General features: G+C 48.0%; 6 protein-coding genes and 1 long non-coding RNA gene across 18 annotated transcripts; 3 read left to right on the plus strand and 4 right to left on the minus strand.

The window, feature by feature from the left end:
* Nucleotides 1–71,034: 71,034 nt before the first annotated feature.
* Nucleotides 71,035–82,383, minus strand: TM4SF18 (transmembrane 4 L six family member 18). The gene is made up of 5 exons (XM_079100908.1): nt 81,784–82,383; nt 78,934–79,023; nt 75,163–75,305; nt 71,934–72,114; nt 71,035–71,218 (listed from the first exon to the last, which is right to left on the minus strand). Exons 1-5 carry the CDS (start codon nt 81,958–81,960, stop codon nt 71,204–71,206), a joined length of 606 nt encoding a protein of 201 aa, XP_078957034.1. The 5' UTR covers nt 81,961–82,383; the 3' UTR covers nt 71,035–71,203.
* A 48,562-nt stretch (nt 82,384–130,945) lies between these two features.
* On the minus strand, nt 130,946–138,588 carry TM4SF1 (transmembrane 4 L six family member 1). 2 transcript variants are annotated; one of them, XM_079100508.1, is made up of 5 exons: nt 138,289–138,588; nt 136,719–136,808; nt 136,492–136,637; nt 133,062–133,242; nt 130,946–131,282 (listed from the first exon to the last, which is right to left on the minus strand). In XM_079100508.1, exons 1-5 carry the CDS (start codon nt 138,463–138,465, stop codon nt 131,268–131,270), a joined length of 609 nt encoding a protein of 202 aa, XP_078956634.1. In that variant the 5' UTR covers nt 138,466–138,588; the 3' UTR covers nt 130,946–131,267. The 2 variants fall into 2 exon arrangements, with proteins under 2 accessions (XP_078956634.1, XP_078956633.1); XM_079100507.1 differs by having other exon boundaries at nt 130,946–131,243; nt 133,037–133,242; nt 138,289–138,587.
* An 83,852-nt stretch (nt 138,589–222,440) lies between these two features.
* Nucleotides 222,441–242,924, plus strand: TM4SF4 (transmembrane 4 L six family member 4). The gene is made up of 5 exons (XM_079100509.1): nt 222,441–222,881; nt 223,486–223,575; nt 232,853–232,989; nt 239,270–239,453; nt 242,309–242,924. Exons 1-5 carry the CDS (start codon nt 222,708–222,710, stop codon nt 242,324–242,326), a joined length of 603 nt encoding a protein of 200 aa, XP_078956635.1. The 5' UTR covers nt 222,441–222,707; the 3' UTR covers nt 242,327–242,924.
* Nucleotides 242,925–262,450: 19,526 nt separating this feature from the next.
* IL12A (interleukin 12A) lies at nt 262,451–268,646 on the minus strand. 2 transcript variants are annotated; one of them, XM_079100390.1, is made up of 7 exons: nt 268,489–268,646; nt 267,760–267,908; nt 265,102–265,215; nt 264,797–264,838; nt 264,682–264,723; nt 264,451–264,594; nt 262,451–263,008 (listed from the first exon to the last, which is right to left on the minus strand). In XM_079100390.1, the coding sequence occupies exons 1-7, from the start codon at nt 268,505–268,507 to the stop codon at nt 262,853–262,855; spliced, it is 666 nt and encodes a 221-aa protein (XP_078956516.1). In that variant the 5' UTR covers nt 268,508–268,646; the 3' UTR covers nt 262,451–262,852. The 2 variants fall into 2 exon arrangements, with proteins under 2 accessions (XP_078956516.1, XP_078956515.1); XM_079100389.1 differs by having other exon boundaries at nt 264,451–264,723.
* Nucleotides 268,647–305,426: 36,780 nt separating this feature from the next.
* On the minus strand, nt 305,427–900,635 carry LOC306638059 (schwannomin-interacting protein 1). Of its 8 annotated transcripts, XM_079101150.1 has the most exons (11): nt 899,694–900,635; nt 898,938–899,651; nt 718,070–718,134; nt 702,949–703,093; nt 394,167–394,856; nt 329,770–329,888; nt 313,270–313,387; nt 312,110–312,307; nt 311,355–311,478; nt 308,763–308,856; nt 305,427–306,047 (listed from the first exon to the last, which is right to left on the minus strand). In XM_079101150.1, the coding sequence occupies exons 1-11, from the start codon at nt 899,715–899,717 to the stop codon at nt 305,996–305,998; spliced, it is 2,343 nt and encodes a 780-aa protein (XP_078957276.1). In that variant the 5' UTR covers nt 899,718–900,635; the 3' UTR covers nt 305,427–305,995. The 8 variants fall into 8 exon arrangements, with proteins under 8 accessions (XP_078957276.1, XP_078957278.1, XP_078957280.1 ...); XM_079101152.1 differs by lacking the exons at nt 898,938–899,651; nt 899,694–900,635 and adding an exon at nt 824,056–824,079; XM_079101154.1 differs by lacking the exons at nt 702,949–703,093; nt 718,070–718,134; nt 898,938–899,651; nt 899,694–900,635 and adding exons at nt 395,949–396,012; nt 396,095–396,165.
* Nucleotides 395,892–403,214, plus strand: LOC306638061. Of its 3 annotated transcripts, XR_013757346.1 has the most exons (4): nt 395,892–396,028; nt 397,324–399,959; nt 400,055–400,114; nt 403,200–403,214. It is a non-coding gene; the product is annotated as an uncharacterized lncRNA (long non-coding RNA). The 3 variants fall into 3 exon arrangements; XR_013757345.1 differs by having other exon boundaries at nt 397,324–400,114; XR_013757347.1 differs by lacking the exon at nt 403,200–403,214 and having other exon boundaries at nt 400,055–400,159.
* LOC306670840 (uncharacterized protein) lies at nt 496,229–518,781 on the plus strand. The gene is made up of 5 exons (XM_079155829.1): nt 496,229–496,309; nt 504,869–504,998; nt 509,945–510,026; nt 518,016–518,111; nt 518,676–518,781. Exons 2-5 carry the CDS (start codon nt 504,883–504,885, stop codon nt 518,736–518,738), a joined length of 357 nt encoding a protein of 118 aa, XP_079011955.1. The 5' UTR covers nt 496,229–496,309; nt 504,869–504,882; the 3' UTR covers nt 518,739–518,781.
* Nucleotides 900,636–971,523: the final 70,888 nt, after the last annotated feature.

Raw genomic sequence — 971,523 nt, forward strand, 5'->3', positions numbered from 1 at the left:
GTCCCACTACATTCTAGCGTTAGACCCAAAGAAAACCTCTGGCTCTGTGATCAGTTCTGGTGTTAGCCCTGCTTCATCTTGTCCCGCAGAGTGCTCTGGATTTCAGAGAACACCCAGTCTCATAGATCCCTAAGGTTCTAATTGAAATAGTTCTAACTAGGGGCGTTGGTGATGTCATTTCTCAAGAGGCAGCTAATTAGGAAAACCATGGTGACAGAAAAGAGAGGAGGAGGGGAAGGGGAAGAGGCTCCAGAGCCCCCCAGCGTCTCCCCAGGCATGTCTGCCCCCTCAGGGGTTGGGCCTAAGGGATGAGTTCACTTAACAGCTAATTTTTCTCCTACATAGGAAACCAAATATTTAGGAAACAATTTCCAAATTACTTTGAGTTTGAGAGATGAAGCCCTGGGGCCTGGCCTGCAGAATTAGGAAGCAAGAGGCAGAAGAGTTACTCTGTAAAATAAAATGAGGGGCGTTATGTTTGGATTCCCCCAAGGCTAGGGTGTAGACAGCAGGTCCACAATGTAGCAAGATTCAGAGGTGAGGCATATTATAGGTAAGACTGGATCAGGAGGGCTCGGACACCATCAGCAGACCAGTCCATCAGACCGGTAGTCCACTGGTGGCTGATGGGCTACTGGGAGGTGGGATTTAGCTGGGAAAGTAGGCCACTGGGGGCATGCCCAGAAGGGTTTATGTCCCCCAGCTCCTTTCTCTCTTTCTCTGCTTCCCAGCTGCCCGGAGCTGCACAGCTGTCCTCTGCCACACCCTTCTGCCATGATGTACTGCCTCACCCCTGCCCAGAGCAAGGGGACCAGCCGACCATGGAGCCAAAATAAACCTTCCCTCCTCTAAGCTGACAAGTCAGGTGGGATGTAAAACTGATTGCCACAGAAGGCATTTGCAGGTTGGGGGTCAGTGGCGGGGAAGGGGTATAGATATTCAGAGACGGGTCTGCTGAGGGGGAGGACGCCGCCACCTACCCTACCTAGCCTTACCCAGCGCGCTTCCTCAGGCGTCGGAGATCCAGCTGTGAAGGCACGGATCTCATTTTATTTAGGGTTGCACAGGACATATATAGGCACATTATCCAATCAGGTAAACATGCTTGTTAAAGTATAACAGAGTCGCCTATAGGTGAACTAGACATCGAGGGTCGAGGTAGTGTAAACAAAGCATGCCTAAGCAATTCTGCCCAGCGACAGGCTGAGACAAAGGACTGGGGGAATGGCAAGCTCTAGCACACAGCATGAGGCAGGGCAGCGCGGGGAGCTCACATCACAATTTCTGTGATGCATGACAGAGCGAGGCCTCCCCTCAGTTCAAACTCAGCCTCAGCGACCGCAAAGACCTTCATTCCATGGCGAGTCTTTACCATTACCTCAATTTCTCTGTCCAGACTGTTTGGCTTACTTAGACCATGGTGTCAGTGACTGCTGTCAGATAAGCTTGAGGAATGTTCCCTACATAGGGGGGTTGAGGACTGTAGCTCAAAATGGAGTCTAGAATAGTTTGAGGACAGAAGAGGTGTCAGAGAAGTCTGGAGTGGAAGGATGTGGAGAAACAAGTGCTGGGGTTGGAGTGAAAAGTTGGGGAGCCAAGGCCTCTCAGGGATGTGTGGTCATTGAGAACAAGGGCATCCGGTGTCAAATAAGCGCTTTCAAAACCTTGCACGGACAAAAATTTCCTCATTTACCGCCTGCCCCTGCTCCAACTTTCGTTAAAAGTCTGTGACCCTCAGTGACCTTGATTTTGTGGTTGCTTAAGAGTGTCAAAGGAAATGGGGTGTGCTCCACTTTTGAAACTACAGAGAGATGAAAGAGGAGGGGAAAGACAAGAGGGAAAAGCAGACGCCGGAAATTAGAGCTGGGCGATTAGAAGAAATTTGTGCTCTCCAGATTCCCCGGAGGAGTGGACAGCAGACAAGAGGAGGTCTGGGTCATTCACTCCCAGGTGCAGGGTGGGTGCCCAAGCCACCACTGGTCAGCAAGATTGAATTTTTGCATCTAAGGTGAAAACAACATGCGATGCACTTTTAGGATATTGGAAAATATAGAGAACAATATGAACCATATTAACAATCAATTGACAATGTGAAAGTTGTCACAACTTGCAAGTTATCACTTGTGTCCACCCTAACAAAATAAATAAAGCCAGGTTAAAGGCCTAGTAGTAACCATCACAAAGACTCTGCCATAACCACAACCAAACAAAAAAATTCTCCCACAAGGTCATCTGCCCAGCAACTGTGTTCAATCTCAGATGGCCTCTTTCCTGTTAGGAATCCTGTGGCCAAGGATTCTTGTTTCAAAACATCTTATTATTCTCATTGTTGCCTTTGAAAACTTCCCCTTACCTCAACCTCTGAATACATTCCTAGCTTAGTATGTCACCTGGATCCCCCTGGCAATGTTTTGCTGTTCCCTCCAGAACATCATTATCCTTTGGATTGTCTCTTTCTAGTTGTTATTTTGATTGACAAAGTGCTTTGGCCAGCTTTTTCACTGCTGTGACTAAAAGACCCAACCAGAACAACTTTAGAGCAGGAACAGCTTCTTTGAGGGCTCACAGTTTCAGAGGTCTCAGTCCCTAGAAAGCTGGCTCCATTCCTCCAGTCTTCAGGTGAGGCAGAACATTCTGGCAAAAGCGTGTGGTGGAGGGAAGCAGCTCACATGTTGATCAGAAAGCAGAGAGAGAGAGAGAGACTCCACTCACTAGATACAAATCTGTACCCCAAAACCTCATCCCCAATGCCCAACTCCTCCAGCCAGACCCACCCGCCTCCAGCTACCACTCAGTTTATCCCATCAGGTGATTAATTCATTGATTGGGTTAAGACTCTTACAAACCAGTCATTTCCCCTCTGAACCCTCTTGTATTGTCTCACGTGTGAGCTTTTGGAGTCTCCTCACATCCAAACCATAACACAAAGATTTCTAATACACTAGTAAATGTGCAGTAAGTATCCAGAGCCCTGGAGTCCTCAGGGAAATGGTAGCTTTAGGGGACAAGCCCTGGCTGGCTTGTCCCAGAACCAGGTTAGGAAGCTCAGGGGCTGCTCTGCTATTCCCACACCCCATCCCTGCCCCTAGAGTTGCAGGGAGTAGAACCCAGAGGCCACATCTTACTGGAGTATGAAATTGAGCCTCAGGGTGGGAGCTTAGATGAGCTCACCAGCAATGGATTGAGAGTAAGTGACTTTTAAATTGAGAACTGGTGATACCAGACTCTGTGGTATAAATAGGTTTTTTTTTTTTTTTTTTTTTTTAAGGGAGGCAGTTTTGTGAAGCAATTAATAGTGAAAAGCAGCATGTCAATCCAACTTGTACCACTTCTTGGTCTTGTATACCTCTCGTTTCATTCTCCTGCAAGTTCCACATGACTTATGGTTCTAGGCATGTGAGGCCATTTGCTGAACTGACAATGTCAAATATGCTGTGACATCGATAACCAGATTTTAACCTGATTCTCTTTTCTCTCAACTTTTAGAGTCTTTAATATTACATTATGAATAATCCTCATATCTAGGCTTTTGCTTCAAAAATATGAGGAAAAGCATCAAGGGTCCATGGTGGTTGTAGCTGGGTCATGGACAGTGAGATTTCATCTTATTATTCAGTTTACTTTATTATATAAAATTTCCCACAAAAAGACAGGTTTTTATGCCAGAATGTTAAGTTTAGGAGGAACAAATTTCCTCATTAAAGGATGGGAAAGAAAGCAGAATGTCAATACAGCTTTGTGCAAGTCAAGTCGAGCGTGCTGATCTAATTTATTTCTACAATGGACACTGTACAGGAAGCAACTGTGAACACAGTACATCTGGAGTTCAGGAAGGATTGATGTGCCACTTTATCAGTGTGGAAGAAGAGGTGGATGGCAGTAATTTAGCAACTGGGTTAAATAGCAGAGGTATCAAATGCAAAGAACATAATTGGTTCTAAATTAAACACAGTCTATATAAAGAATTAAGATGGGGAAGTAAAAAAAAAAAATGTTCCCTAAGAAAATGAACACTAACTTGGGAACTAAAACTAGGAGAAAAAATTTTAAAGGAGAACACTGAGGATTCAGCCCAGAGGCACTTAACCACCGAACTATACTCCCAGCACTTTTTATTTTTTATTTTGAAGCAGAGCCTTGCAAAGTTGCCCAGGTTGGCCTTGAACTTGCAACCCCCTGCCACAGCCTCCCAAGTTGCTAGGCTTAGAGGTATGTGTCTGCATCCTGCTGAGATTTCAAATACTTATGTTCGGTTAGAGAAATGATAAGTGCGAGCAGAAGGCAGCGTGACTGTTGGGCTGAGGGGAGGAAGTTCAGGCTGGAGACATAAAGAGGCCAGAAGTCCAAAAAAACAGAGAAAAGAACTACGAAGCCAGCTGATGCCTATCCACCAGGCTGTTTGTTTTTAAACTACTGGGGAATGATGGAAAGTCATCATTTTAGAACGCTGCAATAGGAATCAAGTCTGGCAAGAATCATCAACGGATGCTTTGTAAAATGACCAGGTGTAAAATGACTGTTGAGAGTAAATGAATGAATAAATAAATACACACACGTCATGGATCGCTTGTTGATTCCGAGGGGAAGAAGGGAGGCAGAGAATCACCAATCACCTTAAGCAAGGTGGCTGGCTCAGCCTCACTGTGGCCATCGCACATCTCTGAATGTGCCGGTGGGAAGGAGAGGTCCCAGGCGGTGTTCTTGACAAATCTGCCACGGATCCGACCACAAGGGAATTAGCCTTCCAACGTAAAGTTACAGAACAGCCTGCAAATCTACCAGCCTGAACCCTTCCCAAATGAAATTTGATAAAAGAACAAGAAAAACCCTGGCAGGGGGCCCCTTTGTGATTTTAGAAAAGATGTGAAAGTGGCAATCAAATGCTGTCATGAATCTGTGTTAGATCCTGGATGGAGAACGAACATTGCTGTAGAACACACATGGCGGCCAACTGGAGATATTTCAATGGATTGCATGTTAGGGTGTATGATGGAAACAAGTTTAATCTGAGGGGTGTCATGTTATTATGTTGCCGCCTGCAGCAAGGAGACCGCGGGAAAGAATTGGAGGCAGACTGGGAATGAACAACTTCTTTATTTTTCTCTGAATGTACTTTCTTTTTTGTGGTGCTTTCTTGCTTCTTAGAGGAAGGTGCTTCTTTCAGAGGTGCTGCTTCTCAGAGGAAGAGACTGTCTTATATACACGAAGGCAGCCAATCAGCTTAGCATTAAGTGGCACATTTGGAGCACACGCCATGGTACCAAGTAAGAAAGAATGAGGAACATGTGTCGACCACAAGAGCAGAAGAGACATCAACCAATCAGGCAAAAGGTCATGAGATATCACGCCATGTTAACACTAATTATGCGCCACCTCTTGGCCCAACGCCAGCCGCCATCTTAGAGCTACTTCCTCAACCAGCTGTAAACATGTCTCTACATCTCCCCCTTTTCGTTGCAAAAGATGAAGAAAACTTTAATGGATGCGTGATAGCTATCACTACATCTGGATCAACTGTGACTGTCTTAGGCGTCCACATGTCTTACTGACATTCTTACCCATCATCGGATAACCAAGAAGCTTGATATTATTGTCTTGGCTCCTGTCTTAGGTTGATATGTCAGCCACACAAGACTTTCCCGTCTTTGACTACCAGTCGTCCATTTGAGACAGCCAAGCCTGAGAAGAAGTTCCCGCTTCTAAGTTGGCAAGTGCATTTCTTCCAATGATCTTATCCCTTTGTAGGCGTAGGCGCATCTTACACATGCAATAAAATGCTAACACAGACACATGAATACATCTAAATTTACCGAGACTGGGGTCATATGCAACATCCATTTGTCATAAATGATTAGGCAAAAGCCCTCTGGGGTTGATACCAACATGAGGGACTGGAGAGTGAGTTACACAGGACTGGCATCCTTTATTAATTGTTCTGGCTTGTTCTTTAGTTATTTTAAATCTGTGTTGCAAGGTAGTACTATTAACCTGAAATTGATCATGAAAACGAGTAGCTTGTCTTACTGAGGAAAAGATGAAAACCGTCTGAGTGGCTAAATCAGCTTTATGATTACCCTCATGTAAAGGACCAGGTAAGTTGGTGTGAGCTCTAATATGTCCAACGAACAAGGGTTCCTTACGTTCCCGTAAAAGTTTTTGTATTTGTAAAAATAACTTGAATGCTGGAGTATGAGGGGCTATAGGTCCAGCCAATTCTAATTTGGGAATCGCCTGAGCAATGTACTACTATCAGTAACGAGATTCATTTGTTGCTCCTTAAACTTTACAAGGGCTATGACAGCTGCTTCCATTTCCACCAATTGAGCTGATTTTTGAGATGTAATCTGAATGATAGTATCTTGGTGAGTAACTACTGCAGAAGTACCATTAGAAGATCCATCGGTAAAAACATTCAGAGCCTTATGAATAGGTTGTTTTTTAACTACTTGGGGCTTGAGGGGCCTTAGGTTTGTCGATAGCTGCTCCCTGACCCTTGTTAGGGCATTGTCTCTTCATGTGGCCTGGTTATCCACACAGGAAACAACCTTTAGGGCGAGCTCCTCCAGAGTTATTTAGAAGAGAGACATCTCTCATGGCTGCTGCAATTATGTTTCCTATAATCACTGCCTCATTGATATCTTTAGCTGGACAACCAAAGGTATAGCTGTCTCTACCTCTCCAAAAACTCTTCTTGCTGTCTGTAGGAAATGATCCACAAATTCTGCGTATGGTTCTTTGGGTCCCTGTATAACCTTGGACAGACTGCCTTGGAGATCACTGGTTCTCTGTAAAGTTTTCCAGGCCTTGATTGCCGCTGTATATATCTGCACACACACTCCAAGATCATATTGATTTTGTGTATCTATTGGAGCGTATTGGCCTTCTCTTGTTAGCATATCAACATTTCTACCAGCAGGAAACCCTGCTGCTGTGTTTCTGCGAGCAGTTTCAACAGAGATTTTTTGCCACTGAGCTCTCCAAATCAGATATTGTCCTCCAGATAACACTGCTCTGCATAGCTGTTTCCAATCAGTAGGAGTCAAATTTAAATTACTCAAAGACTCAAGCATACTTATGGTAAATGGTGCCTGAGGTCCATATGTCATAACTGCCTCTTTAAAGTTTTTAATGGTTTTAAAGTCTAATGGTTGATGGTATCTCCATTTCGGTCCTCAAATACGGGCAGGTCCCATGAATTTTGGGGTTCTTTGTATTCAAGGGCGTCTAAGCGCTTAGAAAGGTCCTGAATGGCCTTGGTCAGGGATCTTCCCATGGTGGTGCAGAAGGCTGAATAAGATTTAGCTCTCCTACCTTTTTCCCTTGTTTTTCTTAAATTATCCGAATAATTACTTTCTAAGTCACTACCACTCAATTCTTCCTCACCTTGTTCTCCCTGTTTAACAGATTCTCGCTCTTGTACTTCTAAGGCTTCTGCACTTTCAGTGACACTTTCCTGGACGCTAGGTTTAGAGGAAGTTGAACTTTCCCTAATTAGTTGCCACATAGGGAACGTTCCTTTAGGAAGAGGAACCCCCTGTTCTTCTGTCGCTATTAGATCCTGTTTACGAAGGTCCCCTTGTGGCACCTTGAGCAGCCCTTCCTCTATAAACCCTGGGCTTACTTTTGCTAGAGTTTGAACATATGACAAGGCAGTGGTTTCCTTCACTGCCGCGCCATTACTTTTTAATACATCTTTTTTGACCTTAGTCCTTTGGGTCTTTGAAATTTCCGACCCCATTTCTTCTTACTATCCCTCGCCCTTAAACGGCTCTGGCCAGAGACTCCCGCGAGGTTCCTGAGTGTTTCCCCGCCGTGCCGATAGGCTTCCCCGTACGGGCCACCACTTAGAGCTTCTTCCTCAAACAGCTGTAAACATGTCTCTACATTATTATTGTGGTTGGCATAGGGATCGTCCTTGTTCTTAGGATGTACGTACTTTAGTATTTAGGAGTAAACAGTCACGATATTTGCAATTAACTTTCAACTGGGTTCCAAAGAAATAAAAGAGAAAACAAAGGTGGTAAAAGGCATATTAGTGTTTAGTGTATTTTTCTGGTGTGTTACTGAGGGTTTGAAATTTTTTTTAAAGAGAAGAAAACTAGAGACAATGATAAACATCTTATTTTTTTAAAATATCTTGTTTTAGTTGTAGGCTGACACGATACCTTTATTTTATTTTATTTTTTGGTGCTAAGGATCAAACCCAGGGCCTCATGCATGCTAGGCTACCACTGAGCCACACCCCCAGCCCCATAAACATCTTATTTATCTGTTGAGCAACATCAGAGTAGAGTGGAAAGGCTCATTGTTCTTCCCCCAGCATTTATCAACTATCCATGGGAAATCAAGAGCGAGATGTGTAGGTGCTTCCTTGGAGTATGCAATGGGCATATTGAACTTCTAGAGTGGTTTCCCTTTCCTGTTATCTTGCCAAGCTCCCCCAGTAACTGGCCTCACAAGACACCATGGTGATGGGATGGGGCTACTGAGGGCTCTTGTGGGTATCAAAGCTGGGGCTTGAAAACAAATTGTGGGGCTGGGGAGATGGCTCAGTTGGTAGAGTGCTTGACTTGCAAGCACAAGGCCCTGGGTTCGATCCCCAACGCCGCAAAAAAAAAAGCAAAAACGAATTGTGTGCCGGTCCTTCTCCCTGCCCACGCCAGTCAGATCCAACCCATTCACCCCACATGCAACCACAGAACTTCATTATGTCCAAAAATGCTTCTGTTAATGCCGGGGAGAGATGCGGGTTATCATATTCAAGGATTTTAAAATAATGCATTTCTAAAAAACATCGTTCAGAAAATAAGGATGTTTTCAGAGGCTGTGAGGATTTTAAATCTAGCTCTAGGGAGCTGTTCAACATGACCAAGCCGTCCTTTCACCGATCAGCCCAGGTCCAGAGATTTTCCTCCCTGAGGAAATGAAGCGTGACTGTGTTGACATAATCAGGTTGGACATCACCATTTCACACTAAAGGGACTTAAGCTGGTGCATATTTACACGCATATATAGTTAAAGTAGATTTAAAATTGAGACAAGAATCTGAGAACATGAAGAATGTGTGTCTCCATTTAACTGTTCAAAGTCAGATCTCTGTGGCCCTTTGCCTGAGGTCCAGGCCCCCCTCTGAGTGACCGTAAACTGATCAGCTTGGTGAGAGGGACCCGATCTGGGTCATTGGTGAGGAGTAATCTGTGGGTTCCAAGGTGGTGAGTCACTGTGCAGTCAGTTGCCAAGGTCACCATCATCATCCTTCCTGTCTGTTACAGTTCCAGAAAACAGGTACTGATGCTTTCTTCCAAGTTCCAGATTTGTTCTTATTAAAAGTCACGAAGTGGAACCACCATTTGACCCAGCTATCCCACTCCTAGGCCTATACCCAAAGAACTTAAAATCAGCACACTACAGTGACACAGTTACATCAATGTTTATAGCTGCTCGATTCACAATAGCTAGATTGTGGAACCAACTAGATGCCCTTCAATTGATCAATGGATCAAGAAACTGTGGTATATATATACACAATGGAATATTACTCAGTCATAAAGAAGAATAAAATTATGGCATTTGCAGGTAAATTGATGGAACTGGAGAATATTATACTAAGTGAAATAAGCCAATCCCAAAAAAACCAAAGGCAGAATGATTTCTCTGATAAGTGGATGATGATCATAATGTGGGGGGGGTGGTAGATAGGCAATAATGGAGGAAAGATAGATTGTATAGAGGAAAATGAGGGGTGGGGAGGGGACGGGGGAAGGAAAGACAATAGAATGAGACAAACATCATTACCCTATGAACATGTATGATCACACAAACGGTGTGACTCTAGTATGTGTACAACCAGAGAAATGAAGGTCGTTCCCCATTTGTGTACAATGAATCTAAAAAAAAAAAGGAAAAGAAAAGAAAGTCACGAAGTGAGACCTGGCCGACTTCGCTGGCTCTGGTGGTCTTGCCACGGATGACCCGCGGGCCTACCAATCACAGTGTTAGATCCTGAAGGAGACAGCAAGATGGCCTTGTGGCCACCACTAAAAACATCTGCTGGACACCAACAAGACAGGATCAGGGTTTAGTTCCAGTGTGAAGAGCTCGCCCCCACCTGAGGAAACACGGGAGCTCACTCACCAGAGGTGAAGTCCCCAGGGACCGGTGAGCTCCTGGACAGCCTGCGGACACGTTTTCCAGTGGACTTGGCTCCAATTCCTCAATTCTAATTAAAAAACAGAACTCCAGTTTTAATTAGAATTCCCTGGTGTAGGAGCAGGGTGATGGGGACCAGGACGCGGTGTCCCCACAGTTACACCCTTGTCCGCAGCAGCCTTCAGCGGGGACCCTTGATTTATCTTCATCTTGTCTGGGGTTCGATCTCTGTGTGGATTCTTGTTCCGGCAGATGGTGGCCAGGATAAGTAAGAATTCAAAGAGGGAGCTATTTTTTTTTTTTTTTATTGGAAATAAAAACTCCAGAGTCAAAAATTTTTTTAGAAAAAGTATATATTTACTTCTTGTTAATCATAGACTATTTAAACTCTATGGTTTGTTTTCTGCAACCCAGATTCTTTCCAATGGAACAAAGTATAAGATTTTATTATGTAATCAATATATATTTCTCATTCACAGGGAAATTTTGGAAAATATCACAGTGTAAATAATCATCACCTAACAATTTTACTTTGCTCTTGAAAATGCAAACCCGTGTGGGTTTAAAAGTGAGTTGTGGGCTGGGGTTGTGGCTCAGTGGTAGAGCACTTGCCTAGCACGTGTGAGGCACTGGGTTAAATCCTCAGCACCACATAGGAGTAAATTGCTGTGTCCATCTACAGCTAAAAAAATATTTTTAAAAAGTGAGTTGTATTAATGTTACTGAAAGTTTACACAGAACTAAGTTGTATAAAAGGCATGATAACCCCCTCTCTTCGCCCTATAATTTCTAGGAGGAGATGTAGACAACTGTGACTGGATTCAAGTTCACCTTAACCTTTCCCACAATCGGACGGGAAAGTCACAGCACTTGAAGTCCCAGGAGCTAGGGCCAGGAGCTCTATGGGGGATATGTTTGAATCTCTCCTAAAAGTAGGCAAATAAAATAGGTTTCAACAGAGCCCTTCAATGGATGAGGGAACGACGGAAGCGTTAGGTCACCTTTCACTTCCAGCCTTGTGATCTTGGTCTATTTGTTTATATTTTCTGAGCTTCCATTTCCTGGACGCGTAGAATGGAGCGTTAGAGTTTACATGTTTGGCTGTATCTGAAGCTCTTGGTGTCACATTGCCTGGGCCACCAGGTGAGGCCAATGTCATAGCAATGTGGGCTGTTGGGTTTTCAGAGTTGCTGGATTACACCTGGTGTAATATATCCTGCCATTGAAAAATGCCTGTTGTTAAATATCTAACTTATTTTTCCAATGAACATTTATTTTAGTGAAAACAACTTGGATTTGCCACGTGACAAAGCCTGAATCCCAGCTCTGAACCTTCCGGCTTGTGGCTGGCAGGTGCTTCCTCCCTAGCCCACAGCTGTTAGCACTGGCTCTGCTAAACCCTTACTCTGTACTCTGCAGTGAAGACCTTGTGGGACGGCCCTATAATCCTACACCCACCCTTTCTGGAGGCTTATTTATTTGTCTTAAGATGACAGGGTCTTCTTTCTCCACTGCCCAGCCCTGGCCCCAGCCTTCCCCTTTCCAAATCTTCAACAACCAACTTGGTGCTAGCCCTCACCTTCCGGCACACACATGGCGTCTGGCACAGATCGGGTACTCAGAAGCATCTAGAACGTGTTCAGGAGGAGCTGTTTCTGGCTCATCGGAGTTGAATCCTAACTCGCTAACTGGCAGCTCCCTCGATGGGTGGCTCATGCTGAATTGTCTGTTTTTAAAAACAAAAGGAAACACTTCACCCACCATCCAAGCCTCTCTCCCCTCCCTCTGCTTCATGGGTCTTTTCTTTCTGAATCTGGCTCTTTCTTCGGTCCTCTTCATGCCCATGACAGCTTGCTCTGGTGGGCAGCTGTTCTCAGAGGTCCCCTTGGGAATGGAGGACTTGGTCCAGCAAGGCTCAGCCACCTTCAGAGGCAGCCTTGGCTGAAGAGCCACGTGGCCCAAGCTGGTGACCAGTGACCGAGGCGGGACATGAAGGCCTGGCTGTTACCCCTGCTGGGGACAGCTGAGGGTCGCTCCACCGTTAGGACTTCTCGTAGGGTGGGCTGTGACCCCTGATGAGGCCGGGTCACTGCTCCACCTCGCCCCTGCCCATTTCCTGCATGGTCGTTGACTCCAGGAGGACCGTCCGCACGCTCGGCTTCACTGCAGAGTCTGCTCCTGGGTGTTTTTAGTAACCACTGTGATTCTCTTGAGAGGAGCGTGCCCGGGGGCAGCGAGACCACAGCAATGTTCACACGCTGGCTCCCGTCCTTCCTCCTACCTGCTCAGCACCCTTGAGACCCAACTCCACCTCAGCTTCTGATTTGGGTGTGTTGCACAGTTAAGGATACTTGGCAGCCGGGTGGGTATGGAGCGGGAGGAATGGGTGGCCCCAGAGGAGAAATTGTATACAGAGGGGTGTGCCCCCAAGACCAAACACTCCCCCCACAGTCTCACCCTGGACACCCCCATGTGGAAGCAAGCTCCTCTGGGGAAAGGAACCCCCTTCCAAACCCTTCATGCCCTTCCTGGTAGATCTTAAAGGTCCTCTTTCAACTGGAACTGGGCCTATATTTCAGGAAGAACATCGGCCCCTGCTTCTCTGTACAGAAGCCCCTCCAGGGGGTCACACAGAGAAGTTCTTAAAGTGGATGGGGGCCAAGAAAAGTTCCTCCTTGCCAGCATGCAGATCCACCTTCCCAGGATCCCACATCAGAAAATAACCTCCCACGGCAGGATTCGAACAGGAAATGGGCATATGGAAATGTCACACCACCTCTGCACGTGTTATATGTGGATGACTGGAAGTGGCTGAGCGAATTCCTAGCTAATCCGTCAAGGGTGGAGGCAAGGCTTGGGCCTGGAATATCCCCACAAGCTCACTCACGTTAAGCAACCCAGGAATATTCGAAAATCAGAGGATTGGCTTGTGAGTATTTTGACGTCATCAGTGGATTAATCCATTTGATGGATTGATAATTTGGAAGTGTAAAAACTATAGGCAGGTGCAGCATGGCTGGAAGAAATAAGTCACTGGGGCGTGGCCTTGGGGACTATTCCTGTCCCGGGCCCCTCCTCTTTCTCTGCTTCCTGGTGCCAGAAGCTGACAGCTTTCCTCCACCAAACCTTCTCCCATGATGATCTTCCTCACCTCAGGCCCAGAACAATGGAGTCAGCCCACTGTGGACAGAAACCTCTGAAACTGTGAGCCAAAATAAATTGTTCTTTCCTTAAGTTGTTTTTCTCAGCATTTGTCGGTGATATAAAGTGAATACAAAAAGCATTGCAATTTCCCTTTCTTAGAAGATAAGGGGAGACATGTGCCTTTAACCACAGAAGTCTCTCTCCTCCTGGTGCAAGGACTCGCCGGGTTTATTTCTGTTCCACTTCCCAGGTGCATCCAGATCTAGGAATCTTGAATCCTGAGAGAAAGAAGCCACGAGTCTGAAACTGACCACATTGATTTTCTAGGGTCTCTGTATTTTAAGGAACCATTACTTGAATCCATTTTCTTTTCTTAGCTTTCTTTCTTTTTGCCTATTAGTGGACAAGCTAGGGTCTGAAGGATAGTTCCCGTCCTCCGTCAGGGTGGAGGCTGACAATAATCTCTAGGGCTGGGGACAGAGAAACACCTGAAAACCAACCTGTGGTGTGTTAATGCCTGTATATCCGAGACATTCGGGTGCAGCACGGTGGGACCAAGGATGGAAATGAAGGAAGCCCTGGGTGCAGCAGACCGTCCGCCTCTGCAGCACGGCGTGTCTCTCGCCTCTCACGCTTTACGACAAAACCTGTCACGAGAGCCTGATGAAGCCACAGAAGTAGAATGTTTGCACAAGATGAAATTGTTACTGAGGGAAAAACTAAATAAACCTCTGGTTTCACGGTCGTCCACTTAAGAAATCACTGATCTTGAAGCCACACAGCTGGGCATTAGTAGTTCCTGCCACAGACACCAATGACGGTGTCCCTCTTCAGGGACTTGGAGGCCACTTTGCTGAGAACACTGACTCTTCACTTGGCCTGCAGATGTCTGACGGACTGCTGGAATGGCATCCCTGTCTTTGGGGTGTGTCTGTCACCTTTGCTGCCGTCACTTTGGGGTCAGGGTCCACCCTGACCCGTGGGAGCTGGCCTGTGTTTCCTTCTTCCCACTCTTGTGCTTCCTAGTCACTGCACAATCCAAGAACTCAGAGGCCTTCCGCCCTCTCATGAGGCCTGGGTCGAGCCACAGGCCAGGTGTCTACACAGGATGACAGCAGCAGCTTCAGGAGTCAAGCAGCCGTCCCCAGGATGGGTTGACCATGACCCCTGATAGCGGAAGCGAGGGTCTCATGCAAGAAAGAAATATCTTTGGGAACCATGCCCCTCCAGGCCAGTAGGAACTTCTCAGCCTTGAGCTCATCCTAGCAAAACAACACAAGCAGGCATCTCTTTCGCTTGGGGTCCCTGGCCCGCGCTGTCTCCCAGCAGCTGGAGCCCCAGTTAGCGCCCCACACCCCTCAACTCCAGTTCTTCTCTGCCGTCACGATGGTTTTCACCTTCAATTTGTTTTTCTTGTCTAGCCTGTGAGTGTGTCATTGTAATATTAACAGTAGTTTCCTTGTATTTGCAGCCAAGAAATGTCCCATTTCTATCCAAATATGTGTGGGTGTTTGACTTTCAGAAAGTGAAAGCAAACACAAAGAAGCACAAAAAGTTAGTTCATATAACTATTTAATTAGATAAAGTACCCAAAGAACTTATGCCCCAAGGTTGTTTTACCTTGGGAACTAATTCATTTAAAAAAAAAAAAAAAAGTATTACTTTGGTAAAAACAGATGCATTCTGTATTTTAACATGTGTTTCCAGGATGAGATTTTAGTTTGGATACATGAATAAACAGTAAGACAGAAAACCAGGGAAAGAAATCAGATTCTACAAAGAGAGAAACCAATGTCTTCAATTTGAAGTTCCCAGAAGAATAGAGAGAGCAGAAGGCCAAAGGAAAATTCCCCTGACTCCCAGCGTGAACTGGAGCTGGCGTTAGATTTGCTTCTCCCGTGGCAGGACGTGCTCACGTGCACACGTAAAGAAAGGTGGCAGAAGAGAAGAGAGGCAGGACGCACAGGAATCAGCAGGGGAAGTGTGCAGAAGGGCTTGGGGCCATTTGCAATTCAAAGCGTTGCACACTCAATTTCTGAAACTCTTTATAATGCAAAGTATCCTGAACACAGCCGTATGCTCCCACACACCCGTCAGACAGCACACCTCCTACCAAACACACAAGGATATGCACACACACATGCACACACACGCACGCACACACACACACACACACACACACACACACACACACACAGGTACGCTCACAGAGGCTGGGAGAAAAGGGAGGGGGACTCAGGATGAGCCCCTGAGAGACGGGAGCCAAGGCCAGGCTGGACTCCTTGCAGGTGGTACATTTCCAGCTCCCACTTCCTGCTGAGAGGAGAATTCTGGAAGTTTCCTTGGATGCAGGGTAAACAATTTTCTCCTTTGTCTGTGTCTGATCAGGTTTGGGTTCGTTCGAGTCCTGCCTCTCTCAGGATTTCTGTATCAAGCCCCCGGGGCTGCACTCTGCTGTCACAGAGACTGCAGCAGAAATCCTGGGGACAAACAAAGACCTGCCCAAAGCCTGGCCTTCAGATTTCCTTCCTAGTAAAGCCACCATGAGACGCCCCCCTCAAGGACTAGAGGAAGGTATCCATTTGTTCCGTTCATTAATTCAAAAGCATACCGGGTGCTTTCTTTGGGCCAGACATATTTCGAGGTAGTTGGGAAGTGTCGGTGAACGAAACCGAAGAAGCCTAGACCTGAGGGGGTACATGGCGGGACACTGCGGAGAACGGCCGTGAACACTTTTGTTGGTGCATTATGGTTACACATGACCGAGGGCTTCCTTGGGCCACCTCGCAACACACAATCCCTCCTCCCCGTCCCCTCCCCTGATCTGCCTTCTCTGCTCGGCTCCTCTCCCGGTCCTGATTGACATTTTAGGAAAGGCATTTCAATCATGCACACGCAGGGCCCGTCGTGGTACGCTCCTGCTCCGACTCTGCGCAGCCTGGTAGAGCTCATTCTCCTGGCCCTCCCCCTGCCCTCCCGCTCTGTCCTTTTCTGTGGCTCTGTTGCTCTTCCTTCTGGACAGCAAACATATTTAGTAGCTCTTATGTATATATTGGAAGGTGATTCATACCATGAATCAAGGGACAAAACAGACCAGTGAAGGAGGAGTGTGGGTCTGGTTGCGGGGTGGCTCAAGGGAGCCATGAACAGTGCTTTGCAGGACAGTCGGTGTAGACCTTCCAGGAGGTGGAGCTGGAGCTGGAGGAGGAGCCGGGAGAGGACAGACAGCCGAGAGCCATGTCCAGGCCCTGCTCACTGTGTTTTAAGACCAACAAGAGACCCGTGTGACTGAAAGGAGAGTCAAGGGGACAGGATCAGTGGGGAGTGGAAGGCAGGGTCCTGGGGGTCCTAGTGGACCACTGAATAGATGGTGGCACTTCCTGAGTGACGTAGTAGAGCCACGGTGGACTGCCGAGGGGATAAAGGATAAAGGCCGCTCTGGCAGCAGTGCTGAGAACGGACGGGGTGAACGCCAGGGGAAGGAGAGCTGCTGAAAATGGGTAGAGGAGATGCTGCCTTGGATCAGAGTGGGGTCAGCATCGCCAGCAGGCAGTCAGTCCACCGCAGGGAAAACCCCAAACACAGACAGCACACAAACAAACTGTCACAGCAGGAGACTGCGGCCTGGCCAGACCAGCCAGGGCCTCCTGAATTTGGAGTTTTCTTTCCTTCTTTTTCCCTGGTAATTTTAGGCCCGCCAAGTACTGACGGTGCTTCTTAAAGTGGCCTTCTCTGGTGTTCACGCTCCTTCCAACTCCATGCATGTTTCAGTTGTGGCTGTTATTTTTTCTGGTATTGGGGATTGAACCCAGGTGCTCTACCTCTGAGCTACCCCATTTTAATTCTTTTATTTTTATTTATTTATTTATTTATTTATTTCGGTACTGGGGATTGAACTCAGGGGCACTTGGTCCCTGAGCCACGTCCCAACCCTATTTTATATTTTATTTAGAGACAGGGTCTTGTTATGGGGTGCAACTTAAGAACAGACCCATCACCACTGAGAAGTCCAAATTTGAGTCTTTATTAACCGGCTGGCTGACTGTTTCACACAACGCCCCAAAAATAGCTATTGGGAGAACAGCCCAGACCAGAGGGTTGCAGGGGTCTTTATACCATAAATCAGTACATCAATCATAAGTGACTGTTGTTGTGATTCAAAATTACAATCATGTGATCTGAAATCATCAGCAGAGGGGGAAATGGGTCAAAATTACCTTAAACTTGGGTACAAACTAAAGAATGGTTGTTAACATCTAGACAATTACTGTTGACATCACCATCAACATGGTACATTGTTTAGGAAAAATAAGAATCGAAAAGAGAACAAGTTTTCACGATATAGGAATTGTCATTTTGTATTGCCAAACAAGTCATGCTTGAGCAACTGTTGACAGGTACAGAGGCGGGGTGTTCCCATGGGAGGAGATTTCTTACATAACATGGAGTCTCAGAGCAAAATGGAGTCTGTTTAGTCATTGTCCATACAGCCTGGCCTGGAACATTTCCATGGCGCCAAATCTGTCAGCCCGTCACAGGTCTCACTGAGGTGCCTAGCGCCTCGCTGTTGCTGAGGCTGGCTTCGAACTGGCAATCCTCCTGCCTCAGCCTCCCGAGCCTCTGGGATTACAGGGTGTACCACTGCAGAGACAGGGTCTGGCTGAGTTGCTGAGGCTTCTGGCTGTTATTTTGTGGGGAGAGTAAGGTTCGAGAAGAAGGAAGGAGGCAAAACCCTCAGCCTCAGAGGGCCTGGGAAGGAGCATTAGCTTAGGAAGAAATGAGGTACAAGTAGGCTCTAGGGCAGCGCTTGACATGCTGTTCGCGTCTCTGCAGAGTTTGCTGCAGCTGATGTCACTTAGGAAAGAGGGCAAGAGAAGGAAGTTTCTAAGCCCAGTGAAGCACCGAGAGAGCACGGGAGAGGGAGAGGTGGGCAGGTTAGGAAGACCTGCGTGCCCTGCGTGAGCGCTCGTGCATCCTCTGAGAGAGGCCACTGGAGAAGGGTCTTCTTCCCCCTCTGAGTGCTCGCCGCTGCAGGTGTGTTTATTAGAAAATAAATGTTTTAAAAATTTGAAATGGACAAGTCAAAGGAATCTTCAGGATCTCAAAGAGTCAAGCACCAGTCCACGGTTCTTGTAGAACAGTGAACTCATTGCACAGCCAGTATCTGGCATCAGCAGTTTTTGATGAAAACAGGCAGATTTTGGGGTGGTGGGTGAGGGTGGATCTGCAGGGGTGAAGACAGAACTGACGTTTTTTGAAGGTCTAACGCATACCAGGCACTTCGGTCCCAGCAATGTCATGGGGACGTGGCCTCTTCCTTCCTGTGTGTGATGAAGTATTTACAAGGTGTCTTTCACAAATGAGGGGACAAGTCAGAGGGCAGACAGGTCCCCTCTGATCTCCAGACAGTCCCCTGGTGGGGGCACCGTTGCCGGCGAGGATCGGCCTCACCAAAGCTAAAACAGTTACCCAGAGAGCAGAGACACTCGGGAGAGGGTGGAGAGAGAAGGCAGAGGGAGAAGCCGGGAAAGGTAGAAGCGGGGAGATGGCCTGGGAGCCAGAGGACAGAAGAGCAGGGAGGGCGGTAATGAGGGAGAGGAACAAAGGAGAAGGCGTTGAAGCCAGAACTGGGGACAGTTAGTTCTACAGTTAGTGTAGAAATAGGGGATCGGGTCAAATCGAGGAAATGGAGGCCATGAAGCCATCTGCCTCTGGAATTTGGAGATTGCCCCTGGGAGAATGGAATGTCAAGGATCTCCGGAGCCCATTGATGACCACATTTACCTGTGCTTGTCAGGGACTGCAGGCAAGGAGCTGCTAATTAGCACCCCCTGGGCCCTTGCCTGGCTGAATCACTTTGGCCCTCCCCCTGCCCACCACCTTCTCTCTTTTTACATCTCACCTGCAAAACCAGGCCTAGTCACTAGGCAGGAAGGAGAGATAAGGGGGAGAGAACTGGAGAACAAGAGAGACCTTAACCTATAAAAGATGTAGGGTGCGCTCACTTCTTGGGACTCTAGAAATCAGCCATGGCCCCCTTCTCCCTCCAGGGAGAAGTCTGTATTATTACTTTTAAATAAAACCTGCTTCATATGCTTGCCTTGGTTGCTTCTCTAGTGTTCACACTTCAACATTAGAGGGAGCAGAACTCGTCACCGGTCAACCGCGGTATCAGCGTCAAGCACCTCAACTGCTTTGGAGGAGTCAGGGTCGATGGAGGGCTGGGGGGCCCAGGAAGAGCTCTGGGAGAGGCTGGGGGTTGGAGCAGAGAAATGGGTTCCGAAGCTCCTCCAGGTGGCGGAGCAGGCAAAGCTCTCCCAAGCCCTCTGTACTGGCGCTGTGGTCCTGTCCCGCACTGCACAAGTAGGACGAATCGGGCGCTGCTTCTGTGCACTCTGGACGCACCTCAGGTTGGAGGAGAGGATCACTGCTCACCTGTGAAATCAGGAGTCACAGGACGGACCTCACAGGTATCCTAGAGTGCTCTCCGCTCCGAGGGAAGTGAAGCATTTCCTGAACACAGCACCCCACGCTGATCTTCCTCTGACCCCATACGGAAGACCAGCCATGAAACCTTGTCTCCTAAGCACATGTGTCGTCCCGGCCGATTTCCAGATGTTTACCCATCTATGGTTGCAAGACATTTGTGACCAAGAAAAAATTTGATTTACTGGGACTTGTTACCTTTGAAGTGCCACACAGCACTAATTGTGAAACAATTAATTCAGGATTTGAAATGGACTGTTCAAAGTTTTTTTTTTTTTTTTTTTTTTTAAGCTTTATTTTGTAAAGTTGATTTTATAACTTTCCTCATATTTAGTCACTTCATAAAGGTTCCAGTGACACAGTGGAATTAGAGATGTCTGAACGAGGGGATGCTTTCTCCAGATCATCTAAGTCAATCTGGTCTATCAGAGATGAGGAAACCAGAGAAGCAGTGGTCTCCTGTCACTCAGCTAGTGAGTGAACAGCACTGTTAAGACTGTGTGAGTCCATGTGTCCAGATTCTAGACCCACCTTTTTCCTACCTTCTAGAGTCTTCAAAAACCAACCCACCCCACCTCATCTGGTAATGGAGAAATATGAGTTTTTCTGTTTCCTATTCAGTGATGAATCAAATGATGTGTTGTACCAAGAAGGTGTTGCAATTTATTTGGTAAACTAAGTTCAAGATAATTACTCTAGTAGACAACATTTTTATTCGGAAATTATATTTGAAGGAAACATGAAATGTATTAGCCAGTCACTGTGGGGAAATATAAATCTCTCCTAATCTGGAATACTTTAGACAAAATGAAATTAGATAAGAGCTTAATGCATTTATCCGGAAGCTAAGTTTCCCCTTATAGTACATCTTGTTAGAGTCTTGGAGGGCGGGAGCCTCTTTAGATGCATTTTCTGCTCTGTGGTTAATGTTCTGAAATTTTCACCCAAGAGATACCATTCGTCTTCCTCAAACATGGTGGCAAGAAGTTATGACTCCTGGTCTACTCCTTCCAGATGGGAATAGAAAAAAGAAGAGATATGAAGTATATGTAATCTGTATTCGAAATCCAGCCTAAGGGCCAATCTGCATCCAGGATGTCCCACATAAGGAGCTGCAGCCAGTGATTTCCCTACAGAAGACACTCCACAGAAAGGCAGGGATCAGTGAATGGGTTGTCCTGAACTAACAAGTTGGGAGAAATTGCCACTGCTTTTTTATACAAAGCTCTGACAACAGGGACCCCCATATCTAAATTCCATAAAACTAAGCCATATAATCACAGATGTTATAGTGGCTTTTCACATAGGATGCTTTGTGGAAAGTTGAAGTGTTTTCCATTCTAGAGACTCTGCATTCCTCGGGCTTATGAATAAATTTAACATATATAATCCTTATTTTTAGATAAAATATAGAAATTATATGTATTACAAGAGTGAGACCATTTATAACTTTTTATTATATAGATGAATATAAGTATATTCAGTTTTGAATGAAACATATTCAATTATACATATTTGTAGATTTATAAGACTTTATTACCTATGCATTTTAAAATATAACTGCAGAAGAGAATTTGAATATTTCACTTGCAAGTGAAAACAAAGAGAAACACACCCAGTTAAGCAGCAATTGAGCAACTACACGTTTTGGAGGGGTTTGGGTTTCTACAAAAAATTTAATAAAACCTTGTGTATGCTTTCAAGGAACTTACAGCTGAGTGGGAGTCAGGACCATAAAAATAATTGCCTGGGTAAGTGCTCTGACTGAAATAGTGCTAAGGAGCTTGAAGGAACTTCAGTTAGGGAGTATTGTCCCAACAAAGTACCCTCGGGCAGAGTTTTGAAATGTCTCCTCTTGGGGCAGATAAACCAGGAGAGAGCCAGGGAGATGGAGCCAAGAAGGGGAAAATCAAAGATGTGTAATGGGTTTTCCTTACCCAGGGCTTCCAGGCCAAGCAAGAAGGGCAGCATCCGGCAGCGCACATTCGCCAGCTCCGAGAGGCTGATTCTGCAGCTTAGGGAGGCAGGCGACATGGATCTGGAGGGACTGGCAGGTCCAATGTGTTGGCTTCTGAGCCAACTGCCTGTAGGTGACTTTTAGCGTGAGGAACGCCATAACCAGATTTGTCGGGAGGGGTGCGGAGCTGGATAGAAGGTGACTGGCGTGGGGACAGGAGGAGTGGGTTCAAGGAATTCAGGACGTGAGGGTGTCTAAAATAATCTCTGGTGATCAATATGGAGAGGAGAAGTCCCAGGTTTGGAGGGGGTGGGGAAGGAGGCCGACGTGGGTTGGGGAGGGATGGTAAGTGGCTTCTAGAAGGAAATTAGTGTTGAAATGATTTCGAGACGTCTGCGAGACCTGCCGGGGTGGTTGCCGGCTGTGGGTCTGGAGTTGAGGAAAGAATGGAGACATCAGCGCATAGAAGTTGAAGTGGGTGATCCCTGGGGCCCAGGGACATGGCCCTTCCTCTGCAGTCCTGCCTGGCCTGTCACCAAGTGTACCTGGACACAGGCCTCCTGGCGTACCTGTTAGCCAGCCTCTCCAGACTGCCGTTTCTGCACCCAGGAGAGGCCCTAAGGTCACTGCTGCTGCCTCCCGTTCCATTTATGGAGAAGGAGTAGGAGCAGGCAAGCAGTTGGGACCGTGGAGGCAGGACCACTTCTTGTGGACCTTTCCGTGTGTACAAAAGTGTACCAGGAGCTCTGTTGTCTGAGTGTGCCAGCGTATCCAGCAGGAAGTGAACACTGCAAAGTGAACCTAGGAGTTCATACCCTCGTCCCCACCGAGGTCTCCGAGGACAGTGCTGTGCTGTGCTCACTTTGAGCACCTTGGGCGGCAGTTTAACAGGGGCTGGAGGGGTGATTGCCACAACAGGCACACGGAGCTGTTCACTGTGAAATTAGGGCTCACAGCAACTTGAGGAGTTTTATTTTCCCACTGACACTATACCTCCCTGCAACCTCCCTAGCACGCTACCTAACTTCCTCCAGGCCTTTTGTAGAATGAACCCTCATTCCTTGGGTGCTGCAGTCTCTGAGGCTGAGTGATGAGTGGCAGGGAAGCACTGTTGAAAAAGCGACCTTGATGGAGCAGATGTAGTGGCTCACGCCTGTCATCCCAGCTGCTTGGGAGGCTGAGGCAGGAGGAGCTCAAATTCGAGGCCAGCCTCAGTTACTTAGTGAGACCCTGTCCAAAAATAAAATACGGAGAGGACCAGGAGTGTGGTTCAATGGTAAGCAAAGCACCCCTGGGTCCACGCCCCAGTACTGCAAAAATAAAAATTAAAAAAAGTTTTCATAAAGGAGGTGCCACGTGGCTCAGGTTCTTTCGAGAGGAAATTGTAAGGATGGTGCCTTGAACCAGCGCAGGGTCCACCTGCAAGAGGCCTGGATGGCTCAGGCCAGTTGGGGTCACATGAAGATTAATCTCATTGCATGTTTGGCGATGACAGAATATGGTTAAAACCATCCTGTGGGCCAATGTATTCTTTTCATAAAGTTATGAGATGTTATTACATCTCATATTACGAGTTATGTATGTTATTACAGCCTAAGGCCCCCCAACTGCGAGTTGATGAATATGGTTTCGATTGTGTAGAATACATATAGTTTTACCAGGGTTCCAAGGAATTCTCTCGGAATGAAGCATCTGTGTATTCCCAGTAAACTGGTTTTTTGTAAATTTCTCTAATTCTGGTTGAACTTTGTTCACTGCACGGGGAAAGCAGATACACGAAGTACTTCTATATTTACAGTGAACATGAGAACAGAGAGCAGAAATCTATAATTCTGTTTAAAAATACTTGTAATTTATTTTTGATTATAAAATAACAAATATTCATTATTAGAAAATTGGGAAAATATAACTCAGAAAATTAAATCTCCATAATCCCACCATCTGAATATGCCCTCCATCAACATTTTACCACTCCACTCTCTTGTCATATGTAATTGTCTGGGTATATCCACCTAATCATTTTTCTTTGAATTTTATTTTGGGATGAAAATTAAAAAGACCTTATGTTTGATTTTTCTCCCCCGCAAGTAGTAGCAATACTGCTTGGAAACAACTATATGCAGAAAAGCTGTAATGTGAAGAGGAGAAATATCATTTTCCCTTTTTCTATTACAGGCATCTGTGGAAATGTCACAATGAAACTCATTAATTTGTAAAAGCAATGTATGGTAATAATTAAGTTTAAAAATCTAAAAGTGTCAGTAGGAAAATGGTCAAATAAATCAGGATGTACCCAAACCATGGAAAACTACGCAATCATTAAGAAGAATGGAAAACTACTCAGCCATAAAGAAGAATGATTAGGCATGTAAGGAATGTCATGGAAGAGACTCTGAGACTTCGGCACGACGGAAGCCAGTCCTACCTATCATGTACGTGGTCTACGGTGTGATCTGCTTGCATAGAACAAAACAAAATAGTCGGGTATTTTTTGTTTCTCCTTGCTCACATATACTGTGTGAAAACGCATAGCAAGCAAGTTTGCAAGAGCTCACACCAAATGATGCCAGTGGCCACTCTCCAGAGGACACCTGGGCCAGGGCTGTGGCGGTGTTGGACTAAGGTGTCCTTCAAGCAGCTCTCCAAAAGCAAACACTCAGCATCTGATTTATGTGCTCATGTTTGTTGTGTCACACTGGCTCAGTGACCATTTGAAGCTCCCAACAGCTCCCAGCTGGATCATGTCCCCACCGGCGCTCCTGAGCCAGTGCCAAGTGGCTCCCAGCCATCTCAGCGGCTGCTTTCCCTTTCCCTGCCAGGCTCCCTCCATCTCTTCTTTCGCTCTTTCTCTCTCTCTCTCCTTCCCTCTTTCTCGGACTTCCTCCTTCCCTTCCTTCCCAGCAAAGGTCGATTCACATATTCTTATAATTACTACCAAAACCAAAAGACCGGAAATAAACAACAATAAAAACTGTGGAGGGACACAGGAAGAGAGGAAATATGGAGGAAGCTCGGTTCCACCAGCCAGGCAGCCTTGCCCTGCTTCTCCCGTGTCCAAGGCTGGCCTTCCTCTTTCTGTAGGGGAGGTGGGCAGACCTGGCCTGAGGCACCATCTGCAAACGAAGGGGTCTGAAGGGGTGGCTGGGCGAGGGCAAAGTTCAACAGGAAGCCAGGATTCCTCTCTAAGTGACACATTTTACTGTTACATTTAGTCTTTTATTTACAACAAGCAACTCTTTCCCACAGCTCAGGGAGAGACAGAGGATAGGAAACCCTGACAAATACTTGTTTAAATGATTGAAACATGATACTAACAAAAGTTTTGGATATACACGAAGAAAGGTTTTGATCATAGAAGTAATCTCCATTTTTGTGCTAAAAAAAAAAGTTACATTCTTCTGTTCTGATGGCAAGTCCGTTTTCTTGTTAAAAAATAAAACATTTATACAAACATATTTAGAATTTGGTCATATTCAAAGCTTGGAAAGATAACTTCATAACTGAACATCCTATCAATAAGTGGCACATGTCATTAGAGAGGGAAATAAAATAAATTAAGGAGTTTTACTGAATACTGGGCGAGAATTAATAGGTCCTGAATAATTCCTAGCTCTGCTTCTCACTGAGTTTGGGCAAGTGTTTTAATCTCTTGAAACTTGTTTCTTCAATTAGGAAAAAAAAAGAATGAAAACAAACAAACAAACAAACAAACAAACCCCTACCACACCACATCTGTAATGATACCTGCTCTCTCTGACATTCAGGGTTCTTGTGAGACTCACCAGCTCATACATATAAAAGTTTTTTTCTTTTGTCTTTTTGGCAACAACAACAACAAAATTCTAATACCTAACAGAGTTCATATACAGTGAAAGTTCCAGCCCTGTCTTCATCTCTGTTTCCAAAAGAAATGGGTTCACCTCCTGGGACATTGGTTTCTCTATTTTAAGATGAGACATTTGTAAGGAATTGTAACCTTGTCAATTCTCTGATCCCATATTATGCAAAAGTAACAGATCCTAACCATGCATCTGACAGCTCAGTATCCACTTCTGGGGATGTTTGGGCCCCATGAAGATATCTTTCCTAAAGGCAGGTGTCCTTTCTATGACTCTGAGAGATCAGTTTGTCTTTGTAGATAGATGGGGTGTCAGATGCACCATCCATGCCAAAAAATTCTGCTTGTTCCTGTCTTGGACACTCTTGGTGGATCAGGCTGATTTCCACACATGGATCTATTTGTTGTTGAAAATAAATGCATGTTAGCTGACCAAGCATGATTAAGCTGGCGGTAAGAACTCTAAGATTTCCTCCTTAAGTAAACAACATCGTCAACATCGTTCTCACGCACAGTCTACAATGTTTGATTTGCATGTCTTGGAAAAGAGATCATACGTGTTGCACATGGTTTGAAGTGAAGGAGCACAAAGGTTTAGAGGTAAGAGTGTTATGGGGCGGAACTTAAGAACAGACCGATCACCACTAAGAAGTCCAAATGAGAGTCTTTATTAAGCCGGCCGGCTGACTGTCTCACACAATGCCCCCAAAAATGGCTATTGGGAGAACAGCCCCAACCACAGGGTTGTAGGGGTCCTTATACCAAAAATCACATCAATCATAAGTGTCTGTTGCTATGATTTTAAATTACAAACTAATATCATGAGATCATTGACAGGGGGTGGGAAGTGAGTCACCTAGGTACAAACTAAAGAATGGTTACTAATCACACAATTACCGTTTACATGGTACATTGGTTAGGAGTAATAGGGATCAAAAGAGACCAATTTTTTATTACATTAGAATTGTCATTTTGTATTGCTAAACATATCACGCTAAGTAACTGATGATGGGTACAGAGGTGGGGTGTTCCCATGGGAGAAGCTTATTTCCTACATAACATGGAGTCTCAGAGCAAAATGGAGTCTGGTTAGTCATTTCCCTTAGAGTCTGGCCTAGAACATTCTCGTGGAGCCAGATCTGTCAGCCCCTCACAAGAGGAGGAAAACCAAATTGAGAAGTGGAAAGGGGAAGAAAAACTAAGTTTATGAAAAAAGAAAACAAGGATAAAAATGACTGAGATGATGAAACCATCTTTTCTAAAAAATATTCTATGTTGGATTAAGAACACATTTCCATAAAACATTTGGTTAGTTATGCCTTTGGTCTTCCCTAAGAGTGGAACTGGATTTCCAGCCTCTGCTGCTGTAGTGTTACAGCAGACCCCAGTCGCCTGCCAAGGCTTCTTTTCTGGGTTCTTGTCTCGTGATTGAAGAATGAAATCCACAGACAAGGAAGAGGGAGTATTAAAGAGTAGGATTTATTCCAGTGAGAAGAAAAAAGAGCTTCCACGGGGCAAGAGGGGACCCCAAAGGAGTTGCCACTTAAGTGTACTAGTCTACGGGTCTATACAGCTACCGACTGGGGGCATTGATCAACATCGATGCCAATCTGGTATTGGAAAAGTGCCAACGCTATTGTCAAAATCTATACTAAACAGTTATCAGGAAAGTATCAGGGTCATTGGATCTGCCTGTGACCTTCTAACTGGCTCTGCCCTTTTAGCCCTTAAACTTTCCAGTTACCTCCATTTGGATCCACCCCCACTTCCATTTTTTTCTCTGCTCCAGTACAAAGGCTTGCCTGGAAGGTTTGTGTCCAGAGCCGGCAGGTCACGGTCCTGCCTTGCCTCAAGGTCACGCGCCTTGACTCATGGTCACGCCCCCTGCCTCGCCTCATGCTGAGCTAAGATGGCGCCTGCCAGATGCTGGCGGGGCGTGCCTCTACCTGTTTACACACCTGTCAGACTATACCAGGTGCATCAGACTAGATTGCGTGGTGCTTCATGATTGGCCAACTACACTTCCTTATTCGAGTTCTGGCACGAGACTAGTCTTGCCTTCACGCGCTTTCCTCTGATTGGTTTTTGTACTTTATATTAACTGTGTTTATTCCCCAAATAAACGAGACTTGATCAGGCTTTTGTCTTGTCTCCATTTCCCGTGTCTCTTGTCTCTCTCAATCCCTGCACCACCCTCCAGGTTCCCGTTGAAGTCCTGCGGGTCGGGACAATTGGCGCCCAACGGTGTGGCGTGGGATACGGGGGAATTCACGAGGGAAGAGGCATCTAATTGTTCGGCCGAAGGAAAAAAAAAGTGAAAGTCAGTTCGACAAAGATCGCCGCGGGAGCCTGCAGCTCCATTCTTAAAGGTACAGTAGCGCCTAAGTATGGGACAAGAATTAAGCATAAAGTTTTTGTTAAGCAATTAAAAGAAGCTTTAAAGACACGGGGAGTAAAGGTTAAGAGTAATGATCTTTTTAAGTTTTTTGACCTTATTAAGGACACCTGTCCATGATTCTCACAAGAAGGAAGCATTAATATAAGAAGTTGGAATAGGGTGGGAGATGCTTTGGGAGATTTTCACAGAACGTTTGGCCCAGATAAAGTTCCTATTACAGCTTTTGCTTACTGGAGTCTCATAAAGGAACTTTTAGAACATACAACAAATGATTCTGATATAGCAGCAGCAGTTACTCAAACAGAGGACAATTTAAAAGCAGCATCAAAACAGGATCTTCAGGGAGAGCCCTCCGAGGAAAAGGGGGAGGGAGATCTTATTTCCCTTGAGAGTGAACATGAGGAAGTTACAAGTCCTTTTCCAGATGCAGGCAGCACAGATGTTAAAAAGGAAACTCAACATCAGAACGAAGCTCCACCTAAAATTTATCCTTCATTGACTCGTTCTAAAGACCCTTCAAATGAGAATAAAATAGATGATGAGGAAGTTGATTTGGACCTCATAAATGAGGAAGCCTCAAAATATCATAATCCCGACTGCCCGCTTAAACAAGGACAGTCCGTTTTCTCATATCCACCTCCCTATCACACACCCTCTGCTTCTATGGCAATGGCGGTGATAGATCCAAAGGAAGACCTTAAAGAAAAAAATCAAACATTTGGAGGAACAAATAAATCTAGAGGAACAATACCAAGCTCTGATTACCAGGTTACAAAAATTAAAGACAGGCAATGAGGCAGTGCCCAGTCCTGATGGATTTAAAAGGGATATTCGCCCTCAAATTCTACCTGGACAACAGTGTCCAAGAGGAGGAGTTCCCTTAATCAACAGAGATTTAAAGCCCCCTCCTCTAAGTGCTTTCCCTGTTACTGAGACAAGGGATAACCAGGGACAACCCTGGAGGCACCACACTGGCTTTGATTTTACGATCATAAAAGAATTAAAAACTGCTGTTTCTCAGTACGGAGCTACAGCGCCATACACCCTTGCTATTTTAGACTCCATAGCAGAAAATTGGTTAACACCACAGGATTGGAATACTTTAGTTAGAGCCACCCTGACTGGAGGTGACTTCTTGCTTTGGAAGTCTGAATATTTTGAAAATTGCAAAAAGACAGCTAAAAGAAATCAACAAGCAGGAAATGGGTGGACTTTTGATATGCTTACTGGAGCAGGTGATTATGAAACCACAGACAATCAGATGCAGTATGACCCTGGAGCGTATGCTCAGATACAGGCGGCAGCCACTAAGGCCTGGAGAAAATTGCCTGTTAAGGGAGACATCAGCATGTTTCTTACAGGAGTCAAACAAGGCCCCGATGAGCCCTTTGTTGACTTTGTTCACAGACTTATAACAACGGCTGGTCGTATTTTTGGCAGTTCTGCTGCAGGTCTTGACTATGTCAAGCAACTTGCTTATGAAAATGCCAATCCTTCATGCCAAGCCGCTATAAGACCTTACAGAAAGAAGACAGACTTAACAGGATATATTCGTCTGTGCTCAGATATAGGACCTTCTTATCAACAGGGCTTAGCAATGGCAGCTGCTTTTAGTGGACATACAGTGAGGGACTTTCTTAATAATAAAGACAAAAACAAAAGGGCCTGTTTTAAATGTAGCAAGGGTGGACACTTTGCCAAAGACTGCAGATCAGATTTACGAAAAACACTTGAGGCCAAAATACCTGGTCTCTGCCCTAGGTGCAAGAGAGGAAAACATTGGGCTAATGAATGCAAGTCCAAAAGAGACAGACAGTTTCCCTTCTGCCACATCAGGGAAACGGGAGGAAGGGCCTGCCTCAGGCCCCGAAACAAGCCTATGGGGCAATCAGTTTCATTCCAGCCAACAGCAGCAACAACAATCCATTTCAGACCTCAGTAGAGCTACCCCAGGGAGCGCAGGATTGGACCTCAGTTCCACTTCCCATGTCGTTTTAACTCCTGACATGGGCTCTCAAGCCTTGAATACTGGAATTTTTGGCCCATTGCCCTCAGGTTATTTTGGCTTAATTTTAGGAAGAAGTAGTTCTACCATGAAAGGTTTACAAGTATTCCCAGGAGTTGTAGATCAAGATTTCTTGGGAGAAATTAAGATCATGGCTAAAACAGAGAACAACATTATTACTGTTACTCAGGGAGAAAGAATAGCACAGCTGATACTGTTACCATTAGTTCCAACCAAACACCCAGTTCAAAATCCTAGGAGAGGATATGGAAGTTTTGGATCCTCTAATGTATATTGGGTACAACACATAACTGATCAAAAGCCTTCTTTGACCTTATGGCTAGATGGCAAGTCCTTTACAGGTCTAATAGGTACAGGAGCAGATGTGACCATAATTAAACAAGAGGATTGGCCTTCTTCTTGGCCTATCACGGAAACTATGACTAATCTTAGGGGTATTGGTCAAAGTACATATCCAAAGCAGAGTTCTAAATACCTCACTTGGAGAGACACAGAAAACAACACAGGTCTCATTAAGCCTTATATCATACCTCATTTGCCTGTTAATTTGTGGGGAAGAGACCTATTATCTCAGATGAAAGTAATCATGTGCAGCCCCAATGAAACGGTTGCTGCCCAAATGCTATCTCAGGGATATACACCAGGAAAAGGGCTAGGAAAGGCCGAAAATGGTATTTTACATCCCATTCCCAATGTAGGACAGATTGACAGAAAAGGCTTGGGAAATTTTTGATTTCAGTCATTGACATGCCTGCACCCCAACTGTGTGCAGATCCAATAACTTGGAAATCAGATGAACCAGTTTGGGTTGATCAATGGCCGTTAACTTCTGAAAAACTTGAAGCTGCTTGAATGTTAGTGCAGGAACAGCTAATAGCCGGACATATCATAGAGAGTAATTCTCCTTGGAATACTCCTATATTTGTAATTAAGAAAAAATTTGGTAAATGGAGATTACTACAGGACTTAAGGGCTGTCAATGTCACTATGGTGCTCATGGGAGCCCTACAACCAGGGCTGCCATCTCCTGTAGCCATCCCTCAAGGATATTTTAAGGTAATTATTGACCCCAAAGACTGTTTTTTTTACTATCCCTCTACATGTAGATGATCAAAAAAGATTTGCTTTTAGTCTACCATCAATAAATTTTAGAGAACCCATGAAAAGATATCAGTGGAAAGTATTGCCACAAGGAATGGCTAATAGTCCAACCTTATGACAAAAATTTGTCGCTTGTGCCTTACAGCCTATTAGAGATTCTTGGAAACAAATGTATATTATTCATTATATGGATAATATACTCATAGCAGGACAATCAGGAGAACAGGTATTACTATGTCTCACACAGCTTAAACAGCAGCTGACTACAGTAGGATTACAAATTGCTCCAGAAAAAGTTCAGCTACAAGACCCTTATACTTACCTAGGTTTCCTGCTCAATGGGCCTAGGATTATTAATCAAAAGGCAACAATCAGGAGAGATCGTTTAAATACACTTAATGACTTCCAGAAGCTTCTAGGCAATATAAATTGGCTTTGACCATATCTTAAATTAACCACAGGGGAGTTAAAACCATTGTTTGAGATATTAAAAGGAGACCCTAATCCACAATCATCCAAGACTATATCTCCTGACGCATTAGCTGCTCTTAAAAAGGTGGAGGATGCTATTGCAGGTCAATTTGTTACCAATATTGATTATTCTCATCCCTTAACGCTCATTATATTTAATACTTCCATCACTCCAACGGGTCTTTTCTGGCAAGATAATCCTATGATGTGGATTCATCTTCCTTCCTCACCCAAAAAAGTGCTATTGCCTTATTATGATGCAGTAGCTGATCTGATTATCATGGGGAGAGAAGATTCTAGAAAATATTTTGGAATAGAACCATATAAGATTATTCAACCCTACACCCGATCTCAGGTCAATTGGCTGTTACAAAATACTGACACCTGGCCTATAGCTTGTGCCTCATTCACAGGTGATATAGATAATCATTATCCACCAAATAAATTGGTTCAGTTTTGCAAACTACATCCTTTTGTGTTCCCTCGCATGGTTAGAAGGGAGCCCTTACACAACGCTCTTGTTGTCTTTACTGATGGGTCATCCACAGGAACAGCTGCTTACACCTTCCTTGATAGAACTGTCACTTTCCAGATGAAATGTACATCTGCCCAACTTGTTGAATTACAGGCTCTTATTGCAGTTTTATCTGCCTTTCCCAATCAACCCCTTAATATCTACACAGACAGTGCCTACTTAGCGCACTCGGTGCCACTCCTTGAAACTGTCTCTCAGATCAGACATGTTTCTAAAACAGCATCACTGTTCCTTCAATGTCAGACATTCATCCATAATAGAGGGGAGCCTTTGTTTATTGGACACATCAGAGCTCACTCTGGCCTTCCGGGGCCATTGGTTAAGGGCAACAGAATTGCTGACACAGCCACCAAAATGGTTGCAGTAGCTTTTTCAGATAATATTAAGCAAGCTCAAGACACTCATAACCTACATCATTTAAATGCCCGCTCTCTTAGGTTACTCTATAAAATCACTAGGGAACAAGCAAGGCAAATAGTAAAAGGCTGTACCACATGTGCTACTCATCTACCGGTTCCACATCTAGGAGTTAATCCTAAAGGCCTTGTTCCTAACATGGTGTGGCAAATGGACGTTACCCATTTTTTAGAGTTTGGTAATCTAAAATATATTCATGTTTGCATAGATACATTTAATGGATTTATATTGGCTACACTTCAGGCTGGAGAAGCAACGAAACACGTAATTGCCCGTCTATTACATTGTTTCTCAGTCTTGGGCATACCTAAACAGATTAAAACAGATAACAGCCCTGGATATGCAGCAAACACCCTCCAAACATTTTGTGAAAAATTACAAATTCAACATGTCACCAGAATTCCTTATAATCCTCAAGGCCAAAGGATGGTCGAGAGAGCACATCTCTCTCTTAAAACTACTATTGATAAAATAAAAAAGGGGGAATGGTACCCAATCAAGGGTTCTCTCCGTAATATACTCAATCATGCTTTACTCATTCTCAATTTTTAAAAAATGGATGATCATGGGAAATTTGCCGCTGATCATTTCTGGCACCCGGAATCTCAAAAGCATTTTGCCATGGTAAAATGGAAAGATCCACTGGATGGTTCATGGCATGGTCCAGACCCAGTCTTGATCTGGGGTCGAGGTTCAGTCTGCATCTTCTCTCAAAAAGCTGATGCAGCCAGATGGCTGCCAGAGCGCCTTGTACGCCAAGTTAATGAAGTTACCTCCTCCAGGGATAAAAATCATCCCTGAGAGTCTTTTCTTTTCCTTCCACAGGAATGAACAAAACATTGCTTCTCTGGATGATGGCTGCCTGTTCACTGCTCTCCTACAGCCATGCAGGGTTTGAGGACCCTGCTAAGGCTCGTGAGTATTTACTGGAGCTCAAAAACAAACATGTAAGTGTGAGGGAGGATTTATACTGAGTACTGATGAGGCAAGTTACAAGCCATCATACATCGGTAATCTCCCGAAAAAACGCATAGAGATAGATTGTGGCAGTCACATTGCATTTTGGACGACACATACACTGTGGTACTGTATCGAAAAACCACAGATTATTCCCTCAGTTAATGGCAAATATGCACCTTGTTCGTGCACGACCTTTCACGCTTCCGTCCATAGCTCTTGTTGTTCCTCAGCTCAGACCTGTTCTTCAGGGAACAAAACCTATTTTACTACTACCTTAATAAAGTCCCATCCAGGATCAACTGGAGGGGATTGGTCTAATGACCCTGGAAAATTAAGTGTTGCCTCATGTCCTGCAGACCTAGTGGGGAAAACAGTTTGCTGGTCTACTATGGCACCCCTACATGTGTCTGACGGAGGAGGCCCCCAAGATTCTAATAGAGCCAAGCAAGTCCATGAAAAAATTCAACAGATGTACGAGGAACTGCATCCCAGTCTGTTATATCACCCACTAGCATTACCCAACCACAGCCCTCTGAGATAGACCCTGCCACATATGATATCCTTGAGGCCACTCACGCCTTGCTTAATCGGTCCAACTCTCCCTTGACTGTAGATTGTTGGCTTTGCCTTCAGCAAGGATATCCTGTTCCACTAGCTATCCCAATTGATTATGGAAATAACTCTGCTACCAACCTCACAGTGATAAGTTATAAGACTATGACCAATCTTGATGCGTCTTGGTCCAGTTTTGTTGGTAGAAATTGCTTACCAACTCCACCATTTCTAGTACAGCCATTCATGTACTCCAATACTACTTGCTTTTTTTCACCTGGCTATAATAATACCTGGGATTTAGACGTAGGGACTATAACTTTTAGTGGTTGCTCTGAGACATTCAATCTTTCGCAGCCATTGTGCCCCCCCTAATGGCACTGTGTTTGTTTGTGGAGGTAATAAGGCTTTTACGCAACTGCCTATCAACTGGACTGGACTATGTGTCTTAGCTGCCTTACTCCCAGACGTAGACATTATTCCAGGAGATGAGCCTGTCCCCATACCAACAATTGACTACATTACAGGGTGACCTAAACGCACTGTCACTTTCATTCCTCTACTTGCAGGACTTGGAATAACTACAGCAGTGGCCTCAGGTACTGCTGGTTTGGGGGTCTCTCTTACTCAATATACTAAATTATCCAGACAATTGATTTCTGATGTACAGATACTCTCAAGCACCATACAAGATCTTCAAGATCAGGTAGATTCCTTGGCAGAAGTGGTCCTACAAAACAGAAGAGGTTTAGACCTTCTAACTGCTGAACAGGGAGGCATTTGTTTGGCTTTGCAGGAGAAGTGATGTTTCTATGCCAACAAGTCAGGAATCGTTAAGGACAAGATCAAACAGCTGCAAGAAGACCTAGAAAAACGCCGACGAGCACTGGCTGATAATCCACTGTGGACCGGATTCAGTGGACCCCTTTCCTATCTCCTTCCCTTCTTAGGTCCCCTCCTTTTCTTGCTGCTAGTCGTATCTATAGGTCCCTTGATATTCAACGAGATTATGGCTTTCATCAAAGCTCAAATTGAGGCTATACAGGCAAAACCTATTCAGGTTCATTACCATCGGCTGGAGATGATGGATTGTGATGGTGCAACATTTGATCAATATTAGATCCTAATAGACCATCACCCCTGTGCGCTGAACTGGTCAGCCAATGACGGGTAAGATTCGTGGGAGCGCATACCAACCTAAGACAGGAAATGAGGGCAAGAGCCTCATTATCCAATGATGGGTAAGGATGCTGCTCTGGCATGGACAACCTAAGACAGGCGCAGTTCCCGAGGGATTGTCACTCCAGCTCTATAAAATAAAAAAGGGGGACCTGTCCGGAGCCGGCAGGTCATGCGCCCTGCCTTGCCTCAAGGTCACGCGCCCTGCCTTGCCTCATGGTCATGCCCCTGCCTCGCCTCATGCTGAGCTAAGATGGCACCTGGCAGATGCTGGCGGGGCGTACCTCTACCTGTACACACAACTGTCAGACTATACCAGGTGCATCAGACTAGATTGCGTGGTGCTTCATGACTGGACAACTACACTTCCTTATTCAAGTTCTGGCGCGAGACTAGTCTTGCCTTCACGCTTTCCCCTGATTGGTTTTTGTACTTTATATTAACTGTGTTTATTCCCCTAATAAATGAGACTTGATCAGGCTTTTGTCTTGTCTCCATTTCCCGTGTCTCTTGTCTCTCCCAATCCTCGCTCCCCCCTCCAGGTTCCCGTTGAAGTCCTGCGGGTCGGGACAGGTTTGGAATATTTTTGACTGTTTTCCAGGTCCTTTATGTTTGAAAAAAGCCTTAATTAATTGGGCACATCATCCTGACTACCTAATCATTTTACTATCAATCCTAACCTAACCCTAACCCTAACCCTACCTTATTCAATATTTTTTTGACTTTAAAAACCCATTTGTAGAGCACTTGCCTAGTGTTTTCATCAGTTTTTTTCACTACTGTGACCAAAAAGACCTGACAAGAACAACTTCAGAGGAGGGAAAAGTTTATTTGGGGCTCTCCGTTTCAGAGGTCTCAGTCCACAGACAGCTGGCTCCATTCCTTGGGGCCTGAGGTGAGGCAGAACATCATGGCGGAAGAGGGTGGTTGAGGAAAGCAGCTCAGGACATCTACACCAGGAAGCAGAGAAAGTTCTGCTCACTAGTGACAAAACATAAGCCCCAAGGGCACACCCCCATGACACCCCTTCCTTCATCCACACCCCACCAGCCTTCAGTTACCCTTCATTAATCGCCTGTCAGGGGATTCACGCAAGGATTAGGTTAAGGCTCTCAGAACCCAAACACTTCACCTCTAAACTATCGGGCGCTGCCTCACACATGAGCTTTTGGGGGACTCCTCACATCTAAACCACAGTACCTAGCTTGCACAAGGTTGTGGGTTCAATCCCCAGCACGGAGAAAAAACAAGGAACAAAAAACCCGGCATGTTTCTTGTGTTCAGACTTCAGAAAACAAGGGTGTGCATCCAATTTCACTTACTATGAAACAGGAATGAGGAGGACTTACCGGAAGAGCTGCATGTCAACTAGTTGGTGTGCCCTTAAGGAAAATTGAAAGCCACTAAGGTCGACTAACCAACAAAGGGAACTAAGGGAAATGGCGAATAGGAGCCACCTTCGAGCATAAACTTCAAAGTAAAACCTTGCACCTGCGCGGAGGGGATGCAAGGCAGCATGCGGGGAACTCACCAGCGCCTCTGGCTTTCCTGTCCCTCCTGGCACTTGTCTGCAGGAGGGGAAGGTGGCCGAGATTTTGCCAGAGGGCCTCTAGGGTGAAGTTTCCTGGGCTTGACTGCCACCTCGTGGCCAGTCTGCATTACTGGCGGCGCCGAAGGTGGGGTTTGGGATTGAGCCCTAGTGCTGAGGCTGAGATGAGAGGTCCCTTCTCCGCTAGAGAGTCAAGGAGAAGGCAGCAAAACGGAGGTCTGTTTGCAGCAAAATTGCCCGGGAGAGTGGGGGAGAGTCCACTCGACTCTGCGGCCACAATGAGAGTTTTAAAATGCTCCCTCTTTTACAAGTAAGGATGGTCCACTAAGCCCCAAACTGACATCTTTCACGGTGTCCACGGGGAGCGGTAAGTACTGGTCATATGGTTCTGGTCACGAGGGCCTTCTGATTTTCTTCGGCATGCCCCTTGTAGACGTACCGCTTTCCTGGTTGCAGACGGTCAATTTCCCTTTGTCCCCCTGTGGGATATTGGGGAAGAGGACCTAGGGGACCCTGGCGCTACGGCTTGGGAAACCAGTGGACATGCTGTGTTCGGTGTGACACATGCTTTCTCCTTTGAGCCACGAGTGGATGCTGATTTGTATTTTAGGACAAAGTGCATTTCTCTTCACCTCTCCCCCACTTCCTGTCCCCCTAAATTCCCCTCAACTGAGGGTCCCTTGGTCCCAGCTGGGGCACAATTTCTGCATTTAATTGGGATGAGGCAGGCGGCACACTAACAATCACCTCCTTTACTGATAGATTCAACCAATCTTTACTGTTCACCTCCTATGTGTGTAGATTTCAGACACAGCAGTGGCCTCTGGACCCCGGAACCTCCTCCTCAGACTCAGGAGCCAGCATCAGGAGGCATCCGTGTCACCTCCACGGCCCTCAGTGGTCTGAAGACGGGCCTCGCACTTTGCATTAGTCTCGGTGTTCACTGCAGTTCTGATTTTGAGAACCTTCTCTCTTTTATTTCTTCTCTGGCTAGAATTCTCCTTCTCCTGACAATAGGTCAAATTCTTTTATTTACTAAAACCTGGAGGCATGAGCAGCCTACATTTTCTACCCATATTTCGGGACCCTCTTTCTCCAGGTTGAACAGGAAGCTCACTGACGACTTACGTATTCTCTCTCTGCTCACCTGCCCGTCTAGAGCTGCCCCCAGGACCTCCAGGATCTCCTGTGTCTGTCTCAGTCTAGGGAATTAATTCAGGGCCCGTTTCCTGCTTCCCCCTCATGCTCATCAAACCTCAGAGGAAGACTTGAGTGTTGGGTCAAAATCATTGACTATGAAAGCTGAAAACTCTTGCTAGCATTTATTCTCTTACGAGTCTAGGATACATGATATTTTAAGGGGCAGCAATCACTCAAGCAATCACTCAAGACTTAACATGGAAATAACTGTGTCAGACAAGTGGATGGATATGCTATTTTCTTTGCTCTGTATTTCCCTCACCTCTGTTGGGAGGCACGTCATCCTTGGTTGCTACTCCTATCAAGTTGGACTTGAGTTCTAATTGTCTAAAGGTTATGCCAGACTTTTATAAAAACACACTCCAACATGGGGACAAAATACCTCTGTTCCACACAGAGGAGTCCAAGCTCTCTTTCCCTAGCTTTCCAGGGTCTCCTGAAACCTCATAAACCCTATTGATTGGAGCCCTTGTCCCTTCCTGTTCCTGGCACCAGGAGAGAGGACTGCGTCTGGAAGGTAGTGATTTCTCTTGACACTGGTGTCTTCCAAGAGGCGAGCCTCCTCTATCAGGAAATAGAAGAGGTGGGGACAGAACAGGGTCCCTGCTGACTGAATAGTCCCCTACAAGAAACTTGACAACTTTAGTAAGTGAGGGAAAGGGGGACTTTCTTTCCTAGGATTGCAGAAGGGCCGTCGCTCATTCAAGATGGGATGCTGCAAAAGGACCCTCTTGGGTATAAATATTGAAGACATAGGAAGTGAGAGTGCATTCACCTCAATCTAGGTCTGGCACTTTGTTTTAAAAGACATACTGAATTATTTGGACTGACCGAAGGTGGGTTACTAGCCCCCCATTGGCTCACTTTGGCTCTCAAGCTTTAGATGGGCTCCCATGACTTAGGACTGTTCGCGCCGTTAGGTGGACTTGTGGGTTTATTGGTATAGTTGGGGCATTTTGCCCCAAACCTTGCTAAATCGAAATCCCACTCATAAGCTTGAGATTTCTCCCTCAATTATCAGAAGAGAAAAGTCAGGAAGATAAGCGCACTCGGATCAGAAGAGCCGTTGCTCAACACCATGCTGTTCTGTACCATGGGAACAGAATTGATGCTGGATGCAGAATTAGAGATCAGTGACATGACGAGTCAGGAGGGCCGGGGGCGAGAAGGGCAGGAGGGAGCAGCTTCTGACCGAGTCAGTATCTGTCTTCCACCGACGATGTCTAAACTTCTCCGCCAGCCGCGCTTTGTCAATGAGGATCGACGGCAGGGTTTTACCGCTGACAGCAACTTCCCAGCGCCAAGGTGTCTCGGATCTGAGCAAGGCTTTGCCAGGAGGACGTTCTCTGTGGCGCGTGGTTCCTAGGCTTCCTTTAATGCCTGTGTCCGGGAGCCTATCTTCTGCCCAACTGGGAGATCCCCCAAAAGCTAGGAGGCTCGGAGCTCAAAAGCCCTTCCCAGGGCTGCTGGTCTTTGAAAACAGTGCAGACTTCCTTCTTTTCCTTGTGCGTTTACAGGCATCAGGGCTGCGCAGAGCTCATCATCGCTCTTCATCTACATATGGGGTGAAAATCGAGACAGACTTTGCTGTGGGAGAGTGCCGGGGCCAAGGTCACGTCTGCAGAGACCTTCTGGGTCAGCGGGAGAGGCCTGCTTTCACCCTCAGGCAGCGTGTGTTCCCCTTTATGAGTGGACTGTAGTTTATTTTTTTAAATACACAAAATTGAAGTATGTTTTTCCTCTGGGTACCTAGAGAGATCTGTATACACTTAAGAAAAGGCCCAGAAGAATACACAGCACACTAAACACCATTTTGAAAGGAAGTCACCCAGCTAGGAAGGTGGGGCTGAGCTAGAGGTGGATCTGTTGGATCTGAACACCTTAGACCTACTTGCTCTGCCAGCCGCGGGACCCTCGATTATACACATTCCAGAGAACAATTAATGCTCCTATGAGGATCATTGCATTTTTAATTTTTACAAGAATGCAATCAAGTGAGAGATTGGTTTTAAAAAAACCAATGAGCTGTTTGCATTTTTCATTTTTGTGCTAAAAAAATAACTAGGCTCTAATTCTTCCTTATAAGCAGCAGTTACTAAATTCTACACAGTTTCAAAGCCCTAGTTACCATATCACGAAACTGCCTGTTTACAAATTATTTGGTGAGTTTTTATCGGAAATTGGGTGAACACCAAGGAGATTTTGCTTTGACAGATTTTAATGTAACCAAGAGATGTTGGAAGGAATTCAGAAAAGTAGGCCCAGAAAGACATTGGCATGTGGATAAAAGAGCCACAAGAGAACCAAGAGAAAGGGATCACATCCGGGCCTCTTAGGGAAACAGTGGAAAAGGTAGGGATGTGTCACGGGAGAAGGGATTAAGAGGGACGGCACCTGGAGGAGATGCAGTTGGACTGGCACAGCGGGAAGCCACAGGCCCACAGACCCAGCTCTCTGTATGGAAGGACCCATGGCCCAGTGGTCTGGACCAACAGCTGCAGAAGTACCCACCTATGCCACCCAAGGGCCGGGATTCCTTCAATGGGCTTCCAAATGCCCCTGCGTCCAGGGATCCTCATAGGAGCATTAATTGTTCTCTGGAATGTGTATAATCGAGGGTCCCACGGCTGGCAGAGCAAGTAGGTCTAAGGTGTTCACATCCAACAGATCCACCTCTAGCTCAGCCCCACCTTCCTAGCTGGGTGACTTGGAGTGAGTTGCATGATCATTCCCAACCCAAGTCTCCTTATCTGAGCACAAGGGTCCTCATAATTAAAGTTCAGGGTTCCCGTGAGGACCTGGCTTCCAGACAGAATGAGTGTGCAGAGAAAGTTAGTTCCCTGTCCCCAGATAAGGAAAATGGTTTTGGTAAATATTGTTTTCTTTTCAACAGGTGACTAGGAAAACTGGCTTCTATTTTTTTATTCTTGGGTGTGGGGAAGGAGCATTTTCTCTTAAGTGATGTCATATTTTATGGTTTGTGAGCATGGAAATAATTTTTGTAGCCCTGTCCTTCTCTTACTGTGTAGCCTTCCATAGACAGTCTTTTGTGATATTTAGGATTGAACTCAGGGCTCCTGCAAATGCCCTGCCACTGAGCTATACCCAGCCCAGTCAGCCTTGTGATACGGGGGTATTTAAAGCTGGTTACTATTCTTGGATTGTAGCCTAAGAACATAACTCTACCAACTTAGTTAAGCTTTGTTGAATTTGACCAGAAAGTGTGGACCCTAACACCTTGGAGGAAAATTTAGATTCCTTCCTGGTTTTCCATTCCAGGACTGTAAATATGTGTCACAAACAAATATAGCACATGAAATTGTGCATAAAGGTCTAATGATAATAGCATCTCGTGTCTGTAAAAAGCTTTACAAAATATAAAACACCTTGTAAATGAAACATATGATCCCATGTAATCTTTCCAACATTCTATCCCGAGACCCCTCCCCGACAACTGCTTTGTAGATGACAGATCTAAAGCTCAGAGGTCAAGGAACTTGCTGCAACGTACGCATTCCAAGTCATGGTGCCAGGAATGGAGTGTAAATTATTGGGTCCCAAGTCAAACCTTCCTCTGCCCTACTATGTTAATTGGCTTCAAGTTTAAATGTGTATACTTCTGCATTAGCAATGAATGCTAGCTTTTGCTGCAAACAAATGGCGGTAATTTTATCTTCCAACAAAGCAGAAAAATGGGATATAAATGTCATGGAGGGAGGTGAAGAACAACGTGGAAAATGTCAGTAACTGTTACATCTATTTCTATTCTTCCTAATACTTCCAAGAAGCACCATTTGTTGATATTCTTAGCTACTTCCAAAACAGTATCTCCAATGGTGTTGGTGACCCTGAAAGGGGTGTCTTATTGAGTTCTTTTTGTAGATGAGTGTTGTGGTTTGGATGTGAGGTGTCCCCCAAAAGCTCACGTGTGAGACAATACAAGAAGATTCAGAGGAGACATGGTTGGGTTATGAGAGTATTAACCTAATCAGTGAATTAATCCCCTGATAGGGATTAACTGGGTGGTAACTGAAGACAGGTAGGGTGTGGCTGGAGGAGGTGGGTCCCTGGGGGCATGGCTTTGGGGGTATGTTTTGTATCTGGAGAGCAGAGTTTCTCTCTCTGCTGCCTGATCGTCATGTGAGCTGCTTCCCTCTGCCACACTCTTCCACCCTGATGTCCTGGCCTCGCCTGGAGCCCCGAGGAATGGAGCCTGTTGTCTATGGATTGAGATTTCAAATAAACTTTTTTCTCCCCAACAATTATGCTGATTGGGTCCTTTAGTCACAGTGGCAAAAAGCTGACTAAAACAATGAGAAAGAACATGGAGTTTTTTTCTTTTTTATTATATCTTTTTTATTTGTTCTTTTTGTTATACAATGACAGTAGAATGCATTTTGACACATTGTCCACACATGGAATATAACTTCCCACTCTTGCGGCTGTACCTGATGTGGAGTTAGACTGGTCGTGTGTTCACACATGAGCATAGAAAAGTGATGTCCGGTTCATTCTGCTGCCTGTCCCATCCCCATCCCCCTCCCTTCCCATCATTCCCCTCTGTCTATCCCCACCCCCACCTTATTGTGTGTTAGTGTACACGTATCCAAAAGAATGTTTGGCCTTTGGTTTTTTGGGACTGGTTTATTTCACTTAGCATGATAGTCTCCAAGAACGTGGAATGTTTAAACAACTTGCCTGAGCGATTGAGTCTCATTGTCAGAATTTAAACTCTGGCGTTAAAGGCCGGCAGATGCTCTCACCATGAACTTGTAGTCTGGGCTTCTCTGTGGCAACCATCAACCAGATCAGAAGAGCTTAGGAGCTGCTGGTCGGTGCGGATGATAGGTCCACCTGGGCAGGTGCCACGTGGCCTTCACGGGCTGAGCTTATATGATGACAGTCTTTCACAATGTGGGGTAGATTCCGTGAAGGACTGGAACTGCCAAACAAAGTGCAGAAGGAAATGGCGGTAAGAGACTGAGGACCAATGAGAAAGAAAGGGCAGCACTGTCAGCCAGGCCTGGCACACGAGGAGCTGGCCCAGCCTCCTCCTCTTGCATGTCAACAGTTTCCCAGGATGTCAACATCTGATGACACCACTCTGCGACCACAACGGATCAGGAGCACTCCAGAACTGATCTGGATGCTCACAGAAACATGAATGAATCCGTTAGAAGTAGAAGCTTTAGTCTGGGCTGCGGGGAGAGCTCAGAGGAAGAGCACTTGCCTAGTGGACACAGGGCCCTGGTTCCATCCCAGCAGCAGCAATACCACAGAAAACCCTGATTTAGAGCATTAGACAAATTAAATTTAGCAGCATTTCATTGAGCAAAGAATAATTTCTTATCAAGCAGCCCTTAGAACCAGAATGTGTTCTGAAACTCTGGTCTGCATTGTGGCCAGGCAGCATTTGTGTCCAGAAAATGGAAACGGGGTGTAGAAAATGGAAGTGGGGGTGCAGAGGCAGCGTGAGAGGCGGCTGCTTGGCCTGAGCCTTAGGCAAACACAGTTTGAACTGTCAGTCTCCTGTGATTGACTGAAGCTCGGCTGCTGTGATTAGCAGAGACTCAGCAATTCATCACATGTACTCCTAAGTCAGAATTTAAATTAGTTCACTAAGTGAAGTTGCAGTGTGCTAACTAAGGATACCAAAGGACTTTGACGTCTCCAGCTCCTGTAGCTACAGCAAGCATTAAACGAAGCTCCAATTCTAGCCAGATTATCGTAAATCTTTACACTGAAGTTCTATTTACCTCAGTTCCTATTTCACCCAGTACAATATTTTAGCCTTAAAGAAACAAACAAAACATACAAGTCATGCCAAAAGGTCAAAAAAAAAAAAAAAAAAAAAAAAAAGTCTGAAAAGACAAAACAAGAATCAGACTTAGATATGACACAGATGTTGGAATTCTCAGACAGGAAATTCTAAATAACTCTCCTGGGAAAACAAGACAACCAAGAAGATCAGATGAGCAATGCAAGCAGAAAGAAGGATGTCCTAAAATAGAATCAAAAGGAAATGTTAGAAATTAAAAAAAAACAACAGCGAGATAGAAATGAAGAATGATTATAATGCAACCAATAGATCGGACACAAAGGATCAGGAAACTGGAAGACCAGGGAAGAGAAATTCCCCAAACTGCAATTCAAAGAGAAAAAAGCAAAGCAAAACAACGAAATAATATAACATACATGAACTTGGAATGCCAGAATAAAGAACTGAACTAAAATAAATATTTGGAGTAATAAATAACCATAACTTTCTAAAACTAATAACAGACTTTTGGCTACAGATCCGGGAGGCTCAGATAACACTAAATGGCAGTATCAACAGCAAACAAACAAACAAACAAAATCCCCAGACTGCACCTGGGCGTATTCTGTTCCGATTGCAGAAAGCCCAAGACAAGGAAAATCTCGAAAGAAGCCAGAGGCCAGAAGATGCCTGACCTAGAGGAACATCTTAGGTGAAGGATCTGATCTCTACAGCCTCCCCAACACCCTGGCCTCCACCTTCCTCCTTTCAGTTCATGGCAACTTCAGCCTTGCAGTCTGTCGGGCTCAAAACCCTCAGACCCTGCCTTTCTCATCCTTGATATCCACCTCGGTACCTGTTCAGAGTGCATCCACCTCGAGCCGCTAGCACGACCTTCGCCAGGGCTGCCCTGTGCAAGCCACCTTGGTGCCTCCCTGCACAACTGCATAGCCTCCAGTTCCCGTTCCTACCTCCTTTTGGTTTATTATCACAGTGCCCTGAGTCACCCTGAAAAATATCACTCCAATTAAGTCCTTCTTTTTCAAAGACTTGCTGCGGGCCCACATTTCACAGAGTAAAAGCCATGGCGTCCTCTCCGAGGCTTTCAGATCACCCCAGGGATCTCGTCTCCACCTCTTCTCTCACCTCTTCCTCGTCTCCATTTCACTCTTGTGCTCCAGCCAGGCAGCGATCCTTGCGGTCCCTTGAATAAGCCAGTCATTCTGGCACCCTCAGGCCCTGGTACCCACACTGCCCCTCGGCCTGAACTGCACTTCCCTCTACCTCCTTCCCCTCTTCCAGGTCTTAACTGGAATGTCCCCTTCTCAGTGAGGTCTACCTTCTCTCCCTCCCTCACTAAGGGTCCCAAATCCTCGGGATCCCCACCAAAGCTTCCCCCCCACCTTGCTGCATATCTTCTAATTTACTGTAAACTTCTTTTAGCTGTTGCTGGAAAAGGAAAATTATCCTTTCTGCACCTCAGGCATTTTTTCCTCTTTATTGCACTAGTGTCAGATTTTTTAAAGTTTCCGTTTAAGATCCACAAAATCGCATCCCTCTGCTTCACTGTTTCATGTGCTCTGCTGAAGCATGACAGACCAAGGAGAGAGAATGACTCCAGAAAGCGTGGAACTCTGGTTCTATGAACATAACGTGCCTCTTTCCTGTTTTTGTAAGCAAATGACACAACTGAACCTGAGAAACCCTTATTTGGGGGCAGGATGACAAAATACTCACAAATGTCATCTATCAAGGCTCCTCTTGTATCCTTAAGGATGGGAACATTGAGATTTTATACATCAACATTCTTTGAAGAAAGCAGAACTATTTTAAATTGACAAACTAATCAAAACTAGGCATAGCCCCAAGTCCTACTCTTAGGGTAGATCGGGACTCTTGGAGAGAGCCTCGGGGGTGGGAGACTGGTGCAGGCTGGTGATGTTCAAGTGCAAAAATTATTGGGATGAAATCAATTGTCAGGCTCAATAAAGAAAAGTGTATTAGAAAAAATTATCTTCTTTGTTCCCTTATCATGAGGCATTCCTACGTCACTGTACCTGCAGGTGATAGTCCTAGAGAGTCAGGTCTTCACTCATGTATTCAACACGTGTTCAGCGTTCAGTGGAAGCTTGAGAGTTTCCGTGTGTCCAGTCTTCTGCAACTGCTAAAGAAGGAATGAGGTTTACTTTTTGAAAAGGTGGTATAAGGACCGCAGGAGGCCTCAGCACAGTCACCAGTCAATATGGCCAGACAAGAACACTAATCTCCTTCTTGTCTGGACCTTCTTATGGCCCCGCTTGCTGACACGTGGATTTCTAAACCAACTCCATCTCCAGGGGATGAATATTTGCCATCTTGGAAGAGAGTAGAAAGAATGATTGCCCCAGAATTTCAGGGCAATTCCAGAGGGGACTCAGGTAGAGGCTACAACCCTGCAGCTAAAAGTCTGTGTGACCTCCCTGGAAGATGACTTTGGGGACTTCTACATTCACCTGCAGCGCTAATCCTGGTGCTTATTACTTCAACACTCATAGTATGTGACATAGTTGCAGCTCTCAGCACACAGGCAGCTTAAAAAAGAAAGTAGGTGAACTGTAAAACTTAATTTGCAATTCATCAATTCATCATTTGGAACTGAAATAACTTCTCCAGTGATGTCATGCTGCAGGAGATGGATTTTCCTCCCAATGCCAACACAGGTAAAATAACCAGAGATACAATTATTGGAAAAGAGTCACTTCAAGTGACTCCCTTTAAAATCAGAGACAAAGAAAAAGATTTTATTAGTATCTTATCATAAGAAGTAGAATCAAATTAAAAAAATAAGCCTATATTAGTTTAAACCTTATTTTTTAACTTACGAAAATGACAACTTTGCATGTTTCAACCTCATATTTAACAGGATTTTGACTAGGCTTGTGAGTCTGCACCAAATCTTAGAATGAATCAAGAATTAATCAAGTGCCATTTGGATTTGAAAGTTCCCTTTTTTTTTTTTTTTTTGCTGTGGGCAAAGCTTTAGGAGAACACAGTATGAAAATATGAGAACCTTCATTTCACTTTCAATTTTTGCAGCACCTTCATAAATAAGGTCATCTTGCCTAAACTTTAGATATTTTGCCTGAACTTCTGGGAGTGTCTCAAGCTATGACAGTTGGATTATCCTTTTGACACACAAAACTGCCAACATCCTGCTTCACTTTCTTTTCTTCAAATGTTTACTGGTCTAGCTAGATTCTTATTTGCCAAAACTTTGAGGAATTTGAGGACTTCCTCACTTTTGGTAACATGTAATAGACATTCTCTTTTACACCATGAGAATTAGAAACATATCAACACAATGAATAAGGGAAGATGTTTGTATGATGTGGAAGACATGTTCGAATGGGGACTAACGTCCTGAGAGGTCCCTTCAAACAAAAAACAGATCCTCGGCCATTTATAATTATAATAAAAGGGTAGAAGAAAATGCAGACTCTAATCCAAGATGGCGGGCTAGAGGGAGGCTGCGTTCCTTGTCACTCTGTAACTCTGGTTTCAAGCAGAGCATATCTGTTTCTTGGTGAGGAAGTTTTTGCTGCTTATCGATCCCCTGCTGTTTACCCCTTTTGTCTGCTGTGATCACCTGCAGTCTGCCAGCTTATCGACTCCTTTTTTGAGTGCAGATTGCTCACTGTCAGGCATCTATCATCTGCCATTTGCCTGCCTCTCGCCTGTCCATCGCCTGCCTTACACCTATCCATCACCCACCACCCAAGATTCACCTCCCGATTGTCCGACAACAGCAAATGATCGCCGGCTGCCAGTGGAGCACCAGCTGCCTGCTGTTGCCTGGAAGTTCACTGTGACAGTACCTGCAGGTTTGGTTACATGTGGCTACCACCATTTTGAGACAACAGCCAGGCCCAGTAGGACCCCTGGCAGGACTGACTGAGCCCGGTCTCCAGGATCCCTCAGCCCGACCGATCACTTCCTGCCTCTGGGGCCCTCACATCGACTGACTACTCCCTGCCACCAGGACCCCCAGACCAATTGACTGCACCCTATCACCAGGACCCCAGACCGACTGATTGCACCCAGCCTCCAGGATCCCGCAACCACACCAAACAGACCCGACCTCTAGGACCCCTGCTTGACTGACCGCACCCTGCCTCCAGGACCTCCAGCCGACCACGTCCACACCCCAAGCTGCAGCTCCCCATTTACTAACACATTTGGAAGCCAGAGTGGCCATCTTGGATAATCCTGGAAGCTATAGCTCCGATCTTTAGGTGGGGCAAATCCCATCCTGAGACGCCTGCTGGAGACCTGAAGCTCATTGTCAGGTACCTCTCATGCATCAGGCTACTGAAGACTGGGAGGTTTCATTACTATATGATTGTTATAGTGTAGATTTTCTTTTTTCTCCTTATTGGACAATTTTAAGTTTTTATTTGTTTACTTTTCTTGATCTCTTTTCCCTTTTGCATACCTGTTCCCTCAGAGTCTCTTTCTCCCTTTTTGCATGTTAACATCCAATTTCTTTTGATTACACTCTCACACTTTCTATTATCTAGAACTTCTATATATTCTTTTCTTATCCCATTAATAGCTACATTCTACATCCCTCTGCATCCTCTTTGTCTTCCATTAGAAACTGCAGACCTTATTGCAAACCTGTTTGTTTTACTGAAGATAATATTTGAACTCATTTTGCTTATTATGACAATTTTGTTATTGTCCCCATAGGGGCTATTTGGTCTAGGATTGCATAGTGTCTGATGTGGGCAGTGCTAATATTGATCTCTCCTTAAAGAAAGGGTTTTAGAAACCTATAGGGCCCCTATAAGCCTATAGGGGGAAATCTGCAATACCCCAGATCTGCACTGCTAGAGGGGAAGATACATGAATAACATGAAAAAACAAGGGGAGAAAATGATCCAAACAAATCTAGATTCTATAGTAATAGAATCCAATGAGAGTATGTTAGAAGAAATGCCAGAAAAGGACTTCAGATTACAAATGATTAAGATGATTTGTGAAGCAAAGGATGAGATAAGAGAGCAAATGCAGGCAATGAATGATAATAGCAGTAAGCTGAAAGAGCAAGTGCAGGAAGCAAAAGATCATTTCAACAAACAGAAATTCAAAAAAAAAATGGAAATCCTTGAAATGAAGGAAACAATAAACCAAATAAAAAACTCAATGGAAAGCATCACCAACAGACTAGACCACTTGGAAGACAGAACCTTAGACAATGAAGACAAAATTTTGAATCTTGAAAATAAAGTTGCCCAACAGAGAAGATGGTAAGAAATCATGAACAGAATCTCCAAGAACTATGGGACATCATGAAAAGACCAAGAATTATTGGGACTGAGGAAGGTACAGAGATACAAACCAAAGGAATGAACAACCTATTCAATGAAATAATATCAGAAAATTTCCCAAACCTGAAGAATGAAATGGAAAATCAAATACAAGAGGCTTACAGAACACCAAATGCACAGAATCACAACAGATCCACACCAAGGCATATTATAATGAAAATGCCTAACATTCAAAATAAAAATAGGATTTTGAAGGCTGCGAGAGAAAAGTATCAGATTACATATAGGGGGAAACCAATACGGATAGCAACAGAATTCTCAACCCAGACTCTAAAAGCTAGAAGGGCCTGGAACAACATATTTCAAGCTCTGAAAGAACATGGTTGCCAACCAAGAATCCTATACCCAGCAAAACTAACCTTCAGATTTGAAGATGAAATAAAATCCTTCCATGATAAACAAAAGTTAAAAGAATTTACAAATAGAAAGCCTGCACTACAGAATGTTCTCGACAAAATATTCCATGAACAGGAAATGAAAAACAACAATGTAGGTCAGCAAAGGGAGGAACTACCTTAGAGAAAATCCACTCAAAGGAGAAACCAAGCCAACTTAAAAACCAAAACTAAGCCAAATGACTGGGAATACAAATCGTATCTCAATAATAACCCTTAACATTAATGGCCTAAACTCATTAATCAAAAAACATAGACTGGCAGAATGGATTGAAAAGAAAGACCCAACAATATCCTGCCTGAAAGAGACTCATCTCATAGAAAAAGACATCCACAGACTAAAGGTGAAAAGATGGGAAAAAATCTAACACGCACATGGACTCAGTAAAAAACTGGGGGTATCCATCCTTATATCAGATAAAGTGGACTTCAAGCCAAAGTTAGTCAGACGGGATAAAGAAGGACATTTCATACTGCTTAAGGGAACCATAAATCAGGAAGACATAATGATAGTTAATATTTATGCCCCAAACAATGGTGCATCCCTGTACATCAAACAAATCCTTCTCAATTTCAGGAATCAAATAGACCACAACACAATAATTCTGGATGACTTTAATGCACCGCTGTCACCACTAGATAGATCTTCCAAACAAAAACCAATCAAAGAAACCATGGAACTCAACAACACAATCAATAACCTAGACTTAATAGACATACACAGAATATTCCATCCATCAACAAGCGAATTCACTTTCTTCTCAGCAGCACATGGAACCTTCTCGAAAATAGACCATATGTTATGCCACAAAGCAGCCCTTAGGAAATGCAAAAAAATAGAGATACTGCCTTGTGTTCTATCAGATCATAATGGACTGAGAGTAGAAATCAATGACAAAATAAAAAACAGAAATTACTCCAATACCTGGAGACTAAATAATATGCTATTGAATGAAACATGGATAACAGAAAACATCAGGGAGGAGATAAAAAAATTCTTAGAGGTCAATGAGAACGATGATACAACATATCAAAATCTCTAGGACACTATGAAAGTGGTACTAAGAGGAAAATTCATTTCATGGAGTGCATTTAAGAAAAGAATGAAAAGTCAACAACTAAATGACCTAACATTACAGCTTAAAGTCCTAGAAAAAGAAGAACAGAATAACAGCAAAAGTAGTAGAAGACAGGAAATAATTAAAATCAGAGCTGAAATCAATGAAATTGAAACAAAAGAAACAATTCAAAAAGTTGACAAAACCAAAAGTTGGTTCTTTGAGAAAGTAAACAAAATAGACAAACCCTCAACCACACTAACAAACAGAAGGAGTGAGAAAACTCAAATTACTAAAATTCGTGATGAAAAAGAAATATCACGACAGACACCACTGAGATACGTAACATAAAGAGAAGCTACTTTGAAAATCTGTATTCCAACAAAATAGAAACTACTGAAGACATTGACAAATTTCTAGAGACATATGCTCCTCCCAAACTGAACCAGGAGGACATACACGATTTAAACAGATCAATATCAAGCAATGAAGTAGAAGAAGCCATTAAAAACCTACCATCCAAGAAAAGCCTAGGACCAGATGGATTCTCAGCTGAGTTCTACAAGACCTTCAAAGAAGAAATCATTCCAATACTTCTCAAAGTATTCGAGGAAATAGAAAAGGAGGGTAACCTACCAAACTCATTCTATGAAGCTAATATCACCCTCATACCCAAACCAGGCAAAGACACATCAAGGAAAGAAAATTTTAGACCAATATCTTTGATGAATATAGATGCAAAGATCCTTAACAAAATATTGGCAAACCGTATCCAAAAATATATTAAGGGAATTGTGTACCATGATCAAGTGGGGTTCATCCCTGGAATGCAAGGATGGTTTAACATCTGTAAATCAATAAACATAATCCATCATGTCAATAGACTTAAGGGTAAGAATCATATGGTTATTTCCATTGACGCAGAAAAAACGTTTGACAAAATACAACACCCCTTCATGCTCAAAACACTAGAAAAAAATAGGGAGAGTAGGAACATACCTGAACATTGTAAAGGCTATTTATGCTAAGCCCATGGCCAACATCATTCTTAATGGAGAAAAACTGAAACCATTCCCTTTAAAAACAGGAACAAGACAGGGATGTCCTCTTTCACCACTTCTATTCAACATTGTCCTCAAAACTCTAGCCAGAGCAATTAGGCAGACTAAAGAAATTAAAGGGATACGAATAGGAAAAGAGGAACTTAAGCTGTCACTATTTGCTGGTGACATGATTCTATATTTAGAGGATCCAAAAACCTCCTCCAGAAAACTTCTAGACCTCATCAATGAATTCAGCAAAAGAGCAGGCTATAAAATCAACATGCATAAATCTAAAGGATTTTTATATGCAAGCAAAGAAACAGCTGAAAGGGAAATGAAGAAAACAACTCCATTTGCAATAGCCTCAAAAAAAAAAAAATAAAACACTTGGAAATCAATCTAAACAAAGAGGTAAAAGATCTCTACAATGAAAACTACAAAACATTGAAGAAAGAAATTGAGAAAGACCTTAGAAGATGGAAAGATCTCCCATGTTCTTGGATAGGCAGAATTAAATTTGTCAAAATGGCCATACTACCAAACATGCTATATAGATTCAATGCAATTCCAATTAAAATCCCAATGATGTACCTTACAGAAATAGAGCAAGCAATCATGAAATTCATCTTGAAGAATAAGAAACCCAGAGTAGACTAAGCAATCCTTAGCAGGAAGAGTGAAACATGGGGTATTGCAATACCAGATCTTCAACTATACTACAAAACAATAGTAACAAAAATGGCATGGTATTGTTACCAAAATAGACAGGTAGATCAATGGTACAGAATAGAGGACATGGACATAAACCCAAATAAATATAATTTTGTCATAGTAGACAAAGGGCCCAAAAATATGCAATGGAGAAAAGATAGACTCTTCAACAAATGGTGCTGGGAAAACTGGAAATATGTATGCAGCAGGATGAAACTAAACCTCTATCTCTCACCCTGCACAAAACTCAACTCACAATGGATCAAGGACTTTGGAATCAGACCAGAGACACTTCATCTTATAGAAGAAAAAGTAGGTCCAAATCTTCAACATGTCGGCTTAGGATCAGACTTCCTCAACAGGACTCCCATAGCACAAGAAATAAAAGCAAGAATCAATAACTGGGATAGAGTCAAACTAAAAAGCTTTCTCTCAGCAAAGGAAACTATCAGCAGTGTGAAGAGAGAACCCACAGAGTGGGAGAAAATCTTTGCCACTCATACTTCACATAGATCACTAATCTCCAGAATATATAAAGAACTCAAAAAACTCTACACCAAGAATACAAATAATCCAATCAACAAATGGGCTAAGGAAATGAACAGACACTTCACAGAAGAAGATCTACAAGCAGTCAACAAACATATGAAAAAATGTTCAACATCTCTAGTAATAAGAGAAATGCAAATCAAAACTACACTAAGATTCCATCTCACCCCAATTAGAGTGGCGATTTTCAAGAATACAAGAAACAATAGGTGTTGGCGAGGATGTGGGGAAAAAGGTACACTCATGCATTGCTGGTGGGGCTGCAAATTAGTGCAGCCACTCTGGAAAGCAGTGTGGAGATTCCTTAGAAAACTTGGACTGGAACCACCATTTGACCCAGCCATCCCACTCCTTGGCCTATACCCAAAGGACTTAAAATCAGCATACTACAGAGATACAGGCACATCAATGTTCATAGCTGCTCAATTCACAATAGCCAGACTGTGGAACCAACCTAGATGTCCTTCAATTGATGAATGGATAAAGAAACTGTGGTATATGTATACGATGGAATATTACTCAACTATAAAGAATAATAAAATTGTGGCATTTTCAGGCAAATGGATGAAATCGGAGAATATCATGCTAAGTGAGAAAAGCCAATCTCAAAAAACCAAAGGAAGAATGATCTCACTGATAAGCGGATGATGACACATAATGGGGGGAAGGAGGGGAGCAAGAATGGAGGAAGGAGGGACTCTATAGAGGGATAAGAGGGGTGGGAGGGGTGGGGGAGAAGGAAAAAATAACAGAATGAATCAAACACCATTACCCTGTGTAGATACATGATTACACAAGTGGCATGCCTTTACTTCATGTATAAACAGAAAAAAAGTGTATCCCATTTATTTACAATAAACATAAATTAAAAAAAAAGAAAATGCAGATTCAAATCTCACAACTAAAGAAGGTTTCGTTTAAAACACTTTTAGAAATTTCATCTTGAATATTGAAGCCTTTTTTTTTTTTTGAGTAATCTTTAATTAGAGACAGTTCAGCATAGGCGTGGAGATCCTGAAGGAGCTTTTTAAGGCCAGCTGGACGTTGACCTTAGAGGTTAATGAATCAATACTTTATTATGTGCAGTTCATTGAAAAACATGTTTTCTTCTTGGAAGTGCTTTTCTAATGTTTTGGTACTTAACCATGTCACTTCAGGACTGGGACGTGGCTCAGTGAGAGAGTGCTTGAGGAGCTCGCGTGAGACCCTGGGTTCCAACCCCCGCCACCCCAGCCTGAAAGGAAGAAAAGTTACTCCGCAGAGCCACTTGGGGCGTTTATGAGAGCAATTTCCAAAGCCACCTTGCCAATCCTCTTGATTTATATGCAGTCCATGCATTTTCGTATTTTAAAGATTCTTCTTTTGCCCCGTCGGACATTTTAGTTTGAAAGTTCAAAATGCTTACAGAAAATTAATACCATGAATGCTTGGATCCCCTTCGCTGTGTTTACCAATAAGTTTGCTGCATTTTCTTTGTCTCTACATATTCACCCTTTCCTCTGAATCATTTAAAAGTAAATTGTAAATATCTCCCTCCCAATGGGTCAGTATGCACCTCCTAATAAGGGTGTTCTCATACCTGACCATGATGTCATCATCACACCTAAGAAACTCAGCATCAACACTAAAAATTGTCTAAGTTATAGTCCATCATCAAATGTCAGCACTTATCTCAAGAATGTCCTCTATGGATGTTTCTTCTCTTCTCTGACCCCGGGTCCAATCAGAGAAGGTGCTTGCAGATACTCGCCGTCTCGTCTACTCCTTTCAGAACGTTTCTCCACCCTTTCTGATCTTCTATTGCATTTGCATTTTGAAGAGCACAGATCAAGCGTTTTGTGGAGTGTCGCACAATCTGGACCCATCCAGCCTCAGGGTAGACCTTCTTTGGCAAGAAAGCTGTGTGAATATTGGGTGTCCCTCTGCAGGGCATTCGGAGGCACTTGACACCAGAGCACAGCTGTGCTGGTGATGGTATGAGTCTTTGTTTCCCCTAAAGAGCAGACCCTGAGACAAAGCGTCTAGTACACGTGGTGTATTTGGGACACGATCTTAGGAAGCACGCGGGAGCGAGGAAGCAGGGTGGGAAGTGGGAAAGCCCACTAGAAAGGGGGTGACTGCTATGAGCACATGGGGCCAGCCAGCTGGGGACTCTGAGCAACTGAGCAACGCCACCCTCAGAGTGACCCTGCTAGAGATGACGATGTGGGACAGATGAGGCTGGCCACCCAAGGGATTAGCAGGAAGCAGGTTGATTGGCTACAGCGGTCCAGAGTGAGACTCATGCCTAATAATATCCTCTGGACCGCTGCAGCCAATGAGCCTGCTTCCTGCTAATCCCTCGGGTGTCCAGCCTCTTCTCTCCCACATGATTTCACAACCCAGATGGGACGGTGGTGGGGAAGACGGCTTTTCTGCCTCTTTTGTCTCTGGGTCTGGCTTCCCCGGGATGTTGGAGGACAACACTTCTCCTTGGTGCTCCACAGGAGACTCTTTGCCTGAAGACTGGACAACTCATCCAGTGCCCCAGAGCTGCCACCCCAAAGCACAATGGAACTTGGAGCACGGCCCGACTGAGCAGGTAGGACCCGGGTCCATGGGTGGTAGCCCACCTGACTTCCCCAGAGAGGCCTAAGCAGGTGGAGAGAGGCTGGATCAACCTCTGAGATCCTGAGTAACTTCCAAAGGAAGTGGAGCTGAAAAGGACCCAGGGAGTCACCTGAGTAGATTCTGTTCAGGGTCAGCAAGCAGAGGGGAATCCATGACTCCTTCTTTGGTTGTAGAATTTTGGGATTTGGGCGGTATAGAAATTTTGCTCTGACCACGTCTGGTGACAATGTGACAGTGTGTGAATGAGATGGACCAGGGAAGGGTTCTGACAGACCTATGGGCTGAGGCGAGTGCAGAGTCCTGATCCACGGTTCCTGGGTGCCTCATGCAGTTGGTGGCGGAAGTCCACCAGCTAATCTCCAGGTGGACACTCCAGGTTAGGGGTTGATACTGACCTGAAGGGTAAGAGGACCTAAGTCCTCACGAGGGAAATGGCTGGTGATGGACAAAGCGAGTCTTGTCCTAAGCGTGCGACACTGAGGCAGGGTGGAACATGGGAGGCACACAAAGAAATGGAGTCCCTTAAGCCCCTTGGATATATGTTGAGAAACTTTAAGAAATGTTTTAAGGGAGACTGTGGCATGGAACTCACTCCACAAAGCTTGCATCCTCTCTGTGAATTAGAATGGTCACCAGAAGGATCTTCAGGTTACAGTGGCATTGCTGAGGCCTTTTGAATAGTTGTCAGAATGCCTGGACACCCAAAACAGTTCCCTTAGATTGATTGCTGGCAAGAGATAGTACAGAAACAACCCCCTTGGGTGAGGGCTTGTCTAGGTGGACAATCCACGCTGATGTTAGCTCAGACTACAGCAGCCTCTAAGACCCAACAAAAGGGAGCTAAGCGGAGAAAACCTGACGAAGAAAAGACAGAAAAGGAGCCAGTTTTGCCCAGTGGCACCTTACATGACACTCTACCTGATCTTGCCAAGACCACCAAGACAACAGGCTGTCTCCTCAGCCCCCTCGGCCCCAGAGACAGCAGATGATGGCCCTTCAACATCAGCTACTCCTTCCTCTGTGAGATTCTCAGGGCCAGAGATTTCCCCAGGACCAAAGAATCCTCTTCCCCCCAGACCTAGATGGGAACCCATCCCAAGACCAGAGCCACAACCTAGATGAGCGCTCTCCAGATTCCCCTATGAGAAACTGGGGGACCTGCCAATGATGACCAGGAGAAAAAAGTCCCAGGGGGACGCTGTGTATCACCCTTTCACCACCACTGACCTCTTGAATTGGAAACATCATACTCCCTCCTACATGGAGAAGCCCCAGGCCGTGATTGATCTGATGCAATCCATTATCCAGACCCACCAGCCTACCGGGTGGACTGCCACCAGCTCCTTCCGACTCTATTCAATATGGAGGAGCGCAGATGGGTGACCCGAGAGCTTTAAAATGGCTAGAGAAACGTGTTCCAGAGGCACAAAACAACACCCAAGGCTATGCCCAGCCCAGTTCCCTGACACAGACCCAGGGTGGGACTCCAACAAAGAGGAAGACCTCCAAAAGATAGGCAGCCTAAAAGAAGGGGAAGGAGAGCCCTGAACAAGAACAGGATATCAGAAGTGCTCAAAAAGCCAGGTGAGAGCCCAGCCAGCTCTGTCGACGACTGTGCACGGCCTTCCAACTCTTCACTCCCTTTGATCCTGAGGCACCAGACAACCAGCAGACGGTCTAGGCAGCCTTTGTGGGGTAGGCCCAGGGTGACATTTGCTGAAAACTACAAAAACTAGAGCGTTTTGCTGGGAAGAATGCCAGTGAGCTGATTGAAGGGGCCACCTCAGTGTTTGTCCACCAAGACCAAGAGGCTCAATGAGAAGCAGACCCTAAGATGAAGAAGAAGATGGGTCTCCTTGCAGCTGCCCCTACTGCAAACCCAGACATCATTCAAGGAGGGTCCTGACAGGACAAGGCCAAAACAAATATCAAAATGGGGACCAGAGGCAGGGCCAGAGGAAGGTCTGGATGAAGCCACCACCTCACCCCAGGACTAGACTGAGACCAAACCAATATACCTACTGCCATCTAGAAGGCCACTAGAAAAATAAATGTCCCCAACTGAGGGAAGACAACTAGGCTACTGCTACTTCTTACCAGGATAAAGAGAGGCCAAGTCTTTCAAGGGTGATACCAGCCCTACAAATGGGTTCCTCATGATGCTCAATGCCACAGACACCCCAGTGATGCCCCTGAGAAAGGTTCTGTGGACTGGCAGCCGTGGAAAATTGTGGTGAGGGCCAGGACTGACCAGGCTCCATCCCGTTGGGCCCCCAGGAGCCTGTGGTCCATATGCTTATAGGGGCCAACCTACGGACTTATGGTGGACACTGGAACTCACCATTCAGTGGTGACCCAACCTGTGGGCCCACTTTTGTAGAAATAGACCACAACTGTGGGGGCCATAGGCAACAAAGCTTGGCCTCCTTTCCTGTTGCCCTGGCATTTCAAGTTAGCAGGCCACGCAGTGGTCCACGAGTTCCTGTACGCGCCAGAAGGCCCAGTGCCATCGATGGGTGGAGACCTTCCGAGAAAGCTCCAGGCCCAGATCACTTGTGATGCACAGGCCAGGCAGTCCTATCACTGGGAAAACCCAAAGCAAAGATTCTAACCCTCACAATTTCCCAGGAAGAGGAATGGCACCTCTTCAGCCTCGTAGAGACACCACAACTGGGACCAGAGCTCCCCGAGTACCAGGAGTAGGGGCAGAGGACAGTCTTTCGGGACTAGCCCACGACATTCCCCCAGTGGTGGTGGAATTAAGATCGGGAGCCATACTGGTACACCTGAGACAATACCATATTCCTCATAGGGCACAAGTTGGAATTCAAAAACATTTGGACAGACTTACAATATGGAATCCTCGGGCCTTGCGTCACCATGGAATACACCTCTTTTGCCTGTCCAGAAACCAGGAACTGATAGTTACCAGCCAGTCCAAGATTTACCTGCAGGAAATCAAACCATAGTCACCTTACATCCTGTGGTCCCCAATCCATGTACTCTCCTAAGTCTGCTCCTGGTTGAGGCAGCCTATTTTACATGCCCGGGCCTTAAAGATGCCTTCTTCTGCATTCGACTGGCACCACAGAGTCAGCCGCTTTTTGCCTTCCATTGGGGAGACTCCAATGGGAACAGAGGTCAGTTGACCTGAACTAGGTTACCACAAGCTTTCAAAGACTCACCGACCATCTCTGGGGCACTGCTGGCCTCTGTCTTAAAAGTCTTTCCTTCCAAACAATGTGGGTGTGCGTTGCTCCAATATGTAAATGATTGGTTGCTGGTTGGAGTCACCAGAGAAGACTGCATGAAAGGGACTCAGCTGCTTCTCACTCTCCTATGTAAGGCTGGCTACAAGGTTTCAAAGAAGAATGTCCAGGTCCATCAAGAAAGAGTCAAGTACCTTGGTTTCTGACTTAGGGACAACTGCAACTGGGCCCCGAGAGGAAACAGGAGATCTGCTCAATTTCGGCCACTTCAACCTGAGAGTTGAAGAGTTTTGGGGGCTGCTGGATTCAGCCATCCATAGATCCCCAACTTTCCAGTTATGGCAAAACCTCCCTATGAAGACATAAAATGAGGAGAACAGGATCCTTGGATATGGGGACCAGCACAACAAAGGGCCTTTGAGGACATTAAGCAAGCGCTCACCAGTGCGCCTGGACTAGAACTCCCTGACCTTGCAAACCTTTTCCATGAAATATCTGGGATAGCTGTAAGAGCCCTGACTCAAAGGCTGGGGCCATGGCACTGTCCAGTGGCCTATTTGTCTACACAGCTGCGCTCAGTAGCTCAAGGCCGGCCACCTTGTTTATGGGCCCTTGCAGCTATGGCCCTTCTGGTGTTGGAAGCTGATGAACTGACTCTGAGACAAGAAGTGGTCGTCAGAGTTCCTTGATCGATTTTGGCATTGTTAGAGCACAGAGGACAGCCTTGGCTGCCTAGCGAGAGGATGGTCAGATACCTGGGCATGCACGCAGCCATGTCGAAGTCGTCCAAACTCTAAACCCAGCAACCTGCTGCCCACTGGAACTGGAATAACTGAGGTCATGGACCCCAGCAGACCCGACCTGACAGACCAGTCCCTCCAGGACCCTGAGGTAGAGTACTTCCCAGGTGGAAGCAGTTGCATAAAGGATGGGATGCATCTTGCTGGATAGGCAGTGGTCACTCTGGACTCAGCTGTTGAGGCAGAGCCTCTGCCTCAGGGAACTTCAGCACAAAAGGCAGAACTTAGTGCTCTGACCCCAGCTCTCCATGGGCAGCAGGAATGTGTAAATATCCACAGACTTGAAGTGTGCTTCACCACTCTTCATGTCCATGGGCCCTATACAGGGACAAGGCGCTAATTAACTCAGGGGGAAAAGGTATAAAACACGGGCAGGACATTCTTAATCTTCTGGATGCAGTGTGCGCACCCAGAAAAGTTATGGCTATGTGTTGTTGGGGCCACCAAAGGGGAAGCACCGTGGTTGCTCAGGGTAACCAAAGAGCAGACAGAGGAGCAAGGTTAGCTGCCTGCAAGAAACAGGCAGTGCCAGGCTCGAATGCCACCTTCTGCCTGACCCTCCAGCAGAATGGGAGCCAAGCTATTCCCTACATGGATAATTGGTTTAAGACTGAAAACGGAAAGTGTCTCCCAGGCAGACGGTGGGGATTTTTTGGTGGTCCTATAGCCATCCCTGAGACTCCAGTCCCTGCCTTCATCAGACAGTCCCACGCGAGTACACACTGGCTGAAGGGCACTTGAGACTGTTCTGGGTCAGCATCTCTACATCCCCGGTTCACAAGCATCTCCCGGGTGATCTGTGAACAATGCAAGGTTCGTGCCCACAGCAATCCACGCCAGGGACCAGGGCTTCCACCAGGAATCCAAACTGTAGGAGGAGCACCTTTTGGGACTTGGAAGTAGACGTCACTGAACTATCACTCTCACAGGGCTAAAAACACTTTTTGGGTTTTGTGTGCTCTGACGCGGGCTGGGTGGAAGCCTTTCCAACCTGCATTGAGGAGGCTAGAGAGGTAGCCAGGATGCTCCTCCAGGAAATTATTTCCAGATTTGACATCCCAATAACCATTGGTTCAGACGATGGGCCAGCTTTTGTGGCAGAGGTGATACAATTATTGGCCGAGAGTTTAAATATCAGATGGAAATGACATACTGCCTATTTACCAGAGTTCTGGTAAAACTGAAAGGATGAATAGGACTTTAAAGACTCAGTCGGGTAAACTGTGTCCGGAGACTCGCCTGCATTGGGATGAACACCTATTGCACTGTTAAGGATTAGATCCACTCCCACTAGGAAGACTGGATTCTCTCCCTGTGATAATGTGCGGGCGGCCTCTCCCACTTATCAGGGGATCACAGGGAGGCTTAGGAGAAACAGGAGGATTAACAAAAAGGCAACAGCTTCAGGCTTTAGGGAAAACCTTACAGTCTCTCAAACAGAGGGGTCAGGGGAGAGTTGTTCATAAGTTTGACCACACATACACACTCCTTCAAGCCTGGAGATTCAGTCTGGCTCAAAGAATGGAATATTCGGCCCCTGCAGCCTCTTTGGAAGGGTCCTTTCCCTGTTATTTAATCCAGGCCAACTAAAGGGAAAGTTGCAGAGATAGGTCCTTGGGCTCACCACACCAGGCTCAACCCCGCGGCGGTGGACTGGGAGTGCACCCAGACCCCACTGCACCCCTTAAGCTGACCATCCAGAGGAAGGAAACACTGGAGAAGCTTGAAGATCAGAAGGACAGTAGCCTTGCTCTGGTCACTCAGGAAGCTGACTAGCCTGCACATGGCGGAAGCTTGAGGAAACAACAACCCTGCTTCAGCCACTGGGGGCTGGCTGATCAACACATGGCGGAAGATAAACTCCACCAGGACAGTGGACTCTTTCAGCCTCTGAGACAGTTCTTATACTCTAATGCATCGCTACTCCTTACTTCTACCCATATTTATAGTTTTCTGCTTGGTTTTTGCTACAGATTTGATAACAGTAACCCCTATTGACTAGATTCTTGGTAACGAGAATTCATTTATAGTTTTTTATCTTGCTTGTATAGGTTTTCTAGGTTTGTTTGGTGTTATTAGTTTGGGTTTGTTAACCTACACTGTTTAAACCTATGCGAACCAAAATGTAGGCCTATCATTTAGTTTGGTTTCCTTTGATAATCTTAGGGGGCTCTGTGGTACTCCTACCTCAATAGAGGAAATCATGTGAACCATGTGTCAAGCTAATCTATTATAATCAAGAGGTGATAGAAAATATATATTTAGGACCTGCCCTACCAGAGAGATGCTATAAGTGGGTGATTGTGTCTCTGAAGAAGAAAAAGTCTACACGGCTTGGACTGAATCCCGATATAAGGGGGCTATAACTTGCCCAGGGAATTTCCCCCCATACCAATGGAATTTGGTATTGCTGGCTGCTAGACCCTCCACCTCTGACATGGGGAAATTTTATAAAAAGTGATTCAAGATCAATTGCCCCAAGACCCCCCATAAGCCTCAGTGCTGCTGCTAAACTATATGAGGGGTTAAGCCCAAATATCATCCTTCTTTCTTTGGGAAAAAAAATCTCTTTCTGGACCTGGCAGAAAGAATAGCGGAAAGCATTGGGGTTCAAAACAGCTGGGTGTGTGCAGGGGCCTCTCGTGAGTGAAGAATGACCCTGGCCGGGAATAAGTCTAGATGCTATTCCCCACCACGGCGGAATAGGACCCACGTGGAACTAAGAATGGAAAGGCCCCAGGGCTGGGTCCTCACTTCAGAAGTATTTGGTAAGGAACGTATTGGCGGATTTGGACCCCATGATACCCAATGGGTCGGTGAAACCCCATGTAATAGGTTATTTTTTGAAGCGCCACCTGATAGCCAAAGAGACCTGCTTGGTTTTGGACAGATAACCTAGGTTGGCTGGGGGATTAGTGGTCTAATATGCAAAAAGCCCCAAAAGAAAAAGAGTTCTTTTTTTTTTTTAATTGGAAACAAATGTTGTTTCTCTGTTTGTACATGGAGTAAAGGCATACCATTTGTGTGTTCATAAATTTACATAGGGTAATGTTTGATTCATTCTGTTATTTTTTTCCCTTCGCCCCACCCCTCCCACCCCTCTTTTCCCTCTATACAGTCCTTCCTTCCTCCATTCTTGCCCCCCTCCCTAAGCCTAACACTAACCCTAACACTAACCCCTCCCACCTCCCATTATATGTCATCATCCATTTATCAGTGAGATCATTCGTCCTTTGGTTTTTTGAGATTGGCTTATCTCACTTAGCATGATATTCTCCAATTTCATCCATTTGCCTGCAAATGCCATAATTTTATCATTCCTTATGGCTGAGTAATATTCCACTGTATATATATATATACCACAGTTTCTTTATCCATTCATCAATTGAAGGGCATCTAGGTTGTTTCCATAGTCTGGCTATTGTGAATTGAGCAGCTATGAACATTGATGTGGCTGTATCACTGTATTATGCTGATTTTAAGTCCTTTGGGTATAGGCCGAGGAGTGGGATAGCTGGGTCAAATGGTGGTTCCATTCCAAGTTTTCTAAGGAATCTCCACACTGCTTTCCAGAGTGGCTGCACTAATTTGCAGCCCCACCAGCAATGTATGAGTGTACCTTTCTCCCCACATCCTCGCCAACACCTGTTGTTGCTGGTATTCTTGATAATTGCCATTCTAATTGGGGTGAGATGGAATCTTAGGGTGGTTTCGATTTGCATTTCTAGAAAAGAGTTCTTTTTAACTTTACCAGTCCAAACACTAACCAAATCAGTTCTTTTCAGGGAATCCCTGAGATCTATAACTTCTAGAGCAACCCAGCCCCTTTTAACTGGAAAGCACCTGATGGACTATTTTGGATTTGTGGGAAAAAGGCATATACCCACCTCCCCAAAAATTGGAGGGGAACCTGCACTATTGGTGCCATTAAACCTGGATTTTTTCCTACTGCCAAATACAACAGGAAAAGACCTATGGATCCCCTTGTATGAGGATCTATGGTCAAGGAAAAAGAGGCCCATTGAGAAAGGACTTGATGCAGGAGGTCAACAAACGTGGGGTGAAGATGACTGGCCACCCCAGAGGATTGTTGCCACTTATGGTCCTGCTACCTGGGCACAGGATGGCAGTTGGGGCTATAGAACTCCTGTTTAGATGCTAAACAGGATCATTCGCTTACAAGTTGTACTAGAAATTATTACTAATCAGACTCTGCCACAGCCTTTGACCACCTAGCCCCACAGCAGAGCCAGATGCGAGAGGCTAGCTATCAAAACTGCTTGGCACTAGATTACCTGCTGGTGGAGGAAGGCAAGTTCAACAGCTCAGGCTGTTGCATCCAGATAGATGACAATGGACAGGCGGTTAAAGACATAGCCCGCAATATCAGAAAACTAGCCCGTGTGCCAGTTCAAACCTGGAAGGGCACTGTAGCTTGGCATCCACACTCGCTCTTTGGAGGATGGTTTGGTGGACTTAAAAGCTTACTTGGCGTAGTAGGTGTTCTGCTGTTAACCTATTTGGTACTGCCATGTTTGGCTCCCCTGTGCATTAAAACTGTTGGGTCTACCATAGAAGCAGCTGTTGAAAGAAGGCAAACTACTGTTTTGGCATTATATAAGATTTTAGGCCAAGAAGGTGATAATTATGCTCTTTGATTTAAAAGATTTAATTGTGGGGAGCATCTTGAAAGGGAACATTATAGCGGCACCTCCTCCTCCACCAAAGCATCTTAATTAAGCTTCTCCAGAGGCCCTCCTCATAATTGTTCTTATTAACAGAATAGCAGCAAAAATTTCTGCAAAAACTCAATGTGGGTTAAGACTTCCTATGTTTTGTGAGGACCAAGTTGCTCTGTCTTGCAAAAGCTAAGTAAGGCTGCAGATTTGATGATGTTACTTTTGTGGTAAAACTTATATAACCTTTGACTAATCTAAGAAATGGGACAAAAACCTTCTGTGAACTAAAAAAAGAATACTTTGATGTAGACACCTACAAAAATGTAAACTCCCAGTGCCCCACCCCCACTTGGCGTAAAGTTCCAAGAATTTCCAGACTCAGAGCCCTGAGGATTTTTTTTGACACATGAGCGTGGTCCACTGCAGCCAATAAACCTGCTTCCTGCTCATTTCTCAGGCGTCCAGCCTCGTCTGTCCCACATCACCGAGAGGCATGGAAGTCATGGAGTTTACTCACCAGCGCTCACTGGTCAGAGGCCCCACCCTGCCATCTCCAGAGAGTATCTTCAGGAACAGAGATGCACAAGGGGTCTGCCTGCTCGAGCAGAGGTCTTACGTGGTGGAGCGAGGGGGCTCCGCGGAGGGGGCTCTGAGGAGCTGCTATGCCCAATGCTGCCACTTGGAAAAGATGGTGCCTGCCAGATCTCTGCTGCAGAGGGAACTTCCCCTTCGTGGTTAAGAAGTACTCTCAAAGGTGAAGCCTTGAGACCAAATGAGCATCTTGTTGTCCAAAGACGCTTTAAAAAAATGATTTAGTATTACTCACTCAGAACTCCTCTGAACATGAGGACTCTGCTGTGGTTTCCATAGTTGCAGAGTGTTCTCCGAGAGTTCAGGTCCTGGAAGTTCGATCCCAACGTGGTGATATTGTGGTGGGACCTTCAAGAGCTGGGACCTAATGGAAGATGATTAGGTCATTGGGGTGCTCTTAGAAGGGGTTCACACAGACATGGTTGTTATACAAAGACCAAGCCTCAACCTGAATCCTTTTGGCTTCCTGTGTCTACGTGTGATGTCCTGCTTTCATATGCGCCCCTACCTTGATGCCATCTGCCCTGCTGTGACGCATCCAAGGGGCCCTTGCCAGAGGCTAAGGTGATGGGGCCACCTGATCTTAGACTTTCAGCTTCCTAAACTGTGAGCTATTTAAATAAACTGCTTTTCTTTATAAAGTACCCAGCTCCCAATTGTTTTGTTTTAGCAACAGAAAATGGACTAATACAGGAGCAATCTCTATTTCTGGTGCCGGAGTTCCAGAAACCTATAATTAATGGCGTTTAATGATACCTGGCTCTTGAGTTCTCTGAGCCAGCCTCATTCTTCCCTTGGCTATCCTCTTATGTCTGCAGGTCACAGGGACTTATCTCTAGTGGTTTTCTGCTATAATGGAGTCTGACCCAAGACAGGAGTTGCTTCCAGGATTCTTGCAAATCCTTCCCTTCAATCTCCTCTCCTCTCCTCTCCTTTCCTCTTAGGGTTGTGTTTAACTGCCTCTCTGCCAAAATAGATGAAAAGGAGAGGCCCAGGGCTCAAAGTCAGAGCAAAGAGACTTTCCTCCTCAGCCAAGAACACCAAGAGCGTCATTTCCAGCTCAGGGGAGCCAAGAGACCCCTCCCTGAGAGGCAGGGTCTGCACTTACTGGAGATCCCACCTGCAGAGCCACGGCTTCCCAGACTATAGGACTCTGCCAGACCCATCCTCTCCCTGGTGTGGAAACTCCTGCGTCCCACTCATGTCCTAGGCTCCTCATTTCTAGGGTCTTTTTTCCCTAGATCCTTCAGGAATGGCTTCATCTGATGCCCAGAGACCAAGAGAGCCCAAGGCACCCATTCAGTAGGGTTGTGTGTCTGGGGTCTGCAGAGGAGACCACAGCTCCCATCCCAGAGAAGCTTAAGCAGCTCCCACGGCCTGATTCTCTTCCCTTCCATCCTACCCTGTTTTCTAACCTGAAACAATATATTATTTATTTTTGAAGAAAAAATGATTAGCAAGCATGAGCCTCTGTGCGAGCAAAGGGCAGCTTGCCGACGCGGAGGAAGCTTCGTGGGAGAGGGTGAGCGGAGCTGCCTCCAGGTCACCGTCTGCATCAGCTACTGGAGGTTCAGGAGTCTTCCTCCGGAAGTCAGGAGCCACTCCAGCTAAGCCCAGGGCGCAGAGTCAGGCAACTGGCCAGCCCGGCTGTGGCTGGCCAGGAAGTGGGCATCTGGCAAGGATGCTCAGGCAGAGAGCCACTTTGTCGATCCTGCTTCTAAGCTCCCAGGGCCACCCCTGCTCTCAGGAGTAGGCAGAGAAGCCCGGCTGTGACATGGGACAGGTGTCCTCCATGTCCCAACAGCTGGAAATGGAGAGGAAGGTGGGAGCATCATCAGGATGCTTACGTTGAGTCACGGAAGAGCCTCCCCCAGGCATCTTGTCCTGAAGTCTAAAAGGCCGTGTGCTGGCAGCGGGCTCCTGGTGCTGACTGTGCCTGGCCCGCCAGTCTCTAAGCCACTCGGCTCCTGTGGACCTTGCACCTGGTGAACAGCAGTGGCCCTGACACCTCTTCTTTCTCCCTGGGGATTCCCTCACCTACCTCCTCTTTCCCGAATCCCATTTCTCCCTCTTTTGGGAGGAAGACAAATTCTCTCGTTTTGAAGAAGTGCATTCTCCAATGGCTTCTGGGTAAAGGAGATTTTTTGGAAAACTTGCTCATTGGCAAATGTCAAGCATCCCGGAAACAATGTCCTTCAGAATTCTGAAGGTGCCGCTTCACAGTCTGTTGATTTAGCCCATCAGAAGTCTAAAGCCAAGTGAGTCCCTCTCCTTTCCATGTGACCTATTCTTCCCCCCTCCCCCCACTCTGGAAGTTTGTAGAATATTCTCTTTCACCCCAGGATTTTAAAGCAATGATTTGTTCTAATTCTCTGCTTTCTCTAGAAATTTCTGGTATTTGGGGGTTGGACTATTTGACTGTTTCTCTAGTTTTCTTAGACTTTTGGTCCACTTTTAAAAAGTTCTTATTCTTTTTGCTCTGGTCTCTGGGGGAGTCCTTGACTTTATTTTTCAAATCTCCTGTCAAGTTTTTGTTTATTTCAAAACATGAGTATATCAGCTTCTTATTGCTGGTATGACAAAACCCCACAAGATTAGAGACAAAACACAGCACAGGTGTCTTACGGTCCTTAAGAACAGGTGTGCAAAGCCTGGGCATCCTGGCAGGCCAGGGCTCCTTCCAGGCTGGGGAGACGCTGCTCGTTCTGGGGTCCACCTGCGGTCCCTGGTTTGTGCCCCCCATGTTAAAGCCAGCAGGGGGGTGGCCTTCCCCATCCCTGAGAGCTGCCTCTGTTCTTGCACGGGCTCGCTCTGCACCTCACACTCCTGCTTCCCTTTCTGGAGATGCTGGAGCTGCCCAGGGCTCTCCTGGGCCACCCAGCAGGGCTGTCTCCTCATCAGAACTCCACAGCTTATTCTTAAAGTGCTTTTCTAGGTCACTCGGGTATGGATTCCGGGCTTAGGACGTGGCCTTGGGGCAGGGTGGGGTGGGTATGGTTCTGCCTACCACGGTCAGTAAGGTCTTCCTCTGGGCCAGACTCCCTAGAGAGTCTCCAGCGGGGAGGTGACCGGCAGGCTGACCGCCAGCTTTCTGAGACGTGCGAGGGATGAGACTCGCAGGGAGGAGTGTCCGGCATCCAGGATTCAGGCCGTGGGGTCCTTTGGTCCCCGGGTGCAGTATTGGTGTCTAGTTTCTCCGACTGAGAGACCCTCTATTTTCCATTTCCAGAGAATAAGCTTCCAGACACCTGCCGCTTCCCAGTGGCACAGAGAGAAGGGAAACGGGGCTCACAAAATCCTTCTCCATCCAGTGGTGACTGGGAGTCTTTCTGAGGCCGGGGCCAAAGGACAGTCAGGGTAGGTACTGAGTGATGGGGTCAAGGAGATGGGAGCGCGTTCCAAAGGAAAAAAAATGCTCACAGCCCCCAGCACTCCCGCCTCCTCAACCTGTTGCCAAGGCCACCTGCCTGCAGGGACTTGTTCCTCTCGGCCAGGAGTGAATGAGGGGCCCCTGGGTGGCTCCCTTCCTGCCTTTCTGGGCAGCTCCTCTCTGGGCTTTTGGTCACTGGTCATATACGTAAGAGAAGAGGAGGATGGGGGCATGAGAAGAAAGGAGGCCTAAAGCGTATCAAAGGGGAGGACACCCGCTCCCTCGGGCACCAGCTCCGATCCCCTTCTCCCCCGGGAGAAGTCCGTCTCTGTTCTATCCTCTAAATAAAACTGCTTTTCTGCACCTTCGTCGGCATTGCTCATGTGTTCAGTCTTTGGCGCCAGGGGAGCGGGGACCTGGTCGATTTATCCTCGACACAGGACTCACCTGTGGTCTCCGTTTGAGGTTTCTGAGCTGCAAACCAGACTGGACCTCAGCGTCCCCACTGACAGCCAGAGCTGGCTCTGTTTCTTGAGTTGGCTCGTCAGTTACCTCTCAGCTTCCAAAATTTTATTGTGGTTGTCTTTTCCCGTAATCTCTCTACATTTGTGGTTTTGTGAATTTAAAAAAAAGGGTTATACTGGGCGTGGTGGCACATGCCTATAATCCCGGCGGCTCAGGAGGCAGAGACAGGAGGATTGTGAGTTCAAAGCCAGCCTCAGCAATTTAGCGAGGCCCTAAGCAACTCAGTGAGAACTTTTATAAATAAAATATACAAAGGGCTGGGGATGTGGCTCAGTGGTTAAGCATCCTGGGTTCAATCCCTGCTACCAAAAGAAAAAAAAAAAAAAAAAAAAAAAAAAAAAAAAAGAAAGGAAGAAAGAAAACTCCTATCATAAATTCAAAGTGATTTCAGGCAAGAGTGATATCACAGGGGTGGCTGTGCGTGTTTTTTTATCTCAATCCTTAAAAAGCATTTCCTTTGACTTGGCTAAGTTCTTTGGATCAGGCACCCTGTTATTTCTGACCCAAGTGACCCAGCACCAAGTCCAGCGCGCTCTCTAAAGTAAAAGGGTTTCCGTGGCAGGTCCGTGTGTCCTGCCGGCCGGCCCAGCTGCCCGTGCTGAAGCTCCACTCCGCGCCTTAGTGGCGGCCAGGAGCCTCAGCTCCTCCAGGACCACCTTGTCCTGATTCCGGCTCCAGCTCACGCAGCAGGAAGCAGCGCTGGCCGGCTTTCCCAATGTGACCTTGAATACCCACTACTTGGCTTCCCAGGGGTGGAAGTGTATGGGCCACGGGCAGGGCCTCCAGGAACCCAAGGATATGGCCACGAAGTGCATGGTCTCCGCTGGTGACGGGGACATAAAGGGAGTTGACCTTCTTGTTCTGATGGTCTTCCCTGTACTGTCAAGTCTGTACTGGGGATTCTACCCTAGCGCTGCCTGCTGCTCACCTCCTCCTTCTTTCTCTCCCAAATTTCTGATGTCATGTCCTCTCCACGTCCCTATTTCCTTCCTTCACCCTCTACCTTTTTTGTTGCTAGTGTAGCTTTTCCAGTTTAGGGTGTCCTGGATCTTGGGCTCCAAGTGCACCTTGGTTTGGATTTAAGTCACCCCATTTTTTAGAGCTTTACATGTACTAACCCACTTAATCTTCACTTATTAAGCAATGATTGTTTCTGTTTTACGGATTCAGAAATCGAGGTACAGAGATGTTAAGTAAACTTGCAAAGTCACACAGCTAAGGCAGAGCCCAGATTTGAACCTGAGCAATCTGACTCCAGAATACATCGTGTGTGTGTGTGTGTGTGTGTGTGTGTGTGTCTCGGAGCAGGTATTGACCATGTGCATGGAGGACAGCAGTGGGAAATGGCAGACGTATTGAAGCCCAGCAGTCTGTGATTGAGACGGTGCTCAGCAGAGCAACACGGAGAGCAGAAGGGCTGGCATGCATGTCCGCGTGGAGGGCCTGCAGACCCACTGTGTGCTAGGCCCCACAGATGATGTGAAATATAAGACATGGCTGTGCACCTCAAAGGTGTCATGGTGTGCTCAGGTGGAAAGCTTCTAAAAGTTCTACCTTCGATACTTTTGTTTTGAGCAACACAGACTTGTGGCAATTCCCCCAACACAGGCACCGACTGATCCACAGATTTCCTGCAGCCCAGTGAGAAGGTCCCCAGCTGCTCATTTATCTCACAGCTACTATTCTAGTCCACCACGCCCACCACCAGGAGCAAGAGAATAAAACCAAGAATCAGATTATGTGCGTTTATATAAAAAAAACCCTTCTTGGCGTATCTACATCACTATTTTCCTCATTGAAAGTTGAAGTGCTGTTCTGTGATTTTTTACAGATACTAATTGTTGGGAAATACTTGAAAAAAACATGTACTTTTAAAGGTTGAAGAAAAAGAGAAATTTAATAGTAAAAATATGTCATTAAAAATCTATAGTAAAACACATTTAATAATGAAAACTTCAAAAGCATGGAAGAGTAGGAAGAAAGATCATCTCTGACCCAAATCAATCACAGTTGATATTTTGTTGTTTCCTACTAGATTTAGTTCTTATCCTAAACTTTATTTGGTGGTTTGTTTTAAATAGTTATGCTAATGCTGTAAACAGAAATTTGTAACCTGTCTCTTCTATGTCGCATTATCCCTAACCTCTAAAACATCATTCATAATTAGCATATAATTTTACACTTAATGTACCACTCTGATTCTTCAGGGGAAGACTTTTTGGGCATTTCTAATATTCCAGAATATTAAGCCATGTTGCAATATGCACACTTGCATAGGATTTTCTCTTACATTCTTATTTGTTTCCATAGTACAGTTTCTTAGAAAAGGACTTTTTGGTTGAAGGGCATAACTATACATACTTGTGAAGTTCCTGACACATCGGTTTGAAAAAAGTTCTAAATGCAAAGTTGGCCTGATTGGCACTTCCAGCAAGGACTGTAAATTTCACAAATAGGCACAATGAACACCAAGGGCAGGAAATACCCTCATCCAGGGTCACCCTCAAGGTATCAGTGGGCCTGAGGTTTAGGTTGGCTGCTGTATCTTGGCAACAGAAATACTCTTGTCCATGTTCAAACGATTCCAGGCTATGGAAAAAAGAAAAACCAAAATAAGTCAAGTTATAAAATTGTCTTGATTAATAGTCCATCCCTCAGGTACTTAAACATAATTCCATCCTCCAGCAACTTAAACAAAATTCATATTCAAAACATGTTAGGATAGGAAAATATCTATCTGAGACTGCTCAGGGAGGTGTTAACATATTGCGTGTTGTTAAAATCTGAGATTCCTCCTTCATGATGTCTCCTCACTCTTGACTTGTTAAATAGGTTTAGCCATTGCAACCATAAGTAAATCATCATTATTTTAGCAGTTGAGGTTGAAATAGTTTCATTTCCCCTGTCTCAAACCACTTGTTAATGTCCTCAGTATAAAGACATCTTATTACTTGAAAGTAACAATAGTGAGATAAAGTCCTGAGCCCTCCATTATCCTATGTGCAGGAAAATTCCTAATAACAGTACAATATCTTCACGCTCTTGGTTATCTCTACATGGAGAAATGAAATGTCACTCATTCAAAACTCTTAGGCTGTTTTCACCGTACAAGATGGCGTGTGGATTCCACACTTGTTGACATGATTCATTCCATTGAGGCAAGTCAACAGATGCATTGGAACATCAGAACAAAATCGAGAATTTGGAGCTTGAGTAAATGCAGGGCAGTAGAAATGGGGGCAAGTGATGGAATGGCAGAGCCCACCCCCAGGGGTAAAGGGGAAGAGCCCAGGGCCAGCGCTACCTGGATGATGACCGAGTAGGTGCCACACAGGATCTTGGAAAGCTGCATGGCCACTCTGACCAGGCAGATGATCACCTGCAGCCCACTGAGGGCTATGAGAACGGAAAACAGAATCACGTTCCACTCCACCACACGCGCAGGCTCCAGGCACTGGGTCCACAGGCTGGAATCTGTCAGGAAACTGAGAGAGAAGAGGGCGTGGCCAACCAGACCCTGCAGGGGCTCACACAGGGTCCAAGGCGGAATCTACAGACACTTATACGTTTGGGAAATGAATACTTTATCATTAAAACCTAACCAATATTCGCATACCATCAGATTAGCATGTAGTAATATTAGACAGTAATATGAATTCACATATTTGAAGACTCCTTCAGATGCATCTGTTGAACACTGTATGCACAGCCCCTGAGCTAGACGCTTAGTTCAAACGTGCTGTCCACCTTGGAGGCAGCCTCAGTGATCAGGAGGCAAAACAAATCCCAGAAGGGTCAACAGCAGAGGAGGTCAGCAGTGTTGAGAGAATCCAAGACAGAGAGTTCAGAAGACAGGGCAGGAGACTTGTTCTGAACATAAAATCACAGATATGGCAAAATAAAAAAAGATTCCCCTAGAAATTCCTCAGCTCTGTCCAAGCCCTTTCGACAGCGTTTCTCACGGCAACCAAATGAGCCAGCATGGGGATGATGGGAAGGTTGGCGGGAACCCCAAATGTACCTGACTCAGCAGGTCTGGATGAGCAAGTTCCATTTCTCAGTCCCTCTAACCCTAACCCCCTCTCTTTCTTTATTTCCTCCTTTCCAATGCTCTGGAAACTCAGAAGCACTCTAAGAATTTCTGGATATTGCTAACCGTCTGCATCCCAAGCCATAAAGAGCACCGAATACTGAGTTGGCACTCCTGGGACTGCAGGGCCCTGGGCAAGGGACTTCACCCCTCTGACCTCCAGAGTCTTATCTGGATAATGGGGTTAATATATCCCGTGATTGTGACTATTTGGTGAGAAGCATGTAAAAATGTTTTGGAACCTGTAAGGCATGATACAGGCGTGATTTTCTGCTACCCTTGACCTTGACCCATCACAGACCTCCTCACGACCATGAGGGAGGCAGGTCCCTCCAGATCCCATTTCCAGACTCTTCCACATGCACATCATGCATAGATCATCTAGCACTTAAAACCCAGCTGGCTTGAGGGGAGTCTGGGTTTCCCAGGCTAGGGTACCGTTCCTCAAAAACAGCACCAACTGGGTGGGAAGGAATAGAGAAGCTGCCGTGGCATTGGCTTCATGTGTAGAACTCCACCCAGATCCTTATCTCTGTAGATCTACGTCTGCATCTGCGTCTGCATTGCTATCTGCATCTGCTTCTATTTCCTAACCAGACGGAAGGCTAAGGGCGCTGATTCTCTTTCATTTGTCTAAGGCCGAAGGCAGTGCCCAGTACAACGTAAAGATCAACAAATGTTCGCTGAATGAAAACTGATTCAGGATCCTCGCTAGTCATGGTACCAGTGGCTGGACCTGCTGGCCAGCTGGCAGATGGATAATTCAGGGGACATAAGGAGTCTGCAGGGTAATGATGTTGATAATAATGAAACCTGGCACACCTGAGCGTTTATCACACCTTATTTGTGTAACACATCCATTATGATTCTCCTTGCTCTGTGAGGCAGGTATGATTATTTTCCCCAAATTACAGAGGCTCAGAGAAAGCCATATATTTGCCTAAGATCATACAGCTTATAAAGAGGTGTTTGAAGACTTAAATCCAAACCTATAAGCATCAACGACCTGTGCTCCAAGGGCAGTATTTACCCTAAGGCTGCCCACCTCAGTAGACCCTCTATCAATTCTGTGAATTCCTGGACGGGAGGGAGCCTCTGTAAGTGAGCTCTGATTCTCTATCGCTGCAGTCAGCCCAAGTTCTGGACATGGTAGTGCTCAATAAACGTCTGTTGCATAAATGAATAACTAATATTCATCATTTTGATATTAATCCCTTGTCTTCCCTGCATTTGCCAAACCTTGGAAACTTCTGGGAGACCAGAGACTTAGCTTTCCTGCATGGCCTGTGAACAATGTTTCGCCTCCCAACATTTTTATGTAGTGAGAGGCAGGAGAAGACAGCTGAACGAAGTGATGGAGAGACTTGTGAAGGGGAAGGCTGCTTTGGTTTGGGGATAGGGAAACGTTGATTTAAAACAGGACTTTGCTCATGTGGGAATTTCTACAGTGAGGTCCTCTTTCCTGAGCCCCTTCAGTCCCATAGGAGTGTCATCTCCAATGCACTCGAAGGCCTGAGGTTCTTGTCTGGGTTCTCCCGACCCAAGGGGAGACCTGTCTACTAAGAGGTCAGCACGTGTGATGCCTTGCTGGACCTTCACAGTGAAGGCAGCGGTGCCGGGTGGGCCCAGGTTGCACGGGAGACCTCACGTCCACAAGGCCCTGGAGCAGAGAGAGCCATTCGCAGGGCCAGGAGAAGTAAACGGGATTCCCCGGGGATGGCAGAGGCTGCTGCTGTCATCCCACTGCATTCTGAGCACAGGATGAAGCCAGGGAGGTGCACTGGGCTTCCCTTGCAGCTCTTTCTGGGCTGTGCTTCCTCCTGAGCTGCCTCCGCAGGCCCTGGCAGTCCAGTAAGGCCAGCGCAAGGCCAGTGGAGGCATTCTGAGAGACAGGGTTGGGGTACTCGGGCCACCAGCCTTCTGAGCAAGGGCATCTCTCCGGACCCTTCTTCATTACAAGCTGAGGAAGCTTCTGGCTCCTTCCACAGTCATGTTCCTGGATCCGACTGCACCTCCCTGCTTGTCCCGCGTGGTTCTGCCTCTGTGTTCCCTACGGCTGCACCTCCATTCCTCCCTGCCGCTCTAACAGACCATATCCAAAATGGCCACAAAAGAAGATCGAGACACTGAAACCAGCCAGACCCCAGCTCCATCAGTCGCCAGATAACCACGAGGTTTTAATCTGAAATATGGGGAAAATGTAACTTTTCCTGAACAAATCATGACAGCCTCAAAATATTGAGTACATACATATTCAGAGCCCAGAGAAGACAACCAGGTAAACAAAGATGTGTGCGGGAATGAACACACTGATCCGGGGATCAGTGACAAGAAAACGCTGCACTAAGGTAGCCACGGGATCCCCGGAGCAAGCGTGGACAATGGGACAGGAGGACAGGGCTTCTGATTCCTGAGCTCCTTGGTTTGGGGCATCACTCCTTACCGTCCTGCGGTGTCTTCAAAGGCATATTCCCAGCCATGGAGGGTGCGGCAGTATGGGCCCTGGATGAGAGCCAGCGTGGATATGACCAGGCAGTATCCAGAGAAGGCAGTTCCCAGGGCGGAAAAGAGAACCGACAACATGGCCTAAATAGACACAGAAGAAGGGAGTGCCAGAGAACGAGGAAAACAGGAGACGGTCTGTCACGGCACCCCTTGGTACCCACCCGCTCATCGGTACCCACAGCAGCCCGGTAATACCACGTGCTTCTTAAAGACGGGAAAATTTGATCCCAACCTGCTTGATCATAAAAACACATTTCAAATGATTTTTGTTTGTTATCTATAGCGGGAATCAGATCATTTACAGTACGTCTTCTTTTTTTCTGGAAGTTCGTTATCAAAATAACAAAGACCTCTTACAGAATCTCAGGGAAGGGGTGCAATCAATCACTTGTAGCTAATTATTGAGACCTGTTATTTCCTAGGTAGGGCGACTTCTCTAAGAATAAGCTATGGCCTCTGTTTCCTTTGTGAAGATGGTATTTTAAAACCTTCACATATGAGAATGTAAGAGGGGGCGGAGGTGTTTGCTAGATGTTCACCGGGTCCACAAGATGGCAGTGACGGAGGGGCAGTGACGGGGAGCAGGAGCAAGGGCCCCGCAGAGATGCGAGAGAGGGGGCAGGTCGTTCTGACCCAAGAAGCATTCACTCAGAGGCGTGAGGGGGCAACTCTGAGGACCAGATGGCCCTGGGGTTCATGTTGGGGACACAGACTGGACAGATCTATTCAGGCCTCAAGGAGCTTCTGAAGCCGCTTGGTGATCCAGGCTAGAGACGGCTTGCATGCCCAATCAAGGAGTCTGGACTTCTTTGTTCTTGTCAGGGGGCGCACTCTGTCCCAACATTTTATTAAATAATATTTAAATCCACAGAAAAAGTTGAAAACATAAAACCACAAACCCCTGTACACTCTTTATCTAAACTCACCTATTAGAGCACCTTCCCGCGCAGGTGCCGTCTCCCTGTACGTATCTGCTTACACACACGTGGGTGTGTACAAGCTCCTATTCATACTATGTTGTTGTTGAACCATTTGAAAGTGGGTCTGCAGGTATCATGGCCTCTCACCTCTAAATACACAGCATGATCTTTCCTAAGGTTAAAACATTCCATTGTTTTGTAACTCTTTTATTGTAATGGATCCAGTGAAGGTCTATGTGCAAGGTTATTTCTCTCTCTACGCTAGTCTGACTTTGTTTTTCATAAGATCAGATTTTTTGAAGAATTTCATCAATTGTCTTTTGAAAGTTCCACTTTCTGGCTTTTCTGCCTGTTTCCTCACGTCGGGTGCAGACGTCCAGGCAAGAATACCTGAATGTGGGGCGCACCATGAGCCTCTCGTGCTACTGAGGCAGAGCATGTTCTCTTGGTTAAAGGTGCCCTCAGATCTCTCCCCCATGGAGGTTTATTTTTCATTTTGCAACTAGTAAATGACTGGTGAGGGAGTCCTTTGAGACAGGGTCAAAGTCTGCTTCCTAACATTTCAAGTGACGGACCTGGCATCCACTGATGACCTCACTGGTCACCAGTGACCACACAGGGCATTGCAATGTGCTGCTTTATTGATTTTATCATTTCTCTGAATTCCAGGTGACCAGTTTTCTGCACAGAAGGACTTCCGTTACCCATTTCTCCCTCTCTGCTTTTCTCTTTCAATATTGTCGTGGACTCATTGATTTTATAATCCAATGTGCAATGATCCACAGCTGCTACTCCTTTCTCAGGTGCCCAGATGGTCCAAATTTGGCCTTGGGGGCCCCTTGCGGCCAATTCCTTGGCGCGCCCCTGCCATTCTTGAGTACTTCCTTGCTTCCTGGTGCCCACCATGCACTTGGAACCAGCCCACCTGAGACCTAGAACAGGCTGTTTTTCCGACAAGCCATGGAAGTGACTTTTGAGCAAGGAAATGATGTGACCAAGATGTACTTCTCTGGCTGTGGAGGCACAGAGCTGGAAGTGAAGAGCCCATGGTTGAGGACCCCGCTGGAGACAACTAGGAGTTGAGGGGACCAGGACAGACATGGGAGGAAAACACATAGGGTCAGAAAAGAGGCTGGAGATGTAATGAAAAAAAAAATCCAGAGTTGGAACTTGGGAGGAAAGGAGACAGAAACAAGGATGCCCACAAGGGTAGTTGGATTTGGGAGAAAATTAATTTATTTTCAGAAATGTTGATTGGAGGGGGGAGAAAGACAGGAAAATAGGAACATGCAGATAAATCCAGCAGCCGAGACAAGAAAGCAGAGGACAAACCTGTAACTTTCGGGATAAAAACCATCTCAGCTTGCAATCCTTTGTTTAAATTAGTTCATTGACTGTAATGTCAGATGACTCCTAGCTGCCATTTGTGCTGGAGAGGCTAATAGGAAAAAGTTGAAAACATAAAACCACAAACCCCTGTATACTGTTTAAGGTGAAGTGAATGTGTTGATTTTGATTCTATACTTAATGATATGTTCATTTGTTTCCTAGAATTTCCCTGAGTATCACAGCTTAAATGTTTACCTGATCTACTGCTTCACCCAATTTTGAAAACTCTTCCATAATTATAATAAAATAGCTATGGGACAGGGATATCTGAGTGTATTGCTTGAGAGCACACACACAAGATGTATTTAGATTTTTTTGATTCTTTTTCACAAGAGGCATAGTGCTAAGTTTAAGCAATTAATCTTATTTTCCAAAGGCATTAGTCAAAGAAAGTTGGCCAAACCATCTTAAGCTACGCATTCAAATCTGCTGGGGAGATTTTTAAAGAAATCATGCCCAGGCTGTGTTCAAACCAACTAAGTGAGTGACCCCAGGGGTGGACTTCAGGTGCTAATATTTTTGCAAGTTCCTGGGTGGTCGCAAGGTGGAACCCCTGCTGCAGAATACCCAGCAGAGTCTGGTCAAGTTCCTCCCAGTCAATCAATCCCAAGTTCACTTGGATCCACAAGCCCCTCCTCTATAAAATAGGAGCAATGACAATTTAATCCACTGGGCAAATGTAAAGAACTATAAGTGTTATGCAAATGCGAAGAAAGGACCAGAAGGAGGGAGAGGAAGAGGACAGTGGTGGGAAAGTCAGATCCCAGGGGGCCTGCTGAGCTTGGGCTTAGAAAACAGGGTGGCACTTCTCTCCCTGGTTCTATTTTAATTATTTTTAAAGTTCCAATTTTTACAAAACTGTACATCATGTATACCCAGTCACATGGATGAATCTAAAAATCATTATGCAGGGGAAAGAAACCATATAAAAAGACAAATACTGTCAGATTCATTTTACTTAAAACACTAACCAATCTATAAGGACCGAGCAGATCTTTTGGGGGTAATGGGAATGTTCACATATTGATTATCGTAATAGCTTTTTGGAGCATCCAACAGCCAAAACTCATGGAATCGTGTACTTTCGATGGATGCCATTTATCATATGGAAATTAGTCCTCAGTGAAGTTGGCATGGGAAAAAACAGACTTCCAGAAACCCAATGAGAAAAAAGTATTGCTCTTTCCCAATTCCATGGGCCTTTCAATCCTGGGTTCCTAGAAAAGTACCATCAGAACAAAGGCAGAGGCTATAGGTAAGCAAAGTGGAAGACGTCTCTGGAGAACACTTGGTGTGAGCGAAGGGCCAAGAGGGTAAGATGGCGTCCGAGTTTTCATGCTACTGACTGAGAGGAAAGAAAGCTGGAATCTGCCCCACTATCCCCGAGCTGCCGCCCTTACCATGTACTTTTTTCCGCAGTTTTCACTCTGGCAACATTTATAGTTGCTACCATTGTCCAGGACCAGAAGAACTGCTGCTACTATAAGCATCTGTAGGAGGAGGAGAGAATGTCAGAAATGGAAGCTCATTTACCCTCAAGCTCCTGAGCACAGCCCTGGGATTTCAAGCACAGACTCTGGTGTCAGGTGGACTCAGGTTCAAATCCCAACTCTGCTGCTCTCTAGCTGTGTGAACTTGAGAGTCCTTCTCTAAAAAGTGGTGTTCAGAACTCACCCCGCTGAGTCGTGATGAGACAATACGTAACATTTTGAGTTTAGTGCTGGATTCGCAGTGATGGATCAATATTGGCTATCATTCTCGTGGTTTGCAATAATCAAAGGGAATGGGTGAGGAGGAGAGAGGGTATAGACATGAGCGTTCCACGGTAGCCAGCAACCTGCACTTCCCCTGCCTTGGTTGTGGAGGATGAAGGAAAATCATCCATCAGAGCTTGCCGTCTGCCAGTCTCTCCACCTACTGCCCTTGGGAATGGAGGTGGGAATGGTCAGTCTCAAACTTCATCTCTAAAGGAAGTTCAGTTTCCCCATGTAATCAAGAATTTCCAGTGTGTTCTGTCTGTATTAAGCCAGCTAATGGGGAGGATTCAATGCTTTCTACTTCTTTTCTTGGTATCTCAGGCAAAGGGCTCAAGCTCTGGAAAGAACGTGGACTTCTTTACTCTTTGAATTCTGGCTAAGACAAGTATGAACCAGGGCCCACAGGAAACCCTCCATCGGCCCTGTGCTCTCAGGGTCCGGCACGAATCCTGAGAAGGCGTCCACTGTCACTCAACATTTGCAGCCAGCATCTCCACTTTCCAAACACCTTGGGCTCTCTTTATCTGTCCCTTTACCTGTTTATCTACATTTCTTATCCTTCTCCTAAAATGGAATCAGAACTGCATGAAATCAGGACTTTACAATCACATATTGCAGTGATCCCTAGAAAATAAAAATTAGAAAATGTATTTTTCTCCCAGTTTTAAATGGTACCTGGAATACAAGTCCAGGAGTCCTGTATGTCTCTCCTTCCAACAATGTTAATTATTACAGATTCTCATAGATTCTGGTTTAATCTCATTTATGCCTATTCTTCCATTTGTTGCAATTACTTATTGATGGAAACAATGATAAGATAAAGCTGAAGTAACAGTAACCAGCATCATTATCATATTGGTAGGAATAATTAGCCCTGGACCCTGGAGTCCTGTTGCTTAGCTGTTGACTGTTGAAAGAGCCTGCCTTTGTTTTTTGTTTTAAAATGCTACAGCAATATGGAGGACTCAAAAATAATGGAGGAAAATTATCCACAATTCCACCACCTTCACATTTCAACCTATTTATTTCTAGAGTTTTCTCATTTCTGTATGTTTTCTATAGTTGCAATAATAAATTTATCATATTTTGTTGTATCTTTTTTCACTTCACATAAAATAATGTACATTTTCAATGCTGTTATATTTTCATAATTATGATTTTTATCACTGCATGAAGAGAGTGTATCCCAATTCATTTAGCCATTTCTTTGCTAGGATGCTTTTTAAAATAATGCTATAACAACCATTGTTCATAGAACTCTTTCCTTACTTTGTATTATTTCCTCAAAATGAATGATGGGATTTAGAATTATTGAGTCGAAAGACATAAGCATTTTCATGGACCTTAATATTCTGTGCCAATCTCTTCTCCAAAAGATTTACTTTTCTTCACTAACACTAGTTGTGTACCTATTATATGGCAACTTCAACAGCCATTGGGTATTGCTACTTAAAAGTCTGCTGAATTAATATGCAAAACCAAAATGAAATCAAAAGTAAATGAAAATTGCTTTCCAACATAGCTGTTCAAATGTCATAATAATTAAATACTCCCAAGAGCAGAGATAGATTATAATGAATTTTCTTCCACATTATTGGCAGTCTTGTGAGCTTACAGTGCACAGTGTCTTATTGTTTTCAGAAATGGGACCCCAGGAAAAGCGTCTTTTCCTCTGAGTTGCCAACGTGATTTACTATCAGCTCATTTATTTTTGAAGAACACAAAGCCATCAGGAAAACACTCATGGATTCTTACCAGTGACAAATTTTGAGTTCATATTCAAAAACATCCTCCACTTTAAGAGAGATAATATAGGACTATTTACTGATAACGTGGCCCATTCTTTGATGAATGTTTATAATTACAACAGTCACTGCAAACCCACTACCTGTCAGTCTCTGTCCAGGGCCCTTTATCGGATTTTATTTAATCCCTGCAATTATTCTGGAAAGTAAACGTCATTATTCACGTTTTAAAAAGGGGACATGGCAGCTTTGAGTTTGAGTATCTTGCCAAAGTTCTCCTGACACAAAGGACAGAGCTTATATCTGAAGGAAGGTTTGTCTGGATCTCCAAGTCCCCAATTTTTCTTGCTGTTTTACTACCCCTGCCCCAGGTTAAAGAAACCATGCGTGCAGACAGAAAAGCCGTTCTAGAAAAGAGTAATGCCACCGGAGATGAAATAGCTTAAATTGATATACTGGCTTCATGACTTTTTCAGCAAAATATTTTTATAGGCCAATGTCCCACAAACTTTATTTTTGGACTCGTTTCCTGCATGGTTAAAGCTACATTGCTGAATAGTTGGTAAAAAACAAAGCTATACCCCAAACCCTTAAGGACTAATGGCCCCTCTACCCTCCCATCTTCCAAATCCCAAAGCCAAGGTGAGTAGAATGCTTCCCTGGTGTTCAGTACTGTGACCTGGTACAAGGCCATCCTTACTAACAGGCCCCCATTCTGTAATCCCCAAATCTCCAAAGTCACACTTACCATGACACCTGAGAAACAAATTCCTTCAAAATACCACACGTAGTTGGTGAGCTTATTGCTGGCTGCATAGGAAACTTGCCCGTTGGGGAGATACAATAATATGTTCACAATGATGCTCCAAAGTGCCAGTGGAATCAGCAGACAGCTCAGGCAGCCTCCACACTTCCGAGACCCCATTGCGGCCTGCTCACAGCCTGCAGAGTCCAGGAGATAGCCACATACGCCGGTTCTTCTTCGTACCTGTCTTTGTCTTTCTTTTTTATTCTTTAATTACCTGTCACTTTCTGGGTCAGAAACCTTCACTTCATATTTATGAGGAGCCAGGGCTTGGACTACAACTGCAGCCCAGAACAATCTGGTGTGAAATACTGGTTTACTATTTGGAGAACAATAGACAATGATCGAGGGCTGAGGAGCTGAGCTGGTCTTCATCCTGTGCCAGAGGAATGCGCTGTTTGTCACTGCTCCTGAAAATAAGTCATTTTCCTCTGGATTCAAGTGCGACAGACAACCCTGAGCATGTTTGAAGAAGGAAGTTGGGGAGGGAACTGGATCGGAGTCTGGCGTTGAACGGAGGGTTCAAGAGAAACCTTCCCAGGAGGCTTGGGTTAGAGTGTGGCCTGTTCAGACCTTTTTCTCTCTCTCTTTCACCCAGTGTTCTTTATGATTTTCTGTAGCTATTATTAGGCACCATTCGTACTGGAAGGAGTACAGAGAGGACTAAGAAGGGATTGGTTACAAGCATCCCAATTGATGACTTGATGGTCCTCCCAGAGCCCCCGTCCATCACCTCAGCCTCTGAAGCAGTCACGCGGGCACCGTCACAAACCTTTCTTACTGTTAAGGAAAAGGAGATAAAAGAAGGCGGACTCGGGCTCTGTGACCCTAAATAAAGATCGGGGCTTCTCTCTTACCCAACGCTTGCCTTAACTGTAAAGAGCTGCAGATACCTTCTAGTCATGATGACGTCAGAACCATCACATTAAAGACCGCCTGGATGGGAATCCTACAATTGCTGAACCTCATTCCTCCCCTTTCTGCAGGACCTGCTTGACTTTTTTTAAGTCCCAATTTCTCAGCTGTGAAATGGGGACAAAATATAGTACCTTGCCCAGAAAGATAATGAGAAGATGTTTGAACAAGATTATTTGTACAAAACACAGTTTCAGTTGCACATAGAGACAGCCAGTCAGTCAGCAATAAATGGGAGCCATTAGAAATCATCTTTTTTTTTTTTTTTTTCCAGTGCTGGGGATTGAACACACTTGCTAGGCTGGTGCTTTAATCAGGGAGCTACATTTCCAGCCTCGGAGTCATCATTAATGATACAAAGGGCTATTATGGGAACCTAATTGTCAAAATGGTGCAGAGATTAGAAGAAAGTTGGCTTATTTACTCCTCTGTATACTCAGATTTCTGAATCATGGTCTTAAATCTAAACCCCCAAAGCATTTACATTTAATTATCTTATAGTCCTCCTGAAACTGTTAAGATGCTTCAACATATATGCTTTTAATTTGGGAAAACAAAAATCATTTTTATGAGAATCGTTTTCAGATGACATGATTATCATTGCGATACATTTTTAGAAAATTGGGATATGTGGAACCACTTTTGGATTCAAAGGAAACAAAAGTAGAAACTAGTGGCCTTGCGCTATGGTGGCCAGAGAGGTTTCTCAGCACCCCTCTGGGTGTGGGTATGTGTTTTTGGATGCACTTTGAGATCCAAGTGCATCTCAAAGTCTGGACGACAGACTGAAACCCCCCCACCCCCAAAAGATATCAAAGCACCTAAAGTCACATCTGCTGGAGGGCTTGCATGAGTGGAAAGAGCAGCATCATTTCTGGTTGAGTAGTTTGAACACCCACTATCTGCCAGGCACTGTGCTAAGAGCGGAGAAGAGATCTGCGAATTCGAGTGCCAATCCCTGCCTCCGTGGAGTGGACACTCAACACCACTAGCATGGGGCAGCTTAGATGGCGATACATGTGGCTCAGAGAAATCAGGGACAGGCACTCGAGGCCGGATGTAATTTCCAACAGGGTGGTCAGGGAAGGCCTTAGTGAGAACGTGACATCTGAGCACAGAGCTGAAGGAGGTTGAGGGTGGGAGCCACGCAGAGAACCAGGGGGAAAGCATCCCAGACGGTGAGAACAGGAAGCATCGGAGACCTGAGGCCGAAGTGAGCCACAGCCATGAGGTCACTGGGGCTGGAGCCAAGAGAGGGAGATAAGAGGAGTTAAATATGGAAGATTACTTCTGAGCAGAAGAATGCGTGGTCCTAACAGGTTGACTCTGGACGAAGGGTTGTGAACGGGTGATGATGGCTGTCCATCAAAGAAAGGAGAGGTGTTCAGACAGCATTCCAACCATCCAGGCAGGAGTGGACGGTGGCACACCACGAACCCAGCAGCGGGGATGTGAGGGGAGGCTGGAGTCCCCGTGCATTCTGAAGGTGAAGCTGACAGGATTTGGTAACTGACCGGATGCAGGGGTAAGAGAAAGACAGGCGTCAAAGATGACTGCCTGGTTGGGGCCTGAGCAACGGGAGCAATGAGGTTGTAATGAACTGAAATGAGCAAGAGAACCAGAGCAGGCCTGGGAGGGGAAGATGGCATGGTCCAGGTCAAACACTGGCGGAAATCCCAGTGCAGATGCCTTTTAGGCGGTTGGACACACAGAGGTGAGGTTCAGGGGAGGAGTCGGGCATGGAGCGTACACAGGACTGTCTCAGTGGGGTGAATGGGAGATGTGGACAGAAAAAAGGCCTCCAGACCAACTCCAGAGCTGAGCTAGAAACACAAGAGGAAGCCAGCAGAGAGCCTGAGAAGTGGCCAGTGAGTCACAAGAAACACCAGGAGCCCATTCTGGAAGCTGAGTTTCCTGGCAGAGGGAGAGGACCCACTGAGTTAAACGCTGCCAGTAAGACCATGATGTCGGTGGAGGAGAACTGGAGGGTCAGCGGTGGCCTTGGTAAGAGGAGCTTTCGTGGCTGGAGAGACGAGACTCCAGCCAGAGTGGGATCCTGGGGGAGTAGAGGACAGGAATTGGAACAGGAGGTGACTCTTGGAGAGATTCACTGCAAAGGGAGCAAGAGGAAGCTGGAGGGAATATATGGGAGACCAGGGAAAATTCACGGGAAGAATCACGGTGTGCCTGTGCTCTGTTGGGGGACGGTGGAGGGAGGAGAAGTGCCGAGAGCACCCTCCAGTCAGGGAGAAGCGGGCAGCTGGGCTCAGGTGGCAGCAGGTCCAGGTCCCCGCTACCAACAGAAAGGAAGACGGAGCACATGGGCCCAAAGGCGGCCAGTGGGGACTTCTGATGACTTCCGCTTCCTCGGTGCAGCAGCGGATCTGCTGAGGATGGGCGGTGGGTCAGCTTTGTCATCACTGTGACCAAAAGACCTGACAGAGTCACGTGGAGGAGAAAAGTTCATTTGGCTCATGTTTTTAGAGGTTCGGTGCATGGTTGGCCGGCTCCGTGGCCCTGGGCCTGAGGTGAGGCAGAGCTTCGTGGTGGAAGGGTGTGAGGGGGGAAGGCAGCTCAGGACATGGCACCAGGAAGCAGAGAGAGCGCCGCTCACCAGAGATAGGATGTAAACCCCAAAGGCAGGCCCCTGACCTCCTCTGGCCATACCCACCCGCCCACAGTTAATCCATATCAGTGGATTAATCCACAGATTAGGTTCCACCCTCATGATCTAGTCCCTTCACCTCTGAAAATACTTGCATCCTCTGAAACACGAGCTTCTGGGGGACAGGTCATATCTAAACCAGAACAGGAAGGATGTGGACAGCTCAGAGAGAGAAGTTCCAACTTGGCTTGGGAAGAAGGGTGACAAGTGGGCTAGGGAAGGGGCAGGCGCTGGAGTCCGTGACCATGAACTGGGGATGAGGCCGGGCGACCTGGCACTCTTCCCAGGGAGGCCCAGCAGCAAGGCACAGGCAGCAGGCAGAGGGGGGGAGAGCTGAACTTGACCAGGACTCGGGGGGGGGGGGGGGGGGGGCGTTGCCAGGCAGGAATCACGCAGACAGAGAGGGGCAGAGGATCAGGATCAGGGGCAAAGAGCGAGTCGAATGAGAGACTGGGAACACTTGAAAGAGTGGGAGGAGCAGGCAGGGCAGCTGGGTTTTTAACTCACATGTCCCCGTGTAATAGAGGGACCTTTGGTTTGGGGCAACAGAGCAAGAGTGAGCTCTAGAAAGACAGAGAGTGGGAAGCTGAATTTGAGGTCATAGAGTCGTTTTAGGAATGGGTGAAGAGGAGACCTAAGAGGGATGTCATGGACGGGGGCACGTCCTTGCCAAATCCCCACCAGGAATCCTGCGCTCATGGAGCTTCTAACCAGCACTGAAGGAAGGAGCGTGGAAGGAGAGACAGGACACACCCTGAGGAGGGTCAGTGGTCACCAAGATCCCAGGAGTTGCTGGGTTGTACCAGATGGGATTGCAGGGCTCTGAGAAGGTGTAATCAGATGAGATTCCTAAGAAGGGTTTAGTGCCAGCATTTGGTCCTTTGGAGAGGAGGCCTAAGAATCCGTTGTCTTAATGCTTATGGAGACTGGAGATCTGAGTTTTTCCACCGTGTAAAAAGGCCCCAGCTTCTAGAATTGTCCATGTCGGTGAGGTGAGCTGTCACTCTTAGTCAGGGGCTCCCTCAAAATAAGAATCTTCTAAGTGAGCGAGAAGCTTCCACAAGTATTAAAAACAACAACAAAAAATCCCCCATAAGAAAGTCTTACAACGTCAGTGAGGTGAGAACAGTTAGCCCCATCTTATGTGCGCACAGAAACATGGATCTAAGAAAAGTTTTAAAAGCTTGCTCAGAAAAAAAAAAAAGAAAAAACTTGCTCAGGAACTATAAATTAAGGCCAGACCTTCATACCGCTGGGACTCTTGCGTCGCGTCCACCCTTGCTTAATACATTCCTACCCACGGATCACTTCTTGCTTCATTGCAATTAGGTTTCAAGTGGGGGAGATTGTGAGTACGTAGCAGTGGCTGCCTGTGGCGCTGTTTTGAAGGGATGAGGACTTCGGTGGGAGGGACATGCAGGCCAGAGAAATCACCTAGATAGATTAGTGATGTCTGTGATGGAACCGGGGTTAGGGAAGGGCCTCGCGCATGGCCCGTCGCTCCCCAAACAGTGTCTAATGATGGTTTCAGGTCACCGGTAGCCATGAAGACTTCAGGGAACACGGATAACCAGTTGCCATTTGGAAGACCGTCCAGAAACAGCAGCAGAAGCAAACAAAGAAGGCATCGCTGGCTGGAAAATTTGATAAGATTGTGAAAAGAGGAAATTGAACAGGTTCCTTGTATTTGGTTATCCCATTAGTGAAATCTAATGAAATTTCCCCAGAGGACTAAAAAATGTACTCAATTTCATTTTTTAACTTGCCTCTGAAAGTATGTGTCTGATCATAAATGACATCCTTGAAGCTATTTGCCTCCAGTAAGCTCCTGATTTTCTTGCCAAGGAATTCTTCCTAAATCAGGATTTCTTGCTGATCCCCAGGAACAGGGAAGGGTCAGGGGGAGGCTGCGCTCATTGGCTGCTTCTAGTCTTGGCTTCCTGTTCTCCACAGCAGAGCTGAGGAAATCCGCAGGATGCCTGCTCCCTGGCTGGGTGACTCAGGAGGAAACACCCCACCTAAAATAGTCTTGGTACGCAATCTGGGAGTCACTTTGGAGTCAGAGTTAATGTGTGATCCTGGAATTTGTCCCACAGGTGATGGGAAGGCAGAATGGAGGAAGCATTGGAAGTAAATGTATCAAAAATAAAAGTTTGCCACAGAGACAAAATAGGTATTAGCAGAAAAGGTTACTATTCAGGGAGTAATTTCACCCTGAGAGTTCAAAATAAGTGAATTGTGATTTCCTACTTGGACCCAGGGCACAAAGTCCTGGTCAGGGCCCAATTTTGAGACCCACTGGGAGTGAATATTTGCTTAAAAACACATTAGAAAAACAGCAGAACAGCTGTGTAAACAGATGTGGGCCCTTTGGACGAAGCCTTCCTGACTTTTATGTTTACAATTCTTTCTCTAGAATTATCTGGCCCAAATACCGACAATGCCAGTAGACTCTAGGTTTATCTCTAACTAATGGTGAACATTGAGCTTTTTGGCCATGGAGAGAAGGAAATGCGTAAGCAATTCCTACCCAAAGCTCCCCAGCAGCCTTCTGCAGTGGGCACGTCTGGCCAGATCACTGTCATGCCCACCAGCCTCCCAGGGTCCATTTTTTAAATTTGAGCTTCTCACAGTGAGAACACGAGAAGCTGATCTCAGTCACTTATTCCTGAGGACGTGTATCGAGCGTCTACATGACTCTGGAGGAAAAGGACTCTGCGCCTTGTCTTTGGGATGCTCGAGAGTCGAGTCGGGGAAGTAAAGATGTTCAGCAGCAGATTTGCACTACAAAATGTTGAGCCTCCAATAGTTTTGACCTTGGCTTCTTGAAGTGGAGCAGGAGTCAGCGAGATTTCTTGCAGAATGGAGTCTTCGAGTTAAGGCGCTTGTAGCAGGGCAACCTGAGACTCGGTCAAGTGCAACGTGCCCCGGTAGCCGAATGCAGGGCGTGAAGCTGATTGGACCTGGGTTTGGAAACGACGACAGTGAAACACATTTTATGGACAACTGGAAAAACTGGAAAGAAAGTATTTGGTAGTGTTGAAAGTGGAAGAAGGACGTCTTGAATCGGGGTCTAACAATGGTGCTCTGAAGAAGATTGTTCTCATATTTAGGGGATGTGCACACCGTACTCTGAAATGGTTTAGCAAAATAAGAAGGAGGAAGGGAATAATGATAGATCCATGAATAAAGCAAATAGGACGAAATAGACATCATCGTGGAATTTGAATCTGGAGGTCTGTTGTACTCATTTCTTAAACTTTCTTGGATTTGGGAAATTCTTCATAAAATAGCACTGAAAAAAAAGGGCCTAGGTAGTCACGTGCATGAACAGCAATGCTCCCCAAAACTGGAAGGGTATTTTCACCCGGGGAATTCCAAGTGGGAGCTGAGGTCGGGCGAGGGCAGTGGATACCAAGGGGTGCCCGGAACCTTCAAGGAGGTAGAAACACTTCCCAGAGTGTTTTTATTGTGGTGTGGTTAAACAACTCTGTACAGTCAAAATGTGTGTGTGTGTGTGTGTGAGTTTGTGTAGAAATCATCTCTCAAGACACTTCAAAAAAGAAAAACAGATGGATAATAGGACTTGAGGACGGACGGGTGGGGAACAGGGCAGGAAAGGGAAAGCTATCTTAAGAATAAGAAGACACACATGCTCGTAAAATAAGCGGAGAGGTCCAAGGATTGCCCCCGATACGGCCAGACGGCTGCTGCTGGGTGAAGGAGGATCCAGCGGCCTCCACCAGGAGGCGTGTGGACAACCATGCTCCAGCCACGTGAATGTGACCGCTTTAGGGACGACCGTGACCTGAAAGCTAGTGTCACCCGAGGTCGCACAGTATCACCATGCAGGAGCTTTAGGAGGAAATGACATCATGAAGGCCCCGCTGTGGTGAAGGGGCTCAGCCTCCCAATGAGGAGGTCGAAGGCAGCTGCCTGGCCTTTCCGCTGTGTGAGGACACACAGAAGAAACATCCCTGGAGCAGAGAAAACCAGCCCTCGCCAGACAGAATCTGCTGGTGACTCGATGGTGAACTTCCAGCCTCTAGAACCAAGCGATGCATTTCTATTGGTCACGAATCACCCAACCTAAAGTCCTTTGTGACAGCAGCTGAGCGGGCAGAGGACAACTTGATACGAGTAGGAGGAAAATGTTGTTGACTTTAAAAATCATGTAAAGGATTCTTAAGAGAAATTCATGTTCTGGGAACATAGAGAAAGATTTGCATGGACACGCCTATATTCAAGAATCTAATGATAATCTTCCTTGGGATATAGTTTGCATTGATTTTTATATGTTCCTTAAGCAATTAAAATGTATGCAAAATGTTTTCTTAATTCTAATTTAGAAAAAAAAATTATACACTATTTTTTTTTTAAATTAAGAATTCCTATAATGTTGTGGCAGTGGGTGGAGAGATGGTCTAGAGAGAATCTAAGAGAGTAGAATTTTTTCTGGAAAGTGACTTTTTTTTATAAGATACGCTTATACATGGGCACACAGACCTATCAAGCAAAAAATTAACTGTAGCATTTGTGGAGAGAAAAGACTGAATATCTACTTCTCCTTGAATAAGAAACTGGTCAAACAGATTGTGGCATAAACTATAAAATGGAATACTATGCTGTTGTTAAAAACAAGATAAATCTATATATGCTGACATGCAGTGATAGCTGAAGTTTTAAAGACCACTGTATAGAATGTTGCCATTTATAAAGCAAACCAGTGTGACAGTGTGTTCGCATATTTGGTAGGCACAGCGTTTGTGGAGGAGTATGACAAGAAGCTGTTTTACTGATCAGAAATCATACAATAATTGGAATGGAGAAGGTTTGGTATAAAGAATGACTAGTTATTTACTGGAAATTCCTGAAGAGGGAATAAGAGTCCCCTAGGGCTCATGAACAACACCAAGGAAGGAGTGGCCTGGAAAGGGGGTGCCCCCCAGGCTGGAAGCAGACCTCGCCCTGGTGGTGAAGGATTTGACTGGGTTGTTGCAGGTCAGTGCCGATCAGTCAACAATCTGGGAGTCACAGGCCAGGGTGGGTGAGCTAGAAACTGTCCCTGGCACCCAGCAGGCTGAGGCTGCATTTTCTGGGTGGTGGACTTGGTGCAGAGGCCCTGGACTGCCGGGAAGCTGCCTGCAGGGATCCAGTCAGGGCACCCCAGAACCTGCTGGGGTGAACTTCACCTTCACAGCAGTCCAGGAGCAAGACAGGATAACCGGACTGAGCGTCCATCCAATCTCCCTGGACTGCCCTCTGCTGGCAAAGCTCGGCACTGCGCCCACTGAAAACAGCAGGATGGCGACTCATCATCACACAGAGGGTGGATTTGGCAGCAAAAGGCAGCAACTTCCTACACACCTCGGCTAACGCCAGTCGTATCCAGGGAGAACAGCTGGTGGATGAGGCTCAGATGTGAGTGAGAAACTTACTTCACTCTGTAACTCTTTGTGCCCTTTGATTTGAGGGAAGAACATTGGGAAATTTCCTTCACGTATCTTGGCCCACTTTGTGTTGCTCCAACAGAACACCACAGACAAGGTCGTTTATAAAGAAGAGAAATTAATTTGGCCTGTGGACCTGGCAGCTGGGAAGTCCAGGGGCACAGTGCTGGCCTCCTTTTGGTGACTGATGAGGGCCTCCTTGCTGTGACCTTCCATGGCAGAGGTGCAGGGCGAGAGAGCAGGCGTGTGCCAGTCAGCGAGGGATCCAACCCAACCCTGAAATGCAGACAGCATCAAACTTCACTGCAACCCTTCCCTGGGCATCTGCAGAGACCAGGAGCGGCCTTCTATAGGACCACACGGAAACGCTTGGCTCCTGATGCCTTAGCATATTTACTTCTATTTTATATGATGCACATAAATAGCTTTAGAAGGATAAGACTGATATTACCTTAATATTAATTAATCATAAACCTAAAGCTTAGATTTTTGACGCTCTCTTTTCTCTTTAGAGTGTACTGTGTTTGGTCCAGGGCTGGGGATGGAGCTGAGTGATAGCGTGTGCACTTTGCTTGTGTGAAGCTCTGGGTTTGATCCCAGCACCAAAACCAAACAGCAAATAGCCCAGCTCTGGTCACTTTGCACACAGAACTCTCCACGTCCCTGGTGAGTTGTGACCCAAGGACAAAAGGGCTGCCAGGAAATCTTGTAATAATTTGCTACACTCGCTCATTTCCTTTTAGATTCAATTTTAAAGTTTAATTCTAAAAACATCTATGACATTGCTAATGAATCGCTTTTTCTTGGTTCAAAAATCAAAGCAATAGCAAAAAGATAGATGGGAAGAATTGTTGCTCCTGTCCTTCATTTTCACCTACCTGCTCCATATGCAGGCGATACCTCTAACAATCATGATGAACAGCTCTGTACAGGTGATGTTTCCCACCTGTGGAGGTGTACCTTCAATGTCATGCCCCAGAAATGGTTTGTCTGGGTCAAAGGGTCGAGAACGTGACCGTAATTGTCAGATTTTACTGATTCTCTCCAGTAGGGTTTGTCCTGTTCTGCACCTCCATAGTGTGCTTGGTGGTTCTTGTTTCTCCCACAGACTTGCCAACAGCGTGATGTCAAGCTTTTGAATCATCGCCAGCCTGGTAGGTGAGAAATGATATCTCTGTGTGGATCGATCTTATTATGAGTCATGCTGAATATTGTTGTACATGACTAGGGGCCCCTCATGAATCTTTCTGCAATCTGTTTATGATTGGGACTACTGCCCTCTATCACTTAGATTTTTTGATTTTATTCTTTTTTATTTTTAGGGACTCTTTATATAATTTAAAGTGATCTGTTCTTTGTCCACAATATAAGTTGCAAATATTTTCCACTAGTTTGTATTGGTCTTTCGCCTTTATTTATGACATTCTGGGCCTTGCCCCCCCCAAAAAAATGCCTTTATTTTTATATTGTCAAAATTATTGGGATTTTCTATTATTGCTTTGGGAATCTTTCTTTATAATTTTAAAAATTCTTGTAAAATCCAGTTACTAAGAATTCATTTTTGTTTTCTTTTAGTACTCTTATGCCCTATTTATTTTTACATTTAGATTGCTGATTCACTTGGAATTTATTCTGAAATATGGTATCATATAGGGATCTAATATCATTTTTTACAGACTGTATTTTGATTCATTGTACACAAATGTTGTACATCATTTCATGTCTATGGTTGTACATGATGTAGATTCATACCATTTGTGTAATCATACACGTACATAGGGTAATGATGTCTGTCTCATTCCACCATTTTTCACACCCCTTCTCCCTCTCATTTCCTTCAACATAATCTAAAGTTCCTCTCTTCTTCTCTCACCCCTTACTCCCCTACCCTTATTATATATCATCATCCACTTATCAGGGAAAACGTTTGACTTTTGATTTTTGGAATTGGCTTATTTCACTTAGCATGATATTCTGTGTTACATCTATTTACCTGCAAATGCCATAATTTCATTCTTCTTTATGACTGAATAATGTTTCACTGTATATACACCACAGTTTCTTTATCCATTCATCTATTGAAGGGCATCTAGGTTGGTTCCACAATCTAGCTATTGTGAATTGAGCTGCTATAAACATTGATGTGGCTGTGATACTGTAGTATACTATTTTTAAGTCCTTTGGGTATAAACCAAGGAGTGGGGTAACTGGGTCAAACGGTGGGTCCATTCCAAGTTTTCTGAGGAATCTCCACACTGCTTTCTAGAGTGGCTGCACCAATTTGCAACCCAACCAGCAATGTATGAGTGTGCCTTTTTCCCCACATCCACACCAACATCTATTATTGCTTGTGTTCTTGATAATAGCCATTCTAACTGAAGTAAGATGAAATCTTAGAGTTGTTTTAATTTGCATTTCCTTAATGACTAGAAATGTTGAACACTTTTTCATATATTTATTAATCACCTGTAATATCTTTTTTGAAATGGCTACACCATGTCATTAAAGTTAATATTTTCCTAATGACCATTAAACTTCCACATGTCAAAAATAAAATCAGATCAAGTTAGACAAATTTAAAGAGTTTATTGCACATGCAGAAGAACAGTTCAACTAGGAGACTTGGAACAGAGCACGTAGGGATCTCGCCTTCCAGCACCCGTGGCCGTGTAGACAGCGTGAAGAAGGACGAGCGTCGACCTTCTTGTGATGGTGGTGATACATTAGCGCTCTCTTTTAGGGAAGTAGAGCCGTGTAAACTGTTTGACCCACAGCTGGTTGGTTTTTCACAGAATCACACTGAAGAGGACATAAAGCTTATGTCTCATGCAGAGATTAGTGTTGTAGGAACGTCAGGCTGGCTGAGTTTGGGCTCTGTGGTTATGGGCAGGTGCCCTTGGGATACTTCAAAATGGCAGCCTCCACTTTCATTTCTCTTCCACACTTAAACACTTGAAGGGTCTCACCTCTTCCACTTGTCTGTCTACTCCTGCTGCATAGTTTTAAATCACAAGCAAGCATTGCTTCTCCATTCCTCTTGAAAATAATTTTATAGCGTGCAGTGTCCTTGGGAGGCCGTCCTTGTGGAGGCTGGAAGGGTGGCAAATCAGGCAGGCTGCTTCCTGGACTTCTTTCCTAGATGCCCGGGGCGGAACAGAGGCTGTCTGTTGGAAGGCGCCAGGGACAGAGTGTAAGGAAGGCGCAGCACCAGAGTGTGCCCAGGAGGAAACCAGCAAAGGGCTGGGGGAGTCCCCAAGATGTGTACTGGCTTCTCACGGCTGCTGTAAGAAAGAGCACCAAGTAGGAGGCTCAGAACAACTCGCGGTTTAGGAGACGAGACGTCCAAGTGCAGGGCTGGCAGCCCTGGTTCTTCCTGGAGGCTCTGGAAGAGGCTCTATTCCACACCTGCCTCCTGGCCTGGGTGGCTGCCACAATCCTCAGCCTTCCTGGGCAGAAGCTGCATGGATTTGTCCCTGCTTCATCACCACGTGGCCTTCGTCTTCTCTGCATTGACCTTCTTAAAAAATATTTATTTACCAGCACACGCTGATTGCACAAATTAATGGGTTTCATGGGGACATTTCAACGCATGAATGGATTGTATCCATCCTCCTTCCTACCTCCTCTTACCTGCCCTCCCAGCTCCCCTTGGTCTCCTTCCCCTGCACTAAAAATTTCCCTTCTGCTTTTATGTCATCTTTTTGTTTAAAATTCTACAGATGAGAGAAAATACATGATACCAGTTTTTCTTATTTTGGCTCTTTTTGCTTTAACATCATGACCTCCAGTTCCATCCATTTATTGGCAAATGACGTAATTTTTTTAATGGCTGAGTAATATTCCATTGGGTACATATACCACATTTTCTTGATCCATTCATCTGCTGATGGGCACCTAAGCTGCTTCCATAACCTGGCTATTGTAAGTAAGGTCATGATAAACAGTATGTAGGTAACTCTATCATGTGTTGACAGACTCCTGCAGGGACATACCCAGGAGAAGAGTAGCTGGATCATTCTAGTTTTAGCTTTATGAAGAATCTCCAGATTGTTTTCCACAATGGCTGCACTAAGTTGTATTAGCAACAGTGGGTGAGAGTTCCTTTTTCTCCACATCCTCACCAGCATTTGCTATTTTTTATTTTCTTGATGAAAGCCACACAAACTGGGTGAGATGGAAACTCAATGGTTTTGATTTGCATTTCCCTGATGGCTAAAGATGTTGAACATTTTTCATGTACTTATTGGCCATTTGTACTTCTACCTTTGAAAAGTGTCTGTTCAGAGACACTTCACAGAAGAAATAAAGTCGATCAACAAACATATGAAAAAATGTTCAACATCTCTAGCAATTAGAGAAATGCAAATCAAAACTACTCTAAGATTCCATCTCACTCCAGTCAGAATGGCAATTATCAACAATATAAGCAATAGTAAGTGTCAGTGAGGGTGTGAGGAGAAAGGTTCACTCATACATTGCTGGTGGGACTGCAGATTGGTGCAACCACTCAGGAAAGCAGTGTGGAGATTCCTCAGAAAACTTGGAATGGAACCACCATTTGACCCAGCTATCCCCCTCCTCAGTTTATACCCAAAGGACTTAAAATCAGCATACTACAGTGACACAGCTACATCAATGTGTATAGCAGCTCGATTCACAATAGCTAAAATATGGAAACAACAACCTAGGTCCCCTCAACAGATGAATGGATAAATAAAATGTGGTACATATACACAATGGAATATTACTCAGCCTTAATGAAGAATGAAATTATGGCATTTGCAGGTAAATGGATGGAATAGAGAATATCATGCTAAGTGAAATAAGCCAAGCCTAAAAAAAACCAAAGGTTGAATATTTTTTCTGATAATCGAATGCTGATCCAACATGGGGGATTGGTAGGGGAAAATGAAGGAACTTTGGATGGTGTAGAGGGGAGTGAGGGAGGGGTGGAGCCCGGGGGGTGGGAAGGATGTAGAATGAGACAGACATTATCACCCGACATACATGTGTGATTACACTACTGGTGTGACTGCACCACGTGCAGCAGAGGAAGGAAAAGTTGTGCTCCATTTGTGTACAATGTGTCAAGAGGCATTCTACTGTCATGGATAACTAATTGGAACAAATTTAAAAATTAAAAAATAAAAATTTAAAATTTAAAAAGTGTTCAGGTCATTTGCCCATTTTCAATTGGATTACTTTTGGTGTTAACTTTTTCAAGTTCTCTATGTATTCTGGACATGACTCCTCTGTCAGATGAAGGGTGGGCAAAGCTTTCCTCCCTTTCTGCAGACTGTCTCTCACAGCAGGTTGCTTTCTGGCTATGGAGAAGCTTTTGAGTTGGTTACAGTCCCATCTGTTAGCTCCTGTTATTAATTCCTAAGCAATTGGAGTCCTACTTGGGAAATCATTGACAATACCAATGTCTTGAAGGGTTCCCCACTTTTTAATCCTCCGATAGTTCCAAAGCTTTCAGTTTTCTATTAAGGCCTTTGATTCATTTGGAGTTGATTTTTGTATAGAGTGACAGGTTCAATTCCAATTCCAATTCCAATTCCAATCTTCTACAGGTGGATGTCCAGTTTTCCCAGCGCCTTTTTTAAAGAGCCTATCTTTTTTCCAACATATGTTTTTGGTTCCGAGGTCAGGAATCAAGTGGCTTCCCATGCACGGGTTTCATCCCGGGTCCCCCGTTCTATTTAATTGTTCTTCATGTCTATTTTCATGCCGATACTGATACCACCATTTACCGGTGACGAGTCCTGCTTCCTCAGGTGTTGAAGTAAGACAACCAGAGAAGCACACCAAGGCGAGCATATGTTAAGCAGGTTTTATTTAAAATAGTAACACAGGCTTCTCCTGGGAAGGAGAAGGGGGCCATGGCTGATGTTCTAGAATCCCAAGAAGTGAGTGCACCCTGCATCTTTTATAAGTTAGGGTCTTCTTTGTTCTGTTCTCTCCCCGCTTATCTCTCCTTCCTGCCTACATGACTAGGCCCAGGACAGGTGAGAAGAAGATGGCGGGGAAAGGGCCAAGTGGAGACTCAGGTAGGGACCCAGGGCATTAATTACCAATTCCGCGCCTGCAGCGTTGTGGGGGTGGGGGGTAGTTAGGCAGGTAACCTTGGTGACCAAAAGGGCTCTGGAGACACTGACCTTCCAGTATCCAGGGGTGGTCTCCAACTTCCCAGACTCAGATGGCCTCTGTTCCTCGATTCGACCAGATTTCCTATTCTGCACTAACTGCCTGTCCTCAGTCCTAGCTTCAATACCATGATATTTGTGTTACAGTGTCTCTACAGGATATTCTGAAGTCAGGTATTGTGACGCTTCCAGCATTATTCTTTTTGTTCAGGATTGCTTTGGCTATTCAGGGTCTTCTCTGCTTCCGTATGAACTGTGGGATTGTTTATTACTTCTATGAAGAATGCCATTGGTATGAGAAGGGGATTTTGCACTGAATCTATGGGTCACTATCATCTGTAGGATGGCCATTTTAAACTAGGTCTTTCCATCTTATAGTGTCTTCTTCAGTTTCTTTCTTCAGTATTTTAAAATTTTCACTAGGCGTCTTCTGCCTCAGTGGTTGGGTCTACTCCTAGGTGTTCAACTTTCTTTAGAGGCTGCTGGGAAAGGAATGGCTTTTCTGATTTCCCTTTCTCTGAATTCATTATTGGTGTGTAGCTGCCAACTTTTGTAGGTTCGTTTTGCGTCCTGCTACTTTTCTGGGTTTGCTTATTAGCGCTTAAAGAATTTTGGTGGAATTTTTTAGGGATTTCTAGGCATGGAATCATGTTGTCTGCAGACAGGGATAATTCAGCTTCCTTCTCATTGGCGTCAGAACTGCTATTTTGCTGCTGCCATTATTCTCCCTTCCCCACACCACTTTGCAATCCAGATGGCCAGCCCGGACCCCCTTGCAGTCATTGGTTGCTGTTACTAGCCCACGAAATTCCACTACTTAGGAATAGCTCCCCGAAATTGGCTCTCTCTCCTCCTCACTTCTGCATTCTCTCTCTCTCTCTCTCTCTCTCTCTCTCTCTCTCTCTCTCTCTCTCTCTCTCTCTCTCTCTCTCTCTCCCCCTCTCACCCTGCAGGGAGACACTCGGCCTGTCCGCTTAATAAAACCTCTTGCGTGAGCTCATGCGTCCGGAGTGGTTTCTGGGTGCTCTCACCTCCTTCCCAGTCAAATCCCTTTTTATTTCCGTCTCTTGCCTGATTATTCTGGCTCAAGTTTTCAGCGCCACACTGAATTAGACTGGTGGGCGGGGACACCCTTGTCTCGTTCCTGACTTTAGAGAGCTGTTTTCCGTTTTCCCCATCTAGTGTGATCTTGGCTGTGGGTTTCTGGTAAGCAGCCTTTGTTGTGTTGAGGCACAATCCAACACCTCATTTATTCAGGGGTTGTTTCCATGAACTTTACCACAGGCTTTTTCTGCATCATGGAGATGCTCATGTGATTTTTACCCTTGATTCTGTTTCTGTGATGTAAACCATTTGTAGAGCTGCATATTCACATGACGCGTTCTTATAAGAACACCAGTCACTAGATTCAGGGCCTGTGTTAGCGGTCTTTTCTCAATGGTGACAAAATACCCTGGAAAATCAACTGAGAGGGAGGAAAGGTTTATTTAACTTGGTTTCAGAGTTGTGGTCTGTAGTTGGCTGCGTCCATTTCTTTGAACCTAGGTGAGGCAGAACATCATGGTAGAAGGGTGTAGAGGGGAAGCTGCCCAGCTGGTGGGGCAGCCCTGAAGCAGAGATAGATAGAGAGAGAGAGAGAGAGAGAGAGAGAGAGAGAGAGAGAGAGAAAGAGAGAAGGGCTGGGGACCAAGAATGCTCTTCAAGGGTCCAGCCCCAGGGGCCTCCCTCCAGCCTCCAGCCAGACTCCACCTCCTGTAGTTTCCGTCCACCTCCCAAAAATAACATCAAAATTTGGGGGTGGGGATGGGGAGGTACCAGGGATTGAACTCAGGGGCACTCAACCACTGAGCCACATCCCAGACCTATTTTGTATTTTATTTAGAGATAGGGTCTCACTGAGTTGCTTAGCCCCTTGCTTTTGCTGAGACTGGCTTTGAACTCACCATCCTCCTGCCTCAACCTGTTGGGGGCTATGCCATACGAACTACACCAAGATGGCACCTGGCAGCCAGCCAGAAGTTGTTTTGATCACATCAGCGGTGAGGTTGATTAACATAAGCATACCCAGGTGATTTATCATTGGCCATATTCAATTAAGTCCACGCACACAATGCATGCACAGGTGTTCCCGAGTGCTCCTGCTCGTGCCTGCTCGTATTGACCTTTACCGTGATTGGACAGCTAGCTCCTTGCCTGATCTTCACTTAACTAGCGTTGGCCCTACCCTTCGCCTCCTGGGGGGGATATAAGCTGGCTCTCCTTGAGCGCTGGGGTTCCCGGGTTTCTGAATCACCAATAAACCGTTTCGAATTCAAGAGTCTCACTACTGGTTTGTCTCCCACGCCAAATTGACTCCCCAGGATGGCGTCAAATGGTGGCCCATTCGGGGAACTCTGCATTCATCTCCCCCCTGCCCCGAGAACCCAAACGGTAAGTAGTGAGGTAAGCTGCAGCCCCTGTCTCCAAGGCAGTTAGGTGCTCAGGATAGCTGGCCAGGTAATGAAAGAGAAAAATAAATGGGATAGTGAATGAGCTCCGGAGTGCGTGTATTTTGTGTTGTTTGCGTGTCTGTACTACTGTTAGTGTGGTCTTTGTTCATCCTGTATCATCAAACTTATTTAGTAGTAAAAGATGGGTTCAGAAATATCATGAAATCAGTCTGAAAGGATAATTCAAAAAGGAGGCATGAAAAATATGTTACAAGAAGGAGAAGAAGTGCTAGAAGAGATTGAGGAGGAGGTTAGCTGGAGTAGCCAAGAATAGGAAGAAGGTTCTGAGGAGGAAGGAGACACTGGGGAGGAGCTAGAAAATAGGCAAATTGACATTGCAGAGTTGCTAAAGGGCAGGAAAGACCATGAGATAATTACCCCCTCAGCTCCCCCTTATGATAAAAGGTGGGAAGACCCAACATTTTGTAAGCACTCTTGTCGGCCATGTTGTAGTGGAGTCCCAAGTGATGAACAGACCGGGGATCGCTGGGACCCTGTGGAAGTCCCCTGTCCTGCCCAGTCCTGGCGGACAATCAGGGGCAGCGATTTCATCAGGCCCTAGAATTTAAAACAGTAAAAAATCTTAAAGAGGCAGTCGCTACTTATGGGCCCCAAGCTCCGTTTACCATGAGTATGGTGGAATCCATCGCAACACTTAATCTGACTTCTAGTGATTGGGTGAGTATGTGTCGAGCAGTTTTGCATGGTGGACAATATCTAATGTGGAAAGTAACCAGTCAAGAGCTCTGTGCAGAGATGGCTTGTAGAAACACAGCTGCAGGTTTCCATCAATGAAACCTAGATATGTTACTGGGACAAGGTCTATACGCTGAACCATAGCAACAAATTACGTATGATCCAGTGGTCTATCTTCAGATAGCTACCACTATCTGGTTAGAGCTTGGAAAACATTACAAGGTCTGGGGACTTGCAAGGGCAATTATCCAAAGTTATACAGGGCTCAAATGAACCATATGCAGCGTTTGTAGACTGTCTGTTACAAACAGCAGACAGAGTGTTTGGGGATTCAGAACAAGCAATGCCTTTAATAAAACAACATATGAACAAGCTAATAAATGGTGCAGGGAAGCAATTAGGCCATGGAAAAATAAGGATCTCAATACCTATTTAAAAATATGCAGAGATATTAATGAGTCAGCTATACAGGGTCAAGTACTAGCAGCTGCTGTCACCCAAGAAGTAGCTCAAGCTATGGGGGCCAAACCCAAAAGCTGTTTTTCATGTGGGCTTGTCAGCACCTAGGACCTGATAAAAAGGTCTCCAGTAATCTGGCTTTTGGACCTTGGTATTTACCTAATCAGATAAATATCACATCTCAAAGCACAGAAGATTTTATAGAAAATTTGGAATATAAAGGTAATTTCAAGCCCTTATCCATTTGGTCCTTATGCGGGCCTAAGGCATGCATGGATATAAGCCCCCTGGCTCTTGTAAAAGGAGGGTCTATAAGTAAAGGAAAGTGCACTGATCAAAAGGTTAATGGAGTTAATACTGAAATATAGAGAGTGAAACAATTACTTTTTCATATACTCCTGTGTGCCTAGCTCTCCCTTTCCTTTTTGTGACTTCTAATGAGAACTTCTCTAGGCAGTTATCTTCACAGATCGCACAACAACGGACAGACAGATTCGACAAGCTAGTAACAAGGCTTCGACAACAAATCCTCACCATAAACGCCACTAAGGTGGAAGTCAAACCAGGAGAACTTATCACAGAAGCATTAGATAAACTAACACAATTTGGCACCAAATTTGGGGGACTCTTAAGTCCCAAACTAATAAGCTTGGGTGTGCTTGTGTTAATCCTATTCTACATTTACAAATGCCTCAAAGCCAGTCAACAGGCTCATAATGTGATCATAAAACAGGCCATGGCCGCCCTTGAAGCGGGACAATCTCCCAGTATATGGCTTAGTATGCTGGGTCGGTAGTCAAAGACGGGTAACCATGGGAAAACACTGTACCAACCTAAGACAGAAGGGCCAACCCTGCTTTGGTATCCTTTGATGACGGGTAAGGACAGGATGTTGATTCCCGGGGCCTAAGACAGACACGACCCCTGCCAGCTTCATTTTCATTTCATATAAGGAAGGGGGAGATGTTGGGGGCTATGCCATACTGACTACACCAAGATGGCTCCTGGCAGCCAGCCAGAAGTTGTTTTGATCACATCAGTGGTGAGGTTGATTAACATAAGCACACCCAGGTGATTTATCATTGGCCATATTCAATTAAGTCCACGCACACAATGCATGCACAGGTGTTCCCGAGTGCTCCAGCTCATGCCTGCTCGTTTTGACCTTTACCGTGATTGGACAGCTAGCTCCTTGCCTGATCTTCACTTAACTAGCGTTGGCCCTACCCTTCGCCTCCTGGAGGGGATAAAAGCCGGCTCTCCTCCAGCGCCTGAGTTCCTGGGTTTCTGAATCACCAATAAACCGTTTCGAATTCAAGAGTCTTGCTACTCGTTTGTCTCCTGTACCAAATAGACTCTGCTGGACAGTGTCATTAGCCTCCTGAGTTGCAGGGCTTACAGGCGTGCAATGTCACACCAGCTGCCATCAGATTCGTCATGAATGGATTAATCCACTGATGAGTTCAGGGCTCTCAGGATCCAACCACTTCCCCAAGGCCCTGAAGCCAGAATGGAGAAGAGGCAGTTAGTGTAAAACAGGGAATCTGGTCAAACTGGGGAACGGAGGCCATCTGAGTCTGGGAAGTTGGAGACTGCCCCTGGGGGACTGGAATGTCACTGAATCCAGAGCCCTTTTGGTCACCAAGGTTAGCTGCCTAACTGCCCTCCCCGAGAAGCTGCAAGCAGGGAATTGCTAGTTAATGCCCCCTGGTTCCGTACCTGCCAGAATCCTCCCTGCATCCCTTCCCCCTGCCATAGCTGCTCACCTTTGTGCTGTGTCATGGCATCTCTTGGGCTTAGTCACTAGGCAGGAAGGAGAGAGATAAGCGGGGAGAGAACAGGAGAACAAAGGAGACCCAGATCTATAAAAGATGCATGGTGCGCTCACTTCTTGGGATTCTAGAATGTCAGCCATGGCCCCCTTCTCCGTTCCCGGTAAAGTCTGTATTATTACCTGTAAATAAAACCTGCTTAATATGCAGGCCTTGGCCTGCTTCTCTGATGTTCTACTTCAACACCTGAGGAAGCAGAACTCGTCACCGACAGACGGCTTATCAGCCCCACCTGTGGACATTGCGGTGCTGGGGACCAAGCCTTCAACACAGGAGCTTTCTCGGCATTCCAGGCCGGACCCCTAACATGGCCAACCGAAGCCGCCTGACTAATCATCTCAGCGAAGCGCACCTGAGAAGACCCTGTTGAACAAGCTCACATTCAGAGGTTCTAGCTAGAATGCATTTGGGGGGACACTCTTCAAACCTGTAAGATGGGGAAAAATCAAGAGGAGACTACTACAGGGTCAGCAGGTCCAGGCCTGCGCCTCGGAGAGGTCACGAGCTGCTGGAAAGCCATCCTTCCCTCTGCTGCTCGTGCCCCTCCCGCCCCCGGCTCCTTGTCCCTGCTGGGTCCTCTCCCCGTCTCGCTGGCTGGTGAGCAGCATCCGTTCCTCAGGTCTCATTCTGAAGCCTGCAGGGCAGCTTCCCATCCACTTTAGAACCTCTGGCCAGGCGTGCCACCTAGCAGTCCTATCTGTTGAATGAATGAAAGTATCTGAAGGTAAACAACACTGTGCAGCTATGTTATTCTATAAGTTCTTTTTTTTTTTTTTTCTGTTGTTCGTCATGCTTTCTTCTTAATAAGTCAACCTGTGCACTTCCTGGGCCCTTCCCGTGCACCTTTAGACAGTATGTGAAGTTTGTCTCTAAGCAACCCTGCAGGAATTTGGTATTTCAGTGTTACTTCCTCATCGCTAAGACGTATGTGAAAGTTCATTTACCCTCCCGTCGTCTGGCCTTTGGAGAAAATTACAGGTGATATAACTTTGAGCTAGAAAGTGTATTTTATTTAGTCCTGACCTGGTGTTACTATGTTCCAGCTTCTGTCTTCAGCATCCTACTAATAACTCATTGAGGCCTCACATCAACTTAATGAAGTAGGTACTATTATCACCCCCATTTGATGGGAAGGGAAACTGAGACGGAGAGATTAAATTGCTTGGCTGAAGTCATCGGCCTGGTTCGAGTAAGCTGGGACCCACACTTGGCACTGTGGCTCTGGATGGTGTCTGTGCTTGGGTCGCCTCTCAACAGGCTGTTGGCTTTTGGTGGAATGACTGGCCCTTTCCATGCCTGCTTCTGCTGTGGAGATGGAGAGATCCGCCTGCCTGCTTCTCCACGGTCCCCCCTGCAGCTCCATGGGTGCCTCAAGCTATTCACAGCACGACACGCTCTCCAGCGTTCAGTTCAAACTCAGAAACTCACAGCACGAGGGCTTTGTTTGGGCACTTGGGAACTGCAGTGCAGGAGACAGGTTCAGATAGCTCTGAGTCAGAGTCCCCAAGATGGCAGAGGACGTAGGAACACGACAGGGTCAGCTGTACAGAACAGTAAAGTTCCCTTGTGACCAATGTATTGAAATCAAGAAGGAACACTGCAATCCAGCAGGGGCTACACGACATGGGAACACAGAGACGAGAATGTACATGCTTAGTCAAAACGCACACAAACCTGAGTCTGATGACCTCTTGTGCGCCTCTCCAGTCTCTGGGCATAGTGTGTCTGTTCCAGGTGCTGCAGTCCTAGGTCACCAAAGTTCACCTTCCAGGCTGCAGTTGGAGTCACATGTAAGTCCTTCTCAAAAGTCCCATGTCAAAAGTCTTTCTTGGTGTGATTGGAATCCTAATTTCCTTTCCACGTTCACAGTACACAGCTCTATAAGCTGGCTTAATAACAGACCCCGCCAGTCCAAGTCAGAGCAGGAAAGCATTTCCTACAGTCGCCATAACCCAGAAGGGCATACTTCTGATTAAAATAGTAACCAGCTCTTTACGTCTGGTTAGGGAACCAGAACTCCTAATTGGAAGCCTGGTGACTTTTCATCTTTCTCCATAAAATTGTGTGGATGCTGTGATTTTCATTTATTTAACAAACCCTCATCACAACACTTGTTTCTCTTCAACTGAGGAGACATGGTGCCCTGCAGGCCCCACCGGAGATGGGTGTTTTCCCAGGGCTTGTCACAATAGGTCATTGGTTAGACACAAAATAGAGGGGACTGCAGAACTGTCTTTGTGAAAACGTGTATTCAGAATTTTTATAAAAATATAATAGGGTTTATAAACCTGAGTCACCGTGGTTTTGCAACAAGGTGGTGGAAAAATTAACACCAGACAGCAGAAACTACAATCCACAAAACAGCAGTTTTTATAGACTCTAAAGCATGGCGTCTCTTCTCCTCTGGGCATTGGGTTCTGTTGGTATATTATGGTTTACACAGTGCTTTGCCGACACGATCTCACCGATGGAACAACGCTGCAGTGGGTACGCAGGAAGGTCCTTCTCATCTCCAGGGACACACAACGGCCTCTGCAGCCCACTTCCTATCTCCAGCTCCCCAGGGTTCTCACAGCTGCGGGCCAAGGAACAGGAGCTGGTACAAAAAGGACCAGGGCATCTTGTGGGCTGGGAGGAGGCGCCTCAGCTGATTTTTAGCACTGCTTGGTGGAGGGGATGCCCCTTCCTCTGTGGTAGTTTCTAAGACAATGCTTCTAGCTCAGCATGTGGGTACAGAAGGGGCAACTTCCCCAGTCGCCTATGGCCCAAGCACACATCTGCTCGCCCTACAGAGCCAGCTGGTGTTCTGAGTGGCATGCTTTGTTTTACTTCGGCTACGTGGATCTTTACTATCTCACCTTGCTTTGTTGTATTTCACTATGTGGAACTTTACGAAAGGGAATATTATATGAAAATTGCAGTATTATGTGTGACTGTGCAAAAACCCAATGATGTAACCCTAAAAAAGGTGTAACCAGTGAGAGACCCCCAAAATGCAGTGTCACCAATCAGAAGGAGCTTAGAGCAACCACATCTGACCACCCCCAAGTGCCATCCATCTTATGGAGCCTGGACAGACACAAGAAGAACTATAAGAAGACAGGCCGGAAAGCAAGGGACGGGACAGGACAGGGGCTGGAAAGCTGAGACCAGGTTGGACCAGACATCAGAGGACACCAGAGATCACCAGATGTCACCAAAGAGCTGAGACCCGGGGCAAGCTAAGCTGAGGAGATGCCACCAGCCCGGCTTCCCCCCTGCTGTGAATCCTCCACATCCCTCTGGAGGTGGGATCAAATCCCAGAAGCTGGCCTTAAGACATGTCATGTGGTGAGCACGGGGATATTGGGTGTGAGGCTAGAGTTAGATCAAGTGAAGTGTGTGACTGTGTGCTGTGAACCAACCAGCATCCAGAAGCTACCTAACTCTCACGTCTCCTTCGTTAACCGCCAGGACACTGGGTCCCGGACACTGGGTCAGTGGGTCCCGATGCTGGCTGCACACTAGTTCCTGATTAAAAATCCTAAAGCCTGAGCTATACTTTGGGGCCTTGAACTTGCTAGGCAAGTACTCCACCTCTGAGCTACATCCTCAGCCCCTGGACGCAGCATTTTAAAACTAGTCAGCTGAGTCTAACATGCAGCCAAGGTTAAGATCCAGAGAATTAGAGAAGTACTGCAAATCTCATTTGCTCTAAGCCCGCAGCTCTTTATTAAAGGGGCCAGCTCCTGATTTGAACATAACAAAAATATATGGAGATCTGATGGATCTTCCAATTTGGGGCTTGTTATCATTTTTACAATAAAATTCAACTTATGAAACAGTTCTTCCCAGCATTGCACTTTGTCCGCGTTTTCTACCTTAAACCTCCCTGAGGATAGATATCCTCTCCAACTCAAGGTGAGGAAGTCAAGGCACCAGAGTGATGTCCAAGATCACACAGCTAAGTGGCAGAACTGGAATTCAAAGCCAAGTAGCCTCGACTCCAACACCTGAAACCCAATCTGCCTTCTGAGTGAACCACTGATTTGATGGGCTGGTTCCATGTTTGTGTTGGTATCTCTGCTTTTATTCCCCTCAGACTCAGTGGTGACAACAGACACTGGCTCAGATCTTCCTCCTCTCTACCCCTAAAGGAATCTTGCGATTTCTTTCTGTTCAAGTAGACTCCTGAGCGGAGAAGCCGGCTCTGCTGTCCACACGGTATTTTCCTCATCTAGAAAAATGCCGAACACTGGTGGCGCTCACTCCAAGCCACAAGAGCTACTAATTTACACGATGTTACTCAGATGTGTTAAAAAATGCTTCCAGAAATGGATTATGTCGTGTTCACCTAGGAATAAAACGTCATCAACTAGAAGTCCAGAGTGAGTGGCATGAAAAACTTTCCCAGGAGATCCTAAAATAATTAAACAGTTCCATAAAAAAAAAAAAAAAAAAAAAAAAAAACTTTAGACATTTGAGCTGAAATTTAGAGAGAAAGGACCCCAGGGTGGTCATATTTGAAATTCAAAACTTGGATGCTTCCCCTATTCCCTTTCTGCTTTTCAGAAAACACCTGGCATACCAGGCAGTAACAGAGGAAATGAAGCCAACCAAGCTCAGGATTGGTGGCCAGGAGTGGTGCCCTCCCACCAGCCTGCAAAAGATGACATGATGTACTTGCATCAGAAATGAAGTTGATTTTTAACATTTATTCTAGAATTTATCTGAGCAGCATGAACTTCTTCAACAAATCAAGGTACTGACACTGGGAAAAAAATACTGTAGCTCCACTTACCTAGAAACCGGGAGGTTAGGGCGACCCTGCTCACGACACTCCTAGGATGGCCCAGGTTTGGGTGAGAGGCTGGCGGGCATGTTCAACCCCAGGAGGGAGAGACGATCAGCCCAGCCTGTCTTTACTCCTCTCGGCCGCTTGGTGGCGCTGTTGAAGACCTGTTGTTCATGGTCAAATCCTCCCGTGCTCTGAGCAGCCCGGAGGCAAGGGGTCCTTCAGGGAAGACCGGGGCCTCCCTGTCAGCTCTCAGCGGCTCCAACGTGGCAGCCCTTTCAACCCAGCTCTGCCAATCTCTGCGCACCTGCAGCTGGCCCCAGAAGCTCTGGGCTGCAATGGCTTCTCCTGTTTACAGAACTGCCCCCATTCTCTTTCCAGTGATGACCCAGGGTGTGTTCCCCTTCCGCTCCCCAGCTCTCAAATCACCGCCTCCCCCTGCACGATCCAGGACCCTGTCCCTGTGGTCTGACTGATTTGCGTCCTCTGAAGGAAAAACACACATTGGTCTATGAAGGCTTTTTCCAGTCTGGCCTACGAGGAAAAGTGACTTAGCATTTCTCCCACTGAAAAGTGAAGAGTTCGAGAGAAGGTTCTCAAATCATGTAGAGCTAAGATAAAATAATGCCAAGTGTATTTTCATTCTATCATTTTTATTTTTCAGTCAAGTTTTAGATCCATAAGGTAGCACTTTTGAGATTGTAATACATCCAGTCCCCTTTGGAGTGTTTTATCCTCCGTTTCCCCCACCCAGGCCCTACCCATGTTTTCACCAAACTCTGCATAAATGTTGTCTGGTCTAGAGCCATGTTCACTGGGAAGGGGGTATACTCGACCCAGCCAGGGGAGACCTGGGACTGAGGGCCCTGACACCTAGTCTGTGCTCTTTTGTAGGATGATCCTGCACCTCCATTTCTTCCCACCAGGCTGGGAAGGGCACGGGTTACCCAGAGGCTGGGTGGGAGCTGGCATTGAGGGAGGTGGGTGTGGCCGAGCAGGTCTCTCAGCTCCGCTCTGGTTGTCTGCATTCCAACGCGGAAAACTGCGCGCCTTGACCAGGAATCGCTTAGTTCAAACTGCAGCTGGAACCACTTCATTCTTCTCCCTGTGTCTCCCTCTCTCCATCCCAGGAAGAAAGCATCCCCTCCTGGGGATCCCACTGAGCATGCTCACAGCAACCATGTATTACACTCAGAGCTACCCGAGATTGTTTTTCATTCCTCTGAGGAACCACCCTTCAGCTTCCCATGTGATCCTGCTGAGTTTGCCAATCATGGTGGCCTGTCCCTACCACCCACTGGAGGAGGCACGTGGACCATGCCAAAATATCAAAATATCCCAACGCCAAGGCCACATGAATTGGTCTTGTGATCTGTCTCAGTCCAGGTGTGCTGGTGTAATAACACCAGAGTGGGTAATTTACAAACAATAGAAATAGAATAGGCCTGGAAAGTTCAAGATCAAGGTTCTAGAATTTGTTGTCTGATGAGGGTCTTCTTGCTGCATTCTCACCTGGCAGAAGGGCAAAAAACGGCCCAAGCCAGCTCCTTCCTGCTTTCTTTCAAAAGAGACACTAGGACCCCAAGATTCTCCATCTTGCGTACAAGCCAGATGGGAAACTCTTCATCAGGCACCAGCCATGCAAAACAGTCAAGCACGAAAGATTCTCTTCAACATCCTTCCACTTTATTCCATTGCCACTCCAGCTCTACTGCTTCAGAGGCTAAAGCTGATGAGCTCGATGGTAGCACAAAGCCAAACACGGACCCGGTTTCTCCAGCAGCACCCATATCAGGGAAGAGGAAAGTGAAATTCATGGGAAAGAAACCAGCATTTGCTTCTTACGTTCTTTGCCTCACTCTGTGTGTTGGGTGCTGTAGTAGCCAGGCTCCAGGCTGGGGGCCTCCTGTGTAGTCCCCTCCTATCTTGCAGCAGGGTTAGTCTACGTGATAACCAAATATGGCAGAATGAATGATAGGTAACTTCCAGGGTGGTGTAGAAGACAGCAGCTTCCATCTTGGGCTGTGTCCCCACCCTCCTTTCTCTAGTCCAGGAGAGGCCAGGGGCCTTGTGAGAAGCCCTTCAGAGAGGCCCACAGTGCCCAGAACTGGGGTCTTCTGCCAACAGTCTTGCTAGTGATCTCAGAAGTGGATCCCAACGCCATCCAGGTTCAGAGGACCCAGTTGACACCTCTTGAGAGACCCTCAGCTGGAATCTGAGCTAAACTGCTCTTACTGTCTCACCCACACAAACTGTGAAGGAAAAAAGCAGGTTGCAGCTGGTCATGGTGGTGCACAGCTGTAATCCCAATGACTTGGGAGGTTGAGGCAGGAGGATCGCAAGTTCAAGGCCAGCCTCAGCAACTTAGGGAGACCCTGTCTCAAAATAAAAAATTAAAAAAAAAAATGAAAAAGTACCTCTGGTTTAAAAAATATATATAGCTTTCCACATTACAATGAATACACACACTTTTCCAATGTCCCCCTCAACAGCCCTGAGCGATAGTATTGCTCTATTTCCCCGAATCTAAGATGCTTCCATTTCAACATATCCATTTATTTTATGAACCATTGAAAAAGGAAAGAAAAATGCTGCCTACTTAAACCAGTACCGTATCTGCCTTCAATTTTAAGAGGTACTCTAATTTCAAGTGTGTCGTAGGCCAACTATAACATGCATCTTAGAAGAGATGAGACGAACTTCTGCAATTCCTAACAGGGTCTTCTTCTATGTGGGAAAAAGAAGCTTCCTTCTTTATTGCCACTGTTCAGCTTGGTGTGGATTCTGGAGACGTCTGTGTCTTATTTCAAAGAGAGAGGACTCACATCCAGGTGGCCAGATCTGACTTTCCCAGTACACCTGGCCTCAGCATACATCTTGATCTTAACTATAAACACAAACAGGAAAGTTTTCGAAGACACAGTTCTTGGAATTCTCACTTTGGTTAAAGGAGCTGCCTCCTGATTCTTCACCAGCTCTGGGCTCTGCGTTCCCTTTCTTAGGTGCTGATGAACTGCACGTGCGACTTGAAAACCAGCCCTGGGCGGCTCGCGGCCTCTGCATCGCTGCGTTCAAGGTGTCTGCTCCACAGTATCACTCCCACCAGGCAAATGAGGGAAGAGAAGCTGAAAGACATTAGGAAATCTGCTTAAGGGAACGAAACCAGAGCGTGGTGAAGGCTGACGTCCTCCCTGGCTGCTCTCACTGGGGCCTTGGGCCTTCTGTGGGGAGCGGTGGGGGGGCGGGCCCTCTAGGACTGTCCCTGCAGAGAAGGCGGCCGCGTCCTCTGAGAATTTTCAGAGACCTCTGAAGGTGCCTTTTCCATGACTAACGTGCTTTCAACAGGGAACACCGAGTGTTTTGTAAATATTATCTCATTAGTCCTCATAACGCCAGACATTTCAAACAAATGAGTTAATGTTTGCAGAAAGTTCTTGAGATCTGAAGATGATACACACGGTATGAACATACAGCATTGTCCTGAAGCCTGAGCAGCTATCATGGAGTCAGTCTGTGACAACATCAGACCTTCTATGTCGTGGAGGTGAGCAGGAATCAGGACTCAGCTCTGAGATGCAGCGGATCTGCAAACAGGAATGCCTGAGGGGCTTCCATTGGCAACTCTGATCAATTGCTGATACCTGCCTGGCTGATGGAGGAGAGAAGGTCCCAAGGTCAGAACTCCTGGGGAGGAGTTCTGGGAGTGACAAGTGATGGTTCCATCAGGTGCAGGACTGCAGAGTTGGAAGCATACGCTCTAGAAAGTTCCCATTCTTGAGATCAGCAATTCTCAGTGCTGGTTGTGTATTAGAATCATCAGAAGAGCTTTTAAAACTGAGAGAGAGCAGAAAACTGGATCAGAAGTTCAAACAACAGGGCCTGGTCAACTACATAAATTTTGAAAATGGACAGGTGATTTTCACTGGCAGTTCTGCTTCTAATCTTAATTTAACTGGTGATTCTCATCTAACTCATCGGATCCACTGCGATAAGAGTAGCACTGTCTCGGACATTAAGTTCTCAGCCTTGACTGTAATTGGGATTACATGGGGTATATTTAGCTGCCTGGTATTCAGGTCATACCCCATATATCCTGATTTAACTTATCTTAGGCATAGCCAAGGCATTGGAAATTTTCCTTGTTTTTTTTTAATGGGGTCTTGCTGTGTTGTCCAGTCTGGTCTCAAACTGGTTCAAACAATCCTCCTGCCTCAGCCTCCCAAGCAGCTGAAACTACATGACATTGTGCCAAGTTTGGTACCGGGGATTTTGAAAGCTACAGGGTGAGTTTTTAAATAGAAACTTTATTTTTTAGAACAGTTTTAGGCTCAGAGTAAAATAGAAAAAAAAGTACAAAGAGTTCAGTTCACACGCACTTCCTGTCCCCACACACACCGCCTCTCCCACTGCCTACTGGGAAACTTGCAAATATGTGGAAATTAAATAGCAAGCTCCTGAATAAAGCAAAAGGGAATTTTTTTTAAAAATCCCAAGACAAAAAATGGAAATTCAGCATATTCCAAGACCTATGGAATGCAGCAAAAGCAGTTCGAAGGGAGAAGTTCATGGCAAAAATGCCAATATTAAGAAAAAAGTTCTCAAATAAATCTAACTTTACACTTAAGGAAATAGAAAAATAATGAACCAAAACCCAAATTGCAGAAGAAAGGAAATAAAGATAGAACAGAAACAAATAAGAAAACTAAAAATACAATTGAAAAGATCTCTATGGAATTAAGAGTTGGTTTTTGAAAAAAATAAATACGATTGACAAAGCTTTAACTAGACTAACTAGGAAAAAGAGAGAGGAATCAAAAAAAAAAAAAAAAAACGGATAAATGAAGGAGGAAACATTACAACAGATACTACAGAAACATAAAGGATCATAAGCGATGACTATGGATACCAAAATATTGATTATAGGAAAATTAGATAAAATTCTAGAAACATCCAACCTACCAAAATTGAATCTCAAAGATATAGGAAATCTAGCTGGGTGCAGTGGCACATACCTGTAATCCCAGCTAATTGGAAGGCTGAGGAAGGAGGCTCACAAATTGGAGGCCAGCCTGGGTAACTTAGCAAGACCCTGTCTCAAAATAAAAATTTAAAAGTTCACTGGTACAGCAAATGCAGGACCCCTGGGTTTGATATCCAGTTCTGCAAATAAGTAAATGAATCCATGAATAAGCAAGAAAGGAAAAAATAGAAAATCTAAACAGAGCATTAATGAATAAGGAGATTGAATCAGTAATTAAAAACCCTTCCCTAAAGAAAAACCCAGAACTAGACAGCTTCACAGATGAAGTCTACTAAACATTTAAATAACTTATGTAAATACTCCTCAAACTCTTCCAAAAATTTTAAGAGGAAGAAGTACCACCAAACTCACATTATGAGACCAGCATTACCTTTATACTAAAGCCAGATATAGACACTGCAAGTAAAAAAATTATCAACCAAATCCTTGAAGAATATAAATGCAAAAATCCTTGACCAAATAACAGCAAAGCATATTCAATGGCACATGAGAAGGATCATGCATCCTGATTAAGTGAGCTTTATACCTGGAATGCAAGAATGATTCAGCATATGCAAATCAGCAAACGCACTGCACTGTGTTAAAGAGGGAAGGATAAAAACCCCCAGATGACCTCAATAGAGGCAGAAAAAGCACTTGACAAAATTCAATGCTCTTTCATGATTACAAACTCTCCACGAACTTATGTAGAAGATATTTCAAGATGTTAAAGTCAAGTATGACAAACTAAAATATTTAATGATGAGAAGCTAGAAACCTCTCCAAGGCCAGAAATAAGACAAGGCTGCTCATTCACGTCACTTCCATTCAATAAAGCTGGAAATCCTAGTTGGTGCATTTAGGCAAACATAAGAAATTGAAGGCATCCGAGCTGGGAAGGAAGAAGGTCAATTATCTTTGCAGATGACACGATCTTATATATAAACCCCAAATACTCCATCATAAAATTATTAGAACTAATAAATGAATTTGGCAAAGTTGCAGGACACAAATCAACGTATAAAAATCAGTTGCATTTCTAATCATAAATTATTGGAAAAAGAGATGGATAATCCCATTTATAAGAGCACCAAAAAGCACAAAATACTTAGGAGTGAATTTGTCCAAAGATGTGGAAGAGATGGTTCTTGTGAACGATGCTGCAATGGACATAAAGATGCAGGCACCTCTTTGAGATTTCATTTTGATTGAGTAAACACCCGGAAGCGGGATGCTGGATCCCACGGGTGGTAGTTCTACTTTTAATTTTTTGAGGAACCTCTGTGCTATTTTCCATAGTGGCCACACCAATTCACATGCCCTCTGGTGGTGGGCTCTTTTCCTTATGCCCTTGGCAGCACTTGTGACCTCCTGTTTTTTTTTTAACTTCCATAAAAGTTTATTAAAAGTAAAATAGAAAAACAGACCAAATTTAAAGCACACCAATAAAATGTACCCCTAAAACATATCAAAACCTAACTTACTCTTTTTTTTTAATTTATTTTTATTGTAAACAAATGGGATACATGTTGTTTCTGCTTGTACATGGAGTAACAGCATACCATTTGCATAATCATACATTTACATAGGATAATGATGTTTGATTCATTCTGTTATTTTTTCCTTCCCCGCCACTTCTCCCACCCCTCTTTTCCCTCTATACAGTCCCTCTTTCCTCCATTCTTGCCCCCTTCCCACCACCCATTATGTGTCATCATCCGCTTATCACATGTCCTTTGGTTTTTTGAGATTGGCTTATCTCACTAGCATGATATTCTCCAATTTCATCCATTTGCCTGCAAATGCTATAATTTTATTATTCTTTATAGCTGAGTAATATTCCATTGTATATATATATATATATATATATATATATATATCACAGTTTCTTTATCTATTCATCAATTGAAGGACATCTAGGTTGGTTCCACTGTCTGCCTATTGTGAATTGAGCAGCTATGAACATTGATGTGGCTGTATCTCTGTAGTATGCTGATTTTAAGTCCTTTGAGTATAGGCTGAGGAGTGGGAGAGCTGGGTCAAATGGTGGGTCCATTCCAAGTTTTCTAAGGAATCTCCACACTGCTTTCCAGAGTGGCTGCACTAATTTGCATCCCCACCAACAATGTATGAGTGTACCTTTTTCCCCACATTCTCTCCAACACCTATTGTTGCTTGTATTCTTGATAACCGCCATTCTAATTGGGGTGAGATGGAATATTAGGGTACTTTTGATTTGCATTTCTCTTATTACTAGAGATGTTGAACATTTTTTCATATATCTGTTGATTGCTTGTACATCTTCTTCTGTGAAGTGTCTGTTCATTTCTTTAGCCCATTTGTTGATTGGGTTATTTGTATTCTTCGTGTAGAGTTTTTTGAGTTCTTTATATATTCAGGAGATTAGTGCTCTTTCTGAAGTATGAGTGGCAAAGATTTTCTCCCACTCTGTAGGCTCTCTCTTTGCATTGCTGATAGTTTCCTTTGCTGAGAGGAAGCTATTTAGTTTGACTCTATCCCAGTTATTGATTCTTGCTTTTATTTCTTGTGCTATGGGAGTCCTGTTAAGGAAGTCTGATCCTAAGCCAACAAGTTGAAGATTTGGACCTACTTTTTCTTCTATAAGATGCAGGGTCTCTGGTCTGATTTCAAGGTCCTTGATTCATTGTGAGTTGATTTTTGTGCAGGTGAGAGAAAGGAGTTTAGTTTCATTCTGCTGCATATGTATTTCCAGTTTTCCCAGCACCATTTGTTGAAGAGTCTATCTTTTCTCCATTGCATATTTTTGGCACCTTTGTCTAGTATGAGAAAATTGTATTTATTTGGGTTTGTGTCCATGTCCTCTATTCTGTACCATTGATCTACCTGTCTATTTTGGTAACAATACCATGCCGTTTTTGTGACTACTGCTTTGTAGTATAGTTGAAGTTCTGGTATTGGGATACCCCCTACTTCATTCTTCCTGCTAAGGATTGCTTTAGCTATTCTGGGTTCCTTATTCTTCCAGATGAATTTCATGATGGCTTGCTCTATTTCTGTAAGGTACATCATTGGGATTTTAATGGGAATTGCATTGAATCTGTATAGCACTTTTGGTAGTATGGCCATTTTGACAATATTAATTCTGCCTATCCAAGAACATGGGAGATCTTTCCATCTTCTAAGGTCTTCCTCAATTTCTTTCTTCAATGTTTTGTAGTTTTAATTGTAGAGATCATTTACCTCTTTGGTTAGATTGATTCCCAAGTATTTTTTTTTAAGCTATTGCAAATGGAGTTGTTTTCCTCATTTCCCTTTTAGATGTTTCATCGCTTGTATATAAAAATGCTTTAGATTTATGTGTGTTGATTTTATAGCCTGATATTTTGCTGAATTCATTGATGAGGTCTAGAAGTTTTCTTGAGTTTTTGGATCCTCTAAATATAGAATCATGTCATCAGCAAATAGTGACAACTTAAGTTCCTCTTTTCCTATTCGTATCCCTTTAATTTCTTTAGTCTGTCTAATTGCTCTGGCTAGAGTTTCAAGGACAATGTTGTATAGAAGTGGTGAAAGAAGACATCCCTGTCTTGTTCCCATTTTTAAAGGGAATGGTTTCAGTTTTTCTCCATTAAGAATGATGTTGGCCATGGGCTTAGCATAAATAGCCTTTACAATGTTCAAGTATGTTCCTACTCTCCCTATTTTTTTGTAGTGTTTTGAGCATGAAGGGGTGTTGTATTTTGTCGAACTCTTTTTCTGCGTCAATGGAAATAACCATATGATTCTTACCCTTAAGTCTATTGACATGATGGATTATGTTTATTGATTTACAGATGTTAAACCATCCCTGCATTCCAGGGATGAACCCCACTTGATTGTGGTGCACGATTTTCTTAATATATTTTTGGATACGGTTTGCCAATATTTTGTTAAGGATCTTTGCATTTATATTCATCAAGGATATTGGTCTAAAATTTTCTTTCCTTGATGTGTCTTTTCCTGGTTTGGGTATGAGGGTGATATTAGCTTCATAGAATGAGTTTGGTAGGTTACCCTCATTTTCTATTTCCTCGAATACTTTGAGAAGTGTTGGAATGAGTTCTTCTTTGAAGGTCTTGTAGAACTCGGCTGAGAATCCGTCTGGTCCTGGGCTTTTCTTGGATGGTAGGTTTTTAATGGCTTCTTCTATTTCATTGCTTGATATTGATCTGTTTAAATTGTGTATGTCCTCCTGGTTCAGTTTGGGAGGAGCATATGTCTCTAGAAATTTGTCAATGTCTTTGGTAGATTCTATTTTGTTGGAATACAGATTTTCAAAGTAGCTTCTCATTATGTTCTGTATCTCAGTTGTGTCTGTCATGATATTTCCTTTTTCCTCACAAATTTTAGTAATTCGAGTTTTCTTTCTCCTTCTGTTTGTTAGTGTGGCTAAGGGTTTGTCTATTTTGTTTACTTTTTCAAAGAACCAACTTTTGGTTTTGTCATTTTTTTGAATTGTTTCTTTTGTTTCAATTTCATTGATTTCAGCTCTGATTTTAATTATTTCCTGTCTTCTACTACTTTTGCTGTTATTCTGTTCTTCTTTTTCTAGGGCTTTAAGCTGTAATGTTAGGTCATTTAGTTGTTGACTTTTCATTCTTTTCTGGAATGTGCTCCATGAAATGAATTTTCCTCTTAGTACCGCTTTCATAGTCTCTCAGAGATTTTGATATGTTGTATCGTCGTTCTCATTCACCTGTAAGAATTTTTTTATCTCCTCCCTGATGTTTTCTGTTATCCATGTTTCATTCAATGGCATATTATTTAGTCTCCAGGTGTTGGAGTAATTCCTGTTTTTTATTTTGTCATTGATTTCTACTCTCAGCCCATTATGATCTGATAGAACACAAGGCAGTATCTCTATTTTTTTGCATTTCCTAAGGGCTGCTTTGTGGCATAACATATGGTCTATTTTCGAGAAGGTTCCATGTGCTGCTGAGAAGAAAGTGAATCCGCTTGTTGATGAATGGAATATTCTATATATGTCTATTAAGTCTAGGTTATTGATTGTGTTATTGAGTTCTATGGTTTCTTTGGTTGGATTTTGTTTGGAAGATCTATCTAGTGGTGACAGCGGTGCATTAAAGTCATCCAGAATTATTGTGTTGTGGTCTATTTGATTCCTGAAATTGAGAAGGATTTGTTTGATGTACAGGGATGCACCATTGTTTGGGGCATAAATATTAACTATTGTTATGTCTTCCTGATTTATGGTTCCCTTAAGCAGTATGAAATGTCCTTCTTTATCCCTTCTGACTAATTTTGGCTTGAAGTCCACTTTATCTGATATAAGGATGGAAACCCCCACTTTTTTACTGAGTCCATGTGTGCAGTAGGTTTTTTCCCATCCTTTCACCTTTAGTCTGTGGATGTCTTTTTCTATGAGATGAGTCTCTTGCAGGCAGCATATTGTTGTGTCTTTCTTTTTAATCCATTCTGCCAATCTATGTCTTTTGATTGATGAGTTTAGGCCATTAACGTTCAGGGTTATTATTAAGATATGATTTGTATTCCCAGTCATTTGGCTTAGTTTTGGTTTTTAAGTTGGCTTGGTTTCTCCTTTGAGTGGTTTTTCTCTAAGGTAGTTTCTCCGTTTGCTGACCTATATTGTTGTTTTTCATTTCCTCCTCATGGAATATTTTGTTGAGAACATTCTGTAGTGCAGGCTTTCTATTTGTAAATTCTTTTAACTTTTGTTTATCATGGAAGGATTTTATTTCATCTTCAAATCTGAAGGTTAGTTTTGCTGGGTATAGGATTCTTGGTTGGCAACCATGTTGTTTCAGAGCTTGAAATATGTTGTTCTAGGCCCTTCTAGCTTTTAGATTCTGGGTTGAGAAGTCGGCTGCTATCTGTATTGGTATCCCCCTATATGTAATCTGATGCTTTTCTCTCGCAGCCTTCAAAATCCTATCTTTATTTTGAATGTTAGGCATTTTCATTATAATGTACCTTGGTGTGGATCTGTTGTGATTCTGTGCATTTGGTGTTCTGTAAACCTCTTGTATTTGATTTTCCATTTCATTCTTCAGGTTTGGGAAATTTTCTGATTTATTACATTGAATAGGTTGTTCATTCCTTTGGTTTGTATCTCTGTGCCTTCCTCAATCCCAATAATTCTTAAATTTGGTCTTTTCATGATGTCCCATAGTTCTTGGAGATTCTGTTCATGATTTCTTACCATCTTCTCTGTTTGGGCAACTTCATTTTCAAGATTAAATATTTTGTCTTCATTGTCTGAGGTTCTGTCTTCCAAGTGGTCTAGTCTTTTGGTGATGCTTTCCATTGAGTTTTTCATTTGGTTTATTGTTTTCTTCATTTCAAGGATTTCCATTTGTTTTTTTTTTTTTTTTTTTGAGAATCTCTATCTCTTTGTTGAAATGATCTTTTGCTTCCCTCAGTTGCTCTCTCAGCTTATTGGTATTACCATTCATTGCCTGCATTTGCTGTCTTATCTCATCCTTTGCTTCGCAAATCATCTTAATCATTTATAATCTGAAGTCCTTTTCTGACATTTCTTCTAACATACTGTCATTGGATTCTATTACTATAGAATCTAGATTTGTTTGGATCATTTTCTTCCCTTGTTTTTTCATGTTGTTCATGTATGTTCCCCTCTAGCAGTGCAGATCTGGGGTATTGCAGATTTCCCCCTATAGGCTTATAGTGGCTCTATAGGTTTCTAAAACCTTTTCTTTAAGGGGAGATCAATATTAGCAGTGCCAATTCAGACACTATGCAATCCTAGACCAAATAGCCCCTATGAGGACAATAACAATATTGTTATAATGAACAGAATGACTTCAAATATTATCTTTAGTAAAACAAACAGATTTGCAATAAGGTCTGCAGTTTCTAATGGGGGACAAAGAGGATGCAGAGGGATGTAGAATGTGGCTGTTTTGGGATAAGAAAAGAATATACAGAAGTTCTAGATAATAGAAAGGGTGAGAGTGTAGTCAAAAGAAATTGGATTTATTGGATGTTAGCATGCAAAAAAAGGAGATAGAGTCTCTGAGGGAACAGGTAAACAAAAGGAAAAGAAAGCAAGAAAAGTAAAGAAATAAAAAGTTAAAATCTTCAATAAGGAGAAAAAAAGAAAATCTACACTATAACAGTCATATAGTATTCAAACCTCCCAGAGTTCAGTAGCCTGATGCATGAGAGGTACCTGACAATGAGCTTCAGGTCTCCAGCAGGCATCTCAGGATGGGATTTGCCCCACCTAAAGATTGGAGTTCCGGCTTCCAAATGTGTTGGCAAATGGGGAGCTGCAGCTTAGGGTGTGGACGTGGTCAGCTGGAGGTTCTGGAGGCAGGGTGCAATCAATCGGTCTGGGGTCCCGGTGATAGGGTGCAGTCAGTTGGTCTGGGGGTCCTGGTGGCAGGGAGCAGTCAGTCGATGTGAGGGCCCCAGAGGTAGGGAGTGATGGGTTGGGCTGAGGGATCCTGGAGATGGGGCTCAGTCAGTCTGGCCAGGGGTCCTCCGGGGCCTGGCTGTTGTCTCAAAATGGCGGCAACCACATGTAATCAAACCTGCAGGTATTGTAACAGTATACTTCCAGGCAACAGCAGGCAGCTGGTGCTCCACTGGTGGTCCGCAATGAGTTTGCTGACTGTTGTCAGACAATCGGGAGGTGAACCTTGTGCGTTGGGTGATGGATAGGTGTAAGGCAGGAGATGGACAGGCAAGAGGCAGGCAAATGGCGGATGATAGACGCCTGAGAGTGAGCAATCTGCACTCAAAAAACGTGTCGCTATGCTGGCAGACTGCAGGTCATCACAGCAGACAAATGGGGTAAACAGCAAAGGATCGATAAGCAGCAAAAACTTCCTCACCAAGAAACAGATATGCTCTGCTTGAAACCGGAGTTATGGAGCGACAAGGAACGCAGCCTCCCTCTAGTCCGCCATCTTGGATCCCCTCCTCTTGTCTTTTTTATGACCGTCATTCTTGCTGGGTTGAGGCCATTCTCACTGTGTATTTCCCTAATGGTCAATGATGCTGAGGACCTTTTCACCTACCCTTGTGCCATCCATATGTCTCCTGTGGTAAAATGACTATTCAGGTCCATTTTCAAATCAGCTTCTTTATGGAAATGGCAACAATGGAAGTGTTCATTGATGGATAAATGGATAAAGACCTCTCTCTCTGTCTCTCTCTCTCTCTCTCGCGCTCTCGCACACACACACACACACACACACACACACACACAAACAATGGAATCTTAGCCACAGAAAGAAAAAAATCCTGCCATTTGCAATCATGTGAATGAATCTGGAGGACATCATGCTAAAATACAAAAGTCAAACACAGAAAGAGAAAATACAGTTGGATCTCACTTATATGTGGAATCTAAAATAGTTTAATTCAAAACCAGGCAAAGTCTCATGTGCCAGTGTCCCAGCTACTTGGGAGGCTGAGCCTAGAAGTTGGAGACCAGCCTGGGCAACCTGGTGAGACCTGGTCTCAAAAAAACAAAAAAATGAAAAAGAATAAATGAAGTAAAGAAATATCTAAAACTTAAAAAAATAAAAATATGGAATCCATAGAAGCAGAAACTAGAATGTTGGTTTCTAGGAATGAGATGGTAGGGAAAATTGGAAGACATTGGTCAAGGATTCAAACTCATAAGATAAATAAATTATGAGTGAGGGGGGGGCGTGGGGATGATAAAGAGGTAGAATGAGACAGACATTATTCCTCTATAAACAAGTATGATTACACTTCTGGTGTGACTCTGCACCATGCACAGTCAAAGGAATGAGAAGTTATGCTCCATTTGTGTACAATGTGTCAAAATGCATTCTACTGTTATGAATAACTAATTAGAACAAATTAAAAATAAAAAAGGATAAATTCTGAGGATCTAATTATGGTGTGGTGACTATAGTTATAAATATCATATATAACATATAATATATATTATAAATGTATAGTACTGGAAATTTGCCTAGAGTAGATCTTAAGTGCCTTTAGCCTTACACACACACACACACACACACACATACACACAGACACACACACAAATGGTAAACGATGTGTAGTAATGGATCTGTTAATTAACTTGATTATTATGCTCCAGTCACAATGTATACATTCATCAAATCATCACATGGTATGCCTTGAGTATATACAGTTTTTATTTGTCAGTTATACTGAATTAAGTTGGAAGGGGAGGAATACCAGATTTCACAACTTGGGTGAGGAAGGACCAAGCACCAAGGAGAGTGAAAATACAATTGAATTATCATTCTGGTGGTTTTTTTTTCTTCATGGCCAAAATAAATAATAGTAGTTGACAGAAAACTTCAGAGTTATAATAGACTTTCCTATGGGGTCTAATTTAACCACGGCAGGCAGCCAATATTATCCTCTTCACGTTACAGATGAGGAAACTGAGGCTCGGAGAGAAAATGGAACTTGCCCAAGATCAGTAACCATGACTCAAACCCAGAGCTCCTGAGTCCCAGAGTCCTTTGTGTTTCTTCGGCTATTCATACTTTCCAGGTTCTTCAGCTACTTAAATGTGCTTACCAAGTATGAGTTCAGTTGTCCTTTAATTCCCTGTGACACTAAAGGAGAAATAATTTCCAGAGAACAACAGAGGAGTCTTTAAAGGCAGAAGGAGAGAACCGTCCACTTCGGGTCTTTGGGGACGGTTAGCTCCCTCCACCTTCACAACTGCTTGGAGCCATGGAGAGGTGGTGTTCGAGGAAGGCCCACGGACACTCCACGGTCCTCCTCACTCTTTCTCCCTAATCTTGAGCCCCATTCTGCCACCTGACACGTCCCATCACCACCAACCCTGATGTTTTCAGATGCGTAAGGAGGCCTAACTAAAGGACATGAATACTTGTCCCCTTACTCAAGATGATACCTATCAATGCCTCCAGCATGATCCCTTTCTGGGCCAGAGGAGCACCGTCACTCCAGATGGCCTGACTCACAGGGCACATTGACCCGCTGACCAAGGACATTGAAGGCTGAGTCACTCCATTTGCATTTGCAGAAACTGGTTACTAACTTGTCATGTCATTTGACCCTTTCAACACTCAGCTTTGTCTGCCCCCCATCCACACCACCTCCTGACCCCCATCCTTCCACACCACACACAAGAGGATGTGTGGACAAATGTACAGGGAAGTTACTTTTCAGGCTTTGCAGGGATTTGTGGGTGACACATGCCCTAGCCCACACCTCCCACAAGCACACCCATAATGCACACACTGGGACTCAGAAATGAGGTTGGGTGGGAGGACTGTCTTGATCCTAAAGTATGGATGAGAGGTCTTATAATGAGATCATGTGCAGCTCTGAAATTCTGTCGTCTCTCCTACTCAGAAAAGTCTCTGTCTTGGAGACCGGGTCAGCTACAATAGAAAAATTTTCCCCCAAATCTGTGTCAGTGGAAGTCAGGATTTCCTCCAATCTGGCCAAACCTAGGGAGCATGGCAGTTTCCAGGGCACGTATCATCCCCTGGAGAACTGCAGACCCACTAGGGAGCACAAGGAGGGAGCAAGGTCCCTCCTGTCCACTGAGCAGGCAGCAGCCAACGCTGAAGAATTTTCCACTGTCCTTGTAAACTCTGGTTGTTGTCCAAGGACTCTGAACTCCCCCCTGGTGGCATTGAATGAGAGTTTACTGTGTCCCCACTCTGTGCTTCTCTCTTCGTCTCTGCTCTTCACGCTCTTTCCAAAGCTGCATCCTAGGGTCTGCCTGCAAATAACTTGCAAGTTTTGGTAGAACAGGTTTTGACAGCAATACTTTTCAGAATGAGTGAAATGTTAATTGTGGTGGATCTTGAGAACTTTTCCGATGCTCTACACTATTTCCTAGATTTTTTCAAGGGCATCTTTCAGGTCTTACATCTGATGAAGTTTCTGACAGAGACCACTGTGTCTTCCTAACAGTATCCCCTTCAAAAAAAAAAAAATAGGTTGAATTCCTAATCATTAGGGTGCATCCTAATCCAGTATAACTGGTGTCCTCCTAAGAAGTGGGAATTTGAACACAGAGACAGACCACACAGGAAGACAATGTGAAGAGACATGGGGAAGAGGTACCTGCAAGGCAAGAAGTGTCTGAGATCCCCAGAGGCCAGGGTAAGGGCTGCCATAGATCCTTCCTTAGATCTTTCCAAGGAGTATGGACCTGCCACCTTGGTTTTGGCTTTCTGGCCTCCAGAAGCACAAGACAATACATTTCTGTTGTCCTAACCTACCCTGTTTGTAGTGTTTTGTTATTGCAGCCCCAAGAAACTAATACATCCCTTCATATCCATTCTTCTAGCTGGGTGGTAGGCAAGTCAGATTCATGACTCTTCTCTCTATTGAAAAAAATATATAGAGATAGATAGATACCCACACACACACTCACACATATGCAAACAGATACATACACATGCATATTTGAAAATTTCCATAGCTTTAAACTAGCAAAACTACTTATTTTTCTCCTCCTCTATTGTACTAGAAGTAGCCATTTTTAGCTGGGCAAATGGCCAACTAGATTAGAAATCAATAAACATTTTCTGTAAAGGACCAGGGAATAAATATTTTAGCCTTTGTGAGACCATGTGCTCTCTCTTACAACTACCCACCGTTACAGCGTAGCAGAAAACCAAGATAGACAGTATGGAAGGAACTGACATGACCCTGTTCCCATAAAGCTTTATCAACGAAACAGGCAGCAGACAAGCGTTGGTCACAGGCCATACTTTGATGACCCCCATCGCTGAGTACCTACTGAATTCTGGTCACTATTTTAGAAGCTGGGCATGAAATAGTGAGCAACGTAGTCGGGACCTCTGCCCTCGCAGGGCTTGGGAAGTCTCCTGCGGAGTGTCTCAGCACAGTGTGCACGGATCCGATCGGCAGTAGAAAATCCACAACACGGAGTCAGCGTTGGTCACTAGTCCCTCCAGCGGGAAAAGAAGAGCCAAGCCTTGCGGTGTGGGGCTGGGGAACCTTCTGGGACCCTGGGAGGCTGACAGGAGCAACACAGAAGAAGCGCCCTTGACAGCTTTATTCCTTGTCAAGGCAAAACCAAGCATCATTTGCACCAGAAGATGTGTGTGAAATATCACAGACGCACACTTCCTATGCTCCCCAAACTGGAAACAACCCAAGCATCCATCAACAGAACAGGAGACAGCATGGATGAACCTCACGGAGAGCCAAAATCATCTGCTGCCCCCAGACACACACACACACACACACACACACACACACACACACACACCTTGGTCACCGAAGACCAAAATCAGCTTGCTTTCTCCATGAACTTGATTTTCTCAGTCCATTCTCTTCATTAGCATAGCTTTCTGTTCCAGCAGACTCTTGCCCCGGCAAATAACTTCATTATTCAGTATTGGAACTTTCTGAAAGAGCCATCATCTCTTCAACAGAGAACAGCAGAGTTTATATCTCAAGAGTTTTGAACCCCTTAGAAAAACAGACACAATAAAGAACCTACTTCCTGAATAAATTCATATGACGTTGATACTGCTGTTTGCCGGTAATGAGTTCTGCTCCCTCTAATGTTGAAGTGTGAACACTAGAGAAGCAGCCAAGGCTAGCATATGAAGCAGGTTTTATTTAAAAGTAATAATAATACAGACTTATCCCGAGGGGGAGAAGGGGCCATGGCTGATGTTCTAAAGTTCCAAGAAGTGAGCGCACCCTACATCTTTTATAGGTTAAGGTCTCTCTTGTTCTCCAGTTCTCTCCCCCTTATCTCTCCTTCCTGCCTATGTGACTAGGCCTGGTTTTGCAGGTGAAATGCGTAAAGTGTGGAGCGAATGGGCAGGGGGAGGGCCAAAGTGGATTCAGGCAGGTAAGGGCCCAGGGGGCATTCATTAGCAGCTCCTTGCTTGCAGTCCTTGATAAGGGCAGGAAATTTGGTAATCAATGGGCTCCAGAGATCCTTGACATTCCATTCTCCCAGGGGCAGTCTCCAACTTCCAGAGGCAGATGGCTTTCATGGCCTCCATTTCCTCGATTTGACCTATCCCCTATTTCTACACGAACTGCCCTTCCCCAATTCTGGCTTCAATGTTCAAGAACACATCTATGGAGATTGAAATCAGAGTTTTGTTCACTTGGGTTGTGTAGTGTTGTGTGGGAGCAACATGAGGTGTTGAGAACAAGGTGACATCTGTGCAGCCATGTTGTATGAACAAGCCATTTCGGGAACTGGCCCGTAAAACCTCCCCCCCAGGAAAGGGCGCACAGGTACTACCCTCAAGAGCCAATACAGGACAAACAGGACGTACTGGGCCCCCGGGGTTTATCAAGGCTGTTAAGAGATATCTGTCTGAGAAATGGGCAGCTGCCCAGAAACCTTATCTATCAAGGACAGGGGAGGGGGCCTAGCCCTGGCTCATTTCCTACATAGTTCACCCCCTCCCTCCTCCCTTCTTCCTCCAGGACCATTCAGTTTTGGCGGGACCCAATGAGATTCAAATAAATTGGCAGGACCCCACCAAAAGAGAACAAATGTTTAGTTGTTCCAATGTTAACCAATAACGTACAGGTCTTTGTATGTGAATGATTGGAAATTTCTTAAGTAGAGTGCTTTCTCACCCCTCTGGGCCGCTCCCCACTCAGCCATGGTAGTGGTCTGAGAGGCTGGTTGCGGCCCAGGCTGGAGCTTGCAATAAAATCTTGTGTGATTTGCATTGCCACGTGTGCACTTTGACTCTAGGGATCGGTCGATATTGAACCCCAATGAAGGGAGTCCTGAGGGACTAGAAAATATCCCAAATCTTGATTCGGATGGTGGCTACGTGGTGTAAAACATGCGTAAACATTCACCTGGCTGCATATTTTCGTGTGCATTTTATGGCCTGCAAAAAAAAAATAATAATAATAATTTATTAGGAAGGGTAAAATGCCATAGGTTCCAGCAGTTATTAGAGCCGTTCTGGTTTGAGGGCGCTCGTGAGCATGACTTCCTTGGAAGACATGCAGTTAGCTGCAGAAGCGACCCCAGACCCCTGCTCTGGTTTTGCTTTCAAACTCTTCTAGGCATGGTCTACTGTCTGAGATAGCAGGGGGCGTTGCAATTGGCCCTGAGCTCTGCACAGGGAGCAAGGCTGTCTGTGCACAGGTAACAGAGAGGGGAGTGGCGAGAGCTAGAAGGTATGCCAGAGCCTTCCAGCTGCAGGATCACCTAGCGAAGGCAGAGGCCTTCAAAGAGCGTGCTGGGGAATGAGCAGGGCTCCCGTGTGGCCTAAAGGAGCATCTCTCTATTCTGAGGATTTAGCTGCCCTAGTTGAGGTCACATCCAGAACTGTCCTCACAAATTGGGGGTGGTGTGGAGAGGTGGTTTGGGCCCTCAGAATTTGTAAAGTTCATCCAAGTTGTCTCATGTAGCAGCAATGTAGTAATTTGTTCTTTTTAATGGCTGAGTACTAGGAAAGTGTTTGGGTGGCCAGGGGGCACGGGCAGTGGGGAAAGGGAGATTGATTTCAGGGAAGTAAACCTGAACTTGAGCTCCAGAAAAATCTAGCAGTTTTCTTTAACTGCAGCAATTCAAATAAGTATCTAAGCTGACCAAAAACTCATGCACAAGACTAAATGTTGAAAGAGACGGAGCAATTTGTACCTGCATAGGGTGGGTGACTCAGTTTCTCTCCATGTGAAGGCACATGGGGTCTTTTCCCTAAAGAAACTGGACCAAATCCTGTATTTTTGCTTTAACTCTCCTCTCACCTCAGAAGATGACAACCAGGAAAATTCAGGCTGTGCTATCAAAAGCCCTGATAAAAGACCAAGGCACTAGGTAAAGATCTAAGTAAAAGTCACACATTGACTTTTCCCAAACCCCGATGGAAGTGTGGACCCTCGAATACTGTCAGCCTGGGGGACACCTGGTTCGCCTGCCCATCGCTCCACCTAATTGCAAGTGTAGCCCTCCAGTGTCCTGCAGGATGACTCTTCGAGAGCAGAGAACATTAGTTTCTCACACACCCGGGAGTGTCTCTAAAGACTGTGGACTGCTTCCTGAATGATCTGGGGCCTGCATCTGTTCTCATTTTCGTTTTCTTTACAAAAGTACTATGCCTTTGCTATGTAAACTTCAGAAAACACAGGCGAGAATCAAGATAAAAATCACCTAGAATCCACTCAGATCACTCTTTCCTATATATTCAGTGTATACATACAAATATGCATATGCACAGGGATCCCTTCTTCTCTCTATTTAAAAGCCTTATCTTTCAAGGAAGGTGTGGTCTCCGTTATTTACCCCCATCCCATAGCCCTGTGTCCTTCCATTGTACTGACTACCTTTTATCAAAACAATTCCTGTCAGACATTTTGGTCATTTTTCTTGGTATTAAAAACAATACGCCCACAATTATCCTAGAAGCTGAACTACTGGAATCATCCTTGATGATTCTCTTAAACTTCTAAAAATAAAAACACCAGGTTAAAACTGATGTATGGACTTTGTAGATTATTGATACAACAGCACCAAATTGTTATCCTGAAAAGTTACACCAAATTCCACAACTGTTCCCACCATGGGTAAAAATAATCAGAGGAATATAATCAGAGGAAACAGAATCCAGGAGACCTCACTGGCAGAGAAGAAATTCAAATGGCAATGAAGGTCATGTTCCATTGGTTTTCTTAGATTTCAAGAGATTCCCTTCATGCCGGTGGTTATCTGTAAATTTGGTAACTACGGTGAATAGACAATCAGAGGCCAAGAGTGCTATTGAAATGATTTAGATACTACAGCAATTTGTATTGATTTTATGTTGCTGCTTAATGGTGAGCTGTTTCACAACAATCCCGGAGGGAGTTTTCAGCCAGAGACCTAGAATATTTCAGACCAGGATATGGGCTATAAACAGAACTTTACAAGGCTACATGGTAACTTGTGCAAACTCTTTCCTCTGGGCAATGCAATGTCTACTATTAAAGAAGTTACAAACCAGGGGAAACTGTGAGTCACAGGCTCTGGGATAGGGTGATGAAGAGTCCCAGGGGCCTGTCACAGGCCCTAGTAGGTGGGTGGAGCAGCTAGTTTCAGTACTGGATCATGAGAAGAACCCTATTCATGGGTGGGGGTGGCAGAGGACGTGGAGGAGGTAGAGGGGAAGGTAGGAAGGGCACAGGTCTATGGTTAGACAATCTCAGATGCAAATCACAGTTTTTTCATTGGCTGAAGATGCTGTCTTGCCAAGCCTTTAGTCTCAGGATTTTATGTCAGTAATGTATTTGCCCTGTGAAATGGAGACAAAATCCATCTCCTAGGTTGTAGAGATTTTAGCAAAATAAAATATGTAAAAACTAATTACAATAACTGACCCATTGAAGGAATTCAATAAAGAGTTGCCATTATTACCATGATAGTTAAATAATTATTATTTCCATTTCCTTTAAGGATAGATTTAGGTAAAAATGGTCCTCAAAACTGGTTCTATGCCTTTTTTCTTCCTTTTGGGATTCTCTATTGCAGAACAGAGCTCTCTGGGAACCCACCCACAGATATCTTGCTGAGGGTGAGGAATAAAACCTGAATAGAAAAAGAATGTCATTAGTTGTTCCTACCTATAACCAGATTTGGGTATTTCCATTGATCATGATTTTATGCAACAAACCACAGTAGTATCAGCAATACTGATCAAACTATGATCTATAGTGTAAAATTTATGTGTGTATTTTATGTTTTCTTGGAAAAAAATGTTTTCATATCACACCATACTGCTGGTATTTCAAATTATCCTTTTAATTGCAATTGCATTTCAAAAGCACAGTGTGTTCTTAGATGAACTCATTAGACAGCAGCTATAACACACCCTGTCACTGTTCTGTCTACAAAGGTGAAGTGACAGAGCTGTCAGGATAACTACAGAATCATTATTCAAAAACGTTTTGATAGAATATCCCATATGTTGGTTTGCTTTGTAACCATATGTGCTTTATGTATTTATGAACATTATTCTTAGGGAAAGTCTGTAGGCTTCACCAGATTGCCAGAGGGACCCTAGCACATCAGGTTGGAAGCCTCTGTCAGGAGCCCCAGGGGCACATCGCTGACAGGAGGAACCGGCAGTTGAACAGCCGGAGAAGCTCTCTATTGACCAGTTGTCTGCTGCCCAGGACAGTGGACACCAAAAGCACACCATTCCAGTAGACAGGCCAGTGGATTCTGTCAATTCAGAAGAACTAACTCTGTACAGTAACAAAGAAAATGTCTGTTACCCTCCCCAGGAGTCTGAGGCCTGGAGCCTCTGGAGAAAAGAAAGTCATGTCACTGGGGTGGTGACCTCAAGGATGACTCAGAGATGACAATTTACAGGTGGTAGAGGAAGGCAGAAGAGAGGCCAAGGAGAGCACGTAGACTGGGACACCGGAGGGCAGGATGCCTTAGCAACAGGGACCCTGAGACCTGCAAAGTGGAAACTGATGGGGGGTGAGTGGTGGGAACGCAGGTTAGGGGGATAATTCTATAAACTGGGCATCCTGCTGACCCCCGCGCACTGTGTTTTCCACGAAGCAATATACCTGCAACCCTGCCTGGCTTAAATGGACGGGATGTGTCACATTCCTCAGCAAACTACCTATTAACTGCAGAAGGCAGGCCTGAGACCATGCTGGTAAGAGGAGCCCACGTTACCCTGAAGGGGGAAGATTTTGGTGACTGTTTTCACAGACCAGATCCTGGAACTCAGGGAAAAAGGCTAATTCCTCCCAACCAGAAAGTCTGTAAGGGTTTATGGTTAAGAATCCAAATTAGAACACGAGTGACCTAGAGTTGTCATGGCAATGGGGACTTGAAAGTCAGATGTCATCCTGCCACCAGTCAAAAGTCAAGAGGTGACTTGGGTGGGACTCTGGAAACGTCTCTGGGATCCACAGGAGTGCAGGCAGGCACGCTGTCCCTCTCCTCTCTGAGAGGACTCACTCTCTCCCTTGAAGAGTGTCCCCCTTCCCTTTCCTAGCCCTTCAGTCAACTCATGCCCATTACTCTGAGTGACGTGTCTGAAATCTCTCTGACTTGATCTCAAGAATTGGGGTTTGACTGGTGTCTGGGGGGAGTCTTCATGCTGCCTCAGTTTCCCAGAAAGCCCCAGCCCTGTAACAGAATCAAAAAACAGGAAGAAGAAAGGAGGAACTTTAAGGAACCACATGAAGCAGCAACAGCAAAATGGTAGCGAATACTTTATTTCATCAGGGGCTTGGGGAGAACTTCCTGTGGCTCTCAGCCAGCACTCCCCTCTCCCGTCTCCCGTGATGTGGGTCAGCTGCTTTATTCTGTTTCCCATCTTTCTTCTTGCCCTATTATCTCGGCCTTTCTCTCTTTAAACACAGGATCCCCAGTACTTGTCTTAAAAGACAGACGCTTTCCACACGTCGGAAAAGCCTAGCATGAGGCCCTCACAGAACCAGCAGTGCCACATGGGTTGGCTTACTCGTTGGGCTGCGACGTTCCTGATGGGCTCTTGGATTGGGCCAGTACTGTTCCCACGGAGCAGAAAGCAGTTCAAAAGGCCTCTTAGGAGAGATTTGGGCGTAGGAATGGGAAACACCATATAAACAGCGAAAAAATACATCTTTTCAGGTTGTTGGATTTCTTCTTCATCTTAAAAAAATCTAGACATCTTTCTTTACACACACACACACACACACACACACACACACACACACGTGCTTGTAATGTGATTTTCATCCTAAGCATTGCAGGTTTGACCTCAGATAGGCTGAGGACTGTCACTCAGTCTGTAAGTTTCCTCTGGACTTGTTTCCTCATTAAAAAAAAGTTTGAGTTCAAACACTGACATCACGTAAAGATGCCAGTCTTCATACACCTTTACAAAAGTAGAGATTGCAGAGTATGATACACTAGTACAAGTTTTACAATAATACAAGTAAAACGCATAAATTACAATGAGACAGAGGAAGCCTGGGGTTTGTCTTCTGGGGTTTGCTGAAGGTGATCCTTCAGCAGTCGTATTGCTGTAAAGAAAATGAAATACGCATTAGGCTATGATCAGGATGATGAACAATGGCGGGTCCCTCCTTTACATTCCCATTTGAGCAACAATGACCTGAACTTCAGCAGAGCTTTGGCCCACTACTGTTAGGGTGTAGACAATAGTTTCCTAAACAAACAGGACCCATTGTCTTCCCCAGTAAAGCTGCAGAAGAAACCCACCGGTTTCCACGGCTTTGAGTGTGTCTGCCCGGGGTTCTCGTCTTGGGGATTTAGAAGACAATGTCACAGGAGTTTCCCACTGGAAATTCAGTGTGAGTAAACTTTCAAATTATGCTACCAAGTTAGGGACCCACTGTCCTACACTAAAGCCTGGTCCTTTGATAGTGTCTTTTGTCTAATAACAAGCTAAGGGATCTTCCACAATGTCAGGGGAGCAGCCACCCTTACAGTGCAGGATGGGAACCCAGTGTCTGGCTTAGCTCAGGAGAAATAATCACTTCCTGCCAAATCAACCACTGACTGATTTCTTATGCCTGATCTCAGTGTCAGGACTCACTGACTTTAAACTCTGCTTCCCTGTGAAATTCAAGGCTAAAGATAGATCCAGGCAGAAGTCCCAAGAGGATTCTTTTCTGCAGCCCCCAACCCTGTGACCTGAAAACAGCCCCACCCCAAAGGGTTCCCACTTGGTTGTTTTCCTGGAAATTTGGCAGGATCTCAAAGAAATTTTTAATCCCACTGTGCTAGCCTGATAAGGAAAACTAGATTTTTATTTTAACTTCCCTTCAAAAATTATAGAAAGTTTCCATTTATTTACAACCAAGTTTTTCATGATTGCAAGGGACTTTTAGTTTCTGTTAGGTTTTTGTCTTATTTTAAAAGAAAGTTAAGAGAACTGGAAACAGAAGTGAATGCTTTGGAAAATATACATGAAATAAGTGTCAGTTTAACTAATCCCATTTCGTAGAATAAGACATAAAAGGAACTCCGTCCCAGAACTGGACGGACACTTGACTTCCATCAATTCAATGGTATGTATCTTTCAGGAGAATAGAGAAACAAGAACTTTCCCTGCTTCAAAGAAATGCATAGTTCTCTCCTAAATCATATCCTCAGGAAACAAGTGCTTCCTGGTGTTCTTTCATGGGGAAAGGTGTTTCAGAGTTGCTTTTCAAAGGCTGCTAGTGCTCAGCAGCTTAGGTGCATTTGTGACTCCTTATTAGGAAGGAATGATATAAAATCCAACAGGGCAGCGAGTGTAGTACCAGGTTAAGAGCAAGCGTTGTGGTTCAAGATGATCAAGGAATTGAAGCCTGTTGCTTCCTGACTAGGTCATCTCAGACACGTGACTTGATCTCTGAATCATAGTCTCATCTGAAAAATGGTTTGAGTAATGAATGTGGCCTCTTCCTTATGTGTAGCAGTTGGGAACATGAGAGCAAGCAAAGAGAGGGTAGCTCAGACATCTCTTCTGTGTCTGTGTAACCAGAGCAGGGTAAGTGAAGGGGGCAATGGATGTGACCCTAAAGTGGGCACTTTGTCTATGGACTGCATGCTCCTATGCCCCTGGAGCCGACTGCAGAGATCCAACATGACCCAGAGACCACAAGGGTCAAGAAAGACTGGGGTTGAGAGCAAAGCTGAATGTCCTGGGTGCATTGCCACAGAGACAGTGAGAACGAGTGCCAGCAGGCTGAGCAGAGTTGGGTTTGCCTTTTCTCTTTGATGAGAGAGAACGGTGCATGATGGGAACTGAAGACACTGGACACAGGACAGGACATATTTACCCGGGTTCTTACCTGTTGGCGGGAGCAGCAATACCCACAGATGCCTCCAAGCACTCCGTTTATTACTTGAATGAGACACAGGACGAATTCAATTCCACCAAGAGCCAAGAGGATAGAAAAGAGAGTTACATTCCACTCTACAATGTGCTTGGGCTCCTTGCACTGGGACCAGGTGGAGGTGTCCAGGAGGTACCTGTGGGCAAGAGGAGAAGCTCTCACGTGGGGCCACACCTAATGCGATGGCTCATGAGTGACTTTTTTGATGGTGGTTAGAAATCCACACTTTATAATGATGTTTATATTCTCTAACAGACATGAATTCTTGGAAACACAAACAAAAATGCAAAACTGTATCTACGCCATGCTTAGTGCTAAGTAAAATCCATGTATGTGTATGGGTGTGAACTAGCAGCAGATGTGGAAAAATGAAAACAATTCTCATATTAAGGTAGTAGAATTACAGAGAATTACTTTTTACTCAGCTTTCCAATGTATCGTTGCTTAATTGCTATCTCTATAAAAGGCAGTTGAATTAATATTTATTTAGTTATTGAGTTATCAGGTTTAGTAATGTAAAATATCAATATTAAGTTAATATTGACTTAGTTATAATTTCTTTACATTAGTTATTTGGAATTTTAAGATATTAATTTAGGTCATTTCATTAAAATACAATTTGTTCCTTCTGAAAATTATCCAAATTCTGCAAAGTTTGGAAATTTAATACGAAAGAGTTTTCAACTGAGACATTGTAAACAAAATTAGTTTTTGCTTTTTTTTCCCCAAAGGTAAAGATCCATTTTTTAAAGTATTTTTTTAGTTGTTGATGGACCTTTATTTTATTTATTTATTTATATGAGGTGCTGAGAATCAAACCCAATGCCTGACACATGCTAGGCAAGCGCTCTACCACTGAGCTACAATCCTAGCCTATATCTTTTGCTTTTAAGGAATAAGTTAATTTTCAACAGGAAACACAGGTATTAAATCTGACCAAACCAAAGCCTCGCCTTCAGTCTCATGATGCTGTGCCCACACACCTAGACCACATAGCACACTGCACTCACAGCATTAAGAATAGTGGAGCACCCGTTACAAATTGCACACCAAGCCAGATGTGGGGCTATGATGGGGAACTTATCATGGGCTCTGTCCTCTAAGAACCCAGTGTCTAGGGGAAGAGACAAGTACTAGCAATCTCAGTGCCAAGTGCATTGACTGGGTAACTCTAAGGCCAGAGAGGAAGGGCAACTAACCTAGTCCTGGAAGAGCACCTGAGGATGTACTTATTCAACAAGGCTAGCTCCATGAAGGTAGGAATCAGACCTATTCAGCTCTGTATACCTAGCTGCCAGAACAGTATCCGATACATAGTAGGTACCAAACACATTTTTAAAGTAGTTCAGTGATAAATAACCACCTGAAGTGACTTTGCGAAAAGTCAGCAAACCTTGCTGAGGGTGTGTGTGTGTGTGTGTGTGTGTGTGTGTGTGTGTGTGTATACACATATATATATATGATTTCAGGCATTATCTATGTACCTGAATATTCTTCATGTCTGAAAAACAAAACAAAGCAAAACAAAAAACTAAACTATAGCTCTGATTACTTTCCCAGAATTTTAGCCTTTGCTAGATCATAGAACATTTGGAGTCTTGATGAAGTAGGATTCAATCATGTGGGAAAATCAAGAATTGACTTAACTCCACAAAGAAGTCTGGTACAATTCTTTGCTTATCACTTCTTCCTGCCACAGCAGAACAAAGGAGCTTGAAACTCGAGACCTAACTTTGGAACAGTCCATTAAGCCAATCAGAGATTCAATTTGCTGGTTTTTAAAACAAAATTCTGTCCTAGCTCTGCCTTTCTACATCAGTGGAGCAAAAAAAAAAAAAAAAAAATCAATATTTTCAGGTCACAACATCAAAAATTCCTTGGCTCCAATCGGCTACTGGGAAACCAATCAGTGGTGTGGGACTTTTAGTTCCTACCTGTGGAAGTCCCTGGACGGGCTCAGAAGAGGAGGGACACAGAAGAGCTCCTTGCAGAACTAGGGCGGATAACGAGAGCAGCACACAAACAACTATAAAATACTCCCACCTCTCCCTGCATTCCAACTGCTTAAATCACAAGGATTTTAGAGGGCGTTTCGTGCTGTAGTTTTGTATGTTTACACAGACATGAGCGATCGTCTTCTAACAGTACTTTCTGAACAAAGATGAATCACATCAATGACCATTTTGAAACTAAAACTTAGAACTCCTGTAAGTGCCAATTTTACTTCAGAGGCTACCATTGCGTCACGTTGGTTGTAAGCTAGGCAAACAGCTCACAGAGAAGGTGCTCACTGTGCGTCAGCCTCTATGAGAGAATTGCATGTGTATTATCTCATTAATTCTCATACCAACTGCGACTGGTTTTATTTTTCAGATGGAGGAACTGAGATGCAGAAAGGTCAGTTCACTTTTTCCTGTTCTCAGAGAGGAAGTGGAACTAATTCTAAGTTCGTGATCTCACAGGGGTGGGTATATACACATACATAGATGTACCCACAGCATCACCAATTGCTGTACAATTCATGGAGGACAATACTCTTGCAGATAAAAGGGTAATTCAAATTCATTAATACTATTTGCATTCCCAAAGTTCAAAACCAAAACTTTCCAAATTCACCTTTAAGAAGCTGAGTCAGGAAAAGATTGACTCAGAATCAAATCCTGCTCAGAGAACTATGGGACTCATTCATTACTACACACCTCAGTTTCCTGTTTCTCTTTCTTTCTCCATAAATGATCAAAAGTAAGGGCAATGTAAAATAATGTGAGCTCTAAAATTATTCTGGTTTTAAGGTTATAAATAAGACCTTTTTATACAGCCTCATAATTTTAAATAAAGGGTAGATCATACATAGTTCCGATCTTGTGTCCGAGAATGTGTGGATATGGGAGTGGGTGTAGGATCTGTCCTGGGTTTTTGTTAAGGTCCTATAGCTGCCATTCTTATTATATGAGGATACAGTAACATTGTCTTATAAAATAGCCCAGCATCACATTTAATTGGCTGAGTATTCTGGAATAGCACAGGATCTGTGTGAGCACAAACCCTCCAGCTGGCCTGCCCAGGTTCAAATACTGACTACCACTTTTTAGCCCTGTCGCCTTGGGTCAGTTATCCGTCCCTCTCGGCCTCGTTTTTCTCATCTGTAAAATAGGATTAATAATGGAAGTAACTTCAAAGGGCTTACGAGGACAGAATCCAGGAATGTATTAAAGAGCGCGTGGGACGTGTCCGGGTCAGGCATGGCTGTCCACCCTGGCCACAGTCCCTGAAGTGCGCCTGTGTCATTGTGAATCAAGGCTGGCCGGGTGGATGGGTGAATGACCCCTTCGTGCCATGGGGCGGTGGGTCGGAACAGGTCGTCGCGAACAGAACCATTACGTACTGGCCCTCGGTGTTGGCAAAGGTGTAGTTCCACTGGTTGAAAAGATCACGACACAGGGGTCCTTCTGCGAGGCCCAGAGCGGCCACGATGACGCAGTAGCCAGACCCTGCGATTCCGATGAGGGCGGCCAGGACCGAGGAGAGCAGCTAGGGAAGAGAGAGGACGCGGTCAGCCTGCGGGACAGAGGGCGGCCGGGCCGGCGGCCTCGCCCCCAGCGGAGGACCTACCGCGCATCTCTTGCCGCAGTTCTGGTGGCCGCAGCAACCGCAGCAGTCCTCCTCTTCCAGCCCGATGAAGACGAACGCCGGCAGGAGAATCTGCTCGGGAAGCAAACCAAAGTCACGCTCCTCCCGGGGTCCTGGGGGCAGGCCCGGCAGCCTTTAGGAAAGTGGGTCTACTTCTGATGGTGTCAAGGGCTCAGGTGGAGGATCTCAAAGAATGAAAAAGCCGGAGGAGAAACAAACTAAATGGAACACCTGCTGGATCTCGTGATGTGTCAAAGCCTCTGCAGGGGCCCGGGTGATGCTCAGCTGCCTAGTGTGTGCACAGCGCATGCTCAGGACCTGGGTTCCTTCCCCAGGGGGTGGGGGCACTCAGCAAGCGGGACCACAGAAGGCAGGGGTGAAATATAACCTGTGCGCTTATTCCGCTAGATTCATAACTGTTCCAGACACAAACTCTGTTTTGGAACCATTAAACCCTATCTCGAAGTCTGACTTCTTTCCCTAGAAAACCATAATAGATACTCACAAATCCTTAATAGAATCACTGAAACTATTTTGTAAGTGGGACAGATGAAAGCCATCTATAACAAATAGGATCTACATCTTTGAAGATACAAATGTACTGTTTTAGCATAACAATAAACCTGTTTAACTAAATGGGGTTTGAAATATTTGCATTTTAAAGTCAAAAGAAACTTCAAGTGTAATGTTAACTTATAGATTATGATCATGTTAATTTATATTAATTACATTTGTATTAATGATTGCATGATAATAATGCTTAAACTCAAAGAAGATTTGCCTTGCCATAATTGACATGCTGGGTTTAAACGTTTTAGTGTCTTTTACTTGACTAAGAAAAATTATTCTGTATGGTATTAACACTTGCATAAAATTTCTACTTAAAATACTTAATCCCAGCATTTTGAAGCAACAAACTCCAGTTTGCCCACATTCTTTCAGGCTGAGGCTGAAGCTAATACTTTCAGCTCCCAGGTTGGCAGGCAAATTCCTCTCACTTCAATAAAAACAGACCTTGGAAAAAATCACATGCTCCACTATTAACTTCAGACTGATCTGCTAACTGTAGGATTTTTCCTAGACACCACGCCCCAGGAGAAAGCTTACATTCTTTCTAAATAGCACTGTACTGAATTCATTATTTTTCCCTGTCACAGATGCCTGAGAATAAACAGCAGAGAATTTGGATCCCAAACTGTGGATTTAGTACCTGCCAACCCCTCTCAGCTCCCCAGAGGAAATGTTGAACAACTAGCCATTCCAGGGCCAGAAACTCTGTGATCCCTCAAACCTGGTTTAACTGAATGTGTGTTTCCTAACTGGGGAGTCAGAGAGTTTAACAAAAAGTAGGTCGCTTTTAGCTAAGATTAGTGAAACAACATCTAACAAAATTAATAAAAAAGCCTAACACGATCTTTTGCAATCTGTTTTCAAAAGAAGGAGCAAAACAAATCACTAGACTTGGAAATATGCGTGGCAGGAAGCCTATGACAATGATGAACACTTCCCGTCAACAGAATTTTCTGAGCTTGTGATAGTCTGAAGGACTTACCAGCACGCCCCCTCCCGCGATGCCAGAAAAGAACCACACGAAGCGACTGAGGTGGTCCTCAGAGGCGTACTTTGTCTCCCCGTTGGGAAAATAAAGCAAAATATTAGCCACAATGCAGAGGATGGCGAGGCACACCAGGGAATGTCCGATGCATCGGGCGCACTTGCCGTAGCACATGGTGGTGGCTGGAGCCTGTGAGGTTTCTGTCCCCCTTCTCTCTGTCTTCAGTCTGTGCTACCCAAATCAGATGAGAGTGCCCGGGTATAGGAGAGCAAAAGCACTCCCAGCCCATTCCTGCTACCTCTTAAATACTGGGAGTTCTTAGTCACCGTGGATGAGGTCCTTTGCTTTCATTGGTCCTGACTGCAGGCTCCCGGCTGGGGTGGAGGATGTGGGGGAATGCCCCGCCCTTCAAATGAAATCTTGGGACAAGCGAAACCAGGGGCAGGACGTGAGAAAGAGCTCCTGTCATGGGCAACAGAGAAAATGATTAATTCTCCACCAGGAATTCGCTGTGCAACTCCTCCCCAGGATCAAGCATCGCGACTGGAAAGTCTAACTGAACTTTCCAGTAACTGCCAAATATCCACGGTGTGACTGCCTTGGCTGAGACTGAAAGGCAGCAGGCTGGGACCCTCCTCCTGGCAGCCATCTGGACGGCCTCCAGGCTGAGGGCTCTGTGCTCACTTCTACCTCTGCTGCTGATTTAATGTGTGACCCGGGGCAAGTTTCCTGAGCTCTGAGCTCCCTTCCTTGTCTGTTAAGAGGCAAAATGTCTTTAAAATTACAGAGTCGACTTCTTTCCTCTGTCCGCAGAGAGCTCTGCAAGAAGGATCCTCCTACAGCCCAATCTCCCTGGACATCTGCCTCCAGAAGAAATCTGCACCGCACAGAAGTGGCCTCCGTCGACACAGTGGGCTCTGGCACTTTTATTCCTGGGTGTTGCTGTCAGGCAAAGCCATGTCAGGAAGGGCCAAGGAAGGTACAACGCTGGGGGAGGATAAGAGGAGGGGAGGAGGGCAGGAAGAGAAGAAGGAGGGAGGGAAAGGATCAAACATAAGAAAAGGACTTGGCAACGCTGATAGAACCTGGGGTGAGAGAGTCAGAACACACCGACCTGGGCGTGGAAGAGAACAGTGACTCACCCAACTGGGTCCCAAGACGAGATTTCCCAGACTTCCCCCATGAGGGCAGAGACAGGCTGTCAGTCTCATGTTCTAGTGTGGCTCCTTGCAGAAGGAGGGGTTGAGCATGGATGAATTTGACCCTTAAAGAGCAGGTGGTGGGGTAGGAATGGTGACCCAGGTGTGGCCATGACTGGACAGGCCCCCTTACCAGGACAGGAAAGAATGTGGAAAAAAGATGAAAAAGGCCAAGGAGTCTCAGGAGACTCAGGGTAAGGCCAGAGTCTGAAGGAGGCCAGCTGGGGTTAGTGGGAGGGCCCGGGAGGAAGTGTGACCTGAGCATCCTGAGGGGGGAGATCACAATCTAGCCTGGCCTGAGGGAGCAAATCAGCTTTGTCCCCAAGAGCTTAAATCTGTATCCTTCTTTTCTCCACATCCCCTGAGTCAACAGGGCAGAGATAAGGAGAGAGCGAGGATCTCAGAAAGAGACCCCAGCTCTGCTGTTCCCCAAGTTTGTGGCCTCAGGTAAGTCACCTACAGTCTAGGACCGTTTCCTCATTCCCCAAAAAGAACAGGACTAGACAAGAGGCACCTTGCCACTTGTTAAGGGGTTCTTAACAAGTTGGTGAGACTCTTACAATATTGACCCTCTCCCCAGAGAAAGAAATGAACACATTTACAAACAAACACCTTTTCCGTTCTATTCTGGGGGTTCCCAGACTCCCTGAAGCACATTAGTGAAGTCTCTTCCACATTTCCTGAGGTGTGTCCTGTCTGGGGACCACAGGAACCACACATGCAGATTTGGGGCCCCACCCCTCAACATAATGAACAGGAATTTCTAGGTGGGGCCCGGTAATCTGCAATGTTAAACACTCTCAGTGAGTCATTTGTTCCCTGGGGTCTGGGATGGCCACCCCAGGTAAGTATTATTTGTACTAGATTCTCTCTGAGGCCCTGCACACCAATGGCTGCCCAGATCCTGTCAACATGTTGCAGGAATACAAACCGTGGGGGACACCTGTGATTTTAACTTGAGCTGACAGAATTTCACTTAAAATGAGGGGTCCCTTCCCCTCGCCCACCCGCCTGACCTTCCGGGCGGCACCCTTTGCCTCTGCCCTTGTAATGATCACCTGACCCTGGAAGAAGCAGGGTCTTTTCTGGTTTGGCTCCTTGCTTAAGGCCAGGTGTGCTTTTCTGGGACAATTTCTTTAGCCACTTGTCCATGGTCCTAGCCAGACCTTGCCCAAGAGATGATCTTGACCTTCCTCCTGGCCACAGACTCTTTCCTGTTCTGAACTGCCATCTCCACAGACGGGTGGGATTCGGTTCACTCCCAGCCCCTGGCCCTGGCCCCCACTTCTGTGTCCCTGTCTTCCCATGTTGACATTTTCTTCTTCTGGACCTTTATTAGCAGGATTCTGCTCATTTAGAATTTGACCATCCCTGAGCTGAGCATCTGAAATCTAAAACATTCCAAAATCTGAAACCTTCTGAACGTGGATGTGATGCTGCGAATGGAAAACCCCACACCTGCTCTCCTGTGACAGGTGCAGTCAGAACACAAGTACACAGAAAATATTGCATACAGTTGCCTGCAAGCTCCACGTATAAGTTATGTGGGAGACATAAATGAATTTTGTATTTCGACCTGGGTCCCATTCCCAGGATATTTTATCAAGTATATGCAAATATTCCAAAATTTTGAAAAAGTCCAGAATCCAAGTTACTTCTGGTCCCAAGTATTTTCGGATAGGAGATATTTGACTGTGTCACCTTCACAAAGACGCCCTCTCTGAAGACCTAAATGAGGCTCTGCCCCCACCAGTTACTCTCCAGTATATTGCCCTGGTCTGTAATTATCACAGAATTTATCATCCCCTGAAATTATTCTATGTATTCATTTGCTTCCTTTTCTATTTAGTCTCCCCTCCCTTCCCACAGAGTTCCAGAGTCTTCTGCCTTGTCCACCATTGTTTTCCCCACATAATGGGCACTCAGAAAACATTGTCGACTACTTGAGTGAATAATACCAGGGAATCGGTGTGTTGTGAAGCCTCTTCTTATGAGGTGAATGTCTCATTTCCTCCACCCTCAGTTCTTTCTTTTTTTAATATATATTTTTTAGTTTTATGTGGTGCTGAGGATCAAACCCAAGGCCTCACACATGCTAGGTGAGCACTCTACCACCTATTCACAACCCCAACCCCATGAACCACAACCCCAGCCCCCACCCTCAATTCTGTTAGGCCTCTCTGAGCTCAGGATCTCCTTACAAAGTCCCCAGGCTGTTTGTTTAGTTCAAATTCTTAACCACTCTCTGTTCCTCAGTTTCTATCAGTCATTTATTTGACAATATTTACTGAATTCCCATTAGTTTCATATTTTCTAAGTGCTGGGAATACAGCAATAAGCAAAACAAAACAAAAGAAAATCCCTACCCTTCAGGAATGTCCACTTATTATCATTTGACTCTGGGAATGTTCCCCAAGAACTCATGTATTGAAGGATGGTCACCAATGCAGCAATGTCCAGAGGTGGGACTTTGGGGACTGACTGGGTCATGAGGGCTCTAATTACATCAGTGGATTAATTCACTTGATGGATTAATAATTTGAGTGTACTACTGGGAGGAGGTGTAAATTATAGGAAAGTGGGTCATGGTAGGAGGAAGTAGTTCACCGGGGAGGTGCCCTTGGGGACTATATCTTGTCCCTGGTCCCTTCCCCCACCCCACTCCTCGGTTTCCCTCCACTTCCACCCCTTCTCTCAAGCAAGGTGTCTGTGCTACATTTATGATGCGTTTGACTTACTGTTCTGGAATTTCACCCTCCAATACATGTTAGATCCCCTTTTTATCTTTCCTGACAAAATGTAAATAGTAGAGTTCCTCCTCTGTCTCTCTGCTTCTCACCATGAGGGGAGATGCTTTCCTCCACCAGACGTGTCCGCCATGATGTTTTTGCCTTGGACCCAGCTGACCATCTACTGAAATGTATGAAACTGTGAGCCAAAATAAATGCTTCCTCCTCTAAGTTGTTTTTTTTCAGGTATTTGCCATAGTATGCTGAAAGGATGAACACACCATTCTATTGAAAGGAGAGAGATAATTTAAAAATAACCATAAATAAATAAAATTACAGAGTGTCTTAGATGGTGTTAACTGCAGAATAGGCAGAGGATGGAGGAGACCTTACGGGGAGAACCTCTCTGAGACAGAATAATAATAGAATCTACCTCACAGAGTTGTGATACACAGAAGTGAGTCAGCGTGTGTGAACTTGAAGCATGTCATTTAGCAATCACTCAACAAATGCTACTTACTATTTCCACCCGCCCTTTTTCTCAGGCAAGCTGTCTCTGCTCCGCTTATGATGCATTCTATTTACTTTTCTGGAATTCCTTCACTCCAGTACATGTTAGATCACTTTAGTATCTTTCCTGACAAATTTTTAAGTACTAAAGTTCCTACCTTTACAGAAAAACTCACTTCTATGTCTCTCAGCCCCAATGGAATCACCCTCTATCCCTGGCGACCTTTGGAAGAAGCGGGTTTTACTGTGCTACAGAACTGTCGGCCCCTAAGCACCGGTCGTGGGTTCTCCACCCCACGTTTTAGTGTCAGTCGCACTATGAGGAAGCCCTGTTCCTCATGCCCTGGTTCACCCCACCGACCCTGGTTCTCTGACTGAGCTCAGTACTTCTTTCAGGATACCTTCTGTCACATCCCTGCCTGCCTCCTGCCTCTGGTCACTCATGACTCCGCTTTGTCTTTGACACCTACCACACCCACAGGCAGCACCCATCAGACCATGATGCAGGAATATGTGTCCTCGGCCTCCCCAGCTGCACTGAGGTATCAGGGCGCAGGGACCTTCTGTTTTCTTCTTTGCGCACCCAACAGCACAGCGTGAGGCATTTAGCTGGCTCTCGTAAAAGTTGCCAAATGTTCAAATGAATAGCAAAGTAGAGTAGATTCATTTCTAAGGTTATGTACTACGGGGTCCTCTCTGCCACGTCCCACATGCAGGAGAAAGGGTTGACTGCCGGAGGAGGATGTTGGGGCTTTTTCTTTCTATTACCCAAAACACTTATCTAATCAATAAACACACAAGAGCCAATACTCTTTTCATGAGAGGGGGCGTGACGGGTCTGGTCATACAGCTCTGGGCTCTTACAAAAACAACTCTCCCAACTCTCCTTTAAGAGAGTTACAGGTAAGATACAGGTAAATGGGACAAGGACTGGGAGGAGCTTCCTCTGTGATGGACAGGATACGGTGGAGTTAGGGGAGCCATCCTCTTAGGGGGAACATTCCAGAAGGAGACAGGGAACCACTCCACGCAGCATCACATGCTTCCCGGCAGTTCCTAGAAGCCAGGCCTCTGCGTCATGGCTCAATCTGGTCTGAGTCTGCTAATTAAGGACGACCTCCCACAATGTATTTTTGTACAAAATCAAAATGTATTATGAAAACAGGCAAAATTGACATTTTTTGTATTTAAATTTGGAAATTTTAGTTTTATTCATTATTCACATAAGCAGCTGGTATAGGCTTTGTGTGTCTGTGGGTGTGTGTGCGTGGTGCTGGGGATTGAATCTACGGTCTCACGAACACTAGGCAAAGTGCTCTACCACTAGGCTACGTGTCCAGCCCTTTTAAAATTTTATTTTGAGTCAAGTATTGCTGAGTTGCCCAGGCCTACCAGGAACTTGGTCCTCTTGCCTCAGCCTTCTGAGTGACTGGGAGTTCAGGCATGCACTACCACACCAGATGGTCTGTATGGTTATCTCTGCTGTTCGTTTGATGTACAGAATGTGGCTTCAAGAATAATTCCAGGGGAGCCAGGGACAGTGACTTGTGCCTATATTCCCAGCAGCTTGGGAGGCTGAGGCAGGAGGATTGTGAGTTTAAAGCCAGACTCAGCAAAAGCAAGGTGCTAAGCAACTCAGTGAGACCCTGTCTCTAAATACAATACAAAATAGGGCTGGGGATTTGGCTCAGTGGTCAAGTAAGTGCCCCTGAGTTCAATCCCCAGTACCAAAAAAAAAAAAAATTCTCTTTGATAAGTATCGAGTATCATGTAAGCACAGGTTTTTATGTTGAAAGAAGCCTCAATGGAGCTCATAATTCAGCTCTCACCCCTGTATGGATCACTATGACCATCTTATAGTTAAGCCAAGAGAGTTAAAAACCCTTCCCAAAGTCATCTAGCTTGTTGGCAGTGGAATCAGTTTACCTTTCTGGTCTAACACCAATACTCTCCATGATTCTATGTGGTTGTGAGATTCTAAGAGAAAGATCTGAACCCAGATTTCCTGTCTCTTCGTTCCATTTCTTGCTCATTTAAATAAGACAGATGTTATGATTCATAGGTAATGATCATTTTTTTTTTTTTTTTGCGGTGCTGGGGATCGAACCCAGGGCCTTGTGCTTGCAAGGCAAGCACTCTACCAACTGAGCTATTTCCCCAGCCCCATGATCATTCTTATTAGAGCTTTTTGATTGCAACAGAAGCCACTTCAGCTACCTGAACCAAAGGCCTTCATATGATGCCCAAAGCTGAGAAGGCAGGTGGGGGTGGGACTCAGGGCTAAGGGTAATCCAAGGCTGCAGGAAATCTCCAACGCCCCTCTCACACTCCCTCTTGCATCTTTGACTCTTTCTGTCCATATGCTTTGTTCTTTGTGATGCAGACTCTGCTTCTCAGTTCACACAAAAAATATGGGTGCTCCTCAGTTTTCTCAGTTCGAGGCTGGATCCAAGCCCAGATTCTGATGGAGGGAAACTATGCGTGACAAGCCTGGGACGGGCCCACCAGTGGGATTGCATTAAGCATGGCTCCTGGAACCATCTCTGCAGCCAGTTCCTGTGCTCAGGAGCAGGGGAGTGTAAGGTCAGGCAGGAGAGCTAGTTGCTGTCCTTTATTGGACACTAATCAGGGCATACATCCACAGTCAAGGGAGGCAGGGGGAAGACGCAGTCTGAAGACATCTCACAGCCTCCTGACTTTCCCCTGGCTTTAGGCCATAGTTTGGTTTATTCTCCATGTAAAAATAAGCCTCTTGACCCAAGCTGAAACCAGAGTTAGTCTTTACTTTCGTCCCCTTACTCCTGGATTGGCCATTCCCCTGTGGTAGTTTTAGTTGGACATCTTTTGGCTGCCATCTTAGTTGATAGATCAAACCAGGAAAGCTCAGGCCTCATTTGCCTGTGGTCAAGATGTGCGTCTGGTACTCTTGTACTCTCTTCCTGGGACTGACAGTTCCAAAGGACTGGCCTGACTTCCTGTGGGATGGCTGAGATGAGGGCATCCAGAGTGAATCTAGCCCTAGGATTTCAGGGGAAAGGGCTCTCGTTTCTGAGTTGAGCGCCATTTGCTTGGGTTTTGTAATAACTAGAGACTGGCATGGGAGAGATGGATGTTTCAAAGACCATCTGAGTTCTACAGAGATTGGCCTGTGGCTTTCTAAAACTAATCTATATTTTAACCAGCCCTATCCCCAGCCACCAGCTGATTCTGCTGTACTGATGTAGATGGTCCAACTTTCAAGTTTTATAAATGAGGCTACTGAGGTCCAGAGAGGATCATTTCTGTTAAGAAGAAAAGCCAAACATAAAAATAAACAAAAACAAACCCTAAAGCATAAAAACTGATGAATTCATTCGTTTGTATGTTTTGAGCTTGGTTGACCAGGTGGCTGTCTTTGTGAGGCCGAAGGAACTGCAGATTCCTAACTTTCCTTCTACATACCGGAAACTAGGTCCTTTCCTGGAAAAGCGGAAGTCTTTCTCCTGCTGGCTTACCTCCCCAGGTCCCAGCTGCCCGCAGGGAGGGTGGTGGCTGTCCAGGGTTCCTGGGTAACACTTAACTGCTTCCTGTGCATTCAGGGACAGGAAGCAGGGAGCCGGAGAAGGGACAATGAATAGTGCATACCACAGACATGTTCCTGCAACTTCCTTGTTGTAGTTGAACTTTACAGCCCCCCTGTGTGAGGGGTGCTGTTCACAGGTGAGGAAACCAAGACCCATGGCGATTAAGAGTGCAGGCCAAGGTCACAGGGCTGGCCAGTGCATGGTCTGGATTCCTCTTATTCAGGTCCCCCTGATTGGGACATCCACATTCTGTCCTGCACACATTTGGCTCATCTTGACGACTTCTGTTAGGTAGCAGCTAGCAGTGAGCGGTGAGATGCACAGAAAGGTCACAGGTTTACTGGAAGTTACTCTTAAAGTTTTATTTAATTAACTGCCAAGGCAGATGAGTCAACAATTCATAGCAGAAATCTGAAGGAAAATATCAGTACATGAACTTGAGGATAAACAAAGTAAGAGATGTGATGGGGGGATGCCTAAAGAGAGAAGGATTTAGGGGATAACCGCTTGACAGGACCCATAAAGGTCAAGATAAAACTAGAAGTTACAGTGCTGACTGTCTCCTACTAGCTCAGAAGGAGAGATTCTTTAGTCACACAGGCACAGTACGGTAACTTCTGACCAGTTACTGACTCCAGTGCCCACGTTAACATTGGACTGAGTGACTTGTAGATGAAGTCCCCTGAACCGCATAGCTGCCATGACTGTTCTGGAAAGGACCAATTAGGGTCAAAAACTCCATCGCCTGAGGTGAAGGAGGAGTTGAATGCCTGATTGGCAAAGAGTGTAGAAGGTGGTCCCCAGTTCTCAAGGGGACATCACACGGTAATGAATTTGGAGACGGCATTGTCTCCTGTATCCTTCTCTGCATGGAGACAGTCCGCTCTCTCTTGAGAGTGCTCTCTGTTTGAACCTCACTTTGCTTTCACTTTGTTCTCACCTCACTTCTGTTCTACTGTCACTTGTGATAAAATTCTCTTGCATGGCTTTTGGAGTCTGGCTTTAAATTTTCTTTCAATGAAACACAAGAACCGAGGTTTGGAATTTCAGCTCTCTGCTCTCCTGTGACACTTCACAGCTCCCCCTTCTGAAGAAAAACATTGGTCAGACATAGGAGCCTCTTCTCTGCCACTTCTGAACATAATCTTGAGATTCATCACTTGGCTTCCACTTCCATAGGATAAATCATTAGGTTAACCTGGCATCATTCAAATAAGATGCTCCACCCATGTGGTGAGAACTCTGGTGGCCTGATCAGAGCTGAAGCATGGCTAGTGCTCAGTAAGCTTGGTTGTACTGTAACAAAATGGAAGAGACAAGAGATGTGCATAATTAAAAAAAATTTTAAGTGAATCTCCTGCAATAGAGGAGAGAGTTATTAAAGCCTATTTTCATGTCCTTGCCTGGTCTAACTAGTGAAAGGTGTCCCCACGCGTCCTGCCCTGATGTGAAAATGTGCTTGCCTTTTTTGGGGAAGGTTGGGGCCAGAGCTCGCTCCCTCTCCTGCTTTCATACCACTGAAAGTTCAGCTTTCCCTGCTGATGGGCTTCCATCAGCAGGGAGTGAAGCACAAATTGAGGGCGCGTGGTTCACAGCCGATCTTCATACACCCTTTTCCAGGGATCCCTGCTGACAGAGGAGCTTCTTAATGTGGTCAAGTCCTGGCTATAAAGGCGTCCTGCTGTATGCTTGCATCGTCGTTTCTATGACTCCAGCTCTCTCGCAGACTCAGAGGAAGCGTGAGTGAGAGGTAATGTGATCATTCTCCAGGTGTCACGTCGGTGAGTTCACACTCCGCTGAGACCTCGTGGCCCTGCTGCTCTCAGTCAAACTGGTTTTTGTGGCTCTCAGCCTCCAACATGGCAAACTTCCCACTGATACTGAACGAGCAGAAAACTCAGGTTACTGCTGATTTCACTGGAGGGAATTTTATCAAGAATAGTCTATAGTGATGGGGAGTTGAGAGGGTGTGTGTGTATGTGTGTGTGTGTGTGTGTGTGCGTGTGTGTGCGTGTGTGTGTTTTCCTGTCTTAGAAGCAGACACCAAGGAAGCATGACTTTGTGATTGGCCATGATTTTGCTGCTGGCCGAGGTGGACAGTTGACCTTCCTCCCTGCTTCCTGTCCACAGTCTCTGCCCGGCACTGATGCCGGAGGTCTGGGTTTGGAGTAAGCATTGCCCAGGCGTCTAGCATAAACACCATGCCTCAGATTTCTTCCCCAGAAAGGGAGTTCAGATTCTAAGTAGCTGAATCATCTGGGGACAACTCCCTTCATTGTGTAGGTTACAAAAACAGTTGCTTACTATGGGAACCCAGATGGGAAATCCATTCCACATTCAGGTTAGACCGTTAGCCTGGCCCGTTTCAAATGACTCAAAGATTCTGCCGGCCGTGATTTTTCCAAGAATGCCTTCACGGTGATTTGGAATTCCTTTTTGAGGAGCTGAGGAGAACTTGGGCAAGTGTTACCAAGGGATGGAAGGACAGATGTGCAACGTAAAAAATCAACTGAGGTATTTATCACATGTTTATTTTTTACTCGAAAGCAATCAAATAAGCTTCTCTGGTGAGACCCCCTCAGGGTAGCTGTCCCTGAGGGTATTAAATCAGGAGGTCGGGATGACTGGTGAGAGGTATGTGTATAACTAATTAGAGCAAATTAGAAAATTAAAAAAAAATAATAATAAACATCATCTTGGGGGGGGGAAGCAAACTCAGGTTGGAGTCCCCATGGTGCATAGGGGCCACTGTGGCAGGAGCAGGTCTGTGGCCCTCACGCCCCTTCATGGCACTGCAGGGGAGAAGGGCCACTGCAGGACCTTGCGCTTCTTTTTTTTTTTTTTTTTTTTTTTTCTTTTTTGCAGTTCTGGGACTGAACCCAGGGCCTTGTGCTCGTGAGGCAAGCACTCTACCAGCTGAGCTACACCCCAGCCCCCAACCCTGGGCTTCTTGACCTCCTCTCCTGACCTGATTGTCTTCTCAATGGCCCGGGGTCTTCGGTGATGACTTGAGGCTTTTAGGAGTCGAAGTGCCAGACAGAGAGTCACAACATCTAGATTTGGCACCTGGCTTATGTGAGCTCCATTCTGACTTTTTTTTTCCTCTAATGAAGAAAGAAGAGCAAAAACAAGTGAAGACCATTTTTTCCCCTTCTAGAGTCATGTATAGACGGTTGACAGGGATTTCTTCAAGCCTCACACAGAGCGAGCGTTGAACACAGTGAAAACGACAATGGGGGAGGAAGTCTCAAAGGGAAGTGTTCCCACAAGAGAATGAGCATCTCTGGCGAATCCACTTCTTATTTGCTTTCTTACATGGATGTGGAGCAGGCTCCCCGCCCCCACTTTCATTCTGCAGCCAGAGGCTCTGATTGACTTGAGGCTCGTTCAGTCAGCAAATATGTACTGAGCAGCCTTCGGGTGCCTGGCCTGAGCGGCTCACTAAGTCTCACAGCTGCTCTGGGGTGGTCACTCTCTGAAGGACCGCACGCAGGCCACAAAACTACAAGAGCTGAAGTGACTGTCCCAGGGCCTCGCAACTGGTGCAGGAGGACGGTCTTGACTGCTCACCGGCCAGGGATCACTGCTCCTACTGAAGAGCCAGGAGGAATTAGTCACCAAGCCTCGGCTTTTACTTCAAATCCCTGGCAGTGCTACAGACCCAAACAACGTGCTAAAAGATTACCTGTCATTTGCACTCTTTGCACCCATGTGACACTGGTGGTACTTATATGCCAGCGGTTTCCAAGTCCCCAGAGTTTCTAAAGTGACAAAGGGGCTCTTTAATTATTTCCAATACAATTTTAAAGGTGAAATCTAACAATGATTTTTTTTCTTTTGAAATAATTTCAAATTTACTGAAAAATTGTAAGAATAATACCAAAATCTCCCATATATCCTCCAGCCACATTTATAGATTTTCTTATTTCCCCATATTCACTTTTTCTCTTGCTATATAACCAATATGAGGATCAACGTCAGGAAATCTAACATTTACCCAATGACATTATCTCTCTTTTTTTTTTTTCGTTTTTCTTTCTTTTTTTTTTTTTTTTTTTTGTACTGGGTATTAAACTCAGGGACACTTGACCACTGAGCCACATCCCCAACCTTATTTTGTGTTTTATTTAAAGACAGGGTCTCACTCAGAGTTGCTTAGGCTGAGCCTGGCTTTGAACTTGTGATCCTCCTGCCTCAGCCTCCCAAGCTGCTGGGATTACAGGTGTGCGCCACCCAGGATATTATCTTAACCATGGTTCATACTCGAATTTCACTGGTTGTCCCAAACATGTTTTTCTCCCCCTGGGCCAGCATCCAATCCAAGAGCACATCTTCTGTTTAGTTGTCCTGTGCCCTTAGTCTTCTTCCACCTTGCACATTTCCCCCGTCTTTCCCTACAGCCGTGACCTGATACATCTGAAACTTGCAGGCAGCTTTGGCAAGAATATTACAGAAGAGCCTATATTCGTTCCCCATATGGCACAGATTTACCACAAATTCAGCAGCTTGAAATAGCTGACAGGTCAGTGGGTCAGGACACAGGACAGTTTAGCTGGGTACTCTGTATGGCTGCAATCGAGGTGCAAAGCAGAGCTGAGTCCTCATGCTGAGGCTCTACTGGAAAAGGAAATGCTTTGGAATTCGCCCAGGTTTTGGGAGGATTCATTTCCTGGGGTTTGTAGGGCTCATGCTTCTTCACAGTCAGCAGGAGACCAAGACCTAAACTAGAGAGTCCAGTATAATGTGAGATAATCACAGGAGGACAACCCATTGCCTTAGCCATACGCTGTTAATTAGAAGCCAGTCGCTCAGAGGAGGGGTTTGTGAATTCCAAGAGGCAGCATCATGGGGTACAGTCAAGACACCACAGCGAAGCTGCTTTCCAATGGTATCCCGGCCACAGCCATTGGTCTCTGCTGGTGATGTTGTCATGAGTCACCTAAGATAGCATCTGCCATCCTTCTCCAGGACAAAGCCACTCTCTTTTCAGGAGTAGCATTTATAGGGAGATACTTGGGGCAATGTCAATACTGAATTTTCATCAAACTTGTACTTAATTAGTATCTATGAATTCATCGACCCCTGATTTATCCAGTGAGTTACTGTCCGTGACCAATGTTCACATTATCCCAGACCTAGCTTGTGAGACCCTTAGAGCGTGCTCCTGGGTGCTGTTAGCAGGGACCTGTCATGCTCAGAGCACTTGTTATTTTCTGGCTGTGTTGTTTATATTTTTTATTTTCTGGTTATTATGGTGTTTTGATGTGTGAAAAACCTTTCTGACTGGGAGAGATGGTCCATTTCCAGGGTGGTCCGTTCTCCAGAGAAGGCAGAGGGCTCCACAGGGCTCATGCCTTCAATATGCCACCTAACCAACCAGACCCTGCCCCTCTATGTGGCCTGCACCCCAGGAGGCAACGTGTCCTGTGTCTAGTCACCCCAGAGCCAGGTACCAGGCAATCAGGACCACCCCACAGTTTAGAACCTGCTGAAATTCTCCAGCTACCCAACATCAACTTTACCTGCCCTGCTTCTTCTGTGAAACTTCAGTGGAGGCTGAGGTGAGGCTGTCCCTTGTTCGTGTCCCTCTGCCTCCTGACCACCCAAGCTTTGCCTCCGTCCTGCGTGTCTTGCTACCTCCTGTCTCTAGGACCCATGAGGGTACTAGTTGTCTTCCTATGCCTTTCTTTTGTTTCCTTTTAAGGCTTCCCCTGACTGATCAGCTCATAAAAGAATACACAACTTTAGCATAAAATATTCCAGAATCCTATTTTCTTTGCTTCAGCCCTGAAACCAACCATTGCTCCAGAGAGCCTTGGTCTCTTTTACTGGAGGATGGTATTTAGAACCAATATCTAAATGCCAGGTTGATTTTACGTCCACCCATGGTATTGACACCTGTGGTCAAGCTGGCTCCCATCAGACCCAGCCCAAGGCTGGAGACAAGATGGCATGAACTAAAATCCAGGCCACTGTGGATCAATTGTGAGGCCCTGGAAGAGTCACTTGAGCTCTTGTAGTTTTGTGGCCTGAGTGTGGTACTTCAGAGACCACCCCAGAGCTACTGTGAGAGTTAGTGAGCCGCTCAGGCCAGGCACACAGAGGCTGCTCAGTACATATTTGCTGACTGAATGAGCTTCAAGTTGATCGGAGCCTCTGGCTGCAGAATGAAAGTGGGGGTGGGGAGCCTGTTGCACATCCCTTTAAGAAAACAAATAAAATGTGGATTCGCCAGAGATCCTCATTCTCTTGTGGGAACATTTCCCTTTAAGAATTCCCCCCACTTAGAAGATGAAAAGATCCCCCAAGCTCTTGGATACGCAGAATTAATATTTTCAAAATGGCCACACTACCCAAAGTGCTATACAGATTAAATGCAATTCCAATTCAAATCTCAATGACATTTCTCATAGAAATAGAAAAATTAATCATGAAATTCATCTGGAAGAATAAAAGACCCAGAATAGGTAAAGCAATCCTGGGCAGGGAGAGTGATGCAGGAGGTATCACAATATCAGACCTTAAACTCTACTATAGAGCAATAGTCACAAAAACGGCATGGTATTGGCACCAAAACAGACAGGTAAACCAATGGTAAAGAATAAAAGACACAGAGGCAAACCCACATAAATACAGTCACCTCATACTAGACAAAGGCACCAAAACATACAATGGAGAAAAGATAGCCTCTTCAACACATGGTGCTGGGAAAACTGGAAATCCATATGCAGTAAAATGAAATTAAACTTCTATCTCTCATCCTGCACAAAACTCAATTCAAAATGGATCGAGGATCTGGGAATTAAACCCAAGACCCTTCACCAAATAGAAGGAAAAAGTAGGCCCAAATCTTCATGTTGGCTTAGAACCAGACTTCCTTAACAAGACTCCTAGAGCACAAGAAATAAAAGCAAGTATCAATAAATGGGATGGATTCAAACTAAAAAGCTTTTTCCCAGCAAAAGAAACAATCAATGATGTGAAAAGAGAGCCTACAGAGTGGGAGAAAATCTTTTCCACACGCACATTAGATATAGCACTTATCTCCAAAATTTATAAAGAACTTAAAAAACTTTACACCAAAAATTCAAAGGATCCAATCAATAAATGGGCTAAGGAAGTGGGCAGACACTTTACAGAAGAAGATATACAGGTGATCAACAGATATAGGAAAAAGTGCTCATCATCATTAATAATTAGAGAAATGCAAATCAAAATCACCCTAAGATTTTATCTAACTCCAATTAGAATGACTATTATCAAGAACACAAGCAATAATAACTGTTGGCGTGGATGTGGGGAAAAAGACACAATCATATATTGCTGGTGGAGTTGCGAATTGGTGTAGCCACTCTGGAAAGCAGTGTGGAGATTACTTAGAAAACTTGGAATGGACCCACCATTTGACCCAGCTATCCCACTCCTTGGTTTATAACCAAAGGACTTAAAGGCAGCATAATACAGAGATGCAGCCACATCAATGTTCATAGCAGCTCAATGCACAATAGCTAGATTGTGGAAGCTATCTATGTCCTTCAACAGATGAAAGGATAAAGGAACTGTGGGTACATATACATGATGGAATATTATTCAGCCATAAAGAATAAAATTATGGAATTTGCAGGTAAATGGATGGAGTTGAAGGATATCTTGCTAAGTAAAATAAGCCAATTCCCCAAAACCAAAGGTGGAATGTTTTCTCTGATAAGTGGATGATGATATATAATGGGAGGGTGGGGGTGGTGGGGATGGGTAAGAGAAGAATGGAGGAACTTTGGATTGTGTAAAGAGAAATGGGGTGGGAGGGAGTGGGGGAAGGAAAGATAGTGGTCTGAGTCAGACATCATTACCCTATGTACATGTATGATTACACGAATGGTGTGAATCTACATCATGTACAACCATGGAAATGAAAAGTTGTACCACATTTGTGTACAGTGAATCAAAATGCAGTCTGTAAAAATTTTAAAAAAATAAAAAAAGAAAGAAGAATTCCCCCCAATAATGTTTTTGAATGTCTTTGACGTACTGTGAAAAGCTTGAAGAAATCAATCGTCAACTGTCTCCTTGTGATTCTAGAAGGGAAAAAAAGAAAGTTTTCCACTTGTTTATGTTTTTCTTTCTTCATTCAAGAGAGAAAAAAACAAAAACAAAAACAAAAAATGTCAGAAAGGAGCTCCCATAAACCTGGTGCCAAACCTGGTGTTGTGAGATGTCAGGTCCTCATCCTGGGCACTGTGGTCACCGTCCCCATCTCCACTGCCACCTGCTAAAGGGATGCTGGGAGTGTCCACCAGCCACAGCCAGCTGTCCCTGGTGCTGCCCACAGCCTAAGGGGGCTGCCCCCTCCCCGAGGGCAGCCCACTTCTAAAATCTGAAAAGGAAATATACCTAGCCTGTGACCTCAGCGGGGACACAGCCTGGGAGCCTGAGAGCACCACCCCGGCTCCAGAGCTCCGGTGTGACCAGCCTGTGCAACATCACAATCCTCCCGCTGCCTCCCGCCGCCTGCCACCTGCCATGCAGTGACTCTGGGGTTCTCCCTGGGAACCTGCAAGCTCGTGACCCATGGATCCTCTTCCCAGGAAGCTGGTCTTCAGCGTGGGCCTCCTCCATACCCACTAGCCTCCTTGGAGCTCTGGGCTGCCTGACAACATGGCCGCTCCTTCCTGGGGAATGCAGGCAGGAGCATTTCTGATCCGTGAGGAACAAGGACTTTAAAATTTGGATTAAAAAAAAGAATGTAGCACTAGAAGCTCACAGAAACCAAGTGATTCTGCACCCCTCTGTTTCAGTCAGCTTTTGTGTCACTGTGACCAAGATGCCCAAGGAGGACAACAGAGAGGAGGGAAAGTCCATTGGTATCTATAGTTTCAGAGGCCTCAGTCCCTCAATGGCCCACTCCATTGCTCTGGGCCTGAGGTGAGGCGGCACATCATGGAGGAAGGGCTCATGAGGAGGAAGGCTGCTTGGTGCACGGTGGGACAAGAAGCAGAGAGCGGGGAAGGGGCTGCAGGGACCCACCTCCTCCCCCACGCCCCACCTGCCTACCGTTACCACCCATCCTTCAAACCCAGATGGACTGAGAGGTGACAGCCCCACAATCCAGTCCTCCACCTCTGCTCTTCCTGCATGAACAGGAGCTTTGGGTGATCCTTCCCATCTAATCCATCATACCCTCTCCTGCCACATGTCCTCATTCAGAACAAACCTTCCTTTTGCTTCATTTTTTAAAGATGTATACAAAATTAGAATAAGACATAAAGACCCACAGAACCCCCTTGCTACAGCTCCAAGAGAGGCCCCTCGCTCATCCTGAAACCTCAACACCTCAACTGCTCCGGATCATTTGGAACGCTTTGCAGACATCGCGTTTCATCTGCAAATTTTTTGGTGTGTCTCTCTAAGAGAATGGCTCTTTTTAAAAATGTGACCACCATAATGTTATGCAAAATATTTTTAGCAACAATACTGCCTGAACATCATCAAATATTCATTGGGTGTTCTAATTTCCAGTCATCTTGTGAATGCCGCAAAAGTCTTTCTGCTTCGTTTTTGTGGTTTGTATGTTTAAGTCAAGATGAGGACAAGGTCTGCACATTGTGATCTCGTAGCATGTCTCGGAGGCTCCCCCACCTCTCTTCACCCCTCCCTCTGAGTTAATCTGTTAGGAAAGTGCAGAGCCAGGTGCAGGGCACATGCCTGTAATTGCAGCAGCTCTGGAGGCTGAGACCAGGGAATCGCGAGTTCAAAGCCAGCCTCAGCAATTTAGCAAGGCCCTAAACAACTCAGTGATACCCCGTCTCTAAATAAAGTGTAAAATAGGGCTGGGGACGTGGCTCAGTGGTCCAATGCCCTTGAGTTCAATCCCCAGTACCACAGGGGTGGGGAAGGCTGCTGGAAACGTGGTGGTGTTTAGCATCCATGTTTGTATTTCCTGCGAATTGATAGTTGGTCCCGAAGCTTCATCAAATCCTAGTTTCCTTCTTGCTTTGCTCTCTCTCTTTTTCCCTTTTTGGCAAGACAGCTTTCGCCTGGGGTGGTGCTCTGTCGCTCCGAGGCACTTACACTGGTATTTGGCAGTGCTCACAGGTGTTGGTGACCAAGGCTTAGATACCATCACTTATTAGGAGTCACAAAATGGAACGTTTTATTCTTCCATCTTATTTTATTAGCTGGACTACTTTTTATAAGGAGAACCTTCTCTTCGTCTGTTATTTGGTGACCCAGAGACAGCATGGGTAAGAAAGTTTAAATGCTAGGTTAATTCTTTCTGTGGATTTACCAATGGGTTCCCCATTCTCTTCCCAGTATGGCCAGCTAATTTTCATTTTGTTCAGTATTATAATGACCTTTGCAAGTTTGTGAATGTGTTTCAGGCCATTGTTACGATGCTGAGGTGGCTGGGTCTTTGGTGAGTGGGAGCATCCCAAGTTGGAGTCCTCTCCTGATGTTCCCGTCGACAGATAACCTTACCACCTGGTATGACAAAGAAAACGTCATGGGTCATCTCACACAATTCCTGCCATCCGTCATTTCTCTAAGGAGCTCTGGCTCTTTCTAGTGGCAAAGAGTATTTCAAACCGCAATATAGGCTCAAGGAGAAGTGCCCAGTAATTTTTATAAAATTCCTACTTTGGGAAGAGGTAGAAAAAAGGGATTCTTGTACTACTGTTTTATACCCCTCTGTATTATCAAATTTTTATCATGCATATTTATTATTTTATTTACGGTGCACACATAGTTGAAAAAGACGAACGTAACACTTGCTTCCATGGTCTTCCAGACCACTTCCCTCGCCAGCGATAGCTACAGTTAATGATTTGCTCTGAATTCTTCCAATATTGTTACCTAAGTAGGACAAGTGAATTTAGTATTCCATACTCTATTTTAACCTACTCAAATGATTCAAAGAAACAGAAGTTTGACATAAAAATACAACAGAGAAGAGTTTAAGCCTTCACTGGGACCAACAGCTGCAACCCCAGGGGGCGCTGTTTGCACTGCAGCCTCAGGGACTAATGTCCCTGGCGCTGGCAACACACAGCAAACCTGCTGTGGAACCAAGGCACAAAGAACAAAGGGCATGAACTCACAGAAAAAAAAAAAAAATCTTTTTTTCTTCTTCTGTTTTTGGTACCAGGGATTGAACCCAGGGATGCTTAACCACTTAGTCATGTTCCTCACCCTTTTTATTTTTTATTTTGAGACAGGGTCTTGCCAAGTTGCTGAGGGCCTCTCTAAGTTGCTGAGGCCAGCCTCCAACTTGTGATCCTCCTTCCTCAGCCTCCCGAGTCGGTGGGATAATATGTGTGCACCACCATGTCCGGCTAAGACAATGGTTCTTAAATACATACAAAAATGTTCAAATGAGCTGGTCATGAGACAAATGCAAAATAAAACTAAACCAAAATAATATTTTTTTCACTTCTCAGATAGCCTAAGGTTAAAATACTTGCTAACACACCCTCGTTCAAAGCAGAAATCACTGTATTTCTGGCAGTTTCCCAATCGGCATTCAGTTATGAATGTATTCACAGTTGCTCATTCAAAACACTTCTAAGAGTGTACCCTACAACTATGCACAAACATTTGGGAAATACTGTACATATAAAGTAGTGTTTCTTGTCTCTAACTGAAATTTATCACTTCCTCTATTTATGAGACAGAAGGGTAACCACAAGAGTACCATCAGTTGTCTTTGTTACCAACAAAAATCACAGATACTTTATGTCATGTTGCAAGTGTGTCTGGGATTGTGAAATAACGTTTCGACTCATCTGTGCCCTGAAACTACAGTCATAATTCAGCTCACCACTAGACCTTGTTATTTAACTCATTAATGCATAAGTACATGTATTTCTAAATACAAATATTTTTTTGGGGGGTGCTGGGGATCAAACCCAGGGCCTTAGTGCTTACAAGGCAAGCACTCTACCAACTGAGCTATCTCCCCAGCCCCTACAAATATTTTTATAACTGTATTTCAGCACAAACAATTATCTTTGAGGCTCACATTGTCTATATTTTAAAACATTATTGTGAGAAGAAATTCATAAGCTTCACCGACGCCAAAAGGGTTCATGACGCAAAATAAGTTAGGTCTGGATGAGTCATAGCTTATCCGCCACCCCCAGATGTGAGCGAGAGAGGAAGGCAGAGCACAGGAGAACTGAGGTAGTGGGCTCAACCAGCAGAGAAAAAGGAAAGGAGGCTTATGTGTACGAGTGTCCCTTTGCTCCTGAGGCTTGAAGTTGCTCTGGGAGACACGCGGCAGCTGCGGATACCAGTGGCCTCCAGGCGTGTGAACTGGGTAGCCGGAGGCTGGAGTGCGGAGGAGAATTTTCCTTGATAAACCTGGTAGAACCGCTCATACTTTTGAACCTTGTGAATGCATAATCTTTTAGAAAGTTAAATAGATGAACTCTAACACTTAAAACTCCTGACTAGACTCTGCCAAGGGACCAATCTGCCGCCCACAGAGACCCCGACCCTCCAGTCTCCCCTCCTCTCTGGACCTCAGCGGCCTCTGCGGGGGAGCCCTGAAGGTTCTCTGCTGTCAGCTCCTTTGAATCCCAGAGAACACGCTCCACGACTTCCTCGGCTCCCACCTTCCCTCACACCCGCATTTTCCCCTTCAGGAGCAAGTTCCCCTTTTCTCAGGTGGGAAGCACACACTGCATCCTGTCCCTACCCTGGTTTCATCACAAGTTCTCACAAACCAAGCTGGCAACGCTGGCAGGCTCCTGACGGCACAGCAGGAATGCAGAGCGTGCCCGAGATAAGCAGTTTCTGGCCTTAAACATCAGTCATTCATGGTCTCATGCTATATTTATTTTGAAATGCAGTCTTGCTAGCGGGATGGGGACAGAGTTTTAGTTTTGTTAGTTACAAGCGGGGCCTAATTACTACTCTTGGCAAGAGGATGTAAATATTCATGGACTGGATCATTACAATATTTCTTCTTCCCAACCACCCCCCAGAAGTTTCCGACTTTTTCCAAAATGAACCCAGGTTACAGCATCATACAGTGATGACTGCCATGACCACCCCTGTCCAGTAAATCTCAGGAAACCCGGGGTACATTTATAACACCAAGAGAAAATATTTGGAAGAAAACATTCACGCTAAATCCTGAGTGATGATACTATCGTGAATAATGACCAGAATCATGCAAGTTGCCAAACAAGTTGTGGGCAGGATTTATAAATATTTGTCTGGAGTCTTCTATATAACGAAAGCAGACTCTACTTGAGATTTAGTTCAGCAGCAGGAAGCTCCCTTGCTTTATATTTTGGAAAATATTTTATTTAGAAGCAGACTTAATTTTCTTTGTACGATAAATAAAACTATAGCAGAGTCTTGCCACAAGAACTCACATGGGTAAATGATTTAAAATTAAAATGTAACCTTATTGTTTTTACAGCAGACTCTGGGAAAATATTTGAAGTCTCAACAGAAACCTCCAGCTTGTTTTTGAGTGAGAAATGTGTTGCTTTTGGAGTCGTGAACAGGATGAAGAAACCCGGGACAGCTGCCAAGACCCTGTGTCCTTGCGCTGCAGAGTGAACAGGGGCTGGTACATTAGGGAAGCCCAGGCCACCAGTAGATTGGAGAGGGGACAGGAAGAAAAGAAGGGACACATTATTCTGTTATTTCTGAAGAAAATGTGTAATAAAGTGAGTTATTAAGAAACCAGGAACTGATGTCTCCAGGTCCCTTGCCCACCCATGACATTCAGAACAAAAGACTGCCCAGATTGTGTTCCCTGAAGGAGGAGCGTAGAGGTTAGGACTCGGGAGGGTGGAGGTTAGGACTTGGGAACTGAAGACACAGACACTGCCTAATTGAGGAAGAAGTTTCCTTTCCTCAGCTACGACCTGGGGTGGACCCAGGAATCCCATGGGTTTCTGGAAGGGCCTGTGCTTCCTGGCCAGTAAGTGGCTGCCACCAATGACTTCCAGAGGTGTTTGAGAGACTCAGTGCTTCCCTCCAGGCCCATGTGTGGCCAGAGGAGTGGCCACCACAAGGGGCATCTCTGGTCTGGCTGGGTCATGTGATCCATCCAGTGCCTTGGAAACCTGTGAGCCACAGCAGATGGGACCCCACAAACTTCCAGCACCCCAGGTAAGGAGCACCTTGAATGAACTCTCAGTCTGCCAAAGATGACTGACATGGAATGTTGTGCTGTTATATGAATGAAAATGCAGAATTACTTTTCTAAGTTCTAGAAATGTAATACCATAAAATGGTAGATATTCATACTTCCTATACTAAAAGTATGTATATATGGGTATAAAGCTCACCCCCCCCCCCGTTTTACCACTTACCAACACACACACAAGCACACACACGCACACACACACACCCACACCTGTCACATCTTGCACTTGAGGCTGGTCAGGGCCAGCTGGAGTCCCACCTTGTCCTACACCTCTCAGTCTCCATGTTGGCTGACACGTCTCCTTGTCTTATGTGATAGCTTCATTCACTTTTCTTTCAATAAATTCTGCAGAAAACCTTGAGGACCTTGTTTTTGCCCACAACTCACAGGCACACTTTCAATATGCTCAGTCAAGAGTGCTAGGTTGAGCAGAGGGTGGAGGGACAGGTGCGGGTGGGTGGGGATGAGAACAGTTCCCGCCCCAGAAGAAGAAAGAGGGCTTCTGTAGTAGAAAAGCAGTTAGCTCAACCTGGGGCCAGGAGAGCAGCCACGGGGAAGTTTCTGCAAGGAACGGATGACATTGCAGCTGTTAGGTTGTAGAGAATAAATGGGCAGCAGAAGAGATGGATCAGTCAGGGAAAACACTTGGGGACATGAAATATATGATTGTCTCCACCACCTTGGCGTTTAGCATCATAAAAATAGGAGCTACCAGGGAATCCGTGCACGTCACACATGCTTTCTACCTAGTTCTGTGCCGTTTCTAAACATTTTGTTCTATGTACTCCCCTGACAGTTTTCAAACTCATTTCTCAAAGGTTCTGCCCTGTGGAGATATGTGTAAGACTCGATAGTCATCGAACAAAATGATTTCTAGCAGCAAAGTGGAAGACTGAACTGATAGGAGGGCTTTCCTTGAAAAACCCTGTGTAGAAACCCTGAAGTCCCCTAGTGCATAGGAATAATCAGTATGTATTAGTCAAATGCCTCGACTCTTGTTTCTGTGCTCATGTTAAGAATTGTCATAGAATGGTTTTCTAAAACAAGCACATAGCAGCAGATGTTACCACAACAAATATATTCTCTCATGTGAACGGATTTAATGCATAATTTAGTTCTTGCCAGTTGAAAAGGAAATTATGAAATTACTTCACGCACAATTTGATTACCTGTGGTTGAGAGAACACAGAAAGGTTGGTGCAGGTCATGGCTTTTCCCATAAAGGCAGATGTTGTTTTCGGACTCGAGACAGAACATCCTCTTCAAGGTAAAATCTCACCGGTGACTGGCTCCTCTGTGCCGATATTCCTTCCCTTTCCACTTTTATTCTCCATCTTAAACCTCTCCTTTTAGAAGTGCCACATGGACCAAATTTGGCGTGTTCTCAGCATTCTGCTCATCTTTCCAAGAATGGAAAGGGATATGATTTCTATGAATGTTTATTGAACTTGAGCTGCTTGTCAAGAGTTCCTTAGACCAAGTATATAGACAGAAGAGATGACGAGGTTAAGGAATTGTTCCAACTTCTCTCTTTCTTAAAAGAAATGTTTAAAAAATTTTGTTCCCAGTGAATAATATAATATGTCCAGTGATTGTCCCTTTAGAGCAAGTTTTTAGAACTTTTACTTGTACTGTGGAACCAGATGGCCACTGACTGATAACCTATATCCCTTCTCAGATTAATGTGTGTAAATGCATAAAGTAAAATACCCAAGATGATAATTGTAATGAAAAAATAATTATGTACAAGTACAGTGATCAAAGTGATCTTTAAAACTTTGTGGTAAAATAATGTGTCATGATTAAAACATTAAATAACAAGAGCCAGCTGCAAGTCTAATAATGGCCATAATTTGAAGTTGTGATAAGCATAAAGGATGTTTTCGAATTATCTACAATAATCATAATGTGACAGGAAACTCTCTTTCATCTCCCTTGGTGACAGACTCACAGGAACCACCCGTAACTGCTATGGTTTGGAGTCTAAATTCATAGCTGAGAGACTTGCTGGGGTTCAGGAGATCAAAACAAAGAGTTTTCTTCATCCAAGCCCATGACTGGCCTGCATGCTACCCGGGCCCCACAGGCCTCTGGCTGCTCAGGGGTCTGAGATCAACGCAGTGATTCCATTTCTACTATTAATATGGCGGCCATCCTAATGAATCCAAGAAGGCCAGGGACTTCATTCCTATCAGGAGATGGGAAAGGAGAGAAGTCTACCATCATGTTTCCCTCTAAGAAATTTCAAACTCATTCCCACTCCTACCTTAATCCTTTATAAAGATTTCAGAAGTTTTGAAAAAGTGCTTTCACCCAGAGGCAGCACAGAAGAATCAAACAGCCTCGGCTTGCCGGAGGACCCGGGGCCCAGCTTCATCTCCTGTCTGCTCGGTTAGTCTCTTAACTTTGATCCTCAGTGCCCTCACCATTACAGGCGCAATCTCACCTACCTAGTGTTGGCAGGATGCTTTTTAAACATGACAACATCTATGAACTTGAGGTGGAAACTACCAAGATCCACCATCCATTATAAAGGGCTGGGTGGGCCTCCTCCCCCCGTCTCCTTCTCTTACTGCAGGACCAGGGGACTGGGAAAGGGCAAAGCCAAGGTCAGACTGCTAGGAAGTGGCTGGGGCTAGAAGTGGCACAGAGCAGGAGAAAAGTGGACTGTCCCCTGCATGCCAGAGGATCCAGAACTGCTCTTCCCGCGCCTCTGTGGCTGCAGGAAACCAGCCTGCTCCCCGCCCCCCACAGAACACCAAAGCGCCCAAGTCCCCATTCATCTACCCAGTTACCAAAGGAAGTGAGGAATGGCCTTTGCGGGTGCCAACCAACTGGAACTGCGGACGCATCAGGGAGTACAATGGCCCTTCTGTTTAGAAAGAAATACTTAAATCTGCAAATATTTGTGGGCATAATCATTAGATCTCAGTGGACATTCCTTTCTCTTCTGCCTCTATCCTGCCAAACTCTTTTAACACTGAAATCACTGCGTATTTTCTGTGAGTGGTCGTTGTTTTAATCCTCACACATATCTATCAGGATACACAGAGGTATTTTGGGGTAAAGCGATATGAAGTATGGTTGAAATGAGGTTGGTTATGTGTTAATATGTGTTGAAGCTGAACACTGGAGGTATGAGATTGTATCATATTATTCTTTCTGCCTTTGGATATGTTTGAATTTTTTTCCCCCTTAAAGAATATTTACAGGTCTTACACGTCCAGAAGAAAAAACAAAGGTGTTCTATACCCATGTTAAACAAATGCAAATAAATAAAGTGAATGGTATTATCATTCAATTTAGATTCTATGAGGCTCATTGGAAGATAAATCCTAGTTAATCCTAAAATCTTTTTACCAGTGTCAATGCCTTTACATAGCAGAGAGAACAATAAACATGATGATAATCAAGAGAACATTTATTTTTCTGTACATCCACCTGCTTTCAGCTAGGTTGACTGCCAGTGAGGACACCCTCCAGGTATCCTTGTTCAAATATGCGTTGGCGTTTATGATAAAAGATGGAATACCTGTGTTATCCTACGCTGAGGATGCATGTGGCTGGTCAACAAGGCAGCATGTTTAAGAATCCTGTGTATGAAACGTGCAGTGTGTATTTAAAGTAGGATCACGATTTATAATGGACACACTGTGTGACCTATTGGGAGGTTCCAAGAGTCGTCCTGTCTCCAGTGCACATGAGGCAGCCCCGGAACCATCGAGATATCTGTGCACAGCAAGTTACAAGCAAGTCAAGATTGGAGATAACGTATCTCTACGTAAGTCATTCACCACTTTATCTTACAGCTAAGCCATAAGCCCTTTGTAAAAAGACTTATCTCATCAGGGCATGAAACCAGCGATTACAGTTTATTAAGGCAACGGGGTAAGATGGCCGTAAACATTCACACAGGATCTGAAAGATGAAAGTTGAAGAAATTTTAAAAATGCTCCTCTGGTGGTTTGTCTTTCTTTCTTTCTTTCTTTCTTTCTTTCTTTCTTTCTTTCTTTCTTTCTTTCTTTCTTTCTTTCTTTCTTTCTTTCTTTCTTTTTCTTTCTTTCTTTCCTTCCTTCCTTCCTTCCTTCCTTCCTTCCTTCCTTCCTTCCTTCCTTCCTTCCTTCCTTCCTTTCTTTCTTTCTTTCTTTCTTTCTTTCTTTCTTTCTTTCTTCCCCCCCCCCCTCTCTCTCTCTCTCTCTTTCTTTCTTTCTTTCTTTCCTTACCTCCTCTTCATTAAAATTTTACACTAGGAGAGACGTGGTGCATTCAGGAACGAACAATGGTGCAAATCAAAAGGAAATGAGAATTTCTCCATGTTTCTATTTATTCTAAAATAGGAATACTCATTCCTTCGGTTGCTTTTTATATCTCTTTAAATTCATATCTCTCCAATCTATATTTATATCTTTCCTATATTTCCGTGGAAACTGGTCTGAATATTATGGTTGTACCATACAATAAAAACAAAATAAAGGAATATTTTGTTATCTCTTCATCTTTATTCTTTGTCAAAACTCACAATGTCCGGTCACGTCGATAGTGACTCGCTGGCACTACAAAGATGGAGTCTTTGTCAATCTGTTTTCTCTGGGAATTGCAAAGTCTTCCTGCCCTACCCAGGGAGCTGGTTCACAGCAGAAAGAGACAAACCCTCATGCAGCCATTCTTTGTCCCATTCATAGTCCAATTAGTGCAAATTAGGTCAAGGGTAATTGCCCAAGTTCTAACTCCTTTAAGAAAATCTGGTAAGTCAGAAAGAAATAGCAAGTTCTATATATTTGTCCAATGTGACTTGATTCTGGTTTGGTTTTGGCTGCTATGATTTAGTTATCCCCCAAATGAATGGGCTTTGCCATGATTTAAATATTTCCTTCACACGTGTGTAGCATTCAAGGTCACATTTGCTTTAATCCTTAGAGAAGCAAAAAACTCAAAAGGAATATGGGGGCTATGTTCTTAATTAACAATAGCTCCATTAACATGGACATTTTTGGTCTTCTAGGCCCTTCTAAATTCATAACCAAAAAGTAGCGAAAAGAGCTATATGATTATTATACTTAGTGAACACAATTGAGCTATTCAATGTGATGCTAAAAACAATGTAAAAATGCAGGCAGAGAAGGCATTATTATTACTATTTTGTAGTTGGGAACAACAAAACTTAGAGAGGTCAAATGCCTTTCCCAGAGTCACAGAAAAAAGTGGCAAGACCAGAAGCAAACCTCTTTCTCCTGGATGCAAGTCCTTTCACCTTCCTGACATACTACACAATTTCTCAGGTGATTATGAGTGATTGACCTTAAATCATTTGTTTACCCTTGGAAAGCATTTTTCTCTCTGGATCTCCAGCTGCCTGGCACCAGCCCTCTGTCCAGGATCTTGGAGTCATGGTGAACAGGAGGGGAGCAGGTGGCAGCTTGGCCATCTGCCATGGAGAAAGCCTGGCTCACTTCCTCTGGGTAAAGTGTTCTGAAGCTCAGGTTTGTCAGGCATTCTAAAACAGAGGAAATCCAATCCACCTCTGGAGCTAGTGGAAAAATAAACACCAAAGTCAGTGTTTTCTGTTCCAAATGCAAACAACTCTCTAAAGGTAATTCGTCATTATTTTTAGAAAGAGAGAATAAAATTTCAGCTCTGTGTACCAAAACTATAGCCTCCTCCATTAGGGGCACTAATGCAGAAACCAGTAGAAACTATGCAAAGCCTGTAGTTCCTATATGACTAGGTAATGCTTAGATAAATAAATGGTTCCCATTGTACAACTCAATGTTTAGCCAAGTCCAAACATACTGCTGCCAACATTTTAAAGTCAACACTGATATCTAAAATAAACATAGGGCTGACTAACACACACTGGTACTTTAACAAAAATAAATTGTGCAATAACTCCTTGCAAGAAGAAGTTCTTGGGGTTTTTCTCTGGGTAACAGTTAATTATTTGGAAGAATATTAAGCCCCTAAATATTTTTTGATTCACCAATTCAATAATCTTGATTGTTTGGTTTTAGCTTTGAACACTTTCTTTCAACATCTCTGAAGGATCTGAGTGAGACCTTTTAGTCTGAAGCTAAATTAATCTGACAGTTTCACAGGAGCTGTTACAAGTCATGAAACTCCTGGGTCAGAGACAAAGAACTTCATAACCCACAGCGAGAGCAACAGCAGTGTCAGCGTTTGAGAGGGACTGAGAGAAAGCAGGCTTTTTTACACAGAGCAGCAACATGCCTGCTCATCGTTCTTGGGAGAAACTTTCTCACTCTTCCAAGGCAGTTTGCTATACAAACATACTTTAAAAGCCAGTCCAGAATAAACCAGTTAGTGCCTTTACTCACAAGACCTGAAGACCTGTGAGAAGACATGGAGAATCACCTCCTCCACTTACCTCCTACCAAACACTGCGATAGATGCTAAAGATAAGAGTAGTAAATGGAAGAACACGGTGTCTGCTGCTTGATAAAATGTGGCGGTCCTCATAAATTCAATCGTGACATCAAACTCACAAATCTTGTCTATAGGTATCATGGAGATTTCAGTTGGTGCACTATCCTTCTTCAACTTGATTCTTCTAATCAAGAAAGGCTCCGTCAGGCAGAAATCCTCTCTGTCCACTGCCAACGTATTTACTAGTGGAGTGTTAACGTGCTAAGTGCCGGCAAAATGGAACCAACGCATGGCGATTGCGCTAGAGTGCAATATTCCAGCATTTCCACAACATCCACCCTACCACATAATGGTCCAAATGACATAGAGCTAAAGGTCATTGGCCTGGGAAGTAGATAACAGTGTTTAAAGAAAGAAGTGAAAGCCGATAGAGAAATATCATGAGGGAGACTTCTCTTAATGGTATTGGTGGGACTTTGCTACAAAAGAAATTTTAATCAAACAACATCAAAATTCAGAGCAAAACAGCAAACTCTAGTCAATGAAGGACTTGGAGACACCTTTAGAATATCATTGAAAGGTAAGACTCTCCATGGAGACTGGAGCCCCATCATCACGGTGCATTAAAATTGCACCGAAAATGTGTGTTTGAGCCTCTGAAAAGGACATAGAATCGTGTCCAAATCCTGTCAACTCCAATCGATTATCTGTAATACCACTTCTTTTATTCTGATCCCTCAAGCTTTGTTCTGACTTTGTTCACAACACCTTCTCACCAATGGTAATTTCGCTTTCTTGGCAGATTTTCACATGCGAGAAAAAATTCTGACACAACATGAATATTCCAGATTCATTAATAGGACTATTTTTTTCCACTCCAAATTAGTTAATTGGCAAACTGGTTTACTGATACGGCTCTTAAGGATTTACTTAGCACAAGCCAGTTCCATCAGAGTCTGACTTCCCCTGAGAAAAATGAAAATAATGAGTGAGAATTTTTAAAATGTAAGCATACCATCAAGAAACACTAAATCCATCAGTGGGTTTGTCTGGGGCTCAACTGATGAATATAAGCCTTCTGAGGACTTGGAATGATTTACCAGCTGACTCTTCCCCCTTTGACATTTTTTCAATGTCATAATGATTCTGTCCTTTTCCTTTGACTTTTCCATAAAAGTTAAAAGTCAAGAACCTCATAGAGATCTATCCATAGTCTAGTACACAGCACAATTTCCTACCTTTGAATACTATATATCAGCAAATATTATATTCTTGGGCTATCTATGACAATTTACAAATTGTTTAGTATATATCATGCCTGTGATTCTTTGATTTAGCACAGACATATGTGTTTCTGCTAAGACTTTATATATATATATCTATATATATACATATATGTACAATTATATATATATAATGTGATATGTAAATATAAAACTGAAAAGAGCATATGCCATACTGGATCTTAGTGGCATGTATGTATATACACACACACACACCCCCATACACAGCTAGCCCTCTGCACGTACAGGTTCAACAGCTGTGACTTCAACCAACTACAAATTGAAAATGTTTTCTAGCAATTGCTCCTGTACTAAACACGTACACTTTTTTCTTGTCATTATTCCCTAAACAATACAGCATAACAACTATTTACATATCATGTACATTGTATTGTGTGTTGTCAGTATCTAGAGATGATTTAAAGAATACTCAGAGCACATGTGTGCATTATACGCAAATACCGCACTTTTTTATATAAGGACTTGTGCATCCATGGATTTTGGTATCTGAGGAATCCTGGAACCAATACCCCGTGTGAACTGAGAGGCAACTGCACACACACACACACACACACACACACACACACACACACACACACACAAGCTGGTCCCTGACTTGAGACTTAACAATGTTTCAACTTAAATTTTTTGCCTTTACAATGATAGGAAAGCAATAAACATTCAGAAATTATACCTCAAATTTTGATCTTTTTCCAGCTAGGGATTGTGGTAGGCTCTCTCTCATGATGCTGGGTAGTGATATTGAGTTGTAATTACCAGTCTTTCACTGGATCATGAGGGAAAATGACCAACATTCTACTGTGTCCCATGTTGATAAACTAAGATGTTCAGTAGACTATGTGTATTCAATGTATTTTCAATGTATGCTATTTTCAACTTATCATGGGTTTATTAGGACATAATCCCATTACATATAAAGAGGATTTGTGTATGTGTATAAACATACATATGTATATTTCCAGATGTAAATACCAGCATATATATGTAATATTTTTGAGATACAGTAGAATATTGGATAACAAAGCTCTAAATGGAAATACTGTATATATTTAGCCCATTTAAATCTATCTCATTTTAATAGAATGATGAGTCTATTGTTCCAAACTCTTGGACTCCCTCAACAGGAAGTTGATTCCAGTGTCTCAGGCTCTTGTCCTGGGGATATTGCCTCCTGTGTACTCGGTAGGAAAGAACTCTGGAGGGAGTTAGCATCTCCAGATTTACCTGCAGCTAATGTTCTGATGGCTCTTAGAAAAAAAAGAGCAGATTATAAAAGTCATGAAAATTACTATTGTGAAAAGCAGTAATTAAATACTATTTATGGTATCTACTGCCCAATGTCTAAGAAGTGGCTCAACTAAGCCTCCTGTGGGTGTGAGGCAGGGATTGGCAGGACAGGTGCAAGAGGCCCTGGTAGAAGTACCACCACAGCCTGCCCCATGACCTCACCTGCTTGCACACAGTGAGGGGAGACTTGCAGAGCAAGCGTTCCTGGGTGTGTTGGGAGGAGAGAAGGAAGGGACAGGGCACTGGCACCAAGCTTGCTTCTCTGAGCTGTGCTCTTGGGTCTCTATCAACCAGCAGCTGGGTGCTTTTCATGGTGGTCAGACCTCACACCACCCTGAGGAGCTGCAAAGCCACAAGCCACTTGACTGAGCAGGAGGAGTTCTGAGCACGCTATTTGGAGACAGATTAGACATGGGTATAGAAGGAGGCAGGTCTGGTAAGAATACCCTGAATGGAGTTTCCAAAATTTGTACATTTTAAAAACAAAATTCATACATCTCATAAAATCTAGTGTCTTTAAGGAATTACTTTGAAGGACTGCAGATGCAGCTCAGTGGTAGAGCACTTGCCTAGGATGCACGAGGCCCTGGGTTTGATCCTCAGCACTGCGAAATATAAAATGAAGGAAAGGAGTTGACTTGGTATTATAGTCGTGAAGGTTATAACGGAAAGACAAAACAGAAAGGAGCCCGGCCCTCCTGCAAAGGATGCACCCTCCCCTCCCGGCTGGCTCTCCACAACTGCTATGAGGCCTTGCTCACCAGCAGCCTGCCCCAGAGAATGCACTGTGTCGGTTAGAACTCACTTACGCCCCTGAGCAAGGGAACTGGAAAAAAGAGAGAAAAGAGGGAAGGCATGAAGGAAGGAGGAAAAAGCAAAGTGAAGCATGTTTACCTAAGTAAATCTTAGCTGTTCTTCTCTGCTGGACTCGGTTGCTTGACTGAGTCTCGGTTTCCTCACCTGTAAGTTGTCTTTAACATCCACCTTCCAGAGCATTGTGAAAATAACATAAGGTTTATATCTTACTGTGGATCCCCAGAGGGGACCTGAAACAAGAATTTGAGTGTAAGTAGCTCATTTCCCCCGAGGAGGGGGCACCCTAAGAAGGGGGCATGAAGACAGCAAAGACAGCAGCATTAGCCAGCCCCTGCCCCTGTGGCTCCTGCAGCTTAACAGGTCTCCATGTTAAAATGTTACACACACACACCACACACACACACACACACCACACAAATACACATGCGTATTTGTTCATGCAAAGTATACATTTAACTATGGAGGCTGCCTCTGGGAAGAAAATTGGAGAAAAGGAAAACATGTGCGGGAGACCTTTCATACCCTCCATGCACGTCACCTCTTTCCATTATTGTGTATATTTTTAAATAAAGGAAGTTTCAAAAATTTGCCAATTTTGATCTTTTTCCTATCTTACTCCCTTTCTTCATTGATCTTGAGGCTTATTGTCTAACAAACTCAGTGCAGCAAAATGATTTTCAGATTTCTACACAGGAAAGACCCCAATGCCCATCAGTGAATGGACTGTAGTATATGCAAAGCAATATTCTGGAGGAATGGAGCACATTCTAAGCATGAACTTCAAAAGCACATCAGGCCCAAAAGGCCACGTGGTGTATGTTTCTGTTTATAGAAAATAACCAGATTAGGTAAATCCCTAGAGTGGAAAGCAGATTTGTAGGTGCCAAGGGCCGGGAAGGAGAGAACAGAGACTGATGCTCAATGGATATGGGATGATAAACACGTTTCAGACCTAGATACAGATGTGGTGCACAATGCTGGGAATGCAGTAGAGAGAACCTAATTGTTCTTGTCAAAACATTTAGTTTTATGTTATGTGAATTTTACCCCAGAAATAAAATAAAATGTTCTTTAATCATGAGAGGGAATCAGTGCTTAGGTTTGGTTTAGAAAGCAGAGGTATAAAGAGAAAGAAAAGAAAGAAGGGAGGAAGGGAGGGAGACAGAGAAGGAGAAAGATAGTTTTGTTCCCTGCTCGGAGCAAATCCTCATTCATGTTTTGGGTTTATATTTTGGTATATTGGCATTACCTTGCAGCCTAATAATAATATTCAAATATATACCAGATCATAACGCATGGTATAACCTTCCAGTCTTTTTTACTTTGCATGACTATGCTTTCTTTAAAATCTAAAATGGAATTATGCCGTATGTTTCACCTGTTTTATTCCCTTCATAGGCTGCAATTTTTCATGTCATTAAATATTCATCTGCAGCATGATGTTTAATCCTGCATTGCATGCTAGAGCATGGAATGCTGTATATGATTTGCTCCGTGAATCCCTCAGCATGAGCTACTTAGGCAGCAGGGTTGGTGCTGAGAGATGAGAACCTGAGGCCTGGGGTCAGAAGACTGACCTGAGGAGCAGCCACCCCATCCGTGCGAGTGAGTGCTGCTCTGTCCCCCTTTCTCCAACCAAGACGCCTCCCTTCCCCAACATCATACCTGGAGTGCTTTAGTTATAAAGAAGCTTTGGTTACCAATGGGTAACTGAAAAAAATATTATGCATCCAAAGGACTCTTCAAATTATTTGCTCAGGATTATAGCACTGATTAGAACTAAAAAATTCTGCATATTTTAGGACCAAAGTAAAGAAATTATCTTTGTATATACGTTAGAGTGCATTATTGTCACATATAATAGTGGGGTTCATTTTGACATGTTCATAAATGCATATCACATAGTTTTCTCCATTTCAATCCCCAGAACTATTTCTCTCTTCCCTCCCCTATAAGGGATTATATGATCATATTTTAATTTCTTTTTTTTTTTTTTTCTTTTTTTTTTTTTTGGTACTGGGGATTGAACTAAGGGCGCTTGACCACTGAGCAACATTCCCAGCCCTATTTTATATCTAATTTAGAGACAGGGTCTCACAGAGTGGCTTAGGGCCTTGCTAAATTGCTCAGACTTCCTTTGAGCTCATCCTCCTTCTGTCTCGGCCTCCTGCGAGGCTAGGATATTAGGTGTGGGTCACCATACCTAGCTATATTTTAATTTACTTTTTAACTGATACATAAAAACATGAAAATTGGATATGCTAATGGAGTGCCACATGATGTTACTATACACATATATGTTGCATAACGTTTCAATCAGGTAGAGTCTATTTATCTTCTCAAACATTTATCACCATCTAGAAACTTTTGAAATCCTTCGCTTGAGATATGGGACTATCTTTTTAAATGTCAAGATACAAAGAGATGTTCATTTTATTTTACAGAACATATTGCAAGATTTGAGAACATTTATCCAGAAGCCAGGACATTTGCAGAACAGAAATGCAGGGAGAAAATGGAGCATGTTTATCAAATAATGTAAATAAAGTTATCAGTGGTTTGGCAGCTTATGAAAACAACAAACTCTTATATTTAACAAAGCAATTTCAACCATCTGTCCAAAAGCTACAGTTCCATTTGAGGTCAGTTTATAAAGGTACAGAACTGAAGGGAACTTTTCAAACACCCAGAGTCCCGCTGTGCTTCCACCCTCCAGGGCTTGGAGGGTCCTCTGTCTCCAACACCACTCAGGATGGGGGCACCTGCTCTCGTGTTCAGACTTGGAGGGTCTGGGTAGAGCCTCTGTAGTGGCTGTAGTTAGTGCCTCTCTGTAGTGGCAGAGAGGCACTAACTTGCTCAAAGTATAATGGAAACCATTATCAGAATAATACTTATTTTTAGAAAGTATGATATTACAATCAACATTTCCCTAGACATCAAACTTGGCCCAACTGTTCATAAGTTCTTCAAAATATATCTTGCACCTGAAACAATGTTAATACATGCTGGTCATTCATTCATTAAATATTTGTTTGGTACTTGGTGACAGATACCTTCCTCAGTTCTGGGGGTATGAAGGTAGAAAGGGTAGATGAAGCCCTTCTTTCTTGAGTCTTACGTTCTTATGAAAGGGACTGGCAATCAGATAAATGAGCCAACAAATAAATAAAATAATAGCAACAAATAGCATTAAGTGCAAAGAGGAAATAAACAGGGGTTGTGATTGACAGAAATCAAGGGAAATGTCCTGTAGGGAGTCAGCGGGGAGGAAATGTTTAATGACATGATGCTGGAGCTGAGGGCCAGCTCCAGGGGATGGTGCCAAGCCTGGGAGTAGGGGAGAAAGGACATTGCATCAGGAGGGAGCAGCCTCCGAGTCTCTGCAGACACATCAGATGTGGCAGATCTGTTAGGGTTAGGATGTGAGGCGTGCCCCCAAAGCTCTTGTTAACACAGGAATATTCAGAAGATTGTGAATGACTAGACTGTGAGAGCTGTCACCTCATCAGTCCATCATAGTTTGAATGGACCGACCGGGTGGTAACTGTAGGCAGGTGGAGAATGACTGGAGGAGGTAGATCACTTGGGGTGCACCCTGGCAGAATGCATCTCCCTGTGGCCCCTTCCCCCGTCTTCTGCTTCCTGACCCCACCATGTGCTGAGCAGCTTTCCTCATCATGGGTCCTTCCGCCATGATGTGCCAACTCACCTCAGGCCCAGAGCAATGGAGTGGGCCATCCATGAACTGAGACCTCTGAAACCAGCAGCCCCAAATAAACTTTCTCTCCTCAAGTTGTTTTTGTTGGGTATTTTGTCATAGAGACACAAAAGGTGGCTAAAACAATACCTGAGGAACTAAAGGAAGGTGAGCAGGCAGAGAGTGCAGTGACGAGGAGGTGAAGGAATAGTTGGAGGCCTCTTGAACGAGGCCTGGAAGCTGAAAAGGAGCCTGGGATTTTTTTTTTTTTTTTTTTTTTTTTAATGTGAGGCCAAATATAACATTTGTAATAATGCTTTCCTAAAAATCCTGTTTCAGAAGTTAAATAAACTTGAAGTCAATGAATTGTTTTACTATAATAATAGGAAGAGCATTCTTTTAAAGACAATTCAGGGAACTCACAACATCAGTTAGCTAAAACTAACCAGGAAAAGTGGACTGAAGGGTGGCCTACATCCCAGCGTGCTCTGAGAAGCCCCAGGTTAGGCCCACCTTCCCAGCAGGCCTTTAGTGTGCAGTATTTGTCCCAGATACTTCCTTTTTTAATGAAGTGTGTTTACTAGCAGTTGCATTAAGACCAGCTGAAATGGGTTGTGTAGACAGCCACTTTGTCCTTCCAGTTTCTCTTCTGACCTCTTGGAGTAGTGTGTGGCTCGCAGGCAGTGTTGTCTTCACTTTAGCATAAAGTCAGAGCCACGTCAGCAAGAGCCCCGTTCTCTCTTCTCAGCTCTTTCAGAGTGATGTTGCTAATGCTTCCTTTTCAGGAGCACGGCTCAGAGGTAGGTACCCTTGTTAAACTGAGGTTGCTCAGTCATGGACAGGTACTGACAGCTCCTTCCAATCTCATGTGGAGGTAGAAGAAATGCATGGTAATGAAACTGCAAGACCCTTTAGGTATCAGTTTGTGCCACAAAGTCATCAAGCGGCCAGGTAAGCAGAAAGCACTGGAAAGTACAGGTGAGGTGTATATAAAATATGTTCAGAGAGTCATGAACAGTCCTGCTGCCAAGTCATTGTACAGTGTTATTAATGCTACGGTGTCTTTGCCACTTATCAAATGGCAAAAGTCCATGACTATTTCTTTATTGGGCAATTTTTTTTTAAGTTTTATAATAAATTTTCATTAACAATGACTTCAAAGAAATGGAAAAATGAGTTTAATAAAAACTTAGCTACCGAATTTTCATTTCTCAAAAAAGTGAATGATGACAGTGAAACATATAAGATGTAGATATTTGCCATCCAGCACGGGAGACATGGGTAGCACTTGAAGTAAGGAGACAAGAACCTGCTGGAAAGTCATCAAGGTCCACATCAAAAGTTAATAGTTAACTCAGGAAACTGGGACGGAATATAACAGTAGTGCAGCCTTGGAACGTGCATGCACACGACCTTCTTTGAAGTAGAACTTGCCATTTACATCAAATGATCCCTTTTCTGTATGTTTTTGCAGTTATTATATGGTTACCAATTTTGGTGGTGTAGAGCATTGTGGAAAACACAATCCTCTTTTTAAAGTAAACCCTTGGAGCAGAAATTTACCTGGAACCTGCTGCCGTCAAAGGATGCACAGTTGTGTTTGCACAAGCTGCGATATTCTACCAATTGAAATAAAAGCTGTGTTGTCAAAATCCCACAAGTATTTTTTGCATATATGCAGATAAGCCTAGTGTGGTGTCTCAAGCCTGTAAGCCACTCAGCAGACAGAGGCAAGAGAATATCAAGTTCAAGGTCAGCCTCAGCCATTAAACAATTCAGCAACTTAGCGAGGCCCTAAGCAACTAGTGACATCCTGTCTCAAAATAAAACGTCAAAAGGGCTGGAGATGTGGCTTGGTGATAAACACCTTTGGGTTTAATCCCCAGTAAACAACAACAACAACAAAAAACCCAAACAAACAAAAAAATCGCCAACAAGAAAAGAAAGAAATGTACATATATATATATATTTGCAGATAAAATAACAGCTGCACAATTTTCATGGTGACACTGATATTGAAGTGAGAAAATACTGAGATATGGCAGAATATGAATTTATTCTGTGCTGTTTGTCATCAACTAGATACTGAAGCATTCAAGTCTTAGAAGAACAGATTTGTAACTCAGTCCAAGGGTCCTACAAGGGCACTAGATGCTTTTTGTAAATGTGTTCTTGAAATTTTGGTGTGTTTTATTTGAAATCAGGTGGAAATCCTTAAATGAAAGTATTCAATGAATGGAGTATTCCAAAACTTCAGCTCTTAAACTTATAACAAATTGCAATTATTGAAGACAAAGCTTGTAACCAAGAAGATATTGGAATCGCACCAAATAAAAGCAAGTAAAAAAAAAATAAGCAATAAGAATTTAAATGGATTATAAGATTTAATTGTGAAGTCTGTGTTTGCTTTTTGGGCTATTTTGACTTATATGAAAAAAATATTTGATAGATTCCTCATTTTTCATTGCATGAATTTGCATCCTATACCAGAATAATAAAATGAAATTGAAAACATATATTTTTGCAGCATCTGTATTTGTTTAAACATCTCATAGAATCATGTTATTGAGAATTTTTTGTTTCTCGCCTTTTAAAAATATTTGTCAAACAAAGGTACGACATTGATAGTCAAAAGAGAAAATACCTATGGAAATATATGAATCTAAACATGTACACATTTCAATACAAAAAAATAAATAAAATTAAAGCTGAAACTCTTTTCCTCTTAGAATTTTCTGTGAGCTTATCAAGTATTATAAGCTTAAAATCTTTGATTTTTCAATTTAAAATATAAAGAGAACAAAGTGCTAATAATTTCAAATTTATTAACCATGCAATACAAGTTTGAAGATGGTTTCAGGTAATTTTATTTAAAAATTATAAATAAAAAGACCTTGTTGAAAACATAATTTTCAGAAAAAATACCTGTGATGTTATTAGAGTTTAACTAAGAAACTTATTAAAGTATATTATTATGTACCAAAAATATTATCCTCCTTTGTCTTTTATGTTCAAAGAACATTTCTTTTTAATTATTTAAAATTTTACCTTACTGTATGTGAATATGCTACTTTTAGAGAAAAAAAAATTTACTGATTTATTTGTTTATTTGGTACTGCTGATTGAACCCAGGGTTACCACTGTGTTTCAACCCCCCGCTTTTTTTATTTCTGATTTGGAGACGGGGTCTCACCAAGTTGCGGAGATTAACCTCAAACTTGGACTCCTCCTGCCTCAGCCTCCCAAGTCAGTGGGATTATGGGTGTGCACCACCGCCACCACACCCCGCGCAAATTTTATTTTTTAAATAGCTTTGTTGAATAGAACTACCTTGTAAGTTCAATAACAATAAAACAAATCTGTCATTCAAATATATTTTAAAAGTGTGTACTGTGGTTCTAATTATTTTTGGCAGTTCCTTTGATTCTTAAGAGTGTCTGGTCTGCAGGATGATTTATGTGGTGTCCTTAGTTAGGCCTGGGTCTCAGACACCCATGTCCCCTCTCTTGCAGGAATAAGTCCAAAACACCGGGGCTGGGAAGTTGTGATGGAGCCGCCTGGGAGCCCCTCTGTTCATTTATGTTCAGGACACAATGCCTGGTCCCTGCTGGCCCTGAGGTCTCCTACATTTTAAAAGTAGATTTTAAAAGCTGCCCCAGTGCGTGTCTCTGCCATGAGAAGAGATGGAGAAACACTGATTCTCAGCCTTGGGTGTGTGTTGGTCACACGCCCCGAGTACCTTGTCAACTAAAGAGCAGGTGCTGGACAGACTCCCTTCCTGCGCTTGTTCTGGTGTGGCAGGTAAGGACCTAAAAGGTATTTTGAAAGAGCCAGCCTCCAGGGCTAGAGGGGAGGGAACAGATAAGTGTGGAAACCAGCAGATCCTCAGGGACAGCTTTTAAGCTGAGTTTGAAAACAGTCAAGAACAATTAAGGAGAGTTGGGAAAATTCACAATTTCCCTCATACGCCATTCAATTCCAAAGGTCTTGCTCCACGAATCACATGTGATTCCAGTGTTTTCTCAACTACAAAAAAAAAACTTGGAAAATTCTCCTTTCACTGTGTGGAATGGTGTGTCCTGCTCCACCCTGAAATAGCAAGAGTTCAAAGGTGTCTCAGCACTTTCCACTTATGGTTTCTGGCTCTCAGAAGTGGAAACTCTGGGGGCAGGTGGATTGGGATTTCTAATAAGGAAAAAACTCAGACATTTCAGCTAAAGCTAAAACCCCAGGAAGTTGGAGGAATCGCATACAATTCCTTTTGTAAAAGGAAAGAAAAAAAGCACACCCTTCATCATGTTACTTCAAAAACATGCGGGTTTCCTTTAGAATCTAACTTCTGAGACACTCTTTTTCTAACCTCTGCTCAATAACGGACATCTGCATTTTATGTTCCTCTAACTTTTGAACTTGAACTTTTTTTTCTCTCTCTCTGTACTAGGGATTGAACCCAGGGGTGCTTAACCACTGAGCCACATCCCCAGCCCTTTTTATTCTTCATTTTGAGACAAGTTTTTGCTGAGTTGCTTAGGGCCTCTCTAAATTGCTGAGGCTGGCCTTGAACTTGCCATCCTCCTGCCTCAGCCTCCAGAACTGCTGGGGTTATAGGCATGTGCCACCATACCAGGCTTGAGCTCCTCTCCTGTCCTCTGCCCCCCCCCAACAAGTTTGAGTCTGCTCGAAGACAACCCTTTCTTTCTATCAACTCCAGCCTCCCTCTGCCATGAAATCTAGGCCATCCATGGTCGTCTTTCATTTGGGGACTCTTTGCATCCTTAACAAGTCATTTCACCTTTGGGATGCTCCTCACCTGATCTGCCAGTGGTGACACCAGCTACCTAGAGTGAGTAGGGAGGGCTGGATAGATGCTACCGCCCCGTGACTGGTCACAGTAACTGCGCGTCAATGTCTGCCATTGCACTGGGGACTGAGCGCTCCTGTGGAAAGATGGAGTGGTACTCTGGAGACAGTCATTGGGCTCTGCCAGCATTGGGTTCCAGCATCACTTGGCTCCTGCTTACAAAATGGGGATAAAAATTCCAGTCTCATAGAATTGTGCGGGAGACCAGAGTAAGTGGAAGCCAGGTCTTCCTGGCCCTGGTGTATACAATTTGTTTGTTCCCTTCTGACTTCCTTGGTGGGAATCCATTCATTCACTCATTTCCTAGATATTTGTTAAGGACTTAGAATCTAATTGTGAATGAGACATCAACAGTCTCCTCTTCTGTGACTTGGTAGTGGTCCTGCTCCAATGAGGACAATGGGGGAGGACAGCTGGTCCAGACTTGGGAGGTCAGGGAAGCTGGGAGCTGAAGGAGGGTGGGGATGGGTGACTGGGAGAGAAGGCTATGGTGGTCATGCATCCCAGGCAGAGGCACGAAGCCATGCAGACACCTAGATGTGGAGGGTTCCAGCACCGTTGAGTTTGACATGACAAGACCCAACCTGGGCAAGACAGGGCAGGAGAGGTGATGTGCATGGAGCCATGTGATGCCCTTAAGCGTGTGTAAACACAATCTGCTCTGATCTTAAAACAACCCAAAGAGGTGGTCGAGGTGGGAAGAAGGGTCCTCATTTTAATGATGAGCACACAAAAGTTAAGAAGGATTAAATAACGAGGCCCAAGTCAAAAGTCAATTAAGGTGAGGTCTCGTGAAGTTCCTAGGCTACTATCAAGGATATCATTAAACTCTATTTCCTTAATTTTGAGGTAGGGGGTAAGACTGCTAAGACCAATCCCTGTTTTCAAATATTATTTTTGCAATCCTTAACAATGCAAGTCACGTAGTAGGTGTCCACTAAATGCGTGTAATGTTCACATGAATGAACTCACTTTCTCTACTTCATGAGGGAGCGACAATGAACCACAGCAGTATGAGAGCAGATACGGGATACTAGGAGCCACGGGGTAAAATTAAGTCCTATCCAAACCCATCACAATGTCTCTGCGTTATACGTAAATAACAGGCAAATAAACGATGTCACATCCATCCAGGGTTTTATGAGTAGCCTTTACTCTGACATGGGAGAGATGCGTGATATATCCAGTGGAAGGCACAAAACAGTGCTTTAGTATTTTAGAGCATAATTTATATTCAAAATGATGTGGCCAGGGGAAAATAGTCAACACACTGGTTTATGTACAGACTATCTCAGTGAAAATTCAACAACTGATAATGGAGTTTCTCCCAACGAAAGGAACTATGGGGTCTCCAGAGGCTGGTAGGAGGGAGATTTTCACTGTGTATCTTTTGAATCATTTTATTGTATTATCTATTTTTAATTGCATTAAATTTAAAATATCTTCTGTACATTTTATCAGCAACTCTAATTTCACTGTTTTATTTTTCCTGGGTGGTTTTGACTTCCTATGAAGCATAGACAGAAACTAGTCCTGTGGACATTAACAATCCTTACAGTTGTCTGGGGTTTTTATAATTTCAAAGGCCCGTTATCCTATTATCAGTAGATGTTAAACCCCGGCCCTCAAAGTAGTTTCACTGTGAATATTGGTTGATATTTTTGTTTATGTTAGCAAGTAAGGTGAAAGTAAAACAATAAAGATAAACATCGAAACCCAACTCACTCATCAAGGATGGGAGCAACTTTGCTGAATTATGCAATGGTTTTCAGATGCTGAAAGAATATTTTCTCAAGTTTTATGCTAGAGGCAGAACCCAGCAGTGCAGATACAACACATTTTAAAATTTAAGCTGCATTATCACCATCTTCTCCATCATGTTCTTAAGTCTAGACAATAAACAATAACAAATTCAACATTGATTTACGACGTTTGCAGTTTTGTGGTATAAATACTCCTGTCAAGGCTGATTTCAGGCTACCCACGTGACACTGCTGAATGTAGAACTGGGTAGGAACGTGCAGCAGGGACGGCAGGTGTACAAACCTCAGAAGCCCAGGTGACAGTAAAACGTAGCAACATGACTAGGAATCAAGGAGTTTTTGATTTTTTAACTTCATTTCAAATATATCTTTAACTGAAAATTTGTGTTTTTAATTTGTATAATATCTGCGCTTAGCTTCTAGAAGTGTCCTAGTCAGCTCCCAAGAGGCTGCTGAAGTTGGTTCCAGCATACCACCGCTCTGCAGGAACAGAGGCCCGCCTCGTTCCATGGCACCTCACAGGAAGCATACAGGAAGTAATGTCACTACAAAGGCAAAGCATTAAGCTGACAGAGAAGGACCTGCCGACTTTACCCTGAAATAACAGAAATGGCTAGCTCTGGAGGCTCACAATTCAAAGCTCAGCACTGAGCAGTTGAACATAGAAAAAAGGGAGAGAGAGAGAGAGAGAGAGAGGAGAGAGAGAGACCTAAAGTCCCTTTAGGCTCAAATGTTCTAATAATGGAAACTTCTACATTCCAGATGCTGTCTTTGTACCTTGGATAAGTTACTTGGCCTCTCTGAGTCTTGGTTTCATTATGAAGACTGTAAAATGAGAAGAAATAGTGACTTTCTGAGCAGATGGTTGTAAGGAGATAAACTACCATTGGTAATTCATCAGAAACAACCAGCGTGCACCAGCAGGTGACTGGATAAACAAACTGCTTGCCCTGTTGTGGATGGCTAGTCAGCAGCTGCAAGGACCAAAAAGGGTGTGTTCATGGGGGGATTCACAGGGAACACAGGCTTGGGGGAGGTCATGGGATGTTCATTTTCTTGATTCTAGTGAGGTTTCAAGGCAGGTGCATATGTCACATGCATCTAATTGTACCTTTTAAATACGTACAGTTTATCATATGTCAATTCTGCCTCAATGAACTCTAAAACAACATGAGACCCAAAAATGGTGTCTTCCTCCAGGACTTGAGTCCGTAGTGAATCCCTTCTTTCAAGGAGCTGCTGAGTGAGGAAGCTGTTTTGCTTGGCAGTATCTCCCCACCAGGAAGGAAATGATAGTCTGTCCCCTTACCATGTCCGTGGGATCCATCCGCACGACAGAGAATCACAAGCTAACAAGTTTCAAACACTCTAGTACTTACAAGAAGCTTGCACCGTGTCCTTCTTTCAATTTATGACTTTGAACTCAGTGAACGCCTTCCTTTACACGGCTGCCCACCCTTTACAGGGACACCAGTTTTGCAATTCCTGATGTACTACAGAGAGGATGGTACCTATGAGTCAGAAAGAGGGGTCTCAGGAGAAACCAGCCCTCCCTTGGTACCTTGATCTTGGACTTCCAGCCCCCAGAACTGTGAGAAAATAAATTTCCACTTTTTAGCCACCCAATCTGTGATTCTGTTACAGAAGCCCATGCAGACTAATCCTGTCCCCTCCAGTTTTGTCAGTTATAAAATGGGGATGTTTTTGTCAAATTTGTGAAATTTGTGTGTGCGTGCTGGGGATCGATCCCAGGGTCCTGAACATACACACAAGCGCACTACTACTGAACCACCCCCAGCCCTGTGCAAAATTCTTAAGGCTGGAATGACAAAAGTCTGACTCTGAGCTGGAAATGGGGATGAGGGACAGAGGAGAGGACAAATGAAGGGGAAAGATCCAGATAACATTTCAATTGGCCTTTCTACCTCATTTATTATTCATTTATTATTTTAAGCTATAGAACAGCTTAAGTCGCAATATATAAAAGTCATGAAATCCCACCTCTCATAGATATCCCTTGACATACTGAGGTATCGCTGAAGGCAGTGGGACTTTATTTAATATGTGTACATGCATAAATACAACATTTTTCTCAACACTGATCCTATTTCATCTATTTCATGTCCTTATTGTTTTTTTTTTTGTTTTTTTTTTTTTTTTTTTTTTTTTTTTACTAATAGCAAATCTAAATCATTTTCCCAATAAGAAAGAGGAAAGGTAGATCCAGTGGTCTGTGGTTACCAGGGGATGACACAAAGCTGAAGACCTGTCCTGAAGGCCCCCAGGAGATGGGAGGGGTCTGCAGCTGTCCCAACAGGCAGACAGCACTGAGCGAGCCCTTCCAAATGGAGGGGCAGCTGGTAACTCGGAAGTCAGTGGAGAGCGGCCTGACCCCAGCACATCCCTTCTTATTTTTTAGGACCTCTGTTGGTGACCCGTGGAGTTCAGGGCCTGGGTCCAGTTTCAAGAAGGGAGAGTGATCACAGTTAGGTAGGGGTACTTGTCCCAGGCCCCAAGGGCTACGGTATAAGGTGGTGCTTGTTTATGAGTGGGGTGGTTATGAGTAAAGGAGAGAGAAGAGAAAATCCTTGATAACCATGTCCAGTCACATGCAGGGGCGCCGGGCACCGTCCCCCGCATCCAGTAGTGCTAGGATTAACCCTAGGCGCAGGCTAGACCTCAGCCTAGATGGGGCTGCAGTGGGAGGGATGGGGTGGGCGGGGTAGACTCAGAAAACTTGGGTAGATGGAAGCCGTGCCAAGGGACTGCACGAGAAGGAAAGGGAGGGGAATGAAACGTTTCCCAGTCTTCTCTGCCAAGAATCCTCTGGAAGCCTTGCTAAACCTACAGAAGTCCAGCCCCCTTTCCTGGAGATTCTGCCTTAATAAGTCTGAGGGGAAGCCCTGGAATTCATATGTCATTTCTACTGTGGGAGCAATGACTTGCAGGTCCCTGGCTCAGGTGACTTGAGTGCAAGTAACATAATTGATTGCCTTCAGTTTTAAGTATGTTCAGCTTGAAATACCTCTGGAACATAAAAATGATGACGATTAATTCTGTTGAGCATTTACTCTACACCAGGGCTAATTTAATCTACACCCCATTCATCTAAGGGAACTGCCGTTATTCTAAACCACTTTGCAAGTGAGGAAGCTGAGCGGTGGAGACTTGAAGTCACTTCCTACCAATCACACAGCTAGCAAAGGGCAGCTTTGGATTTAACCTAGCCACATCTTCTTACTTCTAAGTCTTCATTCTTTGCCATGTGCTTTCCTAACTGCTAAGTGGATCTAGCCTTCAGAGGAACACGGAGCTCTGACCTGGAGATCATGATTTGAAAGTGAAATTTGTTTCAGCTTGTGCAAGGAAAATCTGTGGAGAAAGGCACTGAACAAAGATGGAGATGTGGTCCTCTTTGAACAGACTGGCAGAGGGTGAGAAAGCCTCGTGGGTCAGAGAATCCAAAGAGAGCGAGGGGGCCAGCGTTGTATATATGGAACAAGTGGAATGGCCAGAGAGTCCATCTCAATTCAGCAGAGAGTTCCAGTAAAGTGATTTTCCTTGGCTTGAGCAACAGGGATAATGTTCTATGTCCTGGAAGGTAGGGAGAGAAGCCAGTCTCTGTAGATTATGGATTGAGAAATGAGGAAATGAATTGTTGGAGAAAGAAACTGTTCAATGATACTCATTAGAGCACAGTGAAGTGGATTTTACTCGGGATCATTGTGACAAATACCACACACTGGGGTCTTGCCATGGGAAGGAACATTGAGCTCAACTCTGAATAAGGAAAGGGAAAGTGGGAATTTATAGCCAAGGAGCAGGGAAAGCATTTTCATGACAAAAAAACACCATTTCATATTGTGATTTTTTTCACTTAATATTATAGCATTTAATCATGTCCTTAAATATCATTTTAAAATATTTTATTATCTAGTGATTTCTTATGTGGGTGCTCTATTTTTAGGACGAATGAAACATTTTTAGATTACTTTCTAGAAAAATTAGATCTGTCTCTTTTCTATCAGAAATATATTAGTCCTACATTGCTGTACTTTACTGTGGGGCTATCAATTTTTTACATCATTGCCAATTTGACAGGGAAAATAGGGTGTAGAATTGTAGATTTTAATTTGCATTTCTTTATCTTCAAGGTTAGCCATTTTCATTAGTTAAATATATCCCTGTTTTGAAATGTCCACATCCTTTTACCTATAATGAGAGTCATGCTTTTATTAATTTAAAATAATTTTAATATCAAAGACATTAATACTTACCTGCCATCTTGATCATGTTTTTAAGAAAAAAATTTTTTTTTCTAGGTGTAGTCAGATCTCTAAATATGATGGTACAGATATGGCAAAATAATGGATGATAAAATTTGCAAATATTTGTGTATTTTCTTTCTGGATTATATGTTTTAAATACCAGGAAACATCTTCATTATCGTCATGAAAACCATCACAATGCTTTAGAATTTACTCCAGGTATTCTCTTCTTTATTCCTTACTGGAACTAAAGATTTTCCACTATTATTGTTGCATGAATTTTACTAATGCCAATAATAATTGGATTTCTTCGTGGAACACATAGGTTTGTAAAGCAGGCAGTAGATGAGCTGTTCCTTTTCAACGAAATGTCTAATTCTTTCTATGAATTCAAATGAAAGGAAAAGTAGGGCGTCATAGAATCAGGAGTGGCTGTGGGCTCTGGAGTCAGACAGCCTTTGTTTCCCCACTGACCAGCCAGAGCTGTAGCCACAGGCCACGTTTCCTCTGAGTTGGTTTCTTCTTTTGTAAAATGGAAATGATCTGTCTGGCAGGACTTCTTGTGAGATTTAAATGAATGGAAGGATGGAGACCAAGTGTTTGTTTCCTAGTCTGACACAGGGCAAGGACCCCATAAATGCTACCATTCTTGGCTAATGTGATGCGACTCCACGGCTTCGTTCAATGTGAGTCCGCTTTTCATGCATCTTTCTAAAGTCCCTCCACCACTGTCAGTCTAAAGTTCTGTTATTTATATACTTAATTTGATCTTCTTATGAAACTATGATAGAATAATACAAGGAGCACCTGATTATTATTTCCTGATCAACACAGTGGTCGTTTCTTTGTTATAAGGAACTTGGAAAGAGTGACTAGTGACCCATTGAACAACATCAAAATCGGATACTACTGTGATAAAATGTGCTCAGCAATTGCATGGAGAACTTCCAAATATTCAAAGATATCAAGGGAACTTAGGAATGGGAAGGGTAAAAATAAAAAAGGTGAACATAAAGCAGGATGGGCACTTCCACGTGAAAGAGAAGAACTGAGCCCGCGATCCCTGTAGCGAGGGCTGATGGATGGAGAAGCACCTGCTTCTGCGGAAGAACCCAGCCCCAGACCTCTCCTGGTCCATGGAAGTTACTTGAAATACAGAAAACAGGAGCCACATTTTGCTTAGTAGTTTGATTTATGTTCCTTCAATGAATCATAATGGTGCCAGTTGGAGGTTAGAATAATATTTACTCTCCCCCAAGTCAACTTTTCCAACTTCTAGACCAAGAACCACTTCCCTGTTGACTTGCTCTCAGAATCTAGGAAGTGGAAATAGGAGGCAAAATCTGGATCTTTTCGAAGAAACCAGAATCAATTCTAAACTGCACTTCAGTTCTTAGGCCAACGGTTCCTAGGTAAATGCCAACTTCATTTCCTTTAATTAACTGCCATCTCGCCTTGATGGGCTTGTCCCTGACTGCCTAAGTGGTTCCTAGGTGACATTTCTGTCCAAACACCTTGGACGGTGTTGCTTGGTTCCAAGCGTAACACCTTCTTAATACCCTGTTTGTGCTGTGCCCAGGTACCACCTTCCTCCCTGGAAGGGAGCTCCATGGGAGCAGCTGCCCCAGCACGTCCACCAGAACCCCCCGTGGGTCAGGCACAGTGCTCCGTCCATCTCCTCCACACACTGAAGGAGGTAGATACCTTCCAAGAAACCACAGCACTTCAAATACATCATCTCCACACCCACCCTCCTCTTGGCACTGGCTCCTCTTTGCATTCGACGGAGACATTTCTGAAATTTCTCCAGGCACATCAACTCAGTTCCTTATCTGCTCTCCCTTTGTTCATTTTGACTGGTCTCAGGGTGGCAAATGGAATCCCAGCGAGTGATTGGTTATATCCTCTCACCTCACCCCGTACTGGAATTTACTCAGAAGGTCAGTAAACCTCCTAGCTAAGCTGGGGACCCTTCATGCCTTCAGTTGTTCAATAAAGATAAAGCTAAAGATACCAAAACAAACAAGCCAACCCTCGCCCCCAACCCGTGCCCCTTGCCCCTTGTGAACACTGGAGATTGTCTTTATTCTGTGCCCCTAAGCTCCAGGCCAGCACTTGGGACAGAGCTCTTGAGAGCCTTTATTTTTGTTTTTCAGGTAACTTTGTTACAAAGTCATGGTTACACAGAAACACAGGCAGCACTTGGAAAAATACAGAAAACACCAGTCACTCCTATGAATGTTGAAATCACCACCAGCCCAGAGGGAGCAGATAACAGCCTTCTGGCTTATCCTTCCAGCAAATTTTTTTTCCTATGTATTATTTATATCTGTAGGTACAGAAATAGTGATGGTGCATTTTCAAAAGTAAACATCTTTTAGTCTGCCACAAACATTTACTTGCTAAAAAAGAGTGAAAGTTTTGTTGTAGTAGGAGAGAGATGATTTGTTAGCTATGGCTATAACCCAGCACTTGGAATAGTGCTTGACTCCATAAACTCTTGTTTGAACAAATGAGTAAATGAACAACTGAATGCCAATGACATCACTCTGTTGAACAGGAAAGGTTCTCCATATTGGGAAGGTCCATTTGTTTATGTATGTTTCCTTCCTGGGGTAACATTGCAATCCTCTGGCACTTCTTAAAAGCAAATTACAGGCTTCCTGTTCAGGGTGGTCTTTAAAAGTGCCTTTGAGGTCTTTATGGTGAATGTGTCCAGGGTCTTTAGCCAAAGTTTAAGGAGTTTAATTTTAAAAGTCAAGTCAGGAGAGTCTAGATCTTTATTTATTCATAAATAAGTAAAACTTGTGAATTTCTGGCCTGGTCAGAATATAACAGAATAAAAAAAGCTGCCATTTGAACTAGTAGGACAGAAACAATTTTGCCTTCTACCTTTTCAGGTACCTTATTGGGATCCCTGTAACAAAATACAGATTAAGACAAAACCAGAACTTTACTAACATGTAAATCTCACATATACGTAGGAGAAACCCAGCGGATGGATAACCCAAAGAAGTGGCTTGAAATCCAGGTTTAAATATCATCTTTTGCTAAAAATTAAAGAAGTAAGGGTATGGAGGATCCCAAAGACTTAGGCTCACAGCGACACTTGGGTGTGAGCTACGTGTTACGGTATGTGTCACGGGGTAGGGACTGGGGGAGGACAAAAAGGCATCCTGCCTCGACTAGCATGGCCAAACTGGTGGTTCCTGCGAGGGGCAATGGGGGATTAGAAAGATAAAGCTGGGATCAGGTGGAGTGTTGCTGTCTGATGGAGGGCAGGTCTAAAGAGTCATGCCAGCAGTCTTTATGTACATGTCTCATTATCTGGTTATAGACTATATAAGCATTATCCTTTGTACTCAGGAAAGTTACAGAAAGTAGAAACATCTAGGCAGCTTTTCCACAGATGCAATATGCAATGTTAGGAGCTTTGTAAGGGCTCAAGAAGGTCTATTGTGTAAAGTTATGGTTAAGCAGGCAGGCTCAGGAATAGCAGAGCTGGTGAAACATTGTGGAGGTCATGAAAATTCATTGTGGTTTGTCATTGCGGTGTTGAGCATGAGAATTCCTCTGTCCCCAGAAACTGTGTGCCTGAGATCAAGGTGAAGGTGATAAGACTTACACAGAGTCTCCTCAGGCAGGAGCATCCTGTGCCCTTGCACAGAAACTTCCCAGGCACCAGGCATGCCACGCCCATGAGGTCATCAGAGACCCCCAGTCTCAGTCGCTGCTCTCCCATCCTCTGTCACTGCTCTCCCATCCTCTGTCACTGCTCTCCACAGCACCCCGTGTCTCCAGCTCTCATCTAGGTAGAGTTTTTACCCAAAAATGTATAAACTAATTTTGGTATGCAATCACACAACTCCAGATTGGGAGTGGGGACAATCTGGGAGGGACTGAAAATGAGCCAGCTTGTTTACATGGACCACCAGAAACCACAGTAGAGTTTAGAAAAGACAGACTCTTCTCCTACGGCCTCCTGTTTCCACCATTAAGATTCTGAAAGTGAACAAGCCAGGAAACTGACTCTTGGGCTCTGGAAATTAATATAACTGAGCACAGCAAAATCCCATCCATCACCTGCGTCATTGCCTGGGCTAGAAGCCTGGAGAAGGCAGCATTCCTGGCACACACGTTTGTGAGTGAACAGAGAAAAAGCCAGATTCACACAGTGCCACTCAAAGTTCTCCCACTTGTCCTCCAGGATCACTGGTTCCCCACGCACTTGTTGCCTGACGCAAGAGACTGGCATCTCAGAATCAGCTCCATTCTGCAGCATGTTTCTAGCCACAGAATGAAGGCAACATCCACTTGGAGAGGAATGGAAACCTTGACTTATGTAAAGGAATGGAGGGGTCAGTATAAGTAATTCCCATCTACCCATTGCCAGCTGCCATCATGATGCATATATAACTAATCATTGGCCATTCACACCACATGCAGGCCCAGCTGAACCCCAGTAGATAATCTGGAACCAAATTCTAGACATCCATATTTTGTCTATTAATACTTCAACATATATTTCTAAAACATAAAAATCTCTTGCTTTTTCTTTAACTATAGTGAGAATTCTATCTGATATTTTTCATAATTCTTTAATATGTTAAAATAGCCACATAGTATGGCTTAAATATTTTAAAGCTTTTGATGTACATTATTAAACTGCTTTATAGGAAGTCTGAGCAAACTTATCACCAACCATATTTGAGACTGATTGCTTACCAAATCTTCATCAAAATTAAGTACTATTTTTCATACTGTGACCAATTTTAATAAGCAAAAAATGGAATCTTATTGATGTCTGAATTTATTCTTGTTGAATTGCCCATGCAGTTGGGTATTTTTCCATAAGCTTATGAATTATTTATATTTCCTCTTCTGTGCACTCTGTTTCTGGCCTTTACCTATGCCATGGGGCCATCTGGCTTCTGTTTGACATTTCTAGCAATAGAAACTTTACTACTTCAGGGTCAGTTGTTCTGAACAAGGGCTGTAATTGCTAGAAAATGCCTATCATTGAACTGAAATCTATAGACAAAACTTAGTAATGTCTACTTAGCTCTGTCAGGTAGAGCAATTCGAAATGTCTTTCTTAGCAGATGTCATTATTTAAGTGTCTGATGACAATTAGTATAGCCCCCTACATTCTCCAAGCCAGCCTCCAAGTTCCTTTACCTACTCAGTTACCGTGGTTTCTAAGTACCTCATTATTTGGGCCAATCCCCTCCTACACACCCAAGCTTAATGTCCCTAAGAGAACGTCTCCAGATTCTCGTTTCTCTTCCCACAAAATGACCTGCACAAAAGGATGATACTCAAATCCTTACCTTCCTGCCCTTTAAAACAGTGTAATTTGGTATTTAAAAAAATATCTTTAAACAGTCTGCAGATGTAATTTCAACCTTAACGTGGAATCACAATAATTGCATAGGCAATATTGAATCGCTTTATCTGATACTATTAGAATTAGAAAGGGACCATTATAAATCATCTTATTTTTAAACAAATATTATAGTGATAGTTTCTATCAAAATACAGTCCTACCAATTGTGCTTTACAAACCCAAGACCAGGTTAGGTTCTGTGGGGGTTTCTATGTTAGAATATATAAATGTCCGTATGTATTTTCCTAACCTTCAAGGATTCTGCAAAATATCAGATTAGGAAATACTAAACTTGTTTAGGGCAAAATGACTTTTTTTTTTTTTTATAAATGCATTGAATGTCAGATATGGAGATCACTTGGGGCCAGCCTCCTTCCCCAGTTTTATGGAGAAAAAAGTTGGAGTTCAGAGAGGATGGGAGATTTTCTCCAGGACAAACAAGTAATCACAGGCTGGCTTCAGAGGTCAAGTTCAGGAGGTCAGTCTCTTCTGTGAAGGTCCATCTGCATCCGAGATCGCTCACTGTGATACAGGGACTCAGGGCTTCATTTCATTCTCAGAATATTTCCCTCATCAAAGATGCAATAGGAGATGGAATCTGCCAAAATAACTAAGGTGAGACAACAGGAAAGGGGATCATAAGAAATAATACCTTTGAATATTAATTATCAAAAATCTAGAGAGAACTTGGCCGTATCTTTTCTAAAATTTGTTAGAAGTTCTTGCCACCATTGGGGCCACAGATCTGTGAGAAATAGTAAACTTTTAGTCTAAGCCATGAAAGTTTGAAGTAGTTTATTACATAGCAATAGGGTAACTAGAATGAAATTTCCAAATCACCCCCAATTCTTATCTCTCTTTTTTTATAAACTGTTTTCCCATAGATATAAGTCATTACCAGAATTTCTAGTGAATGGTGTCTTCGATTCCTAAATGCTAATTCTGAAAAGCATGGGTCCTCTTTCCCTGCCTTTGGTATTTAGGATTCTGGTGATAGTTTACCCTCTCAGAAAGACGCTCCCATTGCCACTTCACAGTCTGGGACTTCTAAACCTGACTTCAGAGGACTGGCAGCGGGGGTTTCTTCTCTCTTAAAAGGGTCTCTTTTGAAGTGCTTGAGAGCGCCTCGCTATGAGGAAACCCAGGTCTCGGGGGGAGAACCCGGGCACAATGGCCCACAGCTACAGTCAATCCTTGTCTCCCAGTTCACTTTGCTGCCCACTGAGTGCAGCTCAGGGGTAATCCAGGAGGGACCAGCAGAGCAACCGCCCCCCCAACACTCAGGACAGTGGTAAACAGTGATCCACTGTTGTTTTAAGCAACTGCCCTTTGGGGTGTTTTATTATCCAGCCGTAGATATTAATGCTCAATAGAAATACTACTTTGTTATTACTATCACTCAGAAGACTGCATAAAGCATAATGGCGTGTGTTTAGATAAAATTGCTGAAGGAAACCTGTTTGCAATGTGGGAAATGAGAACAAAGCTGAGTTGATAGAGAAAATCTTTAGTTCATGAATTTCCATTTCTGAGACGTAAAATAAAAGCTTCGATTTGTTTGAGAAAATCTTTAGTTCATGAATTTCCATTTCTGAGACGTAAAATAAAAGCTTCGATTTGTTCTGACCTGGGAAACCACCACCACTATGATTGTTAAAAACCCCAACTGACATCTGAGTCACTCCATCATTTTATTTTTCTCTTCAACCTGGAATCATGTGTCTATCAAATGCCTTTTAAATACATGCCTTGACACACTTTGCATCTTCCCCCCACCCCCGCCCACTAGCAACTTTGAAAACTGCTAAGAAGACATTGTAATAATTGTTTATCAGATTTCCAGATCCAAACCTGCCTTCCTGAGAAATATGAGCATCCCCTCTAGGTCAAAATGTGGACATCCAATTCTCTGCCACTCCCAGAGATCTGGAAGTTTCATTTTCCTTGTGCACTTTAAACAAGAGAGATGTTAGAGGAGACCTCTCTAGTTTAAAAAAAAAAAAAAAAAAATCCTTTTCTTCCTTTGAACAGCACTTAGCACCTTGGAAGAAATTTTCACTTTTTTCCCCCAAGAATAACATCTTGTTTCTCTAAGGAAATTCTGAGGAGAAGAGGTAGGGATTATGTTGGCACATAAGGATGTTAGCTCTGTAGACTTTTAGGAAAGTTGGCCAATGCTGCATCCAGAGTTGGTCACAGCTCCCTCCCAAATCTCCAGTTCCACAACTGGAAGGTGTTTTAAGGTATAAATCCATGAGGATGTGGAGATCAGGGGAGGAGATAAGAGTATCTCTGCAGCAGCTGAGTCTGCTGAGGAGAAAACTGAATGCTGGGGTATGTGTTTATCAGAGCTGCTGTAACAAAGAACCCCCAGTTGGGCAACTTAAACAACAGAAATGTGTTATCTCACAGCTCTGGAAGCCAGAGGCCAAGGTCAAAGTGCAGGTGTGCCTTGTTTCTTTCTGAGGCCATGAGGGGATCAGTTTCCTCCCTCTAGCCCGGCTGGTGTGGCTTGCTGGCAAGTCATGGTCCCTGGCTCACAGAGGCGTTGACCTCAGTCCTCACCATCATCCTCACAAATGGGGCACATTCCCTGTGAAACTACCTTTTGGGTCCAAACTTCCCTCTTTCTGTAAGGACACAAGTTGTGTTGGGTTAGGTCAGTCCTAAAGAATTCAATCTTAACTAATCACTGATGCAATGATCTACTTCCAAAGGAAGTCATGTTCTTAGGTATGGGGGGGTCAGGACTCAACCTATTAATTTTGCAGGGGACCCGGTTCAAACCATAACACTGAGCCTGCAGTGAAAGCTGAAAACCAAACCCAAGTTAAAATTAAATAAAATTAAATGTTCAGCCCACAGCTACTTTTCAAGTGCTCAATAGTCCATGTGACTAGTGGCTGCCTAATTGGAAGGTGCAGATATCGGACATTACCATCACTGCGGAGTATTCTCCTGGACAGCTCGGCTCTGGAGAAAACAAAGCAGAAGGGATCTGAACCCCGGGGGTGGCAGATGCAGTGAAGGTGCTAAAAAGAGGCCTGTGCTACTGGATGCTGAGAACCCCCAAATCTACTGCTCTCTTCTTCGCCTCATCCACCAGATCATGCCCTGAGAATAAAGTCATTCCTCTAGCCACGAAAAGAGAAAACCTGTGACTTCAGTGTTGTTCTCGTAGGAGGTAGGAGAGAAAGGAGAGCATGGTCAATAGCTTTTCAAATTTATTCAGGGGTGCATACCACACATGCCACATACATTATCTCATTTAATCTTCACAACTCAATCACACAACTCAATCAAACAATCTTCACAACTCAATCAAAGCAATGGGGGTGATTCTTATTTAGCAGATAAGAAAGCTAAGCATCAAGAGAGCTGAGAAATTTGTCCAAGTTGGCTTGCATTTAAAAGCAAACCCAGAATTCAAATGCAGGGCATTTTACTTCCATTACCTTCTACTACTTGCCTACATGATTCTCCCTCACTCATTGGGTAAGCACAACAGGTCTTTTAACTTCTCTGGGTCTAATTTTCCCCCAGAGCAAAATATGTCAAATAATACCCACTGTAAGAGACTACCTAAGAGAGGGTTGAAAGGTTTGAATGAGGGAACCTGTGAATGTTTATTTGAAGGTTTGCACCACTGTATGCAGAAATATCCTTTTATCCATGCAGGGTATCTATAGGAAAGATTCTGCATATGACCTTAAAAACATATTTGAGCTACTTTATACCAGCTCACCACTGTTGAACTATGGATGGACATTTGGTGGCTACAGGTGGATGTGTCTAGTCGCACCAAGAGTCAAAACTTCAGGTAATTCCATGACTTCAAAAAAAGTTTGCTTACCAGGTCTGGTACTTAACCCAGGGAAAGGCTCATGGCTGGTGCTCAATGAATGTTGAATAATGAATGAACCATTCAAGGGATAAATACATCAATCAATCAATTCTTTAATCTATTTTTTAGACTGTAGGAAACTGTGAGACTCTAACCAATGTGTGACATCCTCCTTTTGTATATACTAAAGTATATGGGACCATTAGGAGACCCAACACAGGCCCATGTGTCCTACAAGTGACTCATCAATAGCAAGAGACACTTGGTATTTTATTTCCACTGGAGATGGCTTGCACTGGGGCTCTGCCCACTGAAGGCCTGGGTGCACTTAAGTCTTCTGTGACTTCGCCTGTGCTAGATGGAATGAAGATAGTCACAGGAGTTCCTTGTAGTGCAAAGTTCCATCATGACTGCCAACAGGGAAAAGAGCACAGAGTTCCCAGCTGGCGCCTAGGAGCCTGGGAGTGGTCTCCTTGGCCAGGCTTATCCTTAACAGCAGGAGTCAGTTGTAGAAAGTCCCCAACTTCTTAAAGGTCAGTCACTTGACTCACTGTGAGTTCTGAGTTCTCTGGCACACCAATTTCCAAGTGGACGTGAATCTGTTGGGTGCCATCTTTGGTATTTGTTGGGTGCCATCTTTGGTATTTGTCAACATAGGGTTAACTCTTCTGAGCTGTAGCCTTGGTTTTTATATCAAAAAATTCAATGACATTTTGAAACACCATTTAGAAGCAAAGATTGCTTCCTAATTTTTCCCTTGGGCAGGATGTGGTTTCTAGAAAATTTGATTTTCTTTAGTTTGATATATCTTTTCTTAATTGAAAAATTTCTTGGGATGATTATAGATTCATGTGCAGTTGTAAAAAACAACAGAGGCATCCTGCAGCCCTTTTACCTGGCAGAAGCCTATCCTTGCCAGGGCTTGTGAGGTGCCATTCTTTCCATTAGTGACAGAATTAATTTTCTTCTCAGTATTGATGTTCGATAGCCCTATGAGACATCAACCTGGTCAGACAACTTGGCTAATTTTTTTGCAATCTCTTGTCCTCTTTTTTTTTTTTTTTTTTTCCAATGTTAAAAAGAAAGGAGTTGTTCTAATCTATTCCTGAGGTTTCATCCTGTTCTAATATTCTATCCAAAATTAAAGTCTCTGACAAATCAGGCCCACAAGCTAAGAATGGCTTTTACATTTTTGAAATGGTTGAAAGAGATTAAAGGGATAGTATGTGACATGTGAGAATGCACACGGTTCAGATTCAGGTTCATGATGAAGTCGTACTGGAATACAGGTGCACAAACTCACTTACCTGCTGTTTATGCTGCCACCTTATAATGACCGTGCAGGCCATCTGTCCCATAGAGCCTAACATATTCACTATTTAGTCCTGTACAGAAAATATATGGTGATTCCTTTTTTGAACCATTTCATGGCCTTTGACCCCTACAGTGTCACCTTTAGGAATGTATTATGGAGGAAAAGCAGAAATTCCCAACAGTAGGGGATTCATGACACAAAGTGTGTTACCTTCATCTGATAGAGACCAGGATTCACAAGGCAGCTCATGACATAGGAAATGCTCACAGTATATGTTCTATTGAAAATAGAGACAGATGCAAACAAACAAGCAAACAAAAACATGCCTATGGCACCCATTTGTGAGGATAAAAAGCTGAACCTCTCTACACATTCATATATCTGGGAAAAGAACCTACATGATGTTGTCCGTGCTGATCTTGGGGGAGGGCTTGTAGGTGATTCCCTTTTCTCTTCCTGACCTTCTGAATTTTCCAATGTTTCTAAAATGAACTTATTTTAATTTGCTTCATCTGTAAAAGCTCTTATATTTTATGCTAGATTGTTTACTTTCTACCTCTGCATAGTCACTTAGAAATGTGATTAGTTGAAAATTAATGTATTTCTTTGTAGTTGGGCAAAAATCATCAGAATGTGTAACAGGAAAATTGGAGCAAGAGGGAATTGAAATCAGAAGCATATTAGGAACTAACGTGGATAAAAGGGCGAAGCATTTAGCTGACAACGTGTAGTTATTATAGTGCCGATTGCATAATAGCTTCTGTTCACTTGAAAATGAAGGAAGTTTCTGAAATACCATTTTGCACCTATCAGATTGAAACGATCTTGAAAGTCTGAGTGTGGTGGAGACACGTGAATTTTTATACACTTCTGATGTGATTATAAATTAGATCACTTCCTTTGGAAAACAGTTTGCCAATTTCCAATAAGATTGAAGATGTAGATATCTTATTCCCCAGCATGTCTATTTCCAGGTGGATACTCCAGTATGCTCCTATTTTTTTTTTTTAAATCTTATGCATTTGTCCACAAGTGCATACAATTAAAGAAATCGGGGCAAAGATGATTATAAACATGATTTTAAAGACTTAGAAACATTCTACTGCATATGTTCAGGTTTAAGAAAACAAATTCATAGACTATGCTTTACCCATGTGATAGTTCCATTCTATAATTAATGTGAACAGATTATACATCTCATCTGTCTTGTAATCTAGAATGAAAAGTAAGTTATGTAAACATTCTGTAAGTGTTAAAAATCATAGGACATTATACATATTTTACATATGAAAATGAAAGACACAATTAAAAGATACATTTCAGATTTATGACATCCTTGACTCTGGAGAGGGAGGAAGAGAATTCAGACCAGGGAAAGGTAAAAAGGGGATTTTAATTTCTATTGTGAAGTTTTATTTCATTTCTAAACAAATTTGTAAAAACAAACATGAAAAACCATATATTAAAAATAAATAGATATGAAAACTCAAACAGATATGAAAATAAACATATGAAATCTTTTTTTTTTTTTTGGTTAAATGTCTGCTTATGTAATTATACTGTTTGCTTTTATTTTATAGATAGTACAATTTTAAAGCCCAAAAAGCTGAGGTGGGTGAGGTTCACCCCGGCAGGCAGGTGACATGCTTTCTCCGAGTGCACAATTATCCTAACTCTTCTGAAAGCCTATCTGTGAGGCTATTCTATCCAGGCCTCCTTCTGGACCTTATCACCCCGGAGGTCGCTGGCCTGTTTTGGTTTTGTATTGTGAAGAGGATCAGAGCCACCAAGTCAGGCAGGCTGCAGAATTCATTTACAGATCCTGACATTATCACCCTCTAAAATAGCTAGGGAGAGGGCAGGGGGCTTCATGTCAGAAGGTGAAGACAACTTCTCACACAGCAAGAATCACCAAGTTTCTGAGGTAGGAAAACAATAAGGAAAGAAGGGAGGGAGGGAAAAAAGGAGGATATTTGGTTTTGGAGGAGATAATTCTCAGGATTCTGTTCTCATAGCAATTACTAATTAATACCATCTCTCAGAATAGTTACCTATAGCTTATCAAATTCTGCACACCAAATTTTAAATGAATCTCTATCTGTATACATAATATTTTAAAAGGTATATATTTAGTATGTGTATTAAATATATAATTTATATATACTATATATATAATTTAAAATGTTTACACACACACACACACACACACATATACTAATCTAATATAATTGAGAGGCTAAGAGCACAAGGGTTGGAGTAAAATGATACCTGGCTTGAATCCAGATCACAAATTTGCTACTTACGCAACACGAGGGAAGGAATTCAGCCTCTTTGAGCAATTGAGTCATTTTAGTTATTTAGCCTTCAGTTATTTCAGCTTCCTTGTCAGTAAAATGAGGTTCTACCTCACGAGACAATTACATTGACTAGGTGAATAAACATGAAGTGTAAAACATACAAAGTGGGCTCTCTGTATATTCCTTCAATACATTCATTACAGGACGCTAAACGCAGCAAGGTTTCCCTAAATGTCATGCATGGAGTAGTCACGTGTTCACGAACAAGGAGCCACCTAAACTGGACGTGGAACCCAGTGAGTCGCCAGGAAAATCACTACCGGAGCTTTGTTTCTGCTCCCGCGTGTTAAGGCCTCTGTTCTCCATACTTCATGCCACAATGTGCTCCCTATCACATCTGCCTCCCTATGCCGTGGAGAAAGATGACATCTGAGCTTCGTTTCAGAAGACATCTAGTTCTGCAGAAATGGAGTACCCATCCCAAGTTTAGAGAACGACAAAATGGTAGATGCTTCATAATGGTGAGCTTCCTATTTAACCTTCTCATCTTGGAACCCAACTATCTTAACTCCTTTACTCTTAGATGCTGCCTACTCAATTAATTTTTTCTTTGGTTCTTCCTTCTCGTGGGTACTTTAAAGTGAAGAGAATCCCACATTGGACAGGGTACCAGCTGCTTCCCCACTCAAATCATACCTGGTCCTATCAGTACGGTACATATTCCAGCACCTTCCAAAATAAGAAAGCTATAGAAGTCACAAAGGCTTCGCCTCCAATGCACCAAATCTCCAGCTCAGCAATTATAGTTTAATTTTAGTTTATACACAGATACATGATTAGCATGCAGTAACCCTATGCTACATAAAAGTGAATCTGCCGTGCACAATACATTTTGTGAAGATATTGTGAACATATGGTACTAATTCCATATGCCTATTTTGATAAGTATAACCACGGTTTCCCTTATATTTTCAACTTTCCATAGATGTTTCTTTGGAAGCAACCCAGAAAAAATAATGACGATTCTATGATTGAAACATAAAGAATAATAAAGAGAAAAATCTTGTATCTTCATATTTTGATATGTGTACTTTGAGTTTATTGAACATCACATTCAACTTCTCCGCCAGAACTAAGAGAATCAAAGAAATGGCAGAGTTCTGTTTAAAGCAAAACCATCCAGGTCCTCCAGAGTTAAGACTTTAGCTTCTATAACTGAAGTAGGAAGCTCAATACGCTGGAGTCAGCCTGTGGAGCCCTTCAAGATCTGAAACCGTCAGTTGGGCTACCTGAGCTTCAGACACTTTCTCTCGAGTCTTAATTGGAAAGATTCCTCTTTTCAAACCACATTTATTCCATGTGGTACATTCTATTAGCTGAGCCCCAGTAACAGGCAAAAGCTAAAAAAAATAAATAAACAATTACAGAGAAGGAAGTAATTAACTTTTATTATGGTATTTTGATATGATTAGACTTCTTGGTTCCTAGTCATCTTGACTGGGCTTGCTCTACTTATTTTTAGCAGCAGTAAAACACGTATTTTTTCCTGTAGCCCTGCCCATGTGTTCATAGACCTGACTGGTACCTAAGGCATTTTCTACGTGGAGATTGCATGAGGGAAAGAATAGCGATGTAGCCTGAGGTTATTGGGCACATCAGAAAATGGAGATCTGTTCTATCTGTTTGTGTGTTTTTCCTCCAAAAGGGCATGTGATTGGAATCCGAGGTGTAATTTTTGATGAAGTCACCTTCCCCAACTCTCTTCCCCGGTTCTGGGTCTAAACCTTACTGTGAAATGACAAACCATGACTAGCATTCCAGTGTTTCTTTCCTTGTCTGATGCTGAGTGCTTCAAAGATAATCTCTTATGCTTCAAACCTTGAGGACAATGATCCTAGTTAAGCCACTAATCTCCAACTTCAAAATTTAAAGTTAGGTAGAAAACACCGACCCATTTTACCCTCCCCCTTTGAGAACCTAATATTGGTTTCTCATGGACTGAGTTCTTATTGATGGCATTGAAGTGTCCTTTTCAAAGGAGTTCTTTGCTTGTGAATACAGGAGTCAGAGGTTCTTATCAAGTTGAAAAAATAGAAAGCCTGTTCTAAATGTCAAGAAGGGAACAAAGGTTACAGGAAACATGATGTGATACAGAGCACTTAATTACCAAGTCAGGCCCCAGGACATGGTTGGGAGTGGTGACTAACAGGTAGTGCGACAGCTCTGCTCCAGGCACGGCAGGTCTCCCTGCTATTTTACAGGGGAGACTCCCAGGCACGACCAGCCCTCCTGCTTAGCCCTGATTTGGTACACTCCTTTCTTGGTCATTGGCCCCAGAAGAGGGACTCTACCTGCAGGTTCAAGAAGGGTAGGACTGGATGGGACCTGGATGCTGAGGTCAAGAAGAGCAATGAGATGCCAATGCTCTAAACTGGGATGTCATTCAAGCCATCATCTCGATAAGAAGTCAGTCAAGCCAGGGCTTTCGTTTCATAAGGCCTTTAAGAAGAGAGAGAGAGAGAGAGCCCTTGCACCAGCCGTCGGAGAGACAGCTGTAATTTCCTATGGAGTTCCCCAAAGGTCCACCCAGAATCCCACAGAATTCTGGAAGACCTGTGGCTAGATGTTCCTAGGGGTTACCAACTTGGGTCCAAGAGTGTTGCCAGGAACTATCTGGGGTAAGGTGAATACCACCCCCATTTCAAAAACTCATACACACACTAACATCAAGTCTCTTAAGGGATTCAGAATCAAAGCCACTGGATCTGATGTTGACATCTGGGAGCTGCAATCATTAGGAAAGGTGGCAAAGACAGACCACGACGGTTCAGTTGGCTCCTCTTACAACTTTCTGGTAGTTCTGATACACTTCTCATTTAAATATCACATGAAATGAGCACCCTATTGGTAGAGGAAACAAAGGGAAAAGAAAATTACTCATTTTCTGTAGACAGAGTACCACGTGTGTCTGGGCTGCAGCAATTCTTTGGAGACGAGGTCACTGCATTAAATTTTAATTTTTCTACTCTTTGTTCCCTAAGAGGGGACCTTTTCCACTGGAAACCCACAGCCAGATGAAATATTTTCAAGGAGACTTTAAAACATATGCAGGGTAAATGGAAACTTGGATTTTTCCACAGGAGCATCATTTTGTTTAAACATGAGCTTAAATGAATCAAAACTAAACTGTTGAATCTTTCAGGGGAGTTTGGAAAAACCACCTCCACCTCATTTTCTTCAGATAACTCTAAGGAAACAAAACTGTTATTGAAATCTCAATTCTGGCTCTAATGCTAAGTTGGCAATTGTATAAAATGCTAAATTGGAAATTGTATTAATTACAAAACCTGAGGAAGTCACAGAGTCACTATACTTGAAACTAAAATTATATTTTGGGTCCAGGAGCTCAACATATTTTTCCATTACATTTTTTCCTAATATTTTTTAATGTATTATTCCTATAATTTTACTTGAAACTACAGCAAATATTTAGTGATACTTTAGATGGTGCTTTATGGTTTGTAAAACGCAGTACATTACATCACCTCATTTAATCTTCCCAACTGACAGATGAGAAAATTGAGGACAAAAGAGGTGACTGATCCAGGACATCCGAACTGCTAAGGGTCCCGGGTGCAATTTAAACCAGATTGCAGACTCCAAAACCCAAGTGCCTTCTGCTGAACTCAGTATTTCTCATCCTCAGTCGTGTTTCTACGTGTTTCACTTTCAGATATTTTCCTGAAATCAGGGTTGACCACTGTCAGATGGAAACACACAGGGATGATCAAGGTCTACATCCTCATCTGAGTTCTTGGCAATTGGAGGCCACACATATTCAATTACGCCCCGCGAAGGGAGATGGTATTGGTGTAGGCTACAGCTCTGGGGACACGGACCACCTGACCCTGGATCCCGCCCACCACTTCCTTAAAGTGCAAGTTTGGGCAGCTCCCCTTCTTGCACTCACCCCTCTGCCTCAGGGGTCTAAGATTACCTAGCTCAAGGAGTTGTTATGGGAACTCGATGATGTGATTAATCTCAAGCACATAGAACAATGACTGGGACTTAGTAAGAACCAAATTAATATTATCCGGAGGGACAAAGATTTGTGGTGACGATAACTCCATAAATGACTATTTGACATGCATAAATAACTCCACCACCCACACCAGGCTGATTAGTGCCATGAAGCAGGTATTCGCTTGGTGTTATTGTGGCTGAGGAAGGCAGAAGCCCAAGGAGAGACTGTTGGAGATGGTCTGTGACCGTGGAGGATTCTAGATTCTGGGTTTTAAAAACAAAATGGCGACTAAAATGTGTGGTTGACTTAGTGGTTGTTTAAAGCGACCACAGGGCTGAGCTTCAGGAGTGGAACATAGAACATGGAAGGGTTTCCAGGTCCCTCTAGCCCCTCATCGCCAGCAAGCATCTGCTTGGAGAGCTGAGCTGCTCACCTGGCTGCCCTATGTTGACGTCATCAGGCTTCAAGAAGATTAGTGCAGCGTTCCTGCTAAGGACACTGGACGCCCTGGGGTGCAGCTCTGATTTGCCTCATTCTGACTCACCTACAGAAGATAGCTCCTTAGGGTCCCTCCCCCGCCCCTCCCATATTATTCTACTTAATGATGTTCTTGTGGAGGCTAAGACTCACACAATCACCCTGGAGAAATACAGAATGCCCTGTGGTTTAATGATGACTAAACAAGGAATAAAATTCAAACCAACATAGCATAGCATATCTTAATCTTCATGTGAACTACTCGCTCAGTGACTTCAGACAATTAATTTAATTGTGCTTCAGACCCTGAGGCTTGATACTGCTGTTTTACAGAGGAGTGAACTGTGACATAGAAGCAGTTTTCCTGCTAGAACTCATGAGTCAGCAGTAGGGTTGGTGAACGGACCAAGCCCTGGCCTCTGACTGAACTAGCAGCCCGAAGGTGACTTCCACTTACTTGCCTGACACCTTCCTCTGCGATGGCACTAGTGAATCAGGGAGCTGTGATCTGGGGCCTAGAACTAAACAAACACAGCCCAGAAAAGTCCTCCAGTCTTGGTGGTAGTGACTCTGCCATTCAAAATAGCTCAGACACACACACACACACACACACACACACACACTGTATGTACATGTATAGCCACTATATATCTACACTCGCCACTTACTTACATATGAATTGTACCTTAAATATACAAAGAATCTTTTCAGTTCAGTAATAAGAAGGTCACTGAGGGGCTGGGTTGTGGCTCAGTGGTAGAGTGCTTGCCTAGCATGCGTGAGGCACTGGGTTCAAGCCCCAGAACCACATAAAAAAAATAAAAAACTAAATAAACAAAATAAAGGTATTATGTTCATCTACAACAAAAAAATATTTTTTTAAAAAAGACCACTGAATAGAAAATGGGCGAAAGATTTGAAAAGATACTTCCCAAAAGAGAATACATATGAATGACCAATAAATGCATAAAAAATGTTCAGAATCACTAAGCATCAGAGAAAATGCAAACTAAAATCACAATATACCATTTCACATCCACTGAAATGGCTTAAATAAAAAAGGCTGAAAATGCACACTGTCCCTGACTTAACCACAGTTCAAGTCAGGATTTTTTGACTTCACAACAATGCAAAAGTGATAAACTTTCAGAAGACGCTATACAGCCATTCAGGTTTTTACTTTCAGTACAATATTCAATAAATTATTTGAGTTACTCAAGGATTTATTACAAATAAGCTTTATGTTAGATAAGCATCCCCAACTTAGACTAATGTAAGTGTTCTGAGCACATTTAAGGTAGTCTTGACTATAATGTGAAGATTACATGTATTAAATGCACTTTTGACTCACAATATTTTCATATGACAATGGGTTTATCAGGGCACAATTCTATCATAAGTTAAGGCAAATCTGCCCTGATCATCACCAAGTTTGTACAGCAACGGGGACTCTCTTACATTACTAGTGAGACTGAAATATGATACAACTCCTAGAGAAAATGATTTGACAATCTCTTATAAAGTATCATTTGAAAGGCTGGGGATGTAGCTCAGTGTTAGAGAGCTTGCTTAGCTTTCTTGAGGCCTCAGGTTGATCCCCAGTCCCACAATAAAAGAAGTAAAGTATTATATGACCTAGCATTTCCATTCCTAGATAAGAAATGACAACATGCTGTATTAGTCAGTTTTCTGTCACTATGACAAAATACCTGACATAATTAACTCATTAAAGAGTCTTTATGAGTTAGTTATGGTCGTCCGTCTGTTTGGGTTTTATTAGCCATGCTGGAGATCAAACTCAGGACTTCACACGTGCGAGGCAAGCACTGTACCACTGAGCTACACCTCAGCCCCAAAGCTTTGTTTTTGGCTCACAGTTCTAGAGGTTTCAGTCTAATGTCAGCAGCCCCATTTCTTTGGACCTCTGAAGAGTGTGGCATATCAAGGTGAGAATTCATGGTGGGAGCAAATTGCATGCTGGGTAAGCCAAGAAGCAAAGCCAGACAGGAAGAGAGAAGAGACCAGGTCCCACAATCCCCTCAGCGGGCACACCCCAAATGACCTCAGGACCTCCCACTAGGCCTGCCTTCCTAAAGTCTCCACCACCTCTCAGCACCACCCAGGGGACTAGGCCTTTCAACACATGGATCTTGGGAGCACACTTATCGGAACCATAGCACGCGTCCATGTGAATAACTGTACACAAGCATCATCCCTGACATGGTCTATGGTGGACAGCCTCTGAGAAGGATCCCAGTGGCCCCTGCTGCGGAGAATCCAAGCATTTGCATAAGACCCTCTCCTGAGTGTGCACTGAAGCTTAGCAAAGAGAACATGGCAAAAGGGAGGAGCTGTGACGTCTAAGTTTAAGTTACACCAAGCCTACCACCTCCACGTCGTTTGCTCTCTGGCTTGCTGGCTTTGAAGAAGCTGGAAATCCCCTTGACAAGGAACTGAGTAGTGCCTCCAACCAACAACCAGGAAGAAAAAGGAGGCCTCGGTTTCAAAAAAGTGCAGGCAACTGAGTCCTGCCAGTGGCTGCGGCGTCGGGTAAGCAGCCCCGCCAAGACTCCCTGCGCTGCTCTGTGAGACCGGGAGGCAGGAGCCCGCTAAGCGGTGCCCAAGTTCGGAGCACAGAGGATACGAGGTCATAAAGATTTGTTCAGAATCATAACCTGCAATTCCAGCTATGGGGGAGGCTGAGGCTGGAAAACCGGGCAAGTTTGAGGTCAAACAGGGCAACTTAGCAATTACAGAGGTCTAAGTCGCTGTGTGCTGTGTGTGGTGGGCTGTGTGGTGCTGCTGACAGCTCAGCATCAAACTGGGGGGACCATGGACCTGAACGAAGCCTGGAGGGTCTGCAGCTCACTGCCTCCGCTGCCTGGGAGTGCCGGAGAGGGGTTCCACGGCTGCTGCTTCCTGAAGAATGTGCCAGGTCAGTCCCTGGCCTGCCCTGTCTCACAACTGTGCCCCTTAATCTCCGAGATCTGGGTGTGTTCCAGGCCTTCCGACAGCTGGAGCCTCCTGCGCTCTGACCTGGTGCTGCCCAATGCCAGGGAGCAGTTCTTGGGATACAGGAGGCTTCCGCCCAAGGGCGTACCCGGCTCTTATCTGAGGGAGTATGAGTGAATTCTGGCATAGCCTTTCTCGTATCCCCCGCACCTCCCGATTCACTTCTTCCCTCCTCACACAAGGAAAAGCAAGCAGAGAGTCAGGTCAGCTCCAAGGGACAGCTGCTAAGAATCTGCCACTGCGACTAGGAACTTTTCAGTAATTTTCATGGGAGACCTGGGTGGAATTTCCTTCAGAAGGGGGTGCACATTTTAGGCAAGGTACCTGGCATCAAAATCAGACTCATTAACTGGGCCTAGCCGCTCAGCAAATTTGTAACCTTAGTTTTCTTATCTGTAAAATGGACATACTGAATTTCCTCTTTTCTATGGTTGTTTTGCAACTGAAACAAGATAGCATATGCCAAGTCACCCAGGACTGTCCCTGGCTCTTAATGGAGCCCCGACAAATATTTGTCTTCCCTTGGCCACTGTCCCTTCACACAGGCTGGCTTGGAGTGCAAGACAACCCACCCTATTCTGTTAAACTAATCTCTATACAGCCAGGTACCACTTATCTCCAGCACATAAATCTTCACTGGATGCTTCAACCACATTCTTTGAATGAATGAATTGTTCCTTCTCTCCAGAATCATTTCATGCTGACAGAAAGTAGACTCCACTAACATGGAAAGAATTTTTTAAAATCATTTTCACAATCAGGGTTTGATTTTCAAGTATCAGACCTTAGAAATCTTGATACTCAATTTGAGAAAAGGGAAATCACAACCAAAGGCATGAGCACACATTTTTTAAAAACATAGTCTGGGCAGTCTTCGTTGTCAGAAAGTTTCCGGGTCCTGACACGGGAAGGCTAGCTCTCCTCCCCACACACTTCACAAATGAACACACAGGTGCGCTCCCAAGGCAGAAACCTGTGTCTCTGAGGACGCCTTTATTGTCCCACGCGAGACATGAGACCAACACACAACTGGCTCTGCCGTCATCAGTGCTTTTCAAACAATGACCACCTGGAGCTGAACAGGGTGGGTTTTTACAGACTGCAGTGGGGGGAACTCACACCGGGGGTCAGGGAGCATCTCCCTGCGAGGTAACGGGAAAGGGCCATTTCATAGGACCTCAAGCTCATAGGACTTGAGCTCTGCTTGGGTAACTTTGGGGGGAACCTAAGGAGGCCGTGCTCACCCGAGGTTGGATGCCGTCGGACGCCGGAGGCAAGTGCCTGGTCTGGAGTCTCAGTGGGCCTCAGCTGTGAGGAGGAGCAGCGGGCGAGGTGAAGGCTGTTGCTGGTACAGGGCCTCTGCCACTCACTCAGCAAGGCGGGGGACTGTCTGGCGTTTCGTGGTGCACGGTGTCCTTCTTTCATCTCACTTTCTCAAGGGTTGAGAGTGACCTTGTCTGACAAAGACATTCTGTGAGACGGTTTTTGTCCAACGGGAGAATACAACCGGGCGAGGGGCGTCAAGCGACCCTGTGTCAGGGTTCCTCCTTTCCTTCACTCCCATCCTCCTGTAAGCAGTGCATGTGCTCAGTTAGAAGCACCCCGGACGCACACTCCTCTCCAAACTCCACACATTCATCCTGGCTGATGGCCAGGCACCCCCAGGGTTTGCTAATTTGTTCCATTTCATTTCAGTTTAAAAAGGACCTGCTGATTCAGTAGATTCCATGACCCCCGATGGACACTAACTTACAGTCTAAAACCTAAATTGGCACTGGGAAATTATTTTGTGCAGAATGAAATAGTTACGGGACACTTCGGTGAATTGCTATTGAGGCTACTGTTGTTTTTCTGAAACTGTGCTGGGTATTTTATAAGAGTGGTTTACAAATCTTTTTTTGGCTAACATGATGGCTGTCACCTTGAGTGACACAAATACAGTAAGTGGTGTGGAGGGGAGTGCTGGCCGGCTCTGTGTACTCGTGGTCACTCTCGTACAGAGGTGACCCACGTCGGGATGTGTCCAGCATGCACCAGGACGCGGACAACTGATTTAGACCACATCCGGCCCTTAGTCATCAGCGCAGAACCAACGGCACCAGAATGGCCTCTCTTCCACCTCACCAAGGTGTCCCCCCGCCAGAAGTGCCCGTGGCAGGGGGGCTTTGGGAGGGTCACGCCGAACCACGTCCCAACCCCGTCGTCATTCTCAGCATTGCTCTTCATCAGACGTAAAAAGGGAAGGACCAAATCCAGCCAGATAGAGTTAAATGGGATTCTGAGTGGAGTTCAAATTCACCGTCAAAAGAAGGAAACTTGGCTTTGAATATCAGGAGCCAGAGAAGTCAAGTCCTGGACGGGTCAGAGACCAAAGCAGAAGAGAGTAGCGGGGCCTGGCAGAGGACTGCGGGTGGGTGCTGGGAGTGGGTGGCTGGGCTTGGCTGGGGGTGGGATGGAGACTGGAACAGCGGGTGCATCGCCAGGGCAGAGGCTGGTGGAGGTCACGCTGGGGGGACCCGAACCGAGGGGATCCTGGGTAAGAGGGGAGCAGTGTCAGGGCTGCTCCGCCTGCCGGAGTGAGCACAGCCCTCGACTTCCGTCGCTCCTCACCCGAGGACAACCTTTCAAGGTTAACTGATCATCTCGCCGGGCCTAGTTGTTTTAGAGTGTGGGCCCTTAGAAAGGAAGGCCGTTCTGGCCCCTGAATGTGAAGGAACCTTGGAAACATGCTAGTTGACAGAAACCTGACACCAAAGCTAAATATGGTATGATTCTGCTCACAGGAAGGGCCTCCCACTGCAGTGGACGTGAACCCTGGCTTCGGCCTTCCTATGTGACCAGCATGGCTGGGCCCTTGGCCCTCGCAGCAACCTGCCAGCTCTGCCTTCACCTCTGCCCTGTGGCTCTGGGGCGAGGCTTTCCCACCCGAGGGCCTTCGCCCTCACGTCCCCTCTGCCCCGAGGGAGCTCAGCCCCCCTCTCCCCTGCAGGCTCATCCTCACTGCCCCTGAGCGTCTGGCCATGCTGGTCCCCTAGGGCCTCTATTCATTTGATCTCCACTTTAATTGATTTTCTCTGCCTCTGTCTACGTCCTCCAGTTCAGCCCCACAAAGGCGCGATGGACCAAGCCTGCAAACCCAGCATTGCTGGCCACAGAACTGGCCCTCGACAGGAGGACCATGGGACACACGAGTAAATGAACAGTGAGGTAGGAAGGAAGTGCCCGGAAAAGGAAAACTTGTGTTGTTCAGAGTCAAGAGCGACTACTCAAGTGCACCTGGAGGACTGTGAGTGGGGAGGAGAAAGATACAGGCAACCACACTTTTAAAACACGGTGATTCTGTACATTGCGTGTCAAGCACAAGCAGCTGTTTTACAGTTTGCACTTTTTGTTTATAAAACAATGTTTTAAATGTGAACACATTTTTTTTTCTGTGATGACCTAAATAAATCCGGCATTTTTCTCTTGATCTGCATTCCTATGGAGGTCCAAGGGAACATTGTCATTTAAAAAATACTTTTCAAACTTTGAGTGATTGTAAAATTCTGATATATGAGTCGGGAGAGATTAAGGAGTAGAGTCTCATGTGACCCCGGTGACCCAGGCATGAATTCAGAAGGCTGGAGTTCAAGACCTTGGGCCCTGTCTCCCCAGGCCCCCTCGTCTCGTCTAGAACAGGGCCAGTTTGCCCAGTTGACTTTCCAGCTAGATCAGTGTCTGACTCCAGACCATAAATTAGTCCTGTCCATTATATATATATATATATATATATATATATACACACATGTATTCTTTACCGTAGAATATATCTTATACACATGAAGTGGTCATTTTTATAACTGTATAATTTTTATACACATTAAGTGGCCATTTGATAATACGTATATACATATATATTTTATACATATACATATAACATGTACCATCTTCACTGCACCCATTACAGGCTTCCTTGGCCCGTAGCACTGTGGACCTGCACCCATCCACACCGAGGCAATTCTGAAGCAAAACCCAGGCATCAGATCTTGACATCTCCTTTTTCTTATGAAAGAAGAAAAGAAAAAGAAAGAAAGAAAGAAAGAAAGAAAGAAAGAAAGAAAGAAAGAAAGAAAGAAAGAAAGAAAGAAAGAAAGAAAGAAAGAAAGAGGGAGGGAGGATGGAGGGAGAGAGAAAGAAAGAAAGAAAGAAAGAAAGAAAGAAAGAAAGAAAGAAAGAAAGAAAGAAAGAGGGAAGGAGGGAGGATGGAGGGAGAGAGAGAGAAAGAAAGAAAGAAGAAAGAGAGAAAGAAAGAGAGAGAGAGAAAGAAAGAAAGAAAGAAAGAAAGAAAGAAAGAAAGAAAGACAGAAAGAAAGAAAGAAATCAAAAATTTTAAAAAGGCTAGTGCTCTAATTTGGTGGACTGCAATGTCACATTTACTGATGGAGATCTAGAGATAGAGTTTTTGTTGTTGCTGTTGTGATACACATAACAGTAGAGTGTATTTTGACATATTATACATATATAGGATAAGTATAACTTGTTCCAATTGGGATCCCATTATTGTGGTTGAATGTGATGTGCAGTTACATTGGTCATATACTCATATTTAAAGATAAGAAAGTTATGTACAACTCATTCTACTGTCTTTTCTATTCCTATCCCCGCTCCCTTCCCTTCAATTCCCCTTTGTCTAGTCTAAGGAACTTCTGATCTTCCTCTCCCTTGTTGTGGGTTAGCATCCATATATCAGAGAGAACATTCTGCCTTTGGTTTGGGACTGGCTTAGTTCACTTAACCTAAGAGTCTCCAGTTCCATCCATTTACTAGCAAATACCATAATTTCATTCTTATTTAAGGCTGAGTAATATTCCATTGTGCATATATACCATAATTTCTTTATCCATTCATCTGTTGAAGGGCACCTAGGTTGGTTCCGTAGCTTAGCTCTTGTGAATTGAGCTGCTATAAACATCGAAGTGGCTGGCATCACTGCAGTGTGCTGATTTGAAGTCCTTTGGGTATAAACCGAGGAGTGGGATGGCTGGGTCAAATGGTGGTTCCATTCTGAGTTTTCGAAGGATGCTCCACACTGCTTTCCAGAGTGGCTACACCAATTTGCAGTCCTACCCTCTATGTATTGTGTGACTGCAAACAGGCCACAGAAGTAATTTTAGGGGCACGATGACCAGTTTCACAGTAAAGAAAAAGTAAAAGTGAAGACATGCTTTTTCTCAGTGCCTTCCTGGCGTGGAGGCAGCTCTGATTGGAGCGGATCAGCTGAGCAGCGTGGGGGAACCAGCTAGTGTGTGGCTGCCCAGTCCAGGTGCAGCAGGTCAGCCGCAGTCTGCCACTGCCTGGGCCTCCGCTTCTGGAAGGCGAGGCCCAGGGATGGCAGGGTCATTTCTGGCCTGCTCAGCAGTGCCGTGAGCCACTGGCTTTGCCAGCATTTTCCACACAGCAGTCACTAACTGAGACAGAAGAAAACACAGAATCTTTACTCCTGAGGTTAGATACAATTTTCTCAGAAAAATGACCACTTAATATGTGAAGAATCGAGTCCCTCATAGACACTTCTTTAATTTGCCCCTCCCTGACCAGGGAAAGGAAATGGAGGCTGCGAACAGACTTGTCCACACGCGTTGAGAGTGGTGGCTGGGGTCACATGCCGGAAGGCTTTCCGACGTGGACACTCTGCTCTTCCCAGCCCGGGAGGAGGAGGATGTCACTCGTGCTCTGGTCCTGCCACTTGCTGGCCATGTGAACTCTGGAACTCTCTTTACTTCTGTGGCCTCAGTTTCCTCATCTGTTAGAAAAATGACTGTAATAACTGCTAACTGGCTGGACCACCTGCCAGCAGGGTTGAGTGACATGAACACTCAAGTCTGAAAGATGGTCACATCATACCCTGGCCTGAGGTGGCTGTAGCTGGGGCTTGGGGTCTCAGCGGGTCACACTGCAGTATTATCTGGATTATTGGAAATTCTGACAAGAACTGTTCAGTTGAAAGGAAATCTGTTTGGTCTGGTAGGATGCCAGACACCTGCATTTTTTCCTATAAAGTAAATAAAGCTTTTGTATAACAACATATGTAACCAAGGCTCTTAATTGATGAGTAACGGGCTAACTCTAGATTGCTCACTATTCTACTTCTGGGAGGAAGTGACTAAGGCTTGGAAGGCCACCCACTTTCTCACGGACCACAGGTGGCAGGGGCAGTACTTAGACTCAGGGACCCTCCCCATTCTCCCCCAGCAAGCTCTCTCCAAGAACTGAAGCAGGCTGGCTTTGAAGGCACACGCAGGTCAGGGGCCCCCAGAGGGCAGCTTCCTCGCCATCACGTCCAGGAGTCTCCACAAGAACAGAGCTGGAAATTCAGAGGCCGAATCCCTTCAGCCAGGGGCTCCGAGACCTTTTGATTTCTCTTCGTCGCTTGCTCCAGAGCTGGGGGACGCACCATGAGGCTCACAGCAGCTCTCAAAGGCGCCAGGAGCCCTGTGGACAGTAAGTGAACACTAGAGGTGCCCTGGGTCTGGGCAGAGGAGGCCTCAGGGTCACCGTGGCTACGAGATGATGTCCACTGGGACCTGTCACCTGGTAGGACGATAGCCCAAGTTTCCATGCCCCCTTCTGTCTGAAACATAATTGTCTCACCAGAGTGTGTTCCACAGTAAGTCTTTTTTCAGGTTTCTTTTTTTTCCTGATGAGGAGGGATATTGTGCTTGAATCGAGAAGAATAATCTTTCTTCCTATACCCCACTACTCCCCATCTTGCCAGTTGCGTTTGCACACTTGAATGTCTCCTGATTCAGTTGTGAGCAAGTGCCTTTTTGAGGTGTAATGACACAAGTTTTAATACAACCACCGATCGTCACGTGTTCACTATTTTGTACCTCAGCATTCTGCCCTGACGTCCCTGTGCCTCTACATAAGCACTTCATTCAAGTTCAGATGCTAAAAGCAGAGTAACTAAGCCCCTGCCTATACAAAGGCAAATGACACTGTCATGTGATTTTTCTTCTTGGATCATTTTTGCTGCACTCAAAGTCACAATTACATGTCAGTATGTTACTGATCTATAGGATGCAAGTTGAACTTGAGGTATGTCAGAGAGGGAGCTACTGTGTAAACCTGAATATTTTAATTTTAAGATTCCTGATCAACGGATTTTCTTTTCCTGGTCCTGGGGATCCCCAATCCAAGACCTCACACATGCTAGGCAAGTGCTCTATCACTGAGTAGCTATTCTTGTGTTAACTTAAATTTTACATTCAAAATGACACTAGAATCACAAAAGCATGCAGATTCCAGCCCCAGAAGTCAGGTAATTAGTTGCAAGGTTAATCCAAAAGGCAATCAAAACTAAGGGTTCAGGAGTAGATAAATGGTATCTTGTGTTTTCTGCAGTCCAGTGTATGTGGTGTGCCAGTGACAGTCACCATCTTCATCATTGTTATCAGTAGTATTTATGGTGTCTTGATTAAACAAAGGCACCATGCGAGGAGCAGTTAAGAACTTTACCTCTCCTGCAGAGATAGTCACCATCTTGAAGGAGTGTCCCCTCTCTATTCTAGGTCAGAGGTAAGATTAAAGATTTTGATGGGTGATAAGTTTGAAAAACAAATATAGCCCTGAAAATGCCAGAGTAAGCTTCAGAGTATTGACTTCCAAAGTCCTTCCATGGAGAGCCAGTGCTAATTCCTGCTGCTCAGAGAGAGGTCTCAGATACAGTGGAGCAGCTTCAAAGTCAAAAGGAATGGAGCCTCAGAAATGGCCACTGAATTCTCTAATGCATATGGCACTGATGAGTTTTCCATAGTGAGAATGGGACAGGAACCAGATGGCAAGAGGTCAGCAAATCTGAGTGGGCCAGGAACTGCAGAGAAGGCCTTGGCCACAGAAGGAATCCAGGATGTGAGGTGGTAGTCGAGAGCGGGAGCAGGGCCAAGGGAAGAGGTTTCCAAGAAAGGAAGCATTCCAAGATGGCGGACTTTAATAACAACTGAAGTTGGTTGGTAGATAAATGGGAATTCATTATATAGTTCTATTTGGCAGCATTTTTTTGTTACTTACTTAATAAAAATTTAGAAAAAGAGAACGGATTGAAGACGTGAGAAGAGGGAGCGTAAATGCATAAGACAGAAGAGCAGGGATTGGTGGCTTCATCTCAGAGGGCTGCAGAGAGGGAAACAAGGGCACAGGCTGGGGGCTAACCTTCTGACACAGGAAAGAGGATGAAAACAAAAACAAAACAGGGTTAAAGAGCGAGGTGGTGAAAGAAAAATATTGTAAGGTTAAAGGAAGATGGAAGAAAGAGGCAAGGTGGGACCTGCCAGGGTGGGGAGAGTGGAGGAGTGTGGAAAGAGCTGGAATAACCATCGGGGACTGCAGCAGGGGAGACAGCTCCCAGGTGGCTGTCTGCATGGGTGTTGAACCACTCGCTCTCAGAGGACCACAGACGAGAGCTGAAAGCTGGAGTCATGAGGGGCTCTTCCAGTACCGGAGCCTCTGGAGCCCCAGGGTGGCAGTGATGGCCCCAAGAACAGAAGCTTGCCAGAGTGAGGGCCAGCTCTCTGAAACACCCACAAGAGCAAAGTGGGAAGTCAAAGGGAGACTGTCTATTTGCCCCAAAGCAAATATATAGCAAATGCATGTGGCATCACAGTATGGTTCAAGGGCTGCCAGAATCACCCGGAAGCATTCCAGAAATGCACATTCTCAGACCCAGCCACAGACCTTCTACCTCAGGATACGCATTTTAACAAGATTGCAAGTAATTCATTTGGTAGTCAGCTTTCCATCACTATAACAAATACCCGAGATGAGCAACTTAATAAGAAGAAAGGTTTATTTGGCTCACAGTTTTGGAGGTTCCAGTCCAGGATCAGTTGGCTCTGCTGCTCTGTCCCCTGTGTGGATGCAGCACATTATGGCAAGAATGGGCTTCGGGGAGCAAAGCCACTCACCTTATGGCTGGGACATGCAAGGAGAGAGAGGAGGGAGCTGGGGTCCACTATCCCTTTCAAGAGCACAATGAGTCAATAACTTAAAACCTCCCACTAGGCACCACTTCTAGAAGTTTACACCACCACCCAATAGTACCTAACTAGGGGCCACACCTTTAGCATGTGAGCCTTTGAGGGACGTTTAAGATCTGAACTATACCAATTTATATGCACAGTAGAATTAGCAAAATCCTAATTTTCAACTTTTCTAGAAGCTATGATGAACACAAGTGGATCACATTAATGCTAATCTCAGTCAAAAACAATTAGGCCTCTACAGTGTGCCCCATCTGTCCTGGGGACCAGGAGGATGCCCAGGTCTCCCCGAGGTCTTCTCTGCTTCAGTCACAGTGATTCTTGCAGGGGCAACTTTATCGCAATGGTAGTTCCATCTTGAAAATCTGCTGAAGGAAAAGGTGGATCTTAACTTTCACTTCTGTGCATTGGAGTTGGCCGTTCACTTCCAAACAAGGATTATGGCCCAGCCTGGTCTCTGGTCTCTCCACCATGGTCAGTGGGAGTGTAGTGAGCCAGAATAGTCAAGTATCACACCAGGTTCCGACATCAAGCTACTTCCTTTTAGATTTGGTTTTAATGCTTTGACCACCTCAGAATTTGTCCTACCCACAATTTTGACTCTCATTGTTCTGTCCTTTTGCAACTGGGAATCAATCCTTAAAGTGAGTATGAGCATCTTTGGGCAGTGGGGCCACATGAGCCCTCATCTCCTGGCACTGCCATCTTCTTTCATGGGACAGAAATGAGTCTGGAGGGTGTGGAGGTGGGTCCAGGCACTGACTTGGTGTGTTCTAGCTCTGTGGTCTTGGGCTAGATCCTCACTCCTCTGAGTCTCAGTTTTCTTCCATGTAATAAAGAGGAAGGTATTCCACATCAGAACTCCCTTGTGAAAATAAAATAAGTTAATATCAAAAGACATTAAAATCATATCTAGAGAGCAACAAATTCATAGTAAGTATTAATTCATAATGTAATTTTCCAAAATTATATTCTTTGATAATACATAAATATTCACAGGAGACCTCTCAAGGGATCCTTTTCTGCCCCTGTTGAATCCCCCCGTTACCATTTACATGGCTCCCTCTATGGCATGGAACAGATCATAGTTTGTTATGTTTTTGAGATTATTTGATAAACAAGAGGCAATATAGTCTAGAGGTCATGAGTACAGAATTCGTGTCTCTTTAAACTAGAATGTTTGGGATCAAATACTACCTAATGGGTACAAACTGTGAGATCTTGGGCAAGTTACTTACTCTCTCTGTGCTTCAGTTTCCTTCTGAGTAAAATATAGATGTAACAGAATCGACTTCATACAACTGCGATGAGAATTAAAGTATATCACTTGGCATCTGTGTTGCTATAATAAATAAAACTGAGACCAGGTAATTTAGAAAGCATAGCCATGTATTTGCCTTGAAGTTCTGGAGGCCAGAATCCAGGAGCATGGTTTAGCACCTGCTCACCAGCTGCTGGGTGCCTCGTGCTGCATCACAACATGGTGGAGGGCGTCACATGGTGAGACAGAGAAGTGTGCTATTTCAGGTCTCTCTTCCTCTTTATGAAGTCACTAATGTGTTCCCAAAGGTCCCACCTTCAAAAACCATTTACATGCAAATTTCAGCCTTAAGTTTTCAACACAGAAACTTTTGAGGGACAGAAACCATAGCAGCATCTGATAAGTATCAGACATGTTTCTTGTAATTAGTTTCATTTGCATCTATTCTCCTTTTATGTTCTTTCCACTTAACACGTCTCCGATGCCTAACATAGAAAGACTCAATAAACATGCAAAAAGAATAAATGTATGGAAGCTAAAAATTGACTCCTGTGGAAGTTAATTGATATAATATTAAGCCAGTTTCTTTTGATATAATTTCTTTCTTAATTTTACAGCTGTCTTTTGCTGTGACCTGCATGGTGGTTAATTCGGGAAACTGGATGAAGGGTGATGGGGGATTAGAAAAGACAAACAGACACACAAATAGAGAAAAAGCTGGGGCCCAGTGGATCACTAAACCCTGGTAGGAGATAATGACCCAGAATAAGCTCAGCACATTTATTATATAGGTTTTATCATTAAAAAGCATTATTGTTGAGAAAGTTTCTCCAAAACAGGCAGAACCAATGTCATAGATATGAGCAGCCCAATTATGATTATCAACTTGCCCCCATAACTTTCTACCCCTGGGCAGCTAGTGTCTGAACCTCAGGGTCAAGGACTGATAGCTTCATGACTGGCACAGAACCTCCTATTGAATAGGACATTACCATAATAACTGGGCAATCTTTAATCACCACCTTTGCACTGAAAGTTCCAGGAGAGGCATCACCTCTGTCGCAGGGCTGTTCAAGTACCATAATTTGGTCACTGCTCCAACAGCCTTTATTTTATTATTGTTTTTGATGCTTTTCTAAAATTTTTAAAAGCAAAAGTGATTGGGAAAATAATAATAATTATAATAATGATAATAATGATTATGATTATAAACAATTGGGGAAACACCTAGGCAAAGGCACAGACCAAAAGAATAATACATAATCACACAAGGTCAGGTTTGAGGACGCAAAATAAAATTCAATGTGAAAATTCCTCTGCATGGAGATGGGTGGAGAGGGGGAGCCATGAGGGAGGGAGCCTGTGCAGAGGACTAAGGAAAATTTCTCTGCATTTTGAACCCATATGACTTTCTAAACTCAGTGTCCTTTAGAACTCCTGTGTGTCTTTAACTTTGAAACAGAGGCGGGGAACCTCGCTGAGTGATGTCTTGCTTCCTGGAGCGTGAACGGAGTGAGAGTTAACTTTTCACCTGTAACCATGGCAACATGGGAGCATGCTAAGAACAAATCGATATGTGGACAGGTCATGGGGTCAGATCTAGCAGCCAGTGTTCCTGCCTCTCTGAGAGGTCACAGCTGTGCCTCTTTGTACTGAGACCTTTCTTAGGGAGGAGAGCCACAGTGCCCTGGCCACCCTCCTCTGAGTCATGAGACAGGACTAGACTTGCACCTGTGCATTTGTGTTTTGAAACCAACTGGAGATACTGATTTTTAGGCATAGATGAGTCCTGCTGGATCCTCACTTCCAAATCCTAGCTCAGACGGTGGCCACCCACTCAAAAGGGAGGGAATTATCCAGATAATTGAACCTGTGACTGGAAAATACCTATGAGTTAAACCAAAACATATGTAGGCAGGTCCCTCTGTGTTGATCAAATGTTAGGTACTGGTTTGGGGACTTGGAAGCCTTATACTGTAGTGTTAGCACGAGCCCTGGAGACAGACTCCCTTGATTCAAATCCACTGCTACCCCTGTAGTGAATTAAATATGGCCTCAAATTCTCACTCCTCTCATGAGAGGTGAGGTCTATTCCCCTCCCCTACCTCTGAGATGACTCTGTGACTACCTTGACCAATAGAATATGGTAAAAGTGACCCAGCCCCAGTTTCTAGCCCAGGCCCTAGAAATTGGCTGTTTCCATTTCTTACCTCTTGAAGCCTTGAGCCACCATGTAAAAATCTGACTAGGCTGCAGAAAGTGTCACATGAAGATCCCTGAAACTAAACAGAGAGAGAAGAAGATCCAGCTGAGCCCAGTCCCATGGCCATTCCTGTTGAGGCACCTGACATGTGAGTGAAACCAACTTGGACCTGCAAACCAAGGCACCACTGGCTGAACCAGAGCAAACAACCCCAGTCAGGGTTGTCTAGGGCAGGAGAACCCCCCTGGGGATCTCTGGCATACAGAACCATGAGTTATGAAAACATGGTTAGAAAGTTCTGTGCATCAATCAATACCCAGAACAGCACTTAGCAGTTGTTTTGGTTTCCTTATCCCTAAAATATGAGCAGTAATGATAGAACATGCTGCCTCTCCTGTTCTGGGTGTTCCTAACACACCGCCATCAGACTAGGGTCCAACATACAGCAAGAGTTATGGGCCTGTTGGCTTTCGTTATCCCTGAATGACAGAGAGGAGTCTGTGGGCTGGTGAATCTCTGTGTGGGCCTCATGCTCTGCAGGCCAATGGGTTCTTTTGCAGTTTCACCTGTCCTAGGACAGTGGCTCCTTGGGGAATTTTCATGTTGAAAAGGCCTGGGCAGGTGGGAACTGGTCATGCCCCCTGGAGTTTCTTGTTCATCTGAAAGAATTCTTCTGTCTTCCCTCAAGCTGGATATTTCCCATCCTTGTGGTCAGTGGAGGCCAAGCTGGATCCTGACCCTGCTCCCAGCTCCCCACCCTAGGCAGGGATGCGCTGCTCAGTCTCTCCAAGTCACTCTTCATCCCCTCATCCACCTCCACTTGGGGTCTACTTCTGTCACCTCAAATGACCACTCGCCTTCTCTGCCAGCACAGACTCCAATACAAGCACTTAGAAAATGAGCCAGCTCCAAGGTTCCCAAAGAAGGTGCTGGAATCCTGGGTCCTGCAAACTGCCCTGCAACAGAAGAACTCCTCAGGCACTGAAGTTCGGACAGCACTGGTCACTGTGGTTCCCAACTCTCCTTGGACAATCACAAGTACCTTTGCAAAATTAAAATCTAGAAAGTTCTGCCACTTAGGAGTCACTCAGCTTTGCTTTGTCAAAATTTCCCATGCACATGTGGACCGTGAAATGCTCTTCTTGTAAAGCAAGGCCGGTTGGGAAAAGTGACGGCCAAGCTGAGTCCGGGGAGGGTAAGAGGGAAGCGGTGAAGGGGCAGAGGAGGAAGCGGGAGGGTGGGAGGCTTGACCTGGCAGGGAGGCAAATCAGGGAGGCTGGGTTGAGACCACAGGGCGGTGGGACCCTCCTGAAGCCTTTAAACCAAAGCACGGAAGACCGGTTTTGCATTTTCAAAGCTCACCGTGTCTCATTTCATAAATGTCACTAACTCACACTACCTGTTTTTTAATCTTTTTTTATTGGAAATTTATGATAAGGGAAACATGGCCCAATATCTATGAATACATTACAAAAGTTTCCTAAGATGGCTTCTGTTACATTCAGTACTCACTGATATTTTCTATCATTCTTTTTATTCTTGGAAAATCACTCATAACAATCTGTTCCAATAATCTGGGCAGGCCAAGGTGGGGCAAAGCCAAGGTGGGGCAAAGCCAGGGTGGGACCTGGACTTCATAACATCTGAATGCAAGTGTAGGGAGGCCCCCTCAGTCGCTCCCCAAGATTCTGAGTGAATAAAAGACAAGGAGAGGAAGCTATTCTTTGTTTTTCTGCTAAGAAGTAACTCACTCAGTCAACAAGGTGCAGGAACTTCCTTATCTCTTGGCGCAAGTAGGGGGAGTTTCTTGCGTTTGGTTCTCTAGGACGATACTCGGCATACTGAAGACACATGCCGGGCGCATTGAAGACGCTGAGTGACTGCCTTCCATTGAAGGATGACTTTTCACCCTTTGCTGGGCGAGGGAGCCCAGCAGGCTGAACAATGGGGAGTGTCACCTCAGTACTGTACCTGCCCTCAGCAAGCATCACAGGCACAGGGACATCTGCTGCTCCTGAGCAGGGTGGTTCAGGTCTGAGTGGCCGCAGACTACAACGAACCCTGGACACCCGTGGCACAAGCTGGGTGGGGTCTCTAGAGGGCGAGGCCATGCGGACAGACATCCTGTGCTCACATTCTTCTCCCTTTCTCCCCCAGGGTCCTACGGTCTCTCCATCTTCCAAAGCTGCTGCCATCTGTGCTGGTTTCCAAGGTCTTCCTCCCAGAGGACTGGCTGTGGAGAGAGGCTCGCTCCCTAGCCATCTCCTGACTGTCTGATGACGGCTCAGCCTTTGGGTTGAAGGGCTTCACTGCCAGACTCCCACAGGAGCAGAGAGCGAGCTATAAACGTCCAGCAGGGACATCACAAGGATGATTCCCGAACCTCACACGATTCTCTCCATGCCTCCAGAGTTTGTCAGGACCGCCACCTCCTGAGGCTGATTTCCACCAAGCCTCCCTTCCTCCCACCATCTCCTTTCCACTTCCTGCCTGAGGGTCTGAAGGCTCAATTAATAGTTGAACAATTAATGAGTTGGACATTAATTGTGTTTGGAGTCTCAAGTGGCCAAGGCATTCCAGAAAGATGACTGTCTTCAGGGTTTTTCCTTCACTACACAGGAAGTCAAACTTTTGGTCTCTTCCTCAAAGTTCCTCTTAAAAATTCTGGAAGAAAACTGGAGTGTGGTCTACCATCTCCCTTCCTTCCATCTGTTCACCCAGACAGTAGAGACAGGCTGCTCCAGTTGGTGGTCTGAAAAGTCTAGGACCTCCAGGCTATGCTGGCCAGCATTATCAAATGCCATGATGGAAACTTCTAGAAGAAAAAGGCATAGTCCATGGAGCAAGAAGAAAGCTGCCTGGTCCCCAAAGGGGCACTGCCTATCTCCAGGGTGGCGTACATTTGATTAGCCCGGCTTTTACCTTCCTAAAGTTTTCTTTGGTCTTCTTGCTCCCCAGGCTGCCTGTCAAATGCTAGTGGGTCCTGGGTCACGGCCTTTGCACCTGCTGAGGTGTTGTAATACAGCTGCCAGCAAAGTGCCACCAGCCTTCCCTGATGCTGGTAGGAACAACAACGCTTGCCTGTCCTTCCTCTTGCCCATCTGCACAGCTCATTTTTCTACCAAAAGAAAATCACATATTATTTTGTAATAAATTATAAAATCATGCCAGGTGCAGTGGTGCATGCCTGAAATCCCAGTGGCGAGGGAGGCTGAGGTATGAGGATCAAGAGTTCAAAGCCAGCCTGAGCAACTATCAAGGCCCTAAGAAACTCAGTGAGACCCTGTCTCTAAGTTAAAAAAATAAAAAGGACTGGGGATGTGGCTCAGTGGTTAAGGGCCCCTGGGTTCAATCCCCAGGACCAAAAACCAAACCGAGAAACCATCAGGATTTTGTGGCTCAGAAGGACACATCTCTCATTCCACACACAGTGTTCGTGTTGACAAGGCGAATTTGCTTGCTTATTTCTAAAAGGGAAAAGCTGTTAGAGACCACGGCCTGGGTTTTGGTGACCCAGAGGCTTGATTTAAAATCTTGGCTCCTCCTCTTCTGCCGGGAAGACCTTACTAAAGAGCAGCCCCTGTGACCGGAGCGGCCTCGAGTGCAGGACTGCCGTTGCTTTCCTTATGGACCATGAGGGGGCTGGCCGGGCCATGCTGGGTTTGCTCCATGAGCTCTCCTGCTTCCCTTCCTCTTTCCGGCTCTGCCCCTGAATCTCTGGGTGTCTGCACACTTCACAGAATGGTTAGGAGGAACCTCGGGGTCCCTCCAGCCTCACGTCTCTGAGGTCCTTCCCCAAACTTGCCTAGCCCAGGTCCTGGGGCGTGGGCAGAGCACAGTCCACTGCTCTCCCGGGAGCGAGTGGCCATTCCCACGGTAGGACAGGCTTTGCCACGACTGCAAGTCATTTGCTTTTTATTCAGCAAAGCTTGGCTCCCTAGAGAACCGACCTGTTACTCTGAATTCTGACCTTTCACCCTCAGGGAAGAGCCAGCGAGTGGGCCTGCTCCACCCTCTTGTCCTTCTGCTCTGACAGCACACGGTACCAGGTAGTGACGTCGCATAATGGAGAGCTGGGTCTGGGTGTGGCAAAGACCTCCTAAGTGACACAAAGCAAGCTGGCAGCTGAATCACCCTCCTGGAAGTTGGCAAAACTTGCAGTGGGAGAGCCCCCTCCCCTGCCACGCACTCTGCCCTCTGCCCTGTGGAAGCATTGGTGTCTTGCCCCTCTATCCAGGCTCACCTGGGCTCCTGGGTGTTTTTTTGAGTTTGTTTTCTTTTCCTATAACAAGCTCATTAAACCGCATTTTGCTAATTCCATGACATCATGCAGGGAGAAACACAGAATTACCCGAGTAACTAAGAAAGACAGCCAACAGGCAATAAAACAGTTATTCTGATTTTACCCTTTCAGAAATCCTGTGGGCCTGAGCTCAACGATATCCAATTAGACTGTCATATTAGGTCCACACTGAGGAAAACAGTCATTATTTGGGGTCGATCCTGATTTCCAGGCTCTCAGTGGAAAAGACCAAAATGTACCCTGCAGACATTAAGTACTGGGAGATTGGAGTTTACCCAGGATGTAACTCGATTACGGAGTGATTTGCAGGGAGCTGGGGACTCTTCCTGTTTGGCGGGGGCACTGTCAGATGGAAGGCCCATTGGCTCTAAGTGCTGCTTGCTCCAGCCTCCCTCTGAGTACAGCCACCAGTGTCTTGTCTGCCTGGTGGATTATTAACAGAGGCTATTGGTCTCCATGGCAAAGCCATTGAACGATCGAGCTGGACGTAATCTCATTTATGGGGGTGCGGGAGGAAAGGACTTCAGGTCCTGGAGAATGCATAAATGCCCATCCTCATCAAGGGCCCGCTAGAGTTGAGAGGTTGAAGCAGATCCGCAGCTCGCCGAGATCTCAGTCCCAAAGTACTGGTGGCATCGGGGACAATCACTGGGATACCCTGTCCAAAAGCCGTGGAGAGACGGTGGGGGGAGCCGCGACGAGCCCTTATCTCTGAGCCTCAGTGGCCACCCCAGCATGTGCACCGGGAGCTGCGCCAAGTGCCTGGGGGGCACCCTCATTCCCCTGGCTCTGTTTGGCTTCCTGGCCAACGTCCTGCTGTTTTTCCCTGGAGGAAAAGTGATAGAGGACAATAACAACCTTTCTGCGGAGGTCTGGTATTTTGGAGGAATCCTGGGAAGCGGGGTCTTGGTGAGTAGGGAACCTTAACATCCCCCTGACGGAGACCCCTGCTCCTGTCCTTTACAGTCGGGTACTTATGAACAGGAAGCTGGTTAGCAGCTAATGGAAGTCCTCCCCTCTCCTAAGGGGCTGACCAGGACACTCCAGTTCCTAAGTGATCAGTCCCCAAGCTCGGGCTGGCAATTGCACGGGACATTTGAGTGCCATGGACCAAACTGCGGGCCACATAATTGCTTTATTCCAACTAGATGATGCCCAAAATAATTTAAGTCACAAACACAATGCTTTCTGGCAAGTGGATTGACACACGTCTGCGATGCTTTCCTTACCCTTCGTTTCTAGTAAATTTGGGGGTGGGGGGGTTCCCGTTTTACGCCGAGGCAAGCTTCTTAGGCTTGTCTTAGTCCCCCTTCTGGATAGAAGCTCGGGGTGCCAGATTTGGCAGTGCACCTCGTAGAAACTGAAGTCCTTCAGGCCACGTGGGACCTTGGACACAGGCCCCCAGCCCCACAGCCACACTGCTCCATCTGGGCCTGCCCAGAGCCTCCAGGCCCCTCCAGGCAGGCAGGGCGCTGCTGGGAGCCAGGTTCCCTGAGGTGCTTGTCTGCTGCAGATGATCTTCCCCGCGCTGGTGTTCCTGGGCCTGAAGAACAATGACTGCTGCGGCTGCTGTGGCAACGCGGGCTGCGGGAAGCGCTTCGCGGTGAGTGTCCAGAGCTGCCCTGGGCAGCGTTCCCTGTGCTGGGCAGTTCCCAGCCGCGGCCCTGGGGGCCGCCGGCCCAGTGGAGCTGTGCTCCTCCCAGAGGCCTACGCAGGGCAATAAGAACTGCGAACGGCCTCGGCCTGCGCAGAGGCGTGGATACCCCTCCGGGGTGACCCGGCAGGGATGGCAGAGCAGAGCAGGAGTGGAGCCATGTAAGAAGGCAGGCTGGAGGGCAGAGGGGTGTCGCTCTCCCTCTGCCACTGAGACCTTGGGCAGTGCACGTCCCTGCATCTGCAACAGGGACGTTTGGCAGGAGAAAAGGTGATGAAGTACTTCTCTGCACTGGCTCCCTGCGTCCCCCATCTTTGCCACTGCCAGGCTCACCGAAGCTGAGGCCCCTCTACCCCACCTCCCCCAGGGCTTCTGCTTGTTCTCTTGTTCTGTGAACACCCGTCTTGTAGTAGGTGAGCTAGTGCTATCAGGCACACAGCGACATTCCAGGGAGGAAGAGAAAGAAGCAGGGCTGTGGGGCCGGGCCCCTCCCTGCAGCTGACCAAGCCCCCCTACTGCCTTGCCCCGCCTTGCTCATCTGTGAAATGGGGAAGCTGGACTAGATCCGAACTCTCAAGTCTGGGGTCGATGCTGACCCTCCCAACCCCAGAGGATGTTATTCCCTTTGCACCTCTCCTGTGCCCTCTCGTCTCTGTAGGAAAAGAAAATCTCACTTTGATGGAAATAAGCCTTCCTTCGCTCTTTCTAACTCTCCACAACCTACCCTTAGAGCAAAGGAGGAACGGGCCTCAGGCGCCAAGCAGCAGCACTTACTGAACTAAAATGCAGTGAGGCTGGGTTTCTGCTTGCTGGCGAGTCTGGCTGTTCTTTCATGGAAGAAATGGCATAAGCGAAAGAAATAGAAGCTGGCTTAAAGAAACATATTAAGCCTTTGGGTACATGATTGGGGGAACACAGGAGGTGAAGCTTACAAAGAAGGTAAAAAGAGTCACAAATTATTGGATATAATTATATGATATTGCTGGGCTTGGTGGCACATGCCTGTAATCCCAGAAATTTAGGAGACTAAGGCAGGAGGATGGTAAATTCTAGTCCAGCCTTGGCAACTTAGTGAGACTTTGTCTCAAAATAAAATAATTAAAAGGGCTGGGGATGTAGCTCAGTGGTAAAGCAACCTGAGTTCAATCCCCAGTATCACACACAGACAAATTATGTAATAAATGTTATATATCATAGAGATATTTATGTGTAATTGATTATAAAGAAAAGAAAGCAATGTTTAACTTACTTTCCCCTTGAAATATAATCCCATTATAGCTTGAGAACTTTTGGAGGATAAGTTGGAGATGAGAAATAGAAAAAAAATTAGCAATTTATGAATTTGAATGGAAAGAAAGAAGAATCGTGACTTAGAAATCTAACATTTCATTCCTGGGCAGAAGGCTCAAGACTCACCAGTACAGAACAAAAGTATAACCACAGCAAGAAGTGAAATAGTGGTCAAATATTACACAAAACCCCAGGGTTTTACAATTAAATTTATGTGACGTCCAAGAGGAAGGCAGAAAAGTCATGTTTTACAAGAGGAGCTGAATCGATATGGTGTGAAATATTTGGTCTGGCCAATGCACACTCTCAGGGTTCCCTAGCCTGCCCTGGGGCTCACCCTTGGTGCAAGTTGAGGGTGCCACCCCTGAGTGACTGGGCAGCACCCCAAATGACCAGCTGTGCCAGACGTGAAGCAAAGTACACAGCACTGCCGCTCCAGACCCAGCTTCCTACATGCCAGAGAGCCGGCCCAGGGACCTCTTGTTTTGGGTTTGTATTTTAATGAACTACCAACTTAAAAAAATTGAGAGCTAGATGGCTTACTTTTGGTGTTTGAAAAATGAAAAATTAACCAGGCAAGCTAGCCCCGCTAAGGCCCAACGATGGCCCAGCAGGCGCTGGGCGGACTGCGCTACGCAGGCCCACCCTGCCTGCTGCAGTATGGGTCCTGCCCCAATCCTGGGCCGTGCCCAGGGCCCTGCTTTGGAGCTGTGCTTCCTTCGTGTTCCCAGGTTCCCGAGCACCAAGCAAAGATGTTTGCAGACAATCTGTCAGAAAAAAGACACAGCCTTATTTGGTCAGGAGTAGAAGACCAAAGGTGAGAAAGTGCTCAGGATGTTCCCCTCCAGGTGCTAAGTGGACCCTGTCTTTTGTGGAGGTTGGTTTAAGAAGTCCTGCCAGGTCTTTCTGGAAGTTTCCACAGAGGTTGATGGCACCATTCAGGAGTAGGAGATAGGAGAAGCAGGGTGTGGTGGCGTGGAGAGGAGGTGGGACCAGGGGCTGGAGAAGCTCCACCTCACCTCATCTACACTTCACGTGAAGCTGAGGGAAGGCCACAGGGTTCTGAGGGGAGTGACCTTAAGCCGGCCTCAGGGGTCTGCATTCTTTCAGCAGCCGCAGACTACAGGAGGATCAGGGGAAGTGAGAGAGGGTCACCTTCAAGGAGGGCCTGGACACCCTGCCTGGGTCTGTGTTCAGGACACAGCCTCCTCCCCCCAGGCAAGGGTCCTAGTGGCCTCCTGGAAGCTTGTTTGGCTGGCCTGTGCCCCCTGCACTCTATTCCTTTAAAAAATTTGCTCTCTCGGGGCCCAAAGGGACAGCTAATTAGTTTTATCAACCTGTTCATGTTTAAGTATGTGCTTCAAGCAGGGCCTTTTGGAGACCTTGGCCTTGACTCAAAGGAGTGCCTTTAAATGGGATGGAAAGTAGCTTGATAATGGAGATACACAGAGGCTGGCAGCATTTCCGCATCCTTAAACAGTGTGGGCAGATACAGACCCTCCCTGCCCTCACAGGCAGGGCTGGCTGGCTGACTGACCTATTCCTCAGGGAGGACTGGGTGGGTCCAGAGGCTGTCTGTGGCCATGGCCTGCGCCTCTTCCTGTGCATGGCTCCCCGGCGCCCCCTAGGGACACCTCGTGGGATTGCACACCTGGGGACTCCTACTGAGCCCAAATCCCTGACTTCCTCACCTACCTCCCCATTCCTTGGAGGGGGGTTTGGGAAAGGCCATGCTTTCGAAGGACAGATTATCTTGAAGAATAAATGATAGAACTATCCTTTCTTCTCCATCTCTTATGCTTTAAATCCCTCTGCTGCAAAATTGACGGTGTCAATTGGTGCCTTTCATAAGCTTGTTGCAAGGACGGGGGACATTGCCAGCATTAGTGTGAAGGTGGGGTGTACCAACTGAGTGCCAAGGACATGCAGGTCCTCCGTGAACTCTTGGGTGACTGAAGGGCTGAACACTCAGGAGAGGTTTCAAGGGACTTCCACACTTTATCAGGCTCAGCCCTGCCTTGACCCTTTAAGTTAGGCAATAAATTCCCTGATTCATAAACGAGGAAACTGAAGTTCATGAGAGTTAAGTTCCTGACTGCCACTCCCCACCCCTTAGCACACCTAACTGAGGCAGCAAATGCAGGACATTGATGTATAAAGAAGAAGAAGAAGAAGACGACTTCAGGGGGTCTCTATATAGCTCTTAGAACACTTTCCAAGAAGCGAAGTCCATGCTCACCAGAGAGGTTTCCCCACCACGTCGCCACGGCCCAAGTCTCCAAATACCACGTCCCCAGACCACCCACTTTTCTTCCCTTCCTTGACCTCACTGTCCCCTCCATTCATTTGGCCAACGTAATCACAGAGATGGCCAAAGACACAGTGGTAGCAGGGACAGAGCTCAGATCCAGTGCCTTGGAGCCAGGCGGACAGGGAGGTCCTGGGGCTGGCAAGGGTGAATTGGAAGCCAGGACCTTCTGCTGGACACCTGTGTCTTCCACAGTGTGAGCAGAACGTGTGTACTGAGTGGCCATTGGAGAACTAGACTGCTTACCTTTATTTTTCTCCCAGATTTTTGCTCTCTGTATTTGTGAAAAGTTAGAGATGTGAGAATTGGACTATAAAAATAGTATGATATGATAAGGACGTGAATTGAGTGCTTGCTAATGTCATGGGAAATTCTCCAAACCTTGGGAACAGGCCAAGGAGATTTCTGTGTCCAATCAGTGAAGTCCTGAACCCTACCTAGCAGCCCCATCCCATCCCAGGAGTATCTAGAGGTGTACCCTTGATTCCTGGTGACTGTGGATCAGGTCCTCTTGCATGTCGTGAGCTCTGTGAGGCACTATGAATTACTGAACCTCATTTTGCAGAAGAGGAAGTGGAGACAGATTAGCTTCCTAAGGTCATGAGGGAGGAGCCAGCTCTGTCACCCTGTCACCCATACTGGTGACAAGGATATAAGTGTTCATCTCCTCTTTTTATCCAAATAGGGAAAACAAGCCTGTAAAATTGTAGAGAAAGCTCCCATTTCTGACTCTAAATTCAGCAATCCCAGACGTCTCTCCTTCCAGTGATATCCCAAGTTCTTTGTCTACTTACTTAAAATAGTATCAGTTTTGGAGTGTCAATCCTAACATATTCTGTTGGAGTGCGATAACTCTTGACATAAGAAGTTTTTGCATGGAACTCATGATAAGTTGAAGTTATTTCATGCTGGTTTTAAGACTGACCTTATCTCTGAGTAGGGAATTTGGCAATTTTTAAACATTCTTCAAAGTGAAATAACGTAAAGGAACAAGATGTATTCTGTACCTGCTTCACACGGTTCTTCCATTTTGGAAAATTGAAAACTCTGTTTGCGCTGTTCATTTTGCTATTTTAAGGTGAGACTTCAAATTTGAATTTGAAAATAGAACATCCCACTTGTAGTATTATGGAATGGAAACCTACTGATTCATCTTCTAAGAAATAAAACAGTAATTCAGTTCCATATCTCCCTCTGGAGAGTAGCCACAGTCCTGAGTCAGTGCATACCATTTTAAAATTTTGTACTATTGAAAATAAACTTCTCAAATGTTCTAGACTATGCTGTCCAATACAGCAGCCACTATCCACATGTGGCTACTGAGTTCATGAAACGTGGCTGGTCTACATTGAGATAAGTTGTTTAAGTGAAATACCAGATTTCAAAGAAAGGGTACAAAAAGAAGTGTTAAAATATCTTGGTGATTTTTATGCTGATTGCAATGAAATGATGATGTATTAGAGGGGTGGAGTTAAATGAAATACAACATCCAGCTCAATTTCTCCTATTTCTTTTTACTTTCATGGTGGTACTAAAAAATGTGTAAATTGCCCATATGCTTAACACTGTTTGCCCTGGACAGTGCTGATCTGGAGGTGCTCATAATAAAGGGGAAACCATCTCCTCGTGGAGATTTTGTTACCCTGAGCTTCCTTTTTCAGACCTGCTGGGTTTCCCCATCCCCTAGCGAGCCCCTGCCAACATGTTTGGGAAGCGTTTTCTAAAGTCCTTGATGTAGCCCAAGTCAGAGTCTCCCTGCCAGCTGCAGAGGTGGAACTGGGCCCTTCAGCTCAAGGAACCTTCTAGATCCGCCCGTCCTTTCCTTGGTCACTGCATGATGCTGAGGTGCTGAACCAGGCCTCCTCGAGACACACTGCCTTCCTGGGAGTGGGCGTCCTTTTCCCTGTGGCAGTTAGACTCGCGCCTGGGTCCCCAGCCCTCATGGTGTCAGGTTTCTGCAGCAGCTGGAACCCAACCTGAGGGGGTCAGGTAGCCCCAGGTCGCACTTCTCTTTATATGTGTTTTATTTCTGTGGGAAAACTAGCGGCATTCACAGGGAACCTTGGAATAACAGCCAGTCTGTGTGTGTGTGTGTGTGTAATATGTGTGGTGTGTGTGTGTGTGTAATATGTGTGGTGTGTGTGTGGTGTGTATGTGGCGTGGTATGGTATGTGTTTGTGAGGTGTGTGTGATGTGTGGTGTGTGTGTGGTATGTGTGTGGTGTGTTTTTAAGTGATGTATATGTGGTGTGTGGTGTGTGTGTGTGTGTGTGTGGTATGGTGTGTGTGGTGTGTGTGTGTGTAATATGTGTGGTGTGCATGTGTGTGTGGTATGTGTATGTGTGGTGTGTGTGTGTGGTATGTGTATGTGTGGTGTGCATGTGTGTGTGGTATGTGTATGTGTGGTGTGTGTGTGTGTGTGTGGTGTGTGTGTAGGGGGGTATGTGTATGTGTGGTGTGTGATGTGTGTGTGTGTGTGTGTGTGTGTGTGTAGTGTGTGTGGTGTGGTGTGTGTGTGTGAAGGGGCAGAGGTGAGAGGGCCCTGGCTGGGAGGAGTTCTGAGTTCTTAATCTGACTCAGTGCCTCCTGGACGTGACTGGAGAAAGCCACAAATCAGGGGTGCGACCTTGGGAAGCCAGGGGCCTGGTGCCCATTCTGCCACTTTGCTGTGGTCTCAGTTTCTCGTCTGCAGAGCGTAGACGATGACACCCCTACAGGTGTGCCGGGACCCCAGCTGCCATGGGACGGAGCTATTCTTATCAGCTGGGCCGTCGGATGGTTGTGCTGGATGGCTTGTTAGGTCCACTCTTATTAAAATACCACGTTAAGTTTATTTGACAATCTGTTTAGTGGGGATGCTGGCTTTTGAATACTGTCAGCCAGTTTCAAGATGTGAGGGCGCCTCCTTCATGGAATCTCGTTTTCTGTGAGACAATCAGGTCTGTCAGGAAGGCAGCCCAGCCTACCACACACAGTTGGCCCTGTTTCTAGACCTCTCAAGCCGTGCGCTGAGCCTGGATTGCGGAGCCTTCTGGTCTGCCCCGCAGTCGTACCAGCTGTGATCTAACTGCAGAGCCACTTGGTTGGAACAGGAGGTGATTCAAAGACGGAAACCCATCCAGATGAGCTCTCGTTAGGACCCTGGCCACGTTTCTCAAAGTGTGTTCTCCCAGGTACTCACAGAGAAGCTTCCAGGACTCCATGAGACTGGAGAACTCTGCAAATGTCCATGAACACCTTCATGGATGGCAAAACTGAGTATAAAATCACCCCTTGTTTTTCCATAAAGAACTTCCTTCCCGCAGAGAAGTTTTCAAAAAGCTGTTTACCAACGTTCATATGTAAACGTTCAGCGACATTTATTTTAAATCACATGCTTAAAAAATTCAAAGCAATTTTAGTATATCAATCTCGGACTCTGAAGTGTTTCCCACTCAGTTATTTTTAAGTGCTTTCATGTTTCTTTGACATTGACTTTTGTTAGTACTAAAGATACCCTTGGGGCCATGGAGAAATTTCAACATCACTTCTCTTCCATTTAAGTTCGGACGTGTTGTTTTTCCACCCATGTACCAAGCTGTCATTGGAAATTCTATCATAAACATCAATTCCCTAAAGACAAAGGCAGCGTTCCAGCATTCCTCTTGCAGGGGAATAATAATTATTGTTAATAATCCCCCAAATTTTAAACAGTAAGCATGCTCATTTTAGAATGCTGTGTGTGTGTGTCTGTGTGTGTGTAACTTTATTTAAGCAGAATAATCATCACCCCAATCACCCTAGGTAATAGAAGTCCTCAGGGAAAAAAAATGGAGTGACAATCTTTCGAAGAAAATCAAGTCTATATGTGGAATATATTATAGAAGAGAAAATTATAGTTAAAATCCTATGGAAAGAAGTTTTGAAAGAAAATAGAATTACCAAGAAAGCTACAAAAGCAGTATCTGAAAGAATGCCAAAAAAAGAAAAAAAAAAAAAAAAAACCCAAAAAAAACAAACTTTAACTAAAGTCCTGAACTAGGAATTGCAGGAGCAAACTTCCCAGAATATTGAACAAATGTGCTAAGAAAAAAATTTCAACAATGTTGCCACCTAACACTGAGTTTCTGACTCATGTCTTCTCCATGTCCTATTTGTTTAAAAATGAAGTATCTGAGGTGGGGCCCCAATGCCCCCAGATGGAAAAAGGACTCAAGCTACTCCTCCTTCCGCAGGATCGCGCAGAGCTGGGGACTTTCCTTAACCTCCCTTGGAGGTCACATACCTTAGCACATAAACACCCTCAAAATCCAACAGGAATGAAACCTGTTTTACTGTACGTCATCTGGAAAGCTCCCCAAATGATTTCTTTGGGAAAGAGGATGTCTAGTCTACCATGAATGGACCAAAAGTTTTGCTTACTTGTAACCTAGATAAAGCTCACAGCTGTTTGGGGTGGTGAGAGGGGATTTAAGATGCCCTAGATGTAAAAACTAAGGAGGAAATCTTGTTACGTGAGTCATGTGAAGTCTTGGTCATTGAAAAGGTCTACGTTCTCCAGGGCTGTCAGGATGAGCTGTCAGGAAGAAAACCCTGGCCCGGGCAGTGGAGTGGGAATGTCCTCCACTTGACTCTCCAAGGGCCTGCGCTCTGAGGAAGACAAGCATGAAAAGCCGCCCATTCGTGTTCTCTAGGCCTGCCTTCTGACCCGAGTTTGCACTGGGCAGAATGGTCAGTTCTGCAGGAGCCAGACGAGGCTTCACAAGGCAGAGCTGAGGCTTGCCAAGCGGCATCCAAAATGCGTCCATGTAGGACATGGAGTTCTGCTGCCATGAAATCCCAACGGCCCAGACACAGTCGGTTTCCCTCCATCACCCCCACACCCCAGTCCCCGCAACAGAGACCGTAACGCCAATATCAATAATACACAGACCGGGGAAGGGAGAGGGCCGGCATTTAACTCAACTGCAACTAGTGCTCACAATAGAACTTTCTAGTTGACTCTAACACGCTCGTTTTATGGATGAGGAAGTAAAACTCCAGGATACCCTTCATCTCACAGTCTTCACACAGAAAAAAGGAGCAAAGCTGAGATCTGAGTCTCAGTCTCCTGACGTTCAAACCCTTGTGCTTTGTTCCCAAAGCAATAGAGCTGATCATTTTCTTCCTTCATTTCCAAAATTGTAAGTGTTTCCAAACTACCACTAATTACTGTTTAGAATGGACGTCACCAACGTTCTTAACATCTCTGGGCCTGAGATTTTTCATCTGTAAGTGGGAGTTAGCCTGAATGGGCTCCAGGATTGCTTCAGCCATTCACGTTCTGGAATTTCATTTGGATTTTATCTTTGAAAAAGAAAAGATTGGGGGGCTGGGGCTGTGGCTCCGTGGTAGAGTGCTTACCTCACATACCTGAGGCACTGGGTTTGATCCTCAGCATCACATAAAAAATAAATGAATAAATAAATAAAAAATATTTAAAAAAAGAAAAGATGCTAATGTAGTCTAGCCTAACTAATCTCTGATGTATAAAAATGTTTAGAAGACCATAGAAGCCATAGCTTCTATCATGCTTGGCAGGCGGGGCGGATTTGCTGAGTGTCATCTCTGGACCCCTGAGAGCTTGGCTGTGTCTCTTCTTCTCTTCCAGATGTTCACCTCCACCATATTTGCTGTGATTGGATTCTTGGGTGCTGGCTACTCATTTGTCATCTCAGCCATCTCGATCAACAAGGGTCCTAACTGTCTCATGGCCAATCACACATGGGGCTACCCCTTCCACAATGGGTAAGGCTCACCGGGCAATGCCCACAGGTCAGTTCAAAGGCTGGGGCAGGTGGATGGCCGATGGGGAGAGATGGCACACCAGGCCATGTGGCCCTCCTTCACCAGGTGTTGGGTGGTGGCACTGTGATGTGGGGAGAGGCTGCACCAGTTATCACCTGTAATTGCTTTTCTGACAGACACAGGGAGAGATAACTGGAAGAGGACACCTTAGTTGGCCTGAGGGGAGGAGATCTGTGGTGTCACTACTTGTTCCCAAATAGTGAAGAGCAGTACCACCAGGCAATGAATAATATGAACACACAGAGTAATGACCTCCATTGACAGACCTTATAATAGAGAATAAGGAGTTGCCACCAACGGGGCTCAAAGGCTTTTGCCGACACACCAACTGCCTTCAACTGAGCGGTCTGTTTGAAGTATGTGTCCCTATGTGGGCACATGTGGGAAGGGAACCAGGCACTGTGACCTTGCCTCCCAGGCCCTGCCTTCTGAGACGCGGATGCACGTTCCCTTTAGATTTAATGTCACGGCTGGCTCCACGTCTTCCCTCTGACTGCACAAGCTCCTCTGGAGCTTCTTCTCAGAGGAAGTGGTCTTCTGCTGCTTGCTGGTGTTTAGCAAAGTGGAATCATCCACAATGTTTCGTTTGATCCTCATCAAAACCCGTGTGAGATGTTTAGCTCTCTCTCAGAGGAAGGTGGCTGAGGCCGGGTGACTTGCCCCAGGGAACTCGCAGTCTAAATGGCTGCGGCTGGACTCCCAGTCTTCTCACTCTGGGTCACCTGGCTTTTTCTAAAACCGACTTAGCCGCTCGTGCTGTCTGTCTTTGCTGAGAGTCCCTCTGGCAACGCTCATGGGCTCCGGTTCTGCTTTTCCTGGTCCAACTAGACTCTTGCCCGCTTCAGATCCCCAGCACGGGAGCGCTGCGGGCGTGGTTAGAGCTGCTGAGCTAACCACACGCACACCTGCTCAGTGAGCAGAAAGGGCCAGTCCCTTCCAGAGAAGACCGTTGTCTTTCCTGCCACACCCCAGATGGCAGCCACGGGGTGACTGCTCCACCTATTCTCCTTCCTCTTCCTCTCCGTCTCATTCTTCCCCTCTTCCTCCTCCTTTTCTTCCCAAGGATAGTTGCTAGGCACGTGTGCATCATCTCAACCTTCCTAATACACCTGACGATTCTTATCCCTGGAGGAGAAAATGGAGTTCAAAGAGGTCAATCTGCCCAGGGCCCCCCAGCTGGGAACTGGGAGAAGAAACGTTTTAGCCGCACAGCACCAGGTCCCTGCTTAGTGCTGAAGTCCACCAGAACGCGGAAGGACAGAAGAGGCTGCTGTCCCAGGAGCACAGCGTTAGTTACAGGGACAACAGGGGACAGAGCTTCTCAGTGTGGAAAGTCGTGGAACCCTGAGGAGGGGACTGGCTTGGGAGGATGAGCGGGAGTTTGTCCTCCTCACAGGGAGGGGAGACAGGCGTGGAGGCCTCAGGGCGCAGGGGACCGGGTGTCGGGACACTGTGGTCTGAAGCTCAGGGAGATGTGGGGGACAGGAGCAAAAGGGTCACCATGTAATGGACTTGGGACTGAGGCAGGCTGCAGCTTTGGGACATCAGAGGAGCGCAGAGGATGTGAGAAGGATGTGACATGGCTACTTTGGAGTTTGGGATAAAGACATTGGTGACGTTGACGTGGAGGACAAATGGAAGGAGGAGGAGAGGAGACGGTGAGAAGCAGGGGCCTGGAGTGATGACCGGGTGAGAGTCTGAGCATCTCCAAGGCTACGGGATGGGGCCAGTCTCAGAGCCCGCGGGAGGTGGGCTTGCCCAGCGTGGGTGCGAGGACGGGGGAAGGTTCTCCAGGCAAACTTGGAGCTCTCCACCTCGGGACCAAAGCCAGGGTTCTTCAGTGCCATGGCGTTTAGCGCTTCTTTCCTCAGAAATGTGTGTTGGTGAGAACATTAAAGAAGCAGAGGTAATTGACTATCCACGGTGAGAACCATATTAAGATGCATCCTAGGCCAGCACGGTCAATCCCAGCAACTCGGGAGGCTGAAGCAAGAGGATCACGAGTTCAAAGCCAGCCTCAGAAACTTAGGGAGGCCCTAAGCAACTCAGTGAGACCGTGTCTCTAAATAAAAGATGAAAAGATCTGGGTGTAGCTCAAAGGTAGAGCATCCTTGGGTTCAACCCCCTGTACTACAAAAAAAAAAAAAAAAAAAAAAAAAAAAAAGTATTCTAGAAGGAAAAAAATCTTGGGGCATTTTGAGGCAAGCTCTTGGTTTCCTTTGGAGTCGAGCCTCCTCCCACCCAAAGGCTTTGGTGCTGAGACAGTTGCCACCCCACCCCTGACCCTGAGCTGCTGGGAGGACAGCACCTTGCCCAGGGTGTTGGGCCAGCCAGGGCTAGGAGCCAAGGAAGTTCAGTGGTGGGGGAGGGGAGTGGTCAGCATGCCACCTACTGCTCCCTGGGCAAGAGCTGACCCTTGAGAAGCCACCTGCCCAGGAGTGACTGGGCCATAGCATCCAGAACTGAGAACAATTAAACGCTCTGCCTGGACTCCCAGCCAGGACCATCTGCATTTGCACTTCAAGAGGACTTACTAGCAAGTTGTCCCATAAATTTCTCGAGAAGACATTGCCGAGGGCTGAAACCCTCACGGCTAGGGTGTGATTGCATTGCAAGAGTGCACAACTTTCATGCAGCAGAAATGATATCACAAATGTTCGCAGCCTGTTTTGTCCTTGGCCAACTTAAGATCCAGTCACAAGTCTGCCACACACCAGCCGTGGGATCTTGGGTAGTGCAGACTCAGGCTCCTCAATAGTGAGATAGCGGTGACAGTAGCATCTGATACCTCCCAACTTCAGGTGGAAATAAAATAGCATGAGGCTTGTAAAAGCACCCAGCACAATTCCTGCTGCAAACTTGACATACAACTTGTAATTCATATTTATGAATATTTGGAATGGAATTCATTAATATGCCTTTGAAATTTCTAAAATGTTACACTTTTATAATGATTTTGTGACTCAATATCAATCCTTTCAACCCCAAACAAGAAAGTTTGAAGAGACTAATCTCTATGAAGATATGGTCAACCTTAATTGGCATATTGTTACAGATAGCACAAAGTAAATTTCATAAAGAAATCATATTTCAAATGTTCTAAAGGTATATAACTACTCCATTTGTGTAAGAGCATTGGCTTTGAAGTTAGACCTCAGATCAAATCCAGCCACTTCCAGTTACAAGTTTCAACTTCTTAATTTGCAAAATGGGTATACGTCCATTCACTCGGGAAATATTTACTAAGGGCTGCTCTGTGCCAGGCGTTGTTCCACAAGCCCATCTTGGTAGTGTTTGGAAAGATGATTAAAGCAGCCGGCCCAGTGCTTAGTACCTGGTCAGGACCCGATGAAAGAGGGCTGCTGTGTATTGGACGTTCACTGTGATGGACCTGGGGACAGAGTTGGGGGGACCTGGTCTCTGTCTTTGTGAGTTTCTAGTCCTAGTGCGAAGTGTCTTATGAAATCTGTAGCTTTCTGCTCCCAAGTTGGTGGGATTACTGTGGTTCAGGTGGGAATGCCCCTCCTGATAACCAGGTGCTTTAAAACACCAGTTAAGCTGGGCACAGTGGCGTATGCCTGTAATCCTCAGCTCAGGAGGCAGAGGCAGGAGGATCGCCAGTTCAAAGCCAGCCTCAGCAATTTAGCAAGGCCCTAAGCAACTTAGCGAGCGAGACCCTGTCTCTAAATAAACAAAGAAAGAAATAAAAAGGGCTGGGGATGTGGCTCAGTGGTTAAGCACCCCAGGATTCAATTCCTGGTACCAAAATAACACAAAACAAAAAGCACCAGTTAAGTGAATTGACACTGCCTCAGCTCTCCCTGCCTCTCAGGAAGTGGAAACGTGTCAACCATCAGGTAGGTGAATAATCCAGGCCCGTCGCCCTGGGCTGGGGGCACACTGGGTGTGCACAGAGCCTTCTTAGATCAGGGACTCCTGCACCCTCAGATCCGAGGGTTGTGAGGGGAGAAGGGCCTGAGAATGGTTACCAGTGGCTATTTGGGAGCCGCCTGAGTGGAACTGGACTCCCCCAGGCATCAGATCCATCCTGGTTTCCAAGTTCCTCACCCCCGGAGCATTTCACCAATCTCACCACCAGGAGGCGCTGTCGCCCCATGTCTATATAAACTGCATCTTGGTTTTTTTTTTTTTTTATATAAATCAATGTGTCTGAAAAATAACATATCTGTACAACCTCTTATAATCATCAAGCTCAGAGCTGTAAGATAGAAATAACTGGGTGTAAAAACAAGTGACACAGAAAGATGGATGTTTGAGGTAAAACAACAGCAAAGCTCCAAAACGCAGTCTTCCCCAATGTGAAAGGTGTCCTCTCAGTGAATTCTCTCAACTGTGAGTGGCTTTCAGCCACTTTATAGGTGACGAAGCTGATGCTACGGGAGGGGGTAATCTGTAGTAGATGCACAGCTAGAGGGAGGAAAGCTTGGATTCAAACTTCATCTGAGTCGAAAACGCAGCCTCTTTTCATTAGGCTGACTGCGTGACTGTAGTGAGATCATGACAGTACAGGTATCCAGCAAGCACTTACTCTATGCATGTCCTGAGCACACTATTGGTTTAGCTCATGTAATACAGTAACACTAACAGGTGGTAGACAAAGTTGTTCCCGTTTTACAGGTAAGCACAAGGTCCCATGGTAGGCTACCTGCTAGGATCGGCCACTTAGGGGAACTGATTTGAGGGTATAAACAGCTTTGCTTCCAAATCAACAGCGAAGTGATTGTTCCTTCCTTCTTTTCTTCAACTCTATTCAACCCGAGGGCATCCCCTATCATTTTGAAAAGTTTCTAAAATTTTAATGTATTTAAATAAATGTGTGCTGGTGCACTTTGAGAATTCCTAAGAAACAGAGGTCATCATAGAGATCGAAGGTAGCTGGGCACGGTGGCACCTGTAATCCCAGCCACTTGGGAGTCTGAGGCAGGAGGACCAAAAACTCAAGGCTAGCCTCCCTCCGCAGCTTAGTGAGACCCTGTCCCAAAATACAAAATAAAAAGTGCAGAGAATGAGCTCAGTGGGAGAGAACCAAAACCAAAAACAATAACGATAAAGCTCTGAAACAATGAGTGAGTGCTAACTTGGTAGCTAGAGAGTTTCCCACAGAGGCCCAGAGGGTAGAGGAAATAGAAAGGAAGAGGGAGGGTGGATTTGTGGCTCTAGAGATGTAAGAGGGAACCTTAATAATCTGAAAGGACCTGCCCACTTTGCTCTCTTACCTGTCTCCTGGAGAGCAAGGCAGACTTCACCTCACCCCTGAAAGGCACAAGGCCCTGCGTAAGGCGGTGAACCAGCTCCCCGCCCTTTGTGTGTGTGTGTGTGTGTGTGTGTGTGTATATATATATATATATATACACACATACATATACACATGTAATACGGATATGGACATGAGAAATTGCATGCATATATAGCAGTTTCTCTTCATTCAAAGTTCATGTAAATTATATGTATTAAGGGAGTAGAATACTTCCTTTTAAAGAAAATTAATTGTTTTTTCATGGAATTCCTACATGTTGAGTCAAATTTGCAGTTTGGTCAAAATCAGCCTCTTCCTTTAGTTGATATGACAATTATATTTCACATGGTTTTAGATGGCCACTGATTTAGATAGATAATTTCTTAAACATCAAGATGGCCTCTAATGATGGGAGGATAAAGGCCATGAATTACATTTGTACAATTTTAACTCTGACATGTCTTTGTTTTCCTGCCCTGTCACTGACAGCAAATCTACCTACCCTCTGTGTCAGCTCACAAGTATTGCTCTCTTGCTTAGTAGCTGTGTGACCTGGGACAATCCACTGAACTTCTCTGTGCCTCAATTTCCTTATATGTGGACTGGAAGAAAAGAACCATAGGTTTCTGAGAGGAATAAATGACAGAATATGTGCAAGACATCTAGAACGTGATCTGGCACATAGGATGTACTCACAGTGTTAGTTTGGGGTTGTTTCATTCTTTTATTAGAGTGTTTTCTAATGGAGCTTGCTTCGCATGGAAAGGTTTTGTCTTGTCTTATTTTTGTGGTGCTGGGCTGGAACCATGGCCTTGTGCATGCTAGGTAAGTAAGTGCTCTATCGCGGGGCCACACTCCTAGCTCCAGGTGGAAAGTATCACACAAGAAAAATCTCTGGGTAGACTCCCAGCCCAGGGGATTGCTTGGAGTTTGCAATGTCTCCTCCCCGACCTTCACCTGCAGGGATTATCTCAGCGACCAAGCCCTGTGGAGCAAGTGCCTGGAGCCCACGGATGTGGTCCCCTGGAATCTGACCCTCTTCTCCATCCTGCTGGTGATAGGAGGAATCCAGATGGTTCTCTGCGCCATCCAGGTGGTCAACGGCCTCTTGGGGACACTCTGTGGAGACTGTCAGTGCTGTGGTGGGGTGAGTCCAGTCTCTCTCTCCACTTCTTGGCTTGCAGGGGGCCCAGCCGGGCACCAGGGCCATCAGGATGAGGGATGGTGAGTGTGGGCCGCCCAGGTAGATCCAGGTAAGTCTGCATCAGCTCCCGGAAGCGGGGATGGTGGGTCTCCCAGTTGACAAGCCTGGGCTCAGTGGCCACGCTCCCATCCAGTCGGCCTGGAGACCAGGGACCCCATCCACATGGGAACGGCACAGCGACGGTCACGTGAGGGCCCACTGGGAATGGGCACTGGTCCTGCCGGCACGTTGCGGGCAGTGGTAGTTCATGGTCCAGCCCCAAGTGCCCTCAGATCCCCGGGGCACTACCTGTCTTCCATGGGATTTCTGGTTTAGAAAAGAGAAACGGTTCCCAGAGAAGAAGAAAAACATGGAAATTGCTCAAATTTAGTCTAAATAGCCTCATAAATATCAATCACAAAATATAACAGTAAACTTGTGGACCTTAAGACAGTCTGTTCAATTCGTGATCCAATCAGATCAGGCAATTACTCACACACAAACACGAATTCACTAAACCACACAGATCAATGCATGAGAAAAAAAATTAAATAAAACTGGAGAGCTCCCTCATTGCAGAATTCTATAATATGCCAAAGCTTTATTCAAATCACTTTATTTACATTTTAATAAGCATTATATGCCTATAGTTCAAAATTAAATGTGCATATACACATACCCACATTCACAGAACTATATAAATATGCTGGGTAGGAAAGTCCCTCCCAGCTTCTGTCTTCTGTGCCCCTGTCATCTCCAGTCCCCCATCACGAGTCCACAGGATTTCTTATATTCTCCTGTGTCTTTATTGTTGCTTTTTTTTAAATTTCCACATCATAAAAGAACCTTTTCCCTGAAACTTTAATAATGCTGAAAATTTTTATAAGGTAGTGTTATTTGAAAAAAGCAGGATACAAAAATTGTACATAGAATAAAATTAAAAAATAAGAAAACAAAACACAAAGTTAGACCAAAAGAGAAATGCCCAGAGGAAATGCAATCAAAATGTTGAGTACCAGCTCCTCTGGTACGAAGGCAGATATTTTTTTTTTCTTCCCTCTAGCCTATAATAATCAAAAAATTTCAATAATCATCTATTTCTTTTAAAATATAAAAAATATAGCTTCCGAAACCAAAGTAAACTGCATGTATTACAAGTGAATTTCACTGGCTATTGAATTTTTGTTCTATCAATTTTCAATTGTGTTGCATTTAATTTTTTATCTTCAAACGTAATTGGGAATGAGGGGATCATTAGCTGGTAACCGTCGCTAGTATTTTGATGATAGAAATTAGGTATATTGAACTTGTAAGTATTATAATCTATCAAAAATGAGTCAATGTTTGCCAAATGAGCTAACAGTCGTATCTCTTAGCTAGGCAGCAAATTTTCTTTGGAAGATTTATCCAAACTATCATTTCTTTCTGAGTGGATGGTGGGACTTTGTAATCTAAGATCTCCTGTTCATGTAACGACATACCCGCGGGTGCCGGGACATTGACCTCTTCAGTGAGTTTCAGCACCACGTTCTGCTGCTGTAACTACCGGTCACCTGATGGTTGAAAGACAGGCTGTGGCTCTGGGGCCGTGCGTGCAGGGACACCGTGGAGGTCCTGGGAGGAGGCGCACATCAGAATTTCCTTCTTTTCTTCCTTAACTTCCTCTCACTCTACCCCTGCTCCAAACTTTCACTTAAAAACTTCAAGTCTCCATACAAGTTGAAGGAAGAGCCAGGCAGGGTGGTGCAGGCCTGTAATCCCAACTACTGGGGAGGCTGAGGCAGGAGATCCCACGTTCAAGGCCAGCCTCAGCAACTCGGTGAGACCCTGTCTCATCATGGAAAGGGCAGCAGGTGGGCTCAGCGGTGGAGACCCCTGTGCAGTCTCCAGCATAGTGCAGTCTGGACACCTCACCTCCACCCTCCCTGGCTGGCATTTGCTCACCCTCTGCCTCTCTGGCCTCCTGGAAAGTAATCTGCAGGCACCACGGAACTTCAGCAGCTGCAGAGTTTAAAATCCCGTTGATGGGGATTCCCTGTCTGCACCCGCCTCTGGTCCAAGCGCCCAGTGGCATAGCGTGGATAGTTCTGCTCGGGGCCCAGTGCCACACTTACCACTCGAGCGGCCTGAGCAAGCCGACTGATTTCTCAGGGTCTCAGCCACCCCAACTGCCTCTTGCCCAACTCACGACGAAGGCATGGCCGATCCTCCTCCGTCCAGTCGGGCAGGAAAGATCTAGCCAGAGCTTCCTGAGTCTACCCAGACCCTTGACACGCTGACAAATGGGTACCTGCCTTAAAACACATGCTCTGAGACCCAATAGCATGCCAGCTGCACGGTCCCAGCCAAGTCAGCTGCCCTCAGTTTGTCTGTAAAACGTGGGCATCAGCACCTACCTCCTAAATCTGCTGTGTGCCCACCACACGGTGATCCCTACACATCGATGACTGTCATTGGCTAACAGGAGATCAGGAGGGCCACTGAGCGTCCAGGAAGGGAATGCAGTCTCTGGGTTCCACCTCTGGGTTCAAATCCCAGCCCTTCCTGGGAGCCCTTGCGATTTCCAACACAGCACTTTTCTCTGTGTCTTCTACAAAATTATGCCTAACGATGCAAAATCAAATGAATTTCCCATTCCTATCATCTAAATCCAGGTAAGACTCTAAAGCAAAGGAAAGCTCTAAAACAAAGGGAAGTCCAGAAAGCATTCACTAGGCACCAAACAGGGCAGAAGGGACCTAGGAAGAGGGCAGGGGCGCAAAAGAGAGGGAAGACTTTTAAGATGATGTCATAACCGGTTCACTTTTTCTGTCCTCTAGGGAGATGGACCAGTTTAGTGCGCCTGACTCCCGCCCTGCCCTGCAGCAGGTGGAAGATCCGTTGGCCTCCTTAGCGTCGTCTTGCCTGCGTGGGTCACTCCTTGCCCTCCGCTTCCTCCACCAAAGCCTAGGGAAGGCAGGTGACCCCGTCCCCTTTCCAGCCAGCTTTTGTTCAAGGCCGAATTTTGTTATTTTCAAATAAAAAAAAAATGGTTTGGTCACTTAACAAATTCTATTTATAAGTCTTTCAAATTAGTTCCTCTTGGATTAAGAACAGGATCAAAGCACATTTTCCAGATTCTTTCCTGAAGACTGTGTAAAACGTGCCTAGGTGCATGTCTGCCACGTGGCCTCTCTGTCCAGAAAATGTTTGTATGTTTGAAAGCTTTCCTTAATTCAAAGGAGGAAAGAACATTAAATACGGGGAGCCGAATTTTTGTTTTCAAGGTTTACGGGGGAAATGAAAGTGATTGATGTATCATAAATGATTTTTTTGATGCCTTTTGCTGAGTTGTTTGAGTCTTTTGAGCCTGTTATTTGACAGGGTTTCCTTATGTGTATTAAATTAAAATTGGAATTTAGAGGTAATATAATAAAGACTGTGTTTTTAAAAGGAGTTGTAAAAGGCTAAATGAATAATGCCTTCTCCACTTGTTTACAAAATCTTTCTTTGAACAAACTGAAAATGTTTTTAAAAATTGACAGGGATGATAATTTAGCAGTCTGTTGCCCAGGATTAAGATAACAGGTAGGATTAATCTTTTGTGTCGCGTTAAGACATTGACTCTGGTTTTAGAAATCAGGCACTAACATGAAGTCCAGTCTGTTCCGTTGACTTGGGTCCAAACCTCAAATCCACAACATACAGCCGGGGGTGCTGGAAAGGTGATTTTTTTCTAAGTTTCAGTTTTCTCACCTGTGAAAGGACCATCACTCCAGAAATCATGAAGTAAGGGTGAAACTAAGACCTGTGGTATTGTCCACCTGGTGAACGAGCAGGAGGGTCTGTAAGGGGTCATGAGCCAGTGCCTCCCTTCTGAGCCGTCAAGCCCACAGGCTGCCCGTGTTGATTGGGCTTGCAGAAACCCACACTCCTATCATCCATAGACAGAGCAATTAAAAATCTCCTGTGGGCTGGGGCTGCGGCTCAGTGGTAGAGTGCTTGCCTAGCATGTGTAAGGCCCTGGGTTCGATTCTCAGCACCACATATAAATGAATGAATGCAAAGAAAGGCCTATCAACATCTAAAAAATATTAAAAAAAAAAAATCTGTGTGTTGGCCACCACGGTGCCACATGGTGAGGCCACAAAGAGTACACTATGATCCTGCCCTCACCGCGACACATAAGATGACCTCTGTGAGGTCAGAGATCACACCTGGCACCTGAAGTCCAATGGGCAGAGGGAAGATAAACAGGCAGAAAGGCAACAAGACCCTTCTGATCTCACTGGGGACACTATCAACACACACGCACACACAGGTGCACATGCACACACACATGCACACACACAGGAGTGCTTCAACTCAGTTAGACCATTGGTTGTCCAATGTGACCACTGATCACCATTACAGATTCCCGGGCCCCAGCCGGCCCTGCTGTCCCTGATCCCTGAGTGTGCAGTCTGTTTTGTTTTGTCAGTTACTTAGTTTTTAAAGGTCACTGGGGAAGCTGAGAAGCAGCCACCTGACCCAGGATCAATGTGGATCACGGACTGGCAGGCATTGAGGGTGAGGACCAGGGTGAGGAGCTGGACCCCATCACCCGGGTCAGACGAAGGCTATACGAGATCCTTGGGCACTGGAGTCACCTGTGAATCCTTGGAGACACCCTAATGCCTGGGTCTGGTTCCACGGAGTCGAGCGCTGGGGATGCGGCTCTAGACGTCCGGGTTTTGAACACTCTGATATGACACCGCCACCTGGGAAGCCCTGGATCAATCCTTCACTCTCCTAGATTGGGGTGGGGAGACCACACAGCGTGGACTGGATGAAAGCTGTAGTCCGTCTTCGGGACACTTTCATTTAGATACAAAGCCCAGAAGAGAATGTGGGGACTCGCAGGTCCTAGAAGCAAGTGAGGGCAGCCCCCGGGGTCTCATGGTTTCCGGGAGGAAATTCCCAGGAGAGGATTTGGACAGTCCTGTCCAAGGTGGCAGGAGCTCCCTGACCCGCGCCTTCCTCCGTCTGTGGCATGAAGGAAACACCTGAGAGCCGGCAATCGACCACGGAAGTGCACTTCCCAGGGGCTGAGAAGTCAGGATGGAGGCAAGTTATGGGTGTCCTCCCATGGCGGAAGGCCGGGCCGAGACCAAGGGCCCTCTGCAGCCTTCCGCAAGGACACTGATCCACTCAGAGAGCTCAGCACGCAGGCCGGACCACGCCCGAAGGCCCCATGTCTGCTGCTGCTGTCTGGGGAGGGGCTTTCGCTCTGGCTGTGGAGGGACTCACACACTCAGACCATAGCGCCCCTCCACTTCAGAGAGGCTGTGGCATTGGTTAGGGCTGCTGAGCCAGGACCTCGCAGGTAGAGGACCTGGGCAAGCATGCGTCCCCGGCAATGTGGGCAGGCGCCTGGCAGGTGACTGGCCAGTGCCAGGGCGTAGGCGGCCCTCGTGTGTGCTTTCCTCTGCACCCTCACCGGGACGGCCAAGGTTTGCCAGTCCCTGCCCAGGCAGTGGGGTCTCCTCTGGCTCAGGCTCTACCGCAGACACCAGGCATGACTAGGGTACAGCACCTGTGCTTCTGGGAGGCTCCAGGGAGACCAGGAGGAAAGAGATCCTTGGGAACCGCAAAGGACTGTCTGCAAATAGTTCAGGAAGGTTGTACAGACAGCCAGCAACCGCAGGGTGGGCCCCGTGACACAACCCCACTCCACATGGAGTACTGCAGTAGCGTGCTCTCTCCTCACGTTTAATTAAATCCAAACATGTTCACAATGTTTCATAAACCAAAAAACAAACATAAAAAGATTCCAAAAAGGAATTGCCACATAGACTTCCAGGCTAGATAAGTTGTGGTACAGATTCAAAGAAACCACAATTCTCAAATGTCCTGGTGTGGACAGCAAATAAGAGCAAACCTAAAGACAGTCTCTTCCCCTCAGCTATTTCTATCAGTCAGGTTTGCACTACTGTAATGAAATGCCAGAGACAGGCTAACTTTACAAGAGAAGAGGTTTATTTAGCTTATAGTTTGGAGATTTGAGGGCACGGTATCAGCATCCTCTCAGCTCTGCTGAGACCCTCACGGTGGGTACTGGAGTGCAAGAGAGCAAGAGGTCAGCATCGAAGGGGGAACCGGACCAAGGTTCAAGGCCAGGCCAGGCTTGTAACAACTGACCCCCAGAACTCTGGACAAGGTCCGTGGGGGCCTGAGCATCTCCCACTAGCCCACCTGTTAAAGTTCCCACCACCTCTCACATTGCTGCCCTGAAGATCAAACCCCCAATTCCTGAACCTCCAGGGAACAGACCACAGCCAAGTCACAGAATTAATTTTCAAATAAATTCCAGGAGGAAAAGCCCAATACCTCTGGTTAGCCATTCCTTCCCATTAACTTATCTATGCATTCAACGTAGTGTCTATTAAACTTCCTGATTCTGTTGATATTAACATTGCTTGAAAAAGTTGATAAAAATTCAAGAGAATGTTAACAGTTTTAAATTCAAATTAGGCTTTTTAATCGCTGGGCTGGTATTGAACCCGGGACCTTGCATGTGCTGAGCACATGCTCTACCACTGAACCACACCCCCAGTCTTTGACTTTTGACTAAAACTCATTAAGTAATACTAACTTTGTGCAAATTATACTTTAGGTGGGATTATTTTTAGACCATTTTGAGAACAGAGATTGCTAACTGAAAATATGATGTTTAATGATACCGTAGGAAGTACATTTTACCTTCTTGAGAAAGTGAAAATCTATGATTTAACAAAATATTTTAACTTCACATCCATTGGGAATTAAAATAAGTATAGGTTACTTGTAAAGAAGTGGAAATATTACAACCTAAAAATTTTGGCATCAGTTCTGTAATTCAGTAATTCATTAACGAAGACAAGAAATGACAGAAAAATAATGCTTATTTTTAACTTCAGCCAAACGCTACTTTCAGCCATGGTTTCGTCTGTCTCTGCTGCTTGTGTGAGTTCTGCATCCAGCTCTGTGCTGACCACTGGGCCTGGGCGGGGGTGGGGTGTGAATGGTGAGCAGCGAGCGCTGTTCTGACTTGCGCAGGCGTGTCAATGGACTGCAGTGCAGCTTCATCCCAAGCTCCAGAAAACCAGTTCCCTTGTGAGAGGAGCACCCCCCAGCCACACTGCCCTGCGCAAGGCCCTGTGCAAGGTATACATTCTTTGCTGCCTTAAAACCCAGGCTGTTGGGCCGTGAACCCCAGGACAATGTCCACCCTTGCTCTGAAATTATGGGCGGGGAAGCCCATGTTCTCTGAGAAGCTCGAGGATAAGATGAGACCTCGATTCACCCCACTCCGCCCCAGTGAATTGTACATCCTTGCTTTTCAAGCCCTGACGTGCACAGGGGTCCCCTGGAAATCCCGCCCAGTGCAGGTTCTGGGCACTGGGGGCCCGATGTGGTCACTGGTACTGTGGTCCTCAAATCATATTTTGAATAGCAGGATGGAGGGAAGTAGAGGGTCTTGGCTGTGCACATGACAACCGTCTCCCAGAGCAGACCTGCGTGTCCTGGCACCCCCACCTCTGGACGGCTGTCCCCTCCCTCCCTTCAGGGGCCGAATGCAGCTTCATGCCAGAGAAGACATCCACAGAGCAGCAACAGGCAGGCTCCGGATCAAAAAACCCACCAGACGCAGTCACCCTCTCAATGGGCTGCGGCAGGCTCACCCTGCCCGTCCAGAGAGAAGTCAGTGAACCTGAACTTGAGCTTAATGGTGACAATCTGACCCAGCATGCTGCCATCGCTAAAATCACTCTGTCCTGGAAGAATGAGATAGAGATGGAAAAAGAACATGGAAAACAAGACAACGTCCTGCCCAGGAGCTGAGACCGCACTGTGCCTCAGACGTCTCTCTCCTGTGCTTCAAGGTCTATGTGCTGAGACGTACGACCTCGGCCTGTGGCCAACTTGTGCACCTCAGGGTTCTTTTTATGAGATCTACCTGGAACCTCAGTCACATGCTGCTGCCACCAGGTCTTTGTAGACTGAAGGATTGTGATGCCTGCCCGGGTCAGTCCATTGACCATTTGTTTGCTGCCCAGCTGGGGTCCCCCCAGGCCCCTGTCTTCCTGAAGCTGCTCAGAGCACAGATGCCCTCAACCCCTGGGCCGACCTTGCGGTTTGACCGGTGGAGGCAGGGGCTCCACGTCATTTCCTTGGCTGTGACCGTGTGTGGCTGGTGTGTTCCGTCTCCCCCATCATCACTAATGACCCTGGTCTGTCTGCATATTATGTATATGTAGCTGGGGAATATTTTATTTTTTGATGTAAAATCACACATTTATTATGATTCCTGTGGGTCAAGAATCTGGGCACACCTTAGCTGGAGAATATTTTGAGATAATATCTTTTCAAAAAAAATTTCTTCCCAGGATTTTGCCTTCTCTCTTCCCTGGTTCAAGTAGTATTTGGGCGCTGGGCTCATGGGCCCCTGTAGGAGGCTGAGGCAGAGCAGAGGCCCCAAGAAGGACCCACCTTGAAGAGGACTGCGAAGGCCTTCAGAGCTGGGAACGTGACATGGTTGGAGAATCCAGTTTTAACGTTATCCTCGTGATGTGCGTACTGGCAGGGGGCAGCCCCAAGTTCAGCTGGCCGCCCAGGGCCACCTTCCTGCTGGGTTCCCCGGGGATCTTTGAAGTCTGCCTACAGTGTATTTCAGGTCCACAACGTCAGTAGAGGAGAGTGAGAGAGAGGTGCCAGGGCCCCTGTTTCCACAAATTCACCAACTGCCCGCTGTGTGCCAGGCCCCTGCGGGGCACTGGGGGTGCAGGCTTGATCAGCTGCTGTCCCTCCACAGACTGCACTCAGAGTCCAGGGGAGGGGCGGTCCCAGGCTCGGGTGGGGAACACCAAGTTGCTGCCCCCCAGGAGGAAGTTTCTGGAGTCTAATGACCAACCATGTGCGTGGAGGAGAAAGATCTCATCCGGGAGATTCTCATCTTCACGCCTTTTTTCCTGTCTCTTCCTTCCAAGTTCTCTTGCCCCTAATAAGCTATTTCCTCTAATCTTATGGAAACTGGATTGGAAAAATAGATTTTTGTATGAGAACTTGTCAAAGGCGTTTTTCACTACTTCACGGATAAAATGGAGAACAGATGTGGGGGTGACCACAATGCCTCTTTATCATCCCCCCAAATTCTGAATCAGTGAAAACCTCTAAACAAGGAACACGTGCCTCTTTCCCAACTCCTATGTCCTCACAAAGAACTCGGTGACTCATCCTGGTGGCCTCACATCTCTGCACTCCTGACACCGTCACCGGGGTCACACTTAGATCTGGCATGTGCCTGCTCGTGCCAAAACGAAGAGAGAAGGATTTGTCAGGGAAGGCGGAACTTGGTGGGGAGGGCAGACGAACCCCTAGCCAGCTCTGCAGACGCTGAACCAAACCCAGGGTGGAGAGCGAGCTCAGCAGAAGGTGGAGGAGAGCCCTCTCACCTGGCGGGCCTAGAGGTCTTCGGCTGGCAGCACCTGCCCTGCGTGGCTGCAGCATTGGTGCGGGACACTTCCCCGCCGTGGAAAGCCCACTGGTGACCACCCTGGAACACCCTTCCCTGTCACGGTGGACAGGAGGGGCTGCAGCCCACGGGCCCCTCCGGAAGGAGCGGATGAGGCCGCAGGCGCCCATACTCCTCCACTGCTCAGAGATGGGCCTGGGATTCCATGAAGGAGTTTCAGACGAGCAGCCGTGCGTAGTAGTGACATTTGGGGCCCTAAAGTGGGCAGTAGCTGTGAGTCGGAGGTGAAGCCACCTGGGCTCAGTTGCAGCCCTGGGGTTACAGTTTCCAGCAGGAGCCTGGGCCAGTCTCTCGGCCGTCTCTCCACCCGCGTGGGCCTGCAGTGTCCTCACCACAAGTTTGTAGTAGAGGTAATTTCTGCATCATTTACTTTTGGATTTTATTTTAACCCTTTCTCAGTGTCACACATAATCCAGGACTGACCATGGTGCCATCCCAAGTAGCAGCACAGGGGTTGGAAGCTGGACACCGCGGGCACGATAGCCGTCTCCTTTCCCTTCCTCCCGGACAGGATCCGCTAAGCACATATGTCTCTATTGCTTGAACATTTTTGAATCCCTTTCCGCCTGTTTCCCTGTGTCTGTTGGGTTCTATGAGGACAGATAGATTGGGCAACCAGCCCTGATGACTAGAATGAGTGGCATGTGCTGGTGGCACAGACATCTCCTGTCTCAGGTGCAGATGGCTGTCCCCTGGAGTCTGTTTCCAGTATGTCTCCATCACAGAAAGGAAACCTGACCTCTCAGACCTGGTGGCCCATTGAGCCTCACTCCCACCCTGCAACCAGCCCTCAGAAACAGGCCCGTCTCTCCAGGCTAAAGTACCCATAAATAATTCAATTTCTAGGGGATTGGATAGTTCTTCTTGGTATCTGTTTGTTTTTTTTTTTAAATTTTTATTGTAAACAAATAGGATACATGTTGTTTCTGTTTGTACATGGAGTAAGGGCATACCATTTGCGTAATCATACATTTACATAGGGCAATGATGTTTGATTCATTCTGTTATTCCCCCCCACCCCTTCCACACCTTTTCCCTCTATAAGTCCCTCCTTCCTCCATTCTTGCCCCCCTCCCACCCCCAAGTATGTGTCATCATCCGCTTATCAGTGAGATCATTCTTCCTTTGATTTTTTGAGATTGGCTTATCTCACTTAGCATGATATTCTCCAATTTCATCCATTTGCCTGCAAATGCCATAATTTTATTATTCTTTATGGCTGAGTAATATTCCATTGTGTATATATACCACAGTTTTTTTTATCCATTCATCAATTGAAGGACATCTAGGTTGGTTCCACAATCTGGCTATTGTGAATTGAGTAGCTATGAATATTAATGTGGCTGTATCTCTGTAGTATGCTGATTTTAAGTTCTTTGGGTATAGGCCAAGGAGTGGGATAGCTGGGTCAAATGGTGGGTCCATTCCAAGTTTCCTAAGGAATCTCCACACTGCTTTCCAGAGTGGCTGCACTAATTTGCAGCCCCACCAGCAGTGTATGAGTGTTCCTTTTTCCCCACATCCTCGCCAACACCTATTGTTGCTTGTGTTCTTGATAATCGCCATTCTAATTGGGGTGAGATGGAATCTTAGGGTAGTTTTGATTTGTATTTCTCTTATTACTAAAGATGGTGAACATTTTTTCATATGTTTGTTGATTGCTTGTAGATCTTCTTCCATGAAGTGTCTGTTCATATCCTTAGCCCATTTGTTGATTGGGTTATTTGTATTCTACATGTAGAGTTTTTTGAGTTCTTCATATATTCTGGAAATTAGTACTCTATCTGAAATATGAGTGGCAAAGATTTTCTCCCACTCTGTAGGCTCTCTCTTTGCATTGCTGATAGCTTCCTTTGCTGAGAGAAAGCTATTTAGTTTGAACCTGTCCCAGTTATTGATTCTTGCTTTTATTTCTTATGCTATGGGAGTCCTGTTAAGGAAGTCTGTTCCTAAGCCAACAAGTTGAAGATTTGGACCTACTTTTTCTTATAAGATTCAGGGTCTCTGGTCTGATTTCAAGGTCCTTGATCCATTGTGAGTTGATTTTTGTGCGGGGTGAGAGATAGGGGTTTAGTTTCATTCTGTTGCATATGGATTTCCAGTTTTCCCAGCACCATTTGTTGAAGAGGCTATCTTTACTCCATTGCATAATTTTGGCACCTTTGTCTAGTATGAGAAAATTGTATTTGTTTGGGTTTGTGTCTGCGTCCTCTATTCTGTACCATTGATCTGTCTATTTTTGTGCCAATACCATGCCGTTTTTGTTACTATTGCTTTGTAGTATAGTTGAAGTTCTGGTATTGTGATACCCTGTTTCATTCTTCCTGCTAAGGATTGCTTTAGCTATTCTGGGTTTCTTATTCTTCCAGATGAATTTCTTGATTGCTTGCTCTATTTCTGTAAGGTACATTATTGGGATTTTAATTGGAATTGCATTGAATCTGTATAGCACTTTAGGTAGTATGGCCATTTTGACAATATTAATTCTGCCTATCCAAGAACATGGGAGATGTTTCCATCTTCTAAGGTCTTCCTCAATTTCTTTCTTTAATGTTTTGTAGTTTTCATTGTAGAGATCTTTTACCTCTTTGGTTAGATTGATTCCCAAGTATTTTATTTTATTTTTTTGAGGCTATTGCAAATGGAGTTGTTTTCCTCATTTCCCTTTCAGCTGTTTAGTTGCTTGTGTATAAAAATGCTTTAGATTTATGCGTGTTGATTTTATAGCCTGACATTTTGCTGAATTCATTCATGAGGTCTAGAAGTTTTCTGGAGGAGTTTTTTGGCTCCTCTAAATATAGCATCATGTCATCAGCAAATAGTGACAGCTTAAGTTTCTCTTTTCCTATTTGTATCCCTTTAATTTCCTTAGTCTGTCTAATTGCTCTGGCTAGAGTTTCGAGGACAATGTTGAATAGAAGTGGTGAAAGAGGACATCCCTGTCTTGTTCCGGTTTTTAAAGGGAATGCTTTTAGTTTTTCTCCATTAAGAATGATGTTGGCCATGGGCTTAGCATAAATAGCCTTTACAATGTTCAGGTATGTTCCTACTATCCCTATTTTTTCTAGTGTTTTGAGCATGAAGGGATGTTGTATTTTGTCGAACACTTTTTCTGCATCAATGGAAATAACCATATGATTCTTATTCTTAAGTCTAGTGACATGATGGATTGCGTTTATTGATTTATGGATGTTAAACCATTCTTGCATTCCAGGGATGAACCCCACTTGATCATGGTGCACAATTTTCTTAATATGTTTTTGGATACGGTTTGCCAATATTTTGTTAAGGATCTTTGCATCTATATTCATCAAGGATATTGGTATAAATTTTCTTTCCTTGATTTGTCTTTGCCTGGTTTGGGTATGAGGGTGATATTAGCTTCATAGAATGAATTCGGTAGGGTACCCTCCTTTTCTATTTCCTGAAATACTTTGAGAAGTATTGGAATGAGTTCTTCTTTGAGGGTCTTGTAGAACTCAGCTGAGAATCCATCTGGTCCTAGGCTTTTCTTGGATGGTAGGTTTTTAATGGCTTCTTCTATTTCATTGCTTGGTATTGATCTGTTTAAATTGTGTATGTCATCCTGCTTCAGTTTGGGAGGAACGTATGTCTCTAGAAATTTGTCAATGTCTTTGGTAGATTCTATTTTGTTGGAATACAGATTTTCAAAGGAGCTTCTCATTATGTTCTGTATCTCAGTGGTGTCTGTCGTGATATTTCATTTTTCATCACAAATTTCAGTAATTTGAGTTTTCTCTCTCCTTCTCTTTGTTAGTGTGGCTAAGGGTTTGTCTATTTTGTTTCCTTTTACAAAGAACCAACTTTTTGTTTTGTCAATTTTTTGAATTGTTTCTTTTGTTTTAATTTCATTGATTTCAGCTCTGATTTTAACTATTTCCTGTCTTCTACTACTTTTGCTGTTATTCTGTTCTTCTTTTTCTAGGGCTTTGAGCTGTAATATTAGGTCGTTTAGTCGTTGACTTTTCATTCTTTTCTGGAATGCGCTCCATGCAATGAATTTTCCTCTTATTACCATTTTCATAGTGTCCCAGAGATTTTGATATGTTGTATTGTCATTCTCATTGACCGCTGAGAATTTTTTTTATCTCCTCCCTGATGTTTTCTGTTATCCATGTTTCATTCAATAGCATATTATTTAGTCTCCAGGTGTTGGAGTAATTCCTGTTTTTATTTTGTCATTGATTTCTACTCTCAGTCCATTATGATCTGATAGAAAACAAGGCAGTATCTCTATTTTTTTGCATTTCCTAAGGGCTGCTTTGTGGCATAACATATGGTCTATTTTGGAGAAGGTTCCATGTGCTGCTGAGAAGAAAGTGAATCTGCTCGTTGATGGATGGAATATTCTGTATATGTCTATTAAGACTAGGTTATTGATTGTGTTATTGAGTTCTATGGTTTCTTTGATTGCTTTTTGTTTGGAAGATCTATCTAGTGATGACAGTGGTGTGTTAAAGTCATCCAGAATTATTGTGTTGTGGTCTATTTGATTCCTGAAATTGAGAAGGATTTGTTTGATGTACAGGGATGCACCATTGTTTGGGGCATAAATATTTACTATCGTTATGTCTTCCTGATTTATGGTTCCCTTAAACAGTAAGAAATGTCCTTCTTTATACTTTCTGACTAACGTTGGCTTGAAGTCCACTTTATCTGCTATAAGGATGGAAACCCCCGCTTTTTTACTGAGTCCATGTGCATGGTAGTTTTTTTCCCATCCTTTCACCTTTAGTCATCCTGCTGTGCTAGCAAACACTGGAGTATTTCCTCCACCTTGTTAGTACCTGTTGTCCAAGCTCCTTCTCTCCTTCTCTCCCTCCCAGCCTCTAGCAGTCACGATCTGGGAGAGGGTGTGTGTGCACATGCCCATGCCTGTATGTACGTGCGTGTGTGCACATGGTTCTGAAGCTGGGACACACACATGATAGGCATGTGCTCTACCCCTAAGCTACAACCCTAGCCCTTCTTATTTTGAGACAGGGTCTCTCTGAAGTTTCCCAGTCTGGCCTCCAACTTGTGATCCTCCTGCCTCAGCCTCCTGAGTTGCTGGGATTACAGGTGTGGCCACCACTTGGGCTTACTCTCTTCTTTCTTGAGACCCACATTCACTACCAGGCATGATCGACAATATGCAACTTTGGTCTGTCTACGTCTGACTTAATTCACTTCTCAAGTTGTCCTCTAGTTCTGTCCATTTGCCACAGATGAGAAGGTCTCATTCTCTTCATGGCTGAATAGGCTTCTGTGTGTACATATGCCAAGTTTTCCTTCCCACCCATCTGCTGAAGGACACCCTGCTGCAGTGAATATGGGGTGCAGGCGTTTCTGACAGAGGGATTCCATTTCCTTCAGCTATATTCCCACAATGCCCTTCTCCACATCCTTGCCGGCATTTTTTACTTTTTGCCGTTTTGAGACTAGTTCCTCTGACTGGAGTGAGGTGATACGTCCCTGTGGTTTTGATTTGCAATTCCCTGATAACACTCTTCACATAGACATGTAGGTTTTGTCTATCTTTTTTTTTTTTTTTTTTTCCCCAGGAGAAGGGGCGACTCTAAAGTTCAAGCAATCCTGACTCAGCCTCTTGATTAGCCGGGACCATGGGCCTGCCCCACTGGGTCCAGCTGTACTTCATAGGGAAATGTCAATTCAGATCATCTGCCCGTTTTTCAATCAGACTATTTACTGTCTATTTCTGCAATATTCTTTGTGATATCCATTACTTCCGCTAATGCTTTCAGAATCAGCGTATCACTGTGGAGATTCTTAATATTGGTCAGGACTCTGTTAACAGAAGCACTTTGTGGGTTCAGAATCTGATAGGGGGCGTTTTGAAAAGACCCCTGGCAAGGCTTTCAATGGGACAGAAGTTCCAAGAACCAGGAACCATCCAACCACTAGGTGGCGCAGGCTGTCCTTAGCCCCCATCCTTCTATCTAGAAGTTCCCAAACAGCAGGCCCGCCAGGCAGGACGGTCCAAGCACAAACCTCAGGTGCTTATTGATACATTGTTATGGATGAAACGAGTAGGGGGAAGGGCAACAGGTACCCTGTCCCTCTCCCTTCTAAAGTCACCACCAGGATTTGCAAGGCCTTGACCTAAATTCTGCAATCAGTGAGCTTCCCTGTACCAGAGCACAACCAGCTCAAAAGCTGAAAGTAGAAAACTGAGCTTAATAGGAGGGCCATGTTTTCTATGGGGCCCGTGGTTTCCCTTGGTAGCCACCTGCCCTTCCAAATCTATGACGCGATTGCTAAGAAATGAACAGAGATTACAAACCAGCCATGAAATGGATGCTACCGTGTGTGTCATCCCTAATGAAAAGGGAGACTGTGAAACCTTGGGCCTGGGTGTCCCCTTCCTGTTCCCCGAAACATAGCCAAGTCAAGGGAATGAAGAAAGCGAGCTGGGCTGGAAAATCCAGCTAAGATCCTGCTGGAAGGATGCTGGCTTCTCCTGAGCACAGGGGAACCCAGGGCAAGTGGGCGTCAGCTGTAGAAAGCTATTTCCTTGCACGTACTCTGCCCAGCAGCCCCTCGGGAGGCTGGTCACATGAAGCAAACTCCTGCTGACGATGTCCTTGCTTCTGCAGCCTGTCATGAGCCCCTCTCTTAGTGGTGGGGGCACAGAACTGAGGACAATGCGGAAAGGAGATACATCACTTGTCTGACTGGCCACCACTGGACCAAGCACCTTGACGCAGAGGTGCTGTTTGGCTAAGTGCCGAGAGGCCAGTGGTGCTGCCTGGCAGCCTGTCGCCCCTGGACAGTCTCTGACCTCTCATAAGCTTTCCCAGTACACATGCTGCCTCTGGGCACTTTCCTGTCTGCCTTCTATTCCACTCCCCTGGCATGGTTGGACAGTGGGCAAGACACACTGCCCAGAACTTTCTGTAGGTCGTGCTCTGTCCCTAGTGCTAGAAATGGCATAACAGAGACCAGAGTTCAGGCCTATTCTGTCCTTAGTGTTGGCCTCAGAGGTGACGTCTCCGTGTTCTGCCGACACTGAGACAGAGACTTGTAGATAAGTCAGGATGACAATGAGTATTTTTCTTTTCAAGTGACTTAAATTGTTTTTGCTGATTTTTTATTCCAATGTAATTTGTCTTGCAAAACAGTCTCATCACCTGAATTATCATCGTGAACATTGTATCCTAACAATTCAATGCTGTAGGAAAGAATATTCTTCAGTCTTTGAAGTAGTTGAGAAAGCAGTGCACGTTCCTTGTCGATACACTTTTAAAGTGCCTAAAGTAATAGCCTAGTGTACATAGGAGAGTTTATTTTCACTATAAATGGCCATTAATGAGTGAAGGTTGAGAACTCCTGAATTCCTCACCTCTTTTTTTTTTTTTGGTAATTAAAATATTTTAATAATAAAAAGAAAATGGTAAAAACAGTGACCTACAATGATATAGATTTAATGGCAAACATATGTAATTATAAGTATTCTGCTAAAATTTAGTTTTATATATGTTTAAAGTACCAAAGGAAGAGCTTAAAATTATTTAAAAAATCATTTAAATTCTACATGTACTAGCCATAAAATTGACTTTAAGCAAGTTGAATTTCTGGTTATCACTACCATCCCTAGTTATGGGAAAAATAACATAGAAAGTATGTTTTGTGTTTGCTACATGTGTTTCATGTACACTACACACCTCTGGATTCCCTTCTAGTGACTGTGACTCTTATCCTTCATTCTATTTTTTTCTGCCTACAAAGAACATGGCCACTCTTTGGCAATAATGACTTCATGGTATAGCCACATAGGGCCCACCTTTCAGACCTCACCTCTTTTTAGATAGAGCAAAGACTAAAATCCCCTTAACCACCATGGCTGGAAATTCTGGGAAAGCAGGTGAAGCTGCTATTGCCAACTTGGAGTGGAAGTTGGCGGTACTGCCAATGCCAGGGAGAACGCAGGAAATGCAGCCATCTGTGCTTGGGTACCCAAAGGGAGAGCGACGTCACAGAACTGCTTACAGACGTCACCTCTGCTGAAGGCCAAGAGGGGCCGGCAGCTGAGCAGGGAAGAGCCTGGCTGAGCCGCCTACTTGGAACCAAGCCGAGCTGCTGGTGGCCAATCTCTACTATGGAAGTGTGGCTTGGTCATTTATGTGCTTCGAACCATAGCCAGAATTATTCACACGCAGCACGAAGGCCGGGGCTGCCAGGGACTTATTGAGACTCCTACAGGTGAGGAACCCGAAGGGCTGGAACTCCAGTTCAAGTGCAAGGAGCTTTGTGACCAGTAGTTCTTCCCCAATGTCAGACACCTCTGCAAAAGCCTCTGTCCTGGGCTTACGCTGAGAGTCGAAGGAGATAATGTGTGTCAAACAGCAGTCAGGCAGGGAGGCCTGACAAGTGGATTTGTCAACCTGGCCCTGAGACTGGGCTTCGGATTCAACTTTGCAGTGCTTGGGGTCGCCGCAGGCCGAGGGCGTGTTGCTGGCCTCTACCCAGAATCCCCAGGTGCTGGATGGTCTTTAGGCCTTCTGTGGCTGGACCTGCATCTGTCACACGGGTGCTTCCAACGATTCAAACCTCCAGGGGTCTCTGGCTGCCACAATGAACAACTGTAGTACTGCTTCTCAAAGTCTCTCAGAGCCTGTTGTTTGGAATTCGACTTCAACTTTTTCTGCCCTAAAGAATACAAAAGTGTATAAATGCTCCAGGGGGTGACATTGAAAGTCCAAGTGGACTGGGGGTGTAGTCCATGGTGGAGTGCCTGCCTAGCAGGCAGAGGCCCTGGTTCCATCTGCAGTACCCAAAAGAAAAGAAAGTGAAAGTCTGTCCCTCCCTGGATGCTCCCACAGCTTCCCAGGGCTCCTGAGGTTACTGCCTGCTCACATGCAGGAGCTGGTGACCAGAGAGGGTGCGGGCCACCCTGCTATTGCAGAGGTGTTCACTGCCTCTCAGAGTTCCTTCAAATAGCGTCCACCCTCGGAGACCACCAGGCCAAATGCTGCTTTCTTTGACTTTCAGCAGAGGACCTCTGACTTTGCAGGGAGGGGAGATTGCCAACGCTTATCAGAAACAGTTCTGGCAGAACTGCCAAGCTCTCCCTGGTGCTAGGGTAAACCCAGGTCCTGACACCTGCTCTGCCACTGATGCCTGCTCCCACTGTCCTTTTTTGAAGAAGGCTTGGTCAACAATAGACTGGCCGCATTCTTTGACTTGCTAACTGGTAAAATGTTCTCGGGGAAGCATACTGATGTATCTCCAGGCTTGATACTTGTGGTAGTTAATGTCTGGAGGTGTTTGTTTAACTTACTTAAAGAATCCTCAAATTATAGACGAAGAGAACGAAGAGAAATCTGTCCTATAGCGGTCATGTGCCTCCTTTGCACTGTTACAAGTCGCTGCGGTTTTGTTTTTGTGTTTTACAGTGCTGGAGATGGAGCCCAGGCCTCACGTATGCATGCTGGGAAAGTGCTCCCATTCCTCACTGAGCCACATCCTATCACCAAGTCAGTTTTTAAAGGATGCTACTCCATGACTGTCCCCCTTAGCTCTGTGGGCAATGGCTGCTTTGAGCTCAGCTCTCTGTGCTTGGACTGAGGCTGAGTGAGTACAAGCAGGGCCACTACGTCCCCCAAGTGTCCCACAGCCTGGGATACCCACATGTCTGCCTGGCCCTTCCTCACAGGGATGAGCAGAAATTCCCCCTCCAAGGAAATCTTACCTGTAACCTGCAGTGGGAAAGCACTGGAAAGTGGGGTTGCTGAGTCCCTGCTAGGCCTGGCCTTTCATGGACACTCTGGACACTAGTGTGAAATGATTGTCTGGGTCTCAGAAAACCGCTGTCTGGCAGTGTCTCTAAGACCTCTGCAGTGTCACAAGGAGGAACCCACTCTGCAGTGACCCGGAGTGGTACACTTTGGTAGCACATTGATTTGTTTTTTTACATTCAGTGTTGAGGACTGAATCCAAGACTTCCTGCAGGCTAAGGAATGCTCCTCCACTGAGCTACAGCCCCCACCCAGTCACTGATTTTCAAGAATGGTAACCCTAACCCCAAACCACAGGTATTTCATTGCTTTTGAATAAGTCAACAGGCTTATGCTCTGGATCTTTCCCTAGTTACAAGCGTGTATGATTATTTTGAACCAAACAGACATAAGCATTTTTTTCTTAATGGATTGAAATACTTTTGTTATTGATGATTTAGAAAATCTTTCGGTTTCCTCTCATTCTCAGTAATACATACAAATTTTTATTGGTGCATGCTAATTACACAGTGGCTTCTCTGGAGCGTGTGTGTGTGTGCACATCACAAATCTGACCAGGTCTACTCCCATGGCCTCCCCTTACCCGCCCTCCCCCCTCCTGCTTTCCCCCTTCCGCGAGCCCCATGTCCTGCCTTCCACTTTCACGAGATGAATGGATCAAGCACTGCGGTCTATATACACAATGGAGTTTTATTCAGCCATAAAGAAGAAGGAATTGATGCTGTTTGCAGGAACATCCAGTTAAGCAGAATAAGCCAGGCTTAGATGTTTAAAGCATGTATATTTTTAACCTTTTAAGGTTTTCTTTTTGAAATTCAGCATAATTTTCTTTTAAAAGCCTAAAGACTTTCATGTCTATTCTTTGGAAAAAGAAACGAGAAACACAAAGGAGAGTTCCTTCATGGCCCATTTCTGAGTGGCAGGGTGGTACCAAACTTCCTGTCCCTGAGTGTCTCACCGTGAAGTGAGGCAGAGGAGAGAACCTGGATCCCAGTGACGGCATCTGTGGTGCTGGTGTCCCTGACTTGTGGTGACCTGGACAAGATGCAAAGGGTGTGCTGGGGGCATGCTGGGCTGGGAAGAGCTACCTGGGTGCAAATTGTGGCAGTGCCACCTGCTCACCCTCTGCCCTCTCATCTGCGTGAGGAATCCTGGGCAGTGGCACACCAGGGTGGTCAACACTCGGAAACACGCCTGGCGTTCAGTAGGCACATGGTAACCCTTAGCGCCTCTTTCTTAAACAGTTTCCACGAACGTATGCCCTGGTATTACTTGAAGTCATAAATCATTCTCATACTCTTGTTCTGTGCGGTACCGGGGCTCCAACCCACGACCTCCAGCAGGCTGCGCAGGAACTACCAAGAGCTACACCTCGGCCTCACACTTCTGTTCTTAATACAAAATTTAAAGACACATAAATATAACCAAAGTTTCATGCTTGTTTTTACAAAATGCATTTCAACCAAAAAGTTGATACATGTTCAATTGAAACAACAAAAAATTGAGACTGGTTCTGTGTTGCCTAGGCTGGTCTCCAGTCCTGGGTTCAAGTGACCCACCCTCCATAGCCTCCCCAGTAGCTGGGATGGCAGAGATGCATCATTAAGTCAGGCCTAAAAATATTTTATTGCAATATATTTCAGGAACATGCAGTTGAATTTTGGGAAACTGACAGCAGCAGCTTCTCATTTTAAATATGATCTGAACAAAGAGGTCAAAGCTATGCCAGCTGGAAACAAGGGCATGCCCTGTCCCCAGCAACGGTGGCTAGGAGGACCGGGTCACACAGTCAAGAAGTCCTAAAGGCCACCCTGCTGGCCGCACCAGCACTGTTCCTCCCCGTTGACCCATGTTTCCTCTCCTCCTTGGGGTGTCCAGGTCCCTTGCAGCTTGGGTTTTCCAGCATCCCTTGGCCTGGTCAGACCACCCCGCAACCCTGGGCCCCAACGGGCAGCTGCCAGCTGGAGGCTTCCTCAAGGAGTCACCGGGGGGTGAGGAACACCTGCATGGTTTATGTCCCTGGCAATGCAGTAGCTCCTGGGCCAGGAGACTCTCCAGCCGGCCACACGGAGGGCTGGTGTGGGGGGCCCAGCCTTCCTAAGTCACATTGCTCCCCCGTTCGTGGGACTCTGCCTTTTCACTCTGTAACCCACTCCAGGCACCACAAGCCAACTGCCCTGGAGGAAAGGTCTTCAAGTGAAGGTGAGCAATTCAAGCCAACAGCCCCAGTCAGCTCCTGACCCGGAGCGCAGCTGCGCACCAGCACCTGTGCCTTCTCAGCTCAGCAACAGTGTGAAGTGGATCCTCAGCATTGCACCCACGAGCAGACGGCAGCAAAAAGGCTGAACAGATCTAGCCCCTCGCTAAGCTCAAGGCTGACAACATTCAAGACTTGCTGACGTTCCTTGGGCACCAACTGTGTTCCCGGCTCAGGCTGTTCCACCTAACCCCACTCTGATCCCGCAAGGCAGGCTCCAGCACAATCCTCATTTCTTACACAAGCACGCAGAAGGGCCCGTAAGCCGCTCATAAGCTACACAGCTGGTCGGATGCAGCCCCAGCCCTGAAGGAGAAGTGGAAAGCTCCCAGGTGTTAGGGCGGGTCCTGCTTTTGAAGCACATCTGGTGGAGTTCTCCAGAACCAAAGTCACACCACGTCCCTCTGCACATCCATCCATCCCCTTGCCCTCCCTGTGTGCAGCCAAGACAACCAGAAGGATCCAGCAGCAGCTCCACAGCATGAGGGTCTACGAAGGTCAAGGCTGCCGAACTGAGCTCACTCCAGGAAGGAAAGGACCCTGTGTGCAAGGTTGGAGGAAGGGGGTGCGTGAGGGGCTTGGCTTCCAGGGACTTCCATGGGATGAATCTGCAGTGAGAACCTGAACAGCCAGCCAGTTTGCCTGGGAGAGGCCCTGGCACGACACTCATGCCTGGCCTGGGTCACAGGGTTGAGGCTGGATCTGGTGGAAAACATTCATGAAATATTTCAGGTCTGTGACCTTTTCCTGAGAAGGAGCAACAGTTGCATTATCCCAGCACTAAGATGCCATGGCTTTCTGTCGGGAGAATCTTTTCAAATTCACATCGTTTCAAGAATCCAACGGATCACATTTAATATTTCCCTTGTGAAGAAGACAGTTCAGGCCAAATGAAGGGAATATCACTGTGCTTCCAGGAAAAGCTCTCTACGCTCTAAAGCAAATGTGGAGTATTTCTGGTTCTAATTCAAAAAGATGTCCCGAGAGCCCAGAGGGCCACACAAAGGAGAGTCATTTAATGTGAAGCCCTCTTAGCGGTATTTTCTCAATTGAGGATAGGATGGCGTACTTGCCCAAGGCAGTGTCAAGGGCCTGTGGGTAACAGGGAGAACATTTTGTGTGTTTTACTTTTAAGCCCAGATGTTGAACAATAGAGCAATTTTTAAAGTAATAAAGCAAGTTTTTAAAAAAAAAAAAATAACTGGCTCCAACCCTTCAGCACCAAAGCTGTCTGGTCTAACAGGATTCCTATGAAGTGAGATCCAGGGACCTGGGACGAGGACCCGTGCTCAATGGTCCTCACAGGGCCATTTTGTTCCAACTTTGCCAGAGTCCTCAGTTCTCCTGCAACGTGTATCCAGACCCTTGACGCAGATCAAATACTTCAAAAACACCAAGATTACTTTCACTCCACCACTTTATTACTGGAACATTCAGTTCAGATCTACTTGATTAGAAATACTTTAATAAATATAACATAAATAAGTATAAATTAGTTCACATGCTTTCATGAATATAAAATATATCAATAAATATCTTTAAATAAATGATGCTTGAGGGTTTCTATAAACACCTCGGTACAGAGATAGCTTATTAATTCTCGCTCTTCTAGGAAAGGGAAAGAAAAACCTGCAGAAAGGACTCAGTCCCTCCTTAGTAACTTGGTCAGCAGGGGTGGGGAAAGGAGCAGAGAGAAGATTCCTGAAGGAGCTTAGGTACAGCCAGGCCCCCTCCCTGGCTTGACCCATACCCGTTAAAAATTCTTCGGTTTAGACTTTTATGCAAAGGCACTAAGGCTGGGAGGCAGCTCAGCTTCCTAGGAAGAATTCAGATAGCTCATCACCCTGTCAATGGTCACCGCACGGATCCTCAGAGCGTGAAGAAGGACACAGAGCTTGGTTTTTGTTCTATAAAAATCCGGTGCTTCAAAGGAAGGTCTCTGAGGCACGGTCTCATGGTTGACATTCAGGGCCTAGAAGGATAAACACGGAGTATGACACACCGAGTTCCAGAATGGAAACATTCATCTATAAAAGTGGGTAAAGCAGTGCGTGTGTGCGAGCCTGCAGCAAGCTCCCCTCTCACACTCCATGCCTAACCGGACCAAGGGGCCAGGCAGGTCCCAGAGGAGACACACACCTGCTCCAGGCAATGCACTTTCAGTGAGCTCGGGAGAGTCCTCGTCACTGCTCAGAAAAGCGCCAGTGGTAGTTGTTCTAAATGGCCTGATTCTGTTAACGTAACATCTGCCACCATATCTAACTTTCAGAGATACGTGAAGAAGCCCCATCCTTTTTCCAACAGGGAGGATGGATTTCCACTGATCAGGACTCTATCAGTAACAGACCTGCTTCCTATAGGAACGCCATTCATGCAAGACACAGAAACGTGGCAATGCGTTTCCCTACTTAAACCCTTTGGTTTGCTGGCACAATACACGATCTTATTGCTTGAGGGCCAGTACTCCCATTCGTTTCTCATAAAAATCCTAAAAGAAAGGTAGGGTATGTACAGCCATCCACTTTTGACAGAGGAACAGCTGCCGTTCTCGGGGATTGGGTGGTCTCCCCCAAATCACCCAACTCGGTCCTGAAGTGAAAACATCAACCACAACTCTCTGTTGGTAATATTCTTCCATAGTTGCACAAAGTTCACTGCCTTTCAAACAGTAATCTGGCACACACACACACACACACACACACACACACACAATGAAATATACTATGGAGCCGGTGACCGCTTTTCAGAGGATGGTTTCTGCCGCCATGTCTGCACGCGTGGCCTGATGGGAAAGGCACTCTCCCCGTCTCTGATGTGCGAGTCTCTGTATTTCATGTTAACATCATGTGCTGCAGCAATCCAGGAAACTATGCAAGTCCTGCCTGAGTGCATTGGGATGTCTTCTATTTTGTTCACATTTGGTTCAAAATGGGACCGAGCCAGGCACCAGCTCTGCTTGCTTCCCGAGCTGTGTTTGCAGGTGTGCACGCAGCCCCCCGCCTCCCCATCCTGGATCCTCTAGAGGACAGTGAGAAGTGAGGTGCAGCAGAGCCCTCTGAAGGGACTCTGGCTCTGCCTCTCGCTCAGGCTGTTGACCTTGGACATGTGGTTTTGGCCTCTTCAGCTTCCTCCTTCCTACAGACCTCAGATGGCCATTGTGGGATGACAAGAAAATGCATGAAAACACTTGCAGAGAGCCTGGCTCCCCTTGTGGTGGACACGGAGGTTTCTTTTCTTAAGCGACTGCTCACACTGGCCCTCCCTGTGAGGACGCCCTGCAGATCATCTCCCTGGGGATGCACTCTGCAGGGGCCTTCAAAGCGGGGTGCGGGCCTCTCGCAGCTCTCTCCATCAAAGGCCCTGGCTGGCTGTGTTCGGCATGAAAGGCACTTCGCTGACTGGCTGGGGCCTTACCTGCATCAGCCCATCGACGGCTGCCAGCAAGTCTTCATCTAGAGAGATCTGCCTCTTAGGATCCATCAAAAGCTTTGCGTTGATGGTCTTGAGCTCCACCTGGTACATCTTCAAGTCCTCATAGATACTACTAAGGCACAGCGTCTGGGTGACGGCACAAAGGGGAAGATACCATTGAGATGGGCCGAAACCACTTCCTCCGGGGCACTTGGGAAGAGTGGCGAGTCTTACCATCATCCAGGAGGTCCTCCCGGAGGCCAGGCAGCTCCCATTCTAGGGGAAGAATACCCAAACGTCAGCACATGAATTCACCACCTGGGAGGAAACCTTTAATTTTTTTACTTACTATCATAAAAGAGGTCCCTCTGGAAGCCAGGCAACTTTCGTTCTAGAAGGAAAAAAGCACAAATCGAAATATGTCTGGTGTTTCACCTCAAACCTTCTCCTATTATGGCAACAAGGCATAACAAAATCTACCACCTTAACGATTTTAAGAGTGTATTTCAGGGGTGCTAAGCATATTGATGTGGTTGTAAAAACCATATTTGTTTTATAATTTTTTTTCCAAACATAATTTCTGATGACAACCAGAAACATGCAAGCTCGGGAAGCAGCGGGTGGCTGCCCTGCTCCAGGAGGTAGTCGCTGTACCTGGGCCAGCTCCCGGGGCAGGCAGGCCTGCACTGTGCTGCTTCTGTCCTTGGTGATGTCTTCATGATCGACCTCTTCAGCACTGCAGGAGTAAAACTCCAGGGTTTTTCTGGCCTGCGAAGAAAAGGAGAAGCTCAGCGGGGTCACTGAGAAGACCCCTGCTCCTGTGAGGCTGGCAGCCTGGGTGCCAGCAAAGCTCTGGCTGGCTGCCCTCCACCTGCTCCTGTCTGACCTGTGGGAGGTGCCTGTTCTTCACAGGGTGAAGAAAACAGGCAGCCAGCATCCCCCTTCCCTCCTTGTCCTTGGCTTGGGACAAGTCTCCCTGGGTCACATCTTTATTCATCACGTAAACACTGCAAGTCATTCCAACGGAGTGTGCTAATCAGCTGCCACACCACACGGTGACACTTGCTTCTGGCAAAAACTGTGTTTTCTCTTGCCAAAGTGCCTGTGTTCTGTGAGTATCTCCAACTCCCAAAGGGGGCTATTGAGGCCCCAGCTTGGCGGCTGCAGTGCACATGCAAGCCCTAAAGACGAGCTGAAACTTCACTTGTGGTCCACACAGATGGTATCCCACAGGCGTGTTGGAAAGCACCAGCGGAGGGAACCAGGCACTGTGTCCCCAGAAGGCAACAACTTTCTGATTGAAGGTTGACATCACTTTCCACAAATGAGCCTATGTACCAAGGCCAGGATAAAGAGGAGGATGGCACGTTCCCCTGGATTCCAAGTTCAGCTGCAGAGACAGGCAAGTGCTCAGATGACTAGGAGCAGGATCAGCAGATGAGAAGCACCATGGAGGGCGTGGAGGCTCTGGGGCAGAGGGAGCCGCACCAGCATGATCAAGGGCAGAGACAGCAGAACACACTTGGGAGCTCCCTCTCTGTAGCAGGTGGACTGACAACTCACCTCTCATCCTCTGGTATCCACCTCCCCACCCTGGAATCTGGGAAAACGCTTCATGTCGTGGTGATGGAAAGTAAGGCTGCCAATCAGCTGACCTTATGGCCCGGAGAGAATCCTGGATGATCTGGGTGGACCCAGGGTAAGCACAGGGTCCTCCCGGAGACAGAGAGGCAGCAATGTCAATCAGGAGTGGCGGCTTGAGGAAGGATGCGGCAGCCCTTGCCAGGTTCATTTTTTCTTTCTTGGCGGAGCTGGGGTTTGAACCCGAGCCCCACACCCCATACGAGGCACATGCTCTGCCACTGAGCTACAACCCAGGAGCCTGACTTGGAAGGTGGAAGGGAGCCCAGCCCAGGACCACAACAGCTTCTAGAAGCTGTGAAAGGCGAGAGGTCACATTCTCCCCTGGAGCCCCCAGAAAGGGATGCAAGCTCCAAAGAGGCACCCACTTTAGCCCCGGGGCTTCTGACCTTTCAGGCTGTAAGGTAACACATTTTCGTTGCTTAAAGTCACATTAGTGGTGATTCACCACCAAAAGCATGTGGAGGTGCCAGCAGCCCTGGGCCACACCGACTTGCGCAGACCATAAAGACACTGGCACAGGGGCCCGGAGTTGCAGTCTTTGGACTTTTCCAAGGCAAGCTGGAAGTTTAGATTCTTCTATGAGAAGTCCAATTTTTCAATGGCATCAAATTCACAAGTCAAAATAAAATGAAGACAATATGGGCCGAACTCTCCGAATTCAGAACAGGCTGTGATTCCCACGCGCCTGCCACCTCCGCGTTCCACAATGGCTGTTTGGTTGGTACTGGGAAATCTGACGAGGTATGGCACAAACGCTTCCCAGTGAATTCCACGGTGCTGCCACTTCAGCACTGCGTCTGGGAGTGGAAGAACTCGCTTCTTCACAGAAACATCCATTAAATCTCAGCTCCTACGTCCTGTCTTTGGGAAAAGAAGCTGTAGCTCCGCAGGTGTCACTTGGGGAACCCCTTTTTAATCTCTTCTGAAGTATGAGACGCAATTGGCAGTGCATTATAAAAGTTTGGAACAGAAGAAAAAGGACTTCTTTCAGGTCCTCAGGTTTTTTTACAAGTGCAGGGGTTCTAACTCACCTGTACCACTGAGCTACACTCCCAGCCCTGAGCATCTTTAAAAACATGGGTTTCTGCTTGGCTTTGCAGCAAAAGTAAGAGCCAATTGAAGCAGCTTTAAAAAGGAAAAGAATTTTTTGAATTAAAATACAACCCCTTCCAAAATGAAAGGTACAAAAAAACTCAGACAACCCTTCCTTATAACACGAAAGTGGGACACGGTGAATCGTCACCATCCTTGAGGTGTGTGGCTCCCACACAAAGCATGTCACCATACTGGACGTGGCGAGCAGCAGGTGGGACAATCTAGTTCATCATGTGGCCTAGGCCGCGCAGAGACCCACCCAACTGCTTCCAGGATTGACCTCACCTGCAAGGTCCTGGCAGGCCCACCTGTGCTGGCTTGGGGCAGGGACGCCGCACACACTGCCTTCCTGCTGGCAGGGCCCAACCAATGCCGCCATTGATCACCACTCTGCTTTCTCTGAGGACACCACTCCACTGAGCCCCTTCAGCTGGCAAGCCATTCGGGAAGTCCCTCCCCGCTCCTGACAGCTACTGATGAGTGGCAGCTTCCCTGCATCCCCAGGCACAGCAGCCACTCAGGCAAGCCCCTTCGGCAGACGCGCCAGGTGTGCAGAAGGCCACCGGCACTCACCTCCTGCAGGGCACTTCCCACGGCACTCAGCAGGGTCTGCGAGCGGTTGCGGCACTCCGGGGACGCTCCTGGGACTGGGGTGCTCCTGGGGAGGTACCTGGCAGAACCAAGGTGCTCCAGGAGGACAAGGGTGGCCAGGAGGAGGAGGCCTGGAAGTGAAGTGAGGGCAGCAGAGCTGTCGGTCTGGGCTGGCCATCGTGCCTATCCTTTCTTCTTGGTGCTGACCTCCCTCCGCCCATTACCACCCGTCCTTTCCACCTGAGAGACAGACGGAGCTATTGAAGGGCAGCTGTCCCTTCTAGGGCTGCTCTGAGGGCCTGCTCTCTGGAGTGCCCCAGACAAGGGGTTTGGGCTCAGGGCTCCTCCAGAGAAAGACTCCCATGTCCTGAATAGGGAAACTGAGCCCAGGAGCAGAAATGACTGGCTCAGACTCAGGACCCCAATCTTTTGGAATAGTGGGGAGTCAAAGCCTCCCTTTGCAGCCAGCTGAGATCTGCTCATGGCTGTGGCTGTAAGAAGTCCAGGCAAGAGACCTCCCGGCGGGGCATAATGACAGCTCCCGGGCTGTTCCTAAACGAGAAGCGACAGCGCTCCCTGAGCCGAGGGTAAGCGAGTGCCCGAGCGTCCTTTCCCGCTTCTTTCCTCTTTTCCCTTTGCCGAGAGGTCGGTCTCCGGACCGCCTGGGTCCTGCCCCTCTCCAGCCTCCCCACCCTGCGGGCGGCTACTCACTGCGCGAGGACGGCCACATGCTGGGCGGACGCTGAGCCGGAGCTGGACGCGGGCAGGTGGTCCCGGCAGGTGAGTGGCTTTGGGCACCCAGGAGGCCACATTTTTATAAGTCCTCGAGGCGCGGCAGGACTTTCCCGGGACCCAGGGCTCTTGCTTTCTCTCTCTGTCTTTCTCTACATCAGTTTCCCGGTGACACGTGCGGTCCTTCCTGCCGCGGGTTTGGCGGCGCTTTCGGATTAACTCTCGGAGTGCCCGGCGGTGTCTCGTGGCCTCCCCGCCGCCCGCGCGCGCAAAGTGAAAGTGAAATTGGCGCCGAGTCGCTGCGGGTCCTGGGCAAGTGGGGTCCGCCCCGCCACATCCCGGCCCGCCGGTCCCGAAGCCCCGCCAGCCCGCGCAGCGCGCCGCCCCAAGCGCGCACGAGTGGTGCCGCCCACTTTCCTTCTCCAGGATCGCCCACGCGCCCTAGCGGTGACATCACTCCTGGTTCTGGCTGGAGCGGACCATCCATTCCTTCAGATGACCCGCTGTGTGCCAGGCCGACGAGGGGCCAGGCACAGGACCCCGGGGTGAACAGGACCCTTTGGGAGCACCCCACCACCCCAAATCTGACTCAGTGTTTTGTTCACAGGTCCTCTCAAGCATGAGAAGGGCGAGACCGGATGGCTGCACAGCAGCTGCTCTCTTAGAGCGCCCAGGTTCTGGCAGCGACCAGAGAGAAATTAGGGTTTGGTGGGAGAAACACCAGGGGCCTGGAGGAAAGGCCCAGAGGGAGGACACTGCTCGGCAGGAGCAGCAGGGTCCAGGAGGCAGCAGAAGCTCCTGGGAGCAGGGTCCCAACCTCACAGGGGAAGGAAATGTGGGTACCAGAGTGCTTCCAGGGATGGCAGCAGGTTCCAGCTCCAGAAATAGGATCAGAGCAGTCAGGGAGGAGGGGACAAGTGGGTCTGGGGAGCCACAGGAGGGAGGTTGGGAGCAGGATTCGGGCTTTGCTGTGCGCCCCACGCCAAGGAGCACAGTTCTATTCTGAGGGGAGTGGGGACAGTCTACATTAGACAGGGAGGTGTGGTTGGATTTGCAGGGTGAAAACATTCCTTGGGCAGTACTGTGATCCCAGGGAGGGGAGCAGAGCTGGACAGAGAGCAGAGGGAGGGCAGAGGGATTCTCTGGGTGGTGACTTCACTGGCCACAGTCTCTGGCTACAGTCTGGTGACTTCACAGGTGCGAGGCATAGGAAGAGAATGTCAGAAGGGAGATTGTTCCAGCTCCTGCTGGGTCACTGTAAGAGGAGGGGAGTGGAGCAGAGAGAAGTTGTGCTTCGGAGGTGCTGGTGAGAGGTTCTTATTTCTCCCCTAAACAATAGTCACTCTGCCAGTGGAGAGAGGTGGTTTGGTCACCAACTTGGAGCTATTGCTTCTGATGCATCTGGCTGCCTGCAGGGCCTCAGACTTCCCACGTGGTGCTGCCAGGGTCTGCCTTTGTACAGACGCACCAATCTCCACAATGAGGAGCCTTTGGAGACACAGGAGAGAGGAGTGGGTGCCCTTCCTCCTCACCTCTGGTCTCCAATGAGGTCTGGAGGGTAAGCCTTGGCATGCTTCCAGCACCCCTCAGCAGGGCCAGCCTCTGCTGGAGGCCATGAAAAGGCAGATGGAGAGGAATCTGGGCTGATACAGACCCTGCTCAGCTCTGGCATCATCCGGCTTGGTGGATCATGTGCTTGAAGTCGATGAGGCCCCACCCTGGGGACTTTCAGATACATGTAAAGAAGGAGATGGCTGATCTCTAAGGCCCCTTCCAGTGCTGCCATCTGAAGTGTCCGTTGTGCACAAATGAATCCATTTTCAGACAATTGTATTTAGTAGTTTGTGGGAAGCCAGTGAGGGGTGCAGAGCACACAGGTTTAGAGTGGAGGTAAGTGTTTCATGTCAGAATGAAGTCAAGCTGGTTGCAGCTAAGCAGTTTCTTCCTGGAAGGGTTATCTCCTATGCTAACATAATTTCTTCTGCATAGATGAACATAGGACCTCTGTTCAAAATGGATTCTTGGCCACCAGATACAGTGTATGACCTAAAGTTTTGTGGAGCACATTTCTAATGTGCCCCTCATACTTGTAAGTAACATGAAACAAACTTCTCCTTCTGCACTAGCACTACTTTTCTATAGGAGGCATCTTTGTCCGTGTTGCTACTGCATAGTGTGGAGCTTTGCACTCAAGGTTTTGGCCAATGCAATATGAAAAGAAAAAGAAATGAGAGATTTATTGCAAAGGAAAAGCTAAAACTGTTATTTTTTTAAAATAATTGATCTGCAAAACAATAAAAATCCAGAATGAGTATACAAATCACTAGAACTAACAAGAGAATTCAATCACTTCCTTGGACAGGGACATCAACCTGAGAAAACCAGCCAGGCTAATGGTGGCTCAGGGTGAGGCACTCGCCTTACATTCATGAGGCCCTAGGCTCCAGCCTCAGCACCGAAAAAATATTTTTGTACAACTGAAACCATCAATTAGGAAACATTATAAAAGGACACCATTCGCAATATCAGCCAAACTAAAAAGTGCCTGGAGCTAGAGAGGACCATCAGTGGCTGGTAGCATGGACTGAATCCGGCTCTGCTCCTTACTTGTTGGGTGTTCTTCCTGAGCAAGTTATTTTTCTTGCTGGCCTCAGTTTCCTTATCTGAAAAACAATGGCAGTAAAAAGTCCTACAATAAATATAGGATTGTTGTGATTATTACATGAATTAGCATAACTATAGGAGAGCCTCTGGAGAAAAATGTAAGTCTCAGAACACAGTGTGATTTAATGAAATAACTTTGTACCCTTGAATCAGAAGTCTCAATATATAAAAAGCTGGTGTCTCTTCTAATTAATGCACATATTCAGTGGAATCACAATAGAAACTACGAGAAACCTTTCTGAGAAATACCTATTCCTATTTATATATACAGGCAAGCATGCGAGTGTGCGCACACACAGTTAATGTCCGTGCATATTCAAGCTAAACTTGTGAAGGAACAATGAACTCGGGAGCTAGTCTATCAGATAGGGACATTTTTCAAGTAGACGTATTCTGAAGCAACAGTAATAAAAATAGAGGTATTGGCAAGGGAACAGATGGGAACTAAGTGGACGGCGTAGAGACAGACTCATGTGTGGGTCTTAGCATGAGATGCAGATGACTTCCACTTGACGAGACACCCGTGGAGCCTGGAGCAGATGTGCTCCTGAGCCCTCCCCTTTTGCAGACGTTGCAAGACAAAGCTCAGCCCCTTCGCGACTTCTGACAGAAGCAAGAACCGTGAGGCCACTTCAGTGCCCCTTCCCACATCAGCAGGATTATGTCTTCCCCTTTCCAAAGGACTGAGACAGGGGTCTGATGCCCAGGCCATGCTCATCCCAAAGGGTGACGGAACACAGGTGGTGTGGGACGCTAATGGCCAGCGACTGGGTCCAGGTTTACAGGAAGGTGGCCTCTTCTCCACTGACATATGGCCAGCAAGGGCACAGCTGTCTGTGTGGGCACTGGCCCCAGCAAGGTGGCTGTCACCAGGTAAAATCTGGACAAAGGCTGTGAAGAGGTCCTTGGGTGGAAAGACACCTCACCCAGTAGGAAAGTCAAAGCTCTGACACCAGGGAGAAGCAGCGGGGAGAACAAGCATAGAGAAACCTCGTGCAGGACATTCGTGAAGGACTGCGAAGAACAGAAAGTGCTCGCTGCCCATGGAGGCCCACATCTGACCTCCAGCCCAATGCCTGCAGAGGTGGACAAGGGACAGTGGGCGTGTGACTGAATGTGGAGAGCACAGCATGGAGGATTGCCTCTGTCACCCAGGGTGGGAGGGCAGCTTGGAAACACCCCAAGCCCCAGTGATGAGGCACAGTCCCGTAGCTAGGACCGCATGAAAATCAGGCACTTCTGTTGAGTGGATTCCTGCTACCGGCGGTCTAGGCTAACAGACGGCTGACAGATGGGGAGAAGGTACTTTTCAACACGCGAAACTGGGAGGAGAATGTAGAAGGAACTTCTGTGTATTCGCAAGAAAAAAGTCTGAGATCTTAATGAAAGGGGGCTACTTATGGGGAAACCCCCAAAGGCTAATGAGCGTTATGAGGTGCTTGATATAATCAGAAAAATATAAGGATGAGATGTAACTTTACCTCCCTCAGGATCCCTACAGGCATTGAGGAAATGTGGGGCTCCGGGTGCCTCACGCGATGCAAGTGGTGGGCTTGCCTCAGGTGGGCATGCTGGCATCATGGGGTCAGCCTGAGCACACGTGACCCCGCAGCCCAGCTGCTCTGCCTTGGGCACATGTCTTCCATAGGGTAGGGAACAGGTGTGAGGGTGTGGGGCAGGGTACTGCTGCAGTGTGGGGGCTGGAGGTGGTCTGGCTGTCCCCCACTGCAGTGAGGGTCAGACCTGAGGGTCCACTGCACCGGGTTTCCACCGAGATAGAAGCAGTGGACGAGAGGATCGTGCAGCCACTTGGCTGCATCTTAAATATATAACCCTAGGTAAAAACGTCAGCATTCCATACTGTAGGCAGACAGCGTAAACTCCTAGGGTGAGGTTTGCTTTGGATTTAAAAAAGGTGGCTTTTAGAAAGAGAAGAGGCAGCCTCTCATGCTCAAGCACGATGCTTCTACAGTGAAGCGTGGGAGTGGTCACCGCCGCGTGGATAAAGAAGTACGATGACCTCATCTGGCTCCTTCAGATTTGCCGCGAGGTGAGTTTGAGAAAGACCTTTGGTGCCTGGAGCTGGTGGGCTGAAACAATCGTGGGACTCTGTCCGTTTTAGTGAGAAGACATCAAAGACATGCAGACGGCAGGATGCTTCAGGGTAGATGCGACAGGCAGATGGGCAGTGATGGTCTGAAATGAGGAGTGGGGTGGAGACGATCGCGTGCTGGAGTGCATGTAGGACAGGGGACCAACTGGGACCTGTGGATCGAGGACCAGGTCAGTTCAACCCTCTTGCTCAGAAGTCCTTCGTCTGCCAGGAGGACAGGTCAGTGAAGTGCCCTCCAGGCTGATCACAAGGCAGCCTGTGCCTGCCTCCCTTGCTGCTTTGAGCAATTGGCAGCTTCTCTTTCAGTCCTTCTGTCCTGCTGAGTGGGAGCAGTGGGCCAGTCAGGAGCAGCCTTTGCAGGAGTCCAGGGTCTTCTCAGGAACTTGGCAGAATGTACTCGGGTCTGTGTCCATGGGTGGTAGTTGCAGATGACCTTACTCCTCACCTTGCACCTCGGGGGCACGTGGTAGCATATGGAGACCATTCTGGTCATCAGGCCTGCAGAGGGGTAGAGGATGCTGCTGAGCAGCCTGCAGTGGGCAGGACAGCACTCACCTCCAGCAAGGCTGGTCTGGCCCAGAAGGTCACTGTGCTGGGAGAGAAAGACCGGCCAACATGAGACGTGGCTCCGTTTGCCTGCCTTCATCATTCTTCTTCCTGATGAGTAGGCAGGTTCGTGATCATTGGCCTGAACAGAGGATTTTGGACTGTATCTTTGGTGTCATAATTTAGGGTGGCAGCTCATCTGTGGAAGAAGTGAGATCCCAAAGAGCTTGTGCTCAGTTGAGATAGTGAATCTGCTCCCATCAGTCAGCACCGTGGACCTTAGGTCCGTGGTAACACAGCAAGGAGTTCACTATCAGTTTCCCTGCAGTCTAGCACCTATGTGTCATTGCACTTGAACTTCAATCAGCTGGCATCAGACAGCCTGGGTCTCGTGCAGCTGTAGTCCACAGGTGTTTTAACAGGGAGGTGGCCTCCTGCTGCTCCTTGCTGCTGAGCAGCCAGCTTGGTATGCTGGGATTCTGGCTATGGGTTGCTCTTTCTTTCTAGGTGAGGAAATGACTTTGCATCAGGGTTAGACAGTAAGTGAGCAAAGCCAAAAAGGCCATAGAGCTAGAGGGACTTTGGACCCTGACAGAAGGATGAGGTTCCAGCCCCTTTCTGCTACTGGCATTTGTGCTAGCCACTTCCTTTCCCGAGTTCATACTTGCAAAATGGAGGTGATCATCCTTGGTTGTTAACTAGCTTCGTCATGCAGATCAGGTTGCACAATGAACATAAGATTTCATGAAGTGGCAGGCTTGTATGTAGTTTATTCGAGCTACCCCTCTATAGTATGGATGTAACAAGGCTAACCATTGTTGGATTCGAGTCGACGGTGTGGGTGTAATAATAATGATTATCATTTTTGGATTGAGGTCCCTAGGAGCTATCACTGTACAGTGTGGGTGCAATCATGATAATCCTGGCTGTTGAATCCAGGTGCACACACCAGATTCTTCCTTAACTGCTCTTTTGCACTCTGAAATGTTGAAGTTGTTTTAGTGAGTTTTTTTTTGCTGCTGTGACTAAAAGACTCAATGAGAACAATTTTAGAGGAGAAAAAGTTTATTTGGGGGCTCACAGTTTCAGAGGTCTCAGTCCATAGACAGCTGGCTCCATTCCTCAGGTCTCGAGGTGAAGCAGAACAACATGGTGGAAGAGTGCGGCAGAGGGAAGCAGTTCACATGATGATCAGGAAGCAGAGAGAGACTCCACTCACCAGATACAAAATATATACTCCAGAGGTACGCCCCCAACACCCACCTCTTCCAGCCACACTCCACCCACCTCTAGTTCTACGTACTAATCCCATCAGGAGATCCATTCACTGATTGCATTAAGGATCTCACACCCCAATCCTTTCTCCTCTAAACCTTCATACGTTGTTTCACACATGGGCTTTTGGGGGACACTTTACATCCAAACCATAGTAGTGGGGGTTCTCCAGTGGGCAAGGAAGAGTCCTAAATATTCACAACAGTTTTTATAAGTCACATCCACATGCTACCTGTGCTGTCTTCAAGATATTAGAAAATATTGACAGTGGGTTTCAAGAAAAAGATCCAGGAAAGGCACTATTTGTTCATTATTAGTGCTCCAGAATAGAGATTTTGTGAATGTTATTGCTGAATTTTCTGCATCTTGAGATAGTTTAAAAAACGGTTTGAATATGGTGGGGCTCCTCAGCAGTACAACCTCATAAACATTTAAGATGACCTGAGGCCTGGACATCATAAACACAAGAACTGACCAATTTCATTTTATAAAAGTCAAACATTTCTGTGAGGAAAAAATACCATAAATAATCTTTAGAGACAACTGATAACACAGAAAAACATTTCACAACATAGAACAGATGAGGAGCTAATGTCCTTTGAATATAATACAAATATCAGTAAGAAAAAACCAACAACCCAATGCAAAATTAGACAAAGGACATGCTTAGACAATTCAAAGAAAGACAAATGCATATTACTTGTAGACATAAGAAAACTACCTGACTGCATTCAAAATTAAAGAAATGCATGTCAAGTTAAAAAATGCTTGTTGTAGTTTTGTCTTTTTTGCAGAACGGGGAATTGAACCCAGGGCCTTGTGCATGCTAAGCAAGCCCTCTACCACTGAGGTAATCCCCAGCCCACAGATATGATTTCAACCTATGATTACAAAGCTGGAAGGATTGATGGTTTGTAGAGGGTCTGTGGTTTTGTACAAAAAAGTTCCATTGTTCTCTTGGAGGGAGTGTGACCTGTACAATCAGTCTAGAGAACTGGTTGGCAATAGCTGTCATGATAAAAAAGGAACTTACACTTCTGTTCGCCAATTTTAATTCTATGAATTTCTCCTGTAAAATTATTTGCACAGTCTTCAAATAGTGATTTACCCTAAAACTACCATCTTTTCAATCAAGACATGAAACAATGGAAATGTCCATTAGTAGGGGAGGTTTAAATGAAACTGATGACTGATGCATCTTCTCAAGGGGCTACTATGCAACTATTTAAAGGACTAAAACAGATTTACACATGTGATAGAAAAAAAAAAAATCTTCATTCTGTGAAAAGCTTTGTGAAGAATAAAGGTTTAGACCAGCACATCACATCTCAGGCTTCCTTATGTGCAGGGAAGAAAGCATAGACATCTGAACGCACAGAGATGCGAGTGCATCTGACTGCTTTTATGGTTTGTTTGTTTGTTTGTGTCTTTTTCTATTCCTAGCAACTTAGGTACTAAATTCCTAGATTTGTTTTTCTTCATATTTATTCCTGTTGTGTTTTGTAGCACTTACTGAATCTATACCATGGTACTTTAACTGAGCTTTGGACAATTCTCTGTCTTTATCTCTTCAAATAATGTACCTGTTGTTCTCATTCATACTTTCTTACTCTTTGGGGGTCCCAATGACACAAATATCCGACTTTTCCAAATGTTCTACGTGTGTTTTGTGGTATTTTTCTTCCCTTTTGTGGTGGGGAGAGGTTTGGGTGCATCCATCTGTATATTTTTTACCAACCAATCTTATGAGTCCCTAACATTTTCTTCACCTATAGACATAGTTTAGACAATTATAAATTTTTCTGCAGCTCATTTGTTGACATTTTCAGTTACTGAACTCTGCAGTTTCAGAGTTTCCACTTATTTTTTTTTTTTTTTTAACACACAGTTCTCCGTTGTCTGGTGAAATTCTCCAGCTTTTCTGTTTTCTTGGTTGTGCTCCTCAGTCATTCTATATTTGGTGTCTGAGAATTCCAAATCCCAGATCACCCCTCGGTGGCCTTAGCTTCTGGCAGGCAGGCCGAGGAAAACTGGCATCCTAACCCTTCAGGGGCTGACTGATTTGAAGCCGCCCTTCAGTGCTGCCAGGCATTTTTTTTTTTTTTTTTTTTTCTGTTCACAAGTACCTCTAGCTATGGGACCAGGAGCTCCCACCAAAAGTCCTGGGCGCTCCCAGGGCCCTGCGGCAGTGGCTCTGAACCCCAGAGTGTAGTCTCCAGCCAGCCAGGTGGCACTGTGGGCAGCTGTCATCCTCCCTAACTCTTGTCCTGCCCTGCTTACTAAGTGGGAAATTGACAGAGACAAAAGGCAGTTCCTGACCTGAAGCCGTGCTCCGCATTACCCCAGGGTCTTGGCACCCCGAGTCCTGGTTACCCCGTGGCCCTGGACTTCAGTTTGTTCTTGCCAATAAACTTCCCATGGTCACTTGGCACATCTGCCCCTAAGGGCCACCTTCTGCTCAGCCTCTCAGTCCTTCCACCAAACATGTTATGCAGATGACTGGCTGGGGACTGTCAGGCCAGTCTGTCTCCAGAGTTTTCCTTCTTTCAGCAATCTTGACCTTCAAGCCCTGGCTACCCAGACAGCTCCTAGCATATTTGGAATTTTAAAAATTTTGGCTCTTCTGACTGCTCTCATGGGAAAATATTCTTACTACAAGCTTTCCTGTCATGGTCGATGCCAGGAATTGAATACAGGACCTTGTGCATGCTGGGCAAGCTCTCCGCCACTGCACCACATCCCAGCTCAGAGAAATAGCAATCATTTTAAATAGAGGGTCTGCTCAAAGTTCCAACTTCAGAATGACTATGACAACTGATGGTGACTTTTTTGTTTTAAATGACACACTGTCCTAGGTACTAGAAAATCTCTCGCAGAATAACAATAATAATTTAAGCCAGATATTGTTATCATTCCCATTTCTACATACGAGGAAACCGAGGAACAGGGCACCTGCCTCCAGCACGGGAAGCCGTACAACTGCGAGTAGCAGTGAGGGAACTGAAGTTCTGTGGAATGATGCCTGAGGCCACTCTCCTAACAGAAAGGGAGACCTTCAAACACTCTCCAGCGACACCCAAGAAGAGCGTTCCGCACCTGTCACCTCCCTTGGGAACTCACAGGAGCCTTCCTGTCCATCTGCGTCCTGCAGGTCTTATACAGAAACGAGCATGTGGAGATCGCCACCAACACTCTGATTTTCACCTGAGAGCTGAGGTCTGAGGTCTGAAGCTCTGTTTCACCTCTTGTTGCAGCTGCTCTTCTCGTGTTGCAACAGGCTTTTGGGGAAATGGAATTCAGGTTGCGGGGTGAGGGCGACAGGCGTCTGGGCAAGTCTAGCCTGTGCTTTGCTGTAGCAGCAAGGGAGGTGCACGTCTCTAAAATCGAGTTTTTACCTAATCCACCTCACTGGAGTAGCTGACCGGGTGGACAGCTAGACCCAGCGGCTGTTCATCATGCACCTCTGCCTACCTGGTGACCCGCTACATGGAAAATTTACAGAGCCTGATGATAATGATCTCAGAGAAAGGAGAAGGAAAGTAGGACAGGAAAACACTGGGTGTGTTTGTTCTTCAGAAAGGGAAGAATTGAATCAGTTTTCTGTTCCCAAATGCTTCCTTCAGTGTCAGAACAAAGCTTTTTATTTAGTACATTCCCAGAGAAGAAACTCTAGGTGAAAGAAACAGCCGGGACCTTTCTGACCTCCTGCATTCTCATCTTTACAGTGTGAAATGCCCCAGTGTTTCTCTGCTGAACAATGACACAAATTCACCCAGTGTCAGGGAACTCCAAAGCCTTTGCAGCACTTCTGTGCACTTATCACCTGGAAGCTGTGTCCTTCTAGACAGCCAGCAGGACAGAGCTTTGAGTAATTTCTAGAAGCTGAATACTAATGCTTCCATATCCAATAAATATGTCGCTCTGTGAAAAGATTAAGCAAATGTATTGTTGTAATGCAGTGGAAAATGATCCATTTTGTATTCAACTAGAACTACACTAGTTTCATGCAATCATTTCAGGGTAGTTATCTGACAAACGACTTTCTACATACAAGAGATTTTGTTTATCTGGGTATCATGTTAACCAAAATTTTGGAGACACACAAAAAATTCGCTGAATTCTACACAAAATTCCAACAAGACCTTCAAACTAATGGAAATGTTTTTTTCTCACTAAATTGCTCAGGGATCCTTTTTTTAAAAATATTTTTTTAGATGTTGATAGACCTTTATTTTATTCATTTATTTATTTTTTTACTATGTGATGCTGAGACTCGAACCCAGTATTTTTTTACTATGTGATGCTGAGACTTGAACCCAGTGCCTCATACATGCCAGGCAAGCGCTCTACCACGGAGCCACAACCCCAGCCCTCAGGGATTCTTTTTTAAGGTTCATAACACAGATCTCTTTTGGGGATCAGAGAACCAAAATGTAGCAGATAGATGCCTCTGAGAACCGTTTACGTTGATGAATTGTGAAAATTTATGTTGATTTAATGTCTTTTTGGAAGATATATTTTTCAAATTTGAGCCATTTCCCCTTTAAAAATCAGTTTCTCTTGGAATAATAAAGAAAAATATAAATAGACAATTATTAAATTAATGTATGGGACAGAAAACACCTATTCACAGATGCTCTTTATTTCCAGGGGTAAACAAATACAGAGCTGTCTAGAATACTGAGACCTGGTATGCGAATGAGACAGTGTGGCCTTTGTCTGTCGAGTAACTTTATTCAGTGGGGAAGCTTGGTACTTTTTTCAATCGTGTTAAGGGGATTTTGCACCCGGCGCTGCTCCCAACAGGAGCGATTTGGGAAAGAGAGACACTGTGGTTGCCAGTAGCAGTTGTGCACCTGGATGCTCCCAGTTTAGGCCACATTTCATGCTGTCCTTTTAAGCCCCGTAGGCTGGCTGCATGGCTGTCCTGTTTCACAAGTGAGAAAACAGCCTTCCTTAGTTTAAATGGCTTCTCGAAGATAGTAGACCTGGGATTTGAATCCTGCAGAGCTTCGCTGCTCTCTCAAATGTCGTGGGGTCCAAGGGATGCTTGAGGAGAGAAGTTGGAAAGCAGTTTTGAAGGGCTTATCAGAGGCCTTTAGAAATAGCATTTGTGTTTACCACCTAGTTCCCCAACTAGGCTCCAGTTCACAGCACTAACCAGAGACTTGGGTGACAATCTTGTGTAGGAATCCCTGTGTAGTGCTGCTTGCAGGACTGTCTAACAGGGAGTCAGGGCAGAGGAAAGCTGATGTCTTTGCTCTCCAACCTCACGCGGTTGGGGCCCTCCCTGAGCACCTTCTTTCTGGATGATTTTAAAGTTGCTGTCTTTGTCTCCAGTTTTCTATACTCCCACTATGCTGTGTCTAACATTTTCATCTGTGTCACTTTGGGATTAGACCCATTCTTGATTCAGTGGATTTGTATTTTTTACCAATTCTCAAATGTTCTCAGTCATTATCTCTTCAAATATTAGCTGTGCTCCATCATTGACTTCTGACACCAATGAACTGTATGGTAGAACTTCAAAGTCTTTCTTCCACGCTTCTTACCTTTTTCCTGTGATTTCGATTTTGTCTCTCTGTCACACTGTGTTTGCCTTTCTGACCTATTTTCCCGTTCACTAACTTTCTCTTCTGCTGTGTCAGGACAGTTGAAGCAAAGACTGGATACCATATGCAAGCTGGATGAGTTTGTATTTGTCCACAGAGTTTTTCATTGTTTTCCAGTTTTCTTTCACAGAAATTCTACTTTTTTTTCAAATACATTATGTTGATTTTTATGGTTTCTGTTCCCTGCATATACTTTTAAGATGCCTTTTAAAACTTTAACATCATAATCATACTTGTTTCATCGTCTTTATATGATAATTTCAATACCTAGGTCTAGTGTATGATTTTTGTTGTTGTTGTTGCTTATTCTGGTACTTATTGCTGTGGGAGTTGTTGGCTGTAACTACATGCTTGCACTGTGTTTGAAAAAAAAAATAGGAAACATAATTCAAGGTTTATGATGGATCTCCAGAGAGAATTTTCTTTGCTTCTGCTTGAGACCTTAGGCTACTAATGGTCCAGGGCCACATAATGTCGAAAGTAAGGACTGGGTGCCCAGGACGATCCAGCTCAGCTTCCTTCTGAGGGCTCACCCTTTGGTATCTGAGCTTGGTGGGGCTTCCTGGTGCGTCTCCTGATAGACCCTCCTTGTGTGGGTCTTGGGCTGATGCATCTTCCCATTGCCCCACGAGGACATCAGAACTGAAGTTTAAATCCTTCACAACGGGCAAGTCCTCCAGCATTCCTTGACCTTTGTAACCCACCAGGTTCTCATTTTCTCTGCATTTTTATAATTCCTTGTTGTATTCTCATCTTTCCTGAGATTTTAAAGAAGACTTAGAAATGAATTCAGCTCCTTTTAGTTGTTGTCAGTCGAATGTTATTCCAGTTACCCCATGATGTTAGCAGAAATAGGGAGCTGGAACTTTCTTTACATGAAGTGAGGACTCCAGGGAGAATGATAGGAAGTTTTCCTAGGAAGAAAAGACCATAGAGGAGGGAGGAGGAGGAAGCATCTCTAAGGAACGCAGAATTAAGAATATGTGAGGTGCTAGAAACCCAGAGAGGCTAGCACACTATTCAGAATGTGGTTTAAGGATCTGAGGAATAACAAGACGTTGACCTGTAGCTTCCAGAGAGCAGAGGAAAGACCCTGGATACCCATGAGACATGGAGATGGCAGCCGTGGCACCTGATTTCCCAGGAACATAGACAGGCATGGAGAAGGCGATGTTCCAGCGATCCTGGAGACCCCTCTCCCTGGCAGGTCGGGAAGGGAATCCTCTGTTCCAAGAATGCTCATCTCTTGAAAAAATTAGCATGGCGTTGAGAGGCTTGGAAGCCTCTGTTATTATCACAATTCTGGGTACTGTCTGCAGTAGGAGTCCTGAACATTACTCACTTTAAAAATTATTTTATAATTTAAGCTGGCCCGAGAAGTTTGTGGCAGGGTTCTATGTACATCATGGAAATCCAGCTCAGAAGGCAACTCCAATTATAGCATCGTTCCTACAGTAAAATAGACCACCGTTCCCACTGTTCGAATGACAGATTTACTCACAGATACACCAAAAAATCCCTAAAAAAACACACTGAATTTCGCAAGGGAAATTGTTTTTAAAAGCTGATACATGACATGAAAGTGGAGGAGGGGCTATTAGGGATGGGGAAGGGGCTGGAATTGGGGAGCAGAAAGGTGGACATGATCAAAGTATATTATACGTATCTATGATGGGCTTTGTATGACAAAGCCCAGACACTGGAGACCGAATGGGAGGCGTGGGGAGGAGGGATCTCGCGCCCTCAGGTTAGGAAAGGCGCTCTGTGGCTAGCAGCTCATGGGAGCATGGCTGCGGCCTGGTCCAGATAGGTCATCTGTTAACTCGAACTCCCTTTTTCTAGAATCCAGGAAGAGTGATGGCTTCACTCTGGCCCTCCAGGAGATTCTCCTGGAAAACAGCCTTGTATCAATCAGCAAGGAGTGTGTGTGTGTGAGGGAGAGAGGAGACGTCAGCCACTTCTGGATGCTTCCTGACTCAGCCTTGCTCACATTCCCTCTGAGGGAAACACCTGTTCATCAGGTGAAGGGTAAATAGTTTAACCCTCTAATCATTCATGGGTCTCACTCTATCACTGCTTTTGGCTTAACTTTTGGAAATAAAAAATTTCAAAATCTTATTAGTCAAGGGGTCCACTCTGATTTTCTCCAGCAACTCAGCAACTCAGTAAATAGTAGTGATGTTGGGGAACTTCGTTGTGGAAGGACATTGATAGATGTTTCCTCTGACCTGACGCAGCCCCAGTGACTCTGGGAAAGTCACCCTTCTTTGTTTTTTGGTACTGTGAGTTGAACCCCAGCATGCTCTACCTCTGAGCCACATCCCCAGTTCTTTTTATTTTGTATTTTGAGACAGGGTCTCACTATGTTGTCCAGGCTGATCTGACACCTGCAGTCCTCCTACCTCAGCCTCAGCCTCCCGGGTGCCTGGGATCACCGGTGTGCACCACCATGCCAGGCAAAGTTTGCCTTTCTCAATCTTCATTTCTGTTATCTGCTCCAAGAGCTCTGGACTCTTTCCTCCCATAATATCCCATCATCTCCCTCATGGTTCTTAACAGATGAAAGGCCGTCTGGTCAGTTAAAGCCTACTCTTGGGGACCACCAGGACCATGGGTTAGAGGTCACTCACCTTTGGTTTCTGTGCGCTTGGCTGAGAATCAGGAAGCTACTGTGCTGGAGAACACCTGCTTGGGACCCTGCTCTGAGGTCGGCCAAGGAAAACCTTGTGGCTTTGTGTTTTCAAGCTCTGACCACAGGCTATCCTGCTCCTGCCATTGCCGTTTCAAGGACCCTCAATGAAGTCAAGTTTAAAAGTGGTAGATAACTAAAATTGCTCTTTATAGTCCTGCCTAGAACAATCACGCCATTGGTCACTGTCCAGGTCACCAGGTGACCATGCATTCACCTGCAGATCTTGCAGTTGCTCACATCAGTGGGAAGGCATCTTTCCCAGCTGGCTTTTAACAAAGGTCTCTCCTCCACAGTCACGTGTTGGTTGAATTCTTGATACTTGGAAACAAAGCTTGATGGCCCGCCTAACTCACCACACTGAGCCCTTCCAATCCGTCTGCTTAGGAATCCACAGTGGTCTTTGCATCCAGCACGACAGCCTGGAACTGAGACCGACTCTTCTCCCTTCTCTCCTGTGGCTTCCCAGCACCACCTGCCCCACATCCTGCTACTGATCCTCTCCTTCAGTGACAAAACCTTGCTCTGAGGTTCACAGAGGATAGGGGTGGCTAAGAGACAGAAGTACAGCTGGACAGAGGACTGATCCTAATGTCCTGTGGCACAGTTGGGTAAGTGTGGTTGAATTAACTGCAGATTTCAGTTAGTTTTGTTTTAATTTGGATACATCTTATTAGCAAAATGTGTTGCTTTACTTTCACTTGAATTAGCTTAGTCATTTTACAAAAGAAATCTTACCCAGTTCACCCCAATTCATAGTTTAATAAAATTCACTAGGTGACCCAGCCCAAGCCTCAGTAAATTAGTGGGCTATCCCACATCCATGGTCACTGCATGCCTCGCCTCGGGTGCTGGAAACGTCCCGAGTGGATGTGTTGGTCCTGGGACCACCTGCCCCTTCCTGGCCTCGCATCTCGTGTCTTCTGTGAGGCCCTCTTTACCCTCCCGCCCACAGGGCTGCTCTGCTTCTCCTCCTTCCTTCACAACTCCTCTGAGAGCTGCTCCTGGGCCCTTGGACAGGGTGGCCCGGGTGATATGCTGTGTGGCAGCAATTGCACAAAGGCTGGTAGCTCCAAGGGTCTATGCCCTAACTCCTCTGGGGCTTCTGGTGTGGACCCTTCCAGTTTGCCCTGTGCATATTCTGTGGATCTGCAGTCCCAACCCCAGTGGGATTTCTTTCTCCAGTTTTGCTTGTTTTAAAAGGAGCATTTGCTACCGCGAGTTCAGGGCCCCAGGAAGCTCTGGTCTTAACCTTGGTTGCAATGTGGCGATGGGCTGGGCAGCTGCAGGTCTCTCCAGAAGCCCGACCCATGTTGATGCTTCCTCTTTCTCTGCAGTTGAGATCATCCTGTGAAGTCACTCTTAGTTAGAAACTGGGTGTAAAAAGTCAAGAAGTAGATCCTTTGACCGCGCTCACAGTAGCTTTTAGAGGGAGATCCTGCCAGCTGAGCTCATGCCTAATTTTAGCTGATGCTGCTGGAAGCCACTTGGCCTCTCTTCAACAGGTCAGTGATGGCAGATGAGCAAGGTACTTTTGGCATGTCCTTCCCCAAAAGGGGGAGGAACCTCAGAGAAACCCTGGCCTCAAGTCAAGGCAAGGTGAAAATCTCATTCTCTCGCACCCATAGACAACTCTTACCCTCCCTCAGGAGAAGCCTGTTGTTCCTGGTGATTCTTTGGGTAAGCCATTTGGTGTGAGCATGGCCATCTGGGTCACAGTCATGCATCCTGGGATGCTTTCTAAGAAGCCTTGTTCAGATGATTAAAAAGTCCAGGGGAAACCCTGCCCGAGTCCCTCCCAGAGGGAAGGAGTTTCAGCCCCAGAGATTAATTCCTTTTCATCTTGAAAGCCTTTCTGCTTTTTAGCACTTTTCTTAAAACAGATCTCCACCAGAGGTGGAGTTAGGGTCACAGGCTCGCTGGCCCTGCATGAGCCCTGTGGTCAAACCCCACGGTCGCAGGACCTACCATGTTGCCGTTTCCTGGCTGTGCCCCACCAGGTGGACAGGCGCCCCGGAGAGAGTAACTCCTCTCACCAGGCTCTCCACAGCACCTGCGCACGAAGGCTCCCGCGAGTATTTCTGAATGACCAACGTGGCCAGCTGTTTCCCAGGCGAGACCTGAGCTGAGCAGAGGAAAAAAGTGCTGATACTGGCCCAAGGGACCGTGGAGCGATGTTGTCCCTAAACAAAGAGAAAAGGGAACAAGACCGCAAACCATTCTCCTGGGCCACCCAGCACCCTAGGCCCCAGGAGAGCTGCCTCGGCAGGGCAGAAGCAGAAGTTCACAGGTGTTTTTTTAAACACTTAATTTCCCCATGCTGCTCTGCAGCCAAGGCACTGCCTCCTTCTGACACCCCTCAAGCTGAGCAGGAAAGCTCTCCCTGCTGGAGCGTTTGGGGTGGGAAGGTTAAAATGTAGCCTGGGAACTGCTCCTTTAAGGAACGGAGGGAGTCCATGCAGGCTTCAGGGTTGCCTGTGTCCCCCTGAAGGCAGCTTGATTTTCTCAGGTCTCATGTCCCCTTGCAAGGAGAAAGCATTTCCTTGCCTACCGCGTGCTGGCGAGGGTTGCAGCTGTGGTGTGGCTGGGTGGTGGCTCTCATGGTGCACATTGCAACAGACAAGAGGCCCCAATCCCTTCCCTGCCCGACTTTCTAGACACTGCACAGCGTGCTGTCCCTAAGCCAAGGTCATCTTCCCTGACACCTGTGAGTTCTTTCACGGGATCAAGGTATTTGTCTCTGGTGGTGTGTGAGTGCCTCTGGCCCCTCCCTTCTAGAAGCGCCAGCGCTTCTGTTCAGCCTTGGAAACAAGGGCCGTCCTGCCTCACCACGGGCTGGGCTGAGCTCCAGGGGCTCCTGCCCTGTGAATTTGCCCATCCTCAGGACAGCACGCTGGGATAGCCGCTGCTGGACCCTGTCCTGCAGACAGGAGGGGAACAGCTAGAGGCAGCCCTGGGGCAGTCCTCTGCCCACCTGAGGGTGGCACCCTGCCTCAGGGGGCCTCTGCTCTGCTCTCTCCTCTCTGGGGCCCCCTGTTTCCACGGCTCTGGCCTCTGGCTCCTGTGTGCCTGGACGGGACTCACAGCCACGCCCCAGCCCCTCACAGGCCTGGACACCCCCACCTGGGGTCAGATGGTGGTCCATGGGTCTGGAGGATGCGGCCTGGTGGGACTGGGCTCCTCTTGCCGAGCGCCAGGTGGGTGTCCACATGTACAAGAGGAGTCCTTGAAGGTTCACCTGGAGGTTCTCTCTGTCTTCTGGGCCTTTAGAGAGGAAGGTGGAGGACAGAGCAGTTATTTCTCTGAAACTCCGTGTTCAGCACTTAGAACAGCACTTGGAATTCAGCATGACGCTCCACAAGAGCCGCTCCCCACCTCTGTGCTGGCCACACACCTCCCCTCCGCCACCTCACCGCTGAGGGCTCCTGCCTGTGCTGCTTCTCCCTTCTGGGATACACTCCTTCCTTGCCTGGACTAGATCCTCGAAGACATCGACAGCTTCTGCTTTCCCAGCATCGAGCCCAGGGCCAAGCAGAAAATAGTCAGCTGTGGGCAAGTCTCTGCACAGGCCCTGCGTGGGGCCAGCGTGGGCCCCCAGCATTCTCCTGCGGGGTAGAGGCCTCCTTGAAAACCGCCTCCTCCCCTACTGCCTGCCTCTCCTCTACACCTGTGATGCCATTCTAACCTGCCGGCTTCTTTTACATTTTAATACTAAGAGCCGTTCTAGGTGTTTATTAGCATTTTTTTTTTTTTTTTTTTTTTTAGCACAGTTTATATTCACAGCAAAAAGGAGTGGAAAGTAGAGATTTCCCACGGCGAGCGGTGTGTGTGCTTTCCCTGCTGGGCTTCCGTTGACCCACCAGTATCACCTGAAGTTTCAGGTTGCGTTAGGGCTCGCCCTCATCCGTCACTTTATGGGTGCGAGACCTGAAGACAGGAGTGCACCCCCACAGGACCAGCAGAACCTCTCAGTGCCCTGGAATCCTGTGATCTGCCTGTTCACGCCTCTCCCAACCATTGACCACCACTGATTTTCCATGATAGCTCCAGTTCTGTCCTTTCCCTGATGCCGTAGAATTGGAACCCTGGAGGCAGCTTTTCCATCCTCAACCTCCTACTTTCCATCTTTCAATTGCCTCCTCATCTGAACCTCTTTCAGATCCAGCCTCTGGGTCCCTTGGGTGAGCACAGTCTGGAGGACATCTACCTAGAGAGAGCCCAGGGAGAGCCGCTCCCAGGGCCTCAGGCACTGAAAGTCCCTGGGTTAAGACTTCCCTTTAGTCTGACATCAAAGTTCCCTGTTAAAGCAAAAATGTACTCTCTGGAAGGATCTGACACACTATTAAATAATAACTTGCTGACTCAAATATGGCGAGCAGAATGTTGTAGTGGAAAGAAAACCTTTTGGGAGCCGAGGAACAGAATGAGACTTTAGCTGTCTATTGCTGGTATATTAGTGATCTTTGACTTGGTAGCAAATTTCCCCAAAACTTACTGGTTTCATCATCTTTATTTATTTATTTTGTGATACTTGGGAATGAACCCTGGGTGCTCTACCTCTGAGCCACACCCCAGCCCTTTTTATTTCTTATTTTGAGATCGGGTCTTGCTAAGTTGCCCAGCTGCCCTCAAATTTGCAATCCTCCTGCCTCAGTATCCCAAGTGTCTGGGATTATAGGCATGCATCAATGCACAGGGCTCCAAAACTTAATGGTTTTAAAGCAACAAATATGTGTGACCAGCTGCTCCATGTCATGGGGTTGGGAGCAGCTTGGCTGGGTGGTCCTGGCGCCCAGTCTCATGATGTTGTGGTTGAGATATTGCCGAGGCTGCAGAGTCACCCAAAGAACATCTCGAGCAGTCTGGACTCTGGGAAAGTGGAGGGAGAGACAGTGACTGTGTGATAGAAAGAACAACGTATTCGGCATCAGGGGATGTGAGTTGGTTGCCACTCATCAGCTGATGACCCTCGGTAAATCAAGCCTGCTCCGAACCTTAGTTTTCTTTATCAGAATCATACAATGTCTTCGCTGCAAACTGCAAGAGCCTTGTAGAGAGCTAAGTGTCATGTTTGTGAAAACCTATTTGCACATCACAAGATGCAGGGCACACGTAAGCGCTTTTATTTACTTAATCGGACTTTTTGTGTGCTGGAGGGAAATGTCCTCAGCAAGTCTCTCCAAGCACCTGGGGTAGTGCCTGGGCCCACCCTTTCTTCTCCTCCAGGGCAGGACACAAGTTCTGGACCAGGCTCCAGGCTCCAGGCTGAATTCGCAGGCTGATTCATGGCTCAGAGGCCTGGGTAGAACTTCCACAGGGGCCAGGTCCCTCAAGAGGGAGGCTGTCCACCTGGGGTCAGAGCGTGGCTTCTTTCTTTGTGCTCACCTACATTTCATGATCATCCCTAGCTCCCTGTCGTTAAGCTGCACTGATATTCTGTTTTATTCTCTTACATGGTGGCAAATCTCCAGCTTAAATGCCAAGATGGCTTAGACCAATTGTGTGTGCCTAGGACGCTGGGATTTCCCCCAGGGAAGCTCACCTCCAGGTCGTTGCGCTTTCGGTCTCAATTCTTCGCAACGAAGCCCACAAGCAGTGTAAGGTGGGCAACTTAGAAGCTCATGGTGAGCAGTTCCAAGGGGGTACTCGTCCCAGAGTAGAATGTCTTTGGAAGTGTGAAGAGAGTGATGGTGTGGCCTGGTCCCAGGCCCTCTAGCCTCCTCTGGGGGCAGAAGGTGAGCTGGGTCACTGGAAACAGGCTCATGGCCGGTTCATTCCCAGCCTTAATTTCTCAAGCACGGTTCTGCATGGCTTCCCGTGTGGAGCTTGATCAGGATGCTGCTTTTGTTGCTGAGTTCTTGGTCCGCCTGGCATTTCTGCTCTAGAACCTGATAGGACCTGGTAAGCTGAACCCAGATTACTAAGGACAAACATACCTTATCGCCCAGCCCAAAGATTCCTTCATGTGCCTCTAAAACTCCTACAGTGACCTCAGTCTGGTCTGCAGATATGCAATAAGAGGTGGTAGGTATCGGATGTTTTTAAAGTGCTGGGGAAGGAGAGGAACTGACTCCAGGCTGGCAATCGCTACCTTTCTCACAGCTTCCTTCGTCTCCATGGCTGGATGGCCACAGGTCCCCACATCAGGTCTCTTCTTCTAGACTCTGCCTGCCCCTAGCATCCCAGCTGAACGCACGTCCACCCAGCATCGCCCGCAGCGGGACTCGTGGTGGACCGAGGCTCTGGACTGCGGAAGCAGGTGGAAACCGGGCCGTCCTTCCTGGAGGCTTCCTTGCTCCTCCTTCCATCTTCCTGACGACCAGAGCACAGATGCCCCGGCTCACACTGGGGCAGCCCTCTTGACCGGAGACCACGCTGGGAGCGAGAGCCACACTCAGGGCAGCCACAGAAGGAAAGGCGCCTGGGCTAGCCCCACCGAGGTGATGCCAGCACTGGCCTGCCCCCAGCCCAGACGGCCACTGGAAGGTGACCCAGCCGCCCGCTCCAGCCCTGTCACCCCTGGTGCTGTGGCCACAGCAACAGCCTCCCGGGTGGTGAGGAGTGCTGCTGCCGGAGCGGGTGACCTGGGCCGATTGGCTCCACCACTCTAGCGATCCGCTCTTGGGCGGGCTGGGGACTTCCCCGTTAGACGGTCATGCCTTTCCACAGAGCGGATTGCCGCATGCTGCGTGTGCGTGAGCCCCAGGGTCGGACACTCAGTGAGGCAGAGCCTAGCAGTTTGTCCTGGAGCACAGCACTCAGGCCATCAGGGAGGCTAGGAGGCTGGAGGCTCCACCAACCCAATCTGCATGGCGCTGGCTGAGCTCGTAACCCTCTCAGCAGCTTCTTCCAGGTGGCGGGAAGTTCCCACAGGTAGGGCCACATCCTGCCCACTGAGGCAGCCACACCGTGGAGGGCAGACGCCAACGCTGGACAAAGGGCACCTTCTTTTTTTATTATTATTATTTTTATTTAACTTTTAATTCTTTACAGACTGAATTTTGATTCATTGTACACAAATGGGGTACATCATTTCGTTTCTATGGTTGTGCACAATGTAGATTCATACCATTCATGTAATCATACATGTACGTAGGGTAATGATGTCTGTCTCATTCCACAATTTTCATACCCCCCTCCCTCTCATTTTCTTCTACATATTCTAAAGTTCCCCCATTATTCTCTCGTTCCCCACTCCTACCCCCATTATATATCATCCTCCACTTATCAGGGAAAACATTCAGCCTTTGGTTTTTTGGGCTTGGCTTACTTCATTTAGCATGATATTCTCCAATTCCATCCATTTATTTGCAAATGCCATAATATTATTCTTCTTTATGGCTGAATAGTATTCCATTGTGTATATATACCAGAGTTTCTTTATCCATTCATCTGTTGAAGGGCATCTAGGTTGGTTCCACAATCTAGCTTTTGTGAACTGAGCTGCTGTAAACATCGATGTGGCGGTATTACTGTAGTTTGCTGATTTTAGATCCTTTGGGTATATACTGAGGAGCGGGATAACTGGGTCAAAAGGTGGGTCCATTCCAACTTTTCTTAGGATTCTCCATGCTGCTTTCCAGAGTGGCTGCACCAACTTGCAATTCTACCAGCAATGTAAAAGTGAAGGGCGCCTTCTTGAAGAGAATACACATCAGGAAAGATCGCTTCAGTTATGGAAAATAGAGCCCAGGCCCTCCGCAGTGCTGCTGGTCATCTGTGGATGACTGTGCCCACCCCTTGGGCAGCACCGGCCCTGGAGAGGCTCAGCGTGGACACTGACCAGTTCCCACAGTGCTGCACCAAGGCTCAGTCTTGGATCATGGACAGCCTGGAAGGAAGAGGCAGGGTGTGCCTGCAGGCCGGGCTGTCACCCAGGAACGCAGGCCTAGCCGACCCTTCGCAGCACTTCAGCAAATATCTGGAGAGCTGGCCGCTGTGGGCTGGCTGTCAGCTCTGCTCAGAGGATGCCCTGCGATCAGGTAAGACCGTGCACAGGAGGTTCTTGGTACTTGATCAATACAGAACAAATATCAGTTATTACTGTCATAGCTCTTTTTGGCAATGGTCTACCCTAACATGAAGTACAGAAAGTAAAGTTACCGAGGACATGAGGCCGGAGTGTTTTAACATGAGAACAGACGCCGCCTCCCAAGGGCAGATACACCATGAACTTTCAAAGCGTTTTTGTTTGTTTTGACTCAGTTCTGAGGAATCGAGACCACCGAGCTACATCCCGAGCTCCAAATATCTTTAACATAGCACATTGACAGCATTTCAATGGACAGGTTAATTTTAAGAAATAAGGAGTCTGGCTTTTCTCCCTCTAAGGGGAAAGCTGAGTTAACCACAGAGACTTAGGCTTTGGCTAAGTCTCTCCCAACAGTTACACAAAACTCATCAACTCCTAGCCTTGTGGTACAAGTTGTCAGGGGAGTGACGAGATAACACAGTAGAGACAGAAGAGGACCAGCAGAAGAGGACCCCCAAGCTCTCCTTTCACAGGGATTTCTGTGGCTTCCCCAAATAATGCCGTGCACCATGCAGCCCTACGGCCTGAGGTTAGAATGGGCCACCAGGGGCAGAGCCCGGGTCTGCAGTTCCTCAGCCGGCAGGAAAGCTCCCTCATAGTGAAATTGTGCGCCGGGGCCCTCTCACTATCACACTCCTGGACAGGAAGGCAGAGTCGCCAGGGTTGGGCCGGCCGACGTCTGGATTCTCTAGAAAACGCCTGATGTGGGCTGCAGGAACTTCCACGCTGGGGGGCGGCTATTCCTGCCACGGCTCATGAGCAGGGGAAGGTCACGGGGCTGCTAGTACAGTAATGGTGACAGGAACCGAAGCTGTGTTGAGCTTTGAGTGGTTTCCAGCCTTCTGGACGAGAGCAGGAGGGTTCTCCCGTCCTCAGAGTCTCTGAGGAGCTGCACTTCTAGCATTTTTGTGACTAATCTGGGCTCTGTCCTCAGTGTCTTCTGCTGGAGGGTCTGAACAGAGGCTGTTCAGAGTTCTCTTCCCCAGAGAGTAGCCCGCAGGCCCTGCGTGTCCCACCTTGCACTGAGCGGAGCCCACCCTCCTCTATCCCGTTACACCTCCAGGGCAGCACAGTGGCCTCAGTGTTGACCAGCCTTCTTGGAAGCCCTGCTTCTGAATTCCCTTGGTGCAAAACTGGGCGCAGCTGACAGACAGCAAGCCGATGGCCCCGGAGTCTCCTCGCAGCCTTCCCTCGGCTTCACTTTTGTGCATCGTCTCAGCTTCTTCCGCGTCCTAGGGCTCCCCTGACCCCAGTGGTCTGCCCAAGAAGCTGGCTTGACTCTGCCCCCTAACTCTCTGGTTCAGGAGTCCTTCTCTCAAAAGCAGTCCTTTTCCCTCTCTTGAGCGTTCTTGTGTTCTCAGGCGAAAAAGAAAACAAAAAATAGGCCTCTAGCAACTTACTGGAGGCCACCCACCTCCTGACTCCTCCGCAGAGACCTAGAAGCCTTTGTACAGTCCCAGCGATTGAAGGAAGAAGTACTCCAATTAGGTTCCAAGTCAGATTTTTACCATGCGAGGGGATCGCATTAGCCCATTGGTTAATGAACAGCCTTAGCAAATATAAATGTGGTACTAGCTGCTCTAAAATGATAGCTGATCTGCCCAATTTTAATTCACCAAACATTCAGGAAGTGCCTACTGTATACGAGCCAGAGATGGAAGGCACAGTTCTAAGAACAAGGGACTCAACCTGGGGGAAGCAATGCAGAGGCTGTGGCCACCGGAGTGGTCTCCTGCCATGGGAGTGCAGAGTAGGGCCACTACTTGGTCTGGGCTCACAACCAAGGTGCTCAGAAATGGAAGGTCTGCCACCTTCTCAGGTTGTTAAGAACAGCACAGGGTTCCTCTGCCTCTTTGATCCGGAATCAGAGGGGGCACTGGGTACAGTCTGCACTGCATCGGAACCTGAGAGGGTGCTCCGGACGTCCTCCTGAAAGCCACGCCAGGCCAACAGGAAGGGCACCTGAGGATCTTCCCACCTGGAGAGACTTTGCACTGCGGAGAGATGTTTCCACTTCAAAGATGAAGCCAATGCTCCCGAGTGCTTTTACACCGTGATCATGGTAAGAAATTCATGTCTGCTCGAGTTCTAGTAAACACACTAAGAACCACCCGGCTGAAGCGTTCCCTCAACAATGCTTCCTCACACCGTCCGTCCTGGCCTCCATTCACGCCTCCCTTCCCACCCTCTCTTCTTTTTCTGCTTCCGTCTCTCTGTCATGTTGTTCACTACCCACTAGCTGGATTTAACAGACTTCTTCTGAATAAAATGAAATGAAATGAAATGAAATAAAATAAAATAAAAAATAAAATAAAAAAATCAAAAAATAAAAAATAAAAAATAAAAAATAAAATTAAAAAATTAAAAAATTAAAAATTAAAAATAAAAAATAAAAAATAAAATAAAAAATAAAATAAAAAATAAAATAAATAAAATAAAAAAATAAAATAAAAAATAAAAAAATAAAATAAATAAAATTTTAAAAATAAAATAAAATAAGCAGTTCTAGAATACTGAGCCCAAAAGCTGGCTAAGTAACCAATTGCCCCCTCTAGCACGGAGCCCATGGTGGTTCCCCTGGAGGTTGAAGCTGTTTTCCAACCTCCAGCCCCGTCCTGAGAGCCTGAGGGTCAAGGGTAGGTCTCCCGGGGTAGGCAGGATAGGTGCAGCTCACCTGGGCCCCCTCCTGCTCTGCCTCTCGGGTGAACTCACTCTCCCCTGTGCTTGACAAAGCTTGCAGGGTGGGTGGATTTTCTTGATGCATGCAGTGTTCCGCAGCCCTCAGAGTGGCCTTGAACGTAATGAGCCCAAAGGCTCAGGACTACTTGAAAATGTTTTGGAGCTGTTGTTCTAGGAGAATGGGCACCAGAATGAATCCATGACCTCAGAGTGTCCTCAGTCAGGTGACTGGGCTTCTTCCTCTTCCTGCCTTTCCCTCCTTCCTTCCATTTTGGGGTGGAACCCAGGGCCTCACACATGCTGGGCAAGCCTCTGCTACCTAGCTACTTCCCTAGCCATTTAATTATTTTTTATTTCAAGACAGGATCTCTCTGAATTCCTTGAGGCTGGCCTCAAATTTGTGATCCTGCCTCAGCCTCCCCCGTGCTGGGATTTCAGGGGTGTGCCTCTGGCCAGCCATTTGCCTGTCTTAGCTTAGCTTTAGTGGTTGTTAGAAAAGCCCCTTCTCTGTGGTGCCACGTGGGGTCAATAAGCTGTGGAGTCAGACTTTGCAGGGACCTCACACAGGGCACGCCCACACCTGACGCAGGTGATCCCTAGATTAGCACAGGGACACAGTCACACAGGGCACGTCCATACCTGATGCAGGTGATCCCTAGATTAGCACGGGGACATAGTCACACAGGGCACACCCACACCTGATGCAGGTGATCTCTGGATTAGCATGGGGACACAGTCACACAGGGCATGCACACACCTGATGCAGGTGATCCCTAGATTAGAACAGGGACACAGTCACACACAGCATGCCCACACCTGATGCAGGTGATCTCTGGATTAGCATGGGGACACAGTCACACAGGGCATGCACACACCTGATGCAGGTGATCTGTGTCACATTGTGTACATTATATAAAGCTGTTCCTCTCCCTCTTTGTGCTTGTGTAATGAAGTGCTGACCATTATAGGTCCCCCTTGCCAACTGTCGAAGAGAAGCACAGGGCGGAACTCCCTCCGAGTCCAGGCCTCCCAGCCTCTGTCCTGTGTCCTCCTGTACACCCTGTACACCCTGTTTCCACTTCCTCTGAGGGCTTTACTTGTGGGCTCAAATGATATTATTTTCTGTTTAGGACCATGAGGGACAATGCCAGGATATACTGGAGGTGACCCAGGAGCAGCTGGGGTCTGGGAAACTTTTCACAGCAGTCCTGGCTGGACACCAGAACTCCACTGTGGTGTTAGCCCTTGGCCTTCCCAGAAAGGAGACGGTGCTGATTCACTGAGGCAATGGTGAGGGGCCGGGTGAGCCCTGGAGTCCTGTGGCAGAAGCGTGAGCCTGGGACACTTGGCCAGATGGTGTGTGCTGAGCTGGAGGAAGCAGGAAAGTAATTCAGGGACGAAGATCCTGGGAATGGGCCTGAGTTGTCCCTGGAGTTTGCCGGGGGAGCTTCTGGGGAGCGCGTGTGGGAGCTTGGTGTCTGGGGACCGCCGTGGGCCTGAAGGCACTGTGAAGTGCCTCTTTGTGGTCCTTTGGTCTCGGCTCTGAGTGTTTCCAGGGTGTCTTATTCGAAGGCCGTGAGCAGGATCGTCTCATACCTGTACCACACCAAGTACCACCGAAATGAAAAGTGAAACCCCCAGGACAAACAGAAACCAAGCAGACGCTCCTCTGGAGGCTTGTCCCCGTGTCCTCGCCCTGGGTCCCACTTGTTCCATTGTGGTGAAGCCTTTTTGTGTCACCGGGAACCTCTTTATGTGACCACAGGGACTTCCCTCTGGAGGAGCAGCAGTGGCCACAAGGACTTGTCTCAGAGACCACAGGACAGAGGCAAGGTCACCTCCAGGGGCTGTTGCTTCTCTGCCTAAGGGATCTTCCTGACAATCATCCTGCTAACAGCTTATGGGAAATTTGGCCTCTGGGCCAATTACAGAGATCAAATTCACAATGAAACTGGGCCATTCGTTCACCCTGCCCAGGCCGACAACTCAAAACTGCGTGTTGGGGTATAGACAAGATGGCTACTGCTTCCTGGGGAGTCCAAGGGACTCGGGAAGCAGCAGGAGAGAACGTTTTCTTCTTCACCTTTACACAGACTCTAAGGCTTCGCTGGGAGGTTGCCTGGGAATGGGGCAGGGACCTCCTCAGGGGCAACCGTCAAGCTGGGGCCATATGGGGTAGGCCAGCCCTGCATTGGCCTAGACTGCAGCATCTAGAGAAGTCCACTCTTCCTGGCGAGATTCCTGAACGTAGCAAATCACTTTATCTTTCCAGGCATAACTTTTCTTCTTTAAGAAAAGAGCCATGGCCTTGGGGGTGATTAATTTCCCTTTAGGATCCAAACAGGACACAATTTTATGAATGGCTTCATGGTAGTTCCCATTAAAAGGAGAACTGAAAGTGACGCTTCTGAGACACGAACATGGCTTTGGGGATTCGCCCCTTCCCTCGCTGAATCAGGTAAATACATAGGGAGCCTACTACGTGCTGCATGTTCTGCTTGGTGCAGGAACTTCCGGCCAAGTTCTGGGGACCCTGAGTTTGTAGGCCACAAGGGAGACAAGGCAGACATCTTCCAGGGACAGCAACCTATTCTTTCTGGACATGTCTGTAGTTTGCTGGGTGGAAATGGAGTCGAGTTCCAACAGAGGATCACCTGTCTCCTCGGCTTGTGTGGAGGACAGACGGGACTCCTATCCGGCGGCGGGGCTTGTCAGAGGCCCCTGGTGAGCTGTGTGACACCGTGGCAGGGCACACATTTGAAGAAAAACTGTGAAGGAGGGGAAGAAGGAGATGAAGAAAGGGCTTTGAACTGCAGGGCGCATGCTCCAAACCGCCTCACAGAGACTTTCCAAGGGTGCGTGGGTGCGGGCAGCTTTGCGGGGGTCAGAATCCAAATGGTTTCCCAGGGCTGGCTCCCTGGCGGTGCGTGCGCGTCCTGTCTTTCCTCTGCAATCATCTCCTCTGATCAGGTAGATGGCTTTGCTCTCCAGCCCGCCTCCATGCCCTCTCCCAGGTGGGAAAGAACAAGAGAGGAGGGTTCGGAGGTACAGCGCAGACTTGCGACCGGGAGTGGCTCAGATGATAGGCTGGGAGCTTTGCAGCTCTTGGGGCTTCCAGGCATTGGCATCCACAAAGTCCAAGTGCCATCTGCTAAGGTAGCTGACAGACCACCAGAAGGACATTTGCTGAGAGATCACAGAGTGGGTTTTGGCCTGTGATTCAGAAGGAACTCAGACTTCCCACCGACTTAGTCATGGATAGGTCTCGGGTTCACATCTATAAAAACAGCAGCATCCACGTGAAGGGATGGCCCAGAAGAGAAAGCTCTCCCAGACATGTTCCCTATTGAGTCTACCACCTGGTCCCAGAAACCGCTAACACATTTACGTTATTTTAATCAAGCGGTGAACAACAATTGCAATAGTAACTCGATACAGAACAATTTTACAGCTCAGAAGCTGGGTTCACGGGAAACTTCAGAAAAGGTAATTTGACATTTTCGTACCCAACTTTGTGCCAAGAAGTTTGATATGGTGCTGAACCATTTCTAAAATGAAATAAAATTACATGAGGGCTAAATTCTGAGGGGTGAGTAGAAGAGAAATAAATATAAATTTGAGAATAAAGTAACAATATAAAACTTCCAACAAATAATATTCAAAAAACTGCCTGCGTGTGTGTGTACGTGTGTGTGTATGTGTGTACATATATATACACTTTTAAAAAATCAGGATTTGGGATTCAACCCAGGGCCTTTTGCATGCTAAGGAAGACCTTACCACTGAGTTATACCCAGCCTATTTTTGCAACTGTTTAAGCACAGGAGGGACATTTGATAAGTGTGCGAGGAATACCTAGTTTAAAAGGTTGCAGGGATGGAGGGTGAGATCAAGCAGCAAGTTTGAGGACCGTCAGGACAATAACTCAAGTGTACCTCTCATCCTGACTCCACAGTTACCACTACGTTTTGGAAATGCCCTTCTTAACCCCTCTGCATCCATTTCCCTTTCAGCAAAATCAAAATCACAACAGCTTGTTTTTCCTTATTCTTAGGAAGATTATGAGATCATATGAGATAATGAAATAATGTGAAAAGGCCTGAATTATTTCCTGGAGTTAAACATCTCTGGGAAGTTTCAATAACTTTTTCAGACTAATAAAATGCTGGCTAGTTCCTCAAAAAGCACAAATGAAAGATAGTCTTATTACTGCCTCCAACAAACCTCAGCTTCTCAGTTCTACCAGCTTCCATGCAGCCACTGGAACTTCCTATACCCAATTCAACAAGAGGAGATTAGTCATCTCTACACGAAAGGAGGTACCGGGAGGATATGATGTATCCAGTCAGAAGCATCTAACCCTATCCAGGGCTAAGTCCAAGCTTGTCCGTAAGTGTCTGACTATCCACGGTTAATTCTGTGCTTGGTCAGAAGATCTGACTCTATCCAGGCCACCTCCAGGACTCCTTCCTAACATTCAGGTGATCCACAGGGGAACCCAGCAGGAGAGCCAGGAGTTTAACTCCCTGCCTGGTGTCGTGGGTGCTCACGCGGATCAGGCCCAGGTGTCTGCGGTCAGACCACCTACCATGGGTCTCATACTCAGATCCTTTCCTCGTAGAGAACCTATTATTTTGTAAATGAGTTATAAACACCCAGGGTTCTAAACTCCACCAAGCCTGATAGACTTCAGAATTGGCTTCGGCCTCACAGACCTCACGAGAACATTGACTCTAAGTGGTGAGCTGGAGACCGTCACAATCTGAGAAGTGGTCTTATCTCATTGTGAGTGGGAGGACTCACGGGGAAGAGGGTGAGGAAACGGGTGAGAAGCTAGGGGCGGGGTCTCTGCGAACATCCCTTCAATCCTTCATTCTCCCCGTCAATTTCCAGGTATTCAACCACGGCCAGGTGTTGTATCTTGGCTGGAAAGGAAGAAACAAAGAAAAGCGGCCTTCACTGCCCACTGGGAGCTTCCATTCTGACTGCGGGAAGGTGTGAGCAAAGGCGATGCTGTAGGACGGCTGGAAGGAAGGCCAGCGGAAGCAGCTTTGCCTGGGGAAGCCAGAAGGCTTCCCAGGGGCAATGGCACCTCGCTGAGCAGGGAGAGCTTTCCAGGAATGCAATGTCCCCTATGCAGGCCTGGAACCTGGGGACCACCTGGATCCACCCCTGAGTTTTAGCAACCTCAGGATCCATGTACCTCCTCCAGGGGAGCCTTGGATTGGCCCTGTGGGCTCCCATGCACGTTACCCGGCAATTATTAAGGAGGGTGAGGGGCAGGGTGCCATATCCTGCAGTCCCAAAGGGAACACAAAGAGCTGGGACGAGATCCCCAGGGAATGAGAAGAAGGGACGCATGCACCAGCCTAGCTCCCCATAGCTACTCTGACCACTGAGCTTGTCTGCAGGAGGATAATGGGAACGTGTCCCACAGAGAGGTTTGCTGAGGCCTCTTTGATCCGAGAACTTGGCCTTATTCACTTGATCTTCTAAAACAAACGGATTTCTACCTTTGGCAGCTCCCCGGATGCTGCTCTGGGAGATTTCGGATTATCGGTAGCCATAAGGGGTTAAATAAATACACCGAGATAAGTAGGTAAATAAAAACAAGAGAAGCAAAAACTAGATTGGCTTTTATTTCCTGGCTCTCCAGAAGAGTTCGCAGCAGCTTAGGGGACTAATACTGTAAGTGAGGGGTCACGTCACCCAACTCTCGACTCCTCGGTGGCAGGGGGACTGAAGCCCGGCTCCCTGGAAGAGGAGCTCAAGATGTTCGCAGGAGAGTCAAGATGTTCCGCAGAGGAACGGCCGGGGACGTCAGGAGGAGCATCTCCCAGAGCTCACCAAGCCGTGGCCGTGTGATGTGGAAACCACTGGGCTGTCCCAGACACGTATCTTAAAAAGCCTTTCAGCAGTGACCAGTGCCACCGAGATAAAACATCAGCCTCAGGAGAAAAGCAGTCTGAATAAGCAGCCCTGGATATTTGCAATCTTAGGACAGCCTGGCAGAAGCCAGCCCAGCCCACCAGGTGTGTGGCCAGCATTTTTGTGGCTTCGAGTCCCTCAATCACGGCTGAGCTCCTTGTCCTTCTTGAAGTCACACCCACCTGCTTTTCACTTGCTTATCGGCCTGGGCCCTCGGTGCATGTGCACTGGGGATCCTGGGATGCCATGCGTGGCCCAAGAGTCACCCTTTCTTTACCATCCAGCCTACATATTAACTGGTTTGATTCTTTTTTTTTCCCAGCGACCTCTGACAGGCGTGTGATGAGTATTTCTTCCCTTCTCTCTCAGTCCTCTTGGAGAAAGAAGTTCTCCAGCTCTTTCCTCTTCTGCTCTTGTTCAGGTCCTGGAAGGTACCGCTGCTGTCTTCCTACAGACACCGCGTGAAGGGGGCTGAGTGTGGCCCTGGTTTGTGGATGGTTTCCATGACTGGCCTGGAAACGGAAGCCAGAGGAATTCCCAGTGAACACGCTCTCATCCTCATTCAGGAAGCCAGGTAACTCTGACTTGGGAATGGCCATGACTATCTACCTCAGAAATCCAAAGTCTCCCTGAGGTTAGGCTTTCGTTTTCTGGGGTGATGTAAAAGCGAGGTTGCTTGTCCAGCCAGCTGGAGGAAGAGGGAAGTCCACGGGGCGTGGCAGGGTCACTTGTCTCTGAACCTCACGCTTCCTTTGAATCCAGAATTCTGAGAAGGAGGAGTGCATCTGGCCCGTTTCTAAGCACAGAGGCTCCTGCGGCCTGAGACCAAGGCACACTGGTGTTTCAGGGGCTCAGCTGCCTCAGACTGCGGCCTCCCCGACGAGTCTGTAGCCCTGAGTTCTTGATGAATCTGATGTGCGAAGTGATACGCCTGTGGGTACTTTAAAAGACAGGAAGTGGGCATTCTGGCTTTTGATTTCAGAGGGTTACGGAGGGCCTTCCTCGTATGGTACTGACAGAGCAGCTATGCAAATCAGGGGACTGAGCTGGTTATAAAAGAAACAAGACAGGCTGGGCGTGGTGGAGGAGGCTGAGGCAGGAGGATCATGAGTTCGAAGCCAGCTTCAGCAACTTAGCGAGGCCCCAAGCAACCTAGCAAGACCCTGTCTCAAAAAAATAAAAGGGGTGGTGATGTGGCTCCGGGGCTCAGTGCCCCTGGGCTCAATCCTGATACAAAAACAAAACAAAACAAAACAAAGATTACAAAGAAACAAGAGAGAGAAAATAGGACTTAAGCACAATTAGATTCAAAGCAAAGATGATCATCTCGGACTGTCTCCTGTAAGAGGCAAGCGCACAGTAAACGGACTTCAAGTGTGGCCAGGAGGGGGCGCTCTCAGTGTCCACGCTCACCCTGCCTCTAGGAGGAGCCCGGGGCTCAACTCGGGAAGCAGAACTCAATAGAGGTTTCCTTGGTTTTATTCCCCCAGACTCCCCACCCAGTGCTGGGGACAGAACCCAGGGCCTCAGGGCCTCCGCATGCTAGGCAGGTGCTCTACCCCTAGTTTCCACGTTGCTGAGAAGTGCACAGAACACCCATTATGTGCCTCGGGGCCTCAGCCCTGCGGGGGCTGCCCCTGGCCTGAGCTCCATTGGTCCCCCTGTGGGGGGTGAAGGCCGTGTTCCTGGCAACGGCAGGTGGAGCAGGCAGCCAGTCTGCTGGCTCTGAGTCCAGAGGCACACCCAGCAGGCCACACAGCAGGACACTGCTTGTGGGCCAGGCCGCCACCACCAACCCAGAGGAAGCGGCCATGACCAGGCCCTGCCTGAGGCCCGCAATGCCTCTATCCTCAGGCCTCATGCCCAGTGGCTCTTCCTTCCATCTCAGTCCCCACATCCTTAGGTCCCCAGGCCTGGTACTGAGCACCCCTCTGTCCTCCTCAGTCCCCACTTGGGCTGGGCCTCCTGTTGCTCTGGGGCAGGTCCAGGCAGTTGAAATGCTGTCCCCTGAAGTCGAGCGCTCGCTTGTGGGGTTGTGAGACCCCGGGGATTCCAGGGGCCCCTGTAGTTTCACTCCCGTTCTTGGTTTAGCCAGAATTACAAGGAGTTGATGCAGGACTTGAACAAACACCCCCACACCTGGTCGTCCCTCCTGAGGCTTCCGTACTGCTCTCAGGAAATGACGTAGCCCGCCGGGCTGCCTACAGTGCCACGGTCTGATTTGCATCTGAGACAGTGACACATTTTAACGCCAGCCTTTTTGGCAGCAGGGACGAACGTCCTCCAGCTCCCTGGAAAGAGGAAACAGATGCGTGGTGGTAAACAGGAAAGCCTCCTCTGCCCAGCGCCCATGCACTCGGCACTGCGTCCACCCCAACCTCACATCTGTGTGCTGTGGGTGATCATGGGCTCCGCCTCTTCCTAGGCCACTGTAATACAGGGAGCTCTGTGACCTCAAAGCCCCACACAAGGCAAGAGATGCGTCAGCATGGCCCATGATTCCTCCTGAGAACTAACACATGTATTAGGAGACAGAGAAACAAAGAACCCACTTCTGTGCCTCACCGGGGTCGGAGCAGACCCTGAGACGCTGAGAAGTCAATAGGGCGTCGTGGGAACATAAGAGAATCTCGTAGTAAATAATCAGCAGGAAGTCTGAACGTGTGGCCTGGAGGGTGGAAATGAAACCCGTCCCCTAGGTAGTGCTTCTGCACCACGGTGCAGGAAGTGGACTCAGCAGCCTTTAAACCAGGGCTGTGTTCCAACCACAGGGCAATGCAGGAAGGCAACTCTGCCACCGTGAACCGATTATTTCAGGCTAATTGTTATCATTTTACCAAAGTGACTGAATCAAAGGCCTTTTGGATTTTCACTCAGAAATCAGGATACTTTCATCGTCAAGTTACTTAGTATAATAATAATTTATACTACAACTGACTGCAAAAGTATCCCCCAAACTCTTCACCCATCAGCCTATCTCACAATAAATGTGTTAGAGAAAATAAGTGAACACCAGCGCAAAAGGCCTTTGCTCTTTGGAAGGTCAGAGCCCACCTGGGGTCGTAGTTCGGGGCGGTCTTGGGGGCCGTGGAAATCAAGGCTTTCATAGTCACATCCCAAAGCTCTCCTGTGGATACCTGACGACATCTGTGCTTCTGCTGCGTCTTGAAGTCCGTGACCTTGTTTAGGACAAGAACGGTTTACTCGTAAAAGATCCCACTTTGACCCTCTGGTTTCTGCCCCAGTGGCTAAAGGGAGAGGTAGAGAGGCAAACGAGATTTAAACTAAATGAAGCGGTCCATGAACTAAAAAAGTGTGGGTCACTGCCCTGGAGATTTTCTAGAAGGAAGAGACGTCATGGCATGTAGGTTGAGAACACAGGTTTGTCTCCAGACGCCGGGTCAGCGTCCCAGCTCTAGGGAATGAGGGTTGCCCCAGCTAAGGATGGTAACGTACTCCTGTAATGCCGGTTGGTGGGCTGGTGGAACAACTCCAGAGAGCTCAAGGGCTTGGAGGTCATCCCTGCCTATTCCTCACCCCTCCACTGGTCCCAGGAGGAGCTGCTGGACAGCAGGCGACTCTGCCGGTGCAGGCACGCAGGTGCAGGTCCTCCACCTGGTCCTCCTCCAGGTTCCTGTGGTTGCAGCAGAGGCAGACCCACTTGAAAGTGGGGCCTTGGCTGGAGTGGAGACCCCTCACACCCATGAACATTTCCTTGGTGACAATCAGTCCAGGGTTGCATAAGATGTAAGGGGACTGGGAATGTCCCTGCCCATTTAGTCACTTCCCACGGACCAGTCTGTAACCATGAATGTGTTAGTCAGTTTGCATCACTGTGACCAAAATACCTGGCAAGGACAACTGAAGAGGGGGCTGGGGCTCAGTGGTGGAGCACTTGCCTGGCAAGTGAGAGGCACTGGGTTCAACTCCCAGCACCACATATAAACAAAATGAAGGTCCATCAACGACCAAAATAAAAAAAAAAAAAAAAAGAACAACTTAGAGGAGGAAAAGCTTATTTGGGGCTCATGGTTTCAGGGACCTCAGCCCATAAATGGCTGACTCCATGGCTGTGGGCCCAAAGTGAGGCAGCACATCATGGCAGAAGGGTGCTGTGGAGGAAAGCAGCTCACTTCATGGCGACTGGGAAGCAGAAAGGAAGAGGAGGGGCTGCAGGGAAGACGAACCCTTCCAGGCATGCCCCCAGTGACCTGCCTTTCAGGCACACTCCACCTGTCTAAGGGGCATAGAAACAAGGACTGGGGCCAGCTCAAGACCTAAATCCAGTAGGGCAAACAGGTTTGTAACACCAGGGACAGCATCTAGGGACACATGGCTGTGAGGGGTGGGTTCCAAAGGGCTTGGGCAACCCCACCTCTTTGGTCTTCCAGTTGCAGACAACATGGGCTCTCTTTTAGACTGACTGTCTCCATAGTCAGTCTTTCTGGATAGACAGTCACATTACTGACATCTCTTAATTTCTGCAGTTTCCATTCCAGTTTCAGCTTCACAGCTTCAAGAATGGCCCTCTCAGGGGCAGCCTGCAGGGACTCTGACCCTGCTATACCTTGTGCACTGAAATCTCGGTGGAAACCTCCCTGACCCCTTAGCCCCATTCCTGCAGAACCAGCACCATATGGATGCTGCCAAGGTCTGCCATCAGCTCCCACAGCAGGTAAGCCACCTGGAATTGGAGCTGCAGCAACTTCTGAGTGCCTGAGTTGAGCATGATGCAACAACTTCCTAGGGCCCATGTGTGAACAGGTGCCCCCACAGCGGTCTCTTCTCAGAGGGATTTCCTATTATATATCCTTGAGCCTGCAGTGGGTGCGGTCTTGCAAATTCCTGAAGTGCCCTCAAGGAATCATTCCTGGTGTCTTTGTACGAAGTACTTAGCATTTCTTCAGTGGCTGTAATCTCTTTTCAAACACATCTTCCTTGTTCTCAGTCTAACACACACTTTTCTGGTCAAACCCCGAGTTTTTAAAGTCCTTCGGCTCTGTTTTCTGCTCCCAATTCTGAAAGTAAACCTGGGTAAAAGATGCCATCACTATCCCTGCCACTGACTGAATGCTGAACTGCCTTGAGATTTTCTCTGCCAAATTAGTTCACTTTTAAATTAAGCCTCCTGCTCAAACCATCACAATGAGCATGGTGGAGAGGCATGAGGTGCCCCCCCCCCCCCCAAAGCTCCTGGGTTAATGCTGGACTATACAGAGGTGAAATGATTGGATGGAGAGCGCTGTGACCTAATCAGCCCACCTTGCAATCGAAAGCTACTGGCTTTTATGGACTGTGGTCCCTGGGTGGAGTGTATGGTTGTGAAGGGGAGAAGAGAGAGACAAGCCAGCCGTGGTTAGTGAGCAAGAAGACATATCATATGAAACAAAGTTTGAATTTTATTTTACATATTTATACATAAAACTTTCAAGAAACCTTCTGAAGCCAACAGAATGTTAATAGCACATCTGAAAATGAACTTCAGGTAGTCAACATTCACAAAATGTTGAGAACTGATTAGGATACACGTTAAGGAGAGCTACGACTTCACTAGGAGGCAGGCATGTATTTTGGCTCGTATAGCACCATCATTTACAGTTCTTAAAACTACAGCGAAGGATGAAGTAGTCAATGCAAAATACCGCTCCAACCGAGAACCTCTAAACAAGTAAAAATAAAGTTAAAACCACCCTCTGATCAACCATGGTTTGTGATGGTGTAAGTACTGTACATTTTTTTGTAACAATATTTTATTAAAATGCCTGATATTAAGTGGCACAAGTAAAAAATTAAAATAAATTAAGAAGCAAAGGCCGATCACTGGACATGAAGCTTCAGACGTCATCCATGAATGACACGGCTGTTGGGCTATATCTGTGCCACCTTCAGCTACAGCACTTCAAACCACAGAGGCAAGGTCGACTCCGCGGGGCTCTGGCGGTGGCCCCTCACTTGGCAGGCATCTTCTCTGCCAGGTGCTTCTGCTGACTTTCAGCATGTCTGTGAAATGAACCACACAACTATTAAAGGAGAAAGACCCAACCGCTTTCCAAGCAACACTACGGCATCCTCCGAACTGAGCTTCAGAGTGCTCAAAGTGAGTCATGAGAATCAATCCACTTGACTTCTCTGACTTCATGCTCTGGACATAATTCCTTTCACTTTGGAAGCCAGTGATTAACCTGATGGATAAGCCACCTGATTATCCATGGGTGGATAGGACTACCCTTGAAAAGAAAAGGGCTGTGTTTGAAAATGAAGCGAGGGAAGTATCTGGGGTCCCTTTATCGACAGATCATTACAAAGTGCCTCCTACATGGCGCACACGACTCCTGGAGCTGGGATTTGCTGCGGAGCAGGAAGGGAGGTCTCTGTTCTCATGGGAATATGTTCCAGTGAAGAGACAGAAGAAAGGAACAACAGCAAACAAGGCAAAGGGAGATAGAGAATAAATGGCAAGCAAAGTCCCAATGAGGAGCTGTGAGCACACACGCTCCTAGACCCGGAACCCACGCTGAGGCCCTCATGCCCTCTCGCACAGCCAATGTCCCACCATGCCCAGCAGTTGGGCAGTAGGGACCAAGGGGAGGAGGTCACAGGCTGCCCCAGGGTGGGCGCATCCCATAGCATAGGGCTCTGGGACAAAGGTAGTGGTTTTGAAGGACGAGTTTAGAAAATGATAAGTTAACAAGAAAAGAAATAAAGCCCCAGACTGTGGTTTGCAGCTAGAACCAAGGTTCAGGGGCAGTGTATGTGTGCTGCCTGCAGCCAGGGAGGCGGCGACATCAGGCCTGGCTCTCGGGCTTTCTGCAGAACGTCGGGTGTCTCTGGGGCAGGGAAGACAAACCACAAATACTTTCAGAAACAGGGAAGTGACCAGAGCAGCCCTACACGCAGGAGCCCACAACAAACGTGATGTCCACTAAGAGGAAAGGAACTCAGGGAAGGCCGCCATCAGCTCTCCACTCTCTAGAAACACTGCCTGTTAGCAGACCCTCCACGGCCCTGGGTACGTGCGAGGAAGAACCACGGTCACTTTCTCAAAGTAGCTCACACCTGTTGCTCAAGCAAAGTCAGGGCAGGAAGTACGCCGAAGCCCAGTGAGCTGACGGGACTGGGGCGAATTAAACCCTGGTTCCCAGAGCAGTGCTGGAACACACACCCACACACGTGTGTGCACACGCACAAGCACACACTGGGGGTTTTCTGAGAAGGAAAACAGACAGTAACTGGTTTCAGAAGACATTACAGCCTCCGAGCTGGGAACTGGCACCCAATCTAGACGGAGGTGCCACAAGTCCTCAGGCACTGAGCATTCATCCCTAAGGAGGACCAGGCTGAGAAGCAAGCCTGGACTTGGGTTGGGAGGGTTCTCTCAAGAGGCCTGCACCATGGGGGTGCCAGCATCACCTGGGAGCTTAGAACTCCTGAAGCCCGGGCCCCACAGGACAACTGAGTCAGCCTGTGCCCAGGCCCCACAGGACAACTGAGTCAGAGCCTGTGCCCAGGCCCCACAGGACAACTGAGTCAGAGCCTCTGGGGGCCCCTGCAATCGGTTTTGTGAAGCTGCCTGGGCGGCTCTTGTGTGATGCTCACTGGCTTGAACTGACTCTAGAATAGCCAGTGGTGAGCAGTCAAGGGAGAGGTGAGCCTGTCACCCGCTCAGCCACGCTCCCAGCCTTCTGAGGCTGTGCGGCTCTGCGGTTGCCGCTGTCCACCTGTGTAAGATCCTCTGGGCTCCCTACAGGGGAAGGCCCAGGGGTGCCATGTCCCAGCCTCCTGCAGGGCTCCCCAACCTGAACGGCAGAGACACCTCTGTTCTTAACCCATGGCTCTGGACCAGCCCCCTGAGAGGTGTAACCAGGTACGCTGCCACCTAAGTATGAGCCAGATCCTGAGAGGCAGGAGCCCCGGGTGCCCCTTAGCATAGACGGGACAGAGAGAAGGGTGCTGGAGACATCTGCACCAGAGAAATCAGAGAGTGTGGAAGGTCGTGGGAGCATCAGAGAATGCAGGGCCTGGTCACATATGTCACCCGCTTCCTGTGGCCTTGCTATCGTATGTGAACTCTTGGGCTAACAAGAGGGGTCTGCAGTATAGCTGGTCTTTCTCAGGCCCCCACTCTCTGAACTGCATTTCTGGTACCAAGAGTAGTTATCGTCTCCTGGCTTGGGGACTTCATGTGCACCAGCTGGGGACAGGTGAATGGTCAATATGAAGTCACAGGAACACATGCACAGTTCACGTTCCTTATACACGTGATCCGTGCTGCACACGCATGATGCAGGATGTACTTTCATGACAGGTTTCTACAGGGAAACCACTAAGAAATGGAAGCCGCTGACCGCGCAGGCTGGCTTCCTCATCCCCCAGGAGGGACACCTTCTTCACAGAGAGGCAGAGAAGCAGAGACTCAAGTCCGAGAGCTTCCCCGTGGGAACGATCTGGGGCATGGGGCTGTGGACAGAGGCTGGAGTCCCGCCTCCTGGGCATGGCAGGGGCATACTGACCACCCAGCTGCCCACCCGGCTGCTCATGTGCTGTTGAACAAGACAGCATGGAAGGGCTGAGAGCCACCACCTGGGGGACAGTCTTCTAGGGTAAGCTTGAGCTGTCCCCCTGCTTCGAGGGCACTATGAGAAGTCAGAAGGCACCTATGGTCCTTCACGGGAGGAGGACATGCAGGGAGCGTTTCCTAAGGACGCCAAGACTCACCTGGTCAGGTCTTCGATGTCCACCAACATGGCATCCTGCTCTGTGTGCAGCTCGTCCCGGATGAGCAGCAGCTGCACCAGCTCTTCGTTCAAGCCTGGAGCGAAGAAAGACCACTCAGAAACGGGTGCAGCATGTCCAGGTCAGCACCCGTGCTGCCTGGCCTCCGTGCACACTCCAGACCCAGGACGCAGACAGCCAGCCTCGCGGCACACACCGCGGAAGTGCGCGTTCTCCTGCGGGCTTCTCCTAAGGCAGGAAGTCATCGAGGGGGAATGTGACCTGTCCCAGAGCTACAGAGGTGCTAGAGAAAGGAACGGAGTCGGGAGGAAGCTCTAGCCTCCCTTAATCCATTGCTCAGGACTACAAAAGTTTCGGATTTTTTCGCATTTTGGAATATTTGTGTGGACTTTACGGGTGGATCACCCCTAAGTTGAAAATCCTCAAATTGAAATGGTCCAAAATCTGAAGTCTTGGGGGCATTTTGGAGCACTGTGAGTTTCAGATACAGAGATGCTCAATCTACATTTTCAACTACAAGCATATCACAGTGGAAAAAGAAATTGTAACCAGGCACAGTGGCACACACCTGTAATCTCTGCGCCTCAGGAGGCTGAGGCAGGAGGATCGCAAATTCAAGGCCAGCCTCAGCAACTTAGTTAGGCCCTAAGCAACTTAGTGAGACCCCTGTCTCAAAATAAAAGGTAAAAAGGGCTGGGGATGTGTCTCAGTGGTTGAGTGCCACTTGGGTTCAATCCCAGGTACCAGAAAAAATCTGTTACTGGTAGAAAAATAAGTTGTTAGGGAAGGTGGATTCTGTTTTGAACGACACATCTGGGGCATATTAAATTCCATCCTTCACCTTCAGGACGCTCCTGGCGCACTAGAGTCAGAGGGGCCTCTGGGCGCCTGACAGGTATGTCAGATGCCCAGCCAGAGTGGCAGGCATGACGGGAGGGTGCAGAGCCTTCCCGGGGCCCCAGGGTCTAGGAGACGGAGGAAGGTCAGGTTTCTGGGACAGGCAGGTATGTAAGGCCTGAAGAAATCATCCCTGGAATCTTGGGACAACGGGGAAGACATGCCTCAGACAACACTGGGGTGACAACACGTGGAGGTGTAGTCACCGCGCACTGGGCCAGTGTGCTCCTGCCTCGGACAAGCTCAACAGCCCAGGCTCCCCCTGGCTTGGCCCTCAGAGAAGCCAGGAAGCAGGGCCACCAGGCCAGGTGTAGGGAGGGTGCTCACTGACCTCCAGCCCTGGGCAGGGAACAGGCCAGCGGAGGGTCCAGACGGGCCCGGAAGTGCTCTCAGAGCCCTGCTTCAAGTGAGGACCGCCTGCTCTTAGCTCAGGGGAGCTTTCAAATAAAAATGAGGGGAAGGAATCACACAAAGAGGTCAGAAAGTCCACCTCCCGAAAGGGACCGGATGGTCTATTATTACTTATGAATCTCAGGAGGATGACTCAGGATAAAACCTCTGAAATCCCCTCCAGTATTGAAAGAATAACTCCCCTCTGTAATTAATCCTCAACTGACATTAAAATGTAGCAAATCCTCAACTGAAATTAAAATGTAGCAAATCCTCAACTGATATTAAAATTTGTGTGTGTGTGTGTGTGTGTGTGTGTGTGTGTGTGTGTGTGTGTTCCTGGGAATCTATGGTTTCTCGATCAAAATCTTAAATCTTGTCTTTTGACTTGAAAACAATCCGGACTGTTTGAACGTGGTGCTGAATATGTTATTTATTATGTGGGCCTGGTGAAACATATTTTTTATTTTTTCCAGCGTGCTGGTGGGTAATTTTTTCTACTGTCACTCAACCAAGTCTGTACATCCAAACCTCTGGGGCACAGGACTTTTTTCCTAAAATGAAGATTTAAAACTTTTTATTATGGAAAATATAAAATTGACACAAAAGCAGAGAAAACAGTTCAGTGACTCCCAATGTGTCCAACCGGCTTCAGCAGCCCCTGCCAACTGCATCATCTGGAACACTCCTCTGCAGCCTTCAAAGCAGCTTCAGATGCTGCACCATTGCGTCCGTCAAGGCTTCGGGTTTTCTAATACTGAAAACAGGGGCAAGAGGGCTTCCCCCTGCCCGAAGCAGGGCGAGCAACTCCCGTCCCCATAAGACCAGTGGCTCCCCTCGCCCTGCAGGATGTGGCTGTTAGAGGGCCTCTGTCTTCTGGGGCACAGCCTGCACTCTGTCACACTGTGTTTTCACATGTTGGTAACAGACACTTTCAGTGCCTAGAATCCCACCAAAGAAGTCTAATTTGATTTGACTGAGACGATGCCTAAAACAAATGTCTACCAAGTGTGTCTAATTGTGTGATCAGTGACGTCACCCACTGCACTGCGTCTAGAGACGGATGCGAGTTTAAAGGTGATGCACTAGGGAGCTGGGCACCCTGCACACTTCTAGAAGCTTCTGACATCTTACAGTTATAAAAACAACCAGGGCCTTGGGTTCCCTTTGTTTCCCTGTAAACACAGGAGGCACCCCAAGAAACACCACGGGAAGGAACCAAAGCCCGCGAGGGGTGCTGACCACCTGGCTCGGGCTCCGTGTCCCCCCAAGGCCGCTGGCACTCACTTTCGATCTGAGAGTGGAGGTCGTTGACGATCACCTGCAGCTGGCCCAGCGTCATGCCACGAAGGTCGGTAGGCTTCAGGCTCCGCTTCATCAAGCACTCGCTGATGTGAGGCAGGTGAGGCAGCTGGAGACAGGGCGGGGAGAACCAGAGGTGTGAATGGGCACATAGGGCCGGCGCACCCCAAGCCAGGAGACCTGCCCTCACCACCATTCAGTGCAGCTCCTGGAGACCCACAGGCCACGCTCCCTGTAGGCAACCTGCCCAGGGCGCGAGGCTGCAGCACTGAAAGCCTTCAGCCTGGTCTTAACACAAAGGGATCAGCAGGGGCAGCAGGCCAACGTGGGCAGAATCGACATCAGCTGCTGCCTGGAGGCTCACCCCACGCCCTGTGCTCGGACGTCACCGCAGGGTCCCATCCTGCTCTGACCCAGAGGCTACCAGCCCCATTTCACTCCTGGGCCCCACGGCAGGGCTGCACCAAGTCAAGGTGGCCACTCCAGCAACAGTGACATGCAGACACTCCCAGTCACCCTGAGAAACAGCTCTGGCTCAAGAGCTTACTTTAGGAAAGCTGTTGTGCATGTCTTTCCGCGCCACCGAAGACAAAAAAGAAACGAGCTGAACTGTTTCTCGGTGACAGTCCTGCAAGCTGCCTGGGAGCAACCCAGGTTTGTGTCACTTGGGGAAAGGACAGGGACAGCACTGACCGCTTGCAGCCCCTCTGCACGCTGGCAGCCCAGCTGCTGCCACCTACCAGATCGGCCACGGGGGACTTCTTCCTGTTCTGCTTCTCCACCTCCACCTGCATTTTGGCCATGGGCTTGGCCATGGCGAGGGCCATCTTGGCTTCAGCCTGCAGCTTCTTCTGCCTTGTGAGGAAGTCCATGTCGTCCAAGGACTCGGACTCCTCCTCAGTAGTGTCTCTATCGGAATAGGAAGAGCTCTGTTTGCTCTGTGAGGGAAGAAAGAGCAGCCTGAGCTTCCCGGCCAGTCACGTCCCGCTGGTGAACCCAGCTTCCCGGAGCCCTCTCCCGGGCAGAGCGCCCTCTCCACCAGCTCTCTGCTCCATCCAACCTGTGCCCATCTCCTGTGGCAGGAAAAGGTCTGTTTTAAAACAGACTCTGACTTTAGCACACAGCCACATAATTAATAACAGGGAAGACACTAAGACCATCAGACTGTGCGAAGGCAGTGTGGGGGTCCTCGAGCAGACAGGACTCGGGTATCCAGTGATATCCTTGGTCACACTGTGCTCAGTGACCATCACCTAGGATGAGCAGCTTCACAGAGAGGAAGAGCTTCCAGCAACAAGAACACACCACTATTTAGCCAACTTAAACAGTCGTGGCAAAGGAACAAGTCCCAAGTCCAAAGGGGAAGGACTCTGAGCATATTTTCCCTTTACAATTTGAAGAGCAGATCTGACTTCTCTTTTCGTCTAATACGACAGTAGTCCTTAGCTTTAATAAAGTTTAAGAATCCTTATGGTGTCTCAATTTCTACTTTTCTGTCATTGACCAGTTTTAAAAGCATGGGATTCCAAGAGACTCTCCTTTTATCACTTCTAAGAGATGAAAGTCCAAGAGACTTTCCTGATTCAAGGTAGAAAAGCAGCCAAGTGACCAGAGACCCAAGGCCACCTCTGCTGGGAGCACCAGCTTGACACAGAGAGCGAAGTGGCGTCCAGGCTCTGCTGGGAAGGGGACGAGGGGGCACCCACGCTCGGCTGGGAGCACGGGCTTACCCTGGGGGATGAGCAGTGTCTACACTCGGCTGGGAGCACGGGCTTATCCTGGGGGATGAGCAGTGTCTACACTCGGCTGGGAGCACGGGCTTAGCATGGGAGTGAGGGGGGCCTATGCTTGGCTGGGAGGGGGACAGGGCATCTGTACTCTGCCTCGAGAACAGGCTTACCACGGGGGACGAGGGTGTGTCCAGGCTGGTCTCGGTCTTGCTGTCGTCAGCATCACTGTCCTTATCGCTGCCACTGTCATTGACGAAGCAAATCTGCAGGTTCATCCCACTCTGGAGTCTGGAAGGAAACAGGACACAACCCCACTCAGCTGTTTGCCACTGCAGGGGACAGCACCATCTGAGCTGCTGAGAGAAGTGGTTTCGCCTATTCTTCAAGTGGAGAAATGGCTGATAACGCTACCCTCCACCTACAGATGACTTGCCAGAGGCTTCCTGAGAGTCTATTCGTTATTCTACATCAGGTTCATGTTAAGTGAAAAATGATTTAAGGCCAGACAGCAAAACACCCAGTACAACACAAAAACATAGTTGGCACCCCATAAAAATGTTCCGCGCCACTGAGTGCGCCGGCCTGTCAATCAAGATGAATGGGGTCCTCAGCCAAACAGGGCCACCTGGGGACCATGCAGACACGCACTAGCCAGCATCCAAGGTCACAGTTCTCTGAAGAGACTCCTTTCTTGCCCGACAGAATAGGGTGGTCTAAAGGAAAGCTTTATTTATGGCAGTTTCCAAAAGCCAGTGTCAAATGGCTAAGAGAGAACACCCCAGGTTCACCCCAGAGACGCGCAAGGGAACCAGACTCAGTCCTCAGGCCTGGTCTCAGGGCAGCAAGTGCCACAGGCCGTCTCCTGCACAGGTCTCCAGGCAGAGACCCCTCAAAGCCCAGCCTGTGCACAGGGGCCCTGGAGCTGCAGACGAGTGAAGGGGAGCCAGCCCTGCTGGGACACTGCAGTTGTGACTGTCCTTTCCAAGTTGAACACCTTCCAGGACTGGCTGGTGACATTTTTAAAGAAGTGGTTTTCACAGCATCCCAAGCGGCCCCAGCTTCGTGTGAACTCGTGTGAGAGAAAAGACAGAAGGGGGTTCCTGGCAGGAAGGGAGCTGGAAGCACAGCTCAGCAGGGTCAGGGCAGAGGACTCTGAGTTTGCTCTGGCATCATTATTATTGTCACATGAGAAAGGCGGAGGGCAGCTTATCGGACTTGGGCACTTGTGTCTGATTTTTAAAATTCCAGTTGTAGGGATGCATCAGAAACAGTGCTCAGATGACACATTTAGGATGCTTCTGGGAAAACAACACGGAACCCAGAAAGCAAAAACAAAAACACAAGCACGCCAATCAGCAGAGGCACCGTTAGGATGGGTGGGTACTGCCACCTATTGTCCTATTCCGTAAGTACCGAAAGACTCAGCTTCTTTCCCCTTTAAGAAATCCAGCCTCTCCCAGGCAGCCAGGTAAGGAGGCCTGGTCCAGAGCTGCAGGGAGGAGGCCATAGGTTCCTGTGTGATCACCAAGGGTTGGAATCAGTGGAACCGAGGGTCCAAGTCCTCACTTCCTTCCCAGGCATGTCACACTTCTATGAACCTGTCTCCTCGGGGTGAACGACACGCACTTCACTGTTCTGCAGGAAGGACTTGGAGTCTTTCAGAATGTGGAACAGGCAGGAGCTCTGAATGTGTCGACTGTCCTCTCTTCTCTAGAGAGGCCTGGACCAAGGAACACAGGCTTTTTAGAAGAGATGTGACTTTCTAAAGGGGACCTCTCAAGCCACTTGCTCTGGTCATTCCTGCCCGTCTCCACAATCCCTGATGCAAAGTCAGCTTGAACAGAGCAGCCTCAGCTCAACCCCGGGCCAGCCGGCCTTCGGCTGTGTCAGGATTCACCTCCTTTTAACATTCTTCCACTGGAGCCGTTTCCTGGGGCAATCTAATATGGTCAGGTTTCCCTTCGATCTACATGAATTACATTTTAAAAATTTAGTATCTGTAGATGGCCTAAAACTAAAATAAATCCATTTTATATCATAAAACTCAAGGTCTATGGTTTGGAAGATGATAGAAAAGAAAACTTTTGCAAATTAAAAACACATCCATTTTATAGGCCAGTCTAATCCGAATATAGGATTATGCATTTTTTTTTCTAGAAATTTGTTGAATAAAGTCTTCCAAGGAAGAGTCAGGCCACTGCATATACAGATTATAAAACAAAACAAAACAGAACAAAACCAACCCACAAGATCATTCCAAAGCAAAGTCCAATTCTGAAGAAAGCTGGCTGTGAATTCTGCCATTCTGCACCACAGCGGGCCTTCTTGTAAGGCTCAGTCCAGACTCACATAAACCGTCCAGGCTGTTTCTAACTCAGGAAAGGAAAAGAGAAAGACCAGGGTCAGGTGAGTTGAGAGGTCCCTAGGGGAGCCGGAACACCACCCTGCCACCAGCTCATCACCCTGGGAAACAGCTGGGCTCCCTGCGGGGACACCCGAGGCTTGACCAGGAACTCACAGGAAAGGCTGCAGCCAGGGATCAGGGGATGTGGTGGCAACATTCTAAGACTGGCTCAGGGGGATTTGCGTGCTTGCAGCCTGCAAGTGGGCTTTAAGAGGAAGGTGTCTGGGTGAGACTCAACAGAAGCTCCCCCGGCAGAGGCCTGACCTCGAGGTTAGCTGGCCACCCGGCCCGCTGAAGGCCTGCCTGCCACAGAGCCAGCGAGCAGACAACCCTCGGGAAGCTCACTTCTAGCAGCATGGTTGCGGGCTGCAGAGCCCAGGCCGCGGTGGTCTGACCGGCCCGCCCCTCTTAAGCCGTCTACGGGGAAAACAGAACGAGCGCCTCGTCTCCTGGATTGGAGACGTCATTCAAGGTGGTTCCCTGGTGTTCCTAGTGGCCCTGGGCAGGCACAACTTGCGAACACACCTGGCCATCTGCCAGCTGGACGGTTTTACCTCAGGAAGGTCTGAGTCCCAGATGGCCCAGAACCCTCCTCTCCTCAGGCACCTTGAGGCGACTTGACAGCACCAGGGCCACTGGCAGGGGCACAGGAGCCCGGTGGAGGCTCAGAACTGGAGAAGATGAAGCCTGAGGATGTCCAGCAGGAGAGGGAGTGGCCTCCCACAGGAGGGCTGGCAGCACACTGGTGGGGCCATTCAGCACCCACGCCTGCTCGCACTGATGGTGAGCACAACCGCGGAGGTCCAGCCTGGCACAGTGGCCGTGCCAGAGGTCCCGGCACTCAGAAGCCGAGGCAGGAGGACAGCAAGCTCAGCACCAGCCTGGGCAACGTATCCAGGCCCTGCTCAACGTAAAACAAACAGGGCAGACGGCGCTCGAGGCCCTGGGCTCCACCCCAGCACTGCCAGATAAAAAGGAAACTCCCTGCTGACTCCCGCGACCGCGGCCAGGATGTCCTTCAAACACGAGGAACCGAGGACGGGTGAGAGCCACTTGGTGCCCAGGGACCTCAAAATGCAGCCAAGTGGCAGATGACTTGGTATCAAGACGTCACTCCCTTCAAAACGCAGGGACAAAAAGAAGAATGTGACCACGGACAACACTAAGCTGCAGAGGACATCCTGGGGAAGCAACCTCTGGGGGTCAGGCCTGTCTGTGGCCTTGGGTTGTGGTGACCGAGGGTGCTCGGTCCAGCTGGGCCAGCTCTGAAGCTCAGAACTGCTGGCTGCTTCCTGGTTTGGGAAATGGGGATCTGCCAGCAAGGTTTGGATCACGAGCTCTGAGGCCTACGGCTTCAGGTTCTTGGGTGGATTCGCCACCCTCCTGCCTCAGTTTACCTCCCTGGATCAGCTGTGTTGTGTGGTATGTTTACTTACACTCTCCCTGGGCCCTACTATCCCCCGTGTGCTCACTCAGAGGAGCCAAGGAGCCAGTTCTTCCCTCCCTGTCCCCAGCCCTTTTACAGTACGACCTGGCCACTTCTCCCCGTGCCCCACCCTGGGGACCTTGTGACTGGTTGACAAAAGGCAAAGGAAGTAAGCTGCTTCCAGCTCCAGGTCCTCAGGGACTCTGCCCTCCTTTGGACAGGTCCAGGCTGGCCAGGATTCCGGCACAGAGCTATATCCTGCAGGTGTCCCAGCTGAGGCCCCATACTGGTGAGGGCCAGCCAAGAGCAGCAAAGGCCCCAGCTGCCCTCAGGCTGACCACAGACCCACGAAAGAGCCTGCCCACACCCAGCTCAGGTCAGGTCCGCCCTGCTGACCTCAGCTCATTGCAGCGTGCTGTATGCTGCTCGAGGGGGTGGGTCCAAACCGTGCGCCCGCCCTGGAGCAAGAGGTAACCTGCACAGGGTCACGAGGCGTGAGTCTCAGGCTCCATGTGTGACTTCTGACCCAGAGGCCTTTCCCCCCTGCTCTCCCTGACCTCAGGGTTAGATTTGCTGGCGGTGTGACTTCAAAGGGCCTAACCACCTCCAGTTGTTCATGATTTCAAGACAATTCTAGGGCTCTCCTTAGGGAACTGAGTGGGAGGGAGCTTCCCCTGTGCCTGCAGATTTCAAGCATCCATTGCTCATCATCTGCCTACAACAGTGTGGCCTGAGAGCCATTTGTCACTCAATATTCCCAACTAGTCTATGACCAAGCCGTTCAAATCCATGACGCATTAGCCAAAGGTTTTATATATAAGGAATAATTGCTCATATTTTCATACCATATCTTTTTTCTGTTTCATGAGAAGTTCAAAGGAGAAAAAACATAAAATATGGTGTAAGTACCCAAGGGTGGGTCTAAACACATCGCGGCTCTCTGAGAATCTGTCAGGAAGGAAGAACGTGGGAAGCGCTGAGGTCTGGGGAAGCTTTAGACAGGGTGTGGAGGTGCTGCTGCAGAGCGCGGGGCAGATGGGACAGGTGCTGCCCCGCGTGGTAGGAGGCAGAACACGTTCCCTCCCCACGAGCTCTGCCTCGGCCTTTTGCTACTGACTTCTAGTGGACACTTCCCAGAGTCTCGGAAATACATGTGACTGTGTAAAAAAACGAGAAGGAGGGCAAAGCCAGCCTTCTGCTTGCCCATGCGTGTTGCTGAAAATGCACGCTGTGTGTCCCTTCTGCCGCCATGGCCTGTGCCGGGCTTCTCGCTTGGGCTGTGTGAGGCCGCAGGTGAAACCGTGCTGGGCTTCTGAAGAATGCTCTGTGCAGCTGTGAATGCTGCTGGTCCTACCTGCGCCACTGTCACCCAGCGTGCTGAGTTATCTTTACAACCATGGGAGCGAGAAAAGGCCTGCTTCACTGAGGCCCATCTACTTGTGCACCAGCAGATGGTCACAGGTCTGCGTCCCCCAGGCACCTGCCGGGCAGGGCTGAGTTGCAGCCATCCCCTGGCCAGGCCCCACAACTCCACCTGTTCTTATCTGGGCTGCTCTGCTGGTTTGTTCCTGTTGGTTCCTAAAGTCATTTTAGGCTCATGACACTCGGTAGTGGAATCAGAGCCAAACTTGGCCTTCTAACAAGTTTCGAGTGCTTGGACTGTGTATCGCGATGTAGGAGCAGAGATGTGGACTACTCACACACCCGCAGGGACTCACGTTCAGCAGACACGCCTGTCTTACCTAGGAGGACACAAACACTTGAGCTGCTTGGACACTATAAAGCAAGGTCCTGGGAGCCAAAGTGTCGGGGTGTGAGGGCAGACAATCGGGATGGCCCCCTGCAGCAGTTATGTGTCTAGAGAAGTTCGGGGTTACTCCAGTGTGACAAAGACAGGACTAGGTAGGTGGGACATTGCATCCCTTACGTCTTGTCCTGACCCCTCGTCCTTGATTTCTTCAGCAGAGCTGTGGGTAGCAGGCGTGTGGACAGCCCCCCTGGGTTTCCTCTTGTGGTCCCACACAGACTTCCCTCTTCTGAATCCTCTTCTAAGGTCATCGCTGGACCCTTCCACCTGTCCATGCTTGGAAGACGGCTTCCGAGCACCAGCCCCTCCTGCCACAGAACCGTCTCTGGCTTACGTGGTGCAGAGGAACGGGAATGGCCTCAGCCTGGGAGGAGCAGCGGCCGCATCCTGACCCGTCTCCAGAGAGCCCTAAGTGCTGGCGTTCCTCAGGCAGCTGGTGGTTCTCAATCCACATTAGTGTCCATTTCCTTCACTAATGACCACTTTCCTGTAATTGGATTTGGAATTATAGGACCTTAATGTTGGGAAAACACATTTCCAACAGGAATGTTCTCCGGCACCAATGGGAGGCTGAAATACGGTCTCTCCCTATCCTAAAACAGCCACTTCCCCTGGATGCCACTCGAAGTCTGCTTCCATCTTACAGCCAGACAATCTCCAAGAGGCCTAGATTCTGAAATAAGATGGTGCCATTTCTGAGCATCTCCTACGTGCCTGGCTCTCTATGTATCTGACCTCTGACCCCCTGATGTAAGCAGCAAGAGTCGTGAGTCCTGTTTCACACTTGAGAAAACAGAGACTGAGAGGGGCTGCACCGGGCAGGCCACGGCGCTGGTGCCCGAGACCAGACAGCGTCCTGAGGGGCCAGGGTACTTTGAGGAGGAGGAGCAAATTCACAAATGAAAGAAAAAGAGGCGAAGAAAGCAAACAAAACGAAAAGCTGGAAACAACTGCCATGCCTCACGAGAGGGATTCAGTAGGTCAGGGCGAGTGACGTCACACGCAATTTGCTACAGCGAGCAAAGATACAGGGCAGCTAGGAACACGGCCAAGTGCTCCTGACGAGCAGTGACGTCAAACGGGCTGTGAGGCAGCAGGAGGACGGCAGTCTCTAATGAAGGCAGAGGGCGTGGGTGGGGAAAGCGGCTGGGGATTCGCACGCTGAGCCTTTTGGTGGCAGAGACAGAGTTGGCATTGGATGTGTCTCCTGAGCGCCTCTGAGCTGCCACGTGTGAGCATTTAGCACGATTAAAAAGGGAAAAGGAGAGCAAATGAGAGCTGGTGATTGGCACTGCTTGCTGGGGGGGAGGTGAGAGGTTCAGTGTGGACAGCTGGCAGGGGGCTGGGGCTGGGGGCTGGTGCAGACTGCCCGTGGGGGCCGTGACTCACACGTGAGTCAGGAGGAGCTTTTGTTCTTGGCAGGGTGCTTGGTGGTGGGAGACCCGTGGGCGGCAGGAAACACATTTTCTTATAACAGTTCTGTGCTGGACTCTTCGTTCAATGGTTGGCGTGGCTCCTCAGCCTGGACCCCACTCCCTGGCTCTGCAGCCCATTGTGGGCCCTCAGGTAATGATACACATCAACTCTGTCTTTTCAAAGCGGCCCTGCCTAGGCATCATCCCCCAGCCTGGAGCTCCACCTTGTCTGTCCCGCCTGCGGCAGGGAGTTGTGGAGCCCCGGGGTCCCAGACCGAGGACAAGCTCCACCACTGAGTGGGGGCTCCAGCCCCTGGCCAAAGTCCCAGTTCCAGTTCTTCTCTTTTCAACACCACAGCACTGCTCCCAGCCCTTGTGATGTCCACGATGAGGAACTGTCGGGGCTGCCGATGAGGCTTGGTTCCTCTTCCATGACTCGAAATTCTAACCACTGAGTTCCAGGCGCTGGGTCCACGGAACGGCGCTGACTCTGTGAAGCATGGAAGCTCACACTTTGTCATCTTTAAAATCAGGGTGCATCACAGATGCTGGCCAGCAGCTCGAGGCCTGGCTGCACTTCCGAGTCAGGTGAGGATCCCCAAGGTGGCCGCTCTGCATGCTGTCCCTAGATAATAAGGGCAGTGATGCCCAGGAGGAGCAGGGACCTGACGACTGGGAAGCAACATCCGGTGAGAGGGCGGGCTGCTCCCCCTCCCCAGCACGCCTCGGCCTCCTCCAGTCCACAGAGATATGAAGAATGCACGCGTCCAAAAAGTCCAGAAGGGCTCCAACCACAGGAAGGACACTCCTGAGCTGAGGTGAGGGAAGCAGGCACTGGAAGTTGGGGGAAGATGTGAGCTTTGACTTTGTTTCAAAACTGCTGCTCAATTTTAAACCACACACAAATTCCCATCCACTTAAAATCAAGTCACCTCACCGTGGCCAGCACTGTGTGAGGGCTTCGGTCCTGAGTGAGATGTCTTCCTGGGTTTAATGCATCCACTGACCCAGATGAGAGGGACCTGAGGGCACAGAGAATTGGGTAGAAGCCTGAATGAAAGGGTGGCCCGGCTGGTTGGCCAGGGCACAGGGCTCCCTGCAGCAGATGTTCCCTGCACTCTCCACGGTGCCTGGTCATCACTGGGCTGCGTGTGTCCAGCACACACAAGCAATCACTTGTCCACAGGGAGTGAATCGCAGTGGTAAAGTCATGAGAACTGTCAAAGATGATGCTCCAGTGAAAAATAACTCCGGGAAGCTCTTTTAATTAAACACTCAGCTGTCCGCCAGAGCCGTTTTTAAATATAAAATGCAGCCCCGTGGCCTCTTCTCTCCCTGCCTCCCGCCCCGGTGCAATAGCTCAGGCAATTGAATTCTCATTGGTGATAAAAAAATATTCATAAGACAGGATACAGCTGGTCATGCCTCTAGCAAGATGACAGAGTCTGCCTCGCAAAATTAATTGCACCTAATTAAGCTGGGTCATTGGCAGGACTGTAAAGCCAGGCTACTTAGGAGACAAAGAAAATTTCACAAATACCAATTTGCTTTTGTTTCAGGTTTGTGAGACAGAAGAATTGTTTACATAATTTAATATGTTTTGTCATTTTAATCTTATTACTCTGCAAAAGATCCACTTTAAATCTTGCCTCGCCTTGAGAAATTATGCAATATTTTAGAATACTGGAGGTAATCCTTGGAGGAGGACATAAAAGAAGACAGGATTTCTGCAGATTGCCCAGCGACTTTCCGAAAACTACAAAGAAAGAATTGGTAAGCTACAACCGGCAATGACACGTACCCGGAGCTACTCACATGAAGTGTTTTCTAAGCAAAACCTTAGCATACATGAATGAGGCTGACACAAAGTTTTAAAGATATTCTGTGTGTGATAGACAAGAGGCATGAGTGAGCACTTGTTTCAAGATGCCCACCTCCTCTTCACCTGGGCGGGGAGGACCTGACCTCTCTGCTAACTCCTTCCGGTGCATGATACAACATCACTACTGTTAGAGACGAGAGGATGCGCTCCTTTCCTGGCAGAAGAGCTGGTCCCACGTGGGATTGTGTTGCATATTACAGGTGCAGTTCCCCCATTTGAAGCCCATGGACCCTGTTTCTTTAACACCCCTAGAGGTGGTGCTGTTGGCCTAGCTAGCAACACCTCCCTGGGCCTCAGCCCCTGCATCCAGTCCTGCTGCCCGAGGGCAGGAAGACAGCAGGTGTCTACAGCTGGACTTCTTCAGCCCTGCCCCCTTAACCCTAAGGCCAAGACAGCAATGTTTCAACGTGTGGGGATGTGGGGGCAGCTGCTTGGGGCTCCCTGGGAGCCTGCTTCTCATGTCCTCAGCATTGGAGGGAGGGGCACACCTGTGAAGGAGACCAGGCTGCACCACGTTCATGCACATAGGCGTGCAAGTAGCAGCTGTCTCTGGGTAAGGTACGAAGAGTGGGAACTGGAGCAAGGGTGCTGCTCGGAGGAAAGGAGAACACACAAGACAGGGCAGGTCTTCTCCAGGATGCCAGGCCAGGTCGCCACGTCTGAAAACGGAGGCTTCTCGGGTGTCTGTTACTAACGACCGGGTAGCTTTCTGCTCCCAGGGCAGCACGACTGCTTTCGAATCCGTCAATAACATCAAGCTGTGCAAACTCACTATCCAACAGAGAATGGTGTCTGATCATTAATTTGGCTGATAAAAAAATATTTACAGAAAAGTATGAAACCAGTAATAAGAAGGATATTTATTTTTTCAAGAACGTGATGAAACCTAGAACTTCTTAGAGACCTTATTTCTAAAATAGGTAACCTATTCTTCTCATTGCCTTTTAAGTTTCTCACATGCTTCTACTTCTGCTGTTGTTGATGTTGTTGAGACAGGGCCTGTGCAGGCTGGTCTGGAACTCGTGATCCTCATCTTGAGTGGCTGGGATTACAGGCATGCACCACCTCATCCGGCTGTTTGCTCTTTTTAAAGAAGGAAATGGCAAGATTACACAGGCTCAGCTTGAGAAGCCGATTCTGTATGGGTTAGCACACATAAAAAAAAGTATGACAAGATGACACCCCCTACATTTGCCACAGTTGAGTACAGCCAAATTTAATTAGCTGAGTTATGAAGCAGTACTGAACAGTTCCTTGCTGCGGCTGAAGGCATGAAATGTCTTTATGGGATTACTGTAAGCCGAGCTTACACTGAGCAGCTTGTCACTCTTAGAAAGTACTCGAGGAGAGAGCACCACCTGGAGAAGCCCAGTGCGCTGAGACCCCCACTCCACCTGTGCTTGGGGCGCTCCACGTCCTCCCAGCCCCCAGCTTCTCCTGAGTCCTCACGTGCTGAGTGTAAGGAGGGCTGAGCATGGGAAACCACAGTGAACCCCAGGTGCTGCAAGGATCCAGCTCACCTCAACGGGCCTGGCCTTAAAACGCAAGCCAAATTTCAGAATCCATTATGTGGCCAATTAATGAAGCCCCAGCTTCATTTAAAATTGCGTCCTGAGCTCTTCTGAGTTGTAAGCGAGTGTGGGATTTACCTGGTTCTGACTTGGAGCTGACTGAGCTCGGGTGCATTTAGCAGCAGCACCTGATGAGTTCTGCCACAGCACTGGACGCTCCCGGTGCTCTGGAGCAGGTGGCAAGGCACTGTCCACCCAGGGAGAGCCTCAGGCTGTAACTCACTAGCAGAAATAAAGGGACAGAGAGTGTGGGCTCTCTAAAGGCTAGGAGCCTTGCTGAGGGTTTTTCTGCTACATTATGATAGATGAGAGGACAATGTCTTTGCAGATTTTAAATTCACAAAAATAAAAAATAAGAAACCCTGAGGGGGATCTAAAAAGTCATGGTGTTCTCGCAGAGGATGAGCTCATCCCAGAAGGTGGAGATGAAAACCTCAGAAGGAACAGGATGTAAATAATCCTCCTTATGGCGAGTCCCCACACGGCTCATCCCGGCCACTGTGGGATACGTGTAGTGTTAGTGAGCTGTGTTTGCTGAGGGCAGATGACTCGGGTGTTCAGTGTGGCTCTGCCAGAAGCTCCAGTGGCTCTGGGGGCTTTTAGGGGAAGAGGGGGTGGCACAGGGAGAGGAAGGGGTGCGGAGACAGTGGGCAACCCAGGCACCCTGCCCCTCTTGGTCCTGCTGAGCCAGAGAGACACTCTGCTCACACTCAGGGTTTGCAGGGCCTTTACTTGAGATGATACTGAAGGTCTTCGTGAGACTGAACTGCAGCACGCTCAACACAGAAAACGGGGCCCTCTTCTGAACAACGTTAAAGGAAGACAGACGTGGACGAAGAGCCCATGCGGGTCAGAAAAACAAGGCAAGAGGCAGATGCATGAGCGGCATCTGACATGCGACCTCTGATGTCACTGTGCCCCCAGCAGGTTGGTGGAGCCGGCACTTGTGGTTTCCCTGGAACCCTGGAAATGCTCAGGTGCATCTGAACCAGGGGGACACCAAGCACAAGGAAGGGCTGCCCCTGGCCACCACGGAGAACTGCCACCTGCCCTGCCCTCCTGGGATGGGTGGAGTCAGGAGGTTCACTGTCCTGAGTGGTGAATCACAGAGGCCCTGGACTGGGCAAGCCTGAGCACAGCAGAGGTGGCAATGAGGTGCCTTAGTGACTTCGTGATAAGTATATGCACACTTGTCATAGACTATATGAAAGATGGCACCATTCTCAACCCATTTTTAAGCCAAGACACACTTACACTAAAATCAGACAAAAATGTTCTAAGAATACAAAAGACCCATGTAAATCATGAATATAAATGTAACAATCCTAAACAAAAAGTAAGTAAAATCCAATAGGTCTAAAAAAAGATAATTCTCCTTTAAACCAACTTAGGCTTACATTAGGTATGCAAGGATGATTTACTATTTTGAAAATATATATGTGTAATCTATTAATATTCAATAGAACTGAATGACAAAATCTCAACAGCTGATAAATATCCATTTCATAAAAATTCTTTGAAAATTGTTAATAGAAGGAAACATCATTAAGGAGAAACATTAAACATAAAACTAACATCATCCTAAGGTGAGAAACAGTAGAATTATTCCATTTAACATAAGAAATGAGCTAAGGATTCTATTTTAGTCAGCTTTTACATCTCTGAAATCAAAACACTTAACAAGAACAACTTAGAGGAGGAAAAGTTTACTTGGGACTCGTTTTTTTTGGAGGTTCAGTCCACAGATGGCCAACTCCATTGCTCTGGGCCCAAGAGACGCTCATCACTGGCGAAGGGGCCAGCATGGAGGTTGCTCAGCTTATGGCAACCAGGAAGCAAGAGAGCAAGAGGAATGGGCCACAGGAAAGGTGAACCTTTTCAAGGAAGTCCCCAGTGACCCACCTCCTTCAACCATACTCCACCTGCCTTTAGTAAGCACCCAGTCAGTCCATTCAAACCAAGAGGAACTGAGGGGTTTACAGCTGTAATAATCCAATCATTTCACCTCTATTCCTGCATCAACAGGAGCTTTTGGGGAGACCTCACATGCAAACCACAGCAGACTCCAACTACTACTATTTCTAGTGCTCACTGTATTAGAGTACCTACCAAGTGCAAAAGAAACAAAGAAGGGAGTCATAAGGCTGCCATGATGTACACGCAACATTATTGTTCTAAAAGTACAGACTCTACAGACAGCTTTATTAGAACTGACAGGAGAGTTAAGAAATAGAAGCAGGAACACAAAGTGACTGGGCTTGGGACTTCTGCAAACAGAGCTGTACTTCTGATACCAGCAGCAAGCAGTGAGGACACCTACGATATTGAGATCAAGTGTCTAGAAACAAATACAACAAAAGATGCCTACTATTTCCAAATGAAAAGTTATAAGACCTCATTAGGAAATATTCAAGAAGACGTAAATAAATGGACAATGTTCATGGATAGGAGAAGTGAATATTGTGAGAATATAATCCTTCCTAAATTGATCGTGGGCTCAAAAATCTGAAGAAAGTATTTTGCTCAACTTGATTAGATGATTTAGAACTTATATGGAGGAATGAAAAAACAGGATTAGGCACATACTTCTGAAGAAAAAGATCAAGGACAGGGACTGGCCCGTCCAGATGCTAGGACTTATTCTGAAGCTATGATGATTAAGAGTATAGATTTGATTTAGGAAAATAATAAATGAAATGGAATGTGTTCCCACTGATGACTAGTATTCATGGGAGTCATTGCTCAGACTGGTGAGCACAAATGGGACCTTTAGTGAGTCACGAAACGATGACCATATGAGGGAACAGGAGGGCTAGGCTTCTCTCCCACACACAGCAGGAGAGCAACTCCCCACGGGTCACAGAATTTTAAAGACCAGGTCTTCAGACCTTGGCAGAAAATCTAGTGAATATCTACTGAAACTTGGAGTAAAAGAAAATTTCTTGTACAAGATATTGCCAACATTGCCTGGAAAAAAATTCGGGGATCTAATTAACAATATTAAAATCAAGGATGGCTGAGTGTGCTGGTAAATGCCTGTGATTCCAGAGACTCGGGAGGCTGGGGCAGGAGGGTCACAAGTTCCAGGCCAGTCTCAGCAAATTAGTGAGAAATTTGTCTCAAAATAAAAATGACTGTGAATTTAGCTCAGTGGTAGAACACCCCTGGGTTTAATCCCCAGTATCCAATAAATAAATAAATAATCAAGAATTTATGATCAGAAAACACAGGAAGTGAAAAACAAATCACAACGTGGGAAGACTTTTGGAACAGGTAGAGTGTACTAAAGATGAACGTGATGAGTAAGACCTTCCATAAGTCAGTAAGAAAGCACAAAGAATACGACAGAAAACTGGATGTTTTCTGTCCAAGCAGACATTTCCCAGAAAACGAGATGCAGCTAATAAATGCAGTGACATACATTGATAGCTATCCAATCAATGGCAATCTAAGAGCAGCCGCAACACCTTTGTCGGAGGGCCCAGTGCATAGGCTCTCTGTATGCTGCTGGAAGAGGGTGACTCATGGTAGCCATGCTGGAAATGAACTCGGCCAGCCCTTTTCTAGCAGGTTCCCTCACAGGGCACACCAAGGAAATGCTGCACCCGAGGAGCAGGCCACGGCCAGGTGCTCAGCACGCTCACAAGAGCAGCCCTCACGCAGCCCAGTGCCAACCCCAGAGGAGCAGCTCCACCCACGGGCACGTGCCCTAGGTGAACACATCGGATGACCTGCGCAACAGGCAGCTCTAAAAGCAGATGGCCACTTAAGACAAAAACTAAGAAGCTTGGCATTTTCTATAGCAACACATAGGTTAACAGCATATGAAGCAGCCGAGGAGTTAAGTACTACTCCCAAAGAGGGGAGCAAGTGCCTGTGTGTGGTACTGTGTCACACATGCATCACATGTATGCACACCTCTAGATTTCTGTGTGTATACACTCTTGATTCTACAAACAATGGCTAAATGTTAAGGCGGGGCTTCCAGGTGAAGGCATTTCAGTACTTTGGGGAAAATCAGCGATAGCAGAGATCTATGAACAGCATACACTATGGTCCAACTCCCCTTTCACAAAAAAGAGGGAAGATGAGGTGTGGCAAATGGACATAAAGTGGCCTGGGACGGACCCACATGTCTCCAGGTGTCTAGGCTGGACACCTCCTGCCAAGTCCCACCTGCAGGGGAGAGGTACCCCAGGGCCAGGGGAAGGCTGAGGGCCCAGCTCTGCAGTGACACGTGGGACCAGTTAGGGCTGTCCCGAGCCTGGCTATGTGCTCCAGTGAGGGGAGACACCTGTGCACCACGAAGCCAGAGCTCCTGCCCGTGCTCAGTCACCTGCAGGGGTTGGACAGTGCGCACACCGTGAGCATGCTCACCTCCCGGTTCTGCTGGGTTCGATGGCTCTCTGAGGACCAGACATGCCTACTAAGAGCCAAATGAATAAACAGATGCAGACCAACATTAAGATGCCCAGTTCTGGCCTCACGTGAAGCAGACAGCAGAAATCTGTTGGCGAGGTGAAGGCATGAACACCCTCATTTATCTACAACCAGCTCTGGCTTCAGGTGGTACACGTCTGTGATGTTTACACAGGGTACATTTGCTTTTAGCCCAAAAGAAGACTGAGAGAAAGCACACACTGGGGGTGAGGATGGGAAAGGCTGGCAGGTCTTCAGTTACCATCACTTTCATGGAAACACACTCTAATGCTTCTACCCCTTGGAATATCTACATCTGGAATGGTTCTGTAGACTGTCCACTTGTTCATTAATCAAAGTAGACTACAGAATGGCACCATGGACCTTCACTGTGAATGTGTGAGCAATGCAGAATCATGGACCTTCACGGTGAATGTGTGAGCAATGCAGAATCATGAACCTTCACTGTGAATGTCTGAGCAATGCAGAATCATGGACCTTCACTGTGAATGTGTGAGCAATGCAGAACCATGGAGCTTCACTCTGAATGTCTGAGCAATGCAGAATCACGGACCTTCACTGTGAATGTCTAAGCAATGCATCATGGACCTTCACTGTGAATGTCTGAGCAATGCAGAATCATGGACCTTCACTGTGAATGTCTGAGCAATGCAGAATCATGGACCTTCACTGTGAATGTGTGAGCAATGCAGAACCATGGAGCTTCACTCTGAATGTCTGAGCAATGCAGAATCACGGACCTTCACTGTGAATGTCTAAGCAATGCATCATGGACCTTCACTGTGAATGTCTGAGCAATGCAGAATCATGGACCTTCACTGTGAATGTCTGAGCAATGCAGAATCATGGACCTTCACTGTGAATGTCTGAGCAATGCAGAATCACGGACCTTCACTGTGAATGTGTGAGCAATGCAGAACCACGGAGCTTCACTCTGAATGTCTGAGCAATGCAGAATCATGGACCTTCACTGTGAATGTGTGAGCAATGCAGAATCACGGACCTTCACTGTGAATGTCTGAGCAATGCAGAATCACGGACCTTCACTGTGAATGTCTGAGCAATGCAGAATCTTGGGCCCACTAACACCTACTGGATCAGTCTTCCCCCGACACAACCCCCCAGGACTCGTGAGCATGCTGCAGTGGGAGAGGCTCTGGTCCACAGCCCTATGGCCTGCGTAGAGCTGCAATCCACATGTACTTTACTTGGAATTAAAAGGTATGCAAGTTACCAGTTGTCTCCTGAAATAAATGATGAGAAGCAGGCAAGGCTATCATAACAGAGGAGAGCAGTCTGGAGGACAGGTTGAGATGGTAATGAACCCTGGATGATCAAAGCAGGAGCTGAGGGTCTGTCACCGGTGTTGGCTGCTATCACAGGTACTGGGTGCCTTGGGGCTGCATCCTGGGGCATCTGGTGCTCTGCCACACTGTGTCTTAGGCATTTGCCAGCATGCTTACGAGTGTGGCTTGACCCCCGCCCCCATCAGTCTGCAAGGTGAGCACTCACTGAAGAGAAGTGAAATAGTGAACGCTGACCTCATGCCACTGGGCAATGTGCCACGAGGAGCACCATCAAGAGTACCAACCACCAGGTGGGGAAGGTCTGCCTAGAACCGAAGGCAGCAGCACTGTGGGAAACAGCCGCCCAGATGAGGTGCTTCTGCCAGATGTGGAGCCAACGGAGACTCCGCGGTCCAGGTGGACCACCCAGGGCACTCACCGGGAGGAGAGGCTGGGCTTGCCGCTCCTGCTGCAGCTGGTGTAAATTCCCGGGCCGTCATCAAAGCAGCTTCCCAGTGCCAGCTTCTGTCTGATAGATTCTCTCTCATTTTTCTGTGCCTGAAATTTCAAAAGAATAAAAGATGCTGATCAGCGGGCAGAGACATTACAAGCTGGAGCCAAGCTCCTCTGAAACGTGCCATTAGAGCAGCAAAGGGCGGGGCTGCAGTTCTCGGGCACGGGAACTACTGGAAGCTGAAACCACGCCTGTGGCTCCAGGCTCCACTCCTAACAGCCCTTTGTGGTCATGGCTGGGAAACAGGGGTCTCCTGCTAAGTGCCCTTCACCAGGACAGAGCTAAGCTGGCTCTGTGATCTTTCTCCCCACGTGCTGGTGCAGGGCAAGCCATAGGCCAGTACTGTCTCCTAAATTTGATCATTTGATCTCCTCCCTTCCTCCCTTTCCCTTCAGCCCACACCTTCTAGGCACGAACATGGGTCAGCTCCTTGTCAGCACCCACTGGCCTTGTGAGCTGGTGGTCGCCACAGTGAGGGGTAACTCTGAGCCCAGGCTGAGGCAAACGGTGCCTGCCTGCAGCAAACCCAGGTCCACCTGGGGACCCTGGTCAGGCCTGCAGCATGAGAAGCCCCGGGAGGAATGTGTGGGATGCTGGAGAAGAGCAGTGGGGCCCATGTGCCCCATGTTAAGAGACAGGGCGGCCAGCGTGCGTGGGAGGAGCTGGTCAGTGCAGCCCTGGGATGCCCTGGGTGTGCTTCCAGCACTGGCTTTCAACCCTTTAACAACAGGGAAGAAGAGCAGAAGCTCTTTCCTTAGTTGGAAAACCGCTGCAAAAGCAAACATGGTGAGGTAGAGGCTCCGGGCCAGGGATGAGACTGGGTCTGTTCTGGGGTGGTGACATGTCCTAAGCTGGAGCTTGAGGCCACCTGAGCAACTCCTACCAAAACACGCCATCAGGGAGCCAGTGGGCTGCTGGGCTCACCGGGGAGACAGTGTGGGCAGCCAGGCGCTCTGACTCAGGTCACTCTGGTCACACGTGGCCATGTGCATTAAATCCAATGGTGAATCCATCACAATAAATTCCAGCTTCTCGTGACTGGGCTCATCTCAAGAGCTCAGCAGTCACCGGTGCTGGTGGGCCTGACACGGGACAGCACACAGAGAACAGACTGTGTGGCCCATGGAGGACAGGGTTCCAAGTTCCAGCTCCGACTGCTGGGCCGATCACTCTGTGGGCCTCTAAACCACGTCCCCAGCTCTGGCTCCGAGGGCCACTGGCTGAGGTCTGACTCAGAGAAGGCTCACCTCTCCTCTGCTTCTCTCCACCACTGTACAGTCCTGGGACATCAAGGGCACACTCTGAACGCTCATGCTTGGTGAGGACGCCTGTCTATGCAGAGGGTGGCATAACCCAGGAGCGCTCGTGTGTGTGACGAGCCAGAGGGAACAGCTGCTACAGATTGCTCCCAGTGATGCTGATTCACCTTGCTTGCTGAGCACAACACCCCTGAGCCTGGGAAGTGACCTAAGGATGCAAAGGGAAGTGAGATGCCCTCTGTCTCAGTGGCCACTTGCCACTGTACTGCTGGGAACCCTAATTAAAGCAAAGCACCTTCTGAGCACGTAGGGCTGGCCCTGGAGATTGTGGGCCCAAGAGAAAGCACAGCATCTTCATCGAACACAAACTACCTTCAGCAGCCAGTGAGTCTATTTCTTAACCCGTACAGCAGTCAGAGACCCAGACCCCGTGTTCTCACCGTCGGAAAACTGCAGAGAGAGCTGAACATCCGAACAAGAGATCAGGGGCGACCTGACTTGAGGACCACGTCACCAAGCTGTGGGCCAATGCTGACCAGGGCTAAGAGTGGCCACGCTTCAGGCAGCAGCTACCTGCTGTACCTATGTCTGTCTGTGCAGTTCACTTGGCCACCCAAGCTAGACACTGGGGAGGCCCAGGTATTCTGCTTAGCTTAGTTGCACCCGAGTGCTGGCAGCCTGGACAGGACATTAAGCACACTCTCCTTCCACTCTCTCTGGATCCCACCAAACAAATCAAGTGTGGAGAATACAAATGTCACCCGAGAGCCCATCACTAAGTGACACATCATGGCTAACATTTTGGTATTTCCTCCAACTTTTTATCTTATATGCTCATTTTTCCCACTTTAAAAAGTTGAGAGCACATTGTTTATTGTATTCGGAGGATATCCCTGAGACCACTTCACGTTCTTTAAAAACAGTCCTTAAGGATGGCCCATCTCTCTCCATCTGATGTGTTTCCTCCACAGTCAGTGATTTGGGCTGTGGAATGAACAACAGCTCAGAAGCGAGTGGCTGGTCCCTGCCACAGTCCCTGCCACATGCCTGGTAGCTTCATGGGGACAAGCCCTGGAAGTGACTTGCCAGGTTAGCTGTGTGTGAGCTCATGAGGGGCTGCTGGCCACGAGCAGGTGCCCATGGAGCACGTGGATGATGCTGCTGCGCCTGCCCCAACAGGCACAGGGAGGTGAGCTCTTTACTTCACGTTCCTTGATTCGTCACTGACAGGGAATTCCAGATTTTACCTCCTGCGCTTCTTTCCTCTGAGTCACTTACTCCTGGCTTTGCTTATTTTTCCACAAGGCCTGAAAGTTTAAAGTCTTTTGTATTAAGGGTGCTTGTTCTCTGAGTTTGGCCTGTCAGTGTTCCGTGGTCGCAGTGACACCTTGCCTCCTGTGTGATGTCACGGATGCCTTGTGCTCGGAAGGCGCCCTGGTCTGGTTATCAGACCTCACTGCACTGGAGGGTTAAGGAGGACCAGGAGCATGAGGAGCTGCAGCAGTAGCAGCTTTGTGACTCAACCCACAACTTCTGCTTTGAAGTCGTGGAGTCTGAGGGAGGCGAAGGGTAGCATTCCACTGGGCAGAAGGGGCAGAGCTCAAGTCCACACTTTCAGGTGCCACCTCTCTCTGCTCTTCCACATCAAAGAGGAAGGTGTTCAGGCTGAGGAGGTGGTGCACACCACACTGGAGAGGTAAGTGAGACCCAAGAGGCCACTCCTCCCTGGACATGATGCTTCCTCAGAGGCGGACAGAGGACCAGACTGCTAAGCAAACACCACAGGCTAAACATGGCCACGCACGTGACACCAGCTGTCCCCAAGCACCGCTGCCTGCTCTTTCTTTTGGAACAAATGAGATCCCTAATGTTCCAGGTAACTATGATTCAGTTCAATAGAAAAGTGCAGGTTTAAGATTCAACAGGTGGAACCTAATCTCTCAGCTGCCCACATGCATTTGTGCATGGCACGTGTATGTGTGTGCTCGTATGCAGTACATATGTGTGCAAGTACGTGTGTGCACGTGTGCAGGTGCATGCATATGTGTGTATGTGTGGTACGTGGGTGCAAGTGTGTGTGGATTCAAAACCCATTGCTCTCTAGAGAATTACACCTGCGGGGTGGTTCTGTCGCCCGCTCCAAAGCCCATAGGTGCTCTGGGGAGGCACAGCTGGCCTCAGGGAAAGGGAGATGCTGACTCTAAACAACAGTCCAGATGCACTCAGGGCAAGCACAGCCACGTCCACTCCTAAAACAGTCTTTGGAAATAGCCACATAAGACAGAAGTGAAGCACCTAGATTGACAGGTCACCAGAGAGCCAAAGGGCACCCGAGGAATGGCAGTTCCTCACCACAAGGCAGAAATGCCATGCAGGACCCAGAGGAGAGCTAGACTGCTTGGAAAGGGGCCCTCATCCCACCTGCATTCTGATCTGCCATCCTCCCTGCTGCCACCTGAGCCAAGCAAAAAGCTTAGGGTGACCCTGGAGGGCGCCCACGAGCTGGAGCTCAGGACAGGCCACGGGATAGTGACGCAGCCTTCCCAGGGCACCCCCTTCGCTGCAGCCGCCCAAACCTGGTAAGAACACAGGGGTGTTCGTAAAGAAATAAAGGCAAAACGCTTGCTTGGGTAGACGCTCCCCAGCTCCAATCCAATGCGTCCCCGAGTCCTTTCCCACGCTGTCTTCGGGACACAGCATGTGCCTATCCTTAACCACCAGCACTATCCTCTGTCCCTCCCAGGCCCCTCGGATCTGCACTGAAACCAACAAATGGAGGAACGGTCATTTTCTGTACTTCCAAAGCGTATTTGAGACACCTGCTTTGGGGGGTCACCTGTGGGTCCTCTAGGTTCTCAGGAACCACTGGGAACTGAAATCCTGGGTCCTACCTAAAGCCACCTGGTGCTCAGGACACAGGTCACAGCTCTCGCTCTTGAGCCCTGCACGTAAGAGGCAGCCGGAAGAGGGCTGCTGCGCCCCGAGGAAGGGCTCCTAAGCTGCGGGGGTGGGCACAGGAGGACCAGGGAGACCCAGAGCTGCCGTGGGATGCATCTGGAGCAGGGGTGGTCCAGGCAGGCCGGGAGAGGCAGGTCCTCCCTGATCTCCTGGTCCAGCCTCCCCTCCCAGTCCATCTGCTCCTTTGGCTGCCCGCTCACCATGGGAACTGACACCCTCCTTCCTATTGGATGTACCCGTTTCACGAAGCTGCCTTAGCACTCGATGCCCTGCGAGTCCCCTTGCCCGCACTTTGCTGCCTGGCTACGTTGTCCCCCAGTTCAGTGGCTTCAGGGGGCATATGAGCATGTCACCAGGGTGCAGACTTTGGCTCAGAGGCAGGGGCATGAGTAACACATGTTTATACAGAACCTCCCCAGGACCTCAGGTATGCACCGTCACAGACAGACAGACTTGACCCTCCACAGATCTGGGCATCTATCTGCAGGGCATCCTGGAACTAAGATCCCTGGATGCCACCCCTGGCAGAAGGGACACTGTCATTGAGAAAGAGCTAAGGACAGCAGGCTGCACTGGCCCAGGAGCCGACAAATATACCAGTCCCCCGTGGCCTGGAAAGGGCCTTGGTGGCTGGGACACCTGCACACAGGTGAAGGGGGCACACACACCCAGGCCCTCTCCACCGCCCATTTTCTAACCCACAGTTCTCAAACTTGACTGCACACCAATCATCAGAGGGCTCGTGAAATACAGGCATTCCGTTTGAGAAGGGCCAGGCTGGGCCGAGCACGCATTTCTTACACACTCCCCGGCGCTGCCTATGCAGCTGTTCAGGCACAGAGTGGGTTTCTCTTTGCTGAGCATGTGTCTGCTCTGCCTGGTGTTTGGCCTTGGAGCTGGGTGGAGCTCATCTGCCCAGGCCTTGTGGGATGTCTGTTTTGAAGCAATTGTTGATCCCCTGGCTCCAGCACAATCTACTGCCTGGTGACACGTGCATCATCACCATTAGCAGCACCCATGGGGGAGGCAGCGGGTGCTCTGGAGCTCTGCGGAAAATCGCTCCTCCCTTAGCCCCACGAGCACACCTGTCTCTTCCCTGGCCCAGGAGACGGCCTTGCTCCAGCCATCGCAGGTGGCATCCCGGAGCGGCGAGTTTGCGGCTTTCAAACATCAGGAGAACAGAAGTCAGTGTTCACACGGCAGATTTTACTTTCTTCCCAGTGGGAAAGCAAAGAGAAACTCAAAGATACCGATGGCGCTGCTTTCTCACCGAGATCAAGCACGGGCTCACCATGAAATTAAACGATGAAAACGGCGTTGTGTGAGGACATGGCGTGTGCGTGTCTGAATGTCAAGTGCACAGACACTTGCAGCAGGCAGGTCTCTCAGGTTGCTGCCTCCCACTCCATCCCAGGGGGTGCCTTTCCGCCATCAGTGGAAAGGAGAGTTCAAAGCCTCAGCACCTTCCCCTTGTGTCCCTGTGCCCGAGTCCGGGCTCGGTCCTCTCGTTCTGTGTTTGTTACACTTTCCATTCTAGACACACGCACCGGGGGCTCCAGAAAGGGCATGACACAAGGTCCCTGGAACAACGCTGAGATCCCCGACGTCTGCACCCTCTCGCCCACCTCCCCACAGCTGTCGGCCTGGGCTGGCCGTGGTGCTCAGCCTTCAGGGGCCACTAGCTCAGGGCCAGTGCTCCAGCCCAGGAGGGCCACCCAGGGTCAGGCCTCGGGCTCACTGCTCCACCTGGGAAGGTCCTCTGCACTCCTTCCCCATGCCGTGAGGGGGTGACACAAGCAGAAGGGAGGCTGTGTGCCTCCAGCACTGGCCTCACCTGGAAGCACTGGAGCAAGGTCTTGGAAACACCAGGCTGACACTCAGTAGCCACTGGGCACGGGAGCTTCAGTGAAGGTGAAGGAATGCAGAGCACACCCCTGGGGTGACCCCTGCTCTGGACATCGAGTCCTGAAGGGGCGTTGAAAACAGGCCTCTTCCTGTCCTGTGAGCAGCGTGCCCCAACAGAAACAGCTGGGAGCAGCCTCGGCCCACCTCTGGCTCCTGAGCCATGGTCTGAGGTGGCCAAGATACCAGGGGCAGTGCTATCTGCAGCTCTATTTTTACCAGGTGTCACTTTTGAAGCCTCTAAGCCCATGGCAGACACTGGTGTCACTGCCAGAAACACAAGAGCCCAGACACTGACCACGTGCTGGGCCACAGGGATATGGGTGTTCTCAACCTCCCACCTCTGGACGCACTTAGGATCTGGGAGAGCCGGACAGACACCTGACAGGAGGCAGGGTGGCTGGGTACGGAGCTGGGACAGCTCAGGTGACCCCAGACACTGGTGCAAGTCACGAAAACCCGCTGAGTCTGCTTTTTCAGAAAGGGACAGTGATGTCTGGCTGTCAGCTGCTCTAATGGCTAAATGAAATACTAGACAGAGAGCACCTGGCACGGAAAGGAAAGGTCCTCAGAGGGAGCCAGGGCTACGTGAAGAGGGAGGATGTGCAGAGAGGAGGGCAGGATGGATGGCCAGAAGTGACCACAGGGGCTGTCAGGGGCCAGCGGGAGGGACGGAGGCTGAGGGGGTGCCAAGGTGCAGCCTGGCCTGCGGGTGTAGTAAACCCGTCAGAGCACGTACTCCAAAATGTGAATTCCATCTCAGCTGAAACAATAAGCCACACAGGTACCTAAGAACAGGAGGGCTGGACGCCTGAAGAAACTGGCTAAGGAGGACGCAGACAGGGCCAGGAGAGGCTGGCAGGATCAGGGGTGCGAGCTGTGCATGGACGACATGGACAGACTTAAGTCCGGTTACCCGGACCAATCCAACCCATCCCTGACACTGGCTTGCTGGGGTGCAGGGGGTGAGATGGCCCTGACCTTTACACCGAAAATGCAGGCCAGGCCTCTGCTGCCCAGGAGAGGAGGCTGCCTGGGCAGGAGGCACCCTCCTAGCTGCCTAGGGCCCCCGGGTGCCGCACCTTCAATGGGTCCCTGGACGGGGAGGCTGGGGCTGATGGAGCAAATGCCGCTCCTCCTCCGGGACTGTGTGGGGAGGGTGGCACTGGGCAGGAAGGCAGCTGGTGCTCTGCTCCCATTCGCTGCAGTGTATTGCAAGCAGTCACTGCCGTTCACCTTTTTAAAAAAACATGAGGCGCAGCTGCGCTTCACTTTAAATATTGTTCCTTCCAGCCTTTTAGTTTTTTCACGGGGTCCTCCCCTGTCTTTCACTGTAATTGGATGTATGACACTGGAGACAGCACCCCTGAGGAGCAAGGCAGGCAGCAGGCTTGCCAGGCCAGGCTGCACGCCCTCCTGCTCTGAGAATGGAGGCCCGGGACGGGTGGAGGCCAGCCTTCTGCCACACGCTGAACTACATGTCCCGTCTTCTCTTTCTCTCCTTTCATGAAACTGGCATGTCCCCCACCCAGGAGGCCTGGGCTGCACACTCGAGGTGCATGCTGACCCTGAGCTCTCCCGGGCAGCCAGCTCAGGGCGGTGTGTGCCTGAAGCTGGGCCCACCTGCACCATCACCTCCTGGAGGGAAGGCCCAGCCTCCTGGGCTCCAGGCACTTCAGGGAGACTCTTGGTAAAGGACAATGGCCTGAAGCATGAGGGAGGGAACCTCGGGGCCAGGTATGGTTCTCTACCAGGGAACAGGGCAGCAAGGGGCCCCACACGCCTCTCAGACGTGCCAAGGCCTGCATCTTCCCTCCTAAGCACTAGGAACCGACTTCCACTGCAGGGACCAGAGGTCCTTCATGAAACCTCTTTCTTGCAAGCAGGACCTTCCCCGAGGAAAAGGGATGCGGAGCCTCATCTTTTCCTTCCTCTGCTTGTTGGAATCTAATTTTAGTCATCAGAGAGTGACCTTCCCCTGAAGGCTGTTTGTCTGACTTTCAAACAAAGCTGCAAAATAATCCCCACATGCGTGGTATTTATTAGTGAAACCCCTTCAGGGAATTCTGAGGTGCCTGGCAGGGAGCGGCCTCAGAGTGGGGTGACGGCACACAGGGCATGGAAGAGGAAAGCCAGGAACCGCCGCTGTTCACAAATCCTCGATTCACACCCATGTTGTGTGTTTACAGCGGAGAGCAAGCGTAACCTCTGAAAGCACGCATGTCAGAGGCATGGACTCACACATCCTATTGACGGGTGCACGGTCACCAGCCTGCAGATCCTGGCTTTATGGAATTTCATTTTATATTCTACTTAGACCACTAAAGAGCAAAGACACTGGAGGAAAAACTTGGGAAAGGAAGATTCCAATCAGGGAAAGTGATTTGTGCACCAGGTAACTCTTCCCTAATCTTCACATTTTTCTCTAAGAAGCCCAAGCTGCCCTGTTCCCTAGAAGCTCTTGATGAAATCACCCATGGTGTTTTCTCCAAGCACAAAGGAGCCTTCTTGTAACCAGAATGTGCATGAACTCTGAAGCGCTTGCCTGTGGAGAGCAGCGGAAGGCGGAAATGACAGAGCAGCCCTGGAGTCCAGGGTGGGACTCTGCAGCCTGCAGACCCTCCACATGCCCACAAGCTTCCCCTGGTGTCTGTGCCCATCAGGCACCCTTGCAGCAGAGCCATAGGTATCCTGCTGCCCTGCTAGGTAGGCTTCCCCATGCAACTGTGCTTGTCTGTGGCTCCGGCTGGCTGGCTCTGGCTGTGGCCACCATGGCTCTCCCACCGCAGGCCTGTGGCTTCTCCCCAGTCTAAGGGGGATGCTACTGCAGTGCTGGGGACCATCCTGAAGGGTCAGCAGCGGACCATCTTTTATATCTTCTCAGGGAGACCGCCCTGTGCTTTCCTGAGGAACAGGCTCACAAAGGAAGCCCAGCCAGCTCTCCGGGACTGAGAACAGAGGAAGCAGAGAACTTCCACCTGCTCCAAGGGTAAGCGATCTGACCCGCCGAGCACCCAAGTGTCCTCTGCCTGCCACTTCCGGGGCAGGGGACAGCTGAGCAGGGCTGGGGCATCAGGGCTCTGCAGACAGAGCACCCACACCCCCTCCTTTCCTGGAGATCACAGGTGATGGCCGTGCACAGGGCAGCAGGGCAGGCCACCCACACCTCCCCCATGTGGGAGTCCCCGCCCCAGAAGGCACATGCTGCCGTCCCTACTCTGAGATGAAGCACACACATTAAGGAGCCTGACACACACGCTCACACGCGAGACAGCTGCTCCCGGGCTTGATGTCACTGTGCGCAGGGGCCTATGGTGACAGAAGTGTCTTCCCATCTCACTCCAGGAGAACAACTAATGACATTTTCAGTCAAATTAAAAATTCAGCAGTGAGTTCTACTGTGCTATCAGGCTACAATGAACTGACACTTGCCTAGGAGAGAAGAAATCATCATTTCTTGGTCCCTGAGGGCAGGGCCCCAATTCTTCACCTTATGCTGCACTGGACTTTGGTAAACCCTAAGAGGGAAGGACACGGGGCACATTTGGCCCTTGTGGACAGAAAGCATATACTTGCAGTTTGACTTCATGACCTCACCCATGTAACTAAAGCTATTTTTAGTTGAGCCTGTTATTACTAGACAATTACCATCTACAACATTCCTAAAATACATTTACCAACTTTCAAAAGACAAGCAACGAATGAACAGATCTTGTATCAATTTTTACCAAACCCCAAACTTTTTGTCTAGAAAACTATATATTTTTCATTATTAAAAATATCAAACTTAGGCCAGCCATTCCAGTAATTATTTAAGTGAAATGTCAATATGTGTCAAAATTTAAAAAAAAAAAAAAAATCCACTGCCTTACACAAAAGACCCGCCTAGCACTGAAATGCACGATAGGATTTTTCCAAGTCCACAATACAGGCATGTGTATTTTGGTCCCTGCTAGAATATCTTAATGACAGAAGCTGGGGAAGCAGAAGGAAGCGCTCTCTTGGCTTAATGCGTTTGAAGGTGTTTGGGTCTGTGCATTTAGTGTTCCTGGCTATATTGTGGCAACGGCTTGAGAGTGGAATTTGGCCACTTCTCAAGGGCGCTCCTTCCCCCAGTTAGAAAAATGGTCTGATTGTTTACCAACAAAAGCGCTCTCCCTTACCTCCTTGTAACTCCCCTCCACGTCCAGAGGGCATGCTTGGCTGATGACGTCATCCGTCCCATCACCGTCCAGATCCATCCTTAACTCCTCAGGACCTCGCTTAGGAACAGCCTCCCACCAATCCCCACAGGCTCGAGTGCCACTTGCCAGGCCCCTGGCGACTGCTCATGCTGGCACGGAGCACGGCGGCCAGCGTCTCTGCCGGCTGTCCTGTCCTTGCCCCTCGGTCCCACAGACACGCCCCGCCGGCCCTGGCTCTGTCCTGCCTCTGCACAGGGCAGCTGCGGGCTAGGGCTCCCTGCTCCTGACACGGCTCTGTCTTCCCACCATCTGCTGTCACCTTCCCCGAGTGTCCCTGCCGAGCCCCTTCCGCAGCACCTTTCCAGTTCCCAAGAAAGGAAGAGGGCCACTCCGCGCCCAGGCGGGGCGGCTGGTGTGACCCAGAGCTCTGGGAGGCAAGCTGGAGCTCGCACTCCTGCTCCGAATGGGGTGGACTGCGGGATAAAAATAGACGCACAAACTCCCAGCTGCTCAGACTTCCCTGGTGAGTGGGAAGCCGGGTGTCCCACAGCAAAACGGCATTGACGGCCAGAGGCTCACCAGGGAGACAGGGTCTGCTCTTTTTTCCTCCCCCGATAACTCAACTATCTTAAATCATCAGATGTAAAAGTTTCATTTTCTGGTAGATGCCCCAGCACAAAACTGAAATTGATTCCAGCACAGAGAAGGACCCCTCTGTCCCAGGAGCAGCGCTTTGTTCTCCAACACAGGCCAGAGAAAAAGCCCCCTCGACCTTCCTTCACACTTCAGCCACTGGCGGCCCTTCCCACAAAAGCAACAGCTCTTTTCTGGGGCTCTCCTTACCCCTTTCCCAGGGCTTCTGTTTTGTTTGTGGCTTCACAGACCGAAAGGAAGAAGGGCCCACAGCTGGAGGATGTTTGCACCCAAGAAGCAGACAAACAAGTGCGCTCACACACACACGCACACACACACACTGCCATCCATCACTGCGGCCACAAACTAAAAATAACACCCCTTCCCTGCTTTCGAAAGAAGTCTGCAGGAGAAACAGGCCAGGGGAGAATTCAGGAGGCTCCACTTAGTGACACCCCGACATGCTCACAGAGAAAGCAGCGAGAGCGTAGGCAACCACTTTTCCAAACTGGAGGCTCTGCTTGCTGCTCTCTGCTTCTGCTGGAGATGGAATGCGGGGCTTGGAGCGTGTTAGGCAAGGGCTCTGCCTCGGACACCGCGCCAGCCCCTGAGCAGCTGCAACTCCCAAGGACAGAGTTCTGAGAGTCTGGTCCCATGGGGTCACCTTCCCTGGTCTCTGCATCTCTCCAGAAGTTTTCTGAGTTTCAGCCTGTGGAAGACTCCCCGCACAGGCGCGCCTCCGTTTCCACAGTTCATGGTAGCTCCGCTTTACACGACAGACACTCTTCTCTGCAGCCCTGATCCAAACCTAACCTCCTTTCCTGTCCCCCGGTTCCCTTCAGACAGGACAATGGGCAAGCACAGCTCGCTGGAGTCCCTTGTCTGTCATCTGAGGCCAGAGCAAAATGCCTTTCCTCTATGTGCTGGATGTGACACCTCGACCGTGCAGAAACATGGATGTTCCTCTGGGCGCTAAGGTTACGTCTCCAGGTGGCAGAAGGACGGAGTCACACCTGGCAAAGGTCAGTCCATCAGAGAGGGCAGCGTGGGGTGAGCACTCGCCCTGCTGGCCGCAGGTGGTGTGGAGCAGTGTTCTCCACCAGTGTCCATGGAGAGGGTGCCCCTCATTCTGTCACTTGTTCATGATGTGCCTTGTGTCCTGTTCTGTCCTAGCACCTGGAGCATTTGAAGTGCTGGCTCAGGGGCAGGTGCTGGCACTGTTGGGGTGGCCCTGCCAGCTCCAGAGGCAAAGCGCGGCCTGAGCTCTCGCTGGGCTCTAACAGCAGCCTGGATCCTTGGGGCGCAGCAGCAGCGCCCGCAAGAAGCCCCACTCAGTCCACCAGTTTTCGAACATCCACTCAGTGCGTGAGGCAGGGCTCACAGCGTTTAGGCAAGGCCTGTGTCTTCAGAAGCCCTGCCTGCTATAAACCGGGTGGGCAGAAGGAAATCTGTGTTCTGAGGAGCAATCTGACCAGGTGAGAGGGCAGGCCTTCCGCAGGAGGTGGCTCTGGGTTTGGAAGCGGCAGGACCCTGAATTGGTGGCAGCAGGTGGAGGCTTCCTGGCAGAGGCATCCAGCCAAGAATGGAACCTGCAACCGAGGCACCGAAGCCAGGGCTACAGAGCCCAGACCTCAGTGAGGCCAGAGGCCAAGCAGAGGGACCTGGAGTTGACCCTAAGAACACACAAGCACTCAGGCTTTCTGAGTGTAGCCTCATGACCAGGTGTGTGTGTGAGCAGTGGGGTCTGCACTTCCAGAGGAGGGAAGGCTGAGTCGTCCCCGCCCAGTCTCTGGGAACGTGAGGGGCGCCCATTCCCAGGGAGCTGCTTAGGCAGGACCGGGTGGGGCGTGCCCTGGTTTCCATGTCTGTGCTCCTCCCCACACACAACTGCTGGAGACGGGAAATGTGCTTGGGAGCTTTGAAGCAAAAGGGACCTACTGACCCAGACTTGTGCATACAAGTTAATGATACCTCCGAGCTGTCCGTCAGGGGTCATTGAGAGGAATCTGGCCTTTCCAAGGCTGCCAGGCCCTGAGGCTGTGGGCAAGGCTCTTCGCTAAGAGTCTGGAGAGCAGAGGCTGACGGCTCTCTCTTCTAATAGGGCTATAGCCAAAATGCCGGCACGCACCTAACACCTCTTGCTGAGGTGGCTCTGTGAGGGAGAGGCTGCAGGGACAACTCAAGGTGAGAGCCTTCACCGACAGCAGAATCACAAACCGACACCCCCGTGGGCATGGGGTCAGAGCGCCTGGGTCCACGCATGTGCACACAGGACCCTCCAGCACTTGGCAGCAGCAAAACCCCCCGTCCAACACGGCCATTTCTTGGAAGAGTAACGCACACGGATCGACTGTATTTCCACAAACGGGCAAGAAGCGACTGGGCAATGGTGGCACAGGGCTGGAGGGTGCTCCGAGCCCCGGATGTGCTCAGGAGGCCCAGCGGGAACCAGGAGCTTGTCATTCCTAACTGCCCGGCTTGCACAGAAAGGTGCTCTGCCAGGGGACCTGCCAACCCTCATTCCAGGATGATACAGAGGAGAAAACTAACAAGAAAAGGGGGTACTGCCCCCACCCCGCCCAGGAAACAGCACAGCTGATGGTGGGGGAGGCAGGGCGGCCTCAAGGTCAGGTGAGAAACCTGAGCCCTAGGCCTCCCTCCTGGCCAGTGTTATTACACAGGCAGGCACACCCGCCCTCACCCTCCATGACACAAGCCCTGGAGAAGCAAGAGAACAAAGAAGACCCCTGCCCTCGGGAAGCTTGCACAGAGCCAGGGAGAGGGAATCAGGCAGGCAAGCAAAATACGCTCCAGGATGGGCGATGGTAAGTGGTGAGTGAGAGAGGGCTGCGCTGGCCCGGTGGGGCCGAAGTTCACAGAGCAAGTCCAGAGGCCTCCCCAAGGAGTGGCACTGGAGTCAGGCCTGAAGATCGGGGTGGGCGGCCAGCAGAACGCAGGACAGTCAGCTGAATGGTGAACACGCTTCAGCACAAGTACTTGCCAGCCCTGTGGGGATCTGCTGCATTTGGTGGCCCTATATGGGCATAGCAGGCAGAAGGCCCAGGGAGGGCAGGGCTGACCCCGCAGGCCAGCGAGCTGCACAGGTGCCTGGGGACAGGCCCTGCAGCCCTGGAAGGTCTGGGCTTGGACTCCAAGTAGGAAAACTTTTGAAAAATTATGCCGTGTGGAACATGATCTGACTTAGGTCTTAAAGGCTTATTCTGGGTATTTGGTTGAAAACAGATTAGGGAGCTGGGGCAAGGCAGGGCAGGGGGCTGCTCGGGGGCAATGGCAGTAGTAAGGTCCCACCTCTGTACATATGTGCCAAAATGTGCATGTAAGTTGCGGGAGAATGCACTCCGAAGCTCCATTCAGGGCCCCTCCATCAAAGATTTCTCCAGAAATCCTAGTATGCATCACTTATGGAAGGAAGGGAATCAGTTCTCCAAATAGATTTTATTAACTTACAAAAAATGCCATGCTAAGGAATTTGCCTTAAGCCCTGCATTAACATGTTTAAAAAATAAATGAGCCCTCATCCCAAAAGGGGAAGTTTCTGACAAATCTCAAGCTGTCCCTATCACCAGAAAACCAAGACCAGATGGAGCTGAGGACTAGGGAATACACCTTTGCTGATCCAGAAGCATGGGCCAGCGGGGCTCCAGACCTGGGGCTTCTGGCTGGATGGGGACTTGGCTTCAAGGTTGTGTTTCTGCTTTTTCAGAGCAGGGTATCACGGAGGGCCTTTCAAAAGCACACACACCCGGCCATCTGCTGCAAACCTATGGTGACAGTCTATTCCCTACCATCACCTCCCCAGACCACTCAACTCTCCTACAGAAACCAGCAATAAAGACTTCAAAGAACCAACACACCACGTCATTGCCACATACTTCAGGTCATATAAAAAACAAAACCAATGTGTCTTCCTTTGTTAGAAGCAGCAGGCTAACATAACCCTCTCCAGATGACATTGATGACCCTTGACCAATGCTTCACCCTATAAAAACAATAATTTCACTTTCAGCTTAATGAAAAGATACAGGGAATAATCTCATATTAGCTTGGCCTGTGAAACATAAATTGTATCCCTTCTCTGAAAACACAGAAGAAAAGATACTTTAGTTGTTACAGCAGTTTAATAGCCAGCAATGGCGGACACACATCCATAGACAAGGCTCTATGTGGGAGACTGGCCTCCCACCCTCCAGGGCTAGACTATGTCTGTGTGGTTTGGGGGCTGTTTTCTCAGAATCTCTGTCCCCTTGGCATGGAAAAGAATTTCTGCAAACCACAAATCTTGAGTTCCTAGGTGTCTTATAAAACAAAGACACTATAAAACAAGCCAATAATTATAATTATTCCAATTATTAGGCAGAGAAAGAGTATGTAAGTATATTTCACAGGCATGCTTTGCTTAGGAACCCAGTCTTCAGCCTGGCCAGTGTGCTACTTGCCAGCATCAGTTTACTGCTGTGAAATCTGACCTCATGAGAAACACCTGCCTGTCTCAGGTGACCCACCTCACACAGGGAAGAGGCCGTGCTGGGTTAGGCACTGGTCTCTAGAGCTTCTGAACTTGATCAGCTGAGGCACACCAGCACTGACTCCCCAGGACCTGGCCCCATCTCCTGTGGCTGCAAAGGGCTGTTCCTCTGAGAACACCCTCTCTGTTTACAGCAAGCTGCCTACACAGTCCACCTAGCAGGAGGCAGAACCCTAGACTGATCCTTGGAAACTGTCTAGGTGTTTCATTCATAACTTCAGACAGCGAATCAGCAGAAAAGAGGGATGTGCATTAAAATTATTCTACGTGGAGTTTTAATGCACACTGCACCCTGATTCCCACTAGCCATTTAGGCCAATGCACTGGTAAAAATAAGTTTGTAAAGACACAAACAACCCAAACGCCAAGGGCTTGCTGGCTGATTTTTTAAAAATTTCTAAGATCATCGACGATGACTTTCTATTGGTGTAATTTTCTTAGAGAAAATTCTACACATTGAAGGAGAAATTCACATCCTACCTAATGAGCAAAATCACATTCTTCAATGTTATCGATGTGAAATTCGAACCCGATTTCCCTCTAAATCCCCTTAAATGCAATCGCAGCTCAAAGCGGTCCCTTATTTGCACAGACAGAACGTGCGCAGCACCGACACCTCGGAGGATGGATTCACTGTGCTTTGCAGGCCAAAGAAGCAGAGCTTTCTGCCCATCACTCCCCGGAAACCCCCACTGCGATTTGGATGCTGCCCGCGATGGAGGCCCAGACAGCGGAGGATGGCCAGCCCAGAATTCGGGCAGAGGCACCTGCTGCGCGGGAGGCGGGAGGAGGCCTCTGCAGAGGCCCAGGCCTCGGCTGAGGCTCGCGCTCACCTGGTACGCGCAGCTCTCCTGATGGACCATCTCGGCGCATCCTAGGGCGCAGACCCACAGCAGCGCGGCGCGGCGAGGCTGCGGGCAGGCGCGGGGCAGCGCGGGCAGCGCCCGGGAAGATGGATGCTGCCGCTGAGCAACCTGCGCAGCCGCCCAGTGCGGGCGGGGCCGGCGGGAGGGCGGGCGCAGCTCCGCGCCACCAGCCAATGGCACCGCGGCACGGAGGGCCGCCGGGCCGCGCGACCTGCGGGTGCCGGCGAAGGCGGTGACCGAGTGGGCAGGCCAGGCCGCGCCGAAAGCCAGGCCGCGGGAGGGGCGGCGGCCGATGATGCGTGGGGCGCTGGGGCCTGCGAGCCCGCCCGCTGCCGCCCTCCAGGACCGGAGAGCTGGAACTTTCAACAGGCTGAGGACCTGAGGACCGGGGAGGGTGCTTTCCGTGCTGGGCTTGGGAAATATTGGTCAACTTTGCAACTAAAGGGAGGGGCTTCGCTCTTTGTAAAACACTATTTCGTGACGTCTTAGAGACATTTATTTTTTATTTTTCTGCATTTAAGGCAAATAGAAATAAGTGGGATAATTCCTATATTTTTTGAGGGAGAACTTTTTAAAAATATTAGTATAATTTATTCATTCCATGCGAGTGTCTGTTAAAAAGCTTCTTAACCTATGTATTCTCAAGTTGACTCTAACATAGACACTCGGGACGCAGCAGCACGGCCCGGAAGGCCACCACCCCACCCGAGATGCGCCACGGAGACAGCTCTGGACTTGCAGACCACAATAAAGGAATACCGGGGGGCCATCTGTGTGTCTGGGAAAAACCCCAGGGTCAATTTCTGAGTGACTTCAAGGACCCTGTTAGGCCTTTAGGAAATGCAAATTCCTCACCATAACCTAATGACCGAAAATTAAGGGGCGAAAACATTTCCTTATCCACATTCCTCAGTCGCCACTGGCAGCTCATATAATTTCCCTAAGCACGTAAGTGACACTCAAAAAAAAAAAAAAAAAAGTGACTGAATTTAAGTCACCAAATTAAGCAAATTGGAAGGACTATTATTTTAAGGCGCTTTAATATCCTTCCATCTCCTCAAAAGTTCTTCCTCGCACCAATAACCAGCCTCCATTATGCTACGGATAGGGAAGACGACCCAGGTTTGCCTGGAACACAAAGCCAGCATGTTAGGTTCTCACATGGCGCACTCTCCTGAGGAATTCTGAGTTAGTTAGGGAGGTTTAGCAGCGGATTTTTAATTTAATAACAACTACTCTGTTTCTTGGAAAGAGGCAAAACTCCATTTTTATAAATACTTTTAATTTTTGTTATTTGAGGCTCAAATGGGAGAAAAGCTCGCTCCACTAATCCCATTCCACTATTGTTTGTATTACACACTCATCTGGGCCTTCCCAGTGGGAGTGGGAGAGGTGGCAGCAACACAGATCCAGGGAAAGCAGACCTGCCGAAGCTCCAGCCTCCTCCCAGGGAGCTAGAGAGAGAGGCAGGCCCGTACCAGGTGCAGGACCAAGTGACAGCTTGGTGTGTGAAGCAGAGCCAGGGCAGGCGCTGCGCCTTCGCCCTGCTGCAGGAAAGAGGACAGAAACATCCCAGGGAGAGAGACAACACCCCCCCCCCCCAGCACCATCCTGCCACTGGGCCTTCCACACGGCAAAGACACTCTCCCCCGTGCAGATCTTGGCTACTCAAGCAACAATGACAAAGATGTTGGGCCCTGGGTGTAGCGAGGGAGGTGGCCAAAGGGAAGGAGTCTGGAGACAGGACAGGTGGGCTGACCACCAGGCTCCTTCTGGGGACAGCCCTGCCTTCAAAGGTCCGGCACTTCACCCGCCAGCTCCTCCGGATCTGGGAACCTCTGAGCTCAGCAGCATGCTCCCAAGTGAAGGCCGCTTGCTGGTCTCTGCTCTCTCCTGGAAACATGAAGGGGCTGGATCTATTACATAAGCTCCCGGAGACATTTATCATGTGTGATTAAAAAAGTCCACACATGATCCTGATCTTCACAGTTGCTACTCCATAAATAGGGTTGGTGACTCAGAGTGGCTCTGGGGAGGGTGGATTTCTGACAACTACATCCAAATCCTGTCGAAAAACCTCCCGAGAGATACAAACAAGTCAGCAAAAGGAGCAGAGGAAGCAGGCGTCTCTGTACAGTCACTCACTGGAAAGGGACACTGTGTTATAATTTTAATGACAATTTGACAATTTGCTAGTGCAAAAAAAAAAAAAAAAAAAAAAACTTTAACAAACCCCAGCTGTCCCAAGAACATTTGAGCTAGAACAATTTGCCACCTGACATTAATATTTGTTGTTTTCGACTAAAACACATTGACGAACTTTCAATTTTAAGCAGTCTGCATAGCCCCAAGAGCCTTTTCTCTGGTCCTTACACTTCTCTTACCATTAAAGTACACTTTTCCTATTTAGATGGGACCTTGAGAGGCCTGAGAAAGTTGGCACCTGCCCACCACCAAGAGAACAGCATCCAACTACGGAAGACAAGCCGCAAATGTGATTTTCTGGGTTGGTGGCCAGCGAGTGGGCTCCACATCCGACAGCTCTGCCACAGCCTGCCAGGCCCCAGTGTGGCCACAGCAGGTGGGAGGACCCCAGGTCCTGAGGGTGGAGACTCAAGAGGGCAGGGCTGCCTGCAGAGCCGCCTGCCCCACCACCAGGGGAGGACCCAGGAAGCAGCCCTCCCAGCCACCCAGCCCGCCAGCCTCTGGAACCTGAGGGCGAACCTCTGCTGTCTATAAGCCACTCGGGTTCACAGCGTCTGGTGATGCAGCCTGTGCAGACATAGTCAAATGCAGAATGGGGCTCTCCAGACTTGGAGAAATAGCCCCCTTCCACAGAGCCAAGCAGGCGGCTTTGAAATCAACCTACCATAAAGTTAGGGGAGGCTGTAGTGCGCTTTTACCCAAATCCAGATTAGAGGCATGTTTTAAAGGAAGAGAGTATTTCTGCTGAGATATCCTTCCTGTTTCTACCACCAGACAAACGATTGTGTCTTTAACCCCCCATTTTTTTTTCAATTAGACAATTACTAGCAACAGAATAAAGGGGTTTTATTTGGACAGTAAATACAGGGTAAAAAACCACAGCAGAGGTCCTTCCGAGCATAGTTTCAGAAGTGAATTACTGGGGTCAGAAAGTGACCTAGAAGGGACATAGGAAGCTTCCTGGCACATGTGTTATGAGTTGATTAGTGGTATAAACCTGTCAAAACTCACTGAATAAGATATTTTAAATTTGTGGGTTTCATTATATATAAAATTTACCTTTCAAGGGTAGAAAGAGCCAGTTACCACAATCTGAACTCCCAATTAACAGTGTGCAGGCTGAAGTCTGTAGGGGACATTTGCTGGTGATTAAGCTCATCCTAAATTCATGAAATAAATAAGCGGAGCTGGTGGACAGCTGAGTGGCAGGCTGAGAGCCACAGCAGAGCGAGGCCACTGACCTCAGCGTGCAGTCCAGGGGGCACATGATGGGCACTTGCGAAACAATTTGTGCCTTAATACATCCACAAGGATATGCTGGGAAACACGATGTCCCTGACCCAGAGGACAAGATGGCGCCACCACCCTAACGCTCTGAGCTGCTCCTGAGAAGTGCGGAGAGCAGGAGAGGGTTTATGTGGCTCTACGTGGTGTTACTTTACAAAGCAGCAGGAAAAAAGAAGTAGTGGGCTATCAGGGAAGAGGGGTTCCTGGGACAGCCCCCCAAAGAAGAGAGAGCTGCAGCAGCGGCTGGAACACACATGGCGTGGCCTGATGGGGGCTCTGGCAGGGCTTCCTGCCCGGCGCATCCCCAGCGTCCCCCAGAGTCTCAGGACCCCAGGGTGGAAACGAGCTCTGGATGTGCCTGCAAGCTGCCCCTGCCCTCCCGGGTTGGGAGGGCACCGCAGGGCACAGTGGCTGCCAAGGGAGACTCGTGTCCCCAGGGTCCTGCGCTTGCTCAGGGGAGGCCCAAGAAGAGTACTGGGCCAACGAGCGAGGTGGTCGGCCCCCGGGCTGGCTTCCCTGGTGCTCTTGCTCTGTTTCCTGGGTGCTGTCCCCAATTCCTGACACATCGTGGGCCCCCAACCAACAATGGACGAAGCCACGCCCAGGGCCACCTGGCTTCTCCAGCCATGCTTCCCTGTCCTGCTGACCACAGGGCTACTCCTGGCTCCTGGGCTGACGGGGGGATGAAGTGGGGGCCCTCTGAGGCAGCTCACGGGTTCTCAGCAAGAGACAGAGGGTTTCTCCCTGTCCTGATTACAGGCAACGGCCACCACCCAAGGAATACAGAGGCCTGCAGGAGAGAGGAGACCACACGAGAGTGGGAAGAAGACACGGACACACTCCAAGATGTGGAGGAAAGAGCTGAGGCCCCGCTGGTCAGCGCCAGGGTGAACAGGAACAAGGTGGTAAGGTCTCGAGGCCATTGTGGGATGGAACTCATGCCCTGGAAAGAAATGAGGACATCAGGAGTGTGAGCCGGGCTGACGGAAGCGAAGGTCTTCTGCACAGGAAGGACCATGGAACCTGCAGAAGTGGACAGGTTGAGGGAGGAACGAGACAGCAGCAAGCCTGTCATTTGGGGCATGACCCCATCCCGCCTCCCCTGGCAAAGGCCCACACCACAGTCCCCACCTGGAACTGAGGTTGCTACGCTGCACACATTGAGATGAGGAGAGAACCCCAGCTCCCAGGGGCCCACAGGATGACTGCCTGGGTCTGCAGGGGGAAGAATCAGGCAGAGAAACACTGGTCCAATGCTGTCGGCTTTGAAGACGGGGAGAGGCTGCAGCCCAGGGAGGTGGGTTGCCCGTAGAGGGCGGAAAAGGCCAGGAAAGGGGTCTCCGTGGAGCCCCCTAAAGAATGTAGCCCAGGGAGACGCATGTCCAACTCCTGACTTTCAGAACTGCACAGCCATAAACTCGTGTTGAGTTCAACACGGGGCGGTCTGTTGCTGCCTAAATAGAACGCCAGCGTGGGTGGAGGCCACGGGCTGGGGACAGAGGGTGCAGAGGAAGCTGGAACTAGCACCCAGGGTCGGAGGGTGGGGCCTGGCGGAAGGCATGCTTCCATGGCTGTAGCAAGTGGAGGAGGCACACCAGAGCCAGGGCTGACTGTGCGGGAGTGCAAAGACCGGAGGGACCAACTTCAGAAGTGCACGCGGGGGAGGAAGCCCAGTGCGTGTGCTCAGAGGAGAGTGACTGAGCAGGGAGCACCTCACTGAGGGTGGGCCTGAGTGTGGCAGAAGCGGAGAGGCTACTGATGGGATGGTGTCCCTGGGAGACCCAAAGGCAAGGTAGGCAGCAGGGACAGAGCCTGCCGGGGGCGGGAAGGTGAGGATGGTGGACAGAAAATGACCACAAGGGCCGGTGTTGGAAGAGGTGGTCCAGGACCAGCCAGCAATGCTCACGATGCCTTGGAGCCGAAGATGCAGTGAGCCATGTCACAGAGAACGTGTGGTGCAATTGGGGACACGGAGCACACACCACGGCCAGCCTGGTCTGGGTCCTTGAAGGAGCTACTGGAAGGTAGGGCCGCCAGGCAGAGAGGCTGAGAGGGGGACCAGACAGGCCAGGAGGGTGCGGGGGAAGCCTTTCCATGAGATTCCTAAAATGTGCCAGGTATGGGTCAGGAGGAGGCAAGGGCTTACCCAACATAGCAGGAGAGCGTCAGAGGTGCTAGATTTAGAGAATGAGCAAGCAGAAGACAAGGCCAGAATCGTGGGCAGCTCAGCCTGGTGAAGTTAGTACCCTGGTGTCAGGCAGACGTCCACGTGTGTGCTAAGCAGAGGAAGGGATGCAAGCGCCAAGAAGCACGTGCGTGGGCCACACTCTGCTGACTCCGCGCTGGCCCTAGCCTCTGCCAAAGGCAAACCCAATCCCAGCTCTGTCAGGCAAGGCAGTGTACTCGCCATCTCTGACAGAGCTGGCGTGTGCCCCTGGAGACGCTTCTGCTTCACAGGGACCATTTCTCAACTGCACCCCCAGGTCATGACCACATCTGCAGTGAAGGTGGAGGCACAGGCTGGACGCATGCCCATAGGGACAACATGGTCCCCCCAGCCTAACCACAGCTCGTAAGTGCTTCAGCCCCTCCCATCCCACCTGGCTTCTGCTGTGTGCTTTAGGCAGACTTAATGAATGGTGCGATCTGACTTTGGGGACAGAATGCAGGGCAGAGGGTGGCAGGTGCTACTGCCTCGTTTCCACACTACAGACCTGGGCAGGAAGCCCCAAAAGAAGCTGGTACCCTAAGGCCAGGACAGGAAGCCAGGGAAAGGTAAGAACCAGCAGCTCGTATTCCCTCTCCTTGTATTTATGAATAAGAAACCTACTTGTGAATTTTATAAACTACATAAAATCATTTACTCAGAAGCTTGACTACTCATTACATTTATGTTTTATTACCTCAGGTAATAAATTTAAAAGTTTCCTAAGAAAATTATTAGTATGGTGTCACTTTTTTTTTAAGTATTCGAATCTGCTTTTAAAATGTAACCTCTATGCAAAATAATCAAAAATGTATTTATCAGGATAAAATTGTTCCTATTTCAAATTTACATTTACCTATTGTATCTCTTAATGACAATACAAGGCTTTTGTTATACACACGTATTTGGAAATGGAATTTAGAGGTGTCAGTACAGTCTTACTCCAATTGTAATTTGGGGTTTATTTCAGTATTTGGTTGGGTTGTGCCTTATCAAAAGAACCCTGTTTCATGCAGATAGGTCGCTGCAGATGGCCCTGTTCTTAGCGGGTGCAGCCGTCGGGGTGTCTTTGTTACACACATCCAGAGGTTGGAAAGCAAAGTAGTAAGAACTCTATTTCCAACTGATCTGCTGCCAACATGCAGCAAAGGCTCACGTCTCCCTACGCACAAGAGGAGGAGAGAGTGCCCGTACTCCCAGCAGTGCCCGTCACAAGCAAGATACCTTCCCCTGAGCGCTGACCGCTGCTGGGCTGGATGAGAGGTGGGGCCAGCGGAGTCCAGGCAGCTGGGATCCCCTCTCCTGCCTGCATGTGCACCAGCCTGCAGCTTTCTGGACAGCAGGGACAGGGCTGCACCTCAGTCGGGCCAATGATAGCGTCAATATTGTGAGGCTTGAAAGGTCACCTGGCAGGAAGAATTAAGTATGCAGCTCTTAAAAAAGGAGGTGGAGAGAACGACTTCACATGGCCGATAAGGAACGAAGTCACTCCGTGACAAGGGGAATGTCACGTTCTTCTTATACAGCCTCATGGGCCGGCTTTTCTCCCGTGGACAATCTCGCGTGGGGATGTATTCTGAATTACATTTGTGTTTTAGAACTCTAATTTCCAATTTTATTTTCTGGGGGTTGAGGATGAGGTGCTCAGCAACTCAGTAAAATGGGTGCAGATTAGTCTCTAAAAACTTGTGCAACCCGAGTTGCTACAGACGGTTTGTGGCCCACTGCGTCAAGCAGAGCTCCAGCAGCAGCCTTGCTCTGCCCGCAGGACAGACAGGCTGGACTCCACTGAGCTGCCTGGGGCCATGGACAGCACACACAGTCCTTCCCCTCCCCCACGCTGCTTCCTGCCCAGAGGCGACCAACATTCACGTGCCGCAGGAAATCGGCAACTGGGACACAGGTCAATCTGGGTGACGTCTACAGGGTCCCATCCCAAGTTTAGGTCACGTTTAAGGACCATTCCTTTTAGTCTCCACTTCCCAGCCTGGGAAGGCAGAGAAAGCAGTGATGAAAAAGTATAAATCTGCCAGAACAAACTCAAGACTTTTCCAATAGAGTTAATCTGGTTTTTCAAGAAGGGCCAAGCCACAGTCTGTGTGTGTGAGTGAGAAGGGGCAGGTGTCCCTGCAGGTAGCCAAGTGGCCCCAAATACTCAGTCCACTGCGACGAGTGCATCCAGCTAACGCAATTCACCAGTCCCCTGGCTTCTGGAAAGGGTGGCAGATCAGAGTTAGGTGGCAGGTGTGGGGAAAGGGACTGACCCTGCTATCGAGGAAGGTGACCTCTAGTGGACAACTGTGTTCCCAACTGGGTCCAGGGAGCAGGATAACAAAGGGAAAGATGTTAATGAGACCCACCATCTGACACTTCAGTGGCCTTTAAAATAACGATTGTGACTTAAGTACATAATTCAGTGACTTTAGTAAAGGCAAAGCTTGCACTAACGCTAGTATGTCTACAGTTACGGGCCAGACTGTCCTGGATGGTTCTGGACAGGTGGACTGGTGAATTGCGTTAGCTGGATGCACTCGTCGCAGTGGACTGAGTATTTGGGGCCACTTGGCTACCTGCAGGGACACCTGCCCCTTCTCACTCACACACACAGACTGTGGCTTGGCCCCTCTTGAAAAACCAGATTAACTCTATTGGAAGAGTCTTGAGTTTGTTCTGGCAGATTTATACTTTTTCATCACTGCTTTCTCTGCCTTCCCAGGCTGGGAAGTGGAGACTGAAAGGAATGGTCCTTAAACGTGACCTAAACTTGGGATGGGACCCTGTAGACGTCACCCAGATTGACCTGTGTCCCAGTTGCCGATTTCCTGCGGCACATGATTGTTGGTCGCCTCTGGGCAGGAAGCAGCGTGAGGGAGGGGAAGGACTGTGTGTGCTGTCCATGGCCCCAGGCAGCTCAGTGGAGTCCATTCCTGGACCAGGAATCAAGGAGCTGGTCTGGGCTTGGCTGTGCATCTCAACAGGCATGTTCCCTTGGAGCCACTTCATGCCTGTGGACCTTTCCTAATCTTATAAAAGGGCGAGTGTGTGTGTGTGGTACTGGGCTTGAAGCTGGGGCACTTTCCCACTGAGTGCATTGTAAGCCCTTTTTATATTATTGTGAGACAGTCTTGCTAAGCTGTCCAGATGGGCCCTGAACTCGTGATCCTCCTGCCTCAGCCTCCTGAGTAGCTTGTATTACAAGGGCACACAACTGCGCCTGGCTACAATGGGTTGATTTGTGAAGGCCCCACCCTTTTCAGGCCATTAGATGGTGTGGCAGTCACCTTTTCAACTCTATGGCCAAGCGCTGGACAAGAACAACTGAGAGCAGGAGAATTTTATTGGTGCTCACAGTTTCAGAGGGTCAGAACATGGCCAGCGCCCTGGACCAGAGCTGAGAGGGAACATCATGGAGGAAGGGCAGAGGAGGCAAGCTGCTCAGCTCATGGCAGCCAGGAAGCAGAGAGAGGGAGGAGCCAGGGACAGATGTAGTCCAATGCCGTCCCCAGTGACTGCTTCCTTCAGCAGCCCTACCTGCCTGCAGTAGCCACCCAGCAGCCCTTGCACGTGACCAGTCCATGATGGCCTAATCCACTGATAAGGTCACGCTCCCATAATCTAATCGTTTCATATCTAAACATCTGTATTGTCACATGGGCTTTTCGGGGACGCTTTATATACAAACTGTAACAGATGGCTGTCCTTTAAAGTTCAGTTCATTTTACACAATGAGTTTTCCAAATGAGCAACACAAAATTGATATCACAAATATAGTATGTTCAGCATTGGGTGAGTCAGCAAAGCAAGACCAGACTTCAATCCAAGGTCTTCTGGTTAGGGACATAAGGAAGGCAGAGGTAGGGCTGTGTCCTTTTGCACTGATCACAAAAACATTTCAAATGCTGGATCACTAGCTCATGAAAATTCAGTTTATTATGAAAGTCACTATTTTTAAAAAGCTTTACTTCTGATGGAAAAAGGGAATGGACTAGTGGAACACACCTTGTTCATCAACTGACGATGTTTTTTCCTGGTATGTCACTGGGATGTAGCACAGAAATCGGTGGAACTAGGGTAACTCATGGATGAACTGTGACGTAATCTCTAAGGAACTGTTAAAGCTCGCCAGTGTGTCCCGAATCTTCTTTCTTATACAGAAGCAGTGTCAGAAGCCTCTGGGTGACCACAGGGTCAGTTCTAAGAGCTGGGCTTCTCCAGCTCTAACAGGACAAGAGGCCAGAAACAGCACTATTTTACAATCTTTCCATCCCAGCTTCTTGAGGACATGTCCAGATTATTTTTATTGCTGAAAGAACAAATGCGAATCTAAAACATTTTCTGAAGTATAATAAAAGGGCCAGAAAAACAGTTAATGATCCTGTGAACTTGCTTTATCTTCAAGATACTGAACTAGAAAAGTTTCTCCTCTTTCAGAAGCAAATTCAATCAGAATATGAGCCACCGGTTAGGGTGCGATGCTGCCGCACGGTGGTGGGGGACTCCGGAGGGAGGCTGGCACCGCCTGGGCTGCTCCTGAACAGCGAGCTCAAGGCCCACGACCCTGTCTCCTGTACCCTCTAGCTCAAGCCAGTCTTTGTGGAGAGCACAGCCAGCCTTTCACCCATGGCAAATTCCTTGTGGAGAGCACTCGGGCTTTTTCACATTTACTATGATTGCCACCGGAGAAGTCGTGGTCCCCCGGGTCCCCGAGAAACCTGCTCTGACCCACTGTCTCCTCCATCACTCTAGGTGATGCCTGAGGACCAAGGGCTGGTTTATTTTCTCTCTTGAAATTCAAAGAAAAGCCCAGAAACGAGCAGATTCCTTACTGCAGGACACCCACACGTCTCCTCGGCTGTCCCTGGCTCTGCCCTGTGAGGACTGGGGGCTGGCCGAGCTCCGCAGAACGGGGAGCCCTGCACAGTCAGCGTAGGCTACTGTGCTTGTTCCGAGGCTTCTAAAGTCAAATTCACGGTCCAAAGCACCTTGTGATTCCCTTGGCAGGGCTGTCACTGCCACTGAGAGAAGGAGAAGGTGGCAAATTCACAGAATCCCCTTTGGAAAGAAACCCGGGCCGCTCACTCCCCTGGCTGCCCTGATGGAATGATGCTGGTGGCCTCCTGCTTCTTGATGATGTCCCCAAAGGGTCACAGGAGGCGAGGCCTAGTGGAAGGCCATGCTGTGAAGGGCACCTTCCCAGGCACCAGGAGGTGAGCAGCCTCCTCTGCCACAAGCTCCTGCCACAAGGAACTGTCAGGGCCAAGTGCTAGAAACTTCTGAAACCATGAGCCAGAATAACCCTTTCCACCAGGTAAGCTGATTTTCTCAGGAATTCTGTCACAGGGAAGGAAAGCTAACAGAGACGTCGCCAAGCTTGGGGTGCAAATGGCCTTAGAGCTTCCTGGGAATGCTGAGCTGCTGCCACTCAGGCCTTGGTACAAGCTGCTTCTCAGCTGGACGCTGTCCCCTTCACTGCAGTCGCTTGAGAGCCAGAGGCTTTCCTCAGTCTCCACGCCAGTAAGCTCTGCTCCCCTTCCTCTCAGTGCTCTGCACAACTGTGACTGCTAAGTTCCTCCTGGGATGTAGGACATTGGTGTCCTTCACAAGACGGGATGCTCCTGGGACAGGGGGATCCATCACATCCACTGCGATACCTGTGGCCCCCTGCACGCAGTGGGCATCTGAATGAGCGTCTAAGCAAATGTGTGTAGGAAGGAATGGACATTCTCTCACCTCAGGGCCTTGGGGCCTAGGGGAGGAGTGTGCCTGTGACCAGCCGTGACTAATGTGACTGACACTGTGGCCAAGCTGACCAAGTGGCAACTTAGGACAAGCAGAGCCCACCTGGGAGCCTGTGGCCTCTGAGGCTCCTCTCTCCTCCCTGTGAGTTGGCTGTGGAAGGCTCAGAGGGGCCGGCCAGGGACAGACTGACGTGCCAGTCAGCCCCGAGGGTCTAACTGTTGACGGCTCCCCAGGTAACCGTCACACTCCCTAAGCTCAGGAACCAGAGGACCATCCTGGTTCGACTCCAAATTAGCAAGAAGAAAAAAATAGCATAGTGTTTTGCTTCTCCCTTCTCAATTTACCATTTATGTGATGAAGTTTTAGTTCCGGGAGGTAGCTTGGCAAAATTAGCAAATGATTTGATGTTGCCAACTTGTGAATCCTAAAAAAGCCTAAGTGTAAAAAACCAGAATTCTTAAAGATGATAAAGTTTCCTTGCTATTTTTCTAATCAACAGAACAGGATGCCAAATGACCAGCAGGAAGACAAATGGGCTTGTAAAGGACGGGTATCTTTAAATTTGCCTGCCTACCATAATGTCGGCTGGAGAAAAAAGGGGGAAAAAAAAAAATGAAAAAGAGATGTTTCCTTAGAAGAAAGCAAGCAAATCAAAAATGATCAAAATAACAAGAAGTAACCTACAATTCAGCTGTGACTTTCCATGAAGTTCTGCAGCATCTGAAGAAGGCCCAGGAATGTGGCTAAGTCTCCCCTTCAAAGGTCCTGTCCTGCCTGCAGCAGCCCTGCCAGCCCACGCTGGCGACTCCTGTATGCAGCATGCCTGCCCTGCTCCCTGCGTGGGTGGCTGCAACTCCTGGCTCCCGCCCTGTGTGCAGCAATGGCAGGCCTGGCAGGGCTGGACAAGAAAGCCCCGTGCTGTCGTTCAGCAGTGGCCCCCAGGGGCTGGACAGTGACACCTGCCAGGGGACTGAGCTCTGCCCAGGGTGAGTGCAGTGAGGTCCACATGGAGGATGACCTGCCTGGTACACTCTGCCTGCCCTGTACACGTCACCTCCCTCTTGAGATGGATGTACACACCAGGGAAGTCAATGTCCCACGCAAAAGGAGGTAAGGTACAGCCTGGGGAAGAGGCCACCTCTGCCCAGCATGGATGCTCATCAGCCATCAACCACCCTACATATGAGGCTGGAGAGAGCTTTCAGATCCCAACTTACTAGTCAGGGGAGATGACCGCCAGAGGGGCACCTTCCTGAAAGTCATGCTGGCTCTTCATATGGAAACAATGTGACTGACAACCAGGAGCTGGTGAAGTTTTAGGTGCAATTAGCCTCTTGTTTACAAATGACGTGGTTGACCTGTTTTCCGTTATTTGCAATACACCTTTCCCTTTGAATGTTAATGCATGGATAGAACAATAAATCCCCTGATGGCCCCTTATTCAAAAAGTATTAAGAATCTCAGGAGGGGGCTGGGGTGCAGCTCAGAGATGAAGCACATGCAAGGTCTGGGTCTGATCCCCAGCTCTGAAAAAGCCAAATCAAGACAAACAAGAATTTCAGGCAGCCACAGCAGTGCATGAAGCAGCCCCCCCAGCTGCAGAGATCACCTGCCTGAAGCTGTCGGCTGATCTGGGCCTGCATCCCTTCTTCCTCCATTCTGACCTTTTTCCCTGCTCCCAGGACTAAATGGTGACTCGCCATCACCAACAATGCCCTCTGCAACCAACGTCACCCACGGCCTCTCATGCCCCAGCCACCGGTCCTGTGGTTCCACCCACTCTCTACATTAGGCAGTGCCGATGATCTAGCTGCACCGGGCTGTGTGTCCCAGGCACAGTGGCTTTCACACCCCACTGCCATTGTGCCTTCACTTTCTGCTCTAGGACCCATGAATGCAACAAACACCTCTCAACTCTCAAGCCAGCTCACCTGACCGCCCCCCACCCCAACTTCCTGTTTGCTTGGTTAAACCCCCTGGGGAGATTTGGCCCTGTGCCACTCTGTGCCACTCTGTGCCTGGAGAAAAATGTACAGCCACACTCCCTATCCCCAGGCCACTCAGCCCCCTGTTCCCCAGATGGCCAGGAAAGCCCTCCAAGAGCCAGACCTGTTGGCTGCGACTCCCTCTGCCCTTTGTCCTCCTGTTGTCTTTTCACAACTGAAGGGGCTGCACAGTCCCAGGTCCCAAGATCGGCCCCCACGGCCAGCTCCCAAGGCCTCTGGCTCCCACTGGCCCTCTTCCTGGCACAGCCTGTCCTTGCTGTCCTCCCCAGTCCTCCCACTTTACCTCCCAGAGCTGGCGTCCAGCGTGCCAGCCCCTTGCTGATGCAGCTGTCTAAATTAAATAAAGCCCAGACTGTTCCTCAGCCGCGCGGGTCACGTGCGTGCTCGACGCCTCTCAGGCTAGGGCTTCTGCACTGGACACAACACTGCCACGTCAGAAAGTCCTCCTGGCCAGCGCTCCACCAGAACGCCCAGGCCAGTCGCTAGAGGCCTGCAGCCAACCCTCAGTGCATCCAGCACAGGCCCTCAGCACCGGGCCGCTGCCTTCTGCTCGGATCCATCACCTCTCACCACAGAGGTTTCACCTCCCACCCTCCGCCTGGGTCTCTTCTCGACAAAGAGCCAGAGCAGTTCTGAAAGAGGGCGTGAGCCCACCACCCCTCAGGCCTGCTGGAACCCTGGGGTGGCCCCGTCTCAGAGCAGAAGGGAAGCTCAGCCAAGGGCCTGCAGGGACCAGCATTCACATGACCCGCCCTTCGGGTGCTCACCCCTGTCCCTGGAGGACGCCCTCTGCCCGTCTGAGCCCTCCCTCCCCAGGGCCCTGCCCTCTCTGCTCACTGCTGTGACTTGCTGGGCACGTCCCCAGATGCAGTGAGGTCTCCCCGATCACCGACCACCAGCGAGGCAGCATCCCTCCTCTACGCCTCCCCTGCCCCGAACTCACTTCTGTAGCACGTGCCACGTTCTAAACACCAGGGCAGCGTCTGTCTGCCGTTTAACTTGGAGCCACAGTAGCTCCAGAAGCACCTGCATGGCGCTCCCCAAGGCACGGGTGGCTCAGGCCCACGCTCTCCTCCTTGTCCTCAGGTCCAGTGACTTTGCCCCATAACCACCCATTGACACGGTGTAAACTTCTTTTTATTGCGACAGAATGAAAGTTCAAGATTTTTCAACATTGTCTACTGGTGAACTCATGGGAAGAAATGGCATTGCCTGGAGCTTATTCCTGGCATCCAAGGTAACTGCACGAGGGTCCCGTGATCACACTGATTCCAGACCTGGTTCTGCTCCTTCACAGGGGAAAGTCACCTTGAGCTACACAAATGACCTCAGGGCTGCCCTCCGAGGCCTATGAAGTCTTCTGAAAGAGTGCCCATCTGGAGTCTGGTCGGAGCGGGGAGTGGCCACACACAGAGTAGTTAGGAAGGTGACCCTGCAAACCAGGACAGCACCCTTCAAAGCTGTGTGGTCCCCTCCTGGAAATTCCAGAGCAGTCCTAACCCCTCAGTGGGCTCAGGGGGCGACACTCCCAGAACTGGACTCTGAGCCATCGCCGAGGTGGGAGCAGGGGTGCAGCCTCACCTGGGGAGCAGTCTGGAGACCCCCACAAGCCTGCAGTATAAAGCAGGGTCACATCCTGGACAAACTACAGGGGCCCCTGTGAGGCTCCATCAAGAGGCCCACTGATGATTACCACCAGGCTGCTCCAGGCCAGCAATCCCCTGCTGCAGACTGCTGTGCCAAAGCTTTCTCCTCCGGGAGCAGCCCAGGGGGAAGGGGTCTTCATGGAGCCCCTGGTGGCCAGAAAGCAAGAGGATGCTGAGCAGTAAGAGCCCTGCCTTTCACCTAGTGACGGTGGTTTGCTCTTTCCTCTGCTCTTTTGGTTTTTTGTCGGTCTGTTTGTTTGGTTTTTGCCTCAGAAAGTGGATGTAGATGGATTAGGAAGGGTGGAGGGTCTTTAAAATATGTCCATTAACTCTTTGACACTCCTCCCTTGAAGGGGTGGAGCCTAATCCCTTCCCTTTGAGTAAAAAGGGCTGGGTCTAGAGACCTCACAGAATAGAAATGAGAGGAAGTGACATGTCAGGACACATGAAGGCCTAAGGAGAGGGCGATGGAGAGGAGCTGAGGCCCCAGCCTGAGCCACAGGGGAGCATTCTCTGGGGAGGGGTCCTCCAGCCCCCAGCCTCCACATGACTGCAGCCTCCACAGACATGCTGCCTGGAGCCTCGAGAGGCCGGGAGCCAGAACCACCTGCTTCGCAGCCCTGGGATTCCTGACCATCAGAAACCGGAAGAGAAGAAAGTCTGCTGGGCGGAGCTGAAGCAATTAATAACAACGAGAGTGAGGACCTCACAGTTAAGCTTTCTTCATCTGAAGAAAGAACCTGGAACACATAATTCTGTTAATGTACAGATTCTAGGGTTGTCAGAGAGGAAAGGGGCCTGTGGTGTGACACAGATGGGAGGCCTCCCGTGGCCACAGCTGACCCCTCTGCAACGCCCAGCAGGCCGCTCGGCTTCTCCACGCCTGGTCTGCACGCATGTGCGGGAGGTGTGTGAGCAGGAGGGCAGGCCTGGCACACACACGTCATCCTGGCACAATGATGGCTGGCAGCACTGGGCAGCAGCAGAGCTCCCTGCCCAGGGCTGCCCAGGTCACCCCAAGGCCCTGCTGAGGCTGGTGGCTGCTGGCCCTGGGAGCCCCAGGCAGTGCTCTCCCAAAGCTCCAGGCCACCCTTCCTGGGGAAGAAACGGATCTGAGGCACTCAGCAACCTGCTGAGAGGCGGGGGAGAAACTGAGGGCAGAGGGTCAGGAGGCCCATGGTTTCAGAGGTTTCTGCCCTATCGAACATGCTTCCAGGTTAGTTTTGAATCTCAGAGGTTACTGTCCCCACGTTAAAGGAGACCAGCTGTCATTTCCAGCTTTTTGTCCCTAGAACGTCTCCCTAGAACATGAGTATGAGGCGTGGCATTCTGACAGGGGCTGGGTGACTAGAGCGTCTGTGAGGGACAGGACCCTCTTCGTTTGGAGGCACCCGATGATGGGGGCACCACAGGGCAGCTGCTCCTCAGGCCTGGACTGGCCTGCGTGGGCACAGTACGTGGGGCACTGCAAGCCCGCCTCTGCCAACCACTGTCCCAGGGCTGTCTGGCCTGGAGTTGACATTCAGCTGGGCTCAGCCACGGCTGCTGCAGGTCTGCCCCACCACAGGCCGCAGGCAGAGTCCTGGAAATGATTCCCGAGGTCACTCAAAACAGGCACAGAGAGCTGCGTGGCCCAAGTCTGCCATGCTCAGAACTGTGACAAAGCAGAAAGGGACTTACAGGAGGTGGCCTGTCACACTCCAATGGAAAGCAGCACGCACCCAGTTGCTACAGGGCACCTGGTTGACACACCCCATCAACCACTAGGAAGATCTATGAGGGAAACAGAGCCAACTGTGGGTGTTGAAAATGCTAGGCACAGAGGGACAGCCATGGATGAACACCCAGAACGGCCACACCAAACTGGGGGAGTGCCTGAAGCCGAAGAGCACGGGCACAGTGACTCTGGCTGGACTCAGGTTGCTCTGCACCGCACTGAGGTTCTGGGTGAGCATGGTGGCTTTCTCTTTGGACCTCAGCAGCTGGCATGGCCAGACTTTCTGGTGACGGCTGAGCAGAGTTCAGAGATGCCTAGGAGCTAAGTCGGCAGGCAAAGGACCAGGCAGAGAAAACCATCCAGGCAGGGCAGGTGACGCTGGCGACAGCGAGCATTGCATCCAGCAGATGGCGCTTGGCACCGCGCAAGGAAGTGGCAAGGGTGAGGCCAGAGGTCTCAGGCGGGATGCCAAACTGCGGAAGCCACCAAGAGGTCTGAGAAGGGAACATGTTGGACAGGTGGGGAGATGACCGGAGGATAAAGGGTGTGGACCCACAGAGCCGGGGTGGGAGGGGGTGAGAGCAGCGTCTCCACAGGGGCAGCACAGGAGGGAGGGAAGGCTTGAGACCTTGCTTGTAGCTGGTGACGCTGGCTTTGGGGAACGAGGGACCTTGCCTGGAGGTTGCGGCCGCTGGCAGGGATGGACCGTGTGGCCACAGATGCTCTGGAGTGAGTTTTGAACATGGCTGAGGCAGATAAAATAATTTATTTATTTTCCATAGTCTTCAAAAGCTAAAAAAGGATGTAAGCTGACTTTAACCACATTTGGAAATACAGGTGGAAATGCTGTTGGTAAACAGCAGCCCTGATCCACCTTGGCTTTGTTCTCAGTCAGCAATGGGGCAGCTTTTCACCACGGCTCCGTCCTTACCTGGTGGCCATTCATGTCCAATATGCCATGGCCTTGCCCAGCCAGATGCAGAGGGCAGGCATTGGACATCTGTGCTCCTCCCAAGTCTTAAAAGCTTGAGGTTTTCCTTGAAAGACACAGCCATGGACACCAGGTTTACAGGTATCTTTGAAGTAAATTACACAATCACACACTAGTTGATATCAGAGTAACTGAACCTCAGTCTATCTCTGAGCTGTTCTTAACTTAGCTTAAGGTCAGAACTATGTCAGGGTGACTGACGGCCATTTAATGTTTATTAGTGCCTATTATGTGATGGACCAGGGTTTCTCAGCATGGCTCCAACAGGACACAGGCCTATCAGATGCTCCTGTGGTGTCAGGAGGAGGGGAGATCTTCCTGATGGGCCAGGGTAAGATGATTTGAATTGTATCAAGTAAAGAAGTCCATCTGACTTATTTAGCCTCATGTAGCCCAGAGTTTTTTGACCATAGGGACCTCTTATCACAGGACCCTAGTGTTCAGTCTCTAAAATTAGGATGACTTCAGTCTTCAAAACAGCTGTCTTTCAAATGAAGCTCAAAAATCATAAAGTTGGCAAGGGGAACCTAAATCAGATCTCTCTGTGCAACTTCAGGGCCCCATCTGCTGGACCACAGATTAAGGGGGTAATGAACATTAAAGGCCAAGGCTGACATCCAGGAACATGCTCACGGAACATCATGGTCCTTACCTGTATTCCCACCAGCAGCGCACGGGGCCTGAGGCCGGCTAAGGCTTGCTGAGGTGTCCATCCCACCCCACTCTCAAAGACCCCCCTTTCTATCCTCCACAGAACATTCTTCCCACCAACAGGAGGAATTGTAGCCTCCAGGCCTTTGTTCATGGGATTTCTGCTGTCTAGAACCTTACAAGCCACAAGGGACAGGAAGCAGAAGCTCAGGTAGACTCGAAGGTGGGAAGTTTATTAACTCATAAAGTCCCAAGTATGTATCTGGAGGTCCCTATCACAGTGACATTAAAATGAGGGAACAAAGAAAGTGCAAGACTTGTACACAGAAAACTACGACTTCAGTTTCTCTCAGAGAAACTGAAGATCTGAAGAGATGGACTGGAGGACTTAAGGGAATTCTCCTCAGAGTGACCTATACATTCAACATGATTCCTATTACAACAGGCATTTGGGCAGAAGTTCAAATGGGCTCTAAAATATACATGAAAGTGTAAAGGGCCCAGGAAAACCAAAACTTTTGAAAAAAGAACTAAGGCAGGACAATTACACTTCCCAACCCCAAAATGTATCACTACAAAGTCACCTTTGTGAGGATAGCATAGGGTGAGCTTAGGTGGAGAGGGATCAGCCAACGGGACAGAGTTGAGAGCCCAGCGATAGACTTTACTTTTACAGTTCACTGATTTTGGCAAAGGTGCCAAGGTGGCCTGTAGAAACAGCACAATCCCCCAGTGGATGGGGCTGGGATAGCTGTGTACCTGCACAGGAAGGGGGAGATTAGGAACCTCACCATATGAACATGAACTCAAAAGGGGCCATGCACCCAAGACAAGGGTTAGTGCCATGAAACTTTTAAGAAGAGCAAGCAGGAGATATCTGCAACCTTGGATTAGAGAAGAGGGCTGAAACCCCAAAAACATGATCTCCCCCCCAAAAAAGGTTGAGAAAATGGACTTCATCAAAACATGTCTCAGAAAATATCGATAAGAAAATGTGAAGCAGGCAGGGTCTGGAGGACGTGCCCAGGAGCACGACCTCTGGATGAGGGCATGCACCAGGACCAAGGGCCACTCACAAATCAGGAGGAAGACGGAGAGCTCAGGGGCATCTGGGAAATGTAGTCCATCGCTGCCTACAGTCAAGTCAGGGTCTGTTCTGGGAGCAGAAGTGGAGCAGGGGACAGCAGAGCAGCCAATCTCTGGGATTAGAAACTACTTCTCAGTGTCAGAACTACATGCTGATCCAGCAGCGCTTGGTTATGAGGTGATTTGCCAGAATATGCTTATTAGTAATGGTCATATCACAATGAAGACAAAAGCAATTAGATTCCTGATGAAAACCCAAGGGCTCCAGAGGAGCTGTTGGGGAGGAATGGAACAAATGTTCACTGTTATTCATATTTTCAAGTCCAAGACAAAACTCTGAGACGGGGACATGTGGGATCGGAGGCAGAACAGGGCTCTTGAGCAAGAAAGGTCTGGATTTCAAAACCCGCCACTCCCTTTGGTAACTATGCCTTGGGCAGATGCTGTAATTTAGCTCATCCTCACCCCACCAAACACAGGGAGGGATACTGCCCACTGGCTGTGTGGGGGACTCAGGTGGCAGGTGCAGAGTCCTTGCCCACCTGCCCATTCCTAACTTAGTCTCATGCCTGCAGCCAAGGGAAGCCCTGGCTCTTTTCCTTGACAGAACTGAACAGCTGTCCAGCTGTGGTTTCCCAGCACTTCCAGGCTGATATTTCTGCAAGAAAGCTCTGTATCTCAAAGAAGAAGGACTCCAAAGCAAAACTGTGAAATGTGTGGACTCAAAGGTCGAATGAATGTTTAGCATCTGTCTTTACTGTCGACAAAATGTCAAAAGTGTATCAGTGGTCGTCTCCACGATAACCGCGTTTAATTGCCTAATTAAGCACGAGGGCAGGCTGTTGAAGGACAGGACCCAGTGCTGCAGGCGCAATGTCTCAGTTCAGCCCTTCTGCCTTTCTCAGTGATTTAAATTTCCTCCCATCCCATGACCCATCTGATCACTGCGGAACTTTTCTGCCTGCTTTCTCCTCCCCTGTGAAAAGGGAATGGGAAGAGGTCAGGCGAGGCGACTCTGCAGGGGCTGCCTCCCTGGGCAGCACACAGCACAGCCTTCGCCTGTCAGACGGAGCAGCTGCCGGGCTTGTACAGTGTGCTCCCAGAGCCCTCCCTCACCCCCAGATTGGGAAACCCTGTCCTTTGGTGCTCTCCACAGCTAATGACAGCTGACTTCTAATCCTGGGCTTTTGCTAAATCTCTCTGAGCCTCAGAACTGCCTCATTTCACACTTGAACTCGAAGTCAACTGAAAGCAAAACAGGGCCTTCTCTCTTCTTGAGTGATCTTATATTATAATGTCCAGGCTCCTGCCCTTCCTCTCTATTCTGAACCCAAACCATGGAGTACAGTCCCTGTGCTGTCACCCTGGCCATGGAAGGGCCCCATCCAACTCAGCCCGCAGCTGTGGCACATCTGCACTGTGCCCGTAGCTCACGGTGGTGACATGGTACAGCAAATCCTGCACAGAGGGTGCCCTCTACAATGTGGTCACACTGTGCCAACCCACAGCACAAAAGCAACTGCATGCTGTGCACCGGGGTAGCTGGAACACTGGGGGGGGGGGGTGCGGACAGGGCAGCAATCCCCACTGGGTGGGGGTGCGCAGAGTGAGGACATGAGTGTTTCCCACAGCCCCACATGGTGCTTACCCAGAGTAACTCTGGATAACTAACTTCAGATGCCAAGGGTCACAGGACGTGACGTGTGCATGGGATGTGGCTCTGCAAGGTCAGGGGAGGGCTGTCCGCTGGTCTCCGGAAGGCGTCCACTTAATCTCATTTAGTCGTGAAGTGCTTCTGGAGTGTTTGCTCAGCTCACAACCGCCTGTGTGTGGTGGTGGCTACTGGGATTCCCACAGAGAGGGAAGCCGGGAGATTATATTCAATGCTTCACTGGGACACTAGGGGTCAGCAGCCCTCCAGAAGTCCAGTGAAGCCAGGCCCCAGTGCTGGGGTGCTGACTCTCAAGGCAGGAACGGTCACTGCTGTCCTAACCCCACTCCCGCTCCTAAGTACAAACCTTCCCAGACTTCCGCCTGGGTATCCCTGCTCCTGCGAAGCCCAGGCTGGGCTTGTGGAGCAGCCTGAGTCAATCCACAGTACTCCAACCCTGGTGAAGGAAAAGCATGTGACCCCATCTGGGCAAATGAGATGGAGAAAGCTGCTAAGGATGACAGGCTTTTCTGAGAGGGCCGCTGGAAGTGACCAAGAAATTTCTTCCTTTCTGTCTTTCACCCCTGAATGGGGAAGAAGTAACTCAAAGCCCTGGAGACGCAGAGAGTTATCAGGCAATCGCCAGGTGTGTGGTGTGAGCAGCCAGACAATAACGCTGCCCACAGGGAGGGGAGCACAAAACAACAATAAGGAGGTTCCCGAGGGTCCTACTGCACCCCTTCGTGCTGAGGTTGAAACCCGGGGCCCTGCATATACCAAGCCCAGGCTCTGCGCCCCAGCCCCAAAGCCTGTTCCACCCAGAAAAGCTAAGCCAAGCATTTGGGTTTCTCCTGCTTGTGTTGAAGGCATCTGAAGTAGTACCCTAGAAGACAAGCAAGTCTTGGGGAATGAGGGGTAAGTGGCCTAGAGGCCAGTGCTGAGGAAGCCTCCTCCTCCCCCCGCCGCTGCAGGAGCCAAAGCTCTCAGCAGATGAGGGTGAGGTGTGCAGGTTCGGAGCTCCTGATGGGGAGGGCGAGGGTACAGACGTGCAGAGCGACCGTGAAGTCCTTCCCAGGAGCTGGCTCTGCCTCCTCCCCACGTCCTTAGTAATGAAGAAGAACTTTCTGGAAATGTTTTGATCAACACTGAATCCCCCTACATGGCAAGAACTCGTAAGCTGCCTGTGGAGCCTTTGAAAAGCCACATAGCCTGAGAGAAGGGGTGCCCACCCTGGCTGCAGACCACCAGCTTCCTCGCCTGCCCAGCCCTAAGCCATCCCTAAATCCCCACAACTCCAATGTAGGGGCACTTCCTTTAGTTCACTGGAAATGGAGTTTATCTGTAAGTCAGTGAAGAACCACTGAGAGGGTTAAGGGAGCCCCAACCCAGTCAGCCTCCACACCAGTGGGCTCTGCGCCCACAGACTCAAACCATCACAGAGCAAAATGTTTTGTTAAAACTTGCCTCTGAACTGAACATATGCAAACGTTTTTCTTGTCACTAGTATTAGGTCTTTAGGCCAAAGTAACTCCAGTTTGAAAATCAGCACCTGCCCACCCAGGCATGACCTTCCCAGTAGGCCCACCCTGAAAGAGTCCCAATAGCCAGAACCACAGCAAAGATGTCAAGTAACAGTCACAGGGCCAGACTGGTTATTGTCTAACTACTCCATGGAACATGACCATATAGTTGAGAAGTTTTTCCAGAGGTTGCTGCTCCTTGCAGAGGGGCAGCCTGGCAGACTCTCTCCGTCAATAAACCTTTGCTTGAACTCAGAGCTGGGTCTCTCGTGGATATCTGTGCCAGCTACCCTAACAACTATTCCCTACATAAAACAGTATGACAACTATTTTCAGAGCATTTGTACTGAGTTAGGAATTAAAAGTTCTCAAGAGGTGAGTTAAAGTATAGAGGAGGATTACAGAGGAAAAAATGTGAATTCTTCAGCCTTTTATCCAAGGGACTCCAGCATCCCAGGATCTCTGCATCCATGAGAAGTTCTGGTCAAGGGTCCCAAGGGATGACATGCAACTCCAGGGCCAGGACAAGCAGACCCCAATCTGTCTGCCCTGGTTATCACACAAAGAGAACACTGGGGAAGGTCCTGCGCTTCCTGTATTAGTGAAGTGTGATAAAGAACAGGGACCCTGCTGGTTGTGTGGCTTCATCCTGAGCCTCAGCATCTGCAGGGTGGGTGCTCTCAAGTTCAAGTGTAATAACACATGTCATGGTTGGTGGAAGAAAGCGAGAAACAGCCAGCTCCCTCAACATTTCCAGGGTCTCCAGGACAAGGCTCCAGGAGGCACACACTGCTGAGGATCTTGGAAATGTTTCCTTCTGCAGTCTTACCCACAGGGGGCGCTCAGGCTTTCAAAGGAAGCGCAAGTTGCGTAGGTATCTGCAGGCTGAGCTAGTGACTCATCAGTGATCTAATTCCTTAAGAAGGTCTCTTTTGCAGTAAAGCTATGTGAAAGAATAAAGGCTGCAGCCATCTTTGCTTTTCTTGTTAAGGACATAGGTTCCTTAGGAGTTTTGTCATTCACTCAAAAGCAGGTGCTTGGAGGAAAAGTCTGCGACCCACACTCCACCAGATTCAGGACTCCTGTCCAAGGAAAAGGGCGCAGGGCAACAGCACAGAGGCGGGAGAGGCGATCTCTCTAGGTTGTGCAGTTCACTTCTTTCCATTCCTTCCATGGCAAACTTCACTAGTCTCTCAACCCGCCACCCCAACACAAGCACCCCTTTTAGCTGGGCATGGGTGGGCCTGGGATGAGAACCTGGCTTCCAGACTCTTCTGGAACCAGGTTGGAGGGGTGTCGCAACTATGGAACTAAATTCCGGCCAGCTGAACCTAAGTGGGTGGTCACACGTGACGTGTGGAAAGTGTCCTTGAAGGAAGGGGATATGTTCTTCCTCTTCCCTTCCTCCTTCCCACAGGCTGGACTGCAGCAAGGCAGTAGGTGCTCAAGCAACCAGCTTGGGCCCTGAGGCAGAGTGCCCTGTGCAAGGACGAGAAGGAAAACAAACAGGACTTCAGTCATGTTGAAACTGCCTTGGATTCTGACCTTTACTTGCACACGAGGCGAAACCCTACCCTGTGGGAAGCAATGGCGTTTGGGTTTTCTGTCACTCATGGCTGAGCCTAGTCTGAACAGAGCCTTGGCTGGATACACTGTGGACACCCTCTCTGTCATCGGTGGTGCAGAACCAATTCTCATGGGACCTGCCGTTTAGGAAGGGGCGAGGATCACTGTCCACCTCCCACACCCCTGCAGCCCTCACTTTCCACCCAGGGCACAGCACCAGAAAGGTCACCTCCACACACGAAAAGGAAGCCGGCAGGAAAGCCCTTTGTTTATTTTATAGAAAACATTTTTCAAGACGACCCCTTTTTCCTACTTTGGCTGGCAATTTATATGAAAATTAAGAATAAATACTTTCTCTAGGTGCCAGGGACACAAACCTCCCCCCATGCGTCCTATCACTTAAAAAGAGAATGTTTGCGGCTTGCAGGAACCAGTGGACACAATGTGCACTACAGGAAGGTCAGGGGCATGGGGCGCAAGCCCAGGTGCACTTTCTGGCTTTGCTACTTAGTTGCCAGGGGGACCTTGGTGAGCAACTTTTTATCTCCAGGTTCTTCATCTGTAAGATGAAACCTCATACAGTACTTAAAAAAATAAATAAATGAACTAACGTGTGCATTGCTCTAATAACAAAAGGTCTTTCTGTTTGTTCTTTTTTTTTTTTTTTAATGGGTATAAATGAAAGGCTGTGGACTTCAGGTCAGTAGAACTGCATTTCAGCAAGTCTTAGTCTCTAAAACTTTTCTATTTTATAACCACGGTGACCTATAGTACCTAAGACTTGGTTTCCGCAACTGTCAATCAGACTTATAACAACAATGCTATTGATCGTAGTGATAACAACTGCTGGCATGTTTCAGATTATCAGGTGTCAGGCACTGTACCAAGTTCCTTGTGTTCATTATCTCATCAAAACCTTTCTTCCCCAGCCTTCTGGAGATGCTTTTAAGGATGTAAATAAAAATAAGAAAGCAGTAAGGATACCGTGGGTAAAGAAATTTACAGAATCATAAATATGTACAAACATGGACGTACTACTGATTGAATAGATAGCTTCTTTTGGAAGAAAATACCCCCAATGTTTCACTCTGTACTAAAATATAAAAAATAGGACTGGGGATGTGGCTTAGTGGTTGGGTGTCCCTGAGTTCTATCCCTGGTACCAAAAAAAGAAACAAGGAAAAAAAAAAGTGATAGGAAATGACCATGCAGAATATATTGATTTTCTTTCTTTTTTATTTTGCATAATTTTCATCATTTGATCCAGAAAAAAATAAGGATCTGACAATTCCTAGGAAAAATATCTTGAGTATTCACATGTGCTATGGAAATAGATATATAATGCACCTGTGTGTACTTACCCTCTTTTACTTATAGATAAATGTTTATGTTCCAGAATGTGTGTTTCTAAGTTGACTGGAATTCTGAAATTTCTCTCCTTGAAGATATATTTACAACAGTATCTCACTTAGAGTTACTCTATCATCCCCAACTGAAAATCTTTCCTTATACAAAATTCTTGGCTACAGAAAGCTCACTTTTGTACCTAACCTTTCCATAAATGCAAGGAAATTCAGACCCATTTTAATTCACTCCTCTTGGATATAATGAGGGACTCAAGGACCTAGAATGGGAAATGAATGGGGAAGAAAACAGATGCCAGCAGTGGGCTGTTTGCAGGGCAGACTTGACGAAGATAAGGGAGGAATAGAGTCCCCAGATGACTGAAAGCTTCAGATTCCAAAGGACAGGCTTAGCAGACCAGATTTCAGAATGAGGACTTTGACATAACAATCCACTGGTCTGCGCTTAGGGTACCGCAGGAGCCGGCCAAGGCCAGAGCTCTCCAGGTCCCTTAGGCTGAGCCCGCTCCGGCTCTCCACGGCCAGGACTCTAGAAATCTGCTTGGCCTGTGTATTGGGGTGTCAGCTTGAGCACAGGAATTTAAGGAACCGGAGCCTGCACACAGCTCTCCCTGGGTGAACGTGGAAGTCAGTACTATGATGGGTCAAGGGCCCACAGCAACAGAAGAGGTCTGGCAGGTCCAGCTGCCCTTCTGACACTGCGACCCTGACACCACTCCAGTCGGCAAAGACCATGAGAAGGAGAATTTCCGCCATTCAGCCAGAGCAGCGTTGCTGACGGAGGCCGGTGTTCCTCGGGCCCCGTGCCCTCACTGCCAAGCTCACCTGCCAGCACCAGGCACCATCTGAGAAATCGAAGACCGACAACGACACTGTCCCTTTGGGTATGTGATGTCCCTTTGGGTATGTGAGTTGTGTCCCTGGCTTTGAGCTTGGACTCGGTCCCTTTCCGGTACCATTGCTGGGGGAGGGTGGATCCCTAAGAGGAGATCCTGGGGCAGAACAGAGAATCTGCTTTGGGGACCCAGACGTGGAGTGATCCACTCAGGGATATGCCTGGGGCTCTGTACACTGGGGAAGAGGCCTGAGGACACCTGCTCAAGCACCCTTGACCTCTCACTGCAAAGGTGGGACCAGGGAGACGGGCGCCAGCTTGGCCTCCAGGGGGGCGTGGTATGTTTCATTGGCCTCTCTCATTCTACGTCCATCAACCACGTGGCTCATCCCGGCAGGGGCTGTGCTCACTGCTGCGTCCTCAGCAGCCACAGGGGCAGTGCCCTCAATGAGTGTGGGACAGCTTTCCACTGGTGTCCTCTTCCTGGAGGCCTCCAACACCCTCGCTGGACGTCCCAGCTGGACTGGAGTGGACAGCCGCAGTGTCCTCTTCCTGGACCACACCAGTGTCCCCTGCCATCAGCCTTGCTGGGGCATTCTGATGGCTCTCCCAGCTGGGCTGGACAGCACCGGCTGTGGTGTGGCTTCTTCTCAAATCCACTCTCTACGTTAGGTCATCTTTCTAGACTCCTACTCTATGGTACCACGTCACTCTAAAGGCTGCAACTATGTCTCGCTCTTCTCAGGATAAAGTCCAATTTTCCAGTGAGGCCGGAAGGCTCACTGCTCCGTCCCGTCCCAGCTGTCGCGCCCGTCGTCCTGAGGATGAGCTCTGGGGAGTGCGCTGCTCCTGTCTCCCTCCAGGTGTGTGCACAGGCCTGGGCCAGGTCTTCCAGGTGTCCTTGCCCCTTCCTCCCTCACGGGGCCCCATCGACAGTGAGGAAGCTGTCCCTGGATGAACCTTTTACTTGGTGCCAAGTTGGAGCCACTGCCAGTAAAAGCAGGCTCAGGGAGCCGAGGAAAGGAGCTCGTGACCACGTGCAGCTCAGCATCATTCTAGTCCCAAATTTCAGATTCATGAACTGGTTGACAAGCCAACCAGGTCAGAAGGCTGTGATAGGCCTGGGGAAATAGCCGTGACTGGTACGAAAACGGAGTGAATAATTATGATACTACAGGTGAGGAAAAGTAACTGTGGATTATGAGCCAGGTGCACATGTCCTGATCTTCCCCAGCGCCCCTGAGCCAGGTGCGTGTCATGCTTGCCCTCACAACAAGCCCACCGTCCTAACCCCCATTGAGGGGTGGAGAGCGGGACACAGCGAGGGACGTGGTTTGCTCGAGTCCAGGAAGCTCAGGGAAACCCACGAGCAACCCAGCTTCCTGGTCTGTGTGGTACCAACATAAGTGACATTTTTTGACATCTGCCTTACATCTTTCCAAGGAATTTACTTCAACATGCAACAGAATTAGTCTAGCGACATTTCAACACCAATTTGCATCTAGTCAACCTGTTGAAGAGACCTCACAATGCTGATATTATATTTGATTCCTCTAAAAGTAACAGTGAAAGGGAAGAAATTCTCTTGGAGGCAGAGTGTGAGGCAAGACTTAGGAATTACACAGGCAAGTTTTCTTGTGACCTGACCCATATTATTGTTAACAGTAAAAAAGAAAGAAAGAAAGACCACATTCAAGTTCAAAAGTACACAATGACTTTCTTACTTCCCAGCACAGGCTGCAGAAATGAAAGGTGCCTTTGCCTCCCACTGAGAGGAATTAAAAAAGCAGCCCTTCTTGTTAAGGATGAGTTTGAAGGTCTGAGGTTGAACAGGCAGGTAAAGTCATGGCAACAGGGAGCCCAAGATAAAACACAGCAGCAAGATCAGCCAGCTGCAGAAAGATGGCAGAACCTGGGGGCTGGCTGTCTGCCCCACCCTAACTGAACATCAGCTGGAAGAAGCACTGGGCTTGTCCGGAGTTCCAGCTACCTCCCTTGCTGACAACTAAAGGCAGTCACCATGATTTCTAACCTCAGCACTGACAGTGATCACGACTCTACTTCTTTGCTGTCCGATTCCTCATCACCAAAGTACTTGTGGATGCACACCTGCTTCGGGACCCTGCTCAGCCCCTTACTGCAGCACGCGGCTTCTGTCCTGAGCCAGAACTCCAGATCTGTGCTCTCCGTCAGCACCGCTGCCTGACAGTGCTGCGCAGGAGGACTGCAGCCAGCTCCTCCTTGTTCTGAGGGGTTGCAACAGTGCTGCTGTTCCCTTCTCTGGGGAATCTGAGGACAGGTGCAGGCCACTCTGTCCCCTGCGGACCTCCAGACAAGCAGATGAGCTCAGTTCCAGTCACTTCGTGCCAACCCCAATCCCAGACCCACTCCCATTTCTCAGGACTCCCCAACCACCCTGGCTGGGTCCTGATGGCTGCAGGCTGCTGCACTGTCTTCCAGGGTCACCCGTCTCCACTGGAGTGTCTTCACTCAGGACTCTTGTCTCCTGCTAGGGCACACCCACCACACCCTGGGGTTCACCTTCTGCACTGTCCACAGCAACCCTGCTGAAGGCCACCACACACACCTTCGCAGGACACGGGTCTCCACAGGCTCTTGTCATCTGCACATGCTCACGCGGCTTCCTTCACCCAGATGCAGATTTCCAGACTCAAACCAGCGATTCTGAGTCGTTAAACCAGGAGGGGCAAGTGTGGAATCTGCGTATCGAGTACTCCTAACTCACATGGCTACAGCACAGCCCTGGGAGACACGGCTCCCTCCAACCACATGCCCACGGGTCCCCCCACATCCTGCTCTTCCTGCCTCTGGAACCTGCTTCTGCTGTCCCCTCTGCTGGGAATGCCTTCTTCCACATCCTAATTATTTCTGAAGGTTCACTTCAAGATTCTCCTCCTCTGAGCTACTCAGTTCCTGTGCCTGCAGCATTTGCTCCCAAGACTGTCGCATGATAGGCACCCCTGTTTGGGAATCAAAAATTCAGTTTCAGTCCCCGCTCTGTCCTCTAGTTGGCTGTGATATCCAGGGCAAGTTCCATAGCATCTGAAAGTTTCACCTGTAAAAGGAGCCAGAGGAAGTATTTACCCACTCTGCTGTTGGTTCTATCCTAAGAAGCACCAGCATTAGTGGGGGAACTGAGACAGGGAGATTAGGTGACTTTCCAAAGGTCACACAGTCATTCTAGAAACACAAAACAGATAGGTTTGTTCCACGGTAAACACAAACACGCAGGGAACACTGCTGAGTCAGTCTTCTGGGTATTTGCTGCTGGGTATAAAAGTCATGGAATAAAAATAATTCAATGTTATAAGTAACCTCATTAACAAGGAAACATGAAATGAAATTATTTTCTTTTAAAAAGTAAGCAAAGCATCTGACTTCCCCATGGAGGTGACAACTAATGGTGCTTGTTAAACAGTCACTGTTCACATCAGCAGCAAAATCAAAGATGCATTCAGCAAAAACAGTGGGGAGATGTGCCGAGACTGGCCAGTCCCCTCCCAGAAGTGCCCCCTGTGATGTCAACTGCCCTGTTTCACATACAACACACAATGGTCCTCTGTAGGGTGCGAGTTCCTGGCACGGACAGCCCTCTTGCTTCTGCAAACAGCCTGTTGAGTGGGCACCCGGGTCTCCTGAGCTCTCTGGCAGATATTCTCTATGCAGATTCATTAGCAAAATGGGTCTTCCCCTCAACAAGGTCGGGGTGCTTTCTAAGGAAGCACTCGTTTCAAATCACACTCTTCATTGCAGTGCTTGAATTTGACACCTGCCCCATAACTCACCAATACCCAAAGGAAAGAAAGCCCTCCCTGCGGCTGGCTCGCAGCGACACCCAGCCTCCCACACCCACACGTGCCAGGTGGCGCCTGTCAACTGCTGGCCCTTAATCAGTATTTAATCACCGGCAAGGAAAAGCTCCCTCTCCCAATGATATGCCTCAGAAAGAAGCCCTGTGTCCCTCATGGACACACAGCTACACTTGGTAGAAAAGCTGTCACATTGAGAAGCTTCGCCTGCACTGTCCTCAGTAGGGATGAAAAAAAAATAATAATATTTAACAGGATTTTTTAAAAGTGTTATAGAACTTTGGGTTTGCCCTACAACCATTTTATGTTTATTTGTTTGCCTATTTATTTACTTATGAAGCAAGATGTTTGTTCTGTTCCTATCTCTGGCCCTGGTTACAAAAGCAAAGCAGACTACCAGGGAGAAAATCCAGATTGGTTTTACTTTAACTTAATATTAAAGCTTCCGCAATTTTATTTTTGACAGAAATTTGTATATGATTTTCTCGGGCCCAGCTCGCAGCTATGAAGCAGTTCACCTTCCATCTGTTCTGCAGACTAACTAGAACAGAGGCCATAGGTCAAAGGGAACAGCGAGGCTCATGGGAAGCCCTGGTGGGTTCAGGAGCCTGACAAACCCTGCCTGCTTCCAGCTGGCAGAAAGCTCTTCCCTGGAGCACAGGCCACTTGCAGGAGACCTGCAGGGTCCCCGGGAGGGCTCTGCTCTCCTGGCAGCGGCACCAGAATAGGAGAAGGCAGGGGTGATGGCTGGGAGGTGGCTCTGTGCAACAGGCTGCAAATGTTCAGCTCAAGGTCATTCCTGTCCGTCATTCCTCACCAGTGACCAGAGGAGCAGGTGAGGGCTTGCTCAGCAGGATGACATGTGACCGGGAACATTTTCACTTCAAGGCACAAACCATGTCTGACATTCGACAGCTTCTCCTTGCAGCTGGGTGAAGGGAGAACTCAGCTCTCCCCCAGGATTCTCGGCTCCTGCTCTGGCACTTCTAACCAAGTCAGTCACCACACAGCGGACACTGATGTGGGGCCCTCGGACTCCCCCGACCCCCGCAGCCTGCCTGCACAGCCTGGGGGTGCCAGGGGCCAGGATGAGGGGTGCTCTGGTGGCTGCTTCAGGATGTCCAACCTCGGCCCCACTCTGTGGGCACTTGGCACATCCTCACCTCTGCCTCATTCCAGGGTGACTGGGCTGGAGCCGCAGGAGGTCACTAATGCCAGGTGAGGAAGGCACTGAACCTGTTTTAACACGTTCTCAGCTCACTGCATCTGAAGAAAGACCCAGTAGAAAGACTCGGGAATATGCCAAGTCCTTTCAAACAAGGTACTCAAGAAGTTCCTGGAGCCTGGGAAGTTCACCATTAATCTCCCACAGTTTCTTCCCACTTGATTTCACAGAAGCTCAACCCACTTCTCTAGAAAAGGGAATGTCAAGAACCTTGCTTGAAGCATGAAAAGTTGTCCAGTGAACCACAGGGACGCTGCAAGGTTGGTTGTGCACTGATGGCCTTCGCAGGGGTGGGAAGTCCACAAGTGAGGTAGAGGCCCTGATCTCAGGGTGTGCTTGCTGGGAAAGAGCGAGCCCCGTCAGGGTCCTCTGGTTTCAGGGTCCACAAACCTTTGCAAAACCCTCTGCCCTGGCCCCTCCTGCACCCTCCTCAGTTGGTCTCCATTCAGGGGTCTCCCTTCAGCGCTGCCCCTGTGGGGCCCTGAGGCCTCCTTCACAACACCAACTCAGCTGCCTCTCCCCGCCAGAGTCAGCGCCATTTGGACAGAGAAGATGGGGAGCCGTCTCCCAAGGTTCCAGCACAGCGCGGCGAGTACAGGACCATTGGCGAACTGAACAGGGGACCACAGAGGCCAGCCTCTCCTGCAGCCTGAGTCCCAGCCTCATCCCAGCTGGACTCCTTCCCAGTCCTTGAAGCTTTTGGGGAACATGGTTTCCAGACTTCTGGAAGCAGGGCTCTCCAGGCCCGTTGCCACCAGGTGACCAGGGCTCCCTGGACTGCCCACCTACCCAGGCTGCCTGTGAGCCCCGGGATCCTCAGTCCCATTCTACATAAAGTCAAAGCACCCGAAGAAGCCAGTTCTGGCTGGGTGTCAAGACCGAAGGACCTCAGGACCACTCTGAGCGCACCGCTAACCTTCTGCACTAAAGGTCATTGTTATCCCTTCAAGTCAACAGAGAGCAAGGACCGACAGACACCTAAGGACTGGACAGATGTTAGAACTGGTGGGGATCTCCAAGCAAAGGGAAGAAGGTCCAGTCATGCACTTAGGTTCAAAGGAATTTTTAGCCAATTAAGAGTAAATCTCCATTTATGACAAGTTCTCAGCGGGAAGCACACGGGCACAAGAGGGTATCATATCAAGAGAGGAGGGATCTCTGACGTGGCTGTGAGCAGAGAAGAGGAGCTACTCATGATGAAGGCCAAGGAGCCCAAGCTCCCAGCTCCGTGCAGAGGATGGTCCCTGAACGTGATTTCCTTGTCTGTAAAGTGGACTCGACAGTATCTCCCGCCCTCTGTGAGCGTGGGCACAGTGAAAAGGGCCAGCTCCCTGCACGGCCACCCTCAGGGGGTGAGAGCAAGGCTGCGTTGCTACTTGACACCACTGAGGGTCTGTCACACGTGCTTGCTCTGTGACAGCTCTGCCAGTGCTTCAGAGGCTTGGAGGGAAGGGTGGGGAGGTGAACAGGCTGTGCCGCAGAGACTACCTTGGCAAGGGGTGACCACAGCTCCTCCTGAGGCAGTGCATGTTCCTTCTCTGCTCACAGAGGGTCACCCCCTCTGGCATCTGCACACTTCTGTGACTCACACCAGCTTCACTCCTGCCTGAAGCTCCCTGGGGGCCGTGCAGGGTGAGCTTCTGCCCCTCCGTCCCCACACCTGACACATGACAGGCACTGAGTGTGTATTTACAGAATATGGCTATGAAGAGAAATAATGGTTTACGTTACGGAAATTCCTGGCAGACATCATTTTGTGAATTATGCTTTGCTGCAAAGCTTCACATAAACTATTTTAAAGCAAAACTCTTGTTCCAAAATGGATTCATAACGGTTATCCCTTCGAAAATTGGAGACTTGCCACATTGAGAACACGCATGCACAAAACATGGTTTCTACAAAATAAAGAATGGTGAGCAAACAGCCTTTATTTCAGATTAAAAGTGAGGTGTTGCCAGGTGTGGTGGCACACGCCTATGAATTCCAGCAGCTCGGGAAGACGAGGCAGGAGGAGGGCAAGTTCAAAGCCGACCTCAGCAACTTAGTGAGGCCCAAAGGACTTGGTAAGACCCTGTCTCAAAATAAAATAAAAATAAAAAGAGCTGGGGATGTGGCTCAGTGGTTAAGCACCCCTGGATTCAATCCCTGGTACCAAAGAGAGAGAGAGAGAGAGAGAGAGAGAGAGAGAGAGAGAGAGAGAGAGAGAGAGAGAGAGAGAGAGTTGTTGACCATAATTATCCTCATCCCAATAATCATAGGAAGTGGCGCCTGTTCTAGAGCCACCTGAAAGCCACTTCCTTAAAGTCCCAGTCACATGGACAGGACCCAGCTGGACTAACAGAGCCCAGGGCTGCAACTGCAGACAGCCACCTGAGCCCAGACTCTGCTGAACTGATTAGCACAACCAAAGCCTCAGGATGAACCCTCAGGTGGTCCAGGTGTCCTCGAACCTTCCCAAGGTCACTGTCCCCTTACCATACGTGGGAGTCTGGGATCCTGGGCAAGGGGGTGTGGATGAGCAGTGTGGGGCAGGTGAGCCCTGAGGTCCCTGTGCAGGGTGCCAATGAAACGAGTCTTGATGAGGACACCCTCCACACCTCCTTCACCCGGAGGCCATTTCCTCACCTGCACCTGGGGACCAGGGTCATGCAATGTGGCTTCAGTCTCTGATGACTGGGGTCGGCTCTCACTCAGTACGCTGGGCTCTTGTGGCTGAGTGGGTCCTGTGTCAAAGGCCACCGGCCCTTACGAGTTAGGTTCAGAGCAGGACAGGGACAACACCTCAGAAACAAGCAGAACCAAGGGGAGGCGAGAGGGGAGCCACAGCTAGGGTCCTGCTGGCACTGGTCCAGCAGCTGCCACCAGCAGGGCCTCTGCTGCCCGAGGACCTTGCAGCCCGGGGTTCCAGACCTAAATTCAGGAGCCCTTCCATCCAAGGGACCCAAATCTCCTTCCACCCAAAGCACGCTCCAGGAAGAGGCCATCTCCAAAAGGACTCAAGTCATTAAACCGGGAAGGGAGGTTCCTCTGGCACCAAACCCACAGCATCCACGAGAGGAAGAGCCCAGAAGGGCAGAGACCAAGATGCAATCTGCCCTGGCCCCGAGCAGTGTCCACTGAGCTTCAGAAAACCTTTCTGCCTAGAAAACACTTGATTTTGCTGAAAGAAATGCTGGGATAGAACTGTGATAATCTGACACACTGCTCATGAAATTACAGGAAGAACTTTAACAAGCCTGAAGAGGAATGCAGGCTCCCATCAGCCATGATCAGGATGAGTAACCGGGAAGCCCTTAGGAGAGGTCACTGAGTCACAGGGAAAGCCTTTCATGGGTGACGAACTGTGCTGCTGCCCACTTGTGGTCCAGTTTTAAAATTCTGATCATTCCATCAGTCATTAAATGTTGAACAAGACCACAGGCCGGTTTCCCTCCCTCTCTCCCCTCCTGCAAGAGTCTTAAACCTGTCTACACCACTTCCAGCCAGTGAAACATCCCAAGCACATTCCTTACTGACCCCGCTCTTGCACGTGCTTGCACAAGTGAGTGACGTCTGTCCACAGCCTCCTCAGTCACCTGTGGCTGGCCCTCTACCAGACTCACCCCACCCACAGCCTCACAGTCCCACCAGAAACTCAGTTTTGAAGAAGTTCCCCAGTTGGAAACAAACAAAAGACCTGTCTGCTGGTGAGCCACGGAGCAATGGCAGGATGTGGCTGTCCTCGGCCCATGGAAGGCCAGAATGGGGGGGGGTCAGAGTCGCCCAGGGAGCCCCTGTGGCCTGCAGATGAATTTTAGGCCCTTCTTCCCATTGGAACCCTCAGCCTTCACTGCCTGTGACCCCACCAGAGCCCTGCAGAGCTCCCTGGAGGTGGGCAGAGGTGGTCTTCACGCCTTGCAAAGCGAGCCAGAACCCCTCACGCAGACCCAGGCATGGAAGGGCTTTGTGGGGAGGTGCAGTGCAGGGACCCAGGGGCCTTCCGCCCCCTTCCAGCCACAGCCTCTGGTGGGGGATTTAAGCTAACACAAATCCTAACCGTATCTGCATTCAGGTTATAACACTGCCCCCTGCCCCCTTCTCTGTCTGACAAACGTAACAGTTCTAAGCGGCTCACCGGAGGGCAAGCTCATGGAGGACACTGGGAACTTAATGCACCACCTTTGTGACTTCTGATCATTTAAAATAATTCTAAGATAAGAAGATTTTTCGAGAAAATGAACATGAAGAATATTCTTTTTTTTTAAGAAAGTGAATCAGCACCCCAACCTCATCTAGTCTCATATGTGAAACTGAGTGGCTGCCTGAAGCCAGCAGTTCTAATAGGGGAGGCCCACCATGGGCTTGGAGCAGGCCCTCCCCGGGACAGAGCAAGGGCTGCAGAAGCAGACCTCCAAGAGAGTCAGCACGAGGTCCTGTGGACAAGCAGCCTCAACGAGGCTCACCACCAGCCAGGTACAAACCATCCCAGGGAAGCTTGCTGCCAGCAGAGAACTGAGGCCCGAGCGAAGCGCCCTGCAGGTGCGTGCACACTGAAGGTGGGCTGATCTGGAGACTTCTTCCCTTCCACTACCCACAAATAATGAAAAGGAAAACGGGACTGTTTCCTTGAATCCAAACAACAAATCAATTTTCTGAACAGCTTTTTAGATGAACAAGAAAAGTAAGGCTAAGTAATGAGATGCTATAAAAATTAAATGGCGCAGGGTGAGAGGTATAGCACCTCTTGGCTTTGTTTCCTCTTGGTGTTATTACGTCTAATTAGCTTAACCACTGAAAGCGGGGAGTTACTCTGGAGTCTGTCAGTAAACAGGGATGGCGCTCATGCCTGGGTCTTCCTCCCCAGACCTGGCACTTCTAGAAGCTCACCAGGCCCCTCAGCAAAAGGCCTCACCTGCCAGCCTCGCCTTGCTTCTGGTGAGTCACCCACCTCTGGGGTCTGCCTTCTCATCTGTGAAGGGGGAGCTGGGTGAGGCCAGGAAGCTGAGTTTTGAACTACACGCCTGTTTTCCAGGCCCTAGGTACACGCGTGTGAAGCTGTTTGCCAGTACTTAACTGTCAAGATACTTCTCTTAAAGCCGGGCCTGGGCTTCTCACGACGTAGCAGAACACAGGGACCATGCTCTAGCTTGGCAGAGTCGGCCTGCAGGGCACAGCAGTGGTTCCTGTGCCCCTGAAGTGCTGGCCAGCTCACCAGTCCCACTGACCTGGGGGGCTCACCTGTACATCCCGGCCCCGGAAGCCCTGAGTTTGCTGCCCCTACCTGCAGTCCCCTCCAGATCTAACTCTGACTGATTACTGGTAGTTTTCTGTGCAGCTTCCAGCACAGACTTCTGTAGGGTTTCAGGTGTGTTCACACCTTCACATCTGCTTGATGGGGAGTCTCCGTAGGATATCAAGAAAACACTCCTGACATTGACTCCCCCTTCCAGAGTGGGGCAGGCTCCAGAGCCCTGAAGTCACTATGTCCAGAGCTGCTCAAGGAGGTTTTACTGGGAGAGCTATTTGGGTCAGACCACAGGGCCACTGCAGGCAGGATAACAACGGAACAGATCACCGTTACATAACTCAAGTGTTCAAAACTAAGACCCAGGAGTCTGCTCTTTACTCCTTACAGGACCAATTTTAGAGTAGAGAGAGAAGAAACAAGAAGAACAGGGCACTTAAGATGGAGTTGTTCATAGTAATGTCAGACTGGGTCAAAATGGACCCAAAATTACGTAAGACTGTACAAAGAACAAACCTATCTGCAATTTTCATAAGGAGGATAATTTTTAGCTACTGGAGCAATGAAGAGAAACACAGGGGACTAAATTGGTTTTGAAACTATTTGAAAACATGTTATTTTTAGAAGAGTGAAGATTGGCCTTCAGGTTCCTTTCTAACAAGATACCGCAGTGTCCCAGAAGTTCAGAGGCCTTTCATATTTTGAAAATAAGCTTAACGCTTCTCTTTCTCTCCTGTTGCCCATCTATCTCCCCCCGCCACTCCGGGTGGGAAAAGGAGGAAAAGCCACGGTGTTGCTGGACTTGAAATTGAAAATGCCCAGCATTTCACAACACAGCAGCTTTTCTGGTTCTGCTTCTACTTTTCATCACTCTAACTTCAAAGCAACAACCTTACCCTGCGGGGATCTCAGGACTGTGAGGAAACCACCTCCTGCCCTCTGAACTGCTCCAGAGCCAAGTTCCCTCCGTGGACGGCAACCCACGAAGGAAGCAGGACCAGCCCCCTCAGCCCAGCTGCTGCCAGCACCCACCTGTCATCTTGACTGGGAATACCTGCCCCCCCAACTATGAGCAAGCGGTCCTGGCCACAACTGCTGGCCAGGGGGAAGACCCATCCTCCTTGTCTCCAAGCAGCAAGGGAGCGCTGGACATGGTCCTGGCCACCAGAGGTGTCCTATCACATAAGCCTCTTCCTAAGGATTTCAGTTGGTTCTCTGCTGAGATAGTTAACCTGCTGTTTTAGTCAGCTTTTTTGTCATCACTGTGACCAAAAGACCTGATAAGAACAATTAGAGGAGGAAAAGTTTATCTGAGACTTACGGTTTCAGAGGTCTCAGTGCATAGATGGCTGACACTATTGCTCTGGGCCAGAATGGAGAGAGAACATCATGGCAGGAGAATGTGGCAGAGGAAAGCAGCTGGGAAGCAGAGAGACAGAGCTCTGCTCAACAAGGCTAAAACATAAACCCCAAAGGCACATCCTCAGGGACCTACCTCCTCCAGCCACACCCTCCCTGCCTACAGTTACCTCCCAGTTAATCCTCATTCGAGGATTAATGCCTTGCCTGGGTTAAGGCTCTCAAGAACCCAACCATTTCACCTCTAAGCCTTCTTGCCTTGTCTCACGCATAAGCTTTTGGGGGACACCTCACATCTAAACCATAATACCTGCATGGGGTGGAAAGGGAAATCGTGAGGCTGAGAACCACAGCAGGCTCCTGGAGGAAGAAGCAATGGGCATGTGCTCCTATGGCCCCTGGGCTGCTGGGTGCCTGGGAGGCGCTGCTGGGCAGTCCTGACCAGAGGCCAGTTGGCTATGCAGATGGCCCTTGGGTCTCCACCTTCCCCCAGCATCTTGGAAATCAGCTCCATCCTCTGAGCTAAGTGGGACTTCTCTGTGCCTGGAAAAGCCCAACCTGACGCTTTCTTGATAGGAGGTTTCTGTAGTGTTTAGTAGAAAACAACTCTCTGAAAAACTAAGGTATTTATTTCTACAAGGAAGAGTTTCAAAGGGATCAATCATCTCTATTAGAATGTGGGCAACAGAAACAGATTGAACAGATGAATTTGCAGAAATCATATCTACTCAATGTGCTGCTTCCCATAATCCATGTATTCCAGGCTAGTAACCCAAGGAAGAAGACTGACGACCACTTTCATGAACCTTAAACAGTAAGAAGAGACATGAGAAGTGGAAGAAATGAACGTGGTATTGCTGATGACAATTACTAAAAAGGTCATTTAACTGCAAATAAACAAAATATTTGGGCAGAGATGTGGGGTTATCAGTACAATGTACAGATAGATATGCAACTGCTGGCAAGTTTGGCATAGAAAAGCAGACGGCAGAAAGCCCGCGCCTCTTCAGCTTCCACCAAGTTATGCTTGAACAGACCCTCTGTCGGCGGCAACTAAAACGTGGGCTGCCAAGTACCTTAAGAAACTGTCAAGGCAGATGACGATGTTCAGTGATCGGCAAGCTCAACATAATTAGTTAACTATCTATAAGGAAACAGTGACTGTTCTCAAAAGGGAAGCAGGAGGCAAACCCCAAATGAACCTGCAAGGCTCAGGTGGACCAGCAAACTCCTGCAGCTTGGAAGGGCAACTTGGCCAGAGCAGGATGGGGTTGTCACGACCCCCTTGACCTGGCTTCCAGGAGGAGCTCTGTGGCCTGGGCTGACAGGTGAAGTGGGACGCAGAGCATCATGCAGGGAGCACAGGCCCTGACCGCCCCAAGTCACTCATCCCAGTTCTGACTATTTCCTGGGCTTCTCCTAAGCCCCAAAATGTATTTTTCTAGCCCTTCCTTGGTTTCCTTTTTCCTTTGTTTTTTTTTTTTAGCGTATAACAAAATATCCACTCAAAACTGTCTAAACAGAACAACTTGAATCTGTTCCTTTCCCAGTTTCTGAACCCAGGCATGCCAGTTCCTGCCCTGTTGGTCCCAAGACAGGCGGGTGAATGGAAGCATGGGTGACTCCATGCCTTAACAACCCCTGCTCAGCTTCCTGGATCTCAAGTGGCTTCCTGCAGAGGTCCCAGCCTCCACCAGGTGAGGGCTGTGCAGCACCAGAGGCAGGGTGGGAGGGAGGCAGAGCTGTCCCCAGCTGGCAGCAGCATGAGGGGAACAGCTAGGCCAGGATGGGCACTGGGTCAGCAGAAACACAGCCATGAGCGTGGCCTGAAGAAAGCCACCTCATAGCTGCTCTGACAACATGAGCTTAATGGGAGAAGCGAGAAATACTGGAAGGCTCTTCTCAACGAAGAGAGTTCAGAGTCTCTTTCTCTTCTGGAAGATCTTAAATGATGAGTTTCCGTCCGTCCTCCAAATTACCTTTGAGAGGCATTCTTTCATTTAAAAACAGTGGACACCAACTGAGTCGGGCAGAGGCCTCAAGAAGCTGCCCTTAGGAGATGGTGGCACTGTGTGACCTGAGGTCCCAGCAGGTAAAGATGGCAAGTCCCACAGCCTCAGTCTCTCCCTTGAGAATGACGAGGTCTGAGGACACAGCTCAGATTCTTTCACCTCTAATAGCACTTTTATTTTCCATTGAAAATGCTAAGTTTCACAAGCCACACTTGGTTTTCTGCAGAAAAGACACCCTGGGGACGATAAGGAGCGCCTTCTGTCCTAAGACCTCCCAAGCTCAAGGCACCTGGGTAAAGTACCTGCAAAAGCCCCTTCTGTTAAAACACTCAAAGTTACTCCATGTACAAACAGAAACAACATGTATCCCATTTGTTTATAATAAAAATAAATTAAAAAAAATAAATAAGAACACCAAACTACATTTATGGGGAAGGGGTGTCAGAGGGACACAGGAGCCACCTGAAGACCTCCTAATTACCAGAACTAGAACAATTGGAGCAACAAAATAAACTAGTATTGGATTATCCCCAGAATATGAAATAAATATCTATGAGTCTGCTGTGATATAAATAAATAATAAACTAAATAAACAAGTGGGCGAAAAGAGATAAATCTATCTTTCAGAAGAAATAAATAACTTATGGAGCTACTTTACCTTCAAGGGAGGGGAGCATAAATCCCAGTCCTTAAGTATGGGTTGACTATAATAGTGACTTTCTTCCAAAAGTATAGTATGGAAAAGGAGGGGGAAAACAGTAATTCTACAGAGGAGAAACCTGACCACTACTACCTCAGCCAGGTGACCAAGGCCAACATCAACACTGGGTTTCATATGAAGGGATGAAAATGGCACTTTGACTCTATAGTCTTCCTCCCAAAAGTCTAAGCATGAGGAAAACATCAGGAAAAGTCCAGTAGAGAGCCATCCTACAAAACATTTGACTAGTGCTCCTAGGGAATCCTGAGAAATTCACAGCTAAGAGGAACCGAAGGAGACATGATAACTAAATGTAACATGATATCTATGAGTGGGGCATTGGAACAGAAAAGAGACAGGAAAACTGATGAAAATTTGTGAACAATTGACTTCAGTTATTAATAATAATTATTAGTTAATAATAATATCGGTTCATTAATTGTGGCAAATTTCCCACACTACAATGTGAGATGTTAATAACGGGCACCTGGGTGTGGGATACCTTGGAACTCTCTACATTATCTTCTCCATTTTTCTGTAAATTTAAAATTGTTCTGAAAATAAAGTCCATTTAATTAAAAAAAAAAAAAAAAAAAAAAAAAAAAACCACACCCAAAAGAAAGAAGACAAAACCACTTAAGCCTTCAGGCCAAAGTTCCACAAATGAACTTCTATTTTAATATGCAAATATAAGATCCCAGAATTTGGATAAGCTTTTAAGAAAGGACCCGGATCTACTACTGTTAAGCACTAGTAAGAAGTTCACAGCGCAGCAGGTTTGAGTAAATTGAAGAACAGGACAGAAAGACTAAACCACTAGATAGCATGCATTCCTCAGATGTCTGCTCTTGAAGGAACAGGAGGGAGGGAGGAGGGAGCCGGCAGCACTATGTCTCAGGGAGGGAGGGAGAGGGACACTTAGCTGCACAGGGGAGAGACATCCCCAGGAGAAACCAGCATGGGACAATGAGTGGTCCTGATGTCACCCCGAGCCCCAGGGCCAGGGCAGTCGTGACAGGCCAACCTGACTTTTCCAGAGAGGGACTGCAGGCAGGTGCCCCACACTGCTGGGCTTCAGTTTCCTCCTCTAAAACGGGAACTGTAATCACCTTGCCCACTTCTCAGAATGATATGAATACCATCCAAAAACACAAGTGGTATGAGAATAAAATAAGAAGCTCAGGGGGACAGCGTTGCTCAGAGGTTAGAGCAATGGTCAGGCCAACTTCCCCAGGTGGGGGGTTCCTCAGTCCAGAAGAGGCCACGCTTCCCCAGGAGAAGGATCCTGAGCCCCCAAGAGGCCAGGTTTCCCTGGAGGGAGGCGGGTCCTGAGCCCAGAAGACATGGCCCTGGGGAAGCCCAAAAGGAGTCTGTAGACAGCAGCTGGGCCTGGAGCTGCAGAGGGTCCCCTGGGGCTTCCTAGCAGGAGTAAGGAATGCCAGCAGGAGCCAGAGTTGGAAGAACTCTGCAGGTCCCATCCAGGTAGGGCTGGAGGGAGGGGACAGGGCAGGGTGAGGCCTTTAGGAGCTCCAGGAGCATGAGGCTAGGACTCCTGCACTGCACTTTCAGATGTGCACCCTGAAGTTTTTCCTAGGGTGCTCAGCAAGCCCACTCTGTACAAACCAACTGCAACAATTCAAAACTATGATGCTATGCAACGACAGCTAACGTGCACACACATGGCCACGGAGTGGACACGCGCTCACGAAGCTTTAGGAGTTGTCCGCGGTTGGCCTGCAACCTACTTCTTTTTTTTTTTTCTTTCTTTTGCAACGCTGGGGATGGAACCCGGGTCCTTGAGGGTTGAACATGCTGGCAAGCGCTCACTCAGCTTCACCCCAGCTCCTGTGACCTCATTTTTTTCCAACCCGACCATTTTCTTTGAAGTCTTGAGTACATGCTGATACACGGAGCAACCTTTGCAGCTCTTAAAGAAAGATCAACAAACATTAGAAAAGCAGGCAAATAACTTTCCATTTTGGTGCTAGACGTTTCAAGATAAAAAGGCAAAGTACGGAGTACTGGTAATTTCTAGTTACAGCAAAAACGATGATTCCAGCATTACTGTCCAGCATAGGCTCAGAGGCCGACTTTGCACACCACACCATGTGTTTTCAAAGCTGCAGGCAGCAAAGCAGGTAATTTATTAAACTCACAAACCTTACTATGCTTTGTAGAAGCAATAAAGACATCTTAATTCAGTCTATAAAAACAAGAATTTATGTAATCTAACACAGCCCAAGTAACTAAGGAAACCATGCAAGAGACTTCAGTAGCATCATTAACGGGAAGGAGTAGCTTGGCTATAATTCTTACAGAATAATATGTTGAAAAAAAACCTGTAATTACCATTATCCTAGGAAGAGATATAGGTAATTTAAAGTTTGTAACTAGCTAATAGTACAAAACAAATAAAAAGACATTATTTTCAAGTGCTTTGAAATGACTTCATCAGGAGAATTTGTTTTCAATTAACATGTCCATTAAAATTATTCTTATTTTCTCTTTGAATGAGTAAAGTGTACTTGTCATGGGCACTAAAAAATAATAAAACTGTACTTCAATGTGTTGGGTCTACCACTAGAACTCTCTTCTAGTTTAAAAAATGACTCCTTTCCTTTTTGGAGTAATGGCGTAATGACTCGGTTGGATGCAATCGATCACTCCATTGCTTTTGGTCTTTTAAGAGGGGGAGGGGAGCAGCCCTTGGGGAACCTGAGTAGAGCTGTCCTGGGAAGCTGAGGATGCAGTGGGGTAGCCAGGGTTCGAGTTCATGCTGTGAATCATGGCAATGGCCCTGGGCGATGGCCACACACAAGGCACTTCTCTGGAAGACAGGCAGCTTTTTGCAAAGTTGAACCCATGATGTGGCCATTCTAGTGGTAGATCTTCACTCAAGAAAACCGAAAGCGTGCATCCTCACCAAATCCTGCATGTGACTGTTCACGGCACTTTTGTGTGTGACAGCCAAAAACTAGAAATAGCCTAAGTGCCCATCAGCAGGTGAACACGGCAGACCCGTAAAATCAAACATGCGGCGGCAACAGAAAGGAACAAGCTGCTGACTGGTGCGACAGCTCGGTGGATGTCAAAACAGTCCTGTGCAGGCACTCTGATGACAAGATGAGTACTCACTGCATGACTCCTCTCACGTAGAACGTGTAGGCTGATCTGCAGTGCAGCAGTTAGAGGCGGGTTGCCTGGGAAGCTACCACCAAGGGCCACAAGGACACTTTGGGGGAGAGAGACAGGCACTATCTTGATTTTGGTGATGGCTTCACGGATGTGTCAGAACCCATCCATATGTCATACATGTGACTCACAAGTCAGAATTCATCAGATGGTTCATTTGAAATATGAGTCGTTCACTGTATATCAATTATACCCCAATGAAGCTAATTTTAAAGAAAAGAGCTAAAAGGAAAAGAAAAGGGGCAGCATTTCCAGAGACAGACAGTACAGACTAAACTTACAGGACCACACTCCCTGGAGGAGGGAACCTTCATGGAAAACCAGGGAGAAAAGAGGTGAGATGACATCATCTCGAAAGGAGGACACTGAGGCGGTGAAGGCATAGGGGTCTGTCAGACAGGGGAAGCAGGCATGAACTGAGGTCCCGGGAGATGCAAAGGAGGAGAGCAACTGGCTGCTTGGGGGTCGCCCTCTTCCTGGAGAAGCTCCTGGAGGCTTCTCCATCCCCCTGAGATGGTCCCGCCAGCTCAGCAGAGCCGAGCAGACAGGCAGGCAGGAAGTGACCAGGAGCGCAGACTCACAGGAGCAGGCATCCTATGGGACATTGAAGGACCAGGAATGGCTCTGCCTTCTTTGTGGCCTTGAATTTACCAAGTACTCACACACAGGAGGGTCAGGGCCGAGCCAGGAGAAGGGCCAGCAGGGCTGTCCAGGGGAGCAGCCTTGGTTATGGGGCAGGGTGCTTCACACTTCCCCAGGTATGGTGCATCTGCAGGCACAGGGGACACACCATGCACTGGGCTGTGGAAGAGTAAACTTGCTGCCAGAATGGCAGGCCGGAAGCCACAGCCCTGTCACAGCAGTGTCCTGGCCACCAGTGTGTGCCCTTCAGGGCTTCTCAGGATTGATTATTTAGGGCTCCCTCTCCAGAGCACCCAGCAGCACAGGGCTGGTGCCCTCCCAGGGCACTGACTGAACCCGTCACAAAGCAAAGGTCAGTGTGAAGTCTGAAGTCCCTCCTAAACATGGCACGTTTAGAATTTGCCCCCCCCCCCCCCCCCCCAGTCTTCCCTACATCAAGGACAGCTATGGTCGGCGCAGTTCCCAGCCCTGGGTCTTCCTGAGGACATCACTGCAGCTGAGAGGAGGGAGGAGCCCTCTGTGAGAAGAGCCCAGGGAGTGAGGTTGGGTTGTCTGTTTCCTTCTGTCCTTAGCAGCAAGGATGTTAAGGAGGGAAAGCACCTTCAGAAAACCTTCAGGTTATGCCAGGAAACGGGGCACTGCTTTCTTTTCTTTCAAGCACTAAAAGAAGGGAGCCACTACTCCTGAATGAGGACCCAGACGGGACAAAACCCCTTAGGGGCGGGGCGGGGGTGGAGCTGTGGTGCAGCACGGGCGGGGCCGGGGCGGGGCAGGAGCCAAGGTGTGGGGCTGGGGTGGAGTAGGAATGGGGGCGGGCCGGGGGGAGGAGGAGGGCAGAGGAGGGGAGGGAGGGGGATGGGTGGGGCCAGGTGGAGCAGGGGTGGGGCCTGTTGCTTTGTTTTGTTGGGTGGTCAGAAGTGGCTTCTACAGCAAGTGAGAGCTGAGTCTGAGATCATCAGAGGAACTGGGTACTTGAGTCCAGGCAGACGTGGAGGTAACACGGGATCCCTGAGCAGGGTATAAGCTTCCAGGTGAAGAGAACCCACTGCCTCCTTTTCATCTCATTCTGGATCCACTCCCTCCTGGTGGTATGCATGGAAGCCCCAACACACTATGGGAAAATGTCCTTTAACAACCCCTCAAGACACACCTCTTCCACTGTGCTAATGCCAGGATCCTGTCCTCATGCTCGCAAAGTCTCCCATTTATTTAGGCAGTCCTGAACAGGGCTTAAGTCAGTGATTTAGCAACCCGTAATAAAAATAAACTTCATATTACATTGTAACCCAATGTATACACAAACCGAAACAAGTTTTAAAATCACCAAGCTTCCTGTGACTACTTCCCACACACTACAGTACAATCTATATTACGGAAATGCCAAGGTGACTTGGCAGATAACTTAAGAGTTTGAAAAACTGCATTCAAAGGCATCTGGGCCTAGTAATTTTAATCAAATGCAAATTGAAACATGAAAAAATTTTAATATTTCCTTTTTTTTTTCTATACAAATACTTGCTTTAAAACAGTGGAGTCTACATTTCTTTGTGTGACTTGTGGAGGAATTGCCTAGGAGGACATGTTCAGGAGAGCTGGGGGGTGGGGTAAGAAATAGTTCGGGAAGAACCCAAACGTTGTTTACTAGGGGAGGAGACACGTTTGGTTTCAAAGATGGCTCAATAATTTTCACAGTGCTCACAAAAACAAGAAAAGGCAGAAGCATCCTTGGGGAGGGCTGTTTGGAGTGCCTTTAAGTGTTAGAGGCTGGCTGCATTTGTCTCCCCACAAACGTGTTTGAGCCACATGTGGGCTGCACTGTGGCTGGGACCCAACCTGATGCATAGGGCAGGACACATTCTGCTCAGTACAGTTCTGCCTTGTAACTCTTGAGTAATGGAGCTCATTGTCACTGCCGAACCCCAACTTTGCATGTAGGCCCAATTATTAAATTTCTCCAAATGTAAGTGTCGAGCGATAATAAATGAACCTTCTGCTTATCTTCAAGTCATTGCTTAAATACATGGAATTTAATGAGGTATGCTCCCCCAACACTAAGGGAAAAGGATGGTTTCCATTGCAAGGTACAAGAAACAGTATTGGATCTAATGGAAAGATTCCATGTCTGTTAGCGGCCAGGGTAAACTCTAAAAACAGCTGGAATTAAAACGAGTGTGTTAATTTAATAGGTAGTCTCTCCAGGGACACTGGCCAGTGGGCTCTATCAGCCAAGGGCTCTCTAATAGAAGCTGTGCCAATTTCTCTGAGAAACAAAGTTTCATGCTCACCCCTAAGGTCAGAGGAGCATGCACCCAATTTCCAGTAGCCCCAGGACCTCAGAGTGAGAAATCACACCTGCAGGCAGCATTTCCACACTGCCACCAACACAGAACAGCTCATTTAAACTGGCCCTTCAGCCCTATTTAGGGGCATCATTAACGATTTCAAACTCCAGCTACTGCTTTACCTCATAACAGTGATAAATGGGGGAGGTGCATTCTTGATGCTTTTAAGTCATTTAACTGTTCTCCTCTGGGGGCAAAGGAGACGCACAAGTGGGAACCTGCGGACTTAAGAGGCGGCGGGTTCCCCCTCCCTGGCTGCTTTCCTGAATTGAGGCAGTAGCCTCCGGGAAACAGCTGTTAAGTGGTTCCTTTATCAAAACAAGGAGGGACTCACTGGAGAGGGCCGGTGTCAGACGACCAAGGCGAGAACCCCTCCCTCATCCTGGCAGTTCCATTCACCCGGTCCTCCCACCCACACCCCCAACCAACAACAGCTCGGGTTTCAGAAAGGAAGAAAGTCTGAAGGGGGGCGGTCAAGCATCCAAACGCAGGCGCCTCGGCTTAAGCTAGAAGGTGGTGTGGGCAGGAGACTGTGCGTGCGCACAGGGACAGCCCAGCCATGGGCGAGACAGCAGCGGCCACGGAGGGAGACCCACCACGATCGACAAAGCCTCAACTAGTACGATTTGAAAAATCCCCCGCAGGCACTGGCTTCGGTGCCAAAATCTCCCTGGATTTATTTTCAGGCAAGTGACTCACAGCCTCCTTTCCATAAGTAATTCCATCAAAATGAGTCGCCGGTTCCACTAGCCCGACTTTCCGCTGCCCTCCGGCTGCCCCTCCTTCCTCTCCGCCCATCCGGCAAACCAGACAGCTCCCAGACAGAACAGCGGTACCCCAGGGGAGCAGAGAGCAGGCTCCCGGCCCCGCCCCCGCCTCCGGAGCGATGAATGGGGCGCGGGCAGGCGCGAGCGCGAGGAGGGAGTGCGGGGTGTGTACGCGTGTGTGCGCGCGTGGGCACGCACCCGGCCAACTTACGGAGGTGGAGTTGGTCCTCGCCTGGCCCTGGTTTCGCACCTCCTGCTCCCGGAACTGCAGCCCGGCCAGATGCTTCTCCAGCGCCTCCCAGTCCATAGGGGGAACCGGGGGCTCTTCGGGGACGAACGTCCCGCCGTCCGGGGGCTGAAGACAGGGCCCCCCTGCCACCCGGCCCCTGGTGCTGCGCGGGCCCTCCGCCGGCTGGGGCTTCTGGATCGCCCGCCGGGGGCCGCGGGGGCCGCGGGGGCCGCTCGGCCGGCCGGCCACCACCACATTGCCATTGTGCCTGAGGTCCTGGGGTTCCTGGGGACGGAGGTTGCCGTTGGGCATTGGGGGCGGCGTGTCAGTGGTGGCGCTCCGGCCCCCGCCGCCGTCGCTGCGGGTCCTGGCGCTCAGGTCCCCCGGCTCCCGGACCGGACAGCGGTCATCCTGGTACCCTCGCTCGTTTTCCTCTTCCTCCTCCTCCCCGTCCTGCTCCGGCGCCCACTCATCAATCACCTTCTGGTAGACCGGGAAGGGCGCTTCATAGTCCTCCAAGGCAGATACCAGGTCCAGGCTGCCCCCCGGCGACGACGAGGATTTGCACTCCGAGCAAGGGGTCACTTTGGTGGAGTTGGACTGCGAACTGGAGCGGCTGCTGCTGCTGCTGCCGGCGTCACTGCCTAGATCCATCCCATCCTCTCGGTAGTCCTGGGGGAGGAGGCAGAGAGTGAGTCGCCGGGCCGAGCTGCTCGGCCGCCGGCGCCCCGCGCCCCGGACGGAGGAGCCCGTGGAGGCCCGGGGGGCAGGGGCCGGCCCGGCCCGAGGTGTCCCCTTCGCCCCGCTCCCGCGCACAGCCAGACTTCCCGCGGTTCACTAACCCTCAGATTCGCAAAGAGGCGCCCGGCCGCCAGCGCGCACACTTCACGCGAGGAGCCCCGGGGCGCGCGCCGACTTTGTTTTAACCATTTTGCGCCGGGCGGCCCCAGCACCCCGCCCCGGGGATCCTCGGAGGCCCGGACGCTTCCCACCGAATTCTGACTCCCCGGGGGCGGGAGCCGCGAGGGGGCGGGCGGCCGCCGATTTCGCACCTCGCGGGCGGCGAGACCACCCCCGCCCCGCCCCGCCCCGCCCCGCCCCTTCCCCGCCCGCCGCGCGGCGACGCCAGCCGGGGCCGCCGAGGGCCGACTGCACTTTCTAAGGAGCGGCGAGGTGCCGCCGCCGCCCCTCCTCCGGTTAGCGCAGGGTCGGGATCGGCGCGCTCTGCTCGCGCCGGGCAGCTTGGCCCCGGCTCCCCAAGGTGCGCCGGCCCGGGCGCGGCTCAGTCGCGGAGGCTGCGCGGGTCCCGCCACCGAGCATGCCCAGAGCAGCAGGCGCGCGGTCGACTCCCGCGTCCTCCGCGGCCGGCTGGAGCCAGAGGCCTGGGGCAGTCGGAGGAGCCCGGGCCCGGGCCGGGGCGTGACGGGCGCAGGCCTCCGGCGGGTGAGGACAACGCCCAGGGGTGCCGTGTGCCCACCCTCCAACACTCGCGCCTCCTGCGCGCGCTCCGGGCCTTCCCGCGCCGCTCGCCACCCGGTCCAAGCCTCCTGGCGCCGCCTAGTCCACGCGGAAGTCCCCGAGTGACCTGGGGAGGCCCTCCCTCCCCACGCACGCAAATTCACGAGCCCGCGCGGAACACGAGTGACGCGTGCTCGCCGGCCGGGCACCAGCGTCCCCTCCACCCTCTTCCCGCTTCCTGTCCCCGCGCCGCCCAGCGCCGGGCCTGACCGCCGCGTTCCCTCCCGAGCCCAGGCTGCGTGGAACCTGTTGCTGTGGCTCACGTTTCTCTCCCCTCCCGCCGCCGCTGAGGTGGCTCGGCGAGGCGTGCCTGTGGGAAATGAGGGGTAAGTGTAAGAGGGGTGCGTGTCATGGTGGTGGGTTTGGGGACATCCAGAAACCCCCTATCCCACCTCCTGGCAAGAAGACCTCGAAGGAAGGGCGAGGCCGTGTCCGGTGCGGTGCACCCACCACATTCGATGGCTTCACTTCCTTGAATTTCTCTGGAAATTAAATCCAAGAAACCTGTGCTGGGTTTTTTCAAATATGCTCGGGCCGCCTGGGGTTGGCAGCTCTCCTTAGGAGGAGGATTCAAGGAGTGAAAGGTACCAGCAGTTAGCTGGTCACAGAATGCCTTTTAAGGGCTAAGAATTTCCTGTGGAGGAACGAACCATCTGCCTGCAAGAATTGGAAACTAGGAAATGCCCTCCTCCCCGTGGTGATAATGAAAAGAGCACTAAGCCCTACCACAGATTGGGAAAGCCAAACCCTGGACTTCCAGATTTGGGCCTGTTACTAATTACGCCAGTGAATTCTGCCCAGGCCAGGCACAGTGCAGAAGAGGGACAGAGGATGCTTGGGATTCTTTAGCAGGGAGGGGCTGCCACCCTGACCCCTCTTCTGTGCCCTCCTGGGGACTGTGTGATCTCCATGAAGCAGGACTGCTTCCTCTTAGGTAGGCCTGAGTCCTGAGCAGGAGAACTAAAACTGACCTTGTAGCTTGTCTAGAAGAAGCAGTGGTATGAATAACAGGAACAGGGGCCCTCTGGTCTGGCCAGCTCTTCTGTAAAAAGCAGCTGATTGTGACTTAAAATATAATTGACGCCAACATCTGTAAACAGCTTGCCTTTGTACTCCAAATATGGTTTCATTTCAAGGTTGCTGCAGAGCCCCAGTGGCCTCCTGGGTGTGGAGGTGGCCCTGAGGTTGCAGAGATGAGGATGGACAGCTGGGAACTAGAGAGCTGTTCTTTGGTGCCCCTTGTGACCTGGTGAGACTTAGATCAGGAAAAGTGCCTGCTCTGTGGCAGAACACAGGGAGACCAGCAAGCATTGGTGGACTGGGGTGACAGGGAGAGTTCCATTTTTATGCCTTAGACCTCCCCATCTCCCACCCACTTTCCCTCTTGGGCACCCGCTTGTTCCCCTGCCGCCCAGATGGTCCGTGTTGTGTTCAGGAAATGCAAAATAAGGCCTAAGAAAAACATTTGGCAAGGTAAATCGATTGCCAAAAATGCATGGTATTTCAAAGCCAAATATAAATGTCTTTGAATTATCTGTACTTTCACATTATTATCTGACCTGATATTCCAGATCAGATGGGCAAGTAACCGGTTTCCCTTTTTCTCTTCTCCTCTTGCAAGGTGCTTGGCTAGCCCACTTTCTATTCTGTTTCCAGCTTTCCATCTCCTGCCAAGAACCCACCCACTTGGGAACAGGAAGCCCTGCCAGCTCCTAGGCCCACTACAGTCTGCAGCTCCGTCCAGCAGGATGGAGAGATGATTTGCAAAGTGATTGAAAGGTCCTGTCTTCCTGTTTACAGGAATATTTCCTCAACTTAGGGCTTGGAGCTTCCAGACTTAGATTTGACCCCTGAAACCTTTGCAAGTTGGACATCAGAGGTATGAGTCAAGTGGGAGTCATCCCAAACCTCTTCTGTTCCCGCGCCTTCCCCATCCATCACCAGGAACAGGGTCCCTCTTGAACATCCACTGATCCTGACCATTCTCCTCATGTGGCCTGAGTGGCCTTTCTAACATTGCAAATCTGCTTTGCCTCTCCCTTGCTCTGTTAAAACCCCACAGAGCTCCTGGTACCTTTCAGAGAACTATTGCCCACTACCACCTCCAGTTTCCTTTGGCAAATTTTAACTCAGCCAGAAAGCCTCAACATAAATGTCACTTCCTGCTGGGCAGCTCCTCTGGTTCCTGTTACCCCCTGGGTCAGGTGACCTTCCCAGGACCCAGTGCACTCAGCTGTCAAGGTACTGAGTAATCACTGGTCTGGTCTACTGGACTCTGGTAAGAAGTACACCTTACATTAAGACCTAGGCCATTCATATGTATAAAAATACACATATCTGAAAAAGGTTTCATAAAATTCTTATATCATAAAATCCTATTCTAATGTATTTAGAACAGAATATGCTCACACCTCACTGTGTATTTTCTAACCATCAGTGGGTCAGGGCTGTTAGAGTAAAAGATGCTCTGAATTCCACAAGGGCAGGGCTATGTTGTTTGTTGCTGGGTTTAGGAATAACATTTTTAATTCTCAAAAATCCCATGAGGAAGCCATTATCCTCCCCATTGCGGGTGAGAAGGCCAAGGACGGCGAGATCAGGTAACTTGCCAAAGTCACAAAGCTCGTAGAGTAACTGGCAGAGCCAGGACTGGAAGCTGGGCAGTCATGCAGCTTCCACTTTGTGTCCCTGGCCCTGCTGCATACAGATGTTTACCAAGAAAAGGTGTCAGGAGGCAGCACCTCAGACTGGGTCTCAGCTACCTGCCCTGCACCCTTGGGCAGCTCACACCTGTAGAGAGGAAGCACTGAGGGCACCTTCCTCCTCAGCTTGCCTATGTTCTGCCTCCTCCAGGGCCACCTAGCTCAGCAAGTGTCAGCAAAGAAGAGAGTTGGTCATGTCCAGAAAGGCTCCAGAACCCCAGAAGATGAAACCTCACTTTGTATGAACTATGTGCATTAAGTTCCCCCAAAACAAATCCTATGAAAAGGAAGTCATGGTGAGACTGGGTCTTCAGTAGGAAACAGTCCAGACTCATGCTCAAAGAGTAGGGACAAGATCACGTTTCTCAGTGTCAGTGCTGTTTATAGGATTTTAAATGTGTGAGTCATAGGAGTTTGAATAGGTAGGAAGAGATTTATTTGCAAAATTCCCAACCTGATTCTGAAGTCATCAGCCCTGACTTTGAGCTCCCCTACGCTGTGGCATTTAGAGTAATAAAGACATGGCTGGCAGAGGGCTTGCATCTCATCTTTATTACATGAACTGCATGCAGGTCATGCCACACACAGATGCTCGGAGTGGCTGGAGTGAACTGGATACGGGATGTCTGGAGCCCATCCTCCCCCATCCCCCGACTCTGACCCAGCCTAGGACCACCGCTTCCCATGAAAGAGGCCTGACTGCATGGCCGTGGTGTTTGGCACACTATAAGACTCCACTGGATGTCTCTGTAAGTGGATGGAATTAGGAAATACGGCATCAGAATGGCCCTGAATCTTTTCATCACCATCCTTGTTGAAAAGCACCTTGGGTCCCTCTGTTCACCCAAACCATGGTCTATCTGTTAGGTACGTGCATTCTGCATCCTTCATTTCTGCAGCTACCATGGCTTCATCTTCCCTTACTTGTCTATGTGTCTAGCTATTTGGGAGATGGAACCTAAGTACACCTAATTTGATTTTCTTCTTTATTTCATTTGGATAGAGCTATACTTTCATGGACACAATTCCCTTTAAAACACACTGGGCTGGGGTTGTGGCTCAGTGGTAGAGTGCTTGTGTAGCATGTGCAAGGCACTGGGTTCCATTCTTAGCACTGCATATAAAAATATAAAGGTCCATTGCCAACTTAAAAAAAAATAAAAACACATACATGCCTTAAAGGTTTTGATTCTGTCACAAACTATGAGATTGTATTTATTTCTTATGTTTTCCTCAATAAAAGCAAAATGGCGATTAAGAGATGGCTCCAGTGATTTCTTCCCCAAACCTGAAACCAGGACACCTAGCTAGAGGGACACTCCCCAGCTGAGGGAACTCATGAATGTGTTTAAGGTGAGGATCCCAAAGTACTCCCCAGGCACTGGGATGTCAGCAAAGTCAGAGTGCCGAGCAGGCCGTCAGCATTGGGCCACCAGACCTAACCTCTGCTGTGAACCCCACAACAGGACCTGCCCAGAGGGACCATCTGGCACCATCCACATGGGTGGTCATGTGTGTAGCACGCGACATGCACAGATGTGATATGGCTCCACCAGTAAGGAACCTGCTGTTCTTTTCCTGCTAGAGTCAGACCTCAGACGGATGGCAGGGACAAAAATCCAACGACACAAATGCCCTTTCTTCTTCCAGAAGTTTTCTGCCATGACCTACTTTCCTGAAGTTCCCAGCAGATCTTGAAAATGCAAGTGTGTAAGCACCCCTGGTCTGTTTTGGAGCTTCGTTGGTGGGTATATACTACATAAAAGGGCTTTTGGGAGGAGCTGGGAGCGCCTGGGTGCACCACGGCAGGAGAATGGAGAAGTATCCTAGCAGTAGCACAAGACCCCAGTGAAAAAGAGCCGCCCTGGGAATCTTGGGCCTTGTGTTCCTGTGTGCAATTCTTGTCTAAGAAGCGCATCTTGCAGGCTGCTCTGTGAAGTGAGGACTCTCCTGGTCCCTTCTTGGCATCACTTTGGAAATGTTGTGATGTGGGGAAATAACCTCTGACCTTGCCCCAAGGTGATGGAGGCAGTGTGGTGTGGAGGTGGCCCTCTGGAGACCTGGCCTGCAGTCAGGGCCGCTGGCCTCTGTAGACGTTGTCTCAACCTCAGAAGCTGCTGGAATTTCATGGGCCACGACTCAGATGCCTGAAGAGGTCAGACAGGTGAGAAGTGGACAGCAGGGGTGCAGGGCCAGGTTCCTGAGCTGCAGTGCAGGCACGGAGCCTTCCACATTAGAATTCAAGACACCAGGCATCTGCTGTCCCCCGTTATCTCGGCTGTCACCAGAACCCTGCTCTAGCTCCTGACCCCTGGGCAGGGTTCTCATCTGCTGGCAAACTGACACTAGAAACACCTTGGATCTTGGCATGGCAGGACCAGGGCCTGGCATCTCTACAATGCCCTGGCTCATGCCAAAAGTGTTCCCATGGGCATGAAGTCCCCCCCACCCCGCCCAGGCAATCACTAAACATCAACCTTGTGGGAGTGAGTCCCCTTATCCAAATCTTGAAATGAGGTTAACTAGGCTTGTTTTTTAAGTAGAAAGATAACCGACCTAAATAAACTTTCAGAATATCCCAATAAAAAACATTCTACCAAAGCAGTCTGACAAATTTAAAAATCACAAAGTACATAAGGAGCTCTCAGAAAGTAAAAATGGCCCAACTTCACTAGTAGTCAAAGAATACAATTTTAATAACAATGAGGTGACAGTTTTCCTGTCCAAGTATTAGAAATGACTGAAACTGTAACAGTATCAGGACACACATGGTCAAAGGACCACTCATACTCTGCTGCTGGGTTTCTAAACTGGTTGCTACAAACTCCCTGGAATGCTTTTTGATAACATGTCCTAAAAATCTCTAAGGTTATGCCCCGCCACCTGTTCCCAGCTCTGCGGGTGTTCGAGGAGTGCCTATTGCCTGCTGGGAGATGTGGCGTTGAAACAGCCCCCCAAAACTTGCCTCAAATGGAGCTTCACTCTAGTGGAGGAACAGACATTGCAGGGAGAAAACAGAACAATTTAGATTCAAGGACCCCAAAAGTGGGCTTGGGTGCTGTGGAGAGAGCAGCCATATCTTGGGGAAGCCAGTTGGCAGCTGGGACATCACAGGCCACAGGAAGGAGGCCCTGGATGGAGCAGGAGGGAGTGGCAGTGTCAGACCAGGTGAGGTGAGAGAGGTCGCCATGAAGATCTTCATCCCAAGAGCCACAGGTTGGTGCTTGGGGACCTGCTCCATGTGGCACTGGACTGGTGGGGACAGCCCTGTTAGGAGGCAGCCATACCAGGAAGAGGCTGTGATGGGTCCTGGGGAGACATCTAGGAAGCAGAGCCACAGGACCTGGTGGCTGGGGGTGGCAGTAAGAAGGAGACACAAGCAGCCTAGTGGAGGGGTGCAGCCACCACTGAAGGGGACCTAAGTGGGAGGAGGGTTAGGTAAGGGAGAGGAAAGGGAAGACAAGCAGCTATGGCAAGCAGACCATCTGACGTGGAGTCCGTAGACGGGAGCTCTGGGGCTGGAGACAAGGCATGGGGGTGTTGAAGCCGTGGGTAGAGTGACGTGGCCTGGAGACAGCGCGAGAGGAGGCCCAGCCTCCAGCCCAAGGGCCCCAACATCCACGGTTTGTAAGGAAGATGTGGAGGAGAGGGAGAGTCGCCACTTCCCAAACTCCTGGCTGAGGAGCCCACAGGGATCCTGATTCACATAGGAGGTGCCCAGTGCTGCGTTTATAATGGCACAAGTTAACTCCAACCTAGAACGTCAGAACCAGCAGGAAGATGCTCAGACTGTCATGTGGCCTTCTATGGCACAGATGTCAACCTTCCAAAGTTGCAGCACAGAGAAGAGAAGAGATAATATCAGGCTTACTACATGATTCACGTTTTCAAAAAATTAAATAGTTACACGTCTGAAAAAAAAAGAAAAACGTAGGTGGATGTTAATGGTGGTTAACTGTGGATGATGAGATCACAGGTGATGTTTTTTGCCTTTGTGTCTATTTGTATATTTCAATTTCTTTGTAAAAATCATAAGGTAGGTGTTACTATTTTATGAAACAGAACAAATTAAGCTTATTTATTTTATTTAAGATGCATGATTATGAAATTGGTTAAGGAATTCTATTAAAAATAATTGTCCAGAAGAGTTAGGATTAATTTATATAAAGTCTGTGATGAATCCTTTTAGAAAACAAATCATTTTTTGGTTCTGGAGATCACCTGCTAATGTGAAGTTTTTGGTATGCACTGAGCCTGCACACGTTTGCAAAGCAGTTTGGGATCCCAGTGAGCTAAGAAGAGTGGCAACTTATTTGTGAAGAGCTTGATAGTAACTATTTTCAGCTTTGTGGATCATACAGTCTCTGTTGCACATTCTTTTTTATTTTTTTAAGCAACCCCATGGAAATGCAGACTCTCTTGACTCCGAGGCCGGGCAGCAACAGAGAAGGAAAAGAGACTTAGCTGGGCCCCAGTGAGGCCTCTGCCCTGAAGGACAGACGTCAGGCAAGCAGGGAGCTTGGCTGCTTTTCATAGAAGCTCATGTAATGTTGGGACTGTAACCAGATGCGTCTTCAGTTACTAGAATAATGCCAGCAGTTCATGTCTGTTTTCCACAGGAGGCAGACCAAGGGAAAAGGTGAGAGAGCAATACTTTCAAAAACAGTGCACATGTTTTTTTATGGAAAATAAGCCTATGCAAATACGTCAAGGAGTTAGTATTTTTAACCTGAAAAGTAAAAGCTCAAGAAAGGTGTACTTGTAAAATAATCTTTTCTTATTCTATAATCTTAAGGTTTCTGTTCTGAGGGAGTGTTATGGGTGCATACAGCCGCCTGTCCAGGTGCTCATGCTGCAGACTTGGGAGTACCCGCATCCGCCCGGCTCGGACCCCCTCACCAAGTGTGGTCGGTGCTGTGGGCGCTCCAGGCAGATCCTGCTGCAGGTGGAGCGGTCCCAGCTGTCTCTGTGGAGAGCTGTTCCTCTGCCTTCCCCAGGTCACTCCCCTTGGCCCTTCCTCCCTCCCATCTGCTACTGTCTTGTCCTTGCAGGTTGCCTTCCCAGTACACCTGCACCCAATCCCCATCTCAGTCTCCTCTAGGGATCCTGACGTGAGATGCTGAATTCTGATGACTCTACCTTTCAGTGCATCTGAGTGGAGAAAGGGTACTGGACTGGGTACTCATCTCCTGTAATGACATTATAGAACAGAATGCTGTTCTGTGGATTAACTTCAAGCCTTGGTGATTCTTGTGAGTCTCAGGAAGTAGTTCTTTTAGAGTTGATCCACAGTGATCTGATAAACAAGAATGCCCATAAGGATGAACAGGTGGAAGAAGTTTAGCTATCAACTGATGCTTCTATGCAGGATCATGATTGGCATTATTAGCACTAATGAGTGGACATGTACAATACTGTTGGTGTTGCTAATTGTTTCTGATCATGTTTTTAAATCATGCTAATAACTAATAACCTATAAGTAATCTCCTGTTATAAGATCTTTCCATTTTATTAGGCTGTATTGGGTTCACTGGTGCTTAATATGATGTGAATATTTGCTGACTCCAAGAATACCTTTATTAGGATATGCATATGTATTCAGTTTATCTTCTCAATTACACCTGCATTAAACCTTCAAATTAGGTTTGTGAAACAGGTGATGTGCAATCTGTGGAGTCTGGACTTGCGACCTCCAGCTCTGTTACCTTCAAGAATGAGCATCCCGTGAAGCAGAGGGTGCTCTTGTCAAGTATGAGTGTCCTGTCCTGTAATCCCAGCGACTTGGCAGGCTGAGGCAGGAGGACTGCAAGTTCAATGCTAGGCTCAGCAGCAACTTAGTGAGGCCCTAAGAGACCTAGCAAGACCCTGTCTCAAAAAAAAAAAAAAAAAAAAAAAAAAAACAAAGAAAGAAAGAAAGAAAGAAAAATGAGCGCCCTGTGAAGCAGAGTGTGCTCCTGGCTCCCTAGGAAATGCTGCCCAGCACCCTGCAGTGCCAGGCCTTAGCCCAGGCAGGGCAGGAGCTGCAAATAGGAGGGACACAAATCCTCTCAGGGCCGGCGATTCCTGACTCCATCTAAAATGATTCCCTCTTCACTTTTTTTTACAATGGAAGTAGGAAATTAGCCCCTTCATGTATTTTCCCAATAAAATACACTTTACTCAAGTTACTCATAATTTTTTTTCCACTGGCAAATCTATTATAAAAAATAAAGTCAACCATCGTTTGGTTTGAGAATCAAGAAATGGAATGCCCAGCGTCCAGTTAGCCGTTGTTGGTAAGTAAATACCGACTGCAGAGACTCCGTGCGCTTTCTGCCGTGGAGAGTGGATTCAAAACAAACCAGAAATCTCCGCACACGTTGCTGCCTAAGCAGAGCACCTCCAAACAGTGCAGAGCCTCGAAGGCGTCCTTTTCCTAGGAATTCTTTCTTGTGAAACGGCTTTGGGAGTTGAAGCCCCACTGCTCAACCTGGTCTGGGTGCGACCGCCCACCCACCCCGCTCCCCTGCCCCGAGGAACCCGGCACAGTGCTGGGGGTGGATGGCTCCAGCTGGTGCAGGGCATCAGGAGACAGGACAAAGCCAGTGCAGCCAGGCCAAGCCATGAACACTGGGAAACGCCTCCAGGGGTTACCTCTCGTTACATTCCACCTCTCCTACTTAGATAAGGTTTTCTTTAAATCATTTTTAAATCAAATTCATTCAAAAAGGAGACTTTTAACACTACTATTAATGGAATGCAAGTATCATGTGCTAAAGTAGTTGTGGTATGCATATACTGTGTTTCACCAATTTTAAGATACTCCTAATCTTAGTATCTCTGAAATCAGGGTGTGTCTTGTGATCAGTGGCCTCTGACAAATACAGTTGACTATGTTCCTTTCCCCCCAGTGGTGGTGACCAACCCAGGCCTGGCTCATGGTAGGCAACTACTCTGCCACCAAACTAGGCACAGCTAATTTCTGTTGTTCTCGATGGCACATTAAACAGTGATGTGTTTTACACATTAGTGAAATTAGATTTGATGAAATATAATCAGTTCTCTAAAAGAACAGTATTAAACTTTATAAAACAAAAAGTAAAAATAGGAGGTAGAAAATGGAATCAGTTGAACTGACATTTCTGAAGTTGAGTTTCTCCCTGGAAGGATGAGCTTTGGATCGGGATAGCTGGATGTTTACTGTGTAATTCCAGAAAAGTTCAGGATCCCTATCAGTGGGGCACATCTGTCAGTTTTCATGTTAATCACACTAAAACTCCGAACTCATGACATGGTTGGACAGCTGGAAGGGTGGTCAGCTCTTAGCCTGGTGTCGTTAAGTGTCCTGTATGTACTTTGCGACAGCAGCCAGCCATGTTTCAACACACCACTGAGTGAAACGCGGGCCGCCTTGGGTGTCAGTGTCCAGGGGCTGCCCTGCCAAGGCCCCCTGGCATGGCAGGGCTCAGCTGCATGCCACACTCTGGGAAAAGCTGTCTGGGTGGAGCGCTAGGCAGAGGCAGGGTCAGGGGACCACAGCTAGAGCCAGGTGACTGGTGGTTGAGGCAGGCGGAGGAGGCTGAAACCCAGACCACGGGGAAAGACCCTCCCGAGGGAGCCGTCATCTGGAGCGCAGTGCTCACTCATGTTCTGTGCTCATTTGGTCACTAATCTACCCAAACACCTACTATATGCAAGAACCCTATTGGGTTCAGGGGGATTGAAAGAGGCCAAGAGCTCATGTCCTTAGAAGGGACCAGAGGGTGCTAGCAGTCACAGGGGTTCAGATTTCTAGGGTGGCATGGCCAGAAAGTGCTGGCAAAGTGCCCTGGAGCAGCCCTTCACAGGAGTGGCACTTGGATCTGTCCTGAGGGCCCAGCAAACGTCACTGGAGTCCCCAGAGGCTGGGGGACAGAGGAACCTGAGGTCTGAGGAGCTGTGTGGTCTAAAGCTTGGAGACCTAAGAAAGCCTCGTTTGTTGCCCGTGAGTGAAATAAGTTCCCTGTCCTAGTGAGGAGCGAATGCAGCGCAGGGGGTGGGGACAGTGGGAAAGCAGGCCGGGAGGAGGACGTGCAGCGTCAGTGTGAACTTGAAGTTGAGAGACCCGAGGGACTTTGGGACAGGAATGGCCGGATTATGTACACTTTGTGTGTTCAATGATGCACCTTTGGTGCATGTGGATCTGCGACATTTTAGATTTCAAGGGCTGGGGGTGCAAAAGTGCTGATGGTTAGTGTGGACACACCCCACTGGGCCATGTAATCTCCCTGGAGAACGGGAGTGTGGAAAGAGGAGGAAGGTAGGAAATGTAAAACCTGGCAGTGAACGCAGAGGGGTGGCCGGCCACCAGCAGGATGACAGACAGACCAGTAAGTGACTGGCGGTGGTGGGGGACTTCCCCTCCTAGAACTCTCTGGGAATGCGGAGGCAGCTTCGCCCTTCTCCACCATCCTGCCTCGAGGAAGCTCTCTTTACTTTTAACTCCTTTCATTGTGGTGGCACTCCAAGCATTTGCCTGATCACACACTGCACGGAACCACCAGGCACCTGCCACCCAGCGCCAGCAGCGCCAGCCAGTGACCTGCTACTGCTCTCACACCACTGGATCGCTTTGAAGCAATTCCCGATTATAATAGATTTTAAGACAACGGTCTTTGTCCTTCTCAGTTCAAACCTGTCAGCACCACAGGCAAGGACCAACCTCACACTGAGGCTGTGATAAAAACACTAGAGATTAACGAATGCTGGGGTGAGGCCTACTTTCTGATAAAGAGAACTAAAAATAAGAAAATATTAACATGATTGTTAGGTCGGAATTTAGGCGACTGTAGGGGGCAGAGCAGAGCAGCTGAGACAAAGGCCAGCCCGCCAAGGTGACCGATCAAGTGGGCTAGAAAATTTCACTGACCCTTCACATCCACCAGTTACTCAGCAGGACCCCCTCCCATTCCGGCCTATAAAAACCCTGGGCAGCTGGGGCCACGCGAGATTTTCTCTGGGTCCCTACTTGAGCTGTACCCCGGGGGTCTGGGAATTTCGCCTGAGAGCCAAATTCCAATAAAGCTTGCTTCGGCCACTTTCTGTCCAATTTTATTTGGCTGCTAACTGTGCCCCCTGAGCTTTCAATGATCATGAGTCATTTGCAGTAAGATAATATGGAATAACTGTATAACTCATGCTAATCTAGAAAATAAGATTACTAATAAACTATCACATGAATTAAATGAAGATGATTAAATATATAAGCAGGAAATAAAAGGGAAGTCAACTTAAAAAAATGTGTAAACTAAAACATCAGATAAATAAGCTATGAAATTACAAGCAGGCCAGGAAGAAACACCTGACAGCAGAAGGAGGCCTGGATGGGGAGGGGCCAGGGAGCCACCAGGAGCAGGCTGGGAAATGACCCCTCTGCAAGGAGGCCCTGAGTCTCTGTGGTGAGTCTTGCTGGGCACCCACACCGCTCTGGCTCTGGACCGTCCAGTGAGCCCTCTGCTTACAGAGGAGGCCACAGAGAGCACATGAGACCAGTGGGCAGTGCCTCCACCCCCTGACTCTGAAGGACCTCCTCAATTCCACAGCCCACCCCTGGATCCTTGGCCCCCACAACTGAAAGGTTCAAAGAAGTGGAGCAGGAATAATGGGAGGAAGAGATTGATTTTAGCAGAAAGACCCAGGGGCCAAATGCAGGGCACTAAGGGCTTGGGGAACTTGCTGAGGCCTGTAAGGAGTGGGAAACAGGAGCCCCGAGCTGTGCATGGGGGAGGGGTCCCATCTCCCCGCTCAATGCTCCTGAGTGCAGCTCTGTCCCCCGCCTCCTGCAGTCAGGTTCAAGACCTGGAGAGGCTCCCATGCAGAGCTGCCTTTGAGGCTCATCTGTTTGGCTGGCTGGCTGCGTTAAGCCAGCCTCCACCTGGAGGCCCCAGAGCGCCCCTCACGTCTCCCACCAGTGGTGAGCCCTGCAGGAGTGCAGAGGCCCGTCCAGCCAGGGGTGACATCCACACCACCGGGGCCTGCCCTCAGGGTCCCTCGTCCCCTCTCACGGCCCGCTGGCCCTCCCTTGCCCCTGGCAGAGCCACTCTGTTCTCCAACTCTGTGACTCCTCATTTCCAGCCGGTCATCTCAATGGAATCACCAGCTCGCAACATCGTGAGGCATCGTTGTCACAGTGTCACGCCCTGGAGGAGCGTCCACTCGTGTGTGTCTCAGGAGCTCGTCACTGTGAGCCACCGAGGTGCTCGTGTGTCCAGGGACAGCCGGGTCGGTCCTGCTTTCTGGTGGACTTCTTAGTCTTCACATATGGTGCTTTTAATGTGAATGGACATTTTTTATGTCTTAATGTCCTGTTTCTATTCCAGATTCAGAAAACGACCACAAAGAGCGACTGGCACTCCGCCCGGCTGAGGGGGAGCGGCCGCTGGGCTGCAGGAGAGGTCAGGGCTCCTGTCCGCTTTAGCAGCGGAGAGAATCTCAGGGGACTCAAGCTTACAAGTCCTCTACAGTGAGCCAGAACAGAGGCTGCTGCTGTCACTGACCGGGCTCTCGTCTGGAAGTCTCATGGCTCTCCCCGCCCAGGACAGACCAGGACGGCTCCAGCAGACCTGCCTCTTCATGGATGGGTGGGAAATGAACAGCTGAGCTCCTGGCACTGGCCACTCACAGTGCACTCAGGGCTTAGAAAATGGATGGGTGAGCCAGGCAGGGAGGAGAGTGGAGATGCCAGCTTCTGCCCCGTGCACAGTGGTCCCTAGGCATTGCTGTGGGGGTCCCCACACTTTGGGGGCAGTGCCTTCCAGGCAACCCCATTGTAACCCCCCCAGCATGCACTCGGCAGAGGGCTGAGTGAGGAAGAGGTTTTCCTTTCCCCGGAGGCTGCTATTGCTCCTGCACAGTCCTCCTCAACCTTTCTAAGACTCAGACACTGGCCGCTGCTCCCGAGTCCTGCCCCTGTACCAGTCACAGCCCCTTGAATCCCAGCCCCAGTAGCAGGATCAGGCAGGAGCCTCCCCTCTGCTGCCAGCCCAGTCCCTCCCCGGCCAGTGCCACACCAGCAAGGCTGGACAGCCCCAGGGGCCCTTCCCTGCAGTCTTTAGCAGTTCTAATTGTGAGGCCGTGCTCCAGGTGAGAGAAAGGAGCAAGGCTTATGCCAACAAGAGCAGCCTCAGGCTTCCTGGGTTGGGGTTTTTCCCAGGAAGAGCTAAAGAGGCTTGAAGCTGTGGAGCCGGGGGTCTGGGAACTTCCATCCAGGGATTCTGCACTAGCTCTCTATGAACTCAAGACATGCCACAAAGCCTGGGTAAAATGGCAGTATTTCTAAAGTCTTGGAAAACCAGGGCATCAGCAGAGCCAGAGGGCATTAGACATGTGCTGTCTCACAGTTATTGTTACAATATCTGACACTCACTTCCACCCCTCTAATTCTAAGAAGTCCAGGATCTCAAGGGCAGAATCCATGGCTCTAAGAAAAGAGCCACTCTTGAGCTGAGAACTGACTGGGCTCACTCTTCTTACACCCTCCCATCCGCTCGTCTGACAGCAAGCCTTTGCTGAGCATCTACAAAGTCCATCACGCAGCTCAGGAGAGTCAAAATACAGAAGCCCATGACACTGCTGGTCTCAACCCTGAGCAGAACTCAAGAGCCGTCCAGAGAGGGGGGCGCAAGGACAGAGGAAGTGGATGGTGCTCTAGGAGCAGACAGGAAACGCCAGTGACTGTGAAGAGGACTGTCACTCAGAGCTGGCGGGCAAGGGGGATGGTTTGGCCAGGTCTGCAAGTCTTTTGGGGGAGCCATGAAGATCTTGGGTGGAATTACAAATCAGCCTCAGGGCAACCTGGGGGCTGAACAAACTTCTCATGAACTCCTTCTTTCTTACCCACGAAGATGACCTTGTCCAAATTTTGTGTGGCTAGTTAGTAGGTAAGACAAGATTTCTGGATGCACAACTGTTGCTTTTTCCTTTCTAACAACACAATCCTGGTGCCCCCTGGGTGCTCAGCGTGAAGTGGGCTGCTCTTACAGGCCACAGCTGGGCCTAGAGAGGAAAGCTCCCCCCCCCCCCAGGGGGTTACAGCAAAGAAGGCCTCCTGCTGTTTTAATTCTGGAGCTTGCTTTATGTCAATGGTGATAGGTTTAAACTAAAGAAGCTTTAACCTAGGGAGGTGGGGGAGTGGTCCTTTCTCCTTCTGTTTCTCTTCCTCAGTTTTATCCAGAAATTGGAAGGCAGGATGTGGGTTGGTGAACACCTGGTTCCACCCACTCAGGTGGAAGCTGTGGCTTAGTCCCTCTGACATCTACCCCAGCTCTCAGGGCACAAGATTCTGGTGGGGAGGACCCGTGTCCTGATGGCAGAGGCAGGTGTCACTCAGCAGGACCGTTCACCAGTGTGGGATGGCCCAAACCAGTCACCATCTTCTCCTCTTCCTGACACCTTCAGCTCAGCCAGGACAAAGGTGCTTCTCCCCCAGAAGAGAAGGTTCTGCTGAAGGTGGACGGTGGGGTTGCTCAGCCAGGGACAATGGAGAGAATGGGTTGAGCTTCACTATTGCTTTGTGGATCTCTGCATGAGGGGACATTCCGAGGGCAGTCTGGGGGCTGCTTTGGGGGTGGCACAGAAAGAAGCAATGGTTTTGGGGAGAGAAGAGGACTGCCAAAAGGGATTCTGTGATGTCCTGGAAGCTGATCTGCTCTTGTGGTGGAAGAGCTGATGCACCTGGAAGCATCTGCAAGACTTTTATACCCAAGTAAATTGTGTATAAACGCCTACAGTCTCTTCCAGGGATTCTGATGTTTGCATAACGTTGCTCTTTCAGCAGAACAAACATAGACTTGGTCCCTGTGGTTCAAGGGATGGGCCGCTAGTTTTGTAAAATGATATGTGCAGGCTAATTCCTATTGACCTTTCAGAAAAAGAAATCACAAAATGGTATTCCAGAAGCACATGTAATTTTATCTCTTTTTACAAGCCCAAATCAAATAGATTACCTCCCCAGGCAATGAGCAACTTGAAATGCAGAGGGACCGGCAAGGTCAGAGCACAGGAGGATGAGGACTGACATGTGAAAGAGCAAGTTCTGCTGTAATTTGGTGCCACAGAATCCTCTCCTGGACCAGCTGATTCTGAGGTGGAAAAACCTTGTAAAGATGTCACAGGAAACAGCGCTTTATGTTTCCTGAGAGGCCTTCTCGGTCCCTCACCGCTACGCCTGTGTCCGGCTGCGACGCCCGCTCTGGTGGCTGCTCGCATGGCTCCTCCAGTTGCTCTACAGCTCACCCTCCACGCAGTGGTCGACCATCTACGAAGACCAGCTTCCCACTGCGGGAGGTTCACCTGAGCTTCTCACCCTGGCCCTCAAGGCCCTTCAGGACTTCTCCTTAGAGAAGATTTGCAGGACACCACCAGCAGGACAAAGCCTCTTGGGACTCTGAGCCTCCAGGTAGCGGAAAGGCTGAGCCCCCCAACCACCAGCAGCCAGCAGGGCTCTACATTCAGATGCCAGGGGCACCTCTGCAGAGGTGGAGCTCATTGCCCCTGCGAAACCCCACCAGCCTGCCCATCTGGCCACTGCCTGCCTTCACCCTCAGGACCTTTGCACTGCCAGTTTCTCTGCTTGGTGCACTTGACCCCCAACACCTACCTATGTGGCTTTTTCTCCCATTCAGAGGTGCCTCCTCAGAGATGCCTTCCCCGAACACTGCACTTAAAACAGCCCCCCCCCCCACACACACAGCCTCTCGGTGCACACTTACATTTGCACAATCTCCCCTCTGCTTCCTGTCCGCCTCTCTGCTCTAGAATGTAAGTTCCATAAGAACAATGTTTTATTTTCTGCTGTATCCTCAGTGCCTACAGATGCATTTTTATAAATATTTGTTGACTGAATAAAATAGAGGCCACTCTTATAGGTCATTTTACCTCATTCATCACAAATGCAAAGATGTAGGAAAGGCTGGTAAGACTTGTAAGCAACAGGTCCACACCGCATAGTAAATGCCGTTGCCTCCTTGGTAAGTCACAGCAATCAGGTCTGCGTGAGGCAGCCCCTCAGACATATGGTGTGGTCACATTGAAAAACACAGAGCACACACAGACCGTCCTGAATATCATCCTCTGGTCCCCCCTTCAGGACAGCGCCCAGGTCAGCTGTCATTGCTCAGGTGCCAGCGACATCCCATTTGCTTTTCAGTTGCCACGCCCCTTCTCAAGGCCAGGCCCCCGGACAGATTCACCCTCCAGAGGAAGGGAGGAAGAGGAAACTGGCGGCATTGTTTCCCAGGGAGGAATTTGAAAATGCATTTCTCCTCTGATTCAGGTCCTAACTGAACTGACCCAGAAGTAACAGAAAGGGGAGGGAGGGACACCTGGGGGATGGGACAGTGGGCACAGGTGCAGGCAGAGCTCCACATTCCAGAACCCCCTCCAGCCAAGCCCCTTCCACCTGAGATTCCAATCCAGTGCTCCAGGAAGCTGCTACTACACAGCTGGCTTCCACAAACGACCTAAAAATTTGCTTTCCAGCCCTGGAATAGTGGAATGAGCCAAAGCTTTCTGGATAAGTGTGAGTTTGAAAGCCATATCTTCCTCTGGTCACTGGGAGAGGTTGGTTACTTAACCTCTTTGTTTCATGATCCAAACATGTAGGGGCTGCTGGGTGACAAACATTGTGTGTAGAGTACTAGGACAGGCTGTGCCATCAGCACGCAGCGAACAGCCCCGTGCCCCTGTGGGGAGGAGAGGGCCTGGGAGCCCTGAGCTGAGGTTTGGTGCTGGACTAGAGAAGTGGTTCCCATACTGTGGCTCTGAGGCCACCTGCCCACTGGTCAGTTCTCCAAACCCGGAACTTCAGCTGAGAACTGAACGGGATGGGGCCCTGGGACCTGTGTTTTCAGGGAGCACAGTGTTCTCTGCACTGGGAACCTCTGCAATAGAGAGAAGGAGGCTGAGGTCAGGGGAGAAGGTCAGCTCTCTGCTGGCTGGTGCAGGACCTCAGAGGCCCCATGGGGACCCCTTTCTAGGCTGGAGACCAACATGCCACAAACAGACCAGGGCACAGCAGGAGGGTGTGGGGAGAGTCTCCCTGCAGCCCGGGAGCCCCGGACAGCCGACTGGACTTGAGTCTGCTTCCCTGAGGAGCCCAGACCACCCTGTTCTTGCATGATTCAAGAAGGCAGAGGCTGGCTCAGCTCCTGAAGCTTCCCTGGCTTCAGGGTGGCTTCCTGAGTGACGGGGGGCTGGGGCAGAGGGAGCAGGTGTGTCTGAGAGTCACTTCAAGCCCACCAGCATCTCTCCACTCCACCTGTTCACTGGGTACCACTGGCTTCCCTTCTGCCTGTTAACCAGAGACAGAAACATGTCCTATGGGGTTAAAAGTTCTTAAATATTTTTAAAGGATCTAATCGAAAGCCCTGTGAGATCCAGCAGCTTTTAAACCACATTTTCATGTGTCCGTAGTTTCTAGCTAACTCCTACTGCTCTTTGGTTCTATCTGGAAACGTAAATTTTTTTATTAATAATTGAATCCGCACAGGCCCATACTTGAAGATGGTGCTAGTGTGCACACAAAGTCTAGGGCCAGTACTGTCTTAGGAAGGTGCCAGGATTTTGCTAGAGACTATCAGGCACTCAGACCCAACATGACCATAGAGCACCTACCCTCCAGGTTCCCGCCTCCCCAGCCATGGGCGTGGGTGATGGCATCCCACGATGCAGACCACAGAACCGAGGTGCCCACACAAGAAGGAACTCTGAACACGGGTCCTTGACAGACCATGTCAGTCCACAGTTGGAAGATGGCTGGTCCCCCTGCCCTTGCTAAAGCTGGGAAAGGCAGCTCTGGGCTGTGTGCTTCCTGCCCTGTGCACTGGTACTGCAGTCCCGGAGTTCACTGCTGCCTCCCTAAGCTGGAGGGGGACCGTTTTAAGTTCCTCTCACACGGACCGAGTAAGGCAATCCTCTCTTAAAGGGGCCCAAATAGTGCAAAGGGTGAAAGTAGCAGTCATCTTCTTACAGACAGCTGTGAACATGTTAGGAGACTTCTAGAAACTAACTGTTGTTTACCACAGGAACCTCTGTAAGAGCCGTCTAGTAGTGGCAGAAACGTTCCCTTGAGATGCTTCCTAGATTTCAGGAGAAGACCACTTTTACAAGAGGCCAAACTGGTCTGCCATTGTGCTTAAAGTGCATGGAACGTTTTTGTGCTAGGGGAGGACGGCGACTGTCCTGCATGTCTCTGCAGGCAACAAGAGTGGAAGCAGGCTTGCTTCCTCTTCTCGAGGCTGGGCAGTGACTGGGAACGCGTTCCTAGGGAGCAGGGTGTCCTCCTCTGAAGGGCGTGGCAAGACGATCCACCCACAGTGGCTCTAAAGATGTGCCACCACGCTGGCCACTTGCAAACCTACCTCCTCCCCCAGGAAACAATGCTGTCCCCCGAGTGTCTTTTGTAGAGCTCCGCTGGATCAGGGCTCCTCTCATCCTGATAACCTTGCTAATTGTTTACTCTCTTACAAGTGAGCACATGGGGACAGACAGGTGAGGCAGAGTGACTTGTCCAAAGTGATGGAATAAGCACAGGGACTTGAAATGTAGCCCAGATCTGCTCAGCTCGGGCACTCTTGGTCCTTTACCTCATTGGAAAGCCCCCCGCAAAGGTCCACACCATTAGGAACCAAGGCTCGTTGAATGAAGGCCTGTGTGGTGGTGCAGCTGGTGGAGACTGGGTTCACGTGCAGGGACCAGGGGCTGCCGCCTTCTCCTTCTAAATGCCTAGATTTAGCTGATAAACCATCAGAGTATGTTAAAAGTTTTCTAGGATCTTATTCTCACGGGCCACGTTCGTGTTGAAAGCAGGATATTTGCCACTGCTTTCTGTAACTAGCTTGCTACAAAATGAAGCAGTCAGCCCCACCACTGTGCTCTCCTGTGTCCTGGACAGGAAGTTGACTCTGCTGGGACGCTGGTGTTTGTGAGTGGAGAAAACCCACACAGAGTCCTATATGGTTTCAGAGTCAAAAACAAACCTCCCCATTCTGCAGGCAGAAATTCCCACCCTGCCCACCCCTCAGCAGCCAGAAGTGAGACACCCTTGCACTAACAAATCCCTGTTGATACAACAAAAATCTCCATTCAAGAACATTCTGTCTTTGCAAAACACAAGTGCATCCCGCACTCGTGGCTCTTGCCCTTAATAATAAAGAGAATTCTTCAGTGACTACTAAGATGAATGGATATTTTTAAAAGGCATGGAGTATGAAAGGAATTTTAATCTGGACTCTGTTCCATCCCCCACACAAGGACTGTCCAGAAACCAGCAGTCTCTGAATGATGAATGTCCCCAGACTGCTAGGACGGGGAGTGACCCCGAGACCTCTAGTGCAGAATCTCTTTATAGATTCCCAGTGGACTTTTTTCTTGTCTGGCTGATGAAAGGGCTTTGGATAGGAGGTAAAATGACGGTCAAGTTTCTCCACCTACACAACACCACCTCTTTCTTTTTCTTTTCTTTCTTTTTTTTTGCTATCAATGAAATCCCAGCCCCAAATGTGTACATCTCAGTCTACCATAGACACAAGCTTCAGCTAGCAAATCTTTTGCTCTTAGGAAGTTTCATTCGTTAATTTCACATTAGTATCTTATGAAGCTCTGGGTCATGGGCAAGAACACCAGGAAGTTGAATTAAGAAATGATGGAGCCATAATCAGCTTAAAGAGATGTCTTCCATCCCCTTCTCGAGGATGCCACAGAGTTTCTGAGCTTAGAAAATCTCTTCTCTGCACGTGGTACCTTGGGGATAACCAGAGATGCTTCTCTGCAACTATAGTCCTACTCACTCAGCCTCTTACTGCAATGCTGCGCACACGCACACACATGCACACGCACACCCCCAGGCCCTGCTAGCCAGCCAGCTGCATGAGGTTAAGGCTGCAGCCTTCCACGCCTGTACTTTCTCCTCTGCAGTGAGTCCTGCAGCTTGGCTCCCACCAAGCACTCAGCTCTTGCAGAAGCTGCATTTCCTCCCAGCAATCTTTGCTTCAAACTTGCCTTTCACCAGGTAATACAGCTCAAGAGTCAAAACTTACGGTCACAGCACTGCCCAACTCTGTCCCGTTTCCTGCCGGATCTGTTGCCCCTGCAGGTCCTGGAGTACCTTGGCTTTCTTAACCTCGCTGTCGCTGCCCTTGGGAAACTGGCTGCATCCTCATTGACCAGGCTGTTTGGCTGCACATTTCCCTAGCAATCTCATTTTCTTCAGCTCAAACTTCTCCAAACAACACATCTCTGCTACTGGAATTCTCTCGCCCTTCTGTTCAGCACTGCCAGCCTACCCTAGGAGCGCCATAGAGGGCAAATTAGGGAGAGAAGGTCTGGGGACTCACCTGCAGAGCAGCAAGGCTCCGACAGGGAGGGGCTGCCTGCAAACTTCCCAGGGACTGTCTGCAGCCCAGTCCCCTGGCCTTAAAGGCACAGGGCGCTTTTCACCATATAAGGAAGACAGTTGGTCTGTCTGCTTCAGAATCTGTCTGCACGGCAGCTCCCTCTTCTGAAACCCAGGAGTCTTAAACCCTGGGGACATGAGCGGATCTGCACAGGTAGGCAGGTTAAAGACTCCTGGATGAGGCACAGGCATGAGGTTGGCAGGCCATCTTCAGGGCCAGAAAGCTTTCCCATGGAGCTCTTCTCCCTTGGAAGGACTTTTGGCAACAGGGAAGCCGTTCTCGTCTACAGGAAGGGTGTCTGCTTCTATTTCAGGTTTGGCTGTCTGTGGACAAACAACCCTGCTCACCTCAAGAAGGCCAGGCAGTCTGAACCCTTCTCTCCAGAGAGGGAGGATGGCAAGGCTTCTGGCCTCAGGTTCTGATGGCTTAAGACACATTAGCTGCAGGGTGTGGGAGGCTGAGGCAGGAGGATCGCAAATTCCAGGCCAGCCTCAGCAACTTAGCAACCTAACTTTCTGTCTCCAAATAAGAAAGAAGAAAGAGCTAGGGATGTAGCTCTGTGGTAGGGCGCCTCTGGGTTTAATCCCCAGTACCAAAAAAAAAAAAAGGCGCATTAGCCCTGCTCCCTGCGCATGAGTGAGATGGCTCCGCCCTCTTAGCCCTTGCTAAGCAGAGATTCATGGTCTGGGGCTGAGGCCTCAGTGCACCTCCACTCCTCCATCCCTGAGTGCCTCTCTGGCTCTCTTGGCTCCAGTTTTTGCAGCTGCAGAGAGGAGAACCTGTTTCAGCAAGAGCAAGCATTTCCTGGGGCTGATTCTTAAGTGCAAACTGTCCCTCTCATTTGGGGTGATTAAAAGCAATTGCAAGATGCCGCATTCTAAGAAGAAAGCAGAGCTGGACTTAGTCATCTTTCTTTGCTGCTAATGGGTCCTTTGGACGCTATCCTCAGTGTGCCGAGGGGTCCCCCAGCACCTCCCCTTTACTGCTCAGCCGTCTATGTCAGGGCGCTTTTTTTTTTTTTTTTTTTTTAATCTCTTTTTTATACCATCAAACTTTCTTCACGGGCAGAGATTTTTCTTTTTATTTTTTTGTATCAGAGATCGAATGCAGGGCCACTTAACCACTGAGCCATATCTCCAGCCCTTTTTATTTTTGTTTTGAGACCGGGTCTAGCTAAGTTGCTTAGCATCTCTCTAAGTCCTGAGGCTGGCCCCAAACTGCTGGGATTACAGGCATGCACCACTGTGCCCCGCAAGGCAGAGATTTTTAAAAGTTATCAAACTTACAACTTTTTGACCCAACAATCTGATTTCTAGACATTGAATCTAAGGCAATAAAGGAGCAGAAGTAAAACAATATATAAATAAAAAATGTTTATTGCATTTCTATCTGTAATAGCAAAAATGAGAAATGACTGCAGGCTTCCTCGGTCATTTTACACGTCAGTAGCAATAGCCCATGTTCACTGGTGGTTCACGATGTACCAGGCAGTGCCCTAAGAAAGTCACAGGGACTGACCTACTCAATCCTCAGCACAAACCTATGCGATAGACATGGGCATCTTCCCCATTGCCTAGGCTGGGAAACTAAGGAACGGAGGGTAAGAAACCTGTATTTGAATCAAGGTATTTTGACGCCAGCACCTAGAATCTTAGTGCATTAGCATGTCTTGCAGTGTCCAGTTCACCACACCTAAGTGTGTGGGCCTGGTAAGGACACCGCACACTGCAGAGGTATTCCAGAAAGGCTGGTCTCTGAAATGGTCTCTCCGTGGGTGGATTCCAACAGGAAGGTCTAAATCTGGAAATGTTCATCAGTAAACTAACGTGCATCTCAGAAGATGAAGTTGGTCTATGAAGAAAGGGCAAGACTTTGGTATAAATTAACTAGTAATTAAAATTGCATATAATGTTTAAAGCTGTTGTTAAGGATATAATGAATCAATGTGTCTATATATTGAGAAGCAAAGTCAAGAAGTTAAGCTATAAGAACAGAGTGGCATCGGGAGGTAGTAGGATATTCATAGCCTTTGACCTTAACCATTATACTTCCCTTTCTGAAATTGTTTCAGAGATTTCCTTTCATGGAAGGAGGTAGAAGAAAGGGAGAGAAAACTACCTGATTCCAGAGTAAATGGATTAAGATACTGAAAAAATGTAGTAACGTGCTTACAGGAAAGTGGTGTTTTTTCCTGATGTTAACAGTGTAAACTCTAGTTTGCACAGCAGAGATGCAGGTTGACCTAATTTGTTTAATATTCTTCTTAACTCAACATACGCCATGGGAGAGTATATTATCAACCTTGGGAATGAAAAGTGAGTCTGGTAAAACCCAGGTGGACAGTGGCTGGTCCTGGTGCCCAGGCCTCTGCCTGCCATGGAGAGAGTCGCCAGCTCAAGGGTAGGGGGCACTTTATAAGTTAAAGCCACGCTCAGGGCTAGGTGTATTCTTTGGTGTGTCACACCTACTTGTTTATGTGCACATTTATACTTGTTTTTATAGTTCTATAAGCTGTTTTCCCCAAAGTGTGCACACGCCAATTATACAGCATGCACAGTGGGGAGTGAGGTTCCTGCCCGAAGCCCTGGGGGCTCTGGCACTTTCCATGATACCCCTGCACACATTTTCTCCTATGGTGTCCTCACTTCGCACACCATGGCACAGACTGACCACCTTTAGCCTCTGTGCAGAATTCAGCTGTGCCAACCTTTATCAAGCATCCCCTGTGCTGATGGACATCTGCTTCCATTTTTTATTGTTGTCATTACAAATGTGAACACTGCAAGCAGTAGGTGCCATGGAGGAAGATAAGGTGATGGTTCTCTCCACACCACGCCTGTCTCCTCCTTCCACGCCTGTCTCCTCCTTGCCTCCTCCTGCACACCTGCAGAATTCTGTAGGGTGGGACCAGAAGTGGAATAGGGGAGTCTATGGGGTCCCATTTACATTTGAATAAACACTGCTATGGGAACAAGTGCTTTTAATAAGTCTATGCTTCTCATGCATTTTGTTGCTTAAAAACAACTATTTGTTTTTCTTTTGAAAAGCTAAGAAAATGCATAATAAAAACATAAATGTCAGAAAGAATATAAAGTAAAAGGCAAGTCTGTTTATATCGTACTGCGTGCCTTTCAAAATACGTGCATGAGTGTGTATGTACGTATAATTATAATATAGTCTATATTAGGTATATTACATTATTATACATAATTGCAATATACAATATGAATGGCATGATTGGCATCATAACTGAGCTCTACATACACACATGCATATAGATAATGATACATTATAATGTCAGGTGTCTACATCCATCATCTATCTATCTATCTATCTATCTATCTATCTATCTATCTACCTACCTATTTACCTCTTATATCTCTTGCTCTGCACCCTGATCTTTTCATTTAACAGTATCTTGGTGACTATTCCATGTCCAGGCTGGCTGGCAGATTTTCCTTTTTTTTTTTTAAATTTCTTTGTTTTGTTTTTGAGAGTCTTGTTAAGTTGCACAGATTGGCCCTGAAACTCACCATCCTCCTGAGCCTCAGAGCCTCACAGCTGTGCACCTCTGCACCAGGCTCGTTTTTTTTGTTTTTTTGTTTTATACCAGGAATTGAACCCAGGGGCGCTTACCACTAAGCAATATCCTCAGCCCCTTTTTATATTTTATGTTGAAACAGAGTCTTGCTGAATTGTTTAGGGTCTCACTAAACTGCTGAGACTGGCTTTGAACTCAAAATCCTCCTTCCTAGCCTCCCAACACTCTAGAATTACAGGTGTGGACCACCCTGCCCAAGAACTAGGCTCATTCTAAGTAGTAGGACCTTATAACTCTATCCTCTGGGAACACCCCAAAATTTAAACAGTTTCTGATTGATGTTCATTCAGATTGTTTCTAAGCTATCACAACTAAAATAACTGTGTAATGAATATTTTTATTTGTCAAGTGTGATTTCTACAATAACCAAAAAACTCACTGACAGTTTTATTGGTATTACATTCAATTAAAAATCTAACTTAGGGAAAGTGGGCTGTTAATAATATTTAACACAAGGAATTCCATTTCATTCTTTCACTGTTCAGTCATATATACCCTACCTGCTTATTATTTTTATTCTGATGGATTTTTATTCTGGAAGTGCTTTAAAACAGGAATTTTTATTTCTTTTTCTGACTTGTTCTTACATGCAATTGTTGGTTATCACATTTTATAGCCAGCTTTCCTATTAGATCTTCTTTCCATTTCCAAGTTTTCCATGTGACTCTTTGCTATGTGATTTTATTATTTGAAAGTCATTTTCATTTTTTTCTCATTCTTTTAAGTGTTTTGTACATCTTCTTTTTTGCTGTTCTTTTTAGTTATGTATGACCATAGAGTGTATGTTAACGTATTATACATACATAGAATATTCTTTCCCATTCTTGTGATCGTACATGATGTGGAGATTCACTGGTCATGTATTCATACATGAATGTAGGAAAGTTAAGTCCAATTCATTCCACTGTCTTTCTTATTCCCATTCTCTCTCCCTTCCCTTCATTTCCCTTTGTAGAATACAATGAACTTCTATTCTGACCCCTCCCTTATTGTGTGTTAGTATCTGCATATTCTGACTTTATTAGCTTATTCCATTTAGCATGATGTTCTCTAGTTCCATCCATTTACTGGCAAATGTTATAATTTCATTCTTCTTTATGACTGAATAACAGTCCATTTTGTATATATACCACAATTTCTTTATCCATTCATCCGTTGAAGGGCACCTAGTTTGGTTCCATTGCTTGGCTATTGTGAATTGAGCTGCTATAAACATCGATGTGGCTGCATCACTGTAATATACTGATTTTAAGTCCTTTGGGTATAAACTGAGGAGTGGGGTAGCTGGGCCAAATGGTGGGTCCATTCCAAGTTTTCTGGGGAATCTCCATACGGCTTTCTATAATGGTTGCACCAATATGCAGTCCCCCCAGCAATGTATGAGTGTACCTTTTTCCCCACATCCTCACCAACATTTATTGTTACTTATATTCTTGATAATTGCCATCCTGACTAGAGTGAGGTAAAATCTCAATGTAGTTTTAATTAGTATTTCTCTAATTGCTAGATGTTGAATATTTTTTCATGTATTTGTTGACCGTAGTATTTCTTCTTCTGTTAAAATGCCTGTTCAGTTCCTTTGCCCATATATTGATTGGGTTGGTTTTTTTTTTTTTTTTGCTGTTAAGTTTTTTTGAGTTCTTTATATATCCTGGAGATTAATGCTGTATCTGAGGTGAAGGTAACAAAGATTTTTTCCCATTCTCTAGGTTCTCTCTTCATGTTCTTGATTGTTTTCTTTGCTGTGAAGAAGCTCTTTAGATTGACACCATCCCATTTATTGAGTCCTGATTTGGTGGCACCCACGCTGTATTGGTTAAATCTGCTAAACAGTGCTGGTGTTCCCTCACCTTAATGAGAGCCTTTTTGTATTTCCCTGTTAATCAAGATGCTGCCCTAGAAAAAATTTAAATAAGGGAATAACTGCTTATTACGCTAGAAATAACTCGTGTATAAAATTTCAGTGCTATCAAGTGAGTTCACTGGGAACACGCCTGTTTTCAATGGTAAACTGGCCAGTCAGACACCAGGCCCCACTGCCAGGGATGCTTCTCCCCCTAGCTACCCCTGGTGTCCTGCACTGCTGCAGAGGTCACCCAGGACACTTGAGGCAGGCAGGGCGCCTTGTCGCTCTACTCTGCCATCACTACCGTGCCTGGCTTTCACAGAGGCTTTGGGGCCAGCAACCTCTGCTGGTGACCTGTGCCGCTGAGCCACTGGGGCGAGAGAAAGGGCAGCCCCTGCCTTTCCTGGCGGCACTCTGCACCTCCTAGGACCCGGCAGTGCTGACTGTGAGCCCAGAGAGGAGACAGAACCTCTGCCCCTGGGGTCGGGCCACCTCCTGAATCCTGCCTCCTTCCCAGGAGGATCAGCTCCCAGAAAGATCCATCTGTTTCTAGGAAGTGCTTGTCCACCCCCACGGCACACCTGTCCCGGGAGGACAATCACGGTGTGGCCGGACACCATGTAGGATACATATTCGGTTGTTTTGCTTTGCTTTGCTTCATCTTGGTGCTATGGATCGAACGCAGGACCTCACACAAGCCAGACCAGTGCCCTGCCACTGACCGCACCCCAGCCAGCCTCTTTAGGGCTGCCCTCTGTCTGCTGATGACCAGGGTACAGTGCACTGGAGGGAAGAACTGGCAACCAACCAAACACCCATTTTGGGGAGGGACTGACCAGTGCAGATGATGCTGGCCAGCTGTCCCGAGCAAAGACCTCCTAATCTGCTGACATCAGTCACTGACCAAGGCCATCGCCAGCGACCCTCTTCTCCTGTGAAGCTGTAGGGGTGGGGTCACGCCCTCCATGTTCCAAGTGTTTCTTTTCCACATCGTTCTTCTTGCCAGTCCCACCCTAGCACACAATCCAAGCCCAAGCTGACCACTTCCTGTGGTTGACTCATCTTTCCGTAAGGCCCTTCAGCTCGCCAAGCCCTTGTTACTTTTACTTTATAGACACCTGAGTGGACATTGCTGAGGATTCATTTCCGTCCCCTTATGGATCCACACCCTTCCTAGGGTGGGAATCATTCATCTACCAAAATGTGTTGGAAGTCTGGGACGCGCTGATTCTTCAGAATTTTGTCTGATATTGGACAAAACAGGCAAAAGCCCCACACTCGTGGAACTCAGGTTCTGTGGGGAGACAGAACAATGAAGAGTGAAGAAGAAGATGTCAGGTGGTGAAATTTCCATGGTGGGGAGAAGGTGAGGGGTGGCTGGGGGTTAGTCTGCCACGGTCTCTGGATTTCTGCCTGGTAGCCAGTCATGTCTTCTCATTCTGCCCCCATCGACCCATTCACCTTGAGAACGGTTGGGTAAGCACCTATTATGGAATCGTTTAAAATGTCCTCAGGCACCTGACTGGCTTTCTTCCTCATGACTTTTAGCATCATTGGCTGGTAGAGTGGAATACTTTTTGACCTCCCAGTCAGGTGGTGATTCATCTCCACGGACTCAACATGGGCTGCCTCTGGAGGTTTCCAGCATATAGCCAGTGCCATATACCAGTTTCAAAAGAGCAAATTCAAAAGGAAAGTGATCTCAAATTCCTGTCAAGAAACCCCTGCTAAACAGTTGGAATTATCCTTCCACAACTTTCTCTCCAAGCAATTTTGGAAATTCCCTGGTTGTACTTCTGTAAAGGCTTGCACCTGGGGAATGGCAGGGAGGTTTTTACGAGGAAGGCTATTACGGGCTCTCTGCAGGGAGTTGGGCTTTACGGTACAGTGAGGCTAGCCATTTACTGTGCCCATAAGCTTTTCCACTTGCAATAAAGGTCAATGGGCCTTTTTAAGGAGGAAAGCTAGACCCTGTCAAAAGCTGCTGTGTTTCACAGAGAGGCAGGCTGCTTTGGATTCTTCTGGAAAGAGGAAGGGTTGTTTACCTAGCTGGAGTATGGCCAGCCCATGAGCAAGGCCCTGGGAATCCAGACTTCAGGGTGCCGATGGAGTCTTGGGTCGCCTGATTGCAGGCTGAGGAGGTGTGCGGGCTGGGTCTGGCTGCTACCTGGGTGTGTGAACCGCCAAGAGAGGGTGCACACGTGTGCCCAGGACTCCTGTCCCTAGGCTTCCCAGCTAGCTGGAGCCCCCGAGGACCATGTTTTGCTGCCCACAGAAAGGCAAATCCAGTATAGCAGACCAGTCCCACTAACACTTGGTTTTTCTCTTTTTCTCCTTAGTTTTTAAATAATGAAATCAAACTGAGTGAGTGTTTTCCTAAAGACACTGGTGTTCAACATTTTTGTCCAGTATAACCTAAAGGGCTTTTGAGAACTACATATTTCCAGGTTTAGGTTGAGATCTAAAAAATAAAAACCATCAAAAGTTTACAGCGGGGAAGGGTATGAGTTATGTTGTATTGTAAATATTGGCTTTTAAAAGGAAGATGAATACCCAACACGTTACAATATATCCCGTGGAATACAGATGGCTGAGCGACTTGACACGGTTTAATCCACAGGTAGAAGTTAGGATGTTGTGTTCTTTCTCTTCTTTTTCTTCCCCTTGAGTTTTTTTCATTCCTTTACAGAATTTCATCCTAGGTAACATATATTTTGTGTTTAAGAGTATAGAATTATCTACCTTAGTAGAGTTTTCTATGATAAAAACAAAGTGAAATTACATGAATTGTCTCTCTTGTCTTCCCAGCTGGACACAAGGGAGTCTGCATAGGTGAGATGCAAGATGGAAGCAGGGCCACTTTGGGAGTCCTTGGGACAGAGCCCTGAGGAAGCCCTCATCCTCTCAGAGTGAGCCCTCATCCTCCTCAGAGTGAGAAGTGAATGAGTACTGAAGGTCTGCTGGGCTGGCTACAGGCTTTCAGGGTTAGTGGTTCCTGTAAGGTAGGCTTCACCGTCCTGAAGAATAGACGCTCTAACTGATCAAAGCAACATCCCTAGACAACTTTTGGAAAGTAATTATTAAGATTAAAAATTGTTTAATTCTTGAAAATGCATCTCAATACAAAACAAGAAATCTTGTTCATATACATGGGAAGGAAGGTGGACATAGCAGAGCCACTTCGTTCCCACCAAGTTACACACACACAGTGATCTATAATAAAAAAATATTAAACCATCTATCAACTGACAACTGAATTGAGTCCCATTGCAACATTATTGAAGGCAAAGATTTAGTCACCCCTTGACTTGCAAAGGAATTTGCTGCCCAAGCTTTTCTCATTTATTTTCTCAATGTCCTTACCAAGATTTCAAATTAATATTTCAAATTATTCTTTTTTTTTTTCTGGAGCTCTGGAGTTACACCCCGGTGTAGATCACTACAGCAAGATTCTGTAAGATGGAAGAAATTGCTGTTGGAAAAGGGAGATAGGGAAGGATCTCTCAGGCAGCCAATTTTAGGAACATGTCATATGAACTTTAAAAATCTGTGAGTTAATTTCCTTTAAAAATTGTGTCTATATATTTTTTGAAAGTCTCTATGAATGAATGCCCAATAATACTTGTACCCATGGAAGTCACCAGAGGGGGAAGAGGTTGGCACTTCCCAGCTGGATCCTTTCTCGGCTGCCGATGTCCTTTGAGCCCCTGGCCCATCCTCTCCTGCCCCACTCCTAACTCCCACAGAGAGCAAGTTCCTGATCAAGATTCAAATCTGTAATATATAGGCAGTTATTTTAAATCAATAAGAAATATGTGGTTATTCCCACAGAAAAAGGTAGTGAATGATACCAACAGGTGATTATCAAAAGAAGAAATGCAAATGGTCAATGCAAAAGGCCAATCCCCAAAGAAAATGTTAAAACACAGAAATCATAGATGTGCACTTTGGGGGAAATCAAATTGGAAAAATAAATAAGCTCTAGTGGTGGTTGGGAAGAAAATGAACTGGGTCAATGCTTCTCTAGGCAGGAGTAAACAATATGCATTAAATAGCTATAAAACATTATTAAGTTGACCTAAAAATCTAAGTATTATTCTAAAGAATCAGAATTCTAAAGAATCACGCATAAAGAAGAGTCAGTACCAAACTATCCCAGTGTACATTTTAGCTGAGATTCCTTGAACATCTTGTGTTTGAAACACCTCCTCTCAATGGTATTTTCTGGGTCTCTTGACTAAGATTCCTGATGGATTTGGAGCGATCAATTGCCCGTGGAGTGCCAGTGGACTAGCCTCTTGCAATTGGCTGCTGCTCATCTGCAGAAGTGCGATTCGAAGGGGGGGCGGGGCGTGCTTCCAACAGGGGCGCACGTGGGGTGGGGCGGGTTCTCTGCAGAAGGCAGGAGGTGAGTGAGCACAGCACATCTGTAATGGTGAGGCAGACCTGCTGTGAAGCCAGGCCAGCCTGGGACACGCCTTGGACCCTGCCACCATGCAATGAGAGCCACTAGCAAGGTTCTCCAGGGGACCATGACATGATGCCCACTTGGGATGCTTTTCTTATTCTAAACCAACCAACAAACAAAAACATTGTAAAAGAGAACGTGCAGTCTAATTTCATTTTTAAAATGTTCACCAAGAAACAAAGGACATGTAGCAATACTAGGTAATGAAATGGAGCAAATTATATTTTGTGCATGTATGAATATGTCACAATGAAGTCACTTGTGTGCATAATTAGAATACACCAATAAAAACAGATGCACTTGGGTGGAGGGATGATTGATGATATCTAACTTCTTATCTTTATGAAACCATTTTTGCCTAAATTAATTATAGTTGACATATAAAAACATTTGATAAGTTAAACATCAGAATTCAAGAGTTCCCTGATTTTTAAGAGGACTGAAAAGAAATAAAGTAGAATCCAAATTCTAGTAAAGATTGTAGTACAGACTCAGACAAAAATAGTGCCCCTACCTCCCCAGTCCCACACCTGGGTGCACTGCCTGGTGGCAGCCCAGAGCTAAAACGCTGTGGAAGGGGAAGACACCCTCCTCTGGGAGCTCAAGCCCCAGCTATATTGTATGATTTCCATAGGAGGATGTGTGTTATGGTTTGGATGTGAGGTGTCCCCCAAAAGCTCAGGTGTGAGACAATGCAAGAATGTTCAGAGGAGAAATGATTGGGTTATGAGAGCCTTAACCAATCAGTGGATTATCCCCTCATGGGATTAATAAGTGGTTGCTGAAGGAGGAATGGGTGTGGCTGGAAGAGGTGGGCATTGGGGGCATGGCTTTGGGGTACATATTTTGTATCTGGCCGGTAGAATCTCTCTCTGCTTCCTGATCATCATGTGAGCTTCTTTCCTCTGCCACATTCTTCCACCATAATGTTCAGCCTCACCTCTAGCTCTGAGGAATGGAGCTGGCTGTCTATGGACTGAGGCCTCTCAACCTGTGAGTCCCCAAATAAACTTTTCCTTCTCTACAATTGTTCTTGTCAGTTCTTTTAGTCACAGCAGCAAAAGAGCTGCCTAAAATGTGTCTTCTAGGGAGCAAGAACAGAACTCAGATGTAGAGGATCCAAATCTGGTTCTGACAGGTCACAAGTTGGGTTACCCTAATGAAGTCACTACATCTGTTCCAGACACAGTCGAATGGAGCTGATGACAGGTAACCTGTTTCCTCATGTGGTTGCCGTGACAGCTGAATGATGTCATATGAGAAAGTGCAGCACACGACGAACTCATGGTGCTCTTGAGATGGGCTCCATGTATGCATGGTCCTACAAATGTACAATCAAACAGCTGCAGAATTGAAGATGGACGCCTACATCTTGACATGGCCGAGGCCAGTGGAGCCCCTGGGCCTGGGGAGATGCCCAGAGATGGAAACGTCTGGCCCGCTCCAGTGCTTTGAGAGATACTGGTTGTTTGTCTTCTCCATAAACAGAGGTTAAAGAATATTTACTTTCCGGTAAAAACAGGAGCCAGTAAACAAGGAACACGGTTGAAAAACAGGCTATGAAAACAATGATCTTACTTAAATTTAAATATTTGCCTACAGTGTTTTAGAATATAATAAATTATAGCTCCTCTTTTTTAAATATTTACTGAGTAGAGGAGACATTCTCTAAGATATTTGAATATTAACAATAAATGTGACCGCTAACAGTCTGAGATTACCACAGAGCTTGTAAAACACATCTGATACAGGAAATTTTATTTACTTGGCTACAAAATGTAAGAAATTATGTTTCTTCCCAGGCTGAATACACTCTGCATTGGAGAGTCATCTTACTTGCCAACCAAATTAAACCCCCATCACGTGCATGGGTAGGTTTGCATAGGTCCAGTGCTTTACCCACCACATATACCATACGTATCGGAATACCCCATTGCTTTGGCTGGAGTATTTATATATAGGATGTATTATAGGAGGTATATATACACTTTATATATAGGATGGGTTCTCATTAGCTCACTACTTTGGCTCTAGGTTTCTCTTGATGGACCACCAGAAACAAAGTGTGTTTCTAACAGATTCCACTTCTAGCAGATTCACAATTAAACACAGTGAAGTATGATTAATATATTCCACAATGTCATTCAAGGTGGGGAGTGTCAGAGGGCTGTCAAAGATGAGAAACTGATTTTACTGAATGAACTGTGTGTTCTTGGAGTATTATTTTGTGAAGCGCTTACTGTGTTTGTAATAATACACACAAGCTTAAGTGCTTTGAGCGCAGTATGGTGGTATTGGAAGGTTCCTGGTGCACAGGGTTGGGAGCAGGACCTCATCTCTTCCTCCAGCCTCGGAAGTGAACCTAGAACCTGCCAGTTACTTGCTATGAAGATGAATTTGCTTGCAGATGTATTTTCTCAAATTCCACCTTGCTGGCCAGCCCATTATTAAATAAATAAATAAATGTCCAGTGCTATGCTTTGAATATGGCTTTTCCAGGCAAGTAGCCCTGACCGGATGCAGCCCCTCAACCCTGGCCCAGGACCAGGAGCCAAAATAAACCTCTTTTCTTCATAACCTAGCCAGTCTGTGGCATTGTGTTACTAGCAACAGGAAGTGGGCTAAGACAGCCTTAAATGGAACAGATGGTTCTTACATAAAAATCAACATAGTGGATAACAGGGCTTACCATTCTGCATGCATTCCATGTGTGGCCCTCCCTGCCAGCCCCAAGTGCTGGGCAGCTCAGCTGACCTGTGGGGTGAACTTGTGACTGAGCTGCAGCTCTGTCCCATCAGGGCACACAGGTGAGGTGTAAGAGGCGGTGGCCAGGCTGCTCAGGTGGCAGCAGGGTCAGTGTGAGGGCACCTTGGGTTTTGGAGCAGCAGTCCTGCCTGGGCTTTGCAGGTGGGACAGTGGTATCTGTTAGCTGTCATTGTTGTTTTGGTTGCTGGTGTGGGTGTGACAGGTGGTACTGGCTCTGGAGTCAGCAGCAGCAGCAGCAGCAGCAGCCTCAGATGCCCCTAGCACTTGCTTCCTGCCTCATCAGAGTCTCTCTTCTTTCCTCCGGACCCTGAGTCTGAGGAGGCCAGGTCTTTTTTGCTCCTTGGCATCTCCAAATCTGAAACTGGGCCTGACATGAGCAGGAATGTACCATAATGGTGGATTGGTTGAAGGAATCCTTTATCTTTATTTTAAGAATGAAGACTCAGAGTTGCCCCCACTTCTTGTGACCTCACTCACCCACCAGGAGTCCTTTGGCCCCATTATAACCAACTGGTCGACCCTCAGGTTTGAATGCTGTCTTCAGGCCGCAGCCGCTGGTGTTGGTCACTGGCCAGGGAAACATGCTGATGAGCTCGGCGCACCCTTCTCCTCCACCTGTCTCCTCAGGCTGTGTGTCAGTGCCCTGCGCCACCCTCAAAGAATCACCTGTGCGCGTTCTGAATGCAGACTCCTCAAGTTCAGTACTCGGGGACAGATCCAAAATGACCAGATCTAGTATTGGGTCCTGAACTCCGCCTACTGGTCTCCTCCACTCCAGGTGCCATAGCATCTCTACTGCTGGTCCCCACCACTGACTCCGGGGCTGTAGCCTCTCCACCTGCTGGTCCCCACCATTGACTCCGGGGCTGTAGCCTCTCCACCTGCTGGTCCCCACCACTGACTCCGGGTCTATAGCCTCTCTACTGCTGGTCCCCACCACTGACTCCAGGGCTGTAGCCTCTCTACTGCTGGTCCCCACCACTGACTCCGGGGCTGTAGCCTCTCCACCTGCTGGTCCCTGCCACTGACTCTGGGCCGTAGCCTCTCTGCTGCTGGCCCTCCTTGGCAGGGTTGGAAGCTGGCGGCTTTGTTCTTATGCAATCTTTTTTGATTTCTAAGTCATGATCTCTGGGCTTCCTCAGGATGTCTCTTTGATTTTCAAAAGCCTGCTCCCAACTCACCAAGTGGAAGATGCGCCACTTATTCTCTCATTCTCAATCTAACCATCCCACTGTCCTCGACCCAGCGAGTCACAGAAGGAAAGCTGGAGAATAATGAGCACACATTCAGCCTTGAAAGACATCCTCCTGGTGTGCTGTGTCACCGCTAAGCCCCGTGGGTACTGGTGCTGTTGATTCTTTTAACCTTAAGAAAAGGACCCACATGTTTTTGAGAGGAGATCTTTTAGTGAAGAGATTATTTTCTTTCGAGGACATTCTCATTTTAATTTTCAATGGAATTACTTATACAAGGAATAGGCTTGCATGAAAGAACTCATCCATTCATGGAATGTCTACTAAGTTACTCTAGGTGCCAGGATGCCTGCCTTTAGGCTGCCCTTGATGAAGGGGACATGCTTGGGAATCACAGGGATCCTGCAGCCCTTGCAGCATAGACTTTTGCGATTATTAAAATAATTTTGTGAAGAGTCTTGCCTTCAGACACACGGAGGGCTGAGGCACGGCCTGTGGGCTACACAGAAAACAACTTGCTTATTGTTATCTGGTCCAGGACAGGGGTGCCGGGTCTCCAGGTCTAAGCCACCAGGCAGACACCAGAACATGTGAGGCTGGGTGCAGACTGAGGACACGTGCCACCCTCAGAGAGCTGGGCTTCCAGTTCTATGGACGGTGGCCATGTAGGACTCTGCCTCCAGAATGCTCTATTGCCTGCACTCATGGACTCTTCCAGAAAACTCAGACTCATGGTTCTAATTGAATTCTCTGGATTAAAAATACACAAGCCCCATGGGCTAATAATGCCTGTGGGCCACCTATTTTCAGGCTCTGCTGTAAAGTTGTGTGAATTTATCACCTTGCTTGTCACTGCAGACCAGGGTTCCCCCCACTGTGGCCACGTCTGGCCTGTTTGGGTTTCCTCAGTTCTTAGAACAGGGCCTGGCACTTCATAGAGGCAGAAATCACTGCTACTCAACAGCTGATCTGCACAGATGAGCAGAGAAGGTTGTTATTTGAGCTAGGAGGTCCTCTTAGATCTTGCGAACACTTGGCAAGTTCATTGTTCATGACCATTATACACCGTGTCCCTTCCAGAGAGGTTGCCCCTTCCAGCCATTTGCAGATTGAAGCTCACGTTTCTCGATGTGTTTAGTCGGGAGAAGAAGATGCTTGACTTTATGAATTACATGGAAAAAGAGATGGACAAGGGGTCTTTTACTCCATAAAGAAGTCAGAGGAGCAGACATTCAGTGAAGGCCTATTACTCTTTGACTCATTAAGTTTCTTGGGACATTAGGAACGCTCTTATGACTGAATTAACAACTTACTTTGGTTTAGTTAGATTTTACTTAAAATGATAACTGAGAAAAGATTTCCTTTTAGCTCTGAATGTGTGACAAGGGGGTTTCTCCTCTGTCCCCAATTCTTCTAGGGCTTCTGAAAACTGGGCTAATGAGCAATGGCTCAGGAAGCCCCATCGCACACCATCACCTCCTGGGGTTGCAATTTTGCCGGAAAATGGTTTTCCATTCCCTTTCCACCTCTCCAAGTAGGTAAGCATGCCCACGAATTCATGTCAAGTTCATGAATTATTTAAAAATCAACATTGATATTTTTCCCTATTAGGACAGTCAGGAAATTTTCAGGATTCTGCAATGCCTGACTTTCACCCCAAAGCACCTCAAAGCATGGATGTGGATTGGAGTTTATGTTAATTATTATCATCATCCTCATTTTATAAGTAAGTTGAGGTTTAAGGATGACTAGTTTGAGAGCTTTAACTTTAATCTAAATGTGTCTTCAACCAAAGAATGTGCTGGTAACCACTGCCCCATCCTGACTCACCAGCTCAAAGTCTTCTAGTCTTGCCCGTTACTACCTTATGTAAATAGTTAATGTAAGAAAGTAGAATGCAAGGTGGAAAGAATCCATGATGACTGAGAGGGCCAGCATATAACCTTGAAAATAAAAGAAAATTATAGGAAAAAAATTACAAGAAGAGACAAACCCATAATTCTAACCAGATTTTTAACTATATAGTAAAAATGTTAAAATCACCTACTAGCTATTGTTTTGAGAGGATCTACATTGATGGTGGCTTTACGTGTGTGGATGGTTTTGTGGCAACTCTGCACACTCTGCTCAATTATGTATAAACAGAAAACTGCCCTAGAAACAATGCTTATTATTTTAAAAATGATGCTCACACATACTCTTAAAATGAAAATGACAAAAATTTTGGAGTGAATGATAGTCAGAGTCTCTTTAAAGCAGAAAGGGGGGAAAACACATCCACAGCTTCCTCTCTGGACAGCAGCTCCACTCTAGAAAGTCCCTGTATGTTCTGGGGGACCTTCTACAGGTTGCTTTGCCTGGCCTTGCACTTGCCTGGTTGTGTTCAATCTGAGAGCCACACTCACCCTCATCTGCAGAGGAGGAAAGTGAGCCTCAGAGAGCCTAACCTGCCTGAGATCCCACAGGGGGAAGGAGTTTTCACTTGGAATCCAGGGTTTGGGATGACTCTACTGCCCACAGCCTGTGCTTCCCTTTAACATTATTTTTCTGTCTTTCCACTGCATCTTTTCCAACGAATGCAAAGCATTTCACCACTGCAAACAGCAAAGGAGCAAATGGCCACACACCCCCATACTCTTTGTCTTACTGTTTAGAGAAGTTACTAGAATCTGCAATATTACCACCAGTGGCTTATTTTTAAATTAGTATGTTAAGTATCATGAATCCTGGAATCCACCTCTCTATATTTCATGATGTTAGTTTGCTGGAGAAAAGGGGGCCATTTCTGGTAAGAGAAGCTGCCTCTCTGGTCCTGAAGGAGGGGATGGTCCAGCTGACAGCTTCCCCTTGGCATCATCTATCTTGTCCCTCCCGGTAGTTAATACAGAAGCTCAATTTGATTTTCAGCAATCTTTGGTAAAGTCAACTGTGTCCAATGAAAGCAATCCACTTCCGATGTTTCAATGCTCCTTCATTAACTCAGAAACTTCCTTAGGTAGTGGGCCTGATTCTCTCTGAGAACCAGGTGGACTGACATGGTGGAACCTGACACCCTTACCCCTCTGGTGTCCGGCAGGTTGGCTCAGGACCATGAGCTGTCTTTCTAGTACCTGCTCCATCTCTTCTTTCCCATCTGCCTAACCAAAGCCACAGGGAGATGCTCCAGCATAAACACTGCCCATGGAGGCCAGGGACACATAGTCTTGGAGTGACACTAACTTCTCCTTACACCACCACTAGGCGCTGTGTGAGAGAGTAGTTGCTTGTTATCCTGTTGTGCCTGACCTTGGCGAGGAAGACCTGGAGAGAATTCCAGAAGGAGTCTACATGCTACCAGTGCCCCGCTCATCTTCCTACATCAGTCTTTCCTGTTTGACATGAAGTGTCATGCACCACACTCTGGTCAGAGCAGCTGTGCAGCACGGGAGAGCTTCTCCATTCTTGCTCTGCATGAACGTCCCTGATGGCGCTGTTCAACACTCACCCTGGCTGTTCCTGCTTCTACGGGGCTCACTCCAGCCCCCAGAGCAGGACCCAGAGGTCTGGATATGACATCTTGGTCAGGAGCACAGGCTCAGGAGGAGGCAGACCTGGAGCAGAAATCCCACCCATTACACCTCCAAGCTACCAGCTCACCAATTCATGCAAGTTCCAGTCTCATCTTTATAAAATGAGAATATTAATATTTACTACATGGGGTTCCTAAAGATTAAATGAAGGAGCCAATGCCTATGCCAATACTCAGGCCAGGTAAATGCCCTGAAGTGGAAGTAGTATTATGTTCCTGCCTTAAGGCTGCATCCCTGGCCCTTCAGTTTCCACAGGGAAGGAGACTTGGTATATCAAGATTTAGTATTTCATGGAGAAGAGTTATAATGAAACAATGAAGCAAAGTCAAGTTTAATGTAGTGACACAGTTAAAAGCAAGTGTTCCTGAAGGTAGACTCAAAATCAGAGCTGGAAGGGGTTTACAAGTACCAGTTCAGTCCCTCACTTCATGGATGCCACAGGTTGGGGGTCTCCTCTAGAAAGCTCCCTGCAGATCCCAGGTCTGGCTCTGGCCAGGATGGCCTCTAGGATCCACTGGTACTAAAGTCTCCCTCGAGTTGCATGGTTCAGCCAGACAGGATGACAGGTTCAAAAGGAGAAACTGAAGAAACTTCTGAGCTATACCTTGTGGATATTCCAGTAAATGGAAAGAATCAAGAAAAATTTAATCAAGAGTGGGAAAAAGAGACTGCCTAAAAATTATCCCGGTGCACAGTCTGCTTTGAGCATTGAGCCATGACTGTCCTGGTGGACCCTGGTCCCAGAGAATGTATTCCTGTGTTGCAATGTCATGTTCAATAAAGGAACAGAAAGACACAAAGAGTTCCCTTTGAAAATAATTACCAAGTTGACATATTAACATACATGATTGAGCTCTGCCAGGGTACATGGACATGGCGGGCCGCCGCCATGCCAGGTGAGCCGAGTGTGGGTGTGTGTCTTTTGCGTGTGGCTTCAGGTTGCTCCTCTTGGCTTTTCTTTAACTATCCTTTTAATCTCTTTGTCTCTGGCTAATTATTATGCACAGACTTAAAATTTGATAATCATGTTTGTCTGTGCATAACACGATTATCAAATTTTAATTGTGCTCTCACAGACACTACACAAGCCGTGTAATAAAATGGCATTTGTGATCTGCTTTGCTAGCTGTAGGACTTAACTATGCCCTAAGTTGTATGCATGAAATGCATTGACTTGTCTGCAAAGCAGTTATTTAGCTCAACTGTTTCTTTCTTAGATTATTCAGTCTAGTACTGCTTCTCTAAAAACGGTTGATGCATATCAATACCATAATGATTTTATCTTTCGATATTTTATATTCAGTCGCATTTCACATTTACTGATTCAGAGCACTGCTCTGTTGCAGGCCTATGTTACACCCTGGATATACAGAGATAACTGATGCATGTCCCATGCCTCATTAGACTTCAGTCTAGAGGGATATGTCCTTTCCTGTGGCCTTAATTACCATCTAAGTGATAATGACTTTCAGACTCCCAGGGCTGTTTCTCTCCTCTCCTTTGAACTCTGGATCCATGTGTATTCAGGAACCTACTGGATGATTCTACTTGTTTGTTTTAAAGGCCCTTCAGAATCAGCACATCCTAAACCAAGCTTATCATCTTTGTCTCAAAACTGCCTCTCTGTCCAAACATTCCCAGTGACAAGAACGTCGTGTACAACCCCAGACACCTCAAATCCTTCTTCTCCCTCAGGTCTCTTTTAATGAGTCCCTGAATCCTGCGGCCTTCCTCCCAGCCTCACTAGGACGTGGCCACGTTTCCTGGGTCCTCCTGGTGCTGTCTGGTCTGGCCCACTGTCATTCGTCCCTTGCCTGGTAAGACGGTCCCCTTTGGTTTCTGTGATTCATGATCAGCCGCAGTGGCCATGCCAGAGATGGACTGAGCTTGCCACTCCCTTTCAGACCATCAGGGGCCTCCTGCTGTCTTGAGCCTGGACATCTCCTTGGCCAGGGCTCCTGGGCTGGGACCCTGTGGCCTCTCCCTCTGGTGACCTACAGCACCTGCCTTTATCTACCCCCAGGGAGCTTCCCTCCACCTGAGGAGCCCAGCTATACTCTCATTTCCAGGCCTTCTGGGCCGCCTCCTCCCAGAATCTCCTCAGGTGAGGGGAAGGACAGCCCCGTGGGAGCCTTTGCTGACCTCCTGAGAGCATCGAGGGCCCTGCCACCACAGAACCCTCCACTTTGCCTCGCGCAGCAGCTACTCATGGTACTGCTCTTTCTCAGCTGTCCTTCCTTGCTGGCATGCAAGCTCTGGAGAGGGGACGCCCTAAGTTGCTCACTGTTGGAAGCATGCTGTGAAAGTATTTGTTGAATAAATACATAAGAGGCACAAGGTAAATACGCCATTTGTGATAGCTGCTCTAAGGGAGGTGTCCACAGAACAGCAGGCATGCCACACATATTTGTGGGATGTGCTAATAAATGAACTACCAGCATGCAAGAGTGAGTTCATTTAGGAGAAAATCTTGCCCCAGGGAACAGGGGAGCAAGAAGCCCTAGAGAGGGTGGACAGCACTTGCGGTTCATGGTGCGTGCAAGCCTTCCAGGTAGCTAGCCTGCTAATTGCACTACACAGCAGTCAGCCGGGCACTGAGGCCTGGTGTGACAGACACATTGAGAACAGCCAACCGATTTATCAAGGATCACAAGCAATTGAGAAGCTCATTTAAAAGAGACTGAACACTGCCGTGGGAGCCCCAGAGACCTGGTTTCAGGCAAATTGAGCTGAAATATCCCCTCATTCCGTTAACTCGAGTCCTGGAATTAGCGCTGAGTCCAAGAAAAGGCTTCTGTCTCTGGAATCAGTGACACGACAATTGCTCAGCTATAAACTTATGGGGTTTGGGTTGTTTCACTAGGTGATCATTCGCTTTTTTTAAAATATGTATTTGGTCATAATATTCATCACAAAAATATGTAGGATATTGGAAAGCCCTGAGACAGTCTCTGTTGGTTCCAAGCTTGAAGGTCAAGTAGAACGTGACAAAGGGGAGACCCCAATGCTCATGAAAAACACCCTATGTACACAGGTGTGTGACTCAGGTGTGTGACACAGGTGTGTGACCCAGGTATGTGACACAGGTGTGACATAGGTGTGTGAGTCTGTACTCACCTGTGTGCTCATCTGGGATGCACTTACCACCACAGGTTGAATAAGGAAATACCCCATGCACACAGGTGTGTGACTCTACGCTCACTCATGTGCTCACCTGGGCTGTATTTACCAGCACAGGCTGAAGGAGGCACAGAATGAGGATCGTCAGAGAGAGAGAGAGGGAAAACCACAGAGCCCACTGATCACTTTTGAAACTCTCTGAAACTTCTCAACTGAAATTTTAAAAAATGAAAAGTTTCTGTAGTTTTGTTCTGGTAAGTTCCAGCTCCAGGGGCATCTTCTTCTGCTCTCTTGAATCCTCCTGTAGCTGGGTTTTCAGACTTATTTGGGTTCAGTGCAGGTGTACAGGGCAATGCTGTTCCATGGGACTGATGTGGGCTCTCTCTGGCCACCATTGGGAACATGCAAACATGGTCATGGAGTCCCCCTACTTTCCCAACACTTTCTCCAGTGTGTGGGCATTTCAGTTTCTGCTGAAAGGGACACTGTTCCCCCATCCAAAGCATTAACAGCTGGCATACCCAAAGTGGCAGCTCAGTTGCAGATGGGTTGGGATCCAGGCAATCTTTTCTGATAACTTCATCTGCTTGGTCTTCATCCAAGACTGCTGGCAGGAAATCATCTCTGAATTTCTCCCCAAATACAAAGTTAGATGATTTCACCTACTCTCTTTATGTATATATTTTTTATCCTTGAAGGAAAGAGATCTTAGAATTTGCATTCTTCTGTATGAAAATAGTCTCTGCTTCAAAGAAACTCAAAGTACTTTAAAAAGTGTCTGACATAGTACTATTTTCAGGTGATGAGCAGAGTCATTTTTGAATAATCCTTTTATGACATCGGTTCTCGCCAAAGACAACACCTCTCTGTTGATATTCAAGGGTGACATAATCACTTCTGTGATATGAATATAGCACTCTTAATTCTGAGATTTAAAAAGTTTCATTCTACCTTCCTACCTACCAGCAAAACTACTGGAAGTCTTTGCTTCACAATTTCAGTGATTTGGATCTACATTTTAAGAAGAGTCCCCCGTCTGCTCTCAAAACTAATCAAATCATTACATAACAAAATTATATGGTCCCACATTTTTTTCCAGTCACAGATTAGAAGCATGTTTTATTTTTGTAGGAACTGGATACGAAATGATTTTGATGCAGCAAAATAATTTTTTTAAATTACTGAATGCATTTTTCTGTCTTAGTAATTTTCCTCTGCCCTCCAGCTTGAGAACAATACATGCAAAGCAGCTGGTGGGAAGAATCATGCTCTCAGCTTTGAGTTTCCAAAGCTGGTCTTCAAAGTCAGAACTTTCCACCCTGAGAACAAGGGTCGTGATAAGAGAGTTTTTTCCTGTTTCACTTTTTTTTTTTTTTCCTATTCTTCTATCTTTTTAAAAAAATTTAAAATTTTGTTCTAATAAGTGATACATGACCCAAAGCTTGATTATTATCAAGAGAAAGCCCAGAAGTCTCAGAACACAGAGTTTATACAATGAACATAAAGTAGGAAGGTAGGCAATAGAACCATTACTGGGATGAGTGCAGACCCTGATAGAGGGGCAGGAGAAAGAGCTCACTCCCCCATTTTAGCTGAGTCTCGGCAGGAGAGCAATGGGTGAGTTTGTGGTTCTGAGGGGATTCTGTGCTATTTCCTGTCAGGAAACTCCAGGTGCCGGAGGAGGTTTCAGGCAGAGACAGCCTGAGCAGTCTGATGGCAGCACGTGGCCCCAGGGGAAAGTCCTGTGGGTGGAGATGATCCATGCTCCCTAAGGCATGGATGGGGGCTAGGTGCAGGTGAGTGGGCCTAAAACCTCCATGCAGCTGGGATGACCAGGGTCACGAGTGACCACAGAAAGAAGTGTGGCACTTACATGTGGAGACAGTGAAGAAAAAGGCCAACAGAGACATAAGATCTGAGAACAGCAGGGTTAGGACAGAGGGCAGAGGACCTCACACACCAAACCCTGCCCTGAGGATATGCCAGGCTCCAGAACTTAGATCAGTTCTGAGTTACTGAGTACTAAGTATTATTTCCCCCAAAGAGGTTGAATTTAACCTGATGGTAAGCAAGTTATTTTTAGTGATGAATACATTCAAGATTTCCACCATTAACAGAGAGAGGCACTTGAGACCTGAGTTCAATTATGGAAATAAAAATATTTATGTTTTAATATTGATTATATTTTTAATTTCTGGAGATACTGTCTCTGAAAATTACTTTGACAATCCTTTTAAAGTCTTGCTCCTTTTTGCTATTTTTCAAGTTTTAAATTTAATATATATATCACACATTTTCCCTTAGTAATCTCTGTGGTAATTCCCTTATTGAAGCCTGTGAGTGTCCAATTCTTCCATCTATACTTTCTGCTGATTCTTGGTCATGGTGCCTTGTTTCTTTGTGTGCTTGGTTGTCTTTGATTCTATGCTACTCATAAATCTTGAATCAAGTATACCTGAGAATTACCAAGAGGAAGGGCCCTTACATGTGTTACCTTAGGAATTCAGGCAAGCTCTTCTTATAGGGACAGTGGAATTTCTTCTATTTAAGAAGAAAGTGTGAGAAAAATTTAATGGCATTATGTTCATTACAGAATTACAGTTATAAATCACTGTTTATTTTTTCCTTCTACAATTTTGTGTCTTTAATTTTAAAGAAATATGAAATACGAACAGGAAATGGGTAAAGAAACCATTTAGTAGCCAGTAAAATAAAAAAAAAATTATTTAGTGTTTTGAGAGTAGGACATATTTTTAGCTTTGTCATTAATTTTCTGTTTTCTATATGGATTTAATGAAATTATTTTTACTAAGTCCTGTGGAAGGATTCAAAGCAAAGAGAAATCCAGCTACCTGTTCTGGGATTTATCAATTCTTTGAGAGGCCATGCAAGGAAAATGCAGGTTCCTCAGAGGGCAGGGATTTGGTCTATTTTGTTCAGTTTCTTTCTAAGGCCCAAGGTAGGTCCTGATACATAGGTAGGGGTACATGAGTGTGTATTGAATAAGTAAAAGAAATGAGATAACCAAGGTGAGTATAACTTAACAACCAGAGAATGAAGCAGACACTCACGGCCGTGCACTCACCTGGGCTCAGGGTGTTAAAGACATCCCGAGACTGGAGGCTAGACAGGACCCACGGCATTCTGAGGAAGGTTTTGGAGTTTGATGGGCAGCCATGGATTGTTGAAGAGGAAGCCTCAAAGTGGAAGAGGGAAGGTTTTAAAATGTTCCCAAGAGTTATTTATGGAGGTGCTGTGAGTACAACGTGAAGAGGCCAAACCCACAGAAAGAAGAATCTGTCCTACCACACCTGGCCACAGGAAGGTGCCAGGGTCTTCAGGAGGCAGGAAGAAGCAGGGCAGGCTCTGCAGAGCCTCCGCTGGGGTTTGCTCAGGGCGGGCAGGTAGGCAGATGAATGGTTTAGGACTGGGTAGTCTGAACCAAATCTCAGGACTCTAAGGCTGTAGCGGTGGTGGCTCAGCTATCACGTGGGATAATTTAGGGCAGGGGAGAGAGTGGGGTGGGGCCTGGGGTCGTGGGCTCAGCAGTTGGCTGGCACCTGATCCTGAAGACAGTCCTAAAAGCCATGTCCTGAATGTCGAAATTCCAAAGAATTCTGAAGATCTTAATTCTGGACAATTAAAATTCCAAATATTGAGATCCTGAAAGCCCAACCCCCACCCCAATCTCCATGGGGAAGAAAGGGCCACAGGAGACAAAGGCCCTCGTGCTGGGGAACATTAGTGTAGTGCTCCTTGCTGCCTTGTCCTTCAGTGCTGCCACTCTGTCCTTACACAATGCCACCTTCACGTAGGAGCAGAAGAAGCACAGGATAGAAAGAAGAATCAGAGAATGGAAGTCAGAATCAGAATCAGAATCTGAGATTGGAAAGACTCCAGCTCAGTGGCCTCTGAACCCAGTACTCCTGATGTGGACTTTCCTCAGAGCTGCAACATACATTAAATGTCTCTGTCTCTGTCTCTGTCTCTATCTCTCCCCCCCCCCCCCCTCATTGTACTGGGGTTTGAACCCAGGGATGCTCTACCACTACTTCCTCAGCCCTTTTAAGATATTTTTCATTTTGACACAGGGTCTTGCCAAGTTACCGAGGGCTTTGCTAAGTAGCCCAGGCTGGCCTGGAACCTTCGTTCCTGCTACCTCAGCCTTCCAAGTTGCTGGAGCACAGGGAGGAACCACTGCACCTGGTGATGGCAAACCTTTCTATAGGGACGAGACTGTCGAAGAAGACAGACTTCTTATATTCACCACTAAGTCTCACAGAAAACTAGCACGTCTTCACTTTGGCTAATGGTTGGCATTTTCAAAACTGTGCTACTGCTTTTTTTTTATCAAACATACACAATCTATGCCCCCAGGGAATCTGACAATTTTAGAGCTTATCATTTCATATGTTAATGACTGGAAAAAGCAAAACACTGCATCTAAATGCTCATTTGGGGGCTGAGATTGTACGTAGCTCAGTGGTGGAGCATTTGCCTAGCATACATGAGGCATTGGGTTCGATTCTCTGCCCCACATATACATAAATGAAAAAAATAAAGGTCCATCAACATCTAAAAGAATATTTTTAAAAAAATGCTTATTTGAAGATTTGGTGGACTTTGCACATGAACATGGACTTCAGTTGAACCCTAAACCATAATAACAGATTTGGAATTAGGTGTGATCAAGGCTTCAGAAAGCGAAGTCATCAAATCAACTTGTTTTTCAAGGCATTTGGTAGAAACTTTAGGTGAGTGAATTGGCCAAGTGACTCAGCAGCAGCCTCCGCCTCAGTTCAAAGAGTGCTTTTTGTTAGCAGTAGCCATCCTTCCAGTTGACCAAATCCCAAGGTGGCTTTGTCTTGATTCACAAGCAAAAGGATTGAGACACCAGCAAAAGGATTACGTGCCAGAGGGTAAGAAGACTCTAGAAGGTAGCATGGTCCTGCAGTCACCAGCATCTCTTCATCAAGCTGTGGTCTGTGCAGAAGAGGTGCCCGTGCATCCAGACGACGCAGGAGCCTGGCGCAGACCATGGGAAGCCCACCAGGGAATGCTCACATCCGTGCAGCATGTCACAGAAGGCACTCCAAAGAGTTGGCACCATGTCCAAAGGAACCAGACCTACCCTCTGAGGAGAGTCGTGCCTCAAAGGAGGGAAAGAACTACGCGTCACAATGCAGCACCTCAAAATGGCAGTGGTGGGGAAAATCAGCTGTCCCTGCCACACACTGTTCCTCTGTGGTCCTAGGGGTGGAACCCAGGGCCCCATGCACAGTAGGAAAGTGCTCTACCACTGAGCTGCCTCCCTCACCCTGTTTTTACCTTTTTTATTTTGAGACAGGGTCTCACCAAGTTGCTGAGGCTGACCTGGAATTTGAGATCCTCCTGCCTCAGCCTCCCAACTTGCTGGCTTTACAGGTGGGCACCGTCACATAGACCATAATACACTTTTTGTATGTGAAATTTTCTTTAGTTTTTTTTTTTTTTTTTTCTCACTACATTAAATTGTCAGCACTACATTTTACAATCAGCAAAGCAGGGTATTTCATCTTCACATCGTATCTGATACTGGAGACGCGGATTGCGTAAGGACTTCTAGAGAGCTCTAACCTGCTTACATTCCTTGCTAATCTGACTCTGTGAAGGTGTGTTATCACAAGGTTGATTTTGTGTACAGACATCATGTGCAAATGCCCAATGTGAAACTTCCCCACTGAATGGAGAGATGTCCTTTTCGTACATCTGCATTTGTGGAAGATAAAGTTTCTCAAGATCTTTACTCATTGGCGACCGCAAACCCAGAGAGGGCTCGTGGAAGTTTCTGATCAGTGTTAGGCTGTCTGTCACAGTATTTCAGATGACTGCTGGTGCAAAACTGGTGTGCACAATCACTCACCAGGCTGAGAAGGCTTTACACAGTTTGCAGCTGACCTATTTCTTTAATGATGTGGTTCTTCTGCTCAGAGCCATTATACTTGTGTGGCTGTCATTAGGGTCTATTTGGCCTATGTTTGCAAAAATACATACGTTATTGCCTATTGTATTGTGTAAAGTGGTCTATGAAGTATTCTATCATTTTTGCATTTTCAAATAAATCCCCCTTTAAAAGTAAAAACTTTTTAAGAATGAGAATCAGGAGTCCTGGGTTGAGGTCACTGAGCTAGAGTCTTTCCAATGTCAGATTCTGATTCTGATTCTGACTTCCAGTCTCTGATTCTTCTTTCCATGCTCTGGTTCTTCTGCTCCTACGTGAAGGTGCATTTCCAGCAGGTCTCTAAGTAGGAAAAAGCCCCTAAAAATGCAACATTCTCATCCATGCCGATTGTGGCTATTTGAAAATTGGGAGTGTGTGTGAGCAGGAAGTGGAAGGAGACGCAATGAGGAAAATGTGTCTTTCTTAGGGTCATGGACTCACCAGAGCCATTACTGCTACTTGCGGTGGCATTAATTTTACAATAAAGAATTGTTGCCTGGTGATTTGATTCCCCCTCTTTTTCATTCAACTTACTTTTCTCTTCCTCCACCTCTGGGAACCCAAGCCTTTCGCAGGATAGCGAGGAGTCCCTTGCGCACTTCCCAGCCCCAGGGGGAGTTTCTAGATGCAGTGTGCACACCTCACGTGCTGCAGAGGGGAGTCCGCCCTACCTGCTCGACAACACGTGGTGCTAGATCGGCACCTGCATTCAGGAGCCCGGCAGTGGCCATTTTCCAATGCGCACAGTACTGTACTGCTTTCTTTCAGATATATTTAAGATAAGTGAATTACAAGGCCAAAATTCTAAGAATTAATATCTGAAACATGTAGCAATATACTGGACTTAGAATTTGTAGTCATAGTGGTATAATAATAAAAATAAAGCTTAAAGTGTGTATTTTTGGCTGAGAGTTCAGGAGAACAGTGAAGTGCCCCTTGGAGGTTGTGCTAACCACCCTCTTGTGTAAAACCCTGAGGAACACTAAGCACACAGTAGACAACTTTAACAATAGGTGCAAAGCATGTGCTAAATGTTTTACGTGTCTCTCTAAAAACATGTATTTCAAGCCTGCTGTGTGTCGGGCAGAGTTCACACCTAACAAGGAGATGGATCACAAGCTGGGTGAACAGAAACAGTGGAGTGTTCCGTTGTGACAAGTGCTGGGGAGAACAGCGTAGCTAAGAGGGAGATAGGCAGTGCCTCAGGAAGCCTCGCTCAGCAAGGCGACACTGGACGACAGCTGAAGGAGGGCTCGCAGACCCCAGTGGATCCCTGCAGGCAGAGGACCTGCAGGTGCACAGGCCTGGGCTGAGTGGCCTGGAGCGACCCGGGGGAGCTGGGTGGCAAGGCCAGGCTGGGTGGGTAAGGTGTGTGGTCAGGAGCCAGGGGAGAGGAGGACAGCAGGAGACACCATCCACTTCTGCAAGGGTGCTGGCAGGCAGGCCTCCCTGAGCTTGTGCTTCTGGAAACCGACAGTGAGGAGATCCTCCTCCCTGGTGTTCGGGAGGCAAGACTGGAAGCCCTCCCTTCTAGGCAGTGTAGGCAAGATGGCAGGCCACCTGGCCATCAGAGACACCGCCAGACACGCTCCTCCAAACTCCCCTCTTCGTTTCAGGAATGACGAGCTGAGCTGTGTGTCCCGCAAACCAGCTAGGCACAGAGGCCACACACATCCTGCTCTTGATGGAGGCTCCGATGACCCAAGCTCTTGTAACCTCAAGTCCATGACATGTCCCTTTGTCCCCGGGAAGCCTGAATGTCCCACTGGAGCATTCAGCAGAGACCCTCCAGGGTGCTCCAACCCCGATCTGGTGCTGCCTCAGTGGCCACCGGGAGGGCAGAGCCAGTGGCCTTGCTGTTCAATCTTTGTCTTTGAGAAGGTATCAGCTGCAAAGCTGGAGGAATCGGTTCCCTCTGCTGCATGCCTGCCAATCAACCCTCTTTATGTGTGAAGATGAGTGGGGTTAAAATACCCTTCGTGCAGGCTTGAACAGCAGGGAGAGTTAGGGTTCAAGGTAAATGGCTACATCCTGAAGCTGGACCCTGAGAAGTGAATTGGGAACGAGGGGAGCAACTCATCGCAGTCTCCTGAGCTTTGCTGGCTCTCGGGGGAGTTTCTTCTCTGCTTCACCAGCCAGTAGCACTGATCCAATAGGCAGCCAATTAAGTTTATTATTAGTGTGCTTTCTTTTGTTAGAATATTTTATCATATTGGCCATAATTTTAAGTAGATAAATTATAAATTTTAAAATGTTTTATTATTATCCAACAAATAAATTTTTAAATCAATAATAAAAGCAAAAAAAAAATTTCTTTTTCTTTTTTTTTTTTTAACCAAAATTGGTCTCTGATGGCTGGCAGATCAAGTGCTTTGGTCTTTGTTGAAGGAGAGCCTCGGGCAGTGGGCAGCTGCCCTTGACACCAAGGACAGCATCACTCCTTCATGCCACAGGGTGAGCTGGTCTCTGCTCACTGCGCCTCTTGCACTTGGAAGATGCCATCTGAAGTCACCTGGAGTGTGGGAGAGGGACCGTGGCAGGGCCGTGTGTGTCGGGAAGGACAGGACGCTTCACGGGGTCCAGGTTCTGGGAGAAGCCCCTGCGCAGCCGTGTTGGGTAGCTAGAGAAGAGCCTGGAAGCTGGGGTCACGGGGAGACCTACGTGGCACAGGCAGGATCCATTCAGAAATGTTCCTGGCTCAATCCCAGAGCTCTCACAGGCTCGAGGACAACCAGACGAGGAGGAACACCTCGGCGGAGGTCCCCCAGAGCCACGCTGCGCAGCCACAGCGCTCTGAGCTCAGAATGGCTGACGCTTGAGGCACATGCAGGAGGCAGCTTGGCCCTCGGGTGTTCCCCAACGGTGCTGCAGGAGGGTCCTAGCAGCATGGGGTTCCCTGGCCACCCTACTTCTCTTAACACGGGTGAACTAGGGCCAGGAGACAGAGGCCGCTTACCAAATGGCTAAGTATTTGGAAGTTGTCAGTTCACAGCTGGGGACACAGGCAAGACCTTCAGTTGTCAAAGCAACTCTGTGTGCTAAGGGGAACCACCCAAAGATCTGGAGTTCACGTGCTGAGGGGATTCTGCCTGAAGACCTGGAGTCCATGGGCTAAGAAGAGTCCACCCGAAGACCTGGAGTCCATGGGCTAAGTGGATTTCACCCAAAGACCTCAAGTGCAGGTGCTAAAGAGAGTCCTCCCAAAGACCTAGACTCCATGTACTAAGGACAGTCCACCAGAAATGGAGTCCATGTGCCAAGGCGAGTTCACCTGAGACCTCAAGTCCAGGTGCTAAGAAAGTTCATCCAAGACCTGGAGTCCTTATGTTAAATAAAGGGAGTCTACTTGGAGACTTGGCGTCCATGTGCTAAGGGGAGTCCACCAGAAGATCTCAAGTCCATGGGCTACGTGGGTATGTACCTGAAGTTCTAATTTTCGATGATGCTGTGTGTTGTTTGTGTTAAGGGATTAGGAAAAAAACATTTTTTGTCTTAATTCAGGTCAACTTGACAGTATTCTAGTAATGAAAAAAGAAAGCTCCTCACAGTGGGGGTTTGTTAAAAGCATCCATTCCGACAGTGAAATAGACTTTTCTGAAGTACTCAATGAGCTTAATTTGCTAAATAGCAATTAGCTGTGATTTAAATAAATTATTTCAAGAACTGAACATAATAACACTGTTTATCTGCCACATAATCTGAATAATTGACTTCTCTCTACCACTGATGCAGACCCAGGGTGCTGCCATCTGTTTCTTGGGAAGAGTATTTCCAGAGGCAGAACTGGAAAGGGTGAGGCTTCCTGGGAGACGGGACGTGGTCTGGAGACTGCCTAACAAACTAAACTGTGCTGTGGATCAGAGAGAGCTCCAAACTGAACATCAATCAGTCACACCCCAAATCTGTACTGTGTGCTGCTGGTGGTTTACAGGAGGCGGAGACTTGAAGGAGGGGGAAGAAGAGCTGGAGGGAGGTGCAGGAGGACTGGACCACAGGAAGGGACCTATGGCTCAGAAAGAGGGACCAATGAGGAAAAGAGGCCCAAACTGGCCCGGGCTCAGGGGTGGCTGAATCCCTGGGATCTCACGCTGGGGCCTTTCCTGAGGTTCCCCATCCCTGCAAGGCCCTCGCCCACCTTTCCTTAAGACCGAAGGAACAACTGAGCATGTGTAGAACTCATAGACCTTGGGAGAATGTACGGTGGATCCGGACGTGTGCTGCATGACTATATTCCCAGAGACTTGGGAGGCTGAGGCAGGAGGATGGCAGCTTCAGGTACAGCCTCGCCAACTTAGGGAGACATGTCTCCAAATAAAAAGGGCTGGGGTGTAGCCCAGTGGTAGAACTCCCCTGGGTTCAATCCCCAGTGCTGCAAAAATTGAAAAAAGTATGGCCAGCCTAGCTGGGGGATGGGAAGGTATGGAGGGCCAGTAGGGAAGGGCTTGGGGAAACAGGGAGGCTCATGCAGGGAGCAGTGGGCAAGGCCGGGCATGAGCTGGGCAGCTACAGGGGCCTTGGGCACAGCAGGGCTCCTGCAGCCTGCTCCTGTCCTCCTGGGCTTTTGAAGAAGGCTTTGTGTGCTCATGCTGCCTTGGGCTCTGTGAGTGATCAGCGGACCTGGTCAGTTGCTCTTCTCTGATGCTCCTCTGCTGTGGGCCTGTCTATGGCTCCAGGGCCAGGGAGGATGGGCTGTGGACTCAGGCTGTGCTGCAGATGTTGGAGTGGAGGTGTTTTGGGGAGGATGCGCAGGGCTCTAGTCCCCAGGGGCTGTCAATATGGCAGCCCCTGGCCACAGGAGCCTCTGTCTTCCATAGAAAAGCCAGCACACTACCTGCCTGTGTAGTATGCTCAACCTATAGTGACGTAAGAGACATCACACTGCGTAACAAAGAGAAAGCATGCCTCACATGTGCAGAAGCCGCTCTTGATGCTCACCAACCTCACGTGTCCATATCTGCCGCCCCCAGAGGACCTCCCACAGTGGAGGAGCACCTGCCCAGCACAAGGAAGGCCCTGGATGCGTCCCCAGCACTGCAGCAACAGTAAAGCAGCCAATAGCCTCTACTGCCCTCTTGGAGGAGCACACCTGATATGCTCTCTATCCTTTACATCAGTACAACCTTTTGAAAGGCCCCTAGTTTGTAAGGAGTAAAGGAGGGAGTGGAATTTCTGTATAACGCATGCTAGAATCGCGAGTGTGACATTGAGAGAAGGCGCATCAGGATAAGTAAGTGTAAAGTAGATGCAGGTCTCCGGCCTCTGCCCTGCAGCCAGACCTCTCTCCTAGTGACTGCCTCTGGGGTGAAGGCCTGGAGCCGGGTGGGAGGTTGGGGTCACCCTCTTCCTCCCACAGTTCCAACTGCCCCTTCTGGCTCCACTGCTCCACTAAAGCCCTCCTGGACCAAAGAGAGGAGAAGTAGTAACCCTCAAAGCACGGGGTGTGAGCCCCGGTGCACCTGAAAGAGTTCCTGATTTTAAAAGTAAGAAAAAATTAAAAGCTCTGTCAAAATCAAGGTCTAAAGCAATGAGTTTTTGCAACTCATATTCTACTATAGCTCATTGAAATGAATAATTTTGAAATGATATTTGTGAGTGAGGAATGCTGGAAAAATGTGGTTAAATCATCTATTTTCTTTCCATTTATCATCTATTATCTATCTATCTATCTATCTATCTATCTATCTATCTATCTAACATCAATGTGTCTGTCTACTTGGTATATTATATCTTTTGTTATAGTAAAACTAACTTCATTTTTTTAAGATTAAGATTTCTTTCCCAGATTTGTCCCTCTTAAAATTTTTTTTTGAAGTGGAGAATGAATATGTGAAAGACAAATAGCTGTCCAAAAAATGAAAATAGCTACTGCCTTTAGCAGTTATTAATGTCATAGCAGGTGCTCAAATAAAAATAAGCAAATATCATTTGACTATAAGCACAGTCCACTTTTAAACAATGTATAGAATGTTTAACAAAATTGATTCCTATGATGTGTATGCAGCTGTGATTGAGATAAAAAAAATAGTCATTTGTACCATTCCTTATTATGTGGAGCAATATGGAAAGTGTCTAGAAAACATGTAGAATATTTAGATCAGTTACAGAGTATAAAGAAGGAAACAATGTATTTTACTTCTTACAGGAAGAAGGTGCCTCTGGCTCTGCAGAGTCAGATCAGCTGGTTCTTGATAATGAGTGCTGCCCATCTCTGCACCTACCAGTTAGTGCCTACTCTGCCCTCCTTCTCTAGCTCAGCACACAGTAGCCAGTAGCTCACCCACAGGCTGAGAGCTGGCAAACTGAGGGGTTCTTGCCTTTATATCATACTTATAGCACATTGCACAGAACTTTATGTCAATGTACACTTGGCATATAAATGGATGTGCAGGTGAATGGGTGGATAGATAGGCAGTCAGATAGGTGGGAAGATGGATGGATGGATGGATGGATGGATGGATGGATGGATGGATGGGAGGATAGGCAGGTGGATGGATGGGTGAATGAATAAATGGTTGGATGGAGGGATGGGAGGATAGGCAGGTGGATGGATGGGTGAATGAATAAATGGTTGGATGGAGGGATAGATGGAAGGATGAATGGGTGGATGGAAGGACTGATGGATGGGTGGATGGGTGGATAGGTGAATGGAGGGCAGCAGGATGGGAGGATTGGTGGATGGATAGATAAGATGATTGCTCTTTCCCCTGCTCTGAACTGCTACCTGATCTTGTGAGCTGATTTCTCTACTTAGCCCTTTATTCTAATCCCTGTGGGCTAACTTTAAAAGACAGCCTGCAGCAGCTAATTTATGGATTGACTGAAGTGCCTATTGATTCATCTTCTGCTGAACCTCTGAAAAAGAGGTTTAAATTCACATCTTCCTGAGGTTAGTCTTGACCTAATCACTTAAATCCTGATTCTTCATTAATTTGAGCCTTGAGCACATTTACAGCAGTTTTCTTTCAAAACATTGTCCTATGCTGCTAAACGCATTCCCTGGGTGTATGTTATATGTGTGTAAGTGTGCGCACACACAGGTAGCGTCACACAACGTGAAATCTACAGACTGCAGCAGTATCCGTCACGCAGATCTGGCAGTAACCCAGGCTCATGCGTACACCAAGCCCATGACAAGCTGCACTCAGTTAAAAGAGACTCTGCTGTTCTTTGGTGCCTAATAGCTGTGTTCTCAAAAATAACTTAAGGGACAAGATGAGCATCAGGAGTGCTAATCCTAAAAGACAACTGTGTGGGTCCCTGGTGCTCATGCAGCCACCTGCCCTGGCCTCTCTGGCCAGCCCTCTCTCAGGACCTTCTGTCTCTAGTCCCCATTGTCCCTTGCCTGGTGGTGACAAGTCCAGAGTGCATGAGCCACCCCCTGTGCTGTTTCCTGCTGTCCTTTCCTTGTGGGGACTCTTCTTCAGAATTCAGAGATCTGAGCTCAAAACAGACTAGTGCACAGGGCATCAGGCATCAGTCTTAACTCTTGCCAGCGGCTGCCAGAACCAAGAGGAAGCAAATGTGGTGCCAGAAGGTTCTGACATAACCCTCAGGCTGCCTAGATGGACTCCTGAGTCGCTTGAACCTGATGAACCCTCTGAGAGCCAGGAGACGGCTGGACGGCAGGATGCAGGAGCCGTCTCTACAGAAGCTCTGCCACCTCTTTTCATGCTTCAGACTCTTGCAAGAAGGGGGAAAAATGGTGTCTTATTTGAATTATTCATGCCACTTTCTGTTCTGCCGATTCCAGTGCGCATTTGAGATCATTAATATATCATGAATGCTTCATCTGGCTCTCAGATTTTGAGAAGTGAAGCCCCACAGAAGGCATCACGATTCATTGACAAGGCCATTACCTGTAAGCTTTTAGCTCCTGGGGCTCCGTCGTATTTTGGAAGCACTGGCTGGCTGCTCCATGAGGTGGCGCTCGAATTGCACACCTTTAGGGGCCCAGGGGGCACTTGGAATGAAGGTGTGCGGTTTGGCCCTCATGGAGCTGAACAGTGCAGGTGAAGGCGCCCCCCATGCACTGGCCTCCCACAGGTGGGAAGGGCACCTCTTGGGGAGCCCAGGTGCAGCCCGGTGGCCTTCACTCTCACCAGACTGCAGGGAAGGCAGATGAGCCTGTCCGTGCCCCCTCCCACCAGGCAGTGGGCGGCAGGACAGAGCGGGCAGTGTGGCTTGCTTTGGTCCCCGCCAAGCTGCCAAAATCACCGTAGCATCGGGGTCCTGAGAACAAGCCAAGGATGTGCCACCCAGGAAAACAGCACATGGATCCCCGTGGCTGCTCAACAACATTCCAGAGGGAGTCTGATCAGCAAACTGCAGTTCCAATCCAGCCAATATTAATATCGAGCATGTGTCATCGTTCACCAGTACGACTCCCCGTGGTATCTTCTTATGGTTAAAGCACGACCGACAAGCGCACTTATGAGTGTCCATTAAGACGGAGAAGTGCATGCTGAGTGGGTCTGTTGCTGGGCCACAGAGGTGCGTGCTGGTAGAATTTGGAAACACAAACCTCCAGGGCACTTGTTGGATTAGACGTGGGTGTGAGAGTGGAGACTCCAGGACTTTGGCTCATACAACTGAAACGGGATTACTAGTGAGACGGAGAGAACTATGGGAAGAGCAGGGTCCTGATACGCCAGTGGGCATCCAAGTGGGGCTGTCAGGCCAGCAACTGGGTGTGTCTGGGAGGAGCACCCGTGGGATTGGTCCCACGTGGGTGGCTTTGGTGTTGAGAATGAGCACAGGGGCTGAGCAGGGGACAAGGTTGCAGAGGGAAGGAACCTGCAGGGCCACTAGGAGCAGAGCACCCTGGGAGCACCAGAGACGGTTGGTCCTCCCTGAGCTTCTGCAGATGTGAGCCCGTAAGAATGTCTGAGCCGAGTGTCAGACTGGTGCCGTCTCCTCCATCTGTCATGGGGCTTGTGCACCCTTTAGGGTAGCATCTGCCCTCCTTCCCTTTTCTCAGAGGCTTAAGACTCTGACCTCCACTCCTCAGCCTGCGTTTTGGAAACGACCCCTGACATGGTCATCTGGACCTCACAGCCGTCCACACGATTTCTGTGAACTAGGGAGAACGTCATACTAGGGAGAACGTCATACGGGAACCGTAGAGTCTGAAACACACTCACATAACTGCCTTGCGAGGTCAGGCTCTGCCACCTCCGCCCACATTTCCAGGGACCAACAGCGGGAGGAAGTGGGCCAGGCACCACTGCTGGAACTGCTACCAGACCTCAGGGCATGGGCCAGAGTCTGTGGCTCCAGCGTGGAAACAAATGGCCCCTAGTGGGACCCTGGGAGCTTTGCCACTGAGTGGAGGTGAAGGGAGGGAGGAAGCCACCAGGCCATGACGTCCTGGTTCCACTCTGTCCCATCACCATAGCAACTGCGTCGATGCTGTGCGCCGTGGGGCACCTCCAGCCTTTCTGGCGCCTCTCCCTGTGGATGGCCACATCAGACCTGCCCTTCATCTTGGCCTCAGGAGACTGGAACCTTTTATCCCCCGTGCAGCCCTGTGCCTGAAGTCCAGGGCCTCGTCACTCTGTCCTGAAGAGTTAAATGACATTCGGGCAGCGGAAACTTCAGCCAATAAAATAAAAATCCAAACCAGTTGCCTTTTATTATCACCTAAATTATTTTCTGCACTTGACATGGATTTATTGGTCAGTTTAGTCTCTGTGACAGATTCAGTCCTGGTCACACGGAGCATGACTAACTGCCTGAGCTACTGCATGTCAACGGGCATGATGCACATGTGATTCATCCCCATCCAATAGCCCCGTGGGCTGGAGCTGCTGAGCACAGCAGCCCTGCGACAGGAGCCCGAGACCAGGAGGGGCCAGCAGCCTACCGGTGCTCAGGGCAGCTGAGGGGCCACGGATCGGCTTGGCTGTTTCCTGTGCTGCCGCTTTATGAAGATGGTCACTGGCGTCTCCTTGGTGATTCTGTCTCAGGGAACATGTGATGTTGCTTGGGGGCTGTGGGAGGACATATGGGCACACATTGCCACTCGCTGGTGCACTGTGGAGGGGAGACATCTCTGCAGGCAGTGGCCAGGCCTACAGGCCTCTGCAGCTGTCTGAGGCCATGGCGGGGAGTTTACACACTGCCTGAGCCTCAGGTCCTCATCCGCAGCATGGCGTCAGTACTTAGCCACAAAGCCTCACTGAGCTAATGAAATCAAGGTCACTGAGCCACTGGCACCTGTGGCAGGTCCACAGCAGGTGCTTCCTCGGGCCCGACATGTACGACTTGGTTTTCCCTCATGGAAGCCATGAGCTGACTACCGGGGATCCGGATGAGGAAACCGAGCACAGAGTGGTTGGTTACTAGCCAGAGTCGCACCCTCGGTGCTTGGGAGTCCGCAGTGCTCACTGCTGTGTGGGGTCTTTAAGGCGGTCGGCTTCACTGATGTCGCCATCATGAGCTGGTGTCACCTTGCCAGGGCAGGAGCCAGGGCAGGAGGGTGAACCCAGGGACGCCTTCCTGAGGACTTCTCCAGGGCTCAGGAAAGGCAGCAGGGCAGCAGGAAGAACGTGGGTTCAGGAGTCAAGACACCAGGGCTCTAGCGCTAGCTTTGCACCTGCCAAGAGGCTGCGGGGACCTGGGAAGGTGGCCCCTGTGGAACCCAGTCTTCCCATCCGCAGAGGAGCGTCGATGTCTCTGCTGCATGGGATGCTGAGGCTCCAGGGATTTCGCGTGTGGAGGCTCAGAGCCCCCGGCAGACAGCAGGTGCCACTAATGCAAGTCCCACTGCCCTCCCCCTTGCTGAACAAGCAACAGCCCACCAGGCCTGTCCAGAGTCTCCCTGGTGCTGCACAGCGCAGGACCGCTGCTTCCCCGCAGGGCCAACCCTCTGCAGCCCGCTGGGGGCACGGTGCTCCGTTAGAGAGGCTCCCTCCCTTCCTTCTGGAAGACTCCTATTCATCCTCAAGGCCCAGTCCACCAAGTGTCTGCCCAGTGGCCACTGCCCTTGAGGGTCCAAGTCCTTTTCTCTTAGCAATGCACCTACCCCACATCCACAGACACCTCCCGAGAGGGGCCAGGAGCAAGTTCCTTTTCGGAAGGAACTGGGGGGCACCAGAGCTGATGCAAGGTGCCTGGTCCCGGTGGCATGGAATGAGTGGCAGCTGTAGTCACTGCAGTCACCACTACCACTCGAGTCAGGAGTCTCAGGAGCTCCCATTCTAAACTGTCTTTCCACCCATCTTAAAGTGACTTGTAGACTTCATTCAGAGGCGAGTTAATCACAGCAGAGTCCAACCACCTACACAACAACAGCGAGCAGCCGCTAATAGGCAGAAACTTTATATACCATTTCCATAAAACTTCTGAAACAGGCTCAGAGAGCTCAAGTGACTTGCTCAAGCTCACACAGCAGATGACTGGTAGGCAGGGTCCAAGCCCAGGGCGTCCTCCCCCTAGTTTTGTTCCCTGGAACAGGGACCTGGTACTGCAGCGAGCCTTCCTCTTCCACAGCAGGAGGTGGTCCTGGGCATCACCTGAAGTGGGGTCCTCCTGAGGCTGGCCAGCCCTGCTCACTGTCCCCTAGCTGGTGACAAATCAATATGCCACTTCAAACGTGTGCAGATTGTCTTTGTAAGATGTATGAGGAATTCTGCTATTTAAGGTCATGTTGTAAAGCAGTTCCATTACTCAGGGGACAGGAAAGGACACACGTGCCCTGCATCCCTGTCCAGGCTCACACTGACCCCACCTGGATTCTCACTTGCCCTCACCTCTGTGCACTCCCAGCCTCCTCTACATGCCTCTGTTCCCCTATGCAGATTGGGGTCCCAGAGCACAGTCATTGGCTCATACACACCCAAGCTCAGAAGGTCTCCTGGTTACTTATAAGTTAGTAGTTAAAGGCAAGTGTCTTTAATTTAAGAAGGGAAAAAATGAGAGATAGTGTCTGGCACTGAGTACTCAAACCAATTTCCCCAGAATGTCTGAGAGTGTATTACAGACTTCTCTAGCAAATTCAGAGAGCAGACTCTTAAATCCATCAACTTGGAGACGTGAGATGCTTCATGGAGGCTAAACCTAAAGAGCTACTTCAAGGTCACTTCATCTGCGCTTCCTCACAACTTCTCCGAAGCCTCCCCTCCCGTGGTCCCTGGTTGCTGCTCTGAAGTCTCGCTCTAGGCCTTTCCTCTGAGGGCTTCCCTGGCTGCTGCCTGGTGCACCCCTCCCCACCTGGGGTCACCTTGAGCCTGTCCTCATCATGGGCTGTACCTGTCCTGTCTCTGAATCTGTGACCTTGTGTCCCCCCATGAGCGCAGGTCAAGGCCCACCTGGGTTGACCCAGGCACATGTGGCTCCCCACTGGCTGGGGGAAAGCTGATCTTCTAGAACCTGAAAACTAGTGCAGACTGTAGATTTTACTCCCTTTTCAAGTTTATGTACTTCTCAGTGGCTCTACCACTACATTAAACACACTGAAACTCACAACAGCCGCATGAGCAAAAAGCAGTAAATGTGGCAAAAAATACCTTGCAAAAATAATAATTTCCCCCCAGATACTTGACAGGTGTCCTGAGGCCATTAGGGAAGACCCCAGGAAGGCCTAAGCCTGCACAAGGTATGAGTTGCTTCTAGACAGTGAGCAGGGCCAATACACAACCAAGTCAAGAAGGCACGGGTACTTACTGCTCCTCTCCAAGTTAAAGCCAATGTGTGTAATTTGCTACCCGTATGGTAATATTTTGCATAGTTTAGCAACAGGATGTCTTAGACTTTCATCTTTATGCTAGCATTCCAGTAAAATAAAAGTTTACAGACTTAAACATAATAGAAAATGATAAGAAAAATTGGCCTAATGCTTTTGTAATTATACAATTTTCCTTTTATTTTGCAATGTGTCTCTACAGAGGTGCTAATGGAAACTGTCAAATCTTCAGTGCATTATAGAAACAAGAAAGCACTTTAATGCAGTTGAAGCAATAACTGAACGACTGTTGGTGATAACGGCTGTGAACTACTCAAGGCTTCTCCTGCACAAGGGAGGAGAAACGTGGCCATAGACTTTGCATGAAACGGCCTCCAAAAGTTCCTGTTTGTACTGTTCGTCTGTGTGGTTCATGCCTGCACCTGCGCATTCGGATTTATCTGATACACTTGACTAAATACCTCTTCCTATTGTTTTAAAATTTCAGTCATCTGAATGGCAATGGTAGCACATGTTCGTTGCAAAAGTTCAAACTAAAATTAAGTATCTATGCAAATTTTGGTCTTTGCTTCCTAATTCTATTCTTTTCACATGACTGTTGCTAAATAGTTAGGTTATAAATTCTACCTCTTCTCTTTGCTTATATAAACATGCCCATTAAATATAATAATAAAAGTAATAGCAAAGAACACTTACAGAGTGATTAAGCTACGTCAGGTATTTTCTTAAAGGACAAGGCATATATTACACTATTCATAAAACCCTGTGAGATAAGTGCAAGTATTCATTTCATTTTACAGATTAGGAAGCTCGACACAGAGGAGTCAAGTAATTTGTCAAAGTCACACAGCTAGTGGGAAGCAGACATACACTCAAGCAGCAGGTAATCCCAATTACTAAGCCGCACTGTCTCTCACACTTAGCCTCTCTGGTTTGTTCACCTGAAGGGGATTGTACCATGCTGCCTACAATTTTATGGTATACTTAGCAAAACGTCATTGCTCTCCTTCCAGTGCTAGGTGGGCATCGGAGACACTCAGTTTACCATGAACATGCAGATTGTCTTCAGGCTTCTGCTCTCTCAGATGAGGTAGACGAAACCACCTTGCACACAGATCTCTATGTACTGGCCTTGTTGTTTCTCTCAGAATTGAGCTTTTGGGATCAAAGAATGTGTAGGTGTTAAATCCTAACAGATACTGCCAGCCCATCTTCCCCAGATGTTGTAAGAATCTGTAGCAGTACCAGGTAAGTCGGGTAATTCATATTCCTGCCCCTCCAGGTCTTCCCTTGCTGCCTATCATTTGTAATAAAGTCATTCTGTAAATAAATAATGGTCACAGCAACCCTTATTTTATAGTTTTTGATATTATAATCTATTCCTGAAAAAATATGTGTGGACTGGTCATAAGATGAATAAATACAAGTAAAATAATTTAACTGGAGACATTGCAAATAATAGTTCCCAACTTCAACATACAGTTAAGTTTTTCCCTGGCAACAGCATTCATTTAGTATTCATTTTCTCCCACCTTTTTCTTGCTCTGGGGAGGATGGAGAAGGGGCAGACCACCGTCTGTCCTGGGCAGTTTATACCAGACCATCTCCCCGGTCCCTTCCAGCTCAATGATTCCCAAAGAATGTGAATCTTAAAGAAAACCAGCAAGCTACAAATGCCGGGAAGCCTGCAGGTGACTTTATAGGGTGTGCACATGAATCTATCAAACCCTAGCCATGCCCCTGAAGCATGGGGATGTGAGAGGGACTCCCGGCAAGAGCAGCCAAGACCAGGACCAGGGAGGCTGTACCGCCAGGTGCCTGGGCTTGAGTGTGGGCTCCCTTGCTCCACGCTCATCCTCTTGGGACCCCAAGGACACCCTAAGCATACATGTTGTGATCAGAGCCAAAACAACACTAGCAAATTCACATGGGGAAGGCAGTCTCCTGACAGATTTCTTAAGGCGAGTGTAAATCCTGAGATCAGCTTTTCACGTGAGATACTCATGTCACATCTGATTTGACTGGTTAATTTTCTTCAATTGTTTTCTGATTTCTCTCTTTGAATTGATACCTGATAATGGCACACATTCATGGAGTACAGTATGGTCATTTGACACACACCTACATTGTGTAATGATCCCATGGAGCAAGTAGCATTTCCATCTCCTTAAACACCTGCCATTTCTTTGTGTTGGGAAACAGAACTGCTGTCTTCTAGTCCTTACGAAATGCACAGCAGACCCCCGTGTGCTAGGGTCACACTGGAGCTCATTCAGCTGTGCACTGTGCATTTGGCTCTTGCTGTCCAGCCAACTGGACCCTGCCCACAGCTAGTGACCACAGCTGTATTCTATACCAGTGTCCAGCTTTGAGTGAGGACACATGGTATGTGCCTCTGGGCTGAGCTTATTCCTCTTAATGGAAAGATTTTAGTGAGATTATTTGCATTGTGAACAATTCTTTTCCATTTAAGTCTTACAAATTCGATACGACAAATTAATTTTCTAGTATCTAAAATGGTGCTGATTTGAACTTCTGGCATTTTTGTTTTGAGGGTCATAGTCAGTTCATTTTTTTGAATCTACTTTTGAAGGTCTAACTGTTTTGATGATAATTTGTGGGGGTTTTTGGGGTGGTTTTTATTAATCTCACAGAGTACATTTTTAGCCATTGTATATTTTTAGTTAGTTTTGAATGGATTTTTCAACCATCGGAATTGAAACAGTGTTAATAAACAGTGTTTATTGTTAGGCTTGCATTTATTGCCTAACTAATGCATGATTACATTGTGAGCACTTTGGACGAAGAGAGCAAAGGAGAGCAGAGGCTGAGGGAGACAGACGCCAGGAGAGAGCACGGAGGAAGCCTCAGTGCATCTGATGGCACCGAGAGGGCCGGCACATTTGCAGGTGGGAAGCAACGGAGGCGAAAGCGCCCAGGTTAGAAATGACAGAACTGGAATCCCCAGTTTCCAGCAAATCACGGAGTCTGTCAACAGCAGAGGTGGGTCCTCTGGCCCTAGATCTCCGGGCCCCAAGGCTGCTGCTGGCCTCCGGCGCAAGAAGCCCTCCTTGCGTGGAAGGGCCACTGCGCCATCTCCTTGTGCCTCGGCTTCCTCTGAGCTTCAGCAGAGCATCGGGAGAATTCTGCACCAGGACTGTTTGCCAGGCCCCAGGCTGTGGGCTGTGGAGAAGGGCCCTGGAAGCCCCACGGCGGTGCCGCCGCCCACTCACTCAGAACCACCGGGGCAGGTGTCACACTGTCCTCCCGCTTGCACTTCTGAAAACACTGTGCTGTTTAGATCTCATTTCTCCGTAGGTTATGGGATGTGGTTGCCATTTTCCAATGAAGGATTGAAGGAAAAAAAGTGCAATTCATACCTAGCCGCTGGAAACCATTTAAACTCAACTCCATGAAACCGATGCTACAATGTAAGAGCGTAACTGCACTAACCCCCAAACAAATGAGAAAATAGTCAAGGAAGCTTTTGAGGAGCTAGATCTATGTAAGTGTGGCAAAGGTCATCATGATTAAATTCTGTGCACGGCGAACTCTTCAGAACCTATCTGAGATGCAGCAAAAATCACTAATGCTAGCTAATTAACCAACAGTACAAACCCAGATCAATCATAAATGTTTCTAAAAGCAGAACTTGAAATTTCAGTTACATTTCTAGGTTGGGGAGCTGGGAGAGACCTAGGAGTGTAAACCTAAGCCAGAAAGCATGTCACTTTTAGGAACCAGTGCTGGGAGGCATTTTTTCCAGTAAATCTATGAGGTTGGTATTATTTCCCACACTTTACATATGAGAAAGTTGGAACTTATAATTTAGGAATCCTTTTCAGGCTCACATAGGTAAATAAAAACAAAGAAACAAACCAACTAGGATTCTAACCCACGTCATCTGATTCCAAGTCAAAAATATCTGTCTATTCTGATTCACCACCTTCTCAACAGATTATGAAATTTAACCATAGTCTTCTAATGTAGCAAAAACTGCTTCAGAACTGATCAATTTTATGTGCATTTCTGCTCAGAGGAAATGAGTAGCATCCTGGCATGTGTCAATCACCACAGGGACTTGGGGCTGGGGTCTTCATGGCCATTAATGTGGGAAAACCAGAGGGGTTAGGCTGCCCGTCTCTCTGAGTTCTAATAGTGAGGCTGAACCTTCTCTTGGTCTGACATTTTTAAATAACCTGATTTCTTGTTTGTGGGCTAATGATTAAAATTCTGGCCCAGTTTTCTTATAAATTAAGCAGAGAATTCTGGAACTCATTTGACTATCTCTGCTTTTCTTTTGTGTACACGTAACACTGTTATACAGAAACTAATCTGGCCATCCATTTAAGGAGAGAAAAGCCAAGGGCCCTGCTTCCCTCCCAGGAATAAGATAAGGTTTATCCCCAGAGATGCAGACTGGAGGATTACCCAATCACCAAATAGAGGGGATTAGACTCGACCCCCAGAGCAGAGACCTGCATTGTGGAATTGACCCTGAGAAGGGATTTGTGGATCTCTGAGGCACAGCTGCTGGTGGATGGAGATAGCACAGCTCCTTGCTCCCGCACTGCAGAGCTCAGAGTGCGCACCTGGGAGTTGGTGCTCACCAGCACAGGGGTCCATGGCACTGCCCAGCACGCCATTAGTGGTTGCTATGTTGCTGGGGATCTTTAATCTCCAAAACGTAAGAACTGTCAGAGCATCTTCACTTCCATGGAGTTAAGTTATCAAACAGTAGGGGATTACCTGTGTTGGTCAATGGAAGAATGTTCCACTTTAGCTCCAGCTAAGAGTCTTGGTTGGCACTAAATGCAGGGGTGGGGGAGGACACAGACCACAGTCTTTAAGGGTTTATAAGAAGAGTAGAGTAGTAGCCACTGAGTGGCTCTGTCACGCTCTGGGCCCTGTACTAGCATCTCTGTGAAGACTCATCTCCCCATAAGGTTAATAGGCAGAGATGCCCTATTTTGCAGATAAGCAGCTGAGAGCTGGAGGTTAACTAACAATTCAGTTGTTCAAGGTCCCTCAGTCATTCATGATGGAGCAGACTCTGGTTTAAGGTCTGCTCGGCCCATACACCACATCGCCCCCAGCTTGGGTGGAGGATCTATGATGAGATGTCACGGGCTCACATGGTTTCTTTAGCGTGCACATTATTTGTTGCTGATTACTAAGATGCTGTCACTCTTTTTGGGACAGCCAGGAAACATTATTTTACAAAATCTTAGGGCAAATCTTTGCTTGTTTATCTTTAAACATACAACTCTTTTTGTATAGAAAAAATGTTTTGGAAGTGATCAAAATTATTAGTGGCTCAATCCAGTGAATGAAGTGTGATTGGGTGATAGAATTTTAAAAAAAGAAAAGCAAAAGGAAGTGTGAGCAACAAGTCATGAGGATGTGAGATGTACTGTCTGGGTGCTCCTTACTGACCCAGGGTCACTACCTTTTTGCCACCTCATCTGCATGAAGAAAAGAGGATTTTCCAGTAAGAAGGAAACCACAGTTGATATCCAATGAATGGGACAGAGAAATGAGTGCTGAGGGTGGAGTCTGGAGACCGGATGGGCGAAGGACCTTCACAGCGATGATTTGAACTTATGTAACATGCCTGGTAAACTTGACCCTCTTCTATTCGCTGAAAAGGCAAAACTGACTTCCTCTCACAAAAACATAAAAATTCAGGTACTTTCTTAAAAATCCAAATTTGAAGAATGTGAATAAACAGTCATGAAGAATTATGAAAGGTTAGAAAGGATGGGTCAATGATGTCAATGTCCAGGTCACTAGAAGAGTCAGCAGTGATCTCCAGGAAGGGCATGCAAGATGGTCCCAGGGGTTCAGAGAACATCACGCTCCATTTCTCTTTCTGCCTAACCTTATGCTCTTGGAGGTTCTGTTTATATGTTTCATGATCCACATGACCTGTTAATTGAATGTTGTTCATGAACATGCACACATGGTATAGCAATGTAAGAATGCAAGTCTTACAATTGCAAGTCTTACAAGAATGCAAGTCTTGCAATTGTTTATACTTAATCTATATGTTAATCAAAGAAGGGGACCACTGCTCTAGACCTATTCAGGAGAAGCTGAGAGGAGCCTGCTCAAGAGGAACAATTTAGTGCTATCAAAGAGCAGTGGTGAGGTGATAATTTTGTTCCATCAAAGGGCCATAGGAGATTGGAGAAAGCCTTCCAGTGATCTGTGTTTGCGCCTTGGATCTTTCCTAATCTCCCATGCGAGGACTACCCAGGCCTGAACAAGGGGAGATGAGACCAGTGCTTTTGGTGCACGTGGCTGTTGTCAGTCCTTCAGGCTTTCCGTGTGTCAACCTGGACTTTGGCTCCCTCTCATCTACAGTAAGCACATGGAGGTCCACGGAGTTAGAGGGAGCAGGGTCTCTAACACAGGACGCCAGTCAGCCCAGGTCCTCCGGGTGGGCCCAAGTCTTAGCTGGACTGGGAAGGAAGACTTAGTCAGTGAGAGGGTGGACCACCCTCCTTTGTGGGGCACATAGATTCCACAGACGTCTTGTGGGCCTCCTGCTCCTCCATCTGCATGGGAATGAGGCTGCGGGGAGACATTGAGGCCTGGGGATGCCCTACATGGAACTCTTCTAAACTTATCTTGATATGGAACAATGGCACTTGCTCTCAATTCTATAGGCATAAACATTTAATATTTTACTTACCCTCTGGAGACAGAAATTTTAAACATTATAGAAATATTTATAATTAAATATTATAATATTCCAGCTGATGCTGGAATTTTTTCAAATATTTTTATAGCTGATCCTTGGGAATTTTTCCACCTATATTTTTTATTGAAAGAAATTATAATATAATGAGAACTCTCAAAAGGAAAAAGTTAATTATTTTTACTCCCTGTGACTCTTTTCTAGAATTTTTTTTTTTTTGGTCTTTGTGTGCCCCAGTAATTTAAACCCTGGACTTCCTCCAGGAACTTCCGATCTGTGTTAGGCGTCAGCATCCCACACACATTTCCTGAGCTCCCACTTCCCACCAGGATGTCTGTCCCACCTGGCTGAGGGCTGTTTCCTTATGTGTGGCTCAGAAGAGAGTTTCTGGCTAAGGCTACTCCAGCTCCTACCCTTAGCGGAGAGAGTTGTTTTCTTTTTTTCTGTCTGGGAGGGACAAAGCACTTCTACCATAAAATTTCTCAGGCTTTACTGCAATTGTTTATGGACTTGTCTGTTCCCCAAATGAGGCTTTGGGTTCCAGAATGATAGAGATTGTGTCTCTTTATTTCTATATTTTCAGCATCTAACAATAGTCTAGCGCAAGGGAGCTCCTGAGCATGTTATCAGGGAACCAGACATTATTTTCAAAGTCTTATTAAAGAACCACTAAAAAATAATCCCAAAGTCTAATGTAGACTGGTTATGGTCATTTACGGTTTATTTCAAATGACCAATGTCTCTTCCGTTGCTTGGAACAAAGCACTCTACATTGATTCCTGCCAATAGTGTGGTATCGATAAACCCTCTCTACTTGGAGCTTCAGCTGGAGCCAAGAGAATTCTAGGTAATCATCTTTTGAGAACACACATAGCTAAAACTGCAACTCATAAAGTATTGGTGAGGCAAGACGATGCTTTAGCCTTGGTCGCTTCTTAGAAAATTGTTTGTTTTGGTCTGTTTCTACGATCTTACATTAATAGCCATAGTTCAAAAGGAATCATTACTTTAATATCCTGGAATTCTCTTTTTGTCTGCGCAGCCATGTGACACATGCTTTAAAAGTATTGTCCCTTGATAAATTTATTTCAGGCCAATTCACTCTGGATGAAAAATAAATGTCCTAACCCACGGATCCATGTTTCAGGTCCTGCTGGGTTGGCACCCACAGATGTCTCTCACTTCTACGTTTAAATTAGGGGAGGAAAACAGCTGTAAATTTTCTGACCTAGATAAAAATCATCTTCCTTTACAATCCGTTATCCTTCCAGCTTGCTAACTTCTAAGGAATTGATTTAAAAGAAACAATCTAATTTCCTCCTTGCTATTTATGGATTTCCCTCCTTTCTGTTCCTCAGTTCACATCAGCAGGGAAAGCAGAGCAGCCAGGGAGGTGCTTATGGCTTGATTAGCTTGTATTAATTTAAACCTAAAACATTGCAAAATTAAAACACCAAAGGTAAAGTCTTTATTTTTCTTCAAAAGAAGAAGCTTCTGCATGAGCTCTCTTCCACCGCGCTTGGTGTCCTCCTGTGGAACTCACAAACCACCATGCTTCGTCCTTCAATGCCCGTTTTGCCAAGGACTTCTCTCTGGAAAAGGGATAGTTGGAGACCCAGCCTGCTTATCTCTGAGTCTTTAGCCTCAGAAAGGACTTTATTTGTGATAATGAAAATTACTTCCCTCCCTAAACTTTGGTACATTTTCAAATGAGACTCAGGTGGAATATTGAAAGGAGGGTCAGTTGAACCATTGGGTTGTTTTCAAGTGAGGTGAGGAGCCAGATCTAGGAGCAGAAGCCTGTCTCTCACAGGCTACTTCCTATGCCCATCCAGAGCATACTGTCACGCAGAATCTGAGTCCTGGTCTCCCCCCAAGGAACGTGTAGGGCAAGAGGGAAGAGGACTTGTAACCATGTTGTGGACAGCACAGGGGTCGTGAGGGTGTGGTGCTCAGACACAAAAGTACTTATATCCGGCCAGGTGCAGCCAGGCCTCCCCGCATCCTGCTGGCCCCCAGTCCCTGGCCAGAGATCCTCTTCCTGACACATCTCCAGTGTCCGCCAACTAGGGCTGGCCAAGTTCTTGCTGGACACACATGGGCCCTTCTCTTTGGCCATTGCTGGGGCAGCTTTGGTTGGAAAATAGTTGGCATATCACTTTTGGACAGATGACACAAAAAGAACAGATTCCTAGGGAAACCAGTCTCTGACTGGATCTTGACTGCTTGAGAAGTTAGGATGTGATGCTCCGAGTAAGAGGAAGTAATTGAGGCTCCATTTTGAAGCTCTGGTTTGCACAGTGTGTTCAGAAGCTTCTGTTTCTTGTTGTAAAATGCGAAAGACCGAGTGGCATGCAGGGCTCACTGTCAACGCATGCGCCTTACAGACCAGGTGGGGCTCTCGGTGCGAGGAGGGGGGGCATTCAGCTGCTTTGTTTGCCATGCTCAATTTTCAGCTTTGTTGTCAGATTTGCATTTGAAGGCGCTATCAAAGCACGGCATCAAAATAATGATGACGGTTGTTGCATAATGTAAGAAAAGGCCCTCTGCAAAGCAAGCCTCCAAATGGGGTGCTTCTGCAGAGCGGGAGGAGCTCATTCACAACTTCGTGGAGGAAGCGCTGGGCCAACAGGCCCCAGGCCACCTGATTCTAAGCCGTCCAGGCACAGCCACTCAGAGGCCAGCAATCTGCTGCGGAAAGCTGCCTGGAAGTCACCACGGAAGGAAGACAAATTTGGTTTGTTTGTCTTTGTTAAACCAACTACTAAACTCAGAGTGAAGGGTCTCTAGCTGCTCACTATTTCCTGTTTGCTTTTTCTGACTGGAAAAACTGATTCTTGAGAATTTTGATGAAATCTGGTATACTGGTTTAAAAATAGGTGTCCTTCAAGCGAAGTGATGCACGGATGCAGCTTGTTTCTGTTCGCACTGTACTAAGCATTTCAGAGCCACATGTTTGCACCACCCTGGGGCAATCTAGACCATGCCTGTCACTGACTTGCTGCCGGGGAACAGACACACCGTCCACAGCCCACATCTCTAGCTAGCCTGTCGGAGTTGCTACTGCTTGTTCAGCATTCTGCACGTTCGTTCCTGTCAGGCTCTCCAGCCTACATGACGCTTAATAAACCACTATCCCCAGATATCCCCACGCCCAGCCTCTTCCCATTAGGGTGGTTGGTCAAATCTACAGTTAGTCCTTGTATTTTGTGACTAATAACGAGTTCAGCAGTATCCTAAGTGACAGATCCCCCAGGAGCCAATAACTGCCTCCTGCACCTTGTGCTCTGGTCCTGTAGCTGGTGCAGTTCTCTGAGTTGGAACTTTTGCATAGAAAGTACAGCAGATAGACCTTTGGGGACCGGGAGTGGCTCTCCTATAGTGGGCTCTTTGCACGCCAGCTTCTAGTCACAGAATGTGGGTGCAAATTTTCAACTAAAGGAAGGTACCGAAAGTCTGTTTGAAGTGCCTTGAGGTTACTGGTCGTGAGAGATACCTTAGCTTTTGCTTTCAGGGGCCTCCTTGTTGTAATGAGTGCTAGCTTTTCTCTGGGGCCACCTGGTTTCCAGAGACGGTCGTTCGCTCCCTCTGGTGGTGAACACCTGGTTACTGCCTCCTAGGAGCAGGGAGGGAAGAGGTGGGCTTGGGGGCCTGCTGTCAGGCCTGATTTTAAATTGAGCTTTCCCCCCAACCCCCAAACACACAAGCGAGCAACACGCTTGGTGAGTTCCATGGCTTGAATGCTCTTTGGGGCTGATTCCAGTGGGACCTGCATGTGTGAACAGGACTGGGAAGAGAGGTGTGCAGCTGGATCTTGCACATGCTTCTAAGCTGTGGCTGGCACACTTGGTACTGAGTCTGAAGAGTCTCCATCGGCCTCTCCCTGGAGAGAAGGCTTCGGACCACACTGTATGTGTGTGGGCAGTTCTGTCAGAGCCGGGTGTCTTCACACAGAGTGACCCGTGAGGAGGAGGTGACCCTCAGATCAGTTCTGAGTTCTTAGTGCTCAGAGTCCAAAAGCAAAAAGGAGATCCCAGGATGAAGCCACAACTTCCCTTGAAATTAGGAGGTGCCTGTTGTTACTCTCTGGACCATTCTGGGTGACAGAACTAAATCCAAGGTCAGTCCCAGAAGAAAAGGCCGCTTTCATCCTCAGCACCTGTGTGGCAGTCTCCACTGCCCATAGCACGGGAGGGGCCTTTCATGAAGGGTCCACGTCTCCCGCCTGGCAGCTCCCCCCTTCCCAGCAGTTCAAGGCCCCACCCTGAGCAGACGAGCAGCGTCCCAGAGGACCCTTCTCCATGCAGGGCTGGTTCCAAAGCCATTCGCTCCACGTTGATAGGCATGCCTACAGCAGTGTTTGTGTTTCTCTCTGACAGAGGGGAGGACGGCAGGGGCCAGAGGCCAGTTCAGAGAACACAATCGGCTTCTCCTTCCCTAAGGTGAAGGGGAGCCTCAGGCTCTGCAGCCAACACCTGTGGGCCAGGCAGAGGGAGCTGCAGGAAAAGCTGGCAGGTGTGTGCACCCCACCCCTGGATGGAGGGCTCTGCTCTGGCTCTTCTGCCTCTGTGGAGTCCGCTGGGACTGGACAGTTACGTTCTAAGGGACAGTGTCTCTTGGAAGTTGGAAACGGTGGATGTCTTGTCCTGCATGGGCCTTTGGCATTGCTCTGAGGCTTGGAGAAGGAGCAGAGTCATCAGGATTGGTGTATTCCTTCCCAGATTGAGCTCCTAGACCACGTTTTTGAGCCCTGCAAACAAGCCATTCACGAGGTTGGTAGCATGCAGATGGTCCCTGGTTCCCAGGGCACTGTGCACGCATGGAGAATAGACTCTCATCTTTCCAATGAGAGAGAAAATTTACAGCTTAAAAAAATTGTACAATACATATGCATTAAGGAAAACCATATATACTGAGAAAGGGAGAGAGATACTACTCAGAAAAAAATAACATTTAGAAATGTTGTTCCACTCACATTTTTTTCTTTAAAAAATTTATTTTATACATAAAAATAAAATTTGCCATTTTAACAATGTTGAAGCATAAAATTCAGTGGTGTTAAGAACATTCACAATTGTCTAACCATCACCACTAGAATTTTGTTTCAACATCCCAGATAGGAATTCAACAACCACTCAGCAATGATCCCCTCCCTGTCCTGCTCCCATTGGCTTTGGTGGCCTCCATTCTACTTTCTACCTCTCTGACTCTGCCTATTCCCCACAGCTCTCCAAGTGGCCTCAGAAGATATTTGTGTCTTTACAGCTGACTTTTTTCACTGAGCCTAATATATTCAGAGTTTGTCCACACTGAAGCACGCATCAGAACTGAGTCCCTTTTTACAGTTGAGTAGTATTCCACTGCGTGCATCTTCCACATTTGTTTATCCATTCACCTGCTGGTGGACACTTGAGTTTTTCCAGCTTTTGGCTATGAGAATCATGCTTCTATAAACAGTGATCTCCAAGTATCTGTTCTTGTTCCTTAAATTCATTTAGATATATACTTAGGAATGAAATGACTGGGTCACATGGTAATTCTATGTTTAACTTTTTGAGAAACCTCCAAACTATATTCCCACCAGTAGTGCATGCTGGTTCCTTTTTCCCATATCTCTGCTAACAGCTGCTTTTTTTTTTTTTTAAAGTAGCAGCCATCCCAGTGGGTGTGAAGAAGAGGTATTTCAATGTGGTTTTTATTTGCTTTCCCTATGAGGTTTAGCAACTTTTCACGTGCCTATTGACTATTTGTGCTTTTTTTCTTTGGAGAAATCAATTTAGGCCCTTTGGCCATTTTCAGTTGGGTAGTTTTTCTTTTGTTTTCAGTCACTTTTACAGTTGGCTTTTTAGAAAGTCCACACATGAGATCAGTCAGTGAGTAATTCCATCTCTTAATTCCCCGTGTAATCTTTGAGATCATGCGTGTTTTTCTCTTCCAACAGACTGAACCCATGGGATTTTGTGAGTATGCTAGCCTCGTTCTCAAATACTCTTGAAGTCCGGCTCATATTTGAGTCCAGGGGAGCGGAGGCTATGCAGTTTCTTGCAGGTACAATGCCGGCTTCTTTGCGCCTCTGGACCTTTGGCCATGGCCTCCCAAGTCTTCATTGCCAGATTCCTGCTCCTCTTCCCTGAGCTTCAAAGCCAATCTGGCAGTGTCCTGCCTGTCCACTGCTTATCACACTGTAGTTCAATGCTCCCCTATCATCTGTCTCCCCCAACCCTGGGCTGTGTGGTGCTGGAGGGCAGAAAGCATGCCTTACAGGTACCTGCCAGGAGCACAGCAGACATTTTTTTTTGGTGGGGATGGTACTTGGGATTGAACTCAGGGGCACTCGACCACAGAGCCACATCCCCAGTCCTATTTTATATTTTATTTAGAGACAGGGTCTCACTGAGTTGCTTATTGCCTTGCTTTTGCTGAGACTGGCTTTGAACTTGCCATCTTCCTGCCTCAACCTCCCAAGGCGTTGGGATTACAGCAGACATTTAATGCACATGTTAAATGAAAGAATTCAATGGGAGAAAGTGTTTTAAAAATACAGGTATTGTTTGGACACATAAATAAGACCCAATTTCCCCTTCCATACAGGAATAAAAACAGCAGCACATCCACCACGCCTCCCCTCTCACGGGCCTTGTTTCCTCAGGGATTTCCCAGACTCCAGTTTGGTTGGTTTCTACGACAGTTTTGGGAGGAGGCAAACTGGCCCCCTGGGAACTCGAGGCTCTGGGAGGTGACTGGCGACTGGGAGGCCCCCAGCTTGCAGGTGAGTCCTGCGCCAGAGCTGCCTCAGTGGATAGTAAGGTTTGTGGCTGACCGTGAGCAGACGTCCTTCAAACCACCACCTGGCCCTAAGCCATTGACCCAGTTGGACTACGTGACAAATCCAAAGCTCCAGGTACTTAGAGGTTTGTGCCAAATGGGTGGAGCAACTGGTGTCTGGAAAAGCAAATCCCAAATGAGCAACTAGAGAAGGTTCGCCTGGAGGGAGACACAGTGTCTTCAAGGAGAGTTTGCACACCACAACACCCAGGGCTGCTCTGTCGTCTGAGGCTTCAGACTTTTATACAGAGAAAATAGCTGTTAGTCCCTGCATGTTCCCATGTGCTGTGGGTTTCTCTGAATTCTGGGTTTGAATGAGTAGCTGCACCTTTGAGTTTCCATGACTTTTACTTTCTGTTCCTGTATTTTTCCATTTCTAGAATTTTCATATGTATTTTTTTTTAATAGATCCCAGTTCTCTAATGAGGTTCTACATCTTGCTCTGCATCTTTTATTTTTTTTCACTTTAAACTGTTTGGTTTTGGTCAAGTTACCTTACCCATGAGACTAAGCTGTATCATTCATTATCTGCTAAATAGTAAATAAATCTGAAATGTGTCACTGAAAGGTCAGAGGGCATGCAACCATTTCTCTTTAGAACCAGAAGGTGAATATTTAAACAGCAAAAGAATGAATCTTTCTTAAAATCAACTATGAACATTTACCCTAATAGAAATTTTAGTTGAATTTCAAATTATACCACGTTGATAAGCAATGACAGAAAAAGAGATGGTACAAAGTTCCAGAGTAAGATGAAGACAACATGGCTACCCAAGAAAAACAGATAAGACTCCAGACTTCAGTCTGTCTGGCTGTGAATTTTGAGTCCCTCCTCCAAATCACAGTGCAATTTCTTTAGTGGTTGATTTATTTCGTTCTATTTTTGAAGTACTGGGGATTGAATGCAGGGGTGTTCTACCACTGAGCTACAACCCTGTCCTGTTTTATTTTTATTTATTTTGAGTCAGTGTCTCCCAAAGTTGCCCGGCTGACTTTGAACTTGCCATCCTCCTGCCTCAGCCTCCCGAGCATCTGGGATTACCAGTGCAAGTCACATGCTTGGCTCTTAGTGGCTGATAACCAGAAAACTTAACCCAAGTGCAAATCTGTTAGTGTCCGTTCCTCTGTCTGTCCGTGGGGAGGTCTCCCCAGCTCTGTGGACCTGGGCCTGGGGGAGGGGCAGCGGTGGTGGGCTCTTCTGTGGCAGCTGCAGCATCATCTGCCTTGGACCTGGTGATTTGGCCCTTCCCTTCTGGTGGCCTTGACTGTCGGCAGCCCTCAGCCCCCAGGGCCTGCCCTGCTGTCTCTTCTGCTTCTTCTGTTGTGGGGTCCCTCTTGTCCTTTTCCTTGGTATTTTCTTAAGAGTCCTCTTTCATCTATCTTTTCTTCTTTCTTTTTTCTTTTCTTTTTCCTTCCTCCTCCTCCTCCTCCTCCTTCTTCTTCTTCAATATCTTCTTCCTTTCCTTCCACTTTTTCTTCTTGTGAGGGTCTGGCAACTTGTGACTTCTGCCACTGCATTCCCTTAATTACAAAGGCTCTGTGATTCTTCTTTTCCTTGGCTAAATGGTGATACAAAACACAATCTTCCTTTCCAGGTGGGATGCGATTAGTCCAAAGCTTTTCAGATACTGGATAAATGTGTGCTTCAGGACCTCCTTCTCGAGGTTGGTCCAAATCTTCACCAACTGCCTCTTTGTAAGCCTCCATGAGGTCCTCTGTAAGCCATTCGTGTTAATGAACTTGACCCATCAGACATCACAAATGGGATCCCAGGGCGGCCATATTAGTTTTTCTCCTTACTCTGCTCAGAGAGACCGTCCATAATTTCAGAAACCTCAGGCTTGCTCCTAGTGCTGGAGGCCACGAGGCCTGCTCTACTCTGCCCAGCATGCCAAGAGCTTTCCTGCTGTTCTCTTTGTGTTGGCTTCTGCAGACTGCTCCCCCAGCACACCCTTGTTTTGCCTTCTAGCCTTCCTCTGAGGATGCTCTCTCTTTGGTCCATTTCTTTCTCCCAGGTCTCTCTGAGCTCATCATAATGCTGGTGGGTTTGTTGTTACCTTTGTTTCTTGGATGATTTCTTCTTTTACAAAGTGAGTTTTCCCTTGTCACCTGCTTTGTCTTGGTCCTCTCACAGCACACCTTTGTATCTGATGGTGGTTAGAGAGTGGAAGTTCAACGTTTGGGCCAAGGCCTTCGAGAATTTTATGAGCTGCTTCATCTCTTTTCTGACTCTCATTATAAATCATTTGGACCGTTCTGTGGTGCTTCTGTGACACAGGAGAAGAGGGCCAGGCTTCTTGGCTTCTGGAGGATTAGCGACTGCTTCTTCCAGCGGTTGTTTCTTTCTCTGTTTGAGGATCTGCTGTTGTGCAGTTTCCGGAGCTGCACGGTACATCCTGGTGTTTAACTCTTCTTTCGAAAGCTTTGAAAGTGAAGCATTTTGATCATCCCACATGGTTGCCCAGAGATGGCGAAGGATGGGGCTTCACCTTTGCCTCCAAATACTGGATCCTTCTTGGCATCTGCAAAAGACCTCACTCCTCCTCCCGGCAGCGTGAACACCAAAGGAGAAATGGCCACATGGACATGCAGAAAATGGGAATCGGCAAATGGCACCAGATATGGCCACTTGGATTCCTGTGAATCAAGTTCCACCGGGGCCAGCCTGGGTAAAACTGTTCACATCTGGTTCTCCTTTCTCGAGTGTCAGAGCCCAGGTAGAATTCTGAGGTGAGGAAGGATGTCTTCCCAGTTGCTGCTCCTGCTTCCAGAGCTGTTGAGTTGGGGACCCACTCCTGCAGGTGGAGGGTGCTGGGAAACGCATGTGGACCCAGTGGGGAGAACAGCAACTGTTCTCTGCCCAATGCTCCTTGGTTGGGAGGATAGCCTAACCTTGATGTCATCAGTAAAGAAGTCCTCACAGGGCGCTGAGATCATCCAATAAATGGTCATGTTTCCCAGAAGCCGCCAGGAGCCTGTGGAGTGTGGGAGGAGCTCACCCCAGCTGCTGCTGCTGCTGCTGCTGCTTGGCTACCTCCTGGTTATGCATTTTCTGAACCTAAGCATCCTGCCATTTCGAAGTCTGTGTCTGGAGATTCTGGGACTTGCACTCCCTGGGCTACAGCTCCACTGCCTGTTCTCTTGCTCCTAGTTGCTGACATGTGTGGTAATCTTTGGATGCTAGACATTGTGGTACAAGGTACTTGGGAAGTCCTGGTGCTCTTCCTTCGTCCAATCCCTCTACTCTGAAGGCATGAGTGAGTCTCCACAATCCAGTCACTCAAGGCTGGCAGCAGATGTCCCGAGTGCTTCCTCTGGGTGCCTTCCTTCTTGAATGCAGCCCTCTAGTGTTGTTCTGGGTATTAAGTTGGGCTCCTGAACTTGGCACTAGATAGTCTGGCTGGTCCAAACAGGTCTCCTGGGAGGGAAGGGTGATTCTGAGAAGGGAAGAGGAAGGAGACCTGCCTTGAGCCAGTGATTCTTCTGCCCCAGGCACTGCACAGGCTGCATGCCAGGCACGCCTCTCAGCAGCCCAGGAGGCAGAACTAAGGCCTCGTCTTACAGGCGAGGAAATGCAGGTCTAAGGTTACAGATTGGGAAGTGGTGGGTTAAGGATGGAGACCTGGTCTCCCCAGCCCCAAGCCTGCTCTGGCCACATGGTCCTGAGGAGCCCTGCTGCCCTGTGACCAGCCTCGGTGCTCGGCTGGGTGGAGGACACCTTCCCCACCTTCTGCCTCCCCAACCTGCCGCCTCCTCTCCTGCAGGGCCTCCTTTCATTCCAAAGCCAACCATGAAGAGCTGGTTCAAGGGCACTGATGACTTTCCTTGCAGGGCAAGGGCGCTGGAGGGTCAGCCTCGCTGGAGGGAAGCTGTGATTGAAGCCGGGCCCAGTGGAGCTGCTGTTTAGAGCCAGCCCCTCAGGCGCGCAGCCACCCCTATCCCTCTGAAGGCTCTCGCAGCCCTTCTTGGGGCCCCGCTCCTCTGGATGACAGTTCTTAGAAGGTGCAAGCTTTCTCCCTGACTGACTGGAGCTGTGCCCTGCCTTCCACCTGGGGACTGGCCTCAAGTGAGTCCGCGGTCTGTGGATTTTCAGTGAAGCGCAGGCCTCTCTCGCCAGCTGCTTCTGCGCTTCCTCCGACGTCTTGTTCTCTGCCTGGGCCCTGCACCTCTGCATCTCCAGAGGCTTCTGTCTTGGATAGAAGCCTCCTTCGCCCTGGGAGGGTCTAAACTCTGTCTGCAGTGTCCTGAGCCCACGGTTCTTATTTTACTTTTGAGAGTTAAAAGAAATCACCTGCCAGTCTAGGGAAAGTTCGGTGGACTTCTGTGCTGTGAAAACCAAGAAGCCCCTGGCAGGCGGGGTCCCTCATGGCATGGCCCTGGACTGGCAGGGTCAGTCCCTTGGGGGTGGCTCTGGAGTCAGAGGCTGGTGCACTTTGGGTCCCTTTACCACCTGACTGCTCTTCGACTCTCTGGTTCTTCGTCTGGCTCAGGAGCCTGGAGTCCCTTTTAACAAGGTCATTCTGTGGCCAAGTGTGATAAGTCCAAGGCTTAGTGAGTCCGGTGAGTAGGCAGCAGTCCTTATGGTAACCACTTCTTAGGAGGGCACGCTGCATGTGTTGCCTGACCAGATGCCTTTGAGGGGGGTGTCGGGGTGGCAGGTGCTGCTCTTGGCTCGTTACACTAGAGGCATTAGGAGCAGCCTGCCCTGCCACATCCAGAGGGCTGGACATGGGCCGGGAAGGCGGAGGGGTGGGGGAAAGGCTTCTGGTCCTAGCCAAGCACTCCAGAGTTGTCCTGCCCTGTGTGAAAGGGGGTGAGGGCAGCTTGCGGATTCTTCAAAGTCAAGGCAGAGCTGACTATGTGCCGGGGGCTTCCCGGGGTACACTGTATTCCCTCTGCAGGAAACTTTGACCCCAGACCTTCCAAACTGCCCAAGCACCCTGCAGATGGCACCTGGCCACTTGTGTTTCCTGGAGACAGGTAGGAATAGCGGCCAGCAGGGAGGAGTGATGCTTTGCCTTCCCCTCCATGTTCCCCAAACGTGACACCCTAAACAAACGTGGGTCCCGGGTACCCAGACGCAAGCTTTCCTCTCTCTTCATGCATCCTCTCAGGATTCCCTAGACATTTAATTTTTCACAATTATCTCCACAGTGTAAATCCAGTTTCAAATTTTACTTTTAAAGTGTCACGAGTGTTTAAAAGTCTACGTAGCTTCAGGTGTGTCATTCCTAATGCCTGAAGATCATTCAAGGGGCTGGGGGCGGTCTGCTGTGACTCAGGGCCTTTCTAGCAGAGGCTGCAGGCTGAGCCAGCCTCCCAGGCCACGCCATCACAAGCACAGCTGAACGCACTCGCAAGCACACTAGCACAACACAGCTGATTCACACGCATGTGCACATATGAACGCATACATGTGTACATGTAATGCACATAGCTACGATTTCCTCCATGTGAACTGGTTCATAGTTGGGATCACTATGCCTGAGATGCCAGCTGCAGGTATAATCTGATTGCCCGGCCAATTCTTTGATTAGGTAGTATAAGTATTGCTAGGAAAAGAATAATTTTTTGTTTCTTTTACTTTTTTTCCTTCACATTTTTTAATAGGATATGTAGTTTCTTTATTAACATAGCAAAATCAATGAAATGTTAAATATTGCAAGTATTCTCTTTATACATATAATTTTTAAAATTTTTAATTGTTCTAATTAGTTATACATGACAGTAGAATGCATTTATGCATTTTGATTAATCATACCTAAATGGAGTATAATTTCTTATTTTTCTAATTGTACATATTGTAGGATCACATTGGTCATGCACTCATATATGTGCATGAGATAATAGGGTCTGTTTCACTCTCCTATCCTTCCTACCCCTATGCCCCTTCCCCTCTCTTCACTCCCCTCCACCTAAAGTAACTCTATTCTTCTCTAGTCCCCCCACATTGTGAATTAGCATCCACATATCAGAGAAAACATTTGGTCTTTGGAAATTTGGGTTTGGTTTATTTCGCTTGCATGATATTTTCCAACTCCATCCATTTACTGGCAAATACCATAATTTCATCATTCTTCTTTAAAACTGAGTAATATTCCATTGTGTGTGTGTGTCCACACACACACACACACACACGTATGCATTTTTTTATCCATTCATTTGTTGAAGGTTGGTTCCATAGTCTCACTACTGTGAGTTGAGTTGCTATGAACACTGATGTGGCTATGTCACTGTAGCATGCTGATTTTAAATCCTTGGAGTATAAACTGAGGAGTGGGATAGCTGGGTCAAAAGGTGGGTCCGTTCCCAGTTTTCTGAGGAATCTCCACACTGTGCATTATAGTCTTACACAATGGTGAGATTTGTTGTCACACGTTCACACTTGCACACAAGGTAACAATATGATTCAGTGAATGTCACTCCTGGCATTTCCCTTTTCCCTCCCCTGCCCTCCTGTGATCCCTTTCCTCTACTGATCTCCCTTTGACTCTCATGAGCCTCCCGCCACCTTTCTTTTCCATTTCCTCTCTAGCTTCCACATATAAGAGAAAACACACTACCTTTGACCTTCTGAATCAGGCTTATTCCACTTAACGTAATGGTCTCTAGTTCCATCCATTTTCCTGCAAATGACGTAATTTCATTCTTCCTTATGGCCAAATAAAGCTCCTTTGTGTAGACACACCACATTTTCTTTATCCATTCATCCACTGATGAATACCTAGGCTAGTTCCATAATTTGGCCATTGTGAATTGTGCTGCTATAAACACGGGCATGCATGTATCACTGCAGTATAATGACCTTCATTCTTCAAGATAAATACTGAGGACTGGTATCGCTGGGTCCTATGGTGGCTCCATGCCTAGCTTTTTGAGGAGCCTCCAAACTGATTTCCATAGTGGTTGTACTAATTTACAATCCTGCCAACAGTGTAAGAGTGTCCCTTTTCTCCACATCCTCTCCAGCATGTATTATTGTCTGTGTTCTCCATGGCTGCCATTCTGACTGGTGTGCGATGAGCTCTCGGTGGAGTTCTGCTTTGCATTTCCCTGAGTGCTAAGGATGCTGAATGATTTTTCACTTGTTGGCTATTTGCATCTCTTCCTTTGAGGAATGTGTTAATGCCTGAAGCTAATCAAGGAAGGGAGGCTTTGTTCCTGCTCCTTCCTGGCACTGCTGGCCGATCTGCAAGGGCACCACACCCATGGTCACAGGCCAGCTGCCAACACTGGGCCAGGTGAGGACAGATCTGAGCAGCACAATGCCCCTGCCTCAGCGGTCCTTGCTCAATGTCTTGCAAAGTGCACAGTTTCCCAGGATACAGGGTATTCACTGGTGGAGTCTGGGCGTGGAGGGAGAGAAGGGACATAGTTGCTGTCACTTTTACTGTGCATCTCTTCAGCTACCACAGCACTCAGAGGAACAGGACCACTTCCCTGTCCCTAGTTGAAGCTGGGCTGTATGCATGTCATGGTTTCCAGAAGAATTAAACCTTTGAAGCCACCTGCCAGGCCATGGGAGAAAGGGTGCCTGTCGGTGCCACTTTTCTTGCCCTCTCTGTTGCCTGTTCCCTATTTTGAACTAAAACAAAAGCTCTGGTAGATACGGACCACTCGGTGGAATCTGGGCTGAATTTGAATAGCGGTGAATCAACAAGGCTCTGCCACAGATCCTACAGCACCTTCCTGGCAGGCAGTGGACTGAAGGATTATGTCCAATACCAGCAGAGTGAGGGGTTGGGGCAGAGACAGGCCCCGGGCTCACCCACCTCCGGCCTTCTGTGACCCACTGTGAGTGGCCTGATCAGCACAGCCCTAGTAACATGGGGCACCGCCCCACGCTCACCCAGACGCGCGTGGCGAGCACGGTAAGTTTGCGTTCTTCAGTGCTCTTACTGCTTGACAAGAACCGATTCAACATCACGGACCCAGCATTTTAGTCCTGCCCTCCTTTAAGATTTCACTTGGCAGGTGATCAAGCCAACACCAGACACAGCAACCGCTCCTGTGCAGTGTTACACAAAGTACCGCTGTGTGTTTGCTTTTTCCAGGCCAGATAAAACTAGAAAGCAGAGGGATGCAGTTCACTCATGCCGCAAACTTTTGGACGGTGACCTAGATTAAAAGCAACAGTAACAACAAACAAAAAGGGCAGCGTCCCCAGCTACAGAAATTTGTTTTATGGGCTCCAATAAATTCTTGGCAAATAAAAAGTCTGAAGCAATCTGCAGCCTCCGTTTGGCTGAGGCCAGAGGGTACCCACTCAGGGGATGGAAGAGTTCCTGGAAAGAAAAGGAGCTGGGGTTCCAGGACTCTGCTGGTCCAGGGCCACAGGCAACTCAGCGGGTCTGTCTGGGACTCAGCTCACGCTGAGCTGCCGCCAGCAGCAGGAGACCCACCTGGCCCTCAAATGCCCAGGAGGTGAATGGGGCCAGGCTTCCATCTGCAGCTGAGGCATGGCCCTGGGGGATTGGCGGGCGACACGGAGGACTCCCCCTGTCCAGGTGTCACAGTCTACTGAGATGCTCCAGCTGTTGCTCTTCATTTTTTTTTTTTTTTTTTTTTTTTTTCCATTAAAGAAAAAAAGAAGAAAATGTACATTCACGGTTTTTTCATTGAAAGATAAATGCTGATGGAAACTCTAGTTACTGGATTTTATTTCTTCCTTTTTAACTGAAGGGCTTTCCATGGTTGACCTGGTATGAATTTACAGCCCAGCCTACCAGCCCTGAAGTAAATCCACATGCATATTTTATTGGAAATTGCCTTTAAAATTGCTGAAACGGCGCTGTTTACCCGCTGAAGAGTGAGGAGGGGCGAGCGGAGCCCAGGCTGACCTGCCACAGGACTATGCCACCGCAGGTCCCAGAAGACACAGCCCTCACCCAACTAGAGCCCAGGAGGCAAGGGGCATAGGATCAGGCTTCTGGCCAGCCTTGGGGCGGCAGGCCCCCACATCCACGTGGACCAGTACTGCAGCTCTGCATCTGAGAAGGTGGAGAGCTGGCACAGGGTCAGCTGAGAGACAGGTAGAACGAGAAGGGTCTGCACAGCAAGCACCTCCCCATCACAATGGAGCTCCTCATACAAGTCCATGCCCAGAGAGTTCCAGGGCTTCTGAGGGGCTCAGCCACACACATGTGGATTTCAAGGACACGCATGTGTATGTGTTTCCACAGATGCCACTTCCTACCTGTGTGCTCACAGCAGCCAAAAACACCCACCCAGCCTCTCTAAGACCTATCTCGGTCCATTTCCCGTTGCTAGTTACGCAACAACTTGGGCTGGCCAAGTTATAAGGGAAGAGGTTTATTTTGGCTCATGGTCCTGGTCCAAGGTTGAGGGGCCACATCTGGTGATGGCTTCTTTCTGGCAGAGTCGCAAGCCAGCGCAAGAGCCTGGCCAGACTGGCTTTCTAGCAGGCCAGTTCTGGAGTAACCCGTGAAACCATTAGCACCTCGCCTCCTCCTAGGCACGCCCGCACCTCCTCTTAGCATGGCAAACCATGAATTCCACTTCCTCACGGGATTCAGAGGGGTGAGTGCAGTCAACGCTGTGGAATTAGAAGCTAGAATTTGGGTGATATTATGGAACTGAAAGGCAAAAATGAAAGGCCTGGGAAGTAGTGTGTCCATCTCTGAATAAAGCTTTGGGGTCCAGCAGAATCTGTCGGGCAAATCCCTCGACCATTCAAAGCCTCAGGGTCCTCATACCTAGAGTGAGGATTGTGGTACCGCCACACAGCGTCGCTGGAAGAAGACACAAGGCACATAATGTGGAGGATCTCAGGGATACTTTAAGGCTGTTAGTTAATTGCTATTTTTAAAAATTTAATTTGAGCTCTCAGGCTTACTTGTGATATCCTAGATAAAAAACACTAAATTACTTGTTTCCACTCACTTAATTTTAGTTGTAGATGGATATAAAAACCTTTTATTTTATTTATTCATATTTTTATGTGGTGCTGAGGCTCAAACCCAGTGCCTCGCACGTGCTAGGCAAGCGCTCCACCACTGAGCCCCAGCCCGGGGTTCCCGTTCACTCTTTGCATGTCTAAACCAGGAGCTCTTCTTTCCCTGCCCACATCCTGGGCCATGTTAATGGAAAGGGGGCGTGGAGAGCTCCTTTGAGTCTCGAGTGGATGCTCACCAAAGCTGCAGGATCTGTTTCCTGACACAGGGAAGGACTGGACTGTAGGGCCCCCTGTGACCTTTACTTGTCCATGCAAGAACCCCAAGCCCAGCGCTCCGGCTCAGCATGTCTGGAGGAACTTCCTGCAGTGTGGAGGTGTCTTCATCTGTAGGCAGAGCAGCCACTGGGCACACGTGGCATGGGTACTTGAATGTGTCCAGCACAACCGAGAACTTTAACTGTTAGTTGTGTTGAATTTTAATAAAAATGCAAGTGTCTGGGGACCATGCTATTGGACAGCTAGCCCTAGCTGGTGGCTTCTTCATCAGCCCAAGTTCAGGAGGTCAGTGACAGTAGGGCAGAGTCCCAGCCAACCTGCCAGGACTTAGAGCAGGAGTAAGAAGCCTGTGGGTCACCTGAGCCCTGAGGTTTGGGTCTCTCGCTGCTGCAGCCCGGCCGAGCCTGTCCCACTGCTGAACCGTCTACTGGAGGGCAGGCTGCCCTCACCGCAGCCCTGTTGACCCGAGACAAACGCTCCTGAGCCTTCGCCTCTGCACATGGCACCATGTCTGGTCCTGGAGCTCCCGAGGGCAAGCCTCCTGGCCCCTGTCCTCACATGGCTGGTGGTGTCCTGGCTGGCTTCTAGTGTGGTTTTGTTGCTCTGTCAGAAGACAAACGGGGCCCGCCTCAGTCCGCATTGGATGCAAGGAAGAGTGTTGAAGATGCTGCCTCGCCTTGCGTGAGGAGTCCCAGGTGCCACTTGTCCTCTTCCAGGTCAGCTCTTGGGAAGCAGGGTCACACAGCCCGCTCTTTGAGGGGGCTTGTCCTCCTGCAGCCACATTCCCTCCACTGGGCACCCATGTTTGTGGGGGTGGGGCTGGGACACCGGCCGTGGAGATGCTGGCATGCTGGGGGTGAGGATCAGGGCCCAGAGCAAGTATGTCCCGGCAGAGTTGGGCACTGCTGGCCATCAGGGGGGCCTTCTGGACACACTATTAGGACTGAGTGAAAGTGTTCACTTTGACCTGGTTCTCTGTTCCTTTGGGCTATTTTCATTACTTTATCTTCTTTCTGGGTGAACAGTACCATCACTACCAGAGTCACCAGGTTAGTCCCAGGCCCCTCATTCCCTCAGTCTATCACCTTTAGCCCTTCCTCTTCACCCCACAACTCCCCAAGGCCTCTGCCTGCTGCATGTGCCCTGCAAGAGGTTTTGGGCTAAAGGCAGCGAGGTCACCTGCATCCAACCAGGGACTGCACAGCCTCCACGCCTTTCAGCTAGTAGTACACAGGCTTTTCTCCTCCTGTCCTGTCCTGTCCCATCCAAGCAGCAGCTGATGCAACTGCAGCCTGCTTGTTATCCTGCTGACTTTCCTCCGCCCCAGGAAGCACAAACTTTGGGTGTCCCACTGCCTGTGTGCTGGGCCCGGGCCCCCTCAGACTGCCCTCCCTGAACACGCTTCCCCACGCTGCCAACACTACCTGGACCCTGTGAAACCCCGCACAGGCCCTGTGGCTTTAAGCCTGGGGTCTTGGTGCCTCTGGACCTCCTGCCCGCCACTCCCCACCTGCACCCTCTTGCGCTGCTCTGGAAACTGTTCCTTTGAGACTCGGGGAGTCACTGCACCACAGCAAGGGGAGCTGACACTTCCTCTCTCACCCTTGATGGAACACCACTGCGGCTCCTGCTGAGCTTAATTCTCACATCTGTCTTCCTGCGGAGTCTCCCAGGTCCTGTGAGAACCCCTGGAGGGTCCGTCCTGCTGTGTTGCACCAGGTACCCAGAACCTGGAACAATGTCTGGCTCTTCTTAATGTCCGAGAAACCAACAGATGATAAAAGCCATTCCAATTGAGTTTTAGGGGTTAAATGCATAGCTTCCCCTTAAACCAACAGAAACTTGTCTTAATGGTAAGCTCTCTCCTCACCTGTTCACTTGAACACGCGGGTTAAACTGCACACTGCCTCTCCAGACCTGTTTATCTTCAGAGACGTGTCAGACTGGGAAGGGAGGAACCAGGAGGAGCGGGTGAGGGCCCCATCCTCCCAGAACGGGGAAAACAGCACGAGGTAAAGTTTAAAGAGATGAGGAAAGTGCAAGGAGGACGCTCACCAGGAACTCTTAAGGGACAACAACCTCCCAACAGCCATTTAATTGTCAGATAGAAAGGGAAACTAACGTGAGATTGAAGTCCATTGTGGGAAAGGAGACACTGTCGCCCGGTCAGAGAATGGCGGCCTTCCCACGAGGGGGTTGCCTTCCAACCTCCCAGAACACGTGTCTGAGGTCTCTCTGTCGCAGAAGAGGGGCTTAGATTCCCGCCTGCCATCCTCCTCCACCAAACCCTGCGATCCACGCTGGGCTGCACTGAGAGTCTGAACACGCTGGGTGTGAACGCAGGCAGGCCATGTGACCTCGGAGGGTGCAGGCCCCTCTCCTGTGCACACGGACTTGCTGGGTCTACCCCTAGGGCCTGGTGAGAGCCCGTATGTACAATATACCTAAGGCCTTGCCTCAGTCGCACGGTCTTCTCCATCACTGCATGAAGGCCACATGGCCAAGCCCAGGGAGGAGCAGAGTCTCGGTGGCCTCTGAGCCTTCCCTCCTGTCACAATTGCACCAGGAACCTGGGTTTTTGTTTGAATGCTTTGTTTTATATGATGTATCTACACAAAAATGGTCCAAATGGCCACATTTGCTCATTAACTTCGTTTCTCTGTTATATGTTGATAAATAAAACTGTGCACACTTGTGAGTTAGGAAGTGATGTTGTAATTTTGAATATGATGTGTAATGAGCAAATCAACCCTCCCTTTCTGGTGATTTAAAACTCATTCAGTCTGGGAATGGTAGGTTTGGCCAGTTGTCTAAACCAAGACCAGGGTCTCCCGGGGCAGATCTGTGGGCTGCTCTGCACAGACCATTGCAGGGCAGAGACTTGGGCCAGCCCACATGCTCCCTGGAGGGCTGTCAAGATACTCCCAGGGTCAGCCCATGGCTCATGACAATCTTGGAACAAGAAGTGGTAATTAGTGAAAATGACTTCCAACAGGAGAATCTTTACAATGTTTAATGTTGTAAGTGAAATCACGTTCATGTGCTGAAATTAGAGAACAGACTTGAAACAAAGTGAATTCATAAACCTACTGATTAATTAGCCCACTTTTATGCTGATCATCTTATTAGCAACTGTGAGTTGTATCCGAGAGCCTTTTATCCTGTGATTGCTGGGAACGAAGTGTGTAGTTCAATATTAAGTGAATGTAAGTGAATTGAGAGAATTTAAATATTTTCCCTGGCCAACAGTATAAAACATAGAAAAATAAAATTTTGAGGATTTTACCCTAAACTTGACTATTCAATAGACTCCACAGTGTCTCATATTCTCATATTCAGAATCTCAGAAATGAGAAATGGAGGTTTTTGTCTCACTTTAGAAGGTAAATTTTTTGTTCTTTGTCTAAGTGACAAAGTGTTTTCAGGGCTTCAACTCTGTCATTTATATGATGAATTATCTCAATCTTCATATCATGTGACCAGAAGGGATTCTCCCGGAGTTTATTTCTGATCTCTTTACATCCATACTGCCTTGGAAGATTACTTACCTGGATGAACAATACAATAAGATAAATAAGAGAAATTTATTCCAATATGTTCATCGGAAAGAGATGGAAACTATAGTGCAGAGAGAAGCTTTTCCTGGCTGAGAAAACCTGGTGAGTTTGGCTACCCAGGTCCACATGGAGGAGCGGTAGCGTCTACTGTGCTGACCTGTGTGTGGACTCTGAGGACAGTCACTACAAGCACCAAGTCAGAAGGGCATCGGCAGCTACTCGGCTCAGGGCAGGCCTCCTGGAGCGACCGCCTTGCCAGCTCAGCTCTAGATGAACTCTCAACAGGGTGCACGTCATGGTTTCTGATATTTTTCCATTTTCATTTTTATTCAACCAAAATTACTTTCACCAGGATCCACCCTCTTCACTGAAGGTTTATGTGAGCATTTATTTTTGTCTTCCTAAGTCGTTTTTAAAGCAGGACGATAGCTTTGGCCCTCAGTTTTTTTCTGACGGCCATTATTTCTACCGAGGGCGATTTTCTTGAGTCAGTGTTTTCCTAACCAGATTTTCTCAAGACTATTTCATATTTTCTCTAATTTTTAGTTGACAGATTTTATGGGTTGCAATTTTAGTGCTTGCAGAGTTTTGATTCTAAAAGTGGTATTAGTCATTTGTATCAGAAATAATTCACAATGAATTTTTAAAACATTTTAAAAAAATGGACACATGATCGTGGTACATACTTAAGGGACCCCCTGGGGTGTTGATACCTGTACGTACTGTGCAATAGTCAAATCGGGCTAAGGGTATCTACGTCCTGCAAGCTTCATCATCGAACGGTGAGAACACTGAACATCCTCTCTCGGAGCGCTTTGGACGCTCACGGTCTGTTCTTACCGAGTCGCCCTTCTGTGCGACAGCCCCCGGCACCCGCTCCCACGTTGTCATGACTTATGCCCACTGCCGCTTTCCGTGTTCACGAGGAACATTATGCATGGCTTGTGCTCACTTCTTAGCTAACCATGAGGAAGGCAGTAAGGGTTTTATGAGGGAAGGAGAGAAGGTGAGGAGAAGAGAGGAGGAGGAACAGAACACAGGGGCAGAGAGGAGGAGACGGGAGTGGGGTGCCAGAGCGGAGGCCCTTCTGCTGTGTGGACCGGCAGCCTCTTCAGGGTGCGGCCGGGGTCCCGGCGCTCACCTGTGGGAACCTGGAGTGGGGGTTCCCCGATGCTCCTGTGGCGAGGCGCTGGTCCTGCTTCCATCTGCCGCCCTGGTGGTCCCACGGGCCCTGGCGGAGCACCGGGTGCCCCAGACAGTGGAAATCCAAGGGTTGGCTGTGTCAGAGCTGGGCATGGGTGTCCTGCAGCTTCTCAGCTGTCACCACTGACTGCAGGTCCCAGGGGCCCATGTGCTCAAGGAGGTGGGCTCTTCCCTGATGCCGGGGAAGGATCCCGGGCCACACACACACCAGCCGAGTTACCTTTCAGAAGTTCATGAAATGATTGACATGACAACCCAATTCTCCTGTTGGGCTCAGCCCCAGGGAGCCCACGCCAGCCGCTGAGCTTCTTCCTTACGAACCGGCTCTGGGGGCGCTGAGTGGCCTCCTTTTCATCTGAAAAGTGCTTTCAGGCCCACGGAGCACCCTGCGGGTATCACAGGTGCTTTTACTTCTTTAGGAAAGATGGCTCTTTTTTTAGAACTATGTGAGGTTTTTGAAGAGGACAGAAGCGTGGAAGTGGAGACCCAGAAAACACAAGATTCTGTCTCTTTGCTGTCTGACATTGCCGCCTTTCACCGTGCTCTCATGTGGTTGTTGTAAAGGGAAGTCTTCACCCGGGGGAGCAGGGCCTTCTCTGAGTTCTCGGATGCCACTGGCCTCGGGAACCCGGACAAGCCACTGGCAGCTCGAGCCCTCTTCTCCTGTGGGTGGAGATGCTGTTTACCTCGACTGCTTCCTGCAGTTCTGCAGGGCATAACATGCCATGATAAACACGGAATTTCCAGCAGATCTGTGAGGAGCTGGAGAGAAGCAAGATGCCATCGTTCATGGAGACCAAGGGCCCCAGATGAACACACTGCCACGGGAGGACAAGCTGATTCCCACACTCTATCCGTCATCCAGTGCTCATGCTGAACAATGACAAGACTTCATACCTCAATGTTACAGCACTGCATGGAGCAAGGCTTCAGCTGCACCATCCGCCACGCAAGCAAGGAGCAGATTCGTAACACTGTTCCGTGCTGGCACCGGTCCAAGCCAGCTAATGATGGCTAAGAGCCATACAGACAGCCTCGGCTCCACAGAGCATCCGCCAGTGGATTCGCTTTCAAACTTCCAACTGGGATGTGTTAGATGTGGAAAGGAAGCAGGGTCGGTCTGATGGAGGCCAGTAGGGGAGGGCCCTTGGAGACAGCCATGCAGGTGTCCAGGGCCCGCGCTTGGGATTCAGAGTGTGCAAGCAGGTGGCTGGCAGCAGTAAGGAGCAGGGAAAGTAGTCCAAGCCCAACTTGGAGCAGAAGCGGGGCAGGCTGGTGACGGCCCCGTCCCCACCGGGGACCTGGGACCCGTGCTGGGTGCCTCGCCCACAGAGTAGGAACAGCACCGTCACCGAGAGCCCTTGCGAGCACAAGACCGTGGTTAGGCAGACAGCAGCCAGTCATGGAGCGTCACCATCCGGTCCCCATCCTGCCCTCCGCCTCAGCCCTTCTTCACCCACGCAGGCCGGGGAGGTCACTCCTGCCCCAGCTGATGCGTGTTGGAAGGGAAGACTCCAGGATGTGGTGGTGTTCGTTATCCCTCGGTGCTGTGAAGAAAAAGACTCGCTTGCAGAGGTCGGGACAGGATGGCATTCGTGGTCCGACGACACCCAGAGGTCCAGGCCAGCAGGTAACTCCAGCATCCCCAGGTTTAGCAACGGCTCCCGCTCCTTCCGTCCTCTGGCCAGTGGGAAGGGGCAGAACACACACCAGGCTCTCTCGGGCAAATGACGCCAGTGGCCTCATCATTCACAGTCTCGGGCGCGGAACTCAGTCGCGGGCCACACCGGGCTGCCAGAAAGACCCACAAGGAATGCAATCTTTGGCTCAGGTGAAACGTGCCGTTCGTTTATTTAAGGAGGGGACAACAGGTATTCATGGATCGTGAACAGCCTTGGCCAGCGACACACAGGGCTGCTCTGCCAGCCCTGTACCTCACGTTGCTTTCCCTACTTCATGGTGGTCGATTCATACGGGACTTGCTGCTGTTGCCCAAACGTACCAATGGCATGCCCACCGGAGCCCGTGCACAGGTGTGCCCTGCCTGCCTGGCAGGCTCCTACTCATCCCTGAAGGACCCGCTTCAACAACCTTTCCTCATGGAGGCTTCCTGAGGCCCCCAGCGTGCTGGGAACGTAACCGTTGTGCGTGCTTCTCCTGGGCTCCAGACATAAGTCCATCACTACCTTCCACTGTCTGGGGAGCCATGGCCTGGCTAGGTCCGAGGCCAGAGTTTGCCGGGCTCGTGTTGGACCTGGATGTGATGAATGGATGAAGTGGTAATGAAGAGGAAGAGAAAAGCCTGTGACTCCACCATGACGTCCCCAGAGGGGCAAGTGCTGCCCTTGGGGCTTCTGCTGTCGGGGCTGGTGACCTGGAGGAGTGAGCCCATGATGAAGGCAGAAGGAGAGATCATCGAGTGACCCACGGAGTTATTTAGACACCAGCTGCCTTTCCTCACAGAGTCCCGGAAAACCAAAATACTTCACCCATCCATGCAAGGATGGGGGCACTGAGGCCCGGAAAGGCCAGGGGCTTCCCAATAGCCACCAACCTTCTACGTCGGAGCAAGACTCTGGCTGCCATCGCTGGGCCCCTCTATCAAACCATTCCCATTGCATCTGTTGCTCAAAATCAAATTCTATATGTGATTTCAAATACCGACATTTGACAGGCAGGCACTGAGGTTGGAGGGGTTTGTTTAAATCTTGAGTGAGTCACTAAGACTCTCAAACTCAGCCACAGTCTGACGCTGCTGCTGGAAGGGGAGTCGGGAAGGGGCGGTGCCCTTGGGGAGCAGCAGGGGCTTAGACCCAGCTCTGCTGCAGGCGTGGGTCCTGCCTCAGTGAAGCCCCACCTGCTTCCTGCCATGCAGGACCACCTGGGCTTGACGGGTTTTGAGGCTAATTTCCTGCAAATATAAATACCGAGTGAGCGCGTGGACCCCCAGCTTGAGCCCTGCAGGACGCTGAACACCTGACCCACGAGTTCAGCTCTTCCCTCAGGTCCATAAAGGCGCCAAGTGGAATCACGAGGGGCAACCAGCAGCAGGTCCCTCTCAGTAACTTTCTGGAACTCAGTGCTTAAGTCTGAGGTTCAGCACGACGACTCTGTCCTGAGGTGTAGGTGAGGCTGGCCTCTGCCGCCTGCCTCTCTGAGGGAAGCCCAGGCTCCCCGGGGCTCTGTCCTCTCCTCCCAGGCTCCCTTGTCTGCACAGCTGGTTCTTGGAGACACCAGGCCATCCTCCCCACTACCGCCCTTGGCTTCATGCTGAGCCACGAGGGAAGCGCTGCTCTGATCTTCCCTGGGATCATCCCTGTCAGGCCTGGAAGTGTGTGTGGAGGAAGCAGCACGCCACTGGCTAGAACCACTGCATCAGCTTCTCTGACCACCCCCAGCACTTTGTCCCCACCCCAGTGGCCCCTGCTCCACACCGGCGCCAGGCTCCTTGCCTGTCCTCTTTTGCTCAGCTTCCGGCCTCTCCTTCCTCTGTTCCTGCCCCGCGAGCCCCTCTGGAGAGTGGTTTCTTCCTGTTCTTATGTGGAGTCATCTTGCCCTCCTTCTCTGTGACCTGGGTCTCTGCTTCAATTCCAAGGGACACCCTTATGTGCCAAGAGAAAGGGACTTGCCTTTGATCTGCAAGAACAGCTGGTAAAGGCTCTGACGGCTGAATGTCTCCTTTCTCCCTCTCCTACCAACCTCCGTTATGGTTTTAGAATTTAGTTTTCAATGGACCAAAAAAAATCATGTGACCTCCCTCTTCCTTAGAAGAAGCTAAAATCAAGTTCAGTTTTAAAATAAAACTTCCCCAGATTATATGATTTAAGAACAAAATCAAGAAGGCAAAGTGAGCATACAACTATTGGAACTAAATGGTTATAAGTCCCAAATATATTCAGGATGAGAAAGTTTTAGAGAACCGAGCAGATGTGTATCAAGGATTTAATTTGTGCATTGAAACCTTCAACAGAAAAAGGAGAGAGAAAAGAGTGAGATGAGAGCGGGAAGCTCGGAGAAGATTCTAGTGTCTACCTTTGCTATTTAGCTCATACGTAGGGTTTAAGTTTCCAGCAACTGCGGGTATTCAAAACCATAACAACGCCGGTCATTATTCTGGAAGGAGGGCCTGCGTCTGCCTTTCTCCACCCCACCGCTTCCTCCTGCTCCTTCTCCTCCGCTCTGCGTTGGTGGGGGAGGCTGACGTAGGCCGGTCATCTCACCAGGCTTCCTTGCCTCCAGCTCTCAGCTGTCCAGCACGGGGACAGCGTGCATGAGGACAGAGGTCCATACCTTCCCTGCTCTTCTCTTTTCTGGGTGGCACCTCCTGGAAGGGCCTGGGTCCCCACTGGCCCGGGGCCTGCAGGTGGCCCTGCTGCCTGGCCTCAGCTCTCCTGGGTGGTGCTCCTCCCTGGACGGCCCTCAGGTGGGATGGTGCCGGCTTCCTACTGTGCTCAGGTCACTTCTGTCTTGTCTCTTCAGCTCTGCCCACACCTCTCCAGTCGTCCCTTCCTTAAATCTCTCACTTGGAATCTGTTTCCTGCCAAAGTAGAAGTTCTGAATAGGTATTCGTGTCCGCAGAGGTCTTTCCTGATGGGGTAAGAGCACGGTTTCCAAATGCTCTCTGAGGGCTCTTTGTGGACGCCCACAACAAATTCCCCACTGGCCCTGCATGAGATTTTAGAAAGGGTCAGTGGTTAAATGAGCCTTCTTTTATGATGGACATATGTTTAAAATCTCCCTTACTTGGCAAGATAGGAAGTCACCAGTGACTGCCTGGATTTATTTAAAAGTGTGCCCGTCTATAAAATCCAAAAGCTGAAGGATCGGCGGACTCTGTGGTGTTCACGCATCGGTCCTCCCGGAAAGACATTTATGGGGACTGCCAATTTCACAGTATTCTGGGCAGAACCACTGGGGAGAGCCATGCAGACCCTCTCCCCAGGTGTCCCCGGATGTGTCCCCAGCACACCTGCCCTTGCCTCAGAGCTGGGTGCTTGCCCTGCCCGGCTGGGACTGGCATCTGGGGCTTCCCAGAGAAGAGCCCTGGAGGCCGAGGCTGCAGCCCAGCTCCCGCGCACCTGGGCTGTGGGATCCTGTCGCTGCCCCTCCCTGAAGACAGCTCCTTCGCACGCCCAGAGTGGACAAGGGCGGTTCTTAGCTCAAGGGTTCCAATGCATTGTTAGACTGAGCTGCACAAGTTTATTGGCATGGCCAGCTGCGCGCCTCGGGCCTTGGGATGGAGGTTATTGCTCTCTTTGCCCATACGACTGCAGAGCGGGCAAGTGGTCTCTGCCCCCTGTGCCCTGCCTCGTCAAGCTTTCAGGCCCCTCCTCAAGTGTGGACTGTCCCCTGGGCCTGCCCCGGTCCCTCGCCATTTGGGGACCCTGCCCCAGTCCCTCCTCCCAGAACGTGGTTCCCACCTGTACGGGTTCATGAATTGGGTCCTAAAGCTCTCTAAATTTCCTCCCAATTCTGACTCTCTGAACTGCCCAGTTCTGAGTTCTTTCAGGCCTTCAAACCAGTTCCAAGCCTGTAAATGCAGCACTGGGATTGAAGTCATCCTTGCCAGCAGTTTCATGCCTATTTGCACATTACTGTGACATTTAATTTGGCAGATCAGGGACAAAGCTGATGAGATTGTTGTCCTGAAGTCCCACATCCGTTGTCCCCCCACCTAATCTTGCCCCTTAGGTCAGCGTCTGGCTGTGGGACTGAAGACTTCAGCCTCATCCAAGCCCCATCTCTGCTGGCTGGTGCTACTGGGGATTGAACCCAGGGAAGCTCCACACTGAGCCACACTCCAGCCCTTTTTTTGGTTATTGTTCTTTGTTTTATGAGGCAGGGCCTCACTAAGTTACCCAGACTGGCCTTGCACCTTGATCCTCCTGCCTCAGCCTCCCAGATGCTGGGATCATGGGTGTGGCCGCCAAGGCCTGCTGTTAGAGTGCTTTGGAGTGGCCCTATCCTGTGCGTGTTTTGGGTAACCTGTGTCCTTTGGCTACTTTCTTCTGGCAGGAATTTCTTTTTTAATTAAATCAGAGGCTCTGTCACTGTCATTGAAAATGTCCTAGCTCAAAGAGTGCTTTATTCTCATTTTAAAATCGACTGTTTTAACAGTTTGTGATCATTGCTGATGGTCTCTGGGGCATTAGCTTTCTTGGGTTGTGTCTACACCATATCTGAAAATCTTGGAAAATCATCAAGTGAAAAAAGCTCTGGACTGGGATCCAGTCATGCCAAATGTTCTGAGGGTGACAGACACCTGGATCATCACCAGCACACAGACAGATGTGCCACAAAGCCCGGGATCTTTACCTTAAGTGGTGCCTGAGTGCCAACAAGACTCCAAAGTTAGATCTGATTTGTTTGCCCGGTTTTCCTGTCATGGAAAAATCGCAATGAAGCACAATTGCTGAAAGACCTGAACAGCCTCCTCCCTGTGCTGGGGGCCCTGGGCAGGGCTGGTCCTCTGCCTCCGCCTATCCTGGTGTCCCCAGCCTCAGTGCAGGGCCTGCCATGAAGGTGCTGCTGGGCACTGCTGGGCACAGAAGCAGCCTCACTGTCTCACTGCTACGGGACAGCTTACTGCACCCACCTGTGACTACGTCCTCAACACAAAGGGGCAGCAGGAGAGGGTGGTGCGAGCCCAGCTCACTGAGAGGATTTTCTTGGGTCCCCAGACTCTACCTGCTCAGAAGAAGATACTGCAGTCACCTCCAAAGGATGTGCCTGGTATTCTCGGGTACTGACCTCGGGGCAAAGACCTTCGCTCACGTTTCTTTAGGCCGGGACCCATGTCTGTCTTTCCATCTGACTTCTGGCACTCCTCCATCCAATGGAAGCGACCTTGGGGATGATACCTAGGCTGAGGCTGATGCCTCCCTCTCCAGGGTGCTGCTGATGGGGGCTCAGCTGGAGGAACTGCCCACCATTTCCTGCCTTAGGCCCCAGGGGTGTAGGACTCCCAAGAGGAGGGCCCTCTCCAGGGCCAGGCCTGTCTCTAGCCTGTGCCCTTGTCCCCCTCTGTCCTTTCTCGCCTCTGTGACCCCCGCCCTCCCTCCAGCCATCTCCTAAGACCTGCCTGCCTTCCTGTCCACCTTCAGGTGCCTGGGGCCTCGGTGGGCACTGATGCCAGTCACTCACTCACCCAGCACTTGCTCATTTCACCCAGTGGGCAGAGAGGACCTTGGAGCCCTACAATCATGAGTGTGGATCCTGGGCCTTGTCCTCCGTGAGTGTCAGATTCTTCCTCTGTGGAAGGGGGACAACCACCCCTCTGGGGCTATAGGACATCCTCCTTGCCCCTGGGATTCTGGTTGGATTGGCCAACAGGGAGCACCAGTGAGACTGGAGAATGGGAGGAGAGGGGTGGTCTTCCCACTCTGAGACAGTCGAGGGGGCTGCAGACCTCCACACCAGGCTGTGTCCCATCAGGCAGTGCCACCTATACCTCTGCCCCCTGGGTTCTGCGGGCCACCCTGAGCTCCTGCTGAGCAGGCCCAGGCCTGAGGGCCTCTGCTCTGGCCAGGCCAGGACACCGTGCTTCTTGGTCTTCCTGAGCAGATCCACGTATCAGTAGTAAGGTCTTTAGCAAGGTCTCCCCAGTCCTCTTTTAAGAATGTCATCTGTTTCCCCTGGAAGAGCAGCTGTGGCTGAGGACCCAAGATGTGGGTATAAGAGGCGGCACTGGACTACTGGGCAGGCCTCGGCGTCCGAGGTCCGCATCCGCTCTTCCCTCGCCCTCCTGACCTGAGCCTTCAGCCGCCAAGCCTGGCCCTGATGATCTTTCCTAAGTGTCTGGATTGAGCGAGTCAATGGCCCCTCTGGAGCTGAGCAGCCTCAGATGAGGCTCTGCAGCCGCTCACGGGGGTTCTGCCAGCCCAGCGGGAATCACCCTCACGGAGTGGCGGAAGCACACCCTGGACAGTTCACAGACCCTCCACTCCCTCAGATTGATGGCCCTGGACCTCTTCCCTGCCACTCTGGGGACAGTTGCCTGGTGGGACTCAGTAGGCGTGAGCCTGGGGTCTGCCCTCCTGGCCCAGCTGTGCAGATGCACTTGCTGCATGCAGAACAGTCAGCGACTACCTGGGAGCCACTTGTCCTAGGCTATCTGGAGAGGCCGAGTCCAGGGCTGTCCTTGTCCTGTGCTACCTGGAGAGGGCTGAGCCCAGGGCTGCCATTGCCAACCTCTTTCAATTAACCTGCTTCATCTGAGCAGACCAGCAAGTCCCTTGCTGCTCCGTGTCAGAAGGCAATTAACCCTGGGATGTAACACGAGGAAAAGCATTCGCGCACCAGCAAGCACCCGGATGAAGCACGGTTTGGTGATTTTCTCTTCTTCATTAGTTTCTGGCCACCAAGGCCTTCCCTGGCTGGCCTGGCGCCTTGCCCTGTGTCCAGCCCTGTGAGCACAGGAAGCCAGTGACTGTTGAACCCAAACCCCTGGAAACGTGTGGGCTCCTTTCCCCAAGGAAAGCGGCTCAGCAGAGCACAGTGCCTGGGGGCTGCAGGTGGGGGTATGCGGCAGGGGTGCCATGGAGGCAGGCAGGCGGGGACCCGGCAGCCGCTCTGAGCCCGCAGCCTCTGGGATGCCCGCACACAGCACCACCTCCCCGTTCTGACTCTCCGAGGGGTGGGGGTGTCCCCTCCCAAGCTCTCTCCTCAGATCTCATCGAGAAAGAGTGGGGGTGGAGTGGTCCCTCCTTCATTTGCGCTTTGCTCTGGGTCCCTGGGTCTGGGCTGGAGCAGCTTCTCGTGGCTCCACTCTCTCTCACAGGAAGGAGCCTCACAGATGAGCCCTGGGGACCCACCGAGGCCAGCTGCTTTCCAGGCCGCCCAGCCGTGGCGACTCCTGCAGGGTCCCCCTTGTCCAGGGACATTCTGGCTGGGGCAGTGGGCCCCCAGGGAGCAGGGCCTACGTCAGCTCAGTCCTCCCGCGGGCTGGGCGGGAAGGTGGCCTGCAGGCGGGGGCTGCTCCTCTGGGGTCCCCTCCCAGCTCCAGGGTCAGGCTGAGGGCCGTTCTGGACTGCAGCTGGGCACCTGTTGTGGCGTGTCCATTTGTCTGTTTCCTCCGACTGATTAAGGGCGACGTTCCCTCGTACTGCCCGTCTACGATGAGCCAGGATCCCTCCTAAGCACTCTAGAGTACTGTCCCTTAGTTACCACGAGAGACTTGTCCTCATCCTGTGGGCGAGGAAACGGCTCCAGGGCCCACGCCTGAACGGTGGCTGAGCTCGGCCCTCTCCCCACGTTCCAGGGCAGGGCCTTTTGCATAGTGGAGGCTTGTCAACTCTTAGCTGGCTTCAGCCATCACTGCTTTGCCAAGGTCAGGCAAGGTCATCGCTCTGAAGACAGAGGCTCCCGCAGAGACTGAGTTTGCCCCTTGGAGGAGCCCAATCAGGGCTCAGGCCCCAGCCCTTTCCTGGGTCTCCTCTGTCCCCTTATCTAGTGTGTCCTGAGTGTCACGCGGGGACAGCAGGACACCATGGGTCTGATGAGGCAGGTTTTGTAGAGTGTTAAGTAAATGAAGGACAGGGAGCCATGCACTGACTGGGAGCAGGGAGAGATCTCAGAAGAGAACTGGCCCTGAGCCCTGCGGGAGGAGAGGTGCCCTCCAGGGCCAGGCCTGGGCATGCAGAGGGGCAGCCTGGGCACAGGCACAGTGGCAGGAAGGGACCACTGTGTTCGTGGGAAGGAGAGACCTGGTGCTGCAGGATGGGGTGTGTGGAAGGTCGTGGGGACAAGGCAGGAAGGCGGGGCAGATCCCCTGGGAAAGGCCTTCACCTGGGTTGACGTCTGAGAGGTTCGCCAATCTATGATTTATACTGAATTAAGATTTCTTAATTATTCAAGGGGTTTTACAAAACCTAACAGCTGGAGGGCATTTGGATACAGCATAAAACCACTGAAACAGGGTATTTCTGAGTGGCTGCTAATGGCTTTCTCAATGCTAGGGTTCCCGCTGTCCTTTTCTGTTACAGCCTGGGGGTGGGGTCCGTGTCTCCAGGGCCACTAGTTAAGAGATCTCACCCATCCAGCAGAACACGGCCAGGCCCTGGCCTCTGCTGCCTTCTCTAACTTACATCCACTACCAAGGTAAGAAATGCTCTCGCTGTCCTGGCAGTGACCAAGTCAATACCATACCAAGGAGGGAGACTCCTTTGTGTGAAGTTGGCCTCATGAAATGAAAAGTCAAAGATGTTCTCAGAATTCTGCCCTCAGGGAGCATCCACGGCCCCCTCTCCAGACTTCCTGTTAAATGTCGCCCAGACGGGAAACGCCTCAGAGATGGAGACGCATCCTTTGCCCAAAGCTAGCATTATGTACTTGGCCCCAATCCCACCACGGGGCCCAGAGAGCTGTGCAGAACATTCGGGGGTTCCAGCCTCACACGCTCAAGCTCCAGGGAGCCCCGTCCACTCTCGAGACAGCTGGAATCAGACACACTGGCCTTTGGCTTGGATGGGAGTGGTCTACACCAATCCCCCGAGTAGGCAGCGGCCTTTCTACCTCTTAGAGGCAGCCAAGCAGACTCTCCATGGGGAGCAGGCAGACTGGGGTGGAAAGGAGGCGGAGCAGAGGGGGCAGGGGTGCTGCCAGGAGCTCAGTGGGGGTCACGGAATGTCATGCAGACCTTCTACTCAAAAGCCAAAGAAGTAAGAAGAAGGGGTAAGAGGTCTCATCTCAGCACAGCAGGTTGCCTGCGGGAGGAGGCTCTGCCTGACCACACCTCTGCTCCTGCTACAGAGGTGAGAAGAGATCTGACCCACCACAAGCAGAGAGCAAGCTGCACAGGAGCAGTCCACACATTATTTCTAGACACTAGATCAGGATCTAGAGAGTTCTAGAATACTGTCTGGGGTCAGTAGTAAGGTACAAAAAAGTAGTTAAGAAACTAGAGCAGAGAGCAGGAGGAGAGGCTTTGTTAAAAAGAAAACAGGATGATAGAATTCCCTCCTTTCCCTTTCTCTCTTCCCTGCCCTTATTTTGGACTAGCTCCTTCAAATCAAAGAAAACATCTGACCTTTGGTTTTCTGAGACTTGCTTCTTTCACTTAACATGATCATCTCCAGTTCCATCCATTTACCAGAAAAAGCAATAATGACATTCTTCTTCATGGCTGAGTAATACTCCACTGTGTATATACACCACATTTTCCTTATCCACTGACCTGTTGAAGGGCACCTAGGTTGGCTTCATAGTTTGGCTATTGTGAATTGTGCTTCTATAAACATTGAATTGGCTACATGATTGTAGTATCCTGATTTAAAATTCTTTGGCTATATATGGAGGAGTAGGATAGCTGGATGGTATGGTGGTTTCATTCCCAGATGAGGGGAACTGCTGGGGACGGAGCAGGGATGGGATAAGGGAAGAACAGCAGAATGAACCTGCACTCACCTTCCTATGTACAGGTGTGATCACACCACAGTGAATCTCACCATCACAGACATCCATAGGCACTAGCTAAAGCAAAGCACAACAAACTGCACTTCAGTAGCAGAAAGATCAGCAGAGTAGAGAGGAGGGAACGGGGGAGGGAGGAGGGAGGGAAGGGGAGGTACTGGGGACTGAACTGCAGCAAATCATATTCCATGCCTTTATAATTAGGTCAAAATGAATCTCAAAGTTACGTATAACTAAAAAGAATCAATAAAAATACCATTTGTCTCTAAAAAAGAAAAAGACAACAGGGTGAGATGAAAGGGCTGAAGGTCAGGGTCGCAAGGACAGGAAGACCGAGAAGGCGAAAGGAGCCACTGGGAACACGGGTTCCGAGTGGGAATGGTAAGGTCCGAACTAGGGCAAACTGGGGGCTCCCTCTGGACGCAGAGAGGAAGTGGGAGCTGCAGAGGCAGCGGATGGAGCTCCGCCTGAAGGCTGTTTTCTTGAGAATGAAATCATAGGAACTGGAAGTAGAGGAACAAGAAGAGGCACTGAGCTCTCCTGAGCTGCACAGAGATGAGGCCTGTGGCTGGGCAGGGTGCCCGCAGGGAGGCGTGGCCCATGAAAAGTGCGGGCGTGAGAGCAGGTGTGACCGCTTCCAGGGACTGGAGGCTCTGGCTGAGCCTGACGTGGGCCTGGGTAGGGGCGAGGGAGGGGCGTGCGTTCTAATGTGACCTGGCTGTGACAAGTCCTAAGACAGGTCAGAGGTCTTACACCTGGCGTCTGCCCACCTGCCACTTTCCGCTCCCACCATGGCCAGCTCCTCCAGGGTCGCCAGATTTAGCAAACAGAAACCAGGCTGGCTTCCTAGCTAACCCTGGATTTCAGATAAACCAGGCGGGACTTAGACGAAAAAATCATCTCTCTGAGGTTGGTGTTTACATTCTCCATTTTATCTGGGAATCCCGTCCTTCCACCTGCTTCCTTTAGTCCCCAACCCTTCCCTGGGTTGCTTCCTTCTGCCCTAATAGGCCCAAGTTCATATTCGAAGCCTTCGTGCTCACTTGCTGATATTTTTTCTAGCACTAACCTGAACAATTCTAACATGGAATGAGGCAGAAAATTACTCAGCAAACATTAATGCCCAACAGGTTTTATAGCAGGTCCCCCCTTTTTTTTAAGATGGGGATGGTGAGGCATGCCTGTAATCCCATTGACTCAGGAATTGTCTGAGGTCCTAGGCAGCCCTGATATTATTTCTAACTTTGCTATGCAATTTTGTGGCCTGGGGTTGTGGTTCAGTGGTAGAGCACTTGCCTGGCACGTCTGAAGCCCTGGGTTTGATCCTCAGTACTGCATATAAGTAAATAAATTTAAAAAAAGATCCATTGACAACTAAAAATATTTTTAAAAATTTTTAATGGAAGCCTGTTGTTAGAATACGTATTCTTAGTAGAATGACTATTGCATATGTATAAAGTTTATCTAAGGCTGCTGACACCTATTTAAAATTACATTCATTTGTATGACCAGCTGTTTGAAGAAAGCTCTGTCAACAGTGACTACCTCCATGTAATGAGAATTTTGGATGATAGTTTCTTATTTTTCTAGACTTTTGATGTGTTAACATGTAGCACTTTGTCATAAGTAATGAAGATGCTTTTTTTTAAGAAGTCTATTCTGTTTTAAGATAAAACCTGATTCAAAGTCTTGCTAGTAGCTCCTGGACTTGGTAGTACACGGGACTTGCCAGAGGAGCTCTTAAATATTACTGATTGTTTCCTGGGTTTCCTTTTTGCCTGATGAAATCGGAACCTCTACTACTGGACCCAGAAACGTGTGTTTTTGAAGAACCACTTGATGGTTCTGATGGAGACCAGCAGCGTCTGCCCTTGGACTGCCATGGAGGAGCCAGGGCCTAGAAGCCACGGCTGGTTCCTCCCTGCGGGGAGAGAAGCCCCGCCCTGACAGGCTGCGTCAGCCCTGATGAGATGAGTGGCCACTTTCTCAAGTTACCACTGCCAGAAATCTCCAAAGGCCTTGGAAGCCTGAGTCGGCTGCCGGGCTTTCCTTGACCAGAGTTGCTGACATCTTTTCAACTGCAGTTAGGAATGGGGGTGGAGGGACTGGGAGCCTCAGCACCCAGCTGAGGACAGCGGCTGTGGGGCTACCGGAAGGTCTTGGACCATCCTGAGACTCAGCATGAAACGGGACCGCTCCTTTTCCAGCCCCACCTGGAGCAGAGGCAGGAGGTGAGGTGGGAGGTGAAGCCATTCTCTTGAGAAGAAGGCTGAACCTCACAGCATCCTCAGGGATCTGCGGAGTTGCTATCCATGGAAGAACTCATCATTACACGTTAACAGTGCCCTCCCGGCATAGCACTGAACAGGTCTGGGCAGACGCAGGAGGGAAGGGCAGGGCGGAGGACTCCCAGGGACGCCCAAGCAGTGCGCGTTCCTCTGGAATCCTTTCACTGGGGCAGAACTTTCTTTATTTAATTTTACCACTGGGTCCTGATTGTGTATGGAAATTCGGGTCCAGTCCTTGAGGCTGAGGCAGCCCACACTTCGCTTCCACTTGGAGGAGAAGGGCCTGGGGCATCAGCCTTCTGCTTCCCCGGCTTCTGCTGCTCTTTATCTTTCCAGGGAGGGAGAGGGATGATTGGGACAGAGCCTATCCTCTGGCCAGAAGGACTGGAGACAAATGTCCTTATCATTCAGTTCCCTTTATCTGATCCCTTGTACACTTTTTCAATTACGAAATCTCAGGTCTATTTGACAGATTTAACTTAGGGAAAAAAATCCCAATCCCTTAATTCATTTCTGGAGTTTCAAGTTTAGTTATTTAGAGCTGAATGCAGCAGCTGGCATGAAACTTTTATCGTGATCCATCCAGCCATCCTTCCAGTCATCTGAACCAGCGTGCGCCTGGTTCAGGTGGTAGCATGGACACTGGTGAGCTGGTTATGAGTATGGGGACCCTGTGATAGGAGGTGGGCATGTCCTCTGGACAGGACTTCCCTCCCTGGAGGCCACGGGCTCCTGTGTGCGCATCACTTCATGATCACTTGGTGAGTTCCCACTCTGTGAACAAGAGCAGGACCAAGCACTTGCTGCCCCGTGGAGCTTCTGCTCCTGTGGGCAGGGGAAGCCGACGGCAGTAAGTGCACACACACGAGTGAGTTGTCCAGTAGATGAGGGACAGCATGTGCTTCAGAAAAATGAAAGGAGCTGGAGGAAGAGATCGGAGAGCTGCGTGGTGGACAGGATGGGGCCTGACTGAGATTGGGGGCTGGGGTGGAGTCTTCAGGGCAGCATCTGGCCAGGGGGCTGCATGAAAGGCCAGCACAAGAGCCCTAGCCAGGGCAGGGCACGCCAGGGCATGGCTGGAGTCAGGCAGGGACAGTGCTGGGGGCAGGTGCCCGCTGAGCTGGACTGGCCTCCTTTCCTTGGGGCCAAGGTTCCCAAAGCTGAGCCTGCATCAGGGATTCTGGAAAGGCAGCTCCCAGGCCCTGCCCTGAGCTTCTAGCTCTCTAACCTGTTCGGGGACCTTTCTGCATGGTGGGCCCACTCTGAGGTCCTCTTCTCTAGGGACCAGTTTCACTGTTCCAGGTGTATTTTCTTAGTGTTCCAGGCTCCTGTAGTCTGTTCCAGACCCCAGTGTGGGAGCCCTGGTTCTGGGGCAGGGCGATTAATCCTTGTGGCAGATCAACCCAGGGTGGTGCATCTCCCTCTTGCTTCTGACCGGGAGCCCAGGTTAGGCTGGAACAATTTCCAGTAAGGTGTCTGATTTAACTCTTGGCCACAGGTAGTTCTTTAGTCCCCCTACCAATGTTTTATTCCATTCACTGAGAATTTGTGGAGTCCAAGTTCAGAGTGGGGCCTCCTGAAGGAGCAGGCTGGGAGCACTACTGGTTCTTCCCGAGCAGGGCATGGCTTCTCCTCTGCGTCTACAGGGGAAGGGGAGGGACTGGAACCGCAGCCCTCACCCGGCTGTCACTCAGACGTCTCAAAGGAGGCAACGCACCCCTGGACTAGTATGGAATGAAGGTGTGCAAAGAGCTGAAGCAGCGCTTGACACTGAGCTCACTGTGGGTGTTGGCTTGGAAGGTGAAGAATATTAAGTGGAAAATGGAACGTGGGACGTGGGCAAGCAGGATCGGGGGACCTAATCACCCAAGCAGGAGGTCTGAACCGTGGGACATCCACTTTTTATTTACTTGCTTCTGCAAATTAAATTGGAGTTTGATCTGTAGGCTGGACGTGGGCAATTATGCATTCCTGGGACATCTCCAACAGTGCGTGCCTGGCAGGAGCATAAAGAAGCAGAGGCATGTGAAGAATGCAAACCGGGTGGGGTGGGGGGCCGTAGACAGCGCAGCCGGACATGCGGCTGGGCACCTCCTAGCCACAGGCACTCAGTGGGCGCGAGGCCTTCTGCACTATGCGGCTGCGCAGGGGGCCGGCTTCTCGGGTGGGGGAGGTGGGTTGCGCAGGGCTGAGCAAGGGGATCTGAAGGGCTAAGCCTTAGGCTCTTCAGATCGACCTGGCACGCACGCATACTGCTTTCTCTGCCTTGCTGTGCTCTATCTGGGGACAGTTCCTTCTCAGGTGAACAGGTGGCTCCACTCGGCCTTCTTAGCTGAGCCCAAGTCCGGAGCCTGAGTGCGCATATGAGCCAATGTCGCGCTAGGGAAACGGTGGACACCCCTTCATGCTGCTTGATCTCCGAAAGGCGCTGCCATGGGAATCTCAGCCCCCAGCTAGTGTTATTGATATTATAAAAATCACTCAGCACCCTGACCCACCCAGGGCTCTGAAGAATTCATGCACCAGAAGTCCTATTGGTGGCTGGGAAGCGCAGCTGAACCTGAGCAGTGACCATGGGCTCAAGACTCTGATGGGTTTCTTGCCTGGCAGCCGTGGGAAAGTGTCTTAAATCCCTGCAAATGTGCATGAAGATTCTAACTGAGCATTCAAAGATCAATTGAGCTGGCTCAGATAAATGGATTTTAGACATGAAAGTGCTGCACAAAAATTTGATAGTATGCTCTTTATTTGAGAATTAAAATTTACATTTTTTTTCAGAAATGTTGCTGGACCACGCAATAACTTTTAAATAGATGGATTGCATATCAACAAAACATTGTATTAAGAGTAAAAGTTCAGTTAACCAGATGCTTAGTGGTTACAATGGAATATGGGTCCCTGTATCAGAAAAGAATAATTACCAATTGTATTAATGAACACTGATTTGCATTTAGTGAGCTGTCCTGAATTAGAATTAGTTCCTGTGAGTTAAGAATAATGACTGAGGCAGTAGAATGAATTGGACATCGCTTTCCTATTTTAATATATGAATACACGACCAGTGAAATTCCACATCATGTACAACCTCAAGCATGGGACATTATACTCCATGTAGGTAGGATAAGTCAAAATACATTCTACTGTCATGTATAACTAAAAAGAACAAATAAAAAAACTCAAAAAAGAATAATGGCTGAAGTTTGAGAGTGTTTTGTTAAAAAGTGTGTGCCTTATATTATGTATATATATATATTTTTATATTTTATTTTATATGTAGGAATATGTATATAATATATGTATACACGCACACACACATATACATATATATATAATGCATATTTTACCACATAGCACTGGCCATGTCAATCCCATTATTTGTTGACATAAGTAACTCAGACTTAATGTCTGCTTAAATTAACACATGATTAAGTTTCAGAGGACAACTATACATATAACCGTTAATTCTCAATTCTATAATTTCTTATGTGATCATACTGATCCAGATTATCTAATATAGTTAAAAATATCTATATTGCAGACTGATTTATGGTTTTGCATCTGGATTTACAAATCACATTCAAACTGTTTTAAAATATGAGGTTAATTGTTATGTAAATATGACCCGCAATTTAAGTTACTTTATATACTAGAATATGATTTATCCAGCTTTGAAGAATTTTTAAGAAAACTGAACTCTTGCAATATTTTCTATATAAATACAGATTAGTAAAAGAAAATAAATGAACCATCTATGAGTAGAATGGTTGTAGCACATACAACTTTTTACAATTAGACGTTTTATTCTGAGATAACTGTAGGTTTTGTCTCCCTTCGCTACTGCATGGCCTGGTTTACAGGAGCCCTGTACTGTCTTGAAGTGGAGGAGACTTCCTTTTTCTTAAAAAGTGTCTAGACATTTGGGTTCCTTTCCCTTTGCATTTGAACTTTGGAGTCATCCTGCAGTGGGGGTGGGCGTCCAGGCCTCTGTAGTGGCCTCTGGTAGCTCAGGGATGGGCACTGGCCACTATGGGCAGGGAAGACAATTCCATGACTTGCTGGGCTCACTGGCACCCAGGAGGTGCTAGGCTGGCGGGGTGTGGGTCTGGACTGCTCACTCAGACTTCGCTGACTCAGGAGGGACTTCCGGGTGCCACCGCAGGATGATGGCCGTTGTCTGCTGGATGGTCTTGTAGGCCATGGCTTCTGGCTCTGAAACCTGCGCTTAGTGATGCTTAATTACCATGACAAAACAGAGCCCTGCATCCCCAGGTTGCACCCACAGACTCCGCAGGCTAGAGCCCTGTTGTAGCCCTCAGGATACCTTCGCCATGGAATAGATGGATGCGCAGACAGGAGCGTGCCATGGTCTGTGTTTAATTTATGAATATGAAAATTGTTGTATATTTAGACCATAGCAGAATCTTAAATGTTTTGAAATATATAATAAGTTAGACCATGTGCTGCCAATATTCCTAAAAGTCAGCCGGTTTCTGTTATTTTGACAAGCTGGTTTATGTTTGGATTTCTCAAGTCTAAGCACATGCCGTTTTGTATTGTGTACGGGAAGCATGTGGGGGAAACTGCAATCATTTCTATCACTTCTTCTTTCCCTTGCCCTCATTTCTGTGTCCTTCACTCCTTCCATGGGGGTTAAGGACCACCAAGGTTAATGTTTAAGACATAGGGGAAAAAAATAAAAAAGCAAAACTCAATGCAGTGTTCCCCGGTATCATATCTAAAAATGTGCCTCTTGAACAGAATAAAAGAGTCACGGACGGCTGGTCTTGGATGCTCAAGGTGTTCAGGCCCATTTCCTTTCTTAAGGACCAGGTCACAGTTTCATCTCCCAAGGCATTTTCCTCCATCATGTATCACGAGCATCTTATCTGCGTGGACTTGGTGGGCTGCAGTCCTTCCTTCCCTGGTTCCTCATGCCCAGCTGCATGGGAGGCATCTTCTACCCCTGGACATGTGCAGCAGGCTTTGCATCCTACTTCTCTGCAGGGTTGTGAGCTCCAAAGGGGCAGACTCACCCAGTCCTACTGCAAAGCCTAGCACCTGGGAGTGCTCCCAAATATTTGTTGAATGAATGTGTAAGTTTTAGAAGGCAAACCATCCCCCAAAGCCTTTTCGAGATATTACACCAGAACTGGACTTCAACTCATCTGCCTAGGCTGCATCCTGTCTATTCAGTAACACTTCATACACACTATGCTTCATCACTGAGACCACAAGAGACCTCTTGAATTAGCAGGAGAACCTGAGATTCTTGGTTATTTGCAATATTTACAACAACTAACCTCTCAATACTACATTGAATGTATGCAGAAATAAACATTTCACTCAAAAATGTTAGGTTTTTTTGACCTAAGGTTTGCATTGTGATACGAAATAATAAAATCATTTGCTTCTTATTCCTGAGTCCAATTGTGGAGGAGCACAGCTGGCTATGGTGTGATGAAAAACAAAGGAATTGTCTAGATCGGTGCCCTCCAGGGGCAACTGTGCTAGACAGAGTGCTCAGGAGATGTCCATGTCCTAATCTCTGAAGCCTGGGAACAGTGACTCTTTGCAGATGTGATGAAGTTAATGATTTTGAGGTGAGAAATTGATTATTTGGGTGGACAAAAAATAATCAAAAGCATCCTTATGAGGAGGGAAGTGGGGACAGAGCGAGAAGAGGAGACGACATGATAGAAGTAGAGGTGTGTGTGAGAGAGAGCGAGCGAAAGAGGAGGGGCCTTGAGGATGTTCTGCAGCTGATGCTGAGGTGGCAAGGCCATGGGCCCAGGCATGCAGTTGCCTCCAGAAGCTGGGCAAGGAGGGAGGTGAGGTCTGCCCCAGATTTCTTGATCTTGAAGGACTTAGAACAGGAAGGTGCTAAATTTGAGTTGTTCAATCTCTGTTTATGGTGGCTTGTTACAGCAACAATCGGAAACTACTCTGGAAACAGTGTGAGCCATGAATATAAGACAAATAGGAAATTTAAAATTTCCAGTAGTCACATTGAACAGAGTAAAAAATTGAGGATGGAATTAATTTTAATAATGCATTTTATTTAACCAATATGTCCAAGATATTCTTTCAGCATGTAATCAAATTTTAAGTTAGTGCTTCTATTTTTTTATCCTTTCCCCCTACAAGCTTTCAAAAGTCAGCATTTGGTATTCCACACACTTCCACTGGACCAGTCATTTAAGACTGGCGGCTACCATATTGGATCACCAGACATAGATGACCCAAGTACTACCTCTGGCTGCAGTCTTGCACTCTGTGACACTTGTGCTGTGAGTCTCACCCACTGCACTGGCCTCCCTGTGTGCTGGTCCGATGAAATCTCAGCCCTGTTATGGAAGCAGGTTTTGCATTTTAACAAAAATGTCAAGTAACACTCATGTCCTTAAATCTCGAAATGCACTGCTCTAGCTATTGAAAAAAATCCCATTTGACTTGAACAAATCATATGAAAGTTGCTTAAATATTTTGTTTCAATCACCTCTGTCCCAAATGCTCTGTAGTTTCTGGTGATTTATTTGCAAAACTTGAAGCACTGTTGAGAAAATCGAGGGTCTTCTGTGGAGAACCCTGTGGTACACGGGGTCCTTCCATAGGAAGCCCTCTAATGTGATAATTTGGTCCTCTTCCTTTCTAGCTGCCTTGAGATCTATGCACAAGGTGTTGCCACTTACTGAGTGGACCCACAGCCCCAGCAAATCACCTGTTTCCACGCTGGGGCGGATAGTCCATGAGGGACTGGCCCACATCACTCCAACAACCTGCAAGTAAAAGACTCGTCAATATTGTGAAGGCCACCAAGTTGTAACTTTAGGCTCCTCAAACAGCTTCTTTTTGGTGGAATTTTATAAGACGTGTGGCTCGCGAGCAAACTGAACACAGTACATTTGGGGGCTCATGAATGTTAGTGGATTATTTGACAAAATCAATGCCATTTAAAGCCTCAGGCGAACCTGAGCCACCCGGCAAGGTAAGGAGAGCAGCGTGCAGACTCACGAGGCGCCTGGTAGTTGGCCTGTTCATTTAGGTCTTTGGTTAAGGGGGCAAGTTGGGAAATAAATCCTCAACTGACAGGGGAGAAAAGCAAGTTCTGTAGTATTTTTAATGCGTGGAAAGCGCATCAGAAGAATGAAGACCGTGTTTGTTAAGGACGGGAGCAGGACAGCAGGAGGCCTGAGGCATTCTAAAATCAGGATGGAAACGCAATTCTGCGTTTGGCAACACTGCACTCTAGATCTCGACTGAGTTCCTTTTAGCTATGAAGCACTTACTCCTGCTGAAGAAAATCTGAGAAATTGTTTCTCAAGTGTGTGTCTGTGATCACAGGTATCTCAGGGGAACCCCAGGGCAAAACCAGAAACCAAAGGGCAAGCCGGAACAGAGTGAGTGGAGCGGCTCCGGGCAGCCCGCCCATTGGTGGAGAAGGACGCATGGGGGTGGGTGGTGGGCGGGGAGTCCACCCATTGGTGGAGGAGACTGCAAGGTGGGCCGGGCAGCCTCACAGAGCCCACCCATCCGGGTGGAGGAGAGCACATGCTTCCACCTACTTCATAAGAGACCAGGCTGTTGCAGTGCAAGGAGGCCAAGGACCCGCCCCAAAAGAAGGGTTGAAACTGAGCTCCCCGCCCCCACTGCCCACCAAAGGTAGAACCACAGGAGGTTCATGCTTCGGGAAAGGTAGATTAACACCTCTGTCTATGGGGAAAAGGAGGCAGCCCAGTGGGCCATTGGAGTGCGGGCTGGGGAGAATGCAGAGCATGGGGGAGAACTAACGCTTACAAAGATATTGGCTGACAGTTCTTCTGCACTGGTAGACAACTGGACCTTCAGCGTTAGCAAGTACAAGGCCTGGACAGATAAACAATGACCAGGCCACTCGCAGACACACTGCAGTATCTTCAGAACATAACGCCGAAAGCAAAGGCCAAATCCTGGAGCAGAGATGGGCTATTTAAAAGGAATAGGGGTGGAATGCCTGCCGATCATGCGCAAGGTCCTGGACTTGATCTCCAGCACCACAGAAAATGAAATGAAACAATAGAACTAAATTTAACTTGAAATAAGATAGAAAAGACCTAGCAGCAATTAGATTGTACAGAGTTCCTTGCAGTAAACATAGGATCTGTGAACCGTGCTGAATACTAAGAGAACATATCTGTCAACTTACCACTCAAAAAATGGTGTAATAGTCATTTTTATGGAAAGAGAAAACAGAAACCTACAAGTTTATCACTGCCAGAAATCACTTTGGACTAGAGTCCAAAGACTCTACCCTGCAAAACTTGACTTGAACCCAGAAGGGTCACGTGACTGCAGAAGGGCCAGTGAGCCAGGTAATTGGAAACGGAGCCTAGGTACAGGCAGGTGCTGACTGCATCATCAATAGCAACAGGGACATTGGTGACTGATCTGGGGCAGGAAAAGTAGTTGTAAATAATGAAAACCAATTAAGATATGCAAATGGGGGAGGATGATCAGAGTTGGTAATTGTTAGGAGCATAGAACTCTTATTCTGTTTAGACTTTAACAGAGAACATTTAAAAGGTAACTTTAAAAATAGAAGCAGTGTAGAGTTTCCAGGCAACTAGAGGGAAAGAAGGAAAAACAGAATAAAAATAACTCAGTATACATATCAAAGAAAGAGGGAGAAAAACAGAAAGATACAGGAAAATGACCATAAAACAGTTGGCAGGACTCAGGGTTAATGACAGATGCAGGGAAAGCTGTCATCAGATGGTAAGAGGTCCACCCTAGTTTGCTTTTGAGCCCCGCAAACACGTACTTAGGAAGGCTAAGAGGGACAGATGTGCAAGAATGCACTGGTAAATTCTAACCTCAAGGAGCCTGGTTGCATTAATATTAGCTATTAGGACAAAAGGCATTATCACAGTAAAGGAGAACCACAGCATGTAGAAAGATTTCATGCTGGAAAGATAAATTCACTCATCATTCTCTGTCTCTCTCTCCCTCCCTCCCTCCCTCCCTCCCTCCCTCCCTCCCTCCCTCCCTCTCTTCCTTCCTTCTTTCTTTACTTTGGATGCTGGGGAACCCAGGGCCTCATACATACTAGGCAAGAGCCCTACCACTGAGCTATATCCAACCCAAGATATATTTCCATCTATTACATGCCTAATAAAATATTCAGAGATAAAATTTGCATACTGATAGGGAAGACTGACAAATCTTCAATTGTTAAGGGAGATTGAATGTAATTGGTAGATGAAGAACACGAAAATCTGGCAATGATACAGAATATTTCAACAACATAACTACCAGCTTTGATCTGTGTGTGTGCTCAACAAATACAACACACATGCCTTTATTCTTCAAACAATGTGACATACTAAAAGAACCCACCCAAAGTGCTATCAATTCTAGCCAGTCATCATGAGGAGGGGCAGACCTGTTAGTGAAATCTACCTTAACACATCCAGGAGGGTCACACAGTGGTGCCACAATCGAGGCAAAACACACGTTTGAGAACACTGTACATCTTCAATGACAGTCATTCTTGGACCACATATTTCATTGGGTTATGAAAAATTTTCAAAAAACCTTCCATTGTCCTGCATAATGGAGAAATGTTAGACTTTCTCTTTTTAAAGTGAGGTGTAAGACAAAATGTCCCTGTTTCTACTTTAAGATTATGCCAAGCTGGGCACAGTGGCATATGCCTGTAATTGCAGTTAATTGGGAGACTGAGGCAGGAGGATTGAAAGTTTGAGGCCCAACTGGTAAATTTAGTGAGCCCCTGTCTCAGTGTAAAAAGGGCTGGGGACGCAGCTCAGGGGTAGAGCACCCTGGGTCCAATCTTATCACCACCCACTTTCCCCTCAAAGAACAAGAAACAGGAAAAACAATTCCTACCTCACACCATTCCAAAGAGATGTGACTCATGAGAACTAAAATTTCAGCCCATTAGGATGCATCCAGCAGAGATTGTGAATAGTCTGTGTACAGGAAAGGCAGCTTAAAGGAGAGTGAACCCAAAGGAAAAGACTGACACACTTGGCTCCACTGACGGTCAACACTTCTTTGCACCAACATGTGCCTTCAGAACAAAGCAGACATGTCACAGGTCTGAGAAATGCAGCAGCAGCGTGTTTATCCAACAGCGAATTACCAACCACAGCTTTCAAAGAACACCACCAAGAGAATAGCGAACAACGCACCAGAGAATGAGAATACGAGAAAATTGACGAAAGGAGAATCTGAAATGGCTAACAAACAGATGAAAAGATCTTCAAATTCACTTGCATTGGAGCAGGAAACACCAAAAATGCTCAACAGACAGCACCTGGGAGCACCCCTAATAGCCCCAAACTGCAGGAGATAGCATTTCATACCTGTCAGACAAAGATTTAAAAGTCTGCAAATATCAGGGTGGTGAAGGCATGGAATAATCGGAACTCAAAGCTCATGAAAGTGCAAAAATGAGAACTCACGAACAGGTTGGCAAAGTCTAGCAAAGCTGTAGCTGCTGCTATCTTGCAGCCCAGCAGCACCACCACTGTGTTGGGCCCTGAAGAAAATACACGTGCCCCCCAGGAGGCACAGCCCCTGCCCCTGTCCCACCTCCTCTCTTAGGCTGCTTTCTTCCCTTCTTCCCCTCACTGGGCTGCCTCAGCCACCCACAAATCTCTGCCCCAGGGCCTTGTCCTTTGCTGCTCTCTCTGCCTGGAATGCTTTTCCTCAATATCCCCCCCATGGCTCCTTCTTATTTCCTTTTGTGTTTTACTGGAACATCAACTGGCTATTGAGATTTCCCTGGCTTCACTATTTTCTATGCCCCTCTCAACTAAATATTTTATATTATACTATTGTAACCATAATATACCTCTTGTTTATTTAAGAATGGAAAATTCAGTGTCCCTAGGATCTAGAGTGGGCCTGGTGCATAGTAGATGCTTATTAAATGTCTGTTATATAAATAAATGTGCATAATTGTTTATTGCAGCATTGTTTGTAATCCTTCCATCACTTTTTGAAATGTAACGGGACAAATAACATTCCTATATGTACACAGAGACCTGAGACACAGGGGAAAAGGAACAAGCAGAAAGTCACAGCATAAGTGTCCACAGAAACTCAAGCACAGGAAGACACCCTCTCGGACTTGAAGTAATTCCACATTTCAATATATTCTAGTAAAAAAAGTGTTAGACTGACACATCAGTTTACACTCTTAAATGTCATATAATCTCCTAGAAAACATATTACTTTGGAAAGAATTTTTCTATTTATTTCATAAATAAGAGTTATTCTAAGCAAAATTGAATGCAAAAGCCTCTCAGTCATGCTTGTGCTGATGTATGGAGGGGAAGCAGTTACTCTGCTCCGAATTTTATTGGTGAGGATTTTAACAGTAAGATATTCATTATGTGAGACACGTGGAGAATACTAGGAATATAAATGTTGTACAGGACATGCATTTACAGAAATCACATTATACAGTACCATTTCCTCAAACAGGACTTTCTATTCTACTGTGTGTGAAGTCAAAAACGAAGGAAAGAAAAAGATCATTCTATGGAGGACACAATTGAGCTTTTCTCTACAAAATAGAGAAGATGCGTATACCATACAGACATCCATGGCTATTAGTGGAAGTTCTGCATTTGTAAAGAAGAAAAGATAGAAAAGTCCCTTTAGCATAGACATGTTTAAATGCAGTCCATCTGTATTCACAGCTCTTTTCTCTCCTTCTCCACAGGGAGAGAAAGAATTGGCGAGCAACTGCCAGGGCAGGAAATGGAAGCGTGGGCTGCCAGAAAGCAGAGGATCGCCAGCACCAGGTGAGTCCACCGTCTAGATTAGCTCCAGGTTGCAGTGTCTGGGGATGTGCTCCCCGTGAGTGGAGCCACGTTCTTGCTCTTGAGGGTTCAGGGACTGGAGACAGTACGTCGTGTGGACAAATAAACACTCCCTGCATCTTCATAGCTGGGACTAGGGAATGAAATGCACTATGCTGACCAGTTTTGGATGTGAGGCTAAGCTGGGAGTCAGGTGCACCTCCGTCACCAGGCTCTGCAGCAAGATTGCCGGCCCACCATGACTGACCACGGGTAGGGCGCTCCGGCCTGATGCAACTGCAGAGAGCAACACAGCATGTTGGGGGAAGGTGTGATGTAATCTGTTGCCACTGAGCCCACACGCACACAGGATCCTGCAATCCCACTCCTACCTCCATTTCCAGGAATTGTTCTATGTTCCATGAAAGATGTGTGGAGAAGCATGGTGTCAGTCCTCTTCGCAAGAGGCCAATCTGGATGTAAACCAAATGTCCATCAAAACCCAGGGGACAGGACTGGTGGAATACTGTACAGTGAACTGCTGCCCACGGAGCAGCTCCAGTTACTCTTAAAGCCGTGATACTGAGTGGAAGAAGCCAGGCGTAAAGGAGGCCACTACCTGACTTGTGGGGATGCTAAGTGGAGGGTGGCTCCTGCTGGATGGAGGAGCTAACTGGAATCCCTCCTGAGGATGCTGGACCTGCTCTCCACCTGTCTCCCTGTGCAGGTCGCCCAGCATACACAGAGGCCTCGGCAGCATGTGGGCAGTGCCAGTGGCGCGGAGGGCAAGCCTGGAGATACGATCTGGCTCAGGCTGGCAGCCAACACTGCTGAAGAAGGCCAGCCTTTGGGTGTCCACAGTAGGAAGGACATGCTGTGGGGAGTGTGAGCGGCTTAAGGAGACAGGAATGCATGAGTTGCATATTTGGAGGGGAAAACACGGGGCAGGCAGAGGGCTGGAAGTGTGTGGTGAGGGCATAAATCTGGTGAAGGCGATGCACAGAAGTTGCATGCGCTTGGTACCGCCTTGTGGTGCCCGAGGGAAGGAGCCGCCCTAAAGCCACTTTGAGCTTTAAAAAATAATCGTGCAGATCTTAGGTGCCAGCTGCATTTACATATAAATTTAAGTACAGTACTGTGAGTATTTACATATGGTTGTAGGCAGACGTGGGTATTTATATGTTATATTTGTATGTAAATACATGTCTAATTACATATAATAATACTTTTAAAATTGTACAGAGAAAAATCACTTGTAACTGCATTCCCCTGATAACTGGCAGCCACCAAGAGTCTATATTGAAAGCTGTGAAGATATAACTTGAGGATTAATGTGAATCACAGGCAGGTGTAACATCAAAGGAATGTAAGCAGTGAACTCAGAGGGTCAGCGGGTCTGGGACTCTGCCCACCTCTCTGCTGGCTTGCAGGGGTGCCCTGGCATGGTCTCTGGCGCAGCCTCGCTGACATGGGCCTTCTCCTCGTCTCCCTCTCAAGTGAGTTGAGATGTCTCTATTAGAACAAACCGGTCTAAGGATGTCTAACCCATGCCAACCTCCGCCTTCCCAACCGAGGGCACCCGGGAAGGGTGGAGAATGCGGGTCTTCCCTGCTGCGCTTCCTTGGGTCAGACATTTTGGGGGCGAATGGTCTGGCTGACACTTGCAAGAATGGTTGAGGTGTTGGAGCGGGCAGGAGAAGAAAGGTGAGGATCTCTGCAGCTGTGGCTCCAGGCTCAGCGGCTGTCCCTCCCAGTGTGAGTTCCTCATCTTCTGCCACCAGCTGCATTTGGTGGGAGAAAGTGGAAGACACCTTGTGAGGTCCCGCAAATTAGGAAGCTGCTCAGCTCTGGTCCAAGTCCCTCCTGGCTCCACCCTCAGGCTTCGCAGTAGGACTCCTGGCAGCCAACGGAACCTGCACACCTGGACCCTCAGGGTCTCCGTCTTGCTCTATTATTTGCAGAAACTGGAGAGCGAGGTGCCAGAGGGTCCTGGAGGCTGAGGCAGGCTTACCCCACTCTCAGCTGCTTCTGCACATGATGGTGGTGGCTTATGGCCCCCTCCCATCCTCAGGATCGGTAGCTCTGAAGTTCTGGGTTGGCTCCTTGGGGAGGACATTCACCTGCAGCGGATGCCCTGTGACTCTCTTGACATTGTCTGCTATACCTGATGCTTCCCTGCATAGGGAGCGTGTCAGATTTGCCCTCTCCTCTAGGTTGGCGACTGCTCATTGCATGATGCAGCTGAGCCTGGCGATAAGGGTGAGAAGAGAAGGGACATGAACTCCAGGCACGGTGCCTGTTGGCTCTAGAACTGAAATTGAAGCAAAGCATTGCGGAATTTGAGTTCATCCCAAGGACATGCATCAGTAGCCCTGAGGCGCAGAGGTACCGGTTGGTGCCCGCCCAGCAAGTGCAGGAAAGAACCTGCAAACTCAATTCAAGAGTATTGATGCTCCTGGGGTTTGTTAAGAAAGGAAGCTTTTCACAAATGGAAACTTGAGTTTACTCCAAGGAAACAATTACCAGGAAAGGTGAGACCGCAGGGAGCGGGGAAAGGACCTCCTATCTCATGCCATCTCACATTAAGAATAGCAGCAGAGAGCTGTCTTGCCAGAGGCCTAATTTGTCCCTGTGTTTCACTGAACAGTTCCTGGGGTCCCCAGGATACTTCGGACCACCTAAAGCCATTAAAACTGATGTCCTTTATGGTATGCAAATTCATGCCTAGAGCCCTAAATTGGCAAATTATGGATTCTTTTCATGATAAAAGGGTTCTTTGCACAAGGCTGAATTATGGGATCTCCTTAGGTAACCCACATCCCTGGAGTGTTTACAACACAGTTTCAGGTACAAGAGTTGGACCTGTGTGCAGGTTTCCTAGGCACCCGTCCTGAGGTCAGGAGTGGGATGTCCGCTACATGGAGAGGTCACTGTGCTAATGTCCCAGCTTGTGATGGACTAGAGTCAGATGACTGACTGGGCGTGGCCCTCCTTGACCAATATGGGGTGTTCGAGAAAGACCCCAGAAAGCTCTGCTCTCAACTGCTGCCCTGTTGGAGACCCACCAGGAAGACAAGGATGGAGCTGGCTTTGTGAGAAGAGCTGCTCTCCTGGTCGGCCCCCTGCTGACCCACTTCGCACAACTGCTCTGAGTCACTTGCTCCCTGTCATGCTCACAGACAACTTTGACTTAAGTGAAAAATAATGACTGGGGTTTCCATTAGATACAAACTGGACCACATGTGAGAATGTACTTTCCAGAGAACAGTGATGTACAAATGTGGGGGACCCTTGCTCCCCCCTCCCACTGTCAATCAGAGCAAAGAATGCTTGGCATGACATGTTAGGGAGCAAATATCAAGTTTGCTTCGGATTCCAAAAGTTGGCACCAAAAATAAGTCTTCAACAGAAAAGTATTTTTCAAAGTATGAAATGCCAAATTTTTTAAAAGGAAGAAAAGATGGGAAGCATGGAGGGCGGTTAGCCAGGACTCCCTCCTGGCAGAGCAGCTCTGTGAGGGCACTGCTGGGTCCTGCTCTCAGTGCCAGAGCACCTGCCATGCGACGGGCTGGGAAAGGACCTGCAGGGGCTGCAGCCTCCCAGTGCTGCACACAGGTCATTGCAGAAGAGCATCACGCGGCTGGAGAGAAGCAGACAGGACAGCAAGTGGAGGGTCTCAGGAGCGCAGCGGGGGAGAGGGAGGTGGGCTACCTGCGCAGCAAAACCTACCGTGGGAATAAAGCACCATGGACAGAGCAAGAGGTCACACTGGGAGGGAAGCAGGGAACTCAGTGAAGAGAGAGAGAAGTGACTCCATAGTTAAACAGGGAGAATGTCCGCTGGGGGAAAGCACGTGCAAGACCTGAGTTAGCTGCCAAGACGCCACGGGAGCCAGCACCCTCCATGTGGCTGGAGAGCAACAGACCAGAAGGCTACTTCCATGGGAAGCTGTCCTTTAGCAGTGGACATCACTCTCTGAGCCTTCAGTGATCCTGCTGAGCGCAGTGCGACAGTGAGCCCCACCCAACCCCAGCAGGAGGGCAAGTGCACCTGCCAGGGCGACATGCAGCTGGAATGGCTTATTGGGCGGTGAGGCGGAGTCGGCTTGCATTCTTCCTACGACACCACCTTGGTTTTGAGGAGAGCGTAATGGACTGGACCTCATGGAGCTTGTGATGCTGAGTTCTAGAACCAGCAGCATGTGGGGACGCTATTCTGAAGCTGAAGGTCCCTCTGGACCCACTGCCCCGAGACACATGAACTTGCAGATGAACTGAGTGGGACACGGTGGACATCGTTCTACTCGGCCCCTTAGCCAAGGATAGAGAAGAGGCAATGAGGACGCTGCTCCCTCCTCTCACTGATCTGCAACTGTCAGTCATTTGTAAAATGCTATTTTTTTCCTTGGGTTGAAGACAATGTTCCCAAAGTTTAAGATCATTGATGTTCAATCTAAAACCATTATTTGCAGGAGTCTCGGGAAAGCATGGAAATACTCTCATTTAAGAACAAAAGTCACAGGAGTTGATGATGTTGGTGAGACTGGAGGATGGGGATTGAGGGGAAGATGGTGGGGTGCCGGGGAGGGTGGCAATGTGGGGACTGTCTGAGAAGGTGTCGGGTCCCACAGACTCAGCAGATGAAAGAAACTTGGTGGGTTCACACTTAGGATCGGTGCACAGCCTCCTACGTGAGGTCTGCGACAATTACTGAGTTCCAGACGGTGATGTGCCTGCTGAAGTATTCGGCGGAGGTGTTTTGATGTTTGGGTTTTAAATTCATCAAACAGCCGTTGACTGATGGAAGAAGGAGGCACAGATGGATAGATTTGTGGATGCAAGCAGAGGAACAGATTAATGACATAATCCAGATGGCAGGTTAAGTGGGCATTCACTCTGAAATTCTTCTAGGTGTGTGATGTTTGAAAATCTCATAGTAAGATGTTGGGATGAAAAATATTAACACTTAAATTAAAAAACCTAAGGCAACTCTGAACTGTACTTGGAAAGGAATCTGAGCTCAGCCCCGGGCGTTGGGAGTTCGAGAGGCATGCAGAAGCTCTCATTAAGAACTGGGCCTCCTGCTCCTAGGAGCTTCTTCAGCCCGAGAGTCCCCTCTTTAAAAACGTGCAAGCATGTGCAGGTTCAATATGTCGTGCCCCTTGCAAGATCTGTTGCTTGAAGTTGGTCACACTCCGTTCCTCCTGGGAAAGGCTCGGATGTGAGTGGTCGGCCTCAGGTGTGGCAGTGTCGTGCAGGGTGTGGGGGCCGTGGTCGTAGACAGTGGAGGCTGAGGGAACCGAGGGGTGGGGTAGTGTCTGCTCTTGAGAGGACTGTAACAGGCCTGGGGAAGAGGAGCGGTCACGGGGTAGGATGATCTAATCACCAGCTCACTGTGGAGACTCTTGGTCACCCAGCAGTGACTGTTGTGCTTGCCTCTTAAATTTGGACGGTGACACCCCGGAGGCTGCTGGTGAGACTCCTGTTTGAGGAAGGGTGCCCCCGCCCCTGGCCTGCTTCCCCACCTCCTCGGCAGGCCTCTCGGCCCACGCCAAGACCGCTGCCTTTCCTGCCCCACCCGGAGCTCTTCTCCCCCGAGCTGGGACACCGGAGAAGAATCAGGATTTGCTTTCGAAGTGTTTGCTCTTGTATTTCAGCCAAGCTGGTGTGTGTGAATAGCAGGCACTGGGAAGATACTTATGATCTGTGATCACACAGCTCATCAATCCGCGTCACTGCTGGATATTTTCTGCCTCACTTTCTGGCTGGGTTCAGGAGCCAGGTTTGCCTCCAGAGTCATTCTCAAAGCATTTCTAACCTCCTCGTGGCTCCTGGTGCTTCTCCTGTGACGTGGACACCTGGCTCCAGGGCTCCTCCCCGCGAGCTCACAGAGGCCTCCCACGCTGGTGCTCGGGTCCCATGCAGGGTTAGTCGGGAGCACCCTAACCAGCCTTGCCTTCTCATCCGTCACCTCCTTGACCTTTTCGCTTGGGAACTCGTCTGCACAAAAGACCTGAGTTGGACTGGCCTTATCTCTCTATGGTGCCCTTGGCCTGGTTTGGGGAGGCGAGTCGGGGGAAGAGCTCGTTCCCCAGGGAAAAGGCCATGGGCTGTGATTTCTTTTCTTCTCTCCTCTGGCAGCAGGACCCTGCAGCTCAGAACATGGGGTAGCGACAGGGAACCGATCCTTAATCTACATGTGGCCTCGGGCTCTTCAACACCCACTAATCCAGAGTTGTAGCCAACAGATTGTACTGATTTCTGGAAAGCCAGTGAGCATTCTGTTCTGGCCCAGTCTCCGTGGACTAATAAATGAGAATAGCAAATGGGACCCATCCTTGGAAGGAGGAGAGGATATCCTGGGAGCCAATGCCACGGCTATTTGGGAAATAATTCATGCTACAAAAATGTTACTCTAACAAACGCAGTTGTGAAGTGTGCATTGGGCATGGCTGAGTTCTATGTCCTCATAACAACAATTGTATAAGCCAGACCTAAGGACACTCTGAAGGGAGTCGTTTGCCATGACATGTCTCAGATCTTGGTTGGAAAACTAGGTGGCCCTGGGGGTAGGAATGTGTGACCTGGTTGACAGCAGCATGTCCGTGGCTTTCTAGTTGGAGTCACAGTGAAGGCTAAGTGCGCTTTTCTTACCGTAAGGAAGGTTGTGAATTCCAGGTGGACTCGGTCCTTCAGTAGGGGATGGACTTTGGATTTAAAGCCAGACCTGGCTCCCACTCCAAGCACACACATACACACACACACTCATGCACACATGTGTGCACACTCACACACATTTCTACTCATGCGCACCCACACATGTATACAGGGATATTCACACACATAGGCACACTGACATGTACACAGACGTGCAACTCACACACACATGCACACTTACACACTGATGTGTCCAGAAGCATGTACACTTGCACACATATATCACATACATGCACACTCACACTCTGACACATATGTACATGTGCGCACATATGTGATTCGTTCAAGAGAAAGCAGTGGGACTGGTTATGTCACCCGTGTAACTTGGACACTTAGCCTTCAGAGTGTTCAGCTCCTACATCCTGTCACCGTTAGAACACCACTCAGTGGTGTTGGGGAGTGGATCCAGTACAACAAAAGCAAAAAGAAAACACACCGAGTGCTCAGCAGCAGAGGTCTCGTGACCACTGGGAAAGATCATCGGGAAGTGGGCGTAGGACACAGTTCGAGGGGCGCCTCAGGCTATCGACACACCCTGCCACCTCACGGGCCTCCTCAACACCAGGGCCGGGGCACGGGGATCCTGTGTCTCCTTGAGTCTTCCAGTAGTCAGAGGGAGGATTTGGCCCTGTCTCTGGGCCTCCACGGGAGAACAGAGGGACAGTGCTGTTCTGAATCGTCCACCTGGGCTTTTCACCTAAATTAGAGCTGGTGTCAGCAAAGACCAGTTAGGCAGAGAAGGTTAGATGACAATTTTTAATTAGAGTGTGTGTGTGTGTGTGGCTGTGTGTGTGTGTGTGTGCGCGCGTGTATGCATGCGTGTGTATTGTGCTGGTAAGTATCAGCTTTCCTTTCATTTTCCTTTTTCTAAAAAGTTCTACGTATCCATGTCGGTTTGGGTCCTTCCCTTCCCTCCCCCATCCTGGGATTGCAAACTCCTTTGGTTCAATAAAGCAGGGTATTGGGAGTGGGCCTGGGATTTGTCTCAGTAACTTGGGAAGTAACAGGAAGGGCCTGGCTGTAAAAGTCAACTGGATGCAGATTACTCGAGGTTGGGAGGGCGGGGGTGGCGGGGGGGCTGGACTTCTGGACTTGGTCGGTGCACATTCTGCAGGTGTTGAAGTAGCACCCTGAATCCCCTTCATACATACAGTTAATGCAGCTCCAGAGCAGCCGGAGCCGCCGAGCGGGCAGGGAGCAGGGGTAGACTCCAAGCACACTGAGAGGAGGTGAACCACCACGCTTCCTGCTTTCCCCTGTTCTTTTCTACTTCCAGGGTTCCCCAAGGCTAAACCTAGCTGGAAACCAGGTGGAAAGAGAGTTTTGTGGGAAGACCTCCCAGACTCAAGCTGGTACTACGGTGGTGATCCTTGTGGGTGGACTTTCCAAGCTCAACTTGCACCTTTCAGGGTGGTAAGCTGTGTGGGTAGACTTCCCAGGCTCAAGCTGGGCACCACAGGGAGATGAGTCTTGTGGGTAGACCTCTCAGGCTCAGCCTGGGCTAAACAGGGTGGTAAGCCTTGTGGGTGGACTTCCCAGACTTGAACTGGACACCTGTGGACAGGAGAGCAGAAAAGCACCAAGGGCAGGAGGCCAAGAAGCCCAGCAGCGCCGGCTCCCCCTTCTCTTTCCACTGCCCCCACTCAGAGCCCCAGGTGATACAAAACTCTTCCAACTGACACATCAGGGTGGTGGACAGGACATGCCTCGCTAGCATCGCCTGTAGTTCTGTGGCACGTGATTTGCATTCCAAAAAATCACCATCAGGACCCAGCAAATGGGATAAATTCTAAGGAGCAAGGAGCAAGGTGCTTTAGAACAGGAGCACAGTCATGCACAGCGGAGAGGAAGAGGAGGGTCTGAAAGACACACACAGTAAATTCTGTGCTTCAGAATAAAGGCAGCTGTGCGACCAGATTCCTGCTTTCTTTCCCAGGAAGAGTGGCTTAGTAATCCCACGCGTTGGAAACACCCTTCAGGGCCTGTGTGGAACATGTAGACGGTCATCAGTTCTCGCCCGGAAGAAACTCAAGTCGTCTCACGGGGAATCTGCCAACCTTGGCGGGGAGATTGGAGCAGAGAACAGAACCCTGTCTCTGGTCCCTCATCAACAGCAGGCTCCTTTCCTCCTTCTCCTTTTCTCCTTCTCCATTTGAAGGAGTTCTTTTTCTTCAATATTTCCACTGTTTCCTAACATTAATCGAGTTGCGTTTTTAAAATTTGGCTACAGCACATTGCCAAATAATTTCTATTTGTCTAAAAAAATGTCTGCAATCGGGCATGTTGGTTCATCAGAAAGGAAGATTGTTTCCCTCGCCCACAGTTAATGGGTGCCGCCAGCCACACGTCGCCTTTCAGCTTTCTAGTTTGTAATGTGATATGATGGCACTGTTTGACAGTAAGGAAAATGATCTATGGCCATAAAGATACAGTCTCGTGGTTATAAGAAAGATTTATGGTTCTGGTTATGAAAGGTATTTTACTCCTCAGCAACATCATAGGCATGGCTGAGAGCCTAACAAAATCGAAATAAATGTCCAGAGTGAGCAAGTTTGTCAAGCCATAAAGGAAGTTCTTCAGATCAATGGCGAGGTTCACCGGGCTGGGGTTGATTATAGGGATCATCTTAATGCTGTCTAGTAGTTTCAGCTCAAATATGTCTAGACCTGTGTCTATTTATATTTAGGAAAGTAATTTTCCCTTAGAAAGCAACTGGAGGGCAAGAGGGACGGACTCAATGCTTTCCAAATACTGAGCATATCATCCTATGGCTTTGGGCTGGTTTCAGGGACACACTGACTGTGTAGACTGTACACAACTGCCTCTGTGCAAAACCCTCACTATTTGGCAGAAAAGACCTCAACCTGAATGTACCATGGTTGCTCATGGAAGTGAAGTCAATTTCATCAGCTCCGAAACCTCCATTCACCTTTCGTTGACTCACCCACCACTGGGGATGAGGATGAGGACACTCGAGGTCAGCAGAGGTACCTCAGGGTGGTAAAATCAAATTGCAGTGCGGCAGCCTGAAGATTACCTGTTCACGTGGAGTGACCCTGTGGAAAGCAAGGGCGGATCAGGCCATCTCCCCGCTCCTCTTGTCCGCAGCACAAAACCTCCAGCCAACAGGTAGTTTTATAAACGGCTTTAGCACCAGGCAGCAGTAACATAAAGTGGGGGAACTCTTCCCCAATCTGAATGGTCGCATCTCCAGCAGAGCTTCTTGGACCAACAGAGCGCAACCATTTGAACTCATGATTCTTTCAGCCATTTTATGCACATTTGTCAAGTCTTGTTTTTAAATGGAAAAGAACAGACAACCACAAATAGCATTTTTTTTTTTTTAGTTGTAGATGGACACAATACCTTTATTTTATTCATTTACTTTATGTGGTGCTGAGGCTCGAACCCAGGGCCTCAGTGCTCTACCACTGAGCCACAACCCACCTACAAATAATATCTTAATAGGAATACAAAGATAAAAATCTCCAGGGTGGTAAAATTTAGCAAATGCCATAGTTGAAAAACATGTAAACCCTAAATTTTCTGTTGAGCAGCCTGTGGGATGTGAAATGGAACTGTCTATAGTTCATCATTATTTTAAGACGTAGCAGCAGAAGCTTGCTTTCTATACGTTTCAATTCTACCAGAGGAAATCTGCTTTTCCTCCACAATCCCTGTTGTGGTTTTCCCCAGTGCGGTGCAGGTTTGATATAAGGGAGGGAAAGGGCCACATTTATATCATGCTGCTGCACAGGGGCCGGTTGGGGTGGCTTGGCTGGCAGAATTTGGAGGGGACCTGGTGTGCTGCACGCCAGCATGACCCAGGCACACCTCGTCAAAACAGGTTCTGTGAAGGAGTCGCTCCCCTGAGCGTGCGCTCTGCATTCCAGTGCGGACGGATGGTCCCTAAGTCTCCACCTCTGCCGCATGTCCAGCCACACAGCCACACAGAACATGGCATCAAATTTCAACTGGCTCCAGCTACTGATGGGGTCTGACGACTTTATGGCTCTCCAACTTGGGACTTTTGTTATATTATGAACACAATAAATATTCTCATTGAGAATCAATAAATGTACTTTATAGACTAAATATAAAGTTATTCCCAATATGTAATAATTATTTATAAGAAGCAAATATTGCACATGTAATATATACGAATATATTGTACTGTGGGGTGATATTAATTTCTGATGATTGACTGGTCTGGCTCAGCTTTCTGGTTAATTGCTAAGTTTCGGCCTAACCTTAAAGGTGCCATGATCTGGTCATGCCACACGATAATGTACATTGGGTGCTGTTCCCAGTGACTTGGTGAAGCCTGCCTCTAGAGTGGACATTATTTATAGTTCATCCTAAATACAGAATTGGGTTCCATCCTAAATACAAATTACTGATTTTGTTTTAGCATTCCAGTTCTGAGCTGAAGATAGTGAGGTTAAATATGAATTTGGATACAAATACAAAAACCCAACTTCATCCTGCTTGTTTTAAAATGACTTAAAATATAATAGAACAGAAAGCTTTTACTTTCCCATGGAAAGGAAATGTAAAAATACCATGCAGAGCTAGGTCCAGGGAAGATGGGCCAGCTCCAGGAACACCAAACAACACATTCTCTAAAGCCAGAAGCATCAGTGATAGAGAGGAGCATCTAATACTAGCCAAAGGACTGTTCCCCAGAGTACAGAGCAATTAAAATCTAGAACAATTAAATTCAGAGATGCATACTGCAAGGATATGAAACAAAAACCATAAACAAAAACAAAGCAGAACTAAGAGAAGAAACCAACATTCCTAAACATAGTTTGAGACTTTACAAACTTCATTCAGAAAATAATAGAACGAGCTGTCAGAAAATTAATAAATTATGCAAATGATGAGAAAGGCACAATTAACATGATCGACACATTTAAAGGAAGGATGAACAGTCCATCAGACGTCTGGCCAGCACTGCAGAGGGCTCCACCCACACCAAGCTCACAAGACTGCCTTGGCCGTGTGCCAGAAAAGCACACAGGATCTGGTCTCTTCTTCCAAGGACACTAATCCTGCTGGACAAAAGCCTTGCACTCACAGTCTCATTTAACCCTACTGACTTCCCTGGAGGCCCCATTTCCAAAGCCACTACAAGGTTAGGGCTCTGGCAGATGAATTGACATCCAGTCCATAACAATGGAGCAGTATAATTTTAATAGAAAACACAGCTTTTTGCTTGAAAAATCAGAACAGAGTTCAGGACACCTGCCCTTACTGGACAATGAGTGGGCATCCCAGAAATGTCTGAGTGAGAAAGCCTTCAATTCTCTGTATGACCTTTGCCCAAGTTTCCAGCTGAGTGTGGAGCATGCTGGCCTGGGACAGTCTCCAGCTAGGCGGAAGGGTGTCCACTGAGCTGTGAGCTGCCGTCCTAAAGGAATTCATGCTTCAGTCCAACCAAGTGCTAAGACATCAGCTGTCCTAAGGAGCAGTCAGAATCTGGGTCTAATAACAAGTCCAGTGTCCAGGGTACAACTGAACACCCTTCAACATATCAAGAAACTGGACAAAGTGACCATTCTCAAGCAAAGCCTGACACACTCAGGTGTTGAAATTGGCCACACGTAATGCTAAAGCAGCTGTTATCTGTCCTCAAAGGTGAGAAGGACTCGTGCTCACAGTGAATGAAAGGATTAAAAAAAATCTGTGCAGAGAAATAGAAACTGCAAATAATCAGAGAGAATTCCAGAACAAAAAAAATACAACACCAAAATTTAAAAGATGGATGTACTTAACAGTAGAAGGGAAACAGCAGATAAATGAACTTAAAAATAATCCAACGTAAAGAACTTGAAAAAACTTGTAAGGAATACTAGCAGATCTTCAGAAACTGGTAAGACAATATAGGTCTCAGGTGCATGCCACCAGAGTGCCAGGGTGGGTGGGGGGAGGCAAGGAGGAGCCAGGGCGGGCACATGGGGGTGCTCACAGATCTATAGCCCTTGAGAGCAGATTAGTAGATGTGGCAAGTAGCACCTTGTCTGTGAGTTTGAAAACAAATTAAATGAAAAAGGCAAATTCCCTTTAGAAGTTTACTAAACCAACCCCAGAAGAAATAACGGATATCTATAACGTGTAACTACCAGAGAAATCAAATGTGTGAAATGTGTAAATAAAGAGCTTTAGAAAACTTCAGGCTATCAGATTCTCTAACGTTCTTCCAAAAGTTTCAGGGAGAAAAAAAACAATTTTTCACAAAAGGTTTTAGAGCACAGGAAAACAGGAATATGTCCCAATTCACTTTGTTTTTAAAAGCCAACTTAACTTTAATATTAACACCTTATGAAAATTTCACAACCACATCAAAACAGGTATTTGGGGCCAATCTTTTCATAAACTTACATGAAAAATCTCAAATCAAGTATTAGGACATCACAGAGTGATCTATACATTGGGCTTAGGTCACCATGGCAAAGACAAGTTCATTCAAGAACGTGTCAAGGTTGGTTTAATACCTGAAAATCACTATGACTCATCATTGTAACAAAGCCATCAGAAAACAATGATCCTCGCCATAGACAGATGACAGCATGTGTTTAAGTCCACATCCACTCATAATGAAAAATCTTAGCAAACTAGAAATAAAAGGAACTTTTTAGAGAAAACATCACAAGATATTATCAAATATCTTTGAAAAAAATGAGTAAGACTTAAATGGGGCCTATGCTCAGGCCATGGACAGGAAATTTTATTATTGTAAAGATGTTAATTGTTTCCAATCAATGTGGCCACACTCCACAGGTGCACACACATATGGACATTTGTGATGTGGGGCACCTCTTTGATGTGTAAGTCCAACTTAACCCATGGTGCTGGGCAATGGATACTTGTGTGAGGACTAACCACTTGGCCACCAAAATACCCATTCCAGGCTGACTGCTGGGTTAAAGTGAGCTGCTAAATCCTCCAGCAGCTAAGTGAGGAGAGCGTCCTCAAGGTGCTAAGTCTGTATGGAGCTAACTACATTGAAGTTGAGAGTTTTTTCACTAGGCATGCTTGCCAAGGAAAGAGGCAGTCTCCAGGATGGGGATGTGGACAGAACATGCAATGGATCCCCATATGCCAGTGAGGAAGAAGTGTAATTAAGTAATACTTAAACATGATCTGTGTAAAAGAGAGTACTCCAAGTGTATTATTCAGGGTTCTCTAGAAGAACAGAATCAACAGGAAGTATGATTATAAAAGGGGATTTATTAGATTGGCTTATACTACCAGAAGCTGGATAGTCCACAATGACTGTCTGCAGCTGGAAAGCTGGAAGAACCAGCAGCTGTGCAGTCCAAGAGGCAGAAACCCAGAAGAAGAAGGATCAACAGTGCTACCCTAGTCCAAGACCAAGGCTTCTGAAAACTACCTGAAGAATCACTGTCAGCATCCACTCTGGAAAAGTGAAGAAGCAAAAGTCCAATATCCTCAGAAGATGGAAGCAGCAATGAAGAACCCATTCAAGAAGAGCTGACCTTCATCTGCATCTGCTTCCTTGTTCTTCCAACTTTTATTCCATCCAAACCACCATCCTATTGGGGGGTACTGCCCACACTTAAGGGGTTCACTATCCCACATGCCAATCATTCCTAGACACACCTCATTGACACACCCAGAAATCTCTTAAACACCAGCATCTCTTAATCCAATGAAGTTGACAATTCAAATTAACCATTATACCTAGTAAGCTTGAAATGAGGCTCAGCTTCATCGATCATCAGAGAAGATAAGCAGTGTCATTACATGGCCACCTGAAAGCCTGAAGCTCACCAAGTTCACATGCAGGAAGGAGTTCATGTGCCAATGGCCAACCTGTAGGCTGGTATGACCCATGCTGGAAGACTTCCTGGATTCACCTACTCAAGTTGAGCCTGTGCATGCCCATTGCTCAGTGGTCCCCACTCAGGCATGAGTGGGGCATCTGCAAGCATGCCCCTGATCCACTGCCCACAATGCCCTGGTACTGGTAACACCCCAGACACATCATTATTAGCATGGATGAGTAAATTGCACTACACACAGTCAAGGGAACCTCATACAGCAATGAAAACGCGGACATTGCATGGAATAATCTCGCGGATATGATATAGACTCAAAGAGTGCACAAAAACACAGAGAAAACAATGCCTGATGGTATCAAAACCAATCTGTTGGGTTCAAGTCCAACCAGTGGTTACCTGTGGACAAAGCAGAGGTAACAGTTGGCAGCTGACCCAGAGGGTTCTCGAATGCTGGCCAGTGCGTTCTGTTTCCAGGCCTAATTGGTGGCTGATATTTACATCTGAACTCACTCTATTCCAAGCCATTCTTTTAGCATCTTGATTCCAAATGCTCAAAGTAATCCTCCAAGTATATTCAAATCAACAGAATTTGCAAATGGTCCCAAGACGCTTGGGCCAGTGGACTTTCTCAATTCTGTTCAGAAACAGCCACACTTTTTATCTATACTACTTTTGTTCCTCTCTATTTTAATCTCAGTGCTGAAAGATGCAACAGACCACTGGAGGGACGCAGCCATCTACCCCCTCAGTTGCAGGACTGAGTTGCTCAGTGGTACTGCAGCAGGCAGCACGTTCAATTCCCCTGTGGGAGCGTGTCACCCCTGAGCACTCCTCATACCTTGACCCAGGCACCCATAGGTGGCACGATTCCTGCTGCCACCAGCTCTATTTGCAGCCCCTATCCATGGAGGCCCAGGCACCTAGAGCAAAGCACATAGGTGCAAGACCAGCAGCCAGTGACTCTGGTGTCGCCCAACATAGGCTCTGCCTCCACTGCTGAGCTCAGAGACTCGGCTCCCTGGCCCAACAGAACTCTGGCACACTTGGCCTCCATTTATGAGGGAATTAGAAGGGAAGAAGAGGGATGAAGCCTCAACTATCTCCCCCCAAAGCTTCCTGGAAGCCATTGCATGCTGTTCTTTCACAAAGATCTGAACTTCATCCATAAACTGTAGCTGGGCAAAGCTGCAGCCTTCAAAATCTGTGCTCTACCTATTTCAAAGCAACTTTGCAGCTACTTTAAACTTTATTATTTCTGAATTTTTTCTCCCTGAATAAACTGTGAGGTTATTGGTTTAGGTAAAAGAGTACATTTTCCCACATAGAACATGAACCCCACAGAATATTTCAACATTCAGAGAGGTTTGGATTCTGTTTTATTTCTAAAACATTTGCAATCCAGAATTCACTGAAAGTGGCTGCCAAACAGGAGCAAGGCCTGCCTCGTTTCATTTAATTAAGTTAAGGAATGATATGAGTTTCACACATGCATTTTTCCCAGCCGCCCCCTGCTCTGCTTCCCCCTCATCCTCTTTTCCAGGCTGAGATTTGATGAGAGCTACCCAGGAGTCTGTCCGCTGTGGGGAACGCACCATCTTTTCATGGATTTTCTGCAGTGGACCTATGAAATCCCATTTAAGTAACTGCTCTCTGGAAGGTAAATTAACCAGACAGAAGAGAAAGCAAAACTAGCTATAACTCCACCACTTTTAATCCATTCCAAGACCGGAATGCGCAGCTCCCTCAAACAGCTTCCTGAAGACAGCGTTTCAGAATGTTTATGCCCCTCAGCCATCTGCTTGGACGTCTTGGTGTCATCTTGGTTTATGATCCTCCAAAGCACACATTACCTGTTTTCTGAGTGGGTTTGCTGACACTTTGAGCTGAGTCTCACCTAACCCCCGGTCCTCTGTGTTGGAGACGCATGAGGGCGACCGATGTGCCAGTCATTGGGAACTGCACCAACAACCAATCCTGAGGCTCACCTTTCTGTCCAGTGTCCTCCCTGCTCAGCTCCTCGGGAGCGTGGCAGAGAAGTGGGTGTGCTGGCTCATCTGTAGCCTGGTACACTAATGAGTTCCCAGGCAGTATTTTATCAAAGCAATGTGTCAGAGTCTTTCTGTTATTGCTTCTGGTTTTGATGGGTTAGTGTTGGTTATTAAAGGCGAACCACATTTTTTTCCTCCCCTTGACAGGCAAGTGGAGGGCTTTCAGTAATAGGTGCAGAACAGAAACATCTGGTGTACATTTAACGATGCATTGTTGCATGTTAACTTAAAGCTGTTACATGCCTTGATAAACACATAATGGGCCTCAAGAAATGCACAGAAAATTAAAATGTAAATGTTTACCCAAACTCTGTTTTCCTTTTCTTTTCATTTAGTCATCTGCACCCACACCTTATATGTAAGCAAAAGAAAGGGTTAGCACAAAAATTTTCTTGTCCCCTCTGTGGGTCATATGGCCAGAAACACAGAGAGGTTTCCTTTTCCTGTTCTGGATGGGCCTATGGCAGAGACCAATGGCACCATGGTGGTCTTGCTAAATCATGTGGGCACTGTGTTTTCCAAAGATAAGCTAGACCATTTAGAAAATCTGTTTCCCCTTGGCACAAAGGACCCAGGTGGAGTAAGTATACTGCAAATACGTAGAAGATATTTTTATCATATCTCCAGTTTGAGGCTCCAATTTTGCTCATGGTTAAATGTTGAAACATGGTGTCCTTTAGCTCCATTGTTGGAAAAGTGCACTGAATAGCCCTCCCTCCCACCAGTGAGAATTCACAGGTCCAGCAGCAAGCACAGGTGGGTCATCTAACCACTGGGACCCTCTGGGATGAATGAATCTCATAAACACCCTTCCTGGGCTTTGTACAAAAGGTCGACCCCTCCCCACTCTGAGGAAGGATGAGATGTAATTGCAGTGAGTCGACCAAATGGTCAGAGAGCTGTAAAAGGGAGAGAGGAAGAGAGAGTGGGCAGGTGTAAGGGGCAGAGAGAAAGGAGGAACACAGAGGTAAGGCAGGGGAGGAAGAAAGGGAAGAGCGGGGACAAAAATGATTTTAAAAGCTGCTCTGAATAGATAGCTCCTGAAAGAAGATCTTTGAATGCCCAAAAATATATGAAAAAGGGTCCACATCACTAATGACCAAGGAAATGCCCATCAAATGCACTGCAGTACCCCAGTTAGGATGTCCGTAGTGAAAGAGCAAAGAGTAAGTAGGCCAGGAAAGGGGGCTCCCACACAGGGCTGGTGAGGATGGACAGCAGCAGGGCCATGATGAAGACCAACATAGAGGTTCGTTTGAAGGCCAAAAGTAGATCTCCTGTTTCAGTCAGGTTTATCACTGCTATGACCACAGGATGACAAAAACAATTAGAGGAGGGAAGCTGAGCTCCATTAATGGTTTCAGAGGTCTCAGTCCAAGGGCAGCTGACTCCATAACTCTGGGCCCAAGGTGAGGCAGAACAGTATGGTGGAAGGGCGCTGGAGGAGAGCAGCTTAGGACCTGGCAATCAGAAAGCAGAGAGAGCTTCACTCTCCAGGGATGAAATATGTACTCCAAAGGCATCCCCCAGGGACCTGCCTTCTCTAGCCAGACTCCCCCTGCCTAGTTTCCACCCAGTTAATCCCTGGATCACTCCATTGATCAGGTTACTACTCTCATCATCTTTCACCTCTGGACACTCCTGCATGGTCTCACACATGGGCTTTATGGGGACCATGCTGTGTACCATGTGATGCAGCTAGCCTGCCTCTGGGTATATGTCCAAAGGCCAGTGAGTTCACTAGGTTAGGTTCACAGCGCCTGCTCATGTTTATCACCCCACTACTCACATTGGCCAAGGCGTGGAATCTCTGAGGTGTCCACTGATGGATGAATGGTAACGACAAGGTGGGGCACAGACACACAGACAGCATTCAGTCAGGAAATAACGGAAACCTGTCATTGGCAGCACCATGGATGGAACATGGTCATTTTCTGAAGTGAAATAAGCTGGACGCAGCAAGACAAGCACCCGAGATCTGCCTATGTGGGGAAGCTCAGGCTTCAAGGCGCGGAGCACAGAATGCTGGTTGCCGGAGGCTAGAACAGGTGGGGAGAGGGGAGGCAGAGGGAGGCTGTGCAGGAGGCCTGGACTCTCAGAGCACCGCAGGGAGGCTTAGCCCACAAAAATACACTAGGTGGTTTTAAAAGGACCGGGAGAGAGGTGTTAGGAAGTTCCCAATGCAAAAAATGTGTGGAAGGAGGTGGAAATCCCGATTGATCACCACACACAGACACGGGAATCAAGTCGTCAGGTTGGCGCACCAGTAAGAGGGACAGAAGAGCGCGATCTTCCCGAACAGAACACACTGAGGGGGTCTTAGCAAGGGCTCCAGCAGCTTCTGGGTAAAGACTGTGCCCTCGGAACTCGTGCCTGACAACCACCAAGTCTCCACTCCAGGCTAGTTACTTGGATAGAAATGCCTATCTGGTTGTTTGCATATTTCCAGGGTTTTCTCCTTATTAAGTTCTGGTCCACAGAGGTAGCCTGATAGGGTGCATTTTTTTTCCATCTTTCGTTTTTCTGCTCAAAGTTTCTTTTTTAAAATCCAAGAATACCATTTTAAGGGGCTCCATAGCTGAAGGGACCCAATGACTGCCTATCATACCATAAACAGTAAAGCACACAGGAAATCTTTGAAAAGATTGAATTTTAAAAGAGAATTCTACCCAGACTGTGAATTAAAGCAACGAGACCAGATTATAGAGGAAGGCACAGCTGGAATCACTTGGGGGCCTGCAGAAATCTTTTCTCAAGAAAGAGGAGAGAGCAGATAAAATGCCTTTTCTAGCTGAGCTCAGCATTATCTGTGGTCGGAAAGCTTGAAGTTGCTACACTCTGCTTCCTGGCTCCTAAAAGACCCCCCAGGCTCTCCCAAATGATCACCATCCCCAGGACAAGTGTTTCTCAACTGGGGTCACTGGCCCCTGCCCCTGCATGCCACTGTGAGTGGCCAGCCTCTCAGGAACTTCACTGAATGGACTCCAGGTGGCCTCCTGGGGGCAGAGTGGAGGAGACGCTAAGCGGCTGCGTGTGAATCCAATTTTCTGAGAGTTTAGAGATCCCCAAACGTGCTCCTAGGAGAGCCTACCCTTAATTACCTCATTTCTGGCAGGGAGACCCCTGTGGGAAGGAAGACTTCTCATGAATTCCTAAAGTCACTTCTAAAGTCATTCCTAACGTGAAAAATGGCCAAAGCACTGACAATTCTCCAGGAGATTGCGTGATCCTGTGCTCTCTTGAAAAACACCTATTTTATAGCAGAGACACCATTAAAATTCGAGAAATAGAAGCACTAGAGGTGACATTGGAAAAGGCTGAATACAATGCTCTTTTCTGAAATAGCATTCGATTTCTGTGCTTGAGAAATCCTGTTGGGGAAAGGAGAGAAGAGAAGACCCGGGGAAGGACAGGAAGACACACGTTGAGAAGTCAGGCTCCTGAGTCTCAGGGCCAGGCATGGAGACCCCCATGTCTTTCCTAACTTGAAGAAAACAAGACTCTTTAGAATAACACGTAGCAGGCCTGTTTCCTGAGAGGAGCCATCTCTTCAGAGTGCCCCAATACTCCACGTGAGATTGAAGTAAACACATGAGTCTGTTGCTTCCCTTTGGGTGCAGCATGCGGGGTAGATACTACTGTCTGGGTCCCCCTTTTATTATCTAGTGCACATAATGGTGACTAAGCAGGACCAGGGAGAGCAACTGGAGGAGACATGAAATAGCACCAGCGTGGAGAGCTGAGCCCTGTCACATTGTCACCGACTGGCCTGCACACGCTCCCAGACATCCTGCAGTCAGGGAGCACACGAGGGCCATGCGTCCAGCCTCAAGGACCTGCCGCTGCTGACAGGGTTAGGAAGAGCGAGGGCAGAGCCTGCAGTGCGGCCCAAACACGAAACAGCCACTGCCATGCTGCCAATCTCACTACACCTGCTCCATGCCAGGGTAAACTGACACACTGACCGGACTGTGACACACGACGCGTTCTCTCTGCTCTCTTTCATTTTCCACTTTCTTTCACTTGCTTTGTTCCAACCTTGTCGCTGTGCTCTATGCATTCTGAACGCCACTGGGAACCAGGAGGGCTGTACGTAAGTTTCATAACACTGAGTAATCGCTGATCTTTGGAAATTGATCTGTGTGATTATTACTAGAAAAGTCGGGGGGGGGAGTTTTCTTTAATCGAGTCAGACTCACAGGAGCTTTCATTTTCAGTGGGCACCCTGTTTTCTGATAAGCCATTGTGTGGCAGTATGGCACTGGAGTTAGGGAGTTATCCCCAAGCCAAGGCCCAGGCCCGGCTCAGCACAGGGTTAGTGGACACGCCGTCAGGGAGCACGCACCCACTTCTGTAAGTGCCACAGGTCCACTGAACATGCCAGATGGAAGGCAGAGGTTCTTGTCTGCTGGGTTACCTTGTTTGGATACAGAGGCGTGTCTGAGGAGCATCAGGTGTCTGTTCCAAGTCAGGCAAAGGGAACCTAACTCGGACGAAAATGACGTTGGCTTTTCATTGAACAGCCTGCTCAGTGAATTAAACTGTTGGCAGTTCCACCAAGAGTTACTTCCAGCACTTTGGCTTACACCAGTCCTTGAGGACAGAGCGCTGCCTGGGAGGTCAGACATCAACACAGCCCCCTGGGTGCAGCACCCTGATCTTCTCATGGCTGTGCTGCGTCACACTGAGCTTCTGGGTTGCCGGACACTGTGGCAAAGCAGGGTACTGTGACTGTCACAGAAGGTGCCCTGTGTTCAGGGACAACAGCCTCCCTCAAAAAGTCCAGGCCCAGCTCTGTGCATAAAAATGCCTTTCCTTCCTTCCTTCCTTCCTTCCTTCCTTCCTTCCTTCCTTCCTTCCTTCCTTCCTTCCTTCCTTCCTCTACCTTCTTTCCTTCTTTCCTTTTTGGCTAATTAGTATTTCAATAACATTTTGTAAGCAAGAAAAATAACAAGAGCATTAAGCCAATCCTAACTCATTCATGGAGAAGGATGGTAAACCCTGGGCACACATCACCCCTCCCACCAGACACTGCGACGCTGGCTTTGCTCCTCGAGCCCCCTGCGCCCATGTCCCAGGACGTCCACGTCTTTCCTCAGCAGTCTCTGCTAGCCCTGGAGGATCTCGATGGAGAAAGTGACTTCTTACATCACAGCCCGGGCTCCCTGGCTCCCGGAGCCACTCGTGTGAGGGACCAGCTGTGCCATTGGGCTGTCCAGGAGGGAGCGGCTGCTGTCCCCGCTGGCTGCGTGACTGGTCTCCCTCTGCTCTATGGTCACCCAGAGAGGATGCCCTTTAATAATTGCTACCGGGAGTTAGATGGGTGTGCCCGCTGGCTGGTGCGGGGCATCTCTATCTTCTGTGGAATGTCTTTAATACAATGCACACATTAATCTCCACGGCTTCGGACTACCCTGGGATTAGGTTGCTTAATACCTATCACAGTTAGTTTCTCATAAGCCCCTTGAAAAATCCCACCCAATTTTTATAAACGCTTTTGACAAATGCAAACGTGGCCATGAAAGTCATGCTCAGGCTAACACCCCATTCAGAATGGTCGCATGGGCCCCCTGTTGCGTCCTTCCAGGCAGCCCTGTGATGTCAGCTGTGGCTGCAAGACTGAGCTCTGGTAGTGAATGTGGCCACTCACCACCTGGCCTGGGCCTCAGGACCTGCTGTCCCCGCTCCTCTCTCTCCCCCATCTGCCGGTGGGCACGGACTCCTGGGCAACCCTGGGAGCAGTGTGCTAAGGATGGCAAAGCCTGGTCAGCGGGAGGAGATTCAGAAGCTCACCAGCAGGATGGTCTGGGCCTGGGGGGCAAGTGTGGAAACAGCCGAGACTTAATTTGGGTGAGAAAGTCTGCGAGGAGATCAAGCAGGGAGAAGCTAGAGGGAGGGAGCAGCAGCTGGGACTGAGCCGGTCCATGACCTGTGCTGTCTAAGCTGTGGCGGGCTGGGAATCCAGGAAGTCCTGATGGCAGGCTGCAGCAGAAGCCCCAAGGACAGGTGGCACTCAGGAGGCTGGCAGCAGCTCCCCTGGCCTTCTGGTGAAGGGCTGTGGGGGCAGGGCCTGCAGGCTCGTTCGGCCCTCACTGCTTCTGAGACCCAGGCCAGCTGGACCTCCAACATCCAGGTCTGAGGACCTCCATCCTGCCTTTCCCGGATGATGTCGGGCGACTCCCTCATACTGCGTTTCTTCTCTTCCGGCCTGCACAGGAGCTGCGGTATTCAGGTGAAGTTTCAGCAACTGGCTTTCTGGGTAAGAACGAAACAAGACGGATATGCCACCGTGGTTGATTTCAAGCTACCAAGAGGACATCCCTGAATGAGGACTTAGGAGGAGAGGTACAAAAACCATATGTGTTCCCTGGTGTATGTGCACCTCACACACAACCTTGAGAGCTGAGTGTCAGCCACAGGCAGCGAGTCACCAGGAAGAGATGATGAATGTGCTTTCTAATGTATTGTTCTAATGCAGTTCACTGAGAGTTTATATAATTTAGGTTAAAATAATGTCTGTTTAACAGCAGGCTCATGGAATTTTTGAAAGCACAGCAGTTGGCTCTGGCCTTCCAGCAGGAGTGGCCAGCTCACCTAGAGCCGCTGGATCTTGCCTCCGCCTCTCCTTGCTCCCGAGGGCATCTTGGCAGTGTCCTCTAATACCCTGCTTCCCAGCTCCCAGAGCTTCTGTGGTAGGGACGCAGCCAGATCTGACAGCGGACTTCCTTTTTCCTCCTGTCTGCAGTGGGGCACTGAGGATGCTCCAGCGCTTGGGGACACATTGGTGCTGGAATAGGAGCAGCATGGACAGAACTGAGAAGGACACAGCCTTGACCTACAGGGGACTTGAGGACCGATTGGCTAATTTCTCTCAAGAGTCCAGATTATCAGGAAAGGAATCCTTTGTAAGCAAAAGTCAAGTTTGCAAGCTTCCTGCTTCACTTTTCCTAATCATGGTGCCGTGATTTGCGAGGAAATGATGTGGATTGTTCAGGTGATAGGGTGGGTGATGTCCCTGGAAGGAGGAGGGAACAGATGTGGGAAAGGGACTGTAGTGTGGAAATGTATTTGTCAGAATAACATGCTACGGAATAACTACCACTTTGCACTGGTTTCTATGTCTGTGGTGACCAGCGGAATCTCCTGTGAGAGAACACAAGGTCTGCCTTTGCTATTCAGCTCGGCAGCAAATGGGGTTCCACATGACAATCGAGCACCTGGAATATGGCTGGTACATCTGGGAGCTGAGTTTTATGCAATTTCTAATAATTCAGTTTTGAACCTAAGTAGTTTTCTGTGGCTAGTGGCTTCCACGTGGGGTGGTGCAGCTCTGGGTCAGGGGTCAGCAAACCAGGCTGAGGTCAAATCTAGCCAGCACCTGCTTTGTGCAGCCCATGAGCTCAGAATGTTTTTTTCATTTTTAAGTGGCTGAAGAAAACATATATGCACAAAGAATATGAGAGAGATCCTGCATGTGACCTGCAAATCTCACTGGGCACCATGTGGTCCTTTATAAACAGTGAGTGCTGACCCTTCTTGAGACAGTCAATTAAATGCTTCTATAATGCAATGGTCAGGAAGAGGTCAGTACGCTATTCTTAGATTCCATAGTCCAGTCGTCTCTGTATTTTCTACATTACCCCAGGGTCACCAGGGAGACTGAAACTACTATAGGGAAGTCCTGGTACTGGTACCAGAAGACAGGAACTGAGCAGGAGGAAGCAGATACCAGACAACCCAACTGAGCAGGCACCAGAGAGCCAGGAGCAGGGGCGGAAGGATGTGAGGATGTGCCCCAGGGCTACTGCCAGGTCACTCTGAGCATGATGGCAGTGAGGCTGAGCACACAGACAGGAGCGTGCTGGCCTGCTTTTGGGGTTAAAGCAGTGACCTGAGAAGCCTCTGAGGTCATGGGCCCTGCTCCCAGCCTGCAGAGGAACATGGGGTTGGTGAGTGAGTTGAGAATCAAAATAAAACGGGAAGTCACAAAGATTTAGTGTCAGTCATAATGTGTGCTTAGCACTGCAGTGGGTGTTTGCAAAAATATTGTGCCTTCTGTTTACCTCTGTCATGAAACTATGCCACCATGGTCTCTCCCAAGACGTGGCACCTGAACAGTCCTACAGTCATAAAATGATGAATGATGTTAAATTCAATATTATGCTTATTTACAGTAAGGAACCTGGGGCTCACAACAGTGGACGGCAGTCCTGTTTGCTTCTGTTTGTGTCTGATGGGACATACTGTTAATAGGCTTCTTTCTGTGAAAAGGAGATTTGGGAAACCTGGAATGTTCATCAGATCCGGGGATAAGTGAATGGAGAAGCTTTGTAGAGATTCAAAGCTGGCCTGATGTCAAGGCATGGCCCACGTTCTCTCCCTATTCCAAATTGCCAGACTCCACATAGGTTTTAGGAAGGTCTGCACCTTCTGTGCAGACTTACTACTTGATTCCCAGCCCTTTCCTTCAGCCCCGTGACACCCAGGGACCTGTGACCACACAGGTTTAGCTGTGCCTGCGAGACTACTCTGGTGAGTGAATGTAGCCACTCACCACCCGGGCTGGCCCTCAGGACCCGCTGCCCCTGCTACTCTCTCTCCTCCATCTGCCAGTGGGGCTGACTCCTGGGCAACCGTGGGAGCACGTGCTAAAGATGGCAAACGTAGTGTACCTGCCACCATGCTGAGATGCAGCAGCAGGGAGCTGACCAGTGCAGAGCGAGAACACCGAGACTACAGGTGCTGTCACCGCAGCCAGCATCCCCAGCAAACCCAGGCCCGCACCCCAGCTTCCACATCAATGCCACAGATGCCAACAAAGGCTTGCTTCCTGCATCTGTGGGCATGACTGAATGCGGCTCTTTCATTCTGGAGGAAGTTGGTTTTGGAGAAGCATTTCATTTTCCAGACTATGCCTCCATGAGGCGGCCACGAGGGTAATTACCCACTACCCACTAATCTAACTGGCCAAGTGGTTACCTGGTGTCTTACTTTTTTACACCCTGTAGTGCTCGGTGTCGTGTTTTCAAGTTTACTTTATAGCATCCTCGTTAGTCACACTCGTAAATAACTAAGTGCCTCCGTGTTTGGGAGTTCGTCTTGGAACTTGGGGGTCACTCAACACCAATGCTGCTCGCTTTCTTTTGGTCAAGGCTTGGCAGGCCTTGACCAGTGTGGTAAGGAGAGTCAGACGCCCTGTCAGCCCCTGGGGCATTCCCCTAGGCAGTGTGGACAGAGGTGACTACCTGCTGGACTTTGATCTCATTGCGGGAACACTGCACCCCATCTCGGGAAAGCCTAAGGAATTGTTTTTCTGGTGCATCTCTTGCCTGGAGTTTCAGTTATCTTTCTTTTATGATACTCCATTACATTTACTTTGCTTCTGTGTTTCTCCCCATGATTGAACAAAGGAAAATTAAGAGAAGCAATAAAAACAAATTTTCAAATACCAACTATGTTTACAGCCTAGAATATTATGACAGAGTTCAGATAGCTCACTGCTTTGCATTTGCACTGTGCATATGAGTGAACCGAATGATGCTTAGGTTGTTTTCTTGGTTCTTTCTCCACAATGGGTCAGATAAATCACCATCTGATTGCCTATCACATTCTTGAGATGCACTGGGAATGGCTGACTGTAAAAGACCCTGGTTCAGACTCACTCGTGTGCAGACAATAAGCATTGTTTACCACTTTTATATTTATGCCAATGATTATAAAATAGCCAACAGCCAAAAGAGTCTTAGAAGAAGCAGCATCTTGCCTACAGAAGAAAATCTTTAACAAAAAAAACTCTCCATTTCTACTTGGTTATGCTGCTCCACAGCAAGGCGATGAAGGGAGAGATGTGACCATCCCCAGACCCCTAGCAGCTTTGCTATCAATTACCAAATAATAAGGCAGAGAATGCCAACATGCTTAATATTAAGAAAACATACTTGTGTTGGCTGCAAGTATTCTGTTGCTAAGTGCGTGTTTCAGAATCTGCAGGCTGACCCAGCTTCCTGCACAGATTCTCCTGTGTTTGATGTCCCCGCTTCACTGAAATACTGCTGGGGTCACTGATGTGTGCAGCACTTACCAGGCTTTTGCTCACTCGTCCCCTCATTGGATTTGGTATAATGCTTTCTTAAAAACTGAGGAAAATAATTTCTAAGACATGTAAAATAACTTGCTGATGTTTGGTTAAATAGCTAGAGCTTGAACTTCCATCTCATTTCTTCAAGTCTGAATCTTTACTTTTAGGCAACAATAATACTCTTCAGCAAATTCAAGCTTGGGGGCATGACTTTCTGGATCAAGGTTCTAATCTATGCATTTTTGCATGGCTTGATTGACTGATGGGTTGATTTTCTTTGTCATATGTGCACTGGCTGGCAGTTTGGTATCTTGAGTTCTGCAGGGTGTTTGATCTTTCATATGCAAGTTATTTTACGAAGCTCAATGAAGAAAACAAAGGAGGCCAGAGAGAGTGTTCCCCCAAACAGAACATAAGCAATGACAAAGCAGCCTCTGTGCGCATGGTAGCCAGGCTGTAAGAGGACTCTTGGGAACATGAAACCGGGGTCTTGTGGGGGTGTATGATGGATCCGCATTGCAGGGAACAGGCAGGCATCCCATGTGGTTGAGGCCTTGTGAGACTCTCTAGGAGTCACTTGATGGCTGCAGTGAGTAATTAACAGGGTTAGTCCCTGGAATGTCTGCACACTTTGCATTTTAAAATGATAATTTATCATTATAAGTAGTGTCTGATTCTCATGAGTGTTAGTTAAAATTTATTCCATACAAGTTTTATTAATTAAAAATGTCCAACTTCCATTGTAAGTTTAAACTCTTTTAGGGTCTCTTGGGGTAAAGACAAGTGCTGTGTGCTAGGAACCAATCTGTAGGTTCCATGCTGGTGAGGCCCAGGGGGAACCTGAGCCATCGGAAGAGGGCTTTACATCCGGGAATTTCTACAGGCAGAGGTGTGGCTGCTGGGGTGCGGCACTCCCTGGAAAGGAGATGGGGGAGCAGGATGCTCGGCGTGTGGGTTTCAGCCCCTGTTCTCTGGTCCTCTGCAAGTGAGGCTGATGACACGCGGGGCAGGGCAGTGCCTAAGAGGGACAGGGAGAGGCAGTGAGGCCCCCGTGAGGGTACATGCATGGAGGGCAGTAAGAGACGTCAGCTTTTTTTTATAAATAGGACTGCAGGAATCTGCAGGAGGAAGCAGCAACCTGGCTTCTCTCAACACCTGCTGCCAGTCAGGACTGTTACTTCACAGTAGAATGACGTCCAAAGCAAAACCCAGGGTGAACCTGCTGAGGACACACATGAGAAGACCGAATGGGCAGAGGGGATGGCAAGGCAGGGTGGGGAGGCTGTGGGGACAGGCTGGGTGGCACACGTCCATCTGCTCTTCCACAGGCCTGGCCCAGGGGTGGTGGGACAGCAGGCATGAGGCTGCTGCTCCTCAGTGCCTCCCCAGGACTGCCTGTGGGAGCTGCAGGTGGGTGGTGACCACAGGGTACAAATGCCACATCCTCAGGTGACCCCAGGGTGCAGACGCCTCCTTTCTAATTCATGCTTGGCCCTCCTGGCCAGAGACTGATCTTCCTTCAATCTCACACTTATTCCATATTTGTTCAGAATCTATCTAGCTAGGAGCAGAGGGCATGATTTTCTCTCAACACAGCATGTCATCTGATGAGGGACTGCTACACACCTGTAGCTACCACCTTTAATCCCTTGGATTCCCTTGGCTTCTCAGCTCTTCCCTCACACGTACCCACGCCTGGTGCGTGTTTGACATCCACACTCTCTGATAATGGCAACATGTGCACCCAGATGGTTACTGAGGCTCGCTATCAGCAAATAGGAACAGGCAGCTTCTGAATTTTAATGGACCTGGGTGGCTGAGGTCAGAGGCTGCCGGGTAACTGGTCTCTAGGTGGTCACCCTGGGCATAGAAATTTTCTTGTGCACACAGATTATCTGACAGTCAGAGTGTCTGGCAGAGGGTTTTTATTCAGTTCCAACTTCTCCTTTGAGGAGTCAGTTCTTTGGGAGCAGGGCCACATTAGATTTCGCATTCCCGGGAGCTGTGTGTGGAAACATGTCATGTGTGTTCCCAGGGTGACCTGTCCCCTCCCTTTGTGGCAGTGACCCAGCTTTCCCACCCTGCTGCAGCCTGGAGCATGGGGCATCCTGAGGCCAGTGTAGCCCACAAAACCACCTGTTCTCAAAAACATGGAAGGAGAACTGAACTTTGGGGGGTGGATTTCAAGAGATGTGCATGCGCCTGTGTGTGTGTGCATGCATGCACGTGTGCATACGTGTGCATATGCCTGTGTATGTCCATGTGTGTACACACGTGTGCATGTGCCTCTGTCTCTGTGTATGCACACGTGTGCATGCACCTATGGGTGTGCATGTGTGTGCGTGCGTGGTGGGGAAGTGAGTGTGAGGAAGGTGATGTGTGTAAATCAAGACTGGATAAAATGAAGGAGGCAGAAAGAATGGAGTGTGAGCAGAGCCCCAGCTGCCAGCGTCTCAGTCTGCCATCACTGACTGGCAGGTGGTACCTGGCATTTCTCCCAGGAGGGAACAGGGATCAGCACCAGCCCCTGGGTCATCCTCTCCCCTGGGTGGGAGGCCCCTGGTGGTCACAGCATCACTGATCTAGATTCATACAGCCTCAGCCAGGCTCTTTTACTACACTGATCTGCCCACGAATGCAAATGAGCTCATTTAAATATCGTGTGCTCAACAATTTCATGTCTTGTTCTAAGCTCAGAATAAAGCTATCCAGGTGCTCTTTTTTATAAATAGGACTGCAGGAATCTAAACAATCCTTTGCATTATTCATTGCAACAAAGGAAACAGTTACCTCTATAGATACAAATAATTATAACACTTTTTAAAGTAGGAAACTGCCAGAGGTAATTAGCACTTTAGAAACATTTTCTTTAGCAGATATATCAGCTTTGACTTGCAACCAGTTTCTTGGATGAAAGATTATTCTGAAACCCACTAAAAGTTATGTCGTTATTTTATGGCCATAGTGACTTTGTATTAACATGGATTGTTTTTAATTCAAATCTTTGGCAAACAATTTAAAAGGATTTGCAGCATACAGTGCTAATCTCATAGTTGAAATATTAAAACTCCATGCATGAAAGATTCATCCTTTTAATAAGATTGATCACACTAGACATTGCTTACCCTCCCCGATTAAAATTCACTTAGGTTGCAAACAATTTGTTAACAAATCTGTCTACGACAAATGCAAATTAGTATGCTAGATCTTCTGATCCAGTTAAAATGGGCAACAAAAAAATCAGTGGGAATTTCTGGTGCTAGGTCCACACCCTCCTGGCTGAAGGTTTGGTTGCTTGTTGCTTATCAGTGTTGCCTTGGGGAAGACACTGCTGGAGGAGCCCCCTAAGTGTCTTCTGAGTTCTGCATGAGGACAGCCGAACTGACACTGTCCTGGGAGCAGGTAGCTCATGTGAGTCGGCCATACGTGGTTCTGTTTCCCATGCTCCTCGGCTGTGACAATCCAGGGTTGCTGTCATGTGCAGGGGATCTTGTTGGGGAAGACTGAGATCCTGATGCCTTCTGCTGGGAGGTGCATTGTTTCCCTTGCTTGGAAGTTGCCTCCACAGAGGTCAAGTTTTGTCAGAACACAGAAAAATGTTAACAGCAATTCACCCTAAGATCGGGGGCATCTGGCGTGTTTTGCAGGCAGACCAAGGAACCAAGCACTGACTTTGGGTGTGATCGTGTTTTCCCAGTACTGGGTGGGGACATACGGCAATCAGGTTGAGGTTTAATGCTGTCTAGAAGAGCTCCCTCCACTCCTGCTGCTACCTGAGAAGCGACATACGGGGACAGCATCCTGCACAGCAGGGTCCACAGCAGTAGCAGCAGGGAGAGGGACGGAGTTCTTCAGATGTGGACTCCTCCACCGAGTGATTTCCACATGTCTTATGGCTCAACACCAGCAAGAGGCAACACCAACTGGAGACTCCCTCTCTTCAAAGGAGAGAAGGGGACGTGGCCCTCCACACAGGATACGTCTGCTCTGCCGGATGGAGGCCAGACTCCTTTGTAACCCTCACCAGCACGTGCCTTCCCAGGCAGAGGCTGGCGCTGCTGAAATGGAAACTAAGCAAAATCCCAGGGTCAAGCAACTTATTTCACTCCTTCAACTTTAAACTCTCTAATACCATCTCTCAGGAAGATATCTCATTTGAAAAAAATATGGCAAAGTCAAAGTACATCGGAAAATACATTGTCAACCCAAAGGCCAGAAGAAAAGACCATTCGAACATGTCCTGAACATACTCATTTAAGGGAAAGTCTATTTTCAGTGGGTTTGATGATGACGTCTAGTGACAGGTGGTGGAAAAACTGCAAAATGAGGCGATTCCAAATACATTTTAGAATCATGGTGTTATTATGAGAAACAAAACGAATACTTCAAATTTGCAATTTTTCTTAATAGAAAATATTTTTTCCACATACTCATTAAATGACTATTGAACAAATGTGAAAAATAAGTATTTAAGGGGATACCAGTTCACGAATGCATCTAGGTGGCTGCTGTCCCAGTGCCACCTGGGAAACCCATCAGAGAGTGCATTGTCCTACAACTGAGGTGGCCCTAACACCACTGCAGTCCACGTTTACTCTAAACCAAGCACAGCTGTGAATGCACGTAACTGCGCCCCTCCCTCTGGTGTCCTGTGGCTATGACCTGTGTCTGAGGACTCAGCACGCACGCCCAGTTCACCCAGCGCCTCCCCAGCCGGCACAACCGTCTCGTCCCCTGACTGTGCTAGATGTGTCTTTGCTGTCACCAGTTCCCCAAGGTCAGGAGTCATGTGTCACACAGAGGCTCTTTAATCTTTGGAAGGACTCCTTCCTGCACTCTGTCTTTCTGCAAAGTCCTTTAAGACACCTAGATGAGCCAGGGACTGCTCTAGACAGTAAGGACGCAGCAGTGGCCAGGGGGCAGGACACTTGTTCCTGTAGAACTTGCGTTTTATTGAGGGGGTGGATGACTGACAACAGACAGATGAATACGGAGAATGTGCTGCGTAGGAAACGAGAAAAGGGACCCAGGAAGCCAGGCTGAGACCACTGATGTTAGTGTACGTGTGCTGGAATTTTAGGCAGAGGACGGCGTCACCGACGGGGTGACTTTCAAGCAGCTGTCTGCAGGGAGTGGAGGGAGAGCACCAGGCACCTCAGGGAAGAGCTTTCCGGCAGAGGGAGAGCCTGACAGAGGCAGGAAGGCTGCGGAGCTCATGGGGAGAGGCCATGGTTGGGCGGGGTGCACGGTGGCCTGAGGAGCCGTGGTCGGGTTCCAGTCGCACTCTGCCGAAGGAGTCCCAGGATCTGATGAATTGTACATGGTGTGTGAGACGGAGCAGGGCTCTGTGCAGCCAGCTAGCTCACAGCTCACCAGCCTCTCTGCCCCTGTGCCTACCTTGACCACCATATCCACCTCTTCCCAAGTCACCATCAGAGACCAGCTCCTGCCTTGGGCTTGGCCTTCTGTCATTTACACAGCTCCTAAAATCACATTTCAGAGGCTTTTCCAGATAGACACTGATGGGTCTCTGGAGGGGTGTGCATATGCATTGGGACCTATGAGTTTTGGGATGTTTAAGCAGGGCCTGCAGAAGAATTTTAGCTGCCTGGAGACTCCCTGATTTGGAATAACACAGAAATCTGGTCAAGATAAAGTCTTAGCAAATACAAGAAGGAATCAAAACTTTTCGACTTGGACAGGTTAAAGTGTGAATTCGTAACGGGATTACACAGAGCTCTGGGATAGGCCCAGAAGGGAGGGAAGGCCTTCCAGTTTTTATGAGGATGTCTACTCTGTGAAACCAATCTCTGGGCATTTCTACATGATGCAGTGAACTGGATCCCAGTGGATGCTGGAGAAGTTTCAGAGTTCGCTGATGAGTGGCAGTGTATGCTGGGACACTCGGGGACTGGGATCAGTGCCTTTGGAGAACAGAAGTCGTATGATCTAGAGATGCTGAATAGCCACTGGAATTAATCCCCAAGGTACAGAATAGACCAGGAAGTTAGTTGGCCCAGATGATTAGGGAATTCAGCAATATAACCGATTCAGAAGTGTAGCATGAGGAGGCCATTCTTTCTTTCCTGGGTGATTGGACTGTAGGAGCGATTCTCACATCAAATTTGTGTCAAGTTCTGACTCTGAAATGAGCAAGGAACTTGGGCAGGGAGTGGTGTCTTATTTTACTTGGAGGGTCCTACTGAGTGGAGGAGCATTGGCATACAGAGTGGTCAGAGCGATAGTGGGCAGGTGGGTGGATGGAGGAGTGGGTGGACGGTGGGCTGGAGGAACGGATGGGGGATGGTACAGAGGAGCATGCCTGTAATCCCGGAGGCTGAGGCAGGGGAATCTCAAGTTCAAGACTCCTGGACAACTTAGTGAGACCCTGTCTTACAATAAAAAATGAAAAGGGCTGGGGTCAAGCTCAGTGGGGTTGTGCTTACCCAGCATGCAAGGGCACTGAGGTTGATCCCCAATAATGAAAGAAAGAGAGCCCCTAAATTTTACAGGTATGTTCTGCAGAACTTGCAGATGAAGAGTCATGTGTGGGTTTGCTTCACACCAACATGGAGGGAAGGAGGGGTATCATGCACCCGCCCTCACCAGTGTTTGGTGACTCTGGTTGCTAGGTGATGGGTGTGCCCATGTTTATATATGTTTGTCGTTTTCCTTGATAAATAAAGAAAGCATAAAAAACTGTAGTGGGCATTAAGATCAGAGAGCTGGCATAGCGACATGGTGTGATCTAAGTTAATCGCGTTAGGCTTGTTTCTAAATTCTTCATTCCTCTGATCTACGGCTCCCGGTGTGTGCCCCTTCACAGGGCAGGGGACAGCTTAGTGAAGGAAACATCTATTTTTACCTTAAACCTTATTTAAATAAAGGAAACCTTGAGCACATTCTTTTTCTTGCTTGCAGTAGAAATCTCTTTATATAAGACATCTTAAGCCTCATGCCTTGCACTTCAAAAGAACTCTGATTACTTGCAAACTTTAGTGTAAATCCTCTTGATGTGTTTAACTAAGATTTACTAAAATGAAACCGCAGGCCCCTTCCTTCCAACAAAAGGTGTGTCCCCAGCTTCTTATTTGTTCACCTTTCTGACAGAGCCTTGCTGTCTTCATTCTGCAGGACCCTGGTGTCTGTTTGGTGACTGAATGGGCTGCAGAATACCTGTTTCACGGGCTTTAATTCCTGCGTGGCCTCGCATGACTAGCCGCCTGCAGACTTCTGACTTCACACACAGAGATATGTCTAATTATGCTTTTGAACCTAATGCAATGTGTATAATTCTGTCCTCTGATTGCAAGCCAGATGCTTGAAATTTTTAATTGGCTATTATTCTTGCAAGTGAGCCTATTACAGTTTGAAGCTGAATGCAGCTGGAAGGTTTGTGTGAACACTAAAGGGAAGCACATTCCTGCCTGCTTCCAGGTGGCCTGGAGACTGTGTGATCAGTAGCTGTGATACTTCAGGCATGAATTGCATGCAGGTTTGTGTAAATGTATCATGGGAAAACTCCTACAATGCAGAACACATGGGACCCCAACTCGGAGCCCGAGCTGCTGACCCAGCTGGCTTTCCGTCCGAGGCTGTGGATTGATCTGGCTTAGTGGTCCAGGGTCTCTGCACATCCAGGGAAGACAGGTGGCCCCTTTGCAGACCCAGCCCAGCAGGGCAGGGCCTGGGCACGTCTCTCTGGAAGGCTGAGTCAGAACCACTTCCAGAGAGCGGTTTAGCAATATGTTCAAATTATTTTATTTTGACATGCTACCTTGAACACTTCTCTAAGTTTATTTTTAGGGGGGAATTGCTGGTCTAAATCACACTAAGCTGTATAGTTAGCGGACAGCTGTCCATTGTGTGGGATGCAGAGAACAGAAGCAATCAGGATAACGGGGTATCTTTGCACTAGGAGAAGGAGTCCAGTTCCGGTTCATCTAGGGTCAGCAGAAGCACAAGGAAGCGGCTGTGTTGGTTGGGTGGTTCCAAAGCCAGTAGGATCTGGTATTGTGGGCAGTCATAGGCTTGCTGCCACCCACGGGCCCTGGGCTGCTCACTGCTGCAGCTACCAAAGCAGGCATGCTGCATCTTGTCTCCAGTCCTGTCTCCACTGACCACCTGCTGGAGAATGCCTGCCCTGCCTTCTCCCCCTGAACTCAGGTTCAACTCAGGCAAAATCTCTTTGCCGCCCTGAGTTCCGTCCCAGGCTTCGGTCTCCTCTGCTTCCACCTCTGCCTCTAATCTCACCTTCCTTTGTAACTTTCTATTTATGCATCTGCCTTCTCCAATGATTTGCAGTTATTCTGCAAGGGTGACTGTGCCTTGCTCCTATGTGTGTGCTGCAGTAGTATAGTAGCCGGTGCCCAGGTCTCTGTAAATTGTGCTTCCTGGAGTTGTGCTGTGCCCCAACTGTGCAACCGTACGTAGTGGTCTAGAATCCCAGTGATCTTCACTTTCATCAGATGTTTGTCTTTTCTCCATGTCTGAAAATACCTCCAGGGCCTGTTCTGTTTTTAAATGCTCACCACCCTCTCCTAACACAACACCCAGTGCCCAAGATACTGTTCTGCACAATCTTAAGGCAACGTTTTTAAAAAGTAACTACGTATTTTTATTACATAAGCTCAAACTGTTTAATCTGGGGCACCAAAGGCCCTCATAATTTTACTTTAAAAGGGAAGGAAAAAGAGGGCTATTCATGGAAACACACTGGTAATTATTTCCAAGAAAATTATTATTTTCTGAAAATAGTTTCTTTTTATTATTTTATCTGCTGGAAGTGAGTCTCCTGTGATCTGTATCCCCAATAACTTGGAGATGACTAAAGCAATTTGGAAAGTGAAAATGAGTTTGTTGGGATCTTCTGAGTTTCTTATGTCGTGATCTTTTAGATGTTTAGGGTAAATTGGCATTTAAGAAATCAAGGACTAGTCTAGAAAAATGAAGTCACTTTCATTTTTCTTGATTCTCAAAGAAATCTTATTATGGTCATTTTACAGGTGTGCAAAGTAAAGCTATCAGAGTTACCCTGGGTCACAAATGCTCTCCTCTGCACCACGCCCCAGAGCTGCCTGTCTTGGCTGATCCTCTTGGCGACACAGTGCACTCCCCCATAGCCTCTGGACCCACCTGGCTGGTCTTCATTCTTCCACACCATCTTGAGGTTGGGCATCCAATGGAAAGCCTTTGGCTTGGGCTACTTCTGCTACATTGATACCATTAAATATTACCTTCTTAGGTCCAAAGACGTACATTATTAGTATTATAGAGTTTGGTTTCTTAAATAAAAGTCATTCATTAAATACATTAAAAAGAAGTATTTCCCTAACTTGAATAAAAATTTTTCAATATCTTGACATAGGCATATGGATGGCCTACCAACTTTTTACTTGAGTCTCTAGGAATAAATCTGATCTGAAATCAACCTTGACACAATTTAATGGGAATAGATTGCTTTGTCTCCATTAACACATTCTTGCATTTTTTTTTTTTTTTTTTTTTTTTTTTTTGGTGCACATGGGAGACACTGAATTTCTAGAAATTGTGGGAGGGACATAGAAAAATGATTACAGTCTGAAGTGGAAAGCACGGTGCAGCTTCCACCCCAACCTCACATTTCTCTTGCTATTCCATCCTGCTGTCATATCTATAGGTACTGGGCCACCCAGCATTTTGCATTAACACTCCAGAGGGTTTTTTGATGGTCAGAAGGACGTGAGAACACTTTCAGAAATCCGTAGCACTTCCACGCCAGCCTCCGAAAGCAACAGGCGTCTCAGAATATTTTCTCCAGAGGTGCAAGTCTGCAGCGCTGTCGTGATTTCCTCAAAGGGATTGTAAGAGAAAGCCATCTGCAGTTGCAGAGATATTTTATTGTGAACTATTTCGGGTTCACATACAAGTGAAGAGGATAATAGAAGGAAACCTGGAGTGGAAAGGGCCACTCAGCCCTTGGTGCCCTCGGATCCCACTCCACCCTGCTCCAGAAGTGCCACCCTCTGGGTTCCATGTCCCCTGCCTTGCTTCTCACTTTCATGCGATGACTCTAGAACAATGAACTGAGATGTCCATGTTCCCAAAGGACACATAAATGGCCCCAGCCCTTACAGATCTTCCTGTAGCTTGCTCTTTTGTTTCTGCTCAAAACTATTTTTGAAAGCCATCCCTATTATTAACGTAGCTCTGGGCTCTCATTTCTGCAGCTGCATGGCCTCGCGTGGTACCGATAAGCTGTGATCGTTTCGCTTCCACAGTGGTGGGTGTTTCGGCCCCCTCACCTGCTGGGCACTACCAGCCGCACCCAGTGAACATCTGCCCGACGTCCACGGCTCCGCGTGGAAAGGTGCGTGGAAAGCTGCACTGAGCCCTGCGTCCACCCCTCCTATGAGCCATGCTGACACTTCTGTTTTCAAAATGGATACCTTTCCTGGATGCGTACCTTCACTGAACGCCAATCAGCTCATTTTGGAAACCACGAAGAAGGTTTTGATGCACACTATAAATACAGAGAGGAATGAATTGATCTATTATATACATATGTTTATCTATGTACATACACATATATGTAAATGTATCTATCTATCTATCTATACATAATAGGTGCCCATGTATGTGTATATTGTGTAGATACACAAAATCTTTTAAACATATAGATTATACATCCATACATGCACACATATATGTGTAATAGATACCCACAAGTGGGTTCAAAAAAACCATTGAAATTGTATATTTAGGCAAGTTGGAAAGTTGAGCTCCAAGTTTTTAGGGGTACAGGTTGGTGGTTTCATAGGTACCAAACATCAAGTCATTAATAACATCTGTACCATTTCTGTAGTTGCATTACCAAATTACTCTCTCTGTAGCAAAATGTATTTGAACAGTTTTTCCTCTGTAATACAAATGTGATTTTTTTGAAGGTGTGTATTTATTTATTTATTTATTTATTTATTTATTTATTGTTTTGATACAGGGATTGAACTCAGGGGCACCCAACCACTGAGTCACATCCCCAGCCCTATTTTGTATTTTATTTAGAGACAGGGTCTGAGTTGCTTAGTGCCTCACTTTTGCTGAGGCTGGCTTTGAACTCGCCATCCTCCTGCCTCAGCCTCCCCAAGCTTCTGGGATTACAAGGTAGGCCACCATGTCCTCCCAAATATAAATTTGAGAAAACAAATTTAATAATGACATGAACATGTGATTATGAAGGGGAGAAAGAAATATAGAGAGCTGGGAGCTGGTCTCAAGTTTGCTTGGAATGAAGAAGCACCCACCTGTTTGTTCCAGTTACTTCCGGGCAGACATGGGGAGCAGACAGGTACAGACTTGAGTGTGTTGCTCCTCGCATCCTGTGTGCACATGTGTGTGTGGAGTGGCAGGGGACACTGCAAACCATGAGGCCACGGTGGCCTTTCTGACGTTTGCTTCTCAGTTAGACAGGTGCACTGCCCGGGGCAGGATTTCTGACCCACCGAAGGCTGCAGCCCAGGGGCTTGGCCCGGCAGGCCTGGTGAGCAGGTGGAAACCCAGCAGAGGGGCTGTGGAAGCAGACGCGAGCCAGGAGGGCTGCCCAGAGCTCGGCTGCCTCCTTCTCCAAACTCGCCGTGTGCATGAGGAGGCTGGGCAGCCGTCCGCCTCTCCTTCCTGAGGAGGGACCACCTCAAGGCTTTGCAGGGGCCTGCAGGAGCGGCACAGGCTAGGGGCTCCTCCTGAATTGTCACGCTTCAGGGCCAGGCAAGTGGCATTCCTGAGGGACAGGTGCCCCGTCCCCTCCCCCGTTAGTGCTGATGGAGGGCTCATCCCATCATCTGGGGCTGGGCGTTGGTGAGGCTGTAAGCAACTTAGTAAGACCCTGTCTCAAAATAATAAAAGGTGATGTGGCTCAGTGATTGAGTGCCCCAAGTTCAATACAAAAAAAAAAAAAAAAAAAATTAAATTTGTCACCTTTCTAGAAAAGTGGAATTAATCAGTGGAAGACAGAAGTTTGAAAAGCAATAGGGCCAGTTACCAGAGACCAGAGAGGAAACTTGCCTAGTGATTATGAACAGGGGGCAGTGCCCCAGGCCCTTGGCTACAGAAGGAGGAGCCACGTGGCCCACATGCCAGCTGACAGGTGTGTAGAGCCGAGAGGCACAAGTGAGAGGCATCAGGCCTTGTCACCAACCATACCAGGAGCTCTCCAAGGGAGTCCATGTGCCCCGTGGGCGTGGCAGGCAGGTCCCACGCCACTTTAGTTATATGTGATCATTACACCATAGAATTGTAGGGAAAGTCAAGGTACAGGGGAGAGAAATGGAAGAAACTGTTACGCGCAGCGATCAGCACTTCAGGATGAACTCCACTGCTGTGTATAACTAAAGTGTATCAACAAAAACATAAGAAGGGAAAAAACAAATTATAGAATTGCTATGTGTGGAATTGAGAAGATATCAGAATTTGAGAAGAAACTATTGCTTTGCTACAACATATGATTTACTAGTGGAAACTTCCAAGACCTGCCAGGAGTATATGGCCTTTGCATAGACTGAAAATACCACATGAATAATACATAAATGAAAATCATAGTCCTGAGCTGTACTTCTAATGCTGACAGTGTTTACCTGGCAATCCTGGTCAAGTGGTAATTACACAGTGGTCCGCACTCGTCTTAAAAATTAGTGGAACATATTATTTACACAGGATAGTAGGATTCATGGTGACACATTCAAACATGCACATGACATAATTCAATTTCACTCCTCAGCACCTCCCTTCCCTCCTCTCCTCCCTCCCAGAGCCCTTTCCTCCACTCTGCCACTCTGTTTCCCTTCTGCTTTCATGAGATTCCTGTTTTTTTTTTTTTTTTTTTTCCTCCTCTGACTTCCACATATGAAAGAAAACATACTCCCCACCCCCAGTACTAAGAAATGAACCCAGGGCTTTGCGCATGCTAGGAAAGTGCTCTACCACTGAGCTATACCCCCAGCCCTTTTTAAAATTTAAGACAGAGTTTTACTAAGTTGCTTAAGTCCTCATTAACTTGCTGAGGCTGACCTCAAACTTGCCCTCCTCCTGCCTCAGCCTCCATTGTGCTCTTTAACAGCAACAAAACATAAGTATGCTTCTTGGGCAAATATAAAATGTTTGAGGATGATGGGAAGCAAAAAGAAAGGGAATCTCTCCTAAACTAGAGAAGCCCACAGAATTTTCTTGATGTTCCAAACTTTAGTATCAGGCGACTTTCTGCCATTCTTTTGTAATGGTGAGAAACACAAGTCCCAGTTGGGACCCAGCAGGGCTGGGAGGAGCCCAGGGAGGGGCAGGAGCACAGCCAGAGTGGAGGCCTCAGCTCAGGAGGCTCTGGTTTCAGAGCTGAGCACGCCAGCTTCCCGAGCCCTGGCCGCCAGTGTGCTAGGCAGGTCATCCTAGTGAGCAAAGATTCCTATGACCCCCACGTGTTCTGTGTGAGAGCTGTCTGTGCGCCTCTGTCAAGACCAGCACTGACAACTCATTGATTAAAGCAAGCTATCAGGAAACTATAGCTGTAATTGTGGTTGGAACTGGGATAGTCTACACAGGTAACCAGCTGCTTTTCAATATGCAATTGACACACAAAGACAACCTCATAAAAATCATAAGAATAAGGGAGGGAACATCAAAGATGGCAATTTGGTTCTAAGGTAAATATTCTAAATGTTTGCTATGGTGCCAAAAGATTGCAACTTAGCAACAGATATCAGGGTCAATAGAATTTTTTTTTTTTTTTAAGGGCATGAAACATACAACTTGTTTTCAAGGAAACAAGGAAGTTCGGATACAGTAGCAAGGCTAATTACTTAAGGAACCTCAATAGCATAAGCCAAGAGATTGTCTGAAATGCCCTGCATGTATTGGAGGTCCATGAGTGTTTCCAAAGAAACCCTCCTTCCTCCAAGAAGAAGAAAAAATCATGAGAAGGGCATTTCATATCATTGTCACTTTAAAACCAGATTCTCAGATGGGACCAAGGGCAGTTGGTGTGGCAGAAATAGCTTCAAGTTTTCTTTTCTACGTCAGCCTCTTTTGTTTATTTTCGAGTCTTGGAAGGCACTTTCTGTCTATGGTAAGTGGGCAGCGGGCCTGTGGGATATTGGGACTAAGGGCTGTCACTGTGTGGCTGTCACCAAAGCTTTCCCCGTGCTCCACAGACTCCACTTGCTCCAAAGTCATGGGCGGGACGTGACCACCAAATTCCCAGGGGGAGGAGGCTGCTGGTCCAGCGCCGTGCTGAGGACACACCTCGCTGCAGAGAAGCTCACCAAGCTTGTGATGCCGATAGCGTGGTTTCAACAGAGCACTGGAGCCACACCCAGGCCCAGCAGCAGGGAAACGGGTGCTGTCACTCGTGGTGGAACAGTCATTAAGCTTAACTTTGTTAAAAGCCCAATGAGATTCCAGTACTGATATTTCTATTTCCTGAGAATTTTTTTCATTTTAATGTGTTTGAAGTTAAGGTCTGTGTAAGGGCCATGTCAAAGGAGTGCACAGGTCATGCAGGGGAGTCCCTGGGCAGGCGGAGCAGGACAGCACCACACCAAGACCCAGTGGTGGCGGCCTGAGGGTGGCGAGCACATCCTTGAGAGTCGATGGTATACACACACTTGAACTTCGTCAGTGTGGATTTCAGGGATTTCCTAATGACCGTACGCTGGGGCTTCGAGAGACGTCGTGGTGTGCTGAGGGACACCTGCCATGTCCCAACCAGAAGATTTAAAGATGGTAGAACCCATCATGGTCTTGGAGTTGGCCAGGGTATCTGCAAGGCCAGGAGAACAGACCTGACTGATCCTGCGTCATCAGGATCTAGCTCAGGCACTAAACCCTCCTGTCAAGCCTTCCAGATTGCAAAAGAGAGAAGCTATTTAATATATGGTGTGAGTGATTCAGTGGGAGAAAGAAGTAGTACAAGTTCAGCCACAGAGGAGATGCAAGCCAAAGCCCGACCTTCTCCCACGTGCTTAGGGTTTAACTGATCATCCAGCTATGAGTGAGGCAGAGCCGGCTGCTGAGGAGAATGGCATGCTTCTGCTGAGCTGCACACGCTGCCCAGGGTCCACGGGCTCCTGGAGACTGAGTCTAGAAGAGTAAGAAGCCCTCAGCCTCAACTGGAAGGAATGTGTGTGATTAAATAGATAAACGGTGTGTTGGGGAAAGAAGACCATTTGGTTAGTACTTGGAAATGGACTGTGCTTTTCCCCCAGAGAGTCTGTCAGGCAAAGTTGCCCCTTGCACTGGATGGCATCTGTTGACATCTACACCTCCAAGGGATGTGGCAGACCTTTGCCCCATCATCTGTCAGTCCCTCCTCAGTGATAACCATCCGTTGTGATTATAAATAGGTCTGCTGTGAACATCCTGACCTACATATCTTTCTGTAACTGATCATTTCTTTAGGCAAAATGTGACTGAGCTTGAGGAAGGAAGATTTTGAAAACATGCAGGCAGGAGCTCCACATGGCTCCTTTCCCTGTGTTTCGGAGGAAGGACGCTCCTGGATTTCCACATAAGGAATCTGCTCAGCTCTTTGGTTGATTGCTTGGGGAAGGAGAAAACAGACCAATTTCATTTCCTTTTCCTTTGACATTTATCCAAGTTCAACGATGAGATCATTTTAATCTCCCTAACCTTTTCGTTCCTTTGCAACCTGATGCAATTTTTCTCTCAGTACAAGGAAATATTGGGGATTCTTCTTTCACTTCTTTTTAGTGTTAATGGGTGGAACTGCTGCCCTTTGAATAAGACAATTATTCCCTAAAAGATAAAATGAGTTTACTTCCCCTGTGATTCTGCTAGTAATTATATAACAAAATTTTAGAATGCAAGGGAGATAGAAAATAGAAAGAGCTGTTGGCAGAGGTATTGGGTTGATCTTTTTATGTAGATCTAATTTGGGATGTCAATTGAATTTTTGGAAATCATTGCTTATTTCCCTTGAGAATTATTTATTGCTCTGTGTAATTTGAATATATAATACATAGTTTGTTCACTTCTGCATTATAGCTTGATTGAGAAAAACTATTTCTATCAGGCAAAGATTAAAAATATTTTTGAATCAGTTTTCTACCCTTCCAGTATTGCTATAGAGAAAATATACAGATGCAAAATGAGCACATAATGAATGTTAGATTTATTCTGGTTTAATTCTTTCCTGACATTGAAGAGCCAGCAGAGCCATCGTGGGAGGTACTTAGGGGGGTGAGCTTGCCGTGGCTTTGGCAAGCTCAACTAGTCTCTCCAGTACTCGGTTTTAAATGAATAAAATCATGTCATCAGCAAAAGTGACCTCCTTTCCCTCCCTCCCTCCCTCTCTCCCTCCGATTCTTGTCCTTCCCCTCCTCCCCTTCCTCCTGCTCTTCCTCCTCCTCTTCCTGCTCCTCCCCCTCTTCCTGTTCTTTTTCCTCCTCCTCTTCCTGCTCTTCTTCCTCCTCCTCTTCCTGCTCTTCTTCCTCCTCCTCTTCCTGCTCCTCCTCCCCCTCTTTCTGCTCCTCCTCCCCCTCTTCCTCCTCTGCTTGTCTTTTTCCTCCTGCTCCTCTTCCTCCTCCTGCTCCTGCCTCTTAGGAGACAGTACCTTGGCTTCACAATGAGACAAACATTGTCTGACACCCTCATTCTGCCATGTGGTGATGCTGGCAGCTTCCCTAAGCCTTCTGGCCCCTGTTTCCTCTGTGGTAATGTGGCAGTGATCCATACTTCCAGGGCGATTTTGAAGACAGGGACAGTGTCTGCAGAGCAGCTGGTGTGGCACGGGCACACGTTAGGCCCTCAGTTCATGTGAAGAGCAAGGTCGGAACACGAGAGAGCGGCATCGCCCTGAGCGCAGACGGAGAGCGCTGCACATCCTGTGGTCTGTCCTGACACTGACACTGCTCCCTTCCTGCTGCCAGGACTTGAAGACCGTTTGCCTCCAGACCTCCATGAATGGTAGTAAGTCCATTAACTTGCATTCCCATGAGACCTCCTATTAGGAATGGCTGTCTCAAAGTAGACTTAAGCCAGGGCCTTGTGGGTAAGCTGGCAAGTATCTTAAAGACCAGATTTGGACTCCTGGGCCACTCAATGGACTGTTGTCCCTCTCTCCCTGATCTCCAGCTTTACAAAGCAATCAGTTATAAATCTTTTGGTTGGGAAGCTAAAGATGGATTCCTCCCACCTCACCCTAGGACAACCCCTGGACAACCATCCTCCTGGGGAATATGCAGTTCAAGCCTTAGAACTCACCCCTTCACAAAGGCTCTGCTCTGTATTCTCAGCTTCAGCTTGTTCTTGGACCCATTTCCCCACTGTTTCCGTTTATATGGAAGCACTTATACAACTATCTTAGCACCTGACAAGTTGTCGTAGGCACAGGATAAATATCAGGTGCATAAGTGATTGCAATTGAATGGTGTGCATGTGCTCTTTGGTAAAAGCACACATAGCTATAAAAAGTCATTTAATTACCCATGTTTTCTCTCCCCGTATTTCTTCTTTGTACATCAACTCATGATACTCCCGGATGTTGATTAATTGAATGTAAAAATCCTGCGTACTATTATATTTTTAAATCCAAAGAGGTAATATAGAAGGTGTTTTAAAGGTAGGCACCATGGCACATGTCAGTGGTCTCAGCCTCTCAGGTGGCTGAAGCAGGAGAATGTCATGAGGCAGGAGGAAGATTCAAGATGGTAGGTGAGAGGAAGGCCAGATTCCTAGCATCTCCATGGCTTAGAATTCAACGGCAGGAGCACTGATTCTCAGTGACGTGGGTGAAAGAGGGATTTCAAAAAACTCAATATTGGACAGTCAGAGTGCCTGAGAGACTCAGAAGTTTGGATTTATCGAATGAAGAAGAAAGAGAACACTGGAGTCAAGCTGGTTGTGGCAGCAGTAGCCACACTGGTTCAGCCCAGAGAGAGGGAGAAAACAGAAAGAAACACAGATTTAGTAAAGAGAGACCTGCAAGCAGGAAAGCAGCCTGGACACAGCTGATCCAGAGGCCGCACTGCCCACTGGAGCTTGAAAAGCGCTCAGTTTACCAACTAGCTGTGGAGAGCTGAGGCGGAGCGTCTTGAGGCAGCCACACTGCAGCTCCTGCTGCAGAGCCAAGAGGGTCGCAGAACACATTGCCACACTGTCCTGGTAAAAGCCTATGATGTGCCTCTGGTGTACCTAGAAAAATTAGAGTGAAACAGACCAGAGAACATGGGAACCAGAGAGATTCAAGTCGGGAAAGTGAAGGGACATCCACCTCATTAGGTTTAAAGCTGCCAGAGTGGGTGTGAACACACTCAGGAACTGAGCCTGGGAAGGCTGTGTGTGTGGTCAGGTGGAAGAGACGGGCCCTCTTGTCCAAGGAATAGGGCGCTGGGGAGGCTTCTTGTGGGACGTCTGGGGTGGGTTGATCTAAGCTCTCCAGAGCAGACGCCACCCAAAACTCAGTCTCCCAAGGCCTAGGTTTTACCCGAGCCCCAGGCCACTGGAGCCCCCTCCTGGTACACTCGGGACAGGGTCCACCCCGGAGGTGCTATACGATCTGTCTATGTGGCTCAAAAACTCCAGTTCGACAAGTACTCCCACATCCATCACTACCTCACCCTGGGGAGAAGGAGGACTGCGACTATTTTCGACCAGCCTCAGTCTGAGGCCACGCCAACTGGCAGCTTCAGAGAGCAAACAAAAAAGAAGGGCTTAACCATACCCAGTCCGTGCTCTCACTCTCAGTCCGTAGCTCAAGAAGACAGGGAAGAAGACGTCGGGCAGAGACAGTCACCATCCATTCTCATGGACTATTTTAACCACCTCAATGGAGACAATTCCCTCATTTATCATTAAGAATCTTTATCTTTTTTTCCATTTGTTTGTTTGTGTGTGTGTTTGTATGTGCATGTGTGTGTGTGTTCTTACTGTGCCTATTGGTTCAGGGATACAGAGAGACCTCTGTGTGTGTGTGTGTATACATTTCAACATATATGTTTGTTTCTTTTTTTCCTCTCATGTTGATCTTTTTTTTTTTTTTTTGCGGTGCTGGGGATTGAACCCAGGGCCTTGTGCTTACGAGGCAAGCACTCTACCAACTGAGCTATCTCCCCTGCCCTGTTAATCATTTTTTAAGGTAGCTATTTTTCCTTGCATTTCTTCTGAGAGGTAGTATTTTATATTTTGATTTTTTTTGTATTGTTCATTTGTTTGTTTCTCTTGTTCCTCTTTTTTCTTGCTAACAGCCAAATTCCATTATTCTCTTTCTTTCTCCCTTTACTTTGTTCTCTTATTTTTTTCCTTCCTTCCTTTGAACCATCACCTGCTATACTTCTTTTCATTTTCTGTTCACTTTTTGAAATTGCAACTCTTCTATCTTTCTAGAACATATTCTTTTCTCTTAATTAACTCTATGTTTGCCATGTTTAGAATTAATTGGTTTATATACTTCTGTCCCCACCATTAATGCTGATGCAATTATCGCTATTGTGTTTAAAGGAAATAGTTGGCACCTGCTGTTTGCTTAAAGCCAGATCTAGTTCATGGCTATTATTTTTACTGATGACAATCACTGCTTATACCACTCCTGTTTTTGTGGTAGTTAATGAGGGTAGATGTCGTAGCAAGAACTGGTAATTTTTATTAAGCTCCGTACTGTTTGCATTGGTCGTTCTATTGTTTTTCCCTATTCTGTGAGGGGACTGGAAACCTCCAGGGACCTACAGATTCATTTGCTTGTTGGGCTAAAGTCATAGAAGACAATGCACCTTGCTCCAGACACACAATTAATGACACTCTTTAATACAAGAATAAAAGACAAAAACCCAAACTAACAACCAGACCCCAAGTGAAACAGCTAGAGGTGGGCCCCAGTCCCACTTATGGACACCCCCTGCTCTATCAAAACCAGAAATTAACACAAGGTTCTTGATACCGACGTCTGTGAGGGGGTTTCAATCTGAACACTTTGGCAAATGAAGACTGTGTTCTAAAAAGATCTACATATAAAAGTAGAAGAGAAATCCCTCCCAACAAATAAAATTCAACACAGGAACACAAGGAATGTGAAAAAACAAGCTAACACAACACTTTCTAAAGTCCATAATTCACCAGCAACTGATTCTAAAGATATTGAAGTGTAGGAAATATCAGATAAAGAATTCAAAAGAATCATTATAAAAATGGTCAATAAATTCCAAGAGAACACAGAAAAACAACTGAATAAATTAAGGAAGTTAGTATAGGATATGGACTAGAAATACAATAAGAAAATAGAAATATTGAAAAAGAACCAAACAGATCTTAGAAATGATAGACACAATAAATCAAATAAAATGTTCTGTCAAAAGTCTCTCTAATGGAGTAGAACATGCTGAAGACAGAATGTCAGAACTGGAAGACAAAGTATCCAGCCTTCAACATTCAAATAGCACTAAAAAAAAAAAAAAAAGAAGAAGAAGAAAAAAGAAAAAAGAAAAAAAGTAACCACAATCAGAATATACAAGAACTCTGAGACAACATTAAGAGAACAATTTTAAGAATCATTATAATTGAGGAGGGTTGTAAGGTTCAGGCTAAGGAATTGATAATCTCTTCAGGGAATTGATAACAGAAAATTTCCAAAATCTTGAGAATGAGATGGATATCCAGATGCAGGATGCATGCAGAACCCCAAATAGACAAGATCAAAAAGAGTCTCTCTACCACACATTATAAATAACATACCTAACATACAGAATGAGGGTAGAATTTTAAAAACCTTAAGAGAAAAATGTTGGGTCATGTTTACAGAGGTGTTTTAGTCAGAATTTTTTGCTGCTGTGACTAAAAGATCTGACAAGAACAATTGTAAGAGAGGAAAAGTTTTATTTGAAGCCTCACGGTTTCAGAAGTCTCTGTCCGTAGAAGGATGGCTCCATTCTCTGGGGCTCCAGCTGAGGCAGAACATCATGGCAGAAGAGTGTGGCAGAAGGAAAGAACTCACATGATGATCAGAAAGCAGAGAGAGAGAGAGGCTCCACTTGCCAGATACAAATAAATACCCCAAAGGCACACTCCTATTGACTCACCTCCTTAGTGGCTCGTGAAATCTTCTCAAAAACAGACAAGAATTTAGACCACAAAGCAACTCTCAGCAAATACAAAAAAAGGTTAATGTAATTCCTTGCCTCTTATCAGATGATAATGGAATGAAGTTAAACATTAACATGACCAAACACTACAGAAATTTATAAACACAGAGATTGAACAACACACCTTTGATGAGTGGATGATAGGAGAAATCAAGGGAGAAAATAAAACATTCCTAGACTGAAATGAGAAGAGTGATACAATATATCAGAACCTCTGGGACACTATAAAGGCATTTATTTCTTTTTTAAATACTTTTTTTAGTTGTCAATGGATCCTTTATTTTATTTATTTATTTACATGCGGTGCTGAGGATCGAACCCAGGACCTCGCACATGCCAGGCAAGCACTCCACCACTGAGCCACAACTCCAGCCCTATAAAGGCATTTCGAAGAGGAAAGTTTATCGCTATAAGTTGCCTACATAAGAAAATTAGAAAGATTCCAAATAAACAACCTAATGAGGTCTTTGAAAAAGAGCAACCTGATCTAAAGTATCAGGTTACAAAATCCACATACAAAAATCAGTAGCTTTCCTATATAACAACAAATCTGTTGAGAAAGAAATCAGAAAAACAATTCCATTCATGATAGCCTCCAAAAAAACAAAAACAAAAACAAGAACCAAACCAAAACAAAACCCTAGAAGTAACTCTGACCAGAGAGGTGAAAGACCTCTACAACGAAAACTGTAGAATGCTGAAGAAAGACATTGAGAAGACCTCAGAAAATGGAAAGCCCTCCAACGTTCCTGGATAGGCAGAATTAATATTGTTAAAATGACCATACTATCAAAAAAATACAGATTCAAAGCAATTGCCATCAAAACACCAATGCGCTCTTCACAGATCTGGAAAACAAACAGTCCTAAAATTTATTTGAAAGAATAAAAGACCCAGAATAAGCCAATGCAGTCCTAAACCAAAAAAGCAATCCTAGAGGCGTCACAATACCTGACTTCAAATTAAGCTATAGTGCTAAAGTAACAAAACTGCATGATACTGGCATAAAAACAGACATACTAACCAATGGTACAGAGTAGAAGACACAGAGACAAAACCACACATCCATAGTCATCTGATTCTAGACAAAGATGCCAAAACATCCACTGGAAAAAATATAACTTTCTTAACAAATGGTACTGAGAAAACTGGTTATCCATATGAAAAAGAATGAGACTTATCTCTCACCCTGCACAAAATAAACTCAAAATGGATCAAAGACCTTGGAATTAGATCAGAAATTACACAACTCCTAGAAGAAAACACAGTGTCAATACTCCAGCATATAGACACAGGTAATGAATTTCTCAGTAGGACACTTAAAGTTCAGGAAACAATGCCAAGAGTTAATAAATGGGATGGCATTAAATTTAAGAGCTTCTGCACAGCAAAGGAAACAATCAGGAATGTGAAGAGAGAACCTACAGAATGGGAGAAAAATCTTTGCTAGCTACTTTTCTGGCAGAGGGTTAATATCCAGAATACGTAAAGAACTAAAGAAAATCTTAACATCAAAAAAGTCTGATAACCCAAGCAATACATAGGCAAACAAACTAAACAGATACTTCTCAAAAGAAGAAATACAAATGGCCAACAACTACAAGACAAATTGTTCAGCATCATTAGCAATTAGGACAATGCAAATCAGAACTTCACTTCACTCCAGTCAGAATGGCAACTACCAAGAGTACAAATAATAACAAATGCTGGAGAGGATGTGGAGTAAAAGGAACACTTTTACACTGTTGGTTGGATCGTAAATTTGTACAACCACTATGGAAATCGATATGGAGGCTCCTCAAAAGACTAGGCAAGGAGCCACCATATGACCCAAATATACCACCCTCGGTATTTATCCTGAAGAATTAAAATCATCATACTACAGTGATACACAGATACCCATGGTTATAGCAGCACAATTCACAATAGCCAAGCTATGGAACCAGCCTAGGTACCAATCAATGGATGAATGGATAAAGGAAATGTTGTCTATATGCACAATGATGTTTTATTCAGTCATAAAGAAAAATGAAATCATGTCACTTGCAGGAAAATGGATGGAACTAGAGACCACTATGTTAAGTGAAATAAGTTAATCTTAGAAGGTCAAGGGCCATACGTTTTCTCTCATATGTGGAAACTAGGGAGGAAAAAGGAAAAGAAATGTGGGGGTGGATTTCTGGAAAGGACCCAGGGATTGGGAGGTGTGGTGGAATGGGGGAAGCAATGCTGGATACGCTATATTGTCCTATTATGTGCATGTACAAACGTGTAGCAACAAATCCCATCAGCATGTACAACTGTAATGCACCAATAAAAAGATGTGTGGGGAAAATGAATTTCATGTTCAAGGCCAACCTCAGCAAGAGCCTGTCTCAAAATGAAAATTCAAAAGGGCTGGGATGTAGCTCAGGGGCAGAGCAGTTGCCTAGCGTGTGTGAAGCCCTGGGTCAATCCCAGTACTGGGGGTGTAGGGAGCTAACAGACGCATAAATGCAGTCTCCTTGCAAAAGTTTTGATTTATATAATATCTCAGCAACATCCTCCAGATACTTTTCACGCTTAACCCCTCTGTTCTCCAAAAATCAGCAGGGTTGATAATGTGGTGAGCAGCTTTCCAATATCTTCCCTACAAAATTACCTACACATATAAACATATGCAGATGAACAGGTTTTTAAAGTAAAATGCACCTCACTGTATCTATTCACTGTTTCTCAAAACTCTTTCTCTATACACTATGACCACCTTTTTAAATGGCATAGACTAATCCAAAGTACAGCTCCCTGTAATTCACCCGATCACTTAACTCTTGGTAAGCACTTGTACTTTCCCCAGTATTAGCCCTATTGCAGTAGTAAGTGTCAGTGTTACTCATACGTGTGTTTCAGTAGGACATTCCCAGAGGGAAAGAGCACAGGCTGCAACTGTTTCCCGAAGTCGTCCCTCGTTGTCTGTGGTATTGCCCATGATGACCCAGGAAGCCCTAGGTAGGCTTTCTCCCTCTGAGGAGGATGATGGGCTTCATGTCCCTTCCCAAGGGTGACCGAGTACACGTGAGGAGTGAGGGGGGCTGCACAGGACATCAGCTCCTGTCCACCAGACTGACCCTGAGGGTCTCTGTGGCTACACTCCTGAGTCTGACTCGGTGGTCCCACGTAGGAAGACAGGTTCACAATGGCACAGGGACTGGCCTGGCGGAGGAGAGCTCCTGAGAATGTTCCACTGTTCATCAGGACACACTGAGCAGCTGGTGGTAAGCCAAAGTTCCAAAGAACATACCCTAAGAGTACTGCACCATTAAAACAGAACAGAAAGGGCCTCTACATCACTTGGTCAGGGGCGACCTGGGCCGGGGTTCTGCTGGCTTCTGACCCTGCACCCTGCGCAGCAGCCTCTGTTCCACACATCAGCTCCACCCCTAAGAACCCAGCAATGGCCGTGCCGAGGAAGGACCTGCAGGAAACCTGAGGCCCAGAGGGGTCTTCCTCCAACTTGTGCTCCACTCCCTCGGAGCGCCAGGAACGGGGGCAACGTGCCCACAGCTGGGCTACTTACTTTCATAGGCCCTCTTTGTTTAAAAATAAATTCAAAGCAGGCGTCAGAACTGGACCTGAACCCCATGCTGTCCTCTCAGCGTTTCGCATGGCACTACCCAGTTGGTTTCTGGTCTTACATTGGTGGGGCCCAGGGACAGCATGATTCTTGCCAAATGCCAGCTTCCCCCTCTTCTGTCCCCTCTCACCCCTTTCCTGCGCTGCCAGTGCCCTGTGCCCAGGAGAGCCACCTGCCTCTTGTCTCCTCCCTCTTGCTTCCATGTCCCATTCCCTCTGTCATCTCCTTGCTGACACCCACCCTGTGCCCATCATCGCACCCTTGATGCAGGAAGAAAGCACAATTCCTGCTCCTAGGAATTTCAACCAAGTGGAATTTTCTAGAATTTATTTGAGTAAGTTAGGCTTACTGTGGATCAAGTGATACGGAAAATAAAGTCTAATTAATTTGTCATGCATCCTATATAGTATCTGCAATGAAGCAGGATCTTTAAAGAACTAAGACATCAGCCACAGGGTCCAGGTTAGTGCAGGGCAACTCCTCTTGTCCTGGAGGTGAGGGGCACTTTTATACCAGGAAGACGACTCTACCCCACTGATGACCCCTGTAGGAAACACTAGTAGGCACTTTTCTTAGGTGGGCTCCTATCGCTATCACACTGGCCTGCATGGGACAGTAAACATGATCTTTTGTATTTACAGCTCCAATCTTGATTCCACGTGTTGATTTACCTTCCCCTCACACATGGAGAGTTCACAGCAGCAGCTGTGCGAAACAGGACACGCTCCTCAGAACAGGACTCAGGTCTCAGTCTCAGTCACACACCCCCTCTTCACACCCAAGGAAGAAGGCAGCACCGAGGGTGAGCCATGTGCTGTGGGGTTCTGCCTGACCTGCTCTGCCCTGCAGGATTTCCACTCTGTGCAGCAGAGAGCACCCTAGGTGGCTGTGCATGACCACTTTGTCCCTGGTCCACTCTTCAGGAGTCCAGACTGCTGTGGCCACAGTGCCAGCTGCCAAGAAGCAACTCCATGTCCCTTCGTCCTTGCCACTGGAATCTGATTCACTGGGGTTTCAATATGTCCGGTGAAACTTTTTCTCCTCCAGACTCCCTTGTAGCTGGGGTCACCATGTGACCCAGATCTGGCCTGTGAGATGCCAGAAGCCACTGTCATCACCTTCCCCAGCTGGAATCTCTACAGAAGCTGTGAAGACAAAGCCAGGCAGAGGAAGCAGCAGCAGGAGGAGAGGACCGTGCCTCTGCTGGGGCTGCTGAGCGGACGTTGGCTCCCTGCATCTGTATGACACAAACCCAGGTGTCCAATCTGCACTTCTGGCGCTTGCTGCAGAAAGCAGGTCTGACATAACCACGTTCCAAGCAGTGCCTTCTCTTGGCACTAGACAACTGTATTTCTGAGAGTTCAAATGTCACGAAACCCAAAGCCATGGAACTCACAGAAGAGAGCACAGGGCAGGGCTTCTTGCCCTTGCTTGGTCTTGGCAGTGATTTCTGGGTGTGACCCTAAAGCACAGGTGTAAAGGGCAAAGGCACATACGGGGACTGCGTCAAACTAGATGCTCCTATAACCAAGGAAACAACCCAACAAAATGGAAGACCACCTGCAGAGTGGGGGAGGCAGGTGCTAACCACATGCCTGGTCCAGTGAGCATGGGCAGCTCATATCACTCAACAGCAGAAAGCAAAATGACCAGATTAAAACTGAGCAAAGGATTTGGGTAGACACGTTCCCAAGAAGACAGGAATGGTGTGAAATGGTGCTCAGCTCACCCATGACCAAGGGAAGGCAGGGGAATGACCAGCAGTTGTGTGGAATGTCCTCAGACCACCAATGCCCAGGGAATTGGGTGTCAATCCACAGGGACAAATCACCTGCCCATCATTAAACCCAGAAGGTACATTTTGGTGAGAAGGTGAAGAAAACACAGGTCTCCCATACTATTTGAGGGACTATAGTACAGCTGTTAAAGAAGACAGTTTGGATTTCCCACCAAAATGAAAAACAGGACTACCATGGGATCCTCCAATCCACTTCTGGATATAAATCCAAAGACAGTGAATTTGGTGCCTCAGAGAGACATCCGCACCCCTGTGTTCATTGTGGCGCTTCTGGCAATAGCCAACATATGAAGACCCTAAGCGTCCTCATCAGGGGAGTGGACAAAGAGCTCCTTAGGTACACATGACGTGGACTCTCCATTCCATCTTAACAAAAAAGGAAGTCATGCTGTTTGCAGCCACATGGTTGAACCTGAAGGATGTTATGCTAAGCAGAAAGCTAAGCCAGGCACAGAAAGACAAACACTTCGTGATCCCTCTTACATGTGGAACCCAGAAAGCAAAATTCATGGAAGCAGGAAAAGAATGGGGTTGCCAGGGACACAGGGCTTGGGAGGTATGGGGAGCTGCTGAACAAAGGGCACGGGGTCTCCATCGTGTTGATTGAGAGCTAGAGACCTAATGCAGAGCTGGGGTCTGCAGCTAATGATTACATTGTATGCTTGCAACTTGCTGAGTGAGCCAGTCTTAAGTATTCTTAGCACACACTTAAAAGATAATTGTGTGAAGAATATGGAGGTGTTAATTATGTACCTGTGTATCAAACATCACCTTGTACATATAAATAAATATATTTTGATAAAATTAAAACAAATGACAAAAGTCAGGAGACCATTCATTTCTAGGTTTGCGGTTTGTGGCACCTGGCATCCCGGGAAGTAGTGACAGGCCCGGTTTCTGCAGACTGCACACAGGGGTTGAGACAGCTTACTGGTCCATTTTCCAAAAGAGCTTGCAAAATGTGAGGCGGGCTGGCAGCTGATGTCCAGCACAGGCAGGCCCAGCAGGCCTGCCCATGCCGCACCACCACACAGTGATTGTGCTATTTCTAGAAACAAGGAGATAGAAAAGAGCAACTGCCCAAGGCCCCTGAACACAGTGAAGAGCTGAGATTCAAATCCTCCACATGAGACCTAAGTCCCCGCACCTCCAAAACAGTTTTCCGTTAAGTGTGCTATTTATTTCCCCTTCGTGGCAAGCCCTGACGGGAATTACATTTGCCCTTAGCCTAGGAGAAAGCGAGCACTCAGAGGCGTTTGGTTAGTGGCCCAGTGTCTCCCAACCTGTTTCTTCAGGTTCAAAGGCGTTGCCTCTTTCTGCCGGCGTGCAGCCCGTCAGAGCTTTCCAGAAGCCCCATACTGTCAGTTGCATAAGTGTTTGCTAGGTGTCTGGTACTGTGTGGCTGGTCTTATTTTACAGACGAGGGACCTAAACCTCAGAGGAGTAGCTGTTCCAGAGACTCAGAAGAGTGAGCGAGTGCCCAGGACCTGACCAGCTAGCTGGCTCCTGGCCTGCCTCCCACCACAGGCCTGGCAGGTGCCCTGAAGCCCCTCGGAGACAGTGTGGGCAAAGGCTGAATACCCGGGAAGCACAACGGAGGAGGGTAGAGAGGGTTCCCCACAGTTTCTGGGAACTTAAAGTTGACTTTGAGGACTCTGCATCTTGGTCCTCACGTCAAGCACACAGGCTGGGACATAGTCTGTCCCAGGGGTAAAATGTCCATTTACTTTTTAAAAACAACAGGGAGAGGAGAAGCCAACCAGCAGAAAGCTAAAGGTACCGCCCTTAATAACCCAGTGTGGGAGTTAAGCACTGCAGGAACTGGAGGGTCGTCCTGCCCCGATCTGGCAGAGGACGATGGAGCTCTCTCCAGTGTGCCGTGGCACTCTGGGTGGTCCCTCCAACACCCGTGGCTTTAATTGCTATGGGATCATGGTTTCAACCACTGGGCGACTCACAGAAGCTGCGACATGGTGAGGTTGAAGTGGAGCCTTTCATCCGAGTTTTCAAATTAAATGCCTACACTTAAGAAAACAGACCTTTGGAGTGGGACATGTCAATGGCATAGCGGACTGCCCTGGAACCACACAGTGACACAGTGACACACCCACTCAACTCCGGATTAGAAAACCTTTCTCGTGTCAACTGGTCATTGCCCTTTATGCCACTGAGACTTTCCAATACATCAGGAGATTCCAAGAGTCATAAGAAAATCAGCTCCGCCATAATTACTGTCATGGTGGTTCCAATTACACTGACTTCCTGACAATACTGCTTTTCTTATAGGTGAAATCTTTACTTTTCATCCAGTTTTAGTGGTGTTGTTTTGATATTCTAATTTGTGCCGCTTAGGATATGCTTTCAATACAATTGTATAAATTTTGCATTGGTACTAAATGTTTGAGATATGAAGTAAACATTGGCACTAAATATTTGAGAGACAAAGTAATGGAACATAAATGTACTGAAAGAAGTAAATGTTTGATAAATGGTACTGTGTGAGAAATGACGCTGGGTGGTCTGGTCTCCCTTCTGACCTGTGACCTCTAGGAGTCATGATCCTCAGCGAATCAGAATGCGTTATAAATGTGATTATGCCTGCTCCAGGTGATGCAGCCGGCTCAGTCCTCCCCACCCTCAGGTTTAGGCTGAGGAGGGGGCTCTGCCTCTTTAGGACTGTCTCAGTCCTAAAGACTACATATAAAGTTTCCCTCTTTATATTTTATTCTATGAGCTTTCTGAGGATATTATAGATCTGATGAAAACATTGTTTTGCTTTTTTAATTCATTGCACAGCAAAGTGACCCCCTGTTAGGTTTCCTTGACCTCGACTTTCCACACCATGATGGGGTCCCACTGTGCTCAGAAACAATGACTGTCATTGCTGGCCAAGCAGCCACCACGTGACATGTGTGGTACTTCAAGGTCATCACCAATACGGAGGCAAACACATAAATGGCAAGATGCTATCAGTTCTACCATGAGTTTAATTTCCAATTCATTCTAATGCCAGGGAAACTTGATCTGGCAAACGCAAGAGGTTGAAAAGGGAAGTGGGCTTTCTCAGCTTTCTGGGGGATCCCAGAGGGCCTGTGGCGGGGCTCTTCTCGGCAGGGGGCAGCCCCAACCTGCTCACGTGCTGTGGAGACAGGCCAGGGATATCTGCAGAGTGGACACGCTCTGACCCTCAGATTGTTCTCACTGCTTTCCTGCAGATTACACTGAATTTATCTAGACCCAGTCAAGAAAATAGAACCATTATGTCAGGCAATCCTTTGTCTCTGAGTTAGAAATCATGAAAACAGCATCTTCGATGGGGAAGGGAAAACATCAAAGCAATTTGAGTGTCCATGAAAGTGATTCCTAAGTTTGAATTAGTTTGGAAAAAAGAAAACAATCACCCCAAACAGCTGTGTGGTTAATGACTGGAGAGAGAGAGACCAGGAGCTGTGTCAGCGATCCCCAAATTGCAGCTAAACTAATTGCTTGGGAAGCGGCTTTGAAGGCAGATAAAACATGCTGTTCACAATTCATGGAAGGTTGCGAGGGGTTTCAGGAGCCCACCTGGCCCTCTGTGAGCCAGAGCCAGGAGGTCCAGACCCAGGCAGAGATGCCCCTGCTTCTGTCTCTCTTTTCCCACCGCCCTGATCCCACTCCCTGGCCACTGGTAATTTGCCACTGAATAAAAATGCCAGGGGTGGGGGGGACCATCCGTCACTTCCAGGAATGTGCGGGGTCTCTTCCCCTCATGCCCGCCGGCAGTGTGCGCAGTGTGGGTGGACGGGAAGGCCCACTGGGGCTGTGGGTACTCATGAGTCTCTCGCAGCCTTAAATCCTCCAGCACCTCAGAGGTGGAGGACGCGCTGGGTACTTGGCAGTGCACGACTCACCAATCCTTAGAAGCTAAAGTGCACATGTGTCAGAAAAGCAAATTCAAACCATTGCGCATTTCTATCTCTCGCTAAGAACCTGTCTGTACGCAAGCCAGTTCATCTCAGGCACATTCGCTCATCCTCACTCTGTGGCATCATTAGTACCTGCCGCTCAGGGTACCCCATGAGATGACTGAATTCTTGCAGCACCTTCTGCTGAGTCCCCCCTGGACGCCCTGCTACATCTCATGGGGTCATTTGAAGCCTTAGAATGTGGTTAGGAGCCAGCGTGTCGGGGCAGCCTCAGAGGTTGGCCCTTGCAGTTTGGGACAGGCTTCCCCCTTTCTGAAGGTATCCACGTGTCTTTGCAGGAGAGCTCTGCGCAGTCCATCCGATGGGCGCATTCTACCAGGCAGGCAGGCGACACTCCTCCTCCACCGTGGGGCAGGTCTGTGGGGAGGGCGCCCCAGCCAGTCTTGGCAGTGTCCAGAGGTGGGCAGTCCTTTTTGTTGAATGAGGCATGAGCACATGCCAGGAGGTGGGAGCAGATACAGAGATGGGCAGACAGGAGGGGCCACTGGGAAGGACGATCCTGACATTAACGCTCCACGCATCCCAAGAACTGTGTTGCAAGCGGGGAGTGGTCACACATGCCAGTAATCCCAGCAGCTCAGGAGGCTGAGGCAGGAGGATAACGAGTTCAAAGCCAGCCTCAGCAATTTAGCGAGGCTGTAAGCCACATACTGAGACCCTGTCTCAAAATATATATATTTTTAAAAAGGACTGGGGATGTGGCTCAGTGGTTAAGCACCCCTGGGTGTTCAATCCCTGGTACAAAAAAAAAAAAAAAAAAAAAAAAAAAAAAAAAAAGAATGGCACCTCCATAGCACCGAGAAGTGTCTAATGCAAAGGGGTGTGTGATCCCCACACCAGGAGCCAGGGGCAGGTGCCCCTTGCATGGCTCCCCACCTCCCAGCATGCCCCTGTGGATGTGTCCTCCTCACACATGAACACCCCCTTACACACCCCAACTTGCTGGCTGCCCCTCTGCTCTTTAAAATCCACCTTCCCATCCCCGTCCTCCTTAGTCTCGCTCTGCTTGATTTTCTGGAATTCTCTGGAGGCACTAATAAGGAGGATGTCTCGTGCTTTCCTTAAGTTAAAGGGAGTAAACACTTTTTTTTTTCATGACATAAAATAAACAAGTAATGTTAAGTATAGTAATTGCTGTTTTTCCCAAATCACAGCATGTAGCAAAGTGTTTATAAAAAGGCAAAGACTTGTGTTACAGGGTGCTTTCTCCCCACACTCTGCTGCAAATGCAGAAGAGTGGCCACTGAGTTCCACCCCTCCCCCCCCAGAACTCACTGGGGAAGGGGTTGGTGGTGGGGTTGCCAGATTTAAAAAGCAAGAATCAGTGAATGACTTAAATTGGAATTTCGATCAGCAGCAGTTTTTGAGTATCTATAGGATACACTTTTACTGACATTTTATTTGTTGTTTATATTGGAAGTTCCAGTGGAACTGAGCATCTTAGATTTTATCTGCCAACCCTATTAAGTGAACATGCAAGAACTGGACTGCCAAGTCTCTGTCTTTTTAGAGCTTGGGCCTAAACCGCATCAAAATCTTTTGTTATTTAGGAAACAATTAGACATGTGAAGAGACAACCCACAGAAAGAGAGGAAATCTTTGCTAACTACTTTTATGAGGTTAATATCTAGAATATACAGAACTCAGAAGACTACAACATCAACCCCATTAATAAATGGGTGAATGAATTAAACAGACCCTTATCAAAAGAAGAAAATACAAACGGGTGACAAATATATGAAAAACATTCAACATCATTAGCAATTAGGGAAATATAATCAAAACTACACTGAGATTTCTTTCACCTCACACAGGTCAGAATGGCAGCCATCAAGAATACAAAAATGACAAATACTGGGAACGATGTGGAGAAGAAGGAGCTTTCACACTGTTGGTGGGATTGTAAGTTAGTACAACCACCATGGAATCAGTGTGGAGACACCTCAAAAGACTAGGCAAGGAACCACCCTGTGACCCAGCTATACCACTCCTCCGTATTTATCCTGAAAAATGAAAGTCATCATTACAGTGATACCTGCACACCCTTTTTTAGCAGCACAATTTATAATAGCCAAATTATGGAACCAGCTTAGGTGTCCGTCAACAAATGCATAAAGATAATGAGGTACACACACACACACACCTCAGAGTTTTATTCAGCCCATAAAAAAAAGAGTGAAATTTTGTTGTTTGCAGGAAAATGGATGGAAATCGAGAATATCATGTTAAGTGAAACAAGCCAAACTCAGAAGGGTTAGGGGTTGTATGTTTTTCTCTCCTTGAGGACGCTGAAGAGGGAAAAGAAAAAGAAAGGTGGGGTGGGGATCTCATGAAAATCCAAAGGAGATCAGCAGTGGAAAGGGATCCAAGGGAAGGAGCAGGAGAGGGAAAGGGGAAATACCGGGAGTGATACTGGCCAAATTACGTTGCTACATGGTGTGCATGCCGGAATGTGTAACAACAACTTCCATCAGTCTGTGCAATTATAATGAGCCAATAAAAATTGTGGAATGAGAAAAAACTTTTTGATTCAGTTTTTAAAGGAAATCAGATAAAAGTATCTTTCAAATTTAGTGTTGTGATTTAGATATGTGGTGTCCCCCAAAATCTCATGTGTGAGACAATGCAAGAATTTTCAGAGGTGAAGTGACCAGGTTATGAGCGGTGTGACCTTATCGGTGCTACAATACACTGACATGGACTAACTGGGAGGTAATCTTGGCAGGCAGTGTTGTGAGTGAGAAGGTAGGTCCCGGGGTGCCTTTGGAGTACTTGTTTTATTCCTGAGAAGAGGAACTCTCTCTACTTCCTGTTGTCATGCCCTTCTGCCATTACATTTCACCTCTTCCTGGACCCAGAGCTGTAGAGTTGGACTGTGGACTGAACTTCTGAAACCATGAACCACCTCTAAATATTCCACCTCTAAATATTCTTGACAGATCTTTTGGTTATAGCAATGAAAAAGCTGACTGAAACACAGCCTAGGTCAAAGTCACCTGCAGGACTTCTCAAACACAGTCAACTAGATCCACCTCTCCAGAGTTTCTCAATCAGGAGGTCTGGATTGGGCCCTGAAAACTGCAATTCAAACGGGACCTGAGGTATATTGTCAAAGGGGACATCCAGGTGGACGGAGCCAGGTCACCATGGCCAACGATTACTATGGTGATGTATGACCAGGGAAACTGAGTCAATTCTTAGGACCACACCCCAGTGAGCACATCTTCTGAGGGAGCCTTTTCTAGAAATCTTGGAGCAAAGTGGTATGAGAGGTGATTATACACACAGACACCATCTTTTTTCTTATCTCTTTCATAAGAATTCATTATTTCTAATGTAAAAGAAAAATGGATTTTGACCATGACTCTCCCAAGCAGCTCCAGGAGGACTGAGTGGCAAAATGTGCCACATGGTGGTGTCACAGTGGAAAGCCAGGAGCTTGGCCCCAGGCCCATCTCTCTGTTCAGAAGGGTGGTGGGCTTCAGAGTCACACGGTCTGTGTGAGAGTGTTCACGTGGCTGCTGCTGAGCTGGTGACTGAGATGTTCTCCAGCCCCAAGTCCTTCAACTCCCTGGCTCAGAGGTGTGGGTGGAAGTAGTCTTCCCTTCAGCCTGACCAAAGTTTTCACTGGGATCAGTGGGTCATTCCACGTGGACCACAGGGACAAACCCACTGGGAGCACTTTGAGTCCGCATCACAGAAGCCTGTGGTCACGTCAGTCTATATTGCTGAGTCTCCTCTCGCTTATTTTCCAACAAAAACACATGCCTGTTCATGTGTATTTTTTCTTTATTATCAGAAAACTGAACTTGACTTCAAGTAATCATCAATGAATAGGAAAGCTAATTTTCAAATTGTGTTCTTCATTTCGTATCTGCCGTCATCTTTTGCTTTCTAGATCCAACTATTTGCTAACTCAGGACTCCCGGGTCCTGGTTTTTATTCCGAATCAGATTTTGCTCTTGAGCCAATTTCCTAACTCCTTTGGGTCTCACGTTTCTCATTTGTAAAATTTGAAATGTGATTTTCCATTCAAGGATCTCCTTCTATTAAATTATGGTTCATGTGACTAAATTTCCAGCATAAAACAGAAATAATAATTATTATTATATTGTGGTACTGGGGATTAAATTCAGGGGTACTCTACCACTGAGCTAACGTTCCCAGATCTTTTAAAAAAAAAATACTTTAAGATAGGGTCTTTCTAAGTTGCTGAGGCTAGCCTCAAACTTGCAATCCTCCACCCTCAGCCTCCTAAGTAGCTGGGATTACTGACCTGTGCCACCATACCTGATATAAAATGGAACTGAATTAATAAAACAAACAACCAAAAAAGAAACAATAAAGCCATAGCCAACCAGTTTTCTGCTATTTAAAAAATAAATGACTTGTAAAACTAAAATGACTTATCTCCCCATACAAAGTTTCAGTCTTCCCATGTAGATGAAAACATGGCAGCCTTCTCACATCCGCATGCAGGACATACTGCATGGTCCCACTTGTGTATGTCCCATGTGGAGTGACATCTGGGACAATCAGCATGCTGAGACCCACCTTTTGGTTGTTGTGAACTTTGTTAAACATTTATTTTCTCAATTAAAAATATAAGACAAGAAAACTTGGAAAGTTTCAGAAATAGATAAATGGGAAGGAAACGGTCATTAGTAATCCCACTGTCTAGAAATAATCACTGCTAAAACATTTACATAAAATGTGTGTCTTTATTCTTAGGATTTTCTTATTAATATCACAAGATATAAAGAATTTGCCATTCTATTTTTCTACCTCAATATGATATTATATCAGTTGCCAAGAGCATTTGAAAATATTTGTAGACATCAGAACTGGGCAGGATGGTGCACACTTGTCATCGCAGGGACTTGGGAGGCTGAGGCAAGAGGACAGGGAATTCAAAGCCAGCCTCTGCAACTTAGACCAGGACATGGGATCCAAGCCGTCCATCTGTTGATACAGAAAACAATGTGGTATGCCCATACAGTTGAATACTACTCAGCCTTAAGAAAAAGAAGGAAACCCTACTATTTGAGAAAATGTGCATGAACTTGGAAGACATCACACTGAGTGAAATAAGCCAGGCACAGAAAGACCCGCACTGTGAATGCCTTCATATGTGGAATCTGAAAAGCTGAACCGACAGTGGCAGACAGGTCATGGAATGACAGTCTCCAGAGGCTGGCTGGGGAGGGAAGTACAGGAGTGGTTGGTCAAAGGCTCAGAGTTTCAGAGATTCAGGAGAAATGAGTTTTGAGATGTGCTATTCCACAGGGGGAGGATAGTCAATAAAAATATGTTGAATTTCATGATAGCTGAGAGAGTCAATTTCAAATGCCTCACCATAAAAAAAGGATAGCTAGGTTTGATTTAATCATTCCGCATTGTATTTATCAAAACATTGCCTTAGATACAACTATAGTTTGTAAATTAAAATAAATATCAACAAAAATAAAACAAAAGATTGCTGCACAACATCCAGTATAAAATTTATCATGACATGTATTTCTGGTTTTTAATAAACAGACCTAGTTTTGTTTTCTTTGCTTTGTTTTTGGTGGTCTGGTCTCTGCATAATAATGCATATTGGTTCCTTCAATTAAAAGCCTCTGAATCTGCTCTTGTAAAGCTTTGTTAGAACCAAGGAGTTTGAAGCTTTCAATCAAAGGCGGCAGTCCCCTTCCCAACCACCAGTGAAAATCCCTCTATGCTGGAATCTGCAGTTGAGGAATTTAAGGCGTTTTGAAAACCCAGGGCTGGAGGTGCGGACAAAAGCCATCAGTACTGAGGACAAGGAGCCACTTCACCCCTTCCTCCAGCGGTCACCCCATGTGCCGCCCCTTCAGCTTATCTAGGCGGCACAGAACGACCAGTTTTGACTGTCCAGTGCTTGGCTACCGTGCGATGTCTCAGATTCTTCCTGAAGTCTCTTTACGGAGCCTGAGAGTCATTTGGAATGGCCTCCAGCCCTGTGGTCCCCATGCTGAGCTCTCCCCTTCAGAGGCCTCGGTGTCCCACCAGAGCCCTGAATGGTGGACACCAGGCGGAGCTCCCGCCCTCTGGTGTGCACAGCTCAGTGTTTGCCTCCCGGGGCACGGCTGTGCTCAGGTCTCTTCCTTCTGCTTCCTCTTTCTCCCAACTTGTCACTATGTGACCGACCGCCAAGCCCTGGCAGGACTCTTGGCTCACTTCCTGATTCTTTGAGCCATGCTGCTGGGTGTGGAGGGTATCCCTTGTGGCCATGGCTTGCTTTTTAAGGTAATGGCCACAGACACCCCCATGTGGGCACAGGACACCCCCAGTTTGATTATGGGCACTGCAGTTCTCTGGTTCCTTTAGAGCCAGACGTGATCAGCAGGAGAGTCTAAATTGGCCATGAATTCTCCAGCTCCTCTGGTGCCTTGCGCCCACCCCTTCTGCTGTCTAGCACCCGGCTGGACTCACCGCCCTCGGTTCTGGCTCTCAAGTCCCTGAGTTTGTGACTCCTACCTAAACCTTCTATGCTGTATCTGAATGTCTCTATTCCACTACTATTGAAAACAAAGACTCTAGGCATAGCTTGGAAAGGCTTTGACATGCTGAGTTTGGGAGATTAAGGCTTCTGTAATGCAAAACTGAGCCAATTGCTGAGGCAGGGATCTGGAATGTTCCCCCACGGCACTGGCACTGGTGTTGAAGGCTTGGTCCTCAGCACAGCAAGGCTCAGAAGTGCAGTTTTTCAGGCAGTGATTAGATCAGAACTCGTGAGTGAATTAATACACTGATGGTGGGGTGACTACTGGCAGGTGGGTCCTGGTTGGGCGCCTCGATCCCTGTCTCTGCTTCCGCTGCCGGCTGCCCAGAGCTGAGCAGCTCTCCTCCCCTACGCTCTTCCACAGGGGGGCCCTGCCATACCTCAGGCCCAGAGGGATGGAGTTGGCCAACCAGGGACTGAGTCTGCTGAACCTGTGAGCCCAAATCTTTGCTCCTCTAAGTTGTTCTTGTCAGGAATTCTGGTCATAGGAAAAGTTGGCCAATATGACAATGGCTAATGGTACTGGATGTCCTCTTGAATCAGGACCTCAACGTTGCTTCTGCAATCACAGCAATCATTTTAGGGTTGCCAAAGCAACCCATGAGTCCCAGAAGCACACTTTGCGACACATGCCATTTGCCCTAGACATGTTGCTTTTAGAAAACTTGACATTTGCTTAAAGCCTCCATGGTCTGGTCTGACCAATTCTGTGAAAAGCTGAGAAATAGGTTTGGTTGAGATCACAGTCACAGGACCAAGCAACTATGCTGGCTTTAGAAGTCCTTTACAGATGGGGGTGTGTGGCTTTGCATCTGTGGCAGCAGGACTCTAAGACACTAGACAGTGCAGAATGACAATGGCTGACAGGGTTTTCAAGGATCAATGCATGCAACACAGAAAGGAGAAAGAGTCTGTTCTCAGAGTGGACCTGTGTCCCTTAGGGGCCAGACTATTAAGAGGCTGTTTCACCTTATTGTAGAATCATACTCCATCTATGTAAAGATTGAAAGACAGCAGAATAGGAGAGGGGGGAACCACATAGCCACACAAAAGAGGATTTTTCCACCCTGCACTTAAAACACTGACCATATCCGCATCTCCTTGATTTCAAAATTTTCTTCTAGTAATTCAGTATCTGGGTAATATTAAAGTATCTGCAAATCTGATGGTTTATCTATCCAGTGCTTTTGATCCAGTGCATAGGTGGTTTCGTGTGTATGTGTGTGATTTTGAGGCTTATTTTTTGTTCCTTCCACCTCCCCTCCTCCTTCTGTCCTTCTGTATGTCTTAGTCTGCCTGCACGTTTGGAATCCGCCGGTTGCCTTTTTTGTAGAACAGACTTTGAAGCAGTGGAAACCCCAGTTTCTCAGATTCAATGAAAATAAGTTTGAGCACAAACACTGCAATCGGACAGGGTGAAGCACCACGTGCTTTTAAGAATTAATAGGATTTCCCAAAGGAGGTATTTTCCTGTCAGAACTAATCCTCATGATCAACAACGATAGCTCCCAGTAATTCTTATGATTCATTTTATTCATGTTTTCTGAGCTTATTCGAACATATCCTCCAGGTAACTTTTATTACAGGAATGGCTGACTTTTCTGCCAAAAGAGAAGCCGGCTTTATATCGAGATGACAAGATAACAGTCTGCTTTTCTTCCTAGTGATACTTTTTAAATATGGCCAATTTTTGTAATTCTTATTTCCCTCAATTTGCAGCCTAAAGCATTGACATTGTCTCTTCATTTTCAATAACCAGAGGTAAATGGCAGGCGTTAATCAATACTGTTCCAACAGATATCATAAGCACCGGCCTATGGTTATGTAGCTATACGTGCAATGGCTACAGCTTTTCCTTTCCACCTGCGGCAATTTATTTTTATTGAATTCATTGAAAAAACAGAACAACATCCATTATTCTATTTTTATATAGAATGCAAAAATAATGGCTGTGTGCTGGGGCTAGTAATTCAGGGTTCTCGTACCTCTGGGTTGATAGAGCAGGGGAATCAGAGACCACTGCATTGCAACCGGCTGAGATTGCACAGCAAGCTCTGGACTGTTCACTGGCTTTTAGCTTCAGGGAAGGCCCAGAAAGAAGCAGGACCTCTCTCCCCTCCTGCAGCCTGAGGGCAGCACACAGCCATCTCCCTTTGGCATGAACCAGCGACCCTGATTTCTTCTTCTACACTCTCCATCCCTTCCCTGGACTGTTAAATGCCTCCCACCCAAACATTTTAATGTTCAATTAGAATATTAGGGAAAGATGCAAAATAAAAGCCAGGGGTAGTGTTGTCGCAGTCACCTCGTTTCTCCGTTTGGAGGTTTGCTGCGGCCATGCGGCACCCAATCCGGAGACTGGAGCCTTCCAGCACCAGGGGTTGCACCATGTGGCCGGGGGCCACTTGCTTGTGCTCCTCGAGTTTCTAACTGGTGAAATGAGGGCTGCGAGGTCACAAAGGCCCAGGGAGCTGAGGCCCAGAAAGGTCCTAGTGCAGCGCCTGGCACGGGATGCAAACCTTTGCTGTCAATCTTAGGCAGGATCTTCTTTCTTTCTCTATGCAGGACTCTAAAAATGCACTCGAGTAGGTAATATGCACACAAGTCTGTAACGTGCTCATTTCATCGGAGATAATAACAAGTGCTTGCAAGTCATTTTATGGTTTTTGCATAAGTAAAATTGTGATGACTGCGTACTACTCTGTGGAGTCCAGGAGTTACCGTTTTGGCTGATCTCGCTTTCCCTCTGCTGTAAGTAATGCTACAATCTTTATGCAAATATTATTTTCCTTCTATTTGAAATGACAAAGGTAAAAAAAAATGACCAGAGGTGAGGATACTTTGATTCTTCAGAGGTGTCTTTCTGAATAGAATGCACACATTTTGACTATTAGCAAGAAGAAAAGAACTCATCAATGTGCTTAAAAGGATGGAAAAGTACAGTAAGAACTGTGTGCACTGTTTGATTTCCATAAATCTTTCTTGCTAGTGATGTGATTGCTTTGCCCAATTATCAATTGCATGGATTTAATATTTTCTTAGTAATTGCATTTCACTGTAGGGTAGAGAATACAGAGCTCTTTCTGCTGCATTTACTGCAAATACCATCTTCATTGTTTTTCTTTCTCTTTCGATTTTATTTAGTGGGAATATATTATTAGGGAGTGGATCGACTGTTATAATCTACTTATAACAGTTCTAAATTTCTTAGGGACCTGGAAAATGGTTTACTTTTTAAGATTTTATACTGATTATCTGACCATCATATGAAATTAATTTCATTGTGTAGCATAAGAAAAATCTAAATGGAAAAACCATTCTCCACTGAGTATCCCATGACAGTTCCCTGGAGAGGCTTTCTTGTCCCTACTATTTTGGGAAGCCTCTGTGTCATGCCTTAGCTACTGGGGGACAGAGTACAGCACCCACAACTTCCATGCAGGGATTTGTCCACCCCACCCTTCAAAACACATTTGTGGGTCTAGAGCCAAGGACGTGCTCCAGCAGAGATCTCTAACCCTCCTTCTCTGGGGGCCTTTTGTTTGCTGTAAATTTGGACGTAGTTCACACAGGGCTCCCGCGTGAAAATCAGTTACATGTCTGATGGTTGCTCACTTACCTTTTGCTGTTTATCTGGTATTAAACTGCTAGTTATGTATCTTTGTCCTTTATTTGACACTACTTTGGAAATCTTACTCATTGCAATCACAATTACCATAATCATTTTTCATTCGATTTTGCTGAAAATGATTCTATAGATCATAAGTAAACATATTACTGACTGGTAGTTTGTAATAATACCATGTAAGTATTTTTTTTTATTACTCTTTTCCAATGTTTTTTGAAATCATGGTATTAAATTTGTATTAAGTTAATTTTTGTGTCTATCCATGCTTGGGTGGGTTTTCATATATAATGAGTTGATGCAGTATTATTTATAAACAGTTCATTATATTGACTTATCCTTGTCTCACTAGAATAAAAGCTACTTGGTCATATTTGGTTATTGTTTGACTGCATGTTGAATTCTTTTGGCCAGTGTTCAGTTTAACATTTGAACATTTCCATTAATGGGGGCCTAGACCCACACTGTGGTGGCTCATCTTTGGGTTATCCAGTTGCATTTGGCACTGGGTAACTTTTTTCATATGATCTGTTCTGGAACACTGCATGATAATGAAGGAACTACCTTTTGTCCTGATAAATGAAGTTCATCGGGAGCTCACTCCGGACATTTTCTGGACTGAGTGAGAGAGAGCTCTTTGCCTGATAAAGCTCCTAGTTCCTTGGGTCGTTGTTTCCTCACACAGGCCTTCCCCTCTGCTCACGCCCCCCACGCCCCTTGCTCCTGCACACTTCCATCCCAAGAAGGAAAGTGCTACCCATGGGTATCAATGACCTCATGTTCTCTCACTGCCTTGGGAGGAGACTGTCATTGGCACTTCCATGAGTTGGGGCTCTGAGAGGTTGGGGGGCTTCCCCTGTTGCTGGGAACCCTCTGGGCGCTGCCCTAGGCCAGACTCCAGGCCTGGCTTCAGCCGGCTGCCTCCATATTGGGCTTCCGAACCCATCGCCCTTCCCACCAGGCTATACATTGTGCTTCATATTTTCACATTTTGGGTTAATTTCCAATGTCTTTCCAGTAATACTGGTTTGCAGAGTCGTGAAGTCTCTACACTGGTCTTGCTTGTAAAAGGACAGAGCAGCCCTGTTGATAATTTTGCTTAATAAGAGTCTCAAGATCTCTCTGTTGTCTGGCAGCTCATGTTCATCAAGCAACCGCTGCAGCTGATCTAAAAGAACTTGCGTTGCCATTTTATTTTAAAGTAAGTTAAGCGTTCACTTTTCTTTAGAATCTGAGGTTGTTTAATCTTCCTGAACCTGTGCAGATGGGAGACTGGAGACCAGGTTAGGTCTGTGCTTGCTAGCCACTGGGTCCTTTATAAAGTGGTCAGGTTGGGTGTCAGGTTGGTGTGTTGGCAGGTGCAGGGAACAGTGCCAGCACGTGTGTGTGCTCATGCATGTCCCATGGCAAAATGCCTGCTGCCTTTCCCAGATCTCCCCATGGATATTCCTTCTGTAGCCCACACAATGTGGCATAAGTGGGGTCATAAGTACCTTGAAGACCAAACTTCGGGACATCATGGACCAGAGTTGTTCTAGTTCTAAAGCTGTTACAATGATACAATGAACTTACAGGGTTTAATGCCCTGTACTGATATATGTGGGGACTCACACTTCAACAGAGCAGAGTCTGACTTCAGTCTAGCAGGATTGCTGTGGCCCGGATGTGGGGTGTCCCCACAGGCTCCTGTGTTGATGCAGGCATGTTCAGAGGGGAAATGATGGGACAGTGAGCACTGTGACCTAAGCAATCTCCTAGTTTGAATGGACTGAGTGGGTGGTGACGAGACGAGGCAGGTGGGGTGTGGCTAGAGGCGGTGGGTCACTGGGGGCTGCCCTGGTCCTCCCCACATTGCCTGCCCCCGCCCGCCTCTCTAGGTTGGGTGATGATGTTACTTGTTATTTCTGGGTATAAATACCACAACTGCAAATATTTGTTTAGCCTCTCTATTCCACTTGTAGGAATTTTTAAGGGGATATTCAGAGTCCTAAAAGTGGACTGAAATGTATATGCAAATGAGGTCACTGTAGCACTATGACACCATTTTACAGAAAGACTAGAAACAAGCAATATGCCCAGTGAAGGGTTTATCAAGTTATGTTCATATTGAAAGCGATGCACCCACTTAAACACAATGAAGTCATTCTTTGACCTGGAAAGATATTTATGGTACTTACATATTTTTTGACTGAAAAAAATGAGCTCAGATGAGTGTGTGTGTATGAGCACCCATGTGCAGAGTGAGACAGAGACAGGGCAGTTTGCAGGCTCTGCCAGTGGAACACCAGAGGAGGGTTCCCTGTTAACCAGAAGGGGAAACGCTGGGTTATCACTTTTACTACTTTATTTTTTAATTTGTTCTGGTTAGTCATACATGACAGTGGAATGCATTTTGACACATCATATGCAAACAGAACATAACTTTTCATTCTTCTGGTTGTACACGACGGAGAATCTCACTGGTCATGCAATCACATATGTACACAGGGTAATAATGTCCCATTCATTCATTCTACTGTCCTTCCTCCCCTCCCTTCACTCCCTTCTGCCTAATCCAAAGTACCTCTATTCTTCCCTAACCCCCTACCCCTTATTGTGAATTAACATCTGCAAAAAATGGATTCAGATCAGAGAAAACATTCAGCCTTTGATTTTTTAGGATTGGCTTATTTCACTTAGCATATAGTTAATTTTCAAAAAGTGTTTATGCTTTTCTAAGACATTATTCCTATAAATCACCTCTCAAGCACTGTCTAACACTGAACGTGATTTGGTCATTGGTGAGGGAAGACAAGTAGCTCAATCACCAAGCAGGGCCATTGACGATTCCTGTTAGAGTTAATTGCTCATTTTATTTAAGTCAGGATTGCCTATTTTTTGGTGTATTTAAGTCTCTGATCTTTTCATAAATGAACTCTGCTCATCCATTTCTCAAGGACTCTGGCAGAGCCAGGCTTGTGCCAGCATCTACCGTCAGTTGAACAAGCAGTGACTGTCCCTTGCAGGTTAAGCAGGGAAGAAGCAGCCCCAGAATCAACTGCACTTCCTACTTGGCAAGGGGTGGCGTCTGATCATGAGCCATTGCCCTGGTCTTACTTCAGGGCACAGAAGTTTCTATTCAACTCAAAGGAAGCATAAACTGTGGCTCTGTCCCCATGAGCATTTCCCTAGAGTGGGCAGATTTCACATTTACCTGAGCAGAAGGGGAGAGATGTTTCCTAGGAACCTGGGACACCTCAGTCCTGCTGCAAACAGCCACATGCTGTCCAGGGAACAACATAACTCAGTCCAGATTGCTCACAGGCCTCCCACCCCACAATTCCTAACTGTGTCAAGAGAGGCACAGCAACATCCAGCCAGCAGTGCAGCGAGGAGCCTGAGGATGTGTGTCTGAAACACTGGTTGTCATCTGGCAACCAATGATGGACTTTATGGGCCACACCTGACATTTAGTCAGCTGTGCTCACTAATAACTTGGGGGTTGTTGTGGTTTTTTGTCATGTAATAACTCTGCCCATTTATGTGTGCAGGTTAATGATCTGATAAACGTGTAGGGTGTGTAATCAAAGCAAAGCCACGAGAGTTCCCTTTCCTCCAGTGTTTGCCTCTGCTTTCAGTTGGGAAGCTCAGACCTCCTGGCTTCTGGCTAGCCACAAAACACGTAATGAGCTCCTGTGAGCCAGAGTCTGCCAGGCTGCAGAACAGGACACCCTTTTCCTCCCATGTACGGTATCTTGGCACCTACTCTTCAGTCTCCCCTGTTCTCCTTCCCTTTCCTCTCTCCTTCCTGGCCTCCAGTGACCCCTGCTCAACTCTACTTCTGTGAAATCAACTTTGTTTCCTACCATGGACGGACATGTTTGTCTTTTTTTTTGGGGGGGGGGGGCGCTGGGGACTGAACTGTCTTTTTTTTTAATAAATCTTTCCATCTGTCTAATCTATGTTCCCCCCAATTAGGGGCAAGTACCTATAGTATCACCCTGGCAATGCATTTACTGAGAGGATGAGAATAAAATTAGCTAGAATGTTCTCCCTCTTTAGAAATGGTTTTTTTTTTTTTTTTTACACACTTTCTTTTGTCAGATTTTTAGTTTGATTTCTAACTAAAGAAACAGGTGTGTCTCTTAGAATGACAACCATCAAGAATACAAACAATAACAAATGCTGGAGGGATGTGGAGAAAAAGAAACACTTCTACTGCACTTCATGCAAATCAGTGTGGAAGCTCCTCAGAAGACTGGGCATGGGGCCTCCACATGACCCAACTCTGACCACCCAGTATGGACCCAAAAGAATGAAAAGACAGCATACTATAGAGATACCTGTGCACCATGTTTATAGCAGCACAGTCCACAGTAGCCAAACTATTGACTGGTATCCATCAACAGGTGAATGGATAAAAGAAAATGTGGTATATATACACAACAGAGTTTAATCAAGCCACAAAGAAAAAGGAAGTCATGTCATTTGCAGGCTGGAACTAGAGACCATCATGTTGAGCAAAATAAGTCAAGCTCAGCAGGTCAAGGGTCGTACGTTTTCTCTCATCTGTGGAAGCTAGAGAGGAAAAAGGAAAAGGGATCTTGTGGGAATAGGAGGGGGCCAGTAGAATGGAAGGCGACCTGGGGAGGGACGTGGAGAGGGAGAGAGGAGACCAAGGGATGAGACAGACCATGTGAACAGCTGCATCATGAACACATCATGGTGGACCCCATATTCTGTAAAACTGTCACACACCAACGAAGTGTTCATGGAAGAAGCAGGAGAGGGTCGGGAGAGCTTCGGACAGCATGCTTTCCAGGCGGAGGAACATCCCACTGCAGGACGCTGCCTGCACCCTGCACCGCGCCATTACCCAGGGGCCTGGGAGGAGGACGCGGCTCTGGTCTGGGAGGCTGCAGACGGTGCTTCAGGCCGCATTGTGTCTCACGGGAGATCCGGGCCTCAGATCACCCCTGCAGAGCCACCTGCAGTGAAAACACTGCCCCTCTATGCCAGCGTTTGCCACGTGCCTGCCCTGTACCAAGTGCTCAGGGGCAAGAGCAGCACCGGCGTCATTCAGCTGCTGCCCAAGCGCTTGTGCTCAAGCGTGAGCACAAGGTAAAGCCAACAGAGTTTGCAAAATGAGAGTCAATGCACTTGGCCTCCTGTGTGCGGCTGGCGGGGGTGACAGCACAGCAGGTGAGATGCCGCTCCTTCCCCTCTCCTGCACCTCAGCCATCTCCAGGCTTCTGGCTCTAGCCCCAGGGGCTTGGTCTCCTGGCCCATGGCGTTTGTGCCTCAGCACAGGTCACAACAGAAGTGCACAACCATCTTCTGTAAGTCATCAGATCCATGTGTGATCGTAGCTCGTAGGTACCAAAGTTTAGAATAACGACGAATGATACACTCACAGAAAGAGCAAAAAGCTACGTGAACATGCATTTTAAAAGGCTCTTACGCTCAGGAAAGCCCTGCACTCCTGGGAAAGTGCGGCTCCCAGGGATTGTGTTTTCTCATTCCCAAGCAGATAAAAAACTAAATTAAGAAAGCAGTTTTCTTTCCAGCTCCCCCAAGGGCATTGCACCTTCCTTTGTCCTGTTGAGGTGTGGCCAGCTGTGCTCAGTGTGAATTCCTGAGCTTTTCCAAGGGTAAGTCTGGCTTCCCTCCAGGAAACTCTCTTACTGTCTGTTTACCAGGAGCTTTACCCAGCCCACACCATTAACTTTCTAACAAAACAATTACAACACAGAACTCAACATTGGCATCTTGGTGATCATGGGTGCTAGGCCCAGAAGCCGGGGCACCCCGCACTCTGAATACCTTCTGATGCTCAGCCACCTGCCGGGACTGGCCTGGGCTCCAGGCGTGACCTTGGGGGATGTGGCTTCACACATTCTCCCAGGAGGGGCTCAGGACTCGGGGTTCCTGGGAGAAGGTGTGGAAGGCGTGCCTTTTCAGAAGGTTGTGGTAGGGCAAGTTTGACTGCCGGCTCCTGAGAAAGAACCACTGTGGGGAGGACAGGAGAGGCAAAACTGGGTCAGCACCCCAGAATCACGCCAAGTTATAACCTGGAAAGGCTTCCTATTATCTTTCCTTTAAAATTTCTTTTGGATTATTTCTTCAGAACTCTGCCAACATATGCATAATCAGCGCTTTAAATTCCCTGCCCAGAAGACATCCTTGGAAGGTTTTATTAATTGGTAAGCTGATTTTGAGTTTTGATGTAATTTAAGCATTCCTTTAACAACACGTATTTCTTCTGATGTGTCCTAAGTTAATGCTGAATCAACGTCTAATATATGATCCTGATATCTGACAAGTCAGATATTAATAAAGCAAAGGTTCTGCTTAGTATCTTGCTATCCCTTCATCAAAAGACACTGCATCCAGACCCTGTCCACACATGGTGTACTAAAAGTGTGGACCAGGTTTGCACCCTGCTCCCCAGATGTGATACGTATGATAAGAACTGCCATCTTTGAGGCCCTCAGTCTGCACACCCAGAACCTGTCCTCTCTTGGTATAAGAACATCCTGCATGAAAATATAACAAGGAAATAATGATACCTACATGCCATTTAATTTTGGACATTCTTATTTAAAATGATTCCAAATCGTAATTACATGGAGGGTTTTATTTTGCACTCTAATTACATCAAATCAGGTCAATATATGCGTGCTATGAGAAGATTGTTATTTTCCTAAATAACCCTTCCGGGTACTTCCGGCTGTGTGCTTCTATAATTTTGCTGTGAACATCTGCCATCTTTGAGGTTCTCTACTGATTTCTGAGCACACACACTTACTCAAGGTTACCGTGTGTGATTTGCCCATGCTTTGATACTTCCAAGGTCAGCCAGGATCACCAAGAGTTTTGGGATAGAAAAATTTCCTCGATATCTTAAGGAATCATGGAGGAATCATGGTATGAAGTGAACACCTACTGCCCATTGAACTCCAGTCTCATTCTAAACACCAGCTAAAACTTCCCTGCCCTGTCCTGAGCTCTGTTGCCCTCTCCCTCTCCAAATGACCTTGGTGACCCACCTGTTTACAGCCCAATCACACTCATGCTGCGATATGTGAGTACGAGCGTCTTCCCACAGTGGAAAGTCGAGTTTATTTTGTTAGATTTGTTTCTGCGGCATGGGGAGAAGGGGAGGTGTAGATTTTTATAAGACTGTTCTCCTGTGGAGGAAGCTCTCTTGCAGCATACAGCATTTATTTAGTAGGTTATGAAATTTGCTCATCTTTCCAAATTAAAGTATGAAAACTCCTAGTAGCCATACAAATGAAAAGATCAATTTATCTGATTTTCTTTAAAATGAAGTGCATCATTCCCTGTTCTACTTTCTCAGCATAGAGGAAAGACCCAGAAATACCACTGTTCTTTCTGCTGAACAACCTCTGGACATCTCACTACAGCGGAAACACCCGAGAGACAGCGCCACTCAAGTCCCATCACCAGGCCATCCTGCAAGCTCCAGCAGAGGGAGGCTGAGCAAGCCACAGAGGGAGTGAGACCCCTAGTCCTGAGCTGGGTCTGGAGCCATCTGACCAGAGAGAAAATGCCATGAAGTTATTTTATTAGGCTTCCTCTAGATCTAGGGGCCATTCCAGAGAGATGCTGCTGCCTGGCTGGGCCTATGCCTCCGGAGTGGGACAGGCTGGGCGGGCAGACAGCCCAGGGCTGCTTCTTACAGGGCAACTCTGCCCGCACCCTGCCTCTGCATCTCCCGCCTCCTCCATGTCTGACTCCTCACCAAATACTTTGAACATGGGAAGGCTAAGACTTCTAGGCCCAAAGCGAGTCCAGATTTATAGAGGTACATAAATAAATAAAAACCAAAAGCCAACTTTTGGGCCATAAAAATTCTAATTTTGTCTGCTGCAGGAAGCACCATGTCCACTGTGCTAGGGGCTCGGCCTTCTCCCAAGGGCCTACTGAGGGACTGGGATGTGGTCTCACCATAACCATTCCTGATGCCCGAGACCTGGTGACCCAGTGGATCAGGCTGCCCTTTCCATCAGTCTCCCTGGGATTTGGCTTCCAGATGGGCAACATGTAGCTGCTTAGGAATTGTTTCTGTTGTAGATCCAGGACACAGCATCCAGTGCAGGTGGGAGGGGGGTCGTCCTGTCCTCACCCCCATCCCAGGTCACGACGGCTGGGAATGACCGTGGCTACCTACTGGAATCACAGAGCAGCTTTGCAAACCCTGGTACTCAAACTCTATTCCAGACCCATTGAGTCAGACCCCGTGGGGGAAGCTGCACCTGCACCTGCTGTTTTATTCCAGTTTTAAATCCTTGGATAAGACAGGGATTCCAACATGCAGCCAATGTTGACGATCACATCCCAACAAGAATGAAGTGAAGGAACCCAGCTGGGAATTTTGAGTGTCTGAAAAATAGGAAGTTTTAGACCCAGGCAAAGAGACCTGGAATTGCCAAGTTCTGAAAATATCCTGAGCTTGGGGTTCAGGGCCAGGGCGATGGAGTAGAAGGAGCATGCTCCAGAAGCAACATTCAGGGTAGAACAGTGTTTTAGTCAGCTTTTTCACTGCTGGGACTAAATGACCCAACCAGCACAACTGTAGAGGAGGAAGAGTTTATTTGAGGACTCACAGTTTCAGAGGCCTCAGTCCATAGAGAGCTGGCTCCATTCCTCAGGGATCCAGATGAGACAGGACAACATGGCAGAAGAGTGTGGCAGAGGGAAGCAGGTTACGTGGTGATCAGGAAACAGAGGCTCCACTGGCCAGATACAAATACATGTCCCAAAGCCACACCCCAATTCCCAGTTCCTCCAGCCACACCCCACCTGCCTCCAGTAACCACTCAGTTAATCCCATCAGGGGATTAATTCACTGACTGGGTTAAGACTCTCACAACCCAATCATGTCTCCTCTGAACCTTCTTGCAGTGTCTCACAGGTGAGCTTTCGGGGGACACCTCACCTCCAAACCTTAACAAACAGGCACTGCAGAGTACAGACTGCACCCCCATGTGTACCATGGCTGCAATCATAGGAAAGCAAGACTTGGAGGACAAGCAGGGCCCTTGAAGGTCTAAGCAGGTGACAGGTCACGTCTGGTGAGTGGTAGGAAGAGCAGGAGTCAGTTCTCCTTACTTCGGGGCCTGGGGGAAACATGGGGAGCCCCTGCACGGGCTGATGGTATCCAGGAGGAACCAGGGAGAGCTACTACTCAGGAGGAGCCTGGGGGAGACCCCACGTGGGCTCCATGGTGCCTTGGAGGAGCCTGGGGGAGCCGAGCCCCTACACAGGCACCATGGTAGCCACGGGGAACCCTGAGGGAGACCCCACATGGGCACCACGGTACCCGGGAGGAGCTGGCATCAAGGAGCCGCGCGTGGGCACCGCAATGTCCACAGACACGTCACCTCTGTGATCAGCCTTCACATTCCTTCACCCCTTTGATCGTTTACTGCACCTCCAAATGGGCGTCCTGCACCATATGGCACTTGTTCTTGGGTGAGAGACGGAGGCTCAGTGGACAAGGGGACCCCCACAATCTAGCATCCTCCTCACCTCCTTTCCTGTGCTCTTTCCCTCTTGCATTGACAAGAGAGCAAATCTGTTGTAAGAGATGCTTTGAGGTTTCTGTTCCTGTTTTCCAGCTTTGTCATGATGGCTAAAGGAAGTGAGGGCATTGGGGAGAGACTGCTGCACACAGCTCAGGCCACTTGGCCTCTGGGACTCGTCTCTGTGATCCTCCTCCCTACAAGATTAGAGAGCAAGATTCCCTGGTGTGCAGGGAAACGAGGCCGCGTGTTTGGGTTGAAATCCGCCTCCTCAGTGCCAGTCGCGGTCCCGTGTGGCCCTCAGCCTTCTCTCTCCCCCTTTCCAGATCTGGCCACCTCCCTTCTGGGCCCTCAGAGTCCTCTCCTTAAGTCTTTCTTCCAGCACATTCTGGGAAGTTCTGCATTCATCACTTCCCCCTGTGGGCACCGCCTGCCTGGTCTAGCTTTGAGTCCCTGCCACGAATAGCAGGTGCAAACCAAGCAGTCCCCAGTGCAGGTAGCCTCGCTCCCCACGCCACCAGGCAGGTGGCTCGGGTTGAGTTGACAGAGCGACCCAACAACTAGAAGTGAGTTCAGACACCAAGCAGAAATCTGTGGACATGAATTTTAAGGGGAGCATTGATCGAAGCTTTTCACATGGATACAGCAGGAGCGTGTGACCTGATTCTCCCTGAAGGTGGGTTAGAGCACAGTCCATGTCTTCCTAATTGGCTGTTTAGCAAAAGCCCACATGATAAACAGCACCGTTAGGCAGTCCCGGTGGGAGCATGAGCTCTTGGAGGGAACCGGTGGGGCTCGGTGATGCCCACATGGCTATCACAGGACCCCCCCCCCCCTTTCATTTTGACCACAGTGGCTTTGTCCGACACTCTCTGGCACATGAATGCCAGACAAGAGTCCTCAGGGTTGAGCGAGGTGTGCAAGGCTGACTTAAAAAGGAACGGCCACCGTGAGAACCTGAACTCGCCCTCACCGGGAGAGCCTCCTTCCTGTTGCAAGCCCAGACAAAGCCCCTCATTCCAGCAAGCTAACAGGCAGTCTAAAACCTCACCTTCACACCAACTGTGCAAATTCGGTGTCTGGTACGTTTTCAAGGGAAATGATTTTATTCCGGTAAAGTCTCCAGGAGGAGTTTGGGGGAGGCCGATGCAGAGGGAAAGGCACGTGGCTTGAAGGTGCACCTGTGTAGGAGGCTGTGCTGCTGTGATGGCACCTCTAATGGAGGGGACCTGGGGACCGGCTGGAGGAGATGGTGCAAGCGTGCTCCATCATGGTGGAAATCTGAAACCCATGCATGGTGCAGAGGAGGTATGGACATGTCCTCCTCCACTGGCTCCACCTCCACGCTCTGAGCTCTTTGCCACAGCAGCGCTGGGAGTACTGGCCCGAGTGGTGCCATGGCCGGTTGAACTTGGAGGCATGCAGCTAATCCTCTGTCACCCTAAGCAGTGACTTTGGAAGCGCCCTGAAGGGAGGGCACTTTTTGACATTTAGGTGCCGGCAACAGAACTCACTGACAAAATGTGGCTCACTTCAGGAGCTCCTGGAGGCCCTTAACGGTGGATTTATGGAATGAATCCCTTGCTGTGACTTTACTGCCAAGCAAACCCACAGCCATGGGGCGCATTTTGAAGGAGGGCAGCGTGCTGGCTCCGAGTGAAACCCTGCGGGAACAGCGAGCCTGCTCAGGGGCCTTGGTCCTTCCACATCCCTGGAGGCCGCTCTTCCTGCCCCGCCCTTCCTGTCTCCCTCCTTCCCTCCCTTCCTCCCTCCCTGGCTGGCGCAGACTCCCTCACCATCTCCACTCCACAGGCAATGAATTATTTCCCAGACCAGGAAATGGAAGCTTAACCAGTTTCTGTAAGATTAGGCCACGGATTCCATTTCAGTTTTAAGCTAAGGATCCTGATGGGGTGAGACAAATCATTTTGACACAGGGACACTCTGAAAGATACCCACAACTTTAGGTTCTACATAATTAAGGAAGTATTTGACTTTACGTTTTATTTAATATCCCTGTGCTTATTTCTTACTTCATGATGTGGAAAAATTATATGCATAGGGCCTTTTCTCCTTCAAATAATGAAAATATCCTGTGAAGTATTATGATATACGACTAAGAACTCCTACTCATGTTATTAAAGAATTTCTCTTCATTATTGTTAAGTCTTGGGGCCAGCTGGAATACTGAGCCTTGTCTGCAGAGGCTCAATTAAATCACTATCGACTCCTTTTTCCATATTCCTAATGAAAAGGCGGAGGTAAGGCCATGCAGGGCCCCCTCCTTGCTGAGGACACCTCCCCTCCTCTGCTAGGGTGTCTCCTCCTCGAGTTCACAGCCTGGTAAGTGGGTCTGACTCGGTTCCTGGGCTTGTGTTCTATGCAAGATCTGCTCACCATTTTACAGATGGATCTGAGTGGTCCACGAGATTAAATATTGACTTAACTGAACTCCTCAACTCTTCCCACGCCCACAGTCCTTCAGGAGCCCCAACTTTATATGGGAATAGACAAAGAAGTTGACGGTCCCATGGGGAGGGGAACTCTGTCCCAATTGCTGGCTCTCCTGCTGACCAGGCAGGAACAGCTTCTTGGGGACAGCTGGCCCTCTGCACCACTTTGTACTGAGGACCCAGAGCTCAGGGGTGTTCAGAGGTTGGGAGATGCAGGATGGGGAGGAGAGCTCAGTGCTGGATGGCACACTTGACCTGCAAAAAAGAATCTCATGTCTTTGCTTTGTGGCTGCTCTTTGAGCTTATTAAATCCAAACATGGTTCTGGCCAGCAGAAGCTCTACGGTGTCCTGGACACCCTTTAAAAAACGTGTGGCAGATCTTACAATGATACAACTTGATCAGTGCACAGCAGGCCTGTCAGACGCATATGCCCACCCTACACTCATTTCCCAGACCCCACACAATTCTCTTGCAACTAGTGCATAAAAGGATTAGAAGGAATAATGTCAATGGTTTGCCAAATGGATACATGTTTATGAGCCTATCTGGTCCTCACAATGGCACTATCAAGTCACCAGGAAGGGTCAGTATCCTCTCTGGAAACAGGAAACTGGGATTTAGAGGAGGTAAGTTCCTCTTGCCAGTCAGCAAAGGAGCCTATAATTGGATTTCCAGCTCCCTAATTAACCCAAGTTCCCTGTCTGCTCTTTCTGGGATCCCTGTGCCCCTCCTTCCACAGGACTGTAAGACCTTGGCTCCCACAAGGGAAGCGTGACCTCATAGTCCCAAGACCTGAGTGAGCAAATTTGATATGTATTGGAAAATGAATGCAAGAGACAAGTGGGCAGTTGAATGTGGGCAGTTGGAGATTAGAGGGGCGGAGCCAAGAAACTGCGTGTGTGGACAGTAAGTACCCCGCTGCTCAGATGCTGATCCTGGGCAAAGCTGGTCAGAGCAAGCCTGCAGTGGGTCCATCTGAGCCTGGGAGAGGGTGCGGGCAGTCCACAAAGAATGGAGGCTCATGACAGAGGTAGAGGAGGAAGCTGAGGGTTCCACTCCGCCCTGTTCCTCTGTTTGAGTGCTGGTTTCTGTCAATCACGCCTTGCAGTGGAAGTTGAAATCCAGGGTCTGGCAGGGGTTTGGCCTGGAGGTCTGTTTTGTTTGGACAGCTCAGTGCTTTAGATATTTCTGAATTTGAAGATCTTTATACTCCCAGTCCCCACCACCTGTTTCTTGCTCTTGGACACCTGGAACTCGTACAGGCTCATTAGGCCATTCAGGTTGGTGATCAGGGGTGGGGCTGGGTCCTACTGGGCCGGGACACCTGCCACCCTTGCAGCCTTGTTTCCCATCAGCCCAGCACAGCAGGGCTGATCACTTCCTCTTCTAACCAACCATGACTCAGACGGTCCCTGACTTAGGGAGGACCTCCTAGGCTTTTCCACTTCAATATGGTGCAAGCACAGTGTGCCTTCAGTTGAAACCTTACATTGCATTTTTGTTCTGATCTTTCCCTGGGCTGCTAGAGGCAGTAGGAAGCTCCCCTAAGGCTCCTGGGAAGCCTTTGATCCCAGGGTGAAGGACCCCATCCAGGGTGTGCTGCTGAGCCAGGTGTTCAGTGTGTGGGGGGCTGGATTCCAGGCACTGTACATGTCAGAGGGGTCAACACGCAGACCCCACGGGGTCAAGCAGCGTCTCATTCATCAGCACAGTTAACCTCTGCTGCGCCACGCTGTTTGAGAGCGTGCCTCTTCGGGTATGAGTTATACATCCTCCTCCTTCCTCCTCTCCCTCACCATTCCTCCTTGCTCTCTCACGAACTGTTGCTTCCAAATTCTCTCCTTGGGGTCTGCAGTTGGGGAACCCAAACTAGGACAAATTCTGCCCTCCCTACATCTTCTGGTGGTTCCCAAGTGTTCTGGATTGGAACAGGGAAGCCGTGAACCTAGGAGAAGCTCCTTCAGGGAGGACTTGCAAAGCAGGGAAGAGGTTCTCAGAAGCCAGCAGAGATGGTGTGCCCATGGCCCAAGCTCGCCACAGAGACTTCCTCTTGAAATGGTGGCTGGTTCAGCATTAAGAAAACGGATCAGCTGTGCTGAATGGCTTGAAAAAAATATGCCTGTTGCTATTTGGATTACAAAATACAATAAACAAAATAAAATAGTTGTCATATATAGAGGGTTTTCAAACATACTTGCTTATAAGGCTGGGGATTACAGAGCTGAATCTCAGCTGGAGATTCAGTACCTGATCAGAAAGATTAATGTTCTTCGTAGTAATGACATTCTCACTGTTCAAAAAGACCAATTTGCTTTTCCAACTTCTCTTCTTCCTATCCTGGCCTGTCAGAGAAAAATCACAGTCTCACACATGAAATATTTCTAACTAAAGGAGCCAGGGTTATGGGAAATTGCTCTGGAAGCGCCCGGGCTCTGATCAGCCCTCCCACCCTGGTTCCTGAGGAGCGTGGCTTCTGAGCCATAGCCCTGCTGAATTTCCCTATTAATTGTTAATGCAAAAGCGGAGTCCCTGGAGAGTGTGCTACTTCCCCATTTACAAAATAATAAGCCTTGGGGTAATCCCTCATCCGATCAATAATGTTCTCAAGAACGAGTGTGGCACTGTCCGAGTGAGGGACGTCACCGCTGTGGCCAAGAGGGCTGCTGCCACCACTCTCTGAGTCCTCTCACCTGCACCTCCACATTCACTCCAGAGACATCCCTCCTCACCCGGACCAGGGCTGCAATCTGCAGCAGGCTCCGGCCCCCGCCTGTGTGGTCAGGGCATGGAGTGCAGAGAAGGGCTCATGGTCACACAGCCCGAAACCCTGCAGCTTCTGTGAGGGAATTTCCAGTCCAGCTGCATCCATGGCCCCTCCTAGCAGAGCAAGCCCCTCCTTTCTTACAAGGCTCTCCTGCAGCCGCCCCTCTCAGGCCCAGGGAGGCCAAGGGCCTTGGCCAGCTGGACTCTGGCTCTTTGGCTCTTCAGTCATGGGGGCCAGAAACTAAGGGTGGAGCTGGACCCTGACAGGTGCTTCCTGGGGACCTTTTCTGACATTCCTCTTTCCGTCCCCTGGAGGTGCTGCTTGAGCCCCTGTGAACTCCCGGAGGTTCCTTCAGCTCCATGCAGAGTCTGTTTCTGCCATGCAAGGAACCCCGGCTGCAGGAGCTCACTGTGGCCTGCAGGACGGGTCAGACAGTCACAGCTCCTGTGGACCCTGTCCTCGCTCTCCACCCCAGCCACACCAGCCTCCCCACCACCCCTGGACAGTTCATGCCATTCCTGACCAAGACCCGTCTTACCCTGGTTACCCTTGCCCTGCAGGCAAGGCCAGTGTCCAAGCCTTCCTCCAGGCAGATCCAAGCTTCCCGCGCAGGACCTGCCTTGGTCAGTATTGTGTGCACAAGGTTCCTAAGTGCAGGGTCTACGCATCTTCATCTTTGTCAGGAGGTACACTGCTCAGGGCTCCCTGTCCTGTGTGGTGGCCCAGAGGGCTCGTTTGGCTCCTCATGTCTGGGTCCGAGCCCCAGTGCTCCTCTCGCCTCCCTGCTGGACACAGGCTTGCCTTTGTGCTTCTCGTCTGAGAGGTGGGCGTCACAGCACCTGCTCTGTAGGGCATTCGGCCATGCAGAGCCCAGAGACCTACCCAGCACTGGCTAAGGAGTGTTGAGAGACAGCAATGGCCTTTACTTCCTCTGGGGTCCTGATAATGTCAAGCAATCCACGTGAGAAGCACCTGGAGTTGTTAAGTAAGAGAGCGGTGCCTATTCCAGAGAACAAGTGTGTGCACACGTGTGCATTGACTCAAGGCCTCTCTTTCGGTCAAAGTCTGGGAAAACAGACCAAGGGGAAAGAATGGCTTTCTGTGACACTCATCTGGTCTTGCATGCGACCAGGAAGCCGGAAGTGCCCACCCTCACACCTTGCGACTGTGGTTCTGCAGACTCAGTGACGCTCCCCAGCGTGCTGCGGCCAGAGGCAGTGCTACAGGAAATGGGCACATCCCTCCCACCACCGGTGCCTTCTCGGGCTGCATGGCCCCGCCCACCTGCTCTGAGCACCTTCGGCTGCGGCTGCGGCTGCGTCAGTCAAGTGAGCAGAGGGAATTCACCAGGGAGGCTGGGTCAGCTCACCAGTGTGTCTAATGACACAGTAAGACCGAAGTGCTAAGTTAATTACAGTGTCGACCTTCTGGCCACAGCTTCTTTGGGGATAGTTTCAAATGACAGCAAATTAGGAATAAAAAGTATTCTTGGTAATAAATTGAGGGCAGGAAATTCTTAAGATATTCAGCAAAAGAGTGAATCCCAGTTCAAATTTTACTGGAACAGGCAGGACAAGTCACATGGTAAAAAAAAGAAAAAAAAAAATCACCTTCACCTGTTGTCCCTCCAGCTTCAGACTCCGAGACAGAGGTCCTAGAGTCTGCAGTCACACTGTCTCACTGGACAGAGGACAAAGGGGTTCATCTTATCATCAAGCAGGATTTGAGGGGCCATTCAGAACTGACTACACAGGGGGTGCATGAACCCAGCTGCTCTCCATCCCCTGCTAGGGGAGGAGGTTCTGGAGGGAGATTGGTTTGGATTGAGATCAGGTGACCTGGGTAACAGTCCATCCTGATCCTGAGTCCTCTGCCAAAGGTGAAGGATTCTGAGGGGAGCTAGACCTGGGTTGAGATCGGCTGACCTGGGTCCTAGGGCATTCTTTCCTGCATGGTGGGGACACTCATGGGGCCTGGGGCAATCCAGGCCAGTGCTCAGTCTCGGTTCTCTTTCTAGAAGGCGGGGGGCTTGTGTTGTGATCAGAACTTCCGTAGCTCTCAGGGTTCTCAGGAACTCCTGGGGAGGGGTCAGGGAGGAGCTCTGGGTTTCATCCAGCCCGTTCCCCCAAAGACAGCTCTGCCTTTATAAGTATCACACATGGACCTCTCTGGAAGGCCACAGCTAGCTGTGTAGGAAGAACTTGTTCTAGACGGTTGTGATGAGAACGAGCAGTCGGACTTCTCACCAGACACGGGTCCTTCTCTAAATCCTTCACATGAATCTGGTCCCCATCCTGCAGCAACCCCTGAGGAGCAGGGCTGCTATCCCTCATTTCACAGCAGAAGAAACGGGGTGCTGAGCAGCTGACCCAGACTGATAGGACCTGCAGGGGACAAGTTGGGTCTCCAGTCATGGCCACCTGGTCCCTGTTCCGCCTCACTGGTGTCTTTCCTTCCCAAACACCCCATGATCCCAACATCGGAAACATGAACTCCTCTTAGATGTAAACCTGGTATCATAAAACCAACCTTGGCATTCACACTGGTTTCCCCTGCAAGGCTTTCTCTGGGTCAGAGTTTGAGCTTACTAACTTTCAGTCAAGGTGGGCAAGAGCAGGGCTGGATTTCCTCAGCAGAAACCAGGGTTCTGAACGACAGAGGGGGTTGATATTCTTCCATGCTTCCTCCCTTCCTTCCACATTCACTAACTGTCCTTGGCCAGGAACCAAACCAAGTAGACATGAGGGGGTGAGTGTCACCTTCCTAGACTCAAAGCCCCAGTGTCCAGAGTAGAAGGTATGTCTGTGCCATACAGACACATCCCCAGGTGGCCACAGGCAAGGGCAGCATGCCAATAAGGAATAGCCGAAAGGCCTTGGTGGTGAGAGACAAGGATCCCGGAGGCAGAATAGGACAGTTGGAGAAGAATGTCCCCAGATAGACAAGGCAGAGGGACCCTGGCAGAGGACAGGTACAGGTGAGTCAGCAGAATGACTAAGCTGGAGAGGCCACTTTGGTGACAGATGAGCATATTCCAAGGCATGTGGAGAGAGGCAGCCCAGGACTCTCGGGTCTTCAAGCAGCTGGCGTGGAGGGAAGCCAGGGAGTGTCTAGCATCCATGAAGATGGCTCAAGAGCAGAGTAAGCAAAGACTACATCCTGAGGAGCTCTGAGCTTCCCTCAGGACATCGGGAGTCTCATGGACCAAGCAAAGGACTGCAGGTGATAGTGTGATGGAAAAAACCAGCCCTGGTTGTAAAGTCCAATCATAAAAATGTTGTGGTAAGAAACCAGTGCCTGGGGAAGGGTCAGTTCCCCCGTCAGCCTCCTCCAAGAACGCTAGTTAACCAGGTGTCCCTACCTTTTGGATTGTAAATAACTGCCCCAGGAGTCGCACCAACTCAAGGCTGGAGAGTCAACAGACGCCTGTGAAAAGAGCCCTTTCTTCTCATCTGTTCCTGTGCGCATGCTTCGTGTTAGAGACCCCGCGGGAGGCCTTCAGCCACCTAGATTAGGAATTCTTTCAAAAGAAGAAAGAAGCCCCGGTGATAGGAGGAGTCTAAGAGGATGCCAAGTAACCTATAAATGTTGTGAGAGACCATGGACCAGGGCTCAGAATTCGGAGTTAGTTCTCTTCTCGGCCTGCCAGCATAAAATGAAATTCAGAGTTCTCCTCCTCTTCGAGTGCTGCTTGCTGCTTCTCGACTGTTCTGTTTCCTGCAACAACAGGAGCGTGGGCCTGAGCGGCATTCCGGCAACCACCAAGAACAGCCATCAGGACGCTGTCTGTGAAGGCTGAGCGGAGGGCAGTGGGTCATCCTCATCAGGACTCGGCACGACAGCTCCTCACACTGCCTAGAGGACAGGAGGGGATGGACGGCTCCCCCAGGGCAATGCTGGCACATGCCACCGAGCAGGAGGCAAGCACATCCAGGCAGGAAGCCCACTCTCACCGAGTTCACTTCCACCTGGCATAGGGGCACTGCTGCCCAGCTAGTGACAGCTTCACCTCTCAGCAAGGATTCCCTTTGTGAAACCATGTCTGTTAAACTCCAGTCTGGCCATTCTGCATCCAGGTGACACCAGCCAGGTAAGCTCCAGTCTGGGCATTCTATATCTTTCGTAATGTGGTCAGAATAGACTCCACCCTGAGCTCAATGGAGAATCTGGGATGCTCATCAGCTTTGCTAAATATTAGTTGTTGTAGCCATTAGTATTTGGAGAAATAAAGCAAGCATAGCCAAGAAAAGGTGCCGATCTCTTCTGGGCTGGGAGAGAAGGGAGAAGAGGGGACCAGCACTGGCCATCTGCCATGGAGACAGGGTTTGCCAGCATCTCTCTGCGAGTTAGTATCCCTCCACCCTCACAGCAGCTGGGCAAGCAAGGCAGGCATTGTTCTCATTATCGATGAGCAAAACAAGATGCAGACAGGAATACAGTGAGCCGTGGTGCTGGCAGATCCGGGCTCAGCCCTGCTTCGTGGCAAAGCCTAACTTCTACTCTCACACACAGCTCTTCTCCAAAGTGAGAAATGGTTAGAGAACCCCCGCGGCAGAGTGTGCCTGGCTGTGTGGAAAATCGTGGTGTGATTATGAGATGCCAGTGATGGTTAAAGTGCTGCTTAAGTGATGGTTAAAGAGCTTCCCTGTGGCAGGGCACCCTGGTGGCCTACCACAGAGCACGTTCAGCAGCTCATGGCTTACCATCCTCCAGGTCCCATCAGGTGTAACAGCACTCAGGAGCCTCTCATCCTGTGAACAGGGCCAATCTGTTCCCCTTCCCTCTGGCCTGTCTGTCTCTCCTGCTGGGCGATAGGATTTAATGAATTGGCTCTCAGAGATGTTGAGCTGGGTTTTAGCAAATTATCACACCCCCAGGCCCCTCAAATGCCTCTACAATGTGAGCTTGGCAGGAGAGAAACTCGCACCTGTTTGGTGTGAGGAGAGTCACACATTGGGTCTGGGGCACTTCCATAGCCTAACTGAACACAGACATGCCTTCTTACCCTGCGTCAAATGCTTACAAGATCAAAAGTACATTCACGTGCAGAATATCTGAAAGAAGAAACAGCCTTTATTGCGAATGGAGCTTGCAGTGTCAGGGCGCCTGGAGCAGGCTCTTCACTTCCTTTCCCAGTTCACGCCTAGTCATTCTGAAGACACCTAAAGTCCAAAGGGACATGCCAAAGCACTCATGCTAATGCCTGCCAGACACAGCTCTGCAGGGGATGCTCTCCCGTCATCCGGGGATCTGCATGGCTTGCCCCTGCAGGAGCAGGAGTATTGGGAGGTTTTGGAGTGTTGGGTGGCCTGGATCTGATTGTTCTGATACAGTCCCATGAAAAGGTAGCAATAGTAACACAGCTTACCAAGATCACCCCCTGCAGGGCTCTGTGACACCAGGTAGTCTACGACGACATGCAAACTGCACGGAAGATCTCACTTAGCTCCATGGCAATGCTGTTTCCGAGCTGAGTGTGATTGTCTCCTAACGATGAGAACACCGAGGCTTGGAGAGTGTGACTTGCCAAAACCCAGACCTGCAAACCCAGCTTCTCCCTTCCATGGAGAGCAAAGCGTGCTCCATCGCCGCCCCCTAGGGGTAACTCCGGGAAGGGCAAGCTGGTTGGGGTCAGGTCTTGCCACCTGCAGCCCTGATTAAGGACTCTAGGAGGCCAGAGCCAAGTGAATCTTTCACCACCCCTCTTCCTCCTCATCCCACAGGTGAGAACACAGCACAAAGCCACAGGAGGTCTGCTCTACTGTGCTGACAGTCATAAGGACGGCAGGACAGGCCAGAGTGGCACCAGCTGCAGTCTGACCCCAGAGGCCACTGCCACCACCACTCCTCTGCCTGCTTCTCACCCAGGCTGAGCCGACAGAAGCTCAGTCCTCAGCCCCCATGCAGGTAGGGTGCCCTGTGACCCCGTCTTGCACAGTGGCATGTAAGGGAAGATCTAAGCCAAGGAGGGGCACGAGGAAGTCCCTCACACCTCCTGCCTCAGGAGGAGATGGTGCAAGGTGCAGGAGCTTTGTTAGCCCTCTGGTCACCTGAGGGGAAGCCATGGATTTTCTATGCTCACCCATCACCCTGGCACCAGTGAACTGGTGAACGGTCTCCAAGACCCATCTACCTCCAGACTTGTGCTACTTGGACAACTGTACTCTTAACGTGTGAGTGATTGTGTTTTCTGACATCCAGACTGATTGGAGTAGTAACACAGCAGCAGCACACACACCTGCCTTCCCTCTCTGCCAGGTCCTGGGGACCCAGACTTGTGTGAACAGCTCTGCCAGATTGCTCCGTGAGAGCAAGGACCAAGTCTGTCTTGGTCCTGGCTGTATTCCTGCACCTAGTAGGTACTTAACACATGATTGCTGATGGATTTTAATTAGGTAATTAATCCAACACTCAATTCACACACACTGTGCACCCCTGGCATATGCCAGGCACTGAGACAGATGCTGGTGGAACAGAGATAAACAAGGGATGCCCCCACACATGGTGTGTCTCAGCTGGGGGCAAATCTCATAGCTACGAAGCAGTGTGAGAAGTACTGCTGAGCAGTGAGGTGTCACTAGAGAGTGGGAGAGAGAGAGAGAGAGAGAGAGAGAGAGAGAGAGAGAGAGAGAGAGAGAGAGAGTGAAAGAGAGAGAGAGAGAGAGAGAGAGAGGTTGCTAACACACAGCAGACCCAGGTAGGATGGAAAAGCACCCTTTCCCAAGGGACTGCGGTATGCTTATCAGGCTTGGTGCTCGTTTCCAGTGGTGTGTTTAGTCTGCACCAACTCTGTGCACTTTATTCCTGGTAATGATTAATGATCATCATAAATAGTTGACCTTTGCAGTGCTGATGATGCACACCCCAGTTCTGTGGCACAGGTACATACATTATGCACAAGAGCCCTTGGAAGTAGGAATTGTCATTGTCTCCACTCTATACATGGGAAATCTCTCTCCTTTTGGAGGTACTGGTGGTTGAACCCAGGTTCCCTCACATGCTGCACAAGAGCTCCAACCCTGAGCTGCATCCCCAGCCTGGATGGAAAACCGATGCTAATTCACTGAACTCTAGGAAGTGGCAGAAGCAGAGTAGGACCCAGACAATCTGGCTGCAAAGGCCATATTATAAGCAGTGTGTGGAGACATACTCACTGTTTTCTAGGTGTTTCTAGCTGTTGGAGGAGAATGTCATCGATGCTTTCATCACGCCCTGGTTCCTTTTGATCCGGACACAGACTTTGCTGGATTTAAACTCCAGCCAAAGACTGGCATAGCTCTGTTCTTCAAGCAGTCGCCCCCATTTGCACAGCATATGAAGAACCTCCATCATGACCACGCTGATTTCCACTTCATTTTTAATGAAGTCAACAAAAGACCAAGCCCCAGGTTGGGGCGAGGAAGTCTTACTGCCTGAGAAAAATGGGCTAGAGACACTGTCCTCTAAAAATCATGTTTTTACAAAATGAAAGAAATGTGGTCTAATTACTTAGCTGTGCCAGATATGCATTTTCTGCTTCTGCTAGGATTAGCACAACACAGGCTGGGCCTGCCCTGTGTGCACAATAGCCCTGTTAATTCCGCCTTCCTCCGAGCTCACTGGAGGATAGTGGTAATGGAGTGTGGGTGGGACGGGGCAGTTCACTTGATTTTAGTGAACCCATGCTAGAAGCTTCCCCTCAAATCTGGCTCTTTCCACTCTTCCAAGGGCTGCCCTGCCCTGAACAGCTAGATGAGGGAGGTTGGGATATATAGAAACCCCTGGAACGAAAGCTGCTTCTCCTGGGAAATGCTCCACCAAAGAGCACTGAGATCTGCAAAGAAACAGGGACACACAAGCCGTGAGCAGCCACCCTACCTCTCCTGGGGCTGTGGCAGCTCTGTCAGTCACCTGAACTATCTCAGGAGCCACAGCAGATACAGGCAGAGATGACATGCCAAAATTGCGCCTGCTTCTCAGGTCATTTACATGTATCAAACATCTCCAGTGTGAGACCCCAAACTTCCAGCTGTCACGGCAGTTTGAAAAGATGGCTCCTTAGACTCCTTCCCTTGAAAAGGCTGGCTGCCTTCCTCCTGAGAGTGGCCCTGCTCAGGGCCCTACTTCTAACTGACAGAATGTGGGGCAGTGAAGTCACTTGACTTCCAGACCAGGTTAAGAAAGGCCCCCTCTTGCTCCCTCTTCCTCTCTCATTCCCGCCTGCCTCCCTTCCCCTCCCACATCCCAGAGGCAGATGACCTAAATGGCAACAACTGACATCTCATCAGCTGTGGCACAAGGCAACAAGTAAAGCTGCTGAAACACCTGCCATGTTCTCCAGAGGGTCTCTGTGTGGTGAGAGGTGAAGTGTCCCCCCAGACTCCTGTGTGAGACGATGCACGAGAGTTGGGAGAGTTTACAGGTGAAACGATTGGGTAAGGGGAGACTTGCCCTAACCAGTGTTCACCCTGATGGGGATCACCTGGGTGGTGACTATGGGCAGGTAGGTCTGCTGGAGGAGGTGGGTCCCTGCAGGCGCCCTTTGGGTTGATGTTTTGTCCTTGTTGTGTACAGCTCTCTCTCTGCCTCCTGGTGCCATATCCTGAACTGCTTTCCCCCTCCTCGCCCTTCTGCCATGAGGTTCTGCCTCATCTTGTGCCCCAAGGAATGGATCCGCCTCTCTATGAACTGAGACCTCTGGAACTGTGAGCCCCAGGATGAACTTTCCCTCCTCTAAATTTGTTCTTGTCAGGTCTTTTGGTCACAGTGGTGAAAAAGCTGACAAAAACATCCTCTTGTGCCTCTTGGTTTTTGCTCCATTTGTTACTGCCATTTGCATTCCGAGACCTCTCCACCGTTATTTCTGTGTGTGTGTATGTGTGTTTGTTCACCTATAAAGATCCCTTCCATCCCCAGAGGCCACCCACCAACATATGACTCTTCATTTTGGCAACTCCCTCGGTTTCCTTTCTCCTCCCTTTCTCCCCCTCCAGCTAGGCTGTGTACATCAGGTGTTTTGGCAGGTTTCCTTGCTGTCGTGAACCACTCACAGCTGATGAGATGTCAGGTCCTCTGCTCTGTCCAGCAGCCACATTCCCCAGCCTCTCCAGCAGCCTGGTCCCTGCCCTGTACCCCGCTGCGCTCACCTTCAGCCTTGTCTGCTCTGCCCACGTCACCACTGCTGGCTCTTCTTCCTCCTGTGGCTCTGTCTGGTTTTGTTGCTCCTGAACTTGATGCTCTGCTACTTGAACCCTCCTAAAACCTACTGCTCTTCCACAGGAGCTGCTCTGGCCAGCTGCACACTGTGACTGAAGTCGGGCTCTGAGGGGGCTTTCCTCCCTTGGGCCCATGGCTGTAGCCCCGCTTCCTGCTTCAACCTGGCTCTCCCTCTTGGCTCCAGGGTCTTAGCACAGTCCTTGCTTGCCTGGAACCCTGCTCTGTGTTCCTGTGAAAGGTGCTGGCTATGTGCATGGGGACAGGATGCGGCAGCGGGCCACTGAGCTTCTTTTGGCCCATCTCCTGTGTAATTGTGAGCCTTCCTGACGCACCCCCCAGGCTGTGTTCTTAGAGGTTTCTCTGAGGGCTTCTCACCCCACAGGGCCCAGACGGACAGAAGAACATCATCACTTCTCCTTTGAACAAACTCATCCAACCTGACACCCACTGTGCCTTCCTCTTGCTCCCATCAGGACCCCATGGAGCTTCCAGGGCCTCAATAACACAAAATCCTTAGGGCTTGAGAGTTCAGGGAGCGCAGAACCAGAGCAGAACGTGGCCCCAGGAAGACTCTCTCATCGGGTGAGATCACTAGGTCCGATTCCTTTCCTGGTTCTCGGCTTTACAAATGTAGTTCGTATCTAAATTAGCACAGGTTGTATCTAACATTAAATCCATTTTGATAAACTGTAAATAGGAAATGATGGCAGTTTTCCACAGCCCTGGGCTTTCTCCCTTTAAAAGTGATAGTTCAAACCAAATGGTTGAGCGGTCGCCAGCTGACTAGACAACCAGGACTTACGTGGAACGTTGTCCCTTCCTAAAGCTGCAGGAGAAATCCATAACGGTTTCTGCTCACAGACACACGAGGGTGGGCACCTTACTGTCCCTGGGTCTGCCATCGTGCTTTCTCTTCTAAGCATATTCTTATAACTTCTTGGATGGGGTCAGGGTGCCCCGAGGAACCTCCTCGAGGGACTCACTGGGTCCCTTGACCCCACGTTTGGAAGTGCCATCATCTCTTCCTCTGGTACCTGCAGTGCTACCTGCTACCAGGAGCTGCCTGGTCGCTGATATCCAGGAGTCTCCCAGTCTTCCTGCCGATGTGACAATGTGACAATATGACGATGACAGCTCTTCAAGGCTTTGTTTATACGTGGTGATTTTATTTCACAAAGGCCTCAGGTGGCCTTTTGCAGCCCAGGACCTTATTGAGGATGTTTTTGTGTCTATCTTTCTGCAAGTGGCTGTGACATAAAATGGAGATGCCACCTTCTCCTGAGGTGGGAGGGCAGTAAGGAAGTGAGGATGATTAGTGGGTCTCCGCGAAGTGCTTTGTAGACGAGCGAGCGGAGCAGTGTGAGGCGCCAGCGGCCAGGGTCTTCCCTGTGTCTTTCCGCTCCCTGACCCCTGCTGGGAGCGCATCCAAACGACAATGGCTGGAGGGAAGCAGTGGTCCAGCTCCTCACTTGGCTGTTTTGGTCCTGGGGAGTTCAGTTTGTTGGAACGATGGGGATATTACTCCCCATGCCACTCTCCTGTGACGAGGACACAGGATGCCTCTTGGTGGCATCAGAGGCAGGGACACTGGGGAAGGCCTGTGGTCCCTTGGGACACCTGGGTTCTGCCGGCATCACACCTGCTCTGCCCCTCTGTGCCCAGGTGCGTTCTCCTTGCTGGAGAGCCGTGAGTTCGCAACCTCCTAGGTGTGCATCGACCGTTACCCACACATCCCCACAACACTCCATGCTCTGGAACATTCTGGCAGTGTCATTCACAATCAGACCACATGGAGGTGTCCCCATGCCCCTTGAGAAATGAAAGGGAAGTTGTGCAGTCACACAGTGGGACATTGCACAGCGGTGGGAAGGACTGATCCATGACCAAGTCCAGTGCAAAGGGCACGCCTCACAGATGAGAAACCGGAAGGCGGACAGGCAGGGAAGCGTGCGTACCGGCTGCCCCGATCACACCAAGAACAGAGAGGCCCAGGCACTATCTGTTAGTCGGGAGGGCAGCTGGGGCTGCAAGGGCTGGAGGGTTGCTGAGCCACGGTCCAGGCTGTGGGTGGTGACACAGGTGTCCTCGGGCTGTGGCTCTTCATTGGTCACTTATGGGCTTTTCAAATAGCAAATGCCATGAAAAGATTGGAGAAAACCAGCAGCAATGATATTCCCCAGTCAGAAACAATATAGGAATTGGGGCATTTTAGGTGAAATTCAAAGTCTTTTAAAGGACTTTGGGTCAAGATGAGGAGGCCTCACTCCCCCACATGTCCTCTGCTCCCCCACAGCTTGGGGGTAAAACACAGCATCCTCAGGGTCCTGCTGGGCCTGTTCCCACCACACATGCCTGAGGGACAGCCACACAGACAAGTCAGAGCCCCTTCTCCTGGGGAGGACATGCCTAGTGGCCCTTAGAGACGGAAATCAGCGACTCGGTAACAGACTACAGAACTCTGTGAGACTGGGCTTTCACTCTCAAGGGGATATTGGTAAGTCTTGTTGGTATTTAAGTCCTCACTCAACTCACTTTCTTACCCAGGCCTGTCTGAGTGCCATGGTACTGAAAAAATGGCAACACGACTTAGCAGTGTCCCTGAAGGGCTGGGGGAGAGGGTGGACTCACGAGAACACAACCAACAGGTGGGTGGTGGGGACACGGGACCCTCATGGAAGCTCAGGTGGTACCTGAACTGCATATCCGAATTCTAGCCCCAGTCCCGACTCCAGTGAAGAACAATGGACAGAGTCATTATCTGGCAAATCGGAGACACAGGAACACACTGGTCTCCTGCTGGCGTGACCTTCAGAGCCATGTCACCAATCACCCCAGCACAGAAACATTTCAATAAAGCTTTGTGATAACTGAACACATCTACTCGATTCCTGGGGTTATCAAATGGAACCAATTACATTTATGGAACATCTGCCAAAAACAATGCTTGTTTCCAGGGGTCGGTAATTATGCCATCATTTCCAATGACAGTCAGATAGCAGGACAGACTGTCTGGGAGACCTCTTCCTGTTCTGAACAGCCTGATCAGGTCATCCATGCAGAAAGCTCCCTCCTGTTCTCAGCGGCCTGCAGGACGATCATCCACGAGCATCCAGTGCTCAGTGATGAATTATAAGTAAAGAGGGACATGCATGTCGCTGCGAGGTCACATGCAGATTGCGCCTACCTCTCCTGCCCTGCTCACCACCTTCACCAGGTGGCCTGGTGCCAGTTTGCAGAGGCCACTTGTGGCTTCCTGTTCCTGTTAGCTGTCTTCCTGCTGCCCCTTGTTGTGTGATCCTATCCCAGAAAGGTGGCCCTTTCTTCCAAGCCATCTCCCTCCAAAGCCTCCCCAAGTCCTCACTCCCTCATGCATGCGGCCCTCCCAGCCGCTCCTCTTTCCTCCGCCTCCTGAAGCGTTTGCACCATTTATTGGAACCAGCTGCGGACAGCTCTGTATAATTGTCCTACTCCTCGGCCCAATTTCTCTGGGACTGTGGCAAGACCCAGTCTAAGGGGCCATCGCCTTAGAACTTAACTGATGGTAAAGAAGTGGCAGTGGAGGAAAGATCCAGTTCTAGACAACAAACAGGAGTCTCTTCTGTAAGTGGACCTCCAAAGGTCGGAGCATGGAGACCTCCAGGGGCCCGCTGTCCCTCCAGCACAGGCTGTGACCTGGCGCTATAGCTGCAGCCTGGCTACCGTGACTATGAGATGCACAATATCCCACTGGAGGCCACTTTCAGAGGTGTGGACTGTAGGGCAGATTGTGCCCCCTGAGTGGATACAATAATGTGGGAGGAAGCAGAGGGGCAAAAGGACAGCCACTCCTGTGCCCCAGAGCCACATGGTGCTGAGCACCTGCTGCCCTATACAGCACACCAGGCCATGGGCCAGGGGTTTCCCACATGGGGCCTGCAGTCTCCGCTGAGTTGTTTCCAAGGAATGGACCTGTGCAAAGTCCTGGGCCAGCAGGAGGCCTGGAGCGTGAGGTTCGGGGCTGTGGCCTCAGGCCTCTTCAGTATGGCTGGGCTAGATGTGCCTCGCCTCTGGCTGCCTCCTGCTTTTGTTTATCCACAGGTAGAAACAGCCTTGGGAGGTGAAGTGTATTTCAGCAGGTGATGAATAGCTAGGTAATCATGTCCCCTGCCACCTCCCCTACAGGCAGGAAACAGGCCCATGGATACATGGAGCACACCCGGGTTCACATAGCATGCCAGGGCACAACACGGGCACCTGACGTGCAGGAGTGTGGAAACCTCCTCCTTTCTGGCTGCCTAACCGTGGATAGCATTAGGAGGTCAGAGTGCCGGTGGCCACAGAGCCCCACCCATGCCCCTGAGCTCAAGCGAGCACTCAATCTAGACTTGAAGTCAAGGTTCCCAGCCCTTCAGGGGTTTGCCAGGGATCTGCTGAGCAAGTCTGACCCCTAACTCCTGTGTTTAAAAACAAACCAACAGCCGGGCACGGTGGCACAAGACTGTAATCCCAGTGACTCGGGAGGCTGAGGCAGGAGGATCACAAGCTCAAAGTAGCCAGGCCCTAAACAACTCAGTGAGACCCTGTCCATAATAAAACACGAAAAAGAGGCTGGTGGCTAGTGGTTAAGTGGCCCTATGTTCAATTCCTAGCACCAAAACCAAAACAAAACAACAATAAATATAAAGAAAACTTTACTTTCTGAAAGAGCCAATCAGATGATTTTCATCCCCAGGTGAAAAATGCCCCTCCTCCACCCCTCACCTGCCAGAACCTTCCCCGTGGCTCTGAAGCCTTCGTTCCCTTGCTCGGATCTGGAGCCTCCTCAGGAAGAGCCCGTAGGGCCGGTCTGGAGTCCCTGTGCCAGCTCGCCTATGCTGGGGCAGCGCCTTGGGCGCTAGGCTCCTGCAGGGCTGCTCCGTGAGGCTCTGCAGAGATGGCTTGCTGTGAGCCCTGCTGGGCAGCTGAGCAGGCCTTGAACATGTCTGTGAAGCTGCTAGGGGCGGAGGCGGCTAAGAAGAAAAACAGCTCTTTTGAGACCTCTCCTTCCCCAGGATGCAAGAAGACAAGCCCGGGACAGGTGGCCTTCTCTGCCTCAGGGGAGACACCAAAGGCCTCCCAGCCCAGTGGCAGGGCTGTGTTTACAGCAGGAAGGCCTGGCTCTGCCCTCCGCCTCAGGTCACTGCCTTGCGGCCACCTCAGCACCCAGCCTGGGGCAGTCTGTACCTGAAAAATAGTCATTGTCCCTGGTGGCTCTGGAGGTCCAGATGTTATTCCATGAACCTATGATTTAGGATGAATTGGGAAAGCAAAGGAAGGCCACCTTGGCTCTGGGCACCAGGGAATGGAGAGGGGGTGACATTTCTCATTCAGGAGAAACTTACTGTGTCACTGTGCCGTGAGTGGACTCAGGAACCGACCCGACCCAGAGGACGCCACACTGCAGAAGTGGCCTTTGACGATAACGGCACAGCTCCACAGCTGAGCCTCACACCTCAGACTGAGCCCCGACCTCTGCCGGTTCTCCTTCCGGAAGGCGTCCCACTTCTCTGCTCTCAGTGACGCAGCTCTACGTGAAAGCCCTGCCATAAAGCAGAAGAGGCCTGGCTGCCACCCTGAAACCCAACCTCTGGAAGTAACCGTCTGAATTCATGAGCACATCAGGATGGCTACCCACAGGACTGAGGCAGAGGACGGTCCCAGGGGAACAGAGCCCTGAAGAAGGATGCTCCGTTGGCAGCAGAAACACGTCCACCATAATGGGCCAATCTAAATGCGTAACTGTTAACACATTCTTCCCTGCCTGGGCTGACATCCATCATGTTGACTGGCGAGCCATCTATTTTTCATAAAATACTCTATAACCGAAAAGGAGACATTTAAAGGAGAGAAAAAAGTTAAACTTGCTGTTTCAGCTATGGTTCTGGAGATTCAGGGGCTTCCTGAGGGGCTCGCTGATGGTGTGGAAAGGACCAGGCGTCTCACCATTCCCTGCAGGTGGAACCCACTCTGGCCATCTCCCACCTATGTGCCTGGCCTCCCTCTAGGAGATGCCGCTTCAGGGACAGAAGCCACTGGCCGCTGACAGTCTACACTGCTGGACCCTGCTTCGGCCTCAATGGATGACCGTGTGGCAGCCCGCCTATGCTGAGGCACTGTAACTGGCACGACTGTTCCACTGAGAGGAAAGGCCTGTGACCCACTACCTCTTAGCAAAGGGGACAGAGGTGAGGAGGATGTCTTCACCCCTCACAGAATATTCCCAACATGCTGCTTTTCACAGAATCTGAAAGGGGTTTCGTTTGTTTCATTTTTTAAATGAGTTCACTAATTTAATGGTATCCTATTTTTGGTGTTGGCAATCCCTTCTCCGAGAGTGAAGATGTCGTCCTAAGTCTGTGCGGGAGGGTCTTCAGAGGGTGGCACCTCCAGTCCACTGGTTTCCCTGTGCCCCAGGCAAGACTCATCTGTCCCCCAAGACGGCACAGTGAAACTCATGAAGAAACTCAAGTTCCTGTGCGGCCACAGGAAAGCTCATTTTGATTCTGAATAAAACACAGGTTGAAGCCTTCCTAACTATACAATAAAAACGTCTTGTGTCCTAAAAACCACTTTAATACTAAGCTGATGCCTAATTTTCAAAACAGCACAATCTTGACGCAGGCAACTATAAAATGACCATGTCAAAGTGGTCTCAATTCATAAATTAATGAGGGAACCAGCAAACGTTGTAAGACCAGTTTGAAGTAGGACTCGAAAACAGGCATTACAAAGATAGGCAATCAGGAACAGTGCCACAAATTTGTTAAGATGAAAATTGGCTAATACTCCATGGGGCAATCAAACGTAAGATTGGAGGCTCTTTTTCTACTAGGTGGAAGTCAGTGGACATAATTCATTTGCTTTCCTATGGACAAGAATCATTTGCATTAATATTTATTTTCTACAACTTAACTTCTACCTTTTCAGCATTTTAAAAGAGTCGAGTCAATAGAAATACAAAGGTGCATGCCATACACCTTAGGAAACGAGAAGATCCAGATTCCACGACATTGTATGTATGTGACATTGAAAGAGTGCCCAGTAATCCCCTGGCCGTTTGCAACTCTGGGGAAGATGGTCAGAACACGAGGAGATGGAGAGGCTTCACATTCTCCTCTTCTGCGCTGGCCTCCTTTCAACTGCTTCCCTAAGGAGCAATGCACAGCTGAGCATCCGCTGTGTATGCCCAGATGTCCAGGTGGTACTCACACCAGTTTCCTGCTAGCGGGGTTGCTGTCAAAGGCATGGCCACTCCAAAGAGGGACCAGACAGCCCAGCCACCTCCAAAAATGCTGTGCTCGTTTTATCACCAGTAAAATGAAAGTGGGGGGACCATGTCCCCAGACTCAGCTGACAAAGTTATAAATACGTGACAATTTCATTGATCACATGGAGGGAAATGGTTGTCTTAGCCTGCCTTTCCATGATTATAGGAATGTTGGGAGAATATCAATATCTTTATCATAAATTTATTGTAAGGATTACACAGAGCTCCTAAAAATTGTCCGTGACAAGTAAACTCAATATATGTAGATTTGTTCATTTTCTTTTAAAATTATTTTTAAATTGTAGTTGATTTGAGCAGCACTTTCTATATTAGGAATAGGAAACCTTTGTGCAAAATATGTCCTGCCATATGTAACACATATGTAAAATATAACACATATGCACACACAGACACATACACACAATGTGCACACATACATGCATATACATCCATCCATACACACACACACATACAGGTCAAATATCTCAATATTTTCCTTCCTAGCTCCAGGGTTTTACGGTGTCTTGTGCGAGGTTATTTCTTAACGGAAGCTCATGAGAATACTTTAATGCTCTTAGTGCACTAGGAATCTATTTGGGCATGATGTGAGAAGGATGAACCGTGTCTGTGTGGTTTGGGATGGGTGAGTTGGGTGGCTTAGTGTTGGTCTGTCCCAACAATGTGCAATGCTTGCTCTGCTGCCTGGTTTGGCATGGTTCACCCTTGAAGTTACTTTCTGCCTAGAATCACGTCCCTGGCCCCATCTGTCCCCTGCACCCACAGAGCACTGTTCAATTCCCCAGGCTTTGTAGGAGTTCTGACCTATGCAGCGCCAAGTTGCTCTCGGGGCTCTTTTCCTCATCGCCTTAATTCACCTTGCCGTTGCACCTCGGCTGACTTTAACAGCACTTGCCTGGTTCCCCGCAAGGCCTGCAGGGACTTTGCACCTGCACACCCCCTACCTGAGGAGGGTTGCACTTTGAGCTTGGTGGGCCTCTCTAGAAGCTCGACCACCCTTTACTTTCTGCCCCTTAGAAAGCTGTGTGCCAGGCACTTCTCCAGCCCTCAAGGTGGTGACAAGGTTAGTTGTTCTCATGTGAGCTGCGAGCTAGCTGGAGACGTCACTGGGTGTGTGCAGCATACGGAGAGCGCAGGCTGGTGGGGCAGGTTGCAATATTCAGTGAGAAAGAGCCTTCCTGAGAAGGTGACATCCAGTCAAAGCTCGAAAGAGACACAGTCATTGGTAAAGCAGGCTTGGAGGGTCTTCTAGGCAACCATTGCAAAGACCCTGGGGTGCAGGTGCCTGGGGCACTCGGCAAACAGCAAGGGGGTGGTGGTGGAGGCAGGAGAAGGTGGGGGAGAGAAGGTTGAGGGGAGAAGTAAGGGAGAAGGAGAGGGAGGGCTGGGAGCCAGTGGACCCTCTGAGCAGGGAAAGACTCACTGATGGCTTGTAGGATCAATCTGGCTGCTGTGTTGAGGCTAGACGGTGGGGACAGAGGAGCAGAGAGATCAGGTCAGAGGCTGCTACAGGAACCCAGAGCAAACCAGGGAGGCGGAGTCCAGAGTATAGTTGCAGAGGTGGGACAAGTGTTCAGGATCTCATGTACCAGGGCCTCTGGGTGGGTCAGGCACAGGGGTGGGACAAGGGCCAGGGGTGACTCCAAGCTTTCTGGCCTACATTGTAAAAGAATTTTGGAAGAAAGCATCCCTATGGTAAGTGAGGTGCAATTCATACTTGCTGAAAGAGCTTCACATTCATGGGAAAGACAGCCCGTGCTGCTAGAGCTGGGCCTCAGACAGGAATCCAGCTCTCTGAAGTTCAAGGCCAACTCAGCACTGACGGCTGTCCACCGCGCGCCAGCACGATTTGCTTGAAATTCCAATTTGTATTCTATTAATCCACTCCCTGTGTAACTCTGAATACAAACTGCCCTAAGCGAACCCCTTCACACAAGCGCACTCATGAACAAACTAGTAAATTAAGCACCTCCTTGTAAATCTGGTTCATGGGGTCATTAAAATCTGCCCACATGAGGCTACATCATCTGGCATATTTATAGCACTCACAGAGACGACAGTAGCAACCGCTCTCGAAGCTCCATCAGAGGCTGCAGACCCTCTTCTCCCCAGACAGCACATCTTCAGAGTGGCCACTACTCACAAAAGGCGCAGGAAAGCTGCTTGGCTTTGGATTCAGACCAGACTGCACTTGTTGATGACGGCTCCATGTTCTCTTGCAAGGTCCTGTTTCAACACTGGCATCTGCATATTAATGCCTTCTACATGCTAATATGATCACAATGGTGAAATGACAAAAGGCAGATTCGGGGCAGAACTCATCACACTTATTAGAATAACTCTGATCAGCCACGGTGGTTCTGTAGTCTCGCCCCTGCTGCTTGCTGTCTTGGTGCAAAGGAGGCACCAACTGGAGGCACATCAGCCCTGGACATGTCAATAACGGGTGGCTGCCCTGACTGGGTGACACTGTGGGAGCCAGGAGAGGAGGGGCTGGTCCTGGCGAAGGAGCTCCTGGGCTGCCTCTCTTTAGGGAAGCCACACTGTTTTCAGCCAGAGAGCTTCGCAGATATTCTCAGGAAACCCTGAGGCCGAGGGCTGCGTCCCTCGGCATTTCCAACCAGATGTGGCACCCTTCGGCCCTGCCTTCCCTAACACTGGCTCCCTGCTGGAAGCCAAAGGAGATATTGGAGGTCAAAGGGCCTCCGCCCTTTGACGTCGGTCTGCGTCTCAGTTCTCTTGAGGAGATCAGGACGAGACAGACCCGCGCCGGCCAGGCCACAGCGTACAGAGGGGTCTGGCCTCCCAGACCAGGAACTGCACTCGGCATGTCAGTGGCCATCCCATCCATCTGGAGAGGCGGTGTCACAGTCCACAGGTGGGGAAACTGAGGCCGGGCGGGATCAGCACAAGCCCCAGGCCACCCGCGGGGCACATGGTGCAGCCGTGCAGTACTACAGAAGCACGCCTGGACCTTCAGAATGGCGGGAAAGCCCTGTGGGGGGAATTAAAACTAGTCATTTCCAGTAATTACAAATTATATCACCCTATTTTATGCATGAATGGTTAAAAAGCCACCACAGGCTATAAAATCTCTGGCTAATGAAAAGAATATCCGAGGTTTGATTCACAGACCTGCTATCAGAGGGGACCACAGCCACGCTGCGAACCTGCAAACAACCTCAGTGACGGCTTCGTGGGCTTCCTCACAGGCCGCCACCGTCTGCTGCCCTCGAGACGGGGCTCTCTGGTCCTGTGCACTGTGTAATTAAAACCCTTTCACTCCAAAGAGAAGTGGAGACAGTCATCAACTAATTTACGAAAGAGGAAGGAAGAATCCGGCGTCACCGTGAGTGGAGCTGGCGATTCTGCTTTGGGTGTGGATGTTAGTAATTGCCACTGTGACTTCACAGGCAGCCTCCACAGACACAAAGCTTTTGTCACAGCTGCGTCTGGTCTGCTGATGTCACCTGGGCGTGAACAGTTCCAGCCAGTGGGTTGCCTCAGTTTCCTGCTTTGTGTCTGGGGGTCCCTGAGCTGAAGATGGAGCCAGGAGCTCCGAGAGGGTGGTGAGCCATGACCGGGACCAAGCCGGCAGGCACAGGGCCGAGGGTGGTAGCACTGCCACCTCTTCATCCTCAGACAGCATCTGTCCTGCAGGACTCAGGGACAAGAGGTAACAGCTCCCAGGTGCTTTGAAAGTTAGAAACAAACTGAAGAACTAGGGACATCCCAAGAATCAAGGATCTGTTTGATGTTTTACCTCCAGGAAAGAAGCTTGAAAATCAACAGCCCAAGAGCAAACGATCCCTTTTCCAGACACCTGTGTGTACTGCCTTGCTGTGGCCAGAGCGGACGGTGATGCTGTGAACCTGAGCAGAGGCCCAGCTCTGCCCGGGAGCTGCTGAGGCCCATGGTCACTGGCTGACTAGGGCGCTGCCTAGGCCGGCCCTCCACCAAGAGGCAGGCAGCAAGACCGGGCTGCGGGGGGCTTCAGCCTGGAGGAGCTCTGCAGCTGAGAACGTGCTTCTGCACTTGGAGGGCCTTCCTTGTTAGGCACGGCTTCTGTTTTCAAGGGGTGTCAGTGACATGGTTGCTCTTAATCCTTCCAAAGCCCTGTCCGTCTTGCAGGGCATCCAGTGAGCCCACAGCCAGCAGCCTGTGGCCTTCCTCCATCAGTCCCTGCCACGCTCAGGTCCCGCAGCCCTTCCCTTGGTCTTTAAACTCCAAACCAGTTCAGTTTCACTTAGGAGGCAGCCTTGCTAATACTGTGCTTTTAAAAAAAAGTGTTTAAATAGCCCAGGATGATGAACGGCTAGTACACAGATGAAGTTGGCATTGTTTAGTTATAAATGGAAAAGGAAAATCACTCCACATAGGTTTGTGATTCCCCAGGAGAGCTACTTCTTCCCGTTACCTAAACCAGTCACCTTCTGAGCCAGTCAGGAAGTAGCGCAAATGACTGTCCTCTAGAGATACTGCCCACCAGCCCACTGGGACAAGCAGGGGGTTCACAGTTCTGAGATTACCCCAGGGCAATGTAGAAGGGAAGCAGACCCAGCGTTTGCCTGGGGTGAGCGCATGTGCAACCCAGGACATGCAGGAAGAAGGCAGTGGGGGACAGCCACCTGTCAGACTGTGCTCTGTGACTGAGGAGCAGGACTGGACCCTGGCTCTTTGGTGGCAGGATAATGTTGTCCACCAGGTTCCCAGGGAAACCAGCCCAGTAACTGGCGTGCATAGATGGGCTCTCTGTGTCTCAGGGATGCTTGGCTTTCAGAATCACGCACGCCGCTTTCACAGTCCAGCTAAGCAGTTAGTGGATGTACCTGCAAGTCCCAGCAGTTGAGGCCACTGCTGGTTCAAAAGAATTAAGGAATCAGAAAAGACCAAAGCAGGACTTGAGGAGTTGGGTGTTTGGAAGGTGCAGCTGCAGTGTCTCACGGTGGCATTGTTAGCCTGTGAGGAGACCATCCAGGTGCCACTTCTGCCTGATAGCGAGTGGCAGTGGAAGGTCGGTGCCCCTGATTCCAGCAGAGCACTCCTCTCAGCACGCATCTTCAGCGAGAATCTAAAACTGAGCGCTGGGCGCAGGGCAGCAGGTAACCAGGCCCCCGCACTGCACCACAAGCCCAGGGATGGTGCACGTCTCAGAATCAGGGCGTGCTCCCTGGGGTCAGGCTGCAGAGGCACAGCCTGGGGAGCTGGGAAGGTGGCGCAGCCTGGGATGGGTGGGGAGAATGGCAGGCACCTTCAGAGACCTGGGTCAGCACAGGCTCTGTCAGAGCCTAGCGACCAGACCTGGGGTCCAAGGAAAGAGCGAAAGTGGAGTGGTGCATGGCACGCAGCCAGAGGGGACTCAGGGGTCCTTACTAGGAGCCAGCTGGCCCGGGCGCAGGTGAAGCTGAGGTTTGGCCTGGAATCAGGTGCTGCGGGTGGCAGCTGGGTGGGCTGACTGCCAGGGCCCCTTTCTCTGCACAGTCCTCCCCCAGGGTCCTTTGTCTTCTCAGGAAGGGGGTGGAGCTTGCAGGTGCAGGAGCATCGCACCTGTTCTGCAGAGACACCGAACCTGGAGCCTGCATTTGCCTCCAGGCCCTGTGGCTTTTCCACACCAGCCCTGTACAGACGTACAGCATCTGTAATCTACGTGGCATACGGCAATGCCACTGACGCTCTCCCGTCCACTCGCCCGAGCCGCTGATTCGTGGAAGGATGCGGAGAGACAGCCAGTACCAATTCTAGAGCCCGCGCCAGGCCATTCTGGACGAAGTTCACGCTGAAGTTCGGAAGTGCTTCCTCGACATTACTGGAAGACAGCGTGTGTTTAGATGGGAGACGGCTGTAAATTCCTCCCGGCTTAAACGCCAGTTTCAAGTCCTTTGTCACTGGTCCCTGTCTGCCTCAGCTTATTTTCCCCTTTCATGCAAACCCACCTTAAGTTTGCATAGACAGACCTCTTAGTTTTCCAGCCGTTGTAAAGTATTCCAGACTGTCACATCACTGTGCACATGACATCCTCTCCCTAGCAGGCGCTCTGCCTGAAGAAAGGTGGTCTCCGGCGCGTCCACACAGACTCAGCCCCAGCATCTGCTCCCACCCAGCATCCTCTGATCCCTGGGCCCTCCCAGGGTCTTGCCTGGATGCTGCTGAAAGCGGCCCACACTTGTGGCTGCCATCTGTCCTTGCTACCTCACAGGTCTGTCTAAAACCCAAGACTTTAGAGGATACCTATTCTCCCTTCTACTCCAGTGCTGCCCAGTGGAAGTTTAATAGTAGCCATATGTATATTTTGAAAATTTTCAGTTCAAAAAATGAAAGACAAAAAGAAACTTTAATGACATTTATACAACCCAGGGTGGCATAATCTTTAAAATATTATTTTTGACATGTAAACAATGCAAAAATCTTATAGTTTGTAATAAAAAATTCTGCATTCTTAATTATTTTCAAAGACATCTTCAAAATCCAGTGTGTATTTTAAACTTAGAACACATGTTGGCTGAGACCAGCCACAGCTGAAGTGCTTGGCAGCCACAGGTGCCCAGGGGCCACCAGACTGGGCTATGTAGTGCTGTCCCCATTCGGCAGTCTGGCCACAAACGGAACCAAATAGGTGCTCAGTTAATGCTGCACCAAATCTTAACATGAGCCAGATCTAGCAACGCACCTCCAGTGCCATAAGATTGAAAGTTCCATGTGAGGTCATGATAGATAATTGTGAAATTAAACCTTTATCTCTGAATTCCTAATAATTCTTTGGTGTGTGCATTGATTTGGCCATATCTCACCATCAGGCAAGGATATGACCCATACTCTTACCCTGCTTCAACACATGGAAGACAAAGCTTTTCCTAGAGCTACGCTACTTCTCAGGGCCTGTCCCCTGCCACAAGGCGGAGAGAGACACAAGCCTCTCTCACCCTAGTCTCCTCATTTCTCTGTAAACCATTGACTCTCCCTCACTCTGCTCACCCCCGCCCACCCTTGCTGCTCTTTTCCTGTGCTCTTTCATGGACCCCCAACATTGCAGAGCCCTGGACACGAGTGGAGGGGAGACCCTCCCACCACGTGTCAAGATACATGAAGTTTTAAAGCCAGGTGCAGTGGTGCACGCCTGTAATCCCAGCCACTCAGGAGGCTGAGGTGTAAGGATCATGAGTTCAAGGCCAGCCTCTGTAACTTAGAGAAGCCCTAAGCAACTTAGTAATACCCTGTCTCAATATAAAAAAATTTAAAAAGCTAGGGATGTGGCTCAGTGGTTAACCACCCCTGGGTTCAATCTGAGGTACCAATGCATACAAACACACAAACATACGTAAATAGAGTTATGAATTAAGTCAATGTTGAATAGAACTTGCTCATCTCTCCCCCACTGACACACAATAAAAATAGTAAAAAAGTCTTAAAAATGTGCAAATTTATGATTTTAACTGTTTTGTTAATAGGTTAGTGATATATAGAAGAATAACAAAATTTAAAAATATTTTGGTGGGCATGTAAGTTAGCATGGCTATGATGGAAATTATATGTGGATTCTTTTAAACTAAAAATAGAATTACCACATGATCCCCCCAATCCCACTTCAAGATATTTGCCCCAAAGATTTGAAATTGACCAGTCAGAGACTGCTGCCCTCCCTGGATCCCAGCATCGCCAATCACAGAGCAGCAGTGTGAGGTCCCCACAGTGTCCTTGATGGAGGAGGGCATGAAGACAATGTGCAAGTCACACAGAAGACATACTCGGTCTTCCCAAGGAAACCAGGATGTGGATGGAAGCCACAGATATGGTGCCGAGTGAAGGAGCCAGCTGTGACAGGAGCTCATGTGTCACTCATGCATGGAGTCCAACAGCCACAGGAGCAGGGAGCAGAAGGTAAGAGGTGGGGCAGACAGGTGCGGGCCCCTGAGGGCCCAGAGCAGGAGCCGCGGACAGGAGCAAGCTCCTCTCAGCGAGACCCACTGCCCAGCGACAAATGACAACACACCACACCTGTCAAGATCCCCAGGAGGAATATTTCAAAGTCCTTGAAGCTGTGCACACAAGCATTTGAGGTGATGGATATGCAAAATAGACTGTTTAATTATTCCACATTATATTAATGAATCACAACATCACCTTGTGTCCTACAAATACACGCAATTACAACTCGCCAACCCACAGAAGTTTAAAAAGTCACAGAGAGGCTACTTAGAGGGTTTTAGCTGTTTTGTCTTTAGTATAGAAGAACCCAAGTCTATGCACAGCTGTATATTTTCCTTTTATTTCAAAATAACATGCTTCTGTGGTCTTGTGCTTTTCTGTTTCAGGGGTAAATAAACTATACCAAGTTTTTTTTGTTTTTTTTTTTTTTTTTAACCTAAAAATGTTAAAATCAAATTTAAATATATACTTGATAAATTATCATTTATTTGTAAAGTAAATGTTATTTTATCTCAGATATCTCAGATATATCAGTGTGATCTACTTTTTTTGTATGAATTTGTGTCCACTTGACAGTAATGATCTAAAGCAGAGGTCAGAGAACTCTTTCTGTTAAAAGACAAGCAGTGAATATTCTCAGCCTTGAGGGTAGTAAGATTTCTTTTGCCACTACCCAGTTCTACTGTTGTAACTTGAAAGAATTTTGAGAATGTATTATAAAAAAGAAAATCAAAGTAAATAAAAAATATAAAAATAACTTTAATGTCTTAAAATTATTTCATATTATATTCAAAATTTCCTACCAAAATAAAAAGTGAAAAATACCCATTTCAATCAATAAATATAAAGAGGTTAAATCAAAGTTACTTAAATATTTCAGAAAGTCTCCACTTTTCTTTTAGCCCCCGTAATTCTGAGCTCCTCATAAACACTAGTGCCAAACACAGTTCATTTTCACTTTTGATTTGAAACCAAAGGTCTTTATTTTAAGAACCCTTCTGTTCACTCTCCAATTATAATTAATAATTTGTACACTTGAGAAATATTGCATAATATTAATATTTTAAGACTAATTTTTTGGTGTCCTATTTAATTTGCACTCAGTCTGAGAAATTAAAGACAACAGCTCTTAATTACTGAAAAAACAGGTTTAAGAGATACTTAGGCATGCTAAATATTTCATATAGTTTTGACATATATATTCATTGACCAAAAGGAACGTATTGATTTTGATCATCTGTTCCAATAAAATTTAAATGCGCTTTTGCCATAAAGTGGTGTCATGGAATATCTTCTAGAAGATGCCAGGAAGGAGTTGATATGGGTGAGGATACTACAGATACTGCCTTACTTCATAAAGCAGCCATATACACTGTGTCTTGACTTTTGAAATTCTGAGGTGTAGGAAGTGCCCACTCACAATCTTTTCCTCTACCTGGTGCCTCTGCCTCACCCACCCAAGGAGGTTGCCCATAGCTGAGCCCCATATCCCTTCCTCTGGGAGAGTCCTGCACTTGACCAACATACCACACAACTGCCCATCTTGTTAGCCTGACCCGCCTGCTTTGGTGAGGCTGGCTCATCCCTGCAGACTGTGGCATGGCCTCCACAAGATTAGAACTGTGACTTTGTTCACCTCTGGACGCTCAGCAGTGGCAGGCCACATGGCCAACCACGTGGGCAAGAGGTGCGTGACTAACTTGCTCACCCAGGGAACACTGGCACAGCGCCTTTCCTGTTTCAGGTGTGGTTCTCGGTACTGGGATGAATAGTGACCAACACAGATAAGAATCCACGCCCTGTGGAGCTCTCGTTCTGCCCTGAGGAGATGGACAGTAGTCAAAATAAGTCAGTGGGTCAGTCAGGGGTAGCCAGAGAAACAGGACCACCAGGACACACAGAGCTGGGAAAGAGGAGATCTCTTATGAGGTCTGGCTGAGCAGTCCCACCACCTGCCACCTGAAGCTTCAGACCCAGAAACCAGGTGGTGTGGTTTAGACCACAGGCCCTAGGTCAGAGCAGCCGGCGGTGAGACTGACCCCTGGGGAGGTGACTGAAGGAAGTGCAAGAGGGCCCAAGAACCCAATGCTCCAAGGTCTGAAGCAGGAGGAGATGGAAGTCACCAGGTGGATTTGACAATGCACATCCACACTGGTGAGGGCGGACCACTTTGACTCTGTCTACTGGTAAGAAGGCTTTCTTCCAGAAGCAGCCTCACAGATACCCAGCAACAGCATGTCACAGGCTATCATGTGGCATGTCACGTGGACATCCTTTAGGTCAGTGGCATGACACAGAATTCTCTATCTTGGCCAGCAGAAGGTGCAGCATGTTTGATGATAATGAATGACAGAGACACACTGAATAAGGGAGGCTATGAGCGGAGTTGGGACGGGGTTGCCTCACTGAGAATGTGACATTTACATGTCTGAACAGTGAGGACAGGTGGAAGTGGGTCTCACCCGGGTTGCTGGAAGCGGGAATGTGTGTGCTGGGTCGGGGGCCGGTGTGGCATCTAATGAGCTACAGATGGAGAAGCTGAAGCAGGAAGAGGAAGGTGCTCACCAGGTCATCCAGCCTGCACTTGGCAAAGTACTGCTTTCCCTGTAGGCTGGACCCTTCTGACATCGCTCACCCGGACACCGGGCTCGGGGGCATGCACATGTTGAAAGGAATGATTCAGTTTCCTCGTAAATTACTCATGGATTATGTCTAAGATCAGTTGATTCCCTTCAAGAAAAATCCAAAGAAACTGATGGATCCTGATATTTTAACTGGAAAGCCAAAACATGTGTCTGTCATTGGATGAAATGGGGGGAGGAAGCTGCATCATTTGCTGTTCATTGGCTGCTACTGGGGTATTTATGGACCAAAATGTCTTCTTCAACTTTACTGATATTTACAACTATCACTTGGGATGGTCACCCATGAATTTGAAAGCTGTATGGCATTCCTTTCTTTCAAAATAAAACAGCCCAACAAATCTTTGCGAATAAGTAATATCAAACAAATTTGCTTTATCATCAGATTGAAATTCTGTAACTACAGATGTCAACCTGATGTTGAAATTAAATAGACACAACATCGTCTACCACTTGTCTCTGAAACATCATTCTCTTGCATGAAAGCGAGTATCTACCAAGTCATCTGACAGTATCCAAGACCCCCCAGATTTCACCAGCAGGCAACGTTGCTGAATAGCCACTGCTGCGATACAACCCCAGAGCAGCACACGGGTCTAATTACCATTCATTGGCCAAAAGGTATAATGGAAAATGGTCAAATAAACAATGTAAACAAAAGTGAAGCCAGACCAGGGTTCTGAACAGAGGAAGAGCTATGGATATTTAGCAAACCCATTGAAGACCCTGGACAAGGATACCTGGCAATTGGTTGTCCTTGACATCATAGAGCTTTTGAAACCAAAGATAAGCTTTCTATTTCTTTAGGTAAGAATACAAAACCCCAGGGAGGCAAAGCCCTTGGTGGCCATGACCTCTCCATCTGCAGACGCCCTGTGATCTGGCAGTGCCAGGTACCCAACAGCTGGGAACATCAGTGGGATTCACCAGCCAGGGAACAGAGGCTGTGCTGGCCGGTATGGAAAACTCAGTCCGCAAAGTGCAGTCACACATTTGTGGATGTTTGGGCTTGGTGACACTCAAGGGCTTCCCGGTTACCATGCCTACCCGCGGCTCTCCGGGACGCCCCCATAGGGGACCCTGGATGGAAAGTTCAGCCTCCTCTGACGAAAGCTGCACCGCAGTCTCCAGAGGGGCTCTGCAATCCTGTGAGCATGAGTAGACACGAGAAAGAAAGGAAGAACTCATGCAGGTGGGGAGGTGGGAAAGCAGAGACGGGGCCTGGCTGGCTGAGAAGTGTCAGTCAAAGAGGAAGACGACATGCGGAGGAAGCACAGACCAGTGAAGAAAGAGCCTGGAGCCCAAGGAGGCAGCGCTAGGGAGATTGTGGCCCTGGTGCGTGGGAGAGGCCCAGCAGTCTGTCAGGTGCGTCAGAGGGAGAAAGGACTCAGCACAGGAACAAAGGGAGACGCTGGCACTGGTTGGGAATCAGTCAGGCATTGGAAGGTTGGAGAGAAACAGGGAGCAAGTGAGAGAGGTGTAATGAGACACTGAACAACAACCTGGGCCAGCCTGGCCCTCCCTCTGGGCTGCCAATGCCCAGGCTGTCGATGGCAATTAATTTGGCAATTAATCATATGCTGTCCTTGACATTCTTTATTCTGCTATTTGAACAGTTACTGTCGCCTGCATTATTTAACTTTTTATCTGATTAGGTCTTATCCCAGGGAGAGCAAAGTTTTATGAAACCTGGTGCTTGGATGTTATCTGGAATTTCCAGGAGCGCCTGTGTGTCCTAGTTCTGCAGATTACATAAGCACATGTCCAACGTGCAGGCATCTGACTGGTGGTGAGGAGAGATTATGGTCTATTAGAACAAGTCACCAGCTAGACGGTCATGTCCTATGATCTCATGGGGGTTGAAGTCTCTGACAGTCGGCTGACCGTGAGGCAGACTGTTCAGAGGAGGCTGCGGACTCTGCCCAGCAGGATTTTAAGGAGCTAGCATGAGGTGACATAGGCATGGTGGGTTTTCAAAGCCTGTGCACCAGTTCAGTGCCGTTCTCACGGCCCCAGTGAGGTGAGCTAAACCCAGGCAGCAAAGCAGAGATTGGCTTGGATCCGCTGAGGGCCCTGCTCAGATATAGCTGCTTGGAGATCTCCCTGAGGAAGGCTGCTCATTCTGTATTCAGAATGGACACCTTTTCTAGTTAGAGGACATTGAACTATGTTTAATGAACTCACGATGATGGTAGAAATCGCTATTTTTAAAACGTTATTTGTTAAGTAAAGTTAACATCCCTGGGATGTAAGCCATCTCCCTATTGGAAGCGTTGCTAGGCCACACAAGCCTCCCTGGGCTGGTGGGCGTGGGGAAGGGGTGTCAGGACAGGCTGCAGCTTGCTCTCACCTGGTGACTCCTAACTTCAAATCCAATGGGGACTGAGAGGCGGGTCTTGAGAGGTGGCAGGGTAGACCCTGGAGAGATGCACCAAGGCCTGTCAGTAGCGTTTTAATAAGCAATGCATCCTGAATGCCTAGGCTGTGCCACTTCTGAGCTGGACGTGTTGTTCACTGATTTTACAAATGAGGGAGCTGAGCAGGAGCAAACTGAGAAGCTGCACGCGGACACAGGCCGTGTGACAGGAGGACTTGAACTCAGGTTTGCTTGAATTCCACATTCCTGTTCTTACTGTGCTGCCTGGGCTGTCACTCACGTGGAAGCACTGAGTGGGAAAGCCTGCCAAGAAGACCAGGGTGGAAGGCCAGACTCACAGCCAGGAGAGGGGAGCCTTGGCCGAGATCAGGAGGCAGCGAGATGCACCATCACTCCTTAGTCCTATGTGAGAGGTCGCCCAGGCAGAGGAGCTAGTGATTTTGGCCACCGTGAGGCATGGAAGGTGAGGGGGCTGAGCTCTCCATGGGACGGTTGGACTGGAAGATATGCAGGAGGAAGAGAGGGCTCCTGATCCACCCCTGACCACAGATGACCCCAGATCAGACAGCCAACCAACGACTGGAAGTGTAGCACAGGGAAAGAATGCAAGCAAACGGAAGGGCCGGCACGTACCATATGCCACGGTTCCAGACACCAGGGAGCACCGGGGAGCAGCAGGCAGGTGCCGCCAGCTTGGACCACAGTCCAGTGTGGGAAGGGAGGACAAACCTCATACATGCCGTATAGGTAAGATGGGAGATACGCAATGTGACATGATAGGAAAAGCAATAATGCCGTTAGGCTGCACTATACAGAATATAATGACATGAAATGACACCACCACAAGGAATTGACTGAGACAGAGGAGGGTGAGTGAGGTGCACCCCAGCCCCTGACCTGAACTCCCACTGCTGCCAGTGCCCAGGCATACAATTCCCATCATGGAATATTCTAAAACTGGAGTATCTGTCTACAGAGAAAGCTACCAGACAGGTCTACAGATGAGACTTCAGACCAGGGGCAGCCTGTTAAGGGCTGTCCCTACCCCATGCTCCTCCCTCTGGAGTGTGGGTGTGATAACTTCTGCTGGATACAGGCCCGACTGCAGGGCCTCACGTTCAGGCTCAGTTCTTGCCCTGAGACTGAAGGTCAGATTGGAGAGCCCAGGAGGGGAAGGCGCCTTAGCTCTGAGCCCGCTGCGTGCTTTGCTTTTCTCTGGAAAGGTTTGGGAGCATCATGGACAAGTTGGAGCATGGGAATGAGAGGGTGCCTCTCTGGTCCTGTGCGCCCACACCTGGCTGTGAATGTACGTTTGCCTGTGAACTTCACAAGCACTGTCTGAGCTTTCTTCCACCCGGAAGGGCCATGGCCACATTGACCTCTGCCCTGTGCAGGGGTGATGAGCCAGGAGGGTGATCCATGGTGAGCTCTGAGCCCAGAGGCGCTCTTCCCAACTCTTCATACTCCAGGGTCTCTCCTCTGGGCTGCCCAACTTGCAAAGGCGACATTCGATTTCTTTCCATTTCAAGCCACAAAGCGCTTCTAACTCTCTGGCGGCAGAGTTAAGTGATAGTGCCTCAGGGAAAGCCTCAGGGAGGTAATTGTAAACATTCTCTTCCATACATTCATTCAAGAAATGCTCATGGAGACCTACTGTGTGCTAGACGCAAGTTCCTCTGCAGTGCAAGGAGCAGAGACAGACCCCTTTCTCTGAGTCTTGATTTTAGTGCCGTAAGTTGTCGTTGGCTCTTTGCAGTACAAAATCCGTGGATATTTGTCACCGCTTGCAGCAACAACTTGCACGGGTCTTATGGGTGGTGGAGTGGAAACTGAGCTAGTTCTATCTTTCTCTTTAGTGCACTGCTTTTCTTGTTTGTTTGTTTATAGAGGAGAGAGGAAATGAGGTTTACTTGCTTTGAGAGGAGAGCGAGACTTTGCTTATCAGAGAGAAAGAGAGACTTTGCTTAAGAGAGACTTTGAGAGAAGGACAGGCTTTGCTTAGAGCTTAGAGGAAGAGAGACTTGCTACGCCTGCTAGCTGCCGCTGCTTTTCCCTACTAGCTGCCGTGTTTTCCCCTCTATCTGCTGCCATGCATCTTCTTCTACTAGCTGCTGCCGTGTGTTTTCTTCTAGCTGCTTTTCTGCTAATGGCTGCTGCTCTGTGTGTTTTGCTGCTTCCGTGCTGTCTCGTTCTGCTTACGCTTATATCACCTCCAGGAGGCGGAGAGCAGGGCCACGCCTCTTACGCAAAGATTAGCAAGATGCTAGATGGCTGAGCAGGCACAATTAGGAGTGCTCGAGAACACATGCGCATACATTGTGTGCGTGGACGATAAATCACCTGAGTGTGCTTATGTCAATTAACCTCCTCGCTGCCGGTGTGATCAGGCGCTGCGCCGTCAACATGGCACAGCCCCCAACAGTAAGTGACTTGATGGTCTCTATGCTGTTTTAATTTCTATACCAGTGATTCCAGAAAATCCATACATCAATGCCCCAGGGTCCTTCCTAATGAGTCAGAAGGTATTTTTTTAAACACTTTTTTTTTAGTTCTAAATGGACACAATATCTTATTATTTTTATGTGGTGCTGAGGATCGAACCCAGTGCCTCACATGTGAGGCAAGCACTCTACCACTGAGCTAGAACCCTCAATGGCAGAAGGTATTTTTATTGAGGTTCTACTAGGGGCTCAACTTCTGAGAGTCCCATTCTTGTGGATAATGATTTATTGGCCATTTAGTAGATTGCATCAAACTCCAAATCCCTGACTCCTGGCTTTACAGATGTGCAGGTGTTCTTCTCTGAGACTAGTGGAGAGCAGTCAGTGAGGATGGCAAGATGCGCTTTCCACAGAAAATGGGGAAGCCCCCTCCTTGGGAAGCCTGCTTCTGTATCATTCTGTTACTGTGCCTCAGGACCTGCAGCTACAGGTCAGGCCTGCAGTTTGTGGGAAAGCCCAGCAGATCTGGCACTTCTAGAATTGCTTGTCCAGAGAAGTCAGTGGCTTCCACAAGAGCACATTCAAGAGTTCCTGTACATTTTTCCTATTTTCATTGACTTTTTAATTATTTTCCTGGTGCCTAGTAAAAAATGGAACTCATCGTCAATGTCATTGACATCTGTTCACTTCTTTCTGTCAGAACATAGCTATAATAACTGAACAAATGACCTTCAAGAAGACACTGCTAATTGCCATCCCAAACACCTGCTTGCAATAAGCGTGTTTCTGACTAGTCACCAGGGACCAGGTGATCACCTGTTTTCACTTGAAAATGGTTGTGTTGGGTGATCAGCTGGTGGGTGTTTTGTTAGGGTCCTCATAGAAACCCGGATGACAAGGCACTGTAATTTCACCTGCAAAACCTGCCTAGTGGTTCCTTAGCTGAGAACCTGCCTGGCCGGGAGGTACAGCCACTGTATTTATTCAATACTCCGTTGCTGGGCCACCAGGGAAGGCCACATCCTTGGGTCCATTACTATCACATTGCTACTTTCAACCCCCCACGGAGGCTGCCGTACTGATCTGCCATCTCTATCCACACTGCACTCTGCTTTTTATGAAAGGGGACACTTTCTTACCATCTGAACAAAGGGCCTTGATTATTATTTTATCTTCTTAGGCACTACATAAAAACAACTCTCATTAATTCCAGTGATTTACTTATTAGTCCATTTTCTCTCAAGAAGATTCTTGATGCTACTCCTTTCACTTTTAATTAGCATAATTTTACTGCGGTTAGGCATTTTTCCAATTCTCCTCCTCAAGCCTTTGTCCCCAGGGAAGGTACACACTTCCTCACTCACACTGGAGATTGAGGAGAGGGTGTGAACTTATTCCAAAGGTCACCCTTGGGACTATTGGAAGAGAGACACCGTGAAGGATGGGACAGGCATATGAAGTCCCTGGGGCTCCTTGAGCTCTGCTTCTGCGCTTGTGGTGTCCCCAGAAGTGCCAGCTGCAGGAGAAGGTGTGAGGGTGTGGCATCTCCCCTCCAGCACTGGGGTGTGTCCTCTCAGGATGCCCAGCAGGAGCTGCTGGTCAAGACTGCAGCTGGAGAGAGAGGCTAGGGGCCAAGATGCCCCGCCGAGGACCTGTGCAGGGTTCGGACTGGCAGGCTCCTGCCAGGGAGGAAATCTGGGCTTCCTGCAGGGGCTGCTCCTGGGCCTGCCCAGGGTTCCCATGGGTGGCTGAGGCAGAGCAGAGAGGGTCAGCTGCCTGAGAATGGTGAACATAGAAACGTTTCCACACGATTCCCTTCTCCATGACAAGGCTGGTTTAGCAGGAGAAAAGCCAGGTGTCGGTGAAACATAAACCAATCCCTTATCACACCATGAAAGGTTGGCCTTATTCCTGAATCTAGGTTCTGCTGGGCAACTTCAATGGTCCAAAATGGAGAATTTGAAAATGCAAAGAAAAAAAGCAATTGTCCCTCCATGCCACACAAAAGTTCTTCAGTAAAACCCACCAGCTCCCTTCTCCCTCTTAGCTGAGACTAGAAAATTCTGCACCACCCATTTTAATAAAATTTGGAATTGGGGCCATATGTTTTAGGGATGAAAAAATAAAGCTGCTCATTTTAATTCCCAGGCTCCTATGTGTGAATAATTTAATATCATCTTCATTACTAACCACTCCTCATATATATTAGTGACTGATGAGTGTGTCATTGTAAGGATATGATTGAACTCAGCAGAAGTCTACCTCCCCTGTCCTCCTCCTTACTTTCTGCTCCCATCCTCTCCTTGAATGGAAGAAGTTGGTAGTGCTGATAAACAGCAAGGCCCAGAGGAAGGAAGAAAGGGAGTGGAGGTGGGAGGGAGGACCCCACGTGGAACTGCAGGAGGCCTTTAAGGCAGTAAGTACGGGCCTTCCCTGCTGCTCTTAGGCTTAGGCTAGGTAGCCATGAAACCCAAGGCAGCAGGACATGTGGAGCCTTCTCTGTCCATCACCGCCAAGGGCCAAAAGAAAATGTGGCCTCCAAATTGACAGGTAAGCAAATAAAAATATCAGGAAAATATACCTAAAGATGTTGACATAGAAACAAGATAGAGGGGAGCTCTGGCTCACCAAAGAAGAGTCTAGAAGGAGCACTTGCCTGCAAACCTTGAGTGCCCATCTCAAAGACTGTCTGCCTCAGAAGCAATCCTGCAAATCCTCCTTGGGGCGCCAGACATGCTTACAAAAGGCCTAATAGAGTCCATGAAAGAGCTGAAAAATAAGATAACCCCTGCTGCAGGTCCACGCTTTTCTTTTGAACTCTATAATAAATATCCACTTAAGGGAAAGTCACCTCAGCAGAGGGGAATCTGCATGTCCCTCTCCAGCCAGCAGGCCATCACCCTCCAGTGGGAAGCACCTCAGGCTGAGGAGAGTCAGGGAGTCACCTCTGCTTGAAGATGAGGAAAGAGATGTCAGGTCATTATATAAACAGCTGAAGGCCAGCTGGTGAGAAGATGAGCCTATGTGGACAGCAGAGAAGCAAAGGGGCCACTGTACCCATGGTCACAGTGGGCAGAGGGGGGAGAGGAGCAGTTCTGAACAGGATGATGAAGTGACCAGGTGAATATCACCCCGCTCTCCAAAACCTACTATCCCTCTGTCTACCTGTCCATCCATCCATCCATTCATCTATCCATCTATCCATCCATCCATCCATCCACTCTTCCTACCATCTATCCATCCATCCATCATCTGTCCACCCATTCATCTGTCCATCTTTCCACCTGTCCATCCATCCTTCTGTCCATCCACCCATCTGTCCATCTGTCTATCCATCCATTCATCCATCCATCCATCATCTGTCCACCTGTTCATCTGTCCATCTTTCTGCATATCCATCCATCCATCTGTCTATCCACCGTCCATGCATCCATCCATCCGTCCATCTGTCCATCCATCCATCCATCCATCCATCCATCCATCCATCCATCCATCATCTGTGCACCCATTCATCTGTCCATCTTTCCACCTGTCCATTCATCCATCTGTCTATCCACCGTCCATGCATCTATCCATCTGTCCACCTGTTTATCTGCTCCTGCACACATTTGACAGAGGCCTACTGAACACCTGTGGTATGCTTGGCCCTGCAGAGTTGGCGCAGGCCTTCGGTTGCTCTCTACTCCCTTTGAATATTTCCCTGCCAGTCAAGCTCTTTCTTGACTCAGTTCTCTCAGTGACCGGCTCTGCCCTTGCTCAGGTCTGTACTCAGGAGTGGACCCGAAGTCAGGACACTTGCCTTTTAGCCCCTCGCCGTCAGGTTTGGGGCATTTTCGGCCATGTTGGTTAACAGCTGGTGAGGCCAATTTAAAAAGAAGCCTCCCTGGAAAGCTTGAGAAGTTGGAAGTGCTCCCCGTTGGCTCAGGCTGGTCAGTAAAGCTTCTTGCAGGGACTGAGTGGTCAGGGTTAACAGTGAGCGCCAGGAAGCTGGTGGGGGAGAGATGATGGCCAACGGCCAGCTGCTGCTCCTTTCTCTGCTGCCCTTGGCAGTGGAAGTCCCTGAAAGTTGTCTGTGCCGTCTCTAAGTCCCCTTCCATTCTCTCTCAAACCCCCCCCCCCCATGCCCTTGCCTCCCTCCCTCCAGCAAAACCGCCTTTGCGGAACTTTCGGTCTTTTTCTGTCTCACTTGATGAGAATCCCAACGTTTTAGTTCCATGGGACAAAATGAATGAAGTATATTTGGGGGGGCTGGATTTTGGACAGGGTTCTACTATGTTGCCTGTGGACTCAAGTGAACCTCCCACCTCGGCCTCCTGAGTAGCTGGAACACCGACACATGCCACTCTGCCTGGATCCACTTGAAGTTATTTTTGGACACTCTGACCCAACCCACATTCACACTCTTGCAGAATCAGGTTATGTCTACTGTGAAAAATATACCCAGAGTCCAGTGTCCTCCCCTCCCGCATGAGCACTGGTCTGTCCCGCCAGCATCTCTGCCTGGATTAGCACCGTGAACACCTGCATCTCCACTGCCCCCAGAATCTTATCCTGACACGTGCTGGGAGCCTGCTGGAGTCTAGGTTGGATCAAGCAGTTCTCACCTCCTGTAACCTTGCACTACTCCCTTCTGTGCTCATCCAGGTTCTTTACAGTGGCCTGTGTGGTCCCTCGTGACCTTGACCCCCAGCTACATGTCTGATCCTGACCGCCTCTTGGCTCTTTGCTACAGCCACGCTCTCCACGGCTCCCACCTCAGGACCTCTGCACTGGCTGGGCCCTCTCCCTAGAGGAACTTCACGCCGGCCCTCCTCACCCCTGGGACAGCTTTGCTAAAATGACCCTCTCCCAAGATGCACCTGCCAATCATTCAGAATGGCAGCTAGCTCTCCAGCACATCCACGCTCACTACTTGTTTAGCATGTCATTCTGCACTTGCCGGTACACATGTGATTCACTTATTTATCATTTTATGATTTACTAGTTGTCTCCACCAACTGGACTCTTAAGTGCTGTGAAGACAAGAATTTGGGTTGCTTCATTCCCTGTGTTACCCCAAACATCAAGAAGGTTGTCTTGTAGCCAGGTACGGTGGGTGGCTCATACCCGCAATCCCAGCAACTCAGGAGGCTGAGGCAGGAGGATTGCAAGCTTGAGGTCAGCCTCAACAACTTAGCCAGGCCCTGAGCAGCTTAGTGAGACCCTGTCTCAAAAAATAAGAAGGGCTGGGGATGTAGCTCAACGGTAAAGGGCCTGAGTTCAACCCCTGGTACCAAAAAAAAAAAAAAAAAAAAACACAGAAAAAGGCATGAAAAGAAGGGAGGGAGGGAGGGAGGGAGGAAGGGAGGGAGAGAAAGGACAAGGACAGAAGAAGGGCACCCTGCCTGTCATCGTGCTCACATATTGAGTCACTAAGGTGAACACGCTGGGTGTGTGAGTCGAGAACTCCTTAGGTGCCACTGGCTGATGAAGATCTTGCCTCTTGAGAGAAGAAACCAAGGTCTTTTGCCCCCAAATCACCAGCCCTTGCACCACATCCTGACTTGGCAGCCAAGCTTGGCTCATGTGTGACAGAAGCTGCTGGAGCTCTTGGCAAGACAGGCCCGGGCAGCTCCGTGGGGACGGGATCCTGCCGACTCAGACCGCAGAGCCCGAGGACTCATGGGGCTCCTTGAGCTCGCGCTGTCCAGCCTGCGCCCGGCCCAGGGGCACTTCTACCAGGACGTACAGCGCGAGGCCCGAACCACAGGGTTCTGCCTCCCGAGCACTCGAGGCAGAGGGCAGGGCGTGGAGCAGGGGCCAGAGGTGGAAGAGTCTGGGGGCAGCAGGTCAGCTGAGACTCCAGGGCCTCCTGTTCACAGTGGTGGTTGAAGACTCGGTGCATGTGCTGGAACCTTAGAACTGTGCAGAGAAAAGTGAACCCCACTATGTGCAGATCTGATTAAACACACCCCCCATTTACCAGGCTCTGCTGATGTTCTGCTAAAATCTAAGCTCTAAGCACAAGCTCATACATTTGGAAGCTTCATGGTCCCTGGGCCCCTTAAGAGATCTGCACCGAGCAGCTTTGGACAGCCGAGGAGGACTCCTCTGGGCCCAGATGTCGCCATTTGTCCAGTCACGCACTGTTTGGCAGTGAAGTCCTGGCATGTGTTGCTCGGGATGGTATTTGTCAACCTGCCCTGCAGTCACCTCTATCTGTGCCATCTGCTAACACATTAGGGAGCTGGGTGCTCAGGAGTCCTACCAAGGGGCCTGGCCTTTGACAGCAGGCCTGCCGTTGACTCTGCTTTCCCTGGAGGCTTGCCTTCTCCTGATGGGTCGGCTGTCCTCACCCAGGAAGGTGCTGTGCTGAAGCAGTGCTCAGTTCCTTGGTGACTGGTGCTTTCCCAGGAGGGTGCTGTCCTGGAGTGATTCTTGGTTCTTTGGTACCTGGTCCTTTCCTAGGAGGGTGCTGTCCTGAAGTGGTGCTCAGTTCTTTGGTGACTGGTCTAAAACACAGCTTCCTTAGAAATAGGGCATTTTTTGTCCTCCTCTAATTCCTGGTTCATACAATGTATTACTCATTTTCAAATGAACTGCATCTTCGACATTCTTTAAAGTTATAATGTTAACGACTTTGATGATTCCTAGTTTTTAATATTCATCTTACATTTTACCCACTACTTTTATCTGTGTGGCATCGTTCATTCTCACAGTAAACAATTAAGTGGACATGCAGGTGGTGTCATCTCCATTGGACAAAGACTCAGAGACCCAAAGAGGGTGAATAATTTTCCCAAGGTCACGTGACCTGTCAAACAGGCAGGGCAAGACTTGATTCTGTTGATGTCAAAGATCAGTCGCCTTCACTTCCTTTATGCAAAATGAACCCTCTTGCCATTCCAAGTGCTCGGAAAGCTGTCAGCATAAAACTGGACTCTTCTCTGCCTCGTGCTTAAAAGACTAAAGAGGAGAGCGACACAGACATTGGGCTCAAATGCCACCTGAAGTGCCCTGTACACAGCAACTGGAAACGCGCTTGCTCTTTCGTCCCCTCTCCCAAGGGCCTCCTTGCAGGTGCGACCACAGCAGGCCCCGCTCACCCGGCTCGCCTCCTCCACAGGCTGCCTGCTGGGCTCTGGCACCACGTGAGCCTCCAATGACGTACCGGCTGAAGCTTAGTGCACGGATAGATACCTGGCTTGGCACACGTCTCTGACACTTTGCAAAGTCTTTGCTTAGGAAACTCAGAAGCCAACCAGGTTCTTCTCATGGGGTAGCTCTTCTGGGGAAGTGCAGACACTGTGTGAGGGCCCCTGCTGTGTGGACAGGGCCACCCCTGTCAGAGGCAGGCCTCGCACAGGGAGGACCCAGGTGGACATCTCACGCCCGCGCACACTCAAGCCACTTCCCAACGGCGTGCACAGTTCAGCCTCTGCTTAGGCTGTCCTCTGCCTGGTGCTCCCACCTGTCCTGGCCTTGAGGACTGTGGTAATGACTGCCCAGGTGCCAGGGATAGAAGGGCAGCCAGGCATGTCAGCAGGAGTTCCTGGCCTGGCCCTTTGCCTGCCCTGACCCCCCCCCCCGCCGACCTCTCTCCTGCTGGGCCCTGTGGCCGCGAGTCACAGCTGGCTCCTGGCTTTGCAGAGGCTCGGGTGCCTTCTCACTGTCACTTGGCTGCTGGGCATGTGGCAACAGGTAGAGTTTGGCTGAGCTCATCTTGCAGAAGGTCCCGCTCCCGTTGGAGCAGAGTCAGATGTCCCTTAACCCTGGCTCCGTGACCGTTGCCCCCACATCTATTCTGGCTGCTGGGAGTGGGACCCCAGGGCAGTGATGTTGGGCTGTTGGGTGACCTGCTACCATCAGGATCATACCTGGTCCCTGGAAAATTCTCAAGGAATGCTTCTTACTTCAGAAACAAATAAGTGCTACATTACTCCTTTTATGAGACCTTTATACACATTGATAGAGTGGAGGAAACCCTCCACTGAAGCAAACATGCTGGGTCCCACAACAGGAGGAACACATCATTTTTATTTCAGAAAATCCCCATCGGACACCATTCATAAACTTAGATTAGGTAGTTAGGTCACCTTGTCCACTCAGCAATTTCTCCCCTGAAGTGAATTAATCTGAAGGGACAGCAGTTCCTGTCCTCAACCCACCTGAGCCTAGGGACTGGCGTCCAGTTCATGTGTCTGCCCACACATGCTCACACATGTGGATTTTCTGGCAAGCCCATAATTTCAGTGATTATCAGCAAACTTGAAATACGTCAGAGAAGAGTGCTTTTGCTTAGTCGCTCCCAGGCCTTCACATAAGGGTTTCTCTATCTAGGGCTTCTCTCCTGAACTCAGACTATCTTAGATTCCATTTAATAACAAACCCACTCTGGCCAAACAGTGGAGCATCAAACACCAGGGACATTCTTTTGGGGAAGCTGTCTTTCCGTCCTGAATCAGGTCTCTGCCTCTCTTAGAAACTCATTCTCCTAATCTTATTTTATCCTAAATTTGATCTAACCCGATTCAAATAGTCGGAAGACAGTGAAATCACAGGAAAGGAACATGTGAAACTAGCTGGTCATTTGGATTTGTGTTTCCTCAGATGTTTAATTTGTGTAAAGCAACAGGATCCATCTGCGTGTCCTCTTAGGGAAGCAGTGTGTGGCATGCCCTTTAGGGCTGCTCTCTGGCACCATGGCCCCTGCAAGACAGAAAGGGACTGGAGACATGTGTCTGCCATCATGAAGCCTCTGCTCCATCCATCTGCCTCCTTTGGGCAGAAAGTGAAAAACTGTGATGAGTCTAATTTCTCCCCGGGCCTACACCAACCCTGGGGGGCACATTAGACATCTTTTCAAGCTTCCCTCTTTCAGACCCTAAGGCCCATTTTTAAAACTTGCTCATGATTCAAGAAACTTGATTGTATTCTCAAAGTTGTCTAATTAGCTAATGAGGAGCCGTAGATCTCAGGACCTCCCTAGGCTGTTTTTTGTTGTTGTTTTCTTACTAAAATGCCTAATTCAGATGCTAAAAACAAGGTCAAAATGTTTGCCAGGGACTTGCTAAATGGTAGACCTCTACCCTCTGAAACGAAACCAAAGCCCTCACCAAAGCCTGAACATGACCCGCCACCAGGGGAAACCTGTGCTCAGCAACGAGGGAAGAAATCCAGCAGGACCAGGGCCAAGGGCGTGCTCGGGGCTGTGGGAGCGAATTCGAGGTCCTGCAGGGGTTGAACCACACCACTCACCCTAAGACGACAGAACAGGCCTTGGGACAGATCACTCCTCCCAAAGTCTAATATAAAGTCATTTTAAAAAGAAAAGAAAAGAAAAGCCTGCCTGAAGCAGTAGTCAAAAGAGCATAACCCCGAAGAAATTCTAAATGAAATCATGCAGGTCAAATCCACCCTCATCAGAAAAACCTGGAAAGGTGAGAGGCAGCCCAGGTCTGCAACTGCGGGGCGGGGTCTGAGGGGGGTGGAGAGGTGCAAAGAGGGGGCTGGGGCAGGCAGGGACCAACAGGAACAGGATGCAAGTTTGCGCCCAGGGTGAGTACTGAGCACCAGAAGACGCAACAGATGCGTATCAAGCTTCCATTCTCTGTCCCCAAGGACGTCATCCTCAGATCTCGGGTTCACGGCTGTCTGATCTGCCACAGCATCACCTTCTTGTGCTCTAGTGGCTAAGATGAATGTGCTCAGCCCTGGTTGCTCTGATCCGCCTTTCCTAGGGGTCACCAGCCTCCTCTGCGTGCTCCTGGGGGACTTGTCCTGTCTCCCCGCCCTCTTCCCAGCATCTTTGGTGTTGGTGTGTGCACACAGAAGTGAGTGTGTGCGTGCAACCACGCCTGTGGGTGAGAAGCACGGGGCTGGGGAACTGTCCAGCTGGGTGCTGCGGTGCCTGTAGGCTGCACTCCCCAAGCTGCTGCCCGGCTCGGGTCTCTCTTACTGTAAGCTGGGCACAGTGCTGGCATACCTGGCAGCTATGCCGTCCATTTCCACAGAGTTTACCCACCCCAGGGAGACCATAGGTTCACCCTGGTCACTCCCTGAGCATCTTAGCAGGACAGGTAAGGCAAGAAATCCTTCCAGCAAGGCCCATTTCTTTTTGAGTTTCCTTTCTTTTAATACTGCCCTGAAAAGTTAAATTAGCATACTGTTTGTATTTTCCTACCTGACATGGTTCTGGTTCTAGACATGGAAACAAATGCAACACGTATTTTCCTTATCCATATTTATTGTACTTATCATGCAAACGTGTTTTAGAAATGCTAGCCCTATGGTTCTCTGGGCGTAGATGCCCTTGCGTGCACTGGCCAGGCCTGGAAGTAGGCACCATCAGTCCCTCCGTTGAGATAATTTTAAATCACCAAGAGGTCATTTTCATTCCTCTTTCTTTTCTTTTCGTTTTTGGTACCAGGGATTGAACCCAGGGGCTCTTAACCACTGAACCACACCCCCAGTCCTTTTATATTCTTTATTTTGTAACAGAGTCTGGCTAAGTTGCTGAGGGCCTTGATAAGTTGCTGAGGCTGGCTTTGAACTCTCGATCCTCCTGCCTCGAGTCACTGGGATTACAGGCGTGCACAACACGCCTGGTGTCACTCATACTCTTTCAAAGTTCCATTAGAATATTAAACAAATGTGGCTTACAAAATTTAGAACAGGAAGTGGAGATTTCTTCCATTCCAAAATAACCATTGAGAAGCTCCAGATACATCCTTGTGCAGGGCTGTTGTCCCGGGCAGGGGACTCCTGTGAATCAACAGAGGGATGGTTCCTGCAGCTACTGCCCTCTGCATACAGCACTGTGGCGCTTCCAACAGGGATGCAGCCAGATTCTCAAGCACGAGCTCCGAGCTCCGTTCAAGGCACCAGCTCCAGCCCAGCCCCTCCCGGTGGGCTCCTTCCGTGAGAGCTGGTCATGTCTACTTTTGAGAATGGAAGAAGTTATGGAGTGAATCAAGTAGAGAGGACAGACTTGTTCTCAGCATTGCCAGTCAGTGTAACATGAGTTTTCCTGTTTCTTTTTAGGACCTCCTGGGAGATGAAACACCAACGGAAGTTTAAAACAACTCCTTCAGGAACAGTGTGGTTTCATAAAATGCAATTTGCATCTCCCTGGGAAAGGAAATGATTTGTGACTTCCAGGTTCGCTGGTAAACCAGCAAAGGTTACCCTACACTAGATGAAAAAGTGGTCCCCACAAAGCTGCGGTGCCTTGCTGTGCCTGGGGCCACAGAGGTGGAGGTCAGTGTCGATGCTTCTGCTGGTCATCTTGGCTAAGACCTCCCCCATGTCCCTCACCAGGATCCTGGTTTGCCACTTAGAAAAAATGCATTTAGGGTAGAATGTCTACCCTTATTACCAAAGGCTTCGTTGATGGGAAAACTGTGAAACACAGGTACTTAAGCTTTTTTATTTGGGGGGGGGGTCCTGGGGATTGAACCCAGAGGCCCTCCACCACTGAGCCACATCCCCAGCCCTATTTTGTATTTTATTTAGAGACAGGGTCTCACTGAGTTGCTTGATACCTCACTTTTGCTGAGGCTGGCTTTGAACTTGTGATCCTTCTGCCTCTGCCTCCTGAGTCACTGGTAAGCACTTTTAAAAAAAAACATATTTCAGGAGGGAGGAAAGAATGGAGGAAGGAAGGACTGTATAGAGGGAAAAGAGGGGTGGGAGGGGTGGGGGGAAAGGGAAAAAATAACAGAATGAATCAAACAACATTACTCTATGTAAATTTATGATTACACAAATGGTATGCCTTTACTCCATGTACAGAGAAACAACATGTATCCCATTTGTTCACAATAAAAAAAAATATGAAAGCCTATATAAAAAAAATAAAATAAAAAGTCATATTTCCTTTCTCACCACATCAAGGAGAAGGATGAGCAGTACAGGGCTGGCAAAACTGCATCAAGTGGGTAGAGCAGGTCTTTGCTTCTCCTGGTTGAGATACCATTGTGCCGTATTTACGGAAAATGTCACCATTGCCGGGAACTAGGTAAAAGGCCTGCAGGATTTCTGTATTATTTTTGACAATTATTTGTGAATCTACAATTATGTTGAAATAAAAAAAGTTTAAAAGGAAAGGTTCCCAGTAAAATCTGAGTTTCAGATAAGAAATGAGCAGTGTTTCAGTATGTTCCATGCCATATCTGGGATATGCTTATTCCAAAGAGATATCTGTTTACCTAGATTCAAGTTTGGTTGCACATTGTACATTATGTAACCACTGTACATTTAACCTAAGAACTGAATTGCGAGAACGATCTAGCTGTGTAAGAGCAATGCAGGCAGAGAAAATCACATGTGCATAGGACCTGGGGCAAGAGGAACGCTTGGTGTGTTGGGGACCTGGGTGGAACCTTGCAAGCACATTGGAGAGCAGCAGGTAGGAGCTGTGAGCACTTGGGACCCCTTTGGCATGCCCCAGACAGGTCAGAGATCCAAACCCCATCATGTCTGCTCAGGCCCCAGTCCTGGAACGTAGAGTCCCTCCATGACCCTCAAAGCAGGATTGCTGTGCAGACTCAGATGAGGCACCACTTGGCCAACAACCCAAACCACCTGTTTCTCTTCCATGTCTTTCCCAATAGCAAGAATCAAAAACGAATAACCCCAAGAAATTCAAAAAATATTCTCAGTGCAGTAGCACCTGAACTAGCCAGGTGTTAGTAGTGGTCCGCATGCTTTTGCACTGCTGGGGACAACGAGGAGCCCTTGCCTCACTGTGCCCTAGAAGCTTCCTTTCACATCTGAGGTCAGTCCCCACTTTTGTAATGCAAAGGATTCGATAGACTCCAAAGTTCCTTCCAGCTCCCTTGGACTGTAACTCCTCTCTCCACTGTACTCTGCACCCAGTGTCCCACAGACCCGGGCCAAGCCACTTGCAGGTATTAGAGCACAGCAGTCTTATAACTAGTCACCATGGGAATATGGCAGCCCCTGCAGAGCAGCAGTGGGCCCTGCAGTTACTCTGGTAACCAGAGCTCTCAAGTACGTGCAGCGCTGACGATTTCCCTCCCCGCTCTGGAAATGCAAGACGGAAGTAACGTTGGATTACTGCAAGACCAAGAGGCATGTTGGAGTGGGATTCAGAAGACCTGGATCTGAATCTGGTCCTGTCACTTACAGCCCGGGGAATTCAGTGCTCACTCACCCCTCCTGACAATGCCTTCCCTGCCTGTCAAGTGGGTGTGGTCACCCCACAGTGCTGACGTGCTGGGACGCTGCAGTGTTGCCTGGAAATCACAACAAATGGGACACATGGCCGCCACAAACCCAGTGTCCCCAGCTCTGCGGGACCACAACAGGAAGCATGGACACCACAGACTTCGAGTTCCCAGCTCTACTGGACCTGAACACGAGAGGCCTCTGCATACGCTCAGCTCTGGGACCAGACCAGGAAGGCCTCAGGAGCTTTCCAGGCCAGGAACCAACACTCCATTTCTTCTGGTGGTCTCTGCACGTCCTTGTCAGGACTCGAGGGGACAAAACGTGACTGCACTGACCTGGAGAACTAAGTCTGGGGTAACCAACAGGTGTGTGTTTGAGTTGCTTGTATCTTTATATAAGGTAATTTCTCCAAATCACTATTAAGAGCAGTATCATTTATAAATTTTGTTTTTTTTTTTAAATGAGAAGCACCTTGAAAATATTTGTCTATATTTTAATTTTTTTCATTCATGTATATAGGGTAATAATGTCTGTCTCATTCTGCCGTCCTGCCCATCCCCATGGCCCCACCCCTCCCTTCACTCCCCTCCATACGATCCAAAGTTCCTTAACTCTTTCCTACCCACTCCTCCACTATGTATCAACATTCGCTTATCAGAGAAAACATTCAGCCTTTGTGTTTTGGGGATTGACTTATGTCACTTAGCATATTCTCTAGTTCCATCCATTTACCTGCAAATGCCATAATTTCATTCTTCTTTAAAGCTTAGTAATATTCCATCATGTACATGTACCACATTTTCTTTATCCATTCATATGTGAAGGGCATCTAAGTTGGTTTCATAGTTTAGCTATTGTGAATTGAGCTGATGGATTTGAACTAAAAAGCTTCTTCTCAGCAAAGGAAACAATAAATAACATAAAAAGAGAGCCTACAGAATGAGAGAAAATCTTTACCACATGCACCTAGATAGAGCACTAATTTCCACAATACAAAAAGAACTCAAAAAATTGAACACCAAAAAAATAAATAACCTGATCAGTAAGTGGACTAAGGAACTGAACAGACACTTCACAGAAGAAATACAATCAATCAACAAACATGAAAAATGTTCATCATCTCTAGCAATTAGAGAAATGCAAATAAAAACTACTAAGATTCCATCTCACTCCAGTCAGAATGGCAATTTTCAAGAATACAAGCAATAATAAATGTTGGTGAGGATGTGGGGGAAAAGGTACACTCATACATTGCTGGTGAGAATGTAAATTGGTGCAACCATTATGGAAAGCAGTATGGAGATTCCTTAGAAAACTTGGAATGGAACCACCACTTGACCCAGCTATCCTACTCCTCAGTTTATACCCAAAGGACTTAAAATCAACATCATTTACAGTGACAAAGCCACATCAATGTTTATAGCAGCTCAATTTACAATAGCTAAAATATAGAACCAATGATTACTTTTAAAAAATAAACATTAAAAATACTATGTTTGGCCAGGTGTGGTGGAGCACACCTGTAAACCCTCAGCTTGGGAGACTGAAGCCAGAGGATCACAAGTTTGAGGCCAGTGTCAGTGAGGCCCTAAGCAACTTAGCAAGACACCAACTCAAAATAAAAAAATAAAAAGGATGGGGGATGTGACTCAGTGGCTAAGTATCCCTGGGTTCAATCCTGGTGGCAAAACAAAAAACAAAAAACCAGTAAGTTCGTTGAAAACAATTATTTTCTCCAATTCCTATTTTTACCACTTCTAATTAAAAGTGAGAAAAAAATCAAAATATTGTCTAATGATTTTCAGACTATCAAGTTTAATAGCTCTATTTTCACATTTTAGGATAAATATTTGCAAAATAACCCGCTTTCACTGTATGATCATCTCTGATTTTTCACAAGAGTTCCACCTGTTGATCATAAAATGGCTCAATGGCACTTGCAGACTTTTGAATATTGTTAAATAATAAAAGTATATAAACTACAACTCTTATAAGCTCTATGCACAGCGATGGTACACAGTTGGTGATCAGTAAATGATAGCAGCATAATTTGCAGCAAAATCAGATCTCTCTGACTGTAAAAACTGTAAAAGTATTTGAACCAGCACAATGTAAATAATCGGTGAGGTGGATGACATGGTCTCATCCACGTGCATGTAACATCACAGCCCTGGGGTCTGTGACCAGGCGATTGGAAACCACCGTGGTAACAGGTGAATAAAAGAAGACCTGACTCTCTCCCTAGGACTCAGGGAGCGTCCTACTGGGGAACATGCGAGCTTCAGACAGCAGGGACCCTTCGCAGCCTGTGCCCGTACGGGTCAGCTGAGCGTGGAAATGGGCTCCTTGGTCCAGACTGCCAGGGTCTGAGGCCACGGCTGCTGGCAAGGAAAGCTGAAGCCACTCCACTTTTGATGCGAGAGCTTGTGTGTCTCTGCCCTTTAGGAAGTTAGCTCTCTCTCAGCCTCCGGGTGAGAAGAGAAGTCCCTGCTTCCTGAGCTCCTCTACTGAGTGCTGAGTATCACTCCCTGGACTCAGTCACACCGTCCAGGGGGCCAGGGGAAGCACCAGAGCTCATCACATCCAAAGAGGTGGCTGGCCCAACACTAGGGAGCAGGAGAGGCTGGGCTCCCACACCACCGCTCACCTGGGAGGAGCTGGCTCCGGGAGTCAGAACCAGAAGGAGCGCCTTCCGCCTCAGGCCTGGCCTCCTTTCACTATGAGGGAGGAGGTTCAGCCACCTGAATCCCCACTGGAGACCCACGACTGATGGGTCTGCACAGAACCCAGGCCCTGACTCCCGGGTTTCCCTGACTTTCTCTGTTAAATCCCATGCAGTGCCATTCGGGAGTTCAGGAGGATGGGCCCCAAGATGCATGTTTAGTAGTAATATCCTGTTTTCTGGACTTTCACCCGTGCCAGCCTGGGGTGACGCTTGATGTACATTATCTCCCTTAATTCACAGAAGAACCTAATGACTGGTTCTATTGCCACCACTCATAAGATGAGCAAAAGGATAAAAGTGTTTCAAGGAATTGGCCCAAGGTCACAGAATTAATAAGAGGCAGAGCCGGATGTGAATTCCTTCTATCTACCTCCAAGTGATGCATAGCCACCTGCTCACATGCAGGATGCTTGCAAAGTCCTCTCTCCTCTCCATCCCCACCCTCACCTGTAACAGCAAACCTGTGCCCAGAGTGCAGTGAAGACCTCCCTCCCTCTCTCCATCCCCCTGGAAGTTTGGTGGCATGCCAGCCATCCCCAACCCTGGAAACCCAGCTCTGAGGAGGAAGGCTGTCTCTGCACTAAAGAAGACAGCATCTGCTTTGTGAAATAGAAAGTTCTTACTTCAACGATTGCAATCCGCCACAGTCCCTGTCATTGACTCAGCTCCTAGCTCATTCCTTCAGGCTGGATAGGAAGCTGAAGAAGGCAGCCATGTCACTTAAGCGTTCACCCTTTGTGGATGGAGTGGGAGCTCATTGTTCCCACCACTCACTCCTCGGGGACAGCAGAGGTGAGAGCTGAGTGAAATGCATCCGAGGACGAGCGATTTCCCCAGGACACTTCAGGACAGGAGAGAGCACTATAGTGATTTCCTTGCAATTGCACAGTTCCCTTGCTTATTAAATTTTGAAGAGGTTATCAATTTGGAATATAACCTAAAGAGTTTATGCTTCATAATTTTACTTTATTGCTGAAATATTTATGCAAATATTCAGTGTGGGAAGATGCTGCCAGATGGAAATGCAATAGTTGTGGGATTCTTCCTGGCATTTCCGACGGAATGTATAATATCAAATCACTTTATGCTAATGTTTTGCAATGGGATACATATTTTATAGCTACTTTGAAATGCAAATTTGAAAGATCTGAACACTTTAGAAATCATGCCAATGCAAATAAACTAATATAAAAAGTAGGAGTCAGATAGATAAATTACAGCATGCCATATCACCTCATCCACCACATTCGAGCTGCGTCTTTATAACCTTTGTGTAAATACACTTTCATATTTAGAAGTAAAATGGTGTTGGCAAGATTAACATTAACTAACCTCAAGATGGATGTGACATCTGGCAAGCAGCTAACTCTCTTACTTCACTTCTTTAACCTAATTTTCAGCATTGATAAATTCTCTGATGTAGGGCAAGTGGTATTTTTGCTGCATCCAAATCTGAATGAAAAATCTGAGGTGTGTCACACATAAGCTTGAGTTACAAGAGGATCAAAATTGCATTATTATGAAAGATCGTCGGGTCTGAAATTTGTTCTTACATCTTATCAAGTCAACTTTATTTCCATGCATTAAAGTAACTCGAAGTATCCATACCATACCCCAACCCTGTCTTTCCTTAAACCCATGGTCAGAAGCTCAGCATTTAAACACTAAGACATTCTTAAGTGACACTAGAAAGCACAACCTTTTCACAGGGCTCACTGAGCTATTTCCTCTTTTTAAATTGGGATATATTTCATCCCAGGGTTCTGATTAAAATGGCACTGTGTTTTGAAAGGCATGATTGCTCTTGACAGTGCTTTCCATTTATATTCACATTTTTAGAGCTATTTTAATACCGATTATGACTCAGGGATTGGGTTTGGGCACCATCAAGGAAACAATAGGCTTCTGTGAATGGCTGGAAGTGTAACCTGAAAGCTGGTTGAAATGGCCATTCTGGTTTGGTAAAGGATCTGGAGCAGCGTTCGCTTGCCTCATTCCTCCTCAGGCTCAAAGAAGACATTAAAGAGAAGCAGAAACAACAAACACCACCAACGCCACTGGGTATTTTGCAGACAATAGAAGATTCAAACGCAGTAGAACTGATTGAAAAACAGTATGGCTGAATTTTCTATTAACAAAATAAATTGCTCACTAATAACGTGCCTTGCATTTTGACCGATGCTCCAGCAGCTGCTGCAGCAGGCCCGGGTTGTCCTCTCCTCCCCGGGGACAGTAGGTGCAGGGCGGCCAGGCGTCTTGCCCCAGTCCACATCCAGAGGGCACTGGTTCCCGTTAAGGTCTGGCTTAGGAGCAGGTCAGGGCTGTGACCAGAAGTCTCAGTGTCTGTGTCGTCCTCTGGCCCCTCTTTCTCTCGCTGTGGTCCATACACATCGGACCACACCAAGGAGCATGTGTGACGGCTCCCGCGCCCCCTCCACGGCCTGCAGCTGTGGAGAGCCGAGGCAGAGCCACTGTGCAGGGCAGAGTTTGTGGTCCTGAGGCCTGGGAGGTGTGCAGCTGCGGCAAAAGCAAGGTAGGACAGTGCAGTCCATTGTTGGAGGTCTTGACCTCCACTATGAGGGGCCCTGTCCAGCAGGACCTGTCCCCAGGCCCCTCCAACAAGCCTTATCCAGCCGGCCCCTCCAGTGGTACCATGGCTGTAAGTCCAGCACTCAGAGAAGTCCCTCACTGATGGACCTGAGCTGATGTCCCGAGGTGGTATTAACTGACACAGATGCACAAACCCTTTTCTGTTAAGAGGCCTGCATTAGAGTCCTACGCAGAGACCTCCTTCGTCCTGTTGGAACCGCTGGGGAACATCCCTGAGATACCCCCATGCGTGCCGACGACCCCACACCCTGCTTCCCTCACTAGAGGGACACTGTGGGTGACAATTCCTCATGATAAAGCCACCACTCTCTACACTGCACAAGCCCAGGCTCACCCAGGATGGATCATGTGGCTCCCATACATTCGAGGCAAATTAGGAACCTCCATCTGGCAGAGCGCGTCTCTTCTTAAAATTGTTCTCTCCTTTTTTAATTAAAACGTGTTTTAATTAAAAATAGACATGTCAAGAGGCTCTGTAAATCAATTACATGACTGACAATATGCTTCACTTTCTTCTGAAGCATACGAACCAGAAATGTGGCGTCAAGAAAAGCAGCAAGAAAGGAAGGGTTGCTCCTGGGAGCCATTTCAGCTCCGTCAAAACCCAACCAAACTTTTCTCTAATGCTTCATGGCTTTGAAAAACTTGAAAGGCTGTTCACACCTTTCTTTTTTTAATGCAGCTAATGGGATTTTCATTCATCCCCTACTTTCAATGGTTGAGGAAATTTCTCCACTGTTCCCAGCCAGTCTCCTCCTAGGACTGAGGTCTCCAAGCCTCACCCTCCCTGCCAGGCCCTCCTGAGAGCCCCTTCCTGTCCATGCTCCTGTCTCAGAAGCAACAGGGAGAACAGGACAGGGCGAAGGTGGGAGGAGTAGACAGCAGGACAAAACAAGAAGCCACAGTAAGGATGAGCGGCTCCTCAATGTGGTGACAGAGAGGGAGAGGGACCAAGGGGAAGGAGGGAGGGAGGGAGGAGCAGGAGAGAGTGTCGTGGAGGACACCAAGTCTCCCTTCCCTTAGGATCACATCTGAGCCTGCTGAGCGCCATCCTGGGCAGGCCCAGCTCAATCTTGCCAGGACTCCCAGCTCTAAATATCAAGAAGCCAAACAATGATCAGGATGAGACACATTGAGCGATAGTCACGGAGTTTTTGACTTGGTTTTCTCAGCTGCCACAAACATTTAGTATTACTGTGATGGCAAAACCAGGCCTGGTTGTGAAATGAAATTTAAAAAGCATCATGGTAAGAGACCAATGCCTGGGGAGGGGTCAGTTCCCCTGTGCTCTCTCTGCCTCTCTCCAGGAAGCCTAATTAACCATGGGCCCTACCTCTTGCCTTGTCAACCTAAGAGTCTGACTACTCCCTCCTGAAATGAAATAGATGTCTGTGAAAAGAACCTTTCTTCTTCTCTGTTCTGTGAGCATGCTTTAGGTCAGAGACCCTGCAAAGGCCGTCAGCTGCATAGATTAGAAATGTTTTTAAAAAAGAGGAAAAAGCCCCAGTGATAGGATGGGTCTAAGATGATGTCAAAACCTATAAATATTGTGAGAAGTTGTACATCAGGGCTCAGAATGTGAAGTCTTTGTTTTTCTCTGGGCCCGCTGGCATAAAAAAATTTGGAGTTCTCCTCTTGGAGTGCCGCTTGCTGCTTCTCGACCACCCTGCCGCCTGCAAACATAACCGCAATTTTCTTTCTTTAAAGTTTTTTTCCAGCCAGGCGTGGTGGTTCTCCCCCTGCCCCCAGCCCCGGCTACTAGGGAGACTGAGGCAGAGCAAGTGTGCCCGGGAGCTTGGGGGTCAACCTGGGCAACATACAGACCCAGGGTGAAAAAATTCCTAGCCACTTCCTTTTGTCTTCTAGTGTGTTTGAATCATGTCCCTTTGCTTTATATCACTGCACTATAACATTTTCTTCTAGTGCTAGATGACCCACTATCTACTGAGAATGTAGCACTGAGTTCCCATGGAGCCACACACCCAGCATTCCATGCTATTAATGTCTCCCCTTGGTGTGACACGTTCATCAGTCAATCAACCAAAACGGACGTCTGCTTTTTAGCTTCATCAGTGTTTTGCCCAGGACTTCCTAGTCCAGGTTCCGTTCAGGACGCAGTTCAACACTTCCTCTTTGGCTCCTCTAGGCTGTGCCAGTTTTCTCAGGCTTACCTGGCTTTCGATGACCTTGACGGTCCTGGGACATGCTGGCTTGGTTTCACGTGTCCCTCAGAGGCGACGTGTCAGGGCAGCATGTTTGGGGAGAACATCACGGACATAAAGTGCCACTTCCTCGTGTGGTGTCGCTGGGACATCCAAACGGTATGGCTTGTCCCTGAGCTCAGTCACGGCCCCCAGAGAATGCTGAAGACACGTGTATTCCCTTTCACGTTTTAGTGGGTGTCTAAATATTTCTGGCATAAGTTTAAGCAGTTCTAAAGGATAAAATTCTCAGCATAGGCTATATATTAATTTTAATGATCAAGTGAAGACATCATTTTTATGTAGAACAAATGACATGATTCCACAATCATTGATTTTAATGTATTTTTAAAATTTTTTTATTGTAAACAAATGGGGTACAACTTGTTTCTGTTTGTACATGAAGTAGGGGCACACCATTTGTGTGATCATACATTTACATAGGGTAATGGTGCTTGATTCATTCTGTTATTTTTTCCTTCCCCCCCACCTCTCCTACCCCTCTTTTCCCTCTATACAGTCCCTCCTTCCTCCATTCTTGCCTCCCTCACACCCCCCATTATGTATCATCATCCACTTTTCAGCGAGATCATTCGTCCTTTGGTTTTTTCAGATTGGCTCATCTCACTTAGCATGATATTCTCCAATTTCATCCATACCTGCAAATGCCGTAATTTTATCATTCTTCATGGCAGAGTAATATTCCATTGTATATATATGCCACAGTTTCTTTATCCATTCATCAATTGAGGGGCATCTAGGTTGGTTCCACAATCTGGCTATTGTGAATTGAGCAGCTATGAACATTGATGTGGCTGCATCTCTGTAGTATGTTGATTTTAAGTCCTTTGGGTATAGACGGAGGAGTGGGATAGCTGGGTCAAATGGTGGGTCCATTCCAAGCTTTCTAAGGAATCTCCACACTGCTTTCCAGAGTGGCTGCACTAATTTGCAGTCCCACCAGCAATGTATGAGTGTACCTTTTTCCCCACATCCTCGCCAACACCTATTGTTGCTTGTGTTCTTGATAATCGCCATTCTAATTGGTGTGAAATGGAATCTTAGGGTAGTTTTGATTTTTAAACAGGACTTTTGGGTTGAGTCTAGAAAGTCACAGAAGATGACCACCCTCACTCTTAAAAACAAAACTTCAGTTGAATAAATAAGCAATCTCCCAAAATAGAAGCTTTACAAGATGCCCAAATAAACTAAGCTCAGAAAGTGGCAAGTCCTTATGGGAAAGAAGAGATCCATGGCTGTTCTCATGAAGGGAAGCAAAGAAGCCAGCCCGGCACTGAGCACACATTGGTCAGCTGCATCAGTGCTGGCAGGATGGATATATGCTGAGGATCCCCACCAACCTGAGAACAGGCTTTCTCCTGTGCACGTCTACTCACAGGCCCTGACTGAGTACAGAGGAAAATATTCTCAAAATAAGGGGCCAGAGATGGAAAACGGAAACACATTTCCCTTTGAGGGACACAGAGATTCTCCCAAGGGCAAAGCCACTTGAAAGGTGGAAGGTGTTGGAGGAAACAGCAGAAGAGCTTGGAGAAATCCATCCAGAGTTTCCAGCACAAGCCAGGAGATATTGCCAAAGGTTCCAGAATTTGGCAGCTGAACCTTAAAGCTTAGGGAGGTTTCTGGAATCTTTTCAGTGCTTTGGTATAAGGTCCATGGGGAGGAAAGTCTGGGTCATGCCATTGAAGTATTTGAAGCCAATGGTGAACAAAAAGCCTACAGGTACACAAAGAACCCCACAGTTCAAACATGGCTCAGATTGACTGGGCCCCACTCTGGAAGCTAGGTGAAAAACAGGTCTAATCCTCAAGCATATATTACTTTGTCTAAGCTACTGATCTCTTAAAAATGGTCATCCTTTAAAAGGTTTCAATGCATGAAAAAGAACAAGAAATATGACTCATGATCAAGAGAGCAAATGGTCAACAGAAATAGACTCTAAGATGGCCAGCAGATGGAACTTTCCAAGAGGTGAAAATAACTGTGATAGAAATGCTAAGAGCTCTACAGTGAAGGTGGATACAGAGTGAAAGGGTGAGGAATCTGACATTCCATCTCACCTGCAAAGTACAATTTCAATTTCATGCAAACGCTGTGCTTACAAGTCCTTTATTAATTCCCTAGTCATATTTCATGTAAAATGTAGATCTATTTTACAATCCTATGATCGTAAAACTTTCAGAATTTTAAATTTCTTCTCATTTTTACCATTTAAATTATCATCATAATTATTGGTACTATGTAATTGATTAAAACAACATATACTACACATTTTGATGGATAATTATTAAAGTTTAAATAACTTTATTAGAATTACATCATTTAATGAGATAAATCAAGACATTTTTTCCATTAGTTCATCTAACCTTAAATAACTATTTCCTCTTAACAGAATGAGAGAGGGTTTTTTAATGATTGTATTCCTATCTATCTTTTTAAATAAACCTGAGAAAACTTAACATATAAATAAAATATTAAGAGTGCGTAAGATTTCAGTTGCTTCTCGAGTCTCTAGACTCCAGTTACACCCTCAAAATCACAATGTCCACGATCAAGCATTTTTTTTTTATTGTAAACAAATGGGATACATGTTGTTTGTATGTTTGTACATGGGTTAAAGGCATACCATTTGTATAATCATAAATTTACATATGGTAATGTTGTTTGATTCATTCTATTATTTTTTCCCTTCCCCCCCCACCCCTCCCACCCTTCTTTTCCCTCTAAACAGTCCTTTCTTCCTCCATTCTTGTCCCCCTCCCTAACTCTAACCCTAACCCTAACCCTAACACTAACTCCCCCCACCCTCCCCCTTATGTGTCATCATCCACTTATCAGCGAGATCATTCATCCTTTAGTTTTTTGAGATTGGCTTATCTCACTTAGCATGATGGTCTCCAATTTCATCCATTTGCCTGCAAATGCCATAATTTTATTGTTCTTTATGGCAGAGTAATATTCCATTGTATATATATACCACAGTTTCTTTATCCACTCATCAATTGAAGGACATCTAGGTTGGTTCCACAATCTGGCTATTGTGAATTGAGCAGCTATGAACATTGTTGTGGCTGTATCTCTGTAGTATGCTGATTTTAAGTCCTTTGGGTATAGACCAAGGAGTGGGATAGCTGGGTCAAATGGTGGTTCCATTCCAAGTTTTTGAAGGAATCTCCACACTGCTTTCCAGAGTGGCTGCTCTAATTTGCAGCCCCACCAGCAATGTATGAGTGTACCTTTCTCCCCACATCCTCTCCAACACCTGTTGCTTGTATTTTTGATAATCGCCATTCTAATTGGGGTGAGATGGAATCTTAGGGTGGTTTTGATTTGCATTTTCTCTTATTACTAGAGATGTTGAACATTTTTTCATATGTTTGTTGATTGCTTGTAGATCTTCTTCTGTGAAGTGTCTGTTCATTTCCTTAGCCCATTTGTCGATTGGATTATTTGTATTCTTCATGTAGAGTTTTTTGAGTTCTTTATAGATTCTGGAGATTAGTGCTCTATCTGAAGTATGATTGGCAAAGATATTCTCCCACTCTGTAGGCTCTTTCTTCGCATTGCTGATAGTTTCCTTTGCTGAGAGAAAGCTTTTTAGTTTGAATCTATCCCAGTTATTGATTCTTGCTTTTATTTCTTGTGCTATGGGAGTCCTGTTGAGGAAGTCTGGTCCTAGGCCGACATGTTGAAGATCTGGACCTACTTTTTCTTCCATAATCTGCAGTGTCTCTGGTCTGATTCCAAGGTCCTTAATCCATTTTGAGTTGAGTTTTGTGCAGGGTGAGAGATATGGGTTTAGTTTCATTCTGTTGCATATGGATTTCCAATTCTCCCAGCAGCATTTGTTGAAGAGGCTATCTTTTCTCCACTGCATATTTTTGGCACCTTTGTCTAGTATTAGAAAGTTGTATTTATTTGGGTTTGTGTCTGTGTCCTCTATTCTGTACCATTGATCTACCTGTCTATATTGGTACCAATACCATGCCTTCTTTGTTACTATTGCTTTGTAATAAAGTTGAAGTTCGGGTATTGCGATACCCCCTGCTTCATTTTTCCTGCGAAGGATTGCTTTAGCTATTCTGGGTTTCTTATTCTTCCAGATGAATTTCATGATTGCTTGCTCTATTTCTATAAGGTACATCATTGGGATTTTAATTGGAATTGCATTGAATCTGTATAGCACTTTTGGTAGTATGGCCATTTTGACAATATTAATTCTGCCTATCCAAGAACATGGGAGATCTTTCCATCTTCTAAGGTTTTCTTTAATTTCTTTCTTTAGTGTTCTGTAGTTCTCATTGTAGAGGTCTTTCACCTCTTTTGTGAGATTGATTCCCAAGTATTTTATTTTTTTCAATGCTATCGTGAATGGGGTAGTTTTCATAATTTCTCTTTCTGAGGATTCATCACTTATGTATAAAAATGCATTGGATTTATGAGCATTGATCTTGTAACCTGCTACTTTACTGAATTCACTTATGAGTTCTAAAAGTTTTCTGGTGGAATTTCCTGGTTCCTCTAAGTATATAATCATATCATCCGCAAATAGGGATAGTTTGAGTTCTTCTTTTCCTATTCGTATTCCTTTAATTTCCTTGGTCTGTCTAATTGCTCTGGCTAGAGTCTCAAGAACGATATTGAATAGGAGTGGTGAAAGAGGGCATCCCTGTCTTGTTCCAGTTTTTAGGGGGAATGCTTTCAGTTTTTCACCATTTAGAATGATATTAGCCATGGGCTTAGCATAGATGGCCTTTACAATGTTAAGGAATGTTCCCACTATCCCTATTTTTTCTAGTGTTTTGAGCATGAAGGGGTGCTGTATTTTATCAAATGCTTTTTCTGCATCTATTGAAATAATCATGTGATTCTTGACTTTAAGTCTATTGATATGGTGAATTACATTTATTGATTTCCGGATGTTGAACCAACCTTGCATCCCTGGGATGAAACCCACTTGATCATGGTGCACTATCTTTTTAATATATTTTTGTATGCGATTTGCTAAAATTTTATTGAGAATTTTTGTGTCAATGTTCATTAATGATATCGGTCTGAAATTTTCTTTCCTCGATTTGTCTCTGTCTGGTTTGGGTATCAGGGTAATATTGGCTTCATAGAATGAGTTTGGGAGGGTTCCCTCCTCTCCTATTTTATGGAATACTTTGAGAAGTATTGGAATGAGCTCTTCTTTAAAGGTTTTGTAGAACTCGGCTGAGAACCCATCTGGTCCTGGACTTTTCTTTGTTGGTAGGCTTTTGATGACCTCTTCTACTTCATTACTTGAAATTGTTCTATTTAAATTGTGTATGTCCTCCTCGTTCAATTTAGGCAATTCATATGTCTCTAGAAACCTGTTGATGTCTTCGAAATTTTCTATTTGGTTAGAATATAGATTTTCAAAATAGCTTCTAATTATGTTTTGCATTTCAATCGTGTCTGTTGTGATATTTCCTTGTTCATTCCGAATTTTGGTGATTTGTGTTTTCTCTCGTCTTCTCTTTGTTAGAGTGGCTAAGGGTTTATCAATTTTGTTTAGTTTTTCAAAGAACCAACTATTTATTTTGTCAATTTTTTGTATTGTTTCTTTTGTTTCAAGTTCGTTGATTTCAGCTCTGAGTTTAACTATTTCCTGTCTTCTACTACTTTTGGTGTTGGTCTGTTCTTCTTTTTCTAGGGCTTTGAGCTGTAGTGTTAGGTTGTTTATTTGTTTTACTTCTTTTATTGAATGCGCTCCATGAAATAAATTTCCCTCTAAGTACTGCTTTCATAGTGTCCCAAAGATTTTGATATGATGTTTCTTTGTTCTCATTTACCTCTAAGAATTTTTTAATTTCCTTCCTAATATCTTCTGTTATCCATTCATCATGTAATAGCATATTGTTTAATCTCCAGGTGTTGGAGTAGCTTCCGTTTTTTACTCTTTCATTTATTTCTAATTTCAATCCATTATGATCTGATAGAATACAAGGTAGTGTCTCTATCTTCTTGTATTTGCTTACATTACCTTTGTGGCATAATATATGGTCTATTTTAGAGAAGGATCCATGTGCTGCTGAGAAGAAAGTGTATTCGCTCTTGGTTGGACGGTATATTCTATAAATGTCCGTTAAGTCTAAATTATTGATTGTGTTATTGAGATCTATGGTTTCTTTGTTCAATTTTTGTCTGGAAGATCTGTCCAGTGGTGAGAAAGGTGTGTTAAAATCACCTAGTATTATTGTGTTATGGTCTATTTGGTTTCTGAAATTGAGAAGGATTTGTTTGACATACATGGGTGAGACAGTGTTTGGGGCATAGATGTTTATGATTGTTATGTCTTGCTGATTTATGGTTCTCTTAAGCAATATGTAATGTCCTTCTTTGTCCCTTCTGACTAACTTTGACTTGAAGTCCACATTATCTGAAATGAGGATGGATACCCCAGCTTTTTTGCTGAGTCCATGTGCATGATATGTTTTTCCCCATCCTTTCACCTTTAGTCTATGGGTATCTCTTTCTATGAGGTGAGTCTCTTGCAGGCAACATATTGTTGGATCTTTCTTTTTGATCCAATCTGCCAGTCTATGTCTTTTGATTGATGAGTTCAGGCCATTAATATTCAGGGTTATTATTGAGATATGATTAGTATTTCCGGTCATTTGGTTCATTTTATTTATTTATTCATTTTGACACGACTTGGTTCTTCCTTTATTTGACAATTCCTTTAGGATAGTTCCTCCCATTGCTGATTTGCTTCTTTGTTTTTCATCTCTTCCTCATGGAATATTTTGCTGAGAATGTTCTGTAATGCTGGCTTTCTTTTTGTAAATTTTTTAGCTTTTGTTTATCATGGAAGGATTTTATTTCATCATCAAATTTGAAGGTAAGTTTTGCTGGGTATAAGATTCTTGGTTGGCATCCATTTTCTTTCAGGGCTTGAAAAATGTTGTTCCAGGCCCTTCTAGCTTTTAGGGTCTGGACTGAAAAATCTGCTGATATCTGTATTGGTTTCCCCCTGAATGTAATTTGATTCCTCTTTCTTGTGGCTTTTAAAATTCTGTCTTTATTTTGTATGTTAGGTATTTTCATTATAATGTGCCTTGGTGTGGGTCTGTTGTAATTTTGTGTATTTGGAGTCCTATAAACCTCTTGTACTTGATATTCCATTTCATTCTTCAGATTTGGGAAATTTTCTGATAGTATTTCATTGAATAGATTTTTCATTCCTTTGGTCTGTTTCTCTAAGCCTTCCTCAATCCCAATAATTCTTAAATTTGGCCTTTACATGATATCCTATAATTCTTGGAGATTCTGTTCATGATTTCTTACCATCTTCTCTGTTTGGTCCACTTTGTTTTCAAGGTTAAATATTTTGTCTTCCATATCTGAGGTTCTGTCTTCCAGGTGTTCTATCCTATTGGTTATGCTTTCTATGGAGTTCTTAATTTGGTTTATTGTTCACTTCATTTCAAGGATTTCTGTTTGTTTTTTTTCAATATCTCTAACTCTTTATTGAAATGATCTTTTGCTTCCTGTATTTGCTCTTTTAACTGTCGATTCGTGCGATCATTCAGTGCCTGCATTTGCTCTTGCATCTTGTCATTTGCTTCCCTGATCATTTTAGTTATGTACATTCTGAACTCCCTTTCTGTCATTTCTTCTGCCATGCTGTTGTTGGGTTTCATTGATGTAACATCTAGATTTGTTTGCAGCATTTTCTTTCCTTGTTTTCTCATATTGTTCAGGTATCAGTTGACCGCTGTGATATTGCAGAATTCCTCTATTGACTTATAATATCCCTGAAGATTTCTAGTATATCCCCTCTTAGCCTTCAGTAGCCTGAAGTCTTGGAGGAAGTTGATAATGCGGTGCTCCACAAGGAAGCTGACTCCCTAAGGGTGGTGGCCTTCCAGTGGGGTATATTCCCTGCTAGTGGGCAGAGGTCCCTTCACTTGCTAAAGAATGGTCATCCAAAGGGGAAGTAGGATGTGGGCTGATGCAAGGACAGTTTGGGCCTGTGTCTCTGGTTTTATAGTCCTTTTGGGAGAACCTCACCCGGCAGGGAGGACTCACCTGGTGGGGAGGTCTCGCTGGTGAGTTCCCCTTCTAGAGGTTCCGTTCAATTCACAACTACCACCTGGGCTGGGCAGCCTTCTTCTGCAATGTTCCCAGGGACCCGGACCTACCTCCTGGGCCTGGAAGCCTCGCCCTTTGCAGATGAACCTCCTTAGGCTGCCTCTCCTCAGAGAAGCTGCCTGCAGTCCTGGAGCCTTCGCTCCGCCCCTCAGTTTGTCTGTGCGGCTCTTCCACCAAGAAGCCGCCTAGGCCCTGGGACCCTGCTCTGCACTTTTCGCCTGGCTATGTGGCCCCTCCTCTCAGCAGCCACCTGGAGCCCCTTACAGTCACTCCGAGTCCCAGTGACCCGCCACACGCCTTTTCCTCCGGCAGCCACCTGGTGTTCCGTGCGGTCGCTCTAAGTCCAAGTGACCCACTCCGCACCTCCTTCTCCACCAGGCAGTCACCCAGAGATCTGGTGCGTTCGTCACGAGTCCCAGGAACTCACTGTGCACCTCCTCGTCCCGACTTCCACCTGTAGCCCCGGTGCAGTCACTTCAAGCCCAAGCACCCCGCTGCACTCCTCCTCCTTCTCCAGACAACCCCCCTGTGTTTAGAAGCGGATGCTCTGGGTCCAAACCACTCACCATGCTGCTCCTCCCGATAGCCGCCCGGAGCCCTGGTGCAGCTGCTCCAAGTCCAAGTGACATGCTGAGCCCGTATTTCTCCTTCTCCTCTGGGCAGCCCCGTGTTCAGGGGTGGTCGCTTTCAGTCCAAACAGCTCACTGCGCACCCTCTCCTTTGGGCAGCCTCCCAGAGCCCGGGTGGGTTGCGCCGAGTCCAAGCGCTGTGCTGAGCGGCCTCCTCTCCGATGCTCCCAGTTGTCCGAGTTCACTGCTCCAGCGGGGGGAGGGGTGTCTCGCCAGCAGCTCTACTTCACAAAGTTCCCTGCGTTCGGGGCTACCGCCCCATCCGGGACGCCTCCCCAACGGGAGAGACTCACCCGGCTGCTTTGAGTTGGTCCCAAGTCTCTCAATATCTCCTCTTCTTGAGTCCTGAGTCCTGGAGCAACACGAAACGCAGACACCCTCTAGTCCGCCATCTTGAATCCTCCTCAAGCATGATTTTGACTGATCTATCATCTGACAGTTGGATTGAGTCCTCTTCAGTTTCATTGAAAACAAAGAACCATAAACTCTCTGATGTGCAGAACTACTTCTTGTCAAGTGATGAGAATCAGTTCCTTTCTCAAAATCAGCATCAGTATTTCCTGTCTTGGAGGTTTTCATAGACTGGCAAATACCACATACTAAATTTGGGTGGATAAGGAAATAGACCTTATTTTTCTAAGTAAGAAGGGTAATTGTGAGAGAGGAAGAGGGAAAGGAGAAATAACAGGACATGTGTTCTTAAGTCCACGGAGTTGGAATTCTGCAAACTTTTGTCCATAAATTCCATCCATGCCCTGGGACTCCACAGAAAGCCTTTGGTGCCCCCAGTTTGAATGCCACAAGGCTTGAAGCACAAATCATAGGCATCAGCACGTGGAGCACGGGGGACTTCATTCTTAGGTAACGAACCTGCTGCCTGAATTGCAATGCTGCATTCAAGACATTTGGTAGAAATCTATGCTTGGAGAAGGCTGCACCTTCTCTTCCCATTTCTTGATGAAATTTCTTGAAAAAGTGGCTCTGGAGAAGGAGGTGATGCTGTGACCTTGGGGAAGACTCTGAAGGGCCACAGCAGACAAGAACTTCAGGGCTTTCTGATATGGAAACAAGGAGTTTCTTTCTTTACCAAATAGCAACAAACAAATGTGTGACAGAGACCACAGTGCCTGAGCTCAGCTGCAAACCACAAGGGTTCCTTTCTTCCTTCTAGTCATGCTATGCTTGGCAGAGGTGGCTTCCAGCATCTTGAAGACATTGGAGGCCTTTGTACATTCTGAAGGGGCTCACCAAGGACATTTTGATGTGCTGTGCACGTGCAGAGCAGTTGAAACACTGGAGCCAGCTTTATTTGGGTGTTTCAGGCTGCCTGTGAATGGCTGTGGAATCTATGTAATATTGACACGACATGATGTGTCACGAGAGATGTTCTCAAGACCAGGGAGGGGCTGTGTCACTATACTTCAGGTCCCCTCCTCAGCTCCAAACTCTAGATGCTGCATTTTCCCAAGCATGTGGATTCTGTTGGGGTGCAGTTTCTTTTGCTTGAAATTGCAATACACTCTATATGGACTCTTCAAACACAGTCTTTTGCGCTGTGAAATAAAAATATTCATAATATCCCAGCAGATTGAAAATGAGCCCTAAAAATGGCCATTGCACCCAACATATTCAGAATGTTCAGGTAAACCGTGTTCCTTCACCTTGGCTGGACTCACATTCCCACTGGGTTACCACCCTGGCCAAGCTAATGACCACAATGGCCTCCCTCTAAATTGGTCTTTCTGCTTCCATTCCTGGCCCCAAGACATGCTCTTCATAGAAGACAGTAGCTCCTAATGTATCACTTCTCTGTTCAAAACCTTCCACTGGTTGACAACCCAGAAGAAAACCCAGAACCCTCACAGTGGCTTGGATGGCGCTACATAGTACAGTCCCCCATCACCTTCCTGACCTTACCTGGCACTAGCCACATGGATCATTACTGCTGCTGCTCATGCCATGCAGTCCCCTGCCCCAGAGTCACATACTCATTATGGAGGTACCTGCCAAATTACCTCACCTCAATCAAACATCTCCTTTTCACAGAAGCTTCCTGCCCCCTGCCATTCAGGACTACAACCTCCTTCCCTGATTTGTTTTTATGCACTTTGCACTTAAAATGTTACCTTTCCAATTATTCATTTTCTGTACCTGGCCCACCTGACCACTTCAGCAGTGTGTCTATCATGCTCATTCCTGTTCCCCAAAATCCAGCAATGTCTCTGGCACGGAGGGAACCCTGGGCATTTGTGGAATGCAAGGTTGCTAGGCAGGAAGCAACCATACCTTTGCTTCATCACCAGTGATAATGAAGTTAACACCCAAGGAGAGGTGACATTTACTGAGAACTTTTGACAGTTTTCAATCTAAACACATCAACCAGACACAATGGAATGAAGATCAGTGCCATATGGTAATAGCAGGGTGTGTTGAACCGCTAGCTATGAGAACTCAGCATGTCATGGGATGGAGATGATGTGATTTTACAGGCTTCATGGTGTTTAGATGTGTCTTGTGACACCAGATGCTATCTCGAGCTGAAATGTTGTTATGTTATGTTACATTATATTATATTATATTATGCTTATATTATAAATTAGCAGGTGGGTTCCAAGATTTCATGGCAGAATGATTTGTGCAGAAAGCTGACTGGTGGCCTCCATTGGTCCAAAGAACAGAAACAAGGTAATTTGAAGGCGGGCACCTTTCATGAGGGCTAAAGTGAATGTGACTGACTATACCAAGGTCAAGATATGGGGTGGGGGGGCATGAAATAGTACAGCCTCTCTGGAAAACCACCGGGTAATTTCTTATACTATTTAGCTCAGCAATCCCACTCCTAGTTCTTTACCCAAGGGAAATGCAAACTTACATTCACACAAAAACCTGTACATGGATATTTACGGTAGTGTTGTTATACATAAGTTGGAAGCAACGCAAACATTCTTCCACAGGAGGACAGATAAATACACAGAGGCACAACCACGCCCTGATGCTACTCAGCAACATGAAGGAACACACGGCTGACATTTGCAACAAGGCAAATGACTCTGGAAAGCACGGTAGTGAAAGAAGCTGGACTTCCACACGATGAACAGATGGAGAACAGATGAGCTGTTGCCATGGTCCCGGGGCTGCAGGGTGATCTGACTAGAAAGAACCAGCCTGAGAAAACTTTGGGGAGCCTGCAGGATTGTTTGCACCCTTATTGTGATGGTAGCTACCCAGATCTATGCACATCCAAGACTCACAGAAGTTCATAGAAAACTGAAACACCTTCATTTAACTTTAAAAACTCTTGAGCATTAAAAAGAAGAAAAGGCAGGATTTGCTAGCATGGGTGTTGGGGAGAGCCTGAGAGCCAGGGGTGTCTGTCAAACCCATGTACAGTGCCGTTGTAGACCTACGATGCTGCCCAGCCGTCCCGTCTTGGTTCTCTCTCCCTGCGCTGAGCGCAAAATTGACTGCAAGGGTGTCACCCAGAAAGTTTCATCATGTCCACATAGCTTAGAAGGCCAGTTTAGGAAGAGCGGCTACTACCCAACAGTAATTCCACGTGACAAAGTTCATTCTTCAGTGCAACCTCTTGTGGCCTTATAAGTTCAAGGGTGTGTAACCTGGTTTTAGTTTCCTCTCCTTAGAACATGATCCTTGTGATGTATTTGACTAAGCTGTTGAGCTGTGTGTTTCAAAACTGGAAGGTGTGTGTCTAATTGCTGCTTTCTTTTCTATTATTTTGTTTTGGCTCAACAGGGAGGAGTTCGTTCATTCCTGGAATTTGAAATTAAGTATTTGGATCATGAATACAGCCCCTCAGGACTGAAGGCCAATTATGCACTCCCTAGATCCTGAAGTTTACTTGAAAAAAGAAATCACATGAATAACAGTATCTCCTATCTCCAGTTTAATATGAAATATTTTTTCACAGAGGATCCTATTGTTTTGGTGATATCAGAGCTCACATAAAGGTGACTTCAAACAAGCATCTTTGAAACAGGGATTGCAAAGCCAGTGTATGAAGCAATGGGCTTTGATATCTTCTCTTTGATGGAATTGAAAACACCTGATATATTTGGAGTTTTAACTTCATTCTCATAGAAAGAGTGGGTGTGTGTATGGCAGGAGGCAGGGGATATTGCCAACAGCTGGATATCAATTAATTTCAACATGGAAGAAAAAGACCTGATTCAGGAATACTATTATCTTTTAAAAATATTAATGACAATCATAGAAAACATTTCTTGACTGTTTATTATATTCCAACTACTATTTTGATTTACATTCATTTTCTCATACACTCCTCCCCTAAATTCTCACACAATGCTGGATTTTTTTCCATCTTAACATTTTGCATCAGGGAGTCAACTATTCCAGAGCTTAAATGAATGTTAAAAAAAAAAGTTTCACCACTGTGTTTATAGACAATTTAGTAATCTTTGTACATAAGCAAGTTGATATTTTCTTTTAGGTTTCATAGCAGAAAAAGTAAAAGTAAAAGCAAATCCTTTGAGGCTGACGCAATTTTATCCTGGAAAATTGTTTCCTTGTAATTTCCGAGGGACACGCCCTTTTGCGGAAGTGGCACTTTTCGGGGCCCTGCCTTCTGTCTCCAGCGCGAGTGCAGAGGAGGCCGACATCTAGCACGGACTGCGCCTGCGCAGATGGGAAGTTCGACCCAGAAGGCACCCTGGGCGATGGGTCCACGGTCAGGATTGTATGGAGGCATTTCTTGTGCACCCATTTCCTCACCCCAGGCCTGTCTATAAACCCTCTTGGTCTTTCAGAGGGCACTTGTTTAAACTCCAGGAGCTCAGTCGCATCGCAGCCTGCCATGGACAGTCACCCCACACCAGGAAGTCCCTCTACACAGCCATCACTGCTCCAGCAAGCCCTGGCCCACCTCACAGACCTGGCTCCTGCACTCTGCTCCACTGTCCAGGACAAGCTACCTGTGAACATGCAAATGTGCCTATTTAAAACAGTGCTAAGAGTGGGGCCATTTCCTTTAATTCCATAAAGAATGAAGTGTTCAGTGTTTTACCAGGTCAAAACTCACAGACTGACAGGGAAGAACATGGCTGTGGAGACAGACTGGAGGTCAGACCCCTGCTTGATCACTGATTAGTTCTGTGGTCTTGAGCTTCCTTGAGCTCAACACTTTTGACCATGAAGATAAGAATACTTGTAAAACTGCTCGAAGGACTAAGGACGATACTGGACACACGTTAAATGAGCAGCCTTTAATGAGCAGCTGTTATGAATAGGAACTGGGCTAGGAGCGAGAGGTCCAGGCAGTCTCTGCCTTCAGACTCCTGCAGCTGAGTTGTGATAAACAAATAGGAGGCAACTTCACTAGAAGGTGCTGCGGAGAGGACTGCGCAGCCAGGGCAGTGCGCCGTCCTGCCAGGGGACATCTTGAGGAGGTGGGGCTATAGCTCAGGCCCAGGACCAGCAGAGCTTGTGCAAAGACTGGACTATTGGTGCGGTGGACAGTGAGGCAGGGACAGTGGCACAGGTCCCAAGTGCCACAGGGCTCCATGTGCAAGCCCCTTATAGCTGTGGGTGACTTAAGCAGAAAAGGTCATGGTCAGGTCTGTGTGCTGGAACACTCTGCAGGAGTCAGGTGAGGAGATGGATATGGGAACGTGTAGGGACAATAGAGAGTCAAAAGTAATGAGGTGCCCATGGTGGCCTTGGAGAAAGAAAAGCAGACAGAGTCAGGACCTATTGAGCAGGCAAAAGGGCAAGACTTGGTCCTGTGATGTGGGACTCCTGGGTCAATGTAGCTTCCCCCGGGATGTGGAGGGAGAGCACGTTAAGAAGCCAGGTTTGGACACGCAGACCTAGAAGGCTCTTTGAGATGTTGAATGGGTGCTGTAGGTGCCTTCTCCTGAGTCACCTGCTCAGAGCATGCACCTGAGGGCATATCCCTGCTCAGTGCACACACCTGTACAGTGTGCATGCCTGGGACTCACCCACTCAATGCCCTCACCTGGAACTCGACCACTCAGCATGCGCTCCTGTGACTTGCCCCTTAGTGCCTGATTAGTGCACACACCTGGGGCATTTTCTGCTCAGTGCATGTGCCTGGGACTTTTCCACCTTCACACTTATGACTTCTCTACCTGTGGGCTTTTGTGTCTCTTCACAAGGGACATCCAAAAGAAAGCAAAGGTGAGCTAACACCCTCAGAATCACCTTGGGCAGTAATGGATGGAGTTAAGGATAAACATTCCCATTTTTGTCCTTCTGGTGGGTTTCTGAGGGGGAGGACACGTCTCAGTTGTCTTCTTACTGTGCCCAGAGTTCCAGGCTGAAGCACGCCCCAGTGCCCACAGTGGAACTGTGCTTCGCAACACAACCTAAATCAACTGCTTCCGCTGCAGCCCTCGCCTCGGTCTGCTCAGCGAGATCACACCCAGGCTTCCCAGAGGGCTTTGCAGCACACTGCCCTCGGTCTTAGAGGGGGTGGGGGGAGTAAGTGCAGAAACTCCACCAATAGAAGGTAGTCAAAGACAGAGGAGGGGACAAGCCACCTGGAGAGGGGATGGAAGGGGAGTCACTGGGACAAAGTTAAAAGAAAAATAACTCAAGCTTAGTGTGGATACCAGTTCCAGATCCTTTTTACATGACAGTCTGTAACAGGAAAGTTACCAAAGTTGTCTAATTATCTTGTAGTTACATAATCAATTTAATTTATAGTTCTTCTGCAGTACCTTGAAAACCGAGTATTTACTGGTTCTTTATGAGCTATAACACTTTATGGCCTGTCAGGGTATTGATTGATAACAGTGCACTGAAAAATAATCATGTTAGATTACCTTAAAACACGAATCAGTATCTGTCATTTTGACAGTGGAATTGCAATACTATAAATCTACAAAGATTAAAAATTTTAAGTAGAATGCTCTAAGTTGAATATTTATTAAAATACCTCAATTGCACCAAAGGAAGAAACAGAGACAAAATATTAATTCAGATGAAGAAATTTAGCTCTGGGATTCCGGAACCACAGAAGGCCTTACGTTTTTCCAGACCTTGATCTACCATTCTTATGACAGATAATTTCCTCACTAGTGTGCGTCTTACAAGATGCCACCTCTCCAGTGACAGGTTCAGACAACATACAGAAAAGGGATTGCTGACCTGCACACCTAGCAACAGCCCACTCTATGGGCTGAGCTGACCCTTGGCACCCGAATGCTGGCTTTACACTGCCACGTGCCACTGAGGCACTGGCTCTGTCCCCTCTTCTTCCTGTGTCTCTTTCACTCTGCTCTTTAGACCAGGGCTGTTGAATATTCTGAGCACTGAGCACCCAGATTGACCATCTGTCTTTCCTGTTTCTCTAACAGAAATCCACAGATGCCCCTCAGTTTGGATGAACAGGACATAACTGTGCAGCACTGACTCCATGACTCGACTCTGGCCTGCTTTCTTTAATTCTGAGGATGCACGTGCCCCTCTTTTACTTCAGTTTTCAGCAGGAAATGTCCCAACAGAGTCCCAGGGAGCCCTGGAGTTCTAACACACTACCCTGATGCTACCATGATGTGCCGCTCCATTGTGAAGAGGAAGCAGGACGAGCTGCGACCTGAAAGTGGACGTGAGCTCCTGGCCACAGGTGTGGCGTGGGTCTCAACACAGAGGCACCTATACCAGTCCCCGGGATCCTAGCTCCAGAGCCAGGTCCTTCCCGTGCAGCAGTGCAGGAAGGCAGGAGGGAGCAGCTGGGATACAGAGGCTGTGCTGGCTGGCTTCCCTGTGGCACGCTGTCTCTCCTGTCCCTACAAGGGGACACAGATCTACTTTACAGATGAGGTCACATGAGTGGAAACGTAGCCAAGGACGTGCAGCCTTTGAAGCCACACATCCCCCCAACAGTGAAGGCCAACGCCCAGTCCACTCAGACTCCTGCCTAAGATCTTCACTGCTTCCCCACTCCTGGAAACAGAGCCTGCCCCTCCGTGTGTCCGGGCCTTGCAGTCTGGCCACAGCTGCCTGCCTGGGTCAGCTGGGGTGCACTCCAGCCACGGGCACCAGGGCACGCTGGCCAGGGCACACTGGACAGACCAGGCTGCTGCACCCCTGGGCTCCACCACTCTCACTGCTGCCTGAAGTCGCCATCCTCTCGCCTCCACATCTCAGGTCACATCCCCAGTGTCTGAGTAACACTTTCTGGAAAGCTGCCCTTCCTTGTCCTTGTATCTGAGCACCATCTCTCAGGAGCCTCCTCGCCCAGTCCCCGTCCCCATGTCAGCGTGTCCACACCTTCCTTCACACCCACAGTGACTAACTTATGCTTCTCACACTCCTGTCTTCCAAGACTACAAATTCCTCAGGGCTGGGTCTCCCATCTCACCACCCATACACCTCTAGGGCACCTCTGTCCACTAGAATGTTCTATAGTGAAGGAAATGCTGCTTTTTGCTGTCCAGTCCCATAAGCACTAGTCACACATCCTGTGGCTTGAGAAGCTGAGCTGTGACTAGCGTAACCAGGGAATCGGACTCTAGACTGCATTCGATCTTAAGTAGTTCAGACTAGAACAGGTTCCTGTGACCGGTGGTGCCATGTCGGCTGGTGGAGCTCCAGCGCTCCTGAGGTACAGCTCGTGCCGAACTGGACTCCTTCAGTCCAGCCCCAAGGCTCCCCAACCAGGAGTCTTTGTCTCACCTCCGCTGTGCCGGTCACCTCACAGGCAGACCCTCTGGTCACCTCTCCTCTTCCTCCTTGCTGGTAGAAAGTCCCTCTCTGACTTGGAACCCTTCTGACCACTAATATGCTTTTTTTCTGCTTTTCATTTCTACAGAGGCGATAAAACAGGATCATATTTGCACCAGAGTCTCATTCTACAATGTGTAGCCGTAAAACATAGAAGCAGAGTTATTAAAGCCTCAAGGGAAAATGTATGAACAAAATATCAGCCTGATTCATTATGGGCAGTTATTATAAACAACGGGTTTGCCAGCAAAGGACAGCAAAACTCATTTGCATTTGCAACGAAATTATGCCACACACACCCACTGCGACTCCCACCCCAGGACCATACCACTAGGACGCTTTGTAAGAAATCCTGCCAACTTGGACTGTGGCTCTGTGGCTTGCTTTCAGGAGGGCTTGACTGGGAATCCTTGCTGATGGTCCCAGGCAGGCCCAGAGTTCTAGGTGGGTAGAAAGCCCTCCAGACCCCAAGAGGAGGAACTGAGCCACAATCCCTGGGCCCTGGCAACAATTCAGGTGCCAGGAGCACCTGAGCATTCCAATATTTCCATCTGCCTGAGGAGCAAGAGGAAGAGGAGCAAGGCCCCTGCTCCCCATGGGCAGAACTGCAGAGCTGGGGACACAGCATGGCTGCCCTCTTCAAAACCCCACCCTCCACTCTGCCTGAGGTCTCCAGCCACCAGCTTCTGGTCAGCTGCCTCTGAAGCAGGTGTTTCTCTTTACTAGCAAAATTCTAAATGTAATAATTTTTCCTCCATAGAAAACCCTCTTTCACCATAAGTTGTGTTTCTAAAGCTGTCCTTCACGCACACATTAAATAATCTCAATCCTCTCGCTTCTCTTCAAGCCTCTCATATCGCAGATTTCTCCAGGGTCCCCACACCACCTCAGGGATGGCGCTTCATGGGAGAATGTGGTCAGGTCTGCCAGGTACACAGGGCCACCCACCCAGCCCAGCTCCACTGCTGCCCAGCACCTGGGGGAGGAGTTACCCTCACACACTCCCAGACTGCCACGCATACCCAGGGGTTAGCATGGCTTACTTTCCGAGTGCAAGTGTGTGCCTGAATGATCAAACTTGGGGATGTTGAAACAAGTATTTTCTGGACAGAACACCTTCAGAATGATCCAGGCAGAGTTTGGGAGACAGTACGGACTCTACTGAAGAATATTGTTAACATGAGAGTCTCAACAGTGAGGTGACTGGAAAGATAGTTTCATTTCTCTGTGAAGGCTGGCCCAGAGATGGCACATTCTGCACCACAGGGACACACTGAGTCGATAAACACCAGGTGACTCTCAAACCCCAGAGAACCTTAATCAGCAAACACCAAGTGCCCATGACCTTGTGAAGAGAGAAGCTTTTCCAAACACACACGCACTCGATCAGGAGTAGCTGAGATATATTGCAAGGATATTGTCCAGGACGATCTCCTCTGTTTCATTCTTTATTTCACCACTCAGGGAAGCTCTAGTTCTATTTCTTAGGTAATAGCTGGATTTCTCAAGCTGCTTTGGTTGGAAAGTAAACACAGAGATGAGCTGTGATTCCAACTTTAAACCCTTCCTCCATCACCTACACCTCTCCCCTCCATATCCGTCCTCTGAAGGCGGCTGGTGTAGTAGGAGAAATCTGGTAAAATACTAAGTGGCCTTTTCTAGACGGATGCTAATGGGAGATGGCTAGTTCTTTGGTTTCTCTCCAGTATTTCAGACATACCCCACCTGATTCTAGGTGGAGTTTTTAAGATAATAACACCAAATTTCAGAGGCCTACTCTCTGGTCAGAGTGTACACTTCCTGGGAGTTCGTAAAAATGCACTAATATCCAGAGCTTGAGCAGACACGAGAAGAAAAGATGTGGTTTCACACGCACAGAGCCCCCAATCACAAGTGCAAACTGAAGGACACTGAGATGCTAGTTTCTTACCTCGCAGACGGGCAAAGGTAGAAATGTTTGGTGATATACCCTGCTATATCCCACAAGGTCAGGGGGACTCTAAATTCATCAAACTTCGTGGAAAGAAATCTGGTAAAATACAAAATACTAAACGGCATATAACTTTGATGCATCAATTCCTCCTTGAGGAATTTATCATACAAATGTGCTCACATGCATGTGTTGAGAGACTAGAAATATAAGTGGGCAGTGCCTGGGAGCCACGGCCAGGAAACCAGGAGCTGAGAGCCAGGCTCACAGGAGCTGGACAGCTGCCCCAGGAAGTTAAGCAATGACTTCTGTCACATGGTCCCCAAAGGGCCAGGTATGATGAACTGCCAGCTTCCCTAGTTTTTGTCCCCTTTCTTCTTAGGACAAAAGAAAGCTAAATGTGCTGTCCTGAGCACTCCGATGGATGCCCCACTACCTACTCCAAGCCACGTGTGTTTAGAAACCAAATCTAAAACAGGCGCACAGCACTGTGAAGAGCAGACAACTATACCTGCCTAAATATCTCTAAGCTCACAGGAAATTATAAGAATGTTCTTCATGGGAGACGAACTGAAAGACTGAGAAATAAAGATGGGATACAAAATTGCTATGCCCAATAGCCTTTTGTTTCCTTGGAATTTTGTATTATGTATATAGTTATAGATTACTAAAAATAAGTAGTAAAAATTAGTAAAGCTGATTTTAAAAAAAAATTTAACTTTTGCAATAGCTGAGATAATGGGAGAGTGGCTGTTTTCCCCACTAAGACACTCAAGTCAGTATATAAGTTTTTGCCTTAAAAACATAGGAACATTACAAAAATAATTTTAACACTAATTCTTTCAGTGGGAAAACCAAGCTAATCAAACACAGCACATCTTCCAGCACTGAACCATCAGGAATGCAGCTCTTGCAACAGCAGTTCCAGCTGGAGCCGTGGGAAGCAAGGGGAATGCTGCCCAAATTGTCTCTGGTGGTCGCTATGTGCATGGGTCACAGATGAACCTTGGTACTTCCCATTTTCACATTCAGAACAGGTCCCAGGGTCTCACCTCTGCTCAGTAGCAACCACTGGGAAGAAATTGGTCACCTCCCAGCCTTCCCACCTCAGAGCAGAGCTCACCGTTGGGTGCCTGCATCCTGCATCGCTGGGGCTGGGGAAGGGTGTGCAGGGTGTCAGATGCCCAGATTCCTGCACAACTCTGCCTGTGTAACAATCCTCACACGGGACCCCACACACTCTTCAGTCCAAGTACCTAGAGGGGGTGAGCTCGGCTGTGTGGCCTGGAGCCTGTGTTCCTGTGACTGTGGCAGCGGTGACATTTCACACTAAGATGATTCCCTGGACTCATAGCAGAGTGGCATGCTGGACCAGTCTGCTGCTTCCTAGAAGTTTCAAGAATCCAGAAACCAATCTTATCAAGATGTCAAGGTCTGTTTCTGCCCAGAATCCTGGCTTTATGCTCACTGGAAGTTGCAACCTCTACTCCAGGACACAGGCTCTGTAGAGGAGGGGTTGGGGTCCACTTTGTTTGGGTTTGGGGTCCACTGAATAGCATCTGCCATGCTGAGAGTGCCCAACAGCAGTTAGACGAGCTACTTTTATGGACTGCTGGCCAAGATGTAGCCCATAATAATGCTTTCTACATAGATAAAATTGATTTAAAGCAAAAGATGTACTCTCTGACCAAAATGCTGCTTAGGAAAAAAAAAAAACCTCAAGAAATACATACCCCAACTGTCAGAGTTACAGGATATAATGTTGAATCACACCTCTGTGAGTCAAGAGGATTAGAAGAAGAAATTCCACAATCTTCATTAGATGATGACAATGTTTAAGATGCATGCCATTGTCTAGAAAGACTCAGAGATGTCCCTTTTATTTTACCAGAGCAGATGATGACTTAAATATTGCATGGCAGATACATGACAATCACATGATGGTTACAGAAGAGGGCAATCTTCCACCATGGGGCATCCTGGAAGCCAGAGGCCAACATGGGATGGGCGTTTTCAGAAAAAAGAGCAACAAATTCAAAGCACATAGAAAAGGAAGGCTTGTGTCAGAGAATATATTGGTTTATTTGACTCGACTTTAAATATTGACAGAGTGTCCAGGAACACTGCTCCCAGTGACCTTTGGTGGGACGTTGCCCTGCTCACTGGGTAAGGGCTCTGACCAGGTTCCAGTAAGAGTCTGTCTAACAGCTGACCCTAAGTAAGCTTGCAGATCACATGGAGGTTTGTAGCAGGTGTTAGTCACCCACACAAGGGAACATTTGCTGGGAGCTTTTAGGCCCAGAAAGCCATTTGTATCATGGTTAGCTCTCTCTTCTCAAAACCAAGAATGGAGCCTCTTGTGCCTCCACCTGCGTCACATGGCCCGTGTGACATGATGGGACACCAGCCTTGCCTCCAGGAAGGTGTCTGGCTCTCATGCCCCCTGCCACATTCAGACATGGACCAGTGTCCTGCCTCAGGACACCCGTACTCACTCCAGGGGTCCTGGGCAAGGGCCCAGGCTCAGGGCCTCCCAACCTCCGGCTTGTCTCAGGGTGTGTGGAGGCGACAGCAGTGCTTCGCTTGAAAGCCTGTGAGGAATCGTTGGGACTAACTAAGGAATCCCACTGGTTCCCTCCCTTTCCAGAGGAGTCCAGAGAGCACAGGGCTCCATGGAGGCCTCTCTTCCCCTCTGCCTTCCACGTCCATACCAATGGCAGTGTCGCGTGCCTGATGTGCGGCGAGTTGGAGTGGCTCCTGCCTTCTGCTTCATCTTTCTGCTCTGCTTCCCAAAGTCATTGCCCTCCTTAAAAACATGGTCTGCAGCTTCCCCACAGAAGCGCACCCTCGGGCTGAAGATCCCTCCCTTCTCCCCCTTGCTTTCAACTGCAGCAGAAAGGCCTTGTGTTTGCAGAAATATCGACTGTTCTCTGGTGATTTTCCAAGAGTTTCCATCCGGGCTATGAATCTAAAGTGATAGGAACACATAGAGATGGACTGCAAATGGCTGTAGGCATGAAGATAAGTACGTGGGCAAAGGCCCCAAGCGGCTGCGTGGTCCACTCTGCACACACACATACCAAGTGCCTCGACAGGAAGAGACCAGGCGATGCCAAGTGTTGGCAAGGATGTGGAGCAGCATAACCCTCACACATTTCTGGTATGAGCATGAGGTGATATAACCCCATTAGGAAAGCATTTGGTAGTGTCTACCAAAGTTGAATATGAACACAGCTTATAATTTAGCAATTTCACTCTTGGGTTTACACACAAAAGAAGTGTGGGCATAATCCCCCAGACATGTATTAGAATCTTCACAGCAACTCTGTTCCAAAAACCTAAACCTGGAAACAACTCAAATGTCATCAGCAACAGGATGATAAACAGATGGTAATAGATCTGCACAAAAATTGCACTTCCTTTAAAGTGGGTATCATCCGTTATAAGCCAGTGGATCCGAGTCATCGAAGCACCAGGCTCCAGTTGGTTTAAACAGTAAAGAAATTTGCTATTGCACAGAACAGAATGCTGCAGACAGGCTGAGTTCCAGAGCTGGCCAGACGGCGACTCAGCAATGCCACCAGGTGTCCAGGTTCTTCCAGGTATTCTTCTGTCTCTTTTATTTGGCTTCATCTCATGTTGGAGACTACATTTGCTGTAGACTTGGAGGGTATATCCAAGCATGGCCTGGTCCTCAGGAAGAAGGAGGTGGACTCTTTTACTTCCTTTCCCTCATTAGGGGAAAAGAGCTTTTGCTTGGGAGACAGTAGCACATAATGTTCTATCTCATTGACCAATAGTCAGTCGCCCCCCAACCTGTGTTCCCACTGGCGGGGGAAGCAGGATGCTGGCATCCCACCAAAGAGTGGCCTTCTGGATGGGATGGGAGGCTCCCTCCAGCCTCCCATACAGATGGGAGACGATGCTGTTCCACACAACCAAATGACTCGACAGAAAGTGACATCTTCTCTCACTCATCCAAGTCCCCTGCTGGCAGCACAACCAACTTCCAGAACCTAGGAAACCAGATGCTTCCCGCTGGAAGCCGAGATGCATGCACTGACCCAAGAGTGTCTTCCCCAAACATCTCTGAATCACAAAGATCAAGTCCATGCAGAGAACTTGCAGGTGATGCCTCGGCCAAGTGACCACAGGAACACCAGAGGACTGCTGGGTGCTCCTGTGGGAGGCAGCAAGGAGACACCACCCCTCTGGTGATCCTCCCCAGGACCACAAGCCCAGTCTCACCCTGGGACATTCCAGGCACAGCAGAACAGGGAGCACTCCACCAAATACTCAGCAACATCCATCCGAGGAGCCAAGGTGTGGCAGACGAGGAAACGACAGGGAGTGGCATGGCTACCAGGTCACTGTGGAACCCGGCTCAGTGGCCGGGGCCCAGAGAGGACATCAGCGGAAGGCAAGAGTCGAAGCCCTGGTCGGGCACAGCGTCGGGCACAGCGTGGCACCGTTGAGTGGCATTGCTCTTTGTTCCACTTTGGGTGTACCATGGGGAGACACTGGGGAAGGGCGGACAGGAGCACTGAGCTGTGACCAGCCAGGTCTGATCATTCCAGAGTAGCGATTTTAACATGCAGCTGCTAAGTCTGTCAGGACTTGAAATCTTCAATACGTTTTATCAAGCTTTTATGTATTTTTCTGGTTTTCTACAGCAGTGACCTTTATGCCACCAAAGGAAGTGGACACGGCCCCTGGACTCTAACTTCAAAACAGGCAAACAGGAGGCTCCCAGGTCAAGGGAGCAGAGGCAGGCACCAACGGAAATCTGAACAACTCTGAGACTCATAAGTCTTCTTCCATAATCCTCATAATCACTGATAAAGAAGCTCCTTTTTTGTTAACACCCTTATGTGCTTTACATAATAAGGACTGTAAAGGATTTTACTAAGTGGCTTTAAGGTTACTAAGCTGAGTTACAAGAGAGCAAATAGACTTAATAGGTTCTTAATATGATACAAATACTTTGGCAATTTCTCAAGAGGAATAGCAGCAGAAAGGAGAGATGACATTTGTGATTGAAGCTGAAGTATAATGCAGGTTTCTGCAAAAGCCAGGATAAGAAAAATGCTTCCTAGCTGACTGGTAATCGTCTGTTTTTCCCTGCAGAAAATGTCACCCATGGTGTTCATTCCTGTTCTGCCACGGCCTGCTGACGGTGTGGAGGAGGGTGCAGGGTTGCTAATCTGCCTTTCTAGCTCAGCAGATCACAAGGAGCCGCATCTGAGTGTGAGGACCAGGCACCGCCCAGAGGTCCTAGACTTTGAGGTTCATGAAGGGTCTCAGAGTCCCTTATTACATGTGTAGTGATCACTTGGTGACCCACAATGGAGGCAAGTGACGGATCGCCATGCATGCGTCAAACCTCACTTCTACGTCCTCTTGAGCGGACTGCCAGTGCCCTGTCTGCCTCACAGGTAGGGGAGGCCATGGAACTGCGTTTTGGCCTTGGAATATGCAAGAAAGCAACGCATCGACTTGCAGAAGTGGCACACGATCAATTCCGCAGCCTTTCTCCTCCATCTCCCACCTGGATGCTCTGCTGCAGGGTGCTGTGCTTGTCCCAAGTTCAGGAGAAGAGCACCTGGTCTGCCAAGGCATCTGAGTCACAGAGCATGGTCAGCACTCCCTGACTACCTGGGATGGATGTGATGGATGAGAAGCGAACACCTGTCATCTTGGACCACTGAGGGTTTGGAGTTCAGTGACACAGTGCTAGCTGACCCTGACTAGTGCAGTATCCTTAGGACTTAGGACATATGGAGAAGGGGGTTCCCACCTCTCAATCTGCTGAGTGACATGTGTCACTCATGAGTGCTGCATCTAGATAGGTCAAAGCCAGGGAGACGGGCTGGGATGTTTGTCTACCACCTCTCCCTTCTTTATCCTTTGGTCTCGTGTTGGTTAAGCTCTGGCTTTATGGAATTTGGGCTTTTGGTAAGTGGAGTGGCTGGGTGTTCTAGGCTTCCTAGGACAGAGCTTCTTGCCCCAATATAAGAATTGATACTAACCTTTCACTCCCAAAAGTTTGGGTGTTAAATTATATAGTTACCCTAATAGTAGGCCACTTATATTCTGGAGAGATATAAAAAAGGAATGAATAAAATAGATGTCATAAAGCACCACAGCTTATAAGCATTTGAAGTTGCCATTTTTCTCCCATTACATTTTTTAGATAGCCAAAAATGGTACTTCCTTTCTAGTGTATTGTACACGTATCATTTCTTTACAAGTATATCAATCACAATAATTAGAAAAAGATTAAATGAGACACCTATAAAATATAATGCTGAAAGTCTTTCAATGATTTAGAACAAATTGTTTTGATGTGTCTTATATGACATTCTTCCAAAATACAGAGTTATAAATCTGGTTATTAAATGCTATAGTTTAAAAATTGTGACCATAATAGTTTGGGGGAAAGAAAACCTATATACAAACTTGGAATTCTCAGGAGAAATATAACTAGAAAGAGATACAATTCACATATCACACTTGAGTAACTGGAATTTAAATCTACATTAGAGACTGTGCATAAAAATTAATTGCAAGTGAATCTGGTGCATTAAAAAGAATTTCAAATGATAAAAATAGACATTTTTGGCAAGCTAAGGCATTCCTGACTTGCCAAATTATTAATTGCAAACAGATATCTCCGCACACTCCCTAGGCAGTTTTAAGAAATCACTTCAGTTTAGATTATTTTTCCACAACAGGATAAAAAAAGAAACAATAGAAAGGAAGCACTAATGATTCTGGTTGTGTCAGGGGAACTGGACATTGACCTTAAAACAGCTTCTTTTGGGTTGATGTTGTGTCTCAATGGTAGAATGCTTGCCTACCACATGATGGGTACCGGGTTTGATGCTCAGAACCACATAAAATAGTAAAATAAGGTCAAAATAATTTTTTTTTTTTTTTTTTTTTTTTTTTTTTTACAAAAGGTACTTTAAATGATTCCAATGAAGAAACTCCCTGTCAGGAAGAGCCCATGGGAATGGGGGAACAAGAATCGGTGCATTTATTATGATGTCACAAACCCTCCTGCAGCACAGAGGGACCCTGCATAGGTATGTGGGTGACACCCGGCTGTCCACTGTGATCTGAGGACAGATCGCAACTCCACTTTAGTTCTGGTGTGCACATCTTACCAGTCTTACTCATGTGGCCCCCTGAATCTGCATTACTGGAATCTCCCTCAACTTAGTGCTAATTTACCATAAAAGATGTCATCAACCATTTATGAGAATCAATCACGAAGGATGCTGAGATTCATGTCACAGCTTGTACCTGCAAACCTGTTTGAAAGGTGCCCTCCACATTGAGTTTCTGTCTGAAACAGCTGATTTAAGCCCTTGATATAGTAGAGCCGGTCCCCATCCATTGTGTTATCATTTTATATAGTCTGTCCATAAAAACCCGAGTGAAGAATGCACTGTCTGTCCATGAAGAATAACCCACTGTCTGTGGCTTATGGAAACAGCCATAGAATCTTAAATACCTTGAAAGCCAGGCGTCGCCATCTGCATGACTTTTGCCGGTGCGTCCCTGGTCAAACGGCAACACACGCATACAACAGGCAGAGGAAAAGATTAAATATGCACCCTAATGAGGAAAGGGGAAGTGAGAGTCGTGTCATTTTTCAAAAAAAAAAAAAAAAAGGCTTCCAAAATTTAAAATAATGAAGCAGCATGTCTGCTGGAAGTGAGGGATGTGTTATAGACACAGCAGTAAATGTCAAACATGATCTACGACCACAGTATTCTCCAGCGTGACTAGGGCTCTTTTATTTCTCCTTCCCGTGTATCTCCTGCTGTTAAGCACTCATCTCTCATCCATTTTAGTCTCATCAGCAGTTTCCCTGGTCAGGCAAGACGACTATCTTGGCTCACTAAATGCCTCACTAAGAGAGGATACGAGTGGACGTGGCCTTCCCAGAGTGCCCTGTCACCTCTCAACAGGTGATGACAGGCCTTGGGCTTCCCCTGAACTCTGGGTTTTATGTCAGCTTGAACCAAAGACCCAGGAAACCATTCTTCTAAAAATGTCTCCAAGTCGTGAGAAGGAAAATAATGTACACCACGATGATCATTATTGATTCTCACTGCATGGAACTGTATCGTAATGACTTCAGATACAGTAAGTACCCAGCGGTTTTGCTTTCACGTAAGTCTGATCCCAACACTGCACTGTGGACTTCACCACGTGTTCGCCTGAATAACACTTCTAAGAACGAGGGGACCATGATGTGAGTGCTTCTAATTCATCTCTAGCAGTCTCAGTCTGATAAAGGGAAACTGAATCGGGGACAGACAGCCAGCAGCGTGTGGTCCGATGTCCAGGGTGGTTAAAGGGTGCTTTCCACACACGAGCAAAGATCAAAGGACCAAGCAAGAACACTGCCCCGGCACAGGCAGGACCCCAGGCACCTCGCCTATAAAAGACATAAAGGCAGGTCTTACTCCACAGCCCTGCTCTTGGAGACAGGCAAGTCTGTGGGTGGTGGTGGAGTTCAAGTTTTCATGGGCCACCAGAAGCAGAAGCCTGGGACCACCCTTGGGAACCTTGGTGCCCAGTAGTGCCCTCTCTGTGGTGGACTGGTGTCTGCCTAAACTAGAGCTCATTTGGAGGATATTGGGAAAGCACTGGTCATTTACTTCATGTACGCTGTACGATAGAGGCATCCATTGACTTTCTTGCTGAGCTTCTACCCAGCCTCGCCCTGTGCACACAACAGATCACTGTGTATATCTGGCCTTCTGACGTGGTCATTCCTCACATGTAGCTCCATGCTATACTGAACCCCGTCCACCTTGCTGGTCTAATCCCCACCATGGCTCTGAGTGTCCTGCCAGGCTGAAGGGGAGACCAAGGTAGGAAATTTAAGCAGCCTGCCTAAGGTTGCAAGACAAATGGAAAGATCCCAAAACTGAGCTGGTTGGTTCAAACCCAAAGTCTTCTCTCTTGGTGGCTCTGTATCAAGGTCCCTGTCTTATACCATCAAGTCATGCATGGACTTTTATATCCTGCTTTTATATTTTCATCTTGCTCAATGAACTCCTTACTTTTCTTATTGGCTCCTCAAAAATTCATTGGAAGGGGTGTGTGTGATGTAACTGTTCTACTGTTCTGGGAGATGTATGTACATCCCACCTCTCAGCTTCCTAGCTAGCCCTGAAATGAGTGTATTCTTGCAAAATCATTTGGTCTTTCTCCTTTAGAATTAGTTTCTAAGGATAAATTCCCAGAACTGGTATTATTTTGTTGAGGGTCATAAACAAATATTTAATGATTTTGAACATTTACATAGATCTTACAGGGGTTCCGAGGACTTTTAATAAAGTCCTGAGAATTACTATATTACATTCCTTAGATGTCCCTCAAAGCTTCTGCTATGAACTGGGCACTGAGCTAAACATTGGGTGAGCTAGCACACCAGAAGACCAGACATCTGCCTCCCTGGCACTCAGTTCCACTAAGGCAGGAAATTACTTATTTGAGTGTACATTTTCAGATCTGCCAAGCAATTTGTCTTTCAGATGTATTCGATTGAATCTGTCCCTGGATATTTGTACTAAAACCAAAAGTCAAAGCCTCATGTGAGTTAACAGGAAGTTGTTCTCGCGTATGCTGTAGATGGGAATTGAGAACCACATGTGGTAGCACGGCTGTAATCCCAGCTCCTGGGGAGGCTGAGGTAGGAGGATTGCAAGTTCAAGGCCACTTAGTGCCTGGGCCACTTAGCAAGACTTTGTCTCAAAACAAAAAATAAAAAGGGCTGGTAGAGCACCCCTAGGATCCCCCCAAAAAGGGGATCCTAATTAAAATTTAAAAAAATATAATTAAAAATTATAATTTATATAATTATAATTTAAAAAATTATCCTCAAATTGGTGATGTCATGTGACTTCAGCCAAATGTGAGTCAAGGGTATTGTGACAAACTCTCATGGTCACACTTCACTATATGTTTGCTCCAACAGGCTCCGTACTGGGGTTTACACACCCGGATGTGACAGGAGAGAGGGCCGGGGTCATGTGGCTCATCTGGGCAAGATAGAAACCCAGGAGAGGCTGAGAGTGATTCCACACAGCCTGTGGATCCTGGCGCCAGGCTGAACCATTTGCAAACCAGCTGACAAGATTTAGGGAGAATGGTTGCTATGATGTCCAAATACACAGCAGCTGGTTGAGGGGCAGGGTCTACAAGACCCAAATCCCCACATTTCCCGTGACGCACGGCTGCCATGACACTTAATTTTGTGGCTACAACAGTATTGGTCAACTCGCAAGTATTGACTCACAGGGGCAAATTATTCCAACCAGTCAGAGAATTTGACCCACAGGGACAAACTGTTCAGTTGATCCATATTTTCTTCCTAAGCGATATGATGACAAAATTCAAGCCAGACCCTTCTCAATTATTAGAAGTGGAAAGGGCCACAGGAGTGGCCTGTCTGTATATCTCTCTAGGAGGAAGGTAGCATTTTCCAGGCCTAGGCAATCCCGGCTCTCACACTTTGGGCATACCCTTGGGAGATTTGCCTAATGGCTGTCCCCTAGTCTGCAAAATGGAGAGGCACGTGTTACAGGCTGAGATGACAATTCTTAGTGCTCAGGATGACACCCAGCACCTGGCAAGGGCTCTATGACTGTTAGCTGATCCAACAGGGAGCAGCAGGCAGTTCAGAAAGAACCGTGACCTCCAAACTTCCGGGGCCTTTCAGTAGGGCCTGTGGACATCCTCACAGTGGGAGTTTCCACACCACACGACCCAGCAAACAGGTTCAGTGGAGGATCTGGTTCCAGCCGCTGTTCCGCTCGCCAGCGCGCCACCACCGGTCATCTCTCCTGTGTGCTTCATTACCGCCAATCCCGTGGAAGACGTCGCTGCATGCCGAGTGGGTGCTGCAGAACAGGGGCTGCTGGGTCCCTCTGCACGGCTGGAGGCCTGGCTGGCGGCCCAGCATGCTCTGGTCACATGGAAGCTGCTGCCTGCATCACCACAATCCCCACACAGGCTGCCAGTCAGCTGGCTGATGCGGAATTTCAGCAATTTGCTACTTGATTAAGAAATAATGCGTGAGAAGGGGAGGAGAAGGGACTGGGATGGGGCCTCACGGTACATCCATGGCTGTGTCACCAGACCAAGCCAACCTCAGTCACAGCTCTGCTGCATTCTAACTTACAACTTTAGTGCACTTTGCTTCTCTTTATTTTGGTTTTCTTACCTGAAAAAGATGGAATTATACCTAACTCCTAAAATGGTTATGAGGACTACGTCAGATACAGTGTTCTCAAGCAATCGACATAAAAAGGCACTTCCTACATTCTGTTTTGCTTTTCCCCTTGAGCCCAGAGTCTAAGGTGTGTCTCCATGTTGGAGGCAGGAACGAGTGGAATGAACAAGAACTCGTTAGTGATGGACATGGCTTCAGGGGTCTCCGGATGGGACGGTGTCAGGGCAAGGTGGACTGATTAGCTTTGAGCGTGAAGAAGAACAATGTCTCCTCTGAGAAAAGAGAGGAAGAGGTAAGACATGATTGAAACAAACATCCAGAAATGGAATGGGAAGGTCACCTTCTCACGTGACAGCCTCTGCTTCCCCAGATGCAATCGGAGCATTGTCTTGTAAGAGTCAGGAGTCGGGGAAAGGTGGGCATGGGATATGGGAGGCTGAGGGGGCCCCTGAAGGGAAGCGAGGACTACACGTGTCCTGTTGTCCATTAAGGAAGGAGCGTGGCAGGAGACAGGCAGGTTAGGAGGCGTGCAATCCTGTGGATGTGCAATCCTATGTGCAGTCCTGAAGACACAGCTGGCTGGGGATGTTCAGAAGGGACTGTGGAGCTCCCCCGAGGTAGTGACCGCCTGACCTTCACCTTCCATGAAGGTTTCACCACCTTTGGACTGTGGAGCTCCCCACGGTGGAGACCAACCTGACTTTAACCATCTGTGAAGGTTTAATCACTGGGTTAAACCATCTTTGGAAGGACCTTGGCACTCCCATGGTAGAGACCAGCCTGACCCTCACCTTCTATAACCATTTAGTCACCTTTAGGGAGAGGTAAACTTTAAAAGACCTCCTGACCAATCTCCGAATTCTAAACTCACAGAGTCCATCATAAGTGCCAGATTTCCTTCCCCCCTTTGCGGATGCCTAGATTTTAATGATCTCTGTAGTATGAGCTATTTCTGCTCGTGGAAAGCTGGTGCCTTCTGGTTGCTTGGAGCTGAGGATTCCTCCTCGGGAAGAACCCCGGCCCAGGGAACAAGGGACTGGAGCGGCTCCTCATCTCACGCGCCGGCATCCTCCTGCTCCTAGCAACTGCGGGAGCCCTGGCAACACAGCCGGCGCTCCGAATGGCATTGTTTAAAATAAACACTTCCCATTTGCATTTGCAAGTGATCTTTTCATTTCCACCATTTAAAATATAAGTGTGAACATATTTTAAGAAAATGCAAAACAAATGAAAATGAAAGCTACTTAGAAAGGTGTGCGAGGGAGAAGCAGCTGCGCGCAGAGCCGGCCTCCCCGGGTCCACGCTGTGCCCTTCGCCACCGCAACTCCACACTCCGTAATCATGGCCTCCCAGTGGTTAGAATCCCGTGACCCCTGGGGACAAGGGCCCCCCCATCACCTTGTCCTCAGTGCTTGGGGACGCCTGCCCCGTGCTAGCAGCCACCAGCGTGCCACATCAGGAGAAAATGGCACGAGAGAAGCACATCAAGAGCTACGAAGTATAAGGCACACAGAGAAGGCAGATGCCGTCACAGGACGTGGACAAGTCCTCCAGAACATGGCTTGGCCACAGGGGGTGGCGTGACTGGTGAGCCCTTTTGACTTTCACGTCCTCCTCTGTGAAATGGGGGTGATAGCAGCACCCCCTCCACAGGCTCCTGTGGGGCCCCAGTGAGCGAGTTCACACAGAAAACTTCAGACAGGGCCTTACACCCAGCGAGGACATCACATGTGTCCTGTCGCCCATTAAAGAAGGAGCGTGGCAGGAGACAGGCAGGTTAGGAGGCGTGCAATGCATAGGAAGGACGAGGAGGAAGAGGGCTCATCTCAGGAAGTCCGGGAAAACCCTGGCAGGAGGCAAGGATGACAAGGACCACTGGGGACACAGACCGAGGGCAGAAGCACTCACAGGGCAGAGGGGAACCCTGTGGCCTGTGGAGGAGCCACAGGGCATGGAGCAGCTGAGGCCCCAGGACTTCAGGCCAAGGGCTCTCTCAGCATCAGTGGGACTGGCCAGGCCCGAGAAAGGCTGCTGGCCACTGCAAACCTCTGGAGTCAGACACAACTCCGTGCCTGAGGAAATGGAAGGCTGCAGCGTCGCCAGATGGTATCTGCACGGGCTGAGAGGCATGGAGTGTGGGAAAGCAGAGGGGGCCGCTGCACCCCACCCCAGGAAGCCAGCACTGCTGAGGGGGCTGGAGTTCCTCCTGTGCGGCGTCACCTTCTCAGGTGGACCACACCGTGGGCCTTTCAAGGTGTAGTTTAAAATGTCCATTTCTTAGGTGGGTAGGATTTAGAGATTAAAGGGAGAGGAATACCCCAAGGAGGCCAAGAGAGCACCTGGGAGCCGCCCCGCGTGTCCTGCTGCCACCTCCGCCTCCCCTTCTCTGTGCAGGACTAGGGAACGGCATGGCCAGGTCGGTGGCAGTGCCTTACCACCGAGGCCCTGGAACGCGCACGTCGGTGTGAGAGCTCACCTCCACCAGGTAGCCTGGGCTCCAGGAGGAGTCAGCCGGTGGCCATCCATGGGCATCAGAAACTCATTGCAGAAGGCTCAGGGTGGCCGGCAAACATGCCTTGTGAGGCCCCCTGCTCCTCAAGGAGGGCCAGGCCCAGAGCCAGAAAGCGGCATGTCACACAGGCCACACTGCAGTGTAGACATCAGGTGCCCCAGCAGCACACATCTGGGCACCAGCGACTGGTGCACAGGACCCCTCTTCTTGGCACGGTGCGTGCTCCTGAGGGACTGCTACATGCTCTTCTGGGGATCTCTCCAGTTCCACTCTTTGTCTCAAATCTTTGTTATGTTTAAGACGGTCTGGATCTTTCCCTTAATTTGGCAGAGCAGAGGCTGGGTTCCTCGGGGATTCCTTCGCTCACAGCAGCACCTGCAGGGACTCCCCGTCCACAGGCAGGCGGGTAAAGATGGAGACAGACGGGTTAAGACACAGTTACAGGACCGCAGCAGGCAGGCCCAGGCAGCGCTGATGGTCAGTGACACTGGGTTGTTTACCTGAATCTAATGGAACAGGTAAGGTGTCCTGGTCATTAAGACACACGAGATGGTCCCTGAACTCGGTCATGGAGGTTTGGGATAATTTGTCTGTGGTGATCGACACACTACGGATGCCTATCAAGGCTCAAATGTGACAAGGCTTGGAGACTTTAACTAAAACTCTCCACAGATTCTGGAGAGCTGGGAAAGTAAATCAGAACAAATTCTCTAACATGGAGGATAGATATTCTCACTTCTATTTTTGTGTTGATAATATGAAATAATTTTAGTTCAAATTGTTTCAAAGATTTTTTTACCTCAGAGGGGAAAAAAAAAGAAAAAGAAAAGAGAAAAGGGCACCAAGAATAGTCACTGCCTCCAGGGTCTGGTTCCTCCTCCCTCCTCGCTCAGCAAAGGTATCAGCCATTGAAGCTGGATTTGGACAACAGAAGGTAAGGCCACGTGGCGTGAGGGCAGACACCCATGACGCTGCGTTTCTGCCCGTGGCCCCTCTGCACAGCTGACTTCACTCCACTTAACTGTGACTGACACACACAGACACAGCATCATTACAAATGAGGAAAGACTAAACATGAGTGAATTCCATCTGGACACAGGCGACACCCCCAGTATGCTTGGTTTTCGTGAGATGGCCAAGCTCGACCTCCCTGGCAAGCTTACGGTCCAGCTGGAGGCCGAAGCATGTGCAGTTCTGGCCCAGGGTGTGGCTGTGAACTGTCTGTACAGGAGATGCCACCGACGGCGAGGTCCGAGGATCTCTCAGATTCTGAGAAGCAGAACTGGAAGGGGCCCTGCTTGAAGCGGTGAGTCTCTTGGGTGGACACGCCAGCAGGGGAGAGAGGGTCCCTGCAGGAAGCAGAAACAAATCCCAAGCAGCCCAGGGAAGGATTTGAAGAGGGACAGAGGAGAGAGGGTGCTGAGGAGAGCGTTGCAGAATGGTTAAAGCCAACCAGCTGCTTTGCAATCAGAGACTGAACTGGACGAGAGTGGCTCCCAGTGAGGGTGGAAGCACCCTGGCTGACCTGTGCACATCAAGGAACTCGTGTTCACCTTGGCTCCTCTAAGGTCACGAGCTGTGGAGTTCACACGCATCTCTCTGTGGCGTCTCTATCTCATAACCCGACCTCGGATGGGCTGACAAAAGTCAAACTATAAACCAGGGACCCAGGAGCAAACTCTCCCCCTCTGCTAATGGTCTGCTTTCAGACCCACTCTAAGGTGCTTAGAAAGAGCATCCTAATGGCTCTGGGCCAGACGAGGGCATGGCATAGCCCTGAATAGATGTGCAGCCAGCTCGGCCTCCATGCAGCCTGAGACTCCAAGGCCAATTTGCCATTTCTCTGGAAAAAATGAACACTCAGCCTCTCTCGTTGACTTTCACTCTTCCCTGAGAAGTCAAGTCTTGATTCTGGCTGAAGACCTAAATGTTCTGAGGAGGGACTCTGGAAGACAACTGTAAACGCACTTGGCAGGATTTGAATATTTTTTCAACTTTCTGCAGCATGTGCAGACAACTGCCACATAAAATCATATATCCTGGTGTGACACTCGAGAGTTGTGTCTAAAAAGCACAAAAAACATGCCACCCAACATCCCAGCCGGAAGGTGGGCTGTGAATGAGTATGTAGGAATCCTCAAGTGGCATTTTCTGAAGTGGTCTCAGCATACAAAGGGGGATGTGTTTAAAGCACCTCATTAGCAGCTCCAGCTGTGAGCACTCACTGAAGACCCCGCATTAGCCCAGCGAGGTGTCACTTAATGTCAATGCAGAGACAGAACCGCGCAGACATTGACACTGATACCAATACACAATGCTAATCAGATGAAAGGGTTCCATGTTTTCCTCACTCTGCTGAAGCAAAGGTTGGAGGGTTTGCAAGCTTGCCACCTGCTGTCAAGGATGCTAGGGATCCAAACTCCTGGCAAACGGAAGTGGAGGCTGAGTCCTGAAGGGATCAGGCAGCTTTTCCATGCTTTAGTGGCAGGCAAGCCACATGGCGCCAGCAGAGTGGCAGCTCTGAGGAAGTCTAGGCCCACAGTCACCTCTCCCCGTAGTCTGGGGCCTGGCTTCTGAGCATGCGTCTACTAATAATTGCTGGGCCTCTTGGTCCTTGGGAATCATCTGTGCACCTTTTATTTTCCTCTAGAGAAAATAAGTATCTGAAAAAGAATAATTATCTCTATTTCTTTTACACTGTCCTCACTTCTTCCCTCTTAACCCCCTCAGAGAGAAATAGAATCATTTTCCACCCACCTATCGAGTTCGCTGGTGTGGAGGACATCCTGAGAAGAATGGGCTGTCAAGCCCCAGCAGCAAATTTGATACCAGGACAATAATAAACGGAGGCACAGGCGTGTTGGGGAGAGTGGCTCCCACTTTTCTGAGAGGCTTTCGCACGATCACCTGCTCTTTGTCTCACCTGTGATCCTCCCAGAGAGAGGGCTCCCTGACATTTCCATGATGGCCCGCCAGAACCACAGCCCTGCTCCAGACCAGAACAGGGAAGGAAAGAGGAACCAAGCTGGGCCCCCCTCCATCTTCTTGCTGCCCAAACGTTGCTCCCCAAGATGAGCAAATGGAGCAAGCCTGGCTGCCACATGAGCTCACAAGTCCCTGAGGACTCCTTCAGCTGCTCCAAAGACATGCTGGAGGCCCCATGTCCCCGGGAGCATGGCTGGACAGTTACCCAAGATCGTTTTCTCCATTAAAGTGTGTGCAGCAAATGCTCAAACAAGGGACTTCAAAGGTGGTGCTAGAATCTGTTCTACCTACAGGGACATCAACACAATAAACCAATCAATCAGAAGAAGTCATTTTAATCACTGGCCGTCACGTCGCTCTGGGAAAGACTGCTTAGTCACTTCGACTTCAGCCTTCATGAAGGGACATCTTTATCTCAGGGCGTTGAGCTGACCATCCAATGAGACGGTCATTTGGGACCTGCCCCTTGTTGTCCATCATCCCCAGAAACAATACAAGGGGGATGCTCCGGATGAATGAGGAAGTCAGCACAGCCTAAGAAGACTGCTACTCTTCCAGCGAGACCCTGTCACACCCCTGACTTCCCAGACAAGCTGAACTGGAACATAGTGCCAGTGCTCAAGACCCCTATGCACTGACCCACAATATGCACCTCAATGAACAAGATTAAGGATGAAGCAAAACCAAAAATATGCACGCTACAGTAGAGTAGTCAGCAGCATTAGAAAATGGTTGACTCCTCAGTCATTCACCAAGCACTGCTTGGGCATAGCAGTGCTGTGTGCACAGTCCTCTAGATATTCCCAGGTGTCATGCTGACTGAAGGCTGCATGATGCCCTCTGCCCCCTCCCTAGACCTCAGCAAAAAAATTCCTCCCTTTCTGGGTGGGGATTTCACTCTTTTTAAAGCACCACAGTCCTGATGTCTCTGTAGTGAGCGACTGGAAAATGCAAGGGGCCATATATCATCGTAATAAGGAATAAAATATTTTCTCGTTGACTAGCCTGCTAGCCCAGACGAGCTCACCAGGTTGTAAACTCAATACTTTTACTTTTCTAAAAAATTGTTTAACACGAAATCAGGGGGAATATCACAACAAGTCCCAATATATCCACCACCCGGATTAAACATATCTGCATTTTCCCACAGTTCACATCTCTTTTCCACCAGCCCCCTGCTCTCGTTCCCTGCTTCTCTCCCACCACCCCCACCAGATTATTTTATGATTAACCCCAGACGTCAAGTCATTTCTCCCCTAGAATTTTAACATCCATAGAATGTTAACATCCATCTCTAAAAGAACATGGAAATTTTTACCAATAATTATGGCCTAACCATAATATCATCATCAAACTAAGTAATAATATTTTAGTATCATCTAATCCCTGTGTATAGTCAAATTTTCCTGATTGCCTCAATTGGCTTATCTGAGTCTACAGTTAAACGAAGCCCACCCGTGGTATTTGGCTGTTCTGTTCTTTGAATCCCACTTCATGTGGAGTAGATCCTTTTTGTTTTGACTGACATCTTTTCTGGGCATTGATTTAGGAAGAGCCTGGTCTTGCTGAATGTCACACCCTTGAGTTTTTCTGTTGGTGGCTCCATTGAGGTCATTTAACTCAGTCCTTCGCACAAATTAGATCTGGACTTCACTCCCCTTCAGGGACAGGCCGTGGGTGGCACTGTGTACCCAGGTTGAGGGAAATCAGGAGGCCACAGTCCCAGGGTAGGGGCTGACTGATCTCACGTGACGCCTGGTGCCTCCTTGGATGACTTCCCATTGGCCTCTTGCTGCGGCTTTGCCCATACACCATGGCATTAGCTCATCGTCTGTTTCACTAAGGTTGCAAACTGTGGTGTTCTGACTCTATCATTCTCCCACACATATTACTCAGAATTTTGTAAAGAAATTTCCATCAATACCTAGGTTTATTTGATTGCCCCAAATGTGGTACCTACTAGAAAAAAACAGATTACTTGTTTAATTCTTTCATATTACCCAGTTTTAGAGTATGGAATTATTCCTCTCCTTAGTGGTATCCCACTGGTTTTTTCTCTTTTTCCAGCTTCCTTGTCAATTCAGAGGTATTTGCTCTGTTTCTAATAATTGCATTCAATATCTTTTCATTCCAAATTTTCTCATCTTTGGCCAGAGAAACCTTGAGTCTTCCATCTGACTCTTGCCCTGCGGTCACAGCAAGACCTTCCTTGTGTACTTTGCATCCTTTCTGCCTGGACCTGGACCAGCAACTCTCTCCCAAGTGACCTGGTCCTCTGAGTGTGGCTTGGTGTCTGGAAACCACCATCTATTTAGGTTTTATGGATTGGGATATTTATAATATGCTTTTTCACTGACTAGAACAAGGAAATACACTTTTTAAATAAAAATAAAATTTTTAAGTTATATTGCTGCTTTCATTTACACTTAATGATGTGAGAGTTCATCTCATTCACTTGGGTTCACACTGAATTCATTTTACCATATCTGAAATTCCCAGTTCCTTACACAGAGAGACAATGGCCTGCATACTATGAATAACGACCAAGCGAGAGACTGTGACATACCCCCAATGTAATAATGGCAGTATTATTACAGATGGTGAAGCTCAGTACATCTTTGGATCTCTTTTCATCCTTAGGTGTTTTTAAACATAAATGTCAGGTTCTAAAGTCACTTGAAATGATTATTTTCTCTTTGTGATTATGACATATGCAACTAGATTTGTTTCAGCTTTCTAGTTTTAGGGATTATGTTATTTTCTCTTTTATTTGAATTTATTCTCTGAACATATTTACATTATTCCAAGTTCAAGACTTTAAAATACGGTGTGCTCATGGAAGTTGATTTCATCACTACCCATTCCACCAACCTATGGAACCAGCCTAGGTGTCCATCAACAGATGAATGGATAAAGAAAACGTGGGGTATACACATGATGGATCTTTTATTCAGCAATAAAGAAAAATGAAATTATGCCATTTGCAGGAAAATGGGTGGAACTAGAGGCTATCATGTTAAATGAAATAAGTCAAACTCAAAAGGTTGAGGGTTGTATGTTTTATCTCCTATGTGAAAGAGGAAAATCAAACTTAATAATTGTTACTATAGTTATTATAATGAATCCTTAAAAAAGAAAAAGGTGATTCAGTTTACAGTAAAATTCAGCCACATACTGATTATTAAATGATCGCTAAAAACAATTCAAACATTGAGAAGAAATTTTATAACTTATCAGGGAAACACAAAAGTAAAGTAGGAACAAAACTATGAAATAATTCACTAAATATAACTCTTTGTACCCGAAAAATAAAGAGCACAGTTTCTTAAGTACTTACGGAATATTGGCAAAACAAAAACATTTACATATGACACCAAAAAATCACCCTGAGCGAATACCCCAAAGCAAAAACTGGAGGTTATACTTTATGGCCTCAATTTAACAAAGAAATCATTGCTTTAGTTGTCAACATGTTTAGAATTCTCAATACCTAAAACTTTTCAAGGGCTAGAGGTGAACAGTGTGTATTTAGCATGCTCACGGCCTGGGCTCAACCCCAGCATGAGGCATGAGGCTAGGGTTGTGGGTAGTGAGAGCACTCACCTAGCAAGTGTGAGGCCCTAGGTTCGATCCTCAGCACCACATAAAAATAAAATAAAGGTATTGTGTCCACCTACAACTAAAAAAATTATATATATATGTATATATATACACACACATATATGCATATGTATATATATATACATATATAAAAGCCACACTTATAATAATAATAACTTACAGTAATTGAATCCAGAGGAAAATATGCCACTACAAAATCTTTAGAAGATTAAGAAAATGAGGCTACATTAATGTTTGGCACATTAAGGATAAAGCAGAACCAGAAGTAGCTTCCAGACCCAAATCTTATTGTCAAAGAACTAGTTTATTAACATAAGCAAATGTAACTATATATTAAACTGAAGAAATAACAAGTGAACAACAAATACAATGAACTTAAAAATGAACTTAAAAAACAAAGGAAGTACTAACTATTAAGATATGTTAATGCTAATATTAATCTTAATATAAGTATTAAGATATGTTAATTAATGGAGCAGAACTGTTTAATACAGGAGATAATTGTTATAAAAAAATCAAACAAAATTATAGAATTAAATTCAATAAAGGAACATACGTAGAGGAAATTTTAGAATAAAATAATGACATGCTTGTTAACCTCAATGTATTTCCTGATACATCTTAGGAAAAAAGCACCAAAATTAACTTATGCTAATGTAAGAAACATGAGTATCTAATAATTATAGAAGAAATGAAATCTTACTTAAAACACCTGTGAGACTTTGTGGTTGAACAGTTTTATTGGAAGCATTTCAGACTTTGAAGAAACGCGGAATTAGCGAGCCATGTCCGAAGTTTGTGACGCTGGCTCTGCCTGGGGCGGAGCTTGAGAAAAATGGCACAAAGAGACTCATCACCAGACTCACTTGATTGTAAAAGCAGAGATAAGAAAACTCAAATGTAGAAAACTCAAGTAGTAAAGAACACACTAAGAAACTACCCATTAAACCAGGGAGCAATTTACTACCCTGCAAGACTATTGAGTGGCTGGGAGGTGACACACGCAAGTGGGGACAGAGGGCAGCCATGCTATCCACACTGGATGTCCCAGCAGGGCAGCAGGACCATTGGAAAGGAGCAGGCACCAGTATTGCTATCTGCAGTTGAAGAAATTACAATTCTAGACACCCAAGAGTCACCCAAAACACCTTAGGTGGCTGGAAGAGATTTGGATAAGGTGAAAAGGTACAAATCCACATGACACAGCCATGGCTTGCTATATCCTAATGATAGGCAGAGGCAGAAGAGGGAAATTGATCCACTTGCATAAGATTAACCTTAGTAAGAAAAGATACACATAAAAAATAAAGTTCAAAATATTTCCCAATGTCTATATCTATACCCATGCTGTTCTGTAGCTATCTGCCTATATACTATGTCCATAGATGGGAAGAAAAATATTGTAAAAATATCAATTCTTCTCCATTATGGATCTGGTCCAATTCCAATTAAAGTCTCCAAATTATTTCTTTAAAGTTTATTGGAAATAAGTGACTAATCAACATGAAAAGAAATGAAATGCAGAATTTCCCTGTCAGGTATTAAAATCCATCATAAAATGTGGACCTGAAGACAATGTGTTTTCGTCAGCTTTTTTGCTGTGGTGACTAAATGACCCAACCAGCACAACTGTGGAAGAGGAAGAGTTTATTTGAGGGCTCACAGTTTCAGAGGTGTTAGTCCATAGAAGGCTTGTCCATTCCTCAGGGCTGAGCTGAGGCTGAGCATCATGGTGGGAGAGTGTGGGGGTGGGAAGCAGCTCATGTCATGATCAGAAAGCAGAGAAACTCCTTGGGCCAGAAACAAATACACACCCAAAGCCACGCCCCCAATGTCCCACCTCCTCTAGCCACACCCTACCATCCTTCATTTACCACTCAGTTAATCCCTGTTAAGGGATTAAGTCACTGACTGGGTTAAGGCCTTTGTAACCCAGTCACTTCTCTGATCCTTCTTGCATTGTCTCACACGTGAGCTTTTGGGGGGCACAGTGAGATCTAGGGGTTGACAGGCAGCACTGGAGCCTGACTTCCAGGATGTTCTAGTGGACTTTTGATAAGTGACGAGCACCACGTCACAAACTGAAGACTAACAGAGTACTGGGCAGCACGTGGAACTTCAGGTGGCTGCTTCCCAGGATGAAATAAGACTGCTGCGTCTCATCATGCCATCCATCCAAATTCCAAACACATTTAAGGCAAATGTTAAAAATAAAGCCATCCAAAAGCCCACAAAAATATGTAGGTTAGAAGGCATGCTAAGAAGAGTTTATAAATACAATGATTTAAAATTCTATAGATTGTTGAATTACCATAATGTACTTCATAAGGACACAAATATTACATCTCATTAAAAAATAAAACAAAATCCTACCTTTTGAAATAGCATGAACATAAAATGCATGATCTAGGAAAATAGTACCCACAAATATGAAGGCAAAAGCTTAATATACATAATATTTAAAGAGCTCATACAAGTAATTGATAAACAACAAAACGGGACAATGTGGTCAGACAACTCACAAAATAAATTAAAATAGCCATAAAACCAGTAAAATAGTTAACTTTCAATAATTAAAAAATCATATTTAAAAACAGGCTACCCTCAATCTGACAAATTAATGGTACTGGTGGAATAGTTCCAGAGATACAGCCATGCGTACCAATATCCTTGCAAAACATCATAAAAATATTAATCTATGTACAGTGATCGCTTAAAGGAAACAGAAATGTAAAATTACGTAACCACCCCATGATGGTGACATTGAAAACACTAGTGGAGTAGTTCACTGGATTGGATCATATGTATCTGGGCAATCCATGTTACGCCATGATTCATATTAGACTATAGAACTGAGAAATTTGAACAACAGAAATTTAAAAATTGAGTTTTATTTTTTATAAATATTTTACTACTTTTTAAATTAATTTCTAAACTGATACATAAAAACATAAAATTGTCCATATTAGTAGGGTACCATGTGACGTCTGGAAACTTGCATACACTGGGTGTTATTTAAACCTTGAGGGAGTGAAGGTGTGCGCGAGTAAGTGGTACTAGGGGCTGAAGCTCAGATCACATGCTAGTGCCCCACCTGAGCCACATTCCCAGCTGTTTTTATCTTTTATTTTGCGACAAGTTCTCTCTAAACTGCCCATACTGGCCTTGAACTTACAATCCTTCCAAGTAGCTGGGCTAACAGGGATGTACCACCTGTAATCAGTGTAATCCAGCCTTAAATACTGAGTTTTTTTAAAGTAATGTTAAAAATACCGAAACATTTCTTCAGGGATAAGCATGTGGGTACGTACATACTTTTTCCTAATGTTTGTGTGTTTACGAGGAAATTCACTGAAGAATTAACAGCAGTGGTCTCTGTTGGATTAATGGTGAGATGAGACTTTTAAACTTTGTCCATATTTTCTAAAATGAACAAAGGTACATATTATAATAAAGAATAAACATTGTGTTAAAGTGACAAGAATTTAATAATCTAATTTAGAAATGGTGTTCGACTAGCATAAAAGTTATACAAGTGGTTTTTATAAATTGGAATAATGCCTCAGTTTTGAAGGTATGCACACTAACTTACGTGTGACAAATTAATTTGTGCAAACAGAACTCTTTGTGAGGTGGCTCACTGTGGGAAATCCTGTGGCTTCCCCTTTGAGCACAAGTGTCGCATGAACAACAGTTTGCTCTAAGAAACGTCCAGATTAGCCACCATTAGCATCTATATCTACTTTGTGTTTAAAAATCAACTAGTAATTCTGAAACACTAGGATTGATAAAAATCATTTTGTGGTCATTTGTTGAACTAGAGTATTTTCGCAGCATTCCTCATCATCAGAAACGTGGTTAAAGTTTAAAACTAGAAGGAGCAGAAAACGAGCTTTAAATATTTATCCATGTAGAGTGCTAGGCTGTCTTGGGGAAATAAACATTAAAACTTAAAGCAAAAAAAAAGAAAATGATGTTGGAACCGTGTTGAGGGAGAAGTGGCCACCGGTACCCAGGGGTCTTAGCTGTGTAGAAACCTCGTTTCCCAGCTCTGGTAGGTACATCTGTGATCACTAAACTTTGCTATAGAATATAAATGGCCCTTTCTCTGTCGACAAGTTCAAATTTGTGGGTCTTCACATTGGTGCAAGATGCACTGGTGTCAAAGCAAGTAGATCAAGACTGCTTCAGCTCCTGATGCTGAACAGTGCTGACCAAGCCCTTGGTCCTGACAGCCAGGATGAGCTACCGTCTTCTAACATGTGCATGTGAGTGTTTAGGCACAGCAGGAGTTGAAGCGTACCTGAAAATGAACCTCATCCAGGTGACATCGGGAGACACAGGTGAGCTGGGCAGAAAGGGAGATGGCTCCGGGGAACTTCCTGGGCAGTAGAGCACAAACAGAACCTGTAGATGTTTGCTGAGAAACTTACAGAAAGGCAATATTTAGATCAGGACCTACTGCCTGGGGTCCATGCAGCTCCAAAGAAGGAAAAATTCCTGAGGGACATTTTGATTAGACTGAAGGCTGTGTGAATACCTTGTGGACTCAGTGCCTTTCCCAGGATTGGGCAGGGGCTGACTTCCTTAAACCTATGGATCTACATAAACCCCTAGATGACAGCCACCCTCAGTATCCCTCTCTCGGGACCCTCCATCTTTGGGAGCTCTGCATTCTTTCTACTACTCAAAGAAATCCTGTAACTTTGCTCTCACCTTTGTTTCTGTGGATTTTATTCTTCCAAATTCATGACACAAAGAAACCAACGCCGTGTTCCAGGCTGCACAGGCAGAGGAAGCCATCGGGCCACTAGGGGAACAGACATTCCCCTGGCCCTGGAAACCCTCTTGCCTTTCTCCTAACTGGTCACAAAGGCATTTCCAAAGGGCGTGGGTCTCTTCTGCCTTCCAGTTAGCCCACTCTTCGGTTTCATCAGCAAAGGTGACATTTGAAAGGTCTTCAAGGTCCTGTGACCACCATAGGGTCCATCTGCCTACTCAGAAGCCACCCAGCCACTGATGCCCCATGTAGCACCACCCTAGCCAGGAACACAGATCCCAGCTTCCTGTTGTCCCTGACACACGTCGCAGGTGCCACAGACTGCACAGGGAGGGCCAAGCAACGGTCCCAGGGCCCTCATTTGTCTGTGTCTGCCATGGGTACTGGGGGACAGCTGGCACAGTGCAGACCTCACAAGGGTTAATGCTGTCCCCAGGGACAGAGAACAAGGCTTTTAGCTGCATGGTGCTGAAATTCTCAGGCAAAATTCCAAAAGCCCTCAAAGCTAATGTCAAATTGACAAAGTGCCAAAGCCTCTCTGGCTTTAAATTTCCACTCTTTATTTCCCCCTGTGGGTTAACAGCTGTGAAAATAATAAAGTGCTAATGCCACCCTGTGCCCCCGGTATCTCCGAGCGTCATCTTGGCAGGTCTTCTGAGATCGACACCAGAAGCACTGGCTCTCAATGAGCAGAGGAGCAACCCTGGGAGACGGGCCCAATGTCTGCGCTGTGCAAAGTGACCGGGCACCCAGGTCCCAGGTCTGAGGTACGCTCCCAAACAAGGCAAGTGTGTAGCGAAAGGCTGGAGGCAGACTCCCAGGACAAAGGGTGGCCTAGGGCGAGAAGCACTGAGAGTGGTCACACTGCTCAGGAGGGGAAGGCTTAGGGCAGCGTGACAGCAGGCCCTGGCTGGGCATGTGGCCGCTGGAAGCAGCGAGAGCCAGCACAGGGTGTGTGTGTGGGGGGGGTGCTTCTGAGCCCCTCCCCATAATCACCCAGCCAAGGACTAAGGCAGTCCCCAGGAGGAGCAGGACTCCAGGCCCTGACCAGGAGCAGCCTCCCCTCCCTGACCCCAGCAGTCACATGAGCACATGAGCCAGCCACTCAGGAAGATGGTGCAGCTCAGATCCTTTCCTCTGGAGGAAATGTCTCAGAGAAGCAGGGGCCATTTCAGAACCCTGTGGCCATTGCATCCAATATCCAGAGAGACCAGTGCAGTCCAGCAATGTGGTCCTTTACCTGGGATTCAGGCTAACCAATTTCTTAGTTCTTCCTTGATTTCTGAGATTGATTTCCTGGACTTCTGTCAACTTACTGACTAGTCAGTATGTTGCTAAAAAGTTATTTTTTAATCTGAAATTACTAGGGTCGGGTTCTATAGTTTGCACCCTGGAAGATTAAAATGAACTGAGGCGGAGGCTGCCGAGAACCAACACCAGGCAAGTTCAGGCATTTGTGACAGTTGGCTGGGACAAATTCCTCCAGGTGACCCGAGCCAGGTCATGGCAGAAAGCACTGGTGCTCTAGAATCCAGTCCCAGGTGTCCTTGCAGCTAAGTCAAAGGAATGCAAACTGAGTGACGTGGGCCTCTCAGACTGGCCTGCTCAGGCCTCCCACAGGTGCCACTCCAGCCCTGACCCCTCTGGTTTGCTGGAAGGGAGACAACACTCTCCTGGCTTTGGAAGCCATGTGTTGAGGACAGCATAACCCCGCCATCCTGAGTTCTCTGAACAGTTATGTAAAGAAAGACCCCCCCACACACTGAATGGCTCACCTGTCCAGTACTGACACCTAAGGAAGATAAACTTCTTCCTGCTGGTTTGAGCTGTCACACTTTGCTGTCTGTTGTAGCACAGGCACACGTGGTTAAAATCCAGCTGATGAGCAAAGATTCAGGTTCAAGGTGAGGTTGACTTGGGCTGAGCCCTCGAGGTGGCGGATGGTCCACCCCTTGGAATCCTGCTCCTCAGAACAATTGGGAGGCCCTCTGAGGTGTGCTGGTGAGGCCCAGCTGCAGAGCTGGAAGGATCAGACCCAAGCACAAACAGGCTCACTACAGGGTCACAACCCTGTGTAGCATCACGGACCTTCCTAGGAACTGATAAATTCTGCACTTTGGTGTCTTTCCATGCATTCTGCATCTCCATGCTAGAGATCATGACGAGATAACTGGTCTGCTTCCCCCTTCCATCTGTCTTTCCTCCTAAACAGCACCGAGTGCAGCATCTTACTTGCACTCCTGGGTTTGCACCTCCTAAGGTGTGATCTACAACCTCGAGGTCTCCCACTTTCTCTCTCCTTCTCAGGTTCTCAGGGGAGTGTTTTCCTGTGGGGCTCAGGAGGGACAGGGCAACCACATCCAGTGTTATATTCACACAGAGCCTGGGGCATGTGCCCAGCAGGGCTGGTGAATAAAGGTTTGTTTCTGCTTTCAGGAGATGGCACTGTACTGACACCTCCCCTCCCTGTTCAAGTTGGAGGAAGCCTCAGGAAGGGCTCAGCCCAGCTGCATGAGAACACGCATGTGCACACACGCACCCTAGGGTCCGCCCTCTGCTGGCCAACCCTGTCCTCCTGGGGTTGGAAAGTTCTGTTTTCTGAGGAAGCCTATAACATTGACTGGAAGCTCCAAGGGTTAAAAAGCTGTACTTCTGTTTTTAAGTTCCCATATATCTTGATGTTGGGGTCCCTTGGAGATCACACATCCCAGCAGAAACTCCCTTGCCTGGGAGTTGGTAAACACCTCTAGCTCCACCTCAGAAGTGGACAAGTCCTCTGCCCTTAAGGAAGTCACTTCTGTTCTGAAAAAGATTCTGCAGCTAGGATGTGAGAGGTTGGGGAAGATTGTTTAATATCTGATAAAGGTGTCTGTAATGAAGCCCTTACACACCTTGAGAGACTTTTCTCCAAGTGAACTCAAAGTCTTTGGTTCACACTATTTTGCTGAGGCTCTCTAGCCAGTCAAAGATGCAAAAATTTGTATTATTATTGCGTTCACAAAGGCATCAGGAAAATCCATCCCACCGACGTGCAGATACGATGCCTGCGTTTGTATCCCTAGTGATCCCAACAGCAATCAAACATGGATACATTAGTATTTCTTGTCAGTCGTGTGCGACATGGCGTGTCAAGCTCAGAAGAGCAGACATGAGGAACACTGCAGAACTCCAATAAGGAGAGATTTCAAATGGAAACAGCCCTTGTCTCTCTCCGTGGCTGGCTGCCTGGGCATGTGCCTGCACGTCCAGGCTCTGGTATGAGTTTATTCATGGGAGGAACCAGATTAACCTAGAGGTCCTAGGGCTGCAAAGACAAATGAAAATGCAAAGAATATGGTACCCAGAATCGTTGCTCCCACAGGTTGTTTCTGCTCTTTCAGCTGCGTGGATGTTGTGTGAACAAAGTCTCTAAGCACTTTCTAGGTCCTTCTTCCTAACAGTTCAGCCTCCTCTGCTCCTTCTAGTAACCTTTAATACAAGCCTGAAATGGGTCCAGTCATATTTGCACAGGCTCATCTGCATCATGAAGCAGGGATGCCTCAAGAGCATAACTGGGATAGGGAGGAACAGCCAGCAGTAAAAGATGGTAACCAAGAACAGAAGACTTGATACAACTTGAGCATCCACAATCCAAAACCCCAAAGTCCAAAAGGCCCTACATAGGAAATTTTTGGAGTGCTGATGCGATTCCACAAGTAGAAAATTTCACACCATGAAAATCTGTTTCAAGCACAAAATTGTAAATATATTATTTAAAAAAATACCTTCAGGCCCTGTGTATTTATATATATATAAAATGAATTTTGTGTTAAGAATCGAATCCCATCCCCAGGATATCTCATTATGTAGGTGCAAACATTCCAAAATTTAAAAAGTTCAAAAATCAAAACACTGCAGGTCCCAAGCATTTTAGATAACAGATTCCCATAGAAAGCAAGGCAGAAGCACCAACAGGAAACTAGAATACTGATGTAGACCTCTGCTGTCCTGTGAGCCAAACCCATCCTGTTGACACATTCTGAAAAAAACCTTGAACCCATTTGGAACCAGAGTGTCCTGTGGACTAAAGCAATCCCAGGAATCCATATCCCTCAAAAAAGACACCCTCTGGAAGTTTCTTGCAGCCCTGGCTACTCTCAGGACTTCCCTGCAGAAGCTGGCTCCAGGAAGACTGCAGCTGGAGTCACTGCCTTGGGAAGAAGCCGTGATGGAGGCCATGCAGCAGAGATATCTGACAGCAGCGTGGACGTTAAGAGCCATGTCCAAGGTCAACTGCTCTGGCTCCTGAAAAGGGCTGAGACCAGCAGCAGGAGCCACACCCACCATTTTGCTCCACGTTCACCCCCCACAAGGCCTGCTAACGGGGTGGATCTCACCAAGCAAATACACCCTAAGCCCTCTGTGCCAGCGGTGACAAAGACACGTGAGGGAGGGTGGACTGCAAGATCCCTGAGCATATTTTTACACTGGCAAGGAAACCAAAATGTCAGTCAACTAAATTTAAGATCGTTCTCACACATCTGCCACCACCAGAATGTTGCAAAAGAAAAAGAAAAAAGAAAAAGAAATGTGAGCAGCTCGTAATCTAATGAGCTCTGGATGTTCTCCTACTACTCAGGTGACTTGCACTCTGTCAATAATGATTGAAAGGCTACCAAAGCAGAAGCCGGCATGTTTGCGACTGGCCATAGAGCAACAATTTCTGGTTAAATAAATACATGGACAACCATATATCAAAATGTATATGGTTATAAATATATCACCAAAATATTTGCAAAAAACCCCAATGAATATAAAATGCTACACTTCTGACTTTACAGTAAGTGAGTCACATCCTTGAAAGACACATGCTGATAAAGAATAGCTTCCTGGTTCTGGCACAGCCTCCTCCTGCCTTCTAGCAGCACAGAACAGACCTCATGTCCTGACCCCAGTCTTAAATCTTCTGTAACAGACTGAAGGATCCAACCACCCGGAATGGCTAGTCCAGGTTCACTGCCAGGGAAGGACAGGGCACAGAGGAAGAAGTCATCCACATCTGTACCACCAAGGCACATTCATGGGAAAAACACTACATACCTGGAAAATCCAAGCAGAATCATCAAATTTAGGGAAATGAAGTTTAAAGAACCAGAATTATAAATCTACCCTTTACTCTTTTCAAAAAGTTGAGTTGTTTGAAATGTCGACAGCCACCAAGGAAATCATCGGAGGATCTATTAAGCAAAGCTGACAAAATGCATAACAACATCTCTTTAATATAAAACCAAGTCACAGCTTTAAAATTATGCATTATGCACACTGTTGAATATAACTTCTATTTATCCAAAAATCAAATGCCAAATGATAGAAGAGTTAAGAAGCAACAGCAATTCACATGAAAATTGCCCACATCAGAAAGCATTAGTTACATCTGAATTAGGGGTTTATCTAAGTCACTTACACTTACTACCAGTTTTTAAATCTGAAAACCATTGATGGAAATAAATTTTATACTATAAAAATATAGCTTTATTAGACCTTAAAATAAATGTTTCAGCATAAAGTAATGTTGCAAACTACACTTTGCCACTCTGAGAAAAGAGGGTTATTTGTTAAGTTACTTTTTATGGCATCAAGTTCTCTTAGACAAATTTGAAGAGTTAATTAAAATATCCATTAAGGTCATTCTTGGCAGTAACTCAAAATATGGTTTCTTCATGGGTTATATGATATCATAATGTCATAGTATCACACTTGGATGGTTTTAAGGGCAGTCAAAAGTGCTTTTAAAAACACACTTTTTTTGTTTCATTTGAACAGTTAAATTGGATTATTTTCAAAGTAATTAAAAATTTTTAACAATGCTAAAATACCTCTTCAAGGGCTCAAATCTACTCATTTTATGAAAAGATCTGTCCTTTCCACTTAAAATAGGTTTTCACTGTATATACTTGATTCTCATAAATCTGAAATTCTGTAAGTCATCAAACATCCATACGTCTCAACATTAGGACACTTAGACATTTGCTTTTTTGTACTCTACAATGGGAAGTTTAACTGTTCTTCCAAGCCAGTAGAAACCAGAGAGTACTTCACAGGGAATCTTGTATCCATACAGGACAACGAATTGTACATATGGAATTATTAATATGTGTGTATAAAATGCAACTTCCAAAGTAACTGATTTGTCCAGTTACAACACATTTAGTTTGCATTGGAGTTAAAAAAAGTAAGATTATCAAAATGCAGAATACCAAACACTCAAATATCAACTAATAAAATAATAAAGTCACTTTAAGTTGACACATTAACATTCTCTAAAATGACATTTAAATGGTTGATCCAGAATTTAAAATGTGCCACGTTTTACAGCTTACATTTCAGTTTCCTCCCTCCATATGTCCAGATTATGAGGGATCTAAAATAGACAACAGGTGTTCAGAAAACTTACAGTGTCAGAATGCTTGTCCTGCGCGCCATCCCATGGGGTCACTGGCTGCTCAAAGCTGTCCATGGTGCTGAAAAGCTGCTCTTGCCATTTGAAAGGAAAGTCATTTATGAAAACTGGCTTGGAAAGAAATCCGTGAAGGGCAACCCATGTTAGCAGGTAAAGCAACTGACAGCCTCTGCAGCTCACTCCAGCAGGGGCTTCCCCCTCAGTGGCTAGCCACGCACAGGAAGCTCAGAACATATTGGGGACCAGAAATCTTCGAATACTGACAAAAAAGGCATAGCTGTTTGGGAGAAGTTCACTGATTCAAATTGCAAAAAAGCCTTCACAGACAAGGCTATTCAGAGAGCAGAGAAAGGACTCCGGGAAAGTTCTTGATCTTGATGCAGAAAGCACACTCCCAAGTCCAAGTCGGCCAGCTCACTTCATCCTATCATTGCACCTATGTTTTTAATAATAAAGCAAAGCTGAGAATCCTGCCAGGTGCTGCACACTGAGGAAACCAGTCTGCCTCGCTCCACCCCAGCCTCCATCTGCCAAAGACCATCCCAGCAGAAACCACGCCTGTGCCTTCCACTGAGTGTCTCTTTAGAGGCTGAGACATGTGAAGAGCCACATGACACGAGATGATGTCATTCCAAGGCAGGTCACAGTCACTGCTGTGTGCAGATGAAGTCCCTCTTCCAAATACATAGCATAGTGACACTCTTGAAAATCCATCTGCACTAAACAGCCTGGCCTAATGTCAACATGCATAACCCTGGCCATGAAGAGCCGCCTCTGTGTAAGCATGGGACCGAGTCTGAGGCTGCTTTAGGAAACCAACCCTTGTGATCAACCTAGGGAGTGTGGCCAGGAGCGGCCTCCCCCACAAGCCACTGCCAAAGGTGAGGGAATCCACCTCTAAAACTCTCAGAATTGTTAGCATATTAAAAAAGTCAGTGTCTTGAGGATCAGCCCATGATGGTTGCAAAATAAAAATCAAGGCAAGAGTCTTCAACTCCTATCAACATTTATAGAATGGAATGAAAAAAAAGTTTGAGAACAAAAAAAAATTACTAACACGGTCTCTGAAAGGATTTTAATGTTTTCAAAAGTCATGGGAAACCTTTAAAATTTATTATTTTAGATTTATGCTCTGAGCAAAGTAGCAATTAGGATTTCAGCTACAACATAACCCACTACCTAACTGGAATAAGCAGTACACGGGCATCAGTATAAGAGCACATGGAGAGACACCTGCTTCCACTTGCAAGGTTTCTCTCCTGTGTCCCACACGCCCTAGCTTAAGGTTTTCAGCCACAACTGACCTTCCTGTCGGCTGGGGGCTAATTGTTTCTTCCTCTTCACGGCAACTAAGCGATTCTCATGGCCAACACCCAGAGCAGTCTGCAACTAATCTGTGCTTAATGCAGTCCCTCTTTTAATAAAACCACAAGGCACTCAGTTGTACCTCAAGGAACAGCCATCAGTCTGAGGGAACAGGGACCTGAAGGATGGAACCCTCTGGGAAAAACTCAACTACAGGTGGGGATGGTGGGTATTGGCTCCGGAAAGACCACCCCAGCACCCCCAGGCATACCGCACATGCCAAATAGCCAAAGAAAATTGAGGAAAAATATCAAGCACATAGGTGTTTTTAATCATGCAAGTTTCCTAAATAAAATTTACTTATTTTTTATTTTCTACAACTCAGTACTTTCCATACTTTAACAATGATGAAGGTTATCTCAGACATTTTTTAAATACAAGATCCCAGACCCCTTCTCTCAGATACTCTGACAGAATAGATCTACTGAGGTTCTGGAAACTCTAGTTTTTAAAAAGTACTTAGATTGATTCTTATTTTAAAAACACTGTAATAATTAGCATGATTACAAGCATACAATCAATACAATCACGTAAAAAAACAACATAAGTAAAATTCTAGGTCTGAATCAAAGACCCCACCCTCCATCTCCCCCAGGCTGCAGACCAAGGACAAAGTCACCTGGAGACAAAGGCCAAGCCTCTATGCCAGGTCAACCACCAAAAATGAGTTTTCCTCAAGGTGCTTATCAAGGTGGATGCTTGGTTCCTGGGCTCTGCTCTGATGTGCAATTCTGCAAGTTTTGAGCTCTCAAAGCAGGGTTTATTACACCAGGGGTGAGCAGGTCGGTGATGAACAGACTGTCCACTTTGCCGTCATATAGGCGATGCTCAGGGTTAGCATCCCTGAAACATTCAATCCCAAACCCAAAACCACATGCTCACCTTTAAACCTATCAAGAGAAAGCATCCTCAAAGCACAAATTGAAAAGATAATCAGGGGAAGGTATTTGCCAACCTATAGATCTAATCAACCAACATTCACAGGTGTGAAAGGGAAGGTGTAAAGGAATTGTTTTCATACAAAAATACAGGTTGCATGCCATCATCCATGCTTATAGATTAGTAATATCATTTCCAAAACTTGGGAAAAGAAAACAGGTATTTCCTAAGACTCAGATATGAAGAAAAGAGGAAGACATTTGCTGCTATGTAAATACAAAAAGTCTTTTTCATATGTGGTCACCATGTTCTCTGACCTGAGTTTTGGAACACATAGATAGACAAAGAATTTGTTCCCTTGGGGGATCTAAGAGGCAGGTTGGAAGACAGTCTGGACACTGAAACAGCAGAACTCAGGGGACCTAAACTGACAACAGCTGGACTAAGACTGTAACTTTCCCCTGACCTAGAAAATCTAGGCCATTCAATTATTAAGTAGCATGAGGCTTACAGACGTCATAATTTCCCAGCTCTCAGGAGCAGATTGGAAGGGTCCTGGAAATCCCCTTTTAGGACCCAGTTCCCCCCAAGCTGGGTATAATGTGACAAGGCTTCCTCTCACCAGATCCCCTGATCTCCTGTCCTGGAGGCTGGGGAGCTAAAAAGGGCCATGCAGCTTGGAGGTGTTGTGCACATGTTGCCTGGCTGCAGGGGCAGCACTGACTGGGCTTTGGAAAGCTTACCAGGTCACCTGGCCACCCATCAGCGATCACCCATTGGTGAACAACTGTCCACTCTTGTTTAACGCCAGGACCACTCAAACAGCACCATCAGTCTCGGGCTCCCAGCTTCTTTCCAGGACACTGAGGTCCCAGATCCTCAGCCCTCCCAGACCCCTGCTCTTGAACTGCTCAGAACTAATTCCTCCCACTGGAGGGGATGGGGCAGGCTGGGTGGGGCAGGTCCTGTTTCCCAGGATGCCAGGGGTCCTCCCATTTCTCTTCCCTGGGGTCTGGAAGGGAGTAGAGTGATTTAGCCTTGCCTTCATGACCCTGAGTGTGTGCCCTCTGAGAAGACCCCCTCACTCATTCAGAGGCAAAGGACTTAACCCTGGTTTCATCTTCAGAACTTGAAAACTCATCTTTAATTAGAGCAACACTAAAATAAATGTGAAATGCCTTGCTTTGCAGCTTACAGCTCCAGTCTCAGCTTAGGAATACAACTTGCAGGACACAAGTCAGTTTTCAGGGATTCACTTGGGGAGCAGGCACTGTGCCCCACAATCCATGTCACATCCATCTCTGATCTCCACACACTCCCACAACATTTTGAGTTTACATTGGATAAGATCAAGAGCAGATTCAACTAATACTTTCTGAGAGCCTTTGGGGTCCTAGGTTCTGTGACATTTTATACTCATTAGTGGTGTGGCCACAAGGAGGCCCAGGTGCTAGACCCCACCCAAACCAGTGAGACAACCTCTGCAGACCATTGCAAAGATCTTTCTGGATCTATTTGCAAGGTTAGGCAATAATGACTTGGAAAAGTTACCAGTCTCAGAGTTTGTGGTACACAGTCCATGGTTTCTTTCTATTACATCTGATTAGACAAATTATAGGCCTCTCAGAGCTAGGAACTGCGGTGGCATCTTAGCATGCAAAATTGATAAATACAAATTCAGGGAACATGTTCTGTTGTCCCTTGTGCAATGACTGATATTTTAAGGTAAGAAGTCAACTCTTGCTTTTCCATTGTGACGCCCACAATTCCCACTCCCCACTAACTGTGGCCATGCAAAATTTCTATTTCTAAAACAACTTTTTTTGTTTCCATATGCTACACTGTGGTACGAGAGCACTCACTGTGTAAATAGCCCATGTAACATAGTATCATGTTCCTTCCTGTTGTTCTTTAATTTGCTGCTGAACAGCTGAGGTGTGAGATTTGAACCAAAGAGCACTGATGAAGGCAATGTAGAAAATCAGGCAGAGTGTTTCTAGTGTCTCACTCACTGTTTATAGCTAGCAACTTGCAAAACAGCCTTAGAAATGCAACAACTGATGGCTATTGCGACCCCTTCACCAGGCCCAGATGCAGCAGAGTGACACTGGCCAGTTCCGCCCCACGTGCAGCCCAAGGCAGGTTGGTTATCTCTTCAAGTCTCATTTTCATTGTCTATAAAGTGGAGATAATAACAGAGCTGCCTTCACATGGTCATTGAGAGGATTAAATGAGATAATCCACAATAAGTATTGGCGGTGAGCCCAGCACCCGACGAGGGCTCAGCTCTTATTAAGATGATGAATCTGAAGCTCAGACTTAGTTCTGTCGTTACATATTTTATAGCAGACATATCCTGAGAGCTGTATTAACCACTATGTTCAACCACAAGGATTGGAGCAGAAGCACACAGCAGCACCCTGCTCGGCACAGGGACCCACTCAGATCAGGAAGTTGGTTTCCCATGGTACTGGTGCCTGGGGCAGACAGGGAAGACGGGCAGTGGTTACAGTGACTGCAGGCCTGGGGTGGTGGCACCGACCAGGCTCAGGACGTAGGCAAGGGCAGGCCTGCCTCTGGTGGAGGCTGTGGTGGAGGCTAGCTGAAGGAAGGCTGGGACTCAAGACAAGACAGCAGTTGGTCAGATTGGCAGGCTACGGCAACACTTTGGCCCAAAGAGGGCTGAGAGTCCTCAAGCTAGCAGAGATCAAGCCAGAGTCAGGCCAGGGGCTCCCCAGGGAGAGCCTCCTTGGCAGACAGCATTCACCTTACACCGGGGACTTAAGTTCACAGATAACACAGTGCGATTTCATTGTGGCCTAGTCAGGAGGGCCAGGGAGATCCTAGTCCCTCCGTAAACGAGGTCTACTCACTGGCGGGTGGAAAAAAACCCATCTTCCCGCCTGCTGCTCCTCTGGGTCAGGCAGGATTGCCTTCCCACCTCTTCTCCAGGAGTTAGGGCTGAGTCCCCTGCAGGGGCCCAGGCAGTGACGACTGTGGGAGAAAAGGGGTCAGAGCGGCGTCCACGGCACACAACTAGGAACAGGGTGTTTTAAAATTATGTCTTGGATATTTTACCTGCCTGACAAACAAGACGGGAAGCATCCTGACATCTTGAGCTCTTGCTTTACTTTATGTGTTGATGGCACCTCATAGCCATCAAGGTCATGGCGACAACTGGTCGCCGCCATTAGAATTCCAGGCAGGGTTTCCAATCACTCTCTGATAACTGGTTCTAATAATGCGTGGGAAATCCGCCTGGCTTATTTTCTGTAAGCGCTCAGGGTAGGCAGACTTCCACACCGCCCTGATCCTCATCCCGTGACCTCAGGACTGAAGGAAGGCGAGACAGGGGTCAGCTGGACACTGCGCCCACCCTCTGACACGCCTTACGCACACCCAGTTGTGGGACATTTGAGGAGGAAATCTCCTCTCCAGAAAGCAGCAGGGGCCGAGAAGCCAGAATGGATTAGAGAGGGTGGGGCTGCTGGCAATGGTGGGTGGAGGATTGAAAGCAGAGGCCAGGCAGGGGAAGAACAGGCTGTACACCCCTGAGCTGCAGGCACTGGTGGCGTGGCCTGTGAAGAGGCAAGGTGTGCTTTTCCAGGGTCCCCATCACCCAAAGGGTCAAGCGCCGAGCAACCTCATCCCACCCCACCCCTGGTCCAGCGGCCTTGCTCATCATCCTGAAGTGGGGACTCGAGAAGTCACAAAGGCAGGCAATCCAGACCCTGGGCCTGCGGCATCCCTTCTGATCAATCCCCATCACTGAAGTCCAATTGTCAAAACCACTGGACTTGCACTTCCCGCGGCCCTTACAGCCAAGGCCCCGGGACACTCACTTGGCACTCTATTTGTTATTCACAAATCACGTACCATCTGCAAACCTGAGGCCTGGCATTTCCCACTGTGGTCCACCTGCACCCTCTAGTGACAGTGAGCTCAGACAGAAGCCATCCCCAAGACACTGTCCTAAGAAATGAAGATTCACCAAACATTCCATTTCTGCTCTCAGTTAAAAGCAGATCTTCTGTCACTTTGATTTCATGGCTATGAAATCAACATATTCTCTCTCTTTAAAAGTTCATATCTTGATAAAACCATTTATTTACTAAAGAATGTGTAAAGTGGTCATCAGAACACATCTCAAAGTAACTTCAGCTTGATCCCAATGGGAATACACCATTCTGAGTCTTCAGAAAATTTTCCTCAGCTGAATAAACATTAAAGCAATGTAGCAGAGAAATATTTTTGAAAGTAATAAACTTTGTATACTTAGTCAATTTTTCTTCCTAATTTTTCAGCATTTCTGTGGCTAGATCCACGGCACCTGGTTTCTAGGCCCCCGACAAACACGTCTGCCTTTCTCTCAACACACAAAAATCAACAATTCCTTCACTTCTTAACCTACATCTGAGAGTCACATGCTGGTGTCCTGTGGCCCACCTGTGACCTCCAGCTTACTTTCCATGTCTTCTCCATGATGGCCACATTTCAAACTCTGGTTTTCTGGCATCTCCTGAAGCAAGAGCTGCATTTGACAGTGTCTGGCCTACATCCCTACATAGCAACTCCTTTCTGGGAACCCCATGGCTGCCCTCAGGTGGGGTCTGTGGCCCCATTGGACCTCAGCGACACAGCCTACACTTGTCACATGGGTGAGCCCGTGACTGCTTCCAGTTCTCTCCGTGAAAGTTGTTTCTCATCCTAACAGTCAAGCTAAGCTTCTGTCCCACGAGCATCACACAAAACTTCTAGAGGCACCAACTGAGACGCACCTCCCCAGAGAAAAGAGGAAGAAGCAATTCGCTGAAGCCGATTTCAAATGCCACCCTTTCTTCAGACAGAATAGTGCTCACTCCGAGCTGTGACTCGGTCTGTTCTGAGAGGACAAAACCCCATCACGGGTCACAGGTAACACCTAAACCACACAGCCTGGCTGTCAAAGCCCCTGCTCACGACCCACGACTTCCATCCTGGAACCAGAGCCCAGGTGACGCACAGCGGCGGTAAGTCAACCAGAAGGAAGGTGCACTCACAGGTGTGCTGCTGTCGGAGAAGGTGTTGGTGCTGCTGGAGCAGCTCAGCCCGCCCGGGGACACAGAGGACACCGAGGGTGGCGACGGGCTCCTCTTCTCCAGGGGCTCCTGCCGCTGCAGATGCTCCCGCCATGCCCGCTGGATGCTGTGGGGAAAACCACATGGTCACTACTGGGCCACCCCCTGCAGACCCAGAAAAGCCCAGGGAGCCCAGAGCCACTGGTTACAGGGACAGAGAAGTGTACCACATGGACAGTGCCTGAGGGATCAGAAGACCTGGGCTCTACCTCCACTCTGCACCTCGCTTTCACTGGATGGACTCACAGATCGGACTGGGACATCAGCCTACAAGAGCCACCTTAGAGAATGTTGTCAAAGCCCAACTGGTTTGTACACACGAATGTACCTTGACTTGTGGGACACAGAATCTTTCAATTTCTCACCCTCCATTTCAAATGAGAGCAATGCACAGGGTAACCACGAGGCTCATTCCACATGTGGTCACCCAGGTGTGTCCTATGCCAGGGTCGGCCCTGCTGCACACACCTCCAGGTGACGGGCAGGAGTCTGTGGCCCCAGGCAGAGCAGTGAGGGCACAAGACAGGCAGGAGTGAGGCCGTGTGGATTTCATGTGCATGGAAGGGGACAGGAGACTTGCCATAAATGAAGAAATATCTAAAAATGTTGCGGTTCCTTTAGAAAACTGAAACCAAATGCTATTAGGTGGCTACTTGAGTTGTCACCCCAGAAGTTTGTTACTTCCTGTGATTCATATCCAGAAAGTCCTCTTCTGCTCTGAGCAACAGGAACCCCTCCTGTGTGAAAGCTGGGTTGCTTTTCCTTGCCTCCTGGCTCCTGGTCTTCACGTTTAAGACCTGGGCTTTCACAGGTGATGGTGAACACCACCTAACCTTTCCTGGGGTCAGCTGGACATTCAAGACAATTGTCAGGACCATTGTATTAATTCCATCACTCTCTTCTAGACTCCTGGAAGCATCTATAACTTTAGTGATCTAAGTCACTAAAGTTATTTCTCTATAAACCAGCTGATATGCTTTCATGTAGCTGGAATGGTTCATAGATCAAGTCTTAAAGTCAAATTATATAAGAAACACAAAATGCTATGGCATTGTTGAATCTGTATGGCTTCTCTAATATACCATGGCTTTGTGATTTAGAGACCTGGAGGAAAATTCCAGAGGCTGCAGTGGAAACAAAGCCTTGGGGTCCCAGGCCAATTGTTGACTCTATGAACTTCAGGGTTTTACCCGGACCCAGGCACCTCTGCTGAGACCCGTGGGTCTTCTCCATGGTTTGTGTAGAATTGCAAAAGTAAGATTTGTAAGGGCCAAATCACATTCCTCAGGTCCTGGGAAAGAAGCTTCTGGCTCTGCTTGGAATTGCATGTGGGCTGCTTTATTATGTAGTGCTTGCTTATTCTCCTCTGAATTAAAGATTTTAAACAGAGTTTCAATTAATATCTTGTAAGATTACCTGCCTGGGGTCGGGAGCTGCACTGTTTTGCAGGACCTGTTTTGGTGACTGTGGGTAGTGCCCATGCCTGAGGCTTTGGGACTTCCCCAGGGCTCAGCTGAGGAGTCAGGAGTCAGCTTGAGGGCACTTCAAGTCAGTATACATTCCCACCAAGGACCCGAAGTGAGTGACATTCTAAATGTTGTAAAAACTAGAAAATATTGGCCACCCATATAAAATCTACAAGTTTATAAGATTTCAAAATATTCTGCAGTATCATTTTTTCTTTTTAAAAAAACATCACCTTGATGGTTCTGAAAATAAGTACAATGTAAGGGGCTGAGTCAGTGTTGCATCTTAGCAAGTTGAACACCAGGGGGCGGTGTGAGGCCTTGAAAGTCCACAGGGTCCTTGCAAACTGCGGGGAGGTTTTCCAGGGTGAGCTTGCTCAGGCAGCCTGTTTCCTGGCTGGCTTCCTGGAACCCAGAAAGTGACATGCCAGATTTTCTTAGATCAGAAATAACATTCCTTAGGCAAGAAAATAACATCCTTTTCTCCTAAGTGAATGGATAGCTTCTTGAAGTGATAAGAGAAGAAAACATTTAATACTTTTTAAAAAGTATATTTAAAACATTTCTATGCCCACTGACTTCCTTAATACAAGATTTCTTTCAGTTTTGGATATTAAATTCATGGTTATTGTCTACAGATATGGAAACAATTTAACTTAATTTAAAGCATGTTGAACTATCTCATTCCTTGTGAAACTTAATATGACAATATTACCCACCCTCTTGCTAGTCATAATTAGAGTTTCAAAGGTTGCAGGATAGGCTGGACGATGTCTTTAAACTACCAGCAGAAGTTAAAAGTACCAGGCCATTGGCTTCCTGTTAGGCCAGCGCCCTAAATTGCTGCATTGTTTTTAAATGGTTTTAGCCATGGTGTTAAGTCTCTGTATCCTAGAAAAGTTGATATCACTCACTGGGACTCCCCTTGGGCCACGACTGCAGTGTGACCTTCAAAGTCCTTCCACTGGAGACCAGGACTGCCTGTGGTGAGTGCCCAGGTGGTCATGAATGTGAGGAGCCACCCTCACCACAAAATGGACAGTGTCGTGGCGAGAAAGGGCAGAGGCGGGCACCAACACCATCTCCAAAATGAGCAAAGGGAGATAGTAGGAGAAACAGGAGGTCTGGGGTACATTTCCAAAATACAGCATTTAGCCTCAACGTAAAACTGGAATGTAAGAACGGCCGCCAGAGGGAAAGAGCAGAATGGAAAGTTGCAGCCAGTGAACTCACAAGTAGCACCATGGCCTACAAATGTGGCAGATCCTAAGTCCAGGCACCTGAGTAGCCCTTGATGAACAGGAGGTGGGGGAAGGGCACAGCCCGACCAACAGAGACTCTCTGTTGAGAAAGAGTAACTTAGGTAAAGAAGAGCGTGTGTGTCAGCAGCGTTCACCCCAAGAAGTCTTGCCCTGAGAGAACAGAAGGAGGTGGGGACAACTCAAGGTCATTTCTTTAAATAACCCAATAGGAGACAGTGAAACACAGGCAACGTTCAAGAAGACTGTGTGCCCCGTCGTACTCAACCGAGGAGGAACCAGGAGGGACCTTGCATCCTACTGGATAAAATCCTGACTGCAACCGGTCTGGGTGTGCCTGACCACCAGGCACCCCATCTTGCAAAACTATCACTGAAGTCTCTCTTCCTCTGAGCCTGCTGTCTCCTGTCCATTCTTCGGGTTTGGGCAGGTGAACGTGTTTCTCACCATAGGAACTGGCCCAGCCATAAAATTCTTGAAAAAGATACCTGACATCAATTTAGAAGTAAGCCCTATGCTTCCTTGATAATTCAAAATGTAGGAATAAACAAAATATGTTCATTTACTTCAACTGGCTTTTGAAGAATGGTATCAATGGTGTTAATTTAACAGTAGCAATATCAAGGCCACCTGTCATTCTAGTAGTAACCTCTCTCAGTGCTGTTTCGTAGTAAAAGAGAATCGAATCCCACCTTGTGGAAATCACTTTCCAGCCTTCTCCTCCTGGCTCCCTTTATGGCTGCAGAGTAAACCACAGGCTGCTGTTTCAGTCATCTCCCTGGCTTCTATGACTAGAGGACAGGACCAGAACAGAGGAGGAAAAGTATTTGAGGGCTTAAGGTTTCAGAGGTCTTAGTCCATCAATAACTGGCTCCATTCCTCAGGGCTCCAGGTGAGGCAGAGCATCATGGCGGAAGAGCGTGACAGAGGGAAGCAGCTCACATGGTGATCAGAAAGCAGAGACTGCGCTCCAGATAGGAAATATATACCCATAGCCACACCCCCCCCAGTGACCGGCCTCCTCCAGCCACAACCCACCTGCCTCCACTTACCACTCAGTTAAATCCCAACAGGGATTAATTCGCTGATTAGGTTAAGGCTATAACCCAGTCATTTCTCCTCCAAACCTCTTGCATTGTCTCACACGTGAGCTTTTGGGGGACACCTCATCTAAACCATAGCAACTGCCTTGACGGTGTTATTTTTAAATTAAGCAATGCTATGGACATCATTCTTTGAAGACTGGAGGAAATAAGGGAGCATATTTTGTTCCTACATCTTGAATTATAAAGGAAGCCTAGGTTTCTGAATAGATGCTAAATAGCTTTTCGATAACTTTTTGACGAGGCCAGTTGCTAGTTCCCTTCTCTCATACTGGAGATGGCGTTGTCACCCACCCCTGCCCTTCCTCTGCATGTCCCTGTTTTTCAGTGCAAGTGGCTCGTTGAGCTCATGACACCTGGGGGCTCATCGTGTGCAGTCCTGGTCACCCCCGAGTGTCCTGACACAGAGGAAGGAAGAGAGGGCACTCTGAGAGCCGGATGCTTGGAGGAAGCTCCAGAGAGTCCTGGTTCTTCAACTGGGCCTTGTAGGGTGGAGGAAGGGAGAAGGAAAGCGTCGGGGCAAAGGCTTGGACCTGAGGGCACGGGCAGGAGGTGGGAGGTCTGCAGAAGACAGGAAGAGGACCTCAGGAGCTGCCCGGGGCCAGGGGGGACCCACCGGCCAGAGGGTACTCTGTCCCAGAATTTCCAACTGCTCCTGAATGACCAGAAAGCTAGGTTTTCATGAGAAAGTTACTAGTTATTTTATGTTACTAAATAACTCTAAATTTTTTAACCAAATACATTATAACCCTGTACGCTGAATTCCAAACCAGCCAAAAGCAGGTGCCACCCTAAGGGGCCCGCCACACGCTGACTGAGGAGAAGCCCTGTTTAAGCCTTCATTGAATTCTCTACGTGCAGCTGTGCAGCGCGAGCTCTCCTGGCAGGTCTGGTGTCTGCCGATCCCTCATCCTGACGTGGTTTGCCAAGTGTGTGAAGGGCCGCAGGTCCGGGGGGCAGGCTTCCCACAGCGACCCACGTCCATGCCTGCCTCCCTCCCCGCCTGCCCTTGACTTCTCTCCAGCCAGGATTGGTGGAACTTCCAGCCCATCCTGAGCTCTTGCTCTTCCAGAACTTTCTGCAGGCTTCATCAACACTAAGACCACCTTGGTGGCAGCAACCCTGGCTCCCTCCCAGGTGAGCATCGGGTCCATGGTCCTGGATCTGTGACGCTCTGCGAGGATAAGAAGACACTTGAGAAACAGGACACGTAAGGAGATGACGAGCCTGAGAAAGAGAAGGGCAGCCGGATGGTGTGGAGCCCTCGGAGACAAGAGCACCCGAGGAGGCCAGGCACTGAGGCCGTGCAGCCCCAAAGCCGTGTCCAGGGGCGAGCATCGCCCTCTGCAAGTCAGGGGACCTGGAGGGAGCTGATGAACAAAACTGTTCTTCAGCCGCTTGTCCCACAAATAGCTTGGGAGCAGGTTTCTGCTCACGAGGAAGTGGCTGGGGACTTCTCACCAGCAGTGGCCTCAAGCCAGTGCCAGCCACACTGCTAGCATGTTGCTCCCCCAATGAAGGAGCTCAGCCACAACTTCCCCAAGACATGCAAGAAGTCAAGGGTCATGTGTGCAAGACCCTTGGTCCCCAAGACCACAAGAAGTCCTGGAGAGTTGACGACAATGGCCTAAGAGTGGACAGGTATAGTACTTCCAAGTATTTTGAAGTAATGTGCAAATCACATACACTGACAGGATGCCCTACATGCCTGAGTGTCCCTACTGGCAGCATTTTGTTACCCAAGTTCAGAGAAGTGTGTTGGGAAAAGATAGATTTAGATGGAAAAGACCCCGAGGCTTAATGTTTTTCCGGGTTTTTCTAATTGAAAGCTCAGTATAATCCTATATGACACAGTTACTGTTCTCATTTTACAGAGGAGTGCAAGCGAGGCCCAGAAAGGCCACCAGCGTTCTCAAGGTCACACAGTAGGTAAGGAGCAGAGCTGGGATTTGAACTTACATGGCTCAAATTGCAAAGTTTGCACTCTATCCACCTTCTCTTGCATCTTCTTTAAGTTAAACTTTTGGCTAAAGCAGGTAGTCATTGTTCTCAATCAAGTGCAATTTAATAAGGTTTGATTGAGAAAAATTTCAAAATTCTTTTGGGGATAGTCTTCCCTCTCCAAAGTGTCTGTCTTGCCCTTCATAGAGAATTTAAATATCATTTCATCACAAAATCAAATATATCAATAAAAAACAGGAGAGTTGAAATAGTTACTGAGTGGTCATTAAAAAGGTTGCTAGAACTCATGGGAAAAGATGGCGCTCAGCAACTGAGACTGCCAGTGACATTTGTATTGGGAAGACCTGCTGAGACCTTGCTGCAGCTAGCAGAGTGTGCAGGGACTCGTGGGACTGCTGTCGGTGCAGGTGGAGTCCCTTGCATGCTCACTCTGGCTCTTTGGCCTGTCCTCCCTCCCAGCTGGCCCCTGGCTCTCCAACGCACACTGGCCTTGGTCTAGGCTGCATGTAGCTCTAGCTGATTCTGTCTTCACTCACTAACTTTCTGACTTGTGGCGCTCGCCTTCGCCTGGTCTCCAGAGACCCTGCCTTCCACTGCCCAGAAGGCCTTTCCCCAGTGACTGTGCCATCTCGATCGCTTTTACCCTTTCCAGGCAGCCTTTGGTCCTCCAGGTCTAACGCTCAGAACTGCCTCTTAACACGCATGTCCGTGAGCGGGCACTGAGCCCTTGCAGACCCTGCCTCTAGGTCACAGCCCTGCACACTCACACACCTCTCACAGAGCCACCCCTTCCTGTGGCCTCAGATTCTCTGCCCCTCAGGTGTACACTTTGGGTGCTAGGGATGGAACCCAGGGCCTTGAGCATACTAGGCTGGCACTCCATCCAGTCATTTTATTTTACTTTGTGACAGGGTCTTTCTAGGTTGCTGAGTCTAGTTCTAGGAGGACCAGAACTTACAGTCCTCCTGTCTCAGCCTCCTGAGTTGCTGGAATCACAGGTGTACCCAAAGGCCCAGCTCAGGGTAGCTCACCAGATTCTGCCCCTTTCATGTCACCTGCAAATGAGGAACCCACTGAGGCTCTCCTTCCACCTACCCCCATCCTGGTTCCCGCACATGCAGGTGTGTGTCCAGCAGAGGTTGCTTGCACCTGATAGTTCCCATCTTGCCTTGTCTTTTCCAGGAGACTCCCTGCCTCCTGGTGTCATGGTTTCCACTGTCCCCCAGGCTGGCAGAGGCTGGGCTGTGCAGAAGTCCTGCCAGGACACCCATGTGCTTGCCTGTCAGTGGGGGGCAGGGTGGTTTCAGGAGAGCAGATTCCATGGTGCAGTGACCATCTCTTTTCTCTGTGCCTGGAGAAGGTAGACACCCATCTTGTCCCACCAGCAGAGGTCAAAGGCCCTTGGAGAAAGCTGTGGTGTTGCAGGGGAACCTGAGACCCGGGCCAGCTTCACATTGAGGTTCTGTGGGCCTGGAGAGCTCCCCTGGGGGAGCAGGGGTACCCTCCCCACTGAGGACTCCCAGGCTTGCAAAGACTCTCCTGGGGGTCACAGAAGACAGCCCAGCAGAGCAAGGAGCGCAAGCCCGTGAGGGGTGCAGCTATGCCTCTGGGGACTTGAGGCAGCCCCAGCGACCCTTCCTCCAGGCCTCAGCCACTTTAGGGCAACCCTGCCTGGAAGCCTAGGTGTGGACCACTGCTCACCAGGAAACTGGGCAGCCGTCTTCAGCTCGGCGGTGTTGTGGCAGGTGTCAGCACCAGCAGAGGAGGGAGGAGAGAGGGACGGCAGGGCAGGCCACATGGCTGCAGGAACGGGCTTGTTCCACCCGCCATGGGAGTTAAGAATTTAATAACCAGATTAGACAAAAGTCACTGAACTGCAGTAAATTCTCCAATGGGACTCAAATTCCATTATTGGGCAAGATTAAGTTTTCTCTCCCCTGCCCCCCTCCAGTGAGTGGAAATGGGGTCGAGTTATTAGAAGAGAGAAACCTATTCATCTGCACCTCACTGAGCTGAGACTCTGCCATCAAATCAGCAAACATAAATCATAGCGTCCGGCTCTGAGCTGGCTCCTGTGGCTGGTGCCTGCCCTCCACCTCCATGTGTTGAGGAGGATGAGCCGGAGCAGCTGGCAAGGATCCCAGCTTGATCCAGCACCCAAATTGGACGCTCTAGCTTTTCATGCAGCAACCTCCCCCCAGAACCTTTCCGTTTAGCAGGACCCTTGTCTTGATGAGGAAAGTTCTGCCACGGACAGCCAGTGCTTGCAGACCAGGGTCCTGCAGTGAGGACGCTCACTTCTATAAAGCAATTTGATAGCCAGATTTCCTCTGCTGGACAGTGTGACTCAGAGCCTTCCAGTAGGGCCCCGACTGGTTCAGGAGCCTGGCTGGGTTCGTGGTCACCCTGTGAGCCATGCTGGGCAAGCCTAGGATGATGACCAAGTGGACCCAGCCTTGCAGGACTGGGCACTCACATTTGCCTTCGTGCATCAGAATACCAGGTGTCTGTCATTTTTGCGCTAGTTCCTCAACTCGGCAAGGGCTTGTTCTTCAAGGTTGCACCCCCAAGGGTAACGTATTTTTTAAAAGATTCCTCTTTCTTCACCCCCAAATGACAAGTAGTTCTGGCCAAGCTCAGACGTGCGTCAATTCTCCTGCGTCAGGTAACCTCTTAGATGTGGAACTGAGTGTGAGAGAGAGGCAGAGATGGCACACACCGCCCACCCACAGCCAGCAACCTTACAGGCGCCCCAAGGAAGAACCAGGGCAGAAAGGAACCCAGAAGGCCACCCCAGGTGGCATTCACCTCCGGGAGATTCTGATAGGCCCCTTCTCCATTGAGAAGTAGCTTTAAAATGCTGACATTTTGTTCTGTAATCGATTCTATCTCAGTCTGGATCTTACTATTTCAGCTGTATCAGTATCAAGGCACTGCGAATACGACCTTAATAGAACCGTTTATTCTGCAGAGTGGGGGAAGTGGTCTCGCATTTGGCTTTATTAAGAGAGGATAGGAAACAGAAAGATAGGAAGTGAAAAGAAACCCAAGATAGCTGGGTGTGATGGTGCACACCTGTATTCCCAGCAGCTCAGGAGGCTGAGGCAGGAGGATGGTGAGTTCAAAGCCAGCCTCAGCAACTTAGAGAGGCCCTAAGCAACTCAGTGAGACCCTGTCTCTAAATAAAATATAAAAAGGGCTGGGGATGTGGCTCAGTGGTTAAGCACCCCTGAGTTCAACCCCTGGTACCAAAGAAAGGAAAAAAGAAACAGAAGAGGTTTTTCTCCAAAAATAATTGAACAAGAGCCAGAACAGAAATGAGAAGGAAGGAAGTTTCAAACAAACAGGAGTGTGTGGCCCCAGGTGGGGTGACAGGGGCTGAGAGGAGCCGCAGGCAGAGCTGGTGGACACTGGAGAACGTGCTAACCTGAAGGGGAAGGGCATTGGGAGCCGGCACAGCTGCCAGGCAGGGAGGAGGCCCGGGGCACATGGTGTGGAGGAGCATGGGCATCCTTGCCCACGCTCTGGATTGGTCTGGACGCTGCCCAGCAGGCACTGCAGGACTACCTGCCCATGGGGACTGTGCTGCCCAGCAGGCACTGCGGGACTACCTGCCCATGGGGACTGTGCAGTAACCGACATGACCCTTGAGTCCACGGGCCGCAGATTGAGGGATATTTTTCAACCTTATTCTCCAGACCCGTGGCCAGTTGGCAATTGGAAACAGAAACCATCCCCACCTGTGGCCCAGACACTAACACTCAGCAACCGTGCTGCTGAGTCAGCAGCTGCTGATGAGGCTGATGAGGATTTAAGGCCGTTGACTTGACTTTACTAACAGAGTCCTGAGAGAGGGAGGCAGAGAAGTGGCTGCATCCAGAGGAGATGGCTGTCCACCCCCACTGCTCAGCTCCACACTCACAGCCAAGGCCAAAAAAGGAAGTCCAACGTGGGACCATTCTGGGACAGACAAAACACGAGGAGAATGTCGCCATATGAGATCCTAGCTTTCCAGCAGCTGCAGGGAGCTCCTGCCCAGGGGTCTGCTGCCCGGCTCCCTCTGCTCCCCAGCACTGTCTGAGCCTGGCAGCATGATCTGCAGACAGTGGCCTCTGCCTCAGGGGGATGCAGGTCTCACTGGGTGCTCTGCCCATGCAGAGGTGGCGCTAGGCTGGGTTTCGAAGGACGTGCGGGAAGTCAGTGGGCTGAGAGTGACAAGTCACGTGTGTAGGGAAGACTTGCAATAGAGAAGCAGAGGCCAGAAACACAAAGGCTGATTTTAAAAAGCAAAGAGCAATTTCACACAAGTGGAGGTGCCCGTGGTAGAGAGGAAATGAGCCTGGGCATGCCGACCGTCATGGGGCACACGTGCGTACAATCCCCCATCACAGACGTGGTGCATTTATGATCCTTAACTCCGCAAGTTACACCTGCTATCACCTGAGAACCCTGAAGCCCAGCGAAGCTCCACTCACCATTCGGGAGAAACACAATGAAACTCAGGTCTTGAGAGTCTGGCCGGAGGTTGCCAATGTCAGGTTTATGTGTTTCATTCCACTAACGGCAGACCAGGGCCAAGTCCTCTGCCCCAAGCAGAGCATAGCTGCTGGCAAGGGGTGTGTGGGACAGGTGTTAGGACACGCCAGCACCAAGCGCATGACGTGTGCTTTGACTCATCTGTCTGCAGCTGTTAAAGGATAGTGCTGATACCCAAGTGGACCCAACAAGCCACTGGTGGACTGTGAGGTCCAACGCCAGCATCCTGCCACTGGGAAACAGGAGCTGGAGCAGGGACCAGGAGGAACCGCGTGTTCTCGGTGGCTGGCAGCAGGAGGGAGCAGGAGAGAGGAAGAAAGCTCACTGGAAGTCTGCGGGAGCTGGCAGCCATGAGAACCAGGAGCATGGTGGCGTCGAAGAAAAGGACGGGGAATGTCCTGGAGCAGCGCCACAAACCTCAGGTGCATCTCCTTCTTAGGCAGGAGTGGCCAGGCACTCAGGACACACATAGGGGCTCAGAGGCACTCACATGGCCACTAGGTGGTGCCATGCACCCAGGAGAGCATAGCCTGGCCGCGCTCCTTCAGCCTGGCCTGGCCAGGAAGACGCCTTGGCTCTCATTGGTACCCAGGGCTCCTCTTAGCCCTTCCTCGTTCACCCCCTCTACACTCCATGTCATCGTGTGCTGGAATGGCACAGAGCATGGGGGATACGATGCGAAGCTGCCAGGCAGAGCCCAAGCTCGGGACCCCACCCTGCAGGAGGAGACAGCTTGAAACCAGTAAGACGCCTGGTGGGAGACAGAGGGACCCCATTGAGGGCGGTGGGCAGCAAAGTCTCCCCTCTATTCTGCAACTTGCAGGGACAGCAGCCTGTAGCAGGGACACTGCAGCGTCCACTGAACATCTCATTAGCAATGGGTGGGGACACGGGTGAGCATGCGAGGAGACCTGTCACTATACAGCAGCTGCAGTAAGGTGGCAGATCCTGAAGGAGAACCTGTCTCAAGAATTTTGTTAATTCAGGGGTCCAAGTCATATTTCCTCAACAACCTGACAACGCCTATGGGTTTAAATGGCCAGTGTTAGTCTACACCATCAATAGCCTCCAACAGTTAATCACTAACTGCCAATCAACTGTTAATCAACTATCAACAAAACATGTGACTTGCCATCACACCCCACCCACAGAGATCAGCCTCATTCAACAGTTAAAAAAATGATCTCACGTCCATGAACGATCGTCGTGAACAACAGCTGTAAGGAGCCTCACAGGAAGCTGCTCTTCTCTGTCCCTAGGCCCTTGCCAAGCTCTGTTGGGTGTGTGTGTGTGCACAGGAGTTGGTGTGCATGTGAGTGTGCATGTGTGTGCACGTGTCCGAACATTCACAAGCCCTGTGCTGCTCTCCACGTGGCACGTGGCCTCCCACAGGGTGGAGCAGAGCTCTCCCAGGCACTGACTGGGATTCAGAACAGGTGGAATGTCCCGGGGCTGTCCATCCGGGGCTCGACACCACTGCTGGTCTGCACGCCTGGCTGGGATGATTTGCACGGTGCTCGTGTCAGCTGTGGCCGTGATGAAATGCCCCACTCGCTCACTCAGGGCACCGGTTTTTCAATCAAATCTGATGGCTTTCAAGGTCATAGTCCTGTCCAGAGCAGGCCAGAAAACTCCCCAGAAATCCACAGAGATGGGTGCAGCTATTGGCAGATGGCCACAGCTTGTTTTCTGAGTGTCCTGGACAAGCATGAAATGGAGGGTTGCCCCTGGTCAGTGTGCTCAAGGGGTGAAAATTCACATCCCTGGGGCTCCTCAGTCACACGGGAACAAGGAGCATACGGAACCCCCAGAGGCTCTGGGCTTGCCCAGGCCTGCGATAGCAAGGGAAGAAGGGGCGCAGGAGGCGGAGCCACGACCTCCCATCCATCCCCACGCCTCCTCTGGGAGCAGAGAGCAAGGTGCATGGTCCGGGCGTGAGCAGCTCAGTACAGACTTGCAGTCAATTAGCAAGGGAACAAAACTCTTCTGGAGTTCATTTCCTACATAAAATCAATCATGAAAGACTGACAGAGCCGGGTTCAGTCAATAAATGGGCTGAATGTCCCAGGGCGTCCTGGGTCCTCTGAGGGTGAAGCCACAGGAGGAGATTGCTGCCCGCTGTCCTCAGCCCCGCTCCTCCCTAGCGTCACCAGGAAGCTCTCAAGAGGAACCGGCTCTGGCTTCCAGGATTCGGGTCCGGCCTGCCTGGGGCGGGCTTAGTCTCCTGGGTGACTCCAAGCGCAGCAGGGCGAAGGACCACCAGCCCCCTGTCATTACAGCAGGGTCGCCTGGGAGAAGCTTCTCTCTAGGGTCCACCGGAGACTCTGGTCAGTGTTCACATGGTGGTGACAGAAGCAAAAAGATGGGGAGGCGGCGACGTTTCCTTGTTTTGTAAGTTGGATTTATTTTTAACTCACACATTAAAACATAAAATGATGCATAGCAGTGGGAAGTGCCATGTTTGATAGGCGCCGCATGATGCTTAGACCAGCTCAAGCTCAACTCTCCTCAGACGCCCATGGTTGCTTTCTGGGGAAATGTTCAAGGCACTTTCTTCCAGCTTTTCAAAACGGACAGTTCATTATTGTTCTCTGCAGTCACCCTACTGTGCCAAACAGGCCAGGGCTTCCTGTTCCTGCATGACTAATGTAGTGCCCATTGACCTGCCCCAGCATCCACATGTCTCTGGCCTCCCCACTCTCCTGGCCTCCCTGACTCCCCCAGCCTCTGGAAAACACCAGTTGGTCTCCATTCCTGTGAGAGCACGGTTGCAGATTCTGCATTTGAGTGAGGTGGTGTGGCGCTTGCCTCTCTGGGCCTGGCTTACTTCACTCCACGCAGTGTCCTCCAGTTCCATCCGCTTTGCTGCGAACCACAGGACTTGGTTCTTTCGTGACTGAGCAACGAACATCCTGTTGTGTGCACCACATTGTCCACACGCTCTTGGACACCTGGGCTGTCCCTGTGTCTTGGTTGCTGTGATAGGACTGTGGTGAAAGGGAGGTGCTTGCTGGCTCCAGGTCCTCAGGTCTGCACCCAGCAGCAGGACTGCTGGGTCCTAAGGCAGTCCATTCGCCATCATTTGAGGAATCTCTGGAGCCCGCTCCCTGATGGCTGAGCTGCTTTCTTCTAAGTCGTTCACGTTGCCTGCCATGCTGAGGATAAATGATCTAACCCAGACAGCTCATTTGCTGGAAGGGCCTACGCTGCCCTTCTAAGGGCACCTGCCCAGCTAATCCAGAATGCCAAAGGGATCGTGCCTGGGCCACCGCCCGGGGGTCCGGGTCCTCATCCACATGTGAGAACTGACACTCTTTCCTCCTTCAAGCTGAGGGTCCTGGGCTCAGGTGGTGAAGCCATTTGCCAGACTCCCAGAGCTAGGGAAAGGCAGAAAGAGGAACCAGCCCCAAGCTTCCGTTTTCATTCCTGGGAGGAGTCAGTTTGCTTCTTAACAACATCCTTTCCCTTGTGGGGCAATGGAAGCTGTAAAGGTCATTGTTTTACTGAGCCCACGGCTGCTTCTCCCCGTCTCCTACTGGCTGGTCTTGGCTCCACTTCCTGGAGACAAAGACGCAATCCAGCTCCCAGACATTCCTCCTGCTTCTCTCCTCCAGGTGGCACCTCCTTGGTTCCCTGCAGTGGCTTCACAGGTCCTCTTGCCACACGACTTTCCCTGCTCTGTCCTCTGGAGATGTCAAGCCCTTTGTACATTCGGAGCCCAAGCCAAGCAGGACCCCACCTGGGCTCTACTGCGGCTGAGCTCGCTGGGGCAGGGCCAGACTTGCAACGGCTCCGCAGGCGTCCAAACCTGGGTGGCTCCCATCCTCACCGATCTCTAGCTGGTTGTGCTGAGACCAGTAACAGAAGCCTCTCTGAGCTTCCTTCCTCTCTGTAAGATGGAAACAGTAATGCCTGTGTCGAAGGCCACAACCAGGATTTGAGGGAAAGTCTATGGGCATTAACAGCACAGGGCACAGCGTGGATCCTTAATAACCAGGAGTTATTTTTAATTCCCTTATCCTAACAATGCCTGTCAATCAGTGTGATATTATGCTAATATTTTTTAGAAGTCTTATAAAATCACAAGCTATGTTAATTTCAAATAAACCCTCTCAGAACTTACCCATAACTTGAAATCAGGATTCATCTCTCGCATGCCTAACTGGACAGTGTTTAAAGACCTCAGTGGAAGGCACTACTTTTGTCTCTATTTGATTTCTTTTCTCTCTTTCCTTTTGCTCAGTCTTGAGTCATTTTGCAGTGTTAATTTGAATGCTCATGCTGTTATTCTACGAGTTTGGGGTTAGCCCTGTACTTCTTGCACATTTTTTGCCTTCTATGATATCCCTGAGTAGAAGCCAAAGACGGGAAGGGTTGTCTCGAGCCCTGGATTGCACACCATGGACATTCGAGCACCCCGCTGTCCTGTTAATCTGCAGAGCTTGCACACAGCCCCTCAGCCAGCCAGAAACCAGGGGCTCTTAACCACAGAGCCACATCCCCAGCCCTTTTTCATTTTTATTGTGAGATGGGGTCTCAAAAAGTTGCTTAGGGCCTCGCCAAGTTGCTGAGGCTGACCTCGAACTTATGACCTTCCTGCCTCAGCCTCCCAAACTGCTGGGCTTACAGATGTGCACCACCACACCCGGCTGAGTTTTTTCATGCAAGCATTCCACTTAGCCAATGATTTAACACCCTTTAATACTTCTTTACTTACTTTTCAAGCAAATACTTCCCATCATGGCCTTGTTCTAAAGGGTTCTGCAATCTTTTCAGCTCTTCCTGTAAAAAAGGAAAAAAAGCATATTACAAACTAGTGTCAGGTACTTCTGGCAACAGTACTCGAGGACAGTTATCAGCCAAATTGAGACAACATGCCATCCAGGGTGCTAGTCGTCTTTGCGAATGTGAACACACGAGGTAGTTTCATCCTTGACTGAACTGGATACTATACTGTCACTCAGGCTGATTTTTCATCCCTGAAGGTGTTCCTGTTCCTTTCCAGGGTAGGGACAGGGTCATACAATCCCACCTCCACTCTTCTTTTTTTGGGACTGGGGATTGAACCCAGGGATGCATAACCAGGGAGCCACATCCCCAGCTCTTTTTATTTTTTATTTTGAGTCAGGGTCTCACTGTTATTTAGGGCCTCTCTAAGTTGCTGAGGCTGGCTTTGAACTTGCAATCCTCCTGCCTCAGCCTCCAAGTCACTGGGATTACCACACTGGGCTCCCCTCTCCACTCCTTCCACCTGACTCTATCCATGGTGCTGGCTCCTGGCTGCAGAAGCATGGGACTCCAACTCCGGGTCCTACTTCTCTCTGCAGCCAGGTGCTCAGGCATGCATACACCTGCCCTGCCCTTCAGGTATGCATAGTGCTACAGGGATGTGAGGGACTCAGCTCAGGGACTGGCAAGGCCGCCCGTCCTCAGCCTTAGCAACACAGAGGATACAAAGACCTCACAGAACTCTGCCCCATTCCCCCAGGGCACAATACTTCCTCACCACCAGAAAGGGCCCTTGCAACCCACACAAGAGGCAGCCACCGTGTGACTGCAGCCATCCCTCGCTCTTGCGGGGCAGAGGTCGCAGGGTCCACAGACCTTCCACATAGTATCTGTAGGCGGCCCTACAACCTGCTCCCTATATTTCAACCCCGGTCCTTAGACTGAAGACACTGTGCCAAGAGTGACACTGTGTTGTTTAGGGACTGTGACGAGAGGACATTCATGCATGCTCCATACAGACACGTTTTCCTGGATGCTCTCCCTCTGCAGAGGTTGACTGTGTGGACAGGGCGGGCTGCCTGACCCCTCTTTGGGGCCTCCCCTGGGAATCACATGCCACACATCCAGGTTGAGCTCCTCCCAACTTTCTGGTCATCCATGCAGGTTTTCCGCCGACAGGAGGGCAGGGCACCCACCCTGCTTCCTCAGTGGCCTGTGGTGATCGCACATTATCACCTCCTCTTCACTGCCTGCCCCTCCCAGCTCAGAGGTCCACAACGTCACCCTCTATCCGTTCCGGGACAGAAGCGCCATGCGTGCTGAAGGCCTGCTGTTGGGTAAATGAAACGGACGTGCTGTTCTAAGACCGAAAGGAACCTTGGTAGCCTGACGCCAGCAACATCCTCTCTCCACTGTCCTCTGTGTCCTGAAGCTCAGAGCTTTGCACTTTATCAACCAGGACCCTTTATTTGTGATTTCTGGAAGGGCGTCAGCAGTGGAGGTGTGGAAGAGAAGCTGGAGTCCCAGACGCCACCCCTTCCTGCTAGGGCACAGGTGGCAGGATGACTCCACACAGTGGCCTCACCCCTCCTTCCCTCCCTGCCATCTCCTCCTTCCTTAGCCTTCTCTCCTCCTCCTCCTTCCCTGACCCATCCCACAACTGTTCAGGTGCAGCTGCTTCCGGGCCCTGCAGTTCCCCGCACCCTGCACACCTGTGGGGAGTCGCTCCTTGAAAGCTTCCATGAGCTCGCGAGTCACTGTCCTCCCCCTGGATCCTGGCCCATGTGCCCAAGACCCCAAGCTGGCTTGGCTGCTCCTTGTCTGCTGTCCAACGAGTTCAATTAATCACATTAATCCACTGAAGAACGGGGGGCTACGTGATGACTGACCCCTTGGAGGAGCAGCTGTCCTAAACCCAATTATCTGACTCCATTTCATGGACCAAATAGTAGGATGAGTTCTACCCTTCTCGAATTAGCTTCTGTTTTTTATATTTTTTTTATTTTTTTTTTTTTTTTTTTTTTTTTTTTGGTACCAGGGACTGAACTCAGGGGCACTTGACCACTCAGCCACCTCCCCAGCCCTATTTTGTATTTTATTCAGAGACAGGGTCTCATTGAGTTGCTTAGTGCCTTGCTTTTGCTGAGGCTGGCTTTGAACATACGATCCTGCTGCCTCAGCCTCTCACACCGCTGGGATCACAGACACACGCCACCACGCCCCGCTGCTTCTGTCTCTTTTTAAGACGGAGGCTAAGCCCCTCTGCTAGGTAGAAGCTGAATTATTCAGGTGCAATCTGGACATGCGGAATTCCAGACTCCTCCACGTGAAACCCAGGCGGAGCCCGTGCTAGGCGAGGTGCGAGCACTGGCCACTGGGACTGGTCTGCTGCCCACTGTCCAAAGGGTCCATCTGAAGTAACCTGGGCTTGATGTCAGAGTGGGCCGTGGATAGTGGTTCTTTCTTCATGCCTGGCCTCCCCTCCTGCCTCACTCCTGCAGGTGTCTCCCTTGGTGCCAGCAGCAGACATGGCCGAGGGTGAACATGCACCTCTGTGGCTACGTGGGCAGCCACAGTAAGGAAGCTTGCCCAGTAAGGAAGCCCTGCTTCTGCTTTTTCCTGGCCCTTCCATTTCTACAGTCTAAACAAGCAGGGTGTGTCTGGACAGGCTTAAAATCAGAAATTTCAGTATCGCTTTCTCTCTAAAGCACACTTCTGTGTGCCCCATGTTAGCCTGAGGGTGACTATTTAACAGGAGTTAAAAGCCAAGATTACTTCTGATGCTTTCAACTGTTCAACTGTTCAATTACATATTACTAGGCTTCCCCACCCCCACACACTTTTTTTTTTTTTAAATGGGAGTATGTAAAGGGCACTGGAAAGGGGTTACTGATATTTGCATAATTTGGAAAAGTAGAAGACATTAAGTCTATACTGATATCACCTCTGTGTGATTAAACATGAAATATTGATTATTGCTCTCAGTAACAGAATTTATGAAGCCAACAGACTGCTGTGTCTACACAAAGTGATTCTGATGCTTTGCCCCGGACCTCGGTGGCCATAAATGACGCTGCTTGGTGACAGCTGGAGGAGGGCATTCTGATGCACAGCTTCAGAGCTACATTTCCCAGATTAGGCCAGCAATGACCCAGCTGCACAGCCCGACTTCAGGAAATTAAATTGGAGGGTGTCCAAACCTCTGTTGAAATAGCCGTGTGAGTTACAATGCTTCCACGGGCCTTGTTATAATGTAAATGTGCTTTACAATTTACTGCCATTTCCCTGCTCCCCTGCTGTGAATTCAGGCATTAATAGTCATCTCATATATTTAAGGCAAAAAGATGTCAAAACTGAAAATACAAGATTCATGCTTTCTCCCTTCGGAAAGCAAGGACTAAATTTCTTTCTTTTTCTTTTGCCTGTTTTTTTTTTTTTTTTTTGTTTTGTTTTGTTTTGTAAAAAGAGCATACATTTTGTTTATGTATCATGCATTAATTTTTTCTGTGGCTGGCAGACCTGTAAATTTCACACAGGGAAGTTACCTAGCTGCTGAACACGAATTTCTCTGGGAGGAAAACACGGTCTAATAGGACATCAATGGCGCATTTAAAGGATCATTCTGGAAAGTTATGGGCACCTGTGAGGCAGTAGACTTGACAGACTCGCCTGCTTCTAGCACCCTAAAGACATTTTGAAGTCTGATGCAATGCAGGGGCTGGGATTGCTATGGCGGTGACCACTGCCACTGCGTGAGGTGCTGGTGAACGTCGCCTCGCTGTGCTGGGGCCTGGTGGGCAGTCAACGCACAGACTTATGAACATAAGGTATGCAACAGGAACTGCTGCAAGAGCTGGTTCTTTACTCCTGGAAGAGCCAGACTATGTTCTAGGTGACAGGATACAAGGGACTCAACTACACATGCGAGAGGGCAGAGCAGCTGAGCTCACTGAACAGATGCCAGGTAGGTGAAAGCCCAGCTCTAACAGTCATTGTCCGTGGGCCAGATGGTCTCAGGCCTCAGAGTCTGCTGGCATAGATAGGTGGGTGCTTCAGCAAAGCTGCGCCTATAACCAGTCACGCAGGTGGCCCTTTCCCTCATCTGCCTGAGCTCCTGCAAACTGAAATCCAAGCAGAGGATCCAGGACCACCGGACAGGCAAGCCAGCCCAAGGTAACACTGAGAAATACCCTTCGGGATTAAGGGTCCTCCTCTCCTTCCTCCAGGGTAGAGTCTGATCTCAAGAACTCATCCCAAATCTATGGCCACAGAGTGAAGGCTCAGCTCATTTCAGTCTAACCATGTCCATGAAGTCTAGGTTACAAGAAACGATTACCATTAGTAATGATGTTAAGGGGATCACTGTATTCAAAATTCATCGGTTTAACAGCAGGACAACTACATAAACCAGCTGAGATTGAAATGCTGGGCCCAGATATTTTTGCATCTTATGTATTTCTGCTTTTTGAAAAAGAGAAAAATCCTGAGACCAGGCTTCAAGCTGAGAACTCAAATACAAATAAGCACATGAACTCACAAATAAACACTCTCGGGATGCAGACAGAACAGCAAAAATGACAAGCAAATCCATCCTACTCCAGATTCTCTGGCCAAAGGACGGTAAGGGAGCGCGGACAATCAGAACACCATGTGACCTCAGGTTGCTTGCACCTGACTCCAGAGTGCATTTCCTCCCGGTGGAGCAAACCATCTGGATTAGAATTTTTGCTTAGTCCGGTTGGAACGTGAATTTGCAATTCCTATGTATTCATCCAGCCATGCAAGGAAGCAGGCCAGAGGTATGCTGGGAAGGGGCCTCCAGCAGGATCCGCAGCCCCACTGTCCCTCTCCTCCCCTTCCCTGCCCTCCACGCCCCCTCAGGACCTGTTAACTCTCTCGGGACTGTTATGTGTGCTGCCTGATTGCCTTTCCTTGAGTTCATTTCTGATAACTCAGTTCTCTTGTACAAACCCTGCGCTAGTCTACCCGAGAACACTCTTCAGGATTATGAACACTCCCCACTCCCGAGTCCGCACCCCTAGTTCTGCTCCTTTTGTCCTTCCGAATTCATCTCTGCATGTGATCAGCTCTACTTCAGCCTTTCCCTCTGCAGGTCAGTTCTCGAGCCACTACGATCACTGGGAACATCCACTGCATCTGCGTTGGTGCCAGCCACGTTGCGTAAATCACCTTCTAAAAACGACAACTCTAGCCCCATAAAAGCAGCAAAAGATGCAGTGGTTATTCCCACTTCGTAGATGAGAGCACAGACCCAGAGAATGAAGCAGCCGTCCACAGCCTCACTGCGGGATCCCCAGGCCGACTGGAGCAGCTGGGGTAGGGTCTGACCTTCCTCCTCCACTTCCGCCCCATGGATGCTGGGGCCTTGGGGGTATCCCCCGACAGCTCTTCTGAGGCAGACCCTGTGGTGTCTGCAAATTGCTCAGACTTGCTGTTGACCCGGAAGTGTTATCTGATGCATACGGCTAGCTCTCTCCAGGTCCATTTCCTTGTTGGTAAGTTGATGATGTCAGAGTCCCCACACACTGCCATGAGGGGGCAACTAGAATCACATTCTAAAGTACCTACATGGCCTTAGGTGCTGCCACCCTAGGGAAACTCCTTAGTGTCCTGCTCAAGACAGCAAGGAGCTCTCCCTGGTCTCATCTCTGCAGTACCTGGCTTTGCCCTCTCCTGGATGTGGGACCCTGGCAGTGGGACCTCTCTGAGCCTTAGTTTCATCTTCTGTAAAATGTAGCCACTAACTCTACCAGACTCCAGCGTTATAGTGAAGTTAGAACTTGAGGCAATCAGTGCTGCGCCGGACAGCAGGCGCTCCCCAGGGCTATTTTTGTGGTTGTTTACATTCTTATGACATCTCTCCATCTCCTTCTAAACCTGGATACACCTCGGCAGCTGCCCTGGATCTCTCTGAACCCAGCACCATGGATCCTGTTTCCCAACTGTACCTAGAACATGTCCTCTGCTTCTACTGTCCTTACAGGATTTGCTGCTGCCAGAATGAGCAGCCCAACATGACAGCCTCACCCAGACATCTGGACATCGCTGCTTGGAATCACTCCTGCCCCTTACCTAGCAGAGCCTGCTCCTCTGGGCCTGCATGACCTCAGCAGAGGGTGTGAGACCATCTGCCCCTCCACCCCACTGCACTTAACCCTCTTGGGCATCAAAATCCCAGGCTAAGAACATGCTTGGAAAAAGGAACAAGTCAGTCAGGCCTGAGTTTAAATAGAACAATGATAAAAAGAGTCTTTAAAAAGAAGAACAAAAGAGCAGCAATACGTCACAGGGTGTGGCTTGCCGTCAAGTAGCCTGGCAGCCCTGAGTTCCAGGGGCACTGGGACAGTGCTGCTTCTTGGGGACCCTCTCCATCCCCGATGCCAAGAACCTCAGCCAGCCGCTGGACTGCCTTACAGTCTGGAGCCTTCTTTAGCAAGTGGTTCTCTAGCAAGCTGAACTTGATTTCCTAATTCACAGCCAACAAAAGACTTCCTACAGATGAATTTATGGGGAGACAGGAGGTGAGGAGACCACAGACCAGACATGGGGGAAGAAACAGGAAAGACATCGAGTGGCATGGGTGCTGATGCATGAGCTGTCCCAGGGCCTCCTCCTGCGTCCCTAGTGTTGGGAGCAGAATCCTCTTTCCCTTCATGCCCATGTTCAAACTTGGGCACACAGCCTCTCACCGACCAGGTGCATCAGCTCACCCCACACATAGCCAAAGCATGATTTTAAAATGGAGTACAAAGTGTATGTTAATTTTACAGCAAAAACAGAAGCCCCCAAATAAAGTTTAGGTTTGTATATGGCTATTCCTCCCCAGTGCAAATGCCAGGAAAATACTCAAAAATAAATCACCCCCCACCCCGACACACACATACACATACTCAGCAATAATACACACACTCAGTATTTTCTGCCTTTGAGATTTCTGGGGAAAGAGTTTGATAAGCATTACTCTAGTCAGGCTAGAGAGTAAATAAATATTTTAAAATTAAGTGTGTAATAGTGTGATTTCTATCTGCAGGGGACAGTGTTTAAAAATTGTTTGTGTAAAGGTGACGTTTCTTTGGAGGGTCACAGACTGGGTGGTTACTGCATTTCCTCGTGGTGCTCTGTGTTGGTGCCCCTTGTGGGAGCTGCATGTGCCCGTGTACCATGTGAAGCAGATGTCACTCTGCACCCAGTTGCTCTCCAGGCCCAAGCTCAGTGTCCCACGGACACACCAAGAACTGTGACTCTTAACGTCCAGCATAATTCTGGGCACAAGGCGATATCTCTGTGTTAAGAGGAATATTCAAGAACTATTCATTAAAAGGAGAAACAGCCACTTCAGGTGGGATGGAGGCCAGGACATAGGACAGGAAATGGAAAGCAGAACTCCAGGGAGACCAGGAGACAGAGAGGGCGTGCTCACTTTCCTCCAGCCACTGAGTCCGGGCTCCCTTCCTCACCTGCCAACACGGCCTCCCGTGTTGACGCACCCAGGTGAGCGCCACAGGGGGCCGTGGAGGTTGTGCAGACGCAGCCCGTCCTGGCCTGCTGCAGTGGGAAGAGCCCACCACAGCCAGAGGGAAGAGAGCCAGGTGGTCCAGCATCGTGGAAGGCTGCTGTCCACACCGGTGTAGACATTTCCAGGTTCAGGATGGTGCAGGTCCACCAGATGAGTCTGGCTCCGGGTGGCCTACAGGAGTGAAAGGCGAGGGTGGGGAAGGCCAGCTGAGCTGGGCAGCTGCTCTCCTGGCCAAGCCGGGCGGTGGGTCAGAGTGCAGAGGGCAGAGAAGATCACGGAGCTGCCACTGAAGTTCAGCCCATGTGTCGCGAGCTGTGGACTGGGGCCTCGTTCAGTACAATGACATCCATCGATGCCAGAGACAGAGCAGGCGGGCATGGGGACAAAAGCCACATACATCTGCTAGTGTCCACAGAGCACCACATGGTATCCAGGGACATCAAGGCAGATGGCGGAGGACAGGTCTTTCTTCCATAGGTCCATCCCTTCTAAACCGTATGCTGATTCTCTCAAGTAGCCAGGCCACACGAGGGAAAGTGACATTGTGTTTATATAAAGAGAACTTCGATTTTTAAAACCAACCAGAACTTTCCAGGGAGGTGACATGTGACATCCCCTTTGGCACACCATGACATTTCACCACGCTAGTGACTACACCAAATGGCTCCATAACACAGAGCCGAGCTACCTTGATAAGGAGAAGAACTTGATTCTGAACCACGATATCTTGGAACCGGTATTTCCCTTCAGCAGCTTTGGCAAATGTGCAGAGTGTCCGGCCCCAGGGAGGAAACGAAACCCCTGTCGAGCTCTCTGCTGTCATGACTTCTCCCACGGCTTTTAGACTTGTGACCTGCATGTGCTCCAGATAGCCACACGACTGTCCTCTAAACCCAAGTGGAGATGTCCATGGGTGGGGCGAGGGATTTTCCAAAGCTGGAGAATGAGGAAGACGGGAGGGATTGGAATGGAATTTTAGAACAGAGGCTGGAAGTGTGTCTACCAGGCAGCTCTGCCGAGTCCAGGAGTGATACCATGTCCCATGCGGAGCCCACCACAGCTCCAGCCCCAGGCTGGGACCTCCCTTCCCTCTCATCCCTGTTCATGTTGGATGGCTTTGCTGTTTCTGTTAGATGAAATCGTCCTGCCTGGTGGCTGAAAGTCAGGCATCGCCTCCAAGCCCTCCAGAGCCCCTGACTCCTCGTTCCTGCTCCAAGCACCCACGCCTCACTGCCAGCTTCCTCTGGAAAGGCGTTCCTCCGCTGGGGAAAACTTCACTCCACGGTCTCAGGGCAGAGCATCCTCCCTCAGTGCATGGAAGGCTGTCAGAATCCATTTGAGGATTCCAGCCAGGATCACCAAAAACAGAAGCACGACAGGCTTCCGTCAGATAGATTCTGCTGCACTCCATCTTGACCTGGTCATGGACAGCTTTGGGGCAGGGAATGGAGGAAGCTCTGGGTCCATGATGTCACACTTGGGTCCAAAGCATCATGGTCCAGCATTGTCCCAGGTATACAGTGGGTGTTACCTTAAGGAAGAGGGTCCTGGTGTTTCACCCCACCATCCTACTCCCGGAATAATAAAGACGTGCTCTAGGTAAGAGGGTCTCAAAATGTCAATATAAGTGGCTATAAGCTTTAATAGACCTTGGAATCCAATTAGCTACAATCTCATGGTGGCTAAATAATTTATGGTAATTGCCAATTCATGAGACTATAATTCACCACAGCCAACCCTATGGATTTCCTGATACCATTTTAAAACTTGCATTCTCAAGGTGACGACAGGCATTTTTCATGTTCATTGCTACCCAAATTGTGTAATTGTAAGAATTTAGAGAGCATCCATTACCTGACCTGATCTGCAGGTTACCCAGAGCCAGGGGCCTTCCCCTGAGGCCCCCTGCCTCTAGACCTGCCTTGGAGGCAATCTACAAGTGGTGTGTGCCCGGATGCTCCTGTTGGCCCCACTCCACACGCAACACACATGCACTAGACACGCATAGGTACCCCCACAGGCTGCAGTCTTTACCCAGAATCCCCAGGGGCAAGGGGTGGGACTTAAGGCAATTCCTAGAACCACCACCAGGTGGAGAATAGAGCTTGACCCACACACTGCAACCCCTCACCTGCTGCCTTGTGGTCACAACTCCCCCACCTCAACTGGCCACCACGCGGTACAGAGCAAGCCCCCCTTACAATTCTCAGTGGAGCTTTCTCACCCAATGGTAGGTCCAGAAACACGATGGCGCAGCCTCCCCGGTTTCTAAAATGCATTATTTGGAGATAGTTATAGACACACAGAAAGTTCCAAGAAACCCAGAGGGTGGTCCTCACACACTGCGTAAGCACAGTTGCACACAGTCAGAAAGCTCTTATTGTGAGCTCCCAGCCCTTGTGCTTCCCTGGGTCTAGGGGTGAAGGAACGTCTTCTACCATGCTGGCTCCACTGCGTGTCCTTTGATATGCTAATGAGGTGTCCTGTGGCTGGGCCCCAAGGGCTTCAGGAAGGGGGCTGGTCGTTAGTTATGAGAGGTGATGGTGCCAGCCGGTTAGTGGTTTATCACGAAATCTCCTATGTATCGGAATCTCCACAAAACTCTGAACAATGGGGTTGGTGATCTGTGCAGGGAGGGCTGTGCATCTGAGGAGGACTTGGCAGGGTCACTCCACACGCCTTGCCCTGTGGAGCGCCTGCCGTGGCTGGTCCTGCCTTGTGGTCTTCATGATAAAGCAAGAGTAACAAGCGCAGGGTTTCCCTGAGTTTGTGGGTGATTTGTCCCACACCAGGAGGGGTCCTGGGGACCCTGATTCGCAGCCAGTCAGGAAGGGGTGTGAGTGGCATCTGGGACTCAGGGAAGCAGGAGCAGGCTCCTGGGACTGAGCCCTCCAGCCTGCGGGACTTGCAGGTAGCTCCAGAAAGATCTGTCAGAACGGACTCAGGGCAGAGTGGACTCAGGCACGCAGCTGGCGTTTGCAGGGGGCTGGGAGCTGCCTGAGGTAGACAAAGCCCACCCTGGTGTCAGAAGAGGACTGGGCTTGGGTCTCCTAACGGCACACTGTGGAGACCGTGGGACTGACATTGACACAACTCATGGAACCTGTTTGACTTGTGTTGATTATATGTTCACTCGTGTGCATGCACGTGCGAGTGTGTGTGTATGTCTCAAAATCCAGTACCAAAAAAGAAGAAAAAGATGTGCATTAACAGGTCTGACCGTTTGTGTGTGAGGACCGTTCTCCTTGGCCTGCCTTGCTGTGGCGCCCTCTGCTGCTGAGGAGCCTGCCCTGCGGGAGGCATGGCGATCCAGCCACTCCCTCACTGAAGAGCATTCAGGGCCATTCCAAGTCAGCTATTATAATAACGCTGCTATGACTTCATGTACAGATTTCTATATGAATATAACTTTTTTTTCTGAGATTGTTGAAGAGTGCAATTTCTAGGTTGTGTGATTACTGCATTTTTTAATTTTAGAAAACCCAGTGGCTAGTAAACCACTAGTAAACCCAGTGGCTCAGGAGGCTGAGGCAGGAGGATCTCAAGTTCAAAGCCAGCCTCAGCAAAAGTGAGGCTAAGTGAACAATTCAGTGAGACCCTGTCTCTAAATAAAATACAAAATAGGGCTGGGGATGTGGTTCAGTGGGTGAGTGCCCCTGAATTCAATGACCAGTCCCCCCCACCCAAAAAAAGAAATTATTGAACTATTTTCCAGAGTGATCGTACCATTTTACACTCCCACCAACAATGCAAGAGCGACTGCTTCTCCAATCCATCCCATGTTTTGTTTCTCATTTTTTATAATTTGACAGGCATTTAAGGTGCTCTGAATTGAGATCCCTTCCGTCTCTTTCTTTTCCTTGTTTGTTCCCTTATTTGTTCGTTGAAGAATCTTGGTGGACTGCTCTGTAGTGTTTCCTTGTCTGGATTTTACTGAGCACGAATTCATAATGAAAGTCAAGGAGCAGCTGGGCAGAGGCTTAACCAGGTTTTCAGTTGGTCCCCGTCAGCTGGCCTGCATTGAAAGACTACAGAGGACAGGTGCTGGGGAGGATGTGATGTTATCGATGGCGTTGCAGAGGGACACTTCTGCAGAGGTTTTCAACAGAGCTCGTCCACTGAATTCCCGAGAGCTCTTGAAATTTTCCTGTTCCCAGGCCTCATCCCAACCAAGGAAAGCAGAGCCTCTGCGAATGGGACCTGCTCACGAGCATGCTTCCTGCCTGCCGCTGCTGTGCAGCCAGCACGACCTCCAGGACAGAAGGCCACTCACATTCTCCAGGTTCTCCCAGAGTCGTCTGGGTTCACTCATCCCATACGCAGCTGGCGACGGTCCCAAGTAACAGGAACTGCCAGTCCTCCCGGGCCTAGGTGGCCAGAGCCAGCCTGGTCCTGAGGAAAGCCTGGTCTCACGGGGGCAATGAACACACGGCAAATTCTCACAGTGTCTGGTGGGGACTATGCTGTCCCAGAAACCGTGCCTGGTCACGGTGGTGTCTCTCTGGGTTGCCTGGGGTGAGCTGGCCATTACCATTGAGGTATTTTACAACTTCTCAAGTCTGGTACGATGGAAGACCCTCTGGAACGATGCAGGACCCTCTCCTGGAGACTCACAATCCTGTCCTGCCCAGGAGGCACATAGTCACCGCTGCCTATGGGAGCCAATGTCCCCCCCAAATGCCTTTCACTTTGATATTTGTAGTTATAAACGGTCTGCTCTTTTACTTTTTCCACTGACGGTGACACCTTGGCCAGTTTTCTCGTTGAAAACTCCCTTGTGCACCATTGTTGGGTCCATACAGCTGCTACGGCTTCACCCTGGATGGGGGCAGGACCCTAAACCAAAGCAGCTCCCTGGAGTGTTGACTCGTTCATCTGAGCAACTTAAGGAACGGCATCTGCAGGAAGGGCTTTCTTTCCTTCCTGGAGGCCGAACACGAAGCCCTCCTACACTGGAGAAGGGCACCCTTTCCCCAAAGTCAAAGGGACCCGGGAGGACCCTGAATGGAGGTCCTGCCAGGTCCCTGAGCTTCCCAAGCTCAGCCTACACCCAGGGCTTTGTGTCCCATCTGCCCAGACCTTCTGCCCCTCACCAACCTGTGCAGAGCCCCGGGGTCACGCCACCCCTTCAGGTCGCCACCTCCTGATGAAGGCCCCTTGCCCACGAAACTTCGGTAGGTGCATGCGTGCGCCTTTCTTCACCTGCCCTTTGCTACCGGGTTCCATCTAGACCTTAGGATGGAGGAAAGCACATTTTCCCCCCACCACCCTCTTTCAACATGACGTCTGGCAGCCCAGCTCCAAGCCCACAGGGCAGGGACCCCCTCCACTTGAGCAAAGAGGGCCAGGGCCCTCCAGCGATAGAGGTGGTGGTTCTGCACACGACCCACCCTGCAGCCCATGACCTGGGACAAGCAAGAGGGGCAAGCTGGGAGCCAGGGGATGTTCCAGCATCTGTGCGTGGAGAGCGGAGAGCCACCACCAGCCCCTGCCATTGGCAGGAGGGCAGGGTGACTTAGCCTTGAGAGGTGGGCCAGACCCCTGTGCCGAGCAGGTTAGGAGCCCGAGTCTGAAAACCCCAGCCAGGAATCTAAAGTGACGAATCTTGCAGAACCTGGGAAGCCGGCAGGAGCCTCAAAGGGAGAGCTCGGGGGTCGTGCAGGTGGGTATGTGGAGGGCAGGCAACTCCCATTATCTACTCCATTAGCAGAAGGGACAATGGCACCATCAACCAGAGGGAAGGAGAGGAGCGGAAACCTAAGTGGGCTGGGAGCGGAGGGGACAACAGGTCCAGCTGTGTGTGGGGGTCGCGCTGGGCTCAGGCCTGGTGCCCAGCCCCGCAGGCAGATCTGCACTCAGCTGGTCCCAGGAAAGTTCACAGGTTAGAATTTAAAAGGACGAAGATGGAGCTCTGAGGAACCTGAGCAGGTAAGGCTGGGCTGACGGAGGAAAGCACACAAAACAGGAGCCAGGCGAGGAGCCCCCACGAGAGCGGGGGCAGAGGACCAGCCACAGCCACCTGTGGGCCTCACCAGCAGGAGTCTGTGCAGCAACAGCACCTTTCGCTCCTCTGGCCCAGTGGTGTGTGGAGGGCAAGGCCAGACCTCCTGGGTTCAGGAGTCCCCTGCCACAGAGGGGCTTGGGTTTTCCCTCAGGTGCCATCCCTGCAAGACCACCATCCAGCACTCGGTCATGTTCATGGAACACACACCATAATCACCAACTCTGCAAGGCAGGGGCCATGGAAGACCCCAAGAGCCAGACCTCAGCCTGAGGAGCTTCAGCCAAGCACCTGGATGAAGTAAATAATTACAACAGGGACGGGCAGGACCCAGGCCCCAGGCCACCCTGCAGCAGCTGGAGGTGGGGGTCAGAAAGTGTTCCCAAGAGGAATCCTGTCTTCACTTGGTCCTAAGTGACTGTTAACGGTTGTGTAGTAGGTGTTGAGCATAAACTCACGTCATCTTCACATGACGAGACCCAGGCAGATCTGCCTAGGATCACAAGTGGGGTAAGTGATGGGATATGACCCGGGTCCTCTGCTTCCCAAGTCCTTGCTTAAAGCCACCATGCTACACTGCCTCTTAACAGACACTCAGGATGTGTGTCATGATAGAGGCATGTGGTGTTCCTAGTCCTGACATGCAGGGAGACCAGGAATCATCAATGAACACAGCACAGTGACGAGGTCTCAGTCCCAATTCCCCAGGGCAGTTGGCTCACAGAACTCCAGAAGCATCTGCCGTCTGACTCGCTGTGTTTTTATTTTAAATTCAGGTTATGGGTTGTTCTCCCAGCCTCACTCTTCTGCTGAACTCCAGTAGCTTCTGGCCACCATCCACCACTGTCGGCCACTGTCCACTGCGTGAACCTGCCTCCTCGCCCCTCCCTTGGTCTCCCTCTTTGTTCCTCCGGCTGGATGCCAGCTTCAGAAGTTTTCATGTTTCACTCGGAACTTCTCTTTCGGCTGGACTGTGGGGCCACACTGTCCTGCCTTTCAAAACTGCCATGCAAAGCAGCAGAATCTGGGCAGGGCCCACACCGGGCTTGCTTTCTCAGTGGCCGGGCTGCACACCCAGCTGGCGAAAGGTGCCTTCAGTGGCTGTGAGCAGACACATGCTGTCCCTCCTGTGGCTGGCTGCTTGAGGTCCACAACTCAGAGGCAGGGAAAGCCTGTCACGTTCTTTCTTAGGAAAGCCTAAGGGCCCAAGGACTAAAGCAACGTTCCAGAGTCTCAGCTGTGTCCTGTGTGAGTACAGCTTGCCCCACATCTAACGGCTACCAGCAGGGATGTTTCTGAGAGTGAAGGAAAGTTCTGTGAAACACGACGTGGGGGCCTAGGTAAACCAGATATGTGGTCACCCCAAGCTGCATAGCCTCCTCATTTGCTGTGAAAAGAGCAAGACAGTGTTCACATTGACCAGGATGATCTTAAGAGACAGGCTGAAATTTGAGGTCTGAATGGAGGACCCGCCAAGCCTCATTCCTATGTCCAGCTCCGCTCTATCCACAGAGGTGTGCCTACATTTTTAAACCCAGCGGGGATCAGTGCTGACTCCGCTCCCAAGACCACAGGATAATTTTCAGAAATAACTGCTTGATAATATTTTCTTGATTTGTTCTTTAACTTTCAAACAATAACTTAAAAGTAGCTCCACTCATTCTAAAGACATTCAAGTTTAGTAAAATATGTTTGAAATGAAATTTGCACTTATGATACCAAAATTGTACTCCTTGCAATCTGTACTCTATACCATTGTTTACATCTCAGTTGCAAACAAAACTCAAGGGCTATAGAGAGACAGAATCGGAGCTACTCATTGCTGTCTCTAGAACTCCCGCACCTCATTGCTGTGATGGGTCTGTTATTTGCACAGAAGTAGGGGGTGTGAGCAGCGCCCAAACCAGCCTTCCTCTGCTTCGGCCACTGCGCACACACACACACACACTCTCTCGTGTTCTAGTCCACTTCTTCACTGCTGTGACTTAAAAGACCAGACGAGAACAATTTTAGAACAGAAAAAGTTTATTTGGGGGCTCACGGTTTCAGAGGTCTCAGTCCATAGACATCAGGCTTCATTCCTCAGGGCCTGAGGTAAGGCAGAACATCATGGCGGAAGAGTGTGGCAGAAGCAAGTGGCTCAGGGAATTGCATCAAAAACAGAGAAAGACCCCACATGCCAGATACAAAATAAATACCCACAAGGCACATTCTCAATTCTCACCTCCTCCAGCCACACCCTACCTGCTTACAGTTACCACTCAGTTAATTCCAGTTAGGGAATTAATTCACTAATTGGGTAAAAGCTCTCATAACCCAATCATTTCACCTCTAAACCTTACATTGTCTCACACGTGAGCTTTGAGAGGACACTTAATGTCCAAAACCACAACATCTCAGAACAGGCAGGTGCACCCGAGGCTGTAGGAGGGCCCACTCTGAGGCTCCATTAGCTTCTGTGAGAATGCAATGCACCTTAAAGTCTAAGGAACAAAATCCAGCCGATCTGATTTACATATACAGCATCAAACTCAGCTGTATTACAGTCAACATTTAAGCTTTCATCAAGGAAAGTCTTGCTGGGAAAAATATCACTTATCTGCTTGGGTCCACTCTTGGCTGAGCTCTGTTTGACCTAGGCCATGTCTCACCTCCAGCCACCAAACATCTGCTTCCAGTCTATGGACTGGTTTTGTCTTAGCTTTCCCAGTCTATTTGGTATGGCTTGTGACCATCCTTACAGTTAATTCACGTAATTACATGACATTTAAAATGCATTCAGAAAAGACAGTAGAATGAATTGGACAAAACTTTCCTATGTTCATATACAAATACACAACCAGTGTATCTCCACATCATATACAATGACAAGAATGGAAAGTTATATTCCATGTATGTATGTTATGTCGAAATACACTCTATTGTTGTGTATATCTAAAAAGAACAAATAAATAAATACATAAATATAAAATGCATTTAGGACTGTCCACTGGGATACAAAGTCCTCCCCTCTCCAGTTCAGAGTACACCAGCTGCCACGTCTGTGGGAGGGTCCTCCCTTGCTTTTCCAGGGCTGAAGGGGCTCTTGGGCCTAGTTTCAGTCCTCCTGCACTTCCATGGCCCCTCTGTCTCTCCTTATAGGGAAACCTGTCATTGAATGCAAGGAACGCCTAATCCAGGATGGTCTCAAGAGACCTCCGAACCCTAATCATGTCTGCAAAGATTCTGCTTCCAAAGGAGGTCAAGGTCGTGGGTGCCTGGGGTCAAGACACAGGCACACCCTTCTAGCACCTTCAGTCCACTACAAACACGTCTCACACAGAGGGGAGCAAAGCGAAGTCCTCTTTGCAAACTGAGGACTGCTAGGAGTGAAAGGATCCGGGTCAGGGGCGAGTGCCCTGGAAGGAGACCGAAACTTCCTACAATGTGAGAAAGCGGGATCCACCCTGGCACCTCACCTTCTGGGGGATGCGGTGGGACAAGAGTGCTGAGGGCACATGCCAAGGCCGAGGTGCCCAGGAACGCTGTGGGCCCTGCAGCACCTGCCCTGGCGGGTGACAGTGGCCAGGTCCCACTCACGTTGGAGGATGGGGTAGAGCAACTTGGAAACCTCCAGGCACTCGGGACTGGCTGGGCTGGGCCTAGAGCAGCTCTGCTGAGGGCAGCTTCCCTTAAGGAAGGGCCTGGGCCTTCTCACCCAGCTGTCAGGAGCCCCCGAGGCACTGACAAAGGGTGTCTTCACGCTGCAAGGCCTCGTGCCTGATGGCCCATGAAGGCTCAATGAGCTCATGTCCTCTCCTGCGAAGTCACTCCACTCCCACGCCAGGAAACACACATCCATTATCTTGTCCAAACTGCTAAGGACAAATTTTAAAATAATGGTGCTCTGCACCACCGCCCTAATTTCCTACAAAAACTTTAACAGTCAGAAGATATGGCCACGGTTGTTTTTCAGCTTGTGGGACTGGCAGAGCTTCCTGCAAAACACATGCAATTCCCAGGTGCCCCACGGAGTCCAGATGGAGTTAGTTCTCAGCCTCCAGTGCCCACCATGGAGCCAGAGTCCTCTCGGCTACCACAGCTTCCCCCAGAAGACAGAGCTCTTCAAGACCAGCTTGCTAGCCTTGTTTTGCTATATTTCCCAAGTACAGAACTTCTCTCCTCGGCTTTTGATGAGTGATCAGAAATCTTTTTTACAGCTGTCACAAGTGAGAGGTCCTCACGCCCCCGACACCAGGAGGCAAGGGCTTTACATCATACCATTTTTTTTTTCAAAACAGTATGATAGACGTATGTTTTTCTCTTTGATCATTTTATGGTATCCTGTATTTCCCCATAGCTCTTCGTTTTGAAATGCGATAGCTTTTAACTTTCATATTTTATTAATAGGAAAAAAATTGATGGTAAAAATAAAACTATAAAGTTTTGTCTACAGTTTCTCTTGACTACACAGAGCTAGGATGCTGAAACCACCAGGGTTTTGAAGTAGAGTTCGGAAGCAAGGAAAGATACACAGAATATTAACTATGAAGTTTGCCCATTTAACTCTGCAGCTTGGAGAAAGTAAGAAGCAGCAACAGAACAGGACGTATAAATGGACACGTTATAATGCCTTCTGCTCCCATCAGTGGATCCCCGGCTGCTGGGCTAGAGGGAGGCTCTGTACAGCAGGTCACGTCCTCCTCCTCTTCTCCTAGGGGCAGGCTAATGTGATATTGGCTGTTGAATGATAACATCCTGGGGTCTTCAAGGACAGCAAGACACAGAAACCAAACTATTAGGGCTCAAGAACTGAGCAGTGGTAGATATTGGACTCAGCACATACAGAGGTCTTAAGAAATTTGGAAGTGATAAAACCACACAGGACTATAGAAAATATACAAAACCCCTCTGAATGTAACTGCTTAAACTAGCTACATGAGAAAACTTGCTTGGTAAATATTAGTTTTCCCCCTCCACCATCTTTGTAAGATTGAGGAAGAATCAAATAGAAGATGCTGTTAGTGTTCCTTGGTTGCTGGCAATGGAAACTGGCTGGCTGAGGGCTTCAAAAGCAGGTGGCAGCCCACAGAATCCAAAGCAAAGCTAAAGAGCTGGGTTTCCAGAAAGACCTGGGCCCAGGAAGGTCAGAGGGTGTGTGTGTGCTGAACCCAAAGGATGCCCTGCCTGTTAGGATCACAGGGAAGAGCAAAGGAGCCCTCCAGGCCTGTGCTCCTCTGTAGAACCCTGTTCCAGGGAGTGGGGCTGCCCCACCAGCCAGGCTCACACAGCAACCTCTGTGTGAAGCCAGAGGGGGTGTCTTGATGGGCTGGCAGGAACAGCAAGGTCATCAGCCCCAAATGGGGAGACCAATATGCAAAATAGGGGTGTTGTTACTTACCTGAGGAAAGGAAAAGGGTACTAGGCAGGAAAGGGTCCACTGGGCTTACACCAGCCTTTGGAAATGGCCAGCACCACACAAGTACCAGCAGCCACCAATCCACCTCTGTGAGTAGAGAATAAGGAAGAGGAGGAAATGGCCTTATGAGAAGGGAAGGTAGAGAAAGGCAGAAAACAAAGGCGCCGGCAGATCGGTGGGTGTGAGTGCGTCCACTGAAGCAGAGAGCAGAACCGGAAAGAAGCTGGACGTGAGGATGGAGAGGAAGCAGAGGAAGGAATGTCAAGCCCACTCACCCACCTCTGCATCAGGAAGCAGAGAATGGAGCCAACTGAGGAAAGAAGGAAAGGCTTGTGCCAGCAGAAGCTGAGGCCCCACCCAGTCAACTCACTAAGTATTTCTAATGAATAAGAGGTGTCCCCAGGGTGGGGAGGGGCTGCATGTGAAGTGGAGGAGCAGGAGCAGAAGGGGGAGGAGGAGCAGGAGGAGGCAGGGCAGGTCCAACTAGTCCCAGTCTTATTAGGTTTGGGGCTTGTCACCCCAGAAAGGCCAACCTTGTCTCTTAGGGTGGGGCTTGGGTCACACAGTCAGTTGGAAGACGGAGGTAACCACAGGATAACTAATCAACTGTGCCAGCCTAACAGAGTCCCAGTGCCACTCTGAACGTTGAGGCTTGGGTGTGCGCACGACCCCGTGTGTGCCGGCACACACTGATGCTGGGTGGCAACAGGCCCGACTCCACGGGGGGGGGGGGGGGGGGGGGGGCGTCCTGACTGCTCCCTGCTCCCCTCTTGGCTGCTTTTGATCTGCATCCTTTCCCTGTGATAAACCCCGACGGCAGCAGCTGTCGGTGAGTTCTTTGGTTCCTTTCCTGGTTTGGGAAACCTCTGACCTTGTGGTTGGTGTGAGGAGCTTAGGCGGTCTGGGAACTGTTCCTTCCTCTCTGCAGTTGGCCAAAGTCATTGTAGAGAAGTAGTGTGGAATGACTCACTGCTTGTGGATCTAGACACAAACATGAGGGATGGTCACCCAGGTCCAAAGAGGAAACCAAGGGAGGCCTGCCACCGGATGACGCTGCCCCAGACCCACAGCAGGACCCCTGGCCTGCCTCCCCACAGAGCACCTTCTGGTTGCTCGGAGACATGGGAGATGCAGAGACACTGAGACACGCTCCTCAGTGCTATTTGGGACTCCTGCTGCCAATCCTCCTCCTCCTGTCACTCACCTGCAGAGGTCCTGGAGTCCACAGCAGTCACAGGAAGGAGGAAGGGTGTCTCACCTGCACAGGTCCTACCGCTCGAATACCCGAGGCCCAGCTCTGTATACGCACACAGCCTGTCACCGTTAGGCAGATTCTCTGACCCTCCTCCTGCTGAAAGATGGGGGTCTGCGAATCCTGCCCCACTCTGGGAAGGTTCTGTGGCTATTTAACAGTCACTGGGCCCAGGCCTGACGAAACTGACAGCTTGCTCATCTTGCTCGTCACAGTGCCAGCTCTGGGAGCAGTCACTAAGTTCACATAGCTGCTTGGAGAGGTAGCTGGCAGCCTCGGCTGTGGCAACCACCAAGCCCTGGCACCAGCCTGGCAGGAGCCTCCCGAACATCCCACCCTCTGCAGACGTGGCTAGATAAAAACCAAAGGCAGCCACACCAAGGCCAAGGTGAGCCCTCCCTACACCTGAGCATGCGAGCCCCTCGGCTGAGGCCGCAAGGTACAGAGGAGCTCTTCCCACTGTGCCCAGCCCAATGTCCAGCTGTGAGATGTAACAAAGTGCCATGTTTCACGCAGTGAAGTCTTAGGAAGTTTGTTGTGCAGCATTTATAACCTAGCACTTCCTGGTAAATGGGCTCAGACTTTCGCACGTGGAGACGGAGGTCTACTCCAGTGGGTCTCTGACTGCCCACGGGGCCTGGTTCTCCTTGGACACAGAGCCATGACCCATGAGTCCCAGCAGCCACAGAGAACTGACCCACTTACACACCAGGCTTCCCTCCTCCACCTGGGGGCCAGTCCCTCCCCATAGAAAAACTGAGCCCTCTCACCCCCACAGAGAACCGCCCCTAACCTGCACCAGCGAGGCACCAAGTCCCTAGGGAGGGAGGTCCTCCTGTGCTCACAGGGAGGGCCGAGCTTGCAGGAAGGGCCTTCCTCAGAGCCACGCCCTCTGGTCACCAACAGGCACCTGCCCCTCAGATCCTGCAGCCCACCCACACATATCTGCCCTCAGCGGCAGCCTGCTGGTGACAGCAGCCTTATGCAGACTCTGCAGCTGGTGCAGACATTACTTCAGTGACAGATATGTCAACCCTTAGGAGGGGAGGGTGGGGATGTGCTGGACAGGGCTGTCATGGCATGATGACTGGGGTCATGTGGTGACAGAGGACACTCTCAGCCAGAAAGCCAAGGCAGCACCACCATCCTTCCCCACGGCTGACCTTGAGCACGTTGCCCTCAGTACTGAGCTCAATTTCCTCAACTGCAACGTGGGCACCAAGACCACCCCACCACCACTGTCGCCTCCAGGGCCCAGCCCCCCACCCGAGTCCTCCAGGAAACATCCTGAACTGACATTGCCAGAGGAAAGAGAGCTGGGCAGGGCATCCAGTAAGGGGAGCGTCCTCACCAGTTCCCAGACGTCACATGGTGTCAGAGCAGCAGCCAGCAGAAAGGGCTCTCGTCAAGGACCCCCTTCCAAAACTACTGGCTCCACCAGCGTCACCAGTGAGGGCCAAACAGCAGGGCATGTGAGTCAGCAGGGGCCCAGGCACCTCCCAGAATGGGAGCCGTGGGGCTCGCCTGGGAGCTCCGCTGCAGTCCCCAGCTGAAGAGAGGCTGACCGGGAGGCCCTCTTCCTCCAAGGCCCACGCAGCCATCCTCGCCACTGCTCTGCCTCCACAGGCTCTGGAGGGAGCACGGTGACAGGCGTTAAAGTCGCTTAGCTGGCCACCACAGGCCTCACTTGCCACGAGGGTCCAGGTGCAGACTGCAGACAGTCAGAACCTAGAGGAACCACGAAGGAGCAGCACCATTCTGTCCTCTTCCCCTTGAGAGAGGACCAACTTGGTCCTGCCAACTGAAGAAATCCACAGGAAACAGACGCGAGAGGAAACCCCAGGGACGGAAACGAAGCCCTGCCGGGAAGTCAGCCTGTTTCTGGTGCCGTTGCTCTGAGAAGCCCTCCGGCCCCCGGTTTCCTGTTCAGAAACTGATGCTGACCCACGCGTGACTTTTGACTTCCTTCCAACTGTTCTGGAAAACTCCAAGGAGGTGCAAGGTGCAGAGATGGCAAGTTTCAGCCACTGGGGCCTCGGTGTTAAAGCCACGCACGCTCAAAGCTGGCACACCATTTCAGGAACGTGCACTAGTTAGAGGGCAGGGAGAGAGCACCCTCCCAGGACTCCCAGGGGAGCACATTCCAGGCTCCCACATGCCGTGCACTGGAGCAGACAGACCCTCATGCCTGTCAAGAGCTGCAGGATCCACGAGGGTGGGTCTGCTCACCCTGGCACCTAAGTGCCTGGTCAGGCCGTGGCTCATTCACTCGCCTCACCAATGGGGACGTGAACAGGAAAGACAAAATCAGAGTGATGATCACCATAGTGTTGGGCTTTCCTTCCTTCTTTCTTTCTTTCCCTCTTTATTCCAGCCCGATGTGTTTTAAATAGTGTCATATGTTTCCAACTCTTGGAACACTTGAACTTCTACTATATTTGTTCCAAAGCCAATGATTTAAAAATACAATAGAATCATATTTTAATGCTGCTGTTTCTAAATTCTACCCCATCCCCCAACTAACAGGTTTAAAACTGTTTCGAAATACCTTGGGTAGGGTTTTCCTAAGTCACACTACTACATAAAAGTCAAAGCTTCTCTTTTCAAAGGAGTTGCGGAGAATCCGTAGGTCTGGTTGCAGTGCTCTTTCCCTGGAATGGGGTGCACGTGATACGCTCAGCTCTGCACTGGTTGTTCAACACGTGGCCTTGCCTCCTCTGCTGTCCCGGCGCCTTCTCTTCTTGGAAAGTCACACTCCCCGCCCCCACCCCAGCTCTCACGTCACACAGAGCCAGGCCTCTATCGAGGCCTCTGTGACCCTACCAGGTCTCTCTCAGCTTCATGACTCTGTGAAGGGTCCTCTTCTACACTCGGCTTCTTTTCCATCCCCAGGTCCTGTAGTACCTTGAAGCCACCAGCTGCTCATCAGACCCAGGCTCTCTGCACCTCCTCCTTTGACGCGTCCCCAGCACGGTGGGCACTTCTATGCCACTCAGCTCAGCCATGGGTGGCACCTGCCACCTCCATCTCCCATGAATACCAAGGCTCCTCCAGACCCCATTAGCCAGGTGGTCTTGAAAGACACATGTCCTGCCTGGAGGTGCGACCAAGGCCAAATGTCCTGCGACCACTGCATCTCGGGATTCCCATTTCCTTACCCCGGACAGCAGACCAAGGCCTGCCTTTGAGGTTTTTATTATGGCAGTGCCTGACTCCGTGGCATCAAGCTCTGTGCTGGCTATAGTGACCGACAGACCTCAGTGAGCCTGAGCCTTCTGGCCAGGGAAGACCTCTGCCTGCCAGCACCCGCGTGCAGCGGCGGGCAGCAGAGGCCTGTCTGGTCAGTGGCCCGTGATCCTGGCCTCTTGAGAGTCAGCCTTCATTTCCCACATCTGCAGGGAGGCACCTTGGTGAGGCGGTGGGACAGAGCGCCATACACAGGCCTTTCCACCTGATTGAAACTGTTCCCCTGGTTACTGTGAACCACTGGAAAGCCTTGCTACTTCTGTCACACGTTCTTTTGTTTAATCTCATTTCGGAGGTGACTAGAGAGCACTTTCATTAGGACTTATAGGACCTTCTTTTAGAATTCATGGCCTTGGGCATTTATGATTGAACCACAGAGTCGGAGGAGCAGAGGAGAGAACTGTCTCCCCAGGCAACCAGTAGCCTGGAGGCCACAGAACTCACCAGCCAAGGGCAGGGCTCGACTCTGCTATGATAGTGAAACATCTGATTTGGTTTCCAACGTTTAAAAATCAAATGATATCACCTTAAATTTGATATCCTGGCCTTGGGGGAGAAGTTGGAAAAGCTGACCACGTGGGGTCAGCTGCTCCCTTATGCAGGGCTTCTGCCTCAGCCTCCCCACCTCCCTCCACCTGCTCCCAACCAGTGTTCCCTGCCTGTGGGCAACCCAGACTGTGTCTCTAGTCCTGGACCCTCCAGCCGCAAGGCATACCAGGACTTCCTTGCATAGCTCCTGTTCCTTCACAGGAGGACTCTGTGGGATCCATTCACACTTTTCTAAATGTCCTAATTTTCACGACATCGCTCTCACATTTGAGGACAGAGTAGGCACACATGGTACTGTGGCACCGCCAGACCTGCCATTCAGCCAGTCTTATCTGAATCAAAGATGGGAGGAGGGAGCGGACAACTGGAAGACAGGAGCACCATTCCAGAGGCAGAAGAGGCGTGTGAACAGGGCAGGGCTTGTGGCCCCGAGAAACAGCAGGTGCGGATTTTGGGGAGAATCGGCAGCAGGCTGCGCTGACTGGAGCCCTTCCCTGGAGGTCCCCCCACCCCCGATTCGCTCAGTCCCTGCTGCTTCTATTTTCCTCTCTGCCTCCTTGTCTAGTAGTGGCTCTCAGACACGTGGTTAAAAAAAAAAGGGATGTAAGATGAGCCCCAAATTTCACGTGGGAAGATGAACAAGGGATTTAATGAAGACAGAACGCAGGAAGAGAGGCAGTATTCGTTTTCCTTTTAGGGGAGTAGGATGGGGAAATTCAGCTCAGTCTGGCACGTTAGAGCCACACAGTAAGCAGAGAAGCCCAGTAAGACGTGGTAAGTCTAATGGTCAATGATGTGGACTCCAGTATCAAAATGCTGTGTGACCTTGCGTGAGTTACTTGGCCTTTCAGGGCCTTGGTTTCCTCTGGAAAATGAGGATTGATAATTGTGCCTACTTTAGAAGGTGGCGTGGGAGTGAGGCTGGGACCTGGATAAGAGATGTGAGCCATCACAGAGTGGGCGACGAAGGTGCTGCTTTGGAAGACCTTGCAGCAGGGAAGGGGCAGGCACAGAGCCCTGCACCAGGCAGCTGCTGATGGGTCAGGACAGCCATTCTCAAAGGCAGCTCTGCCTCCTCAGGGAACGTCCAGAAACACTGACTGGTCTCTCATCCCAGAGGTAACGAGCTGTTCAGCCTGTGACCTGAGGGCAGGGAGTTTTAGAAATTACCCAGTGATCCTACATTATAGCCAATTTTGAGAAGCCTCTTCCTAAAGAGGACACAAAAGACAGGTCCCTCATTTTTAAATGAGCCCCCTCCATCAAAAGGTTTACATGTAAATGCCAACTAAGTCCTTTCCTATAAAGCTGCCGTGTGTCCAAGTCATGCTGGAAGTTATCAAGAGTAGTAGCCACCGATGACTGGCAGTCAGAGTTCAAGGCCGCAGGGAGGGGCTGGGCTCCCAGCTCCCACGAGAGGGCAGAACCAGAGACCATCACCTGTGCTTACGCTCCCCGCCTGTAAACAGGGACCACACCGCTGTCCCCCAATAGACCTGTCACCATAAGGGAGCGTAGAGCTGGGTCCGCCCACTAGGTTGTTGGTTTGCCACAGTGGTGACCCTCCTTGCGCACTGCCTGGGCCACAAGCAACTGCTCCCACACATGATCACGCCCCCCCGGGCCATCCGGAGACTGGACCGGTGGGGACACACAAGCTGGCTCCAGGGTCATCCTCTGGAGTTGTCCCTTGGTGGCTGAAGCCATGCTCCATGTTTCCACTGCTCTGTCCCCTGCCACTACCCAGCCCTGCTGCATGACTCTCTCCCAGACTATTCCTGAGTGCGTTTTCTACACAAGAATCTCCACCACAGGATCATTCCAGGGAATCCGACCCAAGACCATGAGTGTAGACGGGACCTAACCAAGGGGTCTCGCAGGCCAGCCACAGTGAGAATTCTACCCATAGACAGGGGAGACTGAACCATCTCTGGCAAGTTTCGTCAGCACACGGTGGAAGGGAAGGCACCGGCAGATGTACAGGGCATTGGAGAAATTCTGGGAAAGAACCAGTAGTTAGTAAGAATGATGGAGTTGTTGGGGATGGACTCCTTGGAGGGAAGGAGGCTGGCCTCTGATCCATGAAATGTAAATTCGGAAGTTCTTCTTGGCAGGGGCAGGGAAGGAGAAAGGAAGTCAGAAAAAGCAGGCAATCAGACTGGGGCTCCAAAGAAGGTCGAACTCACTACCCCAGGAAGTCTGCCATGAAAGACTAGGGCCCAGTTTGGGAAGGAAATGAGACCTGAGATGAGGAATTGGTACATCTGGCTTGAAAATCTGGAAACCCCCAATTCTACTCAATCATTGGACTGACCGGAGAGGCCCTTTCTCCCCGTCAAAGGATTGATGATAATACTACAGAGAACCCGGATGAGAGAGGGAGCACGTCTTTCTCAGGGTGTTCGCCATGTTCTCTCTTGACCACCAGAACAATTACCAGGTCAAGCCATTCAACAACCAGCTGAGGAGGCCCAGGGCTCCCAGGAAGAGAGCACAAGAACTATCAACGTGCGCCATCAGGTCAGGAGAGCAGGGGGACCCGATCCTAGGGCTCAGGAGAGAATGCGGACCTGGGTCAAGGGACAGAAAGAGATTAGACAAGGCAGAGTTTGTAAATACAGGAAGTGTCCTCAGCAATACAGGGTTCAGAGGACCCCAAGGCAGTGATAACATTAGCATGACTTTTGGAAGCTGAGCGAATCGCAGGGCATCACGCCTCAATTTCCAAAGAGCTGAGAAAAGCAGGAGGCGAAAGTGGGTACTGCCTCAGTCAACTGCTACCTGCGTGAACTCAGGGAACTCAAGACACTCAGAGTGACAAAATGATAAGAATGTGCTGCCAGTAGGTGTACGAGCAGTCACCACGAAGCTTAATGGCGGCCTGCCTTGGCACCTAGGGCGTGTGATAGGAGACTCTGTGTAGGATGGCTCCTTACAGCAAGGACCCAATGAGATGCCACAGAGCAGACACCATGCAGTGACACAGAACCATCAGAAACAAGGAGGGACATTTATCACAGCAAAGGGCAAAGCCAGAGTGGGTCCTTGGGGCACTAGCATAGGAAGAGCTAGAGGTGGTTATGGAACACATTTCCAGGAGCAGGACACAAGGGTAGCCGACCAGGGAACTGCGTGCTCCACGTAATAAATGAAGGACGGACTACTAAGGGATCTAGGGTAATTCTTTATGAGAAATGAAAATGCCTCGCATCATTTTTATTTCTGAGCAAGTTCTTAGACCTGGAGCCCCTCACTGAAGGAGGAGCTGAGCCCCCAGGCTCCTGAAACCTCACACCCGCTGTGCAAGCAACGATCTCCAAGTTCTTCCCCCGGCCTCCCCAGGGCCCTGGACAACCTCAGAGGAGAGGGAGGGCTGGCAGGTGGGGGGCTCCTGATTCAATCTCGCTGATGAACAAGCTAGTGGTGCTGGGGCTCAGCCAGCCTGTTGGTGGCTGTGGCAGGTTCAGCAAGAGTCGTGCAGCGGAGTAGCTCAGAGCAGAGATGGCAGGCACACGGGGCCACAGCTGAGCCCTGGCACAGGGGTTCACTGAGCTTGGCTCCAGCAATGTTCGTCTGCCAGTGAGAAGAGACCAGTGGCCCTCACAGGGCACCTTCCCTTGAGCAACGGACGCTCACGGGCTGGCCGTGTATCACACTGACCCCTATCCAGTTGAGAGGGAGTGGTTCGCCCTGATGGGAACTGACATGAATTCTGGGCAGGTTTGCTTTCCCTGCATTCACCCTGTGAAAGCGTACAGAACGTTCGAGTCCCCCTAACATGGAAGCAAACATGTTGAACCAGGGAACCCACTTCAGAGCAAGACCCTGCAGCAGGGCCTGTGAGCAGGAAGCTGGGGCTCCAGCCCCATCCTGGCCCCTTCCCCCTCATCTAGTGCAGGCAGGGGTGGCACCTGTGCCCAGTGCCCAGGCACAGAGCAGCTTTGGGAAGCCACCATCCAGCCAGGAGTGGCGTCCCTCAGTGCAGTGCCTGCAGGCGGGACTGTGGGCCCCTTCTCACCATGACACGCTCTTCCGGGTCCGAGTGGAAGTTCAGAGGAGTTGTTCCCGACTTCCATCTGCTGGCTAAAAGCCAAGGTCTCAGGGATCCGGGGGACTGTGAAGTCACTTTCCTCTTTTCCCTTCCTCCTCCCCAGCTGCAGTCTCACTAGATCATGCACTGTGTGCCTAGTTACTGTCAGAAGCCTGTCAAGTCCCACAAGCCACGGCCTGTGCTTCCAGGTGGTCCAGTCCTGCCCATTCAGGACAGGCCTTCTCTTCCTGGCCCCATCCCTGCCTGCACTGGCTGTTTTAGTCAGCTTTTCCACTGCTGTGATGAAAAGACCTGACCAGAACAACTGTAGAGGAGGAAGAGTTCGTTTAAGGGCTCACGGTTTTGGAGGCCTCAGTCCATGTACAGCAGGTTCCATTCCCAAGGGGCTCGAGGTGAGACTGAACATCATGGCTGAAGAGTGTGGCGGAGGGAAGCAGCTCACACAGTGCTCAGAGAGCAGAGAGACTCCACATTCCAGATACGAAATATAGACCCCATAGCCACACCCCAGTGAACCACTCCCTCCAGCCACCCGCACCTGCCTCCAGTTACCACTCAATCCCATCAGGGATTAATTCACTGATGAGGTTAAGGCTGTGACCCAACCATTTCTCCTCCAAACCTTCTTGCATTATCTCACACGTGAGCTTTTGGGGGACACCTCACACCTAAAGCATAACACTGGCTTTTCACTCCCAGAGAAGAACGCATTCCCTTCTGGGCCAGGACCCCTCGCCCGCAGGGCTTCCCTGGCTGCCCGCAGAAGCAGGTGCTCAGGAAATGTGTGCTGGATCCAGCACTCGCACACGCAGTGCAGCGTGCTGAGCGGGTTTGTCTTCCTGGTGTCTTCCTTTCCTCAGGAAGGGAACAGGGACCCACCTGGATCAAGCGGGCCTCACAGGGGCTTTCTGCATTCAGTGCAGCTGATCGGGTACTAGTCCTGAATCCTGTTCCATCCCTGGTCATGCAGGGTGGAAAGTGGGCAATAGGGCAGAGACATTTGAGGAGCACTGGGGTGGAGGAGGCCCCGAGACTGCATCTGCCACGGCCACAGTCCTCTGATCCTGAAACCCTACAACTCAGGCTGCCTCCTGGATGAGGGCTGAGCATCCTCTGGTGCTTGTGTCCTCTTGGAGTGGGATTCAGAGGGAGGTAACCGAGCCTGAGGCTGGCATGAGGGTCTGAGCCTGGAGAGGGAGGGATCAGCGCTCAGGGGTGTGGGCAGGACAGGAAGGTGACACCTGCACCTCAGAAAGCCAGCCTGGCTGCTTCGCTCTACTCAGCACGGGTCTGAGCCTGAGATTGTCCCCTCCCACCCCACCCTTGGCCAGAGGATCAGATGCCTGTGTACAGAGGTCGAGCCAGGGACAGCCGACCTCAGCTAAGTCTGAGACTTCCTCGAGGGAAAAGAGCTCTGCCCTTGGGCCAAGTCTCAACACCCGTGTGCTTTGCAAGCGATGCTGTGGGAGGTAGGGGCTGCCCCAGGGCAGCGAAGTCACACGACCAGCTTCTAAAGCTGCACGTACAGTTTCTATCAGTTCCGGGAACTGCCTGTTGCTATCTCCCTCTGGTACCAGGCATGAAGTCTGTGCAGGGCAGTCTTAAGAGGGAACCAGTTTGCCAGAGCAGTTCTGGCCTTAGTGGCATGAGGCCAACAGTTGGAGCCGTTGGCGCTGGGAAGGCCTCAGGCCTGGCGCACTCATCACAGGGAACTGCTGGCCTTCCTGCCTCGGAGGCTGTGAAGAACCAAAACACACACGCTGTTCCTCAAGCACCCAACCCCAACCTCCCTCCACACCTGCCTGTCCTCTGACAAGATGCAGCAAGATCCCTGAAACCCTGCCGCCTTCCAAAACCATCACCCGTCCTGTCGAAGCTCTGACCCTGGACAGGGGACCTTCCGGAGGCCTGCCTCCCTGGCTGAATCCAGTCGTCTCCTTCCCTGCCCACACTGCAGCCTCCCAGCAGGCCCTGGCCTCTCGTGCTTCCGGCTGCACTCAGGTTGCAGCTTAAGGTCTAAATCCCCCGGAGGACAGCCCCCCACTAGATGAACTAAGACCTGAGGTCGGTTTTTAAATTCCGCTAGCCCACAAACAATGACTCAACCCCACTGTGAGCTGGACGCGTTGATTTGGCGGAGGTGACCTTGATTTAAGTCATGGGAGGTGGCCAAGGAGAGGAAGGAGCAGAGCAAGAGACGAGAGACACAGGACCAAAGGTGTCGCCTGCCGAGAGGGACCCGGACGGAAAGGACGTCATGGAGCAAGGGTGTGATCCAAATAGAGCGTGGGCCTCACTTAGGGCAGGGCCTCAGTGTCGGTCCATTGGTGGTGACAGAGTTGCCACATGATGTAAAAACAGGGAAAACTGGGCCCGTGACTCATGGGGACACCCTGCACTTCTTACCAAGTTTTCTACAGTTACAAACATGAAGTCGGTTTTCAAAATGGGAAGAGAGGTGGCGTGAAGTCTGACTCAGCCCCTTTCCTAGCAGCAGCGAAGGCCCTGAGGTGATCTCCTCTTGCTGAGCCTCAGGGGGCTCTGGCGGGTGTTGACGCTAACCCTGGCCAGAAGCGCTCAAAGCAGAGGCCTCGGCATCTCGCCCACGCTGGCCACGGCACTGGTCCACACCAGCATGGGGTCCTGCCCTGGACTGCATGTGGACACTAAGCTGCAGCTGCTGGCCTGCATTGTCACAGGAGAACAGGAGCAGGGGATGCAGGGCTCATCCAGGGAGGGAGTAAGACTGCCATCTGGGCGCTGTCCCCACAGTGATGGCCCTGGGGCCGGGTGGCTGCTGGTTCCTGCACTTGCAGCCAAGGAGGCTCTGACAGAGCTGAGGGACACAGGCAGTTCCCAGACTGGCCACAGAGGAGCAGGTCACCAGGGAGTGGAACGAGTCACGCTGGAGCACAGGCTGTGGCTGGGCTGAGCTCCTCGATGCAGGTGGCATAGCTCCTGTGAGCCTTCTCCTGAGTTGAGCACAGAGCAACAGAGGAGAGAGCAGGGTGGGGCACAGCAAGTGTTTAATAAGAGCTCAATAAGTGCATGATGAAAAAATTAGTGCTACCTTGGTCCATAGAATAAATTATCCAGATTTTTTTTAAATTCAGTTGTAACAGCATATTTAATTTAAGTCTAGTTACAAAAGGGAAACTCGGAAGCAAATCACCAGCTGGATGCCCGCCGTCAGCATTTTAAAGGGGAGCTCGAGGGAGTCCTCAGAATCCACCTGGGCGACAGAAGCTCCCACCCAGGTAGAGCTAGTCACTGTACCTGAGGGTTCCTTTAATTATGGTTTGGGATTCCAGACATCGGGATTGTTTTTCCAGAAATCCTCCCGCACGCCTGTTCAATTCCTCACTCAGATGGACTCGGTATGCATAGCATCTACCACACACCCTAGCACTTACATCACATCGCATGTACTGTGCACCCTAGCACTTCCATCACACAGCATGTACTGTGCATCTTAGCACTTCCACCACACAGCATGTACTGTGCACCCTAGCACTTCCATCACACAGCATGTACTGTGCATCTTAGCACTTCCACCACACAGCATGTACTGTGCATCCTAGCACTTTCATCACACAGCATGTACTGTGCACCCTAGCACTTCCATCACACCGCATGTACTGTGCATCCTAGCACTTCCATCACACAGCCTCTCCCACACGTCCCAGCAGCTGGCTCACACAACATCTACTAGGAGTCCCAGCACTTACATCACGGGCAGCCACCACGCATCCCAGCGCTTGCCTCCCAGGTGCCTACCGTGCTTCCCAGCTCTTGCGACATGCAGGTGCCAGGGATGGAGCATGCTCAGGCTGACCCAGACCCTCAGCTCTAACCCTAACCCAGGAGCTGAGCCCCACTGAGCCAGTCTTGACTGCAGATGACCAGGCAGACCATCTCCCTGTCCTGTCAAACCATGGGTAAGTGGCCATCATGGTTTTAAGCATGTGCACCAATTCTTTGACACTTTCCTTCAAAACACAGAATCTATTTCTCTCCCCTTGAGAGCAGACTGGACCTGGTGCTATCTCAAACAACAGATCACGGCAACAGATCATGGACAGTGGACAGCTTCTGAGAAGAGCTCTTGAATATCCGTGGGGTTGTCTCCCCGGGAGCACCTGCTCAGGGGACTCCAGCTCCCAGCTGAGGAAGCCAGGCAACTCCGTGCAGAGGCCTGCAGACCTGGGCAGGGCCCAGGGAGGTTAGCCTCCTGTGAGTGGTCAGGAGCACCACTTGACATGACCCCTCCAGCCTTGGCCAAGGCTTCAGGTCACAGCAGCCTCTACCAGCTCTTGACCACAGCCTCCCCAGGGACACTGAGCCCAAGTTGGCCTTGGAAGCTTCTGTCTCAGCCACAGGGCCCTGACTTTGAAACCAGCAGCTAAAGCAGGAGCTTCTAAATTCAACTTCCTGTTTTAAGGAAAAGCAGTGAGTCCTTTAAGGATGAGATTACAGAGAAGGACTTGAGAACTCTTAAACAAAGAAAAATTAAAGCATAGCATAACAAACACCCACCTATCCTTCACTTAGGTCCCCTGTTTATTAGGTATTAATTTGGTACCTGTTCATCTTCTCTCTCCCCCTCATTTCCTCACTCTCTCCAACCATTTATCTATTGATCTGTCCATCTAAGAGCAGTCTGTGGATGGTGTCCAATGTATGCGTGAGTGTGCGCACGTGCGCGCACACACACACACACACACACTTGCTCTTTCTGCTGGATCACTGTTAAATGCGGACACTATGCACTGTACCTTAAGGACTTCTAAGATCAGAAGGTTCTGTGGAGGGTAGCTTTAAAACCCACTGCCATATTGTATGCATGTGTGAATATCATCACGTGTGTGTGTGTGTGTGTGTGTGTGTGCGTGTGTGTGTGTGTGTGTGTGTGTGTGTAAGTCAGGGAAAGGGATGCTCTGAGCTTTGACCCACAAGTAAATGACTTCAAACCAACTTCCAGAGGCAGAATCTGCGTGTGCTGTTTTCTGTCAATAATGTGGAATTGATGTTTCTACATAAGCATCTCTACAGGCTGCACATGAACTGCCCTGTCTAGTTCAATAACCCCCTTTCCTTCCAAGCCCACCCTGATACCGCAGCTCCTGGCCCAGCCCCTTCCTCCAGGGGGGTCTCTGCTGCATCTCCCGCCCCACACCAATGCACAAGGCCTCCTCCAAGCCCCCGTCACACCTACCATGAACGGCCATTCCTTCTCGTGCTTCGTCTGTTCTCGGACTTCCTGTGTGTTGTACTCTATTTGAGAAAAGGGACTGTGCCTTGGTCATAATGTCCCAGACAAAGCAGATCTGGATCTGAGTCAGCTCTTTCACTTTTTAGCAGAATATGCTATTTAACCTGTAAGCCTCAGTTTCTCAATTAAAACTTCCTCATTTTGGGGAGTAAAGGAAGCAATGTTTTCAAGGTTTACCTTTCTAAGTATTTCTTAAATGGCAATTTTACTCATAGCTATTATGGTAGTGTCTTTACACAGAAGTGCAATAAGTACTTACTTTGTCAATAACAGATGGCACCCAGGTCCACATTTGCCAGGAGTCTGTTGTTGGTGTGTGGTCACTGTTTCAGTACTAGAGGGCCATGCATGCCCAGGTTTATCACAAATGTACTGTTTGTGTATTGTTCAGAATGAGCCAGGAGAGTGCCCAGAAAATGTAGTCTATCCCAACAAGCCTCTCCCTGGCCAGGGTAGGCCCAGATGCCTCCGAAGAGTTACCATCCTATGGTCAGGCACTGCAGGCAGAATCACCGTGGATGGACCACCCCAGGCTCCTGTGTCATGCCTACTGCCACCAATGCTACCACATTGTCACAGGCTGCACTCACAGACCACCAAGACTAGCACAGCACTGGGGTGGCACCAAGGCTATGCACTGCTATGAGGTGGATTCGTTGCCCAAGACCCTTGCAGCCAGCTGTTGGTGATGTGGGCTGCAGTGGAAGAGCCATGGACTGGGGCTGTTCCAGAGGCTCTGCCACAGGCAAGTCTAGGGATGGGGCCATTAGGATATGTCTAGTGTCCAGTTTCACCAGCACAGTACAAAGCTCCAGGGCGGTTCCTGTGCTCACTACCCTGTTCTGCCCCAGTGAATGGGGTCTTATGTCATGCCGCGCTTCCCGAGGTTGGGCACCATGCTACGCCGGACCGTCACTGAGTCTATGACTGCAAGGACCTGCACTCTCAGGGGTGCACAGAGGCCCACGCTGCAGCAGGGGGTGAGGCAGGGCAAAATGGAGTAACCACTCTTATTCATGTCACCCCTCCCGTGCGTTCTCTCTGAGATGAGAGGGAAGAGGAATAGAGAAATCTCCAATCCTGCCTCTACCTAGGGTCCTTCTGAACAATTCTCTCGTGTGTTGTGAGGCCCCAAGTGTGCTCAGAACGGCGTGTGCTTCTCACAGCGAGTGAGTGAAGTATGGAGGTGTTCATTGCGTCCCTGCCTGAGCCTCACAGGGAGAAGATCACTCTCGAGGTCAGCAGCTGTGTCTTAGTCACCACCCGCCCTGGACCAACCCAGTGACTGACATGTGGGAGGTGCCCAGCTGCATTATGGAGAAAACTAAATCAGCTGCTGATTTGAGTGATGGAGTTCCAGGTACACCTCCATGAGTTGTGTCGGCTGGTGTGGCATTTGTCATCGTACTTCCTCACCCACTTTGTGTGACCTTTAACAGTTACCAGCAAGTCTTTTGCTTTTCCAAAGTTGACTAACACCAGAGTCACCCTCTTAGTGTACAGACCTAGGAGTCTTGGCAGAGGCCCACGACCAGGTAAGCACCAGTGCAGCTGAGATCGTTCCCCTGCGTCCCCGTGGTCGGGCCCCTCCCCAGTCCCTGGCAGTTGCTGATCCGTGTCATTGGCAGTGTCCATTCATCTCCACAATACCCAGGAGTGGGATCGCTTTCTTCATCAGAAACTGGCAAGCTTCTCCAGAGCGGCTGCACCCTTTCTTCCCACTCCCATCCTCGCCAGCCATGTGAACAGGCATGGAGAGCCCCGGTGACCCTTTGCATCTGGACCGCTGACCAGGGAGGGAGAGGGCACACCCACACCCTTCAACTGCGATGGAATTTGGTGATGGCGACCCTGTGAAGACAACTTTGTGGGAGCTGTTGGCAGGGCCATTAGGCAAAGCGATGCTGAGCCTACTGCTCTGGTCTGGGGAGGGGACCCCTGTGCACTCTCCACCAGAGCCGCCTCTCTGCTATCTGGAGGGTGCTCCAGCAGCATCTCCTGAGACCAGCCTGCAGGTGGCAGGTGACAGAGCTTCAGTGAACTGCCCCCTAGAGTTCCCAGGGAGCCTGGGAAGCTGCTGGTGCTCCTGACACGTCCTGGCCACAGTTGGGCCGCGTGCACCTCAGCAAGACTTTGTATGACATCGCCATGTGCCACCAAGCTTGCTCAGGGGGTGGCGTTTGCCTCCTTTGAGAGCCACTGGGTTGCCTCTAGCCACATGCGGCTACTAAGCCCGGAATGTCAGAGAATTTTAAACTGAAGCAGCATAAGAAAGAATGTGAAATATCTCAATGACTTTTATGTTAAGCGCATGTTGAAATGATAGTTTTTCTTGTGTATTGGGTTAGATTTAACATTTTAAAACATAAAATAGCTAAAAGCAATTTCAGCTGTTTCCTTTTCATTTTTAAATGCAGCTACTAGGAAATTTAAGACTACATATGTGATTACATATGCAGCTTGCATTACATTTGTTAGAAAACTCTATTATTGGAGAGTTAAATTGGAGTTACACTTCTAAGATCCATGGGCATTTCAAAATATAATGTTCCTCTTAAATAAATATATCTTTACTAAGTGTATTATGATAAGTGAGATAGTTAATATGTAAATATTGGCTTTTTAAAAACCCACTCAGTTTATCAGTTTCTGAAATGGATCAATTGTTAAAGGAAAAGATGTTTTAAAAAATTAAATTTAAAATCAGAACTAAAAATACAAATAATAAGAATTAAACAGAAAAATAAAAATTAAGAACAACTTCAGCTCTTTATAAGACCCTGTGAAGAAATGAAAAGACAAAACAGAGACTGGGACAAAACTATGTAACTTACTGAAGACTTTCATTCAGAAGACATAAAGAGCTCCTACAACTGAATATCGAGAAATATGCAATGTGACTTAAGAATGGGCAAAAGATTTGAACAGAAACTTCACCGAAGAACCTACTTGTGTGAAAAACAAGATGTTCAACATCATCATTCACTAGGGAAATGCACGCACCAGCTGAAATTGCCAAACACAAGATGGCTGACGATTCAGGAGTCAGCAGAGGTGTGGAGTGGTGGTCACTCCCATGGGGCAGTAGCCAAGCCCTGCGGCAGGGAACTGGCAGTCTCTTGCACACTGAGCATTTGCTTGTGCACGGCTCTGTGGTTCTAGCCCTAGATGCTTACCTGTCCAAACCAAGACTTACAGGTGGGTAGAGCTGTATCCAACTGTACCTCCCTTGAGGTGGCTAGATAAACACACGCAGAATATCTACGTGGGCTTCTACTCAGCCATGAACAGCAGCAGCCACTGACACGCAAGCCCCAGCCAGTCAAGAGCAGCACGCTGAGCAGAGTTCTAAGAGAGAGGCTCCCATGGCTTGGGCAGAAGAGAACTTGTTGCAGCCCAAAAGTGGGATAGAGGGGAGCAGTGGGGCACAAGGGGGCTCTCTGGATGACACAGTGTCCTCTCACCTAGCTGTGGCAGTGGCTACCTGGCAGCGCACATCTGTTAAACCTTGTGGAATCACACATTGAAATTTAAAGAGCTTCATCATAAGCAAATTGTAGCTCAATAAAGCTGATTTTTAAAAAGCAGAATCAGCACCACAAATATCAGTGAGTGCTATGCTGTTGCCAGGAGTGTAAACTGGAATCAACTCTTGGGTCGCAAGTTGGCAGGATCTTGTGGAACTGAAGTGTCCCCGCCCTTCTTACAAGCATAGCTCTGATCAATACGTGGACAATGAAAAAAACCTCTGTGTATCGTGAGGATGACCAGAAGATAAGAGATGATACCGTGGGTCCGTTTCAGGGTCATAAACGTGCACAAATACAGATGATTATGGATAAGAACGTAAGCTGCAACTTGAGGATGGATATAGCTCGGCCCTTTTAAGGAAGGAGAATAAAGTTAAGGATGAGTGAAAGGTGTATTTTAGGCTTGTCTATAACAATTTCTCTAAAAATGATTTGTGATGCATACACATTATTTCAAACAGGTTGTTACTACGTGTTTGTATTTGTCTTTATGTTAATGAGTATATTGGACATGTTTCTCTTTTAAATAAAGAATAATTTTAAAGCTATTTTTAACCACAAAATATAATATAGGTAAATTTATAACCAAAAGGAGATTTTACATTCAAGGGCAAAGCAATATTTGAGCAATCAGAAAATTATTTTTTGATCTTTAAAGAAACCAAGAAGATAGTACTCATAAACCAAGGATAAAATCTTATGAACGAAAACAAGAAAATATAAAATTGAAATTGGTAGATATTTTTAATAAAAAGTAGCGCAAGTTTTAAAAACGAAAAAGATCACTGACATTCCAAAACAAATTCCCAGTAGATGAGTTGATTGAAAATAAATGCAATGGAAGAAACGACGAATTAAAAACTAAGATGAATAAAATTCCAAACTACACAGAGGATGTTATGGTTTGGATCATAAATGTCTCCCAGGGGCCAGTGCTAAGTCCTTGGTCCCAGCTGATGGTGCTGCTGGGAGGTGATAGAGATATTAGGGGATGGCGCCTTGCTGGAGAAAGTAGGTGGGGGGCTTTGAAGAGCTTCTTCTGTCCTCTCTCTCCTTGCCTCCCCACTCCCTCCTTCCTGGCTGAGCAGCTCTGCTCCACCACGCCCGCCATGATGCTCTGCCCCACCACAGGCCCTCAGCAATAGAGTCAAGCACTATGGACTGAAATCTCTGAAACTGTGAGCAAAAACAAACCTTTTCTCTTTTACTTTGTTTTTCTCTGGCATTCAGTCACAGTGATGAAAAGCTGACTAACAAGCAGAAAAATACAAAAGGGCAAAAACTTTGGAAGAGAATGAAGATATATGTAGGAATTAGGGAGATGTTTCCAGTTATGTCCAATAGAACTTCCAAGATGAATAATGGCTCAGAATTTTCTAGAAGTAGAGAAAAATGCAAGTCCTCAGATGGAAAAAAACCTGACATAACAAGAAGAGATAGAATTTAATATGCTTTCATGCATTCTGTAGTAAAATTGTAGAATATCAAGAAAAATGAAAGAAGGAAAAGAAAGCTCACCCACAGGAGTGGTGAATGGGTGAGGATGAACTCATCAGCAACAGGAGACTAGAGGTGATGGAGACCTCTGGGAGGATGAAGGGAAGCAGCTAGAATGCTAGAATCCTAGTCAGTCAGGAGGGCGGAATAAGGATGTATCTGGATGCGGAAGAGGGAATTGTCACACGCAGATCTCTGAAAGAGCTACATCAAAACCAGCAATCCTCCTGGAAGGTAAGAGTGACAAGAGAAACGGCAAAGAGGTGGGTAATACTTGGTTACAAATCTAAGTGGTTTTGCTATTAAAGTAATAGTAGAAAAAAGTGTCCTCCAAAAATACAGAGGACACTTTGGTTAAAGACACAAAAGCCACTCTGAGTTCCTAGGGTAACTCATCTCTGAACAAAATATTGATGTCCATAGCTTAGAAAATACGCTGTACAATGGCTGGCACAGTTAGAAAGAAACTGGCATTCAGGATGCTTCATGGCCACAGCAGGAGCATGCACGCCTTTGTCCTGAGGTGTCCAAGGGCTGCACACATCATGGTAGGTAGTCCAGTTAACAGGGTCTGTGGAGCAAGCCCAGGCCTCCTAAGTCTCCCATTCTATTTTAATGACAGTGAGCAGGCTTCTGAAACAATATTCCCAGGTGTGGAATTTGGGCTGCTGTAAGTTGTCCTGCTCGGTGATGTGGAAAAGTGACTCTCAGCTCCCCTGTGCACCAGTTCCCCATGAACCCCTCAGACGTGGCCAGCACGCTGAGCAGGATGAACTCCGTTCACAGACACTCTCCTATATCACACCAAGGGGACGTCCATAGGCTCCACCTTCCTGGGGTTGCTTCCTGCAGGCAAAGGTAGAATTCTAGAAATTTTACCTCAAACTAAGGGAAAGTTACATTATCATGAAGAAAAATGGTAACGTGTAATTTGATGCCACATGTATACGTATGTATGTATTTACATTCACATCGATATATAGTGTAGTTATATAGCTGTGGTTACAGTCACACAAGTGATAAACAGAAAATTTGGGAAGAAAAAGTAAGACACTTCATTCATCACTGTGATATGATGTTTACTGTTTTGGTTCACCTCTTCCTTTCTATGTAGACTCACTCCTGGTATTAATCACGGCATTTGTGCATCTTATTCAGGTTTAGATCACATATCCATGGTGCCAACTTCCACAGCTACCATTCCAGTGGCTATTCCATTGGGGATGTGCCATGATTGATTAAACCAATCACCTCCTGGTGAACATTTTTAGCTACAGAATGTTGTGACCATTATAAAAATCACTTCCACGAGCATCTTGCTTATAGCCATTTTCCACATCTAGTTTATTTTCTTCAGATAGATTTTCCTAAATGGAATTACTAAATCAACAGGCATGAAGGTGTTTATGACTCTTAATATGTATATTGCTACAATATTTTCCCAAAATGTGGCAATTTGCAGTGACACTGTGGAGGTACTGTGATCCTGTCTGCCATCACACCCGTGAGGGTCTGAATCATAATGCAGGATCTCAGGAAGAGCCACTTCTAGACAGGAAGCCCTCCAGTCCGGGATGGGCCAGGGACCCCTGCTGAGCCCGCTGGAGGTGCTGATGCACAGCCACATCTGAGAGCCACTGCTGTCCACCAATGGCTCTCTACCTCAGCTGTCACCTGAGGAGCTTCTCAAACCTCAGAAGCCAGAGAAACCCACCTGGAGGCTCTGAAGCCTTAGTCAAGAGTGGGAGGAAGACCATGGGTTTTTAAAAGGTCCCTTAGAGGATTCCAGTGTGCAGTTGGCACCGGGAACGGCTGGTCTTGATCAGGGCCGACAGCCCCTGTACCTTGATCTGCAGTGTCAGCTGCACCAGGGAGACTGTTAGAGACAGGAATGCTCATACCCACCCCAGAAGCTCTGGGGGCATCCAGAAATCTGTGTGGAACAAGCTGACAGAAGCTAAGGCTTGAGAGCCACACATCTAATGGTTGTCTGCTGAGGACAGTGCTCCTACTGCACAATGTCTGTCCAGCTGTAATCTCTCTGCATCTATCTTTACCTTTCTTTCTACATGTAGTCCTCCCTCAGTATCCACAGGGGACAGGTTCCAGGACCCCAAAGATACAAAATCCACAGGTATTCAAGTCCCTCTTGTAAAATGGTGTAGAACTTGCAAATGACCTTCATACAACTTCCCGTAGGCTTTCAGTCATCTCCAAGTCACCTACAACACCAAATATGGTGAAACTGCTGTGCAAATAGGTGCTATACTTTTTAGGGAACAACAACAGGGAAAACTCCAAACATGCTCAGAACATGTGCAATTGGTTTTCAAATACTTTTGAGCTGCATTTGGTTGAATCCAAGGATTTAGAACCCAGAGATAGAGGCTGGTGTGTGTGTGTGTGTGTGTGTGTGTGTGTGTGTGTGAGAGAGAGAGAGAGAGAGAGAGAGAGAGAGAGAGAGAGAGAGAGAGAGAGCGAGAGAGAGAGAGAGAGAGATCCATGCATGTAAACAGAGACATGTGATTGCACAGCTCCAGACAGATTTGGAGCTATGGGCTGGTTTCTCAGAGGAGTGGCCAATGGTACCTCGTGGCTGGTTTCACTATATTTCTTTAGTTTCTGGTTCAACTAAACATTGTCCATATGTGTTTACTTACTGATTTCCAAAAACCATGACTTTGAATAAAAAGCATGGATGTTTTGATTTGTAGAATTTTCTTTTAAAGAGTGGGCCGATTACCAAATGACTAGCTTGTAAGAGAACAGGAGGCAAGCTTCCCAGAGGTAAGGAGAACAGAGTGATTCAAGCCCAGAGGCCCCGGGAGGATGTCGGCGGCGCTGCCCACAACCCACCAGCAGCGGAAAGCGGTGTGTTTAAAGGGACCTGGAGAGAGGACTCAGCAGCTGCGTGGCAGAAGCTCGGCTCATATCGATTACTAATGAGTTAACTCAAGAGCTCTGTCCGAAAACACCGTCATCTTCCACGTAGTCCGTGATGAATAAAATGCCCACCTATTGGCTGCTTCTAAATTTGCCGTTGTACCCCAGGACTGGGAGGCAGGAATATCTACGGAGGACAGCGCTCAAAGCGGGGAGGCCCCAGGGGAACTTTCTCCAGTCGGTTTTAATGCACGGATGTTCTCTGAGTGGCGATGGTACGACCTCTGAACCCTAGGTGCAAAAACATTAGGATTCAGCGGAAACCCCATTTCTACTTGAACTCTGAGCTACTCCCAGGCCCCAAGCTGGGCAGCTCCCAGTCAGCCACGCAGTGGTGAGAAGACAACCCACAATCCAGGCCACGCATGTGGCCACGGTGTTCTGTGTTGTTGTCCTGGACGCTTTCGGTGACACATTGGGACAGAACCCCATCATGAGCCAAGAAGCCTGAACTGAAAGTCAGAAGTCTGGGTCCCAACTCCAGCCCCACAGTGTGGGCGACCAGTCTTCCTTATGGGAAAACACAGATCAACTCTTCTGCCTCGCCCTGGTGACTGGGAAGCCAAGGCAGTAAAGAAGGTGAAGACCCGTGGGGCCAAGAGCTGGAGAAGGCCAAGCACCTCACACAAGCTGAATCCAGAGGACGCCTGTGTTCAAAAAGCAGGAGACCCCATGCTGGGGTTCCTGCTACCCAGAATGTCAGGAGATAACTGAGAAGGGGCAGCAGAAAAGCAAACATGGGTTAGAGGCCAACTCTGTAGAGTCCCAGTTTGACCATGACAGTCTTGAGTGCAGGAAGTCCTTGCAGAGTGTGGCACAGGGAACGCACATGATTGGACCCTCTGCCAGATGCAGGGCTCACTCCCAGGGACCCCTGGGAAACCAGGCCTGGAGGAGCGCACCCAGAGTACGAAATGTTCCTCAGCCTTCCTGCTAGAGGAGTTGTGGGCCTCTGTGGGTCTTGAGGTCAGCCATCAGTTGATTTGAGGGGTCAACTGCCCCTGTAACCCCAGGAACCCACCCCCCAGCTCTCCTGTAATGGCAGATCTGCTGTGTATTTAAATACCCCACTACACAATTTTGCACTTGGTGTTGTGAAGGCTGTGTTTCCAAATTCTTGAGCTAATTCTCTCACCTCAAATCTATTTTAGGGAATGAAGGAGTGAACGTTTCCTAACAGTCCAGTGCCCATAAAGAACCCACTTTTCTCAAGACTCCAAGACTTGTACCAACAAAAGTTTAATTCCAAGGACATCAAAAGCAGATGACCAGAATCCTTGCAGTGGTGGATCTCAGGCTGGCAAGTCCACAGTTGAGAGTGGGGCAGGGATGGCAGCAGGGCTGGCTGCATCCCACAGCCGCACCGTGAAGACCCTGCCGCTGCTGAAGCTCACAGCACAGCAGGTGATGGCAAAGGATGGCATGGTCTTGTATGCTGAGCTTGTTTAAAGCCAGAGAGAGAGTTGGCTAACTTTTCCGATGCTGCTGAGGCTTGGAAGGAAAGGTGCTTTGGATTTCTTTTAGCACTGACCCGGTTGCTTAGCAACCTTTCCTGCATCAAAAGGTTCTGTTACAGTTCCGCCTGGTAGAGAATAACATCAATAAAATCATGCCTTTGCAACTCAGAAAAGTAGGGAAGTGAGCCAATGACTCAAATGGACCCACGATGCACTTGACAGATTCCATACTTCCAGAGACACACATGCGTTTACTTTTAAACAGATATTCATATTTTACAAAAGTTACCTAACAAAATTTGACAATAACCCAGACTTCCCCAAATGAGGCTGTTTTGATAATAGCTTCTGTTGGACTGTGAGTGCAGGAAACAGCTGTTGCTGGAACAGAATATGCAGCTGCCTGCATGACATGGCCTGAGACCCAAGTCCTGCACCCACAGCTCCACTGACCTGCAGAGCTCGGAGTCCTCACCTCAGGCTGCCTGCTGAGTTGAGTGCACTCAGAGGACGCTGTGAGAGGGCAGTGCCATCTGCAGGGAGACACCCAGCACCCATATGTGCTGTCCTCATGCTGTATGTCGGGTCTGAAGGTACGATGTTCGGTGCTTCTTTGCCTCCCTGGGGAGCAGAGCTTAGGCGTACCTCCAGCGGAGCCTCAGTCATAATCAGGGAGTCCACAGGGTTTATGCAGCTAAGGCAGCTAGTCCTGTGCCTGCCGCCGTTGCACACTTCCTATCTACAAGTCCAGTCTGGATTCTTACTTTGATCCCTATTTTTCAGTCTCTGTTACCTGAATGTGGTCATGTGCCTAATTTTGGCCAAGAAGATGTAGATACAAGTATTGTGTTGCAATGAGACTTCTTTGAAAACACTGCTGGCCTCCACCCTTGGATCTCTCCTTTCCCTCTCCACCCATGTCCCAGATATAAAGCTGCAACTGCAGAGCTGTGGCAGCCACATTCACCCATGAGGTCAAGAGCCAAACGTAAGGAGAGTGGAACTAAGATCCAAGAGATGCCCAATCGTGATGTGCCTTCCAAAACAGCTCTGGCACACCCAAAGAAGTAAAGTCTCTCTGGTACTTAAGGCACGATTCTGAGTTTTCCTTCTCACGCAGCTGAACCTAACCCTCCTTATAGTAGGCTTACACAATGAGCAAAGCTCGACTGAGAGGTTAGTGAGCACATTTTTCCTTATACTCCTAAAAGCAGTAATATAAAGCAACATATTAGAACTTCAGCAGTGTTACGGCTTGGGTGTGAGCTGTACCCCAAAGCTCATTAGTGTAGGAAAGTGCAAGGGTCAAATGACTGGACTGGGAGAGCCATAGCCCCATCAGTCCTCCTGGTTCGAATGGACTGAGTGAATGGTAACTGCAGGCAGGTGGGGTGCAACTAGAGGAGGTGGGTCACTGGGGGCTGCCCTGGAAGGGTGGGTGTGTCTGCCCTACGCCCCTATCCCTATCTCTCTCTGCTTTCTGGCTGCTGTGAGCTGAGCCGCTGTCCTTTGCTGGGCCCTTCGCCCATGATATCTGCCTCATCCTGGGCCCAGAGCAATGGAGTTGGCTGCCTATGGACTGAGGTCTCTGAAACCATGAGCCTCAAAGAAACGTCCCCTTTCCTAAGTTGTTCTGCTTGGGTATTTTGGTCACCTCGACACAAAGCTGACTAAAACACATAGCAAAGAAAATGCAGCCACCCTGTTCCATGGACATCCGGCTGACACAGGTCCAGGGCTGTTAATGCCTGCCCGGGGACAGGCATTGAATAGCACCATTACCGTTGGGATTTGTGGTCCAAACTTGTCCCTTGGTGCCCTACAAGAGCCACAGTTGCCCTGGCTTCCTTGCTACAGTTAGAAGCAGCCTAGTCTCAGGATGGGTTCCTGTTCCCACTCGCCTGCCTTAATAGCACTGGACCCGTGGGAGTCAGATGTCCTTAAGGTAGGAGCGGCCGTGTTATAAAGCATACCCATGCTCACGTAGCGTCTGTGTCCACTCAGAGACACACCAAACGATTAACACCCGTGCTAATCTGGCTGCACCGACTGTCCTGCCTTATTTTCTGTATCCCTGATGCTCTGGCATTGCAGCCTTCATCCTGGAGAGACTAGACTGGCCTCCCAGGACTGGTGTATTCCTGAGATGGCAAACGAATCCCCGAAATAAGCTTTTGATGTACAAACCAGTGAACCCAGGGCCATAGCCCACCTGACTCCTTTATCAAGCTGTCACTCAGCAAACCAAACCGCCTCCCCTGAGGGACCCCCCCACCAGGCACCGAACATCTAGGGATCTCCAGAAGTGTCCAGACCACCCAGTTCCAGCTACTTGGCTCCTCACTCTGCCTCTCCTGTTCCTTCCCATGAAAACCCCTGAGTGGCCCTGACCAACCCTCCACGTCCTTGACTGCCTCCCAACCAGCCCGGCACCCTGGATGGTGCGCCACGCCCCGTCTGCAGAGATGTCCCTCGCCAGCACCATTTCCATGTCTGCAGGTCTCACTGTCCTATTACAGCAGCCCCACATGCTCACTCCAGAGCCCAGCCCTGGGCTCAGAGCTATATCGCTGTGACATAATGAGGAGCGTAAATGATGTCGGGAGCCTTTGTAGCATGGCATGGCCATGTTGGTGACCACAATTATCTGTGGGGTTGGGGTTTGTCCTCAACATGTGGCAGCCTGAGTCAATGCCTGAGCCAAAGCCTGAGCCAGCTTCCCTACAACCTTTCTCCCTGCCTCTCTCCCCAGTCCCCTCCCGCTCCCTGCCCAGACTATGCTCAGGGAAGGAGAATGGAGTTCAACATTAGACCAAGCAAAGCACACTTGGGAAGCTGAGTCAGCTGGTGGGCAGGCCGGGCAGCAGCACAGCGGGCCGACGCCCCGGCTGGAGCAGGGCGGCATGAGAAGAGAGCAGGTGCAGCGGAGGCCCGCGAGCCCAGACTTCCTCGTGCTGCGCCTGACAGAGGCCATCTCCGATTCTGCTCATCCCTGATGGGCTCAGGAACCTTCATCGTCCTCAAGACGGCAGCGTTGGTTTCCCACTTTGATTTTAGTACTAGAACACTTCCTCTTAAAGAAATGGTCTGCATAAATTGAAGAGCTAGGTACCGCAAAAGGGGGGTCCCCACGGCGCCACCTGCATCCCCTCCGCCTGTGCTGCCTCCCCACCAAATGACCTAAGCTCCCCCAGAGAAGCTCCAGGACCCAGAAGCTGTTAGGAGAGCCCTGGTGGAGTTCAAGCTGCTCAGCCTGGACCTGACAGCAGAAGCAGGTCGCTGGCTCCTGTCACAGCTTCCAGACCCTCTCCTCTCAAAGGACGCCCACCCCTCGCAGCAAACCCGGTCTGCCTGCTGCTCCTGAAACTCCTTCCTTCTGCTCTGCCATCGGCCCAGAAGCCTGAGCAGGCAGCTCTTGGCCTCCTAAACCCAGCAGGGCCACTCCGGCCCCTCCTGCAGCCTGTCTCCTCCGGGACTCTCGCTGCTTCTCAGCCCTATTATCTCTTTATACACCCAGTCTACCCAACAAAATTAGAAACTTCTCCAACACGAGACCCAGTTTTGCCAAGAATTCCCTCCTCTCCAAGATCTACCACACAGCAGGACTCACGAAATAGGTGATGAAAAGATGCAGGGCATTAGCGGACACTGGAGCCTATTCAAAGGCGAGGTGTCCTGCCTACGTGTAGGAGGCGTGAGCAGTCGCTTCCTGCTCTCTTCAGGGGTGTGCACTAGAACTGCAATTCCACTTTCCAAATAGGTTGGTTGATTTCAACACTAACCAGAAAAGCCAAATTCCACTATTGCAGAAATCTGGGGCAATCTGGTCTGTGACCACTGCATGAGTGTCCTCTGAGGCCATCTGGTGAGAGTGCTGTGCTGGCCTGGGTACATATTCTTTTTTTAAAAGTCTCAAGTTCAGAACTGTTTAATTTTCTGTAAAATCTTAGCTATTTTCTAGAATGTTGAGTGATTTTTACATTTTTTCAGCATGATGGCATTCAGCTTCTAGAATAATCTTTTTAAAGCCAATTAAAATTGCCGTATTAAAACCCTCCCCAGTGACTGGAAGTTCACCCTTGGTATTTGTTTTCTCATGTCGGAAGTTGAGGTGGAAATTTTCTCGTTTTAAAAATCCCTGACATAAGATGTTCCTGTCTGGCACTTCAGAAGCCTAGAGGGAGGTGGCGGTGACATTTAGAAGTTGTGTGGTACCTTCTGTGGCCTCCCTAGGGTTGCAGGAGTTACAGCAGGATCCATGGCCCAGTGATTTCCACTCATTCCTCACCAGGACTCAGTTACCCACTGGGGACCCTGCAAGAGGACCAGTGGAGGTGGGCAGGGCGGAGGTGGGGAACTCAGGAACAGAGAGGAAGGAGAGGAGAGAGGGCAGGGGACAAACCGAGTGGGAACATGAGTAGTAAGTCCCCAGGTAGGTGTGGCAGACAGTAGTACAGACCTTGGCCACTGGCCACAGCGTGACACCAGTCAGTTGGGGCTGCAGTGCTGGAGGACACCCTGGCCAGAGAGACCGGGCTTCACAGTCACTTCAGAGAGATTTGCAACCAGAGGCTTCTCCTGGGACACCTCTGGGCTGAGGAAGTCCTGCGGTAAGAGGCTGGTGGACCCAGCCTCCGGAACTGCAAGAGGCCCAGGGCGGACAGGCGGAGCTTGCTCCTGGAGGAGACTGCAAGCATGGCACCTCACAGGACAGTGAAGGTCTCCCCACCCAGGAAAGGTTGGCTGGTCAAGGGAGGACAGCTCCCAGGGTAGTGTGGTTCGTGGGCCATTTACATTTTACTCCCACTAAGGCACCAGAGTGTCCTCATCCCCCACTTCTGTGACTGACTGGGGGCCCTCATTCCATGTGCCCTCCCACCGGCCATGTGTCCCAGCTAATCTAAGTTCCAGCTTAGATCTCTTTCTCTTCTCCTTCTTCTACTTCTTCCCCCTCCTCCTGCCACATCCTCCTGCCACATCCTCCTCCTCCTTTGTTTTCTTTCAGTATTGGGGATGGAACCCAAAGGGCTCTACTCCTGAACGACATCCCCAACCCCCTTTATTTTCACTTTGAGACAGGGTTCCCCTGAGCTGCCCAGGCTGGCCTTGGAGCTTGCCATCCTCCTGCCTCAGCCTCCTGAGTTGCTGGGATTACAGATGTACACTCTTATGCCTAACCCAGGGCAGGATTCTGATTTTATTTTCCCTTAAAGTTTATTTACAATTCAGCAAAATTTTCATAACTATGTCAAATATAAAAAAAAATCTTTAAAATTAAATTTTAAAAATGTGATGTTTTGAGATAGAAACTTTAATGCATTCTGTACTTCCCTGACTCCTAAACACTGTTTAACCTTTTCTCCATGACTCGAGATTGTTAGTAGGACTTATTATTATGGGACTCAGGACAACTCAGGTGTGAGGTGAGAGCACATTTGCCTCTGTGCGGTAGCCCTGGAGGCTCTCCAGAGGTGGCAGCCCTGTGACACTCGGCCTGATCTCATGCTTTTGCAATGGATTCCTTCCTATTTAGGAAGAAGAAGGAAAATAAATTTTACTGAAACTCGTCGCAGCAGGTTCCATGAAAAGCATTAATTCACTTAACTTTATCGTCACATTTATCAGCCTATGGTAATGATTTCTTTCTACTTTTCTGGAACGTGAATCGGCAATGGCGCAAAGTCTGTCTAGTTGTCATTTGTGCCCTTTCTCCACAAACCTAACGCAGAAATTGTTTCCTAGTAAGAACTCAATAATCATTTGTGGAGGGCCCCATCTCCGGCCCCCAGAGCCTCCTCAAAGAGCCTCATTCTCGCCTGGAGGCTGAGAACACAGACTCATTGCCGAGTATCAAATGGGGCGTAAGAACAATAGAGTTGGCAAAGTAAATCCCCAAAATGCAATGACTTGTGTCAGATTGCAACAGATGGAAATACAGGCTGACTCTAGTCGCCTACGTGCTGCTTCACCAGGAACCTGCGGAGGGTTCCCAAAGCCAAGTCTGAATGAACTCTCAATTCTCCTTTCTCCTCCCGTTGGCCAGGAGAAGTCTTAGCGTTTGCCCTCAAACAGCCTCTTACTGTCTAATGTTCTGCTAATGCAACCCCCCAAAACTACCTGAGAGCAATCTGGAACAAGAAAAAAAAATGTTCTGTTTTTAAAACGCCAGCACAAAAGGAGGCTGCCTGTGAAATGGGCCAGCAGAGCTGCTCACCTCACACCCAGGATCTGAGTGCGACCCCAGCATGAATGATTCAGAACAGCTCCAGACAAACGATCTGAGCTCACACGGATCTAGAAAGCAACTCTGGAGTCAGCGCTTCTGCTATTAGAGCCCGGGGTCCCATGGCGCTATTCCTGGTACGGATAAGCGGTGGAGAAGGTAGAATATGCCCACAACAGTGAGATTCCATGTGGGCCCTGGAAGAGGAGCTGCCTTCTCTTCATTTCTATCTTGTCAATTATTAACTCATGTAGATCGGGTAAAAATTAAAAGTAAGCCAATCAGTTTTCATTTGTTTATTTTACTTACCTAGTGGGCTCGAAACTCATTACCAAACACAGGAAGGTGAGGCTTCCCCTAAACATTTGTGCAGGCTGCACAGGCTGACATAGTCAGGAGCCGTCAGCGCTGCATCTATAAGATATAAGACAGAGCCTCCTCGGGCCTGTGCTGTGGTTGGTACCAAGCTCTGCCCGACATTCATGGTGATGGCATTGCTGCCAAAGAGTCCAGACCACCCTAAGGAGGGGGTGACAGGCATGTGAATTTCCCTGGAAGCAGAGCTGGACATCATAAATGACATTATCCATCTTAAGTGACAGCACTTGAAAGTGACGTCTGTCCTTTACAATCACATCTCACAGTGTGTTGATACAGACATTAGGCAGCAGCAATATCACTATGTCAGGAGGAGGGGTTTTGACAGCAAGGGAACCCCTGATGGAAAACCTCCTGCCCTGGGCAAAGGAGGTCACCTGTGAGAGGTGAGGGCTTCCTGCATCCGGTATCCAAGCCCACCCACCCTCCACCCTGGAAGGCTCAGCAGGTGGGAGCCTTCAGACCCAGTGACCTCGCGTGGCAAAGCACGGATCTCACAGACTCTCTGGAGAGTCTCTCAAATGAAGATTTCACTTTGTGCATAAAATAAACAAATTGAGAACCATACTGAGCGTCCCAGAGACAGCCAATCCACTCATATTTGCTTAATACATCAACCTCCAAAATACTCACACGGTAACAGAGAAGCTGGGACAAAGGGAAAATAAGACTGGAAAGGAAATAGAGATCCAGCAAGGAGGCCGGAAAATCCCGTGCAGACTCGGAATTTGACTGTGAGATTCCTAGCAGCCAACAAGAAAGAGGAAAGCATGAGCAGCTAAGAGAAGCAACCAGAAGTGAAAGCAAAAGCAGCCTCTCTTCTCCACCCCCTCCCCCTCGGTCCATCCCTTCTCCTCCCCCTCAGTCTGTCCCTTCTCTGTCCTCCTCTTCAACACGCTCTTTTGTACCCCTTTTCCTTCTTAGTCTTCTGTCTCTGTGGGTAGGGAATCACCATAGCAACTATCTGAAATAAATCAACTCAGCTCCTATTTTCTGGATGTTACAGCCTTGTTCTGAGGTCAGATTTCAAAGGAAGCAGAAGACTGAAGCTCCTGACAGATGAACGAGGCAGAGTGTCCTGCTCACCCGAGGAGCAGGATGAGAGGAAGCAGGAGGTGATCTCACCGCTCCAAGCTCAGAGGGCAGCAGTAGGGAAAAAGGCAGAAAAGAATATAGGATCACTCCGACTCTGTCCTTCTGGGACAGGTTTAACCATCTGTGAGCTGTGCAGGGAGAAAAAGAGTGGAACCAGTGTAAGCAAATTAAAAGAGAATAACCTTTTCTCTATTTGAAATGAGGCTGTTTCCTCATAACTGATTCTTTAAGAATAAAGAAATCTCCTTTCATGACAAGTCATTGAGCTCTTTTCTCCTGGAGGTACTGAGGTTGTCTTTTCTACCCAAAGAAGAGTCAGAGATTGTGTGACGTCCTATCCACTTTACAGCGAAAGGGCAGAGATCAGATTAGCCATAGTTCTGTCATTCACCCTGCAGTGCAACAGGACACAGGTCCTTAGTACCTCTGACCCTTGACATTTTCACCAGTGCAGTGGACTAATCCTTACCAGGTTGTGGTGAGAGACCTTGTGGTCAACCCTAATTCTGTCCTGCCTGTGGTCACTGGCTGAGATCCTGTGCCTTCTCCATCATGCTGGAAGCTTACTGGCATTCTCCACTTGCACACACCAAACCAAGTCCATCCCGCCTGCCCGGGTTGAAGATGTTCAGAGAATGGAGGCAGAGAGGATGGCGTGGGGCTGGCACAGAGGCTGGAGGCCAGCTCTGCTCTTCAGGCCCACGTGCACCTCCTCTGTGACAGCATTGAGCTCCCTGGATTTCCACAATGCCTTGAGGTGTCCATGTCTGTGACCCCTCCCACGTTCTTGTGGAAACCTGGTCCCCAGTGGATTGGGATTCAGAGGGAGGCCCTAGGAGGTGATGACCAAGGACTCTGCCATCGGGAGTGGATCAGCACCCTGTGAAAGGGCTCCAGGACCCACAGATTTTCCTCCCACCTTTCAGTCCCTTCCACCCTGTGAGAACTTAGAGTCCTCCCTTGCAGGACCCAGTGTTCACGGTGCCATTTAGAAGCGAAGAGCAGCTGGCTTGAGGGCTGAGCACCTGAGAAGGGAAGAACCCTCAGATTTGGTGAGAGCCAGCACTTGGTCTCCTCAGGTGGGAGAAAACTGAAGAAGGTTTAGTTAGGCTTCACCTTGCGCCAAGGCCTGCTCTGGAGCTCCTGGTCATGGCTTCATGAGTGCCGAATCCCCAGGTGTGAGCAATTGCCTCGCCCAGCACCACGTGATGCTGGAAGGGGTACTTCAGGGCTTAGTCCCAAAACCCTAAGTTCCCTTCCCCAAGAAGAGATGCACGGTCATGACAGCCCAAGGCAGATGATTAACAGCTGCAAGAGCACAGCCAAAACAGGGTGCCCAAACGTGATCCAATCTGTATGTGCACAGAAGCCATCTCGTACATGATGACAAACAGAGCTCTGCTTGAACCTGCAAGACCCACTGTGTGCTAGGTATGAGGCATGGCAAAGGCTCGTCCACCTGAACCTGCAAGACCCACTGTGTGCTAGGTATGAGGCATGGCAAAGGCTTGCCAATCTCAATATCCAAGACCCATAGTGTGCCAGGTAAAAGGCATGTCAAAGCCTCATTCTCTTAAACCTCCAGGACCTACTGTGTGCATGTCAAAGGCTCATTCACCTGAACCTTCAAGACCCACTGTGTGCCAAGTGTAAGAGCACATGGCAAAGGCTTAAGAAGACGGATTGTAGGATTCTCTCCCGCTGTCTCTGTAACTTAAAATTACAATTTTAACATCAAAAGATTATGTCTATAAAAAGACTCAGTAGGAGGTGAGAAAGAAAAGATTACATATTTGGGGCCAGTATTTGGCAATACGTCCAAATATAAAATAAAACAAAAGCCTGTCGAGGCTTCTGGGTGGCAGCCACAGCTTGGGCAGTGGCCATTGTAAGTACCTAGACACACAACTTCACCAACAGCCCCTTGGATGCCAGTCCCCAGGCCTCAGGGGACACACATCCAGCCGTGTTCACTTCAGACCAGCCCTGGGAACCGTGGGGCATAGATGGACCCAGGATCAACAGGTCACCAGTTTTAATGGTGGCTAAGACCTGAGAAAGTCACCATGGCAGGTTTTGTCCTCCACTCAGGACCAGCTGTTCAAATGGATGCTCCCAGGAGCAGATGGCACAGGAGGATGCTGCCCTGTTTCCTTCAGCGGGCAGCGGCCGGGCCGATCCCAGCACATGTGCAAGAGTGGGAACCAGTTCAAGGTGAGGCCTGGGAGCCGCTCGCCACTTAGGAAACAGGCCCCCGGAAGGGGTGTCTCCAAGCGGCTCTGGCAGGACCCCTCCGTGACCCGTAGACAGGCAGCACTCCACCTATTTGGCAGGAAGTGGCTCTGGTTAGCGCTCTAGCCCTTCTCAGAGCCCCCGTAACCACGTAATCTTGCTCCTCCATCAAGCTGTCCCGCACGCCGCGCGCTTGCTCCTAGGCGCCTGGGTGGAAGCAGCCTTATGATCCAAAGTGTGGCCGCTCACACCTGGCGCTGTTGAAAACCAGCAGATGCCAGAGGCTCACACCATGCCCAGGGCGGCCCCAAGACTGTGCCCGCAGCCCATCCTGCGGCTACTCCAGGACTTCCTATTTTCCTTGGCTGTTGCAGAAGTCACTAGGCTTGGAGTCAGTAGGCCTTTTTCCCTGCGATCTTGAAGACCAGGTCCTGGTACATTTGCATAAGCACTTAGCCTGCACAACACCTCCTGCTACCAGGGACCTTGGGTGTGACTATGTGTGCGCATACGTTCATGGAGGGTAACACAGAGCACTCTGAGGTGCGGGATACGGACCTGGGGGAAGCTATATGGTGGGGTCACTCGGAACTTTCTGCTCAGTTCGGCTGTGTCCCTAAAACAGCTCCAAAAATAAATACTGTATTTAAATTAAATTTATTGTCTTTCATTTTCAATAACCTTAAGGTGTTCAGTCAGAGGACTTGGTGTGGCCCTTGCCTGTCCATCCCAGATGTGGAACTTTAGGGCACATGTCTCTGTTGTGGTATCTTTCTTGGGAGAAGGGAACTAGTGCTGGGTGCCACATCCAATACTGAGATGCGCCCCCGGAAGCCCACAGCACCTCTCAGAGACCTGGATAGTCAGCAAACACTGTCACCAGTGCTGCAGAAAGGGAAAGCGGGGGACCTGGGTACAAGGAGCACACAGCGGTTGCTCTGAGCTACTAGTAAGCCCACCAGCCACATCCAGGATTCTTCCACAATAACCCAACAAGTGGCCAGCCGGCCTCAGTCCTGGCTGTGGAGCCCGTCACCCAGCCAACAGGACTTTGGCAAGCAGACTGCAGCCCAGGGAAAGGGCATGAGCCTGATGGAATCGAGGAGGGCTGTTTGGCCACTCGACCTAGCGGGGTGTGCACGGCACAGGCGAGACCCCGTGACCTGGGTGTGAGACGCCAGGACGCATGGACTACTCAGCCCCAGCAAGAGAACTTGTGTCATGCCAGCACACAGATGTGTTCTCCTCAGGTGACCTGTTTTCAGATACAGTTCTGTAAAAAAAGGAAATCAACAAAGAAAACCATTTCTTTTAAAATTTTGTTACTATAGTACCAGCATGTTTACAGAACTGACTTAGATTCACTTTTCCACCAATGTGTGTGTGCAGAAAATAATAAATACCAATGCCCTTACCAAGCAGAACCCCAGGAAGAATGCCCCCTTAAGTCCCCATCCTCCTCCCTGGGGAGACCTTGTAAGCATGTGGCTGTGAACTGCAGATTTACTTAAATGTTGCTTTGAGTTCTTAAGGAAAATTAAGGCACTGGTCTCAAAGCTTCAGAAAAAAGCTAATTACCACATTCTGGGCCAGATGATCAACAGATGGCAGGTCCTATCTGTGGGTCTCATTGTTGGAGGCAAGTAACTATATTCATATAAAAGTCAAATTGTGCAAAGTCTTCAAATTAATTCTCATCAAAGAGCACTGCACATAAATGAGTGCACAAAATTCCATGTGAAATATCAGGTTTAGAGTCTCAGCCCCTGTACCAAAGGACACCAGGACAGCCCCACCTGGGATGAAGAGACAAGGCAGACCACAAGTGCACCTCCATCCAGCCACATGGGGGGGCCCTTGCTCCCCACTGGGGTCCTGCCCCATACCAGAACCTATGCACCAGAGACCCACTGTTTACCTCCACCTAGGCAGGTCTACACACACACGGTATTTAGAACAAAAGATTTGTTTCATTCTGGGCACGTGCCTATAATCCCAGTGCCTTAGGAGGCTAAGGAGGGAGGATTACAAGTTGGAGGCCAGCCTGAGCAACTTAGCGAGCAACTCCATCTCAAAACAAAAAATAAAAAGAGCTGGGGATGTGGCTCAGTGGTTGAGCACCCGAGTTCAATCCCCAGTACCAAAAAATAAATAAAGTTTTATTTAGGAAGAAATATAGGAAAAGCACAGACATTTGGTTGAGAGGAACACAGGCTTAAATTCCAAGTTTACTGGTGCTATGAAGGACTGGGTCTCATTACCTCTCCAAATGTCTTGTTTCTTCACCTACAGAAAGGAGAGTGATTACAAGTACCCCACAGGATCATTATGAGACAAGTCTCTGTGGAGAAGCCATGGGCAGTCAAAGGCCCTCTCTTCATTTACAGACTGACTGCTTCAGTGGAAATATTTCTGGGAACTTGAGTCAGTAGGAAGATGCAGCACCATTCAGCCCTGAGACCTCCCAGAGGCTGGAGGGCCACCATGCTGCCCCAGGTGGGCCAAGGGATGAGAATAGCACTGGACACTCGGGTGCAGCTGAGGAAGGGGATCCATTGAGGAACCCCTTCCATGAAAGCTTGAGTAGGAAATTCATCTCCACATCCCTCAGTACTCCAAAAATGTGATTTTTATTATATATGAAGATCAAAGGGAGACATACAGAAACATACAGGGTTAGGCTGGGAAGATAAATTCCTAGGCCCGATTGTTTGCTTTTTAATCTTTCTTTAAACGATTTTGTAAGTTTACAAACACCTCATTCTCTTTTTAAGAGACTTATACTTTTTTTATATTGAGAGCATTAGAGAAGGAAAAATAGATATCTTAAGGCAGAGTCATTTATTACTGGTCATTTATAAAACAGGCACCAACAAGCTTGTGACTTAAAGAAACCAAGTTGATGTTCAGGGACTTCGACAAGAGGGTTGGCAAGCAAGCACAGGGAAGAGCTGAGGTCATAGAACTGTTTGATAAAGGCAACCAAAGTGCTAATGCAGAGACATTTTTCCGATTTTCTTTCTTCATTTTTTTTTTTTGCTTCGTGAGTCTGATTAAAAACGTGTAAGTCGAAAGAAAGAGTCTGAAGGAAAGACCTTTGAGGGCTCTTCTGGGAGGGGTGCAGGAAGCCCAAAGGCCAGTCTAGGCCTCACGCATAGCTCTCCACATGGTCCCGACTGGGAGGAAGCTGGCCTTGTGTAGGACTCCCTGGAGCTGACTGCACCTCCTCATCCAGAGGTCATGGGCCTCACCCACTGCCGCTTCTCCCCATGCCTGAGACCCCTTGACAGCCTGCAGCTCACCACCCGACATCCACGCCAGTCCTGCTTTCTCTTCTGGGACTAAATGTGTCACATCATCTGAACGTTTGTGCTCCCACAGAATCCACCTGTGGAAGCCCAGCCTCCAAGGCCATGGTGTTGGAGACAGGCATTCAGGGTGACCAGATCCCGAGGGTGGGGCCCCCTGAAAGGGTTGTGGAGAGGCCCAGAGGGTTCCTACCCCTTCCACCCCATGAGCACAGGAGAAGACAGTGACCAGGAAGCCACCATGAGTCAGACACCAAGTAAACTGGACCTGTGAAGAATCAATTTCTGTTTTAATAAGCCCCCAGCCTATGGTACTTCATAGAGCAGCCCAAATGGATTAAGGCACGAGTCTTCCACCTCAGGTGAATCACTGACAGGTTTGCCTACAAGTAGTGCCGCAGGGTCTCTGAGGAGCACTCTCAAAGCTCCCTCACCAGAACCAGGTGTGGCTGTGAGGAATGTTGAGTTGAATCTGAAGTGGAGTCCTCCGCAGGATATGGCAACTTCCTGGCTGTGGGACTGTGATGCTCAGAGTGTCTGCAGACAGCTCCACGTTGTCTGTAAAATGGGAAGGACACCATCCTTCCTCGGGCACTGCGCCAAGACACGGGATTTCCTGACCAATAGAAACACACCGTTCTGATGAGCCGCAGTACGGATGAAGCTGGAGACGCCTACATGGTCCCAGCCTGGCCCTGGAGTCAGGGGGCCTGGGTCCCAGTCTTCCATCCTGCTTGCTGGTGCTATTATCTTGAGCAATCCTCTTGGTCTCTCTGGGCCAGTTTTCCTATCCGCAGAAGAGGATAACAACAGTGCCCACTGTGTGCAGCTGTACAGGGTTAACTGAGCTAGTGTTTTTAAAGAACTTAGAACAGCATCTGGAACATACCAGGTTCTACGCACCTGTCTGATGAAGAAACCTGTGGGCGTAGGCCTTTTCCTCAGAGGTGCCGCTGTGGAGTTGCCCACCAAGCACATGAGAATAGCTTCATGGCCACCAAAATGTCCCGTGTGCAGGAACTTCCAGCTAAGCCCCTTCCTCCCGGCTGCGTAGACTACACGTCCCAGGACCCCTGCAGGTGGGCCTTGCCTGGCCAGGAGTAAGTGATGGTGTCGCTCCCAGCTGGGCCCACAGAGCCTTCCACACACGGTCTTCCATGAGCTTTCTCTCCATGGCTGGTCACGGATGAACAGGGACAGAAGAAGCCATGTGCTACAGATGGCAGTGGCACTGTGGGAGGAGTCTGCTCCTGAGAAGCAGCGCTGTCCCCCTCTGGCAACCGAGGTAAAGGCCCCACTGTGAGCCCCTGAGATGTCATGCCAGCAGCCAGCGTGATGTTGCCTGCATGGGCTGCACACCACATAAAGTCACCACAGGCTTCAGGACGCAGAGGGTACGGCTGGGTCAAAACTGGGGTTAGGCTGAGGTTAGATGCTATGAGAGCACGGTCAACATTTCCTCAACCAGAGAGGAAATCACAGCCGAGGAGATACTAGGGAGCCTCGCCAGAAGCAGTAAGGCCAAAGGATAAGCACCACTGTCCTGGAAGGGAACTGGCACCAGCCTGGCAGCTCGGCTGCCGACTAGACAGCTCCCCTCTGTGGGCCAGTTCCCTTCCCATCAGCACACACTCCTGATGGCTAGTGCCCAGGTCTACGGAGAACCCCAGCACCTTCCCAGGTGGCCTGCCTTGGAGACTGTCGGCTTTACGTGTCTTCCAACACCAGGCTGGCTTGGAGTGGTACCCGATTCACATAGAAGCACAATCTGTGTTGGATAGCAAATACATGCATCATGACGCTGAGATTCTGAGTTTGTAAAGCTTCTTGAGTTGCTTCTGGAGTCAAAGAAAGGAATGTGGTGTGTGTGATTTTTGATGATGGAGGAGTACTAGTCTTCTGAATTTCATGACTTTTGAGAATGGCATTTGGATGTGTTGCCCTTTGAAGAAATGCTTTCTACCTGGGTGCTCCCAACCCATCTGCTGAGAGTCCCAGCAAGGCAGAAAGGGCCACTAACAGGGCACTCAGTTTGCTCCATGATCCCCACAGGTAGAGCTACTGTGGATGCTTAGCCAAGAAAGCTGACCTGGTGCATGCCAACGGTCGCCCTAGGGTTCTCTGCCTGCGTACAGACCTATAGGCGGCTCCCGTGATCCCGCTTCTCTCCATAACATCTCCCCCTGGTGTGGGAGAGACTGGCAACTTGCTTCCAACTCAGAGAAATGGCAAGGCGATGGGACCCAGCTCTGAGCTTAGGACTTGGTGCAGACTCGTTCTCAGATCTAGGACTTTCCTTGCTGGCCAGCTGAAGGAACAACCACAGAGGAACTCCAGTATGACCAGGCACCGCAGGCAAACTGGAGAAAACCCAGGGATCCCCCAAGTGTATTTTCCCCACCAGATCCTCCAGATGAGACCAGGCCTGGCAGGCCCCATGGAGGACACCACTTCACACAGCGGCTTGGCTGTTGACTCACACTTGAAGTACAGGGTGACCCCTGTGCTGTTTAAAGCTACTAAGCGTGTGGTGATTTGCAAAGCAATAGATAGCCACAGTCTGTTGACAAAATCCATGACTCCTGCCTTCCATCCCTCGAAGGTCCCTCTTGTCTTAACAGATTCCTAGAACATTAGTGGGTTGCTAGTGCAGAACCCCGTTGCAGCAAGCTCTAACTGTTTCCACTGCCCACTTTGTCCTCCACACAGGATTTGTGTGCATTTGTGTGTGTGGTTTCTTATCTCTTCACTAGTTCACTGGGGCTGGGGATTTAACCCAGGGCCTGCACATGATCTACCACAGCTCCTTCCAAGCCCAGCCCCAGACAGGTTGGGACCCCTCAATGGTCTCATGTATTCTTCTCTTGGAGGCCTCGGCCCCCATCATATAAATAATGTCATTTGTACCCACATGGCACACTAAATATAATTTTCTCTAAAGGAAAATTAAAATTAAATTTTTTTATTTACAACTTTGTCTTGAAAATTAGTTGACTTGAAAACTCATTTAACTTGGAATGTCAATGCTTTCTTGCCAGTTTTCATGCATCCTTGAGAATTTATGAAATGAGAACATCTCACCTTCAAATGTTTTCCAAGATAATAAAATTTTCATGAATACTAAATTGAACAATAAATGAAGCTGACATAATGTGAGTTTAGGAAATATTTAATTAAATATTTATTAATTTCATTTGAAAGGGTTCCGTAAGAATTTTGGAGGCGATTATTTCTTATTCGAGTCTCAATATGTTCGTTTTTTTCCTGAAAAACTTGTGTATCCTGGGCTCTGTGCCAATACCAGGTGAATGAAAGGGCACTGCTTTGTTTTTTTATACTTCCCATCATCATTTTCTATTGAATTTGTAATTTTTCAGGTAAGCAAATGCCATGCATAGGTCAAAGAGCACTATTAAGGTAAAGAAAAGACTAAAAAAGAACACACACGTACAAATGCAGGTAAAGCCAAAGAAAGGTTCTCAGAACCTGTTAGCTAAAAACAAGAACAAAGAAAGCAAACACACACGCACACACACATACATGCACACATGCCTACATGCATGCTTGCACACACACACACACACACACACACACACACCCAGACACCAGGTTTTCTTCTTAATTTTAAACAGAGGATCAAGTAACCAAAATCCGAAAGAGTCAGTGGAGGTAGTAACATTTCTCTGCTCAGTGCCCTGAGGTCAATAGCAAAACTTAGATTATGCTTTCGAATTATCTCTAAAAACTAGAAATAATGTACTTCCAAATGAGCTTTTTGTTCCCAACTTTGAGACTTGTGTAGTCATCTTTCACATGAGTAGGAGGGATTGATGATTAGCAAGCCTCTTTTCATCTCTAAAACCCCAGGAGCCCAAGAGTCCAAAGGCAGGAAATAGACTTAAATTAGACCCTGAAACTGGCAATCACATCATTTGTTTCTGGTCATAGAACTCCACTGTTCGCAATCTTGCAAATATAATTGAATAATATATTATTATTATTATATACTTTTAAAATTATATAATAAAATAATCATTTGTGATTACCAGAGAAGATGTGAAATTAATTGTACTTAACAGGAAGAAGAAGAATACTGTAACCAGGAAGGGCCTTCTAATGGCAGCATCTTGATCTGGGCCTGAGTATCATGGAAAGGAGGTTGAATTTCCCTTCATTTTTTTCTCCAAATATTATTTCTTAATAACCCAGAGTTTGAAAGAGCTAGATTATGTATAGAAGGGAAGGTGGAGGACATGATTCAAAGGTAATTTTCAATACTGAGCCTAAATCTTAAAAACAACAGAATTTTCCCAACTGTTAGACAGGCTATAAAAATTCTAGGAAAGCTCTGCTAATTAGCATGTAGTCATCTGTCTTCAGGATGTGTATGTATGTGTGTATATATATATAGTACATATATATTATATGGTTTACAACAGAGGTGTTGCAGTTTGGATCTGGAATGTTCCCCAGTGTTTCATGAGTTTAAGGCTTGGCCCCCAGTGCAGCAATGTTCACAGGTGGGACTCTTGGGAAGTAATTATTAGATCATGAGGGCTCTGACCTCATCAGTGGATTAATTGATCATGGGATATACAACTGAGTGGACCACTGGGAAGTGGTAGAAATTGTAGGAGGTGAAACCTAGTTAGAGTGAGTGGATCTTTGGGTTGGGCTCCTGGGGACCACAACTTGTACCCAGTCCCTTCTCCCCTCTCTCTCTGCTTTCTGGCTGCCATGAGTTGAGCAGCTTTCTTCCACTACACCCTTCCACAGTAATATTCTGCCTTACCTAAGACCCAAAGCAATGGAGTCAGCTGATTATGGCCTGAAACCTCTGATACTATGAGCTGAAATAAATATTTTCTCCTCTAAGTTGTTTATGTCAGCATTTTAATCACAGTGACAACAGGCTAACTAATACAGAAAATTCATACACAGAAGTGGGGATGTTGCTGTAACTATACCTGACTCTGCAGTTCAGAAGTCTCTGGAACTGATTTGCAAGAGGTTTTGGAAGTTTGGAGATGCAGGCCAGAGAAGGCTTAGAATGTTGTAAAAGGAGAGTTAATGGAAAATTTTGATGTGATCTCTGAAGACCAGGATCCTGATAGGAATGTGGACAGTAAAGACTGTGCTCATGAGGTTTCAGATGAAAATGGGGACTTAATTGGGAACTGGACTAAAGGGCATTCGTGTTGCATTCTAATGAAGAGCTTGTCTACATTTTATCCAAGTCCTGAGACTCTGTGAGGTTGAATTTAAAGTTGACGAACTAATTAACCTGATGGAGAAAATTTCAAGGCATCACAGCATTTGGACAGTGGCATGGGTATTGCTAGTTGATTTTAGGCAGGTTTACTGTGAGAATTGGGAGCAGAAAGAAGAACATAAATATTTGAAAAGTTTGTTCTTTAATCCAGAAAGCATAATTAAATTTGGGGTCAAGGAGTGTGCGGTTGCTGAAGAGATTAATAGCACTAAGAAGATATAAAGTTCTTTGCGCAGAAACAGTAGGAAAGATGCCTAGAGGCATCTCAGGAGTCAACAAGACCACACCCATCTCAGACTCAAGAATGTAGAAGTGAAAATTCATTTGAGAGACTGCTTTGAGAAATGAGCCTCAGGCTGCCCTGGTCATACAGAGCTGTGTAGAGAATACTCTCTCCATGATTCCTTTCACTGCATTCAGCCATCCAGGCACCCAGAGGCCACTACAGCCATGTCCAAAAGGGCCCAGCTACTGTTCTCCCTGGCAGCAGAGTTTGGCACAATTCATGCAGTGCTGTCTTTTCAAGCATGAAGAATGCAAGAGTTACAGGGTCACAGAGGCTTCCACCAGATTTCAAATGAAGGCCTATGAGGCCAGGCCATGTGCGTCATGGTCAGAATCCCTGCAGGAAGCCCCTGACAGGGCCATGTGTGATGCTATGAGAGAGAAGCAGTAGCTGCCATGGAGACCCCAGGAAGTTAGAGATGCCATGCGGTGCCTGCCAAGGAAAGCTACAGACAGCAAGCAGGTCCATCCCAAAAGAGAGGCCATGTGGGCTGCAACCAGCAAGACCACAGGGGCAGGACTGACCATGTCCTTTGGAGTTCACATTTCATCTCCACATGCCGCAGATGCTAGACATGGAGCCACAAGAATTAACTTTTGTCCTGCTGAATTTCAGTCTTGCTTTGGTCTGATCCTTCCTTTCTACCCACCTTGTATTGGTCAGCTTTTTGTTACTGTAACCAAAGTACCTGATGGAAACAGTTTAGAGGAGGGAAGATGTATCGTGTCTCTGTGGCTCTGTTTCCGTTTTCTGTCCATGGCCTGCTGCTCCATTGCTTTGGGCCTGAGGTGAAGCAGAACATCATGGAAGAAGGATGTGGTGCAGGAAAGCTGCTCAGTTCATGACAGCTAAGAAGCAGAGAAAGATGAGGGGGCTGGGGAAAAGATATAGTCCCCAAGGGCCTATCACCAAGGACCCACCCCCTTCTACTAGTTGCCACCTTCTATACTTTCTACCACTTTCCAGTAGTGCATTCAAATTATGAATCCTTCGGTGGATTAATCCAAGAAGAGGTCAGAGCCTTCATGACACTCACTTCCCAGGAGCCCCACCTTTAAACACTGCTGCATTGGGGTCTGAGCCGTCAACACGTGAGACTGTCAGGGCAGTCCAGATCCAAACCTTTTCAGCACAAAGGCCTGTGGGTTGGCTGGAGGGCTGGCAGAGCGGAATCCATGCAGTCTGGCCTCTGTGTGGGTTCGGGCTTTCTCTATTTTGTGTGTGTGCTTAGTGTAAAAAGAGCAGGTCTGATGCAAGCAGGAATGAAGGATGGTTACTCGGAACAAAAATGAAGCAAAGCCGTGTAGACAAATCAAAGCCTGAGAATCCCTGTTTATTAAGATGTGCTGGATCCATGGCCAAATAATATTCATTTATATTTAAATTTAATCCCTTTCCACTTGTACTAGAAAGGATCTCAGTAGGAATAATAATCACAGCTGGTTCAGAGGAACAGACCATGATGGAGAACATGCAGCGGTGCAGAGGGCTGAGGGAACTGGTAGGGAAGCTGAAGGCACAGAGGCTGGCAGTACCAGGGAGCTATGAGCAACCCTAGGAAGACAGTGTCCTGGAGCCCACGATAACTGCCTCTGTCGAGGTGAAGGGCTATCCAGGAGGCTGAGTTCAAGGACGGGCACTCTTCTTGCCAGAGGATAACCACCAAGGCACAGAGAGGGCAAAGTGCTCAGCTTCTTTTTCCCTCACCTGATCTACCAATGCCTCCCATTGACCAATCTCAACTGGGAACCACCTGTCCAGGGACTGGGTCATGCACTTGTAAGGACCAAACACTCGGAGCACAGAGACAAGCATAGAGAGACTGGGCCAGCCAGAGAAGCAATGGAGAGCAATCTGGGGAGAGGCGGGAAATGGATGCTTAGTTAAAGTGCTCCTTCCAGGTCACTCAGCAGCCTGACCTAGGAAAGCGAACCCAGAACTTAGACTCCAAGTTTGTGCCCAGTCCTCCCTGGACTCACACTGCACCTCACACAGCCAATCCTTTGCTCTCTACCAATTCTTTCATGTATTTTACCTAGTCTGTTCCCTATAATAACCTCAAGGGGTAAGAAAGTTGGATTTTAGTTCTATGTTAAGAATGAAGGAGTTTAGGATCAAAGAAGCAATTAACACTTTTCTTCTAAGAGGTAGGTGATAATTAATGACTTTGAACATAAAGCAGAAAGGAAGAGATGATAGAGTATAGAGCCTGCGGTACACAAATTAATAAAAATAGAAGAGATTAAGTAAGATTTGACAATATTTAAATTTTAAAATGAGAAAAGCACTAATAGGTATTTATTATGCTAATCCTTATTAAGTTAGCAAATATCTCTCATCATCAGTTTAAATTCTATTCTTCCCTAAGAATTTATAAACAAGACCAGAATTAGCATCTAGCTAATTAGTTGCTGCTATTTGAATGCATATCCTCCAAAGTTCACCCACTAAAACTGTAGATTGGACCCTAAAGATGTGAGGCGAAATCAGCCCTCTTTCTCTAGCACTCTAGAAAAATGGGAGTGTGGGTTTGATGCTTGACAAAATTGCTAAATTGGAACAAAGGGGGATAATTTTAATTTTAAGAGAAGACCTCAATCAGAAGTAGGATCCCTCCAGATCTATTTCAGAAGAGACGTAAATCAGGCAGAATTCACTTCTCCTGTCCCAGGATGTTATCTGCAACCACACACCACTAGCTGCAAGAGAGTATTTCTTAGCGACTGGTCTACCCTTGCTCACCCTTGTACCTGACCCTGACACTCCCTGGCATATAGGAGATGCTCTGTAGACATTTGTGAAATAAATCTACATTCAAGGAAATACCTACCATGTTGCAAACTCTTGTACCAGGTAAGGTCACCCTGCTCATTATTTCCTCCTTGCCTCCACCCTACAAGGTTTATGTCTGATCATCTCCATTTCAAGAAAGAGAAAGCTGAGTCTATAAAGCTAGCAGGTGGAGTGACCAGGATGCATCCACATCTCCAGTTCCTCTGATGCCAAATATCATCTAATGCAATGTCACTGTCCCTTGGAGATCTAGGTATTGTGGGCTCAAAGTTCCAGCAACTTGAGGTCTTTGAAGGTCAGAGCTCTCCCTGAAACCCCTGTCAGTTCCCAGAAGCCTGAATCCCACCACATTTTGCCTGCACAGGTAGCAGACATTGTCCTGAAGGGGACCTTGGGAGGAGGGGTAACTTACAAACCTTCTTGCAGTCTCTGGCCATCCCGTTCAGCTTCCATTTAGGATATGGTTCCATCTGCATAATGTCTTGGAATAACAATCACAGAGCTGGAGAACAGTCAGTGTTCTTTGGTCTGGGGAGGGAAGCAGGGTCTGGCCATGGAGGGGCTGCCCTAGGGGCCCAGGGCTGCAGCCATCTCTATCCCCCGGGTAGTGTGTCATGCCAGCCACACATGAGATGGTTGCACAGAGCTGCACACACGCTTGTGCATGCACACACACAGGGCGTGAGTGCAGATCTGGGGACCTAGAATGAGGTCAGTAGATTGAGTTGATGTCCATTTCCTGGTGTGGCATTGAGCTGCACCTAGCTAAGACGCCACCCCTGGGGGAGAGTGGGCAGGGGTTAGATGGCGTCGCTGGACTGCTTCTTGCAATTTCATGTGAATCTGTAGTCATCCCAAGGGTGGGAAAGATTCGTAGATGTTTCTGCATGCCAAGCCCCCTCTTCCATCACATCACACCCCCTACCAGGGCACTTTGGTCTCACCTTTCCCTTCCCCTCTCCTCTCCTCTCCTCTCCTTTCCTCTTCTCCCCTCCCCTCCCCTCTCCTCTCCTCAGATTTTCTTCTGGGACTTCACATCCTTCTCTCTATCCTGCATTTTCTACTCCCACCACCCAGGCAGCACAGCCAGCTTGTGACGGTGCCCAGCAGACATGAATCTGCCCTCGTTGACCTGCGCTCGACCCCAGGAAGACAGTGTTGCTGCAGGCTCACAAGGCATTTCCAGCTGCAGCTGGATTTGCAGGTGATGGGGAAAGGCCAGCTCTACAGGACTCACTCTGGACTTCTCAAACTTTGAACAGAGGCAAGAGACAGATGCAAGAGGAATGTGACTTATCTCACAAACCAGCACAGTTAGGGTCTGCTTGCTGCTCATTCCAAGATGTGGGACCGCAGGCAAGCTCACCTCTTAGAAACCCTCTCCCTCTCTCCGCTAGAGTGGAAATGTCAATCATCACAGCTGAGGTTCACGATTTCTCTCCGGTTTCCCCAATTACTGGTAAAGATAGCACAGTGTTTTTTTTTAGTTAAAGCCAAACTCTTGCCAGTGTTGTTGAACACGTGCCGCTTTGGTCCCTGGCTATTTTCAGCAATGGACAGGGTTTTAGCAGATGAAGACGGGCGTAAGAAAGAGCGGGCATCCAGGCTGCAGAAACCAGCTAATCAGAGGGCAGAGGCGGAGAGCAAAGGAGGTGTGTATGGAGGAAACAGGGCACCCGCCTGTTAAGACAGACCTGCAGGCATGGGTAGGAACTGTGCTAGTGCTAGGCAGAAAAAATGAGCCCAGTTGTGTCAGGAGGAGGGCATACGTTTGCTCCTAAAACGTTGGAGGAAGGAAAGGTGTTTCGTGAGTGGAGAAGGAAGGGGAGAAAGGGATCAGAGCAGATCCCTGGAAAGGCCAGGCTGGCACTCAGCGGGACAGGATGTATGAGTGAGCTGGAAGATGGGAGTGGCTGCCTGGGAGAGGCTTCCCACCAACGTCCAGGCAGGATGTGGCAGGGACTGGGACGTAAGTTCGAAAATGAGGAGGGGTGTGTGACAACACTGCCGCGCGCCTGCAGATGAGACTCCAGAAGGGACTTTCAGCAGACACTCCTGGAAACTATGTGTGAACCCTGCTCGTGTATTCTCAGATAACGAGAGGAGAAATGCATCTCTCACTTCCATTCCCTTGTCAGGTGGGTGAGGATGTTCTTGTCCCTACTAAGTGTAATGACAGCTAATCTGAAATTGAGGCTTGATTCTGGGTTTCTGTCCACTTCTCAGGCTCTTATACCAGCACATCCACACCAATCCTAGCCTCAGTTACTGCTGATTCTCAGCCCAACACACCTCAAGTTCACAGCCTCTCCATTTTCTCCTACAAATGCATTCTGGTGATCACCCTTGTTGTCCCAGGAAGTTTGACTTGTGCTTTTTCCTGATAATAAAACAGAATCATCTCTCTGGACTGTGGTTTATTTAGCTAAAATGAAATGGAAAAAAGATTCTAAGTTGAATCACAGGTTTATGAAAACAGGGAGCAGAAGTGCAGATGTCTGGTATTTCCTCTGCAGCCTTTCAAACACGCTACGATAAAAGTGACTGAGGTCTCTTTATAAATAGCAGCAATAACTTATGAGAGATCAATGATAACTGTTTATCACATAAATAAGACCGTAGGGCTACCGAAGCACAGATTAAACGAGAGGCATTTATCATGTTTCTGCGTTGCAGCAAAGCCTTGGATACACTTTGTGCAGAGAACCCAGGGGCACCCCCACTGGTCTTTAATTAAGTGTCATTCCCACTGAGTTAATAAGCATGCCATCAATAATTGACTTTCCTTAAAGCTTTGGTAATAGTTCAAGCTACATTTTGTAATTACTGATAATAGATTTGATAACATTTTCTAATTCCCACCCTCCTCTCAAGGAACATGACTTCAATGTGCTGTGCCTCCTTTTGCCCGGGAACAATCCGTCTTTCCATTTCTAGAGCTTTAATAAGCACGAGTTGTGTGAAATTGATGTTCACCCGGAGAATACACAGCTGGGAAGTTCAGTCTTGAAACACAGATCGCTTCATGGCTAAAAGAATAAGCGCTGCCAAGATTGGACACAACTGGCTTCCTGAGCCCTTGTTCCATCCCAGAGACTGCACCGGGAGCCCGGAGCAGATCCCGGGGGTGCTCACTGCAGACAAGACCCCCACAGCATTGCAGAGGCAGAGGGAGGCAGAGAGGCTGGGTGCTTGGCCAGGACCCGCTGCTGGCCCACGAGTCAGATGCCCAAGCCTGTGCCCTCCCACAGCCTGCCCACTCCCATCCAGCAGGAACATGCCTACACGAGGAAGGGAAGGAGGCGGAATGAGGCTCGGGGCTGGCCCCGGCCCCATGACACCAGATGCCCTGGCTGTGATGATGCTCTGCCAACACATTTGATGCGTGCTTGTCCTCCGTGAGTCTCCTCAGTAGACACAGCACCTCGGCCCCACTGGGCACCCTCTACTCTGCCACAGAGGAGCCAGTACCTGCTCACATGCCACCATCGAGGGCGTGCTAACTGCTGGCCATCCCTGTGTTCGTCCTCACCAGGGCACAGGCTGCCCCATTCCTGACCCTCGAGCAGGGTCGGTGCAGGTGGCAGACAAGTGCATGGCAGCAGAGGGGCAGGGGTGCACTCCTGCCGTTAGTCTGGAAGCGTTGTACCAAAGGATAACAATCAAAGTCCTAGGAAGACCACTCCACCTAGGTCCTCAGAAGCTCATCATACCTGGCTAAGCCCCTAAGACGTTCCATTTAAGAGGCGCCAGCCTTCCAGGTCAGTTTAACTGAGTTCAGGTGACAGATTTATTCAGAACCTACTCTGTCGTTCCAGGCACTGGAGATGCAATGATGAATTGAACAAGGTCTGCCCCCAAGGAGTTTGTGGTCCTGTGGGGACATGGCCCTGTGCAGAGCTAACAGAGAGGCAAAGCCAGCTTACTAAGGGCACCAGCAGTGCGCTGCAACTCCATGGGGCAGGCAAGGAGGCGGGCGGCCAGTCAGCACGTGCTGACCTGAGCCATCCTGGGCACTCCCTGTTTCTCTTCACATCAACCCCAGCAGGTCTAGATTGAGATCACACCCAAGTTCTAGATGAGCAGGCAGGCCTGGGAGGTGGCACACTGGGCTGAAGTCAGGTGCCCAGGACGGGTAGAGGCAGAAGCCCACTCCTGCTTGCAAAGCCCGGCTCTTCCTCTGCATACTCCTCACCGCCCCAGTGCAATACACGGACTCCCTGCCCACCAACCAAGCTCCAAATCACCCATGCTACCACCCAGGAAAAGCAGCTGTCCCTCACTACCCACCCAGGTGCTGGAGGCTGGGGGCGCTGGCATGCCAGGGTCTGCATCTTTGCAGTGAGGTCAGCAAGGGGGACCTGGTGCAATGTGAAGCCGTCTCCATGGGGAGGACCAGAGCAGGCCGACCAGGCTCTCCAGAACAGGGACCCAGAACAACCCCACTATTCAGGTCTGAGTGCCAAAACTGACTCTCTGTGGCTGTTTAGAGATGCGGGTCAGCAGGGATATGGAGCCAACCATGCAGCCACTGATCAGAAGAAAATCTTCACAGAAATACAGAAGTGCACCTCCCGCTGTTAGTTTTGCCTCAGTCACACTCCCTGCTAACGCCATTACCACGTTCCTTCAGCATAACTTACCTGATGCCCAACACATTTAAAATTTGCTATTTTTAAAGAAGGGGCAGAGCTAGATTCGCCATCTTTCCAAATGCCTCAGACAAACATTGCTTCCCTCCAAAAGCTCAAATCAAAGGAGAACCATGTAAAAAATAAACACCATCGCCATATATCCTGGCAGTAATCAGCCATCCGTGCCAAACACTCTGGAGGTTAAACTCTAATTAAAATGCAGAGAGATGAGCAGATTGAAGAATGTGGCTTATTTATTTACTTCCAAAGTGAAAGTGCCATTCTGCTACCAGAGCTTAAGACAAACCTCACAGCCTGAACTCCCCCCACCCAAAAAAAAGCAAATGGCTTTGGTAGAGTAAGACATTCACAAACAATCTGGATTTGTCTATTTTCACTTTATTGATCACTTCCACTCTGTGTTTCAAAAGGCAGCTCACAGTACAAATCCTTACACAACAGAAGACAGTTTAAAGTTAAGAAGAAGATATCAGAACAATTTTGGAGAAAAAAGTGAAATAATTTTATCAAGAATCTGAAATAAGATGCTGTTCACGTGAGCACGATGCTGGCTCTGAGTTTCCAAGCAGCTGAGGCAAAAGAAAGGCAGGGGTCATGAAGCCTGAAAGTTTGCTGAGGGGCAAGTCCCTGAAGAGATGCATCCCCTTGCCAGGCTTGTATCAAAGGGCGCCACAGGAGCAACATTCAGTTATAGACACTTCCTCATTATCAGTGCTGCACGTAACCTGTTAACAGAGTGCTCCTCCCCTCCCAATCTACACCTGCTGCCTAACCCCCACCCAGTGCAAAGGGTTAGGAGGGGGATTTGGGGGGATGATAGGGAATGACAGGGTCATGAGGGTGGAGCCCTCATGAGTCAGATTACTGCCTTTGGAAAGGGACTCCTATGAGCCCACTATCCCTCTTTTCACCACCATGAGGACAGGTCACACAGTTGGAAGTCTGCTTCCCACCAGAACCTGACCCTGTGGACCCTGATTTTGGACTTCAAGCCTCCAAAACTGGGAAAAGCCAGTTTCTGTTGTTTACAAGCCACTTGGTCCCTAGCACTTGGTTATAGCAGCCTGAACAGACTAAGACCATTCTCACCCTAAGACTTTTTGTGGAGAAAAAACAATGGCCAGAATAATCCTTCCACAGAGCCAGGCTGCCACAGGGCTCAGTATCCAGGAAGCCAGTGGCAGGGAGCCCCTGTGTCCCTTCTACTCTGCTTCACACCAATCCCCCAGGAGCATGGTGTCCAGCACCGGCCTGGACTTCGATGCCAGCTCTCATCTTAACTAAGAAAATGGGTTCCAGAAGGCTTCTCCTCATGGTTAGAAAACACACATGCAAAGAAGAGCAAGTCCACTTGCAAACCATTTCAACCTCTAAGAAATGCAGGTGACATTATAAGGTCAGTTTTAAGAGAGCCCAGACACAACGTGGGACGAGACACAGCTGTACCTTCCTTCACCAGGCTGCATCCTGCAGACGCTGAGATCTGTGAATCAGCAAATGGCTGTAGATAGCCATGTTCTCCCTCTTTCTTGGTAACAGAACCTCTCATTTGCTCAGGCTGACAATATGTCCAGCTTAAAACAGCCACGTTCCCAGACCCTTGTAGCAGTGTGGGGCCTTGCTCTTGGGACACACTGGCCGAGGAGGCAGGAGCTCGTCCACCAGCAGCAGCTTGGAGTGCGAGTCAGGTGGGACAGATGCTGAGGCTTCATCCCTGCTTTGTACTTCACTTTCCTCTTGATAGAAGAAGACTGGGTGTCTGGAGTGTCTGGAGAAAGAGCTGACACTAGGGACACAGAGCAAGGAGCCAGGGACAGAACTTGAGAAAGGAGCTGGGAGGAGCCCAGGCCTTCTGCTTCAGGCAGCTCCACCAGCCCCAGCCAACCTCCTGCCCACCTATGACCTAGAAAAACACCCTTTTAACTCTCCACTCCACGGGGGCTTTGTGTGGCAGTCAGGGAACATCCCCTAATAGGAAGTCACTTCCCCACCAAGTGCAGTTGGCACAGGGGGGAGCCTCTTCTGTGTGACTGTGGGGAAATGGTGCTGCATGCCGTTCTCCACCCCTGGGCCCACAGATCAGTACCTCTCAGCTTTCCTCGGATGTGACCAGATGACAGTTCCAGGCAGCAAAGCGTGCAAGGAAGTGAAGCTTGCAATATGCAGGTTTGGTGAATGGGCGCCCAGAGGCCCTGCACTGGCTTTCCCCCACCCTCTGGCTGAATGTGAAGGAGAAGCTCTGGGGAAGAGCCCCAGCCAAGAAAGGAACTGTCCTATGCTCGTGCAGTGTGGTGCCACCTCTGCACCTGCTGGAGCTGGAAGGGACACATGCAAGGAGAAAGCGTCCTCGTGTTAAGTCGCAAGGATTGGGCTGCTGGCACAGAAGCCAGCCTTCTGTGAGCATAGCTCTAGGAACCATCTCCAAGTGGAGGGCCAGCGCTGGCGGGGTGCAGGATGATCCAGCGGGATACCGGGGAAGCACCACAGCTTCTACTTAGCCACACTGGAAACATGAAGCTGGCGTTTGACCATTTGATAGTGCATACGCTATGTTAGTGCAGGACACATGTATATCATAATTGAATATTTTGGGGTTATAATAATTGAATATTCTTGTGTCAAAAGAATGTGCAAAGCCATTTTTTATCAGTGGGAAGCACAGTTCTAAGAAATCACGGGTGCCACTGATCCAGAGCTGTGGTTTGTTAAGCCACAAAACTGATTCTTCCAGCGAGAACTTCCATGTGAGGACAACACGGACGGCAAGTGCAGCCATGGTCCCTGGTTGGTAAGGGTGGGGCACCTAAGGCACACGGCTACCTGGTCAAGGAGTGAGGCTTTTCATAAGATCTGATTTAAAAGGGGATCATCACACTAAATTGTTAAACATGGTGTGCTACAGAATCCACAGGGCAGAGCAACACAAATGACATTGTGCCAAAGACCTATGTGTCATCTTTTGGCTTTGGTTTTCCAAATCTCTCTCTCCATGTACTTTCACTACTTCATAGAATGTACCTTCTATGGAAAACTCCTTCGAATCTTGTGTGGAAAAGAGAAGTTTATACAGTTTCTAAATTATCCAAAAGAAGGCACAGACGTAATATCGTGTTCACTCTCCATGGACAATTTAACCAAGATTTTTTACTTCTTTGATTTTAAGCTTCAGCGGTCTGACCTATGTTCGGGGACCAGAGAAAGTGGTTGGCTTTGCCATCACCAACATCAGTTTGGACAGGTGATTTCTTACAGGATCTCTAAATGTAGGGTGATAGCAGGAGACAAGTGTAGGTTGCGGCAAAGAGCCATTCTGGAAGACCTAGAGAAGAAGACGAAGACCTTGCTGTGTTGACCAGCAAGCGGCAGCGCGGTGTTTTCAGGACAGATGCCTCTAATGCCCCAGGTGAAGATAAGCAAGACACACGCAATTTAACCCTCTCCTAGCAGGAAGATGCTGCATGTCCACTATGACTTGCCCCCTGCTGGGTGCATAGCAAGATGGCAGCTCTCGGGGCAGCTAGAAGGGACGCCCAAGACAAGTGTTCTCCATGGAATTGGCCACAGTTGACACGTCCCGCTCCCAGGACCTGCCTAGAAACCCTCCCACAGGGTCCTCTGAGCTCCGTTTTTACCGTCCCTATGTAACCTGGAGGATAAGGCCCAGGAGAGGCTAGAGCCACACAAGAAGGGAGCCTGTGCCCTGGACACACATGGGGAGCAAACTCCACCCTACACGCTCCAAAGCACACAGGGGGCCCAAGTTGAGTGTTACATGAAACCACTGAGACTCGAAGGCTGCTGAGCCAGCAGCTCACCTGCTCTAACCAACCCACAGTGGCAAGAAGATGGCTGGAAAGCACCTTCTCTCCAGGAGTGAAGTGCACCACAGGATGTGGTTTCTAGCAAAGGCAGGGGGCTGTGGGGAATCTCAAAAGCTCCATGTCAAGCTGGGATCCTAGGCTGGGTCTGCATCTTTAAACATGGATCATACCCAGCCTTCCTCCAAGAGATGCTCCACCAGGAGATCTGACCTCTTAGCTCTGCTTGATTCCGTCGCCAAATCTTTATGTAGCTCCGGGGAACAGATGGAAAGGAGGAGAAGGGGAGGATAGCAAAGCTAAGGGAAAGGAGCAGTCTCTTGGGCAGTTTAGAGCCCGGAACAACTTCAAAGCCTCTGGCTTCTGCTCATCAGTGCACAAAGAGCTGGTACCAGAGCCTGCGGCTTCCCACTAGCCTCCAGCTCCTGTCACGAGGCTGAGACACAAAGGAGCCCAGAACGTAGCCGAAGACGTATTTAAAACCATTTAGAGTCAAGAAGTCTTGCGTGAAATTAAACCTATGTTGCTGATAAGTGTGAAATACAAAAGAATTATTCATACAGCAAAGAACCCCAGAAAACACAGCACCCTGCTTCCAGGGAACATACCACTCCCAACACCCCCAACTCCAAAAGGAGCTCAGCCTGTCAGCAGCGTCAGCTTTACACAGGCCTCGGAGTGATTTCTTTTGAAGGTGGGGTGGAGAGAAGGAGAAGAAAAAAATAACAGAATCACTTTGGTGGCCTAAAGCAGAGCTGTGAAACCATCCACCAGAAGGTGGCTTGCCGTGGTCACTTGTGGCAGGCTGTGCTGCCAGCATTTGCATTTGGTCTTAAACCATCCCTGCCTCTTCATCTTTCCATGGACGAGAAGTCCCCGCTGCTTCTCCATGCGTCTGGTTCAGCGCTCAGGCCCCACAGAGTCAGGACAGTCCCCAGGGAAGCCTAGTTAGTGGAGCTGCTGTATCCCTCGCTCAGGGTTCCCCACCTGCCCAGACAGGTGGGATGATGTCATTGCTCTCAGTCCTCTGCACCAGGTGCCAGGAATGGCTTCCTACTGTGACTGTTGCCAGGGCAGAGCCACCTCAGTGTTACTTACTAAATGAGCATAAAGCCACTCAAGGACATGAAAGGCGATTCTTTCAATGGAACGTCCCTACAAGAATGTCCATTTGCCTCTCTGTGACAGAGGCCTCAAAGGCCGGCAGGGACCTTCCCTTTCTTTCCCTCCCCTGAATACGGCTGCTGTCCTGATGATAAATCTACTGTCTGTGCCGAGCGCAAGACAAACGGCCAGGGCTGCTCAGTATGCCAAGGCTGTGGTCACATCTGTCGTCCTCTCGTCTCCGTGTTCCTTGTAATTATCTCACTTCAGTCAGAAACTCGACTTCAGATCACAAGACTGAGGAGAAACTGGATTTTAATTTACAGAGGCGCAGCTAAGTATTTTTGTTCTGAGACTATATTTCATAATAAAGATGGGAGCCTCAGGGCTCTTTAGACTGGATGGCAACCATAAACATTTTTCTTCACGGTGTGGTTCTCTGCTTCAAATCAAGCCTGAGTTCACCTACAGCCCGTCAACCGCAAAGTTATTACAAGATTACATTCCCCTTTCCCATCTGCCACCCGGCACTCTGGCAACCTGGATTAATCATACAGTGGAGAGCTCCTGTGTCTTTGGGAACTTGTGAATTTGGCTTAGGCCTCTCGCTGGGGTCATCTGACCATCACAGAGGTCAGTGTCCATTCCCCTGCAAAGCTCTTGCTCCTTCTTATTTTCCTTCCAGTTCTGCAGAGAAACTAGAAGCTCAGAACCTGGAACCAGGACAGGCAGCTCAAACACTGCCCGTTCACTGGGCACCTAAAGAGCTAGGGGTTCTGTTTTGATAGTTTGAAGACACGTTTAAGCCTCTTCTGGACCATCCTCTCAGGACAGGGCTTGCGTTTGGGTCCCGTGGGTGCCAAGTGACCCATCTTCCTAGTTCACAGAGGCAGACCAGATGCTGACTGTGTTCCTCACCCTTACCCCACGGAAGGGGCCTGCTTAACCCTGAGGAAATCACGCCTCTGCTGCCAGCACCGTGTTCACATTCCCAGAGGCAATTCAGTTTCAGCAAAAGCCCCGAAATTTGTCACATTGAACTAACACTAGTAATTGGATTTTATTGGTTTTGTGGTTTTATTTGCATTTAATTTGAAAATTCCTGTTGGTTTGATAGTTGCTAAAGAGAACAATAAGAGTGAGCATTTATGCACATTTAAATAACATAATTTTTTAATGTAATGTGGCATTGTCTCTTTTTGTCCTCCCCCAATTATTTGAAAGCAAACTATATAATGAGTCCATTTTGAGAAATGCTGCAATGGTCTTACTCAAGACCATTTTTTCTGGAGGAGTCTGTTAGACTGGAGCCCCCAAAATATACCCCAAGACTAGTTTGAAAGATACTGGTCCAGGTAGTATTTTAAGTTTTCAAGATTGTTTTCAACTTAATATCATGTCACCAGAAAGCAGAAATCAAGTCCAAACAAAAATGTGTTCAGCATGGTCTGACAAAGACAAGAGTCTTGTCGGAATGTCCCACATCCTTTCAAATTAGAGCGTCATTACAGCTCCCCTCCCCAGACACTAGTCTGTTTGCTGGTAAGAGATCAGAGGCCAGGCCCTCTGTGTCCAAAAGGCTTTGTTCTAGAGCAGCAAACAGTAAATGGCAAATGTGAATCCAAACAGCAGGGACCTCAACTTGGAGGTGGGAATCAGCAGTGGGGGGACTGCAGCCAAAGCCCCACAGCCCAGGTGAACACCTTCCTCCCCTGGAGGGACCCACTCCTACGCAGGCCACCCTCTGTTACACTCCATTGTGTAGGAGGTCCCCCAAAATTCCTTTAATCACAATTTTGGATTTTTAAAAATTTTTCATTTTTTAATTTTTGGGGGAACACAACAGATCTCAACTTGAGGCAGGTGGTGGAGAGAAGGGGAGGTGCTGGTAAAGTCCCAGGCCTCAGAGTCACAGTCCTGGGCCTTGCACACCAGCTGCAGCTCAGCCCTGGCGTCCACAGCACCCATCTGCCAGGCGCTACGTGGGGGCTGGGGAAACCACAATGGAAGGAGAGGACAGCTCCGAGCTGTGGTCTGCCTAAGAAGACCTGCCGACAGTGCCTGAGGGCGGGAGTGTGATGCCCCCCAAGAGTACCCTGAAAGGGCAGGGAACATGCAGCTATGGGCTGGGGGAGGGAACACATGGAAAAGAGCTTTCCAGAAAGAAGGCCTTGTGGGAGAAGACAGAGGAAACAGATGCCAAGGAGCCTGGTACAACAGAGCGTGGTGGGGTGACCAGGGCCTTCACCCAGTGACCCTGGCGGACAGGAGCTGGGCTAAGCACTTGGGTGTGCTGTTGCATCTAATCTTCACAGCAGATTCCCTGGTGAAACCTGTGAGCGTAGGAGAGGAACCCGCCCAAGACCCTACAGTCCATCAGCGGCTCAGCTCAGGTCAAACCAGAGCCAGGCCTCTGAGGCCTCGTCCCCACCTCTCCACTCTGTTTGGGGGACCATCAGCAGCCCGCTGCTGCTGAGGCAGGATGCCTCTTCATTCATCAGCACAACCTGCTCGGATGTTGCAGAGGCCATGTGTCCTGGTTCACAGAGCTGTCTCCCGCCCCACGAGCTTTCTTAGGCTGTGACAGATTTTATTGCTGTCTTCCAACTTTGGTTATTTGAGTAGTCAGTGGTCTCCCATGTGGAGAGAAGGTTTCTATTATTGCCTTAGTTAGCAAGAGTTAACTCTGTGCAATGTGTGAACTTTGCTTATACATTCTTAAGCAAGGGCAGAAAGGGTGGGCCCCAGTGTCCAAATCACCCCAGCTGGAGAAAGGTCTTGTAGGGAGCGAATCCCTTTATGCCACAAAAGGAAAAGTTGTTGCAAAAATGGCATCAGGGTTTGCAGCAGCCTAACCGGCAAGTGCAGGTGCAAGATTCACTGGCAGCCAGGGTCCCTCCCACCCTCAGCTGGGCAGATTGGAGACCCGGGATCTAAGCTTGCTGATGGAGGAAGTTATTAGCCCTGTGCAGCCTGGGGCTTGTCACTGGCAGGTTGAAAGCAGTGTCACCTGCACCTCTGGAAGGATTCCCAAACACCACATTCAGTGTGTAGCGCAGTCCTGGGACCCAGGAGGTACCTAGCTGGGACGGGTTCTCCCACATCCACACACAAACCCGGTTCCTCCTCTGCCATCTGGTCAAAAGTGCCACTGTCGCTACAGGAGTTCCTTAGGCTGCAGAGGACAAAAATGAAAGAAATTCAACACCAGTATTTTAACATAGTTACTTGGTGTTTTGGAGACCCAAATACATGCATCTGGCTAAGTGGTCATGTGTGCAGGAATCTGGGTGATGGGACACGTGCTGAGCCCAACTGGGAGCAAGCTTCTCATCAGTTACTGCAGGTATACAAGTCACTACAGGGAGCGAGTGGGCTTTTTTATTTTTAAAGATTCAACATAGGTAGCCAACAGAGAATAAGACGTTTTTAACAAAAGAAACAAAACAAAGCATTTTCTCTACTTTCCTCATGACCTGCTACCTGGGAGCAGGACACTGCCTTGCTACTCAAGAAAGGAATCACCAAGGGGACAAAGCAGGCAAGCCTTTGAGCAGGCAGTGACTGCCACAAATGCAAGCCTTTCCCTCTGGTGGGGCTGCCAGTGGTCACATGGCTCACTGTACCCTGCCTCACTGTACCCTGTTCACTGTACCCTGCATCACTGCACCCTGCCTCACTGTACCCTGGCTCACTGTACCCTGACTAACTGTACCCTGGCTCACTGTACCCTGCCTGACAGTACCCTGGCTCACTGTACCCTGCCGCACTGTACCATGGCTCACTGTACCCTGCCTCACAGTACCCTGGCTCACTGTGCCCTGCCTCACTGTACCCTGGCCCATTGTACCCTGCCTCACTGTACCCTAGCTCACTATACCCTGGCTCACTGTACCCGGCCTCACTGTACCCTGCCTCACTGTACCATGGCTCACTGTACCCTGCCTCACAGTACCCTGCCTCACAGTACCCTGGCTCAATGTACCCTGCCTCACAGTACCCTGCCTCACTGTACCCTGCCTCACTGAACCCGGACTCACTGTACCCGGACTCACTGTACCCGGACTCACTGTACCATGGCTCACTGTACCCTGCCTCACTGTACCCTGCTTCACTGTACCCGGACTCACTGTAACCTGGCTCACTGTACCCTGCCTCACTGTACCCGGACTCACTGTAAACTGGCTCACTGTACACTGCCTCACTGTACCCGGACTCACTGTACCCTGGCTCACTGTACCCTGGCTCACTGTACCCTGCCTCACTGTACCCTGGCTCACTGTTCCCTGGATCCCTGTACCCTAGCTCACTGTACCCTCCCTCACAGTACCCTGGCTCACTGTACCCTGGCTCACTGTACCCTAGTTCACTGTACCCTGCCTCACTGTACCCTGCCTCACTGTACCCTGGCTCACTGTAAGATGCCTCACAGTACCCTGGCTCACTGTACCATGCCTCACTGTACACTGCCTCACTGTACCATGCCTCACTGTACCCTGCCTCACTGTACCCTGCCTCACAGTACCCTGGCTCACTGTACCCTGGCTCACTGTACCCTGGCACACAGTACCCTGACTCACTGTACCATGCCTCACAGTACCCTGCCTCACTGTACCCTGGCTCACTGTACCCTGCCTCACAGTACCCTGGCTCACTGTACCCTGCCTCACTGTACCATGCCTCACTGTACCCTGGCTCACTGTACCCTGCCTCACTGTACCATGCCTCACTGTACCCTGGCTCACTGTACCATGGCTCACTGTACCCTGCCTCACTGTACCCTGCCTCACTGTACCCTGGCTCACTGTACCCTGCCTCACTATACCCTGGCTCACTGTACTCTGGCTTACTGTACCCTGGCTCACTGTACCATGGCTCACTGTACCCTGGCTCACTGTACCATGGCTCACTGTACCCTGGCTCACTGTACCCTGCCTCACTGTACCCGTACTCACTGTATCCTGGCTCACTGTACACTACCTCACTGTACCCGGATTCATTGTACCCTGGCTCACTGTACCCTGCCTCACTGTACCCTGCCTCACTGTACCCTGGCTCACTGTACCCTGCCTCACTGTACCCACATTCAGTGTACCCTGGCTCACTGTACAATGCCTCACTGTACCCTGCCTCACTGTACCCTGCCTCACTTTACCCTGCCTCACTGTACCCTGGCTCACTGTACCATGGCTCACTGTACCCTAGCTCACTGTACCCTGCCTCACTGTACCATGGCTCACTGGACCCTGGCTCACTGTACCCTGCCTCACTGTACCCGGATTCACTGTACCCTGGCTCACTGTACCCTGCCTCACTGTACCCAGAATCACTGTACCCTGGCTCAATGTACCCTGCCTCACTGTACCATGGCTCACTGTACCCTAGCTCACTGTACCCTGGCTCACTGTACCCTGCCTCACTGTAACCTGCCTCACTGTACACTGGCTCACTGTACTCTGGCTCACTGTACCCTGGCTCACTGTACCCTGCCTCACTGTATCCTAGCTCACTGTACCCTGCCTCACAGTACACTGGCTCACTGTACCCTGGCTCACTGTACCCTGCCTCAATGTATCCTAGCTCACAGTACCCTGCCTCACAGTACCCTGCCTCACTGTACCCTGCCTCACTGTACTCTGGCTCACTGTACCCTGGCTCACTGTACCCTGCCTCACTGTATCCTAGCTCACTTTACCCTGTCTCACAGTACCCTGACTCACTGTACCCTGCCTCACAGTACCCTGCCTCACAGTACCCTGGCTCACTGTACCCTGCCTCACTGTACCCTGGCTCACTGTACCCTGCCTCACTGTACCCTGGCTCACTGTACCCTGGCTCACTGTACCATGGCTCACTGTACCCTGCCTCACTGTACCCTGCCTCACTGTACCCGTACTCACTGTACCCTGGCTCACTGTACCCTGCCTCACTGTACCCGGATTCACTGTACCCTGGCTCACTGTACCCTGCCTCACTGTACCCTGCCTCACTGTACCCTGGCTCACTGTACCCTTCCTCACTGTACCCACACTCAGTGTACCCTGGCTCACTGTACCCTGCCTCACTGTACCCTGCCTCACTGTACCCTGCCTCACTTTACCCTGCCTCACTGTACCCTGGCTCACTGTACCATGGCTCACTGTACCTTAGCTCACTGTACCCTGCCTCACTGTACCCTGGTTCACTGGACCCTGCCTCACTGTACCTTGCCTCACTGTACCCGTACTCACTGTACCCGGACTCACTGTACCCTGCCTCACTCTACCATGGCTCACTGTACCCTACCTCACTGTACCCTGCCTCACTCTACCCGGACTCACTGTACCCTGGCTCTCTGTACCCTGCCTCACTGTACTCGGACTCACTGTACCCTTGCTCACTGTACCCTGCCTCACTGTACCCTGGCTCACTGTACCCTGCCTCACTGTACCCTGGCTCACTGTACCCTGCCTCACTGTACCATGGCTCACTGTACCCTGCCTCACTGTACCCTGCCTCACTGTACCTGGCTCACTGTACCCCTGCCTCACTGTACCCTGGCTCACTGTACCCTGCCTCACTGTACCCTGGCTCACTGTACCCTGGCTCACTGTACCATGGCTCACTGTACCCTGCCTCACTGTACCCTGCCTCACTGTACCCGTACTCACTGTACCCTGGCTCACTGTACCCTGCCTCACTGTACCCGGATTCACTGTACCCTGGCTCACTGTACCCTGCCTCACTGTACCCTGCCTCACTGTACCCTGCTCACTGTACCCTTCCTCACTGTACCCACACTCAGTGTACCCTGGCTCACTGTACCCTGCCTCACTGTACCCTGCCTCACTGTACCCTGCCTCACTTTACCCTGCCTCACTGTACCCTGGCTCACTGTACATGGCTCACTGTACCCTGCCTCACTGTACCCTGCCTCACTGTACCCTGGTTCACTGGACCCTGCCTCACTGTACCTTGCCTCACTGTACCCGTACTCACTGTACCCGGACTCACTGTACCCTGCCTCACTCTACCATGGCTCACTGTACCCTACCTCACTGTACCCTGCCTCACTCTACCCGGACTCACTGTACCCTGGCTCTCTGTACCCTGCCTCACTGTACTCGGACTCACTGTACCCTTGCTCACTGTACCCTGCCTCACTGTACCCTGGCTCACTGTACCCTGCCTCACTGTACCCTGGCTCACTGTACCCTGCCTCACTGTACCATGGCTCACTGTACCCTGCCTCACTGTACCCTGCCTCACTGTACCCTGGCTCACTGTACCCTGCCTCACTGTACCCTGGCTCACTGTACCCTGCCTCACTGTACCCTGGCTCACTGTACCCTGCCTCACTGTACCCTGCCTCACTGTACCCGTACTCACTGTACCCTGGCTCACTGTACCCTGCCTCACTGTACCCGGATTCACAGTACCCTGGCTCACTGTACCCTGCCTCACTGTACCCTGCCTCACTGTACCCTGCCTCACTGTACCCTGCCTCACTTTACCCTGCCTCACTGGACCCTGGCTCACTGTACCATGGCTCACTGTACCTTAGCTCACTGTACCCTGGCTCACTGTACCCTGCCTCACTGTACCCTGGCTCACTGTACCCTGCCTCACTGTACCCGTACTCACTGTACCCGGATTCACTGTACCCTGCCTCACTGTACCATGGCTCACTGTACCCTGCCTCACTGTACCCTGGCTCACTGTACCCTGGCTCACTGTACCCTGCCTCACAGTACCCTGGCTCACTGTACCCTGGCTCACTGTACCCTGGCTCACTGTACCCTGGCTCACTGTACCATGGCTCACTGTACCCTGGCTCACTGTACCCTGCCTCACTGTACCCGTAGTCACTGTACCCTGGCTCACTGTACCCTGCCTCACTGTACCCGGATTCACTGTACCCTGGCTCACTGTACCCTGCCTCACTGTACGCTGCCTCACTGTACCCTGGCTCACTGTACCCTGCCTCACTGTACCCACACTCAGTGTACCCTGGCTCACTCTACCCTGCCTCACTGTACCCTGCCTCACTGTACCCTGCCTCACTTTACCCTGCCTCACTGTACCCTGGCTCACTGTACCATGGCTCACTGTACCCTAGCTCACTGTACCCTGGCTCACTGTACCCTGCCTCACTGTACCATGGCTCACTGTACCCTGCCTCACTGTACCCTGCCTCACAGTACCCTGGCTCACTGTACCCTGCCTCACAGTACCCTACCTCACAGTACCCTGGCTCACTGTACCCTGCCTCACTGTACCCTGGCTCACTGTACCCTGCCTCACTGTACCCTTCCTCACTGTACCCGTACTCACTGTACCCGGATTCACTGTACCCTGCCTCACTCTACCATGGCTCACTGTACCCTGCCTCACTGTACCCTGCCTCACTGTACTCGTACTCACTGTACCCTGGCTCACTGTACCCTGGCTCACTGTACCCTGCCTCACTGTACCCTGGCTCACTGTACCCTGCCTCACAGTACCCTGGCTCACTGTACCCTGGCTCACAGTACCCTGGCTCACTGTACCCTGGCTCACTGTACCATGGCTCACTGTACCCTGGCTCACTGTACCCTGCCTCACTGTACCCGTAGTCACTGTACCCTGGCTCACTGTACCCTGCCTCACTGTACCCGGATTCACTGTACCCTGGCTCACTGTACCCTGCCTCACTGTACCCTGCCTCACTGTACCCTGGCTCACTGTACCCTGCCTCACTGTACCCACACTCAGTGTACCCTGGCTCACTCTACCCTGCCTCACTGTACCCTGCCTCACTGTACCCTGCCTCACTTTACCCTGCCTCACTGTACCCTGGCTCACTGTACCATGGCTCACTGTACCCTAGCTCACTGTACCCTGGCTCACTGTACCCTGCCTCACTGTACCATGGCTCACTGTACCCTGCCTCACTGTACCCTGCCTCACAGTACCCTGGCTCACTGTACCCTGCCTCACAGTACCCTACCTCACAGTACCCTGGCTCACTGTACCCTGCCTCACTGTACCCTGGCTCACTGTACCCTGCCTCACTGTACCCTTCCTCACTGTACCCGTACTCACTGTACCCGGATTCACTGTACCCTGCCTCACTCTACCATGGCTCACTGTACCCTGCCTCACTGTACCCTGCCTCACTGTACCCGTACTCACTGTACCCTGGCTCACTGTACCCTGGCTCACTGTACCCTGCCTCACTGTACCCTGGCTCACTGTACCCTGCCTCACAGTACCCTGGCTCACTGTACCCTGGCTCACAGTACCCTGGCTCACTGTACCCTGGCTCACTGTACCATGGCTCACTGTACCCTGGCTCACTGTACCCTGCCTCACTGTACCCTGCCTCACTATACCCTGGCTCACTGTACCCTGCCTCACTGTACCCTGCCTCACAGTACCCTGGCTCACTGTACCCTGGCTCACTGTACCCTGGCTCACTGTATCCTGGCTCACTGTACCCTGCCTCACTGTACCTTGGCTCACTGTACCCTGGCTCACTGGACCCTGCCTCACTATACCCTGGCTCACTGTACCCTGCCTCACAGTACCCTGGCTCACTGTACCCTGGCTTACTCCGTAAGATGAGAAAGGATCCAGGTTTGCATGAGATGAGTGGTTAACTAACGCATACCCATGAGTAGCCACCTTTTAAACCAGATTTTCATGGGGTTTTGCTGACAGGAAGGGGGAGGTGGGAAATTTAATCTCAGATTGTCAACATTACAGTGTCTGAATAAAACAGCAGTCACAGTGGCTTTCTCGGGGTTCCCAGACCACGCGCGTCACCCAAGTTCTCCTCTGGCCAAGTCAACCAGCCCAGCCTCCACGCACCCTCCTTACTGAACTCCGTCATGCACATGGAATGATTCCTGGAAACTTCCTGGGGCATTTGAGGCGACACTGGTAGTTCCCATGGCGATGTGGGTCCGTGAGCAGGAGCCGGTGCAGGAAGCTCCTCAGGACAGACTCTCGGCCTGCGTGTCAGCAGTGCCAGAGTGCCACAGGCAGATGGAGCACAGAGGACCCCGGGCTCGAAGTTCAGGCCCTGCACTCACTAGACATTTGCGCATCCTCCTGTGCCGCCTCACACACTCTGGGGGGCTTCCTGGCTGGCAGCTGGCCCCATGCTCTCCTTCCCTCATGGACTCCCCCGAGTGCCTGTGGCTCCTGTCTGGCTTCTGAGCACCCAGGGTGTCAGAGCTAAGCCCGTCCCTCCTCCTTAGCACCCTTTGTTCCTTGCATGATCTCCCGGGCAGCCCTGGGCTCCGTCCGTGCACAGTGGGTCTCCATTTGCACCCCAGGTCCAGTCCCTCCTCCGAGCCCTGGGCTGTTACCCAGCTCTCTACTTGAGGAGGCGCCTGGGTGTCCAGCAGCTCCCAGCAGGGCCTGGAGCACATGGAGACACAGCCCCAGCCTTCCATGGGAGCCTGCTCCCTCCCCATCTTCCCACCTCAGTCAACGCCGTCGCACCCCGTGGCCAACACAGGGTCCTTCCTGAGCTGCACCACCCCATGCCCTCCGCAGGCCGTTCGAGGACTCAGCAGGTCTTCTTTGCTCCACTGGGGAACTATTGGACCTGACTACTGCTCACCACCCCTGTGGCTACAGCCCAAGGCTCGGCCACAGTCCACGACTGGCCACTGTCCTGCTACGTACTGTTCTATCTCCTATAATTAACCAAATGGAACAAATCAATCAAATCACACAACTCCCGGGATTTAAACCTCCCAGAGCTTCCTGCCATGTTCACAATGATGTCCAAAGTCCTTACCTTCCCCAAAGGCTATGTGAGGGGTCACCCACCTACCCACTTCTCCACCAAGCTGCCACCCCAGTGCCATCTCCGTTGTCCCTGAGCTGCCCAACTTGTTTGTCCGCTCCATCCCAGGCTTTGGCCTGGATGCTCCCGCCTTGGACCCATCCCAGACAGGCTCCTTCTCAGTCGTGACTTCGTTTGAATGTCTTGCCTGACAACCAACCTAAACCCTCCACTACCACTACGGGTCACTTACCAGCCCCCTGCCAGCACCTGAAACCACACCTTGACATTCACTGTGCCTCCCGTGAGATGTCAGCTCTCTTAGGACAGAGACTTGGCCTGTTACCTCCAAACTGTGTTCTATGATCAGTGTCCCTAAGTTCCAGGTGCTCAGTGCCAAAGTCCCAACGGGTCACTGTGAATCCCCCCTTCTGCCTGAAGCTCCAGAAGCAGACCAAGCAAGCGCTCATAGTAGCAAAGTCATCAGAGAGAAAACACACCGAGGCCCAGGCCCATAACTCCCCTCTGTGTGACTATCCTTGCTTGGTGTGTCTCTCTGAGCCTCAGCTTCCACCCCAGGAAGATGGGGTGCTCTTCCTGCCTGGCTATGAGATCGAGCATGTAAGGACCTGGACTCAGCAGTCATCCTTGCTCTCATTCACGCTTGGGTTCATCCACCCAGCAACACCTCTTTATTGAGCATCTACCACGTTGCAGACCTCAGGAAAGTTACGGAGAAGCCAACCCTTCAAGAGTGAGCAAAACAGATGCGAGCAGCCCTTGAAAGCTTTACTGACTGGAAGAGCGTCATAGTCAAGTTTGCTCTCAACTGTAACAGGGAGTGACAGGTCCAATGAGCACAAACAAGGAGCCCAGGACACGCAGCTGGAGCTGGGTGCAGTGACACACACCTGTGATCCCAGCAGCTCGGGAGGCTGAGGCAGGAGGATTGCAAGTTCAGGGCTAACCTCAGCAACTTAGCAAGGCCCTGTCTCAAAATTTTAAAAAATTAAAAAAAAAAAAGGACTGGGGATGTGGCTCAATGGTTAAACCCGTCTGGGTTTAATCCCTGGAGAAAGAAAAGAAAAGAAAAGAAAAGAAAAGAAAAGAAAAGAAAAGAAAAGAAAAGAAAAGAAAAGAAAAGAAAAGAAAAGAAAAGAAAAGAAAAGAAAAGAACACTCAAGGCACAGTCAGGGAGGAGAAAGATGGCCTGAGCTGCTCGCTGTTCTCCTGAGGTCCTGGCCCAAGTCTGCTGCCACCAGCCAGCCCTGCTGAGGCCTGAGGGCCAGGAAGCTCCAGGCAGATGAGGCTTCTGGCCTCCCTCTCAGGGCCTCATGTGAGCAAAGAGGCCTGCCCACGTGGGCAAGTATGATTTTAGAGTTTAAACTAAGCCAACGCAGAATTTCTGTCTGAAAAAGCAAGGTTAAAACCATCCCACGTTAGAACTCAAAAAAAAAGAAAAAGAAAAAAAAGTATCTACTCCAGAGTTGAGCCCCAGCAGCTACTGGTGATTTAAAGTGCCCTTCCTAACAGAAAGAGAAGCCAGAGCTTTGTCCATCCAGCAAAACAACAGCTCAGATGTCAAATGCCAAGAGACGAGGGCAAGTAACAGTCAGTACTGGCTTCCAGACAAACCTCTATAAGAAAGAGTCACACTATGAAATTTTAGATGTAGGCCATTAAGAAAATGCAAAACTTCTTTCATAAATACTTTAGATTTGTTTTGTCTTAAATTGCCCTATGTGACAGGTTTGTTCTTTAGTCAAGGAGAACATAGGTCCTAAAACATCCTCAAATCAAGCCAAAAGCTATTGCAACTCCATTTTGTGTTTGCTTTGGCTGCCAAGTGCCTCAAGAGTGGAGTGCCCCATTCTGGGAAGCTTTATAAGTGTCGATTGAATCCTAGGGCGATGCTTGCAAGGGGACAGTGTATCATCTTTCCCACACAAGAACAATTCTCCAGGTGTGAAAGCAAACTGGCTATGCACTGATTGTGATGCATTTTGCAACAGAGATGTCAAACAATATCAAACATCAAGTCTATGCTAATTGGCAAAGAACTTTCAGGATACTTTTGAGCAGAAGTAGATACTTTCTCAATGATGTGAACCACAGGCGCACCTGGAATCAAGCACTGATTCACAATAGCATGATCTCAGGTATAAAATCCAAGGCCTCAGTGCCACAGACTGGTGCAAGATACAGAGAGGCTTGACAATGCACTTCACCAATGCAGAAAGCCTGGGCGAAGGGAGAACCATTTGTGCAACTGGATCGATATGGAATGCTCATGTCCAAAGCAGGGAATGAAATTTCATTTCTGTTGGTTCTGGGGGTCCCCTTGCTCAAGGCAAAGCTGTCAGAAGTCATCAGCAATTTTAATCGCTCCTGTGCGAAAGGAGGAGAAGCAACAGTGTCTGCATCAAATGCAAGAGGAACGGCTGAGGTTCCCGGAGGAGTCCATTCCCTTGGGTGGCTCTGCTTTCACACCCCTTATCAAAGCCAATCTTGGGTAATTTTTTAGTAGTGCAACTTCCGTTTCAAAGCCATTCGTGCCAGTGAGGGGCGATGCATTAGAAAGGCCACGGGGGAGCTGGTAGTGACTTCCTGCCATGGATATTAGCTGCTCTTCCTCTCTGAGCGTTCACCCCTCCACTTCTGCAACCATTCTTTCCTGAAATTTTGAGTGGATTTTTCACCTATCACTCTTCTCCCCAAGTGCCAAAAAGGATAAATGCTATTATCGAGGTTTGTTGCGGAAGGGAATGCATCCTGATGGGAATACCACATGGAGTCTTTATCCAATAACTTGCAGAAAGAGAAGGAGAGTTCTGTTCTAAGATTGTAGACTGCAAAGTGAAAGCGGGTCATTCAGCACTCAGAGTCAAGTTCCTGGTGGCACGCTGTTGACTGGATACTCTCAAGGTACTCAGTATAGCACCATAGCCAGAGGAAATTCAAGATGGCACCCTGCACGCCCCACACCAGCTGAAGTTACTTGTTTCTGAGTGCAATACAAACAAACCCCTCAGTAGCCAAGCACATGCAGCCACGCTGTGTAACTAGGTGGGTGAGATTTACGTAGAAGCCAGCTGTCATGGAGATGTGGACAGAAACATTCTCACTTCTGTAGAATAGTCTGACAACTTTAACCTTTCCTGTGCCTCAGAAAACTATCTCATTGGACATGGAATGCAGACAAGGGGTCTTGAAGTTAAGAAAATTTGATCCTGGAAAGATTTGGGGCTGTGTTTGGTGAAACCTGAAGATACAGGAGGTCAGAGTCTGGGGGACAACCAATGGGCTTGAGTTCAGGGTCAAGAGGCAGCCTCTCAGGGACGGCCAAGGTCAGCTCCACAAGCTCCCGGCAAAGAGCCCTGTTGGCAAAAATGGAGTCCAGAGAAGAAGCAGTGACCAGAGAAGCTTCTGTGACAGCAAAGTACCTGATAGCATAGCCAGAGTCTGTGCCACAGCAGACTCTTCCCTGCAGTGCACCCTCACCCCCAGCTGGACAGACCACCAAAGTGCACAGAGTCCCAGGAGGTCAGCCCCCACTGTCCTCCAGACCCTCAAACTTTCTCAATGAATGACCTCTGTACTGTAAAAGGAAGCTCTTCCTTTATCCAGCTTCGGGAGAACACTGACTTCACACTGCTTTTACTACTTTGAATGAATAAAAAAAAATCCGGATTGTGGGTTTTCACTGGATATCATGGTTTTGGAATGTAGCTCAAATGTCAGTTTGCCAAGGTCTGAGGTCTGACTAGCGAGAAAGCAGGAACTCAAACAGGGACTGGGGAAAGAGAGACATTCATGATGTATGAGTTTTCTCACCCTGCGGTGGCTGGACTTGGGGAGTGGCCATGAGTGGCAGTTCTACAGCTGAGAGGTGGCCAGAAGGGCTCTCCCTGGGGGAGCAAGGGGGTAGCCTCAATACTGCCATTATGGGTGCAGCACATATGAACGAGGCCAGCATCAACCTGCCTCTGATGACAACCCACAGCAGATGGCAGATGCCTCCAAACGTCCTTCATGATTCTGTCTATCCAAGGACAGATTCTGTTTCCCAAAGCTCAACTCCATGAGGTTAAGATCTGGCAGAGATCAAGGTCTTTAGCAGCTCTGATCTCATCTTGCTGCTCTCAGGGCTTAAGGGATTTGCAGGGTCCCGACCCTCTCAGCTCCTCAGAGGACCCATCCAGGACTGGCACAGGGGACCTTTCCAAGATGGAGACATGCACAGGCAGACCAGAACGAAGGAGGTGGTGAGTCCGAGGCTGCCCTTCCACTCTTCTCCGGGCCTGTGCCTGACCCCAGTATGAAATCAGCAGAGATGAGCGTTTACTAAGATTCCCATGGCGAACAGAAGCACGTCTTAGCAAAGAAAGAGCAGCTCGCCTCTGGAAACCTCTAGAGACGTAAAAGCGGGACCTTGAAGATGACAGAAGGACTCTGAGCTACTCCCCAGGCTCCTTTCCCAGATCTTTCATGGAGCTCTGACCCAGCATCTCATTCCATAATGCCCGTCGCCATGTCTGACCTGGACAGGTCACAGCAGTTTCTCAGTGGACGGCTCTTCTGCAGTGCCACTGCTAAGAGCGGAGTCTCAACCGGGACAGGAGGAAAGGTGTGAAGCAGAAGCCCACCAGGGTGCTCAACCTGCTCCTGACACCCCCAGAACCACCTGCCAGTCAGGCTCCTCCACCCGCCTCTCCCCAGGGTGAGCAAGGGAGGGGCCGCCATCCTCCCAGCCTCCCAGCGTGTGGTGAAGGTCAATTGGAGGACAGGACACGATGGAGCTGACTCTGGCCACCACTCAGGCGAGGCATCTTATGGAAAACGGAGGATCCGAACGTCAATGAAAAGATGTAAGATCTTCACAGACACCATTGATTATCAGAGGTGTTGGAAGTAGTAACCCAACCCCTGACTTCCGTCCTTTGTGAGGGATTACTCTCTAGGAAACTAATAAGCTACATTTGTTTGCAGACCAAGGCTCCCAGAAACAAGGAAAAGAGCGAAACGTCCTCGCAAACCTGTCCTAAGGGCTGAATGAACGGCGAGGACCCCAGGAGCAGACGCCAGCTCACGCCAGCAGCTGTGGTGCAAGCTGAGGGTTCTGAAGGACACGCGAGGTTGTAAAGGACAAAAATCTGAGGTTTGCCGCATCACTGCTGCAAAGGTGCAAAGGAACCAAAAGCAAATAAAAATGGGAGACAAAGTTAGAGAGAGTCCAAGTGAAAGGAGCAAATCCTTGAGAAAAAAAGAAGTCCATATAAATACAATCAAAACCAGCTGTGCCAGATCACAAGCCCACTGAAAATTTCGTTATCTGAAGGGACTTTGTGGAGGTCATGACAGGTCACCCCTAAGACCTGGGACGTATGTCTCCGAAGATTAAGGGATTCTCTTACACAGTCACAGAACAAGAGCCCAGCCAAGAAAAATCAGGTTATTCCATATTACCCTCCCCATGCACATCTGCTGTGCATACTTGATACATCCGGTGTGCTGTTGTCTCCCAAGCGTCTCTGGTCTCTGCCGCGGTGTGGAGGGAAGGGAACCGGTCCACCAAGCTGGAGTCTGATGGTCGGGGTTCCTCCTCAGCCTCTTCACAGCCGGAACACTCACTGCCTCCTGTCTCCTTGTTCTTCTCCCACTGACTGTCACCAAGAAAGCGGCCGCTTGTCACGTTAATGCGGACATTCTGGATTCTTCTCCTTGCTGCCTCGGGAGGTCATCATGACATAGATCTGTTGGGAGCACTACAGGAGGCACTGCGCTGTGGCACATGCCAGGAGCGGGGGGCCAGACGTCCCTGCTGGCGGTGTCGCTGCAGAGGTGGGGTCCCCAGACCTTCTCACAGAGGCACATGTGAGCCTCAACGTCCGAGGGGCTTCAAGAGTATGCAGGGTTCTGAGTCCCTCATTTGATTTTAGCCTTGCTGATAATCTTTGGGTAATTTAAAGGAAGCTTCAAAATGGCGATTGTCTGGGTGGATCATGCTTCCTGTATTAGCTGATGTTCTCTAAAGGGTCGCTTCTGCATCCCTCTTTCTTCTTTCTTCTTAGTAATCCTCTGGACTTCGAAATTCCTTACTTATTGAGTTATCATCTTTTGTGTTGTGTTTGATGTTTAAATTGTCCCAAATTCAAGAGTGTGGTGTGTGTATGTGTATGTGTGTGTGTGTGAGTGTGTGTGTGTGAGTGTGTGTGTAAGTATGTGAGTGTATGTGTGTGTATGTGAGTGTGTGTGTGTTTCAGTGTGAGTGTATGTGAGTGTGTATGTGAGTGTGTGTGTTTCAGTGTGTGTGAGTGTATGAGTGTGTGTGAGTGTGTGTGTGTGTTTCAGTGTGTGGGTGTGTGTGTGAGTGTGTAAGTATGTGAGTGTGTGTGAGTATGTGTGTGTGTGAGTGTGTGTATGTGAGTGTGAGTGTGTGTGTTTCAGTGTGTGAGTGTATGTGAGTGTGTGTATGTGAGTGTGTGTGTTTCAGTGTGTGTGTGAGTGTATGAGTGTGTGTGAGTGTGTTTCAGTGTGTGTGAGTGTGTGTGTGTTTGACGACCCCTTCAGGTTTGAGGGCTGCTTGATCTCTGGCATGCACACGCCCTGAAACGGTCTGAGCATCAGTTCCCGCCTCCCTGAGCTCCAGTGCTTTGCCCCACGCCCTGTGAGATGGCACTAGGAGGCAAGGCCGTGGCAGTTATTCGGTCTGGGTGGACCCGTGTTCATGGGATTAGTGCCCTTCTTTAAGGGCCCCAGAGAGCTGCCTTATAGTTCTACCACAAGAGGGGACAGGGCACGTCTGCAGTCCCCACCTGGCAGACCCCTCAGGAGCCTGACTGTGCTGGCACAGGTCTCAGGCTTCCTGGCCCCCGGGAGCTTTTGCTCACAGGTCACCCAGAGTCACATTCTGTGATGGAGCCCAGTCAGACTGAGACAGTCGTCCTGGTATGTCCCGCTCACCTGTAATCACCACCTGCTCCAGGGCGCTTGCACTCATCAGGGTCATTGCAGCAGAGACCCACACACAGGGACTGTGAAGGCAGCCCTGCTTGGCTGCCCACAGGACACACTGAGGAAGGCCCCGGCCAGTACCTATGTGGGTCAGCACTTGTTATTAGTACGGTCTTTTTTTAAAATTTTTTAAATTGTAGATGGGCATGGAACCTTTATTTCGTATTTATTTATATGGTGCTGAGGAGCGAACCCAGTGCCTCACACATGCTAGGCAAGTGCTCTACCACTGAGCCCCAGCCCCAGCCCATTAGTCCTGAAGGTCCTTGGCTGGTGCTTTCCAAAGCACTTCAGATGAACTGGGGAAATCAGCACTCGGGAGAGAAAAGGCCCTGAGAGCAACACATCCCACCATTGTGTATGACCAAGATGTACCTGTAAACACGGAAAAGCAGAAAGACAGAGAACCCACTGTTATTCCTTGCTCTGGAGCCGAGGGAGGCCTTTTGCTATATGCACATGAACCCGGACAACTGTTGGGTGTAGCAGAAAGGAAGAGTGAGAATTCCAGGACCATCAGTGGCTGCAGCAGGCCCAGCTCTGCCCCAACAGGGTGACCCTGGCTGCCGGGGCCCTTCAGAGCAAACCCCATCCCTCCATTCCCCAGATCCTCCACACCACACCCCACCACCCACCTCAATTAACAAGCAGCTAACTATGGGATAGTAACCAAGTCCCCCTCACATGGACAGAGTGTAAAACCAATTGCTCTGGCAGTTGATAGATATCCCTCCATTTCAACTTTTGTCCCACTAGAAATAATACAAACCTAAGGGTTAAATGACTTGCTGAAGTGAGAGATGATGATTACCTATTTATGATGGAAAAGTGGGCTTCTGCTTCACGTTCCCCAATAAAATACTTTTTTTAAAGAACAAAAAATTGTGCTAGCTGTAGTAGACAGCACCACCGGGTCCACCCTCATATGCCACAGCACCTTGCTTTCTTAAAAGACTGCCTGTCAAGAAGGACTAGGGAAGAGGCAGTTGAACATTTTGTTAAAAAAATAAGGATGAAGAACACTGTCCAAGAAAGGTGAGGCAAATGGAAAGGATTTGACTGATCACACTGGGAAAAAAAAAAAAATGTCATGCTCACTTGTGGGTGTTGGCTGCATAAAAATAGAACCTTCTAGAACAGCAGTAGTATACTTTGATATCCTGAGAAAATTAACTACAAGAAGAAATCTCAGAACTCGGGAGAGGTTGGCCAGTGATACAAAGTGACAGGTCAGCTGGAGAAATAAGCTCAGGTGCTCCCTGCACAGCGGGGCAATCCTAATTAGCAATAATGTGTCATGCATTTCAAAGCAGTTGGAAGGGGGGATCCTGAATGTTGTACCACAAAGAAATAAATGGCCAAGGTGATAGATATGCTGATTACCTGATTTGATTATTGCACAATGTATACAAGTATCAAACCTCACATAATCACATATACCCCATAAATTTGTATGATTATTATGTCAACCAAAAGTAAAATAAAACATAAAAAACTCTCAAAAGCTTTGCTAGGGTGCTTCTGGATGCTTCTTCCTGCCACCAAGCCTGTCCTGGTTTCAGGGCTCACCCTCCCAGCCCACAGCACATTCTGGGCAAAAAGGCCCAAAAAGGAGTCTACTGGGAAGTTTGTCTTGTTCCTGAAGCAAAGAGACCTGGGAGCAGAAGCCGTTCCTCTAGCCTGTCTCTGGTTGCCGTGTTAAGGAGACGGGGCTCTGAGCTGTCACAGACACAACACAACAGTCAGACACTGGCAGGCCAGAACAGGCAGACAGCACAGCCAGCCAGAAGAACTGGAAACAGGAGCCCCTCTTCTCAGGACGGGGTGTTTAAACAGGACGGGAGATTAAATACCTTTCTGCCTGGCAAGGGTGGTGGATTTTCAGTTTCTGGTTTTGGGGTGGAGTCTCTAAGTCCACCTGACAGGTTGAGTTTTAAGAGGAAATTCATAGTTTGATTGGCTAAAAGTATGTGTACCTGCCAATGAATATTCTAGAAGGGGAACATTCAGGCTTGCTGTACACCCGGGGAAGGAGATGAAAGAGCACAGACTCCAGATGCGGGAGCAAGGTTCGAACCCACCTGGCAGCTCAGCGGCTATGAGCCCAGGCAAGAGAATGTGCCTGGAGCTCATGGCTTCAGGTAGCACCAACACCATGGGCAGGTGCCCGTTGCAAATGCCATCACGAAATAACAAAAGTCCTGTCAAATGGAAGCAGAGTAACCGCTAACTTCTTTCTCTGATTAATCCTCTCCAAGACGGAGCACTAGCTCAGTTTACAAGACCTTCAACTCAGATCCGCCTGCAGCAGGAGTTGCTCTGACAGCAGGGCTGGTGGCTTCAGAGTAATGCCACCCAGTTAATGAAGGTTCCAGTCCCACGGGTTCTGCTGCCAGGCCACATGTGGTGCAGAAGGGCTCAGGGGCTGGTGAGCACCAGAGTGGAAGGCTCATGCACCCTGGCTGTTTGCTCCCTCACCTGGGAAGACCCAGGGAGTGGAGCTGGTGGTCCCAGGGGGCTGTGCATGTAGCCTCTTCCCAGCAGATTGTCTCCACGTTTCTGGGGACACTCCAGCCAAGCTCTGCTGATGGCTGTTCCCACCTCCTGAATACAACCAACTCAGCCTCTTATGATTGGTCGTGTTGGGAGCTTCAGAATAGAAGTAGGAGGAGTGGTCATTAGCAAGAGCGCTCTTACCCTCCGCACAGCAGTCTACGGCCTGTTGGAAACGAGCTCAACTCCCACCGTAAATAAAGCCGTATTTACTTAAATAGTCACTGATCTAATTGCAATGCTTGTATTAATAACAAGAAGACAATTTACATCAAAAGCCTTAAAAATGCTTTTATACTTCCACCTAGAACCTTGGCTTCTGGAATTTATTTTAGAGGAGAAAACTAGGATTGGGACAATGGTTTTTGAGAATTTTTTTGCAAGAAGAAAATGATCTAAGCATTTAAGATTAGAAGATTTAATTAAATTTTTGGAATATCTACCCCATGGAGTACTATATGACCCTGGAAAATGAAGTTATAGAAAAATATTGATTTACCTAGAAAGATGTGCATGACATAGTTAGGTTTTGAAAGGTTGTGAACAGCATGCATACTGCTTCACAGTTTTTATTAAAATAACTATGTTTATCTATAAAAGTTGCAATAACTAGAGACCAGAACAAAACCAAGAACGCTGCTTTATTCTGAGGATTTTAATTTCTTCCATTTTGATTCTGTGTATCTTCTGTAGTAGGAATTAGTTACGTAGTACAGAAAAATAATTGAAAACTCTAAAGAAGAGAAAGTACTTTGAAGCTAAGCAGCAGATGGACCCTTCGTTGTTCATCGCATGGATTCTGAGCTCTGGCCTCTCTGAGTGCCCCCACGATCTGATTTAAGAGGCTGAGGTTTAGAGACAGAGGTGAACTCTGAGGAGAGGGACACATTCTGGGGGAGGAGCCGGCTGCGTGCTGGGAAGCTGGGAGGCACCTTCAGCAGGGGCCCTTAGGCCCAGCACCAGGCTGGGCAGTCCAGTAACCTCTGCCTTCCTGGTGCTGTGCGGCTCCAGGGGAGTCCCCCTGCACAGGAAAGATGCTGACTGGCAGCCCCTCTATGATGCAGGTCCTGCCGGTCCTGGCAGGTGGAAGGCCTGGCCCTGTCAGAACCATCTGCCATGCTGACCCGACTCTGGTTTATTACATGACGGGCCATCCATCGTCACCGTCACTGGCTTTAATTGACCCCCTGCTGTGTACCACACACTCCACCAAGCACTTTCCATGCATTATTTCATGTCAGCTTCTAATGGCCCTGGAAGACTGAAGATCAATGATCACAGCCATTTTATAGATGAGGGGAAAATCCGCCCAAGATCACATAGGCAGTAAGGGGCGGAGCCAACATGGGAAATTAGCTCCACCTGGATTTGGTCAGGGATGTTTTAACTACTTAAATTCACTTGGAGGAGAAAGTCAATTGTCCATTGTTGGGGTTCCTAGACCAGAGTACAAGTGGATTCCAAGAACATGCTAAGCCACTTCACCCCAACTGTGCACACACCACTGTGCCCTTGGCCCTGGGTGAGGGTCAGCCATACAGAACCAAAGGCCCCATGTACTCAGCTCCACACCACCCCACCTGACTCCCAACCTGTGCCAGCCTCAGAGTCCTGTGTAGAAAAGGAGCTTTCTCACCTTGTTCTCACACCTCAGCTCTGAGCATCGAAGGGGACAACATAAGAGTAAGCACTCTCAGAGGAACAAAGGCAGGGACCCCTGACCATCCCTGCCTGCAAACCTTTCTGCCCTCAAAACTCAAACGCAGTAGGACCTCTACATAGCACGCTACATCAGACTGAGTGAGGGGTTTTAGAAACAGCTTCTTCTGTGAAGAAGTCCCACGTGTACCGTCGCCAGGCTTAGTGAGGATGAGCCCTGAGGAAAAGCCGGGGACCCTGTGCTGCCTGCTGCCATCCTTGCTTTTGATTCAGTGCTTCTCTCCACATGCACTGTGTTCCTACACCAGGAACGCCTGCCACAGGACTTTCTCCTGTGTGGAGATGGTAGAACGTCTCCTTGGTCACTTTGTCCCCTGCTCCCTGGAGCAAGTTGGAGGTTTGGCAGTGAGTCAGTACACATTCTGTTTAACTGAAGAGGACAGTGGCTGGATTATTCTAGAACACCACACCAAGGCTCAGGATCATAGAAGCACATACACTAACCTTGAAAAAATCCAACTTCTTGGGGATAAGGGAAGAAAGGGACTTTCTTGAGCATTTTTTAAAATTGGCTGTGTAAAGTCACGAAAGCAGCACGCACCCATTGAAACATTTAAACGGTACCGGAAAGCAAAAGGCAGAGTGCTGGCCACCATGCATCTCCACTTCCTTTTGGCAAACGGGACGGCTTCTCACAGATATTTGGAAATGTTCCTAGGTTGGTGCAAGCAGATGATGTGAACACACCTATTTAGCACCCGCAATATTGCTCACACTGTAGACTGCTCCGAAAACACCTTTTCCTCCTGGAAGTACGCGCGCTGGTTCCAGCAGCTTGCAGATCCCATCTGCCATATTTCCTTGCGTGGATATGCCGAAGTTATTTAAGGATTTGTCTCTGGGTGGATATTTAACTGTTTGCAGATTTTTAATATCACAAACAAGCCTGCCGCAACTTCACCACGTGTCTGGCTCAATCCTGTGAGCACACCTGTCGGAAAATTCTTAGAACGAAAATTCATGGGTCAAAAGAGATGTGCATTTAAAATATTGATGGATCCTGCCAACTGCCATCTAGAGGGGGCTGTGTTCCTTTGCTCTCCACCCCTCTCTGGCATGTGAGAGCACCACCCTGGCCAGCCGCTGGTGCAGACCACACGAGAAGCGACACTCTGAGGTATGAATACTGGTGGTCCAGTGGACACCGGATAAGATAAGAAATTGCATGTGCCTGAGCTGAGGTGGCCTGTGAATCGCTAGACCCTCCCCTGCAAGAAGCAGCAAAATTGAAGAGAACTGAATTTCATGATGGACAGCTTGCACGTGGAAGATTCCATGGACCAGGCCCGGTTCTGAGTGCTCCACAATATCTAGTGGCCATTCCCTTCCAGCATCCCCATGGGGACAGTGCTTTTTAACCCCACTTTACAGGTGAGAAAACCAAGGCACAGAAAATGCCAGCCTCCCCAGGTGACCCAGCTACAAGGGATAAAGCTCAGATGTGAACCTAGGAGGTTGGGTCCAGAGTCAGTAAGCTTGAGCCACTTGTGCATCCTGTCCCTGCGCTCCTCATGATGGGCTGAGCCACCCATTAAATACCCACTCCACGCCAAGAACGACACGGCACCAACTCACCCTCGCAGCAGAGCAAACAGGCATCGTCCCCTTCCACGGAGACATTGAATCAGCCTTCCGAGGCAGAGGGAGGATCTGCACACGGCATGCCTGACTCAAGGCTTGCGTTCGCGTTGCTTGGTGCTCCTCTGTAGGCGTGGCATCACCGTGCCCAATTCACAGACAAGAAAGGAAGGGCTGCAGAATGAGGCCCGTGAGGGGCTAAGAGGGGTCCTCCCTGGGGGCCAGCGGCTTGCCAGCAGGCAGTGTAACACCCTCCCTGTCCCTCCACACCATGCTGCTCAACTAGAATGTCCATGACGCTTACTCACACACATGTCATCGTAGGGCTCACAGTGCCAGTTTGCCTTGTCCAATGTGAGCAGAGTGGAAGGTGGGATCAAGGTCTCCCAATTCTAAATGCCAGCACGGCCCATTTAAAAACAGTAACACCGCTGGTGAACCCCTGTAATCCCGGGACTTGGGAGGCTGAGGCAGGAGAACCTCGAGTTCAAGGCCAGCCTCAGCAACTCAGCAAAACCCCATCTCTAAATTTAAAAAAATGAAGGGGCTGGGGATGTAGCTCAGTGGGTAAGCCCCCCTGGGTTCAGTCACCAGTACCAGAAAGAAGAGAGGAACAGGTCATGAGGACCAGCCAGGGGGCTTGGCAGAGCAGCAGGGAAGAGGTGCTTCAGGGAAGGGCCTCCAGGTAGCCCGCCAACTGCGCCTCTGCCTATGGCCCTGCCCGTCTCCACCCTGTGTGGCCATGAAGAACCCACTACCTCTCTAGCCACAGCTTCCTCACCTGAAAGACAGGACACCCAGTAGTGCCACCTCATCTTGCCATCACAGGAGTGACGGTGTAGCAGGGCGTAGGCAGCCAGGCCAGATGGCAAGGAGGGCGGGGACAGAAGGAAGGAGCACAGAGCAGGTCTTCTGATGAGGTCCACTTGCTGACTGACAAAAGAGCTCATGGACACAAGGGGGGCCCCCATCAGACAGACGCTTCCATACCTGTGCTCCTAAGAGGGGGACCCAATGGAAAACCTGTGTGCGTGGACGCAATGGGGGGACACCAATGGTCACTAGTGAGGAGGGCGTGGACAGAGAGAAGATGGGGAAAGGAGGAAGTTCCGAGACCAGGGAAAGAACAGGCCCAAACTCTCCCTCTGGACTCCCAACTCCAGAGCCCCTTCTCTTCTGAGAAGTCTACTACGATTTGTTTTGCAACAGTTAAAAAAAAAAAAAAAAAAAAATATATATATATATATATATATATATATATATAGCTTGCTTGCTCTCTCTGTGACCTGCTCTTCAGTTCTTTGCTGAGACAATGAGCCCAGCACCCCTAGACGGTAGCAGGAGTGCCCAGTGGCGCCTACTCACTCCACCACCATGGGAGTGCCCCGTGGCACCTGCCTCACCCAGACCAAGCACGTCCTGAGCACCTCTGCCTGAAGTCTGAGGATGAAGACCAAAATCCACATAAAAAGACCCCTCCCTTTTGTGTCCCAGGGTATTTTGGTTTCGATATGAGGTGTCTCTGGAAAGTTCCTGTGGCAATTCAGGAGTGTTCAGAGGTGAAACGATTAGATTGTGAGCACTGTGACCTTGCCATTATGGTTTAGAGCTGAGGTGCCCTTCAAGCTCATGTGTGAGACAAGGCAAGAAGGTTTGGAGGAGAAATGATTGGATATGAGCCTTAACCCAGTCAGTGAATTAATTCTCTGGTAGGGATTAACTGGGTGGTGACTGGAGGAGGTGGGGTGTGGCTGGAGGAGGTGGGTCACTACCTTCCCTTGGGTATATTTTTCCCTGGTGAGAAGCACTGTCTCTGCTTCTTCACTGAGTTGCTTTCCTCTGCCATGCCCTTCTGCCTTGATGTGCTACCTCACTGGGGCCCAGAGCAATAGAGTTGGCTGTCTGTGGACAAGACTTCTGAAACCATGAGTCCCAAATAAACTTTTCTTCCTTTATGTTGTTCTTGTTAGGTCTTTTGGACACAGCAGCAACAACAACAACAAAAATCTGACTAAAGCACTCACCAGAGGATTAATCCACTTGATGCATTACTCATATGAATGGACTGCTGGTTGGTAACTGTAGGCAGGTGGGACTGCTGGAGGAAGCAGTCACTGGGGCACGCCATTGGGAGTTTTGTCCTGTCCCTGGCTCTTCCCTCTCCCTCTGCTTCCTGGCTGCCATGGCTGCCGCTAGCTGAGCAGCCTTCTTCCTCTGCCCTTGACACTTTGCCTCAGCAAATGGAGGCTCTCAGCAATGGAGTCAGCTGACCATGGACTCTCAGCAATGGAGTCAGCCGACCATGGACTGAACCTCTGAAGCCATGAGTCAGAACCAACCTCTCCCTCCCCTCCGTGTGGGTCTGGCCAGGCATTCTGACATGGTGATGCAAAGCTGACCAGCGCTGGGTCTCCTTCCTTTGGTTTTGATGCATCGGAGAAAATGTACCTTTCTTCTCTGGGTCTGGAGCTGAGGAGAGAATTTCCACTCACGGCCTGTGCCTCTTCACACTCTGGAGGGCAGTATGTACAGCCCCTGTGCTTCTGAGCCTGGCAGCTCCGGTTACCATGCATCATCTCCTCCATCACCATCAAAACAGTCCACAAATAACCCTTTCCTATCAGCCTGAGGCACAAGTCAGTGCGCACGGTGGTTCGGTGGTTCGTGGGCTTTAGGGGTTGATTCCATTCATCTCTTAAACATGGGCGGTTTTTGCTTTTGTTTTTTTTTTCTGCAGTTCTGGGGATGGAACCCAGGGCCTCTCACAGGCTGGGAAAATGCCCTACCCCTGAGCTACCTCTCTGGTACCAAGAGTTATCTCCTCGTACACCACGGATGCCAGTAAAATGTTCCCTTAAATGTTTCCCCGCACTGCACAGTAAAACCTGACAGCCTGGGAGAATATGCAAATTTGACCATTATGCTGTTCACTTTTAAGGGCAATTAAATATTAGCCGTGAGCTCCACACATCACGTTGCAAATCTTTAGAAAACGTACGACTCTTTGCTGTGGCTAAAGCTTACTTAGCATTAAGGCTTTGCCGTAATTCCCTTTTATTAAAAACTGGGTTTCTATTACACATCATGATCCTACATGGTTCGAAGCTTCATTTGAAAAGACATCAGTCTTTTTTCTGTTCCTGTTAAATCAGCTAACATTGTCCCTGCTTAGGGGGCAGCAGGCAGTGGCCTCAGACCCCCTCCAGGAGAAGGTGTTTGTAGCTCAGGTTGACAGTGCTGCCTCAGAGACAGATCTCCAATCAGACAGCCAGTCCCACCTGCCTCTGCCGGTCAGGATGGGGTCTGCATTAAACCGTGACAACGCCTTGGAAAATAAAGTATAATAATAGTAATTCACTCAAACCATCAGCTGGAAATTGTATGGATCCAAGAAAGGTGTTTTTATAGCTGAATTTGGGAAATTCTGTGCCTAAATTTTGTCTGAATAGTGTCTGTGAACATTAATTTTGTTTCCCATACCTTCATCTTTTGTTGGAAAGATTACGGACAAACCCTCCAAATGATGGTCAATTTAAAACCAGACAAGCTGAGCATAGTGGCACACACCTGTAATCCTAGTGCCTCAGGAGACTGAAGCAGGAGAATCACAAGTTCAAGGCCAGCTTCAGCAAATTAGCAAGGCCCACAGTGAAGAGACGGTGGGAGATTCATGTGACTCTCCTTTGGGAAATGGATGAAAGGGTTCATCTGCCATCGTCTCCTGCTGCCTCGTCACCATCTCTCAATCAGAGCCTGTCCATTCCTGTTTGCACACGCCAGCCCCAGTGCCCAACTCGGACCTTCAAGTCCCTTAGAGCACCGTCCCCTCTCACTGCCCAACCATCTTAAAGTCCTACTCACCCCACGTCCTATTTTTCACACCTTTCCTGTTCTCCGCTTCCCAGCCCAAGATTCCCCTTCTCACCTGTCATCATAAATAGCCCCAGTGGTCTCCACCATCCCGACCGTCTCATCCCTTCATCTGCTGTGGCCTCTACTCCGTGGCCACCTCACCTTCAGACAGGCCTTTCAGTCATGTCTCTTCTCTGCTCAGAGCCTTTAGGAAAAGTTAAACCCGTGGCTACAGTTCTTTAATGAGCTGCAATTTACTCTTCTGGAAATATATTCCATTAATTTTCTGTAATTTCATTCAAACCACCGCTTCCTTCAAATCACACCCCAGATCACCTGATCCTGCTCCCTCCTCGAGGAAAACCTTTTCCATCCTGCAAATTCCTACCAACCCTTCAACCCCAGAATTTAAAATGACCTTTTCTAAACACAAAAGTAAACACCTCTAATACTCCTAGCTGTTGTGTTGACAGGTCTGCCTCCCAGGATTCAGATTGTCACACAGTCAGGTCTTGCATGGTCTCCAGGGGCCATAGAACAGCGCTTGGAACCCTTTCTCTAGGCTCTAGGGAACCAAAGAAGAGGTTAAGTATTGGAATCATAAACCAGAACTGCCTTTAACAGAGGCGACATGGAGAGGGGAGGACCTATTGAGAAGCAGGTAGGTCCACCAGAGAGGGAGATGGGAGGACATGTGCACCTGGAGAGATGATGGGCTGCCTGTGTGTGTGAGAGGAGCTTCTGGGAGCTGGCGGAGGCGGCAGGACACTGGTAGGGAAGCGTAGGGGCCTGGCTCTGGGTGCCCAGTCTGCTCCCGTGCCACTCCAAGATCAGGCGGGGCTCTTCACAGCAGGGGCTAGTCTGCCCTACCTGCATCCCCACCAGGATTTGCATAGGTGCTACCTGACAATCAAGGAGGTACATGGCTCAGACCTCCCCTCAAGAAAGAGCTTCCTCTACCATGCTGGAGGAAGAGCCCGGACCCACAGCCTCGCTGCAGCCCATGCAGGAGTGCTCAGCGGCAGGCCTACGCCTCTGTCTCCTAGGACCCCAAGCAGTGCCAAGCTGGCAGAGCCCTAGGCCTGGTGCTTCTGCTGCTGTCACAGCAGCATCCCCTGCGGAGGTGGAGGCAGGGGTGGACAGGATCTGGTCAGACCCTCCTTGCAGTCTGAGGCTTTCCCTGTATGGCTTGGCTTCCCACCTTCATCTTTACTCTCCTGTGAACTTGTTCCGCTAATTCTGTCTTAGTATCTTTTCCCAGAAAACCAAGACAACAGCCCAGTTAACAACTGTACCCGTCTGGACTGGCGCTGGAGATGCAGTGCCTGGGTCAGCCCCAGCTCCTGCACCTGCACAGCTCCACAGTAGGCAGGCCCCTGGTCCTCAGCCCCTCAGCCTCTCCATCTGCAGGATGCAGATGTGAACAGTGAGTGGGGACTAGGGGATGGAGCCGGAAGCACTCAGAACTGGGCCCCGCCCAGAGCTGACCCACAGAAAATGCTCGAGAAATAGGAACTATGGCATGGAAGTGCTGTTTCAGGAGTCATTTCAAGTAATAAAATAGAAGAAATGCCCACTTTCTCAGAGAACTCTGCAGTATTTAATGAGGTTGATGAGGACTCATCAGGAGCATTTGCATCTCACCCTGTAGTTGGTTTCTCCAGTCTCATGTCTCGGTCCCCGCATGGCACCTCCCCTCCATGCAAGTCGTCCCTTCCTGTCTCCTGCTGGGTTCTTTTCTTCCCATCTGACTTCTCCGCCCACCCCTCTGCCCACTCCTCTCCTTCCAATCCATTCCTGCTAGACATCTGCTTCATAAGGGGATTAGGTCCATCTTCTCCAGCAGTCCCGACCAGCCTGTCCTCCTCACCCAACAGAGACTGTTCCTCTTCACTGCACACCCTGTAGACAGTGCCATTTTGAAACCAAGTTAGAACAGAAAAAGAAAGAATGTAAGTCTCAAGCCAAGCAAACAGTGTCTGTGACTCTGCAAACCATCATTAATGGCAAAATAGAAGGGACAGTGTCCCCTGTCCTTAGACAGGGCCTCCTTGCCCCACCCACCCCTTTGTCCCAAGGTTAAAACAATGTAAGACTTAGTAAATGCTTACTTAAATGATTGTTTTCAGCTCTGGATCATGGTCAGTCCTCAAATTACACTTTTAATATCCTCGATCTATCTGTGAACCATAAAGACTGAAATGTTTGCTAAGACAACCTCAGTCATATAACAGGGAAACTTTTGTATGTGAGAAAGTGCTTGACAATCATTTTAGGTATGAGAGTAACATAAGTCTGTTTTATAAAATAAAGTTCTAGTCTATAGTGCATCTAAAAATCAGTAGGAAACCATAATTAGAGACAGATGGTAAATGTGGCATTCTTTCTTTTCACTATTTAGTGCATATGATATTTCCTACAAAATAGCACTGAATGTTTTCCTGCTACCCCACAGTACTATGTAAGCTCAGAAAAATAAAACCTCTTTTTATGCCTGTGAAACCAACTTCAAACAAAAATAGCCAACTTCAGAAGGAAGGTGAAAGTGTTTTATAATGTGCTTGAACACAAGGAATGTTTTTACGTAACTTAATGCATATGAATATCTATACACATTAATGCACTTGTAATATGTACAAAAAGGGCTACTATATCTTCAGTCATCTATGCACTCAATTAGAGACCATCATTAAGATATTTACATTCAAAGGCAAGATTCCAACATTGCATAAAACACACTATGAGGTATGCTTATGATATTGGGAATGAATAGTACTGAAAGCAGAAATCAGTTATGCACAGAGCAACATGCATGTATAATATGAATGGCCTGCACAGGTTCTCCAGGTCCCCAACACAGCAGCCTCTCCAGGAGCCACCTGACAGCTGGAAGTTCACCTTCCCTGCACCTCTTAGTGATTGTGAATTGAGTGTGCTTGAGAAAATCAGCATTAAGAGTCATGCAGTTTTTAAAAATACACAGTTCTCTACAAGTACACAGCTCTGAATATGATACATTAGCTCTTGCAATAAAAGGAAAAGGAGTTTTCACACTGATTTTTAAGAATACTCAGTTTTATTGCCATAACTCAATAAACTCTCTCACTGAAGTTTGCAATCATCCCCAATTCAAAGCAAATCAAAATCAATTATTTGTTTTATAACCAATAACATGAAGCAAAAATACTGATTAGCCAGTATAAAATAATTAGCCTATTTACTGCCTCACTTTAAATATAGCAAAGGACTGCTAGACAACATTCACATTAATCTAATCTGTTCCACTTAGAAATTGGTATTTATGATGCTTGCATTTTCAGATATCAATACATTTAGAAAATCACTTGTGAAAATCTATTTCATTTAATTTCTTAGAAAACTGCTCATTCAACCTACTTTGTGGACTCTGTCTCACCACATGGTTTTCTCCTCTTTTCAACAACTAATAATCATTGATCTCAAAAGGCAAGAGCACACTGCAAAGCAGGATCACTGCTGCATCTGAGAACAAGGGGACAAGTTTCTGTCACACAGGTGAACAGGCACTGGAGCCCGGTCGCTTCTCCAGAGCACACGGCACCCTGCAAGTCACAGGGAGTGCACACGCCACTTAAAAACACACACGCACATTCTTCCAAAGAAGTCTTTTAAATAAAGCAGCGCAAGCATGTTTGCGGCTTAGGCATTTGAAATAGCAATGAAGTCTGAACCTTCAGTCAGTCATCTCTAGTTAAAAGCTCAAGTCCAAGGATGTAAATCTCCCCCAAGACAAGGAAGCTGAATGTGCTATTAATTGCTAAGTAATTTCTTAATTTTAGACTCTAGCACCCAACCCTGGCAAGTAAGTCGTGTGATTTATGAGCCTGCACTCTCAAGCCACTGTGTGGGACTTTAGTAAACACATGTGCATCCTGACACAGTGTGGACATGGTTCCCAGGAGCTGGGAGACACAGCCAGGTTCGGTTTCAGCAGATCTACCCTGTCTACCTACGTTCGATCATTTAGAATACCCACATTGTGGCTCATGTCCCCTGGGGTGACTCTGAAGCAGAGCCACATCACTTCCCCTGGATGATCACTGAGTTTTAAGAAGACAGGTGGTGTGGGGCAGGAATTCTCATACAGCAGGAAGGCAACTCTTTTCTCCAAATTCAACAAAACCAGCCACCTCCCCACCCCCAAACAATCACCGTTTTTTCTTAAGGCAGGCTTTTTAAAATAGGTGCTTAAAACATACCATTTGCATGAATTTAAATAACGTATTTTTCCTCTACTTGCTACTGACATGTAAGACATTTCCAGATCGGATCAGATAAACCTGGTGCACAGGAAAAGTATTGCTTTCAATAAGATTTCTTTAATGGATCTGCCTGTGCACACGTATGTGTACATAAATAATACATATTTACACACATGCTGACATGATCAAGGATGCATGCACACACACACACACCTGACCAGTAATTACCCACGATGCCTGTAATCCTGCTTTGACATTTTGTTTGCAGGCACGCTATTCAAAAGACTGTTTTTTTTTAAAATAATAAGCAACTGCATACAACACGTATTGAGGTGGCATGTTTAGAGAGGCAAATACGTTACCAGACGCATTTTGAAGTTTCCGGAACACCTGCAGGTAACAGGAGACAAGAATCAGAAGCTGCCACACGTCGTCCTCTGAATCGCAGAGCTGGATGTGACTGTGGGGGATGCAGGGCGAGGGAGAGGCTGGGAGCCTTGGAGTCAGCTCACTCCAGGCATCAGAAAGCCTCGGAGACGGGCGAGGATAAGGCAGCCACAGACAGAGTGGGATGAGAGACTTCTGGCACCTCTCCAGCTCAGGAATGGATCCTCTGTAATTTGGAGACGCACGGTGATGGAAATGAGGAGAGACTGGGATTTACGGGTGAATTTGCTCAGCCGTGCAGAAATGGGCAGGTAGCAGTCTGGAGCTCATTTTAAAACAGGCGTTCCTACAAGACTGCATCAAAAATTAACAGAAATCCTTCTTTGAAAAAAATGGAAAGGCTCCCCCAGTCAGCTTCCCAGACAGCTTTCCAAACTTCAAATGGATCATTCTGTCAGCTATTTGTTGCACATTTTATTAATCCCAGTGCAGAGGTAAACTGGAAAATCTAATTCCTTTTATGTAGAAAACTAAATTTATTGCTCCTTTTTATAATGCACCTTAGACATATAAATACATGGATTTACTTACAGAGCTCTCATTCTCATGTAAAACCACCACTGTTTGGTCCAGATAAAAATGTTAAAAGGTTTGCGCACAGCTTTGCGAGGAAAAGAGGGAAAAAATGTCTTAATACTCAGAAGCTGAGCTGAGTTTTGATATTTAAGTGAAGAGTTTGAAGCAAAGAGAGTATAAAGGAACAGCCCAGAACCATCAAGTGGCACCAAGAGAAGTGGTTTCCCACAAGTGTCGAGCAGGCAGGGGGCCAGGCGGTAAATATATACATAATTAAGGCCAGAAAGAAAGAGCTCTGGCAAATTAAGCTCCCGAGACAATAGCTGTGACTCTGTTGAGGCTCGCAAAGAGGCTAATAGTTTCCAGGTGGGCTTCACTTTGTCTGAAGAACTTCAAACCACAGAGAGCAGGAGGGTGGGCATCGTGCCCGCAGTCTATGTAATAAGGAGGACGGTGTCACCACGAGGAACGCCGGCTGTCACATGTGCATGCGGCTTCATCACCACACAGCCCTGCAATGGCCCCTGGCCTGGACCCAGCAGTAAGTGTGCCGTCCTCGGCAGGCAGGAGGCGGGAGCGGGTCTCCTCTGTCTACCGCAGATCACCTGTGGGAGGCTGGGTCACACGCTTGGGCCGAGCCTGGGCGTGATTCTCTCCAAGGCCACACTCACCTACAGTAAATCAGAAGTGGAATTAACGGGGACCAATTAAGCTGATGATTAGTCTAACTCCTGGGGTCAAGGGCAGCGCAGTGTTTGTGTTTATTGACAGGGAGTCGATGGCCAGACTGCTGGAGAAGGCCAGGCTCACCTCCACGCCTGATCGATGTGCATGCTGCATGTGCCGATGGACCGAGGTCCCGCCAGGCCTGGGTTCCAGGGCCCCGGTCTCCTAGTCTGGTCTTCTCTCACCTCCCCCTGCTTTTGCTTCCCCGCTTCACTAGACACTGGTGCTGTGGAGAGCACGGTGCCAGCGTCAGGCAGTGCCACGGTGGGCTCCCGGGGCAGAAGCAGAACCCCCCAGGAATGCCCATGCCCACCACCACCAGGCTTCTAAGCAAGCAGTTTGCAGTGTGCACTGGAAAAGCTCCTGGGGACAGTCTGACTCCTCTCCATGACCCCGCAGGGGCCGCTGCAATGCAAGACACTACTACAAAGCCCTGCGGCCACCGAGGGAGGAGCGTGGCCCCTGCTGCCGCCTTCAGACTGCAGCCACTCAGCAGTTCAGGCTGGCCACACTTCCGGTCCCGCCAGGGAGGGCCATGCTTCACCCGTGTGACCCAGAACCTGGGTCTGGGAGGGGCTGAGTGGGTTGGGAGCCAAAGTTGAAGGCAGAAGGAAGCCAGGCCCCTGGGTTCACTCTCTTAAGCTCTCTGGGCCTCAGTTTTCTATCTGTGGAATGGGAAGGCAGGATAGGTCCAAGTCTAGGATGACTCTGCCAAACACAAAGGAGCACCTTCTCTGGCAAAGCCAAGGACATTGGTCAGCCTCACATCACTGTGACCAAAACAGCCAACAAGAACAACTGAGAAGAAGAAAAGCTTATTTGGGGCTCATGGTTTCAGGGGTCTCAGTCCACAGTCAGCCGGCTCCATTATCTGGGCCCATGTGAAGCAGCACATCATGGTGGAAGACAGTGGTGGAAGAGAGCTGCTCAGCTCATGGGGGTCAGGAAGCACAGAGGTGGGGCACATAGGAAGGTGCACCCTTCCAGGGCAGCCCCCGTGGCCCCCTCCTCAACCACACCCCACCTTCCTACAGTTAGCACCCAGTCAGTCCATTCAAACCGGGATGGCTGATCAGACTACAGCTCCCACAGGCTACCGTTTCACCTCGGGATGCTTCTGCACTAACAGGTGCTGTTGGGGACACCTCACACCCAAGCCACACCACCAGGTGCATGGTCCCTGTGCAAGGGCAAGGCTGAATGCAGAATCCCTGACCTCTGACCTCCTCCTGCTTAAAGGCACCTATCCGCAAATAAAACCTGGTAGAGCTGAGCTTCTAGCCTGGGGAGCCTGTCCCAGTGTCCACAGGCCTGAGCTTCCGTGCTATTCCACGGCAGGCCCACTGAAGAGTCCCCAGGATTAGCAAAACATGATCCACCAGCTGCCAAAGTCCAGAGCTTCAACAACTGCCTCAGCCCAGCCCCCGCAGGGGCCTCACAACACCTCTTGAAGTGAGCGTGGGCTTCAGTGGCCACAAGAACGCTGCGGCTCTTCTCCTCAGTCTCTGGTGGTGGAAGGACCCGTGCCGCTCCTCAGAGAAGGCAGGGCAGGGTGTGGTCACGCTCCTGAATGGCCAGCACACCACCCCAGCTCAGCACGGGCGGGTCAGTGTGCTGCCAGCCCCCGCACCGTGAGAGCAACAGGTGCTCCCAGGCCCTTCGCCCCCACAGGAAGAACCGCCCTGGACAGCGAGTCGCCAAGGTCACAATGATCTCACTAAAGATAAATGTGCTCTCTGTCCTTTCTCTACGAAGAGCACCAGAAAACCTGACCTTGAAGTACAGAGTCATAAGGAAGAGCAGAACTATTCAGATGTTCCTCACAGAGAGAGGGAGACAGTGCAGAGTTGGAAGGTAGGATTCCCTTTTCATTTATTTATTCCCTCAAGGTTTCCTCATACTGTTTCCCCCTCTGTAGAAAAAATAATCTCCCTTACCAGGTCTCGTGGAGAGATCAAATCTGAAAGGGGCCTGGCACATGGTAAGTCCCTCAGGACTGACTCATGATGACAGAAGTCCACTTGCCTTGAAGGCCTCCACTCGGCCACACAGCCCTTGCAGGAAGGGACTGTCAAGTTCCCATCCCTTATACCCAGCGGGTCACAGGCCTCCACAGATGCTCCTCAAGCTCTTACTAAGCAGCTGCACCCCCACATTCTGGGCAAGGTGGCAAGGACACAGCAGGAACTAAACAAGGGTGACCCTGCCCTCACGAGGGTCACAGTTCAGGGAGGGAGGTGGAGGCTAACGAGTGCCTAGGAACTAGACAGTGCAGACGGGTTCACCCGGTTGGCAACGATCTTGTTAGATGTCTCTTCGTAACAACCCAGACGGGGTCAAGGGCACCCATGGAGAAAGCCTGAGCTGCCCTGGGTAATTACCTCACCCTGCGACGGGCTGAGGGACGGCCTCACTGAGTGGCAGGTCACTCCCCAGGGACTCTCCCCTGAGACCTACAGGATGCTCAGGCAGCCCTTGGACCTGTACTCACAGTCCCTGCCACCCACCCGCCCATGCTCTGGCCCTGGCCTCCTTTTTCACGTCCAAGCTGTCTGAAATGCAATAACGCTTTTTAAAGAGCAATTGGGATTTTAATTAAAGTTCCAGGGACCCAGCCAAGAATATTTTTCTACAAGAGAAGCAATATCTGTTTTTGGAGACAGAACATTTCATAACAGAGATCTCACATGCTGTTACGAGTGATAGCCAGTGGCACAAGTTGTGCCCTCCCAGAGTGTGCGAGTGTGCAAGTGTGTGTGCAAGTGCGTGTGCACATTTGTGCACGTGTGTGTGCATGTGAGGCTACATGTGTGTGCACATGCCAGTAAGTGTGCATGTGTTCGTATGCATGGGTGTGCACGTGTGTGTGCATTTGAGCACATACGAGCACATGTAAGCATATGTGTGCTTGTGTGTGCATGGGTCCATGTGCATGTGTACATGTGCATATATATATGAATGTCTGGGTGCACATCTGTATGCACATACCCCTGCCTGTGTCTAGTGCTTTTCCTGCACAATGAGAACAGAGACAGGACAAAAATGCACTCCACTCCTTAACCCTTCAGGTGCTGGAGGCAGACGGCTAATGGAACAGCCATCTCTTAGGGTAGGAGATTGCCTTTGTTCTCCCCACTGAGCCCTTTGATTTAAAAGGCTTTCTCCACGAGACACCCAGCGAGCAGCCTTGATAAGGGTCCAATGTGAGCAAGTTGCTGGTCGGCAGATGTCATACACACCTAGACCCAGGGTGGCCACGTGGGACCCTGCAGTTCCACGCCGCACATGTTCGGGTAAATGGGCTTAAAGCCAAACACGGCCCTGGTCTTGCAGCTGGCAGTTTGGCAAAATTATTCCACCTGTGAGTTCTGTTTTTTGTGAAGCCATCCTGGCTGCTTGGCAGATCCTGATTAGGTCAGTCAAGGGCAATTGAAAGTGAGCTCCTGAGCCAGCAGGTCCATCCATGAACCTATGGGACACATCTGCATCGGCCATGTGCACACACCAGTGTGGATACAGCACACCAGTGTCCACACTGGCCCACCTACACCTGCAGGGGTGTAACAGAACATGCCCGTGTCCAGGTCAGCCCATCTGGGAGCCCCAGATGCTGAGAGGTGGAGGCATCAGAGACCTGTTCAGAGATGGCTGTCCACCTCAGGCAGAAGGGCTGGAAGCTGGGCCTGTCCATCTTCAGGGATTGTGGGTTGCTGTGGGGCCAGCCATCACAGCTAATTCCCCAGCATTGCTGGTAAGGGCAGAGGCTGAGGATCTGCCCTGAAGCCTCAGCCAGAGTGCTCTGGCCACTACCAAGTCAAAGCCTGGGAACTGGGAGCAGGCAGTGGTGTTCAGTCCCATCCCAGTTCCCTGACACCTTGATGTCACTTCTCTGGATCCAAAGGGCAAAGGAGAAGGAGGTGATCCTATGAGAGGCTGGTCGACTTCTCACTCTAAACCCTCACTCGGAAAATGGATCTAATTCACCCTCCTGCCACAAACCTTCAACAACCAGGCCAAATTATTCCCAGCCTAGCTTTTTACTCCAATTCTAGCTGGTGATGGTATTAGAATCACGAGAACAACGCAGGACACGTGTGTGCCCTAGACGAGAACTTGTGCCAACTCCGCCCACAGAACCCGGCATGGAGGGTGAGCCTCCAGAGCCAGCCGGTCACCCTCTCAGTCGAAAGGAGACATCGGCGGGACTCTGATTCCCAGCCGGCACTGCCAGGGGGCTGCCCAGCAGGGCAACGTGCCTGCTGTCTCAGGACAGGAACCAGGGTTGGGCGTTTGTCACCCAACACCACAGCTCAGCTAGGCCCTCCGATCACGCAGGCAGGACCCGGGTAGGAGGGTGCTGTGCTCCCTGCTGCTGGAGCTGCTGTGGAAGACCACACGGGTGCCACCTCCAGTATCAACTGGAAAAGGCACCAGGGGTCTGGGCCGTCCCTCCCGACCTTGGCCCGAGCAAACCACAGTGGCTCCATCCACAGGACACTTCAGTCAAAGGGGAAGTGGCCTGCAAGACCCCAGGAGGAGGCTGCACAGAGGAGAGAGTGAAACACCACCATGCCTGCCTGTCGGCCAGCCAGGTTGCTGCCCTGCCATTATGCACTGCCCTCCAGAAGAGCAGGGTGGAGGGGCCCTCAGAGTCCTTGCTCCAAGAGTCCTTGCCGCACTAAGTCCTTCCTCCACTGAGTCCTTGCTCCCCTGAGTCCCTCCTCCACTGAGTCCTTCCTCCACTGAGTCCTCCTCCCCTGAGTCATTCCTCCACTGAATCCTTCCTCCATTGAGTCCTTGCTCCCCTGAGTCGTGCTCCCCTGAGTCCTTGCTCCACTCAGTCTTTGTTCTGATGAGTCCCTCCTCCACTGAGTCCTTCCTCCACTGAGTCCTTCCTCCACTGAGTCCTTCCTCCCCTGAGTCCTTGCTCCACTGAGTCTTTGTTCTGCTGCCTCCTTCCTCCACTGAGTCCCTCCTCCCCCGAGTCCTTCCTCCACTGGAATCTGGCAGAGCAGCCACCACCAGCTCACCCAGGAATTCCTCCACCCATCAATGTTCCAAGTCAACTACCTTTGTGAGCATGAAAACCAAATGTGAAGGTTGAGGCACCAACAAGCAGACCCGTGTCCCAGCCCTGAGCCCACGTGGCCATGAACGCTGCATCCTGGGCGTGCATCGTGGGCCATGAACACTGCCGTTAGTACACAAGGACAGCGCCATGGGAAACCGTCTTTGCTGCAGGGGAAGCTCACTAAGAGCTGGACTGAGCCTCCTCTGTAGGTTCCATGTAGCACTCTGGCCAGTCCCACACCTGCCGTGGGAAGGCAAACACGGATCGAAGGCCCCCTGTTGGTGCCAGCTGAAGGTCCCAGGACGAAGCAGACACACTGCCTTCCAGGTGTATCATTCAGAATGCTCAACTCAGGACCAAGCAAAATTAGCTAAGTTTATAAGCTCTGAAGACACCATTTCCCTGGAATGCAGGGGTGATCCGCGGAGCACAGAACCTCTAGACAGTGTCACTGAGGACAGAGGTGGCCTGTGAGCCCACCCGCCCCTTGTCCAGACCTGTCTCTTCACATCGCCACTGCATCAAGAAATTTCTGGGCTCACAGAAATATATATCTGTCCCCGTGCCAGGACACAAGTCCTGGCCCAGTTCGTGCCACCACGCCCAGCTCACAGACATCCTGTTCACACCCCTGGCTGCGTGCACACCAGCTGTGAAGTCCCATCCTCGAGACCAGCAGGTGGTCTCCACAGACCTCAGAGACAACCTCCTGGTCCCTTCTGCAGGGAGTTCTGGAGTCTGGGTTATGGGACCAGGCACATAAGAAGCCAGACCACACACGGACATGTCCCTGGTTCCTCTGACCCTTCACTGCGGGAGGAAAAGGATGAGCAGAGATTGGTACAGACCTGTCTTCTAAGACAGGGGCCAGTGCAGGGCGGGGACCAGTGACCCAGGCTCAGCAGCTCTATTGATCATTTCCTGCTAAATTCTCTTCTGCGATTCCGTCGATGGTGAAACTGAGTGACGGATGGCCTGCCTGCGGTTCCGCTTAGCCACCACCTTATTACCTTCATGTTTGCAACCTTCCACATCATAATCTGTGTCCTTACTACCACTTAGAATTGTTGTCACAAGGACATTGTATCTTCCTCTGCCTCCAATTCACCCCCCTTCATGAACGCAGGAGGCATCGTTGGTTTTCTGCTCTAGGGGCTCCACGTTCTGCTCCAGGAGCAGGCCGGCCTTGTGGGCCCCTTGTGCCCCTGCACAGCTCCGCTGCCTCACCCCTGCGCCTCTCCCTCTTCCTACTCCCACTCTCTCCAGTGCTACGCATGCGTCTCCCATCTCCATGGTTAGATGGCCTCCGCTCTGCTGGTTCAATTTCCTTTGACCTGGACTACTCTGGATGCCTTTCCAGCCAAATTTCCTTTTATTTTTAAATTCCTGCGGCTCATCTTCTCGATGAAGTGTTCCACACGAACTGCAGCGAGGCCAGTCACAGCACACGACACAGAGGAGTGCGGAGCCGGCTCTGTCCACCAGGGGAGCCGAGGAGAGCGAGGAGGCACGGAAGGCTGCCTCTGGAAGGCTGCCTCCTCTACCGTGCCGAGGCGCCTGCGGCCGAGTATCTCCAGGGTGCAGTTTCTCGCAGTCTGTGTGCACAGGAATCCCCTGGGACCCTGTGAACGCCTCTCCTGGTACAGTAGGGCTGAGTGGGCCTGAGAATGAGCGTTCATAAGCGCTCTCTGGTGGTGCTGATTTTATGGTCAGTGGTCACATTTCGGGGAACAAAGTGCCTGCAGAGCTGTGTTGCAGTTTTTTCTGAGTCTTAGTTTGGAGTTAGCAGGCGAGGGTGACGTGGTGACTAGAACGTCTGCCAAGGGCACAGGGAGGAAGCCAACGCTGATTAATGATTTCATGATTCACTGGTTCATTCAGCAGATATTCATGGAGCATCTACTCTGTCAGGCCCTGTGGGCAGAGCGAGCGCAGAGGCCTCGGCACCCTCCTGCCGCATGGGTGCTGGTGGGGTGGAGACCATGGCAAGCAAACAAGGTGATGGCACAGAGCGGTCGGCGTCACGTAGGTGAGCAGGCAGCACAGGAGGGCAGCTCTCGAGGGCGCCTACAACCTTCCCGCGGCTGGGCTGAGCCTGGAACCCGGAGACGTTCCCGGCCTGTGAACACCGAGGAACGGGACAGGCAGCAACCCGAGTCAGGAAGGTCATGGTGCCACGCTTTGTCCTCCCTGCAGACCTCAAGTTCAGGTGACACGGGCCGTGCTGACCACTCCACCTCCGACTAGTGGCCTGACCCTCTCCTGATCTCACAGAGCTGTCCCTCTGTGAGCTCTGGGGACGCCATCAATACAAAGGTAAGCGAGACCCACATCAGCCTACTCAGAGACACCTCCGGGCAGCCCTGGAGACCTGTCCCTTGTGACAGAAGGGAGGAAACCACTCAGGCTCTGCAGTCACCTGGTGACACGAGCCGCTGACATTTCAGTGTGCAACTCTTATGACCCGCCCATTGAGAAGCCTGTCTACTAACTCCTGCCGGCCAGGCCACACTGATCGCATTCAAGATCCATCGCCTATGATCTGCTTTATTTCCCCTTCAGATCATAACCTCTCCAGCTCCAGGAGCAGGATCTTTTACAGCCATGTGGCTTCTCAGGAGCACCCCATTCGCACGATTCTTCAACAGGCGTTTTCCTGAGTGCCAAATAAATAAATGGGTAGGTCGATTATTTGAAAAGTGCATTAGTTTTAAAAGAAGCAAGCAGAGCAGGTAAGAGGAAGAGGAGAGAATGCTGCCGCACTCGGGAGGCCAGGGCCTCTACAGGGAGGCCACCCCTGGAATGGAGGACTGAGGGCGAGGCCTGTGAGGCTCTGAGGAGAGGGACGGGGCAGAGCAACAGCATGGGCAGAAGTCCCGGGTGCTGTGTGTGCTTGGGGAACCTCAAGGGGCCCAGGTGACTGGTCTTCCACTTTACAGAATGGGAAACCAAGGCCCACACAGATTTCTTTGGCAAACCCAAGTGTATCAATTAAGCAAATTTTAGCAGCAATAGAATTAACAATGTTTCAAATCCAAAAGAATGTGTGTGCTACGTACACCCATTGCCATGCCAGTGTGCCGAGCAGTAGGGCTCTCCACCCGCAGTGACCCAGGGGCGTGCTCCTTCCAGGTAGTGTCCACCCTTGTCAGCAGGTGTCCTTCTGGCTCACTGACAGGAGAGGTGAGGGAGGCAGTCTCCTTGCAGGCTTATGGTGGGCCAGTCCTGGAGGTGGTACTCCTGCTCACACCAATGGCGACAGTCCAGTCCCTGGGCCACCTCTTACCACAGGATCTTGGGAGTGGGGTCCAGCAGGAAGCCATGGAACAGGGAGGTAGGAAGCAGCTGGCCAGCCACCGTCCACCTAGCCCTGGCTTCCTTCCTTCCTGTGCGACACACACGCATGAGAACGATCAAGGGTGTCCGTCTTAATGACAGCAGGCACCGAGCACAGTGACAGCAAGACAGTGGAGGGGAGCATTCCTAGCTGTCTGCTAACAGCTCAGACACACTCACCGGCACAACGGTTTCATCTTACTGTTGAAGGGAGTTGACAGGGAGTGACAGCGTGTCTGTGGAATCCCACACAGGCGGGGTGAGCGGAAGCACCCAGGCCCGCCCTGGGCTCACCTGCCCTGCCGGTGACCACCACACTGGGCCACTGCAGCCCGTCACAGCAAGCAAGGCTGCCGTGGGGCCGTACCAAGGTGACAAAGGCAAAGACAGAATTGAAAGATCATCGTTGCTACAAAATCCAGTTACAAACAATGGAAAAATACAGCGTGGGGGAGGAAAGAAATCGGAGCCAATGAAATTGGATCACTCTATGAGAGTCTTTTAGATACCAAAAATGGTCCAGTTAAAACCTTCAAAAGCAACGTAGGTGATGCCAGAGAAGCGGTCAGGTGCTGATGATCAGCAGTGGGCAAGGCCTCTGGCTTCAAAACTACCCGTCATCTCCAACAAGCCAGGAAGCCTTAAAAAAATGGTCTCTAGGATGTCAAATTTCCCAGAATGATGCTAACATTATGCAAAGTCAAAAGAACTCATCCATGCTGACATCTACAACACCAATATCGTGAGTTGAGGATTGGGACCAACAAAAGTGTCCCCTGTGTTTCCCTTCGGAGGACGGGTGACGACTGGACCAAGGCCATAGGATTTGCGTGGTGGAGTTGATCGACAGTAACGGGAAGGGGTGGCATGAGGCACACCCCACACCGAGTCTCCTTTCTTAGAATCCATCCAGCTTACTTCCCATCCCACCGGTTTGCCAGTTAGTCACTGATCATGCGCAGCCTGTGACGTTTCTTGTGCTGCCCATCTGAATCAGCACGTTAGCCCTGTGCCGGTTTTCCTTCATCTCACCTCCCTAAGCTGACAGTAAAATCCACTTCTTTGAAAGCACGTGTGCACACAGCAGGTGGTGAATTATCCTATCTGTTGGAGCCATCAGTGAACTCCGAACCTGTGGCTGCTGGATCAGGCCCACCAGGGCAGGAGAGAGTCTGGCCTCTGCACTGGAGGAAATGGGCCTGCCTCCACTGGAGTGCCGATGTGACCTGTGTGTCACCTACATGAGGAGCTTTGAGCAGAAGGAAAGGCAGGAGGACATGGAAAGAGGGGCCCAGGGGAGGCCCGTGAACTGAAGTGCACATCACAACCAAACTTCATAGACTCCACCTACCAAAGAGTTGGCCAGTGTTGCTGTGAGATTTTCATCCAAATAAATACCATAAGTATCTAAAAGATTGAAATCAAATGGTCAGTTGGAGAACACTTAATGCTACCACCCTAATTAAGAAAAATTAACCATTTTTAATAAACTGTACCTTTAAAAATGCAGATAAATTATGTCCAGAATAATTATATGAGGTACATAGGATTTTAAAATGAATTAATTGATCCATAATCACCTTATAATCAATTCATATTTTTCAAGATACATATTTGTAAAAGTATGAAAAGGTAGTTTTGAAGAAAAGCCTAGAGGAAGCAGAATAACAACCTCCAATGATGCTCAGTCCTAATCCTAGAAACTGGATGTGTTACATTAAATGGCAAAGGAGAATTATGGTTGCAGATGGAATTAGCTTGTTAAAAATTGATTTTAAGATAGGTAGGGAACTGAGGGTAGCTCAGAGGTAGAGCACTTGCCTAGCACTTATGAAGCACTGGGTTTGATCCTCAGCACCACATAAAAATAAATAAAATAAAGGTATTGTGTCCATCTACAACTACAAATATTTCTTAAAAAATAGGTAAGGAGCTGAGCAAGGGGGCGCACACCTGTAATCCCAGCAACTTGGGAGGCTGAGGCAGGAGGACATCGAGTTCAAAGCCAGCCTCAGTCACTTAGTGATGCCCTAAGCAACTTAGTGAGACCCTGTCTCAAAATAAAACACAAAAAGGGCTGGGGATGTGGCTCAGTGGTTAAGCAACCCTGCGTTCAATCCCTAACAAAGAAAATAAAACTACGTAGGGAGAATTTCCTGGATAGACCAGGTGGGCCCAGTGTAATCACCAGCGTCCTTGACAGTGGGACTGGAGGAAGGAGAATTAGTGTCAGATGTGAGACGGGGAGACTCTGCAGGCCAGGGCAGAGGGCTGGGAGCTGTGGCTGCAGCCAGATTCCCTGGAGCCACCAGCAGGAGCGGCCTTCCCATCCTGCGCTTCAGCCAGAGGCCTGGTCAGCCCTGACCATAAGGGAGCTGATGAGCTTGTGGTAGCTTTTCCTAGCAGCGACAGAAAACTAGTGCAAAGGGCTAGCCTTCTAAAGCCTTCAGACTACTGTTTACTTGACATTAATCTTAAATTCACTTTTAAAAGATAGAAAATAAAACTGTAAATAAAACTTGAGAAATGAGTTTTCAGCATCAAGAAAAAAAGCAAACCAAAATCATTTTTGTATTTTTAACAAAAGCAACAGTAACAACAGTAAGACTCAAATAGGAATAGGAATAAGTTTATTCCCAGGCACAAAAGACCTGACGCAAAGCCTCTGTCCTCTCTGTCTGCCCTCTGTGGATCGCTATTCTCTCACAGCGAGGTGAAGTGTAAGACGCCTTTAGCAAAAGGTAACATGAACGTCTAGAGGAAAGGGTGCCGCCTCAGGCCCCCCCCGGGGGCAGTGCTTTGGTGTCTCTCTGGCTGCCCTTTAGCTTCTGTCTCAAAGAGGTCTCAGTATCTGCTTCAAGTTCTCTGGTGAGAACAGGTAGCATACCAGGAACAGCCAGCCGGGAGAGGGTGAAGAGTCCCCAGGCTGTCGCAAATCTGCGCTTCCCTGAATCACATGCTACGCAGCCGGGAGGTGCAGGAGGAACCGGGCTAGAGTTGAGTTTGGCTCACTCTCCTAATTTTAAGGACCTCCAAAATCCAAGTTCCTCACATACCGAGTTTAACTATAAACAAGACACACAAGCTCACAAGGGAATGATAAATCTACCGGAAGAAGACAGGGAACAGAGTCGGCTCCACGGAAGTCCTCGCCACCACCAGTTCTGGAGGCCACATCCTGAAAGACAGGTTCCCCCTGAAAGGCATGTGGCTCTGAGTGTCGGTTACCCAAAAGGCCCAGGCTCCAGGGCTGTCTTACCCAGTACTGACCTCTGGAGTTCAGTTTTCTAGGTTGGAAGTCAAGGAGATAAAATCTTGTTAAAGTATCCCAATGTTTGTGAACTATATTGACCAACGGGGAGACGAGTTGGTCAAAGTATAAAACGATACCAAACCCCAGCATGGGAAAGGCACCACCTCTTCATTGCTCTCCTCAGCTCTCCTGTGAGGTCAAGGAGAAGGTCTCAGCATGAAGCCAGCTTGGTTTTGGCAGGACATAGTGTCAGCAGATCTCATTTTCTATAAAGAGAACCTGGGTTTTTAGCTCCAGGCCTCCAAAGGAAACCTCTAGCCGAAATGGAAATGTTGTTTCAAACTTATTGCATTTGATTTCATATTTATAGCATTTAAGACCAATTCTTCACATTTATGGTATAATGTGGTTTGTTTCAATAAAAAGAGGAAGTCCGTTTAAAGAAAAATATTAACTAAATAAAAATAGGTACTAAGTACACAAATATAAGAAGAATCCTTAACAGTCAATACCTAACTGACTTTAAGTTTGAGAAACATGAACAAAATTATCACTAGGGTCCTTTCCTCTTCTGACACTTGGTAAGCAGGTGATCAGAAATGTTGCCTCCACTATCAGGGCAAGCTCTGACATAGTCTATTCCACTCAGTTGCTAGGTAACTCCTAGAACTTTCTATTATTGAATAGAAATAGAAGTAGTAAATTTCCCAAAGACAAAAAAGTCAACACGTGTCTCACTAATGTACATTAAATGTATGAATGCATCCCTACTTCTCTTCTATATGGATATCTCTGAACCTGATAGAAATCCTGATTTTAAAGTCAAGAGTAAGTCAGGATGGCCATATTGCTTCCCTGTTGATTTCTGCAGCACCCGTAGCTGCAATCATGTGATGCAGCTAGGCCACCACGCACACCCATCCAGGAACAACCACTGAGAGTTGTTCAGGAAACATCTACCTCTGCATTAGTCAGCTTTTCATTACTCTGAGAAAATGCCTGAGGAAGGCTACTTTATAGAGAAAAGGTTTGTTATGGCTCACAGTTCTAGAGGTACTGGTCTAGGGGACCCATCTGGTGATGGCCTTCTTGCTGGCAGAGTCCTAAGGGAGTGCACATGTGTGCCTATGTCTGGTCTTTCTTCCTCTGCTCAGAAAGCTACCAGGATTCAGTCATGGGGCTGCACCTTGATGACCTTGTCTAAGCCAATTGCTTCCCAAAGGCCCCACCTCTAAGACCCACAGTCAGAGTGAGTCTCTGTGCGTTTGGTCCCATCCACACAAGACAGAATAAACTCCTGCATGAATTTGGGAAGGACAAGGAGTATTCAAACCATACAATCTCCTCTTATGTTTTCTAGAATGCCCATGCAGATGGGAAGGAGAACAGAAAATACACACGATAGGGTCTTGGAGAGGGCAGGTCCCAGGTCAATTGTATTTGTGTTTCTGAGAGCTCATTCTGAGCGTGACATTCCTGCGTCCACTATGAACTCTCACCATATTGAGATATATGTCCAATAATCAAAGTACCTTTCAAACAATATTCAAAAGTAGTGCATGTCAGACACATAACAAATTGCAAGATTGCAAATTCAGATTTTAAGTTTAGTTCAGATTTTTTAGAGATAATATTGATTATCACTTACTGCATTCTAGATCTTATGTTAGAAATTTTATATACATACAATTATAAAATTAAAGAAACAAAAAACTTTCCCAGAATGTCATCTCCACTCCAAAGTCCATGCCTTTCCAATGTGCCATTTGTGCCTTGTGATGATGGTGATGGTGGTGATGATGGTGGTGGTGATGGTGGTGATGGTGATGATGGTGATGTTGATGGTGATGATGATGATGGTGATGATAGTGATGGTGATGGTGGTGATGGTGGTGGTGATAGTGGTGATGGTGATGATCATGGTGATCATGGTGATCATGGTGATAACAATGATGAGTTATTGGGTTCAAAATGGCTTCAAACAATAGCACCATTAATTATAATTTTGAACACCTAAGACATTCAGAACTGCTGCTTAGCTATTTTGAGCATGATACTTTCATTTTAATCATTAAAAGTTAATGAACTTCACAAGTCTTCAGTGATGAAAATGAGAAAATTATTTTTATTGTATTAATACATAGCAAAAGTTAAGGGAGAAGCAGTATGCTCAAATACTTGTTCATAGTTCCCTGAAAAACTTAAGAAAAATCAGAACGTGTGGACGAGGTGGAGAGGGAGTACGGTAGGGGAGTTCGGGTGTTGTAGAACTTTGCTTCGTTGTGCTTTGTCTCATGAAACCATGGAGCACAGAGACAAATGGCGTCATGATTGAGCAAGCATTGCATCATTAGCTCAGTGTGTGCCGCTGGAGGATCTCAGGCACATCCCCAGAGTGTCCTTCCACTGAACCACTGCTGGAGAGGCTAGAGCCAAGGGAGCCGAGCCCAGTTCCCACACCTGGCCTGAGGTGAGTGTGTTTGCCCAGGTGTGTTCCAGGTAATCTCTTCAGAGAATGACAAGACTCCCTCAGTTTTCCCACACACCCCTGGTGCTCAACTGTGCAGATAAACCAAGATTCCTTCTTGGAACTCATTGCTTCGCAGCCCCAAGGTCTACTGAAGGTCTCCTGTGTGGGGAGGCTGCTCAGTCCCCAGGAAGTACAGGTGCAGGTGCAGACACGGGACAGAGATGCGGGAATCAGAACACGTGCAGCATACTCCATGAGAAGACTGTCTCGTGGGGAACACTCCTTCCATGGTGCAGGGGGACATCAAATCAAAAGAAGAGCGCCAAGGCCTAGAAGTTTCATAATTTACATTAGAAGTCGCTTTTAACCCTTGGGAACATAAGGAAGATAAACGTCTTTTGTCATTAACTCATCGCAAGTTCCTCCAAAACTGTGTGCCCGGTTCTATTTGAAAGCTCAGACTTTTGGCTGGGAGTGATACTTTTCCTTACCCCACAGGAAAGGTGTAAGAAGCTGCGTGTCCCGTGCTTTGCCTTCTTCTGCTTGAAGGTTGTGACCTATCAGACCCGTTCTTGCAGTACAAAACTGGGGGAAAGGAAGAGGCACGGGGCTGGCCAGAGGCAGACCCAGAGGCCAGCGTGAAGCACTGGCCTTGCAGAGGGAGGGCATGGTGCATGCTTGGGCAGGGAGTGGGGCAGAGCTGAGGCGCAGGGAGTGAGGGGCTGAGAGGGAAGCTCAGTGCTCAGAGGAGAGGCTGGGTGATCCACCAACCCGGCTGCCTGGGTCAGCTGCTATGGCTGTGAGGCCTCGGGCGAGCAGCTTAACCACCTTTGCTTCCGATTCTTCAACTGCCTTGCCGGGCCCAGGGCGGCACCGGCCTGCTGGCCCCTGGATGCCACAGCCTTCATTGCACGCAGGTGTCTATATGCCAGTCTTGCTCTGCTTCATTGTGCCCTTAGAAGGCAGGAACTGCTCTCCATTCCCTCCTATTTCCAGAACCTTCAACCACCCATGGAGGACCCTGGAGGTTCACCCTGAACAAGTGGACCAGCAGACCAACGCCACCTCAGCGGCTCCCACCACGCACAGCCACCTGCCCTGGGGATGCGCCAGAGCGTGAAGATGCCCTGGAGGATTATCATCTTGGGCAAGTTTTAAAGCCAAATCTGGTCTCCTACACACCCTGCAAGAGAGAAGTAACTTCGTCAACAACCCCTTATTTTTCCAAAACTGCTAGTTAACCTGATGAGAGGGACCGAGCCACGCTGGCCAGTACGATGCAGAGCTTGGATAAGGACTTGAGCGTCGCTGTGCTGGAGCAGGGGCTGCGGCTCTGCGGGGCCGGAGTCCCGTCCCTGTTCTGCTGCTGCCCCACTCTCAGAGCTTGTTATTCCAAAACGCAGTGCCACTCGGCCTAAGCACGGTCCCGAGTATCTTGAAAGTTCATGTCGAATTTTTAGAAATACATCTATGATTTAATTTTAAACACTTAAGGAGAATATGATGTAATAAACATAATCGGGACTTATAAAGCCTGATTTATAAACATGAGCTGGTTTATCTCCTGTGTGGTACATTGCTTGGGGTGGTAATGGGTGGAGAGATTTCAGCAGTATTTTATCTGAATGCCAATGGGTGACTAACGTGGCCGCTGGCTTTGTTTAAAGCTGAACCTGGAAAGAGAAAAACGAAAACTCTCATTCACCTCCTGGGAGCTAGTTAGTGTGGACTTGCATGCTGCAGGTCCTCTCCCAGCACCCCACACACTTCATTTCAAACATAATCTGCCTTTCACTCGACTTTGCCGGACAGTTGTAAAATGCACCAGTTTACGGTCATTGGAAAGTAGCATGGTTTCATATCCTCTGCACTTGGCCTTCGGATTCGGTTTGCAACAACTTCAGGCCACTGTTGTGAGGAAGGAGAAAACAGCTGCTTTTTCCTGGCTGCTACTTTTCCTTCCAGACACCAACAGGCAGACTCAGGCCTCGCTCAGATCCACCATTGTTTGGAACAGCCTCTTCATATTGCTCCTACCTGTGAATTAATCACTCTCTATATCAAACAGCACCAGATAACAAAGGAGCAACAAACTCCTGAATCTCGGCTTTGAAATGGCCTTGACAGAGTCCCGGGCACCTTGTGGATATCCTTATTATTAAAGATGACCTAATATTTAAAATCTAGCAGCAGTGAAGGCAGCAAGCTAAAGGAAATTGCAAATCGCCTTGAGCCTATTAATATAAAGTTTGTGCGAATTTTATATTATGTAATTTGCAAATAAGATTAACAATTCATTTGGTTTGTTCCCCAGAAATTCCTAACTGGCTCACTTCTGAGGTGTGAAGCTTCAGACATATAAATAGCCCATGACACAACACTTGTTGGTGATTCATTCAATTTCGGGCACCTGCTGTCAAAAAGTAAATGCGCATTTGGCGATCCCCAAAGTCCAGAGAATCGTTGCATGAGTTTGCACAAATGGAAAAGTATCTCAAAACTTTTTTTTCCAGTAAACTCTAGAAATATCTAAAAATCATTCTCATAAAATAAATACCAAGACTTAAGTCATAGGACCATAACTGGACAAGAAAGCACTTTTACTTTTCTAATTGACTTCATAATCAAGACCAACACACTCTCCTTGGGCACGTGACTCCCTTTGTGTTGCTTCTAAAATGTGGCTTCAAATATGCAGCTCTGTCTCCTGGCAGGGGAGTGTTTCAATGGCGTTTCAAATATGAGTTTGGCTCTCCCAGGTGCTAAGCCCCAGAGCATTTCCTATTCATGTTTTTCAAAGAAATACTCAGGCAATGCCAGGCGTCTCTGTGTTGGACCTCACAGTCTCCTGTATTTGCCAGGAACATGGCTGGAAATAATTAAGATCCTCCAAACCATTTTTTCCGTGTGCTCAGACTTCTGCCACTCAAACTTTTAATTATAAACTGACATCTAATAACGCAGAATGTCAGAGGGCTACCGCAACCGCACGCGCCTGCCGTTTTGCCGCAGAACTGCTGTATCAAAACCCTGCCATGTCCATCATTTTTAATTAAATAAAAGGCAAGCCCTCCCAGAGCAAGGCTCACAGTGAAGGTTGGCTCTTCAGCGAGCAGCAGCCGCGTGAATGGTTCTAAAATTAGTCATTTCTGAGCTGTGTTTTACAGCTTCCATGTGTCTTCTGCAGTCCTCGTCAGGATGAGAAAATGAATTTCTCGAGAACACCTCAGTGGTTTTGTGTTCAGTCCATTTTTATGGTGTCACAGCTGAGTCAAACCTCTGGGTCCTGGGCAGCCTGGGTGCAGGGAGCTGGGATCCAAAGGCGCTGCTCCAGAAGAGTGTTTGCTTTAATACAGATGGGGTTGACAGACGAAGGACACGTAATAAACCACCTGCCTCTCACCCAGGGGATGTATAATCTAACCATGACAAACAAGAACACAATGAACGACTCGGACTGACAGGCAAGAGCCAGCTTCAGATTCCAGACTCCCTGCGAAGGGGGACAGCAAGGTGGGACCGGTCTGACTCCTCCATCAGTGCCATCAGACCCCCTTCACCACCAAGCCCCAAACCAAACCAAAAAAAATGGAAAGGGCTTTACCCCCCTCCTGACTGAAGCTCCTGTGCCAGTGTCGTGGAAGCAAAGGGGAGGGGGAGAGGGGGAGGCGTACGGGAGTGGGGCTGCAGGCGAGAAGAAAGCAAGGAGCATAGCCTGGCATTACCACTGAGGAGAGCTCGTTAGCACCAACAGGAAAACAGTAACGCAAATTTAATTTTCCCTGAAACCATGGGAATCCACACGTCGCCACAGATCAATGGTCATTCTGCAAGCAGCATTTACCTTCTCACCCTTGGTCAGTGATACTGTGGACAGCGGGGACTCAAACCCTCTCTGATGCCCTCAGAGCTGCGTTTGTGCTGGAAGCTGCCTGTACAGGTTGAGATGCCCCAGTTGCTATGGTAACACCAGCCACAGGTGGCTACCTGCAAAGGCACGCAGCTCTAACAGTCAACTTTGGATTCAGACACCAACTCCCAGGGATAGAGAATTCTGGGCATAACAAGATGACCTTGATGTCTCGCGAGTTTCTCTGCATCCTTCAGACTGCCTGCTTTGCTAAAACGTTCTCACAAATAACCTTCTGATGACAAAACCTATATAAAAAATGTGCTGCGCCAGCTCTGGTGTCAGTCAAGCCTTATCCGGGCTTAGCTGCCCACCTGGCCCCAGCTTCTTCTCTATGTATGTCTGTCTATATTTGCTTCATCCCCTCATTGCCCCTTCAGTTTCTGAGTTAATGGCAGAGCTGGTCATGGACATGGCGACTGCAAATGGCACAAGGAGATTCCAGGACATGAGATGGTTGGACTTGCAGAAGAAAGAATCACAATGTCCTCCTAACAGAAACAGAAATTCTACTATGGGACCAAGAGGCCATGTCTGCCCTGGGAGAGGGTCAAAGAGAAAGAGGTCAGAGGGAAAAGGCCAGGTCAAGAGGAACCTACTTGCCAGGGCTGAATCTACACCAGAAACTTATATCTAGTGGCTCAACCCATTCACAGCGGATCATTGGACCACCTGCCAGCAGGTGTCGTTTCCATGGGTTCCTGAGGAGCTGAGGGCATCTTACCTGGGTCAGGAAGGTAAAGTGGCCTTCAACTTGACTATGGTGATCCCATGATATGGGTCTCAAACAGTACCAGGTTTAAACACTAGAAAAACGAGGGCGAGAAGGAGCATACCTCAACATTGTAAAAGTATGCATGTCAAACCCAAGGCCAACACCATTCTCAATGGAGAAAAACTGAAAGCATGCCCTCTATAGGAAGAAGACAGGGATGCCCTCTTTCACCACTGCTATTCAACATCATCCTTGTAACTCTAGCCAAAGCAAGAAATTAAAGGGTTACAAAGAGGAAAAGAATAGCTCAAACTATCTCAGTTTGTATACGACATGATTCTATATTTAGAAGACCCAAGAAACTTCACTAGAAAACTTCCAGAACTCATAAATGAATTCAGCAAAGTAGCCAGGTACAGAATTAACATCCAGAAATCAATTGTGTTCCTATATTCCAGTGATGAATCAGCTAAAAGAGAAATTAGGGAAACCATCCCATTCACAATAACCTCATAAAAGAAAAATTCTTGAGAATCAATCTAACAAAATAGATGAAAAACCTCTACAATGAAAACTACAGAACACAAGAAAAAGAAATTGAGGAAGACCTTGGAAGATAGAAAGGCCCTCTATATTCTTGGATTGGCAGAATTAATATTATCAAAATAGTCAAACTACCAAAAGTGCTGTACAGATTCAATGCAATTTCCATCAAAATTCCAATGTTATCCTCCATAGAAATAGAAAAAGCAATCACGAAATGCATTCAGAAATATAAAAGGCCCAGAGTAGCCAAAGCAATCCTTTGTGAGGAAAGTGAAGCAGGAGGTATCACAATACCAGAACTTAAATTATACTACAGTTCTATAGTAACAAAACCAGCATGGTATTGGCACCAAAACAGGCAAAAAGGCCAATGGACAGAATAGAAGGCACAGAGACAAATCTACATAAATACAGTTATCTCATACTAGTCGAGGTTGCCAAAAAACATACATTGGAGAAGGATATCCTCTTCCACAAATGGTGCTGGGAAAACTGGAAATCGTACAAAGTAAAATAAAATTTAACCCCTCTTTTGCTGCACAAAAATCCAACTCAAAGTGGATCAGAGACCTAGGAATTAAACCAGAAAAGCTACAACTGCTAGAAGACAATGTAGCCCAACACTCCAACTTGTTGGCTCAGGAACTGACTTACTTGACAAGACTCCTAAAGTGTAAGAAGTAAAATCAATAATCAATAAATGGGATGGCATCATAGCAAAGGAAACAATCAAGAGTGTCAAGAAAGAGCCTACAGAATGGGAGAAGGTCTTTGCCACCTGCACCTCAGGGCATCAATTCTCAGGAACTCAAAAAACTTAACACCAAGAAAACAAATAAACCAATAATAAATGGGCCAAGGAACTTCACAAAAGAAAATAGGAATGGTCAACAAGTATATGAAAAGAATGTTCAACATCCCTAGCAATTAGAAAAATGCAAATCAAAACTACACTGAGATTTCATCTCACTCCAGTCAGAATGGCAATTATCAAGACTACAAGTAACAATACATGTTGGTGAGGATGTGGGGGAAAGGGTTCACTCATGTAATGCTGATGGGACTGCAGATGGTGCAGCCACTCTGGAAAGCAGTATGGAGATTCCTCAGAAACCTTGGAGTGGAACCACCTTTGTCCAGCTATTCGCTCTTCAGTAAATATCCAAAAGATTTAAAAGCAGCATACTACAGTGACACAGCCACATCAATGTTTATAGCAGCTCAATTCACAATCACTAAGCAATGGAACCAAACTATGAATGAATAAAGAAATCGAATGGATAAAGAAATTGTGGTATATATGCACAATGGAGTATTACTCAGCCATAAAGAAGAAGGACTTTATGACATTTGCCAGTAAATGGGTGGATCTGGAGACTATCATACTAAGTGAAATAAGTCAGTCCCCAAAAACCAAAAGTCAAATGTTTTCACTGATATGTGGAAGCTAACCCATAATAAGGGGCAGTGGGGGAAGAATAGATATTTAGTAGATTAGACAAAGGGGAATGAAGAGAAGGGAGGGGAGATAGGAAAAGGAAAGACAGGGGAATGAACCTGACACAATTTTCCCATGTACACATATGAACACAACATAGTGAATCCCACCATCATGTACATCCATAAGAACGGGGTCCTAACACAGTAAGATCTATTCCACGCTAGTATAATCATATCAAAATGGATTCTACTGTCTGTTTAACTAAAAAGAAGTAATAAAAAAAAAAAAAAAAACAGCCTCAGGTAATGAGCGGCACAAACATGCCAGGCACTCACCTCTTCTCCTATGGGCCTGAAGGTGAGCAGAGGCCACTCACCATGGGCCGATGGCGCTCCAGGCCCCTGCTGGGCACCGTCCCTGTGAGTCCTGAGAGCCACAGAGTGTGCCCAGTGTAAGGCCCAGTGAGTTAACTCAAAAAGTTGCCAGAGCTGCTGATGCAGATTTGCTGCCTGTGTTTAAGTCTCATCTGTTGTCTTTGTTCATTAGTATCTGTGTGTGACCATGGCAGACACTATGGGACAGTCAGCCTCTTCTCCGTTGGACTTAATCTCATTATAAAGATGTAGAGACCAGAGCACGTAACCTTTCTCCTGTGGTTAAAAAGTCTAAACTCATTACCTTTTGGAGGACAGAAGAGCCAGCTTTTAATGTCGGGTGGCCTCCAGAAGGCACCTCTGACCTGGCCATCGTCAAGGCCACTGAAGACGTCATTTCAAGCCTCGCACGGGTCACCCGAACCAAGTGCCTTACATTGTGGTCTGCAGGGACCTCACTGAAAACCCTCCTCCCTGGCTGAAACCTTTCTTACCTCAACAGGTCAGGGTCCTGGCGGTCACCAAGACAGACCCTCCGCAGAACCCCTTCCGCTCCTAAGCCTGAAGCTTTCCAAGGAGGCACCCCAGAGGAAGACATCTTCCCCCTCCCCCTTATGCTCCTAGACCCTTACTGCCACCAGCAGCCTCCTTGGCCCCCCTAAACCCGCCTCCCGCAGTTCCACCAACCAATACCGGAGGGGGGCCAGCCCTTGGGGCCCGCAGTCATCGGAGAGAAACAACCGAGACAGGGCCAACAATCCTCCCCCTCCGGGCAGCAGGACGAAGTTTTAGGCAGCGGGGAGCCACCCTGATCAGGTACTTTGTATTTAACTTGGAAGGATCCGGTGGCCAGTCCACCCTCTTGGCTAAGATCTCAGGTTTTTTTACAGTAAGATTTAAGTGAATCAGAGTTAACATGTATGGGATTACTCAAATGTGTTTGTTAGAGACTTCTGATTAATTTGCAAAGCTAAAATGCTAACTGTTAAATAACATTGAGTACTCTTAACTCCTTAAATTCCATGGAGTAAAAAACTTAAACATTATTGCTGTTTTCATAGGTTGGTAAATTAAAAAGGGTTTAAAATTGCCTTGTGTCATTACTAGCAAGGTTACTAAGAGTTATGTCCTAACAGGTAAAACCCCAACCCGGGGGGGTGAGCGCTCCATCTGCTCCCTTACCGCTTCCTCCTCCTCCCCCTCGGGTTCTGCAAAGCTCCCAGGAGCAATTAGATTTGGATTTAGAGTTACCATCTCCCCTCTCACTGTGTTTCAGTTAGAGTACTATAAATAACAAAGTATTTTATCTTATTAAAATGGAGTAATTTATCTAAATTCAGAAATTTCATAAGAGTTGTTTCAAAATGTGAACAAAAAGGGGTCAACAGATAGGAAAGAGAAAATAAAAAGTTCTGGGTATGGAAATATATTTAGTAGAAGGGAAAAGAAAATGTTTCTGGGTAAGGAAGTGCTTATGTGATGAAATATATGAGGATCAAAGTAAATGCTAAGAAAGTCTATACGAGTAACAAGTTTGTGTGTAACTAAGTTGGTTATATGTATGTGAGACAATCAGTTAAAGCTGTTCAAGGTTTTTCCTAGGGTCAAATACTGATGTACTGACATAAACCAAAGTTTAATCTATATGTTAAAATGACAAGGATTTCTTAGAAACACTAAGTTACTCTTAACATTATGTCTGTTAAGTTTCATTCTTTAGGACAATTAGTCTTGAAAATTGAGGTTTATACAATTATGGTTAAACAACTGTTAAAGTATTGTACTACGTTACAGGGTCTAAATTTTTCTTTCAAAAATAAATTTGGGATAACTGAGTGACCCCGCCTGACCCCTGCACAAGGTCGGTGCCATCACTGGTTGGTCACAGTTGCTGAGCGAGCTGGCGGGTGAGTCAGGCCACTTGCATCACGGAGGTAGCAGGCGGGCACCCAACCCGCCCAGGCACCAGGCCAACCACAGACGCCATCACTGAACAACCCCACCCAACCACCACACCGAGGTTTGTCGCCATCACGGAGTTAGCCAGAGGCTTCTTTATAGGCTGGTGCAGGCATTTTGAATTACTCCTGATGGCGTGGCCATCATCATTGGAAGGGCAACTCCCTTCCGGAGACACCTACAGGAGGCAGGAGGACCTTTGACAGGACCCAGGAGCCAAGAAGAAGAGGTATTGAGAGACTCGGGACCAACTCAGAGCCACGGGGGAATATACCCCACCTGAAGGCCACCACCCCTAGAAGGCCAGCTTCCTAGTGGAGCACCGCATTATCAAGTTCCTCCAAGACTTCAGGCTACCGAAGGCTAAGAGGTGAATAATGGAAATCTACAGAGGTGATATTAGTCAATAGAGGAAATCTGCAATATCCCAGAGTTTCACTATTAGAGGGGTAGATACCTGAACAATATGAGAAAACAAGGGAAGAAAATGTCCCAAACAAACCTAGATGGTATAGCAATAAAATTCAATGACAGCATGGCAGAAGAAATGTCAGAAAGGGAGTTCAGAATGTACATAATCAAAATGATCAGGGAAGCAAACGAGGAGATGAAAGAGCAAATGCAGGCATTGAATGATCGCACCAATCGACAGTTAAAAGAGCAAATACAGGAAGCAAAAGATCATTTCAATAAAGAGTTAGAGATACTGAAAAAGAAACAAACATAAATCCTTGAAATGAAGGAAACAATAAACCAAATTAAAAACTCCATAGAAAGCATAACCAATAGAATAGAACACCTGGAAGACAGAACCTCAGATATCGAAGACAAAATACTTAATCTTGAAAACAAAGTTGACCAAACAGAGAAGATGGTCAGAAATCATGAACAGAATCTACAAGAATTATGGGATATCATGAAAAGGCCAAATTTAAGATTTATCGAGATTGAGGAAGATTTAGAGAAACAAACCAAAGGAATGAACAATCTATTAAATGAAATAATATCAGAAAATTTCCCAAATTTGAAGAATGAAATGGAAAATCAAGTACAAGAGGCTTATAGGACTCCAAATACACAAAATTACAATAGACCCACACCATGGCACATTATTATGAAAATACCTAACATACAAAATAAAGACAGAATTTTAAAGACTGCAAGAGAAAAGAACCAAATTACATTCAGGGGGAAATCAATACAGATATCAGCATATTTTTCAATCCAGACCCTAAAAGCTAGAAGGGCCTGGAACAACATATTTCAAGCTTTGAAAAAAAAATGGATGCCAACCAACAATCTTATACCCAGCAAAACTTACCTTCAGATTTGACAACAAAATAAAATCCTTCCATGATAAACAAAAGCTAAAAGAATTTACAAAAAGAAAGCTGGCATTATAGAACATTCTCAGCAAAATATTCCATGAGGAAGAGATGAAAAATGACGATGTAAATCAGCAAAGGAAGGAACTACCCTAAAGGAATAGCCAAATAAGGAGAAACCAAGTCTTGTCAAAAAAAAAAAAAAAAAAAAAAATGAGCCAAATGACCAGGAATACAAATCATATCTCAATAATAACCCTGAATGTTAATGGCCTGAACTCATCAATCAAAAGACATAGACTGGCAGATTGGATAAAAAAGAAAGATCTGTAGGGCTGGGGATATACCTCAGTTGGTTGAGTGCTTAAGGTCCTGGGTTCAAATCCCCAGTATCACAAAAAAAAAAAAAAAGAGAGAGAAAGATCCAACAATTTTCTGCCTGCAAGAGACTCATCTCATAGAAAGAGATACCCACAGACTAAAGGTGAAAGGATGGGAAAAAACCTAGCACGCACATGGACTCAGTAAAAAAGCGGGGGTTTCCATCCTCATATCAGATAATGTGGACTTCAAGCCAAAGTTAGTCAGAAGGGATAAAGAAGGACATTTCATACTGCTTAAGGGAAGCATAAATCAGCAAGACGCAACAATTGTAAATATCTATGCCCCAAATAGTGGCTCATCCATGTATGTCAAACAAATCCTTCTCAATGCCAGAAATCAAATAGACCACAACACAAGGTGATTTTAGCACACCTCTCTCACCACTGGACAGATTCTCCAAACAAAAATTGAACAAAGAAACCATAGATCTCAAAAATACAATCAATAATTTAGACTTAATGGACATTTATAGAATATACCATCCAACAAAGAGCGAATACACTTTCCTCTCAGCAGCACATGCATCCTTCTCTAAAATAGACCATATTTTATGCCACAAAGTTACTGTCAGTAAATATAAGAAGATAGAGATAATAACTTGTATTCTATCAGATCATAATGGATTGAAATTACAAATAAATGACAGAGTAAAAAACAGAAACGACTCCAACACCTGGAGATTAAATAATATGCTACTGTATGACTAAGGGACAGCAGAAGATATCAGGAAGGAATTTAAAATTTTTTTAGAGGTAAATGAGAACAAAGAAACAACGTATCGAAAACTCCGGGACACTATGAAAGCAGGATATTATGAGAGCAGTTCTTAGAGGAAAATTTATTTAATGGAGCGCATTCAATAAAAGAAAAAAAAAATCAACAAATAAATTACCTAACACTATGGCTCAAAGCCCTAGAAAAAGAACAGAGCAACACCAAAAGTAGTAGAAGACAGGAAATAGTTAAAATCAGAGCTGAAATCAACGAAATTGAAACAAAAGAAACAATACAAAAAATTGACAAAATAAATAGTTGGTTCTTTGAAAAAATAAATAAAATTGATAAACCCTTAGCCACACTAACAAAGAGAGAGAGAAAACCCAAATTACTAAAATTCAGAATGAACAAGGAAATATCACAACAGACACGTTTGAAATACAAAACATAATTAGAAGCTATTTTGAAAATCAATACTCCAACAAAATAGAAAATCTCGAAGACATCAACAGGTTTCTAGAGACATATGAATTATCTAAACTGAACCAGGAGGACATACACAATTTAAATAGATCAATTTCAAGTAATGAAATAGAAGAAGTCATCAAAAGCCTTCCAACAAAGAAAAGTCCAGGCCAGATGGGTTCTCAGTTGAGTTCTACAAAACCTTTAAAGAAGAGCTCATTCCAATACTTCTCAAAGTATTTCATGAAATAGAAGAGGAGGGAACCCTCACAAACTCATTCTATGAAGCCAATATCACCCTGATATCTAAACCAGACAGAGACACATCGAGGAAAGAAAATTTCAGACCAATATCTTTAATGAACATTGATGCAAAAATTCTCAACAAGATCTTAGCAAATCGCATACAAAAATATATTAAAAAGATAGTGTGCCACGATCAAGTGGGTTTTATCCCAGGGATACAAGGTTGGTTCATCATCCGGAAATCAATAAATGTAATTCACCATTATCAATAGACTTAAAGTCAAGAATCACATGATTATTTCAATAGATGCAGAAAAAGCTTTTGATAAAATACAGCATTCCTTCATGCCCAAAACACTGGAAAAAATAGGGATAGTGGGAACATTCCTTAACATTGTAAAGGCCATCTACGCTAAGCCCATGGCCAATATCATTCTAAATGGTGAAAAACTGGAAGCATTCTCCCTAAAAACTGGAACAAGGCAGGGATGCCCTCTTTCACCACTTCTATTCAACATTGTCCTTGAAACTCTAGCCAGAGCAATTAGACAGACCAAGGAAATTAAAGGGATACAAATTGGAAAAAAAGAACTCAAACTATCCCTATTTGCTGATGACATGATTATATATTTAGAAGAACCAGAAAATTCCACCAGAAAACTTTTAGAACTCGTAAGTGAATTCAGTAAAGTAGCAGGATATAATATTAATGCTCATAAATCCAATGCATTTTTATACATAAGTGATGAATCTTCAGAAAGAGAAGTTAGAAAAACTACCCCATTCACAATAGCTTTGAAAAAAAATAAAATACTTGGGAATCAATCTAACAAAAGAGGTGAAAGACCTCTACAATGAGAACTACAGAACACTAAAGAAAGAAATTAAAGAAAACCTTAGAAGATGGAAAGATCTCCCATGTTCTTGGATAGACAGAATTAATATTGTCAAAATGGCCATACTACCAAAAGTGCTACACAGATTCAATGCAATTCCAATTAAAATCCCAATGATGTACCTCACAGAAATAGAGCAAGCAATCATGAAATTCATCTGGAAGAATAAGAAACCCAGAATAGCTAAAGCAATCCTTAGCAGGAAGAGTGAAGCAGGGGGTATCGCAATACCAGAACTTCAACTATACTACAAAGCAATAGTAACAAAAACGGCATGGTATTGGTACCAAAATAGACAGATCAATGGTACAGAATAGAGGACATGCACACAAACCCAAATAAATACAATTTTCTCATACTAGACAAAGGGGCCAAAAATATGCAATGGAGAAAAGATAGCCTCTTCAACAAATGGTGCTGGGAAAACTGGAAATCCATATGCAACAGAACGAAACTAAACCCCTATTTCTCACCCTACACAAAAATCAACTCAAAATGGATCAAGGACCTTGGAATCAGACCAGAGACACTGCATCTTATAGAACAAAAAGTAGGTCCAAATCTTCACCTTGTTGGCTTAGGATCAGACTTCCTTAACAGGACTCCCATAGCACAAGAAATAAAAGGAAGATTCAATAACTGGGATAGATTCAAACTAAATAGCTTTCTCTCAGCAAAGGAAACTATCAGCAATGCGAAGAGAGAGCCTACAGAGTGGGAGAATATCTTTGCCACTCATACTTCAGATAGAGCACTAATCTCCAGAATCTATAAAGAACTCAAAAAACTCTACACCAAGAATACAAATAACCCAATCAACAAATGGGCTAAGGAAATGAACAGATGCTTCACAGAAGAGGATCTACAAGCAATCAACAAACATATGAAAAAATGTTCAACATCTTTAGAAATAAGAGAAATACAAATTGAAACTACCCTAAGATTCCATCTCACCCCAATTAGAATGGCGATTACCAAGAATACAAGCAACAACAGGTGTTGGAGAGGATGTGGGGGAAAAGGTACACTCATACATTGCTGGTGGGGCTGCAAATTAGTGCAGCCACTGTGGAAAGCAGTGTGGAGATTCCTTAGAAAACGTGGAATGGGACCACCATTTGACCCAGCTATCCCACTCCTCGGCCTATACCCAAACGGCTTAAAATCAGCATACTACAGAATTACAGCCACATAAATGTTCATAGCTGCTCAATTCACAATAGCCATATTGTGGAACCAACCTAGATGCCCCTCAACTGATGAATGGATAAAGAAACTGTGGTGTATATATATATATATATATATATATATCATGGAATATTACTCAGCCATAAAGAATAATAAAATTATGGCATTTGCACGCAAATGGATGCAGTGGAAAATATCATGCTGAGATAAGCCAATCTCAAAAAACCAAAGGACGAATGATCTCGCTGATAAGCGGATGATGACACATGTAGGGAGTGGGAAGGGGGCAAGATGGAGGAAGGAGGGACTGTATAGAGGGATAAGAGGGGTGGGGGTGTGGGGGGAGAAAAAAATAACACAATGAATCAAAAACTATGACCCTAGGTAAATGTATGATTACACAAATGGTATGCCTCTACTTCATGTACAGAGAAACAAGATGTATCTCATTTGTTTACAATAAAAATGAATTTAAAAAGAACTAAATTTGGTTAATATAAAGATATCAAGGTAATTGTGAAATGGTCACTCTTTGTATAGTAAATGTGTTCATGTTTTCCAGATATACAAGTCTTTAAAGCAGGATATTTGTCAAGCTGCTATTCTCCAGACTAAACTTGTCTGTAATGGTAATTTTAAACTTAAAGAGTAAATTTTATTGGGGATTTCTTTCTATCATTTAATGTTCTGTTATAGGCCCTGTTATCAATAGAATATATGTAAAATTTGTTATTTTTTACACTGAGATAAAAATTTAAATGAAAATTATTTCTAAGAATTAGTGAGAGCCTTACTTGTTTAAAGGTTCATATCATGAAACATGAAAGCATTTTGCCACACAAAAGAAAAGTTAAAAGCTCTCTCAGCCTTTCTTTGATTCCTATTTTAGATATAATGTTAAATTGTGTTAACTAATGTTCATATAGACTCAGTAATCAATATATGTAAACTTCCTAAAATGACATTTAAGAAAGAAGTAAAGATCAACATCAGAATTAGAACACTTAAAGATTTATAAAGAGCCAAGCCTTACCTCAGATAAGGCTCTGCCTCCCACCTTACAGCATTTTAGAGTGGCTCCAAAATAAGTCAGACTTCAGTTATTTAAAGTTATAGTCAAAGGATTGGTTCTTGCTACAAAATTACTGTGATCTCAAACAGGAAATATAATGTAGAGTTCAGCCAAAATTCAAGATAGCTATTATACAAGCTAAATATGTTTTTACTTTTGCTAATTTCATTTTTTAAAACTATTGCCTGTTAATGTTTTGCAGAGGTAGCTGCTTCCAGAACATACAACCTAGATAACTTGTGATAATAAGCCACCACTTACAAAACAGATAGTATGTGATGGTACTTAAATAAAAGGGTAAATAACTGTAAAGTTATAGACATTGAAGTTAAAGCCCAGCACTCTTACTTTATAACTGGTGAGACTGGCTTGCTGGATGGTTAAGATCAAACTTAGAGATTGAGATTAAATTCAGAAGCCAAGAAAAGCCAGTATTTGGGTCTTGCCTGAATCCAGGGAACAAGAGAACTTCTCTAAGGAGCTTTGCAATTCTGGGTCACACAACCTCCTGATCAGGGAGATTAATGAGACTCTGGAGGATGAAAAGCCAATCAGTGCACCTGCTGCAGAGGAGGGTCACTGGAAAAGGGAGACATCCCTGATGCTTCCAAGGGAAGCCACCTCACCAAGGAGACCCTGCCTAATGAACGGCACTAGTGGAGCTAAGAAGCTGCTCTTAAGTTCTCTATGAATGACCCCTGTGGGGACTCAGCTGACTCTTAACAGACAGGAACAAGTCAATTTGACCAGCTTGATCTTAAACACCTAGCAAACAGTTAAAACCAAAATATAGCCATTCTTGGGCATTAAAGAAATAACGATTAGATGGAACTTAAGATATAGACTTGTATAACTTGTGTTAGCCCACTAGAATAAAGATTGGAAGCTACAAAAGAGAGCTTCTTAGGCAAATGTGCCTGATAACTATCAAGAGAAACTGCCAAAGTCAGAAGTTTTTAGTCAGTTTAAGGCCTACAGACCTTCCTAAGCTACACAGGTAGACTTAATCTATGTTTGCTAGTATAATTATCTAGCTCTAAGTAACAGAAATATAGAGATCTCTACCAAACACAAATTATACCAATAAAAGGATATCTTACAAAACTCAGATGACGTTCAGTAGTTTAGCTATATTTTCTGGGGACATCAATGACATTAAAGGTTAAATGTTGTATTTACATTCCTGATAACCTGGACAGTGTTAAGGTTCCCACACAAAGGCCTTGTCCTCTCCAGCCTTTGATAGGCCTTATTATGGAAACAATTTCTCAGTTCTTCTACCTCCTGATGAGGGATTATTAACTTCTGTCATCTTCACAATATTCATTGGCATGTTCCAGATTCTGCAACATTTATTTTGTATTAATCTCATTTCAGTACTCATGTCTTTTTGTTCTTCTCTCATAGAAGCACCCATCCCCAGATGCCTTTACAACCTGCTCTTCCTCAGCCAAACTTCTACCTTGGACCCCTCAATTGACCCAATTTTTAAAAGGGAACTCCAAACTGCTTGCCCCACACTGCCCGCTCCCAGCTTGAAGCTACCAGAGCAGTCATCGCCCCCCGTCCTTACAGCAGTAAGGAGTTCCTAAAGCAAAAGTGGAAAATGACGCCAGAATTGGGGACAGGCAATTAGTGTAGAAATAGGGGATCAGTCAAATTGAGGAAATGGAGGCCATGAAAGCCATCTGCCTCTGGAAGCTGGAGGCCCTGCTGGCCCTACAAGACAAGCGGGGAAAGAACAGGAGAACAAAAGAGACCTTAACCTATAAAAGATGTAAGGTGCGCTCACCTCTTGTGACTTTAGAACATCAGCCATGGCCCCCTTCTCCCTCCTGGGAGAAGTCTGTGTTGTCACCTTTAAATGAAACCTGCTTAATATGCATATTATATGTTACCAGCTGCCCCAGCCCCAACTCCCCCTTTTCTCCCTACTCCTTTGCCCCTAGAGATAATCTCTACTAATACATTGGCTTCTACCAATACCCTTCCTATTACTTATAATCCCACTGCAACCACAGAAGGCCTAAACTTACTTTTCCTTCAGGAGGGTAGATTATGTGTAACACTTAATGAACAATGCTGTTTTTATATTAGTCATTCTGGTGTATCAAAACAAAATAAGTGCTGTTCAGCTACTGGTCTTCCGGGCCCAGTATTCTGCCATCCCTGATGTTCCCGATGGTCCATAGTCCTTAGGTATTCTAATGATTGCTTATTTGCTTCTATATACACACACTTTCACTGATAGGGGTAAAGATTTACCCCTACGCACAAGACAAGGGGGGAAATGTAAGGCCCCAATGAGTTAACTTAAAAAGTTGCCAGAGCTGCTGATGCTAAAAAGGGGTTAAAAATGAAAAGCGGCAGATGAGCTGAGGTCAGCCTAGCTAGATAACAGGATGACCTTGGCAGCTAATTTAGGCTGTTGCTAGGGATAACGGGGGATCCTCCCGACTGGGGTCAAGCTGACCTCATGTAGACCAGTGATGACTTTATGATGACTAAAACTTGGCAGCCAAAACGTATCCTGATATGCAAACAAGGACACAAACCCTCCAATTGTAAAAGAGAAACTGAGTCCCTTTGTCCGAGGTGTAAAAAACAGCTTGTAAATTTGTGCTCGGGTACTCGGCACTGACTGCTAAGCTGGTCTGTGTCCAGTGCCCGAGCAGCTGCTTGAATAAACTGGTCCTTTTGCACTTGCATCAGACTCTGGCTCCCTGGTGGTCTTTGGGGGACTCATCGACTTGGGCATTACACCCAGCGGGGAGAGAAACCAAGAGTTGGTGATTTTCCCAAATAGGTCTCAGAAGAGGAGACTTGAATCCCCAAATTTTCACTAATTTTTTCTGGTTTCTTTCTCACTCTAAAAAAAAAAAAAAAAAAAAAAAAGGATTCCCTCTGACACCTCACCTGTGCACCAGTTCATGTTCTTACGCAGAAGGAGGCCTAGTGCCCAGGTCACAGGGAGCTCAGACCTGCCCCTTGTGGTGACTCTGAGCCTTCTTGCCAGCCAGCCTGGGCCTGGAGAGCCCAGACCAGCTGCCCCCAGTGGTCTCCACTATCAGTGTCTCCGTTTGATTGCAAGTCGCAGGGTCCCTATAGGTCGCCTGATACATAACAGTAAAAGCCACAACCAGATGTCGGCTCCAAACTCCTTCCTGTCATGTACCAGCTGTGGCCACAACGGGGGCAGCCGTTTAACCTCTGGGACAGGGGATCTGACCAGGCCGAGGGACACCCACGTTACTGGTTAATTGCTCCTTCTGGATGTGTCCATGAAGATGTTTCCAGAAGACAATAACGTGGGACTTAGTGGACGGAGCATGCAGACGGCCTCCCGTGCTGCTGTGCGCCACCCAGTTCTTGCTGGGATGGAGAGTGGAAGAGCAAGAGTCATTTCCACCTGATTCTTGAGCTGGGAGGTGGATCTGCCCTCTGGCGCTCCTCGCCTCAGGCCTTCGGATCTGGACTGGGGTCTATACCACTAGCTCCCAGCTCTCAGGCCTCCAAGCTCTACCACCAGCCTTTCTGGGTCTCCAGTCTACTGACAGCTGACTCTGTGCTTCTCAGTCTCCACGGTCACGAGCCAGCGTCTTGCACCAAGTCACGTCCTAGAGAGAAACATGTAGGGTACCCTACTCCAACCCTGAACCTGAGCACAACAGCTCTGTGCCTCGGTTTCCTTGCCTATAAAATGGGATAACAGCACTCACTGCCAGGTAGCCCTGAGACTAAATGAGTTTGCTGTGTGAGGCTGGGGCAGCTCCTGGCCTGGGGATCAGCACACACTGGCTGAGGTGTCCATGCTGTGGTCCTTTATCACACAGCTTATTCTTGAGTCCAATGCCCTTGGTGAGCCCCTGGAAAATCCTCGTTTTTGCTGAACCTGCTTTTGGTCAGTAGCGTGGACAACCAACATCCCTGTAGATCACTTTCTGCAAAACCACTTTGTGAATGACCTCATCCCATGTAACTGCTTCGGGAGAACAAACTTCAGAGTTGAACTCAAGATAAAGGGGAACGTCCCCAGAGGAATCCGTCCCACTGTAATCTCATCAGGGCTGGCTTACGAAGTGCTGAGCTTTCAGATGTGCCACCTGGCTCTGCATGAGGCAGGTGCTTGGACCACATCGAGGGGCGTGACCAACCCTCAAACCCCAGCTTCCAGGCTGGAGATGATCCCCACCACTGCAAAACAAAACAGAAGAATTCAGTTCCCATGACTGGCGGCAAGCTCAGCTATCCTCACTGCTGTGTCCAGACCCTGGGGTCACCCTCTCTTCCCTTAGGGATTCTTAGCCTGCTGACTCACCCCATCTTTGTTGAGGAAAAACTTCACAAGTAGAGGTCCAAAATTCACAATTGATGCACAGAAAAATCTCGAGGTTCTCCAAACTTACAAATAACAGAGGACAGTGGAAATGTTCAAGGGGTTCAAGAATTTGTAGCAAGAAAGCTTTAAATATTTAATGTGCCTTGAAAGTCTTTTTGGAGAGACTGATGTTATTAAAATGCAGTTTGTTTGTACTAAAGTATTTAAATGCTATGCATTTAATGTAAAATACATATTCTCACTTCTTCCCTGATGCAAAGTCGCAATGGGAATTATGTGATCATGTGCAATTTGTTAAATGCAAATCACATTTTAAATATTCATATACCATATTTGCATTTTTTAAAAATCAGAATTTTCAAAAGGGAGAGGGAGGGCATAGGAAGAATAAGATCTAAAATACATTCTGCTGAGGATACCAAAGAACAGAAATTAATATGCATGATAGACACATTTCTGCTGCTATTGGCAAGGCAACTAGAGATATCTGCACAGATTTGAAATGTGAGATTCACACCAATGGATGTTTCAGAACCTTGATGCCAAATGGGAGCTTGGAAGCCAGCTAGCTCCACCCCTTCACTTCATGGAAGCTAAGTGACCTGCACTTTGTTGCCCTGCACTTTTAGATCAAAAGGAAACCAGGCCAGTTGGAGGCTGACAGACACAACTGAGATGCCCCTGCCTGCACTTCTTCCTGCATCACTTGGTCCAGCCCTCCCTGATGACCCATTAAGCAGACTGAGGAGATCCAACAGCAGAAAATTAAAAATCAATATGTACACCAATTGCCTAATAGATAAATGATATGCCAAATGCTGTCTGGGATGCTCTGAAATACATTTTTACATTGCTGGCAACAGTTTGCATTGGTATAACTTTCTGGAAAGCAATTTGGCAATCCTACTCAAAAATCTTCAGTGTGTTCGTGCTTTCTTTCCAGTAATTCCAAATTTAAGTAAGTGCAAAGAAATAATACTAAAACTGAAAAAAGTCTATTCACACAAAAGTTAATTATAATATAGCATATTATAAACAAAGCTGGAAATGGCTTAAATATACAACAATGAAGGAATGGCTGAGGAAAATATGACTTATTGACCTCATTAAAATACCACATTATACCTTAAAATGACAGTTATACAAAGATTCTATGGAACTTATAGAACTAAATATATCAAAGGATTTTTTTTTTTTTTTTTTTGGTACCAGGGATTGAACTCAGGGGCACTTAACCACTGAGCCACATCCCAAGCCTATTTTTGTATTTTTTTAGAGACAGGGTCTCACTGAGTTGGTTAGGGCCTCACTAATTTACTGAGGCTGGCTTTGAACTAATGGTCCTCCTGCCTCAGCCTCCCAAATTGCTGGGATTACAGGTGTGCGCCACCACGCCCAGCTTCAAATGATGCTTTCAAGGATGGCTTATCCACAATCTGGTTTGGAAACTGTATAACATCTGCCCTATTAGCTTGGATGTGGGAAAGTAGAAAGACCAAAAGCACAGTTGGTGGGGATCCACTTCGATGTCCAGATTCTCCTCACTAAGAAATTGGTGGGAACCTCAACCAGTGGTTGTGGGCAGCTGCCACTCAGAATGTGTCAAAGCTCAGAACCGGGCTCAGGAATGAACGTCTTTAGATGCTCACAGTCTCCAAGGGTCGAGACTGGGCTCTTCCTGGCTGCACCGGGCCTGCTGCTTGCTCTTGCCCAGTAGACCCACTGGACGGGAGACCCTGCGTTAGGGTTTCGCCTCCCTCACCACCTGCACTGTAGGAACACCTCAGCTCAAAGCCAAAGAGGCAGAGTGGCAGGAAATTTGCCCCTCAATTTCTGCCAGGCCTCTGAGAATTTAAACACAGGTTTAAAAAATAAAAATAAAAAGCTTGAAAATTTGCCTTTCTAGAGCTATGCTGAGGTCTTGTTGCAAAAATAAATACTTAATAAATAAACTTTTCTGAAAATAAGATTTATATTTACTCCCTGGAGGAAAGCCAGAAGGACAAATAAGTGAGCGAGTGAGGTGAGCTGGGGCTGGGTTCAGCGGACGCCACCCGGGTGTGGCACTCTGGGGTGGGGGCACTCTGGGGTGGGGGACGTTGGAAGGCCTCAGAGCAAAGTCTCCTTCTGACCTTCTCCTGCCTTTTTTCTCCTGCTTCTCTTTCTCCTGAAAAACAGGCCATAAAACACTAGAATTCCCTTTCCCTCAAGGTGTGTCAGGGAAACTAGAACCCTGGCCCCAGAGTCAGCCACAAACCTAAACATTCTGCTGTTACCTTCCCCCACCCTCCTATGTAGAGGCCGGCCTCCGAGAAAGCCTCCCACATAACTTACCTGAGAGTACATCACAGGACCCCACTGCAGAAGGGGCCTGGGAGAAGCTGGGCAGGCCTCATGGGGTCTCCCCTCTCAGGCCACCACCACTGGCCGGCACCCTGTTTGTCCAGTCACACACCTGCCTGGACATCCACCCTTCACTGGATCCAAGGCAGTCTTCCCAGATCCTTGGGTCTCCATTTTTGGAGTCCTCCATGTCACGTAAAGCTTCATCTAAATGAATCTATTGCGCTTTTCTCTTGCTGATCTGCCTTTGGACAGGGGTGTCGGCTGTGACCCTTGCCAGGGTTGAGGAAGGCTTGGAACCTCTGCTTCCCACTGCTGTTTTGCCCCGACGGCCTGACACCGGAGCCTTTGTTCTTTATAGAAAAGATCATTCTTTGCCCTTTGGGTTTCATGTGTTTCAAGTACTACACACAGTGAAAAATGGGTTATTCGGATTCCCCTCCAGCAGTGAGACGGACCAGAGCTAGATGTTCTGAAGGACTTCCCACTTAAGGAAAGAAAATGTAAGTCAACTTAGAGGAACATATTTAATAAAGCATATTAAGGCTCAGAAGATATCCTCAAGAACCCAGATAAGGAAAAAAGAGAGACATAAAGAACTGAATCTCACCTGGTGCCAGTTATCAAATGATGGAGATGGGAGGCCGCAAGATGTGCTGGTGGCCATCTTGGATTTTGCTGAGGGCGAGGCCGAAACCTGCTATTCCCACTTTGAGCAAGGGCTCTTAAAGGGACTCGTGTATTCTAAGATTGGACAACCCTGGTTTTCAGCAAATGCAAACTCACATCTTCTCTGTAGAAAATCATCAAAACTTCAGGTCCTCAGAATTGCCCCAGAAATAAGTTCAGCACATACTTGCTCACAGCGGAAACCCACCAGGCACACGAGGGACACAGCTTCCTAAGGAAGAGTCAACAGATGTTTTGTAAAGTCGCTGAGCATCTTGGAAATACCAGATGCCAGGTATAGAATCTTGAACATAAAATACTTTAATAATCAGTATAAGAAATGTGCAAACCTAAAATGACTAAGGAAATTTGAAAGCAGAATTTTGTGTAACAAATAATGCAGTTGAAACTAAGAACTGAATGGATGAGTGCATAGAAGATGAGACACAGCTGGAGAGAGATTCATAACTGATCAGCAGATATTGCAGAACACAAAGCTGCTATGATAAAAATAAAACAAACACATGGAAGAATTGAGGTTACATAAGATACAGGTAGTTAGAGCCCCTGAGAGAGAACAGAGAATGCAGAACTGATTTTTAAATCAATAATGATTGAGAGTTTTGCAAAGCTGTTCAAAGACACTGCATAAGCCAGCTATTGTTGTGTAACAAAAATGACCTGAAAAGGAGAATCTAAGATGCAAGAAGGACATGGGCCTGTTCTATAGCACAGTCCCTCAGTGACACACTAGTAACCATGAGTAAATGATGGCAGTGTGAGGGTTTCTCTTACCCACGTAAGTACTGGACCATCTAAAACAAAGTCCGTGCAGACTACAGGCAACATACATCAGCTGGTAACTCCACTGGTGTGTGTGTGTGTGTGTGTGTGTGCGTGCACACACACACACACGCATGCATGCACATGCATATTAGCAGGTAAACCAAGGTTGAGGGAGTTGAGAAATTAAAGAAATTCTTTAATCTCTTGTGGAATAGGAAGGATTCTTTTTTAGAACTGAAATTGGCCTGATATTTGCAAATCCAAGCCAATTGCTAAAGCATTTTGTACTAAAACGTTCCTCAAATGTCAAAATTGAAGGAAGCCTGAAGCAAAGGAAGTTCTCTCCTGTAGATTAGGACGAGAACCATTGCTCTCAAACTCTGGCTGGCATGGCACCCTCTAGTCTGTTTACCATCTGTGATGTCTCTTTCAGCCAATCTCTAACTCCTTAAGAAATAAGACTATTCAAATAAATGATATTTTGAGCTATTGATTACTGAATCAAGAACGGGTGCTAAAATGGGAGCCATGTTTCTTAATCTTGGCTTCTGTGAAGAAAGGACTGGAGACATTAAGGAGAAAATGGCCTTTCTTGGAGGTGAGAAGATGACCCTCCTGGTGGTGGGAAGATATTCTGCGTGGAGGTGGGAGGATGGCCTGCCTGGTAATGAGAAATGGTCTACCGGCGGTGGGAAGATGGCCTGCCTGGCAGTGGGAAGATGGCCTGCCTGGCAGTGGAAGGTGCCTGCCTGGAGGTTGGAGGGAGTTTACCTGGTGGTAAGAAGATAGTCTACCTGAAGGTGGGAAGATGGCCTGTCTGGTAGTGGGAAGATGATCTGCGTGAAGGTGGGAAGCCAGTCTACCTGGAGACGAGAAGATGGCCTTCCTGGTGGTGGGCACAAGCAGCTGGGTCTCATCTTTCAAGCAGTGAACTTCTGTGAACACTGCACTGTGGACGGCACACAGGCCCCACAAAACTGCCTCGTGTGCATCTCTTCACACCGCACCTGGATGCTAAGCTTCTCAATCCCTCACGCGGGGGCACTGCCTGCACAGTCACCAACGTGTACATCGATTGTGCAGCTGCATGAATTCTTTGTTGAATTATGCCTTTATTAGTTTCTAATATTTGTGGGGATACTAGGGAAGGAGGCATGATTCTCCTGCAATTGGTCCAAACTTGGAAATCCCAGCATGCTGAGAACAGTGGACTTTGGGGCTTAATTGGAAACTCAGTGCACTGAAGCCGGTTTCCTGTGTCTTCAACTCTGAAGACAAATTAAAAAAATAAAGTGCCTGCATTCAGTTCTGGCACTGCATAATGAAAGGTGATATCTGCAAGGCAAAGTGAGATTAGAGGGCTTGTGTTTCAGCTCCTTTATAAGCTACGGGCAAGAGTCGGGGCTAAGTGACATCCACCATCACTCCACACCAGGTTCCAGGTTAGTGGCACTGTGTGCTCTCCTGTCTGGGTCCTCTCAGTTCCCTCTCCTGCTGGACCTCTCAGTGCTGGGGTTCAGATATCAGCCTGCTGTCCTTCCTCTGCGCCTGCCCCACACGTGATCACAGCCATCCCTGAAGCTCTACATGCCATCTACATGCCAGCGACCCCAGTGTCCACTGTCCTTCCCAACGCCTTCCCTGAGCTCCATATCTAATATCCAACTGCCTGCTTGATGCTTCCGCACAGAGGGTGCTGTCTAATCTCGCATTAAATGTTAAAACAGAGCTCATTGCTTCAGACATGGTACCTACAGTCCCCTCTCCCCAAAAGTCTGTCTTCTCCACCTTAATAAGTAGTGCCTAGTCAGTTTTGCCCAAGCCAAGACGGTGGATTTATCATCAGTTCACTTTGTTCCATCTTGCACCTTCTCCAATCCACCAGCAGCCCTGTGGCCCCCACACCCAAAATGCACACAGCTCCGGCGCTTCCCCGAGGCCCCACCACGGGCTCCTGCACAGGCCCCTCCTCTCATCTCACACCGTTAGGTGGGCTGTTCGCCCACCCATGCTGCTGTTACTCCCCTCCAGCCCGGAGCAGGACTCCTGTGACTACCCCCCACATGGTCAGAAGCGGCTTCCACGAGTGTCCCCTGGACCAGGCAACAAAAAGCGAGGACCCGACAGCGAAGGGCGAGGCCTGGGTGCTCCCACCCCAGCCACGGCAGGTGGGCGCCCGGAGCCTGCCCGCCCCTTCCCTGCCCTCTCACACGCCGTGGAGTTCAAGACGGCTTGACGCCTTTTTGAGATGTATTCTCTTTGCCCTCTTGGTTAAATTGAGTTTAAAGTTTAACAAGATTTCACAAAACAAAAAACAAGAGAGGAAACGGTGGGAGGGGCTTTCAACAAGAGGGATGTGTTCCCAAGTCTCCTGAGCCCTCCACCAGCCAAGGGCAGTTACACCCCAAGCAGCCCGTCCTCCAAGCTCCAGTGACACAGGCCAGAAAGGACGCAGGCCCTCGGCTCCAGCAGGCAGGAACTTGGGTCAGAAGTAGTGCCAGGCGTCCTGGCTGGACAGGATGGACTCCTCACACTGCAGAACCAGGCATCTCAAATCATGCCACGCTGCGGGCAGAAGCATGCCAACACCTGCCCTGTGGTTCTAACAGGTTGTGAGCAAAAACAAAAAGTTCTACCGCCTCGTGAGTGCCCATGGCTCACCATGGGGAATGGCAGGGCACAGGGCCTCAGGCCTGGGAGTGGTCACGAGACCTGTGAAGCCATCAGGAAACCAAAGAACAGAGGGCACACAGAGCCCAAGGAGAGACGGGCACAGAGCCGGGTGGGGGCATCGCCGGAAGAGGGGCCTCGGCCCACTCCAGGTCTCCTGCCGTCCTCGTCCTGAGCAGTTTACCTGCCAAGCACCCACCTCCCTGCCCTCCCTCTCCAAGGCCTTCGCCTGTCTGCTCTGTAAGAGGGACATGAAGAGGTTTCACCCCCAGGGGCCCACACCGCTGCCATCCCGAGGACCCACCACCCTAAGGAGAGAACTCGCCGAAGTGAGCTCAGGCACCGAGGAATAAAGGCAGGCAAGTCCCAGCTGCAGCAGTCCCCAGAGCTCCATGGCACGCGTCCCTGCACACCCTGCGCCATTGGGAGGGCGGGGGAAGCAGGGCACAGCTAAGGTACATGCCACATGAGGAAGATCAGAAGCTGTCACATCAGAAACACGTGGTGCCACAGCTCAGGGGCTGCTTGGTGCCCTCAATTCTGCAGCCACTTGAAGCTGTGGTGAAGTGACAACAGCAATTCCCTGCAGGGAGGAGCCAGCGGGAATGTCAGGAGGAGGGGTGGGGTCCCGTGGGCTCCCTGCCCTTCCCAGATGGTGCTCTCAGTCCAGCCGGTGTTCAGACCACTGCCACACACTGCGGATGTGAGGCTTCTAAACAAATAGGAAAGACCTTGAGACATGTTTTCCAACAAAGGTCGTCATTCCAGTGAGACTATGAGAACTTATATGCCTTAGGTGTGATACAGAAGTCAGCATCTTGGTCTGGTGACAGCTATCGGCGAGTCCTCCTAAGGAAAACGGCTCAAAGTGATCGAACCTCTAGACCTAAGGACTTGGGCTCAAAGTAACCATGACAGTATGAATAACGTGCCATTTTCATTTAATTTTAAACAGTACGTCTGACACAGTGCTGACCAGCTTCCCTGGCAAGTCAGCAGGATGCGTTTAAGAGGTAGGTATGACAGGGTGCAGTGGCAGACCCTTTAATCCCAGGGACTCGGGCAGCTGAGGCAGGAGGATCTCATGCCTCAGCAACTTAGCAAGACCCTGCCTCAAAATAAAAAATAAAAAGGTTGGTAGAGCAACCCCATGTTCGATCCGCAGTACCACATTAAAAAAAAAAAAAAAAAATCAGGTGTTCGAGAATCCAAACCACCCTCCCAAACTCTCCTACCTTTGAAAACACTGCCACCTGGAACTGGAATCCAGCCGTTTCCCTGGCGTTTATCATCTGCTGACACTGCTGAAGGCCGTCTACCAGGCCTGACATCAATGCCAGATCATCCTTTCAGCAGATTACGTCAATCCACAATTGAAGACTGAACTAGAGCCAAAATTCAGCACATCCTAGCACCACAAAAAAAAGTGTCTGTATATATATGATAGAGTGTGGTGCTCTGGGTGTCAGCGCCCAGCCAAGGTGACAGCGAGAGGAACAGTTTCTGCACAGACTCTACCCTTGCAAGACTGAGGCCTTGGGGAGCCTGTCCTGGCACGCTGGGCTCCCTGGCCACTGGAGGAGCTTGAGACCGTCAGCAGGTATCTGCTGAAATCCTCAGTGTGGGAGGAAAGGAGAGTGGACCTCAGAATGGAGGGAATGAGTGACAGTGACCACACCTGCTGCGGCTACTTACCCAGTGTCCGTCTGCCACACGCCCCAGCCTACTGCCCATTGCCCTCAGCAACTGCTGATGGCCTCCATTAGGGTGGTGGGATAAGGCGTTTCTACTGCCCAGCAGCTCTGACCTCTGTGGACCCCAGCCCTCCTGACGTCCCCCATTTCCTTGACCGCTTTAGACCACAGAGCTCTGTCCTCTGCCCCCATGACCCAGCCTCCCGGTTTCCTCCATCTCCTTGGTTTCCTTTGGTGGCTTCTCGGTGCTGCTTACCTTAGTTTGGTGCTCTTTGGGGATTCTGTCCTGCTGTTCTTTTCTTCTTAGTCTCATTCGTGTCCTGGGGTCTCTTACCCCACTCCCCTAAGTTTGTCACTGTGGAAAAGAAAAGCACCTCTTAATCCCCCCACGCCCTCCCCTGACCTATTGATAAAGGACTCACCGTTTTCTTCCTTTAGAAGTTGAATTTAAAATTTAGAGAGTGATATGTGAATTCCTGCATAAAAGATGCGTAGCAGGAAGAGAACTGGAAATGAAGAGAGGCAGATGGGGAGAGAGACACTGGCTGACCAGAAGGTCACACATTGATGAGTGAGAGACTAGCAGAGGATGAATTGGAGAGAAAAGATCTCTTGCTACTCAGGGCGCCATGGCTGAGCCTCCCCACATCTCAGATCTCCGCCAAAGATCCAGTCCAACAGATGCTCTTCAGACACCCCAAGATGTGCTCATAATAAAGACCACTGAGCATGCTCCCCAGAGGCGTGAGGACTGAAGTAACCTTCCCACGGGTGAGCGTGGGACTTCTTGTTCAGCCCTAGGATTAGCTCCATCACCTGAAATATGAGCAATGATATTTGTCTATTGGTACTTTGTCAAGTTAATATGCATGAACTCCTCGGGTCCATGTTTTCATAGAGATCTTTAAGAGGGCTGTTCCCAGTTAGGGAACCAAAACATAAGCACAAAAGGACGGCAAGCAGACCCCCACGGAGTCAGAGAAGCTTTTATTTCTTCACAGACTTGGGCGCCATTCGGGTCCACTTTCTGGATGGGAACATGGCTGCCAGTTACAGGGGGGATTCCGGTTTTATAGGGTGTGAGGAGGAGGATGTAATCATTGTGCACGTGCAGTTTTGACCAACAGGGGCTAGTTGCACAGGTTACAAACAGACCCGAGGGATGAGCATTCAAATCTTGCCCATTGTCCTTCAGGGCTGGGGAAGGCCAAGGTTTAGGGCCTGGCATTCCATATCCACCCCTTTCCTTTAGGGTCCACTGTTATCAGGAAAGCACTGCGAGAGGCTTAATGTTTGGCTGGTTTCCTTTCCCACTTCCCGAGCCACACCGTCCTCTGTTTTCTTAGGGGGTTCTCTTGTAGGACTATTATTTTCCAAAAAACCTTCAGGGAATAAGACCAAAATGTCCAACCTCAAACATGCTTTGCTTAAAGAATCCATCCATATTGCAATACAGAAGTGAGTAATTAATTCTTTATCCTTGTCTTCCTTGGATCCTTTCATCCCATAGAACAAATGCAAGATAAAAACTGGGAAGGTCACTTAATGCCATCACAATGACATGACTGGGTGACCACATTTGAGCCAGAATACCCCAAATGGGGGAGAAGGTTGGGAGGAGCCATGTGATGGAGCAGGAGACAGTAGTTTAAGAGCCAAATACCTCATCCTATTCCTGCTCCGGAAATAGAAAAAAATGTCCCTCCGCCAAGAAACGATAACACCCTGAAGGTTAATCTTCCGCCCCACCCTTGTCCTGATGCCTTGCTCTGTGGCCACATGACCAGACCTCAAGAGCAACGCTCCCCCTGTGCCTGCCAGATCCCTCGTTCCCCTGCTGCTGGTCTCAGAAAGTAATCCCAGGGGGCGACAAGGCCTAGGATCAGCCAAACCTCTGCTCAGCTGAGCAGGACCAACGGCAAGAGCACCTCCTCCCCAAAAGCATCCACCACGAAGCTTGGTCACCTTCAGAACAGTTCACTGTCACACAATGGAGCCACGGATGGCCTGGAGGCACTGGCCCAAGGCTGGGTATTATTCTGTGCCGTCTGAGACCCATCTGCTGAAAAGCCTGCCAGCTCCAAACTCAGATGCATACATATCCAATTATTTTTTAAATAACCGCAACCAGCAAATGCCTAGCAATTTTTAATCCATCAGCTTCATGGACCCAAAGAAACCTCACCCAGAAGCTGTTATATCAACAAGAAGGTCACCAAGGTCATGAAGCACCCGCCCTTCAGACCTCCCACTGAGGGAACACCACCTGAGTAAGATCCCTCTCTGTCCCTCCCCAGGGAGTCCTCCTGCTCCCCTCCCCTACTGGACAGGCCCTCACAGGAAGCTCTGGGAACCCTGTGCTGTGAGGCGCTCCCCTCTCATGGACCCTGTCCAAGTGCCACTCAAACTGTTGTATATGGCTGCCTCCTGGGGCTGGAGGTGTCCTGACCAGCCCTCAAGCACCTACGCGCTGTTTTTTCCTCTCGCTATATAATTCAGTCCAGCAGACAGCTGGCCCTGGAAGTCTCCTCTCCTGAAGGCTGGGGACGATGCCACATCCCACACAAGGCTAGTGGCAGGAAGAAATGAGCTCCTATATGCTGGTGCCAGGCCCAGCAGCTCCCGCCCTTGACCCAGGGCCTCTGCCTGGAGACAGTACCAAACAAACACAACCAAAAGGCCCCTCCTGGTGTCCAGCTTTTCTTTTTTCAGGCTTCACCACAATAATAATCCCATGATTAATTCTCTAGTTGACCTTTTTAGGGTCTGTCTTCCCTAAGATAATAAACTCTAAAATAAAAACAGGACTACCTCTGTCTTATTCCCTGGATACGATGGATCCAAAATCCTTGTGGATATGGGTAGTGGAGCCAGGCAGTACTACCAGTACCAGCTGCTTCCAGTCTGAGACAGGGGCCATCTCTGAAGCATGGTGCAAGCAGGCAGGTTTGCACAGGACTGGGACTTGACGTGAAGGATGGGCAGGTTATACCCTATGACACAGAGCAAGGAGGTAGCGTGGACAAGGCAGGAAGAGGGCATGCCAAGAGCAACAGGGGCTGAGGACATGTTTCCCATGCCAGAGATGAACAGCAAGACTAGGGAAGGGTCAGCACGGAGCTTCACAGTTGTTCCAAACACCATCAGCCAGGAGGACCAGAACCCAGAAGCTCAGGAATGCCCGATAGAAATCACGCTGCTGAGCCCTGCCCACACCTGTCTCACAAATTCAGTGTGACATAGCAAGCATCAGCATCCATATCCTCAGACCAGGCCCACAGGCTGCATTAATCAGCTCAGGAATACACCAGGTGGAAATTAACCTGCTTTACAGGCTGCCCTACGGGAACTTCCTGAAGACAGAGAGGATGTCTACCTTCAGGGCTTGACAAGGTACCGGTGCTGGCAGAGCAGAGTCCAGTAAAAAGGTGCGAACACCCTGCTGTTTCAGGACTGGGACCTGCCACAAAGCTGAGGCAGCTACAGAGGCCCCTTCACCCTGACTCTCGAAATCACACCACAAAAACTTCAGACATGTTGCTCAGAGTAACAGGCCTAAGTTTATTAGAAGGGATGGGGAAGGGGAAAGGGGGACACTCCAAGGGAGAGAGGGGGTCCTCTCAGAGAGGAGAGGGACAGAACGCCTCTCCTGCACTCCAGTTTCATTGGGGTCTCAGGGAAGTTTCCAGAGAGTCCCTCCCAGGTTCACCTCTGGACCTTTGGCTGACAGCAGGATGACATCAGACTTTCAAGTCCCCACTGCCCTGACAACTCTAGGTCATTTTGGCCTCTGCTGACTGGTTCTAATTGGAACCTGTTCTTACACATTTTCTGCTTAGGGGAAATTATCTTATCTCCTTGAGGTTGGGGATCTGGTCTGAATAAGAGTCACAAAAGCCCCCTCTTCAGGGTAAGTTGGGTTCTTCTTTTCAGCATTTGGGGCCTGCATTTCTTCTCCAGATAACGGGTCATTTGCTGAGGGATGTGACACATCCTGTGAGCTTAAGCCAAGCAGGGCAACAGGTCGATTACTTAAAAAAAAAAATGTGTGGGGATCAGCACCGTGTGCCTATAGAATTATCCCTTGATCTTGTGTCTCCAGTACTCCATGTGTTCCCTGTCATACATTCCATGTCTCTCAGCTGATTCTCCAGATTAAATGCCATCTGAAGTCGTAAAGGCAGTTAGCCTAAGAAGTTAGCCAGACTCCGCTGAGCGTGATGATCTGGTGTCCCACTGGCTCCTAATCACCAGTTCTCCCCAACCAAACCCCAGACAGGTCCAAGACTTGCACCCAGCACATCCTCCTCTCTCAGAGAGAACACTTGCCCAGTGTTGTCGGCATGCACTGATCTTTAGTCAGGTGTCCTTTCTGATGGCTGATTGGCAAAGCAGTGTTTCAACAATGCCTCTGTTAGGAAAAGTTGTATCTGGCGGGAATTCTAGATGAGTCACCAGCAGGGACAGGATGCTCAAGGGCATGGAGCAGGTGTCACATTCTGGAGTATTGCATAAAGGACACAGAGAACAGACCAAGGCCTGAGACTGAAGGCAGCCATGTGTGGGGCCTTCCTCGGGTGACATCCACCAGGCTCCCCACGTCACTGTGTGGGCTTGAGGGAAACCGACTCCAACATGGGTCTCAGACATCAGGCTGTGCTGTCATCTCCATCCAGGTGGCCTGTGCTGTCTGCCAGCACCAGGGCAGGGCAGCAGGCTGGCTGGTGGGCTCACACAGGTGAGTGCCTCTGCCCCTTCCAGTTCCGGATGAACTACAACACCCCGCCCCCACCCTTTCTCCAATAGAAATATTCTGCATCTGAGGCTTTGTGTGAAATCCCATCCTGCCTGTGACTCGGGAAGGCGCATAACCAGGATGATCTGGATGTGTCATAAGGAAAGGCCCAAAGGAGCTTTTGCCTGATAGTTCACATGCCCTTCCAGTTCATCTCAGACCATCACCTGGGGAGCTGGCAGACTGGGACGGTGACCACAGTCCACCTCCTTATAGACTCTGTCCTTTACACCAGCAAGGGTTATTTATAAATTAATAAAAACACATTTTTGTAACTGAGCACCCCTTTACTCACTAATTAAAGGATCCCTTTCCATTTAAAAAGAAAAATAAAGCAAAGACAAAAGAGTATAAGGGGCAGTACTCAAAATTTAACAGTAGTTATCACTGAATGTTAGAGGAATGGATAATTCAAACCACAGCCTCAGTGGGGCACGGTGGCACCCTCCTGTAGTCCCAGCAGCTCAGGAGGCTGAGGCAGGAGGATCACAAGTTCGAAGTCAGCCTCAGCAACTTAACAAGGCCCTAAGCAACTTAGTGAGACCCTGTCTCTAAACAAAGAACAAAAGGGCTGGGGATGTAGCTCAGTGCTTAACCACCCCTGTATTCAGTCTCATCCAGCTGGATATTACCCAAACCATGGCCTCCACAGTCTTGATGCTCTGGTGCCAACATGCAAATCAGTCTCCCAAGAGTGTCACCCACCCCTGCCTCTGCCCCGCTCTCCCCTGCCTTGCTGGGATGGGGAGAAAGCAACCCACGAAGAAACAAGTATTCAAGTAATATTTGGTGTCGGAATTAGCTCAGCCAATATAACCTTTACAGGACTCTTGTTAAAATGTCCAGAAAGAGTTCCTGCCATTTCTGAACACCAGTGCAAGATCCAATTTAAAGCAGCTCGTGTTTCAGCTGGAGCCAAGCCACAGCAGCCCGGGGAAATCCCCTGAGGTAGGAGCAGAATGCGCTGAGTGGTGTGTAATAGCTAACCCCCCAGAAGAGAGCGAGGAGCCATTTGTGAAATCCCACCATGTAGGAAGACTAATGTGCCTATTAAAAGCAAAACGTGAACTGCAGGTCCTCTCATTGGGGACTGATTTAAATGCAGGCTTGCTAAATTAGCTCCAGAAGAGATCTGAAGGAGGAGGCTGACCGTGAAGTCACACAGGCGCATGTCCTGGGTTGGAGTAAGCTGCAGGGTCCAGCAGGAAGCAGACAAGTGGACAGGGCAAACAGCAGCTTGTCAGGGTGCCATGTGCAGAAGCAGCTGCCATTACCAAACCTCCGCCATGCCACATGGCTGAGAAATTGTTTCGCATCCACTTTATTGCTAAGAAGAATAAGTAAAATAAGAAGAAGAGCATTTTGTTAATATGTTAATAAATCAAGCACTGATGAAAATGAACTGTACTTTTTAAGTGGAAGGTGTCTCTAAACCACATGCACTTGAACCTAGAAAGCCAGAATTGGAGACCACAGGGCCCCGGAGGCTGTCAGTAAGCCACTTTTTTTTTAATATTTTTAGTTGTAGATGGACACAATACCTTTATTTTGTTTATTTAAGTGTTTTTTTTTTTTTTTTTTTAATGTGGTGCTGAGGATCAAACCCAGTGCCTCACACATGCTAGCCAAGCACTCTATCACTGAGCCACAACCCCAGCCCAAGCTGCTTTTAATTCTGCAAAACTCATTACAGAAAGACACTTCGCAGCACACGCATTGCCTGGTCTCTGGTCTATTCTCCCTTTTCTCCCCAATGTTTAGGACTGCTTTTGGGGAACAGCGTCTGTCAGTCACTCGGCCACTTTTGGTTAGACCCAAGTGCGTTGGTGCCTGCTCTCCAGCAAACACGAGAGCCTATCAGAAGCCTGCGGGAAGGTGCTCACACAGCCGCAGAATGCCAGGGAGTCTCTCCCTTAGGAATGACTTCAAATTCACTGCCACCGTGCCTGCCCCATCTACCCACCTGGCCCCCTCCACACACACACACACACACACTTGACTTTGAAGCATAATTAAGCAGGAGAATTTTAATAGTATGGAAATGTTCCCTATTGACCAGGCAACACATAATTCTCTATGCGGCAAAACAAAAGCATCTGTTAATCCAGCTCCTCTCTGGCTTTTACAGTAAGAAAGCTCAGAGGTTCTGTAGACAACAAACACACACCCAAAGGCCAAGGACGAGGACCAGAAAAGCAACCTCCAAACAGGCAGCAGCGACAGCAGGCAAGGAGCCCTGGGCATAGAGCTCACGGCAGCCTCCGGTGCTGCACAAGGCTGGCAGAGAAGGAGCAGATGTTTCTGGCCACTGGAGAGGTCTGGACGCCAAGCACGCCTGCCTGCCCAGCAAAGGAGATGCCACTGCCCCTGAGGGTTAGCACTCAAGTCTCTGCCTCTCTTGTTTCTCAGAGCTCTGGAAAACAAAGGCAAAGGCAGAGGAGTGAAGCAAGTGAGGGAGAAGACGGTGGAATCCCAAGGTGGCCCGGGGGAACTCCCAGAATTCCCTGCTGCTCCGATTGTAGGAGGAGACCACAGGAACAGGGCCAGTCAATGCAAGCTCAGGAGCAGGGGAGAAAGCGCCCTGTCCTGCACTACCAGCAGTAAGCCACTCCCAAACTGGGAAGCATTGCGTAACACCCACTGTGTGCGGTTCTGCCCTGGGTGCCTGAGTGTGCAGGGGAAGGCCCTTGATATGGCTTGGATATGAGGTGTCCCCCAGAAGCTCACATGTGAGACAATGCAAGAATGTTCAGAGGTGAAATGATTGGGTTACGAGTGGCATAACCCTATCAGTAGATTAATCCACTGTTGGATTAACTGGGTGTTATGCGTAGGCAGATAGGTGTGGCTGGAGGAGGCAAGTCACTAGGGATGTATCTTTGGGGTTTTTATTTTGCCCTGGTGAGTGGAGCGCTCTCTCTGCTTCCTGGCTGCCATGTCCAGAGCTGCTGTCCTCTTCCATGCCCTTCTGCCATGAAGTTCTGACTCAGCTTGGGCCCAGAGCCACAGAGTTGGTGACCATGGACTGAACCTCTGAAATCATGAACGAAAATGAACTTGTCGTCCTCCACATTGTGGTCCTTAGGTCTTTTGTTCACAGCAGCGAAAAAGATGACTCAAACTGCGCCAGAATGAAGGATGAAGATCACATCCTAACAGAAGAGAAGGATAAACCCTAGAATTACATAAATCGGGTGCGAGTGCTAGGAAATAACATGAGGCCAGGTAGAAGGAGCACACGGACAGGCAGAGGGGACCTGCATGGCCCAAGGAGACCCCAGTGAGCTTCGGCGGCCAGCCCCAGGGACCTGCAGTATGCCACCTGCAGAGGATGCTCACTTGCTCCTCACCTACTGGTTCAGCCCGTGTGCACTGCTGTGCCAGCCCTTCCCTGGGCACTAGGGACATGGGCAGGGAAAGAAACAGGCCGTCGCCCACCAAAGCAGGTCCTCATGGCGACGGTGCCCAGAGCTGGAGGGCTGCAACTGGTGTCATGGCAACTGCAGAGAAAGGACACTGCTCTGATTTCTACCAAAATAGGTGCGCGCTGAAGCCCTGGGGAGCGGGCACACCAGGTCTTCCAGCGTCCTCAGCCACGGCCCAGGGGAAGCACTAAAAGTGGGAAGGACTGGGGTGTCAGGGTCGGCAGGGGAGGTGGGGACAGGCTGCAGGTGTGGAGGCTTTGGGGACTGGCAGGCACCTTGGAGGAAGGTCATCCCACCTCACGCCCACTTTTGGGTAGCAACTGAAGCCCAGAGAGGCCAAGCAGCTTCCTCCCAGTCACAGAGCATAGTGGGAATTCCACATGAAACCTCGGAACCTGTCAACGTGACTTACCTTTAACTCAGGGTGGGAGGGGAGTCGGTGCTTCTCTAAAATTGGATTAAAAATAAGAAAATAAGGAGGAATTGGAGCTAGAATTTGCTAGCCCACTCAAAAGAATCCGTAAGTCCTCTGAAAAGTGAATCAGGTTTTTGTCTAAAAACAAGATCAGTCTCGGACACAGTGCACGGGGCCCCTCCTGTAGATGAAGGTTCGCGGGCTCGCTGATCCCGAGCTGGCTGCTTCCCGCCCAGCGCTCCTCCATGTGTGTTTGTTTTCTTTCTCCTGCTCTCTGGGCACAGAGCCCAGCGCCGTCGGACTCCTGGGTCCAGATGTTGGCAGAGCAGCTGCTTCTGGGCCTGCTGCAGCGGCCATCAGCCCAGGGGCCACGGCAGGCAAAACAGACAAACCACCATTTATCTCTATGTGTAGACCTTTTAGGTACTTAGAATGGTGATGCTCTAAACAGCCAGAAGGTTCTAAGAGTGACTTACCTTCATTCCTCTACCGTAGAGCTGTCAGAGAAGCCGGGGGGTTGGGAACCCCAGGTCAGGACAAGGAGGCTGATCAGAAGATTCACAGTGTGATGCCCCAGGACCCTGCCACACTCCAAGTGATGACAAGGGGCTCTTTATCCACATCCCTTTGAACTCCTTTGAATGTAGGTAAATGACCTTGGCAGTCACTAATGAGGGTTGGGAGGCTTGCTGTTTCTTTTTGGTATTTCTCATCCCTGGTCAGTTGCCCAGGTCCAGCTCCACTGACCACTGGGTGCAATCCTTTTCGATAAGAGTGATAGCCTTGCTGGGCACAGTGGCACACCCTGTGATCCCAGCAACTCAGGAGCCTGATGCACCACCCCGCCCCAAGGTCCTGACTCTGCAAACCTCAGAGTTGAGACAGTCCTTCAAGAGAAGGATGGTGGCGAAGGAAGATGCAACTGAACCAGATAGCAAAGGAGTAAGTGCACCCTGGGTCCACCAGCTTTTCCCGTCAGACAACTTGGAGTATGAACTCAAAATTCAGTACTTCCAAGGATGAACTGAGAATCCATTCTTCCTACAACAGTAACTGAAGTTCTCCCATGAGTGACGTCACCACCTCCTCCTGTCAGTCACAGTGACTCAGGTCAGGAGGCTGCTGAACACTAGACAGAAAAGCAAGAGTGTGGACAAGAGACAGGAGGAGCCGACGGCTGCCGAGGAGGCAAGGGCAGGCCTGCTGCTGGCCCAGTGACCCTGGGTCACTCACACACCTGCAACTTCCTCCCCATCCTCATTTCTAAGTAGAAGCAGAAATGCTCTGAAAACCACAGACATAGCTGCTCCCGTCGCCACCTGTGAAGGACAAGCAGTGGAGAAAGCAGTGTGGAGATTCTGAACACCTAACAGGTTCACGGGAGACATACAGCTCGCCCTCTGTCCCCATCTCCTCAGAGAATAAAGCTTCCAAAGCCAGAGCTTGAATGGATCAGCAAAATGTATGTCACTGTCTAAAATAAACTAGCATAAGATCAAAATATAAATCTAACTCTAGAGTCACAGCGTTACAGACATTATTTCCTTTAGGATCAACAGCTCTCATTAAGCTTCTAAAATGGCAAGATATTTACTCCATCAAATCTTTATAGAATACCAAAAGCTGTCATCCAAAGTCACGGGAAATTTCTACAAAACTTCTTGCTGAAATTCTAAACATCATGTACAAATAATGTTTCACATTTGGTCAATTTTTTTAAAATAGGGTCATGACAAAATAAACGTTATTTCTTTATTTGATTCTCCTTCCTCTGTGCTTCAATGCGTGGCAGGCATTTCCAGGTAAATGCACACTCCTGGGAAATGTTAAAGGTATTTGAAGGCTGCAGGAAGGTGCTTGGAAAAGATCTTGAGCGCCTTGAAATGCTCCCTCACAAGCCTGATGCAGGCTGATCTTCTCTGACCCAACCTCCTGGGCAGGACACGTGGACCTCTTCCAGGAATCTGACAGCCCAGCTGGGAGCCTGAACTGTTTTAGGCTCAGAAGGAAACTCCCCACAGGAAAGCTTCCCCCTCAGTCCTCATTTGGAATTTAGAGCTAGCACATGGTTGGCTCTGTGTAAGTAGCTGTAGGGTTAATTAAGTGCACTGGTTAATCAGTTTGGTGTACACAACTAGTTGCTGAATGAACGGCCCCTCAAATCTGACACATCCCCCATCATCGTATTACTCCCAGTCCCTCTTCTGACACCCCCACTGCATTTCCAGCTACCCCCAAACATTTCAACAAGGTGTTGTGCAGACAGAAGGGGCAGGTGAAGCCGAAGGAGGACATTTCAACTAAACTCTGCGGAAGCCAGGAAAAAGGTTCTGGTGAAGTAGGAGGAGGATGTTTCAGTCAGCTTTTGCACTGCTGCACCAAAAGAGCTGACGAGAACAATTTTGGAGAAGGGGAAGTTTATTTGGGGGCTCACGGTTTCAGCGATCTCAGTCCAAAGACAGCTGGCTCCAATCCTTGGGACTTGAGGTGAGGCTGAACCCCAGGGTGGGAGGTATGGGGGAAAAGGGCTTAGGAATCACATCAGGAGTAGAGGGAGACTCCACTTGCCAGAATCAAAATATACACCCCAAATAAACACCCCAAAGGCACGCCCCATGGGGGATTAACTCACTGATTGGGTAAGGCTCTCGTAACCCAGCCATTTCACCTCTGAACCCCCTTGCATTGCCCCACATGTGAGCTTTCAGGGGACACCTCACATCTAAATCATAATGGGAGACATTTTAACTAGCATCTGCAGAAAGACAGGAAGAGGGTTCTGGTGAAGTACAAGGGGTCATTTCACGTGGACTCTACAGGGGGTCAGGGGAAGAGGCTGGAGAAGCAGAAGCGTGAAAACAGGCAGCCCAACGAGGAAGCTGGCCTGGGCACCTCCGGCTCATGGGTGTCAAGTTATTATGGACAAAGTCATTGCTTTTTGTCCCTCAGAAAATCATGGAGATGACATTCAGAATTTTTTTCTTAAAAATCAAGCTCATAAATGAGGAGACAAGAAATGCTGAGTAATTTTTCTGTAGAAGAGCGGTATTGGATGAATTTTTATTTATCCTTTTATGACAAATATTTTTAATTTTTTGACCCGTTTAATTTGTTGACTTGATGAATCCGTGGGAGCCAGCACATCCTGGTCCTGGGTTTCACAGTGTCCCTGGTCTGCCCATTGCTTTCTCCCTTCCCTCTGGTTTCTTCCCCACAGTGAGCGGGGCGCCATCCAGCCCCAGGGGCCCTGTCCAGCCCCAGGGGCCCCGTTGCCCCGGTGGACGCATTTTGAACCACACGCAGGGCGCTGTGCTACTTCTTTCATTCCATTTCTGTTTTTCCCATCCGGGATGGGTTTCTCAGCTTCTCAGCCTCTCTGTGTTCATACAGGGCTTCCAACAGGTTCACGAGGATAGCATCCATCACTTTTATAAGTTAAAAAAAAAAAAAAAACTTTAAACCAGCTTTTAAAATTCTCTTTTTAAAGCCAATTTAAACAAGCAAGAAGAAAAATAATTGAAGCCCTCTACATGAGAGAGCTCTTTAAATGTTGCATTCCGCCAAGTCCCTTCTTCTCCTGAGGAATCAGACACCCACTGATAATCACTGTATCAGAACAAATTTGGGGGGCTGTGCCCAGCTTTCGTACAGGTCTTACAGAAACCTACTCCTTGGCGCTTCCTGGAACACTTTCACAATTTTTTTTTAATTTAAACAAATGAAGCTTATAGATTTATTTTTATTGCATCATATTTAGTAAAGTACCTCAAGTGTTTTAAAGTAACTCCCACGTATAACCTTGTCTCCTGGTACTAAATATGAATTTTATTTTTTTTAATTTTTTTAAATTATATTTTATTTTTACAGACTGCATTTTGATTCATTGTACACACATGGGGTACACAAAGATCCATTCCAAAAAAAGGTAGGAGCCAATGTCACAGAGGCCACTTTGGTCAACACACAGTACAGCCAAGGCGCTGATGAAGGAGCCAGCTGCCCCTGAGACGGGTGCTGACATCAGACACGCTCTGAAAGCAGGGTCGCTGCTGGTCTGTCCGTCACAAGAGGCGGGGTGCTGCTGGAGCGCCAGGCCGACACCCCTTGATCGAAGCTCAGTGTGGTGGGACAGTGGGAGGGCTTTTCCTGCTGGCTGCACTGGCCACCTGCAGGCCTTCTTGGCCAGGGCGGGGTCCTGGTCCAGCAGCGGCTGAGGAGCAGCCGGGGGTGCTGCCTCATGGACATCAGACTCCGAGCAGCTCAGCAGCAGGAGGCTAGAAGGGATCCGGACACCAGAGAGCGGAACCTGGAAGGAAGAAAAGAGCCCGCAGTCCCCACGCGCCCTGTGTCCCAGCAGAGTTGTTCACAGAGGTTCTCAGGAGGTGAGCGTTTATGTTTGCTGGCGTCATGCTTCATTAATCACTCTCTCCAATGGCTCATGGATTTAAGTAGCTAAGCTTTTTCTTTTCTTTTGTCAATAAATGAAGAGTTGATTTCCTTTTTTCTGTCATCTTTACAGCTACTTTATTTTTTCATTAACTATTTTAAAAGTTAGACTTTTCTTCATATAAAATCTCATCCCAGAGTGGAGCATCATCTTGTTTACAAAGAATGAGGTTAGAAATATTTAGACAGCAAATCCCCAACCACAGCTCCTACCTTCAAGCTGCACTAAGATCGTCACACAAAGAACTCTCCCGAAGGGGCCAACTCAGGGCAGCTGTGCCCAGTACATGGGACACGTGGACATGCATTGGCCCTAACGATGTGACAGATACTGTCCTAAGGACCTTTCCCTCACAAAACACTCAGAGAGGTTCTCTTACTAGCCCACTCGCTCAGTGGGGGCTGGGAGTTGACTGCAGTGGCTGCTTGCCCCCCTCCATGCTGCTTGCTCTGCATGAAATGAGCACACACAGCCTCATCGCCGACTCCACTGTTCTGCCACCTGGTGCAATGTGAGGCATGCCCACGTTCTGCTGCAAAACCTGCAGAACTTTTACTCCCACCCAAATTTCTTCAGGGTCAAGGTTAACTGTTCCCATCTCCAAGAACATCTGCCAGTGACTCTATTACAGAAAGCCATAAAGATGCACCAGACGTAAGACGATGACTCAGGGGGAGGGGTGCGTGTGGTTGCACCTCTCCCGACAGAACCCGTGAGCCTGGAGGTTACGGTGGAGTGGAAATTCCTTCGAGAGACACGAAGGTCTCTAGACTACGTGACCAAATCAGTATGGATCCTGCTGCTGCAAATCCACTCGTGGTGCCCCAAACTAGCCAAATAAAGGACTTTGCTCCCGAGAACCAGGTTTTCATGCCGTAAGCTGACTACTGGACGAGGAAGTCAGTGAGAAGGAGAACACCTAATTCTGCCTCTCCTGGCTGGTTGTTAGAGCCACAGACTTCAAGCTGACAGGAGACAGCAGTGTTCTACCTGCGGGGACAATTGGGACATGTTGGCTGCAGCAGCTCTTCCGCCCCTTCTGGTAAGAACTTTCCTGCATTCTTCCAGGCACCACTTCCTTCCCGTGGCTCCTTCCTGTGGTTCCAGCAGGGTTGACCCCGCCTGCACTGCACAGGGGCAAGTGTAGCCAGGGCCTGGAACACACTCAGCCACTGGTCGAGGATGGGCTGTGACCAGGACAAACCAGGCAGAGGTGCGGAGCATCTGCTTTAAGGCCACCGCAGCTACAGAGAGACAATGTCTCTCCTGCTAATTCTGAAAACCTACATGAAAGGACGCAGGTCTTTTTATTTGCCATCTCTTAGAGACTCTGCTGGAGAATAAAACCAACACAGGGCACAGCAGGACTGAGGGAGGCAGAGACAGCCTCCTGGCCAGGGTCAGCAGCTCGACTCTGCACCTGTACACCCTGCAGGCACCGCACGTGTGTGTGTGTGTGTGTGTGTGTTCACACACACGTGCATACCCTCGCTGTTTTTCTGCATAAGCAAGTTCAATATGTCTTTCTCTCTCTTGCAACAGAATGCTTCCCTCTACGTCACACGAGTCAAAAATCATTACAATTATGGCTTGAAAAAAACAGGATGGGCTGAGGGGAGGAGGAGAATCCTCCTCTCCCATCTCAGGTTCCCGGTTGGACACCTGCTCGTGAGACGGGCAAAAGGCAAGGTGACACCAAGGAGAAAACAGCAGAATGACATTACCCTGTGCAGACGGGAGCACTGGGGGTGGGGGACACCCAGGCTTAGAAACTGGGCTTCCAGCATCTCAGCTAAGAGCAGGACCTGGGAGAGAAGTGACAAGATAAAGGAAGAGGACTTTGAACTTCTAGGAGCAGAAAATTACAGCACTGCAAACAAGTGGCGGCTAATGGTAGAGGAGGGCTAGTTGACTGGGCTTGTTCACCGGGCTGCCCCTTTCTGTTGGGAAAGGCTGGGGTGGGGACAGCTCCCCAAGAGGAATCACCTTCTATTTGCAGGTACAGCGGAGAAGGCAGAGAGCACAACCCGTGTTCCCAGATGCCTTCAGCTCAAAACAACTCTCAACGCAGAGGCGTCATGCGGGCTGGCCTGCACTGAGCCTCTTTATGGAAGACAGGTACAGGGCAGAGGCCTCAGGCCTCCACTCAGCATGGAACCCAAGAAAGTAAAGCTGCCGCTGCTTTTACCACAGCTCCACAGCTTTTAACGCGTCTCTTCTCTGTGTTTATACAGTGGAATTTGTTTATGGGCAAGAGCAAGGGCAGCCTTGCAGGGGGGAAGTCACCCAAGACAGACGAAGCCATACACCATGGGCAGTGGGTGACAGGTGGCCTCCCTGACTCACTGCCCCAGTCAGCCTTGCTCTCTGCTTCCCTCCACCCCAGCCCTGACTCACCCCTCTCGATTTCTCATGGTTGTCCTGCTGTGAGCAGTCATTCTTCTCTGGCACATTCCTGAAGCCAGAGACCCTTGGGTTCATGTGGACTGCCCTGCTCGAAACGGGCCACACTGGGCAGGCATAGATAACTCTCCACGCCAATGGTAAAGTGCAGGGAAAGCTTCCCAAGTAACTCTACCCTTCAAAAGCAGACTTTATAAAACAGGTGCTGTTCTACCAACCTCACCAATCTACATCAATCTCTCCAGCAACTGTGAGAAATAATAAATTGCTAGGGGCAGATGAAAGGGAAAAAAAATCTTATATTTACAAAAGAGCTTCTTTTTAAAAACTTAAGAGGAACCTTAGAAACTTAGAAAAACTTTTTCTGTGCATTAGCAGAATCTACCTCCAGAAGCCATATGACACCTCCTTTGAATCTGGGGAGGACCAAGGTCTCTGTAAGTGGCAGCCATGGATGAAGAGACTGAGTCGGCCCAAGTCCTAGGTACACGTTCCAAAGCCAGCATCAGGACTCCCTCAGCTCCTCCTGGTGGCTAAGACCCTCTTCCAAATCAGCTGTGAAGGACTGTCCATGGATTCTACCTTCATTTCTTCAAATCCATCTCTCGTTTGATACTTAATTTTGACTTCTTTCCAGGTCACTATGTCAATTGCCAATGGATTTCTGATCTTTGGAATTCTCTCCTAGAAGGTGGCCGGGTCTGTGAATCTCCAATTCTGTGTCTAGCTTACCCTTTCGCTGCTCCATGCAGCCCTGAAACAGAGCTGGTGAGCTTCATACTCATCACACCTATTCCTGCACCGCATGCCTTTAACCCTTTCCTGATGTCTGCACCCGTCTGACTGGGAGAACTTGAGGAGTCACAGCTGAAGTCTTCCCAGCATGTACAGATCTATGACTTTCCTTGAAGAGCAGCTCTCCCCCCAGACCAGAGTCACATAAACGCCATGTTAAAAAAAATTAGAGAAAATGGAAAGCCCAGATTCCTGACATGCACACCAAACCTGCAGAGGCCCAACTGCCTGGGGCGAGACCAAAGACTCTACAGATAGGACCAGCGGGACATGAAGCCCACAAACTCAAGTTGGGGAGCCAGAGACTTGTGCATTGGGAAAAGTTAAAAACAGATTAAATAATCCTCTAGTTGAGGAACAAAGAATCAAGCAGTGATTTTGTACCAGTCAGAACCACCAAGGCCTTTCTGGTGACAGCAGGCCTTCACATCCCAAACCAAGTTTGCAACAAACTTGAATCTTTGCTCACAGTGTGTCTGCTTCCTGCCACTGCAACATAATACATGAGGCCATCGACTTAAAAGGAGGGAAGATGCTTTCAGAGGTTTTGGTCCATACTCATTTGGCTCCATTGCTTGGGGACATGTAGCAAGGCATCATGGCGAGGAACACCTGCTGGAGCACAGCTGCTCACCTCATGGCAGCAGGAAGCAGAGAGAGAAAGAGAGACAGACAAACAGAAGGACAGGAAGAAAGACAGGAGCAGGGCCATTTTGGCATTTGTGGGAAAACTGATGGAACTTGAGAACATCACGTTAACTGAACTAAGCCAACTCAGAAGGTCCAGGGTCCTGTGTTTCCTCTTATATGTGGAAGCTAGAGAGGAAAAATGGAAAGAAAGTGGAGGAGGGGGTCTCATGAAAATCAAAGGGGGATCTGAAGAGGAAAGGGACCAGAGATTGGGAAGAAAAGAGGGGTGGGGGAAGCGCTGGGGAGTGATACCAAATTCTATTGCTATATTGTGTGCACGTATGAATATATGTCAACAAATCCCATCATTATGTACAACTATAATGCAACCAGTAAAAAATATTGGGGGAAAAAAAAAGAAAGGAACCAGGTCCCCATATCCCCTCCAAGGGCACACCCCAAAGACCTAACTTCCTCCCACTAGGCCCTGCCCCTTAAGGGTTCCATCACCTCCCCACAGTGTCACAGACTGGTGGCCAAGTCTCCAACACAGGAGCCTCGGGGGCACTTCATATTAAACTAGAGCACAAGGGAGGTGTGGTGAGAGGGACAGCACCCTTCTTCCGTCCCCTCACTGGAACCAGGCTGATGGAGGCTGCCCGGGGAGTCTCCTGTCTGCAGCGGCTGGGCAGGAGACGCCAGGCCTCCCCGCTGGTCGGGAAGTGACACCCTGCTCTTCTGCCCACAACTCTTGGCCAAGGCTAGTCTTGTGATCCCATCAAACTGGGAGACAGGTAGGAAGCACAGGTCCCAGAAAGAGCCTAGTGCAAGCGAGGTAAGTGCAGACACCTCCACCAGGGGACACACCTCCACTTCCAAAGACTGAGTTCAAGGGACAAAGTTTCACAGATCCACACCAAGGTTAACAGTGGGAGCCCTCCTCTCCATTCCCTCCACCCTTCCCAGGAGGTGGACATGGAAACTGTTCCTATTTCACCAGTCTTGGCTGAAGGGCCAGTTACCACAGAGGACAGACAGTGACGGCATTTAAACATCATTGTTTTCTTTCAGAAGCAGTTTATCTAATAGATGAATGGAGGAAAGCAACCAGTTTGTAGCTGAATTACACATCACGGGAACTCATTACAGGGCTGCGTCCTACTGGGTTGTGCTTCTGAGGTCTTTCGTCACCAGCCACTCAGGCACCTACTGTGTGCTCTCTAAGGGCATCAGCAGAAACCTGGCTGCCCCTCAGGTCTGCCCCCCTAGTCCTTCAGAAACCAGACCTCCCCTGCTCCTCCAGCTCTCAGTTCCCCTGCCATCTTGTACTCCTGGCTGGACACAGGTCCCAGCCACCACAGCCATCAGAGCCCGCCTGCCACAGCACCACGTGGCCAGAGAACCACTTCCTCATGCACCAACAGCACTGGCTGTAGCCTCCGACTCAGGAGTTGTTTGAGGCCAGAACCTGGAACATCTCAGCTTAGCACAAGGAGAGGAAGCACCCATAGGGTGTATCTGAGGCCCTCGGTCACGTTAGGATTCCTTGGGCTAGACAACAGAGAGTGGCTTTGGCAATGAGATAAACAGCTCATGGATAGACTCCAGCTGCTTTGCATCATGTCCAGAGTTGGCTAGCGAAGGCCGCAGAAGGCAGAACACCAGTCTCTGCTTCTTCAGTCACATGTTTTCTTTAAGGATGAACGCCATTTGCTTTTCTGGTGGTCACTGGAACAGTGGCGTTCCTGACCATGTGCCAACGGCTGCTGTCCTCTTCCTTCCGGCACAGACGTGGCCTCTTTGTAGGGTTTGCAGTTCCTCCTGAGCTCGCCCCTCAGCCGTGCTTGCCATTAGCTGACCCAGTGGCCTTTGATGGAAAAGTCACAGGAAACATCACTTGAGCAGTGGCCGCGGCCTGAAAATTACCCACGTAATTTTACGTCAAGTCAACCATGCTATCCACACGCTCTCCTGCTGCGACCCGATGCCACCTCCAAGGGCAGCATTTCCACTTTGTATCACACGTTAGCACTGGCATCTCATTTCCCGCTCTCAACTCAAGGTCTGTGAAGTGGATTCTGACTCACTTCACACTGAAGCCCACCATGCCATTGCACAGTCCTTCAGCTGTGGCATCCTCTGTTTCTCAAAGAACCCCTGCCACCGAGCGTCACGGGCAAACCCTGGGCCTTCCCAGCTGCTCTGTGGCAAGGCTGCAGCAGACTCAATCCAGGAAGCACCCGTTGCTTCTGAAACCGTTTGTCTGATTTCCTCTCTAACATGGCGTGTGCCTACTTTTCATTGCAGTAAGAGACAGGGTCCTGCGCGAAAATGGATAAACCAGACGAGCACACCAAAGCACTTGTGTTGATTTCCTGGGGTCCAGGTCCTCCATCGATCTCATCGTACTGCAGGCTCCTTCTGACCTGCTCCTGGCCCCTGGGGCTCCTCCACCCTGTTCCTGAATCCAGCATCCTGGCTTTCCCTTCCTGAGAGGCTATTACGTACTCTGTGTATTTCCACAAACTGCGGAGTCAGCAAAATCTCTCAACACAGTTTCATTTACCCATCCATTAGATTTAGACATGAGATAAACCCTATTATGACTTTGACCTGAAATCACAGCGGGACCCAAAACAAATTTAAAATTTCCGTGTGTTCTGGTATCTGTATTGGCTCCAATGAGCTAAATTTAATTTTTTCCAGAGGAAGCAGCATTTTTTTCCAGCAAGTTTTATTCTCAAAGTTTTAAACCGATTTGTAAGTGGGTGGAGGGGCTTGCCAAATGAAATGCCACCAAAACAAAAGCCCTTTTGTTACCGCTAGGTCTGTAACTCCCTCTTCAGAACTTTCTCCTCTCAAGTGCGTGAGAGCTCTAGAGCAAGACCGTAGAACTCTGCAGCTGGACCAGAGATCCAGAACCACCCAGACCACTGTGTTTGGCAGGTGAGGAGACAGGTCACGACAAGACAGCACTCTGGTGGGGAAAGTGACCAAGGAAGCAAGCTGACGGTGCGTTCACTCTTAGCTAAGGGCCATGGCCTCAGAACAGCCACTGGAGGTAGGTTCTAGAACAAACTTCAGTTTCATGGTGGAAGGCCTGAGAACAGAGAGACTAAATAAGCTGCAGGTCACACAGCCACCAAGTAGCAAAGCCAGGGATCCAATCCAGGTCCCGCCTTGCTTCTAATCTGTGCCGCTGCCTGCCAGCTTCTTGGAGGCCTGGGACTCCTGGACCCATCTTCTTCCCACTTTCAAGGTTAGCTGAAGGAGAGGCTTCTGGGCTTTATCCAGGAGGTCTGTGAGGGCAAAACTATTTTCACATCAACACTGAGGTGGCATTTGCTCTTAGCACACAGTGTCTCAGGAGCGCACAGCAGGGCTTCTTCCAGAGCCTACGTGACATGCAAGACCACAGCAGAAAGCAGAAGCCAATCCGAGACCTGGCTTTCTCCCTGTGGCCAGACATTAAAGAGACCCCAAAACATAAAGCAAGGCTTCTCTGCTCATTCTTTTGATTTGAAAATGTGAGTGTCTTAGTCCAGTCCACCTGCTCTAGTGAAATACTTCAGACTAAGTGATTTATAAGTGATAGAAGTTTCTCTCCCACGTCCAGAGGTTGGGAAGGCCAGGATCTAGGCCTGGAGGCTTCAGCCGCGGCTTCAATCCTGCATCTGTTGCTGTGTCTCATGCGGCCGAGGGGAAAGGCGAAGGGCCTAGCTCACTCCCTCAGCCCTTTCATAAGTCGTGAATCCCGCCAGTGCTTCTGGTGGTCTGGCCACCTCCTCGATGCTCCACCCCTTAATACTGGCACTGAAGATTCAAGTCTCAGCATGAATTTGAGGGCAGCCACAAACATTCAAACCATCATGGTAATCACTTTTCATTAAAAACACATTTCTGTTGGTACGTGATTCATGCCGTTTCTGCATGAATCAGTACATAAGCATTTTAGTTTCTAACATGGTAAATATGAGTAGACACAACTCTCGTAAACTAAGGGGTTGGGGTCCTCCATCATTGGGAGCACAAACAGGATCCTGAGAATAAAAAGCCTGAACCACTGTTCTGGAGGGTCTGTGACTAACCACCTTAGCCCTGTTGGAGTCTGGGCTGCTTCCTCCAACACCAGCCGAGACCAGGAAGACACCAGGGCTCCAACAGTCCTGACGCCAAAGCACAGGGCAGGGGTGGTGGGCATGATGTGAATGGCACTACCACATCCAGGACATCGGCACCTGCGAGATGTGCTCACTTCTGTGACCCCTCAGAACCTCCAGCCTTTTTAAGAGCTCTCTGGTTCTCCTCATGGATCATGGGATTTCTCCACTATTGGTGATTAAAAACTCCTCTTCAAGATGGTTCTTGAAGATGCTTAACAAACTCACCCTCCTGATATGACATAGAATGATGGCTTGATTTGTTCCTTCCACCCCCAATGCCCATTCAGGTATCACCTTCCTCAGCTGAATGTCCTGCCTGGTCCCCTGACTTCTGATGCAATTACAGGTAGAAGCAGCCCCTCCTACTGTGTTCTGAGCTCTCTATTGTCAAGTTCCCTGATGCAGAGAAGATTGCTCAGGAAGTCCATCTGGGGCTTCTTTTTATGACTTAAAAAGAGGAGTCAGGATTAGTCAACCAGTTCCTACACAATTCAATCAATCAGGATTCGTCAACTAGTTTCTACGGGAATTATTTTGGGCTTCTTAGGATTTCCTTTGCATTCATTAGCAGGCAGGGGATAAAGTCACCAATCCCAGTCCCTCCTGCTTCCCTAGTCTTTTTACACTGTATTCTTTCACTTTCATAGAAGTTGTGGGAAGGTGTTTGCAGAGGTAAATAATAGCTGCAATAGTGATTACCAGTCACCAGCTTTGTGAAGGGGTGGACCTCCATTACCTCACTTACTTATTCTAACCCTGCAAGGTAACTATGACTCCGCGTCTCCCATTTCACACATGGAAAACTAAACAGAGACCGTGAAGTCACTCTCCCAAATTCACTGCCTGGCTGGTAAGAGCCAGGAGGATCCGAGTCCAACAGTAAATAAGCACCCACAAAAGCAATGGTTGCAAAGCGTGTCCTCAGGGGGCGATCAGTACAGAAAGGACAGGAAAGATGGTGCCGACCTTGAAAAGCAGCCCTGCTGAGTGGCGCCAGGTTCCCAGGGGCTTTGCAGACACCATCACTGACACAGCCGATTGCATTTTCTCCTTGGTGGAGTTTGTGTATTCCTGCCCGTTTTTCACTAGCACTGCTCTATATTTCTTGATCAGAACAGCACCAGACACAATAATATCACTCTGAGTTTCCACTGAGGGCTCCCTCCCTGGCCTTAATTCAGGGGGAGAATGATTTACTTGTGCATGAAGCATGTGTCTCTGTACATCAATGCCACGCTTCCCGCATCCAGAAAGATTTAGCAGGCACTGTACATTAGGACAGCAATTACCACATAATGCTAGCACACTACGCGTTTTATATTTTCCAAATGATACATGAATAATTTGAGCCTTGTGTGTACTCAGCCCTAGTAAATCAAACATTTAATTTGCAAACACTTTTGAAAGCTTCTAAAGGCATCTCTTCTTAACTTTAAAATGGCCCATGGACTCAACCTCAGAGCCTTGATTTATCCCCATGGATACACGATTCATTCCTGATTGACAAACAGTTATGCAAGCTCCCTAAATTTTTAATAAACTAAATTTATTTTAAATCATATCCTAAAGTCAGAAAGCACCAAACATTATTAAAGTGCTCAAATTATTTATGAATATAAAAAATGAGTTATCTTTCCAGGCCAAGGGAAGAGGTGCTGGGACGTTTGGGACCCCAGGAGATGGCAGCTGGTGGCGGGCTTCCTTTCATGGTCTCGGCTCCTCAAGCTAAAATTGAAACAGCAGAACAAAACTCGGGCCTTAATGTTGCCACTTTAAGAAGTAGATGGCTAGGGCTGGGGAGATAGCCCAGTTGGTAGAGTGCCTGCCTTGCAAGCACAAAAGCTCTGGGTTCGATCCCCGGCACTGCAAAAAAGAAAAAAGAAAAAAAAAAAAAAACAGAATTCAAGAAGTAGATGGCTGAATCTGTGCTTTCTGATACCGAGGAAAGCTTGGCACCCTTTTGTTTTATGGGCTTATTCTGACACTTGGTGGGGAAATGTCCCTTCAGATGGCCCAGCTTGCAATTGATACTGGTGCAACCATGATCTTCACCCTTCGCCAGGTGACACAGACACCTGGTTGGGAACCATCGCAGAGGTACCCCTCGGAGGCTTCGACAGCACGTCGGCCTCAGCCCCGCAGCGGGCAAGGCCCCTGGGAGGCTGAGAAAGGATTCGCCTCAGAGGACCTCGTGGTCCTGTTGCCTGGAACTCGGTCACAACCCAAGATGAACACGCCTCCTGATTACAAGTTTCTTGAGTCTACTGTCACCTGCAGCTCATTAGGAACAGCCCAAGTGGTGACAAATACCAGAGTCAGAGCCAGCTGACCGAGATCTGAATCTGCCGCTTGCTCACTTGGGACCTGGGGCACACGGGCCATCCAGAGCACCGATGTCCCTATGCAGCTCTGACCGTCGGGGGCTCTTGAGCACTAGGAGCCCGGTGCTCAGGACTGAGGTGCCCTGCGACTGACAGGCCCACAGAGTTTCAAAAGTGAGTACCATGGAAAGCGTAGGATAGCTTATCAATGTCTCTCTGTATGGAGCCTGATAAAGCCATGACGCTGTAAATAGGCGAAATAAGTGCACTTAAATTAATGTCGCCTGATCCTTTTCATTTTGAATGTGCACACCATGCATTCAAAATCCCACACCTGTCTCACATCGTGTTTCTGCAGGACAGCTCTGCCACAGAGGGCTAAGGAGCCCTCTCTAGGGGTTGCCGTAAGGAGTAAGGACTTATCCAACTTAGTGTCCAGACTGAAGCTTCACGTGCCAGGAACATCGTGCCTTCTCCCTCCAGCCCATTTACACAGCCCCACACACCAGGCTCTCCTGGGTGCTGAGACACAGCACGGAGAGCAAACCCAGAGCAGAACTGTCCCTCTCGATGGCAGTGGGTGTGGTGATCGCCTACTGACGCTCAGCAGCTGTTTGTGCAAGCTGACAGGTCTGCTCACAGCTCTGAGGAAGTGACCCTTGTGTGTGTTGGTCTTGGCCTCATTCCAAGGAGACAGCCGCACGGCCCTTGCTCTTGGCCTCCTGTGACTGCAGGGAATGTGGGGTCCTGAGTAATGTAGTTCCCAGGGACTACAGAAGCCCACTGTTGTAAAGACTTTAAGCATTGACCTTGAAAAGCCCAAGCTAAACACAGATCCAACACCAGGAAGGATTCAGAGGACAGAGGTCAGAGGGAGCCACTAACAGGAAGAGAAATCAAGGAAGTGATGGCACTTGGCATCAGGCCTGTCACAGTGACAAGAGGGGAGCCGTACCTCAGGGACTCTGAGCTGTTGCCTGTGAGATGGGTCCTGCCTCTCCAGCTCTGTCTTGCCGTGCGCATGTGTGTCTAAGAAATTGATTTTTCTTGTCAGATGCTGCCTGGCACCTGGAAGTCAGCCCAGGCATGACTGAGAAGACAAACACCCATTTCTTACACAGGCAGACGGCACCCGCACAGCGTCCTCCGCCTCCTTATTAGTGAGACCCTCTGCAACCTACTCCTGAGTCTGCAGTTGCCCCAGCCCCTGGCCACCCTGCTACCCACACAGCCACCGAGGCAAGCAATCTGGTGACCTTACTCCTGCTAACTAAGCTTCCAGTCACTTCCTACTGCCTCAGAGTAGAGCCCAGGATCCCCCACGGGGCTGCCCGGCCTCTGCCACCCAAGCTCCCTCCCACTTACAGTCTATGCTGCAGCCTCCTTGGCCTTCCAGAGAACACTGGCTCCGATCAGCCCCAGCACCTCACCCCTCCTGCCTGGAAGATGCCCCATCACTCTCCTGAGTTGCTACTTTCCCAGGAAAGCAATGGCTTCGACTTACGTGTGGCGGTGTGGCCACCCCATTGCTTCGATGGTGTGGTTCACATTTGTGTGAGACGCTTCTCTCCCTGCACTGCAGCCTGAAGCAGAAAGTCCACGCTTTCTGCTCCACTGAACCTCGGCACCTAGCACAGGGCCTGGCACGTGGTAGGACTCAGAGGCAGCTGCTCATCATTTCCACAAACGTTTTGTATGAATGTCCAATACGCAACACGTGTGCAACATATACGTATACATGCTCATGTGTGTACATGTGCATGTGCGTGCGCGTATTGCCTAGAACAGGGCTGCACACGGTGAGTGCTATGTAAATGGCTATTCCATTGCAAGATGTGACTATGGATTCTGCTCCACATCATGGACTTTTAATACCAGCCTAGTTCTCTATGAAGCCTGAGCTTGGCGAACGGTGCCTCCAAGTGCGCTCCAGGATGTCCTCCATTCCACTGCCATTACGGCACCGGTTAAGCAATTCAGTCTCTGCATACATGCGTCTATAATTGTGACGGAGTAGGGGAAACCATGAGCACTTCAGAGTACTAGAAATGGAGAAACAGATGTGTGTGTGATGTGGGTCATCCCGGTAGCAGACCCGACCCACATTCTGTGTGTCCTATTTCTCTTAGTTCTCTTAACAACCAGGGGCTACATCCTCCTTCACAGAGGAGGCTCAGAATTGAACATTAAACACATGATCCATAGATGTTTCTGCTAGGAAGATACACCAATGACAAATAAGCGCATGAAAGATGCATGGCATCCTTAGTCACCAGGCAAAGGCAAAGCACACAGTGAGAGATCACCCCCCTGCACCGGGTTGCCGCAGAAATCAGAATCCTCCCACTGCTGGTAGTAAAGTGGAAATGGTGCAGCCATCTTGGAAAACAGGCAGTTTCCCGGGTGACTCAAGGAAGTCACCCCAGGACCCAGCGACTCCACACCTAACTGTGTACCCAGGGGAATGGGAGCATGCATCCACATGGAACTCAAACTCCTGCTAAGAGCAACCAAGAGGTGGAGGAGGCAAACCCAAAGCCCATCAACCAGGGAAGAAAAGGTGGCACAGCCACACAATGAAAGGTCAGGCACCATTTGAAGGACTGAAGCTTGACACACGCAGCAACAGAGAAGCCTTGGAACATGGAGCTAACGGAGAGGCCAGGCTGGAGAGGCAGGTGCCATGTTCCTGCTGGTACATGAAATATCCAGAAGTGACATCCACAGAGACAAAAATCGGGCCAGTGGCTGCTTGGGCTGGCAAGGAATGGAAAGATGGAGAAGCGAAGAATGATAACCAAGGGAAGATGGTTTCCCTCCAAAAAGAAGACCTGGGCATAGGACCCTGGTTGTTGACAGCTCCATGTGTATGCCCAGGGCCCTCACCGAACCTTGAGTTCAAGGACCATTTATCATTGATTTCTGGGATAGTACCTGCCGTGTATTAAGTACCTAGTGACAAATACTTAGTAAATGTTAGTTGAATAAATATCTAAAGGCAAATCAATTGCTCTCCCCTAAAAATATGCCTTTGGGTACCAGGTAGAAGTTTGAGAGGCTTTCCTGTAGCCACTCTTTTTAAATACTTACTTACTTAGCAACCTAAGTGTGACATACAGTGACAGGTGCAGAAGAGAGGACAGGCGCTATGGGAGGAATAATATACGATTTGTGGTGACACAAAATAAGAATCAATTTCCAGACATCAACATTTATAGCCAAAATGTTAGGATGCCAACATGATTCAATTTCCTAGCGCACTGCCACTCTGTGATGGGTGTCAAGAGGAGGCTTTCTTACAGGACCCACCACCTCAGCCACGGCGGCACATCCCAGGCTGAGGACCCTGGAAGATGACGGGGGCCACCAGCTCTGAGCTCTGAGGACATGGGGGAAGAAGGCTCCACGCAAGTGTTGTGTGCGAGTGAAACACACAACTACGACCCCTTAGAGGGCAGAGGCACAGAACTCGAGTTCCAGAAGAGGCCTGGAGACCTCCTCCTGGTTGTCTTCGAGCACAGTGTTTAACTGTCACCTGACAACTGGAAACACCTTGCATAAGAAGCCCAGTGAGGGGGATCTGGTAGTTAAACACACGAGCCAGTGGTGCGCCTGCGGCTAGGGTCTGAGTGGGTCCCAGATGTACATGGTGTGTGTCCCACACTGCGTCCAGTGATGACCTCAGACAGACTCAGGAGGACCAGCCTCCTCCCCACTGCTCTCACCCTGACCTGCTTCCTTCATATGTGTGTTCTAACCCCATGGATTTTCCACACATGCCAGATTCTAGCTGCAAACTAAGCCGTGCCACAAGATGGCTAGATTGCTGACCTTCCTATTCTCATCTCTTCATGTGGCTCTAGAATTTTATTGATATTTATATATTCTCCTTGTTGCAGTGAGGCCAATTTGGCTCCCACGTTGTTGCACAGAAATGCACAGGCACACCTTTGGAGTAGGTTGGAGCCGAGCTTATAGACAGCACAACCCCAGCCAACCGACAGGAAAACCCCGTTATTCAAATCAGGCAGTGGATCCCTCGGTTCACATCAAGTCTGCAGAACTGAGTCCCAGCTGTGGCTTCCCCCTGGTGGCTGTGAGAAGCAGGCCGTCCTTGTGAGAGGGTGACCGAGGGACCACGTACCAAACAGACTGCAAGGCACACTGTTCAAACCAAAAATGACCAACAGGCAACTAGGCGAAGTAGAGGACATTTCTCCCTGTAATGGTTGAAAACCCTTCTCAAAAACCATCGACGGTCAGGAGGCGACAAATGGACAAAAGTCGTCCTACCAGGAGAGATCACAGAGTGGATCCCAACACTGCTGAGAGGGCAGAAGCTGCTGAAGGTGGCAGTGCTGAGGTGGCAGACAAGCTCTCGGATCCAGGCCACTGCGCTCCCCCTGGGGGCCTCACCCTGGCCTTCGTCTGTAAAGCATATGCTGAACTGTGACCCGTAACTCTCTAACATTGCAGGACAAGAAAAAACTCCCATGTGCCCCTGCACTCTGTTCTTTAAAAGCAGAAACGCACTCTCTGGCTCCATGCAAGGCACTTGTTAATATCAAACAATATACCAATCCCTGTCCTGAAAATGGAGGTTCAGAAAGTTCAAGGAGATTTATGCAAGGACTCTTATCTCTTTTTACTGTTATTATTATTTTGAAATAATTTTAGACTTTCAGTAATACTAGCATCTTAGATAACCATGTACAATAACCCAAAGCAGAAAATTAACATTTACACAATAGTTCCAGTAAGTCACTAATAGTTTTAGTGAGTTGGATTGTGACCCCCAAAACGTACCTCCAAGTCTGGACCCCTGGAACCTGTGAACTTGACCTTATTTGAGAAAATGAAGCCTTCTGGGATATAAGTGAAACTTAAGTTTCCTCCTCTCAAGACGAAGTTTCCTGTGATTAACTGGGTAACCACTAAACTTACTGACCAGTGTTTTATAAGAAAAAAATACAGAGAAAAGCAGAGGTGGCCAGGGGAGGAGGACATGTACAAGTGGAACAGCAGAGTGTGCCACCATATGCCAAGGGACACCTGGGGCCACGGAGGCCAGAGAGGCCAGAGGGTGCACCCTAGAATGTTCAGGAAGGAACTGGTTGACTTGATGGAGCACCCTGGACTCCAGAGCTATGAGAGAATGAATTCCCCTTTTCTTAAGCCCGGTTGTGGTACCTTGTTACAGCAGCCTGGGAAATGAATACCTCCTTATAACGAAAGTAAAAGATGAATATCATCTATCATTCCCAAATGCAGTCACCTGCGCCGAATCCTGGTGAAGTTCTGATCCACTGCAGAACAGCTCTTCACCTTAGCCTGTGCCCAAGGCTAGACTCTCCTTCCCAGTGGCCCAACCTCACCATTGTGTGCATGGCTGTTTAGAAAGCTGAAATTTTTAAATTCCAAGGAGGAGCATTTCGAAAACAATTGCTTGATCAAGGAGGACTCCACGTCTATTCATAAGGAAATTTATCAAGTATATGCACCATATTTTCTGATCATTAAGCTTTGACAGGGAAAATGAGGTTTGGTGGCTTCTGCCAAGGAACTAGGAAGTGCTTTTTACATAAACAGTAACACAGATGGATTTTCATATTCTCAATAATTTAAGATACTTTAAATTTGCATGACATTCTCAACATTATTCCCATTGGATGCCAAGTTAATGAAATAGTTTTGACAGTGTTCAACTTCTATATTTCATAAATAATAGGTGAAGAGTAGACTGAGTTTGATATTTATGGGCTGTTTGGATGTACAACCCATGAGCAGCGATGTGGAATACACTTCTTTTTTTTTCTTTGTTCTTTTCAGACATACCTGACAGTAGAGTGTATTTTGACATATTACACATACGTGATGTGGATTCACTGGTGGTGTACTCATATTGGAATACCCTTCCGACTGACCCGAGATCTGTGGGTGCTTTCATCACTGATGACTGGATCTAGTTTGGGGAGAGTGACTAGCAGTGTGTCAATGCCATTTGATGGATTATGAATTAGAGCAGATAGATTAAGTTCAATGATTCTTTTTAAGATCCTTTGAATCCATCTCTTCACCACCACCCCCCACTGTGAATAGTGTCTGATGAGTTTTGTTCAAGTAAAATGTTCTCAAGTTTTCTATGAAACATAAGAATATATATCTCATCTGTACTAAGCTGTAGGCCTAGGAATTAAAATAAGTCATTCTGGGTCAAAACAAACACTCTGGGACTTGAAAGTGGCTCATAGCTCCCTTGGAAGCTAAGGAGAAAGAACCTTATTTCTCACGTGATGGTACCCCTGGGCCTTGGCCTAAGTATGGGAAGATTGTGGAGAAGCCACAGCGGAGATCTGAAAACCCTGGCAGGTTTGGACACTCACTGCCCTCGGCCTTCCCTCCTACATGGAAGAATTTCCAGGGTAAATGAATCCCAGTGGCCTTCCCTGCACTCTGGAGCAGGGTGGACTTCCACTCCTATGCTCTTGATGTCCCACCCTCAAGCTGGGGCCTCTGTCGCATAGGCCAGGGGACCGGCCTCCATCAGGAAGTGCCGCCGACTCCCCTCACTCTTCTCTGCCAGCCAGAGCAGAAGCGGTGCTTAATGTATTCCTGCGTCTCAAGATCTGCATCACGTCCCTGAGACCCATAACAACCAATGACAGGTCTGTCATTAAAAATCAAAACATGAGGAGTGTAAATGTAAATTCACTTTCCTTCTCAATAAACATACTCTGCAGCAGCTGCTTAGAAAACATGGAAAGCTGAATCAGAAAAGCAATCTAGATATGTTTCTAAATCCCACCAAGGGAGCTCTGGGCTCATAATTCTAAACCTTCCCATCACACCCCGCTTCTCCTCCAGCGGCCCCGTGTCGGTAAACAGCCTGTCTACCCAGTCCACAGCTCACATCTGACACCTGGAGTCCTCTGTGACCCACCCCCTCCTTCCGTTCCTCAACCACTCTTGGAAATACTTGCCATGTAACTCATTTTATTCCCCATTTGTCTTTACCTCTACCTCTCTCATCCAAGACCACCATCTGACATACAGCAGGAGCCTCTGATTTGGTCACTTCTACTTGACCCCAATTCATTCTCCACCCACTGGACAACACAATGTTTTAAAAATGAAATTGTGTTCCCTCTCAGAGAGCATTCAGTAGCTTCTTGTTGCCCTTAAGACAAAACTTCAAATCTTCTGCTGGGTCTGCAAAGCTCCTTATCACCTGCTCCCGTACCTCTCCAGACCCACCTCTCCTGCCTTGGCTGCTTTCTGTGCTGCAGGCCCGGGGCCACCTCAGGGACACCCCAGTCTGCAGTGCTGCTGGTCCTCCTCCTCACCTGCCAGAGATGCATCCTGTAGGTGGACATGATGCATGAGACTTCCATCTCTTCATCTAAATCGCGCTGTTTTAATTTTCCATTGTGCTCCTCAAACTTCCTTTTTTTAATCATGTGTATAAATCCTGTGCCAATATTTGCTTAGTAATCCTCCCACCCTTCCTTCATGGAATCAGGAGGGTCTGGATTGTTCACAAGTGACCTAGCACACCTCCCAGCACGGCAGGTGTTCCGTACATAATTCTTCATGTGTAAATAGCAAGAACCTCCATCTTCATGTCAGAGAGAAACATTGCTGCTACTCTTTCCCTGTGATCATCCAAAAGCACTGTGTGCCCTCAGAGTTACCCTGTCACCCCTGCCACAGTCTGAGCACAGCCTTGTCCACACACACTGCCCTGGCATGTGCTCAACAGCAAACACACATCAGTCCATGTGTGAGGGAGGAGAGAGGCGAGACTCAGTGTGGGTCACCCCAAGACGAACAGCAAGGGGCACTGGGTGGTGGTTTCAGGACCACCATCGTCTGGTTTAGTTACCCAGATTTTAGGCAAGCTATTGCTGAATGTTATTTTATAGTTAGGTGGTGATCAAAAATTAAACAAAAACTTCACAAACCAAACAAAATCTGTAATTAGAAACTTCTATGTATGCTAGAGTGAGATTCAAAGGAGTAGTGAGAAACCGTGACCTTCACTCCCTCACTCGCCCACTCGTTCATTCACTGGATTTTTCTTATGTGCCAAGGAACCAGTTCAGTGCTTAAGATAAAAGAACAGAAAGGACCAGGAGCTAAGCCCCCAGTACAGCCCCACACAGCAATTCCATGAGATGTCAGGAGACCTGCTGTCTTTCCCCCTCCCAGACCCGGAAGGAGAAGTGAGGAGAGTCAAGTCATTAGTACGAGCACCATGGAGGTGGTTTTAGCGTCAGGGACCTGGTTGGTCACCTCCATTCCCAGGGGCAGCCCCATTGTATCCAGGTTGGTCACCTCCATTCCCAGGTGCAGCCCCACTGTGTCCTGGTTGCTCACCTCCATTCCCAGGTGCAGCCCCACTGTGTCCTGCTTGCTCACCTCCATTCCCAGGTGCAGCCCCACTGTGTCCTGCTTGCTCACCTCCATTCCCAGGTGCAACGCCACTTTGTCCTTGGTGGTCACCTCCATTTCCAGGTGCAGCAACACCCTGTCCTGGTTGCTCACCTCCATTCCCAGGTGCAACCCCACTGTGTCCTTGGTGGTCACCTCCATTCCCAGGTGCAGCCCCACTGTCTCCTGGTTGCTCACCTCCATTTCTAGGTGCAGCATCACTTTGTCCTGGTTGTTCACTTCCATTCCCAGGTGCAATCCCACTGTGTCCTGCTTGCTCACCTCCATTCCCAGGTGCAGCCCCACTGTGTCCTGGTTGCTCACCTCCATTTCTAGGTGCAGCATCACTTTGTCCTGGTTGTTCACCTCCATTCCCAGGTGCAGCCCCACTGTGTCCTGCTTGCTCACCTCCATTCCCAGGTGCAGCCCCACTGTGTCCTGGTTGCTCACCTCCATTTCTGGGTGCAGCATCACTTTGTCCTGGTTGTTCACTTCCATTCCCAGGTTCAATCCCACTGTGTCCTGATTGCTCACCTCCATTCCCAGGTGCAGCCCCACTGTGTCCTGGTTGCTCACCTCCATTCCCAGGTGCAGCATCACTGTGTCTTGGTTGCTTACCTCCATTCCTGGATGTAGCCCCATTTTGTCCTGGTCGGTTGCCCTCCATTCCTCTGTGCTGCCCCACTGTGGTAGGTTTGGGGCTTCCTTTTGCAGTTATCCAAAGTTCCGGCCTCTAGTCCACAACAAACTAAGCAATTCATAAGATGCAGATTCTGATCATGGTGTGCCTTCCAGGTGATGGAAGGGGAAGTTGTCTTCTCTAATAAGGGGAGGACAACGGGAGCTCCCCAGGGAGCACATGAGGTCACTTATATACAAGGGGTGGAGTACCGGTGTGAAGCCCAGCACCTGGCTTTCCATTGCAACTCACCAACCCAGCGTCGCAAAACATGAGATAGGAAATTGTTTTTTCATACCCAAGGGACCAGGTCCCCTGGAAGCTGTGAGTCTTTCAGGAAGAGCGGCTTCCACGTGTCTGTTTCAGCTGATGCTGATGAAAGCCCTTGCTGGCTGATAGGCCATCTGTTCCGTTCTATCCCCCAGAGGGGTACACATACATTCTCCCCGAATTCTGTCGCTGCTAGCTCCAGGGGAACAATGACTCTTCCAGGGCTGATGGTTTAAGCACAGCCTCTGGCTCCAGCTTTTCCTCTTGGTCTCTGAGAAGGGCACAGGAAGGTGGCACAGGGGCTGGTGGCCTCATCTAGGGTGGCCCCTGGGGTAGGAGTGGCCCTTCTGGGGCCTGTCATCCTGCCCACCTTAGGAGTCAGGGGACACAGTCCTGCCCCTCCTGGCAGGGCAGGTGGGAAGGAAGGAGGCTGTGCTCTTGAAAGGGGTGAGACAGGCCTGGTTGATGAAGATGCATGTGCAGCATAAGATGTCGAGACCCTTGACTTCCGCAGAAGACCTGAGCGTAGGCAATGCTGCACCTTCAGCCTTTCCCTAAATGAGGTCTGTCGAGAAACGTTGTGCCAAAAAAAAAAAAAAAAGTGGTCATGTCAATAGATGTTGAGATACACAGACAGCCGGCTTCACAGTCTAAGCATTTGGGAAGCCCTGAGGTTAACAAACCCCCCAAAACCCTGGGTCTTCCTCGGTGCACGATAACAGCCAGGGGGTTATCGAGCTTGGGGGGCAGTGAGAACAGCCGGCTCTCCCTGGCCATGCCAGCACTGCTCACAGAGCCCTTGCACGCTGCTGGCTGAGTGGCGACACCTTGCCAAAGCGTCCCAAGCCATCTGACGCAGCAGAAACAACCCGCCCTGCCTCTCTCTCCTTTTACCTGGCAGGATGGTCTTACCCTGAAGCCACCAGCTGACTTCTGTTACACAAACAGACCCGTCGGGATCTAAACCTCACGCGTCATCTCAGCTCTTTGTTCAGAGGGATGAAGCGGTGCCCGTGGACCCACTCTCCTGGTGGTAAATGAGCCACCGAACAAAGACAAGGACTGGATTTACACAGGCTATTTTGAGGGGTGGTCCAGTGAACATATGTCAGTTTTGCTTAGACAGGAATGTGAGCCTTTTGGTCAAGGTCTGTGGATGGGGCCTAAAGAGAATTTTGCTTGTGGGAGATAATGCCTCCTAGAGCCATTTTCTTTGAGGATGATAAAACTCCCTCTGCCTGCAGCCTGCTTCTGGAGAGCACTCGTCTTGGGAGAGGAAGGCTGTGGATGCACGACCTTCATTATTACTCTCTTTTCTTTTTCTCGGGCCTCGTTATTTTGAGAATTTCTTATTCTCCATATCCACTAGCTTCTGCTTGCATCTCCTTAGCCAGATGTGTCACACGGTCTCCGTCACTGCAAGGGAGACCGGAAGGTGCAGAACATGGGGACTTCCCAGGCTCTGCCATGGAAAGCGGACCAGGGTGAAAAGGACTGCAAATGACCGCCGGGACACCAGTGCCATGGCCACCTCTGCTCCTGGGCATGGTTCTTAGTGTGGCAGAGGTGGGCTTCACCATCCCTGTCACGCAGCAGAAAGATAACAAGCTTCTTCAGCCTGAATGGCTTGTGTTGTGTTCTGCCAAAATGCATGTGTCCAAGTTCTGACCCCCAAGACCTCAAAATGGGACCTTATTGGAAAATCAGGCCATTGCACATGCTCGGCCAAGGTGAGGTTCCGCTGGAGTCGGTGGGTCCCTAGTGCAGCAGGACCAGGGCCTTCGCAGAGGGGAGATGGGAGCACACTCAGAGCACACCACGGGAAGAGGAGGCAGAGTTTGGGGGACCCAGCAAAGGCCATGAGGCGCCCAAGACTCCAGCGAAGCACCGGAAGCCAGGAGCGAGGCCTGGGCCCCCAAAGGAACCAACCTACGCCTCCCCCTCTCAGGCTGCCAAGCCTCCAGCGCGCGCAGACACCCGATTCCCTTGCCGAAGGCCACCCAGCTGTCGCACCTTGCCAAAGCCACGTCAAGAGGGGTACGGGACTCAGAGCTAGGCGCTGCCTGGGTGCTGGTCTGTTCAGTGTGCACACTCACACTCACTAAGTCCACCTCTGGTCTCGGCCTGACTCTAGCCTCACGCCGACATCACAGTGCTCACCGAGTCTTAGGCCGGTGGCACTGAGAGTCCATCTGACCAGAGGATGTGGGACAGTCACCGCAGGGGGAGTGGAGGCTGGCCCCCATCTTCTCAGGCGTCTCGTCGGGTCCTCGGCTCAGCTCCCTGGTGTCCTCAGCTCTCTGATGTCCGGTGGGGCCTTATCTCAGCTCTCCAGCATCCCATCTCCTGCTCTCTGGCTGGTCTTCCTCTAGTCCTTCTTGTGTCTGCCGTGGCTGGATGAGGCGAATGGCACGGGGTGTCAGGTAGATTCTCTCTCATTGGTTCTAGACTCTCTCTCGTTGGTCACACCTTTTTAGCCACATCACTGGGTTTTGCACGGGCACATGTAACATCGCATTATAAACACAATATTCCACATAGTCAAGTCAAGTCTAGCAGAGCAGAGTGAAGCAAGGCCTGTCACTCCTTACAAGCCACCCACAGGCGGGCACAGCCCCACCCTCACACAGGTGCTGCCCTTCCAGGGGGCTGGGCCCCTCCTGCTCTCAGGTCACTCAGCATCCTGAATGGGGAACAGGTGGTTGCCAAGCAGAGGTGAGGTGAGGGCCAGGCCAAGCCGCTCGCACACACGGCTTCTCTCCCGCCAGGGGACACGTGGCCACAGCAGACGGGGGGCCTCCAGTTGGTACTGACGGGAAAAGCGACCAGCTCAGCTCAGCCACAGAGGCAAAGTGTCATCCAGGACATCAGACGCCACACCCAGGCTCCCTGGGTGGATGGCCACAGTGCCTGTGAGGAATCTGGAGGCTGCAATCCCATGGCTCCTGCCCACTCCCCTCTAGGTTCCTGTCCTGGCCCCCTGCTGTCAGCTGGCAGAGAGCTCTGGCTCATCACACCGTCTTCACACAGGCTGGCTGGCGGGCGAGCAGGCAGTGTGGTCACAGAGGCCTTGAGCACACAGGGCCTTGGGCTTGCTTCTGCACTCTCCAGTGCCATCTTGAAAGTCTTCATTTCTAATGGGGACTGTGCAATTTCATTTTCCTCTGGGCCCCGCAAAATACACACGTGGTCCACTCGTCACCAAAACCTGTGCTGAATCATAGCATCTGTCAAAGCCAAGAATAAACTCTCTTCTGGCAGTTTAGTAGGTCATTACTTCCCAAGGCAGAGGGACCCAGCTGGACAGAAAGAACGTGGCCAGCCCCAACAGGGTCTCTTCACATTGCACAATAAAGCAATGCAGAAATCTCCTCTTCACCCAGTATTCCAAATCTTCACTGACAAATCAACGGATCCATGCATGTTACAATGATAAACCTAATTGTTTGTATTAGGGCCTGGCAAAATACGTTTGCCTGAGGCTTCACACACCCCACAGAACAACTGTCAGACTGGCTTTGGGATCCCAGACACCCCACCATTCCAAACAAAGCCCCCTGGTGGAGAACTTCACTGAGAAGCCCTACCATGTTTCTCTACAGCCCCAACTTTCAAGTCCTTCGCCAGCAGCTCTGGCGTGGGGCAAGTTTTCATCAGTACAGTATCTTGAGCTCTCCTGTATTACGGTCTCTCCAAAAACTCCCGTGCTAAAACTAGATTTCTGAGTCATCCCGGGTCACGTCCTAGAAGATTCAGAATCGCTGGCTCCGTCCAGGGGGGCTGGCCTCAGAGATGGGTACGCTGCAGCAGCAGGTGGTGGCTCTTGAACTGTGTTTTCAAACCAACTCATAAGAGTTTTTAAATCATACGAAAACCACCTCCCCCGTTCTATTCTGTCAGCATGTCTCTTTATTAGGTTAGGGTTAACGTTTGTGAAGTAATTTGCAGTGAAACAAGTCAGTGCCTTTCACAGCTTCTCAAGAGAAGCACAAAGACGCATTTGGCCTTCACCCTGGGCTCTGCCTTCTCTCAGGAACCGGTAGGTAGGGGGGACTGACTGTGGCCAAGTCAACTCTCCTTGTCTTTTTGTAACTAGTCAAACTCTGCCTGCCTGTCTTCAGGACCAGAGGCCAAATGGAGCTCATGTTTATTAATTAGCTCATTATACTTGTTAGGCAGGAAATAAGCTTGTTAAGGAAAAGACTGAGTCCTTTTATAACCCAGAATTAAACTTTCCTGAAGTCAATTTTTATGGAGATCAAGCCAACAGAATTTCCACCGGACCACCGTAATTATAAAGGTGTTTTATAAACCTTGCCGTGAAGATGGGGGATACGAGCCAAGACAATATTCATATCTATTTCTCACGCTCTTGGCATCTGCATGGACTCTGAGTTGATTCCAGACCAGGCTCAGAGGCCATTTGCATAGCTGCACAAAGCCATGCAGGCAGCAGTGGTGCCTGGCCCCCCGCTGTGCCTCACCTGGCCTCCACTGTGCCCTGTGCCCTGCTGCTCTGCGGTGTGCTCTCTGGGGGCACAGGAGTGCAGCCACAGCACCAGCGCTCTTGCGGTGTCGGATGCAAGCTCCCTAGAGTCCTGCACACCGGCGGGAAGTGGAAAGCAAGGGGCTGGACTCTGGTTGGCCCAGCCTGCTGCATCTAAAGCACAGACTCCGCAAGCAGCCCAAGTCAGGCCCAGAGGCAGTGCCAAGACCGAATCCCCAGCTACCTGCGGGAGGAGAGGCAGGGCAGGTCGCACAGACTGTGTGGACTGGATGGAAATGTCTGCCTGGCAGGGAAGTCCTGGGCCTGGGTGGCTTATTTGTATGTGAGACACCTGGAGTTTGCTAGGCATCTAATAAATAAAAAGTGCCCTTAGGACACCAGCTCTTTTGTCTTTGGGACTGTTTATCATCAAAGAATGAGAGGAATGGAGCTGCCTCTTGTGGCCTTGAATTTGACTGCCTGGGCTCAGGCAATAAACCTGCAGCTCTGAGGTGGCAGGTTCCAGGCACCTTCCCCACTGCTGGCCATCGGCTCTCAGCTCAGAAACCCGGGGTTTAGCACGTCCGTGTGCCAGACTCTCCTAGGTGTGCAACCTCGTAGCAAAGGCATGATGTGATCGTTATAACAGCAGCATCTTTTAGTGTCTCCTATGTGCCAAACAAAGCTTTATTTTTATTATCCCATTTGCTGTGATGGTGAGATAGTAAGGGTATAATAAATAAGGAAGATTTTTATTCCAGATTTTATAAATAAGAAAACTGCTGCTCAAAGAAGCTAAATGGTCAAAGTTTTTATAAGAGGCAAAGTAACAGACTCTGAGCTTTCGGACTGCATGTTAGTTTGGCCTCCCAAGAAGTTACCATGCCATAATAAAGAGGCACCCCCCTTTTAACATCAGGGAAGCATAAATCAAAAAACACAAAGTCTCATTTGGCACACACAGATGGCAAAGACCAACAGGCGGGGTGATTCGGGCTTCGGCTGGGAGGGGTCTGCCGGCGGCGTGCTGGGAGGGACGAGGCTGTGGCAGACAAGCCACAGCGGCTGCTCCCGCTCACCCAGATGGGGACCCAGGCACCGTGGCCCAGCAGGCCTGCTCCTGGGGACCTGCAGTGTCACTTGTGGGGGGAGTTGAAACCACCTGGCAAAAGGAATAGGTGAAAGGTCGGGAGGTGCCGCAGGAGGGCCGGCAGTGCCCAAGGCACCTGTGGACACACGGCCCAGCAACACGAGCAGAGCCCCACAACCTGGTCCTAGAGAAAAGGCCAGCAGCAAGCAGACAGCAGGCGCCCTCGCGCAAGCGGACGATGTACCCATCAACGACCTGGGAGGTCAATACCAACAAAAGGCTGTGGAGTGAGCACACGGGAACGGCCACCTGGACTTAGGACAGGCACAGCGAGGCACAGGAAGAGAGCGAGGTGGTCTCATGGCACCAGGAGCAGCAGGCGTGAGAACCTCTGCTCTGGAAGCAAAGCAAACCAAGGAGACACCGCCAGCAAGGCAGGTGCCAAGGCGGGGCCTGGAGTCCACTTGGGGACACGGCCTGGGAAGAGGGGGCAATGGCACCCAATCCACCAGGGACAAGTGGACTCCTAACAGGTAAAACACATGCGTGAGCGTGTGCATGCGTCCCCAGAGCGGTCAGCATGGTCGCCACCCTTGATCTCATGCACGTATCTACCTCGTTTGATTTCAAGGGAAGTTTTGATTTCCTCATTTTGCATTCTGAAGTTCAGAGGTTACTAACATGTCCAGGGACACATAACTGAGTCTTCTGTTTGTTACACGGGAGAGTCATACTTGGGTCACAGATTTTGGGACGGGACTTCCCAACTTATTTTTCATAGAACCCAGGCAGGCAGAGCATTCTCAGGCCTGTCCTGAGGCGGAAGGTCTGGGAAGGACATCTCTTGCCCCTCAAGCCCATGATGGCTCCCCTCCCACTACCACTGCCTGGCCGGGGTGGGACTTCTCAATGGGGCTGTTGCTCCCCCAGGCTCTGCTCATCCCGTGACCCCTGCTCTTAGCCCCATCTAGAATGCACCTTTGATCATGTGTCCCCGCCTTTCAAAATTACACAGTCTCCCCACTGCCCTCAGGCTAGAGTGCAAGTTTCTGGATGTGACCTTCGGGGACCTTCCCAGCCTGGCCTAAGACACGGCTCTTGCCAAAAGTCGACGGGATTTGAAATTTCATCACACCACACACTTCTATCCTTTGCCTAAGAGACTTCGCGAGTTCTATAGAAATTGCTAGTTGGCCCCTGGCCTCAAGAATCACCCAGGTTTCATGTAATAGCAGGGTAGCTGCTGGGTCATGCAGGCCAGTGAGTGAGAGGGAGGTCTGAGGACGAGGCGTCACTCACAGATCAGCAGCTACCTCTGGGCTCGCGAGACCACAGGCAGCAGGAATGCAGAGCGTGGGAGTGGCTCCCATGTCCTAGATGTGGTGGCACAGTGGGGACAGGAGGGCATAGCCCGGCCCCCATCTGCAGAGAAGCCAGTAACCATGCCACAGTGGCCTAAGGACACACAGAGAGGAAACCAGTCTCAGGGAGGAGATGGACGTGCTCACCGGAAAGGCATTCGGAAGGAACGCCAGCAGAGCCGGACCGGGACTCGCACACTAAGCAGAGGTGGTCGGGTGCCAGCAGCTTGGTAGAAGGGGGCCTGGGAAGCCTGCGACGGGCAGAGGCAGAGACCAGCGAGAACCCAGGAGGAGACACTGCAATCAGGCAATGACCCAGCTCAGAGTGGCCTGAGACACTCCAGTGGCCTTCAGGACCATGGCGGAGTGCTGCTGGCACCATCGCCACCCGTCAGCCATGTCTGGGGACAGATGTCACAGGAGGAGCACTAGGAGCAGGGAGAGAGCCCAGCTCTGCAGGAGCAAACCACCTGGCCCTGAGACTCCCGTCCCCCTCAGAGTCCATCTTTCCTTGGCTGAAAAAAATTAACAATAATGCTATTCTGCCCTCCTCACACACTGCGGGGAAAAAGAGTGGGCTGGTGTGCCCAAGTCACACTGGACAGAACCAAAGGGTTGGCCAACTTTAGATGATTGATCAGAATGTGCTTGTTTCTCAGTGATGTCGGGCTTAATGCTGTGATGAATTTTGCCATGGAAACACCAGTGGACATGGCCCAGGCTGGGCCTCTGATGTGCCTGTGCACTCTGGCTGGGTTCTTGAGGACCAGCAAGTGACCCCGGGACTCTCGCCTTGGCCCCTAGATCGTTTTCTGTGCTGTGTGAGAAGTCGCCACAAACTCAGCACTTGAAGCAGCTCACGCTTACTGTCAGTTTCTGTGGGTCAGGAATCCAGATACAGCCTGGACGGGGTCTCAGCTTGGCCCCCCAAGGCTATATACATGGGTGTCAGAGGGCTTGGGGGTCTCTGCAGAGGCTCCACTGGGAAGGGTCCTCTTCAGGGATGCACTGCAGCTGGATTCTTCAGAGCCAGAAACAGAAGAGGAAAACCCTGGAGCCACCATGCTAGGCAGACATGACCTTACCTCACCCAGCAGCCTGAGAGAGGCCCTCCGCCTTTGCACTCTGCTGGTTAGAAGAAAGTCCAGGAGAATCCCACAGAGACATGAGCACCAAGAACGGGATCACTGGAGCCAACTTGGACTGGGTCTATAGCAGGCCTCTCCTCCCTGGGCCCGTGGTTCCACCACAGCCTAGCGAAGGGCAAAGCTGCAGACGCCTCCCAGGCCCCTGCTCCTCACCAGTCACACCTGGTGCTCCCTCACCTCATGTTTCCACATGGCTCCACAGAATTCAAAATAAAAGCCAAGGCCTTGTAGCTTTGCAGACCAGCTCACAGCTTTAATTAGAGGATCTATCACACACAGACTGCATCTACTGATACAGGACCGATGAGGTGGACACCAAGGAATTTTCAGGAAACAGATTTATTTTATCTGCAGCAATTCAGAGGGGTTAGTGCTTAAAAATCTCTGGACCCTGAGTCTAGAAATTCTTTAAATTCTATACTCAGTGGGGTGGTTACAGGTTGGTGGGTGGGTTCATAAAGTTTTCCAAATTCTTAGACTAGACAGAAGTTTTATAATTTTTTAACAAGAAAACAGAGATAGTATCTTTGCATAGCATCAAGCTCTCTTTGAGACAGACTCCATCACACCTTCTGTCTGCAAACCAGGCACTTACAAGAAAGAGGAGGCCTCAATCCACAGTGCCTTCTGCAGAAGCCCTGCTGCCACTCTGCTGACACTGTAAAAATCTGGTGACAGGATGCGTGACTATGGGGAGGGTCTTTGGAGAAGCTTAATTATGGCAAGGATCTTTTGGGTGGGGGTACCTGGTCTCTTCACCATGACTCCTGCAGCTCTGGGGTGTGATCTGCTCCAGCAATTCCTAAGAGGCCCCAGGGTTGAAGCCTGAACACCGGGGCCTCCTTCAGACACCAGCTCTCCTCCTCCTAGTCTCAGAGACCAAACCAGGATCCCTGACATTGGTTTCTCAGGCTCCAATCTCAGGAGTGTGGCTTCTGGTACTGCAGTTGCACTGGCTCTTAGGAGATGGGAGACTGGGAGATGGCATTTGCCAAGCACCTACCAGGGACAAGCACTGCTATGGGTGTGGCCTACCCAGCATCTGGAGGCCAGCGCAGCCCTCGGAAGGAGGCCTTGCTGTCGCCATTTATGGAAGAGTAGAACAGGAGCACAGGGTGAGCAACAGTCTGACTGCAGACACAGCAACGGGAACCACCCTTGACCCAGGTCTGATTCAAAGCTCGGGGCCTTTCAAAGATCACAGAAGAAAAAAGAACGAAGCACTGAGCCCCTGAGAGCTCTTCCCTACCTTCCAACCTGCAGGAGGCTGGGATACACAGGCTTGTCAGCTGGCCATCCCTCACTGGTCACATTGTGAGAAATGCCCAGGTGCCACAAGAAATCAGACAGGTGCTTGGAAGTGGGTCAGCAAAGCAAAATGGTACTTCTGCAGAAGGGCACACCCCCTAAGGGCAAAGACTGCCAGTTTTTATCCCTAATGAAGCACTGTCCCTCGCTCTAATAGGAAGAATGCAAGGATACGGTCTATGTGATTAGCTAATTTAAATTTGGAGAGGGCATGGAAAAGGGCTGCAGTTGTGATTGGATACCTGTTAGGGAATTTTTAAATGGCCCCACCCTGACCACATGGTTCCCAAACTTAAGATGGCCCCATCCTGACCACATGGTTCCCTAACTTAAGATGGCTTCATTATGCACCTGAAATTAAGTACATATGCTTGTGCTACATCACAGGGTTAACTTTGATAGAAAAGAAAACAAATCTTACATTTGCACCCAACTACTTGTGATTTGGTAGTTCCTTCTGCATTTTAGATGAAATTCTTCCTTAAGGAAATTTTCTTCATTGACATTTCACCAACTTCAAATACAACCCATACAAGGAGGCGGGATACCTGCTGGATTATTTTTCTTTCCTTATCATTTTAATACCATTTTCAGAATAACAAGCTGATGCCCTAACAACACTCAGGGGTGACCAATGCAATATACGTTTTATTATTTGTTCATGTCGTAAGGAGCCTATGGACTTTTAAAGTTTTATGGATTTATTCAATTGTATCTTACAATTATTTGATACAACTGAATCATACAATTCAATTCAATATAATTCAATTATATTCTTAAAAATATATACCATAAATATGTATCATATATAGATATGAGTTTTTAAATCCCATCCTAGGACTATAAATTAGTACACCCACTCTGGAAAGTAGTGTGGAGATTCCTCAAACATTAGGAACAGAACTACCATGTGACCCTACTCTCCTACTTCTTGGTATTTGTCTGAAAGAACTAAAATCAGCATACTATAGCGATATGGTCACCTCAATGTTTATAGAAGAACAAGTGACAATAGCCACGATGTGGAATCAACCCAAATGCCCATTAATAGATAAATGGATTAAGAAACTGTGGTATATATACAGAATGGAGTTTTACTCAGTCAGAAAGAAGAATGAAATAATGACATTTGCAGGAAAATGTATGGAACTGGAGAACACCATGCTTAGTGAAATAAGCCAGACTCAGAAAATCAAGGGTTGAAAGTTTTCCCTCATATGTGGAAACTAGAGCAAAATAAAGGAGAGAAGGAACGGGGATCAGATATCACAAAGATACAGGGGAGATCAGTGGAGTAGAAGAGGGAGATCGAGAGGAAAAGTGGGATGAATTGAACAAAATCATGTTGTGTGCATATACAAACGTATCAAAGGGATTCCACCTTTGTATATGTAGAAAACACCATTCAAAAATAAACAAGTAGGTGAGAAGATCGGTAGAGCAGAGGAAATAGATGGGGAGGGAGGAGGGGAGGGAGGAGGGGAGGGAGGAGGGGAGGGAAAGTGGAGATTAAAATCAAGTTCCTCCCATGTATGGTTTTGTAAAAATGCCAATTATAATTATGTATAGTTATAATGCTCTAATTTTTAAAAAAATCCCACTCTAGGAATGAATTTGCTCAAACTTTATATAAACATACCATAGTGAATTTCACCCATATGTATATCTATAATGCTTTAATTTTTTAAAACACTATAAATAGAAGAAATATCAGTAAAGTAGGAGAAAGGGAACTGGCAGAAGAAGGAAAAGGGAAAGTGCTGGGGACTGAAATGGAGCAGATTATCTTCCATCCTTTATATCAAATGAACCCCAATATTATGTTTAATGCACCAATAAAAAATGTCCTTAGAAAAATATCCCACCCTCCCCCTCTCCCCAGAGGTGATCCTGCAGATTCCTGCATCAGGTTCTCATCACACCTTGGCTCTGTGTCCGGTCCTCTGGGAAGCTGGCAGGACTACTCTCTTCTAAAAAGCAGTGGCTTAAAGAGAGATTATGCCCACTCCTTAGAAGCGGGAACTTTGAAAAGGAATTCTTTAACTAGCCATAGGAAAACAGCCAAATCGGGAGTTAAGAAATTAATCTTATAAAGTTAAAGGAAAACATTGCCCCAAAAAAGTTTTCTTTTTAAGGAATGTGATTAGCTTGGGACAGAAAATGTGGGCAAATCTTAATTTTTTTTTCCCCCACAAAACCATGGCCAGCAAAGGCTGGCTTCTGACCCAGGCTGGCTGGAGTGCAGAAGTGTTAAGAGTCAGAATTAGCCGCTCTGGCAGAATGTCACATCCAACCAAACCACCCCTCGCTTTTGTAAACAGTCTAAACACACTGGAGCTGGAGGGGCTGCCCTTGCTCCTGCCCCCTCCTCTACCCTCCCAGGACAATGCTACCACCCTCCAGCCCTCGGGCCGGGGAGCCGCCTCACCCTGGACTCCTCTCCTCTGCACCACCGTCACCAAATCCTGTTGGCTCCACCTGAAAAAGCGTGGAGTCTCTAATCCCTTCTCACCACTCAGCCTCTGCCATCCTGCTCCAAGTCACTTCCCAAAGGGACTTCCTGCTTCACCCTCGTCCCTGGACAGAGAAGCCCCACCCAACACCAGGAAATGACTCCTCATCTCAGTGAAAGCCAGCTGGGGGCTGCAGCTGCAGACCTGCCCCAGGCCCTTCTTACCTCCCGGCTGCTCTCCCGCAGACTCTTCCTCTGCTCGCCACTCCAGCCTCTGGAAGAGAAGACCCTGGACCCTGAGGACAGACCCTGTGGCTCCTCCTCCAGCTCCCTTCCTCAGAGGCCTGGGGCTTCCCGTTTGTTCTTTCAGTCTGTGTTCAAATGTCAACCCTGCTCCCTGTCCAGCCCCACCCCTCAACAATACCTATCCTCAGTATTTTGGGCTTTTTTTTTTTTTTTTTTGGTACAAGGTATTGAACCCAGGGGTGCTTAACCACTGAACCACATCCTCAGCCCTTTTTATTTTTTTATTTAGATGCAGGGTCTCCCTAAGTTGCTCAGGGCCTCACTAAGTTCCTGAGGCTGGCTTCGAACTTGGGCTCCTCCTGCTTCAGTCTCCCAAGCTGCTGGGATTACAGGCATGCACCACCATGCCCGGCTACAATACCTATCCTCTTTTCAGACTTTTCTCCATAGTAATTACTACATCAAATGTGCTCTAATGCTTATTTATTTTACTTTAGTCTCTTCTACTAAGTTCCATGAGGGCAGGTGTTTGGATCTTTTTTTTTCCTCTGCTAGAAAGAAGATCTGAGACTCTAAAGCAGTGGTCTTAATAAAAATACGGGAGGCCTCTTCTTACAGCAATGAGCCTAGGCCTTCGCGCTGTTCACCCACTCTCCAGGAGTTTCCCAATAGCCCCTGTGTCAGTCAACTTCCCATCACTATGACAAAATACCTGAGGTAATGTACAAGGAGGAAAGGTTTGTTTGGGCTCCCAGCTTCAGAGGATTCAGTCCACAGTTGCTCAGCCTTGTTGCTTTGGGCCAGGACAGCACAGGGCATCATGGCAGGAGGCATGACAGAGGAGGCAGGTTCACCCATGGCAACTGGAAAGCAGAGAGACAGGAAGGGGCTGGGGTCTGGACATCCCCTCCTAGGGCTCACCCCAGGATGTTGGGAGCAGCGAATGAATCACGGGTCTTTGAACTGCCCAGAGACAGAGGCAACACCTCCCTTGGGATATGGTGACGCCCTGTTCAAAAGGGGATTCTGAGCCAGCCCCAGAATTTATTAGTTCATAACCTTGGCTTCAAACACCTGCTGCCCAGAGGTGGAGAATCATACGCACAAGCTGATAAGCCCTATTTGGGCTGCTTCGCCCTCAGCTTCAACTCTGTTCACCTTGAAGAAGCTTTCTCACAATGAACCCTTCTGAGGTTTGAACCACATAACAAGTGTGCCGGCTTGCTCACGGGTCATCTTCCTCCACCAGAGGCCGGTGGAACCACCCAGCCCTGGCTTCTTCTCCACTTTTGTGTCTGTTTGTCTTTTCATAATCCCCTCTTCGACCCGTTTGTGAAGCCCTGAATAAACTCATGCAGGACATGACACCAGGGACCTAACTTCTTCCACTCGGCCCCTCCTTCCAAAGCCCCCACCACCTCCCAAGGGCTCCGTGGGCTGGGGACCATTCAGCGCAAGAGCCTTGGGGGACATTCAAGATCCAAACTATGAGAGCCCCCTACCACGGGCTTCAAACCACAGAAAGCACCAGCCCTCTCCCAAGCTGGACTCCAATTTTAAGCATCAAAAAGATGAATAAAGACATAAGTTTCAGTAAGGCTGACCGCACATGCTGCGGCGTTTCCAAAAGGCATTTGTGTACGTTTATTTTAGACTCGGGGATTCTTACAGCTCTCACGTGGTCTCCCCATTTCTGAAAGGATATTTTAAAATTATGATGTGATGACATTTAATCAACTTTTAATTGAAATGGCTCCAGGAAGAAAATTAGAAATAGCACATTTGTCTTCACCGTGTTTTCGTTTAAAGACACAGAAAGTGAAAGACAGGCAAGAGACACAGCAAGCCTCAGGCACAGAGTGGCCTCCGCAAACAAGTAGGAAACCTTCTGGGTGAAGGTCTGGGACCATAGCTCCCAGGAGGTGACTCCAGAAGGCGGGGATGGAGCAGGTGCACTTCAGCCAGCAGAAATGACCCACACAACACTCTCTGACACTGTGGCTGCTCTGGGCCACACAGCCTCAGCTTCAGGGGAGGCTGCGCTCCGACACTTTGGCCTTTCCCCGGAGCGTAGAATTCACCACACACAAAGGCCTGGACAGCTGCCTAGTGCCCAGAAGCAAGAGGATGTGGAGGAGGAAGTATAGACCCTGCCGCCTGGCTGGCTGGGTTTTGAATACTGGCTCCTCCATAGATTGGCAACCAGTTCCTTCCAGCAGCTCATCCAGAAGCTGCCTGACCTTCGACTCATTCTCTCACATCCTGGATCCCACACCTTCCCACATCTCTGCCTTCGAGGTCCATGCTACCCGCACCTCCCACCCAGAGTAATGACACAGCGGCCTCCGAACAGCTCTCCATGCTGTTAAATATAAGTCTGAGCATGGCACCTCCTGCTCAAGGTCCCCACCATGACTCTGCCCCCAAACTCACTTCAGCCCATGGCCTCTCTGCTCTCCACCGCCCACCAGTGCCCTCCTCCCAGGACACAGCCAGCGACTCCCCTGCCTGGAACCGTCCCACCCTCCAGACAGCTGGATGACTCGTTTCTAGCTGATGACATGCTTGAGGACTTGACACCCATGACACCTGTGTACAACAGAGAATTTCTGGAAGCTAGAGGAGAACCCCTTCTGTAGCGAACCCCATGGGACGGCTTGTGTGGGGGCAGGACTCTTACAGTTTTGGATATACTTTTTATATTTTTATTCTGCAATAATTAATGGTAGCTAATATCACAGTGAGGAGCGCCCAGTCTGGCTCTCGGAAATCCAGGAAACCCTCACAGTTCAGGAGTTCATAGCTCATATTCTTTGTGTTTAACTGCATGTTTATGGGCCAGCCTGGGAGGAAATCTAGACCCGGGGGTGACCTTACTTAATTGAGGGGAAAGCCGCTTGCTCCACTCTGTGACAAGTACCCTGTCCTCTCTGCCTCTGCAGCCTCCACTTCTCTCCCTATCCGTCATGTGGCCACTCACCTGAGTCACCTGGGTGGCTCTTTGGAGCACCTGGCTCACCCCAGGCAGTCCAGGAGTACAGTGGCTGGAGGAGGCTGCTCCTTCCGCCACCTGCCATTGTCACGTGCTCGGCAACCTGGTGTCCCAAGGGCCAGCCTGTGCCACATGAGGTGCCAGCAAGAGAGGTGCCTTTGGCTTTGAGGCTGAAAGTCACTCTGCGAGTGCACGTGCCCAGCGGCCAGGCAGCCGCCCTCACCTCAAGCACCAGGATTTCCCTTCAGAGGTTCGCGTCCCACTGAAGAAAGGGCAGTGCTGCCCGGAGCACAGAACCAGGACGTAGAAACCGTGCTCGCTACCAACGTGGCACACTGGCCACGTCGCCTCCCCTGCAGAATGAGGGGACAGGGTGACGTCTGAGGATGCTGCCCACTGAGCGCTCACCACGAGCCAGACCCAAGGGCTGTCACACAGATTCCCGTAGGAGGACTTTGTCGTCACCAGCACCAGGGAGGCAGGGGCAGCAGAGGAGGAAACTGGCCCTGCAGGCAATGCTTCAGCTGGGCCGCAGACTCTGGCACCCCCTTCCCACTGAACGGCGGCACGGATGGGCGGCAGGGACCCCACTCTGCCCCACAGCATGCCAGCCTGAGAAGAAGAGTCGGCACTCTTTTCCATAAAGGGCCAGAAAGTAAACGGGCTTTTCAGGCCATCAGACCAAATCAAGGATGTCACAGAGGGACTTAGAGCAGAGAAGACAAGTTTCCGCAGAGTTAAGATTCAAGTTTTTATAAATCCCACAAATACTTAAAAGTTCAAAATAGAAGGGCCATAATTAGCTACAATGTTTTGCAATAGAGGTCCACTAATGAGGAGACTGAAATTCTTTTGGGGGTTAACATTTTCCTTAACTGAGTTTCCAAGTTAGTCTTCCAGTTATTAGGGGGGAAAAGGCAAAGCAGCCCTTAGGTGACTGGGTGACAGAGCTGGAGGGGACTTCACAGAGCCTTCGTTTTGTATCCTTTCCCAGAAGCCCAGATTCCTGAGGCCAGCTGCTCCCAACCACCATGTCCCACAGCCACAGGGAAGCGAGCCCAGTCTCCTGACCTGCAGTCCCACTAAGTGTAAGCATTGTAGGAGGCTGAGTACGGCCGCGAGTCACGCCTGTCTTCCTGAATGTGGTAGGCAACTTTGACCACTGAAGACACACGTGCAGAAGAGCCTGCATCAAGAGACCATGTTCTGTTTGCTAAAAACAGACGGAGGTGGCACCATGTGACTTTGCCCATTAAGGCACGTGGCACCTCATTGCCACAATACAGTCAGCATAGACCATGGCACCACCTCGCCCCCGCCCAGGCAGCTGTCCGTCACCGTGGACCCTGCGCACCTTGAGGGGAGAGGCATTGCACCTTTCTGTCATCACACCAGCACATGATAAAAGTCAGAGACACTTGCTCGTTTAAGCTCAATACGTTGTCAACCAGCAAATGGTTTTTCTACTCCTGCTTAAAACTCCTTGGAATGGAGCCTCTGTCACGCTGGCCCACAAGACTCTTCTTGGCCTACTGCTGTCAACATTTCTGATCTTGTCGATGTCCACTCTTTCCCTGTCACCCTGGCCCTGTTTTCCACTCAGCAGACACAGCAGTTGTTTCCTGCTCACCCATGTTGTCTGTTCCTGTCCCTCTTGGTCCCTGTCCCTCCTTCAGGGACATTTGTCACCGCCCTCTTCGCGTTGGTTTGTGATCTTCACTCACACCTGTGTGGGCTCCACAGGAGCACAGGCGCCCCTGCCCTGCTCGCTGATGGATTCCCTGCCCCAGGTGGGAGGCGCTCAGCACGTGTGAGTGAAGTTGATTCCTCCAGGACTCAGCGTCTTCCCACCACACAAATCTCATACAACAAATATTTGTTGAATAAGAAAAATTAGGACTGAATTCATCTTCCTTTAGCATTCGGGGTGAGATCTTGTCTTGAATGGAACATCGTCATCGGCTAGAAACATGGGGACACTGAGGAGGTGAGACAGTGAGAAAGAACCCAAGACAAAGGCTGGTCGTGCTGTGTGTATGGAGAGCTGCCTGACCCTGGGGCTTGTTTTCATCTTAGTTTATGTGGCTTTAAACCAATGCCTCAAAATTACAGCCTCTGACTGGTTGGCACATAAATATCGGACTTTAAGACCACTTGATTTCAAGCTTGATGAATAGCTTTTGTCACCAGGTGGAAGAATCGAGGAGCAGAGCTGGCCTCCGGGCTGGGCTGACTCTACTTTCTTTTCATGTTCTGCTCTGCCTGGTGGACTTGGCAGAGCCAGAAGAAGACTCAGGATGCGGCCTACACTTTCCTCCTGGCAGGAGCTTTGCTGGGAGGACAATTCGCCCAGCCACGGAGCAGCTCTCCAAGAACCACAGCAAGCGTGCCTGGCCACGGGCCAAGCCCCTATTCCCAGCTGTCACTGGCAGAGCCTGGCCACCAAGGGAAGGAGAGTCATCCCCAGCTGAGGTGCCCACACTTCTCAACACCCCCCACTATGCCCTGGCCCTGTTCTCCACAGATGATGTTTTATTAATAATTCAGTATAAATTTTAAATCAAATGCTCAGAGCCCTAGAATCGCCATCCAGTAGAGGAGGAAACCGAGTTGGACATGCTTTGCAAACACTATCTCCAGGACACGTTCCAAGACATGAAGAAATCAAAGGAATCACTGTAATTCGCCATCTCCTAAGTGATGAAGCTGCGTCTCCGAGAGAGAAAGTGGCTTTGTTAGGGTCACACAGCTAACTAATGGCAGCAGGACTGTCCACAGTCACTCAGCATTCAGCAACGGGACATGTTCTGACAATCGTGTTGTTAGGCAACCTGGTCCTTGTGCGAACATCACAGAGAGGATGCACATGAACTTGACCACATGGGCCAACCAGTCCATGGGGATGTTTGGTGACATGCAGTGGGGACACGCTGTGACCACAACACAGCACACGGCTCTGCAGGGAACTGTTCTGAGTCCACTAGAATTAGATTCTAGAACATTCCATACATCCAGAGTGAGATTGCTAAAGCATGTGACCATCCTGCTTAACTTTTGAGGAAACACCTGCCTGTTTTCCAGGGTGACTGCAAAGCTTACTGCAGATATTTCAGGCTTCCTAATCCTTCGTGACAACTTATTGACCTTGACCCACCATAAGCACACAAGGCTCTGGGGTACCACTGTTGCACACAGTGTGTCTATGGGGTCCACTATTCCTGATGAGAGGGTGCATTGCCCTGGGATTCCATCCTGGCCCCAGAAGGGATCTGTTCGATTCTTAGAATACACATTGCTGATTTATTTGGCATTGATCTTGGTATGTGACAAGAGGAACAATCAGCTTTTATTAGTTTTCAAAAAGAATGTGCAAGTGCTCAAACTCAGTCATTAAAAAGATTTCCTCCCACTCCCTTTATTTCACGCGGAATTTCCTGGCACCTGACGGTCGACCTCTGAATCTGCTGTCCCTGCGTTCTGTCAGTCCAGCCAGGCAGACACTCCGCTGCTTCAACTGCAGGTCCCTGGTAACACAGTTTAGTCTCCGGGAGCAACTACCCTCACGTGTTCAGCACTTGCCTGAATATATGTGCTTATCCTCTATGTAAACAATGCAATAAAGCATCTAACCCCAGAGAAACTTCAGGAAACATCTATCATGGACAAGAAATCCTGCATCTTTGTAAACCAGGAAATGCTGAGCTCTCCTCCTGTCCGATCTGCATTGTTCCTAAAGAGAGCTTCATTTCCTCACACAGGTTTTCCAAGGCTTTGCTATGAGGGGTAGACTCTCAAATAACCGTGGAAAGCGTGGTACGTGAGCACACTCAGGGAGGCAGTCGGTCGTGTCGCCAGGGCTGCGTCCTATGGGAGACCCTGCGAGCTGCACCCCTGCACACCTGGTCCTGCGGCAGGTCTGTGCATGCCAGCACCATGGTGTGGGCCTGCGCGGGGTACACGTCATCCATGACATCGGGCAGCAGGAATTCCCAGCCTGATCCTGATCCTGACCCCATCATAGGCGCAGCAGGCCATTGACTGGCCCCTGTTCCCGCTGTTCCTCTAAATTCCAGGAGACCATGGTTTAGTAGTTGCCTCAGTCACACAAGTCACCCTAGAGACGCCCCAGGATGGTTTCTACTTCCCTCTGGCTCCATGGACTCCATGTGCTCCTCGGGACCTACCTAATCATATCAAGCGACAGACAGACAGGCAGCCAAGCCCAAAGAGGCAGCTCACTCTATAGAGTGAGCTTTACATCCAGCAGCCGTAAGAGCCTGGAAAGGCTCCTGCCCACAAAGGCTTTTGCCAGGTGAGACAATTCCCAGGGAGAGGGTGAGAGGGCTGTGCAGCTGCACTCAGCCAGGGGAAGCCACCGCCCAGCAGACTTGCCACCTCGGGGCTTCCTGTGCAAGTGAGCACCTGCCTCAGAGGGATAGCCGGCTACGGCCCTAACAGGCAACAGCCCACCTTCTCTCTCACTCGCCAATGAACTCCAAGGGAACTGGAGCCAGGAGAGGGATGGACAATAGAAGAACTCACCCACCCTTCCACACTCCAGGCCTGGAGCTTGGTCCTAGCAGGGCAGGGGAAGAAGCTGGCAGAGGATGAGACCTGGAACTCGAGCTTACCCTAATCTGGACTTGTGCCCGAATGAGAAATTGTTCTAGTATTAAAGGTCCAGAAAGCAATGGATGCTTCCTGAGATGTTCCAGGAAGTTTGAGAGAGTCAGGGAATATCTATCATGGACAAGAAATTCTGTATCTTTGGGAATTAGCAGCTCAGTACAGGTGGAATTCAGTCAGGGCTGGTGGAAAGACTATGGACATTGGGCGTGGAAGGGATCATGAAGTATGGATTCTGCTTTGTGAGGAGTTTGAACTTTGCCCTGTGGGTGCTTAGGAAACTTAAAGTATCTTACTTAAAAGAATGGCATCAGATTAAAATCTTTATGATGTACCTAGTAGGGGCCTGGCCCTGTTCCAGGCACTGGGGACAAGGCAGTGCACCTTAGCCTTGTAGGAGAGAGGACAGATGGTAAGCTTCAGTAAGTGTCCAATGTCTAGTGTGGTCGATGCTGGAAAGTACTGAAAACACAGGCCAGGAAAGAGGGGCTGCAGAGGCTGAGGTAGAGAGGAACAGGTGCTGCTCCCCAGATGGCAGTATTAAATTGGGGCCAGGGAGGCAACACTGAGGAGAAGATACTCAACATGGTTTGCAGGAGGAGAAGGAGCTAGCTGTGAGAAAGCCTGAGGAGCAGCATTCAAGCAGCAGAGATTATCAGAAGCAGGACCCTGCCTGATGGGCTCAAGTAGTGGAGGCCAGTGCAGCTTGGATAGAAGGAGGACAGGCAAGAGGTAGGAGGGTCAGAGGGCATCAGATCAGGTGGGGCCTCACCAGCCCTTGAAGCACATTGACCATTATTCTGAATGAGATGGGAAGCCATGATCCTTCACACCAAGGGCTAACACACACACAGGGAGCCACAGGGAGGAGCTTGATGTAAACTATGCTTTCAAAGATCACCCTGGTTGCAGACTGGTGGAGGAAGCGGAGGGATCAAGGAAAAGCAGAGCGTTAGCAGGCTTGCAGTTTCCTAGGTGGGCACGTACTTTAAAAATCACTCTGGAGACAATGGAAAGACAGGAGTATAAGAAAGTGAGACTGGAAAGGTCAAGATTAGTCAGGAATCTATTCCAATAGCCCAGCCATAAAATGACAAAGACCTTCAATAGCTCCGACACATTGCTGAGCTTTATACATTAAAGCACAATTGGTTTTACAGAAAAGATGAATAAATGGAGGCCTAAGGAGAGGGATCCTAAAAACTAGCCCTCTGAGGGTATGTCTTAATATTACATGCATTCAAAAATAATTGAATACAGTTAGCCCATGAATCTAACCCAGTATTCTATGTATAAAAGATGCTCAAAAGTTTACTTTTGGACTTTCGCTTAAGCTTAAAGGATTAATTGCTACAGGTAGTCTCCTCCCATAAATAATTAGAAAATTCAGAAAAGATACAAAACAACTTTTTTAGTATTACATGACAGGAAGCCAAATACTGTGATCTCCAAAAGAAGGGAAATGATGAAATAAATGCCATTAATTTCTCCCAACATGCTGCTTGGACATATTTTTAAGGTTGCAGATTGAAGAACAGGAACTCAAGCAAAACTTGGCATCTCATCAAGTTGAAGAAACAAAGACTATACTTTAAATAATCCACAGTGAATAGAATGTGCAGGCTAGAAGGGAGCAAAACAGAAAGAGCCCTCGAGAGCTCCAAAGACCTTTGAAAATTCCCCTCAAATCTGTGGCTAAGTACTAATCTGCACACATCTAGGGTGAAACTCTATGAGGTTGGGAACATAAGTACTGGAAATCAATAGGCTGAAAATTTCCCAGAAATCATACAATAATGGGAATATTTCACATATCTATCACTCAGAGTGGAAAACTTCATAAGAAAGCTGTGTAGAATCCTCAAAAGTGTCATGTATTAGTAATGGGGATAAATTAGCACTAGAATAACTGCTTCTCTGGACCTGCCATAAAGATCAAAGGAACAAACTGATCTGCAAGTGCAAGAATGAGCCCAATGCCTCACAGAGGAGTACAGCAACAGCCATCATTAAACAACATAAAATTCAGTGTCTGGCCCCAATAAAAAATTACTAAGCACATGACTAAGAAGAAAAACATGACCCATAACAGGAAGAATCTATCACCCAACAGAAACAAACGACAGATGATAAAATTTGCGTAAAATAGCTTATCTTGTGTATATTCCCAATAATGTGACATAAAACATGAACACGAAAAGCAGAAAAACAAAAGGTACAAAAAAGACTCATGAAAATTCTGGGGATAAAAATACAAAAAAAGAAATGAAAAATGCACTGGATAGGAGTAGCAACTAATGAGATAGTGCAGAAGAAATTATCAGTGACATTTCAGTGCAAATATTAGAGACACCACAAAAGAAACTAACCAACACAGAATGCACAGAGAAAAAAAAGACCAAAAAACAAAAATGAACAGATTCCAGATAAAAATTTACAGATTCAAGAGATCAGAGATCCTCAAACATGATAAACTCAAGAAATCATGCCCAGACACTTCATAATCAAACTGCACCAGAGAAAAATAACACATTATATAAAGAGGAACAACTGTTTGAATGACTATAGATTTCTCATCTGAAACTATGAAAGTCAGAAGAGGATAGAACAGTATCTTTAAGGAGCTGAAAGAATGCAATTAGCCCAAAATTCCTCAAAAAATGTTCTTTGTGAATAAAGGTAAAATCATTCTAAGATGAAGGGAAACTAAAATTTTTGTCTCTGACACACTTGCTATAAAAGAAATGCTTAAGAAAATTCTTTGGAATGAAGAAATAAAATGCCAGGGGAAAATATGGAGCTTCAGGAATAAAAAAAAGAACAGGAGAAATGGTAACTATCTCAGAAAATAAAACATCATTTTTATCCCCTTAGTTTCTTAAAATATAAGCAAAAAATGTATTAAAAATTCTAAAGAATCTACAAAAAATCTACTAGAACTAATAAGTGAGTTTAGTGACATACTATTCAGATCAGTGTACAAGTGTTTTCTATATTCTATAAATTAATGAAAATTTAAAAATTTAAAGAATATCATTTATAATAGTATCAAAAACATGAAACATTTACGAATACATTTAACTATATATATGCATGACCTCTATACTGAAAACTACAAAACATTGCTGAAAGAATTAGTCATGATTTAATGGAGAGCTTTTCCATGGTCAGATATAAGAATATGCAATAGTTGATCTGTCAGTTCTCTCTGAATTGATCTATAGATTTGACACAGTCCATCTTAAGGTATCAGCAAGGTTTTTAAACTGATAATCTTGTGTGAAAATTTATATAAAGCATAGAACAAATAATAACCAAAACAAACTGGGTAAAGAAAAACAAATCTTAAGGATACATTTAGTCTAATTGTAAAATTTATTATATAAGTTTCCAGTTATTTGGAAGATGCAATCTTGGTGTAAGGATTGACATATGAAACAATGGAATAGAGTCCAGGGATACATGCATTCATGCACTGTAAATTCACTTTCCTCAAAGCTATCAAAGTGGTTCAAAGGGAAAAGTAGTTTTAAAGAACTGATACTAGAAAAATTGGATATTCATATGAAAACATAAATTCCAAATCTTATCTCCTGCCTGAAAAAAAATCAACTCAAAATGGATCATAACAACAATTTTAGGAATTAAACTATAAAATACACAGAAGAAAACAGAAAAATATTTGCAACCTTAGGTTAAGCAAAGATGTCTTCACACAGGCATGAAAAGGATAGACTATAAGAAAAAAACATATACATAGGTGCTCTTCATAATACACAGAAAAATAAAGGAAATTAGGAGACAAGCTGCACACAGGAAGAAAATATTTGAAGAATAAATGTCTGATAAAAGATTTATATCCAGAATACATAAGGAACTCTCAAAATTCAATATTTGCTCAAATCTCATTATTTTTTAAAAAATCAAATACAAAACAATAGGCCAAAGATTTGAACAGATACTTCATCAAGAAATATATATGAAATGTCAGAAAGGTACATGAACAGACTCAAATCATCACTCTGCTTTGAAAATACAAATCAAAACTACCATGAGATACTCCTAATACCTAATATGTCAAAACTTGGTGGGCTTTGTAATAAGAATCATTTACTTCTGCTTCATGATTTCAGTAGTCATGAATTCAGGAAACACTCAGAAAGTGAGTCTTCTGCTCTGTACAAGGTTGGCTCCCTGGCGGCATCCAGCTGGCAATGGGAGAAGGGGGTTAGAAGAGCAGTCAGCACAAAATTCCACATCAAAACCCAGCAAGGAGACTGCAGGCCCAGCTCCCTCACACGAATACACAAAGGCAGTGCTGTGTAACATGGGGGTAAAAGACATTAGTATCCAGTGGTGTTGACTCTAGGAATTCAAGGTTGGCTTAACATTTAAAAATTGTGATTTACCGTATTAAATAGTAAAGGAGAAAAAAATCACAGGATCGTTATAATAGATGTTAAAAAAGCATCTGATAAAACTTTAATACTCATTAATGATTTAAAAACAACTCTCTCAGCAAATGAGAACTAGAAGGGCCCCTTGTGAGATATGGTAAAAGTTGTCTATAAAAACCCTATAATCAACATCAGACTTAATTGTAACAAGTGCCTTTCCTGTTCAATAAGCTTCATTTATTCCAAATTTTTTCCTGTCCTAGTAATACAGTAAGATAAGAAAATAGATAAATGCTATAGTTTGGAAAGCAAGATAAAGAATTCTAGTTAGCCTATTGCATTATCTATATGTACACACTCCAAAAGACTCTCAGTTCACCTATTAGAATCAATATATAGTAAGTATACAAAAATCCATTTTATTTTCAAACAGAAGCAATACGATTAGAAAAATAAATTTCAAAAATTATGCGCCTTATAATAGTATCAAAAATTCATCAAATAACTAACATGAAACATAATATTATCTGTCATGCAAGGACTCTACACAGAAAACTATAAAGCATTATTAAGATATAGTAAAGAAAAATCAAATAAAGAGAACAAGAATTGGAAACTATAGCCTGAAGCCTATTTTTATACTGCCCTTGAGTTAAATGCATTTCCACATTTTTAAAGAATCGTAAAACCAAAGGAAGAAAAAGACTGTAATCCTTGAAGCCTAAATAATTTACAATCTGACTCTACAGAATAAAGTTTGCCATCACTGACATAGAGTAGCACGTCATTTTCATTGCTCAGAAGACCCAGTATTATAAAGTTGTCAGATATCTTCAAATCAATCTGCACTCTCAAGAACGTCAAGTCGAATCCCTAACAGGCACTTCCTTTGGAAATTCCCAAACTGATTCAAAATTTTTGTTAAAGTGTAAAAGTCAAGAACAGCAAGACAATCTTTGAAATAGCAGATTCAGCAGTCTGTGCAGCTGGATATCAAGATAGGTGGTAAAGTCAGGGCAGCAGAAAAGGGGCCCAGAGTTAGACAGCACTGACGAGACAGAGCCCAAACTAACCAGCACAAAAACCACCACCTTATTTTGAATAAGTGTGAGAAAGCATGACCCTTTCCATAAATAACGCTGAAAGTTAGATGCACATCTGAGAAAACTACCTGACACCTATTTTACACAGACGTAGAGACCAGTTCCAGAGAGATCATGGGCCTAAGACAAAGGGTAAAAGTAAATCTTGATGATAATATGAGAATACCTTTTTGCCCTTGGGCAGAGCAAAGATTTCTAAAACATGAAAAGCTCTCATCATAAAGGAAAAATTGATAAATTGACTAAAGTATGAATATTATATTCATCAAAAGACACCATCAGAAGGGAATGTGGAAGTTTTTGAACTACATATCTGAGAAGTATTCACGTCCAGAATATGTAAAATCCTCTTACAAAATCATAATAAAGAGACAAATGAATAAAATGGAAGGCAAAAGATTTTAAAAGACACAACACAAAAGAGAACTTTGAGCCAGGTACAGTGGCTCACACATGTAATCTTAGGAACTCGGGAGGCTGAAGCAGGAGGATCACAATGAAAATAAAATAAATGACTCAAAATAAAAAATGAAAAGGGCTCAGTGGTTAAGTGCCCCTTGGTTCAATCCCTAGTCCCAAAAGAGAGAGAGAGAGAACATTTGAATGGCAAATTCACATGGTAAGAAGTGTTCACCGTGATCTGTCATCAGGGAAATGCAAATTAAAGCCACAATGAGATCTCCTTATACCTCCTCCAAAGGGCTGGATATTTTTTAAAAGTGTCCAGGGTCAATGATGAGGACCAGCTGAGCTCTCACCCCTGCAGAGTGAGCATAAGCTAGTGCAGCCATTTGAAAGGGAGCGTCCACTAATGCTAAACAAACCCCGCCCTGGGACTCGGCGCCCTCCTGCTCCGCACGCAGCTGACCCACACGTGTGTCAGGAGCACTCGAAAGCCCAGCACAGGTACAATGCACAGCTGCACACCACCGGGAGTCCTCGGAACATCCTTCCACCGTAGCAGGGAGATGGCTGCAGCATGTCCACCAGAGCAGAATACCGTGCGGCAGAGACAAGGCCAAGCAAGCACCTGACCCCATGGAAGCCGTCACTCGATGGCACCACAGACAAAGAGCACTCCTCAGGCTAAAACAGCAAAGCCAGCCTGCAGCCGAGCAGCCTTGGAAGGGGATGCGAGGGGAAGTGACCAGAGGGACACGGCCTCTGGGTCGCTGGGACACTGAGCTTGGTGGTCACACAGCTGTGCTCCTCCTGCGAAGACTCCCTCACTATGACGCTGGGTGAAACGGTCAGGCCCAAAAAGCCAAGGCCGAGTGTTTCTCCCCTATGCTGAAGCCAATCCAAAATAAAGGAGGGGGGATAAATCGAAGGATAAAGATCAGTGGAGTAGACGACGGGGGGTGACGGGGGGGCAGGAGGGTGGAGAGGGAGAGAGGAATGAACCCACCTGGCTTTCCTGTGTGCATATATGAATGTTCCACAGTGAACCCCGCATCCTGCACATTCGCAAGGCACTAAAAAAACTAAAAGTAAATGGCAGAAGGATCAGCAGAGCAGAGGAAGGGAACCGGGAGGGAGGGGAAGTACCGGGGACTGAACCAGAGCAAATCGTCTTTTGTGCTTTAATAATTATGTCAGAATGAACCCTATTGTCACGTCTAACTAAAATTTTTAAAATTTTTTTTTAAAAAGCAATACCTTCTTCAAAAAATACATGTAATGAAAAAATTACCAAAAAATAAAAAATTAGTAAAAGAAATGCTATACATTTGAGATATTTCCTAAAAGAAAGGTCACAGACTAAAATCTCTGATATTGGGCTCCTTATAACCTGTGGGCAGAATAGCTCTGGGAAGGTACTGGATTGCCTAGTGTCCCAAGAAGCCACACCTGTGTGTCATCTCAGAGCAGGGACTTGTTTGGAAATGGAGCCTTTGAGAGAGTCTAGATAAGAGAAAGTCCTGCTGGATGAGGCCGAACAGCACCCACAGACAAAAAAAAAGTCTGGACAGAGACACAGGAAAGCACTCTGTGAAACAGACACGGTGCCCTGATGCCAGAGCCCTGAGCCTTCAGCCCAGGACGGTGACCAAAGCCAGTAGCTCCAAAGAAGCAGGGGCTCGTGCTCAGAGCCGGAGAGAGCATGGCCCTGCTATGACCCGCCTGAGACTCCCAGCCCTCAGGATCGGATCAACGGATTGCTGCTGCTTTAAGCTCCCATTTTGTGGCAATCCTTTATAACAGGTACGAAAGTGAGAAGGACAAGAACATCTACTTAAAAACAAGCATTCGGAACTTTGAAAAGGGAGAGTATGAAGATAGATGAAAGATACACAGATAGATGAGAGGCAGACGGGTGATAGATGGATAGATGATGGACGAGCAGGTAGGTGGGTGGGTGAACAGATGGGCAGATAGGCAGATGATGAATAATAGGTGACTGATAAATGATAGAGAAAGGATAGGTAGGTAGCTCGTCTGGAACCAGGAGGAAGCTGGTTCTTCAATCCCTACCACCTGGGTCCTGTTTGGTGACTTAAGGAGGACTCCTGGGCTTTACGATGCCATCAAGCCCTATTTGAAGGCACAGATGTGAACACACAGACTCTTCAGGGAAAAACACAGAGAAAATAGAAAAGAGATTTCTTAGAAAAGAGAACCAAAACAGTTTGGACATTTTCTAAAATAAAGACCTTGGTCTGGTGCACCTTGAGTTAGAGGTGAAACGTGCGGCTCAGACAATACAGTCTGCCAGGAAGAGGCAAAGGTTTTACATAGTAAAAGTCACAGCTGCGTCATTTAGCTCCACAGAGAAAACACATGCAAAAACACTGCCCGGGAGCCCTAGCAGGGCAGCCGTGAAGGGGAGCCACAGCAGGGTGGGGGTCCCTGGGGGTGGCTCCATCATACAGGCACCTCCTGCAACTGGCCGCCAGGCCTGAAGCACGGGACACTCCTGGCACCCACGGAAAAGGGTGCAGGGTGGGGCAGGTGACGGGGGAGGAGCTCAGGCTGTCGCACCACCAGCTGGACACACACGGATCACCTCACGATGGAACCTGCTCGGGCGGTGGTAACGGCTCTGATTTCTTCACTCCTGGTCAAGACCAGCCGGGCTCCCTCTCTGGGACATGTCAGTTTTGTGCCAATGGTGAGGGTGACGGCAGTCAGGCAGCAGCTTGCACTGCTGCCCATGGTGACAGGCACCATGATTGCTCAACTTTCCTTGGCCAAATCAGTCAAGGGGCCAAGCCAAGACCAGGGTCCTGATCCCCCCAGGAAGGAAGAGCAGGGGCGCAGTGACTCCGAGCAACACCATCCACTGCCCAAGACCGGGGTCCTGATCCCCCCAGGAAGGAAGAGCAAGGCACAGTGACTCCGAGCAACACCATCTACTGCCCGCTCTCTACGCCCAGAACTACTAGCATGGGAGGCTTGACCAGGAGGCCCGTTGTCACACAACCCTTCAAGGTGATAGAAATCACCAAACCGACCCTGAAAAATGTACATACACACAAACCCACCCCAGAAAAACACACAAAAACCTACAAATGTTTGCACAAATTTTCAAGGGTCCGAGACCCCTGCACTCCACGTATAGATGCCAAACCCAGGATGACAAGCACTTCTCTGAACACTTTAATTATTTTTTGTTTAATTATTTTTGTTCTAATTAGTTATACATGACAGTGGAAAGCACTTTGATACATTGTATGTTAATGGAGTATAACTTCTCCTTCTTCTGCCTGTCCATGATGTAGAACCCCAGCAGTCGTGTGATCATATATGCATGTAGGGTATTAATGTCCGATTCATTCTGCTGTCCCTCCTCCCCCAGGCGCCTCCCCTCTCTTTACTCCCCTCTACCTAATCTGAAGTAACTCTATTCTTCCCTAGACACCCCCCTTATTGTGAATTAGCATCCAGTTTCAGAGAAAACATTTGGCCTTTGGGTTTTGGGGATTTATCAATGAATCATCAAATTTCTTTGTCAGTAAGGTGGGCGTCCTTGTTCTGCCTGAAGTGAGAGGGGAAAGGTGTTCTCTAAGCTGGCCAGGGCTGGCACCTGAGTCCCTCACTACACACCAATGGGAGCATCCATTGAGAGGGAACGACACGCCTTTAAAATGTATTTTCTTCCTGTTTAAGTCAAGCACTATTCCTGTTAAGCACTATTTTGACCTAGTAATTTTTTTCTTCTTTACTATTTTTTAAATAATACATATTCATTTATACACATAATCCTTAGTAATAATGAAATCATCCTAAACTGTAATACTACTAGTACTAAGTAACAATATTTCCAAGTATCTTTAAATCACATTGCTTGTCCCAAGGTCCAAGACGCACCTGTGAGCAAACACAGAGGCACCTGCTGATCCCTGGCTCTCTCCTCTCCACAAGATGCAGACCCTCTTACGGCAACAGATTCTTCTAAACTCTAGCAGTCCTCAGGTGTGGCCACAGGTGATCAGAGGAGGGAGCTCAGAGGGCCAGTGGCCCACTGCCCAGCCCAGAGAGAGCACCCGGCAGCGGAGCCTCGCAGGGCAGCACTGGCCCACTGCTGGTGCAAAGGCACTTCAGCAAAGTCACCTGCAGTGGACTCAGGCCCAGCACCATCCAGGAGACCTCACAGGCTGCCAGCTGGCTCTTGCTGGAGCCGTTTTTATTCACACTGGGCTTTGAACTCCCTTGTTTTCTAAAATTTTTTAAGTAGATCTGTTTCTTTGGGCTATGATTTGCTGAATTCATTGATGAGGTCTAGGGGGCTATGATTTGGAGTCAGGAATCCCAACGAAGAAAACAAATGTTGAGTGTGTAAGGACAAGTGAGAGGCCAGGGGAAGAGTCAGTTGAGGCACCTGGCAGAGTCAGTTGACTCTGACCCCCGCAGGACACTACTGCTTTGCCCAAGCCCCAGGCCAGGTGCTTGAACCAGGAGCCCCCCTCAGCAACTTATCTGCAGACTCTTACCTGCTGTTCACTTTGTTTTGAAAAGAAACACTTGGTGCTCTAACATCTCATTGAGAAGCAAAATAGCAGTACTTTGAAATCTATCCCCAACCAAGAATTCTTTCTGTTGAATTCTAAAACTCCGTTTTTGAATTTTACATATAAACATATGCATGCCCTTCAGCAAACCAAACACAAAAACGTCCTGATTTGGGAGTAACAATTGGCTTTACAAAACTTTCACTAAGGATTCCTTTAAATAGTGACCTTCTCTGACAGTATTTTAAATGAATTACAAAAATACAACATAGGCACCTTTTGGAGAGTGTACTAGAAGTAGGCCCTCCACCCAGGACGTGTGTGTCTCCTAAGGCCTTGTTAATTCTGGTTATCAAAACGAAACCTCCACACATAAAAAGGAGTTGCATGTCTGATCCACAAAATCAATAGCTATTTAAGATATTAATAAAAGGATAATAGTTGTGCAAACTACACAAAGGCACAAATGCTATTATTTTCTGTGATTATGGATGAACTACTACTGATTTCATTTTCATGGGTCTAAGTAAAAAAAAGCAAATGGCTTATTGCAAAATTTTTTATAATGTTTGTGAAATAATTAGGAATGAAAACGTGACATTTTTCCCAGATGGCTCCACTCTAAACCCCATTTCAGCCTTTCTCCCTCCACTGTATTTCCCCATACCCCAGAAATGCCCCAGACCAGTTACAAATACCACATCAACCCCAGCAAGACCCCATCCAACTGGCTCTCACCCTGCTCCCTCTTGGAAGAGTCTGGGGACTGCCACGAGGCACCGTCAGGCCTTTACAGACCAGGGAAAGGGAGGAATTCCAGACATGGGCCATCTCCACACCCCAGCACGGTCCCTGCTATAGAGAGGTCACAATCAGAGAATCCAAAGGAAATGGTGGTACGTGGTTTGTGACTATTCCCTGGTATTTTAAAACATCACATAGCCCTAAGTTCTGTGACTGTTCAACACATGCTTCATGCTGATATCAGCCAGAACTTGGGATGAAATGCCAGGAGTGGGAGGGGCGGGAAGAATTATCAGGGAAGGAACTGAGCCTGGAAATCTTGATGAGCGATCACTGCCACCTTGAAACCAGCTTCTGGACCAGCAGAGGTGGCACTGCATGCCAAAAATCACAACAAAGTACTCTCCGGCCGAACAGAGACTACCCTGTCTTCACCCAGTTCCGGGTCCAGAAGAGGCAACGTACCTAACGCAGCACTGAACCAAAGCTGGCCCTCGCTTCCCAGCACAACAGGCGGGCCGGGTGATTGATGGAGGGGTCCAGTCTCGGTGATTCGGGACAGTGTCAAAGACCACGTGTCAGTGAGTGGGCGTGAGGGCTGCCGCCCAGGGGCCAGTCAGTGAACACACACCAACCCAAGCACTGGAGACTGCTCCTCAGAGGATGTCACCAGCAGGTACCACACTTGCCATGTCCCTCCTCCCAATCAACATGGCCCAGTTCTGAAATCAGCAACCCCAGCCTCCGCAAGCAAGCAAACGACTGACACCTTGGCAATGGAATGGTCTGGAACAGGCTTGAAAGCAGAGTTTAAAGAAACCACTCAAGTGTTGCCTCCTCATTCAGGGGCATACATCATGGGTGACATCATGGTAGAGGGCACAGCAGCTTCAGAGAAAACCCAACAGATGGAAATGTCATTTCTCTTAGGATCTCTGCTTCAGATTCCTTTTTTTTTTTTTTTTTTTTGGTATCAGCAATCAAACCAAAGGGCACTTAACCACTGAGCCATGTCCCCAGCCATTTTTGGATTTTATTTAGAGACAGGGTCTCACACTGAGTTGCTTAGGGCCTCACTAATTTGCTGAGGCTGACTTTGAACTCACAATCCTCCTGCCTCAGCCTCCTGAGCCACTGGTCTGCTTCAGATTCTTGATAAAAACAAGCAAAGATGAGTATCTGTACTTATGTCTGGTTTTACAAATCTGCTTCCTGAGATATGTTCTGGGTCAACAGTGGAAGGCGTTTCAGTGTACAGTCACTGAGATTCGTTCATTCACTCGAGATCCATCAATTCGTGTAGACTGAGTTAGGACACAGTTCTGAGGTCAGCACGGGAGGTCAAAGCAGAAGCATGGATCCTGTGCCTTAGCCCAGTGTCAGGGGAGATGCTTAACCAAGCAATTGTCTAGAAGGTGAAAAGAGCAGGGTAAAGGCAAAGCAGAGCGAGGCACAGAGCATCTCGACTCTCCAAGGACGGCCACTGGCAGAGTGTGGCACCAAGCTGCCAGGGACAGGAGAGGTGGGTGGGCACGTGGTCAGGACCCACTGTGCAGCCCTGAGGGTTGCCCTGCCCCACGAGCAACAAGGAGCAACGCACGGGGGCAACAAGGTCAGACAGGCATCTGAAGCTGTCCCTTTGGCAGCTGTGAAAGTGGGTCAGCCCAGTGTTAAGGGCCCCGTTCACAGCAGTCGGGAAGAGCGAGCTGAAGACCCCACCGACCTGGACAGGGTGGAAGTGAGACCACTGATCAGGGGAGCCCCGCTGACAGAAGCTGGAGCTCGGGGTGTGGTGAGGGAAGAGAAGAGGCAGCAAGCGGCGCCCCTTAGGAGGAGGAGGATGCTGAGCGGAGGGGAGGATGGGGTGAGCTGGCGAGGTGTCCAGGCCACAGTGGCTGGATTCCTGCATCTGGGTCAGGGTCTGAGTCAAGACACAGGAGCTGTTTCAAATGAGCTGTGATGCCGGTGGGGGTCCGTTCGGGGTCCAGGCTTTTAGCCTCTGCAGCAAAGACTTGAGCAAGACACGCAGAAGTAACAGGCAGAGCACCGGCTACTGCAGGGGAGATGGAACACGGGGATCGGAAATGCAGGACAGGGCTCGGAAATGCAGGGCGGAGCTCGGTGGCCAGAGCAGGCCCCGCGAGCGAGGCTCCGGCCCCACGGCGGGCATGTTGTCTTGAGTGCTGAGCTCCAGGCTTTCCGCTCCCTGATCGGAGACCCTGCCCCTCTTTTTCCCATTGGTCTCTTGATGGTGCCTGATTAGAATACTGCCCCACTTGCCCCCATGGGTTACTTTATTTTTACCTAATTAGAATATTGAACCTGAGGACAGGAGTTGCCATAGCAACAAGCCTTCAGTGATAGGAGTTACCACGGTAACAGGACTTGCTGTAAACAGGGACGGGTGACTCACCTGTCTTGTCCTCCAGCAGCATTTCCTTGGACCCTGCCTCTGCCATCTTGATGTCCCTAAACACCCACCTAACAGTTGGTACCCAACAAGTGCAGGATGCCATCACAGAGCAGGTGGAGTACAAACGACGGCAGGTGGGCCCTGGGGGGGTGGGGGGGGCCTGTAACACAGTGGAAAGAGGAAAGGAGCTTCCTTCCAGAGAGAACGCCTCAGCAGAGGAAGAGGGAGCATGTGGATCTTGCCAGGCAGGAGGTGGCAAGCCAAAGCCACGAGGCACCGAGCGCTCTCTTAGGAGAACGGAGGTTGGTAAGAGCCCACTGGCTTTGCAACAGAGGTGTTGTCGAGGCACCTGGGACTACGCTGCGGGCCGGGCGGGTGCACCCTCCACAGTAGATCAGTCCAGAGTGGGTGGAGGCAGCCGGTGTAGACCATTCTTGCAGGAACTCGAACTTTCTCTCAAGAGCTTGCATAAGAAGAGCCAGGTGAGCTCAGACACTCAGTCTGCAGAGGCTGAGGGGTTGAGCAGCATGGGTCTAAGATGGGCCTGAGCGTGCTCATGAACCTCGGGGGAGGGGAGCAGCAGGTCAGGCTCAGGGGCCACAGGGAGCTGAGCACCAGTGCAGGTGGGGGAGCCACCAGGAGAGACAAGCTGGCCTCCCAGACGCCATGCCTCCTCCAAGCTTTCTGCAAATACACAAAAAGTTGTTTGTGCCTTCCTAGGAAAGTTGCTGCCACCAGAGAACAAGGTCAGGCTTCCAAGTCCCTACTGACCAAAGACTGCAGAGACCAGGAAATCCACACACCAGTTGTTTGCCTTGGGAAATGATCCGTTCACACTGAGGAGGCACATTCACTAAGGACATGATAGGCCAGGATCAAAACAAAGAGCTGTGGGGATTAAGAGCAAAGTGGTTTGAGATACGCATGGAGTCCCGGTGCGCCTCCGCAGCACACACACCTGCCCCAGCACCCTTGGGAAGGGTGAGGACCAGAAGCTGGAGAGCAGCAGGGACCTCTCCCCCACCCTGGCCTGTGCCTGGACCTGTGTTCCCTCCTCCCTGCTCCCCCTGCTGTCCTCTGCTTCTCTCTGCATGTGAGGGCCTGATAGCCCCCAGGCCAATTTCACCTGTCACTCCAACCGCCACACCTTGCACTGCACTTCTCCACGCCTACTCCAAATCCCAGTGACCGAGTCCCCCAGCCCAGCTTTGGTGAGGTCACCAGTCAAGTGTCGCCTAAAACATGAGATCGAGGAAATGGTGTGAATTTGGCGGCTGGGCGCTCATCCCTGTAGGGAAGCGGGAGGGTTATAACGAGCTCGAGAGAGACGAAATACGTAACCGTGCTGCAGAGTTGCTTGGGGAAGGCTGCCCAGCGCCATCTGAGAAGGCAAGACAAGCCACTCTGGAGTCACAGCCGACCCCTGAACCCCAAAGCCCTGGAACGACAAGGCTAGGTTCCCTCCAGGCCCTCTGGCCCTGGCTCGCTGTCCTCACAGCTCCAGCATCAGAATCGCCTCTGGTCTCGTGGAGGAGGGATGTGAAGACGCACGTGGCCCTGTGCTGAGCTAGACGCAAACCTGTGGCCTCCTCTTGCATTTTGGTGACTGAAGTCACAGCGACACCGAGTTCATGTGGACAGGGAGCCATGACTGTGGAAGTGCCCAGCAGAGGAGAGCTGGAATACAGAAGGACAGAGGCCGTGGGCACCAGGCCTCACGGGAAGGGAACGGGCCAAACCAGGACCAGCCCACCCCACACTCAGCGCTTCACTTCCTCCCGTCTCGTTAATTTCTAAGCTACAGTAAGCAACCAAAAATAATATTCATATCGGCTATCTTCAAATTCAGATAAAGGAAAATAGGGAGAAAATTACGATTTTAAGTTACGGTAGAAGGATCCCATACACACCTACTCCATCGTAGGATTGTTCCATTAAGGACTGGTTCTGATCCAGCCGCATGGGTGATATATAAATCTGTGGGGCAGCAGTCCATTCAATCAATTACCACAGTGGTATAAATAATAATCCCGAATCAATTTACCTTCTAAGTAAGAAGGTCAATAATGTTCCATTAAATAAGTTCTGCCAGGTTTAAAAAAAAAAAAAAAGCCTTTATCAGGGCATAAAAATCTTGTGACTTTGGGTAGATTTATGTCTAGAAAGGTCACCAGTACAACTTCATTCACTTGGACCACCACAAATCCACATCAGGAAATAGCATTAACTCAAAACAAATTCATGAGTGCAATAATCTAATGAACTTTGGATAGGCTGTATTAAAGAAATAGAAAACAATAAATATACACTCATTTCCACAGCTTACAACTGAGAGTGACGGGAAAAATTCATGCCCCAAAATGTCCTATAGTACAAATTATCTTCCTGGCCCAGCTATAACTCAGAAAGCACAGGAACGAAAATCAGGGAGCGGGCTCACCAAGGAGCCTCCACAGTATTTGAATTTCAAGAGCAATTAGCAAATGAAGGTGCTATTGCCAGCGTGAGAGTTGGTGTCCCAGGAAGGCAGTTTAAATGGTGACCTTATTTACCATTAAAAGGCAACAGCCCACTGGACTGAGAAGGTGGACGCTTAGGGTTTGTGATTTAATGATCTCTTCCTGGATGCTGGAGCAGCTAAGCAGAAAAAAGGGAGCATTTACATTCAAATGGGAAAAGTGATTTGTTTGTAAATGGTGCTTGCACAATTGCTTATGTGTCTGGAAGGAAAAAAGGTAGACTTCTACTTGGCATAACTCAAAAAATAAATTCTGAATGCATTAAATGTTTATATGTGAAATTAGTGAATCATTTAAAATTTTTAAAAATACATAGGAAAATATTTGTATCAACTGGGAGTGGAGATATTTTTAAGCTAGATAGGATATCTTTAAGCCATAAAGAAAAGATTGATTAAATACAAAAATTAAACAGGTTGGTTTAGCAAAAGATACCATTAAAAACTCAAATAACATGCACTGAAAGATTTTATAATAAAAGGTTATTATTTAGGGCCAGGCATCATGGAACATGTCTGTAATCCCAGCAACTCAGAAGGTTGAGGCAGGAGGATCACAAGTTCAAAGGCAGCCTCAGCAATTTAGCAAAGGCTCTCCACAACATAGTGAGACCCTGTCTCTAAATAAAAAATAACGTGGCTCAGTTGTTAGGATATGCCCCTGGGTTCAGTTCCTGGTACCAAAAAAAAAGGTATCATTCATAAAATACATGATATATGTATACCCATGTGTATAGCAGCACAATTCACAATATGAAAACTGGAACCAGCCCAGGTGTTCAGCAGTGAATGAATGAATAAAGAAAAAGAGGTATATGTACACAATAGAGTTTTATTCAGTCATAAAGAAAAATGAAATTGTGGCATTTGCAGGAAAATGGATGGAGTGGAGAATATGCTGATGAAATAAGCTGTTGTGCCCAGCGGCTCGAGACCCCACAAAGACCACCGGAGACCACGATCAATGCAAGCAACAAAGAGTCATTTATTAGCAAGCTCGAGCCTGGTCCTCCGCGCACTTGGTAACCAGTGACGCTAAGAGGCCCTGAGCCTTTGTTCAGCAGGCTTTTATAATGAAAGGCAAACAGTTTTACAGTGTTCTTTTTAATTGGTTAACATTTGAACAGCTAAACATTAGTCCTCCTCTGGTTGGGTCCTGCCAATCTATTTGATTCTCATTGGGTCCCACCAGAACTGAACGGCCCTAGAGGAAGAAGGGAGGAGGGAAGGGGTGAACTGTGCAGGAGATGAGTTGCAGTTAGGCCCCCCTGTCCTTGATAGATAAGGTTTCTAGGCAGCTGCACATTTCTCAGGCAAATATTTCTTAACAACCTCGATAAGCATGGGGGCCCAGCAGTCCTGTTTGCGCTGTATTGGCTTTTGAGGGAGCAGTTGCAACTGCCTGCATCCTGGTAATTAAGACAGCTAGCTGCACAGATATCACCCTGTTCTCAACAAAGCCAAACTCAGAAAGTCAAGGGTCAAATGTTTTCTCCCTCATGTTGAAGCTAGAGAGGAAAAGGGCCCTGGGAGGCCCTATGAAAACAGGAGGGAGGCCAGCAAAGCAGAAGAAGGGACTGGGGAGGGAGGCGGAGAGGGAAAGAGTGGGTCCCACCATTAACATATAAAAAACAAAGAAAATTAAAAAAAAAAAAAAAAAAAAAAAAAACTAGTATTTTTCCAGTTCTGTGTTTACCGCTCTGTAACCTATATTAGTTAACTAGAAATAGAAGTCATTGGAAAAGCTAAGAAAGTCAGGGTTTCGGAAAGATCTCTTCCACCTTTCAAGATTGACCTTCAGCATGTAGGCCTTGAATTTACCAAAATCACAACTGTTTCCATTCTCTCTCTTCATTTAGAAATATTCTCAAACCAAGAAAACATGTATTTCTATTACACAGAATGAATTCAACTAGGGGAAACTACTTTATACTAAGATTATAGTTTTAAAATAAGATCAACCGAAGAAAGCAATGCTTAACCCAAAGTAGCAAATATCACAAATGGAATTTTAGGAATGGAAGAGTTTTCTAGGCAGAAGTTTCCTGCTGCCCTCAGGTAGTCTCTCAAGGGACTGCCCACCATGTCATCTATAAATCAAACTCTCAGCCGGGACTTCAACAAAACTGGTGAAATTCTAAGGGCACATTGGCATCTCTCTGGCCACCGTGTAGTGACAATCAGCGTTCGTAACTTCTGGAAAGCAAGGCTTCCTTCTAGAATATGGATAGGCACCCAAGTGGCGCAAAAATCCGCCAAGCTGACATCAGAAAGCCACAGATGAATACAAGTCCCTGGGCCAGAAAACTGCTGAGGCACATCGACTACATCTTCTTTGTGGAGTATCCCTTAGTACAAGGTCACCAAAGCTTCAAATGGTAATGTACTGGTTACAGCCTTATGAAAAAGAGGAGTGTCTGAATGATTTCTAAATTAAACTGTGGTGTGAAAGAGAGCTTCATATTTCCTAAAAATCTCCATCATGCACCTCGCATTCAGAATTACAATAAAAATCTTTAGAGAGAGACCAATTTTTTAAAAAAATGTTCAAGCTTATAGAATGTTCCATTTACCCTTTTCCACCTATTGTATTTAAAGATTAAATTCCAAGCTAGAGAAAGTATCTGAATTCTCAAGTGGCTTTTGTAGATTTTCTGAAGGCACCAAGCTGCAATTTCCCCCAGAGGAGAGCATCTCTGACAGCACTTGGAAAACTCTAGAGAAGAGGGAGTTTTGAGCAGCAGTCCCTCAGCTCTGCGGCTGCTCGGATCTCTCTTCCTTGGGTTGCTCAGATCTCTCTTCCTTGGGCAGGATTATCCGCCAGACCAATAGGATGTCACTAGTCACACATTTTACCCGTTCCCTTCACTTGGCAGGGATGCTTCCACGTTCTTCAGATACACTTTTTAAATAGAAAACTGTCTAGCCCTGTTAAGTAGCTTTTCCATTGATCTGCAAACTAACATATTTCCAAGAAGCTGATTATAAACACATTCACCACTGCAAATGCCATCTGCCTTAAGAGGTAAGAAAAGAGGTAACATCTGGGGCCACTGTGTAAAAATGATGTAGCAAGACACTCACGAGGCCTCCACATGCTCTGACTACACCCCATTACGACATCACCTTCAAGCTTTCGCTGCAGCAGCTACCTGATTGCATCTCCCAGAAACTGAAGGTGAAAGACAAGATTTAACAAAAGATAAGTACACACCCAGGCAAAATGTTTAACGTCTTACTCGCTCAGAATGTTAGAGCTACATGTATCGATGGAGCCGCGACTGAGTCTCAGGCACTTTATTACCAGGCCTGCCTGTGGTCGTTTGAGAAGCCAGTCTTTCGGGTGTTAATCATTGCATGTCTTGCCCACAGTATCTCCCAGGAGGACATGGTTTCAAAGACCAAACAGTCGGCAGATAGGCTGAACACACTGCAAGTACATTTCATTTTGCACCAAGCACAAGTGTTTCAGCTTCTGTGAAATTAGACTTGGAAGGATCCCCACGGCCAGCGCTTCTGCCACATGGTTGCGAGGCCACTGCAGACACAGAATGCAAAGCTCCCTGCGAGAATCATTTCCATTTGCTCTTAGAAAACCAGTCTTTGCGCTCTGCATGACACTGTTCCTATCACATCCTTGCCAGCCCAGATCAGAGAAGCCTGAGGGTTGGAGAAAAGTCAGCTCCCCTGTTGGTCATGAGAGGACAGCCTGCCTGAAAGTTGTCGTCTTCTCCTGGAATCCCTCCTCTTGGGCCATTTCCAGCCCTACACAGCCTGTTGCTGCTGAGGGCAGCGCCCCCTGGAGTCCGACTGTGATTGTAGGAAGGTCAGACTGGGGTACATTAAAAAAAAAAAAAAAAAAAAAAAAAAAGTGCCCCTTGTCTCTGCTCTGGTGCTAGAGGCTCATGTCCCCAGCCTTAATGCCCCAGTGTAAAAAAGCTTTTCCATGGAAAGTATTCTTGTTGATGGACAGACTTACTCTGCTTTGCTCTTTCTTTGTTCTTTTTAGTTACACATGACAGTAGTATATTTTGACATATCTACATGCAGTACAACTTCCTACTCTTGTGGTTGAACATCATGTGGAGTCACACTGGTCATGTATTCACAATGAACAAAGGAAAGTTATGTCCTGTTCATTCTACTGTCTTTCCTATTCCCTTCCCTCCTCCCTTCCCTTCATTCCCCTTTGTCTAATCCAATGAACTTCTATTCTTCCCTGCCCCCAACCCCTTTATTATGGGTTAGCATATAAGAGAGAACATTTGTCATTTGGTTTTGGGGGATTGGCTTTTTTCACTTAGCATGATAGGCTCCAGTTCCATTCATTTACCAGCAAATGCCATAATTACATTCTTCTTTATGACCCAGTAATATTCCATTATGTATATGTACCATGTTTTCTTTATCCACTCATCTGTTGAAGGGCACCAAGATTAATTCCATAGCTTAGCTCTTGTGAACTAAGCTGCTATAAACATTGATGTGGCTGTGTCATTATAGCATGCTGATTCTAAGTCCACTTTGCTCTTAATTGCATTTTTAAAGATGAAGAGATCACTTTCCAGGTAAGCAGACAAATCCAGAATTCCCAGCTACCACTTTATCTCTGTACCAGAAAGTTGCCTGGAATCAATACAGCAAGCTCCAAATTCATTCAAATCCCTGCTCAGTCTTCAAAGGGGGTGCCAAGATGGACTGGTTCAGCTTCTCAGGGTCGCTCTGGCTAGAGGAGGACCAAGGCTTGCTGCCTAGCGATTGTGGACTCAGTGCTCATGCAGTCTCCACGGAGGACACGAGGCAAGAGGGTGTCCCAAGGAGCCACGCACAGCAGGAGCAAACACTGAGCAAAGCGAGCAGCCCAGACCCCTCAGTCCCGTGTCCATCCCTCATGCCAGGGACTGGCTTAAAAGCAGGCAGGTAACCAAACTGCACCGTCTGAAGTGATCGGGGCTTCCACAGTGACTTCAGCTGCAGGTGCCCGGCCAGAGGGCTCCAGGGCTTGTGCATTTGACCAATCTTTATAGACAGCTACCCGGCAGGCACGAGCCACACAGGAACACAAGAGAGGGAGGGCGAGAAGCAGCACATGGCTGGAGCTCGGGACCCCAGGCCCACTGTCAGACCCCTGGGCTCCCTGTTTCAGAAACCTACATTCCTTTTAGCTTCAGTGAGTTGGGGTCTCTGCCACCTGCAGCCCAGAGTCCTAACAAATCCCCACCCACCCCCAGGGTCTAAGGGCATCTCTGAAGAGCACCTCAGCCCCTGCCCCTCTGACTTCATTGCCTGCTCAGCTTCGGCCACAGCCCTAAACAGTCCAGCTCCCAAGGCCCATCCCTGTCCCTCCCCAAAATTCCTGGGCTCAATTTGGGATGGCTCCAAACTCCGACTCGGAGCACCTGGAACACCTCGAGGATGGAAACTCGGACGTGGAGTTGGAAATGCACTGCCAGGCGTCTCTTCTACTCCTGCTCCAGGTCCCAGGCACCAGCCCTGGTTGAACACCTCCAGAGACAGCAAGCTCACTCCCGCGCGGCCCCGCCACAGCCCACAGCTTCTGCATCTGAGCGTGTCGGCATGGAGCCAAGCTGGCACTTCTCCCTGAACCCTCTGCTGCTTGCGCTCCTTCCGTTAGAGCAGCAGAGAGCAAGCTTCCTGCCCGTCCACCTCTTGCTCTTCAAACACTTGAAAACAATTAGCATGTCTCCTGTCATTGTCTATGTTTCTGCAGTTCTCTGGCTGTTTCTTAAAATACACAACTTTGGGGTTCTATGACGCCCTGACCCCAGGTGTCTGCACTCTGGCTTGTCGACATGTGAAACCATGTGTTATGAAGCATCCCCCAAAAGCTCACCTGGGAGGCAAGGCAAGAAGGTTCAGAGGGGAATTAACTGGGTTGTGAGAGTCTTAACCTAATCAGTGAGTTAATCCCCTGATGGAGTTAACTGAGTTGTAACTGGAGGCAGGCAGGGTGTGGCTGGAGGAGGAGGGTCTTGGGGGCATGACTTTGGGGTACATATTTTGTATCTAGCGAGTGGAGTCTCTCTCTTGGCTTTCTGATCATCATAAGAGCTGCTTCCCTCCGCCACACTCTTCTGCCATGATGTTTACCCTCACCTCGGGCCCCGAGGAATGGAGCCTGCTGTCCATGGACTGAGACCTCTGAAACCATGAGCCCCAAATAAACTCTTCTTCCTCTACAGTTGTTCTTGTCAGGTATTTTAGTCACAACAGTGGAAAAGCTGACTAAAACACCATGTTTCCCCTCTCACCCAGCCCACCGTGGAGCCAGGTTGCTGCTGACTGTAAAGCTTGGAAAACGGTCACTTCCAAGGGGCAAGGGGCCAAATGTGTCCTTATTCTTTCTTTCTTTCTTTCCAGTTCTGGAATTGAACCCAGGGCCTCCTGCATGTTAGGCAAGTGCTCTACCACTGAGCCACATCCCCAGTCCCACGAGCGTAGCATTGGTGATGACCAATCCTAAGACATCGTGTGGTCTCTTCCTTCTAGCCAACACACCACATGCTTGATCAACAATTTTCCAGAATATCTGTGGTATTAAAGCTCCTGATGAGCAGAAATCCCCAGAGTTTTTTCACAAGTAGCAGTGAGTGTCCCTCCTTTTCTTCCCTGTCTTTCTTAACCACAATTTGCTTTTTGTCTACTTTGGAACCCAAGTAGACTCTTTCTGGTTTGCTCAGCACTGGTAAGGCCAGTACTCAGAATAGTGTCTGCCCATGGCACAGACTCAGTAAGGGCTGAGGAACCAGTCACTTCAAAGGCAGGAGCCTCTGTCCATTGCTTTTACTTGATTTTTGAATTCCAGACTTGATTCAGCTCGTTGGGGCCATCTGGAATCTAAACTCAGTATTAGGTGGACTTCCGAATTCACGCTTCTCTAAATTTAATAAGTGCTTTGTCAGGTTCGCCTGAGACGTAGATGGAAACGCTGGACAGACTGGAGCGTAGACGGCGAGAACCCAGGCAGTGGGGCCGCCACTGTCCAGGCCCAGCTCCTGACGGGCCAACCCACCTAGACTGCATCATCTCACTCTTGCCAGGCTTCTAAGACACAGTGTTGAAATCAAAATGCAGGATGCAGTAAATCAAGCCTTATGAAATTGGCTTTAGATCAAAATGGTTCAGTGTCAGCAATTTCTTAGGATTCGACCTAGTCAAGAGAAGCCCCTAATAGCAAGCCAATGACCTGTTTATGTACTGGGACTTTCCTCTGCGGATCCATACTGGTCCTGTTCTGCCATGCCGAGTCTACCAACTTCCACCACTGAACACCAAGGCATTTGCCCACATCCAGTCCAACTGACAGAACCCCCCAGTAGCCTCTCCCTTCACTTAGCGTGCTGTCTGCTTGAACCAAGCAGACACAGCACAGACCAAGCACAGACCAAGCACAGACCAAGGCACAGCAATGGAGGGGCAGCAGCCTACCTGGGCCCCGTGTGCACCTTGGGCTCTCCTTCTGCTAAAACGTATTTTACCATTTGTGGCCCAAATACTGGTCTCCTCCTCACAGAGACCCACACACCTGAGAGTTCCTGAGAGCTGTTCCTCCAGGAGAGCTAGGTAATGGTGCTGAAGTGCCCACCCAATACGTGTGAACACTAAGGCATTTCTAAAAGCAAATTTGGAAGTGACAGTTAGGCTATTATATAACGCCTTTCCCCACCCCAGTGTCAGATGGCCATGCAACTCATAATATAGGTCAACCAGAAAGGAGAAATTGCATAAAGCAGGTTTGTACATGACTCTCAAATAAGAAATGAATTTTAAAGAGTCAGTAAAAAATATTGAGGTGGGTTCAGAGCTGCTGGATCTATGAATTCAAAATGAATGTGCAAACACACAAAGCAATTTGAAAGTTATGCTACACAGTATAGACAGAGATTATGCTATGTGGACGTTTACCTGGAAGAGATTAGAAGAGGACATGGAAAATTGCCTCTGGATGGTCATCATTTGCAAAACAATAAAGATGATAACTAAAGCAATATGTCATAATTCTCTAATGTGACCTTGTCCTTAGGAATTCGAACGGTTTGTGAAAGTGTAACACCCAAGCATGGTGTGCTGCAGAATTCATTGTCCTAATTTTGTTTTCTGCTCATTTGTTATTTGGCAATTAGTAATAGAGATCAGGAATCAAAGAGTGGGAGAAAACAAATTCCAGGACTGTGACATTACTAATGTGTTGACTGTTTTTAAAGGCATGAAAGCAGTCTTTAAAAGCAACTAGATCCATGCTTTAATCAGATAAAACATCTAGTAAGCATTAACATCTATTATTAAATTAAAGAAGGAAGGGAACTGATGGCTTTTAAATGATCTAAAATTAGAAATGAGCCTATTCCTATGAAAGACCTGGCAACGAACCTTGGCCACAGAGATTTTTCCAAGTCGTGACAGTGAAAGCTGCCAGCACATAATGCTCAGCTCACCTTTCTGCCCAGGGAAAGTCACACTGTGCTCTCTGTGCCTGCTGGGTCATGCTTTGGCCTGTTTGGCCCTTAAACTATCAACTACCATCAGGTCCATAGTTCATAGTTTCTCCAGAGCACCTGCTCCTGGCGCACTCTGAGCCTCGCCCCTGCTCGCAAATCACAGGGCGCCTTCCAAAGGGGAGGGGCTGCCGTTGGTGCTGCAGGAAATACACCATGGGGTGACCAGCGGAACCTGCAGCTTTCCCCTGGGGTGGGGACCAACATGGGCTGAGATGTTCCCGAGGTGGGCAGTATTTGGAGCATCCTGCACGCCTTATGTTGGTGAGCGCCCCTCATTAGAATCTCCAGGCTTGTGACCACTTTTTATTTTCAGCTAGTCAGAAAGCTTCTCCTTGGCCTGTTGCCTAAGGTCATTTTCAAAGTCAGCTCTGGAAAGGGATTTGCAAGTAGAGCAAAGGGGGCGAGTTGACCTTTGCTGGCCACGAAGAGCTCTGTCCTAGTGACCAGCGGCTCTGTGGTCTGCACGGGACTGGTTCTCCCAGCTTTCTTACTCGTTGCTTCTGATATCAGCGCTGGGTCATTATGAACATCATTCCACAGGTCTGCAGAGAGCCGGGTTTGAGTGATGATGCCCTTGAAGTGCCCCAGACCTCGACTCCAGCTGGAAATATCAGGCGACACGGTGTTTTCTCCCACACTGCATCTTCTGGAGAGATGTTCACAGTGCCGTTTAATAAATGGCACTTTAATAAATGGCAACTTTTTAAAATACATTAACCAACTGTATTATTGTCAGAGGTAGGCTATATTGTATATTTCCTGGTTATTTCAAGTTGTGATGGAATTGGCCTCAAAAGAGACCACAACACTAATCATCTTTCTGTTCTTCTCCCAAAGCACCTGCAGCCATTTCACCAGCATGTCTGTAGACTGGAGAAAAAGAAATACCCAAACTTTTCAAAAAATACTAAACACTGGTTCTAAACCAACACTAATTTCTAGAAACCTAAAATGCCACTCTGGAAATGCAGAGCTTAGAGGATCTGGTGACAGTGGGAATACTACGTCAGTAGTATTACAGGGAGCCAGCTGGTCCTGCCTTATTCCTCGTTCCCGAATGTGTAATGGAGGTAGATACACTTAGCCCCCCAAGGAATCCTGGTGGCATGAGGGTCCCTGGACCGCCCTTCCCTACGAAGATGGTGAACCTGGGGAATGGCAAAAATGAATGCCACCCAAAGACTTCAGAGAAGCAAGGAGGGTAACACCTGTCGCACACCCAGTTACTCACCAGTCTGGCCCGTGCAGACAGCAGATGGACTCTGGAGCATAATTACTGATTATCAAAATCTCAGGTGCTGGCCACAGTTGCAGCCGCCGACCCAGATGTGACTTCTTCACTAGAGACAGAAAGCATGACCTTTACGTGTGAGGTGGAACCGAGGCCTTCAGCTTCCTTCTGACCTGCGGGGAGCGCTGGGAGCAGGTCACGGGCTCCTCCGGGGAGAGTGTCCTCCCGCGGCCCGCCAGGGCTGGGAGCACTCCAGGCTGCAGTGCTCTCCACGGTCCCCAAGCTCCGCTAACCTCATCATGCAGATCGGCTCCAACGAACAGGAAGGAGCAGGAGCCTGGTGTCTAGTAAGACACCTGGAAGACAGCCCATGAAAGGCCAGGGCCCTCCCCACCTCCGGGAGTGCCGTGGGGTCAGACCTTCTCTCCAAGCTGAGAGGAGTCTCACACTTCACACTGCCCAGCGCAAGTGAGAGGTGACATGCTGGGGAGGGCTTTTAGCATCCTGAAGCAACGTGTGCACACTAAGAGGGCACTTCAACGTCTCTGAAGAGTCGTCCACGAACCTACCGGCCTTGAGACGGGCCAGAGAAGGAGGGCTCAGGCTGCAGGGCCACGCGGCCTCCATTTGACCCTCCTCGGCTGGGCAGGGTCTGCAGTCTCTGTGGAGGAGCACCAGAGAGTTCGTGATGCAGACCCCAGGACTGTGGAGACGACCTGTCTGCTTCTGCAGAGAGCATTCTCCTTCTGAGGAACAGCTTCCAGCTGGCGACTAGGCCTTGACAGAGATGAACTATGGCACATCAGCTGACCACAAGGCCTGAGCTTCCGTGTGCCCTGGGCATTAGGCCACCTGTCACAAATTGTAAATGAAGGACCAAGACGGAGAGGTGTGGTGGGTCTGAGCAAGTCGTAAGCAGAGCTTCGGAGGCCTCCAACACGCAACCTCCTCTTCCTGGAGTCCATGAATCCCCACATCTACGACTGTGCAAGAGGCCCAATGATCAGGGCAGGCCACTGCACCGTGGAGGCCAGCCTTCCCCTGCACCATGCTGCCCCATGCTAGGCCTGACCAGTGTCACTGCACAGCAGCCACCCACACAGAGTGCTCTTCAGACTTCCCAGAGGCGAAAATTTCATTTCGCAAAGATTTGTGCTGTGAAAAATTATTTTAGAGATGTGTGGTTATAATGTTCACATGACCAACTGTAGTTACAATGCTGTTCTATGTCATAAGAGGCAACACTGACGTTGGCGTACGTGACCCACGGACGACTTGTCACCGCCTCCTGACCTGTCTATGTGATCGGCGACACCCTAGAAAATCTTATTACAACCCTAATTCTTATTTTAAGTTCTGACAAAGAACTCAGGCCTCTTTTCGGTCGTCGCCTTTCCCCAAGTTAAACTTTTGTTAAAAAAGACAAACCAAAGAGCTGCTTGTACCCCCGCCCCATGCAGCCCTTCCTCAGTCTCACCTGTGGGGATCCAGCTCAGACAACAGAGGACAAGACCTGAAGCACGTCTTGCTCTGACTACGTCCCTCGCCTTCAGTCCGCCGCCTTCAGAAAGGCGTCGCGGTGCACGTTAGCTGAGACCTTGCCAGGCAGGTGAAACCCCCATGAAATCTGCTGCCCGGGTCATGCCACAATGACCGCGCTGGCCTGGCTTCTTCCCATCAAACCCATCACGCTGACCCCCTTCACCTGGAGGCTATGCTCTGACCACAGCCCCTCATGTCACCAGGTTCTGGAGGCACAGACTGCACAGGACCATCCTGGAGGACTCAGCCTCACCGCCTCACACCACTCGGGGCAGCCCTCATGCAAACTAGTGCCCCCAGCACAGGCACGGTCCCCAGGAGGTGCACCTCTTGGGGGAGCTCTTCTCGGCAGCGTGGGGTCTCTTTCTTCTTCTCCACCATGAACTGATGCAAGTCCTTGTTTCCAGGTGGGTGATGCTATTGCCAGATCTGCTTCCTTCAAAGCAAAGAGGAGAAGGGCCTCCTTCCTAGCCTCAGAGCCCCACGTAACTCCTGCTGTGGCTCTGTGGTAGAGCACTTGCCTAGCACACGTGAGGCCCTGGGTTCAACACTCAGCACCACATAAAAAGATAAACAAATAAAACTACTAAAAAAAAAAAAAAAAAAACTTTACCCTGAAACACAGGTGACAGGCTGGATTTGGTCTGTGAGCCAAAGTGTGCCCACCCTGATTTGTATCATGATTCCTTACTTATGTCTTATTTCTCACCGATCCTGCGAGTTCCTCAATGGCTTATCACATTCATCTTTGAATCCTCTAGGACGCACAGGTAGTAAGGCACTCACAGCACCTGGGGATCCTCTGGCAGCTCTCTTCCTTGATTCAAGAATGCAGGCAAATAGATTTTTACTCCAGACCCAGACACAGGTACAAAACCCTGAAGGGACATCTGAAGGACAAGGAGAACCTTCCCACTGAAACCACCTCCTTTATAATCCTCCAGGTTCCAGAAAACCACAACATGGTTGGCCACCTTGGACTCAACCTGAGGACTTTGGACCCACAGGCCTGAGTCTGATCCAGGAGAAACAGTCTACTGCGTAAAACTCCTTTACGGTTCTGTTCCTAGAGCGTCTTAAATGCCATTGGGTGCCTTGGAAGCACTCATGCTGGTTAAGCTTGGATTTGTTGCTAGCTAGAGATATGGCCCCTGTAACACAAAGCTGTTTTCCAAACCAAGTTTATGAGCGTGAGCTTCAGTGAGGTGGGTAATGAGTACATTCAACAACTGTACTTGAATGCAAATTTCAGGTATCACCAGGAAAGCCTGTAGGGAGAAGGAGATGCTCTCTCGGTTGCTAGAACACTGGAAAATTCTCCCCGCAGCTGAAGACATGGTACCTGGGAAAGACAGAGGCTGGAGAGCCACCTCAGGGTCACCTTTGTTTGGCTTCTGTTGGAAGGGAGCTAAGGGAGGATTATGAGACAGCGGCTTCAGAACCAGGCCGTATAAAACAGTCAGTGAAATGATCCCTACGCTGAAACAGCCTGGAAGCTGCTTGGAGAAGTTCAGGAGATTTTGGTGCAAAGAACCATGGCCAAGAAGAGCATCCAGCTGGACCAGGAGTCCATGTGAGGAGTGGCAGTAACCTCCAGGCTAGGCTGTGTTAGAGACCAACGGGCATTGGCCAGAGGGAGGCAAACAGCAGCTCCATGTGGTTTCTGGGAGTTGATTCTGTGAGCCCCGGGCACTTGTATAAGCCTGTTCCTCTGCAGCTCATGAACAAGCCCAAATGAGGGGTCAACAAGCCTTAGCATGTCCTCTCTCTGACTTCCACCCTCCCTGGCCAAGTACCTGCATGAGACTATTGATCCCAGAGGGGCCCTTTCTGAGGCTGTCTGTCTGTCCAATATCTAGACCACCTGTGGTCAGAAAAATCTAGCCCACCCCATTCACTGGTTCACACTCTCCTAACGCACATGCAAGCCCCAAGCCATTCCAGGAGACCCATCCTTGGAATATTTGAAAACAGCTGTTGTGCGCCTCCTGATCCCACCATCCTTCAGTCTAAACCAAGTTCCTCCTGCACTTTTACTGGAGATGCTCCTGGCCTCCATCCTCCTGGTTGTCTGCTCCTGAGTGAGCCCCCCTTCCTCTGTCTTCCAGGGGGCAGCACCATTCGGGTCCTTGTCTTCACCCGAGCAGAGGGGAAGCAATGACCCTCTCTGGCTGCTGCTGTCTTCCTGGGAGCACAGCACAGCGCCAGACAGGCACCCCCACGCTGCTTCCTGCCTCATCCTCAGGCACGAGGGTTTCCAAACACAGAAAGGATCTTCCACCCGCCCCTCTAACTCCAGACGCCCCTTCATCTCCCTAGGGTCTTCTGTGCCCTTATGCTGCCACCCCCCAGGTCTGCTGGCCCCGGCCCCCTGTGGGTGGCAACAGAAAGAATGGCATCCAGGGACAGGCCTGGGACCTGGTTGCCTCCCCTTCCCGTGGATGGGGTCCTGCAACTAACACAACACACCACTTCTCTCCCCATCATGCACCAGATGCCCCTCTGGTCCCTCTCTGGGTATCTGCTCATGACAATGAAGTGCCTGGCCCTTCACCCAGCAATGTCAACTCCAGCCCTTATACTTCACGGATTGGTGACCACTGTGCCCGAGTTGGCTTAGGTCATGGCGCATGTAGAACCAACCTTCTAAGGAATACTGAAAAGGCGACTTTACCAACATGAAAGAGAGAGGAGGAACAATTACGGAAACTGGGAGTGGAGACAGGAGAGCCAGGGAGCGAGCTGTGCCCTGTTCTGGAAATGGCGCCACCTTGGTAAGGTCCAACTCAAGTGCCACCAGCCTGCAGGCTTCCAGAAGTTTTGCAGCCCCGCTCAGAGCTGCTTGGTTTCTCCTCCACCCACACTGCACCGCCACTGACTTGGTAAGTGTCTGTCATCAGATCCGCTGTCAGAGGGTCACAGTGCCTAGGTGTACGCGTCTCTTATTTTATTTAACCATGGCTCACACTGCCAGAGCAGTGCCGCCGGCAATCCAGATTCACCAAGCAAGGCCATCAGGGGCTTCCCTCAGTGAAAAGTGGACGTTTTTGACTTTAAGGAGATGGCAAAACACTCCTGTAGGAATTGACGTTCCATCTGTGGAATCGTAAGGAAGGAAGAAGCCACCCATGCCAGCTGAGCTGTCATACCTAAAACTGCAAAAGTCTGGCCGAGAGTTAGTTGAGATGGAAAAGACGACAGACGGTAGGGCTCAGCCCTCGCCACAGGCCAGGCTTCCTCTGGGGTCTCAGAATGCAGCCCCCTGGGGGTCAGGGTCTACCCTGTCTTCATTGCGAGTATCGACTTCCATCTCACTGAGAAGCAGCCTTAGGGACATGTAAGTGGATGGGTTTGGTTGTGTCCAGTAAAACGTTACTTGTCAACAAGCTTGAAGAAAGGACTGGGACTGTTTCTACCATAAAGAAATGACAGATGTGAGAGGAGGGACGTTTGCCCTGGTTTGAACGTTATTCAGTGTCTACAGGAATCAAAACACCGCACGGTATCTGTTACTTGGAATCTGGGATGTCCCCTAGTCCCCAGGGCTCAGTCCCCAGTACTGCAGAGTTCAGAGGTGGACTGGGAAGTGATCGGATCATGAGGCTTTGCCCTGGTCAGTGGATTGAATCATCAAGAGGCTCACAGCTGGATGGACCACTGGAGGAGGTGGACACTAGGGACGTGGGACCTAGGTGGACAGAGTGGGTTCTGGGAATGGGCCTTGGTGACCCTCTGCTATCCCAGCCTTCCCCTTCCTCTGATCCTCAGCTGCCATGAGCTCAGCTTTCCTCCGCCATGAGGCTCTGCCTCACCTGGGGCCCCAGCCATGGAGCGAGCCAGCCAGGGACAGAGACCTCTGGAACTATGAGCCACATAAATCTTTCCTCCTCTAAGTCATTTTTCTCAGGTATATTGTCAAAGCAATGAAAAGCTCATTAACACAGGACCCCATAAATATATATAATTTTTGTGTTTTCATGTCTCAGTTAAAATTTTTTAATTAAAAAATTGTCACCCCAAAAAAATTTTTTTAAACTCTGGGGCTAAGGTTGTGGCTCAGTGGTAGAACACTTGCCTAGCATGGTGAGGTACTGGGTTTGATCCTCAGCCCCACATAAAAATAAATAAATAAAATAAAGCTTATAAAACAGAAGGAAGGAAAAGATATGCAGTTATTTTTTTTAAAAAAAGACTTTGCACTTGGAGTTGGGGCTGTGGCTCCATGGTAGAGCACTTGCCTAGCACACATGAGGCCCTGGGTTCAAGACTCAGCACCACATAAAAAGATAAACAAATAAAACTACTAACAAAAAAAACTTTACTCTGAAATACAGGTGACAGGCTGGATTTGGTCTGTGAGCCAAAGTGTGCCCACCCTGATTTGTATCATGATTATTTCTCACCGATCCTGCGAGTTCCTCAATAGCTTATCACATTCATCTTTGAATCCTCTAGGACTCACAGGTAGTAAGGCACTCACAGACGTCTGCAGAGACGTGAGCAGACTGCACTTCAAAGGGGACACAGTCTCATGCCTTGCTGAGTTCTAGGTGGGTGGCATCTTCTCCACTTCGATCAACTCTAGTCTAGGATCCAAATGGACAGAACAGAAGATTCACCCAACCTGAGCTCCTGTTGGATCCCAGCCATGACTTCTCAACTAGCTCTGCGTCCTTCTTGAAGTCAATCTGGAGGTCACTGGCATGTACGTTGTGGCTTTCCCTCTGCATAGAGTCCACCTCCAAGAGTTCCAGCATCGCTCAAAAGTCCAAATCCAAAGTCTCTGAGGCTCAAAGCCTACTATTGGCTGCAAGTCCCTGTAAAGAACAAAAGGAAAATTACATACTTCTAAGATAGTGAACACCTGTTTTTCATATCAATAAAAATATTTCCTCATTTTCCCATTACTATGGCGTGGTCGGGGGCTAATAAAGATTAGCAAGGTGCGAAGCTAAAGGCTTCCTGGCCACCCCTTGGACACTCAGTCAGAAATGCATTTGTGCAAGCTTCCCTACCGCACAGGCCAGCTTCCCTCCCTGGGTCCAGGCCTTTGGAATAAAGTGCCTCTCCTTTCTCTGAACCTTCTGACAGATTGCTGTCCTTGCAATCATGATTTCTCCCCCATGGAAGCCTATTCCTCCAGACCTTCCTGGCTCCTCCCGTTGACCACTACTTCCTTAATGACCAGGATTAGAAGCAGCCTGGTGGTTCTTTTGACTTCCTCTCCTCTTCAGCATAGAAAATATGAGGTTAAAAACATTGAGGATGCTCTGCCTTTGGCCCAAGGTGACTTTAGCAGACACCCAGAGAGCCGAAGTCCCCTCACCCCTACCATGTCTCGGTTCTGAGAATGACCAAGGTTTTCATAATCTCACAGGGATCTCCACTTCTGAAAGGATCACTTCCTTGACACAAACACCACAAGAAGTGGGCGAGCGTGTTTCAGAATGTGGCCTGCACACGCTGCAGAATGACACAGTTCCGGCCTGCCCGTCAGGCCCTGGGCTAGGCAGGAACAGGGCAGCCGGCTCTGAGCTCCGGGTGCTTTCTCCGGGCCCCTCGGGCTCCACTGCCATTCCTCTCGCCTTCCTCTCACTTCCTCCTCCTGCTCCTCCCCGTCCTCTTTTTCCTTCCTCTTCTCCTATTTATTCCCCGCTATCTACTTTCTTAGAAATTCCACCTACCTTCACCCATAGGAACCAGCATGCCAAGGAGAGTTCTCCAGAAGTGGTGGAAAATGTCCTAGCTCATTTTGCGCTTCCGTCACAGAAGAGAATACCCAGCATAACCAGCGAGCAGCATGGCTCACCAAGCCTCTGTCCCTGTACAGAGAGCAGCTCAGGGCAAGGCCTCAATGCCAGGCTCCCCTCCAGGCAGAAGGCCAGTGCTTCTTTCCGTGGCCTCGGTCTCTGCTCACGTCAATGGAATCTGACCCCTTCCCCTGGTCGTCCTCCTTGTGAGATCCCTTTTGTTAATGGTGGCAAGCTCCCGTCCTCAGCACCACACCTGGCCAGTGGCTACCCAGCTCTGCCTCACACAATCTGGTCTGAACTCCTTCTACCACAGATAAGCTTGCGTCCCAGTCCCCGGTCACGTGCCCAAGTTGCTGCCTGGCTTTCCTGATTCACTCTCATTTCCCTACCACCACCTGGAACTTGCCTGGACCCCTAAAGGAAGAAGCTCCCCTCTGAAACCAGCCCTTGCTCAACTCCTGTCACTTCCACGTCCTACCTAAGTCCCCCACTCCCCTGGTCTCGCTTCGGTAAACACTCAGCCTCCCTCAGCGTATAATTCCCTGCTCAGCTCAGATCCCAGAGCTGACTGCCCCATGAGAGCTATGAAGACGTGTTGGAGTGAAGAGCCTCAATCTCCACCAGTTCATCTCATGTCCCCCCACCAAACGGCTTATCTGATCCAAGAAACTTACAAAAGGAAGGACCCAGCAAGGGAAGTGTCACTATCTAATAAGTACATCACGTATTTACATGTAAAGTTAATGTGAATTTAACTTACTTATCTTGCCTATTTGTCATTAGAATGTAAATTTCATGGAAGCACAGATTTCTGTTTCATCCTGTTTCCCAAGTGCCGAGGAACATGTCAAACATGTAGTAGGTGCTCAATAAACATTCAGTGAATAAACAAATGAATAAGCATTCCCAGTCCCAATCAGAAATCCTTTTCCTGTGAGTTCACATATGACTTATACATTAAGTCATCTTTTTGGGCAAAAGAAGCCCCCTCTGGCTTGATTAGCAAAGTGGGATTTATTGGGATGCTACCATGGGGCTCCCAGAATTGCCAAAGGTAAAAGAAACAGACTTAGAAAGCAATTGCTGCTCAGATGACTGGAAGGCAGACTGGAAGGAGGAACCCCACACTCCTCCAGTGCCTGTCCTATCCACTGCAGAGACAGATACCCTTTTGGCTATGTTGGATCAGCACTTAGACCCTTAGGGAAAGATGGCGCCAGACGACAGATGGTGGAAAGGGCTCCCTCCCCCCAGGAATTCAAAGGAAGGATAGAGAAATTCTGAGCAACCAAATAGAAAAACTCTCCCATCAAAAGATCAGGCCATTGACTGGATTCAGCCATACCCATGCCCACACAAATCCAAAATGGCTTTCCTCTAAGAGAATTTTCCTACATTTTCTTTTACAACTGCATGCTTACATAAGCAAAACTAAATTGTAGAATGATGTGGTAAATACAGTTTCAATAAAGTTTAGGGGTTAATAGTATAAAGACTTGAAATATATTGACTCATTAAAAGAAACATACTTTAAACTTTCTCTAGTGGACAGTCACAGCTTTGGGCTCTGTTGATTCATGGCATTGGTCACTGTGGCCTAGCCATTTAATCTTATAATCAACATCTATCACCAATTTTTATTACAAGATTTTGCAGACTGAGCAAAAAATATTTCTCTCGAGGACAAATTAGGGACCCAAAATGACTCTTGCAAGTACACTCTGTTGGCCATGCCTCCCAGAGCCACTGTCCACTCCCAGGCCACTCACTGTATAAGAGCCACAGAGGCCAAAGCAACTGCCCAATTTAAAAAGAGAAAAGAAACACACAAGCAATTCATATACCATAATGGCCACCTGGTGACTCAGTAGAGGTTTTTAGTGGTTCAATGACAACACGTACTTTCATTTATGCCTCAAATAGTTGTGTCTTCAAGGATATTAAGTGTGTCCAAATATCCTTCCAGACAGACCATAACTCACCATTAAGATGATGCAAGGCCCCATTAGGACAGCAGACAGACCACCCACTGGCTCAAGGTGCTCACCCTGGAGCTCCCACTCAATAGTGGAAAGTAATGGGGAGAGAAGACCCTAGGCAGGATGGCTAGCTGCCAGACCACCGCCAGGAAATCAGCCAGACCCATTAATGCATAACGGAGTTCAACTGACTGCTAATTCAGAGACTCCCAGCAAACCCAGGGAGCTCTTTAAAAGTAACTGCGGTAATAATTCGCCTTCCGTAAGTCAAATAAAGTTAGCATTTAATGCTGGAGTTGAATCCTGTAGAAATAATCATTACGATGCATTTTTTAAATATTTCTCGGCACAGATTCTGGGATTCTGTAGTCCTGATTTCAAAATTCTGGCTGGTTGTCAACATTCTAGACAGTCATTGTCTCTGCTTGAATGTGTTTCTGCTGGCAAAACAGGAAGCCCCAAATATTCCAAAAATAATACAGAAGTCCAGAGTTAATCACTGGTAGCTACAGTAGCAGAGCTGTCTGCTTCCTCAGACCATCTCTGCTTGCACTGGCACGTATTCAGCCAGGATAGAGAACAGGGATCGCTGAGGAATCCAGAACTTCCATCAGTGTCAAAGTAGGAGACAGTTTCTCCTTAGTCTTATGGATTTTTCCCCTGCAAAACCACCCCTGTCATTTGCTCCTTCGTCTGCCTACCAGATGAAATAACGACAGTGGGTGTCTCTCCCAGAACTGATCTTTCTTAACCCAACCTGAACACTTCCTACCACGTGGGTGGAAGACATAGTGAAAGGAAGCCTGTGCTCCTGTGGCATGGCTTCTTCCCAGCATTCCTGGGGTTCCTTAAGCAGGGTCTCCCCCACCTGAGGTTCTCGTGAGGAGCAAATGAGATGAGTGTGTAGCAGCTCTCTGTGAAGAGGGAAAGGCCACAGATGCTGGAATATCATTAATACAATTCAGGAACTGCAAAGATGCACTTAAACTCACCATAGAAATACCCTCCAGTGGACTCACCCAAGCCGGTCTGCAGCCTGGTACTTGTACATGCAGCATATCCTCTGAGAACTCTTCCAGGCCAGACACACGTTTGGAAAAGATCATCACTTCTAAGTTACAAACGATGTTTCAGAATACCACTATGGTGCTGGGCACGGTGACCACGACTGTAATCCCAGTGGCTCCGGAGGCTGAGGCAGAAGGATTGCGAGTTCAAAGTCAGCCTCAGCAACTTAGCAAGGCTCTAAGCAACTTAGTGAGACCCTGCGTCCAAATAAAATATAACGAAGGGCTGGGGATGTGGCTCGGTGGTGAAGCTCCCCTGGGTTCAATCCCCAGAACCCAAACAACAATGACAAATGCCACTGTGGCTAAATTTGGAATGGATAAGCACACCTTAAAAACTGTAAAGAGAGAGAGAGAGAGAGAGAGAGACAGACAGACAGACAGACAGACAGAGAGACAGAGTCTCACCAAATTGCTTAGGGTCTTGTTAAATTGTTGAGGTTGGCTTTGAACTTGTAATCCTCCTGCCTGTGCCTCCTGAGTCACTGGAATTACAGGTGTGTACCACTTTGCCTGTCTGCAGATTTATTTAAATAAATACATAAAACTTTCTCAGTTTTCATCAGTATTTGTAATCCATTATTAGAAAGAAAAAAAAAAAAGACAAGGGCCTTTTGTTCAAATTAATAACCAGTTTTGATGTGCATAAATTTGCTTAACTGAGTTCAAAAGGCTCGAAGTCTAAGTATCTCCAATAGAACGTGCGAACGAGCGCTACACCGAGGTTCCCTCAAACTCTAAATCCAGACAGGAGGGATGTATTCCTACCGTCTCTGAAACCAGTTAACATCCCAGATTAGAGAAAATACAAACTCACATGACCACGAGCTCTTGGAGGTGGAGGTTTCCAGCCAGGGGCAGATTTCCATTTGCCACGAAGCCCCAAAAAAATGCGGTTCCCCAGACCTGGGTCACCAGAAGGACGGGCCCTGGAAGACAGAGGCCATCACCGTGCTCAGTCACCCGGGTCCACCAAGGCACCACACAAGAGCCTCGCGCAGACAACTGCAGAGCTGCCGCGCCCCAGTGGCCTGGCTGTCTGTCACGCTGTGCGTGACACACTCTCCACTCCAAGCAGGGAAGCTCACCAGAACAGGAGAGGCTGGGACAGCAGGTCCCGGAGCACAGAGAGGGAATAACAGGGGCGACAACAGTTCATGGCCACCCACTGTGAGGCTCAGACCCTCCTCCACACAGCCATGACAAGGATGTCCTGATGGGGTGGGGACACGTGGCAGACTTTTACTGAACTGTCATCTATGCCCCACAAATATGCAAATTATTCCATGCTACTCAAAAAATTTTCAATATTCAAGGCAATGGTAATACTAACCAACTACCTTGATACACAGGAATGACCACGCTGTACCCAAAAATATATATAAATTAAAGTAATTAATTATTATTAACTTTTAAAAAAAACTAAAAAATTAAGACCTGCATTTTGCATGGTTTTCCATCAGAAGCAGGCTCTTGCAAACTGGCAACGTGCCATAATATTTAAATAAATTTTCAATATTAGCACATACCTATCAATTTTCATGAACCTTTAGAAATATCACTGGCATAGGAAACTCATATGTTTCATTATTCTACTAAATATTTAAAAGGGAAAACAGTCTTTTCTCTTTTTTGGTTACTGAAAATGTATTTACTCAATGTTTACAGTTCAGGTAGCAGAAAGTTTAAATTGAAAGTTTAAACTTAACCAGCATGAATGGCACTGGGATTGGTCCTCTCAGGATGTGGCTAACAGCGCAGTCAGTGACAGGGTGAAGGGATAAGCAACCCTGTTGAGAGCAGTGAGAGAGGAATAGAGAGCAGTTATTGAGACCAGGGGTCTCTGATGCCCTCATGGCTGTGGCATGCCCAGCTCCTGGGAATGTTCCTGTGCAAGGGCACAGGATGCCTAGCTGCTGTAGCAATGCCCTGCATGAGGAGGCTTTGTGCAAGAGTCCTGTCAGCTCTGACCTTGATCTCAGGCACACACCTCCCGGGAAGGAACTCTTATGCTAGACAGCCGCAATGTTTCACCAGCTCCCCTTCTCCAGTTCCTGCCTTCCTTACTGTAGCTTTTAACAATGGAAGTTCTTGAGAGCTACACAGAGCTCCTAATATTGCACTTTGTAACTGTGGATTGCTACCATGGAAAAGCTAAGTAGATGTCTGGGTTTCTGTAACTTTTCTGAGTAAAAAGAATAATGCTCGCATCATCTGTAACCTGATAATGAGACATATATAAATAAAGATTGCTGGCTTAACTCTTTAGACCTGCATCTCCCTCAGACAGCAGGCTCCACCTGACCCCAGCTTAATCTTCAAGATCTGTGTCTGTGAATCTTTATTTTCCAGTCCCCCTCGCCCCTTGCCAGACCCAGAGTTTGGTGGCACTGGTGGAGAAAACCCCAAGGCTCTGCTGTTTCATCGGCACACATTTTCAGACATACAGAAACATTCAAGCTTCAAATCAAGCCCATCACAGGCACTGAGATGAATTTAATTTTTTTTTTTAAATAAAACCTGTAGACACCAGAGGCCCAGGGGGGATGAGATGCTATGGGATAACGGGGGATGGTGCACAGGGCTCACCTGCAAGCAGAGGTGAGCATGATGCCCATGTCATCAGGTCACGTGGAAGGGAAAGGAAGGATTCCAAAGAAGCTCCTGAGGTAGAGCCGGTGTTTCACGCTCTCTCTCCTTATGCAGAGGGCCCCTGTTCTCTAACAGGTGGGAACAGTTCCACATACAGCTCGCTGCACATAACCTGACCTCCAGGGAGTTCAGGTGAGGGGGAGGCTGCAGAGCAGATCCCTGTGCCGGGCACTCCCTGCCCTGCCGGCCCATCAGCAGACCTCTCCCAGCAGCACTTGGAGCCACGTCTCTGCTAGCACCTGGGATCTGCCCTCTATCTCCACACGCACCAGGGCTCAGCATGCAGCTGCCCAACGGCCCAGCTGCCCCGGGGCTAAGTCTGCAGGAAAACAGAAGGTAGAGCTCTTCCCATGGAGCAAGCGGAAGCTGCTGCACAGGGTTTCCAGTGGGACCAGTGAGGAGGCCACAGGAGGGGCCAGAGGATGCAGCATGGTGTGAGAGCCCAGAAGGAGCTGCGCAGGGCTCTCAAGGCCAAGTGCCTTCTGGGGCTAAGTAGTTAAGGAACAAAACCGGACAGATGTGGGCCACAGTGAACTGGTGTGCAAATGTATCAGCCGAAACACAGCCCTTGCCCTGTACCACTTGGCGCCATCAAGCGGAACTGACCCTTCAGGGGAAGCTGGGACTCTCGGTGTTTGTGCGAAATCTTCCACTCAGGAGGAACTGCCCCCCACAGATGAAATCTTCTGCAAGCTAAATGGACAAGTCTTTCAGCCACAGGCCATTCCACAGCTGCTATTTTGCAAGCTCCATTTACCTACCTGGGAGGCCAGTGGAGAAAAGGTGAATCACAATGAGAAGGAAATGACTTTTCTTCAGTCATTCGCTAAGGTCAGGTAAAAACAACAACAGTCAACATTCAACTGGGGAATGTGGCTCTTCGGGAATCTTTGGGTGGACAGGATCAGAGGAAGCGTTATACCACAATCACCTACTTTCAGGAGAAGCCTGTGAACAGGAACTCCCCTTACCTTGCTTCAGGTAGGCAGATTAAAAGGGCTCCAATAAAAGAAGCAGCCACTGTGAATTACGGTCTCTGGACACAGCCCGATTCAGGAAAGCAGGACACACGCCTTCACTCAGTGCTACACACAGAACTTGACCAGGAGATGGGGCAGGGGCTGCAGAAATGGCCACCAAGATCAGTCCTTCATCAATCCTGAAATTCCAACTCAGACAGGTTTCCTTTCTTTTCCAAAAGACTGGAGAGAAACTGCCTGAACCCCTCAGTGCCAAGACCCTCACTCTTCTTCCCTGGGGACGAGGGGAGGTAGAGTCTCGGGACTCCCAAAGAAAAGCACGAGGTCCTACGTGCCCAAGTGAGATACCAGGTTAATGCCTGTCAGTAAGACCAGGGCAGAGGACAGGTGGTGGTGATAAAGAACAGGAAATGGGCAGACAACGCTCCCCTGGCCCAGCTGCTCACAGCCTCCACTCCAACACAAGTAATCACCCCTGCGACTCCCGTCCTCCCTTTGGCCAAGCAGGCAGGTGGGAGGAGGCAGGCATAAGAAAGGAAACTCGAAATCTGAAAAGGATAGGACCCCACTCCCTCGGGCACCAGTTCTGGTCCCCCTCTTCTCTGGAGGAATCTCTCTCCCTCTCTCCCTCTCTCCCTCTCTCCCTTTCTCCTGCCTTTTAAATAAAATTTACTGTTCGCTTTTGCCTCAAGGACCCGATCCTGATTTTCAGGACCCGTTTCATTAGAGCCACCCAGGGTGGGCCATCTGTCACCTACACGTGTATGTACCAACCCACAGGAAGACAACGGAAGGGAGGAGGAAAGCGCAAGCAGGACACCTGAGCGCTGAGGGGCATCTGAGACAGGCTCATGGCCCGGGCACCAGCCTGTGGGCACAGCAACCCTGCGTGGTGGAAACAGAAACTCAGAGCCGCACAAGACTCACAGAAACGGGCCTTAAAATGCCAGCCCCGCAGGTGTCCAGGGGAAGTGGGACCCTGGCAAACACCATAATGCGAGTGCTTGTCCCCACACCGCGCAGTAGTAGAGGTCATGGTTAGTGTCAGCAAAGGAAGGGAGCCACAGGCCGCCTCTGTGCTGTGGCCTCCTCTCAGGATGGGGAGGCGAAGTAGCCAGAAGGCAGAGGAGGAGGGGGCCAGGTCTGCCTCCCCCTCCCTCCTCTCCTCCTGAGCAGCAGCTGCTCAACTAAGCAGCCAGAGCCACGCCCTCAACAGCTATGGCCCCTGGTTACTGTGGTTCAGCGATTCAGCTCAGCCAGCCATTCCTGAGCACCAGACTCCAGACCCCCATGCTGAGATCTGAAGAGCCAGGCCTCAGGGCGCTGAGCAGCATTGCTACTGCAGCCCCAAGGGAGAGGTCTGGTGGCCAGAGAGGCTGCAGGAGGAGGAGGCAAGCCAACTGGCTAGTGATCCCCAGCAAGGGCTCCAGGCCAAACGCACGGGAGCTACGCAGTCCAGTCAGTTGCACTAAGTGCTAAGGTGGCCTGTGACCCGATGGATCCTGAGATGAGTCCGATGGCAGGTGCAGCCATGAGCACCACAGAGCGAGAGTGCAGAGGAGAGGGACAGAGAAGTGTCCTGTCCAGAGACAGTGGTGCAGATGACGTGAGGAGAGCAGAGCCAGGCCACAGGGCACCCTTCCAGGAAGTGTTCCCTGGCCCTGCCCCCTCTGCTCGCCCTCTGCACACCACCCCCTTCATGCTCAAAGCACACCCGCAGAGGATGCTCTGGCAGGGTTCAAGTTGGCCACGGGTACCAGACACCCAAGCAGCAGTCAGCTCCCTCCTGTGACAGTCCAGGGGTCAGCTGCCCGTGCAGCACCCAGTCCCACAAACACAGGGCTCCAGCTCCTGCCAGATGCCTCTCCTCTCCTCCTATGTCCATCATGGTCATAGAAGCTCCAGCAGTCACATCTGCATCCAGTGAGCAGAAGACATGAAGACAGAAAGCCCCAGGAGATGTAGCAAAAACATGTCACCATATTTTACTAGAATAATAGGTATGAGTAAGCATATTAACACGATCTCTTGTATGTACACATGTGCACAGCTGTGTTTCTCCCCATTATATAGTGAACAGAATTACACACAATGGAGCATGCACATTAGCATTGTCTATACACACGCCTTACATACTACACACACATACTCCACACGTGCACACGTACCCACACGTGGGCATGTGTGTCCCATTTTTATTTAGTGGATAGGAGTATCCAAAATGAGTGAGCAAATGTTTACCAATCTAGTCCTTCCTTAACATAAAGGATGACTGGGTTCAATTTATTTCAGATTGCTACTGAAAAACAGAAAATACTCCAAGGCAGGTGCAGCAGCTACACCTATAACCCCAGCACTTGGGAGGCCAAGGCAGAAGAATCTCAAGTTCAAGGCCAGCCTCGGCAACTTAGCAAGACTCCGTCTGGAAATTTAAAAACAAAATAAAAGGGGCTGGGTAACGTGACCCTGGGTTCAATCCCTCATACTGGAAGAAAAAAAGAAAGAAAGAAAAGACTCCAATAAGAGAATTTAAAATACAATAGCAATGTGATCAATTTAAATCATGTAATAATGTTTTCTTCAGAGCAAATGAAGGCATTTTACAGTCAGCAGTTTCCCTAGGGGAAAGCTCGGGCCGCCTCTCTCCTGCCAGCAATTCTTGACTGTTTATGCAACGCCGAGCCACTGAGCCGCTGATACGTGGAAAAAAGAAAACACTGAATCAATAATGTTGCAGAACAGAGCCAGCTCCTCTCTCCCTCGCACTCCAACGCTGCGGATGAAGCCAGGCCGGGACCCACGCAGTCCTGCTAAACCAGGAGCAGGAGGCCAGCGCCCCGCCCTCGGCCTGGGGGGACTGGGCCCTGGAGCAGGGGCACTGTCCCCAGAACACTGGCGCCTTTCTCTCCAGCCTCCGCCCTGAAGCTCCGGCGCCCTCTGTCTCAGTTAGCAAGGAGGCTGGTTTTCAAACCACATACCAATCAATCAGCACATTGATTTTCTTTAATTACCTCCAGTGGACCCAACGCTGGCGAGCTGATGTGATTTGAAAAATGTTTCACCTCTTGGTCAGACGCGTACAACTTAGGAGGCCTTCCCTGCAAGTCCGCGGTCCAGAGGGGCGAGCCTTGCAGCCGTCCAGCCTCAGGCAGAAGCCCGAAGGACACACTGAGCTGCACTGGCACTAGGAGGCTCACGGGGTTCCGACCCGGCCCCAAGGGACACTCCTTAATTCTGGTCTCGTCTGTGGAAAACAAGCCCGCTTTCCGGGGGCTCTCCCCGTGCAGGGTGGTGTGGCGCGGTTCCTCCGCCACAGCGGACCCCTTCCCGAGGACGGCATCTGTGTGGGTCATTGTGTGCCCGTGCTCCAGGCAGATGCTAACGGACAGCGTGCAGAACTTGCTCTACTCCACCAATGTGTTTGGGTACCTGCTCGTGTTGGCACACACCATTTCAGCTCACTCACGGGGACCTCCGTGTGAAGGTCACAGGCTCACCTCTCTCCCACTGGTGATGCTGAGGGCCCCCAGCCCCGTCCTCCAGTTGCAACAGTGCTGCCTGAGCAGTGTCCTGTCCTCTCTCCTGGACATCTAGGAGAGCTTCCCTCAGGGTACTTAGGTAAAATGCTCTAACACGCTAGAGGACAGCCACCTACCAAATTGGATTATAGTCTAGTTGCTCATAGTGATAATGAAGGTGGTGGTATGTTTGGGTCCCAGGGAATCGTTTTAAGCCACTGTTCTCGGGACTCACACTGAGAATGTGTGAAGTAGCGTCGGCCGGGTACGCGGAAGTCAGCCTGGACGTCAGGTGGGATTCAGCAGCTGGGATTCAGCAGCTGGGGCTCCGCGGGGTCTGAGCAGCACAGGTCTGGTTGAAAGAGCAGCATGTTTCTAATTTTAGATGCCAAGTAGACCTAACTGGCAAGGAAACCAAGAATAGATGCACTAAGGAAAAAAACCTAGACAGGTGCAGTTTAGCTTCCCAGCCCCTGAGGCTCATCCAACACCAGGGTTGTACAGAATTGGCTGGACATAGAGATCTTCAAAATCTGACTGTTAAATTTTTTTTCTTTCCACAGTGTGGGACGAGGATGGAGGCAGGGCTTCCATTCACACCTTTCTGCTGCCTTTCTGCCCTCGCTCATCAGCACAGCGCCTTGGCAGAACCTGCCGTGCTGAGTGAACGGAGCACAGGCAACCCTTCTCGTGGGCCAGCAGCAAGGCCTCACTGGGAAGGAACCTCGCACAGGACCGGACCCTACAGCAACCAAGGCATGGGCCTTGGAGCTCACCGTCAGCCCAACAGCAGGAGCGCCAGCAAACCCCAAGACTGTCAGCACCGTCCCCCGACATACCACCCAGCATGCGCTAGATGTCTTTGACTCATAAGGGACCTGGAGGTGATCAAATTTAAACTGCTATTTTGCAGCAAAGGGAGTCCGACGATAATAAATACCATGCCCAAGCTCACACAGGACACAGGGACACACAGAGACTCTGAGGTCTTCATCCCGGCCCTTTGTTCTGCATCGTGTGGCTGATACATAATGTCAGCACATCATGACAATTAAACTATTCATTTTTAAGGGCCAGGCATATAGTTCAGTGGTAGAGCACTTGCCTAGCAGGTGCAAGGCCCTTCAAAAATATGTTTATTTATATCATTTTTAAAAATATTCATGCATTAGAAGTTGCCAAATTTTTCGGCAGCAGTACTTGAGGTCTTTATTAGAAAACCTGTGTAAAAGATTGTGTGAACACCTTCGCCAGGTGCTCTGCCCCCTGGGAAGGACTCCACTGTGCTGCAGAGGTCAGGCTTGACCTGTCACTTGGCCAACGATAAGAGTAGGGGCGAAGCCACCACTTCTGAGGAAAAGCTGTAAAGCCATTGAATGCTTCCTGTGTCCCTCTGCTACAAGATAAGATCACCTAGAGAGGGCCGGATTCCAGGATGAAGAGAAACATGGACAGGGCTACAACTGACGGACGTCTGGCAGGCAGTGGATGAGAAACAAACCTTGGCCACCTGCACCCTCCAGGTTCTAGGCCTCTTTGTCACTGCAGCATAACCTCATAGAAGCTGACTGGTACTGTTTCCACAGACAGCAACAGCAAAAGCACTGACGAGCCCAGCTGAAATGGCTGAGAGCAAACTTCTGGAGGAGGAGGACGTGCCGCAGATGACCCATGTTTCTCTTTGGTGTGGCACAAAACTTCCTTCCAAGTGCAGGGTGAAAAGCTGGTAGTGGCGTGAACAGGTTCTTCTTGCTCATGCTCAAGAGTGTGCAGCTCTTGCCAAAGGACTGGACACTGAGCATGCCCTGTATACAGAGTGTGCACTGAAGATGCTCCATCAGCACCCACTGTCCACAGACGCGCCTGCGTGCTGCACAGGAGGCCATTGTGTGAGAGCAGCAGAAAAGCCCAGCCCCACAAGTCGGGGTCCAGGGAAGGCTGAAGCCACTTTTCCTTATGCCCATCCACAATGGTGGTCACCACCAGCCTGCCTCAGAGCCAGCCAGTCATCGGCAGCACATCCAGTAAGGATGGCCACCCTGCTGGGCTGCAGTGGTAACACAACGCCCCGCAGAGCAAGCCCGGTCCCTCTCCCTCCCAGGCAGCAAACAGGGTGAGCTTTCACGGCTAACACCTGGGCATGTCTGCTTGTGCGAGATGCTTCAAGTCCCAAGAATGTAAAGAACAAGGAGACAAGTCCCCTGGGGGAGGGGACAAAAATCAAACACAATGTAAGTTAGCAGATTTTGAAAAACATGGACAGTAAATAAGATGAAGTAGTCAGAAATGACAGCCCAAATTGTTTGTAGACAGTAAGAAGCACTCGCAGAACGTGCTGTGTTCGCTGAGGCCGGAAGGACGAGGATGCAGCCTGGGGGGCACGTGCAAGCCTCCAAGGCGGGGAAGAGGGCAGGGACTGTGGCTTTCAAGGAAATGGACTCCTGGTCTGGGTCCCAGGACCAAAGAGCACCAGAAGGTCACGGGCTGAATCAGAGCAGGGGGACAGGGCTGTGGGTAGCGGGACTTCTAGGACGCTGGGAAGCAAGAGGCTGTTTTTAGGTCCACTGCCGCTCCTCCAATTGGATGTGGCTTTGCTGATGGGAGCTAAGATCGAGCCAGGCAAGTCGAGGCACACTGAGGGAAGAACGCTAGTCCCCATGTGCGCCCTACGTGTGGAAGGCTTGTGACATCGTGGGATTCTGGCTGCAATCGGAGAGCCAGCAGGACCCTCCCTGCCCTGCTCCATCCATCCCAATCGGGAACTGGCGACAAGCGAAAAGCCCTACTAAAGTATACTGCATCTGCTCCCATCGTCCATGGCCGCCTGTTTTCTCAAAAGCATCTGGACCTTGACCATACAGGGTAGATGCGTGTGAGTGTGTGTGCACATGTGCTGCCAAGCCATGCATCCCCAACGTGGGGTGACCCATGCCTGAGAAGTAGAGTAGATGAGACCAGCAGAGCCTGCAGCAAGGACAGACCACAGGGCCTGGAGGTCCACAGAAACTCCAGGGGGAACAGCAGGAGGCAGGGGGAAGCCCGGAAGGTACATGGTTGACCACTCAGACCAGCCTGGCCCCCCACACAGAGGCGGCAGGTGTGGGGCAGAGCTGAAGTGGGCCAGTGAGAGATTACAGAGCAGTGACCCAGGCAGCAGGGGGTGGAAGGAAGTGAGGGGTCGGACAGGACCTGGTGATGGCCTGGTGGGGGAGAAGGGAAAGAGGAACAGAGAGCACCTTCCAGGGCTTTGCTTCAGCAGCTGGATACACAAGAGCGGCATCTACTGAAATGAAGAAGATGTAGAATGTCAAATTTGTTGGAAGAAAAAAGAGGAAATTAGGGGTTCACCTTTGGCCACATGCAGTTGGTAGATTCTCTGAAATACCCAGGCACTGCCGGACAGTGCATGGTAAGGGTCTGGAGCTTGATAACTGGGGCAATCCAGACACAGACCGAGAAGAACAGATACGATGTTCAGAAATTATTATTCTAGAATCACAGATGACTTTTCTCAAATAAACCTACAACCAGAAACCCAAGACAAAGGGCCTTATGGATTTCTCATTAGAAATGGAGTTTGTGTATTTAGCAGAAAAGCTATAGAATGAAGTCGGAAAGGTCAGTACCATGCTGTTGGGCACTGGACAGCTCGGGTGCACAGACCCCATCTCCTATCCAGGCATATCCTAACATTCACAATTCCTCCCCACACACCTACAGAACAAGTGCAATTCCCCACAACCAGGACAAAAGGCAACCTCTGCAGTAACCATGCGTCGGGTTCGAGAATGTCCTGCATAGATGACCCCAGTGAACCTCAAGAGCAGAGAACAGGGACACCCCAGGAGATCTGCCCACCGCCCCAGCAAGCAAACCAGCCAGAAGTTCAGTTTCACGAGGAGAACGGTAGGCATGTGGAGATCGGCCCCACCTGGCGACAGCTCTTCCCTCTGCCGGTCTTGATGGTGAACTGCCCTCAACCTTGCCCATATCCTTGGAGCAAAGGAAAAGGAGCAGCACGGGCTTTGTGTCCTCACACGCTTAGGTCAAGGGTCCTCCTTCCTCTCAGACTTCCCACTGTGACAAACGCTCACCTGTCCCAGCCCTAAGACTGGACTAAGACACAAGGAACAGCAAAAAGGGAGGCTTTGCTTTAATGACAGTCTTGCGAGATCTGGAGCCTAGTGGTCAGGGACCCCCAGACTGGGTACGACCAGCGTTTTATCCCCTAGAGCTCAGGGTCCCCGCCTAGTTCCTCATTGGCTAAGTACTATGGGGCGCACAGTCTCCCCAACATGGCCTAGGTTTTACTGTCTCCTACTGGGCTATTTAAAGACATGTACCTGTAGTGGTCCCCACCTCCCTTTGTTCTCTGTGGTGGGACAGTCCCCTTGGAATGAGTGCCTTTCCACATCTCCATTTTACATTTAAAGCTGGATACTATATTCTGAAAATGGGCCGCCAGGATTGTCTATTTCTCACCCCACTCAATACTACTTCTCATGAAGCCCCACGGCCCACAGTTGCACTGCAATGTCATCCAGAGTGGCTTGATGTGCTGTGGATGACAACCCTCCCCTTTCACAATGCACTGGGTGAAGCCACCTTGATGGGGAGCGTAGCCATAGAAGAGAAGGATCCTAGAACTGGACCCTGGGCGAATCCAGAGGCCAAGTGGTACCTGAGCTGAGAAAAGGAGGTGGTTGCTGCAGGCGCTCGTTGGTTTTGCCACCCAGCAGTCTGTCCCTTTCTTTTGGTAAGGGAACCCCACGTATGCTCTAGGAAACGTCCCTCTCCCTGAGTGCATGGAGTTGGGTGAAGCCAGTCCTCCCATGTGTCTTCAGAGGGATGCATTTGGCTAAGGTCTTGGCTGCTCAATGGATTCCATCCTGTGGCCACCACGGTTGCTTCAGGTACGGACAGGAAACTCAGGACAAGATTGCAGTGCTCACAGGTCCTAATCTCAGCACTTTCTGACTGAGACACAATTTTCTTGCTGTGTTTGCACATGAGTAAATCGAAGAGTCTATGGCAGTCATCTATGTGAGGGGGACAGAGACTTCATGTGACCCTGGAGCCAGCCTGGAAAGAGTGACGCCAGCAAACAGATCAAGCAGTCCTGTAGCACCCTCTAAGCCCTGCCTCAGACCACCGGAACCAGCTAAGTAGGATGGCACCGGGCACAGGTAGTTCCCAAGCACGAAGTCCTTGGCCAGGGGAAAGGCAGAGAAGGGACTCTCGAAGGAGGTTCTCCACAGAAGCATGTGCTGAAGAGGCTCAGGCAAATCAGCAGAGTCCCCAAGAACTCGACCACAGAGCCCCGGGGGGCCTTGAAAGAAAGCCGCTCAGTGGTAGCTGGGTCAGGCTCCAAGGTGGCTCGTGGTTGATCACATGGAATGAAAGAGCCCTAGACAGACTGAGATCTGGAATCCAGTCACAGCACAGCCACCAGCAGAGACCGTGGGCAGGTTACTCACCTCACTTCATGGGGGTCAGCAATTCCTGCCTACGGAATGACAGTGCCTGCCTGGCACAGGCAACCCCCGCTCTGAAGTCTCAGTGTTGTGCTGTGTTCCAACAACTTGTCCACTCTGCAGTGGAGAAGCCACCCAGTCTACCAGACTCCACAGCGTTCTCTCACGCAGCATTAGCCTCAGTATTCTTGGGCTCCGTCATAACCTTCCAGACACCATTTCCATGAAGGCCACATCATGCTACGCCAGCTGTGCGGGACGGAGTGAGAAGCACTTGCCCTGGAAATCCAGGTGAGCCCATCTGTAATCAGGAACAAAGGACCACGACACCGAGGGACTCTACAACAGGTGCGCCCACGGCAACAGGGAGTTTACCCCACGTATATGTGACCCCTCTCGATCCCGGGGAATCTATGTCAAGGTGACTCTGTGGATCCCTTTCCATCCCGGGAACTCTATGTCACAGTACCACTGTGCCCCCTCCATCCCGGGGACTCTATGTCACAGTACCAGTGTGCCCTCTCCATTCCAGGGATTCTGTGACACAGTACCAGTATGCCCCCTCCATCCCAGGGACTCTCTGTCACAGTACCTGTGAGCCCCCTCCATCCCAGGGACTCTATGTCACAGTACCTGTGAGCCCCCTCCATCCCAGGGACTCTATGTCACAGGACCTGTGTGCCCTCTCCATCCCAGGGACTCTGTGACACAGTACCTGTGTGCCCCCTCCATCCCAGGGACTCTGTCACAGTACCTGTGTGCCCCCTCCATCCCAGGGACTCTATGTCACAGTACCTCTGTGCCCCCTCCATCCCAGGGACCCTGTGTCACAGTACCTGTGTGCCCTCTCCATCCCAGGGACTCTGTGTCACAGTACCAGTACCTGTGTGGCCCTCCATACCAGGGACTCTATTTCACAGTACCTGTGAGCCCTCTCCATCTGTGATTCTATGTCACAGTACCTGTGTGCCCCTCCATCCCAGGGACTCTATGTCACAGTACCTGTGTGCCCTCTCCATCCCAGGGACTCTGTGTCACAGTACCTGTGTGCCCCTCCATCCCAGGGACTCTATGTCACAGTACCTGTGTGCCCTCTCCATCCCAGGGATTCTGTGTCACAGTACCTGTGTGCCCCCTCCATCCCAGGGACTCTGTATCACAGTACCTGTGTGCCCTCTCCATCCAGGGACTCTGTGTCACAATACCAGTACCTGTGTGGCCCTCCATACCAGGGACTCCATTTCACAGTACCTGTGAGCCCCCTCCATCTGTGACTCTAGTCACAGTACATGGGTGACCTCTCCATCCCAGGGACTCTGTGTCACAGTACCTGTGTGCCCTCTCCATCCCAGGGACTTTGTGTCACAGTACCTGTGTGCCCTCTCCATCCCAGGGACTCTGTGTCACAGTACCAGTACGTGTGTGGCCCTCCATACCAGGGACTCCATTTCACAGTACCTGTGAACCCCCTCCATCTGCGACACTAGTCACAGTACATGTGTGACCTCTCCATCCCAGGGACTCTGTGTCGCAGTACCTGTGTGCCCTCTCCATCCCAGGGACTCTGTGTCACACTACCAGTACCTGTGTGGCCCTCCATACCAGGGACTCCATTTCACAGACCTGTGAGCCCCCTCCATCTGTGAATCTAGTCACAGTACCTGTGTGCCCCTCCATCCCAGGACTTCTGTGTCACAGTACCTGTGTGCCCCCTCCATCCTCAGGGACTTTTTGTCACAGTACCTGTGTGCCCCCTCCATCCCAGGGACTCTATGTTACAGTACCTGTGTGCCCTCTCCATCCCAGGGACTCTGTGTCACAGTACCTGTGTGCCCTCTCCATCCCAGGGACTCTGTGTCACAGTACCTGTGTGCCCCCTCCATCCCAGTGACTCTGTGTCACAGTACCTGTGTGCCCTCTCCACCGCAGTGATTCTGTGACACAGTACCTGTGTGCCCTCTCCATCCCAGGGACTCTGTGTCACAGTACCTGTGTGCCCTCTCCATCCAGGGACTCTCTGTGCACAGTACCTGTGTGCCCCTCCATCCCAGGGACTCTAGTGCACAGTACCTGTGTGTCCCCCTCCATCCCAGGGACTCTGTGTCACAGTACCTGTGTGCCCCCTCCACCCCAGAGACTTTGTGTCACAGTACCTGTGTGCCCCCTCCACCCCAGGGACTTTGTGTCACAGTACCTGTGTGCCCCCTCCACCCCAGGGACTTTGTGTCACAGTACCTGTGTGCCCCCTCCATCCCAGGGACTCTATGTTATAGTACCTGTGTGCCCACTCTATCCCAGGGACTCTGTGTCTCAGTACCTGTGTGCCCCCTCCATCCAGGGATTCTGTGACACAGTACCTGTGTGCCCCCTCCATCCCAGGGATTCTGTGACACAGTACCTGTGTGCCTTCTCCATCTGTGACTCTGTGACACAGTACCTGTGAGCCCTCTCCATCCCAGGGACTCTGTGTCACACTACATGTGTGCCCTCTCCATCCCAGGGACTCTTGTCACAGTACCTGTGAGCCCCCTCCATCTGTGATTCTATGGCACAGTACCTGTGTGCCCCTTCCATCCCAGGGACTTTGTGTCACAGTACCTGTGCCCCCTCCACCCCAGGGACTTTGTGTCACAGTACCTGTGTGCCCCCTCCACCCCAGGGACTTTGTGTCACAGTACCTGTGTGCCCCCTCCACACCAGGGACTTTGTGTCACAGTACCTGTGTGCCCCTTCCATCCCAGGGACTTTGTGTCACAGTACCTGTGTGTCCCCTCCATCCCAGGGACTTTGTGTCACAGTACCTGTGTGCCCCCTCCATTCAAGGTACTCTATGTTACAGTACCTGTGTGCCCCCTCCATCCCAGGGACTTTGTGTCACAGTACCTGTGTGCCCCCTCCATCCCAGGGACTTTGTGTCACAGTACCTGTGTGCCCCCTCCACACCAGGG

This window comes from Sciurus vulgaris (assembly GCF_902686455.1).
Source record: "Sciurus vulgaris genome assembly, chromosome: 10".
Lineage (NCBI taxonomy): Eukaryota > Metazoa > Chordata > Mammalia > Rodentia > Sciuridae > Sciurus > Sciurus vulgaris.

Bases quoted from the DNA above. Each gene is read 5' to 3' on its own strand.
- TM4SF18 (XM_079100908.1), bottom strand. From the start codon at position 81,960: ATGGGGTCTCGGAAGTGTGGAGGCTGCCTGAGCTGTCTGCTGATTCCA. The intron at 79,024-81,783 runs GTAAGTGTGACT...CTCCTCCTACAG, and splicing joins TTTGTTTCTCAGGTGTCATG to ATGCTTATAGTAGCAGCAGT. The intron at 75,306-78,933 runs GTAAGGGCGGCA...GTGTCTATTTAG, and splicing joins ACTGCGGAAAAAAGTACATG to GCCATGTTGTCGGTTCTCTT.
- TM4SF1 (XM_079100507.1), bottom strand. From the start codon at position 138,465: ATGTGCTACGGCAAGTGCGCCCGATGCATCGGACATTCCCTGGTGTGC. The intron at 136,809-138,288 runs GTAAGTCCTTCA...CTTCCCGAGCAG, and splicing joins TCGCGGGAGGGGGCGTGCTG to ATTCTCCTGCCGGCGTTCGT. The intron at 133,243-136,491 runs GTACGTAATGGT...TCTTGCCCACAG, and splicing joins TTTGCCAACACCGAGGGCCA to GTACCTCCTGGACACCTCCA.
- TM4SF4 (XM_079100509.1), top strand. From the start codon at position 222,708: ATGTGCACCGGGAGCTGCGCCAAGTGCCTGGGGGGCACCCTCATTCCC. The intron at 223,576-232,852 runs GTGAGTGTCCAG...CTTCTCTTCCAG, and splicing joins GCTGCGGGAAGCGCTTCGCG to ATGTTCACCTCCACCATATT. The intron at 232,990-239,269 runs GTAAGGCTCACC...CTTCACCTGCAG, and splicing joins GGCTACCCCTTCCACAATGG to GGATTATCTCAGCGACCAAG.
- IL12A (XM_079100389.1), bottom strand. The intron at 265,216-267,759 runs GTGAGTGCCGGT...TTTTCTTCGCAG, and splicing joins TGGGAAGTGCCCTGCAGGAG to GCCAGAAAAACCCTGGAGTT. The intron at 263,009-264,450 runs GTAAGGCCCCAG...TTATCCTTCTAG, and splicing joins CCGTCGATGGGCTGATGCAG to GCCCTGAATGTCAACCATGA.
- LOC306670840 (XM_079155829.1), top strand. From the start codon at position 504,883: ATGCACAAGGTGTTGCCACTTACTGAGTGGACCCACAGCCCCAGCAAA. The intron at 510,027-518,015 runs GTGAGTCCACCG...TTCTACTTCCAG, and splicing joins CAGAGGATCGCCAGCACCAG to GGTTCCCCAAGGCTAAACCT. The intron at 518,112-518,675 runs GTGGGTGGACTT...TTTCTTTCCCAG, and splicing joins GTACTACGGTGGTGATCCTT to GAAGAGTGGCTTAGTAATCC.
- LOC306638059 (XM_079101150.1), bottom strand. From the start codon at position 899,717: ATGGGGCTACATCCAGGAATGGAG. The intron at 703,094-718,069 runs GTAAGTAAAGAA...TTTTCCCCACAG, and splicing joins GGGAAGTATTTGCTTGAAAA to CATCCAGCGGGCATGGCGGG. The intron at 394,857-702,948 runs GTGAGTGCACCT...CTCCTCCCCCAG, and splicing joins TCTCCGACAGCAGCACACCT to GACTACCGAGAGGATGGGAT.